This window comes from Aedes albopictus, chromosome 3 (assembly GCF_035046485.1).
Source record: "Aedes albopictus strain Foshan chromosome 3, AalbF5, whole genome shotgun sequence".
Classification (NCBI taxonomy): Eukaryota; Metazoa; Arthropoda; class Insecta; order Diptera; family Culicidae; genus Aedes; species Aedes albopictus.
The window spans coordinates 118,923,828-119,756,049 of record NC_085138.1 but is presented as its reverse complement, the minus strand read 5'-3'; the positions used below and the strand labels follow the sequence as shown (position 1 = coordinate 119,756,049).

The window sequence follows — 832,222 nt, the reverse complement described above, 5'->3', positions numbered from 1 at the left end:
GGGTTAATTCTTGGAGGAAACCCTGGAAGAATTTTCGAAGGAATTCATGGAAGAATTCCTGGATCCATTCTTGAATAAATTCCCGGAGGAATTCCTAAAGAAATACCTGGGGTAATTCCTGAAGAAATTCTTGCTAGAACTCTTGCAGGAGAGTTGCCTGCATGAAATCCTAGAGGAATGCCTGAATGAAATCCTAGAGGAATGCCAAGAGGAATACCTGGAATAATTCTTGATAAAAATCCGGGAGGAATTTCCGAAGGAATTCCTTGAGGAGTTCCCGGAGGAATCTCAAGATTTATTTCTGAAGAAATACAAAGTTCGATTTTTGAGGGAATTCCAAGAGGAGTTTCTGAAAAATTCTCAGGGGAAGTACTGAAGAAACCGCTGAAATTGGCTTCTTTAGCGGTGTTGAGATAATTCCATATTCTGAATCTGCATACAAAACTCAGCCGAAATCCAAATTTTCATGAATTTTTATGCCCGGGAACCTATTTAAAAATCAATTTGAAGTTTGTATGGGAGCGATTTGTCGAATCACCTCTCGTCGCATTTTGTACTGGGTGGAGCTGTCAAACAGTTACCCAACTGTCAAACGGTGATTTCGAAAAATCTCTTTGAAATTGATTTTAGATACCAAAATAAAGTTCTAAAAATCCGAAAAAAAATCATAGTAGCTCAGAAAAAGGTGCTCTTTCGTATAAAATCAAAAAATCGATATATTTTTCTTAATTTAAAAACCCAATTCCAGAGGAAATCCTTAAATCCTGGAATAATTCCTGGGAGAGTTTCTGAAGGAATCTGTAGGAATTTTTAAAATAATTCCGGAATTCGTTTTTGAAAGAAAAACAGAAGTAATTTCCGGTGAGTCCCAGGAGGAACTCTTGAAGTAATTTCTGAAGCAACCCAATAAGGAACCCTTTATGGAATCTCACGAGGGCTTTCTTAGCGAATACCTGGAAGATTTTTTGAAGTAATATTTCTGGATAAAAAAATTGAAGTAATCAATGTCTGCAGTAATTATTGAAGGAATACTAGGATCCCTAAAGGTTTTTTTGAACAAATTTTTCAAGCAGTTCTTGGAGAATTTTTTAATAATCTCTAAGTAAAATTTTCTAAAATAATTTCAGGAATACATTCCTGTAGAAATACTTTGAATTATTCCAGATGTAATTATTAGTGGAATTCTGAAAGGCATGTCTGGAGTGTTACCCAGTGGGTCGGATGGACCTGCCCTAGCACGAGAGACTCTTAGGGTCGGCGTGAGCTCGTCAAGGGTTCAAGAAAACGCACTCTTCTTTCTATAATTGGTTTATTGGACTTACGAGGTGTGTGAGTGTGGGAGGTGTGGCGTGTATCTCGTCTCGATGAGGCCGGCCGGCGGAAGTGCAGCACGTGGAGGGGTTCTTGACGATCTGGCGGGGCTTCGGGCTGTCCACGGGTCCAGGACGTCCTCGTAGGATTCCGGAGGTCTTCGGAGGGCTCCAAACGGTCGTCCGGGAGGCGCGTTGACGGACGAGGACAATGTTGGCGGTGTACCGGGGTCTTCCGGGGTTACACCAGGGTTCCGGACCGTTGCGGACTCTCGAACGGATCGACGTGCGGGGCACTGGGTAGACGGAGGCCCTAAAGCGGACCTTCTAGGCTGCTCTCAGTGGTTCATCACGGAATTTGGCGGCTCGTGGGAGACCTTTAGCAGGCCAACGCTAATGGGTCCTAATAGGGGTTAGGATTATATTTGGCATTAGGGGAGCTACTGGGTTTCGTGGGAAATACTTAAAACGGCAAACTTCTGCTTAATATACCTGATTCCAACTTCAAATTGCACTCGGGTAAAACTATAACTTTTACTAGCACCGACTACAAACTTCCAACGGTCACTTTAATTAGGTGGAGAGGTTTTTCTTGTCCGTTCGCTATGAGCTCGAGATTAGAATAGGCTTTAGCTTTAGCGCTATTCGACCCAGTAGCCTGCTCCCCCCTTTTCCTTCCTTTTCCCTCATTGGACTCTTTTATTTCTCTTTTTTTACATATGGCAACTCTATATCCCCTTTTTTCGAACCCTCCGTGCTTTTAGGTGTTAGGTGTGTTCAATGTGTATTCGTGTGTTAACAAATTTTGTCCCTAGTTTTCTCGGAGTGTTTTACAATATTAACAAATTTTAACAATTATTAACAATCAAATAATAATTTTACTAACAATTAACATGAAGAACTAATTAATTTTAACTAACAATTACTAACATCAAATCTAACAATATTCTAAAAAATACAAATAAACAAACGCAGATCATCGTAACGGTAACAGGAGAAATCCCTGTAGAAATCTCTGAATACCTGCAGAAATACCTTAAAGGATCTCTGGTTTAATTCCTGAAGGAAACCTCGAAAAAAGCACTGGAACAATTACTGGAGGAACCTCTAAAGATATCCTAGGACAAATCTCGGAAAAAATGTCTAGTGGAATCCCTAGATGAATTCTCGATTGAATTTCTGGATGAAGCCATGATGGAACAAGCTATGGAAAAAAATAATCTTGGAGGAATTGTTCGTACTCATATAGCTTACGAAACTATGAACAAATCTAAAACAGGCATTTTGATTACTCAAAACTACAATACCGATTTGCATATTCACATATAGGGCGCCCATCCCGCTTAAAATTCATCTCAAGTCAGGCCGCCCCCCCCCCCCCTGGGCCCCCTCCAGGAAAAAATCCTAGCTACACCAATGACTTTACCTTTGAATTCGCAATGCTGTCACTGTTGACTTGAGAATCAAAACAATCCCACTGGAAAAAATCAACTAAAAATCACTTCGATTTGCACTAATGTACAATAGCAGTACAATCCGAAGTGAAAAGCTGTTGATTTGATAATGAGTTCTTTGGGGCATGAAAGTAAATATAGATGACAGGTGGCTTTGATTCACACCTCTCTAACAGAGGTGAAGTAGAGTAGTGGTAAGATAGATGATCATGATTCTCAAGGTCCTGTTATCGAATCTGGGTGCGGAAGCACTCCGTTTTTTTATTCTCGTTTTGAAATCAAACCATTCTCAAGAACGATTTGAAGTGAAGGTCCATTAATATTGTAGAGGCTTTGGATGTTCTTTTCCAACTAATATTCAATTGATAACGAATGTACGCGCAGCTCGAACGCGAGTACGACCGCTGCCCAAGCCACGACGTCAAGATCATCATAGGAGATTTGAACGCTCAGGTAGGCCAGGAGGAGGAATTCAGACCGACGATTGGTAAGTTTAGCGCCCACCAGCAAACGAGCGAAAACGGCCTACGACTCATTGATTTCGCCGCCTCCAAAAATATGGCCATACGTAGCACCTTTTTCCAACACAGCCTCCCTTATCGTTACACCTGGAGATCACCACAGCAGACGGAATCTCAAATCGACCACGTTCTGATTGACGGACGGCACTTCTCCGACATTATCGACGTCAGGACCTATCGTGGCGCCAACATCGACTCCGACCACTATCTGGTGATGGTCAAACTGCGCCCAAAACTCTCCGTCATCAACAATGTACGGTACCGGCGACCGCCACGGTACAACCTAGAGCGACTGAAGCAACCGGATGTCGCCTCAGCATACGCGCAGAATCTCGAAGCCGCGTTGCCAGACGAGGGCGAGCTCGATGAGGCCCCTCTAGAGGACTGCTGGAGTACAGTGAAAGCAGCCATCAACGACGCAGCCGAGAGCACCATCGGGTACGTGGAACGGAATCGACGGAACGAATGGTTCGACGAAGAGTGCAGGAGGAGTGCGGTTTTGGAGGAGAAGAACGCAGCGAGGGCGGTAATGCTGCAGCAAGGGACACGACAGAACGTGGAACGTTACAAACAGAAGCGGAAACAGCAGACCCGCCTCTTTCGGGAGAAAAAGCGCCGCCTGGAAGAAGCGGAGTGTGAAGAAATGGAACTGCTGTGCCGTTCCCAAGAAACACGGAAGTTCTATCAGAAGCTCAACGCATCCCGCAGCGGCTTCGTGCCGCGAGCCGAAATATGCAGGGATAAAGACGGAGGCCTCTTGACGGACGGACGTGAGGTGATCGAAAGGTGGAAGCAGCACTTCGATCAGCACCTGAACGGCGTGGAGAACGTAGGCACGGGAGCCCACGGCAACGGAAGGAACGACGACGCCAGTGCAGCGGAGGACGGAAATGAACCAACTCCCACGCTGAGGGAAATTAAGGATGCCATTCACCAGCTCAAAACCAACAAAGCAGCTGGTAAGGATGGTATCGCAGCTGAACTCATCAAGATGGGCCCAGAAAAGTTGGCCACCTGTCTGCATCGGCTGATAGTCAGGATCTGGGAAACCGAACAGCTACCGGAGGAGTGGAAGGAAGGGCTATCCCAGATCATCTTCCGTCGTCTGTCACCTAAAACAAATGAGTTCGTGGGAAGTTATCAAGCCGGCTTCATCGACGGCCGGTCGACAACGGACCAGATCTTTACCGTACGGCAAATCCTCCAGAAATGCCGTGAATACCAGGTCCCAACGCACCACCTGTTCATCGACTTCAAAGCGGCATACGATAGTATCGACCGCGCAGAGCTATGGAGAATCATGGACGAAAACGGCTTTCCTGGGAAGCTGACTAGACTGATTAAAGCAACGATGGACGGTGTGCAAAACTGCGTAAGGGTTTCGGGTGAACTATCCAGTTCATTCGTATCTCGCCGGGGACTGCGACAAGGTGACGGACTCTCATGTCTACTCTTCAACATCGCGCTGGAAGGTGTGATGCGACGAGCCGGGCTCAACAGCCGGGGAACGATTTTCACATAATCCGGTCAATTTGTGTGCTTTGCGGACGACATGGACATTATCGCTAGAACATTTGGAACGGTGGCAGAACTGTACACCCGCCTGAAACGCGAAGCAGCAAAGGTCGGACTGGTGATGAATGCCTCAAAAACAAAGTACATGCTGGTAGGCGGAACCGAACACGACCGGATCCGTCTGGGTAGTAATGTTACGATAGACGGGGATACTTTCGAGGTGGTGGAGGAATTCGTCTACCTCGGATCCTTACTGACGGCTGACAACAACGTGAGCCGTGAAATTCGGAGGCGCATCATCAGCGGAAGTCGGGCCTACTACGGGATCCAGAAGAAACTGCGGTCGAAAAAGATTCACCCACGAACCAAATGCACCATGTACAAAACGTTAATAAGACCGGTAATCCTCTACGGGCACGAGACATGGACCATGCTCGAGGAGGACCTACAAGCACTCGGAGTTTTCGAGCGACGCGTGCTAAGAACGATCTTCGGCGGTGTGCAGGAGAACGGTGTGTGGCGGAGAAGGATGAACCACGAGCTCGCTGCACTTTACGGCGAACCCAGCATCCAGAAGGTGGCCAAAGCCGGAAGGATACGGTGGGCAGGGCATGTTGCAAGAATGCCGGACAACAACCCTGCAAAGCTGGTGCTTGCAACGGATCCGGTTGGCACAAGAAGACGTGGAGCGCAGAGAGCACGATGGGCGGACCAGGTGGAGCGTGACTTGGCGAGCATTGGGCGTGACCGAGGATGGAGAGCGGCAGCCACAAACCGAGTATTGTGGCGTACTATTGTTGATTATGTCTTGTCTTAATGATGTGGAACACATAAATGTATGTATGTATGTATGTATGTAACGAATGTATTGAACAGTAGTGCGAATCCAAATGCCAATCAGTTTATATCAGCGTGCAAATTTTTTACCGTACATTTTTTATACATTCATAAGCATATCTGGAAAATAAAGCATTAATGCCCAAAAAGTTAATGAAATCTCGAATTTATCATATCGACTTTATGATAACGATTGCATCGCGCTCGCATCACACATGCCGAGCGAATCATTTTTCGCGGACCGTGGTTTTGTTTGTTAAATATAATGATAACACTAGTTTACAGCATTTTTGAACTCGGTAAGCTGATGATCACTTTTGGTGTAGAATCATGCCCTGAGTTTGAAAACGCGAAAGAAAAAAATTACAGTAGAGCGGAAATTTTTTCGACTTTCCATACAAGGTTGATGATTTGAAATCGATTTTTGTTCTATTTTTAAGCAAAGTCGCTCGCTTCAAACATCTCATTCTCCGTAATCAATGCTTCGATTGAGCTGAAATTTTTACTGTACCTCGCCTACATATGATATGTCAACTAAACGTCGAGAAAGAATTTTTAAGTTGTTTTTTCTTATTGAAAAAAATACATTTCTTCAAAAAAATTTGGGAATTTGGCTAAAATTTAAGAAGATCGTCCCCAAAGCTCGCCAATATCTTGAATTTCATCAATCTGACGCAAAACCTGTATTCAGATGATTGAATGGTATTGTATTGAGCTTTCAATAGGAAGCAATCAGTGAAGTACTAGATTGAAAGTAGTGAGCTGGATTTTTGTATGGTGAGATGATCAATTCTCCGTTTCTGCAAAGAAATGCTGCAAACAGCGTGGGTTATATGATTTCTTGCCTAATTTGATGCTGTTTGAGCAAAACTTTGGGTAACTGTGTTGTTGTATTATTTATTTCTTGCAACTTCAACAACACAGTTACCCAAAGTTTTGCTCAAACAGCATCAAATTAGGCAAGAAATCATATAACCCACGCTGTTTGCAGCATTTTTTTTTGCAGAAACGGAGAATTGATCATCTCACCATACAAAAATCTAGCTCATTACTTTCAATCTAGTACTTCACTGATTGCTTCCTATTGATGAAAAAAGATTTGAAATTGGTTGAACAAAACGTAATATATTTGAATTTTAGTAAATTACATATTTTGAAAAGTTGAAAAACTCGATATTGAGCTAAAACTCAAAAACTGTTTTACTTAAAATTTTTTGAAGGTCGGTTTTGAAACCAGCACTAAATTGTGCTTCAAAAATTTTGGTCGTTGACAGAAGTTCACTACTTTCGTTTTATTTTGTAAACTTGTGTAAATGCTTGACGACAAAATGTTAACGTTGTTGCTCTTCAATATTTGCAACACCATCAACCTTGAAGTCCCACTGTGGTTATGCAAAACATATCAAAAACATACTCTTAGCATGTCACGCCACCCTCTTCCGATGTGAAACAAACACCACCCATGCAACTTTCAACATGCTCAATGTTGCACAACAATGCAACCCTCGTGTATCATACAAAATGTTGTATCCTGCTCTAGTTTTGATGCGACGAATGCGACGTCAGTCTCTTTCTGACAGCTGCACCAGGCAGCAGCAGCGTTACCAGATCTACGGAAATTTCTGTAGATCTACGGAATTGCGCTCATTTTACGGAACTACGGATCCGTAGAATAAATCTACAGAAAACCCGGTTTTTATACGGAAACCTACGGAAAGCTACGGGAAATCTACGGATTTTCAACCTGAGTCTACGGAATAAAAATTCTGAAATTCTCCCCCCCGCTCATCAATTTTCATCTACGGAAGCACTTGTGAAAAAATCTGACATCACTGGGCAGCAGCAGCCGCAGTAGTGCTCGGTCGGTTGGGTTAAATACCCGGGTCGCGCAAATAGAATATTATTTTTTTCATCAAAACAAAGAGTGATTAGAATTTCAAGATTGTGATTTTTTTATATATCAAAATGATGTTCAATTAGTAGCTATAGTATCGTGCAAACGGACGGTGGTCGTTTGCGTCGTGGGCGGTGCCGGCAAGAGGCGTCAAAGTCATCGGAGTGTAAAGCACAGAAATTTCTTGTTTGTCGTCTGCTGATGGGATTTGTAGTGTTTATGCTGCCGCCCAATCCGCAGATAGTGATAGATAGATGGGTCGTCGGTGTCTGGGGTGATGTGAGTACCCTCCCGTTTAGATTGTTTGAAAATGCCAAAATCGATGAATGGCTAGATGTGTCGTCCGCGCTGCTGATAACAACAGAAGCACTGAAGTTGCCTTTCTGTTCCGTATAGAATATTGGCGTAATCTCTTGAAAAAGGCATAAATTGGTGTTATCAGTGTCCTGGTTTGGTGTTATTCTAAGCAAAAAGTGAACCTACGGGTTTGGCGTTTTTGTGGCTGTAGCTTGTGTTTTACGACCGCGAACGTGTGTCCAGAAAATACTATCAGGGCGGAAACCGTCAGCTGCTGGGGCACCCACGGTGGTCGTGAATGGGGGCGTGATAAAAAAAAGTGCTTATTTCTCACACATTGTACAAACAGGTGCAAGGCAAACACCGAAAAAGTCAAATATCGTAACAAGTTTTGGTTTTTGGTGAAGAAATTCGTCGAACCGCCACAACTATGGATCTGACGAGCCTGTTTCTATTCTTTCTGATGTCGTGCTTGATTGGCGCCGTGCTGATGCTGCTGATTCAGTACTATGCCTTTGTGCGATACTTCCACCTACCGGAGCTGGGCCACGAACAGGAGGAGTACCGAAAGTCGGCCTACAGCGAACCATACGTGCTACCAGATGTAAGTGTTGAAACCAAAATTACATGAAAAACAAAACTGGAACATACCCACCTATCTACTGTGCATGTGTTAAATGGTTGTCCAATGCAATGGGGCAATCTTGGGCACCGGTAAGCAATTACCAACATTATGGTAATGAATGACTCATCAAAAAGAGTCGATGAGTTGTTTGGGATTGGGATGTGTTTTTCTGGTCGGTGGATACATTGATAATTCATAATTGTGCTTAAACTTTTTAAGTAATCATGTCCATTAAATGACGCTTTGACGTCACTAAAAGAAAAAAAAATATTTAAACACGGCCACGGAAAAGCTGCAAATGGAACGGTAAATTTTTATTGTTTGATTTGATGTTGATATGCGATGACTTGTTTGACAGCATCTGTAGGGGATGGTTAATCATGTGGTAAATAAAACGAAAAATAGATAGATTTTCTGTTTCAAACAGATATATTTATTGTGCTAGCACATACACCTTTCAGAGTTGAGTGAAGCAACGATTGTGTTGTTGACAAGCACACTGGCTCGAGGCATGACACGCTCGTTCGTCATTTCATTTTTACTGAAAGTAGCAAACATCGGGTTAACAGGCTACCTAGATTGAAATCACCCTTACGAAAGCAAGGTTCTTGAGCTAAAGCCACTTGTGCTGTACCATTTTGCATAAGTTTGCAAAGATTGATCGTTGCTATCCGAACCGTAGCCACTCCTTAAACTAGGTAAGGGACTGTCCATAAACCAGGTGGTTATTTTTTGGGAGAATCCGAAACCCCAAGCACCCTAAACCCCCCCCCCCCCCCCCCCCCCCTTTTCAACATTTGTAGAATGAGAAGAACCTTTTTCAACATTTGCAGAATGAGTCACCTCCTGTTATACGATAAAGCTTGAGTGACTACTTTACAGTTCTGTCATACGGAATTGGACTAAGGTTCCCACCAGTTTCGAAAATCGTTTAGCTCGTCTTTCCAGTAATGACGTGGGAGGAGAAATCTTTTACTAACCCCTAATAAACGCCAATTCTCGACAACTTTGCCAACCATCCGTGTCGAACCGGACAACACAAGCAGGAGATAATAGCAGCGTTGGATGACATCACTACTGTTTCGAAGCCGAAAGCGTTTCTTCGATAGAGAGATCAATACATCGACTGAACGCTTTCGTTCCTTTATTGCTTGGCCGGCCAAATTATCACAGCAATGATGATATCACGATATATAGGTACACCCACCGACAGCCAACTGAAGCGCCTGCAACTGCACTGTCTGGCTGTTCTCCGAAGCGTGGCTCATTAGTCACATGATTACTCCCCATCATCCATGCCTTGTGGCCAGCCGCCCATTTGCAGCCATTTGTTGCTGTTGTGTGGGAACGTGCGAGTCAGTCGACTCGCGTCAGGGGGAATGCGATGCTTTTCGCAACAGGCGGTCTCTAAATTGAACAGATGGAATTAATTATCCAGTGTGGAAGCGTCAACAAAGCGTCGGAAAATTGAATTGATGATGATGGTACTTGTCAGCAGTCCTTCTCAGCACTGTGATACATTGAAATACGGGAATGAGGCACCCTTGAAAGTACTTTGAGCTTTGGTTTTGGAATAAATTCATATCACCACTGAAAAATGAACTTCTGGTACACAGCATGATGTTGCTGAAGGTGGTCAAAGACGCGACTGCTCGAGGGTTAACCGTAGTGTGGCCGGTAAAATTGAAATGATCATATTAAGAACAACAATTGATAATGTTACATCAGCGATTTGTAAACAAACACGTTTTGACCTATGCTGTGGGCTCATAATCACGATAGAACGGAGCATAGTTAGTAAGTAGCTTTCATAACACAAACATAAACACAACATAAACGAAACATTGTTCACAGATTCCTTGAAGAAGGCGCAATATAGCGGCCGAAACGTCGGATGAACACTTTCTGTTCTTGTTTTTTTTGGAGTCATTCCTTCAAAGACTGAAGGTCATAACCGCCAAACATGATCCGCGGTTTTTCATCAAACTCTTCCCAGGACTCTGTCAAGAGTTTCTACTGCATGGAATTTCGAGAGAGTTTCTTATGAGATTCTTTTGGGGGTATTATTTCCGTCTGAGACTCTTTCAGGAATTTCTTCTGAGCTTCCCAAACCGGTTTCGTCAGGGATTCCTGCAAGATTTTCTCCCGAGATTCCTCCAAAGATTCTTTCCGTTCCGGGATTTCTTAAGGAATTCCTTCTGGGATTTCTCCAGTAGCTCCTCCTAAGATGCCCTCAGTTGTTCCTTTCCGGGTTTCTTCCATTGTTCTTTCTGAGTTTTCTCAAAGGTTTTATTCCGAGAATGTACCAGAGATTCCTTCCGAGATTCCTCCAGCAGTTAATCTCAAGAATTCTTTAGTAATTCATTTTAGAATTCCATCAGGAACTCCTTTTTTTAATTTCTTTGTATTTGTATCAGGAACTCCTTCCAAAATTCCTAGTGGGATTCCTTACGAGGTTCCTTCAGGACTCCTTCAGAAATTCCATGCGAGATTCCTCCACGAGCTCTTTTGAAGATTTCTGCATGAATTTCTCTAGGAATGCTGAAAATCCCTAGATGAAATCCTGCAAGACTTCTTCCGGGATTCTTTCAGGAACTATTTTCTGGATTTCTTCAAGTACTCATGCCAGTATTTCTACGGTAATTCTTTCTGGGATTCCTCCGGGATGTCCATCCAAGATTTCTTCAGGACTATCTCATGATTCATAAGAGATTTATCTAGGAAATCCTCCAAAATCTTCTTCCGGTGTTCCCCCAAGAATTTCTCCCGGGATTCCGCCGAGATTGCTTCAAGAACTTTTTCCGGGATTTCTACGAGAATTTCTTCCGGGTTTCCAACGAGAACTTCTTCCGGAATTCTTTTGGGATTTTTTTCCGGAATTCTTTTGGGAACTCCTTTTGACATTCCTCCTTGGATTCCACTGGGAATTTCTTCCGGGAAACCTCTGGAATTCCCCGGGATTCTTTCGGAACGTATTTGCTGGATTCCTCCTTATCCATAAACTCCTTCCTGGATTCCTTCGGGATCTTCTTCCGAGAATCCTCCAATAACTTCTCTCGATATTTTTTCCAAAAACTTCTTCCTGGGTTCCTCCAGAAACTCCTTCAGCGATTCTTTCAGGAAGTACTTCTAGGATTGCTTTAAGGACTCTTTCGGGGATTCCTGTGGAAATTTCTTCTGGGAACTTCTTCCAGTATTCTGCTTCTGCTTCCTGATTTTTTTTCAGAAACTCTATCCAGGATTCCTCTGGGAATTCGTTTCTTGAGGAATCCAGAAAGTTTATTTTGGAATTTCTGCTTGCTGCTCCAGTCGGTGAAAACTTTTCATCAAACGGAAAATTCTCCATTGGGCCACTGAGTGTTTTGTGTGTTTTCTCGTGTTAGTAATGTTCAGTCTGTGCAGCCGCTTGCTGAAGACGGTGTAGTGTCTTAAAAAATCCTGTAGGAATTATTGAAGGAACTTCTGGTGAAATCTCAGTTGTTGCTTCTGAAGGCATCCTCCTGGAATAATCTCCGAAAGAACTCCAGGAGCAATCTCTGGAAGAACTCATAAAAGAATCCCAAAAAGAACTTCTGGATGAATACTTGAAGGAACTGCTGGAAAAATCTAAGAAGGAACTCCTGAACTAATTCCTGAAAGATTTTCTGTGGGAATCTCTGAAGAACCTTTAAGGGGAATCCCTGATTTCTCCTGGAGATGTCCTTGGTTCTTTCTGTAAGAATCTCTAAAAGAAATCCTAGAGGGATACCTGAATGATGAAACTCCTAGAGGCATCCCTGAATCCTCCTTGTTGAATCTCTGAAGGAACTACTGGAAATAGCTCTGAAGAAATCTAAAAAGAACATCTCCCTGATTGAATTCAATATACCGATACAAACGTGTACGCATACCAAGCCAACTATGTCTCGTGATGAGCATATTTTGCGATGAAAAGCACGGCTTGACTGCAAGGCGTCCGCTCAGCGGCGAAAGATAATTGCCAACATCGCTGATCGGTGTCGAACCCAATCGTGTGCTATTCGTACGGGCGGTTGTATAGATGCTGCGGTGGAAAGAAACTTTTCGCTCGCTGTTGACAACGACTCAAGGCTACTCGCCTATGCTTTCACAAAATAGCAAGGTTGAAACAGTCAATGGATCCTCTGGACAAATACCTATAGAATTTATTAAAATAGTTTGTGTAAGAATCTTCGAAAAAAAATCGTGCAAGAGTAATTATAGAAATACATGAAGAATACATTGAAGAATTTCCGAAGGATTTCTTGTACAAAGTTATTGGTAAAATTCTTGGGGAAATCATAAACGAAATTTATAATGGAATTTTGGGATAGGTGATTGATAAAATCATTTTTTTTAAATTAAGGAATTCCTTTAGAATTTCGAATAAAGCCTTGGTAGAATTCCTAAAGGAAGCCCTGGAAAAATTCCAAAAGTTCTTTTCGGTAGAATCCTTGGAGAAATTATTAAATAAATTAAACAAGGAATACTTGGATAAGTTATTGAAGAAACCTTCGCAGTTTCTAAAAGATCTGGAGCAACATTTGAAAAGGGCATACAAGCATTGGTAAACAATGACTTCACACGTCGCTGATGTTTGAAGATATTCTGAAAGAATCTCTGGATAATTTTCAGGGGATTTTTTGGAAAAAATACTGAAGAAATGCTTAGAAAAAATCTCGTAGAAAATCTCGAAGTATTTTCTGGAGAATTACCGATGGAAATCTAAGCCTTGCACTAGGAATGCAAGGATGCTTCTTGGCATTCTTAAATAATTCCTGAAGAAAGTGGAATTTCCTGATGGAATACTTGGAGTTGGAGCAACTTCTCGAAGAAATATTTATTTTTTTGTTCCTTTACTAAAAGTACGCTCCCACAAACTACTCAAAACAAAGGAATGGAGCAGTTTTTGTTTTGTTTTTTTTTTGTATTTTCGTTAGAAGGGAGAACGAATGATACCAAATGTACGGAATCGCCGATCGGAGTCATTATCGCCTGGTTTTCAAATTGGATGAACTTGGGATCCTAAGATTCCCAAGGGCACTTTGACCCTACAGGAATCCTCAGAGAATTTGACATCCGTGGAAAACTCATATAAGAAATATCACAGCGCAACATGTTTTTGTCTCAAGAGCAAACATATGTGTCTCTGACAGATTTTGGGCCGCTGAATCCGAATCTGGGCTCAGATTTGCTCCAGCACGTCACAATTTTGAGCTATAGCTCAATTTATAGGGCAAAATATACGATTTTGGGCTTTTTTGACTGCAAGCCATTAAGCATGGAAATATTTTTTTAACCAATCACAGGATAAATTGTCAAATAACATCCAAATTAACGACTCGTGCAAAATATTTCGTTTTACCAAATCAAATTTGATAGATTTAAGGATAGACTTGTTAGAATCCCAAAATGGCCGCCACAATGGCCGACTTTGGCACCTACTCACGATTTTGAGGGCACAAATCTCTTCGTAAACAAAACCAGCACAGCTTCTAATTTTAAGCTTATTACAAGTGAGCAAGAACAGAATAATAAAATGCACTGTTGTTTGAAGCTTGCTTTTTGAGATTTGTGCGTCTGAAGTTCTTATGCACTGTTGAAGCGGGATTTCAAGACGTTTGTCCTTAAGCATGTCAGTATGTAAACTTGCATGCAACTTTTGGAGGGTAACTTGTATGGGAAATATCGTACAGTGTATCAAACAATTGTCCATACAGCAATTTGTTGGTCAAAATAATGTTTCATTCAAATGTTTATAACTTTTTTATACGTGAATCAAAAACGCTGAAATTTTGACCAATCATATGCCATATATTAAAGCTCCATTGGTAAATTATAGAACTTCAGTAAAACTTAAAAGATTTTTGAACACATTTTTAAAACATTATATCTTGATATGTACAGTCATTGCACAATTATGGGTCACTCTGTCACAATTATTAGTCAGTCAGTTCACCATGCAATTCAAATGGAATTGACCCATAATTGTAGGTGACCCATGATTGTGCTATGACTGTACTCTATGAAACTTTTTCATTTTTTTTTGTGTTACAGCTTATACCTAGGGCTTTCATATGCAGCATAGTTTGAGGTTTTATATTCACTACAAAAAAAACATGAAAAATCTGTATATGTTCAGAGTGTCATTTGGAAATTCATATTTTGATATTTCATATTTTGATCAATTAAAGTGCCAAGTGTTTTCAACTTTTCCAAACTCTTCTAATGTACTATTTTTATACAGGACCTATTAAACTACATATGAAGAATAGGTCCTATGCATTTTTCGTTCAGTTAATGCACTTTTATTGGTGGAAAACTTTTGGCAGATTCCCGACATCCCTGCATTAATCACTTAAAATATTTTTGAAGACAAATTATTTTTCAAAGAATTTTTTTAAAGAAAACTGTAAAACAGCATTTCTTAAAGATCGCAACCCACTGGTGGGTCGCGGGTTTGATTTTTGGTGTGTCGCGAAGCCTTAGGCGATATTTTAATAAATGCCTTAATTATCTTTTGTCAAATGATATTGTTAGCCATTTTCTAATTTATAAATACTCTTTTGAAGAATCGACGAAGTTATTTCTAGAAATTAGGGGTTTCCCTCAGTCTTCATACTTTTGTGTTCGATAAGATTTCGATAAGAACCAACGAAAGTTTGGTAATCTCCATCGAGTTATCCGAACTGTGACGAAGCTTAACTACGATAAAATTCTGTTGAAGTTCGATAATCTGAACTTTGGCAAAAAAACAGAACAGCTGAGAAGTGATTTCAATAAGAAATATAATAAGTATATATTGAGGAACTGATGAACATTTTCAGGAGAACTCAGCTGGCTATGTAGCAGTGATATAATTCTAAAAACTCTACTTGATGTTTTTTTCCACTCGTCAAAAATATAAAATAGCATTTTCAACCCGATCTGTTTGATGGTTTATTTTTTTTCACGAGAAAACACGAAATGAAATCAAACAATTTCGTTTCATTTTAAAGACTTTTCAAGTTCTGTTTTTTTTTTTCATTTATTAACGACATTTTACACCAAGGGGTGCATTCATTTCCTAATATACTTAACATACTACATATAAACAATTCAACGTAATCACGATTTCATCAATTCGGCAATGCGTTTCTCTTGTTTTCTGGAACGTTTTCTCAGTTTAACAAACCAAGCGTCGACGTCATCATATGATGGATCTAGGCCGGAGTCTGAATCGCTGTCGTCATGTGATACAATTTCGTCTTCCTTCTTGTCGGTTTTTCGATTACCCTCTATCGGCTCAGCTGTTGTTGTTTGACGATCGTGTTCAATCCCACGCGTGACTTGTTTTTTCCTCGATTACCTTCAACTAGTTTTGACATTTCCAAACAAAAAAAACAGCGCTGTTTACTACCCAAGTAACAATTCCATTGCCGATTGGGTTTGTCTTACTTTTATTAGGGATTTATTACAGCAATAATTAAAACTCACAGTTTTATGACTACTTTTATTAAAACCATTGATGAAATGTTTTAAAGTATACTTGAAGTTATCCATAAAGCCAGATTTTAAGAGTAAACAAAACTCCCCGATGTGTAAACCTTCTGGCACTCATTATTACCTAAATAAAACTGTTCATACTCTCAACAGATGGCGATCCGTTCGATTAGTAACGACATCTGTTGGTGGAAAAGCAAAAACTACGACACTGCTAGGTTTATTGCGGTTGTTATAGGCAAATCTAACGGAAGCTAACGATCCCTCCGCATCTGGTGGCAGGAATGAGAACCCTACGAAAAACGCGACTCCGCCAAAAAGTGCCATGGCGCAGCATAGGCAAAGTGCACTTTTTTCACTTTTTCGTATCGAATTCCGCATCGTAGAGAAACAAACGAGCACTTTTTGAAAAGACAATTTAATTCTCAGATTTAATTCAGATGCGCTTTGATCCGGTAGGTACTTACGAACAATTTATGTGATTAATTTGAGGAGCTCTTGATATGCCTCAGGCGGGCGATCTTCCGGATTTTTTGTTAACTGGCTAATCCGGTGTCTGTCGGCGTGGGCATCAAGAATGATGATAATGGAAGCCATTGCAATTTTCCAACTTCTAGAGCTAAAAATGAGTAAAATTTGACGACAAAAAAATGATTTTTTATGTAAACAAACGATTTTCTCCGTATCGCACCAAGTGCCTCTACAATTGGGGGTAATCCGAATTAGCCTATAATAGTAAACTTGCTTTCGTTTTATTTTCGCTATTTATGGTCGTCGTCATATTGAAGAATTAGCTGACGTGAATAGTTAATTTTGCTCAAATGAACAATGAATTGATAGTTTGCTGCCATTTCCATAACATGCCCATATAAATAAACTCTCTCAGCTGAGTTTTCTTGTGATTCGAGATAGTTTACTAAATTAACCAATTGATTTATTTCATTCCAAGATGATAATATTCCCCAATATTCACGGTAAAATTGGATGTGCATAAGCCTAGCAACACAATAACTACTAAAATATTACTTTGAAATGATCGCCATCTACTTACGTATGATGTATCCTTCTAAACTTTACGTGCCATCGAGGAAACTTCTCTGCATCTTCAGCTTCTTCAGCTTTGCATCATAGTTTTTTGTTGAAAAAAAAAACAACACTCATCATAACCTCTTTTCAAGAATGGAAAAAGTTTTCAACTAGGTTTTGAAATAGTTTTATTGTTACTCTTAATGCGGTTTGCAAAACCTCTCCGAGAGTGGTCCACTTAGCCGGAAGATGCTCTTGAAGAGGTTATCAAGATATTTTGATGTATAAACAGTTTTATTGCAAGTTTTATAAAATTGGCCATGAAGATCTCTTATAGAGCCGAACAAAACTTAAAATCAGTGCTGGGAAAATTCGCGAAGATCATTCTGCAGAATCCAAACTACGCAAATCACAGCTACCCATGGTTGCAACTGCAAAACCATTCGCTACGGTAGCCTAGTTTTATGAAATTCATTAACAACCGTATGTTGCTACTGTAGCTTGATCCTGTAGTTCCCTACTGCTGTTCAAATGGGAGTTTGTGCATATACCGATGTATTCAGGGACAAGGCTACGAGGCTACGGTACAAATGATGCTCTTCTGACGGTTTGTGATGGTCTTCACTGAAGGAAGCAGTCAAGTTACTGGGAACAAGACAACTAAAGGAGCAATGCCTCGATAGAGTGACGGGAGGGTATTCGTTGACAAAATTGGACGAGAAATGGGGATGTGGTCGCTCCAAGAACGGTAGAAACAAAATGACGTGCGTAGTCTAATCCTTATCAGACGAACTATCGGAAACGGATCCTTGGGAAGTACGGTGCTTAGTATACGATGGTCATAAAGCACTTCAGTACTGTGAGGTGTCGCTGATAACCCTCGAGTAGTCGCGTCTTTGTCTACCTGCAACGACGCCACGCTCACGCGGTGTACCAAAAGCGTACATTTTTCATGGTACGTTTACTCAGTACACGCCGCGACCGCTCCCGGGATAAGATCACGACTGCGCTCCGATTAGCCAACCGTATTCGTTTGCCGGCTGGCATATTCGTTTGTTGGGACTGCTTTCAACTCATTCAAAAGCCCTAGACACACGCGAAAGACCAGAAATAATTCACGAAACACACTCATAGGATTAGGATCATCGATGTGACAGCAGTCAGACGTCAGAGTCAGTTTGACATCCATTTTTAAGATTCGAATGATTTATAATTGGGTCATGTCCTAACCCAACTTGCGAAACGTATGAATCTGTTTTGTATGACAATCGAATTTCAATGAAACTCATTTAGAGCTCCCGCGCTGTAGCTGCTACTGTACAAATTGCTCCCATATATGAAAAGACATCGCTCCAATCATCAAATTCAAACAAACTGCACTGCTTAAAATTTTACTTGGGTAAAGAAAGATTAAGTACTACGTAACGTTAGTTGATCAAAACCTATGAAAGCGATAATATAAATTAATTCAAAATGTCAGTCTAAATTTCCAAAATGGCGCATGAAAATACATGTTGGATGATTGCTAAATTCTACAATCATTAAAAGTGGGCCGCAAGCTGAAAAAGTTTCTAAACTATTATAGGGTATGTGTTCCATCATTAATCTCACGATCCCAAATTCATCCTATTCGAAAACAAGCGATTACGACACCGATTGATTCCGTTCTTTTTGTTTTCATGGGTGCTAACTTCTAACAAAAAATACAAAAATAAGAAACAAAACAAACAGCGCTCCAATCCTTTGTTTTTCGTAGGATGGAAATGGGAGCCACATGCTTAAGATGCGAACCAATACCCATCTTGGTGGAATTCCTAAATTAACTGCTAAAGAACTTTACGACACAATTCTGTGAGCGTAAGATTTGCTCCTTGATAGAACTCAGGGATGTATCCTTGACGGAAGCCCCAAAGAAATTCAATAAATGCAGAAATTCATTTTTAACGTTCCTGAGTACAAAAGTGAGATTTTTTCAACGTGTTGCATACAACAGCGCGATCACTCCAGGGTTAAGTGTATAGATTCATTATTGTAAAATATTTACATCTGTTATATTCATGGGGGCCCACAAATTCCGCACCGGGTCGGTTTGGTAGATCTTTCGCCGAAACGCACCTAGGAAAAGATGATCTCGGTTACATTAAAAATCGTGCAGCTTTTAAAATCCTTCAAGATTGATTTCATTTAACCCCTAGCAAGGGTCGTATGACACCTTGGTTTGAGGTTCCCAGTTTGGATGACTTTTACCCCCGGAACAGGTGGTCCGTAGTGCTATCCGAAGCCGGCAGCTACACGGGCTGAAAAAAAATCAAAAAGAGGTTGAAAAGAAACCAATGATCACATATCGTTTAATTATTTCTTCGAGTAGACTGAAACAATCTCAAACAATCGTAAATTCCTGCTCATATGTTATACCTAGTGACAAATGAAGGCGTTGAAGTACATAGATACGTCGTACCCCATTTGTTACGGATGGAGGCACTAAAAGAAAATTTATACTACCTCAATGCCAAAGACAAACAGACATTGTTATGTGAGAACGTTCAAATGCCATTCACTAGCCAGACTACCTGAGCAGCGCTTTATTATTCTCTTTCTATATAATTTTCTTTTGCCGGCATTGTCGTTCGTTATCGTCCGTCGTCCGCCGTCGAGCCGGGGGCTTGGCTTGGCTCGATTGCCATCAACGCAACGTTGGCACAATGCCCCACGTTTGCTTGCGTTCGTAGTAGGTACCTACCCACCACATATAATGCGGGTGATGGTGGTGCCAGAAGAAAACGCCCGAGAAGTCCCGCATATAATCCGCTTGTGGCGACTTTTCCCTACTTTCAAGGATTGGAGAAAGTGTCGACTCTTGTTGGCGAAAATTTAGGTCAAGTTTCACTTGTGGGAAAACAATATTCCCCATTCGTGGGGTTTCTTCGAGGATGAGAGGAAATTGATTTGTAGTACTCGAGACGGGAGGCGCTTTGAATGGAGCAATATTGTGATATATGGTATGATGGTCGTGCCTATCGCTTCTCGGCGACACGTCTCACCATCAACGTCAATGAGACAAAATCTTTCCAAATTATTCCAGCTTCACGTTATCTAGCTTAGTAGATGGAACTGTTGAAATATTTCTGCTATTGCGAGGGAGGAACATGAGGAAAATTTTGGTACCTTAAATCTGAACAAACAACTCAACCTGGAAATCTGTGCTGCTGTACGGCTGTCAAACATGGTGTGTATAAAACGAGAACACTCAACAACTACATGACTTCAGCAACAGATGCCTACGGTGCTGCATAGAGAGTATGTAAAAAGATTCACTATGGTTTCCAACGAACGACTGATAGGTATGCATTCAGCATGCATGACAATCATCATTTCTATCCTTGCCAGAGAGACTGGAACGCCCATCGTTCAGGCCAGCCCACCTTTGCAATATGCAGTAATCAGCCGCATCAACATCATCACCGTCTCATTACAGTTCCTATTGTCCACAGGACTCGTTACCACTAAGTGCACGCACGCAGTATAGTGTTATGGTGACTGGCAACGTGCTGCGATAAGTGACAACAGTCGGAAATGACATTAGCTTGGAAACGAGAAAATTGCGAGCACACTTCTTTCGAAGAACTAATGCTACAGGCGGAGTAACTGCTTTTGCTATGAGGCGAGCTGATTGCCAACACACAATGATGTTTACAGATACGAGATAGCTATTTGTATTTTTAATACCTTCCTCGACGTAGAGATTTAAACTAGTTTCAATTTCAACTTTCCTAGAAGCATACTGTTGAAAGGATTTCGAAACATTTCAGCTGATTGCAATATACATGCCAAAAAATAACCGGTGCTTCTGAACACATGCTTCTTTGCATGTTATTGAAGTGTTCATGCTACAACATGTCGACCACTGTATGAAACCCCACCCGAAAAACCACAAACGAAACTAAATCCGTAGAATCCCACCCGAAAACAAACTAATTTTTCTTCTAGGAATCTATGCAACCAACCAAACAAAAAGACAAAATATGCAAAGTCAGCAAAGCTAGGCAAAGGCGTAGCTAGATGATTCAGTGAAATAGCATCCATATACGTACCATCCATACGATTTTGCCGTCGGCAGCATAATGCAGGCACAAGTTGGTAGGCTCGACATGACAGCCTACCTCAGTACATGGTAACATGTGGGCACGTGACTTAAGGAGAACAAATCCATTTCAGTCCCCTGAATATTTAAATCTGAACATACCTAACAAACCCTTCGAAATTGGTTATTCCTTCTCTGTTGAGTGAACTTACTGTGTATCATAAGGTAAACATTTTCTTCGTCATTTGCACTAATTCCCGTCACCTCAGATGGAAAATAGTCAATCATTACAGATATTCCAACTTACCTTTGCCAATCGATAACTAACCTCTTTAGCACTGGGAATTGAATAATTACACTGAATTTTACGTTTCAATTTCACTCCCCTTACGAGTTTTTTTTTCTAGTGTTGCGTATCACAAAATGCATTTAAGCAGCAGCTATCCGAATTGTTCTTCATCACCGTTCAATTTTCACTTCGCCATATTCACTTGATAAACCATAAACTTCAATTCAGCAAAAGCTCTGTGGCTCTTCTAAGTGGGATTTCACTGGTGCAGAATGTAGCAAAGGCTGTTCAATCAATTAAATAAAATCTCGTTCTTCACAACCACAGAGAAAGATTTCTTCGTGACACTGTGATGGTGTATCTGATGGGCAAAAATATTAATAGAAATATTTTGGTCGTTATACCAAAGCTATATCCATCTCAATTTAAAAGCTTTCTGTCCAATAGTACTTTTCAACACATGATTTGACACCTACGGCCAAATAATAATTTTTGACCATCCTATGTACTATAGGTCACGTATGTGCCGGGAATTGAATTCTAGTTGTGCCCAAAATAGACGTGAAATAGATGGAAACAGAATCCGAGGGACATTAGAGAACCGTGTTGCGAATAATCCGGAAGGTGGAAGCGTAGAAGATCAATGGATCCCCATCAAGAACGCCGCCATCGCCACCGGCGAGACTAATTTGGGTAAGCCATGCACCCGGAGAAAGCAGTGGATCACAGATGATTACTGGTGGAATCCATAGAGAAATTCCTGGAGGTACGCTTGGAGGAAACCCTGGTGGAATTTCCGAGAAAATACCTAGAGGAATATCTGGCGGAATTTCTGATGAAATCTCTGAGTGAATTTCTGCAGGAATCACTGAAGGAATGTCTTTTATCCTTTTCGTAAGAATCCTTATAAGAATGTCTGAATGAATCTATAGAAAAAAATCTGAAGAAAACCCCATAGGATTCTCTAAGATTTTTTTAAGAAGTCCTTGGAGCAAATTCTGGCAGAGAAATGTCTTGAAGGAATATCTAAAAGAATGTGAATAAATCTTGGGAATTGCCTTAACCTTCCGTAACTCGCGCGATTGGTCACCTCCGTCAGCACCACGCTAATGCTGAGTACAAGAGGCGAGATTTTTTCAACGTGTTGTACAAAATACAATAGCGCGATCACTCGAGGGTTAATAATCTCTTGTAGGATTTCTAAAGCAATCCTTGGAGAAAATTCTTTAGCAAGCTTCTGAGAAAATTTTGAAGAAGTTCTGAATTTCTGATTCTTAATGTGTCCGTGATTACTGATTTTTGAGAAAATCAATGAAACGTTTTCTAAATGAATGCTTTAAAAACTTTCTGGAGGAATCTCCATGAAAAAAAAAAATCTGAAGATATTCGTAGATAAATCTATGCAAGATTTTTTAAAGCAATTCTTGAAATATTTTCTAAAGGAATCCATGCAACATTTTTGGAATCTATCCGTGCATGGCTTTTTTAAGGAGTTCTTGGAGAAATTTCTGCAGGAAATTCTAAAGTAGAAACGAATCCCTAGAAAATTTTGTGAAAGAATTCCGGACTGAATTTCTTTAGGATTTCCTGTACGGTTTTTTACGTAAATACGTAGTAAATTTACGAGGAGTTTCCAAAGGAGTTCCTGGAAGATTTTTTCAGAAACTCGTGAAAGATTTTTAAAATAAATCCTAGGATGAATTTCAGCAAGGGTTCATGAAGAAATTATCGAAAAATCTGTGACTTTTTTTCCAAATTATTCCTCGGAGAAATTTGTAAAGAATTTCAGGAGGATACTGGAGATATTTCTAAAGAAATTATTAGTCGAAAAATGAATTTCTGTCTGTCTGTTTCTGAAACTACTGAACCGAATGGCGTGAAATTTTGTATGTGTAAGTTTTTGAGGCCGGAGAAGGTTCTTAGCATAATGTAAACCTCTAGCAATCTCTGCAAATGGGGGCTCCCATACACATGTAGTTTAAAATAAATGCCATGGGATTTTCTGAAAAAATCCTTCCTAACATTTGTGAAGGAACCCCCAGTGAAGTCTGAATCCCTGCATAAAATTCCCGAGTGGATCCCACTTTTTTTTAAGAGTCCTGGATTTCTAAAGAAATAACAATATCAGTTCCTGACAGAAATCCAGAGTTTCCAAAAAAATCCCTGGAGCAAACCCAGGAGAAAGTTTTGGAATAAATCCTTGGAAGACCGTTTGAGAGAATGCTTGAAAGAATTCTGGAGGTATCACTAGTGGAATTTCTGGCAAAATTGAAAGTTTTATTTTTTTTTACATGTTTTTATTTGTGGATTTTAACTAAGCTAATTCTTTACGCGAAATTATAAGATGCTGTGGGAATTTCTGCTGCAAACATTGGAAGAATTTCCAAAGTAACTTCAGTATAAATTTTAGAAGGAACTTATGAAACATTTTCAGGAAATCTCTGAAATAGTTTCTGAAGGCATCGCCGAAAGATTTATTGAAAGAATCTCTGGGGGAAATTCTGAATAATTGTCTAAAGAAATTTCTGAAGGAACCTCTGAACAATTTTTTGAAAGAATTCCTGGAGGTACTTCTGAATGCTGAAGGTGAACAAATCCATGAAAAAAATGTCCAAATGAATCCATGGAAGATTTTTCGAAAGAATTTGTGAGGGAATTTCTGGAGATTTTTTTGTTGGATTTTCTAAAACAAACTCCAATAGATTCTTCAAACTAATGCTTATAAAAGTTTCTGAATATCCAGAGGAATTTCTGAAGTAATGTCTGGGCGAGTTTCTCAAACTATCTCTGAAATGATTTGTGTAGAATCATGAGGGAATTGGAGAAGCAATTCATTCCAGATTCAGTAAAAGATTTTTTTATGACAATTCTGGAGGAACACATGGAAAAAATTTCGAAAAAAAAACCGGTAACATAATGATTTGATTTGAGAACTTTTCTTCGGATACCATCGTTATAACGTTGGAAATTCTGGGTTCACTTACTTTTATTAAACAGCGCGAAATTGCAACAAGAGGCGAACAAGCTGATAGCGTTACAAACCTACAGAAAGATCGTTCGGCAAATACAGCACAACCAGTAACCACGCTCTACAACCCTGCTTGTCAGGAATCTCAAATTTCCAAAGGAAACCTGTGAGGAATTCCAAAAGAGAGCTCTGGAGGTATTTCTGTAGCAATTCGTAAAGGAAATAATCGGAGAAACTTTTAAAGGAATCCCTGAAAAAATTTCTTAACTTTTTGTTTTATTTTGGAAAAAAATTATACAAACAACGTTATTGTTTATGTCCATTGCTTAACCCTTTATAAGGCAGTGGCAACTATATTGCCACCTCATAACAATATTTTTTTCTGCTCACTTAGAAAATCTTCCCAACTTTTTATTATTTTATTTTATTTTTTTATTTTATTTTATTATTTTATTTTTTTGAAACATAACAAACATGTATTGGTTATTTTAGAACCAAAAGTTTTTGACAAAACTGCCATTTTTGAGCCAGTGAAAGTTTATAAGCTCGAATTTCGGTTGTGGCAAACAAATCACAAATCTATTCATGACAAATGGAAGGCCTATGGTCCTTCTACTCGTAGACAAAATTTCAGCTGGTTTGCTTTACTACTTTAAAAAACTCGGCTTTTTGAAAATTTGTACTAAAATAAATGGTCATGTACTAAAATGACAATATCTTTCAAAATAATCATTTAATCGTGTCGCAATCTAAACATGTAACTCATGAATGTTAGAGCAATTTGTTGTCAAAAAACTTACATGATTGGTTAACGCATTCCGAAGCTACAGAATTTCAATCTTTCTTGCCGAAAAACTGAAATTTAGACCCATTTTTTTCATACAAAATTGATCGGTGATTTTATTGAAAATAAAATCGTGTTTGTTCATTACACCACATGTGCTTAAGATTCCAATGTACACTCCCGTGCAAAAGTTTGGGGTCACCCCCTCAAAAACATGGAAATGTTTTTCGGTGATATCTCAGTCATCTTTCATTTAATCCAGTCGTTCTCAGGCTCTATCGAAAGATAAAGAGTTAGATTTGATTCGTAGGTACTTTCCACAAATTTTCTATGAAATTTTTAGTATAAAAAGTTTACCTAAACTTACATGTTTTTCCTAAATCTGTACGAAAAATTGTTTTGCGTGTAATTCAAAATTGGGTCGACCAAATTTTAAAATTGAAGTTGCATTAGAACCCTATTTCTAACCTCTTTGAGAGCCATTCACTAGATTTTAGCGGAAAAAATCATAACATAATTTAAATTATCGAGTTAGGTTTACAAGTCACCGTGCAAAAGTTTGGAGTCACCCCTTAGGATGCTGCATCGTGCAAAAGTTTGGGGTCACCTTCCAAATGAAGTCTGAGTCGGATTTTTGTTCAAATCGTCAATTCCTTTGGGTGCCACTTCAATTCTTTCTTTTATAGTTGAATGGCAAGACACAGAAATGTTTATGAAATGTTCATAAATTAAGTTTTCGACTAAATTAAGGTAGAAAATGGTATATAAAATCCATACTAAATCAGCTAAGTACGTAATATAAAGTGCCAAAGAGGATGAAAGTGAGATAAAAATGACTGATTCGTGAATTGTACCCTAATAACTGTGGGTGTTATAACCACAAACATACCATTACCTCAAAATCCATAAGTTTAAGGAATGTTACATATTTTAATTTAAATGGCATTTTCATCAAAAAGTTATCCCTTTGCTTTGCACCAAAACACTAAATCTCGAATGTAATAGTACATTCGGAGAAACGACATTCATTGTAATGGTTTTTGGGACAATTGTGTATTTGTGGTTTTACCACTTACAGTTATATAGGGTAGAATTCACGAATTAGTCATTTTTATCTCACTTCTATTCTCTTTAGCACTTTATATAACGAACTTAGCTGATTTAGTATGGATTTTATATACCATTTTCTACCTTAACTTAGTCTAGAACTTAGTTTATGAACATTTCATAACCATTTCTGTGTCTTGCCATTCAACTATCATAGAAGGAATTGGACTTGTACCAAAAAAAAAATGACGATTTGAATAAAAAACCGACTCAGGCTTCATTTGAAAGGTGACCCCAAACTTTTGCACGGTGACTTGTAAACCTAATTCGATAATTTAAACTATGTTATGAATTTTTTCGCTAAATTCTAATGAATGGCTCTCAAAGAGGATAAAAATAGGGTTCTAATGCAACTTTAATTTCAAAATTTGGACGACCCAATTTTGAATCACACGGAAAACAATTTTTCGTACAGATTTAGGAAAAACATGTAAGTTTAGGTAAACGTTTTGTACTAAAAATGTCATATGAAATTTGTGAAAAGTACCTACGAATCAAATCTTACTCTTTATCTTCCGATAGAGCCTAAGAACGAGTGGACTAAATAAAAGATGATTGAGATATGACCGAAAAACATTTCCATGTTTTTGAGGGGGTGACCCCAAACTTTTGCACGGGAGTGTAGTTTGATTTGATTCCGTGCCTGGTTTTCTCGACCTAATAAAGGGTTAAAATGTTGGCATTTGAATCAGCCATACATAATTTTAGAAACAAAAGATTTTGATCTTAACATGCTAGCGAGATAGTGGTTTAATCGTTATTTAGCTAGAATTACTATTATAAGCGAATAACTTCGAGTCTTTTTATCGAAAACTCAGTTTTTATATGTTTTGGTACATTTTAGTATACAATTTAAATAAAAATAAAATAACAAAAATGCTTCGATTTTATGTAAAATTCGATTTTATAAGACATTTTGCAAATTTAAATGTTCACTAAATCGAGAAATACCTGTGTGGCTCATAGTGATCACCGTGTTATCTTCCACCTCATGCGAGTTTTGTTAGTTACTGAGTGTGGTGGTTTGTTTTACTGCTCATTCGTTGCGGTCTGTTTTACTTACTGGGGTAAGTTTCTATGCACAACTCCATGGGAGTTGCGATAAAATTTTCTTGACAGGGTGAGAGGTAAACAAAGTGAGTGTTTCCCATACCTGATACAATTACAAAAATCCCGAATGAAAAATCCTCTCCTCCTCTTCTTGGCGTAACGTCCTCACTGGGACAAAGCCTGCTTCTCAGCTTAGTGTTCTATGAGCACTTCCGCAGTTATTAACTGAGAGCTTCCTCTGCCAATGACCATTTTGCATGTGTATATCGTGTGGCAGGCACGAAGATACTCTATGCCCAAGGAAGTCAAGGAAATTTCCTTTACGAAAAGATCCTGGACCGACCGGGAATGAAAAATCAGCGAAATTATTACCGACTCTTTTTGGAGCTGTCTCTTAAACAAGGGGTCTCCAACTCTAAACTTTCTTAGATTTCCGTAAATACTAGAAAATACTAAAGAATACTAACGGAAAATCACATCCAAGCAAGCAGCTTGCTGTGATTGATACTAAGTTCATTAACTAGAGCGAAACAAATGTCAAGCTCCCACACCCTTAAACGAAAGTACACAGCGAATGAGTAACTTGCGAAAAGACAAAGGGTTTTTCACTCATAAAAATGTGCTGATCCGGTGCTACACAAATTTGCGTAAAATTTCACACAAGTTTGCATGAAATCTTTTGTCTTTTCGATCGCTGCGTGAAAGTTACTCCTTGCTCTGTGTACATCGATCTTTCCGTGCACGGATCTTGGAAGATTGGTTCCCAATTAAATATGGGAGTTTTCTCATCGTACAGGACCGGGTGCAGGTCACGCCACGGTCAACGATTTTTGTCAACGATAATGACTTGCTTTACACCATCAAAACACAAACGAGTCATAACCGGAAAACCAGACCAGAGCACGTTACAAGCATGTCGCGATCACTGTACTGCCGTAATTCTGAAAAGTGGCGTAAGCGCCATTCAAAATTTCGATTTTTTCTGGTATATTATATGTAATATCTAGTGTAAAAATAACACTGTGTTATGCCTGCTGTATTAGAATGCAAGATTTAGTCGTAATCTATCATCTATGGAAATAAACTTAGCGAATGAGCAGGAGTGTTATGCATAATAACCAAAAAATGGGCCAAAACCTTCAATGTCGCTTACGTCACTTTGCAGAATTACGGCAGTGTAGATAAAAATTGATGAAAAACAAATGACAAATAATGTCCGGACAAACCTATACAATCCTTGTCAGGGACCAAGTTAAGCCATCTAGAAAGCAGAAGCCCTCCAATTATCTCTATATTTCCTTGTTTCGATTAGTAATTGTCCTGGACCGCAACCCATTACAGAGTTTTTGGTATTGGTTCGTTAATAGATCCAAACAATACGACTATTTAAGCAATTTTCCGTTATGTATTTATATCATAATGATAATTATTCAAATACTTCACAGCTATGCATACCTTTAAAATATGTACAGTTATTTTATGCAATAATCCTGTTGCTGCACGGTAACATTTTGACTGTTCTGGTAAAACGAAGCCCTGCTTCATCGACCCTGGGAAACTTTTCCTCTCGACCTTAGCTCGATCAGCCAACAGAGCTGGACCCCTCTGTAAACTCCATAGTCACCGGAGCCGTCCGCTGAACGTGAAACCATCGGTAGTCCTATACGACTGCTGCAGCCGTCCGAATCAACAACCATCATCCAAGCCATTCTGTGATCCCACACGACTGCCTCTGTCGACAATCGCCGCCTCGCACCCACGCTTCCATGCCTTCTCTTCGCTACGCACGAGATCAACCAGGATCCGTTTTAAAGGCTGGTCATCGATTCGTGACCCCTGATCCCGTCGCGTTGGTCACCGTAAAGCGTGTATACGTCCGTCAACCGTGGTGATCGGAAACAGGTGCCCAACTGTGTCGCCCAGCCCTTCAGTCTACGTCTACGCTCTCCTCTACGTTAGCTATCACGAAGAAAGCAAGAGTTTGGTATCGAGAAATTCACTGTCAATATTGAAATAAAACAGATTTCAACTAAAACCAATCCAAAGCATTTGAAGAGCCAATTTATAGGCAGGCTTTAATTTGATGGTCTCTCGTTTTAGGTGAAAACAGTCATATCTACAATTTGAATCAAAAATTATTTATGAATACATCATCGATGTTGTAAGGCAATTCACTAAACGTATTATACATAATGCAAAAGTTTTTTTTTATCTGTATTAACGAGATTTTTAGCCCTGGGCTAGTTCATCTCGGGACCCACGCTTTACTTCCCTTCCGAAGAAATAACTCACATTTTGCGAGTTTGTCGGGAGTGGGATTCGATCCCAGGTCCTCGGCGTGATAGTCACGTGTTTTAACCATCACACCAGGTCCGCTCCACAATGCAAAAGTTATTGCTCTCAAGTATTTTTGGGACACTGTTAACATTATATAGAACAGTTCGGGCAAATCGTGTAATGTTTCAAAACTTGTAATGAATAAATCTTTGAATTGGGTTAAACGTGATCAAGACTGACATTAGAGAAACGTATCTTTATAGTTATGAAACATGGCAATTTTTAAAATAATAAATTAGAGCGAAAATCGTATGTATACTGTGGATATTGAACCGTGAGTGCATACATCAGTAGCTCGTTTGACATTAAATTAATTGAAAACAGCCATTTCTTCGTAACAAAGTTGCTTATGAATGCTATCCTATGAATAAGGCCAACACAGCAGAGTCACAAGTTTTCGTCGTTGTGTACATTCTATTTACAAAGGTTGTTTTCCGTTTGCATCCCACCTTGCTCCCAAATGCTACGACATAGCATACTACTGGCACTGGGAACTGGAACTGGGTAAGATAAAAGCCAGCTGGAGTGCTTAAAGTTGCCTGAAAAGAAGCTTTTTTTTCTATTTTACCTGTATTCGTTTGTGTTGCGTCACTTGGCAGTCAGTCAGTTTTTCGAAGGCGGGAGTAAATGAAAGAGTCTTCCAGATGACGATGATGAAGTAGCACTAAAGTTGTTCACATGCCAGCTGAAAAGTAGGTATAGTGAAGAAGTACCTGCCGTTGAGTTGAATGGGAAAAGTCAGTCATCATGATATGTACCTTGAACAGATTTCAATGCTGTTTGAAATTTGTTTTCCGCTGTGGTAAGCATACCAGCAGTGGGAGTGAGTAATGCAATTCATTTGATGTTATCTAATTAATTATGGATGTGATATGATAAAGACTGATTGAGCCTGTGCTTGGTGATGTTTAACCGAACATTGGCATCGGTATCCCTGAGGCGAAGTTATTAGAGCAATCCTTCGGATGGTGGCTTCGATTATCGGGAAGAGGTCAACGCAGCTAATTTTCGTTTTAATTAAATGCAAATATCTGTTCATTCGAAGCATGTGTGAAAGGAAAACACTCGACCTGATAGCGCCCACTTTAAATTGACTATTATTGTCAGCATGTGTTACGAGCTGCATATAACTAGATTGGACTATGTATTCAGATGGCAAAATCATATCTACCCGGTTTTCGTCACCTTTTGTATCTCTCATCTGTACCTGAAGGCCAAGCAGCCTAATTACGGGATTTTCTACCCAAGCTTTTGAATGTTTAAATTACCTAGGAACAGTGTGGAAGGTCATCGTGTACAAAGGCAAGATTCGCTAACATTGACCACTAAACCGAGTTGCTCTGGTTCTGGGTTAACCAAAGCCGCAACGCCGGAAAATGAATCAATGCAGAATGATTTCAAATATGTTTTTGCTTGGGGAACGCTATCCTTGATTCACAACTGGAAATCGGCATTTCAATGGTACAACGGCCGATAATATCCCGAGTGGAAGGAATCTTCTAAACATCCATGATTCTATTGATTTTAGGCATTCGATATAATTCCATACTAAATTTTACGTCAAAGGTATCTCTATTGGTTCGGGATGAACCGTGACAAGTCTATTGGAACGTGTCAATGTTTGCCCGATGGCATTCCATCTTTTGCGTACGAAATTCTTGGTAGTACCAAGTTCCTTTAAACACACTGCGCTTTCCAGTCTGTGAGCATCAATGAGTGTTTTAAACATTCCGACTCCTCGGTTCATTGAAATGATCTTTTCGTTTTCTGCTTCATTTGGTGGAAAATTGCGTCTTGTGCCTAGCTGATGTTGATTGTCATGTTTTGTTAAACATTCAGCGTCTATTTCATGTTTGTGATTTTTCGCTCAGTCAATTATTTTACTTTTCATTTTTCGTAACGAATTTTTAGAGGAAGCGTCAGTGAAGTCTCTAATGAACTTCCTTTAAGCATTTCAGGAATTTCTATGAAAATTATTAATGGAATAATTTGAGTAAATTTTGGAAGATTAACTCCACATAGGATAATAGCTCCCTTAGTGGAGGTAGTACCAATAATGGTGTTAGTGGGAATTTAGCACCATTTCGACCAAAAAGCCTGCAAAAGACATTTTTAATAGACGCATCATACCTAATAAATAACATTAATTCAGTTTTGTGTTCACAGGGTGTCTACTACCTGGAAAAACCTGGAAAACCGGGAATCCTCAGGGAATTTTATTTAACAGGGAAAACCCTGGAATACTCAGGGAATATCTTGAGTACTCAGGGAAATTTTATTCCGATAAAAAAAAAACATTGGGTCGACCATTGGAGGTTTTTTTCAGGAGGATGACGAAGGGCCAGAATCATCAACCCAGCATTCGATTCAACATGGCGTCAAAAGTTTTTGTTTTGATTGCTTAATTCATGGAATAAATGCGCAGGAAACATCGACACTGCTTCGCTGCTACATATAATATCGTGCAAAGTGATAAAGAAAGAGAAACAATCATCAAAAACAAAGATTTCGTTTGAAATGCGTAATTTCCGAAATGAGCACTAGCAATACACGAGGCACACACCAGAAAATCAGGAGCAAGTTAGGGTAAAGCGACCAGAAAGTGGGTAGCAAAACGCGCCGTACCAAAAACGATGATGGGTAGAGCAGCGATGTACCGAGTTTGACAGCTGTGTCACCCCACTGGGTTTTTTATTCATAAAAACCTGGTAGTAAAAATCCATATAGAAATTTCGCTACAAGGATTTTTTTTTCCAGAAATTCCGTCTGCGTTTCTTTCTGGAAGTTCTTTAGAAATACTTCCTGGAATGTCTCCCAGGATTTCTTATAAAATTCCTTCCGTATTTTTACGCTATTTTTCTTGATATTCCTTTTTTATTTTTTTTTTCCGGAAAGGTATACTTCCGGATTCCTTCCCGGAATCCTGAATTCCAACCGATTTCTCCCGGAGTTTTTCACGAGGATGCTATTTCTTCCTGGTGCTACTCCCGGAGTTCCCCCAGTGTTTTGCTCAAAGAAATCTTCGTAGGATTTCTACCAGAATGTATCCCAGATTTCCTATAAGAATTTCTGTCGTGGTAAATCGTGGAATTTCTTTCGGGATTCCTCATGGTGATTTTACGCGATTTCTACCGGTGTTCCTCTTGGGACTTCCCCAGAAGATCTCTCCAGAATTTCTTTCAGAGTTGCTAAAGGAATTATTCCTGGGATTTCTACTAAAGCTCCGCCAAGGGTTTCTGAAGGATTTTTCACGAATTTTCTGCAAGAGTTCCTGAAGAGATTTCTTTCATTTTTTTCCTGTGATATCTTCTAACAATTTCTGTCGACTTCCTACGAGATGCCCTTCCTGGTCTCCTGCAGGAATTTCAGCTGGGATATTTCTTAAAAGTTCTCACGAGGTTTATTTTGAAGTTTAAACTGAGATTTCTCTCGGAGTATCTCCTGGAACTTCTCTCAGAAGATTCCTTCCGATATTGGTCATGAAATGTCTCTCAGAGTTTTTCTGAATTTACCCTGGACTTTCTCTTACGATTGTTTTTCCATAGTGCTTTCGGTATTCCACAGGAGTTATTGCTCATTGAATTCTTCTTTAGAATTCTTTCAGAGCCAGGCTGTTCCTTGTAGTTATACCGGATTTCTTGCAGTGAACCACCTGAGATTTTTTTTACAAATATTCTATGCCTTAATCCCAAAACTCTTCCCGGCATCTTTACCAGAAACTCTCCCGAGATTCTGCATACTGCTTCAGGGATTTCTCCCAAAGTTATTGCAGGGATTCTTCTACCGGTATTTCTCAGTATATCTCCCAGTGGCGATTCTCTAACCTTAAATCTACCTGTTCAACGGATGTAAGTTCTTGAGTTTTCTCAACAAATTAGCTTGTACTTTGTAGAAAATGGCGAGAATAGTCGTTTTCGTCCATCTTCAATTTGATCTTGCTCCTGTATTCCCCGCAAATGCAAGTATTAGGGTTGTTAAACAGGTATAAAGTGAGGTTACGAGACGCCACTGATATCTCCTGAGATAACTTACGAAATACCTTATAAGATATTCCTGGAGACATTTTCGAGGAAATTCAAATAAAATCTTGCGTGAAACTCCACAAAGTCTTATTGAAGAAATCTCGACAGGAATTTCAGGAAAAACCTGAGAAAAAATGAGACATCTGGAAAAAAAAGTTCTAGATAATAGTAATCACGAGAAAAAATATTAAGGACATCCAAGGAGGAATTCTGAAAACCTCATGGAATCCTGAAAGCAGGTGAAATCCAGCGAGAATCTCTGGAAGTATCTATATCGAGAAACATTTGCATGAAATATCGGGACGTACTCAAACAGATATCTCATGAAAGAATCCTGCGGGTATCCAGGAAGAAATTTTGAAAGACATGCCGGAACCACGCTCAGAAATCTTGTAAGAATTTTTGAAGAGTGGGGGAACTTATTTTCGGCAGGTATCAGAAGGCCGGCTCCAGAGGCACGTTATCCTCCATTTGGGACATTTGTGCCATCGCCAAAATAACAGCCTATTTCATCATCTACCTGAGGGAAAAGGAAGGAAAAAGGATTTGGATGGGGATAGGCACAGTTAGGGAAATAGGAAAAATACCCTGGAAGAGGGTACTAACGCACAAGCGTACCACAATGGGTTCAAACAGCGCCCTGAAAAGGGCACTGTAATAACGCATAAAGCGAAAGAGAGCCTATAGCTCTTTACCACAGCGGGTTAAGAACAACAGAATATCCTGAAGATTCAGGTTTCTGAAGTCAGTTTCACTTAATAAGTGTTTACCGAATAATCGGAAACGCAGTTGCGCGAAAACTGGACAGTTGCATATCAAATGATACGAAGTTCCATAATCGGATTCACAGCTATCACAGGCAAATGAATCAGCTTGCTGAATATTCGCCATGTGATAGCTGAGTCGGCAGTGGCCAGTCAATGCTTTGACCAGAATGCTGCAATTCTGCTTAGACAGATTAGTTAGATATTTCGCCACCCGTAGAGTTGGCTCAGCACTATACAATTTGGTTTGACGACATGACTCCAAACTATTCCAATATTGTCTGTGTTGAGTGACAGCCCAGGTGTGAATCTGAAGCTTAATCCAACACATCGATATCGGAATAGCTGGCTCAGGGCCAATGAAGTCATGTGATGCTCCAGAGCGAGCAAACTCATCAGCCAATTCATTTCCAGCGATGGAAGAATGACCAGGTACCCATAGAAGGTGAACAGCGTTTGCTGAATTCAGCTCCTCGATTTGAGTTCGATAAGCGATAACTATCTTCGACCTGGAGTTGGCCGAAGCAAGTGCTTTAATAGCAGCCTGGCTATCTGAACAGAAGTATATTACTTTGCCCATTACGTGCTGCTGAAGTGCTGATTGCACTCCGCACACAAGAGCAAAGATTTCGGCCTGAAAAACGGTACAGTGTCTACCAAGTGAATAAGACTGATACAGCCTTAGCTCACGAGAATAAACACCAGCACCTGCTCGACCTTCGAGAAGGGAGCCATCAGTGTAACATACGATGCCGTCTGAAATACTTCTTTCCAGATAACCAGATGTCCACTCTTCCCGGGAAGGGAATTTCGTGGAAAATGTCCTATATGGAAAATTACAAGCAATTGTAAGATCACTTGGAGCAAGGACAATTTTGTCCCAATTCACCAAAAGTGGAAACAACGAGGTGTGTGTTGAACTGCGGTTCACAGGAGTTTCCTCTAGTAGACCGAGTACCCGTAACCGGTAAGTGCAAGAAAGGGCTTCTTGTTTGAGATGAATGTGTAGTGGGGCAACGTCAAAGAGAACTTCTAGCGCTGCCGTAGGAGTTGAAGAGAACGCTCCAGACATCGCCATTAAGCACATCCTTTGGAGATGGCCTAATTTTGATTGGAACGTTCTCACTTCACCCTTTTGCCACCACACAAGACATCCATAAGCCAATATTGGCCGAACCACAGTTGTGTAAATCCATTGGATATACTTGGGTTTTAGACCCCAAGTTGTACCAAGAGTACGCCGGCATTGCCCGAAGGCCATACAAGCTTTCTTGATTCTGAACTCAATGTGAGGTGTCCAGGAAAGCTTGGAATCAAGAATGACTCCAACGTACTTTACCTGTTCAGTCACATCGATTTCAGAATCAAAGAGACGCAAAGGTCGAACGCCATTACGGTTTCGCCTTTCCGTGAAAAGAACAATAGATGTTTTACTCGGATTAACCGAAAGGCCATATTGGCGACACCAACCCTCAACTACCTGAAGGGCGTTTTGCATCAGGTCGAAAAGGGTGCTGATGCACATACCAACTAACAATGTTAGGTAGTCGTCGGCAAAACCATAAGTAGGAAAACCGCTATTATTGAGTTGCCTCAATAGCGTATCTGCTACGAGATTCCACAAAAGCGGTGACAAGACTCCCCCTTGGGGGCATCCACAAACACTCAATTTTCTAATCCCTGCTAGACGCAATGTCGAGAAGAGATATCGGTTTTTGAGCATTTGGTGAATCCAATTGGAAATCATTGGAGATATACCATGACTCCGTGCGGCTTCCAATATGGCATCGAAAGGCACGTTGTCAAAGGCACCCTCGATATCTAAGAAAACACCCAAACAAGATTGCTTTTGAGCGAATGCTTTCTCGATATCGTAAACAACCTTGTGTAAAAGAGTGACAGTGGACTTACCAGATTGGTAGGTATGTTGGTTCACATGAAGAGGCACGTTGGCCAGATGAACATCACGGATGTGATGATCCACAATGCGTTCTAAGCATTTCAGAAGAAAAGAGGTCAAACTGATAGGTCTGAAACTCTTTGCTTCTTCATACGACGCACGACACACTTTCGGAATAAACTTTACAGTAATATCCCTCCAGGATTTGGGAATATACCCTGTAGCAAAACTGCAAACAAGTAGTTTTTTCAAAACATGTTTGAAATAATCAAATCCCTTCTGAAGCAAAATAGGATAAATCCCATCTGCCCCAGGAGATTTGAAAGGAGCAAAGCTATTAAGAGCCCACTCAATCGATTCTATAGTTACAATACTCCGAGCCGAAGCTAAAGAATCATAACTACAAGAAAAGACATCAGGTTCATCCGAAGATGTAATATCCACACATCCAGGGAAGTGTATGCTGAATAAGCATTCCAGAATTTCCTCATCAGAGGAAGTCAGATCGCCATTTGGCAAACGAAGTTCGTTCACCCGGAAATCCTTAGATTTCGCAAGGATTTTGTTTAACCGACTGACTTCACTCAAGCTGGAAACATTTGTACAAAGGTTTTTCCAGCCGGATCGTTCAGCAGACCGGAGAGCTTTCCTGTAGGCCTTGCGAGCCGACCTGAAAACCTCCGAACCAGCCGAACGTCGTCTGTTCCAACTCTTTCTACATTGTTTCCTGAGTTTCGCCAGATCAGAGTTCCACCAAGGGGTTCCTCTTGTGATCTTCACAGACCGTAGAGGGCATGCTTCTTCAAAAGCTTCCATGATGAAGGTCGTTGTAGTATCAACGGCATCATCTAAATCACTTGGAGTGTCAATGGATGGTGAATATCCATGAAATTTGGCTGCAACCAAATCAGTATAAAGATCCCAGTTTGTTGACCGAGGATTCCTGAAACGCAATGTTTGCGAAGTAACATTTAATTGTTCAAAAAAGATATAGCGATGGTCAGATAAATATTCTTCATCTGACACATGCCAATTGGTCAGCTCGTGACTAATTCTGCTAGAGCAAAGCGTTATATCTAACACTTCCTCTCTAGCAGATACCATGAAGGTTGGGCGGTTGCCTATGTTAAGTAATGCAAGATCGGTACTACTTAAGTACTCCATCAAACTGGAGCCTCTCAAGTTAATGTCTGAGCTGCCCCAGATGATATGGTGAGCATTAGCATCACTGCCAACAATTAGCGGAAGGCCTTTTGAAGTGCAGTATGCGATGACTTGTTTGAAAGCATCCGTAGGGGATGGTTCATCATGTGGTAAATACACAGAACAATAGACGTATTTCCTGTTGAGGTTTCCAACAGATACATCAATTGTGATAGCACATACATCTCTGGTGGTTAGTTCAGAGATGAGTGTAGCCACTATTGCGTTGTTGACAAGCACACAGGCTCGAGGCATGACACGCGAGTTTGCCATTTCATGTTTACTGAAAGTGACAAACACAGGGTTCACAAGGTTTCCTAGATAGAAATTTCCCTTACGAAAGTAAGGTTCTTGTACCAAGGCCACTTGGGCTGTACCATTTTGCATAAGTCTGCAAAGATTGATCGTTGCTGTTCTTTTATGCTGAAGATTGATCTGAGCTATCCTAACCGTAGCCACTACCCAAACTAGGTAAGATTAAACTCTTCGCAACAACAGCACAACAAAGAACAGCAACAATAAAACCAAATCGGTATCGATTGGAAAACGCCAAAGGCGAGGATACACAGAATACACTGTGTAAATCGCATAATGCGAAACCATATAGGTGAAAATTTAAACTAATTAACAACATCTTCATAATCCCGCTCTTTATTTAATTTAGCTGATTGTCTCGGAGAAACACAAGGTCCACTGCACCATTGCTCCGGTTAGCGCAGTAAGGGCTACATACTGTGGAGGGCGCCCTGGTACTCCACAGGCTCCGTTAGCGGTTAGGTTTTTATTAGACCCCCCTAGCCATTCATTCCTAGGCACGGTAAGCATAAAGCCGCATCACACCATGAATTAGGGGTCACCTGTTGATGGATTATTACCACCGGAACAGGCGGTCCGTAGTGTTATTCTTAGCCAATTGAGACAATCGCTACCGACACTACACAGCTATCTAGGCTGATCGAGAAAAGAAGTTAATATTGATGATCAACTTCATACGGACTCGAACAGCCGTAATTCCAAAACTCTTCCCGGCATCTTTGCCAGAAATTCTCTCGAGATTCTGCATACTGCTTTAGGGATTTCTCCCAAAGTTATTGCAGGGATTCTTCTACCGTTTTTTCTCAGAATATCTTCCAGTGGCGATTCTCTAACCTTAAATCTTCCTGTTCAACGGATGTAAGTTCTTGATTTTTCTCATCAAATTAGCTTGTACTTTGTAGAAAATGACGAGAATAGTCGTTTTCGTCCATCTTCAATTTGATCTTGCACCTGTATTCCCCGCAAATGCAAGTATTAGGGTTTTTAAACAGGTATAAAGTGAGGTTACGAGACGCCACTGATATCTCCTGAGATAACTTACGAAATACCTTATAAGATATTCCTGGAGACATTTTCGAGGAAATTCAAATAAAATCTTGCGTGAAACTCCACAAAGTATTATTGAAGAAATCTCGACAGGAACTTCAAGAAAAACCTGAGAAAAAATGAGACATCTGGAAAAAAAAAGTTCTAGGTAATAGTAATCACGAGAAAAAATATTAAGGACATCCAAGGAGGATTTCTGAAAACCTCATGGAATCCTGAAAGCAGGTGAAATCCAGCGAGAATCTCTGGAAGTATCTATATCGAGAAACATTTGCATGAAATATCGGGACGTACTCAAACAGATATCTCGTGAAAGAATCCTGCGGGTATCCAGGAAGAAATTTTGAAAGACATGCCGGAACCACGCTCAGAAATCTTGTAAGAATTTTTGAAGAGTGGGGGAATTTATTTTCGGCAGTTTTGTTCTCTTTGTCATGGGGGGGTTTTTTGAAACCTGTTGAACTCAGAATTGGCATCAAATCCTTCCCACCAAACTGAATATGATCAAGTTTCAGGCACTTTGGCCGACATCCCGAGCAGAAGAAAATAACAAGTGAATAACATATCAAGGTATTTATGTTAAATACTACCATATCTTGATATGCCCTTCATTAGGTAGTAATAAGAGGCAAAATAACAAAAATGAATACCAAAATTTTGTATAAATAACACCTAGAAAATAACAAGTCTTGTTATTTTAATAATGAATGCATACCTAAAATTTCAAGCGCTGTATTTGTTATTCCAAAGTTATTGAATAACAAACTAATAATATTTCATGTTATTGAATGTTTCATTTGTCATCAAATCATCTAGACTTTATGATGTAATAGCAAATCTTGTTCTTCGATTTTCACTGCTAAACCAACAAATACTACATCAATACCAAACTCTGCTCAAATACCTCCAACTGTTATTGTAATGTTCTCATAACATTTCGCAGAATAACGCAGCAATAACAATTTTAAGTATTAGAACACATGTTGCTCTTCGCATGGTATTTGTAAGGTATGCCCTTCTGCTCGGGATAAACCCCTCATGACGAAGAGAACAAACCTGCCGATGATACCCTAAGTTACCCTTCATAATTTTAAGAAAATTTGGGTTATTTTTTTTTAAATTATAAACTTTTAAAATCTCATCTGGAAAAAAAACCTGGAAAACTGGAATTAATTTGATTTATGACACCCTGGCAGGATTTGCCGAAAAACCTATTTTAAACAATTATTTTCCTTATTTTTTTTTTTTGCTCCTTTGCACCTATAGTGGTGGTAGTGTTCCTATAGTGGTGGGTCCCATAAGAATTCAATGGGATGCGCTACTATAGGAACCAATGTTTTTTTTTTTTTATCTGTATTAACGAGACTTTTAGCCCTAGGCTAGTTCATCTCGGGACCCACGCTTTACTTCCCTTCCGAAGGAAGAACTCACATTTTGCGAGTTTGTCGGGAGTGGGATTCGATCCCAGGTACTCGGCGTGATAGTCAAGTGTTCTACCGATCACACCAGGTCCGCTCCAATGTTAAATTTCACCTCCATAATAGGAACCGTGTACCTATAGTTGGTGCAAGTGATTTATTAGCAAAAACTGAAATAAATAATGGTTTTTTACATTTTTTTTTCTGGAAATTTTAGGTAAAAAACTGCTGATTAAAGTTTTCAGCCTTTTTATTTTGTGGTTTTATAAATTTTATTCAATTATCTTACTATAAGGAGCTATCAATAACACCACTATTGGTACATTTACCATTCTCAAGTTGAAAAATAAATGAAAAAAGAAACTTTTTTGTGCCATAAAACAAGTAGGGTGACGAAGGGTATTATCGGCAGGTTTGTTCTCTTCCTCATGGAGGTTTTTTTGTGGGCCGAATTGCCTGAAATTTGGGCATATAACTCAGCTTAGTTGGGAAGGATTTGAGGCCAACTTTGAGACCTACAGGTTTAAAAAAATCCCATGACGAAGAGAACAAAACTGCCAAAAATACGTAAGTTTCCCTATTTCTTTTCATCGCCGAGAAAAAAATGTGACTTAAATCATGACTTCTTTCAGCAAGAATTTATTCAGGGTGATCATCTAGACTCTAGAGTCCTATCAGGTTTCAGGATTCCTAAGATATATCTTTATGAATTGCGCAAAGGATTTCTTCAGGAGTTGTATTGATCCATGCGGACAAAATCACTCACAAACAAAATGATCGAGACAGGCAAAATATCTTTAAAAACTATTAATCAACAAGCTTGTTAAAGTGCATGAAAAAATCCCACGTTTGCATTAGAATCATTGCAGAATGAATACATTTTTTAAGCAAGGATTATTGATAAATAACTTGTTTAATAACTACGTGAAAATTGAATATTTTTACCAAAAGTTACAACCAGTAGAAGATTCTTGGAAAAGAGAAAATTTTGGTTTTGTCTGATTGGATTCTTAATGCCTCACTTTTCTACCCGCGATACGCTCTGTGGAATAGATGAACGATACCTATGAAACATCACGAGACATCCACGTGCCACTTCATCAGCAAGTAGGTACCAGTTAACTTTTTTCAGAGTTTGCCCTCCAGAAGCACACCAGTAAAATATACCTAACGACGATATAAACCGACTGGTGAATTCAAGCAATCATCGCAGTAGCAATTTGTACTTTCGCATTCGTACTTTCTTTTACCAGTGAAATAACGCAATAACAAACCTGAGTTAAGGAATTGAAATCCCTTTTCAACAGTGCATCAGAACTTCAAACGCACAAATCTCAAAAGGCAAGCTTCACACAACAGTGCATTTTATTATTCTGTTCTTGCTCACTCAAAATAAGAAGATCAGGTGCGCTGGTTTTGTTTACGAAGAGATTTGTGCCCTCGAAATCGTGAGTAGGTGCCACAGTCAGCCATTTTGGGATTCTAACAAGTCTGTCCTTAAATGCCTTCAATGTCTAGCAGCAGCCAGCCGAAGCCATTCCACGTAAAGCTGCAGTCATCCGATGGATCGGTTTTCGACGTCCCGCCGCAAATTTACAAGTCTTTCAAAAAGATAACCTCGATGATGGAGGATCCGTCAAAGGCCAGTATGATCCAAGATGTGGTGCCGGTTCCGGATGTGCACTCATGCAGTCTGTGGAGAGTGCTGAAATGGGCCGAATACCATATGAATGACGATCTACTGGAGGAAAGCAACGGGCACCCTCCGAATATCAGTGAATGGGATCGAGAGCTGCTTCGGGCTGAGAAGTACATACTCATAGAGATGGTTCGAGCCGCCAATTACCTCGGCATCCAGCGATTGTTGGATGCTGCGAGCAAGGCAGTTCTCGATTTAATCAAGAACCAAGCGCCGCAGGTTGTCGAGAAACCAAGTGACACGATGGATGCTGCTTTCATAGCCGAACAACAAGAAAAGGAATTTGATCGTATATGTATGGAATGTGATGATGATGACGATGATGATGATGATGAAGATGATATTGATGAAGATGATTTAATGGGAATAATGAATAAAATAAGTTTAAAATAAATAAAAAAAACATGTTTTATATATCTACTAGAGATTCCCAGACTGATACTTAATTGGTGGCGATACCTACAAGACAACCTAATTTACTCTCCCGAAGTTAAAGGGTTTTAATGAAGACATTATATGCAAAGACACGAAGTGTTTCGAATGGAATTCCAAATTTATTGTCATAGTCATAGAAATCGAACAGGACAACTGTCAAACGCGCTGTAAAGTCATTGTTTGGCAGCATCAGCGTCATGATGCGGAAGTCATCGTCAACAATCATCAGATTTCGTGTCTTTAGCATATAGTGTCTTCTGTTTTAAATAAAATAACTGATTTAATCCACCTATGGTGAACAGAACCATTCTTACACTTATCAAAGTGATGCTTCTATTATTCAAATGTAATATATGTATCTATCTTATACAGGGTGTTAGGTTCCTGAGTGCAAACTTTTTAAAGGGTGATAGAGGACAATAAATTGTTCAAAGCATATGATAAAATCTCAACGTAGTTGTTGAACTTCCCATGTTTTTGACTATTATTGCCTAAACTGGCTATAACTGGAAAATGGTCAAACTTATCGCAGTTTTTTACGCTTATTCGAAAGATTATTGAATTTTCTATCAAATGGCATTTTTGAATCGATTGGTTCAGTTAAATAACTAAGTTTTCTAGAGCAAATAGTAAAAAAGTAGCGTTTTTTATTTGTTTTTTTTTTTATCAATTATATTTGAAACATGCGTAATAAATTAAGATTCTTTTTTTTTTCATAGTTGCGTTCTACTCTACAATTTGTTATTGGACACCAAACTTCTAGCTGTTATTGTTTTATTGCAATTTCGATTTAAATGTGCGGCACAGTGCGCAAAATAGGGTAAATGTACCAATAGTGGTGCTATTAGTAGCTCCTTGTAGTAAAATAATTGAACAAAATTAATAATAAAGCCTGTATCCGAAATAATCGGGACACAGAAGTACGGCTGTACCTATGTAATGAATCGGTAAAATTGGCCAATCATTGCAGAATGAATACATTTTTTAAGCAAGGATTATTGATAAATAACTTGTTTAATAACTACGTGAAAATTGAATAAAGAGACGAACCAGCCAAGGGCTGAAAGTCTCTCAAATAAAGATAAATCAATCAATCAAAATTGAATAAAGTTACAACCAGTTGAAGATTCTTGGAAAAGAGAAAATTTTGGTTTTGTCTGATTGGATTCTTAATGCCTCACTTTTCTACCCGCGATACGCTCTGTTGAATAGATGAACGATACCTATGAAACATCACGAGACATCCACGTGCCACTTCATCAGCAAGTAGGTACCAGTTAACTTTTTTCAGAGTTTGCCCTCCAGAAGCACACCAGTAAAATATACCTAACGACGATATAAACCGACTGGTGAATTCAAGCAATCATCGCAGTAGCAATTTGTACTTTCGCATTCGTACTTTCTTTTACCAGTGAAATAACGCAATAACAAACCTGAGTTAAGGAATTGAAATCCCTTTTCAACAGTGCATCAGAACTTCAAACGCACAAATCTCAAAAGGCACGCAACAGTGCATTTCATTATTCTGTTCTTGCTCACTCGTAATAAGCTTAAAATAAGAAGATCAGGTGCGCTGGTTTTGTTTACGAAGAGATTTGTGCCCTCGAAATCGTGAGTAGGTGCCACAGTCGGCCATTTTGGGATTCTAACAAGTCTGTCCTTAAATGCCTTCAATGTCAAGCTGCAGTCAGCCGAAGTCATTCCACGTAAAGCTGCAGTCATCCGATGGATCGGTTTTCGACGTCCCGCCGCACATTTACAAGTCTTTCAAAAAGATAACCTCGATGATGGAGGATCCGTCAAAGGCCAATATGATCCAAGATGTGGTGCCGGTTCCGGATGTGCACTCATGCAGTCTGTGGAGAGTGCTGAAATGGGCCGAGTACCACATGAATGATGATGAGGAAAGCAACGGACACCCTCCGAATATCAGTGAATGGGATCGAGAGCTGCTTCGGGCTGAGAAGTACATACTCATAGAGATGGTTCGAGCCGCCAATTACCTCGGCATCCCGCGTTTGTGGAATGCTGCGACCAAGGCAGTCCTCGATTTAATCAAGAACCAAGCGCCGCAGATTGTTGAACCAAGCGACACGATGGATGCTGCTTTCATAGCCGAACAACAAGAAAAGGAATTTGATCGTATATGTATGGAATGTGATGATGATGACGATGATGATGATGAAGATGATATTGATGAAGATGATTTAATGGGTGTAATGAATAAAATTAGTTTAAAATAAATAAAAAAAAAACCTGTTTTATTTATCTACCAAAGATTCCCAAACTGATACTCAATTGGTGGTGATACCTACAAGACAAGCTAATTTACTCTCCTGAAGTTAAAGGGTTTTAATAAAGGCACTATACTCCACAGGGGACTGTCATGGTCTTCTTGTTTTCTTACCCCGCATTAAAATCATGCTGCTGTGTTGAAAGATAGGTTGTCAGCTTGAGCCCTACGCTTGAGCCGCTGTTATGCTGGCTACGAAAACATTGCATTGGTGGGATAGGGATGCCAATTCCTTGATACTCCATTGCACGGTGATGTCATCAAAAAATCGCTCTCTTTTTCTCCTATGGGAAATTAGAAAACAACAGGACCAACACCTGTCAAATTTGACAGGTACTGGTCCTGTTGTTTTCAAACTCTCTGAAAGAGCGAAAGAGATAGAATTTCGCCGTGAGGTGGTCTATATGCAAAGGCATGAAATGTTCCAATTGGAATTCCAAATTTACTGTCAATGTCATAGCAATCGAACAGGAGACCTGTCAAACGCACTGTAAAGTCATTGTTTGGCAACATCAGCGTCATGATGCGGCAGTCATCGTCAGCAATCATCAGATTTTGTGTCTTTAGCATATACAGGTCGGACTCGATTATTCGGAGACTCGATTATCCGGGATTTTAGACTCCATTTTTTATTCTTCAACCACTTAACCTTACTTACAGCTCTTTTGTCCACTAGGGCACTGCGTGAGCGATTCTAATTGGCGGCTGCGCTTGCTTCATACAGCGCCTAAATGTATTCTATTCTAATTGCACTAATTCTAGTTCGAACTGGTAGTATTTGCGCTGCTGTCACTCTTTTTTACCCTGTCCATGGTAAAATGTAAGTAAATTGTAATTTACTTTTAAGTTTTTCACACAAATATATCCAAAGAAATTAAATTCTCGGGGAAAATACTGACAAAGCTTGTAAATATATTTTTGAAAAATTATCAAATTTTAAATGCTTTACTGGAGAAATCCACAAAAGAATGTATAAAATGCAAATGGAATGGGAGAAACCGAACAATTCATAAACAAATTGCCGAAAAAAAAATCCAAATAAATTAGGAAGGAATGAAAAAAAAAAATCCGGAAAATAAATCATTGAAATTCACAATACAGAAATAATGGCTAAACAAAATTACTATATTCTTGTATTATATGTTTCTTAGTAAAAACCATGTAGTTGTAAGATTTATACTTTTCACTCACACATTTACTGGTTAATTTTTTAATTTTTCTCAAAAAAAAAGGATGCTTCTAATAAAACAATTATTTCAGATGAAAATTCTGTTGAAATTAGTAATCCCTATAAAACTCTGAACTATTTAAAGGAACAGCATATTTAAAGTGCCTCTAGCCCAGGCATTTCAATTTCTGCTAAACAAACAACGGGTGCTGCCAATCGTGGTCCGCGTCTGTGAGTTTGCTGGTTTTGGGCAGGAAATCTTAAAGAGAATCAAGTAGAGCTTGGGCAGAAAAGCTCAAAGAACACTAAGTAGAAGCGAGGCAGGCCAAGTTCCAGTGTGGACGTAGAGCCATAAAGAAGAAGAAGAAGATCTTGAACTCATTAAGGGTCATCAAGGTTTCTTTCCAAATTGCTAGGAAAAGAGACTACCGTGTATTGCCGCAAGCCCTGAAAGATCAGGTCTCCTTCTCAAGTACTTTACTGAGAAGACGCATACGTTTTTCATACACGTAGACAGGTCTGCACGCTTGTTCAGTCTTATCAAAAGGTCTCTCAAGTGATGATAAATCGCTTGATGAGATTAAAAATGAACTCAACTAATTACTTTGATTCACTCCAGTCCAAATAATAAAAATGAAAAAGAGAACCCGCTCTGAAAATTCTCAGCAGGGTGTCTTCCAAAAATTTTATTTATTTCTCTTCAACAAAAGTGATCTAAATAACTTGAAATATTTGGACAAGGCGAAGAAAATGTTTCATGTCCAAGTGACATGGGAACATTTTCGTAAGACTGGTGTAAATTTCCAGAACCCGACTCAGTTGGGAACATGAAACGGAACATTGCCACATGGATGCTAAATTCATGAATTGTGGAGGTTCTTCTCACAATTGACCGGTAAAGGAATATTCCAGAAAATTTAATTGTTCGAATTGCGGAGGCAACCAACATTTGGGATTGCCCTACCCGCAAAAAAGTTGTGGAATCACGTACTCGGCAGATGAATGGGAACGCTAATCGTTCCCGTAACTCTGCAGGTACAATTTCTCACAACACAAATTCTTCCATCAATTAACGGTTACCTATCCGCCGGAGGTAGTTATCCACGAAACTAACCTTGGAGCGAATAATGTACCCTCCATCAGTGGAGTGGATAAAATTTTTCTAATTTTGTTCAAACGAATCGTGCTACCTATGCCCATGTGGCTGTTGAGTTGAGTTGCTATCATCATTCACAGGCACCAATTTTTTCATCATTTGAAATCAAAATTTTTGAAACTTTCGGTGTTTCTCTTGAAGCAACCATTGGTAAACATACTTGCACTGGCCAGCAAATAGATTTTCCTAATTCCGATTTGCAAAAAATTACTCGCAATAGGACGACATTTTCATAATTGATGATTTTAATGCGGAACAATGCGCGTGGAATAATCTTCAGTCCAATTCCATCGGCACGATTTTAATTGATGATATATTCAATGTATTTTTCATGTCAATATCCCGATAGCCCCACTTATTTTTCTTCTGCTAGAAATCCCTCAGTAATTGATTTGATCTTAACTGACTCAAATCAGCATTGTAGCCAATTGGTTACTAACTGACTTCGATTCTGACCATCTTCCTGTAACATTTCAAATTTCCCATAAAGCGATTTTTTAATCCCATCAGCTGTACTTTCAATTATCACTGGGATACACATAAAATATTCATCGATAGCCATTTAGATGTTAATATTTCATTGGAATCACATTTTGATATTGACAATGGCCTCGAAACTTTGACTAATACCATAGTCGAAGCAAGAGACGCGTCAATACCAAAGTGTAAAGTCAAATTCGACTCAGTTATTATTGACGCCGATCTGAAACTTCTGATTCGTCTTGAAAAAGTGAGAAGAAGACGATTCCACGAATTCGAGACCCTGCTTTGAAAGTTATTTGGCAGGATCTTCAGAAGGAAATTAACTCACTAGTCCAATTGGATATCAGGTTGCCCGCGAATTCGAAAATATTCTCAATCATGAGAACATTTTCGACAATTCATTGGGTTCACTGATTTGGACGAAGTGGGATTTATTATTAGGAAGTTTAAGAATATGAAAACTCTGGGTGATGATGGAAATGTCTATATTCTCATCAAAAAACTTCCAGTATCGTCGTTGGGGGTGAGAATGGGTCAAAAAAGGATACTAAAAGATTGTTTGTTAAATAACACATGCAGTTGAAGTCGGAATAACTTTTTATTTGGTAGGGGGATTAGGGACATAATGGACACCTGGGGCGAAATGGACACCTCTGTTTTTGCCGAAACCGTTGACTTTTATGTAAAACTTTCAATGCATAAGTGTAAAAGAACAAGTCATTGTTCTATTTTTCAAAAGTACCTTTTGTAATCCTTCAAAATAACCAAAATATCATTGAAATTGAAGTATGTTTTTCATATGACGGATTTCTTATAATTTCGAAGCAGCAGCAAATAAGGTATTACAAGTGATTTAGTGTGTCCACCATACAAACAAGTGAAATGTTAGCTTATCTACATGTATTCTAATCTAATCTAATTCTAATTTAATACAAACGCAGCCAGTACGAGAAAGCATCCTGGAAAGTAATCAGGTTAGATTAGACCCGATTACTTTTCTTGTCAATATTGAGGCTGGCAGCATATCAATAATATGGTGCCAGCGTCAAAGCGGCCAGGCCTACTGCGTTGTATTTGCCGCAAAGATGATTCTTCGAATTGTCTCGAGTTTAAACGATTGTTTTCCGTCGAAGCAATTCTAGAATCTGCAGGGGAGGAGGGATGCGTTGACATACCGTACCAAACGCTCCAAATATGTGTTAAATATGATTGAGAAATTTAGGAATATGTAAATAATGATGCTGAATGGAATATGGTGAATATTGGAAAGCTCTCACCCATTTAGCTTGTGCGGTCCGAAGATATTCTTGATGATCCCCGTGATGCTGAATTTCCAATCTGCGTCTGCCGGACAATTGGTAGCGGTAGCGGCACACGACAAAACGCGAGAACAACAACGAGTTTCGGCACTTTTGACTTTTCCCGGTCCCGACTGATTCTACGACACGAAACTACTGAACTCTCCGGAACACGTAGTACCGGCTGTCACTCCACGACCGGAATCGCGAAAAAAAGAGCAGCGGAGAAAACTTTTTATTAGAACGCACTTTCATTTTCGCAATCAAAATATTTAGCACTTTCTATCATAAAACATGGACTGGAGTCGAAATTTTCAATAGTCCATTTTACGAGCCGATTTAATGAATGAATTTTGACAGGAGGTAGCGTCCAATAACCCGTGAAAATCAATATCATCATCAACATTGTTGTCACTTCGTAAAATGGCTCATACTTGAGGCGTAGCACCCACCAAATCTCTCACAAATCTTCGCAAAATCAATCATTGACACTTTTTCACCCGCGGAAGAACGAACCGGATGGCGTAGCACCGGACAAACCGTCTCCGCTAATCGCGAGAAAAAAAAATAAAGCACCTTGTTAGCTTATCTACATGTATTCGTAGATTTAGCAATGGACGAAGTATTATATTTTTAATCAGAACACACTGAAGTTATGTAAACTCATCTAAGATGGAGTATTATATCTGTGGTATTGATTTCCGTTGATAAATTACTTAACTGATCGATATTCTCAAAGATACAGCATAAAATATGCAGGGGTATCCATTATGCCCCGATGGGTGTCCATTTCGCCCCGTACCTTTCCTGCCAGCCCCAAAAAACATATGGTTTTTAATTCATTATTTCTTCACAATAATGACAATCTACCAGCTGTAAATGATTGAAATACGTAGGAAACAAGTTAAAGTTGTAAGCCAACTGATAATATGTTAAAATTTTGTCTGTTATACAGGCCTAACATACTCATTTGCTTGGGGTGTCCATTATGCCCCTAATCCCCCTATGTATACTCTTCTATATGCTAATGATAGCTTAGCAAGAAAGTATCACATTATATGAATTGTCTACTAAACTACAAATGATTGAAAATTGACCCAATCTCACCCCTTAGAGGGGGTGAGAATGGGCCAAAGTATTCGAAGTCGCCTATCTAAGAATACAAGTTAATTTTATTGATCATATCTAGTATACCTACTTAAAATATAATGTAATCATGACGAATAAAATCTTAGGTAATTTTAAAAGATGATTAATCCACCTAAAAGGGCTAATACAATCGAAAAATTAGTTGAAATTTGATAAAATAAAGTTTATATGTTGTATCGCCATTTTTAGCCACCATAAGGGGCTGTCCATTAATTACGTAAGGGTTTATAGGGGGAGGGGGATTTGAGAAATCTTACGCGCCATACAAAAATATTTGGCTTTCCAGATTGTGCGATATTTGCCAGAAAACCGTTCGCCAGAAAACCATTCGCCAGAATGACAAACGCCAGAAAACCATTTGCCAGAATGTACCATTTGCCAGAATACTATTTGCCCGAAAGTACCATTTGCCAGAATGTACCAATCCCCAGAATTTATTATTAAATATTAAATTCTGGGGATTGGTACATTCTGGCAAATGGTACTTTCGGGCAAATAAAAATTTTCTCCATTTTCCATTTTGATTGTGAGAATTTGGTGGATATATTTTAGTTCATTGACATGAAAAATGTCATCAGCTTCAATCTTTTACAATAATTCAATATGTTCACTGCTAGGATGATCTTGGTTTGTTTCGATAAAGAACGACTAGGGCTAGAACAACGAAAACCACTGGAAATGATTCACCGGTAGTTATTGAGCAAAGAGAAAATCGATGAAGAGAAATCGATCACTGCAGATATGCCTATATGATCCTAAGCGCGAGACTTCGATGTAACTAGGCTATAAGTGCATAGGTCCACAAACATCTGGTATGATGAAAATACTGCTGACCGAAGTCCATTGAGTTGTCAAAAAAAAGTCTCACGAAACCTACTGCAAACTTATCCATATAAGTGAGAACAAAAGATGTTTACAAAGTTCTGACAGATAGATTAACACGGGAAATCTGAACACAAACCACTACCACACAGGAATTTGGATTGGTCAATCAGGCCGAATGGTCAACGGTTCGGTACTTTTTTGACGAAATTAGAACAGCAGTATGATTTCAGTAGTTTCGGTAAACGATTTTACTGACGCTCAGTACTCCAACTGTCGAAAACGGGTGCAAAATTTAAACAATCCATTACAGATATATTCAGCTATTCTAATTTCGTCAAAAAATTACCGAACACGGTAATCAAAATTAAGTGTGTAATATTAATACATATTGCCTTATTGTTTTACCGTAATCAACAATCAATATCAAAATCTAGTCTTACTAACTAAGAAGAACAGCCTATGTTTAAAAGAAGGCAAAATTCACTAGTTGAACATCAACGGTTTCAGTGCAAAAAGCAATTTTTCTACAACGAAACTATTCTCTCTAGTTCAAATAGTGAATTTTTCCTTCTTCTAAACACAGGCTGTTCTTTCTAATTTCATTGCAAGATTAGTTTTTGGCATAAATGGTTGATTATGTTAGAACCATAAAGCAATATTGGTATTGCGGAACTAATAGTTAACTATTGAAAAAAATGACAGATCTTTAACCCGATTATTGTTTAAGAAGGACAAATTCATGGGTAATATGCAGTAGCTCCAACTTCAACAATTATCTTAACAGCAAAAAAAAAAGAGAAAATGAAAAAAATATGGCCATTCGACAAAATAACTTTTTGACCTAATGAGCTTCGACCAAATGACATTCGACCCAACGGCCTTCAGTCGAATGCCCTTACACCATTGATATTAAGATTCTATTACAGTAGCCGGAGCGCCATTAGCCGTAATACCATAAGCCCAAATATGTTAAGCTCACATGTTACAACCACCGTGATAAGGGAATATATTGGTTAGAAATGTCGCAAATAAACTAAGTTCATTCAGAAAGAACAGCAGATGATTAAAACAAGGAAAAAACTGCTGGAATTATTAGAATTTATTTCTTCAAGAACAAGCTTTTTATAGCATTTGATCAAGTGATATTCAGCCTAATGGTACATTCAAGCTTGTGATATTGGGGGTAATGGCTTTCGGGCAGTGACAGTCAGGCTAATGGTATAGGTAAAACCGTCACTTAAGTTATTGTTTCTGTATATTTTACTCGTTGCTCCAAAAGGTTTTTGTTTATGGTATTCGATTGACTAAAGTGTGTGATCAACAATTCCGGGTAATTTTCCTGTTGGCACAAAAGTTATGATTTAAAGTAATCATGCTATATGTAGTTATTGTTAAAAATAAGTTTTAAAAATAACTTTCAATTGAAAGCAGGGAATCTTTGAAAAAAGTATAAATAAAGACAAAAATTGCATATCAGTAAAAGCTGGAAAGATCATCCTATGAGTTAAAGAAAGGAAAATTTTTGATGAGTATCGATCAAATTCCGTCAAAACAATATTTGATCAATTGGATCCACATCATGATCAACTTGTCCACATGGCAAATCTGTGGAAATGTTCGAATTGAAATTGCGCATATCAATAAAATAATTTAATTACAAAAAAGATTTAATGTATTGTGAAGTTTGAAAGGTTTGAGTTCACATCAATTTTTTGTTTCAGATTGATTTGTTCTTCTTCAAACTATTGGCTTTTCTTCCAAAGTTACTTTAAAACCATTTCTTGTTTGCTCTTACATCAGTTCAAAAAAATATTTAACTTTCGCATATTAATCTGAACAAAAACATTTCACATTTTTACAATCGTTATCGTGGGCTAATCGATCCCAAACAAATAAAAAACACGAATTATTTTTCATTAAGAATGTTTTAAATTATCATTCAATTGGGAACACTTCTGGATTGAGAGCTTTGGAAAATTTCTGGGAAATGGTACTTTCTGGGGAATGGTACATTCTGGCAAATGGTTTTCTGGGAAATGGTTCTTTCTGGCAAACGGTTTTCTGGGAAATGGTATTTTCTGGCAAATGTCTTTCTGGCCAATGGCATTCTGGCGAATGGTTTTCTGGCAAATATCGCACAATCGGCTTTCCATACAAAAAATCTTACAAGGGGGGAGGGGGTGTCGAAAAATCGCAAAAATTCCCTTACGTAATTAATGGACAGCCCCTAATCATCCTCATTTAAGGTTGCAACCTCCATGAGAGGAGGGGGGATTACAATGAGGGAGAAGCGCATTGAAAGATTTATGAAAAAAAAACATGACATTTTTCGACGTTCGTTCGTCTTCCGAAATTGTGTCATGTTACCGGTTTTATGGCCCTGGTATTTCCTGGATGCCACACACGTCTGATTGTTTCACGATATTTCCTTAACTTGAGTGGAGAAGAACACGCTCTCAAGTTTTTTTTTTTGAGCTTACGATATTGATAAAGATTAGCTGATGATCAGAGGAGCTGTTTAAACGCATGGATTTATTGTTATAAATTATTTTAGGCACTAAACGTATGAACACACTCGCTTGACACTTCTTCGACATATTTTCGAAAAAAAGCGTGCTTTTATGAAGACACGGTAAGCATGGCACCACTCTAACGTCAAATGGGGACTGGATAACAAGCTGAATTTTTAGTTAAGGTTATGTGCACTCGATAACTTGCTTGACCCAATCTCACCCCCATCTATCTATCTATCTATCTATATATATAAAAATGAGTTTGAAGTTCCTTTGAGGCAACAAAACTCACAAACGGCTGAACCGATCAGGATGATTCTTGCATGGTTGGATTCGTATTCATGGTGGCTGTGTTTATATGTACAAAAAGTTACGAAAATCATCTAGAAAAGTAAGAAAATTGATAAAGTACTGATTATCGTGAGCTGGGAAGGAAATCAACACGATTGAAATGAAACCAATCTAGAGTGCGGTGACGTTATGACCTCAACAGTTGTCAATCCACCACAGCTTGGCAAGACAAAGTTTGCCGGGACAGCTAGTTCTTAATATTTAGACATAGGGTCGAAAATATTGAATTTTTTAATAAAAAGTGCATTGTCAGCCCGCTTTTTTCGTTGCCTCAACCAGGTAATACCTACAGCTAACCACTTATAAGAAAATTTATGGTTAGGTACTTGTGTGAAGCATTACGAAGGAGAATTTTTTTCAGAGTGATTTACTAGTAGTTTCATTATATAAGTTAAGCCACACATTTAACAAAAAAAAAACGATTACATATTGCTAAACAGTGGCTTAAAAATTCAGCCGAATGATGTTCAATCAGTGCGAAAACGAACACCAATACATACTCGAATGCAGTCATCCAACAGCATGACGCCGAGAACGAACATGACAAAGAGAAAGCAAGACAATGAGAGCGGCGCCTCGTAGTGTAATCAACTGTGGCTGAAGTTCAGTTTTGATCTTCACCGCGAGCTCGGTGAATATGAGTTTGACTTTTTTAAATTGGAATTGCATTTTTGTGATTTTAGGCTGTTTAAGGCACGCAATTAACGATGTGTCGCCCTAATTATATTTATTATGCTTGCTTTAGGTGCATGGTATGCACCAGCAGCACTTTTTGCTTTCAAATTGTGCCTAAACCATAAATATGAATTGAATATGAATATGCTGACATTGAATATCAGTGGGTGGTTGAAATTCAGCAGACAGCGAGGTAATGAATTTTTCGTCGCTTTAACTTCAGAGAGTGGCACTTCTGTTGTCGAGACGATAATCAAAATAAAATCAAATCTACGACGCAGGAGCCACTGGACGTCGGTGGTTATGACTGCAATTTGACAAATTAAGACACTGATATAAAGTTTTCAATATAAATTAGCGATAGTTGATGAGCTATATCAAATTTTATGTTTCTCTGTTTTGACCCAATCTCACCCCCCCAGACCCATTGCAATGCATTGTCACCCCCATCGACGGTAAGTATCTTATCGTTTTTGTTAAATATATTTAACAAATGTTTTCAATTGACATACTTTCCTTAAAAATGGAAAAATGCTAAAGTTGTTCCAATTAAAGCCTAATATAAATCCTTTCGAAAAAACTCATTTTAAATAGAATGATGATTCACATTGATCAAAGTTCTATTTTTGTAAATGAGCAGTTCGGACATTCGACTGCTCATCAAGTTTTACGGGTAACGAATTTTATTCGTTCCAATAAATCTGAAGGTTCTTCCAGTGGGGTAGCACTACTAGAAACAACATTCGATAGTGTTTGGCACGAAGGCTTAATCGTTAAATTGAAAAATTTAAACTATCTACTATATAGGGTGACGACGGGTATTTTTTTAACCGTTATGTGGCCGGCAAACTTTTTGCTTTTTTCTACACCGTGTATTTTAAATGGGTGCTGGGTACCCGGGTACCCTGCCGGCCACATAAGGGTTAACCTAATTTACATCTCTTTTGTCCACTAGAGCACTGCGTGTGCAATTCCAATGAATTAACTACATCGGCTGTTTTCCTACTCTCCGCATCGACCAATGTGGCGCTAGCTTCTATGCGCGAAAAATCGCTAAAAGTAAATCGCAAAAATATTGTATGGCGAATACCATCTAAAGGCAAATTCTTCAAAGTGGAACACATTATTCGAAAAAATATTTGGTAGTGGTTGTGCACAATGGTGACCACTATTAAGCCTACCAAATATTTTTTCGGGAAAAGCTTTGTATTTCAAGTAATTCAAGTTAAGATGCATTTCGCCATACAAAATTAAATTGATTTACTTCTGCTGATCAACTGTGGCTGCGCGCAAAGCGGGTAGTTCATTGGAAGCTGTAATTACACTTTACAGCGCCTAAATGTATTCTATTCTAATTGTACTATATCGAACTGGTTGCCGTTGCGCTGCTTTCACCCTATCATGGTAGAATGATGAGCACGAGGATCCACGAGGACCAACTCAGCCACTGAGTAGGTTTTTTCCCTGTGTTGATGTGTGGCTGTTAGTTGTTCCTTTTTTCCAGTCCGATTAGGGGTCCATTATGAGTTGCCGTTCGCCGATGTCCAAGTATCCGGGCCCATTTGAGCCATATGCACAGAAGAGGGTCAGTGTCAGCTGCTCTCAGGGGGAATGAGCAACTGACGAAAGTGCCGGGGCTGGGATCGAACCCATGACCATTTGCTTATGAAGCAAACGTGTGACCAATTGTGCCACGGGCCCCAGCGACGATGGGTATTACACTGTTCGACAAAAAAAAACTTTTGCCGTGATCAGAGACCCCATTAGTAGGGCATAAAAGCGCATGGAAAATGTAGAAAAATGCCATTTTCAAATCTGTTGGAGCACCCCTAGAAACTTTTTGAGATGAGTTTGAATTTTATTCATTTTTGAAGGTTTGACGCGAGCTTTAGAAATCATCATAAACACTTTTGAAATACAATATCTTTGAAATGCAATTTTGTGCACCGCTTAAATTTTCACAGATCTGAGAAGTAACTTTGATAAATAACTAGTCAAAATTTCAGCCTATTACTACATTCCATTTCATTGATGCATATCCGGGAAGAATCATATATGACTTATATAGTACAAATCCTTGAAGTTTTCTCTTAATTCATTCACAAAAAGCAAGCCCCTATCCTTATCTAATAATAACAAAATAATTATTTTACTTTGATTTGACTGTGAAATGCTACACTTATAATCTAAATAATTGAATTCAAATTTTCGAGAAGAAAATCCGGTCGATTTTTCAAACCGGCCTGTGTAAAAATAAAAATAAAATCTAATACATTTATATTTTGCGATCAGCACAAAAAAAAACGTGTCCAGTGTTTTCGTGGGTTGTCTGTATTCACTTAATGTTTCGAAGAACCTCCTAGCCATACCAAGGTGGTAAAATTGATAACTTTATTGAATAAAACAAACCTATTTTAATACAATGAATTGAAGCTGGCATTGCGTAGAAAACATGGTTTAAGTTCACGACTGTTCAAAACAATACAACCCTAAAAAATGCAAGCCAAAAATGAAAACATTCTCTATTTACTATTAGTAATCGTTGTTTCCATCACATTTTAGTTAGTTTCACAATACAGAATGTGTATGTTGAGGCATTACCAATGAAGACACTTTTATGAAATTAATTAAATTTGTTATGTAGTAAAATATTTCCAATCTTTATTTCAAGCTCAATAATGTCCCCCATTATTGTAAAATTTCTTTATTAGTTCCAGTGGCATAGGGTCTGGGACCATTTGGGCAGTATCACCTATTTTAGGCACTTTAGTCTATGACTCAGTCAATTTAGAACCGTTTGACTTGATTTTTGGGACACGATCAGATACGCATAGTATCTAGCTATATGCAACAATTCAAGTCAATCGGTTTGGAATAGACTGAGTTATAGCAGCAAGTGCCCAAAATAGGTGCTCCTGCCTAAATAGTCCTAGACCCTATTTGTTAATATAGTGTGAAATACTATCTATCCAGAAGCACTGAGTAACTCGTCTCATATATAATTTATTTAGTCCAAATAGTACAAATTTGTTTCAATGAAGAGGTCGTTAGAATTTGAATATATTTTCCGCATTGTATTTCAATTTTTAAGAACATGGAACTGCTTGATATTTACCAGGTCAAGCACTCTGGAACGGTTACTTAGGTACACACCAAATCATTAAAAAGTATCCTCATGCATATGCGATATATCGATCGAAATTCGATCAAAACTAAATACTTCCTTGAGTTCCTTGAATTAAGTTGACGAACTGTAATTTTGCCTGAATTGTGATCCTAATCCATCGCATTCAAAATCTCAGTTTATTGGTATTTGAACATGATTATGAAAAAAACATTTGATGTCAAATGTTACAATAAACTATGTTCATTTTCATAAGCGACAAAAAAGTTTTTAAAAACTGCAATTAGAAAATTAAATTTATTTGGAAAAGTTTTTCCTTAAAACACTCATGCTGACCTCAATGAACTAATCTAGCTTTCTTCCTGTGGATCCTTTGTAATCAGATCCTAAAATTTCTCGTATAGATTTCCAGAATCATACTTAGTTAATCCAGATGTTTGATATACAATTTTCATCTTCTTCAGTCAGAGACTGAAAAATACATTAACACTAGAAAATGGACGTCACATCTAGTGACCTGGTGGAAAACTTGTAAAGAAACGTTTTCTCCTACTGGAGCGGAAATCCATCTAATATTCCGAGGCGTTCGAAGTATTCGAAAGACTGACGCTACACGGCGTTAACGCATAGAAGTTTTTTAAATGGATATGAATATGGGCGTGCTTTATGGGATTAGATTAAAAAAAAAAACCTAAAAGATTTTCACTATTTAAGTCAGAGTTAAGCCTTCGCGGATATGTATCAATGAAACGGAATGTCGTAATTGGTAGAAATTTTGACTAGTTATTTATCAAAGTTGCTTCTCAGATCTGTGAAAATTTCAGCGGTGCACAAAACTGCATTCCAAAGATATTGTATTTCAAATGTGTTTATGATGATTTCTAAAGCTCTTGTCGAACCTTCAAAAATGAATAAATTTCAAACTCATCTCAAAAAGTTTCTAGGGGTGCTCCAACAGATTTGAAAATGGCATTTTTCTACATTTTCCATGCGCTTTTATGCCCTACTAATGGGGTCTCTGATCACGGCAAAAGTTTTTTTTTGTCAGACAGTGTTATCGGCATCATTATTATCAGAGCAATGTGACCAGTATGTTAGTGTTGCGAATTAGTTCTCAATTTGGGGGTCACGGGCCTCGTAAATTTCTCAAGAACTGAAAATAAGTGAGGACTCACTATCCTGACTCATTATTTTAGTGGAGATATGGGCTTTGGGTTCAGATATATAATTTCCTGGAAAGATTTTATTACTCTGATGCGACTGTAAATGTTTCAGTTTGACAGCTTATCACGATTATCTACTTTTTTTCGAAAGGTACATTGTTTTGACACATCAATGTAATTGAAACCATACTTCGTGAAACCATATAATCTGGTAACTGGCATAACAAGCCACAATTGAAAATCATAGGAATTTTATGTAGTGTTGGCGGCTTTCAACGTGTAGGATGCCACAAGCCCCTGCTCATTCTATTTTATGGAAACAGATCCGCAGCACAATACATGGATTAAATCAGAGGATTTTATTTTTCGCCTGTTTGTTACCCAAGGGGCATCGCATTTGGCTTGGGCAGGCTTCCGCTCATATGCCGTTTATGTTGCGAATGGGATTAAATTATTGAGCCGATGCGTGGCAACAGTTTCCCGGTATGTCTGAAAATAAATCGTCTATTGTTTAAAGTTACTTCATATGATCTGTGCATCTCTACGGAAGTGGATTTTAATTATCATATTTATGCTACGCTTTGTTTACTCTCCAATAATTGAATACTTTTGATCTTTTTTATTCCAAAACTCTTATTAGAATTGAAAAAACAATGGTTTATTCGAAAGAGTGTAATAAGTTTCGTACCTTTTAATTCCGCCCTAATTGCTTATCCTTTGACAGATACGCGTATTTCGACTACCACTTATAATCCCTTTAATCCTTTTCAACTTGTAATCCACTGGATAACTGACACTGAGGAAGATTACAATTGGTAGTCGAAATACGCGTATCTGTCAAAGGATAAGCCATTAGGGTGGAATTAAAAGGTACGAAACTGATTACACTCATTCGAAGAGAGTATTCTGCTCAGAGGGTTCGAAAAGTCGGTACACGATCATAATGGTTTATTCCTTGTTTAAGAAAATTTTCCTTCTATGTATAAGCATTCCCAAGCGTTATGAACAGCACAATTCTTAGTTGCTATTTGATGATTTACCAATGAATTGGGTTTGAGCTAAACTTTTCCACCAGTATTAACCAGTCTTATAAGTAGTTATCTTCGTCAATGCTCTAGTCTTCGCCCCCTCTATACAAATTCCTTTTCTTATGTATGAAGTGACGAAGATTAGAGCAGAATTTTAGGGTCGAAGTCTTGAGTTTTTTCTCTAGTATTTTGCATTTTAATGTTATTTTGATTAATTTTCGAATTAGGAAACAAAAAATCCAGTCATCTACAAACAAAAAGTTAGTCACCATCATAGCACAAAGCATTACGCTGAATCATCTGACGATTTATTCATCACGCCGGTCTACACGAACGTATAAGACAAGATTGAATACAAGTTACCAAATCAAGGTCTGTCGTTGTGCAGCAAGTTGTTTTGCCGACTACCGACCGATGATGGGGCGACCGCCACGGATAGCCGTACCCAAAGAGAAATGTTAGTCCTCCCTGTACCGCGCGTGGGTGGGAGCAACAGGATGAAACGGCCTCATTTCGTTGTCGTTCGCTTTGACCTGATTGTTTGTTTTGATTTCATAGAAAAAGTTTTCTCTCCTCCCGGACCAGACCGTGTACACGTGCCTCAGAGGGGTGCTTAGATAAGTGCGAGGGCTCACTTCGACGTCCACTGTGATCGCCGGCGAATGCATCGTCTGGTGTGGCGGTGGGGTGGAATGTGTAAGCTCTACAATTGAGCAGCGATGAACAAATGGGGCAATTTTCTTCACTATACGATGGTGCTGTTGCTTGAGGCAGGGCACATAAGTTGCAAAGTGTCGTCCAAAGGTGGGTGGGTGGCGATGATTGGTAAAGTTTCCATGACTATGATGATAATTATAATTTGAAAAGTTACATTCATTGCGGCAGTTTTACACAGCGCAAGGTAAGAGTTTTAAATAGTTATCAAAGTTACTGTACCCGTCTCTAGTGTAATCTTTGCACATGACAGATACCGGAGCTGAATTCACACTATCTGTTGGATGTAATCAAAACTGACACAATATGAAAGAAGGTTTCATTCTTCATTATTGGAACCGAGCTCTTGCTAGCTTAAGTTGTCTTTATAGAACTGTTTATAATTTATGTAGCTTGCATCTAGGCTTGTATACAAATTCGTAGGCACTTTACTGTACGTACGTCCAATTGTCCCATGTTATATGTGAATCCTATATAACATGGGACAATTATGCGTAGAACGGCTGTTTAGGTTACTGTTATTTATTTAGGTTAATTATCCACACGAAAGGCATTGTTTTTATTAATCAAATGCTAGATTAGCTTATGTAGGGACCAAATTCCTTCTAAAGGAAGAACACAAAAACTCCGCCACCTAATAATTTTTGCATTGAATTAGAATAGGAGATGTATATCTACCCGTGGATTAATTCTTCAAATAAAAACAAACAAGCCACCGCATCATGAATGTCGTAAGTAATATTATCAATATGTAAAAGGTTGTTGTGTGTCTGTGTCCGTGTTCAAGCACATGCATATTACTAGTCCCACTATGTTCACATCTAAATGACAATCAATATGCAATATAAATTAATGTAGAGCAGGTCGATCATCGGTAATCTCTTGTGCCTTACGTCACGCATTGTTGACAGTGCTACAGAAAAAGAACGCAAACTGACTTTATCTATATAGCGGTTGACCTATCCGCGGCTTCGGATGAAAACAAGGGGTCATCGTTTAGAACGCACATCAAAGGGAGAAATGATAACAATAATTTTTAATTTGTTATCAACCAGGCGTTTCTAAGGAGTATAAAAAAAATCATGGAAACGCTTGGTTGTTGATGTCTCTTATGCTTATTTTCTGCAGGGTAACTTGTCATTGCGACCAGTTTTCTGATCTTTTGAGATACACCACTCGTTTTAATATATAACCAACCACGTATCGACGCGATAGGTCAATATAAGTAGAGACCCTCAGCACATGATCGTCGGATATCCCCTCACAGATAAAAGTGTGTTGTTTGAAACGAATTACTTTACAAGGCTTCAAAGATTATATACCAGAGGGCTATATATGCCGACGGGTCTCCAGGTGGTGTCCCCGCCTTTGGCAAAAGAACCAGGCTTAGCTGCTTCCAAACCTCTGGGGAAACTTTCTCGTCCTGGCATTTCTTCATAGCAGACCTGAACATCCTGGGATCCTCTGCAATAGTTACTTTTAAGGCCAAGTTCGAAACTCTGTCCAGATCTGGGGCCTGCGCTAAGGGACTTTGATATCCCCACAAGTTCCTCATCAAGGACTCTCTCCTTATCGCCAGCTCCTGTCCCCAAATGTCCTACGAAAGGAGGTCAAGGACTAAGATCATGACGCGGAGGAAGACCCTCGATGATCATCTCCAACATCTCTGGAGACTGCTCTGTAAACTTATATACAAAAAATACCTCAGTATATTTGATGACCTAACTGAAGTCATACCTCTGAAGTCGACCTATTGATACCTGATGCCATGCCTTGGTTTCCACAGAACTGTACATAAACAACAATTACTATTATTTGCATGCTTAAAACTTCTGTTAGCTTCTGATATCAATATTATTTCAAACAGAATGAAGTTAATTTCTTGACAACATTCCTGAGTATGTATCTTGAAGGCTCTGGTTAAAATTATTGTAGATTATTGAGCTCTACATACACAGCCATTATAGATTTGTGTATGCATGAAACGCATGTGAGCTACACAAGATTATGTACCAACATTTCTCTCTTCAGCTTATGTGTGACATACCATGGTCTAATATTACTGATGTAGAATTGTTTTCCTAATGTAGAATGGACCGATGCATTTTATGGGGCATAATTCGTTCTGAGAATCATTTACTGACAATACCCATTATGCCCCATTTTCCCCTGAAAACCCTTTTCTTTCTGGGTTAAAACAATATTCCGTCGCTAACTCAGAATAAAGATACACTGCGTCCAAGACCTTTATCCGCAAACAGCGAAACCCTCAGAGCTGTTGGCGAATCACAAATGAGTGCCTGCAAGCAGAGGCGTTTAATTTTGTTTCAATGAGACACTTTCATGCAACATTTGAATGAGTCACTTTATCTGTTTGACACACTATTCGAGTCTTTCTTTTCGATTCGGAGAACGTTCTCATTCATCGTAACACTCGGTAGTCTCTCTTCGGGGTGGCGTTGCTTGTGCTTCACTCGGCAGAGCAGTAGTGTCTCACTCTTGCGCGTTAGTCTCTTAATGGTAACAGGCGCCGGTTAATTGGATTTAAGCGGTCGAACTTGTGTTCCTTTTTCATAGAACAAAATGATCATTCTATTGGCGTGCACCACTATTTGAAAAATTGTTTTAAATAGTGTTTTTAGCACATTGAAATTTTTCAATGACCCACAATTGAAACGAAAATTCAAAGTGTTTCACTTCAATTTTCAAACACACTTGTTTCAGTAGCAATAATGAACGAAAGTGTTGCAGTGTGAGCTATGAAGCATTGCAGCAGTCCCGTCGCATGGGAAACGATTTGCTACAGCTTTCGTGCGTCATGTTTTCCTTTCGAAATTGCACGTCCCTGCCTGCAAGTGAGAAGCGGTGTCAGTAGTTTAGTGGTATCTAAAGCGTGGTTGCCTCTCACCTAGCTTTGGGTAATATTTTAAATCGATGTTCTTTTTTCTTTCTTCTTCTTCCTTTATTATTATTATTATTATTTTTGTTGTTTTTGTTGTTGTTGTTGTTGTTTATTACATTGGCACGGTAAAGGCTGGGTATGCTGCGCAATTCAGATCCCATTGTGATCCACTAGCCTCTGCCCAGCAACTCCTATCCCTACCTCCACGCGGTACCGGCCGGAAACTATGAGCAACCTTAGGGAAGATCGGGTAACCAACCCCGGTGGGAACTTTGGTCGTAGGCTGACAGGGAAGGGGGGGTTTGCTTCGGCAAACCTGAGCGTCTGTTCTCCAGGAGGAGCGGCTCACAACAGCGTCTGATCCCCATGTTAGGGGCGGCTGATCTACGTCCGTGTGCCAGGGAAGGACTCTAAGCTCAACTGTGCACTATGGTCCTCCGGAAAGTAGGGGGTTGGTGTCAGGCCCTACGAGCCAGCCGTAAAAAAACATTGTAACGGAAAATCAGCAACAGAATAATACGAACCGAGACCAACGGCAACGACCCCAGCGAACAAAAAGGACTTGCGATTGGAAACTCGGTACGTGGAACTGCCGATCTCTCAACTTCATTGGGAGCACCCGCATACTCGCCGATCTACTGAAGGATCGCGGGTTCGGCATCGTAGCGCTGCAGGAGGTGTGTTGGACAGGATCCATGGTGCGAACGTTTAGAGGTAATCATACCATCTACCAGAGCTGCGGCAACACACGCGAGCTGGGAACAGCTTTCATCGTGATGGGTGATATGCAGAGGCGCGTGATCGGTTGGTGGCCGATCGACGAAAGAATGTGCAGGTTGAGGATCAAAGGCCGATTCTTCAACTTCAGCATAATAAACGTGCACAGCCCACACTCCGGAAGTACTGATGATGACAAGGACGCATTTTACGCGCAGCTCGAACGCGAGTACGATAGCTGCCCAAGCCACGACGTCAAGATCATCATAGGAGATTTGAACGCTCAGGTAGGCCAGGAGGAGGAATTCAGACCGACGATTGGTAAGTTCAGCGCCCACCAGCAGACGAACGAAAACGGCCTACGACTCATTGATTTCGCCGCCTCCAAAAATATGGCCATACGTAGCACCTTTTTCCAACACAGCCTCCCTTATCGTTACACCTGGAGATCACCACAGCAGACGGAATCTCAAATCGACCACGTTCTGATTGACGGACGGCACTTCTCCGACATTATCGACGTCAGGACCTATCGTGGCGCCAACATCGACTCCGACCACTATCTCAAGGCACGATTCTACATTGTCTTGATACACATGCGAGAGCAAGGGAAATGAAGGACAACATAGCCGCCTATGATGTAGTGAGCAAGTTTCGAACGGCAAACACGTGCTGCATGTAACAACCGAGAGTAAACGGGGAAGATGTCCTCATTCTGGTTTCTTTGGCTAAAACCGCAACTAAATTAAGTTTCATCATGATATGGTCTTCTACAAAGTTGTTCATTAGGGTATCAACTACTATTCTTTCAATTCTGAGCCAAATCGAACTCGCCAAACCGGCGTGCTGTATGAGAGACTGGAGGTCATTCAATTTCCCATATATTTGGACTGAGAATCCCATACAAACCTTCAACTCATTTGCGCCAGCTCAGTTTTCAACCGATTGAGCTGAATCTTTCACAGATTGATCTTCGCATCCCAAGGCACGATTCTAGAGGGTGCCCCGTGAATTTTGAAAACTTTTTTTTCGCTTCATACAAATGTGGGCCGGTCTAGTAGACACGCTTGGTTATTGCAACAGTACTTCCGGTACGACGTTGGTAAGGTATAGCACGAGATTGAAGCCAAATAATAAGGCCTGATTTTCTGAAGCTGTTCAGGTCTAAGAGTACGAGAAAGGTACGATCTTCGGCAAAGTTGTTCAGGGCTACGAGTACTTCCAGGTCATGGATAGCATAGTTCCGAATTTTACCACCAAGTGGCGCTAGTGTACATGGTTACTTCCAGAACGACTTTGGTGAGATTGTTTAGCACGAGACTAAAGCCAGATAGGAAGATACGCTCTTCTGCAAAGCTTTTCAAATTAATGCATGGCATAGCACCAAATTTCACCAATACATATCTGACCAAATCCGTACCTGAAATAATTATGAACACTATAGTTATTGCAGGTACGTATTTTGTCAGATATGGTACGAAATTGAAGCCAGACAGAAAGCTACGATTCTCGGCAAAGCTGTTCAGAACCAGTGCTGCAATTTTTCGACAGGCCTTTATGATAGCGATATTTTGCTTTTTTCATTTTCTCCGTTTCGGTTTTCCTGTCAATTTTGCTTTCCGATCAGCAACACGGGAGCGAAATGAAATAGGTACTCACACTCGCACGCAGCGTGCTGAAAGCGAGAGCTGACAGGGCTAAATTTCCATTCAATTTTCTGTAGTTGAGTGTTTTCACCCGTGCTAACGTATAGGGCACTCACTCTCACAAGCCACCGCTTGAGACGAATGGCCTTTCAGCATGAGTAGTGTGTGGATGATTGGGAATTGATCTTGTTGGGTCGCTCACGATTAGAGCTCTCGGACTCTGTCAGTTCTCACATCGAGGAACTGAAAACGACCGCCGCAGTCATTCATTTTCGGCTGAAAAATAGGCACTGAGACTGATATTTTGCAGGACTGTTCAGAACAACTAGTACTAGTACTTCCTGGTAAATAATCGCATAGTTCCCAATTTCACCACCACGTGGCGCTAGAGTACATGTTTTTTTTCGGTATGGCTTTAGTATGACATATCTCAAAATTGAAGCCAGATAGGAAAGTCCGATTTATGGTCACGTTATTCAGGACTCTGAGCACATCCAAGTGTTCAATCACATAATTCCGATTTGGCCGCCTCCTGACTGACAATACATCCCATACTTTCGAATTTCACCACCACTGGCACTACCGAAGATGTAAATACCTAGTTACTTCCTGTTTTATTTTGGTGCAAAGTTGTTCAGAACTTTGTTTGCTACCCAGTAATATCTCGCCATGTTCAAAACATCACCACCTCGTTTCACTTGTGTACATACAGTCCCGATTCGTTCGTTGGCGGCTCGTTAGATGGGTTGTCTCGATAGTTGAATGTTCACTGGTTGGGGCAAAACCCAACTAAAAAGCACTGTCAATGTCAAAATCGATGTCAAAAAGAGTTTGACGTCTGACCGCCGTCGCATCGCAGCTCCTATATACAGAACGTTTGTGCAAGTATGTGAGTGTTTCGTGACATATTTTTCGTCACTTACGTGTGTTTACAGCATTTTGATCAGTTGTCAGTTGCCCCAACTAACGAACACGATTCGCTAATCGGGGCGCAGTCGTGACCCAACGAGCGAATCCTCACTGTAATTAAGTCCGTTACGATTTTGATAATATATATCTTAAAATTCTAGCACGGTAAGAAGTAAAGATCTTTCGCAATTTTGTTCATGGTCACGATTGCTTTCTAATGCTGAACAGTATAGTGACACAGTTAATTGGCTCGGTAGCTTAGTTGGAAAAGCACTTGCCTAGCGAATAAGGGTCGTCCACCTGAGCTGTAGATTTTTTCGGAATTTCACTAATAATTTTTCCATCTTTTCATGTATATGTTGAGATCATTAAAAATGATTAATTGAAATTTGGTTCACTAACTACTGAGGCAATACAAAGTCAATAGTTCCACGTTTTTTGCCTATCGGTACTTTACGTTACAAAGACCCCGTTTGTGTGTTAACATATGCACTTCAAATTACTGTTACTACTTAAATTTTCTAGGCCTGAGTTTGTTTAGTTCATCCACATTTGCCTCTGTATTTTCCGTTTCAATATTTCTTACTCCACTAACATCAGTCAACTGTATTTCTTGCTCCACCAAGTGAACCAGTGACGAAGTTTTCTATTTGCATAAACTTAGGTCCACAATCCTCTTATTTTAAGAACACCCCCGAGAATTCCAAAGAACGCAAGCCCTTGTGATGTTTTGCACCCATCCATTTCAATTTACTTTCCAAAATCTCGTTTACCTTGAGGGCAGCAGCAGCAGCTTTCCCTTTGCCGTGTGCCGTGTGTGGGTTGGTCGGGTAGTAAATGCTATAGCCATTCTCACTTGAGTTTTTCTTTCCGCACTTTACAGACGCTTCTGGCCAACATCAAAGCACCGGACGCCGAGAGCAAATCAACCATCATGGCCATCAACTTGATTCTGCAGTTTCTGTACTTTGAACTGCGGCACTCGAACCGGGTCCGCAAGTGGTTCCACCGGAAGCTTTCGCTCGAACTGGATGAACTGATTAGCAAAACAACCACTGGGAAACTGTTCGACAAACTTTCGGTAAGGAATGAAACGCCCTACTGGAAATGGCATCAAATATTCAGTTTATCTTCGGAGAGATGGGCCAACGCTCTTCGATGCTTCGTGGAAAATGAATGAATGTTGCAATTTTTTTTCCGTTTCAGATTCGAGACCTGGACTTGGGAAGTCAGTTCCCCGAGATTAAGAACTTTCGGCTGCACAATGTGGAGCTTCATCCGGACGAAGGCCACATTGAAAGCTTGGATGTGCTGCTGGATCTGCACTACGTGGGCCACTTTAGGCTGTCAATCGATGCCGACATGGTGTTGGGGAAGAAGGGATCACTATCGGTGAAAGGTATGTTGTTACAAGCCTTGGGCGAATTGAGGCCGATATTAGACTGAATCTTAACATACCTATTGTAAATATTAAATTTCTAGCTATGAAACATTTTTCTTATCGTAATAGGCTGTTTTACCTCACGCAATTCTGCCAGGAAAAGGCCTACTTTCCCACACCAAATTAGCAGTGCTATAATGGTTCATTATAGCACTGTTTAGCGTTGCGTAATGAACCATTACAGCACTGTTTTCAGTTTTGATCAACTTCATGATGCTTTCTGGACGCAGTTTTGAAAAATTGTGATAACTGCACAGTATAACCTGCTACGATCAGACTTTCTTATACATGGCCACGGCATAAATATCACAAGGCAGGCTAGTAACCTATGTAAACATCATTTTTGGGTGTGAACATGTGACGTCGTTCTTATCGTTTTACGTTGATCAAATTGGTGAGGAGTACTAGATCATTGAGGAAACGCCTATGAACGATTTGAATTACGTCATCAAAAAACTGTCAGATTTCCGGAAGGTATCACCTTCTAAATATTGTACACCGTGTACATGGCTATGAACATCAGTGTGCAGTTTGATGAAAAAGTTTAGTTAAAAGCTATCCTCAAGCGGTAATTTATGAAATTCCAAAAAAAAAAAAACGTTGTACGCAACTCGGTGCAGAACTAGATTTTTACAGCACTCATCGTAATTATCCAATTGGCAAGCCTCGTTGGATAAATGTACACTCGTGCTGTAAAAATCGTCATGGTCACTGGCAGAAAAACCTTGTTGCGTAAACTTCTATTTCAGCAGAGATGTAGATTAATAAGTCACAGTTCCATTCGTTGAGTTTTGAACTCAATCCTTGTCTACAATAGACAAGTGCTTTACTAACTCTTCTTTTCATCTTTAAGGGCGGTTTGCAGTTCAGAAGATTGATTGATTTGTCTTTATTTAAAAGACTTTCAGCCCTTGGAACCAGTTCAGAAGAAATTTTTCGGCCTATCTTGATGCATGGAAAATTCCTTGCCTGAATCGCCCAAGAAACCGTTTTTCTTCGATCACAGTACGCAGTTGCAAAGAAATGACAGTTCAAATGGCAGTCACCGTGGAAAGTTTCTGCGTTTCTCCCAGGAATCGGTCAAGAAGTTTTTTGAGCGATTCCTTTCAAACACCAAACTAGGCTTTATGGTATAACGTGCCAGCTAGGACAAAGTCTACTTCTCAGTTTTGTAAGCACTTGCACAGTTTTTAACTGAAGGCTTTTTCTGCCAGTGACCATTTTGGATGTGCATATCGTGTGGCAGGCAAGGGCGTAGCCAGCTTTGTGATTAGGGGGGGAGGGGGGGTGCGGTATTTCAAACACCCTTTTATAACCAAACGCAACATGATGAAATTGAATATTAAATTGAATTGAACAGGTGAGCTTTTTTCAACGTGTTGTACAACCACAACAGCGTGACTGCTGAAAGGTTAAATGCATTTGGAATATAATGTTATTGCATATTATAAAATTATATTCCAACTGCATTATTTATCTATTCAGCAGTCATGCTGTTGTTTTTATACAATTCGTTGAAAAAAGCTCACCTGTTCAACAGCAAATCAACGTGGTATTGGTAGCGGTGGCGAATTTCTGGAAGATTCTGGAGTTAAGATTTATTTTTGTTGATATTAACAAAACATTCGTAATAATGGAAACCCGAAGATTTTTCAAATATGTCTACATAATGTAATTAATCATCCAACTTGTCTAAGCTTATTAGCAATCTTGGAAAGTCTAGGCTCTCTGTTCCTCTAAGAATAAACTTTCAGTTGAATTGTTCCGAGTACATCCTTGCAGGAACCTCCCTAATGACTGTTTTATACACTAATATACTAGATTACTCATCTCAGAGCATAACTATATAGAAATGTAAGCTGACGTATTTCCGGAAGGATCATTGGAAAACAATTTAAATGTATTCTTGTAAAAGCCATGAAACCATCACTGGAAGAAACCATTGTGTTATTCCTGTCAGGGTTCCTGAAGGGAATGCTTGGGGAAATTCTTGAAGAATTTTCTGCAGGTATTTCTGAAAAAAATCTCAAATAAATGGAATTTTTGTAAATGAATTGTCTGGAGTAATTTAGGAAGGAATTCCTAGAGTAGTTCCTGATGCATTTCCTAGGAAAATTCCGGGAGGAGTCCCTATGAGAATTCCAAAAGAGTCTTTCCCTGGGTAAATTCCTGAAGGATCCCGTGGAAAAATAGCTGGAATTTAACCTTGTTAGTACCTATAATCACAGTGACTTCTGCGCAACCAAAACCTGCGCTTCCGTAACTCTATTGTGGCATATACGATGCTTGGAAGAATCCCTGGAGGACTAATAGTCTCGCTTATTGTAAAAATTCCTAATGAAATCTCTGAGTAAAGTACTGAAGAAACTGTTGGAGGGATTCCTGTAAGAATCCCTGGATAACTTCCTAGTTTCTTTATGCATCCTTTTAAAATTATCTTTCAATACTATGTAACGAATAAAATTGTGCGGAACACTACAAATGTATTGTGCTCCCGATGGGTGCCACAATGTAGGCAACTGCTAACAGAACCCTACAAATGCGACTTTTATTTTCCGCATCGAGCCCCACATTTTGAAACTAATCAGCCAAGGGCTGAAAGTCTCTCAAATAAAGATAAATCAATCAATCAATTTGAAACTAATGGGATACGAAAAGTAAAATGAAACATTACGAATGTACCACGCAGAAAAAAGCATGGTAAAATCAAAAATATTTCAGATAAACTCAAATAAATTGTCAATTCGAGCAAATCGAACGTCACATTTGAAGCAAATTCAATCCATTTTTGAAACAAACATGCATCTTCTGACAGGTTATGTTAGAAACAAATGTATTTTTTTTTGGTTTTTGTGGCAGGTCGGCCCTACGGAAGTATTTGTTTTCCAATTAAATTTACAAAATCATTTCCTTCTCTAGGAAAACCCACTCCCCGCGTGGCACTTTTAATGCCAATATCATGTAGATAACATACGCTCCCGAAATCAATGGGATTTCGTGGAAACTTTTGCACATGCAACACATAACATTAATTTCTGCCCAGTCATCCATATGGATAACGAAGTCCGAACCCAGGATGACGAGGTTTCATAATTGTTCTTGGTCCATCAGTCATCCTAGAATTGTATTTTTTTTGGCAGTTCGCTTTTTAGTTCGAAGCATCTGTTGCTGCATTCATAGCTCGTTTTGGTCTAGGAATTTCTAATCCTAAATAAGGGGGCATTCTGATTCGGACAACAACACCAGACCGTCTACAATTTGATGTCCGCGTTAGGGGACGACTTGCGTGTCATGTACTGGATCGCTCCCGAAATGTTTGGAGCACTACAAATGCACATTAAATGTCAGGGACAGATGTACAAACCACAGTAGAAAATAGAAAATAAACTGACATAATGTTCACAATTATTTACAGACTTAGCAACTATTCGCTGGTGGAATTTCTCCAGAAATTCTTGAAGAAATTTAAAAAAATCATCAAATTATGCTGGAAAAGATGATTGAAGAATTTCTTAAATTTCTGAAGAAACTCCTGAATAGTTTTTTTTAAAGAACCTGAAAGGAATTTCCGAAGAAATCACTTGAAGAATTCCCAAAGCAATCCCTGGCTGAATTCCCGCAGCAATCTCTGGAAGATTTGCTGGATAAATACATATAGAAACACTTGGTCGAATCCCTGGAGGAATTACTACAGGAATGTCTGGAGGAAACCCTGTAGCATCCATGAATTTATTCCCGGAGGAATTTCTAAAAGTACACTTGGAGGAATCCCTGGATAAATTCTGGGAGGAATCCCTAGAGACATTTCTGAAGAAGATTCCTGAAAGAAAAACTAGATAAATTTCTGAAGAAACTGGTAGTGAAATTCTTAAAGATATCCCTGAAGAAATTCCTGAAGCAATTCCTAAAAAAACTCTAGAGAGAATCGTGGAGGAATGCCTGGAGGAACTTCCGAACATATTCCTGGTGTAATCCCTGGAGAAATTCCTGGATGAATTCTTGGAGTAATCCCTGGAAAATTGCGATAGGAATTCCTAGAAAAATCTTCAGAGGAATTCCTGGAGAAATTTCTGAAAAAATCTCTTGAGAAATTTCAGGAGGATTTCCTGAAAGAATCCTTGGAGGAATTTTCAAAGGGTTTCCTAGAAGAATCTTCGAAGGATTTCTTGGAGGAATCTCTGGGAAAATCTCTGGATAAATTCATGAAGGAATCCCTAAAGCAATTCCTGGAGTAATGTCTGGAGAAATCCCTACAGGAATCTCTGAAAAATTCCTGAAGGTATTTTTGGAGAATTAAGTGGAAGAGTTTTTGAAGAAATCTCTAGAGGATTTTGCTGCAGAAATTTCTGGAGGAGATGCTGACATAATTTATGAAGGATGCCCATTAACAATTACTAGAGAATTCCTGAAGAAATTCCTGGGGTAATTCTTAGAAGAAATCATGGAGGAGTTTCTGGAGAAATTTCTGGATAAAGTCCTGGATGAATGCCTGGAGGAATTCCTAGAGATATTCCTGTGGGAATTGCCGGAGGACACACTGAAGGAATTTTTGGAGGAATCTTTAGAGAAATTCTTGAAAGAATTACTGGATGAATTTCTAGAGAAACCTGTAAAGGAATTCTGGGAGATTCCTATTTTTATTATTTTTCTATTTCTGAAAAATCCCTCGAGAAACTCCGGGAGGAATTTCTAGAGGAATTCCTGATGGAATCTATGAGGAAATCCTTCTGGAAATTTATGGAGAAATCTCTGGAGGAATCCCTGAAGCAATTTCTGGAGGAATGCCTGAAGGAGTCATTGAAAAATTATTGAAAGTATTCCTACAGAGTTTCCTGGAGAAATTGCTGACATATTTTCTGAAGGATATCCAGGAGCAGTTCTTTGAGTAATTCCTGGAGAAATTTCTGGAGAAATTCCTGGAGGAATTTCTGAAGAAATTCCTGAAGGAATTCCTGGAGAAATTCCTAAGGTAATTCCTGGCTGAGTTTCTGCAGAAATTCCTGGAGGTATTCCTGTGGGATTTGCTGGAAAAATCCCTGATGGAATTTCTGGAAGAATCTTTACAAACTCTTGAAACAATTACTGCATGAACTTCTGGAGGAATCTCTAGAGGAACTCTGCGAGAAATTTCTGAAAAAAATCTATTGAGAAGTTCTTGCAAAAAACTTTAGAGTAATTTTTGAAGGAAATCCTGCGAAGGGATTTTCGAAAGAACCATTGGAGAAATTTGTGAAGATATTCCTGGAAAAATCCCTTAAGAAGTTCATGGTGAAATTCTTGGCGGGATTCCTGATAGAATTCCCGGAGGAATTCCAGCTGCAATTCCTGAAGGAAATTTGGAGGAATTCCTTGAGGAATCCCTGAAAAAAATCCAGAAGGTATTCTTAGAGAAGATTCTGGTAGAATTTCTGAAGGAATCCCTGAAGGATTTGCTGAAAAAATTCTGGATGAACTGCTGACAGAATTTATGAATTGCTCGAGGAGACCCTGTTGAAATTCCTGGATGATATCCTGGATGAATGCTTGCATGAATTTCAAGAGAAATCCCAGGAATAATTCCTGAAGCATTCCCAGGAAAAAAATCTGAAAGAGCTGCTGGAAAATTCCTGGAAGAATTCCTAGAGGAGTTCCTGAAGCATTTCCTGGAAAATTATCTGGAGGAATTCCTGGAGAAATCTTTGCAAAAATTCAAGGAGAAATCCCTGGAAGAATTGTGGAATTCTTGGGGATCCCTGAAGTAATTCCTGGAGAAATCGTTGGAGAAATCTTGGAGTCTTTGGAAAAACCCTTGGAGCAATCTCTTGAAGAATACCTGGATAAATTTCTGCAGAAATTCCTAGGGGAATTCGTGGTGGAATTCTTTGAGGAATCCCTGCAGCAATTTCTGGAGAAATCTCTGGAGGAATGCCTGGAGGAAGTCCTGAAGGAATGCACAGAGGAAACCCTTGAGAAATTTTTGGAGGAACCTCTGAAAACAATCTTGTAAGAATTCTTGGAGGGATCCCTGAAGGATATCCTAGAGGAATGTTCGTAGGAATTCCTGAAGAAATCTCCAGAGGAACTCCTGGAGAAATCTGTAGAGAAATTGCTAGACAAATTTCTGGGGGAATTTCCAAAAGAATCTAGATGAATTCCTGGAGAAAATTTTTAAGAAATTCCTGCAGGAACTCCTAGAGAAATTCCAGAAAAAAATCCAAAGGAATCTCTTAAGGAATTCATAGAAGAAAATCGGGAATAATTCCTGAAGAATTCGCAGATGGAATTCTTGGAGAAATTCTGAAGGAATTCTTAGAAGAGGTTGTGGTGGAATCCATGTAGCAGTTCCTGAAGCAATGCCTGAAAGAATTTCAGAACTTACCCCAATTTGAAGAGTAATTCCTAAGGAAGAAAGTACTGAATTAATTCATGGAAGAGCTTCTTAAAGAGTACAAGGGGATTCTTTGGAGGAATTTTCAAAACAAGTTGTTCCAGAAAGAATTACAAAGTGAATTCTCGAGTGAAGCCCTGAAGAAATTCTTGATGGAATCCCTGGAGAAATTCTCAGATGAACTCCTGGAAGAATCCCTTGAGGAATTCCTCTGGCTACGTCCATGGTGGCAGGCACGAAGATGCTACCCAAGATATTCTCAAGAAAGTCAAGAATGTCCAAGACGAAAAGTTGGTGGACCAATTCATCCCGTCACCCTCAGCGTCATGCTGAATGCCTACGTCTCTTTTAGTTGTATGTTAATTTGTTCTTTCAATGACACGCCATATTGGTTGTTACTTGGAAGTTCAAGTCCCATAGATCATGCTTCTCTTCAACAAATAACAAATCTAACAATCACATTTGTATGATTTCAATTTATGTACATAGATCTTACATGGTCCATAAACTTAGGCACTTACACACGCCACATCTTACCCTTTTTTTTTTTTAGTGAAACAAGTTTCCGGAATCGCACGACTGCAGTTCACCCGTAGACCGTACACCCATTGGTCGTTGAGCTTCGTTGGTGATCCGACGGTCGATTTGGAAGTCCAATCGCAGTTCCAGGGTCGCCAAATGCAGTCCAACGTGACCAGTTTGATCTCAAACCAAATCCGCAAAGCGATCCGACGGAAACATACCTTGCCAAATTATAAGCTAAGGTATTCTATGATGAACGTGGTTTAGTTGAAGTATTTACTCATATTCTGTTTACTTGTAGATACAAACCGTTCTTCAACCGCGTTGAAGAAGACTATGATCTCAATGAAATCACACCCAATGGATCTTTGGAAGTAATTGTGGAGGAAATATCACGTTTGAACGCCCCCACAAAACTGTCTCACGTGTATTGCACGGTTACGTTAGCACACATACCTTGGGTAATAGCAAGGCAACAAGACGACAACAACATGATCGTGTCATTAGACTTGGAAATCCATAAGGCCAAAAACCAGCAAATCGGAATAGTATTCAAGCAAACTGACCAGCTGGTCATCATTGAAGCCGTCATTCCAAATACGCCCGCATCGAAGGCCGAACTGAAGCGAGGAGATGTCCTGCTCTCAATCCAGGGCAAACGCGTTACCACCATCAATCAGGTAGCCAAAATTATCAAGGCCCTCAACAGACCTATGTTTATTCTAAGAATTGAACGAATCGTTCCTGGTACTATTAAAAATGACGGCCTTCTCGACGATTTCGAAGACTTCGAAGAAATCGATCCTAATCTGAACATTACATTCACGAAAAATGTAGAATCGGTTCAGATTACCACCGGCGGGAAAGAGAAGCCAAAACTATCGCGCAAAAACTCCAAAGACAGCGGAGGAGAGTCCAGTCAATCCAATACGCCGGGAACGACCCCCGTCAAGCGGGCTGAGGCCTCCAAGGAGACGAAAAAAGAGGAAGCATCGCCCGTCAAACGGCAGAACGAAACCACTGGGCTGGGTGATGGTTTTCCTCAGCACTCGTCCATGGATTGTGCATTCAACTCGTACATTCGGATGGGCGACTTGTGCAGCTTCCAGCTGATGGAGAACTTTTCCTACTTGAACGTAAATGTTTTCGGGAAAAGCAGCGACGAACACCGATTGTTAGGTTACTTGAATATCCCTGTGAACAGTATTCTGATAGAGTGTAACGAATCTCTCTTGGGCCATCATCTGAAGAAGTATCCGCTGCTGCCACCGGAAGCAGTTGATGTGTAAGTATTTTTCAATCCCAGAAGCTTCAGATTTATTTGGTCTTCAATACCGTCAAGGCGCCATTCACCGTGGGGGCTCCATTCACCGTGTGCCTTCGAATATTTTTTCATTATTTCCATATTATTGAATGATATGACAATTTCCCTTCAATTTCACCAATACAATGTTGTATTGATGAAATTGAAGGGAAATTGTCATATCATTCAATCATAATATGGAAATAATGAAAAAATATTCGAAGGCACACGGTGAATGGAGCCCCCACGGTGAATGGCGCCTTGACGGTATCTTGAACTCAGTTATTTCTACCTTTATCCTTGACCATAATCGTATTAAGCGCAGTAACGATTTTTATTTTCCAGATCCAATCATCCCCTCTCTATGCAGTCTGGATTTGATCAGAACTATTGCTACGGCGACGTTCTGCTTTCGTTTGTCTGGAGTGGGTCGTCCGTCAGCAGTCCGGTGTCAATGAAAAGCAGTACGGAAAATATCAAAAAGTTCAAGCTTATTACCATCAGCAAAGGATCAGCCGATAAGGCCGACGAGGATAAAACCGATGGCAGTACAGAATCCAAACCTCCACCATCTACTGGGCAATCACTGCAGCCCCATGACTTCATTCGTACACATTTCCATCGGACCACCCAGTGCGACTATTGTGGAAAGAAAATTTGGCTCAAAGACGCCGTCCAGTGCCGGGACTGTGCCATGTGCTGCCACAAGAAGTGTATTAGCAAGTGTCAGAGTTCAACGGTATGCACGGCCAGCGAAGCTGCACAACCCGCGTCTACTCCAGGACCGGAATTCCGCGTCACGGAAGCCGAGTCTCCCACCATTGAAGTGGACGACTTCGTCGACATAGTCGAAGAGCAACAACAGGCAAAGTCCCGCCTGGAGTCCCACCGCCAGAGTTTTAGTGATCTGCTAGCGCAAGGACTGAAACGTGTCAACTCGGCGAACAATCTATCGATACCGATGGTATCCTCGCTGAACCAAAGCAGCAAGAGCTTGCCTCCCACGCCACAGCACACTCCTCGCAAACAATCCTTGGCGAACGTAAATGCCAACCCGTTTGCAATAGTTGCACAGAAACTGGAAGGCCTTCCGGAAGACATCAAGGAGCTGCAAATGGATCAGATAGTGGACCTGACGGCACCGCTCATCGAGTACGGTTCGTCGGACACGTTGATGGCGCTGGCCAAGAGCACCAGCAAGTCCATCTACGCCGACTTGGAACCGGACGAGCGGACCGAACGGATCAACAAACTGGTGAGCGTTCCTCCGATGGGCGTTGTGCTAGCCACCCCCCGAGCGATTCCGACTATGTCCTCTCATGTGGGTTTTTTCGGTAATCTCTTTCCAGCTTTCCAAGCTGCATATAGCATTGGATTGCGAAACGCTCAATCAGTCGTCCCTGAGCGCAGGCAAGGACGGAACTGTAAAAGGTAAGGTTTGGAGGGGAACGGTTTCAAAGAAATTATTTTACCGAAATTCATCATAATTACGGGCAAACGGGACGGTCGAGGAAATATCCGCCATTGCTCTGTTACTACTAAGATGGTAATCTCATATTCTACTTCATATTTTGCAACAAAAACCAATCATTGTGCATGCTCACTTGCAGTGCATATGCTTATTGGTTTTCAGCATCTTTAGTGCGATAGAACTCGAGATTACCATCTTCAAAATCGCGAAGCGAATTGTTAGAAAGAGTATCTTGCCTCTCTTTCTAACAATTCGCTGCTCCAGGAAAAATAACACGGCGTTCCGTTTCACCTTAACAGCTTTGAATTTCATAAATTGTTTGATAACTTAAACATCCGTTAGGGTTAGAAGAACTAAAACAGTGACAAAAATGAGAGATTAATTGCCTAATTTTCAAGTTCCCTAACTTTTCAGGAGCGCGACGTGTTCATCTCAACAATTAAAAAGCTTTAAAATTTTATCTTCAGAGAAAGGTTGTTAAGCTATTCTAGAGCGTCGCAAGCTAGTTCCTAGTTATTTGATTTATTGAAATGTAGATTTATCGAAGCGTAAAACTAATTAAACAACCTATTCTTTCCGTAGATGACGGCAAACCGAAGACCAACACCACCCAGCAAGTGGACGCCACCCGGTCGGCATTTCTGGCCGGACAATCCGAAGAGCGGGTCCAGGCGCTAAGTGTGATCATGCTGCACCTGTGCTCCGGACTGCAGCACGCCCAGGGTAATCTGAACCAATGAGAATAGCGATTGCTTCGCCAACTCTCGCTAGGATCTCTGCTAGAACCATCCGCGCTAATCGGGCTTTTGCCGGAGGAGGAGGGTTCATCAACGGGAGAGTACGAAGCAGACGAACTACAACGATTCGGGAGGAGCCCCTCGCCTGGCGGTAGTAGTAATGGAGGCGGCCGGAAAAGTCCATTCCGCTCCAGGCGGCTCACCTCGTGCCGCAAGCGGGCCCTTGGGCTTTTCCAGCGGTCCGCTAGTGTTAGTAGTGCTAGTAGCGCCAGTAGCAGCAAGAACAATCGGTGGCTTACCCCTACCTACAGGGACACTTGAATCGACGGAAGATGATTACATTGCATCACATTTGATTCATGGGGACTTGCTTCGAGTAAATTTCGCTGGAACCAGGCTGACGTTTTCAAAAACAATGATTGGAAACCCTAATTGTTTATTCAGAATATCTACACTGAAGCTTCCTAGGGTTCAGTCAAACATTTCTTCCTAGGACAATCGCGGAGAGTACCACAAGTTTGGTCTCCATAACAACGGTTGTCTTACTAACATTCCTTCCCTTTCGCGATGACCACAAGGAAGTGACCATCACCATTTTATGGCACTAGACTCGGTGGGCGCGTGTTATAGAAGACTGAAAGGGTTTATGGTGGGATTCTTTTGCGGATTTCAATGTTATGATCTGGTGAAATAAAATTGGAGGCAAAATCCGTTGAAAACTCGGTTGTAAATATAATAGAAAACATTCCAGTCAGTGGGGCTTGTAAAGGCAAAACTGGTAGAATTCTCGGAATAATCTTGGAAGGAAATAACTGCAGAACCCTCATCGAAATCGTTCTGGAAAATATTCCAGAATCTCTCAGGAATTTTGATTGTGATTCCAGAATAACCCAAGATTTTTTCAGGATTCCTCTAAAAGTTTCCTCTGAACTACTTCTAAAAGTTTCTTATGAGATTCCTAAAGAGGTTTCATCTACGATTTCCTCCGAAACGTACCGTGTGCGCACCTAACTTTGCGCAGGTCCAAACTTTGCGCATTCTTGTAAAATAACGAAACAAATAACTAAATGTCAACATATTCACCAGTTTAATCATTGCACTTGCATTGTGTAAACATAAACATTATTTGACAAATATTTAATGTCCATAAAATCTTTGTTTATGTTGAACAATAAACAAAAAATACACAAAAATGTCAAAATTTGCCTCGCCTTAACACGGTTGCCAAGAAGTAACTCTACTAAAAATCAACATTTTCCTCGATAAAACTGTGCAACGATGATTAATTTTGCAGTTAATTGACAAAAAAGGTGATATTCTAGTAATATCAATCACAGTTCGTAAGAAAATTTTCAATTTAATTAGTAAATAGTGGTGCGCAATGTTTGGAACCATTATTTGCACTGTGTTCCTAATTTTTGCGCACTTGCAGTAAATGCTTGTTGAACGTGAATACATGACTTATGAACCATTTAAATATTATGTAACACCAGTACTGATAATTTCAGGCCTGCCTCTCCGCCATGTAGCAAATTTTGTATAGAAATTAGTAGAAAATTGTATGAACCGTAGCACTCTCCATCCATATGGCAGGCACTCTCTATTTGTCTACAATGAGACGTGATTTGTGAACAGTCCTTCATTTGGATTTTCCGGCGGTCAATGTTAGGGACGATTCAAATATGACGTCTACCATTTTTAAGACTTTTAGAACCCCCTCTTCCCCTGGGCCACCCTGTCACGCTTCATAGTATACCTAATACATGTCATAACACACTTTCTCAGACAACCCCAGTCCCCTCCCCCCCAAAGATGGACGTCATATTTAAGTGACCCTTTATTGTTCCTATCCGTAACGGTCACTTCATTTATCAGGAAGCTTTTACCTTTGATCTTTAGCCACAGGAAACAACCCCTCATGAAGTTTGTATTGTTCACACGGTAGGTGCCTAGTACGAACCGCAGACGAAATCAAGAGCTCCGGAGGCCTCCGTTCACCCTCCCTCGTAGGACAAAATATTTCAACAAAGATCAATTAAGGGCACACTACCTGATCTGAATAACTTTAGTTTAATGGGCAAACATTAAATAATAGCATTTTTGATTACTTTTTTAAGCAATTCATAGCATGCGCAAAGTTAGGCACACTATGCGCAAAGTTAGGAACAATCGAAGATTTTGTGCGCAAAGTTAGGAACAAGGCAATGAAATAGTTTTTCTATTCTAAGTATTTTTTGGTTAATATTATGTTTTTTTTTATATTGCAGACTCAAAGAAGGATCATTAGTCTATCGTATGAGCATTTTGTTCATGATATATTTTGTTTGTTTGTATTTTTTATAACGACTAGAAATTTGATTTTTCTTAACTGCGCAAAGTTTGGTGCATACACGGTACGGGAAACCTTCCGTAATTTATCTTGGAAATTCTTCCTGGAATACATTCCTAGGTTTTCCCATGGCTTCATCCAGAAGTTTCTTCAGTGATTTCATTAAAAGCTTCTTCTGAGATTCCACCTTATGGAATATTTACAGGTTGAAGTATTGACACGACTATTGAAAGAAATTCCCTGGCCAAGTTCGCAGGGGTTGACGGTATTAAAGTGAAGGAGTTTCATTTTGATTACCGTGTATGCACCAAACTTTGCGCAGTTAAGAAAAATCAAATTTCTAGTCGTTATAAAAAATACAAACAAACAAAATATATCATGAACAAAATGCTCATACGATAGACTAATGATCCTTCTTTGAGTCTGCAATATAAAAAAAAACATAATATTAACCAAAAAATACTTAGAATAGAAAAACTATTTCATTGCCTTGTTCCTAACTTTGCGCACAAAATCTTCGATTGTTCCTAACTTTGCGCATAGTGTGCCTAACTTTGCGCATGCTATGAATTGCTTAAAAAAGTAATCAAAAATGCTATTATTTAATGTTTGCCCATTAAACTAAAGTTATTCAGATCAGGTAGTGTGCCCTTAATTGATCTTTGTTGAAATATTTTGTCCTACGAGGGAGGGTGAACGGAGGCCTCCGGAGCTCTTGATTTCGTCTGCGGTTCGTACTAGGCACCTACCGTGTGAACAATACAAACTTCATGAGGGGTTGTTTCCTGTGGCTAAAGATCAAAGGTAAAAGCTTCCTGATAAATGAAGTGACCGTTACGGATAGGAACAATAAAGGGTCACTTAAATATGACGTCCATCTTTGGGGGGGAGGGGACTGGGGTTGTCTGAGAAAGTGTGTTATGACATGTATTAGGTATACTATGAAGCGTGACAGGGTGGCCCAGGGGAAGAGGGGGTTCTAAAAGTCTTAAAAATGGTAGACGTCATATTTGAATCGTCCCTAACATTGACCGCCGGAAAATCCAAATGAAGGACTGTTCACAAATCACGTCTCATTGTAGACAAATAGAGAGTGCCTGCCATATGGATGGAGAGTGCTACGGTTCATACAATTTTCTACTAATTTCTATACAAAATTTGCTACATGGCGGAGAGGCAGGCCTGAAATTATCAGTACTGGTGTTACATAATATTTAAATGGTTCATAAGTCATGTATTCACGTTCAACAAGCATTTACTGCAAGTGCGCAAAAATTAGGAACACAGTGCAAATAATGGTTCCAAACATTGCGCACCACTATTTACTAATTAAATTGAAAATTTTCTTACGAACTGTGATTGATATTACTAGAATATCACCTTTTTTGTCAATTAACTGCAAAATTAATCATCGTTGCACAGTTTTATCGAGGAAAATGTTGATTTTTAGTAGAGTTACTTCTTGGCAACCGTGTTAAGGCGAGGCAAATTTTGACATTTTTGTGTATTTTTTGTTTATTGTTCAACATAAACAAAGATTTTATGGACATTAAATATTTGTCAAATAATGTTTATGTTTACACAATGCAAGTGCAATGATTAAACTGGTGAATATGTTGACATTTAGTTATTTGTTTCGTTATTTTACAAGAATGCGCAAAGTTTGGACCTGCGCAAAGTTAGGTGCGCACACGGTATTGTAATGTAGTGTTCTTTAGTGAAACATATCACCTTTTTAACACTTTAATGCGCCTCCAACGGTTCATCACGAACCGGCTGCTGCAGATGGAGTATGGCTGATCATATGCATCAGACATGCTCGATAAACATGGAGGATCCGCCAGGGCTCATTAGAGTCTATTCCCAAGCAATAGTTCCAAGTCAGTTGGATTTAAGAAGGTTTTGATGATCGTGACAAATCCTAATAAAAGTATTGTAGGATTTGTGACAGGTTTTGGAACCTTTTACAGCCAGCTGACTTCAAAATGTTGTTTGGGCTCTATTTCCCACGTTTCTCGGTTGATTTTGATTAGTAATTTATTAATGTCATAGTCGCGTTTTCGAATTTTTGGAATGTTAGTTGGTCATATTTTTTTTAAATAAAGCAATTAAAATCGACCGAAGAATTAATAGTGGGAAGGAGATTTGCAGCACTTAATTGTGCTGATAGATTCGAAGCTAACGTGCGAACACTTGAACGCATTGTTGACGTCAATGCGTTCGACGTGACATTTTGGACAAAAACTGACTGCTTTTTATTAACTGAACAACGTTACTTGGGTATGACTAGGTTGACATTTCTAGGCTACGCTTGAGAAAATGACATGGTTTATCTAGGTAGGACCGATAGGACAAATGAACGAATTTGAACATTTTTCATAGTATTTGTAGGGGGACGAATACATAATAGTTGACAAGCAATCTTTATTATTTTAAAATTTTATTGCAATCAACTGACCAACTTGACGTATTTTTGTTTATCTCTTAGATGGTATTTTGAACCAACAGAAAAATATCAGAAGTTCAGTTGCATGTTTCTGTGGGTTTTGGACCGATGACAATTTAAGGACACAAGAGATGAACACAGAGAAGTAGAAAACGATTAGCGAAATCAAGAAAACAATTTGACACAGGATCGACTATATTTTAACATACAGGGTTTGATTGATTTGATGAAAAAAACAAACATACGACCACTGACTTAACGAGAAGAAAAGTATATTGAACCATACCACAAAATCGAACAAGACGACAAACACAAACCGTGTGACCATAATACTACATAGGCAAATCCTGACTGACTGACCAATTGAAAACTTTCCAACCTTCTACCGTAACTTTCTGAGTCAGTAGGCAACAGTGTCTTAATGGATATCATTTTCCGCGTACGGCTGGCAAACTGCTTCTGAAAGATTACGTACTCTTTTCTATCTTCGGGTCTAGTGTAGAGGTTTCAACTCTATTCAGAGTGCAGCTAGAAACCTAGCAAAAAAAAAAAAAAAAAAAAAAAAAGACTATTGAAAGAAATTCAGAATAAAAATACTCATGGAATCCCTACAATAAAACCACATAAAACACTAAATTATTAGAGGCATTCTTCAAGGAAGTGTAGATATTTTCTAAAGAGCTCATAGAAGAATTCCATACGTAAATACTGGTGTAATTCCATAGAGAATTCCTGAATAAACTTCTGAAGGAATTCCGTAATAATCTCTTGCAAGATTTCCATTAGGTAAATCAGAGTATTCTATGATGCACTTCTGGAGAAATTCTAGAATTGACTAGAACTGGAAAGGTACTCCTGGAAGAATTCCGAATGAAATTTATGAATGAATAAAATGAAACATGGGATGTCTCAAGAAGTTCCTTCCGAGATAACTCAAGGATTGTCTTTTGAAATTCATTCCCTTTCTAGGAATTTCTCCTTTTGGAATTCCTCGAGAAACTCCATCTGAGATTTCTCAAGAAGACCTATCGGATTTCGTCCTTTCGTGAATTCCTTCCTCTGAGATTTCTCCAGAAGCTCTCTGGGATTCCACTAAAAGATCCTTTTTGGATACCTTCAGGTGTTCCGTCTGGAATCCCTCCACAATTTTCGTCTGAGATCAACCAGTTGCTCCTGGGGTCTCTTCATGAGCTTGTTCAGGGTTTCCTCCAGAATTTTATTCTGAGATTACACCACGAGTTCCTGCTGGGCCCCTCAGGGTTTCCTTCCGAGAGTAATTTCAGGTGTTTTTTTTTTCTGAAATTTCTCCGTGATTCATTCTAAGATTCATCCAGGAGTTCCTTCAGGAGCTTTCTTCCTGAAATTCAACGATGAGTTCTTTCTATGATTCCTCTAGGAGTGCATTTTAGGATTTTTTCCTGGACTCCTCTAGGTGTTCTTTCTGTGATTTTTCTTGGAGTTGCTTCTAGGATTTATCAAGGAAACCCTGGAAACCCCAGAAACACCTTCTGAAATTCCTCCAGGAAGTCTTTCCAGTATTAGTTCAGAATTAGGAACTGCGATTGCTACTGATTTCGATCACATGGTCGATCGTTAAATTGTGTGGGTACAGTTTTGAAACACCACTGACACGTCGGTTCGTCGGCTGTACTAGCGTAGTCTTGTTTTAATCTAAAATGTTCACACATTAAACAAACAAGACGGTATGGGCCAATGGGTAATGAATCCGGAAGTCAAGCGGGATCAAGCGGCAATTCCGTGCTTTAATATGTCAGGTATTGAGCGGTTATTCGAGCAAACTATGGTCCATAACCTATTGTATCTTCATAATAAAAAGAAACGTTTGACGCGTGCACGAACAGAAAGCGAAAAATTTTATTCAAATCAAAGGCACCGATGAACTTACTTTCTTAACCGTTTGAGGCCGGAGGGGCCACATATGAAAACATAAGCGTTCGACACCAGCGAGATTGTGGCAGCAACGGCGATAAAATCCGGTCCCAAAAGGTTAACCAATGTGGTATAAAGAGCTTGTAACCGCTTCTGTGGTTGAAATACGAGTATATTTATATCACATGGCGACCGTGATAGGATACGAACCTGCAATCTTCGAATCCGAAGCCCGAAGGTCGTGTGGCCTAATGGAAAAGATTTTGAACTTCACATTTTTTTTGCTATCTGAAGAAAGCATGTTTGTGTCCTGTTACGGTCGCCATGTGATATAAAGGATATAAAGAGACTGTAGCCGCTTCTATGGTTGCAATACGAATTCCTTTATATAATTCCAAACATAAGAAAGACAAGGATAAAGATTGGGGCATTTGATCGTGTTTATCAAGGAGAATGAAAGGTTGTCTACTGTAGCGCCAATCACATAACCTGTAGTAAATCTCTGCTGCAGGAGCTGGAGCCATCCAGTGGCACCGTAGTGGCCGCGAACAAGGCTTCTTTGATGCTTCAAGGTACAGGAACCTACCTGTCAACAAAATCATTAGAAAAGGTCACTCGATGGTGTTTGACAACACTGGCTGGTTACAAGATGATCAACTCGAGCACTGTAACGGTAGCAACATGGAGCCGAACGAGAACGGCCATTGGCTTTTCCACTGAAAGATTCCAAGGATATCTGGTATTGATTGGTGAAGGAAACATACAAAATTTCGGGGAAGGGGGTTCTAGAAATCCCGAAAAACGATGAATGTAATAAATAAATCTTCCCTCATCGGGTCGGAAATAGCAGAGAAAGTTACGGTCGTTTGTAGTATTTCCAAAAGGCCAGCAGCGATGAAATTGCTGAGCAAGTTTGTCCAGTTATACAACCGCGACTGGCAAACGTAGAAGTTCAGAATGCGGTACATGATTGATACCCAAAACAAGAGGCAGTGAATCCCGGCGATAAAAAGGCCCGTGCGACGATTAGGTTGTGTATAAAAGAAAATCAGTATGGGTTGATTCGTGCGGCAGCTAGTGCAAAGAATTTTTAGAACAACCTGAAGCAGTATCATGAGGAAGTTCCTGTTACTTTCTTCTTGCTGAAACGAGTGTGTAAATCTGCTGCAAGATGTTGATCTTCAGAGCCATTTGTTCAAGGTGGAAGCACTTTTTAACAGACCGACGCAAGCCGGACAGAAGCTAGATGATTCCTTGAAGGTACTCGGGACTGCTGACTGCTCTCGAAATCAGGCCGAATGCAGATCTAACGGTAGTGCTAGTGAAGTCGAAGCGTCTAAACGAGTTCAAACGCCGGAAAAGCGAGTTGCGAAAAGTGAATATTCCAGTGAACTGAAAGCGCTAAAAAGTTTCAGCATTCGTGATTCTACCAGGTGATGTTTTTAATGCAAGGAAAGGGACATCTGTAGCGAGATTATCCGGTTTTGCAATGGAAGTGCTAACAAGAATATGAGAAGAAAAAAAGCGAGTCGGCGACCGCAAAGCAAACTGCAGTGCAAGACAGAAGTGTCGCTTTATTTCTGGCATATGGTGTCCGGTGGAGCGGATGCCAGTGCTCACATGTGTAACGATTAGTAATGCTTTGAGTCTATTGATAACGAAGAATTTGTGAAATGGTTCTGGCGGATGGAAAATCCTTGAAGACAGCAGGATGTAGAACCGTGACGCTGATTGGCGTGAACAGACTATCCTCGTCTGTGCTTTATTTGTCGATTTTTCTAAGATATTATGGACCCAGGGACGCCATGGTGGAGATCGGGAAGCAAGGTGATCAAGATGTGGCACAATCCAGGAGACGATATGGAGGTCGATACCCGATGAGGTACAAATAGACTGGGTGTCAATAATCATTGAGGTTCCGAGAGGCAGTGTGGGGACCAACAATCGTTGAGAATCTAGTCTAGTATCTTGAGTTACCAGTGTCTGTGTTATTTGTCGTTTCAACATACTAAACATTCAGCAGTTGCGATTTCGGCAAACCAAGTGTCAACATTGGTACCGCAGCGATGACAAGCGGCAAGCATGCAAAGCCAACGGTTATTAAGCTAGACGTCGAAGAAGCGGAATTACAATATGTAACGGGTAACGCATCAAGAAACAATACGCCTCGACGATGCAGACGAGGGGTAGGTGTTCGGCCATGCAGAAGGAGCACGACACCTATGTAGCCAACGGAACGTGGTACTTGACGGAACTTTTTAAGGGCAGGAAGGCGATCCGTTGCAAATGAGTGTATCATACAAAGTTATAACTGAGAAAACTGATCTTATGAAGGGCATAAGTTTGTCTTATGAAATTTCGACATAAGAAAATGTTTTGATTTCCATAAGAAATTCTTATGATATCGTTTCATAAGAAATCTTATGAAATATTTTTGCGCAATATAAAACAAAATCGCAACCTGGAATCGAACCAGGGACGTCGCGATCGGAGAACACGTGCTTTAGTCACGCGCCCATCGACGCTTCGAAAGTTGGAACGGTTGGAGTGCAATAAAAAGTTTGGCTTTTCGGGATCAACGTTTCATAAGAACATTCTTATGAGATTTTTCATAAGACCGCTGTAATGAATTTCTTAAGAAATGTTTGCCTCAGTGTAGATGCCGATGGGAACCTTGACCGACATACGGCGCAGCTTGTCATCAAGGAGTTTTGGTGACAAAATGGGTAGGCTCAGTGTACCAGTTATGGCTATAGTACCTTAAATTCGCCATAGTTGATTTTCAACTTTTAACGATGCAAATCATCAAGAAAAAATATGTGAACAATAGATCGCGTTCATAAAAGATGATTGCACTCATTCAAATTTCACATTTTGCTCAAATTATGATAGAAATAAATCATTTTCTTTAACATTTCGGCTTCCTTGCACCCTATTTCGCCATAGTGTACCAGTTATGGCAAATCCCATAAGGAATGCATGTAAATAGTGCGAAGTGGAACCGAAATTAAAAAGTATGTCCATAACTGGTACAGGGTTCTTATCATTGGCATACGCCGTAATAAATGGTAAAAGTGGGTTTGGCTCAGATTTTATATTTTTCCTGTAAAGTATGAAAACAAATCTATCATTTGACACATCGACGACATTCGTCGGTCTTCTTCTTATTTTTGTAGAAGTAGTTTTCCTTAGGTAGTGCGATAACTGGTACAGGCACCCTAGATTCTAATCAAACCCATTCCCCGGCGATACGTCATAATCCGCTGCGACATTTGTTGGCCATGACGGAGAAACACAAGCTAGACATACAGGTAGAAGGACGCTATATCTGCCTTACATCAAGGAGACTTGGCGGAAGATATCTATATGGAGCAATCTACGTGATTCAATAACCGTCGAAATCCGTCCCTGGGCCGCCGTCTCAACATGGTCTTGGACGGCCTGCAGCCATCTAATTAAGTCTAGAATTTAAAAACAACTGGAGTACATGCTGAAGAATCTCAAGCAAAATACGACGAAGAGTACGACCCAAGTACATACATACTAGAAATCCTCTACATAGAGATGAGCGGAAGTTACACACGTCGATTCGGCAACGCTGTTTGTTTTGTTTACAACAGCTGCCAACACTTGCTACAAAGCTAGATGTTCAAACTTTGTGCGTGACTTCGTTGTGGTTCAAGTTGTTTTGTTTACATTTTTTAACTATGGTAGAATTTTTTTTTCCATAATTTTGTTGAAATAGCGGAGCAATCGAAGAAATCTGAAATTCATTGCAAAAGTGTTACGCTATTCATATCGGCAGAAGTGAAGCAAGAAGCAGCAATGGAAGTTTTTTCGACAAGTTCAGCAACAAAAGTGTCGTCATAAGCATGAGCTTTTGAAAGCAGAATTAATAATTTTTTATCTTTTTAATAAACATACATATGCCGCCAGCTTCTCGATATTAAAAATAAATAATTTTTATTTATTTAGTTCCGATTGCAATACCGTTCAAAAGACGCCTTCCTACGAACGATAAGCATATTCATTTGGCTCACACTTTGACAGTTCTCTCTGCACGATTGGCTCACAATGGCCGCCTCCGCAGATCTCTATAATGTAGGATTACTAATACATACGACCCGTGTGTGTAGGTATTACCAAAACAATGGAAGCAGTATAATATTTTAGCGTCATGATATTCTCGAACTAGTTCTCGAATAGGGCACTGCACTGTTTTGATCTTGTATGGGATTTTGACGTTTCTTGGCCTTGTTGTTTACAAAATTTCTGTAGGAGTGAAAGAGAGGGAGAGAATTTCATGCAGTGCCCTATAACAATGGATGGACAGCACAAACCGAAACGTTCCTGAGCGGTCATTTTCGCATGAAAGATCTTAGCGCGACAATGTGCTGCCTCGGAATCCCAATCACCTGGTCGTACGGAAGCAAAGGTGCTGAACCTAGTGTCATACGTGGAGGCAGAGCTGACAAATTTCAGTATGATGAACTGCAAACCAGATGTTCAAGGACATGTCCCAGAAGACTAACTATGAAGCGGAGCAAATGACCAACATTCCATATCAGAATTCCTGCAGTACTTCAGGAAGCAATTGGATGTCTGATGTACCTAGCTTATTGCATTCTACCGTGGTGCATCTTGTATGCGGCCAATGAGTTGGAACACTGGAATACTTGGGAAATGCTTTTCTTATATCTGCGGGGAACATCGACGCTGAAGCTGGTATACCGCCAGGGTGACGACAGCAACATCAAAAGTGGTGCGGACTGTGCAATCGACGACATCGATGTAAATGACCGGAAGGAGCAGCTATGTTTCGTGGTGCTGCAAGCGCCAACCGATCATTGCTTGATCAACCAATTAAGTACTTTTCGCTGCTGTTCAAGATGCATCTTGGTGGTAAGATCTGAGTTTAGACAATTTCAAGCGGCTGACTGGTCCAATTACGATTAATTGCAATGATTATTTCACCATTGCCAGTGCTAGGAGGTCCTCCTCCTGGTTATCGCAATTGCTCCCAGAGTTTCTTCTGGAATTTTTCCCGGATACCCTCGCGGGTGTACCTCACGAGATTTTCGCAGGATTTTTTATTTCATTTAGGGATTTTCTGCCGTATATGCCTATAGGCAGGTTCAACCCGACGCAGTTTCTCCTGAGATTTCTCTAGAAGTTCCGGAATTGCTGTTACAGATTTCTCGAAATTCTTCAGGTGTTCTTCCTGGGACTTCTTACAGAGATTTTATGCTGGATTTATCACTGACATTCACCAGAGTCCTGAAGTTCCTCATTAAATTCCTGCAGAGATTCCTTCATGGATTTCTCCGAGAGAAGTTCGGTTACTCTTCAGGGTTTTTTTCTGAAAATTTATGCAGGCGTTCCTTATAATATTTCTCGGATAGAAATTCCTGTCTGGGATTTCCAACCTTTTTTTTTAATTTTCAGATCTTTTGTTCACTAGGGCACTGCGTGAGTGATTTCAACTGGCAGCTACATTTACACTTTGTACAACGCCTAAATATATTCTAATTTAATTCTACTATATTGAACTGGTTGCCTTTGCGCTGCTGTCACTTTTCTACCCTGTTCATGGTAGAATGATGAGCACGAGGATGTTGATGTGTGGGGCTCTTCATCCTTTTCCAGTCCGGTTGGAGGTCCATTATGAGCTGTCGTAAACCAATGTCCTAGTCCGGGTCCGTTAGAGCATATGCCACGGGCCTCGGCAATTTTCCAGTATTTCTCACGGTGTTTGTTTTCAATAGATTTATTCTACTTTCTACGATTTATCTTCCGAGATTTCTCATGGAGCTCCTTCTGGAATTTTTCCTACAATTTCTCACGTAATTCATCGTGGGATAACCTAAGAAATATGCGGGACTAGAAGAGAGTAACTGTTAGAGAAACCCAAGAGGAACTTCGTAGAAATTATGGAAGGAACTGCAGGAGAAATGTAACTATAACTATTTCAACTTCAAGAGCTCTCTTGTTTACAATAGTCTTATGATCGGACATGATAAAGGATAAACAATAGCGTATTCCCTCAACAATGCCACAAAAGTTCAGCCTATTGGACGCAGTGGCTTAATTTCCCCAACAGGGGAGGAAAAAAAATTCCCTCAACAAAAGTAGATCAAATGACTGCTTAAACCGTCATTTCCGCTATGAAAAAACATCATAATGCAAATGTCGAATGCAACGCCTGGACTGGTTTCAGCGATAATTACTCTTTTCTAAATTATGGGATATTGAAAACAGACTGATTGGTGCAAATTACACACATTACAAAACAGAATGTCGCTCAGCACAATGCACAAATAGTTTGCTACAGCTAGAATCAAAATGGAATCGCTGCAAGTTATGTGGCACAGTTAGTTATTGTTAACCAAATGTCAACACCAAACCATGCAAGTATTTTAGATCCCCCGCTAGCACAAATCCGATTTTTAACAACCATAAACCGTCGTAGTTATTAAGCACAACCCGCTTGGATAAGTAATAACCATCCAGCTTATAATGTAGATCAAAAGTTGCTTCAGCTTGGTACCTAGTTTAATCAGAACAACAGGGTACTATCAGACATCGAAATAAATAGGCCAACCCATTCCGTACCGCAGATAAACCATAGTTCCACAATTCCCAACAAACGTATCAAAAGCACACCACTAGCAGTACCGAGACCAATCAAAATGAAACAACCAAAATGTGATCCTAATGTTAAATCGAACCGAAACTTTTCGTCACAATATGTCGTTATCGTCGTCGTCGTCAGTAGTAGTAGTTAGATGACCATTATCCCATCGTCGTTAATTGGACGGACTCTCTCTCATCTAAAACCCTCTCTCAACTGTACACACGTTCTCTTTCTCTCAGGTTCCAACTCATCACCATGGGAGAAGGAACTGTATCGCCGGATGTGCGCGGGACTTCCGTGGGAGTCATTTTTCTAGCAGTACGGTTCAGTTACTAAAACTAACGTATAAAATAAAAAAAAAGACAAAACGGCATGACTAAGCAACTACACCTAATTACCTACATCGTCGTATGTGTAAACTAAGAACAAACTCTCCACTCTGTGTGATTCTCTAACTTAAGGGCTGATTTTAAAGTAGTAATGTAAAACTGTAATCGGTATTTATATCGCCATTTTTGGGTTCCGTTGCGCTGAGAATGTACCGCTTGGGTTTGTGTTAGCTGTAGTTTTAGCAATGGATATGAAAAATTGATGGAGCTGGGCTAATTTATAACGTCATTAGATTGAATTCAGTTATGATACAAATGAATGAAATCACAAATACAAATGAATTGAAATCACTACTGGAATCTTAGCAAACATTATCGTCTACAAATTCAGATTGGAGACAAACCCAAGAGCAAGTTTTATCGTAATTAGAGTTACTATCGGACTAAGAGCGTTTTTGGGGACAATGGATACCTAGTTGATCCAGTTTGAACTTGCATTCTCTTTTAAAGGCTTCTTACTAGCGTTATTGTAACGATCAAATCGATTTCCAATGCACGACATTGACAGTGAAATGTACTTACACTTACATAGAGAAGAAAAAAAAACTGATGGATTGTGGAAAAGATCAAAATTAGCGGACAATTAAGTTGGAATTGCTTTTGTTCTGATGAGCGTCCTCACGTGGGGACATTGTGGATAAAACGCTTGAAATCGTTTTACCTGATAAGATCTGTTGTGCGAAGCTAGTCAATATACACGAAAAAAGGCATCATTCAAATTGATAGGATTAGTATTATACAGTTATACATTGATATACTGCGTTGAACCCCACAGCTGGGAGTTCAAAATATATAGACACAAAGAAAATATGCATTGGTGGCAAAAAGTATTATTGAACACAATAAAATTTTACGAAAACTGACTTGATCTTTTGTCACTTATTAGAATTTACGAAAGAAATCTGGTCACAGTGTAAGGAACTTGCATTATCGATCAAATTCACGGAAACAAAAAGGTTAAAAAAAACCGTAGTCAAAGTGTACGCTCAATACAAGTTTCAAAATTTTTGTATGGACAAAAGTCTACGAGGAAGGGGGAGGAGGGGAGGGGGGAGTGGGGTTCTGAGATGATCAAATTTTGGTCTACGTGGTTTATGAACGGTTCCTAACTCTAGTTCATCAAAACTCCTCAAGTCATCATTGTAACCAGTTTATTTGGACTCTAATCAAAACTGTTTTTATTCACTTTATAGGGTATGTGTGCCATCAGTAATCTCACGTTCCCATATTTATCCTATTCGAAAACAAGCGATTACGGCACCGATTGATTCCGTTCTTTTTGTTTTCATGGGTGCTCACTTCTAACAAAAAATACAAAAATAAGAAACAAAACAAACAGCGCTTCAATACTCTATTTTTCGTAGGATGAAAATGGGAGCCACATGCTTAATAAGGGAACCAATACCCTATGTACCACCTGATATTTCTAACAACACTGATCCACTCTAATGGTTTGGATGGTTTGCATGGTTGTAGTTAGTTTCCGTGTGCCTTCGTCACCCAAAACGGCTTATAATTTATGGATGCAGTTCAGTAGTGTGCTATGCGAACATGCGCATACAACTTGCAACGTGCATCGACATTGGTCTATTCGGTGCAGAAGTGTGGAAAACAGAGCAAACAGTTTAAATGTCTTACCGCGCCGCCGGCCAGTCGCGCACGACGACCCATTCGATTTCCGATAGAGACCATTGCATTTATTGTGACTCCAGTGCTAACAGCTGTCCGCAAGTAGTGCACCGACTACGACGAGCGCATTTGTTCGTTTGTCTATTAGGTACCGTAATCCGGGGTCAAATTGATCACTTTAAAACAATTTTTGCGCATAACATCAGTGGTAATTCAAATATTGCCAAAAGAATTTCTGTAAAACCAGTACCCAGTGGATATCCATTGGACCATGTGACAGAATTTTGTTCAACAAATTTGAACTTTAAGTTAGATAACTTCAAATATCAAAATATTGGAAATGCCACTTTGGGGCGAAATTGATCAGTATACAATTAAGCATCGGCTGGAAAGAAAAATCTCCTTCACCGCTTAATTTTGCTCTTCTTAAACCGAATACCTACCTTGATACCTTGTTATTGGCTACAAAGTAACTTTACTCCAATGCCGAGCGTATAGTAGAGCACCATCTTCGTCGGTCTTGGGCGATGTTCCTCTAGTTTCCCCGAACGTGTAGGGATCGTAGATCTTCTTCAACCGCGTGCAGCCAGCGAGTTCGCGGCCGCCCACGAAGTCGCCTACCTCTACCGGGTTCTCTGCTGAATATTGTTTTCGCTATTCTTTCTTCCGACATTCGCACTACGTGTCCAGCCCACTGAAGTCTGCCGTATTTTATACGTTTCACAATATTCGCATCTTCGTACACTTGGTACAACTCGTGATTCATGCGTCTGCGCCAAACTCCATTTTCTTGTTTCCCACCGAGAATTGTCCGCAGCACTTTGCGCTCAAAAACTCCAAAAGCTTTTCGGTCTACCTCCTTTAACGTCCACGCTTCGTGACCGTAGAGGGCAACCGGAAGAATCAGCGTCTTATACAGAGCGAATTTTGTTTGCGTTTGCAAGTTACGGGACCTAAGCTGGCTACGCAATCCGTAAAAGGCCCTATTCGCAGCTGCAATACGCCTTTTCACTTCACGGGAAACGTCATTGTCACATGTCACAAGTGTTCCAAGATAAACAAATTCTTCAACAACTTCAAACACTTCCCCATCAATCACTACCTCAGCACTAACACCACTAGGCCTGCTTCTGTCTCTACCCGCTATCATGTACTTCGTCTTGGTAGAGTTAATCGTCAAGCCTATCCTCGCTGTCTCTCTTTTCTGAGGAGCATAAGCTTCCTCCACTGCCCTACGATCGATACCGATGAGATCAATATCGTCCGCAAAAACGAGGAGCATGTGCGACCGTGTGATGATAGAGCCATTCCTTTGCACGCCTGACCTCCTAATCGCTCCTTCGAGTGTAATGTTGAACAATAAATTTGAAAGAGCATCCCCCTGCTTCAATCCATCCAAGGTCACAAACGACGTAGACACTTCGTCCGCGATCCGAATACTTGATTTTGATCCATCCAGCGTTGCGCGTATCAGCCTAATTAGTTTCGCCGGAAAACCATGTTCTGACCTTATCTGCCAAAGCTCATTTCTTTTCACTGAATCGTACGCTGCTTTAAAATCAATGAATAGATGGTGAGTCTGCAAGTTATATTCCCGAAATTTATCTAGGATCATCCGCAGGGTAAACATTTGATCCGTCGTTGATCGGCCCTCACGAAAACCAGCCTGGTATTCGCCGACGAAGGACTCCTCAAGAGGTCGCAGTCTGTTGAACAGGACACGCGACAGTATCTTATACGCCGAATTTAAAAGGGTAATCCCTCTGTAATTGGCACACTCCAGTCTGTGTCCTTTCTTGTAGATTGGGCATATGAGGCCATCCAACCAACTGGTGGGCAATTCTTCATCCTCCCAAATCTTTATAATAATCTGATGGATTGATTGATGTAGCTGCTCGCTTCCGTGCTTAAGAAGTTCGACCGGGATCTCATCCTTCCCAGCAGCCTTGCTGTTCTTCAGCTCCTTAAGGGCCTTTTTAACCTCATCCAGTGTTGGTGGTTCCACTGCTTGACTGTCATCCATTATGTTAATCCTGTTCCTGGGTGCTCCTTCGCTGCTACCATTCAACAAATCTTCGAAGTGCTCCTTCCACCTGGCTGCCACCATTGTTTTGTCTGTCAGCAAATTTCCTTCCCGGTCATTGCACATGGCGGGCACTGGCGCAGTCTTGTGCCGCGCGCCATTGACAGTTGCATAAAATCTCCGCATATCGTTCCTGTCCATACTTTCCTGCGCTTCAGCAATAACACTCTCTTCGTGTTGCCGTTTTTTCCTGCGGTGGATTCGTTTCTCTTCTGCTCTTGCAACCCTGTACCGCTCTCTGTTCTGCCGGGTACCGGCCACTAGCATTCGACTTCTGGCGGCATTCTTTTCGTTCGTCGCTCGTTGGCAGTCCTCGTCAAACCAACCATTACGTTGGCGTCGCTGAGCGGTACCAATCACCTCTTGCGCTGTTGTTGTCACTGCTTCGTGGATACTTCCCCACAAGCTGTTGACATCTCCAGATCCGTTGGTCTCTCCTATCCTCTCGTCTAGCTTCTGATGGTACTGTGCAGCAACCCCTTCGGCTGACAAGCGCTGGATATTGAAACTCATCGTCCTGTTGTTGCTTGAACTCGTGACGCTGGATAATCGCGCCCGAATTTTAGCGGCTACAAGATAATGATCCGAGTCGATGTTCGGGCCTCTGTAGGACCTCACATCTATGACGTCCGAGAAATGTCGCCCGTCGACCAGCACGTGGTCTATCTGGGAGCAAGTGTGACCACTCGGGTGTCGCCAGGTGTGTTTTCGGATATTCTTACGTGCGAAGTAGGTACTGCTGATTTCCATCCCTCTAGCAGCAGCGAATGTCACAAGGCGCAGACCATTATCGTTGGTAACAGAATGAAGGCTTTCCGTTCCAATGACAGGCCGAAAGAAACTTTCTCTGCCGATCTGCGCATTTGCATCTCCGATGACTATTTTGACATCTTGTTTTGAGCAGTCTCTGTAGGCCTTATCAAGGCTCTCATAGAACTCATCCTTCATGTCATCGGGTTTGTCGTTCGTTGGCGCATAGATGCTGATCAGGCTGTAGTTGAAGAACTTGCCCTTCATCCTCAACACACAGATTCGGTCGCTTATCGGCTTCCACCGAATAATTCGCTTCATCTTCTTCCCGATCACTATAAAGCCAACTCCGCGTTCTGCCTTATCGCCGCCGCTGTAGTAGATGTGGTACTTGAATGAAGTGTTGGCGATGGGATCCACCGCTCGGAATTCGCGTTCGCCAGTTTTGGGCCAGCGTATCTCCTGGATAGCAGCCACATTAACGCCGACATTCTGCAGTTCACGAGCCAGGAGCCCAACACGTGCGGGTTCATTTAAAGTTCTCACGTTCCAAGATCCGACTTTCCAATCGTTGTCCTTTATTCGTTGCCGGGTCTGTTGCCGTTGAATCAATCCGTTTACTCTACTATTGCTTTTCTGGGTGTTTGAAGGTTTTCAGCAGGCTACCTTACCGGGCCGCGCTGCCTACATTGCGTTGAAGGGCTGCCTTCTTAGGTATAGCTGACGCAATACAGCATTTCATACTCAGCCGCTGGATGCCAGAACAGACGCTGTTTGAGCCGCACCTCCTTGGTGAACAGACGCTCGGGTCGTACCTCCTCAATCTAGCTGAAGTCAGAAGGACAACAGTGCCCAGGCTGCACTACCAGCTAAGCACACAACTCTTAGCTGGCGGTCTTTGTCATCGTTTGACCCGTGGAAGCATGAGGTAGGAACTTGTGAGGACCAGAGCTATTTTGGACGCTCTCCTTATCGACTCACCGTTTTTTAAACCGAATAACGCGTCTAAAACTTAGAACTAGCGAATTTATTACTTTAAATGCAAAATTAAATTTTGAAATTTCCCTTAAAACGCCTAGAGGTAGGCAATTTCATTTAAAATAAGTGATTTCTATCACAAAAAATAACTATTTCTTCATAGAATGAACTTTTTATAACTATTTCATTTCCTGATTAGCTGCAGTACATCCCTACCAAGGCTCCACAAAAATGTTAAAACAGAGAATTCACGGAAAGTCCTATTAGCAATTGATTGTTTACTAGCAATGGTTTTAGCTAAATGAGAAATACATTGCAAATTTCTTGAAAAAATAAGGCAAAACTAACTTATTTCTAAAAAAATTAAAAGTCTACACTCATCTCTAGACATCTACGAATCAGATGACGTAAATGTTTAAGACCATTACGACGCTTAAGTGTTCCTAGTATGGAATTACAATGTAGTACCCGAGTGATCAATTTCACCCCGCTGATCAATTTGACCCCGGTTTACGGTACCACCCCTTCGGGTCCTACATACGTCCCATTTAGATTTATTTATGGGCAGGGTTTTCCATTAGCACATCACCTTCGTATGGTTGGTTGCTGTCACGCGAAGCATGGTGTTGTAACGCGGAATCTGCGCTTGTGAACTGACAGTTACATCGGATCGACGCGGTTGTGGCGGGCTGAACTAGGTGATGTTATGGCAAAAGTTTATGATATTTTATTCATTATTAAATTCGGAAAACTTGTGAACAAACTCGTGAAGGCCACAACTTTTATAATACTATTTGATTCCGAGATAGGCTCAGTCTCAGGAATGAAACACCGGGAAGAAGGAGGTAGCCTAGAGCTTATCCAAGATTCCTAACGATCATGAGAAATTTTCGATGAGTACTTTTTCAAATCATTGTCCAGTTTTTATCGTGGTCCAGGTAGATGTCTGATTCTTAATCCTACAAGAAAAACGTTTAGCATACGGTAGTAGCACACATTATATTTTGATGAGTTCTTAGTCGATGGATCGATACATTTGTTATGAACACAGCACAGCTGCCATATAATTGGGTCAGTAAATGAAATAAAAACAGTTTTCCTGAAAAACAAAAATAGCTCCCATTCATCTATTTCGCCCGCAAACGAAATTGGCTCTACAACTCTACAACAAGATATTTGGGTCATTTCTCTGAACAGCGAATCACTGTTTTCAATCTCCTTTAGATTACATTTGCAATTTCAGCTTTATTAATAGAGTGTCGTCAATGTTCTGTACGCGTCAGTGTTTTACGCGGTTTTCATTTACGAGGTTTTTTTTACGCGGATTTTTGAATTAACGCGGTTTTTTTTACGCGGATTTTTGAATTAACGCGGTTTTTTTACGCGGATTTTTGAATTTACGCGGTTTTCATTTACGTGGATTTTTAATTTTAAGTCGGAATTTTTCCAAGCATTATTATAGAGTTTTTCTACATCTATATATATAAAAATGCAGTGGCATACGTGGGACCGCGCATAACTTGCGAACGGATGGTCCGATTCAGATCGTCTAAGTTTTGTTCTGTTACTTTTCACCCAAGGAAGGTTTATGAGGCCAAAAACATGGGAAAATTGGAAGTTTTTGAAAATCGGGTTTTAATACATTTTGAACGGGGACTTGGGCGCTTGGCTAGAAACTTGAAACGTCAAAAACGCAGTAGGCAAGACAAAGTTTGCCGGGGACAGCTAGTATTTCTGTAGTTTTGGTGCTCACAGCATTAAAAAGGTAGAATATGATGCAGAGTAATTTTCTGGATATCCAAGGACATCCAAACTGTTCTTGAGTTTAGATCCTAAAGTCTTCGTCTGTAACGGTAACTTCTTGCATTATACAAAGCAACGATTTGTAATCTATTAAGCCCAGTAAGTCTTTTGAAAGTTCAATAGACAGTTTCAGATCAGTCGGGATATCCTAGGTCATCCAAACTATTCTGGAGTTTAGATCCTAAAGTCTACGGGTGTAGCGGTAGCTTATTGCATTATACAAATCAAATATTCGTAATCTATTATGCCCAGTAAGTCTTTTGAAAATTCAATAGACAGTTTTAGATCAGTCAGGATAACCTAGGTCATCCAAACTGTTCTGGAGTTAAGATCACAAAGTCTACGGGTGTACCGGTAACTTCATTCGTAATACAAAGCTACGACTTCTAATCTTTCATGAGTTACTGAACATCTCAGTTTAATAGACAGCATCAAATCTGTTGAGATGTCTAAGGACATCTAAACCGTTCTTGAGATTACATGAACTTTTCTTATTGTACAAATCTACGATTTGTAATCTATTATGTCCAGAGATTATTACAATATCAATTATTGTAACTATCTATCAGATAATTATGGCTATTATGTCCATTTGTAGCTGTTGAATTGGCTGATTTGAAATATTTTAAAACTATTTTGGAATAATTATTGATTTAAACCCTGTCTAATTATGTATAGTTACTATTTTTAGCTTGAGAAACTACTGTCATAGCCATAGACTTTAAAAACTGAGTTCCAGAACACTTAGGACTACCTGGAATATCCCAAAACTTTCAAAGAATGCTTTGTGACCTTTAACTATCAACCCTCGAGCAATCGCGCGATTGCCTGTATTGTTGTATTTTGTACAACACGATGAAATAGTCTCGCTTTTCGTGTTCAGCATAAGCGTGGTGCTGAAGGTGGTGGGCAACCGCGCAAGATACGGAAGGTTAAGCGAACATGATTTACTGCCTGTACTTCGACAACTGTGAGAAGGAGTCTTAACAACGAACTGGTTTAAACCAGTGTTGCAAAACTTCATCCCATTCGTTTCAACACTAACCAACAAATCTTTTTAGTCATTTTTCCTTCTATTCATGTTCAAAACGATTTCATTCAATCAGAGCACCTATCAAATGAGAAGCGAATCCTTGTTGATTGAATACATTGTCACTCGAATGAGTAGCTGGGCACGAAACACGAGAAAACCCTGCAAAATTCCGCCAGACTGAAAAAGTGTCGAATGTCGGGTCAAAGTCGGGTCATTTTTTATCGAATGTTGGGCCACTTTTGGACCAACATCGAACAAGTATTGGGTCCATGTTGGGTTTGGTGGCCAAAATAAAAATAGGTGAATGATAGGTTGATGTCGGGTTTGACGTCATCAATGATGGTAAAAGCTTAAAACCTTTAAACAATAGCTTGGCAGTTTGTGTAACTTGTAGAAATTTTGAGTGACAGGCAAAAATCTTAAAATGATGTTTTAAAATAATTCGTTGAGTTCATTTTTTAATATACAATCAAGAAGGAAATTATTGAGTTAAAAGTTATAAAACATGGTTTTCATTTACGCGGATTTTTGAATTAACGCGGTTTATTTTTACGCGGATTTTTGAATTAACGCGGTTTATTTTTACGCGGATTTTTGAATTAACGCGGTTTATTTTTACGCGGATTTTTGAATTAACGCGGTTTATTTTTACGCGGATTTTTGAATTAACGCGGTTTATTTTTACGCGGATTTTTGAATTAATGCAGTTTATTTTTACGCGGATTTTTGAATTAACGCGGTTTATTTTTACGCGGTTTTTTTTTTACGCGGTATGTATCCCCCGCGTAAAAAAAAAACCTGACTGTATACATAGGTATGAGCTACGTGTCCGCACCAGTCTGTTTATTAATCTCTACAACGACTATCTCATTGTAAAAATCCGCAAAACGATTCACAGCTATGTTGGTACTAACTGCGACTATTGCGTTGTACGCACCCGGTTAGGGAAATTGCGTCCCATGTGCTTTACATTACCGACAATGACGACGACACGCCATATGGTTTCGCACGAGCAACCGTATGAAGTAAGCGGCGGACGCTGGCTGCAGGCAAATGGGATGGGTCTAGTTGCGAAGACGACCAAATGCGTTAGACTTGGCGGTGTGATTTTGATTGTACAGTATGTTTTCTTGTAGTAAGAGTTATGTAGGGATCCACGAAAATTTGGAACATTGGATTTTCTTCTTTGCCTCCTGAGCAGACTATTCTGCAAACATTTTGAAATATAGTTTCATTGCATTCCATGAGACGATATTCACCACTTTACTATTGTAAATGATACAAGAATCAGAGGTGAAGAACTAGCTGAACCATCGTGAAAGAATTCCAGCAGGAATCCTGAAGAAACTGCAGCGGTAATTTCTAAATGAATTATAGATAGAATTCCTGAGTTAAATCCAAGAGGAATCCCCGAAGAAAGTCCTGGAAGCAGTGGCGTAGCAAGGGGGGTGCGATGGGTGCGGTCCGCACCGGGCCCCGCGAATTCAGGGGGCCTCCAAATCAAGGAAGGTTTCTAACGCTGGTTTGAATTAAGTTCTTCAAATAGCGAAAGTTTCCTATAAGTATATGTTCAACACTTAGCAGAACTGCTGATAGGTATGTGGGGGCCCCTTCGTGGTTAGCATGGGGCACATGGATGCCCCCAAAATTACAAGAAAAATGTGTTAGAGATTAAAATTGGATTTTACGAAATTAATTATTGATTTGGAAGTAAAATTTATGAGCTTTGTGAAAACGTCCCTGATATCCTGATAACAGGACCAAATATAGTTGTTGACTCAGCTTAAGATGGCAGCTAAATTTCAGGGGCCGCATTTATGAAAATTATGATCTAAACACATGCTAAGTCAAAACCGTAATTGCTTTCGTATAAAAAAGTGCAACCAACGTATTCCAACAAATTTATCAAGGATTTCTTTCAAGTATTCCTTGAAGGGTTTCTAAGAGAATTCCTTTGGGCAAGGTAAATACATACCTTGCCTTCGGGAATATGTATTGTATTACGATTTATCTAGCAGTTACTTTAAAGACTTTTACAAACATTCCTCTAAGATTTACTTCAGAACTTTTTCCATGGATTGCTTTAAAAATTCTTCTAAGCGTTGACTTGAATTGATTCCTTCAGGAACACCACCAAGAATTTCTTCAGGATTTTTTTTCCAAAATGTATCAAGGAATCTTTCAAAAATTTCTTCAAGGATTATTTTACCTTACAAATTCTTTCAAGCATCCCTTCAAGAATACCTCCTCGGATCCCTTCATAAAGTCCTTCAAGGATTATGTCATGAAGTTCTTCAACGAATCCTTCAGATGAACCTTAAGAAATTTCTCCAAGGATCCTTTTAGAGACTTCTCAACGAAAGAATGTTGCAGGAGTTCCTCATGGAAAACATCTTTGATGAATTTCTGAGATCATGCTTGATCAGGTATGGCTCTTGAGTAGATCCCTGTGAGATTTTTGCAGGAATTTCGGAGAAATTCACACAATACGCGACGCGACACAAGACAACACTTATCGTTCTTACAATCGTCAAGAAAAGATTAAAAAAAATTACCTTTTGTCGACCGGTTTCGGGCGAGACCTAGCCCATCTTCAGGACAATGTCCGACTGATTGCGTTGTGTTCGTACGTTGTTTGTATACGTCCAAAAGAAGAGAAGTTACTCTATCGTCAAGTCTGCTAGGTCGAAGAGACACGATGCGATGGGAGGGTCATCCTCATTCATCAATTGCTTTTTCGACCCTGTGATGAACATGGACTCCCATGCATTGAAATGATAAGATTTGTTGACACATTTGAGCAGTTTCGCTTCTTCCCAGTTGATGTTGTGATTACCGCTCGCTGTATGAACTGCCACGCTGGATTCGATTTGCTTGTTTGTGTCAACGGAATTCTTGTGTTCCCTGATTCTGGTTTTGAATTTCCGGCGTGTCTGACCTATGTAGACAGCTGGACAGTCCTTGCACGGAATTTCATAAATTCTTGACTGCTCATCCTGGGGAACCTTATCCTTCAGATTGCATAGTAGTTCACGTAACGTGTTGGCGCTTTTGTGCACTACTTGCAATCCATGTCTTTGAAGCTTAGCTTTTATTGGGTTGGTTACTTTAGGGTAGAACGGCAGGCTAATCCTTTTTGTTTGTCCTGCTATTGGCTCCAGCGTTGTTATGGTCTGACGGTGTTTTTTGCGTTTGTGTTTTTGTAGAATTTTGTCTACGAAAGTTCTGTTGTATCCATTACCCTCGGCTTCAGCGTAAATTCAATTTTGTTCTTCCTTGAATTCTACGCTATCCAACGGTACATTGTAAAGCCGGTGAGCCACAGAATGGCAAGAATCCCAAAGAGTTCCTCTCAAATTCGTTGATGCAATTCAAAAAACAATTTTCGGAAGAATTCCCACAGATTTCAGTGGAAAAATTTCTGCTGGAAGCCTTGGGGGAATTCCTTTAAGACCCCCTAAGGGAATTTGTGCAGAAATCCTTTGGAGATGAATGTACCCTTGTAGGATTATCTGAAGGAAAAATTTGAGAAATCCCTGAAGGAATCTTTGTAACATAGCTTTAAAAAAGTCTGGAAAAAAAAGATTAAATATTTTTTGGATTTTCTTAAAGGATTCATGAACGAATTGTGGGAGACGAATTTTCATACAGTAATTATTGGAAAAATTTCTGAAGAAATCTTTGAAATTCTTGAACAATGCTTCGTAATAAGTACTTGAAAGGGCTTGACTTTAAGAAAACCGCTTGAGGCACTGCAAAAAGAACCCTTGCAGAAATTTCTAAAAACAAATCTTGAAGGAATTTCTAAAATAAAATGTTGGAGGAATTTATTAAGAAGTCTTTGAAATAATTCCTAGATGAACCGTAATAGATAACTCTTGGAGTTCTTCGTTTGGAACAAATGCTTGATGGAATCGTTAAAAAAAATCTTAAAAGCTTCGTGAAGGAAATCCGGATGGAATTGGTGTTATCGCTAAGTAAATCTTTAATGGTATCAGTAGATGGAAACCTTGGAAGAATACCTAAAGAATTCATTGAAAGAATTCCAATGAAATTTCTTGGAGGAATTTCTTGAAAGAATTCTTACAATTTTCCATCAGAAATTTTTTTTTTTTTTTGATCTTTTTCAGTAATTGCTTTGGAAATCCGTGCAGCAGTTGTTCTGAAAATTTCCTTCGGAAATTGGTTTGTGTATTCCTAGTATTTTTTTTATCTGAAATCATTTTTCTTTTTTTTTTAATAAATTCTTTGGTAACTCTTTTGAAAAATTTATCATGTGTTCTCAATTCCTTTGGTAAAAATATTCAAGATTTTTTCAAGGAACTCGGTTATAAGTTTCATTGAAAATTCCTACGACAACTCTTTTGAGAAATTGCTAGGCAATTCCTTTTGAAATTTCTTTAATCAGTTATTGGGAATGCTTCAGAAATGGCTTTGCGAACTTTTTCAGATTTTTTTTTTCTACGGAAATTCATTTAGAAAATCCATTAACAACTTCTCGTTGGTGTTTTTTTTTTGAAAATTCGTTTGAAAAGTTCTCTGGTTTTTCAAGGAACTCGGTTATAAGTTTCATTGAAAATTCCTACGACAATTTCCTGTGAGCTGTCCTGTGAACATTATTCATATTACATATTTGGCGGAGTTTTTTTTGGCAAAACGTTTAGAAATCCTTTTAGCATTTTTTTTAATTCCTATGAGATTATTTTTGGGATTTTCTTGCACATTTTTTTTGAAAACTTTTTCGGCAATTTCTTTGAAATTTGGTTCGGTAACTCATTCGGAAATTTCAGGGAAATAATATTCGAAATTGATGAAGGTTTTTGACACATTCCACGCACCTCTACGCCAAGGGTGTGAAATATCAAAGTGAATGTTTCGCCCCAAGCTTTCCAGCATATGAAAAAGGGTAGATTCAATCTAAGGAAAACCATTTGTTTTACTTTAAATTTGACTGATTACGTATTTAAATAGCTAGGTGAAGTAATAGAATTTTATGTAAGAAAAATGAAATTTTTCATTGATAATTTTCAAATATACCTGCTGGCACGACAAAGCTCGAAAACATTATAACTATTTTTTTAAAATGTAGTTTAATAACGTATATTTTATACACCCAAAGGACACTTTTCATAAAAATGGGTTTTGATATGTTTTAAGCACTTTTTGCAATAGTCGCAATTTAATGGTGTCCCGTTACGAAAATAGTATATTTGTTGTAAAAGCGAATTTATTACTTACTTTAGAAAAATGATTTTCCGGATTCTCTTAGTACTCGTGGAGACTTTTCATCCAACATATGGGTTACCTTGATCGACGCGTTATCTTAGGCGTTACAGTGGGTGCGTAGATTTGGTGTCCCGTTACGAAAATTTTAAAGACATTCATAAGTGGATGAATAAGTTTGGTTTGATCAAATATTTAACCAAAAATCTGTAACCATGATGAAATGATATTATAGGGTGTATATATTTTCATTATCCTTCTTGGTGTAACGCCCCTACTGGAACAAAGCCCACTTCTCAGCTCTCCACGGAAACTACGTAAACAATGGGCAGTTATTCTGGTGGATCAGTATAAAAAGTGATGTTTTATTAAGTTTTGTGATGACAGCACTCTTTAAAAAGCTATAACCTTTTTAACATGTCTTATGAATTACCACCATGATGTATAAAAAGGTTTATAGAATCACACAGCGTTCAAAACTTGAAGATCCCGAAGTGATGGTTGGCATTCCTTTTTTACCCCATTCATCACCGTATACATAATTTACTTTTATGACGACAAACATATTTTAAAGCTTATGTTCTTATTGAAAAAAAGTGTAAAATGCATCACGAAAATGGCGTAGCATTACTTTTTGTGATAACATAAATCAGTAACCGTTGATTGAAAGTCTAGCGACGTCCCTCTTGTCGTTTTGGTTGACAACTTTTTTTTCTTCTCGAAATCCGTTTGTTTGTATCGTTACTGGTTGTTGTTAGCTAAATATCAACGGAAAGCCCCCATACTCCCATCCTCTCAAAAAAAAACTTTGTTCTCTCTAACCTCGACCAAACGGCAAGTTCAACGGTTCCCCAAAACTAACAAAGCATAAACGAAAAATCCCCTTTAAAATGTAAAATTTATTTCAACGAAAAAATTGGCTCCTTTATTCTCAAGACGCATGAGCCTTCCAATAAAGGATTAAAGCAACATGCGACATATGCTTGAAAAGACTGTGTTGGAAGAATATACTATAGATATCATCACAGACAAACAGACGTAACACTCTTCAAAACGGCTTGGCTCATGCATTTAACGGTCAATTCAAATTTCATTTGATTTGCGCGATCGTTCCACCAGATGCGCTATTGTTCGATCGCTTTGACGTTTGCCAGTGTACACGTTGCTGAATGATGCAAACGAAATTTACAGGCAATTTATGTAGTAGTGTGCGTGTCAGCAAAACGTCAAATCGAAATCCATCATGGCCGACAGTGTCGCGCGCGGTTCAACCAACAGGTGGCAGTGTGCTCATGAAAATGACACCGGGCAAAAGTTTTTGATGAATTTCCTCTAAGAGTTACGTCTGTTTGTCTGTGATATCATTGAAACTTCTTCGGATCATTATAATGTAGAATGTGGAAAAAACGATAAGTTAGATACGTCGCACAACCATAGTTTTGGAGATACAATTAAACTTCACGTACCCGACCCCCGATAACTCATTTTCAAAATGCTGGCATTTCGTCAATTTTCACTCGATTTTTTTTTAAGTCGCCCTCGATCGATCATAAATTGGTGCTTATTTATTACACTCAAATGGCCATGTAGTATCCGAAACCATTCCGGAGATATTCCGGATTGTACTGTGGTCAGGGGGTGGGGAAGGGATCTGTTTTCCCAAATGGCTAAATGTGATTATTTCGTGTGTGTTGTGTTTGAGAGGCCTCCGCGGAACCTGCTCCAGATGTTACGAAGCGGCCATATCAGTTGATACATACTTAAGTCAATTGTTTCTATCCCATTCTTTCGAAATGAAGATTGATACGTTGCTCGGCATGTTTTGGTTACAAACCAGAAATGTTCCTGATGACACCCCCGTGGAACCTGTGCTAAATGTTCCGAGGTGGCCATTCAGTTGATACATACTTCAGTCTATCCACAGACAAACAGATGTAACACCTAGAACAATTTTCGTGAAAATCCAGTTCACACTACCATCACCTGGTGGAAATGTTTCACGAAACACTGCGTTGTGCAATATCGTCAACAGAAGGCGCTAAACGTGTCAAACGTCAAACGCAAATAAAAACGATGTGCCCGCCTTTGGTTGTGAAAGCGACAACTATGAAGATATAAAATGATCGTTAAAAGGATGATTGATAGAAATTTCGCCAGTGTTACGTCTGTTTGTCTGTGGTCTATCGTTTCTGACTCAGTCATTCGAAATCATGAAGATTGATATGTCGCACGGCATGCTTAGGTTGAAAGCCAGAAGTGTCCCCAATGAGGTCCCGCGGAACCTGTCACGGGAATCCGGATGGGCCAACTGACTCAAATCTGGTTATAGCAGTTGTGTTTCACTATTCGCAACAAAAATTTCGTTGAAAATCGATGGTTAAAACACAACAACATACAAAATAATCACTTTTAGCCATTTTGACAACCCCCTGATCCCAGCACAATCCGGAATATCTCCGGAATGGTTCCGGATATTGCATGGCCACTTGAGTATAATAAACTAGCTCCAATTTATGATCAATTGAGGGTAACTTCAAAAAAAAAAAACGGATGAAATTTGGCGAAATGCCAGCATTTCGAAAATGAGTTGTAGAGGGTCGGATACGTGAAGGTTAAATAAAACTCGAAACAGGTTCCCCAGGGCCCATTCCGATGGCCACCATAGGGTCAGAGTGGGTTTGAAGAACTATTGGTGTCCTGCCGGACAGCTACTATCTGTCTGAAAAATATTGCCGAAGACACCAACATTCTATCTAGCAAAGCATTCAATCTACAACTAGATGACTTTAGCCGTAACGGGACACCATTTGCAAAACACTGTTTTCACGTGAGCGTAACGCTGCGCTCCCAAAACTAAATCAAGAATATTTCCAAAACTGTACATTTCTCAGTAAAACTCACTTCGGCAATCTTGTTCACATCAATCCAAAGAAGAAATGTCTAGAAGACTCTATTATTCAAAACTTCGTAACAGAGCTAATATACGCATTTCAGATTGAAAATTTTAAAAAGAAGATTTCTGCGATGGTGTCCCGTTACGAAATGTAACATGTTATATAAAGTAAATTGGAACCAAAACCCCATAGAACAAGTATTGCATTAGCAAGTACATCTAATAAGCTTGTTATAAAACCTGTTAAACCATATGATCATGACCATTATAATTGATTGCAGACGTCATTTGTTCGCGAAAGTTAGTTCCTCGCGGTGTCCCGTTACGCTGGAATGTGTCTTTTATTTTAGAAAATATCTAGGGCATAACTTTTCGAAATACTGTAGGCAATAGCTTCAGAAATTTATCAGCCAACCCCTGCGGGATTCCCTTCAGCAATTTCTTTGGAAGTTTCACTGGCAGTCCCTTTGCTAATATACCTGACAATTATTTTTGTAATTATTTCAATAGTTCCTTTCAAAATTCAATCGGCAGGTAATCTGAAAATTCTTCAGTCAATTCGTTTGTAAATTGAAGCGGTAAATTTAAAAAAGACACTACACCGTCTTCAACCAGAGGTTGTACAGACTGAACAAGCACTTACATAAGACAATGGACAACACACATAACACGCAGTGGCCCAGTGGAGAATTTTCCGTTCGACGAAAAGTTTTCCCCGACTGGAGTGGAAATCGAACCCACATTCGTGAGGCTTACGAAACGTCTAGATGACTGACGCCTCTTGCCGCACGGCCACGAAACCCACGAAAGAAAATGTATCCGGTAATTCTCAGAAAATTTGAGGTTCTATGAGATACACTCTTGCGAATTAAAAAAAAACAAGAATTTATAATGGAACGGCTGAAGATTTTTTTTGTATAACTTTATTATCAAGAGCTGAAAGCTGAAGAAAATCTCAAAAGAATTATCTAAGAAAAATGTTTGAAGGAATACCAGTACAATTTCTTTGGGAAATTTCTGTGACAATTAAAAGATTTCTTAATTTTTTTTTAATTTGAATCTGTTGTATCCTAGGAGAAATGATAAGAAAATTTATTGGATGAACTATTAAAGAAACCTTTTGAAAAACTCCTGAAGGAAGTTTGGGAGGAATTTGTAAAGGCCTTTTTGAAAGAATTGCTTTAGATCTTTGAATGAAACCTTGGTAGAATTCCTAAAGCGATCCCCGGAAAAAGCCCAAAAGTAATCCTCTGTAGAGCTCTTGGAGAAATTATTGAATGAATTAAGCAAGGAATGTTTTATTTGATTGATGGAACCTTGGCAGAGGTTCCTAACAATATTTTTGATGAAATTCCGAAAGGTTTTTTTTTAAGAAATATTTATGAAATCCTTGGAAAAATCCCGTAGGTATTCTTGAAGCGATTCCTGAAGAATTCTCGATGGAAATCCTAAATGAAATCTTTAACTTCCATTAATCACTTAAAAGATGCTTCAAGGCATTCTTAAAGAATTCTTCAAGGAAGTGGCAATACAGTAATCCTTGGAGAAACTTCTGAAGGAATTATTCGATTTTATCTTATCAAATCAGGAACTTGTTCCTTTACTATTTTCATTCTTCTGAAAACAAAGGAATGAAGCGCTCTTTTGATTTTTGTTAGAAGTACAGGGGGTGGCAAAAATGTTTGGGATAGGCAACTTTTTTTCTCGCACAAAAAAATTCAACAACTTTTCTTTGAGTGCAAAGTCAAATTTACAATACCACACAAAAATTACTAAATGTGTTCTTCTTTTAATCTAAATTGGCTCTAATATATCTGATTGAAGATAACTTGTGGAAGTGGAAAATCTTCGTACATCAACACTAAAATTTATTGACATTGACATAAAAAATTACATTTTTTTCGAGAAAAATCCCAAAAGTGTCAATCCATGATAACTTTTTTCAACGTCCAATAAGCATCTAAGTTTTAGTAGTATGTGAAGCATTTGTATATTGTTAGTGTACGTTTAAAATTTCATTCAATTCGGTTCACTGGTTTCCGAGATATGACAACTCAAAAAACAGTTGTCTAAAAAATAGTGTTTTACCCGAACGGTTCTTACTTTGCGAAAGATTGATCAATCGAGCCCAATTTTGTACCAATGATGTATATATAATGGGTTGACAAAATTTGAGATTTTTTGATGCACTCTATGAACAGTTATAGCATGTTGAACTTTTTTGTGAGAGAAAAAAAGTTGCCTATCCCAAACATTTTGGCCATCCCCTGTAGGTACGAATGATTACAAAAATTACGTAATCAATCGGTGCGGTAATCGCTTTGTTTTCGAATATTATGAATTGGGGATTGTATGATTACTAAGGAACGTTGACCCTACTAGGAATCCTTAGAGATTGTTTTACTCGAATTTTCGGAGGAATTACTTGAGGAATCAATCATAAATCCTGAAGAAATTCCTGACTGAGATGCTTGATGGAAACTTAGAATGATTTTTAAAAGATTTTGCGAAAGAATTTTAAGGAGTCTTATCAAAAGATAGATATTTTTAGAAGATCTCCTAGAGGAATTCTAGTGAAAATTCCTGAAGAAATCCTTGGGAAACTCCTAGAGTAGATGAATATTAAAGAATTCGTTGGAAGAATTCCAGAAGTATTTTTGAAAGGAATTTCTACCAAAGTTCCTCTAAGAATTTTCTTAGAGGAACTTCTGTAGGGATCCTTGGAGGATTTTTTTTAATTATTATTCAATGGATTCTTTGGAAATTTCTTGGAGGATATCTAGGATGAAACTCTTAATAAAACTTTAGAGAAACTCTTTGAAGAATGAACACTGATTTTTATGTTTGTCTTGTCTCGCGTCGCGTCTTGTGAATGTATTTGAAGAATCCTTGCAGATATTTAAAAAAAAAGCGTTGCAGTTATTATTTGAGGAATCCGTGGAGGAATTTCTAAAGGAATCCTTGGAAGAAATTCTTAAGAAATCTTCAAAGGAACGCCAGGATGAGTAATGAATGCTTGAGGAAATGCCAAGATGAATTCTTGGATATATCTATGAAGAAATGCTTGACTTCCGTGGAAAATCATTTAAGGGATATTTGGATGATCTCCTGAAAGAAACCATGGAAGAATGTTTGAAGAAATTCTAGAAGGACTTCTCTTCCTCTGACGGAATTCCGATGTAATTTATTGGAAAAATATCTGGTTCCATGAAAATCATTGGAAAACTTTTGTAGTGGTTTTCTAAAATTTCTTAAGATTTCTTTGATCTTATAGATGAATCCTTAGAGATATTATTCAACCCCTGATGGATTTCCTGAACAAATGTTTCGAGAAATTCTTGATAAAGCCTTTGCATGAATCTTTCAAAGTACTCTAAAGTATTTTTGAAAACAAGCTCGGAGACAACACTGTAAGAATATCTGATGGAGTGTTTAGCGAAATACTGAATGACACACTTGCGTTAACCACTTGAAAGATTCTTGAAGACACATTATGATTTTGAAAGGTTTTTTTTTTTTTAAGAAAACGGTAAAGCAATCTTTGAAGGACTTCCTTAGGGATTACTTGATGAAATTTCTGAATAAATTCGACATTATTCTTAGAAAATAATCTTACGCTCATTGATGGAACTCCAGGATGTATCCTTGCAGAAATCCCCGAAGACATTCATAAAAGAAAAAGAAAATAATTGTTTACCTTCCGTCAGTCAGTTGGCCACCACCGCCAGCATCACGCTAATGCTGAGCTCAAAAGTCGAAATTTTTTCAACGTTTTGTACAAAATACAAAATACGGCGTGATCATTTGAGAGTTAGAAGGATAGACTTATCATTGTATAATATGTACATCTGTAATTTTCATGGGGGCCCACAAATTTGGTTTCGCACCGGGCCCCCAACTTCCTAGCTACGCCACTGCCTGGAAGAATCCCCAAAAAAATTCCCGGAGGAGTCCCCGAAAAAATTCTATCAGGTATCCCCGAGGGTATTCCAGGAGGAATATCAGAACTAAGCCCAAGAGGAATCCCCGAATCCCTTGAAAAAGGCCACATTTATTGACCAAAACGTTGGGTAAAATAAATCAGTAACGTCTAATAAATTTTATGACTAAGATAGCCGTAATGAAAAGTCATTATCAAGATCCAGTCGCAACTATCATCGAAGGAATTACAGAGGAATCTCCGAACGAATTCATGGAAAAGGGAATAGAACAGATCGGTGAAGTACTAGATTTGTAGTAATGAGCTGAATTTTAGTATGGTGAGAAGGTCAATTCTCCGTTTCTGCAATGAAATGGTGCAAAAAGCGTGGGTATTATGTTTCCTTGCCTAATTTGATGCTGTTTGAGCAAAACTTTGGGCAACATTGTTGTTGTTTTCTCCATTTCTTGCAACATAAACAACATAGTTATCCGAAGTTTTGCTCAAACAGCATCAAATTAGGCAAGGAATCATAATACCCATGCTTTTTGAACTATTTCATTGCAGAAACGGAGAATCGATCTTCTCACCATACAAAAATTCAGCTCATTACTTCAATTCTAGTACTACACCGAACGTCTCCTATTGCAAGAGGGGGCTGCAAAAAGGTGAGTCGATAAGGAGAGCGTCTAACATAGCTCCTGTCTTCACAAGTTCCTACATCATGCTTCCACGGGTCAAACGATGACTGGTAGGTGCTTTTCCCTGCTCCAAATAAAGATAAAGATAAAGGTAGTGCAGCCTGGACACTGTTGTCCTTCTGACTTCAGCTAGATTGAGGAGGTTCGATCCGAGCGTCTGTTCACCAAGGAGGGGCGGCTCAAACAGCGTCTGTTCTGGCATCCAGCGGCTGAATAAGAAACGCTGCACCACGCCCAGCTAGATCCAAGGTGGTAGCACCATCAGCGTGGTCGTCCCAGTGTTGGTTGGGACTCCAGCGAGACAGGAGTGTTGGCGTAGGCCCAATAAGCCACCCGTAAAAATCCCCATTGCGAATATCATAGGACAGGGGTTCTCAAACTTTTTCAGCTTGCGACCCATTTTTGATTTTTAAAGAATTTGGCGACCCACCAGCACGATTTTTTATAAAATACGCTTTTTTTGCAATTTTGGACTGCCTTTTTGAATAAATAGGGTATTGGTTCCCTTATTTAGCATGTAACTTCCATTTTCATCCTACGAAAAACAAAAGATTGAAGCACTGTTTGTTTTGTTTCTTATTTATGTATTTTTTGTTAGAAGTGAGCACCAATGAAAACAAAGAGAATGGAATTAATCGGTGCCGTAATCCCTTGTTTTCGAATGGGATGAATATGGGAGTGTGAGATTACTGATGGCACACATATTTAAAGTTTTTTTGTTACTTCATAATGCTCTTTTAGTTTTTTTTGGAAAAGTCTAAGAAAGTGCCTAAGTTTCAGCATCATTTTATTCTTAGTCCTCAAAATTTGAGATAAGATTCCAAGTTTCTTATATATTTATCCAGTCTGGCTCCAGTGATACAATGGTAATTTGATGCTTCTGCAGAACTTTCAAATCTACTTTAAAATGAAATATCGAAAGAAAATCCTATATATATTCACAGCGAGTGGGTGAACATCAAGCAGTTTTTTAGAATTATAGTACTGCTGGATGATCAGATGAGTTCTCCTGAAATTTTAAATGAAATCCTTCAAACAAACTTATTTAATTTCTATTTTTATTGGAATCACTTTTCAGTTGTTCCGTTCAAATTCATATTATTGAAATTCATCTGAATTTCACAGAAATTCAGCTAGTTCGGTAAAGGTATGGTTTCTTGTCGAAGTTTGGTATTTTTTTTGCTGATTTTCTATTTTTTTGATAATTTTACTGCTTAAACTGGCATGTAAGTCTAACAAAAAATGCTACCTGCAAGCAATAACTTGAACTCATTGTTTTCCCTGAACACAAGTGAAATCTAAAACTTTATGCTAATCCTAAGGCCGTTCGCAATGCTGTTTTATTTTGTATGGCGAGTTTTAAAAATTTTAAAACTCGCCATACAAAATAAAACAGCATTGCGAACGGTCTAAAACTTCCGATCAAAAACTCATAGTTTTAGAATCGATTTCAGAACGCAGACAGTAGTTTCAATATTCGATATATTCTAAACAAGACTTATAAAACAAAATTGGGAATAGAATTTAAGAGAAACCGAATTTGGAATTAGGAGATATTAGAAGACAGAAATAACTATTCTAGAAATGGATTCTCCAAGGGAGTATATTAAAATTAGAAAATGGCTAGCAATAACACTCGACATAAGTTATTTAAGACTACGCGACCCACCAAAAATCAGCCCGCGACCCACCAGTGGGTCGCGACCCATAGTTTGAGAAACGCTGTTATAGGAGAAAATACGACTCGATACAATCGGCAAAGACCCACGCGACGAAATAAGGACTACGATTGGAAACTTGGAAAATGGAATTGCAAGTCATTAGGTTTCGCAGGATGTGACCGGATAATCTACGACGAACTACATCCCCGCCCGCAACTTCGACATCGTGGCGTTGCAGGAACTTTGTTGGACTGGACGAAAGTGTGGAAAAGCGGGCATCGAGCGGCTACCTTCTACCAAAGCTGTGGCACCACCAATGAACTGGGAACTGGATTTATAGTTTTGGGCAAGATGCGACAACGTGTGATCGGGTGGCAGCCGATCAACGCAAGGATGTGCATGTTGAGAGTTAAGGGCCGTTTCTTCAACTACATCATCAATGTCCACTGCCCACACGAAGGGAGACCTGATGACGAGAAAGAAGCGTTCTACGCGCAGCTAGAGCAAACATACGATGGTGACGTGAAAATCGTTGTCGGCGACATGAACGCGCAGGTAGGAAGGGAGGAAATGTATCGACCGGTAATCGGGCGAAACAGCCTGCACGCCGTATCGAATGATAACGCCCAGCGATGCGTAAACTTTGCAGCCACCCGTGGTATGGTAGTCCAATGCACCTTCTTCCCCCACAAAGATATCCACAAAGCCACCTGTAGATCACCCGACCATCAAACAGAAAACCAAATCGACCACGTTCTAACCGACGGTAAATTAAGAATTCTTCTCGGATATAACCAATGTCCGCACGTACCGCAGTGCGGTATTATGATCACTACTTAGTCGCTGTATGCATGCGCTCAAAACTTTCGACAGTTATCACCACGCGTCGAAGTCGCACGCCGCGACTCAACATCGAGCAGCTGCGTAACGTAGAAGTGGCTCAAGACTACGCGCAGCAGTTAGCAGTGGCCCTACTAACGCAAAAGCAGCTTGGCGCAGCTACACTTGAAGATGGCTGGAGGGACATCCGATCCGCCATAGGTAGTACCTCGGCTACAGCATTAGGCTTCGTGACTCCGAATCACAGAAACGACTGGTACGACGGCGAATGTGAACGAACAGTTGAAAAACGAGAAGAATGAAGCATGGGCGAGAATGCTGCAACACCGTACGAGAGCGAATGAGGCACGTTATAGACAGGCGCGGAACAGTCAGAACTTAGTCTTCCGGATGAAGAAGTGCCAGCAGGAAGAACGAGGAAGAACGAGGAAATGCTGTACCGCGCTAAGGACACACGAAAGTTCTACGAGAAGCTGAACCGCTCGCGCAGAGGCTTTGTGCCACAAGCCGACATATGCCGAGATAATCACGGGAATATTCTCACGAGCGAGCGTGAGGTGGTCGAGAGGTGGCGGCAGCATTACGATGAGCACCTCAATGGCGACGTGGCAAGTATCGAAGGTGGTGTGGTAACAGATCTAGGAGCATGTGCACAGGACGAAAGACTTCCGGCCCCTGACCTCCAAGAGATTGAAGAGGAGGTTGACCGGTTGAAAAACAACAAAGCCGCTGGAGTAGATCAACTACCAAGCGAGCTTCTAAAATACGGTGGAGAAGCACTGGTGAGAGCACTACACTGGGTCATTACCAAGATTTGGGAGGAGGAAGTATTACCGGAGGAATGGATGGAAGGTATCGTCCCATCTAAAAAAGGGCGACAAGTTGGATTACGGGAACTATCACGCGATCACACTACTGAGCGCTGCCTACAAGATACTCTCTCAAGTTATATGACGCCGTCTATTATCGATTGGAAGAGAGTTCGTGGGGCAATATCAGGCTGGATTCATGGGCGAGCGCGTTACAACGGACCAGATGTTCGCCATCCGCCAAGTGTTGAAGAAATGCCGCGAATACAACGTGCCCACACATCACATGTTCATCAATGTCGGCGTATGATACCAATGGTCGAGACCAGCTATGGCAGAGTATGCACGAATACGGATTCCCGCATAAACTGTTGACCTAGCGTAAGTTAAAACACACTATAATAAAGAAAAAAAAACGAAAGAATTTCACGGTGTCCGTTCAGCTGCTTGATTTGAGACGATGGCGGAAACGTACATCCGACTAAAGAGAGAAGCCAGGCGGATCGTACTAGTAATTAATGTATGAAAGGGCTCCAGGGAGGAATCTCCGCGCCCGCCACCCCGAATTTCTATCAACGGTGAGGAAATTGAGGCGGTTGAAGAATTCGTGTACTTAGGCTCACTGGTGACCGCCGACAATGACACCAGCAGAGAAGTTCAAAGACGCATTGTGGCAGGAAATCGAGCTTCCGGACTCCGCAGAACTCTACGATCCAACAAAGTTCGCCGTCACATGAAGTTAACCGACCACAAAACGCTAATCAGACTGGTAGTCAACTATGGGCACGAAGCATGGACTCTTCGTGCAGAGGATCAACGCGCCCTTGGAGTTTTCGAACGGAAGCTGCTGCGTACCATCTACGGCGGAGTGCAGATGGAAGATGGGACTTGGAGAAGGTGAATGAACTACGAACTGCATCAGCAGCAGAAAGAACCAAAAATCAGCCACAGTGCGAAAATCGGGAGGCTAAGGTGGGCGGGTTTCTTGATCAGGATGTTGGATAGCAACCCGACTAAAATGGTTCTCGAGAGTCATCATGGTTGAATCAGCCGTGTTTTTGTGGAAGTAATAATTGCAAGAACTTTCAGTTCTTACAAATATTCAGCACTATCCGAGGGAAAACTGTTCCAACGTGTTTACACCTACGTGGGGATATGAGAATGCGAACGCTTTGTTTTTACGTTTAAAAGATTGACGATTATAAATGGGGGTAAAGGCCCCGGATCGCACCGTCAATCAGCAACGCTGCAAACCTGCTTATCAGTTTGTTACGTAGGTACTTAATTCAGTTATGATGACTAGAACATGAGACATGATTATTGCTCCTACAAGGAATCTCCTGAACCCATACTTCTTTGTTCTACATCGAAGTTTGTCAACCCGCGCCGAGAGACACTCCACACGTCCGGGCGCCATCTGTGGCAGTTGGCACGTTTCGTGTCACGCGCTGCTGTTCAGACATTGAGCCGTTAATTTCTCTTTGTGCAACACGCGGTTTCGTCTTTATCCAGTGTTTGATCATGACCTTGCGCCGGTCTGTCTCAGTCTCGGTCGGTCGGGGATTCCTCCACCTCTCCAATGTGAAAGAGGAAAACCGAAAACGACCAGCACGGTTGAACGCGTCCGCTGCGCTAGTGACGATGGAAATTGGACACAAGCAGCTGATGAGGAAAACCGTTCGCACATCTTGGGCAGGCCGACGCGACGCGAGTGGGCGTTGAGATGTTTTCCTTGTTGCGCCGGGTTGGGAGTAAGAATATTTCCTGAACAATGGAAACTCAATCATCAGAGGGGATTCGAAGGAAATGCGAATGTAATAAACTTGAGACGGACTGATTTGACCTGAAGAAGGTCCCATCCCGCGCTGAACATAGTGACAGCACAAAACCGAGCCAATCGCGTTTACATTCTCCTTCACGTCCACTAATGGGTTTTCGTCATTTTTAATTGTGCTGTTGTTTTTTTTCAATCCTCTGTATGGTCTCGAACTGTAAAAGCGAATCTTGCACAATTCGAACAATACAACAGCGACAACAACTACGACGGATGGATTGGATAGTCAGACAAATTCGTTCGAGAAGCCTGATGGTTATGGATTTAAAGAAACCTCCATTCGATAGCCAACATGAACTGGAGCAAATCGGGCGCGAAAAGCGCAAACATAGTCACTAAAGTGGATTTGCTAATTTGCGCGATGTTGCTAAACTTCTAGTTTGTGTGTTTTGACTAATTGAGGTGTAGACACGCAAACCAAGTGACCATGTGTTGTGGGTACAATTTTACTAGATTTGGTGTTTTATGGATTGTTTTTCACAAATCAAATTGTATGAAACATTGTATCATTTTAAGATGTCGAAAAAATAATTATGTTTGAATTCCACTATTGATCTTCATAGGTCCAGCAACAGTTCACATCCTACGCAAAACAGCAAAATGAACGTACATAACTTTCAACAGATAAAAAAAATAAAAACTGAGATGTTTTCAAAACATCTGCGCATTTTAAAATCGGTAAAATTAAATTTGCAAATCAAAGTAGGTTTAAAAAAAATATACGAAGCAAATGATACATATTGGGGTCTCAAGTTAGCCTAGTTGTTAAGGCTATGGATCGCCAATCCGGAGACGGCGGATTCGATTCCCGTTCCGGTCGGGGAAAAAAAATCGACTCCCTTGGCATAGTATAAATTCATGCAAAGGCAGGCAAAGAAAGTCCTTCAATTAATAACTGTGGAAGTGCTCTAAGAACACTAAGTTTAAGACAGGCTGGCCAAGTTCCAATGCAAACGTCGAGCCATAAAGAAGGAGAAGATACTTATTCATTGTATTTTTGTTGGATGAAGAATCGATCTGATGTTGTTGCGTACCGTGATCGGCACTAATTCTGCGTAATCCCTAATTCGGCGCACTTACTTGAATATACCACAATATCATGAACGCTAGTTCAAAATTAGCTTCAGATGAATATTGTTTCAATAGTTTTGAAAAAGTTTGTGAAGAAAAATTTTTCAAACTAACGACCATTATTTTGTAAAAAAAATAAAATGCTGTTGCAAGTACTGGAAATTGCCTGAAATCTGTGTCCGTATGCGAAGTTGCTAATAAATTGCCTAATGCTGTCTTCGAGGAATCAGAATCAACGAAAAACAATTGAGTTTTCTTCTTCTTTCCTAATCTTCTTGTTCTTCTTAAGTGCGCAGAATTAGGAACCGGTATCAAATGGTGGTCCTAATTCTGCGCAGACATTTTAACTCTAAGTTTGGAACATATAATTAATAAACAAACATCATATAAATGCCACCATAGTTATAACTAGGATATTCCTTGTTTTTAACAATCCGGTGAATGTATGATTACGTTTCAACAAGTTAGTTTATAAACTTTAAAGGCTAATTTACGATTCTTGAATTTTTGATCTGATAGTTCGACTGGAATAACCACTTGCTATCAATCTCGAGGGAAATTTTATGTATTCATGCAAGCATCGTCAAATGCGACATATGATGTGAGTTTACATGGAATTTTCTTAAACAGAGGAAACCCTGGAGTTGAACAAGAAAGAAGTCTCAGTTTGCAAACAAAGATTGTACCACCTTGTCATGGTGAAAAAGTTTATATTGCCTTTAGAAATGAAAGTAAATTTTACTAATAATAATACATATGTACATATGCGGATAACTAAAAAGCTTTACATTGTCGTATTTGATAATGCCACAAAATCCTTTTGTGTATCATGATTGAAGTTCCCTTTCCTTAGTAATCAAAGTAGGTTGTATCAATGCTAGGGACATGCAAAGTTCCAATATGGTCGTAATGTCGTATTAAAGTTGAAAATTATGTATTCAATTACATTTCATCTATGAATTATGTTCTCATTACAATATGTTATCTTTTTAGAATTTTTTTCCCATGTGCGCAGAATAAGGAACATTCCAAAAAAGGGCGCGCAGAATTAGGGACAAAGACACACTTTAGAGTTTTCATGATTTTACATATTAATTGAGTGTTTTGTATAAGAACAATATTTTCCCCTTATTTACAAAGCTAATAACTATGTGAGGTCAAAAATTCAGCCAAATCGGTTCGATTTGGAATTTATTACAGCAGATTGAAATTGAAAAAGTTTTAGGTGCGCAGAATATGGGCCCTCCACGGTAATTCGAAAATTGTTGAACAGTTAGGACTCGAATTTTTGTTTTCATTCGTGTACTGAAACACGGTATGTAGTAGGAAAATATTCAAAGATTTCTGACACTTACCATTCAATTTGAATTTTCCTAAATTCTATTTTCTAAGGGCAATCCAAACATTTATAACGGAAGACGGGTATACCCAAATATTGGACACTTTCTTAATGATGAGCTACCTAATGTTGACCGATTCTCGCTAGGGTAATTCGCCAATTGTTGAACGGTTAGTACTGGCATTTTGGTTTTCGTTTGTTTTTCCGTGCATAATTCCACTTTAGTTGAAAAATATCCAGTGAACGTCTAGATCTACTTATCCCTTATACTGCCCATTGAATTTGTATTCCCTTAAATTCCATTTTCTAAGAGAAAATAGAACATTTGTATGGGAAGTCTGTAACCCAAATGTTGAACGCTTCCTTAAGCTAGCTCATCCTAATGTTGGACGGTTCTCGCCAATTGTTGAACGGTTGAAGCTTTGTTCGTAATTGATGACGTATAACCCGACATCAACCTATCATTCAGCAACAAATTTTGAAAACGACGTATAATGAATGCTACACCATTGATTATACGTCGTTTTCAAAATTTGTTACTGCATTCACCTATTTTTATTTTGGCCACCAAACCCAACATAGACACGATAGTTACCCGATGTGGGTCCAACAGTGGTCCAACATTTGATAAAATTTGACCCGACTTTGATCCGACATCCGACATTTTTTCACTCTGGCGGACTTTTTTCCGGGTTTTTAGTGTTTTGTTCCCAGCTATTCCGAGCTAGTGACAATTCATTTCAATGACAAGGAATCGCACATTTGAAGAGCGCTCTAGTGGACTGAAATCGTTTTAAACATGACTAGATGCAAAAATGGCTGAAAAGATTTGTCTTCCGGCTTTGGCCACCTTCTGGATGCTGGGTTCGCCGTAAAGTGCAGCGAGTTCGTAGTTCATCCTTCTCCGCCACATACCGTTCTGTTCTGCTGTACACCGCCGAAGATCGTTCTTAGCTCGAAAACTCCGAGTGCTTGTAGGTCCTCCTCGAGCATGGTCCATGTCTCGTGCCCGGAGAGGATCACCGGTCTTATTAGCGTTTTGTACATGGTGCATTTGGTGCGTGGGTGAATCTTTTTCGACCGCAGGTTCTTCTGGAGCCCGTAGTAGGCCCGACTTCTGCTGATGATGCGCCTCCGAATTTCACGGCTCACGTTGTTGTCAGCCGTCAGTAAGGATCCGAGGTAGACGAATTCCTCCATCACCTCGAAAGAATCTCCGTCTATCGTTACATTATTACCCAGACGGATCCGGTCGTTTTCGGTTCCGCCTACCAGCATGTATTTTGTTTTTGAGGCATTCACCACCAGTCTGACCTTTGCTGCTTCGCGTTTCAGGCGGGTGAACAGCTCTGCCACCGTTCCAAATGTTCTAGCGATAATGTCCACGTCGTCCGCAAAGCACACAAATTGACCGAATTTTGTGAAAATCGTTCCCCGGCTGTTGAGCCCGGCTCGTCGCAACATACCTTCCAGAGCGATGTTGAAGAGTAGGCATGAGAGTCCGTCACCTTGTCGCAGTCCCCGGCGAGATTCGAATGAACTGGATAGTTCACCCGAAACCCTTACGCATCCTTAACTTCCCTCAGCGTGGGAGTTGGTTCATTTCTGTCCTCCGCTGCACTGGCGTCGTCGTTTCTTCCGTTGCCGTGGGCTCCCGTGCCTACGTTCTCCACGCCGTTCAGGTGCTGATCGAAGTGCTGCTTCCACCTTTCGATCACCTCACGTCCGTCCGTCAAGAGGCCTCCGTCTTTATCCCTGCATATTTCGGCTCGCGGCACGAAGCCGTTGCGGGATGCGTTGAGCTTCTGATAGAACTTCCGTGTTTCTTGGGAACGGCACAGCAGTTCCATTTCTTCACACTCCGCTTCTTCCAGGCGGCGCTTTTTCTCCCGAAAGAGGCGTGTCTGCTGTTTCCGCTTCTGTTTGTATCGTTCCACGTTCTGTCGAGTCCCTTGCTTCAGCATTACCGCCCTCGCTGCGTTCTTCTCCTCCTAAACCGTTCTGCACTCTTCGTCGAACCATTCGTTCCGTCGATTCCGTTCCACGTACCCGATGGTGCTCTCTGCTGCGTCGTTGATGGCTGCTTTCACTGTACTCCAGCAGTCCTCTAGAGGGGCCTCATCGAGCTCGCCCTCGTCTGGCAACCGGTTGCCCTATATCTCCGCCAATTTGCGTCCAATTTCCAAACCCTAGATTATCTGGCTAGATATCTTGCATAAAATATGAGGTCAAAGAAACTTTGAACATGATTAACAAAAATTTTAATTATAATTAACCGTTATGTGGCCGGCAAACTTTATGCTTTTTTCTACACCGTGTATTTTAAATGGGTGCTGGGTACCCGGGTACCCTGCCGGCCACATAAGGGTTAATCATTGATGATTAAAATTCCAATTTTGGTGATTATTGATTATGATTAATGATTAATTTGATTTTTAGGGTGATTAAAGATTATGATTAATGATTAAAATTGGTTACATCTGTGATTATTGATTATGATTAATGATTAAAAATGGCTCATTGAATAAAAAATCATGATTAATCAATCACAAAAACAGAAAATGATTAAAATATACATATTGTTTAACATGTTTTTGAAGTTTCAAAAGTAAAAGGTAATTCTGTCCGGGAGATTTTTGAAAAAAGAATCATAAATTATATGATTTAGAACAGCATTTGAACCAATTTAAATTGGATCATATATTATACACTACCCGCCATAAATATGGAATCGCATCTTCTAGTACCCCAAAAAGTTTGGCATCACCTGAAACCTTCTGATTTACTAAACTATATCTCAAAAACCGTATCCCCTGCAAAGTTTAGACCTTCGACAAAGTTGTTCAGCAGGTTTATGATCTTCAAATGGTGAAATGTTTGATACGTAATTCCGCCGCTATGTGGCGCTAGTGTGCATTTACAATGAAGTACTTTGACATGGTTTATCTCAAGATTCTGACCACCTAGAAAGTTCGTGTCTTCAGCAATGTTGATCAGACGGTCTATGGCTATCAAATGTTGGTAAGTTTAGTGCGTAATTCCGCCGTTATGTGGCGCTAGTGTGCATTTAAAACAACGTACTTTGACATAGTTTATCTCATGATTCTGACCACCTAGAATGTTCGTGTCTTCAGTAATGTTGATCAGAGGGTTATGGCTATCAAATGGGGCGCTAGTGTGCATTTACAATGACTTGACATGGTTTATCACATGATTCTGACCACCTAGAATGTTCGTGTCTTCAGCAATGTTGATCAGAAGGGTTATGGCTATCAAATGGTGGTAAGTTTAGTGCGTAATTCCGCCGCTATGTGGCGCTAGTGTGCATTTAAAACGAAGTACTTTGACATGATTTATCTCATGATTCTGACCACCTAGAATGTTTGTGTCTTCAGTAATGTTGATCAGAAGGTCTGTGGCTATCAAATGGGTGCGTAATTCCGCCGCTATGTGGCGCTAGTGTGCATTTACAATGAAGTACTTTGACATGGTTTATCTCAAGATTCTGACCACCTAGAAAGTTCGTGTCTTCAGCAATGTTGATCAGACGGTCTATGGCTATCAACTGGTGGTAAGTTTAGTGCGTAATTCCGCCGCTATGTGGCGCTAGTGTGCATTTAAAACAACGTACTTTGACATGGTTTATCTCATGATTCTGACCCCCTAGAATGTTCTTGTCTTCAACAATGTTGATCAGAAGGTCTATGGCTATCAACTGGTGGTAAGTTTAGTGCGTAATTCCGCCGCTATGAAGCGCTAGTGTGCATTTAAAATAAAGTAATTTGACATGGTTTATCTCATAATTCTGATCACCTAGAATGTTCGTGTCTTCAGCAATGTTGATCAGACGGTCTATGGCTATTAAATGGTGATAATTTTAGTGCGTACTTCCACCGCTTTGTGGCGCTAGTGTGCATTTAAAACGAAGTAAATACTTTGACATGGTTTATCTCAAGATTCTGACCACCTAGAAAGTTCGTGTCTACAGCAATGTTGATTAGAAGGTCTATTGCTATCAAATGGAGGTAAGTTTGGTGCGTAATTTCGCCGCTAGGTGGCGCCAGTGCGCATTTACAATGAAGTACTTTAACATGGTTTATCTCATGATTCTGACCACGTAGAAAGTTCGTGTCTTCAGACAAGTTTGTCAGGTGGTCTATGGCTATCAAATGGTGATAAGTTTAGTGCGTAATTCCGTCACAATGTGGCGCCAGTGCGCATTTACAACAAAGTACTTCGAAATGGTTTATCTCATGATTCTGACCACCTAGACCTACCTGTGCGCCGACTATATTTTGCGGGAATTTCTAAGGGAATTCGAGAAGGAATCCTTTAAGCAAGGATATCTAAGAGGAATCAACGAAAAATAGCCAGGAGAAATTCCAAAAGATTTTCCAGCAAGAAACCTCAAAGAATTCAAGTGGGAGTTTAGAAGAAAATTAGGAAAAGAGTCCCCAAAGGAATTCTAAGAGGAATCAACGAAAATTACCTTAAATGTATTTCTGGAGGATTTGCAGGAGAAATCCCTGAGAGAATTCTAGAAGGAATCCCCGAAGGAATTCTAAGAGGAATCCCCGCAGGAATTCCAGAAAGAATCTTCGAAGGACTCTCCGAAGAAATTACAGGAGAAATTTATGCAGAAATCCCAGGAGGAGCCACCGAAAGAACTTCGGAAGAAATCTTCGAATGAATTTCGAGCGGAATCCTCAAAGGTTTTTTAAGAGAAAACCCCCAAGATGAATTTCCATAGAAATTCAAGAAGAAATCCTCGAAGGAACTCTAGGAAGAATCCACGAGTTCTAGAAAGAATTTCCGAAGGAATTCTTGGAGAAATCACCGAATAAATTCAAGAAGGAAACCCTGAAGGAATTTCAGGAGGCATTTCATGGAGAATTTAAGGAGTTCCAGGAGAAATTCCGAAAAAAATAAAAGAGGAATCACCACAGGAATTCCAAGAGGAAACTTCAAAGTTATTCCAGGAGGAGTTCCCGTGTTAATTTTAGGAGGAATCCCCGACGGAATATCAGGAGGAATATCCGAAGAAATATCAGGAGGAAACTTTGAAGGAAGTCCAGCAGGAATCCACGAAGGAATTCCAAGACAAATCCCCGAAGGAACTCTAAAAGGATACCCCGAAGGAATTCCCGGTGGAATCCACGACGGAATATCAAGAGGAATCCCCGAAAGTATTTCAGGAGGAATCCAGAAGGAAGTCCAGGAGGAATCCCCAAAGAAATTCCAGAAAGAATTTTTAAAAGTAATTCGTGAAGAAAACCTCAAAAGACTTCTAGGAGGAACCATCGAAAAAAAAAAATAGAATCCTCGAAGAAATTTCATGAGGAACCCGTGGATAAAATTGAAAAGGAACCTTCGAAGGAATTTTAGGGGGAATCCCCAAAGGCATTTCAGGAGGAACCCCCGCAGGAATTTCAAGAGCAAATTCAGCAAATAATCCCAAAGGAATTCCAGCAATTATCCACAAAAAATTTCCAGCAGGACTCCGGTGGGAACTTCCAAGGGAATTCGGGTAAAAATCTCCAAACGATTTCATTAACGGATCAACGAAAAATATCCTCTGAAAGAGTTCCAGGAGAAATTCGTGAGGGAATTCTAGGAGGAATCACCGAAGGAATTCCAAGAGGAGTCCCCGAATAAATTCCAGAAGAAATTCCCCAAGGAATTCCAGTAGGAAACCCCGAAGGAATTCCAGGTGGAATCCCCGGAGGAATTCAATGAGAAATTTCTGGAGCAATCTCCGAAGAAATTCGAAGAGGAATCACAACAGAAATTCCATGAGGAAATCCCAAAGGAAATCCAGGAAGAACCTCCGAAGTAATTGCTGGAGGAGTTCCCGTAGAAATTCCAGGGGGAATCCCAGACGGAATGTCAGGTGCCACATAGCGATGAAATAACGCACTAAACTTATCACCATTTGATAGTCATAGACCATCTGATTAACTTTGCTGAAGACATAAACTTTCGAGGTGGTCAAAATCATGAGATAAACCATGCCAAAGTACTTCATTTTAAATGCACACTAGCGCCACATAGCGGCGGAGTTACGCACTAAACTTACGACCATTTGATAGCCATAGACCGTCTGATCAACATTGCCGAAAACACGAACTTTCTAGGTGGTCAGAATCATGAGATAAACCATGTCAAAGTACTTCGTTTTAAATGTACACTAGCGTCACATAGCGGCGGAATTACGCACTAAACTTACCAACATTTGATAGCCATAGACCGTCTGCTCAACATTGCCGAAGACACGAACTTTCTAGGTGGTCAGAATCATGAGATAAACCATGTCAAAGTACTTCGTTTTAAATGCACACTGGCGCCACATAGCGGCGGAATTACGCACTAAACTTACCACCATTTGATAGTCATAGACCGTCTGATCAACATTGCTGAAGACACGAACTTTCTAGGTGGTCAGAATCATGAGATAAACCATGCCAAAGTACTTCGTTTTAAATGCACACTAGCGCGACATAGCGGCGGAATTACGCACTAAACTTACCACCATTTGATAGTCATAGACCGTCTGATCAACATTGCTGAAGACACGAACTTTCTAGGTGGTCAGAATCTTGAGATAAACCATGTCAAAGTACTTCGTTTTAAATGCACACTGGCGCCACATAGCGGCGGAATTACGCACTAAACTTACTACCATTTGATAGCCATAGGTCTTCTGATCAACTTTGCTGAAGGTCTAAACTATGCAGGGATACGGTTTTTGAGATACAGTTCAGAAAGTGATGAACTTTCTGGGGGTGCTGCAATATTCAACTGGGGTGTTGCAATACTAGGCGATGCGATTTCATATTTATGGCGGGTAGTGTATATGATGAATCATTAATCATGATTAAATTTATGATTAATTATGAACGCTCTGCTTTGAACATGATTTAAATGATTTTTTTTTTACAAAAATGGTTGTACATGGGGTGGCCAAAATGTTTGGGATAGGCAACTTTTTTTTCTCCCACAAAAAAATTCAACATGCTATAACTTTTCATACACAGATAAAAATAATGAGATTTACACGTCATGTAAACTTCATATTTGTCATGTAAACTTTCTGTTATGATGGTTTACAGGATATGTCATGTAAATTTGCGTTATATGTCATGTAAACACTCAGAGTCATGCTGAATTACATGACATATAACGTAAGTTTACATGATATTTTATGACATTTACATGATATGTCATGTAAACTTCTGTGATATCACACGCTCTAATCATGTGCATCATATGTCACACAATTTTACATTCTTTTTTCGATCTGTGTAGAGTGCATCAAAAAATCTCAAATTTTGACTGTTTATCAACCTGTTATATGTGCAGTGCATCATTGGTACAAATTTGGGCTCGATTGAATAATTTTTCGCGAAGTTAGAACTGTTCGGGTAAAACACTATTTTTCAGACAACTCATTTTTGAGCTGTCATATCTCGGAAACCAGTGAACCGAATTGAATTAATTTTTTAACGTTTATCAACAATATATTGATACTTAATACAACGTTATAAAATGTAATATTTTTTCACGGCGAATCAAGTTGTATCGGGTTGAAATTTTCACCCAAATAGAGGAAAATAAGTCAAATTTACAATACAACACAAAAATTATTAAATGTGTTTTTCCTCTAATCTATATAGGCTCTAATATATCTGATTAAAGATAACATGAGAACAGAAGTGGAAAATCTTTGGACATCAACACTAAAATTTATTGACATTGACTTAAAAAAATTACATTTTTTCGTGAAAAATCCAAAAAGTATCAATCCATGATAACTTTTTTCAACGTTCAAAAAGTATCTATGTTTTAATAGTCTGTGAAGCATGTACATAGTGTTAGTGTACGTTCAAAATTTCATTCAATTCGCTTCACTGGTTTCCGAGATTTGACAGCTCAAAAATGAGTTGTTTAAAAAAAAAGTTTTACCCGAACGGTTCTAACTTTGCGAAACATTAATCAATCGAGCCCAAATTTGTACCAATGATGCACATATAATAGGTTGATAAACAGTCAAAATTTGAGATTTTTTGATGCATGCTATGAAAAGTTATAGCATGTTGAACTTTTTTTGTGAGAGAAAAAAAGTTGCCTATCCCAAACATCCCCTGAATGTTCTTCTTCTTCATTATGGCTCTACGTCCCCACTGGGACTTGGGCCTGCCTCACTTCAACTTAGTGTTCTTTGAGCATTTCCACAGTTATTAATTGAAGGGTTTTCCTTTGCCTGCCATCGCATGAATTTGTATATTGTGAGGCAAGTACAATGATACACTATGCCCAGGGAGTCGAGAAAATTTTCCCGACTGGAACGGGAATCGAACCCGCCGTCTCCGGATTGGCGATCCATAGCCTTAACCACTAGGCTAACTGGAGACCCCATCCCCTGTATGTTAAGTTGAGCTAAAGTTGCCAGATTTTATAAAAAATAACATAAACTTACGGCAGTGTCGCTGGAAATTGGGTCGACCAAATTTTAAGATGAGAGCAGAAATATAACTATTTCCTATTAACTTTCAAAAGTTACTAAGTAAATAAACTCTTGGTGTCATCGACCAAAAGTTTGGGCCACCCCTCAAAATGAAGTATCGGCCAAAAGTTTGGGTTCACTATCGCAAAACATGGAAAAGTGATTTGTTGACCTCAAACTTTTGGCTGATGCATATTGAGGGGTGACCCCAAACTTTTAGTCGACGACATCAAGAGTTAATTTTGTTAATAACTTTTTTCCTTCCCAGATTGTTTAGCCATGTTCGACAAAAAGCAGTTGAAAGCTAATAGAAAATAGGTTATATTACCGCTCTCATCTTAAAATTTGGTCGACCCAATTTCCAGCGACACTGAGACAAGTGTATATTTTTTTTGGAAAATTTGGCAACTTTGGGTTAAGTTTACATATTGCTTTTTTCCTTGAAAATTTTCCTTGCCTTGCTGAATTCCATGACGTTTTTTTTTAAGCGATAGCTTACGCGATACAGCACATCAAATCTGTTAACTATAACTTATTACACATGCATTTTCAGTAAAAAGCTCTATTTGCATGACAACCACTCCCACAGCTAACGGATGAGCGCCGTCAAATATCAGAATTGCCAGCTGTCCGGCGACTGCTGTATCTTTGTCGCCGAATCTGGCGCTGGGTCTTCGGCGCGGAATATTGTGGTTTGCGCGCAATACTTATTGTGATGTTTTTGATATATGAAATATATTTTGACATGAGTTTTATCAATTTTAGGGTGATATGGGGCGATTTTTTTTTACATACATGGTGAGTATCTTGAGTCAATTTTCCATAAAATTCAAGCATGAATGAATGCTATTTGGGGTAATGAGATAAATATGGCAATAATATTTATTATTTGTATGTCGATTGTATGCTAGATTGTATGTGACGCATCGGTCGTCTATTTGTCTATGGAAATGTCATATTGAAGAAACTCATAATAAACTAAAAAAGTGAAATGATGAAATGCATATGTAGAATATGTTTTTTTTCGTTTTGTAATTGAAATACATGTAACCCATATAACAGAATCATTGTTTTCGATAACTGATCCATAGAGAAATGTATTACCACTTGGCATCACTGCCCATCGTAGATGCGTAAATACCAACACATCTGCCATCCACAACACAACGCTGATGCAGATCGGTACTCAAGCGTCCGTTCGCGTGCACGAGACTCAAAACAAATTTTCTTTGTTTTCGTTCCGTCTCACTCGTGCTGGTTGCTTTTCATCAACCAACATCGCATTCGCGAACCACCGCACATGGCACCCCTCCTGCTCGTGTCGTTACTCCACCGCACTTTACCAACCGGTTTACCCGATGCACGGTGGAGAACAGCTGATGAGATGATAACGTTATAAAAAAGTTTAAATGTCCCTCCATACTACGATGTTTTTTGTTGCTTTTGTTTTGTGGTGTTTCGTTTCGTCTGTTGAGTAAGCGAATGATTTTGACTTTGATTTTTGAAGGTAAGTGAGATATTTTGAATTGATCGAAATTTTTCAATAGTGTTTCGCTAGAGAAGGAACTACGCAGTAGCTAGTCCTTGCCGCGGTCATCGAAGGGCTTATTCGGAAGAAATGTGGAGCGCGGTAGTAAAGCGAGGAAAATTTATGGCTCGCGGAAAACCCGTGACTGTTTGTACACAGCGATATTGAAACGGGGGCGTTGCGGCGTGAAAATCGTGAATTTACCGTTATTGCGCGTTGTTTATACTTTGGCGCGACGGTATGAGTGGGGCGAGCAACGAGCGGCGGCGACGGCTTCAGTGCAGCGTCATTTCGCTACAACAACGACGGCGACGACGAACCAGAAGTCAATCGGTCGGATTCCTTTGTTTGTATACATTTGTAGCGCTGCCGATGGACGAGCAAGAACCGAACGGCGCGGGGGAGGAAAACGTGCAAAGCTACCGTCTTCGTCCAAGCCATCCGTCCGTCCGTCCGTCCGTCTGTCGGTGACTGGTCTACTAAAAGCAAACTATACTGTTGCGTTTCAGTACAGCTAGCTAGTAGACATAGACATGCGGTTTTACTACGAACAGACAGAGAGGAAACGATACACATGCCTTTTGGCGGCGTAGTGCATGCAACGGACAAACAACACGCTGTTGGAGCGGGGCTGCTTTGAACAATTTACCAGCAATCGAGAAGTCATTCGCTGGCGAACAGTGAAACAGTGAAAACCTTCTCGCGGATTTCGGAAGATAGTCGGAGTGCTTGTTTGGAAAACTGTCTTCGGGTGGAAAAGTTTCCTTGAAGCAAAGCAGGCATTGAGAATTTTCTTTGTTTCGTAACAACGCGTGTGAAATTTTGGCAGGCTTTGGAGGAGTATCTTAATCTGAATTTAAAATTTTCTGCAAACGGTTGATTGTGCATCGAGTTAGCAGTAGAGGCGCTTAGTGAAATATTTATCAAACTTTAGTGCGACTTAAAGTGTGACAAAATAGTTCCGATTTTTGGGGTCAGTGTTGAATCAGGAATAAACCGCAGCAATCATGAGGCCTCCATCGCACTTTGGTAACGACATTACCAACACCGCTTCCAATGATGGAAACAATAACAACAACAATGGCAACAACGGAAGTGGAGATGACAATAATAATAACAACAGTAACACAATCGTGGCCCGCCTGACGGAGATGGGAGCGACGATGATGTTTCCCAAGATCGCCGGACGCGGAATCATACGGGTCGTGGAGCGGTGCGATGACGCCAAGGAGAACAATAATTTAGGTAATTATACGGATCAAGCTAGACAGTCAGACAACAGAAGCCGTCAGTAGTGTTGCATAGACTCAACAAAAAAAAACTAATTCGTTTCCAAAACCCCCCGTGCGAGCACGAGTGTGCAAGAAGTTGTGCAAATCGAAGCGCATGTTGTGGTGCACCGGGGGCATATACCGAAACGCTCTTGCGCAGTATAGCAATAACAAAGCAAGCAGGCGTCGCGACGCATTTGGAGTTGAATCAGTGTCCAAGATCAGTGCTAGAGCGTGCTTATGTCGATGGATAGTATCAGCTGTATGTAGCAGTGATGTGTGCAGGGGATGTGATTTTGTTGAGTTCTGAAGTGATTTGATAATGAGAACACTTCCTATAGAATATGCGACTGGGTTCCCATGGATAATTCTCAGTTCACTCTTTTTGTTATTGATATTGGAGGGTCCATTAAATAAGGAATGGATATCATTTTTCGAGTAACGAATGCGTGTTTACTTGTAGAGTCTGAAGTAAATTGCAATATTATTTTTATTTTTCGAATTAATTCAGATAATACGAGTGAAGACGCTTTGATACTTATATCCCCGCCTATCCCCACCAGCAACATTCTTCCTCTGCAGCTTATTACCTCTATGATTCAGGTGTATGTTAAATTCGCCAGCTAGGTCTTAAATTTATACAAATTAACTACTGAATATTATAGTGTTTAGTAAGGAAGTGAAAGTAACACGCAATTTATCTGTTTTAAGTTTGTTAAGAATTGTTATGATTACATGAGACAATACGGGATTGACATATCATGAATGGTTTTGAATTAGGGCCCATATAGCTACAGCTGTAAAGGCGTGGATATTTTGGCGACCATGCCATGCTGAGGATGACGGGTTCGATTCCCGGTCGGCCCGGGTTTTTTTTTAATAAGGAACGTTCCATGACATCCTTGGGTACAGGGTATCTTCGTGCTTGCCACACGGCCTACAGCAGCTTTTAAATCTAACTTTTGATTTGCTTGAATTGGGGTGACATTAATTACCTAAGTGAACAATGGTCGTTTCGTTTGAGTTGAAAATACCTCTACCGGCTAAATTTGGGATTATAAAGTTCTAATATGCAAGTTATGCTCCTTTTTAGTTAGTTTAGGATAGCCATTCTCCTCTTCTCTTCTTGGCGTATAGTCCTCACCTTACTGGGACAAAGTGTTGTATTTTCGTATTTTCTTTTATGTTATTTGAAATGGGGATTTTTTTACGGGTGGCTTATTGGGCCTATGTCAACACTCGCTGGAGGGCCATCGTGCCTTTTCTGTTTAGTGTCCCAACTAACACTGAGACGACTACGCTGATCGGGCTACGACCTTGGATCTAGTTGGGCATGATGCAGCATTTTCTACACAGCCGCTGGATGCCAGAACAGACGCTGTTTGAGCCGCACCTCCTTGGTGAACAGACACTCGGGTCGCACCTCCTCAATCTAGCTACAGTCACAAGGACCCAGTCAACAGTGCCCAGGCTGCACTACCAGTTGAACACACAACTTTTAGCTGGCGGTCTTTCTTATCGATTGACCCGTGAAAGCATGAGGTAGGAACTCGTGAGAATCAGAGCTACGTTGGACACTCTCCTGATCGACACACCGTTTTGCAGCCCCAGTGGGAACTATTGCGCGATCTCACTACTATGCGCTGTCTACAAAATACTCTCTCAAATTTTATGTCACCATCTATCACCGTTTGCAAAAGAATTCATGAATATTAATATTTGGCTGGATTCATGGGAAAATGCGCTATCCGCCAGATGTTGCAGAAATGCCGCGAATACAACGTGCCCACATATCACTTGGTTATCGATTTCAAATCGGCGTATGATACAATCGATCGAGACCAGCTATGGCAGATTATGCACGAATACGAATTCCCGGATAAACTGATACGACTAATCAAGGCGACGATGGATCGTGAGATGTGCATAGTTCGAGTATCAGGCACACTCTCGAGTCCCTTCGAATCCCGCAGAGGGTTGCGGCAAAATGATGGTCTTTCGTGCTTGCTATTTAACATTGCCTGAGAAGGTCTAATGAGGTGAGCGGGGATAAACACGAGTGGACCTTACATTACTTATGCTTCACTTGTTTGATGGCCCAAAACAAATAAGGTAACCTCTCTAAAGAAGCTAAGTAAGCTACAAAGACTTGTTTGTATATCACGATAGGAGCAATAAAAAGCATTCATTCAGTTGCTTTGGATGCCCTTCTAAATATACTGTCATTGCATCAATTTGTTAAACTACAAGCGGCGAAAAAAAAATAGCCGGGGCCCGTGGTGTAGTTGCTGCACGTTCACTTCACAAGTGAATGTTAATGGGTTCGATCCCAGCCCCGGCACTTGCATTTTTTCGTCAATTGCTCTTCCCTTCTGAGAGCAGCCGATACTGACCCTCGTCTGAGCATATGCTCTAACGGACCCGGAAACATGGATATCGGCTAAACGGCAACTCATGATGGACCCCCAATCGGACTGTAAAAGAAACAAGAGCCACACACAAACATCCTCGTGCTCATCATTCTACCATGGACAGGATAGAAAAGTGACAGCAGCGCAAAAGGCAACCAGTTCGATATAGAAGAATCAGAATAGGATACATTTAGGTATAAAGTGTAAGTGCAGCCGCCAAACGCTCACGCAGTGCCCTAGTGGACAAAAAGAGCTGTCAATTAGGTTAAGTGATTGAAGAATAAAAAAAGTGCCCTGAAGTTTACACGTTACAATAAAATCCTAGACGGGGATCTTGTTGGACATTTGAGGATCCTCAAAGACTTCAAATTAAACATGGACTTTTAAAAACAGTAGAAGATTGAATAATAACAAAGACCAACTATGGTGTTCCCTTCAAAGCGGTGAGTTCTTGTCGGCATCCTGGAGGGCTAAGTTTACGTCCAGGTTGTATTGTATTTTATACTGATGGGTCCAAGATAGGAGAAAATACTGGAGCTGGTGTTTTCGGCTCTGGTATATAAGGCTATACCAATGGGATGCTGTCCTACTGTATTTCAAGCCATTCTAGAGAGTGCCAACATTTGTTTGAAAAGAAATTGTAGGCTTGCCAAGTTCTGTATTTTTTCGGATAGTCAGGCGGCTCTAAAAGCGCTAAGAGCTTTCACATGTCAATCAAAGCTAGTGTGGGAATGCATTATTTCTCTGAAGCTAATGACCAGTAGAAACGAGGTAACTTTATACTGGGTGCCCGGTTATTGTGGAATTCTGGGAAATGAAAACGTCATCAATTTAGCCAGACAAAGTGCGGTATCAAGCTTTGTAGACCGTGAACCTTTATGTGGCATTCCTGAGGGTGCTCTTCGGATGAAACTAAAAACTTGAGAAATTTCCAGGGTAGAATCTAATTGGAATGCCACGAATACATCCAAGCAAGCGAAAAGGCTCATAAAACAGTAGAATAACTAGCCACAGAAGTTCAATGTCGCGACTGTTCGTGTGACTAACATCTAGTTTGCCACGCCCTTACAGCGTCAGCAGCGGTACTAGAAGTGTCAAGTTAATTTTGTTTACCAAAACAAAAGGTCCTCTACAAGAAGGACACTTAAAAATAATAAATTATTGCAATTAAAGTTATTAAATTAATTAAAAGAGAAAAGTGACTACAGTGCCATTGGAGTTCTAGTGTATTTCTATTCATAAAACCCAGTGCAGAAAAAGCCAAGTCCATATTGAATCTAAACAAAAGAGATATCAAAGTAATTACTAGTCTGATGACTGGCCACTGCCCGAATAAATATCATCTGAGTAAGATTGAAAAAATCCAATCCTCTGAGTGTCGTTTCTGTCAAACGTGGTGCGCTAGTCGATTAAGTGGAGGACGATTTGCGGACCTTTTATGGAATGCGGAACTGGAGACACACAGCGATGGACCGAGTAGACTGCAGCCGGCTCCTACGTCAGCAGAGGGCACTCAGGCCTTAGTCTGACCGGTAACCGGAACTGGGGTGGAGCCACCTTTAGGAAATCCAAAGTTTGCTGGGCCGCAGTCCTCTAAAATATATGATCACAGTAATTTTTACACTTAACTTTACCGACCTACAGTCGCTGCCGTATGCAGCATAGTTGTTCCATGTTCTACGGCTTAAGTTGCTCAATCCTAAAGCTCAAGTTCCTGAAGCTGTAGGAATTTCAGTAAATAATTAACAATTGTCAAGGGGAACGAAGTGATAAGGTCAATCGTTTGTCCATGGCAGAACGTTGCTGAGCCTGAATTTGCACAAGTTAATTATGGGATGTTGATGTGTTTTTGGGGACTGGTTGTGTGGCAGAGGCAGGCTTGTCCGCACTGAGCGCATGAAAATTCTGCTCTTTGGATTCATACCATCAAGCTCATTATACATTAGGAATCTTTTCATCTTATCAGATAGAAGGATGTTGATATATTGTAAATATCATTTCGAACTGTTAAAAAACCGCACCACAGAGCCACACGGAGCGCGCAAAGAGATTTTCACCCGGGTGAAAACACTCTAGTGAATTTCACTTTGAACGGCCCGTGCGGCGCTGCGGTGCGGTTTTTTGACAGTTCGAAATGACATTCACAATATATCAACATCCTTCTATCTGATAAGATGAAAAGATTCCTAATTTATGATGTGCTTGATGGTGTAAATCCAAAGAGCAGAATTTTCATGCGCTCAGTGCGGACAAGCCTGGCAGAGGGTTCACATTGATACGTGGTTGCCAGACGTAAATTGTTGTAGGTTTGAACGTTGATTACTCTGAAGATGATGCGACACAGTTCGCTGGTTGCATAGCTTGTAGGCGTCATGTGATAGATTAACACTGTGTGTGAAGGTAAAAGAAATGGGAATGGTTATTTCACCCCTTTTCTTGTTCTAGCGATGCCTATGGACATTAATATGAGCTGTAATAGAAAGAAAGTATGTACAATGGGAGAAGAAAAGGACGGGTCATGAATTGACCCTAGTATCTTCTACATACGAATTAGAAACCATAACCACCAGATCTCAAAAGCTCAAAAGATCTCAATAGACTGTACAACTCAGTAGGGTCAAGATAGACGGCTGGCCAAAATTGATGTTTCTACCCTATATAGAATTTAGAGAATTTTGATGTGATATTTCGATATAAACGGCTACCTTTCTAGAAACAAAATCATTTTTGAGATTTTTCAGCCCACTCCAAGTACTGGGCTAGTTCCCGTACAAGAAACTATCGCTGTTCGTTCAGCCTTACATGCACCAGAAATGAGTTATACGTACGTACAACCGTTGTACGTATCAGAAGCCACCAAGCCCCTCCACTCCGGAGGTTGCATCAAAATTTTATACGCTTCACTATACGGTTGCGAAAAGCCCCAAGAGGCCAAAATCGAACCAACAACACGGCGAGCGAGTGGTTTCCACCAAGCTGCTCTGCTGAGGCTGCCTTCATGGGCTACCGCAAATGATTCTATCCACCACCAGCACAAGAAGCGCTCGCGCTCGTCTTCGTTCGAGGTCAACGACGATTTCTTTACAACCGCGCGCTGGCTGGTAGCTAGGTGCGATGTTAGCGAACCCCTCCCGCCTCACACTAATTGCATCCTGCTGCATTCGGCAGTGTGGCACACTACACACCCCTAAACTTCGGTGGAGCAGGGTTTCGAAAAACCTGCCAAGACGCAGGTCCCCCCTTCAGAGGCGTCAATATGATATTTGAACTGAAGAATCGAAAATCACTAATTAAGAGGCACTAAAAACGCACACGAAGCGATCGATGCTGAGCTGATCAAGGCGATTGGAAAATGTGATGGTTTCGTTGTGTGCCACCATGAAGACACCTTTTGTAGGGTCAGCGTGTTGTCAATGTCAGCGGGCCCGCCAGGTGTTGATTGTATTTGCTTTGGTAGATAGTCGCTTGAGAGTTGAACCGGCTGCTGCAACTAAAGACTTCTGTTCCGGGGCTCGTCATGCTCTGAGAGTTGGCATCAGAGTACATATGTATGTGATTTAGTTACAAAAACACTTGTAAACGCGGTCAGAGATCAGCCTCAATTAGTACAGAGATTTTGTAAACAGATTACAATGTTTCAATTCATCTGTCACGACCGGTGTTGCTCTCGCATTGATTGCCAAATCTAAATATAAACACTGATAATTGTTCACTGCGAGAAGGATTCATCATCACACCATGTGAGCCTAAACCATGCAGTCTGCGAGAGCTCGAACACCATTAACCCCTACTTCGAAAATTGACGCTCTGCAGAGCACTGTTTAGATTAGTTGCATCAATGGGTGAGTGGTATTTATAATAGCGATTGCATTTCATACAACTGAAAAGTGAATTGATGAATCGATTGATGTTGGCGGTGACTAATCGCTCTAGCAATTCAAGGCAGTCATCCAAAGAAAGCTTTCGGGAGACGGTGGTTTAGATTGAGAATAGAATTTCTATGAGGTAATTGGGCGCAAGGATGTTCTGAGATATGAATAGAGTAGATTGTTTACACGCTGCCCTTCAGTTCTTCTTGTACCATCCGGATCTCTTGCGAACACTAGTTTATCAGGGTTGTTGTCCGGCATTCTGACAATATGTCCATCTTCTGGATACTGAGTTCGCCGTAGAGTGCAGCGAGCCCGTGGTTCATTCTTCTTCGCCACACCATTCTCCTGCACACCGTCGAAGATCGTCCTTAGTACCCGGTGCTCGAACACTTTGAGTACTTGCATGTCCTGCTTCAGCATTGTAAAAGTCTCGTGCCCGCAGAAAACCACTGGTTTTCTAGGATGAGTCTCCGCAGGTGTTCCAAGAGGAAATCCCAATAGAACTCCAGCACGGATCCTGAAGGAATTCCAGCAGGAATTCCCGAATGAACTCCAGTGGGAATTTTCAAGGGAATACGAGTATTTCCAGGAGGAATCAACGAAAAATATCCAGAACGAATCTCTGAAGAAGTTCCTGGAGGAAATCCTGAGGGATTTTTAGAAGGAATCACTGAAGGAATTCCAGGAGGACTCCTGAATGAATTCCATGAGGAATCTCTAAAGGACATCCAGGAGGAAATTCCATCGAAGAAATTCCAGGAGGAAACCCTGAAGGAATTTCAGGAGGAATCCACGACAGAATATCAGGAGAAATCCCCGAAAGCATTTCTGGAGGACTCCATGAACGAAGTCCAGGTGGAATCCCCAAAGGAATTCCAGGAGAAATTCCAAAATAAGTTCTAGGAGGAATCTCCGAAGAAATTCTAGAAGAAATCCCCGAAAGAATTCCAAGTGTGATCCCCAAAGGATCTCTAAATGAAGTTCAGGAAGAATCCCCGGAGGAATTCCATGAGGAATCCCCGAAGTAATACCAGGAGGAATCTCAGAAGGAATTCTAGTAGGAATTGCAAAAGGAATTCCAAGAGGGATCCACGACGGAATATCAGGAGGAATCCCCGAAACAATTTCAGGAGGAATCCTCGAAGGATGGAATTTAGGAGGAAACTCCCAAAGAAAATCGTTCGAAGAAATTCCAGGAGAAATACTCGAAGGAATTCTAAAAAGAATCTATGAAGACATGCCAGGAGGAATTCCCGAGGGAATTCCAGGAGGAATCCTCGAAGGAAGTTCAGGGAAACCCCTGGAGGAAGTGCAGGAGAAACCCCAAAGGAATAACAGGAGAAATCTCTACAAGAATTCCAGGTGAAATTCCCGAAGGAACTCCGGTAGGAAGATCGAAGGATTTCTGGGCGGAAGATCCGAAGGATTTCTGGGCGGAATCCTCGATGGATTTTTTTTTCTGGGTGGGAGGAAGGATTTTCAGGAGGTATCCCCTAAAGAATTCCTGGAAGAATTCCAGAAGGATATCCTGGAAGAATTCTTGAAGAAACTCCATGAAAGATCCCTCAAGAATATCCTGGTATTAGCTTTCAACTAGCAATAATCGCACCTCGGTTGTAACTCATTGGTAACGATATCGCCACTGCGCAAGAATATCCAGGAGATATGCCCGATTATAATCCTAAGTAAATGATTGAAGGAACTCATACCAGATTCCCTGAACTCCTGATTGGGCTTCTGGAGCGATCCCTAGATGAACTCCTGGAAGAATCTGAAAGAAACTTCTCGAGGAATCCCCTATGGATATTCTGAACGAATCTTAGAAGGAACTCTGATATAGGAATCCCTGAATAAACTTCTGGGGGAATTCCTGAATTCTCCTGGAGGTATCCTTGGATCATCCTATAAAATTCTCTGAAGAACTCCTGGAGAGATTTTTGAAGGGACTTCTGTAGGGATTCCTGAAGAAATTCAGGATGAATCCCTCAAAAAAAAAAACATCTGCCCTGAGACTCTTGGAGGTACCGTAAAACGGGGTATCATTGATCAGCAGGGTAACATTGATCGGCTTGACCGACCTCATGAAATGTTCAAACAAGCATTTTACATTGAATCTGTTTCTGCTATCAAATGGTGTATCGTAATCTGCTAATATTTAGCTATTAAATGACATGTAATTCTTGAAAATTGAATTTCATGAACATTGAAATAAATCGATTTTTCAATAGCTGTGTTTCGTAGCGCAATGAGATGCATTGTCAAACATTCATGCATAGCATGAATACTAGATACAATATGAGGTTCGAAATCACTGTTTACTTCAATATGATGTCCTAGAGTTGGATTTAATGAACGAAACTTTTATGAAAATGCTCTTTTTCAATAAAATATACGATTTATTGAAAGTAGGCTATCAATTCCTTAATCCATTGCCTACCTTTAGGCGTTATTCGCGGTTTGAAGGATTTTAATCCTAAAATAACTCAAAAAGTACATAACTTATAAGAATTTGGACAACATATTCGAAATCAGCGACCCCGAATTTAGTAAGTAAGGGTATTTTCAACACAAACGAACATTGTTAACTTAGGTGATCAATGCTACCCCAAATCAATAAAATCAAAAATTAGATAAAAAAGCCAATTTAAACATGTTTAAAAGTTTTACTATACTTTTTCGAGTAGCTTAACACATTATCAGAGAGCCAGTACTTATTTTAAAAATATAAAACATGTAACATTCGCTTTAACAAGAGAATTATTCAAGAAAGATCGAAAATTCTGATCAATGTTACCCCGGATTACGGTACTCAGAAGGAACTCCTGGACTAATTTCTGGAAGAACTCCTGTAGGAATTTCTAAAGGAACTTCAGAATGAATCCCTGCAAGAATCATAGATTTATTTCTAAAGACCTCCTGCAGGCATTCCTGATGACAAAATTTCTTACGGAATTCTTGATGGATCTCCAGGAGTCATTCATGAATGTTGAAATAGCTTAGGAAAATTCTGAAGGAATACCTAATGAACACCCAGGAGGCATCCCTCCTGGAATTATTAGGGAGATCTTTGAACAAACTCCTGGAAAGATCACCGAATGAATTTCTGGAGCAGTCCTTGATAGAACTCCTGGGAGAATCTCTGAAAAATTTTCTTGAGGCATCCCGAAGTAATTCCAAGAGGAGTTCCCGAAGGAATTTCAGGTGGGATTCTTGAAGAAATTCCAGGAGGGATGCTAGAAGCAATTCCGGTAGGAGCCCTTGATGAAACTCCCGGAGTGATCCCTGGAGAACCTCAGGAGAAATCTCTTGTTGGAATTCTAGAGCAATTTCTGAAGGATCACCTGAAGGAACGTTTGAGGAAATTCCTGGACATTACACTAGCACATAAACCACGTGACAAAATCAAAAACACTGTATTCAGTTGGTTGAAAGACCCGATTCCAAAATTGAAAACTAAGAACGTTGTGTATGCCGTACCATGCGGCACCGAAGACGGGAAGGTGTATGTAGGACAAACCGGACGAATGCTGAAAACAAGGATCAACGAACACCAGAACAACATAAGAAAAAAGGAGTCAAAAACAGGTCTATCCCAACACCACCTAGATGAAGGACACAACTTCGATTTCGCAAACACGGAAATTCTGGAAAGGATCGACAACCAGGCAAGCAGAACCATTGCGGAGGCCTTCCACATTAAGCTACTCGGTGATGACAAAATTGTTAACATGCAGCGTGAATGTGGAGGGATCGACTCAGCGTACAACGGTCTAGTCTGTAAAATACGAACACTTTCACCACATACGAGCAGACCGAACCGAGTGACGCAACCGAACCAACACGAAGATGGATAGATGTGTGAAAAGGGGGGTTTAGTAGTAAAGCCACACTGGTGGCAAGAACATCGATTTATACAAGTGGGTGAAGAAAATTGTAAGATGAATTTTAAGATTGTAACTATTTGAAAATATATTTTAGATCTGATGATGGCTGAAAGTCAGTAGGCCGAAACGTTATAAATCGTGTTTTAGTGTGTTGCAATCACCGAACAAAATCAACAATCCCTAAATATATAATTCCTGGACTAGTTCATAAAGAATCTTTTGTGGGAATTTTTGAAGGAACTTCAGAAGGAACTCTAAAACTAATGTCTGAAGAACCTCCAATAGGAATAGCTGAAGGATCTTTCGGATCAATCTGTGATGTCTGTAGGAGACATTCCTGAATCCTCCTGAAGGAATTTTTGAAGGAACTCCTGATTTTTTTTTTCCTGAAAGTTCTCTTGTCGAGATCTTCCTGAGAGATCTTCTGATTTTTTTTTCAGAATCAATTCTGGATCAATTGAAAAAAAAATCTGGAGGCAACCCTGAAAAATTTTCAGGAGGAATCCCTGGTTGATCTCCTGGAGGCATCACTGAATCTTTCTCGAAGAATCTCTGAAGAAACTTTTGGTGAGATGTGTAAGATGTTGGAATTATTAGAGAGATCTTTGATCAACAGTCCTTGAAAGAACTTCTGAAGGAAACTCTGAAAAAAATTCATGAGGCATCCCTAAGTAATTCCAAGACGAGTTCCCGGAGGAATTTCAGGTGGGATTCTTGAAGAAATTCCAGGAGGGATGCTAGAAGCATTTCCTGTAGGAACCCTCGATAAAACTCCCGGAGTGATCCCTAGATAACTTCAGGAGAAATCCCTTGTTGGAATTCTAGATGAATTTCTGAAGGATCTCTTGGAGGAATCTTTGAGGAAACTCCTGGACTAGTTCCTAACAAATCTTCTGTGGGAATTTTTGAAGGAACATCAGAAGGAACTTTAAGGACAAGGTATTTGGAGTACATAGCTCAAAATTTATAGAGCACCGTTTTTTAGAACCGATGAACGGATTTGGATGAAAATGCATCACGCTAATTGCTCAGTGGTTGTCAACAGCGTGATGCATTTTAATCCAAATCCGTTCAACGGTTCTAAAAAACGGTACTCTAGAAATTTTGAGCAATGTACTCCAAATACCTTGTCCTTAAAACTAATCTCTGAAGAACCTCGAATGGATGAATCTCTGATGTATCTCTAGGAGGCATTCTTGCATCCTCCTGAAGAAAATTCTGAAGGAACTCCTGAAATTTTCCCTGAAGGTACTCTTGTTGAGATCTTTCTGAGAAACCTCCGTATTTTTTTTAGATCAATCCTGGATCAATTTTCAGGAGTAATCCTTGGTAGATCTCCTGGAGGCATCATTGAATCTTTCTGGAAGAATCTCTGAAGAAACTTCTGGTGTGATGTGAATAATGAATGAAATCTAATGAAGAATGAAAACAAAAAGTTCTATGAGTTTCATATTTGAATGACCTATCCGATTTAGGATAATCTCATGTTAATCTTCTAGAGAATGGTTTTGACTAGCGTCTATAACTGCTAAAGTAACTGAATATGAATGATCTATTTTCTCTTTCGCTCGTATTACATTTACAGATGAGGAAATCGATGATGAGAAATCAATTAGTGTAGTCAAATTATCATGATAGTGATCGTGGATGTCCATAGACGATTGTGAAAATTCAGTTTTTAGAAAAAGTTAGTCTAGTATTACTTTTTTCAATGATTTTTCAATGTGATGCTTACATAGCCGTAACCATTGGTACTAAGCAATCGATTATCAGGAGTTCCTGTAAATTTATTTTTTTTACATTTTTGTAGAAACTTGATTGTGATGTGATGTAGCTATTCTAGATATGAAACAGTTTTAACCTTCTTCGTGCATTAGCTTGCGCGCACCTCGCTGACCTAGTGCACGTTTATTGGTCATAATGACCCTAATGCACGAAGAGGGTTAAAAGTTTCAGTTTTAGTTAAAAAAAGTGATTTATTGTGCACTGTTGAAAATGGTTTGACGTCCATGTGCACAACAGAACATGTGCTCGATGAACAAATAAAGAGTTAAATTATGAAAAGAAATCCACGTACTCCGGTGAGACTCGAACTCACGACTCCCAACTCGCTAGACGGGTGCTTCTATTCCTTCAAGCTACGGAGTCACTCGACTGTCTCACATTGCGGCCGGTGCTTCGAGGAAATAGGGATAGGAGTTGTTGGGCAGGGGCTAATGGATCTTAATAGGACCTTGATTATGCTAAATACCCAGACTTTGCCGGAGAAATTTTGAAGATTTGTAGTATTGAAGTTGCAGAATTTGTTATATTAAATTGCAAGAGAACCCCTTACAATATTTCCGTTGCAATTTGTATTCCAAATTGTTTTTACCCAAAGCAGAAAAATTCTAATGGAAATGTTTACACATATTACTGAAGAGAATAGCTCTTCATCACACAGAAAACACCAAGAAAACTTTCCTTCATCTCGAACGAGGATAACCTTCTGCGCGATCATTTCTACAATTACGCATCCACCGATCTCCGCCCTATAATATCGCTGTATTTATTTGCTTCGTCATACTTTTTCCCCGCCCAATCGCAGTTTCTTAACCCAGGTCGAGATCCGTTTTGTAGGTTGTTCTTTTTGTTGTCTGTTAATCACCCCATGCGATCGTTGGGTCGTGTCTCAGACGACAAAAAAGTTTCACAAAAAAAAAAAGAAAATCGCAGATTCCCTTCAACCTAGCCTGACGCGTCGTTTCCTTATTTTCATTTTCCCCATATAAATCGCGTCGCAAATTTACACTGTTTACACAGTAACACATCGAAGGGAATGAAATTGCGCCCCCACAGAGAAAATAAACCGGATCATGGGGAAAATATTTACATATTTACGCAAAATAAGGCAAACGGGCAAAAGTCAGCGTAATTTCCCAAGCTCGTGGCGGACTCCGGCCGGTAGTGCGCTGATCTGCGTAGACAAAGTTTTCCTACTGCGCAGATCAGCAGTCAGCGCAGCGGGTTGCGGAAAAATGACGAAAATCGTCAGAAGAAAAGTGACGACAACGAAAGGGAAAACACTCAGACGCGACGGATGGTTTGACGACATATTGTGCAGCGTACAGAACTTCGTAGAGATTGGCACGGTTTCAAACTAAATATAATTTATGAATTTTTCGCTACTTTTCTTTTTTCTTGGACTCGTTGAGAGCATTGCCAACAGTTGATCCGGACACGGATGTTCTCGGATGATGAATAGGGAAAGTGAGCGGGCATTTGTCAACCAATTTTCTGGGGAAGAAACAAATCGCGTGCAGTGAGTCGCGTGCCTCTAAATATATTTTTATTAAATGAAAGCCTAACTGTTGCAGTGCCGACAATAAGTCAATATTTACAATTAAAAAGATAAAGATGTGTATAATATGCATATATTATGCGGATCTCTGGGCTTTTGCACTAGATAAATTATTATTATTAGTTTTTTGGCACAAAAATATATTATCTAGAAGAAATTCTCATACCAAACGCTAACATGACTACGACTTCAAATATAATGTAGAAAACTGAGTGAAGCGCACGCAATTTCAACGAATGACCTCTTGATCTGCTGCGTCGACGTAGAGTAAATTGACGCAATTTGATTTGGCGCACGTGGAAAATACGCACTTACCGATTAGCAGACAATGAGTGGGTGGGACATGCCTCCCAAAAAAAGAAATACTTGGACAGGGCGCTATGCTCTTATTATGATTTCACAAGTATGCACAGAGAAGCTTACCTTAGCTAAGTTTAGCTCTGCTTGACTTTACATGTTAATGGTTGCTTCTCCTTGATTGACATACCTCTGGTTCTCACAAGTTCCTACCTCATGCTTCCACGGGTCAAGCGATGACAAAGACCGCCAGCTAAGAGTTGTGTGCTTAGCTGGTAGTGCAGCCTAGGCACTGCTGTCCTTCTGACTTCAGCTAGATTGAGGAGGTACGATCCGAGCGTCTGCTCACCAAGAAGGTGCGGCTCAAACAGTGTCTGTTCTGGCATTCAGCGGCTGAGTAAGAAACGCTGCATCACGCCCAGCCAGATCCAAAGTGGCAGCCCCATCAGCGTGGTCGTCCCAGTGTTGGTTGGGACGTTAAACAGAACTGGCACGATGGCCCTCCGGCGAGACAGGAGTGTTGGCGTAGGTCCAATAAGCCACCCGTAAAAATCTCCATACGACTCGATACAATCGGCAAAGACCCACGCGACGAAATAAGGACTACGATTGGAAACTTGGAACATGGAATTGCAAGTCACTAGGTTTCGCAGGATGTGACAGGATAATCTACGACGAACTACATCCTCGCAACTTCGACATCGTGGCGTTGCAGGAACTTTGTTGGACTGGACAGAAAGTATGGAAAAGCGGGCATCGAGCGACTACCTTTTACCAAAGCTGTGGCACCACCAATGAACTGGGAACAGGATTTATAGTGTTGGGCAAGATGCGACAACGTGTGATCGGGTGACAGCCGATCAACGCAAGGATGTGCATGTTGAGAGTTAATGCCCGTTTCTTCAACTACAGCATCATCAACGTCCACTGTCCACACGAAGAGATACCTGATGACGAGAAAGGAGCGTTCTACGCGCGGTTAGAACAAACATACGATGGTTGCTCGCCGCGTGACGTGAAAATCGTTGTCGGCGACAAGAACGCGCAGGTAGGAAGGGAGGAAATGTACAGAACGGTAATCGGGCGAAACAGCCTGCACGCCGTATCGAATGATAACGGCCAGCGATGCGTAAACTTTGCAGCCTCCCGTGGTATGGTATTCCGAAGCACCTTCTTCCCCCGCAAATATATCCACAAAGCCACCTGGAGATCACCCAACCATCAAACAGAAAACCAAATCGACCACGTTCTAATCGACGGTAAATTCTTCTCGGAAATAACCAATGTTCCCCAAGTAACACAGAAAACATCTTCAAAAATTAAAATCTCAAAAGATGGATTATAAATGTATTATAAGTGAAATATAAAACATCTTGTACAGAAAACAAGCTGTAACTATGTTATCCGATAACATGTAGAACAAAACATGGAATCGGCTCAAAACAAGTGTGAAATACAATAATTGAACAATTATACAACACTTGCTGTCCCGATTTTTGGCATGCAGTTTCCCGCCTTTCTTGCATAGAAACACGTCGAAACCTTGCACAATTTCAATAATTTTATTTACGTACCAAGATTATTGGAGTGGCCTTTGCCTGCTCCGACAATTTGTATGATAACGCTGTGGCTAGTAGGATATCTATTATTGGACCGACGATGGAAATAGTTGGCTGCGAGCAGGTGGTCAAGTACTAGTTGAATTCTAACAGGATCAACGCACCAAGGATCAAATGTGAGATAGAAGGTGGAATCACGCATCCATAAAACTTCTGCTATTTTGTCCGGACCACTTTCCCATCCCTGTTCTATTTGCCATTATCCTTTCGCTTGATGAACATTGAATACCCTCAACACATCCCAAAACTCAACGCGGGCGGTGTGTGCTGTTCTATATGTAGGCAAAACACCATAAGACGCAAGCTTTTAGCTTGAGGATCGCATTAATCTTCTCACGAAATCTATAAAATATAATGCGAGAACCTAGAAAATAGCAAAACTGCGCGATTGTTTACGTCAATGTTTTGACGTTTGACAGATTTGGATTCGTTGAGGAATAAGTTGTATTGTAGTTATTTTGGCGTTGCGCAGAGTATTTCGTTCTGTTGTATGATGAAAATGCTCAACTATAACTTATTTTTAGCGCTATTCTAGCTTGTTTCACCGCTTATTGCCAGCAACTTTGTGGAAATGTAATTTTAACGTTATTTGAACTTCTTCTTAAATCGAAGTTTTCATTCACCTAAAAAGTATCCAGGTTATAGTGCCGGGTGAAAATATTGATACACAATTAACAAAATGATAAAAATGTCATCTAATTTCACCGATTTTTTTTTATTAGGCTACAAAAAAGAATTTTGTTTCAGTATAAGAATTAACGAATCTCTTTTGGAACAAAAGTAACAACGATTAGAAGAGTCATATACTGAAATATAATTATTGTTGAATTTTAAATCACGGTTAATTTTTTTTTGAACGGCGCTGTTCGCTCTACTGAAAATCAGCCATGATGATTCTTGATGTGGCATTGGAAAAAAATCTCACAAAGCAGCACCATTTGATTCGTCGATGATGCATTTTTAATTCAACTCAGAGGCGCATGCAAAATGGGAGAGTAAAATCAATGCTTTCACCATAAATCTTGAGCCGCAGGTGAAACAGTTCTTTTCCTTCACTAACTATGACTGATTGCATAATTTATGATCAGGTTATTTTCATGATGTGTTAATGTGATGGACGTCTATTGGCATTATTCCATGGAAACCATTTCTCGGATTGAGGTTGTATTTTTGAATATATTATTTCTCTTGTTTTTTTTTCTGTCATTTGCGACGCATCACATTCTGAACTCACTGTTTGTTTAATAAATGGTTTATGCAAGTATTATCACTAACCGAAAATCTTAATTTCAACCTTTGCAATGAATCTGTAATGTAAATGTTATATGTAAGTTATATCAACTAGAAATAGCTGAACTACAACCACTGATTGTGTTTGTATTATATTAGTCGTTTGCAAGTTTTTTTTTCCATCAACGATTAACTTTGGAATAACAAATAAATATTTTCAAGCGTACCTATTAGTACTATAAGCGTAATAGAATACATCTCCCTACATTTTGAAAGATGTTTTATAAGCCGCCATTTTTTGCGCTGTTTTGATGATATAAGTGTTCAATATAACGTAAAAAATACAAGAAAAATACAATGGACTAAGCTGGAAAGGTGAATTTTCAACAGTTATACAACTAATGGTGTTACTTGGGTCGCACATACCGCAGTGCGAATATAGATTCCGATCACTACTTAGTCGCTGTATGCATGTGCTCAAAACTTTCGACAGTTATCACCACGCGTCGATGTCGCGGCGGCTCAACATCGAGCAACTGCGTAACGTAGAAGTGGCTCAAGACTACGCGCAGCAGTTAGCAGTGGCCCTACCAACGGAAGAGCAGCTTGGTGCAGCTAGACTTGAAAATGGCTGGAGGGACATCCGATCCGCTACATTTAATACCTCAGCTACAGCACTAGGCTTCGCGACTCCGAATCACAGAAACGAATGGTACGACGGCGAATGTGAACAGTTGAAAATCGAGAAGAATGTAGCATGGGCGAGAATGCTGCAACACCGTACGAAAGCGAATGAGGCACGTTACAGACAGGCGCGGAACAGACAGAACTCAGTCTTCCGGATGAAGAAACTCCAGCAGGGAGAATGAGATCGCGAAGCGATGGAAGAGCTGTATCGCGCTCAGGGCACACGAAAGTTCTACGAGAAATTGAACCGCTCGCGCAAGGGCTCGTGCCACAAGCCGACATGTGCCGAGATAATCACGGGAATATTCTCACGAGCGAGCGTGAGGTGGTCGAGAGGTGGCGGCAGCATTACGATGAGCACCTCAATGGCGGCGTTGCAAGTACCGAAGGTGGCGTGTAAATAGATCTAGGAGTATGTGCACAAGACGAAAGACTTCCGGCCCCTGACCTCCAAGAGATTGAGCAGGAGGTTGGCCGGTTGAAAAACAACAAAACCGCTGGAGCAGATCAAATACCAAGCGAGGTTCTTTAATACGATGGAGAAGCACTGGTGAGAGCACTACACTGGGTCATTACCAAGATTTGGGAGGAGGAAGTATTACCGGAGGAATGGATGGAAGGTATCGTGTGTCCCATCTACAAAAAGGGACAAGTTGGATTGCGGGAACTATCGCGCGATCACATTACTGAGCACTGCCTACAAGATATGTACTCTCTCAAATCTTATGCCGCCGTTATCATCGATTGCAAGAGAGTTCGTGGGGCAATATCAGGCTGAATTTATGGGTGAACGTGTTACAACGGACCAGATGTTCGCCATCCTTCAAGTGTTGCAGAAATGCCGCGAATACAACGTGCCCACACATCACTTGTTCATCGATTTCAAACCGGCGTTTGATACAATCGATCGAGAACAGCTATGGCAGATTATGCACGAATACGGATTCCCGGATAAACTGATACGATTGATCAATGCGACGATGGATCGAGTGATGTGCGTAGTTCGAGTATCAGGGACACTCTCAAGTCCCTTCGAACTTGCCTTCGAATCTCGCAGAGAGTTACGGCAAGGTCTTTCGTGCTTGCTGTTCAACATTGCGTTAGAGGGTGTAACAAGAAGGCGGGGATAAACACGAGTGGAACGATTTTCACGAAGTCCGTTCAGCTGCTTGGTTTCGCTGATTATATTGATATTATTGCTCGTAAATTTGAGATAATGGCGGAAACGTACATCCGACTGAAGAGTGAAGCTAGGCGAATCGGATTAGTCAATAATGTGTCGAAGACAAAGTACATGATGGCAAAGGGCTCCAGGGAGGAATCACCGCGCCCGCTACCCCCGAATTTAATCGAGGTGGTTGAAGAATTCGTGTACTTGGGCTCACTGGTGACCGCCGACAACGACACCAGCAGAGAAATTCAGAGGCGCATTGTGGCTGGAAACCGTGCTTACTTTGAACTCCGCAGAACTCTACGATCGAATAAAGTTCGCCGTTACACGAAGTTAACTATCTACAAAACGCTGATTAGACCGGTCGTCCTCTATGGGCACGAAACATGGACCCTACGTGCAGAGGACCAACGCGCCCTTGAAGTTGTTGCGTACCATCTACGGTGGAGTGCAGATGGAAGACGGGACTTGGAGAAGGCGAATGAACCACGAGCTGCATCACCTGTAAGAGAACCAACCATCGACCTCACCGCGAAAATGGGGAGGCTACAGTGGACGGGTCACGTCATCGGGATGTCGTATAGCATACCGACTAAAATGGTTCTCGAGAGTCATCCGACCGGTCGACCAAGTGGAGGACGATCTGCGGACCCTACGCAGAGTGCGGAACTGGAGACAAACAGCCATGGACCGAGTGGAATGAAGACGGCTTCTATGTACAGCAGAGGCCACCCCGGCCTTAGCCTGATCGGTAAGGTAAGTCTAAGTATATTTTGAAAGTGCAATTTTTGCAGGTCAGACATTTTGTTCAATAACACAAGTAAAAAAATACACGAACTGTAAGTTGTTCGATTTAAAAAGACAGCACTATGCAGACAGGGAGCCAACGTTTCTGGGCCCATCTTGATGAGTTCAGCTGCGATACCATTCTTACTAGCTGCTTTGTTGGGTTTGTTGATCTTATGAATGGCATCCTTAACTTCCCTCAGCGTGAGAGGTGGTTCATTTCCGTCCTCCGCACTGGCATCGCTGTTTCCTCCGTTGCCATGGTCTAACGTTCTCCACGTCAATCAAGTGCTGATCAAAGTGCTGCCTTTCGATCACCTCACGTCCGTTCGTCAAGAGACCTCCGTCCTCATCCCAACACATTTCGGCTCGCGGCACGAAGCCGTTGCGGGATGCGTTGAGCTTCTGGTAGAACTTCCGTGTTTCTTGGGAACCGCACAGCAGTTCCATTTCTTCGCCCTTCGGTACTTCCATGCGGCTCCCATACAAACTTCAAATTGATTTTAAAATAGGTTTCCGGGCACCAAAATTCATGAACATTTGTATTTCGGTTCAGGTTGGCATGCAGATTCAGAATATGTAATTATCTCATGACCGCTTAAGAAGCCAATTGAAGGTCATTTCCATAAGTGAATCTGGCGAAGTGCAAACTGAACGGTGATAAAGAACAATTTGACTAGCTACTGCTGTGGTCCGAATGCCTTCGTCATACGCAAAAGGAGAAAAAAAATGGAATTCGTGAGTGGATTGAAATTGAAACATGAATTGTGCATTAATTATTGAATTTGCAATCCTATAGGAGCTGGTTATGGATCGTCCACAACATCGTTTTGCTTTCATCAAATGAGACATTCCAAAGAAAAGTTGGAATATCTTTAATTATGGATTATTTTACATCTTTTATGACGGGAATTGGCGCATAAGACGAAGTAAATATATTTATAAATTATTTTAAATTCTCAAAAATATTGATTCCAGATCTTGTTTTCTTTCGCACTAACCTTGAAGCCAATTAACAATTTTCATCTTTGATTGCAAGCTCTGTCCATTGAGTTTCAAACTTCATGAACCTTCCCATACTTCCTACATTTTGAACTCAATGCCGCCGTCAAAACAAACCAAGCAGATGACTCAGTTTCGTATCTACAATGGGAAACCTCTAGGCGCAATACGGTCTAGCTCGTTGTCGTACATCGCAGTTCGAATCAAACATCGCTGATAAGAAAATGATAAGACCATTTCTTTGTCGGGGTCATCGAAAAGTTGTCTATAAACGATTGGCTTCCTGAAGATTGACAAAACAGCTGAGTTGAGTTGTTTGTTTTGCTGTGATAAATGAAAGTAATCGTACTTATCCGTAATTGCTCCTGTATTGCACAGGTTTTCAAGATTAATGAGCTGGCATTTTCTTTCTGTATGCACAATCGCGGAAATCGAATCAAAGGTAAGACAAAACACGTAGAACCCGACAAAGACACAACCCAAACATGATTACCGAGTGGTGCAGCGATGGCTTAAGCTCCCTTTAGCCGGCCTTAACTTGGCGAATGTTTCACTTTTGAATTGAGCTTGAAGGCGGGCAAAGGCGCTTAGCGCGGCGGTGGGTTAGATAATTTCACTAGCCTTGCAGCCAATCCAGTAGCATTGCAAACGACCATTGATGCTAATGTTGCCTGTCAACTGCTTGGACGTGCAAATGCGGCGTCTCTACCGATTAGATACAGCTGATAATTACATGACTTGAGTCTGGCGATGTCATTTGTTTTGCATGGTGAAATACCAAGATAAGGCGATGTAATCATCATTGGATTTGCAAAGTTGGCAGCAGACAAAAAGTTATATAGGTAACATCATAATTTGACAGTCAATTTTTCAACACATCGTTGAGTATATCAATCATAAACATAAATATACGATAAATTACAAACATCTGGTTCAAGAGAACAGAATGTTTCAAGCATTGATATCAGCTGACATTTCGTCAATCAACTGCTCTCGGCCCGCAACTCACAACCCAGCTCACAACCATTTAAACCAAATTAGTCGTTATTTTTAACGTTTACATCCTCCTTTGCTTCTAAGCAAATGCGCAAGCATCGAATCTGGTCCAACACGATCTAAATTTAAGTCACGTAAATTCTCACCCAACCATATTGATCGTTCTGAAAAAGCGAAACGAAACACCGCCACTACGTCAGGTTTAATGGCACTTAGTTCGAGTTGGAGAGTTTCCTCTGCACACGCCTGCCTGTCCCGTCCCGGTCAAGTCGTGTTTACACCGTCCGTCAAGCACTGCGCACAGTGTTTCCTGGTTTCCAAAAGCGCTCATTTGGGGCTGTCCATAAACCACGTGGTCATGAAGGGGGGGGGGGGGTTCGGCCAATGAGCATTTTGTATGGACGAATAAAAATTTTTGTATGGACTAATGACCACGCGGGGGGGGTTTGAGAAGTCCCAAAAAAATGACCACGTGGTTTATGGACAGCCCCAGTTAGCGTCCATCATCTGCTCGCTCGGCTGAGCAGCGGTGTCGTTGATCGTTTTGTGTCCGATCCATACAAATACCTACAGCATCCAGCGGTGATCACGTCAGTAATATATCATTTCAGTGGACAACCGGCGTTGCTGGCTGTGTGTGTACAGGTTAGCATGACCGTAGGACAAAACGTTGAAGGAACGCTTTCGTTATCTTTCCATAAATGGAAGACTAATTAAGGTTGAGCATATCAATTCTCGCGTAACTTCTCTAGAGGACCAACTTTGCAGAATCTACCCTAGAGGCTGCACTGCAACACAGTTATACACCAGCGCAGAGCATATGATAGAGCTCCATCTTTCTTCCATCGTGTTCGCTGACGTCCACAAAGTCTCCGACCCCTATCTAGTTGCGTGGTAAATAATGTTTTACAATCCCGTCTTCTAACATTAACAGTATATTATGATATGTTCTGTATGGTAATCTTGTTCAAAATTCCGTGGTAATGGTTCAAAATTCGCGTGGTAATAACTGTCGAAAGTTTTGATCACATGCACAGCGACTAAGTAGTGATCCGCATCTATATTCGCACTGCGGTATGTGCGGACATTGGTTATATCCGAAAAGAATTTACCGTCGATTAGAACGTGGTCGATTTGGTTTTCTGTTTAATGGTCGGGTGATCACCAGGTGGCTTTGTGGATATCTTTGCGGGGTAAGAACTAAGAAGGTGCTTCGGACTACCATACCACGGGAGGCTTTACGCATCGCTGGCCGTTATCATTTCTTCCCTTCTTACCTGCGCGTTCATGTCGCCGACAACGATTTTCACGTCACGCAGCGAGCAAGCGTTGCGCGTATAACGCTTCTTTCTCGTCATCAGGTCTCCCTTTGTGTGCGCAGTGGACGTTCATGATGCTGTAGTTGAAGAAACGGCCCTTAACTGTCAACATACACATTAGAGTGGGTCAACGTTGTATGGCGAAACCAAGGGCGAAACTTTAAATTTGATCGTATCAACCCCGAACAAAGCTTTTTTAATCTATATTAGCGTCCAAAATAACAGTGCAAAATTTGGGAGCGATTGGTTGCGTCCCCGTATTCCGCATTGCGATTGAATTTTGTATGGAAGTTAGTATGGGAAAACGTACTTTTTTGCATTTTACTCATAAGTTGAATTCTTTTGTCCAATACCATGTAACTAATGACGTTAAAGTATAGCCTAGGATATGCCGAAAAACTTTGCCGAAGACCACAAAGTGATCCGACGCTTGTGAAAAAGTTATTCGGCTGGTAACTTAGGGCAAACATTGAGATTTTATTATTGATGTTATTCGATTACATGTTAAATGTTAAGCACCACCGGGCAATATGTACGTTATAACTTTTTTCACAAGTGTCGGATCACTTTGCGGTCTTCGGCAAAGTTTTTCGGCATATCCTAGGCTATACTTTAACGTCGTTAGTTAGATCGGTTCAAACGAAAAATTTCAATTTATGAAAGCACGTTTCCCATACTAAATGTCATGCAAATTTCAATCGCAATGCGGAATACGTGGAAACAACCAATCGCTCCTCAATTTTGCGCAGTTGTTTTGGATGCTAAAAGGAATCAAAAAAGCTTTGTTCCGAAAAATCGACTTTGTTGACCCAGTCTAATAAAACATCCTTGCGTTGATCGACTGCGACCCGATCGCACGTTGTCGCATTTTGCCCAACACTATAAATCCTGTTCCGAGTTCATTGGTGATGCCACAGCTTTGATAGTAGGTAGCCGTTGGATGCCCGCTTTTCCACACTTTCTGTCCAATCCAACAAAGTTCCTGCAACGCCACGATGTCGAAATGGCGGGGATGTAGTTCGTCGTAGATGATCCTGTCCCATACTGCGAAACCAAGTGATTTGCAATTTCATGTTCCATGTTTCCAATCATACTTTTTTTTTTATCTGTATTAACGAGATTTTTTGCCCCACGCTAGTTCATCTCGGGACCCACGCTTTACTTCCCTTCCGAAGGAAGAACTCACATTTTGTGAGTTTGTCGGGAGTGGGATTCGATCCCAGGTCCTCGGCGTGATAGTCAAGTGTTCTAACCATCACACCAGGTCCGCTCCACACCAATCATAGTCCTTTTTTCGACACACAAACCAAAACAAACATACTCGTGAACAACAGGGGCCCGAGAATACTCGCACTTCTTTATTCGTGAGTAAATGAAGCTGTGGCAAGCACTCACATATGATTCGCGAAGCTTCGTGAGTTTTTTGCATTTTGACGAAAACGCATTTTAACGACTAGCAGTGCTTTTTCAGGAACAATGAATCATAAAGCATTCGGGCCGTTCATAAACCATGTAGGCTTTGAGGTGGGGGCGGGGGTGTGGACAAAAGTCTACGAGGGAGGAGGGGGGGGGTCTGAGATGGCTAAATTTTGGTCTACGTGCTTTATGAACAGCCCCTTAGTAAAATCCAGATTTCAAAAATGCTTCCAGCGATTCTTTAAGGACAGACTTGCTAGAATCCCAAAACGGCCGCTTCAATGGCCGATTTCGACACCTACTCACGATTTTAGACACACAAATCTCTTCGTAAACAAAACCAGCGCATCTGATCTCATTATTTTAAGCTTATTACAAGTGAACAAGAACAGAATAATACAATGCACTGTTGTTTCACAGACAAACAGACGTAACACTCTTCAAAACAGCTTGGCACATGCATTTAACGATCAATTCGAATTTCATTTGATTTGCGCGATCCTTCCACCAGAGGCGCTAGTGTTCGATCGCTTTGACGTTTGCCAGTGTACACATTGCTGAATGATGCAAACAAAAATTACAGGCGATTTGTGTAGTAGTGTGCATGTTAGCAAACGTCAAATCGAAATCCATCATGGCCGACAGTGTCTCGCGCGGTTATGCCAACAGGTGGCAGTGTGCTCATGAAAAAGACATCGAGCAAAAGTTTTTTATGAATTTCCTTTAAGAGTTACGTCTGTTTGTCTGTGGTTGTTTGAAGCTTCTTGAGATTTGTGCGTCTGAAATTCTGATGCACTATTGGAGCGGGATTTAAAGACGTTTGACCTTAAGAAAATCAAAAGTTCTACCAGAAATGTCTTCAATGATTTATAAAGAAAATTTTCCTCAGACTTCTTCATAAATTACTCCACAAATTCAGTTTTAAAATCTACCAAGGTTGTAAACAGAAACCTCCGGCGATTTGTTATGGGTATTTTCAGGTTCTTTAATATTTTTTTCTGTGTTTTCTTCCGAAACTTCCCAAATATTTCACTAGAAATTCGTTAAGGCATTTCTCCAGAAAGTCCAGAGATTTGTTCAGGAAATGTTCTAGGTATTACATCAAAAACTCCCACGTGAATGTGACCAAAAATTTCTTCAAGGATCTTCAGAGATACATGGAAACTATTGCTGGAATTCTGCCAGAGATTTTTGCATTAATACTTTCAGGCATCCAGGCAGGAGTTCAGCCTGAGATTCCAGCAGGAGTTCAAACGGGGTTCAAGAATTGTATTGATGGATTTCACCAGCAGTTTTCCTAGGAGTTCTTCGATTTTTTTTCTAGGAATTCGAGTAGTTTCTCCAGGAAGTCAAGAAATTCGGGATTTTTTCGGAAATTCCTCCAGAGTTTCATTGATAAGTACTATCCAAGATTTCTACATAGATTCTGCTGAAGATTTCTTCAGCAAATATTTTCGAGGTTCTTCCAGAAATTCCTGCTGGGATTCCTTCTGAAATTCCTTAGAGGAAATATTTTTATCTCCAGGGACTTCTTCTGAATTTTAGGGATTGCGTCAGGAATATCAGCTTCGGAAATTCTTACCACTGGTTTCTCTAAAGAATTCTTTGAGAAATTCCTCCAATTGTTTCTGCAGTTGTGCAGAGATTCTTACATTTTGTAAACGATCCTGCGACTATATAAGATATATCCCCTGAGATGACCTTATAGATACCTGCAGATGTTTTTTAGTTATTCCAGCAGTGATCTTTCAGAAATTAATCCAGAAATTGCACATTCTTTAAGGAATCTCTGAAGGAATTTCTAAAAAAAATCAAGGAGATACCTTTGGGGACTCCTAGTAAAAATTCTTGAATTTTTTGAGAAATTCCTGGACAAAACTTCCTGAAGCAATTTCTCAAGTTATCTATGCATTAATTCCTGGATGAATGCCTACTTCAAGTAACATTTTTATAATCAATTAGTCCTGTAGAGAGTTCATGGTTATAAGAACATCTTCTAGTTTATTAAACTGGATATTGTTACTTGGGTAGGGTAATATCTAGGGGAATACCTGAAGAAACTGCTTGAAATACCCTCGAATTTTAGAAAAAAAAAAATAATGAGAGACTTATGGAGGGACTCTGCAAGTCCAAGGAAAAAAAATACTTAAAAAGATTCTTGAGGGATTCCTGAAAAAAAAAAATCCGTAGAGGAATTTCTGAAGGAATCGCTTAAAATGTCTGCCGAAATCTCAAACAAAAGTATGTACTGGAGCAGTTCTTGAATAAATCCCTCAATAAATTTCTGAAGGATTCTTGGAGGATTTCGTGTAAGAACTCCTAGAGATACCTCTGAAGGATTTCTTATAAAATAAAAACAGCTTCTGAAGAGGTTTGTACACAAAAAGCCCTGAACTACTATCAGGATGAATTATATGAAGGAAATTGTACAAAAACGATAAAAAAATCTTGGAGGAATTCTTTAGAGAACCGCTGAAAAAAATAAAAGAAGAACTTTTGAAATATTTCATTTGGAATAATACCTAAAAGAACTGGAGAATTCTCCAGCTATTCATGGATATATTTCTTGATTATTACCTAGACAATGTTAATGAAATTGTGAAAGAATCCTTTAAGGAAGGGGTGAATAAATCTGAAAAGTGGCCTGGAGGAAACTATTGAAGAAAACCCTGGAGGAACTTCCAGAAAAATCCCCGGAGATTTTTTTAGAAGAATTGTCACATAAATGCCCGAGAAAATGTTTGAATAAATGGACTAATACCGGAAGGAACCTCTTGAACCACTGAAAAAGTTTCTAGACAAATTTCTGAATTTCATAAGGAAAACCACAGAGGAGTTTTTGAAAGAATCTCAGAATGTTTGTAAAATAATCTTTTGAAGAAACATTTGGAGGAATTCCTGGAAGAATTTTTGAAGAAATTCCAAAGAAAAGCTCCTAAAAAACTGACAATCAATAATGGGATCATTCATTTGCAATCATTTACATTCACTTGCGAATAGCTCGCTTCAGAAACATCGTAGCAAAAACTAATGTATTTATTTATTTATTTGCCGTCAATCAAATGTAGACCGTCGGACTTCGAGTCGGACTTTGGAGCACTTTTTAATTTTTTTTACCTGAGTAAATGTACTAGCGTAGCGTCAACAATAAAGTCAACAGAAGGCAGCAAACGCAACTCTCCACGACGTGAATGTAATTTACATTCACCGCGTGGAGAGTTGCCTTCACAGCTTGTTCACGAATTAGGTATGCGTGTGCGACCCTAATGGTATTCGGCGAACTTTTCGATAAAACTACAAGGTTCAATCCATCCATACATAGTTTTTTTTGATAGAATGCTTCTGAACTGAGATAGTATCAAATGAATGTAACTCTTTGCAAATGAATGATCCCATCCTTGCTGACAATATATCAGGATGAATTCCTTCACAAATGTTTAAAAGAAATACATGACGGAGTGCAAGCATGATCTTACGGAACAATCCTTGAACGAATTTCCTAAAGAATACCTTTAAAATCCCAGAATGAATATCGAAAGAATATCTATGGAAACCCGTGGACCAGTTTGATGCTAGATTAGGTGGAGATTCAAAAGTACTACATACATTTTTTTCAGATGTTCTTGAAGAAATCCCTTAATCTATTGATGTTTTCAGGATATGAGCGGTTACTTGACGTATTTTCTACAAAATTACGGTGACGAGTTTACTAAATAAATCTTAGTTGTATCTTTCGCAGACTTTTTGGAGGCCTATAAGACAACAAAAATGGTAAAAGTTTGTAACGGAACTTCTACATATAGGACTTTATTACATACTCTCTGGAAAACACCGTAAAGTTATTGAATTCCTTACGAAAAGGGACTTCAACAGTCTAGGCATGGGTCAATAGAGAAATTTCAAGTGAAAATTTTGAAGAAAGTTCTGGATTGTTTTTTCCAACCTCCAGGATTAAAATATTTACCACACGAAATACAAATGTAGAAACTTTTTTATTTGCGAAGTAAGTATTCAATTTATAACTGTAAAAATCCTGAGATGGTCAGTGTATCCTGATAGTAATGGAATACAATTTTGGCAATTAATTCAACATTCATAGAAACACATCTGAAGAGACTGCTGAAGGTTATGATTTTGTCAAAAATAGCCAAAAATGTCAGTGGAGTTCCTAGATGAAATTTTTGAAGTCGTTTCAAAACGAAGAACCTTCTGGAAGTTTGTAGGGGTCTCTTATGTATATATTGAAAGATTTTTTTTAAGGATTTTTTTTAAAACATTTTAATAGCAACCTTAAAAAAGCTGCCAACAGAAAGTTGCAAATCACTTTACCAAATCTTACCAAAACTTCGCCAGAGAAATTCTTAAATTTATTTCCAGAAATAACTCCTTATGCTATGGATGTACTTATTAATTTCTCTAGGAATTCTATAGAGTCCTAATTTATTATTTCCTCTCGAAATGTACAGCTAATTAGCAATGATTTGAGAGAATCCGACGATAACTTTTCTGATAATTATACCTTGAACTTTTTCATGTCTGTCTCAAGTGTCGCATGGTTATTACGATTTTTTCAAGAAATTTTATAAGCAATCTCTTTAAAAGTTCTGCTAAAAATTTTAATCAGACAAACGTGGCTTAATGGCCAAGATAACTTATCCCAGAAGAAGATATTTACTTCATTATAAAATTTTCAAACATCTTTGTCATTTTATATATTTCGGATCGAAAAGATGGCCTAATGTATGTTACCGTACCGAAAAGACGAAAAAAGCCGGTGACACCCGCAAAACGTTTATTCGTTTTTTTAAGCTCTTCTGGGTATTTCTGCTTGGGAAAACTAGTGTCGCCCCCCAGTCCCAGCTACCCCAATGCCTGAATCTTTTTTTAATAGGAAGAATATTGAACACTTATGGTGTCGTGCCATTCATTTTCTTCGGTTTTTGAAAAAAATGTATTTTTCCCGGGATCCCGGGAAATCCCGGGATTATAAAAATAAAAATCCCGAATCCCGGGATTTTTTTCGGTCCAGGAAACAAGACCCTCTACTGTTAACCACTAGTTCAATCAATAAGGTATCTGATTCAGACGGAAAAGGTGGTTGAAAACAGTCGTTTCGTTGTGAATTTAGGTTATAAATAATCTTGTTTACATGTTGTGCTGGGAATAGGGCAAAAAACCCTATTCTACGAGAATATTCTTTCTGTAAACATCCCAGAATTTTATTGATAAATCCTCAATTTATCCCATAATTCACAAAATTTACAAAATAATTTATGAGCATATCCCTGAAGGAAAAATTGGAGATTTTTCTAGAAATTTCAAGAAGAATTCTTGAAAAACTCAGAGGAATGTCAGCAAGAATGTCTCTTACGTGAAAATTATAGAAAAAAAAAATCGGTAAATAATAATGCATGACGGAGTAATTTCGGAATATTTCATAATTAGGCGCAATGGTGAAGTCAGTAACAAATTTTGAAAATGACGTATAATCAATGCTACACCATTGATTGTACGGGCGATTTCAAAATTTCTTAGGGCGTACCGGTGTAGGGGGCGCCTTTAAACCTTGAGTAATAAGCTCAGATTTTACCATGACAGCACTGGTTGGCTGGGAAGTTCATGGAAAAATAAGATCATCTCTGGAAATTAGTTCTTTCATCCTCCTTCATCCAGGAAGAGTTTCGGCCGAATGGCCTGACACCCTTTAGATGCAGGGTCATTAGGCCGATTGATCATTATTCCGAATGGACATTAGTGGAATGATCATCAGGATGAATTGCAATTCAGCATAGCAGTTATGAAACTGGAAACGGATGTGTTATTTTTATCTGTTTCAACAATTATTGCCAAAAACTATTTTAACAATAAAACTAGAAAAAAGTCTATGTTTTAAAAAAAGGAAGAAAAGATTGCTGTTTTTTTCTGAGTCCTAACCATTAAAACATTCATGAACAATTGCTACTTCTCAAAACAAGTCTGCAAATCTTCTACGTTTGAGAGCTAATCCTGTTTGAATCATCATACATTAAACCACACATTCTGTTACAAAATACTAAACACATCTTTTTAAGGAACATTGCAATCCATCTCTGCAAAGCAGATAGTTTTACTCAAAGTTCGTACGTCTCACCTAAGGTATAGGTTCGTGGCTTTGCTTTTTTTTTCTTTCTTCGCACTGCCGTAAACGTGAGGTCTGTGTAAGGCACCACCACCGGTTAGGTATGTAGTATAGTCAGGGCAATAAGCAGGAAGCTTGAACTTGTTCATTTGCAACCTCTGGATGGCCTCCAGCGGTCCATATAGGGTAAAAGCTGGCACCGGCAGGTACTCTCGGGCGGGTCAACGGAGCGGTTATGATGATGTTATGAGAATTATTATGACGCTATTCCGATACTGACTAGTATGAACTCGGAAATTATTATCACTCGTTGTGTTCTGCTGAGTTTACTCCATATTTGGGATTCATGATTCATTCTATAGCTAGGAGCTTTACTCAGACTTAGAACTAGTTTTTTTTTTTCAATTTACGTCGCATTAAAATATGACGTAAGAATTTCTACACCATCAGCGTTAAACTAAACATTTAAGTCAACAAAACGGTGAAACTAAACCTCGTTCACAATCTCTTCCGAAGATAGCGCGCATCACACAATAGTGGGAAATGCTCACCACGGAGATGTAATCCACATGCGAGCATACGGATCATACCAATTCCTACCAAACACCATATTGTTTGCTGCAACCTTGTACCTTTCCCACGAAAATTAGCTCACTACCGTCCGTCTTCCTTCAGCCGCAGTTCGTTTTGTATTGCCTCAACAGCCCATCAAAAGATGGACCAATATTAAATGCCGGCTGACTCAGTGCCTCACTAATCCACATGCGTGCAGTTGCATTGCAGCCATCAGGTCTCTTCTCGTGCCAAGGCGCTGACTGATTACCACCGAACAACCGATTGGCAACAGTTTAGTGGGCTTTAATTTTTGCGTGTACGAGGCTAGAAGCGGCATTAAAATCTATTGCATAACAATTGCTCTGTTCATTGTAGTGTGTCGGTTTGGTTTCAAAAACCCGGAGCGTCCGTCGTCGATCGAGTCGAGGCTCCGGTTTTCCTTGTGCTAGCTCGCACACGCCAAGCATCCACACGGTTCGGCGTGGCGCGGCGGGGCTTAGTCAAAACAGAAAAAAAGTGAACAACTGCATCGCGCCGTCGTCCGTCGACGTCGTTCTTTGCAACAAGCACATGTCGGGTGTTTCAACCATCGATCATGCGAAGACGACGACGGCGGCGATGACGACGATACCGGGCCGTGGTCTTTCGACAGACTCGCGATGTCCGTGGCGGCATCGTGGGCTCCAATTAGCCACGACATGGACCACCACCGACTGTCTACTGTTGTAGCGAACGAATCTTAATTCGAGAATCTCCACCTTAGTGTGCTCGGCAGGTTGTAGACAAACGATGCCGATCCGTCAGGATCGGGTTTCTAGACGATTTACGAGGTGAAATCGAGTTTCGGAACATGTGAATGAAAAAATAGTAAACTTTTAACAGTTGCAGCTCTGCACGATGTTTGTGGACTGGCCTTTACAGTAGAATCTGAAAAAAATGAATATGGTCGCCGAATCTCTCACGTTTTCGAGGGCTTTATTCTCCAAAATTAGTAGTTCAACGCACCTAACTCCCCACTTACGTTCTCCTAACCTTCAATCTGTTCCAGGTCAATGGACAAGACATCTTCCACTTCTCCTCGATTCGTCATATCCCCTTGTACGTTCTTTTATGGATCATTCGCTATTTCGTCATACTTTCACTATGACATTTTGAATCATTTCTTATGTTTCATGAATTATTCATCCATTTTTAGTTTTGCCTCATTCATTAAGTTGGGTGTAAAGACACAAGTAGACACTTTTTCAAAATTGGGATCCTGTATTCATGAAATGCCGTAGGTACGGTGGTAATGTGTTTGCTAACTTCCCACGTATTCAATTACTTTAGGTGATTGGCTATGTAAGATGACCAGGCAAATTTTCACGCATTCCTTGTCAATCTTCTTGTTGGTGGGAAAGATTTTGCCCCCCCCACTCCTCCTTGTACATTTTTCTTTGCGATTTCCCGGGAGTTCTTCTAGAATTTTTGCTAAAAATTTCTTCAGGGGTATGAACTTATCCAAATGTTTCTCCAAAAGAATGCAATTGCCGGTGAAATTTTTCGAGATTTTTTCCGGATTTCCTCTTTAATTGAAACTTTTTCAGAAATTTTTGCTTTTCTCCAGAGGTTCCTTCGGGTATTATTTCATTTATTCAGGGATTTTCTGTGGGATTCATTTGAAAGTTTCTCTAGAATATTCTCAATAGATTCCTCTGGAATTTCCTCCAGCGGTTCATCCAATACGTCTCTAGGTATTGCTTTGGAATTATTCAGACTTTCAATCAGAGATTCTTTCAGATTTTTTTTCCCCAAAGATTAACTTAAAAATTCCTGCAGATATCACTCCAGAATATATTTACTAGCAATTCCAGGCCCGGATAAAGGATTGTGGGGGCCCGGGGCCTGAGCGGTTGTGGAGGCCCCTCGAAGGTACAAATGCAATGAGCAATACAGTTTTTCTTTGTTTTTTTAGCAATACTTGAGCCAAAAATGGTTTTTTATAGGGGCCCTTTAAATAGAGGGGCTATCCTCGGCCCCCTTAGATCCGGCCCTGAGCATTTCTCAAGGCATTTTTCAAGAGATTTTTAAGCAGAGCAGAGCGTTTCGCAGTCTCCAGCGTCTTTGTACTATTTTAAAGATTCCTTCAAAAAATATTTTTTTTGGTTATTTCTTGAATAGTTAAAAATATCTTCCAATGATTTCCTTAGGAAATTTCTACAAATATCTAGTAGTTTTTTTGGATTTTTGTGTAGAAAACCCTTAAATTTGGAATTGTGTATAATTTTTCACATTTATATTGTTTTCTGAATATTTCTTTAGAGGCATCTCCAGTTGATGTTTCTTTGAAAAATTGAACTAGCACCTTTATTTGCCATTTTAACAAGCCATTTTTCAAGAGATTAGTTTCTCTGAATCCCTCCAGAAACTTCTCAAGAAATTCTTCTTGGAATAACTTGCAGAGTTCTTCCAGAAGTCCTTATGATTTTCTTTTTAGCATAAAAAAGGTATCTTAAGGTATTTTTTCCCATTAATTCTTTTAGGGTTTGTCCTGGGCATTCACCCAGAAATTGCTCCGGAGATAACTTCAGAACTTGTCCAGAAATTCCTCTAGCAAATTTTCAAGAATTTTTTCTAAAAGATTTCAAAGGTATGTCCAGATTTTTTTAAATGTTTTCTTGAAATAATCCTCCTAGGGTTTCTTATAAATTATTTCAAGGATTTTTTTTAACATTCTTCAGTATTTTTCCGTGCTATGTTTGGAAGAATTTCTGAACAATCCCTGGAAGAATATCTGAAAAAAAAATCTGCAGGGATCCTCAAAGACATTCCAGGAGATATGTTGATGGAGACGCAGGAACGATTTCATAAAAATCCTTGCACTTTGGGAATAATTTTTGAAAAATAATCTAAAATTTGTTAGGAAATTTTTCGACAAATTTCTGAAAAACTCCATGGAAAAGCTGCTGAAAGTCCTATAGAAATCTACAAAATGCACAAGAAGTCTATGGTCATAAAAATATTTACTTAAAGGAATTTGCGAAGGAATCCCAACAGAAATTTCAGCAAGATCTCCTTAAAACATTTCTGGACAAATCTTTAGTAGAGCCCCTTTAGACATCTTAGGAAGTACCTATGAATCTGTGGAATATCTGGAGAAGTCTCAGGGATATTCTTGAAAAAATCCTGGGAAAAATTTCTTAAGAACTTCCTAGAGAAATACTTAGAGAAACTTGTCGGGAAACCCTTTGTAGAATAAAAAACCCTTAATAAATACACCAAGCGGTGATGGCGCCTGTCTCGTGCCTTCGAAAACCCATTTCAACAAAAATTAAGTAAAATAATGATGAATATCGCACTTTCATACGTTTAACAAAAATCTATTTCATGGCACCAGAAATCATATCGTTTATTTAGCTTTCGATGTTTGGGCCTTAAACTTTTAAAAAACCGTGATCTTGAATTCTTAGTCGCCATTTTGGACTTAGGTCCGCCATGTTATAGGTTTGAAGCCTAAAACTCCATTAAACAGCTGCCATCTTGAATTTGGGGCCGCCATCTTGGATTTTAGACCATCATCTTTGATATTCTGGTCGCCATTTCTGGAATCCAGACATCTTCACTATAACAAATATACCCATATTGCATGATTTTAAAACCTAAAAAACCACTAATAGGCCGCCATATTGAATATGAAGCCACCATCTTGGATATTATGGTCACCATTTCTGAACTCCGGACATCTTCCCCATACCAAGTATATCCATATTACATGATTTTAGGGATTGAAACTCCATTAAACAGCCGCCATCATGAATTTGGAGCAGAAATCTTGGATTTTAGACTGCCACCATTTTTGAAATTCCGGACATAGCATGATTTTAAGGCCTAAAACTCCATGAAATAGCCGCCATATTTAATCTGGAGCCGCCATCTTGGATTTTAGACCGCCGTTTTGGGTATTTTGGACGTGATTTCTGGACTCCAGACATCTTCCTCAAACCAAATATACCCATATTGCATTGTTTTATGGCCTAGGACTCTATTAAACAGTCGACATCCCGAATTTGAAGCAGCCATCTTGGATATCCTGTTGTCTTTTTTTTTTGGACTCCGGAATCTTCCCTATACCAAATATACTAACATTGTATAGTTTTGGAGCCTAAAACATCATCAAACAGCCGCCACCTTGAATTTGAAGCCACCATCTTGAATTTGGAGTCGCCATTATGGATTTTAGACCGCCATTTTGGATATACTGGTCGTCATTTTTGGACTCCGGACATCTTCCCCATACCAAATATACCCATAAAGCATGGTTTTAGAAACTAAAACTCCACCAAACAGACACCATCTTGAATTTTGAGCCGCCATCTTGGATTTGAGATCGCCATATTTGATATTCTGGTCACCATTTTTGGACTCCAGACAACTTCCCCTTACCAAATACATATATACTCCATATTGCATGGTTTTGGAGCCTAAAACAGCCACCATCTTGAATTTAGAGCCGCCATCTTGAATATTAGGCTGCCATATTGAATTTTAGGCTGACATCGTGGAATTTCTGGTGCCCAGTGTGATTTCCGCACAAAATTGGTCAACCATGCTAAAGGTTACAACAACCGCCGCAGTTTGACAGGTCGCATGATGAGGTTTGGTTCAGGTTTATATACGGCTGGTTTTAGCGGTGCTGGTCCGGGTCACTCATATTGCCATAACTCCGTAACGCCTTGACCGATCCGGACCATTTTCAAACAATGCGGTAAAATTCCGGATCGATTCGAGCTATAATAAGAAAAATCGGTCAATGGGAAGTGCCTTAAAAATGAGTGACCTTTTTGTACACAGACATACATACATACATACATACATACACACATATACACACACACATACACACACACACACACATACATACAGACATCACCTCAATTTGTCGAACTGAGTTGATTGGTATTTGTGAATTGACCCTCCGAGCCTTCTATCGAAAATTCCTTTTTTGAGTGAACATATAGCCTTTAAGTACACTTTGGTGTACGAGAAAGGCAAAAAGAGTAATTTAAAGGATATTCTTGGAAAAATCCTTTCATAAAATTATCGGAGGATTTTCTGAAAGTATTTCTAGAGAAATTTGTGTGGGTAAAATTCATCAAAAATGCCCTTCACATTTTTATTTGTCAAAAAAACGTTCTAAATTTAAAACAATATGTGAGAAATGGTGATCTTCTGGATCAGGGATTATTGAATAATGAGTTTACATGTTTTGCAGACAATTAGTAATATGTGACTTATTCAATATTTTCCCAAAATGCGTGCATTTTCAAACTTTTGTTATCGTAGCCGTATCGCACATTACAATATTCGAATAAATGATTCTTGCTGCCAAGTATTTGTTTAACCCGATTTCGTTATCAAGAGTTCTATAAATTTTCAACTTTGTGCATTAAATTATACTTTTCGGAAGTTATCACATATTCAGTAAGGAAAGCATTGAGTTTGACCATATCGAGAAATATTCTAAAAAAAAGCACCAAAAACTACAAAAAAATATCAATTCTCCCGAAATCACGGTACTGATATTGGTGTAGCTTCCGGCTTGGAGCTGGTGAATTTTATCCATAATGTTCCTCAGTGTTAGAGTTGGTTCATTTTCTCACACTCAGCTGCATTGTCGACGTCTTTTCCATCGCTGCATTGATCCCTCGCGCCTACATCCTCCTCGCCGTTCAGGTGCTCGACTAAACGCTGCTTCCACCTTTCAATCACCTCGCGTTCGTTCGTCTAGACGCTCCTTCATTTCCGCACCTTTCAACTTGCGGCACAGAGCCTTTACGTCATGCGATGAGTTTCTGGTAGAACTTCCACGTTTCCTTATTTTCATGGCCACACCATGGATTCTGTCCAATACACCTTCGAAGTCGAACATCGGTAAGGACCTCAAGCAGGCCCTAGTGAGATTTCATAATTGAACTATGGCGGCCAAGCAGGACCATGACAAACTCATGGCAATATTCACGGGTAGCCAAAGAGTACGCCGTAAGAGATAACTTACGACAAGCACAGGTTAGGGGCTACCAAGCGGCGTTCGCAAAGCCAGGAGAGATTTCGGCAGTACTACCCGGTAAAGCGTCCCAGAAAGCCGGACCGAAAAAGGTCGACCTACCCCGGAGCAGGGGTTGCAACCGGTAGGTCCTCAGCCACCACGGGTTAGAGTGGCTACCCCAGTGGATAAGAAGAAAAAGAAGATGAAGAAACAAGTCAGAGGAACAGAAGTGCAGAGGCACCTGGCCAAGGAGAGATAGAAAGGCAGGTGCCAAAGCGTGAGAAGGGTAACGCGCTCGTCATCAAGACGGAAGAGTCTGTAGACTACTACTTATAAGTACTCTGAAGTCTTGAAGGTGATGAGGAGCGATGCCAAGCTCGTTAATCTTAAAGCCTACGCATTCAGCTTAAGACGTACCCATACAGGCGAAATGATTCTGGAGCTCAGGCGCAACAAAGTGCCTACAAATGTCTAGCCGGAAAGGTCCTTGGCGATTGTGACCAGGTAAAGGCTCTCGCAGTGGAAGCGATTCTGAAGGTTAAAAACTTAGACTAGATCACTGACGCGGTAGAGCTCGTCATGGCACTGTGGTAACAGTACGAGGTGCATATGGCCACTTCAGCCGTTCGGCTACAGCAAGGCTCGACTGAGACACAGGTGGCCTCGGTACAGCTAAAAGTGGCGGGCACTAACAAGTCCCTTAAAGTAAAGTATAGTGAGCTCAATGTGGGCTGATCGGTACATAAGGCTCCTGTCCATACATAAGGCACCGAAGGAACCGTCGTAGGACTGCAAAGGCCCTGACAGGAGCCTTCAGAAGAACCGCAGCTGACAAGTCACAGTGCAGGTAACACAGATGAACCTGAGCCATTGTGTTGCCTCACAGCAATTGCTGTGTCAGGCAGTCGCTGAGTGGGGGACAGATATTGCCAATATAGCAGACCCATAACGACAGATAACGACTACCCACCGGTAACGGCACTTGGGTCGTGGATATGTCGAGAATAATTGTTCGAATGGCATCAGATGCTGACTCAAAATGGTCATCCTCAACACACTGTAGAGGCACACTGAGGGTGTGAATGGTCTCTCGAGCAAACAGTTCGCCTTCCGGAAGGGGTCCCTCAAAATCCCAAGTTTAGTCTGGAAAACTATTAACATTACCCGATTACTAATTTGGGTAAAAAAATCACTTGTGAGATTTTATTTATTCTGGATAAAACACTGAACATTCAGTGAAAAGTGATTACAGTAACTTTGATCTTGAAAAGCAAAAACATATAATTCATTTATCATTCATGTTGACAGACTCCATTGACCTTGAGTTGAGACCCTCAAATCCCCACGATTAATTTGGAGACACCTAACCATTCATGTTCGCTCGTAGTCGTCGATAGAAACAAGCGAAAGCAAACACCAGTGCCAGTGCAGTGAGTGGAAAATCCTTTCATTCGCTCACGTTCGCCAACAGCTGATTGTTGGGATAGGTCGTGATTATATACGTGTACCACCCCTCGAACGGCCAGCACCACCGATAGAGAAGCAGAGCGTGAAGGCAAGCGATTAGTAAACCCCGCATGATCGAAGGGGATTGCGCGGTGACTCGCGCTTTATTTGATACAATTAGTGATGACCCTCAAAATTCGGTGAGACATTGACCCGAATGCGTGGATGTATTGAAATGGTTTTATTTAGTCTATATACAGAATCATATATATAAAATCCCAGCGTTGTCTGTCTGTCTGTCCGTAACGCTTTGAAATGTTTCGTTGAAATGTTTCACCATAGTTGTATCAAATTTCTAAAAGGTACGAGATTCTGGATGTTTTTTTGACTTTTTAGGAATAATAAGAAGAACCTTCTGGAATGTTCTGGAACATCAATATTCTAAAAATTCTAAGAACTTTCTGGAAGTTCAAGAAAATAAATAACGTTCTGGAATGCTCTAAAATATGGAACTTCTTAAATTTTCGAGAATCCCCTTGAAGTTTCTGGACGCTTCAGAAAGAAAAAGAAGAAGAACCTTCGGCAGCATTATGGAACATCTTTTTTGGCGTAACGTCCCAACTGGGACAAACCCTGCTTCTCAGCTTAATGTCTATGAGCTCAGTTATTAACTGAGAACTTCGGCTTCTAATAACCACTTCTAAGTTGTTAAACGTTTTAGAAAAGAACCTTCTAGAATGTTCTAGGGCATGAAACTTTGTTATATTGGGGAAAGGTTATGGACGTTAGGGAACGAGCAAGGAACCAAAAAGAACCTTCTAAAATGTTCTGGAACATAAAAATCCATAAAATTTCCAGAAACCTCCTGAAAGATACTGAACGTTACAAAAGTAAATCTGAGATATTCAGGATATCACACTTTCTCAAATATCGAAAACTTTCTGTGCGTTACTGAACGTTTCAATCAGAGAAAGGAGAAGAACCTTCTGGAATGTTCTGTACACTTTTCATTCTTAATTTCAAGAACTTTCTGGAAGTTAATGAAAGTCCTAGAAAGAAGTAAAGGGCCTTCTAAAATGTTCTGGAACACCAAAATTCATTAAATTTCGAGACCTTTCTAGAGATTACTGAATCTTCAGAAAGAAGAATAATAATCTACGAAAATGTTTTAGATAATCAAAATTCTTAGAACTTTCGAGAAGCTACTGGACAAAAACAAGACAAAGACCTTCTGCAACCTTTTTTTAATTTACAAAATGTGTCTGAGAGTTTGTGAACGTTCCAAAAAGAATGAAAAATACCTTTTAAGAAGGTTCTAGAACAACCAAATTCATAAAATGTTTGAGAAATTTCTGGAAGCTACTGAGCATTCCAAATGAAAACAGAAAAAATCTCTAGAATATTCTGGAACATTAAACTTTCCAGGTACTTTCCAGAAGTTACTGAATGTTTCAGAAAGAACAAGAAAACTAACCTTCTGGAATTTTCTGGAACAATTTTTTAATGCCGATTATGATCGGGGAGTTTGTCAACGTTCAAGAAAAAAAAATGTGAAATGGACCTTCTGAAAAGTTCTGGAAAGTCATTCATTCATTGAATTTTGAGAACTTTCTGGAGATTTTTTTTTTGAGAACTTTCTGGAGATTACCAAACGTTCAAGAGAGAAGCATTCTGGAGAGAGATTCTGGAATGTTCTCGAAAACAGTTTCATTGAAGAAGTGTAACTGGAATTTTAAAAACAATCTTTTTCTAGCTAACGTGGCTAGCCACGTCGGGTCAGCTAGTAAATAGATAAATGCGAAGAGAAATTAAACATGGCAATAATTTTAGACGGTTGGTTGCTATAAAAATATGTAATAGACTTATTCTTCTCTAATTCACTGCACTTGTATTGATAAAAAGTGACAAAACTTCTAGGTGAAAAATCACTTTGATTTTTTTTTTGACACATGTTTAGTTTAGATAATAAATGAAGATGGACAAAACTTTGTCATGGGGAATTTTGATACCTGTCGAACTTAGAGTTGGTCTCAAATCCTTCCTAATCAAGGCCAAGTTTTAGACAATTTGACCGACAAAAACTCCTCATGACGAAGAGAACATAGGGTAATGGTCAAGTTTTGGGCCCCTAGAGGACATTAGTTTGAATTTAATTCAAAATCAAACTGATTCAGAGGGTGTTATAGGTTATGATGGTGTTAGTTTGATCGTAAAAGCCTCCACTGTCCGTTAAAAATCCTCAAGGTCATTTCTGGCTGAAAATTTGATGAAAATAACTTATTTTTGAAGCATTAGTTTCCAGTATATATTTTGGACACCTGGTGTTTAAACCTGTTTGGAACTATTTTCAAAGAATCTGCCACTTGAATATGCTAGATCACATCCTAATTACTTGATTGACAAAGGCTGATTAGACGAACTTTGCGAATTTTATGCACTAGAATGATATGTATTTTTTGCTTACATCTGCAAGTTTCCTCCGCACCGGACGACCAGATTGATAAAAAATAATTTCAAGGCAAATAATGATATTTCCAGTGAGAAAATGGATGCTGCCCGTGCAGAGCAATCTAACTAAGCGAGTGATTCTAAAAAATTTCGTCATCTTTTCATTAAATCGGTGAAAATTGTGATAATACGACCCAGGGGGTCCAAATTATATTTATTACCGTACCTACCGATAATATCCAAAGTCACTCCACATGCAAATTTGTAAAATTGGATGCCGTATCAATATGTAGTCATATCTTTTTCCCGGGAACCTGTTCCGTAAATTGTTCATTTTGTAGTTTCCCGGATACCGCTGCCGGCTTGTTTATATCGATTTTTTGGGAGACATAGATAGTTAAAACTCACCTGGTTTATCCAGCTTCACAGCGATTGATTGCAAAATCTCCTCCTTCCGGTGGGTCTCTCGATACTCTTTCGAACTTTTATTGTTCTACTAGCTGTCCCGGCAAACTCTGTCTTGCCAATCTTGTGGTGGTTTGACAGCTTTTGAGCTAATTTATGCACCGCACTCTAGATTGGTTTGATTTCGATCATGTTGATATTCTTCCCAGTTCATAAAAATCAGTACTTTATCAATTTTCTAACTTTTGGAGTTGATTTGCGTAACTTTTTATAAATATAAACACAACCACCATGAATACGAATCGAAACGTGCAAGGGCCATGCTGAACGGTTCGGCCATTCGTCAGTTTTGTTGCCTCAAAGGGTCTTCAAACTCATTTTTATATATATAGATTGTTTATTGTTGCTGTTCTTGCACCAAGGAAATCAGATTTTCTTTAAAACTGGTCATTTTCGACTGCTTTAAATATTAAAAAAAAAAAAAAAAAGAACTTGATGCTGCGTCAACTTTGAGAAGTTTCAAAGTTTAGAACGGCTTCAGCGTTTTTAGTACACGCACCCCAAAGTATCTAAATAACAAGGTAAGAGATTCCCGCTAATATTCACGGATTAGTGAGAAAAGGAAAAAAGGAAAAAATAGTTATGAAGTTTGCGCTGATTTGTATGGGCGCATCACTATTTAGCAAACTTTCTTAAGAAATTAAGCACTCTCATCATAGAAGCAATTATTTAATTACATCTTACTGGATTAAAAGTGACTTCCATGCAATAAAACAGGAAATATCGCCATTTGAAAATCGGTAACAATTTTTTTTTAATTGGTTCTAAACATATTTTTTCAGCATTTAGAAACATCCAAACTACTAAAACTTTACAAACTTTGCTGAAATAATGACATTTTAGTGTAAAAACACCAACTTTTCATAACTAACGCAGATGTGTTGGTGAGTCTCATTTTTGACATTTGCGGGAATCTCTTACCTTGGGTATTTAGATACGTTGCACGCACCCGTTTGACGCAACGCATCATTGTGGGCTGCAGCACTGGATTCCATTGACTCAAACCGAGCTGTCAGTTGAAGTCGAAGTCGAAGTCGACGTAGCATTGTGTCTCCTGCTTAAGTGTTTTCCCTTTTTGTAGATTTAGGATTTTGCACCAAGTTTTGCAATAATACCAGTACATGGACAAGCTTGAATCATCAGTCGAGGTCGAAAGCTTCCTGCCTTCTTAACCCTGAGAGGTCATATATGATATCGAAACAAAGCATTACAAACGTGTTTTAGGCTAGCAAGGATGCTACACTTAAGTTGAATGTATAGTAGAAAAAGTTGCAGAGACCTTGTGTTCTACATTTTTGAATTACCGTTCCCCTATAAATAGAGTGGAAACTGTTTTCAACTCACCAAAGCTGAAGTCGAAAAAACCTGCGATACTGTAATTATTTTTAAGCTTTTTTGAACCCAGGGAATGATTTAACTCAACACCAATAATGGGCATAAGTTCAGCGAGTTAAAGGAAAACTGTAAACTAGTGTTGTAGTGGTTTTAAACTTAAACATTCCGATATTTGAATCAACACGGTACTGCACGAAGCATCTGTCAAGGAATGTATCGTGGGTGTGTTGCACTCACGGACCCAAGATGTTTATAAGGAAGGTGTTAGCGTATAAGCAGTAAGTGGATGCGGGGAGTGCGGCACACTGCGGGGGGATGGAGGTGACAGCCGGCCAGTTTGTTTATGCTGCAGAACGCTACAGAAGCGTTGCTGCGCCGCATCGGCAACAACATGCTCAACACGGATAACCAATGTTGACATACTTCCATGACACTCATAAAATGAGTAATATTCCCCCAGGTTTAAAATTTGCTCGTGCCCCCGCATTTTTGTTAATTATGAATACAATGGCGATTTCTTAACCAAAAGAGATTGCTTTGCCGAGAATATTGCAAAATATTTGCTTGAGTGGGTGTACGAGCTAATTTGCAATCTCGTTTGCAATCCGTGTAAGTAGGAAACACTTGATGAGTGTCATGGAGTTTGTTCGATTTTAGTGCTGAGAAAGTTAAGCGTGCATGGTTTCTGTGGGGTTGGTACGTTGCTAGGGCGGAAAGTTTTTGTTTGTCATCTCACTAGTGAAAAAAATTGAATACAAACTTGCCAGCTGTCGTTAGGTTTTCCAATATGGCGGATGGTGGAATCTGACATATTGGATTACCTTCCTTTTACTTACCTTGCACGGACCGATCCATGGACGTGACACGCTAATTATTTGTCGCGTGACACTTTCCATGTCATGCTACAAATCCACATGTCGGAAACACAAGTGGCACTGCTTTCGCGTGACTTTTCTAGTTTTATTTTTATCTGAGTGGTCGCAGCGTTTCGTTCGTTTCGCAAGTTTTGATTAACTTCTATCGGACGACGAACGGTAAACTTGATCGAATAAGTGTCGTTAAATTGTTGCAATTTAGACACAAAGTAACAAGTGTTCGATTTGCGTTTGTTTCGATCTCTGATTAGCTGGTGTTGTGGACTGTGCGTAAGAGTTGAATCACCGAGGATAGGGACAGTGGTGTTCAGTAATTTCTATTATTAGCAGCCGGTGTGTGTGTAGCTGTGTGCAGTGGGATTTACTCAGTGCGATACTGGCTGTTGCGCTAGGCGTAGATAGGTCAGAGTTATATTTTTTGAGTTAGTCAGTAGGTGAACGGTGCATTTTAGTCCTGAAAATGGCTTCACATGTAGCGAGGGTGGTTAATCGTTGCGAAGAAGCAACCGAAAGCAAGCAATTGAGTAGGTTGAGATTCTGTTGTACACTATTTTAAAAGAGTATTATCATACTAGGATGTCGTGATGTATGAAGAAAATTGATCGTTATCATCCATTCTTTCCCCATTTCAGATCTCTCTGAGTGCGAACTGATTCAGGTACCAGACGCAGTTTACCATCTGATGAGACACACCGAACTGAAATCCTGTGATCTTAGCAGTAACGTCATCACGAAAATTTCCCCCAAATTTGCAGTGAAGTTCAGTCTGATCACAGGTAAGTCGTCTTTGAAATTATTCATTCATATTCCAAACCCATGGAGACTAGAGTTACTAAAGCTTACATTGATTTTCACATATTTTGAGTAACATCAAGCTCACGACAAAACATAATCAACAATATCATGCCATAATTTACTAGATTTGCAGCTCGGTCATGCCCAATGCTTGCCAGATCACATGTTACGTGGTTCGCTCATCTTGCCTTGCCCACTTGTACTAATCGGATCTGTTAAGAATACCAGCTTGACGGTTGTTATTCGGCCTTTTCACAACATGGCCAGCACACTGATGAAGACCTTGCGGTAACTAGGAAGTTACCAAAATTCACAAACAGTTTTGTCCAGCGTTCATTCATAGCATTACTGAAGGGTTTACCAGACGGCGAAGATCTGATCCATTGTCGACTGGCCGTCGGTTTCAGAGTCGAAATGTTCTTGTACTACGTGGGCTCTTGGAACACGAGAACCGAGGATGTATTCTAGATTAATACCCACGTTAATACCCAAAAAAGTTTGGAATTTTGAATGGCGCTTACGTCACTTTGCAGAATTACGGCAGTTAGAACTCACATCTTTTAGTGAGTTACGGTAAACGTTTAGCAAATTTGCCTTAAAATTGAATAAAAATTGATTTCAAATCGTCTATGCCCATTGATCCGAGAACTGTATTTTTTATCTGGATTAATTCGACAATGATTTTTCATAAGGGCCTAACTGACTTGATCGATTTCTCTTCGTCGACTCTTTCTTTCGCTAATAACTTGATCAAAACAAACAAAAACATTATTCTTTTAGTTTCTATAGCAACATGTAGTCGTCTTCTTCGCATTTAAACCAAAAAATCTTTGGAAAACTCAATACACATTCTGTGATAACACAAAGAGAGGATCGCCTCAACTGAAAAATCAGTGTCGAAATCTTTACACCTAAACTATTAGTTTTAGCTAGGCTTAGTGTACCATAAAGCCGCATAACACCATAAATTAGGGGTCTTCTGTTTAGTGGACTCTTACCACTGGATCAGGCGGTCCGTAGTGTTATTCTTAGCCAATTGAGACAACCGCTACCGACACTACACAGCTATCTACTGCCCCTATTTGCATAACAGTCCCATGTTTTCTGGGTTTCCCATTCACATCGGACTGTTATGCGAATGGGGGCAGTCTTGGCTGATTGGGAAAAGAAGTTAACATTGATAGTCAACTTCTAAACGAGCCCGAAGCTACACAGCAAGTGGCAGGATGGAGACATCACGAACCGAGTGTTCAAGTTCAATATAGGGTCAAGCGAACACCATCAGTTTATTGATGGATTCTCTAAATTGATTTCATCAAGAATTCCTCCAAGCATCCCATTAAAGTCCATTCCTGTACATGTATTTCTTTGAGCATTTCTCCAAGGATTTCTCCAGAGATTATGTTTTCCTTGGGTCTATTTCGGGAGTTTTACTAAGAAGCTTCTCGAAGATTCATCTTAAAACTAGTCCATGGGGTTTTTCACAAATTCATCCTGGGGTGATTCTTTAGTGATTATTTAGGAAATTGCCTCAAGGATTGTTACAGAAGTTCGCGCATGTATTTGTTCAAATATGTCTTCACGGAATACTTCAGAAATTTTTCGGGGATGCTTCAGGAATTTCTCCAGAGACTCTGCAGTTCTTGTAGATATTCTTTCAAATATTCAATTAACATAATTATGATTTTTTTTTGTTTCTGCTGGATTTGCTTTAAACATTTCTCCCGAGAGTACATCAGGGGTTTTTGTGTACTAATATCTTTATAACTTGCTTAAGAAATTCTTCTATAAATTCCTCTAGAGGTATCTCCAGGAGTTCTTCTAGGGATTCCTTCTGAAGCTTCTACCTCTAGGGATCTATTAGAAATGTATTGAGAGATTTGTTCAACAACTCACACAGTACCTTTATCTGCAATTTCTGCATAGATTTATGCAGACATTTTTAAAAGATTTCTACAGAAATTCCTTCGCGGATTTTTACGGGAATCTATCCAGAAATTTCTCGAGCAATTACTACCAGAGTCCCTCCAGAAGTTCCTCATGATTTTTTTTGTAGGAATATAAAAGGTATCTTAGGGAGTTTCTTCAGGTGTTCTCCCAGACATTCATCAAGGAATTCGCAGGCATTCATCTAAGGATTCCTTCAGAAATTGCTTCAGGAATATGGGTCGTGGAATACCTCTAGAAAATTTTCAAGAATTTCTTTAAAAATGCCTTTAGAGATTCTTTCAAGCATTCTGCCAAAACAAACCTGGAAAATATTTGAATCCTGAAAGAATTTATCAATGAATTCTTGGAGGAACTCTTGGATGAACAACTCAAGGAACTCACTCAAAGTGCAAATTTTCGGTAATACCAATCCGTGTGGTCAATTATGAATTTCAAATAACTCAACGTACATATGTACAGATGGGTAAATTATTGGTTAAATTGGGAAAAAATCCACAGCTCAGGTTAGATTTGAACTCACGACCCTTATTCGCTAGACAAGTGCTTTACCAACCAAATTTGCACTTTGAGTGAGTCGTTTTCGAGCATCTACCTCTACGTAGTTATCCGTCGTATCAAACAGAATGCGAACGACGCGTTTGATCGCCTTCCAGGTAGCAATTGTTCTTCTCTACAAGTGGTTGAGGAAGCGGTGCCTGTATGATAGGCATACAGTTTCAAACAATAAACAAATCGCTTTCGCTCTTCGTACCCAAGTAACACACATGTTGTTGTTACGACAGCGCAAGTTTTGGTTGTATCAAAGTTTATTTTACGTTATTTCAACACAATGTTAGAATAACGTAAAATAAACTTCTATACAACCCAAACTTGCGCTATCGTAACTCTATTATAACATGTGTGTTGCTTGGGTACATATGTACAACAGACATGGTTATATTTACGGTTTAGGGGAAGATGATATAGATCGATGAGATTAGAGTTGAACCTTATGAAAACTAAGTTGTCGGGTCATTAATTGGCTCGGTAGCTTAGTTGGTAAAGCACTTGTCTAGCGAATAAGGGTCGTGAGTTCAAATCTCACCTGAGCTGTGGATTTTTTCCCAATTTAACCAATAATTTACCCATTTGTACATATGTACGTTGAGTTATTTGAAATTCATAACTCAAGGAATTTCTGTAGGATTTGTAAAGATTTGTTTAGAGGAGTTTCTAACAACTCCATGGAAGAACTTCCCAAGTAATACCTTGCTGATATTCCTGAAAAAAAAATCCCCAAAATTCGGAAAAAGTCTTTTGAGATGTGTTTGACGGTATCCCTGAAGGAATACAAGAAGGAACTTCTCAAAAAATCTCTGTGTCAATTTAAGATTAAATCTTCATTAGAATCCCTGTTGAAATCTCAGGGAGTGCTTCTCAATAAATCTCTAGATCATAGGTTCCCAAACTTTCAGGTGCGCGACCCCCTTTTGCCAACAGACGATCTTTTCGCGACCCACCATAGAAAATCCCTCATTTGATGTCTGTTACAGTAAAATATTCTACTGTTCTTCACGACCCCCTGGATGAAAGCCGGCGACTCCCCTGGGGGGTGGCGACCCACAGTTTGGGAAACCATGCTCTAGATGGATATCTGAAGAAACCCTTAGAAAGTTCGTGAAGCAATTTCAGAAGGAATTTCTGGAGAAATTCCTGTAGAAATATCTGGAGAAACTCTTAGAGAAATCCTCGGCGGAGTTCCTAGAAAAGTTTATTGCGGAATTTTTAGAAAACAATCCTAGGGAAATCTTTTCATAAAATTCTTGGAAGATTTTCAGAAAGTAATCCTGGAGGACTCTGTGAACGTATTTTCAAATGAATTCCTGTAGAGATACTTGAAGAAATGCCTAGATAAGCTTTATAAAGATCTTTAGAAGAAAAAACTCTTGAGATACTTCTGAAGAAATTCCAGTAGAAATTCCCAAAATTATTTCTGAAGAATCCGTGGAGAAATTCTAAGAGTTGTCCTAAGGTTTAGAAGAAATGCCAGAGATATTTCTAAAGAATTGCATGGAGGAATAGTTGTACGAAATTCGAAAGAGTTCTCTGTTTGAACACCTGCAGGAATCTTTGGAAGAGAGGAATTCTCACCTGAACCACTGAAAGTAATAATCCAAGAATCTCTGAAGGATTCCAGCATGATCCTGCATTCATCTGGAAAGAATCACTGAAGAAATTCCTGGACGTATACATGCGCATAGCTTTAATTGAATCCCTAGAGAAATTCTTGAATAAATCTTTGGTAGACTTCTTGGAGAAAAACCTGCACGAATTACTCTGGAAAATTGCTGGAGAGACCACTAAAAGAATTTATAATAGAATAATATTATAGATTGTAGATAGAAAAATATTATAGATTATAGAGATTATATAATAATATTATAGATTATAGATATTATAGAATAATCTTTGATGAATCCCTGTACACAATTTTAAAGAAGTCCTTAGAGAAATTAAATAAATTTGAGGATTTTGTAAACGAATCCCGAGAAGAGTTTCTACAATCTAAAGTGATCCCTCACGGAGTTTCATAAGGAACCCATAGAAAGCCACTTCAAAGAATCCTTTGAGAAATTTCTGGGAAAATTATTGAGAGAATGACAAAATGAAGCCCTGGAGAAACTTTTCAAGGAATCCATGGAAGAAACTTTGGAAGACTTTCTGAAGGAATCTGTGAAAGATTTTCTAAAGAAATCATTGGGGACATTTCTGACGGAGTCTCAAACTTTTGATTTTCCGAAAAAATCGCTGAGAGCATTTCTGAAGAAACCCGTGGAAGATTTCCTTAAAGAATTCTCGTACGTATTTCTGGAAGAATGTATGGAGCAATTTCTGAGGAAACCCATAAAAACTTTTTAGAGGAATTCTTAGAGAAAGTTCTGGAGGTTCCTCTGAAGCAATCCATGGACGATATTCTAGAAGAACTTCCAAAAGGAATACACGAAAGACCTCCTAGAAGGAATTTCTAAAGGATTCTCAAACGGAATTCATGAAGCCATTTCGGAAGAATTCCAAAGAAGGATATAGTTCTTAATATAATTTCAGGGGTTAAGGGAGCGTCGACAGCGCAGGTTTTTGGTTGGACACGAGTCATTTTCAAGTTAGTCTGCAATTGGGTTAGAATAACATGAATGTAGCTTCTGTACAACCAAAAACCTGTGCTGTCGACATTCTTCCGTGAGGCAGGAGGCATTCCCGGCAGTTTTTTTTAAATTCACAATTCAAATGTAAAAGGATTTCCTAGGATGGTTTTCTAAATGAATCGTTCGATGAGCTTTTGAATAATTAGTTATTACTAGCTGTACCCGGCAAACTTTGTCTTGCCTACTGCGTTTTTTTGACGTTTCAAGTTTCTATCCAAGACCAAATCCCCGGTCACAAAATGTATGGAAGATCAATATTCAAAAACTCTCATTTTTCCATGTTTTTTGGCTCATAAACCTTCCTTGGATGAAAACTAACAGAAAAAAACTTAGACGACCAAAATTGGACCTTCCGTTCGCAAGTTATGCGCGGTCCCACGTATGCCACTGCATTTTTATATATATAGATTTGAAGGGCTTTCTTTGCCTGCCATTGCATGAATTTATAAGCATATTGAGAGGCAAGCACAATGATACACTATGCCCAGGGAGTCCAGATAATTTTCCCGATCGGAACGGGAATCGAACCCGCCGTCTCCGAATTGGCAATCCATAGCCTTAACTACGAGAACTAAATATGCTGATTGGAGACCCCTAACTGCTTTTAAATTTTATAAATGCATCATATTCAGTAGTTCTTTAAGTATTCGAATTACAAGTTGCAACTATACAGCTAACAACACGATTCATAACTGTCCCGTCTTTCTTTCTACAGAGCTCAACCTGTCGCACAACCAGATGGCCAAACTGCCGGACGAGCTGGCCGATCTGCACTCGCTGGAGGTGCTCGACATCTCGCACAACTCCTTCATCACGCTACCTGCCGTCGTGTTCAAGATGCCCAAACTGCGGGAGCTCCGGGCCAACAACAACGCCATCATCGACATCGACCGGGACGAGATCATCACGTCCGACTCGCTGGAACTGGTCGATCTGAGACACAACCCGCTGACGCCGATGTGTCACGAACTGCTCAAGAATGCCAACGTTAGCTTCCGGATCGAGCTGTCCGAGCGGGAAAAAGAGGACTGGGAAGATCTGACGATCTGAGGTTCGGCGACTCCCAAGCGGAATTTGTCGTCAGCCGTCCTGCCCGGTCTCACCGCCAGTTAGCCAGTTAGGTTAGATATGTATGTACGTACTTAAAATGAGTATTCTCAGTTATCGCGTTGGTTCTCTTTTTGTATACATTCTACGACGATCGTACCAGAAATCTTAGTAGCGTTAAGGACAAACTCTCCCTAGAACGAACCCATCCTGTTTATGCAATAGACTCGCTCAGAAGTTTCTTAATTTAGTGAGAATTGAGTGTTTTAGCTAGTAAGTGTTTATACCAAAGGTGTTGATTGGTGCCGATATCGACTGCGAAGAATCGACATCTTCCGATTGTATAAAAGAAAGCAATGGCAAAAGGTTATGACGACCATCGGAAAGTTCTACGCAAAATGAATAGTTTTGAAGTTCTCAAGTTTTTCCATGGATGTACGAGAGTCTCCAATACTCTTTTTGAGAATGTATTTTCTGTGTTATATGTGCAATTGATGTGTTAGGAGAACTCTCATTATTTTATGGAGAAATTTGAGATTTTTATAGAAGTGGATATTTTGTGAATGAACGAATATATTTTTGCTAAGGTCGTATCAAATAAGCTGCCGAAATCAATTGTATTTAGTGACTGTAATATACTAACCCGTACTGTATTATATGTATCTTTGTGTGAAATTATCGCTAAGACGTATACTGAAACAAAACTCATGTACGTAAGAGAGGAGAAGGTACTATTTGATGAGGAAAAATTTTGATCTAGTCATTCGAGAGGGGGTCTCTGAACAGGATGCAGGTGATTGAAATGATCAAAATTTTTGTCAAAAACCGACAAAACGTGTCACGGCTTATGTATAATTTATAAGAAATAACGTGAGTGATATTATTTGTTAGATAAGTGAGAATGATATTTTTGGACGCAGAAATGACTTCCAATGTACGAAGTGTGTGTTGTTTAGCCGATACAGAACAAAAATGTGATGTGCAATAGCAATATCGAATGATTGTTTGGAACAAAAATTTCTCCACAGAACGATGAATAAAACGTAAGATGATGGAATTTCTTTCCGACTATTTTCCGCAGAGAAATCCCTTTTGCAATAAACAAAAACCTTTATTACTATATATCCTCCAGTTTACAACTCACAGTTCAACTATGCTTTCTGTACAGTTTCAATAGATAAAACAGGACCTCTTTGATAGCTAGATTTGTCGTTTATTCACTCGATAATGATATCTCAGAAGTTTAATCTGTTTTTGGTTGTTGTAAAATTCTAAGTAACAATGTTAATATTTTTAAATACTCTTGCAATCGATTACTACCGGTAAATATGTATCTCATTTGCTATTAGTTCTTCTGGTTCAGTTTTAATGAATAACACATTGATGGTACTACTATTGAATGACAATTCTAATCCATCCGAATGGCGAATGTAGATATTCTTAGGTTTATTTTGTTTCAGACCAATTTCCGATCACCACGCACGCAAGCCACCAATAGGTCAACTTCAAACACCGCTGCAATACTGCTCAACTATTTGGTCTGCTAAAACAGAAAGCAACAGCGGTATGGCATCTATAATGTTATGGCTATTTTACAGAGCTACTAAGAAGAAATGGGAAACCTTTGTTGATCTGCCGACAACAACGCTAGGGGCTCAATCGATCGCGTAAGATACGACCAGGGTTGTTCCGAGAAAGGTTTAGCTATATCTTCGTTGATATGATGATGGTACCTACACAAATAGCGGAAATAGTATTGCCTATTGCTTGCACTGACTGGTGTGTTCGTTTTGTTTGAAGGTTGAATTATTGCGTGTAAGTCACGTTCTGAAAATAAGCTTTATTGAATGCGGAGGACAATATTTCAAAAACAAAAAATCTCTAATGAGCAATATAATTTAATATAAGATCAGTTTATATACGTGGAGCGGACCTGGTGTGGTGGTTAGAACACTTGACTATCGCGCCGAGGACCTGGGATCGAATCCCACTCCCGACAAACTCACAAAATGTGAGTTCTTCCTTCGGAAGGGAAGTAAAGCGTGGGTCCCGAGATGAACTAGCCTAGGGCTAAAAATCTCGTTAATACAGATAAAAAAAAAAGATCAGTTATCCTAGTTCTAAAAGATCTATAGTGTCAGTGTGTGCAAAACATACATGCATTATCATTGAATACTGAAGATTGCCAAAGTTATTGGGCAACAAGGTCTACCGAATCAAGAGTGGGTAAAATAGTGTCAATTTGGTTTCAGAGAATAGAGGAAAAGAAATTGTCATGCACAAACATACACAAGGCCTTAAAACAGTTGTTCTTGAATATTGCGCATGAAATCTACAAGTCAATGAGTTTGTATTTGACATAAATTACACAGAATGTAGATAGCTCTTCTAGACGACTCCGTAATTTGTCTACTATGTACATACTGTCGTCTTTTTAAAGACAATCTTATTGCTGGTTCCTAGTAACCGTTATGCTTGACCAAATATACAGGTTTGAGCCGTACTTTGACTTGCAGTAGAGCCACAACCATTTTGGTCAATTGTTGGCTCATTTAAACCGTTATAGCTCCCAAGTTTCGCCAGAAATCACTTAAAAACGAAATGTTGTTGAAAAAAGAAAAGATACTCATTGCAGATATAAAAAGTTTAGTCGGCCGTATTGATTTCGGCCGCCATCTTGAATATATATACCAAAACATATTTTTCACCATGTTGAAATCCACTGATTTTCAAATTTCTTGCGTCAATTAGATATATCTTTTTCCTATCAAAAGTTATCTGCACTTTTGTAAATCGTGCCACTTTTGCGCACTGGGCTAGGTGCCGTTTGTTTACATAAATTCTTAAAACCAGTTGAAAAGCAGTTCTCTGTCAAAAATACACGAAACATAACCTCACATTTTGGCCAGGAGGAGGAATTCAGACCGACGATTGGAAAGTTTAGCGCCCACCAGCAGACGAACGAAAACGGCATACGACTTATTGATTTCGCCGCCTCCAAAAACATGACCATACGTAGCACCTTTTTTTCCAACACAGCCTCCATTTACGTTACACCTGGAAATCACCACAGCATGCTGCAGCAGACGGAATCTCAAATCGACCACGTTCTGATTGACGGACGGCACTTCTTGGACATTTTCGACGTCAGTGTTAGATTTTGCAACACAGCAGAAACCTCAGAGCAGCGGGACGAGAAAGGAAATCACGGAACGGAGAAGAACAAAACACCTGCGTACTGTTTCACTGTACACGAACGAATGGACTTTTATTTACATTCAACATTTTACAACTATAAACAATAACAATCGATAACACACATATCCATGGTGTATCCATATTTCATAAATGTTGTCTCGATTACGAGTGGTGCTCGAATGCATCTCTCAACACCTCTCCTCAAGTCGACAACCCGAGTACAACGATCAAATTTATAATATAACCACAGATCTATTATTCGATATTCTAAATTGATAACATAATCAAACACTTCAGCTGTGCCTCACGCTTCCTCTATTCTCTTTCGACTCGTCATATTTAATACATACGCACTAATTCACGTAAACTCTTTCGCTCAATCACTAAAAATCCTATGGTCTTACTGACCCCTCCTAGACTGAAATCCCGTATTTTGCTGTTTTTCTGATCTTCAAAACTTTATCGGCAAGCTAGCCAATTCTCCTTCTTCACGTCGCATGCTGTTTCTCTCCATTCGCCATCTCCACTGCCACCGGTTGTTCCAAGCGTCGCATTTTGTCAAAATAACTTGCATCCTTCACTATGTGGTCCGTCACTCCAGAGTCTAAAAACCACTGCACTTTCTCCAGTTGTTCTTTTTCTCTCGACACTAAGAAAGCAATATCTGCGCAATTCGAGGTACGATTTTCTTCAATTACTAAATCTCTCTCACCGTTTCGAAATTTCACTCTTCCGTACCGACTCCGTTTGGGAACCACTGACACATAACAGTCTGCTCGCTTGTGACCAAGTTTGCCGCACCGAAAGCACTTTACTTTTCCCCACGTGTGTCTGCTTATCATAGCAATGTTGCTTTCACCCTTGCTCTCACCACTGTCATTGTTCACAAGATTTTTCTTCAAATCAACGTCTAGCAAACGCTTCTTCACAAATGCCATCGTTACTCCACTCGGAAGAGTTTCGATGGCAGTAACAACTGAATCAAACGACGATGGCAATGTTAATAATAAATGGCGCGTCCGATTCTTCCACTGTCGCACCACTTTCTTTGAGTTCACGAATCAAACAGTCGAACTGAATCAAGTGTTCTGGCAAACTAACACCAACTTCCTCCACATACTTCAATGTAAGTAGCTGCTTTCTAATGTAGAGTTGCCCAGCGACACCGCGACATTCGAACACCGACCTCAAAGTACTCCACATATGCTTTGGGGTCGCACAGTCTTTAATCAGTTCTAGTTGACTGTCCGCGATAGCCGAAATAATCACAGCTTTACACCTTTTATCTGCGATTTTCCGTTCCGCCATTCGTCTTTTCTTTTCCGTTTTCACTTCTACGCTATCGTCAGCCATCACTCGCAACTCGTCGATCTCAGCAACCTCCCGTTCGACGCAATCCAGGAGACCGAACGTATCGAGGATGGTTTCCATCCGGAACTTCCAGTTGTGGAAGCCGGATCCATCGAACACGGCGACTTTCACTTTCTCATTCATACCTGGGCCCATAACCTGGTAGATTTTGCAACACAGCAGAAACCTCAGAACAGCGGGACGAGAAAGGAAATCACGGAACGGAGAAGAACAAAACACCTGCGTACTGTTTCACTGTACACGAACGAATGGACTTTTATTTACATTCAACATTTTACAACTATAAACAATAACAATCGATAACACACATATCCATGGTGTATCCATATTTCATAAATGTTGTCTCAATTACGAGGGGTGCTCGGATGCATCTCTCAACAGTCAGGACCTATCGTGGCGCCAACATCGACTCCGACCACTATCTGGTGATGGTCAAACTGCACCCAAAACTTTTCATCGTCAACAATGTACGGTACCGACGACCGCCACGGTACAACCTAGAGCGACTACAACAACCGGATGTCGCCTCAGCATACGCGCAAAATCTCGAGGCCGCGTTGCCAGACGATGGCAAGCTCGACGAGGCCCCTCTAGAGGACTGCTGGAGTACAGTGAAAGCAGCCGTCAACGACGCAGCCGAGAGCACGAATGGTTCGACAAAGAGTGCAGAACGGTTTTGGATGAGAAAAACGCAGCGCGGGCGGTAATGCTGCAGCAAGGGACCCGACAAAACGTGGAACATCACAAACAGCGGAAACAGCAGACCCACCTCTTTCTGGAGAAAAAGCGCCACCTGGAAGAAGCGGAGTGCGTAGAAATGGAATGTCATTCATCAGCTCAAAACCAACAAAGCAGCTGGTAAGAATGGTATCGTAGCTGAACTCATCGAGATGGGCCCAGAAAAGTTGGCCTGCTGTATGCATCGGCTGATAACCAGGATCTGGGAAACCGAACAGCTACCGGAGGAGTGGAAGGAAGGGGTAATCTGCCCCATTCACAAGAAAGGCGACCATTTGGAATGTGAGAACTTCAGAGCGATCACTATTTTGAATGCTGCCAAAAAGGTGCTGATCATCTTCCTTCGTCTGTCACCTAAAATAAATGAGTTCGTGGGAAGTTATCAAGCTCTGGCTTCATCGACGGCTGATCGACAACGTACCAGATCTTCACCGAACGGCAAATTCTCTAGAAATACCGTGAATACCAGGTCCCAACGCATCACCTGTTCATCGACTTCAACGCGGCATACGACAGTATCGACCGCGCAGAGCTATGGAGAATCATTGACGAAAACGGCTTTCCTGGGAAACTGACTAGACTGATTAAAGCAACGATGGAGGGTGTGCAAAACTGCGTAAGGGTTTCCGGTGAACTATCCAGTTCATTCGAATCTCGCCGGGGACTGAGACAAGGTGATGAACTCTCATGCCTACTCTTCAACATCGCTCTGGAAGGTGTGATGCGACGAGCCGGGCTCAACAGCCGAGGAACGATTTTTACAAAATCCGGTCAATTTATGTGCTTTGCGGACAACATGGACATTATTGCCAGAACATTTGAAACGGTGGCAGAGCTGTACACCCGCCTGAAACGCGAAGAAGCAAAGCTCGGACTGGTGGTGAATGCCTCAAAAACAAAGTACATGCGGGTAGGCGGAACCGAACACGACCGGATACGTTTGGGTAGTAATGTTACGATAGACGGGGATACCTTCGAGGTGGTGGAGAAATTCGTCTACCTCGGATCCTTACTGACGGGTGACAACAACGTGAGCCGTGAAATTCGGAGGCGCATCATCAGCGCAAGCACTCGGAGTTATCGAGCGATGCGTGCTAAGGACGATCTTCGGCGGCGTGCAGGAGAACGGTGTGTGGCGGAGAAGGATGAACCACGAACTCGCTGCACTTTACGGCGAACCCAGCTTCCAGAAGGTGGCCAAAACCGAAAGGATACGATGGACACGGCATGTTGCAAGAATGCCGGACAACAACCCTGCATAGTTGGTGATCGCGACAGATCCGGTTGGCACAAGAAGGCGGGGAGCGCAGAGATCGAATTTTATTTCCATCTAGTCCACGTACCGTGCATGTACCAAACTTTGCGCAGGTCCAAACTTTGCGCATTTTTTAAACATTTCTAAAAAACTAAATAATTATCGGCATTTTTCACACATTAATTCACATCACAAGTTTTGATTAATAAACGTTTGTTCACATTTGTTTACCGTATTTTTTTTTTGTTTTTACTAGTAAATAAATCGAAACCCGTATCGCCACACGTAGAAACGTCAAAATTTGCACCGTCTTAACGCAGGCGCTAAGGAGTGCTCCTGCGAAAAATCAGTATATTTATTAGAAAAACCAGCCACAGAAATCCAATCAGGCCAAACATTTCAATAGGTCCTATCTGCATTTGAGAGGCTCTCTTTGATCACTTTCTCTTTCAATTATTGCAATGTTATGGTACACTTTTCAACTATTTTTTCAGTACAAATCAAAAGACGATTGTTTTGACCATCGTTCAATGCAAGGAGACAATCATAATACAAATGAACAGCTGAGATATTAATGAAAGAGAGGGAAACCAAAGAGAGCCTCTCTTTTGCAGATTGGACCTTTAGACATGTTTGGCCTGCAATGTCGCGACTGTTCGTGTGACTAACATCTAGTTTGCCTCGCCCTTACAGCGTCAGTAGCGGTACTATAAGTGTCAAATAAATTTTGTTTACCAAAACAAAAGGTCCTCTACAAAATGGGCACTTAAACATAATCAATTATTACAATTAGAGTTATTAAAATAATTAAATAGGAAAAGTTAGTACAGCGCAATTGGCGTTCTAGTGTATTTCTATTGTATATTTCTTTAAAAATCGTTTAAGTGAAGTTGAATGTTGCGGTTAATTAGCAGAAAAGGTAATTTTCTAGTTATTTCAATCGTCTTTCACATCACATTTAATAAATTTATAAGAAAAAACTGATGCGCAATGTTTGGAACCATTGTTTACATTGTGTTCTTAATTTTTGCGCACTTTCAGCAAACCAACATGCCATGGATTAATCTTCGTTGCAAGTGGCCAAGGCTATCGATCTTGCCAGAAAGGGTCAATCCATCCGACGGGCAGCGGCTTCTGCTAACGTTCCGGAAAGCACCGTCAGGATGAAGCTGAAAGAAAAGTGTGCTTCTAAAAACCCCGGAAGGCCTCCCGTTTTAACGAAGGAGGAAGAAGTTTTCATCATTAATTGCAGGGCCGGATCTAAGGGGGGGCCGGGGGGGCCCGGGCCCCGGGCCCCCACATTTTAGGGGCCCCCACAAAAACCTTTTTTGGTCACTAACATTAGCTTTATTTTTCATATTGCTCAAGTACTGTTCGAAAATAAGGAAAAACATTTTTGGTCATCTCTCCGAGGGGCCTCCACATCCGCTCGGGCCCCGGGCCCCCACAATCCTTAATCCGGGCCTGATTAATTGGATAATCAATAGCGCGAAGGTTGGTTTCCCGGTTGATGCAAAACGACTAAAAACTTCCGTGGCGTATCTGTTCAAAATGTCTGGCAGAAAAAGTCCGTTCACCGATGGTATTCCCGGCCGAAAGTGGAAGAAACTTTTCCTAAAACGACATCCCAATATCTCGCGTCGGATTCCTAGTGCGCTTTCGAAACAACGGACAACTGTGACAGAACCGAAAATACGAAAATGGTTTGATCAGATTCATTCTTATTTTATGGCGAACAAACTGAACCATGTTGCCGCTGATCCCGTCCGAGTGTTCAACATGGATGAAACAGCCATGCGTTTGGTTCCATCCAGAGAGGAAGTATTTGCGGAAACAGGTGCGAAGTATGTGCACACAAACTGTGCGAATTCGGATAAAGAAGCATATACCACTTTGTTTGCCGCAAATGCAGCCGGAACCTTGGCAACGCCGCTCGTACTCTTTCCCTACAAACAAAGACTACCCGCTGAAATATCACTAAACGCTCCATCTGGTTATGTAGTAGGAAAAACTGAATCGGGCTGGATGAACCGCGAGACCTTTTATTATTATCTGAAGAACATTTTTTATCCTTGGCTACTGAAGATGGAAATCACACTTCCGGACATCGTGTTTGTAGATGGCCACACATCGCATATTTCGTATCAAACTACCGAGTTCTGTAGAGAAAATGGGATTGAGCTGATTTGTCTCTTCCCGAATGCCACCCACATTCTTCAGCCACTAGACGGGGCCTTCTTCGGAGGACTCAAAGCACCGACGAACCGACGTGACAGCTAGAACAAATAAATTCAAATTTGTTGTCCCCGACGCCATGATGAAAAATAGCCGAACACTAGCGCCTCCTCTATAACGGTTCGCGTTGTTTTGATAGCTTGACTCAAAACCCCCGTGTATTCATATAGGAAAAGGTTCGTGCCTGAGCTGATTTGACAGAAGCGTTCGCTCGCTTTGCTGGTCGACCGTTAAATTTAGGGGGGACACAAGGGGCTAGTCGCTTGGAACATTGTGCCAAGAGGTGCCAAGCACACCGTCTTATACGCTGTGTGGCACACCGAGGCACTCTGAGGCACAATTTTGACACTTGAGTTTGGGTGAGAAAACTAGGCAACCATGTGCATTTGACCTGCAAAATGAAAACAAACAGTTGGTTGTCTTGGTAGTTGCCAAGCAAAATCTGAATCATCAAGCAGTGGCACTTCGGGGCACACTGAGGCACAATTCAATACCCGTTGGCACACTGAAAATAATTGGCACAAGTAAAGATGTGCTCAGCGACTCCCCCTTGGGGGGACACTTTTGAAACACCACTGTCACGTCGGTTCGTCGGTGCTCAAAGCTCGGTGGAATAAAAAGTTGATTCAATGGAGGACGCATCATGCAGGAGAAATGATCCTGAAACACGAATTTACTCCTTTGCTTAAGAAAGCAGTTGATGAAATGGGGAATTTGAAAAGCACATTAAATACCGGTTTCAGAAGGTGTGGTCTTGTGCCATGGGACCTAAACGCTGTAAACTATGAGATGATTGCAACAAAACAAACTTCTGATGTTGAAGCGACAAGCAACAGTACAGAAAATGACCTAGTTCCCGAGAAAATTGCGCCCAACGCGTTGCTGTCAGCTTTTGAGGACTACTTGAAAGTTGGTCAGCTGAATTTGTTCGTGCAACATCAATCTGCGGTAGTGTGGACAGGGCCAGCAGAGGATGCAAATTTATTTTACGTATGGCAGCAAATCAAGAAAAATCAAGAGTCCCACGCTGCAGAAGGAACATCAACCGAATTAATCGATGGCTTCCTTGGATTTGACGAAGCTATGCTCGAGGGTTCGTATTTTTACAAGTATACTTTTTATGTATTACTGATTAAATATTTTTATTTTTTTTAAATATTCGCAGATGAGCGTGCAAGAGCTACAAGTCTTCTGAATTTTCAAACTCCCGGAATGGAATGCACGCCATGCGAAATGTCTCTTGAGAAAGCCCCTGAACCTCAAGTTGAACCAAACAGTGTCGAAGTCTTGGCAAATTCAGCGACAATGTCTTCAAGTCCCTTATGTGAAAGGAGTAACAAAGAAGATTTTCTTGAGAAAGCATTTCGCATACCAACGGTGTCAATGAAACCATCAAAACGTGCAAAATCTCAGCGACCACGCCCACCAGCAGTGGCAACAAGCGACGAATTTCGAGAATGGTTCAGGGAGATAGAACAATATAAGAAAAATGAGGAACAGAAGCGACAAGAAAAAAAGGCAGAACGAGAAAAGAAACCTTCAAAAAAAAAAAAAAAAAAAACAGCAGTTCGTGAAGGCAAAGTCAAAAACGAAGGTATCAAAACCACGACTGTGAAACGTGCTGCTCAGATTGTAATTTGAAATTTTTAATCGATTAAATATGTCATATCCATAAGCTTCCAATGTTATTGTTCAAGACAGAATAAAACAATGCGCTTTAACAAAACGACACATTATGGTTTTTTTAATTAACTAAGACAACTTTTTAACGCAAAGAATTACTTGAAATATCAAACCGCACACTCCTTCCCCTTATTTAAACTATTTTGATTTGATATAGCGACATTATCAGGAAGAAAAAATCCATTTTGGCATGATTTTGAAGCATGCGCAAAGTTAGGAACATCATGCGCAAAGTATGGAACAATGAGGATTTTGTGCGCAAAGTTAGGCACATAATGTTCGGTCACTTTTTATATTTTTATTATTTTTTATTTTATATCATGGTTCTTTTTCAAATGCTTAATCGATAGAATGTTAGTAAACATGCTATAGGTCAAAAAATTGATAGAATATTACACTCATTTGTATTTCTTTTTAATGAAAAAAGTTGAAAATTTCTTAACTGCGCAAAGTTTGGTACATGCACGGTATATGCCGGGCACTATATGAATTTGATTTCTGTCACACCTATTCGACAATATGGTATATAGAACGGTCAAAAATGGTTATTTCCGGTCAAAATGTTTGCCCAACAGATCATAAGTATGCCATCACAATTCGACGAAGAAATCTTTCTCTGTGGTTGTGAAATACGATGTTTCGTGTGCAGAAAATCCAGGTACACATTTGCCTGAATCTTCCCTGGGACAGTTTGTTTACAATTTACCGACGGGAAGTAGCAATACATTTCAATAACTAAGCAGCTTTTGTTGTATTCTGCAGCAGTGAAATCCAACTTTGAAGTGCTTTTGTGGGGTGTGAATTATGAAGGTAAGTTCAATAAATGAAGAAGAACAATTCGGCTAGCTGCTGCTTTGGTGCGGTTGTCTTTGGCACACGCAAAACGAAAAACAAAGGTTTAGTACTTTATTATTATTATTATTATTATTATTAGCTTTATTTACGAAGCTTTCAGCCCTAGGCTGGTTTGCTCGAAGGTTTAGTACTTCAGTGGAGTACGTAATTATTCGATTTCTAGTGCTGCAGGGGCTGGTTATCGATAGTTTACATCTTTTTGCTTCCATTAGATGGACATTGGTAAAGGTAAGTTGGAATAACTTTGATTATTGGCTTTTTTCGTTCTGTTTTTGTGAACATGTTTCTTCAGAAACATTGAAAGGAAATTCCGCTCTACTATTTGCTTGGACTTGGGCTATAAATACGCAGCTGGTATCAAGATATCAAGGTAGACTAAATACTTGAAAAAAAAACAGAGGAGTATGTAAAATTTACCGACCACTTTAAAATAACGATTGGCCGAATGGCTTACAATTTTCCCTCTTGAAATTGTGAGATGTATGCGTATGGTTTGTTGATTGGGGCATTCTGTAAATAAAATATAATCTTAAAAAATGGTAGAAGATTGCGACAAAGGAGAAGAAAATTATTTGGAGTGCCCAAATGAATAAGAATTCTGAATCGTCTGAAATCCACGATTATGACTCATCTCCGCATTCAATAAAGCTTCTCGACTTTTTATCACATATCTTCTTCTCGAAAATTTATTTTCTTTTCCGAAATTTTCAGCCAATTTGTTCGTTCAAGGGAAGGTCCAAAAACTACGTCACGCACCCAGTTGAGAATCAGATGGAAGCGAGGACAATTAGCAAACATTTTCAGAAAACCTATAAAAACGGAATATAGACTCTTAAGTACCCAGTTTTTGCGTGACATACTTAATGGACGTTCCACAACCTGCTTCTTTTCCCTGTGCCTAAACGTGCTTCGAGCCCTACTACATGGGAACGTCCCCGTCCCGTGCAAGGAGACAAGTGGACCCATCAACACGCTTCACATAATTTTGTGGACATAATTGTATTAGGCGAATATCCGTGCATTCGGAGCGAGAGCGCTTAAAAGCCCTAATACATGTGTGTTTTCGAGGAATGTGGGCTTCTCCTGTTAGTACACGGTTCTCATTCCAAATTCATCGTCTGAAATTTTCCTTCCTTTTGACATGAGAGATAATTGAAAACAGAGTTTTCCATTTGTTATCTTTAGTGCCTGTCCGCGCACGAAATGAAACCTTGTTTGCGACAACAACATGTACCTTTGCTGGTATTATTTTCGTATGTTTTGCTTACATTTCTAGGATAGATTCTTTTTGCTAAGGTTTCCAACGGTTCTTCTCGGAAAACAGGTTGTTTCACATGTGTGTAATCATCTCGATATTTGTGCGGTGTAAGTGTCAGTGTAAAGTGACTCGAGAGTATCCTATAGATATAAGATGAAAATTTGAAAATATGGAGGGCTGTAGAAGTTTGAGCTGCTGTTTTCGGTAAGAGCTGGAGATTCCTGGTTTCATTTTTGGTTTACAGTGGTGTAAGAACCGAGCTTCGCAGCTCGGCTTCTTCCTGACCTGCATCGGCTTTATCCTTCATGCTGAGTTCCTGCAAATCTTGCTGAATTTGATCAAATATACTCAATTTGGGATTGGGGTCCTCTTCACAGGAACTACTTCGGCCGGGTCCTTCAACTTCTTCCACCTCCTCGTGGGACGACGATAGGGCCGTTGATGGGTCAGTCGGTTTGCATGGCTGCATTTTGGTGGCTATCGCTGTGGGTTCCTTCGAAGGATCCGTGCTCGGGTAGTGATAATGATGCGATTGGATATGAGTTCCGGTAAGGTTGGTCAATGGGATTCGGTAGATTCGCAGGGGTTTGCTCGTATTTCCATTGGAAGGAGACGTTTCGCTATCCGTCGGTTGTGCTTTGTTAAGATTCAGTGTTGGCTGTCGGATGAACGACTTTCGAGTTGGGGAGCTTGGTGAGCTACCCTTGATGATCGTGTTGTTCTGCGGCGAGTTTGGAGGAACAGATGGTTCCCCGAAGTGCTTGCAGAGATTCTTTGTATTAGGCTGTGGTTGAGCGCCAAAATGCTTGGCTAAATCTTTACTGCACGTGGTAGTCGGTATCGAAAACGAAGAACCAGCTTCGCCATAGGAATTGCTTTTCGATATCGGCCTTTTAATGTCTTCCGTAGAGAGTGTACTCTCTTTAGGTTTGTCCCCCTCGGGCTTTGGCGTTTGCAGTGCCCGTTGAATTTGTGGCGTTGTTAGTTCTGAGTTCTTACTGTCGGTGGAACCGCTGTCCTGGCCATCTAAACTTTGTGCACCGTTATTATCTTCATCTGAGCTGAGTCGACTTCTTCCAGGACTAGTCGAGCTATCGTCATCTGGAGCGACTTTGCTTTCCTCGATTCGTGGCTTTATCAGTTCGTGGTCTTCGGAGTCCGGACCACGTAATTTGGCACCCTTGGGGATAAATTCTGGAGCGGTGGTTACAAAGTAGATGTCCTTTTTTGAAGTAATAAGTTGAAGCTCAGCCATCATGACCGTATGTACTAGATTTCCATTCACAAGAAGTCGAATTTCCATTGAATCTGGTGTAAATGCAATGATGTATGGAAATGCGCAGACGACTGAAGTTGGTGGTGTGTTGAACTGAAAATCGAATTCTGAACTACTGGAACACTCTTCCGAGAGCTTTTGAAAATGACATGTATCTGAAACATAAAATTCAACATTTTAGTTTATTATCAAAACCAAAACAATAACTCAAACTTACGATTATAGCAAAGCAACAACTCCGTATCCTGTCCGTCATACAGATCCAAAGCGGCAACCAAATGAACTGCAGTCTGTTTTCTAGTATCCGCCTCGTGGAGCTTCGTTGCATGACCAGTCGCTTCCGACACGATCTCGAAACTGTACTTGTATCCAACGCAAATCAGTAGTCCCGAATTTGGGCACGAGCCTTCCAGTATCGTCATGATCATTGGAGCCTCGTGTAGTGTTATTTCCTTCAGAAAGATAAAACCATCGACGGTATCATTATCACTATTGGGACACCAGGATGTCCACGCAGCCGTATGCTTCCACTGGAATATCAACAACTTTCTTCCAACTGCAACGGCCATCCGAAGGTGAGCCTCTCCTGCTCTTGATATGGCAAACAAATGACAACCTCTTGTTTTGTCTATCCTACGATCCTTAACGTCAATTCTCGATCTCTGCCCTAACCGATCTTCACTGAACTCGTTCAACCTAAAAACATGCACCCTGTGGCCGTCCTTCTGCAAGGCCGATCCACCTCGCACCAGCATGATCCCGTGATCTTCAATGACACTAAGCTGTTTCACTGCTAACGTTCTATCGAACACAATCCTATGGGTTTGGTCCTCCTTAATTAGATATGTTCCTTCGTCTGAGGCCAAAAATAGCTGATCCTGACCCCAGCTGTCGCCAACCAGATCGTTTCTCGGCGTAAAGGTCGGATAGAAGCACTGTGGCTCCCAGGGTGGCCGCTTGAATACGGTTCCCGCCGATGCTATGCTCGTTGGGGCATCTCCGCGGACGATGGCTTCCAGCTTGAGGGCCTGTCCGATGCGAACAAATTCCACCTGACGGGCATCCTCCTTCAGCTTGGATGTTCGGGGCGCGTCGTAGAGCACTTCCGAGAAGGCCCTCCGGTTCAGCATATTCTGTCAAGTGAAAAAGAGAAAGAAAATTCAAATGTGAGAAAAGTTGAGATAAGAAAAAGTACCTAAGTATAATTTTTGAGTTGTTTCTATTATTAGCGGAACAAATTTTAGCATTGAGCATTTGGCGGTGTCGTATTATCCCAATTTCTCCTCTTCCATCAGCAAAAATTTGCTGATTTCCAGCAATAAAAAATTGGTGTGTAGGAGAAAGCGTTTGATGCAAGCTCAGTAGAAGGAGTAAGTCGAGTGACCACACCCAAGCAGCACACATGCCATAAAGAAGTGTCGACAGCGCAGGCTGTTCGTTGTACAGGACCTACATTCATGTAATTCTAACTCAAAGCTTGAGCTTGATTGACCACCCGTGAATGCTACTCCAGTATCGCCAGACCAGCTACCCTCAAACAGAAGGAACCATTTAGATATATGCCGGGGACTAAGCTGGCATCTTTTGTGTGTGAATGTTGGTGATCTTCTATGTTTAGGCGACAATGCCTCCTGCCGCGTCACGTAAAAAGTCAAGGTGGGGAAGGGGAAGGAAGTGATGATTGCAATCGTTTGTATCCACAGCAGACCGAATATACCTCTGCGTCTGCACAAATTCATGCGGATGTCGTAGTATTGGTGGGATATGTTTGACAATGGGTTCACACACATTGGTGCGTGGATGCCAGGCGTAAGGTAATACATAGATTAATGTTGTATTTATAAGTCTGAAGATAATGCGGCATAGTTCGCTTGATTGCATAACTCGTAGGCGTTATATATGTATTACGATTGTTGATGATTTTCGGTGAAAACACACACTAAAACTCGATAATACATAACGTTTTGGCCTACTCAACTTCAGCCATCATCAGATATTTTATGCATCAATCGATCACCACCAGCGTGGCTGCAATACGGTAACATAAACTCCACAAAGTGAAAAGTTAAAGTGTCTCGAGCAAGGTAAGTAAAAGGAAGGTAATCCAATATGTCAGATTCCACCATCCGCCATATTGGAAAACCTAACGACAGCTGGCAAGTTTGTATTCAATTTTTTTCACTAGTGAGATGACAAACAAAAACTTTCCGCCCTAGCAACGTACCAACCCCACAGAAACCATGCACGCTTAACTTTCTCAGCACTAAAATCGAACAAACTCCATGACACTCATCAAGTGTTTCCTACTTACACGGATTGCAAACGAGATTGCAAATTAGCTCGTACACCCACTCAAGCAAATATTTTGCAATATTCTCGGCAAAGCAATCTCTTTTGGTTAAGAAATCGCCATTGTATTCATAATTAACAAAAATGCGGGGGCACGAGCAAATTTTAAACCTGGGGGAATATTACTCATTTTATGAGTGTCATGGAAGTATGTCAACATTGGTTATCCGTGTTGAGCATGTTGTTGCCGATGCGGCGCAGCAACGCTTCTGTAGCGTTCTGCAGCATAAACAAACTGGCCGGCTGTCACCTCCATCCCCCCGCAGTGTGCCGCACTCCCCGCATCCACTTACTGCTTATACGCTAACACCTTCCTTATAAACATCTTGGTCTCGAGTATACCAAAGTGGCGAATCCTTGTCGTTTTGATAGATTTTTTGCTCGATTGGAACTATGGGGATGACAGAAAATCGTCTGTTTCAAATTTTACGTTTCTCCTCTTTATTTTATCCAGTCTCGTTATGAAAAGTTATACAATATTATGATAGATTGAACCTGTACTGTGAAAGTTGGAAGCCTGAGAGATGACAGGTGTGATGCAGCTAGCGAACGGATACAGGGAAACGCAATAATCGCTTCGTTGGGTGGCTGGGATGGGAATGAAGTGTAATCGGGATAAAGGGGGCTTGAGTTGAGACTGTCGAAGCGTGAACATAACAACAAAGTTTTTCCGTGATTTGTTGAATCGTCATGGCGTAAGTAAAGCTCTCCAGCGGTGAGATTTGGACGGGAATCGAACGCATAGTCCGAGGTTTTTTTTTTTCTTCTAAACCATAGGGGGAGAATTAACTCAAAAGACACCCTAGCAGGAAGGTTAGGGTAGTGTGGGCTGAAGCTGTCTTCTACTACAATAGAAAAAGCCAGGACTACTCTCTCCTCGACCCACTAAACACATTTCTATGGTCGCACAAACCCTACGACTCTCCGGAACCACCAAGAAGGTATTGCTTCAGAGACGGGCTAGTGCACATCGCACCCTCAAGGTTAGCTGCGTAGCCTGCAGCAACGAACATCGATTACTCGCTTTGGAAAGTCCACCACCACACCCTGTGCCCTCGGAAGGCAGGCGGGTCAACCCCGCCCACGCCCTACTGTTTAGCAGACATCGAGACCTGATACCCACATGCAACCCGATCTGACCTGCCCGCAAAGGAAGGGTATTACTACCCTTCAGGCTCTATCAGATGCACCAGAAGGTTGCTGACAGCAGGGTCTCCACCTGCCGGCCGGCCCATACCGGGGACCCCTTTCAAACCGCGGGCTCGGATCCAACCAACTAGACCGACACCACGACAGCAACGCTACCGGGACTTCCTCTCCGCGGCCACTTAATCGCTGTAAGGGTAGGTCTTGACAGCAAGGCACCGGTATGACCTACACGCTTAGAAAAGCGTTCTGATAAACGTGAACAAACAAACGCAAATATGAGAACAAGCAAATATACACCGTGAACTGGAACTAGTTCCAGCTGTCAATATGGGCGTTCTGGAAACTGTGATATCTAGTTCACGGTGTACATTTCTTATTGTTGTTATCGTTGCTATGCATAGTTCCCGTTTGTTCCCGTTGCCGTGACTGCGAGTTCACGTATACCGGAACGGATTTTTTTTTGCGTGTACGAAGCCGACTCCGAACCCCTGGACCACCTCTTGTACTGAAATTGAACTAGTCATTCTCCGAGTTCACGCGCCACCTCCTTTGTAGCTCCCAGACGATATGGGTGATAGCCGTTGAAACGGCGTTCCAGCCAAACTCATCCCTACACATCCTCTGGACCAAGTTGTCCGGGTTTGTGTCCTCCCCGCATGTGGCAAGCATGCAGTCACGCATTGTGCGAAAACGCGGGCACACGAACAAAACGTGTTCCGCTGTTTCCTCTAAACCTAAACCACTGCACACTGGGCATTTGGGAGAATCCGCATGCCCGAAACGATGTAGATACTGTTGGAAGCATCCATGATCTGACAGGTCCTCTGTCAGGTGGAATGTAACTTCCCCATGGTGCCTATTAATCCAACTATCTACCCTCGGTATCAACCTATGGGTCCACCTTCCTTTGGTGGAACTGTCCCACGCGCGCTGCCAATTTGACCATAGAGGCCATCCTGGCAGTCCTGCGTATGCCTCTTGTGCCGCGCATTCCGAAGCACTCCATGTCCTCACTGGTAAGGATGCCGATAGGCACCATACCAGTAATGACGCAGAGAGCGTCGTGTGACACGGTACGGTACGCGCTCGCAACCCTCAGGCACATTAACCTGTAATTACTTTCCAGCTTCCGTCCGTAGCATTTAGTACTTAGCGCAGTGCCCCACGCCGGGCCGCCATACCTATGTATGGACGTAGCAACACTAGCCAGAAGCTTGCGCTTACTGGCGTACACCGCAAAGCTATTGGACATCATCCGGGACAGTGCCGCAATAGCTGTGGAGGCTCTTTTACAGGCATAATTGACGTGGTTACCGAAGGTAAGCTTATCGTCGATCATCACGCCCAAGTGTTTGACGGAGCGCTTTGACAGGATAGTGCACTCACCTACACTGATCTCCCCTTGCTGCTCTGACTTCCGGTTGTTAACAACCGTCACCTCAGTCTTGTGGTGAGTCAACTCCAGTTTCCTGGACCACATCCATGTCTCCACAACCTTGACCGAGTGGGCAGTAGTCGACTTCACCTCCTCGATCGTTTCACCGTATGCTTCGAGCGTAATGTCGTCGGCAAATCCGACAATCTTCACTCCCGCTGGGTACTCTAACCTCAACACCTCGTCGTACATGACATTCCATAATACCGGACCCAGGATGGGTCCTTGCGGGACTCCTGAAGTTATGTGAAAGCACTTCCGACCCACCTCCGTGTCGTAAACTAGTACTCGATTCTGAAAGTAACTTTCGAGAATCTTGTACAGGTACCCGGGTATCCCCAGACGCAAGAGCGCATCGGCAATAGCAGACCAGCTGGCGCAATTAAACGCATTCCTTACATCCAGAGTCACTACTGCACAGTAGTGAATCTCCCTTTCTTGGGCTCGAATGCTTTCTCGGCAGTTTTTGTAACCGACAAGATAGCGTCTACGGTCGACCTCCCCTTCCGGAAGCCGTACTGGTTACTCGAAAGACCATTTTTGCCCTCGGTGAACCTTAACATTCTATTGAGGATGATCGATTTTCGAGCTCCTTCCCCGCCGTGTCTATCAAGCATATTGGTCTGTATGCCAACGTCTCCGGGTGGTTTCCCCGCCTTTGGCAATAGAACCAGGCTCTGCCTCTTCCATGCTTCTGGTTCTGGGAAAACTCCCTCGTCTAGGCATTGCTGCCTGAACATCTCAGGAGCCTCTGCAATAGCTACTTCTAAGGCCAGGTTCGGAACTCCGTCCGGACCTGGGGCCTTACCTACGCTAAGGGACTTTGTTATTCCCGCAAGTTCCACATCGGTGACCCTCTCCTCATCGCCAGCCCCAGTCCCCGACTGTCCTACGAAAGGAGGCCAAGGACTAGGATCATGACGCGGAAAAAGTCCCTCGATGATCTCCTCCAACATCTCTGAAGATTGCTCTGTAGGATGGGCTGGATGGCGTTACTTAGGCAACGGTAATTCTTACACACACACACACACACACACACACACACACACACACACACACACACACACACACACACACACACACACACACACACACACACACACACACACACACACACACACACACACACACACACACACACACACACACACACACACACACACACACACACACACACACACACACACACACACACACACACACACACACACACACACACACACACACACACACACACACACACACACACACACACACACACACACACACACACAGTCAAGCTAGATGTAAAATCATCCGCGTTATCATCAATGCTTCTGGGCGGCTTTGGGATCATGATGCAGTTGAAGAACCCTGCATTGCATATTCTTGCGAAACATAGTCAATTTGCAGGATTATGAGAAACTCGTACATTTTTATATTCTTAATCACTTAACCTAATTTACAGCTCTATTGTCCACTGGGGCACTACGTGAGCAATTTCAATGACCCTTCGCGTACCCAACGTCTATTTCGGATGATTTTCGAATCTTGAATCAGCTATGAAAAAGGCATTTCCGAACCGATTTTTTCGAAGTCAATTGCATTCGCTCCAGGTTTGTCCAAATTGTCAAGGACTACCATACGGAACCGGTTCACCCATCCGTTCCGGAGTTATTCCAGATTCCGTTGGGGTCATGACCGGCCGTAAAATGACACATTAATGCATTTTACTCTGAATCTATAGTTATTTTGGAAATTTGCACATATTATACGCCAGGAATACATAAACTATATAACTACAAGGAACCATTGACTTGAAATGACACAATCAAGCAGTCTCATGAACCGGATATGTTCCGGGTACCCAGTGTTTGGACGAAAAAGTGATCAGTGAACCACTCGGCAGTTTTTGTTCCCTTCTGTTGATTCTGTTTCAATTACCAAGCGGTGTATGTTCTCTCTTCGAGTCGCATGGTTCACGAAGGAACACAAAGAAGATACTCCGATATAAACAAGCTGCGGCGATGAGCGGGCATCGCTAAGTGTAACACTTACCGATGATCGCTCATCGTTGGCTTGGGGCAACTGTAAATAATCGTTATTTTCATCAGTATTTAATGCGTTTTCGCTTTAAAAACGTGAAATACTATTTAATTTAACTGTATTCATGACGTTGCAGGTTGTGTAGTCACAATAAAAAAAAAGAATTATGGCAATAACATATTCTAACCGAATGCATCGCTTTCATTAGCGTCATCGAGCATCTTCTCTCTTGATTGCGCTCTCGTATCGAACCGGGCAAGAGAATGATCAGCATTTCGGGGAGCGTTCCCGAGCATGTTGGTTCATGAAGTGTTACATTCGCGAATGTATCACTTGCTGAGCATGGACCATTCAGTGGTTCGCGATAAAAATCCACACACTGCGGGTACCCCCAGGCAGAGATGTCCATATCCTCAGTGTGGGAAAGAGAAATAGAAAATACACCACTCACGCTGTGCATCTGAACAGGAGCCCTTCTCTTATATGTGGATCCACCACTGCGATTCGGATGCGCGCAAGCTTGGTGGGTAGAAATAAATCTCTTAGCTCCCTGAGCACTAGGCCACACAATAGTGCGGCGAGAGCGATTTCAAATTCTCTTCGGTGAAAGTGTAAAAAATCACCCGGGTGCGCGCTCCAGTGAGGTTTTTGCGCCAGAGTGCGCGCTGCGGTGAAACGCCGGAGAGTTCTCGCCCCGGCGACACCATGGTGATAATTCGGTGACTGCTGGGTGAAAACACGGGAGAGCGCCGGAGAGCGATGCGCGCGAAAGAGTGAGCCACACTCGATCCAAGGCGGACGAGCAAGAGCACGCACTAGCGCTTGGTCTACCTACCACCCAAAACAAGAGAAACTGGCTTCTTGGTGTGGTGAAAAATGTTCCTATCCCCAGTGTGGTCGATAAACTGACGCCGCAGTGAATCGCTACGGTGAAATGCCATCTCTGCCCCCAGGGATGTGGCCAAAGTGGCCATTCTAGCAACATTGTCAGAATCATTCATGCGGCACCTCGAACTTTATGATTTGTCGAAACATGAAGGAAAATAGTCCTTCCATGCTCCTAAGACCTCTCGGGAACGGCCTGGCCCCGGAATGTTCCGGGTGTCCCCTGGGATGTGACAAAAGTGACCATTTCCACAACGTTGTCAAAATCAACCGTGCAACACCTCTAACTTCATGATTTGTTGAAACATAGATGAAAATAGTCCTTCTAGGCCCTTATGGCCACTTGGGACCGGTCTGGCCATACCCGGAATGTTCCGGATGCCCTCAGGGAAGTGGTAATTTTCAAACATAGTCAAAATCAGCCGTGTGATACCTCAAACTTCATGATTTGTCAAAACATGAAGGATAGCAGTCCCTTTAGGTTCCCATGACCCCTTTGAGTGGATTGGCCCAGACCCGAAATATTCCGGATGCCCCATGAAAAATGGTCAAAATGGCCATTTCTACAACGTTGGTCAAAACAACCGTCCGACACCTCAAACTTAATAATTTGTCGAAACATGAAGGAAAATAGCTATTCTAGGTTCTCAAGGTCCCTTGCAAACAACCTCGCCACACCGGATATGTCCCAGATGTCCCCCGGCAGGTTGTGGAAACCGATAGTGTGATACCTCAAACTTCACGATTTGTCAAAACATAAAAGAACATAGTGAGTCTTAATCCCTTGATTGTTAGAAATGTCCTGTATGCCCCGTTAGGAAATGGTCGAGGATAACATTACCTTAGGTATTAGGGCCTGTCCATAAACTCCATAGACTTGGAGGGGGGACGTGGTGGGTCTGGTCAAAGTCTACGGTCCATACAAATTTCGAAAATTTTGTATGGACGAAAGTCTACGATGGGGAGGGGGGATCTGAGATTGCCAAAATTGAGTCTACGTAGTTTATGGACAGCACCTTACCACAACGTATCGAAATCAATCTTGCGGCATCTCAAAGAGCATGATGCTATGAGAATAATCATCCTGAAGACCTAAGACTATTTGACGCTTAGACTATCGACGCCAAAGCCGAATGTGGTTCTGGTTTGTAATAAGTTGAAAGGTGGTGTCGCATGTAAACGCAGAATCGAATGCATATTTTCTGTTCACAGCAGCCAACCCTAATTACTACCGCAACGATAAAACCAGAAAACGTAAATTTCTGGACTGGCTTGCGAAGGACTTGACCCTTGAACACGCAAAACAACGATAAAAACCTTTCGGTTTGTCAAGCAATGTAATAGATAAAATTTCCGCTTATCTGAAAAGTTATGAGTAAATGCATGGTAACTATCTTCCGTTGACAAAGACTTTTTTATGTGTTCGAGTAACGTTAATTTGTCCAATTGTTATATAGCGCATTTAGTTCACCACTGGACTATCGCACTAGTTTTCACAAGTGTGAAAACGCAAATAAAAGTACACGATTGCAACAAATCAACTCGGTGTCTTCAGAGCACTTATTCAGCATAGATCGTAGAAACAGTGCGCCGAAGACATCAAATTGATTTGATGCAAACGCGCATTTTTATTTATGTTTTCGCACCTATGAAGACTGAGTGCGCAGTACAGTTGTGAACTGAATGCGGTATAAGTGTTCAAACATTGCATGCAAAACCCATTCTTATACTACTAATTTGATGTTGTGCTAACTTTATAAGGGTTCACAGGAGAGGGTTTTGCAACCTGATTTCAGATTCGTATCCGTTCGAAAAAAAAAATACTGATGCCGATCCAAGGATGTGAAAATTCATACTAAATGTTCCTCATGTCTCAAGGCAATTCGTAGAGAACATGGAACAAGCGGAATTATGCAAAAATTTTGTTGCAAATTCTGGGCTAGCGAAGAAAAATGAATGTTGCAAACGGTTGGAATATGATAATTGAAAAGTTTAACAATTAACGTTATTTTTGAAGTTATATAATTTACCCGGCATCCTGAATATAACCAAAGTTCAGACCATGCATGTTCAAATACAACATTCTATTCATGTCTCAAAAATCTTATATCTCAATTTCACCATTGATGCTCTCAACATTGTAATCATCACCATTTTTGTGAATTCTTCGAAGCATATTCTATGTAACCAGATTGATCCTGAATACTCATTGCTCTCAATCTTCTTTATTCTATTTTATTTTTCGAAAAAAAAAACTACAGCACTGTAAAGATGGCATCTCGAACATTTCAGGTTAAGTTTCAAATTCTTGAAGTTCTCCAGATGGCCTTCCGGAATAGTTCGGGTGTGGCCAGACCGATCCCAAGGGGCCATAAGAGCCTAGAATGACTATTTTTTATGCTTAAACATCATGAAGTTTGAGGTGTGGCATGGTTGATTTTGACAATGTTGTGGAAATTGCCACTTATGACACATTCCTGGGGGCACCTGGAACATTCTGGGTATGGCCAGGTCGTTCCCGAGGGGTCATAAGGGCCTAGAAGGACCCTCCATGTTTGGACAAATCATGAAGTTCGAGGTGCCGCACGATTGATTTGACCAACGCTGCGAAAATGGCCAATTTGGCCACTCTCCTGGGGACATCCGGAATATTTCGGGTGTGGCCAGAACCACTCTAAGGGGTCATGGGAACCTAAAAGGACTATTATCCTTCATGTTTCGCCAAATCATGAAGTTTGAGGTGTCACACGGCTGATTTTGACTATGTTTGAGAAATGACCACTTCCCTGAGGGCATCCGGAACATTCCGGGTATAGCCAGACCGGTCCCAAGTGGTCATAAGGGCCTAGTAGGGCTATTTTCCTTTAGGTTGCAACAAATCATGAAGTTAGAAGTGTCGCACGGTTGATTTCGATAACATTGTGGAAATGGCCACTTTTGTCACATCCCAGGGGGCACCCGGAACATTCCGGGTATGGCCAGGCCGTTCCCGAGGGGTCTTAGGAGCTTAGAAGGACTATTTTCCTTCATGCTTCGATAAATCATGAAGTTCGAGGTGCCGCATGAATGATTCTGACAATGTTGCTTGAATGGCCACTTTGGCCACATCCCTGGGGGTACCCGGAACATATCCGGTTCATGAGACTGCTTGATTGTGTCATTTCAAGTCAATGGTTCCTTGTAGTTATATAGTTTATGTATTCCTGGCGTATAATATGTGCAAATTTCCAAAATAACTATAGATTCAGAGTAAAATGCATTAATGTGTCATTTTCCGGCCGGTCATGACCCCAACGGAATCTGGAATAACTCCGGAACGGATGGGTGAACCGGTTCCGTATGGTAGTCCTTGACAATTTGGACAAACCTGGAGCGAATGCAATTGACTTAAAAAAAATCGGTTCGGAAATGCCTTTTTCATAGCTGATTCAAGATTCGAAAATCATCCGAAATAGACGTTGGGTACGCGAAGGTTAACAGCTGCACTTACATTTTGTACAGCGCCTAGATTCTATTGTACTTTATCGAACTGGTTGCCTTTCTGCTGCTTTCACTTTTTTCTACTTTATACCTAGTAGAATGTTGAGCACAAGGATGATGATGGATGGCCGTTGTTCCTTTCCAGTCCGATTGGGGGTCCATTATGAGTAGCAGTTCGCCGATGTCCAGGTATCCGGGTCCGTTTGAGCCATGGGGCTCAGAAGAGAGTCAGTGTCAGTTGCTCTCGGGTGAAAAGCAACTGACGAAAAATTGCAAGTGCCGGGGCTGGGAATCAAACCCATGACCATCCGCATATGAAGCGAAAGTGTGACCAACTACGCCACGGGCCCCTAAACTCGTACATTGTGCTCATGAAAAGTAGTAGTAGTAGGCAATAAGCACGAGAGCTCAAAATTCCACAAGGAATTCTGGATGAGAACTGTTTCCTTTTTGCAGTTCGCATACTGTCCGTTATCGGCCTTGTGAGTTTCTAGGAAAGCCGTGGCAAAAATTCTAAATTTAATTAATTAAACATAAAACTTCTGAATAAGTTATGAGGTGTTATAAAAATAATTTATTATTAAACAATTTAATTACCCGTTAACGCTCTTAATTAAATATTAACACCTCTCCTCTAGTCATTCCTATGGCAATCCTCAACAGTTTAGTCTTATCTTTTACTCATACCACGACAGTCACGTTTGGCCGCGTCAACCTCAAATTTTCACCCGCGGCGCAATAATGACCAGAGGATCCGCTGAAGAATTGGAAAAATCGTTTGAAGTTGCCAAGAAAACGACCTATCTTGTAGGCCTCAACCCCTTCATAGGCGACAGAACGGTCACAGGTCGGTTTGTGTTCTCTGCCCTGTTGATGCTGGGTATTTATTTTCTATGTTTCTATACCCTGTGGGTGGTGGGAAGCGAGTGGCAAACATCCTTGGAGGTAATTCAGATCTTGATGCTGAACGTTTTGGGAACCAACAAACTGTGGCTTGGATTTATGCGAAGTTACGATTATTATTTACTGTTCGTTAGCAGTGCGGACATTTACAAGATATTCGATGCGGATATTCGCAATCGCCCTATTTTGAGACAAATGGTGAGAATATTGGCGGTGACGCTCAAATCGATGGCACTCATTTACACGTTGTCGGGATCACTTATTCTCGTGCTGATGACCGCAGTTATCCTTATAACCAAGGAGAGACTTCTGTTGCTCAGGATTTACATTCCCTTTGTGGATCACACGACACCGGTGGGATATGCTATTACAACGGCTTTGCATATGCTTATGATAGCATACTGCGTGAATGGTTATTTGGCCTCGGATAGTGTGTTTGTGTCGACAATTTTTCCAATAGTTGGATACACCAATGCATTGAGAAACGAAATAGATAATTTCAACGCAACATTGCATGAAGTCGAGCAAAATGAGGACGAAATCGCGGAGCAACTAATGCATATCGTCAAGCTACATCAAAGGATTGTACAGTATGAAGGCCAAGCAGTAGCGTTCTTCAAGGAAACAAATCTGATTCAGATTAATCTACAGGCTGGTTTACTCTTGGCGCTTGTATTTATGGGGCTCATCCTGCACTATCTACCGGCAATGTGCACAACATTGGCTATTCTCTTTGAACTGACACTATACTGCTCGCTAGGAACAATCATCACTACAAAGGTTAGTTTATTAGTTTATCGATATGCTCACAAATATAATATGTGTGCTTTCAGAACAATAAAATGATACTCGACATTTATGACATTGACTGGCACCTTTTACCAAAATCGAAACAGATGCTGGTTTTGTTCATGCTACATCGAGCCCAGAACGGTCGAAGTCTTTGCGTTGGAAATTTTGCGCCAATGGACATGCAGACTTACGTAAAGGTATAGTACGTGAAGTCGAAAGCGATAGATGTGGTTTACATTTGACTCCTTTTCAGATCTTGAAAACTGTGTATACATTTCTGGCAATGCTAATAACGGTTATGGACTAAGTGATGTCGATGCAGTGCTGTATTTTATTGTATATTGAAATAAACTGTTTTTGTATAAGGGGTACTTGTTAGCAAAAAATCACCGTCATATTTGAAATTAAATTACTTTACGTATCAGTGCTGAAAATGTCATTTCGACATATCATATGTTCAACAACCTGCAGCTCATTTTAGAAGCTGAACCTGAAAATAAGTTAAAAGAAAAACTTGTGCAACTACACCAGTTTTACAAAAAAGTCACAAAAAACACTCTTTTTCGAATATTTAAGGTAAATGTCACGGTATCGGTGAATATCGGCAGTGCTTGGTGAGAGACAATGATTCATTGTTGTCAATTAACCATCATCGAATAAAACATTGATTTGAAGTTAAAAGTTGATTTATTTATTGAAGAGAACTCAAAGAACAACAAAATCATCACATTTTACCCCTTGTAGGATGTTGGGGTCAATATGACCCAGACAGGCTCGTCGAACGTGTACTACGTTTATCGTTGTGTGCCTAGCTAAACATCTTAGAAGGGTTAAAATGTACAAAAACACTCGTTTTTGTTTCAACGACTGTTTTCTGTTGAACCTCCAGAAAATTAAAACGCTTCCCTAATTGTTTGCCGTTGAACCGCTTCAGCTGAGCGCCACGAGTGCGAAAAAGCCATAGTCTGGTTCATATCAGTGCCGACACGCCAGCGACGACCGGTCCAGCCTTTTGAGCAGCATTGGCGACATGTTTACCCGTCTTTTCCTGCAACCAAGCAAGTAAGTTATCAAAAAACACGAAACGAGGTTAACAGTTTCCAGCAGCCTGTAAGCCCATTTTTTTAGGGAATGCCGTACCGGAGTTTACCACACTTCCGTACCCTTTTCCAGTGTATCTACACAGAATACACACTGCGTTTCATCAACTCCAGAGAGAAGAGTGCGTACGTGTGCTGTATAGTGGCTGGTCTCTATATACTTACAACTTTTTTGCCAATCTTCTTCAGCTTGCCAGCTTCCGTTGATCCGAACAGCAGGACAGCAGCCAACATGACGACCAGCAGCAAGAGCTTGGCAAAGTTCATTGTGAGATTTTATTTTCGTGAAAATGGCAGGAATGGGTACTATCCACCGTATGGGTGATTGCTTGAAAAAGTACTTACGTTGAATGATGCATCCGTTGGAAGGAAATGGAATTTATATGGCAAGAAGGTGGCACGTGATTGAAAATGTGCTATTTAGATGCTCAAGCTTGGGGATGCCCAATGGTGTATGGCGATTTCAAATATTTGAAAATTACTTTAGGCAGGGTCGCATTCAGATACAGCGGTCAGGTTAGGGCAAATACGAAAGATTAATAGCAGAATAAACAAAGAAGAATAAGTTAAGAAAAATATAGATCTTTATTAAAAAAATATATTCAACAAGCAAAAATATCATAAACGTATGGAAAACTGTCAGGGACCTGGCAGAAAAAGGAGCCATATAGGGAAGCAAGAGTAGCCAAAAAACGAATCCGCCACAATAGAAAAGAATATGAGAAAATATGATTGCGCAGATGCAAGGGAGTATGGAATAGAATGATATGCTGAGGTTTTACGGAACTGTCAATGGCGTGCAGAGAACAGCGCTTCCTCTCGTCATTTGCAGCGACTTATGGAAACTTGCTGATAAATAAAACAATGGTGGCTGCCAGGTGGAGGGAGCCATTAGAGGACTGAAAAACTAAGGACTCAAGAACAAAAAGGCTGCTTGGAAGGGCAATCTGACGACTGACCTTCTTAGGCACAGCATTGAGCAGCTGTATCAACTCTTACACCGCATTAAATTTAAGATATTGGAAAAGGACAAACTGCCTGCTAGTTGGCTCGATTGTCTTATTTGCCTTCTACAAGAAAAAGCATCGACTAGAGTGCGCGACGCGAACTACAGAGGTATATAGGTCCATTCGTCAGATTTTCCCTCAAAGCTTTCTAACAAACTTCTTTCAAGGTTTCTTATGACTTCCTCACTGAAAATATATTCCTTATATTTTTGGTAGAAGCCTTATACTATCTTGGCATGTACTCAGCTGATATATTTCCAGAAAAATTGTAGCAAATTCCATAAAAAGGTAATTGGCAAGGCAGATTACTGACAAGATGTGCAATAAATTATTTTCTGTGCTGTCGTAAAATCAGAGCTAGTTGGTCAAGGTTCCCCGATTTTAGCGCCATTTTTACATTCCGACGCATGAATTCCTGGAGGAATCTCTGAAAATACCGCTTGAGTAACTCCTGCAGGAACTACTGGAACAACTTCTGAAAGAATCCATAGAGCAACTTTTGGATGAAAATCTCGGTTGGGATACGACTGGGATGATTTTGCTTCGGAATGTTGGCTTTGCAGTCTTTTGGGGGAATCGAGAACACTAGTTTATGATTTTTCCCGACGTTTCGGTCCGTATGGGACCTTTTCCAAGGGTTGAATCGGTCAAGGTTTCCTAGCCAAGGTGGCTGTGCTAAGCTCAAAAATGTCATGCGGAAGTTTTGGTATAGATTGAGTCCGTTCGGTTTTGAACCGTCGCGATGCGGACAAAAATGTATCACGACGGTTCAAAACCGAACGGACTCAACCTTCCGCATGAGATTTTTGAGTTTAGCAAATCCATCTTGACTAGGAAACCTTGACCGATTGAACCCTTGAAAAAGGTCTAATACGGTCCAAAACGCCAGGAAAAATCATAAACTAGTGTTCTTGATTCCCCCAAAAGACTGCAAAGCGAAAATTCCGAAAATGAAAATCTCTAAAGATATTTATGTAAATATCGCTGAAGATATTTCGGAAAACATAAAAAAAATACTGAAGAAAATTCTAGATGCATTTCTAAAAAAAAACAGGAATATGTTAAGAATACATAGATTGATTTTATGAAAAAAATCCAGAATGAATACCTGAAGAAACAACTGGTAAGTCCTGGTGGGATACATAATAAAACCTCTTGAGATAATTTTGAAAAAAAAAATCCTAGAGAAATCCGCTAGTATTTTTTTTTTAACAATTTCGTAATGAATTCCTGTAGGAATCCATGGAGAAATTTCTACCGGCCCGGTAATACCCGGCGAAATTTCTGATAAAATCTCTGTGTAAATTTCCGCAGTTATCTCTGCAAGAATGTCTTCCAGCTTTTCCATAAGAATTCTTAGAAGAATCTCCGATACAATCTGTAGAAAAGTTTCTGAAGGAATTCCTGGAGGATTTCCCAAAAATTTCTTAAGAAATCCTTTGAGCAACTTCTGGAAGAGAAATGCCTCGAAGGAACGAATGTGGAAACATCTGGGAAGTTTCCTTAATAATCTCTTGTAGAATTTGTAAAGCAATCTTGGAAAAAATCTCAAGAAAACTCCCGAGGAAATTTTGGAGAGGTTTTAAATTTCTGATTCTTAATGTATTCGTGATTCATTTTCTAAAACAATGATGGGGTATTTTAGAGAAAGTTCATAAAAAGATTTCTAGAAGAATTCTTTAAAAAATTCTGCAAGAATCTCAAAGAAAAAAACTGAACAAATTCATAGATGAATTTCTGGAGCAATCTATGCATGATTTTTTGAAAATAATCTTGAATTAATTTCTGAAGGAATCCATGCAACATTAAATTATCTGAAAGAATATTTGACTGAATTTCTAAAAGAAATCCCTGGATGCTTTTTTAAAGTAAATCCTCGAGGAGTTTCCGAAGGAGTCTCTGAAAGCTATTTTTTAAGAATACCTGGAAGGTTTTTTTCAGGAACTCGTGAAAGATTTTTATTATGAATCCTCAAATGGATTTTGACAAAGGTCCATAGACGAATTATCAAAACACCTGTGCAAGTTTTTTCAAAGAAATCCTTGGAGAAATTTGTAAAGAAATCTCTGGGGGAAAATGTGGAAATATTTCTGAAAAAATATTAGTCGAATTTATAATAAAAGCCATTGACGAGTTGCTGTGGGAATTTTAGGTGAAATCCTTGGAAGAATTTACGAAGCAACCGCAGTACACATTTTTGAAGAAACTTTTGAAACAGAAACTCTAGAATAGTTTCTGAAGGCATTGCTGAAAGTTTTATTAACGAAATCTCTGGAGAAATTTCTGAATGAATGGCCAAAGAAATTTCTGAAGGAATCTGTGGACGAATTTTGAAAAAGTTCCTGGAGGAATTTCTGCTCAAATTCACGGATATTTTTTTTTTTTAGAAAAAGGAGGATTTTCAGAAGTAAATTATACAAGAATTTTTTGTGGAATTTGTTGAATGGGAGGAATTTATAAACCAATCTCGGAAGAAAATGTCCGATTTCGAATCCATGAAGGAATGAAGGAATTTTTAGCCGAATAAAAAATATCCGAAAATGATATTTTTAGAAAGATTTTTCGGAAGAATTTCTGAAGAAATTTTTGGGGGATTTTCTAAAGGAATATCCAATAGATTCTCCAAACGAATGCCTAGAAAAACATATGAATAGATAACCAAAGGCATTTCTGTAATCAGTGGGCGAATTTCTCAAACAATCTCTGAAATGATTTGTGAAAAAAATTGGAGGAATTGGTGAAGCACTTCATGCCAGATTACGTAAAATAATTCTTTGTGACACTTCTGGAGGAACACATGGAAGATTTTCTTTAAAAAGTTGCAACATGGTGATTTGATTTGGAAAGTTTTCTTCGGAGACCGTCGTAATAAAACTCTGGGTTTTCTTACTTTTATTCAACACCTTAGAATTGCAACAAAAGGCGATCGAGTAGATAATGGTACAAACCTACACTATTCGTACAGGAAGATCGTTCGGCAAATAAGGTACAACCAGTAATCACGCTCTATTAAGTGGTTATCACGAATCCCTAAATTTCCAAAGGAATCCCTTGGGGAATTTCAAAACGGAACCCCGAAGGAATTTCTGAAGCAATTCGTAAAGGAATTCCAGAATAAACCCTCGGAGACATTTTCCAAGAAGTCCCTGAATAAATTCCTGAAGTTTTTGAATATTTTGAGAGATTTATGTAATAAGGTTATTGTTTATGTCTATTGCTCAAAATATTGGCTTTTGAATCAACCATACATATGTTTGAAGACAGAGGATTTCAATCGTAACAACCTAGCGAGAGAGTGGTTTATTCGATATTTAGCAAGAATTACTAATACATGTAAAAAGTGCTCCATACTGGGAACCTCGCGTAGCAAACAGTGCCAAGCAAAGTTGTAGTAAAAAACCCCTGCAACATCAAATTTCCCTGGCCATAAACAAAGGCTAAATCATCAAGATCGATGCCCCAGTGGAGGAAGACTAACCCTTTCAAACCCGACATTTTAAAATACAAACAATATTTTAACTTGTTGATTTAAAAATAGAGCCCTGAAGAAAGTCCACTCCCCGGACCAAAACGTCGGCCAAGATTTAAAAGTAATCAATGCAAGTTTGTTGACTGTCAAAGCCGAATCACTCTCTTAGCACAGTCGAAACCAATCAGATTACTAATATATGTATGCCAAAAACTACGAGTCTTTAATCGAACACTCAGTTTTCGATTCAGTTTCGGTATATTTTGGTGAACAATGTAAAAAAAATGCTTCCATTTTATGTGAAATTCGATTTTATAGACATTTCAAAAATTGAAATGTCCACTAAATCGAGGTAATACCAGTTATTATTATTAGCTTTATTGGGGAGATTTTCAGCCGGAGGCTGGTTCATCTCCAAGGTAATACCTGTAACACTTTTTAATTCAGCGGACGCAATTTTGTCCGGAATTGTGTTTTACAGGCTCACGCCGATTGAGCAATCCTTTGTTGGCGGTGTTTCGCGAGAACCGATCAACAACGGATAAGCTATTCACGCTGCGGCAGATGCTCGATATATTTTGGGGGTACAATTTGCAGACCCAATATCTGCTTATTAATGTCAAGGCGGTGTACAATTGATATGGTTTTCTGTCGGAGCTGATTGGAATGATTCATGCGACGCTTGACGGATCGAAATCAAGTGAACGTATTGCGTATGAAATTTCGTCATCGTTCGTAACCTTAGACGAACTGAAACAGGGCAATGCTATTTCAAACTTGTAGTTCAACCTAGCGCCGAAAGGAGCAATAAGAAGAGCTGGCGTGCAAAGTAGCGGAACGTGGTCAAATGCGAAGACCACATTATCAAGAAGACTTGCAGCACTGCTGAAAATCGGGAGTCACTGCTAGCAGCGCCACCCCGGATGAAGGTGCCACTATTCATGATAGTGTGTGTAAATTTTCATACTCGCACCAATACACTCTTACACCTTTACACAAAGGTACCACCTTAGCTCACCAGGCGGCGGTACCGTCGGTGACGCTTGCCGTTAGTATGGGAAAATAACAGAGTTGCATGTCTTCTTGATAAAGTAGTCTTCGTCAAATGTCAACATCGGTCCAGCCGTGGTAGTGGTGTTAGGAAGTGGAAAATTTGCTGTTGTGGACGAATTTTGTTACTGTAGTGACGTGCGATAATGATGATATTCGCGAGGTGAGAAGACTCACTGAAGCTCCTCTGATGATCACGCTTTTTGCGGGAACCATCCAGGCGAACCGCCTAACGGGTGGCCACTAAATAACGGGAATGCTTTTAGCAGCTGATTAAAAACAATAGAAGCGTCCATAGAGTAAACATTTTTTAGACAAAACCATCGTCTATCTATCCACAAAGTCAGCGTATTTTTTATTTTGTGTCAACTTATTCTGTTCTGCAGAAAACGACATTGAAACAGGAAGCACTACCAAAACGCCTTGGACGGCTCTACTGATTGCTCAAAACAACCGTAAAAAAAAGTTAATAGTAAACCATTATAAAACTAGAACCCGCCCGGTTTTGAATGAATTCCACATTTCGGCATCCCAAGAAACATATCGTGGAGGAAATAGAGGAAAACTAGCAAAACCAATAAGCATGATATCATTTCACATAATAAAATCTTCTTTTGTGACATGGGCTGGATAAATCAATAGAATGCCTTGTTAAATAACAAATATTTACATCAAATCACATTTACACATTGAACAACATGTAAATGGTTCGTTATAAAAAAAAATAGCACAAAAAAGTTCAACAATGAACCGCAGTGCACAAATTACATCGACACGTTTTGGTGATACAGAAAAATAACATTTTTTGGAAATTTCTATAAATGTTATTTACGGGAAAAGGCTACAACCAAAGCAAAAAAAAACAAGTCAGTATCCCCATTTTTTCTTATTACTGTTTGAGTGTGTAGATGCTAAAGGTAGCTGAGAAACCATTTATTTTTACCAACGATTTCACAGACGCAGAAAATGTGTGAAAGTAAACTCTGAAAAGTCGTACAAAGCAGTTGCTCCAACATCACTGCAAAAAAATACTGTACAAATTACTACGTTCAACAGAGATGGAAACACTCTCATCGTGAATTAACTCGCGAGTGTAAAAGCAACAAACGGTTTACTCACGGTGCCGAGAGTAAGCCGTGTGTGAGTTTATTCGCACCCGCTTGCTTCACGAGTATGAAGCAAAACAAAAACAAAAACACTCATGAATTTTTATTCGCGAAGAACAAGTGGAGATGCGGAAATTGCATTTTAATGCGATTTTAATAGCAAAACAAGTAATTATCCATCAGATAGTAGTGTTTTGTGCTTGTGCTCGGCCGTGTAAATTCGTTTTTTCACAAAATTGAAAAATGTTCAGAGCTGCTTCGCGAATCAATCACGAGTGCGACCAGCTTCGTTAGCTCGCGAGTGAAGGAAGTGCGAATATATTCTGGCTTCTGTTGTTCACGAGTAGGATAGCTTTGCGTTTGTGTCTACTCAGCTGCATTCCTCACTGATTTCCATCACTGACGTTCAACTTTCTTAAATTTTATATTTTCCATGGACGTACATTGTTAAACCTTTATGATAGTTAAATTCAGATTGCCATTTTTAAAGATCATATATTTTTAAGAGCACATTCAAAGCATTCCCGTTATTTAGTGACCACCCGTTATTACGGCCCTGCTTGCCCTAACGACAGGAACAACTTCTGCAGTTTAAATATTTATATCAGTCTGTAACAACTTTGTAGAATTCGCTTCCCGTCATGGCTCCATTCACAAAATGGATATTATCTTTCCCGACGGGGAACATCAAATTCAATCAAACGCCCACGAGTACGCTCTTCCAGAACAATATTTACCAATCGTCGCACTTAACGATATCAAACGATTGATAAAGTCTTTGCCCCAAGAAAACAAAGAAACTACGAAGCAAGATACCATCAAAGCCGTCGTCGTGTACCACAATCGATATACAGAAGTGAGGAAAATCCCCGCGCCCCGAAGCGGGCTCACTTATCACTTGGTGTGACAACTATAAAACAGCTCCCAGCAGCATCTCAATCTATCAATTTGCAGTTCCGTTGCATCGCCATCGGTGCCACACTATTCGAGGAAGCCTACGCCACTGTCATCCCCAGTCCAGTCGCAATGAACTTCAACAAACTGTTCCTGATTGTGATCCTGGCAGCGCTCCTGCTGCTGGGTCAAACCGAAGCCGGCCGCCTGAAGAAGCTGGGAAAGAAAATTGTAAGTACTGACTGGCGGTCGCCCACCACACTGCGGATTGATATTTATCGGACCCCGAGAGCTGGTAATGGATACTGATTCTTATTTAATTTATTTTCTCATCGGACAGGAAAAGGCCGGCAAGCGTGTGTTTAATGCCGCCCAGAAGGGACTACCGGTTGCGGCTGGCGTGAAGGCACTGGGAAGATAATTTCGTCGATGGATGGGGGACGTGGTTGCGCGATGTAAATCAATTGTCCGATCCGATCAATAAATGTCATTTTGACTCTACTAGAAGCAAGTTGTTTTGATGTTTTGGGGGTAGTGATGGTAGTTGTTTGCATGAATTAGATTGAAAAGAATCGTAATCCTTGAGCAAATTGAGAAAGTTTGAATGATGAAAAAGGACTTACCATTGGAAGCTGTGGAATTACAGATCTTGTGATCTACAGAAGTTCATCGTTCATATCAATGGAAAATACCCAGAGACGTGTAATCGATTGGTGGTTGATCGACGGGAGAATGTGCAGGCTCAAGGTAAAGGTTTAATATTGCAATCTAAGCGTAATCAAGATGCACAGCCCAAAATTTTAAAGCACTGACACACTGTACACAAATTAAAAGCAAGTGCGACCATTACCCACCAAGCCACTACGTCAAAATCATCATAAGAGTTCAGAACGACAGTTGGGAGGTTCAGCGTCTATCAGTCAACCAATAATGAGATAGTCAATGAATCATTTACTTTGCTGCCACCTACAACCGGTGTTGGGAATACTCACTTACAAACAGTTATACTCACTTTACTTGCTACTATATCAGTAACTGAACGGTTCAGAAGCATGCTATCTAAAAACGATGCTTGAAGGGCTTTAACATTGTAGTTTTATCTAGATGCCGAATGAAGTAAATGTCACACACGCATACCAAAGTCGTGAAAGAGGTGTGAAAGCGACTCACCACACGGAGAAACTGAAAAACTCAAAATTAGGTACTTTTAAACTCAATTTTGAGTTCTTTTTCATCTCCCTTTTCATGCGCTCTTTCTATTGTTGTCAGAGAGTGAAGAGAGAAACACCCCAACTTTTGCAGTTCCGTGCGTCAAGCCAATACTGAGTTTCTAGCACAGTACTCAAATTTGAGTGAATACAACCTAGTCAAAATTTCGGTTGGGTGGAAAAAACTTAAAATTAGGTATTTTTTTCACATGGAAGCAAGCGGGAACAACCCAACAAAAACATCGATTCCATCAACTCAAAATTGGCTTGACGCACGCAACCCCGAAGTTGGGTGGAAAGAACTCACTTTTGGGTAGTTTCGTCTCTCCGTGCACGGTGGGCGTGAGTGTAATTTCTACACCCTTAAATGAAACAACACAGCACACGAGTAACTTTCACGCAGCGAGCAAAAAGACAAAGGATTTTTCACGCAGATTTGTGTACGACTGGATTAACACAAAAAATGTGCTGATTCGGGGTTACACAAATCTGCGTGAAAATTCTTTTGTCTTTTTGCTCGCTGCGTGAAAGTTACTCGTTGCTCTGTGTACATCGAGTTCTGCGTGTACTCACCTCGTGCTCACAGCTCTCTCTCTCGGCTTTGGTATACGTGTGTGACTATTAGTTCATTCGGAAAAAAAAATAAGATAAAAAGCTTCATCCACCGTTTTTTGATAGCATTTTTCTCAAGTGAGAGTGAATATTCCCAACACTGCCTAGAATGGCATAAATAATTTAAATGGAGTATAACGTGCCTCTGGAGCCGGTCTTCTGATAGAATATGGCCTTCCTTATCTTAACAACTTCGATCACCATAGCAAATTGACCACATTATGATCGGCACCTCTCCAATGTTATCGGCATCAGATAAATATACATCGTGGGGGTAGCAGCGACTCTGATTACTACTGTGTTGATGGTCGAACTGCGGTCAAAACTCTCCGTGCTCAAAATTGCACGGTACCGACGACAGCTTCCATTTGACTGAGAGCGAGTAAAGTAGGGGAACAAAGTCCAAACTGCCAAGGTGGGGTGAAATGTCCCGACACATAAAATCATTCCTTAATGTGATTTGATCATTACTATAGGTGAATGATGTCAAGATATGTTTGCATATCACGAAAAAAAAAAACAAAAATTGTTCTAGACCCCCCGATAGAACATTTTGCTCTTAGCCTCTAATGAATGCGGGCACTCCTAGCTTTTATTTGGTGGGTGACTTAGTGATACTTTTTTTTTCTATAATACTTTTTGCCACAGACACCGTCAGTAAATTCTATCCTGTTGCGTTCCCCAACTAACATTTTCAGCGCTATAAGCTTCAGTCATTTGCTTTCTGTTGTGTAACCATCGGGTAAAAGCAGTCAACGCTGAATAAAAGGAAAGCTAGTCAAATATAAATCATAAGCTAATACACGACTGCAAAAGAAGCACCATACAGCTACCCAACTCGGTTTTCAGAAATCCATTGCTTGTCACTGGGGCTGCCTTTACTCCACTCTATTACAACTCCGGGAGATTTCCCGGAAGATGTGAAAACTTGAACACATCGAATAGGAGTCCCCACTAACAAAACAGCTGCTACTATACAGTACAATTCGTTATACTGAAAAACCCCCAAACCAGCAGCGCTTTAATGGCCGTTATGCGATTTCATTACGGCTAGATGAAGTTTGGGAGCGTCCATAAATTACGTCACGCAAAAATTGCCCATTTTTAACCCCCCTACCCCCTATGTCACACTTTTTGTTTGAAACCTCTGAAATTTTTGTATGGGTTGTCACACTTTACGGAACCCCCCCCCCTCCCCCCTAAAAGCGTGACGTAATTTATGGACGTTCCCTTGGGTAAGGTTCCTTGTGGCACAATTATGAAGCCTTGTCTGGAGTAAAACAAAACGGGCTATTTTCTATGTTATTTTATATAGCAGTGTGGCAGCGAGGACATCATCGGGACCAGTGGATACGGAGATCAGGAGTTCGATTCCGAGTAGCGGCAAGTGTTTTAATCATTCAATTTTAAAAGTGATAATTCCAGTTCCACATGTATTGCGTCACGGTATCCATAACCTAATTATATTTAATCGTTTAATTTGGGTATGCAGTAAAACTATTATTTAACAACTGCGAAAAGGCTGAAAAAGCGCCTTCTCAAGATGTTATTCAGTTAGTGGTTACATAGGAGCCGAGAAAAGAGCTATGACTAGGTGGCATAGAAGCTAATCGCACAGCATGTACAAGTGGATTAAGTTCGCCAGATTCATTGGTAGAAGGCTTGCATAGAAGCTTCCGTCCATATGTACAACACAGTAACTTAGCATCAAGCCGTATTGAGGACGCTTCGTTGACGTTTACATTCACAATAAATGTTAGTTGGGTCGTCCTTTGGAGCCGGAGAAGACATATATGACCCCGGCGATGAAACCGAGCATAACAAACGTGTTCCAACCGCGCTAGGTTGCGACAGCAGCAACAAAAAAAATCTGGATCCAAAGGGTTAGCAGTGCTCTGGCCAAGGGCGTAGCCAGCTTTTCGGTCAGGGGGGGAAGGGGGCAAGCACCCTTAGTGAAAATGTAGCTACTAGCTTTTATAACTAAACGCAACACGATGAAATTGAATATGATAACATTATATTCTAAAAGCTTTATTTAACCCTTAACCCTGTTGTATTTTGTACAATACGTTAACAAAAACTCGCCTGATCTACACAAATCAACGCTGGTAGCGATGGCCAATTTCTGGAAGATTAAGGATTTTTATTAACTCGTGCAATATTTTGCTCTGATTTTTTTGTCAATGTCTACAAAACATTCACCACAAATTATAGCTGAACTCTTTTGGAAATTACGAACTCTTTTGAGGATAAACCTAGAATTTCCTGGTTCCTGTATGCTTCCATTTATCTTCCAATACTATTTACTGGAGAAATTCCTCCAGATTTTTTTGAATTTTTGAATTCCAGAAGGAACTCCTGTAAAAATTTCAAAAAATAAACCTGTACGAATTCCTGGATAAGTCATGGGAGGGATACCTAGTGAAATTTCTGAAGAGATCTCATGAGTAAATCCTAGATAAATTTCTGGAGGATTCCCTGGAGGAAATTCTGGAGAAATTTCTGGAGGAATTCTGGACGGAATCCCTAGTAAAATTTCATAAGAAATGTCTTTAAAAATTCATATATGAAATCTTAGAGAAATTTGTGAAGGAATCCTTGGAGAAATGCCTGTAGAAACTTCTGAGCACATTCCCGGCGTAATTCCTGGAAGAGTTCCAGGAAAATTTCATTGGGTAATTTTTGGGTGAATTCTTGGAATCCCTAGGAGAATTCTGGGAGAAATTCCTGATGAAATCTCCAGAGGAACTCTGGGAGGAATTGCTGGAGAAATTTCTGAAAAAAATCCCTTGAGAAATTCCAGGAGGATTTCCTGAAAGAACCCTTGGAGGAATTTCTGGAGGATTCCCTGGTGGAATCTCTGGAAATACCCTTCGAAAAATTCGTGGAGAAATCCCTGAAGTAATTGCTGGAGGAATCTCTGGAGGAATATCTGGAGGAATCCCTGAAAATTTCCTCAAACTATCCCAAGAGTATTTCCAGGAGATATTCCTGGACGAATTGCTGGCATAATTCCTGAAGGATGCCAGGAATATTCCGGGAGAAATTCCTGGGGTATTTCCTGGAGGTATCCCGGAAGAAATTTCCTGGGGAAATTCCTAGATAACATCCCGGAGGAATAAATGGAGGAGTTCCTAGTGGTATTCCTGTGGAAATTTCTGGAGGAATCTCTAGAGGAATTCTTGAACGAATTATTGGATGAATATCTAGAGGAATCTCCAGAAGAATTCTGAGAGATTTCTGTTTCTATTTCTGTTATGTTTCTATTTTTGAAAGAACCCCTTGAGAGATTTCTAGTGGAATTGCAAGTGGAGTTCCTGGAGAAATTCTCGAAGGAATTCCTGAAGGAATCCCGGGGGGTTTCCTTCAAGAAATTTGTGAAGAAATCCCTGGAGGAATATCTGGAGGAATCAGGAAGCAATTCCAGATAAAATCTCGGGAGAAATTCCTAGAGAAATACCTAGAGGAATTGCTGACATAATTTCTGAAAGATGTCCAGGAGAAATTCCTGGGGTAGTTCCTGATGACATTGCTGGGGTTATTCCTGGAGAAATTCCTGGATAAAATCCTGGAGGAATGCCTGGAGGAATTTCTAGAGGTATTTTTTTTTTGGGAATTTCTGGAGGAATCTCTAAGAGAAATTCTCGGAAGAATTACTGGATGAACTTCTAGAGAAATTCTGGGAGAATTCTATTTCTATTCTATTATTTTTCTGTTTCTGAAATCCTGGAGGAATTTCTAGCGGAATTTCTGGAGGAATTCTTGGATAAATCCTTGAAAGAATGCCTGAAGGAATCTCTGGGGAATCCTAGAGGGAGCTTGTGAAGAAGTCCCTGGGGGAATCCCCGAAAAATTACTGATGGTATTTCTCCAGGAATTTCCTGGAAGATTTTATGTAGAAATCCCTAGAGGATTTCCAGGCAGAATCCTGTGGAGGATTTGCTGGAGCAAACCCTGAAATATTCCTGAGGGTATTCCTGGAGAATTTCCTGAAAGAATTTCTGAAAAAGTCTCCAGAAGAATTTCTGGAAAAATTCCTGGAGAAACTGTTGACATATTTTCTGAAGGATGTTCAGGAGCAATTCTTGGATCAATTCCTAGAGAAATTTCTGGAGGAATTCCTGATGAAATTCTTGGGGTAATTCCTGAAGAATTTCCTGGAATAGTTCTTGGAGATATTCCTGGATAAAATCTTGGAGGAATTGCTGGAGGTTCTCCTTTGGGAATTTCTGGCGGAATCCGTGAGGGAAGCTCTGGAGGAATTCCTTCAACAACTTCTGGATGAATTTCTGGGGGAATCTATGGAGAAGCTCTGGTAGAAATTTCTGACAAAAATTCCCTGAGAAATTCACGGAGGGAATTCAAGAGACATCTCTGAAGGAATTCCTGGAGAAATCTCTGGAAAAATCCCTGAAAAAAACCCTGGACGAGTTTTAGCGGAATTCCTAGAAAAATATCTGTAGCGATTCCTGGAGGAAAAACTGGAAGATTTCTTGGTGGAATTTCTGAAAAAAAAAACCTGGAAGAATATATGAAGCAATCCCTAATGTATGATGGTGTTCCATGATTAATTCCTGGAGGAATCCCTGAAAAATTCTTGAAGGTATTCCTGGAGAATATTCTTGAAGAATTTCTAAAGAATCCTTAGTGGATTTTCTGGAAGAATCCTTAAAGAAACTTCTGCAGGATTTCCTGGAGGAATCTTCAAAGAATTTCCTGAAGAGATTCCATGAAGAAATCTCTGGAGGAATCCCTTAAGCAATTCCTGATGGAATCTCATGAGAAATTCCCGGAGAAATACCTAGAGGAATTGTTGACATAATTTCTGCAAGATGTCCAGGAGCAATTCCTAGAGAAATTCCTGGAGAAATTCCTGGGGGAATTCATGTAGAAATTCCTGGGGTTATTCCTAGATAAGTTCCTGTAGAAATTCCTGGATAAAATCCTGGAGAAATTCCTAGAGGTATTCCTTTGGGAATTTCAGGAGGAATCTCTAGAAGAATTTTTGGAAGAATTACTAGATGAATTTCTGGAGGAATTCTGGGAAATTTCTATTTTTATTCTATTATTTTTCTATTTCTGAAAAAAAAACCCTTGAGAAAACTCCGGAGGAATTTCTAGCGGGATTTCTGGAGGAATTCTCGGATAAATCCTCGAAGGAATTCCTGAAGAAATCCTTGGAGGAATCCTAGAAGCAATTTGTAAAGAAATTCCTGAGGGAATCCCTGAAAAAATGCTGATGGAATTTCCTGGAAGAATTTATGAAGAAATCCCTAGAGGATTTCCAAACATAATGTTCAGAGGAACTTCTGGGGGATTTCCTGGAGGAATCTTCGGAGGATTTTCTGGAGGAATCCCTGAAAAATTCCTGAGGGTATTCCTAGAGAATTTACTGGAAGAATGTCTGAAAAAATTTCCAGAAGAATTTCTGGAAAAATTCCTGGAGAAATTGTTGACATAACTTCTGAAGGATGTCGAGAAGCAATTCCTGGATCAATCCCTAGAGAAATTGCTGGAGGTATTCCTAAAGAAATTCTTGGGGTAATTCCTGGAGAATTTCCTGGAATAGTTCTTGGAGAAATTCCTAAATAAAATCCTGGAGGAATTGCTGGAGGTTATCCTTTGGGAATTGCTGGCGGAATCCTTGAAGTAATTCTAGGAGGAATCTCTGTAAAAATTCCTTCAACAATTTGTGGATGAATTTCTGGGGGAATCTCTAGAGGAGCTCTGGGAGAAATTTCTGAAAAAATCGCCTGAGAAATTCCCGGAGGAATTTCTGAAGAAATCCCTGGAAAAATCACTAGAAAAGTTCCTGGAGGAGATTTTTGTGCAAATCCTGGAGGAATGGCTGTAGCAATTCCTGGATGGAATACTGGAAGATTTCTTGGCGGAATTTCTGGAAAAAATCCAGAAGGTATTCCTAGAAAAAATCCTGGAAGAATTTCTGAAGGAATCCCTGAATCTCTTAAGAAATTCGTATAGGAATACCAGAAATAATTCCTCAAGAAATCGCAGATGGAGTTCTTGAACAAATTCGGGAGGAATCCTTAGAAGAGTTTCTGAAGAAACTCCAGAAGGAAACCCGGTAGAAATTTCAAGAGGAATTACTAAGGGAATCCCTAAGCAGTTCCTGGAGGAAGTACTGAATCAATTCCTAGAAAAGATCCTTAAACAAATACAATGAGGAATTGCTGGAGGAACCCTAAAAAGAGTTCGTGGGAGAATCTTTGGAGGATGTTCAAAATAAGTTGTTTCAGAAAGAATCACAGAAGGAAGTCCCGAGTTAAGTCCTGCAGAAATTCTTGGAGGAATCCCTGGGGCATATCCTAGAAGAATACCCGTAGAGTTTAACGGAGGAATCTCTATAAGAATTCCAGGAGGAACTTCTGGAGAAATGTCTATACGCATTTCAATTTCCAGAGGATCCCTGGAATAATTCTTAGAGGAATCTCTGAAGAAATTCATGGAGAATTCGCAGTAAAAATTTCTGAAAAAATTGCAGATGGAATCCTTGGAGAAATCCTGAAGGAATACTAATAAGAGTTCGTGGAAGAACGCCTTGGGGAATCCCTGTAGCAGTTCCTGAAAAAACTCCAGGAGAAATCCTGGGGAATTCCTAAATAGTTCCTGGAGGAAGTATTGGATTATTTTTTGGAGATCTTCTGAAGGAATTCTACAAAGTGTTCCTGGGCGAACCCTTGGAGGATTTTTTTTAAATAATTCCTGGAGTTGTTTCTGAAATAAATACAGAAGATAGTCTCGGTCGAATACTTGGAAGAATGCTTGAAGGTAAATCTGGAGGAATCCCGGAAGCAATCCCATGATGAATTCCTCAGAAAATCCCAGGAAAGCTTTCTTAACAAATTTCTGGAAGAAATTCTGTAGGAAAAAAAAATGAAGGCATCGATGTCTGCAATATTTTTTGGACGAATTATTGTTGGAATTTTTGAATGGAGAATGTTTTGTACAATGATTTAAGGAATTCCTAGAAATTTCTGGAGGAATTATCGAAAAAAGCACTGGAACAATCACTGAAGGAACTTCTAAAGATATCCCAGGAGAACTTCCCGGAGGAATGCCTGGTGAAACCCATACAGGAATTCTTGGAAAACTCTCTGAAGCAATCCATGCTAGGAATCACTGAAGGAAGCTATGGAAAATTCCTGAAGGAATTCATCGATATATCCTAGCAGAAGGATTTGTAAAAAACTGAAGGAATCGTGGGAGGAAACAAGTGAAAATTCGTGTAGCAATAGCATATAACTACAAAGTCTACAAAGTCCTTGTTTTTCCCTACCGGAAACTTGCCATGCTGTTTTTGTGTTCCATGAATAAACATCACAAAATTTAACCATTCATCCAAGCTTGTTATTTGGTTAAATTCTATGATAAGATTGAAGTAGATCTCTTGGAGAAATACTTGACGAAATTTCCTGTGATTTTCAAGAAAAAAAGGTTGGATAATTGTGGATAAAAACCTCAATTATTGAAATAATCTAGAGAATAGTTTTTTTTAAATATTTTTTCTGGAACACTTGAATTATTGACAATTTTTGAGTCGGCCCCCTGTCGACCAGGGGGGGCAACGCCCCCCCCCCTGCCCCCTCTGGCTACGCCCTTGGCTCTGGCACGGTTGGCCTTCTTTCACTATCCCTCTGTAAATAGCAGATTGGCTAGTTCTCCGCTGAAAACACACAATTGACTGAATAAACAATCGGATATTCTTATTTTCTTCAACTTGTGAATCATTTTGGGAAAAAGTCCTTTTTTTGTTCTGGAACATTTTCCATTCTCAATAGAGCCTTAAACTTACGAAGTCGATTTTAGTAGTCAAGCAAAACCATGCGGGACTGCCCGTAAACTTCGTAGACGGGTATTTTTTTATTACCGTACGGGTTTGGGCAGAAGGGTCTCAGATTTTTATGAAGTCTTTCTCACAGGCGGGGCTCATGGATGTATGAACAAAAAAAAAGAGAAAAATTCAGGGTCGCCTGTTTCCCCGGAAAACTCAGGTGGAAATTTTTGTTTTCCCCTGACACTACATACTTACTTTGAAAAATGATAACTCAAGAACGAAGCATCGTAGAAACAAAGTTTTTTTTTTTTACAAAATGAAAGCAAATTTTCTCAGGAATCAAAAAAAAATTGAACTGGAAAAAATTTTCCATAGTTGAGAAAATTTGTAAAAAAAGCCGTTAGAAAACAGAAAACAAAATTTTGCTGGTTTCCGGCGAATCAAAAATAGTGTGTACACACCAAATTTTTCGAAACGCTTCCAGCACAAAAAAAAATCAGCAAAATAAATTGCTGAATTTCAGCAAAATTTTTGCTGAACTTCAGCACAACGTTGCTGATCAACTGTCAAAATTGCTGGATGGTTCAGCAAGTTGAAAAATAATTGCTGAAATTCAGTTAATTCATATTACTGAATGAAATCAGCACAAAAAAAAATCAGCAAAATTTGCTGAATACCAGCGAACAAAATTTGCAGTGTAGATACTGCACACCACATTTTTTGAAACGCTTCCAGCACAAAAAAAAAATCAGCAAACTAAATTGCTGAATTTCCACAAATTTTTTGCTGATTTTCAGCACAACGTTGCTGATCAACTGTCAATGTTGCTGGATGGTTCAGCAAGTTTAAAAATAATTGCTGATATTCAGTAAATTCGCATTGCTGAATGAAATCGACACACAAAAAAATCAGCAAAGTTTGCTGAATACCAGTAAACAAAATTTGCAGTGTATACACCGTTTCATCCATGTGTGCACTCCCAAGTGCAGGGTTTGTGCAGGTTTAAAAAAAAAAACACGGAAATCGTTTTGTTCGTGTGTCTGAGGTTTGGCACAAAGCGTAATCCATTTCCGCAACTTGCGGTGTAAGCGGCAACTTGAGGATGAGATCAAATTACGGTGCATGTAGCATCAGTTCATGATATTGTCAGTCAGTGCAGCAGCGGCGTCGGTGGTGTAGTGGTAAGCGTGGTTGCCTCTCACCCCAGTCGGTCTAGGTTCAATCCTAGTCGACGCCGTCGGTATTTCTGAGACAAAAATATCTGATCACGCCTTCCCTCGGATAGGAAGTAAAGCCGTAGGTCCCGGCCCATGTGTTGATGGGTTCGATATGTAGGGTGTCGGGTGTGTGTGGATGTCTCCCTGACCGTCCGTGTTTAGGCTTAGTACCAGAAATAGGCGGACGTTAAACTAGAGCTGATGCCGAACGGTGTCGGCTCGCCAGAAATAAGAAGAAGAAGAAGAAGTCAGTGCAGCCCAGCGGGGATGCAGGCATGGTGACAACCCTTTCCCGCCTTCCGTTAACATAAGGAGCGGTGAGGCTACTGAGGAAGTTTGCAATACGCCGACTAGAGTGTGTGAACTGCACTAGCCCCTCTCTGAAGTAATAATTTCTGGTGGCCTCGATGGGCTTGAAGGAATATCTCCGGGAACTCCTTCCGGTATTCCTACGAAAACTCCTTACGGGATTCTTCCAAGAATCTCATCCGGGATTCCTTCAAAAACTTTTTTCTGGATATCTTCGGGAGCTCCTTCCGATAGTTCTCCAAGAATTCCTTCCGGCAAACCTCTAATAACTTCTTAGAGGAATTGTTCATGAGCTCCTTCTGGGATTCCTCCGGGAATCCATTCCGGATTTCTATTAAGAACTTTTCGTTCCAAAAATCCAGCAGATCCTTTAGGAATTCCTCCGGAAGTTCATTCTGCAAATCTCCCAGATGCTTCTAATGGAATCCATTCCGGAGTTAATCACGGAATTCCCCCAGGAATATTTTAGGGCATTCCTCCTGTAGTTATGTATTGAATTCCATTTGGAATTATTGTAAGAATTCTTTACGAATTTCCTTGCGAAATTCCTTAAACAGTTTCGAAAGTAATTGCTCCAAGCTTTTCACGGAATTCTTCCGAAATTGCTTCTGGTAGAGGAAACCCATAGTTCTTTTCGAAATCCATTTTGCCAGAAATTGCTTCTGAAAATCTCAGAAAAAAAGTTACTGAAGACATTCCAAAAGATAATGTAAGGAAAATCTCGAAAGGAATTCTAAAATTTCGGAAACAATTTTTGTAGGATTACTGGACCTCCTGAAAAAATCGTGAAGGAAATCCCTTTAAGTCTCATAAAGAATCTCAGAAGGAATCCTGATTCCCAAATGGTTTAGGGTTAGGATGGGAAAGTAGTCCCTTCTCCATCGTTATAATCGGAGTTGGTCCCAGTTCCCCACCATATGAGTATTTTTTTATATTTTATCTCCAATATTGCTTAGAGTAGAAAAACAGAGCTGCATTTGTTAGTTCAAGGACAAACGCCTTGAAATCCCGCTTCAATAGTGCATTAGAACTTCTGGCACACAAGTCTCAAGAAGCAAGCTTCACATAACTGTTTATTTTTTGTTAAATTTTGTTTACGAAGAAATTAGTGCGCTCGAAATCGTGAGGGGGATTTTTACAAGTCTGTCCTTACGATGTAGCTGAAAAGCAGTTTGATTCGGAAGAGGGGGGGGGGGGGAGGGTGGTCTTGGTCGTAGACCTTACAAATTTTAAAATTTTTTATATGCACAAGAATTTACAAAGGCAGAAAAAGGAGTGTATTCGTTTTTTTTTGTCTGTATTAACGAGATTTTTAACCCTAGGCTAGTTCATCTCGGGACCCACGCTTTACTTCCCTTCCGAAGGAAGAACCCACATTTTGTGAGTATGTTGGGAGTGGGATTCGATCCCAGGTCCTCGGCGTGATAGTCTTGTGTTCTAACCACCACACCAGGTCCGCTCCACGAGTGTATTCGGAAATGATCAAAATATGGTCTAGGTTATTTATTAAAGGTCCCTTAACCGACGCACCGAAGTCCAAATACATATTCTACTCAAATGTGAAATTTGTGCTGCTCTTCGCAAATGAGAACTGGTGTTCACAGCAGAGGTACAAGATATTGATTTGTGAAAGATCGGGTCATGGAGGCTTTACATTATCTTATCAAATTGCTGTAAAAGGTGTGAAATAGCCCACAACCAAACAATTTTGCAATTTCAACATGACATTGACTATGCTCTTTCCTATACAAGTGTTCAATTTATTGTTCGCAACTTACCATTTTATTGTCATGCACATATTCCTCGTACAGGTCCTTGATGAGCATCTCCAGGGTTCGCTCCCGTTTGCGGGCAAAAGTTGGTGTCTGAAAGGTGGCCTTTTCGCCGTTGATCAGCTTGACCAGCAAAAAGTCTCGAAACACGGCTGGATCCTGAGGACAACCACAGAAACGGAATGGTAATCACTTTAGTTTTGAGTACATATATCTCAAAGTAAGAGAAGAGAGAGAAAGGAAAACGCGACATTCGAATTGCAGAATTATACCAAAAAAAAACCTTCGCGAGAAATACCCTCTACTGCCACGTTTCATTTACCACACCTATCAATCAAAGTCACATGCGATGGCCAGCGTGGCAAGCATTCACTGTCAGGTAGAACTGCCGTAACAAAGACAGAGTTCCCAAAAGTGCGCGACTATTTTCGGTCAATTGGATTTATTGCCCGAGTTTTGCGGACAATAATGTGGTTCACGGCTCATTTTGGGGCAAATTAAATAGGTGATGGACAATTATGTGTCGCTACGGTTGGATAAGCAGAGTGTACGCTGAATTTCTATATATGTAATGCGTAAAGTTTAACAATAAGTTAGTGTATAAATCATACATGTTTTTAGCAGTTTTTCACGAAAAAGTGTCATCTGCATTGGCCAGTTTTGCGTAGATGCCCATTAGTGATACATTTAGTGAACGTTTCCCAAAACTAAGTGAATGAATTTTTACTTACTTCGAATTCCGGTGGATTGGGCAGCGTTGGTCCGAATGGTGGTACGGTTTCATCACAGTATACAGATATACGATACTTTCGACTTCGCTTTGTAACGACTGCAAACACATCTGGAATGAGAAAAGAGTTTCAGTTACATCAAAAGTTGTCAAAAAGGATATTGGATTGCGATGCATTTGTTTGACCTACAAGTACCCCACATCGTAAGATAAATAAATCTTTTTGCTACAGGTTCCATAAAAAAACGAGTATGACGCTAAAGATTACTTGAGAATGGTTAACTGAACTCTTCATAAAGCAAACATGTTAGTGGAGTTGTTTCCTAATAAAATGAATTGGTGAGCGTCACTGTAATTCTACCATTACCGAGTGAATATGTAAATTGTAGAAGCACGCACACGGTTTCGCCAGAACGCTGGCACGCCTGGACGTGAACACCGATATTAGAATATCCTTATCCACGGTCTCTCTTCTAATCAAATCATTAGCAATCCAATTTTGTTTCTCAATTTGTACAAGCTCAATTGTAATCCTGTTCACATCATCAAAATTCCGCCTTCCATTCTGGCTACTCAGAACGGATCCAATCCACCGTTAATGGAGAGCAAACACTTCCTAGCCATTGCCCACCCACATCACCCCAGTCTATCGAAGAAACAGTGGCGCAACAACCACGTTCTAGGCTGGTTCCCCTATATAACATCGTACATACCCAACAAACAACGCGCCGAGTGGTGTGTTTACTTACGTGTGAATTGACTTTTAATGTTGTTCGGATTGAACTCCGGTTCCTCGCCATTGGGGCCTTCGTCCACGAAGATGATATTTACGATGTCGTTTCCGATGTGTCGTTTGCGTTCCACCTATGCGCGAACGCCAAGTCCAACCGGCCGGGGATAGTCCGTCCAATCCAATGATGCCAATTGATGCCCAGTCACCGGAAAAGATAACGAAAAATGTGTGGCATTTGTTAGGAGGCTTTTCTACGAGGAAGGTTTGGGTACGGTTATTCCGAGTAAGGTGACATTATCAATTCGATGTTGGAAACAGGAAAATTGTGTTCTTGTAGGTGCTTAGTTCTTATCCAGCCCATTCAAGCTTGTAAGGAAAATAAAAACTCATAAATTCAATGGGTTCACTTCTGATTATTTCACATGATTCCATGACACAAGGCAAGCTCAATTTTTATTCAACCCCAATTACGCTACGCTTTGGGTAGAATAAATGGCCGGAGGGATACATGACCGAATGTATGAATAGTGACTGTTGCTCAAATTTCTTTGAATAGCAAGGGTTCTCTTTTTTTGTATCTTTTTTAACGAGATTTTTGACCCGGGCTAGTTCAACTCGAGACTCACGCTTTACTTCCCTTCCGAACTCACATTTTGTGAGTTTGTCGTAAGTGGGACTTGATCACTGGCCCTCGGCGTGATCGTCACGTGCTTTAATCATCACACCAGGTCTACTCCACATTCCCAGGTCTTCTTCAATTACGTGATTTTTTATTTCTTTTCAATTCTTAGCACCCATGGTGGTTCAGAGGGCCGAAATGAAAGATTTCCTTTCTGGGAGACCTGTCCTCAGGTCAAATTTATGTCGACTTCTTTTAGTTCCTTGTTGAGGCTGCACGCCATGCGCCTTTGGGCTTGCGGCTGCTGCGATTTCCTACTGGGTTCCAATCTAACGCTTGCTTGCAGATTTCGTTCCCGCCCCTGCGTAAGCTGTGGCCGACTGACCACACCATTTACGAACTGCATACCGTAGATATCTATTGATGAAGACCTGCAGCCATTGAGTGTTCCCCACTGATACACACCAGATTTCACTGGCGTACAGCAGCATAGATTTATTGGTTGAGTTGAAAATTCGGAATTTAGTGCTTTGACTAATGTAATTGTTTTTGTTGAAACTCAAGGCGCAACGGATACGGTTTTCAACCAGACAACCAACCGGATAGTACACGTCCCGGAATTCGCGATATTTAAGAGAAAGCAAAACGCACTTTACTATTTCTACATGTTTAATGGTCAACGGACTAGTACGGACTAAAACTACAGTCGAGACTCTTATAAGATCACTGGTCGGGGGGCGCAATAGGAATCCGCTTAATAGGAGACTAAGAGCTTATGGGATTTCGGCATTTTGGAGGTGTGGCCTATTATCTCGGGTGTTGTAGCGGTATTCGAAATAATAAAAATGAATCAGCACGTTTGTGCAATTAAAAATCAATTCAATTAAAGTTTAGCCGTTCAGAACGAACAGTAGGATAAATGAATCCTCTTGCATGCAAAATGAATCCAAAAAACTTGTAAATAAATCCTGCATGAAAGTTCACTCAATTTAATGCCGGTTCACTCACTTGGCGCGCAGATTAAAAGTTATCTCACAGAGCATGCGTTCGGGTCCGTTGGTTTGAGTCAAATCTCCCAACTGGATCCCTTGTCGTTATATAAGTTAAGAATAAGAAATTGAATAATGAGCTTAGGGACCAGAATGGGTTAGCTAGATATGAAAGGTTTAAGAGGGAAAGGAACAATATGACTGATCGGCTCGAAAGGTGATCGGGGCTCGTCTTTTGATAAGATCGGACTCCGATTTCCGGAACGAAGGCCAAAACTCAAATCGCGACCTATCTGAGGGATTTCAAGTTCAGACTCGGCCACTTTAATCTGACCCGTGGAAGAGGCAGGACTGGGAAGTTTCTTTTAATTAGTTTCGCGGTGTGATTTTTGAGGTTTGTTAAACGTGAAAGTGTCTTATATGTTCAGTGTGATTTAATGTTAGATTTCCCTCCCGTATAGGTAGTGCTATTAAGCTAGAAAAAGCAAGTGCGGTACTGTGCGTGATTTCGGTTAAGGAAACAAAAAGGTAAAAAGTGATCGCTTTAGAATATGCGACAAAACGCTCACACTGTGGTGTAGCCGTCCAACGGCTTTTTTGTTACAGTTTTTTTTCTTTGTGCACACCGCCTCACCTCCCGCTCGGCACACCGCGCCCATCAAGTCGAATACCCCTATTCTGACCCCACGTGCCAGCATTAAAGGTTCCCAACGTCCGGCCGGAGTTGGAAGGGAGTTGCAACCGCCAACACTGCACTCCGGAAGAGCCCGATTCCCGCCAACTGGGAATAATTCACTTGCCACCCACCAAAATTGGCAAGCTAGCTGCGTTAAGTCATTTCCACGACGCGCCATTGTTCACTGTGGTGAACCAGCACCGGCGCGGCGACGCGACGCGAGAGGCAGAGAGAAGTAACAAACCGTGAGTAAGCTCCTGCGGGAGAGGTACAAATGTTTTTTGAGCGTGCTTAAAGCGTAAAGAAGGTAGAGAAAGCTTCAGAGTTTTTATAGCAAGAAATCCGCACAGTTAGGTAGTTAGAAGGGAGAGGAAGGAAGGAAGAGAGTGAGAGAAATGATTAGGGTACCCGAATAAAAAATGAATGTTTAGTGGAATAGATGTAGTTTGAATAAAAGTTTTCGTGTTTTCTTAAATGTTGTGTAATTAGTGAGCTAGAACTTCCGTCTGATGATTGCACTGGTGTAGAAGGTATTTTCACGTTTCGTTCGTTCCGTTTTGCTGTAGTTTTGGTTGATGTACTCCAAGTGTGGACTGCTTGGGAATCTCAGTCCCCCATTCTTGTGTCTGAAGCGTTAAGGTTAGAGGGTTTGAGGAAGAACTTGGCCTGTGATGAAAACTGGTCGACCACGTGCTTTCGTTCTGGTAGGAATTCGAGCTCTGTATTGCTTTTCGGGTTGGTTAGGAGTTGCGTTCCGAGTACTGATTAAATCTGAGTATCTACTAATACGTTCGGTCTATTGACTATAATTGAACTCGCCCTGAGGCTTGAGTTTTGCCGGGCAACTAAAACGACAAGTGGTCCTCTTAGGAGGTGGCGCTTAAGCCATTTGTTTAAACAATTTTCGAACGCTTTAGTAGATCTGAGACTTAGCCACTCGAGCCGGCTACAGTGTGTTAAGAGTTAACGCAATACTTTCTTCGGCAAAGTTTTAGGGGTTGATAAGATCTACCATTTAGAACTTTGGTTCATATGATTAGTTGGCAAATTGGCCGCTAGAGGGACCATCAACAGTTTGATGCTAAATTGCACTACAGGAACCATATCAGGTTGTCAAGCAAACGTTACGATATGCGACAGCTCAAGACCCTGATAATTTGGAAGGATAGTGTCCTCGGGAAAGTTGTTGGGTACGCCAATAACTTACTGACGATGTGTTGCGAAGTTCGAAATTCCTCCACTGGGCGGCGCTAGTGAACATGCAAATTTTAGAAATCTCATAGCTCAGAATCCTGATAACTTAGGAAGTTGGTGTTTTCGGCAAAGTTGATCAGTATGACATAAACTTACATAAAAATAAACACTTGTTTCAAAATTCTGCCACTAGGAGGCGCTAGTAAACTTGCAAATTTTAGAAATCTCATAGCTCAGAATTCTGATAACTTAGGAAGTTGGTGTTTTCGGCAAAGTTGATTAGTATGACATAAACTTACATAAAAATAAACATTTGTTTCACATTTCTGCCACTAGGCGGCGTTTACCGTTTTTTTTTCGTCTTTTTTCGACTTTTTTGGCGGTTTTTCGGCTTTGCATGTTCACTAGCGCCGCCTAGTGGCAGAATTGTGAAACAAGTGTTTATTTTTATGTAAGTTTATGTCACTCTGATCAACTTTTCCAAAGACACCAACTTTCTAAGTTATCAGGATTCTGAGCTATGAGATTTCTAAAATTTGTATGTTCTCTAGCGCCGCCTAGTGGCAGAATTGCGAAACAATTGCTTATTTTTATGTAAGTTTATGTCATTCTGATCAACTTTGCCAAAGACACCATCTTTCTAAGTTATCGGGGGGAGCGACACTAGTTTTGCTGAGCCGAAAAACCGCCAAAAAAATCGAAAAAAGGCGAAAAAAAACCGGTAAACTCCGCCTAGTGGCAGAATTGCGAAACAAGTACTTATGTTTATGTAAGTTTATGTCATACTGACCAACTTTGCCGAAAACACCAACTTCCTAAATTATCAGTATTCTGAGCTATGAGATTTCTAAAATTTGAAAGTTCACTAGCGCCTCCTAGTGACAGAATTTTGAACCAAGTGTTTATTTTTATGTAAGTTCTTGTCATTCTGATCAACTTTTCCGAAGACACCAACTTTCTAAGTTATCGGCGGAGCGACACTAGTTTTGCCAAGCCGAAAAACCGCCAAAAAAATCGAAAAAAGACGAAAAAACCCGGTAAACGCCGCCTAGTGGCAGAATTGCAAAACAAGTGTTTATTTTTATGTAAGTTTATGTTATACTGATCAACGTTGCCGAAGACACCAACTTTCTAAGTTATCAGGATTCTGAGCTATGAGATTTCTAAAATTTGCATGTTCACTAGCGCCGCCTAGTGGCAGAGTTGCGAAACAAGTGATTATTTTTATGTAAGTTCATGTCATACTGATCGACTTTGCTGAAGACACCATCTTCCTAAGTTATCGGGATTCTGAGATATGAGGTTTTGAAATTTTACTTGCTCACTAGCGCCGCCCAGTGGAGGAATTTCGAACTTCTCAACTTATCGTCAGTAAGTTATTGGCGTACCCAACAACTTTCCCGAAGACACTATCCTTCCAAATTATCAGGGTCTTGAGCTGTCGCATATCGTAACGTTTGCTTGACAACCTGATATGGTTCCCGTAGTGCAATTTAGCATCAAATTGTTGATGGTCCCTCTAGCGGCCAAATTGCCAACTAATCATATTACCCAAAGTTCTAAATGGTAGATCTTATCAAGCCCTAAAACTTTGCCGAAGAAAGTATTGCGTTAACTCTTAACACACCCGAGATAATAGGCCACACCCCCGAAATGCCGAAATCCCATAAGCTCTTAGTCTCCTATAACGCTCACCCCTGTCTAGTAGGAGTTCGTTTAATAGGAGTCCGTTTAATAGGAATTCGTTTAGTAAGAGACTCGACTGTATAAACATAAATGCATTGTCAAAATCCTTCAGCATTACCGCTTCGTCAACACACACACATACATTCAAACAAACTCTTGAACACTGACTCAACCAAACTATCATTATCATTACCAGGAGGCTACTACTACTCTTCTCCAACAGTTTTTCCATACATATCTTAAACTCTCAAAAGCAACCCTCGCCTTCTTGATCCGTGCAGCTAAGGCGATCTTGGTGCAGCTAAGGCGATCTTGGTGCCGCCATCGGCCGCCATTGGGCTACCAAGATATTAGAAGCTTTCAACATTCTCCACTGAATACCCAGCTACCGTAAAGCTTTACATCCAACGATTTGGTCTTGTTGACGTTGATGGTAAGACCTGCCGCTAAGGAGCGATTGGCAAGATCATCGAGCTTGCTCTTCATATCAGAGTGCCGTTGAGCTAGGAGAGCAACGCCATCAGCCAATTCGAGGTCATTCAGGTGCTTCATGGCAATGGGCTGCCACAGCAACCCATAATTTGGTTCACGATCAATCGCACCTACCAGGATCATGATGCTATCACCGCTACATACATCCTTGGTTCACTCCAGCAACGACCCGTATGGGGTCGGACAAGATACCGTTGTGCAGTACTCTGCACAAAAATGCTGTGCTTCAATGAGGCCGCTGGTTATATCAGAAACAACCTTGCGCCTGAGGTCTCCTCAAGTAACAATTCAGAGCCATTAATAAGCATGCAAGTTTAACAAATGTTCTACAAAAGCGCTAACAATTGAACAAGAATATGTGTTTATCAACGTGTCGAATATCAATCGAACATTTCAATCGGTGAAAATAACACTTTTGTTCATCATGTAACTGAATAACTTGACTAACAGAAGTTTAAAGAAAATTGTTTGAAAAAATCTATTATTTGCTAAACAGCGCTGTAATACTGTTTGAAGACAAGCTGTTTCCGGCGTATTAGAAGCCGTTATTCTACATATGATTCACAGTGGAAACAGTAGCTGAAGCGTAGTTTAACAACACTTGCTTGATTACTTTGTTCAGCTGCTGGTTAATGGTGTTATAGTACCACTTAATTGTCATTGTTCATTAAGTTCACATTCGTAAACATGGTCATTGCTATGCATGACAATAAGATATTCTGTGATGTTTTAAATAAGAGCCTTGCAGCAACACATAATTATATTACACTTTTTAAAACAACAGAACTAACCTTTCATACTATACTGGGCAGCGAAACCAGCGAGCTCTGGAAAACGGCAGCTGATGCCGCTTCTATTACTGACATCGACGGCAAGATCTCCCATCGGTACGTTCCTTTGCCGTGCCAAGAATCGAACTTCAAATCGATTAAATCTCGACCGGAAACAGAATCCATTCAAGGCCAGGATAATATCACTTGAGTGACAGACACTTTGTTGCAACACAAAATAAAAGTAACACAAACTATACACAATTCACTTTTTCGGTGTTCGAAATGAAAAAAAAAAATAGAAGAGCCGCTATGTTTACAAAATAATTTTGTTAGCTATACAAACGAACTGTTAAGCTTTAGTAGCACTGCCGATGAACAAAGCTTCCACAAAAGTTTTACAACATGAGTAAAAGTTGCGGTAATGATTAATCAAACATTGATCAGCTTCGATGTTGATGTGGACAATGTCGATTAAAAATACTTAAGCAATGTTTATGTAACTTATGAACGGTAACGTATTTGACTCAATATAAAAATTTTGCTTTTAACCTTCCGATTCATGTACAGTCAACTTTCGTTCGTTGCACTAAGCTCATAGCCCAGTTAGTGAAAGATTTTTACTAACTGGGCTGAGTTTTAAGCTGTCAAATAATCTCTAACAATAGAAATCCAGGGCTACCAACTTTGACAAATCGTTCCATACGTCAAAAAGTGACGTTTGGACAAGAGAAGGAAAAAAATCTTGCACAAACACGTTGAAAATTTAGCGAGGTCAGGTACGACAGTCACGAAAAATGTTAAAATCTCTAAAACCATTATGTGTGATGCGCTCAGATGTTGTTATTCATGCCATGAGGAAGTGTCCTCGGAAGATTGAAGCTTGTGATCATGGATTAATCTGCTTGGAATTCGAAGATTTGGCTGGAAGGCCGAGTTCTGGGCATCGATTACTCACATCACGATAATGACACCAAATACACAAGTTTACAAAATAAAACGAAAGTCGTGAACTTCTGTCAACGACCAAAATTTTTGAAGCACAATTTAGTGCTGATTTCGAAACCGACCTTCAAAAAAATTTAAGTAGAACAGTTATTGAGTTTTAGCTCAATATCGAGTTTTGCAACTTTTCAAAATATGTAATTTACTAAAATTCAAATATATTGCGTTTTGTTTAACCAATTTTAAATCTTTTTCCATAAATTAAAAGCTGAATACAATACCATTCGATCATCTGAATACAGGTTTTGCGTCAGATTGATGAAATTCAAGATATTGGCGAGTTTTAGGGGCGATCTGCTTGAATTTTAACAAAATTTCCAAAAATATATTTAAAAATGTATTTTTTTAATAAAAAAAAAAACAATATAAAAATTCTTTCTCAAAGTTTTTTGAAATATCATATGTAGACGAGTTACAGTAAAAAAATCAGCTCAACCGGAGCATTGATTACGGAGAATGAGATGTTTGAAGTGAGCAACTTTGCTTAAAAATAGAACAAAAATCGATTTCAAATCGACCGCCATGTATGGAAAGTCGAAAAAATTTCCGCTCTACTGTGATTTTTTTCTTTCGCGTTTTCGAACTCAGGGCATGATTCTACACCAAAAATGATCATCAGCTTACCGAGTTCAAAAATGCTGTAAACTAGTGATATGTACAAGGATGAAAGCCTCAGGAATCGCGTGCTGCTTTTCAAAAATGCACACGAGGGATCTGTAGATGTTTGAGCTACTTTGGCGTGCTGTCACGACAGCCGATGATGTTCATCACGGATGGATAGTGTTTCGTAACGAAACAATACTCAAATTTCGCCTCTTTGGAAGTTACTGAATTGCACGAAAGGAAATGTTCGGCAAAGCTTCTTTGGAATTCTAATCAGACCGGTAGAGGGTCTCAGGACACTACAGAGATGACCCGATTGTAAGACAAATACGCCGAAGGGGTTGATGCCAAAATTTACAACCAGTGTGCAGATTTTTAAGGAAGTTAACACGGAAAAAATGAGAAAATGTATGAAACATTAAATTTAATAATTTCAATGATATTTTTTTATGAAACCACAATAAGTTATCTTTGTTTTGAGGGCTTAACATTTTCTGTTTGTAATTCCTCCTCTGAGAGATAAGTAATTTTCTGCGTCCGGATTCTAAATGGACAATGCCTTACTTAAAAGAGGGTCTTCGTAAGGGAGTTTTCGCAAGCCAGATTCTTTATTTCACCAACGAACCTAACCTCAAAATGACTGACAACTCTCAGGTCATTTTGACAGATGAGCATGAAAAGGACGGCAACAAGATCGATAAAGTAGAATATATGATCCGTATTTTTCGTGCATGTGTGTGGTCTGTCAAATTGACCTGAGAAGTGTCAAACATTTTCATGGCTAGCTTTGTTGGTGTGATGAAGAATTCACTGAAAATTTGCTTGAGGGAGAATTCGATTCTTGTGAGAATGGGTGAGCAGAGCATTTCGAACGCTGCGTATTTTCGAAGGAATATATTTTAAAATAATTCGCATAGCAAGTGGGCGTGCGGCTATGATTTAGTTGCATCGTGCTGCGGAGCGTAGGTTCGATTCCCGCCGCGCCGCAGCTCACAGGAAATGTTTACGGCTGCTAGCCCGTAGTCAAGTGCCCTGCTTCTTCAAAGAGTGATTAGCACACTGGAAGTATTGAACTTGTCCGTGATTTTTTTGAAAAATATCTTCAGGATCACTTAGAAAAATATCGGTAAAAATTCCTGGACAAATATATAAAACTATTTTCAAAGGAATTCCTGTAGATATTCCTGGGACTATTTTTGGATTAATTTATGAATGAATTTTTTACAGAATTCGTGAAAGAAATCTTGAAGAAATTTCTGGAGAAATCCCTGGAAGATTTTCCAAAAAAATATTTGAAGGAAAAAATTAAATAGTCCCTGGCTGAGTTTTTTAAGGAATCCACGGAATAGGGAAGTGGAACCATCTCGGCAGGGGTCCTATTTTGGGCACTTTTCTGCTATAACTCAGAAAATTCTGAACCAATTGACAAAATTTTTGGAACGCGATGAGATACGTATAGTATCTAACCGTGTACAAAATTTCAAGTCAATTGGTTTGGAGTTACAGCGAGTCCAAAATACTTGCCGCTGCCCAAGTGGTTCGCTACTCTACTCCTTTAATAAAAGAATTTCTTGATTTTTAAGGGAATATTTGAAGGAAGTCCTAGAATTTCTTGGAGAATCTGTTGAAAAAAAAAATATAAGAACTGTGGGAGCAATATTTGAAAGAATATGGAAGATTGATTTATTGAATTCCTTGTGTAATTTCTCAAGAAAATTATGGAGGAATTTTGAAAGGAATCCATTGAAGATTTTCCAAAGAAATCCTTGTAGAAATGTCTGAAAAAACCTGTGGAGCGAACCTGATGTGATGGTTAGAATACTTGACTATCACGCTGAGGGCCTGGGATCGAATCCCACTCCCGATAAACTCACAAAGTGTGAGTTCTTGCTTCGGAAGGGGAGTAAAGCGTGGGTCCCAAGATGAACTAGCCTAGGGCTAAAAATCTCGTTAATACAGATAAAAAAAATCTCTGAAGGAATTTCTGAAGGATTTGCTGGAGAAATTTATAAAGTAGGGTACTGGTTCCCTTATTAAGCATGTGGCTAACATTTTCATCCTACGAAAAACAAAGGATTGAAGCGTTGTTTGTTTTGTTTGTTATTTTTGTATTTTTTGTTAGGAGTGAGCAAGCATGAAATCAAAGAAAACGGAATCAATCGGTGCCGTAATCGCTTGTTTTCGAACAGGATGAATATGGGACCGTGAGATTACTGATGGAACACATACCCTTATTCTTGCAAAAATTTACTAAGAACACTTTGTTGAAAATTCTCAAGGAATCCTAAGAAATACTATCGTTGTTCTGTAGGAAACGCATGATTTTGTTTTTGAAAGAATCCGTGCGTCGTTGTAAGAAGTACAATACTACCAAAAAAACCTCGCTCTTCGTATTCAGTGCGAGCGTGGTGCAATTTTTGGTAAGGAATTTATGAGGAAACCTATGGAAGGTTTTATGGATGAATTTTTCGTTTCTGTAGGAGATGTTTGTGAAAAAGTTTTTTGAAAATTTCTGTAAGGAATCCATTTGAAGCTAATTCCATTGAGCAATTTCGGAAGGAATGCATGGAAGGGTTGAAGAAGAAGCTTTTGGATAAATTTCTGGTAGAAACTCGAGAGCAATTCGGAGTAATTCTAAGCAAATTTCTGAAGTTTTTTGTAGATTTTCTCAGAGGGTTCCCTGGCAGTTTTGTTAAAAGATTTCTTTGTAGATTTTCTGAAGGAATAGCAGCCGGAATTTATGAAAAAAATCCGTGGATGCTTTTCTTAACGAATCCTTCGAAAAATTTCTGGGGGAATCATTCATGAATTTTTAAACATTTTTTTTCTGAGGGAATTCTAGTAAGATTTTTTAGTATTAATAATATTAATTATCATAATATTTTTTTAATATTATTTTTAATTATTCATGCAAGATTTTCGAAATTAATCATATGAGAAATGTTGGAAGAATAGCTGAAGAAATCCCTAACAACAGCTTACGAATAAACGAATCCTTGAAACCATTTTCGAAGAAATGCTTGGATGAAATTAGCATTACATATTATATTATTTAGGATGAGAAACTGCCATTCACCCCAATGATGATTATTTAAACGTAGGGAACTTGAATAAAGAAATAATATTCACATTAAGGCCGTTACAAATATTTATTTCACTATTTGGCCCATCATCACTCTTTGGCTGGTCGAGGGGGAGGGGGTTAAAATAATAAAGAATCATGTACTGATTTATCGACCGTATTCTATAATTAACTTGATGATTTTGTGGCTATATCGGTCTCTTTCTACTCATAAGTATAAGGGAGTAAAATTTTCACACTTGTTCGCTACCTAGCGAATTCTATCATATCTATCATTTCATTATACACTTTGATATCTACTCCCTTATACTTATGAGTAGAAAGAGACCGATATAGCCACAAAATCATCAAGTTAATAATAAAGAATCTTATCTGAAAAAATATTTAAAATATTTTGGGTGTTTACCGACGGTTCATATACTAGGCGCCCCTCCGCTTTTTGTTGAAATTGGGAAAAACCCCTCCCTTAGCGCCACTTCTGTGCACGGGCCTGAGCATGACAAAATGCTTGAAGTTTGTATAAAAAAATGTGGCCAAATGTATGCAGAAATTTTAAGTTTTCAACTTTTGCCGCTAGGTGACGCTGTAAGCGTTTAATAATCAAACCCTTAGATATTATTGTAGGTGACTATATTCCAAACAACTTTGTCGAAGACCGCAAAGTGATCCGACGCCTATGAGAAAAGTTATACCCTAAGTGAGGCGAAGTATTGAAATTTCATTATTGATATTATTCCTTTACATGTGCTGGAAAAATTACCATAATGTCTCGCCTCAGTTTACCTAGGGTATAACTTGTTTAACGTCGTATAACTTTGCGGTCTTCGACAAAGTTGTTTCGCATATAGTCATCTAGAATAATACCAAAGGGTTTAATTATTAAACGCTTACAGCGCCACCTAGCGGCAAAATCAAAATCTTAAAAAAAAATCTGCATACATTTGGTCACGTTTCTCCATACAAACTTTAAGTACTTTGAGCACCCTCTTAGGCTAATCGATTTTGCTCAAATTTTGAACGTAGCTTTTGGGATTCCAATACAACCAATTCAGGAAGTAAGACTTGGCATTTATCAAAATTTTTGTTTTTTATATAAGTGTGGGCCACCCTATCCAACACCCTATCTGTTTCGTGGATGACATGGAAATGATTGCCTGTATATTTGGAACAGTTAGGGAGCTTTACAACTACCTACGAGACGTAATATCAAAAGATGGTGATTACATACTGGTAGGAGGATTTGATAGACAGGGATATTTTGGAGGTTAGGTATGATGGAATTAGTAAATCTACTCGACTGACAGGAACGTAGGCGATCAAACCGCATTATCTTTTTAAACCGAGCCTACAATGGACTCCAGAAAAAAACTGCACTTCCACACTAAATGCTTCTTGTACAGATGGCTTATAAGATCATTGGATTAGTATAACAACCAGGGTGGGGACATGCTCTAGGAGGACTTTCAAGCATTTGGAGTATTTTGAGTGACACACGCTAAGGACAATCCTTGACGATGATATGATAAAAAAATAATAACAAATTTGGGTAAAAATGTAGTATTGTCCGCTGCTCAGGACAAGAAACATGAATCCATGTAACGAATGGCAGTGTTTGCCAGTGTGGTTTAATGAACTACAAATGCCGCAGCTACGGTTATCCCTACTAATGAAACAAATCGATGAAACATGGTGCCAGCTTAGAGGAATGAGGGAAAAGCAGTCCACAAGCAACGCACGGTGAGAACCATTCGTTATGAGGAAACGGGAAAAGTAGAACACATGAATTATCTGACTCACCTGCTGCCTATTATCACGGCTGAATGGTAGTAGCGTTGATACGTGGAACATAATCTCGTGGCCTTCGTACAGTGTATAGATTGAGTATTTTCCTGTCATGTCGCCTATTTGCAGATAAAGGGAAAGAAGAAAAGTTGGATACGCAATACTATCAGTCCAAGCAAACACAAATCGCAATAAAAGCTAATCCATTGCAGGTTCTGAATTTCGCATTGATTTAATCGGATCACAAATTCGCAAAGCTTTTTCTTTTGGTTGTCTGTCAACTTTTTCTGATTACAAGATCCCAATATTTAAATATCATTGGATTAACTCACCTTTTACGTCTAATCCTCCACGGTACCGTTCCCAGTCCTTCAGTCGCACTTTCTCTCCCAGCAGAGCCAAAAAGTCGTCAAAGTCAGCGCTCCCGTATTCTAAGAAACGAACACAAGATAGAAAAGGCAAAGGAAAATTGAATATTGATTAGAGTTTTTACCGACCCGGTGTGTACCGGTTGCCTATTTTTCCCAGCTCAATTCCGTCACTTGCCCAAAGAACGAAGCTGACGTCAGTCATTGCTCATCATGCATCAGATTTCCGTGAAAACCACCTGTAGGGTTCTGCATTGAACATTATTACGCATCAGGAAATATGCGTACCTTGATCACATTGACTCATCTTGTTGTTTTGACAGATTGGAGACCGGCAAGACGACAACCGGGACGGTGTGGAGAGGCGACACCACGCGCGACAAGAGAGGAGGACTTTTGGATAGGACAGTGGAGTGAACGGTTGAATATTTCGGGTGTGAGAATTATAACAAATTTTGTGAGTGAAATAATACGAAATAAATATCAGAAATTAGATCCCAACAACTGGCGACGAGCGGGAGCTACTGTGAAAGGTAAATTTTAATGTACAGAACGCATTTTTTTGCTGTAAAATTGTTGAAATTAAATCTTCAAATCCGCGTGCTTCGTGCGGGTTCTCAGCCCGAGCCCGGATGCATGAAAAACAAAATGGCTGTTTTGTTGGTTAGAGTGGAATGGAAAAGATCTGGTTGTGAAAGGTTTGAGAAAATGAATCCGCGTATTGAAATTATGGAAAAATGGCGAAACTGAATGCTAATGATAAATGACGGTGGTGAGGGGGGCTGTATTGGGAGGATTGAATTATTTGATATATGAAGAGATTGTGAGGTTTAGCAGCTGCATTGTGATACATCGTCGAATTGGTAACAAAATGGAGTGTGAATCGTAGCACTGCTACGTAGCAGCATGAACCAGTTAGAAATCGTAGCGGGGAGTTACATTCTAATTCAGAGCAGGGAGCCTGAAAGAAGATGCCAAACCGTAGCAGGGAGCTACTATGTGTGGGAGTTTTAGAAAATCGTTGCAGGGAGCTACGATGTATTTTATTCAGAGCAGGTAGCCTGGAGAGAAAAGTAGCAGGGAGCTACTCGGTGCTTCAGTGCAGGGAGCCTGAAAGAAGTTATTACTGTGGCAGGGAGCTACTGTGTGCTTCAGTGCAGGGAGCCTGAAAGAAGTTATCACTGTAGCAGGGAGCTGAGTGGTGCGTCAGTGCAGGGAGCCTGAAAGAAGTAATTACTGTAGCAGGGAGCTACTTAGTGCTTCAGCGTACGGAGCTTGGCAAAGGTATTGCTAATTGTAGCAGGGAGCCACTATGTGTTTATTTTTTTTTTCAGAGCAGGGAGCCTGAAATAATGTCAAAAAAAGTAGCAGAAAACTGCTCAGAGCAGGGCGCTGGTAAGAATATAGAAAACTGTATGAAGGAGCTACTTTGTTCTTTAATGCAGGGAGCTTGATAAGGTGATGCAAATCGTGGCTGGGAAGTTGCATAATGTTTCTTTCACCTAAAAAAAAAACTTGCATTCAATTTTCCATTCGTAGCAGGGAGCTACGCTGTCCTTCAGTTTTGCACAAGATGTTGAATGTTTGAAAAGCGATACTTTTTTTGAACTTTCAAATTCAAGATAGTTAAAGGAGAAAAAAAAAACCTTCGCGAGCCGAAGGCGGGAATCTATATATATGAATAGAAATAAATATAAAAAAAAAAAAACTGTAGATGACCTACACACGTTTCTGTTTATTCTTTCTTTTCGAAATTGATGATCACCATTCGTTAGTTATGAATGGAATTATTTTTCTATCTGCTATTTCAGATGGATGAAAATCGTCCATTACCAATGTTTCGATGCGAGCAAATTGAGAGTAGCAAACTGGCGAAGGAATGGCGTGAGTGGAAAGATTCCCTTGAGTTCTATTTCGACTCGTATCAGATTACCGATCAGAAGATTATGCGTTCCAAAATGCTTCACTTTGGAGGACCGCAATTGCAAAAGGTTTTCAAAAGCTTGGAAGGTACAGAGGATTTCCCTCTAATCATGCTTGAGAAACGCTGGTACGATGTGGCTATTGAGCGGCTAGATGCGTTCTTTAAGCCACGAAGCCAAGACGTTCTTGAGAGGCATAAACTGAGAAATATGAAGCAAGGAAGTCAGGAAAGATTTTCTCATTACGTGTTACGTCTACGCCAACAGATAAAGGATTGTGGGTTCGAGAAGTATCAGAAAGAAGTCCGGAATGTTCTTGAGGAGATCATGCTTATCGATGTGATTGTTGAAGGGTGCAACTCACAAGAACTACGCCGGAAAATACTCGAAAAAGACCTAACTCTTGGAGAAATTGAACAACTTGGAGCATCATTTGAGAGTGTGCGACTTCAAGAGAAAGAACTGAAAGGAGAAAGTAATACTGCCCAGGCTGGACAAACGGAAGTATGGAAGATTAAAGCGGACAAAGCAAGAGCTGAACGTCAGCAAGGTCGGATTGTGAAACGATTTGCATCCGCCCCCCAGAATGCATTCAAGCGTGATGACACCTTTTGCTACGCTTGTGGACAACTTGGTCATATGTCGAAAGCACCGACGTGTCCAGCAAGAGGTCAACAATGCCGTAGATGTCATAAGACTGGACACTTCGAGAAAGTTTGTAGAAAACGCCAGTCTTCCTCTACGAATCCTTCGTTTCCCAGAAAGGTACAAGCAATTGAAGATGTCGATGAAAACTCTCCGATCGTACCAGCTGATGAGGTCAAAAGGGCAGTACCAACGAAAGCTGAGAAGAAGGTGTATTACACGTTTCACACGGGAAACACGACTAATGTGTTTCAATGCAAGATTGGTGGAGTTGCAACAGAAGTGTTTATTGATTCCGGCTCAGACGTGAACATCATCACTACGGACACTTGGGAAATGATGAAGGCACACCAGATCACCGTCTCCAAATGCGAGAAAGGAAGCGATAAAATCCTCAAATCGTACGGTAATAATGCGCCACTTCTGATTCTGGGAACCTTTGTTGCAACAATTGAGATTGGAAAGCGATTGGTTGAAGGTACATTTTTCGTGGTTAAGGACGGACAACGAAATTTGTTAGGCGATAGTACCTCGAAGAATCTAGGCATTCTAAAGATCGGAATGGAAGTCAACGAAATTACGGAAGACTCGGAAATGACGCCGTTTCCAAAGATTCAAGGAGTACAAGTTCGGGTACAAATGGATCCAGATGCAACTCCGGTTTTCCAGCCCTTGCGGCGCGTTCCCCTTCCATTGGAAAATGCGGTTTCTGAGAAGCTGGACGAATTGCTTAAACGAGACATTATTGAGGTGAAAAGAGGACCAGCAACGTGGGTGTCACCATTGGTGGTGGCTAATAAGGCTAATGGATCAATAAGGCTGTGTGTAGATCTTCGACGAGTCAACCAAGCGGTCATTCGCGACCGCCATCCAATGCCAGTGATTGAGGACGTTCTCACTCGCGTTGGAAAAGGAAGAATTTGGAGCGTGTTGGACGTGAAGGACGCATTTTTTCTGCTGGAACTGGACGAAGCAACAAGAGACATCACCACTTTCATCACCCACAGAGGGCTTTATAGATTCAAGCGTCTTCCATTTGGATTAGTATCCGCTCCCGAGATCTTCCAACGGACAATGGATGAAATCCTGGCAGATTGTGAAGGTACCTACTGGTACCTCGACGATGTCGGAGTTGAGGGTAGTACAATCGAAGAACACGATCAGCGATTAAATAAGGTATGAGAGCAAGTCAATACATAACACACATACACAAAATTGATGTTCAGCTAAAAGAAATAAACGATTCACAATATAAATACCACATTTTTCCCAATTTTAACTCATCAAATATCACTTGATACGGTTACAGGTTCTGCAGAAGTTTAAGGAAAAAGGAGTTGTACTCAACTGGGACAAATGTAAAATTCGCGTAACTGAGTTTGAGTTCCTGGGGTATGAAATTTCACCGCAAGGAATTATGCCTTCGGAGATCAAACGAGCGGCGATTCAGAATTTCCGCCATCCGCAAAATGAGAGTGAGGTTAGGAGCTTTTTAGGCTTGGCTAACTATATGAGTAAATTCATTCCAAAACTGGCCGAAATTGATGAACCACTTAGGAAGCTCATTCAGAAAGGAAACAAGTTTCAGTGGGGTGAAGATGAAAACAAGGCTTTTGAAAACATAAAAACAGCCATAACAGAGGTTAGTTCCCTAGGATTTTTCAACGTTAATGACGAAACATCGGTATTCGCGGATGCTAGTCCGATTGCCCTGGGCGCCGTTCTCATTCAAACTAATAATCGTGGAGAATCTAGGGTTGTTTGTTATGCATCAAAGTCACTTACCGACACCGAAAAAAGATACTGTCAAACAGAAAAGGAGGCGTTATCGTTGGTGTGGAGCGTAGAAAAGTTCCAAATCTACCTGATAGGTAGAGAGTTTAAACTCCTAACCGATTGTAAGGCACTCACTTTCTTGTTCACTCCTGCATCTCGTCCCTGTGCGCGCATCGAGCGGTGGGTATTGCGCCTACAAAGTTTCCAGTACACAGTGGTTCACATCCCTGGGCAATCCAATATTGCAGACGTTTTCTCACGACTTTCAACAATCGCTCCAAAACCGTTCGATGAAGCGGAGGAATTAACCGTTAGAGAGATAACGGCTTCAGCAGCCACCAGTGTTGCCTTGAAGTGGCAAGAAATCGTTGATGCTAGCAGACAAGATGATGATACAAGACAAGTTCTTGAAGCGATAAACACTGGTATACCTGACGAACTACCGCTGGGCTACAAGGTCATTTATACAGAACTATGTGCCGTCGGCGACGTACTTCTGAGAGGTGATCGCATAATTGTGCCCAAACGCCTACGACAACGAGTCTTACTACTAGCACACGAGGGTCATCCTGGAATCAGAATGATGAAGGGTCATTTGCGCACCAACGTATGGTGGCCCAAAATGGATTACGAGATCGAACAATTCGTGAAAGCCTGTCGGGGATGTATTTTGGTATCTGCACCAAATCCACCCGAGCCAATGGTTAGGAAAGAGTTTCCTTCTCGGCCCTGGGAACAGATTGCCATTGACTTCCTAGGACCTCTCCCAGATGGTGAGAATCTCCTAGTGTGTGTTGACTATTATAGCCGATACTTAGAAGTCGTAGAAATGCAAGAAATAACGGCTGCCTCCACCATCGAACAACTTTTGACTATCTTTTCTCGATATGGAATACCTAACTATCTCCGGGCGGATAACGGGCCACAATTCACGTCTGAAGAATTCCGATCGTTTTGTGAAGAGCAAGGAATACATTTGGATAGTACTATCCCCTACTGGCCCCAAATGAACGGAGAGGTGGAACGGCAAAATCGTTCTATCTTGAAGCGTCTCAGAATAGCACAAGAACTTGGCCAAAACTGGCGAAAAGAACTACGGGTATACTTGCTAACATATCATTCAGCAGTACATCCAACAACAGGGAGAGCACCAGCGGAACTTATGTTAGGACGACGCTTACGTACGAAACTACCCAGCATTCCCTCTACGCTAGATTGTGATGAAGCTGTAAGAGATAACGATAAGATGCAGAAAGAAAAGGGAAGGGTGTACGCAGACCATCGTCGTAAGGCTCGCCCAAGCGACATTGAAGTAGGCGATCACGTTTTGGCTAAGCGTACCAAGAAGGATAACAAGTTGAGCACTGAATTTGCCCCCGAAGAATACGAAGTAATTGAAAAGAGAGGAACCGATGTTACTATCCGCTCATCTTCGTCTGGAAAGAAATTTAGAAGAAGTGCGGCACATCTTAAAGCCATACCACGTACAGCAAGTGGTAGCTTGGCGGATAAACATTCTGGTGAAAGCGTAGAGGAAGCAAGAACAGACGATGGTGCAGGTAATTCAACATCAACAGAGCATGCGGTGGATGAACAAACAACCGAAGAAAGATCCAAAAGAATTAGATCAGAACCAGCACGGCTGAAGGATTTCGTCACATACTAAATCCGTTTTGTTGTTTATTTTTATTTAAAAGAAAGGTAGGGATGTAGGGTTCTGCATTGAACATTATTACGCATCAGGAAATATGCGTACCTTGATCACATTGACTCATCTTGTTGTTTTGACAGATTGGAGACCGGCAAGACGACAACCGGGACGGTGTGGAGAGGCGACACCACGCGCGACAAGAGAGGAGGACTTTTGGATAGGACAGTGGAGTGAACGGTTGAATATTTCGGGTGTGAGAATTATAACAAATTTTGTGAGTGAAATAATACGAAATAAATATCAGAAATTAGATCCCAACACCACCCTGGCTTCACCTTTAGCATTTTAAAAACTTGAAGAACAATTTTGAGGCCACCCCTTCCCTTTCCTTCCCAATCCTTTTCAGGACGATATTGGAGAGCACCACTCATTAAAGTCCCACCCATCACCGATCCCGCCTTACCATTGCTCAGCATCTCGTCGTCCATCTTTTGACCAGCCTTCATGTACACGACGCCGAATTTGAAGTTCACCGAACCCTCCTGTTCCTCCAGCAGCAGCAAATCCTTTTGGATGTCGGCCGAAAAAACCTCCTTTGGCGATTTGCTAGCGTCCATCAGTGCAAAGTTGGACAGAATCTGCTTGACCGTCAGCTTCTGCTGGGGGTTGTACGGTAAGGCAAGCTTTTGGGCACCCTGGACGCGCCACGTTGGGCCACGTTGATGGTACGGTTGGATTCATCGACGGTTGAACGGAGGAAAATGAGAGATGGAAAAAAGTAAATAAGATTTAACTGAGATATAAAGCGGGTTTCATAATGCAAATAGATTGTATTTCATTTGTTATGGGAGATTTGGATGCCGGGATTGGATTCAGCAATAATTAATTCAAATTTCGTCCGGTTGGTCGTTAATGGCTCAGATGAATAGTATTACTTTTGGTCGAGCTTGAATATTGTGGGAACAGTTTCATGTTGGGTTTTTGCTCCAGGAATGCGGGAGTTCCCCAGAACTTCCAGAGAAATTTTTAAAGTTGATTCTCAATACCTGTAAAATTCTGTGGAATTACTTATTGTTGGTTGGTTCTGTTAGCTTAACAGCAACTTCAGTTCCCAAAATAGTTTCTCGCAGTTTTTATTTATTCCTTCAACTGGAATACTCTGTGGGAATTTTTAAGGCTTCTCCAATATTCTAGGATTTTTCAAAAAAAAAAAAAAAAACGTGGTAAATTTATAAGAGTAAATTTTAAACTGAAGGCCAACAGGATTTTGTGATATGTAATTCTATGAAAATAATCATTTGAAGAAGCCCTGAAATTATTACTGGCGCGGTTCCGAGAAATTTGTGATGTTTTATGAAGATAATATAAGTACTAATTGGATGAAGATTTTTCCTAAATAGTATTCTGTAACTGCATTTACAACCAATGCCTTCTCACAAAGCTGTATCCCATCCCTCTCGAGCAATCCACTAGCACAAACAGAAAGATAAAATCTTCCTCTTTCGATTAATGGATGTGAATTGCGTGAGATGAATGAAATACGACCCACAGATCTGTGAGAAGGCATTGGTTGCAAAAGCAGTTACGCCCTTTTGAAATGTTGGTGCCGAAATACCAGAAAGCAATACTGGAAGCATTTCAGAATGGCCTTCAGGAGAAATCTCAGAAGAAACTGGATACCTGACACTGAGGAAGATTACAAGTGGTAGTCGAAATACGCGTAGGGAATCGCGCTACTTGGGCGGTGGCTTCTATATTCGTCTGTTTTCCACTATAACTCAGTCAATCTTGAACCAATTGACACAATTATTGGAATGCGGTGAGATAGGTATAGTATCTACCCGTGTACAAAATTTCAAGTCAATCGGTTCAAAATTGACCGAGTTACAGTGGAAAACAGACGAAAATAACAGACGAAGAAAACCACCGCCCAAGTAGCGCGATACCCTATCTGTCAAAGGATAAGCAAAAAAGGGTGGAATTGAAATGTACAAAACTGATTAGGTACACTTATTCAAAGAGAACTAATGATAGAATTCCAGAAGAAATCTCTGAAGCCTTCTGAGATTTGCTCAGGAATTCATTCTTCTACGATTTCTCCAGAAAAACTTTCTGAGATTCCTCAAAGAATTCTTTCTGGGACTTCCCCGGGACTTTCTTCTGATACTTCTTATTGTGCTGATTCTGTTTTTCTTTTCTTTGTGAGATCTTTTATGAAATTCCGTCAGAAATCATCTGGGACCTCTTCAGACTCCTTCCAAGTCTCTAGTTGGAACTGCATGAACATGAATGCCTCAATGTGACAAATCTGACTGATTAAAACCAGCCCAAGCAACGCATGTAATATAAGAGTTACGATAGCACAAACTTCCATTTTTGTTCAAGAAAGGATAAGTGCTAAACTATTCCAAAGCCTCCTGAAATCCCCTGAAATCTCTCGAAACGTCATGAAACCCCTCATAGAGAACCTCACAGACGTACTTTAAACTTTAGACAAACTCTCTGAAATTCACTGTAACGCCTTGAAAGTGAAACCTTTCAGGAAATCGTCTTGAGACGCCCAATCTTCGGTTAAAATCTTCTGAAACACCCTAAAATCCCATGAAACCTCTTGAATCTTAAAACCCTTCAGAAAACTCCCTGAGTCTTTTTTCAAACTCTACTAAAGTCGCTTGAAACCACCTGATACCCACTGAAGCACCTTGAAACGTATAAAACCCCTCAAAAATCTCTGTGAGCTTCCCACAGTCCTTTCTAAAACTCTACAGAAAACCACCTTAAGCCCTCCGAAATCTTTTCAGCTCTCATGAAGGGCTCTAAAGCCCCCAGAAACACCGAAACCCTCCGGAAATCCTTAAAAGGCCTTGATACCCTTCTCAACCATTCTGCAGCTCTAATGAAACTCTCAGAAGCCCCCTGAGTTTCCCTTGAACACCCCTTAGGTGTTCTTGAAAGACCCTGAAGTACATCGAGTTGAAAATTTATTCTGTTTCATTGTATGTACCTACGAAATCGCTCGTCCAGTTTACAAATGCAATTCGTTGTTCTCTGCAACGAAAACCTTCGTCTGAGCTCGTTTGAAAAAATCACTCAGCGTTAGCGTTAGCATAGCTACGGTATACTTCGTAGATTGGATACTAACAACATTTTTCTACCTTTTGATAATCTTGCTCGGATTGTTTTGAATGAAATAAAACATGCTTAACGAATAGAACACATTCTACAAGCTACAACTTGGATACCGTCGTTGGGGGTGAGAATGAGTCAAAGGCAGAGGCAGAGGAAGAGGCATTTCTGAAGAACAAGCTTTCGAAAATCTACCTGATCACACAACTGTGGATCTCCAAACAAATTCTCTGATGTAATAAGCTAAACGATTATCTGAAGGGTCTTTCAAGAAGTATCTTTTGAGCAGAGTTTGATGTTTAACTTTCGACGAAGTTTTTAATAAACAACAAGAAAATCCAAAATAAAGAGAGGCAGATCTTTCTTTCAAATGAGGAAAAATTATTGTTGTTTGGTTGGGAAATCAAAGAGTTCTGGAAAGCCAAAGTTGAATGATTTGTAAGGAGATTTTACTTTTTCGTGCTCCGTCCCGAAAGAGATATAAAATCCTGTAATGAATCCCTTGAGAAAATCCCTAATTAATCATCAAAGGAATTTCCCTGAAAAATTCTTAAAAACTCTGTCAAATGGATCTGAAAAAAAATATTCAACGACTCCATATAGAAGTACTTCTGTGGTTCTTTGGAGAAATAATTTAAAGAATCCTCAAATAATTTTCGAAATATCTAGAGGAAATCCTGATGGAACGATTGGAGGTGTTCCGTATTAAACTATCTAGATTTGCTCTAAAAATTCAATGATTTTTCTAAAGGGCATACAATAATACCCCGTTGGATGTATACCCAAACGAGTTCCTGGAAAAAAAAAATCCTCAAGAGGTCGCTATAGCAGCTCCACAAACAATATCCATAAAAAATCATGGTGAAGTAAGTGAAGAAGTTAAAAATAAAACAACTGGAAGAATTTCTGAAAACAACTGTAGAATAATGCTTCTTCAGATAACTTAAGAAATTCTTCAAGGATCTAAAGGCAAAATTCCCAAAGAATCCCTTGAGAAATTCCTGGAGAAATTATCAATGAAATTTCCGCATAAATTTCTCAAAGTATTGGTTTCATTATTCAAAGGATTCCTTAAAGAACCATTCATTTCGTTTCGCAAAGGATCATTGAAGGATTTTTTCTAACAAATTCAAGAAATAAATTCAAATGAATCCAATGAACTCCAATGAGAAAACTCTTCGGGTATTACACATTGCTTATGAAATACTGAAATGAATTCTGAAGAAATCCTCATATAAACTATCCTACAAATATTTTGAGAATTTAATTAAGAAATTTTTGTTGACATTTCTCCGAAAAAAAAAAACCTCAACAAATTCTGGTTTAAAATCTCTGGTGGAGCTCCGCAAAGAGGATGCTGTGGACAAGGCTCCGAATATTTGCCTCATTACATTCATATTCACTTCTATTTGCTGAAGCGAATCGAGAAAGATGGAACAAACGGGTAGTCCTGAACAAACACGCATCCCCGTCACAAGTAGTGTGATGAGATGCGAAAGTTGCATTGTTGGCTTTGTAATTCGTTGCTCTTCTTTCGCAGTTTAGATCGGAAGCGAATGAATGAATGGTGAATTCTGAAGAACGATAAGGTGCGATCGAAGCGGCTATTATCATAAGAAGAAGCCAATTTCTGCATGTAATGCATAGATGTTCAGGATATTGTTGTTGATATGCTAGATCAGCAAATCACAAAAGAATGGGGAAGAATGAATAATATTCCAAAATAGTATGGTTTCACTTGATATCAAGTATCAAGGGTGGTTTCCAAGCATTCGCTGGAGTTTACTATCGTTCAGTTGAGGAATCACTAATGGAATTAATCTGTGGAGGATTTTCATATGATTTTCCAGAAGGATTTACGAAAATGTGCTAGGAGGGAACTGCCGAAAAAAAAATCTTAATGGAATTACCTCTCTATTCCCCAACGAATCCCTGCAGAAATTAAGGCGAAACTGGATGCATTTCCTCATTTTTTTGGTTTTTGATTTTTTTTAACCGTTTTGTGGCCGGCAAACTTTTTGCTTTTTTCTACACCGTGTATTTTAAATGGGTGCTGGGTACCCGGGTACCCTGCCGGCCCATAAGGGTTAAATATCGAAACAATATTTTCAAAAGCGGTTTTCGTGGATCAAGGTATCTTGTAGGTATCTAATTTTTTTGTGGTGGGAAAAGTTTTCCATTTTTGCAGAAACCATTTTTTGTGAAATTATATTCAAAAATGGTTTCTGCAAAAACGAAAAACATTTTCCACCACGGAAAAAAATCAGGACATACCTTGATCCATACTCTACATGTGCACGAAGACTGATTTTGAAAATATTGCTTCGTTATTTTATGAAAAATTAAAAACCAAAACAAATGAAGAAATGCTTCCAGTTTCGCCTTAAACAGGAATTTTTAAAGAAGCACCTCAAGCAGTCATTGGTGAAGTTTTGTTGAAAATCTGAAGAAATTTTTTTTTATTGAATAGGGTATCGCGCCACTTGGGCGGTGGCTTCTATATTCGTCTGTTTTCCACTATAACTCAGTCAATTTTGAACCAGTTGACTTGAAACGTTGTACACGGTTAGATACTATACCTATCTCACCGCATTCCAAAAATTGTGTCAATTGGTTCAAATTTGACTGAGTTATAGCGGAAAACAGACGAAAATAGAAGCCACCGCCCAAGTGGCGCGATTCCCTACCAGAAAATATCCTGATGGAATTTCTGGAATAATCCTCTCATTAACCCCTGCAGAAGCTCACCAAGGATTCTTGAAGAAATTTTTTAAAGAAATTCCTGGAGGAATTCGCTATAGAGTCCTTGATGAAATACAATGCTTGATGACTATGCTGATAGAATTCCTAGATGAATTTCTGAAGATATTGCGGAAATACTCCAACGAATTGCTTGTAAATTATTTGAAAATTTCTGGGAATCCAGATAATCGCTGAAGAAATTTCAATGAGATTTTTGAAAAAAAAAAATCCCAGAAAGAAATCATGGATGGAGTTTACGGATACTTCTTGATTTTCTTCTTCCTGTTGTTGGAGAACATTTCAACTGGAAATCCTGCTCCTCTTAATAAGTTAATAGTGTAACGGGGATTTGTAGGCACTGTCTTGTGAGGCACCTTTGTTATCACCACCGCCTGAGAGCTAAAGGACAAACGTCTTGAAATCACGCTTCAGCAATGCATCAGGAATTCAAATGCACAAATCTCTACTATTATTTTGTTCTGGCTTACTTGTAATAAGCTTCAAATAAGAAATTCAGGTGTGCTGGTTTTGTTTACGAAGAGATTTATGCACTCGAAATCGTTAGTAGGTGCCAAAGTCGGCCATCGTGGCAGCCATTTGGGACTCCAACAAGTCTGTCCTTAAATCCAACGCAGTTTTTTTTTATTCCTTTCGTCAGTCGTGCGGTTGGACATCACCACCAACACGACGCTAATGTTGAGTATCAGAAGCGAAATTTTTCAACGTGTTGAACAAAATACAACAGCGCGATCACTCAAGGGTCAAAAATAAAATGTTTTTATTAATACTTGACTTGGAAAACCACAGCATTTGAACCAAGAGGTTGGCACCTAAACCGAAAGAGGGATGAAATTATGAAAATAGGAGTGTTCATGGTTTGGGCTCGGAGTCAGTTTGGCATTCTAATCCGCAGAATCGTGAACTGTTGTGTGGCTTAATTGGTTGAAGCGCCGTTTTAGCGAATATTGAGTCGAATCCCACCAGAACACGATTTTCTTTTCACAATTTTCCAATTAATCAACATTCCATGACTTCTAGTTTTAAGTTTTACTTAGTACGTTCCGATGATCTAGCAAATCTAGTAAATGTTCGTGAAGGGCAACATAGCCATGTGGTTTGTGCACTAAAATCTCTTGTTGCCCAACGCAGTAAAAGTACACTTTCATTTTATTAATACAAAAATTGTTTCAATTTTTAAAATCAGTGAGTAGAAATTTAATAAATCTGTTATGCGAGAAATATGTTGAAAGTCATATACCGTCGTGCGGGGCTTCTTTTTACACTTTTTCGTGGTTTTTCAATTTTATGACATTATAACTCCCAGAGAAGTGAATGGATTTCCACAATTTTTACACATAATAATCGTGAGTATGTATGTAGGATGTATGCAAAATTTGAACTAAATCGATCAATAAACAAAAAAGTTGTTCATACATTAATCGGACACATTTCATATAGAACCGGATGGGGGCTACTTTGGACATTTTTATCTATAACAAAACTGCATTTCAAATTCCAGGGTTATTCAGAAAACTGCTTTGTACCAATACTGTAGCATACTATATCAGACATGATTTTAATATAAATATGCGTTTTAAGATGGTTCTGTGCTACCTTTGGTATTAAGGGCAGCGTGATATTGCTATATAGATAGCCTGAGAAAAAGGGCCATCAATCCATTATTTAGGTGAAACGGTCATTTATAATGTATAATGTTATATTCGATTGTATATGATACGTTGATACATTTTGAATGAATTGGTCAACCCTTTGAAATTTATGAACTGTAAAAACAATGCTTACAGACCAGATGTTCTGATACGTTATGTATATTTTATTGGTTTATTCGATGTTTTTTGGCGCCCTGACAAGCAATAAACGGTCTGTTTGAAAAATAATTTCAACCAAATGAAGGGAAAAGTATTGCTTTATAACAGAGCGTTCATGATTAACAAAATTTTTAATCATGATTAATCATTGATGATTAAAATTCCAATTTTGGTGATTATTGATTATGATTAATGATTAATTTTATTTTTAGGATGATTAAAGATTATGATTAATGATTAAAATTGGTTTTATCTGTGATTATTGATTATGACTAATGATTAAAAATGCCTCATTGATTAAAAATCATGATTAATCATGAATAATCAATCACAAAAAACTGAAAATGATTAAAATATATTTATTGTTTAACATGTTTTTGAAGTTTCAAAGGTAAAAGGTAGCTCTGTCCGGAAGATTTTTGAAAAAAGAATCATAAATTATATTATTTAGAACAGCATTTGAACAAATTTAAATTGAATCTTTTATTTTATATAATGAATCATTTTTGGTGATGAATGATTAATGATTGATTAATATTTTTTCTTATGATTATGATTACTGATTAATGATTAGATTGCAAAAACAGTGTGATTAAGATTAATGATTAATGATTAAATGAGATTTTTTGTGATTATGATTAATGATTTTGATTAATCTTAATCATTAATCATTAATCATGATTAAATTTATGATTATTCATTAACGCTCTGCTTTATAATAGTCCCAAAGACTTCAAACAGATTTGAACCATATTTTGAATTAAAAAAATCCATATTCAAAAGTGTCCAAAGTAGCCCCGAATTTCAAAAGTAGCCCCGCGCAACGGTACTTAAAACAGTTCTTTAAACCGTCTAAAAAAATAATCAATGTTGCATGAATGTCTCCAATCCTCGTTAACAGATTCTATTTAATGTTTCTTCGAAAGACCCATTATGTCGTGAATGTTGTCCATATCTCCGGGCAAGCAATGTTCGTGGAAATAAACTCTCGTTCCTTATTTTCTATCCTAATCGCCCATATTATCTAAGTCTGATTCCCAAAGGTAGAAGCACAAACCGTTTTCTCTCGACGCAGTCGAAAAGTATTCATGGCATCCAAATTGACAATTAGTGTTGTTACCCTACTCTCCGGAGATCATTCCCAGCCGTAATGGAATGTTTATGTAGGACTCTGAGCAGACGACGGCGACGACGATGGACGCCGGCTAGGACGGCGACAGGAGAACGATTAAACCGGGCTTTCCGGATGACTTAATTGCTTCCACGAACCCACAGGTTAGAAACGACCTGCCGCTTTATGAGCGATTAAATCGCCCCGGATGACAATCGGATGAGGAAGCACAAAAAAGCGGGAAAATGGAAATCTTAAAAGGTAGCTACTGTTCCACCACGTACCTGCTTCCGAAACACCATCACCCTGTACAGGGGCATACATTTGCTACCGGAGTCCTGCGAGACGATGGATAAAAAATATGGGTTTTTCTCCGAATCTATTCCCACGTAGTTCTGGTGAACTGCGTCGCTCAACGCCAACGTTAAGACGGCGATGGTAGTTTTCCGTTTCGGCGAGGATGAGGTTTACGATGGGATCCGAAAAGAGGGCGGTATTTTTAGCATGGGAGGAAAAAAAAGGGAAAAATCATCATTTCCTTCCGACGAAGTGGCCAGCATGACTGTGCGTAAATATTCCGTAGGTAGCTAATGTGATGCTTCCGTAACAATACTTACGTTTTCCTAGGAAATACTTGAAGTACCATCTCGTTTGGTGCTCGGGGTTTTCCAGGATGGGTGTACTTGGTGAACCGAAAACCTGCAGTCGGCGTGAAGTTCGATGAACCCGATTTATGGAAGAAAAAAAGGGGGAATAAATGTCATCCTACATAGCTATTATTCAAAAGCGAAATAAGGAGTGTAATTTTGAAAAAAAAAAACAGATAATCACTTCTTCAACGCTAAGCTAAACAATACATATGTTAAACTAAGAAGGTAGATCTTTCTCCATTTTTAACAGTCAATAACGAAGAATGAAATTAAAAACCAATCCATACTTCATCTTTCTCCGCCAGTGATTCACCATTCTCCAGCCGGAAGCGTCGACAGTTCGGGTCCAGCCCGTCGATTTCCGACTGTGGAAGCTGTGGATGACAAAAGAAAATAAGAAAACAATCAGAACAAAGCATTGTTATCCTCTTTGTATTTACTGCACAGTGAAGAAGTTCAGTCTACAATGGGAAGGCGGAAACGAGACTTCTTCCGGCAAACCGATGCGGCAATTATGGCGTAGATCATCGTTAAGTCCTGCTTTGTCGACAGACATAATAGTATCGTCGTCATTCTAGTCTACCGCTTCGAAAAGCGAAAGATAAGCACACTCCACGATAATGATGGGGCGTCCACGAGCAGTTAGACTAGATAGATACCTAATGCCACTACAGTTGCCACTAACTGGGGGCAAAATGTGAATAATTAAAAACATGGTCGTAATTGTGTATGCTCCCCCGCTAACTAAGAGAGTGCTTTTTGGAAGCACATGCTATTCTGTATTTCAGCCAGGTCCTTCATACTGCCATAAAACCAACCAACTCGACAATGTTATGGCTCTTTCTGTTAATTTTATGATTCACATGATATTTTCTATGCAAGAAGATCTGTGCTATCTGTGCCACTGAAGAACTTCACAAGTAGGTATCTGCTCACCGACTTTCCACAATCCGCATGGTAAGCAAACGTGACCTCGATGAATTTCAAATCACCCACTGCTTGATGCCGACTGCCACGCCACGACGCCACCTTCACAGACTGTGGTGCTCAGATTCTGCCCTTGAACTTGCCTTTGCTTTGCCTGCTGAGCTTGTGATGCTGGGCAAAGACAACATGGGAAGAACTTATTGAAAACTTTTCCTGAGATATAAATATTTGCCTCATGCCTTGGCGCCTGGCGGAGTGGCGTGCGGATGTTCTTTTTTGATGCTAACAGGACCATCAACCACGGGGGAGGGCATTTCAATACTGCGCGATGATTTTAAATACGTGCTGCAAGAAGAATAAGTTATGAGAATCCAAGCGAATCAAATTAGTCCAACTTGTTTGGTTTTATTTTCATTGCACTGTGTTACGGAATTTACCCTCCTGGGCCACCCTAGCCTACAAGTTATGCAACACTGTGCCGTTTCACAGTGATCTCCACACAATCTATTATTTTTACACCTAACATGTGCAGTCTCGTAGCCGTGGTGCGGTTAGGATCACCAAGCTTTCAATCGCACCATGCTGTGGGGTGAGGGTTCGATTCCCGCTCCGGGCGATGAGAATCATTTCTTCTGCGTATGTCAGTGGCTTGTTCCGTGTGTCCCTTTTCTAGTGTTAGGTTTCATTCTGACTGTACAGCTTCTGGCTGAAGACGGTGTCCGCGTCTTTTCTAACATCCATGCACCAATGCGTGAACCACTACACCAAAAATGAACATTTCCCAATAACACTCCAACATCCGCATGCACTGTAATTTTCATAGAATGCAAAAACAACATGCCAAATTGTCCGGATATGCCGGAACCGGTTCCAGTAAAGAGAGAGAAAGACTTTCTAGATCCATGTGCTGCTGGTGTGATCATGGCCATGGTGAGACCTGGGGTTCCTCCAGGAACACCTTCTTAAATTCTTCCAGGAATTCCCCAAGGGACTTCTCCAGGAATTTCTACTTCGTGAATTCTTTCATTGACGTCTTGCGGGGTACCGATAGTGATAGTGATTATGGTTTGATCCAAGAAATGCTTCAGAAATTCCTCCCACGATTCTTTCAGAAATTCTTACAGATACTTCTGCAAGAGCGCATCGAAGAGTTCCTCCACGAATCTTCCCATAGTTTCAGTGATTCCATTATGGATTCCTTCAGAGATTGCTTCACGAATTCCTCTAGGGATTTAATCAAAAACTTCTCCGGGAATTTATCCTGGGTGTCTCCTCCAGTGATTCGTACCTTACCTTACCGATCAGGCTAAGGCCGGGGTGGCCTCTGCTGTACATAGTAGCCGAGTGGAATGGCCCATGGCTGTTTGTCTCCACTTCCGCACTCTGCGTAGGGTCCGCAGATCGTCCTCCACTTGGTCGACCCACCTAGCTCGCTGCGCTCCACGTCGTCTTGTACCGGTCGGATGACTCTCGAGAATCATTTTAGTCGGGTTGCTATCCGACATCCTGATGATGTGACCCGCCCACCGTAGCCTCCCGATTTTCGCGGTATGGACGATGGTTGTTTCTCTCAGCACGTGGTTCATTCGCCTTCTCCAAGTCCCGTCCTCCATCTGCACTCCGCCGTAGATGGTACGCAACAGCTTCCGTTCGAAAACTCCAAGGGCGCGTTGGTCCTCTGCACGTAGGGTCCATGTTTCGTGCCCATAGAGGACTACCGGTCTAATCAGCGTTTTGTAGATAGTCAACTTCGTGTTACGGCGAACTTTATTCGATCGTAGAGTTCTGCGGAGTCCAAAGTAAGCACGATTTCCTGCCACAATGCGCCTCTGAATTTCTCTGCTGGTGTCGTTGTCGGCGGTCACCAGTGAGCTCAAGTACACGAATTCTTCAACCGCCTCGATTTCATCAACGTTGACATAAATTCGGGATGGCGGGCGCGGTGATTCCTCCCTGGAGCCCTTTGCTATCATGTATTTTGTCTTCGACACATTAATGACTAATCCGATTCGCCTGGCTTCACTCCTCAGTCGGATGTACGTTTCCGCCATCGTATCAAATATACGAGCTATAATATCAATATCATCAGCGAAACCAAGCAACTGAACGGACTTCGTGAAAATCGTTCCACTCGTGTTTATCCCCGCTCTCCTTATTACACCTTCTAAAGCAATGTTGAACAGCAAGCACGAAAGACCATCACCTTGCCGTAACCCTCTGCGAGATTCGAAGGGACTCGAGAGTGTCCCTGATACTCGAACTACGCGCATCACTCGATCTATCGTCGCCTTGATTAATCGTATCAGTTTATCCGGGAATCCGTATTCGTGCATAATCTGCCATAGCTGTTCTCGATCGATTGTATCATACGCCGATTTGAAATCGATGAACAAGTGATGTGTGGGCACGTTGTATTCGCGGCATTTCTGCAACACCTGGCGGATGGCGAACAACTGGTCCATATCCAGAAATTCTTCTAGGATCTTTTCCAAGAAATCCCTCAGGGATACCTTCAGAAACTAATCCAGGGATTCCACCAGAAATCCTTCCAGGGATTCCTTCTTGAATCCCATCACGGAATTGCTTCAGAAATCGCTCCAAGGATTCCTCATGCAATTCCTCCAGGGATTCTTCTGGGAACTTTTCCTCACCTCCTGGCCTCCTGAAACGCATTGAAACGCCTTGTAATGTTTGTGAAATCTCACCTGAATTACCCGTGAAGCCCACCTGAGCGTATTTTAGCATGTGAAACCCTCTTAGGTCCCTTTCAAACTTCCTTAAACGCCCTGAATTTCCAAGAAACGCATCAAAATGCATTGAAATGCCTTGAAACGCCTCTAAAATCCAGTGGAACCCCCGTGAAACTCACTTGGGTGGCCCCCTAAAACCCGCCTTAATCCTCCTGAAGCGCCCGGAAACGCATTGATTCGCCTCTGAAACCCCCCAAGAGGCCCAGTAAAAGTCATGTGATAGGTTTAGAAGCCCCTAAAACCCTCTGAAACCTTCAGAAACGCCTTAACCCTTTGGAGCCAAAGGGGTCATATATGACCCCAACATAGAAACGGCTGTATAAATTCACCCATTCGATAAAACAGAATACAGTCTTCGACAAAGTTGTTGCAAATTGAGTCCTCTATTAGGAAAAAAAATGAGAATATTTGTATTTGGGACTTCATTGATAACCTAGAACATCCTGAACACCATGAAATTTGAAAAAACGAAATTGACACACCAGTTGTTCTAAAAGCTGAACTTGGATGTGGGTTACGTTTATATGTATTCATTTAGCCTTCGTCAAGAATATCAAAAGGTGCTTTATATTCTGTGATGTTCTAGGTGTTCCAAACTGGTCCTATAGAGAAGCCCTTCAAATCTACATGAGTAATTTTATGTATTTTCGCCACAAATAATAGCATTGCAAAATCTACTGGGATCCGTGAAGCTCCTGACATCAACAATGTCATTTATATATACTATAGGGATATTCCAGGTTAGCCAAACTACCTTCGAGTTCAGAACTTCAGATCTACACTCGTAACAGTAGCCATATCTGTTATACTGAGTAACGTTGCATAATCAACCGCAGTTACTGGAGCAATCTGAAGTTCACTAACTTATTATAAACCTTTGGGACATTCAGGGTCGTCCAAACTGTTTTATAATGAAGTCCTTCAAGTCTACAAGAAAAACTGTAAGTGTTTTCGCCATAAATAATAGTATTGCATAATCTGCTAGGATCCGCGAAGCTATTGATATATCAAATGTCATTTAGAGGCACTACAGGGATATTCCAGGTAAGCCAAACCACTTTGGAGTTCAGGACTTCAGGTCTACACTCGTAATAGCATCCATATCTGTTATACTGAGTACCGCTGCATAACCAACCACAGTAACTGAAGTCTACTAGCTTATTATAAACCTTTAAGACATTCAGGGTCGTCAAAACTGTTCTATAATGAAGTCCTTCAAATCTACAAGAATAACTTTAAGAGTTTTCGCCATAAATAACTGCATAGCATAGTCTGCTGAGATCCGTGAAGCTCTTGAAACCTCAAATGTCATTTAGAGACACTATGGGAATGTTCCAGGTTATCCAAACTATCTTTGAGTTCAAAAATTCAGGTCTACACTCGTAATATCAGCTATATCTGACATACTGAGTAACGTTTAATAATCAATCGCGGTGACTGGACCAATCTGAAGTTCAATATATATTATTATGAACCTTTGAGACATTGAGGGTCGTCCAAACTATTCAGAAGTTTAGCTCTTCATAGTAACAGTAGTTATTCTCACAATGAACTTTAAACTGTAATCTGTTATCCCCCTGGCATTTCAAGATACTGTTGAGATATTGCAGATCAACAACACTACTCCGAAGACCATAACTTTAGGTCTACTTTTGTGATAATAGCATCCTTACTGTTATGAAGCTTAGTTGATGAAAACAACCACTGTAACTTTCAGAAGACTTACTGGACATGATAGGTTACAAATCGTAGCTTTGTATAATGGAAGAAGTTACCGTTACACCCGCAGTCCTTAGGATCTAAGCTTAAGAACAGTTTGGATGACCTAGGATATCTCGATTGATCTGATATTGTCTATTAATATTTTAGAAGACTTACTGGTCATAATATTATGAAAGAAGTTACCGTTACACCCGTTGACTTTAGGATCTAAACTCAAGAAATGTTTGGATGACCTGGGATATGCCGACTGATCTGATATTGTCTATTGCCTTTTCAGAAGAGTTGAAAGATTGAAAGTTTACAAATCGTAGCTTTGTATAATGGAAGAAATTACCGTTACAACCGCAGTCCTTAGGATCTAAGCTCAAGAACAGTTTGGATAACCTAGGATATCTCGACTGATCTGATATTATCTATTAATATTTTAGAAGACTTACTGGTCAGAATAGATTACAAATCGTAGCTTTGTATTATGAAAGAAGTTACCGTTACACCCGTTGACTTTAGGATCTAAACTCAAGAACTGTTTGGATGACCTGGGATATGCCGACTGATCTGATATTGTCTATTAATATTAACCTTTCAGAAGATTTACTGAACATGATAGATTACAACTCGTAGCTTTGTATAATGAAAGAAGTTACCGTTATCTTCGCAGACTTAAGGATCTACACTCAAGATCAGTTTGGATGACCTAGGATATCCTGCTGATCTGATAACCTCTATAAACCTTTCAGAATGCTTAATGGACATGATACATTACAAATCGCAGCTTTGTTTAATAAAAGAAGTTATCGTTACACCCGCAGACTTTAGGACCTAAACACAAGAACAATTTGGATGACCTAGGATATCCCGACTTATCTGATGTTGTCTATTGACCTTTCAGAAGACTTACTGGACATGAAAGTTTATAAATCACAGCTCTGTATAATGAAAGAAGTTATCGTTACACCCGTAGACTTCAGGATGTAAACTCAAGAACAGTTCGGATGACCTAGGATATCCCGACTGATCTGATATTGTCTATTAACCTTTCTGAAGACTTATTGGACATGATAGATTACAAATCGTAGCTTTGTATAATGAAAGAAGTTACCGTTACACCCGTAGATTTTAGAATATAAACTCAAGAACAGTTTGGATGACCTAGGATATCCCGACTGATCTGATAATGTCTGTTGAACTTTCAGAAGACTTACTGGATATGATAGACTACAAATCGTAACTTTGTATAATGAAAGAAGTTACCGTTAGACCCATAGACTTAAAGATCTAAACTCAAGAATAGTTTGGATGACCTAGGATATCCAGAAAAAATATTCTTCATAATATTCTACCGTTCTTGTAAAAATTCCGGCTTCAAAGGGTTAAAACGCTTTCAGCCAGTGCTTGAATCTAGGAGAATATGAAATATACGACCAGTTATCAGCGCCAGCAACCACTACGAAGGAACACGCAAAGAGAGCGAAGAAAAACCGAACCAACTGCGACTGTTGTCCCTCAGTTGGCTGGTGAAGCAAACATACTAGTGATCATTCATGTTCACTTGCTGCGGCGAGTGTTGTTATTATTACTATTATTAACGACACTTTACCATTATTGTGGCATTCTTGTCATTCGGCGAGTGTGAAGATGCGGAAATGATTTACAAACTCAAAACTTAAAAAAAATCATACTGTTGGTAGGCTGAGCGTACCAGTTATCGCCAGCTTGAAAACTGTCTAAATTTCTACTATGGCCAAATTTCGAACCACTTCGTCGCTATTATAATCGGTTTAATTTGAGTTTATGTCATTTGCACTGTAATAACGGGATAAAAATCAAATATATTTATTGCCATATCCCCCAATTACAGGTTTGCATAGTTTTTTCGTCTGTTTAGTCTATGCTTTGTGTGATGTAAACTGTTTTAATAACTGCCCATACAACCAGCAATCGTATAAGATGTTGCATGAGATGATAAAGTGGAGGCCATATGCGTGCATGTCTCCATTTAGGCGCATGTAAAATGTACGCATATCGTCTCCACCTTAACATCTTATGCAACATCTTTTACGATCACTGGTTGACTAGGTGAGCCATTGCTTCTATTTGCATGTGTGCAAACAAACTTCTGTTTACGTTGCATGTGGGATTTACCACAACAAGTTGACCAAAAATTGGACAAAAACCGTAAAACTTGAAAAAGTTTTATCTGTCGCATATTTTTTATTTCCGATTTATGAAGATTTATGAAGCAAGAAATCAAAATTATGAAGATTTATGAAGCAAGAAATCAAAATTTGAAAAATAGTTCTTCTAAATGTGGAACAAGAATTATTGTTTTGTTGGGAAATTTAAAACTTTTTTTTGAAGACTTCATTTTTTTTGCGCTTCGTTCCAAAAGGGACGTAAGCCGATGAAGAGAAAGGTTCAGAGAGCCACCACGCTGCTGAACAATCGTTTCTATTATAGACATACAGCCATTCCATAGAAAAACGATATAGTGCATCTCCGATTGTCGTGAAACTTGGTGGGCTTGTAGTTCTCCGGAAATAATTAGACCCGTATTTTTTTTATTTCGTCATTAGGGTGACCAATTTTCATATAGGGTGGTCCTAAAAATTAAGGTTTTTCAAAACTAAAAATTTTCAAAAAATCGTAACTTTTGAACCAGTTAACCGATTTTAAGCTTCTTTTTTTGCTTGAAAGCTATTGAATTGTAGTTTTCAGGAAAAATACGTTAAAGGGGCTTAAATGTAAAGAGTACTGTAAAATATGCAAATATATTAGTTTTTTCACGTTTTCATGGTCTCGGGACCAAAGAGGTACCCTGGTTTTATATTTTTATCAGAAAATTCAGGAAATTTGGCGTAACATATAAAAAAATCAGAGATGTATGTTTTTTAGTTTTTGAGATATGATTTTTTGAAAATAAAAGGTCAAATTTTCCCATACAAGACACTCTTTTAAATTTGATTATATTTTGATAATTAAAAAAAAAGAAAATCGCGTTAAGTACTGTTCCTTGAGTCGAGTCAAGTACAAGACACTGAAGACGACCTTACAGTTGAGGTCGAAATACGTATCTGTCAAAGGATGCAAATTCTTAGTGGAATTCAAAGGAACAGTACTTAACGCGATTTTCTTTTTATTTACAGATATTCCCCTAACAAGCCCAGGTTAATCATCATTATATTTTGATTGCTTATAATATTTTGGATACCAAAACCACCAGGAATCACTATAAAAAGCAATACTATGCATAGTTTTATGAGAATTTGCAATTTCGAGCAATTTTAGAGTAGCTAGTACTAAAATATATGACTCTCTACATTCAAAAAATCATATCTCAAAAACAAAACAGCATACATTTCTGATTTTTTGATATGTTACGCCAAAAAACTACAGTTTAATAGCTTTCAAACAAAAAAAAAAGAAGTTTAAAAACGGTCAAATGGTTCAAAAGCTACGATTTTTTGAAAATTTTTAGTTTTCAAAAACCTTGATTGGACCACCCTCACGGTGTGTCTAAAACCGTTATTAACAAAATAAAATACCCATCTAAGCGGTACCCACCATTCGAAAGATATAGTATCCAGGTATTATCTCTGAAATTTTGGAAATGTTTCATCGAGGGAATTAATAGTTTGAGCGATTTGAAATTTTAGGACGATTTTCAATGAAATTCTCTTTGAACTATTAATATTCAATCGTGATTGTACATATCACAATCGTGGCCATTAATCTGTCCCTGTTTAGAATTCAACATTCGAAACGTATGGTATTTCAGTATTCCTACTGAAAATTTGAGATCATTTTATCTACGAAATCAAAAGTTATCGTGAATTGAATTCATAATCCAAATCCATAGGTTTTTACAGTATTTAAGGTACCCCGGGGCAAGTGGGACCTAAAAAAATGCTAGTTTGGTTTTGTCAAGCCAAAAAATTCTAAACATAAATAATTTTATAATTCCAATGGTTCTGAAAAACATTGTCGGTATATATCTTCTTATTAACGGGCATTGAAACTGTTTCAAAATTTTTAAATTCTGTATATTATGCATATGATGAAAAGTGGATCAGATCTTCATTTACACCGTATCACGGGGCAAGTAGGACCTATTCGGTTTTTTTGTAATAATGGCTTAATATAGTTGCTGCATATATGTAAGGTAGTATAAATTATAAATATCTTATGCGAATAACTATGTTTAGCGATTTATGTTGGAAAAGTTTTGTGGTATCGTGCATAAATTACGTAACACATATAATAACGAATGACTGAGAAAAAAAAATGATTTAACTCTAGCAGCTCGTGCAAAACAAATTGATTTTATTTATACAAAAAGTGCCCTGAGGTTAAATGCCGAAAGATTTCCAAACTTGCTTTTCATATTACGTATTTGATGAAACTTACCAAAAGATTTTTCAAGATTTACAGATGTTATGTTTACCCTAACGTAATTTTACTATCATTAAAGAAAGATGTTTAAATCGTGAACTTTGAATAAGTCGTTTTCCATTTTTTTTTCATACTCTATGACCGGCTCCTTAATATTCAGAAAAAACTCACTATGCAGCAAACAACGAAAAAAAAAATAAAAGAATTTGAAAAAGTATGAGAAATAGATGTTTTCGGTTCTACCCAAGACTTTACCATTTCAAACAATAGCTTCATCATCAGAACAGAAGTAATTAAGTGTAATTCAACGATTGTTTACTTAAGACGCCGATATTTACTTCACTTTTGTGTAAATTTCGACTTAGGCTGAAGAAAGCGAGATCAAACTATGAAGTTGTGTTAGTTCACTCTCATAGGTCTCACTTGCCCCAGATGCTGAAATGCACTGGGGCAAGTTAGAGCAGTTAACTAAAGGTAATAAATGAAAATAAATTACAGCTTTTTCGCTTAAAATAATTTGCAAGCACTCCAAAGATTATCCTGAAACCGAAAAAGTTTTACTTTATTTGTTATTTTATTTTTAAACTACGAATGTAGTAGAGTACGTTAATCTCACTTAGTGAATTGAAAATTACATATGATCAACAATAACATGTATGGACTCTTTATGATGAGAACAATGGTAATTTTTTAATTCAAAGTATCCGTTGGTGTGATACCTATGTTTTCTATGAAGAATGTTTGCCTTAAAACTAAAAAATAAAAAAAAATATAGCTGTAGGTCTCACTTGCTCCGAATTCTCACTTGCCCCGGGGTACCTTATAGCAACTAAACAGTTACTATTTACTACAAATAACCATAACCAATTCAAATGCAGGCTGTTGTAGTCAATCAGAGCATTCAACAGCTGGTTGAAAAAGGATTTAGATGTCTGGAGTGTACGATATCTCTCCCATGTTTCTGAAAAATTGCTGGGAACGCTCTCAGTAGCTTGCTCTCCGAACACACCAAGAGATTTTCCAGTATGTATCATCTCAGACCAGCAACTGGAACTGCAAAATTTGAAACTTTGAGAAATTGGGCAAATTAAGGGTCTCCCATATCGTTCCAAACCTAGTCTTCAACGTGGTATAGTCTGGATCCAATTTATCTATGAAACACGCTCTGTAGATGTCTTTGTAAAATTTTAATGCCTGAAATATAATTATTATTAAACCAACATAGTTAATAAAACGCTTACATTTAAAAGATCGTGTAGCTTAGGACCTCCTTCAAGAACCATCAAAGCGTCCATTAAATTGTGACATGCTTTTCCTGTGAAGCCATACGTTCGTTGCTGATGTCACAAAACAGCCATCATGGACCACAACTGCTTTTTTGGCGGCATTGTACAATGCGTTCCAAGAGTTATGTACAAAGCAGGTTGGGAAGTGGCAGTCAATATCAACTCCTGATCCATACCGTTAACTAGGGGCTCATGGAGTTTCGCTTACAAACCTAGATGTTTCGCGTGCAAGTAAGATGACAACGGTACTTCACCATGCCGTAAGGATAATAAAAATTGCTCAACAATTTGCCTTAATTGCTGACTCGCTTCTACACATTACAAAAAATGCTGCTTTCCCTTCTCAATTTCTGGAAGGCATTGTTACAGATCCGCTAGACGTCCTATGACCATTCATATACCACGTTGATTGCAAAGTTTGTATCAATTTTCTAAAAGTTTCATATTTAACGGTTCCACGTTAAGCAGTTCTGAGAATACACTGAGAAATCTCTTGGTGTGTTTAGAGAGCAAGCTACTGAGACCATTCTCAGCGATTTTGCCGAAACATGGGAGAGATATTGTTCGTCCAAGACATCGAAATCCCCTTTCATCCAACTATTGAATGCTGTGATTGTAGTGGGCATTTGAACTGATTTTGGTTATTTGTTGTAAATGTTAACCGTTTATTTGCCATAAATACTGTAAAAACCTATGGATATGGACTATAAAATCAATTCACGATAACTTTTGATTTCATAGATAAAATGTTCTTAAATTTTCAGTAAGAATACTCGAACACCATACGTTTTGAATGTTGAATTTCAAATTTATGAGGGACTGGTTGATGACCACGATCGTGATACAACCACGATTGAATATTAATAGTTCAAGGAGAATTTCATTGAAAATCGCCCTAAAATTTCAATTCGTTCAAACTATCAATTCCCTCGATGAAACATTTCCAAAATTTCAGAGATGATACCTGGATACTATATCTTTCGAATGGTGGGTACCGCTTAGGTGGGTATTTTATTTTGTTAATAACGGTTTTAGACACACCGTGCCCTATATGAAAATTCTTCACCCTAATGAGGAAATAAAAAAATACGGGTCTAATTATTTCCGAAGAACTACAAGCCCACCAAGTTTCACGACAATCGGAGATGCACTATATCGTTTTTCTATGGAATGGCTGCATATTGCTACCCAGGGCTTGAAAAGTGTTGAACAAAGAGAAACAAATTTTGCTTCGTTTGTGGAAAAAACGCTTCATTTTTCAAGACCTGCCATCAGCTATTTTTTAGTTCTGTGTCAAATTTTCAGTTCAATCGGGTCATATAACTATGATATAGATCTTCAAAAATAGCTCTTTTGTATAAAATCAGAACATTTGCTATATTATGCTAAGCCATTTTTTTACGTTCGATACATTTGGCGTTAAATTACCCCTATACTACTTGGGAAGTGATCAATGAGCATTACCTCAGTTATCAACTGAGAGCTCTGTTTGCCATTAAGCTTTTTTCCATTCATTTATCGTAAGCAATAGGAAGATATCCTCAGCATAATTTTGCTGATAACAACTGTATTAGGCCTAAAGTACAATCAACATTGTGATTGACAATATCAGTTCTAACACCTTCGAACAGTTGCGCTTTTTAATAGATAAATAAAAATTTTCCATGGAAATATTCCACACATTTACAACCATGTCAGAAGTTCACCGTTTACATCGCACCATTTCCCAAAGCATAACTACTGACAAGCCACAATAAACTTACAAGCTTTGCAACATCACCGCACGATGTGTAACCGGCATAAAGTGCAACGAAGCTCTCTCTATATCCAACCTCACTGCAATTTGTGCTAAATCTTGCAAAACGTTAGATGTAGATGCGATGATGCTGGTTGATAAGCTCCGGGAAAGTGTTAAATCAAGTTAGGTTTGATGTTCTGGCATCATCCTTCCACCCGCTCGGTTGACTCCGTTATGAAGTGTGCAAAGTAGGTATTTGCTGTTGCAAGTGCACTGACTGGTGGTTGAATCTTTTCGAAGTAACAAGATGCAAAGCGAAGGGTAAATAAGAGAAAAGTTGTACGGATAATTCTTGAAGATCGTCTGCCTCTCCCCTCTCATATCTTATGATTGTAAGAGGCGTGCATCATTTAACGCACAACTGTAAAGCACTTTTCAATTACTGCCGTAGGCCGATTCTATCAAAAGTGCTAAATTTTCAATGTTGTAACATGGAATTTTTTTTTTTTATCTGTATTAACGAGATTTTTAGCCCTAGGCTAGTTCATCTCGGGACCCACGCTTTACTTCCCTTCCGAAGGAAGAACTCACATTTTGCGAGTTTGTCGGGAGTGGGATTCGATCCCAGGTCCTCGGCGTGATAGTCAAGTGTTCTAACCACCACACCAGGTCCGCTCCAACATGGAATTGTCTATCTGTCGGAGGTACACATTTCATATTCCTGTCATGTTTTCAACGTTTCACTCGTATAAATTGTAAGGCACTCCACGTCATCTACCTACATACCATTCTGTGAAAGGTATTTTGTTGAATACGCAATTGCATCCGTGTGTACAATATAAGAAATCGTGCTTCACTCTGACGCATCATCACAAGTTGAGTGAAATTGTAGGTATCCAGTATCCACTGACAGATGCATAAGCATATAGCTTCGAAGAAAAAGCGTGCGTGGGAAAAATGTGTTCTTACGAAGGCACCAGCATCCATTGCAGATATCAAATGCAAAGGTAGGAGAATGTGGTTTAAAAATTTAAGGAAGTCACTAAATTCAAGTTTATGTTAGATAGATCACACAATTACTACATCCTTAAATTTATCCATCGAAATGATATTTTCTTTTTAAAATTTTAAATTGAAGGATGATGTAAAATAAACATAAATAGAAATACTGAAGAAGCATTATTTAACGACATTTAGTATGCAGAACTGAACACAACTGCCGCTATGTGTTGTGAGAGTTTTATCGTATGGACGCTTCTCGTTCTGAGTTTTTTCGTCTTACTATCACGTTTTAAGCATAGAGTAAATAACTACGTACATAGCTCAACATGAGCTCGTCTGCTACTTTCTAGGTATCAGTAGGTCGGTTCCAGAGGCACGTTCTCCTTCATTTGGGAAATTTGTGCTATCGCCATGAACATGAGCCATCATTTACCTAAGGGAGAAGGGAAGGAAAAAAATGATGGGACAGGGAAAAGGACAGGTGAGGGAATAGGATCGCCAAACAAGTCAAAAACAACAGAACATCCTTCCTGAATCTTTAGATTCAGGTTTCTGAAGTCAGTTTAATGAGTGTTCACCGAGTACTCGGAAACGAAGTTGCGTAGTAACCGCGGTAAATATTTTTTTTTTATGAAATCTTGCGTGAAAGTCTAGAAAACTCGTTAGTCCATGTGTAGGGGGATTAGGGGCATAATGGACAACCGGGGCGAAATGGACACCCCTGTTTTTGCCGAAACCGTTGATTTTTATGTCACACTTTTAATGCATAAGTGTAAAGGAACAAGTCATGGTTCAATTTTTCAAAAGTACCATTTATATTGCTCCAAAATAACCAAAATATCATTGAAATTGAAATATGTTTTCCATATGGTGATATTCTTATAATTTTGAAGCAGCAGCAAATAAGGTATTACGAGTGTTGGAGTGTGTCCATCATAAAAACAAGTGAATTGTTACCTTATCTACAGGTATACGAAAATTTAGCAATGGATGAATTATTTTATTTTTGATCAGAATTTACTTAAAATAGCAATTTTAATGTTGTAGTCGATTCGGGGCGAAATGAACACCTGCAATTACGAATGGATGTACGCGCATTGCATACTGTTAGGCGGTTCAAAGAGTTTGGATAAAACCAATCCAATTATTTTAGCCTAAAGTTTATTTAATTAACTTTGATGTTATGTAAACTCGTCTAAGATGTAGTATTATATCTGTGGCATTGATCTCCGTAGGCAGATTACTTAACTGATCGATGTAATCAAATAATTAGCATAAAATATGCAGGGGTGTCCATTATGCCCCGATGGGTGTCCATTTCGCCCCGTACCTTTGCTGCCAGCCCTAAAAAACACACGATTTAAAATTCGTTATTTCTTCGCTATAAAGACATTCTACCTGCTGTAAATGATTGAAATACGTAGGAAATAAGCTAAAGCTATAAGTCAACTGATAATATGTCAAGTTTTTAACTGTTATACAGTCCTAATATGCTCATTTGCTTAGGGTGTCCATTATGGCCCTAATACCCATACTATCTAAACATTTTATGAACGTATAATATTTTGCCAGTTCTCTTTTATAATATGGTTACGTTGCCTTCAGAGGGTAGGGGGGCTCAGGCTTGTATGAAAAAAACCACATGTCAAAAAGTTCGATGGGCACCCTTCTTCTTCTATATGATGCCACGATGCTAAACTCGGTTGAAGTTTGTATGGGAAGACATTGTTTGTTTGCATTTTTCTCTTGAAAGGTTCTTATATTTATTTAACCACGTAATCGATTCTAAAAAAAATATAGCCGAAAAAAGAGTGTAAAGTTCTGTGACATATGATGCACATAATTGGAGCGTGAGATATCACTGAATTTTACATGACATATCATGTAAAAGTCATAAAATATGTAAGTGTTTGGTTCGTTAATTGATTGTGTTGAAGGGATTTTGTATTTGTATTTGCGGAAATGTGTTAAGGACAGGTATATTTTGTGTTGGATATTCAGGTTTTTCCCTTGCTGACCCACCTGGCATACTAGTAGGGCACTAGTAGGCGAAACCACCCTGGCTACCACCACCTACCAGCTTCAGAAACCCACCACCAGAGGTCTGCAAGCGACCCATTCAGGTGGCCATTAGGAGGGCGAAATAGGGGCCATTACAACAAACCCGAATGAAAGGGTAATGACCGATGGCTCAGGTCAAGAACCTTGAAGGCCAATACTGAAATTCCACTTGCTTACTTGCCTAAAGACTATCCTAGAGATTAGTTAGAAGAAAAGTTTAAAGCTGTGAGCAAATTTAGTAAGACAGAAGTTATAGTGGAAAGAGTGGAAAGAGAGGAGGAAGAAGTGATCTGAAAGTGGACATCAGGTAACGGCCATGGACCACTATTTTTCTATTACCGTGGTTTGACCATTCCATTCACAACAGGACCCCGCCGTTTTTGGTATAGAAACCACTATATTTCTATTACCGCCCGACACTGTCCTAGTACCCCATTTCGGCTGAATCCGGCATCGTTGTTGGCCGAAGACCGATCCGCCATTATCGGTAGCCTAGGACGTGTAGGAGGGTCCCAGGAAGCTGCAGTGTGAACCCCTAGAGCCATCGCGGAAGCTGAAAGTGGCCAGACGTGGCCGAAGCCGTGAAACACGCGAGAATGATATCGGCGGCCATTGCCAGGCTGCGAGGAAAGCGTGGTCAGGAGGTTGGTGAGGAGCAAAGGGGCACCGACGAAGAAATGAAAAAGGTCAGATTAGTACATAAGAAAGTGAGAGAAAGTGAAAGATAAGGAGTGTGTGTGTGTGTTTGTGTGTGATCCAACTAACCCCCACTGTCCGGCAGTGGTATTATGGAAGAAAGTTTTCTGCAATATCATTTTGATGCTTTTGCAAAAAACTTTAGTCCGGGAGTTAGAAGGTGATAGCTCTATTGCAGATTCAGAGACCCATTTCAGAATGGCTGGAGAGACACGTCCATTCAGAAGTCACTTTCACTTACAATAAGCCCCGCATGTGTACATTACCGTTATCATTTGGATAATGATAATACAAACACACTTCATGATTCAAAGAGAATCTTCGAAACTGGCGCGTATTTAGTTCATTTTGTTGTAGTAAAAGTAATCGGAACATTCTCACCGGAATCCATCCAATCCAAGGTAGCGCTGTCATCACCAAGGCAACGTCTTTATTGTGCAGTCAGGCTTCCTCTTCGTCTCGCCACCGTTGCGCTTGCAGTCAGTCATCATTTGAACACACGTCACTTTAGCTCCCACGAAATTATGAATGTTGAGTCATACGGGATGATTCTCTAATCCCTTGCGAACCGCTGATGGCATGGTGGTAGTTTAATAGCCACATATGTACGTAAAAAACACGGAACAAAACTGCAGTCATGAGGAATGAAAAACTACTGGAAGGCGTAGCGCCATTGACCGCTCTATGTGAAAACGCGAAATAAACGGCACATTCCTACACTCTCGAAACGAATTTCAGCACCGTTTCCGAACCCGAACTACTTTAGGGGCTGTCCATTAATTACGTAAGGGTTTGTGGAGGGAGGGGGGTGGGTTTGAGAAACCTTACGCGCCATACAAAAATTTTTGGGTTCTCATACAGAAAATCTTACAAGGGGGGGAGGGGGTGTCAGAAAATCGCTAAAATTCCCTTACGTAATTATGGACAGCCCCTTAGCAGTGGCATTCAAACACACACACAATCTTTGAAACCCCCCGCTATCGCACGAGTTATTTGGAAATGATGATTATTTTCGAAATCAACAAATCCACTATTGAAATTTTCACAGAACAAGCACTCTTTCACACGCGGAAGCTATCCGGATGGCGTAGCACCGGCCAAACCGTCGGCAGAATCACAAAAAAAATTGGCGAAGGTGAAAGAAACGCAACGAGCAAAACAAAACACGTCTGCACGCGGCTACGCCTACTGCGCTCTGAATTTTTCAGAGAAAGTGAAAGATAAGGAGTAGGCCAAAATTGTCTCATAATAAAGGTTAAGAAAGATAGAATAAAGTGAGAGTTTTGACTAGTGAAGTGCTTGAGGTTTTCCTGGGTCTAGTGTGAAATTTCCCTGTCCCGCGATAAATTAACGGTAAGCGTGCCGACCCTGAGGCAGTTGAGTCGGGGAGTCTCTTGGACGCTCCCGATTGGCTGAGCCGATACTTACAAATATCATGTAAACTTTCATTATATGTCCTGTAATTTAGCATGGCTCTGAGTATTTACATGACATATATAACACAAATTCACATTATATTTCATGTAAACCATCATAACAAAAAGTTTACATGACTAAAATGAAGTTTACATGACGTGTAAATCTCATTATTTTTATCTGTGTAGAATACGCCCAAAATCTTAATCGAAGACCGCAACGTGATAAGTAAAAGCCATAGCCAAGACAGTTCATGCCCATCCAGTGAGATCGTTTTGCTATTGTCATTCCTTCACATGTTAAATGTTAGGCGCCACCAGATGATCAACAACTTTTCTAACAACCTTTAGATGGCTTTGCGGTCTTCGACAGAGTTTTTCGGCACATGTAAGGCTACAGCGTAGAAGCATCAGTTTTGACCAGCCGGGTGTTTTGGCCGTAGAACGTTATTCGGCCTGTTGCGATCTTAACCAGCAAAAAATTTGCTCTTATATGCCGATTTTAGCTTTTTATTTTGCCACTGCCATGAGAAATACACGTCGTTGATCGAAATGAAAATCAAAGCTTATAGTATGGCTAAAACTGATGCAGTGCTTCTATTTTGGCACTTTTAATAGAAAAATCAAGTATTAGCTTGATTTCTTAATTTATTCTATAAAGTATAGATGGAAACCTTGCGCGGTTAGGGTTATCAAGCTTGGTGCGATTAGACCATGCTATGGGGTGGGGGTTCGATTCCCGCTCCGGGCGATGAAACTTTTCGCGGAAATAGTCTTTTCTCTGTATCAACTGGTACATGATCCGTGTGTCCATTGTCTAGTGTTAAGTTTCGTTCAATCTGTACAGCCGCTTGCTGCCCGTATCTTTTTTGTTTAAAGAAATGAGAAGGGTGCTTATCAAACTTTATGACATGTGGTATTTTGAACAACACTTTTAGAGGGATTATGATTTATTTCTTAAATCATATCGTGGATTATCGTGGATTAGTAGTAATAGTAATTGATAGTTTAGTTGAAGAAATTGTTTCTTGAATCTTAACCAAATCAAATAATTTACAATAACGGCTACGCCACCATATTTAATCATGTAGCATAAAAGATGTATCTCTTACGTTACGAATTTAAATATGCAAAATAAATTAAGAATAAAATATCATGGCTACTGAAAACCAAAAAGCATCTACAATATCAAAATTCGCAATTTTAAAGCCATTAGTTTTAGTTAAAAAAAATTTAGCTATGAAACGGATTCTGTTACTCCAGTGTACGTCATTGTGTTTATCGTATGTCGGTCCATAGATTTAGATCACGCTGAAGCGGAAGAATTTTTTCCGTATCCTGAACACACAAATCAGCTCGGTTGCTGCTTTACACGGTTCCGGATCATTAGGCCGAATTTAATATGGCCGAATGCCGTTTGGCCAGCAGTTTTAACGCCAGCTGATCCCTGAATCGTAAAAGTAGAAAGAATAGCCTATGATTAAAAGAAGGAAACATATCTAATATGTAATTATTTTGGCAGTTGGAATGTCAAAAAATCCTCTGAATTCCTTAGATCTTAATGCAGCCAAACGACCCATTCGGCCAAATGGCCTTCGCAGGGCTGTTCGGGCTCGTTTAGAGGTTAACCATCAATGTTAACTGCTATTCCCGATCAGCCTAGATAGCTGTGTAGTGTCGGTAGCGGTTGTCTCAATTGTCTAAGAATAACACTATGGATCACCTGTTCCGGGCGTAAAAGTCCACCAAACAGGGAACCCCAATCCAAGGTGTCAGGTGACCCGTGCTGTGATGGTTGAGGGGGTTTAAAATATAATCGATCTTTAACGGAGCCTGTAACGTAGGTAGATCACCTTTTTGTGTTGCGTTACGGTTAAAGATCTACCAAACCGAACCCTAGTGACATCCGGTTTGTCAAGTTGGGGTAATGTGTTTTGGTAATAAGGATTCATGGTACAAAGTCCTTGTTACTGGTGACAGTTTCTAAAATTGCATTTATTCTGCCTTGCTGATAGTTAAAGACTCGGACTTTGCCCACCCGAGACTACACTTGATGTTAGGAAAACAAACATGCTTTACGTATTTAATTGCGTACTAACCTATTAAGGACTGTTAAGTTCTGGTAATTCAAGGACTCACGTGAATTCTTATTGCAGAACACATTCTCTAATTTGACAAAGTTTTGCAACTAGCCTAAAGCCCCGGGTTTTTCTTTGTTGTCCTGGAACTAAACTAGAAGCAAGACATGGATGGGGCTAGAGTTCCGATGCATGGATAAATATCAGTACCACCGTTTTGTTTTTCTCAGAAATAAAATCAATTGTGTTTGATTAGGAGCGCACTTTCACTGAGGTTTAAATCTCTATGAAAACGGTACCTTTTCTTCGCATTAGATTCCTTCAACCTCTGAGGTAACAAAACAAGAACTGTACAGAAATCGATGCTTCATTGTCTCTCAATGACAATGGAGTAGTACGACATGCACTAAATACTAAGGATACGCGAAAAATTATTCAATCGAGCCCAAATTTGTACCAATGGTGCACATATAATAGGTTGACAAACAGTCAAAATTTGAGACCCATGTAACACACTTGTCACCGAAGAGTCACGGCGGCGCAGGTTTTTGTTGCGCAGAAGTCACTGTGACTTACTTCGAACAAGTATACACTTACTTGCTAGAAGTAAGTCACAATGACTTCTACGCAACAAAAACCTGCGCCGCCGTAATTCTTCGGTGACAACTGTGTTACTTGGGGATTTTTTGAAGCACTCTATGAAAAGTTACAGCATGTTGATTTTTTTTGTGGGAGAAAAAAAGTTGCCTGTAACAAACATTTTGGCCATCCCCTGTAGCTCTAACGGACTCGAAATCTCGGATATCGGCTAACGGCAACTCATAATGGACCCTCCCAATCGGACTAGAGAAGGAACAAGAGCCACACATCAACATCCTCGTGATCATCATTCTATCATGGACAGGGATAGAAAAGCGACAGCAGCGAAAAGGCAACCAGTTCGATATAGTAGAATTAGAAAAGAATGCATTTAGGCGCTGTACAAAGTGTAAGAGCAGCTGCCAATTGGCTCACGTAGTGCCCTAGTGAACAAAAGAGTTGTAAATTAGGTTAAGTGATTGAAAAATAAAACTGGGAGTTTTTACTATTTGACGCTTTTGTATACGCATTCCATTAGGCAGGTTTAAAGAAGTCAGGCAAATTTCCGTTTGGCAGACATCGGCCAAGATTTGAAACCAGAAACACATTCTCAGTATGGTACTGTTGAAGTGTTGAAAACCCTTTTAGTACGTCAATTTGGACTCTTCGTCATAATCGAATTTACACCTCGCCTTTTACTCCAATTACCAAGTGTTCATAGCACATTACCTATAAATAATTACAATTTCGCAACAAGCTATCGAATTGTTTCCAGTATAGAATGTAACAAGCCCGTAGCAACAATGACACCCATACATTGCCCCATCAATATTAAATGATTTGACCTAGTGTCCCCTTGGTGCTCGATCGGACGGGCTGGCTGAGCCGACCCGTACCCGGTTGCCACCGCTCCGGCTGTCTGACTGGCTGTATGTAGTCATCGTCCCATCGGTGAATATGTTAAATTAATTGCAATTTATTGAATCTTGATTTCACCGCTTTTGCGCTCCCGCAAAGTTCGATATGCGGTCAGTCAGTATAAAACCCTTGGCTGGAGACGAGGCTGCGCTTTTACTCGTTCAGTCGTCAATCGGTCGCTGCCTTACTGACGGTGATACGCGTGTGCTGTGTCGTTTGTCGGTTTCAATTGATTAGAGCAAATCGTTCTGTCGTTTTACCGGGTCTGTAGGATTGTCTATTTGTTGACTGTGATAACGGCAGTGAACGCATTTGGTTCACTGACCATTGATATTTTTGCCTGCGTTGGTGTACTGCCGGACCCTTCCGGGAAGGGTAGTAATAGAAGTTTGAAAATGCCGAGTGCGTGGTCGGCTGGTAGCAGAAATGGACAGCGGCATTCAGAGGGTAATGTTACGCTCATAATCAAACACTGGAACGTCCGACTGCCTGTGATGTGGGGAATATACGTGCTGGTTCTGTTGAAGTTCACGGTCGGACTGATACCGGCTATTCATGGATACGATAGCAGCGATTCAAGTGCATCGATGGAAGAAACTGTCATCAGGCATGATAACCACCTGAACAACACACATTACAAAACGTTAAGCGAAAAGCAGATTGTAGGAATGCACCGACGGGTGAACTACGACGATGATGACCTCAAAGCTACATACAGTCCGGATCCTCGGTTCGATAAACATCCATTCCACTGTTCGGCTTGTCAGTTCAGGAGTGTTTTCGCTAAAGCATCGCTCAAATCAATCAAGGCACACGTGCTGATGAAGCTGGGATTCGAGTATCCACCGAATCAAACCAATTACCCAAAAGTACCAGACGATATCTTGAGGAGCTTCAACGAAAAAATAAGCCACAGTCAGCAGACAAGAATGCGGGAGGCCGGAGATCAGCAGTTTATGGGAGACGACCCCAGCGTGTATGATCAGCGTGACGAGATGGACGAAGATTTCGATTACTATCAAATCACTAATAAAATCTACATTCTGCCCAATCGTGAGTATTTCTTGCAGGCCTGAAAGCTAATAGAGCTTTTCTGTTCTCTTTTTGATTTATTCGCAGGAGCCAAACCTTTTCACCAATGATCTCTCACAACATGATTCTAACTTGTGACATATTGTATTTTAAGCCGATATTATCAATAACCTTTGCAATTTTCAGCTTGTTACGACTGATTTTGAAGACATTATTTTATTATAATAATTTTGTTTTCTTTTACAGCAATAGAGGCAAACTATGTTTTATAGGCAGGGTTTTGTAATAAAATGTGTTTCTATAATTATAATCTGTTTACATGTTCTCAGAACAATCCGAATGTCATGATCATCAGCACCAAGGAAATCAAGCGTAGAAAGACAAGGCCATTTTGAAAGACTGCCCGTTAAATTATAAAATGATCCATGAACAATTGCCAAATGATCAATTGTTATTTTTTCAATATTACATACAAATATCAGGCATCAGAAGGCCGGCTCCAGAGGCACATAATCCTCTATTTGGGACGTTTGTGCCATCGCCATTATAAAAGCCTATTTCATCATCTACCTGTGGGAAAAGGAAGGAAATAGGGATAAAGGATATAGATAGGGACAGGTAGGGAAAGGATAGAGATAGGGACAGGTAGGGAAATAGGGGAAAAAATACCCTTTGAAGAGGGTAGTAACGCATAAGCGAACGTCAATGGGTTGAAAGAGCCCCCGAAAGAGAACCTATAGCTCTTTACTACAACGGATTAAGAAGAACAGAATATCCTGAAGATTCAGGTTTCTGAAGTCACTTTCACTCAATAAGTGTTCACCGAGTACTCGGAAACGCAGTACTGGATAGTTACATGTCAAATGATATGAAGTTCCATAATCGGATTCACAGCTACCACATATAAATGAGTTTTCTGAATATTCGGAATGTAATATCTGAGTCGGCAGTGTCCAGTCAATTCTATGAACAGCATGCTGCAATTTTCCTTTGACAGATTTGTAACAGCAGGCTCAGAACCAATGAAGTCATGTGATGCTCCGGTGTGAGCTAACTCATCAGCCAATTAATTTCCAGCGATGGAAGAATGGCCAAGTACCTACACAAGGTGAGCAGCGTTCGCTGAATTCAGCGCCTCGATTTGAGTTCGACAAGCTAGTTATCGCTTCGACGTAGAGATGGTCGAAGCGAGTGCTTTAACAGCAGCCTGGCTATCGGAACAGAAATATATTACTGTAGAACACAATCAAACAACGGTGTTACCTTTTTTATTCTTAACCACTTAACCTACTTTACAGCTCTTTTGTCCACTAGTGAGCGATACTAATTGGCAGCTGCACATCTACTTTTGTACAACGCCGAAATTTATTCCATCATTCTACTATATCGAACTGGTTGCTTTTCGCGCTGCTTTAATTTTCTACCCTATCATTGTAGAATAATGAGCACGAGGATGTTGATTGGGGGTCCATTATGAGCAGCCGTTCACCAATGTCCGGGTCTGTTTGCGCCATGGACTCAGAAGAGAGCCTGTGTCAACTGCCCTCAGGAGGGAAGTGCAATTGACGACAGTGCCGGGGCTGGGATCGAACCCATAACTATCTGCCTATGAAGCAAACGTGCTACCACTTGCATCACAGGCGCCGGCAACGGTGTTATCTTCTCCGAGGCTTATTTCAGAATGGTCGGCAGTTCAGTCTAATCCAATGCTTTCATAGATTTACCTTTTATATTAATGCCTGCCTACTACAGCTCGGCCATCCTGACAATCTGGATGTCCTCATCGAGACAGTCATAAATTTTAAGGTTTTTTTTGTTCGTTGAATTTTCAGGAAATGTTCGATGCCCTCTTGAGTGTGTCCAGAATATGGCGACAATTTTGAAATTTGCTTGAAATACTTTCTCCGTGGTAACGAGTTCAAGATTGAAAAAAAAAATCAGCCCCAACTTCTTAAGCAACGAATTGTTGATGTCAGAATTGTTCATAAGCTCGAATAAAGATTATGTTTCTTGCCCTTCTCTTCATTGGATTGTTCTCAAAAACTTCTGCATGAGCGAGAATTCCATCCCCTAGAATGAAATCCGCAGATTTGAATCGGCTTGAAGACTTTTTGTCCCTCTCTGCAGATATGCAGAGCAAGCTCGATGATCTTGCCAATCGCTCCTCAGCGGCAGGTCTTACCATCAACGTCAACAAGACCAAATCGTTGGATGTAAACACGGTCAACCCTTCCAGCTTTACGGTAGCTGGGCAATCAGTGGAGAATGTTGAATGCTTCCAATATCTTGGGAGCCAAATGGCGGCACCAAGATTGACATAGGTGCACGAATCAAAAAGGCAAGGGCTGCTTTTGTGAGTTTAAGAAATGTATGGAAAAACAATCAGATTAGTCGACGCACCAAAATCCGAATTTGCAACTCGAACGGTAAATTTGTGCTGCTATACGCCAGTGAAACCTGGTGTGTATCAGTGGAGAACACTCAACGGTTGCAGGTCTTCATCAATAGATGCCTGCGGTATATAATTCGTGCATGGTGGCCTCACAATTGGGTCTTTAACGTGGAGCTCCATCGTCGATGTCATCAAAAGCCGATGGTCCACTGCACGAATTCATGCTGACCTGCTTACTCTCACAGAAAATTTGACGTTTGAGCGGTGCCGACACCTCTCAAACGTCAAATTTCGTGTGAGAGTAAGCAGGCCAGAATAAATTCGTGCAGTAATCCATAGCGACAGAAATTCGGGAGCGAAAGCGGAGGGGCGGAAGCACTCTACACGCAGGGGCGGAAACGAAATCTGCAAACAAGCGTTAGATTGGAATCCAGCAGAGCATCGCAGCAAAGGTAGACCCAGAGGCTCATGGCGGCGCAGCCTCAACAACGAAATCAAGCAAGTCGACAGAAATTTGACCAGGCCACAGGTCAAGGCGGTGGTTGGCAATCGCCCAGGATAGAAATCTTTCAATTCGGCCCTCTGCACCACCGTGGGTGCCCTGCCCAGGGTTGATAGTAGTAGGTAAGTATTGTTCGAGATACTATCTTAAAAATAATCTTTTCCACTTTAATTTCTTGAATTTGTTTTAGTCTGACAGGTTCCTTGGTTGACCGTAAAGACGTGGCCGGTGCCGTTATTGACCTAATGAAGTAGAGCTTTTGGAACGTGTATATTGAGAGTGGTGTGCTACTCCCCGGTCCCATATAGGTATTGGATCTTTCTGCAAGCCGCTAGCTCTGATCAATCATGGAGTAACAACTACAATGTGTACGGTCACAAATGTCCCTACTCATGTTCATGCTCAATTTAACTCTTTCAGGTAGGTACGTGAAGCACCAATGCAATTGGTTCTCATTCTCACTAACCAGCATTGAATTCGTGGCTGTTACATGTGAGTAAAATTATTTCAGCCAGTAGAATCCTTGCCACCGACGAAAACAAATTCAAAAACGTAGTAATTCCTTAACAAGCCCGAGTTGCTACATGTCAGCAGGCTGAATAAATTGGACGATATAATTGGATCACTGTGAACAGCATTTGGTTGTTTTTTTTTTCCACTCGCCTACTGTAGATTTATGTCCGAAAGAGTAAAGGGATGCCAAATGGTAGCCTATCAAATGCATTCATTACATACGAGCAAAATATTTAAGCCAAAAAATACTCAACAGATAAGATCGTATATTGCGCATTCTTCAGGTCATGATTAAATGACAATATGTAAGTACGGCGATTAGACCAAACCGATTCGATGTCATCGCACTCTCGTAGGAGCCCAGTTAATAAGGCAATCAGAAAAACTTGCATCTCTGTTCTTCATATTGCACCGTCTGATTTGTGACCAGTTTTTTTTAACAACAATACCCTTGAAATATACGCATTACATGCAAAAAGTCGCTTCCAATTTTGAGGATAGTCACTTCGATAGCTCTTCAGCATTCACTATTCATTCATTCGCTAGCTATCCAAACCTCAAACGAACAACAACGAATAACAATGTGAAGAAACTTACGTATTGCATCCCACTGGTGATGGAATTGTGCGTTTGATTATGACAACCCGATTGCTGCATCTTTCTCGATTCACTTCAGCAGAGAGGAATGAATATGAATGAAATGAGGCGAATGTACGGATCCTTGATTGAAACTTCAACTGCGGCTGTGAAATAAATTTGTGCTCGGCAGAAAGCACATTTCGTTTGTTAAACTTTAAAATAAATTCAAACAGACGTGGATTTAATGAAAACTGACTGATACATGATCGGAACAATAGCAGGGGCCAACGGCGCAGTTGGTCACACGCTTGTTTCATGAGCAGATGGTCATGGGTTCGATCCCAGTCCCGGCACTTTCGTCAGTTGCTCTTTCCCCCTGAGAGCAGCTGACACTGACCCTCTTTTGAACCCATGGCTCAAATGAACCCGGATACTTGGACATCGGCAAACGGCAACCCATAATGGACCCCAATCGGATTGGAAACAGGAACAACCAACAGCCACACATCAACATCCTCGTGCTCATCATTCTACCATGATAGGGTAGAAAGTGAAAGCAGCGCAACGGCAACCAGTTCGATATAGTACAATTAGAATAGAATACATTTGGGCGTTGTACAAAGTGTAAGTACAGCTTCCATTTACCTAGTGAACAACAGAGCTGTAAATAAGGTTAAGTGATTGAAGAATAATGATCGGAACAATATGTTTTTAACGAAGTATACCTAAACTTTTGGACAATATGTTCATTATCAACCGACTCTCTTTATTTTGAAACCCATGCCTGCAAACTTTCTAATTAAAAAAAAATACTAATCTGTCATTGAAAAATGTGTCATAGTTTTATTTTTTGTCTGCCCATTAACATATTTAAAGCAGCGGACAATGCAAAATGATGACTATAATGAACAAACCGATTATTACAAATTTTTATGCTAGTGAACACAAGTTTTTTTCATTGCCAGAAAACTCTTTGGCCATAAAACCAGATTCAAAATTTGCGTGTGTTAACCGTTGTACCAATGAATTGCTGATGTAGTTTTGATTTACATATAATCCATTGCATAACGACAACAATGTTCTCAACGCATTTTTTGCTCCATTTTTTTTTTCGCATGTCGGTTACATATTCAATGCAGTTCGTTAGTTGGGCTTACTATTATAGTATGTATTGTTAGCTAAAGTCAATTATGTTACATGAAACTAATTGGCTTGATTCGTAAATTATTATTTTTTGTTCGTCAACTTTGCACACCCTTTCAGGTGCCTTAAAAAATCATCAAGCAGGGCGATTGGTAGTCATCGCTTGGAACTTTGGCCAAGCCAAATATTCGCCAGCTTCTTTTATCTAGGCTTTAAAAACATTTTTGTTTTTATTCAATGTACTTCAACATCAATTCAACGATGACTATTAACTAACTACAATTAGTCTGTGATCTAAGTTGGTTGTTGTTTCTTTCAGAATTGCTTTGTACCAAGCTGTTATGAAAGCACAAGTATACCACGCCTGCAATTAAATATTCCGGTTGTCTTAGTTCTCTACAGGAACCATCAAATAAATGTTAATCCTCAAAAGTTTCCAGCAGCTCCATTGTTGTAAACAACATTTGCTGTGGTGGGATACAGCGAGGCCACCTTCAAGCCAGAATTGCATTGCTCTACTTCTGCAGTAAGTGCTAAACGGCGTAGGTAGTTACAATGGTTATTGCATAATTACAAAATTGTAAAAGTTTACGGATGCAGACACGTTGAAATCTGATTCAAATTACTCTAGCTTAAACTGTATAGTGTAAACCTGAACTGTTTACACATTGTTCGTTGTTTGAAAGAACTTATGGAAGGAAAAATGAAAAAAAAAACTTATTGCTATAATGACAATTTTATCATAAAGCAATAGACGATTTTGTAAAACAGTTGTCTCTCCAATGTAACAAAGAGGTTCATATTTATCCGCGTTCTCTTTGACGACAGAAGTCGTAGTTTCGAGCAGGGGTCGTGGCTCGAAACTACTACGTTAGGTGTTGTTGATACATCATTGCTTACCTGATCTACTGAGCCATAGTGACGCCGAGAGAAGACACCTCTTCGTGATATTAGTTCGGTGGCAGATGTGCTGAAACAAGCGAAAAGAAAAGTAAAATTATCACCTCCAGTGTAGGTTAAGTCTATTTGCAGACATTTATTTTGCTTACGATTCAGTGCTCAAAGATATATGCACTTGAGCGATATTTGTTCCGATAGTTGGAATTTATCGTTATTTTTTTGTGGATATTACTACTGTATTCGAATTTGAATTCGTTTTACCTATTTTAATGTTAGAAATTTTTCGATTTTATTTGAAACCAAGGAAGATCAGTCGACTGCATAACTATTCAACAGCATTATGTGTGAAACAGTTTATAATGTGCAAAAGGTGTCAGCCATTTTTTCAATACATATTTTATTTTTATGACGATGCAAGCCAATTCATAAATATTCAATTGGGGATCAATTGTTTGTTCAACCGTTCAATGATTATGATGGTGATTGGCGTTGGTATCAAGGTTACGGGGCACTTATTATTTACGCAAGATAGACCCGACTTTACGACCATCGGCAGATTAGTACAGTATTCTATAAAATATAAAAAAAATATATTTGGAATCTTATTTTCAGTTTTCTTTATACACATAATTGGATGTCTTATAATACGGTTGTACGGTTGTACGTTAGTACGAATTCGCTATATCGAGAATACGCTACATCGAAGATAATCTGTATAGGGTTTTTAACTAATCCCTTTCTATCTAAGTACCGACCAATAATGATCGAATTTATTCTTGCACCTCGCCCAACGCCTCATCGTCAAAATGGTATCAAATACTTATTTAAAAATTTAAATAATATGCAATGTAAAAAGAAGCGAAAGAACTTTCATTTCCCTAAAATAAGAAGATTGAATAATTGTCTCTCGAATTCTGTTTCCGTCAAGTTCTCATTTATTTCGGGCACAACTTGAATTCCATTCCCGGCACACTTTCTACGTGACACAAAGGTACTGAGAATGATCAAACATTATTTGATTCGACCGTAGGTGTTTATTCAAAAATGTCGGCCAAACTCTTCGCAATTCAAATCAGATCGTGTTTTCAAAGTTCTTCTGAGCAGAGAGCTTTTAAATTGAGGACGATGATGCCTTGGAAAATATTTCAATTAGGGTACCGAGCCACTTGGGCCGTGGCTGGAATTTTGGGCACTTTTTCGCTGTAACTCAGTCAACTCCAAACTAATTGACAAGACACGTATAGAACGTATCTCACCACATCTCAAAAATTGTGTGAATTGATTTAAAATTGGTAGAGTTATAGCAGGAAAGTGCTCAAAATAGAAGCCCTGGTTCCACTTCCCTAATATTTTTGCCTAACAGATCATAATACGCCATCAGAGTACAGTGAAGACATTTTTCTCTGTGGTTGTAAAAAATGATGTTTCGTATGCAGAAAGTCCATGCACACTAGCCTGGTACACGGTTTATATGGGAAAATACAAAAAATGGAAAAACTCAAGCTCCTGTATACTTTTTGAGTTACCCTTTGGTCCCATATCAACTGTGCAAAATTTCAGATCGATTGAAAATACTATATTTTAGCGCCCGCCATTCTTAGTTTTTCATACGATTTACTATGGGGAAGTTTTACTCCTGCAAAGAAAAATCGCTAGGAGTCACCCCTAGATCTCTAAAAATAAGTCGACGCATGATTTCTGTAGAAAACTTTACTAGGAATCAGACCTTCAAAGACAGCAAACCGATGTGACGTTCGTGCAAAAAGTTATTTGGCCTTACTCAATCGATAAAATGACGAGATTTTATTATTTATTGTTATTCCTTACATGTTAAACAGCGTTTGCATGCCATTCGGTTTTCAGTCAATAACTTTTTTCACATGCCTTAGATCGCTTTACGGTCTTCAGAGGGTTGGTTCATCGTAAAATTTCCAACAAAAATCATTAATTGATTTATTTTTAGGGGTTAAGGGGAAACCTGTGGCGATTTTTCTTTGAAAAAGTGATTTTCCCCATACTAAATCGTATGAAAACTTAAAATGGCTGGCGCTAAAATATAGTTTCTCCGATCGAGCTGAAATTTTGCACAGTTGATATGGGATCAAAATGGAACTCAAAAAGTGTACAGGAGTAAAATGTCTTTTTGTGTCCCACGCTAATGCACACATTTGCTTGCGTCCCCCTAGACGAAGCCAACTAGTCGTTTACATATTGCCGACGAAAAAAAGTTATTTATTTAATTATTTGAACAGCTTTTGCTGTATACTGCAGCAGTGAAATCTAACTTTGAAGTGCCACAGAGCTTTTGTGGCGTGTGAATTGAAGGTTGCTTGGCCGACTTTGGTACCTACTTACGATTTCGAGGGCACAAATCTCTTCGTAAACAAAACCAGCGCACCTGAGCTTCTCATTTTAAGCTTATTACAAGTGAGCAAGAACAGAATAATACAATTCCTTGTTGTTTGAAGCTTGTTTCTTGAGATTTGTGCGTCTGAAGTTCTGATGCACTTTTGAAGCGGGATTTTAAGACGTTTTTCCTTAAATGCTTGATACTGAAACTCTCATAATAGGTCAAAGCTTGAAAACTTTCTAAATTTCCACTATGGCCAAATAGGGAACCACTATGGCGATAACTGGTACATTCTTTCTGGATACGACTGAGGTTATGTACTGTTACGGTTTGGCTTCGCAGTCTTAAGGGGAATGGAAAACACTAGTTTTTGATTATTCCCGACGTTTCGGTCCGTTTGGGACCTTTTTCAAGGGTTCTAAAAGTTTAATACAAAGTTACAATAAGTTATAATACATTTAACATTTAACATTTAGAAGAGACATTTACCAATCTTTAAGGTTTTCTGGTCAACACCGAGCGATAGAGAACGATACAGCTATGAACGTGAGTAGAACACAACAAACAGACACAAAATTCTACTCTCTCACCAACATCGAAGGGCTAACACAACAAATAACGAAAACACTGAGGAGGGACTACCCGGGAATAAAAATAGCCTACAAACAACACAAAACTATTGGCTCTCTATTACCTCCGGTCAAAGACAAAACACCAAACACAGAACAAAACAATGTTATTTACAAAATTGATTGCGCCGACTGTGAGGCATGTTATATCGGAATGACGAGCATGAAGCTAAAACAACGAATATCTGGACACAAATCAAACATCAAAAAACTAAACACACTTAGAGAAAAGGGATACACAAACACAGATGCAGAGATCAGCTGGGTAAAAGAAAAGACTGCGCTAGTCAATCATGCGGCGACTATGGACCATAACTTCAAACTAGACGATCCAAAAATAATAGATAGGACTTTCAAAACAAACAACCTTCCCATCTTGGAAAGTTGCCACATATACAACACTGACAAAACTGTAAACAAACGCACAGACACTGACAACCTCCATGTAGCTTACGCAGGACTACTACACCTATTAAAAAATGAGAGAATTTATAGAATGAGATGATCAAAACAAACTAGATTATAAGAGAGACTTACTTCGGTCAAACCCACACTTAATCAGATAGACGAAACACACACACACTAAAATAAGACGAAATAAATATAGTATAACACACGAAAAAGAAAGAGCATACGAACAGTAATGGTGGAAGATCGCGAAGATAGAACCCGAATTCCAGACCGCTGGAGAAAAAACAGTTTGTCCACATCACGATGGTCCATACTCGATCGGACCAAAACTAAGTGAGTAAAATGTGGAATGATGAACTTAACGCAATGCATTTTAACCCTTAATCTCCCGATCCAGACCAAAACGAGACCAAACGTATGACATTTCGAGTTTAGCAAAACTATTTTTGACCAGAAAACCTTAAAGATTGGTAAATGTCTCTTCTAAATGTTAAATGTTAAATGTATTATAACTTATTGTAACTTTGTATTAAACTTTTAGAACCCTTGAAAAAGGTCCCAAACGGACCGAAACGTCGGGAATAATCAAAAACTAGTGTTTTCCATTCCCCTTAAGACTGCGAAGCCAAACCGTAACGATGACTGGTACACTTAACCTAAGGTAAGTCGGAATATCTGTAAAAATGGGCTATTTTATGCCTGATGTAACTGTAAAGTACGTGTATTAAAAAAATCTATCAATTTGGATTACTCAGTTGCTACTAGACCACCAAACCTGTCTGAAACATCAGTTGATGGACAAGAGGCAAAGTATTCAGAATAAATATTTTTCAGTGAAATTTAGATTTTCCTCAAACTTTATAAGAAAGATAATGTGGAAATTTTGTGGAGGCGGCAAAGAAATATTAATTCATGATGATATGAACGTATTCCCTAACCTTATTATTAATGCAAACAAGATCAAAATGGATGGCCATTAGAGAAAGGCCTTAAATACGCTAAAATGCATTGCAGTTCCACATAGCTCAAATTAATTGCAAAGATGGAGCTCAAGAAAGTTAGACACCTGTGGAAGCGATTGTTGTACTTTGATATTGATACAGACTATTTTAGTCTCGTCGATAAAATATGTTGGTTATTCGGTAGCTTGAAACGTTTATCAATGCGTCAATTTTGGTTTTAACTTTCTCTTTAAAAACTTCAGCTCAACGACCTCCCATAACCAAGAATCGGGTCTACAAAGCCCTATGGACAGTGTTAAGTGTGCTGCATGGCCTCCAATATTTCGGTTTTACGATACAAATGATCCGCTGTATCAAACGTTATCCCAGAGATGTTTCGGAGCTCACCACCATCACAAACATGATAGTTGTGCTTGGAGTTTCAGTTGTTCGCGGTTTATGTTTGGCGTATAGTCACGCTGATTTGTTGAAACTCAAAACGTTCCTGAACACAAAATCCTGTCAGCGTGATAATGCCAGTGCGTTTCAGTTACGAAAAAGCACTTATCAAAAGATAAACAAGTTCTTGGCAGTGTATTACCCAATAACAATAACGAATGCATGTTTGTATTCCCTGGATACTGGATACCACGAAGAAGTCTTTCGAATTCCATATTTGCTAGACGGATTGCCCGAGAACGTTGCATTTCCGATCAATGTTTTAACTGCATCTCTACATATTCCTTGGGGCAATACAGTTTGGTACAGCGCCACCCAGTTACTGTCCCTGCTGCTTGTCCTGCGAACAGAGTTGAAAATAATCATAGATCAATTCAAGCATATTTACGAAGATGTGGCTGTCAATTACGTTTTACAACCATCTGACATAAAGCAGCTGACACCGCAACAGAAAACAGAATTTCTTTCGGAACTCAGTTCGAGATTCAAGTATGTTTTATCGTATCATTCCGAGTTTATCAGGTAATTGCAATGCAAAAAGACTATTGTCACATATTTCATGCAGATGCTCAACATTATTTTCAGACACTTGCAAATTTTTAAAAGAATTGTAAGTTTAAATGTTTGCTTTTTATTCGTCGTGGGAGCAATAATCATCACCGTTAACACAGGGCTTTTCATACTGGAACCATCAATCGAACAACTACCATTACTGGTTGTATCGATACAATTCACGACGGAAATCTATTGTTTTTGTACCATGTTTCAAAAGCTGGACGATGAAGTAAATTCAATCATTCAATATTCACTCCAAAACCAAAACTCTAATTCATTTGACTCATTTCAGAACAATCAACTTCGCCAGTATGTCTACGCACTCGACTGGATCCACTCGTTAGACGGGCTGACCTCAAAGGATGATCGACAGCATTGCAAGACCATTTACAAAAATGCGCTGATGATGCTAGCTCAAGTGAAAGATGGAATCAAGCTCAACGTAGGAGGAATGTTTTCACTTGACTTGAGGACATTTACCGAACTGATGAGGACTGTTTATTCACTTTTGACGCTCATGATGCGCACTATGCGAAAATCTTAAGAAACATTATATCATAATAAAAAAACGAAATTTGAAGTTTGCAAAATTTTATTCAAGATGGTTTTAAAATTCACATATGCAAAGAATAGTTGCTCACATTCGATTAAACAGAACAAAACAGTTGAAAAAATAACATTTAATAACAGCTCATACATTAATATATATTTCTTCGCACTCCGCTTGTTCCAGGCGGCGCGTTTTCTCCTGGAAGAGGCGGATTTTACCGCTCGAGCACTAAAGCCCGCGTTGCGTCATTTTCTTCCAAAAACGCTCTACCCTATTCGTCGAACCAATCGTTTCGTCGACTGCGTTCTGCGTACAACCCGATAGTGCTCTCAGCTGCGTTTTTGAAAGCTGCTTTAACTGTACCCCAGCAGTCCTCCAGAGAAGCCACATCGAGCACACCATCTTTCGGCAACGCTGCCTAAAGAATCTGCGCTTATGCGGTGGCGATATACGGTTGCTTCAGTCGCTCTTGATCGAAACGAGGCGGCCGCCGGTACTGTACATTGTTAATAACGGAGAGTTTTGGGCGCAGTTTAACCCTAGTCGTGCGTTGGAGTCATTGTGATCCAGACAGGCACGCTGAACATGTACTACGACGACGTGGTAAGCGTCAGCTAATGTACGAAAAAGGTTAACCATACAAAAGCTTGTTTCTTGCTGTGAACGACCACCTGACGTGCTTACCGCATGAAGCTACCAATAGCGTGTAACTCTGTTAGGCATTATAAATTAAAGGTCAGGTGGAGTCGCAGCGGTAAACGCGATCCTGCACTTAATAAAGGTTGGTGCTAATATTCCTTCTATTCTGACTGCAATGATATGACCGATGCCGTTAAAAAGAGCCTCTGAAGGTTGCACAGTGAAAATGGTTAACCACTTCCAGTGAATTATAAAGTTGATTCATAGTGCAAATGTCATTCCATCAGGTATCAGGTATCAGCAGGTCGGCTCCAGAGTCACATTCTCCTCCATTTGGGAAATTTGTGCCATTGCCATGAACACGAGCCTATTCTTCATTTACCCGAGGGAGAAGGGAAGTAAAAACCCTAATTAATCCACCTAGCGGTGATGGTGCCTTTCTCGTGCTTTAAAATATCCTTTCAACAAAACTCAAGCGACATGTTGATGACATTGACATAAATACAAAATAAAAACTGCTTGCTAAATCAACTCAATATGGATACATTTTATATTAGCATTACATCCAATATTCAGAAAATATAAGACAACGATCCAAAATTCAAACCAAACAAGTGTCATGAAGCCGCAAAATTTTGAAACGTCATTTTAGATTTTCCGGTCATTATTTTTTGACTCCGGGTATCTACCCCAACTAAACTAAACGCCATCTGGAACATTGAGACACCATCTTGGATGTTCTTGTATTCATTTTTGGACTCCGTACCTAAAATTACATGAAATAATCGCCGTATTGAATTTCGGCATGTCGTCTATGATTTTCTGGTTACCAGTTTTGGACGAAGACCGGCATTCTTCCCCATTCCAATTATAGTCATATTGCAGACCTTGTGAAACAGCGCACAACTTGGGTTATCTGATCACAGATTTTGAATTCTGGACAGGTTTCCATACAACATATGGCCATAATGCAAGAATTCAAAATCCTAAAAAAAGGCGCTAACTTGAATACGGGGCATTATCTTGGATACTCTGGTGGACTTCGAACATATTTCCCATACCAAATACACTTATTTTACATAGTTTTAGAGCTCAAAATTCCTTTAAACAGCCGCCATCTTCTGTTCAAGGTTGACACGATCAAATTCTTATTTTGCCATTCAACGTTGACCCATCCTGCTATAAATTTACACCTTAGGAATCTGAAATGGTGCGATTTGATGAAATCGCTTTAGTTTTGTCTATATTTTATTCTCTTTCATATATGAGAACTTAGACCTATTCGTCACTGTTGTTCATGCCGAATGTTTATCAGGCCATTAAACAAAGCCACGATTTGATTTTTCACATGAACGTTGGTTCTGCTAACAACAGCTAGTCTTATGTGATTTAAAGCTATTTTCTTGTTAACCGTTTATTGGATTATCAAAAAATCTGCGATCTGATGTGTCGTATGTATGGGTTTGGTTCATTTTTATATATGGCAATTTTCGGTGGGATACCCGGATCTGATTCCATGACACTAACGGTTGTCCCAATTCTGGTCTGAGATTATTTTATTGCTAATTCTTCACCTTTACCCAACCACCGCGATTTGATACATCGCATGTATGGGTTTGATTCACCTTTACTTTTAACTATAGATAGTAGAGTAAACATAGATCCGCGGACACCGCTGACTAAAATGTTTCAAGCGTGTAAGTAGTAATTTTCAAGAGTGTGACGGTTGAATATGACGTCATGCGCTCCATTGATGTTGTCCAAATCGTGACGTCATGCTCGTTTGGATACAGATTTTGACATTCATCAACACGGATCTATGTTTACTCTACTATCTATACTTTTAACCACTTTCGAAGCCACAGCCGAACCCGCAACACTACCGGGAATCTAATGTGGTCTGACCCTATTTTTCCATCAGGTTGTCGTGGTTTGATGTACCGCATCCATGGTTTTGGTTAAATTTTACATTTTACTACCTGGATCTGATTCCGAGTAACTACCGGCTGAACCAAATATGGTCTGACGCTATTATCTTATTAACTGTTCATCGGTTAACCAATAACGCTGCAAATTGAAGGTATCACATGCAGGGTTTGACCATTTCGACGGGACTCTCGGAACCAATTCCGGAACACTACCAGTTGTCTCTAGTGTAATCTAAGGCTATTTTCTTGCTAACTGTTTATCAGGTTATCGCAAAAGCCACGATTTGATGTGTCACATACCTGGATTTGATTTACTTTTACATTTGGCCTCTTTGGGCCACTCAAAACCGATTCCGAAACACTTGCTGGCCGTTCATTAGGTAATCGATAAAACCGCTATTTGATGTGACGCATGTATGGGTATGTGTTTCTCTTTCAGATTTGACCACTTCTGCGGGAGCCCCGGAACCGGTTCCGGAACACTACTGGTTCAGATATGGTCTGAGATGATTTTCCTGCTCATTGTCCATCAGGTCATCGAAAATGCCGGGGTTTGATGTGTCGCATGCATGGGTTTGGTTCAATTGTATATTTGGCCACTTCCAGCGGTGTGCTTAGTACCGGTTCCGGAACACTACCGGTTCAGATATGGTCTGAGACTATTTTCCTGCTTACCGCTCATCAGGTTATCGAAAATGCCGTGGATTGATGTGTCGCATGCATGGGTTTGATTCACTTGTATATTTGGCCATTTCCGGCGAGACACCCGGAACCGGTTCCGGAACATTACCGGTTCAGATATGATCTGAGACTATTTTCCTACTTACCGCTCATCAGGTTATCGAAAATGCCGTGGTTTGATGTGTCGCATGCATGGGTTTGGTTCAATTGTATATTTGGCCACTTCCAGCGGTGTGCCTAGAACCGGTTCCGGAACACTACCGGTTCAGATATGGTCTGAGACTATTTTCCTGCTTACCGCTCATCAGTTTATTGAAAATGCCGTGGTTTGATATGTCGCATGCATAGGTTTGATGCATTTTCATATCTGGTCCCTTCCTGAGGTACCGTTCCGGAACACCTAAATGGCCATATCTCCGGAACGGCTGGACCGATCCGAACCATTTTCAATAGGAAACAATGGGACCAGATTCCGCGTCGAATGAACCGTCGGTCATTGAAATCGGATGAGGTTTACTGCCAAAAAGTGATGTGAGTTTTTTTTGTACACACTCACACATACGCACACACACACGCACACACATACACACACACACACACATACACACACACAGACATCACCTCAATTCGTCGAGCTGAGTTGATTGGTATATATGACTCGACCCTCCGGGGCTTCTATCAAAAAGTCATTTTTGGAGTGAACATATAGCCTTTCCGGTACACTTAGTGTACGAGAAAGGCAAAAACGATGGAACAGGGAAATGGACAGGTAAAGAAATAGGATCGTCATACACGCATAACCGTACAACAATGGGTTCAAACAGCGCCCTGAAAAGGGCACTGTAATAACGCATAAAACGTAAAGAGAGCCTATAGCTCTTTTCCACAGCGGGTCAAGAACAACATTACATCCTGAAGATGCAGGTTTCTGAAGTCATTTTCTCTTAATAAGTGTTTACCAAGTGGAGCGGACCTGGTGTGATGGTTAGAACACTTGACTATCACGCCGAGGACCTGGGATCGAATCCCACTCTCGACAAACTCGCAAAATGTGAATTCTTCCTTCGGAAGGGAAGTAAAGCGTGGGTCCCGAGCAAGGTTGCGACCATTCATTTTCAAAGATTTACATTCATTTGCTATTATCTCAGTTCAGAAGCATGCTATCGAAAAACAATGTATGGATGAATTTACCCTTGTAGTTTTATCTGAAAGTTTGCTGAATAACATTGGGGTCGCACACGCATACCAAAGTCGTGAGCGAGCTGTGAAGGCAACTTTCCACAGCGTGAATGTAATAACTATCGGATTATAGCTCGAATCGAACCGGAATTTTACCGCATTGTTTCCTATTGAAAATGGTTCGGATCGGTCCAGCCGTTCCGGAGTTATGGCCATTTAGGTGATAAGGATCGGTACCCTTGGGAGGGGCCAGACATGAAAATGCAACAAACCCATGCATGCGGCACATCAAACAGCGGCATTTCCGATAATCTAATGAATGGTTAGCAGGAAAACAGTATCAGACCATATCTGAACCGGTAGAGTTCCGGAACCGGTTCCGGGGGGGGGGGAGGGGTCCCGACGGAAGTGGCCGAATATAAAAGAGAACCAAACCCATGCATGCGACACATCAAACAGCGGCATTTGCGATAACCTGATGAATGGTTAGCAGGATACAGTATCAGACCATATATGAACCGGTAGTGTTCCGGAACCGGTTCCGGGGGTCCCGCCGGAAGTGTCCAGATAGAAAAGTGAACCAAACCCACGCATGCGACATATCAAATCACGGCTTTTCCAATACCCTGATGGCCGGTTATTAAGAAAGTAGGCTCAGACCACATTGAAGACTGCCAGTTGTATTGCGGAACCAGCTCCATATGTCTCGTCGGAAATCGCCTTATATGAAAGTGAACCAAACCCATGCATACGACACATCAGAGCGCGGCTTTTTCGGTAACCTGATGAACGGTTAGCAAAAAAGTAGTCGCAGACTAAATTTGGGACAACAGGTCCTGTCCGGGAACCGATTTAGGGTGTCTCATCATAAGTGGTAAAATATAAAAGTGAACCGAATCTTTGCATGCGACACACCAAATCGCGCCTTTTTCAATAACCTAATTGACAGTTTGTCAGCAAGAAGTCTCAGACGCACATTTGTTGAAGAACAGGTAACGAGTGACCCACCGAAAATGGTAAAATATAGAAGTAAACTAAAATCATGCTATTTTACCCTCGAGCAGTCGCGTCTTCAGCCACCCTCAGCGACACTACGCACACGCTTTGTACTACAAGCTTTTTTCATGGTGGTATACTCAGTACACGACGCGACCGCTCCCGGGTTAAGTATAGGAAAAGCCCGTACGAAGAGGGGAGGGGGAGCTTCGAAAATTCCCAATTTCAGCGTGACGTACCTAATGGATGCTCCCCATGTAACACATCGATTCGCGGCTTTTTAGGCAGCCTGATAACCAGTTGACAAGAAAATAGCCATATACCATATTTGGGACAACCAGTAGTGTCATGAAATCGGTTCCTGATATCCGCCAGAAATGATCAAACGTGGAATTGAACCAAACCCTCTCTCTCTCTCTTCTTGGCGTAACGTCCTCATTGGGACAAAGCCTGCTTCTCAGCTTAGTGTTCTATGAGCACTTCCACAGTTATTAACTGAGAGCTTCCTCTGCCAATGACCATTTTGCATGCGTATATCGTGTGGCAGGCACGAAGATACTCTATGCCCAAGGGAGTCAAGGAAATTTGCTTTACGAAAAGATCCTGGACCGACCGGGAATCGAACCCGTCACCCTCAGCATGGTCATGCTGAATACCCGTGCGTTTACCGCCTCGGCTATATGAACCAAACCCATGCATCATAGATATAGAAGACTCGGAACATTTGTTATGCCATTGTCCGGCAATTGTAACTAATAGAATTAGGTTCTTCGACAAAGGGCTAATAGAACCTTTTGATGTTTGGAGAACAAACCCAAATACGGTGGTTCAATTCATTCGAAGTGTGGCACCGTGTTGGGATACCGCTTCTGGTCAAAGTCTGGTTATTACCAATACCAATGGTGATACGTCGACTTGACAAAGCTAAACAAAAATGGGGCATATGTCACAATAGATCTATCACCTGGTTGCAGTGACTTAGATACCCAACAAGGAAAAAAAAAAACCATGCGTGTGGTACATCAAATAGTGGAATTATGAAAGTGAACAAAACCAATGTTAGCGATAAATCAAATCTTGACTTTTCTTAAAGCCTGGTGAACGGTGGGTAAGATTAAAAGTGAAGAAATGGTCAGTCTTCATATATGCAAGAGAATAAAATTGTGACCAACGCAATCTCATCAAATCACACCATTTCAAATTCCTGTGGTGTTAATATAAAGTAGGATGGATAACCCAAGTAACACAACTTGTTACAATACTGTATATATTACATGATTCATACAAACGTCCATGTTTTGTTTTGAATATGAAAAACTTATTTTCGTACACTTATATCACCGAAAAAGCGCAAAAAATGGCGGCTTATAAAACATCTTTGATGTTACTAAAGATGTTTTTCAATACATTCTTATAACATAACATAAAGTATCGAATATGTTCTCAGCAACATCGTAAGAACTTACTTTTTGCCAGCAGGAAATTATTCTTTGTCAATCACATACTGTGGAAATAAATGTGACATGTGATATTTGGTAATGGCTCAAAATAATTGTCAAGCCTTACATTTCATTTGTAATTTACCATTACGATGTTTGGTCACTATGACTTAAATACATGTGCCACTCAAAATTTATGGTGAAATAAACACATTCACTCTTCATGAATTAATTCGCCTCCCATCAGATTGAAAACAAGAAGGAAGGTTTTTGTCATTTCTATGGTTTTGTGAGATTTTCGAGTACATTTTCAGGTATGCAACATGGTGGATTCTTGACACAGTACCGTCAAAAAGTTTTAGAATGCTATTTTCAATTATAACGTATTAATAATGTGATTTTACACTGTAGAATTTGTATTCATTATCATTATGGCAACTATATTATTACATTGAATCTTAAAATTTTCCCAGATATATAATTATTCGGAGAAAAACTTGTGATGAACAAACTGCCATCTATATATATAAAAATGCAGTGGCATACGTGGGACCGCGCATAACTTGCGAACGGATGGTCCGATTTGGATCGTCTAAGTTTTGTTCTGTTAGTTTTCACCCAAGGAAGGTTTATGAGGCCAAAAACATGGGAAAATTGCGAGTTTTTGAAAATCGGGTTTTCATACATTTTGAACGGGGACTTGGGCGCTTGGCTAAAGACTTGAAACGTCAAAAAACGCAGTAGGCAAGACAAAGTTTGCCGGGGACAGCTAGTACATTCATAAAATCGTTAGTTGTCAAATCTTTTAGCAGGCACTGTAATTTATCTGGCCTGATAGGAAAGTGTTCAAAGCATTGAAAAAACGTTCAAACTACAATTTTTGTACATCTCAATAACATGTTTGTCGAGTACTACTTGAATCGATTGAATACATTAAAAAAACATCTTGGCAACGTACTTGCAACATCCATTTTAAAATAGCATACAACGATGTGATTTTTGGTTTTTGATACCTGTTTTGAACATCAGTGCAACAATAACAAAGTTAGAGTGCAGCTCGTGGCATCAATCTGAATAAATTCGTGTCTAATTTTGCGGTATCAAAAATTGTGTTCTAAGTTAGTTTTAGTCGCCACGTAAGTACTCAAAGTGTCCGCACAAAGGGAAATATGAGTTTCGGGTGCTATTATAGTTAAGTTTCGGTTTAGTTTTATGTGCATAAGATGTTTCATAAATTTAAGTGAGTGAGGGGAGACAGTGATCTGATAAACTTATACATAGCCGTATTGAATACATAAAAATAGCGTAATCGTAACATACTTGAGCCTAAAGGTTATATCTATGTGCTGATGATGTTTTACACATCATCTTGAATTGAAAGAAGACAACGAAACACAAATCAAGTTTAATCAACGTTATATTTACGTAGCTGTAACGTGTGGTGAGGTTGATAAGATTTTTCAGTGACTTGTTAATGCCAAACATAGTTTAAACCTGATTTCAACATAAGATGTGTACAGATACGATTAAAGTACTATATTAAAACATCTTTTTCAGATTTCATTTTCAAAGATGTCTTCTGTGTTACTTGGGAAACGTGTTATGGGAAAATTATAATTTGTTCGCATCAACACTGAATAAAGTTTTTCCAATCTCCTTTTGCGTCTAAAATTACTGTGCACAATTTGGTCCATAAGGAGTTCAAATTTTACATGAATCGTATTAAGCGTATAAGTGTTCTCAGGAATAGCTAATATCGACGTAAAGATCATGAATACATATTCGACGAGAAAGGCACTATCACCACTAGGTGGATTAATCTAGGTTTTTTTCGGAAAGCAAGCGGTGATGAATGTTGTGCTGCGTTAGGTTTATTGGGCTGGGGTAACTGTTTGCTAGCAGTGGATGCTGCCGCTTCGGAGCATCTTTGTTTCGGGTGATCGTTTCCTCCACAGTTTCGACAAGTCCGTGTTTGAGCGAAATAGGAAACATACAGGGGATAGACAAAATGATCGGGACAGGCAAAATGTTGTCTTCTCAAAAAATATTCAAATAGCTGTAACTTTTCGAAAAGTTCATCAAATATTCTAAATTTTTTACTGGAAGTGAATCAACTAGTTGTGTATCAGTGGACAAAATTTGAAAAAGATCGTGCTATTCTGCACGAAGTTATAAAGATTCTATAAAAATGTATATTTATCCGATAGCCAACTTTGAGCTGTTATATCTCCGGATTCAATGAACCGAATGCAATGAAATTTTGACCATTTACGACTTATATAATGAGCTCTGAAAAGCGACTGACTCAACGTGAAATTATTCACAAGAGAAAAAGTTATAGCGATTTCATTGATTTTATGTTTTTTTAGTAAATTGGTCCATTTTTTAATATGCATCCCATTACTTTTTCAATGAATTGCCGGCTATGTTGTTACTTTTGTCAAAACATATTTATATTCAAGACAATTAGAGGGAATGTAAATGAACTATAATTAGCATATTAAATTTTGAAACGATGTTGAAATTTTAGAAAATTTGGTGATTTATTAAAAAAATAATCTAATCGTTATAATTTTCTTCTGTGTTAAGAATTTTAAGTTAAGTCAATAGTTTTTCAAAGCTCATTATATAAGTCATGTATGGTCAAAATTTCATTGCATTCAGTTCATTGAATCCGGAGATATAACAGCTCAAAGTTGGCTATCGGATAAATATACCTTTTTCTAGAATCTTTATAACTTCGTGCAGAATAGCCCGATCTTTTCCAAATTTTGTCCACTGATACACAACTAGTTGATCCACTTTCAGTAAAAATTTGAGAATATTTGATGCACTTTTCGAAAAGCCACAGCTATTTGAATATTTTTTGAGAAGGGAAAATTTTGCCTGTCCCGATCATTTTGTCAATCCCCTGTACGTTGTTTCCTCCGACACAGTAATGTATGAAGGAATGGGTTGAGTCAGCCTCATACGTATGACACGTACGCCGTTGCTGAGGCCTTGGAAGTAACTTCTCCAGACGTCGTTTCGTTAGGAAATCACTTCGCCATACTGTTGCATATGACTAATGATTGCATGAGCATCGATCTCCTCCGGAAGGTCGTGCAGACGGATGTCAACAGCGTAGCTATCCACGTGTATCGGCAATGGAACTGCGAGCCGTTCCCCTCCACAGGTCAGAAAATGTTTAAGATGGTGATTTGACGCCATTCTGGCATCCAACTCTTCACTATGCATGGTCATGTACGGGGCTACGACCACACTATTATCTGGCCGAAGCACGCAGACGATCGTGAGCCCTAGCATCAACTCTCCTCGTCTCGCCTAGAGTCGTTTTGCCACGGAGTAGTGGCACCCGTCACTCGTCTACCGAAGAGTGGCTTCGTTGTGGACGCCATCCGTAACACTTTCCACCAGCATCGGACTTTCGTGGAGTAACCAGGTCGATCGTCGTCGGTCGTTACCGCGGTGACAAGAGTAGGGGAAGGTGGGGTAATATGCACCCCCTAAGCAAACGTGGCGCTATAGCTAAGATTAAGATGATTTTATGGGTGTCTTGCGTTTTGAAAGTTAGTTTACCTATTTGACTAAGAGATGCCAACTTTTAGTCCGCGTGATATCAATTTTACCGAATCAAATTAACAATTTAAAAAAGTGTTACGTTTTGGGTGCTGAAAAGCTGTTGGGGGCAAAACGCACCTTGAGTTTATCTGGCATTTTCCGCTTTGAATTCTTAAGAAATACCAGGCGGCTCCATCCTACTGTTTACGGCAGCAAATGGAAGGAGTAGGAGGCGGATGGTAGTTAATAGGTTGATTCCATATAATCAGCGCGCAATTGCTTAAATTGTGTGCGCTTCAAATTAGACAATCTTTCCAAATGTGGAAAATCATCGTTTTCCACGCTTTTCATTCGAATATTCTTTGCGTTCTTGGGCTTGTGCGGGTCAGTTTAACGTCTAGTTTGCTTGCATCGAATGGAACTTCTCAAATATAATGAAATAGCGTGAGGGCGTTTTGCCCCGGGGGTGCGTATTACCCCAGGTTACCCTACCCCAAGAAGATTACGGATAGGTATCAAAACGTCATGAAACTGTCAATTCCGAAAAGCTGACACACACCATCACACAACACGAGTAGGGACCTTTTATTGTGAAAAGCAGGGGAAGAAAACAGAGTAGGAGTAGGAAGACTCACGTACAGAACAAAACAGAGGGTGGTGACGTCACGAGCAGGGACTGAGTGAGCATCGAGAAGATCGGTACCGTAGGCTAGCGAATTGCTCCGGGAGAACTCTCGATGGTTAATTAGTAAGTAGCTGGCTCTTGCAGGATATAGAATAGGGGAATGTATCTCTTTTATTCTTGAAAAAATTACGAATACGAAATTAAAAACAATTATTAAGCTGACTTTTTTCTATTTTGATTTTAAACGGGTAGATATTTGAATGAATTTTAAGCTTTTCTCTATGCAACATAACAATGAAGATATTTCTTTGGATGAACGAATAGAAAACGGAATAGCGGGAATTAATTGTGCGAGAATTTGGGAAATAGAGAACAGAATCGTGGGAATTGTTTCTGATGGGAGTTTTGGGAAATACAAGAAGAAGGATCCTGTTTTGGACAAAGTCATAGCTAGCTGGTCACAGTTGATTGGAAGTCAACTGGCAGACGACTTCATCGTCTGGCGCAATAGCCAAGGACTTAAGGACCTCTAGCAGGATCCTCCCATTTTACCTGATCAGTCACATTGATTTCAGAATCAAATAGACGAAAAGGTCGAACGTCATTAAGGTTTCGCCTTTCTGTGAAAAGAACAATAGATGTTTTACTCGGATTTACGGAAACGCCATATAGGCGAAACCACCCCTCGATTACCAGCAGACCCAACGATACCTTCCCTACTAACAAGCATTCCTGCCTGCAGTCTTTGGTGGAGTCGCAGCGTTAAATGCGGTCCTTCACTTTTAACAAAGGTTAGTGCTAATAATCTTTCCCTTTTCTAACCCGACTGCAAAGATGTAGCCGGTGCCGTTATTGTAAAAACAGTTAAAGAGAGACTCTGAAGGTTGCACAGTGAGAATGGTAAACTACTTTCAGTGAATTGGTTCGGGTCAACCACGGAGTGGCAACCATATGTATATATGCGCGTGCAGTCAGTCTAAGCTAAACTTTTGTAAACTTTTATTTTAATACGGATTCATAATCAGTGAACGCACCGATAAAATATCAAATTTGTGAACTCACGCATGAATGAACTAGCGCACGAGTTCAATAATTTGGCGTTTTGGCTGTGCCGTGTTCATGAAAAATGAACTTATCTCCATGGTCACCAAACAAGACGGGTCTGCTCAAAAGACAAACGAGTGAACATGTGCATAGATCCATAGAGTTTTGCATAGAAATTTATCCTTAATTTTCTCCCCGAGAGAGAAAAAGCGGCAAAGAATGGAAATCAAAACAAACCAACCGTTTCGCATTGCCCGTGTAGTTGCCGGCTTAGAATAGCACTACGGACCACCTGTACCGGGGGCAAAAGTCCAGGTAATCACAATCCAAGCCCAAGCTGTCAGGTGACCCGTGCTGTGGGATGAATGGTTGAGGGGGTTCAAAAGATGATCGATCTTTAACGGAGCCCGTAGCGTGGGTAGATCACCTTTTTGGGTTGCGTTGCGGCGAAAGATCTACAAAACTGAACCCTAGCCTAACTGCTTCCAACTATGCAACAGCATATTTTAGTAATTAAAGGAAAAAAATTGGTCCTTATTACATTTCATATTCCAAAGTGAAAGGATTAGTATTCCTAATATTTTATTTTCGTTGTACACTGGTTTATGGCAGTAAGGACTAGGGTTCCGATGCATGGTCAATATCGGTATCATTTCTTGACTTTTTCGTTAAGGGATATGATTTTGACTGAAAAAGGAGCGTGCTAAGGCGGAACCTATCAATCAGAATCCTTCCTTCCAATTAAGTTGAAAATGACTACTGTTACAAAACCGAATACTTTAATACTACTCAATAGTACGACATGCACTAAACAAAGGATACGGGATATATCACAATAGATCGAATATGGGTCGCAGTGGTTATGCCCCGAACAGAAAAAAAAAACAGTTTCGCATTTCATGAAGCAAACATTTAGAAATTTGTTGCATGCATCGGGTGGAATTTGCTATGCAATATTCAATATGATTGTGGTATCCATCGTTAGATTCACTGACCTTGTTCACAAAATAAAACATGAACAGTTATGTTACTGCAGAGTTGTTAGCGATGTCGACAATTCCGTAGTGTTGTTTTTATTTTTATTTTTCATACACTTTCAAATAGGGGGATTAGGGGCATAATGGACACCCTAAGCAAATGAGTATGTTGGGCCTGTATAACAGACAAAATCTTAACATATTATCAGTGTAAGCCAACTGAACTGAACTGAACTTTAACTTGTTTCCTACGTATTTCAATCATTTACAGCTGGTAGAATTTCATTATTGTAAAGAAATAATGAATTGAAAACCGTGTGTTTTTTGGGGCTGGCAGGAAAGTTACGGGGCGAAATGGACACCCATCGGGGCATAATGGACACCCCTGCATATTTTATGCTGTATCTTTGAGAATATCGACCAGTTAAGTAATTTGCCAACGGAGAACAATGCCACAGATATAATACTCCATCTTAGACGAGTTTACACAACTGCAAAGTTAATTAAATAAATTTTAGGTAAAAATAATCGCATTGAATATTTTCAAACTCTCTAAAACGCCTAACAGTATGCAACGCGCGTACATCCATTCATAATTGCCAGTGTTCATTTCGCCCCGAATAGACTACAACATTGAAATTGCTATTTTCAGTGTGTTCTGATCAAAAATATAATAGTTCATCCTTTGCTAAATCTACGTATACATGTAGATAAGCTAACAATTCACTTGTTTGTATGGTGGACACACTCAATCACTCGTAATACCTTATTTGCTGCTGGTTCGAAATTATAAGAAATCCACCATATGAAAAACATACTTCAATTTCAATGATATTTTGGTTATTTTGAAGAAATATAAATGGTAGTTTTGAAAAATCGAACAATGACTTGTTCCTTTACACTTATGCATTGAAAGTTTTACATAAAAGTCAACGGTTTCAGCAAAAACAGGGGTGTCCATTTCGCCCCGGGTGTCCATTATGCCCCTAATCCCCCTATTGTGTTTCAAACTTGGCAACACGCTACAATACAGATGCAATAAGGCTAGTAGTACACAGGGCCAAATATTTGACAAGGAAAGAACTCAAGAAACAACATCAGTTTGACACTAATGAAAATTTGATCGAGTCAAACAAGATGTTTGAGCATTGGTTTCTTTTCGGACAAATATTTGACCCTGTGTACTAGCAGCTTAATGTACTTTTCACTTATTTTTTGGTTTCATATCCATTGACTGCAGCATCAGTGTTAGAAGTGAGTAAACCGATTTCATCATAGTTGTAAACGTTGGCAAACTTAAGCTGAACATGCCTCCAGCCCGAATGGTTATGCCTTTGCCAACCTGTTGGTGAAGAATCACAGCGTTCTGATAGATACTAGAGCAATAAGGTCGGTCCAGTGAGTGATCTTTGATCACCGAGTTCAGCCAGTCGCAAACGTAGACCAAATAGTTGATTCGATTATTCTGGAAGAATGCGGAACATTATTTCAAATTCTTCTATGCAACGGTACATTTACCTCAATTGCTAAGTTGTTGAACATCGTACAGCATAAATACGTTTCCGAAATGTACTGCAACGCCAAAAGTAGCAAAGGCATATGCCCCAACGAAGGTTCCATGAGAAACAGAAATATGTTGAAGGTTATAATCAGCGTACTCGAGCAAAGAAGTATGAAAAAGTTCATGCTGGAAATGTTTCGTAGTAGTGACAGTTTCCTACAAATTTGAGGAAAAACATTTTTAACAGAAGAGTATCAACTTCTAGTTTGTCCTACTATTACCTAACGAAAGTCATATGATGAACCAAAGCAATTTTGAACTCATTGTCCAAATCAATCCAAAAAGTGTTTCTGCACATACTTGACATTTCATTGAGTACAAAACAATCGAAGGCATATTTGGCAACCACTTTTTCGAGTATATCCTCAAACTGCCCCACAATAATAGTCAGCTCGGTATGCAATATGCTCAACAGCGAAATAAACTGTGTGGGACTATACCACAACGTGTAACACCACGGAATAAACAGCATTGAAAAGCAAAAGTTTAGCTTCTCCTTCGTCGTATCAGACAATCCGTCGATGAGGTAAGGAATTTTGAAAACATCTTCTTGTAGTCCAGTGGTGCACGCCCAGGTGAAACTGTTCATCGTAGTTATGATGTGGAACCATGCTACATAGCGGTTAACCTTCAAATATTTACTCTTGCGCAGCGCAAAAGCATCAGGATCCGTTCGGCGGCAAGATTTTGAGTTGACGTATTGTTTCAATTCCAGCATGGCATCGCGATGGTACGCCAAACTGAGTCCTCGCAGAACGGCAATAGTCAGCACGAATATTAAATTTCCGATACTGGTAACTTCTTCAACATTCATTGGAGATTTGCCGAAACATCGCACCAGTTGAATTGCGAAGCAAATATACTGGAACGCGTGGGAAATGCTCAGGAATGCCCATATTACTCTGAGGCTTAATCGGTCAGTCAACGGTGGTCGCTGTTCTGAAAAAGAATTTATGAATAAAAAGCTACGATAGTTTTATTCAATAAGTTTACGAATTTTAATGTCAACTTATCATACCAAACAGCAAACATATAGAGTCCGCTAACTGGAAATAGTCCGAATCAATATTAAACTCTCGGTCATTCTTCCAGAAACGTTTGACTTTCTCCATGAGGCACTAGTGAGAAAATGAAATGGTAATTGCAGGATGCATTAGAATTATATCTGCACCAGCCCGCGTTATAATTGAGTTACATTATGAATAATATATTTCTGATCGTTATTTATTAGTGTACACAATGCTGATCGATTTATTTGTACCGTTCATTTTTACTTTCCGGACATACTGAAACTTTGAACGAAGCTTCCGCTTAATTTTGGATGTTTAAGGAAATGTCCATATCGAACTAATTACCAATTTTTGTTATAAAGTAATTTATGTGGCTAATTATTTGGCATTTTTTCTGTGGTTGACACAAGCATTGGAGTTAGCTAATTTCTAATTTAATACTACACTGAGCTTTCAATCGTTCGCAAAAAGCCTTCGTACAGTAATTGGTATCAATAAAGTTCCAATGTGGATTCTCTGGAAAGTTTCCCACAGGTGTTCTCCCTGATTAAATTATCGCATAACTGGTTCAAGCATACGGAACACCCATAAAATAATGGTCAATTATACGTAGAACCACAATGCAGTTAGAGAAATTTTGTAAATGCTGTGATTTTACTTGGAACTCAGTGAAATGATTAACACTTCTGAACTTCTGAATTTTTCATGATTGTTCAGTTCAATGGAAAATTACCATCAAGCCATTCAGTAGACATATTTGGGGTTTGAGGAAATAATATCAAAAACGGGGTTCAGGAGTGATTCGAGACCAGAGGGGATCTCAGGAGCGATTAACCCGACTTATTTTATTAATCGATAAATTGAAATTAAATTAAAATTAAAAATTAAAATTAAAATTGTTCATACACTCCTCTCAAAATTCATTCAGAAATTCTTCCAAGGACTTTCCCAGAATTTTTCTTGGAGATTTCTACCGGAATTCCATACGAAATTCCTCACGGGCTTTCATCAAGGATTTCTCCCGCGATTACTTTAGAGATTTCTCTCAAGATTGATTAGTAAATTTTTCCAGGAATTCTATTATGAATTTCTTCCGGTAGTTTTTCCTGGGAGTTCTTTGGAGATAGTTTTCGGGGTTTCTTTATTGATGCTTCCCGAGTTTTATTCAGATATTGCTCCTGGAATTTCTTCATGTATTTTTGTATCAAGGATTCATCCAACAACTCTTTCTGTTATTCTTTCTGTTATTACTAGAAATTTCCACCAAGATTCTTGTGAAGATTCCTCCTGGGATATCTTCAGGAAAATCTTACGGGATTCCATCAGAAATATTTTCCAGCATTCTCTCGCATTTTTTTTTCTTGAGAGTCCTTCATTTCTTTCCAGGATACCCTTTGGGATTAACACGGAATTCTTTCACGGATAATTGCCAAGATCGATCCACGATTATTACTGGATTTTCTGCGATTTTTTATGAATTTCTGCTTAAACTACATTATTGATTTTTTTCAGTTTTGTTTAGAGATTCCTCTCGAGATTCATTGAGGAATTATTCCAAGGGTTTTCCCGAGATTCCTTCAGGGATCTCTTCCGGAATTCTTTCTGAGATTCCTTTATTAACTTCTTCCGACATTCCTTGTAGCGTCCATTCTTTGGTTTTTTTCGTGATCTTTCTTTCCTTTAGAAATAGATCCCGGTATGTGTTTGGGGATTTCTCCTGGGATTCCTTCAGGGATTCCTCCTGATTTTTGTTTTTTTTTTAGAAATTACTTTCGCGATTCCTCCACTCATTTTATCCGAGATTTCTACATTAGTTCCTCTTGGAATTCCTTTATATATTAACACTTATGCTACAATTTTCATGCTGCTATTTGACAGCTAATGGCGATGGTGTGAGTTTCATTAGCACACTGGGCGCGGTACGGGTCAACACTAATTATATAAACTAGATAGACAATTTCATTTCGTCTTAATTCAGGTAAGTATTTAACAGTATCTTACATTGAGTCCTTCCGAAATACCTTTATTGATTCTGTCGGGTTTCCTTTAGGGATCCTCCTAATATGCATTAAATTATTCTTTGCAGGGCTCCCCCGGGACACATACCCAAGTCTTGGGATTCTATCAGGAATTAGTAAAAGTATTTCTCTCAAGATTCATTAAGGAATTCCTTCGAGGATTTCTCCTTGAATATATCATGTTAAGGGAGCAAAAGGGGCATGAGCATGAGAATGAGATGACCGTACAATTCGTAGTTGCTACTCCGTTACTGACCAGAAAAGTCAACATTGCACAGGGAACCAAAAGGAAGGGGCTTGGGTGTAACTTTCCATCCTCAATGTGCAATTTTGAAAACTCAAAACTTTGTATTGTCAGTACCGGCGCCGGCCACGTCCTTACGGTCACCGGGAAGGGAAGGAATGTTAGTGTGACACCCGTTGCTACTAGAGACCGTGTGTACCTCCGCATCCCCAAGGTTGTCACAGGAAGGAAGTTTGTTAGTGGGAGGTGATAGATAGTTACATATATCTGGATTCACATTGGTATGTGATGTGAGCTATGCAACCCTTTATATGATTTAGTCTTCCGGCAGCCGGCTGTCAGAAGAATACAATAATTTTATTGTATGTTTGTGTATTAAATTTAATTTTATACCAGGTATGGATAATATTTAAACCACGCTTATGTCGGATCAACTCGTAATGAAGCACGTTCTAAGCTTACCAAACCCTGATCCTGGAATGTTCCTGCATTTGAATTAACCAGGCTAGAAAATAGCAGGAACAAAATTTGATGTGGTAGATCTTACGCCGTAACGCACCATTCCAAGGTGATCTACCCACGTTACGGGTTCGTGTTAAGGGAGCAAAAGGGGCATATAAAAACACAGTGTGCTTGGGATGACATCGGATACAAAAAAATGCTCGTGTCAAAATGATGTGCAAAAAGTGAAAAACTAAGTACCTGCAAATTGAAGAAGAAAATAGAAAATTGCATATTATTACTAGAAAGAAGAGTATGTGTGTTTCTGTCAATTTCTCGAAGCAAAATACATAAACTCGGTAAAAAATCGTGGTTCCCGTTATTGATGTCCTATTGGGGAACTAAGCAAATTAAGTGTACTATTTTCCGGATGACTCCCGATCCGGCAAACATTTCAATCAACCAACTAGGATTGTTGCGTTCGATATTTTGTGCTCCAAAATAACGCATTTCATGAAACGAAGCTACGCTACGCCAAGAGAGGAAACGCTGGTGGACGTTAGTGCTATAAATTCTCAGGATTTCCTGGAAAACTGAAATCTTTCGTTTATGTTTTAACGCTCATAGGGGGATTAGGGGCATAATAGACACCCGGGGCGAAATGTACACCCCTGTTTCCACCGAAGCTGATGGCTTTTATGTTAAACTTTAAATGCATAAGCGTAAATAAACAAGTCAATGTTCTATTTTTCAAAAGGACCATTTATATTTCTCCAAATTAACCAAAATATCATTGAAATTGAAATATGTTTTTCATATGGGGAAATTCTTAAAATTTTGGAGCAGCAGCAAATAAGGTATTCCGAGTGTTTCAGTGTGTCCACCATAAAAACAAGTAAATTGTTACCTCATCTACATTAGATTAGCCCAAATACAAAAATGTCGAAAACTTCCACGGGGCACCTTCTAGAATCGTGCCTTTGGATGAGAAGAACAATCTGTGAAAGATTCAGCTCAATCGGTTAAAAAGGTTTGTATGGGATGTTCAGTCCAAATATATGGGAAATTGGATGACCTCCAGTCTCTCATACAACACGCCGGTTTGGCGATTTCGATTTGTATCAGAATTGAAAGAATGATAGTTTGATACCGTAAGGAACAACTTTGTAGAAGACCATATCATGATAAAACTTAATTTAGTTGCGGCTTCAGCTAACGAAAGCAGGATGAGGACATCTTCACCCGTTTACTTTCGGTTGTTACATGTAGCACGTGTTTGTCGGTCGAAGCTTGCACGCTACATCATAGGCAGCTATGTAATTCTTCATGGTCTCGATACCCATCTACGTGCGTGGGCAATGGAAATGAAGGACAACATAGCCGCCTATGATGTAGTGGGCAAGTTTCGAACGGCAACCACGTGCTGCATGTAACAACCGAGAGTAAACGGGTGGAGATGTCCTCATTCTGCTTTCGTTTAATTCGCAACTCAACTAAGTTTTATCATGTTATTGAGGTTTGTTTTTTTTGGCTTGAGGGACTGTTGCCTCATATACGCCATTCCACTTTTTTTTTACGGTAGTAGACTGTTAAGTCACAGACAAACAGACGTAACACCTTGAACGAATTTCATGGACATCCATCGCCCAGTTCACACTACCATCACCTGGTGGAAAAGTTGCACGAATCACTGTATTGTGCCATATCGTTAACAGAAGGCGCTAGTGTGAAACGTCAAACGCATAGAAAAACGAACTGGTTGTGAAAGCCACAACTATGAAAATTTAAAATGATCGTTAAAAGCGTGGTCGATGGAAATTTCACAAGTGTTACGGCTGGTCTGTGGTTAAGTTTTATCATGATATGGTCTTCTACAAAGTTGTTGCTTAGGGTATCAACTATCATTTTTTTCAATTTTGAGCCAAATTGAACTCGCCAAACCGGCGTGCTGTATGAGAGACTGGAGGTCATCCAATTTTCCATATATTTGGGCTGAACATTCCATACAAACCTTCAACTCATTTGCGCCAGCTCAAATTTTATTCGATTGAGCTGAATTTTTAACAGATTGTTCTGCTCATCGAAAGGCACGATTTTAGAAAGCAGCCCCGCGAATTTTGAAAACTTTTTTTCTCTTCATACAAATGTGGGCCGGTCTAATCTACATGTATACGAAGATTTAGCAATGGATTATTATATTTTTGACCATAATTAAGGAGAAACTGCAGAGAATACAAATATGGCTGCCACAATGGCCGACTTGGACCCCTACTCACGTTTTCAAGAGCACCAATCTTAAAAATTCGAAAACAAATGGGCGCGATTTGGAAAAACTGCCTCTTTTTGCAAGTGAGTAAAAGCAGGATAAACGAGTACGGTTTGGTTCGATGCTTCGTTCGTCAGATTTGTGCCTCTAAAGTTTGTATGCGGAATTGCAATGGGATTTCTTGATGTTTCACCTTAACTTAAAATAGCAATTTCAATGTTGTAGTCGATTCGGGGCGAAATGAACACTGGCAATTATGAATGGATGTACGCGCATTGTATACTGTTAGGCGTTTTAGAAAGTTTGGTAAAAATCAATCCGAATATTTTAGACTAAAATTTATTTAACTAACTTCAATGTTATGTAAACTCGTCTAAGATGGAGTATTATATCTGTGGTATTGATCTCTGTAGGCAAATTTCTTAACTGGTCGATGTTATCAAAGATACAGGTGTCCATTATGCCCCGATGGGTGACCATTTCGCCCCGTACCTTTCCTGTCAGCCCTAAAAACACACGATTTTCAATTCATTATTTCTTCACCATAAAGACATTCTACCTGCTGCCAATGATTGAAATACGTGAGAAACAAACTAAAGAAAGTTGTAAGCCAACTGATAGTATGTAAAGTTTTTCTCTGTTATACAGGCCTAACGTACTCGTTTGCTTAGGGTGTCCATTATGCCCCTAATCCCCCTAATTTGGCCTATATTACACTCGGAGAATGGATCACCAATTTTAATCTTTTCAGAGAGGTGTTTATGGCGAACCTGGGAGCATTTCGTCATTTTTTGGTTTTTGATTTTTCATTAAATACGGGAAAATATTTTCAACATCGGTTTCCATACAGATTTAGAGGAAGAATCAAAGTATCGCCTGATTTGTTTCCTGGTGGAAAATGTTTATCGTTTTTTTTCAATTTTCTTTTTTCGAAATGTTGTGCGTTGTTTTGTTGTTTGCCTTTTAGTCCTACCCCACACACAAAAACGGCTACGCTCAAAATGTGTGTGGCCTGCACATTTTTAGCAAACATCATGGATGTTTACTAAAAATGAGTACTTTTAAATTAGAGAGCAGGAAGAAGTGCCTTAACGTAGACATTAACTTTTCAGGCACATCACTACCAACGTTATGCATATCAAAACATTTTATACAGAGTGGTTGACGAGATGTCACCGTACTATTGTTTAGTTCAATAACATTCAATGACGCTGCATAGTACGCCTGGCCACTTCAATACTTGTACTGCGTCTCTGATGAGCTGCAAGTATTGATGATGACAAAAAATATGGGGGAAGTCGATTTTAACATTTTCCAGGATTCTTCCAAGATATGGCAATTTAAGCGCAGACTAGACTAGACTAAAAAAAAATTTGGAAGGGTAAGATTTGACAAAGAAAAAGTGTCACAGAGCGTCTAAAAACGAGGCAAAAATGGGCGTTTCCTCGTATAAAATCCCATACAAACTTCATACGCGTTGCAAAATGTGTAGGCAAAGCCGTTCATGTCCAAGTTTTGCACAGTTATTTGAGATTCCAAACGAAAACCTTTGATTTTCAAGAATGCGATTAAACCTAAGTTTTCTCACACAACGTTGACCCACCCTACTATACACTATGGTGACCAACTTTTATGTGGAGAAACTTTAACATGAAAAAGTTAGAAGGATCCCTGAATTTGTTTCTTTGTTCACCCATAAGCTTCTGTAAAATGTTGCTTTATAAGCCATTTTACGAGACGGTTCTGAACAGCTGATCGCAGCAGCGGCGTCAACTGACAGAAGTCCTCGCACGTTTGTTTTGCTGGAATCTCGTGTAATTTTCGAAAAGGTACTAGTACGACACACTGGAGATAGGAGAAATTTGTACAAAAACGGCTCAAAAGCAGTTGAAAAAGCAATACAAAATTCAATAATTTATCAGGTATTTTTTTCATTGCGATCGACTCGTTTAGAGCTGAAAAGAATTTCAATAAAAAATTCACATTTTTGTTTTAGCCAGTTTGAAAAACTACGCTTGGCTTGCGCGCAGTCATTAATCATCATCAACCGGATGGTGATTGAAAACGTAAACATCAGAGCGCAGACTTCTGTCTTTTGACTAGCCTCATAAAATAGACTATTCCATCAAGTTTAAGGGGAAGCTCAATGAGCTTGAAGTTTGATAGGGATAATGTACAAAGTTTAAGTTACACATGTTTTTAATTTTTGCTGCAAAGTGGCACTGTAAGCGTCCAATCATTACCACTTTTTATTTGAAGAGAAGTTAGTATATGTCAAACAACTTTGTCGAAGACTGTAAATTGATCATAACGCTTGTGAAAAAAGTTAAATTCTAGGCAAAATGAGGCGGAGTCTCTATGTTTCGGCTCACTTTTCCCATTGTATTGTATCTTTGCCATCAAACCAGACGCGACCCTACTCGCGACGTTTTCGAAATCGTTTCAGATATATTGTGCATTTATCTTTCTGTCATCAACAACAACAACAGTGGCGACCTTGATAAATCATAAATGATCTGTCTTGATTCCAAACGGATAGACAATAGTCTATTTTATGAGGCTAGTCAAACGACAGAGCTCCGCGCTTTGATGTTTACGTTTTCAATCATCATCTGGTTGATGATGGTTAATGACTGCGCGCAAGTCAAGCGTAGTTTTTGAAACTGGCTTAAACCATAATAAGATATTTTTATTTAATTTTTTTTCGCTAGTTAACGAGTGAATCGTGACGAAAAAAATACCTGATTAATTATTGAGATTTATATTGCTTCTACGACAGCTTTTGAACCTATTTTGGCTCAAATTTCTCATATCTCCAATTTGTTGAACAAGTACCTTTTCAAAAATTACGCGATATTCCAGCAAAACAAACGTGCGTGGAATTCTGTCAGTTGACGCCGCTGCTGCGATCAGCTGTTCTGAAACGTCTCGTAAAATGGCTTATATCACTTTTCTCACAATTGGCTTCTTAAACGATGTTGGGATAATTTCATCTGCATGCCAAACTGGGGCGAAATCCATATTTCATGATTTTTGAAATTCGGAAACCTATTTAAAAATCAATTTCAATTTTGTATGAGAGCTTTAAAAACTCAATTGTTGGACCACTTTGTGATCTTTGACAATTGAAAAACAAATAACATGAAAAAAAAACTTTCAGATAAAAGCTCATACATGAGCAAAATTTCATTCGTTCTGAAAAAGGTCGCGTCTACGTGATTCGTGCGTTGAGCTGGAAATGGTCATGAAAGCTTAATTATACATTGGATTACAACGTTTTATTGCTCTGGCATTCATACACGCAACAGAAACACGTATTTGGTGAACAAATTGAAATTTAAATTATGAAAAGAAATCCTCGTGCTCCGGTAGGAACCAATAATATCCGATTTGCTAGAAGCGCGCTTCTTTCCTTCAAGATACGAAGCCCCTTGACCATCTCCGTCTCCTGAAGGCACATACAGATGGGCAAGTGGCTCTGTAGCTTGGAAGAAAGAAGCGCCCGTCTAGCATTTAGCCCCCATTTTCATCATACTTAAGGACAAACGTCTTTAAATCCCGCTTCAACAGAGCATCAGAATTTCAGAAGCACAAATCTCAAGAAGCAAGCTTCCAACAACAGTGAATTTTATTATTCTGTTCTTGCTCACTTGTAATAAGCTAAAAATAAGAAGCTCAGGTGCGCTGGTTTTGTTTACGAAGAGATTTGTGCCCTCGAAATCGTGGGTAGGTGTCAAAGTCGGTCATTGTGGCGACCATTTTGGGATTCTAACAAGTCTGTCCTTAAAACAAAGGAATGAAGTGGTGCTTGTTTTGTTTCTTATTTTTGTATTTTTTGTTAGAAGTGAACACGCATGAAAATAAAAACTACGGAATCAATCAGTGCCATATTCGCTTGTTTTCGATAAGGATGAATGTAGAATCGTGAGATTACTAAGGACACTCATACTCTATGTTATAAATTGAACTACTTTTTCCGATTATATTTATAAAGACCCTTCCATTCAGTAAGTATCCCTTCCACCAATGCTAATTTTAACACAACTTAAGTGAAAAAGTTATTTTATATATGTAGGTAGGGTAAATGTACCAATAGTGGTGCTATTAGTAGCTCCTTGTAGAAAAAAAAATTGAATAAAATTGATAATACCACAAAATAAAAATTCTGAAAACGTAAATCAGTAGTTTTTCACTTAAATTTGCTAGGAAAAATGTAAAAACCATTGTTTATTTCAGTTTTTGCTAATAAATCACTTGCACCAACTATAGGTACACGGTTCCTATTATGGAGGTAAAATTTAACATTGGTTCCTATAGTGGCGCATCCCATTGAATTCTTATGGGACCCACCACTATAGGAACACTACCACCACTATAGGAGCAAAGGAACAAAAATTTAAGGAAAATAATTGTTTAAAATAGGTTTTTCGGCAAATCCTGAACACAAAACTGAATTAATGTTATTAATTAGCTATGATGCATCTATTAAAAATCTCATTTGCAAGCTTTTTGTTCGAAATAGTGCTTAATTGGCACTACCACCACTATTGGTACTACCTCCATTAAGGGAGCTTTTACCCTAATTGAATTTGTAATGATCATAAAAAGCATAATTCTTCTGATAAAAGTAGAATACCGGCAAATGATTTGCAAAATAAATACGAACAAAAACTACGATGTCAAAATCATCACTGTCACACCGTTGCCCAGTACTCAAAGGTCATCATCCACAATACAGTTAACCCATTTACCAACAGCACACATAAGGATCATAGGGACAACATCAAAATCAACTTACATCACGCTGGACGCCCGCCGCTGCAGCACTCGAAGCGCCCCGATATCCCGGTGGGGCGCCCGGGGTGGAGGCGTAAACAAACTCTGGCTCCGGTCACGAACCGGATCCGTCTCCCGGTAGGTCCGGAAGATGGTGGCTATTTTCAAATTGAAGCACAACATATCGGCACCGGTGATGGCGGCCGGACGACAGTAGTAGCGGACGGATGGAGGACGTTGGTCGATTCTTTGCTTGACGGTACCGTCGTCGTCGTTGTCGATGTCAGTGTTGCAGATTGCCTTTTTCTCTTCTTTTCGTAAACTATCACACTTGCTGAGCCACAGCTACACCGGTTCGTGGGCTCCAGCAAGGAATGCATTGGCCGACCGAAGTGGATTTACTTGTCAGATTCATCGGTGGATGACCATCTCATGCTGGGAACTGGATGCACTCTATGTTTGTGTTCGCTAAGCATGGCTTTTGATCCGAGCCAGACGAGTGGAGGTAATGGAGGTATTTAGAGGCTTACACTGTTTAGAAATATGTGGGGATTACATGAGATGTAATCGTCTGGTGAACGGTAGGCGAATCTTGTTAACTTCTTCGGTGGCATGTTCAATTGAGTTGCTTACTTTTACAGCTTGATTTTGAGTAACACTTAAAAGAGACCTATTCAATGTTTTAATTTGAATTCGTTTCAGCTCCTTTGGGAACGTTTTTTTTTTCTCCAACGATTTTTTTTTTGTTTTAGATAAACCGCATTTAGTTCACTACTGGACTGCGAACTGCAACATTATAAGTGCGAAAACATAAATAAAAGTGCGCAATTGCATCAAATCAGGTTGATGTCTTCGGCGCACTATTTCTTCAATCTATGGTGAACAAGTGCTCTGAAGACACCGAGTTGATTTGATGCAATCGCGCACTTTTATTAGCGTTTTCGCACTCGTGAAAACTAGTGCGATAGTCCAGTGGTGAACTAAATGGGCTATACTTGAGCCCAATATTATTACTTTTCAGCCTGGCCTTGAGTGGTAGACGAGAACCTGTGAAATCAAAAGGCTGCTATTGTAATCATTATTTTACGCAAGTTGCCTTAGTAACACCTTACATTATCCGCAAAGTTTTCCAATTCCCATTTTAATTCCCCATACCCAACCACCATAACGCACTGACTGGGCCGCCAACATGATTCATTATTCACCGTGCGTATCGTACAAGCCCATCAGCCGCCAAAAAGGGAAAAGTTTATCCTCGAAATTAATCGTACAACGCTTCACGGTGCATGTTTCCATTCATGTTTCGCCGACGCGTTTGTGCTTGATTCTTATCAAATTGACCGAAAACTTGACTGCGTGAGGTTGGCTATTCATTCCTTTTAGCTCTGGTAGCCGAACGACCTTCAGGTGCCATCCCACCCTCAGAATTACACGATGCCGAATTTTCCGAATCTTGTGTACATGGTCCAACAATAATACTTCATTTTGGCGCCACTCCTTTTCACCCTCCCATCAGCTATTTAGCTCCCTGAGGGCCAAAGAAAGAAGCAATCCGATGAGAAAGCAATCTGGGATGGTGAGGGTTCTTTTGAACTCGAAACAGGATTTTGTATTTGTTAATGGTGTGGCTTTCTTTGTGGCTTGTAGGCATTTTCCAACCTGGGTGGCATAATTTATTTCAACGTTGTTCAAACTGGGAAACTGCGATTTTTTTAAGATTTCAGGAATTTATGTTACGAATGATCAAAATTGTATTTTTCAACTGGAACAAGTACCCAGCTAACACAAAGTCTTATATGATGGCTAAGGATGCTTAAGTGGAAGCCATATGCGTACAAGCTTCCATTTACGATCATGTGTTTGCTGGGTAGTTACTATATTGACGACGACTGTTTTGAAGACTTTCGAATAGTTTTGGCGTTTCAGTCTTTTCGGGGTCAAAAACAACTAAATGTTTTCTTCTTCCAACGTTTCGATCCTTATTGGATCTTCCTCAGGGAATCGAATGAAATTGTTGCTTTTTTCGTCCAGTGGTAGTTTTTTAAAACTTTTAACCGTCATTTGTTGTTTTTTGAATTTGTCCGTTTTTTCTGTTCCGAAAAACCTTCAAATTCAAAAAGATATTTTCGTTGGTCGGAAACCGGACCGCTATCCACTACCTTTACGTACAACTTTCAAAATGACACCAAAACTGTCATTTTGAAAGTTGTACGTAAAGGTAGTGGATAGCGGTCCGGTTTCCGACCAACGAAAATATCTTTTTGAATTTGAAGGTTTTTCGGAACAGAAAAAACGGACAAATTCAAAAAACAACAAATGACGGTTAAAAGTTTTAAAAAACTACCACTGGACGAAAAAGCAACAATTTCATTCGATTCCCTGAGGAAGATCCAATAAGGATCGAAACGTTGGAAGAAGAAAACATTTAGTTGTTTTTGACCCCGAAAAGACTGAAACGCCAAAACTATTCGAAAATTTGCTGGGTAGTTGAAAAAACAAACCAAAACATTCCGCCATCAACAATGTACGGTATCGGCGACCGACACTGTACAACCTAGAACAACGGAAGCAATCGGATGTCGCCTCAGCATACGCGCAGAATTTCGAGGAAGCATTACGAGGGTCAGCTCGTATGGCCTATCTTGAGGACTGCTGGAGTACAGTAAAAGCAGCCATCAATGACGCAGCTGAGAACACCATCTGGTACGTGGAAAGGTGTCGACGAAACGAATAGTTCATCGAGCTGTGTAGTGTAGACCGATTTTGGAGGAGAAGAACGCAGCATAGACGGTAATGCTGCAGCAAGGAACCCGGCAGAACGTGAAACGTTACAAACAGAAGTGGAAATAGTAGACCCGTCTCTTTCGAGAGAAAAGGCAGTACCTGGAACAAGCGGAGTTCGAGCACATAACATAAGTGGAACTCTGTCTCCAAAAGTTGATGCCTTTCCGAGTTCGTACACTGGTATACAGGACATCAAAATGTCAAATGCATTATAACATTATTGCCATACTATTTTTCACCATGTATACCATTCTTCATTGCTGTGAAGTAAAACAAAGACCTCATAGATCTAGACTGGCATCACGTGGAGATCTAAAATAGGACATAAATTGTAATAAAACATTGTTAACTCAAGTCGAAAGTACGTTTTATGGTTTTTAATATAAAGTAAGATCGATATGTGGAACGTGGATGTGTTATTTCGAAGATTTCAATGAATTTATGACAACATGAATAAGTGGATATCCAGCAACTAGTTTTGCGTATATCTCAGCTGTCAATCTTCGTTCCTGTATTCTTTGCCAAAACTGGAATACTGGTTGGATCAGATGTTTATTGTTTACCAAAATAAGTGACAGTTCGACGCCTTTTACGAAAGATATAACAGATTCGCGTGCTGGAAAAGGATACAACGTTTTCCTCCGCTCTGACCATGGAGTTCCACTTATGTTATGTGGTGCGAGGAGATGGAACTGCTATGACATTCTCAAGAATCACGGAAGTTTTACCAGAAACTCAACATAATCCGCAAGGGCTTCGTACTGCGGGCCGAAATATGCAGAGATAAGGATGGGAGCATCTTGACGGATGGACGTGAGGTGATGGAAAGGTGGAAGCAGCACTTCGATGAGCACCTGAAAGGTGTCAAGAGTGCAGACATTAGGGGCCCAAGGCAGCAAGAGAAATGACTATGTTGGTGCAGCACAAAACGGGAACGAACCAACTCCCACGCTGAGGAAAGTTAAGGATGCCGTTCGCCAGCTCAAAAATAACGTAGCGGCTGGTAAGGATGGTATTGCAGCTGAGCTCATCAAGATCACCCCGGAATATTTGGCCACCTGTGTACACCGATTAGCAGTCAAGATCTGGGAAACCAAACAGTTACCGGAGGCGTATAAGGAGGGGTTTGTCTGCCCCATTCACAGTAATGGCGATCATTTAGAATGTGAAAACTTCCGAGCTATCACCATTCTGAGTGCTGCCTACAAGGGCTATTCCAGATCATCTTCCGTCGTCTGTCGCCTAGAACAAATGAGTTCGTGGGATGTTAGCAAGCCAGCTTCAACTACGGCCGGTCAACTACACGGACCAGATCTTCACGGTAAATCATCCAGAAACGCCGTGAATACCAGATCCAAACACATCACCTGTTCATTGACTTCAACTGACTGTGTTACCCGATACCTTGTCTCTCATGCCTACTATTCAACATCGCTCTGGGAGGTGTAATGCGACGAGCCGCGTTCAAAAGCCAGGGTACAATTTTCACTAAATCCGGTCAATTTTTCAAGCATCCCGAAGGTGGGCAGGGCATGAGGCAAGATGGCCAGACTACAATCATGTAAACTTGATGTTCGCTTCCAATCCGGTTGGCAGGCGTGGAGCGCAGAAGCGGAACAGGAGGAGCTTGGATCTGGCGAGCATTGGGCGTGAGCGAGAATTGAGAGCGTCAGCCACGAACCGAGTGCGAGTATATTGTGGCGCAAGGCCGTGCGCAGAAGGGGGTAGGAGATGTCACCAGTAATGCCTCCTCTACCGAGATTTTTTTTTTAGTTTGAAATTCTGGTTTATTCTCGGCAATGCATTTTATCTACAATTTAAAAATCTAAATCTAGGTGAAAATTTAAAGCAGCTACATCAATTCTTCCGTTACAAGTGTTAACAAAGCAGATGTAATTAATTAACAATCTTAAAATTTCCACTCTCGTTGCGCGTCCGATTCCTGTTAGAGCTGGTCTCGCAAGGTCTTCAAAAGAGAGTCGCCTCCAGCCATTCATCGTACCTGCAAGCCTCTGCTGTAGAACCGTCCAAGCCGGGCCGACACGAGGACAGGTAGAAAACTTGTGTTGGAGGGTTTCAACTGTAACATTTCCACATATGGTGCAGTTCTCGTCTGTCACACGTTGCATGGTGAAGAGCAGCTTTCGATGTTCGGTTTTACCGTTTACGAACAGATAGAGCTGAGTACGCTGCGCTGTGCCGAAGAAAGCTGCTTGTCTGCAATATTCCGCCAAATGCGTGGGCAGTTGCTGGCTGGATTGTTACGCTCCACCTTAGGCAGCTCAGTTTGCTCAATGAAATGCCGGTGGATGAGATCGGCGGAGGGGTTGTCTTGGATCAAGAGATTCAGAATCTTCCCAAATTACTCAATTATCGGGATTTTTTGTCCCATGACATCCCGGGAGGACATTCCAGTCCTCACGTCAGTGATGGTAGAGAAGTGAAACTGAATAAAAGTATACCGTCCAGTTCACCACTCAGAATGTAATCGATTAGCGATTTCGCCAGCAGTGGGGATCTCCAGGTCTAACTGTAACGGAGGTTGGACTAAGACTGGACACTTTCTTGGCCCACATCAGTTTCGCATACCAAGCTTCCAATTGAAAATTCCTTTTCGTCACGGAGGTCGTTGCCTTTGTTTTGGATCTTTTGTTGACTTACCGTTGCAAAAGGTTTGGTTTCACGGATGGGTCATCCGGGACGCCAACGTTTAGGTCGGAAGAGAGGACTTTTCCGTTCAATCATCGGTACGGAGAGCCTTCACTCCGTCACTAACGACAACGGCCTGAGATTAGTTAACTTTGCTGCTGCTAGGAGAGGGGGGGGGGGTTGGCCATTAGTAGCACTTACTTTGTACGCAAGGATATCTGCAAGAACACCTGGAGACACCCAAACGGCAAAGTGTGTAACTAAATCGACCATGTGCTGGTAGATAGTCGACACTTCTCGGACGGCAATGATGTTAGAACTTTTAGGGGTCCCAACATCGACTTAGATCACCATCTCGAAGTTATTTAGTAGGATTTGAGCTCGGTTATCAACCGTGTCAAATTCTAGGATCCAGCGATCGATGCGTTTCAACATCCAGCGGTTTTCAGCAGATGGCGTGGTAGCTGACTATGAACGGAAGCTGGACAAGTGGATATGTGAAATCAACGTGAGCGATAATCTCAACACTCTGTGGAAGTCTATTCACGGCAGCACGGGAGGTGTTAGGCACTGCTCAAAGACGACCTTGGAACGGCTGGTTTGACGAGGTATGCCCAAGAGAGGGCATTGACTGGAGTGCGCTAATTACAGAGGCATAACACTTGTCATTCGGCGTACAAAATTTTATCCGGAATTCTATTTTACAAGCTGAGGCCGGTTTACGAGTCTTTTGGCGGCATATACCAGGCAGGTTTTCGTGAGGGCCGATCAACAACGGTACAGATGTTCACCCTGCGACAGATTTTCGATAAATTGCGGGAGTACAACTTGTAGACTCATAATCTGTTTATTGATTTCAAGGCGGCGTACGATTAGCTGAAGATCATGGCAGATGGCAGCTGGAGATTATGGCAGATAATGATCGAACATGGTTTTCCGGCGAAGTTTATTAGACTGATTCGTGCAACGCTTGACGGATCGAAATCAAATGTACAAATTGCGGATGAAGTTTCGTCATCGTTCGTAACCTTGGATGAACTGAGGCAGGGTGATGCTCTTTCAAACTTACTGTTCAACATAGCACTGGAAGCAGCGATAAGGAGAGCTGGACTGGAAGCGATTGGTCCAGGTTCGAGAACAGTGGAGGCGGATACTTCATTAGGCGTAGACTCAATGCTACGAGTTGTAGCCCATCAAGTATCATGTTAGTAACTATCTGGAATTCATCCCGATGACTTCAGCGATTTCTTTGGCGATTCCTTCATTTATTGCTTCTAGAATTTCACTAGGCAATTCTCCAGGGAGCTCTCCACACAATTCTACAATAATTCTATGTGGAATTTATGGAAAGATTTCTCCAGAAATTTCCTTCAGAATTTTATTCAATTTTTCTAGTGATTTCTTTAAGAATTCTTTCAAGGGTTCTTTCAAGAATTATTCAAAGGAATTGTTTTGAAGGTTTTAACAAAAAAAATAGAAGATGGAACTGGCAACACTGGTACAATACATTAGCGAAAGATATTGAAACCTTCAGTAGAACCACGGAACAACGGAAATACTAGAATCAGAATGCAAGTTTCGTAAATAATATTATATAATATCTTTAAAATAAATTATGTGTTCTTTCAGTATTGAGGCTGATCACGTTCTACTACAGCAGATATATATATATATATATATATATATATATATATATATATATATATATATATATATATATATATATATATATATATATATATATATATATATATATATATATATATATATATATATATATATATATATATATATATATATATATATATATATATATATATATATATATATATAGCTGTAGCTTTCGATAAGTATTGAATGATCCGAAGGAAAGTCTTGCCAACAGGAATCCTTCAGGAACTCTCGGATTCATTCAGTAATTCTTCCAGAAGTTACTGCAGACATGCCTTTAAGAACCGCGACAGCGATTGTACGACATTTCCTCGAAAACCAGTTCCCCGAATGAAGTTTTCCCGAAACTGCTCAGTAAGCATCAGTAATTTGACTGCTGCTATATTTATTTATTTATTTTTTTGTTTTTTGTTACCAACTGTTCTAGTATCTATAGGCGTTATAGTAGAAATCTTTATCAAAAATTCTCCCTTCTTTCATCATACATTGTTCTTTCAAAATATTGTCGGCAGTCTAACTACCTATATGTTCTGTTGAAATGTCGATTCCAAATGCTACTTCGGTGTTTTACAATGACAATGTACTTTAGCAGATTACTACCACAATTACGATGAATCGTTTTAATGGTATTATGCGTTTATAGGGCGTTTTCATCGATGAATATTCAAAAATAACTAGAAAGAACAGCCTATGAATAAAAGAAGGGAACATAATGATGAGCGTGCTCTTAGTTGAGTGCCATATCATTTTCAATCAGTACAACAGTGAAGAACGACCCATATTTAAAAGAAGAGCAAACCTCATTGAAGCATCATGAAAAACATTATATCTCGAAAAATTCATGATAAGAGGGAATGCACAACATCAATGAGGTGTGAAAGTCTCCATGATCTTGACATCTTTCCATAGACTACACATTGGCACACTTTGTACGCAGGCTAGCTTTCCGCTATTTCGTTCCAATAACTAGTTCAGACAATGAAATTATTCAAGAAAATGTTCAAAAACCAGTACTAAAAATAGTACCATAAATATTTCGGAATACGGTCCATTCGGGGAAACGGTTCGTTCGGGGAATCGTTTTTCGGGGAAACAACTTTCGGGGAAACTTCATTCGGGGAACTGGTTTTCGGGGAAATGTCGTACAATCGCGACAGCAATTCGCAATTTTAACTAACATCCGCTTGAAGACTAGTTGAAAACCAGACAAAAAACCCTAATTAATCCACCTAGCGGCGATGGCGCCTACGAACCCCATTTCAACAAATCTTAAGTGACGTGTTGGTGAATATCTCACTTTCATACATTTAACAGATATTCCCCAGCCAGCAATTTGGTTGCTATCAAGGATGTTTTCGATCACCTGGCAATCGTTTGACTCATTTGTCCATAACTCAGTTCAGAAACCTAATATTGAAATGTGGTGTTTGGCAAAGTTGTAGATTAGTGTTTTTCCTACAATTATCACCAAGGACACCATATTCTAACTCTTATATTTACTGCGTAAAAGTGTTAGTATCACTTACTCATACTAAACGATCGGATTTTTCGATCGTTTAGTATGAGTAGGTAGTACTAGCGCTCTCACGCCGTATATATGAGATTTAGGATATGGCGTCCTTGGTGATAATTGTAGGAAAAACACTTATCTACAAGTTTGCCAAACACCACATTTCAATATTAGGTTTCTGAACTGAATTATGGACAAATGAGTCAAATGATTGCCAGGCAGCCATGGGAACACTCACTTGCAAAGAGTTACACTCACTTGATATTTTCTCAGCTCAGAAGCGTGCAACAAAAAAATGATGTATGAACGACTTTTGCCTTGTGGTATTATCTAAAAGTTTGCCGAACAGAGTAGGGGTCGCACACGCATACCGATATCGTGACAGAGCTGCAAAGGCAACTCTCCACAAGGTGAATGTAAATTACACTCACCTCGTAGAGAGTCGCTTTCACAGCTCTGTTACGTTTGTTACGTTTGTAAATTAGTTGTGACGTATGTAAAGTAGTTTTAAGAATTTTCCATGAATTGGAGAATGCAATTCATAGAAAATTCTTCGATTGTTGCATGGAGTGTGTTACGTTTGTAAATAGTTGTGAACATATTGTCAGTTAATTTTCTGTTTTGTACTGTGATTTGTTCATTTGCCCCTTAATTTTAATATGCATTTGTAGCGCTCCAAACATTTCAGGAGCGAACCAGCACAAAACACGCAAGCCGTCCCCTAACACGGACATCAAATTGTAGACGGTCTTGTGTTGTTGCCCAAATCAGGATGCCCCCTTAGGATAAGAAAATCCTAGACCAAATCGAGCTATGAATGCCGCAACAGATGCTGCGAACTAAAAGGCGAACTACCAGAAAAAATACGATTACAGGATTGACTGATGGACCAAGAACAAAAATGAAACCTCGTCATCCTGGGATTGGACTTCGTTATCTATTTAGATAACTGGGCACAATTAATGTTATATGTTGCGTGTTTGTGTTTTGTGCATTTGTAATGTTCCATTTTATTTTGCGTATCTAAGTTCCCAGACATGGGGCCCGATGCGGAAAATAAAATGTGCATTTGTAAGGTTTCGTTATATTTTACTTTTCGTATCCCACTAGCTTCAAAATGTGGGGCTCGATGCGGAAAATAAAATGCGCATTTGTAGGGTTCTTCTAGCAGTTGTCTACATTGTGGTACCCATCGGGAGCACAATTCAGTTGTAGTGTTTCGCAAAACTTTTTTTCCGTTACATTGGCGCCCAACGTGGGGCTTGCGCATTTATGAGGTTCCAATGTACTATTCGTTACATTGGCGCCCAACTAAAAAACCCACGTTCAGTTTAAAGTTTAGTGTTTCTTTGTTGATCTATCTGGTTTAGTTTAGGTAAACTTAGAGTAGATCAAATATGAGTGTCCGCAACAGTAAAGATAGAGAAAGGCTAAGTACTTGGTTGATGGCAGTTCTTTGGCCGTTGTTTAATGGCGTTAGATCATACCCTTTGCTAGGATTCGCTGGCGTAATTAGTTTTAAGTTAGCCTGGTGGCAATTAGTGTAAAGTTAGCCTGGTGGCAATCAGTTTTAAGTTAGCCTGGTGGCAATCAGTTTTAAGTTAGCCTGGTGGCAATTAGTTTAAGGTTAGCCTGGTGGCAATTTAACTCGCGGAGTTATCTGGTAAGCGTTTGGCTTACGTAATATGGTTAGTCTGGTGACAATTTCACGCTGAGGTCTGCTCAGCACCAAAAAAAAAATGATCATCGCTGCCATCAACCGACCACTTGGAAGGATGATAAATAGGAGTTTTTTAGAATTTTTCAAGAATCGCGATTTCGATTCTTGAAAAATTCTTCCGCTGTTGCTGGTGTTGTGTTACGTTTGTAAATTAGTTGTGACGTATGTAAAGTAGTTTTAAGAATTTTCCATGAATTGGAGAATGCAATTCATAGAAAATTCTTCGATTGTTGCATGGAGTGTGTTACGTTTGTAAATAGTTGTGAACATATTGTCAGTTAATTTTCTGTTTTGTACTGTGATTTGTTCATTTGCCCCTTAATTTTAATATGCATTTGTAGCGCTCCAAACATTTCAGGAGCGAACCAGCACAAAACACGCAAGCCGTCCCCTAACACGGACATCAAATTGTAGACGGTCTTGTGTTGTTGCCCAAATCAGGATGCCCCCTTAGGATAAGAAAATCCTAGACCAAATCGAGCTATGAATGCCGCAACAGATGCTGCGAACTAAAAGGCGAACTACCAGAAAAAATACGATTACAGGATTGACTGATGGACCAAGAACAAAAATGAAACCTCGTCATCCTGGGATTGGACTTCGTTATCTATTTAGATAACTGGGCACAATTAATGTTATATGTTGCGTGTTTGTGTTTTGTGCATTTGTAATGTTCCATTTTATTTTGCGTATCTAAGTTCCCAGACATGGGGCCCGATGCGGAAAATAAAATGTGCATTTGTAAGGTTTCGTTATATTTTACTTTTCGTATCCCACTAGCTTCAAAATGTGGGGCTCGATGCGGAAAATAAAATGCGCATTTGTAGGGTTCTTCTAGCAGTTGTCTACATTGTGGTACCCATCGGGAGCACAATTCAGTTGTAGTGTTTCGCAAAACTTTTTTTCCGTTACATTGGCGCCCAACGTGGGGCTTGCGCATTTATGAGGTTCCAATGTACTATTCGTTACACGTTTTTGGTAAGCGTGTTCGACCCCTACTCTATTCAGCAAACTTTTAGATAAAACCACAAGGCAAAAGTCGTCCATACATCGTTTTTTGATTGCACGCTTCTGGGCTGAGAAAATAGCAAGTGAGTGTAACTCTTTGCAAGTGAGTGTTCCCATGCCTGTTGCCAGGTGATCGAAAACATCCTTGGTTGCTATATCGAAATTGCAACTGAAATAGTCACACATATATAGCACCAAAAAAATCGTATTCATTGCACGAAACTGGCATATACATACTAAAGTGGAGGCCATATCGAAGCATATATAAGATTACTGCGATTCCATCCAACATAATTTACGATTTCTCGAAAAATTTCTTCAATTTCGCCGATTTTATCCGTCTAAATATACGATTATGCATGATCTTATTACGATTGTAAGTGCCAATATACGACTCAAGATTTTCAAATAAAAAATAATGGTGTTCAGTAGGAATCGAACTAATGTCCTTTGATTGAGTACTGCGCGTTATCTCTATTGGCTATACTGCCAAGTTGAAAATTGAGAGTTCAAAGTGAATGGCATGAAACTAACAAAAATTAGCATGATACGGTGCGAGACTTGTGGTGGGAGCGTTGATGTTGTGCATTGAGTGGCACCAAAAGTGGTACCGTGCAAGAGGCTCGGAATTCACATCGTTGATGGAATCTCTACATCACTCATTGTAAGTCATCTACTAGTATGAAAACCTAAATATTTGGTTGAAATTATTGCTACCATGGTTGGAATGTGTCAACAACAACAAAAAATACAAATTTGTGATGAATACCATTTTTTTCTTCTTCTCCGTCATATAAATATGTGAACAAAACCTTTTACGATTTCCGAGATTGAGATTCAACTATTAAACGTGCAGTAACAATCATATGCGACTGTAAAAATGAATATACGATTTCTACATTTCTACATTCACTTGGTATACGACCAAGTGTGACGCAAACGATCAATATACAACATTGTTATAATTGTTTACGATTTCACCGATTTTCATCATACCTTTAGGTAGCAAGCTCGATTTAGCAGATTCATATACGATGTGAAGCGACGATTTCCACGATTCAAAGAAATCATATATACGATGCTAGCGAACTTGCAGCTTGACACTAAGAATGTATGTTTTTTCACGATTCTATCCGATTCTGTGCGATCCTACCGATAGTATCTCGCACCTTTTATGATCGGAGACGACTATATGAAACAAAATCGCAATTGAAATTGAATTTTGCATGAAATGCGATTTTACGCAATCATTGCCAACAAATATACATATTCTTATACAATTCTGATTCAATGTATGAAAATATACGATTTTTTCCACACACTTATTTACGATATGTGGTTGGCTGGGTCATTTCATGACACCAGTAATCATATCGTTTTACTGGCTCTTGATAATTGAGCCTTAAACTCTTGAAAAAAAGCCACAATTTTGAATTTTGAGCCTCCATTTTGGATTTAAGTCCGGCATCTTGGAAATTCTGGTCGCCATTTTTGGACTCCAGACTTCTTCCCCATACCAGATATGCCCATATTGAATAGTTTTAGAGCCCAAAACTCAATTAAACAGCCGCTATAATGAATTTTGAGACTCCATATTGAATATTCTGGTCGCCATTTTTGAACTCCGGTTGCCTTCCCCACATCAAATATACCCATATTGAAGGATTTTAAAGCCTAAATCTTCATTAAACAGCCGCCACCTTGAATTTTAAGGCTAAAATTGTGAGACGCCATCTTAGATATTTTGGTCGCCATCTTGGATATTTTAATCGTAATTTTTGGACTACAGACATCTTCCCAACATCAAATATACCCATATTGCTTGGGTTCAGCGCCTGAAACTCCATTAAACAGCCATAATTTGAATATGGAACCACCATCTTGGAGACCGCAATCTTGTATATTCTGATCACTATTTTAGGAGTCCAGACATATTGCTCATACTATATAAACCCATACATGATTTTAGAGTCTAAAAAACCATTGAATAGCCGCTATCCTGAATCTGGAGTCGCCATCTTGTGTTGAAAGCTGCCATCTTGGATATTCTGGTCGCCATGTTTGGACTCTGGACATCTTACCGATACCATATATATTTATATTGCATAGTTTTAGAGCCTAAAACTCCGTTAAACAGCCACCATCTTCAATTTTGAGCCATAATATTTGATTTTGGACCGCAATCATGGATATTCTGGTCATCAGAGTCCAGACCAGTCCAGACATCTTTTCATGCTTCTTCTCCATACCAAATATATTGCATGTATATTGCATGGCTTAGGTCAAAAAACTCCATTAAACAACCGCCATCTTGAATTTTGAGACACCATCTTGGATATTTTGGTCATTATCTTGGATATTTCAATAATCATTTTTGGACTCTATACATCTTCCCCTGCTTGTAAATTGAAGACGATGGCGGAAGCGTGCATCCGATTAAACAGTGAGGGCAGGCGAATCGGATTAGTCATTAATGTGTCGAAGACAAAGTACATGATGGCAAAGGGCTCCAGGGAGGAATCAACGCGCCCGCCACCCCGAATTTATATCGACGGTGATGAAATCGAGGCGGTTGAAGAATTCGTGTACTTAAGCTCACTGGTGACCGCCGACAACGACACCAGCAGAAAAATTCAGAGGCGCATTGTGGCAGGAAATCGTGCTTACTTTGGACTCTACAATCGAATAAAGTTCGCCAGGTGGGTCGACCAAGTGGAGGACGATCTGCGGACCCTACGTTTTTGGACCAACATCGTGGAATTTCAGGTCTCCAGTGCTGATTTCTGCACAAAATTCGTCAACCATGCTAAAGGTAACAAAAATCGCCGCAGTTTGATGTGTCGCATGATGGGGCTTGGTTCAGTGTTGTATACGGCCAGTTATACCGGTACTGGTCCGGATCACTGAAATGGTCGGACCGCCTTGACCACCTTGACCGATCCGGACCATTTTCCATAGCAAAAAATGCGGTATAATTCCGGTTCAATTCGAGTTATAATCCGAAAAATCGGTCAATTGGAAGTGCCTTAAAAGTGAGTGAACTTTTTTGCGCACAGACATACATACATACACACATACAAACATCATCTCAATTAGTCGAACTGAGTTGATTGGTATATGTGACTTGACCCTCCGAACTTTCTATCGAAAATTCGTTTTTAGAGTGAACATATATCCTTTCAGTAAACTTTGGTGTACGAGAAAGGCAAAACAAAAAAGTTTACAATACATACACATAAATAACCAAAAGTAAACCGGTCAATAGGTTTTACCAAAGGACACTAGGGTATCGCGCCACTTGGGCGGTGGCTTCTATATTCGTCTGTTTGCCACTATAACTCAGTCAATTTTGAACCAATTGACTTGAACTGTTGTACACGGGTAGATACTATACCTATCTCACCGCATTCCAAAAATTGTGTCAATTGGTTCAAATTTAACTTAGTTATAGCGGAAAACAGACGAAAATAGAAGCCACCGCCCAAGTGGCGCGGTTCCCTATTTCAGTATTAAACGTACCGCTCCATAATTTTTGCCAGACAGATCCAGATATGTTTGGCTGCCTCGTGTATAACCGAGAAGCGAAAGACTAATGGGAAAGAAAGCAGCAGCGAGTCAGATGCTTCAAGCTGGCTCGTGTACCTTATCTATTTGGCTTCAAGAACACCATGCACATTTATCAGACCATAATTGATGGACCTCCAAAGTTGGCTTCAGGCCGCCACAGAACGTGATTAATAGGAATAAAGCATGAGCAAATGTTGAATCTGGTTCTGGTTCTGTGAGGTGGCACTCAAGTCTCAGGCCCATTGTGTCATGGAATATTCAGGCTGAAATATGTACAACATGCAGAATTAATTAACCCTAATTTTGTCAACACATGTGGCACGGTCGCCTCCTTGCTGCAAATCAAAAATATGGCAAGCAGCTGGAGCGGTAATAGCTCATACGAGCTGAGAAAATGTTCCGTAAAAAGTGCTTCAACTGGCAATCGAGCGATTAGCGCTAATTGCAAATTTTTAATCCATCTTCCCAAGACACCGTTCATGCAAATTTTCCAAACCCACCCCTCACTCCTCGGTGGTGTTCGATTTAGTGCGGCAGACACTTTTCCGGGAATGAACCGAAGTTACAATTCGAGGAATGGCGCTTGAATTGAAAAACTTGCTTAGCAATTCTACTCCGTATATTTTAGGAGGATCGCTTCCTGGGGGAAAATGAAAAGAAAATTATTGTTTTATTAGCTATCCCAGAGCATTCGGTACCTTTTGCGTACCTTTTTACTTGGTACGCCATGGCAGTGAGAATTTTTCTTTTTCTAGTGCGCCGTAGGGCATACTTTTTTTCCTTCAATTAACGGGGCGAAGAATTTGATTGATCTTTTCTTTGAGTCGGAAGCTGACGGAATTGGAAATTTAATTGGACAATTTGCGAATCAAATCAGCCATGCGTGTACGGAAATTGACAGTGATGTTTTATTGAAGTATGTAATGTGCATTGGGTGGAATTTCCAAAATTGAATTTAGTATCAGGGTGGTTTAGACTAAAAATAAAAAACGAAAACACATGTTATCGCTTTTTTTAGAATAGTTGCTTAATTTGTCGTCTAAGTTTTGTATCGGAAATATCAATGTTTTCATTAGATTCGACTAAATGGCTTCCGGTACCATACTAACACGTGTGAAATGCCAACTTCAACCAAGTTTTCCACCAGACCAGACAGGCACGCACAGCATCAAACTTTCATCAATCAATCAATTCGTTCATCTCGATATCTCTCGGGGTCTCGGCACTCACTGCTGGTGAAGTGGAGCAAAGCGTAACGATAAAAGATGATAGCGCGTGCCACCCTGCTCACATGTTTCCATAAATAAATCGATTTCCAATTGAAACCACAAGCATCCCGAGCTGACAGCATCCTGAAACGATTGCGATGAGATGGTGGAGCTTCTAAGGAAGAGAAAAGAAAAAAAGAAGGATGCTGAGTAGCTTCCCTTTTATTCCCGAAGATGAAGCCAATGGAATGGTTGTCAGCAGAGATAGTGTTAGCTATACACTTATGGGAGTAGCTACTTTCATGCTTTGTCAGTCATCATTTACATTGTCGTAATATAGTGCTTTAGTCGATTTCTGGAGGGAAGTTATTTTTCGAAGATGACTGAAACGATAATGATAAAGAAACAGATGACAGAGCCTTGCATGATAAGTATCGGTGTTTATCGACAGCCGATTAGTAGGGTAATTTGCCAATTGTTGAACAGTTAGTAATTGCATTTTCGTTTTCATTTATTTTTCCGTGCATTACTCCACTGTAGTGGAAACTATGTTTAACATATCCATTGATCGACTAGATCCAGTAATTTCTTACACTTCCCATTGAATATGAATTCTCCTAATTTACATTTTGTAATAGAAATTAAAACATTTGTACCGGAAGTCCGGAACACAAATGTTGAACACATAGTTAAGCTATCCTAATGTTAACCGATTCTCACTAATTGGATTTTTGATTTTTTATATTTTTTTTAAACAGAGTGCTTTATTCTAAGCCACTTTAATTTCATCAGTTTTTTAGAACTTCATGTTGATACCTCAAACCAATTACAAAGCGATTTCTTGACATCACATTTTGATAGCTGCGAAGTGCACTGGTAAAAATCCGGAACGCAAAACATGACGAAAAAGTCATAAAATATGTCGTTTCATGATATCATGACTACAAGTCATAACATCATGACGATAATGACAAGTTTCATAAATATTTTCTACAATTTTCATGGAAAAGTCATGGTTGCCAAAGACGTTACGACAAACCTTTTCTTATTAATCTTTATTAAACATTATGACGCTGAGTCATAGAACCGCTGAGTCATAAAACTATAAAGCAGCGGCATGAAGGAATGTGCTACAAACCTGTGAAGCCATTTTTTTTCTACAAATTCGTAATATTCTACTAATTTGTAAGTGTAATTATCTTATTACTCTAGACTAATTAGGCATACTGCTGTGCCTATAGTATTAAGTTTGAAGTGAGGTTGAGGATCGTCTATAGCAAGAGGTGAGTGATTGATTTTCATACAGAATTTACACTTCCCAGAAAAGATATTAATTTTTCATCAACTATGATGACGACTAATTCCAATCACTAATTTGTGGATAATAATTCCTTTCGCACCATTCAACATTAATTGAGTTTAGAGCCACCAAAAAGAATTTGGAATTAGAAAGCGGTTACGATACCCCATAATAGGAAGCAATCAGTGAAGTACTAGATTGAAAGTAGTGAGCTGAATTTTTGTATGGTGAGATGATCAGTTCTCCGTTTCTGCAATGAAATGGTGCAAACAGCGTGGGTTATATCATTTCTTGTCTAATTTGATGCTGTTTGAGCAAAAGTTTGGGTAACTGTGTTGTTGTATTATTTATTTCTTGCAACTTCAACAGCACAGTTACCCAAACTTTTGCTCAAACAGCATCAAATTAAGCAAGGAATCATATAACTCACGCTGTTTGCACCATTTCATTGCAGAAACGGAGAACTGATCATCTCACCATACAAAAATCCAGCTCACTACTTTCAATCTAGTACTTCACTGATTGCTTCCTATTGAACAAAAATGACCACACGGATTGGCATATCGAAAAATTGTCATTTTGAGTGGAACACAATAATTACTTTAGTTTAACATATGTAGCTTGTTTCCATTAGATTGAAAGCAGTTTTGATTTGGATCCGTCTCCAAGCAAAATAGTATAGTACATACTAGTAAGGTATCGTAAACATTTTAGAAAAAAAAAATGGAGCCAGAAACAATGCAGTACCAGCTCAGCCGTTGCAGAACCCATAACCGTTGAGCGCTTGCCAGCCATCCTCGAAATCAAAATCTTAAATGACAACTACCATTTTCATAAATTAGGCTTAAAGAAGGCTAAGATCCATAAATTATCGTCATGATTCCAGACTACATGCGGTATGTTATTATGACATTATGAAATTTGAGTTTGACGTGCAGATTCAGAATATGGAATTATATCAACCCCGCTAAAGAAGCCAATTGTTGAACGGTTCACACTGGTAGTTTATGTAAGCGCTTAAAACCCCTTGAAACGTCACTCATGGAATGCCCAAAAATTTCCTTGATCGCCCGTTATTCAAAATCCCTGGAACGCTTCTGAAATTTACAAAAACACCCCCAGAACGCCACTCCCAAGTAACAATTCCATCGCTGATTGGTTTTGTTTGATTTTTATTAATGTTTTATTACAGCAATAATTAAAACTCACAGTTTTATGACTGCTTTTATGAAAACCATTAATAAAATGTTTTATAGTATACTTGAAGATATCCATAAAGACAGATTTTAAGAGTAAACAAAACTTTCCGATATGTAAACCTTCTGGCAATCATTATTACCGCAATAAAACTGTTAAAACTTTCAACAGATGGCGATCCGTTCGATTAGTAACGACATCTGTTGGTGGAAAAGCAGAAACTACGACACTGCTAGGTTTATTGCGGTCATCATAAAGGTAAACTTGTTTTCGTTTTATTTTCGCTGATTATGGTCGTCGCCATATTGAAGAATTAGCTTACGTGAATGAAAAATAGTTTATTTTGCTTAAATTAGCAATGAATTGGTAGTTTGCAACCATTTTCATAACATGCTCAGCCGAGAGATGAGTTTTCTTGTGATCCTGGATAGTTTTACTAAATCCACAAATTGATTTATTTCATTCCAAGATGATAATATTCACTATTTTCGAAGCGCGTTAATTTTATGATTCTGCGACCCCAATATTTACGGTCAATTCGAATGCGCATAAGCCTATCAGCACAATAACTACTAAAATACTACTTTGAAATCATCGCTTTCTACTTACGAATGATGTATCTTCTTGAACTTTATTTGCCATCGAAAAAGCTTCTCTGCATCTTGAGCTGTCATAGTTTTTGTTGAAAAAAAAAAAAACAACAACAATCGAGAATGGGAAATATTTCAACTAGGTATTAAAACGGGTTTATTGCTACTCTTAATGCGGTTTGTAAAACCTCTCCGAGAGTGGTCCACTTAGCCGGAAGATACTCTTAAAGAGGTTATCAAGAGGTTTTGATGTATGATTTAGTTTTATTGCAAGTTTTATAAAATTGGTCATGAAGATCTCTTGTAGAGCCGAACAAAACTTAAAATGTTACTTGGGACTGAAACATCCTTGAACATTCCACCCTGAAACACCATGAAAATCCTGAAACACACTTGAAATCCCCTGGAACGTCTCTGAAACCCAATAAACCGCCCCTGCATTCCATAGAAACTCTTAGAAGGCGTCTGAAACTTTTGGAACGCCCATGAAACTCATTGAAAGCCACTGGAACGCCCCTGAAACCCCTAAATTTCCCCTGAAACTTAATGAAAACCTCCGGAACTCCCCTGGAACACATTTGAAACTACTTGAAAACCGCTGACACGTCTGTAATCCCTTAAAACACCCCTGAAACGCCCCCGAAATACCCTGGATCACCACTAAATTCCTCTGGAACACCCTAGTAACGCCCTAGAAACCTCATGAGGGCCACATGAGGGCCCCTGAAACCCCTGAAACCACTGGAACTCAGAGATGGAAAATGGTGAAGAATGCAGCTGAGCAGACAAAAACGAAAAACAAACCGAATCGTAAACAACAGGAGCCCGGATCACTCGCACATCTTCACTTGAGAGTAAACGAAGCTGGCACACTTACTTACCTTACCGGTCAGGCTAAGGCCGGGGTGGCCTCTGCTGTACATAGTAGCCGCCTCCATTCCACTCGGTCCATGGCTGTTTGTCTCCAGTTCCGCACTCTGCGTAGGGTCCGCAGATCGTCCTCCACTTGGTCGACCCACCTAGCTCGCTGCGCTCCACGTCTTCTTGTACCGGTCGGATGACTCTCGAGAACCATTTTAGTCGGGTTGCTATCCGACATCCTGATGACGTGACCCGCCCACCGTAGCCTCCCGATTTTCGCGGTATGGACGATGGTTGGTTCTCCCAGCAGCTGGTGCAGCTCGTGGTTCATTCGCCTTCTCCACGTCCCGTCTTCCATCTGCACTCCGCCGTAGATGGTACGCAACACTCCTCCTCTCTCCTCTTCTTGGCGTAGCGTCCTCACTGGGACAAAGCCTGCTTCTCAGCTTAGTGTTCTATGAGCACTTCCACAGTTATTAACTGAGAGCTTCCTCTGCCAATGACCATTTTGCATGTGTATATCGTGTGGCAGGCACGAAGATACTCTATGCCCAAGGAAGTCAAGGAAATTTCCTTTACGAAAAGATCCTGGACCGACTGGGAATCGAACCCGTCACCCTCAGCATGGTCATGCTGAATACCCGTGCGTTTACCGCCTCGGCTATATGGGTACGCAACACCTTCCGTTCGAAAACTCCAAGGGCGCGTTGGTCCTCTGCACGTAGGGTCCATGTTTCGTGCCCATAGAGGACGACCGGTCTAATCAACGTTTTGTAGATGGTTAACTTCGTGTTACGGCGAACTTTATTCGATCGTAGAGTTCTGCGGAGTCCAAAATAGGCACGATTTCCTGCCACAATGCGCCTCTGAATTTCTCTGCTGGTGTCGTTGTCGTCGGTCACCAGTGAGCCCAAGCACACGAATTCTTCAACCGCCTCGATTTCATCACCGTCGATATGAATTCGGGGTGGCGGGCGCGGTGATTCCTCCCTGGAGCCCTTTGCCATCATGTACTTTGTCTTCGACACATTAATGACTAATCCGATTCGCCTGGCTTCACTCTTTAGTCGGATGTACGTTTCCGCCATCGTCTCAAATTTACGAGCAATAATATCAATATCATCGGCGAAACCAAGCAGCTGAACGGACTTCGTGAAAATCGTCCCACTCGTGTTTATCCCCGCTCTTCTTATTACACCCTCCAAAGCAATGTTGAACAGCAAGCACGAAAGACCATCACCTTGCCGTAACCCTCTCCGAGCTTCGAAGGGACTCGAGAGTGTCCCTGATACTCGAACTACGCACATCACTCGATCCATCGTCGCCTTGATCAACCGAGCTGGCACACACTCGCCTATGATTCGGGAAGCAGCTTTGTGTTTTAGCGGGTTGATGAAAAACGCGTTTACTCGAATGGTAGTTCAGCTTTTCAGGAACAATGAAAAATAAATGTTGATTTCTGATGGTTAATGGATAACTCGATTTAATGTTCAGACAACTCTACAAGGCACTTCCAGCACCTTTACTAGTTCTTCGTGAGTGAATACTCGTGAGTGTGTTTGTTTTCGTTTTGTTTTGTAGGTACTCACGAAGCAGGCGGGTGCAAATAAACTCAGACTCGGTTTACTCTCGGAATCATGAGTAAGCCTTGTATCGCTCTTTCTCTCGCGAGTTGCTCCACAATGAGTAAATTTCCATCTCTGCTGGCACTCCCTTGAAGCCACACTTCTAAAAAGCCTTGGGAAACAGCTGAAACCACATTAAAACTGCTAAAACTTCCCTGAAATTCCCTGAAGTCCTCTAAAATTCCTTAAAAACCCCAGGAGGGGTGAGGGGTGCCTCTGCCTCAGCCAATTGTAATCCAATGGAAATCCTGAAAGGCTACTAAAATCTCCTGGAATGCTCCAAAAATTCATTGAAATCCCCATGAAACCCTCTGGAACATTCCTGAAATCCCTTCAAAGTTTTTAGAAAGCTCCTGAAACTCCATGGAAAACCTAAAAGACCCCTGAAATCCCCTGGAACGCTCCTGAAATCCATGGAAACCCCCATGGAACTCTTAAGAATACTCCTGAGACCCTTTAGAAGTCCTTGGATAGCTACTGAAACTCTTATAACACCCATAAAACCCCTTGAAACTCCTAAAACGCCTAAAATGCTTTTAGAACTCAATGAAAACTCCTAGAACGCCTCCGAAACCTTTTGAAACCTAAGGAACGCCCCTTAAATCTCCTGGAAAACCTAAGGAACCAGTTGACAGTCACCACCTGAAGACAACAGACGTGTGCGAAATTTTCTCCGTGATTACAAAGCAATTTACGTTGGCGAATGTACGCAAAAACATACTCGTCGTGGACTTTAGTGTTCTTCCAGTGCGTCCGGATGCGGCCAATATTGAGAAGTTTTTGTGCGAGAAAATCAAGCTTCAACTGAAAGATGTTGCAATGATACAGTTTCATACCATTCGAAACTGTGTTTTGATTGAACTATCAGATGCTGATTTAGCTAAAAAATACCATGATGCACATAATATGCGACACGTAGTAGCTCACGAAGGAAAAAGTTTTAAAATACCAGTTTACGTAGATGATGATGCCGTTACCGTTCGGATCCATGATCTGTCAACGGACATCCCTCATACCACCGTGAAAAAGTATATGGAGGACCGATACGGTGTGGTACTCTCTATCGGAAGGGAGCGCTGGAAGCATTATTTTCCAGGAATACCAAACGGAGTTCGTTTACTGAGGATGCATCTATCTAAACCGATACCATCCTACTCCTACATCGAAATCGAGAATCAGCAGACCTTGGTGACCTACGAAAATCAGGTCAAAAGTTGCAGGTTCTGCCAAAAGGAAGCGCATCCAAAACGGAAGTGTTCAGAACTTTCGCAAGGAACAACATCATCCTCACCAAAAACAGCATTACTTTTTACCCAGAGTGATTTCCCCGCGTTGAGCGGAGCGGTAACACACAATGGGAAACAAACAACACCATCCGTGCCATCCACTACAACTGCCGCTATCCCATCTGAATCGCATTGTGCTCCAAAATCTATTGCTGATGCCGACCACGAAAAAGAAGACACGGGCAACGACACCAGCAACGAAGACGAAACCAACAGCTCGAGTCAGGAAATTATTGAAACAGAAACGAACAAACGGCGACTGTCAACTCGGCTACAGAAAAAGGATCCCAAAAAAATGTGCATTCCGCAAGGTTGCCAGAATAAAGAAAAAGTGGTTACTACTGCAATTAAATCAAAATTGAGGAACGTTAAAAAATGAACTTTTGTATGCAAATATGTTGTTTTTGTAAGAATTTTCTATGGAGACGAACCAGCCTCAGGCTGAAAATCTCCCTAATAAAGGAAAAAAAAAAAAAAAAAAAAAAAAAAAAAAAAAAAAAACCTAAGGAACACTCCTGAAATCCCCTGGAACACCCCTGAAACGCTCCTGATACCTCCTGCAACCCCCTAAAACCACCTGCCGCATCCTGGAACGCGCCTGAAGCCACCTTTTACGTTCCTAAAACGCTTTGAAATACATCTGAAACCTCATGAAAACCCCTGAAACTGACTGAAATCCCCTGAAACGTCCCTGAAACTCCCCTGAATTTCCCTGAAACCTCCTAAAGTTCATTTCAAATCCCTGCCCTGGAACGCTTCTGAAACTGTCCCTAGCACCCTGGAGTGCCCAGAAACTCCTGGAATGTCCCTGAAACTCAACGAAAGCTGGCACCTGAAACAACTTGAGAATCCCTGGAACTCCCAGAAACTTTCTAAACACACCTGGAACTGCTTGACACCCTCTAAGGCCATCTGAAACACCCCTGGAACTGAAACGGCTCTGACATAAAAAAAAATCTAGCAGACATGCCTAACAGTTTAGGTCATGCCAGTGTTAGTTAAATAGAAATAAATTAGATCATGGATGCATAATGAAATAATCTATGCAATAAAATCCTGATTAGAAAGTAATTTTAAACAATATAAAAAGGGTTAATGCCAAATTGAATGCATTTCCTTATTTTGAGGTTTTGAAACGGAGCAATATTTTTAAAATCGGTTTCCGTACAGTGGAAAACTTTTTCCACTAGTAAAACATTCAAGGGGATACCTTCATCCTCCGTTACAAAAACCTGAACATGAGCAAATGCATCCAGTTTCTCCTTAAGGACATCCTCGCACTTCTTGTAACTATGGTGACCGTAGTAATACCACTAGTTTACAGCATTTTTAAACTTGGTAAGCTAATTATCATTTTTGTGTAGAATCATGCCCTGCGTTCAAAAATGCGAAAGAAAAAAAAAATACAGCAGAGCGGAAACTTTTTCGACTTTCCATACAAGGTTGATGATTTGAAAGTGATTTTTGTTCTATTTTTAAGCAAAGTCCCTCACTTCAAACATCTCATTCTCCGCAATCAATGCTCCGATTAAGCTGATTTTTTTTTACTGTACCTCGCCTACATATGATATGTCAAATAAACGATGAGAAAGAATTTTTAAATTATTTATTCTTATTGAAAAAAAAAATACATTTCTTCATATATTTTTGAAAATTTTGCTAAAATTTAAGGAGATTGTTCGCGCACATGCGCTCCCAAGAAAAATAGCAGCATGCAGGGCTGCGCGGGCACTGACACCAACCAACGCATCCGAGTCAACAACGACCACCGACACGATAAACACACACTCACCCGACCCGATGGAACCACAGCGACCAGTAGCGAGAGAGTGAGTGTCGTGAGAACCAGCCGTGAGAGCAGTAGTGAACGCCGCCGCTTCGGCCGTCATTCGCCTTGACGGAGGCTCTCTGAGAGAATTGCGCTGTGCGTGAAAACAATTTTTTTTAACATGGGAAAGGATAGGAGCTGCATTTTCAAATGCTTCTAATTCTTTATAGAAATTTTTTTAAGCAAAACGTTCTTAATGTTATCGAATGAGATTTTGATACGCTATATTATAGACATAACATTGTGATTTAAAAACATTTTGTCTAAAACCAGTTATAGTGTAGCTTTTTGAAAGTACAGGGGATACTCAAAATAACCGGGACAGGTAAAATTTTCAGTTTTAAAAAAATGTTCAAATCGCTGTAACTTTTCGAAAAGGGCATCAAACATTCTCAAATTTTTACTGTAAGTTTATTAACTAGTTGTGTATCAGTGGTCAAAATTTGGAAAAGATCGAGCCATTCTACACGAAGTTATAAAGGTGCTAGAAAAAGGTATAATTATCCGATAGCCAACTTTGAGTTGTTATATCTCCGGATTCAATGAACCGAATGCAATGAAATTTTGATCATTCATGACTTATATAATGAGCTATTAAAAACTTTTGACTAAACTTAAAATTCTTTACACGAAAGAAAATTATTACGATTGGATTATTTTTCTAATATACCACCAATGTATCCAAAACTTCATCATCGTTTTAAAATTCGAGATAGTAATTATAGTTCATTTAAATTCCCTCTAATTAACTTCAATATGAATATGTTTTGAAAGGAAGTAACAATATAACCGGCATTAAATTGAAAAAGTAATGGGATGCATATGAAAATAGATAAATATACTAAAAAAACATACATTTATTCTAACCGCCATAACTTTTTTTCTTATTAATAATTTCAAATTAAGTAAACTGTTTTTCAAAGCTCATTATATTAGTCATAAATGATCAAAATTTCATTGCATTCGGTTCATTGAAGCCGGAGATATAACAGTTCAAAGTTGGCTATCGAATAATTATAACTTTTTCTAGAATCTTTATAACTTCGTGTAGAATGGCTTGATCTTTCCCAAATGTTGACCACTGATACACAACTAGTTGATGAACTTACAGTAAAAATTTGAGAATATTCGATGCCCTTTTCGAAAAGTTACAGCGAGTTGAACATTTTTTTAAAAGTGAAAATTTTACCTGTCCCAGTTATTTTGAGTATCCCCTGTATATTGCAAAACATTAACTCTTTTTTCAATCTGAAGTCCCTAAAATATTTTAGAAGCATTTGAAAATGCAGCTCCTATCCTTTCCCATGTTAAAAAAAATTGTTTTCACGCACAGCGCAATTCTCTCAAAGAGTTCCGTCAAGGCGAATTATCATCATCATCGACTCTCGTCTCGTCGTCCAGCCTGCGTGGTGATGATGGTTCGCTCCATGCGCGTCGCGTGGGTTCTACAGGCGCGTAGAACATTCCACGTGTTTCCCGGACAGGAGAACATCGCTACATAAACGCGACACCTTCGCGGTAGCGAATCAGTTGAAAATTAAGTGTGAAATAGCTACGAGCGTTCGCGTGGCTCGAACAACGTGAAGTGTCAAGTAATATGTAAATAGTAAGCAAAGAGAAAAACATAGTAGTGAAGTTAAAAGTGAAGTGAGATTATTCCCACGCGGTCCGAAATCCCCCAAGTTCCAATCCTCTAACTCCGTGCCATACTGTCCAGTGTTTTTGCCTAAATTTCTTGTGTTCATTGCCGAACAGAGATCGTCCCTTAAACTCGCCAATATCTTGAATTTCATTAATCTGACGCAAAACCTGCATTCAGAAGATCGAAAGGTATTATATTCAGCTTTTAATTTATGGAAAAGATTTAAAATTGGTTGATCAAATAGCAAGATATTTAAACTTGAGTGAATTCCATATTTTAAAAGTTGTAAAACTCGATATCGAGCTAAAACTTAAAAACTGATCCACATAAATTTTTTTGAAGATCGGTTTTGAAATCAAATTGTGCTAAATTGTGCTTCAAAAATTTTGGTCGTTGACAGAAGTTTAGGCAGCATCCATTTATTACGTAACGCTAAAATCGACAATTTTTGACCCCCCCCCCTCCCCCCTCCGTAACGCTTTTTTGTATGAAAACCTGATAATTTTTGTATGGGCCGTAACGCTCGACCGGACTCCCCCCCTCCCCCTAGAGCGTCACGTAATTTGTGGATGGCGCCTTACGACTTTCATTTTATTTTGAAAACTAGTGTAATTATTGGTACGCCAGCAAACTCATTTCGTAAAAGAATTTCGAAAGTTAAATTTAAGGTAATTAAGTGGAGCCTCAATTAAACCGCTCATAAAATCCATCGAAACTCCCTTGGAAGCCCTTTGAAACCCAGTGGAACGCTCAGAAACCTCATTAAACCCTCAAACACCCTTTAGAAACCCCCTGAAACCGAAATGCCTTGAAAGGTCTTGAAGCCCCTCTGAACAGTTACAGAAATCTGCTTGAAAGCACCATAAAGCCTTCGGAAACCACTTTGAAATGTCTTTGAAACACCCTCAACGAAACGCTCTATGAAATTCTATGAAACACTCTTTTAAGCTCCATGTAACTCCTGAAAGGTCCTCAGACATAATCCAATAATCCTGCTTATAATATTCCCTGAAATGTTGAAAAATTTTCCATGGGTTCTTTCCGAAATTTCTGCGCTTTCAAATTTGAAGTTTCAATCCTTAGAGATGAACCAGCCTGAGCTAAAAATCTCTATCATAAGGATACCCTTCTACTAATGCTGAATAACAGCTTGTTAAGCAAAAAATTCCAAAACTCAAACTGGAGAGCGGCTTATTCATCTGTTGTACAGCACACGTTTACTGTTGTAAAAAAATAATAATAAAAATATTCTCGCTTATATTAAAAATTGTCGACCCAATTTCCAGCGGCACTGTCGTAAGTTTATAATTATTATTTAGAAAATATAGCAATTTTAAATAAAGTTTACAAACAAATATTTTTAAGAAAGGTTCACCTAAATCATGTTCAAATTGATTGATTGATTTGTCTTTATTAGAGAGACTTTCAGCCCTTGGCTGATCATGTTCAAAGTTTCTCTGATTTATCACCTTTTGAATGAAACATAGGTTCTTAAAATCGCATGTAAATTGTCAGGGATATGGGTCTTAAAAAATGTAATGTTTTTGAGGAGGTGACCCCAAACTTTTGATCGGGAGTGTAACAAGAATAAAAAATAAATAAAATGACTATTCCAACTCCTCCAAAATGAAAAATGAAAGGTTCTGCTTAAAGTTGATTCCGGAGCCAAAAAACTATGATTTTGGAAATCTTGTCCCGTACAAACGTACTTAAAAAAATAGGACAATCGCGATTTATATATAACAATCTACTCCTTTCAAAATCTGCATTATCCCTTTATTTCTTTTCATTCACGGTCTGAATGTTCATTATGTTTCACGATTTCGATTCCATCTATTGTCATCAAAAAACTTTCAGATGCAATATCGAAACAAAGTTTCGCCAAGCCCTTCAGCCTTGTAAAGTCAAGTTTCACACAGTTGCAGTCACTGGCACACTTCTGACAGTTGCTCTGGCCGTACCCGCCAAGTAAACTTCCGTTTCAACTGAACAATACTGCAGACAGATTTTAAATTTCGTTCTTGCACTTCACCACGTTGAAGATGTTTTCTTTTAAGATAACATCATGACGAGTGTGGGGGGTCAATTCCGAAAGTTCTTGTGACACGTAAGGCTCAAATGGTTTTCCCTCAGTCTATGATTCCTCCTCGAGCTGATACCCGAATCCCACAACACGATAAAAGCGGGGATAATCTAAAACATGGTTGAATCACACGTTTTTCGGGACGGAGGGGGACGTATCCAGTAATGGATGTCTCGTTCGGTACTGGGCTGGGACTGGAACTGAGACAAGAGAGAAGTGTTGTGGGTGGTCGAAAACGACGACGACGACGGCAACCGGTGGAGTGGGGGGAATGAATGTTTTGGTTGGAAACAAATTGGGCAAATGGATCCTCGCATCTCATTACCCGGGAAGAAGCCCAAAGTCTCAATTTTAACGAGGCAATAGATTAACGAGAATCTTTCTGCGTCATGGTGGATTGGATGCGTCTTCTGATTTGAGATTTGGATTGTTGTTAGCAGACATGATGAAGTATTGGCAAGGCTGGATGATAATATTTTATTTTGAGAGCCAATCTAGCAAAAATAGCAACGGGTGTTCAGCAAGATCATTCTAAAGGTGACGATATGAATGCATTATATTTAAATAGTTATTACTATCATTTTGCGACACTTTACCTAAAAGCAGGCATTCGGGTCGGACAAGACGTTAAACAAAATTCTTGTATACATTTTAATTTTTATGATAAATTCAATCACTGCTTTTGTTTTTTCCCATGTTGCTGGGAACTTCCGAAATACCAAAGAACCTAAGTTAAAATACACGAAAATAAACATTTAAAAAAGTATCAATAATTCCACAATTTCTCCTGGATTTAGTTAATCCAATACAATTAACAAGAATATGATGAATCCATCCGATTCAGATGAGTTGCTTCTATCGCTTGATTTAATCACACTTTGTTCTATTAGAGGAAGCTGTGTTCTGTTTATGATTACCTCCAGTGTCATACTCCCAGGAACACCAGATAAGATTTTTAGTGTACCGTATAGAATCTAGAGCCGGGATTGTTGTCCTGATTGGGGGTTTAATCCGTCCTTCATTAGCTAATTTATCGGCTGCCTCATTGCCACGAATTCCTACATATCCTGGAGCCACCAATTTGTTTTTTTTTTGCGGAATAATTAAGTTCGATAGCCCCTGGACCCTTAGAGATTTTTGGAATCCCCTTTTTAATTGGCGTCTGGACAACTTGCTGTTCTGTAAAAATGGTCGTTGGTTAATTAGTTGTTACCATTGCTACAGTTACAGCTTTCAGGCACACATTCCAAGAACTTATAGTTTGCAGTATGTATTCCAAGACGCGTGTTTTTCAGATCATTAGGATGCATCAGTGTAAACTTTATTGTACGCTTAGTACTTAGTACCGTAAACCGGGGTCAAATTGATCAGCGGGGTGAAATTGATCATTCGGGTACTACATTATAATTCCATACTAGGAACTCTTAAGCGTCGTAATGATCTTAACACTTATGTGGCCGGCAGGGTACCCGGGTACCTTTTTCAATTTCAAATCTCGATATTTTAATGGTTATTGAGACTAGGATGTTGGAACTCTGTTAGATCTTAGAACTCGTGAATATACATCTATTACTGGTGTTGACCAAATTTTAAAGTGAGAAGGGGCAGGGGGAGGGGCTCCTGCATTTTTTTATTACGTGGAAGGCCGGCAGGGTACCCGGGTACCCACGAAATTGAAATGATCATATCTCCGTCAATTTCTCATCGATTTTGGAAATTTTTAGCTCATTCAATTCAGAAACTCATCATCTATCGGGAAAATATTTGGTTAGACCGATCTAATCACCGTGGTTTTCGGAAAATCCATATTTTTGGGAGCATGTCCTTATACCATATTGAAACCCACATTGTTAAGGCTAGGATACCTTAAAGTGTTTATGGTCAACCATGGCCTCACGGGAAGCGTGTTCCGAAATCACAGTTTCAAAGTCAACACGTTTTATGATTCCCTGCCGGTCAGATACAATATGCCAAAGCAATTTTACGATGCTTGGTACCGAAATTGCTACTAACCTACCGAAAATCCCGTATATTCTATTGTATAAAAACACGGATCCGGAAATCCGGATTTTCCGGTACCTATGGTGATCGGACCGGTCCAACCAAATACGATCACGATAGATAATGAGTTTCTGAGTTGAATGAGGCAAAAACTTTTAAAATCGGTGGAAAAATCGCTGAGATATGATCATTTCCATTGCGTGGGTACCCGGGTACCCTGCCGGCCTTCTACGGGTGTTTTTTTTTGCTGGCCACACTACGGTTAAACTTTTTACGTCATCTGGTTCGTAGATGTCTAGAGATGAGTGTAGACTTTTATTTTTTTTAGAAAAATGTTAGTTTTGCCTTATTGTTTAAGGAATTTGCAATGTATTTCTCATTTAGCTGAAATCATTGTTACCAAACAATCGATTGCTAATAGGACTTCCCGTAAATTCTCTGTTTGAACATTTTTGTGGAGCCTTGGTTGGGAACTAATGTAGCTAATCAGAACATGACATAGTTAAAACAAGTTCATTTTATGATTAAATAGTCATTTATGGTGATAGAAATCACTTATTTCAAATGAAATTGCCTACCTTTAGGCGTTTAAGGGGAAATTTCAAAATTTAATTTTGCGTTTAAAGTATTAAATTCACTAGTTGTAAGATTTTATACGCTTTATTCGATTTTAGAAGAGCCAAATTAAGTGGAGAAGGAAATTTTCCTTTCCAACCGATGCTTAATTTAATACTGATCAATTTCGCCCCAAAGTGACATTTCCACACACTTCGAAAAAATCTTGTAATTTTGTGTCATGTGTCTTGTAATTTTGTGTCATATATCCGACATATAAAAGCAACACATTTGACGCAAAATTGTGTGCGATCTTATTTTTACAGGAAACGGAAAATGTTTGACTCATGCAATTTTACCGCAACAGCTCAGCGCGTCGGCTGCTTGTATACATGATTGAGAACTGTGCTATTTATAGCACCGAATATTGAAACAAAAAAAAATACAAAAAGTTCCATTCGGGAATCGAACATTGATCCTTAGAGTGTCAGTTTTCGATCTTGCTCTCTCGGCTGTTTCACCACGTTGAAGAGATGGCATTCGAAGATGAACAACTTCTACCATAAACGAACTAGCCAGTTCGGCTGTCGCGTCGTCACTGCTGGCGTGTATGCATGTACTTAGACAGCCGTCATCGCAGCCAAGCAGACAAAGCCGCCTTCTGATTGACTGAGCGTGGCTGTTTTCGTTTACCACTGCATCGGCTGATGGCAACGGATTGTCATTTCCAAGTTTGTGCCTCAACTCGGTGTTCAATTTATGAGCGGTTTTCATGCTGTTTCACCTTCGTAATAAACAAATTTCCAATGCATTCTGCAGTCTTCATCTGATCTTGTAAGGTGCTGTTTGACAGATCAACATCAGTAATCATTATGTTTCTGTAACATATCGCGTAAATTTACAGCATAGAGAACTAAATTATCAGTTCTGTGATTTAAAATTATGGCTTAAAGAACTCAAACAATATAAACTTAATACGTACGTCACAAAAAGTGTAAAAATGTGGCACATTTATGTTTATGTCAAAGCTTTTTTAGGTAGTTCGATCAATTGTGTCACTATTAAAATTGAGATATTTTTTAGTGTGCAGGGTACCCAAACTATCTCCATAGACGTTAAGGAAAAGGAATTTGTGTTAGTAGGGTGGTATTGTTTAGAGGAGCTCTGTTCGGCAATCTAAAGCACCATTGACATTCGATGCATGAATTACAGATCTGTTAAATTAACTTTACCTTGATATTTCTGCAAGAAGGATATTAGTATATAAAAAAAAAACAAAAATATAAATAACATACACATCTGCATATCAATACTAAAGATATTGAAAGAGCCGGGGATTGAGGCAGCCTATCAATGTTTGACAAACACAAGATTAAAGAGTAAAAAATAAATAAATGAAAAATTTGAAAATAAATAAATAAAAACAGAGATCGTTCGCAGTAAAAGTCAAAACATTCAAAAACAGAAACATTATAAAAAACACATCAAGTTTCAATCCATGCTCCCACTTTAGGCAGGAAAATTGCAAAATTGAAACTTGATGTGGTAGATCTTACGCCGTAACGCACCATTCCTAGATGATCTACCCACGTTACGGGACTCTCAGAAGTTCTTCAAGAAATAACTCAAAACAATACTGGAAGAATTCAAAGAATCTCTGAAGTTATTTCTGAAGAAAAGGCATATATTAAAATACTCCTGGTGATACCTTTGGAGATTCATAGAAACATATCTTGCAATTTTTAGGGTAATTCCTTGAAAAAAAAAAACAATTACTGAGGTTAACTTTGGATGAAATCCTGGATGAACCTGAGAGAGTTTCTGAAGATGCTTTATAAGATAACTTCTTAATTCTTGAAAAAAAAAACAAAAATCATGAGTTACATGTGGAGGAACTCTGGAAGTAATTCCAAGGAAAAATTACACAAGGTGATATTTGGATGAGAAATCCGTAGAGAAATTCTTGAAAAAAATATCTGAAAAATGTTTGCAGAAATCCCTGCAGAAATTGTAGATAAAGGCACTGGTGTAACCTCCCGCAAGAAATATCTCAATAAATTTCTAAAGCATCTCTGGAAAATTTTCTGAAGGAATCTTTGTACAGTTTTTCAAGGGGTTGGTTAACAAGAATCTGTTACTGTAGGATCAAAACAATTCATGAGGAATTCATTATAGAATTGAAGAAATTTCTTTGAAAAAAATCCCCGAAAAGTCAAGAAAAATATTTTGGAGTAATTCTGCAACGATTAAAATCTCATAATGCAGCTAGCAATGCAGGAAAATTCTTTGAAGTAATTTCCGAAGCATCACCAGAAAAAAATCTGAAAGATTTTTTGAAGAAAGGTCTGAATAAATTCTAAGCCATCTCTGGATGAATACCTGGAGGAATTTCTGGATATATCCCTAGAGCAGGGGTTCCTAACCTTTTTGAAGTGGCGACCCCTTTTAAGAATTATCAAAACATCCGGGGCCCCATGTTTTTTTTTTAGAAAAAAATATGAATTTAATAAACTAAACCGAGTTATTTGGGTACAGTGGTGTAGCCAGAATTTACTGGGGAAGGGATATTCGACGATCAATGATACTTTTTTTTTATTTGACCTACATTTCATAAACAATGATGCCATATATCGGCATCAACATTTCAAAAGGGCGTAACTGCTTTTGCAACCAATGCCTTCTCAAAGAGCTGTGGGTCGTATTTCATTCATCTCACGCAATTCACATCCATTAATCGAAAGAGGAGGATTTTATCTTTCTATTTGTGCTAGTGGATTGCTCGAGAGGGATGGGATACGCTCCACAGCTTTGTGAGAAGGCATTGGTTGTAAATGCAGTTACGCCCTTTTGAAATGTTGGTGCCGATATATTAGGGTGGGGCTAATTTAAAAAAAATCTCCGGGATATGATTTCCGAAGTGGAAAGTGATCCACTAGTCGAAATAAGTGAGCTGTACAAAAATGTGCGATTTCGATAAATATTTGGGGGTGGCGCAAAGGGTTTATGTGAATTTTTTGCAAGAACAAACCTTCAAAACACATTCCAAATTTAATTTTCAATGCGAAATTTTTTTTTCAAATATGTATCTCAGAAACCAGTAGAGATATCGCAATTTTAAGCACAAATTTGGCCCAGTTGAGTTCTAGAATCACCGATTAAGTCTAGAAAAATTATATTTGAAAATCAAATTTGAAATGTTTTTTGATAGTTTGCTCTAGCAAAAAATTCACTAAACCTTTTGCGCCATCCCTAAATATAAACCGAAATCGCTCATTTTTGTACCGTTCGCATATTTCGACTAGTAGATCACTTTCCACTTGGTGAAATCATATCCCGGAGAGATTTTTCAAAATACGCTCCACCCTTATACACATTTAATTTGAGTCGTAGCTTAAAAATAGCAGCGCAGCCGATTTTTTTTTGTTCTGAGAGCGTTGTATACTGAAAATTTGTTCCTCAAATTTTGTCTCTTGGAAATGGCGGATGGGGTTTTGGTTGTGGTTAACCCTAAAAAATGGAAAGGGGGTTTAACGAATGTCTTTCCTGGTTTTTCCATACCACTCCTAGAGATAGGCAAAATTCGCAATTCTCCTGGAAACTTCTTCTGAAATGTCCACAAAGCCAGTTGGACGAACTACAACAGAATTCATGATTTTTTTTCTTTTTTACAATGATGAATTACCGGAAACGGAGTATTCTAACCAATACTACCATAATTTGTTCTGAAAAAAATCCACCAATGAACATAAAACAACATTTTCTTAACAAGTTATAAAAAAACCCTTCTCCTTTTACAATTGCAGTAAAAATAAATCTTAAATATTGACTGAAAATGCTCTGAAATTAAATCAATTAAAAATTTCTCAATAGATTATGCTTGTTTCTTAGGTGTTTTGAACAAGCATTGTTTTATCATGATGAAATATTACAGAATGTAATCTTCATGAACGAATAAACATCTGGACATGATGATTAACCTGGGCTTGTTAGGGGTATATCTGTAAATAAAAATAAAATCGCGTTAAGTACTGTTCCTTTGAATTCCACTAAGAATTTGCATCCTTTGACAGATACGTATTTCGACCTCAAATGTAAGGTCGTAAGTCGTAAGACCTTACAGTTGAGGTCGAAATACGTATCTGTCAAAGGATGCAAATTCTTAGTAGAATTCAAAGGAACAGTACTTAACGCGATTTTATTTTTATTTTCATCTGAACATGTTTCGTGGAACAACTGGAAAAAAATCGACGCTTTTGAAATATTTCCACCCCCTTCTCTTTCACGTTTTACTGATTACCGATACGTCAAACAAAGTTACAAAATCAAAAAATGGTAGAATTTGCACAAAATAGAATAAAATCAACATTTTTTTTATAACACCACACCTGTCCTCACTGCTTCCCAGAGGGCCACGGACCATTGGTTGGGAACCCGTGCTCTAGAGAAATTTTCAGACAAATATCCGCAGGAAGTATTCTATAAGAAAAATGCCTGAGAAAAGCCTTGAGTACATTTATTGGAACAACACCGCAATCAGGAGGGAGGCTGCCACTTTTCACCCCTTTCATGCCCATAATGTTCGCAAGATCACGATCATTCTGGTCCATTGTACTCCCTGTTCACTAAATGTATGTAGTAATACCTGAGATATCCTCTGGAGAAATTCAAGTTATTATTCCTCCTGGCTTTTTTTTCTTCAAAGGAAATCCCTGGAGGAAAAGAATTCTTCTGGAAATGCATCTATTAAAGAATCCTTTGTGGAAACCAATAAAGAAATCCCCAGAAAAAAAAATCTAACGAAATTTCTTGGAGAATTCATGGTGAAATTTTAAACTTCTTCATTGAAGAAATGTATGAAGGAATACCTGCGCAAACTTCTATAGCATTCGATGAAGGAATTTTCTAAGGAATCGCAGGGATTCCAGGAAGAATTCCTGAAGAAATTCGTGGACTACATTAAAGATAAATCTTTCGAGAAACTTTTTCAGAAACTGCTGAGAAAACCACAAGAAAAATTCATTAATGTATTCTAAAGGGATGAATCTTTGAAGAAACTCTAGCTGAAATAATTCCAGGAAATCCTTCGAACCTCAAATGTCATGGACGTAAAAAAATAGATTTTTTTGGAAAAAAAAATCCAAAATGTGTCAATCCATCATAACTTTTTTAAATGTTTAAAAAGTACCTATGTTTTAATAACTTGTGAATCCATAATACAATGTTGATAAACGTTCAAAATTTCATTTAATTCGGTTCATTGATATCTGAGATATGACAGTTCAAAAATAAGCTGTTTGAAAAATTGTGTTTTACACAATAGAAGCGTTTGTGCAAAATATTAATCAATCGAGCTCAAATTTGTACCAATGATGCACATATAATAGGTTGACAAACAGTCAAAATTGGAGAATTTTTCATGCACTCTATGAAAATTTATAGCATGTTGAACTTTTTTTGTGAGAGTTAAAAAGTTGCCTATCCCAAACATTTTGGCCACCCTCTGAATGTTTAGGAGAGTGAGTAGGAAAAAAGAAAAAGCTGGCTCCGCCAATATATGGGAGTACATGGGAAAAAATACATTCGAAAAAAAAATTCGAAGTAATCTTTAGAAGAATTCCAGTTGCATTCATATAAGAAATTCCTGCAAAAATGCCCCTTCCGTGATAATTACATAATCATAATCGCGAAGAAATAATTTATTGAGGTGACTACTAGGAATAATTCTTATTTATGTGCAATATTGAAGTAATTTACATGGGGGTTTACATACTGATAAGAGACGCTGAAATTTGGAAAGGTTGTGTAACCAGCTCTCATTTTACCATGACAACACAGCAATTAGATACGCATACTATTTCCAAGAAAATTCTTGGGAACTCTTTAGTTCCGTAGCCACACTCTCACTGTTGTTTGAAATGCAAAAACATTTTATTTAAGTAATGCTACATTTTGGAGGAACCCCAGACTTAACTAAATTCTACTCAATTAAAGATTACGTAAAAAATCTTTGCGAATCATCGCCACCTACTTATTTCTAGAGAGAAAAAAGGCTGTCAAAAAAGCAAGCAAAAATATTTTCAAGTAAAACTTTTACCCCTTGCTGCGGAAAGACGATATGTTTGCTCACATCATTCAGATTTACCCACGTCATTGCCCAAGCTCTTTGTCATCTTCAAAGAGTCAAAAGCTTGGCAAACAAAACCTTTCCCGCGAATGCGACATATCATCGGAGCTTCAAAGAACTCATCGAAGGATTCAAGACTCTCACGCTAGTGAAAAATCATCCCCATCCAGCCACCCACAAAATATGGCGCGGTTCAGAAACTACGTAGACGTTTTGGGGGGAAACTGGAAGTAAGGCTTGACTCCACGCTCCATACAACTTTCCACAATTTTGGATGCATAAAAGGGAACGAGCGGTGACGTGGATTACGGACGACCCTCAACCTTCGTTCAAGTTAAACCCACTGCAAACTGCGGTGTAACCGTAGACTCCGATAATTCCGGTGGTGATCCCCTCTTCACTGATCCATGTCATAAAATTTTGAGCTATTTTTCCACAACCCGATTCGAAAGAATTTCACATCAAACACGCACAGGCTCTGGCGGCACCGAGCTTCGCGGTCGTCTGGCAAGGAGCTACGCCATTCCCAAGCCAACCCAACGAGCAATCTGAGGAGGTTGTTGAAAGTGATTCCACCACAACGAATCACGCTATTTACAGATTGATACCGTGAAATTTGAGCTTGTTGACCGTGGCAAGTGGAGACTAGGGGAAGGGAGGGGGGCACAAAGAAGGAATCACAAGATGGTACCCGGGAACGTGGGAAATCTCATCGGAGCAACGTGTTTGGTTGGGGCGCCTATAGTGTGCTGCTTAAGTGGGAGGGGAACTCATGTTGTCAGCGTGCCGCTGCAGCATCTGCTACTGCTTGACTTGACTACGCAATTCGTCGTTTGACGAAGTGAGAACGAGCAGCCGGATGTCGATAATCGATTGAGTGTGCAAGTGACACCTCTCGAGCCCTCGAGACTCAGACAAGATAGACAACAAAGCGCGGTGTCTTATGCCAAGACATGCCCTGATTCCAAATCGCGAATGTTCAGGATGACGTTTGAAATCTCTTCAAACCGAGGTGGTATGAAAGTTGATATACATTATAGAAAAGTTTTTCGGTAAACTGTCCCTACAAACTCCAAAATAAGAAAAAATCCAGATAAGAACTCATGTATTTCTCTTATTTCTTACTTTTTATTAAGTTTTTCTCTAGGTTTTTCCGATTTTTTCTTCAAAGTGTTGAAGCCCTAAACTAACTTAGGAATAAAACATGTTCAAATAGGTAGATACAAATCTGTACTAGAGTTTTTTTTTCGTTATTAGGATTTTGCCACCAAGCCTAGCACCAAGCACACTGTGCTTTTGAGTTGATGGAAGACATTCGGGGTTGGAGGGTATATAGTGCTTCTCGAAAGCGTAATTCGGGAAGTGATACAAGAAATCCATTGCAAATCAATAAAACATAATTGATGAAACGTGAGAGATTGTGGGAGGTGTTTGCGGTAACATGACATGAACACAATATTGGATGGAATGTGGAAGTTTGTTTTCGTCAGATGTGCTTGGGTTTGATATTGAATGTTTTAGTAAGGTAATCAATGATGTCTTGGCTCTTCTGGATGACTAAACAGTAAGCAATCTTTGTCTTTGCTCCAGGGATGATGGTCAAACTGCACCTAATGCTCTCCGGTAATAATAATGTACGGTACCAACGGCTGCCATCGTGAGATCTAGAGCGACTGACGCAACCGGATGTTACCACCGCTAACTAATAGCATATGGAGCTGGATCATTGACATCGTGTTCTCGAAGTCGATCATCAGCGAGGACCTCAAAAAAGCCTAGTCGAGACTTCGTAGGTCGACACTAGACCGGCCCACATTTGTATGAAGCGAAAAAAAAGTTTTCAAAATTCACGGGGCACCCTCTAGAATCGTGCCGGCGTGCTGTATGAGAGACTGGAGGTCATCCAATTTCCCATATATTTGGACTGAACATCCCATACAAACCTTCAACTCATTTGCGCCAGCTCAGTTTTCAACCGATTGAGCCGAATCTTTCACAGATTGTTCTTCTTATCCGAAGGCACGATTCTAGAGGGAGCCCCGTGGAATTTTTAGACATTTTTGTATTTGGGCCGGTCTAGTCGACACTGGCGGCCAAGCAGTACTGTATTGAAACTGAGGCAAGAGCAGTGTCCATAAAGCTGAAGGTGCCGGGGTCTATCCAAACGGAGGCCTTCGAAAGGTACGCCTGATGCAATTGCTTACATCAAGTAGTTAATAATCGCAGCAGCGTGAGAGGCAGCCGTCATTGCAAGGTTGTTGTCCGTCATTCTTGCAGCATACTCTGCAAGCCACCATCTGGATGCTGCGTTCATTGTAGAGTGCAGCGAGCTCGTGGTTCATCCTTCTCCTCCACACCGCCGAAGATCATCCACGCGTCGCTCGAAAACTCCGAGTGCATGCAGGACCTCCTCGAGCATGGTCCATGTCTCGTGTCCGTAGAGGACCACCGGTCTTATTAGCGTGTTGTACATGGTGCACTTGGTGCGTGGGTGAATCTTTTTAGACCGCAGCTGCTTCTGGAGCCCGTAGTGGGCACGATTTTCACTGATGATGCGCCTCCGAATTTCACATCTCACTTTGTTGTCAACCGTCAGTAAGAATCCGAGGTAGACGAATTCCTCCACCACCTCGAAAGTATCCCCGTCTATCGTAACATTACTACCCAGACGGATCCGGTCGTGTTCGGTTCCGCCTACCAGCATGTACTTTGTTTTTGAGGCATTCACCACCAGTCCGACCTTTGCTGCTTCGCGTTTCAGGCGGGTGTACAGCGCTGCCACCTTTCCAAATGTTCTGGAAATAATGTCCATGTCGTCCGCAAAGCACACAAATTGACCGGATTTTGTGAAAATCGTTCCCCGGCTGTTGAGCCCGGCTCGTCGCATTACACCTTCCAGAGCGATGTTGAAGAGTAGGCACGAGAGTCCATCACCTTGTCGCAGTCCCCGGCGAGATTCGAATGAACTGGATAGTTCACCCGAAACCCTTACGCAGTTTTGCACACCGTCCATCGTTGCTTTAATCAGTCTAGTCAGCTTCCCAGGAAAGCCGTTTTCGTCCATGATTCTCCATAGCTCTGCGCGGTCGATACTGTCATATGTCGTCTTGAAGTCGGCGAACAGGTGATAAGTAGGAACCTGCTAATCGCAGCATTTCTGAAGGATTTGCCGTACGGTGAAGATCTGGTTCGTTGTCGACAGGCCGTCGATGAAGCCGGCTTGATAACTTCCCACGAACTCATTCGTTTTAGGTGACAGACGACGGAAGATGATCTGGGATAGCACTTTGTAGGCAGCATTCAAAATAGTTATCGCCCTGAAGTTCTCACACTCCAAATGGTCGCCTTTCTTGTGAATGGGACAGGTTACCCCTTCCTTCCACTCTTCCGGTAGCTGTTCGGTTTCTCAGATTCTGACTATCAGCCGATGCAAACAGGTGGCCAACTTTTCTGGGCCCATCTTGATGAGTTCAGCTGCGATACCATCCTTACCAGCTGCTTTGTTGGTTTTAAGCTGGCGAATGGCATCGTTAACTTCCCTCAGCGTGGGAGTTGGTTCATTTCCATCCTCCGCTGCACTGGCGTCGTCGTTTCCTCCGTTGTCGTGGGCTCCCGTGCCTACGTTCTCTACGCCGTTCAGGTGCTGATCGAAGTGCTGCTTCCACCTTTCGATCACCTCACGTCCGTCCGTTAAGAGGCCTCCCTGCATATTTCGGCTCGCGGCACGAAGCCGTTGCGGGATGCATTGAGCTTCTGTTAGAACTTCCGTGTTTCTTGGGAACGGCACAGCAGTTCCATTTCTTCACACCCCGCTTCTTCCTGGCGGCGCCTTTTCTCTCGAAAGAGGCGGGTCTGCTGTTTCCACTTCAGTTTATAACGTTCCACGTTCTGTCGAGTCCCTTGCTGCAGCGTTACCGCCCTCGCTGTGTTTTTCTCCTCCAAAACCGTTCTGCACTCTTCGTCGAACCATTCGTTCCGGCGATTCCGTTCCACGTACCCGATGGTGCTCACGGCTGCGTCGTTGATGGCTGCTTTCACTGTACTCCAGCAGTCCTCTAGGGGGCCTCATCGAGCTCGCCCTCGTCTGGCAACGCGGCTTCGAGATTCTGCGCGTATGCTGAGGCGACATCCGGTTGCTTCAGTCTCGCTAGGTTGTACCGTGGCGGTCGCCGGTACCGTACATTGTTGATGACGGAGAGTTTTGGGCGCAGTTGGACCATCACCAGATAGTGGTCGGAGTCGATGTTGGTGCCACGATAGGTCCTGACGTCGATAATGTCGGAGAAGTGCCGTCCGTCAATCAGAACGTGGTCGATTTGAGATTCCGTCTGCTGTGGTGACCTCCAGGTGTAACGACAAGGGAGGCTGTGTTGGAAAAAGGTGCTACGTATGGCCATATTTTTGGAGGCGGCGAAATCAATGAGTCGTAGGCCGTTTTTCGTTCGTTTGCTGGTGGGCGCTGAACTTACCAATCGTCGGTCTGAATTCCTCCTCCTGGCCTACCTGAGCGTTCAAATCTCCTATGATGATCTTGACGTCGTGGCTTGGGCAGCGATCGTACTCGCGTTCGAGCTGCGCGTAAAATGCGTCCTTGTCATCATCAGTACTTCCGGAGTGTGGGCTGTGCACGTTTATTATGCTGAAGTTGAAGAATCGGCCCTTGATCCTCAACCTGCACATTCTTTCGTCGATCGGCCACCAACCGATCACGCGCCTCTGCATATCACCCATCACTATGAAAGCTGGTCCCAGCTCGCGTGTGTTGCCGCAGCTCTGGTAGATGGTATGATTACCTCTAAACGTTCGCACCATGGATCCTGTCCAACACATCTCCTGCAGCGCTACGATGCCGAACCCACGGTCCTTTAGTAGATCGGCGAGTATGCGGGTAGTCCCAATGAAGTTGAGAGATCGGCAGGTCCACGTACCTAGTTTCCAATCACAAGTCCTTTTTGTTCGCTGGGGTCGTTGCCGTTGGTCTCGGTTCGTGTTATTATGTTGCTGATTTTCCGTTACAATGTTTTGTACGGCTGGCTCGTAGGGCCTGACACCAACCCCCTACTTTCCGGAGGACCATAGTGCACAGTTGAGCTTAGAGTCCTTCCCTGGCACTCGGACGTTGATCAGCCGCCCCTAACATGGGGATCAGACGCTGTTGTCAGCCGCTCCTCCTGGAAAACAGAAGCTCAGATTTGCCGAAGCAACTCCCCCTTCCCTGTCAGCCTACGACCAAAGTTCCCTCTCTCTCTCTCTTCTTGGCGTAACGTCCTCACTGGGACAAAGCCTGCTTCTCAGCTTAGTGTTCTATGAGCACTTCCACAGTTATTAACTGAGAGCTTCCTCTGCCAATGACCATTTTGCATGCGTAATATCGTGTGGCAGGCACGAAGATACTCTATGCCCAAGGAAGTCAAGGAAATTTCCTTTACGAAAAGATCCTGGACCGACCGGGAATCGAACCCGTCACCCTCAGCATGGTCATGCTGAATACCCGTGCGTTTACCGCCTCGGCTATATGGGCCAAAGTTCCCACCGGGGTTGGTTACCCGATCTTCCCTAAGGTTGCACATAGTTTCCGGCCGGTACCGCGAGAGGTAGGGATAGGAGTTGCTTGGCAGAGGCTAGTGGATCACAATGGGATCTGAATTGCGCAGCATACCCAGCCTTTGCCGTGCCAACTAACTATCGTCTACACCGTGAAAATCGGGAGGCTGCGGTGGGCGCGTCACGTCATCAGGATGTCGTATAACAACCCGATTAAATTGGTTCTCAAGAGTAATCCGACCGATACAACAAGACGTGGTGCTCTGAGAGCTAGGTGGGCCGATCGAGTGGAGGACGATTTGCAGACTCTTCGCATAGTGCGGGACTGGAGATGCACAGCCATGCGCCGCCGTGTCGAATGGAGATGACTGCTACGTACAGCAGAGGACACTCAGGCCTTAGTTTGACCGGTGAGGTATGGCACAGAAAAAAAAACAATTACAGCGGGACTACTCCCATTTCTAACACACATGACATTTGAGCAACACGTTTTTGCTTTAATCATGTTTTTTTAACGAAACACAAATTCGGTTTACATGACTTGCATATGTTCACAAACAAAAACAGAAAGTATACATAGCACAAAACCTTTTGATATCGACCAGCCAGCCGTACTCTAAAAACACCCAGCCAAACCGAGAATTTAATGCCAACTTTAATGCTGATTTATGACCTCACATTTTCCTCATGTACCGTCTTCCGGCATTGGTATCGTCCATCAAATGGTGTTTCACTTGGCCCCTTTCTTTTTTCGGCAGACGGCCGGCCGGCAGGGCACGATTTACAAGTTTGATGTTTTTGCTCCAGTTTTCCTTGTTTCGATCTGTGCAAGAATAGGCCACGTCGACAAAGGGATGTGGAAGAACTTAAAGCCGAGCGTGTCGAATGTAGACCTTACACAATCTTGAATTGAAGTGAAATGCTCAAAAATTCACAACCAAGCGTTTATATTCTTGTTCTGTTTTTGGATGAATCAGAAACAAATCTTCCTTCGGGTAGAAGCATGGCGGCATGGTCTAGTAAGGGTCAAACTAGAACACTCCTTCAAATGGATCGGCATTCGAACCTAAGCTCCCTCAGCATGGCTTTGCTTAGTAGTCGTGAACGTTATCCCAACGCTACAAAAGACCCTAATCGCACGGACTACAATTTGACATAGACCACTGAGAATGTTGAAGGGTGGCTTAGATACAGAATGCCATCAACACAGTGGATATTGTGCCGCTCCTAATCGAGTGAGCATGAGTCGTGAATTTAGAGACAGAAAGCTTTCTGCCACAAAACAGCGGCGGCAAACATGCGGAATGTGGATGCGATGCGAACGATGAATGGCAGTCCTTTTTGTCGCACCAGTGATGATCCCTGGGGAAACCGCTCCAGCAGCAGTTAGTGGCAGCACGTTTCCAAAGTGAAAAGTTTTCAGCCTGCTCTTCGAGGGATGAGGAGTTTTCCCGCAGATCCATTATCCTTTTTGCCGATACATAATATACTTGTGCTCTGCGCTGTGTAGTAAATCATGTGCTTTGTCGGTTGTTTGTTGTAAGGTAACTCAGCGCGAAGTGGCATTAATGCTCGAGCAATGGGCACTAGGTGGCAATGCTATAGGACGTGCGTAATTGAATTAAAAGTTAATTTATGTTCCTGTTGATGTTGTGTGCGAGACTAATTAAATTTTAACTCGTAATTTAATGGACGTATGGTAACGATTTGCGGGGTCAAATCTGTTTCAACAGCAAAAGTGTTGAAGCTTGCTGAAAAGGGTATTCAATTCTTAAATTATGTAGGGATGGTGTTTTTTGAAGCTATACGCGTAAATAATAGTTAAGACATTGTAGGATGTATGTCAGTCGGAATATACGCCAAGAAGAAGAGGAAGAAGAAGAATAATAAGCATAAGAAGAAGAATAATAAGAAGAAAAAAAGAATAAGAGGAAGGATAAGATCAGAACATTATTATTAATGCAGCAGCATTCAAAACCGTAAAAGAAAATACAGTGTTGTTGCGGTGGTCTTTTTTTTTCGTAGAACTGTATGTTATAAAATGTTGTAGGCAGACAGTACGACATTTTCCGGGACTGCTGGAAAATAAAAATATTGATTTTTTTTATATTTTGCCAAAATTGCTTTGACCGCGATAAAATTGAGAAACCTTTGTATTACTTAAGGTAAGGGCATAAAACTCTGAACTCAAAAGTATTTTAACTGACCAGGACTATCTCTAAAGCATCTTTGGGGCTGTTCGAAAACTACGAAGCTGTCACTCCTCGGTATTCCTCAAACTATTTCTTCAGAGGCTCCTTTGGTACTCGTTTCACGGATTCATCCTGGAACTTCTACATGATTTCCTCCTGGAATCTCTACAACAATTTCTCCAAGCTATTTCTTCAGGATTTCCCCCAGGAGTTCCTTTGGGTGTTCCGTCAAGAGTTTCTCAAAAGATTCATGCGGGAATTTCTTCACGGATTCCTCAGGAAATCATCAATGAGTTCCTTTATGGGCTGCTTCAGGAATGTCTCTAGTAATTTCGGCAGGGATTCAATCAGAAGTTTCTTTTAGGATTACTCTAGAGAAGTTCCTTCAGGAGGGGCTCCTCTTTAAGATCATTGAGGGATTTCTCTACGAGTTCTTTCATGGATTCCGTCCGGAGTTTCTTCAGGGATTCTTTTAAGTATTGCTCCATAAGTCCCTTGAGGGATTCCTCCAGGAATAACTTTACGTATTTTGGAGGTTTCTTCAGAAATTTCGCAGGGTTTATAAGGGTTTCCTTAACAAATTATTTCAAGGATTCCACCAAGAGTTTTCTCAGAAATTTCACAATAATTCCTTAAGAAAACTTCCGCAGCTATCTTTCAGGGTATTTCTTTAGTGTTTCCTCATTTTTTTTTCAGGTATACTTCACAAAACTTTTTCAAGAATTTCTCCAGAAGTTTTTTCAGGAATTTCTTTGGGAATTCCTCCACGAGTTTTTTAAAAGACACGTAAACTTTCAATGCTTCTAGTGATCTAATCGCTCTTTAAAGGAAGCACGACACTATGCAACGGACTAGAATGCAAAGCCCATTGGCACAGCCAAAAACTTTTGTTGACAGCTGCGGCAGGAAACGAACCCGCACACCTCAGCGCTCAGCACGATGCGACTAAATACTTGGTGACATTAGTCACACGACAACGAAGCCACAGATGCTTTCCAGAAGTTCCAGCTGAGATTCATCCAAGAAACCCGTCATTAGGATTTTCTTCATGGATTCTTCAAGAAGTAAATAAATACGCCTAGGAATTCCTTGCCGAATTCTTCATGAATTTATTTCATGGATTCTTCAGGAATTTCGTAAGGGATTCCTCCAGGATTTTTTTTAGAAATTCCTCCAGAAGATTTCTTCAGGAACATCTTCAGGTAAATTTCTTCAGGGATTTCTCCAAAGAAATTGACAGGTATTTCTGCAGCAATTAGTTCAAAAATTCAAAGAAGATTCATTCGAAAATAATTCAGGAGTTCCTTTTGGATTTGATTAATAAATTCTTCTAGAAGTTCCACAGTTTTTTATTCAAGATTTTCTTCAGGGTTTTATCAACTTAGTGTTCTTTGAGCACTTCCACAGTTATTAATTGAAGGGCTTTCTTTGCCTGCCATTGCATGAATTTGTACATTGTGTGGCAAGTACAATGATACACTATGCCCAGGGAGTCGAGAAAATTTTCCCGACAGGAACGGGAATCGAACCCACCGTCTCCGGATTGGCGATCCATAGCCTTAATCACTAGGCTAACTGGAGAGCCGAGGGTGAACCGAGGGAGACTGGAGGGTTTTATCTGGAAATTCCTCCAATTATTCATTTAGGAGTTTTCTCAAGCATTATTTCAAGGATTCCTGCAGAAATTTCATCATAGATTCCTCAAGCAATATCTTCAAGAAAGTTATGTCAGGATTTTATTCCAATTTTTTCCCAGGAATTTCTCAAGAAACTGCTTCAAGGATTCCTCAGGTATTTTTTGAGGGGTTTTTCATTGGAAAATTCTTGAAAAAAAATCATGAAAAAGATGGCATAGACCACCCGAGCAGAAGAGAATAACAATCGCATAACAAAATGCGTTATTTTGGCAAAATAACTGAGTAATGAAATCAGTTATTAATATGTTATTAACATAACATATTATGTTATAAACTTGCGTGTCATAAGCGGCAAAATAACAAATATCATAACAAAAAAATGTTCCTGGAAGATCAATTTAATAACATGTTTTGTTTGTGTCAATAACAACCTAATAACAATGAATTTGGAAAATATTTCAATATCAAATTTTGATCTGCAAAAGTTATTGATAACAAACCAAAAGCAAAATTTTTTGGACCACCCTTTAGATAGAGCTATCCTAATTGCGAATTATAGCATAAGAGTCTAACTATTCGCCAAGTATTACAATATTATGAGATTTTCTATGGAATAGATACAACTATATGTAACTGGATTCAAAAAATGATAAAAAAAACTGCACATAATTGTCGAAGTGTTCATAAAACGTTAGGTTTACAAGAATAATAATAAGAATAATAAGATAATACGTACGGAATGCTGTAAAGAACGTAAAACTACAATGTTGTAGCTACAATTTAAAAACTTGTTATTGTTGTGATATTGTTTATCAAATATTTGTACACTCTACACATCACAATAATACCTTAGTTTGCTCCATAATAAAACATGTTATTCAAATGTTGTTTAATGGGCGCATATCAATAGCTAGATAATAACAAAATAAGATTGTCCAACAAAACATGTTATGGAAAAGTAAATCCTTGATAAGTTAATAATAACAAAACAAGATATAAAAACAGGTTATGTTATTTTTTAGTTATTATTTTGCTATTCTCTTCTGCTCGGGCATCGAAACGTCAGGCGTAGAGAATATAATGTCGTTTTAATTGCACACCGCAGACTGCAAGGCCGAAAAAAACCCTCGCTTCCAATATCTTGGTAGCCAAATGGCGGCCGAAGGTGGCACCAAGATCGACATAGATGCACGGATCAAGAACGCGAAGATTGCCTTCGCGAGTTTATGAAATGCATGAAAAAAAAAACAATCATATTGGTCGACGCACCAAAATCCAATTTTTTAACTTGAACGTGAAATCTGTGCTGCTGTACGCCAGTGAAACTTGGTGTGTATCAGCGAAGAGCACTAAAATGCTGCAGGCCTTCATCAATTCGGTCCTGCGGTGTATAATTGGAGGTGGGTCGGCCACACTCTACGCAGGATCGGGAATGAAATCTACAAACAAGCGTTAGATTTGAACCCAGCAGGACATCACAGCAGAGGCAGACCCAGGGAATCATCGCGGCGCAGCCTCAACAACGAAATTAAGCAAGCCGACAGAAATCTGAACTGTTTGCAGGTCAAGGCGATGACTGGCAATAGACCATTTGGTCGGCGTTAAGTCAGAGGGGACCAAGTAACAAAATTGACGAAAATTAGGTTTTTAGGGCATTTTATTAAGAATTACTTAAGCTACTTGGAACATTCACCCAATTTTCTTAATGTTACAATTAACGAGAGTTATAGCAAAATTTTCTTTTGATTGAACTGCAAAAATCGATAAAAGTGTGCAGTCAGAGTGGACCACATGCTTGATATCAAGAGAGTTGAAAAAATGTGTATTGGTTAAAATCAAATAAATAAAATAGTCTATCATCAATATGTGATACGTTTCTAAATCGTATGACTCCCTAACGCATTTTCTGATGATTATTGATCAAAAAAGCACGTGAAATTCCATTTTATTATGGTCAATATCGTATTTTACAGATCATCGTGTTGAAGCATATTGTGGCATTTCGCGTGCAGACAGAGTGGACCATGTGTCTCTAAGAAAAATAGTTGAAATTACCTTATTACCTTATTTTGTTTAGCAGATGGTGGGCATCATATTGAAATGTACCAATACCCGTTTCATGAAGAAATTGATTTTACTGATTATTTAAGAATTGTGTACTTGGATCACTCTGTTTGAACGAATTTTTGAAAAATGCCAGTCCTCTGAATACATTTTTATGAACTGTGTAACTACATTATTTCAAAAACGAGCCGAACTATGAAAATACATTCAAAAGTTGTTAGCTATTAAATGTTCAAGTTAAGAATTCTTAAATAACTCATTAATTGACTACCCTTCATGTGATATTGGACTGTTGTACTTGGTCCACTCTGACTGAACATAAAAATTGAAAATGGTAATCAACAGTGTAATAACAGAAATATCAAATTGCAAACTTCCTGCTCACATTATACACGACTCCTATTAACTGTTGTCCTACTTGTGCATTATTTTTTCATCAAATATGTAAGAACTAGAGTGTGAACTGTAGTTGGTTGAAGATTTTCCAAAAACCGATCAGTCAGAGTGGACTAAGTACAATTAATTACTTAGCAATTTCTCGGTTTTAAGCTTTATTTTACGTTTTTTTCTCGATCAATACAGAACGATGCTATGATGAATAGTTATTAAGATTTATGGCAAAAATTCCAGAACATTTGTTGAAAACTCAAAACTTATAGAGTTATAAACTTTAAAGTCGTTTTTCTAGAAATTGAGTAAAAGACACATGGTCCTCTCTGACTTAACGCCGACCATTTAGTTCGAACCTCTGCACTCAGGACTGAAAGCAAGTGAGTCAGTTTCTAAATGAATTTCTACAGGAATTTTACCAGTAATTTGTACAAGAATTGCTCCAAGAGTTTTTTCAGAGATTCTTTCAAGAATTCCTTCATAGTTTCTACATGGGTTTTTCTTCCTTCAGGGATTGCTCCAAAAATTCTTACAGGTATTTCCTCAGGAGTTGCTTCAGAGGTTCCTCTAGGCAATCCCAGCTAGTTGGTTTCATTCATGTTTTGAACGAAGTATTGGTTCCGCTCTATCTTCTTCGCAATGATGTTGATGATTGTGTACCCACCATGTTATGTTCAAATATAAAAGGAAACAACAAGCAACAGGCACCAAATTTGTCCCTCACTCACGCGAGTAACGATCTATCACTCAGCGATAGTATCCGGATAAAGCAGTCTGAGATATTTTCCTCGCAGCCATTCGCCTTGACGGAGGCTCTCTGAGAGAATTGCGCTGTGCGTGAAAACAATTTTTTTTAACATGGGAAAGGATAGGAGCTGCATTTTCAAATGCTTCTAATTCTTTATAGAAATTTTTTTAAGCAAAACGTTCTTAATGTTATCGAATGAGATTTTGATACGCTATATTATAGACATAACATTGTGATTTAAAAACATTTTGTCTAAAACCAGTTATAGTGTAGCTTTTTGAAAGTATATTGCAAAACATTAACTCTTTTTTCAATCTGAAGTCCCTAAAATATTTTAGAAGCATTTGAAAATGCAGCTCCTATCCTTTCCCATGTTAAAAAAAATTGTTTTCACGCACAGCGCAATTCTCTCAAAGAGTTCCGTCAAGGCGAATAGACGATTGAAAAGGATCTCGCGATAAAAGTATGCTCTCTTCAACTAGCGTTACCTCACAAATCGTTTGCTCTCGCAGGAGAAAATGGTTGCTCAGTCTGCACCAATCCACGTTTCCACCCGGTTGACGCCTGAGCAGTGTCGTGTTATCTAGGGTATCGCGCCACTTGGGCGGTGGCTATTCGTCTGTTTGCCACTATAACTCAGTCAATTTTGAACCAATTGACTTGAAATGTTGTACACGGGTAGATACTATACCTATCTCACCACATTCCAAAAGTTGTGTCAATTGGTTCAAATTTGACTGAGTGGAAAACAGACGAATATAGAAGCCACCGCCCAGGCGGCGCGATTCCCTAGATGTCCATGAAAACAAGTAGGGTATTGTACCATTTGGGCAGGTGCACCTATTTTGGGCACTTCCGGCTATAACTAAGTCAATTTTAAACCGATTGATTTGAATTTTTGTACAGAGTTAGATACTGTACGTGCCTAACTCTGTACAAAATTTCAAATCAATCGGTTTAAAATTGACTTAGTTATAGCGGCAAGTGCCCAAAATAGGTACACCTACCCAAATGGTACAAGACCCTACATTTTATGTAAAAACGATACCATTTAACGTCAAATAATTGATCTCTTTCATCGGTGGAGACGTTATGTGACTTGCAGACGGAGTGAAAAAACTGATGCTTTGTTGTTTATCCGTGAGTTGTGTATTGAGAGAAAGAGAATTATCGTGAGCGCTGGAGTGAGAGACTTTTATTTTTCACCCTATGGTCCACTGCACGAAGTTATGCTGGCCTGCTTACTCTCACAGAAAATTTGACGTTTGAGAGGTGCCGACACCGCTCAAACGTCAAATTTCGTGTGAGAGTAAGCAGGCCAGAATAAATTCGTGCAGTAATCTATGGTCCACTGCACGAATTTATTTTGGACTGCTTACTCTCACAGAAAATTTGACGTTTGAGCGGTGCCGACACCGCTCAAACAGCAAATTTTCTGTGAGAATGAGCAGGCCAGCATACATTTGTGCAGGGGATAAATAAGCGGAATTTGGTCACGTGAGTGAAAAAGTGGATGCCTGAAAGGAACGAAATTACAGGGTAATCCTATTCCGCTGGTTGTCTGTGTTTGCCTTCGGTGTCAGTATCCAATTGATTTAGAATGCCCTCCAAACCATGTTGAATGCTCATTTATTCACACCACTTACTGAGTCTTCGATCGTCGAACCAAGGATAAACCGAAAAAAATATCAATGTCTGCAAACGGGGTTACTTGCAACAGCGGTGTAACTTGCAACATGATGATGACATACTTTCAATGTAATCAATTTTATCATAATTATTGAAGCTAGTTTGCTCCACTGCTTCGGTGATCGAGATCATGTATATCAAAGATCGTTTTAGTGGAAAAATCAGTTTTGTTTCTTTGTTCATTGTCGAGCTACACTGTTGAAACGGCTTACTCATTTTATGCCATAAAAACAAGTATGAAAATCGATCTTTATCATTCCCCTGGCCCCCTGGCCTATGGTAAGTGCGATAAGACTGATGACCTTACTTGCAGTTAGTGTACCTAATAGCACAGAGAACAGACGTCCAAGCTCATGCTGTGCAGTTGTGTAAAGCATTGCAACGGTTGTTTTGAAATAACTGGAAATGTGGCCATTACGCGGCGCTGTCACGTTTCGAATAGGGATACAAATTTGCCGATGTTTTACCTTTTAGTGCTAGTGTCGCTCAGTGTGCTCCCCACCGAGAGAATGTGTTGGTTTTACTAGGTAAACAAAAATTGTTTTGTTGTTCAACTCATTTTCAATTGAAAGTGGCGAAACTAATTATAAATGGGCTGCTCAAATTTTGTTATTGAATTAGTGAAATAATCGTTCGCATCTTGTTATTTGAGCAAATACAGCTCAGTTTCTGAGTAGGTAAATTTAAAGGTGCACTAGTGAAATGTTTCGTTATTTAGCGCCATTTGGAGTTTTTAGGTGGGAAAGTCACCGTCGATGTCGCTACTGAGCTTGTTTTTTGCCTTTCTCGTACACCAAGGTGTACCGAAAGGCTATATGTTCACTCCAAAAATGAAATTTCGATAGAGCCCCCGGAGGGGCAAGTTTCATATACCAATCGACTCAGCTCGACGAGTTGAGATGATGTCTGTGTGTGTGTATGTGTGTGTGTGTGTATGTATGTGTGTGTGTATGTGTACAAAAAAAGGTCACCTCACTTTTAGATAGTAAATATCAACCGATTTTAACGATCGACGGCTCATTCGACGCGGAATCTGGTCCCATTGTTTCCTATTGAAAATGGTTCGGATCGGTCCAGCCGTTCCGGAGTTATGGTCATTTAGGTGTTCCGGATCGGTACCTCTGGAAGGGGTCAGACATGAAAATGCACCAAACCCATGCATGTGACCCATCAAACTACGGCATTTACGATTATGTGATGAACGGTAAGCAGAAAAATAGTCTCAGACCATATCTGAACCGGTAGTGTTCCGGAACCGGATCCGGGGGTCCCGACGGATGTGGCCAAATATTAAAAAGTACCAAACCCATGCATGCGATACAACAAATAACGGCTTTTCTGATAACCTGATGACTGGTTATCAAAGAAATAGGTTAGGACCACATCAGAGACAGCCGGTTGAATTCCGGAACCAGTTCCGGGTGTCGCGCCGGAAATGGCCAAATATAAAAGTGAACCAAACCCATGCATGCGACATATCAAACAGCGGCATTTTCGATAACCTGATGAACGGTAAGCAGGAAAACAGTATCAGACCATATCTGAACCGGTAGTGTTCCGGAACCGGTTCCGGATGTTCCGCCGGAAGTGGCCAAATACAAACGAGCACCAAACCGATGCATGCGACACATCAAACAGCGGCATTTTCGATAATCTTATGAACGGTAAGCAGGAAAACAGTATCAGACCATATCCGGAACCGGTTCCGGGGGTCCTGACGGATGAGACCTAATATAAAAGAGTATCAAACCCATGTATCGCATCAACAAATAACGGATTTTCTGATAACCTGATGACTAGGGACAATGGAAATTCGCGGCAAAATTTCATAAATTTCGCGGGCTACTATTGTTAATTTCGCGGCATTGTCGCGGTTCCATATTTTGACCATTTTGCTGAAGAAAACTCTAATTTTGCATGCCAAATAAATAATTTACTTAGTTTTCAGAGGGCTAACCTCTGGAATTCATCGAAATATTAACAAATTTGACGAAATATTAGAATAGAAACATACAGGGTGTTCAATAAGTTCGGATACACCATATAACTTTAATTAATTTCATATCTGTAATTCAGATTTTCAAAGTAAATGTATTTATTGAAAGGTCATATAATACTGATCAAATATAGCATATGGTTTTGAATAAAGTTTTTTTTTCTACTTTTTTTTATAAGCCTTAGATGTATCTAAAGTTTGTTAGCTCCGGCACGCTGGAATAATTTTCGATAAGTTGCTCAAGCTAAAGAAGTCTAAAACGTTGACTTTTGAGTTTACATCGCACTATACTATATTAAAATAATCAAATTAATAGACAAAACCTTTACACTGCTATTTCAGTGATGATATGGTGATAAATTTGCAAGTTTAGTCAAAATGTGCTTAAATCTATGAAAAAGGCATAAAAACATAATATAAAGCCAATTTTGGTTCAAATTTGCCACAATAGGGATATAATCAAGTTTTGGTAAAGATAACTATGGATTAAACTGAGATATAACGCAGCCTTGCTTTTTGACAAAACAAAAATCATTAAACCATGTACAGCGGCAATTTTAGCAATTTTAAAGATCAAAATAAAATGAGTCCGTATTTCACCCAATCTGGATCTTATAGATTATTTCGTATGGCCATAGTTGCTACCACTAATGCTGAGGACAACAACCTAATTTGATTTAACTTAACACCATTACTCAATAAAAGCTAGACGAAATACCAATGACAGACGTGCGTGCCGGCCAAAAGGAACTTGAGACACATTTTCAATTATTACAAAAGGATAAAGGACAGTTTATTTCAAAACATATACTGTATTGGATCAGTATTATGTGAGCTTTCAATTAATACATTCACTTTGCAAAATTGAATTACAGATGGGAAATAAATTCAATTTTACTGTGTATCCGAACTTATTGAACACCGTGTACACTGAAAATAGTGTAAACTTGTATTACGCGACACATAATCGTGTATAACTTACCATTGTCAAAAGATATCAGTCAATTTATGTTCAAATAATTGAAATTGATGGAAATTTATAGAACATTTTCACAATCTTGTCAACTTTCGCGGCATTTCGCGGTATTTCTCACATTTCGCGGCCAAAGGTCAATTTCGCGGATTTCGCGGCTTCCGCGAAATCGCGAATTTCCATTGTCCCTACTGATGACTGGTTATCAACGAAATAGGTTAGGACCACATTAGGGTCAGCCGGTAGTGCCGTAGCCAGATCCGGGTGTCCCTCCGAAAGCGGCTAAATATAAAATTGAACTGAACCTATGTTTGCGACATCGCAAAGCTAGGATTTTTTGATAACCTTATGAAAGTTAGCAAGCAAACAGGTTCAGACCGGTGAAAAAAATGTTTAGCGCATATGGTCAAATCTCAACCGTTACGTAGTAATTGAACTTTACATGTTTTGACTTTACTTGTCTTAAACTGGCTATAACTTGAAAATGGTCAAACTTATCGCATTTGAAAGATTATTAAATTTGCTACCAAAAAAGATCATGGAATCTATTGGTTTAGTTAGATAACTAAAGCAAAAAAGCTCGAAAGTAGTGTTTTGCCTTTCTCGTTCACTTAGTGTACTAAAAAACTATATGCTCGCTAAAAAAACGATTTTTCGAAAAAAGGCTCGGAGATCAATTCGCATATACCAATCAACTCAGTTCAACGAATTGAGATTATGTGCATGTATGTATGTGCGCAAAATAAGTTCAGTCACTTTTAAGGTACTTCCCATTGGTCGATTTTTCGGATTATAGCTTGAATCGAACCGGAATTGTTTGCTATAAAAAAATGGTCCAGATCGGCCAAGGCGTTCCGAAGTTATGGCCATTTCAGTGATCCGGACCAGCACCGGTGGAGCTGGCCGTATATAAAACTGAACTAGCCCCTTATGCGATACATCAAGCTGCGGCGATTTTTGTAATCTTTAGCATGGTTGGCGAGTTTTGTGCGGAAATCAACACTGGAGACCAGAAGCTCCACGATGTTGGCTCAAAATTCAAGACGGCTGCCAAATGTTCAAGGTGGTGGCTCAAAATTCAATATGGCGGCTGTTTAATAGAGATTTAGGCTCTTAAAGCATGCTATATGGGAATATTTGATAATGGGGAAGATGTCTGGACTCCTAAAATGGCGACTAGAATATCCAAGATGGCGGTCTGAAATCCAGGATGGTGGCTTCAAATTCCAGATGGCGTTTGTTTAAAGAAGTTTAAGGCTCTAAAACTATGCAATATGGGTATATTTGGTATGGGGAAGATGTTCGGAGTCAAAAAATGGCGACCAGAATGTACAAGATGGCGATCTAAGATCCAAGATGGCGGCTTCAGTTTCAAGATGGAGACTTTTTGATGGAGATTCAGGCTTCAACGGCTGTTTAATGAAGTTCGCGATCTAAAATTTAAGATGGCGGCTCCGAATTTAATATCGCGGCTGTTTAATGGAGTTTTAGGGCCTGAAACAATGCATTATTGGTATATTTGGTATGGGGATGATGTCTGGATTCCAAAAATGGCGACTAGAATATCCAAGATGTTGGTCCAAAATCCAAGATGGTGGCTCCAAATTTACGATGGCGGCTGTTTAATGAAGTATATTTTTCGTAGGGAAGATGCCTGGACGCCAAAAATTGCGACCAGAACATCCATGATGACAATCTTAAATTTCAAATGGCGACTTCAAATTCAAGATAGCGTCTTTTTCTTAAGAGTTTGAGGGTCAAACATTAAAAGCCAGATAAACGATATAATTTCTGGTATCATGAAATGGATTTCTGTTAATTGTATGAAAGTGCGTTATACACACTATACAAATGTGATATACGCTTGAGTTTTATTGAAATGGGGTTTCGAAGGCACGAGAAAGGCGCCATTACCGCTAGGTGGATTAATTAGGGTTTTTATTAATAGTACGCTTAGCTGAACGATAAAAGTTTGATAAATTTATCGACTAAGTAATGTAAAAAATGATTACCATATTCGACAACCTCTATGGGGAACTTCAGTTAAAATCAACTGAATTTATTTTCAATTCACGATATATCTGATAGAAATAATTAAAATTCATGTATTATTTACGTAACGTGCTTATTTTCAAATGACTACTAAATTTTTACATATCTTCAATTTGTATTCATGTTTCATCTTGTTAAACGTTTAATTTAGTTTTCTGACGTTTTAAAACAATCACCAACATCAATTCTGAACATATATGGAGTAAATTATTACAACTGAAAGTCCAAATCAACGGTTTTGATATTTGCAAAGTTGAATGGGTGTTTAAATCATGTTATTTCAGCTCAAGTAGACAAACACTACTTCAATCTGAAAATTACCTAAGGATGGCTCATTCTACCTTATCAAGAAATAACACAAAACATTTTTTGACATTGTGTAATCAGCATTGAATCACAAGATCCATATATATTTTATAATTGAGGAACGCGAGACCTGTTGTGAAACGATATTCTCTTGCTTGTAATAACTACCCAAGCAACACACATGTTATATAATAGTTACGACAGCGCAAGTTTTTGTTGTATAGAAGTTTATTCTACGTTATTTCAACACAATGTTAGAATTACGTCAAATAAACTTATATACAACCAAAACTTGCGCTGTCGTAACTCTATTATAACATGTGTGTTGCTTGGGTACCAGTCTTTTCATGAAAAATCATATTACATTTAGCTAGTGTACATCTTTTCAAAGCATTTAAATGAATATTGCTCCATAGAAAAATTTAATTGCACCATAAAAAAAAAAATGAAATTGCACCATAGAAAATAGACAAATGCTCTATAAGTATTATCAAACAGCACCACATAAAATATAATTAGCTCCATAAAAAAAATGAAAATTCTCCCTAACTTTAAATATTTGCAATGTAAAGCAATTCAGCCCTGTCGAATTAAATTTTAAAAATATGCTAGCTATGGAGGATTTTCAATTTTTCATGGAACAATTCATTTTTTCTGTGGTGCAGTTTGATAATACATATGGAGAATTCATCTATTTTCTATGGTGCAATATAAATTGTTTATGGTGCAATTCAATTTTTCTATTGAGCAATATTCAATTTTCTATGGGTAAAATTTTATATTTTTATTATTTATTGGTGCAAAACTTCACTATTAGTGAGAAAATTTTATGATTTATCGGTACATTTTTTATAAAGTATGGAACGTTTTCAATTGTTTATGGGTGACATTGCACATTTTCATGGAACATTTCATTCTTTATGGAGCGCATTTTGATTTTTTATGGAGCGTTTCTGTTTGTTTATGGGTGCAATAAATAGGCTGCCTTCAATGATATTGCTTCAAAGTCGAAAAGTGTTGCATTTGACGGTAAGCGAATACACGATCCGACAAACCGAAAGACAAATACTCGAATGCAGAAGCTGCGGACCTTGCATCTACTCCCCATCTAAGATATCAGCGGAACTTTTCCCTATTGGGGCGCGTTATACCTATTAAGCCTACGTTTTTTTTTGTTGGTAGATGTTGACACCTTTTTTTCTCAAACGCAGCCAAGAATATATCGTAAATTATCGCGAGGTCCTTTTTGGCCATTCCTAAATAATATTGTCCATACAACGAGTGAGAAACGGTATTAAATTCGCTTTGAGCTAACATTAGCCACCTAAGGAGTGTATCGTAAAGTAGTTGAAAATGTTTACAATAGCCTCAAAAATAGTTTAATACAACGTTTAAGTAATTTTATTTTTGGAGATACTGTATAAATCCTTGAAAAAAGAAATGGCTTTAATGATTTTCTAAAAATGTTCTTTTAACTGAGTTTTGACCTAGATTGCTGAACGCATGTTTTTAAATTTTTGCACACCTTCAAAAAAAATGAAATTGCGAAAAAAGTTCGATAATGTTCGAAAATTGTGAACTTTTTTGTGCATATATAATAAGCTCCAGAAACCTCATGATATAGGCAAATTATTTTTTTCAAGAAAAATCTCCACTGCATTTAAGCGCAATTCTTAAAAATGAAATATGCCCATTTTTGCGGAACCCCTTTTTTCTATGCTCCTCCAAATCATGTTTACGTAAATAAAAAATACATAAAATGATAAATTCACATTTTTTTTAAATAGGGTATGTTTTTTAATTTATGGACGAGTAAGTTAGAGCAAAAATAAGAAGTTTATAACCTTTTAAGATATTAAAAGCAGAACTTCAAAGTTTGACCAAAAAATAGACGTTTTTTGGAGTGGACCATTTTGTAGATATAGGAGATTTTTCTATCGAAAATATGAATTTTGAAAGTCGGTGTTGAATGATATGTTATGTGTACATAACTGTTAACAAGTATAAATATTTTCCAGATTTTTTATCGTACAAATTGTATTCGCTATAGATTTTTGAAATGATGAAAAATCTTAACAAAATTATATTTTGTGCAGATTTTTATTTTGTGAGGTGTATTCATTTATCCATATTTTCAATAATACTAAACATTTTCCAAATTTTTCCAAACTGTTCTAAACTTAACTATATTGTGAAGATTTCATAGAAGAACCGAAATGAAAAGACCAACCCAGCTTCGAGATAGAGCATCCTGAACATTTTCAACTACTTTCCGATACACTCCTTATATAAAAGCAGTGAGGAAACAGAAATCTTAATTTCTTTTCAAAAAAAAAATACACTTCTTATAATGTGCAACAGTTTGACGCTTGCAAAATTGGTACAATTTTATCTTCTTCACTCCATCAGGTTGGGACGTTTTTCTAGATCATCTATAAGTTTCGATAAGTCTGTACAGCCGCTGTGGGTGGTGGCTGTGACTTTTTGTTACATAGCATTTTAAAATTTATCAATTCAAACAATTGTCATTTCTGAACTAATTTCAGTTTAAATGTTGGAAAATTGAAAAGGGCTCCCTGCTAACAACTAACAATAAATAAATTCATTGCATATGACGCTAGTAAATACGTCCCGTTTATGCATAATAGCTGCTTCCCATCCAGGATCGATGTCACGTGCAGTGCACGTCAACCACGCATTACGCCTACGCAGTCAACGACGATGAACAATGCACATCGCCGACTACGTAACACGGCTCAACTCAACTCTTCCCATTGAAGATACATCCCGATTCCATACCGTAACCAAGAAATCTTATTTTCTACAATCTATCCGATTGCCATCGTGAGCAGCAGCAGCAGCGATTGGCTTAGTCGTTGACATTAATCCTTTTGCGATCACATTCAGGCCCGTTCGTTGTACCTAACTGGATGGATGATACTGACTGGAAAAGGTCTAACGTCAACCAATGCATATGGAGGGGGTGGGTGTTGTTGTTGGATAACAGTGACGATAAGTCCATTACGTACATCTTCTGGTTGCAAGGGGCGTTGAAGACGAAACAAAGATTTCCCCAGCGAGAATCTTCGTTGAATGCAGAACCAGTCATTTGCAGATGTACCTTTCCATCGAAGTACAAAGATAACTTTATTTACGATTTGCAATTAAATGAAACAAGGAAACATGCCATCAGTAATGCTAGATTATTTTTTTCGTGACGTGAAATTGACTTTCTAAGTCTAGGTAAATTCAAAACGACTGGTTTTGTATTGCCAATTCAAAACCAGTCGTTTTGAATTTCCATAGATTGAGAAAGACAGTTAAAACAGTATTTTTTTTCTAATGTAAATTTTCTTGACTTCTATAGGTTTTCATGGTTTATCTTCATGACTGCTAAACATGTTGTTAGAAAAAGTGACTATAATAAAATCATAAAGAGGCACAAAATAATATTGATCACCATGTAAGCTTAGAATCTAAACTTTTAAATTTTGATTGTCAATCAAGTCCAATCCATTCATAGTTAGACATATAGGTTGCAGTTCTTTTTACCAAACAGTAATAAAACATTGAGTCCTTTCAATTGACTTGAGAGAACTTTTTTTTCTGTATTAATGAGATTTTTAGCCCTAGGCTAGTTCATCTCGGGACCCACGCTTTACTTCCCTTCCGAAGGAAGAACTCACATTTGTGAGTTTGTCGGGAGTGGGATTCGATCCCAGGTCCTCGGCGTGATAGTCAAGTGTTCTAACCATCACACCAGGTCCGCTTCACACCTTGAGAGAACTTTTAGCATTAAGGCTACGGTATGTGGTTTACATTTAAAACAAGTAAGCACATTTGAATGTGGATTTTATTTATTGCCATCGCATAAAGCAGGGCTGTGTTGCAATTTAGTCAAAAAGGAATTACTTAAAATTGGTTGAAGATTATGTTCCACTATGCTCCAGCAGGAGTGTGATACTCTGCAGAAGAAGCAGAAGATGCGATGTTCGATGTTCATCTTCTTGTCGTCATCAGTTGGTAGTGCAGTACGAACCATAGACAGGGAAAGCCACAAATTGGATAACGTAACGGGAATAAGAATCAATTCAGCCTGGTGTCGTCTTCGAGTCAGCATGGACGACACGGACGAGCACCAACCTAACAAGGTGCTGTCCATAAACTACGTAGACAATTTTTTGGTCATTTCAAACCTCTTCCCTTCCCGTCGTAGAAATTTTGAATTTGTATGGTACGTAGATTTTGGCCAGACTTCCCTCTCTCCACATCGTTCCTACATAAATAGTTTATGGACAGGCCCCAACGAACTAAAAGCACAGGGATTTATTTTTGTCATAATCTAATAGGGCAAGTGTTTGCAATCATATAATATTCATTGGATTGGGACAACGACGACGATTGAGTCGAATTACATGAATGAGCATACGGGGAACGCTTGATGACGTTTGTACAGCAAGAAGGTACCCTCGTACGAGTAGTAGCTAATTCAATAAAAGCGGAAGTGAGGTGAAATGTACGAAGAATTGATTTCATGTTGAAAGTCAATTTCAATGCCAGGATTACTTTTTACGTTCAAGGATTAGGTACACCTACTGGCTAACTTTTCGACTGATGGATTGATTGAAACATCTGTTAGCATAAGGCTCAGATGGATATTCAAATGGGCACACATTGCTCATTCCATAAATTGTAGTCCAACCAACACAATATTGATTAAATTACAATCAGTAACCAAACCCTCCACGGAAAGCAATATTGTTCAACTACGGTTGAAGGTATCAATACCAACATGTACTGAATCGAACTTATTGAAGGTCAATGACGGGTTATGGCACCAATGAATTCCCCCAGCACATTAAAATTCTACAATGAAACTCTATCGAATAATCATGCACCATACTGTCTTTCAAAATTAAATTATCACTTCCAATTTTTGTTCAGGGAGATAAACCTTTTTGTACCTCACTAGACCTGAAACCTTAAAGTTTAGTAGTACCTTAATTTATGGGCATAAGGGGGGTTGCAAAACGGTGAGTCGATAAGAAGAGCGTTCAACATAGCTATGGTCTTAATAACTTCCTACCTCATGATTCCACGGGTCAAACGATGACAAAGACCGTCAGCTAAGAGTTGTGAGCTTAGCTGGTAGAGCAGCCTGGACACTGTTTCCCTTCGGACTTCAACTTCAGCTAGATTGAGGAGGTACGTCCCGAGCGTCTGTTCAGCAAGGAGGTATGGCTCAAACGTATGTTCTGGCATCCAGCGGAATAGTATGAAACGCTGGTTCGAGCATTTTGGAAACCCCTTTCAAGTATCGGCCACGCCATCGGTGAGCGTAGCCAAAGTGGGGGGAGGTAGTGTGGGGAGACCGTGCCCCGCCCCCTGGCTTAAATTTTAACTATCTCGAGATTATCAATTACTCTGAATTCACGGAAAATATACTCAAGAAATAAACGGTATTCTTTAAGATTTTATTCCTAATTATCAAACTTTTTTTCCCGAAACCAACTAAAAATCCCTCCAGGAATTTTCCAATAGTTTTCTGCAGTGGCTTCATCGTGGGTTCCTCCAGAGACTCCCAGGAATTTCTCCTGGAATATCGCTAGATTGATTGATTGATTGATTTGTCTTTATTAGAGAGAATATCGCTAGAGGTTCCTCCAGTGATTGTTCTAGTGCTTTTTTTCGAGAATTTCTCCAGGGGTTCCCAGAATAATTTCACCGTAGAATCTTTTAGGTATTTCTGTAGGTATTCCTTCAGAGATTATTTTCTAAAATTTCCTCCATAAATTCCTTCAAGAATTCCGCTAGAGCATGTTTCAAGATTTCGCTAGAGAATGTTCCAATAATTCCATTTGTAATTATTCGAAGGATTTTTGTAGGAATATCTTCCAGGAATTCTCCCAGAAAACTTTACTAGATACTATTCTAAAATTAATCCAGAAATTTCTTTAAAATTTTGTATTAGAAATCCTTAGAAGTGCATCCAAGGATTCTTTCAAAAATTCATTCAGAAATTACTGCAGACATGGATTCCTCCAGATTTTTTCAGGGATTCCTACAGAAATTCTTCCAGTAAGTCGTTTAGTATGGTCTGCAGGGATTCCCTAAAAAATCCTCATGCGATTGCTACCGAGATCCCTTTTGGATTATTTTTCAGAAAATCCTCCAGGGATTCCTTCAAGATTTCCTCCAGGGATTCCCTCAGGATTTCCTCCAATTCACTCGGGATTTTTTTTTGGAATTATTTCAGGAACAAATCTAGGTAATAATATAAAAAATCCTCCAAGGTTCTTCCAGGAACTCTTATTAGGATGCTTACAGGAAATCTTCCTGGAATTCTTTTAGACATTCATTTAGGAATTCCTACAGGTATTGTTAAATGATTCCGTGAGGAATTTTTCATGGGATTGCTTCCGGGATTTATCCTGTTTTTTTTTTCAGGAATTACTTCAGTGATTTTTTTAGGAACTGCTACAGGGATTACTCCAGAAGTTCCTCCACGAGCTCTTTTTAGGATTCCTTCATGATTTGTTCACGAAATCCTTCTGCAATTTCTTCAGTTCTTCCTCCTGGAATTTCTTCAGAAAATCCCCCTAGGATTCCTCCAGGGATCAGGAATTATGTACATCAGGAATTCCTCTGAGAAATCTTAAAAAATTTCCAGAGGTTCTTGCAGGGTTTCCTCAAGGAATTCCTTTGACGATTCCTCTAAGAATTCACCAAACAATCCTCCAGGAATTCCTCTAGGTTCTAGAAATTCCCTTTGAAAATCTTACAGGCATGTCTCCATGAATTTCTCCATGAATTTCTCCAAAGATTCTTCCAGGAATTAGTCCAAGAGTTCCTCTAGGAATTGTTCCAGGAATTCCTCCAGGAGGGGCTCCAGGCATTTCTCCACGCATTTTTCCTGTCAACCCTTCAGAGACTTTTCAAGGCATTATTAAAAAGAATCTTCGAGAGATTCCTGTAGGAATATATCCAGGATTTTTTTCAGGAATTCCCTCTGGAATTCCTTCAAGGATTTCTGCTGGGATTTCTCCAGGCATTCCTTAAGGCATTCCTCCAGAATTCCTCCAGAGTTCCTCCAGAATTCTTCCACGATTCCTCCAAGAATTCGTTCAGAAATTCCTGCAGCTAATCTTTCAGGGAATTTCTTCAGGGATTCGTCCAAAAATTCCTACACAAGTTCGTCCAGGAATTTCTACACGATTTCCTCCAGTGATTCTTCCAGCAATTGCTTCAGGGATTTCATCAGGCTTTCTTCCAGGCATTCCTCTAGGAATTTCTTCAGGCATTTCTGCAGGAATTCCGCCAGAGATTCTTCCAGTAATTTCTCCATGAATTCCCCTCTGAATTTCTCCAGGAATTTTTCCAGAGGTTTCTCCAGGAATTCTAGTAAATAGGAAATCCAGGAATTCCCCCAGAAATTCTTCGAGGGATTACCCCGGAAATTCAAACAGATATTACTCCATAAATCCTTTCTGGGATTGCTCCAGGTATTTTTCCAGAGATTCCTCCAGGAAATTCTTCAAAAACCTTTTGGGAAAACCTCCAGTTATTCCTTCAGAAACTCTTCCAGAGATTCCTCCAGTAATTCCTCCAGGAGTTTGGTCAGGGACTCCTCCAGTGCTTCATTCAGGAATTCCTGCAGTGATTTCACCAGGAATTGCTCCACGAATATGCACAGATATTTCTCCAGAGATTCCTCCAGACATTCCTTCAGGCATTCATCTAATGATTCCTCCCGGAATTCATCCAGGATTTCCTACAGGTATTTCTCCGAGAATTTGTTCAGAAATTCCTGCAGGCATTCCGTCAGGATTTTTCTCAAGTACTTCTCCAGGAACTCCCCCAGGGTTTTTGCATGAATTCTTACTGGGCTTTTACAGGAATTGCTCCAGGTGGTATCGCTCCAAGAAATCTACCAGAGATTATTCCAGGAATTCCAAAAGTGATTCTTGCAGAAGTTCGCCTTGGGATTTCTCAAAAACCTTATTCAGGGATTCGTTCAGGAATTTCAGAAACCCTTTCAACATCTTGCACTCAAAAATTTCTCCAGGGATGCCTCCATGAATTCCCGATGGCTTTTTGGAATGACTTCAACGATTTCTTGAGGAATTTTTCTAGCGATTTGTGTTGGAACCCTTCAAGATGAGTTTAGAGGGATGCATACAGGAGTCAGAAAATGCTCCAATAAGTCATCTAGGAATTCTTTCACATTTGTCTCCAGGGATTTGTTCAGGAATCCATCCATGTATTTCTTCAAGAATAACCCTCCTATATAACAGCTCCAGCAAAAAATATCCTTCATTCTTTCTTCGATTCTTTTAGGAATATTTCTTGAGATTCTTTTTTTTTTTTTTTTTTCAAGAAATCTTTCAAGAAGTTATCCATGAATTTCTTCAGGAGCTCCTCCAGAGATTTCGGTAGGAATTCACAGGGATCTTCCTCCGAAGTGTGTGTGGGGATTTCACCAGAAAGTTGCCTGAGAATTTTCGAGGGATTCTTTCGACAATCCCTCCAGCACATTGTTTTGGAGTTTACTCAGGGATTCTATCAGCAATTCATACAATAACTTCTCCAGGAATTTTTCAGATATTTTTTTCGAAATTGGAAGTTCACCCAGTAGAGGTTCTTTCAGAATTCTCCCAGGGATTCATTTGGGATTTTTTCTTCTAGAAATCCCTTCTTAAATTCCGCTAGACATTTCTTTTTATATTTCAGCGATTCGTTCAGGAATCCCTTCAAGAACGTTCAAGATGTTTTCCAAAGTTCAATTATTTGAGATTTCATCAGAAATACCTCCAGGAAATTATTCAAGAATTTCTCTAGAGATTTTCTGCAGTGTTAATTTTTACAAGGATACCTCAAGGGGTTTCCTCCAACGATAGCTTCAAAGCTTTTACGAGATAACCTTCAAGATTTTTTTCCAAAGATCCTTCCGGGAATAATGCAATTGACACTTCTTTAGGATTATTCTCCGAAGTAAGTATATGCCGTATTTGAGAACATAAAACAATCCTTAGGGAAACTCCGGCAAGGATGCACTCGGAACAATACCACTGAAGGTTTCTTCTTAGTGGAATACAGATCTCAATCATGAAAACATGTGGGGAGCCCTCAAGCGCAAGGGTGTCCCTGAGAAAATCATCGGCCTCTTTGAAGCACGGTACAGGGCATTTTCATGCAGATTAGAGTAATGTGAGGCAAACAAAACTGCAATAAACTGCATAACTCTGCTACTGCATAACGACACCGTTCCAATTTTTATTGACGAGTAACTGACTTGATGATGTGTCGAACCCATACAGGTTTGCTTAGGTTTTGACCTCCCAGAGAAATACCCACTGCGAACTTTTGCCCCGCATTACTTTACTACGCAACGGTGCACAGTGGGCAGAAACGGGCCCGTAATCGGACTTATTTAGAAGCCGCTGGTTTTGAATCTCAAAGTGATGCATTTTCCATGGAAAATTGGCCAATAAATCGAATGGTGATGGTTTCATCCTGTGCAGACCTCGGGAAGTGGTCCATTTTGCCACATTTTACCCTAAATCTGCCCTTTTCAATTGGTTTATTTCTATAACTCTACTCGCTGCTGATTTTTTTGTATATAGATTGACGAACATGCTCTTATTATGTCTACAGAATATACTAACGAACGGTTTATGCAGTGTTGAGCTCAAAAAGTGGTCCATTTTACCCTATTTCACCCTATATTTGTAATTTTAAAGGAACTAGTTCTCTAAATCCGATGCCGATTTTTTTTTTGTACAGTAATGTACAAATTAGATGTTTTCGTCTTTACAGAATTGGATGACGGCTATGGTATGCGGTACTGAACACATGAAATGGCCCATTTTACTCTATTTCACCCTATATTGCTAATTTTAGGGAGAATTCTTCTCTTAATCCGATGTCGATGATTTTTTTATTTAACAAATTTGATGTTTTCATTTTTGCATAATTAGATGACGCTTAAGGTATGCGCTGCTGAGCTCAAGAATTGAAGCATTTTACCCTATATTTATAATTTTGGAGAAAATAGTTGACTAAATCCGATGCCATTTTTTTTCGAATAGTATTGTACAAATTTGATGCTATCATATTTGCACAATTTGATGACAGTGATGGCATGCGGTGTTGAGCTCAAAAAATGACTCATTTTACCCTGTTTAACCCTATATTTTTAATTTAAGAGAAGATAGTTCTCTAAATCCGATGCTGACGATTTTTTTGTAGCGTAATGTACACATTTGATGTTTTCATCTCTTCAGAATTAAATGACGGTTATGGTATGCGCTGCTGACCTCGAGAAGTGACCCATTTTATCCTATTTTACCCTATATTTATTATTTTGGAAAAAAATAGTTCTCTAAATCCGATGCCAATTTTTTGATGAATAGTAATACAGTCAGGTTTTTTTTTACGCAGGGGATACGTACCGCGTAAAAAAAAACTCAGTTCAAAATCCAAAAAAACCGCGTAAAAAAGTCTCACCATTTCTCGACGAATCATGCAAAAATAAGACGATGATTTTTTTTTATATGGAGTTTTCATTTACGCGGCCGCGTAAATAGAAACCGCGTAAAAAAAGACCTGACTGTATACAAATGTGATGTTATCATATTTGCAGTGTTTGATGACAGTGATGGCATGCAGTGCTGATCTCAAGAAATTACCCGTTTTACCTTACTTCACTCTATATTTATTATTATTGTTATTTTTATTATCATTATTAGTTTATTAAAGACACTTTACCACTAGTGTAGTATTAGTGTCATCTATATTTATAATTTTGGAGGAAATAGTTCCCAAAATCCGATTCTTTTTGGCAAAACGTCCTTACTGGATGATAGCCTGCTTCTCACCATTTGCATGTGTATATCGTGTAGCAGGCACGAAGATTCTCTATGCCCATGGAAGTCAAGGAAATTTTCTTAATGAAAAGTTCCCGATGGCTATAGCGACCCTAAAAATTTGATGTTATATTTACAGAATTGGTTGACGGTGATAGTATGCGATGCTGAGTTCAAGAGATGGTCCGTTTTACCTTATTTCTTTCTATATTCATAATTTTAGTGTAAATATCTCTGTAATGTTATGCATACACTTTTTTTAGTTATGGGTAAAAAAGTGTATATATCTCAATGATACAGGTGTCATTCTGTACTCATCCCAGTAAGTTGTTCTCCCATTCCCTTTTTGGTGGATATTATTATTTTATCGGTGATATATGAAAAACTGTTTTTGAACATTTTCGGCCTGATACAAAAAAGTGTATTTTTCTGCTCCATATTAGATTTCATTTTCCGATCCCGACCCATCTGATTCGGACTCGGTCGAGTCTTCAGAGTCGGTGTTACTGTTGCTAAGATGCTGCTTGCTAAGATGTGCAACCCGGACATCTTCGGCATAGTAGTTTTCCATTTCTTGATGGAATTTCTTGTCCGATTCCTTACCGTTCCTTTTTTTTGATACGGTCTCCATATGTGACATTTTTGGATCTGACCATGTTAATGACATGCGTATTAAATCGATCAAATTATCTTCTGGAGATGTTTTTCGCGCGAGGTGCTCTCGAGCGTGCTTATAGCGTTTATGGCAACGTTCTCCAGACTGCTCAGCTACGAAACTCAGCGGGTATGGCTGAAAAAAAAAATATGCAAGATTATATATTCTTAAGGACACCGCACAACTCACTCCAAACTTTCACACTTACCAATCGTTCAATCAATTCCGGCATATGGCTGTACTTGTGAAGGCAAGGAGGTAGACTCCTCACGAAATCAAACTCGATAGTTATCAGTTGCACAATTTCGTCATATAGACGGGTTACCTTTTTCGCGTCTAATTTGTTTGATGATAACGCCAGGCAACTGATCATACGAATTTTTTCTACAAGGTCTATCTTGATTCCTAGAATCCGAGCGAAAGTTTTTGGGTCCTCCAACAACTTGCGAGCCATATTTCCATTATTGCTGCTACCACTTCCTCCAATTTTCGGACGGTTGACATTCATTTTGAAAGCATCTTCCAACTGATCGGAGATTTCTCGAGCTTTTGCTTTTACGGTGGGATGTGCCTGGGCTGGATGCCCGTCAACCATTTTCCGTGCCGAAACGCGAATCAACCACTCCACTACGTTTAACCTAGAGTGGAAAAACGCAGGGCCAACACGACGATCAGCTCCAGGAGCACACAAGGGACATAAATGGGTGTTGCGGTTATCTACGATGGCATTTGCGGCTTTACCGTCTACCATGGCATAAAAAGCGTCGACTGTTATGCGAATATTTTTTCCGGGTAACTGAAAATTAAAATACGCTAAAAAGTGATAATGATATTTATATTCTTCATAAATTTTACCTTCGAAGGAATTACAATTGGTTGATTGTTGATGTCGTCCACCTCTTTATAAAATGTTTTGAATATTTCCTTTGTCCGAACATCTGTCTCCTTTGCCCAGCTCATCGATCTCGCATGACAGAATGTATCCGATTGTGGGTTTGGATTAACCCACAATTTCTGGTTGGTTTTTAAGGCTACTATCATCAACGGCATCACGTGCTCTGTGAGCAACGAATCATCATGTTTCAGGATATTATCCTGATTATAATGCGAAAAGCCAGTAGCAGAATCCACTCCAGCTGATACATGCAGTAATACATCGATATCCTGATCGCATGAGCTCACCAGAGAGGAAATCTGTTCAGCTACTCCATCGATCTCAATAATCCTCGCTACATCACTGCTCACCATGTCACGTAGTGATACTTTTACTGTGAGCGCTCCATCAATTTTCGAAGGAGGAGAAATTGTGGGTGTTATGTTGTTGCGATGCTCCATGATCTTGGGCCAAGTCGACAAAAGCTTTACGTCATGCATTTGCTTCGAAAATTTCTCAACGGCTATATATTTTCGCTTACTCAGCCCAACTCGTGTCTTAACCAGCAGAGACGATTCAACGGAAGCTTTCCGTCGTGTATTTCTACTGTTTTTTAAAGCTTTTTTGGCAAATATTTCACCAGAATCTCGCAGCTGATGGATAACTTTGGCAACATTCGTCAAAGATTTGCGATGTGCCAATTTTTCAGCCGATCGCAAAAGACTTTCAAGGGTTTCTTTTCTGGCTAGTAGCTTACTGTATTTGTCCTTAGTGCCTTCTGATAATTCTGAAAAGTTTCTGATTTTAAATTAATTAAACTTTATTAGGGATCATTTTGAACTTCTAATGTTTAAAATATTTAAAAAAGTATTTTAATGTTCAGTTCAGTGCTATAGAATGAGAATGGTTCTCAGATTTTGTCCCAAAATACTACTAGAATACTTACTTGGAACGTCTGATTGAGCCAGACTTGGTTTTTTTTTATAAAAACGTTCTCTTCCATGCGACACACCCCAACGACGAGTAAACTGTTTTACCCAGTTAAAAACATCTTTTGACACACTTGATTCACTAACCAATCCTCTCGCTAGAAGGAGATGTCGTATTCGCTGATTATTTCGATAAGAATTCAGATAAACTTCCACAATTTCTTTATTCAACATATTAAACTTATGCTGCACGCTAGAACAACCTTTAATGATCCTCTTCACAAGTTCACTAATCTGACGTCTGAGTAGGAGCCGTGTTTACCGAAAATAAACTCGTTTCCATGGTCACCAAGATAACACGCCACAGCTGTTATCTAAAAAAAAATCAAACGGGTGAACACGCGCGTCGGTCCATACGGGGCACTGTACGAATTCATCTCCTTCTCCAAAATAACCAATGAACGTCAAAATTCCATACACATTCAAAAACAATTGAAAACCTTCAAAATTCAGGTTAATCTATCAAGTCGGCTGGTGCAATAATCCATTTTACGGAACGTTTTTGAATTGATTTATGAATGTAATTTTATTTATATTGAGACGCAGGCTTTGTCCCAGCTGGGACGTTATGCCAAGACGAAGAAGAAGAAGTGATGGAAACGTCAAACTCCCATATTCTCGCCTTGAAAAAACTCGTTTTACGCCAACAAAAGTTGAATATTTGATATGTTACGCCAAATTTCCTGAATTTTCTGGTAAAAATAGAAAACCAGGGTCTGTCTTTTGTCCCGAGACCATGAAAACGTGAAAAAACTAAAATAATTGCATATTGTTTGCACCTATACACAATTTGGCCCCTCGAACGTATTTTTCCTTGAAACTACAATTCAGTAGCTTTCAAAAATTTGAAATGGTTCAAAAGTTATGATTTTTTTAAATGTTTAGTTTTTAAAAACCTTGATTTTTAGGACTATCCTATTTGAAAATTTGTTACCCTAATGACGAAATAAAACAAAACGAGTCTAATTATATATATGTTTTATATGTATATATTAAATATAGAGTGAAATAGGTTAAAATGGGCCACTTCTCGAGGTCAGCAGCGCATACCATAACCGTCATTTGATTCTGAAGAGATGAAAACATCAAATGTGTACATTACGCTACAAAAAAATCGTCAGCATCGGATTTAGAGAACTATCTTCTCTTAAATTAAAAATATAGGGTTAAACAGGGTAAAATGAGTCATTTTTTGAGCTCAACACCGCATGCCATCACAGTCATCAAATTGTGCAAATATGATAGCATCAAATTTGTACAATACTATTCGAAAAAAAATGGCATCGGATTTAGTCAACTATTTTCTCCAAAATTATAAATATAGGGTAAAATAGGGTAAAATGCTTCAATTCTTGAGCTCAGCAGCGCATACCTTAAGCGTCATCTAATTATGCAAAAATGAAAACATCAAATTTGTTAAATAAAAAAATCATCGACATCGGATTAAGAGAAGAATTCTCCCTAAAATTAGCAATATAGGGTGAAATAGAGTAAAATGGGCCATTTCATGTGTTCAGTACCGCATACCATAGCCGTCATCCAATTCTGTAAAGACGAAAACATCTAATTTGTACATTACTGTACAAAAAAAAAATCGGCATCGGATTTAGAGAACTAGTTCCTTTAAAATTACAAATATAGGGTGAAATAGGGTAAAATGGACCACTTTTTGAGCTCAACACTGCATAAACCGTTCGTTAGTATATTCTGTAGACATAATAAGAGCATGTTCGTCAATCTATATACAAAAAAATCAGCAGCGAGTAGAGTTATAGAAATAAACCAATTGAAAAGGGCAGATTTAGGGTAAAATGTGGCAAAATGGACCACTTCCCGAGGTCTGCACAGGATGAAACCATCACCATTCGATTTATTGGCCAATTTTCCATGGAAAATGCTACACTTTGAGATTCAAAACCAGCGGCTTCTAAATAAGTCCGATTACGGGCCCGTTTCTGCCCACTGTGCGGTGTCTTGTCCGATCCCATCCGGGTCGTTGCTGGAATGAAGCAAGGATGTATCCTATTACCGATACTGTTCCTCATCGTAATCGACGAGATCCTGGTAGGAGCGATTGATCGTGAACCAAATTGTGGGTTGCTGTGGCTGCCCATTACCATGCAGCACCTCCATACAGTCATTTAGACTTCGAACTGAGTGATGACGTTGCTCTCCTAACCCAAAGGCGCTCTGATAGGCTCCGATATGCAAAGTAAGCTCGATGATATTGCCAATCGCTCCTTGGCGGCAGGTCTTACCATCAACGTCAACAAGACCAAATCGTCAGATCTAACCACGGTCAACCCTTCCAGCATCACGATAGCAGGACAAACAATTGAGAATGTTGAAAGCTTTCAATTCTTTATTACACCAAAGAACCTAACCTCAAAATGATTGATAACTCTCAGTTCATTTTGACAATTGTAACATGAGCATGAAAAGGACGGCAACAAGACCGATTAAGTAGAATATATAATCCGTCTTTTTCGTGCATGTGCGTGGTCTGACCTAGGAAGTGTCAAACATTTCCATGGCTAAGGAGTGTATCGGAAATTAACTATAAACATTCATAATGCTCTATCTCGAAGCACGGTTGGTCTTTTTATTCCGGTGCTTCTACGAAATCTTCACAATATAGTTATGTTTAGAACAGCTTGAAGAAATTTGGAAAATGTTTAGTATTATTGAAAATATGTTTCTATGAGTACACCACACAAAATAATATTCTGTACAGAATGCATTTTTTTAAATAATTATTAATGTTTCAATAAACTAGCGAAAAAAAATTGTACGCTGGAAAATCTGGAAAATAATGATTATTACTTGCAATTATGTACACATAACATATTACTCAATACCGACTTTTAGAATTCTTATTTTAGATAGAAAAATCTCCAACGTGTAGAAAATGGTCTATCCCAAAAAACACCTGCTTTTTCGTCGAACTTTGACGCTCTGTTCTAAGTATCTTCAGTGGTTATAAAGTTTCATTCTCTGGTACAACTATCTTTTAAATAAATTTAAATTCTTGCCCAATCGAAAAAATGAAAATTTTCAACTCTATGTATTTTTTATTTGCGTAATCGTTCTTTGAAGACGCATAAAAAAAGAGATCTTCGAACAATGGCATTTTTTCATTTTTAAGAATTGCGCTAAGCTGCGGAGGATTTTTTTCTTGATAAAAATAATTTTCCTATATCATGAGAACTCTGGAAAAGAATATATTTGGGCAAAATTAAGAGAAAAAATTAAATATTTTCCCACAGTTTTTGCAATTTCAAATTTTTAGAAGGTGTCCAAAATTTTATGAACACATGTGCAATCTTTGAGATTAAAGTCCAAGCTGAATGATTTTTTTTTAAATCGGAATTGCCATTCATTATTTCAAAGATTTATATACAGGGGATACTCAAAATAACTGCTACAGGAAAAATTTCCACTTTTCGAAAAATGTTCAACTTGCTGTAACTTTTCGAAAAAGACATCAAATATGTCTTATATAACTTGCTGTAACTTTTCAAAAAAGACATCAAATTTTTACTGTAAGTTCATCAACTAGTTGTGTATCAGTGGTCAAAATTTGGGAAAGATCGGGCTATTCTACACGAAGTTATAGAGGTTCTAGAAAAAGGCATAATTATACGATAGCCAATTTTGAGCTGTTACATCTCCAGACTTAATGAACCGAATGCAATGAAATTTTGACCATTTATGACTTACATAATGAGCCATTAAAAACATTTGACTAAACTTAAAATTCTTTACACGAAAGAAGATTATAACGATTATATTATTTTTCTAATATAACACCAATTTATCCTAAACTTCATCAGCGTTTCAAAATTCGAGATAGATATCATAGTTCATTTAAATTCCCTCTAATTGATTTGAATGTATTTATGTTTCAAAGGAAAGCAACGAAATAGCCGGCATTAAATCGAAAAAGTAATGGGATGCATATGAAAAATAGATAAATTTACTAAAAAAAACATAGAGTGAATGAAATCGCTACATCTTTTTTTCTTATTAATAATTTCAAATTAAGTCATCAAAGTTCATCATATTAATCATAAATGATCGAAATTTCATTGCATTCGGTTCATTGAATCCGGAGATATAACAGTTCAAAGTTAGTTATTGGATAATTATACCTTTTTCTAGAATCTTTATAACTTCGTGTAGAATGGCCTGATCTCTTCCAAATTTAAACCACTGATACACAACTAGTTGATGAATTTACAAGGATGGAAATCTAGTGATCATGATAAGATCCCGAATGTGTCGCGGTTGAAGCGCATCGCGCGATCATAGCAACAACGATAGAACGTTGTCGTCAAGCATTATAACAAACCACGCTCCGCGAAAATTGAATCCCGAGGCATGTGGGGCCATGATGCGATCGTTATCATGAAGTCGAAATGATAAATACTGAAAATCATTCACTTTTTGTGCATTCTTCTTGCTATAATGTCAAGATATACCAATGAATGCATTGTTTTCAATAATGAATTCCGTTTATTGGTCCATAAGTGGTTTTAATCGTGATGAATAAAAATTTTCACGACTTGTAACATGATCCGATAACGTGTGATCCCATGATAAATCGTGCATCAGATGATCAGATGCTTTGATTGCCTGTGATCCCATGATACAAGCACGGAGCGAGGGTGTCGGCATCATGCTACTGCAAGAGCAAAGGCAATCTTGGATTGTTCGTATCCTGTATCATTTTGTCACTAGAAGTGATTTTCTTCCATCCTTGGAACTTACAGTAAAAATTTGAGAATATTTGATGCCCTTTTCGAAAAGTTACAGCGAGTTAAACATTTTTTGAAAAGTGAAAATTTTACCTGTCCCAGTTATTTTGAGTATCCCCTGTAGTATCTCCAAAAATAATGTTATGTTTATTTCGAATGGATTATTTTTTAGGCAGTTGTGTACGTTTATAGTTAATTTCCGATACAGCCCTTAGCTTTGTTAGTGTAATGAAGAATATCTTGGTAACCAAATGACGGTCGATGGTGACACCAAGATCAACATACAAAAAGCAAAGAAATAGAGTAAGTTTATTTTTTAAACTAATTCTATATTTTAAAATCTGAGTTGAACCAACTTTTAATTATTGATCATGGTCATATCATTCTGAAATGCATCATTCGGGATGGGTCTCTGATATTTCCAACGGGTTGTCGTTTCGCATCCGAACACGTTCTAATGATGCAGGATATTGCAGTCGCAGTCGGTCGTCCGTTCAATGCCCTTTACCACTGCACCACCACAAACCATAACACTGACTGGTTGCGTTTGTATGTACATATATAGGTGTCGGTCAGGTACATGCCGGCATTTTCCGGAAGGTTGGGCGGACCCCTTACTCCGAAAAATTTCGCACCTGCTGTCTGTCCATCCACTGGAGACCGGTGTGTCCTGAATAAATTAATTTAGAGCATTCATCATCAACGCTTTGTGTCAATTGGATGGAGGGGGAGTAGTGTTGTTGGGCTTGATACAGTCAGTACAGGTGAGCTATGCGAATGAATGTCTTCATTGCGTTGAATTTTTATGATTAACTTTTCCAAACGAGCACCCACTATGTGGCCAGGGAGCCAGGGAGGTGGTAGGGGTTGCACGATTCGGGTCGTTTGAGATGTTGAAACTTTTTCAATAAATATTTCAGCAGTTTGACGCTCGGTGGCTTTCCAAGTGGGGAACCAAACGATCGTAGAACTTTCACTAGCGCATTTTTGCGAGAGCCTGTACATTTGCTTTTTGATATCATTGACAGGTAGATAATATAACTTAACCATTGCAGCAAGAATTTTCGAAGTTGTTTCATTAATGGTTAGCCACTGGATTTAAATCATTTCAACTTATCATTATTATGAATAGTTTTGTGGTCTGTGGTAGAGTTGAGCGAAACATCTCCATACTAATAAATAACAACGGAAAAGTTGATTACACCCTTAGAAAAAAACATGTAAAGGCGATTTGCTGTATCGCGTAAGCTTTCGCTGGAAGAAAACGTCATCTTATTTAGCGAAGCAAGGAAAATTTTCATTGCAAAAAGCAATACTTTTCTGCTCTGTAGAAGAGATTAATGTCGTTTACGTAACTATCCTTCCTTTAAATGATACTCATCAGAGCTTTCTACCGCAATCCCAACAGACATTTGTTCTAAAGTTTCTCTAGAGTCATAGCAGTTTATGGATTGTGCCTTGCATCACTACAGCATATATGCTAAAAATCATGCATCAACCATTTTGTGCGGGTGGGATGGTGCAAATGAAGTATTCTAGGGCAGCAATGTTGACTTAAAATTCGTCCTAAAGGGATTAAACTACTTTTCTGCTCTGCAGTATCCTGTCTAACACAGATCTGAAATTTGGTGCAAATGGGCGGCATGGAAACGAATCACTTTTTGGACCATCACGATGAAAATCATCGCGCTCTGCAATGAATATCTTATTTATTGTTGTCCCCGATGACATTATATGAAAGCAATAAACTTTATTTCACCGTTTTCAGCTGATGAAAGTTTAACGCTTTCGAAAAAGTTACGCCCGTGTGTCACTCTCCGTTTTTTGGCGAACGTGTATCCCGAATATGTATGATTGATTACCTCCCGCTCGTCATGGGCGACGGCATCATTCGAGCGGAGTTTATAGCTTTCGAGCCACTTCACACCAAACCATATTGCTACAAATGAGTAGTATTTTATGTGGGTAAAATTGAGGTAGAGTAGACCCAAACCCCCGCCCCATTCATGAATCTATTTCTGGAACCATAAAAAATAAAATCCACTAACAAGGTTTTTCCCTTCTAGAGCTGCAAGCCTGCTGTTTCGGGCGTACGAAGGTTGTGATAAAATGGCAATAAAGCAGAATGTACTATGTTTCCCGAGGGCTTTCAATTAGCTGAGTGAGTCAAAGCGTGCCACTGCTTATCCGGAGGAGACGGGTTCGACTGATAACAGGAAAATTTTTGCAGTAATGGTATCATTGAAGACAGTGTTTAAAGTTCAACTAATGAAGTCCCATAATAACTAAAACTAAATAATGTTGAAGACAGGCCAAGCCACAACGGTGACGATGGAGAACGAGACGGTAACGAAGAAGCATCGCGTTTTCTTTGGGTCAATCAGCGGCGGCCACAACAATGAAAAGGGGCAGAATCTTGCGTGCTTCACAGGTTTGGTTTGGTCTGCTATTTTATGAGTGTTTTTGTTTTGCTATAGGCTATCGTTTCGGACTACCTACTTGACTATTTGAAGACGGAGGCCCTTACATGAAATGGCTGTATGATTGTGGAAAAGTCATCTGACAGCAGTTAGCCACTCAACCGCAAGAGTAAGGAACGTAATTGATAACAATGTATGAGTAACGGCGTGTCGGAAAAAGTTAGTGGGTGGTTGCTTTTCAAATAAGCATAAATCATCGATATCTTAGAAAGAACTAATTTTTGATTGATAAAGATGATATAGAATTTCGTCTTTTACTTCTTGGTGTAACGTCTCAATTGACACAAAGCCTGCTCCTTAACCATATGTACCACGAACACTTGCACAGTTCTAATTGAGGGCTTCCTTTAGTGACTACCTTTGCATACTAATCGTGTAGCACGATGAAGATACTATATGCGCTCAGCCCAATATAGTCAAGAATATTTAGTAAAATAAAAAAAAATTGTAGATGGAGCGGAAACCAAACCCAGTCACGCTTAACATGGTTTTGATAAATGCCTGTCGCAGCAAAATTGATACAGACATAAAACATCTGATTAGGTAGTTTCCGATGTGTTTCAGATAGGTTCATGATGGTCTCAGGAGGGTTAAAGTCAATATGAAGGCAGGCTCTAGAAAGTTTAAGAGGGATTACAGGGGCTCCCAAGGAGATTCAAAGACTTTCAGTAGAACTTCAGTGGGGTCTCAAGGCGTTTTGAAGAAAGAGGGTTGCAGGAGGGGTTTCAGGAGTTTTGGGGGGCTTTCATGAGACGTTCAGGAGGCTTTCTGAGAGATTTCAAGGTGTTTCAAAGCCTTTCAAAGAGTTCCACGAGTTTCATGGGGTTCAAGTGGTTTAGGTGATAAAGTTAGGGAAGTCTTCGGGGGTTTCAGTGGTTTACTTAAGGGGTTGCTAGGCGCATCAATGCGTTTCGAGAGGTTTCAAAAGGTTGCAGGAGACTACATGGGGCTTCAATAAAGTTTAGGAATAGTCTACGTTGGTCTCAGAAGGGTTGTCTGAAAAGATTTCCAGTGCGTTTCAGTAGACTTCAGTGATTTCAGGTGAGTCTCAAATTCTCAATAGAGATTGAGGAAAATCTACGAATGCATCAGGGGTTTCTAGGGGGATATAAAAGCATTTCACAGCATTTCAAGGCAGTCCGAAAGGCTTCAGGGGGATTCCTGAAATCTCAGGAGCTTCCAGAGGTAGAAGTTTTAGGTAGAATTCACAAGGGTTTTGAGCAGTTTCTAAGCAGTTCAGAAGGATTCAGATTGTTTCATGAGCTTTAAAAAAGATTCCGGGGGTTTGATGGGAAAATTAGTTGGGTTGTAAGGTGTGTCAAGAGGTTTCAGGACGTATCAGGGGTGTTTAAAGATTTTCAGGGGGAAATTGATAAAACATATATGCACGAACCTATGTGAGTAAATAGTATGTAACGAGTTGCAAAAAGTTGATTTTTTTCAGCACGCCCAACTAACATTTTTCTGCAGTTTGATAGAAGCTTTCATTCAAAGGCGTTTGTTCCATAAGCTGTTGTGTAGCTATTTTTGTTAGAAGGGGAGTCGTTCATTTATCCAACAAGGCTTGCCGAGTTGGATAAATACAAAGAGTGCTGAAAAAATTAACTTTTTGCAACGAGTATGGAGCTTTTATGCAATGATTTTTCTATTATACAATACATTTTTTTATTTTTTTATTCTGCAATCACTTAACCTAATTTACAGCTCTATTGTCCACTAGGGCACTGCGTGAGCGATTCCAATTGGAAGCTGTACATACGCTTTGTACAGCGCCTAAATGTATTATATTTTAATTGTACTATATCGAACTGGTTCCCGTTGCGCTGCTTTCACTTTCTACCCTATCATGGTAGAATGATGAGCACGAGGATGTTGATGTGTGGCTGTTTCTGTTTCCAGTCCGATGGGGGGTCAATTATGGGTTGCCGTTCGCCGATGTCCAAGTATCCGGGTTCATTTGAGCCATGGGCTCAGAAGAGGGTCAGTGTCAGCTGCTCTCAGGGGGAAAGAGCAACTGACGAAAGTGCCGGGGCTGGGATCGAACCCATGACCATCTGCTTATGAAGCAAACGTGTAGCCACTACGCCACGGGCCCCGGCATATATACAATACATTATACATTATACTTGACACATTTGAGTTGCATAATGTTCATAATGCAGCCCAAATCAGATGCATTATGAACATTATGCAACTATTTCTCATTATGCAACTCATTTTAGTTGCATAATGCACAAGTTAGAAAAAATAGACTATTATGATACCAAAATGAGTTATACAAAATAGAAATTATGATAATGAATTGCGTAAAACCATATTCGTAATGCAGCGTGAAGCCACTGGTTAAGACAATGATTTTATTGCCCTTTTCCGGCTATACCAGTCGGCTAGTATGTCTGAAATAGACGTAAAAACTTGAAGTATATTTAGGCAAAGTACGTTTATTTGGCAAATTGAGAGATAAATTTGTGAAAAAAATACCACTTGTTTTGGTGGGATTCGAACCCACGACTCCGTTATCGCTAGTCCGGCGCTTTAACCAACTAAGCTACAGAACAAGTTACAACTCTGCAGAATAGAAAGTCAAACTGGATTCGAAGCACCACCCTAAACCGGGTCCGTCTTTCACAACTTTATCTCTCTTTCGGCTCTTAGATGCCAATCTCCCGCACTCTCGCGGCCTACGAACAACAAGTGTGCGCGTATTGTTTTTAGAATGTTGATATTGAAGCTCAACTGACACATACTTCGTCACCAACCATATGATCGGTGCAAACTCAGTATGCGTTGAGCGCTTAACGCGGACGGACGCAGAGCGCAGAGCCGAAGAAGAGATAAAGTTGTGAAAGACGGACCCGGTTTAGGGTGGTGCTTCGAATCCAGTTTGACTTTTCATTCTGCAGAGTTGTAACTTGTTCTGTAGCTTAGTTGGTTAAAGCGCCGGACTAGCGATAACGGAGTCGTGGGTTCGAATCCCACCAAAACAAGTGGTAATTTCTTCACAAATTTATCTCTCAATTTGCCAATTAAACGTACTTTGCCTAAATATACTTCAAGTTTTTACGTCCACTGGTTAAGCTCTAACTTAAACTCGTCTCAATCGTAACTGTGATCACTTTAACATTTTAACAAACTGTATGTGATACAACAGGTGCTCCTGGTAAAAGTTCTAAAACTTAGCATAGCATAGCATAGCATAGCATGAATACTTGCACAAATCTTGGATGGAGTTGCAAAGTTGAATATTTCCATTGACATTGCTGATGTCGCTACTATCTACAATGTCATAGATTCACTCAGCTCCACACACCTGGCCAAGTCCTTGCAAGCATTTATAAATCCCTTCATCAACTTAGAAAGAGCCCAGAACTGAAGCAGCTTCCAATAGATGAAAGGATGTTGAAAATAGCGAATTTTCAACTTATATGGAGTTATATAGCAAATATATACTGAAGTAGAATTATTTATAAATAAATAATATTGGAAAGATCTCACCAATTGTTGTGGGGTTTTTGTGGTTCAATGCCGATCATCTAATTGTCTTGATTAATGTTCTTCTCTGTAAAGAACAACACAATACTCAGCAAAGAATAACACAATACTGACCACTAAACACCCGCGCATCTATTGTTTTGATTTTCACTCGAGGCAATAGCGAACGCGATCGATTATGCTGCCATACTCACCCCTACAGGAGTGATGCATGCACAGCCAAGAACAACACAATACTCACCTGGTAAAAGTTCTTAAACTTATGAACATATTCCATCCTTTCCCAGATCCTTTCCTTATGCGTGAGAAAGAAATCAGCTGCAAATAGAATGGCTGCAAAGTTAAACGAAACCAATTATGTATTCAAACCTTTTTCACAGACAATAGGCTTGAGTAAACGAAATGGAACGCGATGTTTAATCAGTGGCAGGCCCGTGCACAGAAGTGGCGTCAAGGGAGGGGTTTTTCCCAATTTCGGCAAAAGGCGGAGGGGCGCCTAGTCTATGAAGCGTCGGTAATGGGGGGGGGGGATTAAACACCCAAAGCCCCCACTTTGTGTACGGGCTTGATCAGTGGCAATCGACTGTGCTTTGGCAAATATCCAAAGAGTATTTCCGGCAGGTTTGTTCTCTTAGTCATGGGATTTTTTTTGTGGGCCAAATTACTTGAAATTTGGGCATATAATTCAGCTTGGTTGGGAAGGATTTGAGGCCAGTTCTGAGGTCAACAGGATTCAAAAAACCCCCCATGACGAAGGGAACAAAACTGCTGAAAATACGTAAGTTCCCCTATATGTGATTGAGGTTTCAAATGCTGTTAAAAGTGTAGCTCTCAAAGAATATATTTTAATGTTTATTAAAAATATATTTTTTACAAACCAGTCGACAGAAATTTAAGAAAAGGTTATGCACTAAAGAAAAATGTGTTTTAGTTGTTCTGAGGGAACAATTTTACAGAAATGTTCTTAAAAATGTTCTTAAATGTTCCCAATTAAGAATCGCGGTTTTAAACTTGTGGAAACCGAATTGAGTATCTGATAGAAGGCTATTTGATTCAACCACTTTGTCGAGCTGATGAAGAATCATCTTCTCTAGCAGCTTTCGTAAGCACGACAACATCGCAATAGGACGGTACGAGTTTTGATCTAAATATCATTTTTCGACATCTAAAATCGATTTAAACATGTTTTGGAAGATGATTCTTGTTAATTCTCGATTTCGTGAATTTCAGTTTTTGATTTTTCTAATTTTTATTTTTGAACATCCCCACACTTTTATATTTTTCCTGGAAGCCAATTTGGGGAACGGATTTTTTGAGATGAAAACATTTTGAGATTTTATGATTATTGTTGAAGTATTATTATTTTAATCTTTTTTTGACAGAAAACTTTATTTTCCGTGATTTGGGAAAATTTTAAAAAATGTTAATTGTAGCGATTCAATACAAAATAAACAATGACTTCTAAAACGTGACTTAAACATCAATTTTTCAATGATTTTTTAAAAATGTAAAAACGCTTTAAAATACACCAAAGACTATTTTGAGTTATACAGAACAGTCAAAAATATAAAAAAATGATTTTCCACGAAACAAAAATTACAAAAATGTTCAAACTATACCCCGTCTAAAGGCGGGATTGGGTATTAGAGGGTTAAGGAGCTATTGATGCAGTTTGCGTTGTTGTTTTTTCAGACAAACTCCACGAGTGTGGACTTTCTCCGATTTCAAACAATTACTCTTGCAACTACTTGTACGTTTGTTGTCTGAGAAGCATATTTTTTTCTCTCATGGAACCTCGGCAACTTAACGAATTAGTTGAATGGGTCTCTCCCAGGGCTCATGCTTAAGCCCCCTTCTTTATAACTTTTACGTCAGAGATATCGACGAACCTCGTGGAAAATTGCACGCTACGACAGTTTGCGGACGACGCCTTCCCGAGCAAAGGCGGATAACAAAATGATAACAAGTTCTGTTACCTGGTTATCATTCGTTTGATAATTGAGTTTGTTATCATTTAGGTTGAATTAAGAGCCAACATAACAAAAAGGATAAATCAAATTTACTTATCGAATACCAACGTGATAAGAAATAAAGTTATCATTGAGTTCAAGTTGATAACTAATTGAGTTATACAAAATTTAGTTATCAACATGAAAAAATACAGCTGATTGATAACAGGTTTTGTTATCATTTGGTTATCATTCAGAGCTATTTTACCGACCAAAATAGTAGAAATCTACTTTACAGACATAGTTTGCAGTTGAATAAAGTTTCTTATAATTATAATGCATGTTTTCAACTATTTCTCCCAGTGGGTCTCGAACCCTGATCGAGTGATTACCGGTCACAGCCGATACCCCTTTACCAAAGGGACTCAGTGAGAGGGAGAGTGGTTGAAGGCTACGCTTTCGTACTGCAGCCGAATTGAAGATGGAAAGCGGTATCTATTTTTAGATTCGAAGTCCACCAGACCGTCAGTTTTGGGAAAGCTTCGAAATATGCGTTTGGAAACTGATAACATATTTTGTTATCATCTAGTATATTTAAGTTATCGCGATAGATCAAAATTATTGATAACTAAATTTGTTATCATCTGAATATCATCAATTGGAAAAGATGATAACAAAACTAACAATATGATAACACCGATAACATAGTTTATTATCAAAGTGATATCACTTAGTTTTCCGTCTTTGCTCGGGTTGGTCTCTATCACCGGGCCAGAAGCATAAGATCTACAAGGACCACTGCAAGATACCTTAGACAATTTGTCTGCTATGAGTAGTTTGCTGACGACGAAGAAGGCTCTTGAGAAATTAGCGTTTTTCGCGGCCACTGGCTGTTTTGCAACGTTTGCGTATAACGGCCTGGTCTGGTCAGCTACTAGCTTCTGAACTAACGGCTTTTATTTTGAATGAAGGGAATCCCGCAGTGTATGGATTCACCTCAGGCGACACGTGGGAATCTGGTCATTGTATGAGATACATGTGCACTCACCGCCGATAGTAACGACACACGGAATATTCCGCTTTACCATATACGCACACCTGTCGATATTTTCTGTCCCATGACAGGTCGCGAATTTACAGAAAATCACCACAACTTCCAAGGAAATCTGTGATAGTCTGGTCCGATATATCTTCGGACAGGTCAAATAGCTTGATATCGGTGCCTCCGTCCTCAATTAGAAGCCGAATTGGGTAGGACTTGCTGTCGAATACACATTAGTATTTTACATCGTGCTCGTCGACGATTCGTTGAGCCATCGATAGGTCGCTTGTTTTTATACACAGCCGAGGAATTTACAGCATTGTATTCGTAGAATATATTCGCGCTTCTCGCCGATAAAATTATGTATTTCATCGAATGACGATTTTTTCGGAATATTCGCGTAATCAGTCCGATAATTAATGGCGATTCATTGCAAAACCGGTAGCGTGACGACACAAACTCGTGACACGGTAGCCCGCTGAAAGTTTTGAGTGGAAATAAACTTCTTTAACTTATCCGTGATCGACCGTTGAAAAATAAATGCTGAAACGTAAGAGCGTCTGCTTTTTTTTCAAAGGTTAAGCGATAACTATACTCGTACATGAACGTAATTGCTCCCCAGGCTTCTCCTATTCGACTTTTGAGGGATCTGATTCGACTATGTAGAAAGAAATCCGTGGTATCGCAGATCCGCTCCAGAACCCCAAAGAGAAGGGTTTCAAGCTGTTTCAGGTGATATTAGGGATACATCTCCTGGAACGTCTATGAAACCACCTAAAATTCCCTGGAACACCCCTGAGACTCTCTCACTTAGAACGCCTCCGAAACATCATGGAACGCATCTGAAACCCCCTGCAACACTCCTGGAGCCCCCGGAAAGCCCATGAAGCTCCTTCACAACTCCATAGGACGGTCCTGAAACCCAATGGAACACCTTGGAATGCTTTTGAAAGCCTCTGGAACACTCTTGGAAACCCCTAGAACACCCATGGGACCCCCTAACACCGCGGAACACCCCTGGAATAACACTGATACCCCTTGAAAACCACTGGATCGCTTCTAAAACCCCTTGTGACGCCCCTGGAATGCCCTAAAAACCTTGGGACCCCTTATCTCTCTAAATCCCTCTGAAACACCCCTAGAACTCCGTTTTACCTTCCTTTTGCATCACGTTGGCAGCAGCTCGCTGACGTAGTGTACGGTTTGGGTCAAAAAATGACCCTAATGCCAAAGGAAGGTTAAACCCATTGAAAACCCCGGGAACGTTCGTAAAGCCCACTGGAACACTCTTGGCACATCCTAAGAGCGCCCCTGAAAGCCTTTTGAAATGCATGATCAGGTAAAGTGAAAAATAATCTGGCAGTCATGCTAACAGTTCTAGTTATGCCAGTGTTCAACAATTGGATCATTGATGCATAATAAAACTATGATAATAGAAATATTTTTTAAATTTCGTTTTGACGTTTTGTGAACCCTCGCCCTCTCTTTAAAAATTTTGGGTAAATTTTGCTTTTTGAATGTTGTATTTTATTACTCGAAAATAATATAAACGAATAAAATTTGCTCCTGTAGGAGTTTTTGATCATATTTAACAAAATAGAAGAAAACCTTCTCCAGCACGGTAAATGGGTCCTTGCATGAACGGAGATTGGTGATCTGACACGAAAACAAGCGAAATACATCCTCTATTGTAAGTACCACTATCACCAACTTTTTTTTAAGGATTAGCACTTTTTAGTTATTACTTTTACTGAATGAAGGCAATTGACAGCGGACAGCGGACAATTGACGACAATGTTAATTAGATGAGTGCAAAATGACAGCCCTCATTTGCCCTAATTCCACTTAAACATACGGTGAATGAAAACTTGACGGTATGTGACTTTCTGAGACTCCTTCAGCTTAGTGCATACGTTAAAAGAACTGATATTCCTCAAAGAGAACGTACAACTTTCAAGTTTACATTACCTAGTACAAACAAAACAGTTACATCTGTATGATTGGTAAACAACACAATTTAATAGCCACCGAAGAAGTAAACCAATATCGTGGAATTTATACATTGTCATCAAAACAAATCACCTACCACGTGCGATCAACACTAAAAACGAAACCTTTGTTTCAATCCAAGGGCCAACTCAGTAAATCCGCCAATGCTCTTTGTAGCGACGTTTCAGATCCAAATCAGCGCCACGACCAACAGTATCCACCATTTGTTTCTTTCTTCGAATGGCCCCAGAACCGTACAGGAGAATCACTAAACCAAAATGCTCTAATCCTCTCGAATAGTCGCGTGTCACCACTGAATAACACTGAAAGATTACTTCGAACGGTCACATTAGACGGGAGCACCCTAACAACCTAGCACTCTTCACTCACAACCCCCACCCAGCCACCGCCCACCCAATCGTGGATGTAATCTTCCCCCCTGCCACCGGAAGGAACAGTAATTTTATTTACCGATGTGAACACTAACTTCCTCGTGGCACGCGCGCCTTGATTGGTTTAATCCCAATTTCGAGAAAATCGCGACCGTCCCGATTGAAAGCTCGTGGAAAACTAAATACATTTTCCTGGCAGACAGAGCTGGTGCGCTTCTTGTGCTTACTACCTACGTAGCTACTGCTGCTACTGCTACTGATTCTGATTGGGGAGCAAGGGAATGCGGCATTCGAAACGAGCGAAAGCCTTCTGAAGCCGGATGATGTGTTTGTATATTTTGGCGCCTTCGCCCCACTGCCAGCCAGCAGGTCCTCGCAATTGGAGGTTGGAAAACTTTCATTCATTCATCTTCGGGTGGAGAAAAGTGGGGCGTGAAAGTTGTCTCGCACAAACACGCACGCACACTTACTCCTAATGATCCGCTGCAGGAACATTCCCGTCTCCCGTACGGAATCTTCGGTAAGTGTCTACATAGCTATACAACAGCCTGGTAGAATGGAGGAATGCAATAAAAATAAATAACATAAACAATGTCGATCGGGCGCCGAAGCGAATCTGAGTAGATTCACGGAGCACGTGCTGGAGCCGTGAGAGCTTTCAAAATGCGTAAAAGCTCTTGGGGATTGGAGGATTTGCTGCGAGTATGCGCAGTTGGTAAAATTCGTTCTTGTAGTGAGTGAAAGTGGCCTGGCAATTTTTTGAAAGCTTTGTTTTTGGATAAAAGCTTAGGTGTGGTGAAAACTCTGAATCTGAATTAGTTGATGAAAGCCAAGAGCAAGGTAGACACCTCAGAGAGGATAAACTTTTGAAATATGCCGTGCGCCTGGAAAAACAAACATTTCCAGTAAATCGCAAAAGCCAAAGCTTTGCTAATTGATTTTTAATATATGATTATACTCAAATGAATGCACATCAAGATGCACATGCTCTTTTTAGAAAACTAAGAGCCTAATAACAAATGGAGCTGAAATTAAAGTTAAAAAAAAAAACAAGAAGAGCTAATAACAAATGAAACTTTGCACGTGTTCACCCATTTGACTTTTAAGCGGTGCCTTGTTACCTGGGTTACCATCAGGGATTCCATATATACAGATTTATCTGTATAATACAGATTTTTAGGCATCAGTACAGATTACGCTATGTATGAAATAAAACCTGTATACCTGAGCTAGAAGCGTTGTTATATTTTTGTATGGGATACATAGTTTTAAAAGAGGTTATACAGATTTTTCAAAAAATCATCTGGCATCCCTGGTGACCATAGAAACGAATTTATATCTTGCCTGCGTTGTTCTTATCTGTGTCATCAGTGTTTTCAAGTGTGCAGTGTGCGAGTGTTCAAGTTTAAATAGGGATGCTCACTTTTGTTTGTTTGTATAGTTTTAGTTTAACGTGTTCTAAACTAGGCTACAATTCGATTGTATTTTAGTTTGAATAATGATTCAAAATAAACTTCAACTAATAAGAAAATTCCCCATGAAATTGTTGGAACGAATCTATTTTACAATATTTGATTCTACTAATTCGTATCCTCTCTGGAGCCACCATCTGACATTGCAGTTCTCGTGACTCGGCTATCCAGGTTATCTGTACGTAGCGGATAAACACGGTTTAACACCTGCTTGGGACCTCTCAATAAACTATGCAGACTCTTAGGGCGGAGAATGGGATCTGGCCAAAGTCTACACATTCAAATTATGACAATTTTGTAAGGACGAAAATCTACGAGTTGCTGGGGCCCGTGGCGCAGTGGTCACACGTTCTCTTCATTATCGGATGCTCATGGGTTCCAGTCCCAGCCCCGGAACTCCGTCAGTTGCTCTTCCTCCCGAGAGCGACTAACACTGACCATCTTCTGAGCTCATACCTTTAACAGACCCGGATAATATCTTCTTTCTACTGTGGGTAGAGTGGAAAAGTGAAAGCAGCATAAAGGTAACCAGTTCGATGTAGTAGAAAACAGCTAATAATGATAATTAATTGATATCATATCCTCCTGTCAAACAGTTGGAAGTGTAGAATTAGCATAAGTTAAAATAAACATAAACAAAAATTTTAAAAAAATCAAACAGCTGTCTTGTTTTATGTTGATAATGATATGTAATATTAAACAACATTTTGCGAGGTAATTCGGCACTCTGCACCACCGTGGGTGCCCAGGACTGAAAGTATGCGCGGTCCCACGTATGCCACTACGTTTACAAATATAAGGAATTTTTCCAAGAATTCCATCAGATTTATCTTTAGGATATTCATTTGTTTTTCAATGGATTTATTCAGAAAATTAATTGAAGTATTTCTTCAAGAATTCCACCAAAACATTTGTCTGAAACTACTGCAGTGATTTCTGCAGGCATTTTTTAAATATTCCTTCTGAAAACCCTCTACGGATTTCTCCACGAATCCCTCCAAAAACGCATCAAACATGTTTTCCTTTAAAATTTCTTTCAGAGTTCCTCCACATGTTTCTCGTGATTTTTTCTGCGAATTGAGAAAGTATTCATGGTTCGAATGCGTGTAATCATTATGTACCTTTTAATGCCGCCTTATTTTTCTTATCCTTTGATAGATACGCGTATTTCGACTACCACTTGTAATTTTGTCAGTTTAAGTTATCCACTGGAACATACTGATTACACTCATTCGAAGAGGGAATTCAGAGGGTTAGAAAAGTCGGTACAAAAATCTTCCAATTTTTGTTTCAAAATTCCTTCAGGAACTCATCCAATATTTTTCCAATAGCTGTGTGCGCAACATTTAGAAAAACTTCTGAAAAAAATCTCAGAAGGAATATCTGAAACAACTCCTGCATGAATCTCGGAAGGAATCCTAGGAGTTTATCTGTCAGAATTGCAATAGCAAAGTCTAAAAAAAATCTTGTAAGAATTCCTGCAGGAATCCCTGAAAAAAAAAGGATTTCTTGTTGAACTTTTTGGACAAACTTCCAAATCCGAAGGGAATTCTGAAAGATTTCTGAAGAAATGTTCCAAAAAGTTCCTGAAAAAAACTCCATGGGGAACTTTTAAAGAAATCGCTTGCTGAAACTCCTGAAGAAATCCATAGGAAAAATCTCCCTTAAGAAATTACGAAGACGTATCTGAAGATATTTTTGAAGGAATCCCTGAAGGAATTTTGGAGGGAGCCCAAGTAGGGTTTCCAGAAAGTTCCCAGAGAGCCCAAAAAGGGGGTCACAAGGGTTTTCAGGGGCGTTTTAAGGTGTTGTTTCGGGGAATTTGAGGAGCCTTTTAAGGGTGTTCTGTCAAGATTTTTTGGTATTTTCATGGGATTACGGGGAATTCTGGGGTATTTCAATAGTATTAAGTGGGTTTCAGGGGCATTCCAAAGGGGCTTTAGGGACTATTCAAAGGATCTCAGGAGCCTTTAAAGGGCGCTGCAAGAGGTTTGAGGGGCGTTTTAAGGTATTTCAGAGTCTGCTCTAAAACGTCCTGAAATGCCTCAAAAATCCCCCTTAAACCTCCCGGGGACCCCATGTAACGCACCTGAAAGGCTTCGAAACCCCTGAGCCGTCCTCCGTAACGCTTCCGTAACGCGCCTGAATCCCCCGAAATGCTCTGAAACGTCTTGAAATGCCTCCAAAACCCCCCTTAAACCCCCTCGGACCCCATATAACGCACCTGAGAAGCCCGAACTCCCCGAAAACTCCTCCGTAACGCTTCCGTAACGCCTCTGAATCCCACCGAAAGACTATGAAACGTCCTGAAATGCCTTCAAAATCTCCCTTAGACTCTCTCGGACCCCATGTAACGTACCTGAGAGGCTCTGAACTCCACGAAAACTCCTCCTAACGCTTAAGTAACGCTTCTGCATCCAGCCGAAAATCCTCTGAAACGTCTTGAAACGCTTCCAGAATCCCCTTTAAACCTCCTCGGACTCCATGTAATGCATCTGAGAAGCTCCGAACACCCCGGAAACTCCTCCGTAACGCTTCCGTAACGCCTCTGAATCACGCCGAAATGGTCTGAAACATCCTGAAATGCCTCCAAAAATCCTCCTTAAACCAAAACCCCTAAAAACGCCTCCGTAGCACCTCTGAAAGCAGCCTAAAATGCTCTGAGACTTCCTGAAATGATTCCGAAACCCGCTTAAGACCCATTCGGACCCCGTGTAACCTGTAACCTTCCTTTGCTCTCCTCTGTAAACACCCCATGGTCGCCGTTGCAGTAGTCCCCGTCATTATTAAATATTCTTATGCACAGTATTGGTTCTGAGAAGCTTTCCCTCTTTTTATGCAGGGTATAATAAAAGATGCATAAATTGAAAGTGCATAAAAATAACATGCATAAAAAGAGGTTTTAGTGTAATGATAACTAATGCCCACGTATGCCATTGCGTTTTTTATATTCTTCCAAGAATTCCTCCAGATCTATCAACAGGATCTTCAGTTGTTCTTCCAAGGATTTATTCAGAAAATTCTCCAAAATTTTTTTTGCTTATCCTTTGATAGATACGCGTATTTCGACTACCACTTGTCATCTTCCTCAGTGTCTGTTATCCACTGGTACAAACTGATTACACTCATTCGAAGAGGGAATTCTACTTAGCGGGTTCGAAAAGTCGGTACAAGAATCTTCCAGTTTTAGTTTCGAAGTTCCTTCAGGAATTCTTCCAATATTTTTTCCTATAGTTGTGTGTGCAACATTTAGAAAAACTTCTGAAAAAATCTCAGAAGGAATATCTGACACAACTCCTGCATGAATCTCGGAAGGAATCCTAGGAGATTATCTGTCAGAACGGCAATAGCAAAGTCTAAAAAAAATCTTGTAAGAATTCCTGCAAAAAAAAGGATTTCTTGTTGAACTTTTTGGACAAATTTCCGAAGGAAATTCTGAAGGATATTTGAAGAAATGTCCCAAGATGTTTCTGAAAAACTCCATGGAGAACTTTTAAAGAAATCGCTTGCTGAAACTCCTTAAGAAATCCCTAGGAGAAATCTCCCTGGAGAAATTACGAAGATGCGTCTGGAGCTATTTTTGAAGGAATCCCTGCCTGAAGGAATTTCGGAAGGAGCCCAAGTAGGATATTCTGAAAGAACTCCTGGAGAAATCTCCAGTAGAATCGCTGCAAAAATCTTAGGAAGCACTCTGGAAGGAATCTCTAGAGGAATATCTAAGAAAATCTCGGGGAAATTTTTGAAGTAATCTCTGGAGAAATATTTTGAGAACTTCCCGGAATCCTAGAGAAAGTTATCAATGAAGTTCAGGAAAATTTATGTGGACGTTTTTGAAGGATTTCCTGAAAGTGTTTTTGGAGCAATCTGTGGATGAATTCTTTAATGAATAATGTTGAGATTTTGCTAAAGGAATTCCTGATGAAATTCCTAGGAATTATTGCAGAATGAATCTCTTGAAGAATCCGTGAAAAAATTCCTATAGTTTTCTTAAGGCGAAACTGGAAGCATTTCCTCACTTTTTGGTTTTTGATTTTTTATTAAATAACGAAGGAATATTTTCAAAATCGGTTTTCGTGCGCATGTAGAGTATGGATCAAGGTGTCTTCTGATTTTTTTTGTATTGGAAAATGTTTTTCGTTTTTGCAGAAACCATTTTTAAACAAAATTTCACAAAAAATGGTTTCTGCAAAAATGGAAAACATTTTCCACCTAAAAAAAATCAGAAGATACCTTGATCCATACTCTACATGTGTACGAAAACCGATTTTGAAGATATTGCTTCGTTATTTAATAAAAAAAAATCAAAAACCGAAAAAATGAGAAAATGCTTCCAGTTTCGCCTTAAGAGGAGATTCCGGAGATTTCCTGGACAAAATTCTGAAGGAATCTTTTTTGAACTTTGGATATTCTGGATAGATCCCAGAAGAAATTACAGGTCACATTCATGTGGGAGCGGAGCTTTTAATGGAATGTTTAGAGCAATTGCTCAAAAAATCCTTGGTAGACTTTTTGATACAAGATTTGTAGATTTTTAGGGTTTTTTGAGAAGACTTTCGATAGACTAAGAAACCTAAGAATAATTATTTGTTTTACGTTTACTACACCTGTTCAACTCATTCATGGAGGGAGAATAACATTGTTCCGCCAGAATGGAGATGGGTCAAAGTAATTGCTGTTCAAAAGGCTGGTAATCCAGCGTCTGATCATAATTCATACCGCCCAATATCTATTATAAGTCATACCGCCCAATACCCATATGTATATGGCTCTTTCTGTTTCCTCTCAGCAGCAGACTGCCGCCTAATAAAGTTGCAACGAATTCAATACTGTTGTTTGCGTATTGCCCTCGGCTGTATACACTCAACGCATAACGCGAGCCTGAAAGTCTTGTCAGGGGTGAAACCTCAACATAACCGCTTACTGGCAACTCTCGCTTAGGTTACTCATCAAGTGTGGAGTGAGCAACACACTTGTTATTGAAAACTTCGAAGAAATGCTCAGCCTGAACACTCAGTCAAAATTCATGGGAATCTAGCTATTCTACATGTCATCTGATATAAGCCTCCCGGGTTTATAATCCTCCTCGTGTACACTTCACGAATGACAGTTTCTCTGTTAAATACGATCTGTCCATGAAACAAGCTGTTCAGGGAATACCCAGATCGGGGCCGGATCACAACGTCCGAGGCCATACAGTCCTGGACAGTAGGTCGCGTTTTTTTGCGCAATAGCGTCCAAAAGTTTGGATGCGTCATAATATCCTATGTGCCTTCTTTCCTTGGACTTCGTGTCGTATCTGCAAGTTTGGACGTAATGCCCCGAAAAAAAGCGCCATAAAGTCCTGGGACTTTATGGCCTCGGACGTTATGATACTGCGCCACCCAGATCATCAAACAAAAAGTACCAAAATGTATATTTTCCACTTATGGATCTCGCATAAATGGATCCACTGGCTTCGTTGTCTGCAATGAAAATTTCACCGCCTTCCGTAAACTTCAGGAACCTTGTTCGGTTTATGTTGCTGAGCTGGCAGCAATCAACTTCGCTTTGAGGATGATTTCCAACTTTCCCGCAGACCACTTCTTCATCTTTTCGGATAGCCTTAGTTCGATTGAGGTACTCCGGTCGATGAAACCTGTTAAACATCCATCTTACTTTCTTACAAAAAAAAATTAAAAAAATTAGGGAGCAGATAGGTGCACTGGTCGGTTACCTTCCATTATTCCTAACATTTCCTTGCTAGTGTGGTGGTATGGTTCGGATGTAAGTCGAGACTTCATTCGAGTGATGTCAAGACTTATGTCCATTCATGACTCGGTAGATGCGCATTTACACAGGATTCACCTCGTGTTGAGCAATGTTTGTACTAAGTGCGGTTCCATTATGATGACATCGACCACGTAGTTCGGCAGTACCTGGATAATGACGCCTCCAGAGCACTACTTTTGGATTCCTTTGAAGCCCGAGGTAAACAACCCTTTGTTCTTGTAAGAGATGTGTTGGGGACCCGCAATGTCACATACATGGGGTGTATTTTCGACTTTCTTCGCTCTGCTGGTATAAAAGTTAAATGCGCTTGTGTTTTCTTCTTCAGTTTATTTTCTCTGTTTTATCCTATTTGTGTTACCAAGCTGCTCCTGACCATCCGGAAGACCAAGCCCCTCAACAAGTTGGTACCAACACCTCAAGGCACCGAATACGCTAGCAAGATGCGATTTGTCCCCGGATGAGCTGTAGTGAAACCTTTGGTCCAATCCTTACCCTGTCCATCCCTCAAAATGCGACCTTCTAACCTCGAGCTGCCACGAGTACCTTGACTTTCTCCTATTACTGACAGATATGATGAAGAAGTTATTATCGAGTGTATATTGTATATATTAAGTGCAAAAAAAGATCTTCGGCTCCGTAAAGCGTTATACGCGATTGAGCCCCAAATAAATGAACTGGATAAAAAAAATCCTAGAGGAATTCCTATAGGAATCCCAGGAAGAAATTCCTTAAGGAATCCCAGGAGAAATTCATAGAGGAATCCCAGGAGGAATTCTAAGAGAAATCCCAGGAGGAATTTCTAGATGAATTCCAGGAAGCATTCTTAGAGGAATCGCAAGATGAATTAAGTTTTTAAATTCAGGATAAAGTATTGATTTTTTGATTCTGTACAAAGAGCACTTTTTTCTGAGCCACTATATTTTTTCAGATTTTAGGAACTTTATTTTGATAACCTAAAATCAATTTCAAAGATATTTTTTGAAATCACCTATTGTCAGCTGCGCAACTGCTTGACAGCTCCGCGGAGCACAAAATACGACGAGGAGTGATTCGACAAACGTTCCCATACAAACTGCAAATTAATTTTTAAATAGGTTCACGGGCACAAACATTCATGAAATTTTGGATTTCGGCTCAGTTTGGCATGCAGATTCAGAAATTGGAATTATCTCACCACCGCTAAATTAGCCAATTGTTAGAAGAACCCTAGGAGGAATCTTAGGGAGAATTTCTAGAAGAAATCAGGCATTCCTAGAGGAATCACAGGGAGAAATTTCTGGAGGAATCTCAGGAGGAATGTCTAGAGGAATCCCGGAAGGAATTCGTAGTGGAACCCCAGGAGGAAATCCTAGAGGAATCTCATGAGGAATTCCTAGAGAAATCCCAGAAGAGGTTTTTCTGGAGGAATCCCAGGAGGGATTTACCGAGGGATCCTTGGCGGAATCCAGGGAGAAATATCTAGAGATCCTGAAGGAATTCCTGGAGGATTCCAAACTGAACCTCGCAAAAGTTCCTGGAGGACTTCCGGGAGAGATTCCTAGAGGAATTTTAGGAGGAATCCTGGGACGAATTCGTGGAAGCCCTCATGAGACGAATTCGTGGAAGAATCGCGTGAGGCCTTGCTGGAGGAATTTCTGGGAGAATTCCGGTTGGAATTCTTGGAGGAATCTTGAGAGGAGTACTTGTAGGAATCCTGGGGGGAATTTGTGAGGAATATAAGAAGAAATTCCTGGATAAATCCCGAAAGAAATTCGTATAGGCATCTCGGAAAGAATCGTGGAGGAATCCCGAGAGCAATTCATGGAGGAATTCCAACAGGAATCTCGGAGAAATTGGTGGAGTAGCACAACTCCGGACAATCTTTGGATGAGTTTGGCTGGAATGCCTTTTCAACGACTATCACCCACAGCGTCCTGAGCTACAAAAGAGGTGGAGCGTGGACTCGGAGGATGGCTAGTGCAGACACTATACGGCCATACCGGTGCCCTGCGGTCGAAATCGACCCTTACAACGATTAACTGGCCACAGGGAGAATATCCTGGTAGCGTTACTGTCATGGCATCGGAATACTGGGTTAGACCCGAGCCCATGATTGGAAAGGGATCCTCGTCAAGATCGAGGCAGGTGGAGGCCCCATGTCGGCGTGTCCTTCTGTGTGCTGGCTGAGAGAACCTTGCTCGCGGGAAGATCAAATCGCTGTGCACGCAGTATCAGTTTTTGATATTTGCTGTGCATTTGGAAGCAGGTGTGGTGTCTACTCTGCCTGCCTTTCGAGGACAAAAGGAGTGGTAAGGACCACTCGGAAAACTGGCTAAGTGCCAGCATGCTCCCTTATTGGACTCCCCAAAGCGAGTCATCAATGTTCGTTGCTGCAGACTACGCAGCTTACCTTGAGGGTGCGATGTGCACTAGCCCCTTTCTGAAGCAATATGCCTTATTGGTAGTCCCGGAGAGACGAAGGGTTTGGTGACCATGGAAATGTTGTTTAGGGGGTCGAGGAAAATGTAGTCCTGGCTTTCACTTTATTTTGTAGAAGATGGTCGTAATGAGATTCACTATTAGGGGCTGTCCATAAACCACGTGGTCATTTTGTTGGCACTTTTCAACACCTCCTCTATACTCGTTGGCTACACCATAGACAGAAAAGAGGCCGCCCCTCCCCTCTCCCAGAAGTGAGAGCCTAAGTAACAATTTTCAGTCAAATAGACTAGAATTGGTTCTCAAAACCATCCTAAAACCAACATAAAAGATATTAGGTTTTATGACGGTTCTCAAAGCCTCTACAAGACTAATTGCTCATCGAAGTGTTACTTGGGAGGGTCAAAACTTCACATTTATGGATTTCTTGTCTGGAGCAATCAAAAAAGGAGAAATCGACCTCAGAGCAGTGCAGAAAATCTGCGCTAGAATCTGAATTATAACCTCAAACGCCTCAAATTCACGCTACAATCCGTGACGTCTAAAAGAATGATATCTGGTAAAGTTACCAAAGTCAGTGACAAAGACCCTTATGCAGAATCTGAAGTGGTCAAGAAATAGATTCCACGTATCACATCCGATATCTAACCAACGGTAGAGACAAACTTCCTAGCTCAAAAACTCAAAAACAAAAACTACAATTACCCTAGTTAATGGGGCACGATTCACCGATCAAAACAAATTCCTCGACCTATCTTGATGTGTGAGAAACTCAGGCAAGAAATCGCTCAAGAAGTCGATTTTCTTCGATCACAGTACGCAGTTATGTATAGAGAAGCAACAGTTCAAGAGATAAAAATTTCCATTAGTGAATAGTGTCATATGTCTGTTAATTACAACTATTGAAAATTTAATTATAAAATAACATCTTTGTCATTTATTGTTGACACTTGATAGATGATGTGAACCAACTTTTAATTATTCATATTATTACAATAATACTGCTAATGATGCTAATGACATTCTTTGTCGAGCGTTCGTGCGAGACAGTCGAAATTTCTCGTTCGTCCGGTTTGTCTTCGATACTTTCCAGTTCGGTGGCTATTTTTCGGCGTGCTAGTGTTTCAAGTGTTCACATTTCAGTGATTATCCCTAGTGGGACCAGTGCGGTTGGCTAGGCCACAATTTTTACCGCAAAAGTTTGTTTAATTCGAGTGAAATTCTCGTTTTCATCGTAACACGTGGCGCATTGTCCAATTATCGTGCGCAGCACCCCCCGCACACCGCGCCGCTCGCGCGACCGTGATCGGCTTTTTCCAGTGAGTACCCAAGCTCATCGTCGTCGACAGCAGCAGCCCACCGAGAGAAGAGCAGAGAGCGTTCCGCCGCACACCAACGTCGGCGCTCAGCAGCAGCTCGCCTCCTCCCAGTGCGGGCGATCCGATCGCTTGGACCTGTCGTCGTCGAGCCTGTGGCTAAACAGAGTGCACAAAGATAAGTACATAAAGTTACCCCTCGTTGTTCCCCCCTCTCCACTGACTCTTTGATTAGATTTAATTTGGTATATAAGCAGTTTTTTTCCTCGCTTTTCCTGTAGCGTTAATTTTGTCCCTTGTTTTTTTTTTGATTATTTCGCCCCCGTGATAAGTGATAGTTTAAGATTTTTGAGTGCCCCGTGGTGGTAGTTAGCTGCCACAATGGGCGATGATGATAATGGCGGGGGTACATCGTACCGCATCAACGAAGCTTGGTTATTGGCATCGGATTGCTCGAGCCAACAAGGCGATATAAATGCTAACCCCTTTGATTCTCTTCACCCTGGTGCTTCTCCAATGGACACCAACAGTAAATCTGTTTCGACGTCCCCCCGCCTCAAGGCCTACCCTCCCGACTTTGGCGGGCCATATGTTGTTTTCTTCCGACCCAAAGGCAAACGTTTGAACACCGTTCAAATCAGCAAGGATCTGACTAAGCGATATTCTTCAGTTGTCTAGATTGACATGGTCGGTACAGCTAAGCTTCGGGTGACAGTAGGCGACCGACAACACGCTAATGAGATTGTGGCCTGCGAGTTGTTTACTCTTGAGTACTTCGTTTACCTTCCGAGCGCGTCGATAGAGATTTCGGGGAAGGTCGCCGACGCATCTTTGACCTGCGAAACGATCATGCAAGGCTGTGGTCGTTTCCATAACCCTTCTCTACCTCCTGTCCAGATACTGGATTGCCGGCAACTGCATTCGGTATCCCAGAAGGGCGAGAAGAAGGTTTACACACCATCTGAAGAATTTTGCGTGACCTTCTCCGGATCTGCATTACCAGATCTGCTGGTGATTGGCAAACTTCGGTTACCTGTGAGGCTGTATGTACCGAAGGTAATTAATTGCATCAATTGCAAGCAGCTGGGCCACACCACCCAGTACTGCAGCAATAAACCTCGTTGTGCAACATGCGGCGAGAGACATGTGGACGGTGCGTGTAAAACGCCGCCCAAGTGTGTTTATTGTGGTAGCGACCGTCCACATGATCTGATTGCTTGCCCAAGGTACATACAGCAGAAAAAACATCAAAAACGGTCGTTGCAGCAGCGATCACGGCGAAGCTACGCCGAAATGCTGAAAAAAGCTGCCCCGACCGTTGAATCGCGTAACATCTACTCGTCTTTATCTCTCGATGATCAAGGCTCTGACTCTGAGGTCGGGGACGGGGATCCCTTTGTTTTCAAGGGTGAAACGAGGAAACGGATGAGGCTCCAGAGACCCACCAAAAAACCTCGGAATCTGCCTAGCAGTGACCCCCAACCTACCGTGACAAATTCTAGGAGTGTTAAGAAAGGCGCCAAACGTTCACCTCCTGGATTCAAAATCCAAGATGAACGAGACTTTCCTTCGCTCCCGGGTACATAAAAAATCCCAGATGTCCCAATTTTTTCGACTTCTCAGCCAGAGGGACAGCATTCGGAGAACCAGGAACAACCCCTTGGTGCTCCGATGTTCACGCTTTCTGGCATCGTAGACATCATCCTTAACTTCTTTAATGCTTCTGACTCAGTGAAGAGCATTGTTAAAGCACTTCTTCCTTGTGTGTCTCCTCTTTTGAAGCAGTTGGCTTCTAAAATGCCCCTCCTTGCGACATTCGTATCTTTCGATGGCTAATTTAACTACCGAGGTCGAAGATATGATTTCTGTGCTACACGGGAACTGTCGTAGTATCGTACCAAAATTAGACGCTTTCAAATTTTTAATTAACAATTTACAATGCGATGTTTTTGCGCTATCCGAAACATGGCTGACACCCGATGTAACCTTACCTTTTTCCGATTTCAACATTATCCGTCTTGATCGGTCCGACTCGTACGGAGGGGTGCTTTTAGGGATCAAAAAGCAGCACTCATTTTACAGAGTCGATTTTCAACCGATGACAGGCATCGAAGCCGTCGCATGTGAGGTGACTATCCGAGGTAAAACCCTCAGTGTTGCCTCCATATATCTTCCACCGAGAACTGCGATATCTCGCAGGGATCTCGCCCACATCTGCTCGGTTATGCCTGAGCCACGGCTGCTCATGGGAGATTTCAACTCCCATGGTACAGGCTGGGGGGAACTGTACAATGACAGCCGTTCAACTTTGATATATGACCTCTGCGACGACTTCAACATGACAATTTTGAACACCGGAGAAGTTACGCGAGTGGCACCTCCAGCCAGTGTTGGGAATACTCACTAGCAAAAAATTATACTCACTTGCTTCTATCTAAGTCCAGAAGCATGCTATCAAAAAATGATGTTTGAAGGGGTTTTAGATTGTAGTTTAATCTAAAAGTTTGCCGAATAAAGTAAAGGTCGCAGACGCATACCAAAACCGTGAGAGAGCTGTGAGCACAAGGTGAGTATAAATTACACGAATTTTACTCACCTCGTACTCACAGCTCTCTCACAACTTTAGTATGCGTCTGCTACCTTTACTTTATTCGGCAAACTTTTAGATTAAACAACAATCTAAAAGCCCTTCTAACATCATTTTTTGATAGCATGGATATGGACTGAGATAGAAGCAAATGAGTATCACTTTTGCAAGTGAGTATTCGCAACACTGGCCTCCAGCTAAAGATGGCAGTCCTTGAGACAGCCGATTAGACCTCTCAATCTGTTCGAGCTCACTATCGCTGGAGTGTACATGGAAGGTTATCCAGGATCCCCATGGTAGTGATCATCTTCCGATCGTTGTTTCTATTTCCAATGGTTCACGTCAACCTCCATCTATCGACATTTCCTACGACCTCACGAAACACATTGACTGGGGAAAGTACGCGGAAGCAATTATCGACGGTGAGCAATCGGTAGAAATTCTTCCACCGCGGGAAGAGTATCAGTTTCTATCAGAACTGATCATCAGTAGCGCGCTTCAGGCACAACGTCGGCCAGTTCCAGGTCCATCGGCTCGCAGGAAACCCCCCAATCCGTGGTGGGATAGCGAGTGTACAGAAATCTATCGCGAAAAATCCGCTGCGTTCAAAGAGTTTCGGAAACGCGGTTCGGTCGAAAACTTCAAGCGGTACGTTTCCCTTGAAAGCAAGTTCAAAAAATTGATCAAGGCGAACAAAAGCGGTTACTGGCGTCGGTTCGTCGAGGGTTTATTGCGCGAGACATCAATGAGAACTCTTTGGAACGTCGGGAGAAGAATGCGTAACGCGTCGTCGGTAAACGAGGATCGAGAAAGCTCTCCTCGGTGGATTCTCAAGTTCGCAAAAAAAGTTTGTCCAGATTCCGTACCCGTGAAGCGAATAATTCGTGATGTTTCCGAGGATAGGGACGACATGGATAGGCCGTTTTCGGTTCTGTCACATTCGCCCGAAAATCATTCGCCCGAATTCCAAATACCCGAAAGACAAACGCCCGAATGTAACAAACGCCCGAAAGTCATTCGCCCGAAAAGACCATTCGCCCGAAAAGACCATTCACCCGAAAGACCATTCGCCCGAAAACCATACTAATCTTGAAAACACTTTTTTGAAATCAATTTAGGTGTCGTCCACGCGTATGGCTAAACGCCATTATCAACTAAAAGTAACTGCAACTATTTTCGCCAGAAGTTTATGCTGTGTTCAAGATTTAAGACATATACTGTTACAAACATTTTTCGGCAATATAGCTGTAAAAACATTTATTGGAATTGTCCCTTCTTTTGTTAATAGGCTTTTCTTTCTAGTTTCACCTTCAAGGAAATTATATTCAATTTGATGTAATTTTTTTACTAGAAAATTGCCATTCTTTCAATCATCGGCTGTTCTTTTAACTTAACAGGGAACTATGACGTTTATATTTTTACAATTTTTGGATTCCAAACATGGATTCAAAAGAACAGCTTGTTCAAATAAGAATGCTGAATTCTCGCGATTTTGACGTTTTTTCTGCATCCGCTAGCTCACACGTTTAAATTTTATCAATTATTGTTCATTTTAACGAAACGTAGTTATTGCGAGTAGATCAGTCGTGAACACTATTAACTTAAAAGTGTTGACTACTCCGTGCTGAAGTTTTGTCTTTATCCTTTCGATCAACAATGCTGTAACAATAAATGACCTATAATGTGATATTTTCACAAACAATTAGGCCTTCTTCAAAACATAGGCCATTCTTGCAAACTAAGCTAATATGATTATTATTGGCGCTAGTCCAGCTGTTCTGGCGACAGACACCATGTGTCTGTCCTTCCTAAAACTTTCATCGTGACAAACCAGAAATAAAATTTTTCTAAGAAATTGCATGGAATCGCCGGATTTTTTTTTTATTCGTGAATATTAACTTAGGCTAATTTCTCACAACTGGAAACGGCGGATGACTTTCGGGCAAATGGTCTTTCGGGTGAATGGTCTTTTCGGGCGAATAGTCATTCGGGCGAATGGTCTTTTCGGGCGAATGGTCTATTCGGGCGAATGGTCTATTCGGGCGAATGGTCTATTCGGGCGATTGGAATTCGGGCGATTGTCATTCGGGCGTTTGTCATTCGGGCGAATGGTTTTCGGGCGAATGTGACAGAATCACCGTTTTCGATGGTTGAATTCTCACTTGCTCTTCTTTCATGTAACAATTCCGCTCCAGGAATGGATCGTATTAAGTTCAACTTGCTTAAAAACCTCCCCGACGTCGCTAAGAGGCGCTTGTTGAACTTGTTCAATCAGTTCCTGGATAACAACATTATTCCGGATGATTGGAGGCAAGTGAGAGTGATAGCTATTCAAAAACCCGGGAAACCCGCGTCGGATCATAATTCGTACCGTCCAATCGCGATGTTGTCTTGTCTACGGAAGTTGTTGGAGAAGATGATTCTCTTTCGACTGGACAAATGGGTTGAATCGAATGGCATGTTGTCTGATACACAATTTGGTTTCCGCAGAGGCAAAGGAACGAACGACTGTCTTGCGTTGCTTACTTCAGAAATTCAGCTTGCCTTTGCTCAAAAGCAGCAAATGGGCTCAGTGTTTTTGGATATTAAGGGAGCTTTTGATTCAGTTTGTGTCGATGTTCTCTCCGACAAACTACACGAAAGTGGCCTTTCACCAATTTTGAACAACTTTTTGTATAATTTGCTGTTTGAGAAGCAGATGAGTTTTGCTCATGGCGACTTGACAGTTTCACGAATTAGCTACATGGGTCTCCCCCAGGGTTCATGTCTAAGCCCCCTTCTTTACAATTTTTATGTTAGAGACATAGATGATTGTCTCATGGAAAATTGCACGTTAAGACAGCTTGCGGATGACTGTGTTGTTTCTATAACGGGATCAATAGCAGTAGATATGCAAGGACCACTACAGGATACTTTGGACAATTTGTCTACTTGGGCTCTCAAGCTGGGTATCGAATTCTCTCCGGAGAAAACTGAGATGGTTGTCTTTTCTAAAAAACACAAGTCGGCCAAGTTTCCGCTCCATCTGATGGGTAAGACAATCACTCATAGCATGTCTTCTCAATATCTCGGCGTCTGGTTCGACTCCAAATGCACCTGGGGGAAGCACATTGTGTATCTGATACAGAAATGCCAAAAGCGAATCAACTTTATGCGAACTATTACCGGAACATGGTGGGGAGCACATCCGGAAGATCTGATCAGGCTGTACCAAACAACCATTCTGTCGGTTTTAGAATACGGTAGCTTCTGTTTTCAATCCGCGGCGAAAACACACTTGCTGAAGCTTCAACGGGTTCAGTACCGTTGTCTTCGGATCGCGTTAGGTTGCATGAACTCAACTCACACTATGAGTTTAGAGGTACTCGCTGGTGTACAGCCTCTGACAGACCGCTTTGCGGAGTTATCGTTCCGGTTTCTCATCCGATGCGAGGTTGTGAATCCATTGGTCATAGAAAATTTCGAAAAGCTGCTCGAACAGAACCCTCAAACTCGTTTTATGAGTGTGTACTACTGGTACATGACGCTGGAGGTAAGCCCATCTCCGGTTAACACCAATCGTGACAACTTCTCAAACTTCGACAGCTCCTCAGTGGATTTTGATCTCTCTATGAAGGATGAGATCACCGGTATTCCGGAATCTTTTCGTCCCGTAGGTATTCCACAGATCTTTGCAAGTAAGTTCGGGCATGTTAGCGGGGACAGACAGTTCTTCACAGACGGTTCGAAAACCGATGACCAAAGTGGTTTCGGTGTCTACAACGAATTTCATAGCGCCACCTACATGCTTCAAAAGCCATGTTCGGTATACATTGCTGAGCTAGCGGCTATATACTACACCTTAGAGTACATTCGCACTCTTCCACCTGAGCACTACTTCATTTTTACCGACAGTCTAAGCTCTCTGGAGGCTGTTCGGTCAATGAAACCGATGAAGCACTCAGCGTACTTCCTGAATGGAATACGCCAAGTCTTGAGTGCTTTGTCCAAATGCTCAGACATCATCACCATAGCTTGGGTCCCTTCACATTGCTCAATTCCGGGCAATGAGAAAGCGGACTCTCTGGCTAAGGTGGGCGCTAGCGGAGGCGATATTTACAAGCGTCAAATCGCCTTCGACGATTTTTTTGCATTGGCCCGTCAGGAGACCTTGATCAGCTGGCAACACAAATGGAGAGATGGAGAGATGGGTAGATGGTTGCACTCCATCATTCCACAGGTGTCGAAGAAGCCATGGTTCAAAGGGTTGGATTTGAGCCGCGATTTCATTCGTGTGATGTGTCGGCTGATGTCCAACCACTATTTGTTGAATGCACATACCTTCCGTATTGGGCTCTCAGAAAGCAATCTCTGTGTCTGTGGCGTAGCTTACCAGGATATCGAACATGTCGTGTGGGGATGCAATGAGTATCGTGAGGTCAGATCTGAGCTGCATGAAATTCTCCGGGTCCGAGGAAAACAACAGAAACCCGTTAGAGAAGTGTTGGCAGGACTTGATTTGGAATACATGAAGCTGATTTACCAGTTTTTGAAGCGTGTTGATGTCAGAGTTTGATGTAGTACGTTCCTTGTTTTCGTTGTCCGCTCTTTGGTTTTGTTGTTCGCCCCTGTCTGTCGTCACCCCCCTTCCGTTTGTCCTCTTCTTGTCGTTGTCTACCGATAAAGTCCTCTCTTTTTTGTTCCATTTCAGATAAGGACATTTTGCCCCATCAATGTTTTTAGTATAAGTTAGCAAATAATTTAGTTTAAGACCCCTAAATCCCTCCTTCCCAATTTTATTTTATTTTTTTTTATCCCTAACCTCGAAACAGCCGCGAGTACTTCGGCTCCCCAAACTAACATAGCATTAAGGCAGTAAATATTGTAAAATGTAAAATATATTGTAAAAAAAACAACAAATGATTTCGGCTCAGTTATGCCCATGAGGCGCCCGAGCCTTCCAAATAAACGAATAAGTAAAAAAAAAAAATGATGCTAATGAATGATGACGAACGAATTGAAGGCACCTCTATAATTAATGTGTGTAGTGCAGTGGTCACCAAACTGCGGCCCACGGGCCGCATGCGGCCCTCGACCAGGTTTTGTGCGGCCCGCGAACTGATTTTGAAATGTATTGGAAAGTGGCCCACTCACAGATTCCATAATGAAATTAATTTTACCATATTTTAAAAGTTTTATGATAATAAATATTGACTACTGAAATTTTGCCAATATCAAGGAGAGTTTTTCAAAAGAAGTAAGACTTATGAAAGTCTTACAAACTGTAAAAGAAAATATTTGAAACTATTGTTAGGAACGGTGTGCTTCCCTTAAATTATGAATTTAGGCTAAATTTCACAGATTGTCTGCCACGACTTGTGGAAGAGCTCGTCATTTTCGTCAAAAAAATCATTGTATTCGATATGCTTTATGTTCAGCACTTCTACCAGGAAACCATTCCAAAATAAATTACAGAATTTTTGCCTTATTTTTTTCTTAAAAGGAAGTGTTGCCCAAACTTTCGGAATTTCGCTAAAAACTTCAGGGATTGGCCAAGATACTCTTCATTCCCCTAGCAATACTTTTGGGAATCTATTTTAAATCAGCACACATTGCTCAGAAAATCATGCCTGCAGGTTTTTTCTTTATTAGCTTCCTAAGAAATTACGCAAGAAAAACTTCATTGATTTCCACAACAGTATCTCCAGGCAGTTTTTAGGAATTTCTTCTGAGAACCCTGAAATCCTTACAAATCATTCTTAAATTTTTAAAAATTTACGAGAAGTTACAGTTCCAAGATTTTTTTTAAATAAAGGGTTTGATATACTTTTCAGGAAATTCCATTCGGCAATTTGTCAAAACTGGATCCCCTGTTTCAAGAAATTTCTCCGTGTTCATGTCTAGGATTTTTGCACTTTAAAATTGCGTTATATATACGCTGTAATATTTTTGAAGAACAGGCATTATAAACCCAAAATATTACAGTCTTGAAACCCCTGTTTTCAATTCCCTATGATTTTATAATTTTCCCAAGTGAAATAAAAACTCATTATAACTCCAGTAGGTGAATTCCCAGCGAACATTTTCTTCGAAGAGAAGACAATTTTCTTGCTGGTCTGCAACGGAAGAAAATTTCTTCTCTTTGAAGAAACTGTGCGCCAGAATTCAGCCACAGGTTGTTTAGTTTTTTGCTCTTGTTCAATATTTTCAAAAAATCAAACAAATGGATTTTGAGAAAAAAATGTTGAAAATAAACTCTTGAATGACTTGCGGCCCGCAGTCTCTTTTCCAAATTTAATTTTGGCCCACAAAGACAGTAAGGCTGAGGATCACTAGTGTAGTGATAAATGCATAATGCAGCTGTAGCTTAAGTTAATATTGAAGATTTGTCATTTGTGTAACTATATCTTGTACATGGTCAAATACGTTATACTCAGTTATTAACATCAATTCACCTCATCATGAAGATAATAATGAACTTATGGAAAACGGTTAGACACTACAAACCCGACTCAGACTTCTTCGAGCTGGTGGACCTGCTTGCTGATCTGTGTGGTAAGGATCCTTTGACTAATTATCTCTCCATGTGATACAACTTTTTACAGGATTCTACCCACCGAAATGGAATTCTATGGCACTAACCGCATGGATGATGTTGAAAGTTGGTCAAGTAGTACAGTACACTTTCTACGGCTATCATTGCTATCAGTCGGCAGTAAACTGGCGAGATATTCTTTACTTTGCACTGAACATAAATCTTTTTGTTATTCTGTCGGTGGGACTTTTCAGAGCTGTCACCTTGGCTTATTATCAACGACAGTTGGATGAAGTGAAACGTTTCGTGAACTCAAGACAATGCGGCAAAGATGACGCCAAAGTCAACTATACCCGCAAGTTACGCTTCTGGATCAACAATCGTTTAGAGTTGGGTGGTTTGGTTATGTTGGTGCTAAATGCGAGCAATTGGTGCCTGACGGCTGCCTTCTCCGAGGATTTGTACCAGATTCCATTTTCTTTGCAGTTTTTACCAAGGCCGGTGGCAAATGTCATTGTTTATTACTACTCGTTTCAGATGTTGATGCAAAATTTTACATATTGGCAGAGTTCCTTTCAATTTGGAATGTTGCTTTCTTTGTTAAGGAACGAGTTGTTGATAGTTTCGGAATATTTCGAATCGATTTTTGATCGAGCTTTTCAGGTCTGCTGCGAGGATGACCTGGAATTGTGGTACGGCGATAGTTTGGTTGCTTCGAAGATTTGGAGAACTGTTCGGATAGATTTCAATCAAGCAGCCGCCTATTACAGTGAATTCGTCTAGTATGCTCAAGTGATATCATTAGTATAAATATTGATCGAACATTTTCTTTTTTTTATTCACAGTCACGAGGAAATATTCAAGCAAGTCACCTATGCAAACTTTTTAGTCCTCTTATTGGCTACTGCAGTTCTGGTGACCCTCAATAGTTTCCTGTGCGTGATTGATTTTTCCAGTGATGCTTTGGGAATGTTGGTCTTCGGAGCAATGTGTGCCATGGAGTGTTTTTTCACATGCAGACTGCTAGATGAACTGGATGATGTTGTAAGAATGAGCAAATGAGTCTGCCAATGTATACGATTGAAAATATTGATTCATATTTCATCAGAATGCGAAAATTGCCATGAAGGCCTACTCAATGGATTGGATGACCAGCATCACGCTACCACGTGGGAACTGTGACGACTATCGGAGCATCAAGGGAACGGCTTTGATTGTTCAAGCACAGGCTCAAAAGGGATTTTGTTTTCGGGCCGGAGGGATGTTTGACATGAACTCGGAAATGTTTATGCAAATCATGCAAATGTGCTACACTTGGATTACCTTTCTGATGCAAACACAAAAGCTGCAATAAAGCTCACGCTTTGTGCGTACACTAAATGACTTTTAACAATATAGAAGTGTTTTTAAAACACTAGTTTATAAAATAAAGCAAAATTCATACACTTTCATGAACAAACAAAATGTTTCATGTATAACAATAGTTAACATCGTTTTTGAATTCAATGAGCTCATAATCATGGAAACTAGGGCTGTTCGGGCTCGTTCGGAAGTTAACCATCAATGTTAACTTCTTTTCCCAATCAGCCTAGATAGCTGTGTAGTGTCGGTAGCGGTTGTCTCAATTGGCTAAGAATAACACTACGGATCGCCTGATCCAGTGGTAAGAGTCCACTAAACAGGTGACCCCTAATTCATGGTGTTATGCGGCTTTATGCTTACCGTGTGTGTGTGTATTTAGTTTTGAAGAGGGACTTTAACCTAGTGGTCATTCGTCCCTAATTTTATGCTTACCGTGCTGCAATAGTGCAGCGGACCTTGCGTTTCTCCGAGATAATCAGTTGCCCTTCTTAAGTCTCAAATTTGAGGCTCAATAAGGGCGGGATTATTCAAATGTTGTAAATTAGCTTACATTACTACTTATATGGGTTCGCTTAATGCGTTTTCGCCATTGTCGTTTTTCAATTGACACCGGATTGGTTTGTCGTTGATGTTTCCTTTTTGTGCTGTGATTGTGAAGTGTGTAATCCGGTTCAGCATTGTCTCGCGCGGAAACGCAAACTACAGATGCGTCGGTGTTTAGCATTGTGTTCTCCTTAGTTGCGAATGAATAACTTATGTAGGGTGAGTTTTGAGGCACAAAAGATCGCGTTCGTCGTCCAAGGTTTAGAAGGGTATTTCTTCGCGAGCGCATTATTAATCGCGAATCAAAACATTACACTCGTTTACCACGACAAAATCCTCAACACATCTCCATTTCCCCTGTCCAAACTCCTAGTGATTTCTCGTAGTAACGCAGAGAATTCCTCGGTTATTGGCCTAAGCGAGAATCACGTCATCACTTCCTTCCCTATCCTCAATTGACCTGCATTCGGACGCGGCCGGCGCTGGTATTGCTTATTGAAAAGTATTGGGATTCCAGCATTTACACAATGAAGAGAAAGCTAATCCCAAGCATCATATGTTGGTTCTTTGTGTAAATGCAGTTGTCCTTGCAATAACAGAGGAGCAACCGCGGGCGGTCAATCATGCTCATGCTCATGCTCATGCTCATGTGATTGTGAAGTGTGTAATCCTGTCTAGTTTGGGTAGTGGCTACGGCTAGGAAACCTCAGATCAATTTTCAGCGTAAAAAGCGTGCTTGGCCCAAGTGGCTCTACTTCAAAAAGCTTATTTTCGTAAGGACCCTTCTGTAAAGGTTACCTTATGAACCCAGTTTTGCTTCTTTCATTATAAATGAAGTGTTGTGCCTCGAGCATGCTATATCTTAGAATGACGTTAACAGTAAGGACTGTTCAATTTATAAAACGGACAACTTGCTTGTGCGATATCTTTTTTATTTTTCAATAAAATCATTATCAGTTTTTTGCATAACTTTCTATACCTATTCTCAAATGTAGGAAAAATATAACATTAAGCAAAATGTTCTTTATTGTGTAACTGAAGCGATTTTCGTAAAATATCAATAAAAACCCATTTCTCAAAATTCGACATAACTTTCCACATACTAAACATGCATATTTTCATGAAGTTTTTAATGTATAGGAATCTTATACTATTCTACTAAAGGTAAAGTTCAATAGTTGGTTAGTAATAATGCACCAAGCCAGCCTTCAGTTTGATAAAGTGAGTTGCCTTGTTTACAAAGAAATTATTAAAAAGTATTTATTTAAGTCCTGTGATGCAATAGCACAACGGATTCGGCTAAAAATTTGTCCAGAGTAGTAGAATATTGTTTTCTGAATGACGCAGAAGAAAAAAATACTTTAATTGCATTCTTCATAAAAAAAATAATCCATAAAGATGGTCATTGTAAAAAAATGCATTTTTTTGCTCCATTGATGCAAATTTTCGACTCTAGCGAATCTTGTTATTATTTATTTTCAAAAAAGTTGATCCTATGTTATTGTACACCTTATTTAATAACAATTGGATGTAAAAAAAGTTATTTCCAACATCAATGTTATGTAAAATTTACATTAGATTGCATTGTTATTTGGAAGAACCTTCAAAGAACGAAACTGTTTTGATTACTGTGCCTGTAATGGCGCACAGTAACCAAACCAGCAATACTATTAAGAAGAAGTTTTCTGCAATTTGAAACCACATCCTTCCTACTTTCGACTGGATGTATAAAAAAATTGTTTATTGAATATTTTCATGTCCTTTTTGCTTTACAATTGAATTTTAATCAAAAAATCGAATCTCACTTGAGACTTTAATATTTCAACAACTAAATTTTCAATTGAGTTTAAACTTCACCAGAATGTTTATCATTCATGCTGCTGCAGCATGGCACATACTTTTCTGATATTAAAAACGATATACCATATGTGAACAGTAATTTTATATATATTTTCCAATTTCAGCAATCGTAAAATTCACCTCATTTAGCACCTGGCCGATTTTCTTATAATTAAAACTATTTTTATTCGATTCAAAAATCACTACTATAATGACAGATGATGTACTGAACAACGAAGCAAGGGTGGTTAAATTTGAACTACGCGTCTTCTTTTTATAGCCTTGTAAAGTTGTCCGTTTTATAAATTGAACAGTCCTTATGTTTCAACCTTTCCTTATGGATGCCTTCAAGCAAGCTCTTGTATTCAGCATATTTTCGCTGATATTTGGCAGTATTGCTACGATGATTACATCATCTAAAGTAGCTCAAACATTATTTTGAGATGCTTCCGTTTGATGGATTACTTAGGTAGTCCAGTTCATGGATAACTTAACATAGAATTGCACCAAACCAATCTCTGCATGAGCAGAGTTTGTCATGAGTTGACTGATTGGCATGTGTCAGATGAGGAGTCTCCATTTGACCTTCTTTGCACTTTTGAGTGTTTCTTCGCAAAATTTGCGTATTCAGAGGAGTCCCTGCTCAACGAACTAGGGGGGAACCTGTACTAACTGGTTGCGACCACATTTTGTGGATAACTCGCTTCCATAGCTACTCCAAGAGAGTTTCATTGTGATTTTGTACCTACAACGCCCTGCATTGTGGTATACCATAACTATTGCTTTAAAAGAAGCTTGTCCTTTGCGGTCTGTGCGGACTGCAAGAGGTATTCCTGAATGGAACTCTGATCTGTTCAAGTTCAAAATATCTTCGGATATTTTTTTTCTTTTGTATAGTTACAAATCTCTAGCTTGCGCTTGAGAATTATAGCTATATAATCGACTTAGTGGGTCCTAAAAAGCTCTGCTTAATTCAAATCTCCAGGAGGAAATGGGGTTTTGTTCTATTTTTCTCCAGAGGGATTTGAGTATTTCAAACATGTGTTGAACTCTTGTAGTTTTCTATGGGGTATTTTCATGGCGTGAAATTACTCCACAGTTTTATCCCGAAAGGGTGCGTGCGTTGTATAAAGATGGAATGAGTTTCAGATTTATCTGGTTAACTCGTTCTTTCTGAAATGCTTGAGACGCATTGTCGATTATCACATCTGTGATGTTCGTCTGGCTGACATGCCTATTCATGTGAACTCACATGCCTCCCAATTTGGGATGTCCACAGTGACTCTTTTACACAAAGTTGTATATGTTTTCAAGAAAGTACTCGCTCACTGCTGCTCAGTACTGCTTGGGTGATTTCTTGAATATTGAGGATGCTTTCGATGACGTGCCTTTCAATGTCATATTGAATGTCGCATGACGTCACAAGCTACCTCCAATGAGCTATAGGCTCTCTTTACGCTTATGCGTTTTACAGTGTCCTTTTCAGGGCACTGATAACCCGTTGTGGTATGGGCTAGGGTACCCCTTCCTATTTCATTACCTTTCCCTTTCCTAATCCCATTCCATCCCTTGTCCCATTCTCCCTCAGGTAAATGATGAAATAGGCTTATATGTATGGCGATGGCACAAATGTCCCAAATGGAGGATAACGTGCCTCTGGAGCCGGCCTTCTGATAACTGATACCTGATAGATGAACTGGATGATGTTGTAAGAATGAGCAAATGAGTCTGCCAATGTATACGATTGAAAATATTGATTCATATTTCATCAGAATGCGAAAATTGCCATGAAGGCCTACTCAATGGATTGGATGACCAGCATCACGCTACCACGTGGGAACTTTGACGACTATCGGAGCATCAAGGGAACGGCTTTGATTGTTCAAGCACAGGCTCAAAAGGGATTTTGTTTTCGGGCCGGAGGGATGTTTGACATGAACTCGGAAATGTTTATGCAAATCATGCAAATGTGCTACACTTGGATTACCTTTCTGATGCAAACACAAAAGCTGCAATAAAGCTCACGCTTTGTGCGTACACTGAATGACTTTTAACAATATAGAAGTGTTTTTAAAACACTAGTTTATAAAATAAAGCAAAATTCATACACTTTCATGAACAAACAAAATGTTTCATGTATAACAATAGTTAACATCGTTTTTGAATTCAATGAGCTCATAATCATGGAAACATGCCCTGAGCCTGAAATGGCGTTGGACAAAAATAAAGTAAAGATGCAAAATTCTTCTTCTTCTTTGTGGCACTACGTTCCCACTGGAACTTGGCATGTCTAGCTTCAACTTAGTGTTCTTTAGGCCATTCCACGGTTATTATTTTTGTAGGGCTTTCTTTGCCTGCCATTGCATCAATTCGTATATTGTGATGCAAGTGTAATCATACACTATGTCCAGGGAAGCAGAGAAAAGTTCCCGATCGGAACGGGAATCGAACCCGCCGTCTCTGGATTGGCAATCCAAAGCCTGATCCGCAAGGCTAACTGGAGACCCCAAAAGTTCTTCTATTACTTCGATTTCATTCTAACTTATATTTCGAAATAAAGCTCCTCCATCCCAAGATGTAGATCAACCTTTATTCCTATAGTCACCGATTAGTGATAATTTATCAAACATAAAATGACATTTTAAGGAAAGCTGCCGTCGTAAAAAGCTGTTATACACTTACTGAAATATGGTGCCAAATTGGTTTATTTTGAAATCTGAAGACTTTTCTGCTGAACTTCAAGTTCGACTTCATCTCCATGGAAAAATGAAATTAAATTAAAGATATGTACTGCAGTTCCATCATAAGATTTTTTTCTGAAATTTCTCAAAAATTTCTCCGAAATTGCCGAACATGTTGTTTCAGCGCATTCCTGGAAATTTTACCATAAGTTCTTTTGAAAAAAAAACCTTCACAAAGTTCCTTCAGGATTTTTTCCAAGAGCTATACAGTGAGTGTATCCAACAGTTCAGTGATGTTTTCATTAATTCTATTGGCAATTCTTTTCGGGGAAAATCAGGGTCCCGTTTCCGAAACTGCGGGAATTTATCCAGCAGTTTTAAAAAAAAATACTGGAATTTTCTTTAAAATCTCCCGACAAAATCCTGCAGGAATTCCTCAACAAGCTACACCAAAAATTTCTAAAGAAGTTCCCTCAGTAATGTGACTCGAAATTTCACCGGAAATGTCTACTGCATTTTTCTCGGGACTGCTTTTATTAGTTTTTCTTTCTCAAAATGATATCAGAAGTTCTTCGAACACTCTACAGATCTACAGAATGATTCATAAGTTTCTTCGACTATTTCTTCAAGCAAGCGGTCCTCTAGGAATTCTGTCAGGAATTCCGTTTTGAAGGGTTGAAAAACTATGTCAGGAGGTCCGCTATGAACTGCTTTAGGATTTCTTTAGCGAATTCTTCCAGGAGCTCCACCAGGAATTCTTTTGAAAGCTTTTACTGGAATTTCTTCAGAAGCTTTTTTTGAAATTCCACCGGAAATCCTTTCAAGGCTATCAAATCCCTCCGCGAACCATCAATCTTTTTCAAGAAATTCTCCGGGAATTCCATGGCGAGTTCCTCCATTTTTTTTCTCCAGAACCTCAATTTTCAAGAGTTTGTCAAAGAATCCGTTCAGAAATTTCTACGCAAATTCCTACAGGAGTTCATCAGGAAATTCTTTCAGGACTTCCCCTAGGAGTATCTTCGAGAGATACCCTTAAAAAGGCTTAAGTTGTTTTTTTTTTCATTACTTCAAGAATTACTTTATGAGTTGCACCGAAAATTTCTTCCTCCGAGAACTACATCAAAAGATCCTCCGAGAATTTCTTCAAAGGTTTTCCCAGATATCCATTTAGCAGGTTCTTCAGGATTTTTTTTCTAGAGTTTCTCTAGAAATTAGAGTTCTTTCGAGAATTCGTACCTAAACGCACACAGAAATTCATTCTAGAGTTGGTCAAAAATTTCTCCGGGAAGAAGTTCTTAAGGCAATCTCTCCAAGACTTTCTTTGGGAATTTCATTGAGAAATGCCTTCAGAAATTTAGGGCCCATATAGCCGAGGCGGTAAACGCACGGGTATTCAGCATGACCATGCTGAGGGTGACGGGTTCGATTCCCGGTCGGTCCAGGATCTTTTCGTAAAGGAAATTTCCTTGACTTCCTTGGGCATAGAGTATCTTCGTGCCTGCCACACGATATACACATGCAAAATGGTCATTGGCAGAGGAAGCTCTCAGTTAATAACTGTGGAAGTGCTCATAGAACACTAAGCTGAGAAACAGGCTTTGTCCCAGTGAGGACGTTACGCCAAGAAGAGGAGGAGGCCTTCAGAAATTTCTTCTGAAATTATTCCGAGAATTACCTACTTCAGGAGGTCTTCCGGAAATTTCTTTTGTTGGTCCCAGGGAATATATTCAGAAGCTTCATAAGCTCTTACGGAAATTTGTTGAGGAATTGGTTCTGGAATTCATTCAGTATTTTATTCGGGAATTCCTACACGTGTTAATTTTGGAATTCTTTCATCAGTAGGTCTCTCGAATATACCATCAAAACTATGTCTAGAAATTCCCACTGCACCCTCTGTCAGGAATTCTTTCGAACATTTTCCGAAGTTTTTTCATGAAAAATGTCACCTGATATTCCCTCAGGAGTTCCAACAGGAACTTCTATAGGAGTTTCTACAGCAATTTACTTTAGAAATATTTTCGTGAATTCAAAAGTTTTTTCCGTTTCCTTGGAAGAGCACATTTAAAATTGCAACTAAAATTTCTTCGAAGATTTGAGAAATCCTTTAAAAGTTTCTCCAAGTTTGCAAAAGTTGTGCCCGAGAATATTTCAGGATTTCTCCCAAAAACTTATTCAAGTGTTTCGCTGGGAATTTATGAATAATAATTATAAACATGATAAGAAGTTTCTCTGGGATTTTTTTTTTTGTAGATTGTTTTTCGAAAATTCAATGAAAATTTTTTTCAGGAATTCCACCATAAATTTTTTGAGGAGTGGATCATAATTTTTTTTTCACGCGAAGGGATATTCAGAATTCTATTTATCTCAGCGTGAATTTCAACCGAAGATAGCTTCGGGAGTTTCTCCAATAAATCCTTTAGGAGTTCCTCCGGGAGTTCCTCTAGGAGCTCCTGAAGTGTGAGAATCGCTGTACTTGAAAATCGTGGAGAAAAAACAGAAAGAACTCCTGGTCGGGTTTCCGCTAGAGCTCCTGAAGAAATTTCTACAGGAGATTGTGGGGAACTTCCAGTTGAATTTGCGGTGGAAGTTTTGGATCTCTCTGAGAGAAATCCTGAAAAAAAATGCAGAGAAAGTTTTGGGAAATGTTCTGAAAAAACTCCTGGAAAGATATCAGAGAAGAATTTCTTAAGGAACTCTTGGAAATTTTATTGGAAGAACTCCTGGAATTTTTCACGCAGATGAAGGAGAGAATTCTTTGATAAACTCTTGAAATAATATACGCAGTAATTCCTGGAAGGAATTATCGTAGAAACGGCTGGTTATTCCTAGATAAACTCCTGGCAGTGTTTCCGGAGAAACAGCTGCAACTTCCTGGAGGAAATTCTAGTAGAGTTACTGGAGGGATCGCTAGAAGAAAAAGAGTGCCCATGTTGGAGGAATTTCTGGAGGAACTGCTGGAAAGGTTTTCGGAGGAACTCACAATAATTCCTGGGAAAACATCTAAAAAACGCAAAATAACTGCAAGAATTTATGGAAAAATTTCCACAAGGATTCCTGGACAAACTTCCAGAAGAAGTTCAAGAGCATCTCTTGTTAACTCCTAACGGAAGTTTCGGAACAGAACTTTGGATAAAATTTCTAAAGTAATTCCCGATGGAACTGCTATAAAAACTTTTGGCAGCAGGCTTCTCGATTTCCATATAGAAAACAGTGAGTGTTTGTCGCTTTTGTTCGTGTACCTGCTTGTCAGCGACTATAGCAAATACCGGGGAACGGTTGGAAGTCACTCGTGGTAATTATTCATTCGTCCACATCCGCATCACAAGCGATCGATCAGCGATGCGATTCGTGAGTGATACGAGTGATATTGTGCATACGATATTTTTAAGTTTTCGAAATATATTTATTATTTTCTAGCAAAATATTGCATTTTAACAAGAATACACTACAAATGTATGCATTACATGCAGAAACACATTCCTAATTATGATAATAGCCGATTCGATCGCTCTTTATCATTCTTCAGCATTGACCATTCATTCATTCGCTTCTGATCCAAACTACGAAAGAACAGCAACGAACAACAATGTGAAGTAACTTACTTATTGTTACGGTTTGGCTTCGCAGTCTTAAGGGGAATGGAAAACACTAGTTTTTGATTATTCCCGACGTTTCGGTCCGTTTGGGACCTTTTTCAAGGGTAATGGTTTCAACAGTAATGGTGGAAGATCGCGAAGATAGAACCCGAATTCCAGACCGCTGGAGAAAAAACAGTTTGTCCACATCACGATGGTCCATACTCGATCGGACCAAAACTAAACCAAAACGAACGTATGACTTTTCGAGTTTAGCAAAACTATTTTTGACCAGAAAACCTTAAAGATTGAACCCTTGAAAAAGGTCCCAAACGGACCGAAACGTCGGGAATAATCAAAAACTAGTGTTTTCCATTCCCCTTAAGACTGCGAAGCCAAACCGTAACAGTACATAACCTCAGTCGTATCCAGAAAGAATAACTTACTTATTGCATCCCGCTGGTGATGGGGTTGTATATTTGATCATGACAACCCGTTTGCTGCATCTTTATCGATTCGCTTCAACGAAGGGGAGTAAATATGAATGGAACGGGGCGAATATACGAATCTTTGCGCAGGGTATTCCTCTAAGAGCAGCGGTATTCAGATCGTGCACTGCGGTGCACTTGGTTCACCGCAAAGCGTTGTCAAGTGCATCGCGACAGTTTTGAGCAGGCTACAAGCTTGATGACAAAATATTAGATTTGTAAATCGACCAACAATATGGATGATTGATAGCACTGTTATATGACTGTCAAATATAAAATTTAGGAAACCTAAAAAATATGAAACAATTCTAATCAATCCATCAACCCAATACCAAAAAATCTTACAAGTTATGGAGGAACGTATTCCGTATATTTTTAAGAATTTGAACAATGATAACTAGACACTAAATTTATCAGAAACCAGATCATAACTTCAATAAGAATTTAGTCAAACAAAAAAATATTCACAAATCGTCATTGTCAAAATTACTGCGACGTGCGAAGAACATCAAGCTCGCATCAGAGAGTACACTGACAAACTTCAAGTTTCATCTTTTAAAATGTTTGATCAAGTGCACCGCGTGGCAGTTTGTCGACAAAAAGTGCACCGCGAGACAAAAGGCCTGAGAACCCTTGCTCTAAGAGCTTCTTTGGAAAACCCACAAGAAGTTTCTCTCCAAAATTTCTTATGAAAAAAATCCTTGGAAAATTATGTCAGGAATTCCACAATTTTTTGAGGAGTAACTCCTGCAATTCCTTGAGAATTTCCCACCGAAGCTAGTTCTTCGCAATTCCTTCAGGCGTTGCTTCAAGAAATCCTATAGGGCTCCTCCACAAATTCCTCTAGGAGCTCTTAAAATCTATGGGGAGTCTTTATTGCAAAACCTGGGGGAATAACAGATGGAACTTCTAGTCGAATTTTCACTCTTATAAATAAATTCCCAAACTCCCAGAAAAAATATTGGATGAACTTAAGAGTTTTTGGAGGAAAAAAAACAATCTAGAAAACTCTTGATACAATATCCACACGAATTCGTAAATGAAATGAACGGCGGAACTACTGGACTTCTAGAAGTTTTAGAAGGAACTGCTACAACTTCCCGAAGAAGTTTCTAGTAGAGTACCTGAAGGGATGGTTAGAAGAGTTCCCAGCAGTTATGTTTGGGTAATGTTCCAAGGAATTCCTGGAAAACGCAGTGGTTAACGCAGTGGCTTAATTTCCCCAACAGGGGAGAAAAAAAGGTGCTCACGAGTCTTTCTTGTGAAACACCTGGGAAAATTTGCAAACCAATTGGGAGAGTTTGGAGTAACTTCCTAAAGTCTTTCAAGAGCATATTTTGCTAGAGCTTCTCGTGGAACTTTCAGAAGAAGTAGAGGTGAAATTCCCAAAGAAATTTTCGATTAAACTGGTGTGCGGCACCCGAGTATGGACGTAAACATTTTCCCCCGCGTGTTTTTTTGTGCCTGCCATATTATTTTTTTCTGAAAATGTGTTTCTAGTGAAGAGTGTGAAGTGATCTGTATGGGGAAGAAATCTTTCCATGCGGGAACTATCGGTGGAACGAGATAGTGCTGTTTGGCTGAAGTGGACTGTGCCACGCTCTGGCATGACACTGGAATGGTTATTCTGGTGTAACGGAACTTTACCCGTGATGTTCGCTTCAAGCCGGAAAAGGTCCAGTTCTACGATGAATGTTTGCGCTGGAAAAAACATAGCAGAGAGTCGGTCAATAATGGAACGCTTCTGGCTACAGGAATAAGATTTTGTGCCTGCACATGAGACAATATGGTGAAATCCATCTAATTTTAACTTTTATTGTTTATTATAACATCGTACAATTTCCATTGAAGGGATTACACACGGAGGGGTAGCCTTAACTGATGACCGGTCTTAAGTTCATGGAGTAGCCAGGCTTTTGTCATGAGATAGCAACTTTGGGGCTCTCCATAAACCACGTGGTCATTTTTTCCTGAATTTTAGACCCCCCTCCCCTACCGTGGGCTTGCGTAGTTTCAGGCTATGGTCACAATTGCATGTCATGTGAACATGTGAACATGTAAAAATAAATTATCTGTAAAGGTTTAGTCTGATTTAAGAATCAATCAGTCACGTTAGCTGGAGTTGTTCAGTTGTATCATAATATATAATTGTATAGTATTTAGTTTTTGTAACAGTTGTGTAGTATTTCTGTATGTACATTATTTCAACTCCGCTAGAAGAGAAATATGTGACGCGGAGTCTAAGGCAAACTGGACCTTTCAAAACACTGCACAAATGATCAGATTGTATTTTTTTTTTTTACTATTTCTTTATTTGACAGGCCCATACGCCCGAAGGCTTTACGGGGCCAATAGAACCTTTTTTTCATATTGAATTAGACAAACTAACAAAATCACAGGCACTCTGTGACTCTTGAATCCCACACAACTTCTTTTTTTCCTTTCCGCGCTTCGTTGACAGCCGCCGTTTATTTGTTCCACAATTGGTCTCACATGGTGAAGATGAGCTGTCGGTCTCGCCGTTGTCGCCGTCGTCGTCGTCGTCGCTTCCATTCGTACTCTGTTGGTCTGCTTTGTTGGCTTGATTTGTAGGTACGGTATTGTTTTCGCGTTCGATAAGCGCACGCTTACTTCTCGCCACTATTTCGATGAATGTTTCAGGGGAGGATGGGGTCGATTGACTGCTGCACATCGGCGGAAAATCGGCGTCGGAGAAAATTTGTTCCTTTGATTGAGATGATGCTGCCACTGTTGCTGCTGCTGTTGTTGTTCTTGTCTCGGGTACGGTCTCTTCCAAGCACCTCTGCTTGGGATGAACCGGCCTGGAGCACCGCCTACAAGTTCGAATTTGGTTTATGTGCTCCACATAACAAATCTCGTCTGCTATCGTGACATATGAAGGGATCGGGTGTTTGATCCTCATCAATAGCACTCGAACCCCGTTCGGTATACCGACAAAGTAATTCTTCCAACGTTCTGTTTGTATTGAAAACACATCCCCGTACTTCATCATGAAGTTAGCGACGGTGGTGTGGGGTACAGAAGGGGGCAGGTCATGTACTCGTACAGACACCGCTTCGCTGTCCACATACACCGGGATTTTGAACTGCTTGTCCTTCCAAACAAAAGCCCGCTTGATATTGTGCGCTTTTTCATAGCGCAGCGCCGTATCATGATCCACCATTTCGATGTATACACAGTTACGCGTGTTGTGTAACTGGATACTTTTAACATCCGAAAGATTCAACTTGAGATCATCTTGAAGAAATTGCTCAACTTTTCGCACATCGGGTCGCCCGGGAACTACACTTAAATCAACTATCCAGCTTTCCACGCTAGCCATAATGGCGGCTGCTATAAAAAAAATTGACAGTATTTGTGCCCCATGCTGAACTGAAATTAGGAAACAAATCTCAGCAATCTTAGAAATCATGAAAAAAGTTTCAGCTGTCAAGTGATGAAAAATTCTTCTGCAATAAATAATTTAAATAGGTTTGTTTAAACATTTTCGTTTTTAATAATTTATTCTTTATTGTAGGTAAAGAACTTAAATCTCATGAGACCTCTTTTGGATCCCGGAATCTTGAAGTTCAATCCCAGATTTGAACAGAAGGAAACCCCGAGTCTGCTGGTCTTAAGCCAATGACAATCTCCGGAATGGGCATTGAAGATCCTGTTGCAGATCCTCGTTTCAGGAAGTATCGACGAGAACAAGTTTTCGGAGTATGGGAACCTATCCCGCAGAATACTTACAGCCAACAAATGTTCCTGGGGGTCTCCCAAGAGGAAACGGATATGGTTTAGAAGGCGGAAGTAGCTTCGACAATGTAATGTCATCGATGTAGCTTAGACGATGATGGTGAGGGCTTGAAGAGGTGATGGGATGGGGGCGGTCAGAGCAGTTGCCGGGAGCCATACTGAGCTTCTTCGATTCCGTAGCAGATCCAGAAAGCCGTAGGTGACGCTTGCGTGAAAAAGATTACACGAGAAAGCTTACGTGGGGGGGTTAAAGGCGAGCAGGCTCAAAATCGAAACGAAAGGTCCAGTGAACTGTCTTGGGATGATGGCCCGGGCGTGACCCGTGCGGGAGCAGCTGTTAGTTGGATAGACGACCAATGATAACTGGCCTTCCAAATCCGGTATACATCGGCACAACGTGATTTTGTACCCTTTTCACTCTATATTTTCCATATGGAATCTCCCATCATCTCCACGTTAGTTTATCACCCGAAGCATTATTCACTCATCAGTTTTTCGAATTCCCCATACATTATTTTCTGAATGCGTAACTTCATACACAAAGATTTGCGTTTCGCTTGCGTACCCCGCCAAATTCAATTTCAATTCAAACATTGTGGTACGTAACTTTACGTATTGTTGTTGCCCGTACTCTGGGTTCAAACACATCAGAAATGTTACCCGCCGATTATTTTAGGATGCTTCAAATGATAGCGAACTAGATACCTTGCAAGTATTGCTGATCATAACCGGATATCGTTTTAATCCCTTTCCAGAGAGATCCGTATCAGTTCAAAGCTTAAACTTTGATGTATCGCTTCTAGAGCGGGAGGCATCTTACTTCCGATCATCAGAGCTCGGTAAAATCGTTTCCATATTGAGTAGAACACAGTCCCAACATTTTCTGATTACACTAGATCGTGTTCTGTTAGAGTTACAGTTTTGGGTAGATTCAGATAGTTGATGGACAGTCCGAATATTTCCCTATTATCGCAACGGATTTAGACTTAAAAAGCAGTGCCGGAGTGGGATAAGGCACATGTTGGCTTGGTTTGGTGTGCCCAACAGACTCATTTGATTGTGCTGGGCAACGGATTGCAACGGAAACAACCCTACCACGCAAACTTTTGTGAAGACGTTGCCCCCTACCCTCTTCTGGATCTGCTACGGAATCGTGGAAACTAACTAAGCATTCCTCCCGAAACACAACTGCCTTGACCGCTCCCATCCCATCTCCTCTTGAAGCCCTCGCCATTATCGTCAAAGCTACATCACCATTGTCGAAGCCACACGGCGGTGGCCGGTAAAACCGTATCCGTTGCCTCCAGGGCAGCCCTGTTTATTCGTCTATGCCACCAAGATTGATTTCCATTGCGATGAAAAATATTGCTTTTGTTGATTATAAGCATTCTGCGGGATAGGTTCCCGTACTCCGAAAACTATCCTTGGTCAATACGTCTTAAAACAAGAATCTACAACAGGATCTTCATTGTCCATCCCGGAGGTTGCCAGCAGCAGACTTGGGTGTTCCTACTGTTTAAATTTGGGATTGAACTTCAAGATTCCGGGATCCAAATGCGGTCTTATGAGACTTAAGTTCCTTATCTAAAATAAAGAATAAATTATTAAAAACGAAAATGTTTAAACAAACCTATTCAAAATTATTTATTGCAGAAGAATTTTTCATCATTTGACAGCTGAAACTTTTTTCATGATTTCTAAGATTGCTGAGATTTTGTTTCCTAATTTCAGTTCAGCATGGGGCACAAATACTGTCAATTTTTTTATAGCAGCCGCCATTATGGCTAGCGTGGAAAGCTGGATTAAGGTGTTTTTGCGAAAACCACTCATTTTACCGATATGAAGCACGGGGGATCTGGTGAAAACGTCTGGAGGCTACGAGTGCAGACTGTCAACTGAAATGATCAGATTGTAGAATCAACATGTACTCAAATTAGCTCGGATTATGCAACTTTCAAGTATTCATGAGAAAAAAGCGAAAAGGTATCCAAAATGAAAGAAAAAGTTTCTTCGAAGTTTTTCATTAATCTGTGTTTTGTACAACACGTTGAAAAAATCTCGCTTTTTGTACGCAGCATTAGAGTGGTGGTGGCCAACCACTCGATTAACGGAATTTTAAACTGCGCTAAATGACCTTTCCTGATATTATTTCTTTTCTACAGGTGGTTTGTTTGTACAGATTCTAGGGTAGGTAATCAAAATTTGAACCGAATTGCGGCTTTCTGAAGCAGTGCAAATTTTAAGTGATTTTTTCTCCCACATGGAAATAATTTACTACGGCAAAATCGTATGTACATGAAAGCCACGGGTATAAGCTTTCTGTTAAATGGTAAAAAGTATTTGCACCGAATTTCATTGAAATATTCGATTTTTCATCAACAGTGATTTTAATCTTAATTTGAATCAATCTTAATCTTAATTTGAACTACTGGCGGCAGCCGCTCGAGCAACTCACAAAACAGCCAATTCCATGCTAAACAATTAAAAATCACATGAATCTGCTTATTCTCATACCTATTTTTCATTAGGCAGTGGAATCTCAACTCAGAATGTTCGATAATCTTTAGGAATTTGAAAACTTAATTTGGAATTTTTCATCCCCGAAGAGTAAACAAAGCAACCACTAGCGCAATATACAGGTCAACACTAGAAGCTCACCCCCGTTTACCAGTTCAAATTTAGATTACAAATGGTTCAACTAAAGATAACATTCTCCAAGTAAGAATCACTTAAATTTGATAATTTTATGACAAATAAGGTCGTTACAAATATTTATTTCTCTTTTTGTCCCACCACTCTTTGACTGGTCGAGGGGGGGGGGGTAAAAATAATAAAGCATTTATTTTGAAAAAGATTATAAACTCATCGGATTTGTTAAAGAGTTTTGAGCAAGACCCGAAATTTTGCTAAATATTTTTTTTATCTGCCCCCCCAAAATGCAAAATCCAGCCAAAAATTTTTGAAGGGGGGGGGGGGAGACAAAAAGTCTAAATAAAATTTGTATCAACCTAATGCGGGATATTATTCGGTTGGTCGATTCTACGATAAATAAGCTTTCATTTGACGTATTCTTTTATTATGTGTGATGCAATGCATGAGCTGTATGGGTGCACCGAAAATGGGCTTTCTCTGGGGGGGAAATAGGTGAAATCGAAGTGATTTTTCAATTGCTTATTTTCGATGGCAAAAACGCTTTTTTCAATGCATTTAAAGCTTATGTAATCAGATTATATTACGGAAAAATGTTTAACATCTTTTTCGGGATAATATTTGCCCAAAAGGTACGTCATTTCAATGAATTTCTAAATAGTTCAAATTAAGATTACATTTTGACTAGTTCAAACTTTCATTTCTTACCCTAAATGGACAACACAATTTTTCGTGCTGTGGACAGAAAAAATAAACTAAGCGAATTAAATCCAAATTGATTTTATGTTTTTGGAACAGATAAGAAAAATAAAATACCAAATAAAAAAAAAACCACGTGGTTTGGTTGAGACCCCCCCCCCCCATCCCCCTCCGTGGCTTTTCGTGATCTTTTAGCATACCCCAGCCCCCTCCCCCCTAGTGACCACGTGGTTTATGGATGGCCCCATTTATGTTGATTATCGAAGGAATTCAGCAATTTTAACTCAACCTGCTACAACAAACCATCAGGTAGATAATTCTCTTCTGGAGTGATTCTGCAGCCATAGGTAATCCTAGCGCTGATGGTGGGTACACTTCAATCAGGGTAACAGGTTCGATTCCCGTTTGATCCTGGATTTTTTTTCCCGACCATAAATCTTAGAGTTCACCTAGGTGGCATTATTAAACATTTTTACTGGATTGTGCAAGGTATGTTAATTGTTGGCTGTATATAACGAAACTAATGCGTTTCGAATTTAATGCGTACAGCGAGAAATATACTTACCTTACCGGTCAGGCTAAGGCCGGGGTGGCCTCTGCTGTACATAGTAGCCGCCTCCATTCCACTCGGTCCATGGCTGTTTGCCTCCAGTTTCGCACTCTGCGTAGGTGTTTATCCCCGCTCTTCTTATTACACCCTCCAAAGCAATGTTGAACAGCAAGCACGAAAGACCATCACCTTGCCGTAACCCTCTGCGAGATTCGAAGGGACTCGAGAGTGTCCCTGATACTCGAACTACGCACATCACTCGATCCATCGTCGCCTTGATCAACCGTATCAGTTTATCCGGGAATCCGTCCTGCGAAACCTAGTGACTTGCAATTCCATGTTCCAAGTTTCCAATCGTAGTCCTTATTTCGTCGCGTGGGTCTTTGCCGATTGTATCGAGTCGTATTTTCTCCTATGTTATTCGCAATGGGGATTTTTACGGGTGGCTTATTGGGCCTACGCCAACACTCCTGTCTCGCCGGAGGGCCATCGTGCCAGTTCTGTTTAACGTCCCAACCAACACTGGGACGACCACGCTGATGGGGCTACCACCTTGGATCTAGCTGGGCGTGGTGCAGCGTTTCTTACTCAGCCGCTGGATGCCAGAACAGACGCTGTTTGAGCCGCACCTCCTTGGTGAACAGACACTCGGATCGTACCTCCTCAATCTAGCTGAAGTCAGAAGGACAACAGTGCCCAGGCTGCACTACCAGCTAAGCACACAACTCTTAGCTGGCGGTCTTTGTCATCGCTTGACCCGTGGAAGCATGAGTTAGGAACTTGTGAGGACCAGAGCTATATTGGACGCTCTCCTTATCGACTCACCGTTTTGCAGCCCACAGCGAGAAATATGTTTCAGCTTATTTAACCCTCTAATACCCAAATTTTTGATTTTGATCTAAATATCATTTTTCGTCATTTAAAATCGATTCAAACATGTTTTGGAAGATGATTCTTTTCAATTCTCGATTTCGTGAAATTCAGTTTTTGATTTTTCAAATTTTTATTTTTGAACATCCCCACACTTTTATATTTTTCCTGGAAGCCAATTTGGGGAACGGATTTTTTGAGATGAAAACATTTTGAGATTTTATGATTATTGTTGAAATATTATCATTTTAATTTTTTTTACAGAAAATTTTATTTTCCGTGTAATTTTAAGGAAAATAATTTTAGAGTGTATTCGATTCCCTTAAAGTATTAAACAAGGATAGAATGATTTGGGAAAAATTTAAAATATGTTAATTGTAGCGATTCAATACAAAATAAACAATGACTTCTAAAAAATGACTAAAACATCAATTTTTCAATGATTTTTAAAAAATGTAAATACGCTTTAAAATACACCAAAAACTATTTTGAGATATACAGAACAGTCCTAATTATCAGCCAAAAATATAAAAAAAATTGATTTTCCACGAAACAAAAATTACAAAAATGCTCAAACTATACCCCGTCTAAAGGCGGGATTGGGTATTAGAGGGTTAAGGTACCATAACGATTGTCAGCAATGCAGGACTTTATATAAAGTTTATTTAACCCGGGAGCGGTCGCGTCGTGTACTGAGTACACGCACCATGAAAAAGCTCGCTTGTGGTACACAGCGTGTGCGCGGTGTCGCTGAAGGTGGCCGAAGACGCGAATGCTCGAGGGTTAACACAGAATTAAGTTGTTTATGATGTGTACACTGCCCCTATTCGCATGTCAGTCCCATGTTGTTTCTAATGCGAATCATATTTTTGTCACTCACGAAGTCATTTAAAACAAATTTGATAGCTTTCCCGCCTCATTTCACAGCTCAATATGCCACGGAAAGGATATGCATGAATTGAACACATTTCTTTGGAAATAATTGGAGCTCTAGTACAAAAGGTATGCGCTTTGAAAAGCAACATGGGACTGACATGCGAATAGGGGCAGGATTTTCTTTAAATTAAATTAGGCCTGATTGCTTTAAGTGCTTGTAACACATCTCCGATGTTTTGTATGCATCAACAATGACAGAGAAAATGATAAAACATTCCACAATCTTGTAGCGTTTTGTCTTTCAATTATCATCAAGAGCATCATGTTCTAACTTGAATGTTAACGGAGTAAGGGTGCTAGTTCGTCCTAGTCATACTAAATGATCGTTTTTTTTTCTCAATCTAGCTCTTTCATGCAGTAAGTATTTAAATAAGAACATCAGCTCTTAGCCCTAGGTAATAGTTGTAGGGAAGAAAATAAGAGGTTCACATTAAGTTTGTCGACTATCATATTTTGCCATTTAACCCTTCAGCACGCCCGCTGTTGTAAAAAGTACAACACTACCAAAAAACCTCGCTCGTCGCATACAGTGCGAGCGCGGTGCAGTTTCGGTTGCTTGATGGCGCGCGTCATGAAAGGTTAAGATCCCAGTACACAGGGTCTATTATTTGTCCGAGAAGAAACCAATGATCGCTAGTAACAAAGGTGGAAAAAACGTTTTCAGCAAAAGAAATAGCTTTATGTGCCTTTTAAGACATAGAAGGAGCATTTGATAATGCCTCCTATTCATCTATGAAGCGTGCCATGGAGAACAAAAACTTCGACCAATGTATCATACATTGGATTTATACTGTGCTTGCAAAAAGAGAAATCACCTCTGAGCTGGGAAGTTCTTCTATAACAGTAAGGGCAACGAAAGGTTGCCCTCAAGGAGGAGTCCTCTCACCACTATTGTGGTCCTTAGTTGTAGACGATTTTCTAAGAAGCTTGAAGGAAAAAGGTTTCGAAGTTGTGGGCTTTGCAGACGATATAGTCATAATAGTGAGAGGAAAGTATGACGAAACTGTTACGGAGAGAATGCAAAGGGCTCTAAACTATACACATTCATGGTGTATTAAGGAGGGCCTTAGCATCAACCCGTCAAAAGTCGTAATTGTCCCTTTCACTAGGAGAAGGAAGATCAACCTAAAAGCTTTTCGGCTTGGAGGGATACAAATTCATCCTAGTGATCGAGTCAAATACTTAGGTTTGATACTGGATGCTAAACTGAACTGGAATGCTCAAATTGAGTCCGTGATCGGTAAGGCAACAAGTGCGTTCTGGTTATGCTCCAAAACTATTGGCAGGAAGTGGGGCTTGAAACCAAAAATGATAATGTGGATTTATACTGCCATAATACGCCCAAAAGTGACGTATGCTTCGTTTGTCTGGTGGCCAAAAACAAAAGAGGCTACCACGCAATCAAAGCTTGCGAAAATTCAACGTCTTGCGTCCATTGCTGTTACAGGAGCGATGCGAAGCACACCATCAAAAGCTTTAGATGCGATTCTCAATCTGCTACCTTTGCACGAGTACGTGCAATTAGAAGCAGAAAAGGAATTGCTGAGACTTGAACGAGTTGAAAAGTTTATGCCAGGTGATCTTGTAGGTCACCTGAGCATTTCACAATACTTCCAAAATAGGCCAGTAATGAAAATGATTAAAGACTGGATGAAACCTGTGGAGAACCATGATGTTCCTTACAAGTTGCACGAAACAACTCGTGCAGATTGGGAAGTCGGAGGTCCCACTGTTCGTCAAGGGTCAATCAAATTCTTTACAGATGGCTCAAAAGTTGGAATAAAAACGGGAGCAGGAATCTACGGCCCTGGAATACAAATTTCAGTGGCGATGGGACACTATCCTACGGTGTTTCAAGCAGAGATTCTTGCTATTTTGAAATGCGCAAATATCTGCCTTGAGAGAAAATACAGATATGCAAATATTTGTATTTTCTCAGATAGTCAAGCTGCACTAAAAGCATTGTGCGCTTACAAATGCACTTCAAAGCTTGTCTGGGAATGCATTCTTTCACTGCGCAGGCTGTTCCAAGGGAATTCAGTAAACTTATACTGGGTTCCAGGTCACTGTGGCATTGAAGGGAATGAAATGGCAGACGAGCTTGCTAAAAGTGGTTCCAATTTACAGTTTGCTGGCCCAGAACCATTCTGTGGTATTTCAAACTGTACAATTAAAATGGACCTGAAACGCTGGGCTGAGCAGAGGGTGATATCCAATTGGATGGACGACAAAAATTGCAATCAGTCAAAACGATTTATAACACCTGTTGGCGTAAGAGTGTTCGGATTCTTCTAAGCTGCAACACCGATGATTTTGGTGGTTTGATGCGCTAAAAGCTAAGTAATTTATTAGTTATTTGGGTTCCATTAGTTTTCAACTTAACTTACAAATTTGGTCCACACTCCTAATTTGATAACCAACAGTTCCAAATCACTACTCTGACCAGCTAAACTGTAAGGATTCAAGGTTAACCTCTGAATTCACACATCATATAAGTATCACTTACTTTATGGGTCCTAAACTGTCAATTTGCTGAATCATGCAGCTTTCTGGCGTTATCGGTGTAATGCAAATCTAATCAAATAGATATTTTCAGTATCAATTCGGAATTCAGTTATGTAATTCATGTCTTATGCAGTAGTACTTACAAAAAGGTATTTTTGGATAACACGAATTCAGTTTTAGTTTATACTAATCAATTAATAGTGTAATTTAATGGAAAAATCAATTATGGACTGCTTTAGGTATAGTCGACACATGACGGATTAGCTCTTGACCTCTACCGTTCGTACCAAAGTGTCATAAACACCTGTCATGACATCGGTCATTTATTGAAGCGACGCGTTTTTGCTAGATCGAGGGGTACAAAGAGCGACGGCAGTATCCTCCGTAACATCTCCCCGACCCGTAAGCTGTTCTGGCTCTCCTGGATCAGCCTTACCTCTCTGTACGTCCAACTTAGCCAACTTGGCAATCGGTCGTCGCATCAGTCCCGCAGCTGTCTGTATCGTTGCCTGGCGTATACGGCCATCACATCCTGGGATCACCTCAGCGATCCGTCCTCGTATCCACCCGTTGCGCACGTTGTCTTCTACGACGATTACTAAATCGCCTGTTTGGATGGGTGGCACCTCTTCGAACCACTTGGTACGACGAGTTAAATCTGGCAGGTATTCTCGAACCCATCTTCGCCAGAATGCGTCCACCATGACGCGACAGAGGTTCCATTGGTTTCTGCAAGCTTCAGTAGAATCTGTTAACGTTCTTGGAGATTGAACAACACCGTTGGAGCTCAGCAGCAGGAAATGATTTGGGGTTAACGCTTCCTGTAGTTCCTCTTCGAGCGGAATGAAAGTTAGTGGCCTCGAGTTCACTATACCTTCTGCTTCTGCTGCCAGCGTTGCTAATGTTTCTTCATTGGGAACTCTAGCTGTGTACATCGCCGCTAGAGCTGTCTTCACAGATCTCACTAACCGTTCCCACGCGCCGCCCATATGCGGGGCTGCGGGCGGGTTGAAGATCCACTTGGTCTTCGCGTTGGTGAAAGTTTCGGCGAGCTCATGGTCTATTGCGCACTTTTGCCGTTGTAGTTCGTTACTGGACCCGACAAAGTTGGTTCCCCGATCGCTGTAGATTTCTACAGGCGCACCCCTGCGTGCTATAAATCTGCGGAAGGCCATCTTGCAGGACTCAGTGGTGAGCGAGTGTACGACCTCCAGATGGATAGCACGGACGGTGAGACACGTAAACAAAGCTATCCATCTTTTAACGCTGCTTCGATTTACGCGAACGGCTACCGGTCCAAAGTAATCAACTCCGACATACGAAAAAGGTCGTTCGAAAGCCTTCAATCTAGCTCCCGGTAGCGGAGCCATCCGTGGAATTGCTGGCACAGCTAATTTCAACTTACACCATGTACACTTCTTTTTTTGTTTGCGTATCGCCGTTCGTAGATTAGGTACATGAAAACGCTGTCTCACCTCATTCACGACGGTTTCTCCATTCCCGTGAAGATATTTTCGGTGATACCACTCGATCAACAGCTCAGTTACCGGATGATCTTTTGGCAAAATAATAGGGTAACGGGTGTCGAACGAAGCAAAAGTGGCTGCAGCTATTCGACTCTCCATGCGTATTACCCCGGCGTCGTCTATGAACGGCGACAGCTTACGAATTTTGCTGCTTCGTTCCAAACTTCCGAAACTCCTATGCCCGCTGCGAGCTCTGGAAAGCATGACCACTTCGTCCGGATACACCTCGTTTTGCACCCATCGCCAGATAGTTGTCTCCGCGCTGGCCAGTTCGTCTTGGGTTAACGGTCCAAAAACCAGCGGAGTTTTCTCCAATTTTCGTCTCAAGTTTTGTACAAAACGATGAACGTACGCCGTCGCACGCCACAAGCGTGTCCATTTCGAAAAACGTCTCCAATCCACATAGTGCTCAGCTATTGCTTCGCGGTGCACCAAGCAAGCACGGAGTTCTTCATTCGTATGTTCGTTTTCCAGCTGGATATCCGTTGGCCAGTGTTCCTCTGACAGATACAGGAAGTCTGGGCCTCTAAACCATCTACTACTCGGCGAAAAACTTGGCCCCTTACCCCATTTGGTAGCTTCATCCGCAACATTCTCCTTGGATGGTATCCACCGCCACTGATCGGTTTTTGTCTTCGAAAGTATCTCTCCTACTCGACAGGCCACGAATTGACGGTAGTTTCTATGATCAGATTTTATCCATGCAAGCACTGTCTTGGAATCGCTCCAAATATTGATTTGATCAATACGGAATGAATGCCCACTAGTTATGGTTTCTTGCAGACGTGCTCCAATCACTGCCGCCATTAGTTCCAGTCTCGGTATAGACAAAGCTTTAAGAGGAGCCACTTTGGATTTACTGGCCACCAATGCTACTTCAACCCTATCCGCAATCTCTGCTCGCAGGTACGCCACGCAAGCAAATGCCTCTTCACTTGCGTCTACAAAAACTTGAAGCTGCAGCGATCGGACATCCTTGACCGAATGCCGTGGAAAGTAACAACGCGGGACGCTTATCTGATCCAGACATTGAAAATACTCCATCCACCGAGCCCAACGCTCTTGTATCTTCTCCGGTACCTGTTGATCCCATGAAACTTTCGCTCTCCACAACTCTTGAATGAGGATTTTGCCTTGGATTAGGAAGAATGCGAGAAATCCTAATGGGTCGAACGTACTCATAACCACGCTCAACGCTTGACGCTTCGTCGGCTGCACCACGTGCCTCGCAGGATCCGTGCTAAATGTGAAGTCATCTCTATCGGGTCTCCAAAACAATCCAAGAACGCGTTCGGTTGAACTCCCTGTAGCCAGCTGGAGATTTTTCTCGGAGGCAGGTTCGCTCTCCCCGACCCGTACGAGAAACTCTTTAGAGTTCGACAACCAGTTTCTCAAATGGAATCCACCTCTTGAGTGCACGAACCGTACATCTTCTGCTATCTTCACAGCTTCCTCCAGGTTGTCTGCGCTATCCAGATAGTCATCCACATAGTGTTTTTTATGTATGGCAACTGCTGCAGCTGGATATTCCTTCGCATACTCCGTGGCGTTCAAGTTTTTGACAAATTGCGCTGAGGATGGGGAGCACGAAGATCCGAACGTAGCGACGTCCATAAGGTATACTTCCGGATCACTCGTTGGGTCTTCCCGCCAGAGTAAGCGCTGCGATTGTCGGTCCTCTTTTCGTATCTGTATCTGATGAAACATTTCCTTCAGATCAGCGCAGAAAGCGATTCGTTTTTCGCGAAAACTGAAGAGAACTTCCAACAGAGAGTTGAGGAGGTCTGGTCCTTTCAGGAGCATTGAATTTAGTGAAATACCATCCACTTTGGCTGCAGCATCACAAAAAATGCGTATCTTCGATGGCTTCTTCGGGTTCAGCACAACGCCGAGAGGTAAATACCAAACACGGCGTGGATCCGCTTCGTTGAGCTCCTCTTCCGTGGCTTTGTGAATATATCCTTTCACCTTATACTCCGCCAGCTGCCTTTTCACGCTCTCACCTATCACCGGATCGCTCTGAATTCGTCGCTCCAAGCACTGCAGCCGTTTCACTGCCATCGGGTAGCTATCCGGGAATTCCCACTTGTCGAATTTCCAGAGAAGCCCGGTCTCGTACCGTGTTCCCACTCGCTTGGTAGTTTCTCGAAGAATCCTATTGGCCCGCTGCATATCTTCTGGCTCCGGACAAGTGACGGTCGATATTCCTAAACTTTCTACACTGAAGAACTGTGCTACTAATTCATGGAGAGAGTCTTCATTCCGGCATTCACAAATGTGATAGATGTGAGCCGAATCAACTGGATTTCCTGGATTAATCCCGTAGACCGTCCATCCTAATCGTGTTTTTGCCGCTATGGGTTCACCAGGTTGCCCTTCCCGCAACTTGAGAGTGGCAGTTATGTGAGCATTATCGTTCCCAATTAAGATACGAGGCAATGCATGGTCGTAGTCTTGTATCGGAAGTCCTTGCAAATACGGAAACTCATCCGTAAGCTTGGAATAGTTCAATGATTGCTGTGGTAGGTCCAATCGGCTAACTGTACGGACATCTGATAGCGTATGCTTCAGCCCGTTGGCACCGGATATTTGCAATGCGACTTGTTGCGAGTCGCTTTCTGTCCGTCTTACGTTTGCAGTCCATTGCAGGCACAAAGGAAGATGTTCGCCTTGAACTCCAAGCTCATTGATAATCTCTTCCTCGATCAGTGTCCGCTCCGAACCGTCATCAAGGAATGCGTATACAGAAACAGCTCGATTATTCCCAAACAGCGTCACAGGAATGATGCGAAAAAGCGTAGTTTTCCCCGTGCAATGATAGTTAGTCATAGCTCTCGAGCTTTGCGGTTGATCCTCATTCCTGTCCAGTTTGACATCTCGTTTATCCAGTTTGGAGTGCAATAGCGGATGATGTTTCAACTGACACCCATCTACTTCGCAACGCTTGAAAAGCTTGCAGGGTCGGCGGCCATGCGCACCGAGACAATTTCGGCACAATCCGAAATGTTGAATAGTTTTCCATCGTTCGTCTAAACTCCTTTTCGCGAATTCTGCGCACTCCTTCACTCGATGCTTTGGATCTTTGCAGATGAGGCACGCTGGAGTTGAGGGGGATGTGGTAGCCCGTTTACCCACCGCTTCTTCTGCGTCCTTCCTTCTCGGCATTGGGGAATCTTCCGTCGAATGTGCACCACAGAAATGTTTATCCCTACCGCTTTTTTCAGGTCTGCCTTCTCGATTCTGCTGTATTGCTCGGGGACCGTAGTGCAAGGTCACATCCGTTGCGGCTCGTACCAGGGTAGACATATACTGGGCAAACTCGCGAAGATTCACATCACCACATCGCTGCTTGTATAACGACCAGTCTAATTTCATATTGGCAGGTAACTTCTCCACCAACTCGAAAAGAAGCATTGGGTTGTTAAGATGGGCTTCTTGACCTCCGGCTTCCAAATGGTCGCAAAGGTTCTGCACTGCCATTCCGAATCCGATGAGCGTGTCCAGTCTATCGTGCTTCGGTGCAGGGACTCCTCGGACCTTCTGCAGAAGGGTGTGAATCAATAGCTCCGGTCTACCGTACAGTGTTTCCAGTGTGGCAATCACGTGAGGCACCGCTTGCGGCAGCAAAAGGCGGCTACGAACTGACTCCAACGCATGTCCCTTAAGGCTCCGCTGCAATCTGGCAAGATTCTCCGCTTCCGAGTATCCACACGCTTGAGTTGTATTGTTGTAGGAACTGATAAAAAGTGGCCAGTCTTCCGGGTTACCAGAGAAAGTCGGCAGTTCCTTCGACATCACATGTCGGGCAGCTAGCTGCTGCGGAGTCGGCCCCCATGATTGGAAAGGTTGATTCTCGATGGGAGATGGGTGATTCGGCATTCGCTGTTCTCCTACAGTCGCACTTGCTTGAGGTGCCCACAGTACCGAAGATTGCGGTTGGAACCTCGGCGGATCTACAATACTGCTTCGTTGCCGTGGGAAGGATGCTTCCGGTCCCATTCGTCGCGGACGTGGTAAAGGTGCTCCTGGATTTGCAGAAATCTGACGCTGCGGCCGCACTTCACACTCCGAAACTTGACTCACTCGATCATCACTTAAATGAACTTCACCACTCGATTCACACGCTGCATTTCGACCGTCTCGCTGAGATGCATTAGAACGAATCGCAGCCAAATTCGCGTTTGCCAACGAAGAGCGGCATGGCGGTTGGAAGCTTACACTATTTGAGTTTTGGAGGATATTCGTATCTGATTGCTTACTAAGGGTTGATGGCAATGCAGTGCCCCGGCTTGTGCCCGGATTACTATTGCGTGCAAGGGAATCTACCTCGGGGATAGCGCCTAACATACTAGCTGCCCTATCAATAATACCTCCTAAAACTGGCTCAACATAGCATGGATTCAATGACGTACCTTCTAATTCCTCGTCTACAATGTTACCTTCGGATCCAATTGTGAGGGCTACCTGAGTATGTACCAAACCGCCGGTGGTCGGCGCCGCTTCCGTCATCGTTGAAGTCCGTGCAGAATAGGGTTGCTGTTTCTGCCACTGTTGCACCTTGCTAATGCTGCTCTGCTCGGATGAAACGCTCCTTCCGTCACTTTCTTCCTCCATCAACTCCTCCTCTCTAACGCGAAAATTTTCTTCGATTATGGCCTGCTCCATCTTTAAGCGCGCTTGCTCTATTTCAGCTTCCTGCATCCGTTTCTCCTGCTCGTGCCTAATTAGTTGTTCTCGACGTGCTTGCTCTAGACGCCTCTCCATCAGAGCTTTCTCTGCCTCGAGTTTTTCCAGCTGTAGGCGAGCCCTCCTAGCTCTAATGCTGGAGGTGGACGAAACTCCAGATAAACTGACGGCCTTTCTCCTGCTTGCTTCGGACGTAGGCTTCAGTTGAGACGGAATTGTCGGTGAAGGCTTTTGACATTTTGGGCAAAAGAACGTACGATCTGTTTCGGCAATACTGTCGTTTACATTGACGCACTCAAAATGCCACCAAGTCCCGCATTGACAGCAAGACACCATTCGCAACGTATCTGGCCTGTTACATGCCATGCAGTCCGATTTTCCACCGGGTGCACTGCGAGTACTCCTTGGCATAGTGTCAAATTTCTTTTAGATTTGTTGGCGTAAGAGTGTTCGGATTCTTCTAAGCTGCAACACCGATGATTTTGGTGGTTTGATGCGCTAAAAGCTAAGTAATTTATTAGTTATTTGGGTTCCATTAGTTTTCAACTTAACTTACAAATTTGGTCCACACTCCTAATTTGATAACCAACAGTTCCAAATCACTACTCTGACCAGCTAAACTGTAAGGATTCAAGGTTAACCTCTGAATTCACACATCATATAAGTATCACTTACTTTATGGGTCCTAAACTGTCAATTTGCTGAATCATGCAGCTTTCTGGCGTTATCGGTGTAATGCAAATCTAATCAAATAGATATTTTCAGTATCAATTCGGAATTCAGTTATGTAATTCATGTCTTATGCAGTAGTACTTACAAAAAGGTATTTTTGGATAACACGAATTCAGTTTTAGTTTATACTAATCAATTAATAGTGTAATTTAATGGAAAAATCAATTATGGACTGCTTTAGGTATAGTCGACACATGACGGATTAGCTCTTGACCTCTACCGTTCGTACCAAAGTGTCATAAACACCTGTCATGACATCGGTCATTTATTGAAGCGACGCGTTTTTGCTAGATCGAGGGGTACAAAGAGCGACGGCAGTATCCTCCGTAACAACACCAAATGCTTATAAAACCAAAAAGCTCTTAGAGCTCAACAAGAGAGCTCTATGTACATACACTGGCCTAGTAACTGGACACTGCCCGAGCAGGTATCACTTGAAAAATATTGGCCATATTCAGAGTGATATCTGTCGTTTCTGTAATACGGAACGTGAAACCTCGGAACATCTGCTTTGCAGTTGTGGTGCTTTATACACGCGCAGGCAAAGATTTCTAAATAGTGGTTGCTTGCAACCCAGTGAGATCTGGTCTGCAAAACCTGGAAAGGTCTTGGAGTTTATTAATTCCATTGCACCTGACTGGGAGACGACGCGTCGTGGCAGTAGCTGATTACTTGACACATGGTAATTAGCTGGCTAGATGCGAATATCAAAACGGGACATGCCACAAAAGTTCAGCCTATTGGACGCAGTGGCTTAATTTCCCCAACAGGGGAGGAAAAAAAAACCAATGATCAAACACCTTGTTTAACTCGATCAAATTTTCGTTAGTGTGAAACAGATGCTGTTTCTTGAGTTCTTTCCTTGTCAAATATTTGACCCTGTGTACCCTGTGTTTCTAGATGGAAATGTAGGAAAATTAATCAAACTCGCTACGGACGACCTATCATTTTCAGGACTAGACAGGACTTATAGCCCACGAGAAAAAAAAGTCTACGATAATGAACAGGCAGATTCTCTGCAGTGCTAATCAAATTTATTCTGCTACTGTGCAAAACATATTATTGTAAACATAGATTTTCTGTTTCAATTTAGAGTGCACGTGTGATACCTAGGGTCTTGTACCATTTGGGCAGGTGTACCTTTTTTGGGCACTTGCCGCTATTACTAAGTCAATTTCAAACCGATTGATTTGAAATTTTGTCCAGAGTTAGGCACGTACAGTATCTAACTAGCATTAGCATTAGCATTAGCATTAAGCGAGTCGCACAAATTCGTAGGTGGTACAGTCCTAGACCGCTGTTATGAGGGTTGCATCCTTCCCGTCCGAACCAAAGCACAAAGATTTGGGACTAATCTCTGACTCTTAGACAAGACTGACGCAATCCTCCAATGGTCGAGCACTGTCCTGGCCACGTCCTTGCGACTGCTGAGGAATGGGAAAGGATGGTTAGTTTTGGACACCTATGAAAAATGTAGACAACTCTACGATCTCTCAGGCCTAGGTGTCACGGGAATTAGGGTGTTGTTAGTGGAAGGGTAAACTCCAAAGGATACGCTTGGTTAACGTTCAGGCACACCATTGTTAGACTGCTTCGAATCAGTTGTATGCCCAATTCATCCTGGTTTTCTCGTCATATTGTTGGCATTTGGTTGAATTACTAGATTCTTCGGTTGATAATCTGAAATATAAAATAATATTAACATCGTACGTCAAATAAGCTACATATTAGTGATACGCTCGCCACAGTTACATATTTTTAAAATATTATTTATATCGTACGATACATTTACCTGAATCTTGCTGAAATAAAATGTAATTTAGCAGTACATTGAAACACAAATACTTCAAAACACAAGGAAAGAGCACCAAACTTTGATCTTGAAATATTTAAAAATACGGCTAATATCAAGATCAAAATTTGAATTCGTAGATCTTACACCGCAACGCACCATTCTAAGGTGATCTACCCACGTTACGGGGTTAGGCACGTACAGTATCTAACTCTGTACAAAATTCAAATCATTCGGTTTGAAATTGACTTAGTTATAGCGACAAGTGCTCAAAATAGATAAACCTGCCCAAATGGTACAATACCCTACTTGATCCTCTTAATTTTCTTTGATTTCTTGTGTTTTTATAGTTATGATTCCATCCCCGGTTAATCGGCCAAAGTCAAACCCATTATTCCGATTCCTGTGTTTGCATCAAAAAGGTGATCAGCGAGTAGCACATTTTCATAATTTGCATAAACATTTCCAAATTCATGTCAAACATTCCACCGGCACGAAAACCAAACCCCTGTTGAGCTTGAGCTTGCACAATGAGAGCGGTGCGCTTGACGATGCGATAATCTTCCATGTTCCTACGTGGCACCGTAATGCTGGTCATCCAATCCATAGCGTACGCTTTCATGCCAAGGTCCTGGTTCTGATGTGAAACGATTAAATGTGATATACATGATTGTGTCTTTAAATTAATAACACGTTCTTACGATTTCATCCAGCTCATCCAGAAATCGGCATATGAAGAAACATTCCATTCCACATATAGATCCAAACACCAACAATCCCAAAGCATCACTGGAGAAATCAATTACGCACAGGAAACTATTGAGAGTTACGAAAATAGCAGTGGCCGACAAGAGTACGAGAAAACTAATGTACGTAACTTTCTTGAGTAGATTTATATGGCTGGAAATTGAAACAATCAATGCAAATTAATGTCGCCACTGGAAACATAAACATATCTTACTCAATGTAGTCACTGTGATAAGCAGCTGCTCGTATAAAGTCTGTTCTAATAGCTACCCACATTTTCGAAGCTGTCGAACTGTCCTCGTATTTCAACTCAAGATCGTTATCACAGCAGACCTGAAAAGCTCGATCGTATACTGATTCAAAATAATCCGAAAGTATCAAGAGTTCATTTTTCAACAACGACAGCATCAATCCAAACTGAAAGAAGCTCTGCCAATATCCAAGATTTTGGATCAGCATCTGGAACGAGTAGTAATAGATAATGACATTTGCCACCGAGCTTGGTAGAAATTCCAACGAAAACGGGATCTGGAACAGATCCTCGGTGAAGGCTGTTGTCAAGCACCAGTGGATCGCATTTAGCACCAATATCGTCGAACCAATCAAGACCAAACGATTGTTGGCCCAGAAGTGTAGTTTCCGTGAGTAGTTTGCTTTGGCGTCATCTTTTCCACAATTTCTTGAGTTCATGAAGTGCTTTAGCCTAACCAAATCATCATGGTAGTAAGCTAGAGCGAGACCTCTGAATAATCCCACCGACAGACCGACAAAAAGATTGATGTTCAGTGAGAAGTAAAGAATGTTGCGCCACTTGGCAGCCGATAGATAGCAGTGATAACCGTAGAATGTATACTGTATCAATTGGCCAACTTTTAAAATCCTCCAGGCGAACAATGCAAAAGGGTTCCATTTCGGTGGGTAGTATCCTGCGAACGAAACCGTTATCAAATGATGAGGGTACCGATCAGACGACTTTCTTACCACATATATCAACAAGAAAATCCACCAGTAAGAAGAAGTCCGAATCGTGTTTGTAGTATCTAACCGTTTTCCAGAGGCCAGCTATTGTCTTCATGATGTGAGGAGTAGATTGCATCGACTGGACGGATCGAGGCGGAAAATGCACAAGATAAAGTAAAACATTATTGAATATAAATTATGAATTCAGACTACATCATGCAACTGTAATAATAGAGCAGCTTTCATATTCTTTGATTCCATCTGATGCAAGAAATAATGTTGAACTTGAAGAAAAAACAACCATTCACCTAGTGGAGATTTTATTTTTCCTTGACATTTTGACTGCAAACGCACTAAATTCAGCAATACTTCCGTTTGATTTGACAAAGTCTAATTTTACCGAATGTGAACACTTTTATGCAGTTCAAAACTGAAATAATCACTGATCCTTCACCAGATAGATTTTGAGGAGATCATACAGTCTTCTGTGCTTCATCTACGCATAAGAAAAGTTAAACAAAACATACTTTGTACAGTAAAACATATTTGCATAATAAGCTGCTAATGATAATAATTAAGTGTATCGGTAATTCTATTTCGATATTCTGGAACAAGTGGATACGAGAAGCTGGTTTGCTGATGTTTAATACATTGTCATATTGATATTTACTACCAAAAACGTCTGTTCGTATTAAAAATACTTTGGAAATGATAAGTTTGAATTTATTGTAGTAACTTTCCTAAGAACAATATATCTCCGCGACCTTGACGTTTACGAAGAAACTCCAGGGGGAATTTTTACAAAGCTGATATACGAAATCCTCCATAGATTACACTGTTGAAAATGCTTTGACATCCATGTGCACAACAGAAACATGTGCTCGATGAACAAATTGAGATTTGAAATTATGAAAAGAAATCCACGTACTCCGGTGAGACTCGAACTCACGACTCCCAATTCGCTAGACGGGCGCTTCTATTCCTTCAAGCTACGGAGTCACTCGACTATCTCCGTCGCCAGCAGGCCTAGAACTGAACTCGATTCCACAATCGCACATGGTTATCTTCTTTTCACAATCCAAACCCCCTTCGGATGGGATTAGATGAACATCTAACACATTGTCTGTTGTGCACATGTATGTCAAAGCGGGAGAGGAAGTTATTTTTAATTGTCGAGAGCTTCGGGCACTGCCTTCCAATCACTTATTGGTATGGCAATTAGTGTGCAGTCGGACTCTCGACGGGTCGGTCCTCGGCCGACCGAATACGGTAAGGGTGACCGTAGCACCTTACAAATGTCAATTTCTTGATTTTGTTTTGGCTGACCAAGCCATGTGGGAAATTACACTGTTGAAAATGCTTTGACATCCATGTGCACAACAGAACATGTGCTCGATGAACAAATTGAGATTTGAAATTATGAAAAGAAATCCACGTACTCCGGTGAGACTCGAACTCACGACTCCCAATTCGCTAGACGGGCGCTTCTATTCCTTCAAGCTACGGAGTCACTCGACTATCTCCGTCGCCAGCAGGCCTAGAACTGAACTCGATTCCACAATCGCACATGGCTTGGTCAGCCAAAACAAAATCAAGAAATTGACATTTGTAAGGTGCTACGGTCACCCTTACCGTATTCGGTCGGCCGAGGACCGACCCGTCGAGAGTCCGACTGCACACTAATTGCCATACCAATAAGTGATTGGAAGGCAGTGCCCGAAGCTCTCGACAATTAAAAATAACTTCCTCTCCCGCTTTGACATACATGTGCACAACAGACAATGTGTTAGATGTTCATCTAATCCCATCCGAAGGGGGTTTGGATTGTGAAAAGAAGATAACCATGTGCGATTGTGGAATCGAGTTCAGTTCTAGGCCTGCTGGCGACGGAGATAGTCGAGTGACTCCGTAGCTTGAAGGAATAGAAGCGCCCGTCTAGCGAATTGGGAGTCGTGAGTTCGAGTCTCACCGGAGTACGTGGATTTCTTTTCATAATTTCAAATCTCAATTTGTTCATCGAGCACATGTTCTGTTGTGCACATGGATGTCAAAGCATTTTCAACAGTGTAATTTCCCACATGGCTTGGTCAGCCAAAACAAAATCAAGAAATTGACATCTCCATAGATTGTTATAGGAATTCTTCTAGGAACTCCTGTAGTAACTTCATAAGGAATAATTCAATAAAGAATGCCACATAAACATGTAGGATTTTCATCCATGAAACATTTGAGAAATTTCAGAATGAACTTCCGGGGTATTCCTGGAGGAATCCAGAAAAATAGTTAGAACAATCCTGGATTGAGTTCTTTAAAAAAAGTCCGGAAGCAATGTTTGTAAGAATTCCGGCAGGAGTTTCCGGAGGTATTCCAGAAGGTCCCCAGAAGGAGACCTTGATGAAGCTCCTGAAGGAATCCCATAGGGAGATTGCAATAGATTCCCGAAAGGATTTTCAAAAAGAATCGCGGAAGAAGTTCCTGGAAGAACTTGGAGGATTCTTGGAGGAATCTCCAAAGGAGCTCCCGTAGGAATCCTGAAAGCTGTTCCCGGAGGAATCCCAAAAACAGTTATTGAAGCAATCCTGGAAGAAGTTTCTTAAAGAATTCTGGAAAGAGTTCCTGGAGAAATCCCAGAAGAAGTTTTTGGAGGTTTCCCGGAAAGATTTGCCAAATGAATTTAAGAATTTCTCATGAAACTCTCAAAGAAATATCAGATAGAACTCCTGGAAAACTTTCGTATGGAATTCCTGGTGGAGTCCTGAAGAAATATCGGTATAAATTTCAGAAGCAATCCAAAAACAAAACAAAAAAAACAAGCCAAGGAAGAAGCCGGTAAGATAACTCTGGTAAAACTCACGGAACTATCCCAGACCAAACTCCTGGTGTAATCTTAGATGGAAATCCTTGAGGAATCTTAGAAAAGTGGATGGAAGAGCCTATAAGGGAGCACTTGGAGGAATCCTAAGAAGTTCTGAGAGTTCATTAAGAAATCCCTGAAGGATTTGTTGGTGGAATACCGGGAGAATTTCCTGGAAAAATCCCTGCTGGAACCTGTTTAAGAATCTTGAAAGAAATTCCTAGAAGAGTCCCAGACAGAACTTTTGGAAAAAATACTAACTAATCCCCCAGAAGAATCTCATTAGAAAGTGCATGAATTTTTCTAGAGAAACTTCGGAAGGAGTCCTGTTAATTTCTCAGATCCGCGATGAAATTCCTGTGGAAATATCTCGATTTCTCCATGTTTTTGTCTCATAAACCTTCCTTGGTTTAAACCGAACAATATGTTTAAGCTATTACAATCAGTTGAAATAGCATGAATGGACTTGCAGATGAAATTTCACCGATGAGTTTAGAATTTTACTTGGGAAACACCCTAAATTTTAGAAAATGTGCATCACATGGGTGGTGGTAATAATCGCATCAATCATGTTACACGGGAATTTTGAAAAAAAAATAACGTTTTTGACTTTAAAATAGAGTTAGTCGTCGACTAACCGTGACTAAGGAGGACAACAACTAAGGAGGACAAAAAACAGCTCACTACTTTCAATGTAGTACTTCACTAATTGCGTCCTATTATGCAAGTAAATATTGTCAAGTGTAAGGAACGTGCGAAAAGTTCCCTTTGAACGCACCCTAAACGTGACACGGGACATCTGGAACAAATTTTCCGCCGATTTTAAAATTTATTGGCTCTTTCAACTTACAAACTCATTATGTATCGAGATAATATTTGGTTGGACCAGTCCGATCACCTTTGGTGCTTTCTTAAAAGCTCTGAAATGCCCCTATAAATCATTTTGAAACCCTCTAGAACCTGCAGAAAATTCCTCAAACACCCCTGAAACTTCCTGAAACCCTCTGAGGCTCAGTAAACCATCATAAATGTACTCGAAACCCTGTAAAACCACTTGGAACTCTGTTCACCATTCGAAAACGACCGTAAAACCTTTTTGAAATCCTCCGAAACGCTCTAAAACGCACCTGAAACCATCTGGATCTTCTTTGAATCCTCATGAAACCCTTCTTCATACCATTGAAATCTCTGGAACCCACAGAAATTCCTCCAGACCCCATGTGTACAGTTCTTCCCCCCTTAAAACTTCACAACTCGCCCATTTGCCACTCTCTCCATTAGATCTTCGTGAGTCCTCCTTTTGCTATTCCCGGCCGTGCACGTACTAACTTCACGCGTTGCACGTTCCAAAATTTTCTCATGTATTCTCCAGAACTCCTCCAAAATTTGCCTCGGAAATGCCTTCAGGGGTAACGTCTTCAAGGATTATTCCAAGAGAACTTCTCTAAGGCATTCCTGATAAATTCCATCACGGATTCCTTCAGGGATTGTTGTTTGTTGTAAGGATTCCTTTTGGAACTTGTCCAAGCTTTCCTTCAGAAACAGGATAAATACTTGCCGACATTAACCTTCACATACTCGACCCCGACCAACTCATTTTCAAAATGCTGGCATTTCGTCAATTTTCATCCGACTGTTTTTGAAGGCGCCCTCAATCGATCATAAATTGGTGTAAGTTTATTACACTCAAGTGGCTATGTAATATCCGGAACCATTCCGGATATATTCCGAATTGTACTGTGGTCAGGGGGTAGGGGAGGGATTCTGTATTGCCAAAAGGCTAAAAGTGATTATTTCGTGTATTGGTGTGTTTGAAAAGCCGCCGCGGAACCTGTTTCAGGTGTTCCGGAGCGGCCATATCAGTTGCTACTTCAGTCAAATTTTCTGCCCTATTCTCTCGGAATCATTAAGTTTGATACGTCGTATGGCATGTTTTGGTTGCAAAACCTGAAATGTCCCCGATGTCACCCCCGTGGAACCTATGCTAGATGTTCCGGGGTGGCCATATTAGTTAATACAGACTTCAGGGTATCGTTTCTGACTCAGTCATTTGGAATCATGAAGTTTGAAATGTCGCAGGACATGTTTGAATAAAAACCAGAAGTGTCCCCAATGAGGCCCCTGCGGAACCTGTCACGGTGATCCGGATGGGTCAACTTATTCAAATTTGATTATCGCAGTTCGATCGCTGAAAATTGATGGTTGAAACACAATAACACACGAAATAATCATTTTTAGCCATTTCGGCACCCTCCCTGACCCCAGTACAATCCGGAATATCTCAGGAATGATTCCGAATATTGCATGGCCACTTGGGTGTTTAAACTTGCACCAATTTATGATCGATTGAGAGCGACTTTAAAAAAATTGGATGAAAATTGACAAAATGCCAGCATTTTGAAAATGAGATGTTGGGGGTCGGGTACGTGAAGGTTAAGGACAGACTTGTTAGAATCCTAAAATGGACGACGAGCGCACAAATCTCATTGTAAACAAAATCTGCGCATCTGAGCTTCCTATTTCAAGCTTATTACAAGTGAGCAAGAACAGAACAATGAAATGAACTACTGTTTGAAGCTTGCTTCTTGAGATTTGTGCGTCTGAAGGTTTGGTGCACTGTTAAGCGGGAATTCCAAACGTTTGTCCTTAATCTATGCATTCTTCAGGGCTTTGTGGCCAAGCGGATAGCGGCGTCAGTCGTTTAGGTGTCTCGTAAGCCTCGGAGTATGGTTTTAATTCCCACTCAAGTCGGGGAAAACTTTTCGTCGAACGCAAAATTCTCCACCGGGCGGGCCACTGATTGTTATTTGTGTTGTTCAGTCTGTGCGGCCTTTGCTCGAAGACGGTGTAATTGTCTTTCTTTCTTCATGAGTTTCTCCAAGGATTCCTTTTGAAATATCCAGTAGGTCTTTTGTGAAAAGAAATTTCTCAAAGTATCTGTTGAAAAACATTATCAGCATGTTTGCATCGGTAATTCTTTCAAGTATTGCTTCAGAGGCACTCTTCAGAGGCTTGTCTCGAAAATTCCTCCAAGGGTTTTATATGAGCCAATAATAAATTGTTTACTTGAGTACGTTTCCCTAGCACGTAGGCAATCACTCTCTGTTGTCCATTCCACTACAATCAACTACAACTTTTTGTAACTTGATATCACCTGTGATTTAGGCCGTCCTTTATTTTGCAAAAATTGCAATTTTAAGTACGTTTTTGGCCCTTTAGGGCCCTGAAATCACCAGACTTAATAGAATAGCGTATATTTTTGTCGAAAAAAAAAAATCATGTTTTTTAGTCCCATACAGTTTTTGACAACTTTAAGCCCATTGAGGGACCACTTAGCCTTGATATACGGACTTCAAATTTTGACACGATCATTTCTGAGCTAGAACGATCATTTTTCAACAACGAACTTTTAACATTTTCATTTTTTGCAAAATAAGGGACGGCCTACTGTGGATGCCCAGCTGCCGCTCGCTTTCCGATCTTGGTCGCTCTACCATTTGAAATAGTTATGTTAAATATGAAACAAGTTATAAATGCACTACCGGTACCGGTAGTCGTACAACCAAATGAAGTGTAGTCACATAGTGAAGTTGTTCTGTTCGAGTTAATAAAGTGTTTAGTTCAAGTGCGAAACGAAGTGTTGTCTGTACTGACCGATATCTGCACAGGCTTTTGGAACGCTATATGTGCGTAAACAGATTTCTTCAGAAACTCCAATGATTTCCTCAGCAATTTCTCCAAGGATTCATCCACAAATTCTATCGAGCATAACACCAAACACTCATTCTGGAATTCATTTTACTATTCTTTCAGAAATTACTTCATGGATTCCGGAAGTATACTTCCAGGAATTCCTGCAAGAAATTGAAAGACCGTCCGCTCAAGTGGTTAGTCTTAACAACTTTGCTAAAGGTGGACCGAATTTTCCAGTAAATGGGGCGGGTCGGATTAGGAACGAGGCTGATAGAATACAAAGATGAACACCACAATGCTCACCTGTCATTTCATTCGGAATTTATGGAGCATAAATCTAGAGATCCGTAAAATAAATTGATCTGAAAATGCTACTTGTCGCTTGCTCACTCACACGAATTACCGAATAGCATTTTCAGACCCAAACGCTTAATGGGTCTTCGGATTTGTACTCGAGAAAATATGAGGCGAAATTTTTCCAGCGAACAGTAACAAGAACCATTTGAGCTTATATCACCCTTCGCTTCAAGTGCTGCTATGGTCTCGCTGATAAAAACGACGAGTTCCGGTTCCAGATTGGAGGCGTCCTTAATACCAAACTCTTGGTTTTTTGTATATGTACATATTATGTATATGAGTTTCTTGATGCCAATAACTTTTTTCTGAAGTAAAAACACCACTCTAAATGTGAATTATCCAACAATTGGTTAATTGCTGCCTTGCTTAAAGTTTACCAAATATATTCATATCTGCTTTATAGATAAATTTTGATATAATTTGATTTTCTTTTCTTGATTTCTTATACATATTGACTTTAAGCTTGTAAAGCTTGTAGACCAATTATTCATATATTTTTTGTTATTTAAACAACCGACTTATTTCATAATACATTCTAGGCTGAAATTATCTTTGAAATAATAACTTCGCCGGTTATAATTTTGTTATTACTTTCTGATCGGGAATTTACATCTCAAAGAGTATGTTTACGAAATGTGGACGTTTAGAGCGATGTGCAATAAAAAATGCCTAGAACAATATGTGACCAATCACTTTGTTTGTCCACTCTGATCATAGAGCTCAAACCCTTTCTCAGTTATACAATTAAATAAATATGAGGAAATGTTAAAAGAAGAACTCTTAGAAAGCTAGTAGGGACAATCACAAACAATAATTAAAAATCAAATATGAATAAAACCTTAAAAATATACAACAAATCAAGTAAAACTATCATGCAAATAAATTAAGTTAATGCGAAATACCCGCCAGGAGGCAAAAGGCGGCAAACGGTCAATTTAAATAACACACCTAGGAATTGTAGACAGCCTACCCACACACACAACACCCACAATAACACACGTAGTTTTGGTAGCAATTTCGGGTTGGCTGGCAGTTTCGATAGCAGCCCTGGCGATCGCTTATCGGGCAACCTGCTGGACCACGGTCTAGGAGAAAAAGCCTTTTCACCGGTTCCTGGGAGGCGAACGAGCCATCGCTCGTTCACTTGGTTTTTGGCCTCAAAAGCGACCACATCTCGAACAAAGTTAATTTTCAAGAGAAGAGAGTTTAAGCTAGTGTGCCAAAGCCGACAGTTTAGGCAACAATTGTGGAGTAGTGAACCACCGATTTTCCCATTTTTGGGTACATTTTTCTGCCCGGCAGCACCACGCAATACCCTGCAGCAAGGATCGGTTTTCATCAGACCAAGTGCAGGAGTTCACCGGGACTTGGTGAGTGGATATTTCCAAGTCACGAAGGCTGAGATACACCGTCGGATCCGGAGTGTCGGCCACCGGCGGCTGAAGTTAAACCAAAATCCCCCCTGGCCGCTGACAGCACAGCGGACTACGAAAGGATCATGTGGGCGCGATCCAACGACACGGACCGACCCCCCCCCCCCCCTTTTACGGGAACCAGAGGCCAAAAGGACCGACAGAAGTGATCCGGCATAGAGGACCGTGCAGCAGCCGGCATCGTGAGGACCGAAAGGAGCGAGCCGGCTTGACGGACCCCAGTGACCCAGCGGGCCACGTGTAGACCGCGTGGCTACGATCCGCAACCCCGCGACTCCACCAGCCAGCTTCCAGCGACGGGCCCAGCACTGACACCCACACAAAACTCGTATCTGGTAGGAATCAGCTAGGGACGTTAGGGACGCTATGGCTTTTTCAAATAAACCGCCGCGAAAAGCAATTATTTCTTCTTTTAATCCTTCCTTCTTTCCTCGAGTTTTCCTCGGCGTGGATGAGCCGACCCTGAGAATTGGGTAAGGGTTTTATGGGCTGAGCGGGCGTAACCGAGGCGAGTTACAAATAAGTAAATATTTTCGATTGCAAACTTTCGCAAACATCTCAGTTTTGCACAGAATTTGTCATACATAATAATAGTTTTATCAAGATTATACTTCACAAAATGTTACTGAATTATCCCCAAAATTCTTGTAATTGATCTCTCCTTATCATCATTTTACAATATCTTCAGTTGTCGTTTCGCTACTAATTCTCAGTAAACTCCTCGTTCACAAATCGTATCAAATACCAACATCATCTAATTTTTATCAAACCGATTTTTTGCCCGCCGCTTTTTTATTGGATTCATGCCATCCATTTCATCTCCATCCCATTGTTCATGATTGACTTGCATGCAGGTTGTAGAAATATCGGCTAAACGGGTTTCCAAATTATAAAACAAAAAGTTGTATTTACATTCAACTAACAATCCATATATCAATTATCATGCTCTCACTTGTTTGTTTAGTAAGAAATCAGGGGCCGTCCATAAACGACGTAGCATTTTTTGGCCATTTTTAAACACCCCTCCCCCTCGTAGTCTATTTTCCCATACCTAATGCACAGGGAATGAAATTACCAATCACGATCGCGATTATAGAAAAGCCTCTCACACGAATTATCTGCGAATAAAGCCGAGTGATGAATTCAGACCCGGTTTTCTTCCAGGAATGTGTTCTCGCTCGTCCCGCAGCACCGAAAATGGATTATTCAGCAATGAAAATCCGACTGGTGGGTTTTCTGGCCAAAGTCTACGCTCCATACGAATGTCGAAAATTTTGTATGGACAAAAGTCTACGAGAGGGCAGGGGGTGGGGCCTGAGATGACCAAAAATGAGTCTACGTAGTTTATGGACAGCACCTTTCATATCCCTTTCGAGTAGCCTGTGGGGCCACGTGCTTATGATAGCGCTAACACACATTTTTTGTGGAGGGTCTAGGTTCCAATTCCATTGGCGGAACAATTTTTGTTACTTGCCTTCTGACAGTTATCGCGATAACTTTGCTTGCGATAAAGTTGGATAGCGAAAATGAAAAGAGCAATTTTTAATTAGGGACAAAACGAAAACTGAATTTGTTGCGCACTTTTCAACTTGTGAATAATCGATTATTACTAATTCATAATTGAAACTGTTCGATGGTAGATCTTCAACAGCGTTACAGTGTTAACCAACTCGAAGTTACTGCTTGAAAATCGCAATGCAAGGCTTAAAAATCTATAAACGCCCGGTGTACGATCTCTATCCTATAGTATGTTCAAGTTGGGACATATTTATGTCGCATTGGGTGGATTTTCGTAACAAATGCAGGTTGCGACATTGTCATTATTGTTGTGCGATGGTTGAAGTTTGATTCAGTGTACATGTGGGAAGAAGCGTAGGGATCAAAGAAAAATCCCTTCTCGTCCACGAGAAGGGGATGGTCAAAAACCATGTTTTTTTTTCTATCCACGTGGTATATGGACTGCCTCATGGATAGTTATGGGCAATAACAAATGCAACAACGAATCCACCAGCCATTTTAAATTCAAAAGCAATTCAAAAGTCTCTCGCCGAACCGCAAATAGTCCATTCTTGGCAGAAGTATTCCTACAATCTTCGCCGTCGCCTTTGAACAAACCAGAACTTTAAGAGGCGGAAAACTTTCCAGCGCTTTGAAAAATTCCTGCATTCTATCCATCTCAATTTTCCACTTCAACGCACGACCATTTCCCTCCCACTCTGCTGCAACTCATCGCTGCTTTATGAGCAAAGTTTTAATTGCACCCAACGAGCTCCCCGATAGCATAATTTCAAATTTCATTAAAGCTAACTAGTAGAAAAGTATACAAAATGTTATCATTTCTGGAAAGCAAAGAGCTGGAAAAAAGAAATCCATAATTATCCATATATTATATTTCATATAATTCATCAAATCCGTTTCTTTTTGGATGAACTCAGAATTAGTTAGTGGGCACAAACACGAGCGTGCTGTGGATTGCCAACTAAGCCGAAAGAGAGATGGATTTGTGAAATAGGAGTGTTCACGGTGTGGCTTTGGAGTCAGTTTGGCTTTCTATTCCGCAGAATCATTACTTGTTCTGTGTCTTAGTTGGTTAAGCGAATACGGAGTCGTGGGTTCGAATCCCACCAGAACGCGATTTTTTTCACTAATTTCATCTCTCAATTTGTCAATTAGCAACATTTCGTGCCTTCTAATTACAAGTTTTTCCAGTATGTTTCAGAATTACGCCTTACAAAATCGAAGAGCACTGCTTATTTCGCATGTAAAATTGGAGTATTTTTCAACCAAACGGTAAAAATTATGAGACATTATGAGAAATTGATTGTCCCCAAACGTTAGTTATCATCACCTACATTAGGGCTTTTATGTTTAACATAGATTCCGAAGCAGCCGTTGACGCATTGTTCAACCGTACCTAACTCAGAATATTTTTTCACTTACAAATTGTGGATGATTCATTATGCAGAACACTAACCTGGAAATAGATGAGAAACAAAAGAAACTAATTAGATATTTGTGCACTGAAGATGTAACAAATGCCAATTATATTTGCTGAGATGCATAACGGCTTAGCACATGAACTAAACAGTTGGCGACTAATTTCAAAAAACTCTTTTCTGATTTGCTGATTTTCAAAATCTGAATTCAATTCTGGAATTTGCGGGTATCCGTCTAACAAATTGCGTTGATTAGTACCGACCGTAGAGCAGTTTTTGAGTTTTAGCTCAATATCGAGTTTTACAACTTTTAAAAATATGGAATTTACTAAAATTCAAATATCTTGCGTTTTGTTCAACCAATTTCAAATCTTTTTCCATGAATTAAAAGCTGAATACAATACCATTCGATCATCTGAATGCAGGTTTTGCGTCATATTGATGAAATTCAAGATATTGACGAGTTTTAGGGACGATCTCCTTAAATTTTAGCCAAATTCCCAAAAATATATGAAGAAATGTATTTTTTTCAATAAGAAAAAACAATCTAAACATTCTTTCTCAACGTTTATTTGACATTTCATATGTAGGCGAGTTACAGTAAAAAAAATCAGCTCAATCGGAGCATTGGTTACGAAGAATGAGATGTCTGAAGTGAGCGAAGTTGCTTAAAAATAGAACAAAAATCGATTTCAAATCATCAACCTTGTATGGAAAATCGAAAAAAATTCCGCTCTACTGTATTTTTTTTTCCTTCGCGTTTTCAAACTCAGGGCATGATTCTACACCAAAAATGTTCATCAGCGTACCGAGTTTAAAAATGCTGTAAACTAGTGTAATTGGTAACGCACGCACATAAAGTAACGAGCCTGGATAAAACAAAAAGAAGAAACGTCAAAAGTGGAACAGTCCATTGTCATCCCCATAGTTCCAATCGAGCAGGAGAGGCTTTCCACGGACCAGCACGAATCCATTTTAATCGATGTTTTTAATTTACTTGATATTTTTGTATACTATTCCTTTTCATGTGAGAAACCATTTTTTCATATCAAAAGTTCATATTTTGTCTCGACTAACTTTCAAATAGGGCCTATGAAAAAATGGAACACAAGCAAATAAAAAATTATAACACGGAAACGGCTTGTTCGATCGGAAAGGTGTCTTCAGCAAAGTTGTAGAATAATATATGGCGGCTCTCAGAAAAATACACATTGAAAAATTTATTTAGTTTTTCTTCTGAAAAAACTGAATTTTGTTACTAAAAATTAAATATCTCAAAAAGTTATTTTTTTACCTTCGTGTTTTTTGTGAGAATAAAGTTCATTCTGTTAGTTATCATCTGTAAAATTTTTATAGTGGTAAAAAAATGTACAAAAAAGTTACGGCACTTTGAACATTTTTGGTTGCGTGTTTTTTTAGACTGCATGATGAATTTCCCGCAAACTAGATTTTGGGGTTGGCAGCACCCTCTCAGATTTCAATGGAATTGTGTAGGTATGAAGACTATGTACTTTAAAGCAACGTTGCATACTTTGTTGTTTTTTTAAAATTTATCTACACTAATATTTGAAAAGGGCTTAAGTTTTTGACTATTTTATATATACCAATATAACTTAAAAATAACATGACCTGCAAAAAAGTGTGGTATGCGTGACTTTAAGGAATTTGTGTAAACTTTCAAGTAAAAAATTGAAATATTGAAAAAAAAACGATCACGCTAAAAAAAGTTAAAAAATAAATTGAAGTCAATTTGGAATACATGCCCATTTGCGAAATTAAATTAATCCTATTTCGGAGAACCAAACCCCACACCAACCAATAAGAATAGAATTCAAAATGGATCAAAGTAATTAAATTGCTATTATCTAAATCTAACCCAACACAAAATGTTTTTTTTTGAGTCAAACCAATTTTTGGGTATTTTTATACGTGGATTTTCACATATTGATATTGAACATAGCTTTACATGTTTCAATTATAAATCTATCCAATACAAAGAATATAATTTAGGATTCTCTTTTGAACCAGAACACCAGATTTGTAACACAGAAATTCAGAACATCAACCAGAAGTCGAATTTCAACTTAAAAGTTTTCTTATTCATAAGAGAATAAAATAAATACTTTGCATTAGATAGACTTGTGATTTAAACATATGGAGCTATGTTTAATTTAATATCTGTAAAAAACGCCCTGGATAAAATCTTTTGTTTTCTACCGAAAAGAAACACGCAAAATGATGACATGAAGTATTTGTTGTTAGGAACCGTCCATTGAAGACGTAGCATTTTAGAGGAAGTTTATGATATTGCTAGGAGCCTTCTATTAGGTATAGGAGAATATAAGAGGGGAGGAGCTGTCAAAAATGTTCTACTAATGCTACCGTGATTTCGAATGCAGCGATATGGTCAAACTCAAACATTACAGAATCCTTGAAAAAGGTCCAATAAGGACCGAAATTTCGGGTTAAGAATATAGTTCTTTTTGATTGACCAAATTAGACTGAATTGCCAATTAAAGATATCATCCAACGTACAGTCGATCACCCAAAGAAAGTCAAACTCAAAGCACTACAAACTTTTACTACAAATCATTTTATTGCAATAGGTAAATATCATTTAAAATAAAAAATCAATAATTTTGCTTTCGGGATGAAATTGATCAGTAAATGAAATACCTTTGCATGTGCCAAAAATATGTTTTCCACCTGAATTAACAACCCCAGAATGAGAAATGCTGCGCAAAAGTTTAACGAGTTTTCTCAATTTTTAATTATTCAAGTTTTAAATTTAATAAATTTCATGAAAACGCCTTAAAGTATGCACTTTTCATACTGAAAAAGTGATTACTTCCGAAAAGTGCAATTTTATGTATAAATTTGAATATTTATAAAATTTTTGATTATGAAATCGTGTTTAGCAAATACTTGCAGCTAAAAGCATCCATTTGAATATTCATTACATGTGCGATACAGCCACGGTAACAAAAGTTTGAAAGGGTATTTGAGGTTCGCCAAACACGCAATTACAGAAAATATTGAATTTAATACAGAAATATGTGACTAATTGACTGTAAAACATGTAACTCATCATTCAATAATCCTTTAGCCGGATGATGGTCATTTTCTACAAATTGTTTTAAGTTTAAAGCAATATTTTTAACAAATGAACATGACCCTCACGTTGATCAATTTCACCCCACTGATCAGTTTCACCCGAAATCACTGTACCTCAGAAATGCTTTTCTTCAAAAGTGCGCATCTTGCGATATATGGCAAAATTTTCAATAATTACAAAAATGTCATGTTTCGCAAATTGAAATAATTTTTCTTATTTGCATTTTTTTTACTTTTAAAGCGTATTGACATTTTTCAATGTTATGAAAGTTCACATGATTATCTAAAAGTCACCCATACATAACTTTTTTGTAGGTAATGTCATTTTTAAGTTATATTGAGTAAAAAACGGTCAAATACTTTAGAAAATACGTCTTTAAAGCTAAGAAATTCCATCGGATTCTGAGACAGTTTTGCCAAACCCCTACGGCGAGTTTGCGTGAATTCGTCATACACTCTAAAAAACACACAACCGAAAATGTTCAAAGTGCCATAACTTTTTTGTACATTTTTTTACCATTATGAAATTTCTACAGATGGTAGCTAACAGAATGAACTTTATTCTCACAAAATATCATGAAGGTAAAAAAATAACTTTTTGAGATATTTTATTTTTAGTAACAAAATTCAGTTTTTTTAGAAGAAAAACTAAATAAATTTTTCAATGTGTATTTTTCTGAGAGCCACCATTTATTAATCTACAACTTTGCCGAAGACAGTTTTCCGATGAAACAAGCAGTTTCAGAGATATGATTTTTCATTTGCATGTGTTCCATTTTTTCATAGGCCCTATTTGAAAGTTAGTCGAGACTCAATAAAAAGTTTTAGTATGAAAAAATAGTTATTTATATTGATTAGAACAGCTGTGCAAAATTTTATGCAAATCGAAAATGCAAAATTAAAAAAAATGGATTTTTTTCGTGCTGCTTCGTGGAAAGCCTCAGGAGACCTGTCAAAACGACAAGGATTCGCCATTTTGGTATACTCGAGACACTTTAACATATAGGCTACTGCAAGATGACGTCACGAACCCGTGACCTTACAGTTCAGCTAGCTCTTTTCCTGGCCTTAGTCTCTGGCGGAGATCCGGCGAAAATGTATTTGAGTAATTCTCACTGAGACCCGCCCACTATTTACAACTTGTCTTTAAAAATTCTTAGGTAGCGATTTTCTGAAAGTGCTTGCTAACAAAATTAGGAAATTGATGGACCCCTCGTTAGTTAGAGCCACAATTATTTGTATAAACTTTTATAAATTTTGCATATTCAGGTCGGACTCGATTATCCGAAGTCGGGTTCTGGCGCCTCCCAAAATAGTATCTCGTAAACGGAATGATTTTGACTGATCACTAATCAGAGTTGGCTTGACAAAATGTCAAAATCATTCCGTTCTTCAGATATAGGTATATATTTAAGAAGCATCCGAACCCGACTCCGGATAATCGAGTCCGACCTGTAATGGCTTATTCAGACCGTTATAACTCGAAAGTTTCTCCAAAAGCCACCGCAAATCGAAATGTTGTTGAACAGAGCTACTATTTACAGTTATAAAAAGTTGGGTCGACCATATTGATTTCAGCCGCCATCTATGACTTTTATCCCAAAACATTTTTTTTTTCATCATGTTGGCAACCACCGATTTTCAAATTTTTTGCACCAATTGAAAGCTGAGACATTTATACTAAACATATAAAAAATAGAGATGTTTTTTTCTCCTTTCAAAAGTTATCTGCTGTTTTGTAAATCATGCCACTTTTACGCACTGGGTCAGGTCCCGGTTGTTTACATAAATGCAGAGGAATTCCACGGAGTCATGTTAGTCGATCCTGAGCGACCATTTCAAAATATCTGAAACTTTGCACAGTTTTTCAATTTCATCTAAATCGCCATTTTTCGATATTAACCGTTATGTGGCCGGCAAACTTTTTGCTTTTTTCTACACCGTGTATTTTAAATGGGTGCTGGGTACCCGGGTACCCTGCCGGCCACATAAGGGTTAAACCTTCATATTCACTCACGACTAACTTTTCAAAAGGGTGTATGCGAAAATAGATCAAAAATATTCTAAAAGCTGTACAGCAAAAACGGATTGTTCGAATGTTATATATTTTTCAGCAAAGTTAGATAACTAAATGATGATTCCTTAAAAATTATACACTGTAAAAAAAAATCTTTTTTTACTTTAAAAAAATAGGATCTTTGTCACAAAAACTCAAATATCTCAAAATCCTATCTTTTTACCAACGTCAGTGTTACGTTTGTTTGTCTGTATACATACCATGACAATGCTCACGAAAAAGCAAAAAAATACTACCGCTATGGATATTAAAGATTTTATACTATTTTTTTTCTTCAAAGCACCATAGATAAACTGAAACAGACTGGTTATGCCCAAATGTCCACATTGAATACAAATTTACGCATTTGCACGTCCTTTGATAAACGAGCCATCTGTATATCATCGCTAAAACAGGGTGCAGGAAGTTCGAAAACGACAACAACTGAGAAATTGCCAGAAGTGCTAAGTGCAGAGAGTCATGCCACCGTACCATCAGCGACATCTGTTTAAATAATTTAATCACGCCCCTTTTCAAAAATGCTTTGAAATATTCTTCAACATCTATATCCATTTCAATATTTTTAGCGTTGCAAAACACGCTTTCAACATTCATCTTGAAGAAAAGGGAAAACACTTGTCCTCAAATGTAACAGCAAATTACTGAATAAACGAATAATGCGCGGAGGGCGTGATAAAATCGGAACATTACTGTACATATAATATACATAATCTATATATATAAAAATGAGTTTGAAGTTACTTTGAGGCAACAAAACTCACGAACGGATGAACAGATCTGCATGACTATTGCACGGTTCGATTCGTATTTATGGTAGCTGTGTTTATAAGTAGAAATAGTTACGAAAATCTTCTAAAAAACTATAAAAATAGTGAAATTGTTGATTTTCTATGAGCAAGGAAGGAAATCAACACGATTGAAATTAAACCAATCTAGAGTGCGGTGCAGCGATGACCTTAATAGTTGTCAAATCACCACAGCTTGGCAAGACAAAGTTTGCCGGGACAGCTAGTATGGTAAGTGGGGGCAGGATGGGTCACCTAAGAAATGGATCCCTATAACATTCTGAATATAAATAGCATTTCTCTGTTTTCTATCACGACTTCCAGATACACTAGTCAGCTATGATATAAGGGTATAGAAAGGTCATACAGTTTGAAACCTGCTTCTTGACAAACAATTGTCAAAACATGACCCATCTTGCCCCACCTCATTTCTACGGGGGCAAGATGGGTCAGCTATCAGAAATTCGATTTTTCTCCAACAAAAAATACTAGATCTTCTATTTTTTCTCTATACATCTAAGCTTCACATACGTACAGATGACATGAAAGAAGTGTTGAAACATATCGGTAGATTATTCTCAGAAATAGAATATTTTTATTCAGGTAGCCATAAAAAACTTTGAAAACTTATATTTTTTGTAGAAAAATATTAAAAATATGTTCACAAATTTTCAGCGCTCTAGTCGCTTCGATAATGTAGGTCACATAATAGCCTTTCTATGAAAAATAAAACATTTTTAAAAACTATGCAAACATACCGAAAAATTAGGGTGACCCATCTTGCCCCGTCTACACATTACACGTAGTTATATGGAATGTATAGCATAAGGAGTATAACGAAAAAATATTTTATTTTTTCTCTGCGTAAGGAACGTAAAGAATTTTAAAAACAATATATCATTTTTTTGTGTATCCACGTCGTTCATCTGGGGAAATTATAGAAAGATTCAAAAAATAAATAGTACGGTTGAAAACGGTACTGACCCATCTTGCCCCCTGACCCATCTTGCCCCCACATACCATACATAATAAAAACAGCTTGTTTTACTCACGCAAGGCCATTAGTAATAAAATCAGCATCAAACTGCGATTTCCGGCCGAAATAATTTACACTGAAAAAAAAAATTATCACTAAATGTGAAAATTGCGAAATGTTTGAATTGTCATAACGTTTTTGTTTATTAGTTTACCATCACCAAATTTTTATGGTAGATTGCTAATACAATGGACCATTTTCCCTAAAAAATTACGTTGGTAAAAAGATAGGGTTTTGAGATATTTGAGTTTTTGTGACAAAAATGATATTTTTTAATGTTAAAAAAGATTTTTTTTACAGTGTATATTTTCTTAGGAATCACCATTTAGTTATCTAACTTTGCTGAACAATAAAACCAGCATCAAACTGCGATTTCTGACCGAAATAATTTACACAGAAAAAAAAAATTACCAAATGTGAAAATTGTGAAATGTTTGAAATGTTATAACTTTTTTGTTTATTAGTTTACCATCACCAAATTTGTATGGTAGATTGCTAATACAATGGACCGTCTTCCCTAAAAAAATTACGTTGGTTGAAAGATAGGGTTTTGAGTTATTTGAGTTTTTGTGGCAACAATTATATTTTTTCATGTTAAAAAAGATTTTTTTTTCACAGTGTATATTTTCTTAGGCATCACCATTTAGTTATCTAACTTTGCTGAAAAATTCATAGCAATCGAACGAACCATTCTGGCTGTGCAGATTTTTGAATATTTTTGAACCATTTTCATATACACCCTTTTGAAAAGTTAGTCGTGATTCAAAATAAAAATTTGATATCGAAAAATGGCGATTTAGATGGAACTGAAAAACTGTGCAAAATTTCAGTTCAATAGAAAATCATGAATTAAAAAATTTCCCTAATTTTGATGCTGTTGCTTGGAATCGCTCTGCAGCGTTATTTTGTAATTTTTACGAACATTAATTTAAACTCTGACCTCACTGAAAGCTGAAGGTTTAAGCTTTTCAAAACACTAAAAAAGTTATAAAAGCAATGCCCACATCATTGAGAAACAGTCAAAAACGGTAACGAACCTCCGATTTTCCCAAATATTGCTGTCGATGGGTATGGTATGTAATCCAAGATGGCGGCCAAAATCAATATGGCCGACTCAACTTTTTATAACTGTAAATAGTAGCTCTATCTTTCCTCTGGTCAACAAAGTTTAATTTTGATGGAGTTTCAGAAGAAACTTTCGAGTTAAAACAGTTCAAATGCGAGCCAACATTTGTCCAAAATCGAGGAGTCCGCAAAAATTGTTGAGGCTCTAACTAATGAGGGGTCCATCAGTTTGAATAACCAAATGCATTTTTCTTACTTTTTTGGCAAGAACTTTCAGAAAATCGCCATTTTAAGCATTTTTAAAGACAAGGTGTAAATAGTGGACCGGTCTCTGCGAGAATTACTCATTGCGATAGAATCTCAGTAAAACGGGATTTAGAAGATTGATTTTGTTCTAGTTAAAAAGAATATAATCGATATTTTCATATCACAATGATTTCGGGATGGAAAACGTGATTTTTTTCCATCGCTCGCTAAAAATTCTAACATCTGGTAAACAGCTCACGGCGTGTGTATGGGAAAAGTTTATAACAAAAAAAATGGGCATCGTCAAACTTTTCGCTATTCAAAAATAGAGGCTTTCAGCTTTCATTTGCAGGGTCCCTCAAAAAAATCCACCGAGGGATCCCGAACAACTTTTTCAGAATACTGTTTTTCCCCATACAAAATGCACGGTTCCAAATTAATCCCTATTTCTACTTAACAAACATACCCAATTTTTGTATGAAAAAGTTCCCCCGATGGAATATTTCGATGTTGGGCTTGAATGAAAGCTGGTAGCGTCAACTTTCGCGTAGCGTAAAAATTAGCGATGCCCATTTTTTTGTAATAAATTTGTTCTACCAGACACACCGTGAGCTCGCTGAATTCAAGCAAAGTGAGGTTAGATCAGGTGCTTGCAGTACCCTATGGATTACTGCACGAATCCATACTGGCCTGCTTACTCTCACACGAAATTTTCTGTGGGATAAAGCAGGCCAGCACAAATTCGAGTAGTGGACGAGCAGTACTCTATCGACTGACAGCTGCTAACGAGATCATAGAGCAGGCCATGACTCTTCCTCTTTCTTCGGCCACCATTCGACCACATCGGACGAACTGCAGCTTGCATTGCACTGTGTTGGGTTACTGCCTTGGTTACTGCGCTTGTCGATTCTCCCCGAGAACAATCAGCCAAGTTACCACAGACAGAAACGTTGATGATGATAAAAAAATTAATGAACGCAATTTGGTAGACTGAAAGCCAAAAAAAGTCGAAACTTGCAATGTAACCAATTCTGTTCAAAGTTATGATATTTTGCTAAAAGTTACAGAATATGCATTTAAAAGTACGTATTTAGAAGAAACATTATTTTTGCTTGAACATGACACCGAGCCCCATCCACTTGAAAATAAAATCGATACAACACCCAATGGTGGGTATTCATATAAGCTCCAACTGGAACAAGCTGTTGACCTCATTTCGCCTTTCATAAGTCATGTTGGAATCACAATGACCACTATTACAGTGCCACTCATCCGTAACATTTGCTTCCTCTCCGGAGAACAGTAGGTTTTGTTTAGTTAGGATGATGAGATTGGAAAATTGGACCAGGAGGAGGATTGCACAATGCGCACAGTGGCGGGCCTCCATACAAAAGTCGGACAAAACCTCAAATGTTAACCTAAATTGCTAAAATTCACAGGTTATGATGACTTAAGTTCCCTAAATCTATTTGTGATATGGAACTTATCATATATTTTGATTTATCTATATTAGGGTGGTTCAAAATTTTGAAATCTGCTGATTATGGAAAGCATGTAACAATAATCGATAATAAGCTATCACGATGTGCTTTCTGAACGTAGGTTTTGATTAACCTTTTAATTTGGGGGTTCTTAAATCATGTATTGATATTGAAATAAACTATAATTGTGTATTTGTTGCTGTTAGGGTGGTCCAAAATCTTCAAAACTATATAAATCATTAGAAAAAATCGTTTACCTACGTTTTCGTTCAATGGATCAATTCAGATACATACCAATGTTGGCTGACAAGACGTGGTCTATTCTCAGGGACTGCTCATAGACCACGTGGAATTTTACGATGGGTGCACGGAGGTGTGTTAATTCAATCGTTATGGGGTCAGATATTCTAATATAGTGAACTGCGTAAAATTTGAACTGATTTTTATCAATCTCGTTTCAACAACTTCATATATGCTCTTCCGAGTTTGGGTTGTAAGGTCCATCGATCCCTGCTATCACTTGTCGAAGCAACCGAAACAACCCTATCTATAAAGAATTGGCAATTCGCAATATTAAAGGGAGTTTTTGATAAACAATCATCAGAGGTCGGTAATCATATTTATGAACAGTAGAGTTCCAGCAAATATTTTCAAAATCTTTATCACTCTATGTGTCGTTCAGTAGAAATGTGTTTAACGAAACTGTATGAATAACATACAAGAAAACTTCAAGTTTAAAAAACCAATATAACGGGTTTTACTAAAGAGCGTAAAATGTTCGTTTCATAAAATTACGATTAAAATATTCAAAGATTGCCTTGGTGATCGCGACGTTTACGTAGAAAAATATTTAACGTAGCGTTTAGCGCCGTTTAGTGAATTTCTTTTATATTTTATAGATGATTGTTGCTTTGAACTGTAACGATGTGCGTGTAGAAAAGAAACACGTAGATGTCGACGAATTTTTGTCACTATATATTGAAACTTCGATAGAAGTTCGTGAAGAGATTGCTTCTAAGGTAGTTGACCAATACTACAAGGATGAATCGAAGAAACGACCAGTTTAATAAAATCAATGAGCAATGGTTTGTAGTTATTTTTACATGTTTTTAACGGTTGTTTTTGTCTTTCTTTTATTTTGAAGCTTAAAAGAGTTAGTTGTATCTGGTGAAGCAACATGTGGGTAGTGTCTAAGAAAATAAAGGCTTATTCATACTTAGTCATCACTCCTTTCCCTCTCCAGCTTACTGTTTTTAACTGGAACACCCACCCTCTTGTGTTTTTTCTGTCAAAACATAAAATAATATTAAAAAAAAAATAATAATAAAAATGTTAAAGCTGTGGCCACTACATTATCAGACACCACCCCCCTCTCCTCTTATGACCATCTGACTTGGTGAAAGTCTCTTATTGTTAGTATAATTTGAACTATGTTAAGATAAAATTTAAACTTTAAACAATATCACTTCCTCTACAACCATGCGGCTCCATTGTGACCTGACAGAAAAAAAAAAAAATTTTCGCTCTTAGCGCAAAAATGCGCAAACAGTGACCTATATAGCCAAAAACTAGACAAAATTGCACGTCAGATCCGGGATACGGCGTCGTTTTCTGATGTTTCCTAAACAAGTACTGGATCTCTTTAATACGAAGTTTTTCTCCAAAATTTCATAAAAGTCAATATGTTTGCATATTGTAAAAACATAATAATTTTGTGATTGAATTCCAAACAATCCCTGAAATGTAATGGTTATTCATACCCAAAAACACAAAAAATATTGTCACATTATTCAAGTCTTCCTAACTTTTACAACGAACTCATGAAGGAAGCTCATAAAATAAAGACAATAAATACTAATATTGTAGCACATAAAACTTCAACTTTGAAAAAATCCACAAGACTCAATTTTCGACCAAATGACTTGAAAATTTGGGATTTTCTTAGTTGAAATATCTATGATGGAAGAAAAATATTAGAAAAATAAAATATTGAAGTCGATTTTTGAGGTTTTGTCCGGCTTCCGGCCACTGTGATGCGGTCTGACTAAAACAGAAGCACCCGTTGCTGGCGTTGCTTCGACATCTACAGAACAGATACTCTATGTCTACGTTGCTGGTCCGGATGGTGTGAATGGCTTTTCGGAAACCATAGATGTTTCCTTTTTGTGTGCTTCCCCTCTTCATGGCTGGTGCATTTCCTAATTAGAAGTGCACTCAATACTGTTGATGGAATGCATGACGTTTTCTTATTTTTCGGTATCTCTATATTAGGTTGTCCCAAAATTGCACATGGTCAAAAAGCTTGGGGGCTCAACCTGCAAATGGGTGTTAGAAACAAACTTTTGAATGACGGCAACTTTCAAAAATGACGTTTAGAGGTCGCCCCGGCGAGATTTTTGAAAAATGGCAATTTTTCGTAATAAATTCCATACAAATATTTTTTACCGTACGAAAATTGACAATACCTACTATTTTTATATATTTTACAGCTTGATATGGATCCAAACTACTTGGGAAAAATAATTAACGACATGTTTTGCAGGTAACTTTTTTATACTGAATTTTTGAATTTACTAGAATTTGCATTTTTTTATATACTGAGCATTTTATCCATTGTAAAAAGTATCTGAACCTAATGCTAATTTAAAACAATTTCCATAAATAGATAGAAAATTTTATGAGGAAATACTTTGCCGAAGATAGCATGGCGTTTTTTTCTATCCGTTTTAGAGCTTTTCATAATTTACAATTTGGTGAAATTTGAATTTTTAGGTATTTTTCTAAAAATGTCACATAAGAACTTCCCAAAAACACATACAAAGTAAAAAATCACATATTCTCAACAAGTTTTTGTCTTGATTGGGTTATGGAATTATGGTGACATCATTATTTGATTTTTGTTTTTTGTTATTCAATCCCTTCGTACAGAAATTAGCTAGAAAAGATTTCTTAAAAAGCTAGCTATCTTGACAAGCTTCGTACAGCCTATTGATTTTTTAAAGATATTCTCCACAAAATGTTGAGCCATATTTTCGTGTTTTTCTTATAGCGCCAGTTCACCACTGGACTATCGCACGAGTTTTCAAGAGTGCGAAAACGTAAATAAAAGTGCGCGTTTGCTACAAATCAACTCGGTCTGTTCAGAGCACTTATTCAGCATAAATCAAAGAAATAGTGCGCCGCAGACATCAACAGGATTTGATGCAATCGCGCACTTTTATTAACAATTTCGCACTTATGAAGACTGAGTGCGCAGTCCAGTGATGAACTAAATGCGCAATACTTTCCTGTCGATATTCTCAATTATTTTTCTACGTGAAGACGTATAAGTCCTGGACCAGTGAAACAGCCCAGGAAACAGTGGCAAAGTGAATAAAGGCGAATACGTTGATCCATGCCAAATTCAAATCGCGATTACGAACATCTTACGTAAGAATACCAATTTTTAAATACTAAGTTCGAATTCAAGACATTCTGAAAAGCAGGGCATGTCTTTTTTACGTCTACTGATTTGAACTATCTTATCAACACCGAAAATAAGATACACCATGGCAAATTTAAACGAGAGGGATGAGATGAACCAGTGAGTTAACGTAATGTTATCCAAGGTTAGAACAATTTGATTACCACAACACATACACGGCATACAATAAGACAAGGTAGGCTATTATTGGTAAACATTAATTTTGTATGTAAACAAGTGACGTCATTTTTATCGTCCTATATGTTGATCAAAATGGTAAAGACTACTAGAACGTTTTATTCATGTCTCTGAACGATTTGAACAACATCATTGAAAAACAAAATCGGCATGTTTTGCGGAATGTATCATCTTCTAAATAATATAGAAAATGTGCCGTGCGTTTGATTGTGTATTATGCTCGTATAAACCATTGTCAGTACATAACCGTTAAAAATGCCATGGCCTACTGAGGCATCTCAAAATGGTACCTAATGATAAAGATTCTCGCTAGTAGGTACCTTTCTAGATCAAAGAAAATGAATTTGTCAACGGAAACAAAAATTCAATGAATGATGCCACAACTTGTTGAGCATACGTAATTTTTTACTTTGTATGTGTTTTGGGCAATTCTTTTGTGATTTTTTTTTTAAATACCTAAAAATCCAAATTTTACTAAATAGTAAATCGTGAATAACTCTAAAACGCATAAAAAACGCAATGCTGTCTTCCGCAAAATTTTTCCTCATCAAATTTCCTATCTTCTTATGGAAATTGTTTTAAATTAGCATTTGGTTCAGACACTTTTTATGATGGGTAAAATGCTCAGTATATAAAAAATGGCAAATTTTAGTAAATTCAAAAAATTAGTATTAGAAAGTTACCTGCAAAACATGTCGTTAATTTTTTTCTCAAGTAGTTTGGATCCATATCAAGCTGTAAAAATATAAAAATAGTGGGTATTGCCAATTTTCGTACTTTAAAAAATATTTGTATGAAATTTATTACGAAAAATATCTATTTTTTAAAAATTTCGCCGGGGCGACCTCTAAACGTCATTTCTGAAAGTTGCCGCCATACAAAAGTTTGTTTCTAACACCCTTAGCTATCATTTTAAGATTTAGCCTGATTGTGAAATCAAAACAATAATAGTCGTAATAAATTCTCCTTGTCATCATCGCGTACGTTATTGACGTCGGATCTTCAGATACCTTCGATTAGCAAGTAAGCGAATTTACTCTTAAAACACACGACACGAATGCATAGATTCAACTTTGGTCGTAGAGAGTGTATTTATTCAATAAAAAATGTGCATATTTTTTTTTATTCTTGTTCACGTCTGTCACTGTGACCAGTTGTTTTAGATCTATTGTGACATTACCCGTATCCTTAGTACAACACTGAGAAGTTTGGATCGTAACACCAACAGAAAAACGAATATCGTATGAAAGCAAGCGCTTCTTTTCTTTTCATGGCCGAGTTGCTTCAGTAACTTCCTTAAATATATTGAACAAAATAACCAACGCTGCGTTTATGCTTGTGTAAAATCATCTCTTCGAACAAGAAACATTATTCTCCTTGCGGTAAAATATGGCATCGTGCTTGATGCCGGCAATACCACAATATTGGCTTAAACTTGGCGTGTCTGTGCACCGTTTAACATGAGCGTATGTAGTTTGTTTGTCTGTTGAAAACGGAACAGTATTCACCTAAGAGCCTAATGGTAAGTGGAACATCATTCGCTAGCCAAATATGTAGATTCCAGCTGCTGCTTGAGTGCTGTTGCCCGTGTGCTAACAGCGTACATCGCTTGTTAAACATAAGCTCAAACTATGAACAACAAGTAGATGCTGGTAGCATAATTTATATTATCATAGACCATAGTTATCGACAGGTAGCAACAGATGCAACACTGGCTCGTTGTATATTATACCAGTTTTTATAGTTTTGCACAGAATTATCCATAAATAACAGACTGAAAAAACAACGGTTTCCCAGGAGTAAAAAAGCCTCACGATTTAATTCCCCGTTTCAACCCCACCCCCACGTTGCAATACATAAACAGTAATAAATTGAAAGTAAACATGGCGACCGAACCAGCAGAGATGTACCTCGGTTTGATTGTTCTTAAATTAAGTTAAATTAAGTTATTATTGTCAATGTATCGATAAAGCAATAATTTTCATCGTAAGAATACATTGTGACACCAACATGATTGACAGATTAGATTATCCTCGCGGATATTATTGCATATTTGTAAACAGTTGTATGAATAATAAATACCTAAAAGTGTTTGATTTTCCAAAACACTGTGACTGTCAAGCAATTATTATCCTTTGTCATGCGATGTTACGAACAAATGAAATTCAACGTCTATGTCATGGTTAGATTGGCAGAGACACGAAAAACTCTTTTAATATTTTTATTTCGAAATGCAGCCCAAGTTGAAATAAAATAAACTCCTGGCATATAAAATCGTTTTTTGGGATGAATAAATTAACGGTTAAAGAATCATGATGAAAATCTCTGGAACTACTAAACTCCATGCATGCCATTTTGCTTAACCTTTTGGAGGCAGATGGGTCATATTGGCTCACCTTTTACGATGAGCTGTATGATACAAGGGACAATTGATAGATTGTTTTTGGCAAAGTTGTACCACCACATTATAACAATTCGAAAAAATATCGTGGATCATATTTAATTACACCATAAGCCGGGATCCGTGGCGCACAGGTCACACGTTTACTTCATAAGTGAATGGTCATGGGTTCGATCCTAGCCCCGGCACTTGCTTTTTTCGTCAGCTGCTGTTCCCCCGACCACTGACCCACTTTTAAGCTACCCGGGTAGAGGCGAAGAACAAACCAAGGACAAAATAATAACAAACTTTGCCATCATATCTCATATTATCATTCTTATGTTATTTATGGATAACCCAAAATAACTCGCTAAGAACAAAAAATATTATCATTGCAAAATTTGTTATTTCTTAATAACTCAGAAATAACTGAATAACAATAAATAACTAAATTATAACAAAATATGCAATCATAGCAAAATAAGTTATTCTGAGCATCCTAAGTAAAATAACACCCTTATTGCATATTTTTCAATCATAACTTGTTTATTGATGAGTTATTTAGTATTTATTTTATTTTAAATAGAATATTGATGAAGAGCAAATTTTGTTATTGGTTTGCTAGCAATAAGAGCTAAAAGAACAAAAAATAATAACTCACTTAGTTCCAGAAAAAGTAAATAATAACTTATTTTGTAATTATAAGATTAACTTACAATACAGTTTTTTTCATTTTGATTGTAAAATAAGAACAAAATTTACAATTATGATGATCTTATTTGAAATAACTTATTTTGTTCTTACTTTGTTCTCAATAACTCGATAATAACTTATTCAGTTATTCTCCTTTTTGAAATATTTTGTCCTTGGTTAGTTCTTATAAGGACAAAATTAGTTACTATTGAGTTTTTTTCTGTTCAAAGTCAGTTATTATTTTTGTTCTTTTAGCTCTCATTCCCAACAAACCCATAACAAATTTTGCCATTCAGCTATTCATTTTTAATGGCAAAATTTGATCTTCATAGGTTGTTTACTACCACACGGGTAATAGACCCGGATAGTTGGATAATGGGGAACTTCAACTCATAATGGACCCTCAATTGGACTGGAAAAAGGGACAAGAGCAACGCACATCAACATCATTTTGCTTATTCTTCTACTATGGGCAGAGTAGAAAGTGAAAGCAGCAAACCAGCTCAATATAGTAGAGTTGAAATAAAATACATTTAGACGCTATAGCAAGTGTAACAACAGCTGTCAATTGTAATCACTCACGTAGTACTGAAGTGGACAATAACGCTGTAAATTAGGTTAAGTGGTTAAGAATTTAAAAAAAAACCAAATTAATCCCCCTAGAGGTAATAGTGCCTTTCTCGTCGTATATGTTCTCACGATCTTTCCGTCGACGTAAGTCAAAGTGTTCCTGAATCCTGATATTTTTTAAGAAAAGCAAGCATTTTATCAAAGTCATCATTGAATTGACTTAAAACTTATTGATGGCACATACTCCGACGTTGTGTTCAGCGTAAAAGCAGAATAATATCAGATTTCTCAGTTGACTGCTTGAGTACCTTCACTAACATTGGGAGCTGATCAATATCAAGACGATACTAACAAGCTAAGATATAACTTTTTACACATTCACAGATCACTTTGTGGTCTTCGATAAAGTTTTTTTTTGGCACATTCTAGGTTATATTTTATTGACCCTTAAAAACAAGAACGTAGTGAGTATAGTGAGACGTCTGTTTGTATGTGGGTTTAATATGTCAAGATTTTGTTCTCTTACACATATTTATCGCTTGCATTGATTTTATTTACTTTCGTAGTTCCGGCGAAGCATCAAACGCTGGTTGTGCAACCCTACCAGTAGTCTCTAATGTGGTATGAGCCTATTTTCTAGTTAACCGTTCCTCAGGTTATTAAAAAAGCCATGATGTGATATGTCGCATGGTATATTTGGTTACTTTCCGGAACAGGTTCCGGAGCACCATCAGGTCTCCCAAATATAGTCTGAGGCAATATCATTGCTAACGTACATCAGGTTACCTAAAAAACCACGATTTGATTTATCTTATGCATGGGTATAAATCACTTTTACATTTGACCACTTCCTGTGGGACACCCAGAACTAGTTTCGGGACACTACCGGTTGTCTAAAATATGGTCTGAGGCTATGTTCTTACGAATCGATCATCGTGTTATCAAAAAAGGGTCTCCAGTTGGCCTAGTGGTTAAGGCTATGAATCGCCAATCCGGAAACGGCGGGTTTGATTCCCGTTCCGGTCGGGAACATTTTCTCGTCTTCCTGAGCATAGTGTATCATTGAACTTGCCTCACAACATACAAATTCATGCAATGGCGGGCAAAGAAAACCCTTCATTTATTAACTGTGGAAGTGCTCTAAAGAACACTAAGTAGAAGAGAGGCAGGCCAAGTTCCAATGCGAACGTCGAGCTATAAAGAAGAAGAAGAAGTTATCAAAAAAGCTGCTATTTGATGTACTGTCAAACCCCGCGTATTCATCACTCTTTAATAAGACACTTTTTAACTTGTACCCCGCTCATTCGAAATTTGTTGAATTAAAAAAATGATCAAAATTTGATTTAATGTCTCAGTGTAATACACTGTAAATACGAATGAAACGATATTGTGATGTTACTTACACCCGCAGCGGCTCCTCGTGCAGCTGCTACTTCCGAAAGTTCTAATTTGGTGCGTTCCGACACCTGATCCGTTTGGTGATCAACCGCAGTGAACCTCGTAAAAATGAACCACCACAATATCTATAAGATTTGTGTTCAAAAACAAATCACACAATCTAAACAAAACTAAAATAGAGTTAGTTTATCGAGTTGAAAGTTTACACAGGTAATTTGACAGCAATCATTGTCGAATCAGCGTGGTTTTATGGTACGACACGCATGGACTTGATTCAATTTCATATTTACAACTTTCGGTTCACATTTTACCACTTACCGATTGTCCCTGATGTGGTCTTAGACTAGTTTCATGCAAATTATTAATCAGTTCTCCTACAAAGTCGCAAATTTATGTAATGCATGTATGGGTTTGGTTCATTCGTGCATTTCGCCAGTTCCGGCGAGGCACTCGAATCTGGTTCCGGAACACTACTGACCTGAGACTATTTTCTTGCTGACCGTTCTTCGCGTTATCGAAGAAGCCGTTATTTAGTGTGCTGCGTGTCTGCGTTTGATTTTTTTTTCTACATTTGACCACTTCCGTCGGGGCACCTGGAACCGGTTTCGGCACACTATTGGTTTTCCAAAGTATGGTCTATGATTTTTTTTGTTAACCGTTCATCAACTTACCTAAAAAGTCATTAAATGTGTTTCGAATTTATGGGTTTGGTTCTCCTTTACATTTGACCACCTCCGATGGAGCAACCGTAATCGGTTGCGGAACACTACCGGTTGTCCCCAATATGGCCGGAAACTTTTTTTCTGTTAATTCAAGATGCCTTAAAATCCGCGATTTGAACTGTCGCTTGCATGGGTTTGGTTCCCTTTTATATTTGGTCATTTCCGGCGGGACACCCGGAACCGGTTCTGGATCACAACCGATTCAGATATGTTCTGAAAATATTATCCTGCTTACTGTTCATCAGGATATCAAAAAAGACACTATTTGATATGTCGCATGCATGGGTTTGGTTAACTTTAATACTTGGCCACTTCCGGCGGGACATTTGCAACCGGTTCCGGAACACTACCGGTTCCGATATGGTCTGAGAATGTTTTCCTGCTTACTGTTCACCACGTTATCGAAAAAGCCGCGGTTTGATATGTCGCATGCATGGGATTAGTTCACTTTTATGTTTGGTCACTTCCGGCGGGACACCCGGAACCGGTTCCGGGACACTACCGGTTCAGATATGGTCTGAGACTATTTTTCTGCTTACCATTCATCAAGTTATCGAAAATGCCGTAGTTTGATGTGCCGCATGGATGGGTTTGTTGCGTTTTCATATCTGGCCCCTTCCTGGGGTACCGGTCCGGAACACCTAAATGCCCATAACTCCGGAACGGCTGGACCGATCTGATCCATTTTCAATAGGAAACAATGGGACCAGATTCCGCGTCGAATGAAGCGTCGGTCATTAAAATCGGTTGAGGTTTACTGCCAAAAAGTGATGTGAGTTTTTTTGTACACACACATACACACACACACACACATACACACACACACATACACACACACAGACATCACCTCAATTCGTCGAGCTGAGTCGATTGGTATATAAGACTTGACTCCTCCGGAGGCTCTATCAAATTTTCGTTTTTGGAGTGAACATATAGCCTTTCGGTACACCTTGGTGTACGAGAAAGGCAAAAAAAACATCCCAGGCATCCAGTACATTTAGAGATTTTCAGATACCGCTGAGATGAACCAGCCTCGGGCTGAAAATCTCATAAATAAAGACATAAAAAAAATATTTTCAGATCTAATAGATTGCTCTCGCACTCGATGAATACCGAGAATTTTAGCCATTGTCTACACCTACATGTATCCAATCTCCAATCATGCTCTACAAGCCTATATTTATGTTCCAAATCATCCGAAACTCCAGCCAAAAGCACAACCAAGGTTTGGGTAGCATTTTCAGCCATTTTATTTTTCAAGTAAGGTTTTGTGAGGCTATACGCTGTTACAATCGATTTAATTTCCAACAAATTAGTTATAAAAAGCTCTTCAAATCATCCTAGAGATCAGGTCATGTAACATCGCAGACATTGTATATGCCTCCGGTTGGGTGATCGAGGGGGTGAAAAAGATGCTCGATCTTTAACGAAGCCTGTGGGGCACCTGGGCACCCCCCACAGTAAGCTGTCCCTTACCGCGTTAATGCAGAGCTCTGGCGTGGTGGACATTCTTTCTCGTGCGACTCGTGGGAATCAAATATGAGTAACAAATCCAACCAAATTCAGAGATCAGGTGCAGTAGGTAGTAGTGGTGCGATCAACCCCTTCGAAAGAAGCGGGTTGATGAGGTCTCCAACAAGGAGAAGCGAGGAGTCAGGTGCTGGAAGCTGCTTACGCGTGCTCAAGCGTGGGAGCTCCTGTCCACTCCACGGCAAGCCAGCCGGCGGAGGTTATGGACGGAGCATGGTTGCTGAGGGCCATCAGCCAAGTAGTAGGAAAAGGACGGCCCGCATTAGAGGTAGCTGAGCAGCAGCTTGGCAAAATTATCGACTTTGCGACAACTAAGTCGAATATAAGAAAGGACCTGAAAACGGCCTTGCTTCGGCTTAGAGCGTCTGCCGATGAGGCCAAGCAGGAGCACGCGGTCGCGTTGCTGGCTGCAGCAGCGGCGGAACCCGCAAAGGAGAAAGCGTCTAAGTTTACACAAACGGAGGCCTTCTCCTTCGCGGGCAGTCCGAAGAGAGTGGAAGCGAATGCTCGTGACAAACGTAACAAGCATTCGCAGAAGCGGGCGAGGCAGCTGTCAGGTGAGGAGCTGTCTGGCGGCGCCCGCAAGGCCAGGCGTATAATAACCCCGAAAGCCGGTGGTAATGCCGGAAAGTCGGACGTAATTTCCTTGGAGAAATAAAAAATCATCAAAGCGTGCCTCGCTCCCGCCCTATGCTCGCTGTACAAAAAAGCTTGCTTTCCACCACCAGGTTCGCTAGTGTCCAACAATCATACGAGCGGCTCTTTTCGTGATGAAGATTCACCCCCGTGCAGATAGCCTTGGTTCAGCTACCTGTGGCGGATGTTAAAAAGTCCGTTAAAGTAGGAAGTATAAAGGTGGGCTGGTGTGTATGTCACCTGACATTCCACGAGCCACCAGAGGTTTGCTTCAGGTGTCTGGAACCAGGACACAAGTCGTAGGACTGCAAAGGCCCCGACAGGCGCAAACTGTGTAGGCGATGCGGCGCTGAATGTCATAAGGCCCAAAGCTGCACGAGTCTGCCCATCTGCATGATCTGTACCGGGAAAACCTCGAAAAACAGACATACGATGGGTGGTCCAGGGTGCCCGGCCTTTAAGAAAGCCGCAGTGAACAACAAATCACAGTGCAGGTAACGCAGCTGAACCTGAACCACTGTGATGCGGCTCAGCAACTGCTTTGTCAGGCGGTTTCTGAGTGGGAGACGGATATCGCCATCATTTCGGACCCATACCGAGTACCCGCCGGCAACGGCAACTGGGCCTCGGATGGGACCAGGAAAATGGCGGCGATATGGACGACGGGTAAATACCCCGTGCAGGAGTTGGTGCCAAAGTAAACGGGGTCTTCTTCTGTAGCTGTTATGCGCCTCCGCGGTGGCCGATCGAGCGTTTCACGCAAATGCTGGACCGCTTAACGACCGTGCTAACAGGGCGAAGGCCGGTGGTAATAGCGGGTGACTTTAATGCCTGGGCTGTGGGATGGGGAAGCCGTTTCACGAACCAGCGGGGTCAGATCCTGCTAGAAACACTGGCCATCTTAGATGTCGACTTGGCTAACGTCGGTACCAAGAGTACCTATAGTCGAAACGGAGCGGAGTCAATTATTGACGTGACCTTTTGTAATCCTGGCTTAACAAGTAGTCCGAACTGGAGAGTAGATGATGGCTACACTCACAGCGACCACCTGGCGGTTCGCTGCAGTATCGACTACAACAACAGCAGACAGCGGATAGAAGAAGAGGCGGTTAGGCCAAGGCCAAGCCCTCGTAGGTGGAAGACATCATACTTCGACGAAGAGGTATTTAGGGAAGCGCTCCGCCGTGAGCGAAACTTAATCGGTTTAGACGGTGACGAGCTGGTAGCGGTGCTCTCACGTGCGTGTGATGCGACCATGCCTAGGCGAGTCCACCCTAGAAATGTTAGGCCACCTTACTGGTGGACCGACGCGATTGCGGACCTGCGCCGCGCCTGCCTACGGGCTAGGCGGCGGATGCAGCGAGCACGATCAGAGGAAGAGCGAAACGAACTGCGGGTGGTGTTCGCCGCTGCAAAAGCCGCGCTCAAGACCGAGATAAGAGCAAGCAAAAAGGCCTGCTTTGAGGGTCTCTGTCAGAGTGCCAATACAAACCAGTGGGGTGACGCCTACAGGATCGTTATGGCCAAGACGAGAGGTGTGATGGCTCCTACAGATCAATCTCCAGAGATGTTGGAGGGGATCATTGGAGGACTTTTTCCGCGTCATGATCCTAGTCCTTGGCCTCCTTTCGTAGGACAGCCGGGGACTGGGGCTGGCGATGAGGAAAGGGTCACCGATGTGGAACTTGCGGGGATAGCTAATGAACCAACCATAGCCGAATTGATTAATTAATCATTCATTATTCATTAGTTATTTGCTTTCATTAACTGATCATTTGCATCATCATGAGCAAGACTCAAGCTAGGATGGTAGCTACCTACATACGGTACATTTAAATTATTGCATCATCATATGTGACATGCGCGGTGCGAAAAGGGGATCGCGACCCCTTAATGTATTTGTATGTATGCGAAAGAATGTATAACTCACTGACAATACACACACGACAAACTCAACAAATGAATTAGCTTTTAAATATAGAGGAAAAAAAGATAAACAATAATAATTTTCAAGAACGATATTTATCTATGCAGTTCACCAATGAAATTCAAACTTGTAAGACCGATAAGGGAAGTTGGGGGAAATCGGCAGCAAAATTCAAAAACAAAAATTCAAAAATGGCATGTAAGCCCGGTGCGAAAAGGGGATACTGGCAATAACCATAATAAGAATATAAATGGGGTAATTCAAGCATAATACACTATGTCAATAAAAAAAAAATACGCAGATTATTTTAATACTGTCAAAATAATAAAAATAATTATAATAATAATTAAACGTTTTGAAAAACGAGTGAAAATTTGTACTGTATTCCTTAATGGAAAATTTGAAACATAAATAATGTATTAAATACAAGATCTAAGTCTCATTACAGGATTAAATCATAGTCGGAGAAATGAGAAGCTACAGCATGGAAAGACGATTGGAAGACAGAAAATGATGAAAGCAAGAAATTGTCTTACAGGCTTAGACAATGGATATCCTACACCACCCATGAAAAAGCTGTGGAAAAGGGGGAGTATCCATCCAGATAAACCCGATAAAACCGAAAAAGTGTAAGTATAATTCTAACGGAAAAGATTCATTTCTATTTTGGACGAGAAATGTTACATTCCATTGGAATTTCATTTTTGGAAATCGTGAATACTACTCAAAATTTGAATCAAAATCCCTTTACAAATGTACATTTTGTACAGATTTAAATCTCAAACATTAATTTCAACGCATTTCAAAATAGTGAAACAACAATCAATAATGGTCAATATCCCAACTAGAATGATTAAAAATTTAAGAGATAAATAGACACATAAAGAGTCAGTAAGGGTCATAAGGGACCACATTAACCAATAAGGGGATAAATAATCAGGGAAAAATAATAAAAAAAAATTTTTTTTTTACAATACAAAAGCGATCACTAATTAGGGAAAATAAGAAATAGGTATTACCGCGCAAAAGTGACATTACATATACCTTGAGAGCTAGAGACATCATCATATCTTGAGTGAAGACATCATCATTCGCGACCGGCATACCGCGGAATCGAAGGCAAGCAACATATCAGTCAAACATATAAAATAGCAGTCAACGGAAGGTAGAGGGTATTGGATATTCTTTGGTAGAACGAGACCATCACACACGAGAAGGTGCACATATGGAAAGCGAGTCAAAACAATATTCATTATTCAAAAAATCATATCGTCAAAAGACGTTTATTGAAGCCAAATTATGTGCTTAAAGAGAATTAAGGAAGTTCTCAAACCATAGCGGAAATTTTCTGCACTGTAGGTCATTCGATCTATCATTTTTTTTGGAAAGCATTCTACGATTAAAAACCACGAACCTGTTTCACGAACGATTTTGAAACAAAAAGTTTTTTTTTAACAAGAAAACAATATTTGCATCAGAAAATTCAATTTTCATGACCAACTGGGAGAAGTGAACGAGAGATGAGCGGGAAATACTCAGAAGAAGGCAACACCTGGAAAGTCGCGATGGATCAGCAGGAACGGAGTAACAGTAAAACTCATTTTTCGAGTAGAGCGGAAGTACATCTTACCCAACTGAGGAACGATTGCAGCATTGATATCGCGACGAAGGAAGTCCATACCTATCACCCAACGTAAGATATTCTATCTGACTGGACAAGTTTAAGTACGTGAACGTGATAAGCAGAACTGTGATGGAAACTTGAGGAACGAGAGGATGACCAATGAGGCGAAGGACAACATGCTCTCAAGCGTATCATACAACATGAATGGTAGAAAGGAAATTGTTTCAAAGTAAATTCCGAGTAAATCTGTAGAATTAATATTTCAGGAGTACATTGGTTACGATAAATTGTTCAGGAAAGTTGCGTCGAGGATAAAATACTACCAACTTTGTTAAGAAGAATTGTCTCCAAAGATATACATATTTCATTTCATTTTATAACCAAAATCATTTTATAAATTCATAAATAATAATAACCAACGCTAACCGTTTGTATCTTCAATTAAAGATATCAAACAGCTAATTAACGAAGGGGATATTGAACCAACCATAGCCGAATTGATTAATTAATCATTCATTATTCATTAGTTATTTGCTTTCATTAACTGATCATTTGCATCATCATGAGCAAGACTCAAGCTAGGATGGTAGCTACCTACATACGGTACATTTAAATTATTGCATCATCATATGTGACATGCGCGAAAGCGAAATAAACAAATCATACGCGCTAGTTGGTCAGCGGGTGACCTAGTTTGCTTCAGCAGGTCTCTACCTGTTCTAGTTGGCATACGGTAAGCCAAAAAGAATGCATAACTACCGGAGTATAACATAATAAAACATGTGACTCATATAAGGAAGCATTCTAGCCGCTTCCAATTAGATACTAAGTAAGAGACGCGAGCTTTCTCTCTCGCGCTTTTCGAAGTACTAGAATGTTGGTACTTTAGTAAAGAGAGCGAGAGCGGAGAATGTGACGCTAGGCGCTTAAGTTAAGTTAAGTGGGGGGAGAAAAAAATAACCAAAAAATTGTAATTATATATAAGGTTTAAAATTTGAATAAAATGTTGAGCAATTTACAAACTGAATCGAATATACCTTTATACTCTGTACCTTGATCAGTTCTGATTGCTTTCATCGGTCCGTAAATTAAAATACATCCTTCTACCACGGCTCTTGCAATGGTATTAGCGGATTTGTCAGGAATAGGTATTGCAATTACGTATTTGCTCAGATCGCATTGTATGGTTACTGCGTATCTGTTTCCTTTGTTGCTTAATGTGAAAGGTCCTATTGTGTCTATCGCAACAACATCAAATACTTTAGTTGGAGTTGTTGTTTTTACCATTTTCTCCTGCACTCCTGTTAAATGCTTATTCTTTTTGCATGTTTCAAAATTTGATAAATTTTGTCACTATATATTTCATGTTTGGCCAGTAGTACAAGTTTTTGAGTTTCTTGTACAAACGGTTTATGCCAACATGACCTCCGATAGGTGTATCATGATAGTGTCGCAAAATTGCATGAATTTCGTCAGGATTGGTAATGGTTTTTGGAGGTTCGTAAATTATGATAGTGATATCTTTAAGTGTTTGATTTCCTATAGATTTGAAATCATTGATGCTTATGTAGTTAAATATGGCATCGCTAGTCGAAATAGCAATGCTCTTACTTTCAAAGTTTTGTGCTGTCCTATGCTGTAGGAGAGTACCATTTTCTATTAATTTGAATACATTTGGCAATTCTTTTCTGCTTTTATGTTGTCCATTAATGGACGAATTCCGTGTTTATCTACGGCATGTCCCAAAAACTTCAAATCTGTTTTCAAAATTTGGCATTTTGTAGGTTCAACTTTTAAGTTATGTCTACGAAGAGCCTCCAATACCTTTTTCAGATTTTCGTTGTGTTCCTCAATTGTATGGCCAAAGACAATGATATCGTCCAAATAAACGATAGCTTTTACATCTTTAATTTCGAACAACACTGTGTTCATTAACTTCTGGAAAGTTGATGGGCTATTTCTGAGTCCCATTGGCATTCTTGTGAATTCAAAATGTCCTTTTGGAGTCGAAAATGCTGTTTTAGCAGCATCCTTCGGGTTAATGGGGACTTGATAGAACCCTGATTTCAAATCGATTGTAGAAAAATATTGGCTATCTCCCAAACTGTCTAAGATATCATTGATGAGAGGTATTGGGTAAACGAAGGGTTTAGTGACTAGATTTAAAGCTCTGAAATCAACTACAATTCTATACTTTTTATTTCCTTCGGAATCTAAATCTTTCTTTGGTATGCACAAAACCGGTGCATTCCAAGGACTTTTGCTGGGCTTTATAATCCCTTGTCTGTGCATTTCCTCAATTTCCGCATTAATTTGCTTCTTTGTGGACTCCGGAAATCTGTACTGTCGTTTGTTAATCGGTACATTAGTTGTAGTCTCTATTTCATGTACTGCAGCATTTGTAATCGTTAGCTGATCTCCTTTCAGATAAAAGACATCACTGTAATTTGTCATAATTTCTTCCATTGCGTTAAAATTAGCCCTGTTTAAATGAGTTAAATTAATCGTTTCCACTAATTTTGTGAGACGGTTTTTACCTTCTATTTGTTGTTGTCCTTTGTTATCTAATAAGTTGAGATCTTGGTCTGAGTCCAGATCCTCAAAAAAAACTTTATCAATATCCGACGTGGTTTCTACGAAGTATTCGTTAACATTATTATCTGAAATTTGTCCTTCTGCATTTGGTTCCCAATTTGCAGTTGAGGAATTGAAATTTTTATCGATTAAATTTCTTCTCTGATCATGTATCATATTAATGTTGTTTGCATTATCTCTTTTGTCTTCAATGTTGCATTTGTTATGTGGCAATTGTTTCGCATTTCCCATTGTGGTATCTTTAACAATATTTGTCGCATTTCTTATGCTTTGTTGAGATTCCTCCTTGAAAGAATTAAATCTATTTTCTGTAACCATTTTTGTACGGTTATTATAATTGTTTTCATGCACCCTGTGTGCTAAATCTAATTTCCCATGTTGTTGGCTTACAGCATATTGAGAATCATTGCTGGATTTAACTGATTCGGTTTGACAATCTTTTTCTGACTTATTTAAACGTTTCTTAGTATTATACGTATTCATAGTATGAGGGGAGTTTTCATTCATATTTAATAATTTTGCACATTCATTACTTTTTCTTAAAGCAATATATTTGAATCGTGGTCCAATATACAATGTGTTTTGCTTCAGAAAATCAGCTCCAATAATGCCTGGAACACATAAGTTCTTAATAATATAAAACTTAATATTATAATGAGAGTTTCCTATTTTAAGTTTAACTAACGTTGATCCAATCGATCGTGTTTGGGAATTAGCAAATCCCCGAAGTATCTCCTTATCATTATAGTTGATGTTTTCTACTCCAATCCTAAAAGCAGTATCCCATCTTAATAAGTTGAAGCATGACCCAGAATCAAGTAAATATTTTATCACTGTTTTCGGCTTTGCAACAGATGCAATATTTAGTAAAAATAAATTGTTGCCTGAATGTTCGATGTACAATCTTTCATGGGCCGGCATACAATTTTTAATTCCATTTACAATGCTTACTGGTAGTTCTTGAAAACTATTCTTCTCAAAATTTGCATTCCGAAATAAATTCTGTTTTCCATTGATGTTATTAGTTTGGTTGCGCTCTCTGTAATAATTTGTGCGGGGTGTTCGCACAACATGTACGAACCCCCTGGAATCACGTTTTTTTGAGTATGTTATCTTATTATGCGGACTTTGAACATAGCCATTAGAATACCTGTTATTTCGCAAACGGAGGTTTTGTACTGGTAGAAATTTATTTTGGTTGTCATTGATTTTGTTATTTTTCTTCGTTTCTAACAACTCTAAAGTTGTTACTCTTGCAAAGATTTCATCGATTTCATTTCCATCATCGATCTCTTTTTTAAGCCAAGTTAGTAATTCTGGAAGTGTTTTTTCTCTTTGCGATTTTCCAGCATTAGCTAAACTTCGATCGCGTAATCCTCCTAAGAAATGTTTGCGTAACGAATTCGTCGCATATCTGCCCTGGTTAGCTACCCACTTGTGTAAATCTTCTACTCTGATGCTGTAATCATCGAACGATTCATTTTCCTTTTGTAGTAAGGTTTCAATTTCCTTCATAAGAGTGGCGGCACTCTTTTCGAATTTAAACTCATCCTCTAGATTGCGTTTTACTTCGGGCCAAGTATTTGCGTCAATTTTTGAAAGCAACTTTAGCGCTTTGCCTGTTAATTTCAAATAAACCACATTCAGAAGCGGAGTATGATCTTCTCCTTCCAACTGTTCTGCAAACAACTCAATTTGTCTAATAAAAACATCCAATTCATCTGGATTCCCATCAAATTGTGGAATACATTGAAGGGCTGTTATCTGCGAAAACGCTGCCATTTTTTTTATTTTCAAATTATCAGTACCGTAAAAAAAATGTATTCTTGAATAGACAATGATTTTTGATAGCTGAATTCACTGAGTTTTTCACTCAGTACTTCAAAGACTCACCTTCATATGTAGAATTTTGTAAAAACCCATGTTTTGATATTTAATAAATCTGATATGTTCCACACTGCTTCTTCCATCATGTTCATACTCCTAAGATTTCAATCTGTGACTAATATTTTAGATTCGATGTGTTTTTCAGGGCACTATCACCCCAAAATGAAAATGTGATTCTCGCTCATATGCAAAATTGTTGGTCATCCAAACATTTAAAATTATCGGATCCTCCAGTTGCAATTGATAATTGATACCCCATTACTTGTTTTTTTTTTTTTTTTTTTTTTTTAATTGAACTGAGAAAAATTCGGTTTCATGGAAAAATAATGAGGAAATTCGCTGAAAAACTATCAAAGTTACCCGTTTTACGGTACAACAAAAAAAATCAGATGAAATAACTGTTGGTCAGAAACTATTGACTATAAAAAAAACATATTCAGCTATACATTTTGTATTGTGTAGAATTGCCATTATTCGCACATTTTGAAACCCTGCTTTAATTTTATTGCCTTCTCTCCACCGTTCCGATAACTTTCAATCGCGAGCGAGCGGCGTCCAAACTGCCCTTTCAGCAAAATGATGTGTGCTGTGCTTTCTGTCCGGCAGTACCATCTAGTGTTAGTAGTGTGTAAATGATATGCGACGTGGTGGAGTAGCCACCCACGTAAAGAGAAGTATCATTCTATACATAAAATTTATTTGAATTATAATTGATTGTTTGTTTTAGGTTGATGCTTTTAATGTAGGAGTTTAACCACTTGCAGTCCTGCATGGAGGACTGAAAATGAAAATAAAGTAAGGTAAGCAATGGTATTTTACTTGAGAACAAACATTGTTACATTGAGAACTTTACATTGTACATTGCCAAATTGAACCAAGTGTTATTTTGATTTTTTTTTTTTTTTTTTTTTTTTTTTTTTTTTTTTTTTTTTTTTTTTTAATGTTAAAACTACTACTCAACATTTTATTCAAATTTTAAACCTTATATATAATTACAATTTTTTGGTTATTTTTTCTCCCCCCACTTAACTTAACTTAAGCGCCTAGCGTCAATTAACGAAGGGGATATTGAACCAACCATAGCCGAATTGATTAATTAATCATTCATTATTCATTAGTTATTTGCTTTCATTAACTGATCATTTGCATCATCATATGTGACATGCGCGAAAGCGAAATAAACAAATCATACGCGCTAGTTGGTCAGCGGGTGACCTAGTTTGCTTCAGCAGGTCTCTACCTGTTCTAGTTGGCATACGGTAAGCCAAAAAGAATGCATAACTACCGGAGTATAACATAATAAAACATGTGACTCATATAAGGAAGCATTCTAGCCGCTTCCAATTAGATACTAAGTAAGAGACGCGAGCTTTCTCTCTCGCGCTTTTCGAAGTACTAGAATGTTGGTACTTTAGTAAAGAGAGCGAGAGCGGAGAATGTGACGCTAGGCGCTTAAGTTAAGTTAAGTGGGGGGAGAAAAAAATAACCAAAAAATTGTAATTATATATAAGGTTTAAAATTTGAATAAAATGTTGAGTTGTAGTTTTAACAGGGAAGGTTTTAGTCGTCTTTTTAGTCGGATGACAAATTCGCCTTGACCACTCGGGTCAACACGTGCACTAAGTCCCTTAGCGTAGGTAAGGCCCCAGGTCCGGACGGAGTTCCGAACCTGGCCTTAAAGGTAGCTATTGCAGAAGCTCCCGAGATGTTCAGGTCTGCTATGCAGAAATGCCTGGACGAGGGAGTTTTCCCAGAAGCTTGGAAGAGGCAGAGCCTGGTACTATTGCCAAAGGCGGGGAAACCACCCGGAGACCCGTCGGCATATAGACCAATATGCTTAATTGACACGGCGAGGAAGGTGCTCGAAAAGATCATCCTCAATAGAATGTTGAGGTTCACTGAGGGCGTAAATGGTCTCTCGAGCAACCAGTATGGCTTCCGGAAGGGGAGGTCCACCGTAGACGCTATCTTGTCGGTTACAAAAACCGCCGAGAAAGCACTCGAGCCTAAGAGGAGGGGAATTCGCTTCTGCGGGGTAGTGACTCTGGATGTAAGGAATGCATTTAATAGCGCCAGTTGGGCTGCTATTGCCGATGCGCTCTTGCGTCTGGGGATACCGGAGAACTTGTACAAGATTCTCGGAAGCTACTTCCAGAATCGCGTACTAGTCTACGACACGGAGGTGGGTCGGAAGTGCTTTCACATAACCTCAGGAGTCCCGCAAGGTTCCATCCTGGGTCCGGAGTTATGGAATGTCATGTACGACGAGGTGTTGAGGTTAGAGTACCCAGTGGGAGTGGTGATTGTCGGATTTGCCGACGATATAACGCTCGAAGTCTACGGTGAAACGATCGAGGAGGTAAAGTTGACTGCCAACCACTCGATCAAGGTTGTGGAGGCGTGGATGCGGTCCAGGAAACTGGAGCTGGCTCACCACACGACAGAGGTGACGGTTGTCAACAACATGCAATCGGCGCAGCAGACGGAGATCAGTGTAGGAGAGTGCACTATCATGTCTAAGCGCTCTGTCAAACACTTGGGCGTGATGATCGACGACAAGCTTACCTTCAGTAGCCACGTCGATTATGCCTGTAAAAGAGCCTCCACAGCTATTGCGGCACTGTCCCGGATGATGTCCAATAGCTCAGCGGTGTACACCAGTAAGCGCAAGCTTCTGGCTAGTGTTGCTACGTCCATACTTAGGTATGGCGACCCGGCGTGGGGTACCGCGCTAAGTACTGAATGCTACCGACGGAAGCTGGAAAGTACTTACAGGCTTATGTGTCTGAGGCTTGCGAGCGCGTACCGTACCGTGTCACACGACGCTCTCTGCGTCATTACTGGTATGGTGCCTATCAGCATTCTTATCAGTGAGGACATGGAGTGCTTCGAAATGCGCGGCACAAGAGGCATACGCAGGACAGTCAGGATGGCCTCTATGGTCAAATGGCAGCGTGCGTGGGACAGTTCCACCAAAGGAAGGTGGACCCATAGGTTGATACCGAGGGTAGATAGTTGGATTAATAGGCGCCATGGGGAAGTTACATTCCACCTGACACAGGTCCTTACAGGTCATGGTTGCTTCCGACAGTATCTACACCGTTTCGGGCATGCGGATTCTCCCGAATGCCCAGTGTGCAATGGTTTAGAGGAAACGGCGGAACACGTTTTGTTCGTGTGCCCGCGTTTTCGCACAATGCGTGACCGCATGCTTGCCACATGCGGGGAGGACACAACTCCGGACAACTTGGTCCAGAGAATGTGTAGGGATGAGATTAGCTGGAATGCCGTTTCAACGGCTATCACCCATATCGTCTGGGAGCTACAGAGGAGGTGGCGCGTGGACTCGGAGAATGGCTAGTCCAGATGCAGTACAAGAGGTGGTCCAGGGGTTCGAAGTCGGCTTCGTAGGTCATACCGGTGCCCTGCGGTCGAGATCGACCCCTACAGCGAATAAGTGGCCGCGGAGAGGAAGTCCCGGTAGCGGTGCTGTCGTGGCGTCAGTCTACTGGGTTGGATCTGAGCCCGCGGTTGGAAAGGGGTCCCCGGCAAGGGTCGGGGTAGGTGAGACCCTGCTGTCTGCAACCTACGGATGCATCTGATAGGGCCTGAAGGGTAGTGATACCCTTCCATTGCGGGCAGGTCAGATCGGGTTGCATGTGGGCATCAGTTCTTGATGTCCGCTCAGCAGTAGGGCGCGGGCGGGGTTGACCCTGCCCGCCTTCCGAGGACAAAGGGAGTGGCGAGGACCACTCGGTAAACTGGCTAAGCGCCAGCATGTTACCGTGATGGACTCTCCAGAGCGAGTCATCGATGTTCGTTGCTGCTAGGCTACGGCAGCTAACCTTGAGGGTGCGATATGCACTAGCCCCTCTCTGAAGCAATACCTTCTTGGTGGTTCTGGAGAGACGTAGGGTTTGGCGACCATAGGAATGTGTTTTAGTGGGTCGAGGAGAGAGTAGTCCTGGCTTCTATTAGTGGTGTAGAAGACGGCCTTAACCCCACACTACCCTAACCTTCCTGTTAGGGTGTCTGATGAGTAGTTTATCCCCCTATGGTTTAGAAGGAAAAAAAATATGCCTCCGGTTAACTGATATACCCAATCAGGATCTACAAGTCTAGATGAACATTAATGCTTAATTTTGATGTGTATGAGACATTCTAGGTTCATTCATAGTATCCGAAACTTCGTGCCAAGTGATCTATAAGATTGACAAAAGTATTCACATATCTTTCACCAGTATCACGTAACAATTTAAGCCTAGGAGCACATACACAGCATTACAGATATTTCTGAGCAATCTAGTTGTTATAGGTTCTCCAAATCATCTTGGGCATATGGTCAAATGGCCTACCATTTTGACATTGTTTTCCAAATTATTGTAGAGATCAAGTCATACGAGTTTTCTATCAGTCATACGTTTACAAGACATATCCAAACAGTACCCCCACTGGCGTAGCCAAGAGGGGGGGGTTAAAATTTTCTGGAACAATTATTCAGTATAAAGCGCTTTGCGACGAAAAAATTTTTCGGCTGTACCGCTTTTTTAAAACTACAAATACAATTGCTCATTACTGTATACAAAATGTAAGTGTCAAATCAAAAAAGTATCATTTAATCATGAAAACCCCTCCCAGATACTATTTCCTGCTACTCCACTGAGTACCCCTAAAGAAAGATGGATTGTTTGTGGCATATTGTGATATCTGTAAGGTATTATATATCCCGGATATTAATTCGCTGAAATTTCACGTCAACTGTATAGATCAGAAAAGGCACTCATACAGTGATAGACATTTGTTTAGCCGAGGCCTAAAATTTTTCAAAAGATTTTATGATAAAACCTTTTTTATTGCAGTGATAGTATATCAAGTACTGTTGTATGAAAAGGTGATACATCACACTCTCATATACACTGAAACAAAAACGAGGGCAAAAACCCTTCAAATCTCATTGTTTGCCTAGACATTCGTTTAGCCGAGGAAAATGAGAAATTTATTTTTAATAGTTTTTTTGTAATTTCGTTAATATATTCCGAGGACATACCCAAAGGCATTAAGTTGATGACGGGTTAGCAAGATAATTGATCTTTAAAGTTTTGTTATTTGTGATATTCAAAGAAACATTACAAAAAAATATCCCGATAAGGAGAAACGATGATAAATCAATTTATTTAAGGAAAATGCTTCCGTAAACACTCTTATGTAAGCTAGATTAGTTGTTTTGAAAATATGGCACAGAATTATTGTTGGAAATGTTTAAATTATTGCATAAAATGTCGTGAGGGATTGGTAAAACCTAAAACAAATAGTTCTGTGTGGAAATAAATACGTATCCTGATGCCTCTGAAGTATAACTGTATAATACTAGCATTACCAAATGAATTAGAAGACTGCCAAGCGAAAGAACTGCTAGAAGAGTCGAAATTTTTGAACCCTGTTTATTTTAAAGCAGATGTTCATACATACGCAAATGCATGACATGGTCAAAATATTGGCTTATTTCATTCAATCTGAAGAAATATGTAATAAATGAGTCTTAGATTTGAACAACAATAATTTTTAACATGATTTATTTGAAAAGAACGTCTTTATTATGAAACAAGTAGTTCATGCTAGAAATTTGAATACTTTGGGTGCCATTTTTCAAAATGTGAGGAATCTAATGTATGTTGTTTCAGCCAGAATACAGTCTTGAAGATATAAAGAGAGATAAAAAAACGTGATAGTAGTAAACGCTGTGATTTATGCAAGTGATAAGGTAGCGAACCACTGGGGCAGCGGTCGGTATTTCGGGCACTCTTCGCTATAACTCAGTCAATTCCAAACCAATTGACTTAAAATTTTGTACACGACTAGATACTATACGTATCTCATCGCGTTCCAAAAATTGTGTCAATTGGTTCAGAATTGGCTGAGTTATAGCAGAAAAGTGCCCAAAATAGGACCCCTGCCGAGATGGTTCCACTTCCGTACTATCATATTTCATCAAAACAATACTTAAATGCGTAATTTTTTGATGGTATGCGGCATTTTTTTTCTGTAAAAAACATTATTTTTCGTACATTTTCTACATGCACTCGTTGTGATACTTTTATTGGAATCTTTTGAAACATTTCCGATGAAAATAACTACAAGAAATCTCAACTTGAAAACATTTTCAATACTATAACTTTTTTTTATCTGTATTAACGAGATTTTTAGCTCTGGGCTAGTTCATCTCGAAACCCACGCTTTACTTCCCTTCCGAAGGAAGAACTCACATTTTGCGAGTTTGTCGGGAGTGGGATTCGATCCCAGGTCCTCGGAGTGATAGTCAAGTGCTCTAACCATCACACCAGGTCCGCTCCAATATATTATAACTTATTTATATGCGATGCATGTAAAACTAATATGACAACACTTCCAAAAACGATGAAATTCATGAATTAGAAGTCGATCTATAATGCCGGTCACCATAAAAAATGAATTTGTTGGATATTTTTCGAAATTTGATAGTTTTTATTATGGAATTCTATAAATTGTACAATTCGGCTAAACGAATGTCTAGGTAAAATTTCTATTTTTCTTGTATTTAAGGCAAAAAATAACATATTGTTTTACCCCATTGACTCATGCAAATTACCTTGAAGATCCTTCAAAAATTAAAAAAGCACATAATTATCAGAAGAAGAAGATAAAATTATTACAGTTGCGAAAAAATAGAAAAAAAATATACCTCGGTCAAACGAATGTCTACCACTACATTTTCAATATAACCCAAGTAAACAGTAACACAGCGCACAGTGAGAAAATATGTTTAAAACGCGAATAAATTCTATATTTCTGCTCGGAGTGGATGGATTCGAATGAATTTTTGACACGAACTGCCAAAATCTCTACAGTTTCAGATAAGCAGGGTGTCATTCGCCGCACGATGCTTGAAATCGGTGTATCGGGCCCGTTTTACCCCACTATCTCTCTTTTTCACCTTGTTCGAAAAATCCTGGAGTGCAAAATAAATAATTTATTTAATTAGTGTTATTATTATTTATTTAATTGGTAGTGTGTAAAAACTTCCATATCGAATGGAGCTGATTTGGCTCACAACACGGCCCTAAAAATTGAAATATCTTCAAATAACCCCGATATCCCCTATTTCTTTGAAATTTCACATTCATCTCCACCCGAAGTAGAACGTAATCTTCAAGAGCAGGGCCAACCCTATGTCAAATTGCCGATACTATGAAAGTTTTTACACAAATTAAATAAGTAATTTATTTTGTACGCCATTCGGGAATAGATGAGGATTTTCTCAAAATGGTGTGTGTGAGAGAGAGTGGGGTAAAACGAGCTAAATACACTGATTTCCAGCATCGTGCGGCGAATGACACCATCCTTATCTGAAACTGTAGAGATTTTGGCAGTTCGTGTCAAAAATTCATTCGAATCCATCCACTCCGAGCAGAGATATAGAATTTATTCGCGTTTTATACATATTTTTTCCCACTGTGCAGCGTAACAAAAATTAACTTTTGGTCTGTCTCAAGAGCAAACTTATGTGTCTCTGACAGATTTTGGGCCGCTGAATCCGAATCCGGCTCAGATTTGCTTCAGCACGTCACAATTTTGAGCTATACCCCAATTTACAGGGCAAAATATACGATTTTGGGCTTTTTTGACTGTCAGCCATTAAGGGGCTGTTCATAAACCACGTAGACCAAAATTTGGCCATCTCAGACCCCCCCTCCCCCCTCGTAGACTTTTGTCCATACAAAAATTTTAAAATTTGTATGGAGCGTAGACTTTGGCCAGACACCCCCCCCTCCCCCCCAAAAAGTCTACGTGGTTTATGAACGGCCCCTAAGCATGGACATATTTTTTTAAGCAATCAAAAGGTAAATGGGTTAATTAACATCTAAAATAACGACTCATGCAAAATATTTCGTTTTACCAAATCGAATTTGATAGTTTTAAGCGATTAATGTTAGGTACGATATTTCCCATACAAGTCACCATCCAAAAGTTGCATGCAAGTTTTCATACTAACATAAAATGCTTATATTTTTCAAATTTGATTTGGTAAAACAAAATATTTTACCTGAGTCGTTAATATAGATGTTAATTTATCAATTCACCTTTTGATTGCTTCAAAAAATATTTCCATGCTTAATGGCTTGCAGTCAAAAAAGCCCAAAATCGCATATTTTGACCTATAAATTGAGGTATAGCTCCAGGTATGCTGGAGCAAATCTGAGCCTGGATTCGGATTCAGCGGCCCAAAATCTGTCAGAGATACATAAGTTTGCTCTTGTGACAAAAAAAAAGTTGCGCTGTGTACACGGAAAATAATCCATTCCCAAGACCATGAATATGACTCATAGTTTCCCGATATTTTTATGATTTTATGTTATAAATATACACCATGATTAAATTTTATGCTTTTATGATTGATTTCACCATACCGCTATGCACCCGTTATTGTTTTGGCTTTCGACGACCAAAAATGGAAAATATAATCATGAAGCTATGATTAAATATGCTGGGATCATGAGTAGCATTCATGAAGCCAAGAATAATTTTCATAAACCTGGATGCAGATCCTGATGCTTTACCACCAGATTCATAATCATGGTTGAGTGAGATGGAGCCATGCATATAATTCATGGAATTAAGAATTACTTTTATGATTCTGTCGTCGTCGGACCTCAATGCTTCTCAGTCAAATTCATAAAATCATAAACCTGGATGCAGATCCTGATGCTTTACCACCAGATTCATAAAATCATGGTTGAGTGAGATGGAGCCATGCATATAATTCATGGAATTAAGAATTACTTTTATGATTCTGTCATCGTCGGACCTCAATGCTTCTCAGTCAAATTCATAAAATCATAAACCTGGATGCAGATCCTGATGCTTTACCACCAGATTCATAAAATCATGGTTGAGTGAGATGGAGCCATGCATATAATTCATGGAATTAAGAATTACTTTTATGATTCTGTCGTCGTCGGACCTCAATGCTTCTCAGTCAAATTCATAAAATCATAAACCTGGATGCAGATCCTGATGCTTTACCACCAGATTCATAAAATCATGGTTGAGTGAGATGGAGCCATGCATATAATTCATGGAATTAAGAATTACTTTTATGATTCTGTCGTCGTCGGATCTCAATGCTTCTCAGTCAAATTCATAAAATCATGGTTGCGGGAGATGAAGCCATGCATAGAATTCATGAAATTAAGAATTACTTTTATGATTCCGTCGTCGTCGGTCCCAAATGCTTTTAATTAGATTAATAAAACGATGCAAGCTAAAATCATAAGAAAATAAAATACGTGATATCAGAGCCCATTTCTATGATTTTGTGACCTATCCATCATCCTTTTTTCAATGAGCAAGCAGCACTTTTAGTTGGCCTCTTGTTAGTGAAGATATTATGTCATGTTCAAATATTGATTGATTGATGGATTTGTCTTTATTTAAGAGACTTTCAGCCCTTGGCTGGTTCGTCTCTACAAGGATGTTCAAATATAAAAGAGAACAACAATGATCGAACCCACCGGATAATCATATTTAGCTGGTTTACTATTTTTGTCTCTGGCTACTACATCTAACAGGCTAAGGATGCCCTCCAAACTATATCGATTGTTAACTAGTTCACACCACTTGCAGAGTCTCCCAAGTCGTCGAACGAAGGATAAACCGGAAAATAGAGAATTCCCACTTCGCTTCACCCTTCGTACATGAACTCGGAACGACGACGGATGGCACAACGAAAACGCGAACTGGGCACTGTTTACTTTTTGCGCGTTTGCTTTTTAGTCAATCAACTCCCAACAAACTTCCGAATCTTATGGGCACACTGTAATGATGTTTCATTTCCTGATATATGCACATTTATTACTCTAACCAAATAAAAACTTTGCAAAAATAGCAGGTTCAGCTTTTTCCACATGTCTGTGCTGGACGACCGCGCGATTTATATAATTGCATATGGCAGATAAGTGTAACGCTAGGAAGCGACCATGAATATAATTTATGAAAATGCTTGTTTCTATTCATAATTCTTGTCAACTCATTCATGAGATTATGAATCACAACCATGATATTATGAATTGGCAGACATCATAAGAACATGATTTTTTATTTATGATGAGGGGAATGGATTTTTTTCCGTGTAATCATTCAACCCTAGTCGTGCATTGGGGTCATTATGATCCAGACAGGCATACCGAGCGTACTCTACGTCAGCGCAGTGAGCGTCAGCTAATGCATGAAAAAGGTTAAAATAGTACTACTTCAACATTATAGTTGTCTATAAGACAAGGCGTTTAATGCTAATTAGTCGTATATACGGCTATAGTGCTTCCTCACAGCAGGTTTTGGCAAAATAACGGACTGTCTTAGTTCTACACCTTCAGGAACGTCGTGAAGAAGCGCTTCCAGGAGCTCCTCCATGTATTCCTCCAGAAATTTCATCATGGAATTTTCGGGAAATTCCTTCAAGGATTCCTCCAGAACTTTCCCCAAGGATTCCTCCAGGAATTCCTGCTAGGATTTCTGCAGGAATTTCTCCAGGAATTCTTCCAAAGATTCCTCTAGGCATTCCTGCAAATACTACTCCTGGAATTAATCCTAGGGTTTCTCTAAAAAATCTTACTAGGATTTCTTCACGATTTCTTCCAAGGATTTCTTCTGGAATTATTTCAAGAATTCGTCCAATGATTCTTCTAGGAATTCTTCCAAGGATTCCTCCAAGAATTCTTCCAAGGACTCTGTCTACGCAAGGGATTCCTCTTCGGAACTCTTTTTTTCAATTGTTCATTAGCTTCAGTAAAAGTTGGCGTACATTATTGAAAGATATAAACTATCTTATAAAACGAAAGAAACCCATAAAATCATCTTAATCTTAGTTATTCGTCAACGTTTGCTTAGGTTGTGCATATTACCCCACCTTCCCTTAGTGGGACACAATAGTGCAAATACTGTGGGCTGAAATACAATTAAAATTGCGGTGGACACACCAAGGAATCTGGAATTACATTTAATGGAATTCGTCTAAGGATTCATTCAAGGATTCCTCTAAAAATTCTTAAAAGGATTCCTCCAGAATTTCTTCCCATGACTCTTCCAGGAATTCTTCCCAGGATTCCTCCAGCAATCCTCCCTAGATTTCCCCCAGGAATTCTTTCGAGGATTCCTCCAGGAATTCTTCCAAGAATTCCTTCTCAAATAATTCCAAGGATTCCTCCAGGAAATCTTCCAAGCACTTTTCCAGGAATACTTTCAAGGAATTCTACCGGTATATTTCCACGGATTCCATCTGCAATTCCTTTGAGGATACCTCCAGGAATTCTTTCAAATATTCCCCCATGATTTTTTTTTCAAGGATTCCAGCAGAAATTACTCCAGAAATTTCTCCAAGGATTCCTTCAGCAAAACCCACAAGGATTTCTACAGCAGTTTTTACAATGACTGGTTCCGGAATTCTTACAATGATTCCTCTAGGCTCTAGGGATTTTTTACAGGGATGTCTTCCAGGGATTCCTCTGGGAATTCTGCCAGACTACTTCAGAAATCCTTCCAAGGATTCTTGCAGGGTTGCTTTCGAGAATTACTCTAAGATTTGTTTTTCCAAGGATGTCAACTATAATTCTGCTAAGTATTCCTCCAGGTATTCCCACAAAAAATCTTCCAGGGATTCTTCCAGGAATTGTGTCCGTCCACACTCCAACTGGTGCAAGATGGTACTTTTTTGCTTGTTTTAGTAGTGATTTGGGTTTAAACTTACGATTCTGCTGCTGCTTCGATGCTGCTTCGATGGCGTGTGTTGATTTTACTCCCCTTATGAAGAATTCTTGGAAAACTTCCAACACCCAAAACTTGTTTCAAGGAGATATTTCATTGTGTTAGAGCATGTTTATTCCTTCTTCGACCTGTAGCATATGATTGTCTCTTCCTCTTTTGAATAATCTTGTGATCGGTCGAAGCATCCACGTACACCGGTACATATTTTCCAACGAAACGAGATTTAAAATAAGACAGCTAGGGGGTCGTTCATACACCACGTAGACATTTTTGGAAGGAGAGGAATATTGCGTTTGTAACACGTGCAGTTATTTGTAACATGCGTTAAAATCGATAGGTGCATTTGTTTGGTCGGAGAACCTCTCCCAATTTTATACTCTCCTTATGGACTACCATGCTGATTGGCAGCCATATTCAATTCATCCAAACACCACAGTTCCACTTCCTTGACCCGTGTAATTCTATTTCCCATCAGAAACAACAAGTACCACTTCCCATAAAAAATCCATCACACGCCAGACCAATAACTTACGCTCCACTAGATGGGAGCCAATCTTCCTCTACGAAAGCAAAGTGACATAAATCTATATGGGGCCATCCAACGGACCGACCAACTATAGCAAACAATCCACGCTGATGATGGTGCGCTCTGGTGTGTATAACTGGCAGAACGAGCCCGAAAACATGACAGACAGCAATAACCTCCCGAACGCATACACCGCACACCACAATAATAATGTGATGTTTCCATTCTGTGCCATCTACCTACTTTCCAGGAGGAGGAGGCGGAGGAGGGGCAAGCAGCATGTAACATGCGACATCATAGAACATAACTTTCGAAACAGGGACGGGTATGAAAACACCGGAACATTTATAACATGATTTTCCACCGCGTCGCCCACATCTGACTGGTAGTAGTAAATATCTGAGGAAACAAGCCAGAGAGAACGGAAAACAACAGGAAAGCGAAGGCGATCGGATATTTATTTGCTAGGATGTCAAGCTACTTGTTTGGTGGACACCAACTTTGGCTTAACTAGGAACTAAAGAAGTATCTTTAATGGACGCCCCTTCGAATGTTATGGCATCCGGGTTGGACTCGGGAGCGAGGAAATCGATCAAAGTTTATTAAGCTATTTAATCTTCTGACGGGAAAGAGCTGCGAAAGGGTGTAGATTTTCCAATATCTACGATATCTACGATAGGAATCTTTCAATAAAACATGGGAGGAGAGAGCTGGGTAAAGTGACTCGGCTATACAAATAATTCTCAGACATTTGATTTACGTCATTCTCAAACTTTTTTTCGTTTATTACGTAACTGATTTTCGTTTGTACACGAATTTTTGAAATGCCTTATATAAATTATGTACTTAAGTGAATGCTCACAAAACTCAGTCGGTAATCAATGGATTCACGCGAATCTATGACCAAAGACACAAAAAATAAACATGAAGGGCATTAAGTTTGTTCTGTTTTACGATGCAAGGATGAAAAAATCATTAATAAAATAGACTGATAAATGCGGGCGTACCCTTATTGAACACTCACTCTTAAAAAATTAGGAATTTACACGTGACGTGAACCATCAACGTACGTAAACATTTCATGACTGAATGGCAAACTTGACTCAATTTTACATCCATCATGTAAGTTCGAGTTGAATGCACAAGATGTCATCAAACCTATCTGACCAGGTAGGTAGAAACAGTTTATCGCTTGCACTACAACTCGGTGATATGGCCGAGAGGTATAGCCCGTGCCTCTCAATCAGCGGACCAGTGTCCGAATCCAGCTCATTATTTTACTTTCATATGTTTCATCTGTCGATTCGGTTTTAGCGATTGCTAACTCAACTTTATTTTTGATAGAAGACGTAAATTTGTGTCAAACGGGCCGCTCCTTTTATGTGCATCCAAGAGAACTTAAATTTACATGATTTTTTCGAAGAGTGCTGAGTTGAGAAGAAAACTTTGTCTCAGAATGGGCAGACAATGTAGGGCTGATTTATAGAAAAAAAAATCCCGAATGCAGTCAAACATTTTGATTGACCTCCTTACCTTAATGGTGAGGACCTTTATTCTGATTCCCCATATGTACCTATGACGATCGCAAGCAGTACTCAGAGTACCACCCGCTTTATTTTTCATAAATTCACAATGGATTTTATACCCCACCAGTCAGTGCTACTGTATTGAGAAAAGTTTCGCACTTTATCCTAGTTTATTTACCCATCAATTGGGATCAATGCGTGAGCTGCTGTTCCACATCTCGTCGTGCTCATAAAGCTTGAAAGTGCATTCGCTAACCCGAAGCTTCAGATATGAGCTGTATTATCGAAAACCGATAGAGTTCGAACGCTGGGTGCTCTGGTAGAAGTTATAAATAATCAAGGGATTGATAATTGTTGGGAAGACATTATCCTTTATTTATGTTGCGGTTATTGTAAAGCGCGATCTACCCCATGGATGACTTCGATTTTCGTTACACTTTGCCACGTAAACTTTTGGGTTTTGAGAGTGTGAAGAACTAGAACCGGAAGGAGCATTTTCTCCAGAGGAATGGCGCTTTGAAGAGTCCCGAGAGATTGGGTTTTGACGTCTTCAAGAAACGCAACGTTTAGGCTGACGAGGGATGCCAGTTTGCGAGAGCAATACATTGCATTCATGCCAGTTGACTGGTGTTGGATTCCCAACACGAACCGCGATGATTGTCTCCCTAGCACGCTGTATGTTTGCTTTCAACTTGCGAAATCCTAAGAAGACTTCCTGGTGGAGCCTTCGGAAAAAAAAACCCTGGAGGAATCACTGGAGGAGTTCTGGAGAAATTTCTATTGCTGGAATACCCCATTCAATTACAGCAACGAGTATAGTCTGCCTTATCTTTTTACTCACTCATTCTCCTTGAAAAACGCAAGCAAAAGCAGGATGATGAAGAGGGTAAGTCCCCCTCTCCCATTCTTAACTTTCTCTTGTTTGTGAGTGAATCTACCAACGCAAGTAATAACAGCTGAGATTCCTCCGAAAGTTTCTGCTGTGATCCTCTCGGGGATTTCTACTGGGATTAAGAAACTTTCATAGAATGAAAATCACCTCGAGATTATTTTACTAATTCTTACTAATAGTACATTAGGATTACTACTAGGATTAGTTCAGATATTTCTGATAGAACTCATCAGGAAGTTTTGCTGTGATTCCTTAGGCTGGGAATCCTTCTGAAATTCATGGAGAACTCTACATATAGAGTTAGAGAAACCCCAGCAAATATTCCTAGAGAAATCCTAGTAGGAAGCTGATATTCTAAGAGAAATTCCCAAAGGAATCCTTGGAAAAATCTGTGGAGGGATCGCAAGAGGAATTTGCGTATGAATCCGTAGAGAAATCATTTGAGGAATTCTTGGGGGATATGTAAAGAAAGAGATGTGTCATTCGCCATGTTTTGGGGAATGCCAAAAGGATTTCTCCAATATTTTCTCTAGGATTGTCTGATGGAATTCTCAAGAAATTCCTGCTGAAGAAATACCTTCAAGGATTCCTCTAGGATTTTTTCCTGGGTTTCCTCCAGGGAGTTCGTCTAAGAATTCCTCCTGTGTTTGTCCAGAGATTTCTCAAAAATTTCTCCAAGGATGCTGTAGCACGCAAATAGGAGGCAATCAGTGAAGTACTAGATTGAAAGTAGTGAGCTGGATTTTTGTATGGCGAGATGATCAATTCTCCATTTCTGCAATGAAATGGTGCAAACAGCGTGGGTTATATGATTTATTGACTAATTTGATGCTGTTTGAGCAAAAGTTTGGATAACTGTGTTGTTGAAGTTGCAGGAAAAAATAATACAACAACATAGTTATTCAAACTTTTGCTCAAATATCATCAAATTAGCCAATAAATCATACAACCTACGCTGTTTGCACCATTTCATTGCAGAAATGGAGAATTGATCATCTCACCATACAAAAATCCAGCTCACTACTTTCAATCTAGTACTTCACTGATTGCCTCCTATTGCGGCTAAGAGTTTTCCCGTCTTCTGCTTCGTTCCCTGGCTCCGAAAATAGACGGCTTAAGTGCCACCTCCGAAGAGGACCGTCTGTCGAGTTATGTTTGCCCGGCAAGAAACCCAACCTCAGGGCGGGTTTTTTAATAAGAGACCAAATAGCGATTTAGGGACGATACAGAAAACTCAACAGTACGGTGGATCGAGATAACTCACTTAAAAGGTCGCCTTAAGCGATTCTCAGAATATGGTTGATGCTAACCGTCGTTCTACCAACTCACAAAGACACCACTCACGAGTATCATCATTGGAAGAACTCACCAATTCAAATTTTCCTGTTAGCTTCGGACACGTGAGTGGAGAGACTGATTTCCCAGGCAGTCTACCCTGGCGTACAAGAATTAACTAAAAACAGGTAGAACGACGCGAACGTGAGAAATCTCGAAGACCAAAAAACTGTTACATCTGGAAAAGCACTAACATTCTACAAAAACAGCATTTGAAGGTAACAACAAACTCAACGAAACACTTATTCAAAATTTGATAACCTAAGTTTTATTAACGCATGTTCCTTTCCATGCCATCTCACTTTTCCTTCTTCCTAGCTTTTCTTACGAGTGTGCGGTTTTAATTTGTTGCTAATCTATTCTAGTTCTGTCGACATTGATCGAACAAGAACCTACATCCGAGCTCGGTTAGTGTGTGGAGTATTCTTACACATGCGCATGGTTAATTGGATTTTGTCTACTCACGGTACCCTTTTAGCTGCTGATGAATGCCGCCGGCAAAACAGAAGCGACGATGTGGTGGTCGACGGACGGCTTGGTAAAACAGAATGCTATAGGGCACTGCACTGTTTTGATTTTGTATGGGATTTTGACGTTTTGTGGCCTTGTTGTTTACAAAATTTCTGTAAGAGTGATAGAGAAGGAGATAATTTCATGCACTGCCCTATTCTTAGCGCATCCTCGACGGTGGTATTGCGACGATTGCACCAAATGCGAACGGTGCGCGGCGGTTCGGAAAGTGCGACTTTCTCGTTGCTGGTCGCTAAATGAACCGGATCACCGGCGCAGTTGCTTCTCGGTGTCGATGACGACGGGGGTCGTCGATGGCTTCGTCGGTACGGTGACTACCACATGGCCGACGTAGTAAAACGTGGCATTCCGGCGGCCTCCGGTGGAGAATCTTCCGATCACCGAAAAAGTTGGTTGATGGCGGAGCTGACGCTGGGGGTCGTCTGTGGCTTAGTCGGTTTGGTGGCCACCACAGAAACGCCGATGAAAAAACGTTGTTCCCTTCCGGTTTTCCCCTCAAACCGGGACTTTTGAGCACTGCGACATGGGGTCGAGAGCGCGTTTAGCGAAAAAGGTGCGGTGTGCCAAGCTTTCGGCCGTGGATCGCTAGATCGAAATCCTGAATAAAAAGCCGTCGAACGGCTGTTCGACAAGTTTAGCAAAAAATATCTCCACACATCAATCATTCACATTTACCTGTTTCTTATTCACAAATACGCACACACAACTATCTTGACCGCACGTAATCTTGACAAAGGTTATTGAACTGGCTAACTGGCTATCGGAAAGGAACAAAGTAACATTAAATTCAATCTTAATGACTTCTCAGATTTTATATAACATACTCTATTAAACACACCGCGACACTAAACTTAGAACACGCACTCCCGCCTCTTCCACGGTCCAGGTCAAAATGGACGAGTAGAAGATCTGTAGCAAGGTTGTTAATCGATAAATTATCGTTATCGCCGATAACGATAACTGTGTTTCGCACACTAGGTACGATGATGATAAATTATAGCAAGATATATCGGCATTCGATAATTCAACGCTAGTTAACTGAAGTTAACTTTGGTAGTTTCGATCATAGCCATCTTGGTCGAATATGTTTGACACCAACATTGAAAAGGAACTTCATCGGACATTTCATCGAGCATCCACGAACAATTTCATCAGGAATTCCGTGCTATTCCATCGGGGATCCTGCCAGGAATTTCGTCGGAAATTTCTTGTCATTCCATCAGAAATTCCACAGTGATTATTTTGAGAATTCCTCCAGTGATTCCTTCGGGAAACCCACCTGAGGGGTTTTTGAGTATTTTGTGCGATCGATAATTCCTCGCATGCAAGCTCCTATGCCATCGGAAGTTCCGCCAGGGACATCTTCAGATAGTCTGCTAGCGATTAAATTCCAGACAATCCTTCGGAGATTCCATTAGGAATTGCTCTAGGGGTTTCATCTGCAATTCCTCCAAGGATGGGAAATTTCTTCGAGGATTCCATCGGATGCTGTCCATCACATGATTGAACAAAATATTTTTTCTCCCGGTGCGGTGATTACATATACGTAGCATATTGCAATACGTATAATTTCATTTAGATTATGATTTGGATAGTTTAAATTCAATGTTAACAATGTTGCAGTATCACAGGCAATGTTCATTCTTTAGTCATATAGACAGATGAGAACATTTATTGACAAAAAAAAAATCTACTCGAACGTTTTTTTACATTACATTCAACAGTAAACTCGATAATTTTCGATAAATTATCGAAAATCCGATAACGATAACGATAATGTAACGCACTGTTTATCGTTAACGACGGATTATTGAAAAACTGTTATCGAGGTCGTAGTTGGCGTTAAATTATCGACGATAATTCATCGTTTAACATTCTTAACATGTTAAGATTCTTAACATGTTTAAAGGGCCGTACACAAATTACGTCATGCTTTTAGGGGGGAGGGGGGGGGGTTGGTGAGCGTGACGACCCTTACAATAAAATATTGAGGTCCCATACAAAAAGTGTGACATAGTGGGGAGGGGGGGTTGAAAAAGGTTGATTTTTGCGTGACATAATTTGTGTATCACCCCTAAGATTCTGTAGGTCCTCAGATAAGATCGGATCCCAAGACTTCGTGGCCGGAAATACGTAAAATTACCGAAGTAATTTTACGATCTTTTCAAACGACAATTCTCATCAACCACGAATGAGAACCGAATAAATTGCTATCTCTTTCACTTCTCTGAACTTCATCTGAACGATGATGTATCGTTCCATCTATTTTTAAATACCCGATCTTTTTTTTTTGGTAAGAGGGTTGAGGCTTGAACTATAAACCTCGTGATCGTTCGGGTTTCGTGGTGTAGTGGATAGGGCAGCAGGGATTTAATTTGTATGTATTCGACTTGAGAAGTCGCCTTTGTATGCGGTTTTGAAGTGCATGTCGTTTCGAATGGTGATCTTTAATATCGCAATACATTTAATATGAACGTTTGACTTTAGTCCATTTAACAATGGAAAACAATAATTGAAATGAAAAAATAAATTAACACGAATAATAAACAATTTATGTACATTTTGTATACATTTTATACAATTTATTGAATAAATCTTAAAATAATATTTACAACAAAAGTGACCATGCTACAATGCTTTTAGATGTATCACTCAAAAATTCTCACGAAATTCCTCCTGTATTTCCTCCAGACATTTTTCCAAGGATCCTCAAGAAAATCCTTTTGTGATTCCTTCAAAAATGTCTGCAAAGATTCATCCGAGATTTCTTCTAGCATTACCACTAGATATTCATGCTGAGATTCCTTCAGTAATTCCTGCTGTCATTTATTCATGGATTTTTCCAAAAATGTATTTTTTTTCTACTGGAAATCCTCTTGAGATTATATTAGGAACAACTGTTGGAATTGCGTCATAATTGCCGCTTGATTTCTATTGACATTTTAGCAGGGTTTTTTTTTCTGGGCTTCCCATTCAATATCTGCAGGGAAAAGAAGAAATTTCTTGAAGAATCATAGCAGTAATTTTTAGAAGAACTGCATGAGGTTTTCCTTGAGGAATCCCAATAGGCAATTTTTAGGAAGAATTTTCGGAGGAACTACAGTAGGCATGCCGAAAGAATTGCAAGATGAATTGGTGGAGTAATCTTTTGAGAAATCGCTTTGAAATTCCTCCAGGAATGTCTGATGGGATTCTGCTAGAAATTTCTGCTGCGATTTCCCAATGGATTTCTCCAATGATTCCTCCGGAAAGTCTCTAAATATTCTTGCTAAGATTTCTCAAGCATATCTATGTGGTATTTTTGGGGTCATCCATAAACCACGTGGTCATGTTGGAGGTGGTTTTTTTTTTGTATGAAAAAAAAGACCTCACGGTCTCTTTTCAATTATTATTGCTCTTAAAAGTCTTGTAGGAATTTCTTCCAATGCGTAGAGCATCTTCAGTAAGAAACCATAGATAAATTCCTTGAAGGATCCTTTGAGAAATTCTGAAGGAATCTCTGAATAAAATTATGGAGAAATTCATAGAGTAGTTTCAGCGAAATTCCTGGATAAATCCCATCAAGAATAATAAGTGGATTCCCAACAAGAATTTCTAGAGGTAGAGGAATTTTTATATTAATTTCAACAGGAATTCCTGGAGGAATCCTCAGCAGAGGTATATTTAACAAAAATCTCTTGAGCAATCACAAAAAACTTTTGCATGAATCACAGTGAGTATTCACAGTGGGGTTATCTAGAGGAACGAACACCTGAAGGAACTCTTGGAGAAATCCGCGAAGAAATGCGAAGAGGAATTCCATGGTGAAATCTTTGCGAAAATCCTATATCAATGTCTAAGGGAAATTTCTCGCTGAGATTGCTCCAGGGGTTTCTCAAAGTATTCCCCGAAATTCCTCCCTGTGATTGCTTTATGATTTGCTCTAATGAGCTTTCCAGATTTGAAAATTTCTCCTAGGATTCCTCCAGAAATTCCTATTACGATTCCTTCAGATGTTCCTACTTCTAAAATTTATGCTTAGTTTTCTCAAACAATTTCGGCAGGGTTTTCTTCAGCAATTGCTCTTTGGAGTCCTTCAAGTTTTACTGAAAGATTTCCAAAATAAATTTCCTGAAGAATCCCAGTAAGACTTCCTAGTGCATTCCACCATAAATTCCTGAATGAATACCGTAAACCGGGGTGAAATTGATCATTTGGGTACTACATTGTATATGCATACCAGGAACTTCTAAACGTCGCAATGACCTCAAACTTCTTACCTCATCTAGTTCATAGATGTCCAGAGATGAGTTTAGACTTTTATTTGTTTAGAAAAAAGTTAGTTTTGCCTTTTTTTTAGGAATTTGCAATGTATTTCTCACTGAGCTGATGTTATTGCTTCTAAACAATCGATTGCCACTAGGACTTCCCGTACATTTTTTGTTATAACTTTTTTGTGGAGCCTTGGTTGGAAAGTTATGAAGCTATTCTGAATTTGAGTAAGTTAAAAAAAGTCCTTTTTTTGACGAAAAAGTCATTTATTGTAACAAAAAACACTTATTTTAAGGTAGGCAATTTCACCTTTAGGCGTTAAGGGGGAAATTTCAAAATTTAATTTTGCATTTTAAGTGTCAAATTCACTAGTTGTAAGAGTTTTGACGCGTTATTCGGGTTTAGAAGAGCAAAATTAAGTGGATAAGGATTTTTATCTTTTTAATCGATGCATAACTGTATACTGATCAATTTCGCCCCAAAGTGGCATCCTCATTTTTTTTGATTTTTGAATTAATTTAACTAGAAGTTTAAACATGGTGAAAAAAATTCTGTCACGTGGTTTCATAGAGATCCACTGGGTACTGATTTTACAGAAATTCTTTTGGCAATATTTGAATTGTCACTCATGTTATCCGCAAAAGTTGTTTTAAAGTGATCAATTTGACCCCGGATTACGGTACCAATCCTTGCAAGAATTCCGAATTCCTGAAGAATTATTAAGTGAATTTTATTTGATAAATTCTAAGGTCGGAGTCCTTGTAGAAATCCTTGCAGGAATCACAGCAGAATATTTTTAAGAAATATCTGGAGGAATCACAGCAGATTTCCTGAAAGAATCTCAGCTGCAGTTACATGGCTTAATTTCTGGATCAAAGCTAACATCACTCCAGGAATTTCTCTAAAAATCCTCCAGAGATTTTTCCAAGGAGTCCCCCAGGATTTCTTAGTTGTGATGCAGACTTTGAGCGTTATTTCAATAAAAACAAAACAGAAGGAGGGGTATTTCATTACAACGAAAAACCTTTTACAACACAAAGATATTTTCAAATATTTCACTGAAGCAGCAAAGATTTCACGTTCGAGTTGAACATTCGGATATTGGTGCACTGTTGCTGGAACATCTCAAAGAATATTCGGAGGAGCTCCTGGGAAAATTTTCTGAGGAAATTCCCAGAAATATTCTAATCTAATCTAATCTAATCTAATACAAACGCAGCCAGTACGAGAAAGCATCCTGGAAAGTAATCAGGTTAGATTGGGCCTTATTACTTTTCTTGTCAATATTGAGGCTTGTAGCAAAGATATGATGCAAGCGTCAAAGCGGCCAGGCCTACTGCGTTGTATTTGCCGCAGAGATGATTCTTCGAATTGTCTCGAGTTTTAACTATTGTTTTCCGTCGAAGCAATTCTAGAATCTACAGGGGAGGATGAATGCGTGGACATACCGTACCAAACGCTCCAGATGTGTTTAATATGGGTAAAAAATATACGCATGTGTAAATAATGTAATTGAATGGAATACGATGGATATTGGAAAGCTCTCACCCATTTAACTTGTGCGGTCCGAAGTTAATCATCCAATTTTGAAGTCGCGGTTCCGCGAGGCAGGACACTAATAAAAATGTCTTTATCAAAGTAGGCTCGGTCAGCGTTCTTCTGTAATGATGCACACACGAGAAATTCAAGGGGACGGAACTCGTACGAAACAACTACTGTTACTGTTTTTCTTCTGTTAATTCACTTGTTCAGATATTTTGAAGACTTCATACAACAATTCAAAAATGTTCCTCCTGCCGGTCCCGACCGTTTTAGCGACGCGAATCTACTGCACACTCTGCGCGGCGTAGTGCCGGCTGCTACGCCACAAGCGGAACTGCGAAAAGCACACAATTTAACACTCTTCCCCAATGCAATGAAAAATGGTGCATCAAATGCATGCTTTAGTAGCCCACAACTTAAATTTTCCCGATCAAATACTTCAATTAGCACTTTTCACTGCTTTAATTTAATGGAATCGGAATTCTTAAACGACGGTATTAGAACGCGAAAAAATCTGACAAGCAGAGAGGAGGAAATTCCCAGAAATATTCTATAAAAAAAACTTCACTAGGAACTTCAGATAGGGCCCCTGGAGAAACATCTTGGACGATTATCGGTGAAACATATACAGTGTATCAAACAATTGTCCGTAAAGCAATGTTTTGGTAAAAATAATTTTTCATTCAAATGTTCATAACTTTTTTATACGTCAATCAAAAACGCTGAAGTTTTAACCAATCATGAATCATATCCCGAGCAGAAGAAAATTACAAGTGAATAACATATCAAGGTATTAATCTCAAATACTACCATACCTTGATATGCCCTTCATTAGGCTGTAATAAGAGGCAAAATAACAAAAACGAATACCAAAATTTTGTATAAATAACACCTAGAAAATAACATGTCTTGTTATTTCAATAATGAATGCATACCTAAGATTTCAAGTGCTGTATTTGTTATTCCAAAGTTATTGAATAACAAACTAATAACATTTCTTGTTATTAAATGTTTCATTTGTCCGATGACTTCATGATGTAACAGCAAATCTTGTTCTTCGGTTATTTTCACTGCTAAACCAACAAATACTACAACAATACAAAACTCTGCTCAAATACCTCCAACTGTTATTTTGATGTTCTCATAACATTTCGTATAATAACGCAGCAATAACAATTTTAGGTATTAGAGCACATGTTGCTCTTCGCATGGTATTTGTAAGGTATGCCCTTCTGCTCGGGATATTAAAGCTGCATTGGTAAAATTTTGAGTGAAATCGAATAAGTTTTCTGAAAGTTATAGAACTTTTAGAAAAACTTACAGGATTTTTGAACACATTTTCAAAACATTAGATCTCAGTGTGTACTCGATGAAACTTTTTCAATTTTTTTTTTGTGCTACAGCTGATACCTAAGGCTTTAATATGCAGCTCATATTTTTGTAGTGAATATAAAACCTCAAACGAAGCTGCATATGAAAGCCTAAGGTATAAGCTGTATCACAAAAAAAAAATGAAAAAGTTTCATCGAGTACATATTGAGATATAATGTTTTAAAAATGTGTTCAAAAATCTTATAAGTTTTACTAAAAGTTCTATAACTTTCAGAAAACATTATTCGATCTCGCTCAAAATTTTACCAATGGAGCTTTAATATATAGTTCATAATTGATCAAAATTTCAGCGTATTTGATTGGTTATAAAAAAGTTATAATCATTTGAATGAAAAAAATGTTTGACTTCTGGAAGAATATTGTTCTGGAAAAACATCTCGGGGAAACTGTTTGAAAAAAATATAAAAAGAACTGCTGAAAAGTAAACCAGAGGAACTTCCTGGGTTCTTCATTCTTCAGATGGGAGTGGAAATTAATCCCAGATCCTGGGCATGATACCTCAGCTAACCAACCCACCAGATCCGCATAATTGCCCATTTCTACTTTGAATCAGCTTTAAATGTTCATTTGAAATCAAGTTTGCTTTATGTACACCGTATACCTGCCTGCAATATGGCTTCAGCTCTGTGATTACTTGAGCATGACTTTTTCAGTGTGATTTCAAAACACCCAATGTAAAATAATAAAATGATATCAACTTGATGTTGAGAACGTAGCTGAGGGAGAAATGAGTTAAATAAAATTCTGATATTGTCAAAGGAATCTTGTTCCTGTAATGTTGCACCAAGTGGTAAGCTGCAACTATCGTTTAATGTTTAATATAACATATTCCAGCGCAGTTTTACACCCTATTCCGTCGATCTTGTTGTGCTCTCTCCTGCTGTGTAAAACAGCGCTATTTCGTAAGCACTTCTCGATTTTTTGTTCAGGATCTAACTCTTGTAAATTGCAAAACAAACATTTTCCAAAAAGCTTTCAAAATTCGGTTTGAACTCGTCGAAAACAAACATTATCGTTACGAGAACTCTATACACATAGTAGGTATTGCATCGCAGTAATGGAACTACTCCCGCAACACCATTTCAAGTTAAGCAGAAAGTAATTACCAAATGGAAGTTTCTCTCGGAACGCTCTACACCGGAGGAAAGCATACGGATAGGAACCGTAAAGGGGAATAATGCTCGAATTAATTTCGCTTTTCAATGCATTTCCGGTACGTTTCATTTAATCATGCCTCGAGCATTTCCGCGTCACTGGCAATCCTCAACGGGCGCGTTAATTTCTTGTCTTCGCTAATAGCGTAGCGTCACGGGGAGAAGCCCGCTGGAGAATTGATGCTAAATTTGACATTGGCTAATTCCTGGCCTCGATTAAGGTTAACAGTTCCAGGCAAAACCCAATAAATCCCACATCTAACTCAATTTGCTCATCCTCTCAGCCGCCCTAGAGATGGGTCCCTTCGTTCGTCAGAAATTTGCCTTTGTGTGTCGTTCTTATCGTCTGCCTTTCTTCAGTACCCGTAACCGTTGCTGCTGGTCGATGGCAATCTGTTTGATGATGATGGGAAAAGATGAAGCAATTAGTCGCTATAATTACGGGTAAACATTTCCTTTGCCAATTCTTTGAACGAGAATTTGACGGCGTGGGTTGGGTATGGACGGATCGATGGCACATTTCGAACTGGAGGAACTTTCTTCACGTATGTCGTGACAAAATTCGGGTGAACGACCTGCTTGTCAAAAGACCGATACAGGCACTGACTGTGTCTCTTCTATGTAAATCGGCTAGCAGTTTGAACAACGTCATACCTTTACGTTGACCTTCTTCAATTATGAAGTGAAAACTCCTTGCGGTTCTTCCATACAAAAGGCTGAATAAAATTGATATACCGTCATGCGGGGCTTCTTCATACACTTTTTCATGGTTTTTCAACTTTATGGCATTATAACTCCCAAAGTAGTGAATGGATTTCCACAATTTTTACACATAATAATCGTGAGTATGTATGTAGGATGTATGCCAAATTTTAACTAAATCCATCAATAAACAAAAAAGTTGTCCATACACCAATCGGACACATCTCATATAGAACCGGATGGAGGCTACTTTGGACATTTATAATTAAAACAAAACTGCAGTTAAAATTCCAGATTTATTTAGAATACTACTTTGTACCAATACTGTAGTATACTATATCATACATGATTTCAATAAATATATGCGTTTTTAGAAGGTTCTGTACTACCTTTGGTATTATGCGCAGCATGGTATTGTAGTATAGACAGCCTTTAAAATGGGATCGTCAATCCTTTCTTTAGATGAAACGGTCATTTATAGTGTATAAAGATACAAATATTCGATTGTATATGCTACGTTGATACTTCTTGAACGAATTGATCAACCCTTTAAAATTTATGAACTGTGGAAACAATGCTTACAGAGCAAATGTTCTGATACGTTATGTATATTTTTATGAATAATTCGATGTTTTTTTGCCTCCTGGCAAGCAAGAAAGGGTTTTTTTGAAAAACAATTTCAACCAAATGAAGGGGAAAATATTGCGTTATAATAGTCCCAAAGACATCAAACAGATTTGAACCATATTTTGAATTCAAAAAATCCATTTTCAAAAGTGGCCAAAGTAGCCCCACATTTCAAAAGTAACCCCGCACGACGGTAGTTAAAGAAGACTTCGTCCCAAGTGAAAAAAAATAGAGAAAGGAACATAAACGCATTGCAATGTCCATACTATCAGGATAGGTACAAGAAAAATATTTGAAAAAAAAAACGACGAAGAACATATATTATTTTCCTCCACCTGACTTTTCCCATGTTGTGTAAACTTCGAATACCGATCGGGCCGTTTTTCAAAGGCGACATTGCACTGAAAACTCTTTTTTTGCATATTCATAGCAGATGTAGATACCACAAATATCGTAAATAGAAAAAGTGTTGTTCCATTTATTAGAACTCTGCTTAGAGTTTATCTAAGGCTGAAAATCATGTATTCACGAAACCTAGCAAGTCGTACGAGAAATTGAAACATTAAATATTACGAACTTGTTTAGCGACAACGATTTCTCAAGGTAAAAGTCACGGTATGACTGTAACAGCTTTTAGCTAGGTATGTAGGGTAGTAAGCGTTTCCCCTGTTAGAAAACTGCACCAAATAAACTATTAAACTGACAATGAACTATTAAACTAAACCAATAAAAAGAAGACGGCGAGCACATGGGCGTAGCCAGAAGGGGGCGGGGGGGGGGCGGGTTTGGTGGAGCCCAAGTAACACACTTGTCATAGAAGAGTCACGGCGGCGCAGCTTTTGTTGCGCAGAAGTCACTGTGACTTACTTCTAGCAAGCAAGTGTTTATTTGTTAGAAATAAGTCACAGTGACTTCTGCGCATAGGCGCCAACTTAGGGGGGGGGCAAGCATAGGTTTGCCCCCCAATAATTGAGGATTTTTTAATTTTCCCATACAAAAAATCAGAAAAAACAGGCTTTGCCCCCCCCCCAATAATTTGACCAAGTTGGCGCGTCTGCTTCTGCGCAACAAAAAGCTGCGCTTGCGTGACTCTTCTGTGACAAGTGTGTTACTTGGGAGGTTACGTTGCCTCCCCTTGGCTGCCCATTTTTTTTTTAATTCGAGCCCACTCAAATAGGGGAAATTGTGTATTTTCGGCAGTTTTGTTCTCTTCGTCATGGTTTTTTTTTTAAACCTGTTGAACTCAGAGTTGGCCTCAAATTCTTTCCAATCAAGCTGAGTTATATGCCCAAATTTCAGAAAATTCGGCCCACAAAAAACCCCCATGACGAAGAGAACAAACTTGCCGACAATGCCCTTCGTCACCCTATTATCAATAATTAAGAGATCTCAAAAAATAAACTATTCTAATAATTAAGAATTTTATCCACACTAATCAAACCTTTTTTTATTCGAGAACCATGGTAAATTTCGCCACGTAGAACCACTTCAATCTTACCATAGAATTTTACAAAATAACAAGCATGGTTGAATGGCTAAATTTTGTGTTGATTATTCATGACAAATTTTCCAAATATACCAGGACAAGTTCCGGTACGGAAAAAAAGGACTTTGTAGAACCATATGCTGCTGAAGAGTTCAGTGCTACACGAACACGAATTTCACTAGAGTTCAATTCAAACAAACGTCATGCTAAGAGCAAAATACCTGAGATTCCTTTACGAATTCTTCCAAGGACACCTACAGAAGTTCCTTTAGGCATTTATGCTAGAACTTCTGCAGGGATTGTTTCAGAAATTCCTCAAGGAACTTATCCAAGAGTTTCTCCTTCGTAAATTCTTCCATGAGCATGTTGCAGGGTTCTGATAGTGATTGTTTAGGGTTTGTTCCAAGAAAAGCTTCATGAATTCCTTCCACGATTCCTTCAAAAATTTTAACAGATACTTCTGCATGAATGCATCGACGACGAATTCCTCCAGAATTTTTCCATAGCTTCCTTCGGTGATTCTATCATGGATTGCTCCAGAGAATTTTTCAAGAATTCCTTTATGGGTTTCATCAGACATTCCTCCGGGAATTTCTCCTGGGATATCTTTGGAGGTTCCTCCAGTGATTGTTTCTGAGCTTTTTTTTTCGAGGAGTCGTCCTGGAATTTCTCCAGGGATTCCCAAAGGAATGTCAACAGAAATTTTTTAGGCATTTCTGCAAGTATTCTTTCAGAGATATCTTCAGGCATTTCTCCAATAATTCGATCTGGAATAATTCGAAGTATTTCAGCAGCAATATCTTCCAGAAACTTTTTCAGGAAATTTTACCAGAGATTAGCTAAAAGTTAATCCAGGAGTTCCATGAAACATTGCACAAAACATTGTGTATGACCAGGAACCTACCCTACGTTGTTGTGATATTTTAAGTGAAATATGCGATACGGAGATATACTACAGGGGATGGCCAAAATGTTTGGGATAGGCAACTTTTTTTCTCCTACAAAAAAAATCAACATGCTATAACTTTTCATAGAGTGCATCAAAAAATCTCAAATTTTGACTGTTTGTCAACTTATTATATGTGCATCATTGGTACAAATTTGGACTCGATTGATTAATTTTTCGCGAAGTTAGAACCGTTCGGGTAAAACACTATTATTTAGACAACTCATTTTTGAACTGTCATATCTCGGAAACCAGTGAACCGAATTGAATGAATTTTTTAACGTTTATCAACAATATATTGATACTTAATACGACGTTATAAAATGTAATATTTTCTCACGGCGAATTAGGTTATACCGGATTGAAATTTTCACCCATATAGAGGAAAATAAGTCAAATTTACAATACCACACAAAAATTACTAAATGTGTTCTTCTTTCAATCTAAATAGGCTCTAATATATCTGATTAGAGATAACTTGAGAACAGAAGTGGAAAATCTTTGGATATCAACACTAAAATTTATTGACATTGATGTAAAAAAATACATTTTTTCGAGAAAAATCCAAAAAGTGTCAATCTATGATAACTTTTTTCAATGTTTAAAAAGTACCCATGTTTTAATAGTTTGTGAAGCATTTACATATTGTTAGTGTACGTTCAAAATTTCATTCAATTCGGTTCACTGGTTTCCGAGATATGACAGCTCAAAAATGAGTTGTTTGAAAAATAGTGTTTTACCCGAACGATTCTAACTTTGCGAAATATTAATCAATCGAGCCCAAATTTGTACCAATGATGCACACATAATAGGTTGACAAACAGTCAAAATTTGAGATTTTTTGATGCGCTCCATGGAAAGTTATAGCTTGTTGAAGATTTTTGTGAGAGAAAAAAAAGTTGCCTATCCCAAACATTTTGGCCATCCCCTGTATTTCAGCCATGGTAGCGGTCAGAATACAACTAATTTATTGTCATAGACATTCACACACTACATACAAAGAGAAGGTGATATGTATAACTGTGGGCACAATACATTCGCACGAACACATTGTTTTGGGAGTCCACCCAAAGATTCCAACAATAATTCGTTCAAAAGTTATTGCAGACATGGATTTCTTCATATATTTTTTTTCCTACAGGGGTTCCCTCAGGAATTGCTACAGGAATTCCTCAAGGAGTTCCTCCGCAAACTCTTCTTAGAATTCCTTCAGGATTTCTCTAATGATTCCAAGGATCTGCAATATCTTCAGGAATTCTTTCTGGGATTCCTCCAGGAATTTCTCAAAGGATTCTTCCACGAATTTCTTCAGAGATTCCTCCAGGAATTATTCCTCTGGGAATTGCTGCAGGGATTCCCCTTAAAATTCATCCAGGAATTCCTTCAGAAATGCTTCTAGAGATTCCTCCAGGAATTCCTCCATTTTTTTCAGAGATTCCTTTAAGAAATCCTCCAAGGTTTCCCAAATGCATTCCTTCCTGAATTCCTCCAGGCATTCCTCCAGCGATTCCTCCAGAAATTGCTTCCGGGATTGTTCCATGAATTTTACCTGGAATACCTAAAGAAATTTATCCAGAAATTCTTCAAGGGATTTCTCCAAGGATTTTTTCCAGAGACTCGTACAGGTATTCGTCTAAAGATTTCTCCAGAAATTACTTCAGAGAATCATCCAAGAATTCCTTAAGGAATTCTCCTAGCCATTTTTTCGAGAAATTTTCCAGGCATTCATCCGAGGATTCCTCCTTGGATTCTTGCAGAGATTTCTCTAGGATTTTTTTTTCAGCGATTCTTCCAGGAATTCCACCAGATATTCCTCCAGGAATTGCTTCAGGGACTCCTGGGATTGCTTCAGGAATTCTTTTAGCAGGCATTCATCCAGAAGTTAATCAAAGGATTCCCTAATAAATTTTGCCAGCAGTTCATCTAGGAATTTCTCCAGGAAATCCTTCAGGGATTCCTTCAGAAAATCTTCCAGGATTTTCTCTAGGAATACCTTTTGGATTTTTTCCAGGAATTTGTCCGAGAATTCCTTCAGATCTTCTTCTAGGAATTGCCGCAAGGATTCCTCCAGGAATTCCGCTAAAAATCCCCCAAGAAAATCTTATGGGATTTTTTTTTCCAGGGATATCTCCACAAATTTTTCCAATGATTCCCCAGGGGTTCCTTCAGAAATTCCTTCGAGGAATTCTCCAGGAATTTCTCCAGAAATTCCTCTCGAAATTCTTCCAGGAATTTCTTGGGGGATTTTTTCAGATGTTTTCCCAGAATTTTATTCAGTAATTGTTGTAAGAATTCCTCCAGGAATTCCTGCAACAATTCCCAAAGGAAAACCTACAGCAATTCCTTCCAGAAACTCCTCCGGGAAATTATCCAGGAATTAGCCCAAGAATTTCTTCAGGAATTCCTCCAGGAATTCCTCTAGGAATTGATCCAGGAATTGCTCCTGGACATCCTTCAGAAATTATGTCAGCAGTAGTATCTCCAGGATTTTTTTTTCAGAAATTTTTCTGGGGATTTTTTTTTAAGAAATTCTTTCAGGAAATTCTCCAAGAATATCGTCAGGATTTTTCAGGAATTCCTCCAGGCATTTCTCCAGGAATTTCTCCTGAGATTCCTTCACGAATTGCTTCAGGGATTCCTCCAGGGATTTCTTCACGATTTTTTTCAGGGTTTTTTCCCAGGTACTCCACCAGGAAATCCATCGAAGATTCCTCCAGGAATTCCTCTAGGGATTTCTTCAGAAAATATTTCGGGAAATTCTCCAGGAATATCTTCAGGATTTTTTAGGAAATTCCCCTGGAGATCCCTCTAGAAATTCATCCAGTAATTCTTTCAAAAATTCCTCTAGAGATTCCACAAGGAATTCCATCACGGATTCCACCAGCAATTCCCACAGAAATACCTTTAGGAATTGCTGCAGGCATTCCTCCAGAATTTTGTCTAGGAATTTCTACAGAAACTCCTTCAGGAATTCCTCCAGGAATTACGCCAGGATTTTTTCAGGAATTCCTTCAAATATTTCTCCAGGAATTGTTCCTGAACATTCTTCAGAAATTATGTCAGCAATTCCTCTAGGGATTACTCCAGGTATTCCTCCAGGAATTTCTCCTGAGATTCCATCAGGAATAGCTTCACGGACTCCACCAGAAATTTCTCTAGGGATTTTCCTAAGGATTTCTCCAGGGAATCCTTCGAGGATTCCTCCAGGAAATCCTCGAGAAGTTCTTCCATGGATTCTTTCAGGAAATCCTCTAGGAATATCTTCAGAAATTCTTCTAGGAAATTCTCCAGGAATACCTTCAGGAACTTTTCAGAGATTTTTCCAGATATTCCTCCAGAAATTCCTCCAGGGATTTCTCCACAAATTTCATCAAGGATTCCCCCAGGAGTCCTTTCAAGAATTTCTTCGAGGATTTCTCAAGGGATTTTTTCAGAAATAGAAAAATAATGGTAATAAAAATCTCCCAGAATTTCTCTGGAGATTCCTCTAGCCATTCATCCATTATTATTATTATTATTATCTTTATTTAAGAGATTTGCAGCCCTAGGCTGGCTCATCTCTGCAGCCATTCATCCAGTAATTCTTTCAAAATTTCCTCCAGGAATTCCCCCAAGAGTTCTTCCAGGAAATCCTCCTGGAATTTCTCAAGGGATTTTTTCAGAAATTTTTCCAGCAATTCCCTAGTAACAATGAATGCTGAACAGTGAGAGTATTAGCTGAACAGTGACTGGTTAATGGTGTCAATGACTGAACACAATGACTGCGGAATATTGGTCTGAAGTATGGCTTGTTCAACTTCTTTAATCAGATATGCATAGATGGCTAAATATCATGTTGAATAGAATATTCTTCATCTGTGTAACCAGTTTTATAGCATACACCAATATGCAGAATTTGTAATCTGTTGTTCAGCTTTTAATCAAATATTTTTTTACAGCTGATCCAAACATGATTTCGTGCAGTCCACATCGCTTGTTCAGCCTTAATGTTCTTTACTTGTTCAACTTTGCTTTGTTCAACTTATGTTCTTTACTATTCAGATACAACAAGTTGTATTGTTTTTGAGTATACGTTTACAAATATGTGTGGTGTAGGTGCTAAGGTGAGTGACTGACTATAGTTCAATTCCCAGTTTTCCCACAGATTGATTTATACATTCCGAAACATCTCTCCTGGAAACTGAAGCAGCTAATGGTAGAAATAGGCTCACGAAAGTGTTTTTATTTTTATTTTTACACAATTGATAAATTTAAATGATTACTGATTAAGCGCATATTAAGTCTTAAAACAGGCTTTCAAAGAACCTCAAATTAGCTAAAGGTTAAATAAAATCACCAAAATTAGATGTTTGGGAGCAGAATAAAGGATTGTACCTCTTGTGCTCAGCTTTTGTTCAAATGAAGACTGATTAAAAATTGTTGCAGAAACGTTTGTACAGCTTCAAATTGTTACCTGGGTTCCTCCCAGAATTCCACTGGAGATTTGTTCAGGAATTCTTCCAGGGATTGCTCCAAGAATTTATCCAAGAAATTTGTCCAGGAATTCCGGCTGGGTCTTATCCAAGTATTCCTCCAGAAATTATGCCCGGAATTTGTTCAGAAGTTTCTCCAGGCATTCCTCCAGGATTCTCGCCAAAGATTTTCCCAGGAATTGCTTCAGGGATTCCTCCAGGAATCCCTTCTGGTATTTCCCACAAGGAATCATCCAGAAATTCATCTAGGATTTCTTCTTGGGTTTCCTCATGAGATCTTTTCAGAAATTTCTCTAGGTATTCCTCCCATAATTTATACAGGAATTTCTCCAAGTATACTTTCAAAAATTCTTCCAGGGATTCCTCCGGGAATGTCGGCGGGAATTCCTCCAGGGATACTACAAGGCTTCCTCCAGGCATTCCTGTAGGAATTGCAACAGAGATTCATACAGGATTTTCTTCAGGGATTTATCCAGGAAGTCTTCCAAGGGTTTCACCGGGAATTCCTCAAGTGATTTCTTCAGAAATTCCTCGCAAGTTCTCTTCAAAAACTCATTCAGGAGTTCCTTCGGAAATTTCAGATATCCTTCAAACATCTTTTCAGGGATGTACCCAAGAACTTTCCTAGGATTAGGGTAATTTTCCAATTGTTGTACAGCTAAAAACTCGCCTATTGTTGCACACTCCATGTTATTCTTATGAGGTGTGCAACAATTGGCGAATTTTCAGCTGTGCAACATTTGGAAAATTACCCTACATGGTGTTTTTTTCAATTATTTCAAGAATTTGTGGAGGAATTCCTCCAGCGAATAGTAATGGAAGATAACTTAAAAGGGATGCATGCAGGAACCAGGAAATTCTAGGTTAGTTTTCAAAAAAGTTCGTAAGTTTCAAAAGATTCCAGCTATAATTTATAATGAATGTTTTGTAGACTTGAACAATATAAAAATCAGAGCAAAATAATACACGAGTGAATAAAAACACTTAATCTTCCAGAAATTGGTCGCCTCTACCAGTATCACGATGATTTGTGAAGATCAGGTGAGCCTTTTTTAACGTATTGAACAAAATACAACAGCGTGACAGCTGAAGGATTGAATGATGCTTTAAGAATATAATGTTATTATATTCAATTTCATCGTGCTGCGTTTAGTTATAAAAGCTAGGAGGTACAAATTTGCTAAGAAAGCTTGCCAACACCCCCCCCCCCCCCTGACCGAAAATCTGGCTACGCCCTTGGACGAGCAAGCTAAATTTTGAAGCAAATAAAAACTTTAATATAAATTCAGCTTACGAACCCCATTTTGGTTTTCAAAAAAAAAGTGTTTCCAGTGTAGCTCTTTATCCACTCCAATGCCTTACCACACTTTTCGACGTGCGGTAGTAGCGGTGACAAAATACGGTAGCACCGACCGGTGGCAACATCTACACAAAAAGTAGGCATGTTGGTATTCGAATTCCAAGGATTTATTGGCCGCTGTTTGCCCGTTGGCAATTTCAATTACCGTTTCCATATGCGTTCGCGATATTTTTTTTTTTCCTGCTGTAAACGCTGTGTCTTATTTTACAACACTCGGCGGTGATATCGATTAAAAACGACGTTATGCGTTGAGGTCCGAAGACCAAATTGAACTGATTTATTCGGCCTGGGAAAACCCCTTTTATAGGGCCAGCCAGACTGCCAAAAGTATATCATACAATGTGTTTACATAGAACCTTATGGAAGTTTCCTGGAGTGATTTATGCTTAGGTCAGCGGACGACGCGTCGTCGTCGTCTCGATCGAACCGTCGTATGCTCATATCGATTTGGCGAGCGATACATTGTTGTAATTAATTTGCAAACGTAAGCGTTGGGATACGAACGATAGCACGTTCGTCGCGTATGTAGAATTGGCTCGTTTTGCACTACACCTTTCCCCTTTTTCAGAAGAATGGCGTAGCTATTCTGATCAAGCATCACTTAAAGAATCTTTTACAATATATTTTGTTACATTTTTATGATTCGGTTTTTATGTACTTGTATTTCTTTTTTGTTGGAAATATCGATTATTTTACAATGTATATTGTCAACTTCTTTAATTTTGAATGGACCTATAAAATGTGGCTCAAGCTTTTTCCTATTTTCGTTTGATAAATACACCAAATCTCCTACAGAAACATCTATTGGATTTAAGTTATTATTCAAATTTTGTGTTCGTTTGATTTTTTGTTCTATTAAAATTTTCCTAGCTATTTCGCTTGATTTTTGCAGTTTGAATTTTAACTCTGTGTAGTATTCGTCCAAATTATATATCGGTTCTGGTGTAACTTTTTGCATATCCTGAGGAAGTTTGGCTTTTCTACCGAATACAAGTTCAAAAGGTGTATATTCGGTATCGGTGTGAGCAGTAGTGTTATAGGTAAATTCATAAAATTTAGTCCACTCATCCCAATCATTGTGGTGTACGTTGGAAAAATTTCGTAGGTATTCGTTTAAACACCTATGATTTCTTTCTAGTGCTCCAATGGATTGTGGATGGTAAGCAGTTGAGAATGTTTGTTTAAAATTAAGTATTTTACTAATCTGCTTAAGTACTTCGTTCTTGAACTCTGTACCTTGGTCAGATTTTAACTCTAAAAATGATCCATAGATAAGTATAAAATTCTGCACCAAAGCTTTCGCAATGGTATCAGCTTCCTTATTTTCTAATGGTATAATTACAACATATTTGGTTAAATCGTCTTGCAATGTTATGCAATAACGATTGTTTTTCGCAGTTCTTGGTAACGGACCTACTGTGTCAATCGAGATAATATCGAATGGTTTACAAGGTGTAGTTGTTACCAAAGATTCTTCTTTTGTCCGTTTTGTTACTTTGTTCATTTTACAAAGTTTGCAGGCCTTTACAAACTTCGTAATCGAACTTCTCATGCCTTTCCAAAAGTAAAGGTCTCTGAGTTTGAGATAAAGCCGGTTTTGTCCAATATGACCACCTGTTGGAGTCATATGGAAGTCATGTAGGATGTTATTGATCTCTTCAGAATTCGTCAATTCTTTCGGAGGGCGATATAGTATTAGTTCGAATTTACGGATGACGTCTAGAGCGATCCGTTTAAAATCTTGTAGTGGTATATGTTTTAAAATATCTTCTTGTGTCGACATTGCAATTTTTCTATTTTCCAATATTTTATTCATCTCTGAAAGAGCAAACTCTAGCGTCTGACTTTCATTTTCGTGAATAATATCTCTTTCAAGCGTTATTAAAGTTTTGCGCATATTTTCATTCATTAATTTTATAATAATCATTCCATTTTGCATGCATATTTTCATTTTATTCAATTTTTTAATGTCTGCCGGCGATTCTGTTTCATAGACAAGAAGGTGATCAAGCTTCTTTTTTTGTGAAACAGTTTTTGTTTTGTCAATTTTGTGTTGATTTTTGGTCATAGATCTAGTATGGACCATGAGAATTGATTTTGATTTAATATCATCTGAAGTTATAATTCTGGATAATGCATCTGCACCAACATTATTACTTCCTTTGATATATTGTATTTCGAAGTCATAATCTTCAAGATCTAAACGCATCTGGGTTAACTTTTTGGTAGGTTCTTTCATACCAAAGAGATACACCAGAGGGCGATGATCTGTTCTGATCATGAATCTTCTTCCATACAGATATGGTTTGAAATGATCGATGGCCCAGTGTATGGCAATCATTTCTTGTATTATTGTATGTTTTTTCGTGTCTGCATTGCTAAATGCTTTACTGGCATAAGCAATGGGTAAGTCATTTCCGTCAAAATTTTGTGACAACACCGCACCGCATCCAATGTTCGAAGCATCCGTTGTCAATACGAATTGTTTTGTAAAATCAGGATATTTAAGAATTGGTGGGTTTAATAATTTTTCCTTAAGAGCTTCAAAAGCTGCCTGACAATCATTTGACCACGTAAACTTTATATCCTTCTTTAATAAATTGTTTAACGGCCTAGCAAGTTGCGCAAAATTTGGCACAAACTTCCTATAATAATTACAAAAGGCCACAAACCTACGAACGTCATCTGCGTTAGTTGGTTTGGGATATTTTTTTATTACATCAAATTTTGAATTATCTGGGAGAATTCCATTATCTGAAATTTTATGGCCTAAGTAAGTTACTTCTGCCTTAAAAAATTGACATTTTTCGGGATTGAGTTTCAAATTATACTGTCTCAATCTTTCAAAAACTCGCTTTAAATTGTTAAGATGATGATTTATAGAGCATCCTATGACAACTATATCATCAATGTATACGAATGCACATTCAGGTGTTAAACCTGCCATGGCAATCGTCATCATGCGCTGGAAACTATTTGGGCTTATATTGAGTCCAAATGGTAAGCGCGTAAAAGCATAATGCCCAGAGGGTGTTGAAAATGCCGTATATTTTCTGGAATCAAAATCTAGAGGAATTTGATGAAATCCTGCCATCAAATCCAGAGTACTGAAGTATTTAGCTCTACCTAGTTGATCCAAAATAGTATCGATTCTAGGTAGGGGAAATCTGTCAGCCAAAATTTTTTTATTCAGCTGTCTGAAATCGACAACTAGTCTCCATTTTTTCTCACTGCTGCTCGACTTTTTGGGTACCAACAGAATTGGTGAATTGTAAGCCGAGACTGAGTGTTCAATCACATCATTTTTCAACAAATTTTGGACTTGAGATTCAATCTCCTCATTGTGCGCGTGTATATTCCTATAATTTGGGATGTATACAGGCACGTTATCTGAAAGTTCTATATTTTGTGAATAGAAGTTGTTAGTAGTGAGGTTATCTTCTCCTAACGCAAAAATATCATTGTATTCGTGAATTAAATTTTCAAAAGGTTCCTTGGCTGATGCTGGTAGTTCTGAAACATTAATTTTTGATCTTATTTGATCAGTTCGGTCGGAAATATTACCGTTTTTATTGACATTTGCTACGATAAAATTCTTCAGAGGTTTCATCATAGGCTTAAAATCTTTTATAAGTACTGCTTTATCAGTAGTATTTATAAATTTAACGTATTTTGTTGATGGTGACGTCAATGTATTGCCACAGAAAATCCCTGGTTGGATTTCTTCGGCACACACTAACATATCTTCATTCAAATTTAAATCATTTATTTTTCTTACAACTTCGCAACGTTCAGGAAGTATGAATCCTCCATTGAAGTTGTCTTCAATGGGAATGTTAACTTCCTCATTATTGCATCGAATGTTCAAAATCCAGGATTCATAATCAATACTGCATTTAAATGCAGTTAAAAAGTCTCGTCCCAATATCCCATCAGTAAATATTGGAAAATTTTCTTCAACTATTTGGAACTCATGTTCCAATGTAATGGTATTTTGGAATGTTAGTTGTGTCACAGCTGATGCAACAGTTTCAATTTTATTTTCTGATATTCCAGAGATCATACATCTTCGATCTCGATTTATCAGTTGATCATGCAATATATTATTTAATTTGAATATAGAAACGTCAGCACCTGAATCGACCATAAAGGTACATGTAGAATTTGATATTCCAATATGTGCCTTTATAAAATTTGATGCTGATGGGTTTATTGTGAAAAGCGTTGAATTTGGCCTAAAAAATTTTGTGGCTGTTGAGTGTTTTGATGTTGCGTTGTTGGTTGTGGAGCGTTTGTTGCTTGTTGGGGTAACTGAGGTGTCTGACCACTTTCACTGTTCGTATAATAAATACGGGACTGAGAATGTCCTCTATATGGTCTTCTACCACGTGAAGAATAGAAATTTGCACTATGTCCTCGGTTTTGATATCGGCCTTGGAAATTTCCACGAGAATTGCCTCTGAAATTTCCACGATAGTTACCTCTGTTTCCTCTATAGTGGCCTCTGTCGAAAAAACTTCTATCTCCTCTGATGTGTCCACGATGTACTTGACCTCGTTGGACAAACATCAGTTGAGAGTGGTTGGCATTAGAAGAACTTTTCTCATTTTCTACAGTTTTCTCGATGGCCGCAGACAAGGTTTTAAATTCTGCTGCTTTTAATAAGATTTTTGTTTCTGGGTTTTTCACTCCTGTGTAAAGAGCTTTTACCCCTTGTTTAATTGCCATTTTTTGGACTGTATCAACTGGTATTTTCTCAGCAATGTATGCTCTTTCGAGCTGCTGAGTGAGTTTCTCGACGCTATCTGTAAATTTGTTAATGTCTCCTATTTGTTTCAAATCTTGAAGCTTTGCAACAAAAACATCAGGTGATGTTTTTGATGTACATTTTGCTTCTAATTCATTGATTATCTCATCGAAATTTCGTGGATTTTCACCTACTGCTGCTCTTGCTTTTCCAGATAGTTTCGATAGTACTACCTGTACGGCTGCAACGGTATTATCGTTAGTCAGAATTGTCTTTCCTGCTTTAAGAGCAGAGATAAAGCTTGATAAATTATCATTTGATCCATCGTATGATGGAATCAAAGATGAGATTGTTTTGATTGTTTCAATAATATTAGCCATTTCTTCCTCCTGATATTCTTCTTCTAACTCTTCTTTTTCCCCTTCTACTCTGTCTTCTTCTTCTACTTCTTCTTCTTCTTCTTTTTCGATTGTTCCTGCTTCTTCTACTTTACTTTCTTCTACTCCTGATTCTAGTGCTGTCCGTGAAATTCCTAATTGTTCGTTCTCGTTTAGTAATGTCAATGATTGGTTGATTTTTCCACAAATTTCTGTACCCTTTTTTATAACTGCCTCATTTTGCAGATCTTTATTAGTTTTTAGAATGTTTTTAAGCCTTTTCTTCAAATCACTTAAATATTTCACCTTTTGTAGTCGCGTTTCCTCTGAAAATCGGTTGTACTTTTTCAAACTTTCCAAATATTTATTAGAAATTTCATTTATTTGGAAAAATTCGTCCATTGAAATTAATTAAAATCTTCTATGAGGTAAATTGAAGGAGGTTTCCATGTTTAATTTTACCTTATCTTGAAGTCGGAGCAGGATCAGGTGACACCCAGCTGGCACGGCCCCTATTGTCGCTAGGTCGTTGGTATCTTATTTTTGTTGCTCGAGGTTTAATGCTTGCCTTCAGTTGCATAGCCAGCATTTTAACCTCATCCACTGGTATTTTTACGCGTGCGCCCCACTGGCGCATGTTTTCGTCTGAACGGTTGACGTTTAGTGGTATATACTCAATACCATCTTTTTTCACTTTTTGTCCAGTAGATTTTTGTGTGGTTTTTACTTTTTCAATTACACTTTTTAGTTTTTGTTCACTTGTCGGTGCACCTTTTACTTGTTGTTCATTTCTTGGTCCGAATTTTCTTACGAGTTCTTCTCTTTTTCGGCTTACTTCTTCTAATATTAGGCCATGGTAAGCCTGCACATTTGAGGTACGATTTTTCTTCATTTCACTTTATTTTTCTTTGTCAATGTTTTAAACTTTGCTTAATGTTTCTGAGGATTTGCATCCTTTTTCGAAAGCTCTGCGCCTGACGTGTTTTGCGTGCCATTTGTAGGCAGTCACAGATAGTTGTATAATATTAAGAGCAAGAAGGATCCACAATTTTATGGCATGTTCTTCATGCAGGATACTGTGATCTTCTAGCTGGTTCACTATATTCACTTGTGGGTCGCCGCTGATTGATGTTGTTTTGGACTGTTGTTTTCCCATCACGAGTTACGCAATCACTTTGAAAATTTCAGCAAGCGTTCCTTAACGAATCACACAGTCACAGAATTTTCCTCGGAGAAGGTTCGGCCACTTGGCACGGTCAGCCATGTAAACGCTGTGTCTTATTTTACAACACTCGGCGGTGATATCGATTAAAAACGACGTTATGCGTTGAGGTCCGAAGACCAAATTGAACTGATTTATTCGGCCTGGGAAAACCCCTTTTATAGGGCCAGCCAGACTGCCAAAAGTATATCATACAATGTGTTTACATAGAACCTTATGGAAGTTTCCTGGAGTGATTTATGCTTAGGTCAGCGGACGACGCGTCGTCGTCGTCTCGATCGAACCGTCGTATGCTCATATCGATTTGGCGAGCGATACATTGTTGTAATTAATTTGCAAACGTAAGCGTTGGGATACGAACGATAGCACGTTCGTCGCGTATGTAGAATTGGCTCGTTTTGCACTACACTGCTGATCCACCACCCTTCATGATCGATGATGGAATATGTTGCTCTCGCTAAGAAGCAAGAAAAATATCATATTCGGAAATTGATTAGCTGTGTGTATACCTATACATTCTGTGTAGTCTCTGTCGTAGGAGATAAGAAAGGATGTACGGTTGGTTGAAATTCAATAGGCACTCCAGTGTTACATTGGGGTGAGGCTAAGCAAATAAGATTAAATGAAGTATAGCTGGCTTATGGCTAGCTACCAAAAAGAGAAATAAGCTGCGATATTGGTAGGATTCTGGGAAAATTGATATGAAGCTTATTCGTAATAAATAAATTAGTTAACTCCATGGTTAATTTGACATTGGTGGCTCTGTTTGCCAATGTTCGAACAAACAGATTGTTCCAGAAAAATGCGTTGAGAATAGAAATAGGTATCTGTCAATGTGAAGGGTGAAGCGTTGTTGGCAGCGGAAAATCTAATTTGTGTGTTCCATAAAACCGACGATGAAAAGGGAATCAGTTGTTTCAGATGGTGTTGATTGGAAAACCGTTTCGTCGTTCCTACGAGCTGTAACGACGATGATGTAATTTTAATTTCAATTTGTTGGAGGCTGTGTATGGGGGTGAACCTTTTCTTCGCTAGATGGTGTTAAATCGATAACGGCGAAACATTGTTTCAAACGTTAAAAACGCGACCATTGTATTGTAGGGGGAATTGTATTTGTTCCTATTTTTTTATTTCTTTAATTTACTTTAAGGAAGAGGGATAGAGGCACACGTTTTTTATATGGAGGAGAACGTGAATAAACATTAAGTGTAAAGACATCATACTTACCATACTAACCGATCAGGCTAAGGCCTGGGTGGCCTCTGCTGTACATAGTAGCAGTCTCCATCCCACTCGGTCCATGGCAGTTTGTCTCCAGTTCCGCACTCTGCGTAGCGTCCGCAGTTCGTCCTCCACTTCGTCGACCCACCTAGCTCGCTGCGCACCACGTCTTCTTGTACCGGTCGGATGACTCTCGAGAACTATTTTAGTCGGCTTGCTATCCGACATCCTGATCCACCGTAGCCTCCCGATTTTCGCGGTGTGGACGATGGTTGTTTCCCTCAGCAGCTGATGCAGCTTGTGGTTCATTCGCCTTCTCCAAGTCCCGTCTTCCGTCTGCCATCTGCAACACCTTCCGTTCGAAAACTCCAAGGGCGCTTGCAAAGTTCGAAATTCCTCCACTAGGCGGCGCTAGTGAGCATGTAAATTTTCAAAACCTCATATCTCAGAATCCCGATAACTTAGAAAGTTGGTGTCTTCGGCAAAGTTGATCAGTATAACATAGATTTACATAAAAATGAACTTGTTTCGCAATTCTGCCACTAGGTGGCGCTAGTAACCATGCAAATTTTAGAAATCTCATAGCTTAGAATCCTCATAACTTAGAAAGTTGGTGTCTTCGACAAAGTTGATCAGTATGGCATAGACTTACATAAAATTCAACACTTGTTTCGCAATTCTGCCGCTAGTAGAAATGCAAATTTTATAAATCCCGTAGCTCAGAATCCTAATAACTTAGAAAGTTGGTGTCTTCCATAAAGTTGATCAGTATCACATAGACTTACTTAAAATGGAACACTTGATGCGCAATTCTGCCGCTAGGCAGCGCTAGTGAAAATGCAAATTTTAGAAATCTTATAGCTCAGAATCCTGATAACATAGAAAGTTGGTGTCTTCGGCAAAGTTGATCAGTATGACATAGACTTACATAAAACGGGTCACTTGATTCGAAATTCTGCCACTAAGTGGCGCTAGTGGAAACGCAAATTTTAGAAATCGCGTAACTCAGAATTCTTAGAACTTAGAAAATTGGTGTCTTCAACAAAGTCAAATTGACAAAGACTTACATAAAAATGAACACTTGCTTCGCAATTCTGCCACTAGGCGGCGCAAGTGATCATGCAAATTTTAGAAATCTCATAGCTCACAATCCTCATAACTTAGAAAGTTGGTGTCTACGATAAAGTTGATCAGTATGACATAGACTTACATAAAATGCAACACTTGTTTCGCAATTCTGCCAATAGGTGGCGCTAGTAGAAATGCAAATTTTTGAAATCCTGTAGCTCAGAATCCTAATAACTTAGAAAGTTGGTGTCTTCTTCAAAGTTGATCAGTATGCCATAGACTTACATGAAGTGGGACATTTGTTTCGCAATTCTGCCAATGGGTGGCGCTAGGAGAAATGTAAACTTTAGAAATCTCGTAGCTCCCCAACTAACATTTATTGTCAATGTAAACGTTAACGAAGCCTTCTTTATAGGGCTTGAAATTGTCTTAATGTGATATACATATGGAAGAAAGCATCTATGCGTGCCCTATATCAATGAAGCAAGCAGCTGTTATGCCACTGAATCATAGTTTCTTTCTAGGCTTTTATGCAACCACTAGCTATATAACATTTTTAGGAAGGCGCTTTTTCAGCCTTTTCTCAGCTGTTAAATATTTTTTATACGGCTACGCCATACAATTTAATTAAAAATATTTTTTTAAGGAATTACATAATGCTTCCGTGCCGCAGTCCATGACTATCTGGAAGGAATGTTTTTAAAGTTAGAACAACTGAAATATCTGCGCCGCCACTTGGAATCGAACTCTCGATCTTGGTATCCACTGGTCCCGATGTTGTCCTTGCTGTCACGCTGTCATATATAAACTGCATAGAAAATAGCCTGTTTGGTTTTACCCCAGACATTACTGATACATGGCTTGCCAACAGCGCCATAAGACTGCTTACCCAGCTAAAAAAGCTTGTGATGCTTACATCTCCGTAATGGTTACATTCCACAAGTTGTTTGGCAGCGTCTAGCTGTACGCGTTATATTTAGCAAGAAACGACGTAGGATGTGTTTTCGGTTATTGAGCGCTTGTGATTTTCAGAAGTGTACGGCGAGGCATACTGCAGATCTGCAGGAACTTCATGAAGTGCCAGGAACTTGGATTTTCCTAGAAAAAATACCACCACATGGGAATATGGAGTCGGAGTGCTTTCAATGGCACGGGCGCCAATCGTCATGATTCGGCGAAGAAAGTGATTTTAGTGTATCAATCTGGAGAAAATTGTACATAATTGATTTATTGAGGAGAAGTGCAAATACCGGTGGCGCAAGTGACAACGTCGTGATTTTTTTGTAGACAAAACTACAAAGCGCTGCTGGCAGCATCCCAATTGCGTATTGTATTATTAATAATATCTTATCGTTACACCTGGAGATCACCACATCAGACGGAATCTCAATCGACCACGTTCTGATTGACGGACGGCACTTCTCCGACATTATCGACGTCAGGACCTATCGTGGCGCCAACATCGACTCCGACCACTATCTGGTGATGGTCTAACTGCGCCCAAAACTCTCCGTCATCAACAATGTACGGTACCGGCGACCGACACGGCACAACCTAGAGCGACTGAAGCAACCGGATGTCGCCTCAGCATACGCGCAGAATCTCGAGGCCGCGTTGCCAGACGAGGGCGAGCTCGATGAGGCCCCTCTAGAGGACTGCTGGAGTACAGTGAAAGCAGCCATCAAAGACGCAGCAGAGAGCACCATCGGGTACGTGGAACGGAATCGACGGAACGAATGGTTCGACGAAGAGTGCAGAACGGTTTTGGAGGAGAAGAACGCAGCGAAGGCGGTAATGCTGCAGCAAGGGACTCGACAGAACGTGGAACGTTACAAACAGAAGCGGAAATAGCAGACCCGCCTCTTTCGTGGGAAAAGCACCGCCTGAAAGAAGCGGAGTGTGAAGAAATGGAACTGCTGTGCCGTTCCCAAGAAACACGGAAGTTCTATCAGAAGCTCAACGCATCCCGAAACGGCTTCGTGCCGCGTGCAAAAATATGCAGGGATAAGGCGTCTTGACGGACGAACATGAGGTGATCGAAAGGTGGAAGACTTCGATCAGCACCTGAACGGCGTGAAAAACGTAGGCACGGGAGCCCACGGCAACGGAGGAAACGACGACGCCAGTGCAACGGAGGACGGAAATGAACCAACTCCCACGCTGAGGGAAGTTAAGGATGCCATTCACCAGCCCAAAACCAACAAAGCAGCTGGTAAGGATGGTATAGCAGCTGAACTCATCAAGATGGGCCCAGAAAAGTTGGCCACCTGTCTGCATCGGCTGATATTCAGGATCTGGGAAACCGAACAGCTACCGGAGAAGTGGAAGGAAGGGGTAATCTGCCCCATTCACAAAAAAGGCGATCATTTGGAATGTGAAAACTTCAGGGCGATCACTATTTTGAATGCTGCCTACAAAGTGCTATCCCAGATCATCTTCCGTGGTCTGTCACCTAAAATGAATGAGTTCGTGGGAAGTTATCAGGCTGGCTTCATCGACGGCCGGTCGACAACGGACCAGATCTTTACCGTACGGCAAATCCTCCAGAAATGCCGTGAGTATCAGGTCCCAACGCATCACCTGTTCATCGACTTCAAAGCGGCATACGACAGTATCGACCGCACAGAGCTATGGAGAATCATGGTCGAAAACGGCTTTCCTGGGAAGCTGACTAGACTGATTAAAGCAACGATGGACGGTGTGCAAAACTGCGTAAGGGTTTCGAGTGAACTATCCAGTTCATTCGAATCTCGCCGGGGACTGCGACAAGGTGACGGACTCTCATGCCTACTCTTCAACATCGCTCTGGAAGGTGTGATGCGACGAGCCGGGCTCAACAGTCGGGGAATGATTTTCACAAAATCCGGTCAATTTGTGTGCTTTGCGGACGACATGAACATTATCGCTAGAACATATGGAACGGTGGCAGAGCTGTACACCCGCTTTAAACGCGAAGCAGCAAAGGTCGGACTGGTGGTGAATGCCTCAAAAACATAGCTGGTGTTTGCAACTGATCCGGTTGGCACAAGAAGGCGTGGAGCGCAGAGAGCACGATGGACGGACCAGGTGGAGCGTGACTTGGCGAGCATTGGGCGCGACCGAGGATGGAGAACGGCAGCCACAAACCGAGTATTGTAGCGTACTATTGTTGATTATGTCTTGTATTAATGATGTTGAACAAATAAATGTATGTATGTATGGCGGTCTTTACCGCGACCTAGGCAGCGGCCAACACCCTTAGCACCGTTCGCTCCCCATCAGTACTTGCTCGCTGCATCCGCCTCCTACCCAGCAAACACATATTCGCATATGATGTTGAATAGGATGCTAATACATACAGATAAAAAAAATACAAGATTTATGACGTTCTCGGCGGAGTTTGCATAAACCTACATTAAGAACGCTATTAACTTGAGTACTCTTGAGTAACACTTCTTACACTTGCTTAAGTTGAAATATTTAAGACTTTTCAAATGGAGACCTGGCATTCACTTAGGAACTTCTGAAAGATATCGCAAAGACAAAAAATCTTCGAGAATTGCCGAAGAAAATCTCAAAGAAATTTCTGACGTAAATCCCTAAGAATTTACAGACGGAATTATCAAAAATTGATTTTTTTTTGCATTGGCCCGTCAGGAGACCTTGATCAGCTGGCAACACAAAATATCTCGAAACTGCAGCGAATGCTTCGGCTTCCCAAACTAACACAGTATTAAGGCAGTAAAAAAATGTTAAATGCTAAATCAATGTAAAACAAATGATGTCCATGTGGGGTCCGATACTGCCAAATCAACGAATAAGTAAAAAAACATTGAAAAAGTTTGGGAACTACTGGTTTAAATAATGAATGAGATAAAACAAAAAAAAAGTTCAACAATCGCTGCCCAAGTGGTCCCATTTTCTACATCAAGTATATAAGTCTGTTCCAATCAATTATTCAATTCAAACACAATGTCTCAATCAATTTAACGTTAAGAGTTTTTTGCCTTTCTCGTACACCAAGGTGTACCGAAAGGCTATATGTTCACTCCAAAAACGAAAATTTGATAGAGCCTCCGGAGGGGTCAAGTCTTATATACCAATCGACTCAGCTCAACGAGTTGAGGTGATGTCTGTGTGTGTGTGTATGTGTGTGTGTGTGTATGTGTGTGTACAAAAAAACTCACATCACTTTTTGGCAGTAAACCTCAACCGATTTTATTGACCGACGGTTCATTCGACGCGGAATCTGGTCCCATTGTTTCCTATTGAAAATGGTTCAGATCGGTCCAGCCGTTCCGGAGTTATGGCCATTTAGGTGTTCCGGACCGGTACCCCAGGAAGGGGCCAGATATGAAAACGCAACAAACCCATCCATGCGGCACATCAAACTACGGCATTTTCGATAACTTGATGAATGGTAAGCAGAAAAATAGTCTCAGACCATATCTGATCCGGTAGTGTCCCGGAACCGGTTCCGGGTGTCCCGCCGGAAGTGACCAAACATAAAAGTGAACTAAACCCATGCATGCGACATATCAAACCGCAGCTTTTTCGATAACGTGGTGAACAGTAAGCAGGAAAACATTCTCAGACCATATCGGAACCGGTAGTGTTCCGGAACCGGTTGCAAATGTCCCGCCGGAAGTGGCCAAGTATTAAAGTTAACCAAACCCATGCATGCGACATATCAAATAGTGGCTTTTTTGATATCCTGATGAACAGTAAGCAGGATAATATTCTCAGACCATATCTGAACCGGTTGTGTCCCGGAACCGGTTCCGGGTGTCCCGTCGGAAGTGGCCAAATATAAAATTGAAATAAAACCATACATGTGACATATCAAACCACAGCTTTTTCGATAACCTGATGAACAGTAAGCAGGAAAGCATTCTCAGACCATATCGGAACCGGTTCCAGATGTTCCGCCGGAGGTGGCAAAGTATAAAAGTTAATTAAACCCATGCAAGGGATATATCAAATCGTGGCTTTTTTTGATATCCTGATGAACAGTAAGCAGGAAAATATTTTCAGAACATATCTGAATCGGTTGTGATCCAGAACCGGTTCCGGGTGTCCCGCCGGAAATGGCCAAATATAAAAGGGAACCAAACCCATGCAAGCGACACATCAAATCGCGGATTTTAAGGCATCTTGATTTGACAAAAAAAGTTTCCGGCCATATTGGGGACAACCGGTAGTGTTCCGCAACCGATTACGGTTGCCCCATCGGAAGTGGTCAAATGTAAAGGAGAACCAAACCCATAAATTCGACACATTTAATGGGTTTTAAGGTAAGCTGATGAACGGTTAACAAAAAAAATCATAGACCATACTTTGGAAAACCAATAGTGTGCCGAAACCGGTTCCAGGTGCCCCGACGGAAGTGGTCAAATGTAGAAAAAAAAAACCAAACGCATACACGCAGCACACTAAATAACGGCTTCTTCGATTTTGCGAAGAACGGTCAGCAAGAAAATAGTATGAGGTCAGTAGTGTTCCGGAACCAGATTCGAGTGCCTCGCCGGAACTGGCGAAATGCACGAATGAACCAAACCCATACATGCATTACATCAATTTGCGACTTTTTAGGAGAACTGATTAATAATTTGCATGAAACTAGTCTAAGACCACATCAGGGACAATCGGTAAGTGGTAAAATGTGAACCGAAAGTTGTAAATGTGAAATTGAATCAAATCCATGGGTGTCGTACTATAAAACCACGCTAATTCGACAATGATTGCTGTCAAATTACCTGTGTAAACTTTCAATTCGATAAACTAACTCTATTTTAGTTTTGTTTAGATTGTATGATTTGTACACAAATCTTACAGATATTGTGGGGGTACGAATTGATAGCTTGTACATTTTACGATTATTGGCTTCCGAGGTTCACTGCGGTTGATCACCAAACGGATCAGGTGTCGGAATGCACCAAATTAGAACTTTGGGAAGTAGTAGCTGCACGAGGAGCCGCTGCGGGTGTAAGTAGCATCACAATATCGTATCATTCGTATTTACAGTGTATTACACTGTGACATTTGATCATTTTTTTTTTAATTCAACAAATTTCGAATGAGCGGGGTACAACTTAAAAAGTGTCTTATTAAAGAGTGATGAATACGCGGGGTTTGACAGTACATCAAATAGCAGCTTTTTTGATAACTTCTTCTTCTTCTTTATAACTCGACGTTCGCATTGGAACTTGGCCTGCCTCTCTTCTACTTGGTGTTCTTTAGAGCACTTCCACAGTTAATAATTGAAGGGTTTTCTTTGCCCGCCATTGCCTGAATTTGTATATCGTGAGGCAAGTTCAATGATACACTATGCTTAGGAAGTCGAGAAAATGTTCCCGACCGGAACGGGAATCAAACCCGCCGTTTCCGGATTGGCGATTCATAGCCTTAACCACTAGGCCAACTGGAGACCCTTTTTTGATAACACGATGATCGATTTGTAGGAACATAGCCTCAGACCATATTTTAGACAACCGGTAGTGTCCCGAAACTAGTTCTGGGTGTCCCACTGGAAGTGGTCAAATGTAAAAGTGATTTGAACCCATGCATAAGATAAATCAAATCGTGGTTTTTTAGGTAACCTGATGTACGTTGGCAATGAAACAGTCTCAGACTATATTTGGCAGACCCGGTGGCGCCCCGAAACCTGTTCCGGTGCCACATCGAAAGTAACCAAATATACCATGCGACACATCACATCACGGCTTTTTTAATAACCTGAGCAACGGTAAACTAGAAAATAGGCTCACACCACATTAGAGACTACCGGTGGGGTTGCACAACCAGCGTTTAGTGCTTCGTCGGAACTACGAAAGTAAATAAAATCAATGCAAGCGATAAATTTGTGTAAGAGAACAAAATCTTGACAAATTAAACCCACATACAAAGAGATGCCTCACTATGCTCACTATAGACTGTTTCAGAAATTATAAATACACTAACGGTTAAATGCCATTTCAATTTAAGTACAATATCCAAAAAAGTTTCTTCTAGCATTTATAGTAAACATGCTAACGAAACAAATAATACTAATTTTGTTGTTGTTTCTGGTAAAAGTTAAAAAAATAGGGCTCTGTAAACAAGATGATTTAAATTTGAAGTTGCACAAAGTGGTCAAAAAATGTAGCATAGTGGAAAAGAAAAAAATCTCACAGATAAAATATTTAATTTCCAAACACAATAAAAATGGCTGTATCGATAATAAAAGATATTTCTCGATTGGTAAGGGTAATTTTTACGGGAATATTTGATCAAGAACCACCATCACGGGCCTTCTCAATACATTTTTTATTGTTTCAAATTTCTCAACAACACCAGTAGCAACAAACGTTAAGCAAACGAATATCTTAATTACTGTTTACTGCATTCGTTTTTATGGTATGACAAGCTTTGCTATCTGAAGGATCGAATGAGCTGAAAAAATAAGTTATCTAAACAAATATGCGTTCAGGATAGCTAAGAAACTGTGTGGTAGTTCGTATGTTCCGTAGAAAACTTTAAAAAATAAGAAACTTGATCTCCGAAAATATGTTGTGGAAATGCCATTATCGATTTTTTCCAAATTTTGATCAAGGAGTTCTTTAGACAACTTGCTAAGAAATCGAATGTGATAAAAATTTAGATAATTTTTGGTATTTAGTGTTAAATAATGTTGAAATCATTAAAAAACACCTTTGTGCAAATGCAAATTTGAAAAATTAAGTTATTTGTTAGAGAACTCGACTGTTCTTCAAAATATCAAGACAGTTGAAAGGAAATAGAAAAATATGGAGTACAATATGCTATACTTTGAAAGAAATTGGTAAAAATCTTTAGAACAGTTCATTCAAATTAATAAACAAAGTGTATTTATAATTTCTGAAACAGTCTATACGTTCTTGTTTTCAACGGCCAATAAAATATAATCTAAAATATGCTGAAAAAAACATTATCGAAGACCGCAAAGTGATCTGTCAATTCAATGATGGCTTTGATAAAATGCTTGCTTTTCTTAACAAATATCAGGATTCATATCAGGAACACTTTGACTAACGTCGACGGAAAAATCGTGAGAACATATACGACGAGAAAGGCACTATCACCACTAGGTGGATTAATTTGGGTTTTTTATATATAGCAGTATAACGAAATCCACATTATCAACCTACTGAATAGAGTAATAAATCGATAAATCATAAGGGATTTGAAGCTGTCCATTAATGGATTAATTATTCACGCCCATAATGAATTCTAATTTACGACATTCGGGTAGCATGGGTCCTAGTGCAATAAATCTCACATATAGAACGTCGTACCTATTTCAATATATTATTATACTGTCAACAAACTAACAATGTTCGCTGTGCACAACTTCACGAGCGCGCCACAACAAATACAACGGCACAAAGAAAACTTCTCTCCGCAAACAACTAACCAGCATCGTACGCTACGTGCGTTAAATTTACCTTGCGTCAGCACAGGAACCACTCGTTGGATCCATCTCCATACTCGAAGCTCGCCCGCCAAACCCCACCGACCACACCTTCCAGCAAACTAGCTCTCGAAGTCGCCTATCACTTCCGGTTTGCGATCAAACACTCCGGATAACGGACGCTCAATACGCGCGTGTTATTATCCTTTTGACACTCGAATACCGCCGGGAATGCTGAATGCTGCTGCTGTTGATGCTTGTCGCGGAAATATCTTATGTTTTATTCATGAGCCTCGGCACTCGTTAGCGGCAATAATCGATATATTGACTTTTGACTGTTGAACTGTGGGTGCAAATTTACGTTCCGCTATTTTAAAGTGGGTCAACAGCATCCAACCTGATGCGGGTGAAATGCATGGGTGTTTAACATTATACTTTTTCACACTGCACTGCTGACACGATTGTCATGGACATTTCCTCCGAATAGCCACCACCACCCACGGCACTAAAACGCGGAAAAACACTCCACTTAAGGCGCACTAATCTCCAAACTTGATTCCGCCAGCTCTAAGCCGGTCCCATGCTTTTACTATCCACCAACGAATCATTAATAATTCAAACACATTCCATTCACAAATCCGTCCGCGGTCAACGACGTTGAACTCTCCGCACTGTGTCACACATTAAAATTGCATTAAGCTGCCAACTTCTCGGCAAGGCAGCAACGACGACGACAACAACGACTATGGCCGAACGACGTAGATCGACTCGTCGTAACCATGACTTGTCAATGGGAGAACCTCACCAACCAGCCCTCCAGCGCAGCGACGGCATCTCGACAAAACGCGCGAGTACACTATAGGAAAAGCGAGAAAATCCAACCGAATCATGTGATTCTTCACACCGTACTGAATGCTGGTACGTTCTGGGTGTTTTCATAACGAGGCGTTACAGTTTTCCACGCGCGCGTTCGTGGAAAGCTTCTGCTCGGAGAATAGGAGAAGCCGGTTACATCAAAACAAGGAATTGCTGCACATTGTCCGATTACGAAACTCGGAGAGAAACTCAGTGCGGTGAGCTTATGGTCTCTCTGTATCACCCACTGAGAACCTTGTCGCTCACAATCGAAAGCTCACTAGGCTGGATTGAAGCTTATCGGTTGGGTGTAGGCAAGTTCGTAAAGTAGCCTCGGGGCACAGTTGCATCATACTCATGCAGCTAATCTGTTATAGGTTAATGGGTTTGACCTGATTAGTATGTGGAAAAATTTGGAAAATGAATGGATACTGAGACCTTTCGATGACGAATAAATACAGGGAGTTGTTCATGAAAACTGCCAACAATAAATATTTGCTGAATTACTCCTAAAATTCAGCCTGTCGCTTATTACGAAATTTGAACTAGTCGGTGTCATAACACACTAATAAGTGCAATCAATTGCCTTATTCTGCAGTATCATCCAGGACTGAGTCTGATTCTCGACAAACTGCACTTCCTATTCAAGAACATTCAAGATCATTTATATTCGTATATCGTGTTTAAAATACGATAATACTTTTAGCCCAAGGAAGTCAAGAACATTTTCATTGTGACAAAATTATTACTGAACCGATCGGGAATCGAACCCGCTACCCTTGGCATGATATTGATGAATATTCACGTGTTTATCGCTTCAGCGACATTTTAACTGTTAATAGAAAGATGTTGAGATATCCAAAATATATAGCCAACTATACAAATATGGTGTCCGGCAATTTGGCCGACTGCCGTTTGACCGAATGCCGTTTGGCCGAATGAGTCATTTGGCTCAATGCCGTTTGGCTGAATGGGTCGTTTGGCGAATGGCGTTTATCAAAATGAATTCAGAGAATATTTTCAACATTATAGCTGCTATTATGATCATCAGAAATAAATACTAATTTTGATCAAACGCAAATCTTTCTAGTTTTACCATTCAGGGATAAGTTGGTGCTGAAACTGCCGATATTTTCTCCTTCTTTGAATAATATACTGTTCTTTTGAGTTATATTGATGTAGCGAACAGTGACATGATCACTTGACCTCATTATTAATTTTTCGGCCAAATAATGTTCGGCCTAATGACATTCTGCAAAATGACCCGGAACCCTACCCTCTGCCCAGCAACTCACCTTAGTGCTTGATTGAAAATGAAAAATACGACCAGTAATTAGCGCCAGCAACCACTACGCAGTAACACGCAAATGAAGCAACGAAACACTGAACCAACTGCGACCGCTGTTTCTCATCGGTCGTTTGGCTTGTGAAGCAAACTGACTGGTGATCATTCATGCTCACTTTCTACAGTGAATGTGAAGATGCTCAAAACTTGTAAAAATAATCACTTTGTTGGTATGGTAATGTTGTACGTGACTATTATGATCAATTTAATTTGAGCTTATGTCATTTGCACTGTATCTATCTATCTATCTATATACACATACATACACATACACATTCTACGGGCCCCGTATCATCAATACCAATTTTTCAAAGTTGAGTTATGGCATATTTGACATTTTTATCACATTCTACATTACTTTTGTCATCCAAAAATGTATTCGAGATGATATTAGTGTGACAATAAATATAAATTGAATAACGATTAAGATTAACATTAAAATCGTGATTTTAAGTCTTTTAGGCACACTTTTCATCCAAACTATCGTATTTTAAACACCAACACACTGATTTTTCAAAACTCTTCCATCATGTGTAGATAAATGTATGTAGATTTTTTAGCATAAAAAGATTTTTAATCGAAAGACTTTACAACTCTGAAATATGGCTGATCATAGTATGGGTTTTTATTGCGTTGTAACGTCACGAAAAATCAGATTCTTATTTTATTTTGATACAATTTTGCTGTATTTTTGTACAGTCTGCCACCTTACGGTGTTGGCCACACTTATTTGTTGCGTTATTATGTTTAAGTGCTTTAGTTTTGTGCGGTAAAAATTCGATTTTTTTTCTTTACCACCCTCAAAGTAAACACAGTTAATATTACCTGAAATTAGTGCGTATGTGGGGACGAATTCAAAGGGATTTATTCGCGAGTGCATCGTTCATAACAAAACAAGAATCGGGTTGGTGATTGTGGCAATTTGTTTACCAAGACAAAATTCCTAACATATCTTTCCTTCCCATATCCAAAATCCTAGTGATTTCTTGTAGTAACGCAGAGAATTCCTCGGTTATTGGCCTAAGCGAGAATCACGTCATCACTTCCTTCCCTATCCTCAATTGACCTGCATTCGGACGCGGCCGGCGCTGGTATTGCTTATTGAAAAGTATTGGGATATCAGCATTTACACAATGAGGAGAGCTAGTCCCAAGCATCATCTGTTGGTTCTTTGTGTAAATGCAGATGTCCTTGCAATAACAGAGGAGCAACCGCGGGCGGTCAATCATGCTCATGCTCATGCTCATGTAACGTCACGAAAAATCAACATTTTTAAATTTTATTCAAATACGGAAAACGTTACGAATATGAAATTTTGTATGCTCTTTATACTCGAAAAGATCTTTCGAATGAGACTAAAAAAAAGAAAATCGGTTCACGAAAGCCTGAGTTTCACCTGGTTGAAGTTTGCGTTGTAACGTCACGAAAAAAAGTTTTGTGGAAAAGACCAATTCTTTCTGGACGGCTTCTGAATTGGACAAACGTAGTTCTATATTCAAAACAGTTTCGTTCTCGTTGTGTATGAGCTCTTTTTCGAGATATCGTTTATAAATTGCGTACCATTGCCGGTTAATAAACTACGTAGACTTTTGAAGGACGGGGAGATGGTGTTTGGCCAAAATCTACGATGCAATTGTACAGCGATATTGAAAAATTTTTTTAATCGTAAACTAATACCACTCAAACCGAAAATTTCTGTGATATAAGTGGCCAACAGACGAAACACTGACGAAATTACAAAGTTATTAAGTTGGTCAAAGACTTACAGTTGATGGATAATTTGATTTAAAGTTCCACCAATAGGCGGCGCTAGAGAACTTACAAATTTTAAATTTCATACATCTCAGGATCCCTTTTACATAGAAATACGATTTCTTCGGCAAAGTTGTTTGGTAAGTAATGGACTTGCAGTTGATTTACCAATAGATGCGAGATTTTGCCACTAGAAGACGTTGGTTTCCATTTTGCAAAAGCAAAAAGTATTCTACAAGCTGCAGCTTTTTTCACTTTGGACATATAGTATTCAAATCAAATTGTAATTAATTCACTTATTCCTTAGATATAAGAGTTAATAGAACACATTCAAAAATATGATTCTGCTTAAAGCGCTCCATCTTTGTGTAGAGCTAACCAATCAAGTCCAAAATTGTAGAAATTACAGATAGCAAGATGAGGAACTATCAGTCAAAATTTGAGAATTTTTGATATATTTTATAAAAAGTTACGGCTTGTTGAATGTGTTTTGGGTAATTAATAAAATTGGCATGCTTTTGAAAATTGCAACTACCACCACTGTGTGGCAGAAATTAATACCATACGGCTATTAAACTGAAAAACTAGTGATCTACCAAACAACTTTAATGAAGCAACCATCTTTCCAATTATTCACGATCCTGAGATAAGTAAAACTAAAAATGTGTATGCCCTCTAGCGCCTCCTAATGGAAGGATTTGAAATCATACGGCCCATCAATTGAAAGTTCTTGACCAGTCAAACAATTTTGTCGAATTTTAGGATCTTGAAATATATGGGATGGATATTACGTCAGTGTTGCATCTATTTTTGATATAACAAGAATCACCAATAAACAGACGTAACACCTACGAAATTGAAACTCATATGTATCTCGGGACTCTAATTACTTAGACTTTAGACTTTTAGAATGTTGATGTCTGTGGAAAAGTTGTTTATCTTGTCCAGAATTTTCAGTTTAAAAGCCGTTTGGTTCAAGTTTCTAACTGACTAGTGGTAGTTGAAATTTTGAAAAATAATGCACTTTATATTTATTCAAAAAATATTCAACATGTCTTAACTTCTTATAAAGTGCCCAAAGACTTTGCCAAAAAATAGTTTCTCAACTAATCAAAATTTGTTGAAAACTTTTTGAGAAATTCTAAACTATTGTAAACTTTTAATAAGCGTCGCCCAGTGTGTCTGAATCTCACATCCAATAGTAAATCAGCTGTAAGTTTTTGACTTATCAAACAATTTTGCCAAAGACACTAACTCTCTAAGTAATTATGACTCTGACATATATAGGATGGATTTTTTTTTGCCAGAATTAAGTCTATTTGTCTCTGGAATCACAGAAATTTATGCCCCTAAGTGGTATGCAGATCCTCAGGTATGTCTTTGGTTCAATAACTGCTCGCACATCTTAAAGCGTTTTTAATTGAATCTATGACATTGCATAAATTACACTAGTTTACAAAATAAAACGAAAGTCGTGAACTTCTGTCAACGACCAAAATTTTTGTAGCATAATTCAGCGCTGATTTCGAAACAGTGCTTCAAAAAATTTAAAGTAGAACAGTTTTTGAGTTTTAGCTCAATTTCGAGTTTTACAACTTTTTAAAATATGGAATTTATTAAAATTCTAATATCTTGCGTTTTGTTCAACCAATTTTAAATCTTTTTCCATAAATTAAAAGCTGAATATAATACCATTCGATCATCTGAATACAGGTTTTGCGTCAGATTGATGAAATTCAAGATATTGACGAGCTTTGGGGACGAACTCCTTAAATTTTAGCAAAATTTACAAAAATATTTGAAGAAATGCATTTTTTTCAATGAGAAAAAAAAACAATTTAAAAATTCTTTCTCAACGTTTATTTACCATATCATATGTAGGCGAGTTACAGTAAAAAATTTAGCTCAATCGGAGCATTGATTACGGAGAATGAGATGTTTGAAGTGAGCGACATTGCTTAAAAATAGAACAAAAATCGATTTCAAATCATAAACCTTGTATGGAATGTCGAAAAAAATTCCGCTCTACTGTAATTTTTTTTCCTTCGCATTTTCGAATTCAGGGCATGATTCTAGAACAAAAACGATCATCAACTTACCGAGTTCAAAAATGCTGTAAACTAGTGTTATTGAAAAAATGTTTAATTCGACGGCGTGATTAGTTTTATGCTGCAAAATCTAAATATCTGGCGGTGCGAAGTATTGAATATCAACGGTTTAGACTTTGGAACAATATAAGATGAATATGGGTGTTACTAGGCCGAAGATGGGTACCATTAACCTTCATGAAGGAGTTTTCATACTGCTGATAGCAATAATTTGGCCCTCCGAGCCATTTATCACAAAACGGGTTTTTAATAGAATAAAGATGCTCTTGGAGCAGTAAAAATAATGCAATAATATATTCACAAATTCGGGCAATTTTGTCTGATTATTCTGATTAAAAAATGATGTGAATTTTCGTGAAGTTACAACGCGAGCAGAACCCTGTTTGAAACTGAACGGGCGTTGTAACGTCACGAAATGTAAAAGTCGATTATCCAAAAACCATTCCGAAATGTAAATGTTTTATTTCACTGCATTGAAGAACAAACCAATAAATTTCAATGGTGGGAGAAATTTTCAGTTTAAAATAAAAATCCGAGCAAATTTTTCAAGATGTTGGTTGCGCGGTAGAGGGGGTCGAATTCTAGCGCGTTGTAATGTCACGCTACAAATACGCATTTTAAACAAGTTTTTCTAATGAAAACTAAATGTTAAACAGGTCAAACATATCGGAAATTTTACAAGGAATCTGAATATGATAAAATATTTTGAGGTTTACAGTCGTTTTTTATGAATTAAAGTGCAAAATCTGACTACGAATGCGTAGAAACGTTGTATTGTCACGGTAGAATGTGCCTTATCTCGACGGCGTGAGAGTTATATGCTGAAAAAATTAAATATCTGGCGATGCAAAATAATGGATCTCAGCGCGCTAGTCTTTGGAACAAAACTAGAAGAATATGGGTGATACTAAACCAAAGATGGGTGCCGGTGTCATTAACCTTCATGAAGGAGTACAGTGACCCCACAATTTATGAATCGGCAAAAATGACCACAGTTTATGGATCACTCCATTTGATCAACATGGTGATTCATAAATAGTGTACAAAAATTAAGGTGATTCATCGGTGTGGGGTCACTGTATTCATACTATTGATAGCAATAACTTGGCCCTCCGAGCCATTTATCACAAAACGGATTTTCAATAGAATAAAGTTCCCCTTGAAGCAGTGAAGATGAAGATGCATTGATATATTCACAAATTCGGGAAAATTTGGCTGATTATTCTGGTTCTAACATGATGTGCATTTTCGTGGCGTTACAACGCGAGCAGAACCCTGTCTGAAAATGAACGGGCGTTGTAACGTCACGAAATGTAAAAGTCGATTATTCAAAAACAAATTCGAAATTTAAATGTTTTATTCCATTGAATTAAAGAACAAACCAATAAATTTCAATGGTGGAAAAAAAATCAGAATATCATAAAAATCCGAGCAGATTTTTTAAGATGTTGGTAGCGCGTTAGAGGGGGTCGGATTCTAGCGCGTTGTAACGTCACGCTACAAATACGCATTTTGAATACGTTTTTCTAATGAAAACTAAATGTTCAATAGGTCAAATATATCAGAAATTTTACAAGGAATCCGAATATGAAAAAATATTTCGCGGTTTACGCTCGTTTTTATGAGTTACAGAGGAAAATCTGACTACGAATGCGTCAAAACGTTGTAACGTCACGGTAGAATGTGTCATATATATAAAAATGAACTTCTGTCTGTCTGTCTGTATGTCTGTCTGTCTGTCTGTTTGTCTGTCTGTCTGTCTGACCGCTATGGATTCGAAAACTACTGGACCGATCGGTGTGGAATTTTGTATATGGATATTTTTGGGGCCGGGGGAGGTTCTTAGCTTGGTGCGGGACCTCTCCGGTCTCTGGAATGGGAGGCTTCCATACAGATGACTTCGCCGGGGACGTCCCTATGGAGCTGCATGTCAAAAAATACAGTAGGCAGGCAAGACAGGACAGTACGACGTTTGCCGTGGACTAATCACCTTGGACGACCGAGAGAGGAAAGCTCCCTTGCGTTTGGAGCCTTCGGCCCGTGCTAATAGACCTCCGATGAGGACTCACGGTCAATTACATGAGGTTAAGCGTGGAAAACATTTCCGGTTCCGCGGGCCGAGCCGTGAGCTGGATGGAGACCTATTGAAAGGTAAAAAAAGGTCGGTACATTTTAAGGTGATTCGAAGTGTGGCTTCGTTATATATTCACCTTAAAAACATTCTCCAGCTATAGTGCAAGGTGCGAAAGCTTATAAAATTTCCTTTCAGCTACCTCTGGGACGGATAAAAGATTCTCGACATCGTCGCTGCTGAGACCAAGTGTTCATTATCGTCAAGAAAATCGCAAGTGCTACCAACGCGATACGAACCATGCAGAGATGCAGGGCTTCCCGTTCTTCGATGAACCAATGTACACCAACCAAACACTCCTGCCCACCACACAAACAAAAACGACAGTGACGTGATTGCCAAACCGAAAGGGGCATTCAAGGAACGGCCAGGTGTCCGGATACCCAAGCCGGTCCACCAGGACGACAAGAAATCTTTCGCAAAATTCCGAAGCTGGTGAAGCGGCCAGTAACTCTGTCACGACCGAGCAGCTGCCCAATCAGATCTCCTGACCATCTTGCTGGAGGACACCTACGAGACAATGTTGTCCATGTTGGTCAATCAGTTTTTGGCTTCAAGGTGGTCTGACTGGTACCCAGTCGGCATGATATTATGTTCGTGCAGGCTCTACAGGGCTTCATGATAATGCCGAAAAACGCAATAAACGACTGTCAAAATCAGTAAGAATACATTTTTTTTTTGGAAATTTTTCCGGACTTCAAAAATAGTTTTTCCGACTTTTCCAAACGATTTTCCACAACAGTGGAAAGTTTTGTAGAAAACAATTTAAAAAAGGTAGTTCTATCGCATTACACTGTTACACTGTTTGAACTTCTTTTTAGTAAAAAAATGAGGATGTTTGCGAAGACCAGAAATGTTTCTATGGACCTGGGTGAAGGTAAAAGCTCTCATACAGTACAGATAAAACAAGACTCATAACTCAACAATTAATTAAGTAAATAAAACAAAATTTGGCATGTAAAGAGTTCTGAAGGCAAGAAACTTTTCAAAAGTTGAGGGTCTGTCACCCCTTCTTCATCTGGGAGCCACCATCCTAATGAAACAGAATGCAGAGAATGTCTGCATAATATGTACAAAACAAACTAAATTTGGCATGTGGACATTTTTGAAGGCATGAATTGTGAGTCCTTCCAGAGGGTGGAAGGGGTTTTCATACAAATGAAATAGATATTTTTATGCATAACTAGAAAAAAGTGTATACGGCCGACGGTTATTAGGCCGAAGTTCCTAGAGCACGAATGGACATCAGGCAGAATATTCATTGAATCCACAAATGGAATGATCACCATGCCCTCTTTGTCACACAGGTTGTACTACCTGATGCTTTAAATGCCCACTCCATCAAAGATGTTTCCTTCTTTTAGTAATTGGCAGTTCTTTCAAGTCACACTGTTACATTTTATTCACGGACCAACTGCTAAAATTTACAACATACCTAAATGTTTCCTTCTATTTATCGAAGGTTTTTCCTTCGAGTGGCACTGTTGTATAGTTTATGGCAGTTGAAATGTAAACTCTATGGTCGATTTGTCCCTTTAAGTTATATTGATATAGAGTTGGTTAGCAATCAAACCACCGAACTGAATTCTTTATCTGACATTTTACCTTCTTTTAAAATAGGCAGTTGCAGTGTTATGAAAGAGTGGGCCTTCACATAAAAAATCAATCAAAGATAAAAAATAATAATTAAACACGAACTATGTGTTTCTCAGGTAAGAAGCATGTTCTAATGGAAGTATGAACTTCTACTTAGTCCAGAATATTTGATAATGAAAACGATTTACCAAATGGAAAATAACGTGCCTCAGGAGCCGGTCTTCCAATGTATATACAGATGATGTATTTACATACCCTTTGGAGCCATATAACTAATTGATGAATGAAATGATCAGCAAGGTTTTTAAACGATTCAATTTTTCCTCATGGTGGCTATGTTCATATGTAGAACATGTTGAGAAAATTGACAAAAACATTAGAAAAACTGTGGAGTAGTGCAGAAAACAAAATAAATAAGGGCAACGAAATAAACCAAGTATATGCATTGCCGTATACGCCGGCGAAGAGAAAGATTCAGAGAGCCACCACGCTGCTGAACCGTCGTTCCTCACTCTCACATAAACATTTGATTACTCATGCAACCATGTGCTTTTGAAGCATGTTAGCCAATGAAGGCATATAGCTACCGCTTTGAGCTGAAAAGCACCGGTTAAAGAGGTACAAATTTTGCTTCGTCTCGGAAAAACGCTTCATTTTTCAAGCACTGACTATAATGCCTTCCTCCGCGTGACACCGACCGGGCTGCGAAAAATCTTAGGAAAGATCGGTAACTAACCCCGATGGGAACTTTAATCGTAGTCTGACAGGAAAGAGCGACTAATCGAGCCCGAATTCCAAATAACTTACCAGGGAAGGGCTCTAAGTTCAACTGTGCACTATGGTCCTCCAGAAAGTAAGGGGTTAAGTAGTGTCCAGCATCGCGAGCCAAAAGTAAAAAAAAAACATTGTAACGGAAGATCAGCAACACAGTAATACGAACGGAGACCAAAGGTAATGACCACAGCAAACATCAAGAACTTGCAATTGGAAACACGATATGTAGAACTGCCGATATCTTAACTCCATTGGGAGCACTATCATATTCGCCGATTTACTTAAGGACCGCGCGTTCGGCACCGTAGCGCTGCAGGAGGTGTGTTGGACGTGATCCATGATGCGAACATTTGGAGGTTACATACCATATCATCTTCCAGAGCTGCAGCAGCACACGTGAACTGGGATATGCAGAGTCGCGTGATCGGTTGGTGGCCGATCGACGAAAGAATGTGCAGGTTGAGGATGAAGGGCCGATTCTTAAACATCAGCATAATAAACGTGCACAGCACACACTCCGGAAGCACTGATGGTGACAAGGAAGCATTTTACGCGCAGCTCGAACACGAGTACGATCACTGTCAAAGCCACGACGTCAAGATCATCATAGGAGATTTAAACGCTCAGGTAGGCCAGGAGGAGGAATTCAGACCGACGATTGGTCATTTCAGCGCCCACCAGCAGACGAACGAAAACGGCCTACGACTCATTGATTTCACCGCCTCCAAAAATATGGCCATACGCTGCACCTTTTTCCCCTCCCTTATCGTTATACCTGGAGACCACCACAGCAGACAGAATCTCAAATCGACCACGTTCTGATTGACGGACGGCACTTCTACAACCGAGCGACTGAAACAACCGGATGTCGCCTCAGCATACGCGCAGAATTTCGAGGTCGCGTTGCCAGACGACGAGGGCGAGCTCGATGAGGCCCCTCTAGAGGACTGCTGGAGTACAGTGTAAGCAGCCATCAAACACGCAGCCGAGAGCACCATCGGGTGCGTGGATCGGAATCGACGGAACGAATGGTTCGACGAAAAGTGCTGAACGGTTTTGGAGGAGAAGAACGCAGCGAGGGCGGTAATGCTGCAGCAAGGGATTCGACAGAACGTGGAACGTTACAAACAGAAGCGGAAACAGTATACCCGCCTCTTTCGGGAGAAAAAGCGCCGTCTGGAATAAGTGCGAAGAAATGGAACTGCTGAGCCATTTCCAAGAAAAACGGAAGTTCTGTCAGAAGCTCAACACATCCAGCAACGGCTTCGTGCCGCGAGCCGAAATATGCAGGGATAAGGACGGAAGCCTCTTGACGGACGGATGTGAGGTGATCGAAAAGTGGAAGCCGCACTTCGATCAGCACCTGAATGGCGTTGAGAACGTAGGCACGGGAGACCACGGCAACGGAGGAAACGACGACGCCAGTGCAGCAGAGGACGGAAATGAACCAACTCCCACGCTGAGGGAAGTTAAGGATGCCATTCACCAGCTCAAAACCAACAAAGCAGCTGATAAGCTGAACTCATCAAGATGAGCCCAGAAAATTTGGTCACCTGTTTGTCACCTGATAGTCAGGATCTGGGAAACCGAACAGCTACTGGAGGAGTGGAAGGAAGGGATAATCTGCCCCATTCACAAGAAAGACGACCATTTGGAATGTGAAAACTTCAGGGCGATCACAATTTTGAATTCTGCCTACAAAGTGCTATCCCAGATCATCTTCCGTCGTCTGTCACCTAAAACGAATGAGTTCGTGGGAAGTTATCAAGCCGGCTTCATCGACGGCCGGTCGACAACGGACCAGATCTTCACCGTACGGAAAATCCTCCTGAAATGCCGTGAATACCACGTCCCAACGCATCAGCTGTTCATTGACTTCAAGGCGGCATACGACAGTATTGACCGCGCAGAGCTCATCATGGACAAAAACATGGCCAAAAACGGCTTTCCTGGGAAGCTGACTAGACTGATTAAAGCAACGATGCAAAACTGCAAAAGGGTTTCGGGTGAACTATCCAGTTCAATCGATTCTCGACGGGGACTACGACAAGGTCAACATTGCCCTGGAAGGTGTGACGACGAGTCGGGCTCAACAGCCGGGGAACGATTTTCACAAAATCCGAACAATTTGTGTGCTTTGCGGACGACATGGACATTATCGCTAGAACATTTGGAACGGTGGCAAAGCTGTACACCCGCCTGAAACGCGAAGCAGCGAAGGTCGGACTGGTGGTGAATGCCTCAAAAACAAAGTACATGCTGGTATGCGGAACCAAACACGACCGGATTTGACTGGGTAGTAATGTGACGATAGACGGGGATACTTTCGAGGTGGTGGAGGAATTTGTCTACCTCGGATCCTTACTGACGACTGACAACAACGTGAGCCGTGAAATTCGAAGGCGCATCATCAGCGGAAGTCGGGCCTACTACGGGCTCTAGAAGAAGCTACGGTCTGAAAAGATTCACTCACGCACCAAATGCACCTTGAACGAAATGCTAATGGTGGTCCTCTACGGACACGAGACATGGACCATGCTCGAGGAGGACCTGCAAGCACTCGGAGTTTTCGAGCGACGCGTGCTAAGGACGATCTTCGGCGGTGTGCAGAAGAACGGTGTGTGGATGAACCACGAGCTCGCTGGACTTTACGGCGAACCCAACATCCAGAAGGTGGCCAAAGCCGGAAGGATACGGTTAGCAGGGCATGTTGCAAGAATGCCGGACAACAACCCTGCAAAGCTGGTGTTTGCAACGGATCCGGTTGGCACAAGAATGCGTGGAGCGCAGAGAGCACGATGGGCGGACCAAGTGGAGCGTGACCTGGCGAGCATTGGGCGCGACCGAGGATGGAGAGCGGCAGCCACAAACCGAATATTGTGGCGTACTAGTGTTGATTATGTCTTGTCTTAATGGTGTTGAACAAATAAATGTGTGTATGTATGTATGTATGAACGGCAACAGCTTGCAATGCAAATTTAAGATGCGCAGACTTACATACATACGTTATGATGAATGGAGTACGATGCCTACGCGAATGTGAATAATGCAGTTGCGTGTTGACGAGGATTTTTTCTCATGTTTAATTTTATGCCCAGAACTGCCGTGTGCTGCATTGTTGCCTCATGTTGATAGGGATTCCCATAGAACATGGCACAACTATGTTGCACACGACAGCGTAAGTTTCAGCATATTTCATGTGTATGTAGTTCCTATATAAAAAAACTCAAATGCTTTCCACAAATTTAGTTTCCACTTTCAGATAACCAAAGAAGCAATACAAAATTTCTGTTTTTCCTATTATGATCCAAATGATTGATCACAATCATCACCTTACTTTGCCGCAAGCGTTGAAAGTAATTAGCAAAATTGGTTAGTATGCTTACTCCATCTCCTCGTCGTCTTTGATACCCACCCACCCACAAACGCAACCGCACGGCAAAAGACCATCAAACAACAACAACCGTCAGCAACCAGCTGATGGCGGGACATTAAAAGTCTCGCCGAAGGCACCGCGAGTAATTACTCATAATTTATTTATGCATGAACCAACAACCATGCTATTTACTGCATAAGGAGAGGAAAAAACTTTTAATGCGGAAAGTGGATCGTTAATTTGCACCTGACATTGTGTGTGAAAGGGCCATCGACTGCATTGTTGGGTTTGTGGTGGAAAATTAACATAAAAAAATATAATCGTGGTTCCTAACAGCAAAAATATATACAGGATTATTATGGAATTTATGCTAGAATTCAAACTACATTCACAGAAGTAATGCACTCTTAACATCAAGGACCACACAATACTTCAGAAGGTTTTAAGCCTGGATCACATAGTGATTTTTTTCTTGTTTTCCTATGGCTCATCTTTTTAAAATACTAGAGGTACTCACTAAACAGATTAAATTGCTGCGTAAGCCATGATTTTCTGCTTATTTGAATTGTTTCATGGTTTTGCGAATGAAATAATCAAAGACTGCCTTGGTGATCGCGACGTTTAATCAGTTTAATCAGTGAACGGATCTGTCCCCTTACCTTGCCTAATCGCTTCATAGCCCTTGCGATAAAGGGAACAACCAACCGAACACAGATGAGGGAAGAAGGGGGGGGGGGGGTTGGCATGCATACACTCAGGCAAATGAACCTAGGTATCAGGTATCAGAAGGCCGGCTCCAGAGGCACGTTATCCTCCATTTGGGACATTTGTGCCATCGCCAAAATAACAGCCTATTTCATCATCTACCTGAGGGAAAAGGAAGGAAAAAGGATTTGGATGGGGATAGGGACAGGTAGGGAAATAGAAAAAATACCCTGGAAGAGGGTACTAACGCACAAGCGTAATGGGTTCAAACAGCGCCCTGAAAAGGGCACTGTAATAACGCATAAAGCGAAAGAGAGCCTATAGCTCTTCACAGCGGGTTAAGAACAACAGAATATCCTGAAGATTCAGGTTTCTGAAGTCAGTTTCACTTAATAAGTGTTTACCGAATACTCGGAAACGCAGTTGCGCGAAAACTGGACAGTTACATATCAAATGATACGAAGTTCCATAATCGGATTCACAGCTATCACAGGCAAATGAATCAGCTTGCTGAATATTCGCCATGTGATAGCTGAGTCGGCAGTGGCCAGTCAATGCTTTGACCAGCATGCTGCAATTCTGCTTAGACAGATTAGTTAGATACTTCGCCAGAGATGGCTCAGCACTATACAATTTGGTTTGACGACATGACTCCAAACTATTCCAATATTGTCTGTGTTGAGTGACAGCCCAGGTGTGAATCTGAAGCTTAATCCAACACTTCGATATCGGAATAGCTGGCTCAGGGCCAATGAAGTCATGTGATGCTCCAGAGCGAGCTAACTCATCAGCCAATTCATTTCCAGCGATGGAAGAATGACCAGGTACCCATAGAAGGTGAACAGCGTTTGCTGAATTCAGCTCCTCAATTTGAGTTCGACAAGCGATAACTATCTTCGACTTGGAGTTGGCCGAAGCAAGTGCTTTAATAGCAGCCTGGCTATCTGAACAGAAGTATATTACTTTGCCCATTACGTGCTGCAGCACTTCGATTGCACTCCGCACATAAGAGCAAAGATTTCGGCCTGAAAAACGGTGCAGTGTCTACCAAGTGAGTAAGACTGATACAGCCTTAGCTCACGAGAATAAACACCAGCACCTGCTCGACCTTCGAGAAGGGAGCCATCAGTGTAACATACGATGCCGTCTGAAATACTTCTTTACAGATAACCAGATGTCCACTCTTCCCGGGAAGGGAATTTCGTGGAAAATGTCCTATATGGAAAATTACAAGCCATTGTAAGATCACTTGGAGCAAGAACAATTTTGTCCCAATTCACCAAAAGTGAAAACAACGAGGTGTGTGTTGATGTGCGGTTCACAGGAGTTTCCTCTAGTAGACCGAGTACCCGTAACCGGTAAGTGCAAGAAAGTGCTTCTTGTTTGAGATGAATGTGTAGTGGGGCAACGTCAAAGAGAACTTCGAGCGCACCCATATAGCGTTCCTTATCAATCCTATGGTTCATCATCGAAGCAATATCGGTAGGTATCGCACGTATGCATGCCTACTCTCTGGAGAAAGGTTGTAGAGTGTGTGGGTTGTTTGTTGATTGCGCAGGTCATGGCATCAGATGAAATCGAAAGTGATCTCACAACGGCGATATTTATAGGTAGCTTCAGGGTTGATGTGTTCTAGGGTGCTCGCGGTTGCGAACAATCAGTTTACGCTGTTAAGTGAATCCCCCTACTATCATTAAACGCAAACGTAGGGGTGGTGGGGGTAAAGTCACCTGTCCACACCCCTACGGGTAAAATGGACAGGGTACAGTTTCATGGTTTTTATTGTTTTTCAAAATGTTTTAACGATTGGAGCTTATGTCTAAGCATGAATCATTATGCTTCTGCTGATCTTGAACATTAAAATCAAATAAACCTCTTCAAAATGAAAAAAACTTAAAAAATCACGTGAAAAATCGAAAATGATGTAAAATCTGCCTATCATTGCTAAAGTTTTTTCGTGAGTTATTTTCAAATTATTACAAGTTTTACACCCTAAAATAATAAAGTCCACATAGAAGAATATATTCGAACGGAAAAAAATAAGTTTTGTAAAAAAAAAAGTTTTGGAAATAATTTTACCATAATCAGACGGTGGGGGTAAAATGGACAATCGGTCCAAATTTCACCAAAATTTCATATTTTTTTTTTTGCAAACTCCAGAATCATCAGCTGTCACACATGTCGTGAGATAGTTAAAGTAAAAAGTTAAAAAAACATATTTTATATCTACAAGATATCATTTTCATCCAAAACAAAGCTTGTTTTTTACACAATTTTTACAATAATTATTTAAGTGTGTTTCAAAGTTTGTATTAAAAGTTTGAAAACAACAAAATAAAGGTATCATATGAAATTTGATAGTTTGCATTTAAAAACATAGAAATAATATGCTGTTATATAACTTTTAACGACTTGTCCATTTTACCCCATCGATTGTCCATTTTACCCCCACCGATTTTTTTCACGCTATTTTTATGCACGTTTTGGAGAAGAAAATAATCAAAGAAAACAATATTTTTTTAAATACAATCCCTTACAAGATTCCTAGAGTATATCATTACTAGAGTGGGTCAACGTTGCATGGAGAAACTTCAAATTTGATCGTATCAACCCGGAACAAAGCTTTTTCAATCTATATTAGTCCAAAACAACTGTGCAAAGTTTGGGAGCGATTGGTTGCGTCCCCGTATTCCGCATTGCGATTGAAATTTGTATGGAAGTTAGTATGGGAAAACGTACTTTTTTGCATTTTACTCATAAGTTGAATTCTATTGTCTAATACCATGTAACTTTGCCGAAGACCGCAAAGTGATCCTACGCTTGGGAAAAAAGTTATTCGCCTGGTAACTTAGGCCAAAAATTGAGATTTTATTATTGATGTTATTCCTTTACATGATAATCGTTTAGTACCACCGGGCAATCTGTACGTTATAACTTTTTTCACAAGTGTCGGATCACTATGCGGTCTTCGGCAAAGTTTTTCGGCATATCCTAGGCTATACGTCATTAGTTAGATTGTTTTAGACGAAAAATTGCAATTTATGAGAAAAATGCAAAAAAGCACGTTTTCCCATACAAATTTGAATCGCAATGGGGAATACGGGGAAGCAATCAATCGCTCCCAAATTTTGCACGGTTGTTTTGGACGCAAAAAGGAATCGAAAACGCTTTGTTCCAAAAAATCGACTTTGTTGACCCAGTCTAATCATTACCTTCCATGTTACTCGGAAAAGCAGATGGATTTTGCCGCATTTCCACTGGAAACAACCACAATGCTTAGGTTGTCCACTTTACCCCCACCACCCCTATGTGTTGTGCGAGGACCTTTACAGTTGCAAATTTTTATCCTTCATTCCGTCAAATGCCTTTTTTTTTATTCACTCTAAAGATTCCGTTCCATTAGGGTAACATTTTAATGCTCGTAGGTAGATATGGATGCTGATTATGTGAGCTCTACCTCAAGTGTAAAGATGTAAGATCTTAACACGCTGTAAAATTCATGAAAATGTGAATGTTAAGTATTTGAAATGTTAGGTCAAATTTTAAGATGTTGGTTAGCCCTAGTAGGATCTGGGGTCAATATGACCCAGACAGGCACGCTAGTGCGAAAATCCTAACACCTTAAGAGGGTCAGGGCTGCGAAACGGTGAGTCGAAAAGGTGAGCGTCCAACATAGCTCTGGTCCTCACAATTTCCTGTCTCATGTTTTCACGGGTCAAGCGATGACGAAGACCGCCAGCTAAAAGTTATGTGCTTAGCTGGTAGTACAGCCTGGGCACTGTTTTCCTTCTGACTTCAGCTAGATTGAGGAGGTACGTCTCAAGCGTTCGTTCACCAAGGAGGTGCGGCTTAAACAGCGTCTGTTCTGGCATCAAGTGGCTGAGTATGAAATGCTCCTCCACTGGCAGCTATACCTTAGGTGGCAGCCCCACCACGGTGGATAGGGGACCTTAGGCCAACAACCTTCTTTTCCCGAAACCCAAAAACCGTTTTAGAAACCGAAAATGAAAGATTACGAACTGATTCAACGGCAACGACTTCAAGCGCGAAACAACGGACAAGAATTGAAACTTGGAATGTATTAGCCCTAGCCCAGCAGGGTAAACTGGCACTAGTAGCCAATGCGGCATATCTTTTTTTATTCTTAATCACTTAACCCAATTTACAGCTCTTTTGTCCACTAGGGTACTACGTGAGCGATTCCCATTCGACGCTGCGCTTCCACTTTGTACAGCGCCTAAATGTATTCTATTTTATTCTACTTTTATTGGTTTCCTTTGTGCTTCTTTCACTCTCCATGGTAGAATGATGAGCACGATGATGTGATGTGCGGCTGCTGTTCCTTTTCCAGTCCGATTGGGGGTCCATTATGAGTTGCGGTTCGCCGATATCCAAATTCCGGGTCTGTTAGAGCTATATGCTCCGAAGAGGGTCAGGTGCCAGCTGCTCTCGGGGGAAGAGCAACTGACAAAAAATTGCAAGTGCCGGGGCTGGGTTCGAACCCATGGCCATCCGCTTATGAAGCGAACGTGTGGACCACTGCGCCACGGGCCCCGACGTAATGAGGCATATCGTTTGAAGCTTTAGATCCTAGGACTGAGCGAAGTCCGTTGGCCGAACTTTGGAGAACACATATTGGCGTCGGGTCACATTCTGCTATACTCTGGCCTACGAGGTGAACACGCTCCTCGCCACCGTGGAGTTGGTTTCCTGCTAAGCGCTCACGCCCACGCTGCGCTCATGAAGTGGGAACCTATTAATAAGAGGATAATTGTAGCCAGATTCAGAACACGGGTTCGAAACCTTACCATGATCCAATGTTACACGCTAACCAATGCTGCCGAATTGCAAGACAAAGAGAACTTTTACAATCAACAGAATGCTGACGTTGATAAGATTCCGAGAGCTGAAGTCAAGATCCTCATGGGCGACTTCAACACGAAGGTTGGTTCCGACAACTCGGGCTATGAGCACTAGTATGGGACACGTTTGTATGGACAAAATAAATCCTCGCTCCAGTCGACTTTTTCAAACCCATTTAGGACCCATATGAACTGTACAAAATTTCAGCGCTATCGGTAAAACTATAATTTAGCGCAAGCGGTTCAAGGTTTGCATAGGATTTACTATGGGAAAAGTTACACTTTCAAACAAAAAATCCCAGAGGTCGCCCTTTGGCTCCTTAATTCAAATCGATCAACGCTTCTTGTAGAAAAATCATTTATGAAACTTTCCTTCAAAGACCGCAAAACGATTGAATGCTTGTGGAAAAAGTTATTGATTTATTACTGATTAGTGATCAAACGAACGGCTTTTTGTTTTGTTTTATTAGCAGCACTGTGAAATTGTGCACAGTTCATATGGGACCTAAATAGAATCAAAAAAGTCGCTCGGAGCGAGAATTTTATATTTGTCCCATCATTGAGCACGTAATGGAACGCCATGGTCTCGGGGAAATGAGTGAAAACGGAGAGCTGTTTGCAGCGTTTTGTGGCAATAATGACATGGTGATTGGGGGATCGCTCTTTTCCTCATCGACCAGTGCACAAAGTGACATGAGTTTCCCGTGATGACGTCACGGAAAATCAAATCGACCACATCTGCATCAGCCAAAAATGGAGATGGAGCCTTCTTGACGTGCGGAACAAACATAGGGCACTGCATTGTTTTGATTTTGTATGGGAATTTGACTGTTTTTTTTTTTTTAATTTCCTTGTATTTGTGAATTTTAACTTAATGCTAATTCTTCACACCTTAGAGGATTTTGACGTTTCTTGTCCTTGTTGTTTACAAAATTTATGTAAGAGTGAAAGAGAAGGAGTGAATTTAATGAAGTGCCCTATAACGCCGACATTGCGTCCAACCATCATCTCCTAAATCGGCGAGATCCGACTGCGAATTGCTAGGATCCATCGACAGGAGGAGAAAATCAGGCGCCGATTCAACAAACGCCGACTCGAAGACGCTGCGGTGAAAAGGTACATACTTCGTCGAGGAGCTAGAGAACCGTGTTGCGGATATTCTAGCAGGTGAAAGTGTAGAAGATCAATCAATAGAGCGCCAACAGGAACGCCTTCATCGTCACCGGCGAGAATAATTTGGGTGAGCATCCGGAGAAAACAGTAGATCACAGATGATACCTGAAGGAAAATAGAGGAGAGAAGGAACGCCAAAGCCGCGATAGAGCGTGCGAAAACACGGGGAGCCACAGCCGTAGCCCGTCAGCGCTATTCGGCTCTCGAGAAGGAAGAGAAACGCTCATGTAGATGGGAGCAAGAGCGCGGGCGGACTCCCTACCCTACGAAGGCCAGAAAGCCGCAAACATCGGCGACATCCGTCTTCTCTACGATGTTTCACGTCGCCTTAGTGGGACTAAGATGAATGCTACGATGCCCCTAAAAGACACGTCTGGCCAGTTACTGACCGACCTGGCTGACCAGTTTAAACGCTGATTCAAGTACTTTGGAAACCTTTTTCAAGTGTCGGCCACGCCATCAACACCTCAGCATGATCCACCAAGGGTTCGACCCATTACCCGTGTCAACACCGATGCTCTAACAGCGCAGGAGATAAAAACAGCCATCCGTAGCAATCAATCGAACAGGGCCCCAGAGGTCGAGCGCATATCAGCTGAGATGCTCAAAGCTGACCCCGTAGTATCCGCACAACTACTGCATCAATTATTCTGCAACATATGGGAACCCGCAACCCGCGACATTTTCGGCCAACTAAATGCAAGGCGTCTTAGTAAAGGTACCCAAAAAGGGTGAACTGTAAACGATAATTGGCATCATGTTACTGTGTATCGTTATCAAAGTCCTCTGCAAAGTGATCCTTAACCGGATACAGGAAAAGATTGAGGCAACTCTCTGACGGCAGCAAGCAGGATTCCATGCCGGACGATCCTGTTTGGTCCATATTGTCACGCTACGTATCATTCTGGAGCAAATCAATGAAATCCAAGAGTCTCTCTACCTGACGTTCATTGATTACGAAAAAGCTTTCGACCGTCTCAAGCACGAAAACATGTGGGAAGTTCTCAGGCGCAAGGGTATCCCTGAGAAAATCATCGGCCTCATTGAAGCACAGTACAGGGCATTTTCATGCAGAGGACTGCACGACGGTGTTTTGTTCGATCCCGTCCGGGTCGTTGCTGGAGTTAGGCAAAGATGTATACTATCACCGCTACTGTTCCTCATCGTAATCAACGAGATCCAGGTAGGTGCGATTTACCGTGAACCAAATCGTGGATTGCTGTGGCAGCTCATTATCAGGGAGCACCTAAATGACTTCCAACTGGCTGATGACGTTGCTCTCCTAGCTCAACGGTGCTCTGATATGCAGAGCAAGCTCGATAAACTTGCCAATTGCTCCTCAGCGGCAGGTCTTACCATCAACGTCAACAAGACCAATTCGTTGGATGTAAACACGGTCAACCCTTCCAGCTTTACGGTAGCTGAGCAATCAGTGGAGAATGTTCGAAGCTTCCAATATCTGTTTAGCCAAATGGCTAATCGACATAGGTTCAGGATCAAGAAAGCGAGGGCTGCTTTTGCGAGTTTAAGAAATGTATGGAAAGCGACCACATTAATCGACGCACCAAAATCCAAATTTTCTACTCGAACGTGAAATCTGTGCTGCTGTACGCTAGTGAAACCTGGTGTGTATCAGTGGAGAACATTCAACGGTTGCAGGTCTTCATTAATAAAAGCCTGCGGTATATAATTCGTGCATGGTGGCCTCACAATTGGATGCAAAACGTGGAGCTCCATCGTCGATGTAATCAAAAGCCGATAGCGACAGAAATTCGGGAACGAAAGTGGAGGTGTGTCGACCACACTCTACGCAGGGACGGAAACGAAATCTGCAAGCAAGCGTTAGATTGGAACCCAGCAGAGCATCGCAGCAGAGGTAGACCTAGAGGCTCATGGCGGCGCAGCTCCAACAACGAAATCAAGCAAGTCAACAGAAATTTGACCTGGTCACAGGTCAAGGCGATGATTGGCAATCGCCCAGGATGGAGGTCTTCTAATTCGGCCCTCTGCACCACCGTGAGTGCCCAGGCCTGAAAGTAAAGTTAGTTAAGAGGGTCAAGAATAAAATTTTACTAAAACCACTTTATTTACATATGAAGGGAATCCTTCCAGAATTGCTCCCGGAGGTTTTGGCCGACATTCCTCATTGAATTTCTTTCGGGAATTTTCAAAGATTTCATTCGGAATTCCTCCTGGGATACACGATTTTTCCCAGGGGCCTTTTTCTGCTACTGAATCTCTCCCGATAATATTTACGAGATTTTTGAGAGGATTACACCATGGAGGTAGTGGTGTATTGTGTTAAATGGTTCAGTTATACCTGCAATAATATGCATATTATTATTTTTTTACAAACATAAGAGAACGTGGCGTTTAGGCGTTTAGGCGTATTTTAAGCCATGGAATGGGTTCCCACTGGAATGGGTCGGATACAACTTGTCATCGAACGAACAATTCTTTATTGGGTCTCATCAAAAGCTAAGGCATATCAATTTGAAGAAAATTGGAGTTTGAACCTACTTTTTTGACCTTTGGGTAACATTTTTATGCTCGTTGATAGATATGGTTATTGATCACATGAGGATGAACTTGAGTGTTTGTTCGAAAGAGTTTTCGATGTAAGAAATCTTACCTAAAGAGTTACGGCAGGCATCTGCCATTGTTCTTAACGATTTCACAAATTTTTACGTGTAGAAGAATCCCACAAATGTGTTTAAAACTCCTAAAATTGTCCTCAACGCACTTATTGTGTAACATTGTCCCATTCTTGGCATATTTTGCGTTGAATAGGCTTCTGGAAGATTCCCTAAGCTTACACAAATATTACCATGCCATGTATAGTGGAATCATAATCTTCAGTTTACTAAATATTTCATGTAATTATGCTATTCTTTCTATATCATCAAGTGATTTATTTTTATCACTTGATAGATCATTTTAGGACGGGTTCCAACAAGCACTTAATTTTTCTGTCGATCCTCTGTGTTTCTTCTCAGTAAGGTGCATGAGTAGAACATGATCGCTCAAACAAAGGCCAGAAGATTCCCGATCGATCACGGATCTTTTCGTCATGGAAATTTACTTGACTGAGCTGATCAGCATGCTTTGTACCATTTAGCAAGCCCATGCAAAAGGGAGGGGTTTTGGGTGTCAAACCCCTCCCATGGCCGATGATCCATACACTAGGCGCCCCTCCGCCCTATGCCAAAATTAGGAAAAAAAAACCCTCCCTTGTCGCCTTTTTTGTGCACGGGCCTGCCTGTTAGGACAATACTTCAGGAAGAAAAATAAATTCTCATCGGTCTGGGAATCACCGCAGTTTGGAACCTATTTTTTTTTAAGTAGATGTGAATTTAAAAATTCACTCTTTCTTGAATTTGCATCCACGAATCTTCGAGTGTACAATGTGTACTTAGTTAGACATGATCCTATTCGACAACCTAAGAGATTGAGTATGGCACACAACACATAATATTTATAATATGTGGGATGTAAATTTGAACCAGCTAACCACTTATAGACGCTTTCATTCAGTTGTGGCAGTTGTAACGGTCACATATCACAAAGCTTGTTTTCCAGCATAGTCTTTGCTATGATGAAATCTCGACTGCATAGCTTACCTGATAGCTTTTTTTCAAGAGTAGATATACCTTTTCAGGTACTAACAGCAGCAAAAAAAAAACGTTCCATCAAAGTGTACCTAATCCATATATATCAGAGCGGTTCATCGAAAAATACCAATCATTCCAAAAGTTCCTTTCTAATAGTACACGTTCTACATACATATCTCCCTCCCAAATGGCATCATCGGGCAATCAATTACTGTCCATTACATCGGGAGCACTTGCAAACACAGACGCCAATATTGAATTTTGTGATTCGTCCCAGCTGCAACATCACAGCAGTAGTTCCGGTTACAGCGATCCGTACTCGTTGAACTCAACCTTAACGGCCAACGAGGGAAGCACTTTCGAAGACGACGGCACCGTGGAGCGATGTTTGTCCTCGTCGATGCCCCCGCTCCAGTGTTTGCATTGTGAGCGCATCAGCAGCGAGTGCATCTGTCTAGACAGCGAGGAAGAAGACCTGGTGGACTATGAAGGTGAATTGCAATGTTATCCTAGTTACGACGAGGATGAGGGGTACCTGCCCCTGTTCGAGGTGGAACATACCGTGCAGCAACGTTCCGGCGAAGACGAAGCCATAAATCATGCGAATCGGCCACCTGCTGCTACCCATCCAAATATCAACGGAAAACAAATGTTTGGACACCAACAGAATCTACAACGGTCGGAAGTACATCAGCCCTTGCCAAGCTTTGAGCAGTTATTGGCTTCTCTGGGTTTGAGGGCGGGTTTTGTGATTTATCGGAATAGGCACCAATAAGTGGATGTAATTGTAATCATAAATAGATAAATCAATATAATTTTGAGTGTTAACATACAAAACTGCGAGTTACATGGTTTTGCATATAATCCATGATGAGAGCTGTTGCTATGCAACAAATTTACGCCATCATAATTCAACTCAATAAAAATCTGACCAGGTTTGCGTATCAAAAACTTTTGATTCATAAACGCAACATTCAAACTGTTTTAAAATTCTAAATTGTAATTTAAATGTTATTTTAAAATAACACACAAGATAAAAAAAAAACAAGCTGAACAGCTTCCAATGGCTGTTTAACAGTTTGATAATTACCGTAATTGCGTCACGTGATCCAATGGCGATTGACAAACCAATAATTAACAAAATTACCTGATTCAGAAATTTAAATCAGTTGACCTATGGAAATTACCTGGCCCATTTTCACCATTTGTTTCTTGACCGTTAGAGGTATTGTTTAAATTAGCAGCCCGAAAAATCATATCAAATTCTCATGTTATTAAACATTTTTAGATTGAGGATCCGCCAAGCATAGCTACGCCTAAAAAATCAATAGGTGTTTGAGCGAAAAGCAAATTAATCATGCTATAGCACCGTACGGCTTAATCCTCGACTTGAACCAATGGGTGTTTGATTAAGTTCTGAACTGAACCAAAACATGCTTCCATCAGTCAGCAGTCGGTGGGTTTATTCTCCATCAATCAACAATGATCACCGGCGATGAGAATTTACTGTAGAAAAAATGTAGGCCTAATTGAACATTAAATCCTTTGCAGATCGACAATAAAAACGTACATTTCGCTGACATATGTTTTTGTTTTTTATTAACCTCAAAACCATACCCCATAACTAAAATTTCATTTCATTTATTTAGTTAACATCAAATTCATGATAATACTGAATCAACAATTTGCCGCCATAATACTCGATTTGCAGCTGCAGCTCTCCAACGTCGGTCACGCCCAACACTCGCCAGATCACGCTCCACCTGGTCCGCCCATCGTGCTCTCTGCGCTCCACGCCTTCTTGTACCAACCGGATGGTTAGCAAACACCAACTTTGCAGGGTTGTTGTCCGGCATTCTTGCAACATGCCCTGCCCATCGTATCCTTCCGGCTTTGGCCACTTTCTGGATGCTGGGTTCGCCATAAAGTGCAGCGAGCTCGTGGTTCATCCTTCTCCGCCACACACCGTTCTCCTGCACGCCGCCGAAGATCGTCCTTAGCACCCGTCGCTCGAAAACTCCGAGTGCTTGCTGGTCCTCCTCGAGCATCGTCCATGTCTCGTGTCCGTAGAGAACCACCGGTCTTATTAACGTCTTGTACATGGTACATTTGGTGCGGGGGTGAATCTTTTTTGACCGCAGCTTCTTCTGGAGCCCATAGTAGGCACGACTTCCACTGATGATGCGCCTTCGTATTTCACGGCTCACGTTATTGTCAGCCGTTAGCAAGGAACCGAGGTAGACGAATTCTTCTACCACCTCGAAAGTATCCCCGTCTAAGGACTGTTCAATTTATAAAACGGACAACTTGCTTGTGCGATATCTTTTTTATTTTTCAATAAAATCTTTATCAGTTTTTTGCATAACTTTCTATAGCTATTCTTAAATGTAGGAAAAATATAACATTAAGCAAAATGTTCTTTATTGTCTAACTGAAACGATTTCCGTAAAACATCAATAAAAACCCATTTCTCAAAATTCGACATAACTTTCCACATACTCAACATGCACATTTTCATGAAGTTTATAATGTATTGGAATCTTATACTATTTTACTAGAGGTAAAGCTTAATATTTGATCAGTAATAATGCACCAAGCATTCTCCAGCTTGATATAGCAAATTGCCTTGTTTCATAGAAATTATTAAAAAAAATTTCATTTAAGTCCTGTGTTGCAATGGCACCACAGATTCGACTAAGAATTTATCCAGAGTAGTAGAATATTGCTCTCTGAATGACACAGAAGAGAAATTTACTTTTAATTGCATTTTTCATCAAAAAATTTATCCATGAAAATGGTCATATTAAAAAATTTCATACTTTTTGCTCCATTGATGCAGATTTTCGACTCTAGCGAATCTTGTTATTATTTATTTTCAACAAAGTTGGTCCTATGCTATTGTACACCTTATTTAATAATAATCGGGTGCAAAGTTTTTATTTCCAACATCATTGTTATGCAAAATTTGCATTTAGTTGCATGACTATTTGGAAGAACCTTCAGAGAACGAAACTGTTTTGATTACTGTGTCTGTAATGGCGCACAGTAATCAAACCAGCAATGCTATTAAGACGCAGTTTTCTGCATTTAAAACCACATTATTCCCACTTTCGACTGGATGCATAAAAAAATAGATTATTCAATATTTTCATGCCCTTTTTGCTTTACAATTGAATTTTATTCAAAAAATCGAATCTCACTTGAGACTTTAATATCTCAACACTTAATTTTCTAATTGAGTTTAAATTTTGCCAGAATGTTTATAACTCATGCTGCTGCAGCATGGCACATACTTTTCTGGTATTACAAACGATATACCATATGTGTACAGTAGTTTTATATATATTTTCAATTTTCAGCAATCGAAAAATTCACCTCATTTAACACCTGGCCGATTTTCTAAAAAATAAAACTATTTTTATTCGATTAAAAAATGATTACTATAATGGAAGATGACGTACTGAACAACGAAATAAGGGTGGTTAAATTTGAACTACGCGTCTTCTTTTTATAGCCTTGTAAAGTTGTCCGTTTTATAAATTGAACAGTCCTTATCGTAACATTGCTGCCAAGGGTTGTCCTGTCTCGCTCAGTCCCACCTACCAGCACGTACTTTGTCTTAGCCGCATTCACCACCAGTCCGACCTTTGCTGCTTCACGTTTCAGGTGGGTGTACTGTTCTGCCACCGTTCCAAATGTTCTAGCAATAATATCCATGTCATCCGCAAAACAGACAAATTGGCTGGATTTCGTGAAGATCGTACCCCGGCTGTTGAGCCCGGCTCGTAACTAAAATTTACATGAGAGGTATCGTGAGTCTGATACAGGGATGTCAGATGATTTGTTTATAAATACATCACTGTGACTTACTTTAAACATAGAAGTACTTACAGGGGGTGGTGAAAATGTTTGGGATGGGCAACTTTTTTTTCTCTCACAAAAAAGTTCAACAAGCTGTAACTTTTCATAGAGTGCATCAAAAATTCTCAAATTTTGACAGTATGTCAACTTATTACATGTGCATTATTACATGACATTTTGAAAAAAATCTTCGGATGAGTTTCCATTATGTTCTTCTGGAAAAAAAAGTTGAAGGAAATCATGAAGAAAATTCTGGGTTAGCTTTCAAAAGAGTTCAGCTATAATTTCATACGAATGTATTGCAGATATTAACAAAAAAAAAATCTTAGCTCCAGAAGAAATAATACACGAATAGATAAAAATCCAAAATCTTCCAGAAATTGGTCACCGCTACCAGCAGCACGTTGATTTGTGTAGAACAGGCGAGCTTTTTTCAACAGCGTGACTGCTGAAGGGTTAAATAATGTTTTTAGAATATAATAATATTATATTCAATTTCATCGTGTTGCGTTTAATTATAAAGGCTAGTAGGTACAAATTTTCTAAGGGTGCTCAAAGTTAGGTTGTTTCGCTATTCACTCTTTGACAACAATAAATAGAGCGAATGAAAGAGGATGCAAAAAAGAACTCAAAAGTGAGTTTAAAAATACAGGTATTCTTCGATATAACGTACCCTCGATATAGCGTACCCTCGATATAGCGAATTCGATATAACGTACATTTTGCTTCGATATAACGTACAACATTAAAAATTTTAATTTTTCCCAGGAATATCCCTCAGATAAGCTACGAAAGCACTCAAATCAATGTTTTCTTGCATTATTAATCTTGTTACCTAGAATTAGCGCAAATTGGGGAAAAATATAGTGTACGTTATATCGAAGCAAAATGTACGTTATATCGAAGCACAAAAAACGAAATTACTTTTTCGTGAAAACTCATGTTTTTCATTATTGGTTTTGTGAATTTCACTGAAATCATTATTTGGGGTTAATTTCACGTCGAAATCATCAATATTAGCATAAAAAATATTAAATTTTTCTCTGCTTCGATATAACGTACACTTCGATATAACGTACAAAGAGAAAACTTTTTTGTACGTTATATCGAAGAGTACCTGTACTCAAAATTGGGTTCTCTTGTTTATCAGTGTAGGGCATGGTTCGGTAAATAAATCTTAGCCACTACCCGAACTAGGCAAGATTGAACTCTTTACAATCACAACACAATGCAAAACAATGAAGGTGATATAGCTCATAGACAACATTTTCATGATCCCACCCTTATTAAGCCTTGAGTTTGAGACATAGCCGATGAGAAAAAACAAGGTCAGCTGCGCCATTGCTTCGGTTAGCGCATTAAGGGCAAAATACTGTGGAAGGCGCCCTAGTACTGCACAGGCTTCGTTACACTGAACGAAACCCCCCGCCGTACGAAGAATGATTCTTCATTCGATGCGTTACAGATCCGCAGAATCTGAATTTTGAATGATTTTAAAGCAGAATGATTTGACTGTCTTCAAATGAAAGAAAATCATCCTGTTATAAAACTAAAATTTACACAATTTATGAATGATTTTTTGCTTGGGGTGTGTTGTGGGTGATTATCGTCACAAAACTAACGGAAAGCATTCACTGCCGTGCCTCATACCGAAAATCATTCAACCACCAAACTAAAATCCCCGCAACCAAACGAATGAATCATCATTCAGTCAACTGATCAACCTGGAGTCAATCGTCAAACCGATCGAATGATTTTCAAAACAATAACGATGGAGTTTTGTTTAGCTTCGGTATGACAGTAGTTTTAAAACAAGCTGCAAATATTTCATGCTAACCCCATTACGAGTATCATTCAATTTTTGGTTCACCTTTCATTTTGCTGTTGGAGCGCTATTTGTACCCGCAAAAAATGGTGGTGGTTGAAGTCCTTTTTTACTTTGTAGCAAAATACTCTTAGGTCACAAGAATGTATCGCCTGTTGATTATTCTTACACATTCCGGTAAGTTCCTCTAGATCACTTTTCGGTGCAATATTGATAATTGTTTCATTCTTTTATTCTTTCCAGAGAATCTCAGTGGGAAACCATTTTAAGTAGCACCAATATGTAAAAGAAAGAGAATTATGTCGCGGAAATGGCAGCGATGTTGCGGTGTTTAACATTTGGAATTAGAGGTAGAGAAAAAAAAACTAAACAATATTTGTAGTACACATTTTCTCATAAATTCTGCCAAAATCCAATATCACAACCGTTCCAACTAGTTTGTAATTGAACTTATTGTAATTGAATTTATTAATCATACCAGGGATGACATATATACAGATTTATCTGTATTATACAGATTTTTGAACAGATGGCGTTTATATGAAATACAGATTTTACATTTGTATAAGATACAGATTTTCCACCCACCCGAGCAGAAGAAAATATCAACAGCATAATAAAATATGTTATTTTGGCCTAATAACTGTATGTGGAATCAGTAATTTTTATGTTATTAGCATAACATATTATGTTATAAACTTGTCTGTCATAAGCGGCAAAATAACAAATATCATAACAAAAAAATGTTCCTAGAAGAATAATTCAATAACATGTTTTGTTAGATCAATTACAACTTAATAACAGGAAATTTGTGAACTTGTTACTGTTGTGTTATTCTTCATCACATATTTGTACAAACAGCCATGGACCGAGTGGAATGCAGGCGGCTACTATGTACAGCAGAGGCCACCCCGGCCTTAGCCTGACCGGTAAGGTAAGTAATATTTGTACATTCTCTATAGCAGAATAATAACTAAACATGTTCTACAACAAAATATATTATTGAAATGTTATCTTGTGGATATATCCCAAAAATTTGAATATAACAAAATAAGATTGCCCAACAAAACATGTTATTAAAAAGATATATTTTGATAAGTTAACAATAACAAATTATGATATAAAAACAGGCTATGTGATTCTGTTGTTATCAATTTGCTATTCTCCTCTGCTCGGGCAAATTTTGTATGGGATACAGATTTTTGAGCGAGATACAGAAAATCATCTGGCTTCGCTGAATCATACGTGAACCATCTTGTTCATTTATCGGGTCAAGGAAACTTAGAGGGGAAAAATACTGATTGTGATATTAGTTTTTGCCAGAATGTTAATAAAATAAAAATCCAGAAGGGAAAAACTCCCATATAAACAATATTTGGTTTCGTAATTATTTTCATTTATTTTGCATCCGCTGTATTAGATGAGTTTTAAATGACCATCATCCTCTCCTATATTTGTTTTGATTTTGAATTGTATGGGTATAATGCTAACTTTGAATGAATTTTATATCTTTTGTTTTTATTCCGTTAAATCGGCAATTGAATGATGGCCTTCTTCAAATCATCTTATATTAGGCATGGGGCTCGGATGAGGCAAATTTCATTCAATTTTGGCGGGGATTTTTGTTCAGTGTAGTGGTCAGGTTTTTATTAGACCCTCCCTAGCCCTAGCCTAGCTATTCATTCCTAGGGACGGTAAGCATATAGCCGAATCACACTGCTCACAGCCGGCAAAATGGGCAAAACAGAGGAAACTCTCAGTTTATAACTATTAAAAGTAATCATTAGGCCGTCCTTTATTTTGCAAAAATTGGAAATGTTATAAATTCGTTGGAAAATGATCGTTTTAGCTAAGAAATGATCGTTTCAAAATTTGAAGCCCGTATCTCAAGGCTGAGTGGTCCCACAAGGGGCCTAAAGTTGTCAAAAATTGTATGGGACTAAAAAAACATGTAACTTTAGGCCCCTTGAGGGACCACTTAAGTCTTCAGATACGGACTTCAAATTTTGACACGATCATTTCTTAGCTAAAACGATAATTTTCCAACAACGAACTTATTACATTTCCAATTGAGCTTGAGCTTGATTGACCGCCCGTGGATGCTATTCCAGTATCGCCAGACCAGCTACACTCACACAAGGACCAATGAGATAACTGCCGGGGACTAGCAGACATCTTCAGTGTTGGTGATCTTCTATTTTTAGGCGACAATGGCGCCTGCCACGTCAGGTTGCTGGTCAATGTAGGGAAGGGGTAAAGAAGTGTTGATTGCAATCGTTTGTATCCACATCTGGCCGAATATACCTCTGCGCCAGCACAAATTCATGCGGATGTTGGAGTGTTGGAGTGTGTGGATACCAGGAGAAGGTGATAGAATTGTGTGTTCTTATTTATTATTTTGAAGATGTGCGGCACAGTTCGCTTGATTGCATAACTTGTAGGCGTTTTCTAATAGGACACTGTGTTATGAAAGTTTGGAAGGAAGGGAAACGGCTTTTTCAACCCGTTTCTGTTCTAGCGACGGCTATGAACATGTTTATATACATGAGTTGTATATGTAGAGAGCAGAGAGAAAGTATATAGAAAGATACAAAGCAGGAGGAAAGGGACGGGCCAGGGATTGAACCCAGGACCTTCTGCATATAAATCAGAAGCGGTAGCCACTAGACCACCAAGCCCGTCTTATTACATTTCCAATTTTTGAAAAATAAGGGACAGCCTAGTATTCATAGAACTGCTGAGAATTAGGCTTTGTCCCAAATGGGATGTTACGCCAAGAATAAGAAGAAGACGTGCCACAAAATGCACAAACATACCCCAGACCAGTAAAAAACAATCCTTGCTCAGAACCTGAACGTTTCTACTCATTAAACCTTTTCGCTGTCTTTCCAGCATCCGAGTCTACGCTCCATCTGCTGCTGCCGTGCCGTACCAAAAGGCAGCCTGTTTTCCACATGACATATGCTCGTTCGGATCAGATGGAACGGAAAAATATCTCACGCTGCCAGGGTCGATGAAATGAAAAAAAAAATGTAAAAGAACTTAGCTTCCGCCGGAATATGGTTCAGTTGGGTTAGAGTGTGATGCGAATCCAATTCTTCCAGTCATTTTTACCACACAACGCTGGTGCTGCTGGCTGGTTGACGTGTTCGATACGGTGTGCGGCGGAATAAGGTCAGGACGGCGATGTGCCGAAACTTGATAATGCTTTTCTGTCTGCTCCGTGCCTACAAAAATGTGCGTTAATTTTTTCACCACGGTGAAGACTTCCGTGCAAAACCGGCTCGATGGATCGTTAGCATTCTTTGGGACGATGGTCTGTAAATTTTGTTAAATTGACTTTGTTTTTCGATATTGAAAAAAAATGTCGATGGGCACGTGCAGCCTGAGCGAAGGTAATAAAATGCTGAAGAAAATGTTAACTTGGATATTTATTTCAATATGTCTACCCAGTAGATGACAGGGCTCGACAATACTCTGAAAACGCTAATCACTAACGCTGCAGATTTCAATGAGAAAACGTCAACACTTCATCATAATTAGAAACGTGGTGTGGTCTTTGTCGGTGGTGGTTCCGTTCGGGAACCGGCGAACGGGAACAACTCTCGACATCGTCTGAAATTCAATTGTACTCTCGCTAATGTGGTACATACGGTGGAGTGATTTACCGCCGCTAAAAAACGAAAACAAAAACAAGCCAGTGCACTTGTACTGTGGTACTCATTGTATGGCACTTGCTTTCCATTAGCATAAGCGACCTAGCTTTAATTTGCAAGTAGATTCTAGGTTGCATGGGTTCGTGGAAAACACTCAACCTGGTTTTCTTGGAAATATTGTTGTTCCGTGTTAAACTAGGATAAGAAAATAAAATACGTAATTTTGAGATTTCGTTTCTATTTTTCTTTTTGATTTTAAAATCGCATAAAAAATCATTTTTAGCTAAACATGCCGTGTTGGCTACACAGTAACTTTACTCCAGCGTAGAGCGTAAAATTTTCGTTGGACGACGTTTCTCCACTTTCCCGGAACATGTACGGTTCTCAGGTCTTTCCAACTGTGTGCAGACCAGAGTTTATAATTTTCATTTTCAATGAGTGAAATTCTTGTTGATTTTCGAAGATTCTCAACTGACAGATCAAAATAAAATTCATTTTGGTGAATGAATTTTTTCACTTGTTCATTCGTTTTTGTGTCACTGACAATTTTCACTGAGAAACAAAACTAGCCCATAACTCCCGATTGAACTTCAAATCATAACAAAACTTGGGTATAGTAAATAATTGGAATACTATCCATCTGTTCCATTTGTTCATTTAGTCGAGCTTTGCGTTTGTTAACAGAAATTGATTATTTTACGATGTGCAAGAAAATACTCATGACAGGGAATTGAATAAAAAAAGAAAGGCATTCAGCTGACAATGAATGTGGCGAAGCACGAATGAAAAAATGAGAATATAAATTTTCATTTTGGATTTTCGAATTTTTTACTCTCTGGTGCAGACAGCCACGAATTCGCCGACCCTGCTAAATATTGTTTCCGCTATATTTTTTCTGACGTTTGCACTTTGGGGACAGCCATTTGAATTCTTCCATGTTTCAAACGTTTCACAATATTGTTTTTTGTACACTTAGTACAACACATCATCATCACACGGTTTTTTTTATTTCACCCTGAGAATTGTACGCAGCATTTTGCGCTCGAAAACTCCGAAAGCTTTAAGGTCTACCATGCCTCGTGACCCTAGGAGGCTACCGGCTAGAGTCCTGTACAGAAAACGGAAATGATCTTTGTCGTAATCGTTTGCTTTCGAATAAGATAAATTTGGGAGCGTAAGATTACTAATGGCTCTGCGACCCTATAATTTTCCAAGCTGGATGTACGATAACAGTCTAAATAACTACATACCGCTATTGAAATACGACTGTATGGTTGACTCTCTTGGTTACCGGCTACTCAGTCTTAGGATATAAAAGATTAAGTAAGTAAGCAAATTTATGTTAAGACAAAATTGTTAAAAAAAAACTCAACTACCAATTACAGATTCCCCCTGAGGAAGACACTATCCCCGTTTCGAAACGTCGGGGATAAAACTGTAGTATCCGGGTTGTGAACGTACCCCATCCCAGCAGAAGAAAGAAAAGGGAATTCGAAAGTATACAAACTGTCGATATCTAAATATACATGAGTCTTGTACTGACTACCAACTGGTAAACATGCATTGTTTCTATTCGGTCCATCCGTCTTCCCCGTCGTTCACTTTGTGTGAACAAATACGCGTTTATTACAGTGGCGAACGAGGATAAACATTTTTGCGTGATATTTTGTGATTTTTTTATTTTGCGTGCATATCAGACATCAGTATAGGGAGAAGATTGTATAAACCTCGATCGTGTGCATTGAAGAATGACTTTAGTGCTTTTTTGTGTTTTCTATGCTATTTTACCAACAAATTAATCGCGTTTTGTGTTGACTATGTGACATTTTTGTAATGGTTTTTATTTATACCAACATTTGAAGAAAAACATCCATGTAATAACACTTTTTTTAACGAAAACACTATTTTTAGTGATACTTTTTTATGTTTTGTGCTTGGTTGTTCTTATTCTTTCATGGATTTTTTGTGTACATGTTTGGTATTTTTTGGAGGACACTGTAGCAGACCGATGAAACTCCAATGTGCAGCTGGCGTATCTGTGTCTTTTGTTTGGCGAGAATTTCTGTCGAGTTTTGTGTTAGCTAAATGCTATGACACTTTTTCCGACAGCATTTTATTCATATACAGAGAACGACTTTTAGCTTCTACAGCTTATTTTTTGTCTCTTTTTGCCGCCAAACATTGCGCCGGGTTGCGAGCACCTCCTTGCCTTTTTGCGATTGGGAATACACGATGGCGATTTATTACGCCATCTAATTGTGTTATTTAAAAGCGTTTAGTAGGTGCAATAAATTGATCAGCGATTTTGTGATTTTGTTTGCTTCAATTGATGTGATTTTGTGCTTTGATAAGTATTTAGCATTACTTTGCTATGGCATGTTTTTTTACACACTTTTATTTTATGTGAAGCTTTTCATCGAGGGAGATTTGTAAATGTGACATAGAGAAAGCAATTTTACGACGTTTTTTATTTTATTTTTTTTTTGTCGTTTTGAGTGAATGCTTGTTCAATGTTAATATTGTTTGTCACCACTTTTTGTATACTGCCTAAGATTTATTTTGTCATGCTGTCATTATTTTTTTGGGCGATTTTTTTTAATGGACATTAATTTGTGTTTGTGCCAAGGCAGTTTTTTAGTTGCGTGCAAAACCTTTTTATATGGGTTTTGTTTGTTCTATACGAGTATTGTTTAATTGCTGCGCTTCGTTTGGCTATATTGTGTTTGGTCATATCATGAGCTTCGTTTTATTTTACAATAGCCATTGTACAGTTTCTCGAAGCCTTTAAATGATGAATGATGTATACGAATGTATAAAAAAAACCAGAAAGCTTTTTTGATGCAGCAATTTTGTCGGTATCCTGTACAAATGATTTGTTGGGGTTAACGAGTTTATGGATTTCTGGTATCTGTCATCCTCTGAATTGGACTGCACCACATCCCAATTTATTACGGTGGAAAGGAGGATCACCACTGTATGACAAACCACTTGGACCAAGATAAGAAGCTGTGGCTTAACGAGAGGATGCGGAGACGGAAAAGAAGCTGTGCTGTGAACACCAACATAAAAAAAGTTTGAACGCAGTTGTGTTGTGTTTAAAAAGGCTTATTAAATTTTTGTAAATAATGTAAAGTTAGTGTAACATAATTTATGTGCAAATTTAAAATGATTGTTATTATAAACTAGTTGATTGATATGTGTAGCTTCTACAATCGTTGATTAGTAGGGTTCAGATATGTGTATGTGGTAATTTTAGATAGATACAAGTATGTATTCGCTTAAAGGGTGAAGGAGTTGTAGTATCCGGGTTGTGAACGTACCCCATCCCAGCAGAAGAAAGAAAAGGGAATTCGAAAGTATACAAACTGTCGATATCTAAATATACATGAGTCTTGTACTGACTACCAACTGGTAAACATGCATTGTTTCTATTCGGTCCATCCGTCTTCCCCGTCGTTCACTTTGTGTGAACAAATACGCGTTTATTACAAAAACGACTCGTTTTTTAAATCCCAAACGTAGCCGTTAACCAAGAGAGTAACATACCTAATCTGCCTGTGTATTCATTTTGCGTTCCTAGTGCATAAGTATGAATTTCAGTTATCGCGGCTGACTATTTCGCAGATCTACCTGACTAACTAAACTTTTGTCTTCTTCTTCTTCTTCTTCTTCTTATTTTTCTTCTTTTTTATTCTTCTTGACATAACTTCCCTACTGGGACAAAGCCTGCATTTTTTAACCTTTCAGGACGCGCGCCATCAAGCATCCGAAACTGCACTGCGCTCGCGCTGTATACGACGAGTGCTGTAGTGTTGTACTATTTACAACAGCGCGCGTCCTAAAGGGTTATTTTTTATTTTTGTGTATTTCAACTAATTTTAATTCTACACTTCATCACATACTACATTCATGCATTCATACAGCATATGACACTATGATTGTAATACAAATCAAGATTATGGGAATATGAAATGACAGTTTCGCAATGTAGACCTAGAGTTGCGCAGTTGTTCCTAAAACTGTGAAAGAGTCATAACTCGATAACCGGAAATGTGAGCAGGTTTCAGGGACGTTTTCGGGGTTTTCAAAGGCATTGCAAAAAGTTTCTGAGGATTCTCGACGGGGTTTGAAAGCGCTACAGGTGTGTTTTCGGTAGTTTCGGAGAGTCTCAGGTGCATTACATAGGGTCCGAGGGAGTTTCAGGAGGATTTCATACGCATTTCAAAAAGTTTCAGAGGCATTACGAAGGCGTTTTCGAGGATTTCGGAGGGTCTCAGGTACGCTACAAGGGGTCCAAGGGCCTTTTAAGGGGATTTAGGAGACATTTCAGGATATTTTGGAGCATTTTCGAGTAATTTCAGAGCCGGAGGGTTTTTTTTGGGTTTCTGAAGGTCTTGGGTGCGAAACTTCAGGGAATTTTGACGGGTTTCAGAGGCGTTACGCAGTGTGTAGTGTAGTTCGTCGGTTCCGCGTGTGGATAGTTGAGTTGAGAAAGCATCCGGACTGGCCTAAGTAAAAGCAGACAATACAAGAAGAGTTCGAGGCACTACAGCAAAACGATACGTGGACTTTGTTGAAACTCCCGACCGGGAGGAAGATTATGGACAGCAAGTGGATTTTAAAGATCAAGCGGTGTAGTGACGGTACGATCGAAAAGTTCAAAGCCAGGCGAATGACGCAACGTCAGGGTTCTGACTTTAGTGAGACCTACTCGACCTGCAAATATGTCCACGATACGGATCTTTCTGGTGCTTGCCAACCATGATGGGTGGTACGTATACAAAATCGACGTCTGTCGCCTAAATTTGGCTTAAATAGAAGTGGAAAAAGTTTGGACATCAACACTAAAATGTATTGACATTGACGTAGATAAATTACATTTTTTCGAGAAAAATCCAAAAAGTGTCAATCTATGATAACTTTTTTCAACGTTCAAAAAGTATCTATGTTTTAATAGTTTGTGAAGCATTTAGTATACTGAAAGTGCACGTTCAAAATTTCATTCAATTCGGTTCACTGGTTTCCGAGATATGACAGATCATGGGTTGTCTAAAAAATAGTGTTTGGGTAGGTTCTAACTTTACGAAAAATTAATCAATCGAGCTCAAATTTGTACCAATGATGCACATATAATAGGTTGACGAACAGTCAAAATTTGAGATTTTTTATGCATTCTATGAAAAGTTATAGCATGTTGGACTTTTTTGTGAGAGAAAAAAAAGTTGCCTATCCCAAACATTTTGGACATCCCCTGTACCTGCGGAGGAGTGGATTTACCAGTTGGTGTATCGATGTTCAGAAGGGGTTACTTATTGCGGTGTTGGCTGACACGGATTGGGAAAACGACCTCAACGACAGTAGATCGGTATACGGATAAGTAGTAACTAAGCTGCATGGTCAAACTACGAACGGAATAAGCCGCTTCATCGGCTGCTGGCTGCAGTGAGGATAACTTGCGACACACAGCCTCTACTGTTGATGTTGCTCTACTGCTTCTGTGCCGTTCCGCATCCGTTAATCAACTGACTCTACATTCCACACATGCTAGTTTTCCTCTCGTTCGCGTTGGGGTGGACTTGGAAGTGACAGTTCTGTTTTACACTTCCACGCGCAAACGAATAGCATTGGGCACTCTTGTTAAATTGCATCGATAAAATACAAGTATTAGGCGACCTCTTTTTTAATACATGGTTTATTTTGAATTTCAATTTCTATTACTTGCCACTATCATGAGTGAGTTTTTGGAGGCAAAGTGTACAGTTCGCGTTTTCATTCGGATCGCCCGCGTGCACGTCGTCGTCGTCTATTTGACTGTGCTCATCTTCGTGATTTTGGAGTCAAAGTGAAGAGGCCATTTCTTTCATTTGGGCCTGCCGCGTCGTCGTCTTCGCCGATTTGGCTGTGCTCATCTTCGTACGGGGCGGTTTAGTGTGATTTTTGAAGCAAAGTGAAAAAGCCGCTTTTTTTTATTCGGACCGACTGCGTCGTCGTCGTCGTCAATTTGAATGTCCACATCGTCGTACCCGTGTGTAGTTGTAGCGGTTCAAAGCGATTTCGGAGAAGAGGCCAGTTAGTGGAAGATGCTGTAGCACATACGCACTGGAGACTTCGAAGGATGTTTATTGGTGAGCTCTTTCCATTTTATCATAATAATTAATGCTTAAAGATTTATACAATTCTGCTCTGGTTTTTGTGTATATATCTAACAAATATTGAAAAGTTCGTCACGTCATGTGTCGGCGCTAGTTCCAAATGCACATTTAGTTGATAATAAATAATTTCCTTTAATTTTTTTGCATGAACACAAAAATTTGAATGGTTCGTCATCTTCGGTGTCGACATTTGTAATATTTTAGTCCAAATAAATAAATGTTTTGACTCAAATAAAGGTTGCATGAATTTCTGGAAAAAGAGAGGGTCGGTAAAAGATAGACGGCGAACCATGCGGTAAGATCTTTCTGATTTATTTATCACGTGTTATTTTGTTAATACTTGTGAATTGATCGCGTTCAGCATTGTATCGCGTGGAAACGCAAACTACAGATGCGTCGGTGTTTAGCATTGTGTTCTCCTTAGTTGCGAATGAATAACTTATGTAGAGTGAGTTTTGAGGCGCAAAAGATCGCGTTCGTCGTCCAAGGTTTAGAAGGGTATTTCTTCGCGAGCGCATTATTATTCGCGAATCAAAACATTACACTCGTTCACCACGACAAAATCCTCAACACATCTCCATTTCCCCTGTCCAAACTCCTAGTGATTTCTCGTAGTAACGCAGAGAATTCCTCGGTTATTGGCCTAAGCGAGAATCACGTCATCACTTCCTTCCCTATCCTCATTTGACCTGCATTCGGACGCGGCCGGCGCTGGTATTGCTTATTGAAAAGTATTGGGATTCCAGCATTTACACAATGAAGAGAAAGCTAATCCCAAGCATCATCTGTTGGTTCTTTGTGTAAATGCAGTTGTCCTTGCAATAACAGAGGAGCAACCGCGGGCGGTCAATCATGCTCATGCTTATGCTCATGCTCAATTTCAATTTCTATTACTTGCCACTATCACCACAGGTACTGCGACCAGTATTTACAGGGGATAGACAAAATGATCGGGACAGGCAAAATTTTCACTATTCAAAAAATGTCCAATTAGCTGTAACTTTTCGAAAAATGCATCAAATGTTTTCAAATTTTCACTGTAAGTTGATCAACTAGATGTGTATCAGTGGACAAAATTTGGAAAAGATCCCGCTATTCTGCACGAAGTTTTGAGCATTAAAAAAAATAGAATTATCCGATAGCCAACATTGAGCTGTTATATCTCCGAATTCAATGAAGCGAATGCAACGAAATTTTGACCATTTATGACTTATATAATGAGCTCTTAAAAACGTTTGACTCAACTTGAAATTATTAACAAGAGAAAAAGTTATAGCGATTTCATTAATTTCATGATTTTTTAGTAAATTGGACTATTTTTAATATGCATCCCATTACCTTTCCAATGAATTGCCGCCCATGTTGTTAGTTTCTTTCATAACATATCTGTATTCAAGACAATCAGAGGGAATTTAAAAAAAAACTATAATTAGCATCTTGAATTTTGAAACGATGTTGAATTTTAAGGAAATTTGGTGTTTTATTAGAAAAATAATCTAATCGTTATAATTTTCGTCCATGTTATGAATTTTAAGTTAAGTCAAAAGTTTTTCAAAGCTCATTATATAAGTCATAAATGGTCAAAATTTCATTGCATTGAATTCGGAGATATAATAGCTCAAAGTTGGCTATCAGATAATTAAACCTTTTTTTAGAATTGTTATAACTTCGTGCAGAATAGTCCGATCTTTTCCAAATTTTGTCCACTGAAACACAAATAGTTGATCAACTTACAGTGAAAATTTGAGAATATTTGATGCACTTTTCGGAAAGTTACAGCTATTTGATTTTTTTTTTTTTTTTTTTTGAGAAGGGAAAATTTTGCCTGTCCCGATCATTTTGTCTATCCCCTGTAGATCTTTTGGTCAAACTATGGTTTGATCTACAAAAAAACTGTCATACAAATCACTGTCATCCACCGGGGCAGAGCTCATGGCTCTCTGTCAAGCAAGCTGAACGTCGATGTGGGTCGTCAACCTATCCAAGTCTGTGCAGTGTGAAGTGAAGAAGTCCGTCACGCTTTTCGGGGGCAACCAAACGTGTATTTCAATCGTTACGAATCCACGAAAGCCGAAACATATCAACAAGGGCGTAGCCAGGGGGGGGCAGGAGGGGGCCGTGGCCCCCTTCTGACCGAGCAACTATATTCTAACTTAACCGAAAAACTTAGATGATCAAGGCTGTTTTTGACTAGTAAAAATAAAATTCTCCTGCATCCTCGTATTTTTTTAATGTATGCAGGAATTCCTTCGGAAATTCTTAGAGGAGTATCTTCGAAAATTCCTGAGGGTATTCCTTCGGAAATACCTGGAGGAATTCCTTTGGAAATTCCTGAAGGAAGTCCATCCAAAATTCCTGGAGGAATCCCTTCGCAAATTCCTGGAATAATTCCATCAGAAATTCCTGAAGGAGTTCTTCGGAAATTCCTGAAAAAAATCCTTCGGAAATTCTTGAAGGTTCCTTCGGAAATTCCTGGAGCAATTCCTTTGGAAATTCCTTGGGCAGTTCCTTGGAAAAATCTTGGATGAATACCTTCGGAGATTCCTGGAGGAATTCTTTCAGAAATCCATAGAGAAATTCGTGAGGAAATCCTTAGGTGAATTCCTTACGAAATTTCTGAACAAAATAATTCCAAACTTCCTGGAGGAATGCTTTTGGAAATTTCTGGAGGAATTCCTTCGGAAATTGCTGGACGAAAGTCATTGAAAATTCCTGGAGGAATTCCTTCGGAAAGTCCTGGAGGAATTCCTTCGGAAAGTCGTGGAAGATTTTTTTGGGAAATACTTTTTGGATTTTTTTTGGAAATTCTTGCAGGAGTTCCTTCGAAAATTCCTAGCGGAATTCCTGGAGGAATTCATTCGGAAATTCCAGGAGAAATTCCTTCGGAAATTCTTGGAGGAATTCTTTCGGAAATTTCGGGAGGAATTCCTTCAGAAATTGCTGGACGAATTCCTTTGGAATTCCAGGAGGAATTCTTTCGGAAATTCCGGGAGGAATTCTTTCGGAAATTGCTGAACGAATTTCATTGGAAATTCCAGGAGGAATTCCTTCAGAAATTCCTGCAATAATTTCTTCGGCAATTACTGGAGGAATTCCTTCAGAAATTCCTGGAGGGATTTTTTCGGAAATTCTTTTTAGATTTTTTTTTTGGAAATTCCTGGAGGACCGTCAGAAATTCCTAGCATAATTCCTTCGGAACATCCTGAAGGAATTCTTTCGGAAATTCCGGGAGGAATTCCTTTGGAAATTCCATTAGTAATTCCTTCACTAAATTCCTGGAGGAATTCTTTCAGAAATTTCGGGAGGAATTCCTTCGGAAATTGCTGGACGAATTCCTTTGGAGATTCCCGGAGGAATTCATTCGGAAATTCCAGAAGGAATTTCTTTAGGAATTCTTGGAGGAATTCTTTCGGAAATTCTTGAAGGAATTCCATCGGAAATTACTGGACGAATTCCATTGGAAATTCCTGGAGGAATTCCTTCCAAAATTCTTGGAGGATTCCCTTCGCAAAATCCTGGAAGAATTCCTTCGGAAATTTCTGAAGAAATTCCATCGGAAATTCCTGAAGGACTTCGTTCGGAAATTACTGGAGGAATTCCATCGAAAATTCCTTGGCGAGGTCCTTCGAAAAATCTTGGATGAATACTTTCGGAAATTTCTGGGGGAATTCTTTCAGAAATTCCGGGAGGAATTCCTTCGGAAATTGCAGGACGAATTCCTTTGGAGATTCCTGGAGGAATTCATTCGGAAATTCCAGAAGGAATTTCTTTAGGAATTCTTGGAGGAATTCTTTCGGAAATTCCGGGAGGAATTGCTTTGGAAATTCCTGAAGCAATTCCTTCAAAAAATCCTGGAGGTATTCCTTAAAAAAATCCAGAAGGATTTCCTTCCAAAATTCTTGGAGAAATCCCTTCAAAAATGCCTGGAAGAATTCCTTATGAAATTCTTAAAGGAATTCCTTCGGAAATTCCTGAAGGAATTCGTTCGGAAATTTCTGGAGGAATTCCTTCGGAAATTCCTTGGGGAGTTCCCTCGAAAAATCTTGGATGAATACCTCCGGAAATTTCTGGAGGAATTCTTTCAGAAATCTATAGAGAAATACCTGAGAAAATCCTTGGATGAATTCCTTAGGACATTCCTGGAAAAAAATCATTCTAAACTTCTAAGAGGAATGCTTTTTATGATTCCTGGAGGAATTCCTTCGGAAATTACTGAACGAATTCCTTTGGAAAATCCGGGAGGAATTCCTTCGGAAATTGCTGGAATAATTTCTTCGGAAATTACTGCAAGAATTCCTTCGGAAATTCCTGGAGGTATTCTTTTGGAAATTCCTGGAGAAATTCCTTCAGAAATTCCTGGAGGTATTCCTTCGGAAATTCCTGGAGAAATTTTTCGGAAAGTCTTTTTGGATTTTATTTTTGGAAATTCCAAGAGGAATTCCCTCGAAAATTCATGGAGGAATTCCTTTACAAATTCCGTTAGGAATTCCTTCAAAAATTCCTGGAGGAATTATTTGGGAAATTCCGGGAGGAATTCCTTCGGAAATTGCTGGACGAATTCGTTTGAAGATTCATGGAGGAATTCCTTTGTAAATTCCTGCAGGAATTCTTTCGGAAATTCTTCGGAAAATCTGGAGAAATCCCTCCGGAATCTCTTGGATGCATTCCTTCTGAAATTCGTGGAGCAATTATTTCGGAAATTCCTGGGGGAATTCCTTCGGAAATTCTTGAAGGAATTTCTTCAAAAATTCCCGGAGGAATTCCATTGGAAATTCCTGAAGGTATTCCTTTGGAAATTCCTACGGAAATTCCTGGAGAAACTCTTTTGGAAATTCCTGAAGGATTATTTTTGGAAATTCCAGGAAGAATTCCTTCAGAAATTCCAGGAGAAATTCTGTCGGAAATTCCTGGAGAAATTCCTTTGGAAATTTCCAAAGGAATTTCTTCATGAATTTCCGATGTAATTCCACCAGGAATTTTGCGAAGGAATTCCTTCAGGATTTTCCGAATGAATTCCTCCATGTATTTCCGAGAGAATTCCTCCAGGAATTTCCGTGGCAATTCCTCTAGGAATTTCCGAGGGAAATCCTCCAGGAACTTCCGGAGAAATTCCTCTAGGAAATTTCGGAAAAAATCCTCCACAAATTACTCTAGGAATTTCCGGAGGAATTCCTCCAGGAATTTCCGAAGGAATTCTTCCAGGAATTTTCAAGTAAATTCCTCTTGGAATTTTCAAAGCATTCCCTCCTGGAATTTCCGAAGGAATTCCTTCATGAATGTCCGAAGAAATTCTTCTAAGAATTTTCAAAGAAATTCCTCTTGGAATTTTTAAAGGATGTCCTCCTGGAATTTCCAAAGGAATTCCTCCATGAATTTCCGAATGAATTCCTCCAGGAATTTTGCGAAGGGATTTCTTAAGAATTTTCCGAAGGAATTCCTACATGAATTCCCAAATGAATTCGTCCTGAAATATTCTGACGGAATCCCTCCACAAATTTCCGAAGAAATTTCTCGAGGAATTTCCGGAGGAATTCCTCCAGGAAATACCGAAGGAATTCCTCCATGAATTTCCGAAGGAATTCCTCCAGGAATTTTGCGAAGGAAATCCTAAAGCATTTTCCGAAGGAGTTCCTCCATGAATTTCCGAAGGAATTGCTCCAGATTTTTTCCAAAAGAATTCATTCACGGATTTCTGAAGAAATTTCTCCACGAATTTTCAAAGGAATTCTTCCAGAAATTTCCTGAGAAATTCCTCCATGAATTTCCGGATGAATTTATTCAGAAATTTCCGGAGGAAATCCTCCAGGAATTTCTGAAGGAGATCCTCCAGGAATTTTCAAAGAAATTCCTTCTGCAATTTCCGAAGGAATCCCTACTGGAATTTTCGAAGGAATTCCTTCATAAATTTCCGAAGGAAATCTTCCAGCAATTTCCGAAGGAATTTCTCCTGGAATTTCCGAGGGAATTTCTGCATTAATTTCCGGTGGAATTCTTCCAGGGATTTTCAAAGGAATTTCACCAGGAATTTTCAAAGGATTTCCTGCCGGAATTTCCGAAGGAATTCTTTCATGAATGTCCGAAAGAATTCCACCAGGAACTTTCGAAAGAATTTCTCCAGGAATTCCTTCACGAATTTCCGAAGGAGTTCCTCCATAAATTTCAGACGGAATTCCTCCAGGACTTTTGCGAAGGAATCGCTCAAGGATTTTCTGAAGGAATTCCTCCATGAATTTCCGAAGGAATTCCTCCAGAAATTTCAGGAAGGAATTTCCCCAGGTATTTCCGAAGGAATTACTCCAGGAATTCCCGAAGGAAATCCTCCACGAATTCTCGAAGGAATTCCTCCAAGAATTTCCGAGGGAATACCTCCAGGATTTTCCCAAAGAATTCCTCCATGAGTTTCCGGTGGAATGTGTCCTGGAATTTCCTTAGGAATTCCTCCAGGAATTTTCAAAGGAATTTCTCTTGGAATTTTCAAAGGATTTTCTCCTGAATTTCCGAAGGAATTCCTCTTCGAATTTCCAAAGAAATCCCTCCCGGAATTTCCAAAGAAATTACTTATGGATTTGCCTTGAAATACCTCCAAAAATTTCCGAATGAATTCTTCCAAATATGTTTGACCGTTGTCCTCAAAAAATTTCCTTAGGATTTTCTCACATAATCCCCAAACGTGTTTCTGAAGAAATGTTTGAAGAAGTTTCTCAAGTTTTCGTAGGAGTTCCGCAATACATTTTTGAAGAAATTTCTTGAGTAATTTCCGAAGAAACTTCTCAAGGATCTTTCGCTGGAATTCCTTGTGGAATTTCGTAAAGATTAAAAAAAAAACGAAAAAAATCCTCAAAGAACTTATCAAACAATTTCTCACGAAATTTGCGAAGGTATTCCTTAAGACATTTCAGACATATGTCAAAACAATTTCCAAGCGAACTCCTTTAACAATTCCCGAATTTTCCTTATCAAGGCATTTTTAAAGGAATTCTTCAAAGAATTTCCGAATGAGTTCCTCTAGGAAATAAAAAATCACAAAAAGCATTTCTTCAGGAATTTCCGAAGTATTTTTTCAAGGAAATTGTGAAAGATTTTTAAAGAATATCCTTATGGAATTTCAGAAGGGATATCTCATGAGACTTTTAGTGGATTTTTTTCAATATTTTTGAATGAATTGCTTCAGGAATTTGGGAAGGAATTCTCACAGAAATTTCCGGATGAATTCCTCCAAGAATTTTTGAAGGTATTCCTCAAGGAATTTTCGGAAGAATTCCTCACGAAAACTCCGAAGAAGTTCCTCAAGGAATATTCTAAATCTATTTCAAAGAAATTCCTCAAGGAATTCCCGAAGAATCTTCTAAAGGAAATCATAGAAGAACTTTCGAAGGAATGTCTTATGGAATTTCTCAAGGAGCTTTAGAAATGAAGGAATTCCTCAAGAAATTTCAGAAAAATTTGTCAAGGAATTTTCGGTGGAATTCCTCAAGGATTTTCGAAATAAATTCCTGAAATTATTTTTTAATTGATTCCTTTAAAAATTTCCGAATGCATTCCTCTAGCAACTTCCAACGATATTCCTCCAGGAATGTCCGAAGGAATTCCTTTAGAAGTTTTCAAAGATTTTTTCCCGGTAATTCCGAAGGAATTCATTAAAGGATTTTTCGAAGTAATTTCACCAAAAATTTCTTAGGGTATTCCTCAAGGAAAGGAATCTTAGTTTGATTGGAATTTTTGAAAGAATTCCCGGAGAAATTCTTAAAGTATTTCCTGGAGCTTCTCAAACGGATTTCTGGTGGAATTAAGAATGATATTTGTAAAGAATTACTGGGGAAATTCTCAAAAGAATGCATGGTGAAATTCGTAATAAAACTTCTGGAGGAATTATTGAAGAAATTTCTGAAGGTATTCCCAACAGAATTACTGCAAGTTTTCCGAAGGTAATTTTTGCTGGAATATCTACATTAAAATAACCTGGAAAAATATTAAAGAAATTTCTGGAGAAACTGCTGGATAAGTTCAAATTCATGATGGCATTTGTTAAGAAATTCCTGAAGCAATATCTTGAGGAATTCCTCAGGATTATAATCATATTTTGATTCTTCCATTGAACCATTCCTGTTAATCACCCATATTCCATACTTCACTTTTATTTTATTTTTTTAATGATGAAGTATTTGAACTCCTTGTTACTGCAAAGTGGTTTTCAGTGTAAGGGTGCTCGCCCCCCCCTGGCCGAAAAGCTGGCTACGCCCTTGCATATCGAGGTTCAGTATTGTATCGTCCGGGAGTAAATCGAAAGAGGCAAGCTTGTTCTCAAATAGCTAACGACGGATGAGGAGGTACCCAAAGGGTTACCGTCATCACGGTTCTGGAAGTTTGGGTAAATGGTAGAATAGCCGATTGAGGCGGAATGTAGAAAGTAATAACAATCTAGTATTCACCTACTCTTAACAGTGTACTATCCAGGGTACTATCCTATACCTATCCACAAATAAGAAATGCTTTGCTCATTTATCTGTGTTATGAGAAATTTCGATTTCTCAAAGATTAATTCTAAGATTGTATTCCATAACAGCGTGAGTTTTTTTATTTGAATCGAATTTGCTGAGATTCTTTAGGTTTGTCCTATGTAAATTTTATTGCAATGTGGGCATGATATTTTATAAACTTCCTATAAAATGGGATGCACTGCATGGTGTAAGAGACTCAACTGCATTTGCGACGTTGTTTACACAATAAACAAATAGAAATGTAACTGAAACACTTAAAAGTTTCAGTATGAGCCCTTGACACAAAAAAAAAGTTGGTGGTGCATTGCATAGACAACTTCTGCTCGCTCCGCAAACTCAATTTCGACAAACTTCATTTCACCAAATAATGTCAGCTTTTATAAGTTATACCACCCAGCCAGCGTTGGTTACCGCCCGTTTCGATTTGAGTTCTGTTAATTTAATTACAAACCCTTGTTTACTGTGTCCCACAAAGTTTCGATGGATGTATTGTAGTTGCGAAAGTTTCACTTTTCCTTTCCATTGACGGGATTGCTTCTCGTGGCACGCTTCAGGGTCCACAAAGAGGGATGGTACTGACCTTCTCGTTCAAATAAATGCTTTTCTATATTTGATTTTTTTTAATCCTGCCGCTCTTAACCACAATGTGGGTTCATTCCGAGCCATACCTGTAAGAACAAAGAGAAAAAAACCCTAATTAATCCACCTAGCGGTGATGGCGCCTTTCTCGTGCCTTCGAATCCCCATTTCAATAAAACTCAAGCGAAATGTTGATGTATATCGCACTTTCATACAATTAACAGAAATCCATTTCATGATACCAGAAATCATATCGTTTATCTGACTTTTAATGTTTGAGCCTCAAACTCTTAAGAAAAAGACGCTATCTTGAATTTGAAGCCGCCATTTAGGATTTAAGAATGTCATCTTGGATGTTTTGGTCGCCATTTTTGGCGTCCAGGCATCTTCCCTACGAAAAATATACTTCATTAAACAGCCGCCATCTTGAATTTGGAGCCGCCATCTTGGATTTCGGACCAACATCTTGGATACTATAGTCGTAATTTTTGGAATCCAGACATCATTCCCATACCACGTATACCAATAATGGATTGTTTCAGGACCCTAAAACTCCATTAAACAGCCGCGATTTTGAATTCAGAATCGCCATCTTAAATTTTATATCGCCATCTTGGATAACCTGATCGCCATTTTGGACTCTGGAAGTCTTCACCATATCAAATATACCAATATTGCACGGTTTTGGAGCCTAAAACTTCATTAAACAGCCGTTAGAACCTAAATCTCCATCAAACAGCCGCCATATTGAAACTGAAACCACCATCTTGGATTTTAGATCGCCATCTTTAACATTCTGGTCGTCCTTTTTTGAATCCGGACATGTTCCCCATACCAAATATACCCATATTGCATGGTTTTAGAGCCTTAAATTTCTTTAAACAGACGCCATCTTGAAATTAAAGCCACTATTTTGGATTTCAGACCGTCATCTTGGATATTCTAGTCACCATTTTAGAAGTCAGACATCTTCCCCATATCAAATATTCCCATATAGCATGCTTTAAGTGCCTAAATATCAATTAAACAGCCGCCATTTTGAATTTTGAGCCGCCACCTTGAACATTTGGCTGCCATCTGGAATTTTTGGCCGACATCGTGGAGCGTCTGGTCTCCAGTGTTGATTTCCGCACAGAACTCGTCAACCATGCTGAAGGTTACAAAAATCGCCGCAGTTTGATATATAGCATGATGGGGCTAGTTCAGTTTTATATACAACTAGTTCTACCGGTGCTGGTCCGGATCACTGAAATGGCCATAACTCTGGAACGCCTTGGCCGATCTGTACCATTTTTGATAGCAAACAATTCCGGTTAGATTCAAGCTATAATCCGAAAAAACGGCCAATGGGAAGTGCCTTAAAAGTGAGTGAACTTATTTTGTGCACATACATACATACATATATACACACATACAGATGTAATCTCAATTCGTTGAACTGAGTTGATTGGTATATGCGACTTGTTCCTCTGAGCCTTTTTCCGAAAAATCGTTTTTTGAGTGAACATATAGTTTTTTTTTGTACACTAAGTGTACGAGAAAGGCAAAACACTACTTTCGAGTTTTTTGCTTTAGTTATCTAACTAAATCAATAGATTCCAAGATCTTTTTTTGTAGCAAATTTATTAATCTTTCAAATGCGATAAGTTTGACCATTTTCAAGTTATAGCCAGTTTGAGACAAGAAAAGTCAAAAACATGTAAAGTTCAATTACTACGTAACGGTTGAGATTTGACCATATGCGTAAAACATTTTTTTCACCGGTCTGAACCTGTTTGCTTGCTAACGTTCATAAGGTTATCAAAAAATCCTAGCTTTGCTGTGTCGCATACATAGGTTCAGTTAAATTTTATATTTAGCCGCTTTCGGAGGGACACCCGGAACTGGTTACGACACTACCGGCTGTCCCTAATGTGGTCCTAACCTATTTCTTTGATAACCAGTCATCAGGTTATCAGAAAAGCCGTTACTTGTTGTATCGCATGCATGGGTTTGGTACTCTTTTATATTTGGCCACATCCGGTGGGACATCCGGAACCGATTCCGGAACACTACCGGTTCAGATATGGTCTGATATTGTTTTCCTGCTAACCGTTCATCGGGTTATCGAAAATGCCGCTGTTTGATGTGTCGCATGCATGGGTTTGGTACTCTTTTATATTTGGCCACTTCCGGTGGAACATCCGGAACCGGTTCCGGAAACTACCGGTTCAGATGTGGTCTGATACTGTTTTCCTGCTTACCGTTCATCAGATAATCGTAAATGCCGTGGTTTGATGTGTCGCATACATGAGTTATGTTCAATTTGATATTTGGCCACTTCCGGCAGGAAACCCAGAACCGGTTCCGGAACATTACCGGTTCAGATATGGTCTGAGACTATTTTCCTGCTTACCGTTCATCAGATAATCGTAAATGCCGTGGTTTGATGGGTCGCATGCATGGGTTTGGTGCATTTTCATGTCTGGCCCCTTCCAGGGGTACCGATCCGGAACACCTAAATGGCCATAACTCCGGAACGGCTGGACCGATCCGAACCATTTTCAATAGGAAACAATGGGACCAGATTCCGCGTCGAATGAGCCGTTGATCATTAAAATCGGTTGATATTTACTATCTAAAAGTGAGGTGACCTTTTTTTGTACACATACACACACACATACATACACACACACACATACACACACACAGACATCATCTCAACTCGTCGAGTTGATTCGATTGGTATATGAAACTTACCCATCCGGGGGCTCTATCAAAATTTCATTTTTGGAGTGAACATATAGCCTTTCGGTACACCTTGGTGTACGAGAAAGGCAAAAAATATTAAACAAGTTTTCCGGGGCAAGAGAAATCAAACAAAATATATTTAAAAATTAAATTGTTGTCGATTCATTGCTGTAGAAATCCGATTCTTTTAACAAAATATCGTTTGAAGAACATATAGCGAATGCGTTTCATAAATAATAAATTCTAGAATGGTGAAAGAAAAAAAATCAATGCTCAATGTCCTTCCAATGTGATTTAGATTTCCAGAGAAAACCCGAAAATTGTAATCCCCAAAGGATTTACTCCTCTCAGTTGTGCTGTAATACTTTCACAAAGTATCATTTTTGTACCATCCGTAATCAATGACCGAGGGTAGCAAACGATTTTTCGTCATCAAAAACTCAGCATTGGAAGAGAAATATGTAAATAAAATCGATCCCTCCTTAGTTGTTGTCACTATTGGTGCAGATGTTCAAAATCATCCAGCACATATCACGAACCGGTTGAATGCAATCTAGCGACGATACATATCCCCAAACTCAATCATATTGCACGTTTATTTCTGGTTCAACACCGGCTCCAAAACCATCAGCTATGGAAAACGAATGCTTTGCGCCATCATCAACCGTTCGATATGTATTTTAACTAACTATTCTGTGTTGGGGTCCATTCGGACTCTGTCTCACTAGGAGCATCAATGTCAATAGGAAGATACAGTATTAAATCGATTTCCCAGCTTTCCCCCCGAGAAACATCTGCTGAGCCCCCTGGGATTGCATATTGTTGCTCCCCCAGTGCGGTGTGGGGATAAAGCCGTCCGATGCGACCCCACTGACTGTGGACTTTGATGAAAAATGAGGTTAAGTGGAAGACATTCGGATACAAAGTTGAATGAGCGACCAGTAGAGGCGGGAAATTGGAAAAGTAAATCACTTTGCCCCTGAATTTAGCCAATCAGCATGGGAGATGGTAGTTTTGTTGGTCAGCACCAGAACCCCATTACCATAATCCAGACTCTGTGGCTTGAAACTTTACACCGCAGGAGAGATAAGCCTTTTGGAAAGTTGTGCCAGTTGGGATAGTGGGGTAACACGATGGGTCGCATATCTTGGAGAAGACTTTACGTTTACAGGAGAATTTTGACTATTGACTCATTTGATATTTTTGCCATTCAACCATTAAACTTGAAACGTAAAAAGAAAATCGGGTTATGTGCTGTTCCTTTTAATTCCACTAAGAATTCGCATACTTTATGAATTTCGACCTCAACTGTAAGGTCGTCTTCAGTGTTTAGTACTTGACTCGACTCAGTACCAGACACTGAAGACGACCTTACATTTGAGGTCGAAATACGTATCTGTCAAAGGATGCAAATTCTTAGTGGAATTAAAAGGAACAGTACTTAGCCCGATTCCCTTTTTACTTACAGATATTCCAAGTTCATCATCATCACGATTTGCCATAGGGTCTGGGACCATTTGGGCAGGGAGACCTATATTGGGCACTTGCTGTTGCTCGAGTTACTCAGTCAATTTCAATCCGATTGGCTTGAATTTTTGATCATAGCTAGATACCCGAGCAAAGGCGGATCAAAGTGATATCACTTTTATAATGAACTGTGTTATCGGTGTTATCATTTTGTTATTTTTGTCATCATCTTTTTCAATTGATGATAACCAGATGATAACAAATTTAGTTATCGATAATTTTGGTCTATCGCGATAACATGAAAATATTAAATGATAACAAAACATGTTATCTGTTTCCAAACGCATGTTTTGATGCTTTCTCAAAAACTGATAGTCTGATGAACCTCGAATCTAAAAATAGATTCCGCTTTCCACCTTCAATGCGACTGTAGTACGAAAGCGTAGTCTTTTATTACTCTCACTCTCAATGAGTCCCATTGGTATAGCTGCCGGCTGCGACCGACAATCACTCGATCAGGATTCGAGACCCGCCTGGGCACATTAGTAGAAAACATTGATTGTTAATTATAAGAAACTTTTTTCAATTGCTGACGATGTCGGTAATGTAGATTTTTACTATTTTGGTCGATAAAATAGCACTGAAAGATAACTAATTGATAACAAAACCAGTTATCAATCAGCTGTAGTTTTTCATGTTGATAACTAAATTTAATGTTGAACAAAATATTGTATAACACAATTAGTTGTCAACTTGAACTCAATGATAACTTAACTTCTTATCATTTTGGTGTTCGAGAATTAAATATTAGTTTTCATTTTTGTTATTTTGGCTCTTAATTCAACCTAAATGATAACATACTCAATTATCAAACGAATGATAACCAGGAAACAGAACTTGTTATCATTTTGTTATCCGCCTTTGCTCGGGACTGTACGTACCTGATCGTGTTCCAAAAATCAAATAAATCGGTTAAAAATTGACTGAGTTATAGCAGCAAGTGCCCAAAATAGGTCCCCCTGGACATGTTCATTTCATTTATTTAGTTCACATCAAATTCATGATAATACTGAATCAACAATTTGCCGCCATAATACTCGATTTGCAGCTGCAGCTCTCCATCCTCGGTCACGCCCAACACTCGCCAGATCACGCTCCACCTGGTCCGCCCATCGTGCTCTCTGCGCTCCACGCCTTCTTGTACCAACCGGATGGTTAGCAAACACCAACTTTGCAGGGTTGTTGTCCGGCATTCTTGCAACATGCCCTGCTCACCGTATCCTTCCAGCTTTGGCCACTTTCTGGATAATGTGTTCGCCGTAAAGTGCAGCGAGCTCGTGGTTCATCCTTCTCCGCCACACACCGTTCTCCTGCACACCGCCGAAGATCGTCCTTAGCACCCGTCGCTCGAAAACGCCGAGTGCTTGCAGGTCCTCCTCGAGCATCGTCCATGTCTCGTGTCCGTAGAGAACCACCGGTCTTATTAACGTCTTGTACATGGTACATTTGGTGCGGGGGTGAATCTTTTTTGATCGCAGTTTCTTCTGGAGCCCATAGTAGGCACGACTTCCACTGATGATGCGCCTTCGTATTTCACGGCTCACGTTATTGTCAGCCGTTAGCAAGGAACCGAGGTAGACGCATTCTTCTACCACCTCGAAAGTATCCCCGTCTATCGTAACATTGCTGCCAAGGCTTGTCCTGTCTCGCTCAGTCCCACCTACCAGCATGTACTTTGTCTTAGCCGCATTCACCACCAGTCCGACCTTTGCTGCTTCATGTTTCAGGCGGGTGTACTGTTCTGCCACCGTTCCAAATGTTCTGGCAATAATATCCATGTCATCCGCAAAACAGACAAATTGGCTGGATTTCGTGAAGATCGTACCCCGGCTGTTGAGCCCGGCTCGTCGCATAACACCTTCCAGGGCGATGTTGAATAGTAGGCAGGAAAGTCCATCACCTTGTCGTAGTCCCCGTCGAGATTCAAATGAACTGGATAGCTCACCCGAAATCCTTACGCTGTTCTGCACACCGTCCATCGTTGCTCTTATTAGTCTAGTCAGCTTCCCGGGAAAGCTGTTCTCGTCCATAATTTTCCATAGCTCTGTGACATGTCTTAATGTCCAAACCAAATTGATGCTCTTCAAAACACTAATCTATCCACACTTTTTGTTCTGAGATTTTGTTTAACCACAAGCTTCATCTTACACTAACCGCTTCAAAGTGGCATTAAATTGTTGTGTCCGGTTTATTTTTAATCTCAGCAGATGTTCTAGCGTGACTCATTTACAGCATTTCTTGATTGGTTGTAAATTGGATAGTTTTATTAAATTGAGAAGCACTGTTCTTTTCCATAGCATTTTGAAACCCAATGCCCCGCCTTATTTATTTTCTAAATTAGTCCCTTTCAGAAGTCAGCGTGGCAGGAAGTTTCAAATACCCCGATATGGGAGCTCATTTTTTGTAAGAGGTGTACATTTCTGGAATGATGTACCTTCTGGAATTCAATCGATTGTTTCAGCAGGCGGCTTTAAAAGGGCTCGTATTGAGCATTTTAGTTAGTTAATTAGTTAAATAAGTAATTTAAAAAAAATGATGTTTTTTTTGTAATTCTTATGAGTTTTTTTTTCTAGCAACCACATAATTCTTATCCTCAGCACTTAAACATTAAAGACAGCAGTCTTAAGTTTGAAGAGATCAGTAAATAAATAAAAAATAAAAAAAGGCCCCAGACCCTATGATCTTTTTAGTATTCGTATATGTAAAAAGATTTAAAATATTATCAAGTTTGTTTGTGAAAATTTGGTCTTTCGTTTACAAAAAATCATATCTGGGTAATTCTCGCTGAGACCGGCCCACTATTTACACCTTGTCTTCAAAAATGTTTAAGGTGCCGATTTTCTGAAAGCCCTCGCCTAAAAAGTAAGAAAAATGCATTTGGTTACTCAAATTGATGGACCCCCCGTTAGTTAGAGCCACGACTATTTTTGCAGACCCCTCGATTTTGGTCAAATGGTGGCTCACTTAAACCGTTATAACTCGAAAGTTTCTCCAACAACCACCTCAAACGATGTTGTTGAAAAGAGGAAAGATAGAGCTACTATTTACAATAATAAAAATTTGGGTCGGCCATATTGATTTTGGCCGCCATCTTGGATTTTTATACCAAAACATTTTTTTCACCATGATTTTCAAAATGTTTACATCAATTGAAAGCTGGGACATTTATACATAACATATCAAAAAATTAGAGATGTCTTTTTCTTCTTTCAAAAGTTATCTGCAGTTTTGTAAATTAAGCCACGTTTTCTCCATACATTTCCATGCGCACCGTCAGCGACATGCAACAGCATTCGAGTTTACGCCTGCATGTATACACAAAGGCGCGTGCCGCAAAATTTGACCAAATCGGAGGTTCGTTTCCATTTTTGACTGTTTCTCAATGATGCGGGCATTGTTTTTATAACTTTTTTAGTGTTTTGAAAAGCTTAAACCTTCAGCTTTCCATTAGTGGGTTCAGATTTTAAATTCGTGTTCGTAAACACTGCGAAATAACGCTGCATTTATGTAAACGGCCGGCACCGGGCCCAGTGCGCAAAAGTGGCATGATTTACAAAACGGCAGATAACTTTTGAAAGAAGAAAAAGACATCTCTAATTTTTTGATATGTTATGTATAAATGTCCCAGCTTTCAATTGATGTAAAAATTTTGAAAATCGGTGGTTGCCCTCATGGTGAAAAAAATGTTTTTGTATAAAAATCCAAGATGGCGGCCAAAATCAATATGACCGACCCAACTTTTTATTATTGTAAATAGTAGCTCTATCTTTCCTCTTTTCAACAACAAATCGTTTTGAGGTGGTTGTTGGAGAAACTTTCAAGTTATAACGGTTTAAGTGAGCCACCATTTGACCAAAATCGAGGGGTCTGCAAAAATAGTCGTGGCTCTAACTAACGGGGGGTCCATCAATTTGAGTAACCAAATGCATTTTTCTTACTTTTTAGGCGAGGGCTTTCAGGAAATCGGCACCTTAAACATTTTTGAAGACAAGGTGTAAATAGTGGGCCGGTCTCATCGAGAATTACCCATCTCAAAAACTTATGGATTGCTTTTGTTTCTTAGAGGGAATAATCCAAATATTTTATGAATTTCAGTCAGAAATTCCTTCACAGAGATTACTCTGAGACTTCCTCCAGGGATTTCTTTGGGAAATTATAGATTCCTTTAGAAATGTTTCAAGACATCCTCCGAAGTTAGTTTAAGAACTCTTTTATAACACTTTTCTAAGATTCCTTCCAAAATTCCTCCATGGATTCCATTTGATTTTTTGGAAAATCCTTCAGGAATTCTATTAAACAAGTCCTCCACGGTTCTTTTTTATTTGAATGCTCTTATAGAACATAATCCATGATTTTTTTTTCCAAATTCATAATACTTTGAAAAACTTCCAGGAATATCCTCTAAAATTCCTTCATAAAAATCCGTTTGGTAAGTTTTTTAGGAAATCATCCATGAATTCATTCAGAAATGTTTTCAGCTATTCCCTGAGACAACAGAAGCCCTATACAAATTGTTTTAGAGAATCTCCCACAGTTTCTCCAAAGTTTCTTTCAGAAATTCTTCCTTGGATTAGAAATTTATCTAGGGCTCCCTTCATAAGTTCTTAATGAAATTCCTCCATGGTTTTGTCCAAGGATTCCTTTTAAAAATTCATTAAAAAATTGCTCCGTGGAATCATTCAGAAATTACTCTACTAAATTCTGTCTTAAAATCTAACAAGACTTTTCTAAAAAAACTGCTTTAGAAACTTGCTTCAATGTTTTTTTTTAAACTCTTTCAGGGATTCTTTAGGAAATACCTTCCTCGTTTCTCCGAAAGTTTCTCCAAGTACACTATTACAAAAATTTCCATGGGGAGTTTCAGCCAAAAAACCCTTCGGAATTTTTTCAAGGACTTCCTTCAGAGTTATCTAGAGGAATTGCTTCAGAAATTATATTGAAGCCTCTTTATTTTTGTTATTTTAACGTATATAAAAAAAACAAAAATTCTTTCATAAATTCTTCTAGAGATTTCTTCGAAAGTTTCTCCAAGTACAATATTAGGAAAATTTCCATGGGCTCCTTCTGAAACTCCACCAAAAAATCCTTCGGGAATTTTTCAAGGAATTCTTCCGAATTTTTAGAAATCATAAATTATTTTAAAACATCTTTATTTTTGGTTTTCAACGTGTAGAAAAAAAAAACAAAAATTCTTACATAAATTCTTTTAAAAATTTCTTCAGAAAAACTTCCACATATTATTTTTAGAAAACCGTACAGTTATTTCGTACAGAAATGTTCAAGAATTGTTCTCTGGAATCCATTGAAAATTCCCACAGGAATATGTTTAGGAATTTCTTCGGGGATTCATCCAGAACATCTTGCTGGAATTCTACCAGAGATTTTTACATTATTATTTTCAGTAAAACAGGCAAGAACTCTTCTAGAGATGCTTGCATGAGTTCATACAGATATTCCTCCCAAATTTCCTCCAGATACTCTCCATGTTTTCCCGAAAATTTATAAGGTTTTACACTGAGGAACAATATAATAATTTCTCCACGGATTCTTTAAGATATTAATTCACAAAAAGTATTAGGCATTCCTACCGGAATTCTTTTTGAAATATCTCAAGACTTTTTTTTCTAGAGATCGTTACAGAAGCTTATGTCTCCAGGGATTTCTTCTGAAATATGTCCATAGATCGCTCCAGGAATACTTCCAAAAAATCTTCCAAGAATTTTAGCAAAGTATTTATCGAGGAATTTTTACTAAAAAAAATCCTCAATAAACTCTGCTGAAAAATTACACTAAATTATTTTCAATTTTTTCTTCAGGAAGTTTTTTTTTAGAAATTCCTCCTATGATTTTTTCGAGAAATCCCCTGGTTCTTCTTCAGTTATTCCTTCAGCTGCTAGGATACTTTTGAGATTTTTAATTGGATTCCACTTTCAAAAACTCTTTGAGATTTTTGCATAGATTCTATTGGAAATTTCTTCAAAAACTCATTCAGGGATTTTTTCAGAAATCATTACTTGGATTCCTTCTGGAATACCATCAGAAATAACTTAAGACACGCTTGTAAAATTGTAGGTATTTCTTTAGGAATTTCAGCAAGGAATTTCTTCAAAAGTCCTTCCATGAAATTTTTCAGAAACTCCTCTAGGAATTTCTAAGGGCTTTTCTGATAATACCTTGAGAAATCCCACCAGGAATTCCTACCTTGCTTTCTTTTCAGGAATATCCCCTTCGATTGCTTCAGAGATTTCTTCAGGAGTTGTTTTAGATATTCCTCCAGAGATTTTTTCAGAAGTTTTCCCAAAAATTGTACAATCAATACGGGAACAATTCTTGAAAGAAGTACGTAAGGAAGGCATTAAAACAAAAAAAAATCCTAAGTACTGGCGAAATTTATGAAGTATTCTTTAGAGCATCACAAAACAGGAGCACAAAGCAGGAATACCCGCTAGAAATAAAATACTCTGGAATAGTTTCTGCAGGAAATGCTGAGATAATATTTAGAAAAAAAAACCCGTAGGAATAACCGGAATAAAATTCTGAAGAAAGGTCTGAATGTATTCCGAGTTAACCCCTGGAGGAACTTCCAGAACAATCTCTAGAGATTTTTTTTAGAAAATTTCCAAATAATGGCTGAGAGAACCCTGAAAATATGCAGTAATGATTGAGTAATAAATTCCTCAATTCAGGAGAAATTTCAAACATTTCTAGGAGGAATTATGATAGTATTCCCGGATAAATGTTTGAAAAAAGAAACATAAAGGAATATTTACGGTGCATGCACGAGCTTCTGTAGCAATCATTGAACGTACAGGAGGACAAAATGATCGGGACAGGCAAAATTTTCAGTTTTTAAAAATGTTCAACTAGCTGTAAGTTTTCGAAAAGTGCATCAATTATTCTCAAATTTTTACTGTAAGTTCATCATAGTTGTGTATCAGTTGTTCAAATTTGTAGAAGATCGGGCCATTCTCCACGAAGTTATAAAGATTCTTGAAAAAGGTAAAATTATCCGATAGCCAACTTTGAGCTGTTATACCTCCGGATTCAATGAACCGATTGCAATGAAATTTTGACCATTCATGACTTATATAATGAACTCTGGAAAACATTTGACTCAACTTAAAAAATTTAACAAGAGAAAAAGTTAAAGCGATTTTATTTTTTTCACGATTTTTTATTAAATTAGTCTGTTTTTCCCGAGCAGAAGGGAATACCTTTCAAATACCATGCTGACACCAACCTGTGCTCTAATATCTAAACTTGTTATTATTATATTATTCTACAAAATGTTATGAGAACAACGCAATAAAAATTGGAAGTATGTGAGCAGAGTTTGGCATTGGTGGGGTATTTGTTGATTTAGCAGTGAAATAACTGAAGAACATATTCTAGTACTAGTTCTAGTATTATATCATGGTGTTATCGAACAAATGCGCGATTTAATAACAAAAAATGTTATTACTTTGTTATTCAATACCTTTTGGATAACAAATAAAGCACTTCAAATTTTGGATATATATTTGTTTTTGAAATAACAATACTTGTTATTTTCTAGGTGCTATTGATACAAAATTATGGTATTCGTTTTTGTTATTTTACCTCTTATGTCCACCAAATAAAGGGCATATCATGGTATGATTGTATTTAAGATTAATACCTAAATATGTTATTCACTTGCTATTCTTTTCTGCTCGGGTTAATATGCATTTCATTACTAATTTATTGGCAGCTATGTTGTTACTTTCTTTCAAAACACATTTATATATAAGTTAAAATGAAGGGAAATAAAAGTAACTATAAGTTGCATCTTGAATTTTGAAACGATGGTGATGTTTTGGATAATTTGGTGTTCTACTAGACAAATAATCTAATCGTTATGATTTTCTTCCGTTTTAAGAATATTAAGTTAAGTCAATGGTTTCTCATAGCTCATTATATAAGCCATAAATGGTCAAAAGTTCATTGCACTCGGTGGGTTGAGTCCGGAGATATAACAGCTCAAAGATGGCTATCGGATAATTTTACCTTGTTCAAGAATCTTTATAACTTTGTGAAGAATGTTCCGGTATTTTCCAAAATTGGACAACTGATACACAGTTGATGAACTTACAGTGAAAAATTTGAGAATATTTGATGCACTTTTCAAAAATTTACAGCTAGTTGAGCATTTTTTGAAAAGTGAAAATTTTGCCTGTCCCGATTATTTTGTCTATCCCCTGTAACTTAATGCAGAATAGCCCAAACTTTTCCAAATTTTAACCACTGATGCACAACTATTTAATCTACTTACAATAAAAAGTGCAGAATATTTCATGCATTTTTTGATAAGCTACAGCTAGTACAGCTAGCTGAACATTTTTTTAGAAAGTGAAAATTTTGTCTATCTAGCCGTAGTGACGGCTGAAGCGAAAAAAGCATAAATTTCTGAAGAAATCTGATTCCTGCAAAAAATGGGTTCTATAAAAATTCCGCAAAAAAATTGTAAATCCTGAAAGAGTCCCAAAGGAATTTGTTGCGATGTGCCTGGAAGTTGATGTGTGGTATGTGTGGACATGTCAATAGACAAATGATAACGCACGCACATTTCCCCCCCGGGGTAACACTTGGCTTATCGACTGACAGCTGCTGACGATATCATAGCAGGCCACGACACCTCCTCTTTCTTCGGTGAGCGTTCGACCACGTCAGACGCTCTGCAGTGTATTGAGTTGTAGTGCTGGGCGATTCTCGCCGAAAACAATCAGCCAAATTCCCACAGTAGTCATTGAGAAAATTCTGAAAATTACATGAGAAGGAATGCGTTCTAATTCTCGTCAAGAACAATTCTTGCTGAACTCACAAAAAAAAACTTCTACAAGAATGCCCTTTTCGCAAAGAAAACGAAAAAAAATAAAAATAATACATGGTATATTTCGTGGTAAAATTGCCGGATAACATAGCGCCATCAGCCGTTTCTCAATTTAGCCGTCCTTATTCAAAACAACGCGGAACAGAGATTACATGTTTTCATTATACAAATTAACTAGATTTTGTTGACAACGTTTCGAAGTACATGAAGCGTACCCTAATCAACTTAGGTTTTAGAAACATTCGCCCAAGTTACCACGGCAACATAATAATTGGTTTAAAAACCGTTGCCATATTCTTCTGCCAAGGACCACTTGGTTTTTGCTCTTCAGTTCTTCAGTTTGGCTAACTAGAACCTAATTCTACCCGGACAAACAAACGGCTACATGTAAATACATATGCTGTGCGCCCCGAATGCAATAAGCGCGCCTCATCATCGGAAACCACATCCTCAACAAGCTCACAGGCCACCCAAATCCAGCAGACTCCAAAATGCGGGCTTTTGATGTGGGCAATGCCACACAGCAGCAGCGCTCCTCACATCAGGTAGTTCCACTCATGGAGTAACTGACTACAGGTCCACACTTGAGTCCATACGGGAAATGGGGGTGATATAAACAGCTTAGACAATTGATGAAGTATTTAATAGGTAGTTTACAAAGTCCTTCTGTTTGACTATGTTATATAGTACTCAAATCCAACATTACCAGGTTGAAAGATAATAAAACACTTAATGTACAACAACTGGTTCATTTACTCCAGATTCCCCTTCGTGTTCCACCCGTAGTGACGGCTGAAGCGAAAATGCTTGTTCATTCGTACAGATAGCAGAACTCCTCTGGGTGTGGAGAACAGGTGACCTAATTTTGTGCCTAGACTGCAATAAAATTCAAATTGATGTCATATGAACGCAGAAACACAATGTGGAGACCGAACGTTATACAACTGCTACAAAACAATCATGGCTCACACCAAGAATCGTGCTACTTTAATAGGATATAGGCAGCTTCAATGGAGCTACGCCTGATAGGATGATTATTTCAACCATACAAAATAGTTGAACCAACAATAATGTTTAGTTGATTCAAATTGATACGTATTGTTGGTCGGATCCAAAAAGCTGGAGCGGTTATTCAACAAGATCATGCTGAGAGTTACGGATTCGAATCTCGTCTGATCCAGAAACATTTCGTAATGGAAATTTTCTTGACTTCATTGGGCATATACCTATTATTATCGCGTCTGCCACACGATACACATATGAAAAATGGTCATTGGCAATTGGCACAAAACTATCAGTTAATATATGTGGAGAAGTTGGTTTTGTCCCAGTGTGGATGTTTCGACAAAGAGAACATAAAGGACTATAGCTTATCTGAATTTCGAATGAATCATGATTGTGGAGTGACTGTATCACGGTATCACTCAGGAAACACGGGATGAGTTGCCACCGGTTCGGTTGGTGAACAGCTTGAGATTGTTCTACAAAGTTTGCCGAATGCTGCGGTTCGGTGGTGAGGTTTTGAGCCAACTTCCCTGATGGGAGCGGAAATCATGAGCTTGCGTAATAGTAAATGAGTGGGCTGTTTTGGATTTGTGTATCATAGATAGACTATAGCCAAGCTGTGTTTTTCGATAGGATGTTTGCAGTTTGATCATGTAAGGTATCGGTTCTCCGGTGATGTTAGGTCACCACACTAAATTCCATTAGAATTCAAGTTCGAGTGATAAATCAGGCAGAATGGTAATTGGACCGAATGGGTTTCGGACCGATGAACGTTCAGTATAGTGACAATCCATCTTGCCCATGTAATCATCTATTTAGTTGAACAAGTATGTACATAGAGGCCATCGAATAAATACGTCTCGGTCTTAGGCAAAGCAAAGCAAAGCAAAAACAAAGATAACCATACACATTAGACTGGGTCAACAAAGTCGATTTTTCGGAACAAAGCTTTTTTGATTCATTTTAGCGTCCAAAGTAACTGTGCAAAATTTGGGAGCGATTGGTTTTTTCCCCATATTCCGCAGTGCGATTGAAATTTGTATGGAATTTAGTATAGGAAAACGTGCATTTTTGCATTTTTCTCATACCGTCAAGGCGCCATTCACCGTGGGGGCTCCATTCACCGTGTGCCTTCGAATATTTTTTCATTATTTCCATATTATGGTTGAATGATATGACAATTTCCCTTCAATTTCACCAATACAACACTAATGTATTGTTACCATGTCAAAACGCTCATTGAAAACATTTAAAAGTATCATTTTTACACAAAGTGTGTTTACATGAAGCGGGTTTCTGCTCGTTCACTGCATTGATTGTGAAAAAACGAAAACTGCTCTAAGGGGATTTAAGCGATAAACTAAATGTAGTAACGTTTTTATTCCATCAAGAAGCAATTAAATTCACATATCAGGTATGTCTTTTGCATTACCGAAGTAAGTTTAACAAGAAAGTACGATTACTCGTACTTTTTAATTGAAACAAAAAGACACGGTGAATGGGTACCCTAAAAACCAATGGTCTCCATTCACCGTGTCCCATATTGTCCCATATATCTAGAAAAAAATCGAAAATTTGAACATTCGTTTTTCTAATAAAATCTTGCAAGTTATTACTTGAAATGAATTTAAACGAAGAAAATTCCCTTGGCTGGGTTGTTTTGATCATTTTTAAACAAAGTAGAATAAAATTTCTCATACACGGTGAATGGGTCCCTACTACCACGGTGAATGGTGACCTACCACGGAATTTGGCGACCCTACTACCCTTTACTAATTGTACTATAATACCAAATTTTGTGAAAAATTTTCTACTTCTGTGGATATTACTTTAATTTCAACCTATAATGAAGGCAATTAAAAGCGGCACCAACAATGTTTATAAGACTGGTGTCAAATGACAGCCCTTATTTGCCCCGAATCCTCTTAGATCCACGGTGAATGGTGCCTTGACGGTAAATTGAAATTTTTCGTCTAAAATAATCTAACCAATGACAGTAAAGTATAGCCTAGGATATGCCGAGAAACTTTGCCGAAGACTACAAAGTGATCCGACACTTGTGAAAAAAGTTATATCGTACAGATTGACCGGTGGTGCTTAACATTTAACATGTAAAGGAATAACATCAATAATAAAATCTCAATTTTTGGCCTAAGTTACCAGGCGAATAACTTTTTTCACAAACGTCGGAACACTTTGCGGTCTTCGGAAAAGTTTTTTGGCATATCTTTTTTTTCCAAACAGTTTATTATTGGCTCGATCGTTTAGCTAAAAACTTAACAGAGCCGACATCTTGTCGAATAGTTACAAAAAATATTCAAAAGATTACATATCAATAAAATTGCATTCGGGTGCACTTCTTTCTGGGTCGCGGTACGGACCCAGAGCTTGAATCACCACCAGAAGCTGCAAATTGAGCTCGTCGCTGAGCCACCCTCGCGTTTGTCGATGTATCCTGGCTTTTCCTGACCTCCTCTTTTGTTGTGTCTTCTTTCCGATCCATCTCATTCCTAATTGAGGGCATATTATTGCTTCCATTCGGTTGCACCTGATCCACATCCAGAATGTCCGCGTTTTGGACGATGATTTCTTCCTCCAGAACTTTTATTATATCCTCCTGCACAGAGCCTTGTGAATCGATATCCACAGGTACACCGACCTCTCCAGACACTATCCCAGCGTAAGTAAGTTTCTGCGTGTTCTTGTCCGGGTTTTCCCTAACTTGTCGTTGAGGGCAAGAGTCCCTCCGATGCCCTTCCGCTTGACATAAGAAGCACATCTCCTTCAGGCCTTCATAATATAGCCTCCCTTTCTGGTTGGAAACGTCGATCCATGACGGGATTTTTGTTGCGACCTCCATGAAGACACCACGCACTCCGGTGTACAAATGATCGAGACCAAGCCCCGCGGGGAACTTTTCTCGAATCACGCGTTGCACTTTTCCAAATTTTTCAAGTTCCGAAGACAGGCTAGTATCAGTTATCTCCGGTGGCAAATCAAACACACGAATGTATCGCATATTGACGCCCGCAATAGTCATCCGCACTTCTATTGATTGCCCATTTGAATAGGCGAATGTTCTAGCCTCTGTGTTCTTCCGCAACGATTCGTCCATGGCATCCCGCGACACGAACTTCACGAACAATGAACGATCGTGTGCCGTTTTATATGCAGTTTCCATCTGCTGCAAGTCAGTGTTCAGCGTCTTCAAAAAAGCGGCGATTTCCGCCCAGGAGGGCCGTGGGCTACCCGGCGGGAAGCGAAACTGCACCGTATTTATGAACGTTTCGTTCATTTCAGTCACTTCTGGTGCTTTCCTACGACACCACCAACGAACCGACGGTATGATCGACTGACACACAAAGCAATGCCTAGCAGCACAAGCCGGAGGCGAAAAAACTACCTGAGCAAAGAGCACAATCCGTCTGCATCGAACAACAGCAGCAATAGAACTGGCTTTTTTTTGGCATATCGTAGGCTATACCAAGGTATTTACATATTCTAAGGTAGTCTTGGATGTCAAAACTGGCTGAGCGGCCATTATTTTTTCACCGTGAGAAATTCTGAAAACAAACACCCCACCTCAGCAAATTCCTTTGAAATTTGGCTTCCTCTGCTTTTCCCCACAAACTAAACGACATGCTTAACTTTCCATTATATAAAAACCTTGGGCTATACTTTACCGTTATTAGTTACATGGTATTGGACAAAAGAATTCAACTTATGAGTAAAATGCAAAAAGGTACGTTTTCCCATACTAACTTCCATACAAATTTGAATCGCTATGCGGAATACGGGGGCGCAACCAATCGCTCCTAAATTTTGCACAGTTGTTTTGGACGCTAATATAGATTGAAAAAGCTTTGTTCCGGGTTGATACGATCAAATTAAAAGTTTCTCCATACAACGTTGACCCACTCTAATACACATCGTATTTGCTACTCCGTGATTGACCAGAACAATCGAAGTTGCACAGAGATTCAATGAATGGTGCTTGGGACAAGCTACACACTCTCAATATGCACAATTCGAGAGTTCAATATTTTAAAGTCAATAACGGCGCCGGCCACGTCCTTACGGTCATCGGGAAAGAGAAGGAATGTTAGTTCGACAACCGTTGTTACTAGAAACCGTGGAATCCACAGCACCCCCACAGTTGTCTCGGGAAGGTGTATTTGTTAGTAGGGTAGGGTAAGGTGTGGATCTTGAAGTCACCTTTGGTTGGTTGGTCTTCGTCCCGATTATGATTTATTTGGTCGCGATTGTAAGGGTAATGCACATACGTCAACGATCGTTCTATATTAAACGCGTCACAGCATTGATCGTTTACATAACCGTGAAAACCGACTTTCCCACGAAAGGTATCGCGCGCTTCTGATTTCGCATTCAATATTCGCGTCCCCATCTACCATCGAGAAAACCGACCGACTTACGAAAATAGTCGCGCGCTCCCCACAGTATCGAACTTAGAGTATACGGAGAATAAACTTTCAAGCTTAGACAGCCATTTTCGAATTATGTATTTTACTAAGAGTAGTCCCATGTTACCTGTGATCGACAGCCGTTGAGGTAATAAAGCCAATTACACTAGTTTACAAAATAAAACGAAAGTCGTGAACTTCTGCCAACGACCAAAATTTCTGAAGTACAATTTAGCGCTGATTTCGAAACCGCGCCTCAAAAAATTTTAAGTAGACCAGTTTTTGAGTTTTGGCTCTATATCGAGTTTTACAATTTTTTAAAATATGGAACTTACTAAAATTCAAATATCTTGCGTTTTGTTCAAACAATTCAAATCTTTCTCCATAAATTAAAAGCTGAATACAATACCATTCGATCATCTGAATGCAGGTTTTGCGTCAGATTGATGAAATTCAAGATATTGGCGAGTTTCTGGGACGATCTCCCTAAATTTTAGCACAATTTCCAAAAATATATGAAGAAATGTATTTTTTTCAATAAAAAAAAAACAATCCAAAAATTATTTATCAACGTTTATTTGACATATCATATGTAAGCGAGTTACAGTAAAAAAATCAGCTCAATCGGAGCATTGATTACGGAGAATGAGATGTGTGAAGTGAGCGACGTTGCGTAAAAATAGAACAAAAATCGATTTCAAATCATAAACCTAGTATGGAAAGTCGAAAAAATTTCCGCTCTACTGTAATTTTTTTCTTTTACGTTCTCGAACTCAGGGCATGATTCTACACCAAAAATGATCATCAGCTTACCGAGTTCAAAAATGCTGTAAACTAGTGTTATTTTAAATTTGCTCAATGATAGTTGTGAACAGTGTTGGTAAAAACTCAAATTCTCAAATCTCATGGTTGAGTTGTTTCATGCGCGATTCTTGACTTCCCAAACTCACCACCGAAAAAATCATGCATGGGTTAACTCGTGATTACACTCATTGCTTTATTTCTTGTTGTTGTTATTATTTATATCGAAGTTTTTAGGATTGCATGATAGAACAAAAGCATATCTAGCGTACAACAGTATTGGATGTCGTTCGAATTGATTTGAATTCGTTTTACAAGCAAATGAGATTTCGGCGCTTGACTTGTGAGAGCAAGATTTTGCATGAAAAACTCGCGCGTGAGAAAATGATTCAGAATCGCGCGCGAGTTTGCTCACGCAGGAGCGGTTCATGAGTGTGCTTTGAGTGTGAGTTTACCAACACTGGATGTGAACTACAATCACTTTCTTCTAACATTTTATCGCATCAATATTAGGCCTGCACCAGAGCTACAAGATTACTTTGCAGATATTACAGCCTCCAGGAGTCGTCATGAAAACGCATTGGTTCGATGTCGTCAGATGGCCGCAACCACTCCTTAACAATTTGCGTTGATTAATTACTGATCATCGCCGACGATTCGGTCCGACTATTGGACCATCTTCAGGGCTCGATTATGTGACTTGTGTGACTTGTTGATTTGTTTATCGAGCCCTGAAGATGGTTCAATAGTCGGACCGAAACGTCGGCGATGATCAGTAATTAATCAACGCAAATTGTTAGACTGCAAGCCGAAATTTTCCATGAAAATCAACAACCATCCAGTCGAAACCTATTAACCACTCCTTAACTCCTTCAATTTTCTGCAATACTGTTTGCCACCAACTGTGCATCCATTTTTATCACTTCACGAGAAAGGACAATGTGCATCTGCCCCAAACACGTGTCACTTTTCACTTTTTCCTTCGAACAATGCAACGTGACTGAGATTTTCATCGCAACTGCCCCAAACACGCGTCACTTTTCATTTTTTTTTTTTCGCCGAACAATGCAACCCGATCGCGATCCCCATCGCAACTGCCCCAAAAGTTAAAACTCTCAATAGTGTGACGTACCTAACGGATGCTCCCATATTGAAGATAAAGTGCACTGCGGTTTTGGGGAAGTGCATATATTTTTCTGAAAATTGTAGGAACGAAAGAAAACTGATCGAATGACCGTCAAGATTTCTATGTTTTGTATGTGTGCATATGAATAATGTATCGGACGACCGCCAGAAAGAATTATTTTTCAACTATTGAGAACGAATAGCAAATCTGATGACCGGTAAGTTTGTTTACTGTATCGTTGAATGAAAAACGGATTGGAATACCGTAAGAATGAACTGGTTTATAGTTTTTTAATTCGAAGGGCGGATCGGACGACCGTTAGGATTACATGATTCTCGATTTATGAGTACAAAGATTGATCACAACGACCAGCTAAAAGAAAGAAATTTAATTTCTTAATATCGAATGAAGGGTCAGGTTACCGTGACCCGACCGTTAATATTGTTTGGTTATCGATTTGTATTTGTATTTGCTTCCACCTTTCGATCACCTCACGTTTGTCCGTCAGGAGGCTCCCGTCCTTATCCCTGCAGATTTCGGCTTGCGGCACGTAGCCTTTGCGGGATGCGTTGAGCTTCTGGTAGAACTTTCGTGTTTCCTGTGAACGGCACAGCAGTTCCATTTCCTCGCACTCCGCTTCTTCCAGGCGGCGCTTTTTCTCCCGGAAGAGATGGGTCTGCTGCTTCCGCTTCTGTCGGTATCGCTCCACATTCTGTCGGGTTCCATGCTGCAGCATTACCGCCCGCGCTGCATCCTTCTCCTTCAGAACCGCTCTGCACTCCTCGTCAAACCAATCGTTTCGTCGACTCCGTTCTACGTACCCGATAGTGCTCTCGGCTGCGTTGTTGATGGCTGCTTTGACTGTACTCCAGCAGTTTTCTAGAGGGGCCACATCGAGCACACCTTCGTCCGGCAACGCTGCCTCGAGATTCTGCGCGTATGCGGTGGTGCCATCCGGTTGCTTCAGTCGCTCTAGATCGCACCGGGGTTGCCGCCGGTACTGTACATTGTTCGTAACGGAGAGTTTTGGGCGCAGTTTAACCATCACTTAATCAGAGTCGATATTAGCGCCACGATAGGTCCTGACGTCGATAATGTCGGAGAAGTGCTGTTCATCAATCAGAACGTGGTCGATTTGCGATTCCATTTGTTGTGGTGATTTCCAGGTGTAACGATAATGGAGGCTGTGCTGGAAGAAGGTGCTACGAATGGCCATGTTCTTGGAAGCGGCAAAATCGATGAGGCGTAGGCCATTTTCGTTCGTCAGCTGGTGGGCGCTGAACTTTCCAATCGTCGGTCTGAATTCCTCCTCCTGGCCTACCTGATCGTTTAGATCCCCTATGATGATCTTGACGTCGTGGTTTGGGCAGCGGTCGTACTCGCGTTCGAGCTGCGCGTAAAACCCGTCTTTGTCATCATCAGTGCTTCCGGAGTGAGGGCTGTGCACGTTTATTATGCTAATGTTGAAGAATCGGCCCTTGATCCTCAACCTGCACATTCTTTCGTCGATTGGCCACCAACCGATCACGCGCCTCTGCATGTCGCCCATCACTATAAAAGCTGTTCCCAGCTCACGTGTGTTGCCGCAACTCTGGTAGATAGTATGATTACCTCTAAACGTTCGCATCATAGATCCTGTCCAACACACCTCCTGCAGCGCTACGATTCCGAACCCGCGATCCTTCAGTATATCGGCGAGTATGCGGGTGCTCCCGATGAAGTTGAGAGATCTGCAGTTCCACGTATCGAGCTTCCAATCGCAAGTCCCTTTTCGTCGCTGTGGTCGTCGCCATTGGTATCGGTTCGCATTTTTCTCTTGTTGATTTTCCGGTGCTAGTCTTTTTTACGGCTGGCGCTCGCAGGGCCTGACACCAACCCACTAACCCAGGGAGCTGGGCTTATCTCCCGGAAGCTACGGGTTCTGCATTGGCATTTCCTCCAACTACTGTGGTAAATAGCTAAGCTCAAGCGCCAGCCTTCGCCGGGGGTGGTGTTTTTAATGGATGCTCAGGAGATAATATTTTACCTGAGCTTCCACCCCCAATATTGCTTGGTTATCGATTTGTATTTGGTATTTGGTATTTGTATTTGTATTCTTACGACCGCCTTTTTGAGATTGAAAGGCGAGTCCGACTTCTGTCACGAGTTCTTAGTCCTCGATCGGATGGATCCGAAGAATGCCATGACAGGATAAATTGAACTACTGTGTGTTTTTAATTGAAGGGCGATTCAGATGACAATTAAAACTTTTAAGTTATTGATTCTAGAAATCTAAAGACGAGTCAAAATTGTTCAAATGAATAGATTTTTCGTTTGTTTTTTTTTTGTTTTTTTTTTTTTTTTGTAATAACATTGGGCAGCCAATCTCTTAGCATTCATCCAGAACACTTAAGGACAAACTAATTGAACTCCCAAGATGGCCGCCACAATGGTCAAATTGTGCGCCTTCCCACGCTTTTGAGCGCACAAATCATACAAGCAACTGAATCCACGCACCAGTTTTTCTTATTGTTTTTTACTTAGAGAAAATTGTTTGACTATCGTTTCCTGTACATGTTTCACACACAGAAAGCATCATCCGGTGTTTTCTTGCTAAAAAAAATCTATTGTTCGTGATTAGTATTCTTTGGAGAATTTTTTGGCTTTTCAGTCCGATTGTGAGATCAAAAACATCTTATGTTCTCTTACTCCGATGTTTCGATCCGTATCGGATCTTGATAAAGATGTATTTGATCTCACAATCGGACTTAAAAGCCAAGAAATTCACCAAAGAATACACCAAGAGCAGTCGTTATCCATCAACGTTCGTGATTAGGTTAAATTTTATCGTTCTTCATTTACCAAAACCGTGCTAGAAAAAAATTATATCTTACATTATGGTGCATTGACCGACAAATCCGGAAAACGAACTCATAATTACTACCCCGTTACTTCTTACGTGCCATAAAATCCTTACTTGTTCCTTCTAAGTATGTGAAACAAAACGTGTGCAACGGAATATGTTTCCACTGTTGTGAACGCTTCTTAATAGTTATGAGCAAAATTGCTAAGACACTCGGTGACCAAAGTGTAGAATAGCATGCAATCATGAAATGTGTGGGAACTAAAACCGACACATTTCAGCTTAGGTTGCGAAGCAGTTCTTCTCTTTCTCTCTTCTTGGCGTAACGGCCTCATTGGGACAAAGCCTGCTTCTCAGCTTAGTGTTCTATGAGCACTTCCACAGTTATTAACTGAGAGCTTCCTCTGCCAATGACCATTTTGCATGCGTATATCGTGTGGCAGGCACGAAGATACTCTATGCCCAAGGAAGTCAAGGAAATTTCCTTTACAAAAAGATCCTGGACCGACTGGGAATCGAACCCGTCACCCTCAGCATGGTCATGCTGAATACCCGTGCGTTTACCGCCTCGGCTATATGGGCCCCAATAGCAGTTCTTGTTGTGTTTAATAATTTAACAAAATTGAATTTAGTCTTCGATATTTTTTCTCCCTCTTCAATCCTAAATGATAAATAAGTGATCCGTTAATGATAAAAATATAAATAAAAAAAAAACAATGACTCGCTTGGTCCCGAGCCAAGAATACATGAAATAAATATTACATTTACATATGCTTCACATCAAAACACACTTACGAAAAGCCGAATTCAAATTTAAAACACCTCCTGGATAATAACATATTAATACCAAATTTATAACGAACGATTTTCCCATACAAATAACAGTTTTGTTATGCTAACACATCAAGCAGTACCTAATACCAAACCAATAACAAAAAATGTACAATAATGGGGAAACTTTAACATTGCCAGCGACCTCCCTTAATGCAACGGAGATGGCAAAACATGGCAAGGCAAAATCTGGTAATCAGTGTTTCCAATATCAGATGAAGAACATCTTTACTTCGTAATATACGAAACTTTCATTCCATAGTGCCTAACTGAATCATCTTCAAAGGAGGAACACAACCATCAGACGAAGGAGAAATTTTTGATTTATTCCCTGCATTTCGTCCCGCTTCTTTCCGCAAATATTTCCTCTTCTTATCCACAACAATGACGTGCTCAATCTAGCAAAGAATCCCTACACACACTCTTCCTTGAAGAGCCTCTTTCTAGAAGAAAACACCCGTCCCATACCTCCCATACCTTTATTAAAGTAATGTATTCGGGCTGGTTGGAATTTCCTGGCGCTATTAGGCGTGCTGCATAGGATGTGGGCTCCGTCTGTCGGTCGGTCGGTATTTTTTCAATAATAAGCAAACGGTATATACGTACAGTAATGGGATTTTCTCATACGACAACGGAATGGCGAAGAATCAGCGTTCGGTCTCACGTACCTACCCAAGCTTAGATGTAATCTCTTTAGAGGGCGCTCGAGCGCCACAGTTTTCCGACGGGGCGAAGATGGTAACTCCGATCAAGTGTCATCATCAACCTTCGACGGAGGTGAGTGCTTCCACTGACTGTTACCTACTAGAAAAGGGACATACCTCAACTCTACTGGAAGCAAACCAATCCAATTGAAACGATTGATTACAATTCCAAAACTGTCCGGACTTCATTACGGCCTAGGACAAAAAGAAAAGCTTCGGTGGCAACTTTTCAGCTGACCAAGCAAAGTTAGATTGTGTAAGTTTCTGTCAAACACGTGCGACACTTGTACAAAGGGAATCCGAAAGTTTTGCTGCAGAGTCGTTCGCCAGTGACGGGTAGTCCAATCGAGCAGGTGTCGTTTAATGCTGTGTACCGCAACTTTGTTGTTTTCTGTGGATGTGTGGGGACATTGAATGCTGAAAACGACCTGTTTGTGTCACAAGATTCTAAACAAATTAAAGCAGCATGCTTTAACCGACATGGGACATGGGACACAAGGGCAGAAAGACAAGGTCTTCTTGGAAATCGCCTGTGACCAGCAATTCTTTAGAAATCCTTTACTTTGCAGAAATTATTCTAGCAATTCTACAAGAAATGATTAACCATTTTCAGGCATTAAAAAAGTTACGTTGGGGTCATTATGACCCAGAAATTCAAATTCTTATAGAAGAATGATTAATTGTTTACCCATTCAAATGGTGAATCTCTAATTCTGAAGATAATTTCGTGAAAAATGTGTTGATATGGTAAAATAGTGGTTCCGGGAACATTGGCCACCGGGAATCTGCTACACAGGGCATCATGTCGGACATGTGGGACAATATTACACTTTGTCAGTTGTTGTGGAATATCTCCCGTTCTGAACCATGGATACTGTCTTTGACAAAATTGCTCAGATGACTGAGAGCTTTCGAATAAAAAACAATTTAGTTCGAAAATCACTCACTGTGTGGCGCTAGTGTTTCTAGGAGCTCCTAGTTCAACCTATAAAGGTCGTATATCTCGCATTCTGGATCACTTAGAAGGGCCACCTGTCTTCGGCAAAATTGTTCAGAAGACTAAAAGCTTTCGCATACTGCGACAATTGAGTTCAAGAATCACGCACTGCGTGGCGCTAGTGTTCCAGTTTATTCTAAACGTCGTATATCTCGTATTCTAGATCACTTAGAAGGATACTGTCTGCGGCAAAGTTACTCATAAGACTAAGCGCTTTTACATAAAAAAAAAAACAATTTAGTCACTGCGTTGCGCCAGTGCTCTAAGATGCTTCCAGTTTAGCTTAACATCGTATATCTCGCATTCTGGACATTCAGAAGAAATCTGACTTCGGCATAGTTGCTCGAAAGAATTAAAGTTTTCTTATAGACAGCAATACGTCGCCCTAGCTCTTTAATACAGGGTGCGGCAGGAAAAAATGCGAAAAGTTCAAGGCACTATTACACGCTAAATATGGGATATGTATGACTATTTTTTTATGACAGTGTATCAGTCAATGTCTATATTCTAGCACTGAAAAATAAAAATGAACATATTTGATGTTTAACATGTGATAATGTAGGCCTAATAAGCACAAATATGTCAATATGGAAATTCCACTTCGTCATCAAAATTAGTGCCGCTCGGTGTTCCGCAGGGAAGTGTTTTAGGACCGATTCTGTTTATTTTGTATATTAACGATATGAAGAAAGCTATTAAACACTGTGATATTAACCTCTTTGCAGACGACACAGTTGTTTTTATTGCCGAAAAGAATGTGAGAATAGCTATTAGGAAGATAAAAGATGATTTAGCGTTATTAAACAAGTGGTTGAAAATAAAAAGCTTAAACTGAATGTACAGAAAACCAAGTCAATGATAAACAGCAACAAAAAGAATTTTAACAATACAGAACTTAAAATAGAGATTTTTTTAACTTATTCGTTTATTTGGAAGGCTCGGGCGCCACTTGGGCATAACAGAGCCGAAATCATCTTTACATTTTTTTTATGTTGATTTTACATGTTGTTTTTTAAATTTATACTGACTTAATACTAGGTTAGTTTTGGGAGCCGAAGTACTCGCGGCTGTTTCGAGGTTAGGGATAACAAATATATAAAGTTGGAAAGGAGGGAATTAAGGGACTTATACTAAATTACTTGCTATCTTATACTAAAAACCTTGATGGGACCGACTGTCCTGATCTGTAACGGGACTAAACAGAAAGGGCTTTATCGGAAGACAACGACAAGAAGAGGACAAACGGAAAGGGGGGCAACGAAAGACAGGGAGCGAACAACAAAACCAAATTTCGGGCAACGAAAACAAGGAACGTACGAGATCAAATTCTGACATCAACACGTTTCAAAAACTGGTAAATAAGATCCATGTACTCCAAATCAAGGCCTGCCAACACTTCTCTAACGGGTTTCTGTTGTTTTCCTCGGACCCGGAGAGTTTCATACAGCTCAGATCTGACTTCACGATGCTCATCGCATCCCCACACGACATGTTCGATATCCTGGTAAGCCACGCCGCAGACACAGAGATTGCTTTCCGAGAGCCCAATACGGAAGGTATGTGCGTTTAACAAATAGTGGTTGGACATCAGCCGACACATTACACGAATGAAATCGCGGCCTAAATCCAACCCTTTTAACCATGGCTTCTTCGATACCTGCGGAATGATGGAGTGCAACCATCTACCCATCTCTCCATCTCTCCATTTGTGTTGCCAGCTGATCAAGGTCTCCTGACGGGCTAATGCAAAAAATTCGTCGAAGGCAATTTGACGCTCGTAAATATCGCCTTCGCTAGCGCCCACCTTAGCCAGAGAGTCCGCTTTCTCATTACCCGGAATTGAGCAATGTGAAGGGACCCAAGCTATGGTGATGGTGTATGAGCGTTTGGACAAAGCACTCAAGACTTGGCGAATTCCATTCAGGAAGTACGCTGAGTGCTTCATCAGTTTCATTGACCGAACAGCCTCCAGAGAACTTAGACTGTCGGTAAAAATGAAGTAGTGCTCAGGTGGGAGAGTGCGAATGTACTCTAAGGTGTAGTATATAGCCGCTAGCTCAGCAATGTATACCGAGCATGGCTTTTGAAGCATGAAGGTGGCGCTATGAAATTCGTTGTAGACACCAAAACCAGTCGAATCATCGGTTTTCGAACCATCTGTGAAGAACTGTCTGTCCCCGCTAACATGCCCGAACTTACTTGCAAAAATTTGTGGAATACACACGGAACGAAAAGATTCTGGTATTCCGGTGATCTCATCCTTCATGGACAGATCAAAATCCACAGAGGAACTGTCGAAGTCTGAGAAGTTATCACGATTGGTGTTAACCGGAGATGGGCTTACCTCCAGCGTCATGTACCAGTAGTACACACTCATAAAACGAGTTTGAGGGTTCTGTGCAAGCAGCTTTTCGAAGTTTTCAATGACCAATGGATTCACAACCTCGCATCGGATGAGGAACCGGAACGATAACTCCGCAAAGCGGTCTGTCAGAGGCTGTACACCAGCGAGTACCTCTAAACTCATAGTGTGAGTTGAGTTCATGCAACCTAACGCGATCCGAAGACAACGGTACTGAACCCGTTGAATCTTCAGTAAGTGTGTTTTCGCCGCGGATTGAAAACAGAAGCTACCGTATTCTAAAACCGACAGAATGGTTGTTTGGTACAGCCTGATCAGATCTTCCGGGTGTGCTCCCCACCATGTTCCGGTAATAGTTCGCATAAAATTGATTCGCTTTTGGCATTTTTGTATCAGATACACAATGTGCTTCCCCCAGGTGCATTTAGAGTCGAACCAGAGACCAAGATATTGAGAAGACATGCTATGAGTGATTGTCTTACCCATCAGAACGAGCGGAAACTTAGCCGGTTTGTGTTTTTTAGAAAAGACAACCATCTCAGTTTTCTCCGGAGAGAACTCGACACCTAGCTTGAGAGCCCAAGTGGACAAATTGTCCAAAGTATCCTGTAATGGTCCTTGCAGATCAACTGCTATTGATCCCGTCACAGAAACAACACAGTCATCCGCAAGCTGTCTTAACGTGCAATTTTCCATGAGGCAATCATCTATGTCTCTGACATAAAAATTGTAAAGAAGGGGGCTTAGACATGAACCCTGGGGGAGACCCATGTAACTAATTCGTGAAACTGTCAAGTCACCATGAGCAAATCTCATCTGCTTCTCAAACAGCAAATTATACAAAAAGTCGTTCAAAATTGGTGAAAGGCCACTTTCGTGTAGTTTGTCGGAGAGAACATCGACACAAACTGAATCAAAAGCTCCCTTAATATCCAAAAACACTGAGCCCATTTGCTGCTTTTGAGCAAAGGCAAGCTGAATTTCTGAAGAAAGTAACGCAAGACAGTCGTTCGTTCCTTTGCCTCTGCGGAAACCAAATTGTGTATCTGACAACATGCCCTTCGATTCAACCCATTTGTCCAGTCGAAAGAGAATCATCTTCTCCAACAACTTCCGTAGGCAAGACAACATCGCGATTGGACGGTACGAGTTATGATCCGACGCGGGCTTCCCTGGTTTTTGAATAGCTATCACTCTCACTTGCCTCCAATCATCCGGAACGATGTTGTTATCCAGGAACTGATTGAACAAGTTCAACAAGCGCCTCTTAGCGACGTCGGGGAGGTTTTTAAGCAAGTTGAACTTGATTCGATCCATCCCTGGAGCAGAATTGTTACATGAAAGGAGAGCAAGTGAGAATTCCACCATCGAAAACGGTCTATCCATGTCATCCCTATCTTCGGAAACGTTACGAATTATTCGCTCCACGGGTACGGAATCTGGACAAACTTTTTTTGCGAACTTGAGAATCCACCGGGGAGAGCTTTCCCGATCCTCGTTAACCGACGACGCGTTACGCATTCTTCTCCCGACGTTCCAAAGAGTTTTCATCGAAGTCTCGCGCGACAAGCCCTCGACGAAGCGACGCCAATAACCGCTTTTCTTCGCCTTGATCAAGTTCTTAAACTTGCGTTCAAGGGAAGCGTACCGCTCAAAGTTTTCGACCGTACCGCGTTTACGAAACTCTTTAAACGCCGCGGATTTCTCGCGATAGATTTCTGTACACTCACTGTCCCACCATGGATTGGGGGGTTTCCTACGAACCGACGGACCTGGTACTGGCCGACGTTGTGCCTGAAGCGCGCTACCGATGATCAGTTCTGAGAGAAACTGATACTCTTCCTGCGGTGGAAGGACTTCTTCAGATTGCACACCGTCGATGATTGCTTCCGCGTACTTCCCCCAGTCAATGTGTTTCGTGAGGTCATAGGTGATGTCAATAGATGAAGGCTGCTGTGGACCATTGGAAATAGAAACAACGATCGGCAGATGATCACTACCATGGGGATCCTGGATAACCCTCCATGTGCACTCCAGCGATAGTGAGCTCGAACAGATTGAGAGGTCTAATCGGCTGTCTCTAGGACTGCCATCTTTAGCTGGAGGTGCCACTCGCGTAACTTTCCCAGTGTTCAAAATTGTCATGTTGAAGTCGTCGCAGAGGTCATATATCAAAGATGAACGGCTATCATCGTACAGTTCCCCCCAGCCTGTACCATGGGAGTTAAAATCTCCCATCAGCAGCCGTGGCTCAGGCATAACCGAGCAGATGTGAGCGAGATCTCTGCGAAATATCACAGTTCTCGGTGGAAGATAAATGGAGGCGAAACTTAGGCTTCTCCCCCGGATAGTCACTGCACATGCGACGGCTTCAATGCCTGTCATCGGGTGTAAATCGACTCTATAAAATGAGTGCTGCTTTTTGATCCCTAAAAGCACCCCTCCATACGAGTCGGATCGATCAAGGCGGATGATATTGAAATCGGTAAAAGGTAGGGTCACATCAGGTGTCAGCCATGTTTCGGAGAGCGCAAAAACATCGCATTGTAAATTGCTAAGTAAAAATTTAAAAACGTCTAATTTCGGTACTATACTACGACAGTTCCAGTGTAGCACAGAAATCATATCTTCGACCTCGGTGGTTAAATTAGCCATCGAAAGATACGATTGTCGCAAGAAGAGGCATTTTTGAAGCCAGCTGCTTCAAAAGAGGGGACACACAAGGAAGAAGTCCTTTAACCTTCACATACCCGCACCTTGACATCTCATTTTCAAAATGCTGGCATTTCGTCAATTTTCAGCCGATTTTTTTGAAGCCGCCCTCAATCGATCATAATTTGGTGCTAGTTTATTATACTCAAGTGGCCATGCAACATCCAGAACCATTCCGGAGATATTCCGGATTGTACTGGGGTCAGGGGGGTGCCAAAATGGCAAAAAATGATTATTTCGTGGGTTATTGTATTTGAATCATCAATTTTGAGCGTAATTTTTGTTGCGAGCAATGAAACACAACTGCAATAACCAGATTTTTATAAGTTGACCGATCCGGACCACCGTGACAGGTTCCGCGGGGGCCTCATTGGGGACACTTTTGGTTTTCAACCAAAACATGTCGTGCGACGTATCAAACTTCATGATTTCGAGAGAATGAGACAGAAAAGTTACACTGAAGTATGTATCAACTCATATGGCCGCTCCGGAACACCTGAACCAGGTTCCGCGGGGGCCTCATTGGGGACACTTCTGTTTTTCAACCAAAACAAGTCGTGCGACGTATTAAACTTTCTGATTTCGAGAGAATGAGACAGAAAAAGTAGACTGAAGTATGTATCAAGTCATATGGCCGCTCCGGAACACGGAACAGGTTCCGCGGGGGCCTTATTGGGGACTCTTCTGTTTTTCAACTAAAACAAGTCGTGCGACGTATCAAACTTCCTGATTTCGAGAGAATGAGACAGAAAAGGTAGACTGAAGTATGTATCAACTGATATGGCCGATCCGGAACACCTGGAACAGGTTCCGCGGGGGCCTCATTGGGGCACTTATGTTTTTCAGCCAAAACAAGTCGTACGACGTATCAAACTTCCTGATTTCGAGAGAATGAGACAGAAAAAGTAGACTGAAGTATGTATCAACTCATATGGCTGCTCCGGAACACCTGGAACAGGTTCCGCGGGGGCCTCATTGGGGACACTTCTGTTTTTCAGCCAAAACAAGTCGTGCGACGTATCAAACTTCCTGATTTTGAGAGAATGGGACAGAAAAGGTAGACTGAAGTATGTATCAACTGATATGGCCGATCCGGAACACCTGGAACAGGTTCCGCGGGGGTCTCATTGGGGACACTTATGTTTTTCAGCCAAAACAAGTCATGCGACGTATCATGATTTCAAATGAATAAGCCAGAAATGATAGACTAAAGCCTGTATCACCTAATATGACCACCCGGAACATCTAGCACAGGTTCCGCGGTGGCGTCATTGATGACACTTCTGGTTTACAATCAAAACCTGCCGTGCAACATATGCAACATATGATTTCGAATGAATAAGCCAGAAAAGATAAAACTAAGTAGACTCGATTCGGTATCGACTTGAAAGGGCGCTCTAGAAAACTTCCCATAGGTTCCTTTTGAATTTAGATTAAGCAATCCACAAAACGTACACAAGCAGTATATTTTCTGAAAAATCGGCATATGTTTGAAAAAAATAAAAGGTGAGATGTTTATTACCAAAAATACTTTTTATACTTATAATATGAGTTGATACATACTTCAGTCTACCTTTTCTGTCTCATTCTCCTGAAATCATGAAGTTTGATACGTCGCACGACTTGTTTTGGTTGGGAAAACAGTAGTGTCCCCAATGAGGCAATGAGGCCCCCGCGGAACCTGTTCCAGGTGTTCCGGAGCGGCCATATGGGTTGATACATACTTCAGTCTACTTTTTCTGACCCATTCTCTCGAAATTTGGAAGTTTGATACGTCGCACGACTTGTTTTGATTGAAAGAAGAGTCCCCAATGAGGCCCCCGCGGAACCTGTTCCAGGTGTTCCGGAGCGACCATATCAGTTGATACATACTTAAGTCTACCTTTTCTGTCTCATTCTCCCGAAATCATGAAGTTTGATACGTCGCATGACTTGTTTTGGCTGAAAAACAGAAGTGTCCCCAATGAGGCCCCCACGGAACCTGTTCCAGGTGTTCCGGAGCGGCCATATCAGTTGATACATACTTCAGTCTACCTTTTCTGTCTCATTCTCCCGAAATCATGAAGTTTGATACGTCGCACGACTTGTTTTGGTTGAAAAACATAAGTGTCCCCAATGAGGCCCCCGCGGAACCTGTTTCAGGTGTTCCGGAGCGGCCATATCAGTTGATACATACTTCAGTGTAACTTTTCTGTCTCATTCTCCAGAAATCATGAAGTTTGATACGTCGCACGACTTGTTTTGGTTGGAAAAACAGTAGTGTCCCCAATGAGGCCCCGCGGAACCTGTTCCAGGTGTTCCGGAACGGCCATATGAGTTGATACATACTTCAGTCTACTTTTTCTGTCTCATTCTCTCGAAATCAGGAAGTTTGATACGTCGCACGACTTGTTTTGGTTGAAAAACATAAGTGTCCCCAATGAGGCCCCCGCGGAACCTGTTTCAGGTGTTCCGGAGCGGCCATATCAGTTGATACATACTTCAGTGTAGCTTTTCTGTCTCATTCTCCAGAAATCATGAAGTTTGATACGTCGCACGACTTGTTTTGGTTGGAAAAACAGTAGTGTCAACTATGAGGCCCCGCGGAACCTGTTCCAGGTGTTCCGGAACGGCCATATGAGTTGATACATACTTCAGTCTACTTTTTCTGTCTCATTCTCTCGAAATCAGGAAGTTTGATACGTCGCACGACTTGTTTTGGTTGAAAAACATAATTGTCCCCAATGAGGCCCCCGCGGAACCTGTTTCAGGTGTTCCGGAGCGGCCATATCAGTTGATACATACTTCAGTGTAACTTTTCTGTCTCATTCTCTCGAAATCATGGAGTTTGATACGTCGCATGACATGTTTTGGTTGAAAACCAAAAGTGTCCCCAATGAGGCCCCCGCGGAACCTGTCACGGTGGTCCGGATCGGTCAACTTATACAAATCTAGTTATTGCAGTTGTGTTTCATTGCTCGCAACAAAAATTACGCTGGAAATTGATGATTCAAATACAATAACCCACGAAATAATCACTTTTTGCCATTTTGGCACCCCCCCTGACCCCAGTACAATCCGGAATATCTCCGGAATGGTTCCGGATATTGCATGGCCACTTGAGTATAATAAACTAGCACCAAATTATGATCGATTGAGGGCGACTTCAAAAAAATCGGCTGAAAATTGACGAAATGCCAGCATTTTGAAAATGAGATGTCAAGGTGCGGGTATGTGAAGGTTAATAATGTTCTTCACTGAGTCGGGAGCATTGAAGAAGTTCAGAATGATGTCTACGATGCCAGACAGCGTAAACATCGGAGCACCAAGGGGTTGTTCCTGGTTCTCTGAATGCTGTCCCTCTGGCTGAGAAGTCGAAAAAATTGGAACATCTGGGATTTTTGATGTTCCTGGGAGCGAAGGAAAGTCCCGTTCATCTTGGATTTTGAATCCAGGAGGTGAACGTTTGGTGCCTTTCTTAACACTCCTAGAATTTGTCACGGTGGGTTGGGGGTCACTGCTAGGCAGATTCCGAGGTTTTTTGGTTGGTCTCTGGAGCCTCATCCGTTTCCTCGTTTCACCTTTGAAAACAAAGGGAACCCCGTCTCCAACCTCAGAGTCAGAGCCCTGATCATCGAGAGACAAAGACGAGTAGATGTTGCGTGATTCAACGATCGGAGCAGCTTTCTTCAGCATCTCGGCGTAGCTTCGCCTTGAACGCTGCTGCAACGACCGTTTTTGATGTTGTTTTTGCTGTATGTATGTACTTCGGGCAGACATTGAGATCATGTGGACGGTCACTGCCACAATAAACACACTTGGGCGGCGTTTTACACGCACCGTCCACATGTCTCTCCCCGCATGTTGCACAGCGAGGTTTGTTGCCGCAGTACTGGGCAGTGTGGCCCAGCTGCTTGCAATTGGTGCAGTTCATAACCTTTGGTACATACAGCCGCACAGGTAGCCGAAGTTTGCCAATCACCAGCAGGTCTGGTAATGCTGATCCGGAGAAGGTCACACAAAACTCATCCGATGGTGTGTAAACCTTTTTCTCGCCCTCCTGGCAGACCGAATGCAGTTGCCGGCAGTCCAGTATCTGGACAGGACGAAGAGAAGGGTTCTTGAAGCGACCACAGCCTTGCATGATCGTTTCGCAGGTCAAAGATCCTTCGGCGACCTTCCCCGAGATCTCGACCTGATGGCTTGGAATGTAAACGAAATATTCAAGTGTGAAGAGCTCATAGGCCACAATCTCATTAGCCTGCTTTCGGTCACCAACCGAAACCCGAAGCTTTCCTGTACCAACCATGTCAATGGCGATAACAGAAGAAAACCGCTTTGTCAAGTCCTTGCTAATCTGAACGGTGTTCAAACGTTTGCCTTTGGGTCGGAAGAAAACAACATATGGCCCGCCAAAGTCGGGAGGGTAGGCCTTGAGGCGGGGGGACGTCGAAACAGATTTACTGTTGGTGTCCATTGCAGAAGCGTCAGGGTGAAGGGAGACAAAGGGATTAGCATTTACATCGCCATGTTGGCTCGAGCAATCCGATGCCAATAATGTAGCTTCGTTGATGCGGTACGACGTACCCCCGCCATCTTCATCATCGCCCATTGTGGTAGCTAACTACCACCACGGGGCACTCAAAAATTAACACTATCACGGGGACGAGAAATAATCGAAAAACAAGGGACAAAAATAACGCTACAGGAAAAGTGAGAAAAAAATGCTTATAGGGTACCGCGCCACTTGGGCGGTGGCTTCTATATTCGTCTGTTTTCCACTATAACTTAATCAATTTTGAACCAATTGGCTTGAAATGTTGCACACGGGTAGATACTATACCTATCTTATGGCATTCCAAAAGTTGTGTCTATTGGTTCAAATTTGACTGAGTTATAGTGGAAAACAGACGAATATAGAAGCCACCGCCGAAGTGGCGCGATTCCCTATACCAAACTAAATCTAATCAAAGAGTCAGTGGAGAGGGGGAACAACGAAGGGTAACTTTATGTACTTATCTTTGTGCACACTGTATAGCCACAGTGCTGCTGAGCGCCCGTCACGCTCTCTGCTCTTCTCTCGGTGGGCTGCTGCTGTCGACGACGATGAGCTTGGGTACTCACTGGAAGAACCCGATCACGGCCGCGCGAGCGGCGTGGTATGCGGGGGGTGCTGCACTGCTGTGCTCGATAATCGGTTAATCCGCCACGTGATACAATAAAAACGTGAAATTTTCTCAAACTAACTGAACTTTTGCGGCAAAAATAGTGGCGTAGCCAACCGCACGCGTCCCACTAGGGATAACCACTTAAACACTTGATCACTCGAAAAACTAGCGCTTTGGAAATAAGCTACCGAACTGGGAATATCTGGAGACAAACCGGACGAACGAAAAGTTGCGACTGTCTCACACGAACGCTCGCCAAAGAGTCCAAAAAATAGAGATTGAAGGGATTGAAATTGAAAAAGTAGATGTTTTTAAATACCTAGGAGTTCACATTGATTGTAAATTGTCATTTCAAGAGCATAAGATAATGTAGTTAAAAACCCAAATTAATCCACCTAGTGGTGATAGTGCCTTTCTCGTCGAATATGTTCTCATGATCTTTCTGTCGACGTAAATCAAAGTGTACCTGAATCCTGATATTTTTTTTAAGAAAAGCAAGCATTTTATCAAAGCCATCATTGAATTGAAAACTTATGATGGCACATAGTCCGATGTTGTGTTCAACGTATAAGCAGAGCTGAATAATATCAGACTTCTCAGTCGACTGCTTGAGCACCTTCACTCGCACTGGAGACTGATCAATATCAAGACAATACTAACAAGCTAAGATATAACTTTTTACACAATCACAGATCACAAAGTTTTTTTTTTGCACATTTTAGGCTTTATTTTAATGACAGTTGAAAACAAGAACGATAGGTAGTTAGTACAGTGAGACGTATGTTTGTATGTGGTTTTAATTTGTCAAAATTTTGTTCTCTTACGCATTTTTATCACTTGCATTGATTTTATTCACTTTCGTAGTTCTGGCGAAGCCGAAATGTGGTGTATCGCATGGTATATTTGGTTACTATCGATGCGGTACCGGAACAGGTTCCGGAGCACTACCGGGTCTCCTAAATATTGTCTCAGACTATTTTATTGCTAACGTTTATATGGTTACCTACACACTTAATTTTTTTCGCTGAATCTCGGCAATTTGGCTTGCTTTTTACCGAGATTGGCACCGCCGAGCGCTCAGCAAACTCGTTTTCCAACGAGATCTCAGCAATCGTGTTGTTTGTTTGCTGAGTTTCAGAAAATGTTTTGCCGAAATTCAAGCGTTATTTTTTACCGAGATTCAGTATAAATATTTACTGAGACACGGCGGTGCCGGCGTTTGCCGAGCTCATCTTAGTGTGTAGAAACACGATTTGATTTATTTTATGCATGGGTATAGATCATTTTTACATTTAACCACTTCCAGTGAGACACCCATGTGGCATACCAGTTGAACACCGTACGCGCAGAGATGCAAGTCGCCAGCATTCGAGCATCATCGAACACCACGACCCGATCGCGACAATTCTATTCGGGCACCATCAGACATCGCGACTCAGCGACGTCGCGACGCGCGACTGCGAATGGTCGTCGGCGTCACAAAGGCGTAAGCCAGTTTGGCACGAGAGACCACGCTGCCGACGACCGTCCTCTTTCGCATCGCAGCAATCGAACAGTGAACACGTGTCACAACAACACGCTCCTCGGTAAGTTGCAGCAGTCGGCTAAAACTACAGTGCAGAAATTCACAACCCAGAACTGTGTCTAAAATATGGTCTGAGGCTATGTTCTTACACGCATAAAAATGGCGCTTGTTTAAAACAATAAAACGCATGGTTGATTTTCAAACTAAAAATTTACTTATTCCAAAGTTATATTTCTTTGTTTTCATTTAGAGTTTATCGATAAAAACAACCGATTACCATCATTTCATATAATGTCAATAATTTCATTTGTTTAAACAAAATATAAACCATAAACATGGTCCGAAAGCACTCACACATCTTTAAAATGCTTACCCCAACATCGCCACAACGAAGAAGGTGTAGCAAATCCATCACGCCAACTTCCAAGTGCAGCTTTGGCCGTGGTGAATAACGCGCAGGTACTCACGACAGCATCCACAAAAAGTTGGCCGGTTTCGCCTTTTTTGTCTTTTTTTAGTCGTTCTTCTCCCCATCCGCTTACCGACGCTCTAAAAATAGATTTCCGAGCTGCCGCTGCAGCTGCCGTCACCAACACAATCACATTCCGGGTTTGTTAGTTGCAAAAGTGCAGTCGTTTGAATCAATCCATTATTTCATGTTGGAAATACCATATCTCTGTTTGTTTCAACAAACTCAAAAATTTCGACAAATGAAAATATTTGTATCATCAAACCAATAGAACAGTTCAGTTTAAACTAGAAATCAGTTTGTCGCTATAGTAAACTGAAAAATTGGTTGCTTTGAACTAGAATTTAATTGTATTTACAATTTATTTTTCTGCGTGTACGAATCGATCATCGTGTTAACAAAAAAGCTGCTATTTGATGTACTGTCAAACACCGCGTAATCCTCACTCTACAACAGTGGTGGAAAGCATCATGCGCTTGACGTGTTTTTTGGTTCGCATCAAACAAAATCTTTGCTCACGCGCTCGCGAACCCAAAAAAGGGAGAACGGTTCACGATTTCCCGGATCGACGAACCAACACAAAAAAAATGTCGAACGATCAGAATCGCAGTTGGTTCGCCAGAAGGATCACAATGTAGAACACTTGGTTTGTTGCCATTTTTTGTACACTTAAAGGTAATTAGTTGGGTGTTTTTTGATTATACTGGTCTGGTACCATTCAAATAAATGATATCGACGAAAAAGTTTACCAACATTTGATTTCATTACAGAAATATCGGCCGCGAACCTCTGCAGTCGTTGGCGTTCATGTCGTACGATCGTGAGCCACAGACGTACGAACACCATCGCACAGGAAAGGTTTGTGATGCGATGGCATTTTTTTGTAGCGCGTAAGCACACGTTCGCGATCAATTTCCACCACTGCTCTACAATACGCCCTTTTAAATTTGTACCTCGCTCATTCGACATTTCAGGCCAAACATGTCTAAAGTTCCAATCTGCAAAAGAGAAGCTCTCTTTGGGTTCCCTCTCTTTCGTTAATATCTCAGCTGTTTATTTGTATTATGATTGTCACCTTGCATTGAACGATGGTCAAAACAATCGTCTTTTGATTTGTACTGCAAAAATAGTTGAAAAGTGTACCATTACATTGCAATAATTGAAAGAGAAAGTGAACAAAGAGAGCCTCTCAAATGCAGATAGGACCTATTGAAATGTTTGGCCTGATTTGTCGAATTAAAAAATGATCAAATGTCACAGTGTAATACTCTGGAAACACGAATGATCCGATATTCTGCCGTAATTCTGCAAAGTGACGTAAGCACCATTCAAAATGTCGATATTTTTTGGTATATTATATTTAATATCTGGTGTAAGAGTATCACTGTGGTATGTCTGCTGTATTAGAAGGCAAGATCTAGTCGTAATCTATGTATCATCTATGGAAAGAAACTTAGAGGATTAACCAAAGATTTCTGAATAATAACCAAAAAATGAGCCAAAACTATCAATGTCGCTTACGTCACTTTGCAGAATTACAGCAGTATTGTGCTGTTACTCACACCCGCAGCTGCTCCTCGTGCAGCTGTTATTTCCTGAATTTCAAATTGGGTGCTTTCCGATACTTGATCCGTTTGCTAATCAACCGCAGTGAACTTCGGAAGCCAACAATCGTAAAATGAACAAGCTATGATTTCGTACCACCGTAGTACCTGTAGGATTTGACTGCAATCATTGTCGAATTAGTGTGTTTTTTTGGTACCACACACATGGGTTTTGTTCAATTTCACATTTTACCACTTTCGGTTCACATTTTACTACTTACCGATTGTCCCTGATGTGGTCTTAGACTAGTATCATGCAAATTGTTAATAAGTGTTCCTGAAAAGTCGCAAATTCATTCTGGCATCACTGTTGTATAGTTGATACATAGCCATATAATTAGCTTTTTTTATTTTCAAATTAAAGAGTGTAAATCGTCACAATAATTGTGTTAAATGGTTCCAAACCATATGGAATAGATCTGTTTTTAAGTCAGTGTAACAGTCAGTGTACTAAATATTGTGCTTAAACTGTATTTATAAATAAGAAAATTGCTGTTTGCGACATTGGATTACTATCAGGGAAATCACATTTGTGTTGTTGGGCTGCTGAGTTGTACCGCCGAACGCTATTGTTGTTGTTGCTGTTGTTGCTGCTGGTTGTTTTGGGTAGCTGTCTGGGCGCGTATAAGGTAGTGCTGAGCCTAATGTATTGGTGTTAACATTGACTCTATTCGTGCACACAATATGGTTCTGGTTTACTCAGGCTGTTGCTGATGACATGATTGAGTAGTTATTACTGGATGACAGATTTAGTGAAAATAGGGCGAACGGGCGTCTTGCACAATCTTGCCGTTGGTTCGTGCTTGGTGCACTGGTGCTGAAGTAGTCCTATTAGTAGCCCACTTGGTGGTTCTGTCGTTTCTAGGAGGGACGAAATACATGTTTGATGCTGTGGCTGTGTAAATAGATTTAGCGAAAACAGAGCGAACGGGCGTCGTACACAATCTTGCCGTTGGTTCGTGCTTGGTGTATTGGTGCTGAAGTAGTTCTCCTAGTAGCACATAGAGTGGCTCTATCGATACATACGAGGTAAAAAACCACTTGGGTACAAAATTGCATGCAAATTTTTGGCTAGCCCCGATGATCGATAGATTTGGCCGTGATAGAGTGAACGGACGTCATTCATAGTTCAAGTATACCTTGCGATGGTTGATATGCAATGATTAAAATATAAGAACGAAATTATAACAACAATATACGGAGAGTACGTTGTATTCTAAATTACACGTTGTGATATGTATCGTTTTAGTAATTGTCTTTTTTGTTAACTACATTAGATACATTCTTAAGTACAATAATAGTGTGCTGTTTAGTTTGCTGATTATTTTTAGGGCTCAAACAAGTTTTCGGCTTAGTGTGTGTGAATTTAAACGAGTGTTTTTCATTTTTGTCTTTGATTTTTTGTTGTTTTTAAATCTGGTAAACATGAATGGCCAATCAAGTATATGTGTTGAATGTAATGAAGAGGAGAAGGATGCAAGTAAGTTAATAACTTGTATGTATTGCTTCTCTGAAGCTCACTACAGTTGTCGAAACATTGTGGGAAAATCCGTACGGCGCATCAAAGAGAGGATTTACTTTTGTTCAAACAAATGTTCTAGTATTTACCAAAGAATAGTGGAGATGCAAAATTCCAGGGAACAAATAGCAGGAACACTAATAACTCAACTCAAAGGAACAATTGCTGAGATAGTATCGCATGAATTGCTAAATGTGCGTCGTGAAGTGAACCAGATCACTGATGCAATAGAAAAGTCCCAGGAGTTTTTGTCTACTAAGTTTGATGCAATCGTTCGTGACTTCCTTGAGCTGAAAAACGAAAATGTATCTTTGAAGCGAGAACTTGTCAAACTGAAGGAGACACAACGTACTTTGACTACCACAGTACATGATCTTGAGCATCAGGTCGATAAAACTAATCGAGATGCAAACTGCAATAACGCAATTATTCTGGGCGTTCCATCTCTTCCAGGTGAAAATGTCCAGGAAATTGTGCATAAAATGATTACCAGTTTTGGTGCAAAAATTGAATCTGATGCGATCGTCTCAGTCTCAAGGCTGTATTCGAACAATAAGTCGAAATTCCAATTAGCTCCGATTCGTGTGGTTTTCAAGAACAAAGGATTAAAAGAGAGTATCTTTCGTAAGAAGAGGGAACATGGGAAATTGATGTCATCGTTAATTGATCCATCTCTCATTATCAACGGTAAACCTACAACAGTAACCATTCGTGATGAACTAACACCATTGGCATTGGGGCTCTTGAACGAGTTGAGAGCTTGTCAGGAAAGACTAAATATAAAATATGTTTGGCCGAGTGGAGGCGGAACTATTTTAGTAAAAAAACATGATAAATCTAAACTTGAAATAATAAAAAATAGAAATGATCTGCTTGACATTGTTAGTCGTTACGCGAACTCAGGACGTTCCCCAACTAACGAAAGTACTGCTTTGTTTGTATAACAGACCTTTGTTTTATACTGCGTGTTTTGTATTTATGTAATCTTAAATTATAATGGCTAATTCAATTAATTATTATTACGATACAATTAACGGATTTAACCTCAATTGTGTTACAAATAATGAAAGTTTTTTTCGAGTAGCACAGTGGAACATTAGAGGAATTAACAACATGAATAAGTTTGATGAAATATTATTATTTTTGGAAAGTGTTAATGTGTCTATTGATGTACTAGTTATTGGGGAAACGTGGCTTAAATCTGATAATTGTTGTTTGTTTCAAATACCCAACTACAATTCTGTGTTTTCTTGTCGTGATTCGTCTTCTGGTGGTCTTGCCGTGTATATTAAGAGTGGGTTAAGTTACAAGGTCGTTAAAAACGTTCATATTAATGGAATGCATTTGATACATAATGAAATAAAAGTTAATGGGTCACTGTATGATGTAGTTGGTGTCTATAGACCCCCATCGTTTGATTTCACAAAGTTTCATGATGAACTAGAAAGTTTGCTATCGACACTCGGTTCTCGTCCTTTTTTTGTAGTGGGAGACGTTAATGTTCCAATAAATTTGATAAATAACAATGTAGTTGTCCGGTATAAAAGTCTTCTAGAATCATATGGCTGTGTTTGTTCGAATACTTGCGCGACTCGTCCAGCTAGCAACAATATATTAGATCATTTTATTACCAGAAGAGAAGAACTTTCATGTCTCAGAAATGATACAATTTTTTCGGAAGTGAGTGATCATCTTATTGTTGTTTCATCAGTCAAAATAGTCAATCCAAGAGAATGTATTGTGCTCACCAAAAGAATTGTAGACAAAACTAAACTGAATGATCTTTTTACAAATTTCCTTAATAACTTTACTTGCTGTCAAGATGTAAATGAATTCGAAACCCTGGTATCCACTTACAGGGGATAGACAAAATGATCGGGACAGGCAAAATTTTCACTTTCCAAAAAATGTTCAACTAGCTGTAACTTTTCGAAAAGTGCATCAAATATTCTCAAATTTTTACTGTAAGTTCTTCAACTAGTTGTGTATCATTGGACAAAATTTGAAAAAGATCGGACAATTCTTCACGAAGTTATAAAGATTTTTGAAAAAGATAAAATTATCCGATAGCCAACTTTGAGCTGTTATATCTCCGGATTCAATGAACCGATTGCAATGAAATTTTGACCATTCATGACCTATATAATGAACTCTGGAAAACATTTGACTTAACTTGAAATTTTTAACAAGCGAAAAAGTTATAGCGATTTTATTTTTTTCACGATTTTTTAGTAAATTGGTCTATTTTTAATATGCATCCCATTACTTTTTCAATTAATGGGCGGTTATGTTGTTACTTTCCTTCATAACGCATTTATATATAAGTCAATTAGAGGAAAACTAAATGAACTATAATTTGCATCTTGAATTTTGAAACGATGTTGATGTTTTGGATAATTTGGTGTTTTATTAGAAAAATAATCTTGTCGTTATAATTTTCTTCCGTGTTAAGAATATCAAGTTAAGTCAATGGTTTTTCATAGCTCATTATATAAGTCATAAATGGTCAAAATTTCATTGCATTCGGTTCATTGAATCCGGAGATATAACAGCTCAAAGTTGGCTATCGGATAATTTCGCCTTTTTCAAAAACTTTTATAACTTCGTGAAGAATTGTCCGATCTTTTCCAAATTTTGTCCACTGATACACAACTAGTTGAGGAACTTACAGTAAAAAATTAAAAATATTTGGTGCACTTTTCGAAAAGTTACAGCTAATTGAACATTTTTTGAAAAGTGAAAATTTTGCCTGTCCCGATCATTTTGTCTATCCCCTGTATCAAAATCTTTCAGAGCAATGCACAAAACTTGTAAGAGAAAATGTAAACGTCAAAGGTCAAATTTGCCCATGGCTGAATCTGTATGTTTGGAAATGGATAAAACTTAAAGGAAAATATTTGAAGAAAGTTAAAAATGATCCTAATAATGATCGTTTGAAGGAAATGTTTAAATATATATCCAAGAAAACTGATATCGCCAAAAGAAGCTGTAAGAGTCAATATTATGAGAATATTTTGAGCAATACTTGTCATGCCAAGCAATGGAAGCATTTAAATGAACTGATGGGACGGAACCCGAAGCCAGTAAAAATTGAACTTTACTACGGAGGGCGTAAAACCTCGAATAACAGGGAAATATGTGAAATTTTCAATGATTACTTTGCAAATATTGGAGAAAATTTGGCCAGTACTATACAGAAAAGAAATACCAATCCTGTTAGAACCGTCAATCGTTTAGAACATTCTATTTTTTTGAATCCAGCTAATGTCTCTGAGGTAATCTCCATAATTAATGAACTCGACGTGAAGAAAAGCTGTGGTCCGGATAACTTTTCACCTAACATCATTAAATCCAATGCAGATACATTTTCCGGACTCCTTTCGCAATTGTTTAACCAAATATTGAGCCAAGGTAAATACCCAGATTGCCTCAAAGTTGCTAGAGTTTCACCCATTTTTAAGTCAGGTGATGCGACTGATCCATGTAACTATCGTCCGATTTCTACCCTGTCCGTCTTTAGTAAAATTTTTGAAAAACTGCTTGTAAATCGAATTGTTAATTTTCTAAACAAATACAATGTTCTTTACAAATATCAGTATGGATTCCGAACAGGATGCAGTACTGCGACCGCTATTGTGGAACTCGTAGACTTTTTACTGGACAACATCGATAAAAAATGTATAGTTGGAGGTCTCTTCATTGATCTTAAGAAAGCATTCGACACTTTGAACCACGACATCTTATTGAAAAAATTGGAAAGCTATGGCATACGTGGATTGGCTAACGAAATCTTTCGTAGCTATTTGAGTGATAGGAAACAGTTTGTAGCATTGAAAGATGATTTTAGCTCCACGCGGTTAATCAACATTGGAGTCCCACAAGGGAGTAACGTTGGTCCTCTACTTTTTTTGTTGTACATCAACGATTTGGGTAACCTTCCTCTTAAAGGAATTCCAAAACTATTTGCCGATGATACAGCATTGTTCTATCCGGATTCAAATGTATCATCAATCATTGAAGCTATTAATTATGACCTACGCTTGCTTATGAATTATTTTGAAACAAACTTATTGTCATTAAATTTGCTCAAGACCAAATACATGTTATTTCATTCGCCAAGGAAGAAAATGTTTAGCCACGCTAATCCTACAATCTCTAGTGTCGAAATCGAAGAAGTATCAAGCTATAAATACCTTGGATTGATATTTGATCCTATTCTCTCTTGGAAGGAACATATTAGAAAAATTCAAAAGAAGGTTTCATCACTTTGTGGCTTAATGTATCGAGTGAGACAATTTGTGCCGAGGAAAGCATTGTTGAACTATTATTATGCTTGTGTTCATTCGCACCTACAATACCTGATCATTGTTTGGGGTCATGCTAGCCAGTCTAACTTGCAAAAGTTACAAGTTTTGCAGAACAGATGTTTAAAAATCATTTACAAGTTACCTCGACTTTACTCTACTGGGCAATTGTACGAAAATTCATCACACAGTATATTACCACTACGTGGACTTTGCAGGCTGCAAACATGTTTGTTCGTTTTTGATATGTTGAAAAATTCAAAAGCACATTGTAACCTTGTTTTTCCAACTGGTAATCATATGTATAATACACGTCAAGCAAATAACTTACTGCGTTCCAGAGCATCCACTTGTTTGGGACAAATGCGAATCACGTCTTATGGTCCGTCGGTCTATAATGTTTTACCTAACTATCTGAAAGCATTGAACAGTCGGTTGCCATTCAAAACTAGATTAAAACAACACTTTAAATCAAAAATCAGTGAATTCTTGTAACTGCCAGATTGTTTTTTCTCTTCTTCTGTTTAAGTTTCTCTTTTTTTTTTAATTCTTTTTACAAATATCAGATTTACACTCTCCTTATATAAATAAATGTTGTTTAAATAATTATAAATTAAGTATCAACTAATTAATTTTGTGCTATAAGGGATCCCTTCAAAGGAACATCGTTCCACTGGGAAATCCCCAAGTCAAATGTAGTTGTTCCTCGTTTATCACACTCGCTCAAGCTATAGTTATAGATAAGATATTTCTTGAATTGTATTACTTTTTGATATAGTTTTGTTTTTCATAAAAAAAATAGTAAAGATGCGTCCACTACCAGGGGGCTCACTCGAGCTTTTTGGTGTGGGGGTGAGTGGAGGGTCGCATAAAAAAAAAAAAAAAAAAAAAAAAAAAAAAAAAAAAAAAAAAAAAAAAAAAATTGATGTACCTTAGACTGGCCCAAATACAAAAATGTCGAAAAATTCCACGGGGCACCCTCTAGAATCGTGCCTTTAGATGAGAAGAACAATCTGTGAAAGATTCAGCTCAATCGGTTGAAAACTGAGCTGGCGCAAATGAGTTGAAGGTTTATATGGGATGTTCAGTTCAAACATATGGGAAATTGGATGAGCTCCAGTCTCTCATACGGCATGCCGGTTTGGCGTGTTCTATTTGGCTCAGAATTGAAAGAATGGTAGTTGATACCCTAATGAGCAACTTTGTAGAAGACCATATCACGATAAAACTAAATTTAGTTGCGGTTTCCATCAACGAAAGCAGGATGAGGAAATCTTCCCCAGTTTACTCTCGGTTGTTATATGCAACACGTGTTTGCCAGTCGTAGCTTGCGCGCTACATCATAGGCAGCTATGTAATTCTTCATTTTCTCGATACCCATCCACGTGCGTGAGCAATGGGAATGAAGGACAACATAGCCGCCTATGATGTAGTGCGCAAGTTTCGAGCGGAAAACACGTGCTGCATGTAACAACCGAGTGTAAACTGGGGAAGATGTCCTCATCCTGCTTTCAGTGGCTGAAACCGCAACTAAATTTAGTTTTATCGTGATATGGTCTTACACAAAGTTGTTCATTAGGGTATCAACTACCATTCTTTCAATTCTGAGCCAAATCGGACTCGTCAAATCGGCGTGCTGTATGAGAGACTGGAGCTCATCCAATTTCCCATATATTTGGACTGAACATCCCATACAAACCTTCAACTCATTTGCGCCAGCTCAGTTTTCAACCAATTGAGCTGAATCTTTCACAGATTGTTCTTCTCATCCAAAGGCACGATTCTAGAAGGTGCCCCGCGAATTTTGAAAACTTTTTTTCGCGTCATACAAATGTGGGCCGGTCTAATGTACCTCATACATGGGTGTGGTACATTTGTGCATTTCGCTAGTTTCGGCAAGACACTCGAAACTGGTTCCGGAACATTACCGGCAGTCTTAAATGTGTCCTGAGGCTACTTTCTTGCTGACCGTTCTTCGCGTTATCGAAGCAGCCGTTAGTTGTTGTGCTGCGTACATGCGTTTATTTCTGTTCTACATTTGACCACACTTGGGCTTGTTCACAAATGTCATAACGCTGGAGGGGGTGGGTGGGTGTCCGTCGTGGTGTTACAGCGCGAACGAAAAAAAATTCTTCCCATGTAAAAAGTGTTACGAAGGGGTGGGTGGGTGTCAGAAAAGGCCATTTTCGGCGTTATGATATTTGTGAATGAACCCCTTCAGGCGGGGCACCTGGAACCGGTTTCGGCACACTATTGGTTTTCCAAAGTATGGTCTATGATTTTTTCTTGTTAACCGTTCATCAGGTTACCTAAAAGTCATTTAATTTGTCGCATTTATGGGTTTGGTTCTCCTTTATATTTGAGCACTTCCGGTGGGGCACCCGTAATCGGTTGCGGTACACTACCGGTTGTCCCAAATATGGCCGGAAACTTTTTTGCCAAATCAAGATTCCTAAAATCCGCGATTTGATGTGTCGCATGCATGGGTTCAATTCATTTTTATGTTTGGCTATTTCCGGCGGGACACCCGTAACCGGTTCCGGATCACTACCGGTTCAGATATATTCTGAAAATATTTTCCTGTTTACTGTTCATCAGTATATCAGAAAGCCACTATTTGATATGTCGCATGCATAGGTTTGGGTAACTTTTATACTCCAGCGGGACACCTAGAACCGGTTCCAGAACACTACCGGTTCCGATATGGTCTGAGAATGTTTTCCTGCTTACTGTTCATCAGGTTATCGAAAAAGATGCGGTTTGATATGTCGCATGCATGGTTTTAGTTTACTTTTATATTTGGCCACTTCCGGCGTGACATCCGGAACCGGTTCCAGATCACTACCGGTTCAGATATATTCTGAAAATATTTTCCTGCTTACTGTTCATCAAGATATCGAAAAAGCCACTATTTGATATGTCGCATGCATAGATTTGAATACCTTTTATACTTCGCCACCTCCGGCGGGACATCTGGAACCGGTTCCGATATGGTCTGAGAATGTTTTTCTGCTGACTGTTCATCAGATTATCGAAAAAGCAGCGGTTTGATATGTCGCATGCATGGGTTTAGTTTACTTTTATGTTTGGCCACTTCCAGCGGGACGCTCGGAGCCGGTTCCGGGACACTACCGGTTCAGATATGGTCTGAGACCATTTTCCTGCTTACCATTCGTCAAGTTATCGAAAATGCCGTAGTTTGATGTGTCGCATGCATGGGTTTGGAGCGTTTTCATATCTGGCCCTTTCCTGGGGTACCGGTCCGGAACACCTAAATGGCCATAACTCCGGAACCACTGGACTGATCCGAACCATTTTCAATAGGAAACAATGGGATCAGATTCCGCGTCGAATGAACCGTCGGTCATTAAAATCGGTTGAGGTTTACTACCAAAAAGTGATGTGAGTTTTTTTGTACACATACACACATACATACACACACACACATACACACACACATACACACACACAGACATCACCTCGATTCGTCGAGCTGAGTTGATTGGTATATGAGACATAACCTTCCGGGCCTCCTATCAAAAAGTCATTTTTGGAGTGAACATATAGCCTTTCCAGTACACTTGGTGTACGAGAAAGGCAAAAATCTTTATACGACAATCGAACTCAGATCTTCCGAATGAGAGTTTATGCCTAACCCCTCTAGGCTGTCTCACCAAGTTGAAGAAAAGGTAATCAAAGATAAACATCTTCCACCATAAAGGAACAAACTGTTGTACCGCTTCGGTCACAGAGAGCGAGAGAGAGCAAACCGCGCAGCGAGGCAGACGACTGAGCATAGCTGCCCTCGTTTACGTTACTGCATGTAAATTTCCAGCGAATATGTCTCAAAATCTGTAAACAATGCGCATGATTGGCTGATTACTGAGCGGACAGTATCATCTCACGGTAAATGGCTGTAATTTTGTAGCTTCTGCTATAATTTTCAGTCGATGCTTAACTTACGTGTTGTTTAATTTTCATGATTTCTTTCTGTACAGAAGGAATCCCGGAAGGATTCTCTAAGCAGTATGCTACTACTTTGGAAATTTTATTAGATACTTTCTTAGAAATTAATAAAATCAATGGAATGGTCTCCGGAAACTTGAATAAAAGGAAATACCAAAAAATCAAGGGTATTGCCAAAAAAGTTAAAAAAATTACCGAAAAAATTAAAAAAGCAATTCCCTAATACATTTGAATATACGGGTAGAGATCAGGTACTCACAAGGTCTCTTCAGGAAGCTCCTTCTAAGATTCTGCCTTGGTTTTGTTCAGATTTGTTCCAGGTTCTCTCTGTGATTCTTCCAAGATAAAAAAAAAACCCTCTTCCTACAGGGATTCATTGTGAGACTTCCACAAGAGTTCTTTCAAAAATTCTTCCAGGAATTCCTTACGGAATTCTTTCGACGATTGCTTTAGGAATTCCTTCTTGTATTTCTCTTAGAATACCTGTAATTTCACAGGGTTTTTTGTCTGAAGTTACTGCAGTAATTTCTTCCCCGGTTCCTTAAGGACAAACTTCTTGAAATCTCGCTTCAACAGCTCATCAGAAATTCAGACGCACAAATCTCAAGAAGCAAGCTTAAAACAACGGTGCATTTTATTATTCTGTTCTTGCTCACTTGTAATAAGCTTCAAATAAGAAGCTCAGGTGCGCTGGTTTTGTTTACAAAGAGATTTGTGCGCTCGAAATCGTGAGTAGGTGCCAAAGTCGGCCATTTTGGCGGCCATTTTGGGAATCTAACAAGTCTGTCCTTAAGGGATTCCATTAAAAATTAGAGGGTTCCTCAAGGCATTTCTTCTAGGATTCTTCCAGAAGTGGCTTCCAAGATTCCTCCATTTGAGCATTTCATCTTCTGAAATTATTTCAGGAGCCCTTCTGAGATTCCCCTGGATGCTCTTCTTAGGATTTCTCCTGGAGTTCCTTCTAAGATTTCTCAATGATTTTTATTTCTGAAATTAACCAGGGCTCCATCCCTGGATTTCTATACGTTTTTTTTTTCTGACATTTCTCCTCAAGGAATTCTTCTTCCTTCTTTTGAGATTCGTTGAGCTCCTTTTGGTATTTCTCCAGAAGTTTTTTCTAAGACTCCTCCAAAAGTGCCTTTATGTGGAGACATTCATGGAAGAATTGCAGGAAGTATTTCTGGAGGAATCTCAGTAGAAATTACAGTAGGAATCTAGAAACGCATTCCTGAAGAATTTTGAATCCTGGAAGAAATTCCATCCACGATTTCTTTAGGTATTGCTTCCGGTATTCCTCCCAGAATTCCAGGAAATTTCTAAGGTTCCAGCAGAAATTTCTTCTTAGATTCTCCCAGGATTTCCTTTTAAGGTACCTATAAGTTCTTTCTGGGATTCCTTAAAAAGTTCCTTCCAGAATTATTCAAGAAGTGGCTTCCAAGATTCCTCCATTTGAGAGTTTCCTCAAGAGTCTTTCTGGGAATTTCCAGATAGTCTTTTTAGCTGGAATTCCTTCTACGATTCCTCAATGATTTTCATTCCTGGAGTATTTCAAAACGAGTTCTTTCAGACATTCCTCTAGAAGTTCCATACGGGAAGGCGTTCCAGGAAGAATCCCAGGAAGTGTTTCTGGTGGTGGTCCTGCAGGAATCTCAGAACAAATTGTAGAAGAATCTCCCCAGACAACCAGGAGTCGCATAAGAAACCACGTTGTACATCGTATAAAGTACTATTTTAAGTCACTATCGCATATATGTACGGCTGATTGACAAATTTCATCGCATATGATGTTATTTTTTGAATTTATTACGATGTATCAGGTAAAGTCATATAAGAATACAAATAAACTTTTATAAGGTATGAGCACATCGTAGTAGATGATATTCTGATGTTTTATTGCGATGAACTTTATTTACTCACAAAAGCGTGCGAGCGAACTCGCAAAGTGTCAAATGAATTCGCATAATTGCATACTGCGATGATTATACGACTTCGCTTGGTACTTCTCTTGTTGTGTCAGTCTATCTCGCATTGGTGTTTAGATGAAATCGCATAAAAGTACAAATAAACTCGTTCAAGTGTGCATACAAACTCGCATAAGCTAGAAGCGTTTATGTTGGCATTACGCGATGTGATATGTGATAACAATTAAAGAGTTTCTGTTTCACTGTAGATGCAGTGCCAAAAAGCTACAAGAAAGTGAACAACCATAATTATGGTTGCAAAGTTATCTTTATTTGTTTTGTTGGCTTGATAATCAACAATGGGAGGTGCTAGCCAGAGAGGAGCAGAGAAAACTGTACGGGAAATCGTTTTTAGCCTGCCAAACACGCACAGCGTAAGTGAACCAAGTGCATTCCAACACACATTGAGGTGAGTTAGAATATCATGATAATTAATCAGCTTGCTTCGGTTAGCTTCCGGTGTTGTGTGTGAAGTGTGGCTCGACAATCCAGAGGTCATTAGTTCGATATCGAGCTGACAGTTTTTTTTTATTATTATTAAATCGCATAAGATGCTAAATTGCATCGCAATAGTGCACGTGGTACATCGCATAAGATATCGCTTCAAGTCATATAGCACTATTATTGTTCCGTCAATGCACGTATAGCGCCTCCACTTTTGTACGCATAAGGCACTTTTGCTGCATCTTATGCGATGTAACTTTAACGCATAAAAGTACGTATAACATGAACATAAACTTCATTATACGTGCAAATTGGTTGTCTGGGGATCGGAACGTATTCTTGGAGGACTCCCGAAATTTCTGGAGGGATCTCAAGAAGAATCCCAGAGAGAATTCCTGTAAGAATCTCGGATCGAATTCCTGGATGAATCTTAGAAGGGAAGTAATTCTTTGAAGAGTCCTAGAACACCCTGAGCATCTCAGGAGGAATATCTGGAGAAATTTTAGAAGGCGCTGGTGAAATCCTTGAAGGAGTTCCTGGAGGAATCCTGGATGCAACATCTTATGAATCTTATAAGAAACTCCTGAAGGAATACTAGAAATTTCGCCCTGATGAATTCCTGAAACAATTCCTGGGAAAATCCTGGAAAGAATTCCTGGAGTGGTCACGCAACAAGTTCTTGGAAAAAATCGAAGAAGAAATTCCTTAAGGAATCTGGGAATTCCCGGAGCAATCCCTGAGAAATTTTTAAAGAAGTCCGGGGAAAAACTTCAAAAGAAATCCCGTCGTTGGGGGTGAGAATGGGTCAGAAAAGGATACTCAAAAATTGTTTGTTAAATAACAAATGCAATTGAAGTCCGAATAACTTTTTATTTGGTATGTATACTCTTCCATGTATTAATGAAAGTTTAGCAAGAAAGTATCACGTTATATGAATTACTTACTAAACAACAAATGATTGAAAATTGACCCAATCTCACCCCTTAGAGGGGGTGAGAATGGGTCAAAGTATTCGAAGTCGCCTATCTAAGAATATAAGTTAATTTTATTGATCATATCTAGTAAATCTACTTAAAATACAATGTAACCATGACGCATAGAAACATAGGTAACTTTAAAAGATGATAAATCCACCTAAAAGGGCTAATACAACCGAAAAAATAGTTTAAATTTGATAAAAAAACGTTTATATGTTGTATCGTCATTTTTAGCCACCATAATCATCTTCATTTAAAGTTTCAACCTCCATGAGAGGAGGAGGGAAGATTACAATGAGAGAGGGACACACTGAAAAATTGATTGAAAAAAAAACATGATATTTTTAGTATACTGCATAAAAAATGTTTAACCAAACCTTCCTTTATAAACTCTTATGTACATGATCATTGGCCTCTCAAGATAGAGGGTCGTTCAAATATTATGTTACACAACATTTCACATTATTAGACCCTCTCTTGCAATAACATTTAAACTGACTTGCCGTACACTAAAGGTTAGATGATGATTAGAGGAGCTGTCCAAACGCATGGGTTTATTGTTATAAATGATTTTAGGCACTGAACGTATGAACACACTCGCTTGACACTTCTTCGACATGTTTTCGAAAAAAAAGTGCTTTTATGAAGATACTGTAAACATGGCACCACTTTAAAGTCAAATGGAGACCGGATAACAAGTTGAAGTTTTAGTTAAGGTTATGTTCACTCGATAACTTGCTTGACCCAATCTCACCCCCATTCTTAATAATTGGACATAGGGTCGAAAATATTGAAATTTTAAATAAAAACTGCATTGACAACCCACTTTTTTCGTTGCATCAACCAGGTAATACCTACAGCTAGCTACTTATAAATAAATGTATGGTTAGGTGCTTGTGTGAAACATTGCGAAGGAGAAATTTTTTCAGAGTGATTTACTAGTAGTTTCATCATATAAGTTTTGCCACAAATTTAACAAAAAACGAATATTGCTAAACATCTTATTCTGCATCATGACGTTTAAAAACCTCTCCTCTTTGAAATTATATAAAGTTTTCAATATAAATTTGCGATAGTTGATGAGCTATTTCAAATTTTATGTTTCTCCGTTTTGACCCAATCTCACCCCCAGACCCATTGTCACCCCCATCGGCGGTCCTGAAAGAGCCGCTTATAGGAATCTCGGAAATAACTATTTACTAGAGGAATCTAAAATGAAATCTCTTTAGAAATCTCAGGAGAAGCTGGAAGAATCCCCGAGGTAAGTCCTACAGGAATCCTATATAAATCTCATCAAGAGCTCCTTGAGAATACTTGGTTAAATTTCTGGAGAAATCCCAGGAAGCATGCCTGGAAGAATCGCAGAAGGAATTCATAAAAGAATCCCAGAAACAAGTCCTGGAAGACTCCCAAGAGGAGCTCCTGGGGGAACCCCACAAGCAGGTCGAGGTCATAAATTAACATACTTCTCCTTAGCCACCGCGGCGTTTAGTTCCCTATATAACTTCTTGACAACAACGTTCAAGACACGAACTTTCTAGTATGTCAGAACAATAAGATCTAACATGCCAAAGAACTCTGTATAATATGCATACTAGCACCGCGTAACAATGACCAAATTTAACAGCATTTGAGAACTTTAAAACTTCTGAACAACTTAGCTGAACACATAAACTAAAAAAAAATATTGCCTTTCCAAGCTATAACTGAATTTGTTCTAACTTCGATATAATAATAACATTTACACATGTGGAGCGAACCTGGTGTGATGGTTAGAACACTTGACTATCACGCCGAGGACCTGGGATTGAATCCTACTCCCGACATACTCGCAAAATGTGAGTTCTTCCTTCGGAAGGGAAGTAAAGCGTGGGTCCCGAGATGAACTAATCTAGGGCTAAAAATCTCGTTAATACAGATACAAAAAAAAAACATTTACACATACGTCACCGATCTGTACGCAGAAGGCAACTCCTCCCAGTAAATTCTAGTTCGATCATCTGTTCAAACAATAAAAACTCTGTAATAGAAAACAGAAGCAGCAATCTGGTTGGTCCACAATGTTTGCAGTTGTTCGAATCACGCGTTTCCGTTTCTGACATGATGACTTGCTGGCAGCGTCGGTTAGCTGAAGGGCTGCAACTTATACTTCGTTGTTATTTCCTGCAGCCTGTCTGCAGCAGCAGCCCCAGCAAAAGTACCTATTGTTTCTATCAAAGAAATGCACATAAGAAAGCGAAAGCATTCCCGTAATAAAAGCATTATGTAGGTCAACAACGACAATCCAGGATATTGAATTTCCGTCACGCCGAGAGCTTCAATTTCAACAGCAGCCCCTTACATTGCATACCTAGTGTTAGGGTGTAAATTACATCAAAGCCAATAAGGGTGGTATTAATTTCCCCAACCCCGAACTCAATCTAATCACCCGGCGGTGGCGTGGCTTCCAGCAGACATTCCAATTTTCGCAACAATAATCCCTGCTGCGTTGTTAGCTTCCGACGCGGAATGAGCAGTGATTAATTCCATTCGATTGCCGTAATCCAGTCAGTCCGTGGCAGTTAGAGGAAGACATGAAGATAAATGCTGATCGTTATTGTGTCATCAAGCCCGAGTCGGGGGTCATTGAGTGAAAATGACGATTTCATAAACCATATTTGAACGCCTACAAAATATCAGATTGTTGCGATACAGCACAGCACAGCAACCGCAAAGGACGAACATCGACCGGCACTTGACTTTGCGCAATAAATCACCCACTTAGAGCAGTCACAGTATGATAATGACGAAAAATAATGCGGCTTAAAAGAAGGAGAAAGTCACAACCAATTTGCTGGCTCGGCAAAAGATAGTGCGGGAAAAACTTTTCCATGGATTAATTTCCAGTGGAGAGATTCTAGGGAAACTCTCGAGGAGGTAGGTTGATGCTCGAAAAGCGATTGTCTCCTATTATAGTTGGTTCGAATTTGAAGCAACTTCTCGAGATGATAATTCACAAATTGTTCTGATACACATTGAGAAATATCGTATTGAAAGCTGGTTTTATTACATATCAGATGAGTGCATAACTGACACTGTGGAAGATTACAAGTGGTAGTCGAAACACGCGTAAACTGATTAAACTCATTCGAAGAGGGTATTCTGCTAAAAGGTTCGAAAAGTCGGTACAAGAACATATCAGAGTTTCAATAACTTGTTCATACAGCGATATTACCCACATTTTTCTCTACCTAAGTGCTCATAGCATCCTATTTTGTTTAGTGTTCAGCAATTTTGACAGGTTGTTAAAAATTAACATATTTTTTTTCTTTTTTTCTATTGACTTAACGCCACAAATGGGACAAAGACTGTTGCCTTATTGGCAATGCACATTGGTCCAGGAGAGTGTCATTTTGGTAAAAAATCAATAACTTTTTTTCGAGACGAGATATCAATGGGGTGCCTTCGGCAACTTTTTAATGCATTTTAAGCTGCATCTTTTGTAGGGGTCGTCCATATTTTCAATTCATTTTTGCGAAATTTACGACATAAAACTTTTTTCTGGTGCATTTTTTTAGGTCAAAATAATCTACAAAAATATAGCCCAAAGTATACCAAAAAACTTTAAAACATTGGGGATAATCTAATTTACCCATAATAAGATGCACTTGAAAACTGTGATTTATTGATATTTGCAAGTGAAATTTCCTTGTCGCTATGTAAGGCAACATTGCATGGCATGCTTTGATGGCATTTAGGGGGCCGATACTATTAAGCACATTGCAACAACATGAAAATGCTTTATTATGGAGTTCAAAAATCAATTTTACTTCAATATTCACAAATAACAGAAGTGAGGAACCTTAAAATCATCATGGTGAAGGTCCTTTGCGTCCCCCATTTTAATTGTTGGATTTTGCCTCACGTTTTCTCAATAATGAATCTGGAGTTTGGAGTTTCGTCAAACTTACATACTTGGACTTTTCTACTGAATATTACCATCACTTGTCGTTCTTCCGACGCCCATGTGACGTGACCAGCCCAACACAGTCTGCCTTATTTACTTAATTTAACAATGCCAATTGTTTGATACATAACCTATAAAAAATCTTGATTCATGCGCCGTGTTCCTCTTTACCGCCAAGTATTATATCCGTCAAAGGTAACAAGCTAAGGAATGTTAGAGTAGCATTTCTATATATGATGGATCATTATTCATTATTATTATTTATTTATTTGCATCATCTGACATCTTTTCTTAATGAATTATAATGGAGAAAAGCCTCCTTGAACGAACCAGAAACATTCAATTGGACTCCCTCAAAAAGGCGTAAAAACTCCATGTCTTTTCAATTGAATTGTAAATCAATAATCTGTTAATCATGCTTCCTGTTATTTCTGATACCATATGAAGTAGAACACGCTTAGAAAACATTCTCTTGTGAAAATGGTCGGAGCTTAGACATCTACAAACAAAACAGAAACTGTATCAAAATCGATACTTTATTGTCCCTCAATGGCAATTGAGTAATGTCACATGCACTACACTAAGGATACGGGTAATGTCACAATAGATCTAAAAACTGGTCGCAGTGACAAACCCGAACAGGAAAAAAAAAGACATCTACACATTATGTGCGGCCTATGGGCCGCTCTGTTTTGATCACGATTCAAACCGTTTGGGAGAAATTGGTCGCATTTGTAGAGTAGAATATGCGTTAATTTATAAACTCTCTAGTTTATAATTTGTGAATAATGAAGTAAAATTGTTTTTTGAACTCCATAATGAAGCATTTTCATGTTGTTGCAATGTGCTTAATAGTATCGGCCCCCTAAATGTCATCAAAGCATGCCATGCAATGTTGCCTTACATGGTGACAAGGAAATTTCACTTGCAAATTTCAATAAATCACAGTTTTCAAGTGCATCTTATTATGGGTAAATTAGATTATCCCCAATGTTTTAACCCGTTAAAATGTAGTTGAATACTAGTAGAATTGTGTCACCTTTACAGATTTGAAAAATGTTTGCGCCATTTTGAGATACACGCATCACAAAATAGCACATTTTCAAGCTAAAAAAGTGCATAACTCTTTGTAGTGACGAAATAGCTTATGGTCGTCTTCGAGAAAAAGTTGCAAAATCATCCCATGAACATTTGTCTAGAACATAGTAGGCTTTGAAAATCGCACACAAAAAAGTTATCGGCCAAAAACTGGTTTTTAGGGGTCGGCCATGAAAACCGCTTCCAAACTCAATGAAAATGAAGAAATTAAATATAAGTTTGTTCAGCAAAGTTTTTTGGTATACTTTGGGCTATATTTTTGTAGAATATTTTGACCTAAAAAAATGCACCAGAAAAAAGTTTTATGTCATAAATTTCGCAAAAATGAATTGAAAATATGGACGACCCCTACAAAAGATGCAGCTTAAAATGCATAAAAAAGTTGCCGAAGACACCCCACTGATATCTCGTCTCGAAAAAAAGTTATTGATTTTTTACCAAAATGACACTCTCCTGGCCCAATGTGCAATGGAGTAAAGCATAGGTTCCCATACTTTCAGTTGCGCGACTCCTTTTTGCCTGCAGACATACTTTTCGCGACCCACCATAGAAATTCCCTCATTCGATGTCTGTTACAGTAAAATGTTCTACTGTCCCTCGCGACCCCCTGGATGAAGGCCGGCGACCCCCCTGTGAGGTCGCGACCCACACTTTGGAAAACCATGGAATAAAGATATGTTGTAGCCATCGAAGTAGCTATCACATTACCATACCTATACAAAAGGTACAGCTAGAGCTTGAGCTTGAGAAGCTTATTTGACTGTAGACTACCCGTTGGACTGAAGTTCCCGGATGGGAAGGGGGCCAACTCAACTTGCTGTTGGTCGGCTTGCCATTTTCTCTGTAGTTCAAGTACGATTCGGAAGACCGTAAAAGTAACACATACCGCGTCCTTTGAGACTGTGTGGTATGTGCCGACCATCACGATGGATCGTAAGGCACATCAGCCTGTGGGTACTCTCGAGTCGCTTCACGTTTCAATTGACCACTAGCGCATTCGATCATACAGCGGCCCCATACCGTAGTATGGAGATCACTACTGTCGCAAGTAACTTACTTTTACTCGAGACTCTGCCGAGCAATTTGACGCTATCTTCGACAGTGCCATTATCGCCATGCTTGCCCTTTTGCAGACATATTCCGCATGGCTTCCGATTTTCAGCTTATCGTCGATGATGACCTTCAATTGCTTCAGTGAGCGTTTAGAGTAGATCGTGCACCCGCCTGTGGTTACCGCAGGCGCCTGTTGTTCAGACTTGCGGTTGTTTACCATCTCCGTTTTGTGGAGCGGGAGTGCCAACTGTCTCAGCCTCATCCAGTCCTGTAGTTCCTCTTGTTTCACAAGAAGACAATCATAAAATATCTATTAAGAAGCCTTTTGCTAACATTTTAGTCGAAATTGAGCAGTATTATCGAAGGGAACGATTATCCTGGATGACTGGTGTAATAAGAGAGATAATGTAAAGTTTACTGTGAAGATGGAAATTGAAACGAAGGGAACGACTTCATCAACCAATTTCTGGTGCTAGCGATGGCCTTTTATATTCAAGTACACGTGAGATATATGTGTAGAGAAAATGGAGAAAATATATAGAAAGAAAGTCTTTTTTTTAAGTTGAACAAAAATACGGGACAGTGATTGAACCCAGAACCTTCTGCATATGAATCAGAAGGGTTAGCCACAAGACCACCAAGCTCGTACCGATACAAAAAATACAACAAAGTGAAAGTACAGTAAATTGTAACTGTGAGAATCCAGACCCCCTAGATTGTACCAAACCTACCACAGTCATTCACTTAGTTCTAAGACGTAGTACACATTGCATTGGTAAGGGTTCAAATAGATCCTAAAATTCTCATATACTTAATTCAACTGCCGCCGAACACGTAATTGATGGGCCATCCACTCGAGATCAGAATTCTTTCAACGTCAAAACAAGCAACATTAATTACATGCAAAGCATTTCTGAAATAATTAATGGGTGGCACACCGATGGAATCCAAATCCAATTTCATTTCTCATCAATAGTACAGTAGAACGGCACGCTACATTAGGTAATCACGTTTCATCCTACCTGCCACAGCCAATGTTCATCGACATCAAAAATGAAATGAATCCAAACCACAGAAACAACCACCTACATCACCACCAATGGAATTCAGATTAGCAAATCATCTGTATTTACCTGGTTGTGCCGCACACGGGCAATTCTCTATCCATCTCGAGTTCGGAAGCTGAGCTGCCGGTATATAATCAGAAACACAATTATATTTTCACTTTTTCGGTTGGTCTACCGCTGATTATTCCAATAAATCACGCAAAGAGAGCTTCCTAGCCCCACGCCCACGCATATCAGTGGTCACTGTTTGTGACCGTGTTGGCTACGATCTCGAAACTAGGTCAACGCATATTACCCAACAACGTGCCGAATTCAGCTGGACCACTTGTGCGAAATTTTCCAATTTGTCTGTCGCATGTCACATCACTTCGCACATCCGGTTCATCATTATTCATCCGGTCAAGGGCCCAACCCGCTCGTACACTCCCCCGAAATCACACACAATCCGAATTCTCGCCGAAACGTATGCCAAAAACCGAAATCGAACCGTATCATGTGATTTTTCACACCAGACTGATTCTCTGTTTTGGTTTAGACGGCCAAGCGTTACGCTATTTTCCCATCCCTTTCGGAAGGATTCAACTTTGGAGGGATAATTCCTGTGGGTGACACCTACACTGACTGAGCATAGCATAGGCGAAGGCACTCGTGAGAGCAGAGCCCTTCAGATGCTTGACGGAGCTGGTGTTTTGTGATTGGGATCTCATTCGACGCTCCGTTTGGTTTCTCACTGCATATGGGAGGAAGCTTTCGTTACATCCGACTTCGAGCTTTCGGTTAAATACCTACATATGTATGTTCAATCGGATATCTTTGGTTGAAGTTAGTAGAATTGTGGGAAAGAGGAAAACATTTTGAAAGCGGTTGAAGATTGATGTGCGCTGGCTGCGGCATAGGGAACAAAGGCAGAAAGTGAAGCAATGATTTATGATGTCTTGGGGGATTAATGCCTAGGTATTTTAAGAACTATCAAGTGTTCGGATTACGGTAATTAATCTTGCAGTAAACGGCGGAATGATTATCCTTCGCGTACCCAACGTCAATTTTGGATGATTTTCAAATCTAGAATCAGCTATGAAAAATGCATTTCCCAACCGAATTTTTTGAAGTCAATTGCATTCGCTCCAGATTTGTCCACATTTTCAAGGACCGCCATACGGAACCGGTTCACGCTTCCGTTCCGGAGTTATTTCAGATTCCGTTGGGGTCATGACCGGCCGGAAAATGACACATGAATGCATTTTACTCTGCATCTATTGTTATTTTGGAAATTTGCACATATTATACGCCAGGAATACAGAAACTATATAACTACAAGGAACCATTGACTTGAAATGAGGCAATCAAGCAGTCTCGTGAACCGGATATGTCCCGGGTGCCCCCAGGGAAGTGGCCAAAGTGGCCATTCTAGCAACATTGTCAGAATCAATCGTGCGGCACATCAAACTTCATGATTTGTCGAAACATGAAGGAAAATTGTCCTTCCAGGCTCCTAAGACCCCTTGGGACCGGTCTGGCCATACCCGGAATGTTCCGGATACCCTCAGGAAAGTAGTCATTTCTCAAACATAGTCAAAATCAACCGTGCGGCACCTCTAACTCCATAATATGTTGAAACATAAAGGAAAATTATCCTTCTAGGCCCTTATGGTCCCTTTGGACCGGTCTGGCCATACCCGGAATGTTCCGGATGCCCTCAGGGAAGTGGTCATTTCTCAAACATAGTCAAAATCAACCGTGCGACACCTCTATCTTCATGATTCGTTGAAGCATAAAGGATAATAGTCCTTCTAAACCCTTATGGCCCCTTGGGACCGGTCTGGTCATACCCGGAATGTTCCGGATGCCCTCAGGGAAGTGGTCATTTCCCAAACATAGTCAAAATCAATCGTGCGGCACCTCTAACTCCAGAATATGTTGAAACATGAAGAAAAACAGTCCTTCTAGGCCCTTATGGCCCCTTGGGACCAGTTTGGCCATACCCGGAATGTTCCGGATGCCCTCAGGGAAGTGGTCATTTCTCAAACATATTCAAAATCAGCCGTGTGACACCTCAAACTTCATGGTTTGTCGAAACATGAAGGATAACAGTCCTTTTAGGCTCCCATGACCCCTTAGAATGGTTCTGGCCACACCCGAAATGTTCTGAATGCCTCCAGGAAAGTGATCATTTCTACAACGTTGGTCAAATCAATCGTGCAACACCTCGAACTTTATGATTTGTTGAACCACAAGAAAATAGTCAGTCCAGTATCTTCTCACCTCTCGGGAATGGCCTGGCCATGGTATGTTCCGAATGCCCCCAGGTAAGTGACCAAGTGCCCGTTTCCACAAAGTTGTCAAAATCGAACGTGCAGCACCTCTAACTTCATGATTTGTTTGTACAAAGAGGAGTACAGTCCTTCGAGGCCATTATAGACCCTTGGGATCGGTCTGGCCACACCTGGAATGTACCGGATGGCTCCAGTGATGGGGTGATTTCGCAAATGTTGCCAAAATCAGCCGTGCGATACATCAAACTTCATGATTCGTCGAAACATGAAGGATGACAGTCCTTTTAGGCTCCCATGACCCCTTAGGATGGACTTGGAATGACCACACCCGAAATGTTCCGGATGCCCCCAGGAAAGTGGTCAATATTGCCATTTCCACAACGTTGATCAATCGTGCGACATCTCAAACGTCATGATTTATCGAAACATGAAGGATAAAAGAAAATAGTGAGTCTTGATCCTTTGATTGTTAGAAATGCCTAGTGTGCCCCGTTAGGAAATGGTCGAGGATAGTATTACCCTAGGCAATACTACAACGTTGTCGAAATCAATCTTGCGACATCTCAAAGTGCATGATGCTATGAGAATAATCATCCTGAAGACCTTTGACTATTTGAGACCAATCGGGCCTCACAGAGTTCGTTTCGGATTTACCACGGGAACTACTGTAAAGGCTCCATTACAAGCAGAGGTATGCAAACATTTTATTGCAAATGCTGGGCTAGCGAAGAAAAATGCACATGCAAACGATTGAAAAATAAAAATTTCAAAGTTTAACATCGAATTTTGAAGTTAGAAGTCACACGGTTGATTTTGATAACATTGTTGAAATGGCAGATTTGGTCACCTCCCTGACAGCCATGGTAGGAAGCGGAGGAGAATGGAAGAACTATTTTCCTGCACGTTTCGAAAAATCTTGAAGTTTGAGGTGTCACACGATTGATTTGACCAACGTTGTGGGAGTGGTCATTTTGAACACTTTTCTGGGGACATCCAGAACATTTCGGGTGTAGCCAGGACGTCATGGGAGCCTAAAAGGACTGTTTTCTCTCATGTTTTGACAAATCATGATATTTGAGGTGTCGTACGACTGATTTTGACAATAGATATTTGAGAAATGATCACTTCCTCTGGCCGGATGAGGCCAGACCGGTCCCAAGGGCATAAGCAGAGTTGCGAAATATCAGTCATGTCAGTTGACAACAGGTTTTGCACCACCGATTTTATACAAAACTCAAAATTTTTAATGACTAACATACAAAACTTGTAAAGCTGACCCACATATTCAAATTTCATCACGGTTGATTTTTAAACGAATTTAAAAGATGGCCTATCAGTGATATCTACCCGCCATCGCAATCAGTTCAGTTGTGATGGAAAAAAGAAAAGTGAGGGTGACTCAAAAGAGCACTCGCTAACTTGGATCGCAGTCAGCCTATCAGAATCGGCGGTTTGCCTACCATTGATAGTGACAGGGAGCACCTCTGGTCATAAGGGCCTAGAAGGACTATTTTTCTTTATGTTTCAACATCATGAAGTTATAGGTGTCGCACGATTGATTTTGACGTTGTGGAAGTTTCCACTTTTGTCACGTTCCTGGGGGCACCCGAAACATTCCGGATATGGCCAGCTCGTTCCCGAGGGGTCATAAGAGCATAGAAGGACCATTTTCCTCCACGTTTTTATAAATCATGAAGTTTGAACTGCCGCACGATTGATTTGACCAACGTTGTGAAAAGACAGTTTTGACCACTTTCCTGGGGGCATCCGGAGCATCTCGAGTGTGGCCAGAACCAGTCTAAGGGGTCTTGGGAGCCTAAAAGAACTGTTATCCTTCATGTTTCGACAAATCATGAAGTTTGAGGTGTCACACGGCTGATTTTGAATATGTTTGAGAAATGACCACTTCCCTGGGACATCCGGAACATTCCGGGTATGGCCAGACTGGTCCCAAGGGGCCATAAGGGCATAAAAGGACTATTTTCCTTTATGTTTCAACAAATCATGGAGTTAGAGGTGCCGCACGGTTGATTTTGACTATGTTTGAAAAATGAACACTTCCCTGAGGGCATCCGGAACATTCCGGGTATGACCAAACCGGTCCTAAGGGGCCATAACGGTCTAGAAGGACTATTTTCATTTATGCTTCAACGAATCATGAAGTTCGAGGTGCCGCACGATTAATTTGACCAACGTTGTGGAAAAGATAATTTTGACCACTTTCCTGGGGGCATCCGCATCATCTCGAGTGTGGCCAGAACCAGTCTAAGGGGTCATGAGAGCCTAAAAGAAGTCGAGTCAAGTACAAGACACTGAAGACGACCTTACAGTTGAGGTCGAAATACGTATCTGTCAAAGGATGCTATTACTTAGTGGAATTCAAAGGAACCGTACTTAACCCGATTTTTTTTTATTTATTTCTAAAAGAACTGTTATCCTTCATGTTTCGACAAATCATGAAGTTGGAGGTGTCACACGGCTGATTTTGAATATGTTTGGGAAATGACCACTTCCCTGAGGGCATCCGGAACATTCCGGGTATGACCAGACCGGTCCCAAGGGGCCATAAGGGTTTAGAAGGACTATTATCCTTTATGCTTCAACGAATCATGAAGATAGAGGTGTCGCACGGTTGATTTTGACTATGTTTGAGAAATGACCACTTCCCTGAGGGCATCCGGAACATTCCGGGTATGGCCAGACCGGTCCAAAGGGACCATAAGGGCCTAGAAGGATAATTTTCCTTTATGTTTCAACATATTATGGAGTTAGAGGTGCCACACGGTTGATTTTGACTATGTTTGAGAAATGACTACTTTCCTGAGGGTATCCGGATCATTCCGGGTATGGCCAGACCGGTCCCAAGGGGTCTTAGGAGCCTGGAAGGATCATTTTCCTTCATGTTTCGACAAATCATGAAGTTTGATGTGCCGCACGATTGATTCTGACAATGTTGCTAGAATGGCCACTTTGGCCACTTCCCTGGGGGCACCCGGGACATATCCGGTTCACGAGACTGCTTGATTGCCTCATTTCAAGTCAATGGATCCTTATAGTTATATAGTTTCTGTATTCCTGGCGTATAATATGTGCAAATTTCCAAAATAACAATAGATGCAGAGTAAAATGCATTCATGTGTCATTTTCCGGCCGGTCATAACCCCAACGGAATCTGGAATAACTCCGGAACGGAAGCGTGAACCGGTTCCGTATGGCGGTCCTTGAAAATGTGGACAAATCTGGAGCGAATGCAATTGACTTCAAAGAATTCGGTTGGGAAATGCATTTTTCATAGCTGATTCTAGATTCGAAAATCATCCAAAATTGACGTTGGGTACGCGAAGGTTATTCGACTGAGTTATTAGGGGGCGTCCATAAATGACGTAGCTTTTTTTGAGCGATTTTTAATACCCCCCTCCCCCCTCGTAGCATTTCGTCACAAATTCAAACACCCCCCTCTATAAATGACGTAGCTTGTTAAACAACCCCCCCCCCCCTTAACAAAATTTTCATGTAAAAAAAATCGAACTTAGCTCTAATTTCAATTTTAACTTGTATGCTAATAGAATATTATGAAAAAAAAAACAACAATAGCAAGAAACATTGCCGATAGCCAGGTTCAGACCGCCGACATCAAGACCATAGGTGCAACCAGTGGAGATTATCACCAAAGCTAATGACTCAATAAACCACCCATCGTTCTGCTACCATATGAGCCTAGACGCTCTTCCGAAGATATTAGTTTGTTCACTAATAAATCTATTAAGAATATCAAATTGATTTCATTTGAATAAAATTCACCACGACATTCGAAGGACCCTGCAGGAGTGTCTTCTAAAATTCTTACAGCAGTTCATTTTGGAAATCCTAGAGAAGTTTATTTTGGGATTCCCATTTTTGAGAATGTCTCTCTTTTTAGTTCCTCCAGCACTTCCTTCTGGGATTTCTCCAAGGATTTTCCTCCTTATTGTATTCTTTCAGGGGTTCCTTCAAAGATCCCTCCAATAATTCATTCCAGAGTTCCTTCTTAGATTCCTCCAAAAGCTCCTTCTGAGATATCTCCAGGAGTTTTTTTTTTTTCTAAGGTTTTTCTAAAAGTTTATCCATGGTTTCCTTCAGGAGTTCTTTCAAGGTTTTATCTCCTCTCTTCGATCAGCAGTTTCTTTAGACATCTCTACAGGGATTTGAACCGGAATTTCTTTTGAGATTCCATCAGAACTTCTTTCTGTGTTTCCTAAAAAAGTTCCTTTCGGGATTCCTCCAGGAGTTCCTTCTTGGCTTCCTTCAGGAATTCACTCAGATATACATTCCAAGATCTCGGTAGGTAACCCCTCCGGTATTCTTTCAAAACCCTCCCAGGAGTTACTTCTGTGATCCTTTTTAGATTCCAGGAGTTATATCCTGATAACCTTTTGTGATTCCCCAAAAGTTATTTTCGGAATTGCTTCAGAAATTTCTTACGGGATTCTTTCAATTATTTATTCCGTGCTTACTTCAGAAATTAAACCAGGAGTTCCTTCTGACAATCTACAAATATCTTCATCTAAGATTCTTCCAGAAGTTTATTCAAGGTTTCTCCGAAAGCTTCATCTAAATTGCTCCAGGTACTCCTCACGGAATTTCTTTTGAAATTTCTCTTTTTTCTTTCATGATTGTTCCAGGAGTTCCTTCTGAAATTCTTCTGGAAGTTCCTTCAAGGATTTCTTCTGAGATTCCTCCAGATCCTTTTGAAATGTTTTCAGAAGTTTTTTTTTCTGGGATTCCCAGTAGGAATTTCTGTGGAAATGTTATCCTTCTCCTGTTTGGGAAACCTATGAAGAACACAATGACAAATTCCTTACAAAGTTGCTAGAGGAGTTCCTTAAGAAATTTTTGGGTGAATTATTCGAGAAAGTCCTGTAGAAACTATACATAAGGAATACTTGGAATCTTGCCGTAATGCCAAAAGCTTAGAAAAAAATCCCTTTGTAACCTTAGCGGCGTGCAGTGCCCTCTACATCAAGCAGCAAACTATTGGTCTTGAGAAGCATTTCAGCGAAATTGATTTTTGTCTGCAAACACAATATATTATTATGTACGCACTGGATAATAATACTTAATGCAAGTAAAAAGTTTATTAATTATGATTTTTTTCTATAGGCCTAGTAAAAAGCTACGTAGCATATCACAAACCCCTACCCCCCTATCGTCACACTTCGTCACAAAATCACAAACACCCCCTCCCCCCCCAAAAAGCTACGTCATTTATGGACGACCCCTTAAGGTGGGATAACGGAAAAGTAATGATGAATGCCACAACAAAGGATGAACAAGATGACGCTATTGTAATAAATGATTAAAATATAGTATCAATCTACGGTCCATATAGTCGATAAAGCAAGCGCCCGGCTATTCAGCAATGATAAAGGTTAAATTCCCGGTCAATCCAGGGTTTTATTTTTATTTTCATAAAAAAAAATCTTGGTTTCCTTGGGCACATAGTATATTCGTGCCTGACGCATGATACACGAATGCAAAATGGCCATTAGCATAGGAAGCTCTCAGGTCATAGCTGTGGAAGTGTTCATAGAATACTAAGCTGAATAGCAAATGCCAAAAACGGAAGCAGAAATCAATGACGCTCCCAAAAATATTATCAAATTAATCGTTTGTATAGCTTTTATATTTATTACAATTTTAAAATTAATAACAGAAATTTAAAAAATGTAGTTTTCCCCCAAAACAGTTTGAAGTTTCTATTGGTGAAAAAATCATTCAAGACTCAAAAATTCACTCTTTGAATTTATTTTCGATAAACATATGTGTAAGAATGGAGAAGTTTCTGATGGAACTTCTGCAACAAAGCAAAGTAAAGATAACCGTACACATCGTAGTTGCTACTCCGTGATTGACCAGAACAATCGAAGCTGCACAGAGAATCAATGAACGGTGCTTGGGACTAGCTACACACTCTCAATGTGCACAATTCGAGAGTTCAATATTTTAAAGTCAATAACGGCGCCGGCCATGTCCTTACGGTCATCGGGAAAGGGGAAGGAATGTTAGTTCGACAACCGTTGTTACTAGAAACCGTGGAATCCTCAGCATCGCCACAGTTGCCTCGGGAAAGAGTATTTGTTAGTAGGGCAGAGTAAGGTGTGGATCTTGGAGCCACCTTTGGTAGTTATATAAAATACACTTCGCGGTCTGCATCACGATTATGAATAGTGATACGTTAATGGTAGTTCAATATTAAACGCGTCAGCGCATTGATCGTTTACTTAACCATGAAAACCAACCTACCCACGAAAATAGTCGCGCGCTTCTGATTCCACATTCAACACTCTCGTCCCAATAATCCTACCGGTTTCCGGTTGAACTCCAAGTCCTAGAGATATTTCTGGTGTACCGCCCAGAAAAATATTCGGTGAAACTTCTACAGGATTTCTCGGTGAAACTCCTTGAACTTCTAAACGAATCTACGGTGGAAATCCTAGAGAAATCAGAGTAGAACTCCTCGAGGAATTTCCAGTTGTACTTCCGATAGAATTTTCATTGCAACTTCTAGAAAATTTTCCACTGAATTTCCAGCGGAAATTTTGGAGCAACTTTTTGAAGCCGAAACTTAGGTGCAACTTTTAGAAAAAATCCCGATGGAACTCCTGCGAGAATTTACTCCTAGGGTAATTACTGATGAAACATCTAAAAATTGTTTGTGTATCTCATACAATATCCTCCGGTTAAACTTTTAGATAAATCGATAGTACTCGGAAAATAATTTCCAGCGGAATTTACGCCGGAATTTTCGGCGGTATTCCTGTTAGGAATTTCCAGTGAAGCTTCTAGATGATTTACCGACAGGAAGATTGAAACATCAAAGTTACATAGTTATAACTCTTTCTGTTTTTTTTTCATTTGAAATCATTAATATTTATCAAACATTATTACACAATTAGGTATAACGCATTATGGTAGGCACACGTAGGCATACTGTTTGAGAACTTATTTTGACATACTTTAGTTTGGGCTCCTTGGCATTCAGATAACATTGGGATATACGCACGGTAAAGGCTGGGTATGCTGCGCAATTCAGATCCCATTGTGATCCACTAGCCTCTGCCCAGCAACTCCTGTCCCTACCGGTGAGAACTTTAGTCATAGGCTGATAAGGAAGGGAAGGGGGGTTTGCTTCGGCAAACCTGAGCGTCTGTTCTCCAGGAGGAGCGGCTCACAACAGCGTCTGATCCCCATGTTAGGGGTGGCTGATCTACGTCCGAGTGCCAGGGAAGGACTCTAAGCTCAACTGTGCACGATGGCCAACCGTAAAAAAACATTGTAACAGAAAATCAGCAACAGAATAATACGAACCGAGACCAACGGCAACGACCCCAGCGAACAAAAAGGACTTGCGATTGGAAACTCGGTACTTGGAACTGCCGATCGATGCGGGGAGCACCCGCATACTCGCCGATCTACTGAAGGACCGTGGGTTCGGTATCGTAACGCTGCAGGAGGTGTGTTGGACAGGATCCATGGTGCGAACGTTTAGAGGTAATCATACCATCTACCACCCAAGTAACACAACTTGTTATAATAGTGCATAAAATACATGTTTCATACAAATGTTTATGTTTTGTTCCGAACTCGGAAAACGTATTTTCGTACGCTTATATCACCTAAAAAGCGCAAAAAATGGCGGCTTATAAAACATCATTGATGTTACTAAAGATGTTTTTCAATACATTATTATAACATAAAATTAAGTATTGAGTATGTTCTCTTCAAACATCGTAAATACTAACTTGTTCCTACCAGGAGAATCGCAATTTATCATACGCACACTGTGCAAATAAATCCGACACCTATTATGTGCTAGCAAGTAATGGCTCAAAAAATGTTCAAGCCTTACATTTCATTGGTAATTTATCACCTCGATGTTTGGTCACTATGCCTCAATTTCATGTGCCATTTAAAATTTATGGTGAAATGAACACATTTACTCCTCATGATTTCATTCGCCATCCATCGGATTGGAGACAAGAAGGAAGGTTTTTGTTATTTTTGTGCTTTGTGTGAGATTGTCGAACAAATTTTCAGACGTGCAACATGGTGGCTTCTTGCCACAGTACCGTCTGTAAGTTTTGGAATGCTATTTTCAATAATGTTATATTCATGATGTTCTTTAAGACTGTATAATTTATATTCGTTATAAGTATGCAAATTATATAATTATATTAAATGTTTCAACTGTATCAGATGTATAATTATAGGAGAAAACACCCGTAGATGAACAACATTTATACAGAAACAGGTTGTATATTAAAATGGTATTGTGAACCTTTTAAGCAGGCACTGTAATTTGTCTGATCTGATAGGGAAGAACTCAAACTACATATTAGAAATACGTTTAAATTACAACTGCTGTACATCTCAATAACATGTTTGTCGAATGCCACTTGAGTTGATTTAAATACATTGGAAAAACATCATAGTAACGTATTTTCAACATGAATTTCCAAATAGCACACAACGATGTGAAGTTTGGTTCTGGATAACTTGTTTTGAACATAGGTACAACAATAACAAAGTAAGAGTGTAATTCCATATGTTAATATGAATAAATTGTCGTAAAATGTTCCGCGGCATCATAAATAGTGCTAAAATTGTGCTTTTAAGCGAGATTTTGCCACCACGTATCAGTAGGTCGGCTCCAGAGGCACGTAAGTACGCACAGTGTTTATAAGGCGACGAGAGGCATTTAAGTGAAGTTTAATGGTGACTTCCATCTTTTGAGCCATGGCAACTGTGACCTGCACCAAGTTTCTTATAGAGAATATTAATATACTTATATGTTTACCCGTTTAGAATACTCGTAGCGGGATCAACGAGTGCAAAGCCAAACATAAAAGTGTTGCTTTGTAGTTAAATTGCCTTATATTTTCAAGTGCAAGCAAGTTTCATAAATAATGATCAAGTGCTTGAGAAGAGATAGCGAACTAATGAACTTGTAAATTAACGTATATATTACGTAAATATAACGTATTCGTAACATGTTCGAGTCCAAAGGTTATAACTATGTGTTGCTGGTGTTTTGCATATCTTATTTAATTGGAGGAAGATGATGGTTTAAAAATCTTGTGTAATCAACGTTAAATTTACGTTTTTCTAGCTGGTAGTGAGGATTAATAGATTTTCCATTAGCTTGTTATTGCCAAACATAGTTAAAACATGATTTCAACACAAGATGTGTACAGATACAGATATAGTACTGTATTACAACATCTTTTTCAAATTTCATTTTCAAAGATGTTTTCTGTGTTACTTGGGCAGAGCAGCGGCAACACACGCGAGCTGGGAACAGCTTTCATCGTGATGGGTGATATGCAGAGGCGCGTGATCGGTTGGTGGCCGATCGACAAAAGAATGTGCAGGTTGAGGATCAAGGGCCGATTCTTCAACTTCAACATAATAAACGTGCACAGCCCACACTCCGGAAGTACTGATGATGACAAGGACGCATTTTACGCGCAGCTCGAACGCGATTACGATCGCTGCAAAAGCCAGTAGCGCCTTTTTCCAACACAGCCTCCCTTATCGTTACACCTGGAGATCACAGCACACGGAATCTCAAATCGACCACGTCCTGATCGACGGATGGCACTTCTCCGACATTATCGACGTCAGGACCTATCGTGACGCCAATATCGACTCCGACCACTATTTGGTGATGGTCAAACTGCGCCCAAAACTCTCCGTCATCAACAATGTACGGTACCGGCGACCGCCACGGTACAACCTAGAGCGATTAAAGCAACCGGATGTCGCCTCAGCAAACGCGCAGAATCTCGAGGCCGTGTTGCCAGACGAGGGCGAGCTCGATGAGGCCCCCCTAGAGGACTGCTGGAGTACGGTGAAAGCAGCCATCAACGACGCAGCCGAGAGCACCATCGGGTACGTGGAACGGAATCGACGGAACGAATGGTTCGACGAAGAGTGCAGAACGGCTTTGGACGAGAAGAACGCAGTGAGGGTGGTAATGCTGCAGCAAGGGACTCGACAGAACGTGGAACGTTACAAACAGAAGCGGAAACAGCAGACCCGCCTCTTTCGGGAGAAAAAGCGCCGCCTGGAAGAAGCGGAGTGTGAAAAAATGGAGCTGCTGTGCCGTTCCCAAGAAACACGGAAGTTCTATCAGAAGTTCAACGCATCCCGCAACGGCTTCGTGCCGCGAGCCGAAGTATGCAGAGATAAAGATGGAGGCCTCTTGACGGACGGACGTGAGGAAACGACGACGCCAGTGCAGCGGAGGACGGAAATGATCCAACACCCACGCTGAGGGAAGTTAAGGATGCCATTCGCCAGCTCAAAACCAACAAAGCAGCTGGTAAGGATGGTATCGCAGCTGAACTCATCAAGATGGACCCAGAAAAGTTGGCCACTTGTTTGCATCGGCTGATAGTCAAGATCTGGGAGACCGAACAGCTACCGGAGGAGTGGAAGGAAGGGGTAATCTGCCCCATTCACAAGAAAGGCGACCATTTGGAATGTGAGAACTTCAGGGCGATCACTATTTTGAATGCTGCCTACAAAGTGCTATCCCAGATCATCTTCCGTCGTCTGTCACCTAAAACGAATGAGTTCGTGGGAAGTTATCAAGCCGGCTTCATCGACGGCCGGTCGACAACGGACCAGATCTTTACCGTACGGCAAATCCTCCAGAAATGCCGTGAATACCAGGTCCCAACGCATCACCTGTTCATCAACTTCAAAGCGTCATACGACAGTATCGACCGTACAGAGCTATGAAGAACCATGGACGAAAACGGCTTTCCTGGGAAGCTGACTAGACTGATTAAAGCAACGATGGACGGTGTGCAAAACTGCGTAAGGGTTTCTGGTGAACTATCCAGTTCATTCGAATCTCGCCGGGAACTGAGACAAGGTGTGATGCGACGAGCCGAGCTCAACAGCCGGGGAACGATTTTCACAAAATCCGGTCAATTTGTGTACTCTGCGGACGACGTGGACATTATTGCCAGAACATTTGGAACGGTGGCAGAGCTGCACACCCACCTGAAACGCGAAGCAGCAAAGGTCGGACTGGTGGTGAATGCCTCAAAAACAAAGTACATGCTGGTGGGCGGAACCGAACACGACCGGATCCGTCTGGGTAGTTATGTTATGATAGACGGGGATACTTTCGAGGTGGTGGAGGAATTTGACTACCTCGGATCCCTACTGACGGCTGACAACAACATGAGCCGTGAAATTCGGAGGCGCATCATCAGCGGAAGTCGGGCCTACTACGGGCTCCAGAAAAAACTGCGGTCGAAAAAGATTCACCCACGCACCAAATGCACCATGTACAAAACGCTAATAAAACCGGTGGATCTCTACGGGTACGAGACATGGACCATGCTCGAGGAGGACCTGCAAGCACTCGAAGTTTTCGAGCGACGCGTGCTAAGGACGATCTTCGGCGGTGTGCAGGAGAACGGTGTGTGGCGGAGAAGGTTGAACCACGAGCTCGCTGCACTTTACGGCGAACCCAGCATCCAGAAGGTGGCCATAGCCGGAAGGATACGGTGGGCAGGGCATGTTGCAAGTATGCCGGACAACAACCCTGCAAAGCTGGTGTTTGCAACTGATCCGGATGGCACAAGAAGGCGTAGAGCGCAGAGAGCACGATGGGCGGACCTGGTGGAGCGTGACTTGGCGTGCATCGGGCGCGACAATGGAAATACACTAGAACTCCAATGGCGCTGTAATCACTTTTTCTATTTAATTAAATTAATAACTTTTATTGTAATAAACTACTGTTTTTAATTGCCCAGCTTGAAGAGCATCTTTTGTTTTGGTAAACAAAATTTTCTGACACTTATAGTACCGCCACTGACGCTGTAAGGACGTGGTTTGCCACGAACAGTCGCGACATTGGACTTCTGTGGCTAGTTATTCTAATGGCGCGACCGAGGATGGAGAGCGGCAGCCACAAACCGAATAATTGTGGCGTACTATTGTTGATTATGTCTTGTATTAATGATGTTGAACAAATAAATGTATGTATGTAACTGACAGGTGATCCATCAGAAAACGAAAGGAAATTGTAGGAAATTGATGAAGTTCGTCCACAATTTGACTACATTCTATGTGCATTCCATACCACCAGACGAAGAATGATTTTTCTGCTAGTTTTATGTTTATCTTTGTAGTTTTCCCTGTCTAATATCAAAATGCACAATGTCCAATATCAAATAAAACTCTTAAGAAAGATGGCATAGACCATCGAAACATCGGGCATAAAGAACATATGTCGTTTTGATTGCACACGGAAGACTGCAAGGCCGAAAGAAACACCCAAGTCCATGAATCAACAGTCGATAGCATCTACAGAAAAAAAGCTTAATGATTGGGGAGACAAAAGGTGAATGTGATAAAATATACGATTTTAAATTCTGTTCATTTGCTGAATTTCAATGATATGAAGAGGAAATAAATTATTTGGATTAAATGAATTTAAAAGGCAATTGACAGCTCTCACTCATTGTAATCACTCGTCTCAAATCAATCAATTTCCTTTTCCAGTAATCCTCTACCAGCAGAAAACTCAATATCGAAGCAGGAAGAACTAACTTCACCGATGCGATGATGCTTTCGAACGGATCAAACTCAGTGACCCAACACAAATCAGATTAGTGTTAGCAATCGATAGCAGAAGAGCTCAACGTGCCACTCAACACAATCGGGAGCGCAATCAATCGTCGTTCACAAAAGCATCAAAATCAAGTTCAACGAGTATACACGCTCAACGTCTGGGTTTGATGGGGTTTTCTTCGAAGGATAACGGTGCCTTGAAATGGTACAAACAGAACAAATGGAAATTTAGGTTCAACATTATATGCCCTTCATGGAGATACTACGTTGCATTTTTCATGGTTCTCCTGGAATTGTGTGTATCGTTGCTTTCGAAAAGATTTTGACAAAGCAGATGATGCATAAAATGTTTATGTTTGCATTAGGGTAGAAGCTCCCTTAGTGGTGGTAGTGGCAATCAAGCACTTTTTCCACCAAAAACTCGCAAATGACATTTTTAATAGATGAATGAGGGTGCCTGTACCAGTTATGGCACTACCTAAGGAAAACTATTTCTACAAAAATAAGAAGAAGGCCAACGAATGTCATCGATGTATCAAATGATTGATTAGTTGTCATACTTTACAGGAAAAAATTAGAAACGGAGTCAAAACTCCTTTAAGTATTTATTACGGCGTGTGCCAATGATAGGAACCCCGTACTAGTTATGGACACATTTGTTAATTTGGGTTCAACTTCGCACTGTTTACATGCATTCCTTATGGGATTAGCCATAACTTGTACACTATGGCGAAATAGGGTATAAGGAAGCCGAAAAGTTAAGGAAAATGATTTATTTCTATCATAATTTCAGCAAATTGTGAAGTTTGAATGATTGAACCCATCCATTGTTAACGTGATATGTTGTTCACGATTTTTTTTTCTTGTTGATTTGCATCATTAAAGGTTGAAAATCCACTATGGCGAATTTGAGGTACTATAGCCATAACTGGTACACTGCGCCTATACTTAATTAATAACACTAATTCAGTTTTGTATTCTGGATTTACATCAGAATTTTCTCCACAAAAAATGCTTCTAGTGATGTAGATTAAAAGTATACTATAGTTTAAAGACTCATAAGAACTCGTTGTGGAATAAAATGATTTAACAATGAAATAAACACGATTCAGGTCTCTTTCACTAATATTTCCTAACTAAGCCATAATTCTATGCACAGAATTAGGAAACTCTACAGTGTAGTACACCATATAATTATAAAAAATGAAACTGAATTACCTGTGCTACGAATGAATAACAAGGTTTTTCCTCGTAAGATGCACTTTATACTTTTATACTTTTACTTCATCCATTCAGTTTATCAAAATTCATCTTCTCCAACAACATTGTAGCTGAAAGCATAACAAATTGACTGTATAATTATGCAAGAAACTTTACTACATGAGTTATACATATATCGACGACACACCCTCACCTGCATAAGCCTATAGCAAAGTAACTAAAAGTAACGAGAATAAAACCCAACGTAGACCCACCATAGACCTGTGAAACTTGTTGCACCATGATAGAAGAATCAATCGTTTGGTGGAGTGGGAAAATTTTAACCCACAAAGCAGGAACAAAGAGTGCAGCAAGTAGGTAAGTGTGCGATGGAGTGGAAATTAAATTTTAACGATCCACGTAAATTATACATATAACCCTGGTTGGAGTCGGTACCTGCTCCTCCTTCCTGCTTGGAAACGTCACTATGGGCATAAGAAAACTTCGACTTGTGGAAAGGAAAAATCTGTCGGAAAAGAGAGCGGATAAAAGACATCATGCCGAAAGGCGGCGCCGCCATTTTTCATTAAGGTTAATGAGTTATGCCTTTGCGGACGAAACTCTTTCAAACAGTTAGACGTGATGATAAAAAGTGTAGAACGGAATTCATTAGTTCCCGATGAGCGAGAAATGACGTCTTGTGGTTGATTGCCGTAGTGGATTAACTTTAATTAGCAATTTACCGCTCAAATGATTGATCAATAAATGAATGAGTGAAAAGTAACGAGCTTAAAAAGCCTCAATGCTGATTCTTTGACATAGTTTGCATAAATTTAAATAGGAAATCTCGCTGTTTTAGAATAGTTATGTCTTCGGTAAAGGTCTTAATGGTTCTTAGTGTAATTATGTAGTGATAATGTTATTGATGGCAGTGATTGGATCCGGAGGGGTCATATTGACCCTGGCGATGAAACCGAGCATAATAAACGTGTTCGACACCAGCGAGGTTGCGATAACAACGCAAAACAATCCGGCTCCGAAGGATGAAAGCATTCTGGAATGGGACATGGGAAAGATATGTGCAGTAGACTGGGTCAACGTTGTATGGGAAAATTAAAATATAATTGCATTTACCCGGTCCAGATTAGCGTCCCGAGAAACTGTGCAAAATTTGGGTACGGTAAGTTGAGTCCCCTCTCTCTCTTCTTGGCGTAACGTCCTCACTGGGACAAAGCCTGCTTCTCAGCTTAGTGTTCTATGAGCACTTCCACAGTTATTAACTGAGAGCTTTCTCTGCCAATGACCATTTTGCATGTGTATATCGTGTGGCAGGCACGAAGATACTCTATGCCCAAGGAAGTCAAGGAAATTTCCTTTACGAAAATATCCTGGACCGACCGGGAATCGAACCCGTCACCCTCAGCATGGTCATGCTGAATACCCGTGCGTTTACCGCCTCGGCTATATGGGCCCTTGAGTCCCCGTATTCCGCATTGAGATTGTATAGGAAAACGTACTTTCCCGCATTTTTCTTATAAAGGACTTAAATTTTTCTTAAATTAAGTAACCGATAACCGCCATCTTGAATCAACAGGTCACCTTTTGGAATCCGAACAGAGAAAAAAAGATGTACAGGTATACCTCGATGTCGTGGATATTTCAATTATTTATTTTATTTTATGTTTATTTAAATCGTGTACTAACATGTACCAATACATATGAAAACTACATGAAATGGTGATTTTTCGACAAAAGGTTTGGAGTTTTTGGCATATGTGTATTAATAATTCTCACTTAATAACGAAGAAACCACTATCAAAAATATGTATGGTTGATTAAAAAATTTCAGAAATACCTCTAGAAAATCTTTTGGAAATTCGTCCGAGTATTCGGTCAAAAACTTATTCACAGATTCTTTCCAAAAGCTTCCATGGATTAATTCGGAAATTTCCTTCAGGATTTTTTTGGAAATTCCATCTATTTTACAAATTCCACAAAGAATTCATTCAAATCATCTTGCATGATTTACCTTTGGAGTTCTTCCATTTTTTCATGAATTTAAGTAGAAATTCCTCCAGGGATTCTTTCAAAAAATCGTTCAGAGATTCCTTCAGAAATTTCTTAAGAGTCTTAAGTGAAGACATTTATTCACAAATTTCTCCAAAGACTCCTTTTACAACACTTTCAACGATACCTTCAGAAACTATTCCAGAGGTTTTCAGAAAAAAAATCAAAATTTGTACGGGGGTTACTTTGGATATTCTTCCAAGGATTCCACCAGAAATTCCCATAGCAATTTCTATTTTATCCAGGAATTCCACTAGTTTCACAAAAAGTTATTTATGAGTTTCTTCAGAAATTCCTCCAGGGGTTTCTTTAGAAAAAGATTTACCCTATTTTTTGGCACTTTTCTAGTTTTTTTTTACGAAAAATCCTTCGGAACCTCATTCATGCATTCTCTCAAACGATCTTCCAAGAATTTATTCCAAAACTTTCTCCGCAGTTCGCTTTAGAAATTGCTCCAGGATTTTTTTTGAAAAATCTTTTCTTCTCAGAAATTCATTCCTGGATTTAAAACCTGTATCCTCAATAAGCGGGACACAGAAATGCAGCTGTAACTCTGCAATAGACACATTAAAATTGCTCAAATTGGGCCTATTAACATCTTAAGATTTGTTCATTTCCCCTACAAAATTTCATGTGAATCGGTGCAGTACTTTTTGTTGTGGCAGGGAAAGAGTAGAATGTGCGCCATTGAATTTTACACAGCCCCTAGTTTTGCGTGTAAGCGCTGTAACTTTTGAATTTGGCAAAGGAAATGCCTAAAATTGTGAACACAAACCTCTCAATCTACATTTGTTAGATAGGCAAAATCTCAAAAAAAAAATCGACGCACTTCCAACAGTTTTATAGCAGAAACATGGGACTGAACGTGATTTTAGCTCCTCAGACAGAAATTAGTCAGAACCCTTTATTTTTTCGACTGTATTATTGAAAGTACAATACCAATAATCATCAAATTTTGCAGGCATAATATAAAAAAAAAAAAAGACGCGGACACCGTCTTCAGCCAGAGGCTGTACAGACTGAATGAAACTAAACATTAGACAAGGGACACACGGAGCATGCACCAGTGGATACGGAGAAGAAACTATTCTCACGAAAAGTTTCATCGCCCGGAGCGGGAATCGAACCCTCACCCCATAGCATGGTGCGATTAGAAGCTTGGTGACCCTAACCGCACGGCTACGAGGCTCCACATATACATATAATCAACAAACTTTTGTGAAAATTTCATGAGAATTAGCAGAGAAATTCAAAAGTTATGAATAGGCAAACATCGCACATGAAAAACACGAAAAATTTCACTACTAACACTCACCCTTATCAACACCAGTAGCTTTCAAACCAGTTTATCAAAGTTGATGAAATTTTGCAAGAAAGTGTCTCTATAAGTATCATAATTGCGAACGAAATTTCATAATTGTCATCACAAAACTTTGAGCCGTACAGCTATATAGCGTAAAAGAACCATCTATTATGTGAATGAAAATTGGTCATGATTGTACAAAATGCTTAAAACCACGTCTGTTTGTTTTTCATCCACAATGAAAAGTAATGCATCGATTTTTATGAAATTTAACACAAATAATAAATATACACCAAAGAGTTCTCAGTAAATTATTTGGCCAATTTTACCGATTTATTACAGAGCTACAGTCGTACTTCAGTGTCCCGATTATTGCGGATACAGGCTTCATTTTGAAATTCCTCCAGGAGCTCTTTAAAAAAAATGTGGAAACCAATCGGGTTCCAATTTTCTGCAAGAACTTTTATAGAAACTACCCTATGGGTACCTTCACATTTTTTTCTCGAGGGATTCATTCAGAAAATCTCTCATGGCTTTTATTATAAATTCGACTAATTGTTTCTTCACAAATATCTCCAGATTTTCCTCCAGAGATTTCTTTACTAATTTCTCCAAGGATAACTTCGAAAAAACTTCCACATTTTCGATAATTCTTTCATGAACCCTTGCTGAAAACCATCTTAGGGTTCAATGGAAAAATCTTTCTCGAGTTCCTGCTAAAATCTCTCAGGAATTTTTCAACAAGTTCTTTCAGAGACTCCTTTGGAAACTTCTCGTAAATTTCAATCATCCAGAAAATCCTAAAGAAATTCAGTCAGAAATTCTTTAACAAAATTTTCTTGGGATTCCTTTAGACTTTAGATTGTCCTCCAGAAATTTCTCCGAGAGCTCCTTAGTAAAATGTTGCATGGATTCCTTTAGAAAATACTTCAAGAATTCCTATCATAAAATCTTGTATAGATTATTCCATAAATTTACAGGGGATGGCCAAAATGTTTGGGATAGGCAACTTTTTTTCTCTCACAAAAAAGTTCAACAAGCTATAACTTTTCATAGAGCGCATCAAAAAATCTCAAATTTTGACTGTTTGTCAACCTATTATGTGTGTATCATTGGTACAAATTTCGCAAAATTAGAACCGTTCGAGTAAAACCCTATTTTTCTGACAACTCATTTTTGAGCTGTCATATCTCGGAAACCAGTGAACCGAATTGAATGAATTTTCCTCTATATGGGCAAAAATTTCAATCCGGTATAACTTAATTCGCCGTGAGAAAATATTACATTTTATAGCGTCGTATTCAGTATCAATATATTGTTAATAAACGTTAAAAAATTCATTCAATTCGGTTCACTGTTTCCGAGGTATGATAGTTCAAAAATTAGTAGTCTAAATAATAGTGTTTTACCAGAACTGTACTAACTTCGCGAAAAATTTATCAATCAAGCCCAATTTTGTACCAATGATGCACATATAATAGGTTGGCAAACAGTCAAAATTTGAGATTTTTTTATGCATCCTATGAAAAGTTACAGCATGTTGAATTTTTTTGTTGGAGAAAAAAAGTTGCCTATCCCAAACATTTTGGCCATCCCCTGTATCTACGAATTATTTTAGATTATTGGTAATAGAGATACCTTTAGGATATATTTTTAGGAAATGATTCACGGATACATTGAGAATCAGAAATTCAGAACTCCTTCAAATTGTTTTCTTAAAAAACTCTACAAAGATTGTTTAAGAAATAATATAATAGTTTATAAAGGAATTTCCCAAGATTCCTTCACATACCTTTAAAACATTTCTCTTCCAGAAATTGCTCCAAAAATTTCTTAGGAAATCCTCCAAGGATTTCTTCAATTTTTTTTCCACAGATACTTCAAGAGATTCTTATATGAACTTTTATGGAAAAGCTGGAAGGCATTTTTGCAGAGATTCCTGCAAAAATTCACAGAGATTTCAACAGAAATTCCGCCGGATATTTCTCTATGTATTTTTTCAAAAATTCCTCCAGGATTTCCTCCAAGTATACCTTTAGGAATTTATCTACATGAGATTATTAGGGGCTGTTCATAAACCACGTAGACCATTGGATACATTACGCACAATTGTGGTCATCTCAGATCCCACCCTCATTTCCCCACGTACACTTTTGTCCATATATACATTTAAAAGTTGTATGAAACGAAGGCTTTTGCCAGACCCCCCACCCCCTCCCTCCCACCAAAAAGTCTACGTGGTATATGAACAGCCCCTTCAAGAAATTCCCAAGACTCCTTCACATTCCTTTAGATAGCCCTTCAAGACATTTCTCTTCCAGAAATTGTTCCAAAAATTTCTTAGGAAAGTCAAAAGAATCTTATTTCCTCCATAGATTCTTTCAGAATTTTTTTTCCACAGATGTTTTAAGAGGTTTTTATAAGGATTTTTACGGAAAGGTTCGAAGACATTCTTGCAGAGATTCCTGCAGAAATTCACACAGAAATTTCATCAGAAATTCCGCCAATTATTCCTCAATATATTTTTCCAGAAATTCCTCCAAGCGTACACCTAGGATTTTTTCTATGTATTCCTCTAGGAATTCATAAAAAAATTATGGATTTCTGTTAGGGAATTTCTTCAGGTTATTTTTTTTTTTCAAAAATATAACAAGAGGTTTTGTTAGGCATTCCACTCCAAGCAACACACTTGCCACAGAAGAGTCACCTGCGCCGCCGACTCTTCTGTGACAAGTATGTTACTTGGGACCAGGGGTTTCCAGATGTTTCTTCAGGTATCCCTTCTAGACTTTCTTCAGAAAATCCATCTATGGATTCTTAAAACACCCCTGTTTTTTCCAGAAATTATTTCAGGAATTCAATAATTAATTTTCTACAGAGTTGTTTTATTTAATCTGAAATTTCTTCAGCTAAACTTTCTGAAATATATATTCCTAGAAGTAATTTCAGCAGGAATTTCTTCAAAAGCTGTTCCATTGATTCTTTCAGAAGTTGTTCCAGCAATTCTTTAATGAATTGCTGAAGCGTTTCCTTCAGAAACTTGACTAACTAGCTTTGTATCAACCATGACATCACAGGAAATAAATTATCACACGTCTTGTCAGTAATCTGCCGAAATATTACAATGACCTTTTTATGGAATTTGCTTCAAATTATTGAATCCAATGAGCTGAATACACGCCAAGATAGTATAAGGCATCTACCAAAAATATGAGGAATATATTAGAATTATCGGTGAGAAAGTCATGAATGTTGAAAGCGAGAGATATTTATAGCTGTCCCCGGCTGCGGCTAAGTTTGCCTTGCCAACCGTGTTTTTTTTTTTGACGTTCCAAATCAGGGCCCCCTGTTCAAAATACATGAAAAATCGGTTTTCAAAAAATCTCAATTTCTCCATGTTTTTGTCTTTCTCGTACACTAAGTGTACTGGAAAGGCTATATGTTCACTCCAAAAATGACTTTTTGATAGAAGGCCCGGAGGGTCAAATCACATATACCAATCGACTCAGCTCGACGAATTGAGGTGATGTCTGTGTGTGTGTGTATGTGTGTATGTGTGTGTGTGCGTGCGTGTGTGTGTGTCTGTATGTGTGTGGACAAAAAACTCACATCACTTTTTGGCAGTAAACCTCAACCGATTTAAATGACCGATGGTTCATTCGACGCAAAATCTAGTCCCATTGTTTCCTATTGAAAATGGTTCGGATCGGTCCAGCCGTTCCAGAGTTATGGCCATTTAGGTGTTCCGGAACAGTACCCTTGGAAGGAGCCATACATAACAATTTAACAAACACATACATGCGACACATCAAACTGGGGCGTTTTTGATTACCTAATCAACAGTTAGCAAAGAAACAGTCTCAGACCATATCTGAACCGGTAGTGTTCCGGAACCGGTTCCGTATGTCCCGCTGGAAGTGGCCAAATATAAAAATGATCCAAAACTATGCATGCGACATATCAAACTGCGGCATTTTCGATTACTTGATAAACAGTTAGCAAGAAAACAATCTCAGACCATATCTGAACCGGTAGTGTTCCGGAACCGGTTTCGGATGTCCCGCTGGAAGTGGCCAAATATAAAAGTGATCCAAAACTATGCATGCGACACATCAAACTGCGCCATTTTCGATAACTTGATGAACAGTTAGCAAGAAAACAGTCCCAGACCATATCTGACCCGGTTGTGTTCCGGAACCGGTTCCTGGTGTCCCGCTGGAAGTAACCAAATATAAAAAAAATAATCCACGCATGCAACATATCAAAGCGGGGCTTTTTTGATAACCTAATGAAAGCTGTCAAGAAAATAGTCTCAGACCATATCTGAACCGGTAGTGATCCGAAACCGGTTTAGGATGTCCCGCTGGAAGTGGCCAAATATAAAAGTAAACCAAATCCATGCATGCGACCTATCAAAGCGCGGCTTTTATGATAAAGAAAGGTTGGCATTAAAAAGACTCAGACCATATCTGGGCCGGTAGTGTTTCGGAACCGGTTGCGGATGTCCCGCCGGAAGTGGCCGTATATAAAAGTGAACAAAATTTATGCATGCGGCACATCAAATCACGACATTTCCGACAACTTGATGACCGCTAATCAAGGAAGTAAGCTAAGACCACATAAGAGACTGCCAGTAGTGCCGAAACTAGTTCCGAGTTTTCCTCCAAAAGCGGCTAAATATAAAATTGAACAAAACCCTGCATGCGAAACAGCAAAGCGCGGCTTTTTTGATAGCCTAATAAACTAAGCAAACAAATAGGCTCAATCCAAACCCATGCATTGAGGTATCGTGGCTTTTTAATTAACATGATGAACAGATGCAAAAAATAGACGCAAGCCGTATCAGTGTGTTACGGAACCGATTCCGGGTGTCCCGCCAGAAATGGTCAAATGTAAATGTAGAGAACCAATACATGCAACATATCAATGATTTATTTAGTAACATGATAAACGGTTAGCCAGCAAATAATCACAGACCATATTTGGGAGAACTGGTAGTGTTCCAGAACTGGTGATGAGACGAGTAACTCGCCGGAAGTGGTAAAATATAGAGGGAAACCAAACCAGAGCGGCGTTTTTGATAATCTGATGAACGGTCAACAGGAAAATAGTCTCAGGCCACATCTAGAACTAGTAACAGTATTTCGAAATTGGTTGCGGGTTTTCAATTGGAAGTGATCAAATAGAAGTGAACCAAAACATGCATTTTTTTTTTAAATTTGCTAAACGGTTAGCAAGAAAATAGTCTCAGATAACATTAATATTCGGCTTTTTAGGTAACCCGATGAACAGTTGACAAGAACATAGTCTCAGACCGTATTTGAGATAACCGGAATCGGACCCGCTAATGATCGGACCCGCCAAAATATAAAAAAAATAAAATATATAAAAATAAAAAACAGCCTAAAGTGTGCTAAAAAAAACTTTGTCGAAGATCACAAAGTGATCTGTGATTGTCAATGAAGTCAACCTTCTTCATGCATTAGCTGACGCTCACCCCGCTGCCGTAGTGAATAGAATGGGGTCACAATGATCCCAATCAAGATCCCAATGCATTTTGCAATATTTTTTAGCTCTGTTTTGCTGTTGAACATAACATCGGAATATGTACCAATAATAAGTTTTCCAAATCGATGTTGGCTTTGCTAAAATTGTTGCTTTTCTATATAAAGGACTCAGGAACATTTTGGCTAACGTCGACGGAAAGATCACGCGTATTTATTCGACGAGAAAGGCACTATCACCACTAGGTGGATTAATCCGGGTTTTTGTCTCATAAAAACACCCAAATCCGACGTTCCGTTTACGAGCTATACGCGGTCAAACATATGCCATTGTATTTCATACCTATTATAAAAAATGAAGTCAGAAATAGAAGTCATGGGATTAGGTAAATACATATATAAGACTAAGTATGCCATGAGGTATGCTTTGGCGCCATATTGTGGGTGCTCCATAAAGCAATTTATTGATATGAAGTGACCCGTGTGTCAAAAGGCTGAAAATTCCTGCTTTTTAAATCATGATGATACAAACTGCGTTTTAAACTGAATGGATATTAAAAAAATTACCATTGAAAAAATGAACATAAAATCGAGGGTCTACACCGTGTCCAATAAGTTCTCATACAAAATACAAATTTAGAAAATATCATTTTATTTCACATATGTGATTCATATTTTCAATATGAATACATGTATTGAAAGGCCGCATAATACTGAATAAATAAAGCATACGGTTTAGAATAACTTTATTTTCTATTTGCTTTTAAAAGCCTAGCAATAATCTTCCAATTTCTGAAATTCGTTTTCTCCGGCACGCAAGAAAATATCTGAAAAGTTTTTCATTCTACGGTAGCGAAATAGAGTCCATAAGGATTAATTATGAGTTTGTATCCCAAGTTATGTACCAAATGGATATACTAAGGCTAAAACAATACAGTTTTAGTGATGATATGGTAAGAAATTTGCAAGTAAGCTCATCTTGGGCTGATTTTCATGAAAATAACCGTTATATCGAAGACAAACATCATAAAACGTAAATTTTGGACAAAATTTACCACAATAGGAATACAAGCATGTTTTATAAGTGAGAATGGTGTGAATCAACCAGATAAGATGCACCCATGCTTCTTTGATACAACAAATCTCATTGAAACAGGTAAATGGAAATTCTTGTTTAATTTATGTTTTATTTTGTACAAAATAAAACGGCTCCGTACTTTACCAATACAGGATCCCATATTTTTTTTCTTCTGGTCATAGTTGCTACTAGCAATAGGGAGGACAGGAACCTAATTTGTTTCAACTTAAAACCATTACTCGTTGAAATACGATGAAATACCAATTAAATGGCGTGCGTGCCAGCTGAAATGGACTTACGACACATAGGCGATCAGCAAAGAAGGATAAAGGACAGTTAGTTCCGAAACATATGCTGTATTTGGTGTATGTTAGTTGGCCTTTCAATAAATAAATTTACTTTAAAAATCCTAATTACAGATATGAAATAAATTGAATTTGATTTTGTATGAGAACTTATTGGACACGGTGTATATAATCGAGGGTCCATAAAATCGAGGTATACCTACATTACATTGCACTAATAAATTAAAGAAAAGTATTAAATGATATTAGAACTGTCTTTATGGACAGTTCCACACTTTTCCACTTTTATCATTCTCTGTGCAATATGTTTGTTCCTAGTGCGCTTTCATCTCCATTGAAGATGGTTGCATGAGCACATTAATTGTTTCCTGTGGCAAAACTCCAGTCCTACACCAACACAAACCCTGATGGTGCTCTATCACTCTTACCTTGCATTGATAAGGTCCGGTGGAACCACTGCGCCAGCACTATTCAACAGATCCCAGCTGGTGATGCGAATTGGCCAGACTATCTGACCGAAGCTATCACGTATCAGTGCTTCCAAGCTGGAGTAGGACTGCTGCTGCGAGGACCCATCCGACTGCAGCCGCTCCGAACGCTGTAACCGTCCACGTCGTCTGCACGGGATTGAAGCCTGTTTTGTAACAGGAGCGTTGTTGTTGGCTGCCGATGGTACCCCAGTTGTTGACAAGGACGACGATGGGGATGGTGACAATAGTGAAGGTGATTTAGAGGATGCTGACGACGGTGCCGCCACGACGACGACGGGTGACGAAGACGTCGGTGATTGAATATTCTGTTGCAACAAGGGAGATGAATGACGTGCATCTCCTGATGCTGCGTCGGAACTATCTGCTCCAGCAGCCGTGCTTTCCATTTTGGCTGCTGGCTGGCTGTATATCTTCTCCGGAATGCAACGAATAACTTCTTCACTTCAGTGAGCTCATTTGAATAGAAACTGTTTTATTTATTTGATTTTGTCTTCACAAAGAAATGATGGACCACAAGGATGGGCTGCTTTAGGCTGGTTTGGGATAAGGAATAGCTGCAGACGCAAGTTCAATGTTTTTCACGCGTTCAAAAACGCCCCCTTCGATTGGCGAAGTTGATTGAAAGATACTAAAGACATCTCTTGTCTTCTTGCTTGTCTTCTTGTCTTCTTGTCTTCTTGTCTTCTTGTCTTCTTGTCTTCTTGTCTTCTTGTCTTCTTGTCTTCTTGTCTTCTTGTCTTCTTGTCTTCTTGTCTTCTTGTCTTCTTGTCTTCTTGTCTTCTTGTCTTCTTGTCTTCTTGTCTTCTTGTCTTCTTGTCTTCTTGTCTTCTTGTCTTCTTGTCTTCTTGTCTTCTTGTCTTCTTGTCTTCTTGTCTTCTTGTCTTCTTGTCTTCTTGTCTTCTTGTCTTCTTGTCTTCTTGTCTTCTTGTCTTCTTGTCTTCTTGTCTTCTTGTCTTCTTGTCTTCTTGTCTTCTTGTCTTCTTGTCTTCTTGTCTTCTTGTCTTCTTGTCTTCTTGTCTTCTTGTCTTCTTGTCTTCTTGTCTTCTTGTCTTCTTGTCTTCTTGTCTTCTTGTCTTCTTGTCTTCTTGTCTTCTTGTCTTCTTGTCTTCTTGTCTTCTTGTCTTCTTGTCTTCTTGTCTTCTTGTCTTCTTGTCTTCTTGTCTTCTTGTCTTCTTGTCTTCTTGTCTTCTTGTCTTCTTGTCTTCTTGTCTTCTTGTCTTCTTGTCTTCTTGTCTTCTTGTCTTCTTGTCTTCTTGTCTTCTTGTCTTCTTGTCTTCTTGTCTTCTTGTCTTCTTGTCTTCTTGTCTTCTTGTCTTCTTGTCTTCTTGTCTTCTTGTCTTCTTGTCTTCTTGTCTTCTTGTCTTCTTGTCTTCTTGTCTTCTTGTCTTCTTGTCTTCTTGTCTTCTTGTCTTCTTGTCTTCTTGTCTTCTTGTCTTCTTGTCTTCTTGTCTTCTTGTCTTCTTGTCTTCTTGTCTTCTTGTCTTCTTGTCTTCTTGTCTTCTTGTCTTCTTGTCTTCTTGTCTTCTTGTCTTCTTGTCTTCTTGTCTTCTTGTCTTCTTGTCTTCTTGTCTTCTTGTCTTCTTGTCTTCTTGTCTTCTTGTCTTCTTGTCTTCTTGTCTTCTTGTCTTCTTGTCTTCTTGTCTTCTTGTCTTCTTGTCTTCTTGTCTTCTTGTCTTCTTGTCTTCTTGTCTTCTTGTCTTCTTGTCTTCTTGTCTTCTTGTCTTCTTGTCTTCTTGTCTTCTTGTCTTCTTGTCTTCTTGTCTTCTTGTCTTCTTGTCTTCTTGTCTTCTTGTCTTCTTGTCTTCTTGTCTTCTTGTCTTCTTGTCTTCTTGTCTTCTTGTCTTCTTGTCTTCTTGTCTTCTTGTCTTCTTGTCTTCTTGTCTTCTTGTCTTCTTGTCTTCTTGTCTTCTTGTCTTCTTGTCTTCTTGTCTTCTTGTCTTCTTGTCTTCTTGTCTTCTTGTCTTCTTGTCTTCTTGTCTTCTTGTCTTCTTGTCTTCTTGTCTTCTTGTCTTCTTGTCTTCTTGTCTTCTTGTCTTCTTGTCTTCTTGTCTTCTTGTCTTCTTGTCTTCTTGTCTTCTTGTCTTCTTGTCTTCTTGTCTTCTTGTCTTCTTGTCTTCTTGTCTTCTTGTCTTCTTGTCTTCTTGTCTTCTTGTCTTCTTGTCTTCTTGTCTTCTTGTCTTCTTGTCTTCTTGTCTTCTTGTCTTCTTGTCTTCTTGTCTTCTTGTCTTCTTGTCTTCTTGTCTTCTTGTCTTCTTGTCTTCTTGTCTTCTTGTCTTCTTGTCTTCTTGTCTTCTTGTCTTCTTGTCTTCTTGTCTTCTTGTCTTCTTGTCTTCTTGTCTTCTTGTCTTCTTGTCTTCTTGTCTTCTTGTCTTCTTGTCTTCTTGTCTTCTTGTCTTCTTGTCTTCTTGTCTTCTTGTCTTCTTGTCTTCTTGTCTTCTTGTCTTCTTGTCTTCTTGTCTTCTTGTCTTCTTGTCTTCTTGTCTTCTTGTCTTCTTGTCTTCTTGTCTTCTTGTCTTCTTGTCTTCTTGTCTTCTTGTCTTCTTGTCTTCTTGTCTTCTTGTCTTCTTGTCTTCTTGTCTTCTTGTCTTCTTGTCTTCTTGTCTTCTTGTCTTCTTGTCTTCTTGTCTTCTTGTCTTCTTGTCTTCTTGTCTTCTTGTCTTCTTGTCTTCTTGTCTTCTTGTCTTCTTGTCTTCTTGTCTTCTTGTCTTCTTGTCTTCTTGTCTTCTTGTCTTCTTGTCTTCTTGTCTTCTTGTCTTCTTGTCTTCTTGTCTTCTTGTCTTCTTGTCTTCTTGTCTTCTTGTCTTCTTGTCTTCTTGTCTTCTTGTCTTCTTGTCTTCTTGTCTTCTTGTCTTCTTGTCTTCTTGTCTTCTTGTCTTCTTGTCTTCTTGTCTTCTTGTCTTCTTGTCTTCTTGTCTTCTTGTCTTCTTGTCTTCTTGTCTTCTTGTCTTCTTGTCTTCTTGTCTTCTTGTCTTCTTGTCTTCTTGTCTTCTTGTCTTCTTGTCTTCTTGTCTTCTTGTCTTCTTGTCTTCTTGTCTTCTTGTCTTCTTGTCTTCTTGTCTTCTTGTCTTCTTGTCTTCTTGTCTTCTTGTCTTCTTGTCTTCTTGTCTTCTTGTCTTCTTGTCTTCTTGTCTTCTTGTCTTCTTGTCTTCTTGTCTTCTTGTCTTCTTGTCTTCTTGTCTTCTTGTCTTCTTGTCTTCTTGTCTTCTTGTCTTCTTGTCTTCTTGTCTTCTTGTCTTCTTGTCTTCTTGTCTTCTTGTCTTCTTGTCTTCTTGTCTTCTTGTCTTCTTGTCTTCTTGTCTTCTTGTCTTCTTGTCTTCTTGTCTTCTTGTCTTCTTGTCTTCTTGTCTTCTTGTCTTCTTGTCTTCTTGTCTTCTTGTCTTCTTGTCTTCTTGTCTTCTTGTCTTCTTGTCTTCTTGTCTTCTTGTCTTCTTGTCTTCTTGTCTTCTTGTCTTCTTGTCTTCTTGTCTTCTTGTCTTCTTGTCTTCTTGTCTTCTTGTCTTCTTGTCTTCTTGTCTTCTTGTCTTCTTGTCTTCTTGTCTTCTTGTCTTCTTGTCTTCTTGTCTTCTTGTCTTCTTGTCTTCTTGTCTTCTTGTCTTCTTGTCTTCTTGTCTTCTTGTCTTCTTGTCTTCTTGTCTTCTTGTCTTCTTGTCTTCTTGTCTTCTTGTCTTCTTGTCTTCTTGTCTTCTTGTCTTCTTGTCTTCTTGTCTTCTTGTCTTCTTGTCTTCTTGTCTTCTTGTCTTCTTGTCTTCTTGTCTTCTTGTCTTCTTGTCTTCTTGTCTTCTTGTCTTCTTGTCTTCTTGTCTTCTTGTCTTCTTGTCTTCTTGTCTTCTTGTCTTCTTGTCTTCTTGTCTTCTTGTCTTCTTGTCTTCTTGTCTTCTTGTCTTCTTGTCTTCTTGTCTTCTTGTCTTCTTGTCTTCTTGTCTTCTTGTCTTCTTGTCTTCTTGTCTTCTTGTCTTCTTGTCTTCTTGTCTTCTTGTCTTCTTGTCTTCTTGTCTTCTTGTCTTCTTGTCTTCTTGTCTTCTTGTCTTCTTGTCTTCTTGTCTTCTTGTCTTCTTGTCTTCTTGTCTTCTTGTCTTCTTGTCTTCTTGTCTTCTTGTCTTCTTGTCTTCTTGTCTTCTTGTCTTCTTGTCTTCTTGTCTTCTTGTCTTCTTGTCTTCTTGTCTTCTTGTCTTCTTGTCTTCTTGTCTTCTTGTCTTCTTGTCTTCTTGTCTTCTTGTCTTCTTGTCTTCTTGTCTTCTTGTCTTCTTGTCTTCTTGTCTTCTTGTCTTCTTGTCTTCTTGTCTTCTTGTCTTCTTGTCTTCTTGTCTTCTTGTCTTCTTGTCTTCTTGTCTTCTTGTCTTCTTGTCTTCTTGTCTTCTTGTCTTCTTGTCTTCTTGTCTTCTTGTCTTCTTGTCTTCTTGTCTTCTTGTCTTCTTGTCTTCTTGTCTTCTTGTCTTCTTGTCTTCTTGTCTTCTTGTCTTCTTGTCTTCTTGTCTTCTTGTCTTCTTGTCTTCTTGTCTTCTTGTCTTCTTGTCTTCTTGTCTTCTTGTCTTCTTGTCTTCTTGTCTTCTTGTCTTCTTGTCTTCTTGTCTTCTTGTCTTCTTGTCTTCTTGTCTTCTTGTCTTCTTGTCTTCTTGTCTTCTTGTCTTCTTGTCTTCTTGTCTATGTACGGCAAATCCTTTAGAAATGCCATGAAAACCAGTCACAAAAAATTCATCCCGTACCAAATGTACCATGAACAAAACCCTGCAAACTTGGTGTTCGCTACTGATCCGGTTGGCAGAATAAGGCAAAGAGTGCAGAAAGCACAAAGGGCGGACCTGGGCGGACCAATATGTGTGAACTAGAAAATAAATAAAAGATTTTGACACAAATCCGCATAGCCTGAATTGAATTGCCTATCTATTCTCGGATCAGATGTCTTGAAAAATGACTTCTGAATATCTAAAAAAATGCGCTCAGAAGTTATTACATCATTTGTGTCAACCTTTGCTAGTTTATAAATGCAACACATGAATGACACATAATAAAGTTAGAATCGTGTGTTATATGCATATGAATGAACACGCAAATATACTGTATTTCAAAATGAATCTAACTGTGCAAGCATCGGTAATCTTCCTAATGAGCACAATTCATACTCTCAATAGAGACGTTCTATAAGAGCGGTAACTATCTGTGGATGCAATCTCATTAGAAGAAAAAGCATAGGATATCATTTAAGCACACTGAAGCTTCCCTCTACAGAGTCCTTGTAATCCCTTTGAACCATTCTAAAGCACCAATGTGGCATCGCCTTCAAGCACAGATTTTGCTCCAATCAGACACTAATCTCCTTAATGCGTCTTCACCACCCACTACGACGAAGGATCATGGTTCAACGAATTCCGGTTAATTTTTATCTCACAAAAAACACATCAAACAGGATGGCACCACAAACCGCCGACCCACACCCAGTTCACTATGAAAATTTGAGCAACTTTTTTTTTTTGGGGACGACAAAACAAAGGATCTCACATACACAAGGTCTTCAAAAAGCCATTTTCACCCAAGCACATATGTTTCACAAAAGGACATTTTTTGCTACAGTAAACCGAAAGGAACTATAGTATAACACACTGACTGACTGGTAGCATCTGTTCGCCTTCAAAAGGAAACAATTTTCTCTACAATTTTACGGCACAGTTCCACGTCGAAGAAAATCACGCGCCCAACGGATACCGGTCCGGGAACACGCCAGCCCGTAACGCGCGACGAGACAAGAATGGGACCATCAAGTCACAGCTTGATGCCGCCAACATCATCACCAACTGGGATGGATGCTCCTCGCAGCCGTCGTCGCGACCCCTAATGGCGGCGGGTGGTGGCTGTCAGTCAATTTTCACTGCGTGCACAACACAACATCCCTCACTGCTCATGGTGCTGACCAGTCAGTACGAGACGAGGGTACATGGGGGCACTCAGCAATTCATTTGAAATGAGAGAATGAACAATAATAGGGGAATGGTGTTGACAATGAGACTGCTACTACAGTGATAGACATTCGTTTAGCCGAGGCTAAAAAAAATTCAAAAACGTGCCAGGAAACTCATACAAAACATTTTATGATAAAACTTTTTTATCGTAGTGATAGAATATCTAGTACTGTTTTATAAAAATGTGATACATCACACTTACATATACACTGAAACAAAAAAGAAGGTAAAAACCCTTCAAATGTAATTTTTGCCTAGACATTCGTTTAGCCGAATTGTACAATTTTTAGAATTCCAAAATAAAAAACTATCAAATTTCGAAAAATATCCAACAAAGTCATTTTGTATGGTGATCTGCATTATAGATCAACTTGTTAATCATGAATTAGATCATTTTTTGAAGTGTTGCCATATTAATTTTGCATGCATCTCATATAAATATGTCATAATATTTTAAATGTTTCTCAATTGAGATTTTATGTAGTTATTTTTATCGGAAGTGTTTCAAAAGAATCTAATGAAAGTTTCATGACCAAAGCAGGTTGAAATTTTGCGAAAAATAACGTTTTTAACAGAAAAAAATAACACAAACCATCAAAAAATCACGTATTTAGATATTGTTTTGATGAAATATGATGGTTTCACTTGCATAAATCACAGCGTTTACTACTATTACGTCTTCTAATAGCTCCCAATATCTTCTAGACTGTATCCTGGCCTGAAATAATATACATTGGACGGCTCATATTTCGAGAAATGGCGCCGAAAGTATTCAAATTTCTAACATGAACTACTTGTTTCATAATTTAGACATTCTTTTCAAATAAATCATGTTAAAAATAAATGTGGTTCACAACTAAGACTCATTTATAATATATTTCTTCAGATTGAATGAAATAAGCCAATTATTTAACCAAATCTTGCATTTTTGTATGAGCATCTGCTTTTGATTAAACAGGGTACGCAAAATCTGACACTTCTTGCAGTTCTTTCACTTTGCAGTCTTCTAACTCATTTAGTAATGGTAGTATCAAACAGGTATACTCCCCAGTAGACATGTTCACATTTTAGAAAATGTCTTGAATCCCACCGGTCAAGTAAGTATCATAATTCTCATGCCGAAATGAACTTCTGATCAAATTTTCAGCTTGATTGATAAAGATTTCGATGTGCTTCAAGTCGATTTGGTAATTTCGGGCTTTTCTACACTTTAAAAAATCATAACTATTGAACGGAAAGACATACAATAATGATTATAGCTCGAAATCAAAGCTTATCATATTCCACAAAAGTTGTCCATACACACTTATACAATTCTTTCAAGTTTTGTCAGTAATAAATTGAGCTTTGTTCTAGGTGGTACCGAAAAATCTGTTATCTTGGAGTCAAAATGGCATGGGAAGCATGGATTAATGAAATTTTCTGATATGAAATATTCTGGAGATAATCATGTAATATATCCCACGACGATCCCCGTTCGAGGTCACCCTGAAGCTTTTTGTAATAATTTATTAAAAATGCTGAAAGCCATGTCACACGCCATCACCCACCGATGGGGGCAAATAATCACCACAAAGCGCCTATCGAATGGAAAAAAATGAGCACGTTAGCATTGGTTTTTCATTGCTGATGACGATGACTGTTTTCAAATCGTTCTGATTCATCAATGAAATGTGACCAAAACAATCATCGTTTGGCAGAAAAAATCAAGGCTCATGTGCTCATTTTGTGTTAATTTTGATGTAACTTGAAGCTTTTCTGTCCCCCATGATGATGACGACGTGTGGCACGGCTTCCAGCATTTTTAATAATTTATCCCAAAAAGCTGCTGATTTATCTCGAACGGGGTTCGTCTTGAGAGATATGACATGATTATCTCCTGAGTATTTCAACTCCTAGAATTTCATCATTCCTTGCTTCCCAGGCCATTTTGACTACAAGATATCAGATTTTTCGGTACCACTTAGAACAAAACTCAATTTATTACTGACAAAACTTGCAAGAATTGTACAAGTATGTATGAACGACTTTTGTGGAACATAATAAGCTTTGATTTCGAGCTATAATCCTAACCGTATGCCTTTTCGTTCAATAGTTATGATTTTTTAAAGTGTAGAAAAGCCTGAAATTACCAAATCGACTTGAAGCACATCGAAATCTTTATCAATCTAACTGAAAATTTGACCAGAAGTTCATTTTGGCATGAGAATTATGATATTTACTTGACCAGTGGGATTCAAGACATTTTCTTAAATGTGAACATGTCTACTCCCCAGGCATTAAGGCACGTATTTATTTCAATGCAGAACTATTTATTTTAGCTTTTATCAATCCCATTTTAAAGTTTAACCAACCAAAAATCAATATACTTATTTTTTCATGACATTTTATGCAATAATTTGAACATTTCTGACAATAATTCTGTGCCATATTTTCAAAACTGCTAATCTAGCTTACGTTTGAGTGTTTACAGAAATTAGTTTTCTTAAATAAATTTGTTTATCGTCGCTTCTCCTTATCGGGACATTTTTTTATAATATTTCTCCGAATTTCACAAATAAATAAACTTTTAAGGTCAAATATCTTGCTAACACGTCATAAACAAAATGCCTTGTATATTCTCGAAATATACTCACGAAATTGTAAAAAATCTATTGAAAACCAATTTTTCATTTACCTCGGCTAAACGAATGTCTAGGCAAAAAATGAAATTTGAAGGGTTTTTACCCTCGGTTTTGTTTCAGTGTATATGAAAGTTTAATGTATCACATTTTTATAAAACTGTACTAGATATACTAATACTACGATAAAAAAGTTTTATCTTTTGTATGAGTTTCCTGACATTTTTTTTTGTTCTCGGCTAAACGAATGTCTATCACTGTGGCGTCGGGTTTTTGACGTCTAGTTCTTGCTCCTTGCTTCTGCATTCAAGCTGCTGGGTTTAAGCTCTCACATCGGGTTTTTAGTTTCTCACTCCAGCTTTTGATTTTAAGCTTCTGACTCCGACTTCTAATTTCAAGTTTTTGGCTTATAGCTTCTTCCGGTTGTATGCTTTTGTCTGTCTGGTTTCTGGTTTCTAGTTTTTGGTCTTAATCTTCTGGTTTCAGGTTTTGGTTTCTGGCTTCCAGCGTATAGCTCCCACCTTCCTTGTATGCTACTACAATTTGCAGTTTCGGGATTCTAGATTCTAGTTTCTAGCATCTGGATTTTAGATTCTTTTTACAAATTTCTGGGTTCTAGCTTCTGGCATCAAGTTCTTGGCTAACTCCGGCTTTAGGATTTTATGTATACCTTCTAGCTTCTGGCTTTTTGGTTGAAGTAGATGATTTTCTGTTTCTGGCTTCTAGTTTCTTGCTTTTAGCTTTCGGCTTTTAATTTTTGATTTTTTTTAGTCAGGGCGCATATAGTCGATGCGTGAGCGTACGGGCAGTCGATCCAGGAACATTTCGTAATAAAAAAATATTTAACTTTCTTGGGCATAAAGTATCTTCGTACTTGTAACATGCAAAATGATTATTTTCAGCGGAAGCTCTCAGTTAATAACTGAGAAAGTGCTCATAGAACACTCTGATAAACAAGCGGTTTTCCCAGCTGAGACGTTAGAATAACCTTCTGTAATTTCTGGATCCTAATGTTTGGTAACTGATATATTCCAAATTCTGGCTTCTAGCTTCTATCTTAAAGTAATTAGTTTCCCGTTTCTGACTTCTAGCTTATGTCTTCTATCTTCTCACATCTAGTTTCTGGCTTCTAGTTCCTGGCTTCAAGTTTTTGTCTTCTAGTTTCTGACTTCTAGCTTCTGGCTTCTAGCTTCTGGATTCTAGCTTCTGGCTTCTAGATTCTGGCTTCTGGATTCTGTTTTCTAGCTTCTCACTTCCAAGTTCTGGCTTCTAGCTTCTGTCTTCTATCTTCTCACTTCTGGCTTCTGGCTTCTAGCTTCTGGCTTCTAGATTCTGGCTTCTAGCTTCTAGCTTTTAGCTCCTGGATTCAAGTTTTTGTCTTCTAACTTCTGACTTTTAGCTTCTAGCTTCTAGCTTCTGGCTTATAGCTTCTGGATTCTAGCTTCTGGCTTCTAGCTTCTGGCTTCTAGCTTCTGTCTTCTATCTTCTCACTCCTGGCTTCGGGCTTCTAGCTTCTGGCTTCTAGCTTCTGGCTTCTAGCTCCTGGCTTCTAGCTTCTGGCTTCTAGCTCCTGGCTTCAAGTTTTTGTCTTCTAGCTTCTGGATTCTAGCTTCTGGCTTCTAGATTCTGGCTTCTAGATTCTGGCTTCTAGCTTCTGGCTTCTAGGTTCTGACTTCTAGCTTCTGACTTCTGACCTGTATCTTCTGGCTTCTGGCTTCTAGCTTCTAGCTTCTGGCTTCTAGCTTCTGGTTTCTAACTTCTGGCTTCTAGCTTCTGGCTTCTAGCTTCTGGCTTCTAACTTCTGGTTTCTGGCTTCTAGCTTCTGACTTCTAGCTTCTGGCTTCTAGCTTCTGGCTTCTAGCTTCTGGCTTCTAGCTTCTGGCTTCTAGCTTTTGGCTTCTAGCTTCTGGCTTCTGGCTTCTAGCTTCTGGCTTCTAGATTCTGACTTCTAGCTTCTAGCTTCTGGCTTCCAGCTTCTGGATTCTAGCTTCTGGCTTCTAGCTTTTGGTTTCTAGCTTCTGGCTTCTAGCTTCTGGCTTCGAGCTTCTGGTTTCTAGCTTCTGGCTTATATCTTCTGGCTTCTAGCTTCTGGCTTCAAGATACATATGTCTTCTAGCTTTTAGCTTCTGGCTTCTAGCTTCTGGCTTCTAGCTTCTGGCTTCTGGCTTCTGGCTTGTAGCTTCTGGTTTGTAGCTTCTGGCTTCTATCTTCTGGCTTCTAGCTTCTGTCTTCTATCTTCTCACTTCTGGCTTCTGGCTTCTAACTTCTGGCTTCTAGATTCTGGCTTCTAGCTTCTAGCTTCTGGCTTCTAGCTCATGGCTTTATGTTTTTGTCTTCTAGCTTCTAACCTGTAGCTTCTGGATTCTAGCTTCTAGCTTCTGGCTTCTAACGCCTGGCTTCAAGTTTTTGTCTTCTAGCTTCTGGCGTGTAGCTTCTGGCTTCTAGCTTCTAGCTTTTGGCTGCTAGTTTCTGGCTTCAAGTTTTGTCCTCTAGCTTCTGACTTTTAGCTTCTGACTTTTAGCTTCTGGCTTCTAGTTTCCGGATTCTAGATTCTGGCTTCTAGCTTCTGTTTTCTAGCTTCTCACTTCTACCTTCTGACTTCTAGCTTCTGTCTTCTATCTTCTCACCCCGTGCTTCCGGCTTCTAGCTTCTGGCTTCTAGATTCTGGCTTCTAGCTTCTAGCTTCTGGCTTCTAGCTTACGGCTTCTAGCTCCTGGCTTCAAGTTTTTGTCTTCTAGCTTCTTGCCTGTAGCTTCTTGCCTGTAGCTTCTTGCCTGTAGCTTCTGGCTTCTAGATTCGGAGTTCTAGTTTCTGGCTTCTGACCTGTAGCTTCTGGCTTCTAGCTTCTGGCTTCTAGCTTCTGGCTTCTAGCTTCTGGCTTCTAGCTTCTGGCTTCAAGCTTCTGGCTTCTAGCTTTTGGAATCTAGTTTCTGGCTTCTAGTTTCTGGCTTCTAGCTTCTGGCTTCTAGCTTCTGGCTTCTAGCTTCTGGCTTCTAGCTTCTGGCTTCTAGCTTCTGGCTTCTAGCTTCTGGCTTCTAGCTTCTGGCTTCTAGCTTCTGGCTTCTAGCTTCTGGCTTCTAGCTTCTGGCTTCTAGCTTCTGGCTTCTAGCTTCTGGCTTCTAGCTTCTGGCTTCTAGCTTCTGGCTTCTAGCTTCTGGCTTCTAGCTTCTGGCTTCTAGCTTCTGGCTTCTAGCTTTTGGCTTCTAGCTTCTGGCTTCTAGCTTCTGGCTTCAAGATATGTCTTCTAGCTTCTGGCTTCTAGCTTCTGGCTTCTAGCTTCTGGCTTGTAGCTTCTCGTTTGTAGCTTCTGGCTTCTATCTTCTGATTTCTAGCTTCTGGCTTCTAGCTTCTGGCTTCTGGCTTCTGGCTTCTGGCTTCTAGCTTCTGGCTTGTAACTTCGGGCTTCCTGTTTATGGGCTTTCTGGCTTCCAGTTGCTACACAGATAAGAATAATGAGGTTTACACGTCATGTAAACTTTACTTTAGTCATGTAAACTTCCAGTTATGATGGTTTACATGATATATCATGTGAATTTGTGTTATATGTCATGTAAAAACTCTGAGTCATGCTGAATTACGTGACATATAATGGAAGTTTACATGATATTTCATGAGATTTACATTACATGTCATGTAAACTTCCGTGAAATCACACGCTCCAATCATGTGCATTATATGTCACAGAAATTTACACTATCTTTTCGATCTGTGTAATATCTAAATTCTGGTTTCTGGTTTCTATTATCTGGCTTCTAGCTTATTCTGCCATACAACGTCTGGCTTCTAGCTTCTGGCTTCTAGCTTCCAGATTTATGTTTAGGTTTTAACTGTTGCTTTCTAGCTTCTGGATTTAAGCGTCTGACTCTGACCTATTGCTTCCAGCTCTTTGCTTTTAGCTGGGCGTGGACTTCTTGCTCCCAGCTTATAGATTCTAACTTCTGGGCTTCTTGACTTTTAGTTTCAAACTTTACGCTTATGATTTTAACTTTTTCCTTCTAGCTTCTGGCTTAACCATCTAACTCTGGTTACTGGCTTCCAGCTAATAATTCCTTGCTTCTGGCTTGTGGTAAACAATAACCAAGTTTTCGGTTATAGTTTCTGGCTCCTAACTTCTGACATCTACCTTCTGACTTCTAGCTTCTGGCATCTGACTTCAAATTTCTGGTTTATGGCATCTGACTTTTTTGATTTCTAGCATCAGGCTTCTAGCTCCTTCCGCCTTCTAAGTTCTTGTTTCTAGTTTCGAACTTTTTGCTTCTGATGATTAACTTTTGCCTCCTAGCTTCTGGATTTTAGCTTTTAACGCCGGCTTATTACTTCCAGCTCTTGTCTTCAAACTTAAGGGGGGTTTCAACTTATGACGGGGACTTCTTGGTTTCAGCTTATAATTTTTAGCTTATGAATTCTAGCTTGTAGCATACAATTTCCAGTTCTGGCTTCGCGCTGCTGACTTTTAGCTTCTGGCTTCTTTTTTATTGTTTTTGATTCCTAGATTCTGGTTTCTTATTTGTGACTTCTGGCATCTCCAACCTCTGGCATCAAGCTTCTGGTAAGTTTTTGGCTTCTAGCTTTTGGTTTCTAGCTTTTGGTTTCTAGCTTTAGTGGTAATATTCGATCCCACGTCTTCGGCATAAAAAAATGTGTACTATAGCTCTACATCTTCGTGTTGACCACCACCCCCTACGTTTTAAAACCAGGGACAGATAGGTGGTGTGGCCGCACCAGTCGGAAACGTGAAAATCGAGAGAGGAAGAGAGAATTATGTGCATCGAAAACGTAATAACAACCAGTGTGTCTGCCACCCCGAGCGCAGCGGGAAGTTCAAGATCACGTGCTTGCCCTGTTGCGCTTTCGATTCTCCCGCACAGAGTCCCTCCAGACTAACAAAATGAGTAACGTTCACCAGAAGATGAACACCAAACTGGAAACTGACAGCACTTTTCGTTCATTTTTGAGTGAAACGATGACATTCGAGGATGCACGGGTGGTGGGGAGTGCCTAAGTGATGGGTGCGTCTGATAATTTAACTCGATTTCCACGAAGGAAATTGGTTCCACGAACCGGAAAGGGTAAACAATACCTTAAGTTGGAGGACAAAAAAAACCGGTGAAATCAAATGCTTGTTAGGGGAATAACAATTGAAAGGTGATAGAATAATTACTGTATGTGACAAAAACGTTCTTTTTGGAATTAGAGTTGTTGACCAAAAAATTTCTTATTTCGTATTAAAATACTTAATAAGTATTCTAAGGAAATCTTAGTAAATCAAAGTGTCTTGGACAGATATGTCATCCAAAATATAACATAAGAGCAGTAAGTGATAGGGAAACAGTAGAAGAAAGCTCTTAGGGCTATGAAAACTGCAACTTGGTGATGGTATAGTTTAACAGATACACAAATAGACGCATCCTCAAACAGTTGACAGCTATCCTGGCCATATCCTTGCGACAGCATGGATAGGGAAAGAAAGGCTTCTCAGATGTCAAATTCTTGATTTTGCTTTGACCAAGTGGAAGTAACAATGTTGAAAATGCTTTAACACATCCATGTGCACAACAGAAGCATGCGATTGATGAACAAATTGAGATCTTAATTATGAAAAGAAATCCATGCGCTCCGGTGGGAATCGAACCCACGGATCCCAATTCGCTAGACGGGTGCTTCTAATCCGTCAAGCTACGAAGCCACTTAACTATCTTCGTCGCCAGTAGGCGTAGATCTGAACTGGATTCCACAATCGCACATGGTTTAGCATCTTTTCATAATCCAAGCCTCCAATCCAATCTCTAACAAATAGAGGAACTTACGTATTTTCGGCAATTTTGTTCTCTTCGTCATGTTTTTTTTTAATCTGTTAAACTAAGATTTGGCCTCAAATCCTTCCCAACCAAGCTTATATGCCCAAATTTCAGGCAATTCGACCCACAAAACCACCTTATAACGAAACGGACAAACTTGTCGATATACTACCCATAATCACCCTTTTAAATGTGAAGATGTTGTACTAAATGAATGCACGAATCTGTAAATATATGTAATGTTCTAAATAACAAAACAACGCTATTTATTATGTACAGCGCCTAAATGTATTTTATTCTAATTATACTATATCGAACTGCTTGCCGTTTCCCTGCTTTCACTTTCAACCCTGTCATGGCACAATGATGAGCACGAGGAAGTTGATGTGTGACAGTTGGTTGTTTCTGTTGCCAGTCCGATTGGGGGTTTATGGGTTGCCGTTCGCCGATGTCCAAGTATCCGGGTCCATTTGAGCCATGGGCTCAGAAGAGGGTCATTGTCAGCTGCTCTCAGGGGGAAAGAGCAACTGACGAAAGTGCCGGGGCTGGGATCGAACCCATGACTATCTGATTATGAAGCAAACGTGTGACCAGTTGCGCCACGGGCCTCCGCCAGAACAAGGCTTATTAAAATTAAGCATCTGCTTTAAATACTAACTTGGTAATTTTTTTATAAATGTAACCAGTGATCCAAAATGTTCTGTCAAAAACTGTAGTTTATATGATAATCGTGGGTGTATGACTTTGACTATCATGCAACAAAAACTTTCACGCATGACCAGAAAAAAACATTCATGGCTGACTGTGACATTTTTTTAATCACGCCAAAAAATGTAGTGGATTGGCAAATTGAGTGAACTAATGAAATCCCAGTGGTTCCGAAAACTGCGAACGGGACATGCGTATAACTTAGGAACCGGAAATGTGAAGAAACGGTGACGAAGATTTTCGGATTGTGCGTTCCGAGGGTCCTAACCACCAATGGAGCAGGGGAACAAAAGTCAGTGGCTCCCAACTGAATACCCAGACAACCAGAAATCGCATAAGGATGTACGCTGTACATCGTATAAAGTACTATTTTTACTCACTATCGCATACACATACGGCTGAAGGACAATTTTCATCGCATATGATGTTAGTTTTTTAACTTATTGCGATGTATCTGGTAAAATCATATAAGAGTGCAAATTAACTTTTATAATGTATAACTACACTGTTGTGCATAATTGATCGGACAAATGCCGATTTTCATACAAAATGGCCAAGTTTGAGATGCTGTAACTATAGTTTGCTTTGGTGGATTGAGCTCAACTTTTGACACGGAACTACGAATATGCTGAATTTTGTGTTTACAAAGTATAAAATATTTTCGTTCACAGGTCTGGGCGTGGCAAGGCGTTGAAAATATTGCAAAAGTGATCGGACTTTGATTTACACGCGTGCCGCTGTCCGATCACTTTTGCAATATTTTCAACGCCTTGCCACGCCCAGACCTGTGAACGGAAACATTTTATACTTTGTATATACAAAATTCAGCATTTTCGTAGTTCCATGTCAAAAATTGAGCTGAATCCACCAAAGCAAACTATAGTTACAGCATCTCAAACTTGGCCATTTTGTATGAAAATCGGCGTTTGTCCGATCAATTATGCACCACAGTGTACATCGTAGTAGACGATATTCTGATGTTTTATTGCGACGAACTTTACTTATTCGCAAAAGAGTTCGAGCGGACTCGCAAAGTGTCAATTGAATTCGCATAATTGCGCGCTGCGATGATTATGCGACTTTGCTTGGTACTTTTCTTATTATGTCAGTTAAACTCGCATTGGTGTACAAACTAAATCGCATAGAAGTAAAAATAAACTCATTAAAATGTGCATACAAACTCGCATAAGCTAGAATCGTTAACGTTGGTATACTGCGATGTGATATGTGATAACAATGAAAGAGGTGCTGTTGGAGTGCCTAAAAGCTACAAGAAAGTTAACAGTCAGCATTATGGTTACAAAACAAGTTAAAAAGTCATCATTTTTGTTTTGTTGACCTGATAATTAACAGAGGGGTAGTGATAACTGTGCGGGAAATCACGCTTCGTCATTTGAGCTCGAGATAGCTTGCCGGACACGTACAACGCAGGGAAACCAAGTGTATTCCAACAAACACTGAGGTGAGTTAGAATGTAATAACAATTAATCAGTGTGTTTTATAAGTGGTGTTTGGTGTTAAGTGTGAAGTGTGGCTCGAAAATCGAAAGGTTCTTAGTTCGATACTGAGGTGACACGAGTTGTTTTTGTTTTCGATTATTTTTTAGTCGCATATGGTGCTATATTACGTCGCAATAATGCACACCGTTCATCGCATAAGATATCGCCTGAAGTCATATAACGTTATTATTTTTCCATCAATGCACGTATAGTGCCTCCACTTTTGTACGCATAAGGCACTTTTTCTGCACCTTATGCGATGTAACTTTACCGCATAAAAGTACGTATAATATGAACATAAACTCCATTATACGTGCAAATTGGTTGTCTGGGTAGTTACGGCCCACGTCTAACAAATCAAAAAGACTCATGCCATACGGATATTTTCGGACCTGGCTAATTGAGTTGATGTTGAAACCCGATATCCTAGGCCATTTTGGAATTGAATATGGCGCTTGGGGTTTCGGGGACAATATAGAGGCACTACCGAAATCCTCAAAAACGCCTCTGTAACGACTCTGAAGTCAAATCCGCTGAAATTGCTCTGAAGCTGCTTGGAATGTCTCCGAAATCTACCTTAAGCCCCCTGAAACCCTTTGTAACGCACCTTTGATCCTCCGAAACCCCCAAAAACGCCATGTAACGCCTCCGTAACGTTTCATAAATCCGCCGAAAATGCTCTGAAGCTTCTTGGAATGCCTCCAAAATCCCCCTTAAACCCCCAGAAGCCCCATGTAACGCACCTCAGACCTTCTAAAACCCCCGAAAACGCCATGTATCACCTCCGTAACATATCTGATACCCGCTAAAAATGCTCTGAATCTTGTTGGAATGCCTCCAAAATCCTCCCAAAACCCCCAGAAACCCCATTTAACGCACTTTAGGCCCTTCCGAAACCCCCAAAAATGCCATGTAACGCCTCCGTTACGTTTCTGAAATCCGCCGAAAATGCTCTGAAGCTTCTTGGAATGCCTCCAAAATCCCCCTAAAAACACCCAGAAACGCATGTAACGCACTTCAGATCCTCCGAAACCCCCAAAAACGCCATGTAACGCCTTCGTAACGTTTTAAAAATCCGCCGAAAATGCTCTGAAGCTTCTTGGAATGTCTTGGAACTCCAGCTCTACATTGCAAAACTGTCATTTCGTACTCTCATCATCTTGATTTGTGTTAAATAATGGTGCCATATGCTACATTCATTGTAAACGACATTCATGCATCGACGGCAGCATGAATGTAGTGTGTGACGGTAGTATGCAACATTAGTCATGACGGTAAAGGCATTGCTACAATTATATGAAATAATTGTACTATACGGTTCACTGAATGTAACAATAGTTATTTACAGGCATAAAACACCCAATAGAAAAATTCCACCCTTCAAGTTGTAAAACTTTCCCACTGCACTGTCATAATAAGGGTCATATTCACATTGAAGCAATCGATTTCTTCCAGTTCACTAAACAAATTGTCTTCAGCAAGTATGAAGCTACAAATAGGATTCATAGAAGGTTATCGTGGCAACCAGCTTGAAACGCAAAACACCATCGAACCAAAAAAAAAAAACAAACAAACTCATCCGGACATAGCATTACGCGCCAAAATCGGAACCTTTGCCACTCAAGCGAGAACATCACAACAGCATATGTTCCCATCTAGGTTATGAAAAATACCGTCAGGAAAAGCCGTTATTAAACGTTGGAATACGTGACCTCTTTGAGCTTTACACACTTCCAGAGTCATTGCCATTGCCGCGTATTAAGGATAGGGTGCTGGCTGACGACTGAAAGCCGTTCTTCATGGATGACTTCTCAGGTGCCAATGTTTATTCAGGGTGAGCGGTCCCGTCCTTTTTCTTCGGAATCTTTCATGTTGGAAAACTGTGCTGTTCCGTTGGATGGCTGGCTGGGGCAGGATGGGATGGGTGATGGATGGGGAAGGGTTCGGCGGAGATTTGTTGTTTGACGATGTGCACTTTGCAATTGGGATGCTATATCCTTTTTGATTCCACACGTCTGGTTTGCGGTTCGTTTGGTTGAAGGTGTGAATTTTTCTCATTCCGATGAAGGGGAGAACTTTTCAAAGTGCACCAACTTCGTAAAATGGTCCAGGATTGAACATCAACTTTTCTTCGTTGCATTTCACAAGGTTGATCAATTTTACGGGGATTCACGGTACCTACTACAACAGATAATCTAAAAACGTCCTTTTTCACGGGGATAGCTAAGAGCATGTAAGCGGACAAATGGTTTGCTGCGAAAGTGCCTGCTCGACGATGCCATCAGCCCAGCCATAGGATTTCGCTGTCGAACGCTAAAATATGACCCTATTTTGGTGACCATCGTAAAGTGGACCTCTTACCGACAGTAGGTAATGGCATTTTCCACAAAAGATCATAACTTCAGCTAAAGTGAAGTAATAAAAATATTCCACCCGACGGGTGTCTCGCCTGACTTCGTTGCCGCCTGGTTGCACTGGGAATTTGAGGAGAGGAAGCACACAAGCCGGAATAAAGGAATTCAGCTCACATAAGCCAGCGCAGCAGAGGACGGAAAATGCATTGTGAGCAGAAGAATGAAATCATGGTTATACGTGTCCTGCATGTGTATGTAATCTGTCATTACGCTTTTTGTTAGGGCTTTCGTGACATCAAACCGGAAGACTATTTGTCCTCCCAAAGGGGACGCTTGTTCCGTTCTTGTTTATTCTTTATTTGCCCCTGGACATCCGGTCCTGACCGTGTGTGCCAAGTGGAAGGCAGCGAGCACTGTCGTCCATCGTGTAGGTAGGTACACAAAAAATGGAAGCGTTTATGAGAAATGGTGAAATGAATCTAAATGAAAAGGATGTTGCATGGTCATCTTCACTTATTGCTTATGGTCACTACTAAATAAAACTTAAAAAGCTTGCTCGATTATATCAAACCTGATACATATATTTCAAGGAAAATTCTGGAAAAGTATAATAGTTTGTTACAAAAATAAAAGAAATTAATTATTACAAATGATTAACATATCACAACGCATAGAATTTTACAAATGCACAATATACATTTACACACGGACATCACAAATTGACACAACACGACACAAAACATATATGTTCCCTATTATCCAGATGGATAACATCTTCCGGTCACAGGATGACGAGGTTTCATATATTGGTTTGGGTTCATCAGTCATCCTAGACTTGTATTTCAGTTGGCAGTTTGCCTTTTAGTTCACAGCATTTGTTACTGTGTTCATAGCTTGGTTTTGTTTAGGAAGACTAATCCTAATCGGGCATCCCATTTCGGGTTCTATTACTAGAGCTCTATAACTTGAAGTCCGTGTCAGGGAAAGGTTTGTATCTGTAGTATTGCGACATTTGCACCCATTTAGACTCGGCCAAAATTCATTATCATCACAGTCGAATTTCGCACACGACTTCGCAGCGGCTGGCTTACACAAGTTCGTTTGAGTTCATGACAGGGGCGTCGGATGCACAACAGGTAAACAAAATAAGTTTGATTAATGTGAAATTTCGCTGGGAAATGATGATTCAGTGGATTCTCAAATTATCACAGTAGTCTAAACATTAATGAGAAACCCAATATTTATCCGCTGAACGAAATGGCCTGAAAATTGGCAATCAAAATAGGATTGCAGTTCATGGGCCACTATTCTGTCAGAACTCTATAAATGTACATTAAGATAAGGCGAATATTTACAAGTCAAATTGAAACATATAACACAAAGAACGCAAGAATAATAAACTTATAACACATTAAACATGTTGGAGTAGAGAAGTGTTAGCCCCCTGGGTCAATGATGTTTAATGACGATAGCTGTTTGTATGAGCTCTTGAGTGTGTGTTTGTAAGGCAACAGACGAAGCATAACTGCTGATGAATATTGAATGTTTGTTATTGTTTTGATGCCTTAGTCCGTGCTAGTCTTTTGACGAGAATAAACGTTGTCCGTAGATCGAAAACTGTGACTTATCTTTCTTCGTTATTACGCGAATCCCGGGACGGTATTTTATCCGGTGGTTGATCTGTGTCCGCTCTGCTGGTATCTCAACACGTTTTGGGTCCAGTAATCGCGAAGAAGGATTGTGAAATGCATTTTGTGTGATCGAATTATGTTGTGAACGTCTTCAATACACCCCCGGTGGGTAGTTGTGCTGCAGTCGACGCAACGAATCGACTAGTACGGATGTGTAGGGAGTTATTTTGACTGGCTTGGTTTTTTGTTCGAGGAGGAGCAGTCAGCAGTTGCGCCGACCGTCGGGGAGATACATTTCTGCACAGACCATTTTGTTGTCGCTTGTGCAAATGTGAATAAACACAAGTGTGTATAGAAACGACCACGTTAGGAGTGCGATAGTGTGAAAAACGAACGATACACGGTGGTCTACAAGGGAATTTTTTTGTAAAAAAAAAATGACTGAAGTGAAGACAAGTTTTGAGCGATTGAACGATTTCAATTGGGCAACATGGAGGTTCCGGATGGAGCTGACATTAATGAAGGAAGACGTGTGGGTAGTAGTAAAAAGTGGCATGTCGGATCCGGAGGATATTACGCAAAGTTGGATTAGAAAGGATGAGAAAGCTCGTGCACTGATTGGTTTGGCACTAGAAGATAATCAGCTGTGTCACATTATGGAAGCAACAACGGCTAAGGAGATGTGGGACAAATTAAAGGGTTATCATGAGCGAGGGTCGTTATCTAATAACATACATATTCTTAGGAAACTGTGCTCGATGCGACTAGTAGAAAATGGGAACATGTCCGACCATCTAGTAGAGGCCTCGGAATTGGTCCACCGTTTGGCGAGAATGGGAAAGCCCTTAAAGGAGCATCTAGTTGTGGCCGTTTTGTTGTCCAGTTTACCAGAGTCATACGACCCTCTTGTAACTGCTCTTGAAGGTCGCCCGGTAGAGAACCTGAAGTTAGATTTTGTGAAAGGAAAGCTGCTTGACCAGTGGAAAAGAAGACATGAAGATCGTGTACAGGAAAAGGTTTGTGAGAAGGCTATGAAGACTTCTGTGTGTAGTGTGGACCGAAGACGTCAGAGAGTATGTTATTTTTGTGGAAAGGCGGGGCATTTCCGTTGTGATTGTCCGCTTTTGTTGAAGAAGAAGAAGAACAATGAAGTGAATATACGACGTAATCAGGAAATAAGAACAGCAGTACAATCTCCTAGTGTGGAAAATGGCGGTGTTAGTCAAGGACGAGGAGTATGCTTTACGGCTAGCACCGAAAATAAAGTAATGAAAGAACGGTGGATAATCGATACTGGTAGCACCAAGCATATGACGGGATCACTAAACAATGTTTGTGGCAGAACACCATGTGAAGAAGAAGTATTACTCACTGATGGGAGAAATTTGACAGCCAATGGATGTGGAAGCGGCAGAATCATCGGACGTGGACTGCTGGGAGAATGTATCAATATGAAACTGGAAGATTTGCTGTATGTTCCCGGGTTGTGTGGAAATGTGTTATCGGTTAGCCGAATCACTGGAAAAGGCTACAGTGTGCTGTTTGGTCCAACCGATTGCCGAATTCTGGAAGGAGATAACGTTATTGCAGTGGGCGAGAAAAGAGGTGGTCTTTACTATCTGGAGCAGTAGGATCGGTACTTCAAAGCAGGAGGAGTTGGTGACAGGTAATGGGGGCTACACTTAGGAGGAGTGTTGGAGTAGAGAAGTGTTAGCCCCCTGGGTCAATGATGTTTAATGACGATAGCTGTTTGTATGAGCTCTTGAGTGTGTGTTTGTAAGACAACAGACGAAGCATAACTGCTGATGAATATTGAATGTTTGTTATTGTTTTGATGCCTTAGTCCGTGCTAGTCTTTTGACGAGAATAAACGTTGTCCGTAGATCGAAAACTGTGACTTATCTTTCTTCGTTATCACGCGAATCCCGGGACGGTATTTTATCCGGTGGTTGATCTGTGTCCGCTCTGCTGGTATCTCAACAAAACAATTATTCTGTCTTATAATTGTACCGAATATTTATACCCGTAACAATTTTTACTAGTCTAGTCTAGTCTAGTCTAGTCTACACATACACAGCCATTCATTGAAAGAATACTGTAAAATGATAGAATCAACTACTCCTATCATTTTTCTTGTCATTATTAATGGTTGCAATGTATCAGAGATGTATCACAAGCATCAAAGCGGCCAGGCCTACTGTGCAGTGTTTTTAATGGTTTTTTTTTGGAATCAGCAAACGGGGACATCTCGTACCAACCGTTCTGTGAAAAAGAATTCGTTGGGAGTGACTTTGCTAAGAATGTTAATGCCACTCCATGTCCTCTGGAATCCGGGGATGGGGCAACGGTATTTCCCCCGTATGCCCTGGCTCTCAAGCCTAGGCTTAAGCGCCTTTACTCGCTCATTGAAACGAGATCAAAAGTTATAGTATCCATCCCTCCCCAAATAAATATTTACCTGTTATATTTGGATGTTACTAATACAGGTTCAAATAAAAGAAAATGAAATCAGAAGGGTCTCACCATGTTGATTCTAATTTACTACTAATATGCCATTCAATTAGAAAAAATTGAAGACACTTCATGACGAAGGGAATACCCTCAAAACTCGATCCAGTACTCTGGAACTGAAGTCGTTTGAAAATATCATCATCATCAGAAAATTGATTATGTTGAAATGGAGTATAAAAACCCCGTATTATAAGAAACATAAAAGTAAAATTAGCAACCTCTATGGAAAAGTTTAAAAATCGCAGGAATCAACCCAAAGGCTGTTGCGTGGTCGTTTAGCAGCATCATGCCACATCTGTGTACAGCCAGCGAGGCGTTTTCATCACGTGTTGACCAAAAATGCATTATCAATTACACTTACGAGTGTGTAACTTAAAACAATTCAAAGCAAATCAGAAAGATCTCACCGGTTTTTACTGATGATCGTCTAAAAGATGCTGCAACGGCGTCAATCCTGATCCCCAACATTGTATCGGCAATATCATGATGAGCCAGAGTTTTCCGAATCCACTTGATCTTCCATCAGGATGCTCCACAATAAATCCTCATTCAATCCTACAGTCAATCTACTCTTTCTCCTTGAGCCGTATCTTCTTCAGATTTAACTCCCGACAAACCTGGCATTCGGATCTTCCTTCTCCTGCTTTTTCTGCTTATTGTGGACTATCGGTGGATATTGAAATGGTCCTAGTCGACGGAACCAGTAGAATAACTAGCCACAGAAGTTCAATGCCGCGACTGTTCGTGTGACTAACATCTAGTTTGCCACGCCCTTACAGCGTCAGCAGCGGTACTAGAAGTGTCAAGTTAATTTTGTTTACCAAAACAAAAGGTTTCATGTAGAGTACCTTAAAACAGTAAATTATTGCAATTACACAGCAATGAAACAGTAAATTATTGCAATTAAAGTTATTAAAATAATTAATTGAGACAAGTGACTACAGCGCCATTGGAGTTCTAGTGTATTTCTTTTACGGAACCAGACTGTTTGCTAGCCTTGAGTAGATGAACCGCACCATCCAAAACTATGTTCAAGCTTTCTCCTTCAACTGGCAGCTGCGCAGACGTAAAAACTCCAATAATTACTTCAGCAGCGGGAGCTTCCGGTGATTTGGTTGTCCAATTTTCCTATTATGTTTTGATTTTTAATTGGGAAGAATCGACGCACCGAGAAAACTTTGCGTCTGCTTTCTAGCGTAACACACTTCGATCACTCTTATACCCGTAACATGTTTTACTAAGCCTAAACTAATTGCAAAAATAGAATCCACGTGCTCCGGTGGGAATCGAACCCAGAGATTCCAAAAGCGCCTGGCTGGCGAATTTGGATTGTGCGATATTTGCCAGAAAACCATTCGCCAGAATGCCATTGGCCAGAAAGACATTTGCCAGAAAATACCATTTCCCAGAAAACCGTTTGCCAGAAAGAACCATTTCCCAGAAAACCATTTGCCAGAATGTACCATTCCCCAGAAAGTACCATTTCCCCGAAATTTTCCAAAGTTCTCAATCCAGAAGTGTTCCCAATCTAATGATAATTTAAATTGAAACATAAATCGTGTTTTTTATTTGTTTGGGATCGATTAGCCCGCGATTGTTAAAATGTAAAACTTTATTTTTGTTCAGATTTATATGCGAAAGTTAAATAAATTATTGGAACTGATGTACGAGCAAACAAGAAATTGTTTTATAGTAACTTTTAAAGAAAAGCCTATACTTTGAAGAAGGGCAAATCAGTCTGAAACAAAAAATTGAAGTGAACTCAAACCTTTCAAACTTCACAATACAATAGATCTTTTATGTTATTTAATTATTTTATTGCGTACAACAGCTTATAATATTTTTTGACGGAATTTGATCAATACTCATCAAAGATTTTCCTTTCTTTAACACATTGGATATTCTTTCCAACTTTTACTGAAATGGAATTTTTGACTTATATTTTTCAAAGATGCCCTTCTATCAATTGAAAGTAATTTTTTAAGCTTATTTTTGACAATAACAATATCATGATCACTTTCAAATATTCAAATATTTCAAAATTACCCGGAATTGATCACACACTTGATCACAGTCAATCGAATACCATAAACAAAAACCTTTTGGAAGCAAAGCAGCATCCATTTATTACGTAACGCTAAAATCGACATCTTCAGACCCCCCCCTCCCCCCTCCGAAACATTTTTTGTATGAAAATCCTTAAATTTTTGTATGGACCGTAACGCTCGGCCATACTCCCCCCCTCCCCCTAGAGCGTTACGTAATTTGTGGATGGCGCCCAACGAGTAAAATACACAGAAATAATAACTTAAGTGACGGTTTTACCTATACCATTAGCCCGAAAGCCAGTACCCCCAATATCACAAGCTTGAATGTACCTTTAGGCCGAATATCACTTGATCAAATGCTATGAAAAGCTTGTTTTTGATGAAATTAATTATAACAATTCCAGCAGAGTTTTTTCCTTCTTTTATTCATCTGCTGTTCTTTGTAGACGAATTTCTTATTTTATTTGCGCCATTTCTAACCAATATATTTTCTTGTCACGGTGATTGTAACATGTGAGCTTAACATATTTGGGCTTATGGTATTATGGCTAATGGCGCTCCGGCTACTGTTATAGAATCTTAATAATAATGATTTTAGGGCATTCGGCTGAATGCCGTTGGGTCGAATGTCATTTGGTCGCAGTTCATTAGGTCAAAAAGTTATTTTGCCTAATGGCCATATTTTTTTCGTTTTCTCCTTTTATGCTGTTAAAATAATTGTTGAAGCTGGAGCTACTGTATTTTACCCATGAATCTTTCCTTCTTTTAAATGAAGGAACAATAAACGGGTTTAAGATCTGTTATTTTTTTTCAATAATTAAACTATTAGTTCTGCAATACCAATATTGCTTCATGGTTCTAACATAGTCAACAATTTATATCAAAAACTAGTCTTACAATGAAACTAGAAAGAACAGCCTATGTTTAGAAGAAGGAAAAATTCACTATTTGAACTAGAGAGAATAGTTTCGTTGTAGATTTTTGCATCGAAACCGATGATGTCCAACTAGTGAATTTTGCCTTCTCTTAAACATAAGTTGTTCTTTTTAGTTAGTAAGACTAGATTTTGACATGAATTGTTGATTGCGGTAAAACAATAAGGCAACATTAATATTGTAGAAGTATCAGCTATTTATTAGAAAACCGAACAAATTTAAGAAACCGTTCCGATTCCTGTTCCATAATCACTGAATTGCGATTCGTGATCATCATTTCTACCCATTGACCATTCGGCCTATGCACTTATAGCCTAGTTACATTGAAGTCTCGCGATTAGTATCATACAGGCATATCTGAAATGATCGATTTCTCTTCATCGATTTTCTCTTTGCTCAATAACTACCGGTGAATCATTTCCAGTGGTTTTTGTCCTTTATCGGAACAAACCAAGGGATCATCCTTGCAGTGAACATATTGAATTATTGTAAAAGAATAAAACTGACGACATTTTTTATGTTAATGGACTGAAATATATCCACCAAATTCTCACAATCACATCTTTAGTTTCAATTAATTCTTAGAAAATGGAGAAAATTTCTATTTGCCCGAAAGTACCATTTGCCAGAATGTACCAATCCCCAGAATTAATTATTTAATATTAAATTCTGGGGATTGGTACATTCTGGCAAATGGTAATTTCGGGCAAATAGTATTCTGGCAAATGGTACATTCTGGCAAATGGTTTTCTGGCGTTTGTCATTCTGGCGAATGGTTTTCTGGCGAACGGTTTTCTGGCAAATATCGCACAATCGGCGAATTTGTACTCGTGGGTTCGATTCCCACTTGAGCACTTTACTCGTGCATTGTTTCCTCTGGAGCTTGATATGTATACATATTTTTTTGGTCATATCTACAAAACCATATAAATCATAGCTGAACTCTTTTAGGACTAACCCAGCATTTTCTTCATGATTTACTTCAAAATTTTCTACAGTAGAACATAATGGAAACCCGTCCGAAGATTTATTGAAAATGTCTACATAATGTCTTTAATGACTAACTGGAGTGTTTTTCAGAAATTAATCATCCAATTTGTCTATGCTTTTAAGTAATATTCTGGATCTCAATTCCTCTAAGAATAAACCTTCAGTTTTGTGTGGTATATGTCTGACAGTAAGCATCTCTCAGTGTGTTTAGAGTCTTATCCCCCAATATGTCAACAGACAACTGATAACGCATGCACATTCCCCACCCAGGGTAACGCTCACGCTATCGAGTGACAGCTGCTGACGACATCACAGCAGGCCACGACTCTTCCTCTTTCTTTGGTCAGCGTTCGACCACGTCGGACGTGCAGTGTATCTGGTAGCTGCGCTGGGCGATTCTCATCGAGAACCATCAGCTAAATTCCCACAATGGCAATCCTGCCAGGCTTTATTGCGATTCTTTTGAAATATACTCAAACATAGGTGAGAATCGCTCAGCAAGTTAAGTGAAATGAAAAGTGAAAATGATTGAAAAATGCAGTATTGTGGTGAAGCGGCAGGTATGAGTTTCTTTTTTTTTCGTTCAAAATGTGCAAAGAGGTGTCACGTCGTTCACCGAATAGAAGTTTTAGATTGAAAAATATAGAAAAACGCGTCCCGAGGACCGTCCAAATGACCTGATTTTCCAGTATGCCATGCTCGGAGACGTGTCTCGAAGACCGTCGGATAGGTTATGTACGATTTTCGGAATCGGAAGACGCGCCTCGAAGGCCGTCGAGAAATGAAAAAGAAAGACGCGCCTCGAAGGCCGTCGAGAAATGCAAAAATGGACGCGCCTGGAAGGCCGTCGAGAAATAGAAAAGAAAGATGCGCCTCGAAGGCCGTCGAGAAATAGAAAAGAAAGATGCGCCTCGAAGGCCGCCGAGAAATGCAAAAAAGGGGCGCGCCTGGAAGGCCGTCGAGAAATGCAACAAAGGGGCGCGCCTCGAAGGCCGTCGAGAAATGCAAAAAAGGGGAAAGGGGCGCGCCTCGAAGGCCGTAGAGAAATGCAAAAAAGGGACGCGCCTTGAAGGCCGTCGAGAAATGCAAAAATGGACGCGCCTGGAAGGCCGTCGAGAAATAGAAAAGAAAGATGCGCCTCGAAGGCCGTCGAGGAAAAATAAAAAGTGGCGCGCCTCGAAGGCCGTCGAGAAATACAAAAAAGGGGCGCGCCTCGGAGGCCGTCGAGAAATCAATAAGAATGACGCGCCTCGAAGGCCGTCGAGAAATTCAAAAGAGGATCGGCGAAAGAGAAAGAGGGACGTGTCTTGAAGGCCGTCGAATTGATTTTGAACTTCAAAATAGTGAATGAGGAACGTGTCTCCAAGAACGTCGTGTTTTAATAGCATGGTTTTGAAGAACCTGAAGTTGCACCGGGATGATCGTTACAAACACATGTGTTGTTTTTGCCTCGAAGGCCGCAGGTTTGGTTGGCTTTGTTTGGGAATAATAAAAAAAGGAATCGATGGACACGTCGTCGAAATGTTTAGTGTACATTTTGCGAAGTGGGACGACGCTTCTAGGAAACTCGTGGAGAAATCTTTGGTTTTGGACTTAAAAAGCAAAAAGACAAATCTAATCGACTGGTAGACACATTCTTTGAAATTTTGACCATAGACCATGTTCGAATCCCAAAACCGTTACAATAGCACTCCGAACATGTTCAAGTTGGAGTTTTCATTTGTCAAGAATAAACTTCCTGAAGTACTTGTGTACGAATGAGAATGGGCCAATGAGTTGTTTTATGAAACAGAATTTGGACTGCACGGTACAGCAGTGATATCATTCGTCATCGCTCTGCTAGTAAGATGCGAATAGTTTGGCTCTATCATGAACTTGAAACTTAGTCATATGTTTGATCACTTACATTGCGCAATGGACTAGGCAATGGACTATTATTCTCTATCAACTATTGCAGAATGACGGTGCTTTTAATGGATGACTTTATATTGTTCGTAAACCTCAAAGCTTTAAACCCACTTCTGGGTTTCTACGCCGAGGATCCGTTGACAAAGAAATAACTTTGACATCAGTCGCAGGACAGTTGGTCATTCTGGTATTTGACGGCGGTTACCCGTTAGTTGTGTGTGTGTGTGTTGTCATGCAAATAGAGCATTTGCATTGTGCTATTAGTTGTTGACAGATTTCTTGGTATGTTAGTGAGGAATTTAAACATGTGCAGTATCGCGTAACCCTTCGTTGAAACGCTCATGTAATTCAGCGAAGCAAAGAAAATTTTCAGTAAAAAAGGCCGTAATGCTTTACATTTGTGAAATCCCTCGGTAGGAGCATTTTTTCTCGTTTTTCTTGAGGGAAGAAGGAGAATGTGTGGTATATGTCTGACAGTAAGCATCTCTCAGTGTGTTTAGAGTCTTATCCCCCAATATGTCAACAGACAACTGATAACGCATCCACATTCCCCACCCAGGGTAACGCTCACGCTATCGAGTGACAGCTGCTGACGACATCACAGCAGGCCACGACTCTTCCTCTTTATTTGGTCAGCGTTCGACCACGTCGGACGTGCAGTGTATCTGGTAGCTGCGCTGGGCGATTCTCATCGAGAACCATCAGCTAAATTCCCACAAGTTTCATCTCAGAACATGATTTTATAGAAAAATCTATTAACGTATTCTCGAAAGGATCCTTGGAAGAATTTTTGAAGGTATTCTCGTAAAAGCCTCAAAACTATCACTGGAGAAAACCTTCGAAGTGTCCCCTTAAGAGTTTCGGGAGAATCCCAGGAGAAATTCTTGAAGAAAGAACTCCTAGAACAATCCGTGTTGCATTTTCTAGAGAAATTCCGGGAGGAACCCCTGGGAGAATTCCGAAAAAGTCTTCTCTGGGAGAATTCCTGAAGGATTTCCTGGGGAATGTCTAAAAGCACTTATATGTAAGTCGCAGTTACTGTGAAAGAATCTCAGGATATATTCCTAAAAGAATCGCAGAACCGATGTCTAAAAAAAACTGTTTTGCAGGAGATGCAGGAATTCATAGATGAATTGCCTTGAAGCCACTTCAAGAACTTGTCAAGCAGCTTTTACAAGAATTTCTTTTGAATCGCTCCAAAAAGGTTTGCTGGATTTTCTCCTGAAATTTTTTGAGGAGTTGCTCCAGAAGGTTTTCGAGAAATTTCTTGAAGTTTCTTCTAGTTTTTCTAGAATTCTCTTGGAACACCTCCAAGAACTCCTCTTAGATTTTCTTCATTAATCGTTTCCAAGAATTTCTCCTAGAATAGCTTCCGGATTTTTCCGAAAATTTTCCAGGAGTTTCTTGAAGATTTTAGTAAATTCTTCCCATAAGTCTCTTCTAAAGTTGATGAAATACTTCATCATTAAATTTCTTCAAAAATTAGATTTTTAACAATTGTTTCCGGAAGTTTCTTCATCATTATCTTCTAAACTTGCTGCATAAGTTGCTTCATATTTATTGTTCAAATTTTCCTCAGGCGTTCTAGGCATCGTTTGTGTCTTGATACAGTTGGTCCTGGAATCTTGTTTGTAGTTACTCCTGGAAATTCTCTTTTTGTTGCTCTAGAAATTTATTCTAAAGCTGTTTAAGAAATTTCTGTTAGAGTGGCACCAGAACATTTTTCTAGGAGATGCTCCTATAATTTCCATGCAGTATCGCCACAACTTTCTCATTGAGTTTCTTTAGGTTTATTTTCTCCAGGATGATTTGAGTTTCTCCATATATTTCGCTCAGAGTTGCTTAAAATTTTCTCCAATAATGTTTCCTGGAGTTTCTCCAAAAGTGTATTCAAAAGTTTCTCCAAAAGGACACAGAAGACGCTTTATGAATCTCGCCTGAGATTTTTTTTTCTTTAAATTCGTTCAGGAGTTTCGCTTGGACAATTCAAATTGGATTTATAAGGTTTTTTTTTCGAAAAATGTGTGCGTCTTATAATAGAAATTTAAACAAACAGTGAAAATTAAACAATATTGGCAACCAAGTTGAGATTTGTTGAGAGTTTTGTCAAAAACTTCGTGCTTTGTGTTTTTATGTTCTTCGGAAAGGTAAAATGTGAAATATTACTGCAACTAGTTTTTAAATAATTAAAGATTACATTTTTTACAAACTTTCATTTGATTCGTACCACTTATAAATAACTATAAGCTGGCTTCGTGACTTAGCTGAAATGCCGAAATATTACGGAGTTGCGATTTCGAATCTTACCAGAACGGATTGTTCTTTTTGTTTATTTATCATTGAATTTGTGAATATATTCCTAAAAGAATCGCAAAACCGATTTCTGAAAAAAAAAAAACTATTTTGCAGGAGCTGCAGGGGGTATTCTTGATGGAATTCATGGATGCATTCCAGAATAAAACTGTGGAAGAACTTCCTGAAGATTTCTCGCAGACAATTGTAAAATAATTCTTTGATGGCTTCTTGTAGAATTTCCTGGCGCCAGTATCCCTCTTAAGTTATCTTAATCAATTCCAATACAAATTACTGGAGGAATTCCTCTAGAAATCCTTGAAGTAATTAAATAAAACCAGGTAATCCTGGAAAAAACCTTAGGCGAATCCCTGAAAAAGATGATGGAAGGATTTCTAAGATATTTGACCGTACCCCCGAATTCATTTTGAAAAGATTTCGAAAGGGATTTCCGAAGAAATCACTACAGGAATTCCTGGAGCAATCTCTGAAAGAATTCCCGGAGCAATCCATGAAGGAATTCCTGGAGGAATCCCTGAAGTTCATAAAAAAAATTCTGGACGAATCGTAGGAGGAAATTCTGGAAGAATTCCTGGGACTAGAAATTCTTGGAGAAATTCCTGGAGAAATACCTGGAACTTCTGGACAAATTTTTGACGGAATCCTTGGAGAAATTTATGAAAGTATACCTGGAGGAGCTAGTGGAGGACGATCTGCGGACCCTACGCAACGTGCGGAACTGGAGACAAACGGCCATGGACCGAGTGGAATGGAGACGGCTACTATGTACAGCAGATGCCACCCAGACCTTAGCCTGGTCGGTAAGTAAGTACCTGGAGGAGCTCCTGGAGAAATCGCTAGAGGAATTCTTGGAGGAATCCCTGGATGAATTCCTGAAATAATATTTTGAGGGTTTTCTGGTGGCATCCTTGGAAAAATTTCTAAACAAATGCCTGGAGCAATCCCTGGTTGGATTTCTAGATGAATTTCTAGAGGAATCTCTAGAGGAATTCTGCAAGGGACCTCTAGTAGAGTTCTGGAGCAATCCCTAAATGGATTTATACAGACATCTCTGAAATTCCTGGATAAGTCCGTAAAAGAATTCCTGGAGGAATTTCTGAAGGAAACCGTGGAAGAATCCCTGGAGAAATTCCAGGAAAAATTCCTGGAGGACTCTCTGAAAAAAATCCTGGATAAATTTCTGTAGCAAACCCTGGAAGAAATCCTGAAGGAATCCCTGGAAGTATTCCTGGAGGGTTCCCAAGAGGAAATCTGGGAAGAATCCCGGGAGAAATTTCTGAAGAAACCTTCTGAGGAACTCCAGGGGGAATCCTTAGAGAAATTTCTGAAGAAATTCTTAGAAGAACTCCTGGGGAAATTTTTGGAAAAATCCCTGAGGAATCCCTTGAGAATTTTATAAATAAATTCCTGGAAGAATTCCTGAAGGAATTCTTGGAAAAATCCCTGGAGAAATTTCTGAAAGAATTTCTAGACAAATCTCAATAGGAATGCATGGAGGCACTTCTGGACAAATTTCTGGCGGAATCCAAGGAGGAATTCCTGGAGAAATCCCTAGAGAAATTCTTGGAGAAATCCCATGCAACTATCCCTGAATGAATTGATGGAAGAATCTCTATCTAGAGGAACCTGAAGGAATCCCTGGAATCCCTGAATCCGGTAGGGACCTCTGGTAGAATTCCTGGAGCAATCCCTAGATGAATTACTTGAGAAATCTCTGGAGAAAGTCCTGTATGAATTCGTGGAGAAATTCCCAAAGGAATTCCTAATAGAATTCCTGGATGAATCCGTGAAGGAATTCTTAAAGGAATTCCTGGAGGAAGCTCTGGAGCAATCTCTGTAGTAATTCCAGAAGAAATTCCAGGAGGAACTCCATGGAGGACATTCCAAAAGAAATTCTTGGATGAATTCCTGTAATGACCCCTGTAAGAAATCCTGGAGGATTCCCTAGAGGAAATCTGGGAGAAATCCCTGGAGAAGTTTCTGAAGAAACTTCTTGAGGAATCCCTGAAGGAATCCTTATAGAAATTTCTATTCCTGGAAGAATTCCTGAGGGAATTCTTGGAAAAATCCCAGAATCAAATTCTGGATGAATCTGAGGAGAAATGCGTGGAGGAACTTCTGGACAAATTCCTGGCATAATCCCAGGAGGAATTTCCAAACAAATTTCTAAAGGAATTTCCAAAGGAATTCCTGAAGGAATCTTTCGAATAAAAAAAATCCTGGATAATCTCCTGGAGGAAATCCTGGAACAATTCCCGGAGGAATTCTATGGGAATCCTTGAATTAGTTCCTGAAATAATTTCTGGAGAAATTCATGGATGATTTCCTGGAGAAATTCCTGGAGGAATTGCTGTAGGAATTCCTGGAGGAATTTCTGTAGCAATTTCCGAAGGAATGCCTAGATCAGTTTCAGGATGAAATTCTGGAGGAATTCCTGAAGAAATACCTGGGGTAATTCCTGGCGGAATTCTTGGTAGAATTCCTGGAGAACCTGGAGAAATTCCTGAATGAAATCCTGGAGGAATACCTGGACTAATTCCTGTATAAATTCTGCGAGCAATTCTTGGGAGAAATTCTGAAGGAATTCCAGGAGGATTACTGAAGAAACCCTTGAAGGAATTCTTAGAGAAATATCGAGAGAAATTTATGCAGCAATCCCTGAAGGAATTCTTAAAATAATTCTTGGACAAACTCCGGAAAAAATTCATGGGGAAATTTCTGAAGGAACCCCTAGAGGATTTCCTGGGCAAATTTTGGGAGAAAAAATGCTGTAGTAATCTGCGGATCGTGCGGATCGACTGAGAAGTTTACTGCAGGAATTAAATGGCTACGCAGTCTTCAATACGGAAAACGAAGTTTATTGTTTGCCCGACGTTTCGACACTGGGGTTTTATGTCATCTTCATACCCCTGTGTCCCAGTGTCGAAACGTCGGGCAAACAATAAACTTCGTTTTTCCGTATTGAAGACTGCGTAGCCGTTTAATTCCTGCTGTAGTAAATTCTAAAGGAATTTCTGGATCAACTCCTGGATGAATATCCGAATGAATTCCAGAGGTAATTCCTGGTGGCATTCTTAAAGGTATTTCTGGAAGAGTCCCTGAACGAAATTCTGGAGGAATGGCTGGAACAATCCCTATAGAAATCCCTGGAGGAACTCCTGGAGGAATTCCTGGAGTCATGCCTGCAGGGATTCCTGAAGGAATCTCTAGAAAACTTTCTTCAGAAATCCCTACCGGGATTCCTGGAGGAATCCCTGAATAAATTCCATGAGGAATCCATAGAGTCTCTGGAGAAATTTCAAGAGAATTTCTTGAAGAACAAATGGGTCACTTTCAGGAGGAATCTCTGGAAGAATCTCAGAATGAATTCCTGGAGGAATTCCTGGAAGAATCCTTGGAGGAATCTCTAGATGAATTCCTTAAGGTATCTCCAGAGCAGGGGCGTACAATTTCGTTTCAATGATACACTTTCATGCAACATTTGAATGAGTCACTTCAAGTGATTCATACATTTTTCTAATGACTCGGTCGTTAAAAAAAACTTTTCCACTCATCGTAGCACTCGGTAGTCTCCCACCCGGTCGCATTGCTTGTGCTTCACCCGTCAGAGCATTAGTGTATCACTGGTGCGCGCTAGTCTCTCAATGGTTACGGGCGCCGGTTAATTGGATTTAAGTGGTCGAATTTTTTATCCTCTTTCGTAAAACATAATTATCATTCTATTGGCGTGCACCACTATTTAAAAATGTGGTTTAAATAGTGTTTTTAGCATGTTGAAGTATTTCAATGACTCATAAATGAAACGAAAATCCAAGTGTATCATCCCATGTTTCATACACACTTGTTTCTGTAGCAGCAACGAACGAGTGTGTTGCTGGGTGAGAGATGAAGCATCACAGCAGTCCGTTCGCATGGGAAACGATTTGCTACAGTCGTCGTACGTCATGTTTTCCTTTCGAAATTGCACGACCCTGCTCCAGAGGAATACTTGCAGGAATCTCTGGAAAAATTCCTAGAGGAATCTTATGAGGAATTCCTAGAGGAATTTCTGGACGAATCCTTGTAGGAATTTCCCAGAGGAATCCTGGAAGAATTCCTGGAGAAATTTCTGGAAGAATACCTGGAACAATTTTTTGAGGAATCCAAGGAGCATTCTAGCAGTATTCTAAGAATCGTTGAACTTCTTGAGGAAATCCTAAGGAATCCAAAAAAGAATACGTATAGGAACTCTTGGAGGAATCCCTGGAAAAGTTCCTGAAGAAACCCCAGGAGGAACCTCGGAAGCAATTCCAAGATGACTCCTTAAGGGAACCTCTAAACAGTTCCTGGAGAAAGTCTTGAAATAATTCCTGTAGGAGTTGCTGAAAGAATTCGAGGAGGAATTCCTGAAGGAATCCCAAGAACAGTTCTTTGAGGCATTTTAACCTTCCGTAACTCGCGCGGTTGACTACCTGCGTCAGCACCACGCTAATGCTGAGTACAAAAAGCGAGATTTTTTCAACGTGTTGTACAAAATACAACAGCGCGATCGTTCGAGGGTTAAAATAATCCTGGAAGTTTTTCCTGAAAGAATCACAGAAGGAATTCTCGGGTAAATCCTTGGAAGATTTCTAGAAGGAATTTGTGAAGAAAACCCATGATGAATCCCGGAAGCAATCCCAAAAGGAATTCCTTAGGGAATCTCAGGAGAGCTTTCTTAACGAACTCCTGGAAGAATTTCTGTAGGAATCCATGGATAAAAAATCTGAAGAAATCCATGTCTGCAGTTATTTCTAGATGAATTATTGAAGGAATATTTGGATGGACTCCATTTGTAAGAAATTCCTGGATTAATTTTTGAAAAATCTCTAGTCAAATTTTCTGAAACACATTCCTGCAGAAGTACGATGGAGATAGTCAAGTGACTCCGTAGTTTGAAGGAATAGAAGCGCCCGTCTAGCGTATTAGGGGTCGTGGGTTCGATTCCCACCGGATTTCTAGGATTTTTTTTTCATAATTCAAATCTCAATTTGTTCATAGAGTACATGTTTCTGTTGTGTTCTATTGTGGATGTCAAAGCACTTTCAACTGTGTAATTTTCACATGGCTTGGTCAGAAAAAGCAAAACCAAGAAATTGACATTTAAATGTTATATTGAGGAAATATATGCCTGTATGAATATAGCTGTACTGTGAACGTTTACTTCAACAGTTTAATGATGGAATAAAATACCCTGAAAAAAAAATGAAATTGGATTGTTTTTTTTTTTCATGAGTTATGAATCATTTGTTAAACTTTTGTTCGTCATTTGTTTGGACCCTATACTTTGGCCATAACTCACCAACCCTCTGAGCTTCTACAGAGTTAATGCAGTATTATGAAGTTTCGATATTAACTGACATTTCAAGCTGAAATTGAAAAAGGCAACAACTACTTAATACATTTACTATCATCAACTGGCATCAACCCCAGCCCCAGTCACCGACACATACCATTCCGTAAGAAAAAGGTTGCAATTTATAAATTTTGCCAAGAACTGCTTGGGTGTGATTTAGACTTAGATTAAAATCTTATAATTATAATTATAACTATCTTAGTAATTAATCAACAATTGGTATATTGGCATAGATAAGAATCATAATGAACCATTAATGTTCAATCGTAGATTTAAAAATGAACAAAATTTGGGATGCTCGTTGGGGTAAAATATGAAAAATATCTAATTAAACTTAGACAAAACCTCTATAGCACACCAACAATGTCTTTAAACATTATCATCAATGCCTGAATCAGAATTCAGCACCAAAATGGCAGCAGTGTCACTTCCGTGCGACGCGATGGCACTTTCCGGCCCAGACGGATAATTTCAATCAATCATGGATGGTGAGCTGAAACCAGCGCTAAAACCCTCTTTGGAGGGAACACATACATATATGTAGTGTAGATAGACTCGAGACTAGACCCATATGCCGTCATATTCATGAGACAAAATAGTGGCAATCATTGGCGGTGTACCTAGGTACAAACTGTTTTTGTCGCTGGGGTAGTACAGGGGTTACTCAAAATAACTGGGACAGGTAAAATTTTCACTTTTCAAAAAAATTTTCAACTCGCTGTAACTTTTCGAAAAGGGCATCAAGACTCAAATTTTTACTGCAAGTTCATCAACTAGTTGTGTATCAGTGGTCAAAATTTGGTAAAGATCGGGCCATTCTACACAAAGTTATAAAGGTTCTAGAAAAAGGTATAATAAGCCGATAGCCAACTTTGAGCTGTTATATCTCCGGATTCAATGATCCGAATGCAATGAAATTTTGATCTTTCATGACTTATATAATGAGCTATTAAAAACATTTGACTAAACTTAAAATTCTTCACACGCAAGAAAATTATTTCGCTTAGATTATTCATCATCGTTTCAAAATTCGATATAGTAATTATAGTTTATTCAAATTCCCTCTAATTGAATTGAATATATTTATGTTTCAAAGGAAATCAACCAAATAGCCTTCATTAAATTGAAAAAGTTATGGGATGCATATGAAAAATAGATAAATTTACTGAAAAACCATGGAATAAATTAAATCGCCATAACTTTTTTTCTTAATAATAATTTCAAATTAAGTAAACTGTTTTTCAAAGTTCATTATATAAGTCATATATGATCAAAATTTCATTTCATTCGGTTCATTGAATCCGGAGATATAACAGCTCAATGTTGGCTATCGAATAATTATACCTTTTTCTAGAATCTTTATAACTTCGTATAGAATGGCCCGCTCTTTTTCAAATTTGAACCACTGATACACAACTAGTTGATGAACTTACAGTAAAAATTTGAGAATATTTGCTGCCCTTTTCGAAAAGTTACAGCGAGTTGAACATTTTTTAAAAAGTGAAAATTTCACCTGTCCCAGTTATTTTGAGTATCCCCTGTACATGTGATTGACAAAATGGGTATTTTCGTAGACTGATTCATGAAGAAAATCACGATACTGTTGGAACTTCAGGCAGATTGCATTCAATACTGGTTATATTAAACTTCACTTATCAGATCCACTTTCAACTTGTTATACCGAATTTCAAAAGGAACATCATTTTCCCATCACTACCCTGAATTTTGATAAACCAAATTATTGGCACATGAAAATGACAAAACTTACCAGTACAAACATTGCGCCGGTCACATCTGGAATTCTTCTTACCCACTCTACATGAACTATAAAGCGGGAAAATGGCAGCAACAAACGTTATTACAATGGACTAGCCTCGGATGGAATAATGTGCAATGTCTGCTGCTTTGTGCTTTGAAAGATCCCCCAGCAAAGTCGACTAGACATCATTGTACTTCTTCATTTCAGAATGTACTTCATTCTTCATTTTATTGCACTATGCACATTACATATGAACCGCGATGGTAAGGTACCCCGGGGCAAGTGGGACCTAAAAAAATGCTAGTTTGGTTTTGTCAAACCAAAAAATTCTAAGCATAAATAATTTTATAATTCCAATAGTTCTAAAAGACATTGTTCGTATATTTCTTCTTAGTAATGGGCATTAAAACTGTTTCAAAAATTTTAAATTCTGTATATTATGCATATTATAAAAAGTGGAACAGATCTTCATTTACTCCGTATCACGGGGTAAGTGGGACCTATTCGGATTTTTTTTTTGTAATAATGGCTTAATATAGTTGCTGCATATGTGAGGTAGCATAAATTATAAATATGTTATGCGCATAACTATGTTTAGCGATTTATGTTGGAAAAGTTTTGTGGTATCGTGCATAAATTACGTAACACATATAATAACGAATCACTGAGAAAAAAAATGATTTAACTCTAGCAGCTCGTGCAAAACAAATTGATTTTATTTATACAAAAAGCGCCCTAAGGTTAAATGCCGACAAATTTCCAAACTTACTTTTCATATTACGTAATTGATGAGTCTCGCCAAAAGGGTTTTCAACATTTACAGATGTTATGTTTTCCCTTACATAATATTACGATCATTAAATGAAGATATTTAAATCGTAAACTCCGAATAAGTTGTTTTCCAATTTTATGATACTTTATGGCCGATTCCTTAACATTCAGAAAAACTCATTATGCAGCGAAAAACGAAAAAAAAAATAATAGAATTTGCTTGAACTAAAATATGAAAAAAAATAGATAATTTCAAAAAAATATGTTCTATCAAAGGCTTCACCATTTTAAACAATAGCTTCATCATCAGAATAGAAGTAATTAAGTATAATTCAACGATTGATTACTTAAGGCGCCGATTTTACTTCACTTTTATGTGAATTTCGACTTAGGCTGAAGAAAGCGAGATCAAACTTTGAAATTGTGTTTGTTTACGCTCATAGGTCTCACTTGCCCCAGATGCTGAAATGCACTGGGTTAAGTGAGAGCAGTTAACAAAAGGTAATAAATGAAAATAAATTACAGCTTTTTCGCTTAAAATAATTCGCAAGCACTCCAAATATTATCCTGAAACTGAAAAAGTTTTACTTTATTTATTATTCTATTTTTAAACGACGAATGTAGTAGAGTACGTTAATCTCACTTAGTGAATTGAAAATTACATATGAACAACATTAACATATATGGTCTCTTTATGGTGAGAACAATAACAATTTTTGAATTCAAAGTATCCGTTGGTGTGATACCTATGTTTTCTATGAAGAATGTTTGCCTTAAAAATAAAAAATAAAAAAAGTTATACCTGTAGGTCTCACTTGCCCCGGGGTACCTTATACTTGTGAAATAATAATTTTAGATATTTGACAGCAACTAAATAAATCATTAAGGCATAATATTTCACTAAAACTTGCTCTGCTTTTTCAACGTCCTCGACTATGCTGTAAAACGACAGGCTGTTGCATGCAATATATTGTGTGCAATACTGATTCTAAATTAACCTTAGTAAAGTACCTATGGAAATGGAAATAAGTTTCTCTTTGTTAGCTATAGCATAAGCCCTTTTATCCCTGAACACAGTCCATTATCACCATATTGGAAACACATTGCGCAATTTGTGCCCCACCAGTCCGCTAGCACAGGACGAAGCTAACTCGAGAAAAGAAGAGAAACCATTGACCTGATTCACCACCGGAAATCTAATTTAGTAGGGCGGTAGACACTCGCCAGGCCAGCTGCACTAGAAATGGGCTTACCACCAGCACTGGACAGGACACAGTGTTTACTCTTCGCAACCGGTTTGTCCTGTGTTGTCGTATCGCTTGCCACTAGGTACAAACATACATTGACGCTATTGGTTTTCTGGTTCCACTCCACCTTTTGCCAGTTTGCCGTTATGGCAATAGATGGTGTACGATGCAATCAGGCGTGAACAGAATAATGTTCACTGTATGGTACATTCTTGTTGTTTATGTCACGTCACAGTACAAAAGTTTACTTTTATGTTGTTTTTTTTTTTATAATTGATACAATTTCGCACCTGTTAATCGTAATGCATAGATAGAAATGGTGACTGTGAGTAATTTGTGGATACATAGTTCATTTAGTTGATTGATTAAATAATTATACTAGTTTACAAATTAAGATGCAAGTTTTGAACTTCTATCAACGACCAATATCTTTCATGTAGGGTATCGTGCCACTTGGGCGGTGGCTTCTATATTCGTCTGTTTTCCACTATAACTCAGTCAATTTTGAACCGATTGACTTGAAATGTTGTACACGGTTAGATGCTATACCTATCTCACCACATTCCAAAAGTTGTGTCAATTGGATCAAATTTGACTGAGTTATAGTGGAAAACAGACGAATATAGAAGCCACCGCCCAAGTGGCGCGATTCCCTATGATCACGTGCTGATTGTAGAACCGTAAATAAATTTAAAAAAAAAATCTTTCTTGGGCTGCGCACGTTGAGTTTCTACCTCATGCTTCCACGGGGCTATCGATGACAAAGACCGCCAGCTAAGCGTTGTATGATTAGCTGGTAGTGCAGCCTGGGCACTGTTGTTCTCCTGACCAGCTAGATTGAGGAGGTACGTCTCGAGCGTCTGTTCACCAAGGAGGTGCGGTTCAAACCAGGCTTGTAAACATTCGACACTTTTCACTACCTTCGTTTTGTTGCCGCGGTCGGGTGTCAGCTTGCTTTGTTTCATTCGAGCGCGACCGCTACCTCTTACACACAACACGAGCGGCAGAACGAAGATCAATAAACAAAAAAGTGGATCAAATCATCGTCGTCTGACACGATGACATTTCAAGCATAATTTTTCAAATCGACGTATCTAACTTTTTCACTGAGCTGAGTAAATTCATGGTCAATGTTGACGACCATTTCACTAAAATAGTTTTTTATAAAAATACTTTTCATAAGTTTTTTCGTGCTTAACATCACCAGGGATATAGCACGTACTAGGAAAGAAACAAAACCTACTCATTCCATATCATTTTCACAATGAATTTTGATAAAAATACACATACACCGGGTTGGTTAGAGATACGTCATGCCAGATACGTCGCTTTTGTATGGTGCCAGTTTGGTGTATCTGTTACTTTTGATTTTGGCTAGATACGTCGTTTGGTTTTCTCATATATCAAAACGGTGTATCTATCAGTAAAGTTGTAAACATCAAAATAGTTAGATACGTCGTTTCGAATAATATGCTTAGTTAAACAAATTAAGCAATAAATCATCAAACAGTGATGTGGATTCTTCAATTTGCTTTATGAATCATGCATGCAGCAGTTAACCCGGATTTGTTTACATTCTCGAGTTACGTCGGATTGAAAAGTTATGCTTGATTTGTCTAATTCCAGCTTTTTGCAAGTTTTCAGCCAATTTTGATTAAGATTGGTATAATATTAGTTTATTCGTGTGTGATAAATCGATTACGACACATACATTTATCCAAAACAGCTCTATTTATGGGAAAGACAGGAATAACAAAAACCGAACAATCTCCCGAAGACGCAATCATGGTCAAGCGCATTCATTCGACATTTTTGCTCCGTACACTAGTTTGATCGCTTGTGTTGCGAATGTTGGAGACAAAGGCAGCCGAATATCGACGAAAAGGTGTCAAAGACTGTGATCGCTAACAAGACTGGTTCAAACAGCGTCTGTTCTAGCATCCAGCGACTGAGTATGAAATGCTCCTTCATCGGAAGCCATACCTAAGATAGCAGCCCCACCACGGTGGATAGGGGACTTTGGTCCAACAACCTACTGTTCTCGAAACCCAGAAACCGTTATAGATACCGAAAATGAAGGATTACGAACTGGTTCAACTGCAACAACTTTATGCACCTAGCAACGGACAAGAATTGTAGTTTAAAATGTAATAACTTTAGCCCAGCAGGGTAAACTAGCACAACAAGCCAATAAGACATGGGACTGAGCGAAGTCCGTTGGCCGAGCTTTGCAGAACACAGACTGGCGACGGGTCAAGTTCTGCTGCATTCTGCTACGAGGCGAACTTGTCATCGAGCAGTTGGTGTCCTGCTCAGCGCTTACGCCCGCGCTGCGCTCATGAAGATGGAACCTATTAACAAGTGGATAAGTGTAACCAGATTCAGAACACGGGTTCGAAACCTAACCATGATCCAATGTTATGCGCCAACCGATGCTGCAGAATTGCAAGACAAAAAGAACTTTTACAGCCAACTGAATACTGTCGTGAATAACATTCCGAAAAGTGATATCAAGATCCTCATGGAAGACTTCAACGCGAAGTTTTGTTCCGACAACTTAGACTATGAGCAAGTCATGAGACGCCGTGGTAAAATAAGTGAGAATGGAGAGCTGTTTGCAGACTTTTGTGGCAACAATGACATCGTCTAGTGTACAAAGTGACATGGGTTTCTCATGATAGCATCACTGAAAATCACGGATCAAGAAGGCAAGAGCTGATTTTGTAATTTAAGAAATGTATGGAATAACAATCAGATAAGTCGACGCACCAAAACCCGAATTTTCAGCTTGAACGTAAAATCTGTGTTGCTGTGAAACGCCAGTAAAACCTGGTGTATATCAGTGGAGAACACTCAACGGCTGTAGTTCTTCATCAATAGATGCCTGTGGTATATAATTCGTGCATGATTGCCTCACAATTGGATCTCCAACGTGGAACTTTACCCGATTCGTGCATTATTGAGATCATTATGACCGCTAAACGTGCACTAGGTCAGCGAGGTCAGGTGAACGCAAGCTAATGCACGAAGTAGGTTAACCGTTGATGTCATCAAAAGCCGATAGCGACACAAATTCTGAAGCGAAAGTGGAGGTAGATCGGCCACACTCTACGCAGCTACGGGAACGAAATCTTCAAGCAAGCGTTAGAACCCAGCAGGGCATTGCAGCAGAGACAGAGAAATTGAGGAAGTTGACAGAAATTTGACCTGATCACAGTTCAAGGCGATGGCGGACAATCGCCCTGGATGGGGATCTTCCAATTCGGTCGTTTACATCACCTTTACAGGCCTGGCTGCTCAGGATTGACAATACTAAGTAAAATATTGTCTAACTACAACAGCTCACAACTACAGTTCTGAGAAAAGTAGGTACTGACAATAGACTTTAGTCATCTCGCATATAATTCAATTATCAGCTCAACCCTGCTTCTGTGAATGATAATGGTTTGTATGGGGATAATGGGAAGCAATGTTTGGTAATTGATCCATTAGTACGCTAGTTAGCAATAATCGATTTTCGAACAAAGGATAGTTAGCTCCACTGACACAAGATATTTGAATTGCGATTCGTTCTTTTATTTACTGGATCGAAATATGCAATCAAGTTGAGTTGAAGCGCATTGAAAACCATTAGTTTTGCTTAAAATATTTAGTAAGAAATAAAATTTAACCGTTATTCTGAAATACGGATAAACTTGTAGCAACATAATTTCAATCGTTATTCATATTATATTAAATCGTTTCCATTGAACAGCACTGGCACCTTGTGAATGAATTGAGTATACTACCATTAAATACCCTTCGCGACAGTATCGAAAATTTCAAACAAACACTCGACTGGCTGTGGGGCTACCTGCAAAAATATTCCGAAACAGTGATAAATCTCCATCACCTCCTCGAATGCATATTATACCCAGGAGATTATAAAAGCGATCCACAATTTCCAGGGCAGTTGTGCTGCTACCACATTCCCACACACAATGTCTGGGACACCTCTACCACAGACAAACAGACGTATCACTTGAAACAAATTGTAATCAACATCATCGTCACGAAAACATGATTGCCCAATCACTGAGCGATTTACGAATTGCCGAATATTCAACCGTTAAAAAGGGAAAACGATAAGAAGTGAGTAAAGTCAGACGTCTGCTTGTCTTTTCCGCTACGGTGGGCGAAAAGTAAAATCCAACAAATTTATCAATCAATAATCAAGCGTTCGGTGTAGGGAAAACCAAGGGTAGAATCAAACAAATGGGCCAAGAGGGAATTTAATGCGAAAGGTGTACACCTCGTCCTTTTTTTACGTTCATGCATGGCTTAGCGACAAATAATTCTACCGCCAAGACAATGAGCAAACTCAACATTTTTATATTTTTTAAAACATCTCCGTGATTAGGAGAAGTGTACAAAAATATAAAAATGTCTATTTTAATTATCATTTTGGCAGTAGAATTTTATTTGACTAAGCCAATAGTGGACGTAAAACGAGGTTTAGGTGTACCATAGAAAGGATAGGAATGTTCCATGCCAAGTGAAAGAGATTGTACTTACTCTACCGACAATTCGTTTCAATTTACAGCGTAACCATATAACCATCGCGACGAAATACAGGGGATAGACAAATGATCCAATTAGCTGTAACTTTTTGAGAAGTGCATCGAATATTCTCAAATTTTCACTGTAAGTTGATCAACTAGTTATTTATTGGTGGACAAAATTTGGAAAAGATCGGGCTGTTCTGCACCAAGTTTTAAGCATTTTAGAAAAAGGTAGAATTATCCGATAGCCAACTTTGAGTTGTTATATCTCCGGATTCAATGAACCGAATGCAATGAAATTTTGTGCATTTATGACTTATATAATACGTTCTAGAAACGTTCGACTTAACTTGAAATTATTAACAAGAGAAAAAGCTATAGCGATTTTATTAATTTTATGATTTTTTAGCAAATTGGTCTATTTTTAATATGCATCCCATTACTTTTTCATTGAATTGCCGCCTATGTTGTTACTTTCATTCAAAAGATATCTGTATTCAAGACTATTAGAGGGAATTTGAATGAACTATAATTAGCATCTTGAATTTTGAAACGATGTTAAAATTTAAGAAAATTTGGTGTTTATTAGAAAAATAATCTAATCGTTATATTTTTCTTCCGTGTTAAAAATTTTAAGTTAAGTCGAAAGTTTTTCAAAGCTCTTTATGGTCAAAATTTCATTGCATTCGGTTCATTGAATCCGGAGATATAACAGCTCAAAGTTGGCTATCGGATAGTTCTACCTTTTTTTAGTGCAGAATAGTTAAATCTTTTCCAAATTTTATCCACTGATACACAAACAGTTGATCAACTTACAGTGGAAATTTGAGAATATTTGATGCACTTTTCGAAAAGTTACAGCTATATGTCATATCATTTTGTCTATCCCCTGTACATTATTTTCATCATTATTTATCGCATTTTCGTTTTTAAATTGTAACATACTATTTATTTAATTGTATTTATGATGTTGCTGACGGTGTTGCCATAATAATCAAGAGTTATGACAATAAAATATTCTTGCCGAATGTATCTTTTTCATTAGCGTCACCGATCATCTTCTCTCTTGATTGCGCTCTCGTATTGAACCGGGCAAGAGAATGAATAGCACATTTCGGAAAGCATTCCCGAACACGTCGCTTCACGATGTGTCATACTCATCAAGTGTAGCACATGCTGAGTATAGACCACTCAGTGACTCGCGATGAAATTCCAAACTCTGCGTTTCACTTAGCAAACAATTTTTTTTATAAAAAAAAAAGACGCGGACACCGTCTTCAGCCAGAGGCTGTACAGACTGAATGGAACTTAACACTAGACAAGGGACACACGGAGCATGCACCAGTGGATACGAAGAAGAAACTATTCTCACGAAAAGTTCCATCGTCCGGAGCGGGAATCGAACCCTCACTCCATAGCATGGTGCGATTAGAAGCTTGGTGACCCTAACCACACGGCTACGAGGCTCCACAAAACTACGAAGCTCCACAAATTTGATAACTGCAACGCCTGACAGACGTCAATAACCCATCAATTACGAAAAATGCATGAATTCAACATTCGACTGTTCATTTGGGTTAATCTGGCGCACCATTTTGACGTTTGGCGGTGCGATAACTGTTAATTTGTTGCATTTACCGGACCGTTAAAAAGCATTGCAGTTAAACTGTTTGCACCGACCAAACGTCTATTGTACTTGTTCAACAAAAAAATCGTTTATGCAATTCAGTGCCATAATTTATATTTTATACTACTCATTTCAGTATCATAATGACCAAATTTTCCGTACCGGTTCATAATGCAACTGAAATGAGTCGCATAATGAAAAATAGTTGGATAATGTTCATAATGCAACTCATTTGAGTTGCATTATGAACATTATGCAACTCAAATGAGATACATTATGAAAAAATCATTGCATAAAATTTTGTATGGAACTCGTTGCAAAACTCGATTATTTCAGCACTCTTCGTATTTATTCACCTCGGCAAGCCTCGTTGGATAAATGTCCGACTCGTGCTGAAAAAATTAACTTTTTGTAACTCGTCACATAAATAACTATTTGAGCCCTTTTTTGAGAATATTAGGCTCCTTTAAAGTCCACATAGCCTTGAAATACGGACTTTTTTTGCAAAATAAGGGACGGACTAATATGGAGTCACTCTAGCAAAGCTTAACAAAGTATCTGTAGCGGATATGAGTTTATTACAATGTATTATTCGAAATTGGAATTCGAAAGTATGGTAAATAATAATAATAAGATTTGTGTCGATGATTGACTTACTGGACAACTGAATTTTATTATTTATTTTATGCAATTCAGTATCATTATTTAAATTTTATATAACTCATTTTATTATAATAATGGCCAATTTTTCCGAACTGGTTCATTATGCAACTGAAATGAGTTGCATAATGAAAAATAGTTGTATAATGTTCATAATGCAACTCATTTGAGTTGCATTATGAATATTATGCAACTCAAATGGGTTGCATTATGAAAAAATCATTGCATAAAATTTTGTATGGAACTCGTTGCAAAACTCGATTTTTTCAGCACTCATCGTATTTATCCAACTCGGCAAGCCTCGTTGGATAAATGTACGACTCGTGCTGAAAAAATCAACTTTTTGCAACTCATTACATAAATAACTATTATTATCGTGAATATAAATATAAAATAATGTTTTTATCTGAAAAGCAAATCAAACAGAGTTCTAAATAAATTTTAAATGCCGTCGTTGGGAGTGACAATGGGTCAAAGAGGCGAGATTGGGTCAAAACATTGTCTGAAGTATCTCATCAAATATTTTGAATATTGAATCGAAATTGATAGAAATTTGATGGTGTCATCCTCGTAGCTGCCAGCAGTTTCTATCGAAAAATTAGACTTCTAGAGCACTTAGTTAATTTTTGATAAATCATCGAAGAAAGCTCGAAAAAAAACCTTTTTAAAATGCCACTTTTAAGTCTCGATGAAACATCACACTTTTAGGTGGATTGATACTTTTTAGAATCTCAAACTCATATCATATAATATATTATTGGTAAGTAGTATCAAATTTGACCAGACTTGCTTTGTTGCCAATGCGGAACAAATTCAATTCCTTGGACCTATTCTCACCACCTCGAAGGAAAAAAAAAGGAAAATTGACGAACTTCAAATATTGTATCATCATTAGTACATGAATTACCAAAGATCTGATTCCAGTGATCAAAGGACTTATTCATGCTAAGAAGCAAAAGTTATTGAGCAATGAATATGCAGTGGAATTGTGCAGTTTTGACCCATTCCATATCAATTGTAAGTATAATATATTCCAATATGTTCTGTATCAAACTAGGGTCCGTGTATTCGCCTCATTCCATTCGTATTTACTTCTGTTTGCTGAAGCGAGAGAAGAAAGATGCAGCAAACAGATTGTCCTGAACGAATACGCAACCCCATCACCAAACCACCACCCCCCCCCCCATTACCGACGCTCCATACACTATGCGCCCCTCCACCATTTGCCGAAATTGGGAAAAACCCCTCCCTTGGCATCTCTTCTGTGTTTGTTGTTTTTTTCCCTGTTCGGAACATAAACCACTGCGACCAAAATTTGATCTATTGTGGTATATCCCGTGTCCTTTATATAGTGCATGTCGTATAACTTTATCGCCATTGAGAAGTTATAAGAGAGGATTGTGATTGATAGGTTCCGCTTTGAACACGCTCCTTTTTCAGTCAAAATTGGATCCCTAACGATAAAGTCAAGAAATGATACCGATATTGACCATGCATCGGAACCCTAGTCCTTACTGTTTCAAACTAGTGAACACCGAATAAAAGATTAGGAATACTAATCCATTTGTCCTTGTTTCAAGATGTATATCGGCCACACCTAAAACCGAGACCCATAACTTTCAACAAGGTGTGAAATGTAATAAGGACCAAAGTGTTTTCCTTTGATTACTAAGTTATGCTGTTCCACTAGTTGGAAGCAGTTAGGACTAGGGTTCGGTTTAGTAGATCTTGCTCCGCAACGCAACCCAAAAAGGTGATCTACCCACGCTACGGGCTCCGTTAAAGATCGTTCATCCCTCATCACGGGTCGCCTGACACCTTGGATTGAGGTTACCTGTTTGGGGAACTTTTACCCCAGGAACAGGTGGTCCGTAGTGCTATTCTAAGCCGGCAGCTACACGGGTACTGTTGTAGGTTACTATATGCCAAACAACTTTGTCCAAGACCGCAAAATAATCTAGCGCCTGTTAAAAAAAGTTTAACCCTAAAAACGCCCACAAGGAGGATCAGACCGTAATTTGTGCAGTGTTTGTGAAAGATCAGCTCGAGCTGAGAGTAATCATTAAATCTCACAAAGTTAATGATAGGAAACTTGATTAACGGAAACCAAACCAAACAGAGCCAAACTGCTGCTTACAATTTCGAAACTCAAGTCTTCAATACAAATACCACTGTTAAAATGAACCACCCCATTTATCACCCTGAAACTTTCCGTGTATTTATTTACGTACAGCTGCTAATAGCTACAGTAATTAGTAACTAACGAGGTACCATTCTCACGTAATCCACCCCAAGTGAAATCCCGCTAGTCATTCCGCTGGCAGACGGATTGCTGACGCGTCCAGATTGTAGACCTAAACAAACAAATCTAATTTTCCCACACCCCATCACCACCGTGCCGCTTACCTTTTCATGTATCCCAACTCGTTCCATTTCTCGACACAGACGCTGATGCTGCGAGTTCTCAACCGGGACCTCTGGTGCCGTTTCAGCTCCTGCATCTCGTCACAGTATGCCACCAGATTTATGGACGCATCAAACGGAATTTCACTCATCGCTGTCGCCGTCGACAAGGATGAACATCTTCGCGTGGCTTTGAAATCGCCGCTACCAGGCCCACTACCAATCGGAGGAGCCGCAGCCGGAGCCGGATCACGCGAACCACCACCGGCGTGGAAGATTTTCTTGGATTTGGCAAATTTGGGTGACGAAGCCGCTAGCAATTTATCACCGAAGCTTTGAGCACGTGCAAATTTGGGAGATTTTCGCGAATTGGCCGAATCTATTTTTCCCGCTTCCACTTCACTTACGACACGCAAATTCGTTTCATCGAAGCTGGTACCGAGAAAGTTCGAAGCACGCCTGTGGCCAGACGGCATAGGGACGCGGAAATGGGCATTCTTCATTATGGCTTTCTTGCTATCGGTCATGGTAATCTATTTATTGATCAAAACCGATGTGACTTCAATGATTGAAGTTTTTAATGACTAGAAAACCGAACTTTTGTTGGCACGTTCATTGAAGCGATATACTACTTCCTGGAATGGAATACTCGTGTCTCTATGATCAAAAACGTTACAGTTCAAAAATCAATCCCATCACTCTCGAAAAGAGCTATTTTCATTCACAATAGCACTTCCGTGAATCAAGCAATCAAAGAACACGTGTATACACTTGTTTGCCATCAGCTAATCTACCATTCGAATAGGGTGCACTTCAACTCGTAACGATTCAATCGATATAATCGGATTACCTGCTGTCGGATCTATGCAGCACATGTAGAACGGAACCACGGCGGCGAGGCCCTAGAATCCAAGGACCAAACAGCGAATCTAACTTGTCGCGGTGAACTTCTGAACCACACTAAGTTGTTGCCATCCCAAGCTTAGGGAATATCTCCATCCGGAACAACGGAAGCTGTTAGCAGTTCTACCTCTACATATCAACCGCAGCGAGCGGAGCATCACCAACCAACCAACCACTCTATATCATTTACGAAAGCACTAAGTGGAGGATTCTGTTGTAAAATCGTCGGTCGTCGTCATCGTTATCTGCCGCACCACCTGCAGCACTCTTCCGACGACCCCGCCGCGAACCGACCGGCGGCTGTGACCTCCCTCACCAGACGATGCAGCAACTCGATGATAATTTTCGTTTTCCTCTATTTTGATTTTGCTCCCAGCTAGGAAGAGCTGCGTGCATGTAGAGATGTATGCAGGGAATGATATTACAAAATGTTCTTGATGTAACTTAGTGCTATGGATAACGGATTACCTATCCTCAGTAGTTAGGTATGTTATGTATACAAATTATTGCAGTAGAGTGGATCTAGTGTGACGCTTGAAGTCCGTGATTATCACGCCGAAGACCTGGGATGGAATCCCACTCCCGACTCGGCTGTTCGAGCCCCTGTATAGATGATCAGGTATTCACTTCTTTTCTAGATAGCTGTGTAGGGTCAGTCTCAATTTTCTTAGAATAACACTACGCACGGTGGTAAGTTGCGGTGGTAAGAGTCCACCAACATGTGATCCCTAACTCATGGCGTGATGCTGCAATATGCTTACCGTGCCTAGGAATAAATGGCCTGGGGGGTCTAATAAAAACCTAACTGTAAACGGAGCCTGTGGAGTACCAGGGCGCCCTCCACAGTATGTTGCCCTTACTGCGCTTACCGGAACAATGGTGCAGTGGGCCTTGTGTTTCTCCGAGACAATCAGCTGCCCTTCCTTAGTCTCACTTGAGGCTAAATAAGAGCGGGTTTATGAAGATGTTGTTAACCCGTATCGGCCTGAATCAGCGCATATGAACTAAAAATGTCGCCGATCAGCGAATACACAACGGATTTGAATATTTTTTTGACAGTACACTCGTACATATTTCTAGTTTGTAAAAGTGGACAGAGAACGTCGAAATGGTCCCTATTGCCGGAGTTATTCCGGTGGGTCACTGGGTCAGATTCGTATAAAAAGGGCTGTTTTTCGGTACACAGAGTATTTTCACTAAAACTTATACCTCTGCAACCAAACATTGTTTCCACACAGTTTTTGACCGTTTAGGAACTACCGGATGTGGCCACCGGACATAATCTCCGGAGGAACCTACCACATACTGTATACTGGGGTACACAACTATAACCCATTTTTTGCAGCTCTATGTATTGACTTTAGCGGTATAGTGTCTTAGAAGATTTTGTTCTGTATACCGAACTCTTTATATTGGGATTTTCACTTTTGTGATTAATCCACCTAAAAGTGCAACAGAAATTCACTTTTTTCAAAAATGAAGATAGAGTGTTGGTGTCTTCTACAAAGTTGTAGACAAATGTATTGTTGGAAAGTTTGCCAAACAAACTATTACCTTATTTGCTTAATTATAAGAGATATGTGTCGTTTTTTGTGAACGACCCCTCAAAATAGTTTTTTCGTTATATCTTTTTCTGGGGATTTTTGGTAATTTTCGTGTGTTCTACAAAGTTGTTCTTTCTTGTAAAATACACCTCCTTCTGCTTATTTATTATTGGAATAATGCTCCAGGTGGAACTGAGCCTACATTTCAACGTAAAAAGATTTTCTTAATGAGTCCTTGGAGAAATCCCTGGTGGAATCATGGAACGAATATTATAGAAATACCTGGAATGATAATAGGTCTCCTCCAGAATTTATTGAAGGAATTCCCCTTGCAATAATAACCACTAGCGTAGGCAGCCTTTTCTTTTTTCATTAATTCTTTTTGATAAATAATAAGAAAAGCGGGATGAAGAATGAGAGGGCTAATCCCCCTCTCCCATCTGTCTCTGTCTTGTGCTTATTTAGGAGAGTGAGAAGCATGCCAAAGCTAGTATTTACAGCTGAGATTCCTTCGAAATTTACTGCTGTGATTCCTTCAAGGATTTCTACGAGGATTACTACAAAAATGTTCTTAGAATGTTCCCAGTAATTCCTATTGGAAATCACCTTGACATTCTTTTGGAAATTCTTACTGGTATTACTTCAGGAATATTGCAGGGATTTATTTATAAATTTCTGGTAGAAACCATCAGGAACTTTTGCTGGGATTACTCAGGTATCTCTCGCTGCAGATCATCCTGGAGTTCATTCAGCTGAAAATGCTTGAGAAACCCCAGCAGTGTTTTCTGGTGAAGTCTTAGTAGTAATATCTGTTGCTATTCTAAGACATAGTCCTGAAGGAATTCTTGAAGAAAGCTCTGGAGACATAGCATAGATTTTATATAGGACCCCTTAGATAAATCTCTAGAGGAATCCTTGTAAGGATATGTTAAGGAACTATTGCAGAAACCTTTGAAGCCATCCCAATAAGAATATTTAAAATAATCCCAACAGACATTTGTTGAAGAATGCAAAAGATAATGTTTTCATAAATTTCTCTTGGATTGTCTCCGGAATGCCTGTTGGGCTCCTCTAGGAATTGCTACTGATACCATCCAGGATTCTTCCAGGGAGTCCACTTGAAGTTCCTCCAGGAATTCATCCTGTGATTTGCCGTGATTTCTCCAAATATTTTTTTCATGAATTCCGCCATGGATTTTTCTTATAAATCCTGCAATAGTTCTTCCAGTGATTTCTCTATAGATACTTTCAGAAATTTTTTTTTTTTCTTTATTTAAATACATAGCCGAAAAGTTTGTACAAACTGTGCGCAGCTACTTTGCTTAGAGGTTTAATTAGTAGTGCAAGAATCTCTTATCAAACTAAAACAACTTAACTTAACTTAAATCTACAACTAATTCTCAAAAATAAATATTTTTAATTTTCGTTTAAAATTCATAACAATTGTTTCGTGTTTGATGTTGTTTGGTAACAAGTTAAAATTCACAATTCCTGTATATAAAATGTGTCTCGATGCCAATTCAGTACGAGGTCTGGTGGTATAAAATCTGTGTCTATTTCTGGTTCCATGTGAATGAATATTGGTTGCTGACGTTATTTCAATGTTGCTTTTGATAATTCCATATTTTATTTTATATATTGTGTACATCAAACTAAATCTGTATAGATCACCCAAGGATAAGTATTTATGGCAATATAGTGCATTTGTTGGATATAATGGAGGTAGTCCTCTGATGGACTTGACGGCTTTATTTTGGAGAACGCGTTTAGTTGTGTGCTAGCAGCTGAGCCCCAAATGCAAAGTAAATATGTTAAATGAGGGAGGATATAGGAATTGTATATTTGCCAACAACTTTGCATTCCTAGACATTTACGAACTCTTTTGATGGCAAACACGTATGGAAGATTTTTTTTTTCTAACTTTATTAATATGGCTGTTCCATTTGAGGCGACTATCAATAACAATTCCAAGATAGTTTGTTTCTTGCACTTGTTTTAATGGCTCATTATTTATGGTGAGAGTTATACTTGGAGAACTATGGGTTGTTGTAAATAGCATGATATTAGTCTTTTTAGTGTTTATGGACATTTTGTTTGCCGAGAACCACTGCTGCATTATCTCCAAATCGTTTTGCATCATTTCTTGAATTTAAGGCAAACTTTGTGCTCTATACTTACTGACTGCGTCATCAGCATAACATTGCAGAAATCCTCTCAGTGGTAACTTCAACAAGTCATTGATAAATATATTAAAAAGTAATGGTCCAATAATGGAACCTTGAGGTACCCCATTATATATATTTCTTGCATCGCTCAATACTCCATTCACGCAACATATTTGTTTCCGATTAGAAAGGTACGATGTGACAAGCTCAACAGATGATTCACTTAAACCATAATATTTTAGTTTACCTAATAAGATTTCATGGGGAATGCAGTCAAATGCCTTTTTGAGATCTATGAATATACAAGCCACATATTGACCATCATCCAGGCCCTTTACCACAAAATTTACAAGCTCAAGAGTGGCTGACTCAGTGTTTGATTTAGGCACAAAACCAAATTGATTTTCGTGAATAAGATTGTTCCGAAAAAAGTAATCGGAGAGCTGCTGGGTTAGAACCTTTTCACAAATTTTAGACAACACAGGTAAAACTGATATTGGGCGGTAATTTGTTTTTTCACATTTATTTCCTGTTTTATATACAGGAACAACTTTTGCAATTTTTAAAACATCATCAAACACACAAGAGTCAATCATTTCATTCACAAGTTCAGTAATTTTTACATTTAAATACTCTTTACACTTTTGTACGAATCTAACAGAAATTGTATCTAGTCCACTAGCAGCGCTAGAATTTAAGTTGCCGATTATTTTTATGACATTATCCTCTCTAATATGAACGAAATGAAATGTAGTCTGAACCTCTGGGGGCATAAAAGAACGGAATTCATCTGAAGTCAGCTGGTGTAAGCAACTGTTGCCAACATTTACAAAATAATTATTAAAACAATCAGATACTTGCTTATCGTTATCCAATATTACTCCATCTTGCTCTACAGCTATGTTTTGATGCAGAACCGTTTTGCTTTGTTGAAACACTAGTTCCTTCAATAGTTCCCAAGTTTTTCTTCCGTTACCTTTATGGCTCGCTATCTCCGATTTGTAGTAGTTTTCCTTTGCCAACTTTGTTTTGTTTCTAACTCTGTTTCTTTCATATGTGTATTTTATAAACAAATCATACTTTAATGGCGTATTTGTAGGGGCATCTTTATATCTTTTGTACAATTGATTTTTATGCTCTATCTGTAACATTAACTCACGACTTATATATGGTTTTCGAATTCTGTATGTTTTTTTGTAAGCAAATGCATCTTTGTTTTCCTCAATAATCTTTGTGAGTTTTTGTGTAAGATTTCTAAAACTAGAGCATTCGTTGATCGATTGACCTAATGTATTATTGAGAAATCTTTCGTACCTTATACAATATCTCGTTACCTGTTTTTCAGGTTTTCTAACACAAAAGTCTATTGACAAAATCAGAGTTTTGTGGTCTGAAATGTGTCGTTCAGTGTCTTTAGTTATCAAACACATTTTTTTATCAAAATAGTTGGTAATGAAATGATCAATTGTGGTACAAATCGTATTGGATAATCGAGTTGCATGCAACGGGTTCAAACTATTCAATATTAAAAAACCCAAACTTTCCAGCCTACACCGATAATTCTCTACAAGCTCATTAGAGCTATCTAAAAGATTTAGGTTGAAATCACCACATATGATTAGCTTATCGATACGTGAAATTATTTGTTCAAATTTATCAAGAAACATCAGGACATTCCTCCCTGGGTTATAGACACCCATTATTTTTATATTATAATCCAGTATTTCGATTACAAGAAAGTTGTTAACATCATAATTCAGCTCCAGAACCAATTGACTTCTCAGAATATTCAGAACAAATATGGATACTCCTCCTCCACGGTTTTCTCGACAAGAATGATAAGCTGTGTAATCTATGATGTTACAAATTTCATCAGTGTATAACCAGGTTTCAGTGAATACGATTACATGTATAGTTTTTTTCAAATCCAACATCAATTGCGTCAATTCATCCATTTTATTTCTGCAGCTTCGTGTGTTTAAACAGAGTATATTTAAATTCAAATCGGATACATCAATTTCATTCAATTTATATTCAATATTTAGTTCATTTAACAGATTGGGACAATAATCCATAACAATTATAAATATTAACAATAATAGAAGGTAAGCTATCAATTTCATTAATTTAATCCATTTAGATCGCGAACATCAGTAATTTTCATAGCTCTTGAGGACTCATCTTTCCGTAAAAATATTTCTCCGTTTGCGAACCACGCAAACTTGAAATTGTGTTGCTTTTTGTATCTACGCGCAGCTCCCAGAAGACGCTGATTAACAGGTGTGAGACGGTGATTAAAATAGATGCGTTGCTTGACTCCAAGCCCAATTTCATCGCAGAAGATGGGTCGTTCACGTGCTGCTTTGAAAACTTTTTCCTTCAGTGACACACAAGCGAAGCGAACTAGAATGGGTTGAATTCCGTGTTGATTCGAGGACATCAGGCGACCAATACTCAAGACCCCTTCAGGACTGCACACGATATCCAACGACGAAAACATTTTTGCTAAAAGGTCTCCCAGATTTTCATCTGCCGTTTTGATCACATTTGAAATTAGCAAATGCCCTTCCAAGCTAGCTTGCTTCAGAACATTTAATTCATAATTCAGTTCTTCAACATGCTGATGGGTTGTGTTACAGTCCGTTCTGATTTGCAACACATTCTTCAATGAAACAAAATTGTCTTTCTGATGAGAAATTGTAATTTTCATTGCCTCAAACTCATCTGAGATAAACTGTTGTGAAGTTTTGATAGTTTCCATTTCAGCTTCCAATTTTGAAACCGACTGCTTAATTTGCAATGACATTTCATCAATCCGCGAATTGGTTCTTTCACTTGCTTCGAGAATATCATTCCGTATTAACTTACGTAGGTCGTTCAGCGAATTTCTCATATAATCATTCTCACTTACAGCATCACCTTTCTCACTAGAGTTCATCCTTGGTTGTTTGTAACGCTGAGCGTGTAATTTCTCAAGTTCGTCGGGAGAGTCACTCAATTGGCCTCTGTTTTTGTTACGCCTTGACATACCACTTCCAATTCAACAGAGATCACAGCAATACAAGCTCGAAAAAGATACAGCTTAGGTAGCCCACTCAGCACAACACCAGCAGCAGCAACAGTAACAGTAACTCAGCTATAGCACTAACAATGGTATATTGGATCGACCAATTTGCACGAACTTCTCCGCTCTGTGGTCGTGATTTCACAACCAACTAGTCCTTCCAGTGCCGTTAAAGAGAATCCACGTTCGTATGTGATGAGTTTAGATCACTTTGAAAATAATGGATACGTAATCTAATTTAGTGAAACCGAGAAATTCTTTCGATCATTACAGCAACTTGCAGGTCGAAATCCTCTGTTTTATTACGAAATGCAGATTGTGCACCAGATGATCCTAAACTTCAACTATTTTGTACTGATTATCCGACTTCAGAACACAGGTAAAGTAAAGAAATAAATTCCGCGCTTTCGAACTCACAACCGATTGTTTAGCCAGATTTTTGCTCCTTGCTCTCGAAATTCCTTCATAAATTCCGCCTGTAGCTCCAATGATTCCATTATAATTTATTCTTCAGATTGCTCCTGCAATTTTCGCAAGGATACTTCCAAAAACTCTTCTGGCATTTGCACTAGAAATTCTTGCTGGGATTCCTCCAGCGATACCAGTATGGATTTCTTTAGAAACTAAGCACTCCTATTAGGAATCATCTTCAGATTATTTTTGGAACTACTGCTGGGATTGCTACTGGACTGCTGCTGGGGTTCTTCTATAAATTTCAGACTGGAATCCTCCAGGATTCTGAGTTTCCTACCTTCAGGAAATCATCCAGGAATTCCTGGAAGATTCTCAACAGTAATAATTGGGGATGTTGAATATGCATGAAATTTCTCATGAATTCTAAAAAAAAATCAGTAGGAGTTCCTGAAGGAATCTCAGCAGTAATGACTGGAATACAATAAGAAATTCCTAGAGTTATCTTGATTTATCGACTGTAAAGTTTTCTATCAAATATGGTTTGGCTTGCAGTCCCTCAAATCAAAAGGAAACAGAGGTTATCTATTTTCCGACGTTTCGGCGCAATGTATTTTGCCTTCTTCTTGGGATCACTAAAATGGTTTATACAATAAGTTTAACTTTACATTTCTATCCTACTTGATACAGTAACCAGTAAGACTGACATTGTCTTCACTGTGTTGCGTAAATACGTGGATGATCTGATGCTTGTCATACCAGCTGATAGATTACAGCAGGTTCTAGACATCTTCAACTCATACCACCCGAGTATCCAATTCACATTTGAAGTGGAAACAGACGGTAGGCTCCCATACTTAGACATGACTCTAGTTCGGCAAGAAGATGGCACCATTCGAACCGAGTGGTATATGAAAGCCATCGCATCGGGTCGTTTGTTGAATTTCTCATCTCTCCATCCTCTCACCCAAAAAATCAACACCATCAAAAATGTCATCGATCGGGTAAACCGATTATCCACCAACTGGGATAAAGAGAAAAAGCGAGAAGTCATCGCTCAAATTCTGCAAATCAACGACTACCCCCGAAACCTCATCAATCGCTTTCTGAACCGAACACACTTAACATCTACGCACACCATTACAGCCGACGATCACACGACCGAAGAACACATGAATTGGACCCAGGGATAGGGTGCGACTCAAAACTCTTTGCGTGCCGCACACTCTGCTACGAGACAGCACAACAAACTAGAAGGAGACGAGTACGCGCAATCGGTTGTGTGTTGCTCGCTTACTTTGCCGCGCGCTGGAGCTCTCCTGTCTCTCACGCTCTGTCGTATGCACTCTCTCGGTGCTTGTCTCCGTGCTTGGCACTTGGCTTGATACTACGCACGATTGGAAAAATTTCGAATCAAACGACCCATCACTTGTCAACCCTTGACAAGCTTAACAACTTTGCCGAAAACACAAACTCTTCAATTAATTTATTAATTGATTTTTTCTGTTTGGAGACAAGCGAAGCCCCAGCACCGTGCATTACTCCCTGCGCCGTAGAGCTAGTGCTGCGATTGTCTCTCGCGCAATTATGAACGCTCTCACTCATACGTCTCTTGTCTCTCGGCAAAACGGGAGACGAGCACTTGCGATTGTGTGAAGCACACGCTTTTTTCGCCCCGTACGGTGCATGCCGCCAATCCCTGATTGGACCGCCTCAAGCTAAAATATACCGATCTCTCCCCTACATCCCGTCACTTACACCAAAAATCATCCAGATACTACGACACGACTATTCCTCCGTAATAATATGCCCACGGAGCGTGCACACGATAAGGGATCTCTACACACGTGTTAAGGACCCGATACCCATGGATCAACACCATAACGTGGTGTATCGAATACAGTGCGGAAACTGCGACAAACGCTACATCGATATGACCGGCAACCTGCTGAAGAAGAGATTGTCGGGCCATCGGAGCAATCTTAACCAACTGGAGATCCTATCAAAGTCAGGCCGTACATATGCAGATGAACCAGTGAGAGCACTCAGAGAAAAAACAGCTCTCTTGGCCCACTGCATCGACCACGACCATAGGTTCATCTACGAGACAACACGAATAGTCGATCGGACGTACAAGAGAAACATTCTCCCGATTCTAGAGATGACACATAAGCAACGACAACGATTCCATCAACAAACGGACAGATACAGATAGACTTAGCAGTACGCTCTCTGGACTAATACACAGAATTAACACAGTCATGATAAAAAACACTAATGGACAAAATAACAGAAACATCAACCACCCATCCGACCCCACCTAAACCATAACACAGATCAGTTACCAAACAGTCTACCGGAGCAGTGAGTGAACTTGAACTTCAACGGTAATTTTCTCGTTTTTTGATTAGTATATTTTTGACTATATTACTCAACATAATTAAATTTTCAAACAATAGTGATGCGACGAACAAAAATAGGACAATTTTATGTAGAAATTAAACAGACAATGACAAAAAACAGAACTCTAGTAAGTAAATGACACACAAATAGAAACGTCGGAAAATAGATAACCTCTGTTTCCTTTTGATTTGAGGGACTGCAAGCCAAACCATACCTAGAGTTATCTTTTACGAATTCTCTGAAGGATTCATAGCAGAAATTTCTGGAAAAATTACAAGAGATTCCCTTGAGGAATCCCAGGAAGAGTTTTCAGAGACAGGCTTCCCAAATCTTTCGAAAAATCCTCTTGGAATTCCTCTAGAAATGTCTGATGGGTTCTCCTGGAAATTTCTGGAATTTTTCCATTGATTTCTCCTAGGATTCCTCCGCAAATTGCTTCGTTCATTTTAGGGATTTTCCCAAGGATTGATGATTGATGAAAATCTGTAGCTTTTGTATGGTCTCTGCTGACACGCAGCACGTTTCGCTGGCGTACAACAACATAGATTTCACGTTGGAATTAAAAATTCGAGTTTTGATGCGTTGACTGATCTGATTGGATCTCCATATATTTCGTAGATTCGGAAAAGCAGTTCTAGCCGTCTTGATTCGTGTTGATAGCTAACGATTTGGTCTTGCTGACGTTGATGGTGGATCCGCCGTAGAAGAGCGTTCGATTTGTTCGTCGAGCTTATTCTGCATGTTGGAGCGTCGTTGGTCTATAGTATGCTCCATTGCAATGGACTGCCATACTAGCCTACGATTTGGTTCACGGTCAATCGCCCGCATCATGATCTTGTCGTTTGCGATGAGAAACAGTAGCGGTGATAGTACCAAACTACCCGGATGGGATCCGACAAAGCTCCGTTATGCAGGACTCTGCATGTAAAAGCCTCGTACTGCGCTTTCATGAGGTTGATGATTTTATTCGAAACTCCTTTGCGTCTCAGGGCGCCCCACAGATTTTCGTGGCTCAGACGATCGAAAGCTTTATTGTACTCAATGAACACCAAAAAGAAGGACTCTTGGAATTCGTTAACCTGCTCCAGTAAAATACGGAGCGTGACAATATAGTTAACACAAGATCTTTCGGCACGGAACCCTCTTACTGCCGCCGGAGAGCCGCGGTATCCGATTCAGGATAACTTTGGCACAGAACTTTGAGAACAACACACAATGGATCAATGCAGAAATCACGGTAGGTATCCTAAAAGATTTTCTAGAGGGATTCCTGAAGGAACTCTTGGAGAAATCCGCCGAAAATTTCAAGAAAAACTTTTGGAAAAATGAAGAAATCAAACGTCTCAAGGAATTCCTGCTGAAATGCTGAAATTCTTGATGTGATTGCTCCAGAAGTATGTCCACGTTATCATATACAAATCCATTCTGTGATTTCTCCAAGGATTTCTTTAGATATTTCCAATGATTTTTCCAGATTTCTTTCTTTAGAAATTTTGCTTGAAATACTACTGGAAATCCCTGAAGGAATCACAGCAAGAAATTTTAAAGAAATATCTGGAGGATTCACAGCAGCACCTTTGTAGGAATCTCAGTTGTAAATACACAAGACAAGGGACTTGCCCTCTCCTTCATCCCGCTTTTCTTAATATTTATCAAATAGAATTAATGAAAAAAAAGAAAAGGCTGCTTACGCTAGTGGTTGTTATTGCAAGGGGAATTCCTTCAATAAATTCTAATGGAGATCTTTTATTTCCTGCATTCCATATTCGTTCCATGATTCCACCAGGGATTTCTCCAAGGACTCATTAAGAAAATCTTTTTACGTTGAGATGCAGGCTCTGTTCCACCTGGAGCGTTATTCCAATGATAAAAAAAGCAGAAGGAGGTGTATTTCACAACAAAGAACAACTTTGTAGTACACACGAAAATTACCAAAAATCCCCTCAAAAAGATATAACGAAAAAACTATTTTGAAGGGTCGTTCACAAAAAACGACACATATCTCTTATAATTAAGCAAATAAGGTAATAGTTTGTTTGGCAAACTTTCCAACAATACATTTGTCTACAACTTTGCAGAAGACACCAACACTCTATCTTCATTTTGAAAAAAGTGAATTTCTGTCGCACTTTTAGGTGGATTAATCACAAAACTGAAAATCCCAATATAAAGAGTTCGGTATACAGAACAAAATCTTCTAAGACACTATACCGCTAAAGTCAATACATAGAGCTGCAAAAAATGGGTTATAGTTGTGTACCCCAGTATACAGTATGTGCAGTGCCGGATTTAGGCCTCGGGGGGCCCGGGGCAAACTCTATAAAGTGGGCCCCCAGAATCAAAGTTTCGAAAAAATGAACCATACAATTACTTCTATTTTCTTAATCTTATGTATTATTATATTTTTAATGTTTATTGTTTTAGGCCTAATATTGAAAACTTCTGATTTCTGAACTTTTCTAAAATTCCGACAAATTGAAAATTATACGAACATTCAATTTGATATTTGGCTCAAATGTCAAAATGCTAGCGTAAATGATATCTTGTTCAGATAGTACATATATTTTTGTTTAAAAACTTAGCGTTCAGTTAAAAATTTACTAAAACATGCAGCAACTTTATTTGAGATTGCACGAGATCGACGAGTATATCAAGATTCAGATTATACAAAGTTAAGTCTCTTGGGAGCAACTGTAGCAATAAATCTTAATATCTCCAACATTAAGATATGGAAAGCTACTGTTTCGAGGACACTTGGTTTTTAAAACTGGTTTTAACTCTCTAATATCTCCAGAATTCATTATCTTCTCTTTCCCATGATAGCAACGAACTGATGCAAATGATTATTAGGCATTTGTTTTCAGAGTATAATCATAATCAACAGACGTTTGAATAATCATTGTGAAATAATAGATAAATTTATGAAACTATAGAAATTTATATATATATATATATGTACAATTACTCTCAAAAGCTTAATCTTTCATGCACTTTGCTTAGAGATACTTTTTGTAGCAACTTGCAGTCACGGAAAAGTGTTTCCATTTGATAAGAACTTTCAAGGGCTTTTGGAGAAAATCGCGTGTTTTTAAATACTGCACCAAAAATTATGAAACTTTTGATTTAGAATTACTCTTAACCTACCCGGACGTGCGCCATCAAGCAGCTGAAACTGCATCGCGGACGCGCTGTATACGACAAGCGAGGTTTTTTGGTGGTGTTGTACTTTTTACAACGGCGCGCGCGCTGTAGGGTTAAGAGAAAATCCAGATAAATGCCCAGAAATGATTTAGATACCTTTAGGAACCCAATTATAGGTTCTTTTTGCCTTTCTCGTACACTAAGTGTACTGGAAAGGCTATATGTTCACTCCAAAAACGACTTTTTGATAGAAGGCTCGGAGGATCAAGTCACATATACCAATCAACTCAGCTCGACGAATTGAGGTGATGTCTGTGTGTGTGTATGTGTGTGTGTGTGTATGTGTGTGTGTGTGTGTGTGTGTGTATGTGTGTGTACAAATAAACTCACATCACTTTTTGGCAGTAAACCTCAACCGATTTTATTGACCGACGGTTCATTCGACGCGGAATCTGGTCCCATTGGTTCCTATTGAAAATGGTTCGGATCGGTTCAGCCGTTCCGGAGTTATGGCCATTTACGTGTTCCGGACCAGTACCCTTGGAAGGGGCCATACATAAAAATGTAACGAACACATACATGCGACACATCAAACTGCGGCATTTTGGATAACCTGATGAACAGTCAGCAAGAAAACAGTCTCAGACCATATCTGAACCGGTAGTGTTCCGGAACCGGTTCCGGGAGTTCCGCCGGAAGTGGCCAAATATAAAAGTGAACCAAATCCATGCATGCGACACATCAAATTACGGCATTTTGGATAACCTGATGAACAGTCAGCAAAAAAACAGTCTCAGACCTTATATGAACCGGTAGTGTTCCGGAACCGGTTCCGGGAGTCCCGCAGGAAGTGGCCAAATATAAAAGTGAACCAAATCCATGCATGCGACACATCAAATTGCGGCATTTTGGATAACCTGATGAACAGTCAGCAAGAAAACAGTCTCAGACCTTATATGAACCGGTAGTGATCCGGAACCGGTTCCGGGAGTCCCGCAGGAAGTGGCCAAATATAAAAGTGAACCAAATCAATGCATGCGACTTTTTTGACCAAATCAAAGCGCGACTTTTTTGATAACCCAATGAAAGGTTGGCATAAAAAATACTCAGACCAAATCTGAACCGGCAGTGTATCGGAACCGGTTCCGGATGTCACGCTGGAAGTGGTATATATAAAAGTGATCCAAACCCATGCATGCGGCACATCAAACTACGGCATTTTCGATAACCTGATGAGCAGTTAGCAAGAAAACAGTCTCATATGTTACCTTATATGAACCGGTAGTGTTTCAGAACCGGTTCCGGGTGTTCCGCCGAAAGTGGCCGTATATAAAAGTTGACAAAACTCTTGCATGCGGCAAATCAAATCACGGCTTTTTCGACAACTCGATGACCGGTTATTGAGGAAGAAGGCTAAGACCACATTATGGACTGTCAGTAGTGCCGAAACTAGTTCCCTCCGAAAGCGGCTTAATATAAAATTGAACCAAACCCATGGCTTTTTTGATAACCTAATAAACTTTAGCAAGCAAATAGGCTCAGACTATTTAAGAGACTATCGGTAGTGTTTCGCAACCGATTCCGGGCCGGAAGTGACACCAAACCCATGCATGCGATACCTCAAATCACGGCTTTTTAGGTAACATGATGAACAGTTGCAAGAAAATAGACGCAAGCCCTATCAGTGTGTTACGGAACTGATTACGGATGTCCCGCCAGAAATGATCAAATGTAAAAGAGAACCAATACATGCGACATATATATGACTTATTCAGTAACAAGATAAACGGTTAATCAACAAATAATCTCAGACCATATTTGGGAGAACCAATAGTGTTCCAGAACTGGTGACAAGACGAGTAACGCGTCGGAAGTGGTAAAATATAGAAAGGAACTGAACCATAGCGGCGTTTTTGATAATCTGATGAACGGTCAACAAGAAAATAGTCTCAGGCCACAGTAATTCGGAATCGGTTGTGGGTGTGATTTGATAGAAGTGAACCAAAACCATGCATGCGATACATAAAATCACGGCATTTTCAAAAATTTGCCGAACGGTTCGGAAGAAAATAGCTTCAAATCACATCAATTTACGGCTTTTTAGGTCACGTGATGAACAGTTGACAAAAACATAGTCTAAGACCATATTTGAGACCACCGGAATCAGTTCCAGGTGTCCCGCCGGAAGTAGTCAAATGTAAAATTTAACCAAACCCATGCAAGCTGCACATCAAATAGCGGAATTATAAAGCTTAACAAAATAAATGTCAAAGCGATAAATCAAATTGTGGCTTTTTTGATAGCATGTAAACGTTGGGAAAGATTATAAATGAAGAAATGATCAAAGTCTTCATATATGCGAGAGAACGAAATCGTGACCAAAGCGATCTCTTCAAATCACACCATTTCAGATTCCTGCGGTGTAAATGTATAGCAGGATGGATCAACGTTTTATGTAAAAATATAATTTAATCGCGTCAACCTTATACAGTTTTTCAATCTCCAATCTCCTTATGCTTCTAAAATTACTGCTCACAATTTGGGTGCGGCTGGTTGAGCCCTCACTCTTCTCATTGCGATTGAAATTCGAATGGAAAATCTACATTTTCTGCATTTTCCTCGTAGGAAGGTCAAATTTTACATGAATCGTGTTACCAATGATAATAAAATATAGCCTAAAGTGTGCTGAAATAAACATTGGCGAAGATCACAAAGAGATCTGTGATTGTGAATAAAGTTAACCTTCTTCAAGCATTAGCTGACGCTCACCCCGCTGCCGTAGTGGATGGAATGGGGTCACAATGACCCCAATACACGACTAGGGTTTAGGTGATCAAGCAGTCAACTGACAGGTCTGATCTTTTTCTGCTCTGTTTTGTTGTTGAACATAACATCGGAATATGTACAGGGGATGGCCAAAATGTTTGGGATAGGCAACTTTTTTTTCTCTCACAAAAAAGTTCAGCATGCTATAACTTTTCATAGAGTGCATCAAAAAATCTCAAATTTTGACTGTTTGTCAACCTATTATATGTGCATCATTGGTACAAATTTGGGCTTGATTGATTAATATTTCGCAAAGTTAGAACCGTTCGGGTAAAACGTTATTTTTCAAACAACTCATTTTTGAGGTATCATATCTCGGAAATCAGTGAACCGAATTGAATGAAATTTTGAGCGTACACTAACAATATGTAACTGTTTCACAAACTATTAAAACATAGGTACTTTTTAAACTTTGAGAAAAGTTATCATGGATTGACACTTTTTGAATTTTTCTCGGAAAAATGTAATTTTTTTACATCAATGTCAATAAATTTTAGTATTGATATCCAAAGATTTTCCACTTCTGTTCTTAAGTTATCTCTAATCAGATATATTAGAGCTTATTAAGATTGAAAGAAGAACACATTTAGTAATTTTTGAGTGGTATTGTAAATTTGACTTATTTTCCTCTATATGGGTAAAAAATTCAATCCGGTATAACTTAATTCGCCGTGAGAAAATATTACATTTTATAACGTCGTATTAAGTATCAATATATTGTTGATAAACGTTATAAAATTCATTCAATTCGGTTCACTGGTTTCCGAGATATGACAGTTCAAAAATTAGTTGTCTAAATAATAGTGTTTTACCCAAACAGTTCCAACTTCGCGAAAAATTAATCAATCGAGCCCAAATTTGTACCAATGATGCACATATAATAGGTTGATAAACAGTCAAAATTTGAGATTTTTTCATGCACTCTCTGAAAAGTTACAGCATGTTGAATTTTTTTGTGGGAGAAAAAAAGTTGCCTATCCCAAACATTCTGGCCATCCCCTGTATCATCAATAAGTTTCGAAAATCGATGATGGCTTTGTTAAAATTGTTGCTAATGTAAAGTGTTTTCAGGATTCAGGAACATTTTGGCTAACGTCGAAGAAAAGTTTATGAGTACACATTCGACGAGAAAGGCACTATCACCACTAGGTGGATTAATCTGGGTTTTTTTTTTTTGGTAACACGTCCTCACTGGGACACTGCAGTGTTTCATAAGCACTTCCACAGTAACTGTGGAACTGTCATTAACAAAGAGTTTTCTTTATCAATGGCCATTTTGTATGTGTATATCGTGTGGCAGGCACGAAGACACTCTTTAACTGAGGAAGTCAAGGATTTTCCTTTACGAAAAGTTCCTGGACCTACCGGGAATTGAACGCGTCACCCTTAGGGGACGTCCATAAATTACGTAACGCTTTGAGGGGGGAGGGGGGTTCAGCAAAGTGTGACGACCCATACAAAAATTTCAGGGGTCCCATACAAAAAGTGTGACATAGGGGGGAGGGGGGTTGAAAATGGACGATTTTTGCGTGACGTAATTTCTGGACGTTCCCTTAGAATGGTCATGCTGAATATCCACGCCTTAACAGCTGCGGCTATATGGGCCCTGTTTAAAATATGAACGCCCATTGACGTGAATTTTATATGATTTCGTTGAAAAATATAAATTGTATTTCGGATTCTTGGGGGGCCCCCTTCATCGGGGGGCCCGGTGCACTTGCCCCCTTTGCCCCCCCTTAAATCCGGGCCTGAGTATGTGGCAGGTTCCTCCGGAGATTATGTCCGGTGGCCACATCCGGTAGTTCCTAAACGGTCAAAAACTGTGTGGAAACAATGTTTGGTTGCAGAGGTATAAGTTTTAGTGAAAATAGAGTGAGTTTTATAGCGAATCATAATGGAAAACACTCTGTGTACCGAAAAACAGCCCTTTTTATACGAATCTGACCCAGTGACCCACCGGAATAACTCCGGCAATAGGGACCATTCCGACGTTCTCTGTCCACTTTTACAAACTAGAAATATGTACGAGTGTCAAAAAATTATTCAAATCCGTTGTGTATTCGCTGATCGGCGACATTTTTAGTTCATATGCGCTGACTCAGGCCGATACGGGTTAATTAGTTTAAATTTTCACCTACATGGTTTCGCATTATGCGACTTACACAGTGTATTCTGTGTATCCTCGCCTTTGGTGTTTTCCAATCGATACCGATCTGGTTTTGATGTTGCTGTTCTTTGTTTTGCTGTTGTTTAATCTTGTTTTGTGAACAGTTTAATCTTGCCTAGTTTTTGTAGAGGCTACGGTTAGGATACCTCAGATCAATCTTCAGCATAAAAGAACAGCAACAATCAATCTTTGCAGACTTATGCAAAATGGTACAGCCCAGGTGGTATTGGTCCAAGAACCTTACTTGCGTAAGGGAAATTTCTATCTAGGAAACCTTGTGAACCCGGTGTATGCTACATTCATGCTTCGAGCCTGTGTGCTTGTCAACAACGCAATGGTTACTACACTCATCTCTGAACTAATCACCAGAGATGTACCTATGTGCTATCACAACTGATGTATCTGTTAGAAACCGCAACAGGAAATACGTCTATTGTTCGGTTTATTTACCACATGACGAACCATCCCCTACGGATGCCTTCAAACATGTCATCGCATACTGTACTTCAAAAGGCCTTCCGCTAATTGTTGGCAGTGATGCAAATGCTCACCATATCATCTGGGGCAGCTCAGAGGCTCCAGTTTGATGGAGTACTTAAGTAGCACATATCTTGCATTACTTAACATAGGCAACCGCGCAACCTTCATGGTATCTGCTAGAGAAGTAGTGTTAGATATAACGCTTTGCTCTAGTAGAATTAGTCACGAGCTGACCGATTGTGTCAGAAGAAAAAACTTTATCTGACCATCGCTACATCTTTTTTGAACATTTATATGTTACTTCGCAAACTTTGCGTTTCAGGAATTCTTGGTCAACAAACTGGGATCTTTTTACTGATTAGGTTGCGGCCAAATTTTATGGATACTCACCATCTATTGACACTCCTAGTGATTTAGATGATGCCGTTGATACTACAACGACCTTCATCATGGAAGCTTCTGAAGAAGCATGCCTTCTACGGTCTGTGAAGATCACAAGAGGAACCTCTTGATGGAACTCTGATCTGGCAAAACTCAGGAAACAATGTATAAAGAGTTGGAACAGACTACGGTCGGCTGGTTCGGAGGCTTTCAGGTCGGCTCGCAAGGCCTACCAGTAAGCTCTTCGGTCTGCTGAACGATTCGGTTGGAAAAACCTACAAATGTTTCCAGTTTGAGTGAAGTCAGTCGGTTAAACAAAATCCTTGCGAAATCTAAGGATTTCCGGGTGAACGAACTTCCCCTGATGAGGAAGTTCTGGAATGCTTATTTAGCACACACTTCCCTGGATTTGTGGATATTATATCTTCGGATGAATCTGATGTCTTTTCTTGTAGTTATGATTTCCTGGCCGCGGCTCGGAGTATTGTAACTCGTTTGAGTGGGCACTTAATAGCTTTGCTCCTTTCAAATCTCAGCATCTCTCCTGGAGCAGATAGGATTTATACTATTTTGCTTTAGAAAGGATTTGATTATTCCAAACATGTTTTGAAAAAATACTTGTTTGCAGTTTTGCTACAGGATATATTCCCAAATCTTGGTGGGATGTTACTGTGATGAGGTTCATTCCGAAACTGGGTCGTGTTTCGTATGAAGAAGCAAAGAGTTTCAGATCTATTAGTTTGACCTCTTTTCTTCTGAAATGCTTAGAACGCATCGTCGATCATCACATCCGCTATGTTCATCTGGCCAACGTGCTTCTTCATGTGAACCAACATGCTCACCAATCTGGAAAGTCTACTGTGACTCTTTTACACAAGGTTGTTTACGATATTGAGAAAGCATTCACTCAAAAGCAATTTTGTTTGGGAGTTTTCTTGGATATCGAGGGTGCCTTTAACAACAAGCTCTTCGATGCCATATTGAAAGCCGCACGGGGTCATGGTATATCTTAAATGATTTCCAATCCGATTCACCAAATGCTCAGAAACCGACATTTCTTTTCGACATTGCGACAAGCAGCGATTAGGAAATTGAGTGTTTGTGGATGCCCCCAAGGGGGAGTCTTGTCACAACTTTTGTGGAATCTCGTAGCAGATACGCTATTGAGGCAACTCAATAATAGCGGTTTTCCTACTTATGGTTTTGCTGACGACTACCTAACATTGTTAGTTGGTATGTGCATCAGCACCCTTTCCGACCTGATGCAAAGCGCTCTTCATGTAGTTGAGGGTTTATGTCACCAAAATGGCCTTTCGGTTAATCCAAGTAAAACATCTATTGTTCTTTTTACGGAAAGGCGAAACCGTAATGGCGTTCGACCTTTGCGTCTCTTTGATTCTGAAATCGATGTGACTGAACAGGTAAAGTACGTTGGAGTCATTCTTGATTCCAAGCTTTCCTGGACAGCTCACATTGAGTTCAGAATCAAGAAAGCTTATATGGCCTTCGGGCAATGCCGGCGTACTTTTGGTACAACTTGGGGTCTAAAACCCAAGTATATCAAATGGATTTACACAACTATGATTCGGCCAATATTGGCTTATGGATGTCTTGTGTGGTGGCAAAAGGGCGAAGGGAGAACGGTCCAATCAAAATTAGGCCATCTCCAAAGGATGTGCTTAATGGCGATGTCTGGGGCGTTCTCTTCAACTCCCACGGCAGCGCTCGAAGTTCTCTTTGACGTTGCCCCACTACACATTCATCTCAAACAAGAAGAACTTTCTCACACTTACCGGTTACGGGTACTCGGTCTACTAGCGGGAACTCCTGTGAACCGCACATCAACACACACCTCGTTGTTTTCACTTTTGGTAAATTGGGACAAAATTGTTCTTGCTCCAAGTGATCTTACAATTGCATGTAATTTTCCATATAGGACATTTTCCACGAAATACCCTTCCCGGGAAGAGTGGACATCTGGTTATCTGGAAAGTAGTATTTCAGACGGCATCGTATGTTACACTGATGGATCCCTTCTCGAAGGTCGAGCAGGTGCTGGTGTTTATTCTCGTGAGCTAAGGCTGTACCAGTCTAACTCACTTGGTAGACACTGCACCGTTTTACAGGCCGAAATTTTTGCTCTTATGTGCGGAGTGCAATCAGCATTTCAGCAGCGCGTAATGGGCAAAGTAATATACTTTTGTTCAGATAGCCAGGCTGCTATTAAAGCACTTGCTCAGACCAACTCTAGGTCGAAGGTAGTTATCGCTTGTCGAACTCAAATCGAGGAGCTGAATTCAGCAAACGCTGTTCACCTTGTATGGGTACCTGGCCATTCTTTCATCGCTGGAAATGAATTGGCTGATGAGTTAGCTCACACTGGAGCATCACATGACCTCATTGGCCCTGAGCCAGCTATTCCGATATCGAAGTGTTGGGTAAGCTTCAGATTCACACCTGGGCTGCCACTTAACTCAGAGAATACTGGAATAGTTTGGAGTCATGTCGTCAATCCAAGGGTGGCGAAGTATCTAACAAATCTGTCAAAGCAGAATTGCAGCATTCTGGTCAAAGCATTGACTGGCCACTACCGAATCAGCTACCACATGGCGAACATTCAGCAAGCTGATTCATTTGTATGTGATAGCTGTGAATCTGATTATGGAACTTCGTATCATTTGATATGTAATTGTCCAGTTTTTGCGCAACTGCGTTTCCGAATATTCAATAAACATTTATTAAGTGAAACTGACTTCAGAAACCTGAATCTTCAGGATATTGTGTTGTTCTTAACCCGCTGTAGTAAAGATCTATAGGCTCTCTTTCGCTTTATGCGTTATTACAGTGCCCTTTTCAGCGCTGTTATTTTGGTGATGGCACAAATGTCCCAAATGGAGGATAACGTGCCTCTGCAACCGGCCTTCTGATACCTGATACCTATTTCATTTCGCTCCCGTGTTACTGATTGTAAAACAACAATGACAGGAAAACCCAAACGGAGAAAATGAAAAAAAGCAAAATATCGTTATCATAAAGGCCTGTCGAAAAATTGCAGCCCTGATGTTACACTGATGGCGCCCCCTATCGACTCTTATCAGGGCACTGTTTGAACCCATTATGATACGCTTATGCGTTTATGACAATCTTAATCCCATACCTTCTTTTTCCCTATCATATTCCTTATCCCTTTCCCTCTCCCTCGAATACATGATGAATAGGCTCGTGTTCATGGCGGTGGCACACATTTTCCAAATGGAGGAGAACGTGCCACTGGAGCCGATCTACTAATACCTGATACATGATACGTTTCGTCGTCCTTCCTCCCTTCCTCTAGAGCGTTACGTAATTTGTGAACGGCGACTGTTGAAATTTTATCTTTAAACATTTTGTCATAGATTTAATGCAAGTCATTTAAATTTCTATGAAAGTAGAGAAACGATATATTTTAAACCATTCCCTCCTAGGCAAACTAATCCTGGAACGATACGACGACGAAGCAACAGCTTACTTGTTGGAAAATATGGCGCTAGTGCAAGCATATTTTTATCTACTTTGACCTACCAAGCCCAAGCCGTATCGTTCTGCTGTGGCCAGGCCACTTCACCACCATTATTATGAGAATCACTGCGCTGCACCGGATGATGCAATGGATGTCCGGCAAGGAAGTGCGTTTTACATCGGCTTGCGTGGGATCCATTCTCGGTCGTGTCTGGTGAGAATGCTGGCCGTGGTGGCAATAGGTTTAACTACATCAACGTTTGATTACATTTTTAAATCGACTTCAAATTGGAGAGAGGGGGAGTCGTTTAACATTTACGATTTACCTATATACGTAGGTGCTATGATACAGTTGCAACTAAATCAAATAAATTATGGCCGGTAACGTTCTTACGGTCATTGGGGAAGGGAAGGAATGTTAGTGTTACAACAATTGTTTTGTGAAAACCGACCCAGACAACCAATTTGCACGTATAATGAAGTTTGTGTTCATGTTATACGTACTTTAATGCGTTAAAGATACATCGCATAAGATGCAGCAAAAGTGCCTTATGCGTACAAAAGTGGAGGCGCTATACGTGCATTGACGGAACAATAATAACGCTATATGACTTGAAACGATATCTTATGCGATGCACCGCATGCACTATTGCGATGTAATTTAGCATCTTATGCGATTTAATAATATTAACAAAAAAAACAATTCTGTCAGCTCGATATCGAACTAATGACCTCTGGATTGTCGAGCCACACTTCACACACAACACCAAACGCTACTTATGATAAAAGCTGATTAATTATCATGATATTCTAACTCACCTCAGTGTTTGTTGGAATGCACTTGGTTCACTTGCGCTGTGCGTGTTTGGCAGGTTAAAAACGATTTCCCGTACAGTTTTCACTGCCCCTCTCTGGCTAGCATCTCCCATTCTTGATTATCAAGCCAACAAAACAAATAATGATGACCTTGCAACCATAATATGGCTGTTCACTTTCCTGTAGCTTTTTGGCACTGCATCCACAGTGCAACAGAAACTCTTTAATTGTTATCACATATCAAATCGCGTAATGCCAACATAAACGCTTCTAGCTTATGCGAGTTCGTATGTACACTTCAACGAGTTTGTTTGTATTTTTATGCGATTTCATCCATATACCAATGCGAGGTAAACTGACACAACAAGAAAAGTACCAAGCAAAGTCGTATAACCATCGCAGTACGCAATTATGCGAATTCATTTGACACTTTGCGAGTTCGCTCGCACGCTTTAGCAAGTAAAGTTCATCGCAATAAAACATCAGAATATCATCTACTACGATGACTTTACCTGGTACATCGTAATAAGTTCAAAAAATAACATCATATGCGATGAAATGTGTCAGTCAGCCGTACATATATGCGATAGTGACCTCAAATAGTACTTTATACGATGTACAACGTGGTTTCTTATGCGACTCCTGGTTGTCTGGTGAGCGTCTTCTTCAACAGGACATTTCCACAGTTCGGGTTTTGTTAGCTCTTCTGTCTATTGTATTAACCATGTTTATGGATCACAACAACATAATATGACATGCACGTCGAAAAATTGCCCCACTCAAAAATATCCTTGACCAGGTTGGAAATGCATCTTACGAAGTAAGGCTACATTTTACTTACAAGGTACTTATTGCAATTTCTAGTACTCTCCAAGACCTTATGGTAATGAAATGTTGCCTAATTTCTATTGTGATAAAGTGTCTTCTTATTTTTAATCTTCTTATTTTTCTTCATCTTCTTCTTTTTTTCTTAATTTTCTTCCACTGCTTCTTTTTCCTTCTATTCTTCCTCTTCTTCTTCTCTGCGTTATGTCCCCACAAAGTCTGCATCTCGGCTTAGTATTCTAATAAGCACTTCCACAGCTACATATTAACTAAAGCCTGTATCCGCAATAATCGGGACACAGAAGTACGGCTGTAGCTCTGTAATGAATCGGTAAAATTGGCCAAATAATTGAACTCTTTGGTGCATGTTTATGATTTGTACCAAATTTCATAAAAATCGATGCATTACTTTTAATTGTGGATGAAAAACAAACTGACGTTGTTTTAAACATTTTGTACAATCATGACCAATTTTCATTCGCATAATCGATAGTTCTTTTAAGCTACAGTTCAAACTCCTGCGATTATAATTACGAAATTTTGTTAGCAATTATAATACTTATAGAGACACTTTTTTGCAAACCCGAGCAGAAGAGAATACCAGAAGCATAATAAAATATGTTATTTTGGCATAATAACTGTAGAATGGCATCAGTTATTTTTATGATATTAACATATCATATTATGTTATAAACTTGTCTGTCATAAGCGGCAAAATAACAAAAATCATAACAAAAAAATGTTCCTGGCAGAATAACATGTTTTGTTAAATTCAATAACAACTTAATAACAATAAATCTTGCAGTGAATTTGAAAACTTGTTATTGTTGTGTTATAGTTCATCACATATTTGTACATTTTGAATAATAGAATAAAAACAAAACTTGGTCTACAACAATGTATATTATTGAAATATTATTTAGTGGCTAAATCTCAATAACTTGATCATAACAAAATGAGATTGCCCAACAAAACATGTTATAAAAAAGTAATACTTTGATAAGTTAATAATAACAAATTATGATACAAAAACAGGCTATATGATTCTGTTGTTATGAATTTGGTATTCTCCTCTGCTTGGGAAATGTCATCAACTTTAATCAATTGATTTGAAAGCTACTGGTGTTGATAGGGGTAAGTGTTAGTGAAATTTTTTCGTATTTTTCATGTGCGATGTTTGCCTATTTATCACTTTTGAATTTCTCTGCCAATCTTCATGATAATTTCACAGAAGGTAGTTGATTATGTTTTTATTATGCCTGCAAAATTTGATGATAATTGGTATTACTTTCAATAGTACAATCGAAACAATAAAGAGTGCTGACTAATTGCTGTCTGGAGGGCTAAAATCACGTCTCAATACATGTTTCGACTATGAAATTGTTGATAGTGCATCGATTTTTTTTTTTTTTGAAATTTTGCGTGTGCAACAAATGTAGGTTGAGAGATTTGCGGACAAAATGTCAGCCTGTGCTTTGCCAAATTCAAAAAGTTACAGCGCTGACAAGCAAAACTAGGGGCTGTACAAAATTCAATGGCGCACATTCTACTCTTTCATTGCTACAACAAAAAGTACTGCATTGGTTCACATGTAATTTTGTAGGTGAAATAAACACATACTAAGATGTTATTAGGCAAAATTTGGCAATTAGAGTGTATCTATTGCGTTACAGTTGTATTTCTGTGTCCCGATTATTGCGAATACAGGCTTTAAGAGCTACCTTTACCAATCACCATTTTGCATTTGTATATCGTACGACAGAAATAAAGTTACCTACTTTATGTCCAAGGAAGTCAATAATATTTCCTTTTCGAACAGTTCCTGGACAGACTGGGAATCAAACATCACCATTAGCAGGACATGCTGAATACAGATGTGGCGCGCTAAGAGTGTCATCGTAGATGCCAAATACACAAAACAGTACGATCGACTTGAAAAGTTCCCCATAACGTCATTTTTGTATTCAAGCTGACAATTTTCTTGATGAGACTAATTCTTTCCGAAAAAGGTTTAAGATTACCTCTCCTACGACGCGCCCCCTTATTTGTGACTATGCTTGAACAAAATGATCAAAGTTGAATTATATAAAATTAAATTGATGAATTGATGAAAAAATAAATTGAACTCAATACAACTATTCATCTAAACACTTTAAAATCAAGCGTGATAGCGTGATAGTATAAAGAAGCTGTGTCAAATTAGACCAGGATAAAAACATTCCACACTTCGTTTCATCGTGATGCACCATAAGTTTTAATGACACACTTTAACTCGGTTCATTAACTCTAAATCGTACCGCCAATCGTGTTTGACATCACTCCATACTGTTGTACCTGTGCAGTAACTACACTGGCAGGGTGCCATTCTGGAGTACGAACAAAAAACGCAAGAAAATCGATTCTACGCGATAAGACCAGTTGCAGTTTGCCTTTGCATAAAAGTGCGCTCTGCTGGAAATGTTTGAAGCTGAAAATATTCAAATGCTTTCTGCAACATTCTTGGCACATATGAACACAAACGGCATATGGTGTGGTTTTGCTTGAATCGTTAGAAAGCGATCGTTCCCAAATGCCACCCATAACGGGCTTCAACATGCAAGGAATAAATTACGACGTTTGGATGAAATCCAAAGCCCTTTGCCTTAACCGTGCAAACATAAACTATCAACCAGCAGATTCGCGACCGTAAACAACCCTGAAGCTATAAGTAGGAAAATATTTTCCCTCTTAAGTTGAATCTCAAACTAAGATTCCCTACGAAAAACGCAAATACCGCTCACAGCAACGAACTATGGCATCATGTTTCCAGCGCAGAGACGCTCTTTATATCGTCTCTTATAGAGACGAGACGATGCTTTTGCAAGGCACCCATGGGAAAAGTACAAAGTATTTTCGATCACGTCGTCCCGTCGCTCCACTTACTATATGTATACCCATATGTACATGCATAAAGGGAATTGAATCCCCACGGATCACGCTGTTCACCACAGTTTACGTGGGAGCTTTGGGACATAATCGGGAAGAATGTGAGAAAATATTTTCATAACTGGTTAAAGTTTCCAACTGTGAGTACCACTAGTCAGTACTGATGATGGTGGCAAGATACTAAATATATTGAAAATCGGAAAAGTTTAGGGATTTGTTTTCTGTTTATCAACCAGAAGTATAACAAAAGATAAGAGAGTGCGTCATTAGACCGACCCGTTTTAGAGATGACTGCCCTAGGACAATTGTTGCAGGATGAATATACCCCTAGAGGTGAATGCTTTCTCGCTTGTCTTGAAAACAACGCAGCGATGGTGGATGCACAGCTCATAGATTGTCATTAATTCTAAGGAATATTCCATAGCCTTAACCATTCATATCTTATTATTACACTCGATTCTCAGTCGGATCAGATACTTTTTGTTACGCAAATTCATTTTACTTCTTTTGGTATATAGTTTAGGATTGAGGTTCCGTTATGAGTTGCCGTTTCGCCGATGTTTAATTACCCGGGACAGTTACAGCTGTGAGAGCTCATTCTTAAACTCGCAAAAGCAGCCCTCCCCTTCTTGATCCGTGCTTATGTCGATCTTGGATCGCCATCGGCCGCCATTTGGCTACCAAGATATTGGAAGCTTTCAACATTCTCCACTGATGGCCCAGCTACCGTAAAGCTGGAAGGGTTGACCGTGTTTACATCCAACGATTTGGTCTTGTTGACGTTGATGATAAGACCTGCCGCTGAGGAGCGATTGGCAAGATCATCGAGCTTGCTCTGCATATCAGAGCGCCGTTGAGCTAGGAGAGCAACGTCATCAGCCAGTTCAAAGTCCTTTAGGTGCTCCATGGTAATGGAATGGGTTGCCACAGCAATCCACGATTTGGTTCACGGTCAATCGCACCAATCAGGATCTCGTCGATTATGATGAGGAACAGTAGCGGTGATAGTATACATCCTTGCCTCACTCCAGCAACAACCCGGATGAGATCGGACAAAACACCGTTGTGCAGTACTCTGCACGAAAATGCCCTGTACTGTGCTTGATTAAGGCCGATGATTTTCTCAGGGAAACCCTTGCGCCTGAGGGCTTCCCACATGTTTTCGTGATTGAGACGGTCGAAAGCTTTTTCGTAATCAATGAACACCAGGTAGAGAGACTCTTAGAATTCATTGATTTGCTTCAGAATGACACGGAGCGTGACAAAATGGTCCACACAGGATCGTCCGGCACGGAATCCTACTTGCTGCCGTCGGAGAGTTGCGTCAATCTTCTCCTGTATCCGGTTAAGGATCACTTTGCAGAGGACTTTGAGAACGATACACAGTCACATGATGCCCCACCAATTATCGCAAACAGTCAGGTCACCCTTTTTGGGTACCTTCACTAAGACGCCTTGCATCTAGTCGGTCGGAAATGTCGCGGTTTCCCATATGTTGCAGAATAGTTGATACAGTAGTTGTGCGGATACTATGGGGTCAGCTTTGAGCATCTCAGCTGATATGCAATCGACCTGGGGCTCTGTTCGATTTCATGCTACGGATGGCTGTTTCTATCTCCTGCATTGATGGAGCTTCGGTGTTGACACGGGTAATGCGTTGAACCCTTGGCGGATCATGCAGAGGTGTTGATGGCGTGACCGACACTTGAAAAAGGTTTCCAAAGTGCTAGAACCAGCGTTTTAGCTGGTCAGCCGGGTCGGTCAGTAACTGTCCAGACGTGTCTTTAACGAGCATCGTAGCATTCATCTTGGTCCCACTAAGGCGACGTGAGACATCGTAGAGGAGACGGATGTCGCCTGTGTTTGCGGCTTTCTCGCCTTCGTCGGCTAGGGAGTCCACCCACGCTCTTTTGTCCCGTCTACATGAGCGTTTCACTTCCTTCTCGAGAGCCGAATAGTGCTGACGGGCTACGGCTCGGGCTCCTCGTGTTTTCGCTCGCTCTATCGTGGCTTTGGCGTTCCTTCGCTCCTCTATCTTCCTCCAGGAATCATCTGTGATCCTCTGCTTTCTTCGGGTGCGTAGCTCAGCCAAATTATTCGTTTTTGATGGCGCTCCATTGATCTTCTACGCTTCAACCTTCTGGAATATTCGCAGCACGGTTCTCTAGCTCCTCGACGAAGGACCTTTTCACCGCAGCGTCTTCCAGTCGGCGTGTGTTAAACAAGCGCCAGATTTTCTCCTCCTGTCGCTGGATCCTGGCAATGCGCAGTCGGATCTCGCCGATTAGGAGATGATGGTCGGACGCAATGTCGGCGCTACGTTTGTTCCGCACATCAAGAAGGCTCCGTCTCCATTTTCGGCTGATGCAGATGTGGTCGATTTGATTTTCCGTGACGCCATCACGGGAAAATCATGTCTTTTTGTGCACTGGTCGATTAGGAAAGAGCGATCCCCCAATCACCATATCATTGTTGCCACAAAACTCTGCAAAAAGCTCTCCGTTTTCGCTCATTTCTCCGAGATCATGGCGTCCCATGACGTGCCCATAGTCCGTGTAGTCGGAACCAACCTTCGCGTTGAAGTCGCCAATGAGGATCTTGATATCACCTTTCGGAGTCTTGTCCACGACAGCATTCAGTTGACTGTAAAAGTTCTCTTTGTCTTGCAATTCGGCAGCATCGGTTGACGCGTAACATTGGATCATGATAAGGTTTCGAACCCATGTTCTGAATCTGGCTACAATTATCCTCTCATTGATAGGTTCCCACTTCATGAGCGCCGCTTGGGCATGAGCGCTGAGCAGGAAACCAACTCCACGGTGGCGAGGAGCGTGTTCACCTCGTAGACCAGAGTATAACAGAATTTGACTCGACGCCAATCTGTGTTCTCCAAAGTTCGGCCAACGAACTTCGCGCAGTCCTAGGATCTCAAGCTTCATAAGGCATGCCTCATTGGCTAGTTGTGCCAGTTAACCCTGCTGGGCTAGGGTTCATACATTCCAACCCAAGTAACAATTTAAATTTTATCAAAGTTTTTTAGCGATTCAAAAATCCTAAACATAAAACCATTGATGCCGACTTGAAAATGCTCTCGAGTTCTTGTATGTCCCAATAAGCCCACGTTCTGGCTAGTTGGCCCAGTCTTATTAGGGTCTACAGGGCTTCGTATGCAAACCGGCTTAGGATTTCGGGTTGTATCATAGTTTTATCAATCTTCTAAATAAAACCATCTTCTGACTTGTCAAATAATTGTTTTGATTATTTTTCACTCTCAATGTTCGATCGTCAGAATAAATTATGCTAGGTTGTTTATCCAGCCATCAATTGGAAAGATGCAGATATGGAATTCAGATTTGTTTTCCTATTTAATACGTGTCAGGAGACATGCCACGGAAGATTTGTGGTGAATGTGACTGTAATAATAACAAAAACTAAGTGCGCCAAACAAACTATGCATAATTTGGAAGTTAAATGCAATTAATTTACTCGGTGGAATTGGGTGCAAAAAAGGTTTTTTCAACACAGCGGAGTTTAAAAGATATTATGTAATTTTTTCTGACAAAATAAAGTGATGGAAACGTGTTGTATGGTTTAATTCGATCTTAGGCTGTACGTGATATCATAAAAGTGAGTAATAATTTTTTTGTATTTACATAAATTATCCCGGCTAGGCGCCATATTTTTCTGATAAAACTCTGTGTTCCTGATGATTCGTCCAATAGAGCTAACCCTCCTGAGGTAGTCATAACTGAGCTCATGATAGAACTAGCAGTTTTATCACAGCATTTTTTTGGTTTATGTTACGGCCACGAAATCTTTTGTTGGTTTTATGCATTGCCTCACAGTTTTGTGTATTTGTTTACAAAAAAAATCTCTCCGACAACAACCGCAAATGCAAGTTTTATTGAAATGGTATATAATAAGTGATAAAACCAATTCATGTCTACTTGCAAGTCTTTAACTGAAGATGTTTATAGCAGAAGTTATATGATAGTTTTATGGAACGCCAAAGGTTGAAAGTAAAAAACTATCACATAAAACTAATTTAGAACAACTAGCTTTTTGACATGCTCGTATAAAACCAGGATAAAACATGAATAAACCTTCAAGGCATGCTGATTGTTACTTGGGAAGTTCCAATTCTTGTCCGTTGCTTCGCGCTAAAAGTCGTTGCCGTTGAATCGGTTCGTAATCTTTCATTTTCGGTTTCAGCAACGTTTTTTTTTTTGGATTTCGGAGACAGTAGGTTGTTGCCCTAAGGTCCCCTATCTACAGTGGTGGGGCTGCCACCTTAGGTATATATACCTAATATAATATAATATAGCTATAGCTTCCGGTGGAGGAACATTTCATACTCAGCCGCTGGATGCCAGAACAGACGCTGTTTGAGCCGCACCTCCTTGGTGAACAGACGCTCGAGACGTACCTCCTCAATCATGCTGAAGTCAGAAGGACAACAGTGCCCAGACTGCACTACCATCTAAGCACACAACTCTTAGCTGGCGGTCTTTGTCATCGCTTGACCCGTGGAAGCATGAGGTAGGAACTTGTGAGGACCAGAGCTATGTTGGACGCTCTCCTTTTCGACTCACCGTTGTGCAGCGAGCCCAATGTGAGAGCTCAGAAGAGGATCAAATGCCAGCCGCTCACGGGGGAAGAGCAACTGACGAAGTGCCGGGGCTGGGATTGAACCCAGTTGACTTTGATATATGATCCTCCAACCACTTTTTTCTAAAATTCGATAAAAGAGAAAGGAAAAAAATACATTTTCGAAGTGAGCTAGATAAAACAAAAATGTCTATGCAAAATGCAATTATTTGTTTATTTGTTTATTTGTTTATTTGTTTGTTATTCCAACTGATCTTGTACAGATCTTATTGAAATTTGATATGGAAATACATAGCATATTGAACAGTAACACAAACACAATATCAAACAGAAATTTCAAGCATAAATTACTTCAAATGGTTGTCTAACAGTTATTACATGACAAAGAATTTTACTACACATTGTTATTATCCTTAGATCATAATGAAACTATGACTACGGCTCCCACAAGTAGGTGTGAAATTCTCTGAAATAAGTTCCAGTTGGCCAAGTCGATGTGCGTAACGCCAGTCCTTTTAAACGAGCCTCAATACCGACCTTGAAGGAAACATACGGCAATGACGATGGATCTTTCCACATGGGGACGAGCTTTCTAACTACTGCAGCAACATCTGGACCCAAGTTATCCGCAACCATCTTGGCTATGTCGTGTTCAGTAACGTGGTTTTTCAGTCTCGTGAAAAAGAGCCAACATTTGTCATCCAATACGCCGGAAGCAACGGAAGTGTTTGGATTGCTAGAGCTTCGTGTTCCGCATAACAGTCTTGATGACAGGCATCGGACATCGGAGAAGACTGAGCACCAGGAGGCTCAACACTAGAGATTCGTAGAGATTGATTGTCAGCTACAGATTCGATAATAGTACAATTTCTAAGGGTATCCTGAATGGCAGAGATTTGTTTCTTCATCTCCAAGATTTCAACGTCGTATGACAACTTTGCTTCCACAGAATCTGGTAGGGGGCTAGCCTGATGATTATCATTCTTTTGGGGTAAACGGTCATTTCGAATGCCTCGTATCTGCTGCATGCACGGGTCGCAAATCCACCACATATTGGATTTCTCTAGATATTCCTTCAAATCTTCACAACTAATATTGACACATTTAATGTGATACACATTGCCACAAAAACCTTCGCAAGCGATACAGTCGTCACCTCTGGCAATTGAAGAGATGCATTGTTTGCAGATCCTCATTGTGTTTTCTGTTGATCTCGTAAACATTCTGCACAGTGCACAGCGAAACAAACTTGATCTCAGTGTTTGCAATGGTTGAGATTGAAAATTGATTCCGATATTTATGGAATATACACTACGATGTTGGGAAACTGATTACAGGCCTAAACTAGAGGCCACGAAACTGAAACTTGGATCGCGATCTTACGTATATTTCAGACTTATAACATATCAAATTTCCGATGAAAACTGCAGCTTCAAAGAAAAACAACCGACGTGTAGCGAAACAAAAAGAATTTATGCGATTATGCGAACATAGGGTCTGGGACCATTTGGGCAGGAGCACCTATTTTGGGCACTTGCTGCTATAACTCAGTCAATTTTGAACCGATTGACTTGATTTTTGAAACACGATCAGATAATCACAGTATCTAGCCATGTTTAAAAATTCAAGACAATCGGTTTGAATTTGACTGAGTTACGGCAGCAAGTGCCCAAAATAGGTGCTCCTGCCCAAATGGTCCCAGACCCTACGCTCCTCGCACAAGATGAAATCGAATTTACTTATTAAGTAGTCCTTAGTCCTTATATAGTCCTTATATAGACTATAGTCTGTGTCGACCTCAAATTTGACTAATTTTCCCAGATTCCTATGTATTCTTTTATTTCCTATTTCCATAGTCCTTATTTTTAAAAAAAAGTTTCCATGCATGCCGATGATTCTTCCGTTGAACTTTGTAAGATTTTACAAAAATCTACTCCACTCAGGTTGAATATAACCTCCTGCATAGAAAGTGATAAGTTATTACCATCCATTTACCACCGGGGACAAATTGGAGGGGAAGATAATTGCTTCATGCTTGGATATCTTTCCTAACGTATTCAGCTGTAAAAACTCAAAAAAGAAGCCTTCATGTTAAACCGTCTGGTGGCATCCATTCGCCCATCCTCCAGAGCTGACCCCAGACAGTCAGTCCTGTCACAGTGTGTTTTAATTCCCCGCATCGCGGCACGCAAAAATAAATACCGGCCAAGAAGCGAACATCTTAATTCAGTTTCCTCCTTAGAGACTGCCAGCAGCGGTGGGCACAGTCAAGAGTTTCCTTCGTTCAAAGTTGCAGAAAAAAACATGAAAAGAAACTGCCAGCCAGCTCCAACGTGGTGGCTACACACCAACATCAATCGGCCCTGAATCCTGCAGCCCGAGATAAAAAGCACCCGTCTCGGAGAAGACCTTGTGTAAATATTAAATAAGCACAATTTTCCCCACGGAGCCTGAAAGAGCCAGGAACCGAAAGCCTAAAAAGCGATAACAAAGCGCCGACCGGCGACCAGGGCTGTTTCATGTGGGGCTGTTCATAAACCACGTAGACCAAATTTTGGCCATCTCAGACCCCCCCTCCCCCCTCGTAGACTTTTGACCATACAAAAATTTTGAAATTTGTATGGAGCGTAGACTTTGGCCAGACCCCCCCCTCCCCCCAAAAAGTCTACGTGGTTTATGAACGGCCCCTGTCGAGCATACTGAAAATGGAGCATGAAAGAAAATGACTTTAGTGTTGAATTTTATTTGCAAAAACTCCAGTTGTATAACCAGTTTTCAAATCATGGATAGAACATCTGGAGGGATTGAACAAAATAGACTCAACTATTTGAAATACTGTTATCATATCTTGAAGATATGGAATTGCTTACCTAACTATAAATTCAACAGAAATTATAAAAACGTTATTGAATAATACGAGCTATGAAATTACGGCCCATATAGACAAAACGGCAAACGTAAGACCATGCTGAGGATCGTAATGGAAATATTTTATCGTGCCAGCTACGCGACATACGAATGCAAAATGGCAAATTTCCAAATTATATTCTCAAGTAATAACTGTGGATGGATATGCTCACAGAACACATAGCTGAGAATCAGGCTTTGCTCCAGTTGGTACGATACATCGAGGAAAAGAAAAATACATTATAATTATTATCATTGTTGGGACAAGAAGATGCACAAGTAGCAGCCACGACAAAATAAGACGATATTAATGATGAGTCTATATTTCAACCAATGTTGCTTTTTATCAAAACTGTTGACAATGCACTTATTATTGGCTGAATGAAAAGGTTTTGTTGGTCCTACAAATCCAGACTTTTCAAATCTCAAAATTTTCAAAAAATGATAAGTTTTAAAACAATGACCGGTTTTAAACTTCTTTTTTTGTTTGAAAGCTATTGAATTGTAGTTTTCAACAAAAAAAAATACGTTGAGAGGTCCAAATTGTGTTTTTCCTTAAAAAACACAAATTATATCAGTTTTTTCGCATTTTCATGGTCTTGAGACCAAAAAGAATACCTTGGTTTTATATTTTTATAAAAAAAACTCAGGAAATTTAACGTAAAATATAAAAAAAAACAGAGATGTATTGTTTAGTTATTGAGATATGATTAAAAAAAGGCTAAATTCATCCATACAGGACACAAGACGCACTAAAAAAAAGCTAGACAATGCATAGTTTTATGGGGATTTTCAAGATACGAAAATTTCAGAGCAGCTAGTAATGTAATATATGACTGTCTATTTTCAAAACATCATATCTCAAAAACTAAAAAACATTCATTTCTGTTTTTTTTTTTATATTTTACGCCAAATTTTCTCAGTTTTCTGTTAAAAATATAAACCCGTGTACTCCTTTGGTTCCGAGATCATGGAAACGTAAAAAACTAATATATTTGCATTTTTTTTTGTAGAAAAAAAAACAATTTTAACATTTCAACGTGTTTTTTTTTTCTGAAAACTACAGTTCGCTAGCTTTTAAAAAAAAGAAGTTTAAAACCGTTCAATTGCTTCAAAGTTTATGATTTTATGAAAATTTTAAGATTTGAAAAGTCATCATCGGTCAACAAACAACTAGTTCAAAAGTTATGTTTTTTTAAATTGTATGTTTTGAAAAATCTTCATTAGAGAGTGGTCCAACTCTATTATAAAATTGGTCACCCAAATACGATCACGATCAACGATCAAATCTGACTATACATGTCAATGGTTGCTACTCCGTTATTGATCTGAGCTGGTACCAATTGCACTGAGATCCAAACGAATAAGGGCTGGGACACTCCACTTATTCTCAAAGTGCAATTCTAGCAGCTCATACATTGCACCGGCCACGTCCTTATAGTCAGTTGGGAAGGGAAAGGAATGTTAGAGTGTGCTGGTTGTTGCTACTAAAGACCGAGATCACCTCTGCATCCCCACATCCAGCACGGACGGGGTATTTGTTAAGGGGCCATTAGACTGTTTGTTCTTAATGACAAATATTTGCCATAGTAGTCCGACATTCATCCGAGGTTGCCATGATTTACGTTGTGTTGGTCATTTGTTGGGCTTGTTTGGCCAAATATTTGTCATGTCTAATGGCACCTTTAGTCGGAAAGGATGGGAGATCTGGGAGTCACCGTTGGGTCGGTGATGCGATCCATGGATAGGGGTTATTTTTATAGTGTTCGTAAGGTGATAGATTGTGTGGTGAATGAGCTGAATAAGGTCAAGCGGCACAGCACGCTTTGGTTGCATAACTTGTAGGCGTTATATACACTGTGCTGTGAGTGGAAATTGGAAGGGAGGGAAACGACTTTTTTCCAATTCGTTTCTGGTTCTAGCGATGGCTATGAACATATGAATATACATGAGTTGTATATGTAGAGAAGAGAGAGAGAGAGAGAGTGAGAGGAAGTGGATAGAATGATACAAAGTAGGATGAAAAGGGACGGGCCAGGGATTGAACCCACGACCTTCTGCATACGAATCAGAAGCGGTAGCCACTAGACCACCAAGCCCGTCTTATAAAATTGGTCACCCAAATAATGGAATAAAAAAACAGAACTAACGTTTTTCTATGGCATGGCTGATATGTATAAAGTAACGAGTTGAAATGGGGATATCGATCGGGTGGCATTGTTCGAAGGTAAAAGTGAAAAGTGACGCGTGTTTGGGGCAGTTGCGATGGGGATCTCGGTCGCGTTGCATCGTTCGAAGGAAAAAGTGAAAAGTGACATGTGTATGGGGCAGTTGCGATGGGGATCTCGATCGGGTTGCACTGTTATTCGGAAAAAAACGAAAAGTTACGCGTGTTTGGGGCAGATGTCATGCGACGTTGCATTGTTCGAAGGAAAAAGTGTAAGTGAAGTGATGAAAATGGATGCAGAAACAGTATTGCAGAAAATTGGAGGAGTCAAGGAGTGGTTGCGGTCATCCGACGACATGGAACTGGGTAAGATCATTCTCGATTTTTTTTCTTCACATCCTAAAAAAAGCAGGGGTAATTTCGCCAATGCGTTACATGAGGACTCCTGGAGTCTGGTAATATCTGCAAATTAATCTTGTAGCTCTGGTGCTGACCTAATATTGAAGCGATAAAAATGTTAGAAACAAGTTATTGCAGTTCACAACAATCATTGAGCAAATTAAAAATAATTGGCTAAATTACCTCAACGGCCGTCAACCACAGGTAACACATGGGACTACTCTTAGTAAAATACACAGTTCGGAAATAGCTATCTAAGCTTGAATGTTTATTCTCCGTGTACTCTAAGTTCAATACTGTGAGAAGCACGCGACTATTTTCGTGAGTCGGTCGGTTTTCTCGGTATGGAGATATGGGGAAGCAAATATTGTATGTGGAATCAGAAGCGCGCGATAACTTTCGTGGGAAAGTCGGTTTTCAGGGTTAAGCAAACGATCAATGCGGTGACGCGTTCAATATAGAACGATCGTTGACGTATGTGCATTACTTTTACTATCGCGACCAAAAAAATCATATTCGGGATAAACACCGTGTCGTGTATTTTCATATAACTAGTGGATCATATCACCTACCAAAGGTAGCTCCAAGATCCACACCTTACCCTACCCTACTAACAAATACTCCTTCCCGAGACAACTTTGGGAATGCAGTGGATTCCACGGTTTCTAGTAACAACGGTTGTCGAACTAACATTCCTTCACCCTTCCCGATGACCGTAAGGACGTGGCCGGCGCCGTTATTGACTTTGAAATATTGAACTCTCGAATTGTGCACATTGAGAGTGTGTAGCTAGTCCCAAGTACCATTCATTGACTCTCTGTGCAACTTCGATTGATCTTGTCAATCACGGAGTAGCAACTACGATGTGTACGGTTATCTTTGCTTTGCTTTGCTTTGGAATGGCTGATATGTAATAAAGTAACATTTCAGTTCTAGAGGATAAAAGCGCATAGAAAGAGAACTCACACCATTTTCAGCCAGAGGCTATACCACACACTGAGCATCTTTTGATAAAAAGTTTGAATGGTTTAAGCTGCAAAGTTGATCGATTGATTGATCTAGTGTTCACCAATCGATCTTTTTTTTTCAACACAAGCCGTCATTTGGTTCATAATTGTGCTCTTAAACAGTTGAGGTCTCTCTCTCTCTTCTCTCTCTCTTCTTGGCGTAACGTCCTCACTGGGACAAAGCCTGCTTCATGTTCTATGAGCACTTCCACAGTTATTAACTGAGAGCTTCCTCTGCCAATGACCATTTTGCATGTGTATATCGTGTGGCAGGCACGAAGATACTCTATGCCCAAGGAAGTCAAGGAAATTTCCTTTACGAAAAGATCCTGGACCGACCGGGAATCGAACCCGTCACCCTCAGCATGGTCATGCTGAATACCCGTGCGTTTACCGCCTCGGCTATAGGGGCCCCACAGTTGAGGTGTGGCTTCGTTATGTCTTCACCTTTATGCCGTACTTAGGTTCAGAAAAAAAATGTGGAGACGCATAGTCGATACAGTGGAACCTCCATTTCGATAATGAGTCGTGTCTAGACTGTCTAAATATATAGATTTTGGGACGGTTTAAGTGGAACAAAAACAACAATTGTACCCTTTACTAGACGACGCAAAATGTCTATGACAGAGATAAAATTACGAGATGCTAGGCTGTCTCTTGCTACGAAGGTTAAATACTTGGGAGTAATTTTAGATAGCAAGCTATGTTGGAACAAACATGTTGAACAACAGTTAGATAAAGCAAAAAATGCTTTCTGGGGCTGCAAAAGAACTTTTGGTAGAAAATGGGGTTTAAAACCAAAGATGATACTTTTGATTACAATTAGGTGAGTGCAAGATGATAAGTGCCGGTTTTGCAAATTAGAGAACGAAAGCTCTGAGCATTTACTGTGCGAATGTGCTGCGCTTTATCGTAAGCGCTGCCAATACCTTGATAAGGGCCTGTTGGCACCGTGGGAAATATGGGTCTGCAATCCCAGAAGGGTGCTGTATTACATTAGAAATATAATACCTGATTGGGACACACGCCAACTACTGGGAGGATAATCCCTTCTAAATAGGGACGGATACTTCCAGTACGGCAAAAACAAAGAGGATTACACCACAATAGATCAAATAAATGGTCACAGTGGTATCATGTCCCCAACAGAGGAAAAAAAGAAGCGGATTTGAAGTGAAAAGAAGTAACTGGTCAAAATTTCAACTAAATCCGTTGAAATTAAGAGGTGCATCAAATCAATTTTGTGTTTTTCGACTATTTTTGAACTTCAAAAAATCATAACTACACTAAAACTTGTCAAAACTGAATTCTTTTGGCAGAAATTGAAAGCTATACTTGTTTGCTACAATTTCTCCGAATAACGTGTGCCAATAAAATTGAAGGAAACATGTGTAATTATCACATTTGTAATCAGAAAAACCTTAAAAAGTTGATTTTTTAATAGATTTCGTCTGGAACACCCTAATATACGTAATAAGTTGGATTTTTCAAAACGGCATCATATTCTCCAATATTTTTTGGTTATTTGCTTCTTTGACACCAATGCTGTAGGAGTTCAGCAAAAATTACTAAAATTCGTGAAAGCCAAATGTGGCCTAAAAACTAGCTTTTCGGGTGCAATCACGAATCAATGAAGAGGGATTAACCCAGTATTCAGAGGGCTTTTAAGGAAATTTCAGGGGTGAAATTTCAGAAACGTTTCAAGGCGTTTCAAAGCATTCAAAGGTATCAGGAGGTTTTGGAGGCTTCACAGGCTTTCAGATGACTGCGAGCATAACAGGGATTTCAGGGTGTTTCAGAGGCATCTCCGGTGAGCTTCACTAGGTTTCCAGGTGTTTCAGGACTTCCCAGAAGGTTTCAGAGAGGTTTTAATGGGCTTCATAGACCTTCAGGTGAGTTTAACGGTGCTTTATAGTGGTTTCAGAGGCGTTTCAGACCATTTCAGGAGGTTTCAGAGGATTTTATGCTCTCGGAAGTGTTTATGGTAGTTCCAAACCCCCCCTCCCTCATCTCTTACCCTTGAGCACGCCCTAAGCTCCACTCGCTGCATCTTATCCGTAAACCAACCTTACCTCTAAGTATTCCAACTGTTATAAACACTATCAAGCTTCATTTTGGTATTGTTACCTTTATGAAAATACCTAAACAGAGTTTACCTAAATGAATACTACTTAACCTTCGAGCGATCGCGCTATTGTATTTTGTACAAAACGTTGAAAAAATCTCGCTTTTTGTACTCCGCATTAGCGTGGTGCTGACGATGGTGGCCAACTGCGCGAGTTACGGACGGTTAAATGGAAGTTTTAAAAATAGTACTAGTTTAATGATAAAGTGAAGCAATTGCCTAAGCACATCCCCATTATACGGTAGTCTTCATTTGAATCCAGCTGATTTTTTATAACTGATTTCCAATACACCCGACTTACTAATTACATACCGTCTACCCCCGTTGGTTTGAACGACACCTCATGCAAACCAACGGGTTTCATTTTTAATTTGAACTTCTAGGAACCCTGTTGGCATCGAAAAACATACTACTGGCAACCTGATTTGGTGACTCACTCAAAGTGCAAATTTTCGGTAATACCAATCCGTGTGGTCAATTATGATTTTCAAATACCCAAGTAACACAGAAAACATCTTTGAGAATAAACTTAAAAAAAGACGTTGTAGTATAGTACTATAATCGTATTTGTACACATATTATGTTGAAATCATGTTTTAACTGTGTTTGGCAATAACAAGTTACTGAAAAATGTTATCATCCCCACTACAAGTTCAAATAACGTAAATTTAACGTTGGTTACACAAGATATTTGTGTCATCGTCTTCCTTCAATTGAAGATGATATGTATAACATCAGCAGCACATAGTTATAACCTTTGAGCTCAAACATGTTATTAAAACGTTGTTTTTACGTATTAAATACGTTAATGTAAAACATTATCAGTTTGCTGTCTCTTCTCACTGACTTGATCATTATTTAATAAACATCTCTTTCACTTAAAAATACAGGGCAATCCAAATACGATAGCCACGTTAATGTTATGCTTTGCGGTTTGATCCCGCTACAAGCATGCTAAACGGGGTAACAAATGGGTATGTTAATAGTCTCTAAAAAACTTGGCGCAGACCACAGTCACCATGGCTGAAAATATGGGCGCCACCATTCGACTTTATATAAACGGCAGGCCTCCCATCACCTAAACATCACTGGGGTACTTACGTGGCGGTTAAATCTCACTTACCAGCACAGTTTTTACACTATTTTTGATCCCGTGAACAATTAATTAGTATTCTTTCTAGGAAACGCACTCCACCTTTGTTATTGTTATACCTATGTTCAAAATAGGTCATCCAAAACCAAAAATGACATCGTCGTATTCTAATGGGAGGTAGATGTTCAAAATACGTTGTTGCTATGATGTTTTTTCAATGTATTTCATTCGATTCAAGTGATATTCGATAAACATGTTATTGAGATGTATAACAGTCGTAATATGAACGTATTTCTAAAATTTTAAGTTCTTCCATATATCAGGCCAGACCAATTACAGTGCCTGCTAAAAAGTTTCACACTACCATTTTAATATATCGCCGTTTGTTCATGTACTGATGTTTCTGCCTATAATTATCCATCTGGGACTGTTTAAATATGTAATGAAATAATATAATTTTCTTTTTGATAACGAAGACAAATTCTACAGTCGAAAAGATCATCATTAATACATCATAATTGAAAATAACATCCCAAAACATTCTGACGGTACTTTGTCAAGAAGCCACCATGTTGCATGTCTGAAAATTTGTTTGAAAATTCTTACAAACCACAGATGTCAAAAAACTTGCCTTCTTATTTCAAATCCGATGGAAAGCGAATGAATTTATGTAGAGTAAAAGTACTTATTTCACCATAAACTTTGAACGGCACATGAAATTAAATCATAGTGCCCAAACATCGAGATGGTAAATTACAAACGAAATGTAAGGCCTGAAAATTATTTTGAGCCATCACTAAATACTGCATTTATAAAAGATGCCATATTTATTTGCTGTGCGTGGTTGATAAAAATTAATTTCGTGCCGGCAATAAGTAAGTTGTTATTATGTTTCTGAGAACATATTCGATACATAATTTTATGTTATAATAATGTATTGAAAAACATCTTCAGTAACATCAATGATGTTTTATAAGCCGCCATTTTTTGCGCTTTTTCGGTTATATAAGTGTATAAAAATAAGTTTCCCACATTTGAAACAAAACATGTACGTTTGTATGAAACATGTATTATATACAGTATTATAACAAATTGTGTTACTTGGGTAACTCAACGTACATATGTACAGATGGGTAAACTATTGATTAAATTGGGAAAAAATCTACCGCTCAGGTGAGATTTGAACTCACAACCCTTTTTCGCTAGACAAGTGCTTTACCAATTAAGCTACCGAGCCAAATAATGACTCGGTATTTTAGTTGTCATAAGGTTCAATTCTAATCTCATCGATCTATATCATCTTCCACTAAACCGCAAATATAACCATCTCTATTATACATAGGTACGACGAGCGAAAGCAATTTATTTATTGTTTGAAACTGTTTGCCTATCGTACAGGCACCGCTTCCCCAGCGACTGTGTTGAGGAAGAACAATTGCTACCTGGAAGGCGATCTGTTTGATACGACTGATAACTTCATAGTGGTAGATGCTCGAAAACGACTCACTCAAAGTGCAAATTTCCGGTAATACCAATCCGTGTGGTCAATTATGATTTTCAAATAACTCAACGTGCCTCAAGCGGTGCCTGTACGATAGGCAAACAGTTTCAAACAATAAATAAATCGCTTTCGCTCGTCGTACATATGTACAACAGAGATAACTTTGCGGCTTAGGGGAAGATGATATAGATCGATGAGATTAGAATTGAACCTTATGACAACTAAAATGCCGAGTCATTAATTGGCTCGGTAGCTTAGTTGGTAAAGCACTTGTCTAGCGAAAAAGGGTCGTGAGTTCAAATCTCACCTGAGCTGTAGATTTTTGCCCAATTTAATCAATAATTTATCCATCTGTACATATGTACGTTGAGTTATTTGAAAATCATAACTGATTTGGTGTTTTGTTTTGATTCTGCGTTCCGCTTCACACCGTTCCGTTAGCAGAATGGCGTTTGAACCATTTTTAGTTTAACCGATGTGCAAATTGGGTTTTAAATTAAGAAAAATGTATCGATTTTTTGATTTTATACGAAAGAGCACCTTTTTCTGAGCCACTATGATTTTTTTCAGATTTTTAGAACTTTATTTTGATACCTAAAATCAATTTCAAAGAGATTTTTTGAAATCACCTTTTGACAGCTGGGTAACTGTTTGACAGCTCCACCCAGTACAAAATGTGACGAGGGGTGATTCGACAAATCGCTCCCATAAAAACTTTAAATTGATTTTCAAATAGGTTCCCGGGCACCAAAATTCATGAAAATTTGGATATCGGCTCAGTTTTGCATGCAGATTCAGAATATGAAATTATCTCAACACCGCTAGGGCGCCGTCCACAAATTACATAACGCTCTAGGGGGAGGGGGGGAGTATGGCCGAGCGTTACGGTTCATACAAAAAATTTAGGATTTTCATACAAAAAAGCGTTACGGAGGAGGGAGGGGGGTTTTAAAATAACGATTTGAGCGTTACGTAATAAATGGATGCTGCCAAAGAAGCCAATTAGAGGGAGTCAAACTAAAAAGTGTTCAGATTACATGCGGTCAAACCAACGGGGGTAGACGGTACATGCAAAAAAAAACAGCTTCATTGCATGTTAGACAGGCATGATATTACAATCGGGATGCAGTGGAAGTAAGGCCTCCATTTTATCCGTATAATATTCTTCTTCTTCTTTATGGTTGAGCGCTTCCACAGTTATTAATTGAAGGGTATTCTTTGTCTGCCATTGCATGAATTTGTATCACTAGCGTGCGCAGGGTTCTTGCTTAGGGGGGGCACTATAATAATGGTGCAATATATGTATGATTATGGTGCAAAATAGAATGATGGTGTTACACGCAATATGAATTCCCAAGTAGGGGTTTCAACATGTTGTGGTGTCAACATCACCAAGTACTTTATATTGGGATTCTAGAGAAGGCTTCGGATGGTAATGATTTCAAGGCAATACGAAACTTTAATATGAAGTCATTATCTCGACTCTTATAAAATTTTATAAACATATCAAATACAATGGAGAATATCTAGAAAATTATCAATTACAGGAAAAAAAATATTGTCGTTGTGAAAGAATTTTGATCCTAGACAATTAATGATGCTAGGAGAATGTCAGAACTCCTAGATAGAACATTTTGATCGGAATCGTTATTGCAATCTACAGAGATTCCTCCAGGATTTCTCCAAAGATTCGTGCATGAGTTCCTCCAGGAATTCCCTCAAAAAATCTTCCAATAATTCCTTCAGAAATTCCTCCAGGAAGTCTCATATATTTCTCCAGAAATTCCTAAAATAATTCCTCCAGGAATTCCTTCAGTAAATACTGTCAAAATTACCTCCAGGAATTCCGCCTGAATTTTCTTCTAGGAAGAATCCACTAGAAATGTCTGCCTCCAATATTTCCTCCAGCGATTCCTCTAGGAGTTGCCCCACGGAATCCCCCAGAAAATCCTAAAGGAATTTCTGAAGAATATCTTCTTGGAATTCCTTGAGAAATTCCTCCAGGAGTTCCTTCAAAAAATAATCCAGGAAATTCTCAACGAATTTCTTCAGGAATTTCTTCAGGAATTCCTTCAGGGATTCATCCATGAATCATTTCAAAAAATCCTTCATAAATTCCTCACAAATTCCTCCAGAAATTTCTCGAAAAATAACGCCAGAAATTCCTACAGGAATTAATAAAAAAAAAATCCTCCAAGAATTCCTCATGAAATTCCTCCAGGGATTTTTCCAGAAAATCCTCTAGGAATTTCAGCCAGAATTTCTCCAGAGAATCCTAAAAGAATGTCTCCCGGAACTCTTCCAAAAATTTCGCGAGGAATCTCTACAGGAAATCCTCCACAGATTCCTCCAGTAGTTTCTCCAGGATTTTTTCCAGGATTTTTTTCAGGAATTCTTTCAGGGATTCAATAATGAATTTCTTCTGAAATTCCTCCAGATATTCCTTTAGAAATTCCTCGAGGGGTTCCTTCAGACATTTCTTTAGAAATTCCTCCAATATACAACCAGTGATTTCTTTCAGGAATCCCTCTACGGATTCCTGCAGAAAATCCTAAAGGAATTTCTTCCAAAACTCGTCCAGGAATACCTCCAAGCAATCCTCTAGGAATTTCTTTAGGATTTTTCCAAAAATTGCTTAAGGAATTTTTCCAGGGATTCATTACTGAATTTCTTCAGAAATTCCTCAGAAACTTCTTCCAGAAATTCCTCCTGGAATTCCTTCAGAAATTCCTCGAGGAGTTCTTTCAGACATTTCTTCAGGAAGCCTTATATATTTCTCCAGAAATTCAAATAAATCCCCCAGGAATTCCTCCAGTAAATAGCATAGCATAGCATAGCATAGCATAGCATGAATACTTGCACAAATCTTGGATGGAGTTGCAAAGTTGAATATTTCCATTGACATTGCTGATGTCGCTACTATCTACAATGTCATAGAATCACTCAGCTCCACACACCTGGCCAAGTCCTTGCAAGCATTTATAAATCCCTTCATCAACTTAGAAAGAGCCCAGAACTGAAGCATCTTCCAATAGATGAGAGGATGTTGAAAATAGCGAATTTTCAACTTATATGCAGTTATTAAGTAAATATACTGAAATAGAAATATTTATAAATAAATAATATTGGAAAGATCTCACCAATTGTTGTGGGGTTTTTGTGGTTCAATGCCGATCATCTAATTGTCTTGATTAATGTTCTTCTCTGTAAAGAACAACACAATACTCAGCAAAGAACAACACAATACTAAACACTAAACACCCGCGCATCTATTGTTTTGATTTTCACTCGAGACAATAGCGGACGCGATCGATTATGCTGCCATACTCACCCCTACAGGAGTGATGCATGCACAGCCAAGAACAACACAATACTGAACACTAAACACCCGCGCATCTATTGTTTTGATTTTCACTCGAGACAATAGCGGACGCGATCGATTATGCTGCCATACTCACCCCTACAGGAGTGATGCATGCACAGCCAAGAACAACACAATACTAAACACTAAACACCCGCGCATCTATTGTTTTGATTTTCACTCGAGACAATAGCGAACGCGATCGATTATGCTGCCATACTCACCCCTACAGGAGTGATGCATGCACAGCCAAGAACAACACAATACTCCCCCAGGAATTCCTCCAGTAAATACTCCTAAAATTCTTCCAGAGATCCCTTCTGACATTTTCCTTGGAGAACTCCTGAATGTCTGTCTGTCAGAATTCTTCCAATATTTCCTCCACGGATGCCTGCATAACATGCTAAAGGAATTTCTCACGGAATTCTTCCAGGTATTCCTCAAGAAATTTTTCCAAGAATTTTTCCATGGATTCCTTCAGGGAATTCTAAAACAATTTCATCAGAAATTCCTTCATGGATTTCTTCAGAAATTCCACAAAAAATCCTTCAGAAATTCCTCCAGGAATTCTTTCAGAAATATGTCGAGGAAGAACTCCTGAAATTCCTGCAGCAGTTCCTCCAGGCATTCCTCCAGAAAATCCTCTAGGAATTTCTGCCTGAGTTCCCCAAGAATGTCTCCCGGAACCCTTCCAAGAATTCTTCGAGGAATTCCGCAAGGAAGTTGTCTAAGAATAATTATTCGTTCAGAATTTGCCCGAGTAGTTCCTTCAGACATTCCTCCAGAAATTCTTCCGAGATGCCTCCAGAGATTTATCCCCGAAATTCATCCATGGACTCCACCAGAAATTTTTAAAGTAATTTCACCCGAAACTCTTCCAGGAATTCCGGGAGTTCTTCGAATGATTCCGCGAGAAATTCCACCAGGGAATCCTCCACGGAATCCCCTAGGAATTTCTCCAGGATTTTTTTCCTGAAATTTCTTCAGGAATTCCTCCAGGGATGCAATAATTTATATCTTCAGAAATTCCTCCAGATATTCCTTCAGAAATTCCTCGAGAAGTTCCTTCAGGCATTCCTCCATTAATTTTCCAGGAAACCTCATATATTTCACCAGAAATTCCTCAAATAATTCCTCTGGTAAATACTCCAATAATTCCTCCAGGGATTCCTCCTGAAATTTTCTTTTAGGAATGACTGTCAGAATTCCTACAATATTTCAGAGCGCCAGAAATTCTACCAGGAACTCCTCCAGGGATTCCTCTAAAAATCCTCTGGGAATTTTCACCAGAACTACAGGGATTTCTCCTTGCATTCTTCAAAGAATTCCTCAAGAACTTTTTCTAGGAGTTTCTCAAGGAGTTCCTGCAGGGATTCGTTAAAAAAATTATTCAGAAATTCTTAAAAAAAAATCCTGCAGAAATTCCTCCAGAAATTTCTCGAGGAGTTCCTTCAGAAATTTCTCCATGGAGCCTCATATATTTCTCCAGAATTTCCCTAAATAATTCCTCCAATACATACTCCAGAAATTCTCCAGGAATTCCTCCAGAATTATCCCCAAGAATTCTTCCAGAGATTCCTCATGAAATTTCTTCTAGAAAAAATCCTTTAGGAATGTCTGCCAGAATTTCTTCAATATTTCCTCCCGGGATTCTTCAAGGAATTGCTCTACAAATTCCTCCAGAAAATCCTAAAGGAATTTCTCCCGGAACTCTTCCAGGAATTCCTCCTGGAATTTCTCGAGCAATTCTTCCATGGATTCCTCCAGGACATTCTACAGGAAATTCTCAAGGACTTCTTCAGGGATTCATTCCTTCAACGATTTATTCATGAATTTCTTCAAAAAATCATCCAGAAATACCTCCAGGAATTACTCCAGAAAATCCTCTAGGAATTTCTGTCAGAATTCCTCCAGAGAATCTTAAAGGAATGTTTCCCGGAACCCTTCCAAGAATTCCTTCAGGGATACCTCCATGGATTCCTCCAGGAATTTCTCCAGGATTTTTTTTCAGGAATTCCTTCAGAAATTCCTCCCTCCATGGATTCCACCAGAAATTTCTCAAGGCATTCCAGGCATCCAGGGATTTTTCCAGGAAATCCTTCACGGAATCCTCCACATAATCCTAAATCAATTTCCCCTAGAACTCTTCTATAAATTCCTCCATGGAAGCTTCCATGGAATCCTCATGAAATACCTCCAGGGATTGCTGCCGGAATTCCTACAGAAAGTTCTCTGAGAATTTCTGCCAGAATTCCTCCAATATTGTCTCCAGGGATTCTTCCAGAAATTCCTCGACTAATTCCTCCAGAAAATCCTAAAATATTTTTTTTTTTGATCTTTTCCGGGAATTTCTCAAGGAATTCCTTCAGAGATTTCTTCATGGATCCCTCCGAAATTTCTTCGGGAATTCATCCATGAGTTTCTTCAGAAATTTCTCAAAAAAATCCTTTATTAATTTCTCGAGGACATTCCTCCAGGAAGCTTTAAATATTTGTCCAGAAATTCCTTAAAGAAGTCATCCAGTAATGTCTCTAGTTATTCCTCTAAGAATTCATAAATGAATTACTCCAATAAATCTGGAACCTTCAGGAATTCCTCCAGATTTTTTTCCAGGAATTACTTCATTTTTTCAGGAATTTCTCCAGAAATATCTTTAAGGATTCTTCCAGATTTTTTTCTAGGAATTCTCCAGGGATTCATCCTTGAATTCCTTCACAGATTCCTTCAGGAATCCCTCCTAGGATTACACAGCAGGGATCTTTCCCGGATCTTTTCTGGGAATTTCTCTAGGAATTCCTTCACAAATTCCTCGAGGAGTTCCTCTAGACATTCCTCCGGGAAGCCTTAAATATTTGTCCAGAAATTAATTAAAGAACTTATCCAGGAATTTCTCTAGTTATTCCACCAAAAAAATCTTCAGGAATTTATCCAGAAATACCTCCCGGAATTCAAACATGGATTCCTCCAGGAATTTCCCCAGAGATTCCTCAAGAAAATCATCCAGGAATTTCTCCAGGAATGTTTCGCAAAAAATTCCACAAAAAAATCTTTCGGAAATTCCTCCAGGAACTCCTCCATAATTCCTGCAAAAATTCCTTCGTTAATTCCATCTTGAATACCTTCGGGAATTTCTACAGAGATTCCTCCAGGAATTTCTGCAAGGATTCCTAAATGAATTCTTGCTCGGATTTCCAAGAAGAAATTTCTCCCGGAACTCTTCCAGGAATTCCTCGAGAAATTTCTCCAGGGATTTCTACAGACATTTTTTTCAGGATTTTTTTCTGAAATTTTTCAAGGAATCTCTCCAGAAATTTCGCCTGGGACAACTATAAAAATTTCTCTATTAATTGCTCCAGAAAATCATCTTAAAAATTCTTCATGGATTCCTCCAAGAATTTCTCTAGGTATTCCTACAAGAATTTGTCCACGGTTTTCTTCAGAAAAAAAACTTCTCCTGGAACTGTTCCAGGAATTCTTCGAAAAATTTCATCAGGTATTCCCCCATAGATTTCGCCAGGAATTTCTCCAGGAATTCCTCCAGGGATGATTATTTTAGATATTCCTCAAAAATCCCTACCTAGGAATTCTTTTGCTCGAGGAGTTCCTTTAATCATTCCTTCAGGATGCCGCAAATATTTTTCCAGAAATTTCTCAAAGAATTCCTTCAGGAAATCCTCCAGAAATTCTTCCAGGAATTCCTACATTTCTTTAGGAATTTCTCTAGAAAAACCTCTAGAGATTTTTCCAGAAGTTTCTCTAATAATTCTCCAGGGATTCATCCTTGAATTGCTTTACGGATTCCTTCAGGAATTCCTCCTAGGATTACAGCAGGGATTTCTCTAGGAATTTTTCCAAAGCTTTCTCTAGGATTTTCTCTATGAATGTCTCCAGGGATTCCTCCAAGTATTCCTCATGAAAATCCTCCAGAAATTCTTCCAATAATTCTTGAAAGCATGCCTCCAGAAATTCCTCCAAGATTTTTTTTTCGCGGATTCTTCCAAAAATTCCTTCAGGAATGACTCCACTGATTCCTCCAGAAATTGCTCCACAAATTCTTCCAGAGATTTTTCCAGTTATTTCTGCAAGGATTCGTCATTCAATTCCTCGAGTAATTCTTCCACAAATTCATGCAGGAATTTTTCCAAAAAATCCTTCAGGAATTCCTTCAGCAGTTCATCCTGGAATTCCTCCATGAATTCCTCCATGAATTATTTCATGGATTCCTTCATGGATTCCTTCTGTTACCCCTCCAGTGTTTCATCCTGTAATTCCTTCACGGATTCTTTCAGGAATTCCTCCAGGGATTACATCAGGGATTTCTCCAGGAATTTCTCATAGCTTCCTCCAGGAATTCTCCTAGAAACTCCTCCAAATGTCCGTTCAGAAATTTCCTCAGGGATACCTGCAGAAATTCCTCCGGACATTCTTCCAGAAGTTCCTCCAGGAATTCTTACAAGGAACCCTCCAGGCATTCTCCCAAGGATTTCTTCAGGAATGCCTTCAGAGAATCCTTCAGAAATTCTTCCAGGAATTTCTCCAGGTTTTTTCCAGGAATGCCAGGAAAGAGTTTACTCCAGGGGTTCGTTAATGAGAACCTGATGGAACTCTTCCAGAAATTTGTCCAAGAGTTTTTCGAAATATTTCTCCACAAATTCCTCCATGAATTCTTTCACGAATTGCTCTACGGATTCCCCCAGGAAATTCTTCAAGGATTCCTTTAGAAATGCCTCCAGGGAATTCCTTCAATATTTTTTTCAGCAATTCCTTTAGTATTTAGTTCCTCCTGCAAATTCTACAGGAATTTCTCTAGACTCCTCTTCCAGTTTTTGAGAGCTACGTTCAAGAATTCTTTCAAGCACTTTAGTAATGCCTTCAGGGATTCCTCCAGAAAGTCCTTCAAAGATTCCTCCTGAAATTTCTCCAGGGATTTCTCCTGGAATGCCATCACGGATTACTACAGATATTCGATTACGCATTGAAAGCTTTAGTAATGCATAAAATTTAACGATGGTGCATTATTTCGCAATTAGACACATATTTGATTCAAAGATGGTGCGTGAGATGGTGCCTGGATGATTCTGTGAACATCATGGTGGTGCATAGAATGAATGATGTATGTATGGTGCAATAGCTATGATTCTGTTATACTCGTCATGTTTCATATTTAGGTGCTCATGCAATTCGTGCAAAGGTGCAGGAAACTCAATGTGGCACAGAAATCAACATGTTCCAGGTACGTGGAATACTATTTTGTATGCGAATGCAAAAATGATGCATCAAATTCAAATGTAAAACACATCATAATGTTGCATAAGATACCTAGATGGTATAATTAATGCCAAAATGGTGCATGAAAAGCTTTGAAGAAGGCGTATGATGCTAGTGTGCTGCATTAATTGTCGCCGTTATTCAAAGATTATCAACATGTTGCATTGTTAGGTGCACGAATTGCAAAAATGGTGCATAGAATACAAAATAAAAGTATTTTATGCAATTCAGTATCATAATATCCATTTTATAGGACTCATTTTGGGATCATAATGGGTAATTTTTCCGAACTGGTTCATTATTCAACTGAAATGAGTTGCATAATGAAAAATAGTTGCATAATGTTCATAATGCAACTCATTTGGGTTGCATTATGAACATTATGCAACTCAAATGAGTTGTATAATGAAAAAATCATTGCATAAAATTTTGTATGGAACTCGTTGCAAAACTCGATTTTTTCAGCACTCTTCGTATTTATCCAACTCGGCAAGCCTCGTTGAATAAATGTACGACTCGTGCTGAAAAAATCAACTTTTTGCAACTCGTTACATAAATAACTATTATGTGATGCTCGCAACATAATGGTGCATCAGATGCCTAGATGATATAATAAACGCTGAAATGGTGCTTGGAAAGCCTTGATGGTGCATGAAATTTGACGATGGTGCATATCAGTATGATGCATTTGATTTCTAGTTGATTAAAAGATATGTAGTGCATGAGATCAGCATAACGCGTGGATACCTAGTTCATTCTATGGACGCTTTGAAGAAGGTACATGATGTTAGTGTGCTGTATTAGTTGTCACCGTTATTCAGCGACACTCGACATTGTGAATGGCTAGGTGTACGAATTGCAAAAATAGTGCTTGGAATTCAATGTGGTGCCGAAGTCACCATTGTTGACGTACATGGATTACAGTTTTGGAATACGAAATGCAGAAATGGTGCATGTTATTCGAATATGGTGCTGACATCACTGATTAATTAAAAGATGGTGCGTGAGATTAGCCTAAAAATGATTCTGAGAACACCATGGGTGTGCATGAGATACTAAGAAATTGTATGTATCAGTGGTGCATTTGTTGCCACCATGATTCAGTGATTCTCAACATTGGGTGATTAGATCCAAAATGCAAGAATTGCAAAAATGATGCATAGAATTTAATGTGGTGCGGAAGTCAACATGGATCAGGTACATGGAATACAATTTCGTGTACGATATGGCAAAATGGAGCTTATGAAATTCAAATGTGAATTAAATGCTTGGATGACGCGTGAGATGGTGCTTAGATATTTATGTGATCATCATGGTGGTGCATGGAATGCAAAGGAGCTACATGATGTTTGTATGGTGCATTAGTTTTACCATGATTCAGTTATACTCAACAAATTTCATATGGTGCACGAATTGCAAAAATGGTGCAGAAAACTCAATACGGCACAGAAATCAACATAGACCAGGAACAAGGAATGCTATTTTGTATGCGAAATGTCAAAATGGTGCATTAAATTCATTTGTGAACCACATCATAATGGTGCATAAGATGCCTAGATGATATAGTGAATGCCAAAATGGTGGTTGGAAAGCTTTGAAGAAGGTGCATGATGCTAGATGATGCATTAGTTGTCACCGTTTTTCAAAGCTTATCAATATGGTTAGGTGCACGAATTGCAAAAATGGTGCATAGCATACAAAAAAATGTATTTTATGTGATGCTCACGGCATTACGGTGCTTTAGATGCCTAGATTATGATAAACGCTGAAATGGTGCTTGAAGAGCTGTGATGGTGCATGAAGTTTCATGATGGTGCATATCAGTATGAGGTATTAGATACTTAATTGATAAAAAGACATTTCATGCGATCATCATAATACGTGGATACCTAGATCATTCTGTGGACATCATGATGGTGTATTGAAAACTTTGAAGAAGGTGCATGATGTTAGTGTGCTGTATTAGTCGTCACTGTTATTCAGTGATACTCGTTATTTTGTATGGCTAGGTGCACGAATTGCAAAAATGGTGCTTAGAATTCAATGTGGTGCCAAAGTCACCATGATTCACGTACATGGAATACAGTTTTGGAATACGAAATGCCAAAATGGTGCATGTTATTCTAATTGTATGTGTCAATGGTGCACCATGGCTCAGTGATTCTCAACATTGCGTGGTAAGATCCAAGGAGCAAGAATTGCAAAAATGGTGCATATATTTTTTTATAGAAGGGGGGGCAAGTGCCCCCCCTTGCCCCCCCCCTGTGCACGCTAGTGATTTGTATATTGTGAGGTAAACACAATGATACACTATGCCCAGGGAGTCGAGAAAATTTTCCCGACCGGAACGGGAATCGAACCCGCCGTCTCCGGATTGACGATCCATAGCCTTAACCACTAGGCTAATAGGAGACCCCATCCGTATAATATAATGCGTTTCAAAATGGCGAATTGCTGTACTTCTTCTTTGTGAGAATTGTATTTATCTCCGAATGATGAAAGTTTTCCAGCAGGAGATTCTTTTGCCAATATAATTTATGTGACAGGAAAAACAAACAATCCAAAAACAGAACTTTCTTTCTTCTTTCTGCGTGTGGATTTCATCAAAATGCCTGATGAATATGAAGTGGGCACTCTTTTTCTGACTGCGACGAGATTTATGCAATCCAAAGAAACAGCAAACCCTGATTCGATTACAACCCCGCCACCTGACGAAGTCTACACGGCCCCGTAATGTATGAGTATGTGTGTGGGCTTACCTGGTATTGCTGCTCGTCAACTCCCAGCTGGTGATGCGGATTGGCCAGACGATCTGTCCAAAGCTGTCCCGTATGAGCGCTTCCCAGGCGGGGTAGGTGGCCGCCGACGACGACGCGGGAGATGATTGTGAATTTTCCGACTGAAGCCGTTCGGAGCGCTGTAAACGAGCTCGACGCCGCGGGGACAGCGATGTGGCTTGGGCTGGCTGATGGACTCCAGCAGTGGATGTGGCGGTTGACACTGTTGGAGCTGCTGAGCTGGATTCAAGCGGGGATTTTGCCACCGCTGCTGATGCTGCTGTGATGGACGTGGATGATGGAGAAGATTGAACCGACGGGGGCGACGGCGATTGTGATGAGCTGGGTTTTTCCATTTTTCTGTGTACTAGGGTAAAAAATATAATTTGGACATGTATATAATTTGGACATGCACGGCGATGTATGCCTTGTTCCGGAGAGCTAATAAAAGTAGATACTTCTCAATATCGATTATTTGATAAAATAGACCCTATTCTGATGACTTACGTTGCAAATACGCTGAACAATTAAGAATTTACTTCAAAATTATCGAAAATGTAAATTATTTCACTAAAACCCCTCAAATGCACAGGTATGCAAGACGACATACACTTCACAGTCACATACAATATTCATCTCAAAATCGTTGAATTAATATTTGTAAGAAATTTGAAAGCCTTATTGCAATGAAAAATGCTCAATAAAGAAGCATTAGGCAGCCAATCTGTTGACATTCATCTAGAAGGCTTAAAATAGGTGGTGTCCAAAATACATTACAAGTTTTCTACTGTAAATATATTTTGGTCATCTGACGAACTACATGGGGATGCATTGCGATAGCATACTTGGAGGCGTATTTAGTGGGTCTGGCGATATTTCCTCGATTTTAACAAAAACTGTAATAGTTATCAAAATAAATGCCTGTTAAGCAGAGAAATTTGATTATTTGCAAGAAAATATTTGTTAATTTATGCTACTTTCATGATTTATCAGTATTCATGGCTAAACATTGAGATAATTGCCCTGTCCAAATTATATATACCTGAGGGTGTCCAAAACATATATTCGGTGTCCAAAATGCAATTCAACAGGTGATTGGAAATTGTGATTTTCTCAGCACAAAATGCTTTCGTTAAGGTTTTTGTCACCAGGATCGCAAAGTACAATCATATTATAAGCGTATTAGTAACTTTACAAAATAATCAACTGTTTTCTAAGGAAGCTAGGGGACGATTTTTCTAACGTTGTCCTCAGCCTGTCCAAAATACATGAATTACCCTATGTGTATGCGTTTGTTTGTACTCAGGATCAGTGACTGGTACGAAGAAGAGTAGATGATGATAGCCTGCCCCTGTACTGGCCTGGCCCTGTACCGCCATGGCCTCAACGTATTGTTTTACGTTGAATAATGTATAAAATATGATGAAATAGATTCTACTAGGGTTTATGGATTGATTTATGAGGAATTATCTTCACTCTGAATTGAATAAAGTGGCACATTTCATCCAGAAAGCTATATGTTATTGATTTTTCTTCTATTACACTGTCGTAGCCAGCAAAAATATTGCACAAATTTTAATTACAAATACTTCAAAAGCCCTCAACCACAAAAACCACCTTCACATATTCTGCCACACTAAACAGAAACACATTTCTACTTTTCGCATCCACTCACTGCAACTATTTTAATCTACCACTGATCTTTGCCACCAATTTCCATTATCATACTTCCCTTTTCGCTCGCACTACAGCCCTTCTTATGACAACATTACCAACTTCTGCAGCTACAAGTGGCTGCATGCTAGTTCTAGGTATATAGAGAAACTTTCGATGCAACAGTGATACTACACAGCGCCACCCATCTAACCCATTCTCCGAAGCAAGCAGTGTGAAAAAACTCCCCACACTATCCTATTCACATCTGGTGGATAGTACACAAGGATGCTAGGTGTTCCACCAAAGCACAACCACCTAGTACGAATGTAGCACTTTTTGCCTCGTGGTTTACACGGTTCCTCGCCGAACCAGAGCACTGCACAAAACACGACAATCCTTATCGCGCGACCGAGCATGAATGCCAACCGCACCGGTGGACGAACAAAGTTCGGTCGTTTCCCACAAAGTTGCCCCAAAAAATACGGAGAAACCGAAAACGCATAGCAAAAACGCACTCCGACAAGGGTGGAGGATGATTGGCTTTGCCTATACACCGAGCAGAACCCAGACACACCCGTTCCATTTGGGTACGAAAGTTGCGCGTCTAGCGCTTTGTGCAAAGGTGCCTATTGAATACCGATGCCAAAGGAAAAACACCGGGAAAATAGTCTAATTTGTCCTTTGTGCCCCTGCCAAATATAGTATAGCTACCATGGATCACGTGTGTGCCTTCCAAACATTCATACACACACACATCTACACTGACGCCTTAAAATAAGCAACCCTGTTGCGCCCTCGTTGACTCGTTCGTTGATGCGGTAAAGAGCAGCTGGTAGAGCCTTGGTGGGCAAAGCAAACCGAAATGAATTCATGCTGTCAGTTGCATGAATGGCACTCATTCTCCAGACCAGGTGAAAAGTTTAGAGAGAGCATATTTAGCACTATTGAATGACTCGACTACCACGTGGTAACAGGTGTCATCATGAACTGTGTAACCTCCGAACGATTAAAGATGCAACCTTTCCACGTGAGCTTACAGTATTCTCACAGCAACTGAATAATAATTTCAAATGGAATGCTACATTCTTATGAGGGAGACAGTATTTCGGGTGGGACATCAACATTGCATGTGCTCCAACAGGCACCACGACGTCGCACTATAGAGAACCAAACGAAACACCATGCGTCTCCACGAGTTTGATTATTTGATTTGTACATGGTTTTGATTGAATTTTTGAATCCAATCATTTTTTTTATTATAGTGGTAACAGGATATTCGACTAGCACCAAATTAAAAAAAAAATGGGTCATGCCACAATATTCTTAAATAATGGACGCAGTGGTTAAGAGGCTCTACAGATGAGGAAAAACCTGGTTTCTTAGACACATACAGTGTGATGCATTATTGGTCGGACTAACGCCGATTTTCATACAAAATGATTAACTTTGAAAAGCTGTAACTATGGTTTGCTTTGATGGATTGAGCTCAAATTTTGACACGGAACTACAGATATGCTGAATTTTGCGTAAACGAAGTACCGTCAAGTCGCCATTCACCGTGGGTCTAAGAAAATTTGAGGTAAATAAAGGCTGTCATTTTGCCCACCGTATCCTTCCGGCTTTGGCCACCTTCTGGATGCTGGGTTCGCCGTAAAGTGCAGCGAGCTCGTGGTTCATCCTTCTCCGCCACACACCGTTCTCCTGCACACCGCCGAAGATCGTTCTCAGCACGCGTCGCTCGAAAACTCCGAGTGCTTGTAGGTCCTCCTCGAGCATTGTGCAGAAACCCACAGGGCAGTCTAGAGTAGTGACAGTGGCGGTCTACACAAAAACGTAGATCGTTGATCGCTCAAACCGAGGGAAGAAGGAATTGATGAAAAACAAAAACAATTGTATTTCTTAAAAGCAAGTCGTAAAATTTATTCTGGCTATTACTTCTTTAAGAGTGGTGGAAAATCTACTAATTATACTTAAATATTAAATTTCAACGCGAATTGGAGGTTCATGATTATTATTCGGTGAATTTATTTGAAGTTTGCTGTCCATTTGAAGCATAAATAACGCTACTTATTCTAGGATATCAATCGTGAAATTACAAGCTAGTTGATTTCAACAGCATTCAAAGAATAGGATAAAATACTAAATTGAGCCTATTTAAAACTGTAAACGTAAGTAAAATTGAATTTGTTGAAACATAAATGCTATAAATTAAACTTATTTGATTAGGCTAAAACATCAACAAGTGCACCATACCTGAGCCAGTTGTAGCACGAGGTGGAATTATAAAACTATCTATTGTAAGTTATTTAGTACGTTTTGAACTAAACATGTAATAATCAGATTTACAATTACAGTTTTAGGTAGCTGCTACTAAGCTGCTCAAAAAAGGTGGTGCTAATTTCCGAAGGTAAATCCTCCTCGAGCATGGTCCATGTCTCGTGTCCGTAGAGGACCACCGGTCTTATTAGCATTTTGTACATGGTGCATTTGGTGCTTGGGTGAATCTTTTTCGACCGCAGTTTCTTCTGGAGCCCGTAGTGGGCCCGACTTCCGCTGATGATGCGCCTCCGAATTACACGGTTCACGTTGTTGTCAGCCGTCAGTCAGATGCGAGGTAAACAAATTCCTCCACCACCTTGAAAGTATCCCCGTCTATCGTAATATAACTACCCAGACGGATCCGGTGTTCGGTTCCGCCTACCAACATGTACTGTTTTTGAGGCATTCACCACCAGTCCGACCTTTGCTGCTTCGCGTTTCAGGCGGGTGTACAGCTCTGCCACCGTTCCAAATGTTCTGGCGATAATGTTCATGTCGTCCGCAAAGCACACAAATTGACCGGATTTTATGAAAATCGTTCCCCGGCTCGTCGCATCACACCTTCCAGAGCGATATTGAAGAGTAGGCATGAGAGCCCATCACCTTGTCATAGTCCCCGGCGAGATTCGAATGAACTGGATAGTTCACCCGAAACCCTTACGCAGTTTTGCACATCGTCCACCCAAGTAACAATCTTGATTCTTTTTGGTTTTATTTGTTTTTATGATAGTTTTATCGGGACATTGCATATTCTGATTTATCTTATCGGAGTTTTAGTTTAGCACAACTACCCGAGCAGAAGAAAATAGCAAGTGAATAACATATCAAGGTATTTATCTTAAATACTACCATACCTTGATATGCTCTCTATTAGGTGGTAATAAGAGGCAAAATAACAAAAAACGAATACCAAAGTTTAGTATAAATAACACCTAGAAAATAACAAGTTTTATTATTTCAATAATGGATGCATACCTAAAATTTCAAGTGCTGTATTTGTTATCTCAAAGTTATTGAATAACAAACTTATACCATTTCTTGTTATTAAATGTTTCATTTGTTAGATGACTTCATGATGTAATAGCAAATCTTGTTCTTGGGTTTTTTTTTCTATGCTAAACCAACAAATACCACATCAATACCAAATTCTGCTCAAATACCTCCAGCAGTTATTGTGATGTTCTCATAAAATATCGTAGAATAACGCAGCAATAACAATTTTAGGTATTAGATCACATGTTGCTCTTCGCATGGTATTTGTAAGGTATGCCCTTCTGCTCGGGTATTCTCCGACAATATGTGGTTTTAAAAACACCTCCAAGACTACTTGAGATTCAGTTCATAAAACCATAAACACAACAGGAACTGTTGAACTTATATTCAGTTTTATAAGGCTCTTATCTTCAATCATTCGTTCTTGATCAAAAGTAACTGTTCTCGCATGAGAATAGTTTGGTACATGAAAAATTCGATTCGTTCAATTATTACTGCCAATCAAGAACACCTACCCGAAAACCCAACCGTGACGCGATGCAGTGCCAGGTTCCTCCGGTTGCAGCATCCGAAATGAGGTGGGTCTGGTCATTCGGGACGTCGATTCCCGTGCAATCGTTCCAATTATCGATCTTCAAAATCAACAACTACTTACCTGTTGGAAATGCTGACCGAAGGAATGAGACACTGCACCGCATCAAGGCCGGTTATCTAAAACGGTCTGCTTGGTTCGCAACGGTACCGGGCTGATGATTGAATTCATCGGACGAGAATCACAAAATCCACCGTGGTGCGGTAACACAGTGCAACATTTTTTTTGTCACAAGAGCAAACGTAGCAAAATATTTCGTTTTACCAAATCAAATTTGATAGATTTTAGCATTTTATGTTAGGATGTAAACTTGCATGCAATTTTTGGAGGGTGACTTGTATGGGAAATATCGTACCTAACATTAATCGCTTAAAACTATCAAATTCGATTTGGTAAAATGAAATATTTTGCATGAGTCGTTAATTTAGATGTTAATTGACCAATTTACCTTTTGATTGCTTAAACAATATATTTACGTGCTTAATGGCTTGCAATCAAAAAAGCCAAAAACCGCATATTTTGCCCTATTAATTTAGGTATAGCTCAAAATTGGGACGTGCTTGAGAAAATCTGAGCCAACAATCGGATTCAGCGGCCCATAATCTATCAGAGACACTTAAGTTTGCTCTTGAGACAGACCAAAAGTTATATTTTGTTACGCTGTGTAATTTATTGTTTGTTTACAATTCGGCGTACATGATTTATGACGTTCTCGGCGGAGTTTGCATAAACCTACATCAAGAACGTTATAAACCTGAGTACTCTTGAGTAATGCTTCTTATCCTTGCTTAAGATGAAATAAATTTAGAACGTTCTTGATGGAGAACGTTATAAATCCTAGTATTCTTGAGTTATGCATTTAACTCTGGCATGAGTTGAAAGAAATTTAAGACGATCTTATGGTGATTTTGATTAAAACCATCGATAATGGACCGACCACCGGCCTAGATTTCATTAGAAGCCATGTTGAGAAAACTCATGAACAATGTTCTCATTACCAGGAATAGTATTTTAAATATTTTATTAGTGCGTTATAATGGAAGCGCGTTGCAATTTTTGGAAGTATCTTGCAACATATATACGATGAATTATGCTTAGCATTTGGCATTTGGCACCACGGAAATATTTCCAATTTGTGTAATAAATTAATCCCGATTACAACAATGTGTCATTTTCATTGTGTATGTGTGTGTGTTTTGCCTTTCTCGTACACTAAGTGTACTGGAAAGGCTATATGTTCACTCCAAAAATGACTTTTTGATAGAAGGCCCGGAGGGTCAAATCACATATACCAATCGACTCAGCTCGACGAATTGAGGTGATGTCTGTGTGTGTGTATGTGTGTATGTATGTGTGTGCGTGTGTGTGTGTGTGTGTGTCTGTATGTGTGTGTACAAAAAAACTCACATCACTTTTTGGCAGTAAACCTCATCCGATTTCAATGACCGACGGTTCATTCGACGCGGAATCTGATCCCATTGTTTCCTATTGAAAATGGATCGGATCGGTTCAGCCGTTCCGGAGATATGGCCATTTAGGTGTTCCGGAACGGTACCCCAGGAAGGGACCAGATATGAAAATGCATCAAACCTATGCATGCGACACATCAAACCACGGCATTTTCGATAACTTGATGAGCGGTAAGCAGAAAAATAGTCTAAGCTCATATCTAAACCGGTAGTGTACCGGAACCGGTTCCGGGTGTCCCGCAAAGTGAACCAAATCCATGCATGAGACACATCAAACCACGGCATTTTCGATAACCTGATGAGCGGTAAGCAGGATAATAGTCTCAGACCATATCTGAACCGGCAGTGTTCCGGAACCGGTTCTAGGCGTTCCACTGGAAGTGGTCAAAAATACAATTGAACCAAACCCATGCATGCGACACATCAAACCACGGCATTTTCGATGACCTGGAAAACCATCTCAGACCATATCTGAACCAGTAGTGTTCCGGAACCCGTTCCGGGGTTCCCGCCGAAGTGGTTAAATCTGAAAGAGAAACAAACCCGTACATGCGTCACATCAAATAGCGGCTTTTTAGATTACCTAATGAACGGCCAGCAAGTGTTTCGGATTCGGTTTTGAGTTGCCGGAAGAGGCCAAATGTAAAAGTAAACCAAATCCAGGCATGTGACACATCAAATCGTGGCTTTTGCGATAACCTGATGAACAGTTAGCTAGAAAATAGCCTTACGTCACACTAAAGACAACTGGTAGTGTTCCGGAATTGGTTCCAAGAGTCTGGTCGAAATTGTCAAACCCTGCATGTGACACCTTCAATTTGCAGCGTTTTTGGTTAACCGATGAGCAGTTAACAAGACAATAATGTTAGACCATATTTGGTTCAGCCGATAGTTACCCGGAATCAGATCCGGGTAGTAAAATGTGAAATTTATCCAAACTTATGGATGCGGTACATCAAATCACGACCAGTCTTGTAAACATTCGACACTTTTCACTACCTTCATTTCGTTGCCGCAGTCGGGTGTCAGTCGGCTTTGTTACATTCGTGCGCTATCGTTACCTCTTACCTACACACAACACGAGCAGTAGAACGAAGATCAATAAACATAAGAAAGGGTCAAATCAATGTCATCTGACACGATGACATGTGTCTAATTCTAGCTTTACGCATAGGTTTTCAGCCAATTCCGATTATGAATGTTAATATTAGTTTATTATTGCAAGTTGCATTGAATAAGACACACAGATGGGAAACATAGCTCTTATTATGGAAGAAGACAGGAATAACAAAAGCCGAACCGTCTCCCGAAGCCGCTATCGTGGTGAAGTGCATTCGTTTGACATTTTTGTTTCGAACAGTAGTTTGATTGCTTGTGTTGTGAATGTCGGAGACAAAGGAGGCCGAATATCGACGAAAAGGTTCAAATGACTGTGATCTCTAACAAGACTGATCACGACTTATCGACAACCTGATGGAAAAATAGGGTCAGACTACATTAGATACCCGGTAGTGTTGCGGGTTCAGCTGTGGCTTCGAAAGTGGTTAGAAGTAAAAGTGAAGCAAACCCATACATGCGATATATCAAATCGCGGTGATTAGGTAAAGGTGAATCAATAGCAATAAAATATTCTCAGACCATAATTGGGACAACCGGTAGTGTCATGGTCCATGACTCATGGAATCAGATCCGGCTATCCCACCGGAAATTACCAAATATAAAAATGAACCAAACCCATACATACGACACATCAGATCGCAGATTTTTTGATAATCTAATGAACGGTTAGCAAGAAAATAGCCTTAGATCACATTAGAGACTAGTTGTTGTGTAGCAGAACCAACGTTCATGTGAAAATTAAATCGTGGCTTTGTTTAATGGCCTGATAAACATTAGGTATGAGCAACAGTGACGAATAGGTCTAAGTTTTCATATATGAGAACAAAATATACACAAAACTAAAGCGATCTCATCAAATCGTACCATTTCAGATTCCTAAGGTGTCAATTTATTGCAGGATGGGTCAACAATGAATGGAAAAATAAGAATTTGATCGCGTCAACAGAAGATGGTGGCTGTTTTAAGGAATTTTGAGCTCTAAAACTATGTAAAATAAGTGTATTTGGTATGGGAAATATGTTCGGAGTCCACCAGAGTATCCAAGATAGCGGTCCAAAGTCCAAGATAATGGCCCAGTATTTAAGTTAGTGCCTATTTTATAGGATTTTTAATTCTTGAATTATGGGCATATTTTGTATGAAAATATGTCCAGAATTCAAAATTTGTAATCAGAAAACCCAAGCTGTGCGCTGTTTCACAAGGTCTGCAATATGACTATAGTTTGAATGGGGAAGAATGCCGGTCTTCGTCCAAAACTGGTAACCAGAAAATCATAAACGACATGTCAAAATTCAATACGGCGACTATTTTATGTAATTTTAGGTGCAGTGTCCAAAAATGAATACCAGAACATCCAAGATGGTGTCACAATGTTCAAGATGGCGGTTAGTTTAGTTGGGGTAGATATCCGGAGTCATAAAATGATGACCGGAAAATCTAAAATGACGTTTCAAAATTTTGCAACTTCATGACACTTGTTTGGTTTGAGTTTTGGATCGTTGTATTATATTTTCTGAATATTGGATGTTATGCTAATATAAAACGTATCCATATTGAGTAGATTTAGCAAGCAGTTTTCATTTGTATTTATGTCAATGTCATCAACATGTCGCTCGATTTTTGTTGAAAGGATATTTTAAAGCACGAGAAAGGCACCATCACCGCTAGGTGGATTAATTAGGGTTTTTTTTTTCAATTTATTTCACCAAACTTTTCTATCGACATAAAAAGCTGCATCAACAACAACACTGACAAGTTTATTATCGTTTTATCGTGCACTTGAAGAATTCTACAACGAGAGAGCAATTCGCCTTGAGGACAACTTGGGAAGTACAACAAATTTTAGGAAAAAAAATAAAAACAACTCTCCAAGAGCATCTTAGGATGGGCCACTTTGTTCTTATGGCGGGTTTATGGTTGAGTTGATGTCGTTTTGCAGAGTAATTTAGTTTATGCATGGTTTTAAAGAACAGGTGTTGAAGAATACTTCAAAAGCATTATAAAATTAATTTCGTCATTTGGGCATCGTTGCTTTAATCAGTCTAGTCAGCTTCCCAGAAAGGCCGTTTTTGTCCATGATTATCCATAGCTCTACGGGGTCGATACTGTCGTATGCCGCTTAGAAGTCAATGAACAGGTGATGCGTTGGGACCTGGTACTCACGGCATTTCTGGAGGATTTGCCGTACCGTGAAGATCTGGTCCGTTGTCGACCGGCCGTCGATGAAGCCGGCTTGGTAGCTTCCCACGAACTCATTCGTTTTAGGTGACAAACGACGGAAGATGATCTGGGATAGCACTTTGTAGGCAGCATTCAAAATAGTGATCGTCCTGAAGTTCTCACATTCCAAATGGTCGCCTTCCTAGTGAATGGGACAGATCCTCCGGTAGCTGTTCGGTTTCCCAGGTCCTGACTATCAGCCGATGCAGACAGGTGGCCAACTTTTCTGGGCCCATCATGATGAGTTCAGCTTTGATACCATCCTTACCAGCTGCTTTGTTGGTTTTGAGCTGGTGAATGGCATCCTTAACTTCCCTTAGCGTGAGAGTTGGTTCATTTCCGCCCTCCGCTGCACTGGCGTCGTCGTTTCGTCCGTTGCCGTGGGCTCCCGTGCCTACGTTCTCCACGCCGTTCAGGTGCTGAACGAAGTGATGCTTCCACCTTTCGATAACCTCACGTCCGTCCGTCAAGAGGCCTCCGTCTTTATCCCTGCATATTTTGGCTCGCGGCACGAAGCCGTTGCTTGGAACGGCACAGCAGTTCCATTTCTTCACACTCCGCTACTTCCAGGCGGCGCTTTTTCTCCCGAAAGAGGCGGGTCTGCTGTTTCCGCTTCTGTTTGTAACGTTCCACATCCTGTCGAGTCCCTTGCTGCAGCATTACCGCCCCTCGCTGCGTTCTTCTACTCCAAAACCGTCATACACTCTTCGGCTGCGTCGTTGATGGCTGCTTTCACTGTACTCCAGCAGTCAGGTAGAAGGGCCTCATCGAGCTCGTCCTCGTCTGGCAACGCGGCCTCGAGATTCTGCGCGTATGCTGAGGTGTTTCAGTCGCTCTAGGTTGTACCGTGGCGGTTGCCGGTACCGTACATTGTTGATGACGGAGAGTTTTGGGCGCAGTTTGACCATCACCAGATAGTGGTCGGAGCCGATGTTGGCGCTACGATAGGTCCTGACGTCGATAATGTCGGAGAAGTGCCGTCCGTCAATCAGAACGTGGTCGATTTGAGATTCCGTCTGCTGTAGTGATCTCTGGGTGTAACGATAAGGGAGGCTGTGTTGGAAAAAGGTGCTACGTATGGCCATATATTTGGAGGCGGCGAAATCAATGATTCGTAGGCCGTTTTCATTCGTCTGCTGGTGGGCGCTGAACTTACCAATCGTCGGTCTGAATTCGTCCTCCTGGCCTACCTGAGCGTTTAAATTTCCTGTGATGATCTTGACGTCGTGACTTGGGCAGCGATCGTACTCGTGTTCGAGCTGTGCGTAAAATGCGTCCTTTTCATCATCAGTATTTCCGGAGTGTGGACTGTGCACGTTTATTATGCTGAAGTTGAAGAATCGGCCCTTGATCCTCAACCTGCACATTCTTTCGTCGATCGGCCACCAACCGATCACGCGCCTCTGCATATCACCCATTACTATGAAAGCTGTTCCCAGCTCGCGTGTGTTGCCGCAGCTCTGGTAGATGGTATGATTAAAAGGGGTGATCGTATTTCCTGTCAAAAAGGCAAAGTTATGATTGCAATTTAATCATTTATATCACAATAACTTACATTTCCGGTGTTATATAGCCGAATCAGGAGGAGACTCGACTGTTTTGCTAAAATACGTGTCAAATATACAAATTATACCACTAAGAGTGCTTTTGCACGAACACTATGGTGGTAGAAATAACCGTTCTGTTGCTACTAACATGGTAATCTCAGATTCTACTCCATATTATGAACTAAAAACTTATTATTGTGTTTGCTCGCCTGCAATACATACTTAATCTGATTGTTTTTCTGCCACGTCTGTGTGATTTAAATCGAAATTCACATCTTGACAGTCGCGAAGCGAATTGTTAGAGAGAGAGATAAGATACGCCCTTTCATATAACTCACTTTCTTTAACAGAGATCATTCGACAAATCTATACAAATTCCCGTTCCAAACAAGCCACTCAACTTACTAGCCATTCTAGTACCAAATATCATTAGCATTTAGGCCCAATTTAAACAGTTCAAGATAACTTAACCAGCCTTGCTTATTTTCATTACCCTTAAACGAGAACACCATCACCTCTGTAAAACTTGCACGAACCAAACCAACCCACTCGTGCGCCCATTCAGCAGCGCTCAACTGGCACCGAAATCGAAAAACAAAAGTCATAAAATTCTCTCAAAATTCATTTCCTGCCATCCGCAGCATCCACTTCCATGTCTGGCAAGCAAATGATCCTATCACGTAACAGTTTCCTCCTTCGTTGGACTACAAACGTCGCGCTGCTCAAGACATCTGGAAGTGGCGTCTGTTGTCGAGAATGGTGCTGTTTTTTTCTTCTTCTTAAAGCAGGGTTTGCAATGCCGAAATTGAAAACTGTTTCAAAACATTTTTTAATTTCTAAAACTTGCATATTTTTTCAGGATCATTTTGCCCATTTCAAAATATTTTGAACGTGAGCCTCGTTGGCTCGGCTAGTGTACGACAAACTATATACTTAAAGTTCTATTGGAGTAAAAAGAGCGTCAGTTTTCCGTTTTTCAATCCCTGGCAATATGACTCCTCGTCGTTTCTAACCATTATATTCAAGAAACCATCCAACTCATGTTGTACACGGTTTTCAGTTCAACCGCAAATTGAAAATGACGACGGCGGTATCAAAGTATGGATCAGACACGCGAATTCATAGTTGGACGGAGTAAATAGATAAAGATACTCTCGGATAATGGAGAAAAATGTGCAGAATTTGCAAACGTGTCTGTACTCTCTACATTTTACGCCAATCCAATCAACATAAATTCGATTACCTCGAACACAGCAGAGGATAGAACTTTTTCTGCGAATAAAAACGTGTAACGTTTTACTTTTTTCAGAGTTAAAATTTTAGAAGTTTAGTAATCTTTTGACGTTTTTTATCTTTTTAAGTAAAATCACTTGAATTCGAATTAGATTGAGCTCAATTAGAAATTATTAGTCGATAAAGGTTTGTGTCTAAACTAAGTCAATGTTGCACTTGACGTCACCCAATATGGTCTATGTGTAGTGATTTGTAACATTTGTAATGTTTTATTCGTGAGTTGTAAATCGAGTTACCGAAGGCGCGAACTCTATGTCGCCATTTCAAATTCAATTTTTGGCGCAATATTTATTGAAGATAATAGGCTCATTATTAGAGCAGGTTTCTTAGCTTTAGGAAAACTTAGACTCGGTCATTTCGCTTCCACAACGGCTGGTATTCAGAAGTTTCGCGAGTTGTTCCAAATTTAGTATTTTTTGCATATAATTTCTATTAGTGAACACAGTAGTTATAAACGTTTACAGAAAAGGTAAAAAGTGATTGGAGTAAATTTGACCCAAGTTGTGATTTTAATTTATGTATTTGTCCTATAGTGTAACGTTCGAAGTCGGTGCAGCCGACATTCGCGGATTTCTGATTTAGTGATTATTTAGTACTCAAAAAGGTAAATTATTGTTTTCTACTCGACTTTCATTAATTGAATAAAAAAAATTTTAAAATAAAATTTCGCGTTGGACTTTCCAGCGCTTGGCGCTTTTTGGGTACGGGCTGGAGTTTCATCGTGCGTCGACCGAAGTCGACTAACAGTGTCCCCGGTGGTATTTTGGACCGCCATTTCGTCCGAGGACGATCTACGTGAGTCCGTGCAATCGTCAAGGCCCGCCCTAAGGGCAGTCAAACGGGAGTGAGTGAGGTCGCCTAATCCAAGTGAAGCGAAGCCAACCCGGGGGTCGCCAATAGCCCACCGGAATAGGATCCAACCCGTTACAACCCGGATCCATAACGAGAGCGCGGTCCCCGCGCGTCGCCAATTATCGTGCGAAGGACCGAAACCCGAACTGATAGTTGGGAGTCCTCTTAACCCCGCTCGGCCTAGTAGGAATCTTAGTACGCGAAGCCGGGTCGTTGGGAAAAGTGGGCTTCCCTCTTGAAGGAAAGGTCGATTCCGGACGTTCTCGTCACTAAAATCGGAGGCCATCCGTCCAGCCGCCACTCACCCCGCAGCTCTAACTTCGGCCATACCCGCACGGACTCCATCGCTGTGCGCCAACACTGCAGCGACGGTGGGTCAATCCGCCATCGCAACGAAGGTACCCACCGCCATCGTCAAGGTTCACGCCATCGAGCCGTGACGAACAACAGCATCGAGTCGACGAAGAAAAACCCTGCGCAGGTATGTGTTAGACTGTAGACATGGCCATGATCTAGTGTTTCCAAGAATTCCCCAAATCGTGTGAAACCCAACCAAAACGTCCAACCCGAAATAAAGATCGAGATTGTTTAATGTTTGAAGATCGAGTAGTTTTTCGTTTTTTCAGTTACGTTACCGTTTAGTGCAAGTTGGACGAAGTTCGCTCCAATTGCCAGTACCATTCCGTTTTCGTTACTACTGGAATCTTCGCTCTGTTTTAAACTTCTCTCGTGGTGTTAAGTGGGTTGAGCGAGTCTAAGTAGGGATTCACGTTCTTTTGGGATTTTTCAGATTAAAGATTGCGTTTTTAATTGATTTTGAGCCAGCGACCGTTCGAGAACCCCTGAGGTGGGAAGACTCAATATTAGTCGGGCAAAATTAAAATTGACCGGTGGTCTCTCGTACCCCGAGAGTGGCGCATAAGCCATCGGTTTAATTCAAAAACCTCGAGCAGATTCGCCGAACGGTTACAAACGCAAGTTAGATTTTTTGGAATCGATTTAAACTTTATTCTGTTAGTGTTGTATTTTGTTTGCTAATATATTGTACATTTAACCATCGTACATGCATGCCATGGAAAAAGACAAAAGTAAAAGCTGGCATCACATCACAGAATAAAACAACTGTAGATCTTCGTTTTGGTGTAGCGTTTCAACTGGGACCAAGCTTTCTTCTAAACTGAACTGTTATAATTCTTAAGCTTGTTGGTCACCACTGAGTTCTACATTTCAGGATTACCGATTTTTCTCGGTGATTGTAGCACATCAAAACACGATTTTTAACGTTTCAGCCTACTGACTTTCAGTCATCATCAGATTTGTATAAATCAATGTTATTACCGGCTTTATTGAATGAATTTATTATACAACAGTGCAGTAATTTGCTCATTCGTTATAGTATTTTCTTTAAAAATGTTTCATTTTAAATTTTCCTTTTGCAATAGGGGATTTTTTCATTATTGTACGGGTTTGGACCGAAGCATGATTTGTTTCCACAGACAGGGTTCATGGATATACAGGGGATAGACAAAATGATCGGGACAGGCAAAATTTTCACTTTTCAAAAAATATTCAACTAGCTGTAACTTTTCGAAAAGTGCATAAAATATTCTCAAATTTTTTCTGTAAGTTCATCAACTAGCCAATTTCCACGAAGTTATAAAGATTCTTGAAAAAGGTAAAATAATCCAACAGCCAACTTTGAGCTGTTATATCTCCCGATTCAATTATTATTATTATTATTTCTTTATTATAGAGATTTTCAGCCCTAGGCTGGTTCATCTCTTTAAAAATATGACGGGGGTTGAGAAGGGAAAGAGGAGAACCCTGGCAGAGTCAGGGAGGGGAAAAGGGTTTAACAGAGTTTTTGTGCGTAGTATGAACGCGAAAATAACTGGCAACTGGTGGGGTTGTCTGGTCCGGGTCTAGCTGGGTCTGTCATAATCAAGCTTGGTAGATCTTGTAATAACCCATCGGGGTCCGTTTTCGTTGCAGGTCAGTCTTCTTGGTTTTTAGCTCCGTTCATGTTCCAAATACAGTTCCTGTGGTGCGGTCTGCCTCAGAATCTCACTCCGTGCCAGTTCGGGTTTGGAATCCACATGAAACCGGGATGAGTGAGTCGCAGGTTAGTTTTGTTGTTGTCCGTGTCAGGCTGGGTCTTTCATTGGCTTGAGGGAGTGAATGTTTGGTTCCTTAGAAGTGTCCGTTGTTTGAGCTGGGTCGTTATCGGGGTTTGTGGTTACAAGTTCAATTTCAAAGAGAGTGCCCTTGATGTGCTCAGGGCTCCACCCTATGCGAGGCCTGGCTTGGAACCCACAGGGGGCAGAGATGACGAGCCACGGACAGTGGGATGTTTTAAATTTGGTCGTACAGCTCTGCGTCTTTTAGAAATAGAAGCAAACGTTGTTTGCCGGACCTCATCTGGAGATAGAGCGCTTTGTATGTCCGTGATATTGTACTGAGTACGTAGATCCTCCAGGGTTCTGCAGTTTGCGATAATATGTTCCACTGAATTTGGTTCAGAGCAGGTATCGCAACGAAGTCGGAAATTTCCGGCGTCGCCCATACTATGGGAAAGTCTAGTATGCCCTGTTCGCAGTCTAGACAGAACAACTTGATCTCTTCGAGATGTCAGGTCCGGCCAACGCTGCGGGCTCGGTTTGATCTTCCGGATAAAAAGTGTTTGCCTCGACCAGAGAGAGTCCCACGCTTCTCTGACCCTGTGTCTAAGCCACATCTTGGCATCGTCCCCCGGTATCTTCGGGGTGAGGAGTGCTCCTTCACGACCGAGAGAAGCCAGGCTGTCAGCTTCTTCGTTCCCCTTGATACCGCAGTGGCCCGGCACCCACATGAAGGTGACCTCATTTTGGCATTCGTTCAGCAACTCCTGAATCTCCTGGACGAAAGGATGTCTATTACTAGGGCTCTGCAGAGCATCGAGTACGCTGGCCGAATCCGACACGATTAGCAGTGGGGCAAAGCGGGGGTGAGCAATGGCTCGTGATATCGCTGCCGCCTCGGCTGAGAACACCGAGCACAGGCTTCCTAGTCGGTGAAACTCGTTGTAGTCTTTACTATGAATGCCGATGCCAACCAACTCATCCTTTTTAGAGCCGTCAGTGTAGATAATTTCCGTTTCTCGGTACTTCTCACAGACTCTTCTTGCAAAGCTGGCCTTGACGCTTCGAGGGTTTGCGCCTTTGCGGAAATGCCTCTTGATGGTTACGTCCACCATTGGCTTCTCTGCCGCCCAGCTTCTAGGGCCGATCCGGTGGAGACCAGCCACCGGGGGAAGCCGAGGGATGGACATATCCGTTAGGGCTCGGTTGGCTTGGTTGCCGAGGAAGCCAACGGACCCATCGTCAATTGTGCTCTGTAGGTATCCGACGGCTCGGCAGCTAATCGTCAAGGTTAGCTTATGTTGAAACGGCAGTGCACCTATCTCGGCACAAGCTGCCAGGGCAGGTGTTGACGGTAATAAACCTGATATTGTGCGGATTGCACCGTTGTAAACTGGTCCTAGGGTATTCAGTAATTGCTCCGTCGCCCGGGAGGTGATTTCGACCCCGTAAAAAATTCGGCTGGTGATAATAGCATCGGCTACTCGAAGACGGGACCGTCGGTCACTACGCGTGCGTTTCCCAGATATCGCTCTGAGCAGATTTAATCGGGTCTTGCACCGGTCCTTGACCTTGCCAAAATGGTTGCGAAATGAAAGCGTTCGATCCAGTGTGATTCCAAGCACTTCTAAGGTTTTTTGATTAGGGATCGGAACACCTTTGACTTTCAGCTGTGCTGGGGGAGGCGTGTGACGATGTTCACAGATATGCAGCCGGGCACATTTTTTAGCTGCAAGCTCAAAACCATTTTTGTCCGCCCATCCAGCGACCGCAGTGACTGCGGCTTGCAGTTTCCTCCGTGTGGCCTTTGGGTGTTTACCGGTGACTAGCAACAGAATGTCATCTGCGTATACTAGGATGTATACTCCTGCTGGCAAGATGTTGAAAACACCATTCATTGCTACCAGGAACAGGGTTACCGCAATTACCGAGCCCTGGGGGACTCCAGTTTCCTCTCGAGTTGGCTTGGATAAATGGTTGCCTATGGCAACTTGGAACGTGCGGTTGGTAAAGTAGTGCTTAATGAAGTGCAAACAGTGACCTGTTACGCCCCAATCGGCGAGCTGCTGCATGACTCCCGGCATCCAGGCTCTGTTATAGGCTTTAGCCAAGTCTAGTGATGCTACCTCAATGTGGTCTCCTCTCTCCAACGCTTCGTCTAAAATTTGGCCCAGGGCGGCCAGGTATGACCCCGTGCCGTGGCCAGCTCTGAAGGCGTGCTGCCTGTGATCCAGACGGCCTTCGGTTTCGAGGTGATGCACAAGCCGTCTGTTTACCAGTCGTTCCATCACTTTGGCAATGCAGCTGGTAAGTGTGATTGGGCGAAAGTTGTCCACAGTGTTTGTGGGACCCGACCCCTTCGGAATTGGGATAATGATGCCGTGTCCCCAACTGCTGGGCAGAGTATCGTTAAGCCATTCTTTATTGATGGTGTCTAACAGGCGCTTCTTACCGATCGGGGGGAGATTTCGGAGCATCGGGTATCCGATTTTGTCTGGGCCGGCTGATTTGCCTTTGGTTTTCCGAAGGACGAAGATTAATTCCTCCATTGTGAAGGGTGAGTTGAAAAACTGTCCCTGATCCGCCGGCACTATAAAATCAGTGACGGCTGTTGCAGCTGTCGGATGTCGCTTAAGAAAGGCGTCACTGTATCGGTTGATCGATGATATTCCCCCAAAATGGTCGGATAGAGCATCCGCTATTGTTGCTGCGTCTCTGGTTGTGGTATTTTGTATTTTCAGGGCAAATCCCTTTTGTCGCCTTTTTCCTTGCAGAGCATTCAATCGTCCCCAAAGTTGGGACGCAGATTGGTCGTCGTTAATCTGGTCTAGGAAGGTGGCCCAGGAAGCATCCTTTGCCTCTCGGATGACCTGCCTGCACTTGTTTCGAGCTTCATGCCATTCGTTCGCTATTTTCTCCCAATCCGGGTGTTCAGTCGGGAGTCGCTTCAGGTGCCTCAGGGCTTTCCGACGTGCTTTTACCGATTTCTTTACCTCGTCTGTCCACCAGTGGAGAGCTTTCCGGCCTGGATTAGGGCTGGTTTGGGGTATCGTGTTCGCCGCTGCCTCTCCAATGACAGAGGAAAGATCCAGTATGTCTTCTGGGGGGCTAGTATATAGACGATCCTCAAGCTGCACTTGAAAGCTAGCCCAGTCTGCTTGGTCAAACTTCCATCTAGGCCTCCTGGAAGTTTTTGGGACATCGCTGCCCGTGAGGGTGACCAATATTGGCCGGTGATCGCTTCCGTGCATGTCCTGGTCTGCTTCCCACGTCAGTTTTTCAATTATCTGTGTGGATGCTAAAGTGACGTCTATGGCCGATTCTATTATGTTTTCCTTGCTTCTGCGGTTCACTCGGCCAAAGGTATTAGAACCGTCATTCAAGATCGAAAGTCCATGTTTGTTGGCAGTGTTGACAAGGATAGAACCCCGGAGATTTGATGTCCTGCTTCCCCATGCTCGATGATGACTATTGACGTCACCGAGGATCAGCCTAGGCTCTGGAATCTGTTGGAGAACTTCGTCAATCTTTTTCTTTAAGTCTGGCACCTTTCCATTTGGCAGGTATAACGACATGACGGATAGTGGGAAAGGCCATGTGATCCGTGCTGCGATTATTGGTAGGTCGCTGTTCAGATCTATCAACTCCGAGGATAGTTCGGTGGCTATTCCCAATGCAACCGAGTGGTAGATGTTCTGCTCGGTTCTGATATACCATCGATGGCTACTTCGAAGAGTTCGGTTCATTTGTTCTGTTGTTGCTTGGTGGACCTCTTGCAGGGCAATCACTGCTGGAGCGTGCATATCTTGGAGGATCTCCAGGTCTGGGAGATTATGGAAGAAGCCGTTAATGTTCCATTGCAGGGCTAAAACCTGGTGAGGGCTTCGGGCTGGAAAATGGGTCTTACAACCCGGGTTGGGGTTCCCGGGATGCCCAGGTTCCTCGCTTGGAGGACGAACCCGGTTTTTGTGGGACTTACAGCCCGGGTGTGGGTTCCCGGGATGCCCACCCGGCCGACGTCTTGTAACGTCATGATTGGCAGTGGTATTGGGGGATCGGTGCTGGAATATACGGCTCTTGCTGAGGTTTCCGGATTCTGGTATGGCACGATAGGTGTAACATTCGGTTATTGGCTCTGGGTTGTGGGTTCTATCTGCATCTATAACAACGTGGAGTCTCCGCACGGATGAACTACGGCTTGGGTTGATGTTCCCAGGAAGCACATGCGACCTGCCTGCTTTGATCACGGCGTAGGGCCCGTAGCGAGCGCTGTGCAACTGGTCGTAAAGCTGAGAGTTCCAGGCGGCTGGCCCAAGTGGGCCTAACGGCGCAGTTTCGTCGGAGGGTTGGTGGCGGGACTTACAGCCCGGGTTGAGGTGCCCGGGATGCCCAGACGTCTCACAGAGAGAGTCATTCGGTCTGGAATTCGATTTACTGCGCATCTGGTTCAATCGAACAGGAGAGTTTGAGATACGACAGTATCTGAAGGGGTTTCGTCTTGGGTTGGTGTTCGCTCCCACGACGTCCTTCCGAGGATTGGGCGATCCGATTTTTTCCAACAGAGTAGTTGCTTGGCTATTGTTAACTTTTTTTGGGTTGAGGTTCCCATGAAGCACGTGTGACCTGCCTGCTTTGATCACGGCGTGAGGCCCATAGCGAGCGCGGTGCAATTGGTCGTAAAGCTGAGAGTTCCAGGCGGCTGGCCCAAGTGGACCTAACGGCGCGGTCTCGTCGGAGAGCTGTTGGCGGGACTTACAACCCGGGTTAAGGTGCCCGGGATGCCCAGACGTCTCGCAGAGAGAGTCATTCGGTCTGAAATTTGATTTGCAGCGCATCTGGTTTAACCCAAAAGGAGAGTTTGAGACACGACAGGATCTGCGGAGGTTTCGTCTTGGATTGGTCTTCGCTCCAACGTTGTGTTTGTTTTCTTGGCTCCCTCGTAGTCCTCAGGGGAACAGGACCGAAGTCCTTTGTGCGTCCCTCTTCCAGACCACTTCGAACGCCAGGGGTTGTCCGCCGGTTCCGGTACTGCCAGGACTTCCGCACCGGCGGGGCCCTGACTGCCCGGGTGGTATTCTGGGATAATCGGGGAACGGGCGGTTAGTCCCTTGTGCGTCCCGGAGACGACAGTTTCGCTAGGTTGCCAGAGGTTGTCCACCAGTTCCGGTTGGGGTGTAGCGTCCGCACTGGAGGGGCCCTGGCTGTCCTTGGCCCCTGTCGTCTTTCTTCTTTCTTCCAATTTGCAGGTGGCGTATGTCGTTTCGGGTTGGTTGTTACCACACTCAGTCAGATTTTCGTTAAACTCACCCTCTACAGAGGGGTTCGGAGGGAAAATGTTTGCGGGAGAGAGTTGAACATAGTGAATAGGCCGTTGAGGTGACTGAGTGTAGGTTAATTATTGAAGTGGTTCTAATTACGGTTGCCACTCTTGCCTTTGCGGGGTTTAGGGTTCCGCTTGGCATCTGAAGGGCCAGATGAAGAATCCGTTGTGGATCTTGTTTTTTCAAGTGATCGTTTTCCGTAGTTGGACAGATCGGTTACTGAAGAGGGAAGCGTGCTCCGGCTTTCGCAGGAATTGATGCCCGCTCCATCCATTTCGAGGTCACTGTCTTCACCGTTTGTGTTCTGTGTATCCTTTACTCCGGTGGTTTCGCACCAGTCTACCCTTTGTTCGATTATCTTGGAATCGAGAGAAAGCTGGAGTATGCGTTCGTCAGAGGAGGATTCGTCGATGAGTGAAATCGGACTATCGATTCTCTTGGGTCGGGTTCCACGTAGCTTAGCCAGTTCGGCGTCCTTCTCGGCGATTACCACGTCCTTGTTGGCTAGAGCCTTCTCCAAGCGCTCGACAGTAGCCGTGAGTTTGGTAACTTGTCTGATGAGGTCCTCAATCGTACCGTGATTGCGAGCTACTTCCAGCCGTTGTTGGTTCGCATGGCCTGTATTCAACGCCTTCTCCATCTCCTGAAGGCGTTTCTCCATAGCTTTGGAATTGGCCTCGAGTCGAGCATTGTCTCTCTTCAGCGCAGTAATTTCGTCGTCTTTGCTGGCGTTTACTGTACCTGAGTAAGCTGCCCGGCTACTTGCCGCGTTCGTCCGAGCCTCAAAGATTCGGCGGGCTTGGGGATACGACACTCCTTCATCAACACGGATTCTTTGGACGTCCACCTCTCGGAGGTAGAGCGGGCACTTTCGGCTTGAAACTTGATGATCGTTTGCCTTGTTTACAGAAAGGTGCGTCAGTACATTGTAGATTTTGTTCGGCAGTTTGATTTAGCGTGTCCGTTTTGCTCGCGCTGTCGCCTTCCACGGGGATGTCATCAGGGTTGTTGGATTTGGTGGCGTGTGTCTTCGAACATTTCCCACAAATACGAGTAGGCTGTTGGCATCTTTTTCCGGTGTGGCCATACTCCCAGCAGTGGAAGCACAGCATCGGAGACGGGTAGTAGTTGCGTGTCCTGCAACGTGACCAACCGAAGTCGACATGCGGAGGGATTACCGTACCAGAAACAGTCAAAATTATCGTTGGTGACCCCGTGACATCCAATGTGATATAATAGAGGTGTGGAGGAACTCATCGTTTGCGTGTGTTAGTGAGGAATAAAAATCAACAACTTTTGAGGGGAGGGTAGGTGACGTCATACAAGTTCATAAACAAAGGCGTTTGGGTCACATGGCTGTTCTACCTTGCCAATTTGGACGATAGGAAAAATCAATCGGAACAAATCTAGCTGAAAACACCCGCGTGGTTCTGTTCTAATGGGCAAATCTTCTCAATAAATACAGAGTCTGGAGGAGCTTGGGTCCTAAAAAAACAGGAAAAGTTTCATATCCTCTCATCTCTCATCTCAAGCGTTGTCAAGATGCTGAAGGTTGCTATGTTAAATAATAAAACAGCGCACTAACACCAACAAAGATCTATGTATTACACAAAACGATCTCTTCACCTTACTTAGATCACATTGCGTGACATCAGCGTTAGAAACGACGCACAAACGCTGGTTCATCGTCGGGTGCTCAGCGATTTTGATTTCCGTTCCGTCGGCCAGTTTGTTCATCGAGAGAAGACGTCTGAACTGGTCCGGGCTCCTCACTTTGAGAACGTAGGCCATACCCTTGTTCTCCTTAAACGCCCCTTCGATTTTTCCGCCAATTGCACTCTCTATTGACGTTCGGAGCAGAAAAGGGTCTTGCGGCATATTTCCAAAGACAGCAGCCATTCGTAGATATTGCAATGGTCCTGCAGCGCCTGTGGGGTCCATAAAAGGTGGGTATCTAGCGCCAGTGTACTCACCGTTCATCATATTCGAAGGTCCTCCACCTCCTCCGGGGCCCCCTGGGTCCCCAATGAGGGGCGGAAAGTTGGCCGCCAGCGCCATGCCGGCGGGAGGCCCTAAAGCCCGATATAAGGAATCTCAGTAGAAATTCCAGGAGCAAAAACGGGATCACAAGAAACAGATATTTCACTCACAGCAGGATCTGACGACGAAACGGTTTATCACACTCGATTGGTGAGTTAGATACTTAAAAACGGATACACTCCGACACAAATAACGTGCCCTTTTCTCCCTAAAGAAACGCTCAAGACGGCGATTGGGCAAAAGTAACTTGTCTTCACGTTTAACGGTTATTCCTCCCTACAAAGGTTCACTTTGTGGGAATGGGTCACTGCGCGAGTAATATGAAAATAAGCGATCGTTTTTAACACTCGAAGAGCGATAGTTTGTTGTTGTTGCAACTGCTCACATCCCTTTTTTTCACCCAAAAGGGTGAGCACCCAGTGAGCCCCACACAATGGAGCGCAGTGGTTTCTCTGTTTACCACTAAAAAGCAATATCTACCACAAAATCAATCCTTGTCCGTTGGCGGCGGCCTCGGGGTAATCAATGACCTTCCTGTGTCTACGGATAGAACAACAAATGTTCCGTCGGACCCACGCGAAAAATTCACGGGTAAACACTACGTAAGCGTTTAGAAAGCGTTGATAAGTGTAGGAGCGTGATCAAAACACGACCTATCGCGCCCGGTATTCACTGTCAACTGAACAACACGTTGAAAAGAGCTCGCTTGTTGTACACGTCCGGATTCAATGAATCGAATGAAATGAAATTTTGACCATTTAAGTTTTATATAATGAGCTATGAAAAACCTTTGACTTAACTTAACATTTTTAACATGGAAGAAAATTGTAACGATTAGATTATTTTCTAATAAAACTCCAAATTATCCAAAACTTCAACATCGTTTCAACATTCAAGATGCAAATTATAGTTCATATACTTTCCCTCTAATTGACTTATATATAAATGTGTTTTTAAGGAAAGTAACAACATAGTCGCCAATAAATTTAAAAAGTAATGGAATGCATATTAAAATTAGATAAATTTACTAAAAAATCGTGAAAAAATGAAATTGCTATAAATTTTTCTCTTGCTAAAAATTTCAACTTAAGTCAAATGTTTTTTAGAGTTCATTATATAAGTCATGAATGGTCAAAATTTCATTACAATCGGTTCATTGAATCCGGAGATATAACAGCTCAAAGTTGGCTATCGAATAATTATACCTTTTTCTAGAATCTTTATAGCTTCGTGCAGGATAACAGGATCTTTTCCAAACTTTGCCCACTGATACACAACCAGTTGATCAACTTACAGTGAAAATTTGAGAATATTTGAAACACTTTTCGAAAAGTTACAGCTATTTGAAATTTTTTTAAGAAGGGGAAATTTTGAGAAAAAAAACAGGGTCGCCTGTTTTTCCGAAAAACTCTTTTTTTTTGTTTTCCCCTGACACTACTTTGAAAAATCATATCTCAAGAACGAAGCATCGTTGAAACAAAGTTTTTCATGAAAATGAACGCAAATTTTCTCAGGAATCCTAAAAAATATGAACTGGAAGAAGTTTTTGACAAAATTTTCCACCGTTCAGAAAATGTGTAAAGAAAAGCCGGAAAAACTATGCCCAAACTAGCGGAAAATTTTTAATAAAATATTTTTGGGAAGGAAACTTTATAATTTTCAATTCTAGTAACTTTTGTGGTGTATTTTTTTTTTCGTTCCTGAGTTATGGCCAATTTCGTTTTTCCGCTGCTACGATTGAAATATGGGGTTTCAAAAAAAAGAGATTATGTGGTAATTTTTCACAAAATTTTAAATGATTTATTATTCGATTCAAATCCTGAGAGCATGTGTTCCAAAATATTTTGAAAATTTCTTCGAAAATTCCTGTTTTCCTTCAGCAGTAAACTTGGCAATATTGGAAAACGGGCTTGGTGGTCTAGTAGCTACCGCTTCTGATTCATATGCAGAAGGTCCTGGGTTCAATGTATGATGGGTTGTATATCATTTCACCGAAAACCATTTCGCGGATTTTTTTTTCGCGGTGTAACATTTCGAGGAATGCACCATTTCGCCGAATATCATTTCGCGGAACGACATTTCGCGGAATGTACTGTTTCGCAGAATTTAATACTTTGCAAATAATAATGGAATAACACATTTATTTTTATGCTTAACTTTACTAGCCCTATCACCGATTCATGCGCAATCATAACCACCTCAGCTCTACGATTGTACTAATTGATGTTAAATCTGTTACTTTTCTGAACAAAAATTTACCTGTTTTGATTCGTATGCTGTTCTTGGAGGTTCTGAACGTCAGGCCAAAAGCCATTCGGCCGAATGTCTTTAGGTCAAATGGAAATGAGGCCAAATAGACATTAGGCGCAATGACCAACAAGCCATTGTTGTCACATTAGTTGTACTTTCAAGCGCTTTCAGAGATTTTGATTTCCTTAAAATAAGTCAGTTCTTTCCAGTAACATTGTTGTTTGGCGCCTGAATTGTTAAATTTTTCATCATTTGACAATGATTTTATTGCCCTTTTCCAGCTATACCAGTCGGTCAGTAAGTCTGAAATAGACGTAGAAACTTGAAGTATTTTTAGGCAAAATAAGTTTAATTGGCAAATTGAGAGATAAATTTGTGAAAAAATTACCACTTGTTTTGGTGGGATTCGAACCCACGACTCCGTTATCGCTAGTCCGGTGCTTTAACCAAGTAAGCTAGTTGTAACTTGTTCTGTAGTTTAGTTGGTTAAAGCGCCGGACTAGCGATAACGGAGTCGTAGGTTCGAATCCCATCAAAACAAGTGGTAAGTTTTTCACAAAATTATCTCTCAATTTGCCAATTAAACGTACTTTGCCGAAAAATACTTCAGTTTTCATCATTTACCTTCTTTTCTTCAAAGGCTGTTCATGGGGTGTGTAGTTTTTAATGATCAAATTGATAACTCTAGGAGATTTGACCTTCTTTTGATAGGCTGTTCTTTCAAGTTTACTGTTAAAAATTTTAACTGGTGATCAAACTGCTAACTTATCTGAGATTTCTCATTCTGTCAAAAACGGATTGTTCTTTTGAGTAACACTGTTGGCGGGATAAATATCTTCAACTATACATTTGCCCGCCTATTCTGCATGTGGTTGAAGGCAATAAGTGGTAGTGATGAGGAATGGAACGCGTACACACTCTTCGCGTCAATGATGAATGGGAATGGTTGTAAACAAAGCATCAAGTGATACAAAAAGCGATCAGAAGATTTTTCGAACTCGAAGCAAATTATTAGTGTTAGTAGTAGTTGCAGTATTGAAAGTGTTTTTTTTTCCTGTTGTCTACTCATTTCAGATTGAGCTGTGGCGATGAGTAAAATGGAATGCGGGAAACAAATGGATGTTGAAGATGATAATTTAGATGGCTTATCAGATGAGGGGTCACTTTCTTGCTCCTCATCTATTTTGAATACACCTCGTCAAACACGACAAGGTAAACATTATGATGACGATAAACATTCTGATGACTCAGATGAAGATGATGTAAATGTCACTTTACTTGCAGTAAATACTAATGCTAATTCATCCAGGCAGGACCATGGCGGAACTAAACTGGATGGAGAAATAATGAAACCTCTTAGTGGGGCTGGGAAAAAACGATTTAAGCGTTTGGTTGACAGTGGCGTCGAGCCTGATGAGGCTCGCCGTCTCGCTCTTATACCTTTGGGCACTCCTAATTTGGATCCAGCTAAGAGATTCCGAAATAGTGAGTCCAATAGCAGTGGTGAGAACCCGCGCCCGAAGAAGCAGGGTCGTCCTTTGGGACCAAAACTGTCTTTGGGTGTAAAATCGGTACAACATCGTTTAGAACAATATGGTGCAGGATCCTCTGGACAATCAAAAGGTACAGAGAGTAGAGTCAAACCATCCTTCAAGGAAGTGTTAACGAGTGTGAAGGTAGGCATATTACCAAAAGACTACCCGAACGCAGAACTTACATTTGAGCAGCTGATTGCAACGCAAAAAGCTGTTCTGAATAATGTTGTCCACCAACGCAAAGAGAAGGTTAAGCCAAAATTTGGCAGCTGTTTGCTTAGGCCAGGTTATCTGGTAATAATTTGTAAAAACCAGGAAACATCCGACTGGTTGAAAAATACGATTTCCAATATCCGTCCATGGGAGGGAGCAAATCTTGTTGCAGTTGATGAAGATCAAATCCTACAACCAGAAACACTGATTGGCTTTTTCCCCATGAGCGCAGAAGATAGCAATGAAGACATTCTTGCTCTTCTTGAAGCTCAAAATGATGGTTTAATAGTTGACAGCTGGAAGATATTCTTGAGAAAGATAATAAATAAACGTCATGTAGAATTGACGTTCAGCGTTGATGGAGTTTCAATGAAAACTTTGAAAGGATGTGACTTTGTTCTGGATTATAAATTTGGGAATGCTCCCATCAGGAAGAAACTCCCAAAGAAACCGGATAGTGACAAAATGGATGTAGACATTGGTGAAAGTTCTGAGGCTAACAGAAAGACTTGTAATACTGGTGACGATGAAAGGAATGTGACCATCACTAATCCGAAAGTCCCAGGATCAATAGAAGTCCAGAATTCTGGAGGGCCTCAGCGTCACGTTAAAGAGGTTAACAGTAAGGAGAGGACCTACGAAAGAACTGGAGACGATAATATGGGCGGAAACACCATAAATCAACATGTCCCAGGGCCAAGCGGTGTCCAAACTACTGGAAGAACTCTTCCACAACGTGAATACAGAAAGATTGAAACTTCAGCAGGCAGCAAGGAATTGGTGAACGACTGCATAACTTTTTCTGGGGAACGACCAAAAGTACCCAAAAATCAAGAACAAAATCGTTACATTCAATAGACAAAATACCATCAAGTTCATCCAAATAAATCTCCACCATGCAAAGGGTGCCAGTGCTGTACTTTGCAGGAGATTTATACAAAATCAAATGGATATTGCATTTATACAAGAACCGTGGGCGGTTAATGGAAAAGTATTGGGTATCAACACTAAATCGTGTAAGTTGATATATGATAATACAGAGCAGTTCCCAAGGTCTGCTATTCTTGTCAATGGGAATGTTAACATAATTCCTATTTCAGAATTTGTGAAACGAGATATCGTTGCGGTAGCTATAGAAATACCCACTACGCGTGGGAAAACGGAAATCTACGTGGCGTCTGCATATTTTCCTGGGGATGTAGACGATGTGCCTCCCCCGGAAGTTTTATCATTCGTGACTTTTTGCAAAGCAAAGAACAAAGCATTCATTATTGGGTGCGATGCGAATGCGCATCATTCGGTTTGGAACAGCACTGATATCAACATAAGAGGTGAGTGTTTACTAGAGTATGTAACTCATAATAATATCGATATTTGTAATCAAGGTAATAATTTTACATTCGTAAACTCCATAAGACAAGAAGTCCTAGATCTAACTATTTGTAGTAACACAATCTCAGAAAAAATACATAATTGGCATGTTTCCGATGAAATCTCGCTATCGGATCATAAACAGATAATTTTTGAATATAAAGTAAATGACATTATTAAAGAAACTTTCAGAGATCCCAGGAAAACAAACTGGGAACTCTTCAACACGAATCTTGAAGCTGGAGGTAGATTTCTTGAAAACGCTATCAATACATGTGAGGATCTTGAGAAAACTTCTAATCAGGTAACAAATAGAATCATTCATGCTTTCAATAGCAGCTGTCCAATAAAGCAACGATCAACGGACAGGGATGTCCCTTGGTGGAATACAAGACTAGAACATTTAAGAAAACAAGCTCGAAAAATGTTTAATCGAGCTAAGCGTACTTTACAGTGGGATGAATATAGAAAAGCACTAACCTTATATAATTCAGAGATAAGAAAATCTAAACGCAAAAACTGGAGGCACACCTGTGAAAATATTGAAAGTACTCCGGTGGCTGCTAGGTTACAAAAGGTTTTATCAAAAGATCATTGTAATGGGCTAGGTACTCTTAGGAACGATAACGGCTGTTTTACTTCTAACGCAACAGAAACTTTGAATTTGATGATGCAAGTACACTTCCCAGGATCTCTGCCGGTATCAAGTGAAGAAGCGACTTCTCGGTATATTCAAACTGGGCCTGAAATGACCAGGTTGAAAATATTTGAGGAAGCTAATGAAATCGCAAAAAGTACTGGGCGACAAATGACCAGGACAGACATGCAAGATCTAGCAAGTCGCATTTTTACTCAAGCAAGAGTTGAATGGGCTATAGATTCCTTTGAACCATATAAATCACCGGGCACAGATGAAATTCGTCCAATAATGATTCAGCACAGCAAAAACATATTGATCCCATGTTTAACTGAAATGTTTAAAGCCAGTTTAAGGTTGAATTATATTCCCAAAAGCTGGCGACAAATTCGTGTTGTATTCATTCCTAAAGCCAATAAAAAAGATAAAAAGAATCCAAAATCTTTTACGCCAATTAGTCTTTCGTCAATCATGCTGTAAGTGATGGAAAAAATCATAGATTACTACATCAAATCAAAATATTTAGTAACGTTTCCATTGAGTAAAAACCAATTTGCGTATCAGCACGGAAAGTCGACAATAACAGCACTCCATACACTGGTAACAAAAGTTGAGAAAACTTTTGAGGCTAAGGATATCTTGTTAGCTGCATTTCTTGATGTAGAAGGAGCCTTTGACAATGCTTCTCATAATTCAATGAAAAAAGCGATGATCAAGCGTAACTTTGATATGTGTATAGTGAATTGGATTTTTGGAATGTTGCAAAAACGAGAAATAACTTGTAATTATAGTAATTCAACAACTGTGGTTAGGACTGTGAAAGGTTGTCCACAGGGAGGTGTTCTTTCACCTTTATTGTGGTCGTTACTAGTTGACGAACTAATATCGAATCTTGAAGCTCAAGGATTTGAAATAATCGAATTTGCAGATGATATAGTAATTATAGTACGTGGTAAATTTGAACAAGTAATTAGAGACAGACTGCAGTATGCTCTAAAATTGACTTCAGCGTGGTGTAAAAATGAGGGGTTATCAGTAAACCCTCTTAAAACTGCTATCATTCCGTTTACACGAAGAAGGAAGTACAAAATACCAGATATTTACTTGGATGGATCAAAAATTTCGCTCTGTCTAAAGGTTAAATATTTGGGAGTAATTCTTGACAACAAACTAAATTGGAACTCGCACATTGATCAAATATTAAATAAGGCTACGAACGCATTATGGGTAAGCAAGAAAACTTTTGGAAATAAATGGGGACTTAAGCCAAAAATGATCCATTGGATCTATAGGCTATTGTAAGGCCCAGAATAACATATGCAGCTTTGATTTGGTGGCCGAAAACTAAAGTTAAGTACATCCAAAAAAAGTTGGAAAAACTACAAAGACTTGCTACAACTTCTATCACAGGAGCTATTCGTAGTACGCCTACAAAAGCATTGGACGCAATGCTACATATTCTACCGCTACATTTGTTTGTACAGTTTGAAGCTGAGAAAAACGCACTAAGATTGAAAAGAACACAAAATTTGTTTGCTGTAGATCTTAGGGGTCATCTTAGTATTTTGAAAAGTTTTAAAATCAATACTCTAGTTACACATGAAGACTGGATGGAGAGGCAGTATAACTTTGAACGACTATTCGATGTGACTTTTCCGGATCGTGTTGAATTGGAATCAGGGGGGCCTAATATTCGTTCAGGTTCAGTAAGTTTCTTTACAGATGGCACCAAACTGGGTGACAATGTTGGAGCTGGTGTCAGTGGCCCTGGAATTAGTTTATCAATATCTATGGGCAGATGGCCAACTGTATTTCAAGCAGAAATACAGGCGATTATTGAATGTGCCTATATTTGTTTAAAACGTAACTATAGAAATGCAAACATATGTATCTTTTCTGATAGTCAAGCTGCATTAAAAGCGTTAAAATCTTTTACGTGTACTTCTAAATTAGTTTGGGAATGCATTCAATTACTACAGAAGGTATCTAAAAAATGTTCAGTAAACCTTTTCTGGGTACCTGGGCACTGTGGAATTGAAGGTAATGAAAAAGCAGACTGTTTAGCAAGACTTGGGTCATCAACTTCTTTCCTAGGTCCAGAGCCATTTTGTGGGGCCGCAGAATGTACCTTCAAAATGGAATTAAAGAACTGGGAAAAGAAGATGATTGATGATACCTGGCAAAAAACGACAACAGCACGACAATCGAAACGATTTATAGTACCTAACAAAATTATAACTCAAAAACTTCTCAGCCTGTCAAAAAAAGACTTGAATACTTTTTGTGGCCTTATAACAGGTCACTGTGCAAGTAAATACCATTTGAAACAACTATGTATACTCGAAGATGATACCTGTCGTTTCTGTAATAGGGACAAGGAGGATTCTGAACATATGTTATGTACCTGTGAAGCACTTTTCCAACAAAGATGCACATTTTTCAATAAAGGTTTTATAAAACCATCAGATGTATGGATGACTTCTCCTAGCAAGGTAATACATTTCATTCGATCTGTTATACCGTACTGGGATAATGCCTACCGTCAGCAAGTGGAAATCACTCAAACTCATAGTGATATGACACACTGATATGGGCAAAAACATTAAAACGGGGCCGTCCACAATAGATCAAAAAACTGGTCGCAGTGGAAAATGTACCCAACAGGAAAAAAAAAAAAAAAAAACTGTTGTTGAGTTTTTTGGTGACCAGGCTGCTGACGTTAGATATTTATCCTTCTTTAAAACAAGGGCTGTTCATTCAAGTTGCACAGGAGTTGGCAGTCTTATTGTTAACTCTGTAAAAGATATGTTCTTTAGATCTTTCGAGGCCTATTATCTCATTGATCTAACATATATTTAGCCCAATGATTGTTCGGTAAAACGTCCATTCAGTGTAATCTCCTTCGGCCTAATGACCCAGAATCATAATTCAGGAACTGAATCTGCTTATCAGCTTACACACTTTCACCTTCATCGATTGAAAGCATTGTAATTGTGTGTGTGTGTGTGTATACAATTCAACTCCCACTGTCCGGCAGTGGTATTATGGAAGAAAGATGTCTGCAGTTGTATGTATGATTTTTACTGAATTCCACACTACAAACTGAAATCATCTTTAGCCCGGGAGTTGAAAGGTGATAGCTCTGTTGAGATCCAGTGACCCGTTTCAGAATGTCTGGTTACTCACGTCCATTCAGAAGTCACTTTCACTTACAACAAGCCCCGCATGTGTGCATTACCGTTATCAAATGGATAATGATATTGCAAACACACTTCCTGTTTCAAAGATAATCTTCGAAACTGGCACGTATTTAGTTGAATTTGATATATAGTTACGATCGGAGCAATCTCACCAAAAATCATCCAAGGTAGCGCTGCCATCACCATAGAAACGTTTGTGCAGCGCAGTCAGGCTTATTCTTTGTCTCGCCTTTGTCGCGCCGTCCGTCATCATTGGAGCAAACGTCGCTTCATCACGCACAGAATTATAGATATGAAGCTACACGTTCTGATTCTGGAACCACAATAGAGTTAATAAACTATAGAGGACGAATGTCGCTGCTGTTCCCTTTGTTCTCGCTCGCAAACATGTCGGGTATCTATCTGTCAAACTGCATACTTTTTCGCTTTGACACTTATAGCCCGGCCTATCTCCGCCAGCAAGAGATGTTTCGGCAGCGACGCCAGCGACATTCTTCCTCTATAGTTTATTACCTCTATTGGAACCACTCGCGGATCATTGATGGCGATCGCGTCATATTACCTAAAGACGTAAAAAAAAAAAACAAGAAAAACAGGAGCGCCACACCACAAACACTTCAAACGAAAAACTACCGAACGGAAAACGCGAATTTGCCCCGAGCAGCGACATGCAATCAATAAAACACCTCCGGACGGCGTGGCTCCACCATCCTTTCGAACAACACGGAACACAATCTTTCACAAATTCATCATCCTTCTAAAAATCAATAAATTACTTCTTATTAAAATTAACACAGTTCACACACTTATTCACACGCCGGCGGTAGAACCATCCGGATGGCGTAGCACCGGCACAAACTGTCAGCGGAAACGTGAAAATGAAAGAAAAAAATGACGAACGCGAAAGAAATGTGACGAGCAGCTCAAAACACGTCTGCACGCGGCAACGCCTACTGCGTTTTTCCATCGATTGAAAGCATTGTAATTATGCCAAAATGATGCTATTTGTAAACAGTGTGACCGCGTAACCCTTAAGCCAAGGAACACTCTTTAGTGATAATTTACCAGATTTCTCTTTTTTTGTATATTCTAACTAACTCAAACTGTTGTAATAGATACAAGGAAAAATCTCATTTTTGTATCACAGGTTTTTCCGTCTTTCAAACAAACGCTGTTTTTATATCTGTTATGTTCAATACGAAACTTTTCCTTCTTCTGGTCAAAACTGTCCAAACTAGAAAATTATATCAAGTTTGTATCATATTGTGTTATTATGTTATAGTATTTTTCTCTTACTTATTATGTTATAAACTAGCTGCAGGATGATATTAAAATAACTAAAATTGTAACAAAAAGTACACTGGTATAATCAAGAATATATCCTATTTTGTTATAATCATATCAAAATTATAACAAAATGTGATATAAATTTATCCTCTGGATTACTGGTTTCTATCTTAATTTGATATAATTTTGTAACATTATTTCCCAAATGTCGAAGATTCTAAACTAAATTATAATACAATGTGTTATGAAACAACATTTATAACATAATGTAATATAATTGAGTTATAGTATTTTGAAAACACCAAGGATGTTGAACGTGATTATATCACAATGAGTTATAAATACCATGATTTGTTAGGATTATGTTATATTTTTGTTACAATTTTCAAGTCGGGGTTCTTGCATAAATTGTATGCATTATACTTATTTTGGCATAACTGCTGAATTAATATTATCAGAGAATTTCCCTTCTTTCATACATAGGCTGTTCTTTCAAAGTATACTGCAACAAAAATGAATTTTTGATATGAAGTAGGGTAAGAAATCAAACTTTGAACTAGTCAAATTGTAATCTTAATTTGAACCATTTCGAAATTCATTAAAACGACGTATTTTTTAGGCAAATATTGTCCCGAAAAAGATGGTAAACAGCTTTCTGTAATATAACCTGATAACATGGACTTTAAAAGCATTGAAAAATGCGTTTTTGTCATAGAAAACAGGCAATTGAAAAATCACTGAGATTCCACCCATTTCCCCCCCAGAGAAAGCACATTTTCGGTGCACTCGTACAGCTCATGCGTTGTATCACACGCAATAGACGAATTTCGCGCCAACTCGACCAGTGGTTGGCAACACCCTCTCAGAATCGAATGAAACTTGGTGGGCATAAAGACTAGGTTTTTATAAGCAACTTTGCATACTTAAATTTTCTAAAATTTTCAAGAGTAACATTTGAAGAGGGCCTAACTTTTTTTCGAAGATTTTTTTAAAATCGATGTAACTCAAAAATGACAAGACCTATAGAAAAGTGTTGTATGGGGGACTTTTAGAGAATTGTCCAAGCTTTCATGAAAAAATATTTTAAAAATTCTAAATACATTTTTACACGCTAAAAAATATATTTTTAAAATTTAAAGTCAATTTACAGAAAATGCCCACTTTTTTATGTTTTGAAATTTTTTTCCAAGAAAGACAATATAGTTGCCTAACTTTCCTCCATACATCACAAGATGGGCACTTTTAAGGAAAAAAAGTTTTTCTAACAAAAACTTTTTCATGTTATTTTTTTTTAGCGTGTTGCGCATTAACTCGTACAGGATGTATCAAGAATCCTTATACCCATTTAATAACACTCAATGGGCATTACAACTTTGTTTGATTGGGTGCCTTCTTTTTCTTGGCGTTACATCCCAACTGGAATAGAACCTGTTTCTCAGCTTGTTTTGATATCTGAATGCTTAAAACAGCATTCTGTTTGCTGAAATTGTATTATTGTGTGCCTAGAACCAGTGAACTAACATCATTATTAGAAGCGAATGATAAAGAATCGGTTTCATTTCAACAATGGCTAACCACTGATCGATGAAATTTGGAAACTATTACTAAGACTATAGACGAGTTTGTTCCGTATTTTGTAGAAAAAGTTGATAAGCTTATAACTCATGATTTCATTTATAAAGAACAATCCTCATTTTTGCGGGATAAAAAAGAATCTCTTAAACAGGGTGAAGTATTAACAATTTGTGACTTTTCAGAAATTTTTTCATTTATCATTCAAAATTCAGCTCAAGGTTACCATTGGAATAATTCTCAAGCTACCATTCACCCCTTTGAAGTGTACTACAGAAAAGAAAATAAGTTGGAAAACTTGAGCTTTATAATAATATCTGAAGTACTTACACACGATGCAACAGCAGTTCAGTTATTTATATCAAAACTGCTGGATTTAATTAAACATTCGATTGATTTCTCAAAAATTACTTTCATGTCAGATGGAGCAGCAGCTCATTATAAGAACAAAAAAAAAATTGCCAGTTTGTGCAGTTTTCGGTCCAATTATGGATTAGAAGCAGAATGGCACTTCTTCGCAACTTCACATGGCAAAGGTCCATGTGACGCTGTTGGAGGTACTCTCAAGCGAATGGCAAAACGAGCAAGTCTTGCTCGAGATTATGGAAACACAATCACAACTCCTCGAGAACTGTATGACTGGGCAGTTAAACAGTCAGATATACATATAACAAAATTGAATTTCTGCTTTATTTCAAATGAACAATATGCAAAAATGACGGATGAACTTGAAGAACTATACACATACAGTCACGTAAAAACAATACCTGGTACACAAAAATTTCATTCATTTGTGCCAATTTCTGAAAATCAAATTGAAGCGAAGAAGTTTTCGAATTCAAAAGATAATCCAAAAAAGTTTACTTTGTTTCAGATAGACTAAAGATCTAATATTCAAAAAACGTTACAATAGAATGTATAAAAGAAGGATGTATATATTGTAGAAAAGAAAATAATTGAATACACATATACATATGTACATATTTCATCAATACACAAGCGTTTTTATTGATATAAAACCCTAAAAGCAAATTTGTCTTGAGCCCTTTTCAATATCAAGCACGTTTTCAATGTCAAGCACGTTAAGATTTTAAAAAAGTAGTAGAGCCCATTAAGTTTTAATGGATTGTCATTAGGATTCTGGATACATTACTGTACGAGTTAATGCACAACACGCAAAAAAAAAATAAAATAAAATGAAAAAGTTTTTTTTAGATTTTTTTTTTTTTCCTTAAAAGTGCCCATCTTGTGATGTATGGAGGAAAGTTAGGCAACTATATTGTCTTTCTTGGGAAAAAAAAATTCAAAACATAAAAAAGTGGGCTTTTTCTGTAAATTGACTTTTAATTTTGAAAACATATTTTTTAGCGTGTAAAACATTTTTTTATATTTTTTAAATATGTTTTCTTGAAAGCTTGGACAATTCCCTAAAAGTCCCCCATACATCACTTTTTTGTACAACTTGTCATATTCGAGTTATATTCTTTGTGAAAAAAACGGCTAATGCGCAACACGCTAAAAAAACTAACATGAAAAAGTTTTTGTTAGAAAAACTTTTTTTCCTTAAAAGTGCCCATCTTGTGATGTATGGAGGAAAGTTAGGCAACAATATTGACTTTCTTGGAAAAAAATTTCAAAACATAAAAAAGTGGGCATTTTCTGTAAATTGACTTTTAAGTTTAAAAATATATTTTTTAGCGTGTAAAAATGTATTTAGAATTTTTGAAATATTTTTTCATGAAAGCTTGGACAATTCTCTAAATGTCACCCATACATCACTTTTTTGTACATCTTATCATATTCGAGTTATTTTTTGTGAAAAAAAAACGGTTAAAGAACTTTGACTCTTTTTAAATGTTAGTCTAGGTTAATTTTGAAAAAACAAAATACGCAAAGTGGCTTGAAAAGGTAAAGTCTTGAAACCAACAAAATTTCATTACATTCTGAGGGGGTGCTGCCAACCCCGAAGACGAGTTGGTGCGAAATTCGTCGTGAACACGTCAAATGAAAGCTTATTTATCGTAGAATCGACCAACCAAATAATATTTCGCATTATTTGTCATAAAACTATCAAATTTAAGTAATTCTTACTTGGAGAATCTTATCTTGAATTGAACCATTTGAAATCTAGATTTGAACTAGTGAATGGGGGCGAGCTTCCAGTGTTGGCCTGCAGACTGCGCTAGTGGTTGCTTTGTTTACTCTTGGGCGATGGAAAATTCCAAATTTAGTTTTCGAATTCCTGAAGGATTCCGAACATTCTGAGCTGAAATTCCACTGCCTAATGAAAAAGAGTCATGAGAATTAGCAGATTCATGTGATTTTTAGTTGTTTAGCATGAAATTGGCTGTTGCGGGAATTGCTCGAGCTTCTGCCGCCACTAGTTCAAATCTAGATTAAAATTGGTTCAAATTATGATTACGATGGTTCAAATTAAGATTAAAATCACTATTGACAAATAATTGAATTTCTCAATGAAATTTGGTGCAAATGTTAACTTTTTGCCACTTTACGGAAAGCTAATACCCGTGGCTTTCATATACGTGAGACCTTACCGTAGTAAATTATTTCCATGTGGATGAAAAAATCGATCAAAAGTGTCGCTGCTTCAGAAAGCCGCAATTTGGTTCAATTCATGATTACCTACCCTATTCCGTTTTTCATATGCGGATTTGAATTTTCTCATCATGATGTTGTCTCTCGAAAGGTTAAATTGTTTGCGCTTATCAACGATTTTCCGCGAATCGGTACACTCCGCCAAATAGTTTTCGGCGAAATGGTTCATTCGGCCAAATGGCATTTCGCGAAATGTTACACCGCGAAAAGGTATTCCGCGAAATGGTTTTCGGCGAAATGTTATACAATCAGCACAGTGTCTCAATCCTATTAGATAACGCCTACAAGTTATGCAATCAAGCGAACTGTGCCGCACATCTTCAGATTAATAAAAACAAACTATTCTATGGGAACGTTCAAAAATTACGTCCAACATTTGGGGGTGGGGGGGGGTCTAGAAAAGTGTGACAGTACGTGTATTGGGTATAGGGAATTTGCGTGACAGAGGGGGGAGGGAGGGTCTAGAAATCCCGAAAAACGATGGACGTAATTTTTGAATCATCCCTATCATCTTACACTGGTATCCACGCACCAATGTGTGAACCTTCTGCTAACCAAGTCCCACCAACACTCCGACATCCGCATGAATTTGTGCTGACGCAGAGGTTTATTCGGTCAGACGTCGATACAAACGATTGCAATCATCACTTCCTTACCCTTCCCCACAGGGCCCATATAGCCCAGGCGGTAAACGCACGGGTATTCGGCATGACATTGCAGCCTCGTTTTTCTGGTCCGACTCTGCCTTTCCCTTCAATGGATCCGTTCACCTACGAACACTTGGAAGACATACGTCGGTAATCGGGTCTCGGAGATCTAACACTTCACCCACTGCTGCACCTGGAATCACGTCGCGGGCTTTGAAAATCCTGCCGATCTGGTGTCACGTGGAATGAAGTAGCGGAATTCGTTGGAAGCAACCTTTGGCGCAGCGGACCCGATTGGTTAGCACGTCAAGTACACAAATGGGCAGCATGTGAAGCTTCAAACGTACCTGAAGAAGATCTTGAAATACGAATGGTTCACACTGCGGCGACTGCCGCGCCACCATTTTTATTTTCCTCCCCCACGGAAAAATATTATAACCCAAAGAATAAGTTTTAAACACTCAAATTTGGCTAAACTGCTTAAAGTTTTAACTCAAAGTTGGGTTGTTTTCTCCCTCGCCCCACCGCAATGTTGTCGAAAACAAAGAGAGAAGCACCGACGCATCCGCTGCTCTTCCGTGGAAGAAGCCAAATTTGGGTTTTCTTGAATTAACCCAAATTTGCGTCATTTGAGGCCTCCGTTGGGTGAAAATAACTTACCACTGGGTTAATTTTTTTGCCGCTCTCAAACGAGAACTACTCACTCACCACTTTCGCTGTTTAACGCAAATTTGAGTTATTCCACGGAAGATCGGGATTGCGTCAAAACAACTTAAATTTGGGTTGATTTGTAGTTCAGTGCCTGTTGGGGAAATTAAGCCACTGCGTCCAATAGGCTGAGCTTTTGTGGCATGTCCCGTTTTGATATTCGCATCTAGCCAGCTAATTACCATGGGTCAAGTAATCAGCTACTGCCACGACGCGTCGTCTCCCAGTCAGGTGCAATGGAATTGATAAACTCCAAGACCTTCCCAGTAGGGTGTCCCAAAATAGAAAAAGTGTCAAAAAGTTAACTTGCTCACCCTTAGAATGATAG

The 832,222-nt window shown here is 39.8% G+C and overlaps 9 protein-coding genes, 1 non-coding gene and 2 pseudogenes across 18 annotated transcripts; 8 read left to right on the top strand and 4 right to left on the bottom strand.

Annotated features, from left to right (window-relative positions):
* Positions 1-7,478: 7,478 nt before the first annotated feature.
* LOC115268772 (PDZ domain-containing protein 8) lies at positions 7,479-78,859 on the top strand. The gene is made up of 8 exons (XM_062858484.1): positions 7,479-8,432; positions 67,375-67,572; positions 67,698-67,890; positions 74,853-75,063; positions 75,123-76,106; positions 76,470-77,379; positions 77,474-77,555; positions 78,178-78,859. Exons 1-8 carry the CDS (start codon positions 8,259-8,261, stop codon positions 78,333-78,335), a joined length of 2,910 nt encoding a protein of 969 aa, XP_062714468.1. The 5' UTR covers positions 7,479-8,258; the 3' UTR covers positions 78,336-78,859.
* Positions 43,885-44,904, top strand: LOC134291127 (S-phase kinase-associated protein 1-like). The gene has a single exon (XM_062858483.1). The coding sequence runs from the start codon at positions 44,042-44,044 to the stop codon at positions 44,618-44,620; it is 579 nt and encodes a 192-aa protein (XP_062714467.1). The 5' UTR covers positions 43,885-44,041; the 3' UTR covers positions 44,621-44,904.
* A 51,617-nt stretch (positions 78,860-130,476) lies between the features above and the next one.
* On the top strand, positions 130,477-183,216 carry LOC109433312 (leucine-rich repeat-containing protein 20). 3 transcript variants are annotated; one of them, XM_062861313.1, is made up of 3 exons: positions 130,477-130,596; positions 175,818-175,961; positions 181,828-183,216. In XM_062861313.1, the coding sequence occupies exons 1-3, from the start codon at positions 130,572-130,574 to the stop codon at positions 182,160-182,162; spliced, it is 504 nt and encodes a 167-aa protein (XP_062717297.1). In that variant the 5' UTR covers positions 130,477-130,571; the 3' UTR covers positions 182,163-183,216. The 3 variants fall into 3 exon arrangements, with proteins under 3 accessions (XP_062717297.1, XP_029722688.2, XP_029722689.1); XM_029866828.2 differs by lacking the exon at positions 130,477-130,596 and adding an exon at positions 130,871-131,862; XM_029866829.2 differs by lacking the exon at positions 130,477-130,596 and adding an exon at positions 175,271-175,709.
* LOC134284335 (U4 spliceosomal RNA) lies at positions 139,685-139,825 on the bottom strand. Its single transcript, XR_009995767.1, has one exon. It is a non-coding gene; the product is annotated as a U4 spliceosomal RNA (small nuclear RNA).
* Positions 183,217-191,559: 8,343 nt separating the features above from the next.
* Positions 191,560-193,419, top strand: LOC134289682 (uncharacterized; annotated as a pseudogene).
* Positions 193,420-193,731: 312 nt separating this feature from the next.
* Positions 193,732-792,684, bottom strand: LOC115263581 (GTPase-activating Rap/Ran-GAP domain-like protein 3). Of its 6 annotated transcripts, XM_062855942.1 has the most exons (14): positions 406,658-407,199; positions 320,691-321,199; positions 289,389-289,458; positions 261,054-261,140; positions 260,734-260,815; positions 260,401-260,519; positions 251,772-252,003; positions 245,279-245,377; positions 244,962-245,065; positions 232,065-232,179; positions 231,317-231,426; positions 230,592-230,744; positions 196,246-197,161; positions 193,732-196,183 (listed from the first exon to the last, which is right to left on the bottom strand). In XM_062855942.1, exons 2-14 carry the CDS (start codon positions 320,849-320,851, stop codon positions 194,991-194,993), a joined length of 3,441 nt encoding a protein of 1,146 aa, XP_062711926.1. In that variant the 5' UTR covers positions 320,852-321,199; positions 406,658-407,199; the 3' UTR covers positions 193,732-194,990. The 6 variants fall into 6 exon arrangements, with proteins under 6 accessions (XP_062711926.1, XP_062711925.1, XP_062711924.1 ...); XM_062855941.1 differs by lacking the exons at positions 320,691-321,199; positions 406,658-407,199 and adding an exon at positions 792,303-792,684; XM_062855940.1 differs by lacking the exons at positions 320,691-321,199; positions 406,658-407,199 and adding an exon at positions 737,562-738,719.
* Positions 208,047-210,073, top strand: LOC134289901 (odorant receptor 67d-like). The gene is made up of 3 exons (XM_062856619.1): positions 208,047-209,034; positions 209,088-209,243; positions 209,300-210,073. Exons 1-3 carry the CDS (start codon positions 208,093-208,095, stop codon positions 209,351-209,353), a joined length of 1,152 nt encoding a protein of 383 aa, XP_062712603.1. The 5' UTR covers positions 208,047-208,092; the 3' UTR covers positions 209,354-210,073.
* On the top strand, positions 293,821-295,289 carry LOC109433291 (uncharacterized). Its single transcript, XM_019709719.3, has 4 exons — positions 293,821-293,920; positions 293,983-294,700; positions 294,764-294,962; positions 295,026-295,289. The coding sequence occupies exons 1-4, from the start codon at positions 293,821-293,823 to the stop codon at positions 295,275-295,277; spliced, it is 1,269 nt and encodes a 422-aa protein (XP_019565264.3). The 3' UTR covers positions 295,278-295,289.
* Positions 308,412-311,025, bottom strand: LOC109409193 (uncharacterized). Its single transcript, XM_019682618.3, has 4 exons — positions 310,932-311,025; positions 310,135-310,852; positions 309,871-310,069; positions 308,412-309,817 (listed from the first exon to the last, which is right to left on the bottom strand). The coding sequence occupies exons 1-4, from the start codon at positions 311,023-311,025 to the stop codon at positions 309,557-309,559; spliced, it is 1,272 nt and encodes a 423-aa protein (XP_019538163.3). The 3' UTR covers positions 308,412-309,556.
* Positions 420,734-428,382, top strand: LOC109399322 (uncharacterized). 2 transcript variants are annotated; one of them, XM_062859575.1, is made up of 4 exons: positions 420,734-427,048; positions 427,099-427,810; positions 427,874-428,072; positions 428,137-428,382. In XM_062859575.1, exons 1-4 carry the CDS (start codon positions 426,955-426,957, stop codon positions 428,380-428,382), a joined length of 1,251 nt encoding a protein of 416 aa, XP_062715559.1. In that variant the 5' UTR covers positions 420,734-426,954. The 2 variants fall into 2 exon arrangements, 1 of the variants encoding a protein (XP_062715559.1); XR_009999188.1 differs by lacking the exons at positions 427,874-428,072; positions 428,137-428,382 and having other exon boundaries at positions 421,973-427,048; positions 427,099-427,221.
* On the bottom strand, positions 447,922-460,753 carry LOC109399349 (uncharacterized). Its single transcript, XM_062856308.1, has 5 exons — positions 459,949-460,753; positions 459,182-459,893; positions 458,922-459,120; positions 456,765-458,857; positions 447,922-449,242 (listed from the first exon to the last, which is right to left on the bottom strand). Exons 1-4 carry the CDS (start codon positions 460,061-460,063, stop codon positions 458,612-458,614), a joined length of 1,272 nt encoding a protein of 423 aa, XP_062712292.1. The 5' UTR covers positions 460,064-460,753; the 3' UTR covers positions 447,922-449,242; positions 456,765-458,611.
* LOC134284234 (U1 small nuclear ribonucleoprotein A-like) lies at positions 552,987-561,061 on the top strand (annotated as a pseudogene).
* Positions 792,685-832,222: the final 39,538 nt, after the last annotated feature.

Bases quoted from the DNA above. Each gene is read 5' to 3' on its own strand.
- LOC109399349 (XM_062856308.1), bottom strand. From the start codon at position 460,063: ATGCAATCTACTCCTCACATCATGAAGACAATAGCTGGCCTCTGGAAA. The intron at 459,894-459,948 runs GTAAGAAAGTCG...TTTCGTTCGCAG, and splicing joins TTTTCTTGTTGATATATGTG to GATACTACCCACCGAAATGG. The intron at 458,858-458,921 runs GTAAGAACGTGT...GTTTCACATCAG, and splicing joins TGGATGAGCTGGATGAAATC to AACCAGGACCTTGGCATGAA.
- LOC109399322 (XM_062859575.1), top strand. From the start codon at position 426,955: ATGAAGATAATAATGAACTTATGGAAAACGGTTAGACACTACAAACCC. The intron at 427,811-427,873 runs GTATGCTCAAGT...TTTTATTCACAG, and splicing joins TATTACAGTGAATTCGTCTA to TCACGAGGAAATATTCAAGC. The intron at 428,073-428,136 runs GTAAGAATGAGC...ATATTTCATCAG, and splicing joins TAGATGAACTGGATGATGTT to AATGCGAAAATTGCCATGAA.
- LOC134289901 (XM_062856619.1), top strand. From the start codon at position 208,093: ATGACCAGAGGATCCGCTGAAGAATTGGAAAAATCGTTTGAAGTTGCC. The intron at 209,035-209,087 runs GTTAGTTTATTA...GTGTGCTTTCAG, and splicing joins GAACAATCATCACTACAAAG to AACAATAAAATGATACTCGA. The intron at 209,244-209,299 runs GTATAGTACGTG...ACTCCTTTTCAG, and splicing joins ACATGCAGACTTACGTAAAG to ATCTTGAAAACTGTGTATAC.
- LOC109409193 (XM_019682618.3), bottom strand. From the start codon at position 311,025: ATGGAGAAAGTCAAACGTTTCTGGAAGAATGACCGAGAGTTTAATATT. The intron at 310,070-310,134 runs GTAATAGTAGGA...TCAAATTTGTAG, and splicing joins CATCATATGACTTTCGTTAG to GAAACTGTCACTACTACGAA. The intron at 309,818-309,870 runs GTAAATGTACCG...GCATTCTTCCAG, and splicing joins TCAACAACTTAGCAATTGAG to AATAATCGAATCAACTATTT.
- LOC109433291 (XM_019709719.3), top strand. From the start codon at position 293,821: ATGGAGCTCAAGAAAGTTAGACACCTGTGGAAGCGATTGTTGTACTTT. The intron at 293,921-293,982 runs GTAGCTTGAAAC...TAAAAACTTCAG, and splicing joins TAAAATATGTTGGTTATTCG to CTCAACGACCTCCCATAACC. The intron at 294,701-294,763 runs GTAATTGCAATG...CATTATTTTCAG, and splicing joins TATCATTCCGAGTTTATCAG to ACACTTGCAAATTTTTAAAA.
- LOC115268772 (XM_062858484.1), top strand. From the start codon at position 8,259: ATGGATCTGACGAGCCTGTTTCTATTCTTTCTGATGTCGTGCTTGATT. The intron at 8,433-67,374 runs GTAAGTGTTGAA...CGCACTTTACAG, and splicing joins AACCATACGTGCTACCAGAT to ACGCTTCTGGCCAACATCAA. The intron at 67,891-74,852 runs GTATGTTGTTAC...TTTTTTTTTTAG, and splicing joins GGGATCACTATCGGTGAAAG to TGAAACAAGTTTCCGGAATC.
- LOC134291127 (XM_062858483.1), top strand. From the start codon at position 44,042: ATGCCTTCAATGTCAAGCTGCAGTCAGCCGAAGTCATTCCACGTAAAG.
- LOC109433312 (XM_029866828.2), top strand. From the start codon at position 131,625: ATGAGGCCTCCATCGCACTTTGGTAACGACATTACCAACACCGCTTCC. The intron at 131,863-175,817 runs GTAATTATACGG...TCCCCATTTCAG, and splicing joins CAAGGAGAACAATAATTTAG to ATCTCTCTGAGTGCGAACTG. The intron at 175,962-181,827 runs GTAAGTCGTCTT...TTCTTTCTACAG, and splicing joins GAAGTTCAGTCTGATCACAG to AGCTCAACCTGTCGCACAAC.
- LOC115263581 (XM_062855940.1), bottom strand. From the start codon at position 738,085: ATGACCGATAGCAAGAAAGCCATAATGAAGAATGCCCATTTCCGCGTC. The intron at 260,520-260,733 runs GTAAGTATTGTT...TGAGCGACGCAG, and splicing joins CAAGTATTTCCTAGGAAAAC to TTCACCAGAACTACGTGGGA. The intron at 245,378-251,771 runs GTAAGGCGGGAT...TTCGTTTCTTAG, and splicing joins CGACGAGATGCTGAGCAATG to AATACGGGAGCGCTGACTTT.